The 1153433-nt window shown below is 39.2% G+C and overlaps 8 protein-coding genes and 1 long non-coding RNA gene across 25 annotated transcripts in view; 3 read left to right on the top strand and 6 right to left on the bottom strand.

Annotated features, from left to right (window-relative positions):
* The window catches only part of RAB3C (RAB3C, member RAS oncogene family), a gene marked incomplete at both ends in the record, with an annotated part of 132313 nt that extends 79819 nt beyond the window's left edge, over nt 1-52494 (top strand). For both annotated transcript variants that reach the window (XM_082335814.1, XM_082335815.1), the window contains 2 exons: nt 40258-40382; nt 52307-52494. In XM_082335814.1, the coding sequence (XP_082191940.1) occupies nt 40258-40382; nt 52307-52494 (313 nt within the window). The remainder of the gene's footprint in view (nt 1-40257; nt 40383-52306) is intronic.
* A 36782-nt stretch (nt 52495-89276) lies between these two features.
* On the bottom strand, nt 89277-638149 carry LOC309602828 (3',5'-cyclic-AMP phosphodiesterase 4D; the record flags this gene model as incomplete). Of its 6 annotated transcripts, XM_082336816.1 has the most annotated exons (16): nt 89277-93827; nt 94417-94599; nt 95102-95224; nt 95730-95884; nt 99690-99789; nt 101554-101718; nt 101808-101906; nt 102908-103080; nt 106687-106780; nt 142678-142790; nt 196450-196499; nt 197734-197807; nt 202785-202821; nt 218314-218505; nt 540549-540781; nt 638071-638149. In XM_082336816.1, 16 exons carry the CDS (start codon nt 638110-638112, stop codon nt 93417-93419), a joined length of 2244 nt encoding a protein of 747 aa, XP_082192942.1. In that variant the 3' UTR covers nt 89277-93416. The 6 variants fall into 6 exon arrangements, with proteins under 6 accessions (XP_082192942.1, XP_082192941.1, XP_082192943.1 ...); XM_082336815.1 differs by lacking the exons at nt 540549-540781; nt 638071-638149 and adding an exon at nt 507802-508184; XM_082336817.1 differs by lacking the exons at nt 540549-540781; nt 638071-638149 and adding an exon at nt 456180-456448.
* A 120446-nt stretch (nt 638150-758595) lies between these two features.
* On the bottom strand, nt 758596-780965 carry DEPDC1B (DEP domain containing 1B; the record flags this gene model as incomplete). Of its 2 annotated transcripts, XM_082336089.1 has the most annotated exons (11): nt 758596-758757; nt 759081-759266; nt 759944-760120; nt 761600-761766; nt 765665-765805; nt 766277-766324; nt 767400-767530; nt 771757-771884; nt 774718-774853; nt 779917-780182; nt 780918-780965. In XM_082336089.1, 11 exons carry the CDS (start codon nt 780963-780965, stop codon nt 758596-758598), a joined length of 1590 nt encoding a protein of 529 aa, XP_082192215.1. The 2 variants fall into 2 exon arrangements, with proteins under 2 accessions (XP_082192215.1, XP_082192216.1); XM_082336090.1 differs by lacking the exon at nt 759081-759266.
* A 3714-nt stretch (nt 780966-784679) lies between these two features.
* Nucleotides 784680-821999, bottom strand: ELOVL7 (ELOVL fatty acid elongase 7; the record flags this gene model as incomplete). Its single annotated transcript, XM_082337112.1, has 9 exons — nt 821985-821999; nt 821828-821912; nt 796410-796503; nt 793998-794188; nt 791528-791608; nt 791056-791112; nt 789186-789291; nt 786155-786291; nt 784680-784883 (listed from the first exon to the last, which is right to left on the bottom strand). Exons 3-9 carry the CDS (start codon nt 796471-796473, stop codon nt 784680-784682), a joined length of 840 nt encoding a protein of 279 aa, XP_082193238.1. The 5' UTR covers nt 796474-796503; nt 821828-821912; nt 821985-821999.
* Nucleotides 822000-839597: 17598 nt separating this feature from the next.
* On the bottom strand, nt 839598-873248 carry ERCC8 (ERCC excision repair 8, CSA ubiquitin ligase complex subunit). Of its 6 annotated transcripts, none has more exons than XM_082336336.1 (12): nt 873120-873248; nt 870782-870877; nt 870536-870637; nt 865863-865986; nt 864201-864282; nt 863487-863555; nt 861219-861285; nt 858571-858674; nt 855596-855720; nt 850684-850881; nt 842972-843058; nt 839599-841242 (listed from the first exon to the last, which is right to left on the bottom strand). In XM_082336336.1, the coding sequence occupies exons 1-12, from the start codon at nt 873194-873196 to the stop codon at nt 841174-841176; spliced, it is 1200 nt and encodes a 399-aa protein (XP_082192462.1). In that variant the 5' UTR covers nt 873197-873248; the 3' UTR covers nt 839599-841173. The 6 variants fall into 6 exon arrangements, with proteins under 6 accessions (XP_082192463.1, XP_082192464.1, XP_082192465.1 ...); XM_082336335.1 differs by having other exon boundaries at nt 863487-863579; XM_082336337.1 differs by lacking the exon at nt 863487-863555 and having other exon boundaries at nt 839598-841242.
* Nucleotides 873249-873420: 172 nt separating this feature from the next.
* On the top strand, nt 873421-941898 carry NDUFAF2 (NADH:ubiquinone oxidoreductase complex assembly factor 2). 2 transcript variants are annotated; one of them, XM_082336341.1, is made up of 4 exons: nt 873421-873614; nt 916237-916326; nt 926716-926756; nt 940807-941898. In XM_082336341.1, the coding sequence occupies exons 1-4, from the start codon at nt 873488-873490 to the stop codon at nt 941062-941064; spliced, it is 516 nt and encodes a 171-aa protein (XP_082192467.1). In that variant the 5' UTR covers nt 873421-873487; the 3' UTR covers nt 941065-941898. The 2 variants fall into 2 exon arrangements, with proteins under 2 accessions (XP_082192467.1, XP_082192468.1); XM_082336342.1 differs by lacking the exon at nt 940807-941898 and adding an exon at nt 929789-940797.
* A 49-nt stretch (nt 941899-941947) lies between these two features.
* On the bottom strand, nt 941948-945125 carry SMIM15 (small integral membrane protein 15). Of its 3 annotated transcripts, none has more exons than XM_082335826.1 (3): nt 945055-945125; nt 944367-944442; nt 941948-943716 (listed from the first exon to the last, which is right to left on the bottom strand). In XM_082335826.1, the coding sequence occupies exon 3, from the start codon at nt 943687-943689 to the stop codon at nt 943465-943467; it is 225 nt and encodes a 74-aa protein (XP_082191952.1). In that variant the 5' UTR covers nt 943690-943716; nt 944367-944442; nt 945055-945125; the 3' UTR covers nt 941948-943464. The 3 variants fall into 3 exon arrangements, with proteins under 3 accessions (XP_082191952.1, XP_082191950.1, XP_082191951.1); XM_082335824.1 differs by lacking the exon at nt 945055-945125 and adding an exon at nt 944636-944782; XM_082335825.1 differs by lacking the exon at nt 945055-945125 and having other exon boundaries at nt 944367-944625.
* A 71964-nt stretch (nt 945126-1017089) lies between these two features.
* On the bottom strand, nt 1017090-1027531 carry LOC309602251. Its single transcript, XR_014230638.1, has 3 exons — nt 1027443-1027531; nt 1025224-1025445; nt 1017090-1018390 (listed from the first exon to the last, which is right to left on the bottom strand). It is a non-coding gene; the product is annotated as an uncharacterized lncRNA (long non-coding RNA).
* A 419-nt stretch (nt 1027532-1027950) lies between these two features.
* On the top strand, nt 1027951-1143626 carry LOC309602954 (zinc finger SWIM domain-containing protein 6; the record flags this gene model as incomplete). 2 transcript variants are annotated; one of them, XM_082337135.1, is made up of 15 exons in its annotated part: nt 1027966-1028470; nt 1091130-1091486; nt 1100994-1101142; nt 1101671-1101821; nt 1116234-1116413; nt 1118004-1118180; nt 1118484-1118630; nt 1121667-1121813; nt 1123997-1124257; nt 1127574-1127709; nt 1132565-1132722; nt 1133266-1133429; nt 1137798-1137879; nt 1140234-1141075; nt 1143527-1143626. In XM_082337135.1, 15 exons carry the CDS (start codon nt 1027966-1027968, stop codon nt 1143590-1143592), a joined length of 3522 nt encoding a protein of 1173 aa, XP_082193261.1. In that variant the 3' UTR covers nt 1143593-1143626. The 2 variants fall into 2 exon arrangements, with proteins under 2 accessions (XP_082193262.1, XP_082193261.1); XM_082337136.1 differs by lacking the exon at nt 1143527-1143626 and having other exon boundaries at nt 1027951-1028470; nt 1140234-1141102.
* Nucleotides 1143627-1153433: the final 9807 nt, after the last annotated feature.

Below are 1153433 nucleotides of genomic sequence, written 5' to 3' on the forward strand. Positions count from 1 at the left end.
TAAATCTGTTATTCTTAACTTCAGAGGATTATCATTGCCCCTGCACCAGACTCAAACCTTGAGATTCTCTGAAGGAGGTGTTCCTTTGGGGGATTTCAGATTTGCAGTTATCTTCTGTGGATTGGGGTGTATGTCCGTAGCACCAAAGGCTGCAGTTTCATTCATGCAGCCTGGAGGTTATTTGTTAAAAAAGCCAACAAAACCGAGACCGTGCGAGCCAGCAGCAAAGCGGTGTACAGCCTTGTGGGCAGTCTGAAGAAGTTTAACTGAGTTCCCTCTCCCTCATTAGCTTCCTCACCTCTGCTCCCCTCAGGCTGCTTCCTTTCTCCTGCTAGCTCCTCTGTTTTTGATTCCTCCTTTCCTCTACATCTCATTTCAACACAGATTGTTTAGAGTGTTAAGCATTGGCAGTTTTAAAAGGATGATAGCTATGTGAGATACAGGCTGTACGTGGGTGAGCACAAGTTTTATTGGAACTCAGCCCTCTGATCAAGCAGGAAAAGTGCCGTCAGTGTTCTTATATTGAAACCCAACCTGCAAAGTGACATGGCAATGTAACCCAGTAATAGTGGTTATTTTCAAAGCATAATCTAATACTATTTAGGTCTGACCTGCAAATGAAGCAACCTTTAGAGTGTCTTTCACCAGAATATTGCAAGGCCTTGACCATTAAACTAAGGCATTCATAGTGAATACTTAATAATGAATGTTTTCAATTAAAAAAAAAAAAGTTTAGTTTTTTCAGTCCCATTTGTTGTTTGAGCCACTGCCAAATCCACACAGACAACATCAGAGCATGAACAATGTAACTTTTGGCAATTTCAGTTTCAAGGGAATAATGAACAGTGACTTAAAACAGATCTTAAAACTGCAATGGTGGTAGGTTCCAGCTGGCTACCAGAGCAGATTGCATGGTACTTGAAGAACTGTGTATTTCAGCTTCTTAGGAAGCTCAGGACACGGATATTTTCTGAACAAACTATGTCTGGTATAAATCCAACAGACCTGTAGAAGCATTACAACCTAGCACTCTCTGATTGTTACAAAAAATCCAAAGCTACAGCCTCAAGAAGGAGTTTACATCAGGAAATCTATTTTTACCATATGCAGGTGTGGCTGGCACCCCCTGCTCCCAGCCCCTGGTAATATGGGTAGCATAAATAACACCATTTTATAAGTCAAATGGCCATTCTCTGTGACCAAGCTGGTCACTTATTCATTCCCTTTCCCCTCATTATCGGTCCCTGAAGGTCTTGTGCACCAAGTAGACAAACCAAACAGATTTCTTCTTCCCCTCCCCATAGGCCTCAAGATTCCTGGGCGCCAGGCCGATTACTCCCTTCCTCACCAGCCCTGAAAGTCCCAGGCACCCAGCCAACCAGGTGGTGATGACCCTGTCACACAACAGGGAAGCGTAACAGCACCCAGAGCACTGTCTATAAAATTAAGCAGTTACAAGTCCTAAGTGAGGAACCTGGACTGGAGCTGCTGCTGGGCACTGAGACCCGGGACTCCCCGGTGCCCAGGGTCTGCGTCCTCCAAGGACTGAGTGACTCATCTTCTTTTATATGATTCTTGCGTCTAGATTATGATTGCTATATTGATACAGCAAATCATGTATTAAGATCTGACCCAGTCTGCACAGGGTCTAAGTGATTAGAAATCATAAGTTAAGTTAAGGTCTAAGTGATTAGAAATCATAAGTTAAGTTGTAATATAAATTCTGTATTATGCTACTTATAGATTGTAGTACATTGACTCTGCTCCTAGAAATCCTGTGCCACTCTAATCATAAATTCTGTGCTATACTAATCATAAAATTCTGTTACGAAAATAAAGCTTTAATTGTAACTACGATTTAATGCCATCATCATTCTGCCAAGGATCCCTAAAAGAACCTGTCTGTCCCCTTAGCATCAGGTGACAGCATGTTACAGACAAATAAACATTTCTGAATTTCTCTGAATATAGAGTTATTATAAAACAAAGAAAAAGAAGGAAAAATATCTTGTTAATAAAAATTAGAGATTCTACTTCTGCCCAGTGCTCACTCATGTTTCCCACAAAACAAGGGACAGTAGGGCCCTTCACTTTCTGGAGAATAAGTAGGACAGAAGAGCCTGTCTTCTATTTCGGCCAAGGTTTTGTGTGTTTATTAAATAGGCTTTAGCGGAAAACGTACTTCAACAGCACCTAATTTCTCCAGACATCATGTGATACCCTTGCAGAACTGGCAGTGAAAACAGTGAGCCTTGTAGGTCACAAGCTGCTTATAAAACTCCCCAGGGGGACCAGAGGAGGGACTGCCTTTCTGCTTTAATCCTCCTCTGTGCTGGCCACCAAAGAACTGAGGAGCATCTCAGTGGCTGAATATGTTGCTGTTGCTTTTGCTGTATAATGCAATGCTGCACAGAAAGGTGCAAGCTAGCTGAGATGCCCCAGCGAGATTCTGGGATAACACTGTTTCCAATGCTTGAGCTAATTTGCTCTACCCAAACCTGGATATCGCTGTGCAGTCCTTAGTTCATGCAGTATAGACTTTAAGTACAAATTATTCCTGCAAAGTCATTGCAGGTCTCCCTGTGACAAAACCCAGCATACATAGCCTCAGCAATTTAGGGATGTTCACTGTAAGGGGTCAGGCAGTGACAGCTCAGTGATCACATGTGACAGGTATTTCATCTATACATTAGTGCTTCAGCAGGAGATTGCGAACTATGGTTTCAGTGGAGTTGGGGAGAGGAAATTAGAAGGCACTGGGTCTGTGCACAACTCCTGGAAACACTGAGCACAATATGGACAAGCAGATGCTGCTACATATCAGTTCAGCTCTAATTCTACCAGAGACAATAGGGACCTCACTCCATCCTTTCTTCTTTCTTGCTACCATTGGGATTTTAAAAAGTGCAGCTAAAATTTGATTTACACATGAAATCATGAGAAGAAGAGTAGCTGTCCGGTATTCACAGCAGGGAAAGCTTTCACAAGCTCTTCGCCCCCCCCTACTTGTAGCAAACATGCTCTGCCATGAGTTCACATCATAAGAGGAACACACTCCAAGGGGAAGAATAAATCAATATATTTTATCTTGAATTGCCTCCTGTCACTTGCACTGTAAATCTCTATTTACAGTGCTTTGTTCACAGCAAGTGAAAAGAAAGTGTTATATCAATTAAAAAGCACTTGATAAGGAATGGCTCCCTAGAAAACCATAATAGTGACAAAACTGATTTCAGGCCCAGTTCGACAGAGACAAATCTGCATGATGTCCCCAGTTTTTCCATATCTACATTTTAAACTGTGCCTTTCAGATGTACACTAAACAACAAAACTAGCATCTGCCATGTGAGGTGGTTGTTTTTCCTGTTGTTCCTGGAGGGCAGAACTCTGTAGGAAATCCATATTAACTGAACACATGAAATTCACACTTAGCTATGTGTATACATTAGCAAAGGCAAAGTGTACTAAAGCAAGCAAAAATAAAGAAAAAAAACCAAATAAATTATGTTTCAAAACAAGTCTGAAGAAAGAACAGGACTCTAGCAGTTTCTCTTGATAGTCAGTGAGAGGAGCCTGGGTATTACAGCTCCCTTGCTACAAACAAGGAGATAATGGAGCTGAATGTTACAGCCTCTGGGAGAAAAGGAGAGAAGGGGATGCAAACCTTCCTTTGATGTAATATTTAATATCAGTCCTTTCAGTTTCAGTTGCTGGGGCAGAATCGGCAAACACATCATTAAGACCCAGTGACAAGTCACCCACAAGAAACCTGCGTCTGCAATTTAAAAAAAAAAAAGAGAGAGAGAGAGAGAGACATAGATTAAAATTGCATGCATGTAAGCTGTGGAAAAGTTGAGAGAAATAATAAATATCATTTTTGTATTATAGTTTTAGATGCACAAATTGAAATTAGCCATCTTAGCCTCTCTCCTTATTTAGTACAGCCTTTATAATCTATGATTTTTCTGAGCTTTTAAACCACAAATGCTCAACACTTTACATAGCAGTTAAAGTTATATTTCCAAGCAGATATAAAGACATTTCTTTCATAGATCAAGGAAAATCAATATTGGTAGTTCATCTTAAATACAAATGCGTATTCATTTTTTATAATCTTCATAGAGTTTTGTTGTCTATATGTATATTTACATGAGCAGATTACAGAAAATACAAAAGTAACCAAAAATGATCAGGAAATGTTGCCTCTAGCTGAAAATTCATACAATATCTGTTAAGAGAGATTTATATTCTGAAAGTCATGGGTGTTTAAAATGACTTTTCAGTCTCCATGGAGACTCTTCGCTGGGTTAGTTACTGCAGTCAAAGCTTACATATATAAACAAAAGTATGAGTACCATGGCTAGAGGGGAAGTCTGGGTTTATCTGAGGTTGTTAAAGGGCTTTTCAAACTGTCTACCATAGTAAAACAGTCTTCTGGATCTAATGTGTTACTAAGAAAATAAAATCTGATCTTTTCCTCACATTTAAGTTAAGGTTTTAAAATTTAAATAGTTATTTAGGTGTCTTCTTTTTTGCCCTCCCAAAGCAGAGAACTTCCAGGGCTCATATTTTCAAGAAATTTGGGTTATAGCTCTTTTATAAGACTATCTAAACTGCAAGCCTTGAGCTAAAGCTTAATTTTTTTTAATTCCAGTTCTATACTTAATTATTTCTCTCTTTCCCAATACAGTCACACAAGGAGAACCCAGTCAGAGCTTACAAGAGCTGTCCTGCCAGCTTAATGTGAAATGTCCCAGGAGGCAGAAGGGAACTGTGCAAGGGGGTGACAAAACTGCACCTCTCTTAAAGAGACCAAAAGTGCCGTCCCACACAGCAAACAGGGAGTGCAGACAGAGAGCAAGAATGATCTGAGGCCTTTGTCTCCTTTTTGAAGAGAATGACAAAATCCCAAATGGACAGGAAGGAAGTTTTTAAAGAAGGGATCTGAAAAAAGAAATAGGTCCTCCAAGTCAGCCAAGAAGAAGCAAAGGTGTTTGTCAAGAGTAGTAGTTATGTTGGAAAGTAGATATATCTCTAGTAGAGAAGGACTGGAAGGTGATCAGACATCCTTCAGAGATTTCCTCAAGTCAGCTTCTGCACTAGGTGAAGGACAGCAGCTCTTGCTGAGGGGCACAGTCCTTGCAGCGGGAGGAGGGTCACAGGGCTGCAGGAGATATCGCAGGGACCTGCAGGAACCAGAAAATGCCACTAATCAGAGGGAGCTGAGTGAGGGCTGGGAATGAGGCAGCACGGATCATCCCCCACAGCTTGAGCACCTGTCTTCACACTGTGTCTAGGATAGAGCAGGAGGGCTCACACAGCAAAATCACTGGGGAACTGCTGCTGGAAGCTTGTCTTTATTTGGTATTTCTCTTATTGATCTTTAATTCATACATACCCTTATGCTGATTTCTCTCCCTAGTCTCCACTGCAGCTCTTTAAAATAATTTCTCACTACTCTGTGGCTGTCTTCCATAACCTCTAACCTATTGACATCTTCATTTTCATTGGTGTTCTTAGTTTTTCTCCTGAGTCCAGGACACTAGCATCTTCTTGAGACTCCTCTTCCAAAAATGTGGTTTATCCCCTCTTCACTTAACTGGCAAAAGCTGTCATGGGAAGGGATAAAGGAGAAAGGGAAAAGGCTTTTTGTAAACTGTATTTAAACAAGTCTTGGAATGGTTCTGTTTTCACTTAGGGTCTGCCAGAGCCCACTTGTGGACACATACATATTGCTGGAAAATCTCTGAAGCAGCTCTCACATTTCAGTCTGATTTTATGTAATAAACTGCTGAAGTTGACTTTTCTGACAGCAAAGGTTATCTTGAGAACAGTGCAGCAAAAGACCAAACAAGGGTGTTTCAGTATTGATCTGGTATATTCATAGCACAAAGCTGAAACTGATAATGACAGTCCTTTCCACAAAATCACTTCCTGAGCACTAAGAGCTAGAATGCACTTCCAAAGCACGCTCAGCTTAAAACAGCAGAGAACTGTGCTATCCAGGAAGAAGTGCTGGGATGGCTTGGAAAAGCACAGTTATCCCCACTTGTATGGGCAGCACCCTGCTGTAAGAACACAGTCAGCTCTTCTCCCTCAACATGGCTGGTAACCCACACTGCTTTCTGCAGGAAGAATTACAAGTACTAGAGTTCATCCCATGAGTTACAGAAAGGTGATGAAAGTAAAGGCTTACATTAAATTACTGGGTAGGTTAAGGCGTTTCAAATTTCCATGTGGTGTGCAAAGTGAGGACAGCTGGACACCCTCTCCCATGCTCCTCTGTCCTATTATCATATACAGAGGAAGTGCTTAAGTTTGCTTTCTTGGCTTCTAGACTAAAGCTGCCTCATATGCAGCCCGCTTATTCCCCAGCCATGGACAGACCTTGCTAGCCTCTGTCTGTACCTAGCCAGTCAGGCAGAACTGGGGGAGCATTTTGAAGTGTAGATTTGCACTGTATGTGCATGTTAGATTAAAATGTTATTGTAGAATCCCACAGATAAGATGGGTCCCTGTCACAGCTTCATTACATGCAGGTGGTTTTTGCCTTTGTAAAGGCAATGGTCTTCTGATGTGCAGCAGTCTCACCAAAATACAGCGTATTGAAATCAGTTTCTAGATTTCATTTTCTTTAGTAAAGATTTTGGAGGAAATGAATAAAGATTGAGATTTACAAGCTGCAAAACCTGTGAAGGCAAATTATAACGTAGGCTCATTCTTATTTAGTAGAATACTTGAATCATTAGCTGTCTTATTCCGTGATGTATGTACATGTCCAATTTGTTTCTGTATTTCCTATCCTTATTCACCCTGTTAATAGTGCTTTCCTGTAGTGGAGTCAACACTGATCTCTCCTGGACTTGGACTAACTTGGACTAAAGATCCTGATTTTGAAAACAAGGATCTTCTAGTAGTAAAAGTCACAAGGAGCTGAATGGCATCATAAAGTAACTACTTTGATACTTGAATATACTTAAGTTATTTTTATTAGGGATTACTGATATGACTATTAATTAAAAACTCCAGGAAATGCAGCACTCCTTTCTTATGTGGTAAGATTTAAACAGAAAAACAAACTCAATACATTCTGCATGAGAATCCTAGGGAGGGAAATGCTCATAAACACAAGTGTTTGGATTCACTTTTAGGCATTATTAAGTCAATCAGTCAATACAGATTTCATTATCTTCATTTTTACTGTATTGCTTTTTGGAGTTTTTTGTTTATGCTGAAGGCAGTGTCGCACTTTCCTAGGTATACTTAATTGAAAACTATTGATTCATTACATTGGTTGCTCTCTTTTTGATTTTTTCCTTTTTTACAGCCATGGGCAATTTCATACACATAAGGACCTCCTGCAGAGAGCTGAAGTCCTCCACACTATTAAAAATCAGGTTTTAAATGTCTTTTACTTTCTCATTTTCACCTATAGCTAAGGCCATCAAGGATGAAATCAGCCAATCCTTCCTAATTAAATGCCTGAAAAATATGAATGCTTGAAGTATTGCTCATTTAATATTCAGCAGTTAATCAACATTTTTAGCATTTCTTTTGATTACCATTTCCTGGTGATTTTTTTTTTTTAATTGAATTCTGCATTCGTAAAAATACCTCAGGAAACTAACAGAGTGGAAAGAGGGAATTTCTGTAAAGAACGTATACATACCTTACCGTGGAGTACATGGTTTCCTTCTGAGCCTTAGCAATGAAGTCTGCTGGGAATGTCTTTCAGTTTTGCTCAGGATTTAGACAGGGGGGAAAGAAGCAAAAGGCATGAAGAAAATGAGGTGGAATCTTTTCTGTTAAACCAGGTGACTAACTAACTGTTTTGTTGTGTTTTTCTGCTTGCTCTTTGCAGACATAAAGTTGTAAATTAGGATATTTGGGGGATGTAGATTATTTCTTCGGGCTTTGGCTTTTGGGGAGATGACTATATAATAAAGAAAAAAAAAGCATGAGTGCAAAATAAAAGGCCCAAATTAAATGGCTATAAGAAAGGGGGGGTAAAGAGTGTGAATAGTGAGAACTGTGCTTAAGAAGGATAGCAAAATATGGTAAGAATTATTTCACTCTTTTGAAGAAAGAAAAATTGAGAAATAAAGTGGTTCTGATGGGCTGTCATCAGGTTAGCGGCATTGGCTGTACTCATTGTAGCCATTTTCCATTTTGGGAAACTCCCCATGTCTTCACTGATGGCTGACGAGCGGTGCATATTTTGTGCTAGCTCACCGTGACACGAAAAAGCAGTGCTGCTCGGCCTCCAGGCCTGGGGCAATTTAAAGCCAGAGCAAGGTGTTGTATTTAGAAGCCGCAGGAATCTGTCTGCTCAGCCAGGGCACGTGCCAGGGCTGGCCAAGGTTCCTGGAGCACTGAGGCCCTTGACATTGTCAGCAGAGCTTTAGACCTCCGTGGGATGGGGTTCAAGAATATAAGCCTGTCAAGTTTTAAACAAATTCCAGCCAAATTCTAAGACAAAATGTCATGTTCACAGTAAAAATATGTCAAAATGTATGCCTCCTGACACATATAAAACTGTGGAGATGAAAAATGAAAATAAAATATGCAGGAGCTGAGCTTGTTTCTTCCTCCAGACATTTATTACTTTGCTCAGTATATTAATTCATTGCAGCAGGTAATTCATAATATCCATTTATTTAAACACAATACTATGAAACAGTGTATCTGTAACTTAATGAGCAGGTGGCAAATATAATATAAACTAGAAACATAACAAATACCAGAGTGTCTGTTGAGCAAAGCACATCCAATGCTCAGTGTCTTACACACATTAAAGAAGACAGTGACACGGGGGTTTAAAGTATCTAAAAAAACCTTCAGCCAGCATGGTGCTTCTTATGGTGATTAAAAGGACATTGCCACTGTATTCCTTGAGCAAGTCAAGACTTAAAGTAAGTCGTTTATAGATCAGCATTAATATTGTTTTATTATTTTGGCTATACCTCACACAAATTATACATCCAGAGTGCTTTATTGTCACTTTCAAATATGTATGACTGTTAAAGGAGTACTTGGAAGATCTACCAGTAGAACACCATTTTTCAATATTCAGAATTGAAGAAATAGCTGGGTTTCAGCTCTTCAGCTTAAGCAACTGCGCTGTTCATGAGCAGCCTGTCCAATATCAACTTTCCTGCATACATTTAAATGTGAGTTTTGATGTTGCTGATCTGTACTGAGCTATGACCAAAAAAAAAGAAAAAAAAAAATCTAGGGAAGAATAGAGTCACAAACATGAAAGTATTAACTTACAAAAGATTTCTGGTTTGGTAAAATGCAATCTGTGATGATACAGCATTGATAGATGTCTTAGGAAGGAAGGTGTTAATCTTCAACTAGACAGAGTTAATTAGAATAATGGAAGAATATGAGAATGAGGTCTGTAAAAGATATTACTTATTCTTGTATGTCAATACGTAACAGGAAAAGCAGACAATTCGACATTGGGGGCATTATGAACTGCAAAGAGATTATAGCCTAATTGTTGACATTTTTTCTATATGAATGATTTTTATGACGGATTTTTAAACTCTATTGTAAGAGTGTCAATAATTATCTGACCTGAACATAGTATACACTGAAGAAGGACCTAGAAATAAATGCTCTGATAATAATTTTCACCTATGATCTGCCAGATACGTGCCCAGCATTTTAAAGACAAGTAGGTTCCTGTATACAGGTAGGGAGTATATCCTATCTATCTGACCTGCAGCTGGCTGCATCATTGGGCTGGGCAAGTCCTGTTTCTGTGGGCAAACTAAAACAAAATATTTCAGTCAGTCTGAGAATCTTCTTTTTTATCTCCAAAAGAATATTATTACCAAAGTAAGAACTGGGGGGAAAAATATCAGAGTGAAGAAAATATTTTATTCTCTCTTAAAACTGGTAAGACTTTGTGGTGAAAGGGACTGTGTGGCTTGCAAACGACTCCATTTTGTTTTGTTTCCACGGGTTGAGGTTCTGAGGTACCTTTACACCCTTTTTGGTGTTTTAAATGTTTTCAGACCTTTACCAAGGACCATGAGGGCCAATAATATCCCTTTTAAAAAACTACATGTAATATCACAGTCTCAAGAGCTGGTATTTCAAAGAAAATGGTGAGTTTTATGATAAATTTTAAGAAAAATAAAATCTTGGCATTTGGAATGCTGCAAACTTATAACCTTTAATATATTTCCTTGCAAGAAACATACCCTACCACAAACAAATCCATATGTGCTCCCTGGAAATTACTAAAAAATGGATGGCTTCAGAAAATATTATCACAATGACCTTAAGAATGGCTCTAAAAATCAGATTATCACTTAGATATGATGATGTGAACTAACTGTACATTAGGAATGTAGCCGAATCCTATTTTCACAGTATTTTGTGAAATACACAGTGTGTATTTCACACTTTATGTAGTTCCCAATTATTTTCTTCCTTCGTCAGGTTCAGCTGAATTTCAGCTGGTGAGTTTTTGGGTTTCCTTTCTTTCTGCTCATTCGCCAGCTTGGGCTTTCCATGATGCCACGGAGAAGAGAGTAAATTCACCCAAAATAGTCAGACCAGATGATAATTGGTATATGCACCAGGCAGGCAACCTGACTGCTTCTGGGATTTGATCTCATGTCTCTGTGTGATGCTGTGTTGCATTGTATCACTTATACATCCAGATTACCTAGGAGGATCCCTAAATTAGTAACACATGGTGCTGTACACATGCTCTCCCTCTGTATTTGTGTGTGTATATCGTCCCTACATTAATTATCCTTTCTGTTTTCACTTTCCTATACCCCGAATTTTAATAGGATATGATGAGAAAGGTAGAATGATTTAGTCACAGTTACCCTTCTATTGTTAATGCACTGCATTAAAGGTCTTATCAGAACTGAGAGCCAGTTGTAATAGGCTTCATGCAAAAATGCCATATAATATGTCAGTTCTTAGAAAAATAAAATAAACCTTTGAAGCTGAGGTTGTGGAAGACAAAATAATGCTAAATATCTGGTGGAACTTCATCTCAGGTTTGTAAGTTCTGTAATAGGATGGGGAGTGGCTTGTTTCTATAAACAATTGTTTACCTATATTCATTAAGTAGTTATTGTAAAGAAGATAATATGTTGGCCAAAAGGCTTTTAAGTGTTCACAAGTACTTCAGATACATTGGAAACAAATTCTTGACAAGGAGATTATCACATCCTTCTACACTTTTGCTTTTCTGTTGTCAACTATCTTTCTCACTTTAAAGGCTTAGAAGTGTAGAGGAAACAAAGTAATGCATTTAAGCACTACACAAATACTGAGTGTTGATAGGAAGACCTTTTTGTATGAACTTTGCAAAAAGTTCCGCCTTAAATCGGTACACAGCAGTTGGAAATAGGTCAACACTGAGCATCTTGTTGTTTGATGAAAGAATTCAAACCTGTTTCCAAGGTAACCAATCCCATCCTCTATAAATCTCTGCCGTGCTTCCACCTGTTTTGTGAAGCTGAATGCTTTTTTCATTTCCTGAGATATAGTTTGAACTTTAACACACGCGTGTACACACACACCACATGCTGCTTTCTTTCCACTGTGACAAAGGAGACAACAAAAGTAAATAGGAGGTGGTTAATATTTAAACTGTTAATGCAGGTGTCTCAGTAGCACATTTTTAGAGGTATTGTAGGTGATGCCAAGCAGCACTTGAACAAATAGCTGTTACAGGAAAGGCAGATTAATTTTGGATGAATTCCTGGCTACCTGGACGCCAGATCACGGTAGTCTCCTTTGTTCTCTGCTCTCTGTACAGGGTAGGAAGGATACTGTATTTTATAGAGAGTAATGATGATGTGTCAATAGAGGCAATGACATTCAGTAATACCATTTAATGCATAAATTGCCATCTTCTCCGTTGCATTAGGTAGTTGCTCCACACATCGGATAATAGCGTGTAAAGGCAGAACACTTACTTACTTTAGAGAGTTCTCTTTGCACATTCCACACATTTCTACACACATTAAAGTATTTTCTGTAAAAGATCTGAAAGATCATTCTTTCTTTTCTTAAGATTATTTTTTCTATTGAGACAGTAAGCCTTTGGGAGGGTTGGAACACAAAATGTATGGCAGGAGAACACAGAAGAGTACAGAGTGGAGAGAGGCAATGAAAAAAAGCCTCACAAAAATATCTTGTTTTATCTGGAAAAAAGCATGGACATGGTACCTGATTAAGGACATTCTGAATGTTGCCAGAATTTTATAGAAATCATGTCCAATTATAATTTATTTTGCTTTTGCTTTATTTAAATATTGACCATACAGGCAATTTAGAATTTCCTAAATGGGTCTCAGAGTAAAATAAAATAAAGCAATTGCTGCAAGACAGAAACTGCTCCTGCTCTGATGCAACAGGAGATGTATCAAACCTATAGCTCACTTTTAATAGATGACTTAATAATAATATAAAACGTGATCTTCTGTATCCAGTAGTAATGCTCTAGATCTACTAATCTATTAATCATATAATTCACTAGTATTAATCAAAGAATGTCTAACTGCCTTAAGTCATTCATAATATACTTCCCTGCGGTCTGATAAACACTGTCAGTTTAGCCTCTGAAACTTTGTTATCTGAAAAGTGACCAGTTGTATCACTTAGATAAATCAGCTAATAAAAGATACTACTTGTGACAGACAGTGTCTCAAATAAAAGAAACAGGACAGGTGATTCACCAAATAAAATTCTACCAAGGCCTCTTCAACTATATATGAGTGAATACAGTGTTGTTCAGATACCCCTGCCTTACATTTAATTTGTAACACCAAGGATCATCTTAAACTTCAGTTTGAGAGGGTGTTGTCTTCTATTGACAGAATTAGAAGAAGAAAACCACTGCCATGCGTAAACTTCAAGGCTTGCAATTGCTTTGGGTAACTCTAGTGAAGGTGACTTTCAGAAGCATTTCCATCAGTAATGGAAGGTCTGCAGAATCTCAGTGCAGGGTGCACAGTTCAAGAAGAAGCAGTGAAATGGATTCATGTTTCTTTTATGAAAGTCGTGAGAGTTTCTCTAACTGGCTCTTCTGGAAAATGTCTTGTAACAATCAGCATAAAACACGTCATAGATCATTTCTGCCTAGATCATCAGGAAAGCAAAATGCACCCTTTGTACATGGGCATATTTATTTTTAAAGTACTTATTTACAATATTGCTTAATTAAAGTCGTTGATATAGCAATATCCTGTTTAGGTCTTGTTCAATAGCCTTTAGCATTTTGGTCACACAAGAAGACCTATTAATTGTGTTATTTTAAAAACTGCTTATTATCTTGATCATACAGAATTTGCAGAACATGTACTTCATGTTCAGTAAATTCCTACTTTGGGGGAATTTTGGAGCTTGTCAGTAAACATTTGTCTTGGTAATTGCTCATGTCACTGCTGGATATTTTTTGCCTTTGATCTCTCTTTATATTTCTAGTCCAAAGTTAATTTTCTCTATCTCTTCATATCTAGCATCTTCAACCTCTTAAAAGTCTGTTTACTCTCTCTATATATTGCATATTAATCAATGTTCATTTGCCTTTGACCCTTCAGATCTGTGTAAATATAGATGATTAAGCAATATGCTTAGCTGGTTATAATAGAATCAGTCTCTCCTAACTTTAAATTAGGTGTTAGTCTAAGCCAGTCACCAAGGCTCTATTTATAATCAAAGAAGAGAAATAATAACCTGAGAGGGGAAATTCATCTACCAAACTTTCACAGTCATATACAGTGAAATAAATTGCTCTCTGCCAGGTCCTGTGCCTCTGCTTTGACTATGGAAGTCATCAGGCTTTCAGAGGCTGAAGTTAAAAGTGCTGAATCCTAGCCTTGCTGCGTTTTGTTTTGGACTTATGATTGTTCACTGTTCCATGAAGAAGTCATGTAAAAATATTGTGGACGTTCAGGATCAAAATGTCAAGACACAATGTTTAACTATCTAGCTAAACAAGTATTCGTTCAGTAATTTTTCATGGATAAAGACATTTTGGGTGGATTTGGGGGCACAGGACTTTTTCACCCACTTTAACACATCATTCCATTCTTGGAGCCTGGACCCTCGATTTGTGTCAAATATCTTGGTCTTATCTTTTGTTAGAATTTTATAATAAAAGGACTCTCACAGTTTGGGAGATTCAGAGACTCATCATGTTTTCAAATGTGGTGCCATAATGCATGTAAAGGAATTTTCTCTGGAATAGAGTGTACATAGCACATCTGCAAAGCACAAAGAGAAATGCTGATCTGTGCCTCGGTGACTCTAATAAGAAGTGCAGCAAACTGATTTGCCATAGAAAAGGATATTCAGAACCATAGTAAGCCAAGCTTGTCAACTACGTCACTAAGAAAGATGTGGCATGAAATCAAAATGCTCCCCGCCAACAGGGGCTGTGGAACAGAACAGCGTCTAGTTCATAGCCCTATGCTAGACATTCCCCATGGGCCACTGTCAGTGCTCGCAATTTTTCATGGGCTATCCAACTTGTCTCCAGCTGAGGTTAATAATTTTTATTTTTGTACCTGTTTTTTTTAAGTATTAGACTACTGTTATTATGTTGCTTCTTCTACCACCCGTTCTAAATTAAAATTATAATCCTTTAATATTTGTTCACAAGTTTCTAAACCTCTGATCTGTCTTGTTTCTGTCCTCTGTAATCCTCCTAATTTGTCTTAAAATGTAGCACACCAAACAGAGCAAAAGTCCTGCAAATGCTGAGTACAATGAATAATGCTTGTTCTTTATAACACCTCTTAACTCTGCCAAGAGTCAGATGTCTTATCACTGTGTTACCCGTACTCAGTTTTTGGTCACTGCAGCTTCAGACTCCTTTTCTTTAGAAACACCATCCAGTCAGTTATTTCAAAGTTCATATTTATGCATTTGCTCTCTTCTTCCAGAAGGTAGCACTTTGCACTTGTCTGTATTAAAGTTCATCTCATTGATTCCAGATTGCTCCATCAGTCTATCAAGACCATGTAGAATTCTGATCCTGTTCTCTGAAGTGCTTGCAAATACTTCCCTCCAGCTTGGTGTCTTCAGATTTCATCAGTGTCTTCCTTATTCTATCATCCAAGTCATTAATACAGCAGCAAATAGAAACGTATTGACAGCACATGTTCAGAGTGCCTTTCTAGCTTGACAGTGTATCATTCATAACTAATCTGAGGGCAGATGTTAATTTTGTTGGGTTTCGCTTCCGCATATTTCCTTTGCTGCTGTATAGAAAATTCCTGTTACATGTTAACCTTAACTCAAGAGGAATCTCATTCATTTTCTCCCCTGTACCTGCTAGGTTAGTTAGCCTATCAATGAAGGCAGCCAAATTGGTCGACATTCTTTGTTATTGACAGTGACACACCTATGGTGGCTATGTCTTATGGACTTGTTACACCTAAGGAGTCAGGAAACTGTTCTGATGTTAAGTATTTCCAGGCATTAAGTGGGCTTATTGGTCTATAATTCCTCAGCTTCTGCTTTTAACTTTTTTTTTTTTTTAATGTATTCTAAGCTTTCCTATGTTTAATTTCTTGGGACCTACTTCACAAGTACTCAAAGATAATCACTAATATTTTAGAGATTACTTCAACAGTTTCCTTAATGCCTTAGGAAGCATCAGGCTCTGCTGACTTAAATATGTCTAAATTGCCTGAACATTCATTAACGTCTTTGCTATTTTGGCATGCTTTTCTCTTCTGTTATTAAACTTGCATTATGCATGAAAACCAATCCTTATTTTAAAGACTGAATAAGGTATCAAGTACAGGATATCTAACACTTGGACTTCGTCAGGCCATCATAGCTCTTCCCCACTCAGTCATTTCCCCTTATTTCCAGCTTATTTCTAATGCGTATATAGAACTTTTAATTTTAATTTTCTTATTTTTATATCCCACTCAAAATTATGTGAGACTTCACTCTTGCTCCTTGTAAGAATCAGATTCCTACTGAACCAGAAGGATTCAGATAGGTACTCGTAGCTTTGTTCCATGGAAAACACCTTTCCGCTTATCACCAGTCACGAAGGCATTTCCACAAATGCAATTTCTGTGTGGATGTGTTCTCCTGCTTTTTGAGTGCTCTGGAAGACATGCTGCGGAGCTAAGCACTTTTATTAAGCTGCACCAGAATCCCCATTTTCAGATTCCTCTCCACCTTATAGGAGGAAACTTTCAAAATCACGCCTTAGTCAAGTCAGGTTACAATTGAATGCAAATAAAATCTGCTTTTATTGGGCCAAGTAATACAGCTGGAATAAAGAGACAAGATTTTAGGCTTTTTCCCTGAAGACTTAATGAAGGATATATGTGGCTGAAAGCTTTTCTGTTTTCCCAGCTCTGCCACTTGGCCTAATAAAAGATATTACCTCCTTGGGCGGTCTTCTTGTATGCAGCTGACATTCTGTAGATGCTTTCCTTGTACAGCCAGTTAGGAATGTTTTCACCTGGAGTATTCTCTGTCTTAGATTTTACTCCTCAGGAACAAAATAGTCTTCTGATGGAAAATGCTGTCTTTTATAACTAAGCTTCTTAGAGTCCTTCATGAGATTCAGACAGATTTAATCTTTCCTTCCAAAACATATTTATTTACTGCAAACTTATTCAAAGAATGGTCTTAATGCACTATCTGAATTAAGGACAAATTTATGTCTTCAGAGACACAAATGCCAATTGGGTGGATGTGGAACTCTGTACTGTATTTCATTGGTCAATTAACAACTGACTGAGTGAGAGTCACCTCCTCTGCTATTTTGTGAATCAATATGCATTTTTTACTGTAAAACAACGCTATCCACTGAATCTTATGTTTTATATTAGCAGATATTCTTCACAGAAAAATATGAATGGTATAAATGCATGTAATAAAACTGAATTTTGACTGAGACTAGACAAAATGGTCATACTTTGTACACAAATTCTTGGCACAATGGTAAACCTTTGAGATGACTGAATTCAAAGCCTCTTGACAAGGGATATCATAAAATACTAATGATGTGTGATGGGTGTGGGATGGACAGCAATGCCTTGTCTAGTGTGTGTTGCTCACACTTTTGAGCAATCCTCTGTAGGTCTGCATAACTTTCCATCCATTTCTGATTTAACAAAGATAATTCAGCCTAAATGCTGGAAGACTTTTACATACCTGTTATGACAGACTTGAAGTAGGTGCCATATCTTTCTTCATCCTACTTAACAGTTCTACCTCCCCCAGTTTCCCTGTGTAGGAATGCCATAACCTAAACAAAAATAATTTTGAAAAAAGACCACATAAGTTACATAAAAATACTAATCCCAAAATATCTCAGTCCTCCTACAGGAGATCTGTTTTATTCATGTATTTGTATGCTCCATAATTCTTTGCATGATTAGTAGAATCACTAGTAGTGTCAAAACTGAAAAACAGGGAGGTCTGAGCAAAATCTTCATTTTTATACACAAATCAAAACCCAACATTTCTGACATTCACAGGGGATGGTACAAGTGTTGTTGTAACTGTGATGGTCTAAAGACATAAGTAGCGAGTCATCAATATGCAAAGGTTTAATTTTATTAAGCCACTCGGTGTATTTGCAAATTGCAGAGAAGGCTTTGGATTGCCTCGAATCACTCTAAATTCAAGTCACAGTAAGGCAGGATACAAATAGTTATGTTTAAAATGCACGACATTGTTACAAATATTTATAAAGGGAAGGGCTGGCAAGCTGAAAAAAAAAAAAAAAAAGCATACGTTGTCTACTTACATAGACATTAAATCAGAAGGACCTTCTTCCACTATGTAATTAATTTGCTGTAAACTATCCTAAAAGTATGCTGGCACTGAACAAGTCCCTGCAGGATGGATTTTGTTGTGCTTCTCTGACCCCATAGCTACCTATGTGAGACAGCTGAAGAAGGCACTGACTAACTTCATGCCCTCTAGCTCTTTTATCATGGCAAGTTGTTCAAGCTCTCCTTCCTAACATCTTCAGAGAACAGCAAGTTTGTGCTGTGTATGGATTAAAAGATTTTTAAACAGACTGTTCTACTAATCTACAGTTATTTGCAAACTTGTCCCTTCAGTGCTTTGTTTTTTTGTAAGAACTACTTGGCTATGGGAGGGTTAAAAACAGCCCTGTTATCTATACTTATCAGAAGGCCTTGACTTCTCAGTGCTGTACCCAAGCAGACAACTCCAATTTGTGTATGGTAATCATTGTTGGATTTAATGGGAAAAATTAGATGTTGAGCATGAAGAATAAGATTAATTTAATGTAAAAGGCTGAGGTCTGGAAAAACTATTTTTAAACACTCTTTTTTGAGGCCTATGATTTTTTAAGTCTTACATACTCTTCTCAGATAAAATTATTGGGTTTTGGCTTCCATCTGCTACATATTAAATAAAGATTCTTTTTTTTGTTATTTCTGTCCATCAATTACAACAAAGTAGATGAAGACTTTCAGCTTCTTGTGTTCATATGCCCTAAACTGGCCATAACTCTTGCTTGCAGCTAAGACACCTGAAACCCCAGGACAGACTTTTATCCAAGTACCAGACAGCTATGGTCTACTCAATTATTCAGTCCACTACAAGACAACAGAATAATTTTTAGCACTTTTTTGAAAAATTCAAAAAATTCAAAAAATTCAAAAATTTCAAAAATTTCAAAACAGTTTTGCAAAATGAATATGACATGCTTCTGTCAGTGAAACTAATAAATTCACTTGTCTGAACCAAAAATAAATGTAAATGAAGCCATCATTTGTTTTAGGTACATAGGACACTGACAGTTCACAGGACACAAAAATTCCAATTTCCATATCATACAGTATGCTTTTTCTCAAGTCTTGTTTATATCTCAAGGCTACTTTTATTTATACATTTCTGTGCCAGCATGATTAGAACTGAGCACCTTGTTCCAAGCAAGCTTCTGCAAACAATTTATGTATTGGAGTTATTGGTTTTTTATGATGAAGGTCAGGTGAAACTATGTTGTTGATATGATGTCCATATGTCATTAAGAGTAAATGGAAGAACCAGTAGAAATTCCTGTTTTGGAAAAAACTAGTTAAAAAGTTGACATTTTCTACTTTCTCTATATATTACATAAAATATTTTGGAAAAAAAAAAAGAAATTATGATTGAGCTGGGATCATGAGATATTGACAATCTGTAAGGCTGGCATTCACCTGGCAAGATGTCATCATCTGCCCTGTGCTAGTTATTTTAGGCTTGCTTTACACTTGCAGAGAATTGGACACTTTTGTCTCATAATTTGTCTCATCCTAAGACAGATATCTGAAATAGGTTGTGTGATTTGTGCTTTGAAAGTGCCTTTCTCTCTGCAGTGATGGAGTCAGGAGTGACTGACTTGCAGTTATGAACACTTGCACTGTAAATGTCTCAAGTTAGGTAAGGTGGAGCCTATTCTATGTATTTAAAGGCAGAAGACAGAGAAACAGCCAAAAACAAAAAAGAAAAAAAATGTGAAATGTGCTCCTCTGAGAAAATGCATGAGTGCTTTGTGCAGGGATTTCTCTGGGGAATAGGCTGGTTTTACAAAGTTTGGGAACTGCGACAGAAATTACTATCTCTTATGTAATTTCTGTTGTGACCTCAGCTATGAGCACATTTTTTGTATATAAGAAAACTGCATCAAAGATATGTGTGATACTCTCCTACAAACATGAAAAAATAAATAAACCAACAAAAAACCCTAAAAGAACCCTAGCTACAAAACCCTAAACTTGGCTATTGACCTTGGGCAAGAAGGAGTTTTTTAGCATTCTCCTCAATCGTGTTATGCATGCAGCCAACATTTTGCCTGGTTATTTAACTGTTGCAGCATATTGAGCACCAGTTTTCATTAAGCAGCTTGCAATGGCACTTGAGGTTTTTCCTAAGTGATTGTAGTTAATTTAGACTTCATTAGAGAAGATGAATAGTACAGATTATCCCTTCTAATATGCATGTTTTAAATTTATCAGCACTAAATTTTAGCAGCCATGACTCTGTCCATTCATTTAGATTCCTTTAGTCCTGCAGAAATTTTTCAGTCATCTTCCATCCTGACTATCTAACATGGATTTGCCCATGTGTTCTCATTTTACTTTGTTTTTCAGAATGTTATTTTTACTGTTTCACAAAAATTGGAGGCATTGCTGCTCTTTTTTCGCCAAATTAAATGTTGGTTTTCTTTCCCTCTTTGTCTTTTGTCTCTTAGCCAGCTCCTATTCTATGACGATATTTTAGTGCTTGTACTATACTGAAGTACTTGTATTTACTACACAAACAGCTGTAATACCCTGAGATGCTACTTCCCTGCCTCACCTTTCTGTAACTGCTCTTCCTCCATATTATTGCTGCTATACACAACTCAGCAGAACAAAACATACACCTGCACCTCAACCAGCTCACAGCTCAGAGCCATAGCTCATCATCAGATAAGTTTATATGCTGCTATTGATGTAAATATCTGAGAGAAATCATGTTTAGTCTGTTACACTAAAACTCCAGCAGGAAGAGCGGGGAGATGACTGGGATTTCATGTGTCCAAATCCTCAAGCTTCTTAAATAAGTTTCTAACTTTTTAAGAGTCCAAATAAATTATGTCAACCAACTGGTTCACAACTAAGAGGAAAACAATTATTGAGCTTTATAGAAAACATTTCATCAGAGTACTTGAGCTGAGTACAATTTTTCCTTCGTAGGTTTTGTTGAAAAGAAATGTTATTCTCTTTGACCTTGTAGAATTACACATAAAATCCTTGAAAGTACAATAAACATCAAGAGTTTATATTATGTTTTTATTTTATTACTAAAGCCTCGGAATGCTATGAATTGTGGGGGGTATTTCATGATGCCTGTAAAGCACCCCACATCTTTCTGTCATCATAGCAATAATTAAGAGTAACTTTAAATATAGATGCATTGCTCTTTTAATATCATTCTTGTTTTCTTTTTAGTGCATGCAATTAGCTGATATTCAGCCTTTAGCACAGCTGTTTCTCTGTGATGGAGAAATTTGTTATTATTATGCAGGTGTAATATCTTTTTCATTTACAAATATGCATGCAGTGTCCTGTTTCCCTGAACAGAGTAGAAGGAAACAGGAGCCAAAGGTCTTCATGTGTATCAGTCCATAAAATTCTCATGTCTTCCTCCTGCATCTAGGTCTGGTTTTGGTTTCCTCACTTGGCTCTGTTTTGGCCCCAAGAGTGAGACAGCTACAAACCAATACTATATTGTAATCCCATGCGCTTAGCTCTAACTTGGTGTCTGGCTTAGTCCTTGGGCTTTTCCTTCAGTGTTTGCAGCTCTCTTTATTATTGTCAAGTCTGAGGGAGTATGTGACATACCATTGTGTTAATCACTGTACATTAATATAAAAAAAAAAAGAATCCCTGACCAAAAAAGTATGAGTAAAGCATGAGCAGAAGAATAAGGAATAAAGATATAAGGCAACATGAAGAAACACAGGATACCAGTGAACAGTGAGAATTAGTGTAATAAATTCATTCACAGCATCCCAGCTGGCTACTCATTAAACAGAGACATCACTACGCAAGTTATTTTTCAGCAGAGATTTAAAGGGGGATAACATCATGCTGCTTTTTAAAAAGAACAGCTTGGAAGAATGTGTGAAGGTTACTATTAGAATAATGCAACATGTTGGCCATCCAGGCTGGAGTTATCAGTAAGGCAGAGGTGAGGTTTGGTGGCATCATGAAATACGGGAAACGTGAGGGTTTTTTTACAGAAGTATTCCAACCAGAAGCAGTAATTTGGGATTTCAGAGAAAGAACAGCAGCTTTCTTCCATTTGTTTTCTTTGGTACTGAAAGAATGAGCCAGATCATGTCAAGATCACCTCAAGGTCAAATATGTGGATGTCTGATGTCCAAATATCACACACTATGCTGGAGACCCTTAGGAAGCACTGAAAATGAGAGGCTTGCAGTTCTTCTCATGGCTTGTGGGCAAACTCAGAAAGAGGAATGGTTTAGTGTTTGCATCCATTTAGGGTATCTGTGACAGGTCAAGCAGAGCATAGCTGTAACCATTCTGTGACTATTCTAATTGACAGCCCAAAAATAGACTCATAAATCCATATTGAGGCACTTGTACAACCAACCTAGTTTAGCAGAAGTCAACACACAAATAAAAAGCTCAGGACAGTGTGACTCCAAATTTTAGATGTCCTTTCTCTGAATATCGTTGTCATCAATGTTGAAGTGTTACAGCACAAAATGCATTGCTAAAAAACCAAACCAAACCAAAATCTGCTAGGATGCTACAGTTAGTATCTGACAGTGATTTATACAGCAACATTTCAGATTACAGGTAGAAATACTTCTCTTCCTTTTGTCCTCAGTCTGAGAATAAAAAGTTGTGGTGTGTTTGCTTTTCCTTTTACATTTCTAATCAAAGGTGTTAGACCTCCTGCTATTCACAGTGAGTCCTCAGGACCACCTTGTGCCACCTTACCTCCTGCTGTGGATTTGCGGTCAGCAGTAAGACTGTTACAATCAGGATTAGATCCCGGGTATCCTGCTGCTTGGAGACATACACTTAACACAGCAGGCAACACTAACTGTTTTACCATGAATTCCTTAGCTCTAAGATCTGCACACAAGGAATGAGCATGCAGCATGCCTGAGTATAATTCTGGGGAAACCTGTTTGTGCCGTCTTTCAGGTATCAGGATAAGGGCATTGTCCTCAGTTTCTTTCTACAGTGGTATAGTGGAGGGTCTCTCCCTTCCCCCAGCCTTTAGCATTTATACCTGCATTACAAAGCATTATGTATTCTTTTTAAAGCCCTGAACAAAGGTGAGGGACAGAGGCATATAAAGAGGTCAATTTTGTATTACCTACTGTTTCTCTGCGTGAGGGTTTTATAACATAAGTCATTTATTTGATTGCTAGGTATGCTTAAAGTCGTTGGCCAGAAAGCTTTGAACTTCATTGAAGTACAAAAAGCAAGCTGTTCATTTAATCAGCACATTTAATTCATCCTGCTTTGCATGCTGTGCCACACTGTCTTCTTTCCATATAAGGATTCTGTGGTATCTTCCTGCAGCACCCCTGCCTCTCTTCTGAAAGCAGCCAAAGATGGCTTTGTGCATATCGCTTATATATGCTATAGGCCCAACTCCTTTTCGGTGTGCAATGTAGCAGCTACATCCTTCTCAAATATCGCTTCTCTTCAGGTGAGTTTTTTATATTCATGTTTTTTTTTCAGACTGACTGAGAGCATGTTCTTAATTTATCTTGCTTTTTAAATATTTATTTTTGGTCTACGTGACTAAGTGAGAAGTGAATCAGCAAACCGAGTTTTGGTTATACTAAGGATTTATATCATTTATAGGTGTCTTCTGCGTTTAGACATTTCTTTTTGTTTAATACCAGTTATTCATCCGATTCCTCTTTAGGCAGCCATTGTTTAGAATCCAATGAGGGTTTTGTAATGCTATGCAAAAATTTTAGAAACATGTTCAAGGCAGAATTGAGGAGAGGGAGGAAAGATTTTCTAATTCAGCAATCATATAATATTAACAAAAATATAGCATATTTGTTCTGGACTTTAGGGAGATTACGGCTGTTTGTTTTTTTGCTCAGACTCACTAACTCACACATGATATATGAATATGTAACATCCAATTTATAACAAATTAATAGGGCCTTTTGTGTCATTTTCGGTGGTCTCTATTTTTTATCTGATTTACCTTCTTATTCTAAATTGTTTAAGTACAGTGTGGCACTTCAGCCTTCAGAGATTACCTGCCACAAATGTTAGTACAGGTACCTGATAATCCCTTAGCATCTGTTCATGCATACCCCACTTTACTTAACTGGACGGGTTTCAGATAACTCATAATTTCTTTCTCAGTCACATCCTCTCTTCCATTCTAAGTCCTTTCCCTGACAGATGTCCAGAGGATACAAGTTAAAATGTGTTTATGAAATGATTGATCTATTCAGCACCGCTGTGACAAATGGGAAAAGAAAATAAAGACTTAAACTTTGCTGTCCAAATTCTGTTCTCTACTTCTGTGTGGAAGACTGAAGCTATTGATGCTCACCTAGAGGTCATGGGATTGCCATGGGAAGCACTAGGTCCATGGAACAAGCCCTGTTTCTCCGGAAACTCTCTGCATGTTCCCCAGGGGCTCTGTGGCCCTCAAGAAAAGAGAGCAGTTTAGTTGCATTGCAGTTCATTCTGCTTCCCCTCCCAAACCACCCACATCTGTGCTTCAAGTTGGCCTTGGATTGCACACATTCCTTTTTATGGACTGTCTGAGAGGTAGTCATCATTTGTGTCTTTGAACATAAGCCCTGATGAAACTGAACCACCTGCTTGAAATTTCTTCTTTTTTCTGTTAATAGAGTACCATTGACTTTCTCTTCACCACTTGATCGGTCCCACTGGCAGTTCCCCAGTCTGCAAGTCCACAATCCACAGTACAAAAGCCTACTTACAGAGGACACCTCGTGTCTGTGAGCAGAGCTATCAATAAAGTCCTTATGTTAGTTAACAATCTGGAGACGACCTTTTAGCTGTCTTGGGCAAATCTTGAAAAGAAGGATCAACACTCAGACCACAGTAAAATTTGGTGGCGCTAGGAACTAACCACTTAAATTCCTTTTGTGACTCTGATGTGCAGCCCCCATGCCTATAGAATCATAGAATCATAGAATTGTTTAGGGTGGGAAAGATCTTTAAGATCATCAAGTCCAACCGTTAAGCTAGCACTGTCAAGTCCACCACTAAACCATGTCCCTAAGTACCACATCTACCTGTCTTTTAAATACCTCCAGGGATGGAGACTCAACCACTTCCCTGGGAAGCCTGGTCCAGTGCCTGACTACCCTTTCAGTGAAGAAGGTTTTCCTAATATCCAACCTAAACCTCCCCTGGTGCAACTTGAGGCCATTTCCTCTCGTCCTATCGCTTGTTACTTGGGAGAAGAGACTGACCCCCACCTCGCTACAACCTCCTTTCAGGTAGTTGTAGAGAGCAATAACGTCTTATATAGGGTTAAATGAGCTCAGAGCAGCACACATCATTGCTTAGAGGACAATGAGGGCTGGCTGAAGTTTCTGAGCTGTAAAGGTTTTATACCCAGTGATTTCTTGCTCTAGTCTCATCAGATGGTGACAAAGGCATGTATAAATGAAGCCAGGTTTGCTGTAACCTCCCATTCAGCTGTGAACAACAGAGACCTCATTTTCAAATGTTGCTATGCAGAATTTAGCTTCAGTGAAATCCAGGAACTTTCCTAGATGAAGACAGCCATGTCTCTTTGTTGTGGGACCTGATCGTTCATCAGCCTTTTCAGATACATCACTCTTCCCTTTTAGTCTTTCTTAGCTCTGCTGATCAGCGTAGGAAAACACATGGTTATCCCCCAAATACACTCAGAGTCCAAGGTGGCACCATTCACAGACAAATGGCCAGATGAGAAATTCTCCTCCCCATGAACTTCCTAATAGGTCTTTCTGAGTTACATCCAGCAGCAGTGAATGAGACTGTTGGTAGCACTTGGGCTTCTGGTTCCCTGCATATACAAGCAGTAGCATTGCTTTGGCCTTCTGTTGTTGGGAGTTTCAACAACCAAAATGATCGAAGTTTTACCTTTTCAAGAAAATAATGAATGCTGAGATTCTGCATAGCACGTTGAAGCTTCAGAAATAAGGAGCAGTCATTGCATCTTGAGTAGTGATCACAGACTTGATATAGCTGAACTAAACTCAAGGGAAGAAATGAGGTTTGTTAACCTCAGTATCTCCTGTTTCTTTTTCTTTTCTTTTTTTTTTTTTTTTTTTTTTTTTTTCCCCCAGATCTGTTTTGTGGCAGTTAGGTTAGTTCTTGGGTTTTCAAAAAAAAAAGACAGAGAGTTGACCTTCTCTTTGAATACACGTGATTGCATTTTAGTGTGTTTAGTGCTTATTTTACAGCTCTTTCTGGACATAAATAGTTAAATGGTTCATATGGCGATAATTGCTGCAGCATGTAGGATTCTCACAAGGAATTCTTACTGATTGTAAGTGATCCACAGAATTCCAGTTTTTATAATTAAGTTAGAGTCCCTACCAGCACCTGGTCTGTGGGAAATATAGGTCCCTGCACCCGCTGTCTCTCTATCTCCAGGCTGGGGCTTCTACACATCTCAAATGATGAGGAAAAGGTAAAGCTGAGCCTGCAACTTGGTCCAGGGTCAGGATGATACCCAGAGGATTTCCACATGACAGAGGAGCATCACATTGGCATTTTTCATCTGCTCAGCCTAGGAAATGTGCCCAGACCTACCTCAGAATTATTCATGTCCACCCATCAGGTTTTTTTTCCACTTGCCCTGGGGATCCTTGGTTTAGACAGAAAGCATATGAAGGAATATTAGGAGAATAATACTCTGTCCACAGCAGCGATGAAAGAGAGGCCCTCTGCTCCTTCTGAGAAAGAGATCAGATGGTGGAGACCGTAAACAAAAGGGGGAAAGGAAGCTGGATGGCAGGAGATGGTGCCATCTTGCCCCAGACTGTAACCCTTCTGCAGTTCTGCAATACACACTCAGGTGTACTCAGCTGTCCTCGTAGTCTGCCACAAGCCAAGTCCTGTGTTTTTCTTTCTTGAGTTACAGATAGTGAACACGCCTTAGCGGATCAGCCTTGGCTAGAAATGTTTCATAAGAACAAAGCTTATATAAGTTCACTAGCTAAACTGTCTCCTGAGTGTTGCAGCTCTGCAGAAATCTTTATCTGATACAAGTCTGCTTGGATGTTTGCTAGTTTATATTTGTAAAGTAGAGGTGTATGGGGAACCTTCACCTGATACTGTTGTTCTGTAGACAAATCTTGTAGTCTATCAGTGAGTTCTGTAACCCTGGAGACCTTGACAACATCCAAAGCTGTGGGTGAGTCTCCTCAGAATAAATTCAGCTGATACATTGCAGACATCCATATCCAAATTAAATGCATGAGAATCCCTTCTAGTCAATGGCAAGAAACAGACACCTTTCTCTCATTACTCATCTCATTCTAAAGTAGTTGTCTAGAATAGATCAGATGAATTCCACCCAGAAAGACCTCTGCCAGCCCATCTGTGTCAGAGCTGTGACTCTTAACCTGTCTAGCTCTGCCAAGAGAAATCTCTAACAGGGATGTGGTTATATGGGCGGAAGTTTTACTGCTTTATTTTGATTTGCTATAGGATCAGATTTGGCAGTGCATGATAATTCATTACATTCCAGGGCAAAATATAGTTTTGTTTGTATAGTTACGTTCACACTGGAAACACTTTCTGGTAAAGTGCAGTCATTTCCTCTACTCCATGCCTTATAAAGACCTGCTGTCCAACTCATTCATTCACAGTTACTTGTTTGCAATTGTAGGCTTTCATTTCTGGAACAGTGCATAGGAAATGTTTTATTCTCTTGATTTTCCAGTACATTACTTCACTCTGCCACTCTGGGGATAGAGAACAATTTCACTGATGAACTTTTGATTTCGTGATGCTTGCCCTTACAAGCTGTCCATCCAAAGATTACTGTCTACCCAAGCACCTATCTAATGCACACAGTTATGTCCTCTGAGAGGGGTCTCTCCCCGCTGAAGTCAGTGACAAAGTGTCAGTAAGACAATACTAAACACTTCTTTTTTATTACCAGAGAGAAGCTGTAACCTTAAAAATGTGTTAGCTAAAATGATTTAAACAGTATGCTTTAAAGTGCTCACAGGCAGAGTGAGATAAACTTTAATTTATGAAAGTTCAACATGAGCCCTAGGATGTATCATATTGAAATGCCACTGTATTCAGTTTTCAAAAGTGTTAGAAAATTTTAAATCAAATCTCCAAATTTTTTATTAAAAAGTTGTATTCATGCCTGCATATGTTGCTGACGGCTTCCACCATACTGAGGATTTCCTTTTAAATCTGGCTTCTGGGGTCAGGGACAAGCTTTTATTTTAAGAATATTTTTCTTTATTATTTTTTTACTTTTTATACTTTTTATTTTAAAATAAAATACTTTTATTTTAAAAATTGCAATGGAGAACAAAATTCAAATATATAATAGCTAGGGCTTGAGGGGCAAACATATATATATATACACATACATATATATAAACACAGTCTTTTGATTTGTGAATCAGGTAGCAGCACAACTGACATGCTGAACGAATACGCAACTCTCTCATTTTTTTTACAGCTTTTTTTCTTGCTTTATGTTTAATCCTAGAAATCAACTCTAAAGTCTAATGCTTCCTGTTATCCTCTGTGAGTCAGCAGAAATAAACCTGCAGTTTACTTGCTTGCAGGGTGAGTCAGCAAGACAATCCTGCCACCCTGTGTCAGGCAGGATGTAGACAGTGAAATGTTTTTTACTGTTGTCTTTGGCTCCTGGCAGCCCTCACAAAATGAATTTTGATCAGCAGTATCCTGAAAGCAAAGTGTGACCAGACTAATTCAACCTTCAGGGCCTCAAAAAACAAACAAACAAACAAACAAACAAACAACAAACAAAAAAACCCCAAACCACAGGTACAATTATGTAACTCATGCTCATCTGATTAACCAGTATCAGTTAACAGTGAGATTAAGGTAGTTGCCATTTTGCCAGTCAAGTTTCAGGTATCTGTGAAAAAAGGCAGAAGCTCAAGTGTTCAGATGAAAACTAGGCCACACGTATTCTGACTCAAAATTTCAGACCTCATATCTCTTGTGCTTGCAAGTGTACAGCCACATAGGCAAATTACTTCCAAAGAGGTATTGGTGCAAGGACACAACAGTGGAATCACATTTTTATGCCTAGGGTTCAAGTATAGCTCTGAATGTTTCCCTTGCTCTGCTTCCAGAAGATAACAAGATAAGTCACTTTAAACACAAAATGCTGATAGGATTTATAACAGTTCTGGTATAAAATGTACTTTTAGTAAAACAATGCTGTCTATCTTATCAACAAGAAGTAAAATGACTCACATGACAGCCCTGACACATGGTTTGCAATCTGGGTGAATCCTTAACAAGGATAATCCATGATAATTTATCACAGCTGGCTTCAATGACCTAGTAAGGTTTTTCAGTAATTAAAATTAGGTCTGATTGTTTTAACCCCTTCATTAAAACATGAACACAGGCATTTCAGAACACAATTTGTGTACATATAAGACTGAGTTGTTTAAGAAAGAGTTTGTGCAAAATACCCAATGAGAAAAACAACCCTAACAAGATCAGATGTAAGCGAAGCAATAGCAGAATTCATTTAAACTTGAAAAATGAAAGCTAAAACAATAGAGGAAATAAAACCCAGGCCAGTGAATTTGCGAAGTGAGAGAAACTTGGAAAGCACTCCTGGCAAAACAGGCAGAAAGAGATTACTAGCCACAAATAGGCAAAGAATTTCATAATGAGCTATGACAGTAAAAAGTCAAGGTTAATCCAGAATTCCAGGGAATGTTTTAATGAGAAGTTCCCTAAAATTGGATGTCTTGTTGCCAGACACTTGCCATATATATTGCAAATATGAATTTGGATTTGCTATTTAAAAGAAAAAAAGGAAAAATAAATAACTTTGTCTGACCCAGCTAAATTATAGCTACAGAACTATCAATGTTGTTACAAACCAAAAGAACTTGACTGTGCCTGGGAAAATTTTGCTACTTCCAAAATGCCATTGCTGTGCAGGTGCGACTTGAGGCTGAAGGCAAGAGGCTAATAGATAACCCCAGAAGTGCAAGAGAGGCTCTTCGGCAGAGTAGTGCAGTCCAGGGTTAAGGGACCGTTGCTGGCGGAGTGAAGAGGGAATTATTAGATATAAGCATGTAGGACCTAAAGGACTTGCTCAGCATCAGTATCGTTTGCTTCACTATTTTTTTTTTAATTATCAAAAGCACATCACTGTGAGAAAGAAAAACAGCAAATGTGAGCACACATACATATGTGTCTGTATCTGTTTCCTGATATATATGTATATGAATACAAAATGGCAAGCAAAAAATATATTTTTAAGTGACAGCAAATATAGCTAATTTACTTAAAAGTATAATATACTCACATAGATGCTGTAGTTGCTTTAGTAAATGACTTCAGTACTCCCTTATTTCACAGCTATGTTTTTCATATACCAGAGTTAGGATCAGCTGTATTGATTAGGGTCATTACTCAGAGTTCCAGCGACAGTCTGTGCAATCAACATAAATTGATGATTAACAGGATCATTTATTTGGAAGCATCTGGAACATGAAACCATGGGGACAGTCAAAAGATGTTCATTTGCAGACTGTATTTTGCCTTTTATTGTTTCCATGAACATTATTTTCCTGTAAATACTTTTTTCCACCCCTTTCAAACCCTAATTTTTGATGATTGTGTGCACTGTGCATGTGTAGTAGTAGCTTTGAAGGATGATAATTTAATGGTGGGTTTCTCAGTGGGGAGAAAATTAAAATATACAGCCTTTTGTCTGTGTGGTGAGTTGCTAAATCACTTCCCACAGTACGGCACAGCTTGTGGCATTTTACATGACATAAAAACTCTTCATTAACATGTGTCGTTACTGTATCCCACTGTGAAAAATGTGTTATATTAGTTGGTCTGCTTATAAGTAAACCTTGTTGTAGGGAAGGATTTTGTGCTCCTGTGAATAAAAATTAAATATTGAAATGTATTTCATATAGTTTTATCATGACACAAAATTCAAGGAAATAGGTTGGAAGATCTCTCTGCCCTTAATGTCTAACACAGTATTTGTTGTCTCTTCTCCACTGTCTGTGTAAACATCTGTTCAATTTTTCTAAACAAAAAGCCTGGAAAAGAAGTATATACTACACATTAGAAAAGGAAAGATATACAGTTGGCTTTGACAGGGAATTACTGTCTTTTATTAATTCTGCACACCTTCAACCAAAGTCCACCTTGCCTAGGAGTAGGTCAGGAGCTTCCATATGAGTACTCTGTCACCTGCCTCCATGATAAAAAAGCCTCCAGGGTGTGCAATGTCAGTGTGACATACTGTGTGTTGGGACCTTACTCTGCCTAACACTGTTCTTAGACTTACTGCCAGCTGTTTAAGTGCCAGCTGCAGTGTGCTGGTTGTGCAGGTACGGGAAAACACCTCACCTGACGGGCTTTTCTTCTAAAGAGGTGGCCATCAGAGCTCAGGCACTGGAGGTAGTGGGGAGGAGGGATACGGAGTATAGTACTAACTTAGAGCACAGTCTTTTTTTTTAACCTTTTTTTTTTTTTTAAACGTAGTAAGTGCATAATTGGGCTCCCGCTACATTAGAAAGTAGTTTCAAGGTGTATTTGACAGCTGGGAAGAAAGCAGGGTGCAGAGATTGTGCCAAAGATGCAAAAATTAAGGACATCTGCAACCTGATTAATACAAATTAAGTATGCCCTGCAGGCTTGTGGTCCTTCGTTGTAACTCCAAGTAAAGGGACATACATAAGAATTACAGTTTGAACACGAATGTCTTTTGCCCACAATATATTCATTTGATACCATATACCATTATCAAGTGGATTTGCATTTTAGTGTCAGAAAATAATCTTCTGACAACAGACACTTGGTACTCTTATTTGAAACAACACTGTACAGAAAAGGCACCAAAGCTAATTCATGGACTATTAAGAAAATTATTCGGATATTACATTAAAAATGGAATGTAATTCAATAAAGTAGCCAGCAGAGGCACTTCTGTGTGCAAGGTAAGAACAGATAGAAATGGTTGATTAGAAAGAGAGAAAATTCTGATTGATGAATCTCTGTGATGCCTACCTCGCATCTTAAGTACCACACAGAATTACATAGTTATCAATGCCATGTCAGTTCTTATTGCATTGTGTTAAATGCAGACCCAGACTGGACATTATTGAGCAAGCATATACTTCCTCATTACAATTATGGTAATGGATTATCACTAAGATACTTACATAAGAACAAATGTCTCAAAGACACAGAGAATATCAGGTCTTACATCTTTAGTGGTTCTCTCCTTTTTCTTTTTTTTCTTTTTTTTTTTGAGTAACTACACTTTTTGCAAAATAATATGTCATAGTTCCTTGCATAATGTCATAAAAATGTATATATTAAAGATTAGCTCAGTTTTACCCTCCAAAAAATTCATTTTGAGTATCTGTATAACCTGTCAAAACTGAAATGTGGCACATGGTTTTCTAAAATGAAGTTATGGCTTCAGAAACTTGTAGTGGAGTCTTCTGTTAAGGTAGCTTTTGTGTTTTGTTCACTGGCAAAGCTAAATTTATTTTCCGTAAAGTAGACGCAATTCCTACCAGAAGAATGAAAACCTCTGATGCTCTGGGTAACATGCATTTTGACTAGCCTTCTGGCTGAAAATGAACGAGAAATTTGGTAGTGCCACACCTGTCATGCAGCTTCTGCATCATCAATTTATCTTCCTCCAAGGGAAGGTTAAACATCTAGCCTTTCATTGCATGGTGTGCATTCTTTGGCTCTGCAGATGGAAGATAAAGCCTGTCAGAAGGAAGTCGTGAGTCATTGGTATTCTTCTGGTTTCTTCAATATCAGCTTATTTCACAATCTCAAGGCATTTTTCAATTCATTTGCCCTTCAATCCAGATAGAAAACATAATATTGTATAAACAATAACTGACATATCAAATACAGTCAGTCCTGCCCAATATTCATATCTCCCAATCTGTCGCAAGAGTAAAGGGGTTGGTATATCCCATTTTTGCTATTACATCCACTTCTTCCCAGACCCTTCTCCCATGCTGCTTTGTGATACTGAGGATAGAAGACATTTATTTTGTTCATTTTTTCCCCTTTTTTGCCCCTGTCCATCCGTGTTCAATACTCCTGTGTTGCTGGGACATCTTAGCCTATTCTTTATCACATGTTAATAAGCACTTGCAGTCAGCAGGTGCTAGTATCATCACTGAAAATAAACATTGCAAATTCAGTATACGTCATCCGTTCTGAATAGAAGTGGAGATGCTAGGACGTGCACTAGATTTAAATCCTCGATGAGATGGATCGAGGTGCAATTTCTCCATTCCTGTCACAGGTTCATCCACCTCAGCTTTGTATTTTGATATATTTCCTTTATTGATTGCTTTTCTTGGTTTTCACTAATTGCTTCAGTAATTATAAAGGGGTTCATGAACGCAAGAGGTAAAAGAATTTGTATTAGCCATAATCATTTAGCTTTTATGGCCCTCAGCTGGAGCATGCCACAATGATGAAATGAGTAGCAATAGTTTGAGTTTAAATGTTGCAAATATCCAGATCTTCCTTGTCAGTAAGGGAAGAAAGATCCTGAGCTATTTCTCAAAGCTAGTTATGTTTCTTGGGACTGTGTATGCCCCCAGCTGCTCATCAGTTCAACTAAAATCTGGCAAATGTTAGGATCTTCTTTTTATTATTACTGATGTTATTACAAATTATTTCTAGTATAATCCCACTATGCCAGTAACCATGGCCACAAAAAGGCTAGTATTCAAGTACTCCAGGACTCTTCTGTCTTGTTTTTGCTCAGTGCTTCAAATTTTTAACCTCAGCACTGTCTTCAAAATCCCAATCAGAAAGTTGAGTTGGGGTTTTTGGTTGGTAGGTTTATACATTTTGGATGGCTTGTCTCCCACTAACAGTAGATTATTTACTGGAGAACAGATGGAAAGCCTGAGGCCACCTCTGTCCCTGCCCTCCCTGTGTCAGCGTCTGAGTGCCAAGTGCAGAGCAGCTGGTACAGAGCCAACTTCCAAATGGCCATCAAGATTGAGCACTGCAATCATTTAGCGTGATATATAGAATAATCCTATATAGGCCCCATCTCCATCATGTCCCCAAGGTGAGTGGGATAGAGGAGATGCAAAAACTCCAAGATACAGGGGCATTCCTAAGGCACATAATCTATCAGGATTGCTGGGAATAATAAGGGTTTAGGAGACATAAAGGAGAGCATGGGAAAAAGAATGGAGCATATGGTACACAATGAAGTATAGAAGACACTTGGTAGTATGAGGGAGACCTCAGACTCACCCTGTGGGAAAGATGGCTTGAATGGGGAGAGTGCCAGAGCTCCTCACAGACAAGGAGGGTGGGAAAGGGCTCCTGACATGATCCTGTCCCCTGAAAACATGGGAATGGCAGAGCTTCCCCTTACCATCCCAGTCTGTGTCAGGGGTTGGAAAGGGCTGTGCCATACCTTCCAACATCATAGGATGGGGACTGGTGGAAGGGGAAAAGATATCCTCCATTGCCTCAATTACAGAAGGAAAATCACGTCTCCTGAAAATGCTAGAAAGCCAGCCTTCCTGCTCAGAGGTAGCCAGGCATTTGGCACGCTCACTTGCAAATAGAGGGAGGAAGTTCAACTGGGGGCACTGAATGCTTTTGGACACACCTCCACACCTCCAAACTCATAGCTGCTTCTCTGACATTCCCCCTCACCAAATACTTAAATAAACTGTGCAAGTTTTAGAATAGATAACCTGGACTCCACCCCAGATCCTGTCACTACACTGCAACCCCTCATAGTTCAGCTAATGGGCTTTGGAGGCACTGTGCTATAGACAGAGATGGGAGAATTTTAAGGATCAATCACTGAACTCAACATAAGCGTAACTTCAAAAAAATAAAAAGGTTTTGTCAGAGGTTTTGTTAATTTGGCTTTGGGTTGGATTTTTTTTTCTTTTTTTTTTTTTATTTGTTTTCATGGCAAGATGATGCACTCCAGTTAATTGCATACTCCTTTCTGAAACCAGAACACCAGAAGCACAACATGTTCTCTGAACTTGCTGGAATAAACATTATACATGGCCCCCTCTGGAGTATTTTCATTAGGGTGCTTCTCTGCTGTCAGTGCGTGTGACTTACTACACAATTAATCTAAAAAGCCCATAGAAACCAGCCCCTCTAGAGATGACAGGCATCTTTGGAGGGCTTAGGCCCAAACAGTGGTTCATAGATTGCGGCTGTCTCTAAAAGTTCATATTCCTGATATATTTAGTGTATGGGCATATCGTTACTGAATATATTTGTTTGCTATCCTTGCTGTCTGTGGGTGAGAATATACTGGAGACTATTCCAGTTTAAATTAATGTTTTTTCTGGACATATATGAGTTAGTAAAAAGTATCTCTGGAGATATATTCAGAGTGAACCCTAAGGTATGCCAATCAGTGGGTGCCACCTGAAATGGGTCAAGTATAAGCGGCACTTTTGGCTTCTGTAGCAGTTTCTCCAGGGTAGAATGCAGCATTACCCAGGCATAGCCAAATTAAGTCTGAACTCTTAGGGGAAAATATATCACGCTGGATCTGACAGGTCGAGAAAGGCAAGGCTGCTGCAGGTCCATGCCCCAGGTGCAACCAGTAGTGAGGCTGAAGATGTATTCCTAGCAGGCATGTATACACAACACACACATGTACAACACATATATATGCATATATACATGGCCAGCCACACAGATCACAGACAGACACACACAGCACTCCCACAAACAAAACAGCATCAACAGCCTCATCCTGCTCCCCTCCCTGGCAGAGCAGCGTGGAGGTCCACTAGTGAGAATACATATCTGTGTAGACATATATACAGCGTGGGTCCTTCCATCAGCTAGGCTCATATACTCAGTCTACCCAGTAGCTGCTCCTGGATCCTGGTCTCCTCAGTTGCTGGCACCTGGACATACAAGCCTCCAGTGTTGACCCATGGTGATGGGTTTCATGCCTGGACAGTGGGGCTGAGGCTCTTCTGGGACAGCCCTGGGAGAGGCCTGGATGTGGCGTCCCTTCTTCTGAGCCCTTAATTTGGATTGTCACCTGTGTTTGTGCCCCTGTGCTCCTCTGGGCTTGTGGATATGGGCCTTTGAAAGGCTGATGGCTTCTGCAATAGGCCTTGAAGCGGCCAGGACCAGGATATTATTTGGTCTCTCCCACCCACCACCGTCTCTCTGTGCTCCTTTGCGAATAGGCAGATGAGCTTTTATCACATAATTTAATGTGAACAAGCTAGTTTGCACAATGGTAACATCACAGCAGTGCTCCTATATTGCTCTGTGCTAGCTACCTTGGCTTCCAGCATGTTAGCTACCTCAGCCAGCTGGGGCTGTGTATTTCTGAAGCCCGCTCCATCTTACTGTGCAATATTCCTTGTAAGCTGCCCACATGAGCACACGCAGACACCCCACCATTGTTGCCTGGACAGTTATTTAAAGCTCTTGCATGTTCAGGAGTGCAGAGTTACACTGCTGCACAAAGGTTAGTCTCCTGCTTCTATGAAAGTTTTGTTCTTTCATGGTTGGTTTCAGTCTTCCTGCTAGAACCAAGTTCTTTATTAAACTGGTTCTTCTATAGACATCAAGCAGAGTCTTACCTGAGAATAGATGTAGCCCCTTAAGCTTGTACCTGATCTTTTCCCAAAAGATAATGTGGTGCAACATAGACCTTTTACCTACTGCTTCCTCTCTGTCATGAAGGTGTATTTCACTATGCTTGGTTATAACCAGAACTGACATTTAATATTTTGGCAGACTTGGAGGGGGGTAGTGCATGGTAATAGTGTCTTTGGTCTTTATAATGGTGTTTCCACCATTTTAAGCATTGTAATACTCATTTTGAAACCTGTGTTCTCATGAGAAATGAGGTAATAGTGGATAGCTTTGCCTAAGCAACACTGGTTTTATTCTCTCCTTCAGTAAATGACAGCGTTAGAAGTGGCAGCAATACAAAATCTCATTATACTCTATTGAACTAAACAGCAATATCTTCAGAAGAATATTTTGTGAACTAGCAAGTATTACAAGGGATTTCCTAGGAGCAGAACTACGTAGCACAGTAATACTGAAGCAGTGTGCATATGGACATATGCCAGCGTGAACCATTTAACTTTGCCTTTCCTTTAGGGTTCATTTCAAACAAAGTAGGATTTTTGTGTTCAAAACACAAAACTGTGTTTTAAACATTTTTTTCACATAATATTTCATTCCATCAAACCAAGGAAAAAAGCCTCCATATTATCTTTGACAGTCTTCTGTCATAATAGTCCAAAACTCTTTTGGAGATTTATTGATGTAACTTTATAGTACTTCAAACCAGTAGTGGAAAACACAGCACTGTTTTAAGATGAGGAAATAACATTGTTTTAGTTATCATTCAGCAAGTGCTCTTTTCTGACAAGGAATATGGCAGAATTACAGTACAGGGAGAACAAGTCTTGCGTTGATCATTGAAAGTAATGGATCATTGAACTCCTACATTAATCTGCCCCTCTGGTGTCCTATACATTATAAAAATTCAAGCATGTTGCAGATTGCCTGCCTACCATACAACTAGAATGTGAGAGATTTACAGGGTAAATTACTATTGACATACACCAGGTCACTGAGACTGAACAAGAATTGCTGTATTCAGTTTACTGCAAACATCAGCTTTGCCTTTCCATGTCTTCAGTCTTCCTGAGGCTAAAGTTCTTTACAAGGACAATGGTTTGTGTTTTGGATTAATCAGAAGCCTCAGTCACTTGAAAGGTCATGTATGCAAGGAACAGCAAAATCTCTTTTTTAAATGACCTGTGTGTTGGCTTTTGTGGAGAATTGTGGAAATCAAAATCTATAGAAGCCGTTAGTGGAAATGTATGTCTAAAAGAAAACATAACAGTGATAAGCCTATTATATTCTTTGAATCCAAGCTCCTACTGATGTAGGGTTGGGTGGGGATACATTTGACTGATTTTCACAGTCAGTCATTTCTATTTTTGCACTACAGAGTCTTTTGCAAAACGTAAGCCTTTGAATTGTTATGAAGGACAAGATCTCTTCTCTTGTTGCTTAAAAAATTCTGTATACCTAGAAGATGAGACATAAGCAAAGCAGATAAAAAAGTCTAAGAATAAAATAAGTCACTTTGGTAATGAGAAGCATTTGAATGCACAAGTTCATAGTTCATAGAATGAAAAATCACATCTGGCTGCAGTAGAATGAAGGGCGTTACATTCTTAAGCAAAGAAACTCATGTAAGGCTCTGGAGCAAAAGTGCAAAACAAGGCTGAATGAATTCTCTTTACACTGGTGTGATAATATTTCTTCAGGTTGTATTTCTTAATTCAATTTCTTATATTTCACCTTTGCAGAATATGTAAGTAATTCCTACTGTAAAGCTTAATATTTTTACTGTATTCTTTGTTTTTGAAACATCTTCAATTTCCTGCTGACATAAGGGGAACAAATTGACCCCCCAACTCATAACTGTTCAAAGCTAAGCTCTTTTAGAGTCCTTAATGGACTAGCATCCTCTGACGTTTGAGCTACTAGTATTTGCAAAGTTGCTATGGTGACAAATGCAGTTCTGGTTAAAAAAAAATAATAATTCTATTTTGCTTAACCGCAAACTCCAGAAGAACTCATCATGGTTCCGAAAGAACATTTCTGCCAAAATGAATGCACAGTGCCCTTTTTTCTGAGCAATTGTATCTTTAGTAAAATATAAGTGTACAGGGAAGTCTGACCTCTGCTTTGGTCACAGTACCTTATGACTGCCTACTCAAATTACTTTAAAACAGGTTTAAAATAGCACAGTGTCCATTTCTTGTAGGAAAGATCAGGGCACAAAAATGCCTGAGGCTTGCTTCAACTTGTTTTTGGTCATTCTGATGAAGTATAGCAACCCTAAAGGCAGTGTGATCCTTCCCCTTAGGTTCCTCTGCCCAGCACTGCAAACCAATCACACATGGCTTAAAGGTGCTTTGACTCAGGGGTCAGGGGGGTCTGGGGCTATGGGCAATGGGCAATGGGCAATGGCATTGGACCCAGGGTTACAAAGATAGCTGTTTTTGCTATCTATCTGCTGTAGCAGGTTTTGCCCATGTCCATCCCTCTGGTCTTGCAATAAGCAAAGCCAGCTGGGGAGATTTGATCCATCTTCTGTCTTTCACTAGAAATGGTTGTCAGACTACATCATGATCTTTTTTGTGCATGAAATATTTTGCAGACAGGGATCTGAATATGTAGAGATAATAGCTGTGTTATGAGAAGGGGGCACTAGTGAACTTAGCACCCAGACAGACCAGCTTCCAAAACACTTAGGAGACAGACTTGTGAAGTTATCTCATCTTTTCTTACAGAAGCCCAGGGCCCTGATACATAACCAGATTCCCTTCCAGGGTGCCCTCTCCTAAATGTGTAGCCAAGCAGGTTAGTTTCTATTCCAGTGCACCTAAGCATCTATTCCTAAGCACCCTATATTGTCCAAGGGCCAAGGGGAGGAGGCAGAGAGATGCTCTACATCTTTTGCTCTCTCCATTGATCATATGGGAACAGAAGGGAGATTAATATCCTACCAAGCACTTGACAGAGCCTAAAGCCAGACACAGTCACAAGTTCAAGGCAAAGGATAAGTGCTTAGAGTAAGCTTGCTGCACCCTGTGTTACCTTCACGGGCAGGTACTGCTCTCAGTTAGAAGGTGGTAGCCCGGACGTGGAGCTTTCCTTCCTACAGAGCATATCAGCATCAGCAGAACGGTGGCAGTCAGCAACTGAGAGGTGCTACAAGTGTGCTCCTAAGTTGCCCATTAGCTGCATCACATTCAAACTGCAGCAGAGAGCTTTGTAGGGTAAGCTGTTTCACCACCATCACTCAAGGTACCTTGGTCTTTCAAGGCCTCAGAAACTCCAGTTCAGCTGTAGCCATGGTTAGGGTTTGTATCATTTAAATGGAAGGTAAATCAAAGTCCAAACTCAGCCCCTGTCCATGGCTTAATGCACAATGTAAAGGTTCCCGGTAGGTCAAAGACCTCTAGTGCAATGTGCTGAAGAGAAACAACAGAAGGAAGACCAAATGGTTTTGAAGTTTTGCTGATAAATTTAGATCTAAAAAGTGAAAGATAAGAAATTAATAAGCTGTTGATTTTGTTTCAAAGGTCTGGTTTTAGATGATAAGGTTTGCATTAAAATGTGAAAATACGTTTTTAATTGTGTGAGAGAAAGTGTCACCACTTCTTTCTAAAAATATCAATGGCAGGAGAAAATATTGAAAGACTATCTTCTTTTTCCAAGCAAGAGTAAAACATGTGTTGATACTATTCCTCTAATAATAATTCCTGACAGATAATCCTTAGTTTATTTGAAATCCAGAATTAAACAGAATCATGTTACCCTAGATGTCAAAATCAGTATTATATTTTTTGTCTTGTTACAATTCTGTTTGAAATTGATTTAAGGGGAATTTGCTTTGTTTTGACTTCTCTCTCTCTCTCTGTGTCTCTCTTTTAAGGTCAACTCAAATCAAAACATACTCTTGGGATAATGCCCAGGTTATTTTGGTCGGTAACAAATGTGACATGGAGGATGAACGGGTAATCTTCACTGAGAGAGGCAAACATTTAGCAGAGCAACTTGGTAAGAAAAGAAATGACAAAAGCTTTACAATTGCTTGTGAGAATGCACAAAGTAATGTCATTAATTGCTACAGTAATTCTAATGAAATGTTTGTGATACGTTCACTGTAAATGAATAGCCATACACCGCCTCGCTTTTGTTTCTGCAGGCTGAGGTCTGAACTGTCCTTGTTGGTATCACTAGTACTGTAACATCATTAGAATGGACATGTGTCCAGGGATGACCTTATGCAAAGCTGTGACATGTCTGTCATCTAAAAGTGTCCACAAGACTAGTGCTGGCTCAGAGGCTGGCTTAGACTAAGGCCATATCTGATAAAATGTTCCTTATGCTGCTTTTTAGATAGGAAGTACATTATGGTCTTTCTGATAAACAGCAAGATTAGGCGTGTTTCTGTATATACACAATATGTTTAGATAGTTATATCTATAGGCAGATATGTCCTAGTCAGGGAAAAATAAAAAAAAAAAACACCAACAAACATATAAAAAAAAAAAGGAGAGGAGAGGAGAGGAGAGGAGAGGAGAGGAGAGGAGAGGAGAGGAGAGGAGAGGAGAGGAGAGGAGAGGAGAGGAGAGGAGAGGAGAGGAGAGGAGAGGAGAGGAGAGGAGAGGAGAGGAGAGGAGAGGAGAGGAGAGGAGAGGAGAGGAGAGGAGAGGAGAGGAGAGGAGAGGAGAGGAGAGGAGAGGAGAGAAGAGGAGAGGAGAGGAGAGGAGAGGAGAGGAGAGATTGAAGAAACAGCTTACTCAAAATATGAACTAGACCTTTTTGCAAATTGAGAATATTTGGGTATGATTTCCAGTACCAATAATCCAAAACAGAAGGATGACAATATCCAACTCCTACTGCTAACAGTTCCCCTATTGCACATTTACACAGGTGTAAATAACGTGAACCTCTCTTTCATAAATTCTCCCTCTAGGAGGCAAATGTCCACACAGAAAATTACAGAGCTGTGACCATCTCTGTTCTTTCTGTTTCTGCCCAGCAGTGATATCCTTTCATACCATTAAATGTTTTTGAGGTGACACTGGCCAAACTGTAACGGAAAATCTCCAGACCATCATCATAATACTACCACCCAGCCTGTTTTTTTCCTTCAAATTTGCTGATCTCTGGAGACCATGCTCAGCAGGTGTGCAAATCAAACCCTGGCATCACTGGAGGTCAATTTCTGTGCTGTACTGGGCATGGGTTTGTTATTATTTTTAAAACTGACTGTGGTGAAGGCTCAGTCTGGTGAACATGTGTGTAACTAACATTCTCCTTGTCCCTATTGCTATATAGGTGTTTAGAGGAAAGGGCATTATAAGAGTAACTGCATGGGAAACAGAGAGAGATGGTGGCATTTCACAGTATACCACCTGTGCTGAATCTAGTCCCATGCTGGTGGTTCTTAACATATGCATATTCATAGCTTGCTGACCTTATTTTTTAAAATATTTTTTCTAGTTGTACAATTGCTTATCCTGGTAAATAATTTCATCAGAATAAAATATTATCCTAATGCATCTGTCTAAATATTCAATGGAGAAAAAGATCTGAAAAATGCAACTGCATACTTTTACCACAAATTTAGACCAGGCACTAAAATATCTGGCAATAAACAAATTGACAATGTAGAGTTTGAAGGGTTTTTTTTAACATCACATAACTAATCTGAATTTCTGTTCCTCGAACTATTTTCCTTTAGAAAGATTAATGCAGTGAGTTGACAAGGAATCCCCAAGGTCATGAATTTAGCAAGACGAGAAGGAACTTTGCATGTTGTACAGTCAACAATCCTCAGCTGTAATAACCAATGCTTGCAAAAAAAAAAAAAAAAAAAGAGTAATGAGATAGATATTGAAACCCATGTTTCAGGCTTTAAAGCAAACTCTAACTCCTGGGACTTAGAATTCAATCTTTATGGAAGCAGATTATCCTCTATTCCCATCTTTATCTACTCTGGGGTTTTCGTTTCTCAGATATACATCCTGTGGCTATCTCAAGGGCAGATTATTGCATTGGATAAATTGTGGCTCTGGTCCAGTATGTCATTTACTGTACTCAGACTGCACACACAAATATTTATATGTTTCCTGTACAGCTGCAATCATTTCTTAAATCTGCTCAGAGATTGTGGGAGGTGGTGTCAGGAAAAGCAGAAGAATGAGTTTCCCTGAACTGTAGTAAGTGCAGTGGCCATGTTGGCCAGTTTGAAGGGCATGTGTTGTGTCAGACACTTGGGACTGTCTTTTCTTTCTCTGCCAGTGAGTTGACAACATCTCTTGCAGGCAAGTTTTAAGAATAAGGATGTAGATTTTTGTGTTCAGCAAGACATTTTAAGGCTGTGGGCCCTTTGAATGCTATGGTTTTCAGTGTTGATTGTAGCCACAATTACAAGCAAGCACAACACGAGTGCTGTACAAAGAACACGTTGTGAAACACTCTGTTCTCAAGCGTGGTTTTATTTTCAGCCCTGGTTTATTTGAAGTCACTGAGAAAATGAATACATGTACATTTTGGGCCAGGTTTTCAAAAGGTCAAAAAGAGCACTGGACATTTAACCCTCCAGGAACACGGTATTCTCTCGAGGAGAGTGTTATTGGAAAATTGTACCTCCTTTGTGGCTGCTGACCTCTTTGAAAAGTGTGGCCTTCAATTTTATTAACAAAGTGTAATCAATCATTTCTTTGAATCTCAGTGGTGGCTTATTTCTCAAGTGTAACCCAAACAAGTGGTTTAGATCAACTAGCAGTAGGCCTCATTACTTATGAAGGTCTGGCTAAACTAGTCAAGTATCTTATGGTAGCTCGAGGACCTCTCTCATAACACTAACAGGAGTTATAAAGGAGAAGAATGGTTAAGAAAACCAGATTTGACCTTGAAGGGAAATTAGCAGAATGTTTATGAAGACAGAATTTGTCTTGTTTTCATTTTAGATTTTTTTAAAGTTTGTTGTTAATGACATAGGGCATGGCACTGGGGATACCACCACAGATCATAGCTGCAAGCAGCGTACTACCTTACCTATGGTAATGGCCAGAAGTAGGTGCCTTGTGAAAGGTGTAAAAGTGCAAACATACCGTGATACTTTCCCAGACTGTAGCAAATTATATTCATGGGTCTCATGAACCAAAGGCAGTATCTTTATATTCAATAGCCCTTTCATGATTTTTTTTTCTGTGGACTTTTCCAATGATGTCTTCAAAACCATATAAAATCTTACCATCCACAGCATCCTTTAAATATGTGCAGTTTATCTGGGTTATCTGTTTCTGCTTTGAATGGCCACTTGCTAGTTTTATTTGATGTTTCTTCACTGTTATATTCTGAGAAACAGTGAACAATCGTTTGCTGTTACCTGGTCTGTAACACCATTGGTTTCGGAGACCTCTATCATACCCCTTCTTTTTCTCCAGGCTGAAATTCCCTGACTATTTCATTGTTCCAGACACAAAGACCATCTCACACTTTAGCCATTCCTTGTCACCCTATTCGGTACTTTTTGTAAGTGGTACAGCCTTTTTTCAGAAATCAGTTAGTTCATGGTTGTTTAACCTAATAGCATCATTAAAAGAGTAATGTTAGAATGAGGTGAAAACAGACAGGATTAAATAAATTCAGTTGAGTCACGTAACTTCACCTCACAGAGGTATTGTACTGAGAAAATACAGAAATGTGACAAACCAGCCATTAGAGAGAACTAATTAACATAATGTTAATATTGACACAAGAATCACAGCAAACACATTTAAACAAGTTTATTCACTAATCACTACCAAAAAAAGGGTGTGGAACATAATGCTTATGCTATTTTGCCTCTTCATGAAGGTTTGCTCTGAGCAATACATGCATTGGCTATTGAGTGAATGCCCAATATAGTCAGCACTTACGTGCTTTAAAGCGTTTTAGTTAAAAAGGCTTGGAACTTCTTGCAAGCAAAATGCATGCACACTTGCTAGCTGCATTACTCACACAGCTATTCTGACATATTCATCTCATGCATCTCAGCTGAGTTCAAAGCTTCATACATTCATAAAAGTTTGGTGTCACTTGTCAGAATAAAAATAAAAAGAATGATTCACAGATGGCATGAATTTCTTGGTTCCTTTTACTCGTGGTCTGTATGATATATTGTGATCTACATTCTGGCAAAGGATTAGCAGGCAGAGGTGTGCACAGAGCTTTGAATAGACTCTGAGTAACTGCACACGCAAATGGACAGTTGCATATGTAGTTTGACATACAGTTTCTCCATTTATTTATGACATTTTGCTGTGCATGCAAATTAGGTACATAATTTTATATGTGTTCTTTGGTTGTTCATGTGCTTCTGTACAACTCCTATTTGCTATGTTGTGCTACAAATTACTTCAACACTCATTAGTTTTTAATTGCAAGTACTCCCATTACAGAGTATATTATATCTTCAAGAACAGGGCCCCTAAGGCTGCTGCAGAAGTATAATCCTGCCATAGGTCCAAACCATGCCTATTGTGCTCATGCTGCACCAGGTACTAAGGGGTACTGCAAGATCTGCCCTAAATGTCTGGCCACCTTTTCTGTAGGGTCTTGTTTGCCCTGTCCCACCTTTTTGGCTCAGGGTGGTTAAGGTTCTGGGAAATGGAGCTATTATAGAAACGTTGGCTAGAAGGGACCTCTGGTGATCATCTAGGGTGATGCCCTGCTAAAAACTACCGCTGGCTCTATGTTCTCTCCAGCAGTTTTCAGGGCAGTGCCCTTCCCATCAGATTTTCTGTGCCTCCACTCTGCTACGCAGGGTCACCCATGGCTGGGGGCATCCAGCACGTCTGAGCATGCCTTCAGGTGCACTCACCTGCTTTCTAAATGTATCCTGGCACACCATCTCTCCCAGAGGCCACCAGCCAATGTCAGAAAATGAAACAAAATGGGCCCTTTCTGGGTGAGCTCTCACATTCCCTTCTGCAAGGGCTGGCAGAAGCCAGGCCTCATGATGCATTCAGGGCACCTGCAAAGGGCTCTGAATGCTACCTGCCCCAGCGTCAGCAGTGCCCAGGGCTTCAGTGCACCTCCACAGCTTGTCACTCAGAGAGGCAGTCATTTTACCCCTCAGATTATAACACATACCTTATTTTGCATATTTTGAGGTGGTTTTCCCCTCTCCATCCTTTCTCTTCTCATCTCTTTTGGGCCATTTCTTCCTTAAAGTCTTTATTTTCAGCTTTTTTTTTCTTTCCTTCTCTTGATTCCCAGTGCTTTGAAAAAAAATTCCACCAAAAATGAGAAGAAAATTTCTCACTTCAAACCAAAATCAGCCTGCCTTGCCTATTTGGTTTTCATTTTCTTCTTGGCTCAGGCTTGTATGTACATAATAGTTATGCTGGGGAGATGCCAGAGACCCAATTCAGGGGTGATTAGATTTCTCCAAATTAAACCCATTTAGCACCCCAGCAAGCCTGAAAGTGGAGTGTTTGTCAGTGGCATGTGCTTATACAGGGTGCAATTTGGCATACAGCACTTCTGTGTGATCTGACCAAGCCTGCAAGACCAGGCCTGCTGCTGCGATGGGGCAGGAACATGACTGGTTTCTGAATCTCACCAGGGCTGGGGCACAAGACAGCAGCTCCCCAGTGTCCAGGCTGGAGTGAAACTTCACTTGCCTCGGGGTATGAGCCCTGAGGGGTAATACGTACATTAGACATCTGTGGGTACACTGGGGCTATTAGGCATCTCTGAGTTTAGGCAGCAACTGAAGATGCATTTTTAGGGCTGTAATTTTGGCATCTAAATCGGGAATCAAGTGGGACTTGGCACCTCAGCACACAGCTTGCTAGAACAGCAAGTTCTGTTTTGCCTCTGTGGCTGGCTGGAGGCCGTGGTGCAGAAGGCAGGGTCGCAAACAGATTTGAGAGCATGGACATAAGGCTGTGTCTAACTCTGGATTAAAAATGAAAGTAACTGGGCTATGCGGGAACATGCCCGTTCATAGCTCCACCCTTCACCACTTTTTAGCTCTTTTTAAAGGGCAAATGCTAGTGCCAGAGGAAGGAAACCGACTGACAGCACTGACAAACAACAGAGTCTTCTGTTTAGTTACAACACACACAGGGTATTGGCAGAGCAATTAAAGGCTCCTGGCCGCAAGATGATTTTTTACAGGAGGGAAATGCCAGCGTGCCATTGCTTTCATGCACTTGGAGCTGCATTACAGGGAAGTTACTTAATGGCAATGGGAAGTGAGGGATTGTGTTTGCTCAACAAATGTCTCATGTAAACAAAAAAAAAAATTTCTTTGCCAGGAATCTAATTTATTGCCCAAATGCACTCATTTAAAAGGTATCTGGAAGCGACAATCAAAATCAGTACAACTGGAATTTATATGGAAACTTTCTGTTCTGAAAGACTGGAAAAGAAGGTGTTTGCTAGAGCATTACCAATAACTGCCCCTCAAGTCTGTCTGTTCTGTCACAGCTGAGAGACCCCCTTTAGCTTTTTTTTTTTAATAAATTTGGCCACCCCAAAGGTTGGATAAATATTTTAGCATTCCTGTTAACAGTCTTTACACTAGCTCTATCCAGAATGGTGCTAAAGCACTGCTCTTTGCTGAGGTAATATTAGCGAAGTCCTATTTTGGGGTTTAATGTTGTTTTAATACTTTTCTTAGCATCGTCCAGCCCTTGGGCTTGCTTGGACAACAGAGGTCCCATCCAACTGATCTACAAAGCAGAGCACAGTGTAACCAGATCTGCCACCGTAGTTGCAGGAGTAGGAGATACTTTGAAGAACAGCAATGGTCACCAGCTACTTTCAGCCCAGTTTCCTAGGAGAGATGACCTTTGCAATCATGCCACATGTGTCTGTCGCTCTTTGGGAGAGGGGCAGAGGTCTCAAAGATATTAACAGTTCTGAGGAAGTGAACATCTCAGCAGAGGAGAAAGGTCTTGCAGTTGCCTTGACTGACAGCCTGCAATGTGAATGCAAACCTTATTAGATACTATTCACAGCAGGCAAGAAGACAGGTGCCTGCCAGCACCCCCTCAGAACTGCCCACAGGATGCAAATCCAAGAAAATAAGGCATCATTAGCTCCTCTTCTTTATATACTATGACATTGTTAAATGATTCTTTCCCATGGCTTCCTAGATTTTGCCTTTTGTACGCTGCTGTGTTACAAAGGTAGCAGCTTTCTGCAGCCACTTCTTACTCTGATGTTGCAGTCTCCTACTACTCCTCAAAATACTGGATTGAACAGGGCACTGGCAAGAACAGCACTAAGGATCACAGTTCAAGCTTGTCTTCAAAGAAGGACAGTTATTGCAGAAACACATCCTTGAGGACATCTGTTAAATGTAACATCAAGGGTGGCAGATAAAATTGTCTTGGTTGTGGACAAACACTCTGAAACCAGAAGGTCTTCCTGATCAGCTGGTGAAACATTAACATAGCTTTGTTTGTATTGTCTGTGGAATTGTGCTTAAAATTTGCTAGCTAGCATGTCCTCTTGATATCAAATTTTCTCAGAAAGATGAGAGGGTGCAGAATGTTCTTCCCTTTGCATATTCTTTCTGGTTTTTTTCCTTCCTTGTTTTTCAAAAGTAGGCATAAACAAGTGTTAATGAGCATTGATGAAGGAGCCTCTGCAGAACCATGACAAGTGTGAGGCAGAGAGGGAATAAAGTCAGTAATTCAGGCTGTTTATGTGTTTCAGCATGGCGATCTAAACTGCTCTGTGTGCATTACAGCTCACCAGGTGAACTACAGCACCGTGCTGGTGTCCTGGCTGGCCCCTGCTGCTGTAGTGCTCTGCGGGGGCAGCTGAGAGCTTGCCAGCTTTCTTTGAGTCAATACTATTGGGAAGAAGGTAGATAAGGGAAAGAGACATAGTGTAAGGACAGCAAAAGGAAAACTGAATTAAACACAAAAGAGACATTTAAATTAGAACATCCTGATGCATGTTCCACAAACATTGTTCCCATGTTCAGGCAGCATTTTGATATTTTGGATTTTCTCAGTTTCACCTCTCTTCTGCCTTACCTACCCACTTGCCTCTTGGGCTTTGTCATATCTTTGCCGTAATCTGCTCTGCCCAGTCTCACCCACATCAGCAGTACAGATCATCACAGGTGGTGGGAACATGGTGTTCTTTGAGCTCTGCTGCCCTGAACATCACCAGAGAGTTGCCTCACTTCAGGCTTATCCTTACATGCAAAACCTTTTCTCTCCATTAGTAACGAGCAGTGGAAAAAAAAAATGAATAAAAGCATAGATCTAAGGCCCTCATACACAGACATTTTAGAAGCTTAGGGTGTCTAAGCACTATTAGTAAAATAATCACAAGATGAGTCAGGAAGAGGAGAGGTCATGGGAAAAAGGTCTGCAAAATATTCCATAACAAAATGCAAAACAACCAGAATTCAGGTATTTATTCCAGGCATAGTCTGCTAGAAAAAATGCTCCATATCTCTTTGAAACTGTTCCACAGACAGAGTTTCTGTTAAATAAAAAAAAGAAACACCACTCTAATTTATTGGGATTTTTTGCATAAGGTTAACACCCACGTGGGAAATTGAATCCACTGCACGGGACAGTCAGTTGCTGTCTGGATGGCAAGAGGAGCCTCTGTTGCAAGGGTCTTTGCAACGGTGTCTTCAGCTGCATCAAATGAGACTCTCTGAACTCTTGTTCTGCTGAAGTCTTGTAATCCAGCTGGTCCTGTGTGGCCACTACATACCACGATCCTTTGGCAGCGATTACTTTAAACTGTGTACAAAGCATCTCTTAACTGTCTTAACTGGCTTCAAAAGACTGTTCTGTGTGACCATTTCTGCATCTGCAAGAACAGTTTCCACAGACCATCTACAAGTGTCTTATCTATGTGCAGCTGAATCCATTCTACAGCAGGAACTGCCTGGGGGGAGCCCACCGGCATGCCCTGTTCTCTGCTTAGGATATTTATCAGCACATTTAAGCATATAAATAGTTCCTATCAGTTGGCCTATGCACAGCAGGGGCTGCTTGGGAGAATCTCCAGGACCGGACCATCCAAAATTCTCACCTGTACAGTTCCTGTAAAGACTAAAACAAATAATTTGTTGTGGACGCAGCTGGGAGTTCAGTCACTTTCTCACAGGCCAGTGCATTGTCTCATCTATGCAGGGTCTAGCTGGGAAGGTCCTGCCTCACCCAGGCAATTAATGACTAAGTTGATGTATACAGGTGTCTAAGTTGGTGTATACAGGCATAGCCTGATATCCAGCTACACCGCTACTGTGATTACAATTTCCGTCTTATATCAAAATCATAACTGAAATTCCATAGATTTCAGAACAGCTGTAGAGTCTATTTTTCTTTTATTTGAACAAATATGTTTGTGCTTGAATGCTCTGTAAGCCTCTATTTTACTCAGAGAGTGGGTGCCTGTAAGTTTTTCAGAGTGTTCTTATGCAGAACACCCTCACTCACTGTGGTAGTGGGCCTATTTTCTTGATCCTGTCCATGTTACAGTATTTCCTGACATGGGTCTCCTCTCTTCTTTGTGACCCTTTTCCTTTCACTTTCTGCTTTTCTCTGTCCAGATCTCTTACCTACCTGTCATACCTGCCATTTCATGATCATCTCATGTGCCAGTTATTCTGTCTTCTTATCTGTAAAACCTGCTCCTCTCATAAATGTCCTTAAGATTCATTCTTCTTCCTGTTGTCTGCTCCAATGCTTTGGTGTGCCATTTCTCAGGCATCCTCTCATTGTCCCTCAACCCTTCTGCCCTCTGGTCCTGCTTGTTCCTCCTTGGAACGGCTGCTTTCCTCCTGCTTCCCATGGAGCAGACACTAACAGTGGTGGAAGGATCAGTCTGTGTTGCTGTGCGAGAGTTGCAGCCAGGTTTCAACACAGAGCACTGCAAATGTGGAGGATCTTCCTTCCCCCAAGCAGTCCCCAAGCGATGTGAACAGTCTTCTCCTGCCTGTAGCTCTGCAGGAGGGCTGAAGTCACCAGCAAGTGAGGCTACGCTGGCTTTCCCCATTTTCCTTCTAGTGTAGAACAAAGAAGATGTGTAAGCCAAGCTGAACTAAAACAATGCCATGTAGATTCAAACCTCCTCCCAGTATGTGATTTCTGTAGAAAGTCTTTTATTATGCACAGTTTTCCTGCTTTTGAGAGAAATGTAGAAAGGAAAAGTTTTCACAGCAATGTGTACTTATACCTGTGAGGTTATCCTTACACTACTTGCTGATATTAATAGAAGTTGTATGACCAAATCCTTGTACGATATTTATACCTCTTTATTATCTAAGCTACCTATGAACACTAACTTTGGCCCGTGTTTTGCTCCTATGCATTTAAACAATTTGCAAAAAAAAAAAAATCACTTTGTGACATTTCAGCATAAGGCACCTTATGTAAACTAAAAATATATTAACATATATTAAAAATATGAAGAAAATTCAGAACTGAGAGTTACATTTTTTCATTGGTTATTAGTGCATGCTGGGATATCATGCCAAGCTAAATATAATAATGATCTGCTGTAATTCTAGGCTAGTACTCAAACACGCAGAAGCTACATGGTAAGCAGTTATAGGACTGAATGTGCACGTTACATCCTGTTTAGATGGCATATTGAATACATAGTACTAATGCAATCAAAGTAGTTGCATTTAAATTTCAAGTGGCCTTTTGAAATAGATTAGCCCATTCACTAGAAAACACACACAACATTAAAAAAAACCCAAACCAACAACAACAAAAAAACCTGGTTTGTGCCATTCTGCCAACAGTTTCAAGTGATTGACATTTTCTTACTGGGATTGTTCTCATAATTAAACATGGTGGTAGTTGCACTTTGTTAGTCAGATTTAACTGAAAGAATCAAAATAGTTGTACAAAGGCTAAGCCACTTCTGTAAAATTACCAGTGGATTAGACATTTTGTAAACTGTTTTAATATTGAACCCTTATGTAGTGAAAAGACAGAAGTAGGAGAAAGTTTTAAATTACCAGGGAACCCTCAGGTGAGCAATGTGGTAGCTGTGGGAAAAGGCGGAGCATGAGGGAAAAGGCTTAGAAAACAAATTTAAAGCGACAAATGCTTTGCAAAGGAAGCAAGAACATGGGAAGACCCAGTGCTGGCAGAAGCCTGCTGCATTGCAGGCTGACCAGCAAGTGGATGAAGGAGGCAGAGGTGGGAGATGAGACATGGGACAAATAGGGAGAAGAGAGCTTAGGAAAGCTGGCTCTGCTCTTTAAAGACTTCCAGTGTCCCTTCTGGGTTAAGAATAGCTCTGATTTTTGCCTTTGGGGTAGTTGTTGGGAACAGATAGATAAAAAGTCCTTCCATATAAAATACTTAAGGAAGTTTTCTTCCTTATGTGCATTTGTGTATTTTTTATTAGTTTGATTTGTGGGATTGGGAGTCCCTTTGGTCCCATGGATTCGCCTCTAACTTAGATATCAAACTGCAGAAATCTTTCCTTGCCTTGCTTAGTTTTTTACCTGGTTATTTCCAAACACAGTTGTCTGTTTTCGCACCAGGTTAATGACCCGATGGAAGTGGCTGTTTCCAGCTGAATAATGCTCAGAGGAACATAATAGTCAGAGATGGAGCAGTAAATTATTCCTTCACAATGACAGGATCTATAAGGCATTTCTAAAATAATAATACTCTCAAACTGGTGTTAATTTTTAGATTAAACTGTTTTTTTAAAGTAAAATTTGTCTAAGGGAATGTATTTGGGCCAGTCCTGATTTTATCTGGCTTGGTATAAAGCAAATAGCACTAGTGTACTTACTCTGATTATATTACAAATTTAACTGCTCTTCCAATATCACTCTTTTATATGTGTGCTCTCACATCTTTGCTTTCTGAGTGCCTTTCCACTCTTCCTTGCCCAAGAGAAGTTTGTACATTTATTGGAGATACTGGAATACGCATTGAACATAAAGGTGTTGTTTATTTTCTTAGGATTTGAATTTTTTGAAACAAGTGCCAAGGACAACATTAATGTCAAGCAGACGTTTGAGCGACTCGTGGATATCATCTGTGACAAAATGTCGGAAAGTCTGGAGACGGATCCCACCATTGCTGCCAGCAAGCAGAACACACGGCTAAAGGACACCCCTCCTCCACAGCAGCCCAACTGCGGCTGTTAATGCACCTATCAGCAAAGGCAGCTCCAGTGTGTTCTGTTGCCAACAGAGTATTTATGAATGGTCTATATGCCTTTATTTATACTGTCTTATTAATTTATTTGGGAGAAAAGTCTTTTATTTCACATCAGCAGCTGGTCGAGTATGTGTAAGGAGATGGAGAGGTTATTTGAAAGGACAATCCATTTTTAGCATCTGGCTTTTGCATGCAGGATGGCTATTAGTTTCTCTTTTCTTTTTACTGTTTTACATGACACTTACTTCAGCTGGTGCCATGTCCTCAGACCACATTTGCCTAGAATTCACTCCTGTTTCAAATTATATGGTTGAATCCTTAGGGTAGTGGCCAAGATGTTTTAGAATAAGCTTCCTGATGCCACTTATATTTTCTCCTGACAGAAAATCAATTTAGAAATATTCCTATAGTGAGCCAATCCCTCATTCTGTCCAGATCATTTGTATAAGGAACACTTCCTGGAGTGTATTGCCTTGGCAAATCTACGCTCATGATGTTACACATCATGGCTGATTGAAAATTGCAGAAGTTAGAAAGAAGTTAGTTCCTGGACCCAAAGCCATCAAACTTCCCTGTGAGTTTCCAGCTGGATGTGGGTATACAGTGCAGGCCCTCAGAGATATTAGGCACTTCATCCTGTTTGGATAGCTAGTATGTTTACATTTCCATGGGAGCTGCATGTCTAATATCTTTCTGAAACTGGACTTAATTTCGCATTCCATCATTATGGAGATCCCAGTAGTACTTACCCCAGTAGTGGAGGGCTGACTAGCTCTTTTCATTTCTACCTGAATGAGATATTAAACACACAGTTGTATATTACCCCTGACAGAGCCAACTCCATTACACTTGGTTGCTCATAGCCAAAAACTGTCTTGTCATGTTGCTGTCAAACCTGCATACTTAAGTTTTCAGGAATTTCATCTCCCATGTCACTGAGATAACCATCACCACACTGGCTACAAACACCTGTATTTTACTTCGATCTATTGCAGAAGTGCTCCTGGTGTCAGTGAACTGGAGTTTGGCTTCATTTCTACTTTGATGAGGATATCTATCTTGAGAAGACAATCAGAATTTCGCAAGATCTTTAAATACTTTGGGAGTAATAAAAAATTGTCAACATTTCTAGTGTTAGACTGAATACATTCATAAGATCAGCAAAGGCTATGAAGATAGCAGAATAAAATACACAAATTCTTTTTTAATAAAGTGTTAAAAATAGTTATATTTCACAGTTTTTAAAAGTACTCCTCCAGTAATTAGTGGCAGTTTCTTACATCTGTGCTCTGGAGTACTTTGTACAACTGCTTTACTTGCGTCACAGTGACATTTTTTAACTAAATGGCATAACGGAAGAAGCATTAACTGTTTTATTGTTCCAATTAGACAGAATTTAGGACAAGGCTGACATTTCTTAATCTGCAATAGGAAAAATCAGAAGACAAATTAAAAAAGGGAAGTAACACAAAGTACTGAAAACTGCTCACAACTGCAAAGAAATCCCTCTGATTTCTACATTACTTTTTTTGAAGGTAGTTTATACAACTCCTGAAACACACTAAAAGAAAATGGTCACTTTTATTTTACCAATTAGATAACCTACATACACTTTGACACAGTAAAAGTGACTTCCAAACAAGGCATATAGACACATATAAAATGGATATGCCATCAAGGCGCTACATTGGCTGCCTAACTTAAATGAATAAATGTTATTTCTTCAGTCTGGGGTTTTAAACCATGTCTGTCCTGTTAGCTAGTTTACTTAAGCACTTGTTTTCCTAGTAGAAATGGAGACTGGACTTCACTTGTTTACTTCCATGAAGAGATAGCACTGTCCTCTCTGGGGCCGATGAACAGCCAGGTGGAAGAGGTATGTGCTATCCCAACAATAATCCCGCCTCTTTCTAGGGACGCTGCTTTTCTCTCCCCCATCTAAGGCAGCATGTTGATAACTGTGCTGAGAGACTTTCATTAATACCTCTTCACCCACTAGGTATCAGATGCTTTGGAAAAAGAAGTGATAAGAAGCTGAGGAAGATTTTTGTGAGATGGTGGGCAGTTTTCCATCCTTTTCTTGTTATGTGCAGTTATTCCTGCTGGAGAAAAAGGAGCAGGCAAGCCTTGAGACAGCACTCAGCTTCATCCCTCAAGTCCTTTAGAAAAGGTTTAGGTTGTATTATTAGTCTGAGCCATCTAAGTCAAGGCAAGGAAAGAGGAGGACATAGTCACACTTACATGAGCTTGGGCATATCCTGGGGTCATGCAGAATGGTTACAAGTGCAAGTATTCTTCCAGCTTTGCTCTGGGGTGCTTGCTGCAAAATGGCCATCTCCTGTGCACGTTGTAACAAGGAAAAAAGACTCCAAGATGCCCCTTGCTACAGCCACACCTTGCTTGTACTCCATTGCAATGAATTCCAGACCCTTCCTGCCTCTTTATGACCATGTAGACTCTAATCAGTTGTGGCAATACGTTATTAGCATATATTTTTTTAAACAAATTGAGTGATAGATAAATAGTTCTTTGCTTAAATAGGATTAATTAATGGCTTTTCATTTTGCACCAAGACTCTGGGCAGAAGAGTGACAGCAAAATCAAAGAGGGAGAATCTCTCCTTCACATTTCTGAGACAACTAACCTCCCAGGCCTCCGTGTCTGACCATCTGCATGGGATGGGGAGGACGGGGGAAGCAGCTGCCAGAGTAACATTGTTCATCAGACTGCCAGCCATGTGTTACAAGGAAAAGACTCATCTGTAGTACAGCAGCAGAACCAGGCAGGATTTAAAAACTCCTAGGATCTTTGTATTGACACTCAGACATTGTCATAGAGTTCAGAACTAGTCAGATTAAATTTTAAAGTGTTCACATCAGATCCTTGGAGGTTTTCAAGATGAGAGAGGCTAAAGCCCTGGGCAGACTGCTCATACCTCTTAGTTGACACTGTTTTGAGCAGCAGGATGGATGACCTGCTGATGTCGCATCGAATCCAATTTATCCTATCATCCCTTCCTCTGAAATTGATAATGTATGGAAGTTCATGTAGACCTTTTCTTAACAATCAATCAGGGTTACCTACTGTTAGAAAAGTAGGCTTTGATTTTCCATCACAGGTTGGCTTTTGCAGCCACATGTTTCACAGCAATATTGAGTTTTCTGCTATAAAGTGTGGTCAGATTTAGATCAGGAGTATCATGATCTCAGTATCTCTCTCAGCTGGAACCTGACTATTGTAGAGAAACACAAAAGAAAGGCTTTTGGGAAATAACTTACTAACCCTTCCCCAAATATTCTAAAAATGTATCTTGAATTCTGGGGGAACTATCAGGATTGAGATTTTCATTCTATTTAAAATTATGCCATGTCCTCTTCATAGGGTAGGATATCCAAAAGCAGCCTGTGTCAATCTAGTTAGGCTTCTTCAATCTAGTTCAGCTCCTATTGACTTATGTGAAAGAACCGCAATTTTCTTAAATGCAAGTAGAGTTAGGCTAGCACTTTTGGAAATCCCATCGCAAGCTGATCAAGGGCCAAAAGTTAAACAATCAATGGCTTTTTCTTCACACATATCCAATAGTCACTGATTATAAGTTGTTGGAGGATACAAGCAGGATTTTTTTAGATCCCTGATCTATCCACTGGTGTAGCACAGTCCCATCAAGAGAAAGTACCAGGCTACAAAGAGTTCTATTTTAGTCATGAAGAGGGCTGGATCATTAAATTGAAACCTGGGATAAGAGATCCAAAACTATTTTCAGCCTCATCATAATTCTTGGTGAAAAAGTACTCACACACTTTGCACTAATTTGTTGTCACTCTCAGCACAGAAATAGGACTGAATGTCTTGGAGCGTTATTGGTCCAGCCACAGATATCCCCTTCAGCTGAGATTTAGGCCACTTGGTAAGATACAGCAGTTGACACACAGAGCATATTAAATTTCTGAGAGATTAGATGCCTTTGGGCAGAGGGTCCTGAGCTCCATAGTGCCAGCTGAACTAATAGTACACAACCCATTTTCCAAGTTATGATCTAGACTAAAGCTTTTTAGCAGCAGGCTAATCCTGTGCATGGGTAATGCACCAGCCTTATCATGTCCTGACAGTGTCTTGCTTGCTGCATGATCAAACTAGTGCTCAGAAAATGCCTTGGGAGCACACAAGAGCACAGGACGTGACTGGTTGCTGTGATGCCTCCTGGCACCGACCTGACGAACAGCTAGCGAGCCCTGCTGGGTTGAACTTTCAGATGCATGTTTTCGATTCTGATAAGAGTTCATGTTCACAAGTGTTCTGGTCCTTATTACACAACTAACTTAACACTTTATCTTTTTGTTATTGTTGTTGGTTTGCTTATTTAGACCTGTTTGTTTGGTGTTTGAAATACATATGAGCTAGCCTGATTTTCTGTCAAAAAATACTCTTTCTGAACAGCTGTGTACGTGACTGTTACCTGGAACTCTTTGTTCCTTTGTGCTTATACTTAATGTAACACCTAGAGAAACTACCTGAGCAACTACATTTATGTGGCCTTTCCAGAGCACCAGTCTGAAAGATTAAGTTTTCTTCCCAGTCTGCTCAGCTCTGTATATTCAGCTGTACCACAGGCACCTTCTTTATTTTAGGAATGAAGTGCTATTTCAGGGTGCACAAAGTCTGCTGGAGTTTGATCCTAACTTTGAGAATGCTTTGAGTTTAATTGTCATTTTTAGGAAAAAAATGGTGGTACATATTCTACATCTGATGATGATGCCTTTGTTTCTTCAATAGCAGATGAATTATGCTGCATTTGCATTGCAAAAGAAGCCCCCCTCCCAAATTCCGCCCCCCTCCCCAACTACTCTTTTCTATATTTGTTTGTGAGAGGCAAGTTTTATTACTTGCATTTTTAAGGGCATCAGCTAAATTACTGTTCTGCTGATGGACAGATTCTCCTTGGCCTGTTTCATATAGGCAGACACACAGTGTATGAGCCTAGTTCTTCTTTAGGATGACAGATTTAGCGATCTGAGGCCATGAGTATGTAAATCCTCATAGATAAACCCTTAGGGGGGTGTAAAGCAACGTCTTCACTTATGCTAACAGGGGAGTGAGCTGTGTGGATTGACACCATTTAATCCATACACATAGTCTCTTCAGTACATTCTGACTCCAGATTCTCTAAGGTTCATCATTTGTCAAGTCGCATATAAAGTGGCAACTTGTTTCAATTATTTGAATGATTTCTATCAGTTTTCTTTATTAAGGGGTAAATGTGGTTCACCTTTGCAATTTAAGCTTTTCTTTTCCTTTTTTTTTCTTCCTTTTTTTCACCTTGTTTATCCATGGATGTTCATTGAAGCAGAAATTGTAACTACACATGTATAATATACACATATAAACAGCAGTACATCTTTGACAGTCATTCAGTTCCCACTCTTACTTGTTCATGTTCAGTGCAGCCTTCCCTAAACACCACAGCAGAATTTATCCATAAATTCTCATTAGCACCTGAAAACAGCTGGGTTACATTTGCAGACCATACATTTATTATCCGTGGTTCCAGCAGATGTAGATGCCTTGTCATTTATAGAATAAGGTACCTGGTATTTGATTTCGGGGGGAAGCAAAAGTCCTAATCTTCCAATAAGTTCAGCATAACATGCAGAAAGGAAAGCTAGAGATTGCTTACTACTTCTGGTGATAAATTTCCTCAAGTAATTCTGACATGTACCTGCAACTAGTGTTAAATGAATTGTTTGTGCTGTAACTCCTGTTTAATATTTTGTCAGTAATGTCAGATGTGTCGTGGCTCAGTTGGACTGTCAGAATGTGTAACCTATATATTAGTGTTTGTGGAATTCAAATGTCTTAAATGTTGCATGAAAATATGTTATAAAAATAGATACTTTTTCTATTTTTGAATACCTCAAAACTGAGGAATCATGGGCCAATAAGTGCAATATTTAATTATTTACTCAATGTATATAAACTTGTGTGAAAGGGAGAAGTGTCATGTATGTGTGATAAGCTGTTGATGATGCCTGTGTGGCTTAAGATTTCCAGTAGATGTATGTGTCTTGTAGTAAAATTTATATAGTAAACACTTTACCAGTGTAGTGTAAGAATACTCTATTCTTAAGTCATTTAAACTATTTTTCATATATGAGACAATGGCAAAAGATATTTGTATGTTTACTGCAAGTGCATGTCAATTTTACTTTTAGAGTTGTGAGTGTCCTTTTTGAAAATTATGTTACACCAACACTAGTGGGACAGCGCTTTCAGTCAGAAGATGTTTGTAACCATTGCTAAACTATCTGCCTATATTTTTAAAGCATGTTCTCTAGAAGCATTAAAAGAACCTCAGCAATTATGGAGAGTTATTATTAGAGCTCAGCAATTATGGTGAGTTATTTGTTCTTAAAGAATCCGTTACATGCTCTGTCTGCCTGTATTGCATAATATCATGTGGGCATGTTTTCTTTAATCTGATACAGTTAACTCATAATACTTACCTGAAATATTAAATAGGAGTACCCAATACTACTTCAGATGACTCAGCAAACTTCAGCTGATGCCCTGAGTTAACATTTTTGGGAAGAGTTTGAAGGCCACAGTCAAAATGGTCCAGCACAGTGGATGGTAACCTTAATTAGTCACTTCTGCCAATTAAGTTTCTTAACTTTTCTAGAACCTAAAGATGGAAGATATTGACCCAGACTCTTCACTCAGCTGTTACATGGCCCTCAATGTTGAACTCCATTGTTAGCAGTAAAGCTGAGGTATAAATGTAAACAAAATGCAGACTAGAATCTAACCATGAAATTACAAGGAGACATCCAATCATTTATTTTTCCTTTCCTGTTATCCTTGCATATTTCTAATAGTTCTCTAAGCACACGAGCAAGGCCATCACTATTCAGCAAAACCATTGCGTACATTTTGGACCTTTAACCCTGAATCACTGCCCTGCCATGGGTTCCCAGCTGTGCCCACAGACTCTGAAGAGAAGCTCATTCTGTTAATTCTTGCTACATCTCTGGTTTCAAAGGAACGTGTCATCCAGCCTTGGGAATTTGCTAAATAGAGATGGACCAGTGAGTCTGGGCCAAGGGGAGTAACTAGTTTTGCTGAACAATTTTCATAACAAATTATTTTAATTAGTACCACATTAAAAGGTACATAAGTAGATTTTTAGTTTGATCTGATGCATTTTTGTAACAATGTACAACATTGATTTAGGTTTGGGTTTGTTTTTTTTTTTATTTAGCTTGATCAGGAAAAGAACTAAACCCTAAAGCCTACTGGAAACCAGTATCATGGGTTTCCTGTCATCAAATAGTTTCTCTGAGAAAGCAAAGTAGACAGATTGCATTAAGTACTACAGGACGATACTTGCAATGACCTGAGCAGCCCTTAAAATTCTCCCTGCTTTTATACCTTCCACCATGAAAACTTCTGCAAAATTATACAGACCAGAGTGAAATGAAAATGTATATGGAAAGAAATTTGGGATTGCTTAAGAAAAAGGAAATTCTCGATATCTTTGTAGCTGAGCAGCAGACAAAGTAAGAGTCGTAATACGAGGTACCACTTTAATACAGATATACAGACTGCTACAGGACTGAGGATGCTTTACCTAAACTTTTTATTGCTAAGTGACCTGACTGTTCAAGGGCTGGCAGATAATTTTACCTAGCATTTTTATTAGTCCTTATACATCTACCATGATAACTGCTTACCTGAAAATATGTAGCTGTTCTGCCTCCCTCAAGCTAACTTGCTTGCTGAATTGTTCTTGAAGAAAAGTTGAAGTACTTGCTTAGGATACATTTGTGAGGGGGTGTGACTCAATCTGTCCCACTTCCCCACAACTCTTACTGCAATATAGTTACTGTGGTTCTAAAAAATATGTTAGTTTAAAATGCTGCTGGGTGACAAATTTTGTGAATCTTCTGCATACATCCACAGGAGCTCTTGTCTGAACGTGAAGTACAAGTTTTATCCGTGTGCAGAGTTTTAATTCTATGTGAAAGTAGAGACCATGTGTATTCCATTGGATATTCTGTTTGTACGTGACTTCTGTATACCAAGTGGATTTTGTTTGTTTAATTTTTTGTTGGAAGTTTTTTTTCCTTTTGCGACTACAATAAATATTCAAGAGACTATATTCATGAATATCTCGGTTGTGGTGACATGATCTTACCCTCCTCCTCCTTTTATTTCATTTCACTTACTAAAACAGGGAGAGAATTACTTCATTTTTAACAAAACAATGGACAACTATACCACATGTGCAGTAATTCATTTCATTAATACCCTTTCAGTAGCACTGGTGAGTCGTAGTTCTGTCTGAATCCCACAGAATTCACTGGAGACTTTGCCCTAGGAGTCTGCAGGAGAAAGATTAGACATTTCCCTACCAAAAGCACACTGTTGTCTCAGCCTACACACTGACCCTTTAAAATGGGGCAAAGATTTTTCTTTTGACTTTTCCCTGTATAAACTGTTAAAAACTATCTGTGCCTTTTGGATGCTGTTATTAGTTGGTCATGTAGTCTTAGCCCAAAAGAGCCATCTCAGTTGTGGTGGGTGGTATTTCACACAAATTTTGATATATCACTGTTCACATATTGCTTTTTTCTAGACACACACCCCACCTTGTGCTAGTTTGAACCCTACTGTTACTCCTGAATTTATCTTCCCTCCACATAAGTCCTAATGTTCAATCGATCTGTTGAACAGGTCACACTGTCCCCTGTGTCCCCCCAGCTCCTGCTCCAGCTCCTGACCTGCAAACTCCTCTAGCCCATGTTCCTTCTTGTTCCACTGTGTTTCAATCAAGTCCCCCAGTTTTTCTAGTATCTTTACATATCATCTGCAGAGTAATCATTGCCTGATTAATGTCTACTTCTCACTCTGCACCAAGTGCTACCTAGCTTATTGCTTGGGATCCTATATCTCTAAGCAGGTTTCTGCGGAGGGGTCTATCTCTGCAGCTCACTGCCCTCACTCATAAAGCTTCTCTTTCTGGAACCAGCTCTTGTCATCGAATCACATCTGAGCATGAAACTCCCTCATTCCTCCTGGCTACCAGCAAACGTAGTCTCTTCTCCAACCACCTTCCTCATACATTGCTCTGTGAGACTGGCCCTAACGTACTGCCTACTAGGGTGAGTGGAAGAGAAGAGAATGAGGGGTAAGAGGGGGAGGATAACAGAGAAGGAACAGATGACTTCTGACGGATACCTTGGAACAAGGTTATCTTTGAATTGCTGTTATTTTGAATATATTGGGTCTTCCAACATACAGAACTAGACCAGAGAAAATCACAGATGGGTAGATGAGAACGGTGATCTATTAGGATAAAAACTGTCTCAACAACAGGTGGTTTTGCTCAGGAAAACCTACTTTTATCTTATTTCCTCTCAGAAGGCTGGAGACAGAGACAGAAAATTCCTAACAACCAAAGAAAAACGTGTCAGAAAAGATGCTGGAAAGGGGAGATATAAAGTGGCACAGGAAAGATTCCTGACATCGAGTAAGAAAGGGCAAACAGGCAGAACATATCAGTGAAGTGAGGGTGGATGACTTAGCAATGTGATCCACCAAAATCAAGGACAAACTGTGGGCTTACGCCTGACTGAAGGGACTCTGCAAGAGGCAGTTGAGTGCAAGGAGGGTTAGTTGTTTTTTGCACAGATCTGTGGAACTCTTGAGCTGTAAAGCGAAAAACAAAGGTCCTTTCAAAAATCTTATGAAGTGCCTGCTATATCTGTGTGTCTGTTTGCACCCAAGCAAGATCCTGAAGAATTAAACTGTAAGCCAGAAGACTTACAGCTTCACTGGCTGACATCAGGAAAAGATGTGTTTTGAGCCATGGTGAACTCAGGTCATCAGTGGCACAGGCGATGGGAAGCTGGTGTAAGGTCCTGTCCTCTGTGATGTCCTAGCCAGAGGGTCTGCCTAGGGTCTGGTCCCAGTGCTCCACTGGGGCTCGAGAAGCTGGAGGTGCTGGAGGAGTGACAGGATGAGGAGACACCCCAGCCCAATGAGTGACCAAGCCCAAGAGTGAGCTCAGGCAGCTCTGCAGCTCACCTCAGTGGGATGGAAAATGAGACCAGAGATCATTCCAGCCTTAGAAAAAAGGTGTGGAAGGGCCAAAGCCCACCCAAACCCCCTGCTGTTAGGAAGATAAAAACCATCTTCTTGGGGAGTTAGAAACTCTAGTATTACGCTCTTCACTTCCTAACAGCTGCCCCAGGGGAGGGTATCTGGCATCTCCCCTAAGCAACAACATGCCCTCCTGAGGAGACACTGCCTTTTCCTCATGTCCAAGCACTTACAAAGAGTGGCCTTGGGCAGGCAAATTATCACCCCTAATGACGCAGTGCAGCTAGCCCGATACAACTCGGCCAGGCACAGACATAAGCACACTCATAGCACAGCAGCCTCGCTCTGTGGCCCGTGCTGGGTTTTCTGAGGCCCCAGGAAGTGCGTACATACTTGTTTCAAACCAATGCCTGTGGTTAGAAAATAAGTCTATGAATAACTGTAGAACATCTGGGGATGCCACACAGGATGTCTGCCTCTCATCAGCCTCTTAAAGCTTAAATAAGGTTTTGGGAATATAACATCAGGGAGCCATTTTTTAAAACCCTTCCGTGCTTTTCTCTCAAGAAGATGTAACCTAAAAGCAAAGCTGGCCACAGCATGTCTTCATTTTTGCTGTTATCTTTAATACTCAACAAAGCAGAAAAAGCTTAGCCCCTGACCCTAATACTACCAGGTTCTTCGCAGGCCAGCAGCGCAATGCATGCAGCTTGCACTGCTCCACATGCCGCCCAGCCAGCCTTGCCCTGCAGCAGCGAGGAGGCCACCGGCTCAGGCAACATCTGGTGGGTGTCTCAGGTGGAACTTGCCTTTGGGCCATCTCTTTTGTTTCTGTTCAGGAACAACATCAGGAATTGCGTAGAAAATAAAGCCCATTTCAAATGGCAGTTTCTCTCTTCAGCAATTAACAATAGGAGGACGAGTTTTCTGATGTCTCCCTTCATGAGGGCACATAACCGTCCACATCCCACCTGGCAAAGCAGAAGAACACTGAGGTTGTACTGTATAACTAAAGTCAACATGCAACAAATGTTACTTTGCCTCTACCCAGGATAAAAACATCTGAACTAGCATTACTGACAAGCTGGTTAAACAGCCTCCTTTCATATTGCAGGGAATGGGGACCACCTACCAGCATGGAGGTGGCCATTTCAAGCCTACAGGAGGTGACTTAACCCAGGGCACACACAGGATTTCAGACACAGCCTTTCATTTCATGATTCTTACACTTCTGGTCAACAGGCTGGCTGCTATCCACTTTTATTATATGGGTGTTTTCCATACCATGGCATTAGAGGACATAAGCACCTGGCCCTGGGATGAGAATTTCAGTCTGGAGATTGCCTAATTCCAGTTCTGCATGTGACTTCCAGTTTTCTTCCACTAATTACTTTCCTGAAAAATAAAAACAGAGATTCCTGAAATATAAGTGTATAAGTGTAGGGATTTTTCCTGTTGCATTAGCAGATAATGACTTCCCTATTACCTTTCAGAGGGAGCCAGAAAGACAACTCATTGACATGCTAAGCCTTCTCTCTTGCATTATCAGTCTTGGCTAAAGATAATCCATGCCTGCACAGCCCCATAATGCAGAAATCACTAACTCAGCATGGCAGGTGCCTGGCAACTGCTACCAAAGCAAACTACATTTCGGAGATGTGCTGGCAACGCACTTTCCCCCTGCGTTGAGCTCATTGGTGGGTTAACCTCATGAGCTTGGGTCAGTGGCGTTGGCATCTCAGTGCTACGCAAACAGATGTTTTCTCCCCCATTCACCACTTACATACCAAAGAGAAACTGTGACCTTTTAGTGCTGGGATTCTGGGAAGTGAGTCTTATTTTTTGAAAATTATGTCACATAACCAGAAGAACCATTCACTGTACCAGGAAAGGTGCGGATAAATGCTGCGCTCAAATAATAAGCCACGGCTTATGCGCACGATGATGATGAGAGACAAGCCACAGCAGGAAAAGGCAGCTGGGCCTGGATGATTTTGACAACCACAGATACTATACAAAGCCACTTCCAAGTATGAGCAACGGAAACTATGATCTTGTGGGCAGCCTCTTTCCTGGTTGTCTGTTTGCCTTCAGCCACCCTTCACAATCCAGCCATGAGGTTTCTGAGCACTGCATTTGCTTGGAAGGTGCTGCTCCAGCCCAACAAGTGGGGAGTCACACAGCTCAGCTAATGGTTTCATCTCATAGTGCTAAAAGAAGGTGTGGGCAAAGGGGAAGAGGAGGGTTTACGAGAGCCACACAAAGTCTTGCTGTAAAAGCAATACTCTTCAGGAATAGGAGTAAAGTTAGTAAATCAGGAATGACCTAGTCCCTTCGTCCATTTTAGAGGTCCCAAGCCTTCTGGGAAGTCAGAGCCCTAATACGTGCAGTTGGTAAAGCTTGCCATGGGTCTTTCTTACACCCTGTGCTACACATGCCTGGGTAAAGAGATCACACAGGGTGGTCACTAGGACTTGCTGCTGCAGCCCCATGCTGCTGTGGTCAGCATGGCCAGTCCTCAAATTAGATGGGTTACTTCAGCATGACATTTAACTGCCCTGTGCTGATGGGCTTATCTAAAAATCTTGCTTTCTCCCTTCCACCACTGTACTTTTCTTTGCACTGAAATGAAAATCAAATGCCAAAAATGTCTTTTAACTGACCATCACTTCTGGTCTCAGAGCAAGAACCAGCCCTTGCGTTACCCAACACCCCATACAGGTGCTACTGGCTCAAATCTCACCCAGCTCCCTCCCAGTCCATTTTTCCCCAGGCCCCTCAGGAAGAAGCAGCGCATGCCTTTCTGCTGTGCAGTTTATAATTGCATTAGATAGCCCTCTAATGTGTGTGTGTGGCAAACGCACCTTGCTGCGCATCGCAGCCGCTCGGAGCTGCCTGGCAGCGCCCCATCCTTGTCCCTGTCACCTGCCAGCGAGCAAGGGGAGACGCAGGCACACAAGAGGGGAAAATTAATCTTTTTGTATTACATTGGTTAAAAGAAAACAGCTGAGAGGAATCTGGATCAGAAGTGACTTTCCGGACTGTTTCTGCAGGCTAAGGGGTCGCTACTGGCCTTTTCCTTCACACTGCTTGTCAAAGGGCTAGTTGTTATTTATTACTTTTGTATTTGTTATGGGTATTACTGTGATCACCAGAGCATGCACTCAGCTTCCCAGATTACTTGTCACCTACCTGACTGGAAACCATTTAGAATGCGGCTGGCTCAGAAACTGATCCCGTCCAGCAGTGACTTCAAACATCAAAGCTGGGGTTTTTAGGAACACCACAGGGATCCATGCTGGGAAAAATCAGGGGAGGGGGCAGAGGCTGAGGCACCACAGCTGACTGTGGGCACAGCCAAGAGGCAGGATGAAAAGGGGCAGCCTTGGAGTACACAGCTGGAGCTGGGCAGCAGCTGGGGACATGGCAGGGGAGGTGGCAGTGCTGGTGGCAGGGGCACATAGAGCTGTGGGGAGAGCTGGTAACCACAAGGACAGGAGAATGTGGACTTCAGGGAATACATGACAAAGGGGGAGAATTAAGTAATCTGGGGAATATGAAGAGGAAGAAAAAGATGGAAGAGCTGGCAGAGCACCCTCATGATGGGAAACAAGAGTGGGGTCTCACCACAGAGCTGCCGAGGACACCTGTGCAGCTGCCAGTGGCTCTGAAGCTGAATGTCACGTTGAGATGTTCATAGAGGCTAGAAAGGCTGCCTGATTTGTTTTAGCAAATGTGTCTAAAATACTTTAAGACATGACAATTTTTTGTTTGACTTAAAAATGAGGACAAAACAAGTCAAAATACAGTAATCTTTTACAAAGGCCAGCTCTGGGGAATAAACAATCTGAACTTCCTTTATTCAGTGAAGAAATCCCTTTCTTGAAACAGCAAAATTTTTTTCAGAGCATTTTGCCTTAGGAGCAGCTTTGTCATTTCAGCTTTCAAGGGAAGAAGTTTCTATTTTTAACCTGCTCACTCAACACCAGGCTGCTGCTCAGCTCGGTCGATAGATTGAGCTGCCCCATCATGTGCAATTCACTTTTCCCATCACTTTGATCTCTGTAGTTGAGTGTCAGGCGTGAGCCGCAAGCCAGGTTGCATTTTCCGGCTGCATCGTTGCCCCATCATTCACCGCGAGCCACAAGGCCAGCAGGCGTGCAGCGCAGTCCCTCGGTACAGGAGGGGGTGCTGCAGTGGGGGCTCAGTGAGCTTGCAATGCACTCTGCTGCCCCAGTGACCATGTAGAGTCGCTTTGACCCACCTTCCTCTGCCTTACCCCACCGCTGAGTGCCAAAGAGGGACTGCTGCAGAACGAGATGCACAGACGAGCGCTACTACATCCCAGGACCAGCCCGGCTCTAAGCTAGACAGGATGACATCTGATGAGGGGGCACTTTGGCCCAGCCCTTCCCCAGCGTTTTCTGCCCGGCGCGGCGCAGGACGGGGGTGCCCCACGCCGCCCGCCCCCCTGGGGCCGGCGGGGAGCGGAGGGGCCGCGGAGGCAGCGCCCGGGCCGCCGCCGCCCGGCGCCCCGCGGGGCAGAGCCCCCCGCCGCCCCCTCGGGGCGCATCCGGGCTGCTGTGCCCCTTTTATGCTTTGCTAATGTTTTCATGTGTAATTCCCTGCAGCTCGCCTTTACGTCTGTCTACAGCTCCTTCCCTTTTTTTCTTTTCAGAAGAGGGGGGAGAAGGGCTGTTTTCTCCGCGCCAGAAATGAGTGGCCTCTCTTGGCCACGATGTGGCGACAAGGCCTTTTTTTTTTAGCTCGGTGCCTTCTGCTGAATCCCTTGCAGCTATCCGTATCGGCTACCTTTTGCCTGTCCGGACCCAAGCACGGGAAGGATTTCTGCGCCGCTCCGGCCCTTTCCCTTTTCCCACGCGGACCCCATCCTGCTTCGCCCGCAGCACACATTTTGACAGAAGCTGCTGACGCTTTTCAACTCTGTCTTTAATTATAGATTTCAATATTGGCATTCTTCTAATTTCCCAAACCATGAGTCTGACTCCAGGAAAGCTGTGAGATAGGCGCCTAAAAGCTATATAATATATTAGCTTCATCCCTTCTATTGTCTGGTGCGTAGGGTTTTTTGTCCGTACTCCAAGTGCGTCTGAGATGTGTGTTTAGTGTGTTAAGAGTTGCTGCTTAGGTGAAGGGAAGAAAGAGCAAGAAGGAGAAATACATCATGCTGTCAGCTCTCCCGTATATATAAAGAAAAGCGATCAAAGATGTTCTTCCACCATCCCTCAGGGGCACCCTGGTCTCTGCCTCCCCATTCGAGCTCAGCACTGCAGCACTCCATCTGCCCCTGACACCTCCCATGTTGTCAGCCTTGCTCCAAGCACCGAGGGCTAGAAACTCCCTGGAGAATTAGGGCTGAGAGACTCTTTAATCATTTCCTACCAGCTTTAAGACAAGACACTATGGTTCCATAGCCAGAAACACCTCAGCATTGACAACCTTGGAGGTTTACCCAAACTTCTGCATTTTTTTCAGACAGCAAGGTTAGTTGTGCATTTGCCAACACTTCCAGGTGGGCTCACAGGGCCACCCAAACAGGCTTTCCTGTTCACGTCCTGCAACCCAGCCAGAAGCAGGAGGTGCTGCTGCACAGGACCCGCAGCCTGCTGTGGCCTTGGCAGGGAGCTGGCAGGCAGAGAGCTTCCCAACCGCAGCAGAGAGAGGGAAACACACAGCTTTAATGTGGGCCCATGATGCAGAGCGTGCTGTTTGTGTGAGCAGAGGTTTCATGTCTGTCCCTCCCCACCATTTCTTGTCCTCCCTGTGATCCCAGGGATAGGAGTGGGGCAGAGCTGGTTCCAGCCGGGAGACAGGAAACACCTTTCCCCCCTTCCCTGTAGCCTAATGCATGCCCACCCTCCAGTGGAGAAAGTATCTTGACATGCCATGGGAAGGGGTTTCACCAAGATGGCAAAGCAAGGAAACTTTACACAGTGTATAGGAAATGCTCTTTAGCACGCTATGAACAATCCTTTGCTAACCTTTGCTTTGCCATGTGGCAGGCATGTGGTGCATGTATCCCACTGCTAATTCACATGATATTATTGCAATTCACACACTTTCTAGGGATTTGCTTAAAACCCTAGCCCTAAGACTTGACTCATCAGAATGCTCAAAAATGTTTACATTTTTCAAAAGATTTATTATAAAAGTAAGCTTGCAAACTTGGATTTTAAAGGCTGCCAGACCCAGTAGTGAAATAGCAGGAGCACCAAGTATGTTTTTTATTAACTTGTCAGCCAGGAGAAGCGGGCCTGCTCCTGACCTGTGGTCCTCTGCATGGGCAGCACAGTGCACGGGGGTGTGGAGTGGTCAGGGACAGACTGGCTCCACTCTGCTCTGAGCAGAGGCTGTGGATATCTCAGTCCTCCCCATCCTTCCCATCTGCCTCAAAGATGGGAGCCACCAGGTTTGGAGGCTTTTGGCTGGCATTTACATTCACTGGAGGTTTAAAGCTTTGAGAGAGAGCAGAGCTGGCTGCAAACGCTCAGCTGACCTCCTGCTAAAATATCAGGGGAGCTTGTTCCATTCCTGTATGGGAGAAGAGGCTGCTTCTCTCCTTGCATCCCCCACATCTAAAATATCACAACCTACTGCTCTGCCCCTGTCCAGCCAGAAGGCAGGGTGAGAAGATGCTCAGCTCAGACAGACAATGTTCAATGCTCCTGCCCTCACCGCAGGTTCCCCAGCCCCCATGTCATGGCAGTGGTGGGGCGGGTGGCTGGGAGCACAAAGGCTCCCTTAATGTGGCGCCTGGTGTTGTCCCCTCTTAACCTCTGTTGCAGACAACACAGAAATATTTCTCAGCAGGGACACACACAGGGCGTGAATCCCAGTGCTGCCTTATGACTCCAGAAAGGATGCTGACCTAATTTCTGAAGGCTTTTGGGGGAGGAACACATGCTCTTGCCCTTTGTGTGCCAAAGTGGCCGGGAGGAACGGCCGAGGGAAAGGGCACTGCCAATGCTGCTACCCAAAAATGTTCTCACAGAACGGGAAGAGAAGGGAGGATTTATGTTCCATGTAAAATCTACTAAAGCTATGGATTTCTCCCTCCCAGTCTTCCCCATGACTTCTCCTTTAAAGGTGTGACTCCCTTTGTACTCCTTTTTTCCCCGAGGGAGACAGCCTGGCCCAGCCCATGACCACAGACAGCTCTGCCGATATCTGGCTCTGCTGGGGCTGTGCTCCCGGATCTCTGGCTCTGCTGGGGCTGTGCTCCCGGATCTCAGCATCCTGCCTTAATATGCCTGCAGCAAGCGATTAGGATAAATAGTCCAGCTCTAATTTATATAGCAATGGCAGTAATCATTGCCCACAAGACCATGAAGCATTGAAAACAGGAAAAGCAAAACCCAGAAATTGTGACAAGACAGAGCAACTCTCATGAGTCTGCTGTGCAGTGGCTTTTCCTGGGGAGGACTGCTGTGACCAGCCAACGGACTTGCCATGTCCACTTTCACCCTCTTATGACCCTGCTTTATCTTGGCCATCAGTTGATTGTAGTACCAGTCAAAGCTTTCCCCCTGAACAGTGTCTCTGGGAGAGCGAGCTGTATTGTAAATAACATACTTCCCCAGTGGGCCAAGAGAGGCCTGGGACAGCTCATCCCTGCTCCCAGCATCATCCTGGCTCTGCCTCTCCTGCAGTTTCCACCCACTCTCAGTTTCTCAGCTTAAACCAGGAGTGACTGGTGATGCCCGAGGAAGCAGAGCGGGGTCTCACCACAGAGCAGATCAGAGGAGGTCTCGGTTGTCAGACAGGGAGAGGCACTTGCAAGCATAAGGGGCAGCATGGCAGAGGTTGCAAATTTAGACCGTACTGAGAGATGTGGCAGTGAACGGAGCCATTTGTGAAGTGTCTGGGTGAAGGAAATGGCATGTGACAATTAAGAAGTATCAGGTACAGAGCAGGTTTTGAAAGCTTGAAGATACTAAGTGAAAAGTGCAAACAATAAGAAATGTTGAAACAGAGAACATGGGAGCTGCTTCAGACCATGAAAGCATCTTATTTTTTGTACCAGGCATCTCTGTAGTTGCTCCTTTTTGAATGAGGGAAGATGCTGCCATGCTGCCCTTCTGTGAAGGCACGCTTTTGCAGGCCAGGGAGGTCAGGGTGATAGGAGTTGCACATTGCGCGACCTGTGGTCATCCGCACTCTTGTCCTGCCCCTGCATTTGACGAGGGACCTTGGAAACCTGCTGGTTTGTGGCTGACTCAGAACAGCCCCCCAGGGACAACACCAATGCTCTCATGAGGTCAGTTGCTCCCCTGCTGCCTGCCCTAATGCTGGGTGAAGGCTACCTTAATCAGGGTCCAGGAATTCCGGGGGCCTAGGAGTGACTCTGCACGAAACTCTGCTGCAGGATCCAGCGATCCCAAGGAGTTGGAGAGCCATGAAAAACTGCTGGAGATGGTAACCGCATCTGCGATGGGAGCATAATCTGCTTCTGCTGGAATGTCTCTGCTGATGGCTGGAGGACACAGATAAAGTCATGTAAAGTCTTTAGCCAGCGGTCCCTGCCAGGGAAACCCTAAGTGCAGAAGAGCCTTACAAGATGAGAGAGACATTTCTTATAATTTTAGTGGAAAAAACCTTCCTTGGACTCATGGGTTCTTACTGTAACAGCTCTCCCAAATTCCTTTAAAGCTAGATCATACAGTGACATACAGAGGAAAAAAGAAATCTCTTCGACTTGCCATGAGATAATGCTGACTGCTGTGCTGGAGCCTTCCAGTTCTTGATGCCCAAACAGATTCTCCCGCAACACACCACTTCCAGCAGATAGCGGCTTCTCATTCAGTTTCAAGTGAGCATTGTCTCACGACAACTAGGCTATAAGTCTCCAAATAAAAATAATTTCAAATACCTGTTTGCAATTTTATAAGTATTCTACAGTCTCTTTAATTCTCCAGTACCTAGGCTGAAGCATCCTTTTTATTTTATATTTTAGGCTTTTGGAGATTAAGGTTTTACCTGTATTATAGCCACTTAGTGCTCATCAGTAAATGCCACCGTTTTCAGGTTTAAAACAGGAGGAGCTCTTCAGTGAAAATATCTGTGATTTTTCTGTTAGTTATCATGATGACTGTCTCCGGATCAAGTTCACAGTGTGAAACATTTTCACCTTTCAGCAAAGCAAAAGATCCTCCCAAGAGAGTCAGCCTCCTCTCTGCCATACTCCTCTGGCTCATCGAACACTTTTCATATGGTCATAGTGGAGACAGAAGTCTCCAGAAAAAGAAATTTTTAACATAATCCAATGAAACATTTGTTAAATGCCAAGCCCGTCCCAAATTTTTTACATTGCTACATGACTTTTTATTTCAGTTGTTTTTTTTTAAAAATAGTTTTGAGTCAGCAGAGTAACACAAATTAAAGTCTACTGTCATTATGTGCTAACAAAGGTTGCCTTGCCACTGCAAAAAAGTCAGAATCTACACAAAAAAGAAGAGAAAAGCATCATTGTGTATAAATAGAGGTGTTCAATGCAAGACAACGGTAATTATCTAACAGCACACGGATGAGTGCATATTAAATGTGTGAAGTCTGATTCACCTTTCATGCTCACGTTAAACAAGAATTTCTCAATAAAACTCAAAAATTACCTACTGCAAGGTTACCAGTTCATGGTGTTTTATTTCCAAAAAGGGCATTATAGTGCTGCTGCGTGTAGTAGAATGAAGGCCGGAGTGTGCTGGCCAGTAGGTGTGTTACTTGCTTTAGGATATGGTAGTGATAAAATGGTTAACCACAAAATCCTTATTCATTTAAATGCTGACGATTACTCTCACCTCTCTATTTATATGCATTGAGATCCGTGGGTGTGCCTCAGGTGCATCTTTGTTTAAGATTTAGGAAACCAGGTGTGCACAGGAGAGAGGAAAGAGGATCAAAAGCTGAGTTCTGAGGAAGAAGTGCTGCTAAAGCCTGTGCGAAAACAAAGAGGGACAGAGAGAGAGACCAATGCAGGTGGGTCTGATGTAATTAGATTCAGTTTTGCTTGGTTTGGAGGGGAATGAGGACTTGAGTGATACTCAGGAATCACTGCAAGAAGGAATCCATATACTTCTCATTCCTGTACCTCTTCAGAGCCTTCAGCTGGTCATGCCTTGCCAAAGACATTGGTATCAGGTCTGCAGCTGTCCATACAAGTGTCCATGCACCATAATTTCATAAAAGGCTGAAGCTATTGGTGGTCTGATATTGTCTCTCTGGTCAGCCATAAGCAACCACGTTGGTGTTACTTTTCAAAGGGCAGCTTGGTATATCAGCTCTCTTCTGTCATATAGCATAGTATCAGGTACCTGCACCATCCACTTCCTTCCCCAGGACCACTTGCACCAAAGCATTACCTGTATACACTTTGCTGTGTCCTTCCTGAGCTCCAACGAGGCTTTCTAGGAACCCACATTGTCACTGTGCTGTTACTTACTTTAGGGTCCTCAAAGATCCCTCTCTTTTCCCCACAGAAATACTCTGTCAGATGTAGGGAGGGTGCTGACCATGCTCATATATACTCTTTATACAAATAAACCCTGCTCTAATCACGTACCGCTAAATAGCACTGTGACAGCTGTACTGACAAATTCCTCACTCAGCATGGAAACCTGGACATTTACGCAATATAGAGACTTCAGGTGGGATTTCCTAGTCCTCAGTAGCATCCTTGTGCCCTTGCTCAGACACACAGGGACTTTTCTGTCTTGCCAGCTCAGACAGGACTTGTGCATATAAGCGAATTTCACTTTTGAAGGCAATGATTAGTAAGAGAATGATTCATAATGCAGCTGGGAAGCCTGTCAGTCCAGCTATGAGAAAAAAGTACCCTCTAGAGAAAGAAGTCTCTTCAGAAGAGGCAGTTTCTCCAAAAGAAAGATAAAGCACTTTGGCATAAGAGGGTAAAAGAAAAGTGTTCCAGCTACTTGAATGTCATAGTGGAAGATTTTTTTTTTTCGTCAAACACTGCTTTGAGTAACTACATGTGATTCCAAGAGCTGAAAAGGTCAGGTTACATGATCTAATGACTCTGCAATCCTCCAAGTCTGTGTGTGGATAAGTAAACGACGAGGGAGCTGGGGATTTTGGCTCTTCTCAGCTGAATGACTCCAAAGTCGAAACCTCAAAGAATTCCTGCCTCCACTTTCAGTATCTATAGTGTTTCCGTCACCAGGACTGATGGTTTCTTCCCCACAGATCATGTCACTGGCTTTCACTAGTGGATCCACACGTTACCTAGTTCGTATGTGACACGCTAACTAGAGCAAATCTTTAAAACAGGCATTTATGAGTCACCTGCCATTCAGCTGTGCTCTCCAAAAACCACACTTTGAAGACATAAGACAAGGGCATGAAGAAACACTCTTAAAACCCCTGAATCATTTCCCCTAATGCTGTCATTCTCAAGCATTCTTAAAATGCTGCACATTCCTGGAGCAGTGCAGCCTGGTTTAAACACAGCGAGCACACCTGACCGTGGCTCAGGGCTATTTTATTTTTCTTCAGGCTGACAACTTCGACCAGTACCTCTGGAAGCACGAGAGAGATCTCAGGGCAACATGCCCAGCTTCCCACTGCTGCCTGCCAGGCTGGAAAGCCTCACATGTTTTCCTACCACAGGAGCTGCTAAAAGCTGGAGATATTGGGGGTGGGGGGGAAAGAAGGAAAAAAACCTCACATGCCTGCAAATGTGCAATTTTGTTCCACCATTCTGTGAGATACTTTTGGCTTTCAGCTCATTTTCACATGGTGACATGTTTGACCATAAGTTTTCAGTACGTAGAGAAAAAATTTTCATGAATGCATTTACTGCCATCAGCTTCCTGAAAGCAAGCCTTAATCAGTTCTCTATGGCAGGCATTTAAAACTCTCCATGTTTCTCATGAGGCCTGCATAACTTCAGATGGAAGAAAAAACATCCTTTAGGTATATAACTCTTTCTACACACGCCCCCTGAGGTCTGCATAGCAAGATTTTTTTACTTTAAATTGATCAAATTAGGGTAGGATCAGGTGGCACTGCCATGCTGTAATGCAACATGATGCTGGTTGTGTTGGAGGTGATTCAGTAGAGGCAATGAGCTAACATTATAATACTCCTTCTCTAGTTCCTGTTGTTTTTATTAGGAGCCCTAATTTCCAAGGAACATTTATGATTCTAGTTACAAGACAGCTAGATGAAATTTGCACCTGCATGGGGGATTCAGGAAGACCAGTGCTCCACTTACGTCCCACTTTTAAGCAATATTTTGAACAGCTTAGTAGTCTGCATTGATTTTGGGGAAGAATAACACACATCTTCGGTATCAATCAGATGTGAAGCCACTGGGCACATGGCGGTTTACAGCGGTCCTGCCAGGTCAAAGCACAGATTCAGCCCTAACCATAGCCTCCTTGAGAATGTGGTAAAGACGTCAGCTTCAGCTCCCTGTTCTGTTTGTGACATCCTAAATGTGCTGGGTGGGAGTCAGGGTGCAGGCTAAGCCAGAAAGCTCAAGCTTTTGCAAGGTATTGAGGAATATGAATACATCAAGCCAAAACATCTACTTGCTTATGCTTGTTCACAGCATCGAGCCATGCAGACAGGAGGGATTTACAGCTATGTGTTATCCTCGTCCCTTTGCCTCTTCCCCCTACCCCAAAACTTTCAAGTGCTGTAAAAGTAAGTTGTAAACAAAACAGCCCCTGGCACAATTTTTTCTTTCATACCAGGATGTCCTCTCTGTGGTTGAATTAAAAGCCTGGGTCAAAACACAACACTGCTATGGGAAGTGAAGTCTGAGGCTGTCATGGGAATCATAGAATCATAAAGGCTGGAAAGGACCTCTGAGATCATCGAGGCCAACCTGTTAACCTAACTGCCTGATCCACCTCTAAACCATGTCCCTAAGCACCACATCCACACACTTTTTGAACAATTGCAGAGACTGTGATTGTGCCACTTCCTTGGGCAGTCTGTTCCAATGCCTAACCACTCTCTCCATGAAGAAAGATTTCCTAATATCTAATCTAAATCTCCCCTGGCACAAATTGAGCCCATTTCCTCTTGTCCTATCACTCGTTACTTGGGAGAAGAGACTGACCCCCACCTCACTACAACCTCCTTTCAGGTAGATGTACAGAGCAATAAGGTCTCCCCTCAGCCTCCTTTTCTCCAAACTAAACAATCCCAGCTCCCTCAGCCACTCCTCATAAGACTTGTGCTCCAGACCCTTCACCAGCTTCGTTGCCCTCCTCTGGACACGCTCCAGCACCTCCATGTCCTTCTTGTAGTGAGGGGCCCAAAACTGAACCCAGTACTCGAGGTGCGTCCTCACCAGTGCCGAGTACAGGGGCACTATCCCCTCCCTGGTCCTGCTGGCCACACTATTCCTGATGCAAGCCAGGATGCCATTGGCCCTCTTGGCCACCTGAGCACACTGCTGGCTCATGTTCAGGCGGCTGTCAACCAACACCCCCAGGTCCTTTTCCGCCAGGCAGCTCTCCAGCCACTCCTCCCCCAGCCTGTAGCATTGCATGGGGTTGTTGTGACCCAAGTGCAGGACTCAGCACTGAGCCTTGTTGAATCTCATGCAGTTGGCCCCGGCCCAATGATCCAGCCTGTCCAGGTCCCTCTGTAGAGCCTTCTTACCTTCAGGCAGATGAACACTTCCACCCAACTTGGTGTCATCTGCAAACTTACTGAGGGTGCACTCAATCCCCTCATCCAGATCATCGATAAAGATATTGAACAGGACCGGCCCCAGTACTGAGCCCTGGGGAACACCACTCATGACCGGCCGCCAGCTGGATTTGACTCCATTCACCACCACTCTCTGGGCTCGGCCGTCCAGCCAGTTTTTAACCCAGCACAGAGTGCACTTATCCAAGCCGTGTGCAGCCAGGTTCTCCAGGAGAATGCTGTGGGAGACAGTGTCAAAGGCCTTACTAAAGTCCAAGTAGACAACGTCCACAGCCTTCCCCTCATCCACCACGTGGGTCACCTTGTCATAGAAGGAGATCAGGTTGGTCAAGCAGGACCTGCCGCTCATGAACCCATGCTGGCTGAGCCTGATTATCCTGGTTATCCTGCACGTGCTCCGTGATGGCACTGAGGATGATCTGCTTTGCGAAGTTGGGCAACAAGCATTAGTCCAGAAGGCTAACACCTTGGGAATAAGCTTTTACCCAGAGCACAAGGGAGGTGGGTCTGGCCTCGACATGAGCAACCCAGGGTTAAGCTCTGCCATGGTCAGACTGATGACCCTATGCTGCAGAAAAATGAGGCAAGGGGTGTTGTAATTCTACCTTGGGCAGGCTGGCACAACTCTCACTGCTTTAATGGGCATTGCACACACTCACCTGATAGCCCAGCATGACCTCGTGCAGGCTAACAAAACTATCAATGCTGGCCTTGCCCTGCCACTGCTGCTTCTATTCACAGATATTAGTATCGTCAGATGTCACAGCGAGAAAGCAGAAAACCAAACACTACCTTATTTTCCCTCCCTATAAAAACCTATTGCTTCAGAAGCCTCCCTTCGTGCCCTCTTTTTCGTCAAGCTACATATACTTGCCCAGAAGATACAGGTGAGAAAATAGGGTAGGAGGCATCAGTCATTGCTTCACATGGTTTGGCATTAGCATGTCACCAGCATATCAGGGGACTCATTGGAGGCAAGAATAGCAGGTGACTCACAGGCAGTGTGTCTGTGCCTTTGTACATCCCTGGTTCAGGTAGCGTATTCGCTCATCGGATTTTATGTGTCACACAGTTGAGATGGGGGATTTGTCAAGGCTGAATCCACCTGGGGTTGGCTGTCAGCGTGGGATCCCCACCGCTTCGTTCACAATCTGCTTCCCTCGCTTGTTGAGATGAGCTTTCCGCAAGGCAGTTAGTACCTAGAGAGGTGTGCTTGCTGCCAGGGCTGGGTAGAGGCATGAGGCTCTTCATGGGGCAGTTCCCTGAAATGGTGGGGCCCTAAGACATGTGTCCTACTTGCAGGTCTGTATGGCTGCACCGATGACACAGAAGGGCAGATGTCACAGCGTGCATCGCACCGGGAGGAGCACGTGCGCTGGCGTAGCTGCGGCTCACTGCACACACAGGCCCTCAAAGAGCTTGTTCAATGGTCTGTGCTGCATGATTCGCATCCTAATACATGGACTCTGATCTGGGTCAGCAAACTTGCTTATTAGGGTGGTAGCTGGCACAGGCTGCAAGGAAAACTGCCTTGCAGTCATTGCTTTTCTACATCCCTAAAGGAAAATAAGCCTTATGAGTGTCTTTTCTTCCCACCCCCCCCCGCTTTTGCTTTTTCTCTCCAGTGCAGGAGAAGGAATCCTTTCAGGATTTCCCAAGGAATGTCTTTCTCTGTGTCAGGTGTTCTGCTGCAGAGTGAGTCATGAGTGTCCTGGAGACTTGGTGGTGTGATCTCTGCCGGCTCAACAGCTCCCTGCTCATTTCAGCAGCAGACAAGAGCATGCTATTTTCATTACTGTCTCTAATTAAATACTGGGAGGATATCCAGAACTAGCACTAAGGCACCCAGCCATAATTCGGCTACTAGCACATGTTTTTCCCTGCTCCAGGGGGAACCCAGGCTGCAGAGGAAATTCTTTTTGTTGGGAGATCCCTCCATGAGATAGGGCAAAGCCCTGGGCTGCCTCCAGGAGCCAGAAGAAGCCAGCTTGCACAGCAGTGCCCTTCTCTCTCTTTCACTTATCCAGTGCCTTGTAGGACCTCTCCCCTTGTAATGCAGACGGAGGCTCCCGTCAGAGCCTACTGCCCTGCTTGCAGGCCAGTGTCCTGAGCCTCCATTTTCTGCTTGAAACCCTCCTGTGAAGTGATCTCTGCAGTTAATCCGTTGGCCCCATCTACATTTTAACTTGGTGCTCACGTGAAATTACTTGCTCAAACTCAGTTCATGTACCATTTTGCCAGACCAGAGGGTGCACCTGGATCTGACTGCTTGTAGATACCACCTTCCCCCCAGCACTTCTAGGAAGACCAAGTGACCTGCCTTAGTGACCACATATCTGCTGCCAGTGGGGCTAGGCACAGTGCTCCCACCCAGGCAGCCACAGTAAGGCATGGTGTCAGCATGAACATTGCTTCCTTTCCCAATATATGCCACTCAAACCACTTCTGGTTGTGGATTTCTCTCCAAATATAGTGTGACGAGGTAGGATAAAGAAGGGCATCAGAGCATGGTCCAAGTCATTTAACCTTAGATTTAACAGGTATCTTTGCAGTTAGTGGTAAACCTCTGCCTGGCCCAGGCACTGCTCTGTCCTGTCCTTCTTCCAGGCACATGCAAATAACTTTAATGCAGGCAGAAGATGCTCTTGCCCCCATTGAACAGATGCAGCTCAGAATATGGGCTTGAGTGCAGGTTTCATCCTTTTCCAAGTGGATCACCAGCTTTTTTTCACTGAGCACTAGCCTTCACAAGTTTTCACACTGTTAGGCCTCCTTGAGCCATCCCACAGTTATACCTGGGCACTTGGGCTGTATTTTCCTTTTTTTTTTTTGGTTTTTTTTTTGTTTTTACCTTTCTCCTATGCTTACATCTGCCAAGAACAGCTCAGCATTTTACCTCCATTTTTTTTTGTTCTGGTTGCAGTACTCCAGGCAGCAGAGAAGGCTGCTGGGTGCTTCAATGCAAGGTGTCATCCTTGTGCTGACGGATGACAGCCCCACGCTCACTGAGCAGCAACAGAGAGCCTGTTTGCACGCACAGGGAACCATCCCTGTACAGAGATGTGGATAGCGTCAATGTGAACGCAGCTACACCCATCTGGGTCAGTAGGAGTATGCAATGACAGCACGCCATTTACACTGGGCTGGCTTCTATATTCTCTGATGAGCATTATCTCCGCTGTTTGAGAAGTTGCCTGCCCCTTTCCTCTGCAGAGACAGGGGAAGGGAACAGGCACCCAAACATTAGTCGTTTCAGTGCACATTTCCATGGCTTTGCACAAATCCACCTTCGGTGGCAGTGTCATCGGTGATGCTGGGCTTTGCGTTGCAATGGTTGAGTCATGGGCAATGTTCCCTGCAGGGGACTGTGCTGTGGGAGAGGTATCTCCCCCAGGCGTACAGCAGGCAGGTCAGGGATCCCACATGCTCAATATCTACTTCATCCAGGGTCATCAGAGGGAACCTTGCACCTCCTCGTACCTGGAGTGAGCCAGCTTATTCTCTGATGGGAGAATGGGACCAAAATCCTTTTGCATAAATGCTGCAAGGGTTTATTTCTAATGCAGCATCAAAGATACCCTTTATAGTTGAAAATACTTGCTGTTGAATTGTGTTTATCAATCAGGAAGGAACATCTGAGGAGGATGTTTCTGGGACACTCAGAGCCACAAGGAGCATTAGTTTGTTTGTTATGTATCTAATGACCTATATCACTTGCTATAGTTATCCATTCCAAACAACATAATATGGTAGAGGTGAGTTGCCCCATCCTAGCAACAGCAAAAAGAGCAGAACAACATCCTTTGCAGTGCTCAACCAAGGAAATGGAAGGTGCGAGAGTATCGAGGTGATGACATACGAAGTACAAAGAAAGAAACCTCATGGGACCAGGGAAAATGACAGTGATTGAATGACACGGCCTAAAAGGAAAGGACCCATGTGTGCAGCAAAATTGTGAGAGTGTGGGGTGTTACCCAGAGGAAAGGTGTGAGAAGTGATAATGAAATGTGATGAATATGATGAACTGCAGTTAAAATACAGTTCACAAGTGGGTTAGTTCTGCAGAGCTGTGAGAGAAATGGGTTTGGAGCGGGGGCAGACTGAGGCTGCAGCCTCTCTGGCTCTGCGACTTCCTCCAACCCCTTCCCTCCTCCCAGAGGCTGAGTGCTGCTTCGGGGAAGGAATTTTGTTACAGCCTAGCTACTGGAAGGGGAGGTGATATTTAATCCCTTTCTCAGTGCCTGACAGGAAAAGGAGTGAAGATTGGATGTAACATGTTTGGGGGTGAGGGTGCTGAAGTTAGGAAAATAAATAGGCTGCTAACACAGCCACAATGACAGAACTTTGCACTTTGCCCATAGGATAGGCTTGGTGGTACAAAAAAAAAGCACTCTGTTATTAAAAGTGCTCCAGCTAACGTGCATTATTTGAGCCGAAGGGGGCTGGAGTAAACAAGGCTTTAAGCAGCAATGCTGGCAGTGAGTCCCTGGAGAGAAGTGGTAGAGGTGTCAGTCCCTTTACCACAGCTGCTGCAGCAAGCTCCAGGCTTGCATGGGGTCCCCACTGACATTCAGGAAACTTATTGACCATTGCAGATGAACATAGAATTAACCAACTTTCATGTTTTGACTCATTCAGTAGTTTTTTACATGGCCCTGTCAAAACCTACTGCCAATGACTTTGTCATGAAAAAAACCCAAACATAAACAATGATAGAGTTCTGCAATTTTCTGTTTTAATCAGAGACCCTGCTCTGCTCTCTCTCTTCACTTAAATTGAAAAAAAAAAAAAGAAAGAAAAAGATGAGGCAGTGTCTTACCACTTACTCTAGTCTGCACAGCCAGCCTCTGAGACTCCCTTGCCAGCTTGCTCTCCTGCAGCTAGGGTGAACACAAGCAACAGGGCTGTGAGCTTGCTCCATTCATCTCAACTGAGTGTTAAATTCCAAGTCTATTTTAATCATTAAAATGCCATCACTTTTTTGATCCTTGAGACTTTCCTGACCACCCCAATATGGAGTATATGAAATACTTTTAAAGTTCAGGCAGAGTTGGTTCTGTTGCATGATTTTCCCATGGCTCTGTTATCGTGAGCCATTTTAAGGAATGTCTCAGTTGTATTCCTCATATGTAACATAGGAACATCTTACCTTGTACATGCATGTGTGTGTGTGTTTATAAGTACTTGTGTGTAGCTACTTAATTGTCTTAAATCTTGCTTCTAAGGTGTGTGCATTTTGCTGCTTGTGTCCAGAGCAAGGGGGATGGTAGCTCAAGACTGCGCTCATCCCCGAGCTCTCTGCACCTTCGCAGCAGAGCTGCAGCGGTGAGAGCAGCCACAGCAGTGCATTGAAGCTGTCAATAAACATTCATACGTTCCTTCTTGTTGACACTTTTGCAAGGAAGGTTCTTTCTCATATACAGCCCGACCAGATGTTCACTCCTGACAACTGCTTGAATTGCTCCAGGTAGACTCACTAGCCTGGGCACGAATGAGCTGTGTGGGACAGCTGTTTTCTGCTTAGTGCAACTACTCCACAAGACAAACACGTTCACCCACACATCCACACAGAGTTTCACTTCCTCAACAAGTAAAGGGACGTGTACACATACATACATATGTGTATATATACATATATATGCTTTTTCACACCAAGTTTAGATGATGTCATACGTCTTTCATTGATAGAGACATAATAAGCTTTCCTAAGGTACTAATTTCAAAAGCTCACTAAGCAATAGTGATTTCTGTACTGTAAAAGCTTTTTGGAAAGCCTTAACTCATAGACATGTGCAACGAACTCCATGCTGAACTATAGCTTGTTAGCTGATGTCAAACACCAACCCACCACCTTGACATAGACAATAGCTTAAAGTAAGCAGACATTAACTTCCCTCTGTATCAGAGGAAATTGCTACTTTATTCTTGATGAGGAGAGCTGATAAAATAAATTGTAGATGGACTAAAGTAGGATCCCAATCTGCCATGCACATGGTTAAGCTTTCACCACTGCTGTTCACCAGGGCCTGACTTTTACTCTACACCAGCTGTCCTGTAGATGTTTCTCCAAGGAATTTTTCCCTCCACATCCCAGGACTGTGGCAGCAGGAGGTCCCTCTCTTGCCTTGTGAGCAAGCTGTGGCCCCTCTCTCTCAACACTTGCTGGACACAGAGCTTTACTCCTACCCTAAAGGTGCTCCCAGCATCGCGCCATCCACCATCACTCTCCGTGCTCAGATGCTCACTGGGAAGTAATTCCTCAGCCAGGATTATGCCCTGATTTGTGCCTGATTTAAAAAAAGGGGAGGGAAGGGGGATTTAATTGTGGGTCACTGTAAATCCAGCGAATTACTCCAAAAGCATTAGTGAGAGCGAGTATGAATCACTCCTTTCTCTTTCTGCAGCACCATCCTGCCCCGACCATCAGCCCTCCCCAAGAGATGCATAAGTTGGAGGTGGGGGCCAGGCAAGCAGCAAAGCCAGGCACCTTTGCAGAGCGGATCTGGGAGGTCACGGGGCACCGGGGGCTGGGCAGTCCTTCATCTTGCTGTAACCTGCCTCATGAACAAACGCAGGCTGTTTTAGCTGTTAATTAAGGGATGCTCAGAGGCCCTGTGCTTCCCTCTCTTCTAACAAGCCTGGTTATGTTGCTGTGTGAGACTTGCTGCAGATGTCAAGGTTGTGTTTTCTATTGTGTGCTTATTTCCTCCTCCTGGGGAACCTTCACTTCACCTTGGACGGTACACTCGCCTTTTCTCACCTACCACTGTTAGCTACAGCAAGAGGCACAGATTTTGTTTACTTCTCTTACATACCCAGCTGTCCTTTCCAGAGCTTTGGCGTAAGAGCAGCTGTGCAGATCTGCAGACATGCTTCCCCTTTGGCTGTGACAGAAGACAATGTGGCCGAGCCCCGCTTCCCCGCCATATTAATTATTAATGAAGCTGAACACTGGAGCAGTTCAGCTGAAGCAGCACAAAGGAGAAAGAAGTGATTCATACCCGCTCTCACTAATGCTTTCAGAGTAATTCGCTGGATTTACAGTGACCCACAATTAAATCCCTCTTCCCTCCCCTTTTTTCAAATCAGGCACAAAACTCTACCTTGTTAGAGAAAATTTCAGTTTATCAGAGTCAGAGTGGTCTGTATATGATTCCATCTGGCCATGTACAAACCAGCCCCACAGTGATACCTGAAATGCAATATGGGGGTTTGGATATGAAGCCTGTTTCAAAGGGTTTTTTTCACCTATTGATCTATTTTTCACAATAATATGCTGTTCTGCACTGAAATGAATGTGTAGAGATTAGTGTGTGCCCAAAGCAGCATTTCCCATTCGCCATGAACAAACAAAATACCACCGCAGCAGGCGGTGACCAGCCCAGACGCTCCTCTGTGGCGCTGCGCCGGCAGCACGGCAGCAGGTTGTGCAGTGAGGGTCCCCGTGGGTGCATGACCTGACCCCAGAAAGCAGTGGGAACCCACCACGTAGCTGCTGGGAAGGGAAGGGGAGGCACTGGGATTTCATCTCCGTTCTCTCTGAAACCAGTACAACAGGGGAAAGCTTGGGTACCACCGTGAGGATACCTTTTGCTAAAAGGAGCCAAACCCTAACAGCTGGGTACGAGGAAAAAAGCTGCTGTTGGTGCTGCCAGGGAGGGCTGTGACTACAAGGAGAGCTGCAGGAGTCTGCAGAGAGGCAGCAAAAAATTGCCCAAACATACCTAAAAATAAAACCCCAGGCTTTTAAGGTTGGCTGTGGGTAAGCAAGAGTACAGGTAGCCCAAAACCTCATGCTGCTCACCACACCCTACTCATCCCCGCACAACATCGCCATTGCACTCAATTGTGATTTTCGCCGTTCATCAAGCACAAAGCCCTGAGGATTTTGCCAGCCCATCAACCTGCCAGAGAAACATCCTGTGTCGCCACCCACGCTTCCTCCCGCCTGGCAGCTTGTGCAAACAGCCCATCTGGAGCAGACGAGTTCCAGCACTGCCGCTGCAGCCGTCCCACAGGGAAACAGTGGCGGGGCCTCACCACCATCCCTGGCTGGTGGAGTGCCAGGACTGGCAAACCCAGCAGAGCAGAAGGCCTGAGGCTTGAAGCCACCTAAGTCAGACACAAGGGTTGAATGGGATCTGCAAAACATATTTTGAAAGGGCATCCCTGTTAGTCTCTCCGGACAACTGTGGGCCGGTGAGAAGCACTGGCAGGTATTAATATTTAGGCAGGTGGGGCTTGCCCAGGGAATTTTGGTGGGGAAAAAAGGGACAATGCTATCAATCAAATACTTCTAATAAAGCATGAGTTTGAGAGTTGCTTTGCCTACCTGTAGGGAAAAAAAACAAACCATGACCGGTTCAGTTACAAGTCATGCTGCTGAAGGCTTTTTCAGCTTGGACAGTCTAACGGATAAATTGTTTGAATACTAATGGTGTTCATTAATACTAATTACTGACTGTGGAGGAGGGCACTAGGAGGCAGCCTGGGTCTTATGGCTCCCACAGGGCAGCTCCTGTGGTCCTGCTGGGAACACTGCGGGGCACCACATCTGCCCTAGCCCTGCAGTGCTATTGAGCCTTGCAGATCAGAGGCTGCAGTTCGCTGCAAACAGCATAGCACCCCACTCCCATTTTGGGAAGCAGGATTTAAAGACCCTTTAAATTTACAGACTGCTCCGCCCAGTGCTGGCCAGCTCCAAGTGAGGGGCCAGTGGGGGCAGCGATGCTGCAGGGTGACCCACAGGAGCATAGCAGGTTTCCCTCCTGCCACTGCTGCTGCTGGCACCACCTGGGAGACTTTTGGGGATGCATTTCAGCCTCAGGGCACTGGCAGTTTTCTGGGGGACCCGTCCCTCCGATAACTTCACAGGAGCTGGCACTCCAACCTATGCACTGCATTTAGCAATGAGCAGCCAGTCTGGCTGAGCCTGAGCAAGTCTGCTGCAGTACTGTGTTAGCAAGAGAGCAAGTGTACAGACCAGAATACTGGTACATAAACAGCCTCAGTTCACCATGGGGTTTTTTGGTTGAGATTTGTAGCTCTTTAATCTGTTGCAGAGCAGCAGAGTGTCTGTGGCTGAGCCATTCCTTGAATGAGGCCTTGTTCCTTGGTTTCCTCCCATTTCTCCCTCTCTGTCCTTAGTTCCCCCAGCCCCTCCACAATGTTTCAGCATGAAGGCCCAGGTGCCTACAGCACAGGGGGACTGCCCAGATCAGAGGACACAGCAGGAGGTTGTATCTCTGCCAAGAAGTGTCAAAACCTTGGGCCAGATGGCAATCATCTCTTTTTCATACTTTTTTCCCTGTTTTTCTCTGAATTTCCTTGAAACATTTCCCTCTTCCCTTTCCTCACTTGTGTGTTTCCCTGAGGGTTTCATACTTGACTTCAAGGCAATCCCAGACAGACCAATTTTGATAGGTTTCAGTGAGATCTCATTAGCTGATTGCACCTGAGGGTAGTTTATATGAGTAATCTTCAGCAAAACTGGAGTTGTTACAGAGCTACTCTTCTGAAAAAACACACTAGCTGACACCTACTGTATCCTAAGCATGCTCCTTCTACATACAGACACTAACTTGTTTTAGTAAGTGGAAGTGTACCAGAGGGCAGCACTCACTGCCCTGCTCCTCTCCCCACATTGCACAGCACCTTTCCCCTTCCCACAGCCGCCTGGTGCTGAGGGGTGGGAGGCAGAGCCCCTCCAGGAGGGCATCTGCCTCTCCTCTCATATTTGGGATGCACTGGGAACAATCATGCTTCTTTAACAGACAGTACTTGCCAGGGAAATGGTGCCTCCAGCAAAGCAGCTCTTTCCTCTGGGGTCTAGGAGACGGCTGCTAATTGTAAGAAGTGGAGTCCCTGTCCCCCCACCACCAGGAAACACAGCCCACGCACCAACACCAGATGCCTACACGGCTGTCCTCTAACTTTTGAACCCGTAGCCAGATTTTACCACATTTAAGGGCCTAAATTTCTAATAGATTCATGAAAATAAACAGTCAGCTGGAAGAGAAAAACCCCACACGTGTATCGGCTCGTGCAGGGGTAGGCTCAGCCAGGAGTTTACGACTTCAGAAAAAAATTCCAGAGCAGAAGAAAACCAGCCTTGTAAGCTCTGCAACTCACAGAAGTGCGCGGTTGTCTTGTGGCAAGAGTGCATCTCCCACTGAGAAAGAGCCCCTGGGAGTGTGCGAGGTGGGATGCTGTCGCGCCACACATCATCACGCAGCCCAGCACAGTGCTCTGGCAAGTCTCTGGACAAACTGCAAAACTTTCCTCTCCCGCCGGCCAGGACAAGTTTCTTCCAGCACTGGCAGTGCAGTGCTCCCTCCTGCAGGGATTTTGGCACGGTGTCACCCAGAGAGCAAGAAACTGGAGGAAGGGGCCAGGCTGTCCTCTGGTTGTGGGGAGCGTCTAGGCGCATGAGGGAGGTTTCACAGCTCCTGAATAAGAGGTATAACTTCCTTCCTTAGGGATGGGGGAAGACTGGTATGTGAAGCACAAGCTCCAGGAGCTGGTGAGGCCATGCAAGTACAAACTTATTTGATGTATGTGGAAAACACACGCCTGAAAATGCACACACATATCTGTGCACACAGCTTAGTCATACCACAAGAGCAGAAAGCAGGAGCCTGCCTCCATGAACTGCACCCATCCTTCCTGCGACAGAGGCATCTTCTCCCCTGGCTGGACACAGCCATGTTGACCAACACAGTGAACCAACCCCATTAAACTCAGCTACCTGATGATGGGAGGAGAAAGCAACCCAAACCCAAACATGTGTTCGGGTAAGACAAAGAAGCAGACTAGCCCAGTCCTTTCGGATGCCCTCACCCCAATGGCAGACTGGCCGATGAGGGCTATGCTCACTAAAAAAATGCAGTTGCACCCTGCTGTCTCAGTTCAGCTGAGGAAAACAGGGCCAACACCGTGCTGCTAACGCAGGGTGACACACAACTGCTGCTGTGAAGGGCACAATGCAATGATCGGAGCACTGCAGCCCCATTCCCCTCCCTGCATGGCTCACAAGCCCAGGACCCCACACTGGCATTAGAAGGGACATGACTGCCAGCACCCCTAAATCCAGCACTGTCCTTTCCCTCCTACAAGCAAGTGGGGAAGGAGCCAAACAATGCAGAAGGTTAAGTGAGAATACCAGTTCAGAATGGAGGCTGTTACTAGAAACAGAGACGGAAAGCTTCTTGCCTAAAGAAAATAACTTTGCTATTTTGCAATAAATAGCCCTCCTGCTTTATGGTTTGAAAATACTATAATAGAAAAAGCCCTTTCAAAGAGCACTTCCCTCTCCTTCACCCCACACACCCTCCATCATTTCCACAAAGGACCAGCCCATTCTCAGGCAAAGCTAAACCAAAGTGAATTGCACATATCATTAAATACCTTTAAGGGTAAGACCTGTGGCACTAAGCAGTGTGTGTGTGGCTCCCAGCACACAGCTCACTTGTAATGGTGACATTTCCCCAAGTCCTGGTCCCCAGCAAGATACCTGCAAGCATAAAGAGTAAATGAAACCAGCTGATGCAGCTGCTCTGTCCTGCAGCCTGAACTTTTGTGTTGTAGTTGTTTTTTTTTTTTTTTTTCCCCTAAAAAAACCTAAGCAAAATTATTCACAGCTGGTAGAGAAATTGGGCTGGTCATCCCAGTAAACGCTATGTGTGCTTGTGTGCTAGGAGTGTGACTTTTGTTTTCAATGCAACAGAGAGATCAAACAAACGAAATTGCAGCTATTCAGACTATTTGTCTCATTAGGAAATACAGGAGTCCTTTGTTTAAAAATACATTCAACTCCTATAGCGGCAGCTGGCTGCAGTGAAATAGGGGATCCATTTTGGTTTTGCTCTGAAACTTGCCTATTCTCACGCATTATTGCCATGCACAGAGCCTGCCTGACAAAGTGCTGCCAAGGGATGTAGGAAGCAGCTGGCTAATCCTGTCAGCTTCAGGGCCACCACGTGCATAGCTGTGGTACCTGAGCTCCTTACTGAAAAGGTCTTAGTAGTGCCAACGAGAATTTGGGATTCCCGCTTCCCTCCACAGTAGTCATGATGTATTCAAACCATTTTCCCATTAGGGCCACTGGGAACATGCGAGGATGAGCCTGCCAAGAGCGATGGGCACCACCTGGTTTATCCACCCCGCTGTGCTCAGTGCAGCATCCTTCATCTTCCCAGCACAGCATTTTACCAGCCTCTTCTGTCACCAAGGTGTGATTAAAAAGGAGTCCTAAGGATTGGTACTCCTTGCAAACTAACCCTGAACTCAAAGAAGGATCAAAGAGACTAGAGGAAAAAATGGACATAGAATTTTTTTGTATTCGATCAGAAACTATTTTCAGTTAAGCAACCAACCCCCCCCAAACAGCAAAACCCTCACTCTCATCAAGGAGAGGTGCATGAAAGCTACTTCAAGAGCTGGACCTGCATTAAAGTCCACATTTCTTCTTCAAGACAACAGCTGCCATTTATGAATTTTACTTTAAAAAACAATTTCTTTTTCTCATCCATTTAGAGCCGACATTGTCTAGTCAATATTTAACTATGGTTAACTCTTTTTTTCTTTGTGGCATCCCAGCACATTGCTTCTCTAGGCAATCTGTAGTCTTCTAGTTTCTTTAAAGCTGAAGTTTTATTTTCTCAGGATAGGCTGCTTTTGCCACTGAAACCAATGGTAAAATTTCCTGAAAAATGAGATCGAATGCCTTTCTATATAACTGCATAGCACCTTTGTGGATTAGACTTTTTTATGAAATACCACATTTCGTTGACTTTTCTGATTTGCCCCCACATTTATTTTGTATTATCTATGCAAAACAGTATGATGACAAAAATATGGTAATCAAGTTATTCTGGAAATATGCTTTCTCTTAAGATGTCACAACTATCATATGTATATAAAAAAAAATATAACTTGCAAAAGAAAATCAAATACAGTAACTAGGCAGAATCAACCCATGCTTTTATTTCCATTGCATATAAAATTTCATATGAAGGTATTGATGTACAGTACTATCCCATAGGCTGTAAGAGAGGCTAAGAAACGAGTGAAAGAATAGTCATGTGCAATGTTCACACAAGTTGCCACTCTCAAGACATCCCCAAAGGAAAAATCAAATTAAAACAATAACAAAAAATTGTTCAGGATTTCTGTTGTTATAGTGTCCCTTTTATACCGTTTAAAACAAAAGCAATCAATTTACTTTGGGCCAGGGCTGCTAAAATCTACAGTTTGTGTCAAAAAGGAGGCTCTGGTTTTCCTTGAAAAAGAATCTCTCCTTTCACAAAGAAGTCGCATGCTACAAGGGCTGGGCATCGCTGGAATGGAGGAGAGGTATTTACCTCACTCTGGCAAATTCACTGATATCAGCTCTAAGTAATCTGGAGCAACGTGACAAGTCAAACAGCAAGAGATGAGCAGTCCAACCTGCAAACCTAATACTAGTGTTATTAAAAGATCTAAGGGTTTATCACTCTCCTGTAGATCTAGTGCATTATGCTATACGCACCTGTACAAAGCCTTAGATACCATCTATATAAAATAAAACTGTCTGCTTCTAACTCTAATATTGGTGTTGGAAAGCATTTCCAAGATTAAAGTTGTCTTTTGTCCTACTTCATGGACTCTGCTTATACAGTGGTAATTTGTGCTACTAAATAAAGAAGGGATATTACAGATAACTGTAGAAGTGTATGAGTTATACCCTTTTAATTCCAATTATTCCATTTCCTAATATGCATTAACATCAAATGCTTATCAGAGATGCTTTCCAAAGCTGTTTCAGTGCCATTCAGTACTGAAATACAGCATCTTTTTTTTTTTTTTTTTTTTTTAGGAGCAAAAAATGGCTGCAATAATCCCTGATGATAGCCTGTAAAAAGATAATCAGAGAGGCAATACAATTATATTGCCAGAAATCTGGAAAAGCTTGAACTTCCAGTAGGGTCATGAATAAAAGCTCACTGTAGTACCATGCGTATTAGCTCATGTGAGTAACCTCATCAGTTAGCAACTAAAAATATGGTAGAAATGCCCAGCCCTAGCCCCACAGCTACCTTACTTTCAAATGCAGCAAAACAGAAGAAAATATTGTTTAAAGTTAAGGCACAGCCCTGGGACCAAAGACCTGCAGCTTTTTTTATTGATATATCTTTATGTATTTCATACTTTTCTTGAATCCTCCATAAACAAGCTCTAAGGTGACATAGAATATATTACAGGAGAAAAAAACATGTACAAGGAATATGTATACACAATAATCATTCTCTCACCAAGAGTTTCCAAATATAGCAACACCACCCTGACAAGGATGATGTTATAATAAGAACTGATAATTTACAATTAACATTACAGTATGTACATTACAATAAATACATGGTTGTAAACAGAGACAAACAAGACTGTATTACAGGTAAGGTCATTTGGTGAGAAAAATGCATGGCACAAAATAAATAATGCATTTGAAAAGAACTGTCAAAGCTTTCTATAAAATCCATTTCATTCAAGTTTTTTAAACTTCTGAATGCTATTTGTTCTATCTATATTCTTTCATTATTGTTTTTCAATAACAACACAAAACAATTTAAGAATTCAAATACAGCATTACTGAGCACAGTAACTTGCAAGCTAAAGTGTACTGTTATAAGCAAGGTGAATCCCCTCCCCACCCCCCTCAATACCCACTCACTGCATTTTCTTATGGCAGAAATATTCAGAACACATAAAGCCACTTGTATTGTTTTAAAGCAGTGTGCAATGCTAAAACACACTTTGGCAAAAAAGGAAAAAAAAAAAGATTGTACAGTGCATTATATCCCCAGCTCTAAGAAATGATGTAATTTTCTATTGTTTGATTGTCCATATGTATGGATGTATATCTCACAATATGGTGTTATTCTTTTCATTTACTTTCCATTAGTGCAGATACAAAACCTTTTCAGGTCCCTATTGGTTATTTTGGAATTTATATTGCTTTTCCATTATTAAGGTTCCAGGCACTCTTGGGGACTGAAAGGATTTTTGGATGGATCAGGTTCAGGAAGAAATGATGAAGAACAAAAAACATAGTCAAAAACTGAAAAAAAAACATGAGTTCTCTTCATTCTCTTTCCTCCTTCAGCATCTGTGCTAAGGCCCTGTGAGGGCTAAAGGTAGACAAAACTATGACCTGGATACAGAAGAATGCAAAATGCATTTAAAAGCTGAATTATTAGCCAATCGTTTTTAAACAGGTTTTTATTCTAGATCTCAGACACTTAAAAAAACCCCTGTATTCATATCTGAAAATTTACCACAAAATGAATCCAAAGGGAAAACAACGGCTGTTGCTTTCTTCTTTCGTTAAGGAATCATCTTGGTATTGTCATTTTACCAGAATTTTACAGAGTGGGAGCCCACTAGCTTCCCTAGGCAACTATTTCCCAACTTCTACGCTCAAAACTACAATTTTAATGAAGAGTAAAGTAGAGGAAATAAAATTCCTTCTTCTTTCATGTGACCAAGCAACAGGACTGGAAAATGACAAATACGAACTCCTACCTCCCTTTAACTTCCAAAGTTACAGAAGCTTTCAGTACCAATCAGACTGAAAAGCAGGATTCCCTCAGCACAAGCTGGATAAAGGCTGAAAAGATTGAAATAATGTGGAGTAAACTACAACTCTCATGATGCATTGCTCATTTACTTAAAAACATAAAAAGATAAGACTGACCTGGCTCTTCTTGCAACAAAGACATGAAAAAATAATGCTAATCATTATTTTTATGTTGTACACATTTCAGATTAGCAAATGGTTTAACTAGATACCTGACACAGATAAAAAAAGCTATTAAGAGTCAAAATTGGAAATATTACACTAATGCTTTTTTCACCAGAACAAATATTCCATACATTGTATTGGCCTGTTCAGATTTAGCAATCTATAGCTCCCAGCCAAAAATGGTCTGGAAACCATGTTTCAGAGGGACAAATTTTATTAGTACAGCAGAAGAGCTGCTTTTGTATTCAGACAACAATTCATTACCTTTCTTATGGGCTCTAGTCCTGCAAATCCTAATCTTGTAGTAAGACAGAATTGGCAGGACCAGGCCACTATGAAGGTAAAAGCACAACTTAAGTTCCTCCAGTATGTTTGGGAAAATAGTGATGGTGATGAAAAACAAACAAAAAAGACATCATACTGAAAGAGTTTTATGTAACATAAAGGATATTCATGGAACTCACTAATATATAAAATAATAGACTTTTACAGCTCAATATTACCATGAGATTCGAAGGTGCAAAAAAAGAGAAGGAAAGAAAAAAAACTTAGAAGTATTATCCAGTGTAGCACAGATTTGGACTGAAAACTTGCAAGTTACTCTTTGGAAAAAAAATAACCAGTGGCAGATGACGTCTGAAAGTGTTTTTCTTTAAATATAATACCTTGGTACGTTTAATAATAAAAGTAAGCTCTACAAAAGATCTCTCTTTTACATATTATACAAAATGCAGAGGTTAGTGCAACCCACTGGGTCACACTTTTCAGTCACGTATCAGGAAGACTTGAAATTAGAAAATTATGCAATTTCCACAGCTCATCTTCCTATTGGTAACAGAATCATGTTGTGTCCCATCATTTATGTGCATTTGTTTTCCAGTAGGAACTTCAGTTTATTTTCTGTCTGTTTCCTCTCATGATGAACATTATCCAATGCTTTGCTTGTGAAATACAATGAATTCAAAAACTATCAAAGCATACCAGCATTCGGTTGGCAGGTGGTACTCCTCTGAAAACATTTGCTTTATTTAATCAAATCTGCCAAATGGAGAGCTTATTAAAATGTAGTTTATGGATGTTCTCCCCCCTGCTTTCTGGCGCCATGGAGGTGAAAATTCTGGTTACAATATTCCTGAGTGCCAAACTGAGTCATCAAGGTCAGTTTTGATCAACAAACGTCCTGGCAGATGACAGCGAGTTGTGACTATGGTTGTAGCATATGACATACACTTTGGAAACGATTACCTAATAAAAACAAAACAAACAAAAAACAGAGAGAAAAGAGGAAAAGAAAGGGAGAGGGCAAGAGAGAAAGAGACTGCGTCTTCATTGTTACGTGTCAGGAGAATGGTCTTCTACCACACAAGGTTCTGTCTGGTTCTCCTCCTCTTCTACTTCTTCCCCTACTTGCTCATCAAGAGGAATTTCAGTGGATTCTGAATCCTGGGTGCAAAGAGTCTTGGAGTCACTGCAGCTGGTGTCTTCTTCTACTTGACTTCCACTGTCCTTTTCGGTGTCTGACTCACCGTCTTCCTCCAGTGTTAGTTCGAACTGGAATTTTTCAGTTTGGCCCTGCCTACCCTCTTCCTGGTCATCAGGTGCAGGAGAGGGACTTTGAGGGATTGTGCTCTGGTACCATTCTCGATTGTCCTCCAGTGTATCTAAGATATCCTGGGCATCCGGGTGAACAAGATCTGCCCACGTCTCCCACAGAGGATGAACAATGTAGTCTATAAAACCCACCTGTTTCAAATAATATAAAATCAGGATGAGCTGTTATTCACAAAGAAATAAACAACTATGCCTATAAACCACACGAAGTATGAGAAATATAACGCTAGTAAGAGACACTAGATGCACTACCCTTAAAGGTGGCTGAAAGGAAACCATGCTGTTTTATGTAGTGAAGAGGGTCCTTTACATTTCAAGTCTGATTCAGGATATTGGATAAGGACTTGGAAAGGATTTGTTTTCAAATGGACTGTTCATTCCAAACAACTCCACTGCATCTAGTGAGCCAAACAGCTGCTTTATATTTAATTCTGCTTGTGAAGGAAACCCTAATGATCAGCTGTACAATACTCTCTTGACGTGTATGCTTCATTGCAGATCATGACAGTGATGGAATCCTTTCAGCAAACACACTACCATGCACTATGATTTCAGAGTAAAAATTTCAGCTCCCCTCACTTACTACTCAGGAGCTGAATTAATTAACTAGGAGGAAAAAGGAAATAGTGCATTCAGAAATTAATCAAAACATGGCTATGGACCATCCTTTTCTGTTAAAATGTCATACTGTGTTATTTAACTGCCCACTCAAATCAATTACCTGTGATTTTTCTACAGATGCATTGTGTTTATCACACATGGGACTTATCTCCATTCCCCTCTCTCTTTCCCGATCTCCTTGACGGAAAAATTCCTCCATTATTCTGTCTGTCCATTGGCGGTAGAGATGGAGTGGCTTGGTTGGATTGCTTAGATCTGCACAGTGCACCATATTCTGAAGAACCTGAAATAGATTGAACACATGCGGTGTTATTACACTGGAGAAAAACAGCTCCTTTTCCATTTACACTTTTGGTAGCTGTGAAACAGAATCTTGAAAATACATGTAGTGCAAGATTTATTCTAAACAGAAGAAAACTTATGCGCTTGGGTGTTTCTCACACTTGCAGTAATAGCTATGAATTACCTTGCCTCTGCTGCTTCTGTCTGTATAAGGGACAGAAAATCTTCAAGAGAAAGACTAACCAGGTGGTGATAATTTGAAGGGAAGGCCAAAGCCTCATTTAGTCTAGAAGTACTCTAGCACCTCATTACTCTCTCAGAGAGGCACTCACTACCTAACAAAGTATGTCACAGGTAGGAAACATAAGAGGGAGTAGAGGGAAGGTAGTGAGTCATGGTGTGAGAACGGACAGCTGATCTAATCCATGCTGGAAAATGGGCAGGCCAATGTTATTAAGGATGTAAGTTAATACAAGTGACCATTTGCAGATGAACTTTCTTACCTGAATCCTGTCTGAATAGTTATCAAGAAGTAGGACACCAGAACTGGTCACTTTTTTGGTTTCAACCATAGTTTTTAAATCGGCCAATAGATTCATATGCTTAGACATGTCTGTTGCAAGTACCTTGAAAGAAACAAATAAAAAAATGAATATTATGTAAATTATTCTACTGATTTTTAAAAAAATCTTTGAACACATAAACAAACAGTTCTGGGGGGAACCCATAACTCCTGTGTCTGAATACACTATAAAAGTCTGAGTCCTGTACGTCATTAGTGTCCAAAATAGTAAGTTTTAATTTTGGTTATTTTAAGAATATGACAAAATGATTGTTCAGAATTGTTCAGAATGATCTGATCAGCCTAAATTCATCATCAATTCAGTAGCAAATTTCTGTGTACATGTCAGAACAAAACCAGCTCGAAGCAGGACCATGTACCTTCTAAAAAGGTATAACATTGAAACTGAAAAGAACCCCCTGTTCATGTTGGGTAAGACATGATAAATCTTCAAACTTTTACTTCATTGGCTATGGGTCTAATCACATGTAATTTATCATAAAATGCTTCTGTGCTCTATTATTCAATTTGCTAGCAGTATGGAAGAGGGACTCTCAAGCAGAACTTACAATGTCAATGACCATTTTCCTCAATGATTGCCTCTGTTTTTTTGTCAAATTCTGGAAAATGTCACAATTTTCTTCCTGCAGCAGCTTGAAGCCCACAGCTAAGTGATGATTCTCCAGTACTGATGAGTCATTGTACATCAAGGCGAGTTCAGAATCTGCAATAACAATCGCAGGGCAGAACGTTACTAATGCCTGTGCTTCTACCAAATCCCTTAAGATTTTTTTCAGATTCATTACATTCATAACAAGATTTAGAGATGAACTTTTAGAAACAGAGTTCCTGTAGTTCACACAGTATCAAAAGTTACAGAATTAATGACTGAACATCTTAACAAATCAAGGCAGATTATATTGAGGAAAATAAAGAAAACACTTTGCAGTGAAGCATGTACGTGTGCCTGGAGTGGCAAGTTCGAAAAAATACAAAGAAGGTATTTTTCAGAATTTATTTTCATATCTGCATGAGGTCACATGGAAAATATTATATGCATAAACGCACCTAAACTAAAACATGCTCTGATGTTTTCTCTTTCCATGCCTCCCTCCCATCACAACTACTAAAATTCCATTGTTTAAGACAAGTTGCAGCTATCCAGCACTCAGACTGGGAATACACAGCTGAGGCTTTGCTGCAGGTCAGGCAGAGAGCACACATCTTGGTTTTCAAATCATGTCCTTCTGCAGTTAGCTAAGGCACTCAGATGCCTAGCCAATTAGGCCTATGGGTCATTAGAGCATGACAACTGGATATTTTGAGAGGAGGCTGATAGGATGGTAACAGTTACGCTTCTGGTCTTTTTCTTGGAAGGTCATGTGGCTTGAAAATGCAAGCAGTGGCCTTGCCTACTGCCTCGTACTTGAGCGTGGTCAATGCCTCATGTTGTAACGCTGCCTTCTTCAACAGAAGTATTCTTAGCTCAGTCACTCCATATGGCTGTGAGAATAACATACACCTGCCTAGCAACGCCTGTGCAAAGCCATGGACACAAGGTCTGAATTTGTCTGCTTAGACCTGCTGAGCAGCCAGCTCTGACAAACAAAAGCAGTTACAACAATTTTCTGCGCAGCTTTAGATTCTACCCGGGGATACTGCAGAGTCAGCTTGCGTATGTTTTAAGACGCAGCCTGCAAATGAATCTGTCATAGAAACCAAATGCTTTTTATGCAATCACACTTTTCATGTGTGATACTAACTTCTATTTATTATAGCTGTTCTACCCTAAATCTAACCATGCGTCAGTCTATTCTACTCTTTGTCCTCTTTATATTCTTTTACAGCAGCTTTGTTTTAAAATCCCTCTGGATCAGTGGAGCGCCTATAAAATCTCTGCTCTTCAGATTTCATTAGTCTCTTTATCCATTCTCCTGCCGTCTTCCTCTCCTGTCTTGAATATATCAATCTTTTGAATCAGGAAACCCTTCCTCTACCTTTCCTTATCCCGATGGCAGCAGAACCATAATAGCAAAAGGAAAAAGAGAGTGACTTTGTCAAATGATTTCTCTTTCATCTTTCACAGAACATTTACAAAGCTTGCCTATTTGTTATTTTTCTTACAAAGACCACAGGCACTAGTTTATTTTCCTTTCAAACAGCCTTCTGATGAGCCCCAACTGCAAAACACTCAACTTTGCCAAAACACTTTGGAACGGCTGGAGCTATGGACAGAGCTAAAATGTGCTCAACTTTATAACAAAGGTGGAAATGGAAGAAAATTCCCTCTTGGTAATCTTCGTAACACATTAGAATCTTCAAGAGCATTTATCTGGAAGGACAGAGTTACAATCATCAAATAAGCATCTCCTCTGATGCTAATACAATCCATATTTGTTCTTTAATAGCATTCAAGGGGGATTAGATTTTTAGACAACTGTGTAAATAGACTTTAAGTCCTTAAATAGGGAAATAATATTCAGAAATATCACATGAGCAATTATAAAGAACAAGCTGAAATATGGCAAATATGTACACACTTTAAGTAACTGTAAGTCTATTATGCTTTTTAAAAATGTAGTCTTATACTTCTTAGTGAAATGTTAATACATTGCAACGTTCACTGGAAAACAAAACTAGGTGGAAGGAAATGATCTTCTAGAGTTAGGAAAATCTAGGATTTGAGAGACCTAAATTAGACGGTCTTTTTCTCTGTCGCTACAGTTTATTCTTTGTACACAGAACAACTCAAAACGGATAAAAATCCCTTTGTCTCTTTCAGCTTGGCAACAGCAGTTCCAGTTAGTGATGTTACTTGATTGTCACTGAAGCCTTCTCTATCAAAAGCTGAACTGAGAAAAACAAGACATTTCTTCTAAGCCATTAAATAAGCAGTATCAGAATCACTCCTAATGCAGCTGAATTTCAACTGTCTGCCTAAAAGTGAAAGCTTTATGTATCACTACTGGTCCCTTCAACTAGCCAGTCATCTTGCTTAAACCTGAAGAACTCAGTGGTTTCCCTGTAGCACCTCAGAGTCACCAATATATCCTGATACTCAATTTCTGATTAAACAAACAAATAAAAACTTTACTTATATATGCCTACTCTTAAGAATTTAGGTATTACACACTGTTTTGTGCACAAAGCTTGATTCACTCTCTTCCTATACCACGCCGCTGAGCTGTACTGGTTACCAATAAAGCACCAGAAATCTAGAGTCAATCCCAATCCTCCTCCTTGCAAATGAGTCATCAAATTGAATTTCACTACAGGGCAGCCCTCAGGCAAATAAAATTAGATGCAGGCTAAACTGGAGTGGAGGTCTTATTTGAATATACAGCAGCAATGAGTCAGAAGAGGAGCTCCCTTCTTCAAACTATACTGCTGATTTGGAGTCATACTATTTTAGTACCAGTGCAACAGTCACCCAAGTGTAGGAATGACAATCTATGAATATGCAGCCAGATAGGTCAAATACACAACCCTAGATACATTTCCAATTCTGTAGCTTTTTCTTCTTCTGTGCTTGGATTATTAGTATTATTTCAACTTTTGTACTTCTGGGTCAGTTATCATAAAACGAGAGGTTGTCAGATGGCAAAAGCGATAACATCGTATGACAGAACTTGCACTGACCTACAATGTGCTACCCACTTCTAATAGTAACATACGCCACTGAAATCAAAGCAGGTTGCATTGGGGCAACAAGCCATTCAGTAAATGTGTTATGATCAGGTTCAACAAAGCTAACAGTGTTTTTCTTCTAGTAGAAGATTAAAGATGGGAGAGAGGTTCATGCAATGCTGCAGAGAACAGCCTTGAGAAATGCAGAACAAGTACATTGGGTTTCAGAATTGGAGATGACATTAAGGACTCATTTCATTAGGGCTTTTTCCTCCACACATGGAAGTGCCAGCAAGAGACTCACCACAAAAAAAACCCAAACCAAACCAAAACAAAAAACAACAGAACAACACAGTTTGCCATAGCCTGCAGGGACAGGCAGAGAAAATTCAGTCCAAGAGGAATGAGTATGCAGAGATCAGAAACCAAGTACAACAGCCAGGGAGAGACAGAGATGGGCCTGTCAGTCTGCTAAAAAGAAACCTGTTTTTTAAATTTCTTAAAAATGTATGGCTATCCTTGGTCATATTATATGCTTCCAACATAAACCCATAAACTGTTGTCTTTTTTTTTTTTTTTTTATTTAATCTTCTTTCATTTTTCTCCTACAACTTTATTTAATGTAAACCAACTAATTTCCAGTAGAGACCACATCCAATACCTTGAAACAGCGCCAGGATTATAGTTCATGTCTTAGTAATTCTTGATAGTGGGTACTATATATATTATTTTTAAAGTTACAAGAAATGCAAAATAGTATCCAGTTTAAAATACAAACACCTATCTATTTACTGAGTAAAAGTACACATAGAAGAAAACAAGGAATGAACTGTGTATTTTTCAGGTGGTATGTGCAGATCTTGCAGCAAATTTTTGAGAAAACCACTGAACATCAAACTTACTTGTGTTGATAAGAAACTGGTTTGAAACCCCAGGATGATCTACATCATGTATTGCACTGGCAAAAATTGCTGCAAGAATCTCCAAATCAGTGAACACTGCCTAGAAAATCATGAAACAGAAATGACAATCACTAATCAATGAAAAAATGTTTTCAATAAAAAGGACTCTACTTTGAATCTAGATCTGAACAAGGAAAACACATTTGAAATGTATCAGGGATCTCAAAAGATTTTACACATAGGCTATCACAATCTTTTGTAAAATTGTCAATTACGTAGGATTTCATAAATATTTCAAGTTTGGCCAAAGTAAAAGCATCCTTACTTCACACTGACAGCATCACTAAATTTCATCATAACTGAAGTTTTTTCAGCTTCAGTCTGTAAATAAATCCACTTTAATCAGATCATTAAGTACACATTAGATCATTAAGTACAGGTTTCTAACCTATAGCACAAATTGAGGTTAAAAATTTCAGCCTGACTCCTACGTACAGTCTTATACTTGAAAGATGCTTATCTCGTAAATGATGCTAAAGGAAATGGCGACAGACTACAAGGCATCTTACTTAACATTTACTCAGTTTTCTTCGTATGAGATTATTAGGAAGATAGGAAGAGAGGACTGCAATGGACCTAGCATGTCACTGAGGCCAGTCCCATGTTGTCACAAGCACCCACGTTATATAATTGCTTTCATAATTGATCAAGAACAGCTCAGAAGTGTGTAGGTCAGCAGTGGCACTGGGCAGACATTGCTACTGTACTGGCTAAAGCTCTGCTGAGAACAAGGCCATGAAAAACAGTTGATCTGGAAAAAAAACTGAAAATGCTACTGACGACCAGTTCAGCTGTTTGGTGAAGCCAGTGGTGATTTAAGAGCATAGTCTGATCTTCCTTCTTAAGATAAAGAAAATCTTTCCCCAGAGAATTCCTGAGTCTTTGAGGATCGAGACCTGCCAACAGTCTTAGGGTTCACTTATAAATCTCTTCTTAAAAAGAAGGTAAAGCAGAAGCATTCCATAACGTGAAAGACTGGTCATTATGAAAAAGAGTCAAAATGCAGCCTTCTTTGAAAATGAGGGCAAATGCTTTTCAATTACTAAAATTTCAACTGCTTGCTTTATCTACCTTTTTCCACCAATTTACTGGGATATATCAATGTTTGCTACGCTAAGACTTGAACTGAGCTTAAAAAGGGGAAAGTAATCTCCATCTTTCTTCCACTTCCTTCTGCTTCAGAGATTTAAGCACCTTCTACAAGACAATTCTTCAGAAAAGAACATACAAAATTTTTTTTTTTTCCAAACAATTTTGAAATATTTATGAAAAAAATGAGATAGTCCAGTGGAAATTTAGTACATGTTCCACTCTGCCAGAGAAACAAACAACAAAGTAGCCTTTCAGGACCAGAATGAATATGCACAAGGAAAAAAACAAAAACCAAATGGCCTTATTGAGGGAATCCCATTTTATTACTATCGTTCCTAAGCAATTCCACTAACTGTGGTTAGTGAGAATCCCACATGGGAAATAATGACAGAACAGGATGTAGTATTAATAATGAGATGGTGGAAACAAGTTATGCATTGTGTTACAATGAAAAAAGTTATGACAGCACAAATCTGCAAGTATAAAACCATGATTTAAAAGAAAAAGCTGTGACATTTTCTGCAAAATATTTACATGTAAACAAGCTTTGATCCTCACAAAATATCTTTAAAAGAGCACAATTCATGAAAGAAATGTTAAGATTTCTTTTAAAAATATTGCAGAAACTAAGATCTTTAATATTAAATTTAGAAGAGTCTTAGTATATCCCTTTCTCTTACGCCTGCCTCTTTTCCACCTCAGTGTAGCTTACCTCTAATGCTGGGGTTGATAGCAGGACATGGGTTGACTGAACAACATCTGCAGCATGTATGTTATTGTGATATGCCACATCTGCATGGTAATGGTCTTCTAGGGTCATCAAGTAAGTTATTAAAGTGTCTACTGGAATCTTAAACGTTTTTAACAAGTCCCGTTCCTACAAAAGGAAAAGATAAACAATTAAGATTACAAAGCCCAGAAGAATCTCTAAAATAAGCAAAAAGCAGCACGGCTGCTGCTACTTGCCTGAAAAATGGTGTGCATGATGACTGTCAAAGGTCTGTTTCCAGATAACTCTGCTACTCTGAAAACCTGAAGGCCCCATTTGTTCACATCTTCTAGTTCCTAGAGCAGAATCAAGCAAGACATGTTGAAACCTAACACACAATTTCCAGTGATTTTTGATTGAAACAGCTACAAACAGCAGACTCGTGAAGGTTCAAACTTTGCCCCTGTGAAAACTATACGCTAAACTTTGAAAGGGGGAAAGCTGCTGCTACTGATCTTGTAATATGTGAATTTGCAGCTACCGACTTTTTAGATTTTAATTCAATAAGCAGGAAAGAGGGCCTCTTAAGTGGATTGCTCCAGAGATAAAAATGTTACAGTATCTTGAATGAGCTGAACTGACACAATTTGCTATCGCGCTGCCCAGTAACAGCAGAGTTCAGCAAGGAGGAAACCTCCAGAGATGGTGAGGTTCTGCTACAGTCTCCCTGGTTCTCAGAAACACTCTTCAAATAAAGGGGGAGATTCCTGAAAACATAAGGAGAAGCATATTTCAAAATGAAAAACTCTAAAATTAAATGAATAATCATTTTATGCCAGTTTTAGATTATTGCCAACTAGTTAGCTGCTGGTGCAAGAATCATAGGAAACATCACTAAAAACAAAACCACAAATGATCTACGTAAACAAAACCACAAATGATACTGCTAAAGACAGGACCTGGAGGGATAGCTCTAATGCAATATACCAGTTGTGCTTTTTCAAAACACACAGGGCTGCTATGTATTTTCATTCCTGTGACAGTATATGGTATGTTTACTCTTCATTCCTCACATATTATTTATGAATAAGCAGCTTTATTAATGCAGACACAAATGCTAATTTACATTCCATCTCCAGATGAAATCCTGTTCACATGGAAATTAACCCTTATAGCCTGATTCTGATTTTACTTGTTATTCTTCCACTTCACCAAATTTATACTATTTCAAGTGAGACCAGCCTTTGGTGCTACAGATGGAAATCAATGGTTATAAGCAGGGGATGGAATAATACTGACAAATCCACACTTTATTTTAATTCAATGGTTTAAATTCAAGGATTTATATATTCTCTACCTTGGCAAGAATATCTTCTTGGTCTGTTTTAACTCCAAATCTGGGAATACTGGAATTAGTTAGGCTGGAGCTGTGCATCAGTTTTTTGACTCCACTGATCTGGGACATTGGCCTCTTCTTTTTCTCTTTCTCTTTCTGTGTCGGAGAAGGGATTTCAACTTCATGTTGTTTGTCTTCAAAAGAATGAAGAAAAAGTGAATAATTTTTAAAGGAATTACAAATATTTTCTTCCACTTCACTGTTGAGTTGCATCTTACGGTTATTGTAATTCTTAACAAAACTATTTTTATGTATGGAGATTTTGAAACAGATACTTCATATCAAAAGCAGTAAAAATATGAAAAGATAAACATAGACCAATACCTCAGTTTACGCAGATCTCTATTTCACAAATTGCCTTGTTATTTCTGAACTGGCTTTAAATGTGACTTGTGACTGACTGATTGCAACTTTTGCTGCATCCCTATTGCTGTAGAGAGGGTCAATCCTTTCATTACAAAAATGTTATTACAACTGAACAGAAATATAAATTTTCATTTTGCAAGAAAATTTAAAATTTCCTCTTTTCCAGGAAAAACACTCTGTGAAATTGCATTTCAAAACCCATGAAAATGGTATCTCATGTAAACCTTTACAAAACATTTTCAGGACTCGAAGGACCTAATACTTGGGGACTGGTCCTGTTTGCATTAAAACTCTGCAAAACTCAGAAAACCTTATGCCAGCTACATCTACAAGCGCTTTGGATGTAGAGGCAGTTCACGCCAGTAATGCAGTGCATTTCTGCACCTCCCAACCAGAGTAAGTAATACTGACAAAAGGACTGTTTTGCTAAAATGCAACACCTTGCTGTGGGCTTTTGCTTCCATAGCAGTATCAGTGGCATCGCTTCATACACCTCATCAACGTATGTACCAGCAAAACTTTAGATAAGGATTAAACTGAGAATAAAAGTATATTTAGGCCATTGCCAGCTGATCACTGCAGAAACAGTAAGAGGGTGTGGAGCATTGCAGACATCTGTGGTCCCCAAAGAAACTTAAGTTAGTGCAACAAAGGACTCTCCTGCCAAAACTGCTACGAATTTGCATTAGTTTTTGTTCTTTTTATTCATACTATATTTCAACACAGAGTTTTAATAACTCCTTCCAAATTATCTCTTCTTTGCTGAAATGTACCTGTGCCTTTTCTAGTCCTCAAGGAATATTCCAGCAAAACCAGGAAAATCCAGAACAGATGTTTCTAACATAGGAGCCTAGCAAAAACTACAATTTAAAAAACACCTTAGAACAAAAGAAATAAAAAAAAAAAAGAAGAAGAAAGAAAATTTGGGCTCTTTAAAACATACGTCTATTTTTACCCATTTGAAAATGGTCATTTTCAATAAAGACACTGAAAGCACACGAGGGTAGCAAGTCCATTTCTAATTCCCAGATTGATATTGTGTTCGCTTCTTCACTTTCTTTCTTTCTTTCTTTCTTCCATTTCTTTTTTTAATTACCCTTTAGCAGCCGCATTTACTGGACACCTCAATTTCCAAACAAATCGCAGCGAAGAAAAGAGACTGTGGAAATGTCACCAAGCTTTAGCCTGCAGCACTGAGTTCCCTGATTGCCCCTGCCATACTTCAGCACTCTCCTCATACGGACAATCAAGAAAAAGGGGAGGCAGAGCGCTGCAGCTCTTGACTGGTGCAAACCGACAACAGATGAGGAGCAGTGACTCGTGTTCGTGCTTTGATGTTTATGGTTTCGGTCATATGCACAAAGTTTAGACCCATCAAAGGGAGGTTCGTAAGCTGAGCTGTCAGACTAACTCAAGTGAAAGGAAGTGTCTGCCTGAATGACTTTAGATCTCCGGAGGAATTCCACGGGACTGCCTCTGCTTTTGTAACTATGCACACACAGGGCAAAGGATCCTGTGCCCATCTGAACATCCAGAAAAGACAGCTTGCCATTTTGACCCTGATTGTGCTATGCTCATTGGCAGGTTCTCTTACATTTTACATTCATAGGAAAACAGGATAATGACACTGAAAAATAAAAACCTTGCATGTTATTATACTCAATGGAGGAGCCTTAATTCTTACACAAGGAATATATTTTTTGTCATTATGAATAACTTCATGCATGTCATATAGCCCTATGTGGGAAAACAGTCTTTTTTTTTTTTTTTGAAAAATAAGGATAGAAAAAACTGTTTTCTCATGACATGTCCCTAACTCAAATGTGAGAAAGTCTGTAGATGTTCAGGAGATAGATTATTTATTAAAAAAATTAACTAATTAGATTCATTAAAATTTGCTCTGGAGAGAATATTTTCTCTCTTCACATTGTTGCTCAGAACCCATATATATTTAGAGTGCATATTTTTAAAATACTCTATTTAAGCAATAATTCTGTAGATGAGGTATTTTCCCCATTGTATTCCTCTTGTACCTACAATTTTAAGTATCCTAGGTTTTCATGCAGCCACAAAACAATATCCATGGCTCATTAACTTAGAAGTGATTGCCTTTCCAGCCCTCTTTCTGCTCAAGACTGAGGTCTCATGTGAAAGGCTGACAGATGCATTTCCTTACCCTGTCAAAATAAGCCTCAAGTTTTCAAGTAAAAGCAAGCAGAAACTGGTATCTCAGTCTTTTCAGCATAAGTGGCTCATCTTCTCAGGCAACTGTACACTGTGACTTTCGGGGCTCCTGAAGCTGTGCAATATTGCTTCTCCGTGACAGAGGCTCGCCCCTTTCTTATTGCCTGAAACCCTGCTGTGCCACAGTGCTCAGGCACACTGCTACACTCATAGGTAAACTGCACAGACATACGAAGCAAGCCATTTAGGGTATCGTGACAAGCAGGACAAAACGTACTTAAAAATACCTGCTTCTTTCAAAAAACAGAAAAAGCACCACCTATGGTATCTCACACAAATAAAACAAGATGTATCTTAACACATGTGACTGGCACTTTTTAAAGTGCTTGTTATCCTAATTTAGACGTATTCAGCTGTGCCTCCGCCTATATTCACAGTCTTTATGAACCAATGGTGTTTTGCTCAAAACATGTTTGAGATTGGTATATTATCTTCATCTTCACGTTCAAAATCAACAGTATGGAACCAAGTTTTATTCATTTTCAACGGTTTGGGCAAAAAAAATATACTCAGTTCTGCAAAGCCATAGAGGAGGAACCATACTCTTTGTAATACTGTGTTGGGCTGTTTTTAATGCTCATATCCCACCATGCAAGCTCTTGAGCCACACAAATTCTCCTGGCAGCAGTCTGTTCAGATGTTGACTTAGCCATACTCATCCACCCGGTCATGTGCAGGCAGGGAATACCAAAGCATCAGAACTGTGTGCTACAAGATTTTATGAGGCTAGTTGTGCTTGTGTGCTTCCAGCACACTGAAACCTCTTCACTGTAACTTTCATAAGGGAAACAGAGTGGAGGACTTCTTTTTAATATATAATTAACTCATTATATATTCATTTCTTAATACGGTAGTAATATAGTAGTTGTGATGTTACACAAAAATATGTCTATGAATATTTATCTGTAATTACGCATACAGGGAAACCACATACACAAACTAAATGAGCTGTGAGGAAATGGATGTAACATGATTTCTCTGCTCAAACACTGAACAATGAGATACTAAATGTACAGTTTCTGAAAACAGAAAGTAATATGGAAAGCTACTTGCTTTTAAGCTCTGTGATAGCCCAGACAGAGATAAAAGAAAACAAAAGACAAAAAAGTTAACTCCCATCATAGTCTTACCTAAGAATGTGTTTGATATATATTCTGAGACCTGATTGCCTGACCTGCTCATTTCAGATAGGTGGGTTAGCTCCCGGTTGAGCATTCTTTTAAACTGGAAAACAAAACAAAAAAAGCATAATATTAGCTATCAAGATGTATTTTAGTTAGGATGAGAAAATGCAGTCAATTTATAATTTGGGAAAGGACATGACATTAAGAATATATACTAAACTAAGATAACTATGAAAGCAAAAATCACATGTAACATTGCTGTACCCTACTAACTTATTCATGGGTTGACAACGTAATTCTTAACCTCCTAAAATACTCCATAGTGATTCAATTACTAAGGCACAGGGTCCTACTAGTAACTGAAAACTATAAGACATATGTATACACACAAATAATCAATATTACTCTCTTTTCATTTTTTCAGTGTTAATTTGGAGAGAAAATACAAATGTATTTACATAGGACCCCTTCTCTGCTAGGGTTTTCTCATCATATTTGTAAATTAATCTATTTGTGCATTTTTTGCAATTCATTTTGTAATACTTCATCTTACCTCTCATCATTAATGTACTCAAATATATTTGACAGCACTGCTCAAAACGACCAAAATATTGTACTGATTTCCTACACACCAATACAAGCAGAGTTAGGTTTTATTATCTTTGACTTAAAATTATGATACTGGATCAGCCCAATGACTTGACCATCCACAGTCTCAGAAAATTGTCAGTATCTGTATGAAACACTGGAGTAGAAAATAGCCATCTGTGGAAGCACCTTCCTTTTCCCTCAAAGTTAGCAATTCACTCTAGGCACTCTATAGGATAGAAGTGGATATTAACATTCCACGAAATGTGTAATTGATTAGGTACTCATCATTGAGCCTTTCTTGATTCCTTCTAGACTCCAGGGTTAAATGATATCTTGTGCCATTGTTTGACAGGTTAATTGCATAATACAGCTCTAGCTAGCTTACATGCATTTTCACTGACTATAGCTCTGCCCTGATATTATCAACAAATAGAACTCAGCAATATTTATTAGCAATTCAAACAACTCTTGCCAATGTAAATTAGCATCCACCTGTTGCTACTGAATTTTGCCTCCCATTGTGCCATCCTTTCATTTTGTTGTTAGATTTCTCTTTTCTCTTAACAAAGCCAAATGATTTGTGCCATTTTCAGAATCATCTTTCACCTTGTTCACCCAGTTATGACTATTTATTACATCAAGCAATAGCTATCCTTAGTAAATATTCCTGTAAACATTCCTGTATGTTGAAAACCAGTAATTTATTATTCTATAGGAGATAAAACACTAGACTAAACATTAACCACCTCCTTTCCATCCCACTGGAATCATCAAAGCCCTTTCTTCAAAGAGGCCTTGCATAGTGAAAGGTGTTATTTTCTTCACAATGTCTTTGTAAGTCACCCATTACCGTATTGTTCACAGTGTGCCAAATAAAAATTACCTTTAATATAACACTAACCATTAGCCACTGCATTTTCCCTCCATATTGACATGTCATGAGCTCAGGAAGTTCCTGCTACAAAGACTGAATCCTGCTTTAGTCACAAGCCAAAGGCTCAGCTTTGATCTTAGATATAGCCGTGTGCTAGCAAGTGTTCAACACATTTCTGAAAATCAGAAACATACTGCAAATACAGTTACACATACTATGAACTACAGGGCTATACATTCTGCACAAAACCAGTATCAATCACTATAGTAAGGTCTGATGTTTGTCACTAATAGCAAATGTTAAAAAAACAAGTCAAGCTTGCTAAGCAGTAAAGTGACTGGTCCAAAAATCCTACGAGTATTTTTAAAAGCCTTTCTTTAAACTTTTAACACACCTAAGTCACTCTTGCATGCTTTTTCTTCTGTACCCATGAAGGTGAGAAACTGCATTACTTAAGGCAAAAACTGAAGATTTCATAGAATGGCTTGTCTCCAGAAGGTATCCAGAAACTGCAGCTTTAAATTAAATATCTTGTATAGGAATCTTAATAAAATGTCAGAAGTTGACAAAATTGCATTAACTTCCAGGCCTGTCATCAGTATATCCATTACCACTCCAATAGTCTCTCTTCCTTAATTTAATCCAGCTAGTTCACCAGATTCCAATTGAATAGGTTCTTATCTGTCTGGTTGTTTCCTAGTAAACCCTTTTAGATGATGCCCAACTTTGCAATGCTGTTTTTACTGCAGAGCAACAGTACTGCGTCATGTTCTGCACTTCAGAAAAAGACCATCTAGCCACCGCTGGTACATACTCTTCAGGAACTCTCCTTAAAAATTTCCCAGCTTTGAAAGGAGAACGAATTGGTGTTTGTTTGCACTATGCTTTTTCTGCAGCTACGTGACACAACAAATAGGAAAGATTTTTTTTTTTTCTCTCCAAATCATAAATTTAATTGCGGGGAGTAGGTAGTGAGAAGGTTTGTTATTGCATACTGGGAATCATCTTGTGCAACTTATGGAGTATATGTTCTTTAAGAATTTCCAACTAAATATTTATTGTATGGAGGTCCAAAACAAAGGGAAGGTGCATGGCAGTCTTTTCTAATGCTATGTTCCCCACTAGTCTGATGCAAAGCCTTGTCTTCCCACCTCCCATCACTCCGTAAGTCACCAGAACATAAATGCTCAACCATCAGCATGAAACCTGCAGAACAGTGTGTGTTGCTGCTGAACATGGGTGTACAGTAAAACGAGTCCCCCAGCTTCTGCAAGGCCCTCCTGCTAACAGCGAATTCAGTAGAAGACTTTGGCTTTGAAGAACTGTAGCAGCATGATTTCCCCATACTCTTTCACATGTTGCTGACACCACAGCCACAAGACTTTATTTACAGAACTGTTTTGATTTTCTAATTATATGACAAAGCTTTAAGACCATCATCCATATTGAAACAGATGAAGTTGAAGACCATATGCAGACTGTAGTTTCTGATGCAGAACAATAATGCTCTTTGAGAACGTAAAAAAAAAACGCAAGACAGATGAACAGTGATCGAGATGTTCAGACATTTTTGTTGGTTATAGCCTGTTTCAGTGTATCTGTATGTTACTTAATCCTCTGATGTTTAATAACTTGTCGTTTGGCAAAAAAAAAAAAACAAAAAACAAAAAAAACCAAAACTTTTTTCTAAGGAAAAAAAAATCAAAACAAACATCCCAAAGCCCCTACTTTTTCCTGATTTTACCGATTTCTCCAAGATTTTACTTGAGCCCAAGTGCACCCATACGTAGTTGCTGCTTCAAAGAGCATCAGCTTTCCACATATTTATACATCCCTGCACTATTACTTTCTAATGAAACTCTGCCTAACTCTCACGTGGCTCCCACAAGATCCTACTGCAAATCAGAGAAGTTTGTTACATCTGTGAGTCAACACTGTTTCAGTCATCCAGCAGATACCTCTTAAGTGCTTGAAACTTGGCTAGACTGTCCATACTCTCATCATTTGTCCTCTCAGAAATAACATTTAGCACTTTATTCAAAACAAGTCAAACAAGACATGAAACCACCTTGTCACTACTAGTAAATGTTAAAGAGAATATTTTAAATAAGAATTTAAAAAATCTGAATGCCATATACTTTCCTAGTTGAAGAAAATCAATCATAATGCACCAAAACTCTTTTTACTAATAAACATTTACACCATACACTTTTATTATGATACTGTCAGCTCAGCACGGGGAGGAAGCAGAGGTTTTGGGCTGATCGATGCATATATTGTGTTCTTCCTCAGAAAGAAATATTTTCCCATGTTAAGACTAGGCATTGTTAGACTGGAAAAATGACACATATATATCCCTTTGGAATATCACAGCCCTTGATTACAGACTAGGAAATTCCCCTGGAAATGGACAGGCTATAAAATGTCCGTTAAGCCAATTATACAGTTCTCCACTGCTGAATACTGATGTCACAGCAATAGAGCAGTCAAGTATTGTCTGAAAAAAAATCCTAAGAATACTTCCTTAAGCAGAATTTTTTCATTTCATTTGTTCCTATTGATTTCAATGTTTTTGTTTTACTCTCAGCAGTACTTGTGTATTTTTAAGTCTCTTTTAAAAACTAGGAAGTCTGATAGAAGGAGAACTCTAATACACGAGAATAAACATGCATACATTGATGAGACAAGAAGTTTCCTAAATAGTGGTCACCTCCAAAGGACAAGTTACAAATGAGGGACTGAGCTTGGTAGTTTAGATCCTTCCAGGCTGAAGCCCAATGTGTGCGTATCTCTGCATATATATTACTGCTGTCAACCTAGGACAAAGATATATGGGTTTTTTGGGGAAAGAACAGGATACTTTTCTGATGTCAGCAAAGGTACACAGAAAAATTTAGACAAACTTCTGCAGTAACCATGTTGCCAGATGGCAACCAGAGCACTGATACAGTTTTGGGAAGACTTTCCATCTATACCAACTCCAAAGACATGGAGAAGATCCAACTAGGGTCAATTCATAGCATGAAAAAGTTTGGGCTGCATGCTTAACATATATGGGGTTTATTGGTTACACTTTAGAACATTTTACATTTTTTTGCGTAAAGTTCTTGACTCAATAACAAGAAGCTTAAGTGAATATGCAGCCTGCAGTTAGTTGTGTTGGGAGAGGAAGCATGAAGAATTACACTTGGTACAGATGCCCTGTACTGGTAGGGCCTCTTCCACCCAGGCTTTCTGTTCCTGAATGGGTGATCTGCTGCATCCCAAGGATTGTAATGAGGCTGCCTCCACTACAACCTTTGGCACCTGCACAGAAAGTGAAGCTAGGACTAGAAGGTAGTCCATGGATCAAAATGCTCCGTCCTGCCTGTCCTTCAGTTTGAGCGTTTATCAAGCTCCAAGCCCAGCGCAGGCTGGAACGAAAATGCGCAAGAGCACCCAGAGCCTTTCATTGCACTGGCTCCCAATCCCACATGGCAACAGATCCCAGTTTCGACCTTTCTGGCTGCTTCTTTTCTAGGTGACATTTCTAAAAGCTTACAGGAATAGAATACATCCATGGAACGTGCATTCAATACTTGGAACATTAAACTTACATGACTATATTTTGTTTCTGAAATATCTATCAATGTTATTTTAAAAAGATGTTTGTAACTCAAAAAAGAATGAACTGTATTATTTTACTGGATATCAGAAGTCTTGTATTCTACAAAAACAGGACAAGGAACTTAAAATAGGCCAGCCTTACAAATTAATGTAAGGATTCTGCTTATGTTGTTTAACAATGCAAAACTGTCTTTGATTTTAGCAGCATTCTTAATAACTGAAGATTTGGGTTGGAAGCCCATGTGCTTAATTAATATCAAGGTCACCCACTGGTTTTTATACATAAGCTATAGTGAGGTACATGTCTTTAAGCCTGGTGTTGTGATAGTGGTGCTCATTGTTTGAAGAAAAGATACCCAATGAAAGCCAAGGGTAAATACTCCACATGACAACCATTCTCTGAAGCATCATTAACAGCAGATAATAAAGTACAGCCCGAAGCATACTGAAATTACAGAAGTATATGCACAGTAAGGGATGTAAACGTATATAGTGATCTCTCAGACTAATGTTTCATTCTTCCTTAGAATTTCAAGAATAGCCTAAATCATTCCATTTTGAATGTCATAAAGAGCAGATCTTCTTTGCCTCTCTTCACTTTTGTCCTATAATGTGTATACTGTGAAGTCAAAAATCACTGTATTAAAAATGTGTTCCAGTACTATTTAGCTTCTTCACTGAAATCATTGTCTGTAGACAGTATAGGACACTGTCTATACAGAGGACTTTTTTTTCCATGTGTAATCAATTATAACTACCATGCTCTCTGCTGAACTTCAATTAGCAAAAACTCTATCAATTTTAAAGGCTGAACTAAAATAAAAGTAAAGAATTTTTTAAGACTGGTGATTGAATTTTTCTAATTTAGCAAGCAGGAACATGACAGCAGCTGCCTGGAAATGCAAGAAATACTTCCAAGTAAATTACAATAAATACCTCACTTTTAGCTGAATGGAAAGTAATGTCATCTTATTTTTTGGTAAACAAGAAAAGAATCCACCTAGCTAGCATAATGGGATCCAATTTCTTCACAGATGACTGATCAAAATCCTTGAGAATATACTGTAACGATTATGTATTAGCAGAGAATGGTCACAATGACCTAATCGGACACAATGACCTAATGAGGGTTTTACATTTCTATTTAAAAAAATAATCTATGATAAAAGTAGATATTAATACAAGCAATCATAAGACATTCAGTCATATGTGAATATAATGCTTGTATTATTTTTAGTCATTTAATTCAACACTTCCATTATTTAGTTCAGGAGAAATCAGAATTTTCTTTAAAACAGGATGATTTGGAACAGTTATTGTATGTCAAACATAGGATGATGTTTCTTTTTCCTTTTGCACACACTTGATAATAATTATAAAGGCAACATCATCTTTTTAAGTGCAAACACATAAGGAGGGCTAAACCAAAGCCCAGCCGTGGCTTTGTATTAAGTGAATTTCCATTCTGTATGTTGACAGGCATATTAATTTAATTCCTTGGTGCAAAACTTTTCCATAAAGATAAAAGCTTATTTAATTCCATTTTCTAGCAGTATTGCAGTTTCAAGCTAGCTCAAAGCTGCTCTACCTAATAATGTAGATCAATATTAGACAATGACAATTTCCAGTGTTTTAATCAGTAAGCTGTCACACACACATGCACAGAGGCTACCAAAAAATGCTGCTGGAACATACTGTTGATAATTTCACATTTCTTTAGGTATTAAAACTAGTATGAGTCATGTATTCACCCATTATCCCCAGCCTCTTTACTCATGCTCTCTCCTATTGTATGGTATCTCAGCTTTGAGGTTTTTTGGTTTTGGGGTTTTTTTTAATCTTTTAATGTCTAGAAATACAGTTTTGTAGCAATCTTTTTTTAAAAGAATACAAAACTCTTCTGAGTTTCTTTGCCTTTAGACTTAGACTGATTATCCACTGAAGCAACATTATTTTAAGTCCCAGCACAATTTCTAAGAAAGACTGTATACTGTGCAGTTCATTCTCTTTGCTGAACAAAGGCTTCCTTTTCTGATCTTTTACTTTATATTCATATTACTCATAGTCATATCACCCACAAATACTCATGCTATCCAGTGATCATGCAAATCATGCACCACAAATCAAGGTTCTTAAAAGGTAAAACAAAATCCTACCTTTATGTAGCCCCAAGAAACTGAGAGTAAATAGTTTGCCTCAGGCATTTTTGATTTTTTTTTCTACACTATCAATCTAAGCTAATCAGTTCTTTGCTATCTGATACTGCAAAAGACTTCCAAGAAGAAAGATTCCTTCTTTGCTCTCCTAATTCTTTTTGCTGATCTTCAGGTTCTCAGCAACTGTGTGCACAGGAGGCATACTGAAATGAAATCCAACCGCGTGGTCTTCCGATTGTATAAATGCCATTTGTAAAACTCCAAGCATTCAGAGGCAACATTGAAGAGACATATTGTATGAGCTGAAGAAATATCTGAAGAGCTAGGGATATGCATATTTCCTGAACACCAGGACTTAATGAATAATGTATGTCAAGATGCTCAGCTGCTGGAAAGACTTGCTCTATCAACAGCTACCAAATAAGGACCTGAAGGGGAAGCCACAAACAGCGCCAGTAATCCCTCCCATAGAGCCTAACTAGCAGCCAATAGTATGTCACCCTAAAAGATATAAATCTGAGGGGCTGGTGACATGATGTACAGTAATTTCCCATTGGCCAGCACCGGGGACTCTCCTGGGCATGGGGTATTTCGTTGGTTTTTTTTTGTTTTTGTTTTTTTTTTGTTGTTTTTTATGGCACATGCCATTTAATAATGGCATCCCCGCCTGAAGCATTCACGTGCCATTCAAAAATAATTGGGTTAAGGTCTCCTCATTTCAGCAGCATTTACCAGCTCTCTTCAATGGACGTGCCATCCAAGCAGTTAAAATTAGTATTGTATATATTCCTGTGGATTGCCTAGTGGTTTTAATTTTTCGTATGGAAGGGAATATATTTTGAGTTTTTTGTGAAGAAAAAACAACAGAAATAGAGCTATCAGGTTTCTTGAGCAGTCTGTGATGTACTGAAACAATGAAAATGTTTTTGGCTTTAATGCCATCTAGAGTAAAACCTGATCTACTCAGACCACTGGGCCAGTCTGCCAGTTTCTACTGCTTTTTTATTTAAAAAGATAAAAGCAGTTATTATTAAGATAAAGCAAGTCATGTGTCTTACAATTCCCAGTAAATGTTAAGTTTCCATGGAGAAGTCAGAAGTGAGATAATAAGAGTCCTCAAATTCTCACTGTATTTATTCAACCTTTCCTCTTTCTGCCTTGGCAGATTGATATAATCAATTACAGCTATACATCATACAGAAAAAAAGGGATTAATTGAAAGTGAAGTGTGCCAGTGAGCTGACTCAGAGCATTAAATAAAATACCCCACCATCTGCCATTCAGAGACCAAAACTTAAAAGGAAGAAAGCATTATCTTGCACCGTTCTGTGCAAGACATATGCACAACTGCGGCAAATTACTGAGTCCTTGTTTTATCAAAAGAAGGGAGAGTTTCCCAATATGACAATGGGCAAATGTCTAAGGACAAACTGAATGAGGTGCAGCGTTCAGCCTAAGCCCACACTGCTGATTCACTGGAAGACGCTGACTGACAATGGTCATAAGGGAGGTTTTGGCTGAAGTGGTTTCTACTTCTCTGCGTGATGCTACACAGCAATGTCAGCAACACTAAGTGCTTGAGAAAGAATTGAACCTGCAAAAAATCAATAGGGCAAAATATGATATTAACAAATTTCTTGCTTACAGAGAAATGTATAGCAATGTCACAAATGGGTACAGTCCACAGATCATCCATATTTACATATGGAAAGCATATTGTCTTCCTTAGAATAGATAATATATAAAAAACACGTGAATGAACACATTACTGATGCATTTTCTCTGTAATATGCACAGTTATACCTGTCCTGGATCTATACAGGTAGATGAATATAAAACAACTAAGTTTTGGAAACAGACCTGGGTTATTGGAGACTCAGCAAAATACAAAAATAGCCTAAAAAGTATTTCTAGAAAATATATCTCCTGATTCTTCCAGCTCAGCTTTGCAATGCTGAATACAAAGCTTTTCTGCATCTGCATTGCATTGTTTTCTGATCACCCGCAAGAGAGCACTGCTGCCACCTACCCAGCATCACCACTGAGAAATGAAAATACGCTGCCTCCCTTCAGAAGGCAATTTCAATCACGACTTAGAAAATGGTAAAAAAATAGCCATTATACTTCTGGCTACTTAAGAAATGAAGCATGTGGATATGAAAGCTCCATTGCAATAGCTAATAGAAACAGACATTGGAAAGCCAAGTTTTTCAATAACTTCTCTTACTTTGTTACTTTAAAGGCTGGTTCCTCCTTAGATCTTATTAACAACTGTCCCCAAATGCACAGAACGCGTTTCAGATAAGGAGTATTTAAAATGGCTGCTATGTAAATTACACCAGAAGTTTAGCATGTATTAAAAAAATCTTCTCTGAATTTTTTTATTCCCCACCAACATATGAGACAAAGACACATCTGTAAGATTTACTGAATTATAGTTTATTGAATTTATCGAAGGATGGCATTTATAGAGCTATTAGCTAGATAATTTTGATGTAAAACCATGAATCATAGAATCATAGAATCGTCAAGGTTGGAAAAGACCCTTAAGATCATCGAGTCCAACCATTAACCTAGCACTGCCAAGTCCATCTATACCATGTCTTCGAGCACCGTATCCATCCGTTCTTTAAATACCTCTAGGGATGGAGACTCAACCACTTCCCTGGGCAGCCTGGTCCAATGCCTGACTACCCTTTCGGTGAAGAAGTTTTTCCTAATATCCAAACTAAACTTCCCCTGGCGCAGTCTGAGCCCATTTCCTCTCGTCCTATCACTCGTTATTAGGGAGAAGAGACCGACCCCCACCTCGCTACAACCTCCTTTCAGGTAGATGTACAGAGCAATAAGGTCTCCCCTCAGCCTCCTCTTCTCCAGGCGAAACAACCCCAGCTCCCTCAGCCACTCCTCGTAAGACTTGTGCTCCAGACCCTTCACCAGCTTCGTTGCCCTCCTCTGGACACGCTCCAGCACCTCCATGTCCTTCTTGTAGTGAGGGGCCCAAAACTGAATACAGTACTCGAGATGCAGCCTCACCAGTGCCAAGTACAGGGGCACGATCCCCTCCCTGGTCCTGCTGGCCACACTATTCCTGATGCAAGCCAGGATGCCATTGGCCCTCTTGGCCACCTGAGCACACTGCTGGCTCATGTTCAGGTGGCTGTCAACCAACACCCCCAGGTCCTTTTCCGCCAGGCAGCTCTCCAGCCACTCCTCCCCCAGCCTGTAGCATTGCATGGGGTTGTTGTGACCCAAGTGCAGGACTCAGCACTGAGCCTTGTTCAACGTCATACAGTTGGCCCAGCCCATCGATCCAGCCTGTCCAGGTCCCTCTGCAGGGCCTTCCTACCCTCCAGCAGATCGACACTTCCACCCAACTTGGTGCCATCTGCAAACTTACTGAGGGTGCACTCGATCCCCTCTTCCAGATCGTTAATAAAGATACTGAACAGGACCGGCCCCAGTACTGAGCCCTGGGGAACACCACTCGTGACCGGCCGCCAGCTGGATTTGACTCCATTCACCACCACTCTCTGGGCTTGGCCGTCCAGCCAGTTTTTAACCCAGCGCAGAGTGCACCCATCCAAACCGTGTGCAGCCAGCTTCTCCAGGAGATGAAAAAACATTCTCCTCCAATGTACATATATGTTAAAACAATTTATTTTAGCTGCATATTAACTATACTGATAATAGGAAATTACACCTGATATTGACAGCTTATTACTAATTTGTATGTTTTTTCTAAACCCCACAGCCTCAACCTTATAAAACTACCAACTGCTGTGCTATAATTTACTAGTATGACTTCACTGACTCAGAAAACATGCCCTCTGACTTCGGCTACATGTCAAAGTATGACCTTAGAAATTTATAGTTTGGAAATTCACACCAGCATTGATTTACAGTAATCATTTTGGCTGATTTTCATCCTCAATTGCCAGGTTGGAATGAGCAAATAATTAGCTTTAGAGGAGATTATGGTGGATAGATGAGTGCACAGCAAATAGCTGCTACACACAACTAAATACCTAAAGTAATTCAAGATAAGAAAAACAGAAGTTAGACATAAGTGGAAATCCAGCAATGCGATATGGAAATTCTTGTTTATACACACACATACATCCATGAAGATAAAACATGGGGAAAGAAGGGAATAATGACATTTTTCTACAGTGGTTCTAATCAAGCAAAGAATATGGAAATGATAAAGGTATAATTTGAAATGACAGTAACTGAGTAATAAAATAACTCATAAAAAAGGAAGTTTTTAATGAGCTCTGTTGTGTTTCGAAAGAATCAAGACAATGACCTTGAAAGGGAGAAAGACGATGAAGTCCCTTAATACCCACAGGAAATGTTAGCCATTATTTAATCAACAAGCCTGGACAACTTTCTCCACAGGAGTCATAAAAAGAGGTGGCAGACATCCCAGGAGCTGTGATGTTCAGCTGTAGTAAATTTTGAAAGACTGCAAAAATGTTAATTTTGTGCCAATTAAAATTTGCAAGCAGGATGGCTGGGTAACTTCAGGCCACTTCACAAAACATCAGTCCTGGGTAAAATACTGGAGAAGCTGAAATACACATATTCTAGGCATTTACTTGATAAAGAACTAAGGCATAGGAATGTAATTAATGCCAGTCAATATCATTTTATGTCTCTGAACATGTAATATTCTTGGATTGTTGTAGGGCATTTGTTTTAGTGCTTCACAATATTCTGCAACAGCACTCCCAATGTTGAGAGAAGACACATTAAATGGGTTAAGAACCTGATGACTGACCCATTTCTAACAACCGTCAACAGGCTGTCTTCATCTAATGGGACAGTTTTAAGTCAGGCTCTGCAAGATCTGAGACTATTTTATGGTATTCAATTTTTTCACTGGTGATCTGGAATTAAGTCACAACTATGAAAACTTCCACAGTGTGAAAACTTCCAGAGAACAGAAAAATTGGGGGGGGTGGGGGAGAAACCCAAGATAAACTATGAGGATGTGGAAGTCACCAACAGCAGCCTGACTTGTTTAGTATGTTGACACCATTCATGTAAAGTACATTTCAAGGAATTTAACTACAATGATACCCAGCAATAAGGAACACAGTCCATGAATACAAAATGGTGGACTACACTGAAGAAAGCAGAAACCCTTAAGAGTTTATAGTCACAGCAGGACATCTTGTAGCCATACTGTGACCCCTCAAAATCTGCATCTTCTGTGATGCTAAATAAAAAGGGAGATACTCTGAACATACCATTCTGGCAACTCTAGTGATGGAATAGTGCATACAGCTCTAGTGTGTCTGTTTTCCTAAATGCTGTCATGTACAGTGTAGGCAAAAATTTACAAATATTATGCAGAGAATAGAGAAAATGTTTTATAACAAAAGAAAAACCTCAGGCTGTTTAACTTAAAAAGAAAATACAGCTACTGCGTAGAACCATGACAAAGAGGAAATACCATGTACCAGACCCAGTTCATTAGCACCAAGGAAGCAACAAGGAGCAATGGAAGGCAGTTGAAACTGCCTCAAACCACCTGACCTGAAACCAACTCAAACTATGAACAAGACACGTGGATGAACAATGAGAACTATTAAATTAGCATACACCAGCAGTGAAGTGGTACATTCTCCACTGCTTGGTATCTTCAAATCAAGAAAAGCCATCTTTTTGGAAGATATGTTTTAACCAAATGCAAGTCATGTATTAGCCAAGCACAAGCAGTGAGTTCAATACTTCTACAGTTATGTGCAAAGTAGCCATCTGAGAGACACGGGAGATCCAGCAATCCATTTCGCCCCAGGAGTCTACGACAACTCAACCTATCTATTGCAGGTGCTCATTCCAGAAATTCTACCTTCTAAATAACTTGTATCATGAAAGCTGTTTAAACATCTTCTGCGAACATGTTCTGCTTGAAAGCAACTTTAAGAATTTAAAAGCTGCACATTTGTGATGAAATCAGGATTGCAGTGAGTTACCTCAAATATTCTTCTTAAAACTGAAGCAGTAATCTCTGCCTCTGCGCAAATGTCGGGAGCTGCCAGCACTCATAAACTATTTCTTTGTTCTCTATAAAGCTCTGTACCATTGACAGTCAGAAAAAAAATTACTGTTAACCTAAATTTTATTGTCCTTCAACAGGAATGTGAAGAATTTCATTATTAGGTTGCTCTTTTTCTTAATCATTCCAAGTGCGTAAAAAGGCATGCAGATTTCACCAGTATTAGTGAGGTTTTCATCCTTTTCTCTATGTGTCATGTTGATAATCACAACTTGCCAAAAGGACCTGTAGCCTGTAAACCACTGTAGAGCACAGAGATCAGACCTATGCAATACAAGACATTCAAGAAAAGCTCATTTTCCCCCAAGATCCAGGACAGGGCTTCGGATACAGAAACACAATACTGACAAGGACAAGGAAGAGAATTACATCCTCAGCAGCCTGGGAGAAACCTTGATCCTCTGAAATAAAGTATCTGTGTTCCTTTCTGGCTCTTTTTAGTAAGCAAAGATTCCTGAAAGTTCGGTCAACAGGAAAGTAAGATGGCAATGTTTCAGGCTCGAGGAAAAGGACAGGAAGAAGGGCCAGTTTGTTGTTTCAGCTGCAGTACTTTTGAACTGTCCCACAGGTGACCTACAATCTTGGTCTTTCCTTCCCCAGGTCAGTAACGGGTAATACAGGAGCTCCAGCAGAAATGTGCTTAGCATTGAGGGCAGCAGAACAGTGCTTTTTAACTCTCAACTGCAACCCCCCAGATTGACTATGAAGCTGCACTAGGAACCTTCAAAGAGATGCCCAAGCATCAATCCTGAAGGCAAGTGTGCTGGATGTAGCACATATTGTCTAGTAAGCAGCAAAAAGTAAAACAAAGACAGCTAAAGGCATCACAGATTTTAGTTTTTAAGGTTATATGCATTACAAACAGGAACAGATAGTCTGAACATATCTCATGAGCCAAATGAGAAGCCTGTCTGAAAATATCAAAAAACATTTTTAGGCTGACCCTCACACACCAGAGAACAGCAATAATCACCCATGTCCAATCCAACTCCTACTGGTCACAAACACTAGACTGTTTTCACAGCATTAGCCAAATCCGGCTGGCATTTATGCTGGCATGCACCCTAGCAGAAAGCCTCCCCACAAAATGGAAAGTCTGCTCAGTGCTGGGAGACCACAGCAGCAAAGAATGGTTGTTTCATCCAGCAAGCAAGGGCATGTGGATGGACTCAACTGAACCAAAAAACTAGAAAACTAGAACTGGTCTGGAGGAAGAAGCAGGACAGCTGGGGACAAGGAAACTACACTCCATCAGCCAGCCTCACCAAACTTCTCTGGGTTCCACCTAAGACTCCCTGACTGGAAGGGGAGAAAATGTAGAACTTAATTAAAATAAATAAATAAATAAATAAATTTTTTTTACAAATATGAAGAGTTGCTCCAGCTGCAGCAACCAGCTGCCACACACCAAGTGAGCAGCAGGGGTGGAGACAAAATTGGGTTTTACACTGATATCAGGAAGGGATGAATTCCACTGGTGCTGTAATTGGAACAAATCCCTAACTCTTCTGAAGGAGTCTCAGCTTTAAGGATCGTAACCATAGCATAATTACGCTGCTTTAAAAAGGCTTTCTTGGCAGCTTACTGCTTGTCAGAATTACATTCATTAAACACGATGGAATAGCCTAAGCTATATCATTTTACAGATCTTTTTATTTGGGAATATATATTTCTCATGCATCAAATATGTTCTGAACAGACTGAGATGACAACATTCTTCTGAACTACTTTAGGGGAAATACATAGTAGAATCCAGGAGCTGAGTTGTTTAATAAAGAGTTAGGCTCCTTTATTAATTTAAAAAAAAAAAAACAAACAACAACAAAAACAAACAAACAAACAAAAAAAACTTTCTAGTAAAATACATAATTCAGTGTTTGTATTTACTGCCCTCTAGTGATAATATAAGCATTAGCTATGAACACATAGGAATACATTAAACTTTTTTCAGACCAGAAATCTCACAATGTAGTCCACTCATTTTCAACCATACCACAGCAGTGTCTTTACAGGTATTCTCTACAACTGCAGTATTTTCAGTAGACACTCCTGAGCAATTGCACAAGCAACAAAAATTACACCATATTTCAACCCATGTTTTGGGGACCACTGGCAATCTTTAAGACACAATATTCACCTGCAGTTTTCTTGCACGAATTCTTCTACATAATGATGAAGTACAGTATGCATATAATGGTTTGTAAAAAAAAACCCCTGCAGTAAATTGAGTTGAATTTCAACAAATATTTTGCTGTATATTTATTTTCCCCTCAATTCAATGTTGTCAAAATGATGTAAATTACAAAAAAGCTACTGTTAAAAGCTAATTTAGATCAGAGAAAAGTGGATCAGAGTGTGATGACAGCTGCAGTTATGACAGCAGATTTGAGGAGGCGGTCGCTCTAGCAGAAAGCAGTGACGAATAACTCAGGTGGTTATCTCTCTATCAGACTCGGCAAGTGACAGAATCAAATGCGTAACCACAATCCCGTGGTTTCATCCATGAAATTACTATTGTGAACAGTACCTGACGGGAACAGTAGGCTTTTCAAGTTTCACCCCAAAATCAATGTTAAAAAAAATACTTCACCTTTACGGGGTGTGGGGGGGGAAGGAATATCACATCATAAAAACACAATACTTACCATATTTTTATGCATGGGTCAATATGTATCTATAGCATATTGATACAAACACACAATATGTCTGCATCACAATGGGAGAAGTTGTGAAACAACAGACCAGAATGCTTTATACCTCTGGCCTGGAAATGCTTCAAACAAATATCCTGGGTTAAGGCAATATCTTTTAAAATCGTGTTTAAATTATCGCAATGTTAGTGGAAATACCCACTCAGTTAATTCATCATATCAGCATATTTCTCAACAGACACCAAACTGTTTTGCTCAAAATTTCTCTCTGAGTCTATAAAAGACGCTGGCACACAAACCAAATGGGTGCTCAGCTTGCACTGGACATGAGGTCAGAGAACTTAGAGCAAACTGTGAGATTTCATATTTCATATTTGTCATAGCTACTTGATATGTAAAAATCCACTGTATTTATGCAAGCCATTTTAATGGTGCACTTCTCTTGCTATTATTCTTCCAACCAACTTTGTAGGGAACAATCTAAAACAAATCTTTCAAAACAGCTCTGGTAGAAGCCACAAAATACTACCATGACAGGGCCCTAACCTAGACTCTTTAATAATGATTCATCCCCTTACAATACCCTGGCAACAATTTGTTTGCTTTACAATAATTCTTGAATTTTATAGAAACTATAATTTTGATGGAGAAATGGAACATAAAATAGAAATTATTTAATTATCACTTCACTTCTAGGAGTAACCTCAACACACCTCCTACATGAGTCGCTCAGGCTTTACAGTGACCAAATCTCAGAATCAAATAGTTCTCTGTGCGTCAGAAGACCCACTCTCTGGCCTTACAATCTCCTTTTACAAAGAGTCCTCTCTTGAAAGAGCAGAACCAAGACCTGCCACATATGGAAGGAAAGAAACATATATTCCCCTTCCATTAATGCTTGTATTATGTAAATTGTGTGTGTGTGTGCGTGCATATATGGTGACTTGTACAGGACAGTGAGAAAATAAGAAAATAAAATAAGAAAAAAAACCCAAACAAGTGAAAAATAAATCAGATGTGGGACAAAAGAAAAAAAATAACACTTCCTCCCAAAAATTCCATCCGTGGATGGCACAGCAACTCATTCTTAGTCAGAACTTTTTGTCCTTTTTTTTCTTAGAGACTGCTGTTGGGAAGGATCTGCTACTGCCATTTCTGGTCTTTCTCCTCAATTCTTTCCATTACATATATTCATTCCTGTCTTGGAAGCAATGACAACCAGCCAGCCAGAGCACTGCTATCACCTTCACTCCCTCCCCTTATCTGCACACAAAAACACATCCTGCCTCTCTACCTCCTCCAGGCAAAGCCCAATGAGAAAGGCGGGTGAAAATTTCAGTCTCAGCTACAGCTGCACAATTTAGCTTATACCATATTTTGTGTTTCATTGAGCTGCCACTTCTTTGTCATGCTCTGAATTTGGACATTTTCCAAACAACATATTGATACCCACTCCGTGATTCCCAAAGTGCAGCCCCAGCCAAGGATGCTTTGTCCCAGCAACTAATACATAAAACTGGCAAGTTTTGCTGTAAGTGGAGTCTCAGGGCTGCTCCTACGCTCCTCAGCAGTAAGCTCCTATACTTTATAGACACTTTAACATGCTTTACAAAAAGCAAAGAAGAAAAATTAATCTGACTCGAAAGACAAGCATGATCTAGTACATGCATCTCCTTTACATAGCTATGCCTACCTCAGCGCAGCTGTGCAGAGACTTTCAGTCCAAAGGCATTTAAGAAGAATAAACATGTCGGAGGTACTGCAAAGACATAACACTTCAATAATGACCTAAAGTTATGCAATACCAATGTTGAAGGAATGCCGCTGTTAAGAAAAAATACCGTGCCATGGAGATACACATGCTCTTAACTTCAGCTAACCACTCGTGCCCTGCGGCACAGGAATTCCTACAGCTTGTACGTGTTATCCCAGCTACGGCAACTGCAGATGCCTTTTCTACAGCTTATCTACATAAGTAAGATTTACAAGCTACATCAGTGTAACGCCTCATAAAGATACTCTTATTATGGGATAAAACCACAGTAAAGTTTAAGCCTTTCCCAGGACAACTTGTGCTGAATCCATAAAGATATTCACACTAGAGAAACGATAAAGGTGATTTCTTCTAATATCAAAATGCTCCTCTGCAAACAAGTACTTTGTCATTTAAGTATCATGAAAAGAGAAACAGGATTTTTTTTCTAAAATATATTTTTAGGAAATTCTAACAGTTCCCTTCTTACTGAATAGAAAAGATTTGGCTGTGCAGACAGCTGTGTCTAACGAATGTGCAAAGAGGAGCGACATTTCACTCAGTGAGCTGTGATGGCACACTCACCTGAAGACTGATACAGCTATACCAGCAAAAACTGAGCTTTATAGATATTGCCTATTTCATGCAGAAAATTGGCTTGCTATGTAAGGACAAAAACCAGCTTCACTGGTATTGCTGGATTAATCTTACTTCTCCTGTAACGTCACATTCTTATTTTAATGAGGTGTTCCTACTGTAGACCTGGCCAAGAACATGCTTTAACAGTTCATCAGAAATCTTGTTGAATGGTTGCCATTTCATACTAAAAGAAATGAATCTTTTAATCATCTTTTTTAAAGCTACAGTCATGCTTAACATACATACTGTTCTTGTGAAAAAGCAAAAATTAAATATTACTTTTTTTTCTAATTCTAATATATATGAAAACCAAATATAAACCAAACTATTTCCTATCCTTCTAAATACTATTGCTCAGTTTACAAAAAAAGACAGAAGGTAAAAGCCATCCTGTGAAACAAGCAACGATAGTACAAACAAAAGCAGAGAATTGTGGACTGCAAAGTAACTACTGACACTGCAATGAGCTCAGTACAGTTCTGATATAAACACGCCTTAGCAAGTGCCTGTAAACCATCCACAGTAGACACCAACATTTTGAAAGCAGACGGCAAGTTGTTTCATGCAATTTTGTTGGTTCAGGCTCCAGTTCTTATTAAACTGTGTCTGTTGTACTTCTAACTAAAGTGCATGTGATAGTGTCATTGTTCTTTCAAGGAAAAACTCAGCAAGCGTTATTCTGCAACTAATATTCATTCCAATGTGTCCTTCATACCTTTCATTTGATTATTTATTTAGATGCTCTAAACATGCTCTAAATCTATGCAGATTCACAAAAAATTAAGATCTATCCATCCAGAACAGGAGAAAAAAACCAGTGTCATCCATTAGACCCTTGTCTCATGCATACAGGGAAACACGCAAAAATGTAATGCTTCGTCTTTTGTCCAAGTGAGTGCTTCACCCAAATGCCTCTAGGTCAAATTAAGCGAACAAGCACAAAACCCAAGTGGTTTCCAGTCCCATAGTCAGGTGTACCGTGAGGTTGGGTTTACCGGTACATGACAGAGATGGAGACAAGATAACAAAACCAGGCCAAAGGCAGCTCTGTAGTTTCCTGAATTGCATGCTTATTAACTGTATGATTTAAACCCCTCTTACAAGAAGTCTCAGTATTTGCATGAGGAAGCTCGTGGTATATTCCTATTTCTGTACTCCATGTCTATTGATACCAGTAATTTGCCTCTTATCCTACACACAGGATCTAAGGGTCTTTTTGGGAGCTGACTTCTTGTATTGTGATGACAGCATGCAGTGGGGTGCTGCAGAGCCATCGCTCCGCTCCATCAGCTGGTGCTCAGCTCGCCAGCCGTGGCTGTCTGCATACCTGGCCAGGGTTTGGCAGGTTCAGATCAGGCCACGCTGGGGAGGCGTTGGCCAAGTGCTGGTAAGGACGAGTGACACACCCACGCCTGACGGAGAATACTCCTCGCCGTCCCATGCCAACATGGATGGGTTCCTTTGGGTTTGGTAACCCTGTTTAACCTTGCATTGGAGCAGAGCGGATGAGTGCTCAGACTGTCACAGCTGAGTCTCAGCAGGGCAGCAACCAGCAGCTGAGAGGCAGCTGAAGAAATGGACTTTCAGTACCCTTCCTCTCTAGCTACTGGAAGTTTCCACAAAGCTCATCGTTTGTAATATAGACAGGAAGGAACAAAGGATCAGACTTGCTCAGGAGAGCATGCTCTTGGACACTGAAAGCATCAGGAACAACGACTGAGGGCCAGGAGATGCAACTGGATGCCTAGTTCTTCCACAAGTGTAGTCCTGCAATGTCACTATCTTCTGAATATTTTGTTCCTTCCCACCCCACACCGTGGACTGTTGCAAGACAAGGGCATTAAGCCAGAACCACTCTCCTACTACGTGGCTCATGTACCCTCCAGGCTGGAGGTGGTTCTCCTCTTGCCAGCTCAGAGCCCACAGGCTACAGCCAGGAGCCCTCCCAAACACAGCCGGTTTTGCATTAGGTTTTATTTAAGGTAGCTACAGGGAGCTGCTGAAGGACAACTCCTACACCTATTAGTCTCCGATAGAGTCTCACCGCAACAGCCGAAAGGATTTTGTAGGAGCCCTCTCACCTGGGTGAACTTCACTTCTTGTTTCAAAATGGAACTAAGACCAAATAAAGCACCAAGATTATCTCAAGTCACACAATACATAGGAGTATAAATGTACGCATTTCTCATTAACTTTGTAGAACTGGATTTCAGGTGAGAAGCACCCTTTCAGTAACCCTCCACTTTTTTTTTTTTTACACTATTTTTGAATTATCCACAACTGATTGTTCAAACGTAGAAAACCTTTTTATGCTAACTTTTCTAGAAGAATAAATAGTATGGAATATACAAATAGATCTCAAGGTTTACTTGCCCCATCAAAGTACTCACCACTCAGTAATGTTACTGTGGGTTGCTCCTGAGCAATCCTGCTTTGACAGAGCACCAATAAATTCGTATTTACAAGGAAACAATTTTACTGCTAAATCAATATTTCCTTTGAAAATGATCAAATGCGGCTTGTATTTAGCAATTTCCAGTATGTACTGTAACAATGTACAGTAATCACCTTTTGTAAACACTGCTTTAATTCATGGTTTATAACCAGTGAATATTTTATATTTAAGAATGATTAAATGTACATTAGTAATGAATTAATTAATATGCTTTAGCTTTGATAATTTAGCTCACTTATGAACTTCTATAGCACAGCAAACCATTGAAGATACATTTCAAATGAAATTAAGATCTCTGTTTAATCAATGATAATGCATGATCACTTATTTTCTTTTCTGAACACTAAACTGTAAAGAATCATGCCATTCATGTGAAATTAGAAACCAAAGGTAGACTAAAAATAATGAAAAAAACATCACATACTGAAAACTGATTAGGTTCCACTAACAAAAGTACATCATTAGATTGGGGTATATTCTCTGATGAACTTGCAATATGGATACAAAATACACAGACATTTCAAGTAAAAGATTATCTATTAACTTTTCATTATTGCTAGGTATCTTATCAAGAAATAAGGTATTTTTCATATTTCAGTCCTCTTAAATAGATACTATAGTCTCTATGAAAATCATCCCTAGTTTGAGCAACATCTTAAAATCAAACAAAACCAACATGCTCTAAATACATATGGCATGATCTTCATCTTTGGCTTGCATTTTTATTAGTTAAAAATAAAAAAGCTTGGAAAATTTGGCTGCTTTTTGCCCATTTACACATTTACATACAACATTTGGAGCAGCTGGAAAAGCTCTGAGCAGCGCATGAAACACTGGAGAGACCTCGGTGGATGCAGAAAGACATCAGTCTGTTCATTTATGTGGGGGCTCACACATTTTTGCCATGAGACGGACAGAAAAGTTAAAAAGGCTCACTGTTTGCAACAAATTAAACTTCCTCCAGTCCTCCAAAGCCCCTGCTTAACACCCAATTCTACTAACCCTTTATCAAAGAGATACTGATGTTACATAAAACTGGCTACGGGCTCCCTCCACAGCCCGATGAAGTAAATTTAGACTCTCACTAGCTCCAGCAGGCATTAGATCAAGTTCTAGCTGAATCTGAACAAACTGTTCAAATGCAGCAGGCATGGGAGCAATGCTCTGGTACCACCTTCCAGCACCCCAATGCCATACTTCTGCTCAATCTCCAAACCAGAGAACAAAAGTGAAAGGGTGTAACAAGCATAGTTCATCTGTATTGGACTTCAGAGTTAACTAGGGAGTTTATGCCTTGTCTAAGGCAAATTCAATAAAAATTAGTTAGAATGTAACATTTGGTAACTTCAATGAACATTAAAGTTAATTTTCATACCCACTTCATGAGACTGATATGCCTATCCTATTATTACTGATTAATTTAATGCTACATGTGTAAAAAGCATATTCCTAGCTTTTAAAAAACTAAACATGCTGCTTTTAGACTGTTTTCTCAGCATGCATTAGGTGACACGAATTCCCAATATTGGCCAGTCCACTGTAAGCACAACACATAGTTTTCCTGAATAGAACAAACATTTGCCTTGTCTGTTGTTCAGTGTACTGCTGTATTAATTACCTCATATTAAAATAACAGTATAAATACATGAAGTCCCAGGTCTTGATTAGAAAATTTTCCAAGAGCAAAAGGGCTACGAAGCAAAGCTGAGCTATTCATCCGAGCCTGCAAACAGACTCCTTGAAGTCCCCTGGTAGTCAAAAGGTACAAGTCAAAATGGATCTTACGACTTCCAGTGCTGCCACCTACGAGCCCATGAGCAAGCCACCCGGCAGCTGCAGCGCAGGTCAGCATGACTCTCGCCGTTCAACAAAGCTACGTGCATCAGCAAAGGCAAGAGACCACCACCAGGCAGGATGTGGGGTGAAAAGGCAGATTGGGGAACAGATAGATTGGTGTAGAGCGTGCTACTTCACAACAGCCAAGACACTGTAGAAGGAACCAAAAAAAGAAAACAAAGACAAACCCCGGATGACTCCTCCCCCAAGGGCAATCAAGGGATGGTTTCACACTCAGGTACGCTATTCGAATGAGGGGGTGTAACAAGACGTAAGACCAACACCTGTCCTCTCATCCTCCACTTAGGTCAGTCAGGCAGCTTTAGTTTTCTACAACCAGGACATTTTTTCAAGGTCTGATAACACTTGCAAGAACAAACCTAAAACCCCTATGTACATCAGCATGCTTTTACTTACACCACATCTATAAAATCTAAAAGACACATGAGCACAGGAATAGTATCTACCTGGAAAGACAAAAAATTCACCACAACATACTTATCAAATGCTTTTTCTTCCTGCAGTTCTACTTTATCCCAACAGCACAGTTTTATTTTGTGTTGTTGTATCATTCCTACAACCAATCTATCTTTCACAGCTCTGTGAAACACAGATCAGATTACAGGTATATTCCTGACCACCAAAGAAAAATCGTTACTTAAGTTCTAGCCCCTGAATGCCAAGGTTTGTTTCTGCAGAAGTTTTCCAGAGCACTTTATCTTCTTGTATTTAAAATTTAGTCACTCCATTATAAAAATCAAGTTCTGTAAGCAGGGACATACTGAAAGCTGTACTGGAAATGCCAAGCTCTGACTACGCATCAACTAACTGCATCATCTTCACAGGGATGAGCTTTAAGAGCTCTCCTATAATAAAGCGTCTGAAACCTTGTCAGCAACAATCAAAAAGAGCTGCAGAAAATCCCTCCCAGCTAGAAAACGTACATATTTGTTTTTACTGATACTAAGAAAAGAGAAAAAAGCAACTAATTACCAAATTATGAAATGCAATCTTACCTGGGTCCAGTATTCAGACATACAGAACTTTGGCCATGCTTCATAGTACAAGAAAACCACAGTCATTTTACTGAGAAATCTGAGCTCTGGGCTTTAAAGTTTATGCATCCAAAGAGATAGTCTGTCATTTGTCAAATAATTCATGATATTAATATTTCTCAGGAGTAAACGTGCTTATAAATTTTCCAGCTAAAGTCTCCATTGCAAGTGAAAAATAATTTCATTTAAAGACACCCTTACATGCTTAATTTCAGATTTTGTTTTTTTGTAAGCTGTCTTCTTGCAAGTAGTGTGTTTCAGAAAACCTCTGACGTGCACATACAGAACAGCTTTGTAAATCCAGCAAAGATACTTTCTGGCTTCTTGTTGAGCCACACTAGCCTGCATTTACTCCAAAATGGCACCCTCATCTCTGCTTGTTGCTATGGCCACACCATACGTCAGGCTTGCACTTTTTTTCTGGACCTGTTCGTTTATGACAGGCCTAGGTGCTTCCTATTATGGTGCCTGCATCAGCACAGCGTGCATTCGCAGCAGCAGCAGCGGGAGCTGGCAGCCGCCACTGAGCTGATCAGCATGCAGCAGAGGACGGAGATGCTGTGGAATCCGAGCATGCTCCCTGCAACACCACACACAAGGGCTGCTTCGAGACATGTTACACGGCATGCAAGTAATGCATCTGGATTTTGCTGAAGAAGTCCTTTTAACTCTAGTTTTCTGTGGCAGAAGAAGCTGAACACAGGTGGGCTAAGGCGAAGAAAGGAGAATCCCAGGGAACCACATGTTTAGAAAGCAAAATAAATATTGCATTTTGCAAGGTCTGAAGTACCTGTCTGTCCCCCTGGTTCTGAGATGCTGCTATTGAGCATCAAAGAGGCAAGCATTTTAACTGACATAACAAGAGCACAGTAAAACACATCTTTACAAACCTGCTTATCATTAACTTTTAAACATAAGTCTAAAATTTTATAGCTTGTTTCATTCATTTCAGCTACTAAACTGAAAACATTTTGTTTGCTTCATGTGTACTTGTAGGGGAGGTCCCTTTGTGCATGGGGAAAACATGGCCAAAACCAAAGGTGTGATAACGCTTCACACCACCCACTTATCACTTCTAATGTATCAGGGCTTACCCACCATACAGTAGGAAACAAAGTCACCAACACCACATTTGTGGCAATGAAGCTTACCAACAATAGCCAAAGATTCACGATACTGCTGACACACTCAAGAACTCCAACCACCTGCAAACCTAGCAACAGCAAAGCTTAAAGCCCAGTCATTATCCTACAAAATCATTTGCAGAAGCACACAGCAAAGCAAACCTTTTTTCTCAAAAAAAAAAAAAAAAAAAAGTTATCAAATCTTTACAAAAATAAAAATTCAAATGTTCCTTGCATTTGCCATTACTTATCACAGTCCCAATAAAATCTGGCAAATTGCCAGCAGAGAAAATACGTTAACTGCTCAAAAGACTGTGTGCATAAAAAGTCTATTTTCTAGTCCATCTTGCCCATTTTGTCTTAAAACATGCTCAAAGATGCTCAAGTCCACAAGGTCTACTTGGCAGCGATCACTACTCAGGGACGGGCTTGGCATTGGTCGACCGGTGGTGAGCAGTTGTACAGTGTACCACTTGCTTTGTATATTATTATTGTATTATTATTTTATTATTATTACTGCTATTACTACTATTGTATTTTATTTTACTTCAATTATTAAACTGTTCTTATCTCGACCTACGAGTTTTCTCCCTTTTACCCTTCCGATTCTCTCCTCCATCCCACCGGTGGGGGAGTGAGCGAGCGGCTGTGTGGTGCCTAGTTGCTGGCTGGGGTTAAACCATGACACTTCGTTACAACTGTTCATCCTGAATTGTAAAAATCAAGTTTATGAAAATGTTGGTATCTCAGCTGGCAGTGTGAGGTTGTCTGTAATTCTGGGTAAAATTATTGCAGTCAACCTTGGCCACAAGATCAGATAGCCTGGTTTAAATATGTTAACGCCTGCTTGAACAGGTCCTTTCATTCATGTAAACTAATTCAATTAAAAACCACACATCATTATATCCATCAAACAATACTCCTGGCCTCATGTATCTGGGGAATACGACTGACGTAGCAGAATGGTTAGGAGGCTGCAGTTAACCATACACACTTCCTGCAAGATCCAGCTATTTACTGCAGAATAAAATGAATACTGACTTTGTTTTGATTGCTTTATATGACTTTGAAAAACCTGCTTGTAAATTTCTTTAAAAAGACAAAATTCAGGCAAAAAGAAAATGCCTCTGCTTAGTGTATGGTGCATATGAATATGGGCAAGCAAAAGCTACGATTAACACACATTAAATTAGTGATGGAGAATGACGGAGGAGCTTAAAAACCTGCCTGGACCAGTGCCCATTAAAGTAATTGCTGCCTCATTAACATTTTGCCAAAGTCTCGTGTTGATGAGAGGGAATTGCATTCTGATGTTCAGGAAACCTGCTAATGAGTGATGTTTCTAGCTGAAAGCTGAACTTACACGTGAATGTATGCAGTGGGGAGTGTAGGGAGTCCTGCCACTGAGCTGTGCCGTGCAGGCACCAACTGGACAGCGTGGCTGAACACGTGAAAGTGGCAGCAAGATGCTCTGACATATGTTTCCAGACTTGGACCACCACAAACACATCTTAACCGCACCACCTCAGTTCCCCAACCTGGGAAACAGAAATACTTCTGATCTGTAAATCGAGTGACATGAATGTCATGGTATATTACTGTAGCACAGCACAGGCAATTTTTTTAAAACATAACTTGCAGTACAAGGAGATGAAAAAAGGACCTTAAAGATCTGTGTTGTTTCACAGGTGAAAAGCTAACTCAGATATTGATGTTATGTGGTTTATATTCTGGGCTGTTTTAAATAGATCCATAAGGTACTTCCATACTTCTTGTACAAATTAGAAACTGTCCTTGACCAGGAAAGATAACTATTACTATGCAAAACTACATATGTATATTAATTGCAACTCTGATATTTCTTATCTATAATAAAAGATCAAAATCCATCAAATTTAACTGGAAGGTCTGCTTCCAGTTTAACTTCCCTTTGTCCTCTTGCTTCTTCCTCCCCAAATAGCAAAAATGCATATATCGGCAGCCTTTCCCACAGCAATTATGAGCAGAGGGTTTAGTTAAATGTTGTCTTGCTGAGGGATTTTATAGAAGTATTCAGTCAGCTCAATTTCATTACCTGATCATACATTAGTGGGTTACAACTTAATTAATAGAAGTAGCAAGCTGTTTAAATTTTATTTGTAGATAATCTCATAAACAGGCCCTGCACATCAGCTTGACTGAGTGTTGCTCCACTGCTTGTGATTTATAGCAGATGATACTGCCAGTGCAGCTCCATTTCCACACCCAGAGCAGGCAAGCAGAGCCAACGACAGGCAGAACTTGCCCTAGCACAGCAGCATCTCCCACAGCTGGAGATTCAGATGAAGCAGCAGTCCCCATCACAGCATGGCTCCAGCACCTGGCACGTAACAGGGCAGCCACACAGAAGCTGCAGCTGAACTGCTCAGAGGTGAACCCCAGCTCAACAGGCAGGTGCTGGCCACCACCCTGCTCACATGGTTGCAAGCCAGGGTGAGTAGCATCACTTTCCACGATGCTTGCCTACATCCAGTGTTGCAGCTACACAGGGGACTGGCTGCGAGTTAACTAGAGCTGGGATCAATTTCCATTGAGATATGCTCCATTTAAAAGAAAAAAGTCAAAACACGACATATCCATCCATAACACACTTAATTCTATGGTAAGTCTCCTAAACATGGAAAGTTTTGGCAGATGATACCAAAACCCCTACTAATAACTGAGACAGGAGAACGGTTTCTTAGTGCAGTTTCTTCTTCAGCAGAAGCTGAACTGATGTTTCAGCAAACACCATGTTCACTGTGCCAAAACTTTAGATAATAGCAGAAGCTGCCTCTTACTGGAAACACAAAATTTATTAAAAAGAGAAAAAAGAGGGAAAAAAAAAAAAGAATGGCCACTGCTCTTGGAAATGCTTCATATCTTACAGTCTAACCTTGACTACAGCACACTACTACAAATGCAATGCAGGAGTTCTTGGCTCTAAATACTGTCACAAGGAGCCCCAAGTATTTAGATACTTATCATGCCTTTCAGTAGCCATTAATTCCACCTTTATTATTAAGCAAGAAGTTATGAAGTACTCATGTCCATGAAGCCTTTTTGAAGTAAAACCTTTGAAATTAAAAAAAAACCAACAGTATTTTTTGTGAATGCCACTCAAAGGCACATCTATGTTGGCATTTTTAAAGAAATTCTTTTAAATAAATTTAAATAAAACTTTAAATACTTCAACTACTGGAAAAACTTCATAATTTTCAAATCTTCTATTATGGTCGTTGAAAGTAAAATTATTTTCCCACATCAGGTCCTAGTTATTTACTCCATAACATTTTGTCTATGTTATTCTATGCCATTACGCTTAAAGGAAAGAATCTTTCATACCGTGGCATTTCCTATAATTAAAGAGGCTACAAAAAGGGCTGTTTGTGTGCTGGTATGGACCATTTGCTTATATATATATGGAAAAATTATCAAGTTATTAGTGACTGGAAAGCTATGCAATCCTAGAAGCAGCTAAAAAGCTGAAAAGTGTTAAATCATAGCAACCCTCAGAAAGGCATCACTCCCCTTACGTAGCTCTCACATCCAGGACTTTTTAAGAAGCAGTGAATGAGAGATGCAGAAATCAAGTAGTTTTTTCTAAAATTGAAAGTACAGACTGAATCTGTGAGATTAAAGGGTCCTAACTTGTTTTGGGGTCTTGAAACGCCAGTGTTCTTTCTATCAGCCATTATGGGTCAACTCTAGGCTCCTTTCCACTGGTGCAGAATGGGATAGCCTGTGTGGTGTACTTCTGTTATTAGAGAAGAGCCCCGATGAACAGCGGAAGGGGCTCACCCCACCACCCAATTAAAATGTTTCCAAATCATAAATGCCTGCTTGTCATGGCCCAGGGAGACAAACATTTGCCATCATGTACCCAGACAAGGAGAAGGGGCTCCTCACAACTCAAGACACCTTGACCCTCACCCACAATGTTTGCTTCTTTCTCAGCAAGAGACCTACAGCTCTATCATACCACCAAAGCCCCCACTATCTCTGCAGAAGAATGGGGCGTTTCATGGTTTTTCTCATTTCACACGAACCCGACAGCTCCTATGGAAGCAGCATGTGTTTGCACAGAAGATATTCAGCCACTGCTGAACTGGCGCCACTACTCCATCCACTTGTTCCTGAGAAGATGGAAGTGTTCATAAATGATAAGGAGGGGCTGGCGCAAGCCATCTGCATGAGAGCAAGTTTCACCCATTATCTCACTGCAGCATGTCCATGCACAATACAGCCATCAAAGTGCTGTTTCCTTGTTATAAAAATATATATATATACACACACACAAACCCCCCGCACTCATCACTGCGGTTACCCGAGGGCAACTCTGCTGTTATCCAGAAGTGTGAGTAGTCTTACATGGGAGCTAGTAAGGTTGTCCACAGGGAACTGCACTCCAGCCCAGAGGTCTCAAAATCCTTTTGGGCTGACTTCAGTCCATGGAAAGGGAGGATTGCGCCTGTGAAGGTAGTCCTTCCTTATCTCCACAGTCCTCTCTCCCTTTTCTCTTGTCATGAAGTACAACAAAATTGGGGAACCTGCATAAATATGCATTAATTCAAATTCAGGCTCACCACTTTATCAGTATCCCTTTACTCTGTCACTGTACGAACTGAAATCCTTAATGAATAAAACATTTCCTGATGCTGCACTCAACAAGCTTTTTCTTGCTAACAGCTGCCCCTTAATTGTAATCTTCATCAGAAGCAGCACTCTAAAGAGCTAACCAAATCCTCCGATTTTCCTAGAAAGATCTGGCAACATCAGAACAAATTAAACTATCATGTCAGCCAGCCAAGTGCAGTGGCATTGCCAGACATTTTATAAGAGGACTGTCACACAACAAACCCCATCAAGTTTTTCATCTTTTGATATCCAAGCTCTTTAAATCTGAGAAGTAAAACAGAGACGCTGCCGGCTCTGCAACAATTTAGTCATGACAATAACAAATTTCTTTTCTACTGTTACGTTGCCAGCACATATTTTTCATGTGCAATAGCTGCAACTCAAGAGAATGACTGATGTTTAAATCCTCTTAAATGGATATGACAACATTATCCTGTCCCTTAATTGGAAACAGGTCATGCTAATCGGTGACTCTGACAGAAGAGGATACAATTTTACTCTGGCTGAGCTTCCACGTTTGGAAAAAGTATTGCAAAAAAATTATGCTCCTAGATATGAAATGTAATTTCTGCAGACAAGCTCCTAACTGTGCGACGAACCTGTCCCCAAAGTTGGCAGCAAGAATTCAAAAATGACAGTGCTAAAAACTACTCTGTTAATAAAAGACTGAGCCAGTGGCATAAGCACTGTTTACTAGTTCTAGACTCAGCCCATCTAGACTCCTACAAAATTAACGACCACCACAGCACTTCAGCTTTTCCACAGAATAAGACAGATAAAACAGATGAATGGACTAAATCAGGAGTCAGAGCCTGTCATCAGCTCCATAAATTCTGGGCACGGGGAAACCCAGAGAGCTGCTGTCAGCCTGCGGGAACACGATGCTGCTTCTCCATCCCGTGGCCGGTGCCTCTGAAGAGCTGCCAAGAGGCAGGAGACTCTTTCTGGCTCTGCTCTTTTCAGCCCCAGGAGGGTCACGCAGGAATGTGGGCAGCGGGGCTCTCCCCTGCCCCTGGGAAAACCCAGCAGAGGTAAAACAGGGCTTTTGTTCGAAGCACGTTAGGGAATTTATCCATGGTCCATTATCTGAACTAAGTAATTAGTTTAGCCTCACTCTTTCCCCGGATATTACGTTAGTCAGATCCCTGTTGTCTGTGTGAGCCTTTTAGTGCTGTAAAGGAGGAAAGGAAAAATACTTTTTAGGAGCAGGAAAATGTGATTATAAACCAGCTCAAATTGGCAGGGGACTTCAGGAGGGAATGTAAAAAAAGAAAAAAAAAAGTAACTGAACAGATTTCAAGTTGTCTTTGTTTCCTTCAAGTGTAATTTTAGTTTACATTCAATATTTACAGGTGGGTAATTTTTTAAAATAAAGTATCCTTAAGATTATTGTTTAAGCATAGTTAAACTTACCCATACTTAATGGGTGACAACTACAGGACCATAAACATAAGCCAAAATCCCACTAACATTTGCACCAAGTCTTACATTAGCATAGTCTTTGGAAGTTAGTTGGTTGATAACACTGATGCTTTGTGCATCTTCAAAGCACTCAAAAATCTCAGAAAGTTTTTTTTAGTAGTAACTAGCACTATTAACTGTAAGTAGATTTCTACTTTAATCTGTGAGCACTTGCATATACTGGTATACAAACTGGACAACTATAAGATAGTTTATACTTAAAAAGTGGTTTCATAGTTAACGCAGTCAAACTAAGAGAAACCTAAATCTTCTTAACTTTGATACCTAAAAAAGCTTCCTGGAGAAAAGGCATTCATAGAAGTTTATAGTGGGAAAGAAATACCCAATGAATGACCTTTTCCAAACTCTTGTTCATTACCAGTTATCAGCAAATCTTGCAAAAATGCTGCCATCTGCAGTAAACCTGAAACTGAAACAGAAGCACATGAATTGAAACTTTTTCCATGTCTAAATTCAGATTCTCAAATACACAAAAGCAACACACTAGAGATGTTTGCAAAATCATGATTACAGAAATGAAAATACACTTTTGCGTATCAGTTTCATTATAAGTATTCCTCCACATTTGACTAATCTACAATTAATGCTGTCTAGCAGAAAGTGGTTGCTACATCTTTATTATTGACATTCTTCATTTATTTATTGCCTGTCACAGAACAATGCTCAGATCCAGAATCAGAATGTAAGCTAGGTACTGCATACTGGAAGAAGATAGCTCTTCTCCCAGAGAACTTAAAATCTATTCATTTTTGCTTTAATCTTGTTTGGCAGAAAAAGAAGAGGGGGTTATTCATTAAAAAAGAGCAAATGATTAAACAAATAAAAAAACCCTATCACTCTGCAACCTGTAAATTTTAAAAATATTATTTGCTTGTACAAGTGTACCAAAGTGTACCTCTGCCTGAAGTTAGAAACCACAATCAGCAAGCTAGTACCCACCTAAAAACTAAGTTTTTCAACACAGATATTACTCACAATTCAGTTTAGCAGAAACTGATATGGGTTAGTGTCTCTGGAAGTCAGAACAGTTAAATATAAGCATCTAATTATCCCTCGGGGTCCTATCTTTAGTGACCCAAATTGGTAAAATATTTCCTAAAATTAATTTATTTCTGTTCAACTAAGCATCAAGCAGAAAAACAGAACAATAGAGCCACAGTCCACTGACGTCAGCCAATATTAACAGTACATGGTACAGAAAATCAGAAATAGGTCTCCAAAAATTTAAACATTTTATCTGATTTTCCAAATTTAAGGTGGTGCTTATTTGTTTTCTGGTTTCGGAGTCTTTCAAGACTTTACAGCGTTTCTACAGGAATATGAGGACGAGAAATTTCCTGTGCTTTTAAAAAGAAGCCGGGATTCTCTTGGTAGTACCCAATTCTAGAAGCCGGTAATTTAAGACGACACCAAGTACTGTAAGAACCATAACAACATAATGACAACTGACAATACTTTTAAATACTACGTCCTTTTGAAATCAGATTTATTTACGAACTACACCTATGGGTGTATCACAGATTTATCCATCAGTTACTTCATGTGCAATGCCTCCAGGCACTTGGAAATCTGCTTATCACAGGGATGGCTGGGAAATGGGACATCATCTGGCTATTACAGTCATCCTGGTGTAACTTCGGCAGCCAAGCATTATGGCTGGCTTCCTACAGAGCAGACCTAGAGCACGTTTTCAAAACTTTTGGGGTTACACTTACTGCCACAACATGCCAGGGCTCATCTGGAGATTGTGGAGAGCACCCCGTGCCTACTGCTTCAAGCAGTTTTACACAGGGAGAAGGATCTTCTTGTCTGTCTGCGTCATCCCACTTTCAGTCATCCACAGCTGTGAGCTGGCACATCACAGACTAATGCTAACTGAGCACGAGGGGCATATAAACAAAACAAATACCCTTGGACTGAGATATGCTAACGCAAGTCCTATGCGGGCATTACCGACAGTAAGGGGATTCCACACAGACGCAATCGACGGTTCAGACTGCCAACTCACTGCACAGAGAGGAACTGGAGATAAGACTTGCTCCCTGGCCTACTTCAGGACACACAATACTGTTTCCTCCCTGGACTTTTTTCCTCTACTATGGCAGCCTTTGCACGATGGGCAAAAGCTCTTACCTGGTGCAGAGCTCAGCTCTTAAGTCACCCCTTACGTCTTGCACGTGCTCACAAAAATAAGGAAAACTAACACTGATGAAAACGCTGTTACATACAAAAAAACGTGGGGGGGGAGAAATAAGAGAAGTAGATGAGCATCTGGGAAAAAACCCAATCCATCAATCTCGCGGGCTAGTTCTTAAAGAACCCAGAGAAAGGGAAAGAGGGAAACACGGTGAGGAACCATGTTCTGCACCAACAACATCCCTTTTCCTGATTTTCTCATCTGATTTTACAGGACCTACTCTTGGAATAGTGAACTGGGTACTCTTGCATATTCGCTGCTGTACTGAAGTTTATGTCCTTAGCCTTGAGCAAAGTTTCTCTATTTCAGTTTCTCTGTAAACTAAAATAGTATAATTTATCCGTATGCCTCACAGAGATGTTGCACTTTGCAGCTGTATTACAATAGGAGGTGTTGGATAAATGCCAGATACATTTTAATAATCAGGAATAAAATGATTCTTTAGAACAATCCGTTACACACCTGAAATAAAAATCCTCCTGCACTAAATTTTCTCACATTATTAGATGGGCTTGCTGGTTTATATTCAAGATTGTTCACATTATGATTAATGGCACTGATTTACCTTTTTAAAAAAAAAAAAAAAAAAAAAAAAAATCTTTAAAAAACCAAAACAAACACTGAAAGATGTCACAGATTTCTATACAAGGGCGGCAGATTTCCCAAAAAAAGGGGGAAAAAAGTTTACCTTAAGAATTGAGTATGACCTGCAAAGCCAAAAAGCAGCTATTACTTCTCAATATAATACCAGGCTCTTCCTAAATACTGCAATATGAACCAGTAAGTAGCAATGAAGTGCTTTAGACATGTACATTCATACTTGATAGATCAAGCAGACTGAGGCAATACATTACTGTAATATAAAAATTCCAATTTTGATGTAAAGCTTGGCATCACTGTTACTGACCTTCAGATTAAGTATTACAACAAAGCTTACTGCGTACCCCAAACTGATCCCTTGTCTGAATGATCTTATGTTGGAAACAAGATGAAAAACTTTATCTGAATCACATTTTCCTTTTCATTTGAATAAACATGTGTGAAGAATGTTTATCCTGTAATCTATGGCAAACAATTCTTTAACTAGTTCAAACAAATACAAACAAAACATGGTATCAGATGCAGCACCTTCGCGTTTACTTGAAGATGCAAAGCAGTTGTCATGTTTTATTTTAAAAACAAATCCTCTTTAGGTAAAAATCTGAATATACTTGGCAAAACTTAAGACACATTGATTCGCAATTAGTTTTATCTTATTCTAAAAATGGCTTGTCCTTACTGTTCATAAAATACACTACATATCCTATCTGTTTTAGAAAGGTAATAAATAAATACTTGAAGAATATCCAGAATCTTGTGAAACAGTGGCTATACGGATATCACAAATCAGGGAACTAATAGGTGTTCAAACTTGTTTGCAAGGAAAGATCAAGCCCTATGTGTTGGTCTGATCTTACTCCCTTTGAAAACAAAGTCACTGGATTCAAACAGTCCTAAAACAGACTCCAAAACTCTTGACTTTGTAACTTGCCGGCACATACACAATATGCCCTGAATAATGAGATCTTTCAACTGGCAATAAAAACTGAAAACACAGTTCTGAGAATAGGGAAATGCCAGGCAGATAACTTGTAAAACAGAGATTTAATTGCTGCTAAGAGTCTCTACAGACAAGAAAAGCACAAGGGATGTTATATTATGGGACTAAACCGCACAAGAGTGCAAACACCGCACATCTTACATGCAGGACGAGTTGAACATGGACTTAAAAACAGTCAGTAAGAAACAGTAAGTGTTTGGTAAGGGCAGTCAAAACAAGACAGCAGAATTTTAAAAAGGTCTAAGCTGAGTCAAAACCACTTATTATTTACTGACTTTTAAAAAAAAAAAAAAAAACTAAGTGCAACTAAAACAGTTAAAAGGTGCTAAAATACAGATCATCAGCTGCTTTTGCAGACCTAAGAGAGGCAAACCCAGCCTATTTATTTAATTAAAACTTTCTTCTTCTCTCTCATTGTACATGTAGCTCCCTAAATACTCAGAATATCAGTTGATGACAAATATAAAAATAAACTGTGAAGCAAGACAGCAGGCTTATTAATTCGGCATTAAAAATGAACTCCAGAGATGTAGCTACACAGCATTTGCAAACCAAAATCATGAAAGTGTACTTATGAATGAAGCATGTGGAAACTCCAATTGAAACTGCAGAACCCCCCCACACAGATCAGATACCAGCACATAGTCCCCGGCTAACAGCATCCTCAGCTTCCAGCAAGGCAAGGAAGGGCACGCTCTGCCTCCAAAACACGCCTCTGGATATAGGTGTCTATCGTGACTATCGTGATGGCACCTGGGTTCTAAGAGACAACTTTGGTAACAAATCGTGTTACGAGAGCTGTCAGCATGACTATGTACAAATAAAATTCAGCCTGCTCCCCTGGGATCCAGAGCTATCTATATCACCTTTTCACGCTACTTTCTACACCATTTTCTAGGAAAGATCCCTAGTTCGGAATGGGATGCTGTGAAAAGAAAGAGCAACTGAAGGGATCATTCCCAGCAGCCAAACCCAATCTCTTTTTGTTTTTAAGCTGAGACGCACAGGGAAACAGTGTAGCTTTCCAAGACCCGCATCACTTCCACAACTCGTCCTGAAACTTGAGAGAACCGTGTGTAAACCCGCACAAAACCCTCTCCCGCACCCCAGGGCCCGTGAGGAGCCGTCGCTTCCCGCGGCAAGCTCGGCCGCCCGGGGCTGTTTCACCCAGCGGGCCCCTCCGGCCGCTGCCGACACCGGGGTCGCCCCGCCGCCCCCGGGCTGCAGCTGCGGCCCGGCCGCCCCCGGCTCCTACCTTGTTCGAGGCCATTTCGCTGACGGAGTGCCTGGTCTGCAGGGTCTCCAGCTGGTCCAGGCACCAGTCCAGCTCCTCCAGGGTCTCGCCGGCCAGCTTCTGGTAGGCCTCCTCTGCGAAGAGACAGGGAAAGGCGTACTCAGTTCGCAAGCGTTTCGCGGGGCTAACGGCCAGCTCCAGCGGGTGCATCCTCCGCTGCCCGGTGCCCGCACATGAGTGCTGCTCCCTCATACTGCCAGCCCGGGCACTGGGCGGCGCGGCTCTTCCCCTCCGCGGGGCCGCGCTCCTCTTCGGAGCCACCGGGTCGGCGAGCGGCGGAACCGGCAAAAACTTTCCGCCTGCCGCTGCTCGCCGCCCGCCCCGCCCCGCCCCACCGGCCCGCCCCGCGGCCGCAGCACCGCCCCCTCGCAGGCAGGGCCGAGCTCCGCGGGCGCGCAGCGGCCCGGCGGCCGTGGCGGCAGGGCGGGCCCGCCGCCGGCGGGGCGGCGCAGGCCCGGTGAATCAGCGCGGCCGCCGGCTGCGGGCACCGCGCTTCCTGTTTTCGCAGCTCCGCCGGCGGCGGCGGGGCTGCTGCGGGGCCCCGCCGCCCCCCGGCGGTTTCACACCCAGCCACCGCCCGCCCGCCGGCAGCCGCCGCGGGGCCGGGAGCCCCGCAAAACCCGGCGCGGAGCCGCCCCCGCCGTGCTGAGCGGTCGTGCCCGTATTTTCTTACCTGCCCACAGGGGTACCGTGAGAACGTACTGGGTAATGTTTGTAAAGTGTGGGGAGGGTGTAAAAACACAGGTCTAAGTGCTCGGGATAACGATGACCGGCCGAAGCACCTGCTGCTGAAGGAGCGTTCAAATAACTGCAGCAGCGTTTGCTCTAGCCCCAAAGCCTCTCTCTGTGCCTCTGTGTGTGCACAAAGTATCGCATGTTGGCTGTGAGCAAAAAAAGGGCTGATGAAAGTTTTGGAACTGGACCCAGCAACACAATATGGGAAATGGACCCAATAACAGTATGGAAAGCCATGTTTTAACCAAAGCTGCTGTATGTCACATTGGAGCTACCTCTCTTAACACTTAGAATCATGGAACCATAGAATCGTTCAGGTTGGAAAAGACCCTTAAGATCATTGAGTCCAACCGTTAACCTAGCACTGCCAAGTCCACCACTAAACTGTGTCCCTAGAGCACCATGCCTACCCATCTTTTAAATACCTCCAGGGATGGAGACTCAACCACTTCCCTGGGCAGCCTGGTCCAATGCCTGACTACCCTTTCGGTGAAGAAGTTTTTCCTAATATCCAACCTAAACTTCCCCTGGCGCAGTCTGAGCCCATTTCCTCTCGTCCTATCACTTGTTACTAGGGAGAAGAGACTGACCCCCACCTCACTACAACCTCCTTTCAGGTAGTTGTAGAGAGCAAGAAGGTCTCCCCTCAGCCTCCTCTTCTCCAGGCTAAACAACCCCAGCTCCCTCAGCTGCTCCTCATAAGACTTGTGCTCCAGACCCTTCACCAACTTCGTTGCCCTCCTCTGGACACGCTCCAGCACCTCGATGTCCTTCTTGTAGTGAGGGGCCCAAAACTGAACACAGTACTCGAGGTGCAGCCTCACCAGTGCCGAGTACAGGGGCACGATCCCCTCCCTGGTCCTGCTGGCCACACTATTCCTGATGCAAGCCAGGATGCCATTGGCCCTCTTGGCCACCTGAGCACACTGCTGGCTCATGTTCAGGTGGCTGTCAACCAACACCCCCAGGTCCTTTTCCGCCAGGCAGCTCTCCAGCCACTCCTCCCCAAGCCTGTAGCATTGCATGGGGTTGTTGTGACCCAAGTGCAGGACTCAGCACTGAGCCTTGTTGAATCTCATACAGTTGGCCCCGGCCCAACGATCCAGCCTGTCCAGGTCGCTCTGCAGGGCCTTCCTACCCTCCAGCAGATCGACACTTCCACCCAACTTGGTGCCATCTGCAAACTTACTGAGGGTGCACTCGATCCCCTCATCCAGATCATCAATGAAGATGTTGAACAGGACCGGCCCCAGTACTGAGCCCTGGGGAACACCACTCGTGACCGGCTGCCAGCTGGATTTGATTCCATTCACCACCACGCTCTGGGCTCGGCCGTCCAGCCAGTTTTTAACCCAGCGCAGAGTGCACTTAACCAAGCCGTGAGCAGCCAGCTTCTCCAGGAGAATGCTGTGGGAGACAGTGTCAAAGGCCTTACTAAAGTCCAAGTAGACAACATCCACAGCCTTCCCCTCATCCACCAAGTGGGTCACTTTGTCATAGAAGGAGACCAGATTAGTGAAGCAGGATCTCCCTTTCGTAAGTCCATGCTGGCTGAGTCTGATCCCTCGGTTGTCCCTCACTTGCTGCATAATGGTACTCAAGATGATCTGCTCCATGACCTTTCCCAGCACTGAGGTTAGGCTGACAGGCCTGTAGTTCCACGGATCCTCCTTCCGACCCTTCTTGTAGAGGGGCGTCACGTTTGCTAACTTCCAGTCAACTGGGACCTCCCCGGTTGACCAGGACTGCTGATAAATAATGGAGAGTGGCTTGGCAAGCTCCTCTGCCAGCTCCCTCAGTATCCTCACTTGCAGAAGTTTCACTTAGAGAGAGGAAGACATTCCTTTCTTCAATAACTCTCCAGCAGCAGGAGATCTGTTGGTATGCAAATAATTTCCGAAAAATAATTCCATGTCTAGGGTGCAAGCCTCACCTACAAAGGCTGGCTATTGTTTTTTCTGATGTAGATCAGAAGGGGAGAATGCTTCTCCACACTGAACTCGGAGCTGAGTGAGTTTTAGCCCAGGCACGCTGTCTCGCAAGCTGTGTATCTGAAACATCAAGTTTTGAAACTCCTGGCATGCATGCCGCTGGATCGGCTACGTGCAAACATAACTCCAAGGTAGAGAAATGTTTGTTCAGTGGGCTTGTAGAACATCTCCCTTAACTTGTTTCACATCAAATTAACCTTATTCTCAAAATGTCAGACAAGCAAAAAATCAGGCAAACAAATTAACTAAAACTCCTTTTTAAATAAAACACCCCAGCATGGACTACTGCCAAATAGCTCAGTGCATTACTGTTCAACATCGAGGATACCAGATTTGTATCTTTTTACATTTCAGAGCACATGCTTAAAAACTTCAGGTTCCTTTGCAGCTGTTAAACTTTGCATACTTGTGACTATTGCAAAAACACAGTTTTGAATTATGTCCATTCACCTCTGGAAAAGGCAATGCAAGATGAAGATGTCTGGAGTGAGATTAATTGGCAGAACCATTTAAAGAAAACTTTGCAGTGCCTGCCTATATGATGATTAACCTACCCCTTCAGCCAACACAACACTAACCGATACTCAACAAAAAACATCCCCATTGAATTGTAAGCACTGTCTTTCACATGTGTCATAGTTACTATAAATGCTATCTGATCCAAAAGAATTCCCCTGGCAAATAAAGTCAGGATTTTCCAGCCTGTTTATCCATCAAAAGAGAATCTGTGACGTTCTGTAACACAGCAGACATCACAGCTCACTAGTTCTTGAACATGACTGGTTTACTGACCTCACGGTGTAGATTTCATCAAGATCAGTACTGCAAATAGAAAAGACTTTTTTATAATATGTTTGTAAGTGTACTGCGTTAAATGCTTTTGAAGAAGCGGGGATGTGGTTAATGTATGCATAGTTATCTGATGACCTTATACAATGATTTCATTGAGGATAAAATGCATAAAGAAGTGAGGTAAAACGAATCAGTATGATGTTATTTTGTTGCTAGCCTGCAGCCTGCCCTTCAGCATTTCATGAAGATCAGATACTAGGAAACTTGTGTTTTTCTTCACAAGTAAACATAATCCCTTCTAATACTTAAGGAAGTAAGAGGGTAAGGTTTTTCCGAGAAGCATGAAAACAACAAAATAAACTTGAGGGATACCATATTTAGGTAAAAGTAATAAAAAGCTCAGTTTGTTATTTATTTTAAAACTTATTTTTCTCGTTATCCATGTAGCAATAATATGTATTACCAACAGCACCTTACATTCAGGAGTATTTATCTGCTATCCACCTTCCTGGTATATCTCAAAGCACATTGGAAACCAGAATCCATCACTCACAAGAAAGTCCCATCACTCTTAGGATGTTTCTCACCATCTGTCACTTCTGACTCCCATGCTTCAAGAGCCTGTGGCTGCCGTGGGGACCCGCTGACCACTCAGACTAAGTAAACTTCTGATGGCCAATGCTAGACTAAAGAGTTGCTGGACTCAGCACCTCCAGCCAGTTCTCAGACCGCAGAGCCATCAGGCCAGCCCTGATAGCTTAAATAGATATAAAAGGGTTTCTAACTGGTGACAAAGTATGCATCAAACAAGCACATCCACTTTGTTCCCACAGTTCTGAAGGCCTAACCAACCATAGGAAAGCATTTTTCTAAACAGTACTGAAGCTTTAAATTTGGCCCACATTTTTGTTGTTATACCATGTGGTGGAAAATGTTGTCGAGGTTAACAGCTTTTCAAGTATAACACCCCGTCACCACTAAGCTAAGAATAAAAAAAATAATTATCATCCACGCAGCTTTGACAGCCTCACAACACTGTTTCTGACCTCTATCTTACCTCTAAGGTAGCACCCTGCAATTATTCCCAGCCAAGACTGATCTACTAATCAGTTTTTTTGGTATAGACACACGATCAATCTCCCCCTCTTGTCCCCCTAGATGATGAAGTCCTAAAACAATTTAACTTCTGTAAACGAAAGGGTTTTTGAAATTTCAAGAGTTCTTTTTCTGTCTCATTAGGCTTTAATAAGAGGGAGAGAAATACAGTTTAACACCAGTTGCTTTAACAATTTGCATGTTATTTCATATATGCTTTTAGAAAAAAAGGAAGTGATAGCAAATGTTCTCTTTACAGTTCACAGATTACTACAAACAATTCCACCACATGTAGCTTTCAGTATGGTACATAAAAAAAAAAAAAAACAAATGAAAGGCTAGCAGAAAGAAAAAGCCCACCTATAATAATTTTGCACTGTTTTTTAAAAAAGGGTGTTCTACTGCCTGTTTTTATAAAAGGTTTGATTCTTAGCACATCTCCTAACACAATACCAGAGATAACTGTACTTCACACCCTTATTTGGGAACAACTTCTGTTCAAGATTTTCAAAGGGGAAAATTACTATATTGCAATAACGAGGAATAGTGTCCACTTTACTTAACAATTCATCATAATTTTTATATACAGTGTCCTACTATTCCCAGAGAAGAAAAAGCAATACTAGACTTTTCTACTAGTGCTCAAGTGTATTTGTACTAACCTTTGTGTACTTTAAGGAATTCCAGCACAGCAGAAGGAAAAGGTAAGTACAGATTCATCACTGTTGTCTCATCGGTTGAGATTGTCTTGAGTAATGCAAAGAGGCTGGAAAAGAGTTGACTCAGCAAGCACACAGCCAAGGGCTTTGACCACTGCGTTGCCTTAAAATGGGAGTGTTTTGGAGGCAAGACAAGGTCACCGCCAAGCAGTGACGTGATCCAGATAAGCTCGGCATGTGTATTGTCTTCTGGGGGTGCAGGCAGCTGGAAGAAGCTCTGGAAACATCCAGGCAATTCTGAATAAAGATGAGCTGAATAACTGCTGTGAGACTCAGACCCTGGACATCTTCCCTGAATCTTCTGTCTTTTTGCTCTTCTACCTAGTGTAAGCTTGAAGTTTGGAGCAACAGAAAGAATTGCTGGGCCAAGAGTTTCAGTTTATCTTACTACTACAGCATTTAAAAAAAAAAATCCTCTGTGGTTCAAACTAAGAATTTTTCTGTAAATGAGGATGTTCCTACTTACAGCCTTAACTGATGGCCTATATATTGACATGACTGACATTTTAGTCAATGTTGGCACCTTCTGTTAAACATAGCCATATCAACACTGATTCAACATAGAAACAGCATCCATTTTCTTAGTCACCCATTTTACCATTGGAAAAAAAAAATCATTTTCTTTTTAGGTTTTACTGAGAAAATCGTAAATATTGTGACTTAAAAGGCTATCTTTGTGGAGTGTTCACATGTCTTACTGTTGATAAAATGTAATTATGAAAGACATTTTTGTTTAACATCTAGAAATTTTCAGACATCCCTCCACAATCAGAAGTAAAACAAAATACTCTTGACGAGCTTTTGGAATGAGCATCTGGGAAGACAACTCAGCTGCAGCAGATTTCTCACAAACTGTTTTGATGGTCCCACTCTGAACACTCACTTTCTTCCATGCCAGGAATCTCTCCAAGTTTCCACTCTAGTGAAGAAAAATGCTCTGTACTGGTTAGTAGTCTTATGCATAGACAGACTGTGTCCAAATGACCAGGACTAGTCTTCTCTCAGGATGTGATGATCTGCAGGACTCCCCCAACATACTGCTTTATACAATGCCAGCAGCACTGGTCTTAGGCTACAGAAACTGCCTTACCTCCTTGAACAGAGAATGTAGTAACCTCCAGGAAATAACAGGAGCAAAATGATAAAAGTCCAGTTAAGCACAACTTGTCAAAATACTTGACTACACTTACATTAAAAGGACCGTATAAAGAAATACATGGACAAAACACACATTAAATGAGGATCTAGGAAAAAAAGTGGTGTTTTTTTTCCCCCAACATTTTCTATTTGAGAGCATTGCGTCAGAGAAATCCACATATGCCATATAATAATCTCTCTATACCCTAAGACTGTATTTCAAGGGCAAAGGTATGAGCAACATGTGTTTATATTCTTAACAAAACCAGGTAACAGGAGGGCTGCAGATATCTATGAAGATGTTATTGGGCTCTTGGAACATGCCTGTTATAGTTAGTTCAGAGTAAATAAGGCACTTTTGACTCTTATAAATATAGAACTGTATCATTAGGCTCTCAATATGTAGTTCAGTTTCAGTGCGTGGGGATAGGGATGTTACTTGTGCTGGCTTCCTCTCTTTTTTTCTGTGAAACATCTGCTCTACTTCTGTGAAAAAGCTTTGGAACGAAGTTACTTATACGGATATAATTTGTTCTAAAGTCTAGAAGTATTTCTGTATTCAGTATTTGCAAATTCATCCTAAGAAATAGTCTCGCGATGCCAGGGTAGTACGGCAAACTATGAGAAAAGTATCTTTCATTGAAGCCAATCAGGAAAACACACATTCACTACATACAGCATATTTAAATAATTTACTGCTTTAATGACAGAGCACATCAAAATGTTTGCAGTGTGAATGTTTAAATCCACTCTTTGCTCTTATCAAATATCCAACAAGGCCAAATGGACATTCTTCTGTTACCACACATCCCTACCCAGTGCTCCCTTCCCCCCGACCACTTTGGTGAAGGACGAATGCATTCCTCACTCCACTGCCTGTAAGAATCTCCCAGAAGGACCACTGTCACTCACTTACTGGTGGAAAGAAGTAAGCCCTTCCATCAAGCAATCAACCTTGCTCCAAATAAAGAAAAAAGAGGAAAGCTCTTGATTTTCAAGTAGCAAAATGTCCTTTGCATGCATTTTTATTGCTTTCTTTTAATGAACAAACTGCATTTTGAGAAAAGGTCTGTTTCTTTTTTAAATCTCTTTTTTTCCCAACAGCTGTAATTGCATTGATTCTGCACTCTGAGGCTTGTAGGCAAGGAGTTCAATAATGGATTCATTGCCCAACCTGCTTTCTTATCCTATTTCTTGTATCATACAAAAAATATTTTTTCTAGGTGAGAGGATGTATCCTCAAGATTAGTTCCCCTTGTAGCTGTAAAACAGTTTGTTTCTGAGGAGGATACTGCTGTTGATTCAACATAATGAGAGAAGTGAGAGATTTTCAAAGTAGAACAAAATTAGAGGCAACGGGCACAAACTGAAACACAGGAGGTTCCCTCCGAATATCAGGAAACACTTTTTTACTGTGAGGGGGACCAAGCACTAGCACGGGTTGTTCTGACAGGCTGTGGAGTCTCCATGCTTGGAGATATTCAAAAGCCATCTGGGCACGGCCCTGGGCAACCGGCTCTAGGTGGCCCTGCTTGAGCAAGGGGATTGGCCCAGATGACCTCCAGAGGTCCCTTCCAGCCTCAAGCATTCTGTGATTCTGTGATTAAATTAGCAGCTGAAAAAATAAAAGCCATTTTGGCAAAAAGTAGGTGGTTCAAATAGCCACACTGTCATGTTTGCTATTCTGTAATAGCCTCTGACCCTAGTAGAAGGATCAAAGGATATCACATTGTCCCCATCAGGATTTTGCTGAAGAGCTCAACTCATATACATTATTCTGGGCATTATGATTAAAACAAGAAATACAAATCACTAAATTTATATGTGTAATATTTTACTGTTAAAAAGACCTACTAATAATTTTTCCTGCTTTCTTAGAACATATGATGAGAACATCAAGGAACAGCTCGAGTTTTTGTCAAAAAACAATACAAGCCCATTAGAAACCATCAACTTCACTTTTAAGCAGATTACTGCTGGTTTCAACTGAGATGTCAATAGCTCCAAGACACAGAAACTCTGTTCTGTCACAAAATCTTTATTACCAACTGGAACTTGTTTAGATCAAGCTGAAATGTGAAAATTGGGAGTCCCATCTGTGAAAGAATTTCAGGATCTCTGTCTGGTTTTGAGAGTTCCGCAAAAACCTTACAAATGCATATTCAGAAATCACTGCAGAATAAAATAAAAATAAAGATATCTGTAAGTACCAGAAGTAATAAAGTCTGTTTCCCTAAGCATTTGTGTCTCCTGGTTGATTTGATTTCTGAACTTCATGACATCCAACAGTGCAGCCTGAGCTCACGCTATATTAAAAAAATATAAATGCCAAAGTTTAGAAAAAGCTTCAGCTTGTCTTTGCCAAAGACACCTCAATAGAATTCCTGGTGTCTGATAAAACGGGAAAGCTGAATTAAAGCTTTCCAAGAGTTGAGGCATTCACATTGGCTCTTCTTCATCTAGATCCTCTGGTGTCTAACAAGAAACGTGCTCAAACTGCAGGTTTTTTTCTTAAAAGACAGTGTTAATAGGCTCCTTTATAAAGTTGCCCATTTTTACATAGTTTATATTTAATAAATTTCATAAATCACTACCTCACCATCAGATTTAGCTAGCAGTGGTCAATGATTTAGAAAGTTAATAGGTGGCTGTTACTAATACAGCCACCTATTTCCTAAGGAAAGCACTCTAAAAATGTCCTGAGTGTTTCTGGTGGTAATTCTAATTTAAACCAGATTTGAATGATATTGATAAGATAAACTAAATGAACTGATGGTAAGAGACCAGCGGGAGACAGGCTTTATCTCAGGGCCCTGGAGATTGCAGGAGAGAGGAAACCTCTCAGCCTTGCCCCAGTTGGGTAGCAGGAAGCCTGCTCTTTTTCCAACAAAGCAAAAGGAGAAATACAAGAACATGCAACTTCATTCATCTTCATTCCTGAAAGCAGCAGAAAGGGCAGCAGTAGGAATTAATTTTCCTCCTTCCCTTTTATGAAACTGTTCTTCCCTTCACACTGGGGTGTATTTACATGACACAAATGGGCTACACTTCTGCACTCTTCCCTGAGCTAAGAACACAGGCAACCAATAAATATCACTTTTAGCTTCAATATTTATTTAGCTTTTAATGCTTCCTTCTCAGGTGAGGTGATGTCTGAATCAGCCTCTGGGCTAGCAGCACACTCCATATCACTGGACTCTTGTGCCCTACTAAAGATAACAGAAAAATGTGAAGTTCCTGTCTGAATGGATGCTCTTGATGGATTATTCCCAGTGAATATGTGCTGAATCAGACCCTCACTCTATAAAAAAATCTGCAGATCATCTACTGCATCTCCTGTAAAATTCTAAACTTATCTCTGACACTGCTGAAAAAGAGAATAATCTTTTTGCCTACAAATTATAAGACTAAGGAGGTGGATAAACTTAGTTTGGTTTTAGTAAGATAATTCTAACAGAACCTTTACTGTTATCATAAATATTTTTATAATCTCTTTTAGTTTAGTGTCATTGCTTATTAATATATTAAAAATATTATTATATTAGCGCCCAAGAGCCCCATTCAGGATTAGATCTCATTAAATAATAGATGATGCAAATACATCAAAACTGTGGGTCTTTTCCCCTAGTTTTTTAAGCACAATCTCAATTCCTATTTATGCTGGTTTTAAGATAATACTGTTTCCACTGGTTTGATTTTTGGCTTTTGCAGAGGAATACAAACGCTCCTCTGGAAGTCAGATACACCTCACTATTATCAGATTTATGTCATAGATAAGAAAGCTACGGTTTAAACTGAATGAACTGTGTTAGTCATACAATTTCTTTACACTGGACAATGAGTCAATCATTATTTCTGCTACACTTCTGTGTCATGTTGCCTCAGGAAATTATCCTGGAGGCTACTAACCCTCGAGCTGACACTAAGTATCAGTCACTGTTTTTGTGGCTGTGAAAAGGCCAGGCTGGGAGATGGTTTGTTTTGGATGACAGGTAGGCAACGGACAAACGTCATCCAGCAAAACCACAGACAGCTCAACCTGCTCCTCCATGCGTCAAGTTGAAAACTCAACAAACACTGTGTCAGTCTTTCCCTTACAGCAAATTTCAGCTCTTTCACAATATTCATTAACAGTTCATTTCCCTGAAACCCACAGAAGGACCTTTTTCCCTCATATTTTCTTTTAGAAGCCCTGCGCCAATCGCTCGGCACTGATTTATGTGGTGCCATGCTCCTTCATATTAACTGATGACCTGCCCCTAATTTTTGTAGATGAAATAAAAGAGATCAAAAGTAGGGTAAGAACAAAAAGGTTCAGGTGAGCTACGTTATAGTAATGATTAATCCACCTCATTCTGGAGCTTTTTTTTTTTTGAGAAAGATTGCCCAACATGTTCTTTTCTCCTCCCATGGATATTGGTCCAAATTAGAACTGATGGGAAACTTTTTTCCATCCCAGAAAATTCTTGAGATTTAAAAAAAAACCTAAAACATACACATATACTACTCTACAGAAGGGTAACACCAAACTGGTTCAAAGTTGTGTTTTGTGTTTTTTTCCTGAAATACAATAAAATAAAATCTTAACCTAAAATAGCCTGATAATTATGCAGCTGTCCTGGAACAAAGAGGGTTCAAAATTTTGTGCTAGTTTCCCACATCCTGTGTGAGCATCCTGAATGCAGGGTTGTTGACTATTTTTGAGGTGGATCTGTCAATTTTTTTCTGCTAAAGTTCTTCTGGTATGGATAAATAATAAAAAGGAAGCTTTTCTCATCCCAGCCCTGCAAATGATCAGTATCTCTGTGGTTCAACTCTTTACTTATTTATACAAAGCGGAGCAGCTCCAAGAGAAGATGCTGAGATGCACACCACAACTGTATTATTTGAGATCCCTCCCCTTCCTCACTATCATGAAGATGGGGAGATGCGTCAGCCTGAGAATGCCCTTGTATTGCTATTCTCTTAAGACTCTCTAAGGGAGCTCAGAAATTTTTCCCAGAGTACACTTCAGGAAAGTTTTTGGGTTTTGAAAATGATTATTTTCTAGTGAAAAATAAAACTAAGATTTCTGAACCTCTGAAGATCATCACCTACATTTGGCAGTCAGTCTGGGATCTGAGCAGAGGCAACTGCTGTAGGTTTCATAGTGCTACCTGAGGCTCATGTGCAAATTTGCCCTGAGAATGAAGGAGCCTTAACAAGCTCTCTAACGATTCCTCATCAGTGCTGCAAAAGGAAACTTGGCAGAGTAAAGAATCAAAAACTTGTTTCTCAAGATGGTTGATTTACTAACAGCAAGAAAGAGCACTGTGGAATTAAGATCTGTACTTCATGATTCAATTCATCATTAAAAGCACATTGTCCTTAATCCTAGGACACTGATCTATGCAAAGAGACGATTTCAACATGTCAACAGGTTCTCTTCCCTTTTTTTTTTTTTTTTTTCCTCCTGAAAGATGAGGTTTGTTAATCATCTCTTAAGGTCATCTTTACCAGGTGAGCCAGAGCTGTCCCAATTTCAAAACACATTTCTGTAAGACTTTCTCATCTACATGGGTTTCAACGTAAATACTGGAACATACCTAAAGAAACACAAATAACTGTATTTTTCACTATATATAACTTCTTTCCTCTTTGTGCACATACCTGTAGCTGGACTCTATAGCTCTGTCTCAATATCCTACACAAGAACTGCACTGTCTGTTCTAGGATACAAAACCAAGCAGAAATCCACAGAGCTAAGTGCAAAACCATTAAAGTTCCGCAACTCAAGGTATGAATATGAAGGCAGCAGGAATATACAGACATTGCAGTAAGAGATTAATCAGTTGTCCAGGCCTGGGAGATCTGGTAAAAGTAATCTGTGTGTTTTCTGCCAGCAGGGAGGGTTTAATCAAAGGAAATCCTCTCTTAAATGTTGTCAGGAAAAAAACCAGCTTTTTCATAATTCATATGTAGTCCACATTTTATTCTGGTCCACCTTCTACTAATAACCAGTCTAAACAGATAAGTATTTTGCCAATAATAACAAATATTTTTCCCATTACCAATTTAGAGGACAATTTCTAATTTTTTGTATATTTACATAACAACATTTATCAACATTTACTAGCGCAAGCTTCACCTTAATAAAGACTATTCCTTGTTGAAAGTCAAAAAAGAATCATTCAGGGTGGCTACTTGTTGCCTCGGCCACAACAGTCTGGACTGCTGCAGCTGCCAGCAGGTCCTTGACAGCAGTGCTGTGCAGCTCTCTCAATTTTTAAAGCAAGTTGAAAGGGGCCATTATTACATTTTGAAAGGGGAGCAAATTGTATTATTTCTTTTAAAATAAATAATAATAATGTTGAATCTAATAAGAACTTCAATGCGGTACCTTCCTTTAACGGTGTAAGAGTGGATTAACAAGCCATATCTAAATTATACCCATTTACGTTACACTCATTTTACTCAACACTGACACGCAAGAGTAGCGGCACAGCATTTACAGATTGGTACAGTGCACTGCACAAATGATAACCAAAAGTTATATAGATTATAGGATATACTTGAAACTACAAGAGCAGTTTAGCCATGACCATTTTTCCAGGCAAGCCAGCCATGTCTACAAACACCAACTTCATATCTTGACAAATATATCATAATATTTTAAACTGCCAACCATGTGACTGCCTACTAACTACTGTAGTTTAGTGTTGATCTGGAGGAAAGGACACCAGCTCCTGATTTAGGAGCACCTTCTCCCACTGCACGTTCGTGAACACACTGTGTTGGTGTGACCCAATATGACTCTACATTTCCTTTGAGACCTGGCAAGTTCAAAACTTCTCGTAAAATGGTTTTATTCTGTTTGGCAAAGCTTGCTTAGTCATCAGTTACAACCAGTTTCAAAAGCACTGGTTGTTTCTTGATAGCATTTTAGCTAATTTTAAATTAACTAGATTTATGTGTGTAGTTTGATAAAGCAAATGATGCTGTGCCCAGGCAAATCAGCACTGGCTTTTTGTTGTTGTTTGTTTTTTTTTTTTCAGAATCTATTTAGCAACTTTCCATGTCGTGGGAAGTTCACTATGATATGGTGCTCAGATCACAGGAAGTTTTACTACAGCTCAGTTTCTTTAATTCTTGCTTAGGAACACGAGAAGTTTATACAACCACAGGAAAAAGCCTCAAAAAAGAGGCAGCACAGCAGACAGCTCTCATGGAATGAGACAGCTCTCAGGAATGAGTAAGCAATGTCAGTCATTGCTAAACAGGTTGTCACAAACCTATATTTATTGTACCTTCATCGGTGTTTTTGTATTTTGTTCATTAGGTTTAATTCACTAGCATTTTTGTATTTTATATATATATATATATTCATATATATAATTAGTTTTTTCCATGCTAGTCATATTTTCATAGACCGCTATCATGTGTGATAAACATTTTTATGCACCTGAGCACATTTGTCCTTCCAAAACCTGTATCAAATTACCTGCTGCTCAGATGTGGACCATGGAGAAATGTCCTCTTCCATTTCAGTCCAAATCTGCTCAGTAATAGCTCCTTGCTATAAATTACTAATGTCACCACATTGCTGGTAGAAGTTCAAGAGAGCTAATATGCTTGAAATAAGAAGAGCTAAGACAGCTCAAGCTGTTTAAATAGCAGATCTGAGCTAAATTAGCTGATTTTGTCTGGAATGTATTAGGAAGCACACAGAGAAATTACTTCATTGTGAAACAAATTTGGACAGTAACTTTTAGCAGCCTGTAGTAACCTCTGTGATGAGAACCTGAAAGAGGACATCTGCCTATGACTTTAAATAGTGATATTTCCCTAAAAGCTCAAAAAGAAAACAAAGTAAGACCCGTGGTGCTCCTCAGTTCTCAAGTTCTCAAGTCTCAAGACTTCAGCTTCAGAACAACTATGCTTGTTGCTCTATTTATTCAACAGAAAAGTAGTTACTTCTCACAAGCTGACATAATGAACATTGGTAGCTTTACTACAAAGTTGTTGCTGCAACCTCGTAAAATCTCTGATATATTTATTGTACAGCTATTTATTCAGGAACTATTAAAACCATTTCTTTCTCGCATAATTCATCTATATTGATAGAACAATTCTTGGTTACATCTGAGACTACATGAAAGGAGTAAACACCTTTTATTTTTTCACCAGAATTACCTTTAAAATTAAAAATATTTTTTTGTTTCACAAACCATCTCTATGACCCAGAAAAAAAAAGTATAAAAACCAGGAAATGAAACTTCTGAGAACTCATCTATACACCAGACCTTTGGCTGCATGCAAAGACACATACTGCGTTAGCATAAATGAGTGGAAGTAATTCACAAAATACTTTTGGTTTTGGATGTCTGCCTATGTTTAACTCTTTTGGTCAACCTCAACCAAACCTAGCAGAGTTGTAGAGATTTCAAACACACTAGATTCTGGCAAGTTTCTTGAAAATAAGTCACCAACTAAAGGGAAAATCTTTATTAATGCCTCTACTAAGTGAAGAGATGTAGAGTGTGCTCACTGTACCTGCAGAGCATACAGAAACTGCAAAGGCGAGAGGGCTATGCATTGGTAGGGAAAACTTCCACTGGAAGTTGTATCTGTTAGAAACAAAGGAATCTAATAATAAATCCATAGGAGACCAAGCATTGCTAAGCCTGCTGGTTGCAGAACTATCTGTTTTCTAAAAAAAAAAAATCTGATTAAAGGTTTTTTATCTAATCATCTCTTGTGGTCATTGCAGGTTTTTTTTAATGTCATCATAAGAATGCTGGATAGTTTTTTCATTTTCACAAAATGAAATCAATAATAGTCCTGAATAACCTTTCTTTTTCTTTCTTCCCCTTACAAAATCCAGTTTGAGTACCCTACATGGATGTGCCTGCTTCTGTGATAATATTGACCCATGGTGGTGACACACACATAGAAGGTGCCCAGCTTTACCTTGAGCTCTCACAGAGACTTCCCTCACAAGAGAAGGCAGGTAGGTAGGAGGGCAAGAGATCTTTTTATTTGCAAGCTGATAAAATATGGTAAAGGGAAATATGAGAAAATATGGGACACAGCAACAGCATTTTTATTTCCATGAGGAAAGTAATTCCTAAGCAGACGAGGTATTTTCTCCCTGTAGTAATGCATTTAGTGTCGGAGATGCGCAGTTATGATATAAGTCAATTCTTTCAAGTAACAGATACAAAAAAATGCAGGAGCTGGCTGTACTTTCTGTACAAAACTGACTGCCTAAGCCATTTTTGTAGTGTTGGTGCTGAGAAGCCAAGAACCGGTGGTAAAGAACAGATGGTATAGCCATTGTACAAAATATAGCCTTTATTTTAAAAAACTAACCCAAATACCTAACTCAAATCCTAATTTAAGGTATGAGTGAATTGAGCTTCTAAAGAATCTTCTCATCTGACAAAAGAGTGGAATAAATTGAAAAAAGGTACTTGTAAATTTTATGAGTGGTAAAAGACAGAGGAATCGCTGGCCCCTCTGTGCCTCTCCCAGCAGTTACTGAGGGGCTGTTGGTGGGATGTCACTCTCGTCCCTGGCAGCCCTTCCTTGAGTCCCAAAAGTATAAAATAAAATAATGCAGTTTGTGTATATCGTGTTTCTGAAAATGGATCAAAAATACTTTGCAGAGGATTATATAAAAGACAAAGAACCTCTAGTAAGTAAAAATCAAAGCAGAAATGGAGAAAACCCAGTATGATGTAAAAAATAAAATACAAAATTGAACCATGGGAAAAATCCAAAACCTTTTTTTTTTTCCAAGAAGGAAAAAAATGGGTGACAATTTTAGTCTCAGTAACAAAATTCTCGTGTGGACTTCAACATTTCCAGTGATTGCATTTTGAAATCAAAATAAAATGTCTTGAGTTCTGGCAGGCAACACCGTATTTCTCCTGCGACAATTAGAGCATCAGGAGCTGAATGGAGCAGAGCTCCTCCACACATTACTGATGAAATCAGCCCACATAAGGGAAACACGAGTCTTTCAAATTGTGTCAGGGAAGAACAGACATTTAAAAATATTTTCAGTTAAAATGCAGGTATTGGAAATTAAGATAAATGCAATTTTTAAACTGTATTATGTGTCTCTCATATTTTAGGGACTGCAGTTCATCTTTAAACTTGGGCAAAAATGTACTACTGCCAATTGTTTTTTGAGGGGAGAGAGATTGAACAATGTGGAAGAGGAAAGCGATAATTTAAAATCAGCTATTGCGTGAACTAACAGATACTTTTTAACAGGAGGTAGTGAAAGAACAGAATAAGAAGAAGCACAACAGGATGGGTGAGCAACACTCTTCCAGAAAGAGGCAAATACAAGTAACTTCCAGTGAGGGCAACCCAAGCTCATGGTATCCTTTTAATTGCAAAGGAAGCTCATGCAATACGCGAAGGAAAGAGAGACCAGCAGTCAGTGTATCTCCAAAAGTAAGAGGAAGTGGAAGCTCCAAGGAAAACATGTAGATCCCTTCTCTTCCTCCTGCTTAGTCTCTACTGGGTACCTGTGCAATAAAAAAATCATGCTAAAGGTCCTTGAAAGAAGTATCTGTTGGTTTTGATGGCAGCATACACACCGAGATTCCTGTATGTAACAGAGGCAAGCCTCCCAGGGGAGGGGTTAAAAAATACCAAATCTGGTTTATGATGAACATTTTGTTTGATTGATTTTGAAGTCATTGTTGTAGATAATGAAACTCAATGAAGTATATATGAGCTGATTGAAAAAGAATAAGATTAGCTATAAAACGAGAAGAGATACAGAACTTGGCCAGACTCCAGAATGAGGCAATGAATTTTCCAAAAGGGAAAAAGAAGAAAAAGGGGGAAAGTTATAAACTGAAAAATAGTCATTATGTCATAAAACTTTTAAACAGGAAAAGAACAGCAGTTAAAGCCCTAGCTCCAGTGAATTCTTGCACAAAAGTCCCACTGATTGCAACAGACCAGAATTTCACTGAAGAGCCACTCCATAGAGTTGTCAGGAGTGATAGCAGGCGTGATGAAAAGAGGTGGCAAAATGACAGTGCTGGTTGTGTTTTCTTTTTTTAGGATTTGAAAAACAAGCTGCTACTATATGACAATTTGTTTACACTTCAAACGACCTTTTTTTACTAAGGGTTTCCAACAATTGCCATCCAACATGCAACTAATGTTAGCTCCAGTTGGATGCAACTCTTTTTTTCCTAAAAGATATTGAAAAATTACTATTTTAAAGGCTACTTTTGGAAAACTTCCCATGAGAAATACAGTGTACGGTGCACATTAGTGTGCAGAGCTGCTTCTTGTACATCTGGAAAATTGCATATCATACCTTTGTGGGGAGTTTCAGACTTTTGACATTCAAAATTGATTATTTCAAAAGGAATGTTTACTTAGTAGAAACAAACTCATAGCAAGCTACTACAAGTAAAGTAGCCGAACCTTCTGCGATAAGAAATACTAAATCAGACTTTGACTATTAGGTAAACTGTCTTAACCTCTGCGACATAACTAATGTATCACTCTAAATTGCATCTTTATCTTAATGGATTTCATAACCTGTTTTAACCTTAAACACAGAACAGTGTTCTGCTTTAAATTTCATTTTGTCTAGTGTAAAGAAGGACATTGTTTTTTAAGGCAAGAAGAGTGTTTTATACTCATGATATAGTTTTAACACCTGATCCTCTAAAACACAGTAAGTCTCTGCAACGGAAAGTATAGAAAAATAAAGGGCTCCATCTTAGCCAATAGGTAGGTATCAGTGATTTTAATAGTGGCACACTGATTTACTGCAGCTGAGGATGTGACTCATAGCTTGTGCTTGTTTACACAAATGTAGTAAAATATACAAAGACAACTGAATTCAAACTCATGAGTAAGAAGGTAAATAAATACAAAAAATTCGTCAAGCAAACATGACAAGCCACGTGTTCCTGTGAGATTAGACGAGTGGTCCAGGTAATGAAATGTGCAAGGCAAAAATGAGTGTTTCACATAAACTGCAAAGTTATCTCATAATGGCACAAACCTTAAAATGGTTCACTGTCAACACAGAATGGGTTTCACAAAGAGAAAGAACAGAATATTGTTGTTTTTTAAGAGGAATCATAATCTCTTTTTTCAAATTGTATGATTATTTCCTTAGGAAATCATTTACTTTAACAAATTTTTGTTATAATTTTTTCTTAACATAAAACCAACGAAACAAATCAGAACAAGGGAATCACTTCCCCAAAGCAGATCACTCCATGGCTGAGTGCTGGCTGAACCAGCTTGTCCCAGCTTAAATGGGGCTGCAATTTTGAATTTTTTAAAAAAGAGAAATCTTGTGTACACCAAGCCCTAAAACATTAGGTATCGCAAAGATTTTACCCCCTTGCCTCGTGAAAAGCCATGCACTAGATCATGCAGTGATTCTCTCTGTGAGAAGAGTACATCCAGCACGCTGGGGCACACACAGCCCACATCCTTGCATCTTGTTTTTGGCATGTCAGGATGTGCAATTGGGAAGGACAGACGGCATTTCTGCTACCAACTTGGCAGAATCCCTGACCTTTGTTCAGCACGGCTAGCCCCGCTTGTCGGGTGCAGATGGGCAGTAAACTGCAGCTCAGGCTGCCCTGGTGACTCTGGCACGTGGAGTTACAGGATGGGAGAGACCATGGTGGTGGGCTGCGTGCTGGGGAGGTTATGATAGATAGAAGGTATGTCCAGTGTACGAAATCAGACAATCTGATTTCCTCCTCTGGTCAGGTTCAGTGAAGCCAGACCACATGCATCTGTCAGTCAGAGTTCTGCATCTTCCCTCTCCTGATAGAACTATTTCTCCTACAGAATTTCTGTCCTGTAAAACTCTGGGCACAACTCTTAACTTGTTTTGGGGTGAGGTGTTTCATAATAAACAAAATAAAACTGAAGTGTGAAGACTGCAGTGGAACAACCATCATTTGCCTTGTTGAGAGCTTGGTCTAATTCATAACATGGCAAAACAATAATTTTAAAAATCAGTCATTTTTGACTGAAGTTTTGTTTTGAATGGAAAAGCGAAGCATATCAGCTACCTTATGCTGGATCAACTTTGTTAGTGTATCATTGCCAATAAACAAAATTATACTTGAACATCAGGAAAATGAAAAGATTGAAGGGATGGTTCCACACTATTGGTTCCTGGTGGTGATCCTGGAACAGGCTGTTCTATCCTTGCTCTGATGACTGCAGTCATCGTTAGCCATCTGCATACTACACTTCTTTTGGGGACACATGGTGATACAGACCAGAGGACCAGACTTCTTAAAAATAACTCTGCAAAAACCAGTTATTTTTAACCTGGGTAAGTTCTCGCCAGTTTCTTCTGTGCCTTCATAAACAACAGCACTGGCACAGATGAGGAGATGTCCCCAGGGTATGAAAGAATGGCTTGGGACAGAGTATAGATCTCTTGATGCTGGCACTGTGCCCAAGGTATGTGGAAATGAAGTCTCAGTGGAATGATGATTCACCAGCAAAACACAGTTTCATTAGAATTTAAGAATACATATTTTGACTGGTAACATACTAGTGACAATAATTTTGTCTGCAGGCTTGCAAAAAAAAGGTTCATATCAAAGTACAACTGCGCTTTCAGTGAAATGTACAACATTGGGGGAACATTTGCTAAACCCTAGGCTCTTGGTTGCCATAGGAATAGTTTTCTAACAAACTGAAACCAGTAAATTCTTGTGTTAAAAAATTAGCCGTACTCAGATTAATTCTTTAAATGCTAACTCTTTAAGGCAGATGCCAATAAATCTTGATATTGGTATTTTAAAGGTGATACAGCGCAGACAATTGCCAGCTTTGACTGTGGATCGGTATAGACCTAAGTAGTTTAAAGTCCTTGAGCTCTTCCTTGAGGACTAGGAGAAATAAACTCTCTCTCTCCCATCCCTTCATGTTGAAGGAGAAAAATATTACCGTATAGTCTAAAAGAATGTGTATGGATCAAGAGTGGGAGAAGCACATAAAAAGTGTTTGAAGACAAGAAGACAAGACAGACTCACCTGACCAAAGAACTCTAATGTCTCTACATGTTACAGATCACAAATCTGAACTGGCACAAGCCTGCTTTTGAGGACATTGCTAAAGTTTAATAAATAACATGTATATCAGGATCTAACGATTCTTTTAGCAGTCCACACAGTGCACCACAACTACTTTTGCCAGCAACCTCTGTGTGCCAGCAAACAGGTTTTTAGATTTACCAGAAAGTCACAAGAATGATTGGCAGAATATGACAATCATTAGAAAAGCAAATGGAAAGAAAAATGACTCAGATTAATTTCCATCTGTTCCAAAGAAACCCAAGACTATAGCTGGAAATTACGATCCCTTTCTTGAGGGCTGCATGTAGCTTGTTTAATAAACATATAAGGAGTCAGCCAACAGGAAGCTCAGCTTGCCACTGCGGACTAATGAAATGCTTTGAACTACAGGCAATATGCACACCCAAATTACATACTGTGGTACACACAATATTTGAGCTGGTCCACAGTGCAGAAGCCAATTATTCTTGGCAAGCATCCTCATCATGTGTTCCAGCTCCCCATCATTCACATGTGGAGTAGTGCCACATCAAAAGAACCCAGCCATAAATTCTATAAATCCTTACAGATGAAGATCAAGTAGAAAAAATAGTCAACCTTTTGGAGCAAGTAAGATTTCGAATAGAGTAGCATTCATCTGCTCAGAGGTGTTATCAGTATAGCTCTTTGCAAGAAAGAATAGCTAAAAATTCAGTTTAGATAAACTTATGATGCTTATCAATCTAATAATGACTTTTTTTTATACTATAGAGCAATAAAGTGAGGCAATGGGAAATATGAATTACATTAAATAAAAAAAACCCAAATATCTAACTTTTTATGGACTTCTCCTGAACATTTCTATAGAAGACTGGTCACTAGTTGGTGTCAGCTTGATTTTACACATACTATAAAAAATCACAAGACATTCATGACTGAACTTTAAGTCTCTAGTGCTACTTACTGCAGAACATTGCATTAAGAGACAGTCCATGACCCAAAATATCCATATTCCAACAGACAGAGAAGCACAGAGGGGCAAAATGAGTTGCCCAAGTCTATACTACATACCTTGTTTGTCCCACAACTGTGACCAGAAGGCAGGTCTCTGAAACGCAATCCAGGGTTCCACCTAGGAATCACACTGCCCCAGAAGTGATTAAAAATGGTTCTCAAGGTACGCTGTGACTTTCAAAATCTTCTATTTTCCTTCATAAAACAAGAATCGTTTTGGGGCACAAGTTGACTTGCAGCTCCAGTTACACGAGAATCATTTTGGGGCAAAATTTTAGTTGCAGCTCAAGTTAATATGGTAGTGACGACAAGCTCTCAGAGAAAATAAAAGACATATCTAACTGAAGTGTTCCATAACACTGCACCACCAAGGGCTGTGATACTTGAATGACAGTCTTCAATGTACCCAGAAGAGCAAAATGTTATGCTTGGGAAGGGAGCAAGTGTTCCACTTATATCTGCTGCAATAAATAAGAATATAGGAGCTTTCCAGTTGAGGCAGCTAGGGAATCAAATTAAAGAATTAAGATCTGCTTGCTTATCATAAGAAAAACTTTACTGTTAGCAAAACAGTTAAGTGGAAGAAAGAATTTCTGAAGGAAGAGAATGTGAGAAGTGATGCAATCTCTATAGCATTCAGAAGGAATACGATATACTTGTTGGGCTGCCTGTGTGCTAACAAAGGCCACAACTTGGTGATACAAATACAATTAGTGGCTTTCAATAAAGTCATCAGCCAGCAGTCCTGCGTCAGGCCTGAAAAAAATCAAAGTTTGGGCAAAGAAAAGAAATACATTGGTGCCACACAGATCATTTTAAAGGGGACTGTGCAATTAGCTCTGCCAGAAAACAAAACTTATTACTAGGAAAGCAAGGACATCAAGATGATAAGCTTTTAATCAATACAATGAACACAACAAAAGCCTTAAGATGCTTGGGCTATGCAGCCAAATGTGACATAGAAGGTAGATGCGGAAAGAAAAGCATTCCTAAAGGAAGTTTGTTCTCTGTTGTTCCATGGAGAAATTCAAAGCACAATCAGACAGTCAATTTTCTCAGTTTTGTAGTATTTTTCTTAAGTTCTAAATTATCATTTCATGAGAAACAGATTAAACTTACATCAGCAAAATTCCTAACAGTTTGCTAACACCTGGTTTTATATTTAAATAGAAAACGAGACTTTTATAATACATAATTTAAGCAGACATTGGCTGTTGGATGGGGCAAGAGCACGTTGAACTCAACAGTGAAGCATGAGGCCAAAACTCAGGTGTTTCTTGGAACCAAGGACTTTTTATTCAGCTAATCCACCACAAATATGGCTCCTACCAACTGAAATTGGTCCTGAATTAAATAATTGGAGATAGAAAGTTTTATCCTGTTACAAACTCCCAAATGATTCAGTCCTAACACACACTAGGGCATAGCTAAAGCACATTCCATGGGATTAGTAATTCATATTTTAAATGTTTTTGGAAATTTACAGACAACTGATACCCAAAAGAAGGAGGCTGTCATGGGGCAGCACAGAACCACTGCATTTGACATCATAACTCCCACAGATGACCGCAGCAATGGGGTATGTCCTTAGATCCTCACACTTGGCAATGTCCTGAAACAAGACTAAGGTTTATCTTCCCAGACTCTTGAATTTACTCATAGTTTCTCTCCTACTTTAATACAAATGAGAGCAGTTTTGGTTTATTCATTATTTGAAATAATTCAGATTACTTCTATTTACTATTTTAGATGATCAAATAATTCAGCTAGTGCCTTTAACAGTACTTTCTTTTTAGCATTAAACTGAAATCACAGCTCTAATTGCTCCCAAACTTCAGCAACAAGTTTAGGATTCTCTGGCTATATGTTCTTCGTGCTTTTTACACAGACCATTGGTTTATACTCCCTACACAGAAACTACAAAGGATTTCACTGCACTACTCTCCTATACAAATCCCCATTGAGAAGCACTGCACAATCTGCCCAGGTTAGCATTTTTTATCACTATAAATACACCAGTGTAATGACACTCGGTTAAAGTCTCTAATATGCATAAACATTCAGAACCACTCACCCAAATTCACCCCATCTGCAGCAACAAAGTGTGTGAAGCCGGTTAGTGGTGGGATGTTGAGGAAGAATCAAGCCCTTGCCCCACGCTGTCATGTAAAGATCTGATACCAGAAAGGGGTTTATCACTGTGCACCTGCACGCGTGAACTCAGAGCCTGCCCTGTCATGTCTTACTAACTCACTATATAAGCCTCCTTTACACAAACACCTAATTACAAATTGCCATGAACATCCGTGAGTAGTGTATGTCTGAGTTTAATTTCTTCTTTGCCTCAATTATAAATATGCTTTTAAAAGGATTTTAATTTCCATTATTTAACCTTTCTTTTGATGAAAGACTGAAATACAAATTCTCACCAAAGGAGTACAAACTGTTCTTCAAGTTCCTGCACTCCAGCCACACGATGTGCAAATTAAGGCTTTCACGGAAGGCTATTTCTGCTTATTTATTTGTTAAGCAGACTATAGTTAGACAGAGAGAAACTATAGCACAAATATACTTTTCTGATTCCACATGGTGCCTCCATCACTCTGTGAAAGATTCCTAACAAACCAGTGCATGCTGCAATATAATTAAAATTAAAAATCCCACAACAACTATTACGACACTAATGAGCGAAAGTATATGTCAGCCAACATCCTCTGGTAAGAAAGCTGAAAGAGTAAAGGAGAGGATATATATAATATCAGTAGACTTCAAAGAGAGTGCCAAGTTCAAATGTAAACCAATGTAAAGCACTAGCAATAAAATTTAAGTTAGTGGTTTGCAGTGATGTCATCCAGCAGCCTGATGTCAGGCCTGAAGAAAACAAGATACAGGCAGTGGAGCAAAGCACATTTATCCAGAGTCCACAAGAAAGGGCAGTGTTTTCCCCATACAATTAAATTTTAAAAAAGCCAAACAAATAAAAGCAGCACCCAGGGCAGGATGCTTATTAATTTTTTTAAAGCTATTATTCTGTAAGTGGGAGTGTATCAAAATATTTCTTTTTTTTTCTGCTTTGGCTATTGGACCTTGCTGACACAAAGGGACATTTTTGTTACAGTTAGCATAGTCCCATGTACATAGTGTTAATGGAACAAATAAATATTATTGATTTCGTTTTCTTTCATTTGCATTTTTAATGTTCAGATAAAGTACCTACAAAAAAGGAGTGGTTTATTATTTTATTACCAAGTTAAACAGAAACATGACCTTTAAAAAACTCTCTATAACAACCTTGGTGGATGCCTAACAATTTTTCATTGATGAACATTTTCTGAGCTATTCAATTATCTTACTGAAAATACTTACAAAACCTGTATACTATGCTTTTATTTCATACCTTGTTTCGCTATTATTTCTTTTATTGGAAATTATGCAAAAAACAGAATGATTTTCTAGATATTCTAGTATTCTACCACTATCAGAAGTCACAAATAAAAATTAAACATGCACTTTTTATTCTTGCAGCTTTTATTCTTACAGTTTTCTTGAATTCAGGGTGAGCATCATTTAATGACAGCACAGCCCTATGCATTATTAATCTTTAAATGAAGTCACCAAAGAACCTTAAATTGTACAGCTGGTTAACGATGGGGCACAAGCTTTCTAATTTTCCTTGATCTATTGCCAAAAAGACCCTAGATATTATTGTTTATATCAATTAAGTGTAACTCACTTCAGGTTTTAAAACCTATTGCCTTTGCTCCTCATGTTGTTAGCATTGATTTGCAGAACCTAATAGTTCAGGCTTGCACAGGCAAATCTGGAAAATAAATAGCTCCTGTAATGAACATGTGTTAACCTGTTCAGAGAACATCTACAGCATATAACTTGCCTACTTTGCCTTCCGTCAGTAGGAGAGCTGTAGAAATCAATGCAATTGCAGTAAAAGTAACAAGAGCATCATTAAGGTACAAAGAAACATGCTTATTAGATGCTGCCTAGCAACAATTTTCAGAGCTTGAGAAAGAAGATACCCAGCAGGTGCTGCATGGCAGCAGGACCTGGCAAATGGAGGTACCAGCTGACATGACCCAAATGATGACTTCCATCAAAACAACATATCACAATAGATGTAAAACTCTGGGAAAATATGGATATAGATCTGAACTCTGCAACTCGTTCAGTCTCTGTATGTTCACATTATTCATGACACCCCTTTTCTGGCTCCTTTTTTTCCAGTGTGACAAAAATAAGCTATTTAGATTAGGTTTTAAGTACTTTACAAGCTATCTCCTCCTGATCTCATTCCTCATTCAGCCCTGGGACATTATTTTCCCTCACTCATCAGGTCACTATACCTTTAAACCGACACATCTGCAGTTCTCCTGTCTTGCTTTCACACATGCAGGATCTTGTCTATATGTTAGCAAAGCTGCCTCATCATTTTCATTGAAATTGTGCCCCTAAATTCTCCATTGCTGTGATGCATCCAAAACCTTGCCAAGAATGAGACTGCTGCTGTGTTGAGTCCATTGTTTCTCATGCCAAACAATACTGTCAATATTTTTTTTCCCCTCATAATCCATCACCTCATTCCTTTCTTTTGAATCTACCCATCTCTAACCTTCTGCCTGTACATTATAAATAAAAACCTCTTTGCGACATAGACCACCAGTTACAGCTTATCAGCATAAGCCCTAGCCTGGGCCTGGGGCTCCTTGGTGGCACAGCAGTACTGACAACGAAATGACAAAAAAAATGTTGACATTTTCCTTAAGTTTGGGAATGTTTGGATATATGCATTGCCTCTAACCCAGTAAATGAGGCTTTTCTTTCTTGTTGTTAAATCGGTGATGGCAACACTCAAGAAAATCACAGTGTAGACTCAATCATCTTTGGAAATACTGAAAAATCCCATTTTAAAAAGTGTATCATAAGCCGCAACTTGTAAATTCTTCTGATACTAAAATATTTACTGTACTTCAGACTCCAGCCAGTGAGTCCTGACCCTGCAAACTTTAATCAGATGAGAAAAATATGACAGCGTGACATCTTTAGTATTTTAACATGTTCACACAGAAGGTCGACCTGACCTCACTGCCTCTGTTACGGCCTTCATATTTCTTATTGTGTAACAGAGGACAAATATTCAACATCCAGATTTAAAAATAAATCTTCTAGGACAATTTATTAAATGTTAACCATGTTCTAGATTTAAGAATCTGCACAGGACGGAACTGGTGGAGGAAATAACGTACAGAAATTATATATGTGCTCATTATTTGCCAAAGTTGACTATATCAATAACCTTTTTTTACAGGATATTTTAAAAATAATATGCAGATCTTTCACTATAAATTCTAATCCTTTAAGAAAAAATAAGAGTGTTTTTCTAAGAGTCTGATTCTGAAAGGCCACAAAACAGCCTTGTGCTGTTGTGTTTCAAAACAGCACTGATACCAGAGATGTTGCATCACAAAAAAATCCAGGACATTTGCAAGAGTCACCAGTTGCAAGAAAGCTGCTCTGCAAACTTCCCTGAAGGTGACTGCTGCAGGCGCTGCACAGAATGGCAACCACTCCATCCAGCAGCTCAGGCTGGAGCCAGCCGACTGCCAAAGGCCACATGAAAGGACCAATCTTTTGTAACCTTAATCAATGTTGGCTGACTAGTCCCGGGAAACACAGTCAGGCCCTCTGCTTCTGTGACTCACGCCTTTATTACAGTATATATTTCCCGGTTAAATTGATTAGGCTGCACCATACATACTACCTTGTGTGTTAATAATGTACGCTTAATCTGCAACTTTATCACTGGGGTACATTTCATTACATGAAGTGATATAAATACAATGACTCCCATTCTACTCCTGGTAGCTACTCCTGGTAGCTCTTATACCTTTATGATATTCATAAAAATATAGGCCTGCATTGTGATGTTTTGAGCAAATATATCAGAAATATTAAAGATAAAAGTCAATAATGAATTAATGCTTTGCTATCTAATTCAATAATGCACCAACAGCCCATGGTAAATATTACAGACTAAGGCAGAGTCACTCTAGACTTATTTCAAGGACAGCTCAATTACAATAAAACTACTGTAACAATTAACGTACAATGCAATAGTTCTGATATGGTTTAAGGATTTTAGATGGTAAATGAAATCAGGTCATGCACCAAATAAAGGAATACGGGTAATACCGCTTGTCTTCTCCTTAGCTGAGTTATTTCATGGAAGAGAATATCTATGTGCAGGAAATTTGTCATTAAAGGGCTTTAGGCAAATCCCCTTGGAGAAATACAAAAAGTATCACTGTACATCATCTCTTTTTTTTTATACATCTGTCTTGTTTCCAAGAGATTTTATAGATTACTTAGCAAATAGGTATGATATTCATACAATATCAGATATATGATGTATAGTGTTAAGCTGAAGAAAGCTATAAACGTAACTAGGAAAATGAAATGGGAGCTAAGCAAGCTCAAAGTGCTTTACAGCAGGTCATGTGTCCTTAGTGAATAGGGGCATTCTGATTTCAGGGCAACCACTGCTCTGTGAGAAATTAGTTAAAAAGTGTTTCATTTAAGTGAATTCACCCCTACCTCCATAAGGCTATGAAAACTTAGTCATCTTAAACAGCATTCAGTTATAATCCAGTTATAGATTGCCACAGTTAGACAAGCATAGATTGTTTCCTTTAGCTGTCTTCTAGACTATCTCATCATGTGTCCACTTTTCATTCTGAAAATGGGAACTGTTTCACATCACTAACATGTGGATTTTCAGAGGTCACAGTGACACATCCGAAGTCAACAGAGGGAAAGGCATGAAGAGTTAAAAGATCCTCTAAGCAGATTGCTGACCCCTACCTAGGCTTAGGACGAAAGGTTTTTTGATCACGTGTTAATGTTCTAGGTAAAGGAAATTTGCCTCTTTCCTGACACTATTCCTGTATAACACCCTAATTAATGGCCCTCGAGTGGACTTGAAAGACGGAATTCTCACTCATTACACACACTCATTACCCAAAATCTTTAGAAATGTGGAATATGTCTTTATGTGCAGTACTGTAACATAATCCCGGCCTAAAACAGAGAAACGTGTCATCCTACTGACGCTATCTCACATGAAGCCTATTTTTAGGCGGGGGGGGTGGGGTGGGGGGGCATTACAATTATCCAACGTCGAAAAAAGAAATAAAGCCATAAATGAGATTAAATGGAACAGCTATAAATCTGATGGACTTAAGTCAGAGATGTTGAGATTTGCTTCTGCAGATAGAAAAACACATCTGATTTTGATGTGACACTTTATTTATGGGGATACTGATGAGTTAGGGAAGATTCAGATACAGTGAATACAAAATTATTTCTACCGTGTGTGAAAGCACATCGATCTCTGCCTTGGCAACCGCAGAATATTTTCACGGTGACTCCAGTTAACAGACTTTGTTTTCTTCCCCACCAGAAACACGGATTTACAGGAGCGTCTAGAACTGCTCCCTCCCTTAAGAGATCCGAGTAGCTACGAGAAACAGTCCCTCAACATGACCGCATAGATTTCCAGTGCTGTAGAACTAGGCTGCAAAACACCGCGGGCCGTGCAGGTGACACCATTTGCTCCCTATCTTGACTATTGCCAGGAAGCGCCGCTCTCCGGCCGGCTTGCCGAGCGGCAGGCGCGGGCGGGGGCGCGGCCCTGCCGCGCCTGCGGCCCTGCCGCGGCCGCGCGCCGCCGTGACGCTCTCCGCGCCGTCATCCCTCCCCGGGAGGCGCCCGGGGCTCGGCGCCCTGCAGAAACACGGGAGAATTTGCCTTGGAGATCAGCACCACCAGGTACCGGTTTCAGATTTTCCTCCTGAAGACCTGCTCGTCACACCTTTTCTTATATTACGCCTGGTTTAACTATCGACGTGTAATTATTTCGAGTGATTCCGCACACAAATGACAGAGTTCACTTATTTCTGCTTGGCGGCCCGGCGCGCCCGTGCAGCGCTCGGCCGGTAGGGTTCACTTCGCTGGAGGGGGACCTCATCCTCAGCGGCACTTTTCGGGTGTGCTGTCGTTTCCCCGCTGACGGCCCCGCCGCTGCCGCCGGGCTGACGTCAATGGCATGCTTATCGCGCCGCCTACGACAGCAGCGGCAGCCCTCGGAGGCCGCCGCCAAGCTGCGGAGTGGAGCCGGCGGCAGGCGGGGCGGCCGCCCGCCTCCCGGCGCCCTGGGGAGGCTTCTCCTGAGGCGGGGCTCGGCCGCCGGCGGCGGGCGCGGCGCCCCGGCCTCGCCCCGGCCGGCCGCGCCCCAGTCCCGCGGGACACCCTGCGTTTCCCTCTCAGGCACCCGCCCGCCGCCGGGCCCAGGCGGCCGCGGCCCCGCGGAGCGGCCCCTCGGCCGCTGGCCCTCGCACCCCGCGCTCGGCGGAGCCTGTGCCGCGGCGGCGAGGGGGCTGAGGCGGCGGCCGGACGGGGAACCTTCTGGGCGGCGGCGGCGGTTCCCGCCGCCCGGCACCGCGGGGAGCTCCGCCGGGAGCCAGGGAAACGTTGTTTTCCTAAAGACACAGAACGTCTTAAAAACGCGGCTTCCAGCTGACGCGTCTAATCTAAAGCATAAACCCCGAGGGGTCGAGTCTTTCCCTTCCCATGCCTGCTTCGCGTCACGCTCAGCCTCTTTGCTTTCCGCGGTGTCACAGCTAACGACAGCAGTAGGAGGGAGGAGGAGAACCGGCCCCTTACGGCTTCTTTCTGCGCCGTAGGCGGCGAGCGTCGCGCAGCGGCATTCCCGCCGCAGGGCGGCCTTGGCGCGAGGCCGAGGAAACCCCGCGGCCAGAGCGGGCATTTAAAGCGCGCGGGGCAGCGGCGGGGTCCGGGCCGCTGATGCGCGGACGGGATATGACGTCAAACTGCAGAGGCTGCGTTGCAGAAGACAAAAAGGACAAAGACCTTCTGAGATTTTATGACATTAAATCCATTCTATGATTCCAAGCGTGAGCTGGTGGGAAAACTGTGGCAGAGGCGGACAGCGATTAGTTTGTCAGGCTGGTTTGCTGATGTCAGCTCTAACTGGATTTACAGTGAAATCTGCAGCATCCATGTTATTTAAATGCTCACGAGGTGTAGCGAGTCAGTCTGGTTTGCACCTCACAACTGACTCAGCCGATTGATAGTTATCCTCATCAGCTGTTTTCTGCAAATGGCCCAAAATGTCTGTTCTCACAAGCCTTCCTTTCCTGTCTGCACCCTTACTATATATCCATGCCTTTATGTATTGTCTGTGCGTATATATGTACACGCACCTGATGTATTCTGTACATCCACATGCCATATGTACAAAGTCCAACAAATTGAATTGTACAAAATGATTGCCGTTTATGTCCTTGTCTCTAAAGCAAAATTCCCTTTTGAATGAAATTCATTAGCACCATTTAAGCGCCTGTTTTTCTACATACCCATATCAATCCCTGGATTGTTTCTTTTTTTACAGTCAGATACATGCTAACACAGTGTTTGCACACCTACTGTGCATGACACTCCCACTCACCCAAAACCAGTTAAAACCCCATTACTTTTCAACAGAATTACAGCTGTTGTCCCTGTGTATGAATTTGGCCCGCAAAGTGGGAAGCAGCACCCTGATGGGTTTGCAGAGGCAAGGCGTGACAGACTGGACAGCTGCAGACACAGCTGCTGCTCATGAGGTTTTTGCACTGTTTCATCATAATACCTATGCTTCACAAATGTTGTTACTTTTGTTTTGAAAAGCTTTTCTTCAAATGGCTGGCTATGCACAGATAACAAAATAGAAAAAATGATACAGAAGCTATACTTGTTCCTTTCCTGCTCAGTAAGCACATCACTCATTTCAGATGCCCTTTTTTCAATTACAGGAAGTGAGTAATTTCTACAGAAGCCAATAGGACTCAAACAGGTTGATCTATAGGAGAAATGAGTGGGAATCTAGCAACATTTTCTTAATCTGATAATCATGTGCTATTCCTGGTCATGGTGGCAGCTGTCGTTTGCAAGAATGGAAGAAAATGTAAGGGAGAACATAGAAAAACAGAGTCTGTCCTATATCTACGTTATTCAAAATAGGTGATTCTTCTTCAGAAGAATTGGATGTGTTACAAACACGTTCTGCCACACGAACAGGATTAAGCCACAGTTGGCCTTTGCTGAAAAATGACTGAAAAAAACTGTGCCAAAAACGGTTTGTGGCAACCAGGCTTAATCCATTCACAGACAGCTCCCTAAAGCCGGGACTAAATTCCTTATTTTTTATAATTGGCCTGTTGTCATCACTCTTCCAGATGCAGCAATGAAGGTGCAAAGCTGAGAAATCAAGTCAAATCTAGGCCAGGCCTGAAAAGGCTTAATCAAATTCTGCTTTCTGAGGTGGTTGTTTCAATCCCAGACTGGACAGTCAAACCAAGAACAGCAACTGAGATGTGAGTGAAATGGAACCCAGCTTTCCACTCATTAAAATACACTTAAAAAAAATGGTTAGGCTTCATGCATACTGGCTATTGACAGAATCTTAGGAATCAATTTTGCCTGAATTCTGTTCATATTGAACACAATAGTTTTAAGATCCAGTGGAACTGGCAGCTTTGAATGGGGAGTTTTATGCCAAAAGTTCATCGCTGTAGCCTGTGATGAACTCAGAGTCTCTGGCACCAGGAAAATAATATTTTGCTCTTTGTTTGTCTATAGATTTTGAATGAAATTCAAAAGTTATTGTGAGATCTCTGAGTGTAAGCTTATAAAAAACAATTCTGATTGTGTAACTCTTTTAAATGGGATAAGAATTCTGTTTGTCCAGGATGCAGAGTCCAGTTAAAATCACCAATATAACAGCAAAGCCTGCCAGAAAATAATCTCTAAACTACACAAAGTGCTTTGTCTCTGCACTTGCAAGAGTAAATAACATCCCAATGATTGTGACCTTTATAAAGGTATTCTGAGACCATCTGAAAAGATTATAAAATTGACTCTTCTTATTAGTGTATTTAAAAAAGTAGACTTGTAATGCTTTTCTGAGTCTAGTGTGAAGATACTAGAACATTATTGACCTGGCAGATACCTACATGTACAAATTTACTATATACGCTGTAGCAGGACGGGATATCAATATATTAAAAAGTAAAAGTCAAGCAGTTTTAAAGTTAGAAGCCAGACTATATTTTTTTCCAGGATTAGTAGCCAGAGGATATATATTTCCTCAAATGTAATTTTTTAGCTGGGTATCTTTGATACATCCAACAAGCAGACACATGCACAATTACAACTGCTGATCCATGCTCTTTGCCTGAGGAGTAGCCTAGAAATTCCACTCCCATTTACAGTTGTGATGGACTACAGTCTGTTGTGCTAACATTTCCACTTCACGGGAGAGCCTGACATTTATTATCAGCTAGACATTTCCAAAGTATTAGTAACACTGAAGCCATCTTTTTGCATTACAGGAGTTTCTGTAATGGCAAGAAGTGGAAATTGCAGTCTTAAAATATGGCCAGATACACGTAGTGGCCGTGTAAGTATCATGAATAACATTCTCTTCATGGAGAAAGCCTTTACAGAAAAATACAATAAGCAGAACCTTTTTCTCGCCCTTTAAAGCCATTTCCAGCTTCAGCTAACAGAACAGACTGTATGGAGAGAACGCATTTAAGAACAAAATCTCCTGAATCCTCTTCCTCTGCTAAACAACTTCACACATTAAACGACTGATGAGACACAGGGAGCTATCTTGTCTGTGAAACAGTTCATGCTTTAGTTTACTATGCCAGTTACATAGACGAAAGCCTTTTTTAATGAACTGACTGCCATCTGGTAACAGTCCACCCTCTAGCAACACAACACATAGCCGAGTTTGAGAACTGCTAGAAGCAATCTTGTATAACAGGAAAGTGGCTAGTGTGGACTTTACACATGCGGTATGTTTTGTTTAAAGCTGTGTTGCTGCTGCAGCTAGGGATTTGATCATAGCATGAGCAGATATAGCTAAACCAGCTTTAATCTGATAGCTATGAAACTTGAGAGCGTGGGCTTTAGCATGGGACTTTCCTAATACTGGGCTCTTACTCAGGTGGATGAAAGGCACACTTTCCTCCTTCGTTCCTGTTGGTACCTGCTAACTAAAGAGTGAGCTCAGGTATATCTAGATGTCTTGCAGTCCTCATCATTTGCAAGGCTGCCTTAGAATGTGCTGGGGAAGCTCTTTCCCTGTACTGAAATATTGATAGAATCACAGAATCATAGAATGTCCTGAGTTGGAAGGGACCCACAAGGATCATCCAGTCCAACTTCTGGAGGTGATTGCTCCACTCTGCACGGGTGTGGCCTCACCTTGAGTACTGGGTGCAGTTTTGGGCGCCACGGTACAAAAAGGGTGCAAAGCTACTGGAGAGTGCCCAGAGGAGAGCCATGAAGATGGTGAAGGGTTTAGAGGGGAAGCCGTACGAGGAGCGGCTGAAGTCACTTGGGTCTGTTCAGCCTGGAGAAGAGGAGACTGAGGGGAGACCTCATCGCTGTCTACAGCTTCCTCACAAGGGAAGAGGAGGGGCAGGCGCTGATCTCTTCTCCCTGGTGACCAATGGTAGGACGCAAGGGAACGGCAGGAGGATGTGTCAGGGGAGGGTTAGTAACCTTTCCTAAGCATTGGCAGATGATGAGATAATCAGTAACTCGGACAATAAAATGGTAATCTGCTGAAATACTGTAATACTGGGCTTTGTCATGGGGAATATTTGAGCTAGTGTTAACAAATTCGTTATTTTCCCTGGAATAAAGTTTATAAGGCATTTAATATTAATCATTTTGTATTTAGGAATGGTGAAACTATAGCATTCGCATAAACTGCACACAACGTAAAAAAAGAATGTTCTGAGTGAGTTTATTACCCAACAGATAGAAATACTCCTTGATAAGCAGCAGTTCTGAAAGAATTAAAAAGCCTGAAGTGATAAATGTTGATTTGAGAACTATTGTTATTTAATAGACTAAAAAGCATTGAAATACAACTGAATCCAGTATTATGAGTAAAGGTGTAAAGGTGCTTGGGTCCAGTCCTGCTTTTATAAATGCTTATACACAATCTATTTTGTCAAATTTTTCCATGTAGGTCTAGAATTATTTTAATCTCTCTAAGCCTCTGCATCTGAGATTTTTTTTTTTTTTTTTTTTTTTTTTGCGGCTGCTGCTGTTGTTTTGTAAAGAGGATGTGAAGGAAAATAAAGATGATAAAGATAATAGATTGTAAAATATGATCACACTGCAGGATTGCATTTAAAGACAAACATGAAGACATTTAACTAGGAGAAAACGGGACAGATTATAAGTCAAGCCGTAAGAGGGGTAGAAGAAAAAACTGAATGAAAGAAAAATAGGCATAAGGAGAAGAGAGTAAAGCAGGGATTTTTGGTGTTTTAAGGGAATAAATTGCAGGAAAAAATAATTTGAAATTAAGAAAGAGCAAACATTCAATTTCTAGCAAGATTCTCTGCTTTGACAGAAACCTTTTCCACCCTCTGCCACTTGCTGAATAAATGTAAAAAGTGACATTAAATCTGTAATATACCCAGCGGGCTGTTTCAAGACGTTTTCAGGCTTCTTGCCTTCCCCATGCTATTCCAGGCTAGTATGATCATACCATATAGAGTTACACCCTCTGTCTCTCTCTGCAATTGGATTTTTAAATGGCTGATCACCAAATTGTCAGAATTTCTCGCAGACATTAATGGATTTGTCCCCACAATGAGGTAGGCGGCGTGAGAGAGGAAGCCACATGCGCGTGTGTGATCATACAAGAAAGCTTAGAACTAATTCCAGATGTGAGTCTCAGTGCAATGCTCTGTCCGCACAGCCAGCTTCTGAAGGCGGCCTATGGTGCAGTCAAAGGCTTTAGTGCTGCTGGCCATAAAAAATCTTTGTCGTGCAATCGTGGCAGCACAGTTTCAGGACCATGGAGTCCTGCACAGGCTGCAGACCCAGCTGCACAATGAGCTCCGCGCTGAGCTTGCTGCTGTTTTGACTAAACTGTATAAGCTTTCCTCTGTGGTCAGACTTACGCACGTGGACTCAAACAACTTAGCCTAAAAGCTGCCACATATGAAAATGTCTTTCAAGTCCCGTGACAGTTTTGTCTTGTTGGAAACATCACTCTGCATCTTGCGTCTTTTTCCCAATGAGAAGACTGAAAATTGTCCAAAACAGTTTTAAAACACTATGTCTAAACTGAAAAATAACCTGCATGATAATGTCTAGTTACTGTTTTTGAATATATTAACAACTGATTGTATTTATTACATTTTGAAATCCAAGTAATAAACACTGGTAATCTTCACTAAGTTAATTTTTAACAAGCCATGGATACTTACGACATACAGTCATTTTCTTAACAGAAGGATGATGAAACTATTTACCTCAGCAAACTGCTCTCCAAAAGTTAAGCATTTTGGGTGACAACATCATTGTTCATTTTGGTTTTTAACACACTTTGCTTATACTTGCTGTACAGTGGAGTCTGTACAGTTAAATCTTACTTTAGACCTTTTCTGTCTAAGAATTACATGTCTTCTCAGCTACAATCTGCGTTAGAGTTGATGGGAGATTGTTTTGTTCTTTTCTCAGAGACGTGAACTTGCTGTGCTGTGCATCTGAGTTGCATGTCTAAATGTCACATGTGGATAGTGATCTCCTGCACTTTGATGTGCAAGACTTTTTCACATATATGTGAAAAGGTCAGCTAAATCTTTAAAATGAATCACTGTTGTTTCAGAAAGAAATTCACTTGGGACAAAGAGGACGAAAGTAAGTAAAAAGGCATTTTGGAGGCATGAAAGCTGAATGTGTGCTTTTGCATTTTAAATGTTACTCAGGTAGATGAGGGAAATGCACATCTGTGTGACATTTTGTGTAATTTTGATTTCTTTCTAGATATTTTTGAAAGACTCTAAAACCCAAGCTTGATTTATCTATTTAACTGAGATTCCAGTAAAACTATTTTTGTCGTATGAACCCTACTGCCATATTTCAATTTATACTTTCATTTTCAGCAATTCAGATTCCACTTTGTGAGGATTAATGATGACAGCATGATGAAAAGCAAGCTCATGGGTTCATATACTTCTACACAGTTCCTTAATTTATTTTACAAATGTGGCTATTGTCAAATCTCTTAATCTCTGTAATTTTTTTAATGGGATTAAATTACTTCAGCATCATATGGAAATGTTTGCCTGTGATCTGGGCCATCTTCCTGCCAGTCAAATAACAGGTTTGTTTTTGTGAAACTTTCCAGCTCTGGAATGCGGAGTGCCATATGCCTGCTAAAGGGTTTCAATGGCAGCTAATGATCTAAGGCAACACTTCACACATTTGTATCTTCAGAAACCTGTATAAACTCAGCACTGCTCTTTTCCGGTAGTATTGCTTAAGCTAATTTCAAGTTCCCAGGCTATCCAACCATTCGCTGCTTAAATCTATCCTTGCAGCCATCCATTCACTTGTTCTGAGACAAGTATGTGAATAGCTGTGTAGTGAATAAACTGGAAAACTTGTAAAAAAACCTTGTAAAAACACTGTAGAATGAAGTAGAATGAGTCTGTGTATCAGTGTGCAAGGCAGACCTGGAGAAACCATGCAGAACATGAGAAAGTCAAGTGGCCTTCTTTGATTAGGGTCCCAACTATGAAACAAAAATGTTTCCACTTGTTGCTGACACATCTACAGGAAGTGTAGACAAAAAGTCGGTAGATGTTCAGGAAAAAAAGGCTCCTGTGGAGTATAAAGATTAAGTACAGATACTACATACACTTCTTTCAGTTGATTACATTATCTAGTATGCATTACAGAGTTTAGATGGTAGGCCTGACTACTTTTAGATAAGGATTTAACTCATAGCTGTTTCATACCATTAATGACTCCAAAGGAAATTATATCAATCTAGTTTTAGGAACACTTTTTCCGACATAGTCACAAAAGTTTGCTTTAAAATGGGACTCATGTCCCTTTGCATGATCACTTTTCATCCCCCTTTTTAAAACTGAGCAATTTATTCCTAAACATTGCGGTAGCAGTCAACATCTTGAAATATTGCCTCTGGAAGGCAGCATCTAACATCTTGGGAGAAAGATGGATATTTTATGGTGTATTTTAATTTCTGGTTGGATGGAGTTACTTCTAGTCAAAGAACTATGGCTAATGTGAAAACTTTTATTATATTTTCATTTTATTCTATGAAATTTTATTCTTTAGAATACTGATGTCAACCTTTTCTATTTTGCAAAAGGGGAAATGTGGCTCTAGTAGATGTTTTATAATCCAGGTCTGCAGGACTGAGCTGTGCTTGGAAGGAGTGCCTATAGTACTGGCCTCTCACAGAACCATCAAAACATACAGTTTTCAAAAATCAATGTCTATCAGTAAACCTATGTATACTATGAAGGAGAAATACCTATTTATTTTAACAACCAATCATCAAAGACGATTCTTGGAAAAACTGTGCTATTTTTATAGCCTGTATTTTATAGACAAGATTAGCACCATCTTTGGAGAAGAGAGATTTAGAAGCAGAACCGGCAAGTATTTCAACACTCCAGGTCTTACCACAAAGACATATTATTTGTTGAAGCAACATTTACTCCTTTGAGCATCAACTCTGTGTTCCAGTGGGTATGTTTAGAAAATAGCATTTGTGGAACAGAACCGTGGCTTTCTTCTTTGGAATGGGTACTGAGGCTGCAAGGATTCTTTGTCTTCCTAGCATCTTCTCCCACTATGGCTTATCACTGCACTGTATCTTACGGCCACCTGTACCTTTTAAAGTACAAGTAAGGCAAACAGGGAAGGTGGTGAGACATGGAACTCCAGGCAGTATAAATCTACAAGGAGGGCAGAACTGCACTAGACCAGAGAATAGTGTTGCAATAGACTCATTGGTGCTGCAGCTTCAGGTTTTACTCGGCAAAACAAAGGCTTGCAGATTTCATCATGAGAATTAGCAGGAGCAAGGAAATCACATTTTGGGTTCACAGTATCGTACAGTGAAAATCTATGGCTGATCAGTAACATGCTTACATACGTTTCCAAGTAGCAGAAGCATGTGAGAATTAAGTGGTTTCATCACCTGACTATTGCTTTCCTGTGTGAAAGGCATATGCGTAGTATGTATGTCAGCTGCTTGCTCTTTCTCTGAAAATAGTGTCTTGAACTGCAAAGACATAGATTGCTTTAGGACTAATTCTTCTCTGCCTGCCTCCTTTGTCTGATAGATTTTCAGAGTTGAAGATTGAACGGGGAATGACAAGGTTCAAACAGCCTTTTTACGTGATATGCCGAAAAAGTTTTGAGGAAAAAAAAAAAAAAAGGACCACACTGGAGAAGAAAAGAATTTCAGCAGCTGCAATGCTGAAATAGATCATACAGATCCTTTTTTGTTCAGGAACCAGAAAGGACAGAATACAAAAAGCAGGTTGGGGGTCTCATTTGCCATTGCTGCTGCTTGTATTTGCTAAACTCCAATTAAAAAGAAACAAACCGTCCCAAAATGCTGATTTTGCTATTTCCCTTTAAGAAGTGGGATTCAAACCCATTAATATTAATAATAACAACAACAACCACATCAACTATAATAACAATAATAGTACTAAGACTATTCCCCAAACAAATGTTCGTTTCTTTCCCACTAGCTGCTTCCCGTCGTCTGTCAGACCTTTCTGCATCCCATTGATAACATTTAGTTAGCCAGACTGTGTCAAACTGTTTTCCAATTTTCTCCTTCATTTCTTTGGCACTGACTTCTTCCTGGGCTTTTTCTTCCAGTCATCTTTGCACTCCTTCAATTAAAGACTAATTAGACAATGGTTCCTACAGTATGTCAACTAAGTAAGCCACTAGCATATGGCTTACTTAATACAAGGGGAATTTTCAAATGCTTGCTAATCCAGTAGTCACTTCTATAATATATTCCTAAGTTATTTATTTCCTGTTTCTTTAGCTTAGCAATAAGTTATCTAGTGGCAAAATTCACTCCCTCAGATGTACTCCTACCTTGTTCATTATTATTAAGGAAAGACACCTTTTATTTTTATCATATTATCCTATGATTTAAGAGAGACTACCTTAATTTATTGTTGGTCATCTTCATTTTTTATCTGGCTTAGAATTAGTTCAACTTCATATCTAATTTACACTTTCAAAGATAAATATCAGTTGCAGAAATTAATTTAAAATACTGCATGGAGAAAGAATAATGAATTAGATTGGCAACTTGCTACTAGTATTATAATGTAAATATTTGAGAATAATTTTTAATATTTAGTATCAACTAAAACTTTATGCATGTGGCCACAGCTGCTTCATTAATTCAGAATATCATCATGACGGGGGTAAAATCAAGACCTTCCTGGTACGAAAAAGGCTGCTCCTACACAAGATGGAGCTGAATCTTCTTAACTGTGAGCTGATTAAGGACAATGATAAAAAAACCCCCCATATTTTCCAATCCTGTTAACAGAAAGCAAGAGTCATAGAGCTGTGCAAACCTGCCTGAGTACTATGGCTTGGATTTGATTAGGAAATTTTAAAGTCATACCCCAGTGCTTTTAACATTTCAAGTGAAAACTCTCTAGTGGCTCTACTGGCTCTTTCAGTGCCTCCTCTCATTTCCCCTGAAGTCCCAGAAGCAACTTTGGTAAATTCCTTGTTGCAACTCTTCCCTGACAGGTTTCTGCTAGAAGTACCTTACAATATTCGGGACTATGTTAGGCTGCCCATGCTGGTGTCTCTTGTATGAATAGTGACACCAAAGTAATGTCTACTGGATGACCCTCAAGATCTTGCCTAGGCACTTGCGGGGTTGGGCCCTCCACAGAGCACTGGGATTGCCTCAGACACCTGCCTGCCTCCCCTGACTATAAAGAAGGCCTGTAGCTATTCAGAGGGATTTGGTATACTGAGCCAGCCAACTGGAAGCATGAAAGACAGGGGCATGTCTGAATACGTGACTAAGGCGTGCCCACCAGTTATGTCCATGCTGACCAGTTACTTCCCTACTTCCCAGTTCCCACCACCAAAAGTCTTCTGAGGTGAGTCGCCTAATGCAGGAAATAAAGGTCTTTTTGTGTGAAAATGTTATAACTCCTGGCCTGAGAGCAGAAGCCTGAGTTTTAGCCATTTCTGATTCTTGAATTTTTTGATCCCAGTTCCTGAGAAAGTGCAGTAGGCACGAGTTGATTTTCCTACCGCCAGACCTGGAATAACTCCTTCCAGCTGAAGATGAGTCACTTTGCAGAATGTAATGCAAAATGCATGAGGTCAGAGAGAGAATGAGCAAAAGGGAGGCTGTCCCTGTTGTCTAGTGATGAGATCACTCCTGGAGAAGGTGTTGTGCAGGGGCAGGTCCTAAACTGTGAGCACGACTCCTAGGGTTATTTATTTGTTTTCTCTGAGCACGGACAAAAGACTGTGTGGAGAGACCTGCAGAACTTCCTAGTGCACCAAAGAAGAGCTGTTATTCTTGCTTCTCTCCAGGGTAGTCTGACCCTCGCTGCTGGCTGCTCTGATTCATTGCTTTGTTCAGGCTCTGTACTCGGGAGCTTGCATGTAATAAAAGCAGAACCTAGGCACTTTAATGGGTGATCTCAATGTAGCCCTTAATTTTTTAAATGGATACTCAGGAAAGTGAATAGACTTTAATGGACCAGTTTCTTGGTAACCTGTTAAAGGAAAAGAGATCGACTTTTAAATCTATCTTTTCAATTGGACAGAAGAGAATGTATCAGAGCTGTCAGAAGCTGGATGAAGTGTGAAATAAAGGTGCACTCATACTGCATCCAACGGTCATACCAGAAGCCACATCTGCACAGTTTTATTTTCTGTATTCATCAGCCAACGGGCTGCATTCGTAACAGGAATGAGAAAAATTACATAGGCAAGAGTCCTATTTTTCTTTCTGATTCTTCTCACCTCAGTCCTACAAACCAAACCACCTTTCACTCTTTCCAGTTGCTCTGCTGTTATTATTGATACGGTAAATGCAGCCTTGGGTCATGTACAGTTCTCAACTACCAGTGACTGTAAGTGACACAGCTGGGCTGAAAGGAGAAGAGGAAGCACACGAAGCTTGTCATCCTGTCTGTTTTTCCAGTAAAATGGATAGTTTGGGTGAAATGGTGATACAGGAACTTTTACTGATGCAGCAAAATATGAGACCAATATAAAGGTAAGAAGCGAAGATCTGTGTTGGGGTGCATATCAGATTATTGGTGTGGAGACTGGTAATGCCTCTCATATTTTATTTTTAATTGACCACTATTCTAACTCCAGAATGTGTAAGTCTGTTTCAAAATCAAGGCTGTACTACATTGCAGTCCTAAAGAGAAGTAACCTGAAGTGCTGGATGAAGCTTACAAGCAGAGGTCAGCCCTATGCTGCCTTTTAGTCTGTATGCACTTTGATAACCTAACCACACATTTCCACTGAAACAGACTGTTAAGAAATTAAAAATCATACATAAGGGCCAAGTATTGTAGTCTACACACTGCAAAACAAGCATCCGAATTGTTGATCTGGATGGTTAGTTTCAATTACATAGACATTCTTGCCAGGAATGTTTTAAACTATGATTGTATTGTACTTCTCTCTTTAAGTAACTTGCTGTTTTATGAAAGCTCACACATTTGTCTATCAGGTATCAGTGTTGAAGTGCAAAACGCAAGGTGCATATAATACTGAGAAAAATGTATCTTTTCATAATGCATGTTAATTAGCATTTTTAAATGACATTATGTAAACCACCATTTTGCAAGTAGTATAGTCAGGGCAAGTCATTGTTTAAACATCCTTGATGATCCTGAAAACTCTTAGGTTCCTCATACTTTCACTGTATAGAAACCATGATTGTTTCAGATTTTTCTGTGGTACTGTGCAGTAATCAAATGTGGAGAGTATTCTGTTTTGTACCCTGGTTTTATTCACTTCCTTGAATGTGAGATGATGCATGAACAGCTTATGCTGTCCAAACCCATGTCACCCCTCTTCCTGTTGTTCTGCCTCAAGAAAGTTAATCACTGTTCAATAAACCCACCGAACTTAAAGGAGCACTAGATAAAGATTTCATTTGGAATCTCTCATTCAGTTAGAAAAGTTTTGCTTTTTAAAGTTAATTAAAGGTCTACAAAACAAGATGGAGAAAGCATTCAGTAAGCCTTCAAAGATGTATCCTGTCAATAACAACTTCTTCCCTAAATCAAGGAAAGGGGTGGAACTGGAGGCACAAATACTATTCCCTTTAAAAGGGAAACACAATTTAATAGTTATCTTTTCCAATGACCCATTTTAAACAGGTATTTTCTCATTATAGCACATGACAGTGCTGCACAAACTGTGACACAGAGACCTAGTTCTTCATAGAATATAAGCAAATAGGCCTCCATTTATGAATATCAAATGCCCACAAACTCTCTATGTGCAAGGAAAGAAGCTGCTAGTTCACCCCTGAAGGTGACAAAGTGACTGTGAAAGACTGGGTGGGGAGCAGACTCCAGTCTCTCTGATTCCCTGCCTGTTTGCTGCATATGTTGTTTATTATGGACAGGAGATGTATGAATGAATTTCAGTCTGAATGTCATTTGTCCCCTGTATCTCACAAAGCAATATGATTTTATTGTGGATAAGAAGGCTGTAAATGAGATAACTCTCCTTTTAGCTATCATGACCTAGATAAGGCATTTAATTATTAACTGAAAAGAGAAGTTGATGTAAATATTGCTGTTTTCCAAATCTGTTTTATTTATGCAAAATATTATTGATCATTTAAAAGAACAATATACAAGCCTCTTTAAAGTACTTTGTACAGTAGTGATGGGATTTGGTTCAACTCCAGTGAAGCAGGTGATTGTCAATCCTTTGTTCAGAACGTTTGTTGGAAAATTGTGAGCTCGTTTTGCAACCAGAATAGCTGAAACTAGATAAAACAGAGGACATCTGCATTGCTAATTGGTTACTGAACTACATGGACCAGCTGGAGGGATTTCACTGGAAGCTAAATCTATGTTTGATCTTGATTGCACAATATAAATCTGTTTCTTCTTATCTGCTGTCTGAATTCACAGAGTCATAGAATCATAGAATGGTTTGGGTTGGAAGGGACCTTTAAAGTTCATCTAGTTCCAACCCCCCTGCCATGGGCAGGGATACCTTCCACTAGATTAGGTTGCTCAGAGCCTCATCCAGCCTGGCCTTGAACACTTCCAGGGAAGGGGCATCCACAACATATCTGGGCAACCTGTTCCAGTGTCTCACCACCCTCACAGTAAAGAATTTCTTCCTAATACCTCATCTAAATCTACCCTCTTTCAGTTTAAAACCCTGACCCTTCATCCTATCCCTGCACTCCCTGATAAAGAGTCCCTCCCCATCTTTTCTGTAGGCCCCGTTTAAGTACAGAAAGGCTGCTGTAAGGTCTCCTGGAGCCTTCTCTTCTCTAGGCTACACAAACCCAACTCTCTCAGCCTTTCCTCACAGGGGAGGTGCTCCAGCCCCTTGATCATCTTTGTGGGCCCCCTCTGGACCTGCTTCAGCAGGTCCGTGTCTTTCTTATGGTGGGGGTCCCAGAGCTGGATGCAGTACTCCAGGTGGGGTCTCACCAGAGCGGCATAGAGGAGGAGAATCACCTCCCTCGACCTGCTGGCCACGCTTCTTTTGATGTAGCCCAGGATATGGTTGGCTTTCTGGGCTGCATGCACACATTGCTGGGTCATGTTGAGCTTCTCATGTCAACCTGTGCATTGCTGTTCTTCAAAGATAGCTCTATGCAATCAATCCCATTTTTGACACAGAGGGCAACTCCTCCACCTCTCCTTCCTTGCCTGTCCCTTCTGAATCCTTTATAGACATCAATCACAGCTCTCCAATTGTGTGATTCAACCCATCAAATTTCTGTGATAGCAATCAGGTCGTAGTTTTCCATCTGGGCAGCGGCTGCCAGCTCCTCCATGTTTGTTTCCCATGCTGCGTGCATTGGTATAGAGGCACTCCAGCTGAGCTATCATCGGCCACATCCCCTTTTTAGAGGAGCTCGCCCTAATTCCCTTGAGGCAGTCTACAGGGGTTTCCCTGTTGCTTCCTAATGCCCCAGCAGCCCCTGGCTCTTCTTGAGTGCTTAGAACACCGTACCCTTCCCCTGCTAAATCTAGTTTAAAGCTCTCTTTATAAGTCCAGCCAGCTTATTGCCCAGGAAACTCTTGCCTCACTTGGTCAGTTGAGCCCTGTCAGCTGCCAACAGGCCTGGTTTCTCAAAGGTATGCCCAAGATTGTAGAAGCTGAGACCTTCAGCATGGCACCAGCTACGCAGCCAGCCGTTCACCTGTTCAGTTCGTTGCCTTTTTCTCGAACCCCCTTCTCCAACTGGGAGGATAGAGGAGAACACCGCCTGTGCTCCCAATCCCTTTAACATTGTTCCAAATGACATAAGGTCTCTTTTGATACTTCTGAGTCCCCTCGTTGCAGCATCATTTGATCCTACTTGGAACAGCAGGAACGGGTGATAGTCCGCAGGCTTTACCAGGCTCAGCAGCCTCTCCATGACATCACAGATGCGAGCTCCAGGCAGGCAGCAAACTTCTCTAGAGATATTGTCTAGGCAACAAATGGGCACTTTGGTGCCTCTCAGCAAGGAGTCTCCAATTACTAACACCCTATGTACTTTTGTGGCGGCACTGGTTCTAATGCGGGTGGGTGGTTGGACCAGATTTGCACAACTGGCCTTTCCTGGGTCTTGCCCGGTACTCACTCTCTGTTCATCCTTTGGCCCCAGGGCATTGTACCTGTTACGTAGGGGCACTTCAGGGGGAAGGGGAAGATTGTTCCTCCTGCCCTGAGCAGAGACAAGAGTCCAGTCTCCTTTGTCTCATGAGCTGGTTGAGTCTGTCACCTCAGGGTTCGAAGCAAGCTTACCTTCCCTTTGCAAAGTCTGAAGGCAGGGTTGTTGCTCAGCTTGTGACAGTGCACAGTACCATCCATCGATCTCTCGCTCAGATGCCTGGATACTGCACTGCCTGTTAAGCTCCTCTTGTAACATGGCCACTTGCTTGAAGAGTTCCTCCAGCTGGGCACACTTGCACCCATGACATCCACCTCTGCCTGGGACTTCCAGGTTCCATGCAACTTTGGGTCTGGGCAGCTTTTTCAGTTCTTGCGGGGTCAGTCTGGGTGTACATGTCCACAAAGGAAGGTTTTATCATGTCCACCTGGGTTTCAGTCACAGCTTTGCAGATGCAATGGGTGGAAACCGTTTTGTTTCAACAGGAGGCTACCTCCGTCTGGCTCCCAGAAGAAAATAGCCCATTCTCCAAAGCGTACCCTCCCTGTGCGCTCTTCCACACAAACTGTCACGCAAACTGAATTGCACAACAAGAAAAAAAAGCTAGTCCATAACACATCACCCCAAATCTTCAAACGTATAATTTCTTTTCTCAGACTGAAGCTTGACACATATATTCATAGTACAGTTTATCACATAAAGGTGAATTGGGCTCTGGTCTAAAAAGACAATAGAATGGAGTACTTTCTAGGTTCAGTTGAATCTTAGATTTTAGCTGCAATTGCAATATTGCCACCCATCAAAATAAACCTATTCAAGAAGGCACTGTACACCATGTAGACCAGTCATTTAGTTTTTAATCTTCCTTCCATCTCAACTGTCTCTTTCTGCTGTCCTTTCAGTATGTAAAGCCCTGATATCAGTACCTTATGTTAACTCTAAAACTGAATAAGGATGTAGACCACAAATAAAATTCAATATTATATAACAACAGCTTAATTAAAAACGCACAAAGCCTTTTGAAACTCCATCCCATACGAAGGACTACTGATCTTCTTCTAATTGCATTCTTATTTCATGTATTAATACCAAATTTAGATTGATTAATCCAGATAGTGGATTACAGACCAATGTTTATTGCTCTAAGTTATGATAAAATATATTTTTTCTGACAAAAAAATATGCTTCCCTTTTCCTTAGCATTTTTCTCTGTAGTTTCAAATTGCCTACTGAGTTTCAAAATTTGATGCCACTGTGGATGTTTAAAGGCTGTCAGAAGTACCAGCAGCAAGCAACAACTGAAGAGAATAGTTGTCCTTTCACATTGGTCTGTGCCATACAGAGGTCTACATAACACCAGCAATATTTTATTTTATTTTTTTAGAAAGGAAATTACTTCTCTATAGAGGATGGGTAGATTCTGAAAGAATGTTGTAGACATGAAAGAGCAATAGGGTTGCACAGATGATAATTAAATGACTAGCCGTGCAAGAAACCAGGATAACTAAGTCAACTTAGAATTCTACAAAGTTTTTTGCGTCAAGTAGTTCAGTTTAATATAAAATAGAATATTAGGCCTGGGATGTGAGTTTGTAAGAGGCCTTTTACTTTTAAAGGCAGGACTTGAGTTGGATAGAAATAACAAAATGTTAAATAATTATTTATCTGTTTGACAGTGACAAATAGCACTTACATGTATGTGTGCTATGGGTATCTTCCAAAAAAACACATTTTCAGGACTCCATTAATATGATCAGCTTAATATAGGTATATAACATTCCACATAGTTTTCTTTCAGTTTGTCAGTTCCTCTCTCTTGTTCTACTGCTCTTCATGTAGCATAAAATCCACACCAAACTACACAATGTACTATTTTTTTGGTCTATCTGAGAAAACAGTTGTAATGAATATGGCTGTCTTCACACAGTTCACATAAAGGGGAAATTTCAAAAGCATTCACAGAAGTTAAAAGGACACATTTAATTGACTCTTAGTAAGAATTCTGGTCCTAAGTGTGCGTATTGAACTTATTCCCCTAGGAAGTAAACTGAGGTGGACTGGCATGTGTGTGCCAGTAACTTTTGTGCATATAAAGTACTTGTAATGCTTGAATTCAACCACCGGTGATGTATACTGTTAACCTGCCTCGAGTCTGCAGATACACATCTGCTAATTTCTCAAATAATAGATGGCATTTACCACAGACTGAAAGATGTGAAAAGGCTACAAATCACATTCACACTTGAAAATGTAAGTGTCTGTGGTATTTACCCTGAAATAAAATAATTGTCTGAGGTGACACAACGGTTGGACTTGGTAACGGTTGGACTTGATCTTAAAGGTCTTTTCCAACCTAAATGTTTCTATGATTCTACAATTCTATGAGTTAAATTCATTAAAAATATCCATAGGTGTATGGGTATAAGCAAAAGTACAAAGAACAGAACATTTACATATCATTCAACATACTGCACAGAGAAAAAGGCCAAATGGATCAAAACCATCCCCCTTTAAAACCAGCGTGTCAGGTTTCTCCAGTGCTTCCGGAAAGCACCCTTCACTCAATAAACTTGAGTGAGGATTTCAGAACAGTTTACCTCCCCTCTGCCAAAAGTCTGGTGGTGCCGTTTACCATAGGAATAATTCTATGTAGTAAGATAAAAATACAGTCAGTGGGCAAATTAAGTAAGAGTGGGAAGTTTTCATTATAAGTGTAATCCTGATGACTAAATCTAAAGCATTGATATCTATACTGCAATTACGTCTTGAATAGGGCATGTTTTGTATGTCTGCCTAAATCTGGGTATGAAATCTAAGGTCTTTAGCATTCTAAAATGTGACACTGATACTGTATTATGAGTTTTCTTTTGTTAAAAAAATGAAATATTCTTTATTTTTAAGTCTCTGTTTTCATAGACATTAGGATCTCCTCAGTCCCATATACCCACTCCCAAGCTAGTGGCAATTACCCCAGTATTGCATGAATTAGCATCTCTAAGGCATGCATTTTTGCTTTTTTTTGTCCACTCCTGCTCTCATGTTTACTTTATCCCCTGCTGTGCTCTGGCAGAATCCCAGACACAGGAAAGAATAAAGGGCATTTGGACTATTGAGGACATCTCCATGCAGTGACACACTGTACAGTCCAGTCAGGCCCTGGAAGAGTCAGCAGAGTATGTAACACTTTGCCTTCTGGACTTTTGAACAGTTTAAAGCATATCAAGAATATTACTTCTTATTGAACAGGAATTTATTCTATTTTAATTCCATCCTGTTATTCAATAAAATTTTTCAGTTACAGAGGTGGTATGAGTGAGAGATACACTTACACAGAGATAGACACACTCAAAATAATCTATTATTCCCAATGCCATAAGACGTGACCTACTGATTTTCATCTGTAACCTTTGTTTTCTCTTGTTATGTCCAGCTGCTTGTATTTAGAAGGAGTTTAGTCTGTATGAATATAGAGGTTTACCTTACCGTAGTGATATTTGTTTAAGTGTATCATACTGAAAGACAGGAGGCTAATTTTTAATTAAGTAATTAATATTTAATTATTAAATAATGATTGATTATACTTTCCATGTAATAAAATGAAATTTCTAGCAAAAGACTGGTAGATCCCATTTCACAGCCATAAACTTAATTGGGAAACCTGAAGCTAATCAAAACAAATCGTGAAATGTGTTGGACAAAGTCCATGAAAAACATGCAAGAAATTCCATTTAATTAGCAGGATATTGATTTCTGTTGGATTTCAGATGCAAAGCCATGCATGTAAAGACTGTAACTCAAGTCCAATAAGAAGCAATGAAAGCATGGAGTAGCAAATTACTTCAGTTAGATTTATAACCTCATAATCTTTGCAAATAGTTTATTTCTCTGTCACCATGTTTCTCGTATAAATGACAAAATGACAAAATCTGAAGGGGTTTTCCTGACACTAAGGCACATGCTTTCTACATTTTAATAAATAAAATGTAAGTTGTTATTGAAGAATTCCATGTGTTTTCCTCTATCTGATGAAATAGGTTTGGGTTAGTCTTTGATGCAAAATTGTAAAGTGTAAATAACTTCTAAAAAGTGCAATTTTGCAATTATGATTATTTTATGATTAAATTAAATGACTTTTTTGTTACATATACAAGTCTTCACTTACAGGTCCTTTGGCACTGTATTTGTAACATAAAGGGCCACTTATGTAATCTACATTTAAATCCACTTTAAAGCTATTACTATGAATTATTATGTCTATCTAATATATATATATATATTTTTGAATCAGGCGCTGTGTCTGTGATTTCAGGTTAACTAAGACTTGCCGGTTAATCAGTGGTTGTGATAGTATTCAGAGGCTCAGAAACTCATTCTTTTGGACAAACTGACTTCCTTCTACACAGAACCTTTGCACATAAAAGCAGCTGCCAGACTGAGTTTGCAAACTGTCATTAATGGACGGAGAAATTGTGACATCTCCTGTCTGTTTTAAATGACACGTATCAAGAAAGAACTTATATGGTTCCTTCCTAATTCAAATTATTCTGATGTAGAAATGCAGGTATTAGAACTGTAATAATCAAAAGACATCTAATTCTTGCTCATTTTTTTATCAGTCAAAAATTAAAACTTGCAAGGTCAATCCTTGAGTCACAGCTAGTTTCATTTTTTTGAAAATGAAATGTTATATATAATCACTGGTTGTGTTAAGAGAATTACTATCAACTTGAAATGAAACTCATTGCCTGGAAAGTGTGACTCAGTGAGGGGAACCCCTCTTCTGGTTGAAGCACAGAACACCATGCACAGAAGCACTGTACAGTCAACAGGGAGTTATCCCAGGCTGGCCTCATTCACGGGAGAGAGGTGGCACTTTTAGGGAGCAATTCATCTCCCTTTAAAGATGACATATAACATGTCAGTTTGCGTGTCTGCTTATTCACACTGACTATAAGGGGACTCTAAAGGGCCTTGACAAAACAGATATCTACATCCTAGATGTCTAAACTTTGCTCTTGCTATTTTAGTCACTCGGCTTTACCAAATCCCTTTTTATCTTTCCCTTGTCGTTTTCCTTGTATCTTCTGCAGTAGTTCCCTTTTGCTACCCTTTTGCTTTCTGTGATCATCCCTTTCCTCAGAGTCTTCCCAAAGACACTTCTTCCAGGAAGCTTAGCAACATAAACTCTCCATCTTAAGTGTCTGTTTCTGGTTTAGCATTGACATAGTTTAGTAACACTGTGCCTTCTGGTCACCTAGTTTGTTACACTGGTGATCAGTTCTCACTGACATTGCTAGCTGAGCCATCTGGATGATGTGATGGGGCTCTACCTGTCTGGTGTATTGTTCTGGATACTCCGTGACATGAACTCTGAGTAACAGCACGATCAGGAGGATTTCTCAGCAGGAAGGATCTGCACAAGCTACATTTCAAACATTCCCCAGAAGAACTGAAAAGCTTAGTAGCATCTGAAAGACTTTTCAACCATTCTGTGAAGAGCAGGAAAGGTGTTTGTATTATATCTTCTTTCATGGCATAGTGCTGTAGTGCAACATGTTTTACAAGGATTTTATATGCCCCAAGAAAGCACGTAAGCATACTTCTGTGCTTATGCCATGAAATTTGTTGCTATGGAAATATCAAAAACAGTCTATGACTAAGAATGGGCAAACCCATTGAGGCAAAATAGTATCCAGCCTCAATCTCCATTCAACAATCAAAATTAATTGTAGCGATTTTCATGCTTTATAGTGGCTTAATATCTTTCCTGTGTCATTAAAGTCTTTCAGCCACTTCTATCCAATGCACACAGGCCCCAGCTCACCCACTTCAATTCATAATTTGGGCACAGCAATTCCAGTAGCATCTCTGAGAAATCAGATTAAACTAAATTAGATTAAATTATCCTTACTATTCTTTGCCTTCTCTTGCTTCCTTTAAATTTCTTGGCCCAGAAGCATTTTCTAGATTAATTGCAGCACTGATTGCACCACTTCCCTTCTAAACATTAAAACTTCAGCTGATTTATTGCTTCTGACATGTAGAGTACACTCTGAGGATTAACTGAATGGAAACCCTGAGATCGGAGGGGATTTTAAAAGAGCAACAGCATCTTCCGGCAGAGTGTGTCTTGGGTCCTGCTGTCTGAGCAGCTTCTCCTATTGGAGAAAAGCTGACCTCAGGCAAACAACTGTGGGAAGCAATGTAAGGTAGGCTCGCTGCGTGTTCACGTGCATGCATATCTGCTCTTCTGAATATCATATTTTCTTTTACTGTCAGGGACTTTACTGTGTTGTAGGCTTTCTAAAGTTAGTCCCTTGGAATGAAAGAAAGAGCCCTATTTTCCAGTATCTCTATTTCCAGTTAAGATAACAGACTTCTGGCTGACTGTGTTGTATGAGACAAATCCCACAATTAAAAATAGGTGTAACATCTATCAATAACTGAAATGTCTCATGGAGAGTAATTTGAAACCAACGCCCAAAATAATCTCTTAAAGGAATACATTAACAAAGGATTATGATTATAATTGATCTAAGCATTTATCTGTCTCCCCTTCCTATTTATTTAATTACCATGAATTTCAGTATGATTGCAGAACATTCTTAACTAAGGATGCTTTTCTGTTTATAGAATAGATTTAAATATTTAACTCTCTGTTCCCTGATGAGCCCTACACACAAATGCTCAGATTACATGATGAGTTCCTAGGAGAATAAAATTGTATGGAACTGCCAAGATTGGGTCTTTTAGAGGTAAATATGGATGTTGTGTGAGGCTAGATGAAAAAAACTAATAATGCATTCCAGAGCCCAAAGACAGAAACTATTGAACACGACAAAGCCACACTTCTCAAAACAACTGAAGTACCATTTCTTCCTTGAGTTACAAATCTATGATAGAATAAAAAAGACGAGCTATTTTGAAAATCCTGGAAACATTAAGTTTTTGGTTGAAATGATAAATTGTCTGTTTAGTAAGTGTCTGTATACTTTCATCAAGTGGCAAAGCAAGAGCTCTTTCATTCTGCCAACACACCATAGAGAATGTAACTACCTGGAAAATTACACAGTGTAAGAACACAAGGATTAACATGATGTAAAAAATATGAGGTCAAATAAAGTGTGTTCCCATAAAGATGTCCAAGACCAAGTTTCCATAATAATAACCAAAAGTGCTGCAGGGTAAAATTTTCAAAAGTGTTCACATAACTTATAATGCTAGTCCTGTTTTCAAGTTAATGTTTCTTTAGAAATATAGTGTCTTTTACAAAGGAATTATTTTTCTCTTACACATCTACAATGTTATAGAAATAGAATTTACCATCCTAAATCAGAAAAGTCAGTTTCGAAAATTACTCCTCATTGTCTAAGGGTTTGTAACGCAAAGACTTTGCCTCCGTATAGCTACAGAACTCCATATCCCAAGTGAAAGATTGATGCATTCCTCATACCAGTTCTTTCTACTACATTTCATTGCAGAAAGTTACTAATGAAGGTAATCACGACACGGTCACACACTGGTATATAAGGAAAAAAAATTGGGAAAGAACTTAAATTAAAACCAGGGTAAGAACACAGAAATCAGAAAGCTAACATGATACAACATGAAAAGTCACCAATTTGAGTCACGACGACTCAAATCCTCTTTAATAAAACAGATACAAGGATATGAAACAATATAAGATTATGTCGTGGTTTAACCCCAGCCAGCAACTAAGCACCACACAGCCGCTCGCTCACTCCCCCCTGGTGGGATGGGGGAGAGAATCGGAAGAGTAAAAGTGAGAAAACTGGTAGGTTGAGATGAAGACAATTTAAAGCAAAAGCCACGCGCACAAGCAAAGCAAAGCAAGGAATTCATTCGGTACTTCCCATTGGCAGGCAGGTGTTCAGCCATCCCCAGGAAAGCAGGGCTCCATCACGCGTAACGGCTACTTGGGAAGACAAACGCCATCATGCCCAATGTCCCCCCTTCCTTCTTCTTCCCCCAGCTTATATACTGAGCATGATGTCATATGGTATGGAATAGCCCTTTGGCCAGTCTGGGTCAGCTGTCCTGGCTGTGCCCCCTCCCAGCTTCTTGTGCACCTGGCAGAGCACAAGAAGCTGAAAAGGCCTTGACTGGTGTAAACTCTGCTCAGCAAGAACCAAAACATCAGTGCGTTATCAACATTATTCTCATCCTAAATCCAAAACACAGCGCTCTACCAGCTGCTAAGAAGAAAACTAACTCTATCCCAGCTGAAACCAGGACAGGTTATTATTATAAAATGCAGTTTTCAGTGAGACTTTTTAATAAATAAATATTAACTTTAGAAACCCATGATGGTTTCACAGAGGAATTTTAGTCATATTAGTTCTTCTTACCTGTTATAGTTGCTTTGTTAATAGATGGTTGGTTACACATTGGTGATCTTCTGTTTAAAAGAAAAGAAAAAAAAGGTATTAACCTGACAAACTCACGGATGACTGAATCCTTGAACAATATAATAGAAAATACATTTCCTTGGGAAATTGTTTGGGAATGCAATACCCTGGCATTGCCAAAGAAGAAGTTCGTTTAGAACAGATATTTCTTTCTAGTGTAGAAGGGAATTAATACCTGACCCTGAAACCTCTCTGCAGACTGAGAACTCTAAGAGAGAAATATTTTAGGAATTTACAAGTTCATTAAAAACCTGCCTAATCATACCAAGAGCTTATACCTAGCTTGAAGTTTGATTTATATACATAGTTATCATTATTCTAACATGGCTTGCACTTCCCACGTTTTCTGACCTGAAATACTTTTTTTAAAAATTATTTTTCACTCTATTATTTTGCATATACATTTCACACATTATTTTGTTTATACCTTTCACAATAATCTTTAGGGCAAACAGCTCAGCGGACTGCTTTGCCCACTGAAGAAAGCTAGAAGTTGCTGGACTGACACAGCTGCATAGGGATGTGTGGATGATTGCAAGCAGGGCCTCATAGGGTCTGCATATTCCAACGAAGGGCACAGGAAATATCTTTTAGTGGCACCGCATGTGCAATGGTAGGCAGCTGTCTTGGGAATGTTAATTACTTCTAAGTTCTAGAGACGCACATTTGGGGTGAGGGAAATGACTTCACTACAAAATTTTCCAGTATAACTAACGTTAATGTTAACTGTGACGCTGTAACACGATTGGAGAAAGATCATATTTATAATGTCTCATTTATAATCATGAACTACTGTGGGTAAGTGGGATGTCATTATCTTGGATGAGTTAGGCAGAGTTCTAGGTTCAGATCATGCAAGTAGCTCACAATGAGTGTAGCTGTCTGCTCACTTTGCTTCATTTGCAAGACTCAGACTCTGCCTGAATGATCATCTTTGAATGATCTTTGACATATGACTAATTTACTGAAAATCATATAAATTGCACAGAACCACTCTAAGTTTATGCAAGGACAGCAATGCGAAAACAGTTAGTAGGCAAGGGGGCTGTTGTCTCAGCTATGAAGTATAGCATCTTCAAGGGATTAATAAACTCATTACTCATCCACATGTTTTATGCAGGTTTGGTGGCAGAGACTGAAATCTGTAACATCTAATTGTTGTTCCTAGTTTATATTTAAAAAGTATCACTGCAAAAAGTTCAGTGGACAAAAATTGACACTCACTTGCTGGGTGCCCGATCTTGTAAATTGGTTAATGCAGCAAAGTTATTCCGTACAGTACGCAGGCTGGCCAGCACCTGGAACAGACAAAATGGTTTCAGTCTAAATTTCTGCACAGGTGAGACTGATTTATCTCTGCTCCATTGTGCTGAAAGAAAAAGGAAAGGACATTGCAAAACAACTGTAAAATGTTTCCAGGGTTGGTTTGTCTGAAGCGTTTGACCGTTATTTAATAATAACATGTCTGTAATACAAGGGCAACAGTTTATTTCTTTTTTTTCCCTCATAAACAACTCATTATTTGTTTAAAGGCAGACTTACTTGAAGAGGAGGAAAGTTTTTCACAGAATACTACTTAGTTCTTTAAAATGACCACAAAAGCATTTGTGTTTGGAAGATAATAGCCCATTCAAGCCTAATACTTCATGCATAAGAAATGATTACAGAATTTTCCATTTGCAGTTCAGCCCCCACAAACCTCAAAGGACAAAGGGAATGAGATAGTCTAGACTGCCAGGAAAAATAAAAGTGGCTCCTTTAAGGGGCGCAGTTGATTTGGGGACTTAGTGCAGAAGGCCAGAGTAAGAGGAAGGTGTCACCTAAGCAGGTGGGAAAAGTCTGCAGGCTCTTACAAGCTTTGCACATTGGGAAAGACGACATAAATGAACCACTTCCTTTCTGGACTTAATTTAATGGAAGACAGCAGCTAGTGGAGGCAGTAGAGGAGCCTCTTCTTGTTGTAAGTGGCATAGGCACTCTCTTCTGAAGGCAGTTAGATAAATGCAACAAACTTTGTGCCACGTAAGGGTAATAAGATGCACCTCTCAACTAGTGAGAGGCAGTTCAGCTGATGTCAGAGAGGAACCAGGGGTTGTTTGGAACCAGACTGTGAATGGGAGGAGACAGTGACACTAGTCACTGGTATGACTTTGCAGGAGTTGCCCATTGTTGTTTCTCAGCCCAGACTAGGCTGGTTCCCTGGTGAACCCATCCTAGGAATAACAAAGGAAGGAATGGGAATGTGGGTTCCAGAGGTCTGAGTCAAGGAGGATACAACCCTCTTTTTATAGCCCTTTAAATTCATACATGAGGTAGGAAGGGGGTAGGATGCTGAAAAGAAAAGAAGGATTTAGTGAAAGGTTGTAACAGACAGAAAATAATTAGGAGATAATAACAACTGGCAGTGTTCAAGCTATTGTAGGTAATTCCCAAATGAGTTAAGATAATAAAAATAAAAAGACATTTGTTGCCTGATTAGACAGTATTAAGTTCATTATGTGTTCCTTTCCAAAGCTCAAGAGGCAAACTCACATATTTTACATTCAGCACAGAATAAAAATAATTATATATGCCATCAAATTTGCATGGCCAGGGTACAGTGACACTAACAAATGTTGTAACACAGATGGAAATTAGGCATTAACGGAGCAGAAGGGGAAAGAAGATCTTGGAGTTCAAAAGTTAAAAAATGAATACATAAAATACAAAGAAAAACTGAAGCTGAAGTATGAAAATAAACTGTAAAAGGAAGGGATGAGATGAAGGTGGAAGGAGAACGAAAGCATAAACGGAAATAGTTAGGCCTATTAAGGTAAGACACACATTTTAGTGACTGCAGTCCATTTTCAGTTCTCTTCAGTCAATCTGCCTGGGTTCAGTTTATGTGTGCCAAGATGCTGAGATGGCTTTTATGTGCTAGTATTACCAGAGAAACATATCTATGTGGCTCCCAGAGCTGTCTCAGGCCATGAAAAAATGTAGTCGGTTTTCCTGGCTGCAAGTTCCTGCTCAATAAGCCCTCTTGGACTCAAATTGGCTGTATATTCAGCTGCACGGAGAATTGGGAGCACGTACCAAGGTAGCTAAGTGACTCAGTGAGTCATCTCAGGTACAGCCATGCTTACTAGCTCTGGCTCTGCTGGACTGCAGCGAATGACTGTACCTGCTGCGTAGGGCCAAGTTTCAGAAAGGTTAGTAGGCTAGGCACGATGCCACGTGAAAACATGAACCTAGCTGAGGTATGTGTTGGATCTGAAATAACAGGACATTTAGCACCTGGGGTGCTGGGGAAAGGAGTGTGAAGAGCTGCAGGTTTGCTCAGGGCCAGTTACAAATGGAGGCTAATGAGCCTTGCTGGACCCACGCTTGCATCCCTGAAGAGCTGCGAGGGAGTCTGTCTCCTGTGCCCACCACTATGCACATTGACCAGATTTTTCCACTGTCTGAGATGTTATGAATCTCTCCTTTTTCAGAAACCAGAGACCTGACTGACTGGTTTGTATCTCCTTCCATTTGTTCTTTTGGCAGGTGAGATAACTGTTTTGTAGGTCCAGGGGTGAAATATCCAGCATCTTCCCAGTATCCCAGCTGCTTTAGCATACATACACATATTTTGAGTTTCTGCAAGTGCAGGGTGTCCCCACATACATAGCAATGAATGTGAAAATGACAGCAGAAAGTTTGGCCATTGGCTACAGTGGAGCTAAATAACTTGATTTATTGCATAAAGGTATTAATATTTATAAGTCTATTACATTATAGTACAAGTACATAAAATAATATTTCAATTTTTCATTATAATTTAAGTGACAGTTTCTCTTCCCACAGAGGTTCCACTTGTGTTTAATGTTTCTAGAGTTAGATTTGTGAGCAAAAAGCAAGCAGTCACCTGCAAACCTCTTTAGGTTTAATCCCTAAGTAAATAATATTATTTTCAAAATCAAGTTATATACAAAGACTTGCATGTGAATTAAAAAAAATCAAACTTTTTTGATGGTAAAAAACTACAGAATTGGTTCTTAAATTTCAAATCACTCAAATGATTTTATTTTGAAAAGCAAAATTCTATCAATAATTAAATTACAGCAGTTGCTGTGTATTACAATATAGCAAAGTGCAACTAATAAAATCCTTGTGATAGTTTTTTTAATTTTAGCTTACAAAATTCCATTCTGGTAAAAATAGTAAATTATCTTGTCCTGGGGCCAGAGTCTATGTGGGGAGCACAGCATGCCGCTCCGCCTCCACTTAACAAATGCAGCCACACTACCATGGTGATGTGCTGAATAGTAACTGAAATGCTAAAATTGGAACTATTACCACCAGGTGGCTCATGAAGAGATGAAACAAGCCTCCTGATCAATTGAAGAAAATATGGATGGTTTGAAATAACTGGAACATGTGTTCTGCATGCCATGATCTACTGCCACCAGGAAGCCCTGAATGGATTAAAACAGTGCTTTGGCTGTTTGCAACACAAAAATGCATCTACATGATGAAATATTGCTCTAGGAAGACACTAAAAGGTGGTCTGTATGATGTGTAGACATTGTACTGCCACATGGGATCCAATTTCTGAAGTCCTGAGTGAGCTGCCAATGTAACTCAGAGCGGCGGGCCCTGTGCTTAGCTGCTGATGCAGTCTGTGAGCAGGCTCCACTGGGAGATGGGATTTTGCATATTAAAATAATTTTTAGATAAGGGCTACATTTTTCCTAAGAGTCTAATCAGATGTCACTTCCCCTCTATTAGGCATGCTCTCTCAATTGCATCTCAATTCCCCCTGTGTCAGGGAATGTGACACGTGGTAACTCACCCTGTGAGTGCTCTTTCTCCTGTTCAATGCAAATGAAAACAGGTTGATTTAAACCACTGCTAACAGCTAACAGGGTTTTCCACTGAAATACTAAAAGCTCTCAAATAATCAATTACAGAACCTTCGTGCAAGTAGCAGTAACATTCAACTGCTCCTGCTCTAATTGCTGAAGCACGTCCATCAACGCCAACCAGAATATGAAACCATCCTTAAAACAAATAGGATGTTTTGTCCCAGGAAAAAAATATCCATAAGTGGAGTGTAATATTTGCTGGTTTTCTAGGCATACTATAACCTGTCTTATAAATATGGCATAATTTGTAATAAAAATTCAGATGACAATTAACATGAACTCAAATGCAGTAAATATTATTGGATTGCGTGACCACCATACAATTTGTATTTTTTCTGTGCTCAAGAGTTGGGGTTTTTATGTTTCCTGAGGAACTAAAGCCAGAAGTGGTTTTACTTTTTTTTTTTTTCTCTTGTTTTTCCTGTAATTTCTCCTCTTCCATTATTGTTGAAGTACATTTACCGTTTGAGAGATCTTAAAGTATTCTTAGAAAAGGCCCTGGCTTAATCTTTTCTCTGCTACTAAAAGATGAAGGTATTTGTCATATTAAGGATTTGATCAGTCAGTGTCTTATAAATGCTGTATCTGTTTACAGTATAATTAAATATATAATAAACTATTAAATTAATATTAATTGTTTTAACAGCTGATCATTAGACCAAAGCAACCTGCATATTCAGACTGAAGTTGGACACCTTCTTGATTGAGACCTTTCTCTTTCCATTCACCTTCAATCACATATGAGTTCCAGATTTATTTTTCCCCCCTGTAGTTACACTGAATTAACTTTCATTCCTGTCTATTACAGGGTAAAACCTGTCATCATGAGTTCAAGGAATATCAGTGTTAACATTTCATACATGACAAGACAGCTCTATTGCTAAAAATTGTGGAGTTTCGATCTAAATTACATAGAATTTTGAGCTGATATTTTATAAAACAGAATCTAAATGGAAAAATCAAACAAATAGAGATGGTTTTGTAAAGGAACATAAGTATGCAGGGTAAAACTTATCTTGCATCGAAAAATTACCTTGTCTTGAATGCATAAAAGATGTTCAGAAGGAGAAATCTTAATTATAAAAAGCAGGAGAATAACAGAGAGCACAGATTTGTCTTCATCATGACTGTCTGCTATGGTATTTGAAAAGAGATCAGTCGAAGGTGTTTATCATGTTGTTGCACTTCAACTTTTCAGATAATCAAAAAGCATTAAAAAGAGAGGTATAGATAACAGTGGGAGGTTTATGACTTTCTGTTCAGACAGTTTTTTCCTGTTTCAAGCAAACATACCTTATATGATATTAACAATGGAAAACAATTGGTTTGGCTATTTGGTCTTTAAATTGCAAGATCATGTGAGAAATATGGCAAAATTGTGCCTACCTGAGCAAATGGTGTCACAATCAAGTCATCTCCATGTCTGAAAAAATGAGCAGAGTTGTAAGTTAGGTATTACTGAAAACTTATCTCACTGCTTTAACAGAAAGAAAACCAGGTTTTTCAATGCACTGTAGGTAACTCCAGTTTTATTCTTCAGCAGTTACTCACTACTGCTGCTTTACATATCCTTTGAAAAGTAAATATCAACTTAGTTATTGCCCAACTGCCTGGCATGTCTATGGGATGGCTGATGAACTAGCTGTTTCTGTGCTACGGGTTGGGTGGGTGACCGACCATTCAGGACCGATCTGCAGAGATTTCATCGCAAGGAAAATACCTAAAGCAACCCCGCTGAGGGTTACCAGCAAGTTTGTGGGCACTCGACGGGCGAGTAACCGCAGATGCCCAGGCAGTGCATTGCAGATGAATAAAAACCTAATAAAAATTTCAAACTGACTCACACCTCTGTAGCTATAGGGGGTGTGACCGAGTGTGTGCTGTTGCTGTGGCAACCTCACCGACACCACGGGGTGACATATGGGCAATGTGCTGGGATGACACACTGTAGGGGAGAGGGGAGGAAGGGAAAGAGGGATTCCTTCACTTCAGCACTGAAAGCTGCCACTTGAAATGGTTTCCAAAAAATATAGTCTTGTAAATACAAGTAGGCTGAAGGGCTGTTGATCTTAAGAGTAGCATCTGTAGCACTAAGGATATGGAGTCAGACCTCTCCAGGGGACAACGGGGACAGGGAAAACTTGGAGTTTTCAGTTATCATATCTAGTAGATGACAGTAATCAAGATGAAAATGAATTTTCCAATGACAAAAACCCAATATGACTCAGCTTTTAATTCTCCTGTATTTTCCTGCAGTGAATTTATAGTGATGAGTTACAGGTTGCAGCTTTCAGCAGAAATTACCATTACTTTGGTGCTATTTTAATGTTATTTAAGTTTCAGCATAAAATATGAGTATTTAACAATGGATTTCAAGTCCATGAAAATCTAATCAGAAAAAGGCTTTCTGATAAATGGAGAAATATGATTTGCGTTTGAGTTGCTACATTCTTACAGTTTATATACTGTCCACAAGACAGTAATGTTTTTGCAGGTATGGCAAGAACCTAATAAAAAAAAAGTTAAGTACAACCAGAGAGCCTGTAAGGACGAAACAAAACTCCCCAATATTCAAAATTATCATAATGCTTAGTATCTGTGTAGCTGTTTTTACTACCATCTCTTATTCCTGTTAGTTGAAATAGAGAAATTGATTTTTACAGACCCTGTGGAAGAAGTCTGCAACTTTTAACAAGGTCTTTGCAGGAGTGGTTGGAATAAGGTGTTGCTTCAGGTGAAACCACAGTCCCAGCCTGGCTGGAAAGCATGGAAGCCTGATCATCACACCAAACCAGAAGAAACATGGCACCGTGGGAGGAACTCGGAGGCTTTAATTGCCCAATGAAGCCAAATCCAATCGGTTATTATAGACATCATGAATCATCCCAGGGCATTAACAGGGGAGTTAATGACCAGCTGGGTTTAGTACCTCTTCACATTTTCATTGGGTCATGAAAACATCAGGAAATGCCCTAGACTATCATTTCCGATCAGAATTCTTTAATGAGTTACACAGCTACACAAAGGCTTCAGTAGAATATAGGCCACATCCATCTTTCCCTTTCCTCTCCTGTTCTCCACTTAAACACCCATAGAGTGAATACGTATGCTACCTCACTTCCAGAAAAATTATGCTCTTTGTCTTCGAATTCTGTGAAATGGTATTATCTGCTGTGTGGCAGCTGGCTTACCTGTTCCTCACTATCTGTTCACTTCTTCCCTTTTATAAAGAATATTTTTACTATTTGCATATAGCTACCCCATTTTCTCCTGTGTTTTGACACTTAAAAGTGGCACAGCTGTGTAGAGCAAGGAATCCTGCTTTAGTCATCTGAATGACTTCTGCAAAGATGGAAGAGCCTACAGCCTCAAGTAAATTATTTGCCAGTCTTCCTCACGCCTACCCACTTTATCTGTTACTCGGGTTGTTTAGGCAAAAAGCAAACAAAGGGTTGAGTGAATTCTTAGAAATGAGTGTGTTTTCTGAGCGATCAAATTCTGCAGAGAAACTATCTAAAATCAATATGCAATCCCATTTTTTACTGATCTAGTCTAATTCCCACATTTGGAAATGATGAAGGGCGGAACCCTGGAGATGAAAAATTTTACAAGTAGCAGCAGCACTGGACAAAGAACAGAAGTATTGAATTGTTTCTACCTGTAAATAAGCAAGATAGATAGAGTAGAGCTAGTTCTTTCTAGCATCACAAGCATCTGTCTGTGGCAAACAGTCTGAATGCCCAACATATGACACAAATGCACAAAATACTCATGCTTCAAATTCCCAGGCAACTTCTACAACATAGTTATTAACTGTCAAAGTGCAGATTGGCAAAACTATGAAAATAGGATGGTTATTTTTCTCACCATCTCTCATGGGCTTCCTTACTAGAGGTGGTACTTTCTTGCTCTTCTTCCAATTCAGCGCCCCTGTTTGCCACCCCTTGAATGCTGAGGCACTTCTAAGAGGCAACATGTACATGTTTCTGGGTTTTCTGCCCTGGAGTTTTTTTTTTCTTTTCTATAAAACAGCATGGCCCCACCCTCTAAGTTTCATCCTACTTGAGCTCTTGCTGGACTGCATTTCATTGGAGAACACTGATAAAATACTGTAGCTTGTTACTTGTTAGAGGAAGCATTATTAAATATTAATTTAATGCACTGAAACCAACCCAGGATTTAATTTGCACTTTTCAAATGCCCCTTGTGTCAAGAGCAACAATTCCAGAAATTATCATTAATTTGGTGAAAGCATGATACCAAAAGTACAAATATCCACAGCTTTTGCAAAGCAGTTCAGGACACACCTGACCCACTTGAATAGAAAAGCAATTGCATAGTGTGGTGAGTAATCTTTAATCCACATTGGGTCAGGAAATCTGGAAAAGGTGGGAGTGCTCAAAAAAGGAGCAGACACATCTAAAGCGGCTGTGTTATTTTTTGTACAGAAGAGCAAGAACGTATGATTCAATCAAAGTGCCATTGATCCACAGTGTAATGCAGTGTAGTAAACACTACAACATATAAGTGACCTGCTGTTTTCAGACGATACAGAAGCTAATAGATGATTCTGTCTGGATTCTGGACAGGATAGTGCCACACATCTATATACAGAAGCAGCAAAAGAGAGTGTAAACCCTCTGCAATATATCACAAGCTTCTAAATATAGACAGAGCTGTTAACCTTTAAGGTTCAAAGAAATTGCTCACATCAGTGTTAGGCTCTGTTCACTAGAATGCCTGACATACTTGTTCACATCTTCATTTTTCAAAGGAAAGACAGATTTGAAAGCAGAATAATTTTCACATAGCCCCAAAATTTAAAATTATCAAATCCACCACCGCAAAAAAAGACTGCTAAAGCACACAACAGTCTACATGAGATGAATTGCTGTTACATAAAACACAGGCCAAACTTCCATTAGCAGATCAAAGATTGTGCAACGCATTGCAAGTTATTTACCACGTTAAAGTGATGAAGCCTGGTCTTCTGCAAAGTTTCTGGGTTTTACTTCCTAACCTTTCCTATGGGACATAGTTGAACTCACCCCATATAAACTATGATGGTCCCCACCCTGGAGAAGAGATAAAAGTTCTGTGCTAAGTCAGAAGTTAGATGAACTTGTTCAGCTGACTGCTGCCAAATAAAAAGTACAAAAATTTTGCTTTCTTTCCTCAAGATTGGCATTAATTTGTCTCTTCTATCCCAATTACAGGGCAGTAATTAACTTTGCTCCCACTAAAAAGGAACTTAGAGATGCATGCATGGACAGACAGAGAAGCAGGCAGGAAGATTAACACAAGGATAGACAGGGTGAGTGCAGAACCTTTATTTCTTAATTAAGTTGAGCTAATATAATATATTCATCTAATAAGAGGAGTAGCTAGACAGACATTCTGCAGACCTGCTAGGATACAGTTAAAAAAGCGAGGGTGTTTTTTTAATATGGTCAGAAAAAAGTCAAGATATCCACTAAGGAGAAGTGAGTCTCCATTAACAGAATCATAAAATCATAGAATCGTTCAGGTTGGAAAAGACCCTTAAGATCATTGAGTCCAACCGTTAACCTAGCACTGCCAAGTCCACCACTAAACCATGTCCTCAAGCACCACATCTACCCATCTTTTAAATACCTCCAGGGATGGAGACTCAACCACTTCCCTGGGCAGCCTGGTCCAATGCCTGACTACCCTTTTAGTGAAGAAGGTTTTCTTAATATCCAACCTAAACTTCCCCTGGCGCAGCCTGAGACCATTTCCTCTCGTCCTATCGCTTGTTACTTGGGAGAAGAGACCAACCCCCACCTCACTACAACCTCCTTTCAGGTAGTTGTAGAGAGCAAGAAGGTTGCCCCTCAGCCTCCTCTTCTCCAGGCTAAACAACCCCAGCTCCTTCAGCCGCTCCTCATAAGACTTGCGCTCCAGACCCTTCACCAATTAAGGAGAAGAGAGACCACTAGAAATGTGAGTCTGCACTTGCCAGTGTGGAGCTTTGCAGGGAACGTCCTGAATAAGGTTTGTCTTTGTAAAGGCCATAGTAAACTCAGATTAAGACTTTCTAGACTCACATGAAGAATGCCAAGTGAGTGATATTGAGGACACATATTGCAGATGGGAGACATAAACAGGACAAATAAGAGCTCTGTCTAAATAGAGGGGGGAAAATGTACAAAACATATTTACACCAATTTGACTCATACCTTTTCATGGACAAGATATGGTCAAGATAAAATTCCTGGTTAATCCTGACACAATTTTTGTAGCATAAATTATAAGACTAGTGGAAAGAATCTTGATGCTTTGTATGAGTTTAAAGCATGATCATACTGGTTTGCCACACTCCTCCATTTGAATGAAAAAGTCACTTATCTCCCCAGGATAAGCACTGTCTGAGGATGCTGGCCAGGCTTTAAAGCCAACTGGCATAGTCTGCGTTGGATTCTCTGGCTGCAAACTTGGGACATAGCCTATTTGAAAGAATAAAGCTGCCAACAGACTTTGAAAAGCCCTAGGGGACAGTAGCTGTCTGGAATCCCTACACTGTGCTCCACAGCACGAGCTAAGGCTTTTGTCACATTGTCACAAGAATTGACCCCATCTTTATAGAGTTGTTTTGGGGCATTTTTTATTATTTTTTTTTTTTCTAATAGAGAAACATAGGAAAAATAAAAGCAAGGAAAAACCCATACTGTTTACACAGAATGTACAAAATAGGAAAGGAGATGAACAGGAAAGTAGTCTTCTATTTGAACCAGAAAATCTGTTGCAGCCTCCTTTTTCAGTGTAAACATCCAAATTTGGATTAAACATGACATCCACTCATTGCTGTATATAAGGCTGATTCAGACTTACTGTCCAATAACATGCTATAAATACAGCTTAGATGAGACATTCGTGTTTTCCTTGCACATACGCTGGAACACAAATATACCACGTGCAAAACCACAAATGGAGAACAGAGAGTAAGGTGAGAGTTTACCCTAATTGTTAGAATTTTTTTTTGCTGCCCTTATAACATTTTATAGGTGAAGCCAAGTAAGCACACAAGAAACATGAATTAGGTATGCCGAAATATGCACATTGCTCAGATTCAGATTTTAGCAGCAATGAACTCTTGATTCTAGATTGCACTCTGATACAGTAATGGAAACATCATGTAATGACACTAGCCAGCAGAAGCTGTGCTCTAAGGACAGCGAGCAGGACGGGTGGCTGGCTGCTCTATGCAGCTAACACTTTATCGTCATCTGCATATGGAGAATCCAAATGGCTTGGTTTGTAATACTGATTTTGCGGAGTCAGAAATCACAGCTCTCCAAGTTAGTTTATTCTGCAGGAACAGTGCTTAAGTCATGTCATCTGAATTTCTAAAGACTTCAAAAACAATTCTCTAGTCCTAATATGAGATAGCTGAGGCCCGGCTCCAAAAGCTAAGGCTGACTGGAGATAAGAGACACCTCTCAATGTTGTGCCTACATCATGGGGTGTGACAGAAACTGGCTTACAGCTTTTTCCAGTCAGTGGGTTGTCAGTGATTTGCAGCTCATTGAAAGGCTGAACACCATTTGGGGGCTGATCAGGCATCGAAGGCAGGGGCTAGAGACTACGACACTGTGGGCAGGTTGCGATTTAGGGCTGAAAGAGCAAGCAACTGAAGTTGTTGATGGAGTCACAAGCTGTAGAGGAGGGGGCTGTTTTTCCCAGAGCGTTTCTTTATTTCTGGGAACATGTATTTCTCTGTAACACCATGCAGTTATGTCCTCCTGATACTTCTTTCTAATACAGCAACAGAGCTTGCCCTAATTAGTCAAAAGTATTGCTAAAGCACAAATCAAGTTACTCTACTCTATGGCATGTTGATGAAGAAAACAACAGTTGGCTGCCTTATGATCACAGATCCAAAAGACAGCTCAAAACAAATGTGGATTATTACACATGGCTAATACACACCAAGATATGCCATGTACTAATGCACCAGGAACTTTCCAGGTATAATGGATATTTTGTACAAGAAAGTACTTTAATTTTTCATGCCACCTTTTTAGCATGTCAGTTCCTGAAGATATACTTTATTAGTTTTGAAAGAAGCCTTTGAATACTCGGAGTCTACTCTGTTGGAGTCATCAGTGTTAGGTTACCTAAATTACAATCTTACTTCCAATTGAACTGCATTAGCACCCAAGGTGAGGAACTCTGTCAAGACTTGGAAAGACAATGATGATATCCATTACAGACTAAGGGACTGGAAAGGAACAGTGAATATCAAGGTGCTTTTAAATCAGTATTTTGAGATTTAATTCAGGCAGTATCAGGAAGTATTACCTGGTTACCTGTGTACCTTACTGTGCATCACCAGCATCATATCACAGTGCCTGTGCTTTTGAGCAGACTAGAAACAAGAGCCTTTGCTGGGTGATAAGGGCAGCTAACTGTGTCTCAGTGATGGTGATCTGAACCAAGACCCATTGAATCCAGAAGCTTCATTCAGGATTGCTGGATGCACTGGAATCAGAATCAGCTGACTAACTCAAAGAAGTGGAAGTATTACTATTTTTCCCCATTCTGTATAATATGCTATAGGAACACTATCAGGCTTCTTCCATCTCCCATGAAAGTATCATAGCACCTTTGGAAGCGTTCAAGGAAGATCAAGACCTCTTGTGTCAGACCCAACTACTTCCTTGCTCAGGAAGCTTAAATGTTTTACAGAGAGACTGTACTCGCACATCCGACTTGGGTAATCTGCCTGGGGAAATCATGTTGGTACTCATGTAGTGGGCCATCACAGAAGGATGCCAGCATGATGTGCAAGATATGAAAACAGGACAACTCTGTATCATATAACAATGGTATCATATTGCCCCAAACAGCCACCAAGCTTCAACATTTTAATCCTATCATAATATGGCAGACCATTTAGATGACAGAACAGTGGACAACTCTGAGCAACTGGCCTGCATTAAGTCTGACAGAGTGTATTATTCAGTCCTAAAAAGAAACAGAGCATGGACTTGCCAGAGTGTTTCACTGGTGTAGGTGGTTTTCCATCTAAAATCAGAAGGCAGTCTGTCTGGGGGGTCAATGAGGAAATGACAATGAAAGAGAAGCTGCTGCAGTGTGCGGGTTTGGTTTGTGTGTTGAAGGAAGGGCTGAATTAAGCCAGAGGATGTAGGACTTTGAACCAGAAAAGAGCTGAACTCAATCAGAATAGTCCAAGTCAATTCAGCAGTGCCGTTCTAATATTACAGAAATTATGATTTAGCTCTAAGCAAGGCTGTAAAATAAACAAGCATCAGTGACTAAAGGATAGGTTGGTTTTCTCCTCAGGTTAGAGAAAATTAATGAGTGGTTGTGCACACATGACTAGAAGCAATCAAGTTAGTGCAGCTTAACAAGTTACTATTAATCAGTTTTGATTGCATTAGCTGACACACATAAACTCTTAGCTTTTTGCAAACAAAAATAAAATGTATTACCTTGAACTGCTTTTAAGCAGCAGACATTTGGTTCCTTGCTTTTCCCTGCCTCATATGCTTAAGCATTGAGAACAGATACAGTTGTGTTACTTCTGAAGAATAAAAATACACGACTTTCCATGTGAATCTCCTACTGATGCAGGCTGAAAGATTTCCTCTCTAAAAGAAATGAGAGCAGAGCTGCTAAGAACAGCACCTACTCAAGGTAATTTCCCAGCCTGAGCAAGCCTGCACTCAGCCAGCCACAGTAAGATTATTTCAGCTTCAAGGTTTAGAAAAAAGGGTCCCCTAAACCAAAGTCAAAGGCCCCTAAATATATGTATGTAAGAAGAAACAAGACTTCAAGAAAATCAAGGCAAAACCATCAGAATATCAGTTTGTCCATTTTCAGGGAATGAACTCTGCAGCTACACAGCGTTAGTGCCATCGCAAGCATACAGAGTGTTGTTTGTGCCCTGAGGGGTGAAACAAGAACTAATCTTCCTCGGTTGTGAAATAAATTCAGCCTGTGCATGACAGTGATCACTGAGCTGGAAAAACAGTCTAAGAAGCATCCCCAAAAACATTTGAGTCCCTCTTTACAAAGTTCCCTTTCTCCACACTGCTCCCATCCTTCAGTATTATGGGTGCACGTGCGCACACACAAAACACGCCCATCCTCCCTCCCCTCCACTGCAGATCTGTGTAGCAAGCCCAGAGATGACTGGTGCTGAGATGTAGCTGAAATCCCAGTTAAGAATCGGTTTTGGTACCATGTTTTTAATAGCATGCCACCTTTGACTGAAGAGGTTTAGGAATTCAGTCTGCTTTGTTTAGCACAGGAGTAGTAACTTGCCATTTTGTTTCAAACACCCATGATTTCCAGAAGAGGGGGAAAAAAGAAGCCTGAAATATTAAAAGTGTTTGAAGGGAAAGAGATGGGTTTAACAACTGAGAGTTATATTTGGAAAATTATTAGGTTCTGTGGTTATTTAGTCTGGAGAAGAGGAGGCTGAGGGGAGACCTTATTGCTCTCTACAACTACCTGAAAGGAGGTTGTAGCGAGGTGGGGGTCGGTCTCTTCTCCCTCGTAAGGAGTGATAGGATGAGAGGAAATGGCCTCAAGCTGCGCCAGGGGAAGTTTAGGTTGGATATTAGGAAAAACTTCTTCACCGAAAGGGTAGTCAGGCATTGGACCAGGCTGCCCAGGGAAGTGGTTGAGTCTCCATCCCTGGAGGTATTTAAAGGACGGGTAGATGTGGTGCTTGAGGACATGGTTTAGTGGTGGACTTGGCAGTGCTAGGTTAACGGTTGGACTCGATGATCTTAAGGGTCTTTTCCAACCTTAACTGTTCTATGATTAGGACATAAAATCAATAATGATTCTGTATTGTTTGAACGTAAGATAAAATCAGTTTGCATTTCATCAAAATAGATCCCGATTCAACAACCATATAAAAGCATATTAGAACACCTTCGAATCTCGTGAATTAAAAAGCAGATCAAAAGAAGACTTCTCAATGTGAAAATATTCTCTTTTTGGTTACAACATAACTGATTTCCTGATCAACAAATGAAGTTAGTGCAAACTTATTATTTACATTTAAGCAAACTGAATATTACTGAGTTCTTTGTTTTGGATTCCATTTGTAAAATGTCCCAAGCAACTGGAAAGGTCACAGTGGTCTTTTTTCAAAATGTTTTTATTTCTAACTCAAAAAAGGATTGTAAGTGACTTACTAATTACTTAGCTTAATTTAAGCTGCAACCTGGAGATTTCTTCAACTTAAAAGATCTTAAGAACAAACAAGGAAAACCCAGTGAAGCAAAACATTGGCCTATTTTTCCTAAAGCCATGTAAGCACATTTCTTTTCATGGACAAATAAATGTCTCAATCAATTTAATACATCTTTTCATTCAAAATTGTTTCTGAGCTGAAACACACATAGAAAATGCATTTTAAAAGATTTTTTAAAGCAGGCTGGACTTTGCAGTTTAACTGGCTCTTTTCTGCCAGTAATATCTGTGATATAGTAATATCACAGATTCTGAGAAAAGATTCCCATAAATCATAAGGAATTTCAATAGCAGTTTATCTGGAAAGAAAGACAATTATATCTAATTTGTTAAACTGAGGTGCAATTACTCTGCTCAGTAACTGCATGCCTTTTCTGCTCTTCTAGAGTCTTGGCCAGAACCTTTCAGGGAAAAGTTTTTTTTCTCTGTAACTTCAGACGCATACTCACAGCATTTTATTAATAAATCCAGGCCTTCCTGGCTCAGAAACAGAAGAATAAGCTGTATCACTAGTAATTTGGCTTCCTGTTCTGGATGAGAAAATATATCCTCATTTCATGATTTTATTGGCATATTAAAGGCTCAGATGAACCTTATTAACTGTCCAGGTTTGCAATCTTTGTCTGCCATTATTTTAAAGTACATTCCCTTTATGAATCTGAACCAGATTGAATACAATGCAATTTTTTTAAAAGCTGAGCCGACTGTTGAGAACTGGGAAAGGTGTGCAAGTTGACCTCAAAAATTCTCTTCTCTGGCAGTTGTTCCACGTGCCAGTTAAAGGGATATTTCAGCCCGTTTGCAGTTTCAGATCAGGACCAGACCTGCCAGTCACTGACAAATAAGGGAACTCCCTACCATGGAATTTCCCTTTATTTAAGGTAATTTTTGCAGCCAGAATAATTCTGTTATTCCTTATTCTTTGCAAAATTACAGATTATTTTGGCTTTGTTTCAGAAAAAAAAAACCCACACAAATTAAAAATCCCACAACTATTTCTCCACCTATTGAAGAAGGGGATAATTCATCCTGACAAATAACCCAAATCTCTGTATGTCAATATCTGTGTTTACTGGAATACAGAGACTCTTTTTGTTCCAAAGAAGTCCACATTTGGGGTTTGGTTTGGTTTTTTTTTTTGGTAAACATGGAGCCAAGGTTTACAGATACGTTCAAATGCAGTCTATAAAGCAGCACGTCCTCTAGGAGAAGGCAGGATAATACTGTAGTTATGAGGAAAAAATCCTGGAGTAAATTGCATCCTCTTGACATTTGTTTTACCAGGGAAAGCAGCAGAGGGATGCTACTGTCTACAGAAGGTATTCGCAGAATAGCAGTAGGCTGGCCAGTTTGGGGAATAGGTGTACTGGTGGCCATTTAGCAGATCACCAGGCCAATGACCCTGCAGTTCCCTACAGTCAGTATTCCCTGGCTGCGTTCTGGTGCTTAAGAGGTGGAAGCAAGGTTTAATAGAAATTAGCAAATTTTGTGTAACTATACTAATTGGAGCTTATATTGATATTTCACCTGATCAAGGAAATAGTGCTGAGCATCTCTAAAGAAGCCCATAGAACTCCCCACACCAGCTACTTTTTTACTGAGTAAGGTTCAGTTGGCCAAGTCCTGGAAAGACCAGGATGTTGCCACCAGGCTGTGTTCTGTGACCTTGTGGAAATGGGGAAAGGGTAGACTTAAGGAGTGCTTATTGTCACATATCTTTTCCCCTAGATACATTCAGAAGACATAGTGGAGTTCAGACAGACTTCTGTACTGAGAGTGTCTTGGTCCTCTAGTCTGGTCTGCTACGCTCTGGTCTGCTTCTTCAGGATCGCAGGGGGACTACACGTGCTTTTCTCCCTTTAGAGTGGCAGATAAAACATGGGCTCTGCCCTAGCTAGTGGACTGCTTATTGGCTTCTTTCTAGTGTTCATGAGAGTGCTAATGATTTCTCTGAAGAATCCATTTTTTAACCTGGTTAGAGACTTGATTTTTGCTAAAATGGAGACTCCCCACAAATTCGATCTCATATTTTGTTAATTAGAGCAGTGATCCCTTAACAAGAAAGATATAAAAAGTGTTACCACTGCCGCCTCTGTCTGCATTTGCAAGCTCTGAGCAGCAACAGCAGTTCAAAGAGGTGAGTATTAAGTACTCAGGCCACCTCTGCAAGACAACCACATTCAGAGCTCCTTGCTTCACTGATGCCTTGAAATGTAAACCTGACAATTCTTCCAGTACAACACTGATGACTTCTCTCATCTTTCAGCTGCCTTCTGTTCCCTTTTTTCCCAGTGTTGGAACTGATGTTGGGGACTTTTTTTCCCCAATTTTCCATTCTTTATTCTCCTTCTTTTTAAAATTGTTTTCCTGTCTGTCATCACAGATCCTGGCCTGTAATTCCTCATATTGGCTCACTGATCCTCACTGGCTTGCTCATTCACTTGTCTTTCTCTTCCATATCCTCATCTTTCTGCTGGAACTCCCATAGCCAGGCTTCACAGTGCATATGTGCTCTTCTGCCTTTGACATTGCATCTTCCTGTCTAAACCACCTGCCTCTCCAGTTCACAACCTTCAATGGCTTTTTCTTATCTCCTCATATCATCTCCATGTTCTGCTTTTTTTTCCCTCTCTAGGACCATGCTATTTCTTCCAAGAGATAATTGAAAAAATATGTTACTGACTCCCACTCTTTTTTATGTATTTTTCCTTTCTTACCATATGGCAAGCTGCTGGTTTTGCCTCTTTCAGTACCATAACTTCACCCACATTTGTCCCACTAACCTTCTCTCATTTGAGTAGCCTTGCACTCATCCTGTCTTTTATTCTTTTCCTTAGCTAATCTGGCTCCTCACTTTAAAACATACTTTAGTCTCTCTGATTTTAAAAAATTTTCCACTTCCCCCTTCTCTGCCCTTGTTTCTGTTACTTTCCATCTCAACTCACTGAATGAAACTCCCTTTGGTTGCTCTGTGAGTTTTACTACTTCAGACACAGGGACTCGTGTTGTACCTTCTCCTGGGGTTAGTATCTGACTGTATTAGTCTCTTGGTTATCATCTTATGCTTTGACTTTAAGTTGTTTGTGGCAGAGCCTATCCTTTCATCTTGGTTTTGCAAAGAACTGAGCCTGACTGTGTTCCCTTCCTGGCTGGAGCTCAGAGCTGCTGCAGCAGCGCAAATAATAAATAATGACAGAATGATGAATTCAGTACTTTAGCACTGCCATCCACTGGCTGTCTTTTATCACAACACTCCATATTTGACTAAAATTTGAAGTTTTGTTTTTGTTTCATCTGCTGCTACTGAAGTGGAATGTATTATTGTAAGCACACTATTTGAGACTAATGGAAATGCCAGAAATCTTTGTGTTATATTCCTTCCAAATAAAAGATGCATGCCTTTTGCTTTCTATTTTGCTTTATAACGTGAAATATTGATGTTGGTAACTCAAGTACTGAAGATTCAGGGGATTCTAGGTGAAACTGTTACGTACAATTAATTCATCTGCATTACCTGAATGATGTGTATGTTTTGTAATATATTTTGCTTATGCTTAAGAAACATGCAATACTTAAAATTAAGCATGTAGATAGATGCAAAAGGGCAATAGGATAATTTAGGAGTAATCTAATATTTGTATGGTACTTCCCCTGACAACTCGTCGAACCTCCACCTTGTTTAGCAATGTCCTGAACCAGAGTGGTTTCCTTCTCATGAGCACATCCAGTTACTCCTTGAACCCATATATAAAGAGCTTTGTGGTATTTTTTCTTTTTTTTTTTTTTCCCCTCACTATTTTATCTTTTTAAACTTTCCCCTCTTTCATTCCTTGGTTTTCTTTTACTTCATTTCTGTGAAATAACCAAGCTTATTATAATTAGGCTTACTGATATATGATTAATATTCCATGGTTAAAACAATTTGCCTTTTACATTTCCTAATGTGCTCCCATCCTAAACAGTGGCAGGAATATTTACCTTCTTAGTACAACAACTCCTCTGTGACAGGAGACTGTGAAAATCTATCCAGATGTGAGGTCCAATGAATTTTCTACACAGATTATTTTTAATTTTAAGAAAATTTAAGAAAATTTTGAAAGGAAGAATAGATACAGATGTCCAAAGGAAAAAGCATGCTCAGTGTTTCAGTATTTCAATTGTTTGTCCAATTTACTGCCATGTGCTGTTACCCAGAATTGTAGGAAATGCAGAAGCAGATTATGAGTTCAAGGATGGAGCAGTAGTTGAATTCTTAATTGAAATGACTCATCTAAGCAACACAGTAACCTGGATTGCCCCCCTGAACATAAAAGTCTTTCCAAATGGTATCCTGACACTGGTGCCATGCTAAAAGCTTGACTGTTGTCCATCTAAAAGAAAGGTTATCTGTCAGAGGAAGATTTGCTGGAAGGGGGTCACTATGTGCAAGTGAAATGCATTTTTCCTTGTGACAAGGCAAGATGGATTGGTCTTTTTCTCACTTATTTTGTTTCAACCAGAATTGGTCACACTGGGCACAAGACTTACTAAGTACTTAATCTACAGGGCTTAACTGAGGTATGGACCTTACACCAACCCTCTGTAAAGGCATGAATTTTTCTCTTCTTGACACTTACAGAGGAAGAGAGCTATAATTAGATGGACTAATCAACATTTCCAATAATGATATGTAGAGCTGAAAATAGAAGTGTTCAATTATAACGACTGCAAGTTAAATATCAGGTGAAATTTCACTCATTATTATGAAAATGTTTTTCCTTTGTTGTGCATACTGACTGTTATTTTTTAAAGAGGATATTGATTGGGTTTTGCCTCATTAAAGAACAGCATTTATATTAATGCTGGACTTTCAATGCTTTAGACTTCATTGTTCACTAGGGGACTCTCACAAGCCTGGTCCTTTATTTTAGTGATGTATAATTGAACCAGTGAAATCTGGAGCAGATAAGGCAAACAAACAAACAAAATTACTCTTAATTTCTGCTACTTACAAGTGACTAGAAGCTAGGACATTGAACATGTGTTTAGTGTCTTAGAAATAAACAGAGATTTGCATCTGACTTCCACTATCCATGCAACCTGGGGTTGAAAAGTATGATCCACTAGCAGAAAACACACACATCATGGAAGAATATAGAGAGAGAATAGAATAACTTTCCCAAGGTCTTTTGTTAAAATTTTGCCGTTTAGATAAAACGATACATGAAATAGTTTTTGCCTCTCTTGAATTTATTAATTTCTGCCAGCTGGTAAATCTTTTCTCTAAAAACCTAAAAATACCTGGTGCAAATAAATGGAATCTTTTTCTTAAGAATATGAAGAAGCAGAAATTGAGTTTGAATCACTTCTTGAAAAGAACTTAATAGCTAGGAAATCAGAGTTCTCCTTAGTGTTTTGATACACCAGTATTGACTGTCTTCATTATTCTGTCAAAGCTAATAAAGTGCATAAACACATCAAGTACACCCTCATGATATCCTTACTTTCAAAAAACTGCAAACACAAGTACAAGCTTCATTAAAGAAATAAACAAACAATTTTCCATTACTGCAGTAGCATAAGCAATTACTGTCTTTGATTTTTGAAAGAAATTTCTTGTGGCTGGAAAAATCTTAAGACAGAGGACAAAGCATTGGCTAAAAGTATTTTATAATGTACTTACATATCACTGGCAATGGAGGAGTTCCTGGACATGGACTTTGGAGAAAGGTCATAGTCGCTGTCTGACCGGTAAAGGAAAGACTCCCTACGTTGACTGTGAACAAAATTTGCCTGAAGAATTAGCCCCGATCCAGGGCTTGTCATGGGATCCAAGGGACTTCGTCCTGATGACGTACCATTGTCTACATCGAAACTGCAAAAAGAAAGGAGAAAAAGATTTATGCCATTGACATAAAAATTTTGAAAGTAATAAACACTCTTCTGACAAATTTATCACTAGGTAATTGCTTCTTGATAATAATGGGGAAATAAAGACCTGGTCAATTCCACTGCTAAGTCAAAAAACAAGCACACAAGAAATATACTTTAAAATTGCTGATAACCAAAAAGAACAAGTCTGAAGGAAAAGAAATCTGGAAGAGAAAGAAAACACTATTAGGAATACAAGAAGCCTTATGCTTCTCTGCATGTAGAGTATCCATGAGCTCTACACCTGAGGAAACATGATGTTTCATAGTTTTCTTCCTCAGGCCCCATCTCTTCTGAGCTGGACCCTCATTATCCTGTCTCCCACTGTCAAGGGCTCTTTTGTTATTGAGTACTCAACCCTAATATTTCATTACTACCTAAATATTTCAAGAACATATTTTGTCTTATCCCAGTAAACAAAGTGCTGGATTGGGATTAAGGTGCATGTGTGTGCTTGGGCATGTTTGCATGCATTAGCGTTCCTATTTTACAACCAGATCAGAGAAATGAGTTCTTTTCTCACTGCCAAGCAGCATGACTTTGTGGCCATTTGTGTCTTTGAACTACACAGTTCAGATCCAGCACTTCTAGCTATTGTATTTGGTATTAAGAGCGGCAAACAGGCTTATCATTCCTAGGGCACACCACTGTCATGAGAGGCAGAAGTGTCAGGAGAGAAAAAGAAAGAGAAGGAGAGAGAAGATGCTCTTCACATAGTCTGTGATGTTTCCACAAAGAGCTTTGAAAATCAGTGTGAAGACCTTGAATGGGAGTCTGCAATCAACTAGAAACTAGCGCAGGGTGGGCAGTGCTGGCCAGACGTGCTCACGGCAACCCATGTTGCTTATCAGCCTGACAGCTGAGTTTGGTACCATATGGAATCTTCTTGGAGCATGTGGCTCTGTGTTTAGACTTAATGTGCTGTGGTATGCATGCTCAGAGGTCACAAATGTGTGGATTAGCAAGATTACGTCTCCATCTGATGGGATGGAGCACATTTTATCCAGTCAGAAGTGGAAGATAGCTTTTGTTTTCCTAGTTGGTTGGACCTTGGCTTATAACTACTTGGGCTCATTTGCCGTACTAATGGGAACTTAAATAATACTGCTAAAGCATTTGGGAATGAGGGATGAATAGAGGATCGTTCGCATCATTTTTTAAACATGGATAAGTGTTAGCTTCATAATATTTATTTGTAATGAACGCATCTGAAGTACTCATTTTGAAAACAGTGTTCACATGAAGGACACCCACTGGTTTTCAATTATATCTAATGACAGCAGAAGAGAAAATATTCAGTACATGTCATCTGTTGATTAGACTTCCGTCTGGTGCAAGTGTCACAGCAGGTACATGCTACTCTCTGCACTAGCTTCTTTCTTGCTGTTATCTACCATCAACCTGAGGCTGCAGTGAGGCTGCCACTTTAATGTTTCACTGAAGTGACAGCATTCCCATGGCCTGTTTTTCTTTATGAAACAAACTAATCAAAGAAACATGTATTGTTAATTTTGACAGAGATGCACGTTACCTGCCAGAGAATGGACCTTGGTTTCCTGTTACTTTGCATACATTCCTGGAATGGCAAGCTTTCTACTGCTCTCAGATTATATTATTTATTTTTTATTCACCTTTCACAGTTTGAATGTAGAAAAGCAAATTTTTTTTTTTCAAAAAAACTTCGGAAACAGATATTAAACACACTTGAAGAGAGCTTAGCCATTTAATCCTCTTTTCACTGTTGTTTTCAGAACAATTCACTGTCAGTAAATCCTAACACATACGCATCTTGCCAAATTTGATTTCTTTTGATTATGCCTGTATACTTTTTCTGTGTCCTCAAATGTGTTACTACTGATATTATCAGTCTCAAGCTAACAAAGCTTAATCAGTAAGGTATCAAATAAGAGTTCTGCCAGCAGCCGATGGGTGATCTTGGACAACGCAAAGCTCCTCTTTGCGTTTCATTTTCACTGTTCACTGCATCTTTGTGATCATTGTGAGATCTGCTCACAAAAAAAAATTGAAAAAAATATTGGAAAGGACAAGATAGCATGAATACTACAGTAAAACATCCTTTGCAGCTTATAGTGCCCTGAGTTAATAACCATATTGCCATTACTACTAGCATGACTACTATTATTCACCAGCAATCAATATCTTTTGAGTCTGAATTACTGAGTATTCCAGAAGCACAAAATACTCACAATGCCAATGAAGGGTTTGGAACATCTGTCAGCTCATTATATCCAAATTTCCTAACACCTCTATTTCATTGCCTAAATAAAATAATTTTTTTCTTTAAACAGCTGCAAGAACACACAGACTCCTAAACAATACACAGTCTGTATGTTTTGTTTTTCTATTGAGGGTAGGAGGGCAGATCTTTCATGGAATTTTAGGTAAAATAGAAGAGGATTGTTTACTCCTGTGCTCAATAAGACTAACTTCTGCAATGGCAGTATCACTTCAAATATATACAAGCTTGCCTGAAAGCTCTAAAGCAAAAGTTAAAAGTGGGTTAGAAATAAATGAGGGTAAATGTAAATCTGTCTCACAGCAGAAAAATTTTGAATAAGGAGTGCCTATTAAATTGAATTCTTTAACAGTGGACTTAATTATTCAGCTGATTAAAAGGTATTTTATTGGATTAAAGGAACGTATGGTTTTGTTTGCAGATTTGTTTTATTTTCTTCACTTACCTTTTGTGGACATGATATGAATCTTTTATTACTAGTCTTATTTCTCCCAGTCAGAAACTAAGGCAGGCTTCTATGAATGATTTCACTGTCAGATTATAACATAGTGAGTTTTTCAAATTTAAAAGTCTATTAGATAAAGTTGCAGTTTCATCAGCTGGGAGAGGCCCTGTGGTTTACATCATCAGGTAAGTATGTGCAAGACTTGCACATGGCTGTTTTGACAGGAATTTTATCCTGTGATGCTGTGTAGTGTCCACTAGATGGGTGTCAAAAGTAATCAATGGGATTCAAATGCATCAGTTGTTAGGATTTGTCTCCTACTGCTCAATGAAAATGTCTCTTATGTATATATGCATCAAGAAAAAAAAATGTTCAGTTCTGCAGTCAAAGGAGGAGTGTGAATACAGCACTGGTTTGCCAGAAACATATGTTTATATTAAAAAGTTTCTAAAATGCTAGAGCAATTAAGTGTCTTGTTTAGCTCCTACTTACAGAGACATTTGCTAACACTTCAGATACAAAATCTTGTAGAAATCTAAATGAAAAATGTGTTATTACACTAAAAATCAAATTAGTTGTTTCTTTGGCTGAATCACAGGTCTTAATTGCCAGAAATGGCGCTGCTGATCACTCTGCATCAAATGAACAGAGAATCAGAATGGGGAACTGAAGACTTTCACACAAGTTGTTTATTCTTTCTTGCTGCATACACTGAAAAAAATTAAAAGTATAAGATGCAAAATAGGATGGACTCTTTTATTTTGCCTGGACACAAACTGCAGTCAGTCAGCTGTGGTTGCTTCATATTTATTTTTCCACTCCTGTTAAGTTTTAAACCACAGCAAGAATATTCTTAGAATTAGAAAGTGCATGTTCAGTGACAAACCAAAAGTTATTCTCTCCTTAGTGTGTTCCTCAGCCTCTTTGCACTTTTCATGGAGGGTAGTCTTTGGAAAGGAAGAAGGAGCATGGAAGTTGTTACTGAAAGCACAGGAACTGTTTTGCTGCTGTTTCACCGGCAGAAAATGGCCATTTAAAGACAGAATTTTCCGCCGTTGTTCTGCAGCCAGCTTTGGGCACTTTGCACAACACAAGCAAACTGAAGCTGCTTTTAGTGACAAGAGCATTTGGCACAGCACACATCACAGAACTTTCTGTGTTCAAATCGCTTTGGTGCAACTCCAGAGATGCCAAAGCTATGAAAAGCCAGTGCTAATTCAACAACTTTTGTGTTTGCATTTTGACAAAATGTTTTATGACATTAGTGGATACTGTTTATCCTTAGAGCCTGCCTTATTCAGTGTTCAGTGATGACAAACATGACATGAGATGAAAGTTCAGCCTTTTTTCCTTTTTTGGCTATTTATCGTGTTTGCTTGTCTTGCCCAGCGTGTAACATCCAGGCGCTGCACTCAGATGGGGAAAAAAGTGGTGAACTTTCTTGAGCAACTTGTAAACATTCATGTCTGCTCTTCCCTGTGCTCCTAATAGGACAAGAAGTAATAACATCACAAACAACCTTTAGTAAGATTACTAATGATTTGCTTCAGGCAATAGTAAGGCCCTGTGGCGAGGACAGGAGAGGTTCTGGATCCTGGATTTCAGCAGCATTGCTTCATTGTTAACAACTGCACAGCTGCTTTACCCAGTGAAAGAAACCCTCTGTGGACTTCCTTTTGAGTCCTTAAATAACTCCCTCCTACTGTCTGCAAGGCTGCTAAAAGAAAAAAGGGGAAGATCTGTGTACAAAATATAGCATTTAGGTACATAAGGAGTAATGGCGCCATAATGAATATGCGCAGGAGCTTGTAATTAAGGCTGCATAGAAAATCTTAATGTTGGTCTTCCTGATCACTGAGAGTTTAGCAATTTAATCCTGTAGCTTTTTGTTGCGGATTTTTGTTTTGTGAACTCAATAATAGTTGAAGAGGGAAACAAATAACTTCCATCGCAAAATGAAGAATTTACTAGACTTTCTGATATTCCTCTTTCCAGTCTCTCTCCACCTTCAGCCTGTCGTATCTTGGAAACTATGGGGAGGGAGAGAGGCAGGAGCCAAATTAATTGATCCTCTTGTAACACCTTATCTTTTAAGGCCATCTTTAAACATTACAGAGGGACAACCAAGTTCTAGAGGAGCAAATTTTGTCCCCCATCAAAGGAGTCCATTGTCCTAGTGTCATGCAATCTCTCCAGCCATCTGTCGGTGCTATGATCTACCTACACATGTCAACATCCTTACTTCCCAGAAGTCCCATCCTGTATTGTCGCCTGGAAGCACAATCCCATCATCACACTGAATGGGTGCATTTGGCAAGGCAGCTGTAGTTCAATGAAATTATCACAGAAAAGCTGCCCTATAGCAACTTCCTTTGGACAGGGTCTTATTTAGAGCAAAAGCAAGGTAATAAAACTTTATTTATGTCTCCAAGGAAAAGGTAAGCTATTTATCACTTGTGCCCCAGGGCAGGAGCCCACCCATGCAGGAGGCAGCCTGTAGCTTCTGGAGAAAGGGAAGGATTGGATGATACCTTCAAAAACAGAATCCAAATTTGTTACTTGGATTGCTCGGGATGAAAAAAGCAGTTGGCCACCTCAGCTGGTGGGACCCACTGTGGACATGGAGGGTTATAGAAAAAGGCCACCATGTGCCTGTCTTTAGGATCATTTGGTATAAAAGCCCAGGGTAGGGGAAGGCTCATTCCCTGTAAGATGGGATGCCATGGGCAGAGTGTAGTGTGCTCTTAGACCTTGTGTGCATTAATGACTGTGGATCCTGGGGATGTGTGTGTCTCAAATCAAAGCAGGACAGTTTAAAGTTTTGTTCTTAGATGTGATAGATTTATTCTGAATTAGTTACAGGTTATTTTAGTAGGACAGACCATTTCAGTTACTGTGGAAATCACGTCCATTGTAACCCAATTCTTCAAAAAATGTACAGAGACTCCTGAAATACCATGTCATTAGAAAGCATTTTGTGTGAGGTGGACACTGATTCCATTATATTAATTTTACAGCTCTCAGTCAGAGAAGGCAATGAAAGGAATAAAGGAAGACAGAGACAAAAACCTCTTCCTCTGGAACAGACATTACTTGCTAATAAGAACTGAATTTTCATTGAAGCATTTTAGGTAGTTAAATTGTGTTTTACTTTCTACACTAAATATATTGACTGAATTCACTGAATTCAGCTGTAAATCTGTCCCAAGATTTGCTAATACACCAAAAAATTATCATAATATCTTTGTGAAAGAAATTGTGATTTTAGACACACTTTACTTTCATTAGCTAGACTGGACAAGCACTTTAGTTATGTCTTTGTGACTTCTCTTGGGCCTTTTTATTGCTTATTAATAAACTAAGCAATACATTGAGCCAACAGCTGACTTAGGTGTCCCCTCTTTTGCCAGACATAGTTATCTCCAGAGCTTAATAAAGAAGAAACTTTAGAAGTTTCTTTATCAGAAGGAAACAAGTTGTCAGTAATCAACCCCCGCCATAGACTCCCACTGGACTTCAAATGTTAAATAGGTTAACCTCCAGCATCAGAAAAAAACCTATAAAAATAAATCAGTGGATTTATAAATTGAATAGAAAGCCTAACATTTATTTCTTATATTAATTGTCTGCTTGGGACCTTTCAAAATGTTTCCTTTCTTACAGTGTCTACCCAGTGATGCAGGAGAAACCACATCTGGTTTTCTCCTTCTACTTTCCTTGCTGTCTCTTCCCCCATGCCTAGTAAAAACTAAAGACGTCAGTAAAATGAGAGGAAAAAAAAGATGAATATTTGTACTGACATTTTAGAAGGAATATCATATCAACTATACATTTGAAGAAAAAAAATCATTTATACGTGACCTGATATTTTTATTTTCTCTGTAGCAAAGTTAACAGAAACTTTTGCCTTCCAATGCTTAACAATATGTTCAGCGAATTGTAAGAAAATTATATTAAAAGGAACATATGATCTAAATCTGGATTTTCTTGTACCACTGGAGAATTCAAGCCAACTATCTACTTGTGGGTTTGGGTTTCCAGTTAAGTGATTCAGCAAGCAAGGCCTATGATTAACTCCATTTTTAGAAGTGGTGTAGATAGATTTTCCAGTATCAAAACTGCAAGCAAAAGAAGAAAATGTGACATTTCATGAAATTTGCTTTTAGCAGCATAACTTGGCTTTTGCTCTTGGCATAACTGTTTTTGGAAACATTTAGAGTGTAACAAGTCTTAATACTAATATTAAAAGCCCAGATTACAGGTGAATAGAACACATGTAGAACAAAAAATACACTGAAGTAAAAAGGTTTGTAAGAATCAGTCTACTCAAACATATCAGCAAAGGAACTCCAACTATCTATTTGAGCTTCTGTCTCATGATTTTCTAGGAAGCATCTGAGGAAATGTAGCCGATCTCTCTAAACAAACCGTTTTGTGTTTTGTTATGAAGTTTCCAAGCATGGAGTTTTCTGTGATGACTATTCCATATCTTTGGGAGTTTTCCTTAGAACACTCTCCTTATACTCAATTCAAGGTGTACTTTTTGTAATGCCACCTCATTATTCTTAATTGTACCTCAGTGGTCTAGGTATTTGGCACACAAGCCTTTGTTGCACCTGTTAAATCAATTTGCTTGTTGTGCTCAGCCACATTGGGATTCTTTTTGTGATTCCTTTTATTCTTTCCTTAGAGAGAGGATTGTCCCTCACCCGGCAATTTTTATCCTCTGAACTCGGCTCCTGCAAGTGAACATCTTCCTACTAATTTGACGTTCAGATAAGGATGCCAGATTCCATTTCCTGTCACATGGATTCGATGTTTTGATGTTTCTTTGAAGCTGAAAGAGTTGTCTTATTGCAGTATAATGAAAATACAAACAAAAACCACAAAAGAAACAAAATGCAAAATAATTTCCAAGAAATGTGGTAATCTGTTCAGGCTTCTACTAGGTTTAAGTCACTTTGTATGGCTCTTCTGATCTAATAATCCTACTGGTATTAGTATCCTCATTTTTAGATAATAAAAAAAGGCCACTGAGACATTAACTGTTTTCCCCAAGGCTTCTGGTAAAATATGTGGCAGGTTGAGGTCTGAAGGAGGAAATCTGCAGAAAATGTTGAAGAACTGGAACTATTTTGGGTAACCTGAGGTAAGGAAGGCTGAAAAATAGAATGACTTAATCCAGACACGAGGAGTACGCAGCAAATCCGGAGGTGCTCCTGAGCAGCCCGCCAGCCAGCTGGCCCCAGCCACCTGCCAGCTCCTGCTGCTGCAGGCGCCTGTCAGCACCACTGCATTTCTAGGAGTGCAGTCTCACCAGGACTGATGTGACTCCACTTTATTATTGTCATTATTTAATGACAGTCTATCTGTCACCATTCACTTAAATCATTCCATAATGTTGTCTGCACTTATTTTCCATAAGGTACCTTTTCTCTGGGCTCTAAATAATAAAGTAACTTCAAACTCTTTTTAAAAAATCACTTTACCTAATTTCTTCAAGAAATTCTAGATCAACACTGTTTTTCTTTCCAAAGTGAGTTTTGATCCAACTATCCCCACTTCTTTTTCTGCAGCACTACTTTCTGAGCAGTATTTAGACACTGCGATACAAAACCAACTTGCACTGAGTGTGACTATATAGCATGTATTTACTGTAATTCACATTGCTATTAATTTTCTCTTATTTTAAATGTATTGGAATCAAATCTCAAAGCATTTAAAATGTTTATCTAGCAATTTATAAAAATATGCAAACCATCCATCAAGCATACTGACTAATAATAATTAAAATGCAGCTTCTCTAAGATATTAGCGAAACAACTTTCTTTCGGAAAAACTAAAATATAAAAATGCATGTAAGATCATGGTTGAGAAGCAGACTGCTGCCAGAGAAGGAAGCTCCAATTCACTTAAAAAGCTCCGCCTTCTCCTTCTGTGAATTCAGTTGGATGCCATTATCAGAAGTGGGCAAATTGCTTATATATTCTTTCTGAATTAGTGGTGTGATAAAGCAAGTATGTAGGACAAGAGGTAGTTCCTCAGACCTGTAATATTTAAATCAATACCCTACAGTACTGATGAAAGCACAAAGAATACAGAAAATAGGTATAAATGTTCCTCAGGACTAACACTGGTATGCATTGGGAAGCTTCCTGGCACACATCCTTCTGAAGAATCATCATATATAGCCACAATGATGATAAACACTTGGCACAGTCACAGAAGATATGGTTACATGTACCTTATGCTTAGTGGCAGAGATCTTTGGCAAAGAGTGCCCCAGCCAGAAGCTGACAGGAAAAAGCAGTCATGGTTACAACTGGCTGCTCTCCCGTCCCAGAGAATGCAGCACAGAAGGAGGTCCAAAGAGCCAGGAGGTGCGATTGTCATGACAAGAGGAGGTCACATACCTCAGCATCACCCAGCTCATAATTATTAAGTCTTTTGCACAACTGAGCTTGAGCCAATCTGTCTCCAAAAAGTGTGTCTTCCAGAAAATGGTTAAGGGCTGTGGACAGAAAAGTCCAAAGAGAAGAAGGTCTATAGCCCAAACTATAAGAATTCTGCACATAGAAGATAAGATGGTTTGATTCAGCAGTGCACACATAGATACCTGCAAGAAATCAAGGCCAGCTTCAGAGGAGAGACGACAGAAGGCAGCTGGATAAAGAATTGCAGTTGTCTCTTTAGGCAAAGGAAGTGTTTTCCAATGTTGATCTGGATTTCCTATGCCAATGAAAGCTCCATGAAAAGGAGACATAATTATATTTGACAACCGACATTTTTTTCTCACACTGTTGTAAAATTCCTCTAATTGCAATAAACAATTGCTGGCAATAAATCACATATGAATTCTACTTCCACAAGAATTTGTGTTGGGATATGTTAGTAGCATTTATCACTTAAATCATGGCATGTATTGTTTAAAGCTTAAAAGCTCAAGGTATTAAGAGCTTCAGAGCTCTCAAATTTTTGTACTTTGCTTTTTCAAAATTGTTTCATTGAAATCCTTTCCACTTCAGTTCTTTCCATTTCAGTTCTTTACATTCTGGGTGTTTGGATTTTTTTTATTATTCGTATTTTTTGTATTGTATTATCTTGTATTTTGTATTGTATTTTTGTATTTGGTTTACCAAATTTGATAAATTATTAATTGCTTCTGCTTCCCTAGACTTCTACTAAATGTATCAAGGTCCACTTCATGATTTGGGTTCTGGAAATCCTTTCTACAGCTTTGCCACATACAAGCAACAACCTTTAAAGGGAAACAAAAAGGTCAGGATCTTGCCTTGGAAGGGTGCCGAGACTGGAATATCTTGAGTGTATGCACTCATATTGTATTTTATTTTATACTGATTGTAGACCCTGAGCACAGTCACTGAGCACCTGGTATGTCAAGAAAGATAATTCTTGTCACTAGTCCAAAACAAATTATAATCTACAATAATGGATCATTTGGGGATTATTTTTCTTGATTTTTATTACATTATTTTAATGCTATATTATATTATTATAATGCCTATTAACATTACCTAAGAGGGCTGCCTGATGCTCTGCATTATAAGACTGTGTTTTCTTTTTACCATTACTGAATTCTGTTCCATGGTGCTGAAATTTTCCTTCCAATTTTTTTTTTTTTTTTTTTTTTTGAGGGAAAATGGGTCAGATGTTGCTGAGAAAGTGGCAGAGAAATGTATCTTTTTCATATTAAAAAAAAAAAAAATCTGGAAGCTGTTTTCTGAGATATTCTAGTGACTCATATTTTGCAGCAGAGAAGTGGAATTTAGCCAAGTCTCTGCAAAATGCTTTTTTTGCTGATCCTGTGAACATCTTCATAAATTTCAAGAAGTTATAAGCTTAGGCCAACATTAAGTCAGTCACCTCATGTATCTGCATTATTGAAAAAATATTAAGTGATACTATATTATTTTTTTTAAAATCTCCTGCCTTGCCCAGGGTCTAAGAGGGCTCTAAGGAACAAGCCCCTGTCAGTGGGTTATTTGTCTCATTCACTGCAGAAGATGGGTGAATCAGGCAAAGGACAACAGAAAGGTAAAAGTGCTTTTATCATCAGGAACTGGAAATAATATTTGCCCAAGCTGCCGAGCACCTGATACTGACCTAGTCACTTACACCAACTTTATCTTATGTCACTAATTACGTGTTTCTCATTCTTGAGGTATCCACTCTGAAAGGCTGTTGCTTGAGCCGTGTGGGCATCAGCACTTACAAATACAGATTAATTCAAAACATCTGAGCAGTACTGGATGGATCAAAGGTCCATTAGATCCACTATTCTGTCTCTAGTAGTGGCCAAAAGCAAATGCCAATGGGAGACGGTAAGAATAAAGCAAGTAGAAGTGATACCTCCCCAGTGTATCCCAGCCCTTCACCATTCTCTTACCCTTTCATGAAAACTATGCTCTGAATATATGAGTCATTCTATGACAAGTAGGTCAGAAACCCAAAGTCCTAGACATCTCATTTTGGATACTAAATTTAGGGAATACTTTCACTTTAATCTCTGTGTTTTAATTCTCCTTATGTTAAGGAAGGATGATAATACTTCTTCATATCACGTGGGTGAGATGAAAATTAATTTAATCACCTCTGAGAAGTAGTACGGTATCATAGTGATGAACACCATAGAAAAGCCAATGAAAACACTATGACTGCTTTTCCAATATGTCTGAACAGCAGGTTGTCAGTAAAGCACGTGGCCATATAAGGAGCAGCAAGAAAACAATAGAATACCAAATATCTCATGAATTGAGTTGCGTTCATTCTGTGCACTCAGTGAAGTAAAAGCAGTATGGAATCATTTAGGTAAAGTCTTTATCAAATTATTTATGCACAGGACTAAACCAAGGTTCCTAAGTCAATCGTAATGTTGGCATTTCCTTCTTTTGTTCTTGACTTTTCAATCATAATAATGTGGATATGAGGTTATTGTGTATACGTTTGTGCACATGTTGGAGAGACGGCCTAATCTCTCTGAAGTCTTGCATTTGCTGTTGTTTTTCTCCAGTTTTCTTTTTCAGCCTACTGTAACACTATCAACAGCCATTACTGGTAGACCATCAGAAATTTCAGACTTCAAATGCAGTGTTGCAGATTTGCTTTCTCATGGTTAGTATACAGATGAACAAGTTTCATTTTGGTTATAATGCACATTTGATTAACCTCATCTGCAGACTGCAGGATCATTATAACATCTCATTCATAGTCTCATTATGATTAACTACTATTGTAATATAAGCATGTTCTCACTAAAATCTCTTGTGCTCCTATACTGTCTATGAAGTTTCTGTTAGTCACTGTAAGATCCCTATTGTGCACGACTGTTGGACTCTGAAAGCAAAAGCTATAAAGCGAAAGCTACAAAGCTATAAATACAGTGCTTTAACTATTAACAAAATAAAGAACATATTATGAGGTGTAAAATTACATATTATGCAACTCCTATTTGGTAAAATACCTAAATGAGCAGAAGTTTATGAGTTCTCAAGAACTATTCACAAATTAATGAGAAACAAGAAAAAACAAAACACTAGCTGCTACAGTCTTCAAATGCCACACACAGAGCTAAGCTAAGCTAAGCCTGTGTCACCAAAGAAATGAGTCTTTCTCTGTGGAGGAATGTGGTAACAGAAATATCAGTTTACACTCTTTACTTGCAACAAGGCATTTTTTCCAGTATTAAACAAATTTAGAAGCAGATTTGATGTACTGGGTTGAAACAGGAACCGAAAAAAAAATACACTTTTTATAAATGTGAGTGATCTGACAAGCCAAAGCTGTTAAAAATCACTGTGTACTGCAAAACAATATCAAACATTTTCCTCACAAAGCAATACCAAAATGTTTTACTAAAATTTACAACTCAGCCTGCGCCATAGAGAAATATGTATCTATAAAACTATCAATAGATTTAAGGACAGCTCAAGCTTTTCTCAACAGAGTTATCTGTAAGCGCAAGCCAGTTCCAGAGAATGAACTTTGTACTCCAGTTGGCATTAAGAATTTGGGAGGGGAGCAGGCTGATTGCTTACTGCTTTGCTCATCCGTCAACCATTCTCCCGGCTGAAACTGCTCTTCTGCTGCCATTCTCCGTCATGCAAAACGTGCTGCCTTTCCTCATCCTTTCTGCAAGCCCTCCTAACACCAAGGGATTACATGTTTAAACTACCAAAAGCATTGCAAAGTTTTGTCAAATCGTAACAACTGAATTACAGAGTTTCTTAGGATAAAACGATTAAAATGCCATCTGTTTACAAATAGAAAAAACCAAAATAAATCAAACACATAAGAGCATCTTTTGCATTAAGTCATTTCCCGTTTTCAGGAAAAATTGTGTATGATTTATTTCACGTTGTGCATAAAAGCTGTTTGGCAACTTGATTCCAAAAGTCTATTTTCTTGATACCTATGTCATTACTAAAATTGGGACAGGACACACCATAATTGCTGGCGCCAGGGAGGTGATTATATCACTCTGGGAACATTACAAAACGTGCAATCCAGGAGACCAAGAAGGAGAAATGCCATCATCTAGCACCAGTCCCTACAGCTGAAAAAATGTCACTGTAACATTGTTGCTTTTGGAACAAGCTTTGTCTCTCACTATTTTCCCCTGACATCTGCTTATTTAATCCTGTGAAGTGTTCCCAGGAGAATCAACAACTTTGCCAAATAAAAAGTACTTTTCAAGCAGTTCTTTTCAGCAAAACTCAGCCTACATGTCCAAAGCGCTGCTAAGCTGCTCACACGCGTGGCCGTGTGGTTATGTGCCCTCCCCAGCCAGCACCAGCACCACTGTAGATGCACCATCCATCACCATGTCTAGCCTAAGATTCTGGAGCAGAACTCATGGTCAAAGTCTTTGGCTCTCAAGGAGAAACCTTAAGCAGACTTGGGGCCCCCCAGGCAGCTGAGGGAGGGACACTGCTGGTTTACTATATAAGCTATCAGGAAATCCTTTGTTTCATTCTTTTCTTTTGCAGGAATGAAGCGGGATAAGAGGATACAAAAACCTGTTCTTTCACTGGATGAGTCATTCTGAGTGAATCATTTTACCCCCTTCTGTGCTTCCATTTCCCTACCTGCAGAATGGGTACTTTGTAAAGTGCTAAGAGCTCTGGTCATTAAAAAAAAAAAAAAAAAAAAAAAAAAAAAAAAAAAAAAAAGATTTTGTAAGAGCTAAAATTAGTATTACTGGGAGTAGTAGTAAGAGCAGTAGAAAGATAAGAAACGGCGCTCTTTAAGAACCTATCAAAAGTGGATTTGGGTGGGAAAAAGAGAAATTTAGAAATTTTACTGTTTTTCCTCATAGAAAACATTGAAAGCAATAGGAAGAATGGAAGGAAAGAAAGACTTGTTTATTTACTTGTTTTGGTACATTTACTTTTCAAGATCTTCTCATCATTAAAAATGGAGTGGAAGAAGACGTTAGACCTGGTATGTCTGTAACATTTGGAAGCAAATGGAGGGAATAATTGCAAAAAAACCAAACAAACAAGGAAAAAAAAAAACACTTCACCAAGAATTTATTATAAGAAATTTTATGAAAAAAGTTTAGAAAAGAAAGAAGAAAATCTTTTTCACTTCAAGCAAGAAGTTGGTTAGATTTTTTTTTTTAAATGTGGCTTTTATTTTTTGTCCACTCTCTGCTGTACTGCTATAAGACACAGAAAATCATTATGAATTCTCCTTTCAGGCAGAATGAGACAATCTTTTTTTTTTTTTTTTCGGAACAAGAAAAAAGGACTATGGAATTAAAAAAAAGAAAAGGTTAAAAAAGTTAAACAAGAGTAATTATTGCAGCAGATGAAACATTACTGAGGTCTAAAGAAGAAAAACCTGACAGTGGCCAAATACGTGCTTGGCATACCCTACTATACAGCCATGCCAGGACAGCACATGGGTGAGGGACTCCTCCTGGGAATCTGGTAGTTCTGTCTTAAGGAAGCCTCGACAGTACATATTTTCCTGTACTATTCTTTTTTTACCCCCTCCAGCCATGGCTCTTTGCCAACAGATAAGAACCTGTCCAACCATGAGAAAGACATGCTATTAAAAATGATAGCCAATTAAGCAGGCATGTGTACTATTTACGACTTTGAAATTTTTCTTTGAGTGTTAAAAGTTAAAGCAATAAAGATAGAAGCTATCTGACCTCTCTAATGCATGAATGAAGTAGTGTGAGTGAAATACCAATACAGTTTTCGATAATAAACTTAAGTGTCAACATATGACTGCCACTTAGAAACAGTAAGCATAAATTTGCAGAATATTCATGGGTTTGTGCAATTTCAGAGATTTCTACAAGGATGCTTGAGACATGAAGCATTTGATTAAAACAAAATAAAATCCTCAAGGAATATTTAAAGTAGAGAAGAAAGTAGGGGAAATCTCTGCTTATACTTCAAATATTAAACTTCATACAACTTCCTGACACCTGAGAAAGTGAAATAACCAATAATGGGAATATCTACATATTTTTAATCTTAATGAACTATGATGTTACACAGTAATGTTTGTGATTGTCTCCATGTTCCATCCTTTATGGAAAGCTGGATTTAATTTATTTTCCAAGCAGCTGCAATAAAGAACATTGCACAAGAGCTGACTCTGCAAAGCTAAATTTCAGGAAATCGGGCCTTTTCTTTTTCTTCAATGGATACAATGTCTGAGGCTAATTTAAGATTAAAAGAAGTAGGAGGTAACTCTGAAACCAGGCGCTGGTCCTGAGCCACACACAGATAGTACAGCAACATCAAAGAGGTTCAGAAGTCTTCTCTCAAAATCATTGTTCACCAGGATTATTATGATAAAATCCATAACATTGTAGAGAATACTCACACCCTTAGAGAGGAAGAGCAGCAGGCAAAGGTGGAATGGACTGGACATGTGTGTGGAGAAGGGGGAAGAAATACAACACAGGATCCTTATCCTGCAAACTCATCCTTTTTAGCACATAAATATCTCTAGCAACAAAATTCTATTTACCAATACTTTTCATGAAAGATTAAAGAAAAGGGATGTGCTCATGAGCAAAAGCACATTCCAAGAGCTGCTAACCCTTAGATTTTCTTCTCCAGTTAAAACAACTGCATTGGATTTCTAATTAATATTATCATTTTACTATTATTGTATTTCAATAGTCTCTTCCAAGGAGTTTTGAAAGTAACTGGAAAGTTACTGGAAAGTAACTTTTTCTTTGTTTTGTCATTCTGGATTTCTAATTGCCAATTAATATTTAAATCAAAATAAAATCTTATTTTGAAGCAAAAGCCCAAATATTACCACAATCAGTATCTGAAACAGAAAAATTGGAGAAAACAGAGCGAGCAGCCAGTCTGTCTTCATGATGAAAGAGTTATAGTGCTTTGCTTTCAATTGCAAGGAATTATACTGGACTTCTATTTCTAGTACCAGCAACCAGTAAGAAAGTAACTACCGGTTAGGAAATCAATCAATTTTAGGTGATTAAGCAAAATGTTCTGAAGAGCTACTAGAAACTGAAAAATACATGCTTCCCACCCATCTAAAACCTTGTAATGATACTGATAGCATAAATACAAAGTTATATTTTACTGCTGAAATAAGTAATTGTGAGAAAGTTGCAAATGCACAATATCGGTAACAAAATCATAAGGTCATCTTACTGACACAGAAGGGAATACATTTCTGAGGTGCAAAAGCTGTTTGGACAAGATTAAAAGCTGTGATGGCTTTACAAAATGTCATTTCCTAGTTATTCATTTCCAGCCTTTTCCAAGAATGGAAATTCCAAGAAGAAAAATACATTGCTACGCAGCTGTGAACGCCCTGCTTGCCAAAAATGCAAATGTAATCACTATCTGTGAATCAAAGACAAATGATGGTATTGCTGATAAATATCAGGAAGGACTTCATGGAAACATAGACCTCTAAAGCTGAAAGTCAGATTCATTTGGAAGGGCTATCTGTGCATGTCCATAACAGCAAGCACATTAGCTATAAACTGGCTGGTACCAAGAGGAACATAGTTGTAAGAGATTAAATCCTTTTAATAGGCGATTGTGACATTTGAGTTGCCACAAATGCTAAGACTTTATGAAGGCTGCCGCCACCACTAGTACCAGGGGTTCAAAGAAAGCTTCCTAACATTTTTCCAGCTCAAATCTCTGGCCCTTAAAGAATGGAAAACATATGTCAGCAATTAAGTCACTCAACATAGTGTTTACCAAGCATAAAAACAGTGCCTGTGCCAATATCAACTGAGTCACGTTATATGTTTTCTCAGATGTCCTGGAATTGAACCTAACATGGCATTGAACCTAAATGGTCATTTCGGTCATACTGAAACCTAGGCAAGCATCGGTGTTTCCTTAAGAGTATGGAATTCAGAGCAGACAGCCCCGAGGTGACTATCGCAGGACAAGAGGGACATTAAAACAAAGAACAAACCAGACATTGGCTTGGCCAGTGTTTCCAAGAGGATAAATCAAAAAATAAACTTCTGCAGACTAGGCTGGAAAGGGCACAGCTTCAATATCACTGAGCCAGCCAGCATCATTTTCAGGCTCATTAAAAGAAGGTCATCCGAACAGTTTGCTTGAGAACTGACACAGAATACGTTGAACTTTTTAAAAGTAATTAATTATGCAATTGTAGGCCCTACCACTGGTCATCAGCAAGGTTTGAACCAGGGGTCCCATTGGCTTTGATCCGTGTGTTATCTTACCATGCCTTCCAAAAATATTCTAACTTTTAAAAGATCTCTTATGCTGTTTATATTTCCACTTGAATGTTGCAGGTTTTTTTTTTCCTCTGTGCCTATTATGCCTTGATTCTTCTCAGATTTCCTCAACATGTGGGTAAATAGATAAAGATAAATATCACAGTGATTTCCTGTGATAACAGGTAACAGCAGTAACAGCCAGGTAAACAGCTTTACTGTCCTCAAGTTCTGTATCACTGATTTCTTTCTCTTGTGAAGCTTATTGGCATGTTTTGAACTGCTAGTAACTTCAGGTAGACAAAAGTATCAAATCAGGACTTAAACATAACAAAGGCGGGGAGAAGGTAACAATCTAGTCAGGTCTTTGGACACTGACTGTCTTCCAGAGCTAGTAGAGTAGCTATCGAAATGGGCACTGAACGATGAACAGTAATACTGAAATTTTATTTTTCGGATACTTACAGTGCAAGTTTTGGTGTATCATGAGCTGCTCAGGAGGGAAATATTAAATTTCAGATTTTAAAAGTCTGTTTGCTAAAGCACAAGAAAAGAACTGAAAATTACAAAAGGTGATGTAAAAGTGGATCTACAGTACTGAATACTTTGTGGACAAAACAGCCAAAATGCTCACGGTGCAAGATGCAAACCAAAGAGCAGCCAGAGTGACTTAAGCAGAACATTTTTTCCCTTGTCACAGAAAAGGCACATGTCTACTATCTCATTATCTGATTCATACAGAGGTTTATACTGTAGAATAAAGACAGAAAAGAAGTCAGGGAAACATCATTGTTTTCCAGTCTGGAGAGAAACAAATCACAATAGTTCCTGACACACACACCCAATTCCTCTTTTCAGCCCTACTTTGTAGAAAGAACACAATCGGGTCTGGTTTGACTTTTTCAGAATCTCTGAAAAAATAAATTGTGAAACAGTGGGTATTAAAGGGTAAATAAATTCAAAGAAATTTAGAGAAGAAAGGAACAAGAGCCAGTATATGAGCCAGGAAGGAAAAGCTATCCAAACCCAATTGTCTGCTGCTGTAAATAAGCATTTGCTTAATTTATGGTATAGAGCTTCTTCCATTTAAATGAACAGAAGATTTGTTCCCAACAGCAGAGTCTATTTGAGACAGCAGCCTGTATTGCATGAATTGTTCAACATCCAGGTGGTTGAATGATTGGCAAGAGATAATAAGAATAGTAGGAAACTAAATTATTGTAGGATACTTCAGAATTCAGTACTGTTTTAAGACTAAAGTAATGTAAACTTGAAGGAGACAGGAAGAAAACCTGAAACTTATTTGGAAGCATTAGCAACATCTCCCTAAATGTCCCTTTCAGCCTAGCTGCCTAGCTACCTAGCTACAAACTGCTTTCAAGCTGTACTTTACAGAAGCATGCTCAAGTGGAGGAGTCCTCTGTACTTTTTTAATTGCTTTCACATCACTGAACATGCTTAGAAGAAAACTTGTGTTACAATGGAAGTGGGTGGAAAAGGGGACTTGGTTCTCCAGCATCCGCAAGGGATTCCTTCAGGGCCTTAGTTCCATTTCCAGTCCAAAAGAACATATGGTGGTGTTTTTCCTTTTCCATTACTGACCTTCTTAAGGTAACTCTGTGGGTGTTTCTTTTCAGTAGCCAAAAAAATATGCAAGAACAGCAACAAGGGACTAATATGGCTTCTACTACTGAAAAACATCTGATGATGAGTATAACCAGAACATTTACCAGCAGATGTACTGATGTTACCATTCTTCTTTTGTGATTTGACATTTTCATTTGTTGTAAATTTTCATTTGTCATAAGCAAACACATTCCATTAATTTTACCACTACTGAGTCTTTCAGAGCTAGCTTAAATAGTGGCCTTACACTCTTACTGCAAGTGCCGGCCCAGTAACTTTTAAATGTTCATCTTTACTTCATCATATTTTTGTCTACAAAATGGGGCTATACCGGCCAATAAATTTTTTATGCAGTTTCGGATTTAACAGACTAAAAGTGATGAAAAACTGTACACAGGAATTGGACAAGATCCATCTAGCATTTGTGAAATGGCATTTCAGTCTATCAGACATCCTTCCTCTGTATTTCCTTTTTCCTATGTACGTCCCAACCCCAGCAGATAAAGGTGTTATCATATCATCTTTATGCAAAGCATGAAAAGTAAATATACACAGGAATCAAGAATAAGAAGTAAATACACAAAACAAAAAGATGTTTTTTTGTTTTCTAAAAAGTTGCCAACATCACTTGGCAAAACTTGAAAAAACATTTGTTTATAGATCATGCAGGGAAGATTTACAGTACAGATTTGCACAGATGTCTGAACGTGGAGGCCAGGATCCCCAGCAGTCCCTGAGGAGAGAGCTCAGAGGAAAGCTGGGAGCACCTGCCTGTGTTAGGATGTCACTCCTGATTTTCTGAACAGCCCTTTAGACCTACGCCGTTTCCTCTATTGACTATACAAGTATGGGTGATGGGATTGCCTTTAAAATGGTGAGATTTTAAAAACAAATAACAGAGCTTTTTCTCACCTTTTGAATTTTGAAACTTTGAATTCAAATTTACAACCTTCTCTGTCATCATTAAATCTTTTATTTTTAAATGTGAGAGCTGAGAATTTCACATCACTATAAGACTTGGGTTTATATAAAAATTACTGGAACTAGGCCAAGTGGAAAATAATACAAGCAGATGTATTTTTATGAATGAAAAAACTTGACTGGAACAAAAGTTAGGATGGGGAAAAGAAAACAGTATTTACACATACAATTTAGTTTAGACACACCTTAGGATGTCATGAGATGATAGCAATAAGACTGTCTATTAAGACAAAGAGGGTCACTTACAGAAGTGTGATGCACTTCATTTGATCATATATACCATAAGGAGTACAGGCTTCACCACACTGTGGCTTCTAACATTAAATATGAAGAAACATAACTTGTGAGGGCTAAATCAAATTTTTAGCACACTGGACACACTTGGAAAATACAGAAATACCAAAGAGGAAACTGCAAGTTATAGTATATAACATATATGATATGTTACATGTAGATACATACATGTCCACAAAAGCACACTTATCCAAGTTTACAGGCATCAAGCATCTGAAGTGCAAATAAACTAAAAGGATTAAGCTGTTCACAACATAACTAGATTTGTGATATAGCAATAAGGGTGTCAAACAGTGTAGGAGAGGTTGAACAAGGAAGGATGCAAGCTGCAATAATACAATTATGCAATTGCTCAGTTTTAGGCTTACATATACCTATTTTATTTCTGGAAGTTTTGAAGGCAAAAACTGAAACCAAGTGGGGTTTTTTTGGTGGTGTTTGTTTTTTGTTTTTTTGTTTTTTTTCATAAAATAAAGTTAACATTATGAAAATAACTGTTTTGTTCCAGTCTCACAAAGGCAAATTTTTATGACATTCAAATGAGGAAAGCTATTTCAAACTCAGTTGGAAAGGAAGATTTAAATGCATATAAGGAGGACAGAAAAAATGCAAAAGAAAAAAGGGGGGAAGGAAAAGTAAACTTGTTATGGAGCTGGATCCCAGATAATAAGGCAAACGCATAGGGGTATGACAAGAGGAAAATAGATGTTGGCTAAGTCAAGGAAACAACACATCAAATAACAGCACTGCTCACAGGCTTCACATTGCTAAATATGGAAATTTCTGAGCCAATAAAGATGATTATGAATGTAAAGCTCTAAGAAGGAAGATGATCTTATGTAACTGATCTTGTGCAGGGGACACCTCAGGGCAGCAGCAACCAAGAAGCTTTTGTAGAGATCGGCTGTTTTTTCTCTATATATACCTCTTGGAAAAAATTTCCTAAAAGTGCTTGCTGGAATCCACCCTGATGTTTGTGTTGGTGGGTGGGCGGATGCTGGCAGCAGCTATGAGATATAGTATGAGAGCATGTGGAGTTAGTCATTGGTGTTCAGAAAGCAGCGTAACCATGTCACTGTGGTGGAGGGTTAACTGGCCTCGGTACAGCATCATCCCACCAGCTCCCAGGGCAGCACAGCTGGCACCAATGTGCAAGTCTTTGCCATGTGTTGTCTTGCATTCTATGTATGTAGAATCTATGTCCTTTCTTTGAAACATGTTATGGGTACATGTTATAGAGCTATTTGTAGAGTCTTGTATAATTACACATGGGAATTTCTTCAAAATGTTGATAACTAAACAATATAATTTCACAAAAAATGAAACTTCTAACAAAAAAATTTATTATTCTTATTCTTATTCTTATTCTTAATTATTGTTATTGTTATTATTGAAAGAAATTTAAGGATAAATTTCAGAATTATCAAAACTTTTTTTCATCAAAATAAACCCCTTTTTTCTAGTCTGACATGATTTTTTATTCAAAGAGTTGATTTGAATAATAATTTTAAATGATTAAATTGAAACAAAGCATAATGAAACTACTGAAATTAAATTTTTCAATTGATCTTCCTTTTTTCAATGATTAACACTTTCATAGAAGGGGAAAAGTCTTTCTTAAATATCTATAGAGAAAAGTATTTTTGACTCAGCACTTGAGGTTTTGAGTGTATTAGTGTTAAATATCACCGTCGGGTGCTGTTATAAAACGAGCAAATGAAATGGAGAAAAAACAAATTTAAGTCATGAGCTCCTCTCTGTGGTTCTTGAATCCTTGAAACAGAGGTCAGATGAGCAAAATGAGTTTCTGCCATTTAGCTTCTACAGCTGTGCATGGTTCTGTCTTTTTATACATAACAGGTTTGAAAATGTTTCATAATTTTTGATGAAAGAAAAAATATTTTAAAAATCATATCATACTATAGCCATGTTATGCACCTACCTAAGTCATAAATGCACACATCTTCACAGTATCACCAATGTCAACAAATAAAGAAGTGCAGAAATCTACTTACATGTTTTGTAACATGACTTAAGAAACACGCTGTAGTGTATATTAGTCTGAATGAAAACCCACTGTAGCTGAAATTTGATGGGAATCACAGTAATGAGGTTGAGTGATTTGTGCTGTCATTAGAATGATGACATCACTGCTTAGTGACTTCGTGTATGTAAATTGACCACATTTTGAGCACAAGGTTCTTTCAATATTACTTCCAGCCTAAGTAGTCGGTTTATTCTTGCTGCTGTGTTCCAAAATATTATATTCCATACTGGACTTCCCTTGTTTTATATGAATACTTTCCTTATATTATAAAATAATGCTACAACTACTAAATATTAAAATATGTATTCAGCATAAGCTAAGTTAGTTGCATTAGAAAGAATTAATGTGGTTAAATGTGCACACTGCAGGTGCCCATGTACAAGTTAGATTCCATTGATATATATTATTTATATTCAGTGTAGCTTTTGTTGATAAAATCAGTGACATCAAGAACACATCTCCTCCTGAGGCAGACACCTAAAACATGTGATATAAGTCATACCCTGAAAACAAGTATTTCTTTGTTACTAGTTCAGGTATGGCAGACATCTGTCTTAGGTGAGCTGAATCCTGTCTGTTATGACTTAGATGTAATTGTGCCTCTCGGGAAATTGTGTTGGAAGAAAGGTGCCCCTTATCTTGAAAAAAAAAGCAACCAACTAGTTCAGCTGTAGTGTAATGGAAAGGAATAAAAGGGAGAGGACTCCTATCAAGGAATAAAAGGGAGAGGACTTCTATCAAGGCATCTCAGCATTGATCCAGATTTGGGCTACCTCCTATCCTCAGTTGAACCAGCTGTAAATGGGCTTCTGGTGATTCAGGCTGAGCTGTCAAGTGAGCTCCTCATGAAGCTTTCTGCCCTCTCCCTTACAGTATGCTAGGGATAGACACTGAAGTGCCTTGTCTCCACTGGCCTCATGGTCTAGTTAGATTTGAATGGAGTTTTGTCCATGACCTGATAATCTACAGACGTGAACAGGGAGAAGGTGTGAGAACAAACCATGCTGTAAAAACAAGAGTATATCTTCAGGAAAATTGAGAGTGGATTGTTTGTACACTAGAGTGAGTGGCAGAAAACTACATTGTGTGCTTGCATGCAGTGGGGAAATAGTATTACGTATGTTTTTCTGCATGTAGCTTGAAAGAGAATGTCTCTGAGGAAGTGCCCTTTCTTTGCTGGAGTCAAACTTTGCCATTTGTTCTGTTTGGCATGGTTTGCAATATCTTTGTTTAAAAAAGCATTTATTATTTCAAGACAGCAGTTCTTATCACATTTATGTTAAAGTAATTGGATTTTATGTTGGCAAGTCTAATACTCATGCTATGAAAAAATGCAGAGATGAGACCATGCCAAAAGATTGTATTGGCAAGAAAAAAACAGTAAAAATTCTCTAAAATCACAGACTCAACTTGAAATGGCAGTCAAAAAAGCTAACAGCATACTGGACATCATGAACAAAGATACTGAGAAAAAAAGCAGGTGTAATTTTACCACTGCATAAAAACCTTGTTGTATTCATATCTTGAGTAATGCGTGCAGTCTGGTCTCTATATTTCAAGGACACAGTGGTGTTTGAGGAAATACAAAGAATGGCAGCTAAAATTATCAAGGGGTGGGGCAGCTGCCTTTTCAGGAAAATCTAAGAATGCTACAACTCTTCAATTTCTATAGGAAAAGGCTGAGAAGGTTATGACTGAGCTTTACAAAATCATGAAGTTGGTGGATAAAGTGAATACAGAATCTTTCACCAAATGCCACAATGACAGAACTAAGGGACACCCGTTGAAATCAGTAGGACACCACTTCAAAGCACAGTAAAGAAAGTGCTTTCCTACATAGTCAGAAAGGTTGCCAGAAGGCTGTGGAAGACAGTATCAGCAAATTAAAAAAAGGGATTAGACAAATCCATGGGCAACAGGTCCTTAGATGGACTCTAAAGGGAATATGCAAGGATGAACCCTATAACATCCCTAATACAACATTAGTAGATGCTGCGCAATACGGTGGAAATGGATTGCAGAAATTGGACAGGCTTTCATGTTCTCCTGTTGCTGCAGGTGAAGACAGAATACTAGGTTAGGTAGACCATTGGTCAGGCCCAGTAGGACATGTCTTACATTGTTAGAAAACAGAATACTTGATCACCTCAAACTCCACCCTTAATTTACTGGAGAAAATAGCATTTCTTGCCTTTTCATTTTGTAAAAATAACACTGTTTAACATATCACACTCTGGAAAATAGTGCGATGCTGACTATGCAGGCTTCCTCATTAGCACTGACACTGGCAGAATAAATAAAAGCACATATACCACCTTGAATATCTATGGTTGTCGTGATTTGAGGCCCGTAGTGCTTATGAAAGCCTATTTTGCTAAATGAAGTCACCTACAAATGCCATCAAAGTCAGACTTCATGCAGGAAAGGTCATCTCTAGCTTTCAGGCTTTGTTCAGCACTCAGAAATCCCCCAATTCTGTGTATGATATTTGGTACTTCAGCGTCCCCATGAGTTTGGACACTGTGCAGCTTGCCTTGAACTTTCTGAGTGGACTGTATTCAACATCTTCAACTAGTGAAAGTGTAATTGAAAATTATGTGAGGTCCCAACCCTCTTTTCAAGAGTAGTTTCATAAGCTATGGCAACAGGCAACAGGTAATATCGCCAACAATGACAACAGGCACCTGCCTCCAACAAACAATGATAATACCGGGGGAGAAAAAAGATTCATCCACTACAAGAACAAAAATCCTTAGCTCTTCAACAGCCAAGTGGTATGCATGCTGTTAATATTCACAGTTACATTTACATACTGTTCTCTGCCCTGCAGACAAAGACTCCTTCAAGGAATACCCTGTTTTTGCTCTTGATCTCCCCAGCACTGGGATTCCCAGTGTGAAAGTCAGCAGTTACTTGAAATGTAGGTCTGATGCCAATAACCTAGAGGTATACGACTCATTCAATAGCATTTATTATATATATTCATCATCTTTATAGTGCCAATAGGCTTGCTAGCACCAAGCGATTAACCAAGGAACTTAATTGTTTTGGGATGGCCAGCCTCTAGGCAGTGTGATGTACCCACAGCTTCCTCCTGTCAGATGTGGGTACCAAAACATTGGGTCATGCTCATGACAGAGATCTCCTTTGTGGTACCTTTAAGTCAGGAAGCCAATGCAGCTACCTTAGGTCAGCACAGCTGGATCTCATTCCATACTTCTATCCTAGCCCTTCTGCCCCAGAAACACCACTATCCACTGATGTCAGACCACAAGCATTTTCTTGTCTCCATTCAATGAAACTTTTATTTAGCATCCCTATTGTGATCTACATATTAAGGGTATGGTCATGAAAAGCCCATCCAATAGATCAGTTTTTTCCACGTATCTGTAAATATGTTATAGAGTGAGAAAGTCATACTTGACAACATCCTTCAGCAATATCCAATCTACCGAACTTCATGATATCGCAGACAAACAATGTCACCCACTTCTGCGGTTAAATAAGAACAGATGCATTGTTCTACAGAATACCACAGACTGAATCATCGAAGGCCTCTGCTCTCAGGGGCACTGGGAAAGCTGGGATGTGCCCTTTGCAGATCAGCGAACCCTAAGTTCCAAAAAACAGGAAAGCCCTAAGTGGCATATGTTACAAAAAATAAATAAAGACAGAGGAAGGCCAACCCACAAAGTAAACAGATAAGTATCAACTCTAGACACACCATGCAGAAAGGATTGTGGCAAAAAGCTGACAATACTTCTGAAACTTATTAGCTCTTTGGGCTAACTATCTGTATCATGAAAAAAATAAAGAAGTTCTAAAATCCGATAGCTGCACCTTTTCCAGCCAGTAAGCTGTTGTCCAACAATCCTCGCTGCTTGCTTGCCTTGCCATCAGTTCCTCTCTTAAACTTCCAAAATTTTAATTCAGTTCCTCCAAAATAGTATTTTTTTATAAATTCAAACCTTTCCTTCATTAGAAAATAAAAAAAACCAACAGAAATATGGCATTTTCTGTGAGCACTGCTGCTCTGCTCTTCAGTGGCAAATCGTCAAGAAAGTGGAGTCATATTCTCATTTAAATGCATATACTCCTGTCTCAGCCAAGGTTTTACCTTACAGTGAGTCTCCTTACTACCTCGTTATTTCTTCTCAGGAATAACAAGACAAATAATCATCTTCATGGAAAAGTATGTACCATCATTTATCACTTCTAGACTATTTCCCAGAAATGTTCCTATTCACAACCACACTTCACAATCACATCCTGAAGTTAGGAATGAGTAGAAATGAGTGGCAGAATTGAGGAGCATTACCGTAACCGGTAATAATCCTTAAATAAGTCACTGTCTTATTTTGCATAAATATCAACCATCTGCTTTTACTTCAGTCACTATAACGTCAGGAGAGATTTTCCAAAGCGCATCAGAAAGAGGTTTGCCTACAGACCGTACTGTCATGCTAAGCAGCAGCCAGCCCCGACTCAGCCAGCTTTGCAAGAGGAAGCATCAGCACAGCCTGGGCTCACCTGCCTATCCTCAAAGTCAGCTCGTGCACCTCTTCACACTACCAGCAGGTGATACCCTTTGGATGCTTTGTAATATCGATACTGAAAAGAATATCACGCTTTTACGACATACCCTGACGTTATTGCATCTTTTGGACAGAGGGTGAGTGTGATTTCAGGGAACCAAGAGCAGACGTTTCCCTGCCTTGTCTCTAAGTCTGTTCCATCCTCTCACTGGTCTCCGTGTCTTGGGAGCCTGATTTCTGTTCTTCACGGGAACTTTGTTCCCATGGGAAACTGCAGTGCAAGGGCATCCTGGGACCATGTCTCTCAAACCCTTGCAAGATGGATATCCATACTTCAGTACAACCCTGTCACTCAGTCCCTATGCTCCTCGGACCCACAGACCCCGCTGTGGCTTTTCTTCTCACGTCCTCCCATCTTCTCTTTTCCCCCAGTCACCCCTGCTCCTCCAACACACAGCAGGATTGCTATGTTAGCAGATAAAGAAAGGAGAATTGCATATATAGCTCTCCCTGCCTCCTGGCCTGAACATCCATCAGTGCTCCTGACTTCATCACGCTACTTGTCCCTAAAGCATTTCAGTGCTGTTTAATACTGTGGTGAGACTGTAGTGTCACTGTTCTGCCCCACAGAACTGCAGGGAGAGGTGCTGACCCACAAGGACAAACCCACAGACTCCCGAGTCTGGTGATTAAGAACACCAACCAAAGTCATGCAGGTGATTTGGAAACTGGTCCTGCTCAGGCCCACCATGAAGATTCCTGGGTTGGGCGGTGTGGGTAGGGTGGCGCACCTCTGCTGCCACCTCCCCGGATATGGCTGGGAGCTGAGCTCCGCGCGAAGTGGCCAGCAGCTCCCTCCTCTTCTCTCCTCCCTCTGCACTCCAGTTTCCCTCTGGTCTCTGACTGGGGCAGGGCTTGCCTGGCTTCGCTCCATGCTGTCAGAGAACAGTATGTACCTTGTTTAGTCAGCCTCCAAGGATTTCCCTGAGAGCCACCTCTGAGCTCAGGTAGTGCTTCCAAACAGCAGGGTACCAGAGGACCCCCAAGTTACAATTAGCAGAACAGGTATTCTCACGTACCAGATCAATGTTATAACTAAAGGCATTGGCAACAAAAGGGAGGCAGGCAGGTATTTTGGACAGAATACTTGGTGGTCAAATTAACCTGCACATATCGGCTACAAGAATTTTTTTCTTTGAAATGATTTCTTTCTTTCCTGCAGGAATCAATGGAAGAAGTCAAAAAAGAAATAACTGAAAGGCAGAATAATTAATGAGAAAGACACTGATTTATTTGCACAGTTCTACATAATAATTAATGTATGTATGTTTTAGCTCACTACCGTGGAGACACCCCACACAGTGTGACACTTTAGCAATATATAGTTCACCGACATTGTATTACTTTATTACATTTTTGAAAAGATACAGAGCCACAACTTACTGAGTTATTTCAGCAGAACTCTTCCTTAGCAGTTTCTGAGAACAACTGGGACTACTCTTTAGCTTGAGTAGTGTAGTTATTTCATTTTCTTTTAATACAAAGTGGTTTTAGTAAAGGATAACAGGAAAAAATTACTAACTGCTTCAATGGTAGTACTGACATGGCTTTAACTCAGAACCAAGACTATTTGGAACATAAAGTTTTTAATAGGCTAATGTTTAATTAACTTGATATATTTCCTCACAAAGAAATGTATTTGGTTACTAGTCTATCCCACAGTAACACATCAGCCATTTATTTCTAAACAAATGCTATATTTTAAAATACATCATTTTATACCACTTAATTACTGCCCTGAACAATTAGTCTATTATGTGTTTATTGAAATGATGGTGGTTTTATTAAAAACACAGAGAGAGGAAAAAAATGCAGGAGACATTAAAAGCAAAGAGGGAATTTATTTCATATACCCAATAGAAATCTGTCCTGTCGGTGCCTATTAAGCTACATAAAGCATAAACTTCTCACAGGAAAAAATAATTAATGAAAAGACAGAACTTTGCTCATTTCAACTGAAAAATCTGCAAGAAAATCATACACACAGATGACTATTACAGTCTGCTTCTACTCCTCTGAGCCTCTGAGAGGAGGGGAAATGCACAAAGTATAACACAGCACAGTCTCACATATGCCACTATAAAGTCTGTCTCCTCCCAAGACACTTATCTCTACCAGTCAGTCTATTTATGTAGCAAAACTACGTGTAAGTATCCCAAAATAGCTCACGCAAACTATAGCTTCATTTTACCCTCCAGCCTCCAGAAGTGCAAGCTTTATATTATAACTTTGTTCCTGAAATAAATGTACTGAAGATTTTTAGAAGGTACCTGTAAGTGCAAGGACTGAACATGACTAGTGAATGGGAAAAATGTGTGTAATGGGTTAAAAAAAAAATGCTACACACAATATTGTACAAGAAAAAGGTAAATAATTTTGTTTCTTACTATTAATTGTGAAACTCAATAGCTGAACATCTTCTAAAATCATGTAGCAAAATCTATCAAGTCAAAATTAAACCCTGTGACTTTCTTGGGGAGCTTGAAAGAAACAAACTGAACACGTTACCACATTGCGTCGGCAGTCCTTAAGGAGCTGGTAGATCGGGATCTTGGCTTCATAACAATGCTCATTTTGAAAAATTCCTTCAGTATTTCTAGAAGTCAAACATCAGTTGTCCTTGCAAAGCTCATTCTCAAAGTACTCCATCTCAAAGTTTTTTTTTTTAAATCCTCTGCTTTTTAAAATCCTTGAAATCTGTCTCCTGTAATAATCCAGGCTGTGGAGGAAGAATTCTAACACGCTGCAACTCCTTCCTTTTTCATGCTGAATTTACTCTAGCACTGTGCTGTTCGGAAATGACAGTGCTTTTCTCTTCTGTCTTGTATTGCCCTGGGAGGAACTAGTCTATTTTGAATCTATTCTCCCTGCAGGTCACATGGGAACAAAGGCAGCTGAAAAGAGTCTCTATCTCTTTCTTGCAGTTTGATAACAACAAGTTTAAAGGTCAATCACATTAAAAAAAAAAAAGGAACAATACTCATGGATAACAAATGAAAGGAAAATATGAATATAAGTTACAGTAACATTAGTGAGTTTGCAGGGAATTTCCACTTAGAGACGTGCTAGATAAATTAGTCTTTGTGGAGTAAAGAAAGGAACAAAGAGTTTTCATTCCACGTTAATTAAAAACCTTTCCTAGAAATTTAATTCTTGCCTTTCTTTTTCTCCTAACCCTTGCCTAGATACTGTGAATAAGTACTATAGTCTAAATTCACAAAAGAGAAAGTATTCCTTGTCTGAAAGACGTTCAAAACATTGTGGGGAAGTTAAGTAAAAATAAAATTCCTTGTTGACTGTTAAAGTCAAACACACATACAGACAGCTATTGTTATAAATCACTGAAGGACAAAATACCTCAGTTAAAGAACTCTAACATGATGTCCTCTCTACTGTACTGCAGAAAGAGATTTTTTCTGTTACAGTAAATACATTAATAGTTTGTGCATTACGAAGAAACTTGCATTTATAATTTCTAGCCAAAAACTTATCATAAAAGCTTTTAGAGTTAATTCCTTTTAGGAAATTTTAGTGTAAGCATATTTGGCAATGTCAGTGTTGGAAGAGAAAAAAAAATGCAGAGAACTGGATAGTGAATATACCACTTAAATTATACATTTTGAATTTGCTCTAAACTGTGTTAGAATTGCTTTTAAACTGAAAGAGCAAAGTTATTGCTCAACAAGTGGTTACATGCATAATAGCCATTCCTTCGTACAGTCTTTGCAAGTGTTGCAGTATATTACGTTTGATGGTAGTGCAGCTAGGTTAATAATGAAAGCAAGCTCTAAAAATTGTATTTATAAAATTTATATAGACCTGGCAAATAGAAGGAAAAGATGATAAACAGGCTATGCATTAAAATATCAAAATTTTCATCAAATAGGAATGTGAGTAAAGAACCTTTGCACTTGATTTTGTAACAGTACAATAAAACGCATTACCAACTACATTGTGTATCAACAGGAAAGATCCTAACTGCCCTGGAGGCTTGTGCCAGTCATCTGCATATAAAGTGCTCCACAATAGCAGAAGGAATGTTAATAAGGTTTCTTGCTAAGCAATCTGTTCTTCCTGTTTTCTGGTGCCTATCTTTCAAATATCACCTAGTGGTTAGCACAGGAGCTTTTGTAAGAGTCCTGTGGAATCATAAAAGTTAACCTCAAAGTGAAAAAAGCATCTGTGGAAAATTTAGCTCAAAGGGTCATACAGTCATGGGACCTTTAGTAACAGTTGGGTCTGTCACTGTGCAGGTCACACGTCTATAGAAGTGGAAATAAATCAGGCACCATGTTGTGAAACTTTTTCATTCCTTAAACAGATGGAATAGGTTACAAAGAAAAACAAAGATCATATGAAATAGAGGTGCTGGGTTATTACAGAGTAGCTGGCCATTTTAAAGCTTTTTTTTTTTTTAAAGTTTGCCTGATTATTTAGTATTGATAAATATCAACATTATTCCCATATCAATGAAGAAACACAAAATGAAAAAAAAATAAAGCTTTTGACTAAGAGTTTTCACAATACCATACTGGAATAGAATATTCAAGAACTACTTCTGCTGTGCCACACAGTATATAGCTTAGGATGGTTTGTTCTCAAAAGTATATCAGTCGAGATGCTGCCTCTTACTTGTAATTAATAGAAATATAACTAGAAATATACTGTAGTATACTTGTATAGTAAATATTACTATACAATATAAATACACTGTAGTTACAGGTACTTACATAATTACGGTAGTGTTTTCCAATGCAGATTCAGAAAAAATAGCCTGATTGAGAAGCAGATCATCAATGAAGGTAAATACTAACACTTATTGCTAACATGCTTTCTTTTTTGGTCTTCATCAGCTCCTTAGAAATAAACCTCTGCCCTCCAAGTGCCTGCCAACTTGGAAAATGTGCTATTATGAAATATATATTAATTAGCAACAAGAAGACTACAGTATTGCAACCATATTCCACGTAGTCAAATCAGAGCCTGTCCTCAGGTGGCAACCTTAGAAACATAGGCTTCCTGCAAAAAGGAATGTATCAGTAGCAGAGGGAGCTCATGGTCCTCCAGGAATGTTAGTTTTACGTGAAATTCAAAAATTGACTTTGGTGAAGCTAAAAAAAAAAGGAGAGTTTGAGAAAATGAGGCATAAAAAAGAGCAACAATAAGCAATTTAAAAAAACTTTAATTTTTCATCTGGACTGGTATCTCGCAAGACACATGCAAAGCAAAAACCAATTGTCTGTAATTTCTCAGCTCCATTAGTGGGAAAAGATTTTTGCAGAGAACCCAGGGATTTGATAGTCAGTATAAGAAAGACAAACCTTTCCTAGAGAAGTTTCTAGGGAAACTATTAGACCAAGTTTGGCAGTTAGCAATAGCGTCTAATTTGTACATACATCCTGTTGTGCTACCATTAATACCAATGGCAGTTTTACAGAAGATTTAAATAAAAGATAAGAGCATAACAGTCCACTGTGCTCATAGAAGATGACACAGCATTTAATTTAGGCCTCAGGTCTTGGTATGGGGTCAAATAATATAAACTCTCAATTTCTCATAATTTGAGGAATTAAGAGAGAAAGAAATTAGGAGAAATTAAGAGAATAAAGAGAGAAATGGCTATTCCACTCTGATAGAAATGGAAAATTGTGATATAAATTAATTGTTAAAATAGCCAGTAAGAAGCCATTAGCAAGAGAAGTAAATGAACCTTCTCAAAGACATAAGAAATCACAGTATCAGATTCAACTTCATTATAAGAGCTAAAACTTACATATGGAAAGACGGAAATGTATCTATGTTAACTGGAAGCATTCTTTTTTCCAGAACAATATTTTATGAGTAAGAGCTACTGCATTTTATGTTATTAAATCCAAAATGCCAAGATGCAAATGCACAGATATATATTTGAAGTACTATAAAGAAGATAAATATAAGCATATTCATTATTGTACACTACATGTGTGCATGGCTTTATAGATGCACGTATAATATACATAATACATAAACACAAGCATTTATTTGAGACAAAAGCAACAGACATTTGTAGCATATGATTTGTATGAGTAATTCTGTAACTTCAAAAAAATCTTATTTCTTTTGATTTTTGGAATCCTTTTTTAGGGCGGCAGAAACAAAGGCTCTCGAACTGAGCTCTTGTTAGTATGCCATTACAGTCAAGGCAAGTGTTGATTGCATAATGGAAATAAGGAAGAAAATACTTTAAATTAATGAAAACACTAAAAGATGGTGCCATTCAGTACTGCTAAATACACTAATAATAAAAGCAGCAAGAAAAGCACCAATATTTTTTATCTGCATGTATCCATTGACTGAGGTTTTGGCTGTATAGTTAAGCTGTCTAAGGTAGAAAAGATACAGAAGTAATTACAACGCCAATAATAAAATGTATGCAGGATTCAACCCACTTTGAGAATGCTTGTATCTTAGTTACTCATCTTCAAATTAGTATGTAATTGAATTAAACCAGTGTTACATTGCACAAAACTGAAAATGAAAATGAATTGGAAAGAGCATGGCTTAAGGAATGAGGTGCAGGACTGACTGTTCTGTTTCATGCTTGAGAACATCTTTGTCTTGAGAGTATGGAAAATTTGCTTAAATATTCTGAGTTTTGGCTTCCTCATTTGTAAAACTGGGAATAACGCACATCATGCTGCTTGAAAAGTACTTGGACATCAAAGGGCTGAAAAGATGCAATAGGTACCAGGTTATTATTGCTGTTGTTGTATACAAGCTGAAGAAATAGATTCACAATCTTCCTTTTTAAGACAAAGTGAAAAGACCCTGTAGTCTGATAAGACTCAAGTTTAACATTGTAAATTAAACCTGCAACAGCTGATACCACTTTTCTTGTTTACTGGGATGAAAAATTCAGGAATTTCTAGCAAATATGCATTGCTTTAGGACACGTAGGAACACTGGCAATGTATCAGCAGAAACAGAATCCTGGAAGCCTAGCATCAAGCCTTAACACGTAAAGAATGACTGGGCTCTTAAGTATGTTGTTTGGAATGCTCTTTAGCAAATGAAAGGTATACAACAAGCTGCTGCTTTTTGATGTGCAATTTTAGTTTCATTATAAATTTGTTTCAAACAGGATGATTAAAGTATCTCTAAAAACCTGGAGCTGGGCTCATTCACTCAGGACTATCCCCAGCATTGCTTAGCTACTGTTGCATCTGGTCTTGTGCACACTTTGTATCTTTCCTTTCTTTTCTTCATATACGCTTGCCAGTTTACATGTTTATAAGAAATATAGTTTTCAATATACAAATATGCACTGAGATCTGAACCCAACCTTTCTAATCTCTAGGAGCACATACTCCACAAGAGGAAACATTTTCTCACAAGCTAAGCACCATACCAGTTAGTTTTGCTAAACTGTGAGTTGCACAGTTCATCCTAGTTCATCCACAGCAGTAGTTTATCCTCTTAGGTCCTGTACTTCAGAACAAGACTGAAGGACAGAAAAGATTAACAAGATGTTTTTGTATTACCTGCATAGGTGGGTTTGAGAACTAGTAATGCAGATGTAGATTCAGAACAGACATCTTTCAAATAAAAGCATTAGAGCAAGAGAACTAGAGAAAGAAGTTTTTGACCCACAAGAAGACTTTGCCACTGCTCACCATAGCAAATGATTTAAAAAATATTCTTTTGTAGGGTGTTGACGGAATGCCAGAGAATTAAACTGTGCTGTTCATTTCTAGGTAACAGGATATTTCCTTTTCACTAGAGCGACTTTATCAAAGATGAAAAAGGTATAGGTAATTACATAAGTAAAATAACAGAAAAATGTAATAATTACAGCTTAGAATTCTTAAGAATGGAAAAAAGCAAACCAAAGGGCAGAGAAGAAATACAACATAGGTCATTAGTGTTTCCTTTCTATGTTCATTTACCTTTAGCTGCCTGGATAAAGCTACCTGACTTATGAATAAATATGGTTTATTTACTCAGTGATTACAGTGTAAATAAAATTACTATGTGCTCTACAAAGGCTTTACCCAGACTCAAGCGTGCAAGGCTCCTCATAAGTAGCATGGCAAAGAGGGCCTTATATGAGGATACCCTCTTACTGCCATGATGCCTTGTCTGAGGATACTCAGTCTTGGTACCCTTTGAAACTGCCAGGTGCTGCTGCCTGAGCTGTACCATAAGCAGCAAACGATGCATGTCTTGGAGAGAGGCCTTACAGTGCCTCACTCCTTCACATAGCAAAGCCAAGTTCTTGATATCTGCTGGGCTGAAAACATGTCCCTCTGCCTTTATTCTGGCCAATTTTCATTTGATTTGTTCTGTTATGTGATTAGAGATTAGCAAATTCAGTACTAACTGACCATTGATGGTCCATGTAGACTCGGTTGCAGAAATAAAGCTTTATCAGAATAGGTCTAGTACCTGTGTAAAGTTCCGTTGCTAGAGATTCAAAAAGAAAAAAAAAAGAGATAATTTTTAGGAGTAGAAGAATATTTTTTTTCTGACAAACGTTACAGACTAGGAAAACAGTGTGAGTTTGTGCTGTCAGCTATGGCTGTTGTCTATGGTTACATCTGGCATTAAGGCTGGAATAAAAGGTACCTGCTAATGTTGGACTAATACTGGATAACAGTGAATAGTCTAAAATTAAATACTAGCCCACTGAAAGACTTTGGACTTGAGCTGAGCTAAGACTGCTTGGTGTGTCAGGCTGTTTTTCTCTTTTTTTAAAATAAGACATAAAAAATCCCCCCAGATATTCAACCATGTCTCTCTCTCTCTCTCATATACTATAAAAATATGGTTTGTATTATGAAAACAGTCTTTTATCAGCTCTAAATGGACATACTGCAATAATTACAGAACTAATTACACTGTTAAAGGGAAAATCTATTGATGTTCCCATGAGGCCTTCTGTTTCTCAACTATTTGCTCCACACAAAATTAGACTACAATTTCTTAGCTAAATAGTTGCTTAAAAAATAAACATTGGTGGTTCATACTTAAGTCAGTACAGAGTTAAGCAGTAGCTATGTTTTCTAAGTGCAGTACGTCAGTCTTCTTGGCTAGAAGAAAGGTAGAGACTAATATCTTTTTCTCTTTTGTTAATGAAGCAGTGGCTGCTAGGAAAAGCAAGAGAGAACTGTATTCCTTTTACAAAGATTTCATAATTAGGGCTGGTCCTGGGCAAAGTTACTGTTAAGTGTCAGGCTTACAACTTTGAGAACAATGATATTTTGTAGGATATATCCTCTTTCATCATCATCCTGTTCAGAAGAATAGGATAGTTCTGCTGAATATCACTCAAATGCAAAAGTAGGAGATTAACTAGAGACATCTGGAAGGCACTTAGGAATACCATCGTTTCAAGAAGACTATGTATATATTTCAAGAATACAAAATATACCACCATTTCAAGAAGACAAAATTTGTATATACAATCTCAAATTTTACACATACATTTAAATTTTAAGTATGTTAGCTAATTTTATATATTAAAGCACTTTTTTTTCAACTTTATCTTGTGTAGAACAAAAATCTACCATTAACAGCAAAGCTGTATTCGACAGCCAAACATATTCTAAAATAAATACGTTTCAGTAACACTTTTGCCTTTTTGGAAGCAGAGAAGCAATCAACTTTTACTATCAGAAAGTCTTCCTGAAAACAAATCTCAGGTGGGGTATTTACATCACTGTAAAAGCACAGTTCTCTACAAAAATTGAGAGTGGATTTCCCCTTGTTCTTCACTGGAAACTTGGCATGCACAGGTATTGGACCATGACCCGAACAAGTCAGACACAGATAAGACTCTTGTTTGGTAGAATGACATCATCCATACTTTTAAGTGCTTCAGAAAAAATGTGAGGAAGTAAAATTAAATCTAAATTATTAATTATGCTACCAAACCTTTCTTGAAGAGGAACTACATCTCTAGGGCATTTGTGTTTCAAAAAATCCACTTGAATTTGTATAAAATTCTCTAATCTTGTTTATCTCCTATTTGTTTTCGAGGCATGGAAAACTCCAAAGACTTAATCTAGCTAGTACAGGGAGAAGAAAGAAAAAGCAAGAATTTTACGTGAACACTCAGAAGTATGAAATTTGCTTGATTTTTAACACAAAATTGTCAAACTCAAAACTGTAATTGAAAGAAAAAAGCTATGTGTTTAAAAATGTGGCAACTTATTAGAGAGCATTGTATGAGCACAAATGAAGGTTAAATTGAGAGTACATATTACTTGACATGAATTATTCACTAAGAACTAAACCAGGCACACTAAGAAAGAAATTTTCTCGCTAGCCTTGATCTGTCAGGTTTGGTTGCTGATTTAAACTGGTCAGCTAGGCTCCCGCTATAGACAACTCTGATAGGTACTTGCTGGGGTAGTCTATTTCCCTAAGTCAGACATCTATTTTAAGACAGAGAGAACTGCTCCTCATAGCTGTCTGTCTCTCTGTGGACTATGGTTGCCTGCCTATTTTACATTAGAAACCTAGATTTTGGGTGATTCAAGATATGCTTGATAAATTCTATGGTACCAGCCTAAAAACTGTAACCTTCTATAAAATGTTTTTTTTTTTCCCTCTTCATTCTCTTACTTGTCACAGTTGAACTGAATGTAGATAGGATCAAAAATTTTGCTTTTATAGAAATGTAAATTTCAAAATATTTTCATATTTGGCCTCACATCTTAACGTATTTGGATCGCATGAGATGAACAATGTCAAGACATCACCTCCCCAGTCCATAACGAATGTACTAACTACCATGGTTCAAAAAAGCTACACTGCTGACCTCCTGCCCCTTCCTCTCCACAGGGGGGAAAAAGTAAAGTGATCAAAAGAAATATATGTATAGTACATCAGCTATGCCTACCACTTAAAACTTACATAAGACTGACTTCTCCTGAATACCCAGACATCTGCAAGGGGAGATAGAGTGTGTTATCATGTTCACTGATTCTAAATTTATCCCCAATTTAGTGCTATTTTATTAGTTCTATCTGAACTTTTTATTTCATTTTTATCTATCTGTTTGAATTTTCCCTTATTAGAAAATGTACAGGCATAAGAAAAGGATGTTGCAGAATAAATCTCAAAGAAACTGACAGCTACACTGATGGTTAAATACCATCAGAGATGATGACAGCCAGAAACTTCACCTTGTTATGGATGTATAAATTGCATCAATTAGATGCAAGCATTTTGGTATTGCCAATGCAGTGCCACACTGGGCATGGACAATGTGCATCTTTCCTCTTTGCCCTTCTAGGAATAAAACAAATACTTCATGTGTAATCATATTCCTGAAAATATGTCATAGCTCAGCATATTATATAGGTTTCCATAGAGGCATATTTATATGTAGGACAGCAATTCTGAAACTAGCAAAGTTTTACTTAATACTTAGTTAGTGTTTTCCTTTCACATACTCTAATGATAGCCTTCTAATATAGCAAATCAGTCTTTCCTCTCTTCTTGATGCTCTTTCAGTAGTTGATTAGCAAAGCTATCTCTATTTTTAACCACTGAATCAAATCCAGCTAACTCCCTTCTAGAAGTTTGCTGCTGTGTTAAATGCAGAAAGAATCTTTAATTAAAAAAAAAGAGGAAAGGCACAAATCTTTCTCTTTCTTGATTTAGTTTTTTTTTTTTTAAATAAAGGGTGTTCATCAACCTTGTAACACCACATTTCCTAAAAAAAGAATCATCAATGCAATGGGAAGTCCTACCTGTTCGTTACCCTTCTGTGATCAACATGTCTGCAAGTCCATTACTGATGTACTACTTCAGATAATTTTCAATGATGACAAAGAGCAGTTCAAATTGATTAAGGGGACTGGACTTAACTCATTCCTTTTCTAACAAAAGAGTACCTCTAAAAGAATACAGATAACCAGGTGTCAGCTTGATAGCTTTTTAAAGTTCCAACACAATGAACCCTAAATATTAAATTGTCACTTCTTTGAGGAAACATGAAACTTTTCTCTCCTCTCTTTTATAAATCAAACTAACTGAAAGAAACTTTTCCTCTAATAAATTTTCCTTTAGAGGAATATGCTTTTTCAGATAACATAACCTTTGTCATGGTAGCTTTTTAGAAAGATTGGATTTACACATTCTTCATGAATGTGTAGAAGAGCTACATGGTCATGATTGTTACCTGCTATAAAATCAATTATGTCTCAGTTGTAAAGTACAAAAGTTTTAAAATGTTACATCAATTATGAGTTTTGTCCTCTAAATAGCTGTAATTGGATTGATCTAAAACTCACAGATTTTTAGTATTTAATATGCTTTTGTATCAATCAATGCTTCAAATGACCTCCTCCTGACCAAATGTTATTTTCATTCTCCTTGAGCTCTGAGAGATTTTGATGCCAGAAACTACTCCCTGACTCTCTTCTCACATTTCAACTCTGCTTCCCAATTAGAATCTTGTTTTCTTCTCTGTTTTACCCTCCATCTTCTCTGAAGCTAATTCCATAGCCCTCTGTTTTTGACATCTTCTTTCTTATCCACTACCTTATTGTTAACTGTTCTTAAACAGTTCCAAACACCAGGTTTGTACTGAGGAGCCATTATGTAGCCTTCTGTATTAAATTCTTACCTCATTTTACCTAGCCATGCTTCTCATACCATTTTCTGATATTTCCGTAAAGCAAAACATTAAAACTGAGCTTTAAATGAGCATTATCTCATAGGCTTTTCTGTCACATCAGTAGCACTCTCACTTATTCATGCTATCCTAAAATGTTTTCAGTTTTGATCTTTTGTTTTGGCCAAGGCAGCCTTGCTATAGCTCAGTATCATTGCTTCCACTTGGATAATATTTCTAAGAATTACTCTGTCCAGAGTCCCAAAACATGATCAGACCTTTACTCCCCACTGGACTCAGCTGGTATCACCACTTCCTGGGCAAAAAGACTCCCATGTCTTTCTGACTCATTACTTCAACAGTATAATTCAATTTGTATGTCCCTATGTATGGCCCCTTCTTGTATGAAATGTATATTTTCTACATAAATTCAATTGTCTTTCCTCTAAGACATTTTCATCTCCACTGTATCTATTAGTTTGTCAAACAGTTGACTTTAGTCTGACAATAAAGACTGCTTCGGTCACCAATTTTTTTCTTCTTTCACAAGCATTTTGGGCTTTTCATGCAGACCCTGTGTGCAGGGAAAAAGACCCCAGCAAATTTTATATCCCCTCAACTTTCTCTTTTAAATTACTCCTCAAAACATGCTCTTCCTAGAATGGCCAGAGAATGGCCATGTCTGACAATGGCTAGAGAACAACTTGGACTTCTGTTTTGTATAAGCTTGAGTAAAATCCTAGGCTTACTGTGGTCATGGAAATTTTGCTACTTCAGTAGATCCAGAGTCATGTCTGCATTTTATAGTGACTACTTCTTCTCCAAACACGTTGTTCGAGTTGCCTTTTTACTATTGCATCATATTTCTCACAAAAATCATGAGCTCCTTGGAAAAGTATGTCTATGCCACACCTTGAATCTGTTTTGCACATGCCTGAAACTTGAGAATATTCAAGAAATTAAGAAACAGTTATGCAAGGACTAAATTAATTTTAAATTATTTTAAGTCTGTGTTGAAGTTAGTCACAGATAGAGTGTAAAATTAGAGTACACGTATTAAATTGTGTTTATCGGTTTGCTTTATATAAATAATGTCCTTGTGCCAATTTATAGTATGCTGTATTGGAAAACTATTTAATGATTTTATAGAACTTTACAGTAAAAATAAATCTAAATTGCAGCAGTTATTATTTGAAACTACTTAATTTAAGCAGCATGTATAACAGAATGTGCTCACTATTGGTTGCTTTAGAGACCTAGAAGCTCTATTTCAGTGTGTTTGCATGAAACCTAGAAAAACTAGAGTCAAGTCAGCATTTTCATTCTACTGTCAGCATTTTACATGTAACTTTGAAAGGTGGTTTGGTTGGTTTCTGTTACACATCCAAGGGAAGGTTAAAAAATAAAACATACTGGGTTGCAAAAAACATTCTGAATTGTTATTCTCTTTTAATTCCAACCTTAAATTACCTATGAAAGTACTACAAAAAAGAAAATTCTCTAAGCATATGTGAAAGTTTGCCTGAAAATAATTGATTCACTTATAGAAAATTTCAGAAAGATTTAGATCTACAAATATTTCAATAGTAGTTTTTTCTTTGATATTCATACACAATTTTAACAATTCAGAAAACTATGTTATATTTGATATTATAAACATTGTTAAAGACTACTACTGACATGAAATGTTGGCTGTAATAATATCTTCTAACATGTTCCATGCTCACAGGCACATATTTCATAACTATTATCTAACTTGACCTACCATTCAAAATACAATGGCAGTTTTACAAATCACAGCAAGAGGCACATTTCTGTCTCTGGAATATGAAATTATAAAATGTTGAAATTTATTTTTTGCTGTTTAAGCAACTTCTATATGCATAAATAAACTCAGTCCTGCAAAGTCATATCCGGCTGATCAACACCCAGATAAGGTGACATTTAAGAAGAGAAAAACTGGCTGAGATTTTTTTGTGCTTTGGTTTCTCTCCATTGTGTTCTGTTATTTTGGACAAGAACACAAATAAATGATTCACTTTTGCCTTTTACAAGTGAAAACAAGGTCTTGGCATATAAAACATTTCTCTGTTAGGACAGCAGTCTTGCGAAGATAAGGATGAGCTACTAGGATATTGTACCTAAAAAGTTCTCAATCTAATATCTATTGTGCTGACTGCAGTTGAAAAACTATGACTTCTTCAATGTTTACTTTAAATTGCATTTAACAGTGTTAATTAATTTAATAATTTTATGAACATATGAAGCTTAGTTATCCCAATCTTTCTCGTCCAAAGAAAGTCCTCCATACAGTGCATTGGAAGTTCTCCTAACACGTTTTGCATCTGCACTGTTTTTCCTTCTAGTATAACAGTTTCCCCACTCAAGCTCTCTAATTACTTGCTTTACGACCCTTGGCCAGATGGTTCAAAAAGTCATCATTTTAGAGAAAGCTCTGGGCAGAATTCTTTCTTCTAAAAAGGCTTACACAGAAGGAGATTATAACAACCACTAATTCTGGCAATATTCTTTCTCAGAAAGACACCTAAGGAAAATAAAAGACTCAAATATCTTTCTAGTTTTTAATAAATTTTCAACTATCTAGAGAAAGAGAATAACCTAGAAACAGAAAAACATTATTTTAACTCAAGCAAATCAGAAACCCATTTAAAAGCCACAGGTACTAAAATTATGATTGCAGTCCTCAGAGGATTCATGTCCTCTTGTCTGAGGATATGCATGTTTTATTAATACAGGACCCCCTGCACACACAGTCACATAGAATGAAGCAGTAACATCTGTGGCTGCCTTGCTTGCCTGCACACCACTGGAGGCTCAGAGGTGTTAGGGAGGAGGCTGAGCTCTCAGGAATGCACAGAGTACCGTCAGGTCTACTCATTCACAACCTTGTTAGGGATGACCATCTATTTTCAACATAGGGGCCAGCAGCTATTTGTACCAAAAAAAATGTCTGCTCTTAACTTCTAAAAGAACAAGGATGTCAGAGAAGGGCTGCTTTGTTTTTTGATATAAACAAGGGCAAGATCTGAGACTATTCCTCTAGGATCTGAATCCAAGTTTTCAAAAATTTAGATATTGACAATGAAATTTGTAGTACCAAATAAAGAACTTAAATGTGTTAATTTTGTAAGTAAGTCCATAATCAATGCAAGCCATTTCTAGAGAAGTCAGATTTGAAGAAGATGTCTTTCAAAAAGTGAGTTGACAGTACTACGAAAAGGGAACAAAGCTTCTGTACACAATCCTTTCATCTACATCTAAGAAGCAGTAAAAAAAAGACTAAAATGAATTAGAACCAAATGTGTTCCTAGTTTAATCTAATTCTGTTCATTAATTAGACCTAGAGGGAAAAAAAAAAAAAAAAAAAAAAAGCAGTACCTGTGAAGAAGAAAGGGATGCTGCAAAGGGAACAAATAGCAGATCCGCAAAGAGAGAAACAACATCTATAGAATAGAAGGTGGCCAGTGGGAGGATGGAGAAAAGAAAAGATAAGATTGAAAAAAACAATGTCTCTGAAGATTCTGTTAATTTCAGTGTCCAGTAAAATGACAATTTTTAGTTCCCAGGCTTGCCTTTTGAAGCAATTGCTATGTGTCCTTTGTGTGTCACACTGAGGGATGAGATACAACACAGGTGCTGTTGTTTCTGACCTTCCTCCATTGCTTCAGAAAGATTATTCTAGATTGCAGAACTTCTGTATTTTGACTTACACAGTTTCTACAATGACATCCAGTGCATGGGATAAAGTATATTACACTGATGAGAAGCAGATGTAGCATCTATGGATTTTGATATTTCTGTTGTGAAAGATATTGATTGTCATGGCTTTGGAGATGTGTTGGCCTTCTTAATATATGAAAACATTAAAACTCTGCTTGTGGGCCTAAAAATTTTGCCTTTATAGCTCGGTTAAAGCTTTCTGGTTTTGTTTTGTTTTCTGAGAATGCCATTTAAAATAGGCGTCCTTCAGCTCAGTATACTGAGATGGAGAAGGGGTTAACAGAGCATTAGAGAAAATAGTAAGAAAAAAATGCATTAGAGCTTTAGAAAAATATGAGTTATTTCCCTGACACAAAGTTCTCTTCAACTCTTATCAGCAACAAAAATCTTAATGAAAAAAAGCCACTGAATATCAGAATAGTTAAATCACTTTTCTAATCAACCTTAAGGCCCCTCCTACAATACAGTCTTTCACCCTTTACATATCCTGGTTTTGGTCTAGTTTTAGTTTAAAAATGAAACTTATTTGATCTTTTATCTCTTACAATATGTAGTATTTAAAACAAAATTAATAACTCGAGTCTTTCTCTCCTGCAGTGATTTATCCACAGATACATGGAACTGATAGAACTTCAGTAATTCTCATCTGTGGTGTAGACATGAATCTGTGGTTTAAATCTGAATATGCATGAGAGCACCACATTCAAAGTTATCCCACTTCAGCTTTTTTAACATAAGCCCTATTGACAAGCTGGAGCAGCTACACTGGAGCAACAGAATATGTTGCTCTTCCCTTGGTAGGTGTAACACTCAAAAAAGTAACCTGTTTTCCCTAAAGTGGAAAACATGACACATATTATAAACAAATACTACTACTACTACTACTACAAAAAAAAAAAAAAAGACATTTTAAAATAAGACCTTACAGAACATGCTACAATAATACTTTACTTGCTTTTCTTCAATTTAGACTTCAGATCTCGGTTCTGCCTGTATTGTTTATTTTCTTATCCATATCTGAGAGCAGTCTGGAATCTCCTTCAGGCTCAGCTGATGGGCTATTATTCCTGAAGGACTAAGCCCTGCTACAGCCTATTAAGTATACAAAGTGATATTTAATCGCTCAGTACATTTAGTTCACATGACAGATTTTAGATACACACACTGATTTTTACTCTGTTGTAACTGATTTAGAAATTCAAGTTGATGATTACTAATAACACTTTCCTGATGATGGATGCCTCATTTTGCATTATAACTTCAGCAAACACCATCTCTATGTTATAGGTAAAAATAAAGCACAGAAAAAAAAACAGTAAACTGAGTGGTTATTTACATTGGTAAAAGAAAAAAGCACACCAATAATGTATTATGATACTTTTTTAAAAGCCAGTTTGCAGGAAGAGTAAGATAGAAACCTCACCTAACAAATATGACCCTATTTTATTTAAAAACATGATAACTATCGCCAACAAAAAATAAAATAAATAATGAAGAATGAGCCAAAGCATTTGCAGCTTAGTTAAGCAGGTTTGTATTTGGATGAACAACTGGAGATGCTCTTCATATCTCAGGGGCATTTCTTTGTTCAGGTGTGCTCTGCTGTCACTTTTCTCTCCCAACACACAAAAGTTAGACATACGAAGATATCCATACTCCCATGTTATCTGTTTGAATTTCATGTTAAATGATTCTTAAAACCTCTCACAGTCCAGGTATTTTCCTTGGTTTTAATCAATCTGAATTATTTATTATGGTATGTCACTTTCCTGACATCTCAGCAAGAGGGGTTCAGTTCAGTTCAGTTAACATGGTTTCACATGTATCTGGGAAAGCATTTTTTTCCTGTAAATTTCCTGGTATAATTAGCAAGAAGCTGAACTATCTCAGCTTTTTTTTCGCTGAGCACTATTTCATAATTTCTTACTACTTTCTCACAAACCTGCAAGTCTCAAAGTTGAACCAAATCAAATAGATGTCAAAGAGGCAATTTCTGAAAAAAATTTCCTTGTACTTCAGTCTGTCTAACATACTGGACACTAACAGCACTGTGCTACAGAAGACTGTTCATGAACTTCAGTGCATACCAAACTACAAGTAAAATGTATGGTTGTTTTTATAGTGTATTTGGCTTCTGTATAGTAGGATCAGGAATGTTCAACATTGAACAGTGTCCTACAGATGCACTGCATTGTCTAGTTTAACTAGGCCTCCAGAATTTTTCTTTTTTGGAGAGGAAAAATTAAGTACAAGTTTTGTATTTGAACTAAAAATGGAAAGCAGTAACAACAACAATTCTTGACTTCCTCACGAGCAAAAACTAACTTTGTGTAATCGTCTCAGAAGGACTGAAGATTAAATGCAAGGTTTCAAGGTGATATTTTACACCACCTAAATTTTGCAGTGTTGACTAGATCACTTTGCAGAGGTTCAAAGAGGAAAGACCTCAAGTAGTACTGGTTTAAAGTGCCTACTGCTTTAAAGTGTACAGACCTAAGGGCACATGTGGAGTAGGAATGCTGTTTTGGTCCTATGAGTTGATATGCCAGGAAATGTCAGCACTTGCAGGCCACTTTGGTGACCTGGACAGTAAGGCAGCTAAGTTTGTAAATTAAGTTTCCAGTAGCATTACTTAAATGGTATCTCTTTCATTAAAAAGGTCTTCTTTAGAAAGCCTTTAAGTTTTTTCCATATTTTTTATTAAAATTAATTGATGGAGGCATTAACATGTAGTTTATACATTCTGAAAATCTGTCAACAAGAACCACAAACAAAATCTTTTGTCTTGATACTAAATTCACCATGGTAGTGCTGCTTTTAAAAAGAAATTAAATAAATGCTTCTGCAATTACAGGGGCTGTGAGAGATATAGAGTTGATAAACAACAATGAAAAAATTTTATTGATACAGTCTGAGGCTTGGAAGAGGAACTTTCGGCATGGCAGCACCACTGGCCTGTCGTTTGTCTACAAAACAGCTAGAGATTTTCCATAAAATTTTGCCTTGAAAACTGTAATTAAGCTGTTAAATCATAGAATCATAGAATACCAGGTTGGAAGGGACCTCAGGGATCATCCGGTCCAACCTTTCTAGCACACGCTAGGCGAGATGGCCCAGCACCCTATCCAGCTGAGTCTTAAATGTCTTCAGCATAGCAGAGTCAACCTCTTCGCTGGGGAGATTATTCCAATGGTTGACTGTTCTCATTGTGAAAAATTTACCTCTCATGTCCAATCAGAATCTCCCTAAGAGTAACTTGTACCCATTACCCCTTGTCCTCACCATGTGACTCCTTGTAAAAAGGGAGTCTCCATCTTCTTTGTAGCTCCCCTTTAAGTACTGGTACGTGGTGATGAGATCACCTCTAAGCCTGCCTTTCTCAAGGCTGAACAAACCCAGCTCTCTCAGCCTATCCTCATACGGCAGGCTTCCCAGACCCTTGATCATCTTGGTGGCCCTTCTCTGGACCCCCTCCAGCCTGTCCACATCTTTTTTGTATAACGGGGACCAGAACTGTACACAGCATTCCAGGTGTGGCCTGACAAGCGCTGAGTAGAGTGGGATAATGACTTCTTTATCTCTGCTGGTGATGCCCTTTTTGATGTAACCCAGCATCCCGTTGGCCTTCTTGGCCGCAGCAGCACACTGCTCACTCATGTTGAGTTTCCTGTCCACCAGGACCCCCAGGTCCCTCTCCACGGAGTTGCTCTCCAGCCAGGTGGATCCCAGTCTGAGCTGCACTCCTGGATTATGTTTTCCCAGGTGCAAGACCTTACACTTGTCCTTGTTAAACTTCATAAGGTTCTTGTTAGCTCACTCTTCCAGCCCATCCAGATCTTCCTGCAGGGTGGCTCTCCCTTCCAGAGTGTCTACTTCCCCAGTCAGTTTGGTGTCATCTGCGAACTTCATCAGGCTACACTTGATCCTGTTATCCAGATCGCTTATGAAGATATTGAATAGCGTTGGGCCCAAATTGAATAGTGTTGGGCCCAAATTGAAATGACTCTAGTCAAGGTGCTGCTTGTTACTGGCCACTTGGGATGGCTCTGACCTATGCCCGGCCATTACAAAAATTATTGGTTATTTATTATATAAATAATTCTGATAGGTTAATTTATATTCAGGGAAGGGGAATGTATATCTTGATCTCTTGAACTCAGAAAGGTGTATCCATGAAGGTAACTCAGTGGGGTAGACTGTCACCTCCAGGAACTCCTGTTCCTAAGGAGCTGCAAATCTTGTTTTGCTAAAGACAGGTACTACAGATCAAAAGGCTCTAGGCAGCTGGGAAAGGATTTCAACCCTGCAAAAGGGAGAAATAAAAGAATTGAGCTGCAGCAGTCTGATGCAGCTTTTGCAAATGATTGCTTAGACAGTGGTCGTACATCACTGTAGTACACCACCTCTTTCATCTGCATGCTTTTCTCCCCCTAACAATTCTTTCTTCTCTCCTTTCCACTCTTTGCCCCGTGTTCTTCTGTCATGTAGCCAAATCAAAGGTGGGTATTAAAGATGCAAAAGTTAATTCTGTGACTCCTCTGAATTTTCTGCACTTACCCATTTCTTAATTTGCAAATCTCAGTCCACAGGTATGAAGATGCTACTGTGCAACCCAATATTTATAGACAAAAATTAGTATCAGACTATTTTGAATTTTAACTTAAAGAGATCTTGACAAAGCCTAAGCAAATCACTGGATTATTAGAAATACACAAAATAAAGACATTTTATCTTCCTGTCAAGTATCAAAATGAAAGATTTTTCCATAAATGTGCTATGAACAAAGTGTTATTCTATTAATGGTAAATCAAACTGTAGTGCTATTACATACACTTAGTGACACAACAAACAGAAAGAAGGTAACTAAAGCAGGCAATTTGTTAGCCAGAAATGATAAAAACATGGCAGAAATTCTGCAATGACATCAATTAAGGAATAGAAATAGATAGCAACTATAATGAAAAACAGTTACTTAGGTTATACACAAAAATATTGACTATAAAAATGTTCCTAAACTACAGATGTAAAATTTATTGAAGAAAAAAATCACTTTCCTTAAGTATGTAGAACCATAATGTCTTTCTAAGAGTATATTCATACTTCTCTTTCCTAACGTATCCAGTATAAATGCCAAAATGATGCTGCACCGAAGTTAGGATAAGAGCTGAAGGACTTCAAATGCAGATGCCTAAGAATGCTTTACATTGTTATCACACACTGCTTTACATTGCTTTACATTATTACCATAACTCCTAAAGCAGCTATTTTGAGGGATGTGACTTTGTCTGTAAACCCAAAGAGCTGGCATGAACAAGCTCATGTCTTACTGAAACAGTGTGTACTTGGAAACAGTTTTACTCTTATCCTTTTATAGTAACAGTGTATGACATTTAACGGTGAATTAACTGTTCCAGGATCAAAAAAACATATTATACCAAAAAGAAATGTTATCTAAACCATTTAGAAGTATCATATGAGACAATATTTACAATGAACTGCTAATAACATCCATTTGTTTCTCTTTATCAAAGTTAAGAAGCTGGCAAACTACAGCTCTGTCAAACAGTTCTGCACTGTAATAATAATATTCTCTGACTACTTTTTATCCTCCTTCATTTAAACTTATATTAGCTATTATAAACTATAATCAAAATGACAAATTAATTCAAAATGAATGGTTCAAATTATGAAATATCTTCTTTGTCAAAGATAAACTGTTCCTTTGAAAGGGTGAAGACAGTGCAAATTTAGCAAATCTCTCTCTCAGTGGAGAGTACAGCTGTTCCAGGATTGTCTGCTGCTTTCTTTACATCTTAAAACAGTCCCATTATACAGCTGGGAATTCTACCTCTTGAAAGAATATCAGGGAAGAAGAGGCTGGTGAGTTTTGCATGCTAATAGCTGCCTGGGTGAATCCCTTATACTAACACATAACAACTTTCCAGTTTGAATTCCAGAAGAAAGAGCAGGGCATTGTGAGGAGCAGTCTGGGTCACATTTCCACCCTCTGTACTGTGAAAAGTAGTTTTCAGGGTGTGACTGTCAAAGTTACATTGTCCTAGCCTGCCAACCTCTGAAATGTTATTTCCAGTCTCACAGACTAAGGTATCTTCCTTAAAGCTCCTAGAGTCCAGCTATTAGATGAAAATCTCAAACTGCATCTTAAGAAAGCTCCTAGCTTTTCTAGTTTTGGGAAACCCTTTTAGATTTAACCACTTGTGGATGAAACAAACAAACAAACAAACGAACACTTTTTAAACAAACTGTTGTGATTCTCCAAGGCATAACTAAAACCAGTTGGAGTTGACAGTACTGTAATATAATAAAGTAGCATATAATATAGTCCAGTAGAAAACTGTGACCAGTTTATTTTAATGGAGCAGAAAGGGAGTAAACCCTTCTTGGTTTGGAGGCTACCATGGAGCACCTGAGCCCTGGACCAAGGACCTCTCCAGATGAGGATTTTGTCACCTCACGTTTTCCTCCGGGGAGCAGGAGAGAGAAGCGTCATGGACACTAGCCTTGTCATGTCAGCTAGTCCCAGTTCACCAGCTGGAAGGATTCCTGGGCTGTTTTATTTACTGTGGAGATACAACCAAGGAAAAAGCAGGGCCCTCACATGGCACTCACTAAAACCAGTCCAGCTAGCACTTTCTGATAGCATCAAGCTACCTCAAAAAGAGCTTTCACATCAAAATTTTACAGAAACATACAGTGTGGATACGACAATCATATCATGGTACGATTATGTGTTTAACAGACACTACCTGGATTACTACATATTTCTATTTAAATTTTAGATGGATTTGCAGGCTAATATTTGGTGTATTTAGAAGTCCAGACTGAAAAGTATGCACACCATAATTAAAATTTTATGTCTTTTTATGATATCCTAGCAGGGATAGCCAAGCAGGAAGATCTGTGACAGCAAAACTTAAGCCCTTGGTGGATCACAGTGGTATCTGTTTCCCTGCATGTGAGGATGAAATTTTGTCTGCATCTTGAAACAGATTTTTAATGAGATCACACTACATTTTGCTGTTAGATCCAAGTATAAATTAGTACACCATCTGTATTATATAATTAATATTCTTATCTATAAACAATAAGTATTATTTTGGCATTAAAATGTGCTCATATTTGCACTGCAAAACCACTCTGGCTAGAATTCCTTCTGTTTTCTATGATCCCAAGCAGAGTTTATTGGAAAACAGAACTACGTGTATTTTTATGCCAAATTCAGATAAGCCTCAAAATATGCCATGTTCCAATATACGCTGTACTCTGTCATGTGGGAGGCAGCTTAAACAGAGACTGTGGCCAAGAGAAGACATGGAAAAAATACAGTTTGCAACTTACATGCTTATTAAGACTGCATGATTCCCTCATTAAAGGAACCATCTGGATGCTGGGATTAATGTTAAGAAACTACATGAATATATTTTTTTTCTTTCTATTTCAAAAAGAAAAATACCTGCAAAAATCAGTATTTTGTTTCAGATGGCTGACATGATTAACCACACATGCTAGTACAATGTAAACTTTTTCTGATTCTCAGTGACGCTTCTGTTCAGGAACCCATCACTTCTAGATATCTCACAGCAAATTCATGGGAATATTCTCCTTAGACAATGTTTAGAGGAAAATTAATTTTCTCCTCTGCCACCAGTAAAGCCTAACTCAGTGGATTTTACTTCTACTGTTTTATAGACATACCCCAGTTTTCAAATTATCAATTTTCTGACTGTTCAGTCCCTGGTTTGCAAATGATGTTGAAACATTTGGCTTGGCTTCCAAAGCATGATATAAAACAGATGAGCTTTGTCGCTTAAAACAGCTGACTTCTCTGCTTTTCCCATTTAATGTTTGCATGACCGTATTCTTTTCCATTTTCTTTTTATTTTACGAGGAAGATGAGCAAAAAGCAAGGAGAAATCATGTAATTGGATGGCTACCTGGAAGTTGAAACGTTTCACACACTTAGGAAAACCAAGTAAACATAAGAAAATATCCACACGTATTAGTGTCATATGAATTAAGGAAAAAAACTGTATCATTTGCATAGTTACATGATGCTTCTGCCTTACACCAGAGCTGTCCAAGCAGCAGATCTTACTTCATCTGCAATATTTTAATTGGCAATTATGAGTTCCAGGTATTGCCACATTTCAGTTTATAAGAAGGAAAAGAGAACTTTAAATTGAACAGAAGAGACTAGAGTGTTTCCAATTTGAAAAAAAAAAAACTAACCACAAAACAAAACAACCAACCCTGATGTACTGTCCCCTAGGTATGCATTCCCCATTGGAAGGGATGAAAACTTAAGCCAGCCAGCCATCCTCCTTGTGCTCTGTACACCTAAAATGGTCATATACAGAAGCAGAGAATTCAACATTTAAGAAAGTGGCAAACTTTCCCTTGGAACATGAACTCCCTGTGTCCTCTCTGCGGGTGAGAGGCTTCTCACAGCAGATCTGATGTAGGCCAAATATAATTCCTGACAAAGCAAGTGGAAAGAAAGTAATTGAAGAGTGTCAGCCTGCCCAGGTGCTTTTGTTTGGTGCTAGTACTTCTGTAGCAGCTTGTAACAAGGGCTGTAGGTGTGTAGTCATGTCTGGAAAGAGCTTGGGGAAGGAAAAGGTGCCTCCAGGTGAAGTGTCATGAGGACACTGAAATATCTGGTATGGCTTGCTTCACAGCAACTGCAGATTAAGTTGGATTCACAGGGTAACTCATAGGGTATATTAGAGTAATACACATGTAGCTCAAGCTGGAGTTATTTTGTATTTTTCTTTTTTATATTTGGCTTTTTGCTTCACCTATATCTGTTATAACCAAGAAAATATGAGGCCTCCCATTCTCCATCTGTAGGCAATTATATTCCATTTAAATAGTTTTGCTTTCTTCTATTTTAGGTTTCTTCACTAGCTAAACAACTTCAGCTAGTGTTAACAGCAGTTTATCTGATCCTGCTTGGGAGAGACGATAGATGTTCTTAGGCTTTGCTGTTGTTTGTTCTGCTGTGTCATTTTGCTTTTACAACTTCAACAGAAATTTGTACCAAAGCCTGTGAAAGCTAAGCCAGTAAAGAGCCGAGTATTGACTGGAAATGTTGCAAACGTAAAATAAATAAAGGAAAGGCAAGTTCATGTGGACAAACAATAAAGTAAGTACTGTGTATTCAGCTTCTTCCTGGCAAACTTCTGATAGTTTGCTCACTTTAATGTAGGACATACATACACACACATATGCATGTGTGTGTGCATACTGTATATATAATATACATGTATATAATGACCAGCTGTATGAGTATGTTGATGGGAAGCATCTGTCTCCTCCTACTGCTGAGACCCCTGATTTCTGCGGCTGCCTGGATTCTGGCAGCTTGCCTGAAGGACTTTGTAACCTCCCAACAAGACAGGAATCCTGAAAAAGAGAAGCTATAAAAAAATCTAAATCACATTTTATATTTCTTTATCTTAAAAAAAAGAAATGTTCTTCCTGTAGAAAATTGTGTGAAACTGGCTATTCATCATGAGTGACTGTTTTTTTTTTTTAGAAATGCAAAATTTCCAGTGAAATTGAAATTCTACCTCCTGCAATGATCCCTGTCACCTTCACTCAATACTGTGTCCTTGTAAACTTCTCTCAGAGGAAAGAGAATGGGCATACATGAAACAAGAGAAAAAGTACATAGTAATGGAAGCGAAACTATTCCAACAGGGTTAAAAACACAGAATATCTAGTCTGGCCAGTACAGACACTACCAGGTATTTAAGAGAATGGGAGTTTATTGCTCATGACTCAAAATTAGTCATTCAGCAAATCTGTTAAACTACATCAGAAATGAGACAGAAGGTAATAATGGAAATGTTATAATAGAAACATTAAAATTATATTTCCATGAGAATAGGAATATTATAATTTATCTAGACCATAAGTCTTCATCAGAAGCTCTGGGTTTACTTCTACTCACTCTGCATTAGAAGGAACATTGCAACAGGAGGAGGGGTTAAGAGATATGCAACATGAATGATATGGACACAAAATTTTTTCCATGTGAAAGTATAGATTACTTAGAAAGCTGATGAGCAAGAGTGGCATATAAATACATAAAACAACAACTAATCCTTTAGCAACATAAGGTTGCAATACTACTTAAAATGTTCCAAGGCAAAAGACAACAGAATGAAGAAACTTCTGGACATCACAGAGAGTTCACCTGTGGAAGAGAGTGTCAAAAGAGACAGCTGAAGCCAAAAATTCAGCAACTTTTTTATTAAAAAATGATCAAAATTTGGTGTGAATAAATAAAATACCCAGACTTGTTAGAGTAAGCAATACACACAGTAAGGAGAGTTCTGAAGTACTCATACATAGAGAACTAGTGAAGATGTTGAGAAGATTCTCCCTCAAGGAAGACTATACTGTAACCACCAAGTTTCTTACTGTTCTTTCTCAAATGTTTGCTGCTGGCTGCTGTTACAGACCAGGAGCTGGATTAGCTGGCATGGACCACCCCTGTGATGAAATATAACAATGCCTCTACAGCTAAGGACACCAGACTGGTGTATGTGTGCCAGACCCTTCCTTTTTTCTTTTTTGCCTCATGAAGAAAGGCATGTTAGAGCCTTAAATTACCTTTTAGCATATTGCATAAGTTTTCAATTAACACTCACATACGGCTTTCATAGAGACAACTGAAACATGAAATGACCTGTAGATCTTAGTGTTTTCTGGGGCTCAGAAATAAATTGGATTTAGTAGTTCCAATAAGAAATTCTAGTTTTCAAATTTCCTTTGTAATAAAAAAAAAAAATTATCTATTCAGATCCACAATGGACATAAACATATTCTACAGTGGCATAAAATAAACATTTTTAGGTTACCCCCGTACCACTTTTCTTCTTGTTTAATGCAGTATCTAGAAATTAATTACAACATTTTGGCATGGTACATGCTGAACTAGCGTCAGCTTGTTCCTTCTGTATTTGGTATCAGATGGTATGATAGTTCTATTTATAGTGCTCCTAGAATTTGTTATACATCAGGGATTTGCAAGTGAGATAGTCCTGACATTAACATAAATATCCATGGACATCTAAAATTTGTAAATCAAACTGAGTATTTCCTGGTGTTTACGGATGGTGTAATCTTTTTCTGCATCCCAAGGGATTCTAATGTCTGCTTCCAGCCTAATCTGGAAGGCCTGCTTTGTATGGGGATTGTTTCAGCCACAAACAGCAAAGCCCAGCCATTTATTTATTGTAAACTGTAGCAACACTAGTAACCATAATTCACTTCGCTGTGTATAAAAGAACATTTCCTGATGGTTATTCATACAGGTTCTGGCTCAGCATCAGTCTAGGCTGTTAGAACTTCCTTAAGCATAAATTGGAAAAAAATTGTTGATAAAATACCTATAGATACACTTCGGTTTTCAGTTTATTTCACACTAACCAAATCACTTCCAAGGCAGTAGGAAGAACAACAAAATCCCACAGAATAAGCACTCACGTATTGCTAGTCCAAAGCAGCAATAAGAAATATTGACAGACTCAACCTGTCCCACTGTGTTAAGACTCACTCAACCTATCTGTGTGAGGATCAACTACATCTGAGAAATTTAAGCAAAAGCTGAAACTTTTGAGCATGTTACTTGTTTTCTGCTTTTTTCCTGCTGTTGGGGACCTATGGACTGGGACTTGACTTTCTGAGGTTTTAGGAAATGGTGTAGAGACTCTTTATATTTAGTCATTATCAGGGACTCTCTAGGCAGTTTTGTCAAGGACGTAAGTATGCGGCAACCCCAAGAGTCAAGTGTGATTCACTTGCACCTGCTTTCCTACTGCTACTTAACCTGACTAGCAATATGCCTTGCTATTTTTCCACTTTTCCCAAGATTTCATGTTAACATAACCAAATGTCTGAATTGGGTATGATGATATTTTGCTATGCAGATTTGTCTAAAATAAGTCTGAGTGAGACTCAAAACATCATTTTAATGGTGACATGGCTGTATGACTCATCATGTTCACTAGAAAGGTCTACACTTACGCATTCGAATATTTTACTTCCCAGACAATGTTGAACAACTAGACAAAAAGAACCAAACTAGTTCCAGTGTGCAGGGACTCTAATCCTTAAAAAATAAAATAATAAACTTTAATCTGGTTTCTATTCCCATTTCATTACAAGGCTTACAGTAACAAAAAGAATATTACACTCTGCTCACTAAGAAAGCTTTAACATCATTAAGAAATCCCCTTAGAGAAGAGATTCCTGAAAATTGCTGTTTGAGAGAGAGATTCCACTTTCCAGCCCAGCTCCCGACAGTTTAGTGGCTTGGAGTACAATTATCTGGCAGGAGGGAATCTGCCTCCTTATGTACGAATGCCACAAGCAGCTGGCTGCAGAAGTGGTGTTGGCAGTAGCTTCAGCCACATGACCATTCCTCTAGTCCAGGGAAATAAGCCAGATGGCAGCCAAAGAAGAAAAACAGAAAGAAAGCAGAGGAAGGAACAAAAGAAGCTCACATAAAACAACAAAGAATCTTTCTTTCTTTTCTGTGTGAAGATATAAATTTAATGATTACCATCTCAGGAAGTGTATCACAGCTAACCAAACGAAGATATAGTTCTGACACAGCAATAATTTAATGAACTTATTAATTCTTTGATTATTCAATTTAATGCATACTATTGCCAGTGTCATTGCTCCATAATACCCAGTTTACTTTGGAGCTTACAATCTTTACAAAATTGTCTCCACAAACAGGCCTTACTCAGCAGATTTTCACTCTGAGTTATTCACAAATCCTTCATCGTGAAAAAAGACTTAATGACCAGCCAGACAACCAGGGCAGATCCTGCTGTCTCTGGAGAATCTTCTAAGTGGTCCTGAGGGCCTGTCATTAAGTCAGTGGGAGATATAAGTGTTTAGTATCTAGCAGGACTGAGTGTCGTATAACATGTTCTTATTCATACATCTCACTTCTCTGCAGGAAATGTTGATAGGTGTTTTAGTTCTTTGTCATCCATGCATGATAGGATTTAGAGGTCATGAAGAAGGCTTCTGTCTCTACCCATTCTTCAGAGGTCTTGAGAGGCTCTAAAGCCTAACCGTGCTACTAGTAGGACTCAGTTTTTAGTCACATCTAGTGGTATTTTCTTGAATAAAGCTAACTGCAGCAGGAAACATGATTCCTGTCTGCATTTCAGGAAATGAGGTGTGCTTCATTTTAGAGAGACTCAAGGCTTTAAAAAGAAAGGAAAAAAAAAGGAAAAAAAAGAAAAAAGGAAAAGAGGTAAGCTTGTCTGTGAGCACTGCAAACATAATAAAGATTTACAAATATTTTGTTTGTATTGGACTAGAAAAATGTTCATCTGCCAGAGAGCAGGATGGGCACACCTCCCTACAAAACTCAACAACCCTCCTCCTTCTCCAGCCTGCAAAAATATACAGAAATTGTGAAATGATTTGGTGGTCTCCCGAGTTTCCTTATCTGTGAAGTATCCACTTCTGGCCTTGGCTCTACATCTAATGCTGTGAATGCTTGCACTTCTGGTGTATAGTGAATCATAAGCGAATCTCTACCAGTTTTTTTGGTCTGCTTTCCTGTTTTTGTTCAGTACAATTGGCCAAGGCTTTAAGCTATAGTTTATTTGATGGGAAGGGCAGAGGAGGAGGAGCTCGAAGTGACTGCATTGCATTCCAGCTCTTCCTAGAAAAATTGCATTGTCTCAAGGCGTATTTTTTCCTACTTTGGGAAAACTTGCATTAGCCTGGCTCTTCCACCACCTTCTGAAAGACATGAACCCCAGTGCTTGCTGATCAGCAAAGAAACTCAAATCACTATTTGGCTATAAGGTGGCATCAACGTATCACAGAATCTCCCAAAAATGAAATATGAAAATCAAAACATAATGATTCATTTAATCAATAGATTCTGAGTATCCCGCAGAAGAAACACTACATTTTTGCCCAAAACGTAGCAAAAGACATTTTAAAATAATGGCCAACTTCACAATTTAAATTAAGATTATGAAGTAGAACAGCATGGTTTGCTAAACAATGTTCATCATGGAAAGCCTGGTCAGTACTATCAGGTATTCAGTTTTAGAAACCAAAGCCCCTTGACATCAGATAGTTGAGTGACGTGAGCAGAACTGTCAGTTGACATAAACAAGGTTATTAAATTACATAGGGACTGGGTACTGTAAAATTTTGTAGTAGATTTCTAAATATATCCTACAGTGTGAATGGAGCCATGGCAGTGACATGGCAATATGTATATTAAGGATTTTTAATCCTCTTCTCAGTCAAAACTTATAGTTAAATTAAATAGTAACAACAAAAATGGTTCAGATTCAATAATACAACTATGACCCAGATTTTATAAAATTATCTTCAACCTCATGCTAGTTCTTCAAAGCTCCTGAAAAACAAACATATAACACTTTCTCTATGGTAAGAAAAAATTCATTCACACCTCTGGACTTTAGATAAGAGTTCCTTGCTTTTTATTTTTATTAACAACTTTTAAGACTATTTTCCCTTTGTTAGATTAAAAAATTAGACAATGTGCTATATTCACATAAGTTAATCCTCAAACTAATCAGATCCTATATTAACATGCTACTTGAAATACTTTTCTTTTTGCTTCTGAAACATTGATTTAAGTCTGTAAAAGAAACATTAGTAGCTTTCTTTATGCAAAAAAATCCATTATAAGATTACCTTAAGAGAATCTCAATTGAATTATATGATCTAGTTTTGAACTTTTAGAAACTATTACAGATACCATCTTTTTATTCTGTATTCAAATCCCTTCATCTGTTATTATTATTTTTTGTCACAAAACCAGCTCCCTCTGTATGAACAGCCTAGCTTTTGCAAAAGAAAACAGAGAGAAGCTGGACTATATCTAGCCAGGTTTTTTTACAGTATTCATATAGACAGTGTTTGTTATCAATAATCCTACATAAAGCATTTAGCTTCTTGGGCATTTTATATTGTACTCATGTGCAAATAAATGTGACTATTGTATCAATTAATATTAAAAAGTTATCATTAAGATGATATGTAGTAAGTTCTTCAATGCATTATATACAAACAGGAGGATCTTAAGAATTTTATACTTGAAAATTTATATTCAATCTATTATAGATGAAGGCAAGGGAGCTGGAAAACAAGAATTGGTTCAATTGCAAAAAGCAGTATGATGAATAGTGCAAAGCATACTTTGCTATTGTTTTTTTTAAATAACAGTTAATGAAAAAATAGAATCTGTGGTTTTCTGATTGATTACACTCACGTTTAAAATGCTGAACACAAAAATATTTAACAAACATGGTTTTCTGGTTATGCAAAAGCCCCTCAACTATAAATATTAATTCAGATTTGGTATGCTGTATCAGTGTGTCATATTTATGACTAAATATGTTTACTTATAATAACTACTAATAATATTTAGAATTAATATTTTTATAAGAACACTGACATAAATGTTAGTCTACTTTTTCCCCAACTTGGAGTGCAAAAAAGATTCAAAATTATTATTTGCTTGAAAAGTGCAGTTTCATAAATTTCCATGGTCACTTATCCATAATATCTTCCAGTCACACAGAAACAATTACTATTTTCCTGATATACATGTTCAGGAAAGCCTTTACAAGCTCAAGAGAGTCACAATTAATACAAGACATTTCCAAATTTTTATATACTATAATCCTACAGAAGAATAAAAAAGAGCCATAGTTACAACTATTATCACTGTCAATTACAACATAAGCCACTAGAAGAGATACCTGTAGGACTTCAAAAAGCGAAATCTCATCTTATTTCTTGGAGACGGACGAGAGGCATAGGCTCCAAAAGGATCCCACAGAAAGGCCATTGACAAAATTAATTCTAAAATCGTCTAAAAAATATATCCCTGATGGGAAGCAGGGCAGTTGTGCTGGAGGTGCCCTGCACTAATCATGAAGCACTTATAACTGTGTAAGGGACGTCCTTTTCCTATGGTATGCTTTGGCAGAGATGTGGCTGGCTGAGAGCACGGGCTAGAAGGGATAACTGGGATTTCCTGCTACATGAGACTTGCCCTTTGCATGAACGTTTCCTATATTCAGGGCTCTTATCGCATTATTCAAGTGAGAACTCTTATGGTAAACCCTTGGATAGTTATAGTAACCACTAAAGAGCACAGAACCGTAGATCTAAGACAGACCAGAAATAGCCAATGCTCTGATTAGCAACTGCTGCCCAGAGAAAGGTCTTCAAACTCTTAACAGTCTGTTGAAAATATTTTTAATATGCATTATATTTGAACAATATGTTTTGGCTGGCATCAGACAGCAAGGAGTATGCAGAAAAAAACCCAAATCCCTGAAAAGAACCCCAAACCAAAATCCATTATGATGTTCCCCAATGTGTCCCTGCAAGACACAGTAAAGACCTAGTAACAAGGGAGTAAAACTGCTATTGAAAACATGCCCAAAAAAGCCTCCATTGCCTCTTTGTTTAATTCTTAACTCTCTTCAAGTGTGTCTTCCTCCTCACAGTTTCTAAAGAGAATCAGTTTATAACATTAAGTAGCTTTTCTGAAAGGGCTTAATCATCTACGAGAGATCAGCCACTCTAAGAAAGTACGTCTCAGACTGGTAGATAATTTTCAGGCCTCTTGGCAGCTTTTCTCAAAGACATCACTCCCCGTACTGAATTACCACCAGTGACTTTGAGAACTGAACTCAGTTCCCTGCTAGCTGGGGTCATTCCAGTTCGGTGTCTTTTTGTTGTTTGTTTTCCTGGTGTTTTTTTTTGTTGTTGTTGTTGTTTTGTTTTGTTTTGTTTTTTTAATTATTTTTATTTTTAATTCAAGCCCCAACTCTTGCATACAATTGTTTCAGCCTAGTGCTAGTAGTGTTGAAGGCAAACAACAGCCTACGATTCAATTCTGACACCAACTGAGGTCATGCCAGTGAGGCTACCATTATTTCCCCTACCAAGTCTGAATGTGGCTATGATCTGCCAGCATTGGTAAGCAGAGAATTCTCTAATTCGGGTGATCTTTGAAAGAAATCTAGCCAGATATTTTTATTCATAAGAACAGTGATGGATGAAAACTCAGCCAAAGGAAGGTTAAAAATGAAAATTTAGGATTACTCAGGGCTCTACTGGAAAAGGTCAGAGAGTTAGAAAAATAAATTCCCAGGGATAAATTGTGTCTATCAATGAATTATTGGATGAAATGTATGTACCTATTTTCATGGTAAAGGGTACTATGAGAAACTACAATCTTCAGAAAAATTATAAATATAATACAACTGGGCATGTGTTGCTCTTTGGAGGATCCATTTTTCTTCTGTTATGCTGACAAATGCACTACAGGTCCAACTGACAATAAATCTCTTCACACCATGAAAAAAGTTTTGAATATATGGGATTCACAGGTGAAATCACTGTTTCCAGGCCAAAAGTCACATTATTTTTGATCAGTTTAAAGAATACACTATATAATTAAATTATAATAATATAGCATCTAATTTCCACAGCAATAGAATTGTGATCACTCCAACAATGGTTAGTAAGGTGCTCTCTGGGTATCATAAGCTATAGCCTTCTTCACAATCATGAAATCATTAAAATTTGAGTGATTAGTAGATCACTTTAAACATACCTGAAAGATAATACTAGATGTGAGCATTGCCAAAATCAATATTTCTCATCTGGCAAATAAAACCTAGGTAGGCTGCATTTTTATGAGTACATCCTAAATAACTTAATATTGCCAGGTATGTTTCCTTTTCACATTCTGTTTCGAAAAAGAATTTTGTACAACACATTAATACAGCAGCAACATTTGTATTTTTCTTTTTTTGTAAAGAAAACTGAACCAAACATGTTTATTATGAGCTCTTTTTCCTCCTCCTTAGTGCCCTTCCTTCACTGTTGCACTAAGCCTGCTAATGCAGCCAACCACAATAAGGTCATAGAAATAAGCTTCTCACAAGATTACTGAAGACTAAATTTACACCTCGATATCAAAAACACTTATTGTCACTATGTAGTAGCATGCAGTAGATCATTATATCAAAACAAATCACAGTGTTTATGGAAATTCAAGGAAATGAAGGAGTAAATAACTCTGTAATACACCTTGACTTTTACAGAGAAGTTGCTAGGCTCTTCCTGCCTTTTTTCTTTTCTTTCAGACAAAAAAGAAAGCAATGTTTCTAGAAGCACACAAAAAACATAAAATGATTTGACATTAAGTTGTTATTTGTAGGCAGTGTTTTATGGAAAAAAACCGCTCAATAGCATGAGCAAACAAATATCTAGTTTTATATAAAAGAGGTAAAATCAATCATTGCACTCAGTGATAATCCAGACCTCTTATAGAAATGCATACTGTAATAAACATTTATGGTGCAATATCTTTGACATTCCATGCAGTTTTGTGATTGCAGCTTTTGGTCTACATTTTTGACAGATATTCGGATATCAGCTTCACACTGCTAGCTGGTCAGTGGCACCACTGTAGTATGTCATTATTGACGGCTTCAGGTTTACAGGATCTACAAAGAGTAATTATTAAGGAAACATGTCTTTTACTGTCCTCCGAGATATGTAAACTACTGCTATTTTTTTTAGAAAAGGTTCATATAAATAAATAGCAAAATAATATTTTTCATAATTAAAAATGTGAAAATTAAATTAATAATGAACACACAAATCCACATGAAATTAGACTCCTTTTTTGGTCAGCTGAAGTCATGTAAGTGTAAAAGCTCTTGGTAGTAAGCAGCTCTGGTGATAAGCATAAATATCTTTACAGACTCAGTTTACTTTCCCAGCCGCGTCCTGATGTGTTTTAGAACTCAAAGGGCCAAATTTTATCCCTAAATTCCTCTCAATGTATCCACAGCTCAAACAACTACAGCTTTAAGGGGACCGCAGCCAGGAGGCTCACCAGTGGTGGCAATGGTGTTTTCCCAGAGATCTTCACCTTACTCTAACTCAGCTCCATGCTTTGGGCCATATGATGTGAACCCACTACAGCACTGGGATGCATGACAGATTGTGCTGTTCAACAGAGCACGTGACAGAAGTATAGCCTGGACCTGGACACTACGACTCCAACGATGGTTTCTTTAAGTAGCCTCCCCCTCATGTCTTGATCTCTGGTCAGGTGCAACCTGTGACAAACTCATGTCAGCTTCATCAGCTGCATTTGACATGTGCCATCCTGAATGGGCAGTGGGAAGGACATTACGCTGGCAGCACAACGCATCGCACCAGGGAGCATAGGGACTGCAATTCAACCAATGTCTCTTGAGCAACACAGGAAAGTGGATGGGACCAGTGCTCCCCGTTTTGATAGATGAAGTAGTGGTAGATGTAGGAAACAGAAAAAACAATTGAGTTTATTACTTTGTAAGTTGTGGAAAGGAACGGGGCTTTCCTGCATGCTTCCTTCGTGGCTCCTGCATGCTGCAGTCATGCTCCTTCCCCAGGCAGCCTTCCCAAAGCCTCTGCCCTGCGTGTTTGGTCTATTGTATGCAGTGTTGTACTTTGACAAAAAGGATGTTACAGTTACTGTTGCGACAATAGCAATATATAAACTTTTTGTTTAAAAAAATCAACAATTGGAAACTCTTTCAGAGTTCAAACTGGGGTCATTACAATGGACAGAATGGTTTACATTAGAGTATACAGTATTTTACAGTTTCTTCTCCCAGAGTTATTCCTTCTGATTTCAAACACTGCCTGATGGTTTAGTTGGACATCTCCAAACAGAATGCCCCTGAATATTATGTAGCTAAAATCAAATATTTACTCACTGTTTCAAAGAGGTGGCTTGCACAATCTGAATTCTAAACAGTTTAATAATATTTACGCACATTCTGTTACAGACAGAATATTTTTCCAGCTTTTTTTCCCCTCTCTTGCCATTATCGAGACAGGAATGAAAGACAACTGACAAAACAAGAATTAGGAGTAAACCATTTGAACACAGGATAAACTTGCATTTTAATTTTCCCAGTAGCATGATAGTATCTAGAGTTTCAAATAGAGCTACCTCAATAAAAGTTTGTGCTGGAAGGCTAAGAATACATAAGACCTAGAATTAAATAAAATTATTTTCCACATTTCACTTAGTTGTTAGATAATTTGATGTTTATTTTTGTAAGGTTTCTTCTAACTTGCAATTTTTACATTATTCCTGTTCAGAATGTTATACTTCCACGTCACAGGTATTTTCTCCTGAAAGAAGCAGACTAACTTTGAAGTATTCCTTTTCCACCTGAAAAAAAGAATCACCCCAGCAGAAAACACCCTGCCTAATTCTGACTTTGAGTAATAAACTGAAAAGCAGAACTTTCAGCCCTCAAAAGGCAAGTACATTTTCTTCGTCTTTCATTTTTTCCATTACTCTGATATATTTTAACAGGTCAGAAAGTCTGAATACATTGTTTATGATACCAGATTGGCCCTACAAACATGTTCAATGAAAAAAAAAAGTCACAAATTACTTCATGCATTTCAGCATGTGCTGACTATATTTTGTTAAGCTTAAATAAGATTCTATGCAGGACTCTTACCTCTTTTCACTGCAAATTCTTTGTGATTATTATTACTTATCATCCCTTGGTGGCTTTAATGCTTAATTCTGCAGTCCTTGTTTCTGTAAAAAAGTCTGGCTGCCTTATAGGTGGCTAAATGGGAATATTTCTGTAAGACTTTTTCACTTGAACAACAGTTTCTCAAGTGGTTTGTAGTACTGATACTATTCCTGAGGTTGGAACATTCACAAGAATGTTCTCCTGTAAGAATTTTTTGGTGATTAATGAAGAGTCAGCATAGCCTGCAGCCCTTCTGTCAAAAAAGCAGCTCTAGGGCGTTTTACATATCTATTCTACTATAATTGTGAGCTTCCAACAGTTTAATCACCTCCCAGATTCTTATAAAATCATTAATTTTTGTGGAAATCGTACAGGGCTAAAAATTATCTAAAAAGGAAGACATACAAACATGGATGCACATGCATGTGCTCACTCACACATTGATTCTGTAAACAGGAAATATAAAAAACTCTGAAAATATCACAAAATACCTGAGTTTTGCTCTTTCAGTAACTTTATAGCAAAGTAATTTTTTGCTAGTGCTAGTTTTACAGATTATAACATAACCTGATTTGAGATGCACATATGAAGGGTTTTGTCTCATCAGGCATGAACTATTTGTGGCCTCTCATGTATCTATTGCATAGAAATTATTCTTAAATAGCGGTGACTGATTTAAAGTGAGAGAAAGTTTGGTGCCCTGGTCATTGTTACGAAAGCCATGCAATGAAGCAGCAAGCTCTCACTCAGAAAGTGAAATGAATGTGTCTGTGCTGGACGCAAATCACACGGAGAACGAAATGCATGTAAGATAAAAAAAGTGTGAAATTCTTTCCTAGAGATTAAAGTACTAATACCGGAGAGTAAAAAGAGAGATGTCAAAAATGTACTGGCCTAAACAGATAGCTCTGTCATTAAACATGCATACAGACACTACCTACTATAGGTGACAGCATCAAGAAGGGAATATCAGAATGAAAGCCAGAAGAGACCTGAGCTCAGAAATAAGTTGGTTTAGTCATGAAGGAAAGGAAGGTGCTAGACCACGCAGGAATCTTAAGGCTATTGAAAAGTGTCTAGTCAAGTTTGCTATGGAGTTTGCACAAAAACCTTTTAGTGAGCAAAGTTTTTCTCTGAATTCATTGGCAACTTCTGCAGCCTGTGCAGGGCAGATACTATCCTTGGTACAGAATTATACGTTCATCTATGGCCATTACACAAGCACTGCACACTGATCTGCAGCTTAAAGAATTATAAACTACAAAATGCTGTAAAAGCCACAATTGAAAGTATTGTTTTTAAAAAGGTAGCCAGATTAAATAATGTGGTGTAGAAATGCTCTTATTCCTGATAATTTTCCAATAAATTGTATTATTTGTATTTACAAAAAAAAGAAAAAAAAAAGACAAAACAAAGAGATACTATCCCAATACATGTTGTGGTCATTATTTTTTAAATAATTGCTTAAATCAAAGCTCTTCTATTTATCTATTCTTTCAAAGGATGCTGATATACTTCAAGGACAAATGGCATCTCAAGAATTACTGAGGAACCTAATTTTAGTACAAATGAAATTGAAGAGCTTGTGTAAACGATTACCAGGCACCTTTGACTCATGTTTGGAGCTGGCTCACTGGAAGGGGATCTCACAAATAAGCAGAATGTATATTCTGAAAATTAGCTAGGAAACCTTTCAGTTGTTCCTAAGGACATCAAACAATCCCCTGATTCCTCAAAGACCTCTCAGAGAATCATGAATTAGAGTCATTCCCTGCCCTGAACAGTTCTAATCCTATGTTTTTAGTGGGATTTCAAGAACTATTTGGCAGGAACCCATTCTACTTCTAGCTGACTGCAACAGAAGTGGCATCAGAGCCACTTAGATCAGAGCTAATTTGAGAAGTCCTGCCTTAGGACAAGGGCAAAAATGGGACAGCTTTGGACGGTACTATAATGTAAAAGAAACAAGCTAAATTTATAGCCTACATTTTAATTTACTGAATTTACTGTTAACAGATATAAGAAATCCAATTTGCATCATGTATAGTTTTAAGTCATCTTTTATAAAGTTGGAAATAAAAATCCTACTTTAATGTCTGAGCACATGAAAGTAGAATTATCATTGCCAGCAAGACTTGGGAAATCTGAGTCTTAAAATCTTTGCAACTCAGCCTTGCTTGTCTGTGTGACAGTTAAAAAGCATGTATCAATTCTCCCGATGCTCAGATAGGCAAGTTAATCTGTCTTTCAAAGATGATAAACAATATTCATAGGTAAGTCCTTAAATGGGGACATATGTGTTATGTATCAAAGTCTTATTCAAAAGAAAGGAACCATTAGAGGAAAGGCATTAGGGCTGCCCAGGACCTATTTGCTAGAGAATTAGCAAACTGTGGTTTTGTTTTAGCCTCCATGAAAAACATACCCTGTGAAAATGAGTAGAGTGGAATGGTAGCCAACATGGCAGACAAATACACTGGAAAAACCCAGAAGAGTTGCCTGCAAGAAAAGGGTGGAGATCAACTATCTTGTCTAAAATACGTAAACATTCATTTAAAATGCAAGCTTCCCAGAAAGTGCTAAGGTTTTCCTGAATGAATTGACTGAACCAACATTTTCAAAGAGAACCTCAGTTGTCAAACTACTTATTAAATATCACTTTAAATATCTATTTTGTTTTGTGTTTTTCACCAGCTTATTAAAAAGCAAATCATCCATCTGGAAGTAAAAAGTATTTTCTCATTTAACAAAAATGGAAGCTGATGTAGGGAACTTAGCTGATTTAACCTAAACCAAAAAGGAAATCAGTACCTGAACTAGGACTGGAATCTTGCTTAACACATGACTCTAATGTAATCAAAACCTGTAATAATATAAACTGCATCTTTAAACAAGGAATTATACTGCAGGTAGGAAAAAGTATTATATTATGTTTTTATTAATTTTTCAGTATATTTATCACCATTAATTTTCTCCTTGTCTTTGAAAATTAAAAAAATTATATTTATAATTAATTCCTTTAGCTTTAGTGACTTATTTACTTGCACAATCCTAACACAAGAATTGCAATATGAGATGATGAGAACAGTTTTATTTAGACCTTATATAGAAAGTACTATCATAAAGTTCCTAACATAAATAATGAGAATTAACTTATGGAAGAGGATGAACTAGACACAATGCTTGGCATTGCAAGTTACCCTAAAGGCTGAACAGATCCTAAAGTAATATTAGACCATTTGTTGCAGATGACTGAAGAAAATTCACTATAATTAATTTCCTGAAGATTTCTTGATTGAAATAAAAAAATGACACAATACTATAGCATAATAGTTTTTGGCCACTTCATGTTCAGAGCACATCAAAACCACGAATAAAACCGTAAAGTTATCAAGTGACATGGTCTTGAACCACCCGCTCCAGGTGACCCTGCTTGAGCAGGGGGTTTGGAGTAGTGGATTTCCAGAGGTGTCTTCCTGCCTGAGTGATTCTGTGGTGCGCTAAACCAATCCAGTTTCCCATAGGTTTTGAGATTTGAAGGCTATGGGATTTCAGAAGTTCTTTAACTTACTTGCAATGCATTTCTCTCCCCGTGGAAATATACTTTCATGCCCTCTAGTGTTCAAAATAATAAAAACTGTTTCTCTTTGATCAATTACATCTAAAATAATACCACATCCTTAACTAGGTCATTCCTCTGATCAAGAGAAATAGTTCAGATTGTGATCAAAAGAGGGGCAAAGGGAACTGTTTGTTAGGTTAGTTGATATTTTAGTAAGACAAAATAATGTAGTAAGTTCAAAGATAATAGTGGTTCAATGATTCTAGCATAAAGGCAGTGAGCAAAATGCAGGGCTATATTGAGACAGCTCTTTCTAAATGGATGAACTTCTGTGTATCTTGCAAGAGAAAAATTCACATGAAATATACCGTAAGTTCCTATCATTCAGGTGATGCACAAGGAATTGAAGCTATAGTTCAATGATGAACTATCACAAATACTTCATTTGCTAAATTTAAAGAAAACAATTATAAACATCTTCATGGATATCATCAGTATACTGTAACAGGACTCAACACTTTAAGAGTTGTTCTGTAACAAATATTTTCCTACAATACACACAGTAAAGAGGATGAACTCGCACATATAGGGACAAATGTTAAGCAGTAAACACCTGCACTGTTTTGCTGAGTATCAAACTCTAGATTTAGTATTTTATTTTGTACCACCTGTTAAGGAATGTCAGTGACGTAGTAAATGTTTTGAAATACTAATTCAGGCTTCCCATTTTAATAATAAAAAGTGTAATGGTAAGAAACAACATAAAGAAAAAATACCTATCATAGATATCTTCTGTCAAAAAACAGATCAGGAGAATATCCTTACTGCCACAGAAGGATTCTGGCATTCTGATCTATGGTTCTTTAGCCTATTTTATCTGTATTCCTCATTTTGCTCCTCTTTGAATACATAACTTAAATAATCGCTGGAGCAGGCACAATTAACCATAGACTCTTAATCTAGTACTTGCACTAACTACCAGTCTGAAGAGTTACTCTTCCACTGACTCACTTAGTTAATATTTTAATATCTTAACCAGATTAGACCAAATTAGACAGAAGACAATCCTAATCAGAAAATATAAATACATGAGGTGTATTAGTGTCTAAGAAATCTAAACACAGGCGTTCAATTTCTTTCAGCAGGAGGACATGAAGATGGGAATCCTGCAAACTAAGTTATCTGATTGCTAGGTGTACTGGGTCTGGCTGAGATGGAGTTAATTTTCCCCACAGCAGCTGTCACAGTGCTGTGCTTTGTATTGGTAGCTGGAAGGGTGCTTGTAACACACCGGTGTTTTGGCTGCTGCTGAGCCGTGCTCCCACAGCATCAAGGTTGTCTCTCCAACATTCCCCCCTCGCCATTGGGCTGGGGGTGGGCAAGATCTTGGGAGGGGACGCAGCCAGGGCAGCTGACCCAAACTAACCGAAGGGATATTCCATACCATATGACATCTGCTCAGCAATAAAAACTAAGAGAAAGGAGGAGAAGAAGGCAGGGCGTTCATTATTATGATGTTTGTCTTCCGCAGTAACCGCTATGTGTACTGAGGCCCTGCTTCCCGGGAAGTGGCTGGATATTGCCTTCTGGTGGGAAGTAGGGAGTAAATCTTTTGTTTTCCTTTCCTTCCACACATGGCCTTGGCTTTTGCTTTATTAAACTGCCTTTATCTTGACCCACGAGTTTTTTTCCATTTTATTTTCTTCCTCCCATCCTGCTGAGGAAGGGAGTGATAGAGCAGCTTGGTGGGCACCTGGCATCCAGCCAAGGTCAACCCACCACACTAGGGAATTACATAAGCAGTTCTAAAAAACACTAGCTTTGAAACATTGTCAAATATAGACAGAATTTCAAACAAAATATACTTATAATATCATCTGCCCTAGACGAGAGAAAGATTCATTCAGTGCAGTGTCTCATCTCCATCAGTGGCCAAAAGCAGATGACTTTCAAAAAAACTTTGAGTAGACCTGGCACATGATAATTCTTTCCTCCAATACACTTCTAAACTTCAACAAAACTCAGGGACTTCAGAGCTAAAGATAACCAGGCTTTGCTTTGGGGGTTTTATTTTTTTGTTGTTGGGGTTTTTTTTGTTTGTTTGTTTGTTTTCATTTAATTAGTGTTTGTTTCAAAATATTTGCCAAGCTCTAGTTATACAGCAATATCTGGTTAGAATGGTGTAGTCCAAATAAGTTTGCTAGCCTTATAAACAATTGTCATAAAGTATTTTCATTCAAATTCTACCTGCATTGACATACAAACTATATGAAACTGGCCAACATCTGAGTGCATGTATATGTAATTAGAAGGTTTTACAGATGGAAGTGTAGAAATGGACATTCCATCCAGGTATCTAAACCACCTTCAATTCATGGATGACTTTGAGGTAGCCTAGTTTATCTCAAATGACTTAGAATCATAGAATCATAGAATGTCCTGAGTTGGAAGGGACCCACAAGGATCATCGAGTCCAACTCCTGTCTCTACATAGGACAACCCCAAAATTCACACCATATGTCTGAGGGCGTTGTCCAAATGCTTCTTAAACATTGCCAGGTTTGGCACTGTGACTGCCTCCCAGGGGAGCCTGTTCCAGTGCTCCACCACCCTCTGGGTGAAGAACCTTTTCTGAATGTCCAACCTAACCCTCCCCTGGCACATCCCCCTGCCGTTCCCTCGGGTTCTATCATTGGTCACCAGGGAAAAGAGATCAGTGCCTGCCCCTCCTCTTCCCCTTGTGAGGAAGCTGTAGACCACGATGAGGTCTCCCCTCAGTCTCCTCTTCTCCAGGCTGAACAGACCAAGGGACTTCAGCCGCTCCTCGTACGGCTTCCCCTCTAAAGCCTTCACCATCTCGTGGCTCTCCTCTGGACACTCTCTAGTAGCTTTCTACCCTTTTTGTACCGTGGTGCCCAAAACTGCACCCAGTACTCAAGATGAGGCCGCACCAGTGCAGAGCAGAGCAGGACAATCACCTCCCTCCACCGGCTGGCAATACAGTGCTTGATGCACCCCAGGACACGGTTGACCCTCCTGGCTGCCAGGGCACACTGCTGGCTCATGTTCAACTTGCCATCAACCAGAACCCCCAGATCCCTCTCCATGGGGCTGCTCTCCAGCCTCTCGTTCCCCAGTCTGTATGTACATCCAGGGGTGCCCTGTGCCAGGTGCAAAATCTGGCACTTGCCCTTGTTAAACTTCGTATGGTTGGTGATTGCCCAGCTCTCTAATTTGTCCAGATCTCTCTGCAGGGCCTCTCTGCCCTCCAGAGTGTCAACAGCTCCTCCCAATTTTGTGTCATCGGGAAACTTAGATAACAAACCTTCGAGTCCTGCATCCAAGTCATTTATGAAGACATTAAAGAGCACTGGCCCAAAGACGGATCCCTGCGGAACGCCGCTACTGACTGGTCGCCAGCCCCATGTAACCCCATTTACTATAACCCTTTGAGCCCGACCCGTCAGCCAACTTATTCAAGTCCACGTTCAATATATTTCACAGAATTTTGTTTTATGTGTGTGAAATGCTTTGAAATTTTGCAACAATAGTGCTACATAGAAAGACTTAGAAGGAATGTAATCTGACAGACAGATCTCACTTACTTTCTCTGGTCTTACGGAATACTGAATATATTTTTTCATATTCTATACTTGCTTTTTTGTTCCTTTCATAGCAAATCAGTCATTCTTAAAAAAATCTAACCTAAACCATACTATATTTGAGAAGAGCATCAGAATGTATCCAAGCCCTGACTTTCATTAGAAACATTTTGACTATCAGGAACTACTTCTATAATTTTCAAGATAGAAAAACTTTTAAAAGAACTACGCAACTGTGTAAAAAGACCACTGAAGTTCTCAGATTTTGGAGGAAATAAGTTCTCATCTCTCAGAACAAGAACATTTACAGCACTTTTCATACCCAAAATGCCTTAGAAATACATAGTGATTAACACTATGGCAAGCTTCGTCTTCCTTTAAATCTGCAGGCAGGCACAACAGAAGGCTAAAAGGTTAAACTAACGGAAACTACATTTATTGTGCACTGAAAGCACACAGATTGACAATGCAGATTAGATGACAATAATAAATTCCTCTTTTCTTCTTTTGAAATGGTTTGTTCAGCTAGCCATCACCAGATGTCTGTCTGGTGAGCTCAATTGATCTTTAAGCTACTCTGACAGTATTGACTAGCTGCCTGTTGACTGCAGTAGCTCCAACACCTGTCATACATGCATGGATCACCTCTTTATATAGATGGTTGTCCTAACCTGGAGCAAGTCCCATCCCTGGATTCTTAAGGGCTTAAATCCCTCAGAAAATGGACCTGAGACAACATTTTTAAAGGGAGAAAAACGCCTAGATTGGTTTAAAAACATGAGCTGTGTACGACTCAAAGTGCTTAACATAATATTATTCAACCTCAAAAATATGTGATCGTAAGGTAGAAGTAGTAACAAATACATCAATTCAAACTAGAGGAGATTCCAGCAGCAAAGCTGACTTAGACCTGTCTTCCCAAAGAATCCTAGTAGCTGGGGTTAAAATACAACTTTTTTGTTTAAAACAGCAACCATCTGAACTTTACATATATGCACCTCTTCAATACTCCAAAACAGGAAGGAGGATATTGGGACCATCTCCAATACACAATTCCCATACCAACCGCTGACATACATCCTCAGCATGAGTCAGAATTTAGAAAGCAATTCAGTAGCTTGAGAATCAGTCCACTGGTAATGGCTTGTGTCCATTACAAAATAATCAGATCCTGGGTACATTAAAACCAAAAATGTACATTTCCAAGTTCCCTCATGGCACACAGTTTGGTGGTGTCTTACACAAGGGCAGCCCTTTGTCGCTGCCCACTAGACGTCCCCGTGCATACAGCAGCCCTGTCCCAGTGGCAAGGGGCACGCTGCCACCTCCCAGCTCCACCAAGGCAGCCCATTATTCCACCAGCCAGGACTTAGTCTTTATGTATACTTCAAATAAATGACTGAGATTTTCACTTACCATGAAAAAACAGAAAAATCCAAAAACCAAACTTGCTCACTACTAAAGTCTTAAAAAAAAAAAAAAAAAGATAGACTTCATGGAAAGCAACACCCTTTCAGCGAGTCTGTTATTAAAAAATTAGTGGAAACTGAAGATTATTTTTAAAGAAAAAAACAGTTTTAGAAAGAGGTCCTGAAATGGAGTCTGTGAAAACTTCTCTTCCTCTCATGCCCTCACAGAAATGAAAGAAAATGCCATCATGCTGCTTTTCATATACCCAACAAATTTTCAACTTAGTTCTTTTAATAATGAAAACAGGAATAAGAACGACCACCATTCACCATGTCATGAATGGTTGCAAGACAGAGAGTGCCTGTATAGAAGTCAGATACAACTGTGCATTCATGATGGATATTTACTTTCATACGAACATGTGAACAACAGATTCGTATGAACAACATTTCTACCCCAAAAGCTGGAGTAAAAGTATGAGAAGGATATTTTTTCTTCTTTTCAGAAAGAAAATACGAGAAAGCATGAATGAGAACATATGGGGAAACAGATGAGTAGCGCACCTTCCCTGAACGAAAAAATATAGTTGATATACTGGGTAACTTTGTAAAAAAGCTATTAACCTAGTGCCTTTTTCATGTTATATTTCAGATTATCAAAACAGGTAATTTTGTCTTGCATTATGCTGTCTTTTACTTATTGGTCCAGCAAAATGTGACTTTATAGTAAACATATTTGTTCCTTAGTTTCACAGGTGAAATTATATAGAATATAGCATGTTTATTGAAGCAGATAAATTAAGTCCCCTTGTTCAGAAGCAATGTAGCAATGCTCTTTCATGAGAAGTCAAGGCCTCAGAGAAAAGCAGTGTATCAGCCCTGGAGCCAGGTGCATCTAGGTGAACTTTTGAGCAAGCAGAAGTTTTAATTAAAGCCATGGGAAAAGATAAGAAAAGGGCTCCACAGAGAATACCATAGAACTCTCAGAAAATAAGGAAAGGAGGAAATCGACCAGAAGAACTGTAAAAACAGGTAGGAGTTAGGGGACAAGGAAGGAGTAAGAGATGTTAAAAGAAGCACAGAGATGAAAGAGAAAATATGACTGAAGAGAGCTCCAGTTTTAATCCAGGAAAAAAATTGTGGAGAAGGGAGAGGGGTAATTTTTAGTCTAAATTCTTTTTTTCTCTCCTGTTTTTCTTTTCAATTCATGGAAGAAACTGCTTCATTACCAAGTACGTATTTTGGTCAGGGAGAGATGATGTGTTCTGTACTTCCAACATTTTCAGCCAAAATTTACTTTTCCCTCATAAGAAAGACAGTCTTGAAAACCCATGCAAAAATCTGAGCTCTTCCCCCAGATTTACCTGGAATATTTTATGTGACTTTGGCTGTATTACCTTGAGAATTTGTGCTAGGTTTTTACAGCTGCATTAACTAGTACAGGAAATCCCAAGCTTAATACAGAAACTTTACTCATACTAAAAATATAATTTTGGAACAAAACTACAAGTACTTTTAAAAACACAAGTAAAAGGAAAATAGAGATCTGAAAGTTCCCAGCAGTGATCCTCAACTTGGTTTCATAACAGGATTTCTTTTTGCCCTATCTGCAAGGTGTAAGTCAGCAGTTTTGTTCCTCGATATTCTTAAATTACGTAGAAGTTAAGTTGTGATTATATATTATATTGCAAGGTTACATTTGAATATAATGTTGAGTACTATGCTGATTTGCAACATTAGTTACCAGTGCACTAAATCATTTTTATCAGCTTCACAATTCTGGAGAACAGACAATATTTAGTTGAATGACTAAAGATATTTTGGAAATTACTTCAATGATATTTCTGTAAATTGACAGTTGACTGTAACAGATGAAGCTGAGTCATCAGTCAATCATGGTTGGAATCAGGAAGTGCAGCTGTAGAGTGCATTGATTTCATGTCTGTTATGCTGTGAACAAAGTTTCAAGACATTTTAGCCTTTCTGATCAGATTTTGACTCATTACAGGTCATCTTATATCATTTAATAATTTAATGTACTTATAACAAAAGGCTTTGCAGAGTTCAGATAGCTGGACTCTTCTTGTCTTTTGTTAACTTTTCTCCTCATTAGAAGCCTAGATATTTTAAGTATTTTCAACCATAAACTTTTTTGATGGATTTGCTTTAAGAAGCAGTTGAAATGCATCTGCTGTAATGGACATAAGTGAAGTGAGATTTTCAAAAGAAGTCTTTTGCTGTCTGTAGAGCTGCCTTTCCAAAATTTAGATCGACTTGCTATGTCTACGTACACTGCTCATTCACTGCCTTATTCTGGGAAAAATCTGAGACCTAATAAATTTTCACTGCGGTTAGTGTTTTGGAGATGTCATGGATTATTCTGACTGTCTGACATCAGACGGACGATGTCACCGCAAGAATAGGTGAAGGCTGCCTGGCTCACCACAGTTTATCATGACCTAGTCACCTGGCAACTAAAGACACTGTTAAATGATATCAATCCCACAAGCTCTGATGAGTTTTCCTCCTCAGCCATAAGTGATGAACTTCCTCCAGATTATTTTTAAAAACAAAGGAGTCTATGCAGAGAAATATTTGAAAAAAAAGAAAATCTCACCTCAAGGCTGGTCTCAAAATTATTGCACAGCAATATTGGTATAGCCGTTGTTTAACAACAATAACACTTTTCAACTAACTTCAAAGCTAAAGAGGAAATTAAACACTGCCAATTGAGTAGTAATGCTACAAAATCTTACTAGTTTCTCTTACAGCATCCTGCAAAAAGCAACATATTCTGTACAGGGAGGTTCATCTTGATATGAGGGCTACAATGAGTTTTGAAGTAGATTATGCTTCTAATATTGTATACAGAAATAGATTATCTTATCTAAAGTTAATTTGTAATTTACTAAAAGTGTTTTCAAGAGCAGCCGTTAGGAGAGTAGTAACAGTGCCCTGGCATTTCAAATTCAAAGCATACCTGCACTTTTGTATGTCGTTCACCTGCTATAGTCTGGTAGCTATGATTGATATTAAGCCTTCTATTTTAATGATGACATTACAGTCCCTGTCTGCAAAAGCTTCTTATTTAGATCCAATAATACACATTATTTTTTAAGGTAATTGCCTCCACTGATGAAGAATTTACATTGAACAATTTAATTAAACGTTCATGAAGATCCACACTGCAAACATTTAATTAAAATTCATCAAACTAGGACAAGAAAAAAGAATTACTTTGTTTTCCAAGATTATACTTAGATAAATACTTAAGAGTCAAGATTAATACAGCATCTCAGAAGTGTTAACAGTATCAGGCAGTCAGCTTCTGTGCAGGAAACAGGACATTACAACCACTTGATGTTTAAAGTCTAATTTCTGCCCTTTTAATTCACCATGTTTTGCATGGCTTTATTTTAGGGCCTTGGCATTATGTAGGTTGCTTTGTAATAGACCACTTTTTGCTTAATAAGAACAACTACATAATAATCACATGAAGTATTTGGGCAGACCAAATAATTGTATTGGCCACTTAGTTTTATGTAGTTACTGTGTTCTTTGCAAAACTGCCTAGCACATGAGACACTGAAGAAAGTGGGAAGTGTGTACTGTTCTGGTGACTCTGTTGGAAAATCATTTTCCAAATTTGCAGAGATATCACTCTTATGTTCCTGCGTCCCCCAGAGGCTCAGAAAAGGACAGCTATAAAGTCCCTCTGACTCACAATGAAACCACACGGGTGTCCGTGCAGGAAGACATCCAAAAACTCATGGGATCCATGAAGTCTGGCCTTGTCCCACCATTTACAAAGAAAATACATAAAACAACATCAGAGAGAAAAAGCAAAAGTGAGTCAGTTCAGTAGCAGCTGCCACTGGCTAACACATTTCTCTTACTAGAGAAAAGAACTCAGAACATGAAAAAAATTTATTTGCAATTTCCTCAAGGAACTAGATTGCCAGATCCTGCTGTACCTTTTCCCTTTCTCTTCTGACTGAAAATGTCTCAGCAAATTACACTTCTTCTAAAAGCGATTTCTGCGGGTACTGAAGAGGCCCAGTTGTCTCCTTTCACTATTAAAGGTAACTAATACCCTCCTTCCAGCTTCTAAGTAGGCAAATAAAACTTAAAGTAAGACAGAATTTCAGGTGAGGAAAGTGCAAGTAATTAATATTCCAACTTTTCAATTGAAAGATCAGGAAAGAAAATATTTTCCAGAGCAGAACACCTTTTTTGGGTGAGATGGAGAATCCTTTATTCCATGTCTACAAGACCTCATAGGTCATGGCATTGTCTCAACAAGCCTGGGTTCAAAAATCTGCAAGAGAATTGGATTAGACAAATTCTTCTTTATCCTTGAAAGCCTCTTATCAGTTACTGGGGGAAATATAAAGACCTCTGGCTTTCCACTAGCCATTTTATGAATCCAGTCCGGACTATTTATCCAATTAGTATGCCAGTCAACATTTGTTAAATATTTTTAGCTAGCTTACAATTCTTAAAAGAGTATTCACCTGGCTTTATTTCAAGCAGCTAATATCCAAAGAGGACTGTATCCCTTCTTGTGGAAAAAGAATACACTGAGAATTGGAATGGATACATATAATCAGTATACAATTACCAATATTTTAAATTCATATAGTTCAGGAAACATCAGGCTAAAGGTTGCCTATACAAATTACTTTTCTTCTCCTTGTACATGTGCATTGTGCTACAATCTTTAATGAAAGGACCACATACAACTTTTAACCACTGGAGTCTATCTCATCCACTAAGATTGGGCTGCAGACAGGAGAGGAAGTATGGACAGACAAGAGGAGAAGACAGATATGTCTCATAGCCATGCTTTTGGCCCAAATCAAAAGGTATGTGGTAAATGAGATGGGAAATTACAGAAAAAGAAAGGATGATCTTATTATTAAGGAAACTGAGTGCAGAACTAAAGAAAGTCATAGATAGCCAGAATATGAGGAAAATATAATTGCTATCTGAGCTTGCTTTGCTAAGCTGCTGAGTTTGTAAACATAGATGAAGTTAAAGGAAGACTTTTCTGAACATGTGAAGAATTTTATCACAGATCCTTGAGGCATCCAACTAAGTACGTAAAATTAAGAGTGAAACTTTGACCTTATTTTTGCTATATTCAGTATGCATTTACAAGAAGAGAGCAATAGTAGTCCCTCATCAATCAGTTCTCATTGTGAAGAAAAATAACTTCTGCTGTAAAATACTCGAGTATTGCAGAAATGAACCATAGAATCACAGATTGCTTGGAAAGGGTCTCTGGAAGTCACCTCACCCAGCCTCCTGCTGGAAAATGAGCTATCACCAAGACAGAACAGTTCAGCCATGACTTTATCTAGTTGAGTATGATAAACCTTCAAGGGTGAAGATCTGACAGCATATCCAGGCAACATATTAAAGTACTGCACTACACTCCCAGTAGAAAAAAAGAAAAATTATGTCAAAACCAGACACCCACCTGCCCCAAAGCCACAATTTGTGACCATTGCCCCTTTTTAGATCATTGTCCACTATGAAGAAGAGCTTGCTATGTCACTGTTTGCAATTATCCTTCAGTAGCTATTATTAGACTGTTACTAGCTGCAGACTATTACATCTCTCCTTAGTTTTCTTTTTACTTGAATAAACAAGCCCAGCTCCCTCAGCCTCTCCTCACTCCATGCTGGTAGCCCTCCACTGGATCTCTGATGGCTTCTCCAAATCCCTCTTTAACGAGAACCCCAAAACTACATGATGTTTTTCAGTAACTCACAAGTTCTGAGGGAAATAACTACTTGCATTGGTCTGCTGGCCACAGTCCTCCTAATGTAGCTCAGTATGCAGCTTGCTTTGTTCACAACTGAAGTGCACTATTAGCTCACATTCAATCAGATTTCCATCAAAATCTCCAGGTGCTTTTCAGCAGAATTGCCACTCAGCCACTCACTCCCTGCCTGGGTTACTCTGACCTAGCACTCTGCATTTCTCTTTACTGAACTTCATGAGGTTAGCCCAATTCTCATGTCCCTCTGGCCTGAAGTTCTGACATTTGTCATATTAGTCACTTCCCTTTTGCCCCGCAAAGAAAAAGGCATTCTGGATGTGTTTTGCTTCTTTTGGAATGCATATAGTCTTAATTTTGTCTCAGTTTTTAATTCCCAAAGGGTATTTATCAAACAAGTTGAGTCTAAATTAAACTGTTGAATATTTAAAAGTTATGAATCAGTTAATTAGTTTTAAAAGTACTGTATTTTATGCTATTTTCAGATTATTTTGAATTTAAAAGACTGAATGAAAAAGGTCAAGTGAACTTCACACTAATAACCAACTAGTGAATCAATTTTCCTGCAATGATAAATTCAGATAAAAACCTGTTTAATTCTTCAAAAACTTACACATGCATTGGCAATGACTTATACTTCACATGTGCATTTAAAACAGCAACTTTTATTATAGATGTGCCATTTTGTGCCAATAATAATTAAAGTTTTTTCATTCTTAAAAATGAGACTTGTATCTTCAAGGATAATTCTGGGATCTCCAATCTTTCCTCTTTTACTAAACACCCTCACAGCACAGTTTCAATCTCAAAATAGACTCTTCTTGCAGCAGGCACTACACACGCCCAGAGGAAAGGCAGCCAACCTCCATTTCATAAAAAAACCTTGTTGCTTCTATGTATAAGGCTTTTTCAACACACCCTCTGGCATTGCTGTTGACAACATAATCAAGAACCTGGTCTTCCAAAAATATTACATGTTCCCTGTTCTATACTTGGACACAGACATCCCCTACTAGCCACCACTGAAGGCAAGATACTGCTTTTGATGGACTCCTAGTCTAATCTGCTATAACTGCTTTTATGTTCTTTTTTCTTAATAATTTGGAATTTTTTTTTTTTAACATAATACGAAAAATAATTTTTACTTCTCTTCCAATGGTCTACGTTGTTCTGGCAACTCGAGTAACTGTTCTAGATGATAGCTTTACTTGGAAGGAGGACGAAAGAAATCTATTGTTTTATTAGGAACAGAATTTACTTCACTTACTTTCAGTCATTTAAAAGTTAGGTGTTTAGTTCAATATATTTTTACAAGTCTCGGTATAGCAATGGACAAAGACAGGCACCTTGAAAAGGTGATTATTCCACCTGCCTTAAAGGTCAATTTTGGACAAATTCTGGAGATGCCTTTCTCTTTTCAATACTCACAAAAGAAATGGGGATGACTATTAACAAAGATGCTTGGCTTTTAAATGACTATGGAGTTGAATCTCAACCCAGCTGCTCAATTACTCCTATGTAGCTGTATTAATTTAATTTCTTTTGCTAGGTCAGTCTCTTTTCTTCAGGCTTCTGACCTTAAAAACACATTATTTTTTGTCAAAGAAAATTACTTAAGAGCCACACAAAAAGGATAAAAAATTAATTCAGAATTATGAATATCAATGTATTTTTTCATTTTTAAACAATTTTTTTTTTTCTTGGTTGTGGAATATTGGATTGCAGAATATGTATTCTACACATCTCCTGCTACATAGTGAGAAAACCCAACATATATTGTTATTTCTCTTCCCATAAGCACCTTTTATGCAACTTTCTATGCTATGTTTGGAGGATTACATTTCCCATTTTCCAAATAATAATCTTGCTGGCCAGTTTATCACCCATTTTCAAATCCTCAGTACATCTGGCTCTCAGTCATGCCTTCCAAATAAGGGATTGGGGATAGGGGGTTGGTTTTGGGTTTGTTTTTTTGTTGTTTTTTTTTTTTTTTTTTTTTTTTTTTTTTTTTTTTTTGCAAGGGGAGGAGAGGGGAATTGGCCTAGGAACTCTCTGGCTGTTCTAGCTCTGAAATGCCATAGCATGATGGGAGAGACTAGTAGGGCACTAGAGACTTATGCTGGACCCATCCCAGACTAATTATCATAAAGTTTGCTCTTTCTAATTGAGACAGCATATTCTAGCTGCTGTGATAAATCAGCAGAATAGGTCCCACTACAGCTGTCAGCTTGAGGATGGCATGTTTAGTGACAGTCCTGGTATTACCTTGTGTTTGATGACATTTCCTTTGGGAGATGCTATTTTGTGATATAGAAACCACAGTTCTAGTAATTTTATTTTGTGAAGCTGAATGCTATTTCCATACAACCTTCAAAAAGCACTTTACAGCAATTCACATCTAGCTTCCCTTTGATACGTAACATTTCTTCAATAGATGTTTGTTTCGGAGAGCTGTCATATTGCACATTTCAGCAGTCATCAGTACTAGGCATGTCTACCCTTACGCATTTACTTTCCCATCAGTAAGACAATAACTTATCTCAAAGTTCAACAACTGTATTTGTTATTATCGCTGCTTATTATCTGAGTCACCATAGTACCTGGGAGCCTTTAAAGTGAACTAGGGCTCCAGGTTGTTAGCTATGAAACAAGCACATTCAGATCACAGACAGGCTTTTATATTAATTCAAATATTTCCAGTGGGCAAATCAATCAATATTGATAGCAAAAACTTATTTAAATTTATTAAGGTTGATAATTATGTCTTCACTCTTCCTTTTTTCAGGAAAATATAGCTTTTTATGAAGTGCCTTTCTGTACATCTCAAAATTCAACACAAAATCTTTGGGTTTCTGATCTTTCTTGATTTACCTGAACATAGTTCAGAATTAGCTATTTCTGCAATAACACATAGGCATAATAAGATACAGTGATACAATTGCTATATCAGCCCATGAAGATATATTAATGTTCCACTCTAATATCAGCAACATTTTAGGAACCACTGTTAACAAGTATCAGAACAATATATCTGAGTGATGTTTAAGTTACAAGAAAAAGTTAAGTATTTCATTAAAAAACAAAGTTTGAAGAGAGGATTAAATCATCATCCTATATTCCATTTAGAGATCACTATAGGGCTTAATCACTACAGCACTGGAGCAGATGCAAATGAAAGATGCATCTGAGCAGTAGCTATAATACAGAGGACTACATTTGTTACGTGAGGTTCTAAATCCTGGACAAAATTTAAGTTGTTTAATGACCCAGCAAAGCACACAGAACACTTCTTCAAATTATTGTATCATCAAAAAACCAACTGCAGTAGTAAGATAAAAAAAAGGGGATAAAGGGGAGCAGCGTGAGTAGAAGGGATTGTAATTACAAGTAATCATATGACTTAGAAATTGAAAAGGATAGTATTGAAAATCCACTTGAAAATAACAACCTGCTTTTAAAAAAACCTCAACAGTTGTCTTTTTTTTTTTTTTGCAAGGTAACTTGGCAAAATCTTGGCTGTAAGGAGCTGCAAAGGAAGTTCATTTCAATTTTAGGGCTACTTTAGATGGTCAAAGCAATATAAACCAAATTGCAAAGAAGAACGCAAGCAAGAAAGAGACACAAATTTCAGAAGTGGAAAAAGATGTAAAAAATACATTGGACAAAGTAACTTTATGTCATTTTATGAATGGAGAAAGCCATGATAGAATGAGCAAGTAAGACTGAAAGTAATTGTATGGCATGAGAGGCACATCAATATCATTCCCTGAAAATATAGGAGTAAAATAGCAAATACCAAAGTTAGATTTGTGGCCCAGTACTACTAGTCCTTACTAGCCACTAGTTTGTAACACGAAACCTTCACACCTAGGCATCTCAGCAAAACTAATCTTTTTCCTAAAGCATGGAAGTGCAAGTAAATAACTGAAAGAGTCTTCATATCATCTCAATATTTCTACTTAAGACACCAAGCACATATGGCTCTGGAAACAGTTGCAAACTCAGAGAAGCATATGTGAAAAACAAATGGGTATATCGCCCAATCTTCCATTTTGCATGTATGCAACTCCTGCAATGGGTGATATTCACCCTTATCAAGTCATGAATATACCCCAAAATGTAAGCATCTGCTTCAAATTTCCTGGCCTTTGTTGATTTGTCTCAGTCATAAAGCTATTTAAATGTACATTTCCATTACTAAATAAAAAAAGTAATAACAATACAGTTGCTGTGCTTATCTATTCGCCAACATCTGTTGCGTTGTGGCTGGTTCTTATTATTTACTTTGTGGAAGACGTTTGTTAGTTGACATCCCATAAGCTTTTCTAATAGCTATTTGATTTTACTTTTATTGAAAAGTAATGAGAGATTAAGGAAAATATACAATTGTGCTACATGTTTACACAAACCATACATCTTATAATTTATCAGGACTCTCGTCAATTAAAGATCTCAGTGGAGCGCTTCCTAACAGTTTTACTTCTTACCAGTGATTTCATTAAAATTATAAATGTGTGATTTGAGAACAATGTTATGATGGATATTTGCCAGATGAGTTACAAAACAGAACAGGATTACTAAAAGCAGAAAGAAAAAAAGTAGGAGCATATCATACAAAGACCTTTTCCATGTGAAGGAAGCTGCAGCTATACAACTGAGTATTGTATCATATAGAAAATCTTAGCTGGGTTTGTGTATAATACAAGGGGAGATAAAGAGACAAACTCAAACCTACTACTCAACCAGTTTTTGAAAGCTTGCATCAGCTTTGGCCAAATCTCTAGTCTGAAAATTTAAATGTATTATATACTGGGCAAAATTCTGAATCACTGCAATCTCATTTAATTAGTAGAAAGACATACAAATGAACTTCCTTTGGAATTTCTTTGAAAATTTTGCAGCTAGATTTAAGTAACAATGCCTCTGCACTACTTCCTTAAAGGACTCGTAAGCCAACAGGAATGTTAGTAGCTGAAAAAAAATATTAGTTATCTTTTAGACAAGACTGAGGTGAAATTCAGTGATGTATGTTAGAAAGGAGGTTCAGATGACTTCATTCTAATTGTCTAAAATGTCCTTAAGTCCAGGAAGCTCTGAAAACTTTTAATCACATTAACCTTTGAACTATACCTTAACATTAATTCATTTAAAAATGTTTTTCTTTTGTACTAAGAAGAGACACATGTTAATAAGAATCTCGGAAAGTTTTTACTATACAATAATGTACAGCTATGTGACTTAAGTGGGCAGATTTGTAACCAACAAAAGTAGAAAACAAGTGTCAGCTGTAGAAAAAGATAGCCATTGGCTTTGCCACATGTACAAGGTAACACAATGCATTTTGTTTCTTCATATTTTGCTTTTTCAAAATAATATTTCTAGAGCACATCCAGAATCCACATGGCTTGCACAACAGCTCTCCCAGCAGACAGTAAACACAACATGCAGCTTCATATTGAGTGATAACTGCTGTCACTCAATATGTCAAGTGTTGCCCATCGATCCCATATTTCAACTTCCCTTTGCGCAGTCCTATAGCCCATTTGGATTATCACAATAAGCAGAGCTCAATCAGCAGCTCAGTCCTGTGATCGCTGTGATAGGTTGTTCATCCTCTTCTCCCTTGAACATGTTAGATACAGCCCAAGGGTCAGGGAGGTCATTATCAGCCATGTTCTGCCTCAGACTTTTAAAAAAAAAAAGAGGGGCAAGGGGGTGTGGGGTGTTAATGGCATGCTCTGAGTGCAAGCTAGCTATTTACCACATTGCTATTAGGAGATCTAGCTACAAGTATTTTAGCAAATAGATATACTTCCATTGCTGCTTCTTGCACTATTGTTTTGCATTATTTTTTGTACATTATAAATAAAAAGGTTAAACTTCCAGTGTGTTGCCGTTTATTAATCAAGTTTTAATATTCTAACATATATTTTCATACTAAAGAAATAGAACTGACTGAATAGAATTTGTCAGAGTAAGTATTAAATGAATTCTGACAATTGTGGTTTGCAAATAATTTGTACTAATACCCTTTTATTGCAAATATATATATATATATATATTCCAAATCACTTGAATAAATGTTTTAATGTCTCATTGCTCTGAAGGAGATGCTGAGAAGTCATTACCCAGCCATATTCTTCACAATCTTTCTCACACTTGTCAGTTGTCTTTTTTCCTAGGCTGAAATGCCCTGATCTTTGCTCCATTCCTCAGATTTTCATACTTTTGATCATGTTAGCTATCTTTCTCTTTGGCTTTTTTGACTACTCTGCTTTTGAAATCAAGGGAAATTAGAGCAGTTAACATGCAAAACATGGCTATAACATGGCTATAGATAATGGCATAAAGTTTCCCTTTCTTTTCCTTATTCCTTTCCTCATAAAGGAATTCCTTTCCTAAAACATAGAATCATAGAATTGTTAAGGTTGGAAAGGACCTCTGAGATCATCAAGGCCAACCTGTTAACCTAACTGCCTGGTTCACCTCTAAACCATGTCCCTAAGCACCACATCCACACATTTTTTGAATGCTTCTAGGGACTGTGATTGTACCACTTCCCTGAGCAGTCTGTTCCAATGCCTAACCACTCCCTTCATGAAGAAATTTTTCCTAATATCTAATCTAAATCTCCCCTGGCACAACTTGGGCCCATTTCCTTTTGTCCTATCGCTTGTTACTTGGAAGAAGAGACTGACACCCACCTCGCTACAACCTCCTTTCAGGTAGTTGTAGAGCACTATAAGGTCTCCCCTCAGCCTCCTTTTCTCGAGGCTAAACAACCCCAGCTCTCTCAACTGTTCCTCATAAGATTTGTGCTCCAGACCCTACACCAGCTTCGTTGGCCTTCTTTGGACATGCTCCAACAGGTCCTTCTTGTAGTAAGGGGCCCAAAACTGAACACAGTACTTGAGGTCCGGCCTCACCAGTGCCGAGTACAGGGGCACTTTTCTTCTTTGGCTGCTCCAGAGTGCCGAGATAATGTTTTCAGAGAACTATCTACTAAAACACCAAGATTTTGTTCCTGAATGGGACTTGGTTGTTCAGAGCCCTAAAGTTCAAATTCTTTTTACCATATGTCTTACCTCATATTTACCTCTGTTTATTTAAATCTGCTCTTTTATTAGGTATTTAGCACACTGAGATCCTTCCCCAGCCTGTTTCTGTTGGTACACTTGAGAAGGAACATCATCACTGCGTTGTTTGTCATTCACCACAACCTATACGTTCTCTGCTAATAGTTGCCTGCACAGCTGCTGACCTGTTTATATTTACACAGTCTGTTCCTCCTTTCTAATTACTTTGTGCTTGTCTGCACTGAATTTTATCTATATTTGATCCCAGCTATCCTGCTAAGCCTTTGCAGCCCTCCTCAGATTGTCATCCATGCATTTTGCAAGTACTTCCTATTTCAGCACTTAAATCAAGATCTTCACACAAGCTCACTTAATTAATCCTAGTTGACATTAAATGGTTGTTATTTTCTGAAAATACATTTAAACCAGCTGCATTTCCAGTTTGTAGTAATTTAACCTAAACCGCATTTAACTAGTTTGCTTGCAAGACTCTCATGGGACAGTACCATAAGCTTTCCTATAGTTACACAAAATCATCTGGATTTTCCCTAATACTAGTCCAGTTATACTGCTAAAGAACAGTATCACATTGATTGGACATAATTTGTCTTAATCCACACTGGCTGTCAGGGTTCTTTTCCACTTAATTGTCTGCTAGCTGCATATAAATTGATTGTGTGATAAATCATTAACTATCCTGCTGGGCATGAAAACTAAGGCTCAAATATGCAACTAAGCTTGAAGAGTTTCCATTCTTCTGCAAAGCCACAAGGACAGCATGCTTTTAGGCTATCACAAGCCCCAAGCAAAATATTTTAGCTCTGATTTCTGACAGACAAAAGACAATATACTAAATCAGCTAAAAGTTAGAAATAGCAGGAGGTATTTCTGCCCCAGTAAATTGGAAAGTAAATTAATACACAGGGCCAAAACCAGCCACAGCTGGTTCACGAATTGATTCACAAATAGATCAAACATCTGTTTCAATATTAGGAACAGAGGAGCTGGCTGAGAGCACTGAGAGCTTGAGTTACCTCGTTTTATTTGTGACAGCACATCTGTCCAAGCTCTCAAATTTCATTAGTGGAGACTGAAGCTAAGGCATTTTTTTCTTCACATTGCAAAAGACTAAAGGGTTGTTATCAAAGATCAGCTGAAATGTGGTAACTCAGCCCTGTGCCTCAGCCATCAAGATGACCGCTGTACAATTTCTTCAGCCAGCTTTTTCCCCAACTTTTTAAGGATGGTGCCTTGTTTGCCCTCACTAGTTCTCTTGATCTATCCCACTGTATGAGAATATAGAAGATACTCATTAATTATTTATCTAATTTCTTAGATATTTTCATTTAAAGACATTAAGAAGCATGTCTGTCAACAGTATAAAACTACATGTTGGTGATAAAAGCTGCTTTTCATTTATGACAGAATTGCCTCAAATGAAACAGCATTTTACATTCTCACTGGTAGAAATGATAAGACTTCAATATTCAGTACTTTTGCTGGCACATCCCCTCATGCATAAATCTACCATCATTCATTAGTGTGCTTCCCTGAAATTTAGTGTTGCCTAAGTCAGGTCATTTAGGATGTATCAGTACTCGGTTTCAGCACATTGCTCTCAGTGAAGAGAAAGTTTGAAATCAGTCTCTACTTGCACGCTAAACTAATACAAAATAAAATTACTTAGTTGGTCTCACTTTTTTTTCTCCCCCAGCCATTGCTATTGACTATATAATATTTAATAACTGATTAATGAACTACATTCTAACTGCAACAAGCCATGTACAATTCAATAATATCTCTCCTGTACTTATTTTTACAACAAACAACAAACTTTATTTCTAAACTACTTTCTTACTGTGTAAATCATTATAATTCCTGAAAATTTGCAGTGCCATCATTTCTTTGCCGGGCTAACTCTGCTTATGCTGTTCAGACTGCTTTTTAATTTTTGTTCAAAAGCATCTTCTGCTTTTTCTCTTTTAAAAAAAAAAAAAAAAAAAAATCAATAAACACATAGATTTTTAAGAACAGTATTTCTCCAGTAATCCTGACTGGTGGGAAAAGTCACCAAAACTGAAGTAACAAAACGTCACCAAAAATTCATCTTGCTTAACAACAAACTAAACCAAAAGAAGCTAACAAAAACTCTGATAGTATTTTCATCACTTGAGTCATCATTTTAGTGTTTATACTTGCCTAGTAGTGTTGACAGCTGTGACAGTTCCCTTTATTGTTCTACTTTGAGACCTTCATCTCTACATTATGTTTCAGACTCTTACTGAAGCTTCTCTCCAAAACAAAATTGAAGTAACTTTCAACTTTTAAGAAAGTTATCTTTACTCCATTGTACGTGAATATTTACTGCAGTTGTTTTAATCTTAAAAAAAATTTACAAAGATCCATGAAAAAAATCTATTTCTCTAACTTTCCATATAATATGCAAAATATGTTTTATTAAAAGTATATAGAGACACATGGATGTATATGAAAGATATCTATTTCATTTTTTAGGTCATGAAAGATATAAATACTTTGCCTGTGTTCTCCAGCTAAGGCTTCTTTCGAAAATTTACTCCCAATTACAAAGTGAATCCAATGAAAAAGAGAGAAACAAAACTTTAGATGTAATAATTAAAACTGAACTGAAATTCCTTCCATTTAAGTGAAAAAAAAATTATTAAAGGAGGTTTTTTTTGCTTTTTTGGTTTTATTTTGGACATACTTGCATAACATTTTCATGCAGTTTTTTCCAGACCAACAGGTTTAAAAACTTAAGAATAAGCCTAATATCCTCACCTCACAATTTGTCTCAGTGAATTAGAGTTGAAAGTCATGCACTAAAAAACATGCCAGCTAGTAAAAGAGACTATGCTGTAAATGCTTTTTTTGGTGCTAACAAACCAAACCTACTATTGGAAATTGGTTAAAAAACAAATGTCCTTAATAAATTATTATTCTAAATCTATGCCAGTACTGCTCACAAACAAGAAGCAAATAAAATACATAAACACAAAGCACTTTATTAGCCTCCACACAGTAACTTATATTGCAGGGATGTAAGGCGGCGGGGGTCAGGACAGTTGAGATCACCTGATATTCACAGTGGGAAAGAACGTGTGTTTCATAGAAACTATAAAGACGACCATGGGCAATAAGCAAATTATTTCAGGCACTTTGCCCACAAAAAGATCATATATTAGGGAGAGGACAAAAGGGACAGAAATTGCAAGGTAGTGCAAGCAAGGATTGTGCCAGTGCTGTAAGTATAACGTGATTAGGCATCTTTTCTATACTGAAAGGTCAGGGGATATAAAGCAAGCTTCCAAACCAGCTAAACACTGTCCATGACAATGGTAGATGAGGTAGGAAAGGGAATGGGAATTTTACCATAAGGAACAGTTTCGCAAATCAGTTGAGGATCTTTCTCAGTGTGCCATTACAGTATGATATAAGCTGATTTGAAAACACCATCACCTACTAAAGCAGCATTTATTTCAAGAATCCTAGAAGTGTTGAAAGTTATCATTTCCAAAATAATCTATCCGATGGAGATTTTCAACAGGGCAAACAAGGTATATGATACAGTTTTCTTATGATGAAACAACATACCTGAAAATGACACCAAAACAAAAAGCAGTTTTCAGAGACCATTTCAGACAGAATAGAGCATGAGTACTAAAATGTTACAATGCAGGACCTGCTTGTGAAATGAAGTTGCTCACATCAACCAGAGGACAGAACAGAAATAAATTAAATAGCTAGTCAGCTCCCTGTTATGGGACAACTTGTGTCACAGATAAAGAAACATTAATGATATGTTTTAGTAAGCAAGATTTTATATAAATTTTAGACTAGCCAAGTGCTCATTACGTTGTCACTTCCAGCTCTACCAGTTCACCTAAGCACTGCACAAGCAGTGCATACTATATACTGTATTTGAAAAAAAAAAAAAAAAAAAAAAAAAAGAAAATAGTTTGCCCCTCTATATGGGATATAATTTCACCCTGTGTTCTTTTTTCAATAGAAGAAAAAGCAGGGCTTCCTTTATATCTCAATTAGAACAAATAACTTTTTTTCCCACCAATTAGTTTCCAATCAAACCAATTCCTTCTTGGAACACAATGTGCTTTGCGGCATGGTTCACCATATATTGGGGCTCACTGATTGTTTCATTCTGCTTTTATGGACATGAAGATACAACTCATATGTGAACATTAGTCCAAGTCCTATTTCCCACCAGTCTATCATCAGGCTATATCCCATCTGTATCATCGCAATTGAAACATTTCCATGGATACCATTATAAAATCATGATTAGCTTGGCGATTTGACAAAAAACCCTAATTGTACTCAGACGCAGGCCTCTATGAGAAACAGTCTTCTTGCTTTGACCGGCAGTATTGCAATTCTGAAATTTCATCCTATTCCACAACAGAATCCTAATGCAGAACAGAAATTTCAAGCTACTCACAATTTTAAAAGGCTTGCATTTCAGGTTAGTTGAAATGTATTAGGTATTAAAAACCTGAAATGTTTCTTTTTTTAGTTTTTTCTATTAGCCTTTGGAAGCTTCATGATATAAAAATCTAAAGCCAAAAATCTCCTTTGAAACAAAAATTTGGCACATTTCTTCCTAAGGACAAAATGGAATTATCAGTTTGAAAACCTCCAAAGAATTTGATGTCATGCAATTCTGTGAAAAGTTTTCACTTTCAAGAAACACTTGGAAATATTCAGCTAGCACTATTAAAAATATAAAAATGCTTGTCTCAGTTTTGGTAACAGACATGAAAACAAGCATGAGAACATTTCAAAATGTGTATATAAATGTGTGCGTACGTAGAATGTTTACATGCGCACATAGAATCATAGAATGTCCTGAGTTGGAAGGGACCCACAAGGATCATCGAGTCCAACTCCTGTCTCTACATAGGACAACCCCAAAATTCACACCATATGTCTGAGGGCGTTGTCCAAATGCTTCTTAAACATTGCCAGGCTTGGCGCCATGACGACCTCCCAGGGGGGCCTGTTCCAGTGCTCCACCACCCTCTGGGTGAAGAACCTTTTCTGAATGTCCAACCTAAACCTCCCCTGGCACATCCCCCTGCCGTTCCCTCGGGTTCTATCATTGGTCACCAGGGAGAAGAGATCAGTGCCTGCCCCTCCTTTTCCCCTTGTGAGGAAGCTGTAGACCACGATGAGGTCTCCCCTCAGTCTCCTCTCCTCCAGGCTGAACAGACCAAGGGACTTCAGCTGCTCCTCGTACAGCTTCCTCTCTAAACCCTTCACCATCTTGGTGGCTCTCCTCTGGACACTCTTTAGTGGCTTCGAATCCTTTTTGTACTGTTGTACCCAAAACTGCATACAGTAATGTGAATGATTGTTTTTTTTCTCTAAAAAGAGACCTGCAGTTGTCAAAACAATTCATAGTCCTAACTCCACAACCTCGATATATCTACCTGGCACCTCCTGTGAGTATCGGCAATTACTTCCCCAAACCTTGATACCTTTTTGCATGGATGACAAAAATCAAGTCAGCTGAGAGATTTCTTGCACATTAAGTAACACAAATAGTGCGATCTTTGAGAGAAACTCTTGTATCTCATACACCTACCGAAAGCAAAAATAAACAAATTGCTACCCAATGGCAAACAATTCCCCTATAATTCCTTCCATCCACACTCCTCCCAGACAGTTAAATCTGCATTTTCTTCTATTAGTCACGAAAAGTCTTGTTGCAAATCCACACTCAGGAAGACTAACTTGGTGTATTAGGAGGTAGGAATTTTCTTAGTGACCCAGTCATATTAAATATTGTATAGTCTAAGGTTCTGGCTCTAAAGTTCCAATAATTTCTTTTATTTCCACTATATGAATACTCCCATTAACCGTAATCTTTTAAGATATTTTAATCATGAGTTCTACTCTCTCAAGAGCTCCTAAATAATACTTGGCACCACAAAACTAATAATTACATTCTGCTTTGAAATTGTTTACCTACTATTTTTTGCAAGTTCTGCCTTAAACTAGTGCACTGAAAAATATGACGCATTTTGTGTAAATTTGAAATTAACTTGTGCATAGCACCTCTTCTCCCTGAAAAAGACAGCAAGGAGTTCTAGTTGTATGGAGTACAATCTTGCACTGTTGCTTGCATAAGTTTTCTAAAGAAAATGAAATTACAGGCAAAGAGCTATGATATTGCTCGGCATGGGGAAGAGCTTCAGTTCCTAATACTATTTTTAATTATTGATTTTTAACTGATTTGGGTTTGAGCTTAGATAAAAAGAAAGGAGAATGTACAGTCACACAACGCATCAACCTCTTTTATGAAAACACTGAGACTAAAGTGTTACGTCAACTATAAAAGAGGTTAAAATCTTAACGAGAATAGTTATTAAACAAAAGAGAGTCTTCTTCCTTCCTGAAAGGCAGTAGTACAGTGGCCTCAGATTAGTGTGATGCCTTAGAAAGGCCTTGGAGATGGAGACCGACAGAAGTATCACACGGTATTCAGCAGATGCTAGCATCAGCCTCCATGTTCCTCAAAGGCAGCAGAAACTGGAATATGTTCCCCATTCCTAATACAGTATAAAGGAGGAAATTTCTTTGGCTTACACACACAAATGAATCACTGGTGGTAAAATCAAGTTATGAATTTGTACAACAGCATTTGAATTTCACTGGTTTTTTTTTTTCCTCCCCAATATACCCACCAGCTCTGATGAAGTTATATTGATATGTACTCACCAAAGATGGGAGTGTACATGGTGGCAAATCATTTACAGAACAGAGTAATATGCCCTTCTAATACCAAAAACCAAAATTCAGGCTTTAATATTAACAGCATATTCAAGAGGAAAGCAGCTTTTGAAAAAAATCTTGGAACTCTCTAAGCATCTTACATTAAATCAATGAAGCAATTCCCTAACGTTAAAAATAGGAAGTTTTCTTGAAATAGTACTCAAAATTTTCTTATTAGTTTGATTAATTTTTTAAGACTGTTATTTTTAAAGTACTTTATCAGAAATATTGTGGAAAGGCATCTTTTTTGGAAACTGGAGAAAGGTTTTCATTGAAGTTTTCACATTAGATTTTTCATTCTCTATGTTAAACTTCGTCTTTTTCTATTTAAAATCTACATACAACCTTGTCATTTCAATAAAAGTTATTATATACCATATAAGCACATGAAGGACTTCAGATTATAAATATTGATTTAACCTGAAACTACTTTTGGGAAGGCAGCTGGAATAAAAGATCATTTTTCTTAAGTTTTTTTTTGTTTGTTTGTTTGGTTTTTTTTTTAGAATCTCACTAGTTTACCTTTTACTCAAAAGAGCCTCTGCTAAAACACTAATCAGATATCAGCAGTTCTCTGATCCCACATGGAACTTTACATCTGATTTTTTCACTCGGACAAAATCAAGGGAGATTGATTTTTTTATACAAGAAGTTTCGGTAAGTCTTTCAATTCCATTCATGAAGGAAGTTTCTCTTCATGGCACAGTTTGAAAAAATTGAAGAGAAAGAAATTCTGCCACACTGAACAATATGCAAAGGCTGTTTCAGCTATTTTGCTAAAATATGAAACAAATATCTTCCAGATAAAAAGACAGAAAATGTTCCATGTAATGCATAATATCTGACAAATAGGTTTAAGAAATAATTTGTAACTAATCAAACTCCTAGTATATTTTTTGCTTGAAATTTAGAGACAATAGCCCTAGTGTACTCATATTAAAAAAAACTAAATAACATTTCTTCCCTGAAAAAGTGTCTAATTATTTGTAACTGCACATACATACAGTACTGTCCTGTCCAATCAGTAAATATACCGTACATATCTTTGTGTAAAACAAATACAACTTTGTTCTGCTATATTTATTGCTGTTACCTGGTATTGTATGTTTCGTTTTTTCACTACACTTCTCTTCCATGATTCAATATTGAATACAAACACAGTGAGATGTTTTTTTTTATAGTATACCCCTTCACCCCCCTTCTCTACACACAAGCACAGAAGTTTTAAAGGCAGCAAGCTGTAGACAATGCAAACACTTTGCTGAAGAATAATAAAGTCTCATACCATCTCCTTTGCTGTTTAATATCAATTGGCTTGTTAATAGCATAAGGCGATCCGTGAATGTAAGCACTCCGGAATCTAGCCACTTTCTCCAGAGTCAGGTGCTCACAGCTAGATGGTAAACTCATTTTATCCCAACAGAAGCAGCATAAGACTAACAGCCAAAAAGATGCATTCCTCAGAAAACTGGAAACAAAATGCTACATAATCAACTTCATTGAAGTATGCTGTTCCAACGAAGGCAAACACTCCTGTGCCTGGAAAGCAGACACTCCTCATGTCAACTGCGGCTGCCACTCTCGTGGATGCAGGAAGTTGGCTGCCGATTTCCACCCAGTCATACTCCAGCCAATTACTGATTAAGCAGATAAAGTAGAAAGTCTCTCAGGAACAGTTTCCCCCACCCCTAGGCACTAATCTTTTCTCTAAACTGTTTTTGGTGGAGATAGACCATAAGCACAGCTTAATCAGTTAAGACCAATCTCTAAAAAAGCCACAGAGTGAATTTACTTTGAAGCAGCAGGTGGGCCAGGAGAGATACTTTTGCATATATCAAAAGATCACTGTGGAAGGAGGAGGATCTACCTACTGGTACATTTGAAAAGGTCAAATAACTTTGCAGATTCACAGTATAACTCAGACTGATTAGATTTGTTCTACAAATTATTTCAGGATTTAATCTATGTAAAGACAAAAAGATGATCATATAATTTGTGAATTTTTATATTCTGTGATATGTTTCTTAGTGCATAGCAGCACATTTTCCACTAACACAAAGTAACAAAACGTGTATAAACTCATATAAGAACTTATTCTGTCTCTGATCAACAGGAATATATTAAATTGTTTTCCCTTATTATAAAAGAGACTGGGATTTTATACATTCAAGTACTCAAAATTATCCATGGGATTGCCTTTAAGAAAGTGCATCTACTTGGCCTCCACTATCTCAGCCTCTGTGCAATGCTCTTAGAGGTCCCAACCACAAAAACCAGAAAAGTAGTACTTCAGTGCTACTTTCACACACAACCAAATTATGAAGTGGATTTTACACTCTAGCATGAGAATTTGAGGGATACAGAGGAGATTTAAGTTCAGTACAGAAAAAGCTCTGTCATGGAGAACTGGAAAACTGGGGGGATTTTGTGCATACAATATATAAATATTATATGCACCTAAATCTATCTGGCTAATATTAATCCTCTTGAATTGCTGGAGTTAAATCAAAGGAGGCTGCAAAGGTGGAACCCCAACAGGAAACAAGACAAAAAGAAAGATAAGGATCCTTGCAAAAACAATGGACGGGGAGTGTTCCTGAAAGGGGAATACCCTCTGCCTGGCTCCAGCGAGGGTGGCAACATTTACCTTTCCCAGGCTGCAGAGCACTAGAGAAGGGAAAAAAAGTGAGTGGCAAGAACTTGCCCACGATGTCTCAGCAAAAGCAGACAAGTAGCAGGGATACTCAACAGAATGGGAAGCAGCCTGCCTCCCGTTGGCACTGCTAAAATGAACTGGAAGGAGGGGTTCTTGCCTGATGTGTGAAAAAAAGTTCAGATGCTCAACTCCAGGCACATATGTTTGTTTACTTTTTGCTCTATGTGCTTTACACTTTTGAAGAGACAAAAAAAAAAAAAGTAGTTCCTTCTTTGAAAAGGCTGATCTGGGAATTAATTTAACTAATTCTTTGCACTGGACTGGTGCTCTGGGCTGCAACTGCAATGTCGTCGCTCCATGTGCTGCCACCCCCAGTGCCTTGCTGGAAACAAAAGCAATTTGTCCTGTACCTTTGGCAGCTGTCAAAGTCCTTGTAGAACTTTGTCAGGTGACAAAAAAGCCAGGCAAAAGGTGGACAGTCATTATCCCTCTATCCTTTACCCTTTCCTTGCATCTAATACAAACTGCCAGTGTAACAGATAAGCCTTTTTTAGGTTGTTCTTTATTCTATTTGTGTCCTGAAACTTTTTTGTTTGTATAACTGAAACACAATTTTGTATGCACAGCTATTGTAAGATTGAGTTCAAGTTAGGTAAACTTCATACTGCATTAACAGCCACTCTAAGGAAAGAGGTGTGCATACTCTTGAAAAGATGAAAATGACTCAAGTGAGAACACCTGAAAATCTGCATTAGTCTTTTAAATGTGACAATAACAGTCAAGGCTACATCTGATTCTATTTAGGGTATAAGATATCAGCAATTAAAAATCCTTTAGAAATTAATTCAACTTTGTACAACAGAAAGCTAAAATGAATAAATTAGTCTAATCTAAGCCCCAAGTAGGAATTCTCCAAATTGTAAATACAGCTATTATGAAGAAAAAAAATGAAAAAGCAAACAACCCTCAACCCCCTACCTCTCAGCTTTTTTACTTTAGTTAAGAAAGAAAAAGGAAGAGGTAATAGAAGCAGGGAAATTTAACAATCATTTAAGAACAAGCAGATTAAATTCAAACTATGAGGTTTTTTCCTTGGTTGTGGTTTGTTGGGCCTTTTTTTGGTTTGTGTGGGTTTTTTTTTGTTTTTTTGGTTTTTTTTCTTAAAGTGCAACTACAGACAGCTGTAAAGCAGTGTTTCTATATATAGAACAGATTCTTCCCTGTTAACGAGGTGGAATAGGTTCTTTCCATTTCATAATGTGTACATACACAGAACTGGAAATATTTGTTCTAGATACAAAAATTCACTTAATTGATGCGCTGAAGATTCTTCTCCAAGGAAAGAGTTAAAGTGTGCACAGCAGCACTTCAGGAGCCAAGCTGCGTCAGTGAATTCTCTGTTCCCTATGCCCCAACCAGTGCATTCACTGGGCAACCCTTAGCAGCGTTGGGCTAGAAGACCTGGGAGGCTCCAGTCTCCCTCCCAGCAACCTTCCCCTCTTTAGAGGCGATGCTGATTTTCTGGGAAATTTACAGTAAACATTGTCTTCCCATCGCATGGTCTGTGGTCACACATCAGATGGGGTATCGCACCAACTACAAAGCACACCCTACAGGTCTGAAGAGCCCACTGGGCATGACTATTTCTATCTTTGCTGGGTAGATTTTAAGTATGGAGCTATTCTAATTTTGAAGTCTCATTGATATCAGTTATGTTCAGTGAAACTTGGCTTTTACCCGAGAGCTCTTTTTTCCTCAGTGAAGTATGAAATTTCGAAAACTATACCATAAACACGTCTTCAGCTTTAATATCTTTGTAAAGCATCCATCTAGAAAAAAAGTGAACTTTGACATAATGTTTCAGAAATAATGCGTGTGCAGGTAATTAAACCATATCCAAATCACTATCAACTAGAGAAATTTCTATGGAACAGTATAGCATCAGGATATATTGAAGGCATTTTGAGATTGGATTGAATTTCGGCAGAAAAAATAAAAATTCTTAATTTTGATATTTTAGGAGCAATCTGAATTTTTCACTGAGATGTGGCTTAAAGTATTTTACAATATAAAAAAATGAAGTCAAAATTTAAGTGAAAGAAATATCTTACATTTCTCAATATAAAATATTTAAGTTGGTATAAAATTAATCCATCAGAGATTTTCCTTTGTGGAGGGATTTTGTTATTTTGGGTAACAACACAGCTTAATTTAGGTATCTCAAAATTCTTGGCAAAAATGAAACTTTAATCATAGTTTGTGTCCATGATATAATTCAAGATTCAAGTGTTACCTAAACATCTTCCCATTTACTGATCTTATAAATAGTTTTTCAACACTTTTTTTTAAATGTTGAACTTTAAAAATAGCTACATTTTTATTATCCTTTTTTCATATACCCAAACCCCAGAGAAACAGAGAAGACTACCATTGTGTCTTTTAAGGAATTCCATTCATTGTGGCACATGGCATATAGGTATGAATATTGTCAGTATCAAATTTTGACAATGTCTGCAAAGCTTTTAAAAGTTAGTTTGATTTGTGTTTGTCACCAGGAAATAACCAGATATTAAAGAATAATTAGGAAAATCTTCTCTTGCTGTATGGCACATTTTATATAAGATTATAACTGTTATTACTACTATTAAATAGCACTGCTATTTAGACTAGATGGCCTCAGCCGATGTCATGGGTTTCCCTAGACTACAGAACCTACAGAACCAGAAAAGGCAGGTGTTCCTCACATTCACAGCCCAAACATATGAAAAGGTTTTTCTTGATCTATATACTGTCAGTTTGTCTACTAACTAGATCTCTTTTCTTGTGAAAAGAGTTTCTTCCTAGAAATATCCCGAATGACAGAAAATTAACAGATGATGTGAGAATTTTTTGGCTATATGTGACAAATTTTTCTGATAAAGATATGGTCTGTCCAGAAATAGTTAAGACTCTTCTTTTTTATATTCATAGATTGGATAAAGCTTTCCCCCTCCTCTACCCGTTTGGAATATACATATATATATATATATATATATATATATGGAATATAAAGGGAAAATCTTCATATATATAGTTAAACAAATATATATATATATTTGTTTAACTAACTCTTCTAAATCTTGGTTTTGAGCATTCCCTGACTGGTGAATACTGGCAACTACTTACGTTTCAGCAGATAAGCAAAAGAAATCCAGGAACACAAGTGTTATTTCAATTCTTGTGTCCTTGACTGATGAATATTTGATTGTGCTTCCTATCATTTAGAGGATGAATTTCTTCAAAAATGTACTGCTGATTTACTTATAAAGATTATTGCAGGAATTTTAAAAAAAATTCCTCATATATTTTTATTAAGTGCCAAATGTACTTGGACTGACAGTGATCTGAGAAAGTATGCTATGCGTCTCAAGGAGTGTCAGCCAAAACAAACACACAAATAAAAGTCCCTAACAGAAGGGTCACATAATAAAGTTGTGAATAAGAACAAGCTCTTACTTATACCACTGCACAGCTTGTGTAGACATAGTACGAGTCCATGTGTTACGTATGGGAATAACAACAATGGTTTTATATAGCATATCAAACATACATGCTGGAAAAGACCCCAGGTTCAAAGGAGTGTGACAAATATTCAGTAATGGCACATGCTTGGCTTGACTTTGTAACGTTTTGTCATATTCTGCCCTTAAATTTTCCTTACAAAGATGAATCTGTTTTTAACATACGCTCTTTTAACTCTGCCAATACACACTTTTGCTATTGAAACGTGGTACTTCATACTGCTGCCCTTGAAGATTCTTTTTTTATTTGACTCCTACAGATTTTTCTTCCCTTTATTTCATTAAATACCACAGAGAACCTTTCATGAAGACATTCTATTCTCTTCCTTACATATCATAAAGCCATTAGAATAGCCACACTGGGTCCATTCAGCTCAGCATCCCATTTGCAACACTGGCCAAGAAGCCTACCATTTATCTGGCATCATCCTAATGACAAAACCAGAAAGGTTTTATAGATTCAATTTCAATAATCATGTTGCAAAAAAATCATATTGTTCTGACAGAAAAATTATTTAAGGGCATAAAGTAGCTGATAAATGGAAGCAATTAAAAAAAAATCAAAAGTTTTTATTAAATCCTGTCTCCAACCACAGATAGTCAGTGTCACTGTATATGATGTTACTCATTAAAAAACATTAATGACATACTGCTGTAGTTACACAGCAGAACAATTCTGTTTATTCATCTCTCCAAATGAACATCTTCCTTGAACATCAGCTGCTACTGCTATATTTAGAATAGCAAGGTAGCAATGCCAATGTTGTTTATTGAATAGGCAAAATAAAGACATTTTAGAAATGTTAGGTGCTGTTAATATGCATTACTTCTGTAGCATACTGACTACCAATTTGGCCATTTAGGATTAAATTTGTGTATTCTGTACAGGGTAATAATAAACTAATTTATGAACCCATTTCTTAGGTATATACCTATGTTCTTTTTATGTGATATCACCTTCCATGGATTTATTTCTTACTTTGCCATAACCAAACATGTACCATGTATTTGCACACTATTCATCAGGGCTAAATTAAAATTTACAATCTACAGATAAAAGACTATGTATCCCATTACAGTTTTCCACTGACAAGTAATTTTCAAGAAAGATATTTTTCATTGTCAGTTTATGAAGGTTATAATTTCTGGTTAATTTTCAACTTTTATTGGTTGTTTTATTAATAACTTCACGAATAAGTCAAAGAACTATGCTGTCCTCTTCAACACTGCTATTATCAAGATTTTTCAGTTCCCACAGAAACACTGCAAAGAGTAGACATTTCTCCTCTGTATAAGTTGACGTCCACATTCTATGACATTTGAAAATGTATAGTATTGATCTAGCAGTATTCATTATCTCTTCCCAACATGATATAACCATGCTGTCTTAAAACCTTCCTATGTAAACAAAAAACCCAAAACAAACCTCCCAAAAATATTGTCCACATGGCTCTCAGGTTCCACACAAATCACCTGTGAAAGAAAAAGAAGGACATGTCTCCAGCTTAGTGTAACTGATGAAAAAAGCTAGAGTGATATCCTTTCCTGAAGGCAAAGGAGTCTTAACTTCTACATTGTCTAGGAAAAAGGAGGAACTTTTGCTCTAAAAAAGAGTGATGTAGCATAATTACGGTACATAGCTCAATGCTGGTCCTAACAAGCTGAGTTCTTCCTCTGAAGAATTTTCACAGTACTTTGCGTACAATGCTGTTTAGTATGATCTACCAGTCTAAAGACTTCAGGGTTTCTTTAGGAATCAAACCTTAAATATCTTTTCCTTATGTTTCAGTTAGAATCACTCTTAAGCTCCTGAGTGTCTCACAGTAGTCTTGAAGTTACAGCAACCTCTCAGAGTTGAATGTGGATAAAGGTGAGGGTATGTATGCATACATACAGCTGAGCTACATGCCAGCCTCCCTTTTGCTCTTGGTCATACACTCCTACTGCTTTTGTTCTGTTGGCTAGGGTGCTCATCTGAGGCCTTGGTGAAGTGATTCAACTTGTTAACCGAAAGATCAAGAACAAAAGTAAGTAGTGTTAAGCATTTGAACTTCTAGAATGAGACGAGTTATTCCTTAAGAATACCGATGTCTTTCCAGTAAGAGTGCTTAGTGCAACATCCCCAAACATAATGTCTACAATAGAAGTGTCTGCCTTTAGCCAAGTGGGTCCCATCCTTATTGCTCCATTTGTAGAAATGTTGAACATTTCCATTTTTAAGTGAGGTTGATGAGAGATTTGAGCAAAAAGGTGCTATAAAAAAAAAATAAAATTGAAAAATCAGGACCTCGGTATTTAAATTCAACACCCGAAATAATTAATGCATATTTCTGTCATTAGTCTTCCAGTGTCTGGCAACAGGAGCACTGCTACCATTTTATCTGTTAAGGTTACTGTAAAGATAAATGTACAGACATTTGTGAAGGACTTAGATATTATACAGCTGAACATTTCAGAAAAGCGAACAAAGGAACTAGCAATTTGTTCTCCTGGTCAGGACTCACAATATTGTATAGACTTTGGAACTGAGTTGTTTCTTTTTAAAAAAGACAGGAACTGTCCACAAAGAACAGTGAAGATAAAATAAAAAACAGTCAGTCCTGTCTATCTTATTGCATATATGAGGTTAAGGTCCTTTGTAAAAACTGGCAATTATACAACTGAAGACTATCAGTCCATGTATACAGGGGCAAAATTAAGTTTATGAAGAAGAATAATTTAATCCTTTCCAAAGTTGGAATGTCAAAGTTTGAAACACAGATTTTTCTTAATGCATTTTTTTTATGTATGTTGCAGCCGATAAAGTAAATTGAAAAATGGTGAAAATATTCACAGTTATGAAAATAGTGCAGAAAACATAGCTTGTATGCAAGAAACAAAATCCCTTCTTTCCACAGAGATCTTAAAAGTACTGCACTTTAACATTTCCACTGTGATAACTGTAACACTTTTCTTTGTGCTGCACCAGCCACATTGCATCAAACTAAAACAGACTATTGGATTCTTTTCCTTGCTATCATCATCCCAATTCCTGATCTCTGTTGGAAATGAACTTCAGTCATTGCAGAGAAAAATTGCGTGCTGATTTGCAACTGAAATCAGTAGAGAATCTGCTTTCACACACAGGGGCATGGCTTCTGCATTACTGCATGTGGCATTGTGACAGGTATGCTATTATGATTTTCTTTTGAAAGAAAAGAATGGGTTTATTTCTCTTGCAGGAAGTGTTGGGTAGGGTTTCCTTTCCTTTTTCAAACTGTTGAAAATAATTAGTAGTTACTTGTCCTCTCTTCCTATGTAATGGATATACCTGTTTCTGTTCTATGTCTATTACGGATAAGTTCTGATTTCTATCAAGATAATACACAACCCACCACTGTCTCATAGGAAATCATTCCCTACAAAATGGCTTCATTGTATGAAATGAGTCACTGCTTCCCAGGGTAAGCTGCAGAGCAAGAGTTAGGGAAAACAATACACTCGCTAAGTATTTGCAGAAATTACTTCACGCCCCTCTCAAATTTGATGAGCACGTGTTGAAGATAACTATAAAAGTGAGGAGAAAAATAAAAATCAAGCTATTATCTCACTTTTGTATTGTAAACAATCGTTCACACACATAATCATTTACAGTAATGTATAAGTAAACATCATCATAGAGCTTTTGAAGCTTTGTAGCAAAGGCTGGTTTTCCCTTCATCACCTTAAATTTGAAGTCCATTCAAACGTGTTAAACATATGGCTTCGCTAAAGACTACCAATAAAGGCTACCTACTCCTGTGTCACCAGAGCCTTAAACTAGCGAAGAAAATTAATTCTGCTGTGCAGTGTTGACACTACTCTGGATCTTAAAATTAAAAATGCTAGAAGTGACCCTTGCCAACATTTGAATGTTTTCTATGGCTTGAGGTTAAAACTGTGAACAGTCAATAGACGACACGATACCATCTTAGGTACAACTGAAGCAGGTAAAAAGCCAAAGGGAAATTTCAGGAAAATTGTGCTGCAAGCCCTGAGACAGAGGTAGACAAGTTATTTCCAGAGCTGAATTTGGGTGAATTATAACGGTCACCATCCCTTTTGTTTTCTGTAAGTGTCAGTGTAGATCCCATTGTGGACAACTGACAGATTTTACCTGCTCAGGGTGGGAGAAATGAGAAGTGTCAGCATGATCAGTCAGAACAGACTGTAATGGTACTCTTAGACTTGTCATATGATCCTGTTAACTTTATATGTTTGACACAGCTGAACACTATGATGCTTGTTTTGAAGATTTTGAGAACTGCTCTATCTCCAAGTTGGCAGAGTCTTGCTTGAATGTGGATGAAGAAGCCTTCATGTTCGATGGGAGAGATACTCAAAGATACACTCTGTTATCATAGCAGGACAGAACTCAAAAAGAACGGGTGGAACTTAAAGTCTTTTGATCTATTCAGACAGACTTTGTTGCCTTTGAAAAATTCAGCTCTTTTTCAGAAATCACAGAGAAGACTCTGCATCGTGTTGTTCTTTCGATATAATAAAGCAAAGTTCAAAGCAAAATTTTGAAGATTTTACTGGTGAATGAATAACTTGATTTAAGTGGAATTTTGAAGCCACTTTCATAACTGGTTTAAGATGATGTTGCTGTGAAGAGTCCTTTAGGGAGATTTGGCCATTATTGTGCTCAAAGCCTTTGTACTCTTCCAGTTGAGGAAGTAGCCATTAGAAAAAAAGATCTGCAGAAAGGAGTGGTGTAAGCAGAACAGTTTGAAGAAGACCAAAATGAAATGGTTCATGAGTCACAGGGAGGTGATTCTAAGTCCGAGGCAGGAATGCATTCTTTGGTACAAAGAGAAACATTCTCTGGTACAAAGTATGTAACAGAGTCAGTTGCAGTGACTTTGCATTTGGGTAAAGTATCTGACCATAACGTGAAATCAGACCTTGGATCTAGAAAGGCACAGATTAAATTTCTATCCTGGATGTAGTCACTGTACATCACAGTTCCTTTCCAGACCAAGTATATAGATTTACCTACAAAAACAGAGTACAGAAGATATGGCCTCATCTGAATACAGTTTCAGAATACGGGCAAATTTTCTGTTGAGAACGCTAGCAACTAAAAAGCATGAGAGCCACCATGGTTTATGTCTGGCAAGTCAGTTCCATTTCAGTGTCAAACTCTTGAAGTAAAAAAGGCTAAGATGGAGAAGCAGCAAGGGTTAAATTTTGTAGGATAGTATCATGATATAGTATAGTAGTGTACAACTACATAAGCAAGATCTCAAAATATGGTTTTTCACTTTTTAAAATACTAAAATACTTGGAGACACAGGACAAGTTTTGTTTTCTGGAAGCCTCCACTGAAAAAGCAAGTACTGTCTTGAACATCATAATTAAGCTTAAAAATAAACAAACTATTCTAGAATAAATCTCTATAGTAGGAATGAAAAAAAGATCCAATAGATATTGCTGTTGTCACTCTGCCACTTTGTGGCCTAATAACAAAACCTTCATAAAATTATCCATCCAAACATATTAACCACACTATGAGTCCAATAAAATGTCCAGCTACTCAACAATAATAAACAGATTTCCCAAACGAGCTTTGTTCATTTTTTTAACATTTTCTCTTCTTTTAAAAAAAATAAAGCTGTACTAAAAATTGTATTCTTACCCTTTGCTAGTCTTGTAGTTCACATGGTTGGGGAGGACAGACAGAGCATATGGCCAAAGGGTGGCTGGAACAGGGAATGGAGTCATACTGAGAAAACAGGGCAGGAAGAGATGAGAGACAGGACAGAGAGCAAGAGCAAGGAAGTCCATGGTTACCTAGCAACGCTGAAAGTTTCATGCATGTGGGAATAAATGAGATTGTGTTTTACTTTGACGAGATGCAGCTGTGCCCTTGAGGCTTGTTACAAACAGGTTCGCAGGAATGCAGCTGTGGCCTTGAGGCTTGTTACAAACAAGTTTGTGAAACTTAGAGGCAGAAAAATAAGGATGAGATTGGATACATCCCTGAAAGAGGAATTCGCGTGCACCAACTTGAAGAACCAATGGGTAATGCTGAGGGGACGCGTGGACGCAAGACAGTAGCCAATGAGATGGGTTTTGCTTGCTTGTGAACACTAGATCATATTATAAAAGGGATAGATTGTAAAAATAAAGTGTCTTCTTCACTTGTCTTTGCTTGTCTTCACCTAAACTCATACGCGGAGTCCGTGATTAATTGCCACACATGCAGACCTCTGGTGACAGGGTGCAGACTGGCATGCTGGGCTGCGTATGTTAGTTCCAGGTCCATACTGGAAGAGGGTAAAGCCATCCAACTTGGGGAAGAAGCAGGAAACACACTACTTTTCTGGACTCAACAGGGCAATATTAAAACATTTTTGTGAATGGCATCCAAAAGCCATGGACATTTGTTACAGAGAGCATAGAAAATATGAACTGCCACTATCATCTCATTTGTGTTGTAGGGAAAGAAAAGCCTGTCTTCTTATTACTTACTCAGTGGAGTGATTTAGAAAAATCTATGAAAGTTTACTACTTCCAGATCAGTCACAAAACCAAAATTAAATAGAAAACCCCAGCTCCCACCATTTCCATCTAGATCCCTTGTATTTTCTATCTGCAAGAGAGTCAGTCACTGTACCAAAATCAGCGAGCCCTATAGTCCAGACTTATTTGTATTAGGGGTTTTCAGCAGTCTCTGAAGAAACCACATGGTATTAGGCACTTTACATACATTCCAAATATGGAAAGTATACAGTATGTTACCTTATAATTATTTGATATTATCTTAAACATATGAGAATATTTGCCTCAAACTGAGATTTGAACAAAGATTTTGAGTTTATCTCAGTTGCAACAAGACAAACCAGGTACGTTTCCATTTCTGCTGTCATCAGCTGTAGCACACACTACCCATGACTGCTTGTCTTTTATTAGCACATTTGTTTTAATACTGTGATCTACTGCACTCCTGTCCCTATGAATACACAGCTTTAATTCTTCTAACAGCCTGTTAGAAGGTATGTTATTTGCTCTTTTGAGGAACACATTTTCAGTGCTTAATTCTGTGCCTGCACCATAATGCAGCAAGTATGGAAATGACAAGGAAAAGACATTCAAAACCAAGTAAAAGCCCACTGTAGGCTAGATATCAAAAGTTTCATAAAAAATTCTAATACTCAAGCTAGGTCAGTAAGACTCTGCTACTAAATACAGGATTTGCATCCAGTCTTCCTCTAACAGAAAGAACAGCTGCATATTAAATTGGTTTGACAAAACATGTCAGAAAAACATTAGTAGAAGTGGCTAGAACTATTCCAGGTAAAATGTCAATATTTAAAACCAAAAAAGATTAGGTTAAAAAAAACCAAACCAAACAACTCCGAAGCAAGGCTGCATTTTAGTTCAGCTTGGTCTGTGTTTATGAGTGCACAATAATGTTTGTGGCATTTCTCAGCACTGTCACTTGTGCATGCATGAGATACTGTAAGATATTGTGTGCATACACAAGATACTACCTAAATAATACGATTTGCACAGTTGAATGGTCCCTGCACAAATAAATATTAAAATTACTAATTAAATTACTAATTACTAATTAAAATTAAAATAAATAATAAAATTACCTGAAATATGCCTTTTTCTTTATTTTACATAGTACAAAAAAAAGTCATTCTACCTTCCAAGCCCCAATTCCTTTCCTCTTAGGGACCCCTTTCTGAATCGTTCTATTATTTGTGCTGAAGATGGTAATACAGGGATCGCAGTAGCCAGTTCTCAACAGGCTCCTTGTCAAAGGACTCAAAAAAGTCAGATTCAACCTCAGTTTCTCTCAGAAAGCATTCTGCATTACGAAATGTGCTTGTACAAAAAGTGCAAGGTTTGCCAGACCCGTGTCTCACAGCTGATTTTTCCCATATCATGCGACACACTTCTCTCCCCCAAAGGGTGTTTTAAATGAGAAGAAAAAAGTCTAAAGTTGTAGGGAATGGACACATAGTACCAGTGGGGTTTTCTACATATATATTAACACAAATTAATCCTCTCCCTTTACGTGCAATGCATTATTTTGAAAGAAATTATTGTGGGACAGTATATTTCTACGTGTATCAAAAGCTTTACAGGACTGTACTGGTTATTAATTTTTTTTTCTTTCTAGAATTACAGAGCAAAAAGATTTTTTTTTCAATCACTGAGCAAGACAGTTTCCATTCCATGACAACTCAGAACAAGATACATTATTTTAGTATTACGAGCAGCAAAATATAGTAACAGTAGGTATTTTGTGTGAACTTTTAAACTATTTATAATAAAGTCTTAATGAGCTTTCTCATTTCCCTATTACAGCCACATAAATTTTGCTATTCCAAAGCCACCATATTGCCCTCTACAGGTTGATTTAGTAATGTACTCTGTACCAAACTTCATTCTGTTTGTCTCAGCCGTTACCTCCTATACACCTGATCTGATATCTATTATGAAAAACTTTAAAATTATGTCTTTGTTATAATATTAACCAGTATTAGTCTCCCTAATATTCTCAGAACAAATACAGAAGTTTTAAAGATCTCAATATAAAGTAGCTACGTAGATTCATCAAGAAAGAAAACTGCATCAAGTGCCACAAAAAGAAGAACACATTGAATGTGAAAAGAAACAGCACATGTGCCTTTTGATTTGTTGTTATTGTTGTTCCTTCGAACTTACTTAGTTTTTTTAATTAGAGGAATACTGGATTCTGATGGCTGGATTGAATAATTTAAGTATGCATTATAGACAAAAGAAGCTTATGTTGAAAATAGACATGACAATCTCCTATATTCAGAAAACTGTAACCATTTAAGGGAATATTCCTCTATGTCTGAACATCTTTAGTTACTGAAAAGCTGAATAAGTCATTCTTTAAAATGAGGGAAGTACTGAAAATGTTGCCCCTGTTCTTTTTACTTTTAGGCAAGACAGAGAGGTCCTTATCCATCCTTCCTATAATTGCAGTAAATACTGTCTAGTCTTCTCCTTTTTAGCCTTTGAATCTTTCTTCAGGTGAAATCTTTTCTATGGAGCTATTTTCATTTCCATTTTCCAAACTCAGTCTAGCTCAAAAATACTTCATTCAAGATTTTGTCACTGTTTCAGATACGTGTGTGTGCGCGCCTGTGTCTCTGTATGTGTGTGAATACAAGCAGAGGGAAATCTAATGTGGGCAGACTATAATTAGGCAAACTAAAAGTCATGCAAGATTGAAGTTAATAATTACTTTTCACTCATGTGCCAGAAAAGCTTTAACATCTACCAAGCCCAAGATCTTGAGTTTTGCAATGAAACATGTATAGATTCCTAAGCCAATACCAGTCTTGGGTGATCCACAGTTTGATACTGGTAGTAGAAAGGACAGGTAGATGGATGAGATCCAGCTCTGCCAGTATGGCAGCCTTCAATGTCATGTCCAGGACCCCTGGAATCCCCTAAAGCACCACTAAGCTTTCAAAGCTCACATTTGGAGAGTCCAGAGAACCTCACCATGCAACATCACCACTTCCAACACCTTTGGTTAGGTCCTGAAAAGAACCAGTGTGAGATTCATGTTTCTGCTGCAAATACCATCACTTGTGTAATTTTCCTTGTAATTATCTGTTTTTCAGTCTCCTCCTCCTCTCTTCCTTGTTTTCCTCTCCTTGGCCTTCTAACTCAAAGCAATCAGTCCTAGCTGGCTAAGGGTGCATCCTACATTTCTGTGACTACAACGGAAGCTATCTGCAATGTTGTAAATAGCTTCAATTCAGCACAGGACAGCCAGATTTTAGAAAAGCTCAGAAGGCCATTTGTTTTACCTGATACTGCTTCACCAAATGGTTGTGAGACAAACTGCAAAGAACCAGTTAGCCGCACTCTTCCATCTTTTTGACTTTTTACTTCTGTTTTTTCTTGCCTTGTTCCCCTTCAAGGAAGCAAGATCAAATTGTACTTAATAATAAGAGCATCACCACCACTTCAGATACCTTATGTAACCCTTTTCACAAAAGAGCATTTTCTTCCATGTTTGATATGATCAAAATAACTGTCAAACATAGAGATTTCTGCCATCAAAACTCTCTGGCTATGCTCTATTTCAACCTTTTAGGAAATAAAAAGCCTTTACATTAATAACATCATCCTGGACCACAGAAAGGAGGGAGTGCTGCCTGAAGTTCACCTGGGCAGCCTGCAAGTGCAATCAGCATTTCATGAACAGTTGGTGTAATCAGCTTCTCTCCTCTCACCAATTCTGCACAAATGAATCCTCTGTAATGGTCGCATTCCTCCAAAAATAAAGTAGATGTGCACATAAACCAAAGTGAATTCTTACCAAATGGCTCTTCATTTTCGTTGTCTTGGTTTTTACCTCTTTCATTGCACTTTGAGAAGTCAGAGAGGAATGTTAGGTTTTCTGACAGTTTAATGAAGAAGAATACAGAGTACTTACCTAGAAAACAGAACATGAAGAAAGGAATTATTAGAACATGGAAGCTTACCATTTTTGCTTACATCATTGGCACATACATTTACAGAAGCACTAGGAAAATGGATTGTTTCTATTTAGGCATCAGTGCTAATTTTTTTATGTCACAGCACCATGAATGTAAACTTAGCACACAAATATACATATAAGGACACTTTATTTCATTGATATTCAAAATTATTTCAAAATTTTTTTATGAGTGTTCTTTCTTACAGGCACTGTTCATTAACAAGTCCATTAGAATGCTTAATATTTGATACAGCACTTACATTTGACAGCTTCTGTTCAATATATTTCTCTTTTTCTGTGGACATTCTCATATAAATTTTTATTTCAATTATCAACTACAAAATTAGCTGCCAACATATGTTTTTGTGCAGTTGAGTTTAAAATTAGTTTTTAGTTTAGTATTATTGAATATCACTGTATTTACTAATATCAAAACATTTAAGTAAAATGTGAATTCTCAGATCTTCATAGAAAATGAAGTTTTGCAGCCATTATACATATAGATAGATCAAATTTTATATAAATTAAAAATGAAGCATTGCAGGCATTTTATCATCTCTAAAGTTCCTTTGCTATTTAATTCCATAAAAAAATTCTGTGCTATGAGTTGGGGCAACAGAAAAAGATTATAAAAATAACTTCAATTATAGGAAGAACTATGTAAGAGGAAACAAGAATGCCCTGCATTTAAAATGTGGCTAGACCACCAGGAATTTCACCAGTCCTTTAGACAGTGTTTCTCTCTAGTAATTTATCCAAATCATGCTGACAATAAACGATAACGAATTAGTGTTTTTAAAAATATCATCTTCAGTAGTCTAAAAACATACATTCTGTCACTTTAGTTAAATACACAGGGAGGTTCCTGGCCAAAAAAACCCCACAACTTAAAAAAATAAAACCAAAGAAGAATAAAGCCCTATTTTTCAATGCTACTGAATTTCCAATCTATTATACTTTCAGCGGAAAACCATGAAAATATGATTAATGAATGGCTGAATGCTCAGTCCAGAAGCGACACTGAAGAGCCTCATGAGGAATACAAGGCTATACAAATGGATCTGACACGTTAGAAGTCATTGCTACTGTAAAACACTTCTCTCCATGCTTTTCTATTCATCATTTTTCTGGCCTGCTTTTGATGATCTCTTTCTCAGCAAAAACCAAAATCACCCCCTGGTGTTGTTGACTATCCTGACATCTGGACTTTCGGGGCTTCACTATCTGCTTCCTCTTTGTATAGTCAACTAGACACAGTTAATGAGACTCCAAGCACACACCAATCCAGATGTTAATTAATGACAGGTGCAAAACTGGAGAATACCAGAGTGGGAAAGTTACTTGCCTGCCTTCAAACTGATCAGACTGCCGTGAACATGATCTAAACTTTGTTTCCTAGATCCAGTTCTAGTCAAGGGAAAAATCATTCTAAACATGTAACAAACTGTTCAGAATCCTGGCCATCAGATGACTGTCAAAAACTGTGGCATTTACTACTCTAAACAAATAAATAAAACCCCCAAACATGAGATCTATTAAAAGGCAAGAGTACAAGAAAACAATTCATTATGTGCATCAACTGGTTTTTTTATCATAACCTCACTGTAGATGAATCTGTATTTTGTCTTACTGTTAAATCACCACATTTGTTTGCTAGAGGTCCTATAAATCTGCATGATAGCAATTGTGTGTGTATGATACATTCCTACAAATGCTGTAACTATCTGGTTTAAAAAATGCCATATTTCTATTCTTAATAGTTTTGCCTAATGATTTAGAAATAGAAGCTAATAACACAGCTCTAGCAGAAAAATATGATAAAGAGCCTTTTATTAGACTTAATTTAGAGCTGTTACAAAACTGACTTCTGTATTGGACATAACTCTTAGGGAAAAAACGAGTGGAAATATTTTCTGGAGGTAGGTACAGCGTTCAGCAGAAACAGACTGAAGAGGATCTTAATTGACTGAAGAAATGAATACTATTCATTAAAGACATCATTACATGAAGGCTAATAATATTTATAATCAGAAGCTCACTACTGACACTTTCATGTTTTACATCTGTAGGTTCAGCTACATTTTCACTCTTTTTCAAAATGGGTTTCTAAGACACCTCTTTTGCTTTCATGATAGCTATTCTGCAGCCCTTAGGGGAATAGCAGAAATAAGAAGATTATAAGAAAATACCTGTGACAAATGCCTTGAGGAATATTTTCATATTAAGGAAAAAGAAAATTTTTGCAGTTAGCAAAAAATGTCCATTTTAAAGTTTTTTCTCTTGTAACGCATTAAGGCAGCATAGAAAAGCATGTTTTACTGGTGTAGAGTATAGCTAACTCTGTCAAGAAGTGTAATTAGCTTTAGAGGCTTCTTCAGACCCAGAGGATCAAAACAAGACACACATCCCTGTACGCTATCCCAGAATAGCATTGGCTATCTCCTTCTCCCCTCATACTTGTTTCAGTGATAAAAGAGGTGCAAACCAGTTTTTAGAAAAGGGAGATCCCATACGTCATACAACCAGAAAGGGGTTTAAGGTAACTGGTTTAGCTTTAATTATTTATTATTAATAATAATTATTAATCCTTCCCTCTTTGGCTAAAGCTATAGCTATTATGTATAAAGCTAGAACATTTGTGATTTTCAAATAGCCAGGCCTTCAAAGGATACCAGCTTCTGACAAAGAGCTGTAGGTTTGCTTGTTGAACTACAGCTCATAGAACTCCACTTCTCCCACCACAGCAGCAATAATTCATACACTCCTGGGTGCTGCACAGTGTCTCAGCTTCTGCTAGCTGCCCTAGGACCCAGAAGAAGCCAGAAAGCTGGGCTGTGTAATTGTATTGGACAAAGTCAAGCCCAGGTTAATGTATGCTCTTTCTCGGTGGGGCTTATTAGCTTGTCTGCCAGGTTGCCTTATATCTCAGGCACTTCAGAGAATTAATGGAGAGGGTAAAGGACAGAGGGTATATTGACACTAGGAAACTGGTGAGAGTTGAATGGATGACTGTCTCACTGAGACACATGCTGAGGAATATTGCGCAAACTGCGTCTGGATAGCATGGATAAGGGAAGAGAGACATAATTATTGTATTCAACTACCTATAGAGAGTATATAGGGAGGTAGAGCCAGACTCTTGTCAGTGACTCATAGATAAAGAACAACAAACAATAGTTGCAGTTTGCAGAAAGTACTGTTTTGAAGAGACATATGGAAAAAAAAAAAAAGATGATGGTTAAGAACAGAAACCAGCTGCCCAAAACTATTGTGGAATCTCCACTCTCGGAGATGCTCAAAACTTCACTGGTGAAGGCCCTGGGAAACTTGGTCAAACTTTGATGTTAGCCCTCCTTTTGGCAGAGGATTGGATGAGATGGCTTCCAGAGAACCCTTCCAAGATAAATTATTTTATGATTCAGTGATTCTAACTCTGTAGTTACAACTAATAATAATATTATAGTTTTATAGAAAGAGAACAGAAACGAGAAGGCCAGAGCATTCTTCATAGCTTTCCCTTTCCTTCATGTGCCACCATGCATTCCTCAGCTGCAGGCATCACTCTGTTCCCTCCCCACAACAGGAATGAATTTTGTTTTCTGTGCTTAAAACTAACAGCTTCCTTATTGCCATCATTTTTTGTGCAGCCCAGATGCTCTGTGAACAACTGTCTCCAAAATAAGAAATTAATCTCCAAATGCATGCTCCAAAAACGTAAGTATTGTTAAACATTTCCTGTTTCATTATGTACCGTGTTATAAAAGTTTTGCAACTCAGGAAACGGAATAAACACTTCCTAAGGAGTGTTACCACTGTATTAGTTGTACTCCTTAGATGTGTAAATTGATAATGGTTTTTGATCTTTTCTAATCTAATCCATTTGAGATTTACTTTTTTAATTCCTATAACAATTTTGAAATGTCTGTAAACTTTTCTTATCATGGCTTGTACATGTGGATTCTGGGCTAGACTATGTTCTTTCCTAATAGGGTCTGGTGAAAGGAACGTTATGGGAATGACACATAGGAACAAAACCAGGGTATAATATTAAATATATTACTAACAATAACATTTCTTGCTATCTTGAATTAGTATAAGAGATTAAATATGTTATTTCATAATGTCTGTCTACCATTACATATTTTGTCAGCCAGCCATGCTTCCTAATGCCATATGAGAGGCACAGATATCCTGGAAGCATTAGGCAGGGCTGTATTTGTATGTTTTCCAGTCCACAGAGGGAGAATGGAAAGGATGAGCTTCTCTCATAGTTTGAATGTGCTTCTCTGATAGTTTACTTATTACAATGGACATCTTCATGACGTCCAAAATTATATACAACTTTAAAAACAAGCTCCATCTTTATAAACCTATTTTCTTTATATGCAAGACCAGTGTACATTTATAATGTTCAAATCTTGGCATTGATGTCTAGACTCTCAGTGGTGCTGTTACAGAACCCTAATTAAAGCCACAGCTGGGGGAAGAATTGTAAGGACAAGAAGAAATCTGGAGCAATTTTAGTTTCCTCCCCTCCAAAACACACTCAAATCCTCTCAGCCTTTTTGTAGAAAAGCTCAATACCAGATGAAGAAGTATAATTTGCTTCTCACTAGACTGCAGAATAAAAATACTTGCGTAATGAATATTTGAAAACTGATTGCTATATGGCACTGCCCCCACACACAGAGCATTAGCTCTCCTTCTGCTCTTTCTTTTGTTTGTTCTTAGGGAAAGAGATCAAAGATGCCCACTTTGAAAATAATGACTCCCAAATGCTGATAGTACACATCAGGCAGAGAAAGTCCTCTCTGCATACTTCTGCTCCCAGTTTGGGACAGTGTAACACTGACAGGTAGAGAAACTGACAACATGAGTGACATGTATGGTCTAATGTTTTCCTCACGTTTTCCTCATGAGGAAAAAATGTTAACTGCTGTCTACCACAATATTTCTACCACCCAAAATTGTTTTCTTCCCTCTTTCCTCTTCCCTCATACTTTCTCTCTTCCATATACTTTTCTTTCCTTACTTTTGCATAAATTCACTGCCTTCATACGTGTCCATTTGGGAATGCTACTTCAACATTTTTAGGACTTGGACATGTACATGCTTAGCAAATGTCTGTGACTTTTGCTTTTGTTCAGAAGCCCATTTCCTCTACCCTCCCAGCAAGGTATCCCTGTGCTCCTGGGAGAGGCTGCTGTTTCCAGGGAGAAGCTGGTGAAATGGAATACGCGAGTGCTGCTGAGTCATTTCAGCACAAAGACTCATTTCAATGGCTGTTGGAAGTGAGTTGCACTAAGCTACTGGATTTTGGACCGAAGTGGCCAAGGAGTGCTGTCAGGCTTCCTCTTCTGGCCAAGCTCCGGGGAATGCAAACACTGTGAGGGGATGATAATGAAAGCATGGGGAGAGAGAGATGCCTGTAACTATTTGCAAAATGATCATCCTGAAAAAGAAACCAGTGAAGATCCTGCAACTGCATCACCAAGAAAGGCAAGGACTCAGAAGAGATTTTCCATCAGCAGAAGCAAGAGCAGCAGGGCAGTCGCTAGCCCTCTTGTCAGAACAGCACCCTTGGTAACAACCCCCTGGAGAGCTAGGGCAGAAAGCTTCTTCCTTTCTGTGCAGCAGCAGGTTGCTTTGTTATTACTGCACCTGCAGCAGGTCCTGCAAGGATCTTGCGTTGCCATGTGGAGTGACTGAGAGTTTCAGTCCTGGCTGCATCTGCTTACACTGCTTGCTGCAGTAGCTCTGGTGCCAGGGAGATCAGGCCCTTTCTGAAAGCCTGTTTCCTATGACTAGCAGGTAAGACAAAGCAGCAACGAGTTTTCACCTCCTGAACACATCATGTCCATACCTATGTCTCTGAGCCTTAACTATGAGCATATCTTAATGTGCTCCCACTTGAAATTTATGCAGGCTTCTAAATAACATATTCTGGAACCATGATGTCTAGGGTAGAAAATATGTTTTAAACAGACTATTTAAAGGATCTCAGAGAAGCTGTAGTATTGAATTGCCTTCTACCTGCTGCTGCTCTGTCCTCTTCACCACTGCAATTCCTCTCCTCACAACCTCTCTAGTATTTAAAGAGAGAGTTTGCTAGTTATAATTCCAATAGTCTTCAAACATTTCAATGAAAAACATACCTCTGGAAAACAAATACAAGTAGCTGACAGCCTGATCTGATAGCTCTTCTTTTAAGATTATGTAATATTTTGTGCGTAACTATCTGACTATTTTAGCAATAAGACGTGACCAATATGACATTTCTGATATACTTTGCAGTTGAATAGGACTGGATTTCAAAGCAAAACAACGTGATACATTATATTTTAAGGATTTCAAAAGTTGCTATGACAATGAAAATGTTGTGTTATTCACAGAAGTTATGAAAAATGGTTAATGACATCAGTGAAAGATGATGAAGATAACACAAATTGCCTTACATTTGTTAAAGGCAAAAAACACACATAGAAAGGTATGGCTGATCAGGTAACTCTAGGTATCATCCTCTTCCACAGACATCATCTTTTCTTATTATTAATTATTTATTGATAATGTCTATATCCTTTTACTCAATAATATTTACACAGGTAGGATCAGGAGCTTTTCTATGAGAAACTGCTGCTATGATGCTCATAATGGGTGAGACAGCACTTCTCAGGAACATGCCCAAGAAGGGACGAGCAGCTCCATGCAACTCTGGAAACACTCAGCAAGAAATAACAGACACGCACAGAAGAACTGCTTCCTGTAATTTCTAGTTGAACCAACAAGTCTATGATCCATGGTACCTAGCACGACAGACCAACCCTAAAAACTGATAACCTAAAATTTCCTTACAACATGAGACAAACCAGCTCACTGTTTAAGAAGAGTTACACAGACAGATACTTCAAAAGTTTAGGTTGTGATACATGGCTAACTCATGAGTTCTGCAATCAATATCCCCATCTGAGGCCAGTCAATTCTTCTTTAAGCCTACTCTTGATTTCAAGCTGTTAGCAACTCCGGAAACATTTGCACTTTGAAGGGTACTGTATTATGGAGCCTCATTCATGTAACAACTGATAAGCATTCTTTAGGATAATTGTGAATATAAATGAAGCACAATAAACTATTTTTAATATCTTTACAGCACCACTTGCTATAATTATTTTGTGGGCAACTATGCAAAAACATAAGCAGAAAAGATCCTCAATTCTAGGGGCTTACTGCATACTTTTTTATTATTTGCTGTGAATTTTTACTTCTTAAATACAGCCTTTAAATTCTGTTATTTTTTCATGACTTAATAATGCATCAAATTTATTCTCAATAGCAAAATAACAAAATGTTCTGCTAAGATGCATTACCTTTTGCATAGAATCCAAAATTCATACATCTTTACATGATATTAAGTTACTCAGAGCAGAAGCCACTAATATAGCAACACTGATTGGCAAGAAAACACTTATAGTTGTGCCTCTGCCTAATTAATTCAACAGTGGTATTCATCGCTTTAGCTTTGGGTATCCCAGAGTAGTGTTAATTACTAGCAACATACAGTTATAAATATTTTAACAGCATATTTTCTACTAATATTAGATTTTTCCGTAATAAATGTCTTGTAAATACATTGCATAGATTTACAAGCTAATAGTTCTATTACAATTTCTGATCTGTAGGTTGAGATAATCGTTGGTGAATGTTGCATCTGCATACAGCACACATTAAATATAAACAGAAGCACATGTATGTCTAGATATACTGAATTCAATGAGCAACACGTATTGTTCTGCATTAACAAGATGATCAGTTAGTGCTACAAAAAAATCTGCCAACTGACTTCTGAGTAGCAAAACGTATCAAAATTAAACTCTAGAGATTATCTAGTCTACAGTAAACTAATTTTCATTCTGCTTTTTTCTCGGTTCTTCAATATGCAAACACTTTAAAGTAATACGAAATACAAAGTAATCTTCTTAGAATGGGATAAGATAAGCAAAAAATGTCCTTGGACAAGAAAATGTGTATTATCAACATGATTAGTGTAAAGTTACTAATAACTATTATTGTGCTTCTTTACAGGTATACTTAGATATTTTTTATGTCATGCAGATGATGTAATAACAGAATGTAATAATGTATCTTCTCTGGTGGTAACAGAATATTACATTGTATTACATGATCATGATGAATGAAGCTTGCCTTAGGCCACAATTGGACTCTACACTTTTTAAATAAAAATAAATAAAATTTCTTCACTATTTGATCATAGAGGAGATCATGTAAAACTCAGTGTTGATGTAGTTAAAGACTTCAAAATAACACCCACGCTCAGACAGGAAGAATTGAATTAGCAGCAACTTTATATCAACAAGGCAAAGTGCCAGGTGCTGCACTGGGGTCACAACAACCCCATGCAACGGTACAGGCTTGGGGAAGAGTGGCTGGAGAGCTGCTCAGCAGAAAACGACCTGGGTGTGCTGGTCGACAGCCGGCTGAATATGAGCCAGCAGTGTGCTCAGGTGGCCAAGAGGGCCAATGGCATCCTGGCTTCTATCAGAAATAGTGCAGCCAGCAGGACCAGGGAAGTGATCGTCCCCCTGTACTCAGCACTAGTGAGGTCGCACCTCGAGTACTGGGTTCAGTTTTGGGCCCCTCACTACAAAAAGGACATTGAGGTGCTGGAGCATGTCCAAAGAAGGGCAAAGAAGCTGGTGAAGGGTCTGGAGAACAAGTCTTACAAGGAGTGGCTGAGGGAGCTGGGGTTGTTTAGCCTGGAGAAGAGGAGGCTGAGGGGTGACCTTATTGCTCTGTACATCTACCTGAAAGGAGGCTGTAGCCAGGTGGGGGTTGGTCTCTTCTCCCAAGTAACAAGTGATGGGACAAGAGGAAATGGCCTCAAGCTGCGCCAGGGGAAGTAAACTTTTGGATTTTGGTTGGATATTAGGAAGAACTTCTTCACCGAAAGGGTAGTCAGGCACTGGAACAGGCTGTGCAGGGAAGTGGTTGAGTCCCCATCCCTGGAGGTATTTAAAAGACATGTAGATGCGGTGCTTGGTGACACGCTTTAGTGGTGGACTTGGCAAGTGACAGGTTAACAGTTGGACTTTTCCAACCTAAATCATTCCATGATTCTATGATTTTCTGATTCTTCAATACTTCGCTTGAAACTTTCTTTTGAAAGTAATTAGATACCTATTTTCTCCCCTAAAGTGTGACTTTACTATGATAGTCCATGACTGTAAACCAGGAAATCTGGGTTCAGTTCTTGTTTCTACCCAGAAAAATTGCATAACCTGGGGCAAATCACTTCACTTTCTTGCACTTCAAATTGTCCGTTGGAGCCTGAGAAAAGTATGTTTCCAATAGCTGGCACTTCATTAAACAAAAATGGGAATACTGCCCATTAAAATAAAATGCAGCACTGAAAATCATACACAGCTTTCTCTATCAAGTGTCAATAATCACGGTACCAAAAAGAATCCATCTGCCATTTCTCATGTGTCTTGATACTAAAGCATCTAGAAGACAACTGCATTTACATTCAAGATTTACAATCTGTAACGTGCTTCACTACATTTTGATAAATGCTTTAACCTGTCTGCAAATTCACTCTCAAAGAGCATATATATGAATTACAATCTATAATGTGTATAAAAAGTATAACAGAAGATCACCCCTTTTCTCTGTTCTAATTTTCTCAAGAAAAAACTCAGGAAGTAGGAATCATCTGTCTTTAACAGAAGTTTTATTTAATACTTTATGTACTGTGTTGCTTCTTTTAGTACATGTACACAGAACTCAGAATAGTTGGGTTGGAAGGGAGCTCTGGAGATCGCCTAGTCCAACCTACCTGCTCAAAGCAAGGTAGGTACTGTGATGCTTTTGATAAAGAAACATGGCAAGTTGTTGGAAGAAAAAGGCAGTCACATTTGTAGTATTTCCTCCCTCTTGTTGGAGTTCACATTAAATTTCTATGGATTGCTTATCACAAATAGCAAATGAATCTATTTCTCCCTCAATGCTTAAAAAGAAACCTCTAAAAGCCCAATGAAACACAGTGCTGCTGTGCTGCTGATGCTTTGTCTTTTGTACACCTATCAAGTTCCATTAGCTTTTGCCTGCATCCACCAGAGCAAGTGGAAAGAAGCAAAATCCCATAAAGTTTTACCTTGAAAACTGTAGTGTGTGCTTAGAAAAGCCATGATCCTGCAACTATATGTTTAGACTGGAACACAGGCATCTGGATACATATCTATATCGTAGCATCGTAGAATGGCTTGGGTTGGAAGAGACCTTTAAAGGTCATCTAGTCCATCCCCCCTGCAATAAGCAGGGACATCTCCAACTGGATCAGGCTGCTCAGAGCCCCATCCAACCTGACCTTGAATGTTTCCAAGGATGGGGCATCTACAACCTCTCCAGGCAACCTCTTCCAGTGTTTCACCACCCTCATTGTAAAAAATTTCTTCCTTATACCTAGTCTGAATCTACCCTCCTTCAGTTCAAAACCATTATCCCTTGTCCTATTGCAACAGGCCCTACTACAAAGTCTGTCCCCATCTTTCTTATAAGCCCCCTTTAAGTACGGAAAGGCTGCAATAAGGTCTCCCCAGAGCCTTCTCTTCTCCAGGCTGAACAACCCCAACTCTCTCAGCCTTTCCTCATAGCAGAGGCGTTCCAGCCCTCTGATCATTTTTGTGTCCCTCCTCTGGACCTGCTCCAACAGGTCCATGTCTTTCCTGTACTGAGGACCCCAGAGCTGGATGCAGTACTCCAGGTGGGGTCTCACCAGAGTGGAGTAGAGGGACAGAATCACCTCCCTGGTCCTGCTGGCCACCCTTCTTTTGATGCAGTCCAGGAGACGGTTGGCTTTCTGGGCTGTGAGCGCATATTCATAGAATCATAGAATCGTTAAGGTTGGAAAAGACCCTTAAGACCATCAAGTCCAACCGTTAACCTAGCACTGCCAAGTCCACCACTAAACCTGTCCTCGAGTATCACATCTATCCGTTCTTTAAATACCTCTAGGGATGGAGACTCAACCACTTCCCTGGGCAGCCTGGTCCAATGCTTGACCACCTTTTTGGTGAAGAAGTTTTCCCTAATATCTAACCTAAACCTCCCCTGGCGCACCTTGAGGCCGTTTCCTCTCGTCCTATCACTAGGGAGAAGAGACTGACCCCCACCTCACTACAACCTCCTTTCAGGTAGTTGTAGAGAGCAAGAAGGTCTCCCCTCAGCCTCCTCTTCTCCAGGCTAAACAACCCCAGCTGCCTCAGCCACTCCTCGTAAAACTTGTTCTCCAGACCGTTCACCAGCTTCGTTGCCCTCCTCTGGACACGATCCAGCACCTCGATGTCCTTCTTGTAGTGAGGAGCCCAAAACTGAACACAGTACTTGAGGTCCGGCCTCACCAGTGCCGAGTACAGGGGCACTATCCCCTCCCTGGTCCTGCTGGCCACACTATTCCTGATACAGGCCAGGATGCCATTGGCCCTCTTGGCCACCTGGGCAGACTGCTGGCTCATGTCCAGCTTTTCATCCATCAGCACCCCCAAGTCTTTCTCTGCAGGGCTGCTCTCAATCCCTTCATCCCCCAGCCTGTATTGATACCGGTGGTTGCCCCGATCCAGGTGCAGGACCTTGCACTTGGCCTTGCTGAACCTCCTGAGTTTCACATGGGCCCACTTCTCGGGCTTGTCCAGGTCCCTCTCGATGGCATCCCATCCCTCAGGCATGTCAACCACACCACTCAGCTTGGTGTCATCTGCAAACCTGCTGAGGATGCACTCGATCCCACCTTCTATGTCATTGATGAAGATATTAAACAGTACTCATCCCAATATGGAACCAAGGGACTCCACTCGTCACTGATCTCCTCCGTCCCAACATTAAGCCATTGACCATTACCCTCTGGATGCAGCCATCCAGCCAATTCCTCATGCACCAAACAGTCCATCCATCAAATCCACGTCTCTCCAATTTAGAGAGAAAGATGTTGTGGGGGACCATGTCAAAGGCCTAGATCACATCCGTAGCTCTTCCACTGTTCACTGATGTAGTCCACTGATGTATATACTGTCCAGTAGTCTTATATCACTGTGTCATTCATATACATTTATATATATTACATAGATTTATATCAATATTTCATTACATATTTCTCCATGTCATTCACTGACTATATGTACTAGTGTTTCTGTGATCAGTGTTTCTGACTGCCCCCAACTGCAACAGAGCAGAGTGCTGTCCTTTCTCTCCAAGTTCCCTCCACTGAACCAAATGTGATTTGCTGCATTCCTCTACTTTTCAAAACACTTCCTACATGCTGAGCCAATGCATTAACAAAAAAGGACTTCCAAACTGCAAAATCAAACAGTCTGTGTTTGAAAATACTCGGTAAGATAATAGAGTTTTCTATTAGTTATCTGTTTAATGACATTTCATTTTTCTCTCCCACAGTTTCTGTGTGATTGCCTCATTTAGCAATGTTTAACATGCCAAGAGGAGTTACACAGACTGAAAGCTCAGGCTAGCAGTGGAGGCAACAGTGAGTCCATGGTATAAAAAAAGAGTCCTATGACATGATTGTTCTGCTGTCACCAACCCTGCTGCTATCATTTCTTTTTCTGGAAAAATCCTTACTTGTACCTCAGATTTACAAAATCAGAAATGTTTGGAAAATTTCCTGCATTGCTAAAAAAATGATAAAAAACAACAGAAATGCTTTTTCATAGAAGCATATTAATTTTGAATATTGAAAGTTTGATCAAGAAAGATTCCAGAGGTCCACAACTGAATTTCCAGGCAAACTTCACACACAAAAGGAGTCAAGGTCTCACCAGGGCAGTGTCAACTCCAAGCATCCCAGTGGTCAGGAAACCTTTCCACTCCAAAAAAACCTGTTTGAAAGCCGTATCTCTCATTCCTTTAAATGTCTGCCCATGTAAAGGCCTAATTTCTCTTTTTTGTTAAAAATTGTAAAAGATTAAGCTTTTACAAACAAATGAAAAACAAACCTAGACCCTTGAAACAATTAGTGATTGGACCCCTTCTTTTCTAACCATCCTTTTTCATATTTGCCTGAGGTAGTACAAATCAAACAAGAAATCTCCTGATTTTGGTAGCTATTTTTTCAGTGTGACAAACACAAGATTTATTTTACCCTCATAAACAAACAAGAGACCAACATACATGAATAGAGTTACACGTTTAATAATCTGCAGGACTAGGCTTTGTAATCTTAGCAGAATAGATATAATGTAAACTGCTAAAGCTTAAGGGAACAGTTAAAGCTAATTTTCTTTGAGAAGCATAAGGGATTTAGACTCCACTGAAAGTCCCAGCATAAAATAGTTTTATGAAAACCAAATAAAACTAATTTTTATTTATTAAGTAATTTCTATTCTTTGCATTATAAATTATATACCTATAAGTTTATACTTATAAGTTTATAAGTATACAGTTATAGAAGTTTAAAGTATCTAAGTATACACATAAAAATATATAAGAATAGAGAAAAGTTTATAAATATACACTTAAATATACATTTACAGATATATACAATGATTTACATAAACAAAAGCTGCTTTTTGTTTTAGAACACAGCATTTGGGGCATATTTACAATTCAATGTTATAAAGCCATGTGAATTTCCAAACTGCATTTCCAAATTGCATCATGATGATGTAAGAAAGGGCACTATGATGGCATGACTGGCTGGGTAGGTGAGGGGAGAGCAGGGGATGTTGTCTACCTTGACTTCAGCATGGCTTTTGACACTATCTCCCATAACATCCTCATAGGTAAGCTCAGGAAGTGTGGGTTAGATGAGTGGACAGTGAGATGGACTGAGAACTGGCTGAATGGCAGAGCTCAGAGGGTTGTGATCAGTGGTGCAGAGTCTAGTTGGAGGTGTGTAGCTAGCGCTGTTCCCCAGGGGTCAGTACCGACTCCAGTCTTGTTCAACTTGTTCATCAGTGACCTGGACGAAGGGACAGCGTGTACCCTCAGCAAGTTTGCTGACGATATAAAACTGGGAGGAGTAGCTGATACACCAGAAGGCTGTGCTGCCATTCAGTGAGACCTGGACAGGCTAGAGAATTGAGTGGAGAGGAACCTTATGAAGTTCAGCAAAGGCAAGTGTAGGGTCCTGCACCTAGGGAGGAATAACCCCATGCACCAGTACAGGTTAGGGGTTGACCTGCTGGAAAGCAGCTCTGAGGAGATGGAGGACCTGGGAGTCTTGGTGGACAACCAGTTAACTATGAGCCAGCAATGGGCCCTTGCGGGCAAGAAGGCCAATGGCATCCTAGGGTGCATTAGGAAGTGTGTGGCCAGCAGGTCGAGGGAGGTTATCCTCCCCCTCTACTCTGCCCTGGTGAGGTCACCTCTGGAGTACTGTGTCCAGTTCTGGGCTCCCCAGTTCGAGAAAGACAAGGAACTACTGGACAGAGTCCAGCAGAGGGCTATGAAGATTATTAGGGGACCAGAGCATCTCCCTTATGAGGAAAGGCTGAGAGAGCTGGGTCTGTTTAGCCTAGAGAAGAGGAGACTGAGAGGGGATCTTATCAATGCTTACAAATATGTTAAAGGCCAGTGTCAGGAGGATGAGACCAGACTCTTTTCAGTGGTGCCCAGCAACAGGATAAGGGGCAATGGGCACAAACTGAAACACAGGAAGTTCCATCTGAATATGAGGAAAATCTTCTTTACTTTGAGGGTGACAGAGCACTGGAACAGGCTGCCCAGAGAAGTTCTAGAGTCTCTTTCACTGGAGATATTCATAATCCACCTGGACGCGATCCTGTGCAACCTGCTCTAGTTGAACCTGCTTTAGGACGGGGTTTGGACTAGATGATCTCCAGAGGTCCCTTCCAACCCCAACCATTCCGTGATTCTGTGATAATATTATTTTTATTAAATAGCTCCCCAACCTTCAAGAAATATTAAACTAATCTCACTGATCCTCTTCTACCCTTGGAGAGATGCCACTTTTTTCTGTGAACACTGCCATCAAATGCTGCTTATGGTTTGGAGCAATCTCATCTAAATGCTGACAATGATTTTCTTCGAGTGGAAAAAAAAGATGCCATTGGAAGTAACTGTAAGTTATTTCTTGCTTCACTAATTTTTAAACATAAAAGGCCAGTGTGATTCCAGAAGAATGAGGGGGATTCCTAGGTTCTCCTTTTCGACTGCCATGAACTTTGCGCAGACATTAACTCATCCTTCAAATAAATGGCAGCCAAGTTTAAATTGCTATGGCTTTAGTTTGTTGCTGTTTTATACTCACCTTGCTTGATATATTCTTAAAACATTAGAAGTGAGAAATGGACTTATCACTAGATTCTTAACAGTTAAGTGACATTCTTAATATATTACTTGTCTGCTTTGAAATAAATAACATTATAAATTTACTTCACTTAAATCATGCATGTAATTCCAGTAACACTTAGCATGTTTGTACTTGTCAAAAAGGGGTATAATCATTATCTAAGGAGGATGCAAATGAAACACCAGTAAGACACAACCAAAAAAGACAACAACTTGCATAAAAGTGAGGCAGACTTACTACAAACAGTATAGTACACTCATGTAGATATGAAGTCTACAAGGCCATTGTTTATTTTCTTTTCTTTGGCTATTTTTGCAGCGCACACACACTACTACCCCTTTGCCAAGTATTTTTCTGACATAACTGCTGCTATTCCAGACACAGCCAAGAACACATATGCACAATTCAAGTTTCATTGCAAAAGTATTGTATCCGGACAACTAATTAAAGACAATTTTGTCTAAAAGTATAGTCTCAGAGAAAAGGATGTTGTTCATCTTAATTTACACCAAGTTGAACATGAATTTCATTCCTGTGAATATATGTCTAATGGAAGAATAGCAAAGCCAGGACAGAGCCTTAACAGAGCTTTGTGAATCAACAATTGACAAAATTCAGAACAGAATATAGACTCAAAATTACATGAGTATATTATACATTCTTAATTTTACACTGAGTCTCAGGTTGCCTTTACATGCAGAAAATTAAAAGTGCAGACAACCTCCTTGCCAGAAGAATACCCACAGAAGCCAACTTCCAAATGGTTTTCAGCATTCCCAGTGCCAGCAATGGCAGGTTTCATCAAAAGCTGTAACCTGCATAGGCAGCTCCTGACCTCTGTGAGAGTCCCTTCTCTCCAAAATTATTCCCAACTTAACCATCATAACTTTGCTATACGGGCACCAGTGATTGCTAGAATTCACTCATTTCTAATATATTTTCTCTGACCTTTTTTTAAAGTAATCAATATAAATGTTTATTTCCTATTAATTTTTATTCAAATTCTCAACCAAAAAGTTTGAGATTTTTTTGGAGGTATTTGGAGTTAACTAGGGCTGGTTGAGGGAAGTCTTCTCTTGCCACAGAAATGCTAAGCTTTGTTTCACATTTTCCTGCGTGTTTTGTTTAACAGTCTTTAAGACAGATGCCACCTGTGCCCTGAGCAGCACAGTGCCTGTTGCCAAGGAAACAACATTCTTCTTTTGCATCCTCTTCTCTTCCTTTCCCCTCTCCTTATTCCAGCATCTCAGCATCCTTTGCGTCAAGGGCAAATAGAAAAAGGTTTCCATGATTGCTGCCATCTATGAAAAAATAATGCCTTCAAATACTTGCATAAAGTAGCATAATGTTCCAGTAATATCACAAATTTGGAAGACTTGTTAGCAAGACTGCAAATCATAAAATGTGACTTTTCATTAAAACTTTATTTCACCATGAATATGGCAAATCAAAAGAATAATAATAGATAATAAGGTATTTATAAGCATTACACTCCTACTAAGAGCTGTAATATGCAGGCTCAGCCATATGCACAGAGCCTTTTTGTTCGCTCTGAAGAAAAAAGGTCTTTGTATCATAATTGCCAGAAGCCCAGTGGAACAACTCATTAGATGTAACCACAGGTACAAAGATTTTCCTTAACAATACAGCCAAGATTTAGTAGCCATTTACTTGCAACAAAGTAAAACCCAATCTAAACATTAAAGGTGGATCACAGAAAACTGTGCATTCTTATCATGCTGTGTTTCCTACACGGCTCTTGTTTCCCAAGAGCCCACTTACAGTTGTCTGAACACCTAAACAAGAGGTGAAGCAACCTGATCTGGAGATGATGCCCCATTTCGCAGAACCAGAAGAGTACACCTGCACGCCATTATTTCACAGCCTCGTCTTGGGAAAAAAAACCAGTTCCCAAATACTGTAAAAAAGCAAAAACAGAAGAGGACCCCAGCCACAGAATAAAAACCAAACACAGAAATGGACTCAGAAATGGATAGCATTATTCAGCCCCTAGAGAAATCAGCGATTAACTATTCCCAACTGCAACAATAACCGCATCCATTTCTGCCTTCAGCAGACAGAGCAGGAATTACAACCAGGTGGTAAATGTTATGTTTTCAAACCTTTCAATGCCATTAAGAAATAGAAGGAGACAGAGGTGCTGCCAGGGCCCTGGGTGCACCAAGTGGCCATGCCTGCTCTGCTCAGACTCGCCCCCTCCCCAAGCATCCTCAGCCCCGGTTCCAGCCCCATCCCCACTGTCCCCCACGGTGCCTCCTGCACGTGAAACCTCACAACAGCTTGCCTTAATGGCTGAACATGCAACCCGGGACAGCAGTCTGTGGCTCCCCACCACTGATCAGAGAGAAGGAAGAGACAGAAGAAAATGGCTTTTTACTATGAGGAAAGCTGAAGCTTTCCCAAAACTCTTCTACAAAGGCTTTTAGTTTTCTTTCTTTAAAAACAAAACAAAACTGTGCACTTATTGTTAATAATTTTGTAGAAAACAGACATAACATTGCTGTGCCACATATTATGCTCAGGTATTTTGTACCTGCAGGTGAGGATACCTTCACCAACAAAATATAGCATCCCAAATAAGAAAATACTGTAGTCATGGAAGGTCCTAGACCACACTGTAAGAACGTGAATCCTCTAAAACAAACATTTAATGCAAATAACTTTCATTTTTGGGGGAGTTCTTAAATATATAATAATCAAACTGGGCTGCTAAGCAAAGGCACGTGTACTATATGAATGAGTAAAGACCAGGCAGGTTCAGGAAACCTGGGCTTTGCTGCTTTCTCTCATGCAAGATCAGTGATGCATTGTGAGTGATATTCTCTGTGCATTTAATTTCACCGAAAATTTAAAAAATATTACTTTTGCTGACAATTATGTTCACAGATATCAGTGGAACCTTCACAATAGCTAGCTAGGTAGATATTTCACATATTGAAGGGTCTCATTGCACATAATTCCACCTTGTATCTTGGATTGTGATCCTGCATCACTGAAGGAAGTCATATTTATATTCACAGACTTCTCCAAGCCCATTGCAAACTTTTAACTGTAAGTGAAGCACTTAATATCGTAAAATATATACAACCTTATATTTGAAAAATGACAGTTCTGCTGACTTTCCTAAAATTTTAATGGAAATGATCCTATCATCCTGTACCACATAACAGCCAAATTTGTCCCCGTATTTGCAGGAAACACACTAAAGCCAAGCTTGATGTTCTTCAAGAGAATGTATTTGAGTATACATTTATAGAATTAAATCTCCAGTATTTGACGATAGTCACGTGCCTTTCAGCAAAAAAAGTCACACTGGTCTCACCAACTCACAATTTAAATATAAGTGCTTCTGAAGAGACTCTCCTAAAAGGTGACTAATCTTTTAAGAATAATACATAAGAAGTCCCAAGAGATCACAAACGCTTTATTATAGTGTTAGCAGTGCACTAGAGCAAGAAACTAATTTTCTTCACATCTTTGGTCTTTTCAGCACCAGGCAGAGAAACATGCCTAATGAGGGAATCCCAGTTCAGATTGTGAGGTGTGGTAGAAAGGTGGTGGAGATATTTACTGCTAAAGTAGGACGGCAATGGGTGGAAGCTGGCTTTCTTTTTTCTTATATGACTGTCCTGGTTTCAGCTGGGATAGAGTTAATTTTCGTCTTGGTAGCCGGTATGGGGGCTGTGTTTTGGGTTTAGGATGAGAACAATGTCGATGATACACTGATGCTTTGGTTCTTGCTAAGTAGTGCTAAGCTGTCTCTGAATAGGTGCTAAGTGGCGCTCACACTGGTCAAGGACTCTTTCAGCTTCCCATGCTCTCCCGGGTGCACGAGAAGCTGGGAGGGGGCACAGCCAGGGGGGAGGGCTGACCCAGACTGGCCCAAGGGCTATTCCATACCATATGACGTCATGCTCAGTATATAAGCTGGGGGAAGAAGAAGGAAGGGGGGGACATTAGGCGCGATGGCGTTTGTCTTCCCAAGTAACCATTACGCGTGATGGAGCCCTGCTTTCCTGGGGATGGCTGAACACCCGCCTGCCGGTGGGAAGTAGTGAATGAATTCCTTGTTCTGTTTTGTTTGCGTGCACGGTTTTTTTGCTTTGCCTATTTAACTGTTCTAATTTATTTTACTTCAATTATTAAACTGTTCTTATCTCAACCCACGAGTTTTCTCCCTTTTGCCCTTCTGATTCTCCCCCCATCCCACTGGTGGGGAGTGAGCGAGCGGCTGCGTGGTGCTTAGTTGCTGGCTGGGGTTAAACCACGACAATGACCTCCAAGGTCATATAACCTCTGAGGTCATATAACTAAGTAGACAGCAATCTTAATTAATATACAGCAGTGTGTCCTGAACTATAAAAGGAGTATCCTGCATTTCATAGAGATTGAAATAAACTATTCAATCTCACCAAGTCAGAAGTCTTTATGATGAAGTCCAATTTTTGTCACATTTTTAAATCTGTTGCAAGACAGTCACCTTGCCTATACTTTATGCTCTTAACAAAAATATTATTTATTCAGACAATTGGAAGTTTGGAAGAATAATTCACGATTTTGTTCTAGAAATTTGGAATAAAATTAACTTCTCAAGCAGAATTTAATGGAGATGGCTTCTTAACCACATTTGCTCTACTGGATCTCCTGGCATGCTATGTGACCTTCTCCAGTGAAAGTGGTAATAACTCCATTGATGTGCAACAGTACCTTACAAAACGAGTCCCTTTTCACATGACTGGGTATATTTATTTTGAGAGAATAATAAACCTGATAATGAGTCACTTTGGACACACCCTGCATATGCTTTGAAATTTGATTTTACAAACTGAATATTCTGTATGTTGATTACATTTTGGGTTTATCATATTGTATTCTAAAATACCCTAGGTAACTTAAATACACTTACCTAAAGTTTTGTTTGTCCTTCCATCATTTAAAGCCCTACATACATATAAAAATAAAAAGGCTTTTCAATCTCTCTTGCTTTGTAACAAAATCATTACAGCCAGAAATAAACAAGCTATTATCCAGCTTAAATTAATTCTTAAACCCTTAACAAAAGGCCAAAGGAACTGATATTTCAATAAATAATATTTCCATATAAAAAATAAGCACACATTAATGTTTTAAAGAACACTATATTCATGAAGCATTGTTGTGCTCCTATTTTAGCTTGTTTAAAATAATATGTGAGATCAACATATCTGAGTAAAAGTAATAGTCATCTGAATTAGAAAAGAATAAGTACAATACCAGAGTATTCCTATTAAATATTTCTACTATTCTAACAAGTTTTAACAGTTATGACTAAAAGTAATATTTTCATACAGTTCCAAAATAATTAATTTACGCTTCTGTAAAAGGCATTTTGCTTTTTTTCTGGCTGTATTTTTCACAGTCATAGATGATGACAATAATGTGCTCATGAACAAATACCCATGCCCAAGCAGTAATTATATTTGCTTGCTACTTCTTCCCTCTAATTAAAGGAAGATTTATTTTTTCTCCTTAAAGTTAACGATGTTAACAGCCTTTCATCATAAACCATAGAATGTCACAGCAGGAAATAATACAATCATATCCAGGTAAGCAAGCTATCTTTTTTTTTTTTTTTTTTTTTAAACATATTCCAGTCTTGACAGGAGGTGGTGCTGAGAAGCTGAGAAGAATAAGAATAAATCTGAGTATAATGTACTGTGATACTGAGTGAAATTATCTGCTTCTAGGTGAACAAAACTCCCACTGAAAACACCTCAATAGATGATTCAGTCTTTTAGGACAACAGAATTTGTTCTTATAATTCAAAACAATTCTTCATTTCTTATGCTGTACCTCAAAAATTTTCAATGCTCCAACTCTTGCTGCGTTAAGGGAAGCCCTGTTGTTCTTCTGTAGTCTACATTCATATCATTTTTGTCCATTAACACTGAGACATATTTTATAACATATTTTACACCACTTGAGCTGATGGATTGCTGCAGCATGGAGGCATCTGCAAGATAGGGTCCTAACACTCAGTATGACTCAGAGGGCCTTGGGGATGATTCAAGGGCATTATAGCATTTTCTTCCTTTCTGTTTTTTTGGAATGTGGTGCACAAAGTAGCCATTTCCTTAGCACAAAAGCTGAATACATGTAGTTACTGAAGCAAGTATATCTTACCAGTGTAGTAGCAACTTTATGAATGGGTTCAGGTCATCAAATCTTTCAAAGACTTTTTTTCTTATGCATATCAACGGAAATGTGCTACTAGTACAGCTTTTTTGTTTCTGTTTTCCAAAGTAGGATCTTTGAAGTTTATTGTTGCATTGAGGACTATCAACACACAAAAAAGCAGCATTTAAATGATTTCATATATATTTAATATATGATATGGTGAGTTGTGTTTTCCTATATAGTCTATTGCCCTGACAATAGTTTTCATTCCTCATAATGAAGGCATAATCAGAACACTGTCTGAATAAAAGCTTTTTTAATTTTAAACAACTATTACATGAGATTTCACAGTCACCTTGGCAGCAGCCATATGTATCACAGCATAGGGAAAGATATTCTATCTGTACTTTAAGTAACAGAAATTGCATTAGAAATCATGAAGCTGGAAGGGACTACTGTGATCACCTAAACCAACTTCTTGTATAATGCAGATCATTACACTGCCCAAATGTTCTGAAACAGAACATATCTCTAAAATATACTGTTGAATAATCCATGGCAAACCTTGGTAAATCCACTTAGTAATTACCTATTCTATTTAAAATGTAAATATTGTTTCTACCGTTAATTTCCTAGCTTCAGCTTCCAGTCATTCAATGTTTTTTTTTAATATTTATCTCCTAGGTAAAGTGGTCTTCCCTTATTAAACTGTTGTTTATTTGTCAGTACATCTGTGCCGTCATTGGATTACCTTTCAATTCTTTGTTGGAGAAGTAAAATGGATTGAACTCCCTCATTTTATCAGTACAGATTACTTTTTGCAATTTTTAAACCTGTTACTTTTTCACAAATGGATTTCTGTTCTGCCTGCTTCTCCAACTAAAGAACAAAAATATTAAATTCTTCTACTTTCTTAAGATTGTAGGCTGACAGCTTTCATCTCATACTGCATAAAGTGGATTACTAAGATGGTTTGTCTAGCAATCTTGAAAAACGCTCTTAATTCTCTTGGTTTTAGATTCCTCCTTGCATCCTTGCACTTTATCAGCTTTCTACACTGATTAATTTCTAATTTATATACTTTGCTACTCTCAACCCCTGTTTTTGTCACAATTAATGTACAGTTGTTTCAAATAAATATTTGTCTTGTTTGATAAGACATTTTTGTTTCCCTTGACTGAATTTTATATTTCCAATGTACTGAAAGTAAAAAAAATATTGCAGACAGTTCGACATACTCAACATTGATGATGCACAAGCAAGCTCTGAATGTAAGATTTGTAACAGAAATTGCTGAGGGTTCTCAGGGCATCTGAAAGGTAAAATATTTTTGCATAGGCTGTCCCTGTGTTAATACATTTTAGAATCAGAGGCAGCCCGCACCTTCGCCTCATCTCAAGACATTCCTTCATTTCATTTCCTGACATTACATAGCCCTGAAAATATAGGAGAATATAGCGAATTCTCAGACAGGATTTGATAAAGGACAAATTATTATTTGGCAAATTAAAGTTGAGTGTGTTCTATTTCAAAGTTTAATCCTCTTCCCTCCATTGTCAGAGCAAATTCTTGCATAAATCTTTGCTCTGCTACATCAGTTAAACTGAAGAAACTCTGTGGGACTTAGGGTAGCAAAAATTCATTCTGAAACACAGTCAGGATCACAGTCTCGGCCTTTCAACTCTCTGTGCATTACCAAGGATATAAACTAAACAAATACAATACTTTTTTTATTTGCCCTTCCCTGCAGAGATAAACCTTTTCAGCTTAGCTTTTTAACTTGGTACAGTTCCAGATTTCTGAGTCTGGTGGTAAAGATGTTTTTAGAAGACAGCAAGTCTAGCAGTTCTGGCAACCCTGAAGGGAAGAGAGATCATCAGGGCATTTAGCAGTATCTATTATTATAACAATACTTGAAAATGTCCACCAACCTAACAAAGAATTGATTTTCCCATCAACATTCTTCCTGGAATATGTTCAAGGAACATTTTTAGCATGAGACTGCTGAAAGAGGAGCAGGAAATTACATTTCTTTGCTTCTTGATTGCCTCTTACAAATGCATTATGTAGGTGTGCATAACATCAACTCAAATACCAACATTTACAGAAAAAATATTATCATGGAAAGAGAAGGTGGCAAATATTTAGTATACAAATCAGCATGATTTTGAAGCAGAAAATAATTTGAATTGTCTTACATATAAATTTTCAGAACTAAAATATTTTTTCTTTCTCACAGAACATGTTTGTTACCAGATCCTTAGGTTAGGTACCAAGGGTAGTTGTGTCAAAATTTATTTCTCAAAGGGAAGCTTTCCTTCCACTCGTTTAAAGTACAGACCAGTCTAGGTATCACGACAAGATTAAATAGGGATCCGTGTTATTATGAAATGACTCAGGCCTGGAGTCAGCCAAGAAGAAACTGCATTGGTATCTTATCTTTTAACCACAGTTGGTTTCAAATTATAAGCACATAACATCAACATATTATTTAAAAAAATAAAGAAATAGAAATCCTAATGAATTCAACTTAGTAAAACAACTTCTTGAAATCTTCATTTTCACTTTAAATTTGCATTGACTATAAGTGCAAGAGTTCCATCTATATTCTTTAGACAATCATTCCTACCAGTTATTTGCTAGGTGGCTAGGACCAAATTCCTTGATCTGACTCAGCTTGCACATCTGCATAAGAAGTGTAAAATTTCAAAGAAAAAGCTTTATGACAAGGCTTTATTATTTGTTGTAAATGACCAAGCAGTACAAATCATAGGGGCATCCTACAGCAGAGGGAGCTGTAAGACAAGCTGTATGATCTAACACAGCACCAAAGTCAGAAATAAATTATAAAGTGTACTAGGAGAAAGGAATGCAAGGAGGAAAGGGATTTGATGAGAGACAACATGAAACGAAAGTCAGAAAACATTTTCTAAATGTATTGGAGAGACAGAACAGAAATCACTGATAGTAACTCAAAATATGGTGCTAAATACAGAACATTATTTTATGGATTAGAACTTACTAGCATATAGCATAAAAACTGTCAGAGAGTTCCTACTTAAAACTATGGCCTGAGGTGGGGAGGAGGTGAAAGGCAAGTCAATGACAAACATGACAAGGAGTTTGACAGACCTTTGGAAAGAAGAGTTTCAGACAGAGAAGCTCTAAATGTATCAGTGAATTCTCCTCTGTTTTTTGTCATGATTACTGTCTTACAGCCTTGGCGGGTCACATAGTAAAAAAAAAAAAATCTGTTTTACTGTCTACTTGTTTGAACAATTAGGTAGATAAATGTGATATGTGATCAAGTTCTTAGAATCTGTCTGGTGAAAGCAAATATTTTATGCAAACTGTAAGTGAGAGTGGAAAATTCATTTTCAGACGAAGATGGTCACAGCTTTCTAGATCACTGTAATATCCTCATCCCTGCTTGCAGAGCTAAAAGCAATATAGGGCTATTAAGAAATTGTATGTATCATGCTGTCCCAAAAAACCCTTGAAATACTAAATTCTGTATAGACATAAATACACAAAGCCAAGATAATTAAATACAAAAAAAAGTAATATGACCAGAATGTTATCAATGCACCTTTTGAAATTAGCAAGTACTCACTGTTGCAGTACTGACTGCATCAGTATTGGTTTCTTTTTTTAAAATAATGTATATTGCACATGATTCTACTACAGAGAGAAAAACATCCAAAATAGGGACATGAAGATAAAAGAAATTCTAAAAGCAGTAGTAACAAAAGGCTTTAGGACTTTTTGATTCATGAGCCAAAGCAAAATAAAGTCTGACACAATGAAATTAAATTCACAGTTGCTTCCCACTTTAACTAGGAGGAAAATAATTTACACACTTCTAGGAAATGAGTAAAACGTACAAAATTGGTGAACATCTTAAGACAGCTCTATGAAAAGCCACAACAATTATGAATAGGAGACATTGTGAACGTGTGTAAGAAGGCAATGCCATGCAGAAGCTATTTACTGATCTTTCTCATCCTCAAAGTGGCATTTTGTAGCCTCACTAGCTGTTAAAACAGGGGCATGGCCACTAATCTTCTTCCTTCAGGACAGGCTGGACAGTCCCAGATATTTCTGAAAAGACCACTCTGTGAACGGCTTTGTGTATGTGGGTGAGGGAAGTCCTCACATGGACCCTGCAGCAAATCAGCTGGCATTTGGAAGCTTATCTAGCTATGCCTCTCCTGGTATGCTCAGCAGTAAAATGTTATTGCTGGTTTCTAAAAATATCTGGCATCATTTGAAATCCACTACTGCATTTGACTCTATAATAATCTCCCGCAGCAGCGAATCACACAGACTAATTAAAAATATGAAACACTGTTTCCTGAATTTCTTTTATAATTTTTTTGCATTTGAATGTATACAGCAGCCCTTTTTGTTGTTTCTGTGGGACAAGGTAATTAAAAGGTAGATTCCGTTCTCTGTAGTTCTTTAATAACTCTGAAAATTACATTTAACTAGTAACTAGAGGCAGTGAGTGGCCCCATACCACTAGTGATGATAGTTTTTCCAACTTCAGAGGTTGTACAGGATTTCTGCGCATATCCTAGCTATAAAATTATGACTTTGCAGTTCAGGCTGTAAAGCTTTAGTTTCATCACTGGAGGTTTCTCCTGCCTAAACCTCCAGTGACTCAGCCAGGATGGCAAGTATCACACTAGGTCATATGTATACACATTTTATACACTTTGGGAAATTATAGCTGTATTGAAATGCAGAGAGCAGTTCTGCCACTGAGAGATAAGCTACCACTTTTAAAATAGAGTGTACAGAGCCAAAAAGAGACGTGACACGAACTATGGGCCTAATTTGCAAACCACATGTATTTCCTCCTGAAGAAAGCATACTAAAAAGCTGTTAATCAAATGAACAAAAGTAGATACTGCTTGTGCTTTAGCTGACCTGCAGAGCACTTTGTGAGTGGGAGTAAAGGACATAGTTCCCTGCTTAACTCGGGCACAAAGTGTGATTAGAGACTAGATTTCCTTAGTGTCCTCCCACCTTCCTTCCCACCACCCTATCCCAGCTTCAAGACAGTTAATTCATTATTAGGAATAGACAAGTAAATTTAGCTTTGAACAGTAAAAAAAAAAAAAAAAAAGACTAATAGATCTATTGCATATAGTAAAAAGACTGAAAAGGCCAACATGATGAATGAACTGAATTAATTTTCTAAATTAAGATTTGTATTCCAGTAACTCCTACAGACTCCAGTGAGTTACTGTACTCAATATGTGTACAAATATGGGAAACAGCTGCTGTATCAAAACCTCCAGAATTTAAAGGGGGAAAACACAGAAAATAACTGGCCAGCTACACAAGAGAATCAGTAATGGAAATTTGATTAGCTCAACTGTTTTTAAGATTTTTTTTAAGTTACTTAAATAATAAAATATAATTAAAGCTACTAAGATTATTTCTCATTTCAAGTTTTTCGCATTAGGATAAGAACAGGAACGAACAATCCCAAAAAACAATTAAAACTCAAATGCTTTATTTCTGTACTTTATTACAGGATATTCTGAAATTAAAAGCTGGTAAAGGAAGGTGTCAGTGCTTGTAGAGCCATGGAGTTAATGACATCAGATGACTGTGTGAATTCTATTCCTTCTATTCTATTCTATTCCTGGAAAAGCAGGATAAAAAACCACCATGAAAAAAAGCGTATGATACATAGGTGTGTGAGAGTGTATGCACATGCAAGAGAGAGAAATTACCACTTTAAAGATTGTACTTACGCTTTTTCAGAACATCAAAGGTAAATGTAAAAAGGAAAATAAACTAGTAACGCAACATACCTCCTCAGTTGCTCAAGAAACTTATGTCTGCTAAATAGGCTTAAGAGCGCACCTGAGATAACTTCTTCCTTTGGCTGGGGCTGCACGGCTAGAAGGCGCGTCCCCTGGGTGGTGGATAGGGGATCCCTCTCTGGAGGGTGCACCGGATAAAATTGAAGAAGGTGCCGCGAACCAACGCAGCCTAAGGGAAGGCCACCCTGACAGAAAAACCACTGGCCCTCCAAGTCATGGGGGTTGGGCAGGAGGCCAACTACCTCCTCCCGGGAAGAAAAAAAAAAAAAAAATAAAAAGTTGCCGAAACGACGAGCATCAGAAATGGCGGGGATGGAGAAAATCAGTAACGAAGTGAGGAGGAGGAGATGGAGCTGGATCGGTCGTGTCCTGAGGGGGAAACCGACGGAAGACTGTGCTGTGGCCCTTGACTCCAGAGCACGCAGCCGGGGACCGATCGAAGTGGAAGAACGATGTTCGCGCCTTGTGTACCTCCTGGCACTGAGAGAATTCAGATCAGATGAGATAACTTCTTGACCTAATTACCTTTGCTGTCAAGTTTTGGCCTATTTTTCATCAGAAATGTCCCATTTAGTTGAATTGTACCAGTGTCTTTGGGATCTTTAATATAAGTAAGTGGGAACTCAGATGAAAAGCATTTTAATTCATTAGGTAATCCATGAAAAGGCAATAAAATGGATTGGTAAATTGCTGGAAGTCTAAATTGAGGGTGGGAAATTAAATAATCGTATATTCTTTGTGCCCTTTCAGCTCTGTCATAATAAATAGTGCAGAGTGATTATAATTAGGCTTACACAAACCTATTCTTGCATTTTATGAAAATATGATTCTATGGACCTGATCAATATGAACTGGTTTCAGATTGCCCTAGATTTTCTTCTGACTGTTTGTCTCAGTCTTCTGTGATTTACTGTGATCAAGAGTAACAATAAATTTTTTTATGTTTGCCCATGCATATATTTATCTATTTTGAAAAGCCTTGTTCAGTTGCAATGAAGAAACCTAAAATATATTTTCATCTATTTACCCCAGAATCAAAGAGAGTACTTCTAATAAAAGTGATTAAATGTGACAGAAGGGTAACTGCACATATTCTGAAGCTAGTTGCTCTTTTCCAATCACCACTACCATATACTTGAGCCTGCCAGATGCTACTGTATGCTTAAGCCTGCTACTCCAGGCAGAGAGGATTCCCGGGCAGGGTAAGGATCCACATGCTGCAGGATACTGCAGGGGTGACAGGTTTCCAGTGGGAAACTGGCACTAAGCAGAATAGTCAAAGAATGCCTGACATACACTACTGCTATCTTCTTTCAGAGAAGCATGACTTTGAGATGAAGGCCAAAGCTGGTCCACGTTGTTTTATTATTTATCTATGTTATTTTAAACATACAAGGTTATTCATCTTTGATGCCGACCTGAAGCTACATCAGAGGAGAACTGTTCAGAGTAAAACATAAAATCTATTCGACCTGATGGCTGAATCTTTATAAGTTAGTGTTGAGAAATGGATTGGGTTGATCACAGTTCAGAGTAAAACTACATCATACAGTGTAAACCAAATTTGGTTAATATTTCTCTATACCTTGAGAAGATTTAATGTCTATGTTGAAGATCTGAATAATTCATAAATAGATCTGTCTTAGAGGTATGAGTATCATAAGAAGTTTTAGAGACTATTAGAAATATTTTAAAATTCCACTTCAGTAACAGTGAAAAGTATAAATTCCTATCCGAATAATTAAAAAGTCTTAATAGTTTTAAAAATCTAAACACATTTTCTAGCCAAATTAAGCAATACTTTTCTGGCTGCTCTTTCTCACAAAAGGAGTATGCAAAGACCTACCGAGTTAACACTGAAGAAAATAAACCACACACTGCTCACATGGTTATCTCCAAGCCAAAGCGCATATTCACACAAGCATATAAAACCAGTATTTATGAATCTAACTTCTTGTTTCCGTAGCGAACAGTATCAAGAACAGAAGTGCCTAGTTTTGGGAATATCATATCAGCCACGTTATGTAGTTTAAAATTTGCTCATAACACTTGCAGCACCCCAGGTACACATATTACATAAAATATCTCACAAAATCTCTCCATTACTGGCACTAGAGAGTTCTACAGATAGAAATTACTGAGTACTTTTGAGATATTATGATCCAAAGGACAAGCAGACAAAAACATTTGTTTACTCAACATAAAAAAATATAATTCAGAGTTACTGTAAAAGCTTGTTAGTAACTTTCCCAGTTGTAGTAACTACTTCAAAGCCTGTTTAAACACTCTAAAACACTGTTTGACATTTGTCAAAATAATGATCGGATATTCTATTTTCCCCCTTAATATAAATATAATACAAGCATTGTCATACTATTAGGTATCCAGCCATTAAAAAAATAGTGGCCAAATAATGATACTGGAAATATTTGGTAGAGAATCAGCAGGACTAAATGAAATTTACGGGGGTGTGTCTGTGAAACTAGCTGAAATAATATCTAAATCATAATTGATTTTTTTCATGAACTGCAGAATAGCAGTAAGAGCACAGGGCGCTGGCGAGGGCACACAATGTCAATATGGAAAAAGGAGAAGGAACCAGCTTAACTTTAATACTAAAAGCAAATCACTAATCAGTTTGTAAGAATCTAGAGGATAAGTTGATAATAACCAGCCAAAATAGCTTAAAATCTTGCCAGACCATTATAACCTTCTTTGACAAAGTAACTGGTGAGATATAGGTTGAAACTGGAAGCTATAGCTTTCATCTATCTTGAATCTAGCAAAACTTTAGATACTGTTTTATGTGATGTACACAGAAACAACATAGGGATACCTGGACTAGATTCTATTAATACTTGGCAGAAGCAGATATCGTGGACCAAAGTAAAAATAGAAAACATAGTAAATAGTAAAAATACTTCTCCCAAGTAACAAATGATAGGGCAAGACAAAATGACCTCAAGTTGCAGCAGGGGAGGTTTAGATTGGATATTCACCAAAAGGGTAGTCAAGCATTGGACCAGGCTGCCCATGGAAGGGTTGAGTCCCCAACCCTGGAGGTATTTAAAAGATGTGTAGATGTGGTGATTAGGGACATGGTTTAGTAGTGGACTTGGCAGTGCTAGGTTAACGGTTGGACTTGATGATCTTAAAGGTCTTTTCCAATCTAAACGATTCTATGATTTTATAGCATTGTTCAGCATGGTTGGGAGTAGAATAGCATATAGGAAGTCAAGTCATAGTTTAGACTTCCTGTATGTTGTGGCACAGAGAGTGGCATACAGACTTACTTAAGAACCCATGCAACGTTTATCCATAGAGCAGATTAGCCAATTTATTGAGCATACATAGGCTTCGTTTACATTCAGAAGTCATAAGATAGAGGGGAAAAAAAGACAAGCATATAGGTAAATTAACTTCCATTTGCCTGCTTCTGAAAACTAATACATTTTTTTGGACTCTTTTCAGACTGTTCTCATGGAAAATGAAAATACTGACTGCCACGCAAGGCACTGGAGATTTTGATTCTCCCCTGCGGTTTAGGTATATAACTTCCTGTATAAAAATCAATAGGCATTAGGCACTTAAACAGTTCTTCCCAGCACTCTGGCCAGAATAAATTATGCTGAGAAAAAAGTCACAGATCTTAAGCCCAAAACTTTTAACTTGTCCTTTTACCACTCTCATTTTCTGTTTTATTGCATATTTTTGTGATATGTAAATTGACTCTTCTGTTTTGGCACTGTTTAATAACTGACCAGGCAATACTTTTAGATTTTGGCCTAAATTTACCAAAGAGGATAGTCTGTCAATTCTCTCAACTGCTATTGATATTATGTGCATACCACTTCAAAATTCATGATTATATATTAAAGGTGCAAAATAAAAAGTAGTACACAGTGACAACGAATGTAAAAAATGTGGCAGATTCCACTATACATAGAAAACAAACATATGAGAAAAACATATTTTCACTTCCTCTTTTTATGTAGAAATAGAGAACTGAAGAATGATTTAAAATATTAATTTGACCTTTGCAACTCTGGTTCAAGAAAAGATCAAAGACATTCTGGTGAAGCTATAAGATGAACACATAGTCTAGAAAGTAATGAGGCTGGAAAGTATCATAAGAAACAGGTGAATCACTGTGCTTAATTTGGAACATGCTTACATGACTTCCTAAATCCCAATGCTAGAAGTAAATATTTTGTTTCTTTTTCTTTTCTTTTTTTTTCCCCAAATATATGGTTTCAAACCTAGATTAAATAGCATATAATTCTTTATGATTGCAGTAGACTCCTAGACTATGTATGGATAAATTAGATGCATATGCTATATTTATGTAAAATTCATTACTTTTCAAAAGATAGCAGAATCTGAAGAAAACAATAACAAGGTGTTTTAAACTCACAATTAAACTAGTAAAATACAAATACAGAGAAAGATAATAGGTCAATTCCAAACACTTTTCCAGCTATTTTAAGAAGAAATTTAAATTAATTTAAAAATAAAGAAGTCTGTGAGACATACCAAAACAATATGAGGAAACCTCCCTGACACCAACTTACTCATCCTAGAACTACAAAAGGTCTAGAGAACCCAAGCATACATCCTGCATGTGGTTTTCCTTGGCATTATTTACTGCAGGGAATGTTCCTGCCTGCTATATAAAGCCTGGCCAGGTTTTATGCAGAGCACTAAGCCTTACAGTCACTCTAGTTGGTACTTAGGACGCCGGATTGTGATGGAATTCTTAAAATTATAAAAAGCACAGAGAGCACAAGAAAGAGACATTTGCTCTGCAGCCTGCATATTGTTCTTCAGCCAGACAAAAGAGCAGGAATATCTAGTCCTGCCAAATTGTCTGTCACAAAATATGGCACTTTCTCTGTGGAATCATTGTAATGTCCATATTACACATATTTGGGCTGTGTAGAAAATCACTGCTCCAACCATTTCAGCATGTTACTAAAGGCTTAAAAGTACAGAATGTTTTTAACAAATGTTATATTCCTAAAGATTTTCTCTCAAACCCGTCTTAAAATCCTTGCCTTTAGGATGTCAATGAGAAATCTGCCATTGGCCTCAGCAGGATCATGCTTTACCTCAGATCTTTGAAGAACAATTTAAGGTATTATTTTTTATTGTAAAATCATAATTTGAAATTGCTAAGGCATTTTACTGTAAAATTTCACTAATTATGTACTATTCCACCATATTTATAATTGAAAACATAAGGATCTTCAGGCTTCTGAGTCAAAGCAGAAGGCAGACAACAGCAGAACTGAACTTCAGGGGTTTATAATTCACGACCTCTGTATATAAAACTGTCTTCCCGTTAATGTTATTTAATTTTTTTTTCCCAGGGCTGCCTTGAAATGTCAGCTGTTCCCAAGTAATGAAAAACGTTTCTACACAAACTCTATGAGAAACTAAATGGGGCCTTTTCAGGCAACAGCACTGTAGATGCTTTTTCCTAAATGGCTGGTTGCAGCTGTCATTTCAAAACCTCACATTCTTGGGCTATTAGGTAACTACCTCCACATCAGTTATTCTCTGTTCCAGTGTAAAGGTGACTTCCATGCAAAACAAGTCGTCTACTCAGATTATTTTAAAAACAGAGGTGATCGCTTTCAGGTATTTTCTTATTTATTGAATGAAAACACTCTTACTTTACTTATTTTAAACACCTTTTTTTAAAGTCAGCTTTATCATTAATTGTTTTTATAATCAGAAGTGACTTCTTTCTCTTCAGATACCTGAATTAGGATTTATTTCATGAACGTACTTTTCCTGTTACCAAAGTTACTTCACAAAGTGGGTATTTTTATTTCCATCTTTTTCTTGTCTCAGACACAGCCTTTCAAAATTAATGCAATCTAATTTACAAGATTTATGACCTTTAATGCTGTTTCTGAATTTTTTATGGAAAAAAATGTCATTTTCTCCAGAAAATTTGTATGGATATATTGAATTTCTGCAGGTAGAGTTAAGGTAATTACCTTAACAGAGATTTGTGTGTTCCCATTCAGTCTTTTTCTTTCTATTCACCAAGGTCTTGTCTCCTACCTGAAGTCACTCTGCAGCTGTTTCATTTACCTGTTGGATACCTAACCCTTTCCTTGTGCTGAATTTTGCACGTAATTTACTTTTAAAATTTACCCTTCCATTTTTAAAAATAACATTCATTTAAGAATGGTGGATAGACAATTACAAAGATTTCAACAGAAAGTATCTTGTCAACAATAGTTCCAGTTTTCTAACGAACAGATGCAGATGTGCAAATATGCATATTTATTGTTATCTTGAAGCTTCATGCAACACGAAGTGCAATATTAATCAGCCCATTTTTCTAAGAGGCTGCAGTATTTCTGCAAAGTTCTGTAGGAATTTCATTGTTCATTATACCACTACACAGTCTGACAAGACCTTGAATTTCTTTCTAAAACTTCAGCTAAGAAAATAATTGTGCAAGAATCTCAACTTTTACAGCCTATTTGCAGCTTCTCTAGGGAAAACTTGAAAATGCAATGCAGTGCAGAGCCAGTTTCATGTCTGCAGTTGCCTGTTGTAGCAGGCCACCACGGGTAACAGTGGGACCCCATGGCGGGGGGAGCCCCCAGGCTGGGGAGGAAGAGGACCAGCTGCCTGGGAGGCAGAGGCTGCTTGAACATCAGCTCTCCTGTTCTTTCTCACACAGCCACACACAGAGCCAGCGAGGCTGCATCCACTCATATGACAGTGGTATGTTAGAGGATGGATCTGCGTAGGCTGAGTGGTGACTATTGCTGTGGAGGTGACCTTTTTAAACAGCAACTTTGCTACTCCCAGCTCCTTGGTGGCAGTAGCCAGGGAAGCAAGTTCATCTTTCTAGGGCACTGAGCTCAGCTCACCAGCTGGAACATATTACAGTCTTTGTCCTGGAATGACAAATCTCATCTGTACTACTGAGAAGCCTCAAGCATCAATCAAACAGCAAATATAAAGTTTGTTGTTGTTTTTTTTTTTTTTAGTCTAACAGTTTTATGGACAAACTTCAGATTTTTTTTTTTTAATTTTTGATCCCTCAGGGTTGAAATACTGTTGATTAAAATGTGTGAGGTTATCCCTGTCCCGGTAGTCTTTTCACACAAAATGAAGGCATTGCTATAAACTACAGATGTCATTAGAGAGTTCCTCTGTCCTCACCTCCTTTACTGTTCAAGTTTTCACCACTTGGGGAAAAAAAAAAAAAAAAAAAGAGCTGAAAAGGGAACACAGAAAACAACATAGCTACACAGTCTGTATAAACAAAGCATATGGCCATTTTGCCCTCTCAGTGTATTTCAGACCTATCAATGGCTTACCACAAACTTACTCTTCCCAAATTCTCTAAGAAATGGGACACGCAATCTTGTGTAATGTTTGCAACAAAAAATTTTGCTCTCATAAACAGATTGATAAAAATTTTACTGTGGTTAAATAAATACATTAAAACCAGTATTTAGTTAGAATCGGCAAGCAACTTTTCAGTGTATGTTTTCTCTAAAAATGAGAATATCAGGGCATGGCAAATTGCAAAGTCTTCTGAAGGAGAACTTACAGACTGAGACTTCTTCCCCCCTCTTTAAGGTCAGAAAAAATACTGCTATGTGAACCAATTACTTGCCTGTGATGCTAACCCCCTTCACAAATACTTCTGCCAAGCCTTCAATTCCAGCCACAGTGCCCTCATTTTTCAAATTCCCAGGCTCAGTTATTTATTCAGGACAGCTCATTTCAGCAACTAAATGATTGGTAAAGTCAGACTACATTTAGCCGCTAGCATTCTTTGGATGTCTGACCTGTAGAAGTGTACGAAAATATATTACAAAATGTACAAGTCCAGAGTGAGACTGCAGAGCCTATCTGCTCTGACAAGCTCTCTGTCAATGCCAGTTCAGGGGTCCTGTCACAGCTGGAAAGACATTTAGCCGTTTTTTATGAGGGGAACAATAGTACAGCAACAACAGCTTGTAAAGCACCCAAAACATTTCAATAAAACTCTTACTAAAACCATTCAGTGAAATCTCAACCCAAAGAACTATTTTCCAGTTCTCTTCCCATTTCCTAGCTTGTAGGGCCATTTCCTTACTAGTAATCTCCCATTACAGTTATGAGGCTATTCTTCAAGTACCTATTGCTGTGGTTTTCCATAAAAGATTGTTATTTTTTTCAGAATACACTTTTCTTTTAATTTTTTTTTTTTTTTTAGTAAAGTAATGTCACCCTTTCATGTAAGTTTTTTCTTAACACATGCTTTTAAAGTAGATTTATCACAGTGAGGTTACATACTTCTGACTTAGTGTATATGAAACAATTAAGAAATCTCCCAGCAGTGTTGCTTGAAGTGCCAACATTTTCAGAGTAACAGCAAAGCCATACATGTAATGTAATTTTTTAATTCTTATACACACATACACACACAAAGAGAGGAGCATGGAGGCATGACAGCAGGAGGGGGAACCCCAATGGCCCAGTCAGAGAAAAGGAGCCCCAGCCTGGCCCCTCCCTGGGAAGCCTCAGCCCTGTGGGCTGAGGGTGACACCCACCATGGTGAGTTAATGGGAGAGGCTCCCCACAGCACCTTACAGACTGAGGGGGGACTGCCAGGGGCCATGGGACACATTATGGGAAGAGCACTTTGGGACTCCATGGGACTTATCATGGGATGTACAGCGGAGGAAGCAAAAGTGGGGAAAGGGACAGATCAAGGCAGTTTAGAAAGGAACAAGTATGGGAAAATAGAGAGATAAGGGGTTAAAAAGAGCTGGTCAGTTCCCTTGTTGGCCGTGCCCTGCACCGGATCCCCACAGTCTGCCCTGTCCCCTTATTAGACTGAACTTCTAACTCTCTTCCTGGGCGGGGGGCTCTGTGTCCTATGTGCAGGTGTGCCAGCAACTGGGGTCAGACCGCTTGTTACTGTGTCCATGGTACCAGAAACTGAAGGAAGTTCATGTGTGGTCACTAATGAGCATCAAGCTGGACTAGCTGGGGAGTAGGTTGAGTGGCCTGGGAGCCATGTGCTGGGAGTGAGGCACCTGGAGGAGGCAGCTACCAGAGGGACCGGGTGTCCAGGCTATGGGGGTTGGAGGTTGACCAAGAGGCCCATGTGCATGTGTGTGTGTCTGAGTAGGAGGCAGCAGGGCCAGCTATGGGGTGGGCCGAGTTTCTAAGCCTGGTCACGAAGAGATCTGAAGTGTGTGTGCACGCGCGCATGCGCACTCACACAAATGAGGAAACCAGGGACCAGCTACTGGATATGTAGCTACGGGGCATCTGAATCCAGCTCCCAGAGGGACTGATGACGTATATATGTTCCACTAACGGACATTCATCCTGATCAGCCAGAGCAGGGAACAGGATGCAGACAGTGGTGGTGTTTGTGTTTGCCTGAATGCTGAGTGCTTCTGACTGTGCTGATCTGTGTGGCCGTGACTGTGCACGTGTGTTTACCAGTACTGTACACGTGTGTGTGCCTATGAGGAAGGCATGCTCATGCTGCACACGTGGACCTGACAACAGCTGCAGCAGCCTCACCTCTATCAGGCATGTATGAAAATACAAAATCCAAGACTATGTGCAAAACTGTATGCATCATTACACTGTATGTAAACACTTAAGAAAAAAAAATGCTACTTCCCCCCATAAAGTTTGAAGAAAAACTCAAAAGAGAAACTACTATATTGTTTCAAGACTAAAAATCAATGGAGGAGAATAATAGAACCCATTAGTGCAATCAGCATTCATGTTGTTGGCAATTTTAGTATCCATGACTAACTTACAAAGTGTGAATTATTTACTCTTTTTTCTGGTTGGTACTATAGAAGAAAGAAGAAAAAAGAATCTGCTGAATCAGATCTTTGGCGGATGCTTTCGTCTGAGCTGTAGAGGAGTTTTCAGTAATTAATAGCCAGCTGCATATCCTGATATAATGCCAGATGGGTCCTGCGTCATTAAGTATTACTGAAACAAGTTACTATTTATCAGGTAATGGTCCAGGAAAATAAATCCTTGGAAAAGCAAAACGGTTTTCTTAAGAGACACAGGTGTATTTAAGGAGTAACTCGATGGTCATTATTTAATTCCATTTTTAAAAAGTGCATAAAATGCTGCTTTCTTGTGCAAATTATCCATATGTGGGAGGGACAGAATCTATTACTAATCTACATTTACATTTCAAAGGAAGTTCTTCTGACAAAACTATCAGCACTGTTTATAGTTAACATTCCTTCATATTTCTTTTAAGATGTTATTTTTCAGCTATTTATATCTTTGCCTAAAATTATCCATCCAGTCAGAAAATTTTCATGCTGGGTATATATCCCAATGTAGTTCATTATTGACATAGTAGTTTTGTAGAATGAAATTCTGAGCAGCCATGTGATAATGGGGTGACTAAACCCATTCACACCCTTCACAGATGATCTCCATAGGTACCTCCCTCAATTTCGGGGGTACTGAATTTTGAAGATAGACTAGTAGGAACGCAGAGTATTCCCAACTGCAAAAGAAGCTGATTTGAACAGTATTTGGGTTATATTTTGTACTATTAAAGTCCTAGAAATGCTGTATAATTAGTCTCTGGATACTTCCAGTTATTTACTCCACATTAGTAGACACTTCTTAATACCTTAAATCCCCATCTGTAGAATGGATCTAACGATACTTTGTCAGTGCTGTTACAGCACGTCCTTTAATTTCTGTAAAGCACCCAGATTCTACAACGGGAAGAGCTAAGGAAGTCTCATGAAGAAACAGGCCATTTTGAATCTGGTGCAGGGTTTAAATTATTTATTTTGAGAAAGAAGTGCAGGGCTGTCTACTGAACAAGCAATACCCGGCAACTGCCAAGGCAGTGAAGGAATAAGGTGTTCTGTGGAAGCTATAGTATGCCTTTGTGCATTTGGAACAAGTAACTCACACACATAGGAACGCCAACTTTAAAGTCACCGTACGGTGCAAGTCACCAGGACTGTAACATTCCCTAAGTTTTGGATCCTTCAAACCTTCTTGTTTTTAACATGATTATGTTTGTTTTCAACATGATTATGTTTGTTTTCACATAAGCTGATAAACAACAGTTTCACTTTTGCTACAAAAGTGAATTTTATAGGGTGCTAAATTTATTCAAACAGCTACGTGAAATTATGTCTTAGTACATTCTGTATTCTTTAATGGGGGGAAACAGGGATTCTATTAGAAAGCCTCTTTGCAACTACTCAATTTGCATGTGCGTAACAAGCTCATGAGAATGTAACTGGTTATTTCCACATCCCCCAACATTATACTTTTTGAATACCTGAGACTTAAAAGGCAAGAAGTTGGTCTGGTACAGCAAGGAAAGTATTTAAACACTTTTAAAGAGATATGTAAATATTTTAACTCTGAATCAGATTAATAACACTACATCCCACTCTATGGAGGTACACAAAGTAAGGATGGACAACTGCTTGTCCTGACATTGCCTTCAAAAGTGGGTGTAAAAGGGTTTTGGCTTTATATCTCTATTCCCACCCATAGCTGGGTCTGAAGGGAAATAAGCCAAACCATAAATGTTTTCCCTATAGTGTAAATGACGAGACAGAAAAAAATTAAGTGGGAGAATAAAATCTGAACACAGATAAATAAAAGACAAAGAATCGTATGACATCCGGAAATTGTTAAGACTTGTTTTTCTTAGACTTTCTCAATGATATTATCCCAAAGAGGGTAAATCAAGGTTACAGGCTGACAGACAACTACTATCAGCCTCAAAGATTATTTCTTTTTTACATATGACATAATCACTTTGTTAAAAAACAAGATCATAAGGTAGCTCTTGTTCAGTGAGAAATTGATAATATCTAACAACAGTACCCAGCATTCCCTCACTAAGTTTCACAAATCTAAATTTCAGTGAGTAACCAGTTGAGACAAAAATAAGACTTAACATAACATAACCTGGTAAGATCCACATTCCAAGTGAAAAGTGAGGGTGTTCTCCATAAAATCAGCTATTTTTACTTGGGGGATTCCCTGCCAAAGGATGTTGTAGATGAAAAATTTTACATACCTTCCAAAGGAGATTGGACAAAAACTTAGGAAATATTTGAGCCAAAAATAACTGGAGGCTGGGAAAGTATTTGTGCGAAGTATCGTATTGCAATTTTGTCGTGTGGACATCTGCTTACAACCACAATACCAGTCTAGAGGTACTGTTGGTTTCCACCATTACATCCACTCCGATAATATTCTTACACAATATAGCTTGAGCATATACAGTAAGCTTGAACTAAAACAATTTTATCTGGAAAAGATGACAACTAGCATGATCTAAAGAATTAGAACGAAGAAGTTAAGCTCCAGGCCCCATCACCATTTTGCCCTCGGTGTGCACTTCTCTCTGTCTTTGAATTTCCACCCCACCCCTGCCCCTGCATTAAACTTTTTGAGGCAGGGATTACTTCCTACTCTGAATTTTAACAATGCCTACCATGAAAACAAAAATCTTAATATTCATTATAATCTTTACACTCAACTGTAATAGTAAAGAACAAGTAAGCTGTTTCTTAAAAAAAAACACTACAGGAGAAAGTGCTTTTTGTGCTTCCATTTATCCCTCTATAAATGTGGTAAACAGAACGGAATGTTACTAATCACCTTAGCAAAATGCAGTTTGATATTCTCACAGGAAACAGAATATTAAATCAATCATTTACTATTAAAATCAAATATCCTGGAAAATACAGAAATAAAAGGAATAAATAAGGAAATAAGGAATAAATAAGGAAATAAAAAGAAATAAACCTTCAGCTTTTTCATGTAAGAAGTATTTTAAATAATAAGCCATTCACGTACATATAAAAATGTATTTAAAATAGGATAGTTCCTGATTTGTCTCTAGAATAGTGTCCATCATACAACTGGGTCGTTATTAATCAAAATAGCTGTAAGAACCTTAGAACTGCAGATCCAAATTCCAAATTTCTTAAGAGGAGAGAAAACCATTTTTCAGCTTCTGGGAAATAGATGTTGCATGTTACACAATGATTTTTTTGTCCCCTGAAAGCAACTTCTAATTCCTATGAATAGAGGAAGGTATACATTCTATCATTTTCAAGACTGGGGGAAAAAAGAAGTGAAATTCCTGTAGTTTAAATAAGAACTAAAATATACTGTTTGTATTTAGGTTAGAAGCTGCCTTGTACCTTCCCAGCTCCATTGCTGACAGACAGTCACAGAAAATCACTGTGTCCTCAGGGGAGATCTGGGGGATATACAAACTTCAGATTTATCTATAATCTTCCCACAAGAACTGTCACAGAAGACACTTCGGTGGCTGACAATCTTTTGTGGTCCTCCACAAATCTAGATCTAATGTAACTCGTGCAACAGAATCATAACCAAGGAGAACTGGAGTCAAACATATCAAGCAAGATGCCAAGAAGGCGGCAGAATTAAACAAAGCTATATCTTTCAGTACTTGAAAATTCTTTATTTATTCATTAACTCTGTCACATACTCCTTCCTGCAAGCCACCCTATAAGTCTCAGTGCTGCACATCTGCTAATGTCATACTACATACAGTGATAGCATTCTCTGCTATAAAAAAGCACCAAAATTAAGACACTAGGTTGACATTACAGATATTTCAGTATTTTCTCCAAAGGGTCTATATGAGAGAAGAAGCTTTTTTACAGTTTTACCTGCTACAACAACAAAAGGTGTTTTGTTTTTAAATATACTTGTAAATGTGTTGTTTCCATTTTTACATTATATTGTTTGAAAATGTTAGCAGATCTTTTTTTCAATAATGAAATAAAGACACAGTTAAATGTAAAATAAACTTAAAAACAGACACAGCTTTAGTGTTGTGATGACTGACAAACAAAGAGGATGCTTAATGGAGCATGGAAAAGTGAAAAGTTCTTTGTCAAGTATTGCGTTATTTTTTTAATCCTTCCAACAATCACACTTTGTATAGATCTTATGTTCCAAGTTAGTGGTACAATAAACAAGCAGTGAGAGAAAACCATGGTAGATGGAACTGTACCCTTTAGCACGCTGGGAATACATTGCTACCTTTGAGATTTATAGGCCATCTCATTCCCCCTCAAATTTTACATTAGTGCATTTTTATTGTTAATAACCTTAGTTTGTATCTCTTGAAGAAAACCATGATGCAGGAAAGTAATTCACAGTGGAAAACAGCTTGAAGAAACATGAGTCTCATCTCTTAACAGTAGTTAACAAAATTTGGTTGAGCAAAGACTCTGTTTCCATTACATACCTATATAAAGTGATAGGTATGAAGCGCTCACAATGACAGATGAGGAATAGCACTTTTTTTTCTCTAGCAGTTTTTCTGCTTTTCTGAAAATTGCAGGAAAGCCATGTCTGACCAAAGCTGACAAATAAAATTTAGGAAAAAGTTTAGAAATATTTCTTTTCCTAAAGAATGGCTTGCAAGAATAATAGATCATGCAGCAAATCACAATAAAAATCAAAACTGCATTACTCCTTCTTTCCTAGTGTTATCAATATCATACATTACCTTTTCTGGTTGAGCTGGATGCAGGAGTCTTCCTGCCATCTATTTCTTGAGAAAAAGACCTATACAATTTTCTCAGGGAAAAAAAAAAAAATCCAGCCAGATCTTCCTACCTACACTCTCAGAACAATTCCAGCTTCCTATGAGTTCTGTGGAAGACTGAAGTATTCCAATCCAGGTCTACCTGCATGCAATTTTTCTTTTAACTGTTTCTTATTTCTAAGAAAGAGTAATAGGTGGTCCATCAAAATTAAGCAAAAGGTCTTGGTCTCTCAAAAAAAATCTAGCTATATGCACAGTTAACCAATTACAATTATCAGCATCAAGCTTGATAACTTATAGACTTTACATGTGATTACTCCCCCAATCTGTATTCTGATCCATGAGTCACTTTTGTTTATTACCTGAAATGTGTCCTAAATGAAACGATAACCCTGAAGGATTCTGAGGACTCTTATCTAGTCTCCCATCTTAAAAAATCTGCATTTCAAAAGAAGTCTGGGTCAAATGCAAAATGACAACTTTTTAAGTAATCTTCTTAGATGAGATTTAGTGAAATTCAAATATTTGGATTGGCATAAAACTCTCAGATTTGTAAAATACATCTTCTCAAGGCATTTAAGCCACAGAGTGACACTGGCTATATAGCTTTGTCAAGAATAATTAGTGTATGAAAACAGAGGCCAGTGTCTAATTTATTTTTAAATATTTAATTTTATGACTCATGCACAGGACAGGCTCAACAAAAAGCACCTCTTATAATGGAATTATTAAGATTTAATCTATAAGATTAATAATTGGGTTTGAAAAGAATAAAAGAAAACAATGTACTGTAAGAACCGAAACACTAATTCACATGGGAACAATTAATCCAACTTTCAGAATGGTATCGGAGACTTTGTTACTGAGATCAGCCCTACACTTTTAATAGGTATTATTAAAAAAATGTAATTTCAGAACATTTAATATCTTGTAAAAACATACTTTCAAAATTATTCAGAATATTATTAAACAGACAAGGGTCTGATCTCCAACAATAACCATCCTTTTACAGAGGACATTATCACCAGTAATAAGCACACTGCAGCTCTGATGAGTGTAAGCCTCAGGTCTTCCACCACACACAGCTGAATTAGTTGAATGCTAGGCTGTGGGGTGTTTTGGGGTTTTTTCTTGTCACAACATAGCAGCTAAAGACTTTACAGAATCCCTGGGAACACAGCAGCTCAGTGTCAATATGCTATTCGTCCTATATAGGAGCGGGGTCACTTCCAGGCAGATATGCTAACAGTACTCAGTGTACTGTTTAAAACAATAAAATAAGCTGTTTAACACAGAATCTTTGTTTCTTATTCCTAAAAGGCAAAATGTTTATCCTCAGGAATTTGTTTTGACATTGAAAAGTCTGCAAACAATGAGCTTACTAATTTTGGGGGGTAGCTACAATATAATAATTCTGGAATATTATATTAAATAAAAAGCTATCCAGACACAATTTTCAAATTTGCAACCTGGAGTTGGGCACATACACATTAATAAATGGCTTGACTTTGACAGATACTTAGCAAGCTCAGCTCTCTTTGACTTCTGTCCGTATTTTCTAAAATTAGAAATTGATTATTTCACTGGTTCCAAAAATCAATTTCTTTTGCCAGCAAGTGATGATTTATTGTAGTTTATTAAAAAAAAAAAAAATCCCTGAATTTTTGGCTAAGCAGGGGTAGGGTATCATTTTGTGGGGTGGGGGAAGGTGGGGGATCTGGATTATTTTAAATTCCCACTTTCTAACCAAGATTTTTCATTCGAACATGTTGATTGCATTAGATCAGGTTTCGGATAAGAAAGAAATCGCAGTGAAAGGTAAAAGTGAGAGAACCTCACCGCACACATCTGGGGAAGAAGAGGCTAATAATTCCAAAACAACACAGTTTCTTAATTGGATATTAATGAACATAAAATATAGACTGTAGGCAAACACAGGAAAACCAAAGTCTTCTTTCTTATTTTCCCCAATCTGTCTTAGTATGTTCCTCTGTGTTCAGCAGTGCCAGTGTTTGGAAAGGCATGACCATCTGTATCCAAGGCTGACGATAAGGAATGACTGGCCCTTTCAGTGGCAACACATATTTATATCACCATAAAGATAAAGAATTAAATGCCAAAGACCTGGATGTTGACTTGAACCCTGTAATCAATTGATAGAGAAAGAGAAAGGGGAAGGCAAACTGAAACACTACCACTAGATGATGTTTAATCATTTTATAATTATAAAACAAAACTCATTCAAAAAATCAGTGTGAAGTCTTGATTCTGCAGAATCAAGACTTGAAAAAAATAACTGAACCAATTACCTCACAATTTTCAAAGACACTTAAGTAGGCCATTTGAGAAGTCTGACATAGGTTTTCATTGACGCCATTAGAAATGAAAGAGCTATTTAAATTGTCAAAAAATACCTTTGATAGAAGAAAAAAAAATCAAATATGCAGTGTGTTTTGCTCCTACAATTATAGCAATTTGTCATATACCTTTTGAGATAATTTCTCTCAAGAGAAGTCTATCAAAGACAGCAACTATTTTTGTGGTGCTTCTGCAAAGTGATTTTTTAACACTGGCACAATTTTCCAATTACCCATATTTGCTACTTGTTGTTAGAATCTAACAGGATTTTAGAGAACTTCTGGAGCACCATCCCATCTAATTCCTTTCATAACCAAATCAAGCCTTCTCCTAAAACTACCTTGAGTTTTTGGGTTTCCACTGTATCCACTATCTTTCAACCGCTTCAAGTTAGAATTCTATTTAATATTCAGTCAAAATAGATTCATGTCTACTAGAAAGCAAAAGACCATTTGCAATGGAAAATTTTAATTATCCTTATATTCCTTGTAGCAATGTACCCTTTTATCTTGTTTGCAGATCCATAAAATTATTCTATAGTTAATGTGACCAATGATGTTAAATTACTTTGGCTGGATTTTTTGGTTGTTTCTGCGTGACTGTGATGAGAACACAGGCCCATGTTTACCAAAAAGTTAGTTCTGAAAATCTGCACATGATTATCTTTTTAATAAGATGTGAATGTCAAGGTCAAGGGGCTAAATCATGACACAGTAGAAATGAAGTCTAATAACATAGAAACAGGTGTCTGATGTGTTGCAAAGTTAAAGATAACATTAGGACTAGCGAAAGAGGAGAAGAGCAGTCACATGGGTCCTTAAGAGTGATACCAGTAATGTTAGTGAGAATAATCGCTGCTGACGTCTCAAAGAAATTAGCTACAGCAGAGCTGGATTATGAGGCACTGAAATAGTACTAAGAGAACTCAGAACTGACCTATTAATCACGTAGAGAGCTAAAAAGCCCTACTGGGTACTAAAAGCCTGCTACTTCTCACCAATGAAAATGTAATTCAATAGAAATTTTCTGATATTTATAGTCACAGTCTAACGCAGAAGTAGGGTATGTGAGAGAAAAATCATGAAATAAGTATTCTGAAACTTCTGCTAAAGAAATTACAACTTGATTGAGGAAAAAAACAAGAAAAGAAGGTAATAGGTTTTCTAGCTTATCATTTCGGGAAAAGGTTTTCTCAAGAATCCACTACCCTTATAAAATTAAAGATAGAAAACTCTTTATTAGGTTCCAGCAACAGTCATCATGTTTTCAATCTTGTATGTATTAGTACTGATGTTCTATAATGCTTACAGCAAGCTGTGCAGCAAGAACAAAATAGAAAAAATGTAGAAGTACCAATTTTGTCTTATGAAGAAAAGATAGAAGTATTTCATACGAAATATAAATAACTGACAGTATCACCATAAAAGTATTGAAAATAACTGTGAAAAGTGAAATAAAATGCAAATGAGCAACAAATGTACCAAATATTACTAAAAAAAAATAAAAAAGGTGAAAGCATTGTTAAATATGACACAAATTATGTGCTTGGAAAGTTATCTGGAAGTTGCTGAACAAACCTCTTTTAAAACATCAATCTATCCTTTGTCTGTAGTGAGGAAAAGCAAAAACATTGCAAGGTATTGCCAAATACACAGGCTAAATCAAAATAGAAACTATTTATATAATTGAATGGGACAGAAAAAAACTAGTATGCCTGTCACTGTATTTCAGATATTACACTACTGCTCCTGACAGAATACACACAAAGGAACTAAAGTCATATAAAATTTCACCCAAATAAGCCATGAATAATGTAAGAGAAAATTAGGCTGTCAGTGAAAGATATTCAAGTTGGTAGTATCTGTTTAGCATGTTAGCAAAAAAGTCTACTATATTTCTTTCAGTTACTTAGTTTATTAGAAAACATTAGAAATCAGAAATTTCAGAGAAAGATGTATTTTGTCTGGACATACAGTACAATACAGCAAATCTTGAGCAGAAATAACAGAATTATTAGATCTGTGACACAGATATTAAGCACATTTAATACTTTATATTTAATAGATTATTATATTGACACTATTTTACAGATATATTTCATAACAGATCAGGTTGAAAGTACTTGAATTACATAGCATAGTGAAACTGAAAGCTATCATCAAAGTTATATTCAATTGTAGAAAGCAGTTGTGCTCGATTGTGTGCTAGTTTTTTGATACAAATGATGTATGAGTCCTGTGTATTAAAAGATTATAATACAATCTAACATGGAAAAGGGGAAATAACTTTGCAAATAACACTACTGAAGTAACTAGATTTTTGATTCAGCTACCTGATTAAAAAAAAATTAAAAATCAATTTGGATTATTCATAAATTATATTTAATCTGTTTTTCTCACTGAGATGAAAAACCTATTGAGATAAGAAGCTACTGCTACGGGCACCATAATTTATTAAACAGCTCAGCCATGAGACAATAGGATCTATATTTAATTGCTTCTGCTGTTTACAGATTGCCCTATTCACCTTGATATAGAACAAGTACTATGCGAGCATTCTATATAAAATGTAACAGCTCAGAGAAAAGGACAGAAATAAAGACACACAAGATTACTGTGTCCGCAAAGAGTTGCGGACAACGGCTCAATGCCTGGGTGGAGAACAGCGACGAGTGGCGTTCCTCAGGGGTTGGTACTGGGAACCAGCACTGTTTAACATCTTTGTCGGCGACATGGGCAGTGGGATTGAGCACACCCTTAGCAAGTTTTCTGACACCAAGCTGTGTGGTGCGGTCGACACACTGGAGGGAACAGATGCCATCCAGAGGGACCTTGACAGGTTTGGGAGGTGGGCCTATGTGAACCTCATGAAGTTCAACAAGGCCAAGTGCAAGGTCCTGCACATGGGTTGGGGCAATCCGAAGCACAAAGACAGGATGGACGGAGAATGGATAGAGAGCAGCCCTGCAGAGAAGGACTTGGGGGTACTAGTGGATGAAAAGCTGGACATGAGCCAGCAATGTGCACTCACAGCCCAGAAAGCCAACCATATCCTAGGCTGCATCAAAAGAAGCGTGGCCAGCAGGTTGAGGGAGGTGATTCTGCCCCTCTACTCCGCTCTGGTGAGACCCCACCTGGAGTACTGCATCCAGCTCTGGGGTCCTCAACATAAGACAACACAGACCTGTTGGATCAAGTCCAGAAGAGGGACACAAAGATATTCAGAGGGCTGGAGCACTGCTCCTGTGAAGACAGGCTGAGAGAGTTGGGGTTGTTCAGCCTGGAGAAGAGAAGGCTCCGCAGAGACCTTAAAGCAGCCTTGCAGTACCCGAAGGGTACAAGAAAGATGGAGAGGGGCTTCTTACAAGGGTATGTAGTGATAGGACAAGGGGTAATGGCTTTAAACGGAAAAAGGGTAGATTTAGATTAGGTATAAGGAAAAAATTCTTCATTATGAGGGTGGTGAGGCACTGGAACAGGTTGCCCAGAGAGGCTGTGGATGCCCCATCCATGGAATTGTTCAACGCCAGGTTGGATGGGGCTTTGAGCAACCTGGTCTAGTGGAAGGTGTCCCTGCCCATGACAGACAGCTTGGAACTACATGACCTTTAAGGTCCCTTCCAACCAAAACCATTCTATGAGTCTATGATCCAATTTAAGTCAAAATTGCTACTGATATTGACTGAAACCACATTTTCAAACAATACATTATTTACTAAAATGAGGTTAGATATCTTGGTACAAAAGGTTTCCACTGGCATCAATCCCATTTTCAAAGGTTTAAATGAATTTTTGAACCATCTTCCTGAATCTGTTATTAGATGAATAATCTATTTTGTTGATGGTTGCATCAATCTCTCTTCCTTTGTTTTAGTAACTTTAAGAAAAGTAGCTGATCACAAGCAATTTATTTTCAGACAGGTAAATAATGAATACATTATTTTAAAAGGATAATAGATAAAAAAGAAAGAGAGCTCAAATGAGTATTAAAGATAATTTAAAATATACTTAAACTTTACATTTACATATTTTACATATTACTTATATTACAGATACAATACAGGAACTATTTGAAATATACCAGTTGCATTGCTAAAGCATTCTGTCAGGTCCCTGTTACTCCCAAAGTTTAATCCTCAGAAATGAGAGGCGGTGCTACTTAGTCATTACAGACAAATATAGCAGACCCCACAGAATATAATTTGGAGTTATCTTTCAGAAATACATCCAAAGATGATTTAAACTCCTAGAGTGAAAAAAAAATATAGTTAAATTATATTCATTCACCAGAAATAAACTTAAAAGTACGTGGGACATTCTGGGTGACACAGTCTAGCTGCCCTGCTGTCACAGGCTCCACATCATACAACCGTTTTCACAGCTATTTTTAACATGCAACAGTCAATTACTTTCATGCTTTTCTCCAATATGCTATTGGAAGGCCGTTCCAGAGCCTCCCTTGTCTGACAGAGTTTAGGAGTACTCTAATTTCCAGCCTGAAGGTCTGAGTGGCCAATTAAACCCCATTGATTTGTTCTATTTTGCAACACAGCTCTAACAGAGAAGTATTAGAAAATCCAATAGAACTGTACCTAAATCTGCCTAGCAGATGTTGGTTTACCTTGCCCTTAAAACTCTACAACAATAAAGGATCCATAACCGTGACGTTTCTCTTACCATCTGAAGCACTCTTTGTCAAGAATAACTTTTCTAAAACTTGAGGTTTTTTAACTAGAATCCTCTTAAGCTCTGCAGCCAACCATCTCCCATCACTGCAGGTACATATCTAGAACACAAAAATTCTCTGATGTTTGCCATTTAATTTCACAGTGCATAAGGAATTCTGATGTTCAGTAATTGAAAACCTCTGTGCAGTAACAAAATATATTGCTGAACACATTGTATTCCCTACACAGTTTCTTTCATTTATTTCCCTCTCCTGACTTCTAATGTAAATAAAAAGAATTCAATGAAATCAGATATTTTTCTCCTGAAAAATGAAACTGCATCGATTCATAAAAGCCTCACAGAAAAATCCTTGATTCTAGCTTTCTAAAAGTCATGGCAGTCAGGTGAAGTCCCGGTGACTGAAAAAAGGGAAACATTGCACCCAGTTTTAAAAAGGGTAGAAAGGAGGACCCTGGGAACTCTCGACCTGTCAGCCTCTGTGCCTGGGAAGATCATGGAACAGATCCTCCTAGAAGCTATGCTAAGGCACATGGAGGACAGGGAGGTGATTCCAAACAGCTAGCATGACTTCACCAATGGCAAGTCCTACCTGACTAACCTAGTGGCCTTCTATGATGGAGTGACTACATCAGTAGACAAGCAAAGAGCCACGGATCTCGTCTATCTGGACTTGTGTAAGGCCTTTGGCATGGTCCCCCACAACTTCCTTCTCTCTAAATTGGAGAGGTATGGATTTGATGGATGGACTGTTCAGTAGATAAGGAATTGGCTGGATGGCTGCATCCAGAGGGTAGTGGTCAATGGCTCAATGTCGGGATGGAGGAGATCAGTGACGAGTGGAGTCCCTCAGGGGACCATATTGGGATGAGTACTGTAATATCTTCATCAATGACATAGAAGGTGGGATCGAGCGCATCCTCAGCAGGTTTGCAGATGACACCAAGCTGAGTGGTGTGGTTGACACGCCTGAGGGACGGGATGCCATCCAGAGGGACCTGGACAAGCCCAAGAAGTGGGCCCATGTGAACCTCAGGAGGTTCAGCAAGGCCAAGTGCAAGGTCCTGCACCTGGATCGGGGCAATCCCCGGTATCAATACAGGCTGGGGGATGAAGGGATTGAGAGAAGCCCTGAGGAGGACTTGGGGGTACTGGTGGATGAAAAGCTGGACATGAGCCAGCTATGTGCACTTGCAGTCCAGAAAGCCAACCGTCTCCTGGACTGCATCAAAAGAAGGGTGGCCAGCAGGACCAGGGAGGTGATTCTGCCCCTCTACTCTGCTCTGGTGAGACCCCACCTGGAGTACTGCATCCAGCTCTGGGGTCCTCAGTACAGGGAGGACATGGACCTGTTGGAGCAGGTCCAGAGGAGGGACACAAAAACAATTAGAGGGCTGGAACGCCTCTGCTATGAGGAAAGGCTGAGAGAGTTGGGGTTGTTCAGCCTGGAGAAGAGAAGGCTGCAGGGAGACATTATTGCATCCTTTCCGTACTTAAAGGGGGCTTATAAGAAAGATGGGGACAGACTTTTTAGTAGGGCCTGTTGCAATAGGACAAGGGATAATGGTTTTGAACTGAAGGAGGGTAGATTCAGACTAGGTATAAGGAAGAAATTTTTTACAATGAGGGTGGTGAAACACTGGAACAAGTTGCCCAGAGAGGTGGTAGATGCCCCATGCCTGGAAACATTCAAGGTTAGGTTGGACAGGACTCTGAGCAACCTGATCTAGTTGAAGATGTCCCCGCTCATTGCAAGGGGATTGGACTAGATGACCTTTAAAGGTCCCTTCCAACCCAAACCATTCTACGATTCTATGATTCTATGTGCTTTTCATGTTGGATCCCACATGAGACTGAGAACACTAGACAAAATGTCTTCCTTATTTTTCTAGACATGCAAGCACATTTGCTATTTCTTCACAGTATCCCCTAACAGACATTAATGATAGTGCAAAACTTACACGGACAAGAGTATAGAACACCAAAGTCTCTTTTGACATCAGAAATATGATAACTCTAAAAGCCTGTAGCAGTCACCATTACTATGACAAATCTCATTCCAACTGCATTGATGACCTCAACTTATGTTCCTGAAAGCTAAAATGGATGCATCTTCAATACTCAGCATTTTTAGAGCACTTCAAGCCCTGGTGAACATCTAGGAAAGAAAAGTAGGTTTCTCAGAACTTTAGATATGCTTCTAACTATCTCATTCTGTGTTTTCTGTAATTGACAGTTAAAATACTGAGTACATTTTCAATAAGAAAAATATTATGACATCATGGTTGTTCTGATGAGGTTTTAAAGGTTTTCTGGTGCTTTCCAAATCCTTGCTATTACCTACGCTATTGGTAATGGGAAAGAATAACACAACTGTACTAGCATGTGACTTTGTAAATGAATTCTTCTTCAAGAGTTAAGAGGCAGCTTAAGCACTTAAGATCTAAATGAGGGGCTTTTGAAAATATTCAGGATATGATGTTAACAGATTAAAATCTCTGTCTAACAGATATATCGGTTCATCATTAGTGCAAACTCCATTCTGTCTGCATTTCTGTCCTGAACATGTCTGCATGGAAGACGCTTTGACTCTACTGTTTCTACGCCCACAAGTATGTAACAGACTTCACTGGCTTCATTTTCACAGTACACCTGAATTGCAATAGTAAGTTGTTCCATGAACGTGAAACTTAGCCACCTCCCTCTCCAGTGACTCACCCACATATACTTATTTTGAGGGTACAGGAGACAACAAGTGCTGAGCTGACAGCAAGCTCTGCAAGGGCTTTGCCTGGCCAGCCACTACCAGGAGCTGCACTGCCAGGACGCAGAAGTCGTTCTCTCAGGGAGAGTACATACTGAAGGCAATTTCTAACCAACACAGTTTTTTAAAAGAACTTGTTTTAAAACTTCTATCCTCTAAAATTTGGTTGAAATCAGACAACAGGTTCCAAAGCTATAAAAGGGGGTAACAGATACATATGATCATGTAGGCCTCATTTCTTTAAGAAACCAGGAGAAAAAAAATCTCATATATAAATAGTTATATATTAAAATGAGAGCCATGAAGTACTTCTTCCTGCCCAGAATTCTGCATCTGCTCCCTTGATTAATACCCAGTAAAATACCTGTGAATATATGGAAAGCAACTAGCATTTCAGGAAAGCAGTAAACTCACAGTCACAAGTATGCTTACATATTTTATATTTTCCAAGTGTCAAAATCTTTATTAAAAGTACTGCATAAGGAGATGAGCAGTCCTTTTTTGGGGGGCGTGGGAGACAGCAGAAATGAAACATTTCAGCGAAGGATGAAAAGAGAAAAACTGAAAATCTTGCAGTTATTACCCTGTATGTTTGTTCTCATTAGTGATTTTTTTTTTTTTTTTAATACAGATACCACTACTTATCTGATCAGATCTTTTCTAAATATAGGTTCTAAAGGTAGATCCTGATACATTGTCATGTATTCTGTTTCAGGAATTAGATTCACTTTACTTCTCAGAATTTTTTTTTATATGGTGTAATGAATGAAACAATGGCCTGAGTATCTGATCTTATTGCAGGATTGTGTAAACCGATGGTTCAAAAATGTACATTATGCAAAAAGCTCTTAAAAAACTTTTATTCACACTCACTTTGCAGGGGATAAGCAATGCTCTAAATCATCATCTCTAAGATCCTTCTTCTACTTCACGGAACAAGTGAGTGAGCCGCTAGCTGGTACAATCCCTGCCTTACTCTGGCTTAATCTCCGATTCCTGCTTGGTTGCCATAAATAGCCATATATTAGCTCAGCTGCAGCTCAGCATGCATACCTTTTTGTGACTGTGGTATTCCCAGTGGCAGTTACTTCACCACAAGCCACATCTACTTGCAAAATGCAATCCTGCAGAAAGAAATATGATCAGGCTGTGAGGATTATACAGCATATAGAGATTCCACATATCTTACCAACATATGCTGCAATAATTTAAACATCACAGCATTTAAAACCTGAAAATGTTTATTATACAGATGACCAACATAGCACCTTAACTGTCCTTTTATCCACCTATAACTTCCTAACAAATAAAGATAGTCAAATATCCCAAACTAATCCTCCCATTAAAATCTGCCTAATTTTGAAAAACATAATATCAGTATTTGTGGGTTGGACATTCCAAATACTGTTAGATTAGAAAGGGAAAAAAAAATACCAGTCTTTAACTACTCTCCTTCTCTGGGCAATTCCTAGGATTATTCTACCTCCATGTGACAGGTCAGTCTGGTACAGATAATCCAGGAGGGAAAGATCATTTTCTATGGCAATTATTCAAAGGGCTTGGAAATTCTCTGGGGAAACGGCATAGTTACCACGGTACCTTTACCCTGAAGAGCATTCCAAGGACACTTAAGATCAAAAGCCCAAACAGCAACAGGGAAAGAAAAGGTATTTGTTGATTGGTAAACTTCACCAAATCTCCATTTCAAGATCTCTGTGTTAAAGTACAGTCAAGAAAACTACTCTCTCACAACATTAGAGACAACCCGCAAGAAATGTGGAAGGGCTGAAAGTACATAAAAAAATAAATGAATGTAGAGCTGGGTGTCTCTTGGCCTGTATATGAAAATGTGCTTTCCTGTATGACACTATCCATTCAAGGAATTTATCTCCTACTTTTCTCCCAGGTGTAAATCTCTCTGTACCTCAATACTCTTAAGTACAAGATGGGAAAAAGGATTATTTTTATTTCACCATATCAATTTAGTTTATGTCCTGTTTGGAAACTAGCTATTCTATCATTATTTCTGTTGCCTATTACCACCGCTTCTTTGTTTTATTTGCAGGCTGGTAGAAGACACTACAAAGATGACATGACAGGATGCCAGATGAAAAAAAGTGTCATATAGTAGGACATGTAAAGGAGCCAAATATAGTGCAAAAAGATGAAATAGTGTGGCAAATTTGGAATGTCTCTAAAGGTTCAGACCCAGTATTTACAAATTAATATATTAAGGAAAGGCAAAACACGAGAGCTCAATAGCAGTTATAGGCCATGTTTGTTAGGGCAGTTATGTCATGAGATCTGTTGCATGAAAGGATACTTTATAATGGGCAGGAAACATTGAAGTAATGGATTTCAAGAAGGTTGCTGGGAACTTTCCCATCCGCCATGAGTTGAAAAACATTGGATAAAATACCTCTATCTGAGTTTAAGAATTAAATAAAGTATCTTAAGTTGGAAGTCTAAATTATTATGTCAATGCCTAAATATAAATAAGCTGATGAATGGATGCAATCAAATGCAATGCTAAATGTATTAAGTCCTCACACCAGTATTTTTTTAGTAAATAATTCTGCTGTGGGAGGATGGCATGATATGTACATCGGTATTTTACAATATACTAAATCCAACCTATTAAAATTGCATGTTTTTATCCTTAATATGTACATTTTAGTTTAGTTGAGCACTGATTTCCATACATTTCTGAATGTATCTAGATACTGAATGTGACAACATACTTGTTCCTCTGTCTGATGTTCTGAAAGTAGGTATGGATGACATGCCTCATTCCTTTTCCAATTATTACACTTATTCAATTAAAGATGAATTATCCAAAAAAGTAATACTGGAAGATGACGTTCTTAAATCCACAGCCCATGAAAAAAAAATTCACAAATGGTCTAAGATGCATAAAAATCTTAGACTTGGACATGCTAAGATGATTCTTAATTCGTCAATATTTGGTCAATACCATAATTAACAACTAAAGTCCAGATTCACCAAAAATTCCCCTTAAAATAGCAGTCAAAAACACAGTTAAACCACTATTTTTAATATGTCTCAAGTATTAAGTTGTACACTAAATGAAAATAACACTGTAGTTAATAATTTGGTAACTAAAATCTACTCACTTCCCTGAAGGCATTATTTGCCTATGGAGAATATAGCCAGACACAAAGGCAAACGAAACCAACTTTTGAAATATTTCTTCCCTAGTATCCAGACACATGTATCACTGGGGTATATGAGCCTCTGTGCTTGATGCTTCTACTGTAACCACAAAGGCTATTTTACCTTGAAGGTCTTGTCCAGTTCTGAATCTGCCATGTATATTACAAATGAGCTGTATTCTTTTCCAGTTTAAAGGAAGTTAAACTTTGAAAACTTTAAACTGCTTGTGAATAACAGAGGGTATATTGGCATCACCAGAAAACAAATCACTCTTAAAAACTGATGGTTTAACTCGTTCCTTAAAATTTGTTCCAATAAATTTGTAAAGAAAAATAAATCCAGTAATAACACATAAATAAGACACATAATAACACATAATGGCCAAATTGCCATCCTCAAGTGAACCCATCTGTGAACGAAAGACCATACCCACTTAACTCAGACCAGTATGTTTAGAAACAATGTAAGTACCCACAAATCTACTCATGAAATACTTTAAAAATTAAACAGCATAAATAATAACAAATATTTATCAATGTGTTTATTGTAATAATAATTAATTTTTTTTCTTCATTATTAAACTATTGTTTAAGAGGTAGATTTGTAGGGTACTTTTTACAGAGTCAAAGTACAGGTACGGATTAACTCTTCCCAAAGAAGAGAAGGTGGCCCTCTGTAAGCAGGTAAGAGTGAAAAGACTGTAGAAGAGCTGCATGAACACTCAACAGGTGTTTTAGGAGTAAAAGAAGCTTCAATTTAGTTTCTATTATTGTGACTTGAGTTTCCAAGAAGATATAAATCAGGATTATATCCAGAGACAGCAAGACTTTCTTCAAGTTTATAGAATCCTTCAATAAATAACTTGACTTTAGCTTAGCCTGAATACGACTGGTTAAAACATGTACTCTACTCGTAATGAGACTCAGTGTTTCAAAGTGTTTTCCATCCAAATTGACAAAACAGTGCATCCAAAGGACAGAGGTACAAAATAACAACTTCATTTAGGGATCATACACTGAAGACAGGAGAGCAAAAGGCAGGCCTTGGCAAGAGTCTACATTTCAAAGATACAAAAGCTGAGTTTGAATCAGTTGCAGCAATATAAAGACAAGTATATTAGTGAGCTGAAAATGGAGGTTAAATGATCTCATTCTTCTGGAACAACAGATCAAAGTCCCAACAGGATACTTATCTGTCTAGGACACCCAAAGCAAGCAACGCCAGTTTACATTAGCTCGTATGGTTAAATTATCTTACCTGAGCAGAAATTTTGCATGCAAAAATGCCATAACTATTGTGTGGAAGACTACAGAGCACTTCAGTGGTGAGAGATGTAATTTACATACACTGATATGTATCTAACCTAGCCATCAGGGGTGTTGTCAGGCTTAGCCGGCTAGTGTATCTGGAGAACTTTCAGCTTTTCACATGGAAACATCACAGAAAGTTAAAGCACTGCTAATATAAATTATAAACAAATAAACTGTTGCCGTATTTGCAAATAGTATGTTTTCATCTCTTCACTGATATTCAACATGCTGAATGCTGGTTAGGTGCCATGGGGCAGATAAGGTGTTAGAAATATGACGGAGAAGGCAATAGATAGATACCTTAAAATGAAACTCTTTGTTTCATTCATCATCTGACTACATCATACTACACTCATCCTAACTTGAGCAATAAACGTCAACAATGCGTGAAGGAAAGTAACACCTGTCACTGAGCATAAGAAAACAGGGAATAAGGTGACCTTTCATACTTAGCAGTACTGTGAAAATCTACTGGACACAGAGGATTAAACAAAATTCTTTGGTCTTAAAAAGATTTCTTCTTAGTTTAAGAAATCATTATTTTTTTCCCAAAATTCAGGTTCAAATCCAGATTTCTAAAGGAAGAACAGAGGTATTCCTCTACAGTTTTTGTTAATGTCTTAAGTATAAAATATCTAAAAACTAGTTAAATACTGTGCTGAAAAGCAGTTCAGAAAGAAGCCTTTTTTCTTCCCCACTATAAAATACACAAAATTTTCTAGAACAAGCAAATGAGTAAATATCTGTATGAAACATTTCATCCAGGTTTGGGTTAGAAGAGTTATGCCATGAGAAGAGCATAGCAATGGACAGACTCAGTTCCTCATGATACCTTAGTGAGCTGAGGTGACTCATCATGTCCTAAGAATATAATGAAAGTTTATTTTGTGCATTAGCATTGAGATCTTAATTTTCCATCAGTTTTCTTCAGCGTTACATATTGTTCTGTTGTCACAAAATGGAAGAACCTGCATAACAGTGGAAAGCCAAACCATTTTTGGCTGGCTGAAAACCATGTGGGTTCTATAAAATGTACAAATAAACAATTTAGCACCATTATTTTAGAATACTGGCAAAAACAGCAGACAGAAGCTTATTAACAATTGCATTCATTCAGGGATTTACTAAGGTGTTTTTCAAAAAGCAAGTTAGTAATCAAATTAATCTGAAGCAAGGGATAACATGTGTAACCATGCATCTGCATCATTTTGCATTAGATGAAGTATATAGAAAAATAATGATCAAATCAAGTAAATATAGTGGGATTGAAAAGGAACCAAGAAAGGAATTTTTCTTCTTTATTCACTGCCTTGGTAAGCAAATTAAATTTCATTCAATCTCAATAGGCCAAAAGTTGGCAGAAAAGGATGCACAGTCATAGGTTACATTTTCATTCTGAAAAGTTAGTGTATTCACCTGTGGATTAATTTCAAATCTTTACCAGTTTAAAGGCAGATATGCTTGAATGCAGGTTTTTCACTTCTATTTTTCTTATGGTAAAACTAAAAGGCACATGCAATATTTGTTTAGGCAATTAGGCAAGCCAAAATTGAATACCATGTTTATCTTTACTTGGTTTGGCATCAAAAAGGCATATAAAACGTAATGGAAAGGAAAGCTAGGTTACACAATTCAGCAGTAAATGTTTCTAAAATTGTTTTCAGTGTGAATGGCAGTAAACTGCATATTGTTAATACATAATATAGGTTGTATAGGGTGTAATGTGGAAAGTAGTTATAAAATCCTACTCCTACTATCATCACAAATGTTTCTCACTATTGCTAGGACTAACTTTATCCTCACCTGGGACATCACTTGCTCGAACCACTGCACCACTTTAATCGTATGTGTTTTGTATTTGCTTCACTGCAATCCAAACTGTTGGAAACAGCTTCAGACAAAATACCTTTTTTGTGTACTCCAGTCTCAGTTTCCTATGCCGTTTAGACTCCATTCAGATTATAGCTACCCTTTTCTGTCTGATATAGTTGTGCTCCCATTCGTACTGCCTGGGAACATATATATTTTATAGCTGCTTTTTACCAGTAGTTGGTTCATACCTATTACTAACATTACCAGGAGGGTTCAGATGCTGGAATTCTCACTGCACTTCCAAAAGCTTACGGGCTCACATTCAAACCCTACTCTCAGGGCCATCACTTTTTGGCTATTCTTTCCCTAAACCCACATAGAGGACCAAACACAAAAAACACATCCACCCCCTTGAGTGGTTACGCAACATTAAAATTCTGGACATTTGAAACAGCAAATTATATTTCAGAAGGGTTCATTTTTTATCCCCCCCAACTCCTTCTCCCCATATTCCACGTGAAATGAGCAGGAACTAGCACATGAAGGCATAGTGCATGTCCCTAAGGTACAGAAAACACCTTAAAAAAGCAACATTTCTAAGGTACAGAAAATTATTAGTCTTACTTCTGAAATAATTGGTTCTGTATGTATATAAAGGTTACAAATATTATGAGGCATATGATGCTGGCCACAAAATACCTTTGATGTGTTGTATCAGCATTGGAGAAACATTATTAAGGATAATCAACTAATATTCGTATTAAACAAACACAAAACTAACTGGGTCCCATGAAAGATATCCTTTCCTTTATCTTCATTATCATCCTTTAATGGACTTCTGAAAGTAGCAGGAGGGGAGGTTATATACATATATAAGACTTTTCTTTGTGCCAATTCCTATTAACAATAGAAAATGTTGGCATACTTCATAGGCAATGAATGGATTTGTGAAGGTTTAGATTAAAAGAAAAGCTATGACTGGCAACTTAAAACCATAAATGCTCCTTACAGACCTACTGTAGCATGAATAAGCAAATTTGCCAATTCTCTGAGAGCTGAGATGAACAATAGCGTGCTAAAAACATTGCCATTCTAAATTAAGGTCTACGATTAGGTAAGCACAAACATAGGCATGGTATAGTTTGCATTCAGTTAAAACAGTAAATGTAGAACATATCATTATCTTCATATATCTTTCCAGCAAACACTTCTGCCAATCTTTCCTAGACAATGGGTTCACGTACTGTGGCAGACAGCAAGGGGCTGGCAAGGAGTACACAGGGAAACCAGGAACTACCTCTTAGAGAAGATAAATAAAAAAACAGTTGGTTTGTTCCAAACCCCTTTCAGCAAACTTCAGGACTCATGTTTGACAACCACTTAGTCAGAAGATGAACCCTGGGGGTTAGAACATGCTTAAAATAATTTCTCGAAGTTATTAAAACCAGAAGCAGGCCAAATTCTTAGAAGACAAAGGAAACCATCTTTCTGTTAGGTGTGGACTGCAGTACCCTTTCCAATACACTTTGCTAAATAAACTGCCAGAACAAAAAGATGAAATACATTCAAGATCACGTTATTCATTTGTTAGGTGATGTGGTTTGAAGTTGGCTCTAAAAGGATTTTACGTAGACTATAATGGTCTTATGGAAAGGAGGAATGAAATGTAATTAAAAAACCCCTATAAGTGCGTTCAAAGGAGAACGTGCCGACTAATTGTTTGTTAAAATTTAGGTGCTCACAGCAGAGGAGGCGTCAGCGCCGCCGCCCCCGCCCCCCCGCGCTGACGGCTGCTCTCGGCTCCTGCCATTGGCTCGGCGCGGAGCAGCCGGCGCCTCCGACAGATGACACCGGGCTGACGCCAGCGCTGGTGCTGCCAGGCTCCGGGGTCTCGGCTTTGTACCAGCCGTCTGAAATACAACTTTGAAATGCCATAAAAATAACGTGGGTTTAAGAACTTTGCTAACACGTTTCCCAGGGAAAATCCTTTCTTAGGTTTTCCGGCAAGCCGGTTACATGCAGAGGCTGACATACACTAAGGGCAGATCTGTCAAACAAGCATGCACCCTGAAGCCAGTCCCTCCACTTGAATGCAATTTTTTTTTTTTTCCAATGAGCTTCCATAATATGTTTGCTTCTAATATTTTGAAAGACTCAATATTTACCCAAAGAGCAGAAGTTTTCTGGGGAATTATTTTTGCTTTAGCCAATAATATTCATTAAACATTAACCAAGACATTAATTCAAACACCAGGAGCAAGACATGACGCAACAACCACTGGTAGAATTTATAAGCAGGTTAACTGCACTATATGGCAAAGAAAGTTACAGAGAGATTTTTCAGTGAGCAAGAACTATAGGTGCCTGTGGTTCAAAGAGGAAACAGATGTTTTAATGATGATAAAGGGATTTTAATGCTATATGATTGTCTTCCAAACAGCCACATTTGAGAACCTACCATACACATGCATTTATTAAAGATTACTGAATTATCATATGAATGAGCATTTTTTCCTGTTTTCAGGAAATATACTTGAATGTATATAAATAAATAAGTTCCAGGACAAACAACACAATATCACAGGGGGAAAATATGTCTTCATGATTTCCTTCAAGTCACACTAAGAAAGAAATGGGAAGAAGTGATCCTTTGATACAGGAAGAAAATACGTCTCCCTGCTTAAAAGGCTTTTATCATGTAAGAAAACATGACCATAACAATACAATTTTTATGACTTGCCTATTTTGTAAAGGCAAAGAACTGCCAAACTCATATTACTTCATCACTACTATCCTTGTAAGATTTCCATTTTTCTCATAGCCTAGTTAGTCCTCATTTGACATTAACGCAGGGAAAAACATAGCATCTGGTAGTTGCCACAGTATTTTGCAAACAAGCATTTTGAGTTTAACAATCTGTAATGTGTATTGATTACTCACCATATCCATGAATGCCTCCTAAAGGGGAAATTATTCACATGCATCATGTTCACAGATCTTGCAACATCAGTGTTTTCCTTGTCAGACAGATTTATGTGTTATGGCATTCATAGATGCATTCCAGAACAACTGCATGAGCAGTTAACAGCAGGGATTATTGCAAGAATTACTGTAATCCACAAAAATAAAAATTCCCAGGATCCGAAGAAAGACTTCTCACAGGGTTTTCTAGGTACACGTCCATCCATTTATGCATCACTTGCTACTTAAAAAACATGAAACTAATCAGTATACAGAAACTGTTATGACAATGCCAACAGTTTGCCTTGATAAAAATCCAAGTGCTTTGACTGTGAATTAAAGCATCTTCATATGCAGCATTTTGGACAGTTGGAAAAGGTTAGTCAAAAGGTAGTTTCTTGTCATCCATGCCAAATCAGTGGTTAGGGGGAGATGTGTAACTTCAGATTGCTTTGCCATGTTCAGAAAGGAATATTGCTTTTTCTTCTTTCTTAGACACATATTCATCAGTGATTGCATTAATGCAGTTTTCCTTTCTTACAAGCCCAGGCAACAGGATGATGTTTAATAGCCATGTACAACAAACCCAAACTTCATTCTGAATTTGATACTGTGGGTTTATTTCTTCAACTAAGAAAGAAGGAAGGAAGGAAGCTTTTTCCGCTCCATAGGACAGGACTACAGTTAGATACCGTCAAGAGGTACGATCATATCCTGCTCAAATTCATTTTTGCAGTCTAACCCCATAATAAGGCTGCCTGCTCCCTTTAAGTAAAATGACTAAGCTATCGACTCTTGCTCTGCAGAACCTAGTTCTGTTTCGATGTTATACTGTATACAAAAGCCCATACATCAATTTGTATGTTGCAAAATGAAAGACAAGCTTTAAGTCCCGTGTTACCTAAGCATTCTTTCTCTGCTGTCCTTTTTTCCCCAATTCAGCTCCCAGATAGTAGTTATCACTCCTGACGCTCTGGTAAATATCCTCGGGAAGATTCTTAAGCCCAAGCTCAAGAGACGCCGTACGTTTTGAAGCAACGCGGGCAACAGGCTCCGGCTTCCTTCTCCCCTGGCAAGAATTTCCAGGCTACCCCTCGGGCTCCTCGTCTCCTCGCCCAGCAGCAGCTCCGGACAGCGGCGGACCCGGTGGCACCTACCCTGCAGCAGCCGGGGCTCGGCTGCGGCGCGGCGGTGCCCGGCGGGGCTGCGCTGGCGTCACGGGGGCCCTCTAGGTGGGTTCTCCCGCCACAGCACCTCGCCGGCGGCCGGAGGGGAGGAGGGGGGCACCGGGCGACAGCAAAGCCGGAGAGCCTTCCTTCAGACAACCTATTCCTCCCGGGTGACTGGAAGGAAAGCAAATTCTGCATGGAAGCGCAGAAAATCCGCAGGAAAAGGGACGTGCAGGGAACAGAGTTCCCTGCGCCGATCTCTGCCGAGATGTAAAAGATTTCTAGGCAAGCTTATGTACTTCAGCGTGCCCGGGCCGTATAGCAGTGGTTTGTCATTATTTTTAAATGGTTCACGCTGCACTAAGACTTTTTAAACTTCAAACGACCCCTTGCCCTTTTGGACAGGAAATCCTGCAGTGTGGAAGCCAGCTGCAACTTCAATGGCATTAAAATATGTGGTAAGACTGTATATGTGATTAGGGTGTGGGTGGACTGGGGAGTAATGTGATAAGATACTGCACTGCACATTTTTATAGATACTATTTCCTTAAGCTCAGTTCTGTTGCTGTCACAGCTCTATTCTACAGTACCCCAAATTAGCCCTAGTACAGTTGATGCCATTCTGGAGGAAGAATAAAATATTAAACTACTTGAATGTCACAATGTGTTGACAGTGAAATAGCATTTATTTCAATTCAGTAATAAAAAGGGAGCCTGTACTGCTGCACGCGTTTGTATATTACTGTACTTTGAAGACTTGGAGCACCAAAATACAACATATTCAAAAATTTAGAGGGGCTCTAGCATCATTTATGTCCTACTACTCTATGCAGAAGGTCGGGTTTTCTTTTTTCATTTAAATGCAACCATGATAGAAAGCAGACACAGTTACAAAGAGTAAGAATGAAAATTAGCCTTTTCTCACTAAGAAGTTAAAAAACAAAGTATATGGTCATGTTCCATAAAGATAAATATTCAGTATAACTTTTAAAAGGACCAGGTAAGTCATTACAACTGTTACAATATGTTCATACCTTATGTAAAAAGCACTGCCCCCCCTCAACTACTTTGGGAATTTATATTGGAGACATTTGAAAAGAGTACAAACAAAACTGTGAAAATTGCAAGGTTGTATGATTAATCTGAATACGAAAAAACATTACATCTGACTAATCCGGTTGTCTGTTGCTTTCTTTAGGCTAGATCCACTTACTATGAAATATTAACTACACCACATGCTACACAAATCTGCACTATCATTATTACTTCATATTGCACTTACCTAACTGCATACTTGCCCGATCATCCATGGGCACCGACATTTTCAACACTAGACTTACTTAATGCCTTGTACTATCTTGAGAAAGAGCTTCTCAACACTGACCTGGCACCTAAGGCATTTGAAATCTGCAAACGAGTCTATTCTGCATCTATATGTCAATTTATGTGGTTTTCTCTAGTATTAAGTTCAGCACAAAGCATAGCACCCATTGACTCAACTAATTTCATTCAGAAGCAGAGTCGCAGAAGGAGAGTGGGCGTGTATGAAGTTACTACATAGCATTACAAACCAGTCAAAGAACTCAACAACGGAGTGGAATACACAATAGATAGGCTTTCCAGTGAAGGGATAAATTAAAGCCAGAGACTTTAACTAGTAAAGAATTTTTTACATTTCCAGTATAGGCTGACTTGTGAAATCCTTCCAGTTCAAGCCCATAACAGTTTGCTAAACAGTTCACCTTGAAAAAAAATGCAACAGCTGAAAACATTTAGTGACATTAACTTTAGTGGCATCATTTTTTTTGAGTGGATAAGCATTTTGGTATGTCAGTTCCAGTTCACGTTCACCAAGATCTTTGAAAAAGTAGTTCAAGCACAATTTCAATTCAAGAAAAAAAAAGATGAAAAAAGCAATTCAAAGCAGATTTTGCTTTGATTCCTTGGTTCTGCTACCAGAACTGTACTCTGACCATTAGAATTTAGGCTATAGGAAGGTCTAGTGCTATCTTCCCCATTCGTGCAGAATCTAGGCTAAGCATAAAGAAGCTGGAGGAAGAAAGACAGAGACACAAACAGGAGTCTGCAAGTGATAACAGCTCTTCCCTGAGATGGAGGAATCCCAGATTCCAGTCCCTTCTATAAGGTCTCCTTGAGAATTTTCCACTAAAATTAATTAGGTAATGGACTAAGTATGTTTGTAGGAGGAACCAGATTATCTGGAAGCACTTCTTGCTTCCAAATAAATAGTCACATTGGACTATAGAGTGAGGATCTATAATCTTTCTCTCTCTTACTGGTCCTGGGAATCTTGTGTTTCTGACTGCCCAATAAAACATCTAAACAAGGAGGAGTGAAGAATATGTCTTATAAACCTTGATTTAATCAGCCTATTAACAGTGCAAAATTGTGAACACATTTCCATTTTGTTCTTTGGGGGCAGGAGAAACAAGGAGAGGATTATCTGCATCTCCATTTCTTAATTTTCATATTGTCTTCCTCCCCCAGCACTCAGCTTTTCAATTACTAGTAGTATCAGAAAATTCACTTAAGAATTAACTAAGGTCTGTGTCTGTTAAACTGAATCATAGAATCATAGAATGTCCTGAATTGGAAGGGACCCACTGTCAAGTCCTGCATCCAAGTCATTTACAAAGATATTAAAGAGCACTGGCCCTAAGATGTATCCCTGCGGAGCCCTGCTAGTGACTGGTCGCCAGCCCGATGTAACCCCATTTACTATAACCATTTGAGCCCAACCCGTCAGCCAATTGCTCACCCATCGCATTATGTGTTTATCCAGCTGTATGCTGGATATTTTGTCCAGGAGGATACTGTGAGAGACAGTATCGAAGCCTTTACTGAAATCCAAAAAGTTTACATCGACTGACTTCCTTTGGTCAACTAGGTGGGTAACCTTGTCATAGAAAGAAATGAAGTTTGTCAAGCAGGCCTTTCCCCTCGTGAACCCGTGCTGGCTGGGGCCAATGACTGCGTTGTCGTTCAGGTGTTTTCCAATAACTCCCAGAATAATAGGACTGAAGTCCTATAGAGTATTTTCTTTGCCTCTTCTCATAGTGGCAAATGCACTAGCAGACACCAGAGGAAGAGTTTCCCTTGTGAAACTTCTGCTCATAATCACAGAGTCATAGAATCATGGAATAGTTTGGGCTGGAAGGGATCTTTAAAGGTCACCTAGTCCAATCTCTCCTGCAATAAGCAGGGACATCTGCAACTAGATCAGGTTGCTCAGAACCCCATCCAACCTGACCTTGAATGTTTCCAGGCATGGGCATCTACCACCTCTCTGGGCAACTTCTTCCAATGTTTCACCACACTGATCATAAAGAATTTCTTCCTTATATCTAGTCTAAATTTATCCTCTTTTATTTTAAAGTCATTACCCCTTGTCCTATTGCTATAGGCCCTACTAAATTATGATAGTGCTAAGAGAGGTAAGAAATGCTGTTCTACCAGCATCAGATTTTTAACATAAAAATCAACAAAAACAATGAAAATATATAATACAAACCATACAGGTAATGAAAACCAAACTGCACCAGGGGCATATAGAACTACCATTCATATGCTAAGAATGAGTACAAATTTTCTGAAGAGATTAGTTTAACTTACTAAATCTTTTGATTTTTACAAAAAGGGGCCAAAAATGTCATTGAATCAAAAATTTTGGTGACAGTACAATAACATAGAGGGCAAAACATATATCTAGGAAGGCAAAGCTAATCCTTAAAGAAATGCTGAAAAGCCAGCTCTTAACAAGAGTACACCGAATTTCATCAGTGTCAATGCTCAATAGTGATAATGACCAATGGTAGCTTTTCTGAGACAGTATGCAGGATGAGCTTGTGACTTCAACCAGTAGATTGCAGGCAAGTATCACCAAAAATCCTTATCAAACTTGGTAATTGTATAAAAAGTCTCAAAATGCCTTCCAAGAAATGAATAGTTGTGGAGCCTGAAATACGCTATCAGTGACAAGGAGCATTCATTGAGATCAAGTCTGAGGTATGTGATATAGGCTAATGCAAGAAATATGTTGCTAACATAAATATTGGCTTCTTTCTGTATTGCCAAGCATCATATGTATTCTGAACACAACTATGTTTTGTAAAAGGAATAACTACCTGAATTGAACAACGCAGTAATGGTTTACAGAAGGAAATTGAGAAAAAGGACTCTTCATTGACATTCTTATGGAATCTTACTTAGACCTGCTTTTTTTTGACACTTTCCTGTCTAGGTGGCATCTTTTCTTGGATGGGGAAGGGGAAGCAGTAGAATGGGACACATTAAAAATAAGGGACAATGCTTTCAGACATTTTTCCCTGAAATGTCATTTCTCTTACAATATCTTATTTTTCTATCAAGTACACTTTTCTGATGTCCTCAGATGCACAGTTCAACCAACTAAATTTCAATTTATGATTTATAATATGGTTTAGAACATTTGAATTATCTTTTTAATCATCTCATAAAAACTTCATAAAGCTTGGAGTTGTAGATCAGCGTATCAGAATTATTAATGAGCAGATTCCTGTTTTGTCTGGAGCTGCTTATTCATTGAAAACATTTCTTGTTACTTTTGAGATGGGAATAGACATACTGCAATTCTTTTGCTTTTAAGAAACTGAAATAAGAGGAAATTTAGACTATTTTCTATGTGGGGATTCCTGAAACTTCTCCAGACACCTTAATGAATTTTGCAATACCATTTTTTCATATTAAACAGTCTAGATCCTCCAGCTTTCTGTCAGATTAGAACCTTTGATATAGCTTTTCTGAGAAAAAAACCTGAACCACATTAGTATAATTTCTTTCTGAAATCAGAATATGAAGTCAGATACTTGAGAGGTAATGTACACTAATGAATGAAAACCTTTCTTATTGGTCCTGATTTGCCTTGTTTTTGTTGGTTTTAATTTTATTTCTGAGTAAAGAATTTCTGTCTGTTTGTAACTTAGTCATCGATAAATGTATTATGTCAAAACCTTCAGGGCCTGCAATATCAAATAATTTCAATATTGAGATTATGTCATAAAAAGGGTTAGCAATTACGAAAGTAATATAAGTAGTGTTGAGTCACTGAACTTGTCTTTCCCCTGTGGTCAGCTTACCCTCACTGGCATCAACAGAATTTCTATTTTCTTTCATAGTTTCAAAAAGTTTCAGGACTTAAAACTTCTAAGCATTACATTCCCTCCTAATGAAGTACTCCAAGATCCTGTTATCTGATTCTTCTCTGTAGTGATAGTTTCCTAACACTGAGTCATATGGAAGTGTCACTAGTGCACTCCTACAGCCTACTGTTTTTAAGAAAACCATGAATAAAAATACTAAGTGAAATCCTAGAACTCAAGTATCATTTTACTTGGGAAGTAATACTTACCTTCTGACAGTCCTTTGTTGTCTTCTCTGACTAGCTACTCATCTGCCTTAAAATTCTTTCACTGATACCTATGTTTTACATTTTAATTTCCCAAGTGACATTATAATAAAGATCATCTACATGAGTCCACCTACTACTTTGCCTGGAAAATAATATTAAGATTGCTGAGAGCAACTTAATTTAAACACATATGATTTTATCTCATTTTCTATTTGTCTTGATGTCTAGTAAATCTGGTCTTCAAAATTTCTTTTTTTTTTTTTTTTTTTTTTTTAAGAAAAAGACAGTGGTACCTGTCTCAATCTCTTCCAGTCTCTTTAAATACAAGTAACACATTTACTATTATATTATTCCTGATTTAATAATCTTATTAACAATCCCTACTACAAGACTGAGATTTCCTGCACCAGTTCTTTAGAAGTTCTTGAACAAATATTGTCCAGTCCCCATAGCTTAAGAGCATTAATGCCTGAGGTTTGCTTCCATATCAAGTGTAGCAATTAAGATTTACGTACCTTTGTTTCTATTATCTATCACGCCTGTCCTGATGCTTAAAATAATTTTCCTAATTAAAACTAAGACAAAGGAAGATATTCCTCCATTTCCTGTAATTCCAAAACCAACCCTATAGCACAAGTCTATGCTGCTCCTTCTCCTTGTTTACAATGCTTTTAGAGTTTATGCACCTTTTGTTTTCTGTTGGTTTATTGAGTATTTGATAAAGAAATCAATCAGATTTATCTTGTTAGACTATGCAATCCTTACCATAGTTTACAGATTTTTTTGCAACAAAAACATTGGAAGTTTAAGTTTCTCATAATTTAATAAAGTGGGGATGTTTCTATCCAAATCCAAGCACTCTTTCAGAAGAGCCCCTTCTGCTAGGTAACATTGACCCAAAACAATTCTTTTGCATCTATCCAACACCTTCCTTTTCATTTTTGATATTATTTTCTTCAATTTATAGAACTGTAATTCCCCTTCCCTTACCAGTGGATGTGCAGATCCCATAGAGCTAATTTCTGCAAACTGACATTGAAGTTATTTTCTCATTTCTTTTCACAGATGCCTTTAGAACCAGTCCACCAACCCCCAGGAGTCTGCAGAGCACATGTATGATGCACATGCACAAACTGCACAATGCTGTCCTCCTACCTATACACACATGTGCTTATGAATAATATTTTATTATTTGGTAGGACAGGAATTATCATGGTAATTACCTTTTGTACATAAATACTTTTTTTTTGTCAGATGTGAACAAAATGTGAATGTGTAGCTGTATATTCCTGTCTGACAATTTCTAGCATTAAGTGACAACTTGTATTCTAACAAAAATACATATATTTGTAACTTGGATTAGAGTACAAGAACTAAAACTCTACATTAAAAAGACATGCAGCCATTGTCTGCTTCTTAAGTAAAAAGTGGTTAAGAATCAACCCCTAAGCTCCTGTTCTCTCAGAATTTAAGAAAACCACATAATTTAAATTGCAGAGTGCCCAAATGAAAGCTAATTCAGATAGCAGTTCTGTCTCCCAGCTGCAGACGGTAGGAAAAAAACTAGACCTTTTACAGTATTAAGAGATTCCCACTGTCCCAGGAATAGTATACAGATGTTGCTCTAATATATACTGCTGGATGAAAATTTTGTTGTTAGTGCATATGTAGCTGGAAAGTGTATAGTCAAGTACTCAGCAATAAGTACACAGTATTTTATAGCAACATAGAACCACAGACACTTAGGGTAACTAAGAAACATAAAAGAGACAAGATCTTCATCTCAAAAGGTTTACAGTCCTAAATTAAGTAGAAAACAGTGGGAAATTATTATTCATTACATAGAGAAGTGGACTAAAATGTTCTTAGCAGAAGCAGAGTAATAAGCTGATTATAAAGTACTTAATGAGATTTATTAAATGAATATGGGCCAATATTCCCTGTATACAAAGCTATTCTTGGTTTCTTTTTAATTTTTTATTTAGAGGAGTACAGTAAAAAGCAAACCTGTGACAACGTAAGTAGCAAACCTCTCTGGTTTGCAGATCGAAGTACAAATTTGCATGAGTTTATAGCAACTTTTTCTAAAGACTGAAGTCCAAGTCCTACTGCATTTACATCACTGAAAATGCTGAGTAACCCAATGCCATCCATGGTGTTAACCACTACCAGTGTGACTGTGAACAAACTGAGAAGTCCTGAGAAACTTCCCCACAACATATCTCAGACTGTGAAAAGTATAATGCTTAGAAACTGGAGAATCAGCTTTTATGAAGCAAATGAAACATAAACCCACACCTTTTTTCCTATATGCTCCCAATGTATTTGAAGAAAAGACTCCTAAACTGGGTATCTCTGAGACAGGCAACAACTTTAGCTGCTTTAGACAGCTCTACCACAGAATGGTCTCCTGTCAGGCTACTGAATTCCCTCCATTTGGCAAATTATTTAAGCAAGATGAAATGGTGAGACACAATGGGACTCATACACTTTAAGTTAGACATATATTTGATGTCTTTGCAGGATTAGTTGCATCTAGTTTGTCATTATCCCTAGAGACTGATAGCAAGGTGTTGCACTATATTGTATACTTACATGCTAAATATTAGATCTAGTCAGGGAAAGTGAGAACTTATTTACTTTCCAGCTCTATTAAAATATTCCTGCAAACATAAGTCACCTCTGTGACTACAAAAACAAACAAATTAGATCTTTTTCTGTATTTAATAATTGAAAACGGGACCACATAACTGGTACAAAGGCAGTCATCTATAGGTCCAGTTAGAAGATTAGGTCTCTAAAGCCCTGTGATCCCTAGCTACCAACACTTGGGAAATTTGGAAAGCTGTTATGACATAATTTGGTCTTACTTTGTTTTGCCAACATAACCCATGAGAAACATGGAAACTTTTTAGCACTACAGAAAGCCAAGGCACCACCGTTTGAAGTAGAAAACACTTATCTCGTATGCTATGCCTGGGCCATAGTGACTGCACTGCTCTTGCTATTTATCCAAAACTAAGTATATTAAAAAAAACTATTTGCAATGCCTCAGTAGTAACTATCAAGTGCAATGTAGACAAAATCTAAGAGAGCTTATTAGAAAGATTAATCAAGAAAATGGATACATTTGAACACTATTTTTCCCTAAATGTTCATTTTTCAGCTTTCTTCATATAACTAAAGTTACTAGAATACAGTTATTTCCTAATAGTCTGATAAGTAGCCATAATTCCTCTAAAAACAAGTATTAAAAGCTCTTACTTGTGGCTGTCTTGATAGGAAATTCTCCAACTTTAGATTTTTTTTTGGTTATTGTTCGATCACTTGAAAAGGTATGATGCAATACTCTCTTTTTAAAAAAAAACTAACGTAAGCTCTGATTTTCCAAAGGAAAAATTCAAGGGCAAACCAATATTTTTCAAAACTAGGAGAATAATAGAATTGCCTAAATTAAGATTTGAATATCCAAATTTGTCCTCTAGAGGGCTGGACATACAGCAGCTCCGCTGAACGAATAGGAATTTGGAAAGCTCAACACATGAAAAATCAGGCAGTTTCTGACCTTTCTTTCCTATCACATACAGTTTCTTTCTGTACTCTGCTTTCTCCATCACACCTAGCTTCAATATTGCCATTGCCTTTTGCTCATGAGAGATCATTAATGAATTAAAGAAGAAAAACCAAACCATAGTATGAACAAAACCAACACTGTTGTTTTCCATGTTTTGTATATCTACTCATAGTTTTAACTAATACACACTATGCTTATAACACTAAAACCCAGATTTTTTTTAAATTGGGACAATGCCAGATTAAATTAGTGCAGAAATCATACCCAACATAAAATTGCCAGTTGCTACTTAAAGAAGGATGTGGCTGTTGTAGATTACAAGTGTGAGTAATGGCCCACCTGGGCAGAAACCATGACATCTGCATGGAAGGGAATGCTGCCTAAATCCAAGATCACCTGCTCTTCCTCTCACTCTAGTGCTTAGAAAACAATATTCAGAAATGGATATGAAACTCCCAGCTCCATTATTTGAGCAGTAAATACCTCTTTTCATTCATCCTTTAGAAAGCTGATAACTGAACCTAGTTTTATTTTATTTCTCATATGGAATGAAGTTTGAAAAAGAAACGCTGAAAACATCTGTAGATACACAAGCAATAAAGATCACAGGAAATTTTCAAACATATTTTGCAATAACTATTGTAGCAATAACTATTTACAATAACTATTCATGCATTTATAGCATAAAAACGTAACATAAAATTCACATTTTTCACAGCTGGCAAGAAATAAAGTTACATTCATTAGTTGAAGAAGAAAAGTTGTAAACTGAGAGGACGTGTACTATAATAGACATACATAAAATTATTACATGCAAAAGTATTTTTCCTTCAATGTCAGTAGACCCAAATGGAATTTTTGATGTTAAATCAAGTAATGCAAAATCTTGGCATGTAGGTTTTCTATAATTAATTCAGGATGTTTAAAATTTTAACTTGCAGCCACTAGTGCAGCTCATCTTGACACAATCAAAGCATGTTTCAGATAATTTTACATAAATTTATTAAAAGGTAACAGGCAGAAATTGAAGTGCATTGAAGGATCATGTCATAATGCTTCCACTGGTTCAACTATTCTTACACATTCTATTCTGGGATGTTTCTTAGGCTTATGAATATCTTCTGAATCTCTTAGTTACAGTGTTTCTCATTCAGTCTTTATATATTTCTCCATGTTAATATTTCAACAGTACACATATGTCTTCTACACATAAGGAAATATTATACTCCATAACGAACCTTTAATAAAGGCTTTCACAAAAAAATTATGCATAAGCTCTACCAAAAAGGATGACCAGAAAGTTTTCAATATAAAGATTTTTACTTTAGTATTGTACAGTACCTGATCTATGCCACACAAAAAAAATCAATCCAGGAGAAAATATTTTCAATCTTAGTTAGATCTATCTTACATGATTTTGCAAAGATTAATTACTCTTTATAAAGTGCTTTAAAGATGTAAAGCTAACCATGAATGCCAAATATAATTAATATAGTTAAAGCAATAAAGCAATGGTGTGTGTAGTACTGTTCAATAATAAATTCCTTTGTGATACTTAGATATGAGTTTGAGGGCCAATTGCAATTAACTGTTAGAGTGTACTATTTTTAAACCATGACATGTCTCCTGGAAGATCATTTCATGACCCTTCATGAATTTTCTAATGAAGATATATGTAATATGAAAAACTGAACAAAGATCTTTGAATATGGTAGGAAATAATGCTTAAAGAGAGTCTCACTAATAACTAAAGCCTGAATATGCAATCTTCAAGATTTCACATGAAAAAATACATGGAAATAATTATAGAAAATATTTGTAAATTATCATTTTTAATATATTTCTTAACAGACCTGAGGACTGAACAGAATGGCAATTCTTTATTTTCAAAAAGTAGTCATGGATCTCACATGAATATACAAGGAAGATCCTACAACAGGTGATGTTTCATATTATCCATGCAGCTAATACTACACACCTCAAATTTATTTCAGGTTCAAGACTCATTTGATAAAATTTCTCTAAGTAAGTTTGGACAGGGAAGTTTTATGGGACCAATCTTCTTCATATGCTCTAAATTTATTGTGATGTTTTAAAGGTTATTTATAGAATACTATTACAGTGACCCAGATGAAGCATTTAAACAGGCCCTCCTTTTTTATAACAATGAAAAAACAGCTGTCTGTCCTGAAAGAGAAATAATGGAGGTTGCACTGCAAACCCATACATTAGGTTTCAAACCTTTTTCTGCAACTGCATTCAAGATTTGTTTTTTAAGGACTAAAATATACACATTCCTTAAACAATGTGTTTCTAGGCACCTTCTTGTTTTGGATCAATTTATTTGTTAAGATTTGAAGCTTTACAGGTTGCCAAGGTTGTAACTGAAGAGTAGTACAATGGTGGAAAGCTTTGACAAATTATAAGGAACAATGCACCTAAAATGTCTGTCTGTAGACAATAATCAGAGAGTCACATGACTGGTGGAATTAATCATAATTCCCATTAACAGCCTCATCAATAGCACAGGCACAATATGACAAGGGTTTGGTGCCTTCACATCAGAATGTGCAGCCGGAGGTTCATTCTAACATTGACATTTTGTGCATCCTGAAGGCAAAAAAAATTAGTCATCACAAATAGTGCTAAGTCAAACACTGCATTTGGGCATAGTCACCTAAAATTTTCAAGCTGCCACAAGACACAGCGTGCCTTAAACCCTGATGTTTTAGCTATGAAGTTGGTGGGAGTATTGAAACCAGATGGTATCCAGCCACATCTAAAAAACAATCATCATCGTGCAAATATTCATTATAAAATATATCAAAACATAACATTTTTTTAAAAGTCTAAAAATGTAAAAAAATTTCATAAAATTTGAGGCACGTTCTTAAGCAAGTCTTAAGGATATGCCTTTACTTGTTCATGTGTAGTTTAGGTGAATGTACAGTTCAATCAGGTGATGAAGAGTCTAGATTTACATTAATTTTACTAGGAAAGATACTTTTTCCATAGGATTCTGTAATTTTTTCATTGTTCATAAAAACCTATTTTTTCATACAATTCAATTTATTTCAAGTATGAATGAGAAAAATACAATTACAGATTTTGGTGACAAAATTATTTGCTTCTCATAGAAGAACACCCCCTCCTCCAGCACCAAATCTCTATATTTTTACTGATCAACTCTCAAAAGGTGCCATTCCAGAAAATAGACTCTCTCTTTTTGAGTTTTAGGTGTGTTCATATGATAACTATTTTGTAAATTAATAACAATGCTATACAAATTTCAAGGCAAGACCTGGAGGACACAGATTAAGCATTTTCTACTTATTTCAAAATATATAGCTAAACTGTACACATTCGTTAAAAAATGTGTAATTTTCAGGGTCTCTAGGCAATTTGCATGTACACACATATGCAGAAATAGCTGAAGTTACTACAGCACTATCGTGTTCAATAGAATGCCTGGAATATCTGGTAATCAGCTCACAAGCATATTGAAAAGACAGCTGTTAAATAATGAAAGCGTTATTCCAGAAAAGTAATGATCTGAAACAGCCAATGTTTATAAGAAACTATAAACACCTGGACTACCAAAAGTAGAAGACCTTATCCATAATATGGAAAAGGTTCCAGGACAATTGAGCAAAGCATGCAAGAATGCCCTGTAAGGGTATGCTGCAGCTTGTGGAATATTTGGAAAAATGGAAAATACAAATTGGCTGTCTTTCTTTTGCAAGAAAAAGAAATGAATTCTTGGGAAGATCAGCCAGTTCTGGTTTATTGGGGTTTTTTGCTTGGTTTTAGGGTAGGGTTTTTTTGAGTGTGTGTTTTGTTTGTTTGTTTTTCAATGTACAGAAACAAGCAATACTTCACTGATCAACATTTGTACTGAGCTGAAGGTCAGACTGCCAGCATTTCTGCAAGCCCATACATCTGAATTAATAATTGCCTTTCAGGTACTGGCGAACTACAAAATCATTGCAATGCCATTTAGAAACATGGAAGCGTAGAACAGCCCAGGTTGGAAGGGACCTCGAAAGATCATATGGTCCAACCTTTCATGGGAAAGGGAGCCTACATTTGGTAAAAAAAAAAAAAAAAAGGAATTTTTAAAAAACGAATCGAGGCGTTGGAAATGCAAAGCAATTTTTTATAATTGTCGTTATTTTTAAGTTTTCCCAGATTGTCCCCTAGAATTCTCTGTGGGATATATAAAATAGTATGGTTCATAGATTTTAGAACTGGGAGAGATCACTATAGGCAGCAGTTTTTAAAAAAAGCAAATGTCAACAAAGTCGAACTCAGGAATTCCTTCACCTAACTGAATAAAATGTGGTTTAAAGATTTGGGTTGCTTGTTTGTTTTTTGTTTTGGTTTTGGGGGGCTGTTTTGGTTTGGTTTTTCAACAGAGCTAGTTTAAAGACTTCAAATGTTGGACAGCTCATTTCACATTGAAGTGATTTGTTTTAAAATAGCTTTATATATCTTTCTAACTTTATACAATGATGGAATATTGTCACAGTTTTCCCTGCCAGGTTAGAAAGCGTATACACATTAAGTATTTTAGCTCTGTGTAGTCTCTTGTAGTCTTTCCACAGTTAATATCCAATAATTATTTTAATCATGATCCAGTAATATCTTTCATGGGCAGGGTGTGATTTTGCTCAACACTGTCTGCCCAAGGCTTTGGTGCAGGCCATTTGTAGTATATGCCATTCTGTTTGGGTAATAAATTCAAGCCTGAGGAACAAAAATAACCTTCTGAAGAACAAGATGCATCTCATGTTACAAAAGTTTACCAATAAAAATATTCAAGTCGAAATACCTTACTAGTTTAAAATATAAATCCCTTCCTATTTATTCCTTTCGTAAATCAGTGACCTGTCCTATAGATGCCATGAAAATATTCTCCAGACTTTCAAGTCATTCTTCTTTGAAACGTCTGTGGTATTGCACTTCTTTCAAGTAATGGTATTGAGAACTGGACAACCTTCCGGTTGTGGCTGCACGAGCACCTTGAACAAAAATATATCCCTACTTATAATCCCCTTTTTGCATTGCTAATGACTAACATTAGCTCTCCTCATTGCATCGTTGCTCTGGAAAATGTACGTTTGTATTTCTGCTCTGATCCACCATTTCCTTCCGTTCTACTTTCCAGAATGGATTCTCACATCAGATGACACATGTGCTAGCTTTAGTCTTACATTTGACTGTACTAAATACTGATATAGTTCTCACATCCTAAGCAAATGAGACCAATAGCAGTGACTCATCTTTAATACTACTTCTTCATCACCCATTTTCTGATTGTTACAGTATACAGAAAGAATTTCCTGTTACACATTTTTTCGCAATCCACTCATAATTACTTTTAGCACATTCTACCTTTTATAATGCACTAACTGTGCATTCATGCATATTGATATTCAAATAAGTAAAAAATCAGATTTAAGTTTTATTTTAAAAAAGAAATATAGCAAGGCATGAGTATGTATATGTAAAGTAATACTAATTTCAATTTAGCAATGAAATAATCTTTCTAATTCAGGATAGTTCTCACCTGAAGATATACAATAAGGTGTTATTTTAGAATTTTTTTTTTTTTCAAACTTCAGGAAACTTTAAGACTAGAACATGAGGTTGCCAACTTCATGTTCCTCATGTAAATTTTAAATATTTTTTCAATTTGCTATTGAATGTAATAATTTTTATTATTGCTAGCATCTAAGGTAACTACATACATTCCCTTTACCAATCATATACAGGCTTTATCCTTCAAACAAATTCCTAGCTTTCCTTGCATCACAATCAACCTGAAAAGAAATCTGACATTGTGCAGTAAATGATGTAGCCCACTAAGACAGGTAAGTCGAACCGGCTACATATCTGAATAAAAATGGAATATCAACAGCATTTGTTTTAAACTGAAGTTGCAATAAAACAGCATATTTGTAAGGATCGTCTAACAAAAGCCATTGCCAGAAAAGCTTGTTACATGGTCAATTAACAGAAGTGGGAAAAACAAGTATAAAATACACGTATATAAGAGATTCATCATGTAATTAACTACCTGTAGTAATTATTCTCCAAATACTTCTCATTTAGCCCTGAATAAGTAGATAACATCAAAGTATTTGCAATAGTTCTCCATATTTAATGAAACGAAATTTTGCTACAAAACACTGCTAAATCTGAGGTGGGGCTTAATCAGTTGCAGCGATTCTGTTTTTAAGCACATATCAACACCAACATGCATACGTGACTTTTTAGTCTGATAAGACAAAGCAGATTGCTTTATTATCACAGAATCATAGAATCGTAGAATGGTTTGGGTTGGAAGGGACCTTTAAAGGTCATCTAGTCCAACCCCCCTGCAATAAGCAGGGACATCTGCAACTAGACCAGGTTGCTCAGAGCCCCATCCAACCTGACCTGGAATGTTTCCAGGCATGGGGCATCTACCCCCTCTGTGGGCAACCTCTTCCAGTGTTTCACCACCCTCATTGTAAAAAAATTCTTTCTTATATCTAGTCTAAATCTACCCTCTTTTAGTTTAAAGCCATTACCCTTTGTCCTATTGCAACAGGCCCTACTAAAAAGTTTGTCCCCATCTGTCTTATAATCCCCCTTTAAGTACTGAAAGGCCGCAATAAGGTCTCCCTGCAGCCTTCTCTTCTCCAGGCTGAATAACCCCATTATATACCTTTCAATACTTACTAATGGATGAAATCTAAACTATATTAAGTTTTCATTTGTCATCATACCTATGTCAAAACACTCATGACTTCACTGAGACCAAACATCCAAGATTTTCAAAAGTATTTCTTCAATTTTATTTCAGAAAAGAATGCCAGTAAGGTAGCATTTATAGTTACCACTATTTTAACAATGTATTGGAAATTCAAAACAAAAGAAAAATAGTTTGGGAACAAGAATGGTTACTAGTTTCTTGCTTTCAAGAGTCTGAAAATACCTTCAAATCAAAAGCCCTGAAGTTATTATTTTAAAGCATATTACAGAACTATACCTTTTGTATTAAAAAATAACAAAATGATTTAAGAAAAGTAAATAATAGCTGCTTTAAGCTTTAAAATATGCAAAGTCTGGATTGGGATGACCAAAATATGTGTCCAAGTGTTTTTAATATGGGACATTTAACTAATGTATAGGGAGGAGGCTGAATGGTTTTCAGTTGTCCTCGGTTATGTAAAGAACATTACTCCTTTTCAGCAACAGTAACCAATACTAAATCAGTTTCTGAAAATGCCTCTAAATTCCAAGAAAGAACCAAATAAGTTCAGATTAAAAGATTCAGATCATGAGGTTGTCTAGCTCCCCACACTCAAAGTTGCTTTTGATCAAAACACATATAGGATGAAGACTAACTTCCTTAACTACCAACAGCGTTACTACCTGTGAAACTGCCAGCCTCAGCATGGGCTGTGTCCTCATTGCAAAACAAAAGGCGGCCCAGGAACTGCCCAGTTCTGGAGCTATGACCTCTCTTTGGCTCTTCTTTAGAGCACTCCAACTAGCTCTCTCCAAGATAAAACCAGGATAGGGTCCTGAAGATGACTCTCAGCAGGTGATGTGGACCAGACTGCATTAAGTTTGGTTTCCTTTGACCTACACAATGCTCCAGCACTACCCTAGAGTTTTTGATCCCCAAACATCACTAAATGCCCTCATATGACATCTCAAGACACGCAGTGTAAAAACAACAGTGCAGTGGGTCTGTATTACAGCCCGTGTTATTATTTATTATTTCAAAAACTTTCAACTGAACAAACATATAAAAAATAATAATTAGCTTGCTGTCACAGCAGCATCATACAGGGCCCAGAGGGAATTCAGAACCAAGTGCTGGGCAAAGACAATACATGCTGGTCTAGAGTCCTGAGCATCTTGGGCCACTCTACATCATTTAATTTACGGGTTAAGCATCACACCCAGGAACGGATGTGTTTTGCAGGACAGATGGATGACTTCTTCGGTCTTCATAAAATTCATGCCATGAGAACACTCTGAGCAGAAAGCTCTGAAATGGACTAAGGTCTGGATCCAAAACACACTCAGGAAATTAGGCAGGTCTTGAGAACTTAGGATAAAGGTTCTTCAAACACAAACCCAGAAGCCTAGCTCCTGTAATTTTGTTGGACAGATTTAAATACATTATTGAAATCTTCAAAATTAATTACGATTTAAATTAGCAAGTAGAAATAATGATTTAAATAATTGATTTAAATCTTGGTTTGCAATTGCATTTTTCAGGTTTTTACCTAAAGAAATGTTCATCTCCTTTAAAGCTCACAGTTATTTTTACTAATCAAGATACACTATACCTACACATATTTTAAGTAGTTACATAGTTCAGTAGACATTTAGTAAGTTTCTTAGCTTTTCGTACTATTTTATGATGTTAAAATATTAAATGTCACCTTTTTAAAATTTGATGATGACATCTTTTATTCAAAGTTTCTGGAAAGCTGCATTTCACTGGAAACTAATATTCAATTGCAATATAGAAATCAGCACTTTAGAGTGTTTGTTGTTATGAGAGTTGCTATTTATAGAAAGAAGTACTATGCTATAGATATTTAAAGAAAAACAGTGGTGGGCATGGATTTCAACTGGCATGCAAATAATTGAAACTACAGCAAGAGACTGCTTTGTATCCTTCCAGACTTCAGAACTGAGATTCAGCCTTGGGGGGGTTGAGGGATTTGGGGGATTTGTTTTTCCTTTTTCCTTTTATTAAAATGATTAGGAGAAGGAAAGCAGTAGCTGGCATAGCAGGAAAAGTAATCAGCTTTTCTATTTCATTATTGACGAAAGCAATCTGAAAAAAAAAAACTTTTTTGGTTTATTTGGTTTTGTTTGGTTGGGTTTGTTTTTTTTTTTTGGCTTGGACTGTGAAGAATAAGCTACTGTTTCTTACAGCCAGTTTAACTATTCAGCATACTGGTTTTAAGTGCTTGATCAGGAATTAGGACAACAGCAGAACTTTTTGCAAAGCTTTGACAGTAAATATACTCAATAGTCTATTTGCAAAAAACAAACAAACAAACAAACAAAACCACAAACAAACTACCTTGCATTATTTTAGTAATTACTCATTCTCTACTCATGAAATTATACTCATGAAATAGAATGGGAGAAACACATTCCTCTATTGTACTCTTCACAAACAGAAGTCTAATTCACAGAAATAACTGCTAGACACAAATACAAAAGGCATAAAATCTAATCTAGCAGTCTAGATTAGACTACATGAGATTAGATCACATCACGTCAGATCCTGGAAGCAAAGTAAAAAATATCTGGTGTTATCTTCAACTACAAATAGATACACCACTACTTGTTAAACTGTAAAACATTCATTCAATACTTTAATGGGTCTGAAAGGTGTCCTTTTTATAAATTTTTAATTTGGAAGGATGTGACTTACTTTTAGCATGAACTCTCTTTATACTTATCCAGAATCAAGATGATGTTTTATTTTTGAAGTTATAAACTGCAGCATAATTATATGATCAATGTATATGTAACTTAAGGAATATCACTGTTCGGCCACAACTGGGCATATTATTATCCTGGGAAGAAACAAACAAGCATAATTCCCAATATTTAGCAGTGATTTCACAGTGGATCTAATAAGCAGAATATGAGAGCATTCTACTTAAATAAACTAACAAACAGTTTAAATATTGATTTACTTAAATATACTACTTAAATAAACTAGAAGATTCAATGAAGCTGAACAATGAGGTGCAAAACCATTAATACATTTAATACTTATAATTACATAATAATTTATAATTATATATTATGTGTAATTATTTGGAATGCATGTGTCTCTATTCCAGAACTGTGGTGACTACATTTCAGAGGTCTTACATACAATATGATTTCTAGTCATTTGTTAACTTCTTCCTTAACATAATACTTTTCCAGGGTAGTAATAAATGCTAATCAGCAGCAATATATTTTTCTACTTTGATAAAATATTTCTTTACCAAAGCGGATCAATTCAATAAGATAATACGTATTACATGATAGTTTATGGACCCAACAACATCTTTCTCAGCCAAATGCGTGTGGGAATTCTTCCTTTAAGCAGTTATGATACAACTGATTTTAACACTATTTTTTCAAAATAATAGTTCAAGAGATTTCATTTTCAATTTACCAACATTTTTAGAAGTGACATAAAAAACTCCTTTCAGGAAAATTTAATGCTCACGACAAGACTCAATAACTCACTTTACAAATTCATATTCTTTGGATAAACATTTTACCCAGTCCTGGTTTCAGGAAAACTTTCCTCTTCATAGTCAAGATACAGATTTTAATTAATTATTGGCCCTTTTGTAATTATTAGTTTCACACCTCTACTGTATTCAGGCAAAGTTAAAGTGACCGGTTCCCACTGAATTGAAACTTACTGCACAGTCATTAGATCATAATTTTCCGCAGCACTATCTCAAGCTTTTCAAGTAGTGATTCAGAAAAGTCCTCTATCAAAAATCTGCCAAGCAATCTTGCTTAGTTAAAACTTTACAAAACATTTTACTAAAAGTCCTTAAATGCGTCCTTAAACATATTGACAACAATAATACTTACAATACTAACACATACAATGCTAAATTGCTCATTTGTTCCCAAGATTTAGCATGTCAGGCTATGCATTCTGTAAACTTAAAAAAAAAAAAATTCAAATATCGATAATATAATTTAGCAATGGATATATAACTTCATATCTGATTCCAAAAAACTGTGACCAGACTCTTTCTGAACAAATGTAATCGTTTTAAATATTTATGTTTTGGCCTCCTAAGCTTTTCATCTTTTGTTGCAACAGCTTCAAAAGGAAAAAAAGACTGAAGAGGCAAATAAGAACAAAAGCAGAAAGAAAATGTTTCTAATAAGGTTGTTTCTTCAACTTTTTCCAATTCAGCAGGGGATGGAATAGTAATGAAACTACCCTTTTTATAGGTTGTGAGGTTTTTTATTATTTTTATTTCTATTTCCAGTGACATGGAAAGAATATTATAATCTGCAATAAAGTGTTCCTTGCAGTTTCAGGTTTTTTTGGAATTGTATCAGTCTACCAGGATGTCAATATCACGTTGCTAAAGCTTGAACAAAACTATTAGTGTTTCATCAGATGTTTCATCAGATTTATAAAGTGGGATTCTTTTAAAAATGATTTCTTTGTACGTTGTTTCCTAAAAAAGCCTGGTTTTGGTCTAAACTTGGGCATGAGACAAACGTACATGAAATATCTGGCTACAGTAGTAATACTGTTTTCTGAAGCAAATGGCCCCAAGATACCATTTTTTAATCCGAAACTATGCCTAGGAGATGCGTTGTAGAAATTCTGTGAATAAATCTGTGTCTCTGACATTTTTCACAATCTAACAAAGCGGGGGGAAACAGGAATTTGTTTCATGAGCTAGCATTTCATTGCATGAAATAGTTGATTTCTTGGACTATTTAAGAGAGTCTCCTTTTATTTCCTAAGGTATGCAGCTTCCAACTGTACTAACTTAGATTTAGAAGGCCAGGTAGTGCTAAATATATTTAATAGACATTTCAGTTGCTGGGGGCTGAAAATGTGTTTCCAGTTACAGTTATAGATTTCACCACATTTTACTCATTTTGATGACACTGCTTCATATTTTCCATCAACTGATACCCCAGACTTAAAATTTCATATGTTGGCAAAGTATTTTTTTGATGATCAGGAGAGAGGGGAAATACTGATATTAAATGATATTATTTAAAATATTGTATTTTAATCTGTTTGGTTCAGGGATTCTATGTTTCCTGTGTCTGTGGGCAATTGTTAATTTTTTTATTTGCTATCAAGTAGAAGTAACAGTCACAATATACATTAATTTCTGTAATGTCATCATTGGTGCTGTTAATAAATAAATTTAATACTGAATTTACAAAGAAAGGGGTACATTTTCTTTCCTGTTTGCAAAGCACTAAGTACATTTCTTGCTGTTCTTCAACATAAAGAAATATTACACATTCTTAAACATTTTGGGTAAGTAGAGATTAAAATAGAGTAAAATTAATGAGAAAAAATGGGAGATTAATTTGTATTGTTATGACAATAATAGGGAAGCTATGCAAAATTGAAAAAAAATATTAAGAAAATTGAATATAAAACAAAAGGATTTTGAACATAGTCTTTTAAAGTACTAGCTTACAATGATAACTTGCAAAAATAAACCTAAAAGAAACTTGCCCTGAGTACGTTACATAGAATATCAGTTCATGGTTTGTAGATTAAATGGTCCCCCTCATATTAGTATCTCTAATGTTTTTCTGTCTTTATCCTTCTGCTGCTTCTTTTTGGTATAAAATTGTTTTAGCTGGTGCCATTCTTCAATGAACCTTGACTATGCTATCCTGCATGCCAGCAAAATAGGTTCCAAAGAAAAACTAAATAAGATGAAATAGTTAAATACTGCATCACAACACATGTATACAGGGAGCAAGAATGAAAGCCACCTGCCCAGGCATAAAGCTGACATTTTTCAATTGTCCAATGTTCCCACTTTGCTAATTAATACTTTTATGTTATGTTTAGTGTCATAGTCTTTCATGGAGTAGTGAAATAGTAGAAATGTTTTTAAATGTGTGCAGTACACCCAGATGTGATCACAGTGCACTTTCATCAAGATGGTGTATTGGGAGCCTTGCAAGAAGACATTGTATTCAAGGAGTCAAGGATCTTTAACAGGCCATGCCTGCTCTATTGGTCCTCATACTTAGGGCATGAGAAGCCCATATGTCATTCATATCACCTGTAACTTATATCTTTGGGAAATGTAAACTGTATGCGGATCAAGGGGTGGAATGTATTGATGCTGACCAGGAGACCGCTGCATGTTTAGTAGGTAGCGATCCCACAGAACAGTTAACCCGAACAGGCACCAGCGCTGTGCTGCACAAATCCTGATAACTTCAGCCAGCATGACTGCAACAGGGAAGCCTGTGGGCAGCTCCCACTGGGCACCATGATTACACCACCTCCATGGTGTTGCCTTAATCTAACAGCACAACAAGAAGTTCTCATGAGAACATTCTTTGGGAATAGACTTGTTTTCTTGTAAGGAAAGTATGTAATAGCTCAAAGGACCAAAAGGGAGAGCTTCTCTCCATGGGCAGGATCTGTTCTGTTCTATGCAGTGTGCTGTGGGCAAATCCATTCAGGCTCCGTCTGATGCTGCATGAACATAGGGTGCCCAGCATCTGAAGGGATGCAAGATTTACTTGCTATCTGTATTGCTCTTCTTTTTTTGTCTTATTCAAGCAGTTATCATATTAAGTCATTTGTTGTCAGGCCTTTTCTTATGGAGATTCAGGAAGAACCCTGCACCTTCTCTCCCTCTCTTTACCTCCCCACCCCAGCACAGAACAGAGGGAGACACTATATTGTACAAATTTCCACCACTGGAGGTAAAACACTTGCAACATAAGTTGGAAACAGAAAATTAAGGCTCCACAAACCTTGTGGAGTGGTGTGGCAGACTGGAATTCTCTTTCCGAAGATAAGCAGGGTAGCTACTAAACAGGAGCTGGGTGGTCCTACCTTTTTTACAGAGCCTGTGAAACTGATCAGCAATTTCTTTAGCGTGAAGTAGGAGCACTGCAACGCCCTGGAGTCTGGGTCTCCAGCAGAGCTGGCAAGGGAGGGCAGCTGCCTCCAATGGCTCCTTGCTCACATCCCACACCAGACATGTGGGGTGCCACTGGGAGCATGCCCATATGATGTATGTGGACCCTGTGCCGTACAGAGGTGATGGCCTTCTGTGGGAAATGTCTGTTATCTCTACTGTGGCCATGCTCTGTAGCTGGGGGCTAGGTGTAAGCACTGCTGAGGAAGTGTTAAATCATAATACCCCTAGTGAAAACTGTGGGCTAAAACTTGGTCAGATTGTGGGTTGCCAGGGCTATACATGTTGTGACAACTGCCCCATCAGCTTCCAGATGTGCCCACTAAAGTCTGCTGCTGTTGCCTTGTTGATGGGGCAAGCTCTGGGTTTTAGAAAGTTTGTGTGTTTAGTTGCTTTGGTAGGCTGCCAAACCTTTCTGAGAAATACAATCATCAGAAGGAAAATGGTATTTTAAGCAGTATAATTAAGCTAAAATTGAGCAGAATTTATCAGAAAGAGAAATTTCCCTATGCAGAGAGATTTCATACTGCTGAATTTTAAGAAATCTCAGGGGTTTGCTGCAAATATTGGAGGTATTAGAAACTTCTAAGCATATGTTTTGTTTGTAACTCTTTGTATAACACCAGGGCTAATTCAGAAGCAAAAGAAAGTGAAATAACAAAAAAGAAAACTATTGCACAGTAGGTTTTATACACATTCTGCTATTAATTAGAAAATTCACAGCACTTTCAACTGGAGAGTGGGAAGAAAAAGCAGGACACCAGTTAAAGATTTTTCCTCATTTTAATACCTATGGTGTTCTGCTTTTGTAAATTCTATATCCTTGAAATCTTAATCCAGCCTAGGGTGGTGAAAGCAGAGGGAAGGGGGCAAGGAAAAAACATGTCAAGCATTAAAGAGGATAAAAGAAAAAAAGATCATTTTGCTTTGTCCTATGAAATGAGAATTGGACCTGGTGCCCTGCAGATGGTGATGGGCTAAACAGACTAAGGAAGCGCTAAGTCAGTCTGCAGGCTTAGGTTGCCATTCCAGGGAACCCAATGCTTAGTTGTCCGCTGTTAGAGGAGTCAGCTGTGTTTTGAGAAATCCACATTAAAGCCTCAATGCTGGCACATGCAGAGAAAGAACTTGTACCTGGGCTTTCTAGAGCACAATTAAGTAGCCTTTTAACCACTAGCATATTGGAAAGCATGAGGGACTAGCTGATCACTGTCACCTGACTTTATGTTAGTAAATTTACAAAGTTTGGGTTTGTTCCAGAACACAAAGGAAAGACTAAAATCTGTTCTCCCTCCAAAAGACAATTACCATTTTCTAGCCAGATCTGGATATCCAGGACCGTACTTTTGCCCAGTATTGTGGTTTAACCCCACCTGGCAACTAAGCACCACACAGCGACTGACTCACTCCCCGCACTGATGGGATGGAGGAGAGAATCGGAAGAGTAAAAGTGAAAACTCATGGGTTGAGATAAAGACAGTTTAATAGGGAAAGCAAAAGCTGCACACGTAAACAAAGCAAAACAAGGAATTCATTCGTTACTTCCCATTGGCAGGCAGGTGTTCAGCCATCCTCAGGAAAGCAGGGCTCCATCACACGTAATGGTTACTTGGGAAGATAAAACACCATCACTCCAAAAGTCTCCCCCTTCCTTTTTCTTCCCTCAGCTTTATATGCTGAACATGATGTCATATGGTATGGAACAGCCCTTTGGCCAGTCTGGGTCAGCTGCCCTGGCTGTGCCCCCTCCCGGCTTCTTGTGCACCTGGCGGGGCATGGGAAGCTGAAACGTCCTTGACCAGTGTCAGCACTGCTTCGCAATAACTAAAACATCACTGTGTTATCAACATTATTCTCATACTAAATCCAAAACACAGCACTATACCAGCTACTAAGTAAGAAAATTAACTCTATCCCAGCTGAAACCAGGACACCCAGTGAAAGCACAAATTATTTTCTTTTGCCTCTCTCTTAGACTCCAACAGAGATGCATATATTTCTCATTTCCTTTTTCCCCGTTTCCAGACAAACTTGTTATTCTCTCCTCATTGCTGAGGATATCAGACATCATCACTAGGCATGCAAAGTATTTATAATATTGCAGTATACTGTATGCAAAACAGTCCAATACAAAATATCCCCATCAACAGTTCTCTGTGTACAACACTACATTTCATACAAAGTCTTTTGAAAATGTTAACTGATGTAATGACAGTTTCTTTAGGAAGAAATCTATCGAGAGGGAACACTGTCATCCTCTGTTGGTCAATCTATGACTAAAACTGTACAGAGAAATTGGAAAAATACATTTCAGTATCTACATTCACTTAAAATAACAAGAAGAATTAAAGTTTCCTTTAGGGAATCACATTTTGTTAAACTTCTGATAACCATCTTCTTTGATGTCATATATACAGTATTATATGGAAAGAAACTAACAGCAATGCTTATGAAATAATAGAGGCTATTACTGTAGCACTTTGACAGAAGAAGGGTTTGCATTTATAAAGTTCCAGCTAGAGAAAAAAATAAACTAATAATTTACTACAAAAAAACAAGTCCGTGAGACTCTTACATGACCTTTCAGTTGTATACTATTCATGAATGCACTGTCATTATTTCTTCCTTGGTAAAATTGTAATAGCTTCCTGATAATCATAACCTAGAGTAGCAAGCTCCAATATTAACACCGTATTAAACACTCATTTCTAAAAGAAGTGACTATACAGCACCCCAGTGTAGGAATCTACAGTATTGGTTACAATTTACTGAATGGCCATGCACTTTCTTGTCTCATTTTATTTTGCTTAAATTTCCCTCATTCTTAGCCTTTCCAGTAAGCTCCTAAGAAATTAAATAACAAAAAGGAGGTATCTTGAGAGAATGAGTGATTTACCTTGTCCCCCAGGAAGAACCTTCAGCTTAGCTTCAGGCTTTGTTTCCAAAGTGCTTTTATATCATATAACACTAAAATGGAAACATAAACCCAGGTAAATTTATCACAAAACCTAGCGGCAAATTTGATGGCATATTTTGATAGTCACATGCCAACATCATCTGTGTGCTGGGTCTCTCAAAGAGGCAGTATGGCAAGTTATTCAATGTTCAGCATCACTAGGACTAGAAGGCATTCAGAAGAAACTAATAAGGTGCTTTGAAAGCATAGGATTGACAGAATTCCCATCTCAGTCCTAGTTCAGTGAATTGCCACTCTGTTAACATCTTAAATTCACAGTTTCCTGCTAGTATTTCTTTTCTTTCTGAGATCAAAATGCAAACATCTGCTTGAGCTTTCTCAGAAGTTAGGAAACTTTAGATCTGTCTTTGATGTCTCACTCCATGGTCCCCATCTGACATGAGGATTTGATTTTTTTTTTTGTTTGAGTAGCAATAGATGCATACCATCTGTTGGTAGCACGTGGCAGCAACATAAACGTTGTAATAATAATGTAAAGTGTCTTCTTGCTTTTTTACATTATTTTGAATTGCCTCTCTCACCTCCTCCTATTCCTCACTTCCCAGCTCCTGAAGATTAAGAGGCAACTACACCTGTCTTCTCCCCGCTGACACCACCCCTTGGTACCATCACATCTGAACCAGCATTACTGTTCTGCCTCCATAAATTTTTCACCTTCTTGCTTTGTAAACATTTCAGTGATCTTGAAAGAGGTGGGCTGGGTTCAGTGTACCTCCTGTAGAAGCTCCTTTGCTGCATCTCATCTCCCTGATAATGTCTGCTGCTACCTTATTTCTGTAGGGCTAGCTTTCAGTATCACACCTGCTTCAGCGTGGTCCCAAAACTAATCAATCCAAGAGATCTTTGATACTAGTACATCTCACCAGTGAAGTGTACACCATTGCTTGGTAACTTGCTTGAGTGAGCTGACTGATTGAATCCAGTATTGGATTACTGAGATTGATACACACAGAGACATGCAAAAGTCAGGATCATCTCTCTGTACCCCATTCATTTCCAAAACACAGAAGTTTCCTTTCACTGTCTTCAAACACTTGCATGTTTGGTTGTTATTACGCAAACTGGGCATTCAAGATCATAGCACTGTTGTGGGAAGGATTTGCTAGCAGAAAGATACGAGGGTTTGGAATTGTCATTTAAGGTACATGCAGGCTTGGGGAAAGACCAGCACTAGATATGTTCACAATTTTTTTCTATGAAAGGTAACTAAATGCCTGTCTTGCAAAAATATAGACACACAGCTTAATTTTAAGTTTAATGAGTATAGTTATTAAGAACAAACATGGCTGTTTCAACTCCAACTATTCAAATCCAATTGTTTTGAAAGATACGTTGTTTCTAACTGCTAACAAGAAAGAACAATGATGAGTTAAAAAGGTTCCTAGCGACAATGCATTTTCATGCTTATAATCCCTAAGAATCTAAATCCCTTTTTGTTCCTTCAGTGCCATGGGCTTTCATGGCCTAAAGCACTATAGCTTAGAATTAGCTAAGCTATGTCAGATACATGACAAACCTTCAAGGCCAGCCTGAACATAATAAGAACTATGCTGGTATGTCCCTCATTAATACAACAACAAAGTGGTAGTTTTGACTTCATTTGTCAGTCTGCAGAGCTCCAGATTTCCTATTTATAGCAAGCACTATAGGGAGATACGATGCAGGCTGGAATGAAATTCAGTTCAAGACATCAGTAAGTGAAGGTTTTACCAAGGACACTAAAAAAACAGTCTCAAAAACCAAGGCAGCAATTTAAGAAAAGAAAACAAAAGACATGGCTATATCCCAAGCCTACTTTGTTATTATTGATAGGTTTGGAATATGCTGATGGCAACCACCAGAGCATAATAGTGATGGTGGCCTGTATCCCACAACTATAAAAAGCTTTGCTAATTCCAAGGAGTGTTTCAAGCACTCTTGGGCTCAGTAAAAAGGGCAATTAACAGAAGGAAATAACAGAGGTAAGAAACTGTGAGTCTCTTACCAGTCTCTCTGGTCCAGTGAATAATATAGAGATGGAAACAGTTCTCTTGGGAACTACTGAGAGACCCCCAGACCAGAATTAACTGCAGGCTGTTGGTCAGGTCAAAGCCATGACTTGGTCCACATAGTCCAGCATTAAGAATTCACATTCCCCACCCCAATATTTTTTCTGTTCAACCTGATATGTAAAATAATCACACTAATGAATTTACCTAGAGCTTAAGGATAAGTTATGAATCTGAATCTTTAATTTGCAACAATATGAATGTTTCACTACAAAAATTCACTTCAGTTTCAGAAAGAAAATTTTACCTCTATTTGTTTTTGCCAAGATAGAGCTGATATTCCTTTTATCTTCAAGTTATAAAACGCTTAAAATTCATAGCCTACATTGCAACCAATAACAAGTACAGAAACATAAAATAAACATGTATTTCTATATTATATAACATAACTGTGCACATATTTAGAGAGGAGAACATATATATACATTCAAGACTGAAAACATTTTAGAAGTGCAAGATTATTTTTCTATTTTATATATATATATAACACAATAATACACACAAAATATAGATTTTTAAACATGCAGTACATCCTTCATAGATGGATTTCTCCAAAGAATTTGAAAACATGGCTGCAAAATGCTAGAAATGCTGCTATCCAACTAATTTAATGTAAACAGCACAACATCCTGTTGCACACATTTTGTCCTGAAGTCCATTCAGAAAGGATGCCTTATAGAAACTTGAAAGTAACAAATTTTGTGTTGGAACCACTTATGATATTTGTATTTAATGTTCATATTGAAATAGCTTTCTGAGATTCCATTTGCATCTGCCTACTACAAAATAATTTGGAAAGTCACAGCATTTTCCCACAGAGTTTAGAAGATGAAACTAATGTTATAGCATATAAAATCTCTATGTTAGCTATTTTAAATAAGAGATCTTAAGTTGTCAATTAGCCCATGTGTGCCATTAACTTCTGGACATATGCATTACCTATCTGATTTTCAGAAAAGCTCCATGAGAGGTTTAACTAGTGAAGGAATAGGAATGAATATACTGGATCTCACTTAAGAAAAAGGAAAATAGATTTTTAAATGTTCTAAGAATTTGTTTTTCTAAGGTATGATTGAATTGTCCTTATTCAGGAAACAATAGAATATAAATATCTACTGAATTGTTTACATGACCTATAGCTTTGAAAATTGAAATAGTTTCCTTTTTTTTATAGTAATTTTGAGCAAATAATATTTGTCCTTCAGAACCAGCTTCTTTCCTAATGAATATAGCATACAGCAAGCAAGAAGACAACATGCAACATTAGCCTGCAACTATTTATAACTTTTGTCTACACACTGTAAGACAAAAAGACTAAGACAGTCAATTAGAAAACAGAAAAGCTTAGCTCTAACAATGAGTGCCTTGGGAATATTTGAAGTAGGTGCCCTTTGCACATCCTTAAGAGGATGGAGTCAAATAGCCTGGTGGTGAGACCAACTCGAGCACGGTTTTGAAAGAGCTCTGCCTGCACTTTATCTTTGAGATAGGCACATCAGATACACAAAAATTACTTTTAATCAATAAAGGTGACTTTTCATCAATATTGCTGACCCACCCAACGGTGGGTTCTTCCCTTAGAGTTCACCTTCAGTCCAACAGCAAACCTCCTGAGCTTCTGCCAACGATACATCCCCAGCCACGTCCCTAGGAAAAGCCCCTCTTTCTCCCATTGCTCTGGTCTGGCCATGCGTCCCACTCTTCACTCAGAATATGCATCTCACTCTCCTGGTGCTGTGGGCTCCCAGCATTTTGTCTCCCAGCATCTCCCCTGTCCCACTCATCCTTAGCTGCTCTCTGCAATGGTAGAAACTCCCCTTTTTCCACAGAGCTTCGCCTATTCAATGTGAAGTGGCTAGAGCAAGGTGAATGGGCAGCCTTCATTCCTGCTGTCTGGGCACAGAACATGAGACAAACAGGCAGTAAATCACAACCAATAAAACAAATCATCCAAGACATCTCATTTTCTTGAAAGAAGAGACGTCTCTATTCTTTGCAACTGTTGTTACCTAATTATGTTTCAAATACTCAGTGAAATATGACAGCTTTTCAAATGCCTACCAGATATATTCTTGAGAAAAATAATGACATCTAGTGACAAGACAGAAGATTACAGCTCTGTCTTCCCTATGCAGGACTGAATACACATTCACCTCTACACTTGTGGCAGCTTTCCACTGCAGCTTCAAGATTAACTGTTTCTTGTGTTAAAAATCAGGAGAAATGATAAACCAAACAAGACTTAAATTGTCTGGCTTGCTTGGATCTGTATCCAGCTGCATTTTAAATGCACAGCATTTTAATTTCACAAATTAAATGTCCCTCGTACTTTACCTTAAGATCTTATACACTGACATGTTCAGAAAGCAGTAAACTATGACATACACTTGACAGAGTTTTTTGTAAAAACTAGTAAAAATGAGTATACTATTTATATACTCCCCTCCTCCCCCCCCCCCCCCCCACCCCGCTCCCAATATGGATGCTACATGAAAGTTCAGAGTTTTGTATTATTCTGCTGGTAACATAAAAGCTTGGTGGTAACACTGTAGTTCTAGATTACAATACATGAGTTCAGGCAATACTAGTCTCTGTAATCTTTTCCAAACAGTTGTTGGTTTTTTTTTCCCCAGAGGCCATTATTTCCCTCTCAGTGTCCTAGACAGCGAATGAATTTCTGGGGTATAAAATTTGTACTCATGTTTCTGCATGATAGTTCTTTTTAATATTGATCTCAGCCTACAGATGCCTTTCTATAGTACGTATCTTTTCCAGCTTTTACTCTACCAACTTGACAACATAACATTGTGTAAAGCAACATTTGTACAATTTAGCATTTCATTTTATGTTCTATTAATTACGTGACACAAAACACGGCACTGAACTACATCACATTATTGTAATTTAATTTGCTCTATTGTACCATTCTGGACTCATTTCCAGCTGTCCTCGATTGGAAATTTGTTATAGAAAACCATAATTCTTATTTTCACAGTAGCTACATTATCAAATGTGTCCTATATATCATCTTACAGCTCTTTCCTTTCTTCCTGATAGACTTTAGAATTCATCTAGAAGGCTGTTTCAGTAATGATACAGTAATATAATCCTCTATTTCCTTGTTAAAGAAAGATTGCACATGATATACTGGCACATTTTAGTTCAGGAAAATACTGGAGCATATTCCTGCAACATATCCTTTTATCCCAATGGCTAAAGTATGTATCAGAATTCCATTGGATAATTACGAAATTTAGACATATTTGCAAGTGCTGTTCTGAATAGTAACATAAATAAAAATGTACTCAAATTTCGGGCTGACCTTAGATCATCTCTGTCCTGTTACATATGCAAAGAATAATGTTGAAAATTCCTAAAAACAGGCATTTTGAAAGAAGAGATTTATTTATATGTATAATTATTCCCATTAATAGAAGTGGGCAAAGATGTTTTGCCTTTCAAGTCTGCACCAAGTTTTAAACAGAGCAACTCTGCAGCAACTGAATGAATTGGTAAACACATCTCCTTTCATTTTAATCCCATGCTGACTCCAAGAGCTGTACCGCAGAACTTCAGAAAAAGCAACCAAAACAACTGCATTAAGAATTAGTAAATTCTTATTATAGATGATGCTTGTCAAAATATAGCTTCTAGTTTAAAGACTTCTCCAGCTGTTCTTTTTTTTCCTACCTAAACAACCAACATTTAATTATTAATAACATTATTAATAGATTATTAATAAAATAGATTGCATAATTTAGATACAAAATGTATTGTTTCTAATGGTAACAGAAAATCTGAACTGCCAACTTAGTTGTGATGACAATAAAATAACATAGTAGTAAAAACAACTCGAGTTTGCCTAATAAGAAAAAAAAATAGTAAAGTAGGAGGATTTATAAGCAATTATGCAATAAACCCCACCTGGTTTTCCACATAAGAAACAAAATATGAGTTATGAAGAAATTTGTAATTAGAACTGCAAAAGATGAAATGGCTTATTTAGTTAACTGGTCCATATGGTTGTTCAGGGTGACAACAGCTATCTTAAAAATAAATACAACCCATTTTTACATATAGCTGACCAAATTTTACATTTCTGAAATAAGCACAATTTTTCATTCATTTCAGAGTACTTCAAGATAAGACCCATGTTATGGCACTGGTCTGTATAGAATATAAATATATTCTCTTTCTGTAAAACAGGTTAGAAAAATCAGCAACCACAAAAGCTGTTTATATGCCCACAGTTCAAGGATGTATCTATATTTGTATTTTAGTTTGGCTCAGGAGTACATTTTGAAGCTAGTCCACCTTTACCAGTTTGGTTTGAATAGTGGAGAAGTCCTGGTGCACAAACAAAACACAAATGAAGTGAAACCAGAAGGTATGTACCAGGCCTATGTACACAGTGCACTGTGGTCATTAGGACCTAACTAGAGTTAATCTGAAGTAAAACCACTGAACCACAGGCAATGTAGACGCTGCGTTTTCAGTACTGACTGCTTCATGCTGCAGTAATTCCCCCCCCCCCCCATTATGATACCTTATTTGCCAGTTAAGATACAGCCTAAGAGGTCTTTAAAGATAACAATCCGTCTGAGCAAAGTCCTGACAAACATTGAGGATGTCTACAGTTGCACTGTAGAAATCACTGGTTAATGTCTATTTTATCATATACCATCACTGAGATTGACAACTTCTTAGTAGAGAAGTCCCTAATACCTATGCTGGATGAAGTGAATTTTCTAGTCTTCCTCTACACTGAACCTGGAACACCCAAAGGTATTGGAATATAGTCTCCTTCTCCCACTTTCCAGGGAGAGCAGGTCATACTTTGAAGACACAGGCACAGAAACGAGTTTCAGAAGGATAACTTGTGTATGAATTTCTAATGTGGAACCTGCTCTGCAGTAAAAGTCCAGGAATCTTGCCCAGAATGAATGTGGGGAGGGTAATAAAAAAAAAAAAGTGAGCTTGCCCTACAGAAGAGTAGTGCCTACCTCAGTGATTCAAATCTTCAACATATACAAACAGATCTGTACAGTCAATGCATCTCTGTGGGTCTCTGAATGTGTTGCTGCTTCCTAAGGCAGGAGGTGCATAGTCAGACATGCATCAGTTGTGAACAGAGAAGAAAATTGTCATTTTCAGTCTTGTACCCACCAAATTTTCTTAATTTTCTGTTTCCTAGTATGAAGTGGAAATATAACATCTGACAATACACTACTGTTTTGCATGAATGTTTAAGCAGCTCATGTACCTACATATAGTCCAGAGAATGATTCATCAGAATTATTGAAACGTAAAGGCTCCTGCTTTGTGGTATGCTGAGTGTTTCAGCTTTCACTCAGGTCTGCAGGTACTGCAGTTAGTAAAGACCACAGAAATTTTGTCATTATACAAGATTTCTGTGTATCATTTGGGTCGCAATGTATTTAAAGATATCATTGTATCTATGCTTTAGATCACAAATACTCATATAAATGATAAAATGACATATATTTAGTGATTTCCAACCATCCGAGAATATTAAAGTGGTTTATAGCATCTGTTAATTCAAATGTATAATTTAACCTTGCAAACTAGACATTAGTAGCCTTGAATGTTACCCAGTCATACCCTATTTTCTTTAAACAAAGCCCTTGGTATAGTTTGCTAGAACACATCGCTAGAGGTCAGAATATTGATTTCTGCAAATTCCAGCCAAGGCTGAATGCCATATTTTTCCACTGAACACCACACAACCACTGGGTAAATAGCTCATATTCTGTCATAGGTATGTTTCTTAAAAATCTTTGCATACAAGCTTCAAGAACTTTGGAGGAAAGACCACAGAAACTCATTGTATGTTTGTTGATTTGTTGCTATAAATCTTGATGCAGGTCTGCAATTTATTTTTTAAAATGGCAGTATTCAAGGTAATTCATATGACTTTAGATTTGCAGTAAAGTGAGAGTAATGTGCCAATATCATCGCTAGTTGAAAACACTGCAATTAAATCATCTATAGGTTTTCTTACTCAAGTTCTAAAGACCCAAAAGTTCCACAGAATTGACATGAATATCGCCTAGGTTTGCACTGATTTAAACCAGCATGTGTCAGAGGAGAGGATAAGAGTACACATTTCAATGTATTCCTACAGATGTCAACCAAAACCCAGAGAACACAGCAGAAAGATTTCATTACACATAATGCAATTCCTGATGAGTTAAAAATGCCAAGACATTAAAAGATTTTGTGGGTACTCACTGGACATATGAATTCACAGAAGGACACAGTGCAAACACTCACCAAACCATGTACTTCTTCATAAATTGTACTTACCTACAAAGCAAACATACAGAAAAAAAACTTAAATATCTATACAGACACACATGTAGATTTTAGCATCCTGAAAGATGTCAGAGGATCATAATATTCTACTCATTTCTACAAAAGGTTCCAGTCAAAACGTCTTCCTAGATTTACAACTTACACACCATTGGCCACGTATATTCACAGACACTTTAAAAGGATTCTTCTATCAATCAGCTTTATTTTGCATTTTTCCTTCTTACTTTTGGAAAATCACCACTTTTAAGGTCTAAAAAGACTTGCCAAGTTTTGCTACTTACCCTGCATTCAAATTTTAAGAATCAGTTATAGTGCAAAAATATGTTAAAAAAGTACAAGGTTTTAGCTACAAAATTAAATAATACAAAAATAACAACTGTAAGAAGAAGAACTAGCATATTCCTAAGCAAGTTATCAAAAAGATTAAAAGTTTATCTTTTTTATACAACTTTATGCTTTAGTTTCAGATAATGCTACTCTGCAGTTCCAACTATTTCTAATATTACAGCTCCAAAATTGCTCCAATATTATAAATATTTAGCACTAAATAACATTGTTTATTCATAGGTCTGATTCTTCAGTCACATGTGTTGCCTATCTTTTCTAGAGTAAAAAACTCAACATGGCACATACCTGACTTGGCCAACTTCACAAAAATCAGTCAATAATCAAATTGAAATAATACTTTAGCCCTCAAATACCCAGTCATGTGACATATAATGGCGAGTGGATAGACATGATTAATCTTGTCCTGTAGAGTCATTTCATACCATTAAATTATGAGGCATTCTCTTGTTTTCAGTTCTTTCAGAGGGGAGGAAAAAAAAAAGGCCACAAAAAAAAAAAAAACGGGAGAAATTTCTTAACTGGTAGGAATTTCTAAGCTGTGAATTTCTTGCCTGTGCTTAGACAAAGGTCACCAGAATGGGATTGTATTCTACAGTTGTGTAAAATAGGCTCTAAAACCCTGTATGCATGTGTATACAATGAAAAAACAAAACAAAACAAAACCCAAAATCAAGCTTTATGACCAAGCACTGGCGTTACTGCATAGGGTTGGTCCATACTCTGGTACAGCTGTTCTATATCATTTTGTGTTGCTGCATGCAAATGTTTCCATACCTATGTGTCTGCAAGCCATAACAAAATCAGTTATTTCCAGTACTCCACAGCAACAAAGACAGCATTTGTTAGCTACGGAAAGGTTTCAGTTTCTGTTCAAACTAGAGATAAGAATGAGATTTGATACAAAAGGTCTGTTATGACACTGGCAAATGTAAGACTGTTTAATTTGTTTCACATCATGTTTTATTGGTTGTGACCTACTTCTGCACAGCAAAACACAGTGTCAGGGCCTACACCAAACTGAGCTATATTACACATTTATGAATTAGCAATGAAGCTGCTGCACTGGGTATTGTAATGCTGTGCCCAGTAACCTGGTTACAGTAGTAATTTACTTTGATTTTTCCTTTTTCTTATCTAGGCTCAGTAACACAAATGCTCCACTTTTGCCAAGCTAAGAATTTTGTGGTTCAAGCAAGCATGGCGTCTGTGCATGATGTGCATGACAAAGCTGGGAAGATGCATGTATATTTTTAGAAAAATCTCTTTGCCTTACTGACTCTCCTCATCACAGTCGTGACATACAGCCAGAACAACAGCCAGAAAACCATCAGACAAAAGTGACTTTTGATAAAATAAAGATGTCATCCCAAACGCAAACTCAGAACAGGAGATATATATATATTAGACCATCCAAAGCGGTAGATGGTCCTGCTCCATACAGTCTCTTTTTATTGTAATCATTGTGATAGCATACACCTGAATTGGAAAGGTACTGGAGATATTTCCTCAGGGCTGACAGGCATTTGAGTTTAGGAAGGCTTGGAAAAGGCATTGTAATTCAGAATTTTCCATTTCAGCCATTGAAAAATTGTTAGCCATTGAAAAACTCTTCCAAACAATATCTTAAAGACACCAAATGGAATTTGCAAGAGTTGAAGTTGCCTTCAAAATGTTCTTGCTCCAGGTATTAAACACTGGGGGAGGGGAATCATACTATAAATTGTCACAAATGCCTTTATATTTGTAAATATATGCACAATTTATATCATTCCTCATCAAAGAAATATCAGGTTGAAATTCCTAGTCTATATCTATTCTGTTTACATAAATTTTTGATATCTTGGTATTAGTTTTTGAAAATTATTTACATCAAGCTAAAGAATAATGAAAAGGAGGTTACATAGAGCATGACATGCTCTAATAGAAAAAAAACCGTAGCATTCAAGGATTCCTGGAAAGACTGATCTTATCAACTTCTTTAACATTTTCCAACATATCGAGCCCCATATGTAAGTCTCAGCAGACTGATAGGTGTGCATGCTGCATATAGCTGCGTAAACTTCCACCTATGTCATGGAAAGCTCATCTGCAGAGACCTGAAGAAATCTAATTGCTCAGGAAGATCAACTGTATTAACTCAGTACTTTTTACTGTCCTGCCTGAAGTCTAAAATCTAGCTCACAGTCAAATTGCCTGAAGTGCTCAGTACTGATTACTGAATATATCCACAGATAAAAAAAATAATTTTATTACTTTTTTTAATACCAAAGGGGAAAAAAAAGGAAAAACAAACAAACAAACAAACAAAAAAAACCAAAGAAAATAATTTCTTCTCCTCCATCCCAGTTCTTAAAATACTGAAAATAAAATTGGAGACTCCAATCAGGTGCATGTCAGTCTTGAAATATCCTAATCCAATCGACCATGCACAGAAGTCTATATGAGTATGAAATTACATATCTACCTGAGAGTACCTATATGCTTTGTACCACTGAAACCTTATCATTGCTAATTTAAGTATAAAACAATGGCAATTTTTAATACTATATAGCTCCAGTATTTTTTGTTGGTTTTAGCTGATTTCTCAGTTCAATTTATTGCAACTGAAATAGCTTAAGAGTGTGTCTCAGCAAGCAATGGCCATTCTACCTACACAACTGTGCCAAGAAAATTTACTTCCAAGCTCCAGGTCCTCTGTCATTCTACTTTTGTATCATTCTAGCGAACAGAGCAACAAGTAAGCTTGAGCGTGCTGTGGGTTTATAAAGCTATATTAATATTTTCAAAGATTTTTAAATATAAATTTAGAGGCAAAAGTACTTTTTCCATGGTATGTTACATAGTATTGAGCTAACTAAGCATTTGAAATGATTAATAATTCAAAGCTGCAAGTAAACTTTCCTTGTGGCTGATAGGATGGGAAAGATTAGAATATAATCCTCCTTTCGTACCAGCCCAAGTGTTGTGTTCTTGGTTGTTACCCAATCAAGCATGGTTTTCTTTGTGGCTGCTCTGTTTTTTTCCCTTAAACATGAATCTTAACTTTTCTAATTTCTCAAAAACTCAAGAACACTCACATTTTTCCTGTTGGGAAACAATAATCCAAAAATTAATTTGGAACATTAGAACTCTGCAAGGATTATCAGAAATGAAACTAGTTTAGACAACTGATTCACATTCATTTCACGGCATTAAAAGGACTTTAAAATTCTTGGCAAACTGCAGTTACCAATGAATTTAGTTGTATTAGGATGACAGAAATCATAAAGAAATTAACCAGAAAGCACAAGTACACATTTTCTGTATCGACTTATGCAATGTTGTGGGTTTTATTTTTTTTTTTAATTTGTTTTTTTAATTTATTTTAGCTTTGAAAACATTATAATTAATGCTTAAACATAAGAAAAACAGATCTTTACAAAGCACACTGAGGTTTACCACATCAGGAGACATAAATGTGAAAGTCTGCCAAAAAAATGACAACCTAACTGTGCAATGTATCAGACATTATGCAACAAAAAAAGAATTACAAATTTAGTCTATATAAAGGATTAATTCTCCTTCATTAAACTTAGGCTGTTTGCTTTCTTATGAATTATTAAAACTGGAAAATATGCTATAAAAATAATGCAAATACTCAGCTGGAAAATTACACGTTCAAGGAGTTATTTCCTCACAGATTACTTTATCAAGGGCTTTATAGATATCATTTATTTATTTTTCCCCTTATTTCTAAAATAAGGACTTCCAACTAGCCTGAGGCTGACTGCCTACCTACTGGATTTGCAGTAAAATAAATAGGAACTGAGAAACTATTACCAGTCCACAGACACGACCTTGCTGTCACACCTGCATTACATATATACCCTCTTTTAAACATTAGAATCTCATATGCAGGATGTTGTCTCTCACTGTCTTTTTAGTTCTCAGTGTATGCAACTACCCAAAGCAAATTAGGAGGGACTAGTTGCTGAATATTGTTGATACAAAAACATGGGGTTTTTTTCTATGTAAGCATAAATCTTTCATGTTCAGTCTGATGACATACATTCAAAGTTGTTAGCATTCTAACACAAACCTTTCTGTTGCTATTTTCTTCTATTGGAATTACAGGCAACAGTATCCATCATTTCGTATTCTTAAAAGCAACAGAAATTAACTACGTTGTATACTATCACGAAAGATATATAGATCAGAACAGGAGACCAGAACAGATAGGCATTTCTGAAAGTCCACAAGAAGTCCTCTGCCACTGATAGTGGTGATCTTTTCATGCCTAAAACAAATTTTGTGTCTTAAAGAGGGAAAAAAAGAATACACCAACTGACCTAAACCTTTTTTTCTTACTATTTATGTATGACATTCACCACGAAATGAAAAATAATCATCATCCCCCCAACAATTACTTTGCACTGTGCAAAGTCACCTGACCAGGGGAGGATTCTTCTCTAAGAAGTCTAATAATAAGACAATACAGAATTTAATTTCCTTAATCTCAATGCTGTTCCATAACTGCAGATATATTCCTTATGTCTGTTATCTATTAGATGGTCAAAAACATTTTCTCAAAAGCAGCCACAGAAATTCAACCTTTCAAAACATGTAAACCAATCTTATTACTTTCTACCAATGAAATGATTGGCTTGGTAGATGAGTAGAGAGCAGTGGATATTGTCTACCTCCACTTCAGGAAGGCTGTTGACACTGTCTCCCATAAGATCCTCAAAACACCAAAACTCCAAAACACTACTTCTTTTTCCCCAGGAAGCTCTTTCTTTCCTTCTGCTTTACTGCCCTTCTCCTCTGCCAACATGCTCTCAATGAGAGATGGAACATAACTCAGGAAGACTTCAGGTCTGCTGTGTGAAGTGCAACAAGAGTCACTGCAACTCTCTTGTCTTCCTTCAGCCCTCACTAGAATTTCCCATTCTTGCTTCTTTCTTACTTAGGACTTTTCAAACTTACAAAAAGGCAGCAAATCTGCTCCATTCATATTCATTTCTTGGCAGACTAAGAAGGAGAGAGTGAGGCTAACCCCTATCACATTCTTCTCCCTACAACTGGAGTAGAGGGTCCATGCAAGCAGCTACTCTCAGAGGGGGCCAGGGAAGCAGTGGCAGAGTAGGACCAAGCAACACTGAACACAGACCAACTTCCAAAGACCTGCACAAAACAGCACAACACTGGTATCACAGATGCTGGTTTTGTGGCTAAATGCTGCTGTATAGCTTTATATTGTGTAAATACAATTAAAAAGGACATTACAATACTGGAACATGCGGCATCAATGACGAACATATGGAAAGCAGGGGACATGCTGCAAATCACACAGTAATTTACTTCCCTATAACATGAGCCGAAGTCATAACAGCTCATCAAATGTTAATTTTTAATCAATTGTTAATTCAGACATTCTGGTCTGCTAATAAATTTTTCATGTGTAGCCCTTTTTTCAGGATGTCTCAATCCAGAATATCCTACTTGACGTAATCAATATGGATTGAAGAGGATATGGAGCAGCTATTGACATTTCATCTTGCCATTCATTAAAACTGACTTGCAGTGAACGTATGCTTTTTATACATGTATAAAGCTACAGTTCTATGAATACACAACTCAGCTGGATACATTTCAACCTCTGGTTTCATTTCTTCTACTTGACATGTTTAGCCCATACTCTAATCCAGCTGTAGATGGTCAGGTGAAGATTCTTAATTTGCCAGACAAAACGCCAAATATGCATAAAATATTGACAGAGAAGGTGCAACATAATTGATAAAAAGGATATAATTCAATAAAAGGTACATATGTATGTACACAGAAAAACACCTAAAATCTTTCCAAATGAAAGCAGATAGAAAGTCAGTGAATTAATTTTCATTTTCCATCCTTAAAAAACTATGCAGAACATGAAAGAGTTGTAAAGTAATAATTTAATTTCATTTTTATGCTTTCTGCAGTAGACTAAACCTTGTGTTATAACACTACCCCAAAATGTCCTTTAAAGAGAGAAAATGTGACGAATACTTTTTCAATAAACGAAATATTAACACAAATAAACAAGTGATCAGAGAAAATCTCTACTGGTCTCAAATCAGCTTAAATGCTCTCTGAAATTCCTGGGAATGGTATTTTTACCTGACAGCATGCCACTGCCTCCCTGCTTGCTGGTCTTTAGAATAAAAAAGCCTCTTCTTTGCCTTACCCATTTCTGATGCATGTCACACACATGCTGAGCTAAAGCACCGTGGAAAACAACAGCGGATTTTACATTATTCTACAAGAAAACCATTTTTAAGAAGAAAAAAAGACAGCAGTGGTCAACATGCTACGTAATTCTTTCTTGAACATTCTTAATCTGACTCTATTGAATAACAAACAACAGACATTTAACAATGGCAATATAGTACTCCCATATCCTAAAAATCATAGTGATGGAATTATAAATACTCTTGAAAAATTTCTACTCTTTAATTATTTAATGACAAAAAAAAATCAACCTAGGCAAGAGGGACAACATGGTATTTTCATTTATTTTCTGCAATATCAAAAAAGGTTAGTTTTAGCAATAAAACAAGAATAAGATATTCCCAAGCCTCTACAAGTAGCCTTAGCAGTGTTGTATAGTTCCCCCCCACATCCCCACCCTAAACCTGTATTAAGTTCTTGGGCTTAAACACAAAGAAACTTACACAGACACATTTGGGATTTAAGTCACTCCAAGTTAAAGTGATAAATCGTATCAATCAAGTTACCAAAGAGCAAAATATTTAAACCAAACCTTACCAAGTTGTTTGAGTTTCTTGGTAGAGGTTTGTTAGATATCATCTAAGTTACTATGTTTACCTTTTCCTTTTCCTCATCTCAGTTTAGTCAGTGTTGTTTTAAGTAATAAAGATCATTAGACATGATGCTGTTTGCATTGAAAGCAAGTGCAAAATCCTTCAAAAGAAGAATTAGCCAGTGTTCTCTTGGGACAAGCAATGATGTTAATTCAACATAATTTGAGGCTAATGCAATACTGTCTAGCAGGCAGATAAACAAAATTCAGAATATATGCAAATGACTTAGCCGATTCAGGTAAGCAAATTAAATCTTCACAGGGACTGTTATTAATTACTGAAAAGCATTAAAAGGAAGGGAAGGATTTCTTGCCTCTGATACAGTCAATTTCCACACTTAAGTATTGGTGAATAATTTCAGCCAAAGCTGACAGCATTGAATTCATATTAACAGCTCTCAAAATCTTTCTTTTCTGGTTGGGAATGCTTCAGGTTGCACTGGTTGAATACAGACACAAAAACAACTTCCCAATCACACGCACACATGGATACAACCTCGCTGGGTTGGAACATGTGTTCACCTAGCTAGACTTTTCACTCTCTGACAGAGGCCACTAACAGATGCTCATGGAAAAAGTGAAAATAATACTTTAAGAATAGAATGACATTTCTCTCGATATTTCCTGTCAAAATATGGCAAGCTGAATTCATGGTTGAATTCACATCATCGTGTTGAATAGCTCTTATTAGACTTTTATCCTAGGATTTTGCCTAATCATATTTTGAACTCACGTATACTTTGGCATCCACATAAACAACTTTACTGTGCATTCTGTGAAAAAATACTTTGTTTGAAACCCGCTGCCTGATCATTTCACTGAGTGACCTTGTTCTTACATCAGAAATAGCAAGTGACTTTTCCTTATTCACATTTCCTCTGCTGTTCACAATTGTGTACATTTTCTCATAAACCCAAGCTCTTTTCCAATCTGCAGCATCCTAGTCTATCTGATCACTCGTTGCCGTTCTATTTCTTTTCTAATAGTTCTTAAAAATCTGACCATCTTTTTGACTCCTCCTTAGCACCAAGTTGATATTTTCAAAGGACTACCCACAATGATTGCTAGAACCATGTCCTCTGTGTTGTTATTTAAGATCCCCTGTTAGTTACGCGTAGCTAAAGTTGTTTTTTCCCATATGTATTAATTTTTATTTATTGTCAATGGACTTTCTTCAACATGTTGCTGCTCATCAAATTAGTATTGCATGAGAGCTTTGTCTCTTTAGGAGCTCTTAACAAAGTACATTATAAAAAGCTATTCTGAAATCCATATATACAAAAACAACGAGATCATCTTTACTGATGTTTGCTGACTCCTTAAAAGAAATAAAAAAAAAAAACACGCACATATACAAAACCAAACAAAAAAAACCCCAAAGAAACAAAACCATAAAACCCAAAAAACCACAACAAAAAAACCCCAACTCCAACCAGTTCTGAAGCATGCTTTTCTTCTATAAAAGCCCATTTCACACTTCTCTATTTTATCATATGCACTAAAAAGTTTAATTTCATTCTAAAAGTTTCTGGAGCTCATTCAGTAGAGAAATCAGACATGCTTGCTTACAATTCCCTGGATTCTTCTCCTTCTGTCTCCACAAACAGTTCTTTTAAAAATCCAGCACCATGTTTGCCACCATCTGATTTTTTGGTAATAACACTAATCTCACTGACAGATGTTAAGTAATAGCTTTACAATTTTGTATTTGAGGTATTTTAGATATCTTGAGTGAATAAGATCTGGATCTGGGAACTTACTACTTTTACCTTAATTTTTTAGTTTTTAATTTTTTTTAGAGTAGACATTGGACTCTGCTTGAAGCAAGCATTGAACTCAACACTTGTAAACAAAAGCTCTAGTGCAAGACATAGCCTAAGTTATTTCTTAGTGAACCATGATAGAAAAAAGTTGTTTTGTGTTTCTGCTGTTGCTTTGACTTCTTTGAATACTCCTCTTATCTCTCAATCATTTATCTGCTTGTGTACCAAATGTTACACATGCTAACATGGAGTTCTTTCCAAAATAAATTATAAAGTCGGCTAGAAAAAGCCCATTATCTACCTGTGTGAACCACAAAACCTGAAGCAAGCTCTGACAAAACAGAGGTAGTTACCAGCTTTTAGGTGTTACACAATACACTTTATTCCAAGAGGTAATGTACGATAGAATTTAAACAACTACAGAAATGCTAATACTGGACTTTAACACTGGGACTTAGGATTGATCAAGTACAAAGTGTGATACAGTTAAATTTGGCTACGTAGAGAGGCATGCAGGAATCTAGAATGCCTTACACCAGCAGTGTATTCTTTTCCACTAAAAAAATAAAACTTAGAAATCATGCATTATCAAACATTAGCCTCTATTCTACAGCTGTTTAAACAGAAAGAGCTAGTCTGTGACAAATAACCCGATCAATAACACAACCTTTGGTTTTATCCTTTGTATTACCAATGTATTAATTTTTTTCTTTCTTTTTTTAGGATACTTGACACAAAAACCAGCAAATTTCCATTAAATTGTATAGGATTCACTTGTCTTAATTCATTAAGACTATTAATTCTAATATTTTTAATAAATATTTTAAATTATAAATATTGCAAATATTTAACAGTGCAAGACACACAATACTTCCTGCTTTAGCAAATGGCATAATGTACCAAAGTTTGCCAAGCATGAAACAATCAGTTATTCAGACAGGATATTAAAAATTGCCATTTTGATTGTTGGAGTTAGCTCTGTTTTTCATTGAAAAGATGCTGCTGATTAACAGAACTGAAATAGCCCTATATTACTGAAAATTTCTCTCTTATTTTTTCTGCAGTATTATATCATACTGAAATGTAGCAGCACTAATCACACTTTAGAAAAAAAAACATAGTTAATGGATTTACCAATGTTTGTCTCCTAAGTTGTGTTCTGCTCAGTGCATATTCTGTTCTGACGTATCAAACACTACAGCACGGGAGAGCTGGGGCAAGCTGCAAATGAATGAGGTCATTTCACTTCAGTTTCCAGGCAACACAGAAAAGTGTAATGACTGCGCAGCATGCTGGTCATTGTTCCAAAATGTGCTACAACTCATAATTATCGTGGGGTTTAATGTTAAGAATTTCTGTTTCTTCCATCTCATGTATTCCAATCCATCTCTTTTTTCTTTTTCCGCTTTTTTTTTTCATTTGTTTCCTCCTTCCTTTCTAGTCATCATGTGTGGAGGACATCTTTGTTCTAAAATATTGTCTGTCTGTATAATCAGTGTAGCCACTCCTTAGAGAAAGGTCCTCGGTAATTGTCTATTACCAAAATGATATAAAAGCCAAATGATAACCACGTAACTTTGCCAGCTCTGGAACTTGCTCCTCATTTGATCGAGATGGATTGGAGAATGGAGAGGAGGTAGGATTCTGACAAAGGATATCTAGCAGCTTGAGCACCGACTGTTTCACAGAAGATTTAATTTAAAGGGGCTTACTTAAATTATATTGAACAGTAATAAGGATACTCATTCTGAGTTAAAGTAGTCTTACTTTATTTGGTGAAACTTACCTCCAAAATAAATAAATAATTTAAAATCATTAAAACTGTTTAACTTATAAAATGAGAATTTAAACAAAATTTTAAAATCAGTCTTATTAATTTTGATTTATTTTCTGGAGTGTTCCTGTTCACTTTTGCAGGCATCATGCAATCTCTGTCACTGGCAACCGGAATTTTAAAAATCTTTAACAAATCTTTACTGTTGCAGATCTCCTGCAAATTTAACTATGTTGCTATCAAAAATAGTAGAGTATTTACTTCTACCCAATTGCAATAGCTTTTCAGTCACTACATATGTGAAACGTATTTATGTAGTAACATACATTGACGTCACTTTTGCACAACACTACATAAATACATGAACGTGTAAAATGTTGTTAAAAGAGAGCAAACAAAGCTCCTACTTCCTCTCCCTAATTAAATATACAGTTATATGATCACAGTGATTACATAGAGACAATTTATTCCTCAAGCACATGTAATTCTGGGCTGAGACTGTGGGAGGAGGCCTGCTCAGAGCCACAGATGTGGTATCACACCCTCCGGGCAGCAGCACTTCACTGCAAAGTGATCTCTAACCTGAGCAAACTCAACAACCAACAGACTTTTTCTGACAACATACCACCCACACCCTTATCCTACATGTTCAGACCTGGTCTTTCTCTGGCATCCTTGGTCTCTAACAACCGAAAGCAGTATAGTTCAAAGAACAATAAAGTCTCACTACTCCAGTATTTATGCTCTGTTCAATGGCTGAGAGGAGTCAGTCTGCAAGAAAATTTTTTATTTTGCCATGTTGCTGTTAATTGTATACATTTGTCCTCCCCCCAAATGAAACAGAACTTCTATATCAGTCGTCTAAGTTGGTCAGAAACAAGGATAGGTAGATTGCGTTTTCTGAACTTAGTTATTTTTATAACTAGTTGCTGAGTTTCTAAATGAATAGATGATTATGATAAACAAAAAAATAAATTCAAAGCAGTACAACAATATACTCATGTAATTTTAATATATTCAAAAAAGCCTCATCTTAAGGTTCACTTCAACAACAGCAACAAGCCACTTTCCTTTAATTACACTTCAAGATGTAAATGTTTTACTTGTGCTTTCTCTCTCTTCTTTTATTTATTTATTTGTTAAATTTTGCCCTTGTCTTTCATTCCTGATTTCACTTTTTTATTATTTTAGTCAACATGTGTTCATTTCACCATTGCATGCATATCCTCCTGCATTGGTAGCAATAACTGTTCATGCATTTGGGATTTTTTTGTTTAAGACATAAAGAAATGTAATCTGCATTTAAGAAAACAATATTTACATTTTTGTTGAACTCAGGATATGGAAAAAGCTTGTTTACAAAATAATACTCTTGGCAAAATTAATCCACTATAATTTCTTTTAGCAAAGCTTTCATAACATTTTAGCCACCCCTCCCTCCACATATTTCACATTAAGGAAATGGCCAGCATCACATTAATTTTATATTTTCTTTTAATGTCTTCTCCAGAATGCAAGAACAAAGAGAATTTGAACTACATTCAAGTTCCATTATCTAATTTGAGTTTGTTATGTTTAAATTATTTTGCTTTTAAAATAGATTTTTACTTTTTTTCTTTTTCCTCACAGTGAAACAATTTTAAAATATTTCACCTCCTGAAGAATCTCAGTTATTCACAGTACAGTAATATTTGCATTGCCCCAGCTTGAATTTTTCATTAAGAAATATTTCTTTGCCACCATACAAATACTCCTGCTTTTCACTGGAAGAAAAATGTTTTGTGCTTCTAATGTCAGTATTAAAACTATTACAATAAGAACCTTTTGTTTTACTTTCTTACCCACTTGCTGTTATTTTCAGAGCTGTAGAAACAGAATCATTTCTTTATACAATTTCAGTGAGTGCTCTGCGCAAAATTCAGGCCTACATGTGCAGAAGTAGTGCACGTGAAAGTCTCAGAAAAATTATAACCCTTACAATATCCAAGAGGTATCAGACTGCAAACAAACTGTTTACTTTGCCACATTGGTCTTAACCTCTTATCTACAGAATGACTCACCACTCATATAATAGACTTTTCATTGAAAGCAATGCCATCAATGACAAGAAATTTTTACGATGCAGATGGTGAAACGCTGGAACAGGTTGCCCAGAGAGGTGGTAGATGTCCCATCCCTGGCAACTTTCAAGGCCAGGCTGGATGAGGCTTTGAGCAACCTGATCTAGTGGAAGGTATCCCTACCCATGGCAGGGAGGTTGGACTAGATGACCTTTAAAGGTCCCTTCCAAACCAAACTATTTTATGATTCCATGATTCTATAAGCGTGGACTAATTGTCATAGTTGTGAGTATGGAAAAATAGAAACAAGAAGCAGAATGTAAAATTAAAATTAATTAAAAACCCAAGAGAATATATATTTAGACTTCAAACTTCCAAATTTAAATTCTTTAATATTTAATTTGTATGTCTATTTCATGATGGTGATTTTTGGTTTCAGATTTTCAGTTCAGCAGAAAAAATAGAACACTGTCCCTTACAAGTACAAAACGTCAAAAAAACAGTTTTAGATTCCAACTAGTCACCATAGCCCTTCCAGCTGAGTCACCGGTAGGTAATCATTATAGGAATATGCCAAGGTCAGCCAAGATTTCTTTGCTGGAAAAGATACACCTTTTTTTTTATTCCAGAGAGCTTAGATTACTTTTAAGTAAGACAAATTATATTTAAAATAGAATATTTAAATTGACTTGCTCAATAACAAGCTGAACACCTGGAAAATACAATCCTGCAAATGCAAATGAATGTGTAATTTCTGCAATGTTGCCTGTTAGATGGCTACCAATATTTTAGAATCATAGAATCATAGAATTGTTCAGGTTGGAAAAGACCCTTAAGATCATTGAGTCCAACCGTTAACCTAGCACTGCCAAGTCCACCACTAAACCGTGTCCCTAAGCACCATGCCTACCCATCTTTTAAATACCTCCAGGGATGGAGACTCAACCACTTCCCTGGGCAGCCTGGTCCAATGCCTGACTGCTCTTTCAGTGAAGAATTTTTTCCTAATATCCAACCTAAACTTCTCCTGGTGCAACTTGAGCCCATTTCCTCTCGTCCTATCACTTGTTACTTGGGAGAAGAGACCGACCCCCACCTCACTACAACCTCCTTTCAGGTAGATGTACAGAGCAATAAGGTCACCCCTCAGCCTTCTCTTCTCCAGGCGAAACAACCCCAGCTCCCTCAGCCACTCCTCGTAAGACTTGTGCTCCAGACCCTTCACCAGCTTCGTTGCCCTTCTTTGGACACGCTCCAGCACCTCAATGTCCTTCTTGGAGTGAGGGGCCCAAAACTGAACACAGTACTCGAGGTGCAGCCTCACCAGTGCCGAGTACAGGGGCACTATCACCTCCCTGGTCCTGCTGGCCACACTATTCCGGATACAGGCCAGGATGCCCTTGGCCCTCTTGGCCACCTGAGCACACTGCTGGCTCATGTTCAGGCGGCTGTCAACCAACACCCCCAGGTCCTTTTCTGCCAGGCAGCTCTCCAGCCACTCCTCCCCCAGCCTGTAGTGTTGCACGGGATTGTTGTGACCCAGCAACATTTCTAGATGGGCTAATGTACTTAGTCAGGTGTCGTGCTGCTCCAGCATCCCAACATTAGAAAGTTAATTCATCTCCCTGTCAGTCCCTCTTAATACATGCATGGAAGGTCGATACAGCACAGCTAAGCCTGCAGAAGAGTAATGAAGGAGACATCATAAAATGACATGTGAAATTTTTTTGCATTAAAAAAACAACCAAAACAAACAAATAAAATCTGCAACCTACACTCAGAAATTGCTTACAGAAAAGGATATTAAGAATGTGAGACGGCTTCTCAAATGTTAAGAAATGCCAGAAATGTTTGTCCCAGCAGCCATAATTTGCCCTCTGTGTACAGCACACATTATGATCGATAGAGGTGCTCTTTAACAATGACCACAACCATCTTTTCCATGAGACTAGTACTTCTTTGGTTGAGCAGAACAGACACATTTTAGAGACAGAAAAAGAGGCAAAGATCTGTTGCCCCTCAGTTTTTGCAGACATTGGAAGCTGTAACGAGCAAAGTAGGGAACGTATGCTTTGTATTTAAGAAAGAAACACTACTCTGTAAAACTGTGTTTTGGTGTTTTGGTCTTTTCTCCATTACAGAGGATGTCTACACCTTTCTGAAAGCAGGGATGCTTTTGCATTGCCTGCTCTTTCTGTGAATCAGACACAACTGAGCTTTGAACTGCATAGTCAAGGTTAGTGTAGCATATCCCTGAATTGGTAAGTCAGATGACAAGCAAGATAAACAAGTTCAGATGTACTTGTCATACTCAAACTACACAAATGTTGCAGATTTTTCCTACAGATCAGCATGTGGTCTTACAATTACAAGGAAAGTGCCCCTAAAACTTGTATTGGTTTGGTTTCTGCTACAGTTAAAATGTTCAAAACAAGGACAATGTTTTCTTAGATTCCTGCAATACCGAAAATGTTAACACTACAAGAAACTATAAATGGATATTTAATATTTAGCAGACGAAAAGTGAACATTCTCTTGATCTGTAAGCAATGATAGCACTTCATACTTGGAAAGCATTGGAAAAATATTAACAAAACATTCCTGAGATAAGTAATATAATATTTCATTTCAAGTATTTAGAAATTAGGACAATAGAGTATAAACAAGTCTGATGGATCCAAAGAATGGGAACTAGTGGCAGAACTAGGTTTATAATCCCAGGATGTTTCAACCCAGTCTCATACTATATCCACAAGGCCATTTGTCCCTCTGCTTGAATTAGCTTACAAGACTCAGTAACCATAGTACTTATTTGCCTGTTATTTTTTTAAGTGGGAGTTGGATTTTTATATTTTCTTAATGCACATATCTTCTCTTTGAGCTGAGAAGCTCGTTTTCTAGAGCTACATGACTGTTGCACACAACATCACACAGCAATCATGGTTTTATTTCAATAGAGCAAAATAGATGCATAACTGCAGTTTACCTTTGTTTTCCGTTGTGACCTCACAGTGACATCACTATGATGTCATATACATTGATTTAAAAGGAACACCATCATTTTTTCTACTGATTAAAGTGCTCCTCAACAGAATATTTATTTAATCAAGAAAATCCTTCTCAAATGTTAAAACTGTACTTTACAATTTACCCTGAAAAATTTAGAGGTATCCAAAGTTCATATTCTACTATGTTCATCAAGTCACTTGAATTTGTTTCCTCCTCTAAAGCATTTAAGCAGTCGATAATTAATGATTAGATGTTATAATTTAGTACTCTATTTACATAAATGAATGGAGCAGAAAGAGGTTTTATAAAAATGCTTCCTGATCCTCACCCAAAGATTTTTGCTCAGAGGAGTGAGTCACAAGCTACCCGTTTAAGCAATGTTGTATTAGTCTTTTTATAGAAAAGCTGGACTTCTCTTTTTGCAGTTACGAATAAGGAAATTAATTATCCAGAAAATTTTATTTTTGTGGTAATAATTTTATTTTTCACACTATTAAAAGTATTTTTGAACCACATCACATTTTATTCTAAACATGATACTGATTATTTTTATTATTCATTGCATGAAAGTGCAATAAGATTCAAGTACCATTATTTTAGGGTCAACAAAGCTCCTGAAAAGGTAAAACAACTTCAGATTAGTACCAAGATCCCTCATGTAACTAGGTAATCATGTAACTACGTCAGGATGAGTATGAAAGCAATTAAGAAGTTTGCTAGAGAACTACTGAGAAATTAATTTGCCACTGTTGGCAAATAGCACACAGAAGAGGGCTTTGCTAGAGAAACAGTCATTATTTCTCACTCTTTAGACTAGGTGCTCCTGTTAAAGTAGTCTGAAATTAGATGGTCATTTATAATACTGCATGTGGCCTGCATTATAACCCATTGGTCAACATACTGAGGCATCATCAGTCTTCAAGAAGACAAAAAGTGAGTCAGACAGCTGCAGTGGCTTTAGGTCAAACGACTTTCATATAAGCCCCAGCATTACAATACCTGCTTTTCTCCAGCCTTTCTAAGCCTCAAATCTAGATGTTACTGACAAGACATTACTACTAACTGGTCGAGTTTTGTCCCTTACTCTCATTCATGTAACTTCATCTGCATTCAAATGCTCCAAAACTAGCTAGCCTGCTACTTCTCAAATTCCTTATCTAAGACTACTGTTGTTCATGAGTCCTTTACCTTATTGTCTGCAAAATGTCACATACTTAAACAGACTACTTCTTTGCAAAAGCACTCTAACTTTCACAGTAAAATTGGGTGCTTCTACTATAAAATTGTATGGATGGAATTAATTATGCAAAAGTCATTCAATATTAGTTACCTTTGCAGAATCTATATAATGAGCTAAGTCTAGTCCAAGGTCTAAACATCCTTAAAAGAATTAAAGTACATTTTATATAACTACTTAATTTTATGAATGAAGCCTGTATCAAAGAAAACATAAATTATCCATTGGTCACTACGTCATCCTTCTACTGAAGTATTTTTCTTTCACCTTATATACAATAAAGTCTGGAAGAGGCCTAGTCTTTTCTGACGTAGGCTTCATGAACTTTCGAATCAAGTTTTCTAAGTGTAAGTTCTTACATAAGCTACCATATGCCACCCTATTTGTTAGTAAAGAGGGGATCCCTTTTATAATATTAGGGGATTTCCATTTCAAAGTCATTCTTTTTTGTCTTCTGTATAACTCCCTCTATGACAACTAAAGCATAACCTTCTATTACCAAAGGGTGTGGATGGAAACAGCAACTATCGAACAGTTCCAGCTCATAGCACAACCTTATATCCCAAAAATATTACCAAACAACTTTTACAGACCAAGGTCACTTCATGTTTCTACCTGCCCTTACTTTCTCTATGTATTTTAACAATGATGTTTCATTGTGTGCATTCAAATAATTGATGACATTTTTATAAGCCTTTTAAACATTTAATAGATTCATTTATTTTTGATTGGTGATGATCTTTGCACTTTGGACATGCAAGTAGCACCTTGTAGCAAAGCCACAAGACACAAAGCATTTTTTATTGGGTAAGGTATGTCCAGAGTGACTTTGTAATTAAATGCAGCATATAGTCTGGAGAAGTAGATAGCTCTGAGAACATATGGAGAATGAAAGACAGAGGCTTTCCTCCTTGGACTCAGGTGAGATTTTATTTTTATTTCCCCTGACATGTGAAATAAGCTTCACATCCCAAAAGGAGCTACTTCTGCTCAGCATGCCAATGCATTTGCAGCAGATGCTCCAGGGACTGAAGGGGTTGTGACAACCCTTTTCAATGCTGTCTATACAGAGTCTAGTTTAATTTACAAATTAAAAATTCTTAGTAATGAATCCCATTTCGTAACAATTCATTGGATATTAAGCTTAAACTACTTTTTTTTTGACAGTTTGCAAAAGAATTGATAAAAATATTTTCGCTATTAGTGATATATTCCCAAAGGTTCATTAAGGCATGTCCTTTAAATTCATCAGCACTGAGATCAAGTTCTACGTTCTAATATACCCTCTGAAGGGGGCAGATATTAAATCATCCTCTGAGAAGCCTTATAATTAAAAAAAACCACAACTGTTACATGAGGAGCAGGCCAATGAGATGGCAGATCATTTGTACTAAGGAGAAAAAGGGTGCTGGAACAACTCGCCCAAAAACAATCTTGACAAAGATTCTGAAGAAAAGATTTATAATTGTGAAGACAGGTTTTCCATTTTTTGTGGTATATATTTACTTGATAGAAACACTGACAAATCGTATTCTCGGGAAGCACATTCTTTTAGCAGCTGTCAGTTTACCAGTCAGATTAAGAGATTCCTGCACAGGTCATAGAAAAGTTTAGTCCATTGTCCCAACAAAATCTGGTGAACATACAAGATTATTACCAGCAAAATATTTATGTTGTTTCTTACATAAGAACCTTCATGTAATACAATATAGGATATGGAGGTTCTGGAAGAATGGTTGAATAGCCACTGACCTTCCTAGGTGGAATAATGGGTATCAGACCACCATTATGAAGAGACAGCAGTGTACGATAGTGTTTCAAGAAGCATTTCATTAAGGTCTGTAAAGATCACACTGAGATCTTTAAAAAGGTAAGGCTTCCAGATTGGAGAATAAAAACACTAAACAGATCAGAAAGAAATTTTGGTAATGTAAAAGGAGAAAACAGAGAATAATTTTCACATACAGCCACTGAGTATACAGTGAATTTACTAAAAGAAGTGTGCTGGTTTTGGCTGGGGTAGAGTTAATTTTCTTCACAGAAGCTAGCATGGGGCTATGTTTTGGATTTGTGCTGAAAACAGTGTTGGTAACACAGGGAGGTTTCAGTTACTGCTGAGCAGTGCTTACACAGAGTCAAGGCTTCTCACCCCACCCCACCAGTGAGTCGGCTGGGGGTGCACAAGAAGCTGGGAGGGGACACAGCTGGGACAGCTGACCCCAACTGACCAAAGGGATATTCCATACCATGTTACATCATGCTTAGCATATAAAGCTGTGGGAAGAAGAAGGAAGGGGGGCACATTTGGAGTTATGGCCTTTATCTTCCCAAGTAACCGTTGCATGTGATGGAGCCCTGCTTTCCTGGAGATGGCTGAACACCTGCCTGCCGATGGGAAGAAGTGAATGAATTCCTTGTTTTGCTTTGCTTGCGTGCGCACATTTTGCTTTACCTATTAAACTGTCTTTATCTCAACCCACGAGTTTTATCACTTTTACTCTTCCAATTATCTCCCCCTCCCACCAGGGGAGGAGTAAGCAACTGGCTGTGTGGTGCTTAGTTGCTGGCCAGGGTTAAACTACAACAGTCCCTTTTTCACACCCAACATGGGCCTCAAAGGGTTCAAGATAACAACAGGTTTGATTGGACTGTGCTAGATCAAATTTACAGGTGTTATTGCTGTTTAGCTATTAATTGGCAGGCTCCTGTGCTTGCCACGGGGCTTGCTTGCCTTACCTTATATTAGAGTCTAGTGCTCGTTAGTGGTTGCTTTTAGGTTTCGCCGGTTTCATGTACTGCTTATCATCTTACTCTGCTGTGCTTGGGAACATTTTGATAACAGCAATGGCCATGCGCCTGGGCTGGCAGATGGCCAGGGCATCGCTGCTCTTTCTGTGCTGCTGTACTGGACAGGCTGGAACTCCAGTGTGAACTCGAGTTGAAGGGACTGTGACCCGTGGATGAGTCCACACAGGTGCAGGATACCCTGAAGCATCTGTGGACATGGATAAGTGCATGCCAGAGCAGATATATCTCAAAGTGTTTGTGGCCGTGGTTATGTCTGTGCCACAGCAGGTATACCTCTGAAGGGACTGTGGCCGAAGGATACATCCACGCTGGAGAAGGTACACCTCGAGCATCTGTGGCTGTGGATAAGTCCATGCTGCAGCAAGTACACCTTGAAGCATCAGTGGCTTGCATGAGGTCATGCTGGAGCACCTCAAAGCATGTAGCCCTGGATAAGCCCACAACAGAGCAGGTACACACCCAGAGGGACTGTAGCCATGGGTAAGGCCACGTTGGAGCAGGTTTACTTCTGAAGGGACTGTGGCTGTGGGTGAGGCCACACTGGAGCAGGTATATCTCTGAAGGCATTGTGGCCCATGGATAAGGCCACACTGGAACAGGTGCACCTCAAAGCGACTGTGGCTGTGGATAAGTCTATGCCGCAGCAGGTATACCCCTGGAGAGACTGTGGCTCGTAGATAAGGCTCCACTTGGAGCAGGTGGACCCCTAAGGGACTGCAGTCTATGGATTAGTCCAAGCCAGAGCAGGGGCAAGGAGAGGAGGTCATTGCAATGTTAAATTTAGTGGTCCGGTCCAAACGGACCAGAGGTTGAGACTGTAATGAAAATACCTTTAAATTGTTGTAACCCAGATGTTATGGGAATTACTGTAGCAGGAATGGCTTGCTGCTAGCTAGGCTAGGAGCGAGGGGAGGAGTTCATTGCAATATTAAACCCTATAACCTGGCCCAAAGGGACCAGGGGTGGAGATTGTAATGGATATACCTTCAAATTGTTGTAACCCATGATTTGAGTTACATGTTATAGAAATTACTATAGCAGGAACCACCTGAACAGATGGAGGACAAGACTTACAAGAAGAAATGCAAGAGCAGCAGTGATCCAACCTGAGCTGGCTTTGGTGCCCAATGACTCCAAGCAACACACCACCTCTCCTGTCCTGAGTGACCACCGTAACAGATGAAACCCAAAGTCATGGACTAAATGAACTCAATGGATATTTCATGGATATTTGCGGAGATTTATGTACATTTTACAGACATTTCACAGGGGTGGCCCATAGACTAAGGGAATGATATCTGTGTATTTTATCAAAGGATGGGAAGGATGGTGGTGGGTAATGAGAATGTATTGGATAGCGTGAGATCTGAGCATGATGTAAATGGTATGGAATAACGGGTGGAGAATGTGCTGTTTTTTGTTGGGATAGAGTTAATTTTCTTCACAGAAGCTAGCATGGGGCTATGTTTTGGATTTGTGCTGAAAACAGTGTTGGTAACACAGGGAGGTTTCAGTTACTGCTGAGCAGTGCTTACACAGAGTCAAGGCTTCTCACCCCACCCCACCAGTGAGTCGGCTGGGGGTGCACAAGAAGCTGGGAGGGGACACAGCTGGGACAGCTGACCCCAACTGACCAAAGGGATATTCCATACCATGTTACATCATGCTTAGCATATAAAGCTGTGGGAAGAAGAAGGAAGGGGGGCACATTTGGAGTTATGGCCTTTATCTTCCCAAGTAACCGTTGCATGTGATGGAGCCCTGCTTTCCTGGAGATGGCTGAACACCTGCCTGCTGATGCGAAGTAGTGAATGAATTCCTTGTTTTGCTTTGCTTGTGTGCGCACCTTTTGCTTTACCTATTAAATTGTCTTTATCTCAACCCACGAGTTTTCTCATTGTTACCCTTCCGATTCTCTCCCCCATCCCACTGCAGAGGGAGTGAGCAAGCGGCTGTGCGGTGCTCAGTTGCTGGCTAGGGTTAAACCATGACAAGAAAAGGGGTGGCTTAAAGGAAATCATAGATCATAAAATCATAGAATACCACGTTGGAAGGGACCTCGAGGATCATCTGGTCCAACCTTTCTAGGCAAGAGCACAGTCTAGAAGAGATGGCCCAGCACCAAAGGTTCTTACAGCTGCACAGTGAGACTGGAAATACAATAGCTAGCTTTTCTGATTCATCATTCAGTGAATTTTCTCATCCCCAAAAGAAAACAGCATATTATTTGTGATTGCATATGTCTTCTATAATGCAAAATTATATTTATGGTAATATTATTTATAAATAATTATTTAATATGGAAATATATATTGTTCAGATAAAGCTGGAAATAATCACACAATTTATAAAATCTGTTCTGGATAAAACTTATTTGCCGTCATATTCTATTTTTGCGGGGGAAATGAATATACAGACAGATATTCTTAAAACACCTTGTGGAGATTCCTTCTCTAGCACACTCCTACTACTTGTTCTGGAGATTATTTGTCAGGCTCAGCAGATGCAGATTTATCACAGAAGCCCGATAAAACATACACCACAAAAACCCACAGATGTACACAAACCTCACAGTTTACATGTTCAATTAATTCATCCACAATGATTTTTTTAAATTATCAGGGTAATGCTATCAAGAGATAATCCCAAAGACAAATTCATGCATTAAAGAACACTATGGAAGTTCCTGAATATTCCAGCTAAAGTTAGTCTGACACATAAAGCTAATGTACTTAATTGTACATCATTCTTTCTCACATATTATTACACCTTGAAGCTTACTTGAACAGCCTATTGTCCATAACATTCTGTGACTGCTAATCTACAATAATCAGCCTCACCGTCAGGAGCATACCTGTGGAGCACTTGTCACAATGAGATTCTAACTGATTAGTTCTATCTGTTATAATAAGAATATTTAATGAGTACTGATAAATTTGGTAAACTGAAGAACACAGAAGAGATCTGATCACTGTCTAAAAAGTGCAATCTAAGAGGAATACAGTTTACAATTAAAGCATTGTGACATTACCACAGATGTTTCTTTATAAAATAATAAATGAAACAGACAATGCCATTCTTGTCTTACATTTCACCCCGTGCATACACAAAATTTTACTTTGTTGCTCCATTAATGCTGTGCGTGCTCTTTTTTAAAGAACTGAATGCAGAGGCTTAGCAAGAGTAAACTGTTGAAAATAATGGATAGAAGATCCTGAATGTTTACTAAGAGAGGAATATACAACTACCAGAAAAGAGGTTCTGTGCTAACATGAAGTGTTAGCCATGTAGTGTTACGTCATGTCTGATGAAGGAGAAAGACGATAAGAGTGCTTGCTGAATTTTGAGGGTTTAGAAAATGGAAAGTCAACCCACTACAAATTTATTAAGTGTACTAATCTACATAGTATAAAGTGGTAGAGGTTTTACAAGATTATTCTCTAAAACTTTGCAGTGAGGGGAAATGCCAATATTACCAATGCTATCTAGTGACCAAGATTAAACATTAGTTGGGCATGAGTGAAAGGACAGGTCTGGCAGTGCATGCTACCACAACAGAGTGACCACACTCTACTGCAGACACAGTCTAAGCACCAGTAATTTGCCCCAGCTAGAGTTCTAAGACTGGCCATTATCCCTAGATCAGGACAGGAATAAGCCTTCTGCTAGCAAAGGTTTCACTGCACTTCTGTATAAAACAGAAGTCTGCCAGTACTCTGCCCTTTGACAGAGTAAGATTTGCTGGTTCCAATCAACAGTTGCTCCTTATGGGACTGGTAGCTTGACAGACAGAGATGCTGAGACCCCTCTCCCACTCTTCTTTCTCACATAAATGTTAACTTATCTATTGTTGGAATGAACTCTTGCAAGTTTTAAGCTCAGTGTTCTCCTGGACCACCAGTGGAAAAATCGTGCTAGGTACTAGATGAAACAGAAGTATAAAACCCCAAAAAGTTCATGAGATACAGAAGAAATGTCACAATACAAAAAAAAAAAATATGGAGTAATGCCTACAAATCTCAAAGAAGATGAAGCTCTTGAAGAATGTATGAAAGGAAAAGTCAGCTAGTTGCTAGACTGTGCTAAAGAAATTCTATGACTATCTGTTTCCATAAGAAATATATCTATTAAGAGATATGAATTACTATGAGAAATAAAAAAGGAAAAGAAACTTCCGAAGCTTTTATAACACCTTTGAAACTTTGAGGTTATGTATATGCAACTATACGATACCTATGAAAACCTTAATTTAAGGCCAAGGTAGAGTGGAGTTTTGAAATTCAAAATGGAGAAGGCGGCTACCATGGGATACCAATGTCAGCTTGCATAAAACACTGAAAATGTGTCAAACTGCAGGAGAAACAGAGAGGACTGCACGGGCTGGGGAAAGAACAAACAACCTGTTTTAGCAAACCACAAATATAATAGTAATATAGACATGCAAAATGAAAGTGAAGATAGCAAGTTTGCATAATGCAATCAGAGTGATCCAACAAGAAGCAATATGGAAGACTACTTAAGTCTAACAGGCTTCCCAAGATGTTACACAGTAAGCTAATAAAAACATTCTACAAAAACTATTGGAACTTTCTGCAAATTCTTAAAAAAAAAAAAAGGTAACAAAATCAGAGAATTTATCATGCTGGAAGGGTACAATAGTTAAAATCTTTGCAGTCACACGTAATAACTTCTGATACAATTACAGTCACATATAATAAAAATTTGTGGATGCAAAAGCACCCTTGCAAAGCAGTTCTTTGCTTTTGAGGTAACTACTAAACAAAAGTAGAACTAAATTCAGTTCCACTTCTGTTAAACTATTTGGAATTTCTCCTAAATTCTGTCCAACACAGAACACACCATTAAAGACAATAGATCAGACAATAGCATGGCCTAGGCAAAGCACTTCAGCTATTAAAACTTAGGAAGAAATAACAGATCTACAAGGCAAGGAGGTCATCCACAAGAGAGAAAGGCTCAGTGAAAACGGTTGAGATACATTTTCTTTTGGAAGAAAAGGAGAGATGCAACAGGTACTGCTATACAAGACAACTCTTGTATTAGCAAGTCTAGCCAGCCAAATTTATTGTTTTTTCTCCTTCACATCATTCTTCCTTACTCAGTTATTTGTCATTGTACAATAAAGACTTAGAATTTAGTCTTTAATTAGTTCCTTGATTTAGTAATTTGGTTAGTCTTAGTTCATTCATCTTTCTGAATTGGTTTTGGGTTTCCTTTCTGATACCAGGAGCTCTGCTCTAGCATGACTCTCATTTGGGAAAATGCATCTTTGCCTCTTCCTTTTTTATTGGGAGGTGAATTTTGTCCTCATGTCTCTCCTCAGGTTTGAGCTGTGGAGAGACAGTATTATTTCTCTCTGGTAAATTAACTTGTCAGTAGTTAACACCATTGTGCAGCATCTTCAGCTCATTGCAAGCCACTCCATAGATATTAGACAGCATCATGTTCCCCTAGCTCATTCCTTGCCTCTGCTCCACTAACCCATGCATATGTGCGCACAGATCCTATCAAATACACATACTGTCTTTGCAAGCCTGTTACCTATTTGTATACAAGCATCCACACAAGCATGCCCTTCTTTACATGACAAAATTTCAAGGAAAGAGTGAATATGTGGATTGGGTTCTCTTACATATTTGTAGAATGTCTCTGTCACAATATTGTGAATTAAATTATTTCTTGGGAATGATTTATGCATCTATTATGAATATCTTTACATTATATGTGGAGAAGATGACATACTATTCCAGAAAAGGAGTAAGGTTACCCATTCTAAAAAGTCTGAAAACTAATGGAAGAGAGCCCTCTGTAATATTCCAGGTGTTATCTTGACGAAAACCTTATGTAATATTTGGTCACTGATTTAGAAATTGTGAATAAAACTTAGGTGAGAAAAAGCAGAGAATTAGGAGAAGAAACTCAAATATTTTCTTAATTTAACAGAAACAGTAAGGTCACCTATGCGAATGTGCAACTTATCTTCATCTTGCTCAAATAACCTTCTCTTCTTAAACTTTACGTTTTACTTTAATAGTTCCAAAAGGATGTTATTGTTAATTAAATGTTATTGCATCTGTAGCCTGATTAAACACTGCCTTTAATCTCATGAGTACATGGATCTAATTAAATTGGGAAAATAGGCTCCAATCTGGCTTCTTTTTGAAATATTCTTCCATAACACTCAAACATTTTTTCCACAGAAGTTTGAACTACTTTGAACTACTGCACAACTCTCTAGAACATTTCAACTGTTAGTATAGCGTATACATACATAGAATATAGAGACTATGAATCCTATCCTTCTCTAGTGTTCTTAGCATAGTTATCATCCTACTCTGCTTTGATGGATCTTCCTTTTGAAATGCTTTTCATACACCAAATCGTAATTACTTTAGTTCCCTGAAAAGGACTGGGTTGTGAAGGAGAGGAAAACATAGACAGGCATTAAAAATCTTTGAAGAAAATATATCTTTAAAATGGGAAGAAAATTGTAGTGAGAAAAAGTCTATAGCTTCAGTTTGGTATAGCTTCAGTTAGGTTAGTAGTTTCAGAATAAATACACTGAACCAGGCAACGCAGAACCTCATAAAATTAAATATGTTGCTCTTCTGTAATCTACCTGTAACTAACACTTGAGGTTTTGCTGTTTTTTGCAATCAGTGCTAAAGGTGCAAGAAAAGATATTGTGCAATAAAAATAAACAAAGTCCTGAGTTTATCAGTACCCTCATGTCAGTTACATTCCTGAAACTTAAAATGGCACACCTTACCCGTATCTATCTCAACTATTTCTAAGGCATCTATCGTTTTCATATCTGAATGCCAAAGTCAATCTAAAATTATTTACTATGGGTGGGGACAAAGGCTGGCTGAATTCAGAAGAAAGTACTCTATACAACTGAGCACATACTTGTATTCTTACAGTCAGTAATCAAATTGTTAGGTTTGCAGGTGCATGTTTTAAAAAAGAAGTCTAAAGAGCAAAAACATAAAAGCCCTGAACATCAGAAAGTACTGAATGAACGCCAGAAGAGCTGGAGAGGAGACAGATATCAAAGAGGAAGACTGACAATGGACCCATGGATAACAAACCCACTTTATATAATGAAAAAAAAAGTCATATATCACTACTTGCTGTATCTGAACACATACAAATTAATCACAAAGACAGCAAATATTCTGTCCAAAGTTATATACAACAGAGAAAAAACAACTGTTTGAACATTTTGTGTTCACTGAGAAGTATTAAAGCAGCAAATAATAAAGGCCAAAGAAACCAAGCACATGAATGCCATGACTTCATACTTCCAATTAAATAGATACAATTTAGCTGCTATGTTGCACTGACCTTACTATCCTGCTCCAAATATTTATGCTTCTTGCTTCTCCTCCCTTTCTTACAGACAGGAATTTTTCATGGAAAATAAAGGAAAGCTGACTTCCCACATGAGTTACTAAAGCTGTATTATTTAAAGTATCTAAACATCCTTCCACAGACCTTTGGACATGTCTCACACACACTGGCTGTTCACACAGCTGGGGAACCAACAGTCTCCTTCCCTGTAACTGAAGGCCCTCTCTTCTCACAAATCCAAGCACATATGAACCCACCCTAATGATCACTCCTGCCAAACTGCACTGGGCAGCTTAGAAAATGCATATGAAGAGCCAGCCAAGACAATCCAGAAACTGAATTTGTCAAGCACATACCAGAGGACTTAATTTATCTTGTCTGTGTCCAGTTGTAATACGTGCTGCTGTGTCATTATATTGACAAGATATTAAAGCATTATGATTACTTTTACAGTAAGACAATATAATGCATATTTTTCAGGAACTTGAATTGGTTTTGGCTAGACTATATTTGAATTCCTGGCCAAGAAGCTTTGAAACACTTGTTTCTTTTCAGTTGCTACGGTTGTTTCCTATAGACTGTAGACTGACATTGTCTATAGACTGAGAGTGATCCAGCCTAGAAGTTCAATATGACTTAAGTAGTTTTAATTTCACAGTTATAGGCAAGACTAGCTGTAACACTCTCTGAAGCTATGTTATTCAGAAATTTCTCCAACAAAAATGAAGACTGCATGCATCTCTACTACTTAAAACCTTCTATTTCCACTCACTCTTAATGCTATATTTTTTCCTCTCTAAAAACCTAAAATTAGTAGTTTGTCTTTCAAGTGTTAGAATGAATTCAGAGTTACAGCTGGGGAAGGATAAAGAAGAAAAGGAAGGAGAGAAGGACTCATAAAATGTCTGAGGTTAATGGCTAGTGATGAACTCTGAGTTGAAAGAAATATTGGCAAATTTTCCATTATACTCTTGTAAGGAAAATCAAATTATATAACCGCATTTCTGAACATAGTGCATGGAAACCTCCTATGAAAAACAAATAAAGAAAATAAGCTATTAAGTAGTGCCTTCCTGAACACAACTGATACAGAGAGAAAAGATTTAAATAAATGGTTCTATCAGTTTCTTAAGCACTCCCTAGCAAATGGCCCAGTTTGTGTACAATTTTCATTACAATCTTTATGCAAGATGTGGCTTTCAGAAGACACAATGGTCCAACTTTTCTAGAAAGAAAAACTATAAAGCTTCTTAAAGAGGCCTTAAAGCCTTCCATACTACATACCCTTTTTTAATCATAAGTAGTTAACATGCTTTTACAGAATATACCATCACCCCACTGTGTAAATGGATGTGTATGTGAACATCGCATCCTATAATTGTATACCTCATCATATATCAAAAAAATGAAGGCATTTTGACAGTTCACAACCAGGCCATTTATGCAGTGCTTACAAGACCAAATATTCCTACCATATGACAAAAAATGATAACTTGATTATTCATGTGAAAGGATAAGAGTCACACAATAAAGAAAATGCATTTTGGTGTCAACAGTTCTAGACCCTGAGCCCTTACAGGGGGAGAGCTATGGGCCTTATAAAAGAAAGGGGGAAGAACCGGGTTGCCAGAACAATTCATCAATCTGCCACCCACTCCTTGACTGTATCTGAATGCCATTTCAGAGCCTGGCAATCAGGGAGTTAAGTACAATCTAACTTGAGTTGTTCTGGTGCACTGAATCTGTGGTGGCTGTATTTGGCATCACTGCAACACACAGCAACACCTTTAGTGTTATACATGTAGTTCTTATGCTACCCATCACAAGTGGGGTCCTCCAGGGATCGATATTGCGCCCAACACTATTCAATATCTTCATAAGCGATCTGGATAACAGGATCAAGTGTAGCCTGATGAAGTTCGCAGATGACACCAAACTGACTGGGGAAGTAGACACTCTGGAAGGGAGAGCCGCCCTGCAGGAAGATCTGGATAGGCTGGAAGAGTGGGCTAACAAGAACCTTATGAAGTTTAACAAGGACAAGTGTAAGGTCTTGCACCTGGGAAAACATAATCCAGGAGTGCAGCTCAGACTGGGATCCACCTGGCTGGAGAGCAGCTCCATGGAGAGGGACCTGGGGGTCCTGGTGGACAGGAAACTCAACATGAGTGAGCAGTGTGCTGCTGCGGCCAAGAAGGCCAGCGGGATGCTGGGTTACATCAAAAAGGGCATCACCAGCAGAGATAAAGAAGTCATTATCCCACTCTACTCAGCAGTTGTCAGGCCACACCTGGAATGCTGTGTACAGTCTGGTCCCCGTTATACAAAAAAGATGTGGACAGGCTGGAGGGGGTCCAGAGAAGGGCCACCAAGATGATCAAGGGTCTGGGAAGCCTGCCGTATGAGGATAGGCTGAGAGAGCTGGGTTTGTTCAGCCTTGAGAAAAGGAGGCTTAGAGGTGATCTCATCACCACGTACCAGTACTTAAAGGGGAGCTACAAAGAAGATGGAGACTCCCTTTTTACAAGGAGTCACATGGTGAGGACAAGGGGTAACGGGTACAAGTTACTCTTAGGGAGATTCTGATTGGACACAAGAGGAAAATTTTTCACAATGAGAACAGTCAACCATTGGAACAATCTCCCCAGCGAAGTGGTTGACTTCGCTACAGTGGGCACTTTTAAGACTCAGCTGGACAGGGTGCTGGGCCATCTCATCTAGACTGTGCTCTTGCCTAGAAAGGTTGGACCAGATGATCCTCGAGGTCCCTTCCAACCTGGTATTCTATGATTCTATGATACCTATATACATAAACTTCTAATCATAAGAAAAACATAAGAAAATACTAAATTTATAAAACTAGTGATATTTTGCAAAGTCAGAATGGCTTTCCAACTTATTGGTAGCTTTAATAAGATCACGTTAATAAAATTTTTAATGCTTGTGTGAACAATGGACTAAAGAAAGATGTATACGCGAATTCAATTACTATTCTTAAAGTACAAAACTGATTAAATTAGAAATACAAGATAATTAGAGGACTTACAAAGAAGGTCATAACTATGGTGGAACAAACTATATGCACTAAAACCAGAATGGATCCTCCACAGTACAACATTTTGGAGTAAGCCTACAACAGCTCCATTTTCAAAAGCACTTTTTTACTATGAGCTGCCTTAAATGGACTATATGGATATGGAATTAAAACCACTATACTGCTTACATAGCCAAAGGATCTAGAAACTACGTGTCCATCACACAGCATCTCAGTTTTCTAAATAGATAACCAAGTGAAGACATATCAGTAGCTACAGACTTGATGGGATTTGGCAACAATTAAGTTTTGTAAGCACACAGTAGTGCTCTGCTTCCCTTCATATGCCTGTAAGTGTGATTACATCCATTATTATTTAAGATTAGTGTTTTTTTCTCCTCCATCTTCACTTCTGAAATACTATTCTTTGCAGATTCTCAGGTAATTTATTGTAACTTTCTGTTTGGCTCTCTATTTCTCTACTTGCTGAAAAAAAAGTGCTGCTAAGATGAGCCAGTCTTACAAATAATTTAGAAATAACTATGAATTGTTCAACAACAGTATTTTGCAGGCCTATTATTTCACATATTTGGGAAAAACCCAAGCATTTCCTACACTCTACATCATGCTGGAAAAGGCACTCTACCCAAACTCAAAACTTTCTGAAGCTCACTAAAGGAAGTGCATTTAAACAAAATTCCACTTTTTAATACTATGCCAGCCTTTGCCCTTTCATGTTGCCCAAACCTGTTTGTTCACTTCATATCCGTCCCTTTTAATACCCTTCCTTTCTCTGTCTTGTTAAATTGTCTACAATAACTGTCATAACACCTACATAACCACACACGATAATTTCACTCTGTAAACATTCACAAATTCTTACTTATTTTCATCTTACAATGTAAAACACCTTTGCCTGAATTATTTTTTTTTATCCTGCATGTTCTTATGTATAGACTGTTTTATAAATTATTTAATGCAGACCAGCAGTTATAGATCCTTAATATTGTTGGGATTTATGCATAACTGTTAAAGGAACATGAAATATCCTAATTTAATTCAGTTTTCTCTGTTACACATGCAATTTCTGAACAGGCACACTGGTTTCAAAACAAATATTCTTTAAGTATAAAGGCATACTTGTTCTTCCTCATCCTTTTCAAGGGTAAAAGTATTATTTTATCAAAGGAGTATTTTAGCTACACGAATGTATGCATAGTAAAGATTTAGGCACAGATGTATACAATGTGCAATGCACATACCAGTCACATAGCCATAGTGTAAATCTAATTTCAGACAAAAGAAGATAAACTTGAATAATATATCCATTTCCTGGTTAGAATGCATGACTTACTTTCTTTGAACATACTTCATTGTCCTCCTTTCTTTATATTACATTTTTATTTGAAAAATAATGGGGGAAAAATCTCACAAGAAAAAACAGAACACATAAAGATCTCTGGACCATCAAAGCAAACAGGAATGTATTATTGAGTTACAATAATCTCATATGTAACATTTTAAAAAATGATACATTAAATAATGAAATTATGATGCTGTTTTACAGAAGATGGATGCAACAAAATGAATGTCTTTTATAGATTTGATCACAAACACGTCTAAGAAATGATCAAGTTACAAAAAAAGTAGTAATAGTGAATCATTTAACAAGGGGTTCCCTTTCTATCTTTCTTCTGTTTATTCTAGCAACTGCTTTAATAAAAATCCCTGTTTCATATACAATATTTATTCCCACCATTCTTCTCTATCATGTTCTTCTTAATTTGAGCACTATTACACAAATTTATGCTACTCTGCTTAGGCACAGAGGGGTCATTATATGTCAATAAATAACTAAATAAATAAATTTAAAAGGTACATTAAATTGCCTACTCACTCTGGCCTGAACAGCACAGAATGAGGTAAGTACTTTTCCTTCTTAAGACTCCAGTTTTTGTTTCTGGGGGAGACCAAGAAAGAAATTATTACCTAAGAAATCAGAGGAAATAAAGCAGCTTTTGTGCTAGCAAATATGTTTTCTTACTTTATATAAATTACTATTTTAAACTTCAGCTCTGAAATTAAGCTGAGTCTCAGATTAGAACTGTCTCTTTCAACCACAGAGATTCATGCAGAGATCAAACCAACAAATATAAGCACAGACATCAAGGAGATAAATGCTCTCCAAAAAGAAGTTCATCTGATATTTCATGACAACCCGCTCAGTGCTTACCAGGTATGTGCCACAGTGAAACGCCGCTGTTTTGGTATGTTGCTATTTAAAAGCATCCTGCGCAAAAGCCTTGGAGAGTTTCGAGGAGAAATAACTGGAGACAGCCGGGGAGAAGCAGATGAAGATTTCCTAGATGTCCTGGACTTTTCTTGTTGCAACAGGTTTTCCCTCAGGGTCTTCACAAGATCTTCATTTAACCATGGATTTTGACAATGTGTATTATCCACTTCAGGAACAGCCAAAGTGTCCGAACTTGTCTGCTGAGCCATGTTTCCCAAGTTTGTTACTAAGGTCTAATACAACTGAATATTGGCTTAACTGCTTAAAATATTTCCTTTCTAAATCAGTTCCCAAGAACTGTGCAGAGCTCCAACTCCAGTTCAGCCTATTCTGTTTTCAACATGGTGTCGCCTGCCCTCAGTGTCTCTCTATAGATAATGATCTACAAAGAAAAAAGCAAGCTAACTCCTCCACAGAGACCTATTAAACATTACCACTCCTCTCACAGCCCTGCTTGCCAAAGATCACTTATTAGCTATCAGCAAGTGAGCACAGGAGGAAGAAACTGCTTTAGCACAGCCTTTGTCGGAGCTGTAAAGCTGCCTGCTAAACTATTGGAACTAATGTGCTGCAGCTGCTTGAGTGACTTCTGGTTATGTACATAAAAAGTGCTGGAGGAGGGCTTAAACATCAATTGCGTGCTTTTTTTGTTTGGTTTTTCTTTCCGTTTGCTTATTCCTGAACCTTCAGGGAGGCTGAAAAGAAGGGGGACTGCTGAATCACCTCTTCTGTATTTTTCCAGGATCTGCAGTATTTATCTTTGTAGTCCCCATTTACAAATCAAGATTACAAACTTTTACTTCTTAAGCTAACTATCAAATGCTACAATTAAAAAATGTAAAAGGGTTTAGGTTCTGCCTTCTCCCCCCAACCCCCAGAACCTCCAAGTCCGTTTATCACAACTAGTTTTCAAATGCGTTTAGGAAAGGCTAATACTTGTTACCTTACATTTTCCAGAAAAACAAACCAAACATTTCAGGCCTGCACACAAACTGAAATCAGACTCTGACTGCTATTGGTATCTGTTTAATAAGATGTTCTTAACTCAGTATATCACAATATCATGATCACTAGTTGAACTAAGGAAGTGCCTTTTTTCTATTCACAGCTAGCAGGGAAATAAACTATCAAAAGAAATTAACAGAGAACTTCCAAAATATAAAAATGCAAAAGTACTTGCATTTATTTCGTCAATACATACTGCTATTAAATTTCATTTTCAGAATGTATTTTTTTCATGGCATTATGCAAACAAGATATTGGGGCAAACAAAACCTTTGTCAATCAATCCTGAGATTTATTTTTTCATTTTTAATTAAAATAACTCACGTCAGCTATTCTGAAAGACAAAATTTTTATAAACGTTCAATTTTTTTCATAACTCACTGATAGCAGACAAAGACCTGTAATAACCAGCGGTAGGCTAATATTTGCTTAAGCTTGGTACATTCATTTTTAGACCAACAACCACAACAATCTTTTCAATTATAACCATACTTCCTGTTCATCCTACAGGAACAAACCATCATCATTTTGTGAGAGATTTCTTTTTAATGTCAGAACATTGGTTATATACACTTTAGTTGGTGCAATATATTTTTCCTCTTTTACTTTGTCTTGCAATCCAGCTTTCCTTTGTGAATAAGAATTTCCTTTTGAAGCTCACACAGTGTCCAGGCTTTCAGTGGGGTGAAGGGTGTTTGAGCACAATTACATGAGCAGGTGTGAAAGGCAAATACTGCTTTCTGTCTTATGGCAAAAGCAGAAATGCTGCAAAAGCAGCCTTCTGTCACAATGGAGAGGAATCACCTTTGTATTTAGCACCAAAGCCACAATTCCTGGTGAGGATTATAAAGAGAACATCATGATGCTGACAGAAGCAGAGCAGAACAACAACTGAAAGGTCAACTTACATTAAGAATGACATTGCTATCAGGTGTCAGCCCCATTATGTAGACAAGTTTAACTGTACTGCGTCACATGTGAAATTTGATAACAATGTATTTACAAATTTAACTCAATATTGAACAGCACCACAGAATGCAGAAATCACTGTGCATTATGATTTTGTGTATTTTTCTAAAATTTTATAGATTTAATCACTATGCAAAAACTAACACTGACCAAATATAGAATAAAGCCCAGATATTATTAAAACTACAAAAACAAAATTTTAAACTACGTTTTATTAAGAAAAAAAATTAAACTGGAAATGAAGTGTTAATCCACAGACAGAATCAGATTAAATCGTAACTAACATGCAACTAACACAATAACTGCTTCCACTCCTTTTCCACGGGAAGAGTAATACACACAGCACTGGTCTCAACAAGCAGTCAAAATAAAATCATACTATACGAATGTGTTTATTTTATATTTATAGAGAACAAACATACTGGTTCGTATTGAGAGCAGTACTGTTTAATATCTTCATCAATGACATAGAAGGTGGAATCGAATGCACCCTCAGCAAGTCTGCAAATGACACCAAGCTGAGTGGTGTGGGATGCCATCCAGGAGGACCTGGACAAGCTTGAGAATTGCACCCATGAGAACCTCAGGAAGTTCAAAAAGACCAAGTGCAAGGTCCTGCACCCACGTCAGGACAATCCCCAGTAGCAATACAGGCTGGGGAATGAAGGGATTGAGAGCAGCCCTGAGGAGAAGGACTTGGGAGTACTGGTGGATGAAAAGCTGGACATGAGCCAGCTATGTGCACTCACAGCCCAGAAAGCCAACCGTCTCCTGGGCTGCACCAAAAGAAGGGTGGCCAGCAGGCCGAGGGAGGGGATTCTGCCCCTCTGCTCTGCTCTGGTGAGACCCCACCTGGAGTGCTGCGTCCAGCTCTGGGGTCCTCAGCACAGGAAAGACATGGACCTGTTGGAGCGGGTCCACAGGAGGGTCACAAAAATGATCAGGGGGCTGGAACACCTGCTATGAGGAAAGGCTGAAAGAGTTGGGGTTGTTCAGCCTGGAGAAGAGAAGGAAAGAAAGATGGGGACAGACTTTTTAGTAGGGCCTGTAGCAACGGAACAAGGGATAATGGTTTTCAACTGAAGGAGGGCAGATTCAGACTAAGTGTAAGGAAGACATTTTTTATGATGCGGGTGGTGAAACACTGGAAGAGGTTGCCGAGAGAGGTAGTAGATGCCCCATGCCTGGAAACATTCAAGGTCTGAGCAACCTGATCTAGTTGAAGATGTCCCTGCTTATTGCAAGGACTAGATGACCTTTTAAGGTCCCTTTAAATTCAAATTATTCTATGATTCTACATCACCTCTCCATCAGTCATAGAGTCATAGAATCATAGAATTGTTCAGGTTGGAAAAGACCCTTAAGATCAAGTCCAGCCATTAACCTAGCACTGCCAAGTCCACCACTAAACCATGTCCTCAAGCACCACATCTATACATCTTCTAAGTACCTCCAGGGATGGAGACTCAACCACTTCCCTGGGCAGCCTGGTCCAAAACTCAATAACCCCTTCCGTGAAGAAATTTTTCCTAATATCCATTCTAAACTTCCCCTGGCACAACTTGAGCCCATTTCCTCTAGTCCTATCGCTTGTTACTTGGGGGAAGAGACCGACCCCCACCTCACTACAACCTCCTTTCAGGTAGATGTACAGAGCAATAAGGTCTCCCCTCAGCCTCCTCTTCTCCAGACTAAACAACCCCAGCTCCCTCACCCGCTCCTCATAAGACTTGTGCTCCAGACCCTTCACCAGCTTTGCTGCCCTCCTCTGGACACACTCCAGCACCTCAATGTCCTTCTTGGAGTGAGGGGCCCAAAACTGAACCCAGTACTCGAGGTGCGGCCTCACCAGTGCCGAGTACAGGGGCACTATCACCTCCCTGGTCCTGCTGGCCACACTATTCCTGATATAAGCCAGGATGCCACTGGCCTTCTTGGCCACCTGAGCACACCGCTGGCTCATGTTCAGCCGGCTGTTGACCAACACCCCCAGGTCCTTTTCAGCCAGGCAGCTCTCCAGCCACTCCTCCCCCAGCCTGTAGCATTGCATGGAGTTGTTGTGACCCAAGTGCAGGACCCGACACTTAGCCTTGTTGAACCTCATACAGTTGGCCTCAGCCCATCGATCCAGCCTGTCCAGGTCCCTCTGTAGGGCCTTCCTACCCTCCAGCAGATCGACACTTCCACCCAACTTGGTGCCATCTGCAAATTTACTGAGGGTGCACTCGATCCCCTCATCCAGATGATCGATAAAGATATTACAGAACTGGCCCCAATACTGAGCCTTGGGGAACACCACCTGTGACTGGCTGCCAACTGGTTTTAACTCCATTCACCACAACTCTTTGGGCCCAGCCATCCAGACAGTTTTTTACCCAGCACCTGTCCAAGCCATGAGCAGCCAGTTTCTCCAGGAGAATGCTGTGGGAAATGGTGTCAAAGGCTTTACTAAAGTCCAGGTAGACAACATCCACAGCCTTCCCCTCATCCACTAAGCAGGTCATCTTGTCATAGAAGGAGGTCAGGTTAGTCAAGCAGGACATGCCTTTCCTAAACCCATGCTGCCTAGCCCTGATCACCGGCTTGTCCTGTACATGTGATGTGTGGTGGCACTCAAGATGATCTGCTCCATAACCTTTCCCAGCACCGAGGTCAAATTGACAATAGTTCCCCAGATCCTCCTTCTGGCCCTTCTTGTGGATGAGCATCACATTTGCTAACTTCCAGTCAACTGGGACCTTCCCAGTTAGCCAGGACTGCTGATAGATGATGGAAAGTGGGTTGGTGAGCACTTCTGTCCGGTCCCTCAGTACCCTTGGGTGGATCCCATCTGGCCCCATAGACTTGTGTGTGTCTATGTGGTGTAGCAGGTCGCTAACCATTTCCCCTTGGATTATGGGGGCTTCATTCGGCTCCCCATCCCTGTCTTCCAGCTCAGGGAGCTGGGTATCCTGAGAACAACTGGTCTGACTATTAAAGACTGAGGCAAAGAAGGCATTAAGTACCTCAGCCTTTTCCTCATTGCTTCACTGTGTTTCACCCCACATCCAATAAAGGATGGAGACTCTCCTTAGCCCTTCTTATGTTGCTAATGTATTTATAGAAACATTTTTTATTGTCTTTTACGGCAGTAGCCAGATTAAATGCCAGTTGGGCTTTGGCCTTTCTAATTTTCTTCCTGCATAACCTCATGATATCCTTGTAGTCCTTGTGAGTGGCCCGCCCTTTCTTCCAAAGGTGGTAAGCTCTCCTTTTTTTCCTGAGTTCCAGCCAAAGCTCTCTGTTCAGTCAGGCCAGTCTTCTTCCCCACCAGCTCATCTTTCCACACGTGGGGACGGCCTGCTGCTGTGCCTTTAAGATTTCCTTCTGGAAGAATGTCCAGCCTTCCTGGATTCCTTTGCCCTTCAGGACTGCCTCCCAAGTCTGTTATTCTTTCTCATTTATTAAAAAACACTAGCAATTCCATATAAGTCCAATCATTTTTTTTTTTTTCCAGACAATGCAGTCTATATAATGAGAGGTATTTTCTTTTATGCTATGAAATACTGCCATCTGACGTCTATTCCAAAGTATGGTTTTCAGATAGCTGCAGTGGCTTTATAAAACTAGACAAATCAATCCATTGGAGATCAATGAATCAATGACATCAACAAGATCATTAACATTTATTACAGTGGGCCCAGGATCATGCTTTAAGTTGCACTACATTACAAAGATAATTATAGAAGAGTGAAGTAGTAGTCCACATATCATCAATTCTATTACACATGTTCATAAAAATATTAGAATATATTAGAAAATATTCGAAGTAAGTCAACATGGACCATTAGCTTGATACCCTGCATTACAGGTATTGAGTGGGTTTGCCACATATTCAAAGAGGTAATATGTGATGTGTATAGAACAGCAGGATAAGGCCTTTTAACAGGAAAAGTGAACTCAGTCATTGTAAAGTAGCACCATTGCATGAATAGCTAACTAAAATTATTTTCCTTACTTGATTAATGGGTTAAATTTCTGAATGTAGATGTTCCATTCCCCCAGATACCTTATTTTAACATATGCCTGCCTCTTCCTCCTCAAAAAAAAAAGTCTGGGAGTACTAAATGAGATCTTCACACACCCAGAACCACAGATCAATAATTTTAATTACTATAAACAGTCTCAATATAAACATTTTAAGAATCTATTGAGCTAATCTATGTAGTGCCTAGCACATATATGTACTATGAAAACTCTCAAGCATGCTCATGAAGTTAAATGAAAGAAAGCCTATGAACTGATTTTATTATAGACTAGAAACATGAACAGCCTTCAATGTAACAAAAAGCAGAAGTCTAACTTCCAGCAATATTGAATAACCACTATGTGAGTTAGACAAAATGCTTATATTACAGTCAGGACTGTAGAAGGCAGAAAAAGGGCAGTAGCATAAGATAGCCTGCCCAGGTGCTACAATAAAGCCTTGAAAAAAAACTATTCCATAAGGAAAAATTATCATTTCCAGTTCCCCTAGCTAGACATTAAAAAAAGACAGTAAAGTACAATTATTTTTTTTCTATAAAGATTCTGATTAACTAGGGAACAGCCCTACTTGACATATAAAGACATATCTAATTTTCCTACAAAGATCACCACAATTATTATTAAAACTGGAAAACATTGTCAGCTATTCCTTTGAAAAACTTCTTGAGGTAAAAACCACAGTATATGTTTTTCACACATATTAAGAAAAGAAAGCAGAGGGTACAATTCCAAAAATTGCTGAAGGGTTTTTAATCAAGATTACAAAAAAGTACTTTTAAATGTTTTTTTACAAATGAGTTAATTTTCTGGGCTTTTCCTCCATCCTGCTAGTGAAATGAGATCACCGAAAGTGGTCTGTGAAATTCCACCAAAAAAGATATTTACTGCTTCTTTCAAAATTAGAACATTTGAGAGCTGATACATATCACATTTCCAAAGACTAATACTTAAAGTGCTTTAAGCATGTTCATGTTGTATGTCCTAAGTGCATTTGATTCACTTTCTGATTAATGTTCTAATTTAGTACACTCACAGTTAAATCTAATTTTGCAAGTTTTGCTTAGTCACAGCTGTATAAGTAAAAGTTATATCAAGATCCGACTTCATTCTGCCTGCTATACCTTAACTAAGGCTCAGGACAAAAGCAGAGAACTAGCATCTCCTTCTAAGTGAAATTCAGTATTACAAAAATCTAGAAGTGCCAGTAGTTTCTGTTCTCTTCCAGTGAGGACTTAAAGATAATAAAAATGAAATACAAGCATTTAATACTTGTACTTTTCATAAACTTTCTTATGAAATATGTTCTTTATGATAAATGCACTTAAATATTACAGGCTTAAAGTGCCCACATTTCTGTTAATCATGAAGACTAGAAAGCTACAGCATACAGAAGAGAATAAGCTAACAGGTTCTGCAGGTAATACTGTGCAAGATTAAACATGTATTTAATCTCACATAAAAGAGACTAAACAAGGATTAAACAGTAATTTCTGTGTTACAACTACTTTAAACACAGAGTATGAGAAAATGATTTAATATTATGACTACTAATCAACATATAAAAAACATTAGGTGATTGTGGCTATTTTAAGTTACCTTTAACAGAATTTTTCTCATTAGAGCATAAATGCAGTCACTCACAAGGAGAAAAGAACTCTTTCACATAAAATATGAAAAGTTATTAAAATATCTTACTTGGGACCAAGTAGAGAATTCCAGACACTTAGGAATGCAAGCGAAAGAACAACCCTCCGACGTGTTGCTTCTTTGAAAGCAAGCAGATCAGTATCACAGGATCATAGAAGAATTCAGGCTGGTAAAGACCTCAGGTGATCAAGTCCACTCTCCTGCTCAAAGCAGGACCAGCTGTAAGGTCAGACCATGCTGAGGTACTAGAGCACCTGAGAATGGTGCAGAAGAAGTGGAGAGAAAAGAAGACAAAGTCAGAGGTGGTTGTGAAGAATGGGTGCTATACCATGGTTTAATTTCCTGAAGTAAGTAACAGAATACTGAGGGTATGGTGTGACTGAGGAGAATTCTAATTATAGGTAAGGTAGAAAATATGAATCTTGCATGATGCTATGATTCTTATTTGGAAAGAGAAGTTAATGCATGAATTGAGGAAGAAAATAAGGATAAAAGAAGAAATTAATAGGTGATAGGAAGTCTTAATAAAATGTTATGTACCAGCAAAGCTCATAGTATCATTTTCATACCTGCTAATTGCCACATTCTCAAAGAGCTGATACAATATTATGGATTTACCAAGTGCAGGGTACTGCTTATCAGACCGTTTTCTTAACAGTTACATGCACAGTCTGCTGGGGAGACATAGGTACGTTGGAGCTGCAGTAGGTGACAAAAAAGACGATTGGTTGCACTTAGCATAGAAATGGCAGGCATCCTCCGACAGATAAAACTCTCTAATAGACAAAGGTATGGAAAACACATGCAATCCCAAATATTCCAAGGCAATTGCAGGTTGCTGTGTTTACTCTGCATATATGATCTAAGTAAATTTTCAATAATATCCTAATAGAACAATGGTACCTAAAATGGCATTAAAAGACCAAATCAGGCCAAGTTTCCAAATAATAGTCAGATAGACATACATTTAGAATTATATTTTCAGAAGGAGAACAGAATAAAGTAAGAACAGCTTGCGGTACACCCAAAGTCGGGTATGGTATGTTTACCACCATCAACAAAACACTTGCTATCACTTAACATTTTGGAGCACTGCTATTCTTGAAAAATTCCTAATAAAAACTGTTTTCATAATATCAGCTCAGATTCACCTTGCAATTCAACAAAGTGTGTTGTATTTAGTCAGTCATTTCTTTTATTATATTTTTTGAGTGTTTGGAGATATTGTCATGATTCTATGAAAATAAAATACTGTTCAGTTGCTGATTCCCCCAAATGAGCTGCTGGATTTTTGTTCTCTTTTCTGTGCATGGCAGAAACAACAGAAATAAGAGAACACTGGGTATTTGATAACAAAGAAAAGTAGTAGCTACAACAGCTACATATTACAATATGGCCAGGTTCCATTCTAAGAAAAAAGAGGAAGATTTTGCAATCTATACACAAAGACTTTAGCAGTATTTTACGCAAATGTCAGAGAAAACACTTAGTCTTATACTTTCAAAATAATTTGCTAAATGGAATATGGACCCATAACAGAACATCTAAAAAAGCTCCAGACTTTAAACAGAACAGTACAAGGTGTTTCTGAATAATGAATGGAAAAGAGAGAATCTCTGAAATCTTTGCAAGATTCTACAGTTCTTTATATAATTCGTACTGCTACAGAGAATGAATTAAGGATATTTTCAGAATACAGTTTTTTTCTGGAATAAAACTCTATAAACTGAGGGCTGTTGGGGGCCATTGACTGTTGTCCTGTAAATAATACAGTTTAAAAACACACATTGACATACATGCACACAAGAAAACAAAGCAAAAGAAGTGGGGGAAGCGCTCTACTTAGCATTTGGTTATAAATGAAATCATTATGTCAACACTGCATAGGATAAGCTGGAGATTTCCTTCTAACAAGATTAGTTGTTCCTTAAAGAAAAGGATCAAGAAAAACTGCTTCTGTAATCAAGAGCTTCCATTAGACAAGACTGCCAACACAATCCTGTTTGACTACACAAAGAAAGCTATCAACATTTGAAAATAAAATGCCTTTACTATACCAAACCTTGGAAAACAGGCCTCAGCCAGTGTGACACATGTTAGAATACCTAACAGATACTTCATATATATAAAAGCAGCATTTCTTTAAAAAGATGGTATTTGGTGTGGCAAGAAGCTTGGCTTGCCAGGAAGAGATAGGCAGATGTATCATCTGCCACAGATACGTGTTAACAAAGAAGTGAATGACCTCATATGACAAATAAGAATAAACAGAGTAGCAATAACTGTAATTTCTAAACAATTGTGTAAGAAAACATTTCCTGGGGTAAGATTAAGGGAAATTAATGTACTCCTACACAATTACCTCAAAGAACAGACAGAAGCATTAGGCAGCATTCCTGGCACTGCAACACATAAAGATATCTTTAACTATTAGTTAATTGCATTGAAGGACATGAGCCACATGAGCAGAAACCAATTGTAAGCATAAATTGCTTTGCAGAGCAGTTCTGAGGAGAGGGGAAAGGAGAGGGCAGTAGAGAGGACAGGGCATAGAACAAGCCAAGCTGAGCTCCACCTCCCCAGTCTGTACTTAATATGGATATGGGCTTGATTAAAAAGTATACCAGCTAGGCAAGTTGTGGCCTAAGAAATCCTAGGTTTCTTAGGGCTAGACCTATGACAGATACTGTTAGAACTTTTGGAAAATCAATTAGCTTAATGATGAGAGCATAATTTTGCCTGTTGATGTCAGTGAATGCATGATGGCTTTGTAAAAATCTAAGGATTATAAAGTATCACAAGTACTTGGCAAAAAGCATATCAACATTCCAGATTCCCAAACTTCAGAGTTTATTTCTGAAGCTAGCAGGAGCAATAGCTCTTACCAAACTAGACTTAACCCAGGCCTTCCAAGCATGGTGGTTAAGCCAGAGTATAATGTACAGATAAACAAGTAGATTTATGAAAGGTCAGACACATGCACAGAAAGTTTACTTAATAAGGAATCTAGACCATCTGTTATATTTCAAGTAATCTGTTATTTTGACCATGCATTAAAAGCTGGGAGGAATTCAAAGAAATATTTATGAAATCAAGAGAGGTTACAAAATAAAAAAATTAAGTCTAAAAGTCTACAGTAAGGTTACATAACTAATTCATTGTCTGCAGATGAGCTACTACTTGATGGCAAAAAATAAGTGCACTAAAAGAGTAATCATAGCTACTGAGAAAGCATTAATACTACAGGATGCTTCAGTTTGGAGATTTCTGCTTAGACTGTTGAACTTATGAATGGTTCAATTCAAGCTTATTATTGTAAATTGGGTTTTAGAATTTTCAACTTACTAAAATTTTGAGTAGATATCGAAAATATACCTTTGAAGAAACCCATTCATACAATTCACTTATAGTCACTTCCATATCTTTTCTATAGATATTTAAGTAGTCACTTCACATATTTGTAAGAACTAGAATTTAAACAACACAAAAGATTTGCTTCCACAATGTTATTAAGAATTGACAGAGGGTATTCCCAGTCAGGTGATAAGGCTCTCTGAACAAGTTTTGGGGAAAAAAGTTCCTTCCCTGCATGGAAAAACTTGGGATTGAGATACTATGAATGTATCACACCTTTATAGAGTTCCCCAGAAAGTATGATTTCCATAAATCTTTCTGGAATCAACAATAGGTATTTGTGTATTTGCCAGTTCTATAGTGTGTCTATCTCCACCTTAAGAAGTAGGACTTAAATGGTTTCAGGCAACCTTTTGTGGATATAAATGGAAATTTAATTCTACCCTGCAGAATTCTACCCTGCAGTCTTAAATACCGTTATTTTCTTCTGAATGTATAGAAAAAAGAACTTCAAAATTCCTTGCTACTTTTGGTTACATATGGCTTATAAACTTTTTGTATAATAAGAGATCTGTTTTTGTATAAGCAATTTTATTCATCCTAATATTTGCCCAAAGCTTTGCAGAAATTTTCCTTTAACTTTTACAAGGAAGAAACTAGGAACCAGAAACTATAATATATAATTAATGCTGTAAAAGAAAATGGTAACAAAGTTAATTTTTTTTTAGTGCATCTTACTAGAGACATCTCAAATAATTTATTGAAGTATGGAAGAATTTATTGAAGAGGAATAAAAATATGATTAATTATGAAAGTGAAGTATGGCTGCTCTCAGATACTCCAAAGTACTGCAACAGCATTTAAATAAGAGGGTCATATATAGTCTATCAGGAAAAGAAAATTAATATATTTATGATAGAAAGCAAACGTAATTGGCAGACCTTTAAGATCACCTTATAGACCACCAAAACCTAATACTATAGGGAGGTTTTGTGTCTGAGCCTATGTCCACTGACTTCAAATGGGGATAGGAATAATCTCTAGAAGTAGGACAATGAAACAGTAGCAGAAATCATCAGTCCTCTGTCACTCACTACAGGAAAAATCCTAACCCAGAAGCAGTTGTTACCTAATACAGAATTATGCACACCTATGCCACCAGTTCATCACTGGTTTAAGGGGCATTTCTATTTTCAGAGAAGTTAATGCTTCCAATGTTCTTGTTGGATATAACTGTAAAGAAAATGTCCCTTTCTTCATTTATAAAGCAGAGGGCAAGAAAAATTGTCGGATCTTTATAGAATATGTAAAGCATTTGTATTACATTAACACCCCTGGATTACTGACTGAAACCAAACCAAACTAACATAACAAAAAATTATGTGAAACATTTGAGTTGCAGTTGCAGAATCCAAAATTCTGAGCTGAATTTTAAACTATCCTTTCTGTGCTTAGATAGGATATTCTGGTTTTAATGTTAACAAAGAACGCATATAAGAGCTCACTAAAAATAACGCTTACCAGCAAGTGGAAAAGGAACTAAGGACTCAGAGGGATTTTTATGCAATTGAATGTAAAACATGAAATCCATTAACTGAATGGGATAACCCCAAGGCCAGACCATGAAGCAGCTTAGAATTTTTTAAGTTCTATAATTCTGCTGTTCATTGCTTGTTTTCACAATGTTTGTTTTTATTATTAGATTTGAGATCACTAGATAATGTCCTAAGATTAAAATAAAGAATAAATATTGAGTTTATTTATACCTTGACTCTAAAACCAAAGCCAAAAAAAACGCTAAAAAAGAGAGAAATTCTTCCTGAGGTTACATTATTTTCATTGACTAACGTAGCACAGCATAATGAGAGATAATTTAATTTTCTGTAGCAGGAAGATTTACCTTCCCAAGTTTTATTATCCCTGTTGCTTAGAAAGAAAACATTTTACAAGTGGTAGGCACTTACAGCTCACAGGGCCCTGAGCACACTAACGGGCCCTGGGTCCACTCTGTGTTGGAGCCCCACGTAAGTGCACAGAGATCCACTGTGGCCGTGTTATGGCCAGCTGCTGTCTCAGTTGGCTCCACTTCTGTTGCCTCCAGCCCTGTCTCCTGCTCCTCCTGTCTGTACTCCCTGGACCTGACTCATTCCCTGGCCTCACCTGGGGCTGCTGGCTGCTGTCCCCATCACCAGCCCTGCTCCAGTGCTGCAGGACTGTGCCCTGCCTGCACCGGTGGGATCCTCTGCTCCCAGCACATGTGAGCTCTCACTGCTCCCTGACACAGTCATACTACTAACTGTACCTAACTCAGTGAAATGTATTATTATAATGTATAGTCAAAAGGGAATATTCAAATGGTCTGTCTTGACAGAAGAGTCAGTCAAAAAGCAGTGCATGAAAATACATATTCATGTCTTCTGTGACTTTCGAGGTCACAAAATTGAAATTGTGCTGTTCACAGACTGCAGAGATGTAGAAAAGTAAAAAAAAAAAAAAAAGCTATCCATGCTTAATTTACTTTAAGATAGTTATGCAGTGTACCTTTCCGCTATAAAAATTATTCCAGGAAGAATCAGACAATGCTGTAGGACTATCAAAAGAAAATTTCCACTAGCCAAAACCTCTTTCCAAAAACTTTTTCTTGATATTGAGGGCACCAGGCCTGACATATTCAGGTTAGAAGGGTGCCTACAGACAGTTGCATTTGGGGATTCTTGCTGCCTGTCCTGATACAGAATCAAAGCAGTGGAATACTACAGTCTGGAAGAAGGTGCCTGAGGACAGCCCATTTTCTTTTTAGGAAGGTTGGACTACCTTTAAAGATTTTAATGTGCCTCTGGAATCACTTGTAGAATGCATAATCTTGTCCACATATAAGCTTAAATGTCCTTTGCTATCAAAGGAGATTGGGACCAGGTACCTCTTTAGGGAAGGAAGAGATCAAGACTGCCTCTTGACACAAGTGCGTAACCACAGAGCTGCAGTTAGGATATTGGTTGCATAATGAATTATTATCATAGAAATGAGCTCCCTCTCTGGCAATCAAGACTCCTGTAGATGCTTGGTGGAATGAAAAAAGGATTAACAGAGTCAGCAGATTTTTGTTATACCTGATTAAAATGCTGTCATAGAAATTAAGAGTGTCAGAAAAAATATAACTGTTCAGCTAAAGCATCAAGGCACTTACATTCCTTTGTGAACACTGGGGCTCTGGCCTGTCTGTTCCTTTAATGGCAGCAGTTTGCATTAGTGAAGAAGAAACTCGTATCTCCTATGTAGATCTTTTAATTATTTTTTTAATATGGTCATATGAGAAGTCATTTTTTGCCAAATGAGATTGGCAGCATCCAAGATGGCAGACCTGATAAATAGTGTCACCTCAACCAGTGATAGAAGGTGTCCAGAAATGAGTGTGATGAACCTGAGGAGAGTGCTAGATACCAAGAAAATAAGAACCACACTGGGTCAGACCAAAGGTCCATCTGCCTGGGTATACTTTCTCTGACAGCTGCTAAAAGTAAATAATTGAGGACTAGAAGACAAGAAGCATGCAATGACACTTCCCATAATAGCCAGTTTCCAATAATTTGCAGTGTTTGGGACATCTCAAGCTGGATGTTGTCTTTTTACTTAATAGAAAAAAATGAATGGATTTTTCTTCCACGTGTTTGTCTAGTCATTTCTTGAACCATCTAAACTTTTAGCATCCACAATTCCTGATACAAGGACTTCCACAACTTGATTAAAAGTTTTGTAGAGAGCAATGCATTTTGGTTCATTTTAAACCTGGGAGATATGATAGGAGAAGGAATGCATAATCATATTGGATTCAAGTCTGTGGGACCTGCTGGCCTCAGTGGAAGGCTTTTTTATAAGGGCAATTCTAAATTTCTTGAAGGAAGGAAAGATAAAGTGAAATACTTTCTCTGCCCCAACCCTAGAGTTAGAGAGTGGTGATATGGTTGTGCTGGGATGGTGATTATACCAAAATGGCAGCATTCTATTGCAAAATAATACCCAGCTAAGTGGTCCCAAAAGTAGCCTACTAGAGAGCTCTGAATATGTACCATGGTGGGTAAGATGTTGCAGAAGAAATGTTTCTGGTTCCCTGAGGAGCTTTCTCTTGGAAGCTCCATTTTGATCACATCTTGATGGGTACAGAGAAAGATTAGAAGGGATTACAGAGAAGATATAGGCTAAGAAAAGTGAGGGGCTGAAGTGCTGTCTCTTTCTAGTCCCCAGGAACCTCTGCACAGGTGAATAGTGCAACTCTTAAACTGACTCAGTTGTCAATGTTCTTCATGAATCCCATTTTGCAGAAACTATAAGAGACTTATGAAAAATGGTCCAGAAACACCTCTAAATCTCCCATCTCTAGAAAAGGACCTGAGGGTGGTGTGTGGTGCTCTGAGAAGTCATATGGCACCAAGGGAAGATGAAGCCATTCAAGAAATGGACCAGAAAGTACACTCTATGTGTGCCTTCTTACTGTGTAATGCTTGAAGTGTTTAGTTTTCTTTTACCCCTGCTCAACTGCAAGAATGCATATATCATATTCAAAACAAGCTATCCTGACAACCTAAAGGTCAGACAGTCTTGTAGCCTACAAAGAAAGAGGAGAAAGAGAAAAACAACCTCTGTGTCCTGCAAATGTGTCTGAGATCCTTCCATTATCACATAAACTGCTCTTACAGGAAGATGAACACCTAAAAAAAATGCTAGGATGAAAAATTATTTAACAGCACAATAAATATGCTCCATAGTGTAAATGGGCTTTCTCAAAGGAAAAAATGAAAGTACAAAAGAGAAAGGGTACATAGGAAAGGACACATGAAGAATGGTACACAGAGGAACTAGAAGGAAAACCTGGAGGACTAAGAAATAGCAGTGATGGTGCAAGACAAAGAACAGTACTGTTAGTTCTGTCAATTTTGGTAAATGAACAGGCAGTTCTCTGGAAACTTTTTATCTCAGAGGAGACCAAAACTGTGATGGGATGTTTGTGTTATTGTCTATAGATTGTGAATGTCATTATGCTGATAGAAAGCTTTACAACTTCAACATTGTAAATTGAGAACCTGGGGAACCAGGTTCCGCCCAGGACAGAAAACAGTGTGAGTTTGTGCCTAGCAAGCAACTTTCAGAGTCGTATGATGATGTAGCGATCCCCTCCGTCCACACAGACAGAGCTCTCATCCAGAAAATCATTATCGTCTATCCTTTCTCCTGGCCTTGACAAATACCGTCTTGTCAGCAATTCAGAACACTGCTGACAAGAATAGTTTCCCCAGCCAATCATTCTGATACAACTATATCTACTCGATTTTATCTGTCTGTTTTCCTTTTTTGCTGACATAGATGGCCTGCCTTTGCTTCTAAAAGTCTTCTCAGACTATTCCACCCTACCTCTTTTCTTTCATCTTGTTGAAATGTCAACTTCCACTTAAGATACCCATTTCCCTCAACGCCCTGTCATTACTAAATGCCTTCAAGCTGTCTTGAAGGATAGTATTTCACTTAGGAGAAGCCACCTATAAACATCTGGAAACTTTATCTCATTATCTATCTTCAAATCCTTTGTTTCAGAGACTTTAGAAAAGTGGCAAACGACTATTGAAAACAATATTTACTGTAGTCACATACCCACTTTTAAATCTCTTTATCAATCTGCTGCCATATGTTGCTTTAAACTGCAAGATCTCTTTGGCAAGGAATGTTGGGTTTGGAATATTCTTGTGAGTTTTTTAATTATGTATTGCTTAGAACTTGGGACAACATAAACAATAAACAAAAAATTACAGTAACAAAGAGTGCTTGAAAACCCAAGTCCATGGTTTTCTTAATATCCAACAACAGACAATGATCTATAAGTGCTAAAGAGATATATGACTATCAATTATCACCTGCTGTAAGTCAAGTCGATGCTAGCTACAAAGCTTGCAGTAAGAAAATGCTCAAAATTTACCAAATGGGACGTCTGTAAACATTTGGGGAAATACAAGTAGAAATTCTCCCTCTAGCAGACTTGAAGGAGAGGTACAGAGTTACAGTAAACCCAAGCAAATAGAGTAATAACAAGCTTTTTTTTACAATCCATTACTAATGAATGTTTTGGGTTTTTTTTAAATTATTTAACATCTACCCTACTGCAGTAACTCCGAGCCATAGCAAGAACTACAGCCACTGGGGCAGATTCTGTACAATTACAGAATAAAAATGTTCAATAAACAGCTTAAAATTTAACAGAAATCATACTGAAAAGAGGACTAAGACAAAGGGAAAGGAAAAGTATAAGGAAACAGGATTTTTCACATATAAAGTAGTGATTTGTATGTAGTAGTAAATTCTCAAGATTTTGAACACAAGTTCAAAGAGGATTTCAAGAACAATTAAATGTATGTATAGATGTTTTAAAGATAGCTTCTGCCAAGCATGAGGGGTAGAGACAGAAGAATATATAAATACTTATTAGAAATCTAAGAGGAAGGCATTATAGGCTCATCTATGGACCAATGAAAGCCAGGTGCTCATTTCTTGCAATGATGGACATCATTGGTGAGCTGGACAGATGTAATGATGAAATTTGGAGGGGAAGACAAGCGGGTGGTTTTTGATGTAATAGAGTACTGAGAGTTAGAGGACTGGTGCAAAAAACGAGTGGACATAAAGGAAACCACTCTATTGTTTTCATACTTTGCCTGAATGGATGTAAACAAAATGGTTTTACAGTTTCCAAGTCCAGAATTACAAAGGCTAACACAGCATGATAAGATTTAGTTTAAAATTTCATCACCATTATAGGAAAACTTATGTCTTTGAGTTTTTGTTCAGCTTGAAGCATTTTATATTTAATTTTCTGGAAAGTGAACAGTTAAAGTAGTGTTTGGACTTTGGTTACTAAGAGCTCCATATGGTTGTACTCTCTGGTCAGTCCCAGTCTCTTTCTCTCCTCCCTCGTCCACTCACACACATGATTACAAAGACCATTCCCTCTCTCTTCAACCTTCTGTTCATAATTTTGGCTTAATTTCAGCCCCTTCCCTAGTCCAATTTTCCCTGCTGCAGCTGCCGTTTCCTCTGTTAATTTTTGCCTTCTGAGCATAGTTAGAAATTATAACCTGCAGTCCAGATGAAGGGAGGCACAGCTGCAAGTCCTACAGCCTGGAACAAGAGAGAGGTTGGACTTGATTAAAAATGTGATCCAGGGTTTGAAGTGGAGGAAGCAACGCAGAAATTATAAGTGGCAGTTTAGCTCAATATATCTCAAAGTGTGGCAGACAAGAAAACCCTGTGTTTACTGAATAAAATGAAATCCTAGAAGAGAGTAAAATTACACACAGAGTTGCAAGGTAATCCCAAATTAAAGGAAAGTGCAGAACCTTAATCAAATGTAGTTAAATCAAGTACATCTCTAATATGACCAGTGATGCTTCGTCCCAGCTGAACCATATCTGCTTGTAATCACTGCTCAGTAAAAAAAAATGTTTGGTCAGTACTTTCCATCTGAAGGGGCAAAATTTGTGCATTTCAAACTGAGTTAAACATGTTGTGTCCTGTCATACTGGCTATACTGGGAAACATGGAATGTGTTCGGCCCTCAGTTCTTTTCCTCACAGGAGGCTAGTCAGTTCATACAGCTTCATTTTTTTCAATTGATGAAACTGAAAGCACCGAGGGTATAATTCCTTGTACACAAGGTGACAAAGTGACTGGAGGATGGGAGGAATGACATATCAGCTATGGGACGGGTACAGTGGCAGGCACCAGGCTGAAACTGAGAAATGTGCTTCTAGCTGAGCTCCTCTCAGTGCGCTGTAAACACTATATGGCAAACGCGGTAGCTGCAGAGACAAGCCCGTCAGGTACGCATGGCACATTGGATCCCAGAGTGGCAGAAAAACTATGGTACCTGAAAACTCCCTAACACTCCTTAGCAACATCTTTTTGGCCTTTGCAAAACATCTTGCTTTGCACTGACCTTAGCAAGCAGGTACTCTCTTATACTTCGTCATGTTTCAAATACAGTTTGAACATTCTTTATTAGTGACATAGTAGTTTTTTCCCAATAATAAAAAGTTTCTTTCTTTATTCAGACACATTTAGTCTCGAGCACTCACAAATCTGACTTTCTATTTTTCCCCTGCACCTCCAGGCTGCTGCTGAATCTGTGTTTTCTGCATCTGCAATAGGTGACAAAACCAGACTGGGGGCGGTTGCTGCACTGGAGGGTAAGGCTGCTATTCAAGACATAAACAGGCTGGAAAAATGGGTGGACACGAATGTCAGAGAGTTCAACGAGGGTAAATGCGAAGTGTTGTAGTTGGGATGGAATAATTCCATGCAATGGAACAGGTATTTTTTTGTCTAGCCAGAAAACAGCTTCCCAGAAAAAGACCAGGGGTTCTTGGTGGACAACAAGCTAATACGTTTCAGCAGTGCACCCTTGCAGCAATGAAGGCCAACCACATGCTGGGCTGTATTAACAAAAATGTTCTCAGCAAACTGAGGGAAGTGATTTTCCCTGTCTTAAGACCACATGGAGAATACCATGTTCAGTTTTGGGCTTCCTAGTGCAAGAAAGACACTGACATACTGGAGTGAGTCCAGAGAACAGCCACAAAGATGAGGCTAAGAAAAGTGGGTTTGTTTATCCTTAAGAGAATGCTAAGCAGAGATCCTACTGCTGTCTGCAGCTACCTAACAGGAAGGTATAGAGAAGATGGAGTGGGACTCATCCCCACTCTTGCATGGGGATAGGACAAGTGGCAGCAGATACAAATTAGAACATGTTAAATTCTGACTGGATGTACACAAAAAAAAATTCCCACGAGGATGGTCGAACATTGGAACAGGTTGCGCAGAGAGGCTGTAGAAACTCCATCCTTGGAGACATTCAAAACCCGATTGGACATTCCCTGAGCAACCTGCTCTAGCAGCAGGCTGGACTAGAGATCTCAGAAAGTCCCTTCCAACCTATGCGACTCTCCGAGTCTTCACGCTGTCCTATCACTCACTGTTATGGAACAGGGAATGCTTTTTAAAATTAATTCAAGTTTTCATAATTAGGTTAAGCCCATGATACTATACTGCAAATTTATAAGAAAACCAGAATGTAAGCAAATAAATGCAGGAGAGACAGGCAAACCCATCTACAAGATCATGTATAGGGAAAAGGGATAGGCTAAATACATTGTTCTGTTTTCTGAGTTGAGAACTGGGCATAATATGAAGCTACTAGGGATGAAGTTCACAGATAAAAAAAACTTAGTTCTTCATGTAATAAATAGTTACTGTGAAACTGTGAAACTCCTTGTGAAGAGCTCCTGTAGATAACAGAAGTTTCAATGAGCTGAAGGGCACACTAGGCAAGTTCATGGAGGAGAAATCCATTTCACGTTGTTAACTCAATAGGACCCACATCCTGCTCGGAAAGGGCTGCAGCTGAAAATGGCTGGAAGATTAAAAAGTCTTAAGTAGGCTTATCATAGATGCTTGTACTGTTCCTATACATTTTCTTAAAGACTTACTTATGGAGAAAAACAGAGTCAGAAACAAAATATCGTGCTTGATGAACCCTTGGCTTCTCCCCAAACAACTGTTTGGAGGGAGGGAGAGAGAGAAAACAGTACTCAGCTAATTAACAGTTAAAAGACATGATAACATGCAAGAGGGGAACGCTAGCGGAAAAGAATTTCTGAAATGGAAACTGTGCGTAGATTGAAGATAAGCAATTTGAGTTTCAACTTCATGTGAAGTAGAAAAAAAAGAGCAAGCAATTGCATTCAACAATATGTTTAGGAACAAAAGGAAAACCCTCAGTTGAAGAATAGGAATGGACTTGTTTAACAAGTGTTCTGCATATTACAGTAAAGGGAAAAATGGGCAGACCAAAAGAAAACATCACAATAGATAACTGAAGACATCAGAATAAACATAAATTTTGCTTGTGGGGTCAGAAGGAGAGAGTAAGGAATTCAGAAACATGCTATAAAGAAAGTGGAGAATTTTAAGAGTGCAGTTTTGACAAAAAAATTGACCACAGTGTTGCACGCCTGAAAGACTAGATACGCTGAAGTACCGGGGAGAAAGAATAAAAGGAAGATAAGTATATACAGATGTTTGGAAAACCACAATGAATTTATGAAAATTTATAGTGATGACCCCCCAACACCGGTTATTGCAAATCCCATTTCTTACAAAGGTGCTGGTTTTTTGTCATCTTCAATTCTGAATGGACTGAGAGTAGATTTAAAAGTTAATCTGGACTCGAGTATATATGAAATGAAGTTATTTCAAGGGAGAAAACACTACTGTCTCTGCTTGCATAAAACATGCTTATTTGGATTAAAAAACCAATAATGTAATCATTCTTGAGGAAACACAGAAGCTTTTAGAGACTTCTAATGACGATGTTATATCGTTTTCAAAACACCACTTGAAGTTAAAGCTTTTTAAAAATCCGTTTTCCCCTCCCATAATTGCCATCCTAGAGAGCACTGCGCAGCAGGAAAGAATTCTGACCTTTGAAAACATCTATAAAGGGCTGCATTAAAAATACAGAAATATAATTTAGAAGTCTTTTGAATGCACTTCCTACAGCATTGCCTCAAATTCTTATGTACTTCCTATCTTTAACTGTAGTAAGTGTATGGTAACTCAAATCCCATTATCCTGTCATAAAGGGACAGGATATTCAGCTAGTTTTGGCTCAGGCTAAAATTAAGAAAATCCCATTTCCTGATTCTGTTAATTGGGCACATAATACAGTAAAAATTCTTTCCTACCTTTTATCAAGAAGTTCCAAGGTTTTCATACTTAAAAGAGACAACAGATCAGTAAGATAAATCTTTCTCTTTGCATACCACAAAGACTGCCTTTCACAAATACCTTTTTATTTTTTTAAATAAAATCTGTATCATTCAAAGGACTTCTAAATACGTCTGGCAAGGTTCTCTTTATTGGATCTTAAAATTTGTGCAAAGATAAGGAAATTGCCTTCACAGTGTTAGAACATGTCTTAAGAAATCCTTTTATTAGTACCAACGAAAGAACATTTAAGTTCTCACTAATTTAAAAAAAAAAAAAAAAAAATTGCTATCATTAAAACATCTACGAAACTGATCCAGAAAAGCCCCTCTCCATATCTTCAACAGTGTAATTTCTGTAGATTCTTCATCAGTAATTAGGTAAGTAACCTGTACCTGATGCATCTCTTTTCTTTACCAGCACCAGGAAATAAAATTAGACTTTTTTTTTCCCCAGACACCAGCGTAAAAACATGGCTTTCTGACACTTTGTGCTACAATTAAATTTATTTTAAAAAGTTTCATTTTTATCATAAAAAGAATCTATTATTCAAATACATATTTCCACACCAATAAATAAAATCCTGAAGCCTGTGTGATGTTCCACAGAAGGAAGTACAGATGAAGAACAACAGTGGTCTGAAGTTCTTCAGCCAAAACATGCAAGCTATAGAACTGACAAACAGTGCTGAACACGAAAACAAATTTGAGATCATTTCTTTAGTTAGGTCACAGAGTCCTGTAAGCTGTCTTTCATTTTTCCTGAAACTCTGCAGATTGCGACCCCATGTATAAAATTAAAATAGCATGCCTCATATTCACATATAATCCCATGCTGTATTAATGAAGAATGAAAAAATTCAGAGATTTTGGCTGCTGCATTTTCCTCAACCCTCCTGTGTCATCCTCCTCGTATTTGCTCTAGCTTAAGAAAAAAACATGCAACAGCATTTACTCCTGTTTAACAGTAGAGGGGGCCCACTTCCTTAAAAAAGATCAGTTTCATGCATTGACGAAGTTTAATATAATGGCTTTCATATTACTAATCAAATAGAAAAAGCAAAAAAACAATTGCAATTGTATTATGGAAGAAAGTTTCTGTGCATCAAAAATAGACAGAGTTATTTTAAGTCCTAACTTGAAAAATGAGGGAGTTTTGCTTTGGTGTGAAAACCCATCCAAATTTTACCGAAATTGCTTACATTTTATAAAAACAGTTGCAGAAAGACAGTCAGAACACTAAAAAGGAGGAAAGGCTATTACAGCACACAGCTACCACTATCTACCCAGGATAAGAGATAAGCGTGAGTTTCCCACCCAGTGAAGAGCACAGAAATTGAAACTGTATGGAGGTTATCGGTGCAGCCTGATAAAGCTATGTGTGGGAACCTGCACTCTGAGGAGATAGGAGCTTCATCAGGACAGATATTTTGTATTGGATGGCAATACAAAGAGCAATACATGATTCAGAAGACAATGGAATATGCTAGCACGGGGGGAAATACTTTTAAAAAATTGTTTTCATGGATGATTTTCATTTCTACTTTCTAAAGCTAACTTTAAAACAACAACAACGAAGGCACAGCACCAACTGCAGCTTTGGGATATATTTTGGAATGTATTCTGCAACAGACTCAAATTCCTTCTCACCACTATTTTTTCTGAAGAATGACAAGGAATTACCATATTTATTTGTTTCTTAAGTAAACAAATGCAGCTTAAAGAATATGAAGTACTGCCTTGAAGTTATGATGATTGTATCACAGACCACAGCCAAAGCTTAGCAAAATCATAGGAAGTCTTTTAATTGATTTGTTCAGCTTTGGGTCATGCTTTTAATGAGTTGGTTCATGAATATTAAAAATAAATAAAACCATAACCCCATATTCTTTAAATGAGCTCAGTGGCCCTGTAATGATCAAATTAGCTGACCATCTGATTCCACCAAGGATTCACAGAGACCTTTCTTTCCAATTGTTCCCACTGAAAATGTAATTACCATTCCACAAAAAAAACTTTGTAATTTCTCATTTTTCTTTTTTTTCCCCTTTACTTACACATACTGAGTTGACAGTCTTTTTATTTCTCTATCATAATAAGTAGTTTGTAGCTTTCTGTTAGCTGTCCTGTTTCATTCACCATGTATTTAGGTTAATCATATACAAAGAAGCACAAGAAAATAAGCCTACAGATGCCTGCAAACTACTACCATTAAAAAAAAAATACATTGGCCAAGGTATGATTTAAATACTAAAATGGGAAAACAATAGTTTCTCTGTTTGGGGTTTAAGATTTCCAAACCTGAACTTTATTATTAAAAAAAAAAAAAAAAATAAAGAAATGTGTATCTTCTTTTGAATTGCATATAGTCACCCTAATAATAATGTTTGCCTATTTTTGCTAAGTTAGTCAAGTTCCTTTGTCAACAAAATTTTAAAAAATAATTACCATGGCATGTATTATATAATAATGGAATGTCTTTGGAGCTTTTTTTTTTGGGGGGGGGGGAGGGAGGATTCTTACAAAGAATGTGCAAGTTATTTCAGAAAAGTGCCTCAAAAGCTCCAATGAAGCATCAAAAACAGGTTACAACAAACAGTGGTGAGGTATATTAAAAATACACCCAAAAAGGGCTTCAGTATAATATTAAGCAACTTTTAATCTTAGGAAATCAATAAGGATGACACACTTATGAGTACTATCACTTGTGAAAGATCACAATTAAAATGTAAAAGACAGATTTTGTGCATATAAGAAACTACTTTGCCTCACAATGCATTCAAAAACATTATTGAATATCTGTTTGTTCTTCTTGATTTTATAATACACAACAACCTCTTTCTGGAACACTGTTCAAATTTATAACTGTTCAATCTACAAAGTTTACATATGATTTTCTCTTCAGTCCTCACACTAGAATACAGTGTCCCCCACAACAGCAGTTAGAATGCCACATTTCCAAACCAGCCATAGCAGTTAATTTGCAAAATTGAAACCACATAAATTACACAGATATTTGTGATTTAGGCACATCACTAGAGATTAATGAATCAGTTATCCACACAGTTAAAATTTTGTGGATAACTTAATTTTACAAACAAAGCTCCATACATATACATGCGTGCACGAAGTGGTTAGGGAGTTAAAAGGAGGTTTGGAAGAGATTTGTTCACACCACCTCAAGCTCTCAGAATATGAAACAACAACAAGATATTATGAAAGCAATTAATTTTTTATATGGGCATCTATTACACATTTCTTACAGAACATAATAAACATTTTTACAGAAATGAAAAAAAAAAAACAAACAAACCAACATTAAAAACCCAAGCACCCTAATTGCTTTGGAAGTGTAAAATATATTTGCTTGCTGTAACCTTGTCACAAGGGCTAAAACAAATGAATTGAAGAATAAAGAAGTAGGGAGAGATATTCAACAGCCAAATGCCAGAATGATTGCATTAAAATAATACTTAAAAAAACCCAAAAAAACCAAAAAAACAGGGAACTGAACTTTTTTATAAGCTATAGAAGTCAACGTTAAGCAGAATATTATCTGTTATAGATACTCAGAACAGAATATTTCAAAGTCTCTGCATTGCAGGAACCTGCATTCTTCTGTGGTGTAATTAGCTCCAGAAAAAATTCTTCCCTAGTACCAAGTACTGGTAAAACAGAAAAAAATTGCACAAAACAGATGCTCAGAATTTTACTCTACTACAGATTAAGCTGATCATACTCTGAAACTGGGTCTCCTCACTCATCAAGCCGTGTATTTTTACCTTTTCCTTTGAATCAGCCCTATCACTTGTATGGTAAAGAAAGCAGAGTCAGCTGAAATTATTCCCACCAAAACCTCCACAGAATCCCAGTTAGTTTACAGGTACATTAAATATCAAGTTAGTTCTACAGCATCTGCAGTAAAGGAGGCAGCTGGAAGGCAGATATGTTAAAGCTGCTCTGAAACGACAAGAAAAGTTCAAGAGGGTCTATGGCTGTAGTTAAGCAGGGTTCCCTCTCTGCAAACTTAAGTTTAAAAAAAAAGTTTCCTAACATGAATATAGTCTTAAACTTCTACAACTACATATTTTTAAATAGCTCTATACCTTCTTCTGACAATTATGAAAACTTGCATTTTTAGGTTTTGTTCTTGGAGTATTTTCTAGACATTAAACTTTGCATTTTGGGATGAAGAATGGTTTCATTAATGAAAGTTTAAACAAATCGTTTAAAGAAAACTTTTTCAATCAACATTATCAGAAATAGACCTTTGGCTAGAAAAAAAGGGGTTTAGGTTGAAAGATTAAATATTACTCTACCAACATTTCCTGGTTATGTTGAGTCTCTTTTCCTAAGAAAATTAAGCTTTATAACACTGTTATTTTCATAACAACCTTGGAAGAAATTGACCAGTTAAAAGGAAGAAACCATAAAGATAAAGAAAGTCAAAGCAGCACTATTTATAAATTCTGCAAGACACCTATGTAAGAGAGAAGAATGATGTTTGCAGCTCCACTAAGCAGGCTTAGTGTGAACCTTATATCCAAAGAATACACATAGAATAGCATATTTATAAATGTCTCAACTTCATTTAAAAGATTCATTTTGAGAACATATTGCTTCAGACACCAAAGTCAATCAACCACAAGACACCAATCTGTAGCTAAGTAGGCTCTCTTAGTTCTGCTGTTCATTAAACTTATTTTTCAAGGCTAGAAAAGGGTAGTCCACGGTGTTAATAAGGTATGCAGTCAGGACTATGGATATTCTACTTGTACCATTGGCCCACATTAAAATTATATTAGTATTTACCTCTATTTCTTAGAAAGAAATTGAAGTTCTAATAAAGATACACTGCTTGCTAAATTTGCATATACTCTAACATGAGTATCTGTAGTAGATGTTGCAGACAGCTCAGACATGAGATCACAGATCTGATTTTTGGAAGTCAGGTTTAGATCAGTTCGAATGGTTATCTTGAACTGACATACTTATCCTAACAGAAATATTCCCACAGTGTAAAAACTGTACAGTACAGCAGTTGTATTTATTACAAAATGTTGATTAAGAAGCTAAATCTTAAAATCTCAGGTGCTTTTTGAAGAAATACTTAAATTTTATCAGATCTACATATAGGGGAGTATAAAATTATTTATGCTGCCAATATTCTAGGCAAGTGATGGACTGCATTCTTTTTTGGCTTTACCAGGTGTTTTCTCTAGTTGTAAATTCAGGGATGGATCAGAAGATATATTAAATGCAATAGTTTATTGGTTAAATATTCCTTCTAAAGAGTTACACTGGGGGCAATTATCTACTTTCTAAAGCAATAGTATTCTGCTGTCATTGCTGTTATACTTCCTGATCCAATTTAAAAGTATGTTCTCTGTACTCTACTATTGCTTTTTCAGGAGAATTGCTAAACTTAACGCTCTTTGCTGGCCTCAAAGGGAATAACACAAAGCACTTAATAGGCTGATGTTTCTTCCTTGAGTGTCCTGTACGAATGAGAAAACTACTCCATGTACCTTGAACTTAAAACATCTTTAAACACAGAAACTACAGACAGAATATGGTAAAAATATTTTATTGGTAGGAAAAGATACAGGTGCTGTCTTGTTGCTCAATTTGCTACAGTTTGATACTGAGCTTGGACTCGCTTCTATTTATTTGACTGCAAATTATATTTGTGTCACTGAACAGTATTTGACCAATTTTAGACAGGGCATAGGGATATTTAACTTTTTTCATGATGAAACACCTGTCAATTTATTTTTAACTCTGGAGTTTTAAAAATTCCTGCTATTCTTTCATTCATTTTCTTTGTTTTTTACATGACATTAAATAACAGTTTCCTTGAGGAAACTGGTGTTTACACACATGATTACACAAATATGGCTTTTTATGACATATAATAAGTATAAGAAATATTTTCAGAGTATTCAGTATAACAGGTATTCAACATAACCGGTATTCAGCCTACATACTCAAAATAATTCTATGCCCAGTGTTCCTATTGTTCTCAAAAGAGTCCTTCAACGCTGAATAGATGTGAAAACAGATAATTCAGTTGGGTGCCTAAAGCAGACAAGGTTTCTCTTGGAAAATCTGCCATCTGCCTCACACTACTGTGGCCATAATCTTCACCAGCTCTCTGCTGGCGAACTTTAAAATCATATTTTGGAGTTTAGGATATTTTAGAGAATATTTAGATATTTTAGAGAATCTCTAAATACTGAACACTTTTGAAAAGGTGACCTCTTCAGAGAAGTGCCTTAAAGCAAATAATTAAATTCAGATCTGTTTAAAAACCCCAAGCCAAAACCATAATTAACAGCCTTTAGGCACAAGTTTAAGAAGAAAGAGAAAAATAAAGGAGATTATCTAACGCTGTGCCCACATTAGGAACTGGTGAGGCCCAACAGCAGCATACCTGAAGAGTGAAATAGCTGGTACAGGAGACCCGACATCCATGATATTTGTTTCAGGGGCTTTAGTTCAGTCTGCTTCTGTTCTTATCCCATAGACAAAATGCTTGTTAGTGGTTGCAGTGTCAGAGAGTGTGCTCTAACATCTTCTGGTTTAGGTTCAGAATATCAGAGGATTTAAACTAATGTGTTCCAAGACACCTACTCAGTGCAAACCAAAATAAGATAAGGGGTTTATCAAAAGTTTTTTAAAAGCATAGTACTGATCCAATCTAAAATGCATAAAGTAGACACATTGTCTCTCTTGGAGCAGACACAGTGATAATACATAATAGCTCCAGTAACTGAGTCAACCACAATTTTTCTGTATTACATATGCTTACCTTCAGATTCTGTTTCTGAACTACATGCATTCTGTCACCCAAAGAAAACATGATGCTAGGCAAGAAGACTGTCATATTCTAATCAGGCGGAGGCACTGGTCCGAATACCATGATTTTGATTGGCAACACCATTAATGATTGACAAGAAAAGTTTGTACATCAGCATATCATGTTCATATTTTCTTCATAGGCAGTCATACACAACTACAAAAAAAATTTCTATTATAAAGTGAGCTTTACTTCAAGGATGAGATACTTTGCTCATATAAATATGGATCAGCAATCTTTAAACTACTAAAATGTTAATACTGAGGGCAAGCATTCCCATTGCCCATATATGACTGTGTCCATAGATTGTAAACCTGTGGCAAAATGATCACTAAAATGTCATAAAGGTAATAAACAACAGAAACTGGAATAAACAAAACTAAAATAATAGAATATTCTTCTGTCCCTCTTCCCATGACTTAACTGGGCAGCTAAAGCTCATATACTTTTTAATAATGAGAAAAGATATTTAAAACTTGGCAGTATCTGCAAGCAATCATTTCCATGTAAAGTGTTCCAAACTCGCTTTTAAGCAAGCTGGAAGAATAATTACTGTTAATGAAAAATGAAATGTTGTAGTGCACAACATGATCTCATAAGATAAAAATATTTTAAATGTCAATAAACAGTCTGGAGGAATGTGACAGTGGTTTTGTTACAATACATCTGTGAGGGTCCTATTTACGTATAGCAATGATAAATTATCATTTCAGTTTGTTCTGTCAGGTTCCTGACAAACAAATGGCAGGCTGAACACCAGGGGTTAGAATCAAAACTTTAGGGAAACTGATCCTACACAGAAAAATAATAATGACTCCCAACTTTTTTCAGGACAACTGTATTGTCCCTAAACCACCAAGGTTTCAGCATAAATGTAGCAAAAATTACCAAATTGCACTGTTTTATCCAGTTCAATATCTTTACTTCAATTCCACCAAAAAGAACCCAAGTACACACTTTAAAGTAAAAAGAGTTTGTCCTTGGTAATGTTTCTTGATAATGTTTCTCTAATGATGAGCAATTACAGCATAGAGTTAAATGGATTACCATTATTATAGTGTTAAAATATTACAGTTGTAAGAGAAGAAAATATTAAAATGTTCTATAGCCAGTATGGAAAAATTTGGAGGCTCACAACAAATATTATTCACTACAATTCTGCCTTTTTTACCTTGCTCAAAGATTTTCACACCCCTCTATGTGATATGTAGTTTCAATTTCTGGATATCTGACCTTGGATTTTACTATTTTAAAACGTGGTTTTAATTTTACTGTGTTCTAGATCACTTTATGGGAATCTGCTGGTATTTCATCTTTATTTATGACTTCACTGTTTTCTTAATCTCATTTACAAACTATCTGGCCAAGCTTTATTTTTTATCTCCAAACCCTGTGTACACTAAGTCAATAATAAAGGGACGTGACATCCTTCTAGAACCACCTGCACTGAAGATTCTCTACCAGAAATTACTCTTTGACATTACCAGTTAGGTCTTACTCAGTGCTACACTGATTTTTGCATAGTCTAAATTTACAAAATCAGAGTGTCATACAGTTCTAAGTCAAACAGCTCAAGGAATTTGAAGAATAAAATCACACACTTTGGTAACCACATTTTTAGTCTCATTTTAAAATAATATTAAATTTATAAATATAGAAACAAAAATAAAAATGGTGAATATGTATCATCAAGTACCAATCAAGATATACTGAACATCCCACAGAAGAGATTTAATAAACCAATAACTCACATATGAGAATTTCCTCAAAGACATTAAATCATATACAAAAGTTTTCAAGATAGCCATCTGCAAATGAAGACAATTACCTGCAACTGAAATTATATTTCATTTATATAGTGTAACATCACTTTAGCTATCTATTCTGAAGAATCTCAGTCTCTAAGTACTAAGATTTCTAAATTGTACTACAATAAAAGCATTATTTTAAATTAACCTGAAGTACAAATTACAATTCTGTGTTCTCATTCCCACCAGATAGAATTCTGCATTCAGAATATCCCTCTGTTCTCTAGGGAAACATATGGTCTTGAGTGCTTAAGGAAATGTGAGTCATACAATAGGTTGCCTTCTACAGAGCTGCACATATGAGTTTATAGTAAAAAATATTAGCATCCAGTATTCTGTAGACTACTGTAATTACAAATATATTGTATCATCACTCTTCCATAGACACTTAGTATTAAATTTTACAAATGTCTTATTACCTGATGTTCCAGACAAAGTAGCATTTTGATGAAAACTATAAAAAGGCCTGCGGAAAAAAGCTGCATCTCATTTCACATTTTAGTATTTTACGGTTTTATTTTATACTCTGCTATGGGATGTCTAGATCAAGATGTAAGATACAGAGATTTCATTAGCTTTTAAAATTACCTAAGGTGGTAGAGCAGTACTTAAACTAACCACCCAGTTACAAAAGTAACCTCTGCCATAGCTGTCTTCCTTTGTAGCTGGAAACCTAGAAATCTTCTCACGGGAGATTTGCAGAATTTGTTCCATTTGAATAATGTGGTAGGTAATTTAATTTTACAAAAAGCAAAGCAATGTAAGGTATTCTTCTAAGTAAGGTAATTTCTCTCTAGTCTTCAGATAGCACAGCATACCCTCTCCCTGTACTATTTAGAATACCTCACAGTATGCATTACTGTATCATTTGCCAAAACTATAGTAAAACAGAGTAAGTAGTGGATTTCAGTCGAAGCACATAACTAGTTCTGCATAATTTTATAGAAAACATGTCCTGTGACAAAAAAATACAAAATGGAATACACATTTGGATATCATAATATACTTCAGATTTTGGAAAGGGGCAACATCACTTTCTCTTAAAACTGTTCATCTCAGAAACTTTATCCTCTAATCAAGGTGACTTCAGATTACCCAGCTACAGTTAAATTTTTGGTCAGTTCCACATTAAGCAGCAAGGAAGTGAACAGTGATAAAGTTCAGGGCTTACTATCAAAAAACCAAGGTACAACTCAAAAAACAAAACACATTCATAGATTGTGAAACTGGCCATTCACCTGCATTTTTAAAGGAGTTTTGTGCTTCTAGTGACACTGGTGGAAAAACACCGAAAAATAAGTTTTCAACACCGTATTCAAATAGGACTGGGACTTAAAGATTGATTTCATATATGCATAGAGCCACATATAAATTGACTAATAGCTAGCTTGACAGGAGCTGATAACCATTCTCTGAGTAGATATCTTTTATATTCTATACTGAGAAACTGAAAACACAGAACTAATGCATGTTCCAGTTGTCTCACTACCTGTACGAATTCATGCTGTAAGTTTAAAAAGTAAGATTTTCCTCTTTCTTGTTCATCCCTTTGCATGCCAAATGATCAAAGCAGGGAATACAGAAAATCCCAATATTTCCCAAATTTACAATAAATTCATTTTACAACTCCATTTATCAAACTGGTTATTTATAAGGTAACTGCAAGAATAAATTATATATATGGTTTTAAAATTGAGCCCTACAGCAGAAACTTGGTTTCACTAAACTTCCCATCTAGTGAAAATGTAGAACTTTTATGTCTGTTAAACATAGCACTCTATAAAGTGTCTAGTGATTTACTTTATTTCAGTTATCTTACTACTGTATTTTCTCATGTGCATACTTAATCCCCATTTTAATCAAGGTGTCACAGTCATAATTAATGTACATTGCTAAGTCCAAGATACTTCATACTTAATCTATTGAGTACTATTGAGTCTACACTTTTCATTAAGTTCTATACATAGAGACAGTAGAATATCCTTGCTTCACACACACACAGACAATGAAAGATGTCCAGTGAGCCTTAGTATTAACACAGAATAACTGTTTGTACGTATATTTAACTTATTTTTACAACCTCTCTGTTGCTGATCTTTTATCTATTTTCAATAAATCACCAGAATCACACATGCACACGAATGTTCAGATAATATGTATACATATATAAATATTATATATTCACAGAAACATCAAATAATAGTAACAGATGGATGAGATATATTCCAAAATTTCCTGCCAAGCCTATCTACCCAATTATTATATATTTCAAGATTCACTGTATTGAAAATTATCTCAAAAGATCGATAACTGCCAAACAGTCCAAATTTCTGACCTAATTTTTTTTTCATTTGAATGAATGCAGTGCTTCTGAAGGTGAAGTGGTATTTATGTGCTGAACAAAGTCTGTATGAATAGTACCATACAGAGCTACCGCTAGGTATCCAAAGTCTAAATATCTGTTATTTAGCCATTGCATAAAACTGTATTAACTAATTTCTAGGAATTAAACTAACACATAGGGTTTATATTGCATTAAGACAAAGTAGCTCCTTGTTTTCAACCCTAACCTCATAGAAAATGTGGAGTAGCTTATTCCTCAGTCGCAGTTATTCTTCAATTAGAGTTCAAAATTATAATCTCCTCAGTGAGAATTTATTCTGTCTTAATTCTACAAGAAACTTTAAATTTCCGCACAAGACTAAAATCTTATTTTGTGTGACCTTCCATTTTAGCTGGCCATCCTTGCACAAGTAAATTTTTATATCTTCAAAACGGGAGTTTTGTGAGGGCTTTATGAATAATTGAAGTACTTCACATGCTATAGCCTCTACAGTGTGTGCTAGAAAATTCTAGGTTTGTAATCCCACTTCAGGCTACAACACTAAATGAGTTACTCACAGTTGCTTCCCCAGCCAAGTCTGGGGAAGTACATGTTCTACTATACTGATATTGTGAAAATCCACTTTCATTTCCCTAATGCTTTTGTATTTCCTCCCAGAAGTTTTCTTATTTTCAGTCATGATCCTTGTAAAAGATGGGTCTATTACCACTTTTTAGAAAGCTGAAAGGGTCTACTATGCACTAGAACACACTCCAACCTTTCACTTCACATTACAACTTAACATATATGTTCAGACTTTTTGGAGTGCATCCCTCTGCATAAATTCCAGCCTATTTCCTCATTGTCCTGGCTCTAAAGCAAGTAGTTGAGATATGTTTTATGTCTTTCTAAAGTCTGAGTTTTCATGTATTTCTATCAAAATTGGTTAAATAACTAATGAGACCTTATATATATATATATATATATATAATATATTCAGCTTGATTTAAGTACCTCCCTGAAATCCAGAGGTGCCAAGTAATTCAGAATTAAGTTCAAGTTTTCACCTCTTTTTCCTTTATGCATAAACATTATTGATTTTATGGTGATCTATTTTGTGAAACTAAAAAATAAAGGGTGGCAACATTAGACTGGATCAAAACCCCCACTGCTTACATCTATAAATACTTGAGCATACTGAATGCAGGGATGACTCCTCAATGCTATGTATGACACATGCCAACAATGCCACAAGGTCAACAAAGACACCAAAACTCTAAACTGAAACCTGTAGGTCTAAGGCTGGACCCATCAGGCATAGAGAGCTTTCTGCACTGAGGGTAGCTTAAAAACCTTCATTATCCATATATATGGGGAAAAAAAATACACTGCTTCAGTCAGTTGACATGTAAAACTTATTTTAGTTCTGCTGTTAAATTAGTGCAGTTTCTGTCTAGCCACAATGTTTGTTTGAACAGTGATGTAAATGCCCTGTTTTGAGAGTTAGGATGCAGTCTGATATCCCCTTAAACTCACAGGGCTATACTCAATTCCTAGCTGACACTTACAAACATTCCTACATTTATAGAACAGAGCTATGAAGGTTTTCCTAAGCAAAAAACTCCCAGTTCTGCAATTCGCTTCTTCATTTATACTGAAACATTAAGAATTCAGGCAATTATTACATGACAATATCTACAGGCAAGACCTATAAATTTGGCTTTGGGACAACGTCTGTCAAGTAGGATAGGGAGTTCACTGTTTGTTTGTTTGTCTGACACCTGTGCTGGGCAGAAATGGCTGTCGCTCATTGTGAACTGTTTTATGAATGCCTTCTTAACTTGGCCTCTATAGGAAAGTGGCATATGGGTATGCAAACACATTAAAAAGCTATGAGATGTAAGCTAGAGTGCTTACGGCATGTCCTCTATTCCGCACAGCTATCCAAGTGTACCAAGCTAAACATGAAGTAGCTTCATCCTCAATAAAATTTCCTGTGATGGCACAGCGTACAAGTATGCAATTATCACAAAATAGCTGAAATTCAGCCTGCTTACACCCATTACTTCCACGTAACCTGCTTCAGGGTTTATACTCTTCACTAAATAGGGCAAGCAACTGCAGCAGCTATGAGTTCAGTAGCAGATGGGGTCAGTACCTCTGAAAATACTATATAGTCTTATATTTACATGGCAATAGTAATTTTGCAAGCAACATGTACTTTGGTAGGGCACAACCCTTAAGAAGAAACAGAGTTTCATTCTTAACTGTTTATCTTGATTTTTGTTGTTCTTTAACTAAACTCTCCGTGCTACAATAATATAAATTTCCATGTAAACTATTCGGCCTGTGATTTCCAATACTGGCTGTCGCTTAGTTTCCATAGGCTTCCTGGAAAATCACAGCCCCAATAGTAAGTAAACACACACATGCAGACATACAAATAAAACATTTCTGTTTACACACCCATGACTAGCTGATATCTTTTTAATCAACTTCCTACCCTATAATTTTATCATATTGCTATCTTCTTCTTACAATAGACCTGTAGCAAGTGGTATGAAACTTTACTAGCCTATATGTAAAGCATATCTACCTGTCAGTTATAATTTTCCTCCTTTGATTTAAATGTATATATATTCATCTCTGACTGTCTGAAGTGAATTTTGAATTATAGGTGCCTACAGTTTCAGGCAGAACCTACTCTCTCTTAACAGATACATCATGTTTCTTAATATCTTATTAAAAGATTATAGCAGACGTGAGCCTAGAAAATTAGTGGGATTGAATAACTTTGAAAAAAGCATGCAAATACACTTTTTTTCGCAAAAAAAAAAATTGACCAAAAAACATGTGTAGAGAGCTAAATTCATCACTGGAATCCGGTCAGAAAATATTTGAAACCTGGTACATTGCAACTTGCCTTCAATTTGTTACATTATCATAATTCAAAATACATTAGGTATACTGTGGGATCAAGTTACATCCATGTGAACAGTTACTGAATTCTCTTATTTCAAGTATTGTGATCCATGCTTTTCAGTCATTTTTATAACTATATTCTGTTAAGAAAGAATGGGAAAATATCACTGAGAGCAGAGAGTAGTGCAAAGTAAAAATTTTAAAAGGAAGCCCAGAAAGAAAAACTTTTATTACAGTTCCACAAATACCTCTCAAGGTATCGTTTGGATAAATCCAGTTCATTAACTTTGTCTGATTCTTAGGACATTAATATTAGCAAAGAAGCAGCCATGGCCTAAAAGAGATTGTTTTGATGAAGTAATAAGAGGATTTGCCATAATGTAATAAAATATATTAATGTAGGAGTCTCATTCTCAAACAGTTGAGTGAGATAGTTGAGCACAATCACCCACATGTTGCTGAAAGAGCAGACCTTCCTGGCAATATGGACAAAAAATCTGGAGCTACCTTTTTCTGTTACTAATAGGCACAATCTAGACATGCTGGGAGACATCTCTCAGGGCTTTTTTTCCTATTTCACTTACAAATGGATAGCAGGTTAAGTACCATTTCATATTTATCTAAAATCGTGTTGTATCATTCCTACTGAAATACCTTAGAAAATATGAATATTTAGAAAAATACATAGAAAATGACAGACATCAAGTACTAGTGTAACATAGATATGATCTTGTACCTATAGAATCCCCAAAATAAAATCAGACAACGCACACCTCCTCTATACATGTTGAGCTTAGATGGTGCAAGGAACTAAACAATGGTGAATGTAGCTGCCTACACGTATGACTACATTTTGTAACTGATACTTGTTCAGGGGTGTTCTATGCAAGGTAGTAAGTGCACACTGAAAAGCAAAACCCATTTTCCAGGTTTTAGATGCAACTTTTCCTACCCACCTGCAAAGATAGCACTAACATCCACAGTCTCTTTATTTTATATCTCCTTTATTCACCTAGAATGCTGCTGCAAAGAAAATTACCTAATCAATTTCTTCAACATCTCTGTCTCCCTTGGTGCATTCCCCTGCTGTCTTTTTCCCCTTTCTATAGCATCAAACACAAGCTGCTCCTTTCACCTTCAAGGTTGTTCATTAGTTATCCCCACCTTATTTATATCTTATTTCCTGTATGACAACTTCCACTTCCAAATCAGCTCACAATGCCAACCCTCAATTAACACGTGTCAATTTTTCAAACAAGCTGAAAATGTTCTTTCCTTATTGCTAGGGAGAAATCCACCAGAAAGTAATTTGCAAAACCAACGCATTACTCTTTTAAATTCCATTGGAGTGGCTGCTTTCCCATGATATTTGCAAAAATACTGATAACATTCTACATGAACATGACTTAAAGTTATTAAGCCTGACCAGTCAAACAGTTCAGCATGGGATCAAGTAGATTTAATTGCAAACCATACATCCTGCCATACATTAAGCCTATTCAAATGACAGGTAATATCCAGTGTTAGCATCTCACATAAAATTATCCTTCAATATCAAAGTAACGGCTGACATCTCCTGATGAAAAAACAGAAACATAAAAATATTAAAGTCTTTTAAAACAACAAAAAAACCCACTTAAAATTAGCATCTGCACCACTTGTAGCACACAAGAATTTCACTGGTGTTAAATTTTAATATTTTCCCAAAGGTCCATTAAGTTCCTTCTAAGTAATGGAAAAAAAAGGCGATTTTATCTGACTCTGCTACCTTCCTCCCACTTAGATGCCCTTCTGTTTGTCCCAAGAGAGAGAAGTTCTGACAGATCATAGAGAAATAAATAAAACTCAGAAGCATTTACAAAATCTGTGGAAGCAGAAATGGAAGTTCATACAATTTAAAAGCTTCACAGTGCAGGTACAGTGCCTATGGGATGACTTGGAAATATGCTTCCCTTCTGAGAATGAACATAATCAGACGGTGCTGCTTTTTCAGTATCAACACTTGCTCATATTTTGCAACTACACTGCCTTATGTAAACGCTAAAACACTGGTTTCTTGTGCTGATCCAATGTTCCAAGACACTCCAGCTGAGATGCTTCTCTCCACAGTTTTAAGTGAGCAAGAACCTTCATATATGGAAGGAAATCTTTATAGGGTACTTTGGAATTCTGATCTAGGTTAAGCTGCCAATAATTACTGTCTCTTTTCTTTGCATTTCTGCATCTGCAATCTCCTATCATATAGCTAAATTTTAGGATCTTTTGAATTACTACTGGATGGTTTCAACTTTGGAATGAGTCATCGTTCTGTTTGAGGCTTCAACACAACCAAATGATAACATGATAACAATAATAGATATAAAGAATGGATATAAATAACTAGTTGGTATCTGAGTCAGTTAGAAAGTAATGCATATTTTCTGGCTTTTACAACTTAATATTGTACCTCAGTAAAAGAATGCTTTATATCACTTTGAATAACCAGCTACATCTTATTCATGTAAATGAAATCTATTTTATATCCACAAGGTGCCATGCATATCGGAAACCAAGAATTTTTCCTAGGAAAAAGGAAAAGAGTTTGTACTAGTTTCAAAACTTACCATCTAATAATATGAAAGATACAAATAATGTTGTTACACATTTTTAATTTCCATCTATGTAGCATTTTTATTAATCAAAACCAACATTAAATGGTTTTCATCAGCCATGTATTTATTATACTAGTTGTTCTATATAGTAAATAAGTTATATAATTAGAATACATAAATATAAATAAATCTTGATTTATGTAGGATAAAAACACAACATTACAAATTCTCTGGATTTCATCCAGTTCCTTCCAAATCCACCAAAGTAACTTATTATTGCACTGGATTTTATTAATGTGGATTTCAGCAATTTCTCAAAAAGCAGTTATTTTACCTATAGTTTTCAGATTTTTTTTTTTTAAGTTTAGAACAGCATTATATATACAGAATTAACTTCTTTAAAATAAATAACATAAAATAGTATTTAGGAAGCTTAATGTTGAAGAATCAAATTTAATAATATATAAATGACAAAAAGAGACACTAAGTATGTTGAAGATTATACAATCACAAGTGAAATTAAAGCTCAAAGATCCAGCTGGGAAATTAAGTATTGTGAAAGTAACATATTCTTTTCTCTCTGCTAACATCCTTAATGTTAATATGATCCATGTCATAAACTAAAATAGCTATGTAAGTCCCAGAACAAAGTAATTTCTTAGAAGCATGTAAACTGGTGTACGTTTAACACATAATTGGTTAATCATCTTTATTACCTAGAACAACAGATAGGAAAGCAGAATTGAACACTTCCAAACTATTCAAGATCCATCAGCTGTGTTTTGCTTGTTTTACAAAGTCTGCTCAAATGGTGTATTTTTACATGTATATCGTGGTAAGAACTTTGAAAACAGAACAGTAACACTACCTTTGTCTTTAAACATTTTTTTTGACACTGAGGAATACATATTCACATATATATTTGATATTCTTACTGGGTTTTCACATATGAGGTAAGACTTGATACAGCTGGACATATCCTCTCTAATAGCCAAGCGACTATAAAAGTAGGGACCAGACACCGAGGAACTTAGCTCCATTCTACTGCACCCTTTGCACTTCAGAAATCAACACAAAGCACAGGATGCCTTGGCATCTTTATTTTTTTCTGCTGAAAACCGGACTGCAGAAGGGTGGTCTACACTTGAAGACACTGTGCGCTTTAAGCTTATTTTGGCAAATGAGAGAATTGGATCCAGGTTTTTTAAAATAAGTACTTGCTAAGTTCATAATACTTCCAGCTTTTGGGAACATGAGGAAGTTCACCTTGAGATATTCATTACTGATTTTCACTAATGATTTCAATTATAATAATAACCTTTTTTATTTATTTTTATATTTTTTATTTTATATTTTATTTATTTTTATTTATATTTCTTATTATTTTAATAATAATAGTAACTTCAATTTTGTTTAAGCTGTGCATTAGGGTAAAACTGGAGCATGAAAAATCTGGAAGACTTAAAATTTCAGACTTCGGTACATTTGAGATATAGCAAAAATGGGGGTAAATTGGTATTAGAACTTGATATCCTATATATCAAACGTGTGTTCAGTTCATTATATCACATTGCTAATGACTGTAATCATTGCTGTCACAAAGCAGCATCTTGAAAAACCATTCAGCTTATCTGAATAAAACGGTACAGTTGAAAAATGTTAGGACTGTTTGAATGTATATTGCATACCACTCCTTTGTTTTCTCTTTCTTTTGGTGACAAGGGCAAACAAGTCATGAAGTTGAATTTGAGCAATGTTAAGGCTCGTCTTAAGCCAAAGATCTTTTACTACTAACAGAAGAGTTTTTCTCCTAATAAATAAGCTTGTAAAGACAGCAATGCTCTGGGATCTCTCAGGCTTATCACCTCCCTGTTGCAAAGTCTAAGGAGGCAAAGTTCAATGAAATTCAGAGTTCAATTAGATTATTACACGTAGCTCAAAGGGGAGGCAGAGGCGGAAGCAGAAGCGTTTCTCTTTCACCATTTGGTGATGGTAATAATGCATAATCTTAAACTAAAGGTGATGTACCTAAAACAAGAATCAAAGTGATTAAGTTCTGTGAATTTAAACTAATTGACATTTACTTATGTAAATTTCTCAGCTAATTTCCTACTTACTTACGCACCAGTGAAAAATATTATATGGTTGGAAGGGCAAAAAATTTACATGTCGGTTTCAGTCTGCTCATTTCTCTAGGTCTCTATACCAGTTTAAATTCTTTGTTCTTTCAGTTTTGTTACTGCCAACTCAAACCAAATTTTTTTTCTCTGACCTGTGTTTCAAATTACACTTTAAGATTCCTTACCCTTGCTAAGTGCAGATATACTTTGATAAAAGAGGGGTTCGTTCATTAAACAGAGGTAGAATCAAATACTAGAATTCGCATTTTGGGCATCAGTGTTTTCTAAAACAATACAAAAAATATTTGCCAGATCTGATAATTTTCTTCTTCTACTCTTCCTGGGTCCAGTCATTAATTTTTCAACTACATTTATAGTCATTAAAAGTTAAATAGGTCAGAAAAGATTTAATGTGCATTCTGGACAAGCATATAGAAAAAGTTTACAATAGAAACTTTGCTGATACAGTTTTGCTTTTGAGTGTGATTCAGGTAAGGATTAGTCAGTTGTTTCCATTCATGTGGATTATGCTATACTGATGCATTATTTAACAGACATAAGTATTTCACAATGAATAATTTAATTATTTTCTGCATACTTCCTTACCTATTTTCTTTGAGTATGCATCTGTCACTAAAAAAAAATCCACACTACATTTTATTTTTATACTACACTACACTTTGTATTAGACTAACACTTCTATTAACACACCATCAATGTTTGCTTGTTATTTCAATGGGACAATCAAGTCACAAGCTTTTCTTCTAGCTGTTTATAGAACACTAAATGTTGCATGAAAAGTCTTAGCAATCTAATAGGGCTTCCTACTGACCCTATGCTACAAGTTACATTATAAAAGTAAAGACATTTTGATTATAGTCATTTGTCATGCTTCATAAACTCAGGGAAGTACTTGATCTCTATTTATTATTACAGGATTAGCAGGAACATACAACTGTGGGAAATGGCACAACTGCAAGATAACAATTAGATATCAGTTCTGTTGAAAAGCATTTGGGGTTACTGTGCATTAGAAGCTGATTATGATACAACATTGCCGTGCTGTTGGAAAAAAGTCAGTCATCAAACTAGGATAAATAAACAGCAGCATAACTTGCAGAACACTTAAGCTATGTTTCTGCACTATCCACTCTTAGCATTTCCTTAGCTGAAGGCTTTGATCAGTTTTGAACATGTCATGTAATGAAAGGTATGGATCAAAACTGGAAAGAGTGTAGAAGAAAGGAGCAACTAGATTAGAACTGTAAAAATATGGAATAAAAAGAAAAAATTAAAGAAAAGAAGAAACCATCTGACACAGGTATAGCTGATTCTGCTATGAGATCTCTTCCAGCTTTATGACTCTAAGACAATAGAAAACAAGATATTTTTGCCACACAGTTTTAAAATGTGTATGTAAAAGGTCTGCTATGCATTTCATAGAAAGTAATTTGTAGTTTTTGAAATATTGCAAAACGTTTCAAGAAGAAAAATAGGCTGTAAATGTGAAATACTCCTTAAGCCAAGGAAATCTGCTAGTCTTCAAAAGATCAATAAGGAAAACTAGCTTATTTGTATTTTCACGATGACACATAGAGTTTCTGGCAGTATGAGCTAGGAGGAAAACTACTTTGCTCAGAAAAATCTGCCATACACCTAAACTACTCTGTTGGCAACCCTATTAAAATCTACATTTCCCAGGTGACCATCTTTCTTGTTACTGGTTTCTAGTCAGTAAGCATCAGTGTAAATTTGTTTAGTTCCTAAGGAAAGTCAACAAATCACTGTAGAGATAGATTGATGGAAGCTAGTCAGAAAAGTGGTTAAATGATGGTGAGACTTGCCAGACAATTTTAGTCAAGTTTTAGTGGTGGGCTTTGTTTGCTCAAACCAATTTCTATCTCTCTCATCCAATATCTTTGTTTCTTAGTGTCCTCAGAGTGTTGTTGTTTGTTAAAATTACCAGTTTCTTTTGTATTTTTTAAGCCACACTAATGGAAAACAGAAACTCAGGTAACCACCTCAGTAATTTTTTTTTATGGTATTCAGTATTTACTCCTTGTTAACTGATGAAAATAAGATGGATCTTTAGTGAAATTTCTGTAATGTTAAATGTCACGGAGGCATTCTTTCCCTTTATGGGAAAGCCTATAAATGATGTCAATATATCAAAACACCTATCTTAAGTGTAAACTGCTTTTATTCTCAAAGCCAAGCACAGATTATGCCTAAAAATTCCTAGAACATTGGTGCATAGAGAAATGTGAGTTGCTGATAATCTAAGGTTTATAAGTGGACAGAGGAAAATGAAATGAACATCAGTTCCTGAAGCATGTGTATACATGGAGCAGTCCTTTATAACATTATCCTCTCATTAGAGGGGATGTTACTACTGTTTTATTTAATGATATCTCAAGTGCCTGAGAGAGAGAGAGAGAGAGAGCACACACAAGTGCATCTGCAAAAAGGCATTTCAGTCCTAAATCTGTGATATTTTTTATGTGAAATTATAAAAACAAGTAGAAAAGTTCAGTAGAGTATTTATCCTCCTTTAATTTACTACCATACTTTCTTACTAATAGCACCTCTATTCACTTCTATAAAAAGTCCCTTCACTGTTTCTTGAGAACCCAACTGTTGCCTTGAAATGCTTGGCGCTATTTCATTTTCTAAGCAGCAAGAAAAATAAATAAATAAATAAATAAATAAATAAATAAAAGAAGTTGATGAGTTTAGCCTAAAATTATGAGTTTAGAGCTAATAATTGAAAACCATGATGAATGTGTCCAAAACTTGAAAGGTAATTTTCATAGCAGCTGCTCTCACTCATCATTTTTTATGGCCAGCTGCTGTAAACACGTGAACATGACCACATCCCAAAACATAGGTGTGATAACCTGTGGTGATAACTGAGTGCTGTCCATCCAGTGATTTCTCAGTTTCAAAATCTGACAGGAAATTTTCATCCCTCTGTTATAACATATCCTAGGGGGGTGGAAAATGCACTTTGCCGCGTGAACTTGCAGGTCCCTCGAGCACAGCTTTGCAGAACTCTATATTCTGCTGAAACTCTGCTCTCTATATTTAATATAAACTTATATTATTAATTGACTCCCCTAATTCTAAATTCAGCAGCTGGACTTACTTCCCTATGACTGAATGTGTTTTCATTGTCTTTGCATGTGTGTGTTTAAATACACATCCAAATATCTGTTTACACACAGATTTTTAATGTGGTGGTTTTGATTAGTCCCCCTCATGTATGACCAAGTGCTCATTTTACACATTTACTTCCCTGTGGGAATGAAGCTCTAAGACTTTGGTTCAGGAGGAATAACAAAACTAAGCTAAGCTATTATTCCAAATATATTGAAGTTTCTAGTGACTTTTAAGACCTCAGAGATGGTGGATTTTTGCTTTTATTTCCTCTATAGCCTTCTGCTGTTGTTTGAGAGGAGCTTTGCAGCAGTTTTTCTACACTGTACAGTCCAGAAGAAGTTTTCCAGGGAGGCCAAATTTGGGAACATCTTTTGGAAGAAGTTCTAATGAGAGCAGGAAAAGGAAAGAAAAGAATTGGGTTTGAAGGCTCATTTTGCAATCTCCGATCTTCATGGTATTGCATCGTGTAATGCTCTCCATCTGAAACCTTAGAATAGTAGAAGTAAGAGAAAGTTAAGCTCAACAGTCAGAGGCATAGGTTCAAGTCTTGGATCTAGGGACTTATGTTTGAGCTTTATTCTGAAGTGTTTTAATTTCTCAAATCGGTGGGAGGGCTGACTGTCCCTGGAGCAAACCATTCCCATCATGTCTATTTTTCCTGTCTGGAGCTGAATGGCCTTAGATCAGCATGGGCCAAGGTAGGAGAAGCAAGAGTGGGAATGTTCACAGCATCTCTTAGAGATACTAAATTGCCCAACGAACTATTTGATAGAAAGGCACAGTTCTTTTTTTTCCCTCTTTGCCTTCCCTGACCATTCTTGCAGCTGAAGTCTCTCCCTGAAATCGGAGAGAAAAGAGGCTACAGGTCCCTCACTAGGAGAAACAGAGTGAAGGGATAGTCTATGCAAACAAATCTATCTAACCATCCAGTCATTCCTAGAATCGTGTATCTAATAAATAGCAGTGAAAAACAACACTTTCAGCACTAGACTTTCCATTAGATCTGTGGAATTGCTCTTCAGCACTTGTGAGACCACAGCGAGAGAGCTATGCTTGGTTCTGTGCTACCTCCCTGATCAGAGATGGGATACAAAGAAGATGGAGCCAGACTCTTGGAGGTGCCCAGTGATATGATGTGAAACAAAGGATCCAAGTCAGAACATAGGAAATATGTTCCAATATCTGATCGGAAAAATGTTGGAAAAATGTTTTATCATGAAGTGGTCAAATACTGGAACAGTTTGTCCAGAGAGGTTGTGGAACCTCCATCCTTGGGAGTGTTCAAGACTGAACTGGACACAGCCCTGAGCAACACGTTCTAAACAGACCTGCTTTGAGCAGTTGTTGGACCAGGTGACCTCCAGAGGCCCCCTCCAACCTAAATCATTTTATGATTCCATGATTCTATAATGCTATATGCCATTATTTTCTCTTTGGCCCCTTAACATTTATATGCACATACTAAGCTAACTGAGCATGTGAACTTGTCTTACTTATTATCAGTCTGTAGTTATTTTTCTCTAATGTACTAGAAGATACTCAGAAACTATCGTGCAAATACTGTAGTGTAATACTGTAATACAGACCTATTTAAGATAACTGGAACTAGGCAGACACTTATGTGTGATAGCAGCCACATTATTAAGCTAAATGATCAGTTTGAAATCTTCACAGCAGGACACGCTAAGTCATTGGGAAGACACGGGAGAGGGGACAGATACAACTGAAAAGAATTTGGGGAATGAACAATAGTGGGGCATCTCCAAGCTATTAATAACTGATAGATGCTGCTCCCCTCCTGTAACCCTTGCTATACATAACTTAAGACCTTAATACATCAAGGCAGAGATGTAGATAACAGGATTGTTGCATCCAAAATCATCAACAGAATTTAATATCTTACCTATACATTTTCATTCCTATTAACAAATGTTATTATCACCTTTAAATATGCAGTATAAACAAGCATCACTAAATGTAGTTTCTCTAGATTACCAGAAGAGCTTTGGATTTGAACCAGACATGGTGGTGATCCACTGTATTACCAAAAATAACCCTTGTTCTCAGAAATAAGCTACATTCTTGTTTACAAGAATAAACTTTTCTAGCAGCGCTCTTCTTTTCTAGTGCTGCAATATACCTCATATTGATTAAATTGGGAAAGGAAAGTTGACATTCCTCACGTTGGCACATACCAACCTTCTTTCAAATTATTCTATCAAGTGACATGGAGTGGGGTGCTTCTAACACCCTTTCTTCATGAAACTCTTTCCTTCCACTTGCAAAAAATTCAGTCTTGGAACTTGTCCATCAAGACGATCTATTTAGCAGTCAAATGGTTCTGCCTTGCTTTTGGACCTATACATTCCCAGCTTCCTCTCACATTTACAGTTTTAACACATCAACATAATCTCACAGGTTTTCCAATCATCTGCTAGCTCCAAAGTCTTCTCTAACAGAGGAGCACCATGTAGTTAAAATTATTTAACTCCATTTAAGACAACTTTTATAAGAAATCACTGAGGTTCTTTCAGTGTTTTATGCAAAATGCCCATCTAAATTACCCCTCAGCTGTGTACCTGGTGTCCCGAAGAGAGACATTTAGAACGTCAGCTGAGTGCCACAGAGCTGACAGCATGGCTCTGTGTGCTCCTTTACATAAACACTTCTTGGACAGACATCTCTACTAATACTTCAATAATGTTGCTATATTAAAACCTGTTTTAAAAATACTAAAAGAAAACTGCCTTACATAGTTCCCATTGAGAAATACATTAAACAGTTATGTTAGTAATTTTAAGAACTTTACATGACTATGTCTTTAACGAAAAGTGTTTAAGTCCTGATTAATCTCTATTTGATTATGATGGGCTTGTCCTGCTAAATTAGCAGGTTTCTATACTCACTAAATTAGGAAATTGGCACCATTCATTTGCAGCAACATTCACATTAAAATAAACGTATTGGAATATGTGAAGTTTAAAAGCTAGTAGTTTTACAAATTCCAACAGCATGCAAATTAATGCTATTTGTATTGTTCAGTTCACACAGCTCTAACAATCCAAAGATGCAAGCCTTTTGAAACAAACATGAAGATAAGGCCCTTATAGTCACTTAATTAAAACATTTGACAATATGAGTTTCTTATTTAATTAACTTTATGGACAATTCATAAAGAACATTAATCCAACAATGTTTACTAAGTTGTAACAATTATTTGTATCTTTGAGGGAGGGCTAGCATATGCCAATTATTGTAACATCTTGCATGCCAGTACCACTTAGTAGTAAACAAAGCAATAAAACACTGCCAGACTTGTAAACAACAAAATTCTTAATTAGACACTGCTACTAAATTCTGAGAGCATTTTCTATTGGCTTGTAAGTTGGAAAACACTCATCTTCCTTTTCCTTAGGTTGTGTGGAAGTAGTTAGGACATAATAGATCAAGAGCAGCTTTTCAAACCAAGCAGGAGAACAGAATGGGTTTTAGGATGGAAAGAAGGGTGCATTTTATTGGAGCACACAACAGACTTTTGCCAAGATTTGCAAAGGCACCATTATTTTTTCGGGTGCTTTATTTGTAGCTACAGAAACCAAGGGCTTATCTAGCTAAGTGATTACAGTGTCATACACTATCCCAGACTTCAGAAAGTGGAGAAACTAACACCTAAACCTCCTTTCTTCTCCTGATGGAGAATAAAGCCTCTGGGCCACTGAACTATTACACTGCATTCAACCTTGTATGTTATTTTAGTTTCTTAACTCTTTGTTGAGTGGTATAAGGATAAGACTGACCCTTCAAGAAAAAAATGATACTTCGGCGCAATCACCACATGTAAGCAATGCAGTGGTGGATGCTACCTGGTTAGACCTAGTCACATACAAGGAATGGAAAGGGAAAGGAAATCGATTTTTTTAGCAGCAACAAATTTTAATGGGCCCTTACCAAAGTACAGTTTTAAAATAGACAGCATTAGGGAACAAGCACCAGGATTACTGGATACCAAAAGGCTAATGTTGCCTCACCTTTGTGCAGTTGCTTATGTATAAATACAGATGCAAAGTTGGTTTTGTGAAGAAGCTTAGACCTGTAAATCACTTGAGATAAAATTTACAGGAGACTTACTGTAAAAAAAAGATGGTCTGGGAAACCTGATAAAAAGAAGTCTAAGGTCTAAGAGATTAGGATGTATCTTAAGGATACAACATCTTGGGAAATTCCATGACTAGTGGAATTAGGACCAATAGTATTTCTTCTCTATTTTTTCCAGTCTGAAATTTCAGCAGTGAAAAACAGAATATAGAAAGATGATATGGCAAGATGATTTAATTGACATATGACTAATGGCCTTTAAAAATGCTAAGCTTTTTTTAAAACAACTAAACTCAGAATACAGACGATGCAATAATGATAGTTATGTGAGAAGCAAACAGAGGTACCTGAAATTTTTAAAGATAAACAGAACATCAGTTCCATTTATTACACTGAATGTTTCTGCACTATTGACTGGAAAATTATTTGTATTGAAGTATTTACTTCGCAATTCCACTAGTACTATTTATTATTACATAGTACCTTTTATTCTATGATCTAAAAAATCACTTTAACATAAACCTGTAATGACTCCATTTCTGTTTTTATTTTACACATGAGAAAACAGTGCCAGCGAGCCATTAGTTGACTTGCCCAAGACCACACAGTAAACAAATAGCAAAAAAAAAAAAAAAAGATCATAGATATTCCCAGCTATCTTCTTGACTTTTCTGGCTTTTGTATAGCTCTTGTATATATGAATTCAAAGCACTTAGCTTCTCATTTGAAAATATAGGAATAATCTTGACTTTTAAGAAAAAGACACCAGTCAATGATTCTGATACATTGTTCTGTGTAATTAAATGCTATTGTATTCCTTGAAGGAAATATAGCTCTGTACTAAATAAGTTGTGTACAAAGTTGCTGATGATTATATGGAACCAGAGTAAGCATTAAAACGGTTACAAAAAATATTTCATTTTCCAAAGTACAAGTGCATTGTGTTTTTCAACTAAATCAGTTTAGAATTTTTGCTGGTTTATTTTGCCTTTTAAATGTTTACACTCCTCCATCTGGATAATAAAGATGTACTGGTCTGTTCTAACTCTGATTTTAACATAGGTAATTCTTTCTCCTCACTCCTTTTGGAAAACATAACTGTTGCATATTTTTAAGTTTTCTACAAAACTTTTAAGTTTTCTACAAAACTTAAAATAGAAGAAACTTCAAAGTTGTATATTTGGCTTCTTAACTGTTCCTTTATGGTTTTCATTGAGGTTTTAAGAATTAGGATATTTTCAGATCAAAACAAAATAAATTCTGGAAACACAATTCTATACATATAATTTTTGCACATTTGAACCATTGATGTTTAATACCATTGCTAATACATGATGTGTTTTCTGTTCAGGTCTATGCACAATTTTTCCCACCCTTTCATATTCAGCATAATTTGGGGTTTTCTGGAAGACAAGTTTATCACCCTAGACCATAAAAAAATCCACGGGAATCCATTATGAAATGTTCTTCTGAGAAACAGGTTAAATAAAGGAGAAATATTAAAAAGTCTTAAAATGAAAAGGGAACTGAAATTCTTCAAAAAGGACTGGTGTCTTTTTCAAAAGTATTGGGGTTTTTTGCAAGTTACTGGTTTTACAAGAATACTAAGAAGATATTTTGCTTTGCTTTCCATTAAAAATAAGCAGTTGACCCAGAATTTGAAATTAAAGTCCTGGAAAGACCAGCCTTTTCTGATACTTCTTGAACATAATTGTAAAGCATTTTGTTACAGTTCACTTTGTGTTTCTGTATTATAGCTGTTTGCTTCATTCAGAATGTTTAACTGTGAGAATTTATTTTTGCTGAGAAAGTCATGGAATGGGCAATTTTATTGAGCTTCTTTACTCTGCTTTGTTTTAGTACTTCTAACAAGGAAGCACATCTGAAGCATTTTTACCAGTCCCATAACATGAAAATAAAATCCACTGACCCCCATTAATTTTAAAGCAGCATGTCTTGTCGAAACAACATTGTTGCACTTACAAAAAGAACAAAAGTTTAAAAAAACAAAATACTGTTCATAGAGAATTTTAAATTCCTATTTAAATAGGCATCATAAGAATTGTAATTTAAAATTTTAAAATGGCTCTAAAACCCTAACAAAAAAATAATATGTGTACTTTCCCTTCGCACCTCGGCTTGTCATCCCCTCAATAACTAATCACTTATGGAATAATGCTGAATGCACTCAAACCAACCGTTATGATTTACAAAAATTAAACTTCTTCACATTCAGAAAACAGAAATGCATTCAGTCCTAAAGATCGAAAACCCTAGATGCCTAGTGGTTTTCCTATAAAAGAAACAGGAATGTATTGAAAAGAGCATTAAATTGAACATCTGTTCATTTTTGAGGCATATGATTTGTTCTTTCAAATCTTACATAGTGAAAATTTAACACCATTAACTTCGGACAAGCATGAGTTCACCCAGGTGATACAAAGGTGTAGCAACAGAATAGCTGTGTAAAAACCAAAGATATTAAAAGACAGATTTTAAAGATTACTGATGTGAAAGTGTAGCTTTATTTAGAATTGCTGAATGTCTTTTTATCTCTCAATTATATACGAAGTGGAAATGAAGCCAACGTTAGGTAGAAATAGAGCAAACACTGCCAGAGAATATTCAAGTATGTCTTGCTCAGATTTATGGCCAAAGCTCCATAATAAAGAATACAGTGTGTACCACAGAAACACACAAAGCAATCTTCCTTCAGAAAGGATTCTATTATTCATTCATCGAACATATCATGCTATAAATATCTGATTATCCAGGAAATCAAAAATCTACAGAGTAACTGAGTATTAAGTATTGTCCCTCTGCCCACCATTCGCTCCATAAATCCTTTATTCTCAATGTCCGCTTAATATTCAAACACAAGCGTGTGGCTTTCTGCTAAAAGGAAGTGGTTCCAGCTACTAAATATGAAGACTGAATAATAAATTGATCGATCAAATACAATATCCTACCGATTTTGACAGAGAATTTGATTTTAAAACAGATGCCTGTGATAGCAATCGAGGGCAAAATAGGCATTGGCGAGCTACACACTGAAAAATAAATCTACAGCTCATTTAACAGGGAACAATAGACTAGTAGATGACGGACTCCTCCCTCTGGCTAAGAAACCATTAGCCTATTTTCTCATCTAAGCCCATTCAGACTGGCAGGACCCTAACCCTGGATTTGCCAGGCTGCCTCCCACCTCCCAGAGCTCTCATTGTTTTAACTTTGTGCGAACAGCACACGAATTTCGTCCTTCACCCTCGGCACCGGCGCCGTAGGTTCCCGGGAGCGCGGGCAGCAGGGGCAGCTCCGGCGCGGAGGGGCAGCCGGGGAGGCAGCGGAGCCCAGCGGGGCGGCGGCGGGAAGCGGGGCCGGGGCGGAGCGCAGGGCCCCCGGCTGCCGGCCGCCCCGCACAGCCGCCCCGCTCGCCGCGCCGTGCTGCCACAGACGCCGTCCCGCTCCCACCCACGTGTTCCGCGACTGCCTTTCCACCCGCGGACAGGCGCGCGTGGGACGACGTGCCGCCGCCCGTGCCCCGCTGACGCCCGCCCCGGGCGAGCCCGGCCCGGGGGCCACGGCGAGGCGAGCTGCCCCGCTCGCCGCAGCCTCCCACCCCGGGCTCCCCAGCGCGGCAGCCCGGCCCGGCCCCACCTCCCTTCGGAGCCTCCGCAGCGGCAGGGCGTCCCTTTCTTCTCCCCCCGCCGCGGGGAGCGGGGCCGCTCGGACGGGGGTCCCGCTGCGCCCGCACCTCAGCGGCCCCCGCCGCCTCCCCGCCCCGCGGCCGGGAGCATCCATGGCGGGCGGGAGAGCGGCACCCCGCCGCCGCGCCCTCGCACAGACACGGCCGGAGCGGTGGGCCGAGCCCTCTCCTACCGTCTGAGCCCCTGGAAGGAGGAGGGCCAGGACATCCGCGATTTCTTCAGGCCGGGCCGGTGGCCGGTCTCCACGGCGTAGGAGGCGCGGTCCATGGCTCGGCAGTAGAGGTACCGCTCCGTGTCGGAGTAGCCGCGGTGCCTGACGCGAGCCCCGGCCAGGCAGCGGCCCCGGGAGGCGGGCGGCGGCGGCGGGCCGGGGGGCTGCTGGTGCTGGAGGAACTGGTGCTGCCGCAGCTGCGGCGGGTAGTGCTGTTCGTGCCGCCACAGATGCTTGGGGGCTTTGAGGCTCCCGCTGCCCGCGGCGCCCTCGCTGCCGCCGGCGCCGTCGCTGCTGCCGGGCAGCGCAGACAAGCCGCTGCCGCCGCCGCGCTCTGCCTCCATGCTGCCGGCGGGCGGGCGGGCCGGGCCGGGCCGGGCCGGGGCGGCGGCGGCCGCCTTCCTCCGGGCAGCGGCGGGGAAACTGTGCTGAAAAGTTGGACAGCTCCTGCCGCGCCGCCCCTCGCCCGGCTGTGGGAGCGGCTGGGGCCGCCGCGCCGCCGAGTCCTCCTGGCCGCTCGGGAGGGGAGGCGGGGAGAGCGGGAGGAGGAGGAGGAGGAGAGGGGCTGGCTTCCCGCTCGGAAATGCTTAAAGCCGGGCTGGAGCCAGCGCGGGGGAGAGCGGAGCCGGCAGCGGGCGGCGAGCGGGGCGGCGGGCGCGCTGGGGTGTGCGGGAGGCAGTGGAGGGCACGGCGGGGAGCCGGCACGGCGGGGAGCCCGCCCGGCCCGGCCCAGGGGAGGACCGGGACCGGGACTAGGAGGGAGCGCGGAGGGGCTCCCCCTGCCGCCGCCCGCCTCCGCCCCGGGCGCGCCGCTCCCTTCCGGAGGCCGCGGGAGCCCGCGGCACCGCCGCTGTCAGCGCAGCCGCCGCTGGCCGGAGGTGACTCCTTCCCGGAGGGGCTCCAGCTGCAAAGCGACGGCAGGTGGCAAAGTTGCTCACGCTCCACTTCAGCGAGAACTTTGCGGTGGGTTAAAAACGCGTTCTTACTCCCTAAACTCCTCCTCCCGCCACCCCTTATTCCCTGGATCGTGCGTTCAATCTTTGCCGCATCAGCTTCGGAAATGGTCTGTTTCCCAGCTTGAAACCTTCCCTGGTCTGCCATCTTCACTGATGAGTAAGCTCTCTCCCCCCTGCGAGTAAGACTGGCTGTAAATCAATGCGAGGAAGGTTTAATTATAGCGATCCTGAGCCTACTGCTACAGAGAAGCTTTTATATTATAAACCGCTAGTTTCAGGAGTTCCTAACTGCCACAGAAAAATATCATTTAAAGTTAAAATTTACAGAAAAGGAACTTCATCCTAAAAAGCATTTTTAAATTAGTTTTACATTTCAAATTCATTGGTGCTCATGTAAAATCAATAATCCAGAACTGAAGGAAGTTGCATTTTTTTTAAGTTGCCTTTTTTTTTCCTTGCATTTTTTTTAAGTAGCATTCATATTTGTCCTCTATGGTAATACTCTAAAATCTAACATTTCTTCTTATTCACAACAAAATTATAATCGCTACACTCCTGGCAAAATATGAAATAGACACAGGCAGGTGTTCATTTGAAAACTATTAATATGTATTTGTCTGGTCCTTCTATTCTGTTTGCCAGAATATCAGTACTAAGCAAGGATGCATTGCAAAAATCTCTTTCCTACAGTATCTTTACAAAAACATATTTTCTTCCAATCAGTGTTCATCTACTCATTAGACTGTTCTGATTAGCTTCATGTACAACTTCTACTTCCTCAATCACAAAATTGCTCTTGCCATCCTTTTTCCCTTTCCATCACAAATTTGCAATAATTTTAAACCTCATAAATTTCTTTCTAAACTTCTTAATTTCTTATTAATGGAAATGTACTCCTATGTCAACTCTGTAACCTGTTGATGCATTTTTTTCCATTCTCCATCTTAAAAGTCAGCCTGCCTTCCTCCCCAGACACACAGCTCTCCTAAAATCAAGAATTACTCTCTAACCATGTACATCGAAGCTTCTGTTGAGCAAAACTCCCAGTTTGTGTTTTTCCAAGCCAACAGTACTTGCCTGGATAATTCTGATAATCATCCATCATCACTTCATTTCTTCTTTCCTGCCCTAATAACTTTAGGTTTCACCAAGCAATTTCAGACAGGATAATAAGTTGTGATAAATATTGTAAATACTGGAAAAAAGTAGTACTTCCATTGAAGGAAACTTGAGCTTGAGCTCATTCATTTATCAAGTTCTGATTCTCCTGCTATTTATCCAGACATATAAAGCTATTTCCAAACCAGACGTCTTAGATACTACCACTTGCCCAGCTGTAGCAGGCTGTGACAGTTTTCACAGCATGTACAGGACACAGAAATTGGAAGAAGACGGAAGGAGAAAGACTGAAGTGAGACAAGAGAGAATGATGTCCAAAATGAAATAAACAACAGGGATAACTGCAACGTGGGATACAGGATATAGGATGCAAATCCATGAAAAACTCAGAGAAGATAAATTTCTCCTCTCCTTACCTCCATTCCCATATTGAAATGGGACCATATTTCACCATTGCTAGTTCCCTCTACTCTCTTAAAATTAGACACAGCTTCTGTGACCAATCTCACTACAATTTCACAGAATGATAGAACTGGTGTTTGGAAGGGTCCTCATGAGGCTGTCCAGTCCAGCCTCACTCCAAATGGGACTGTCATCAACACTAGGTCACATCAGCCATGGCTTTGTCTGAATCTCAAAAAACTCCAACAACAGAAATTCCCCAGCCTCCGTGGGTAACCTGCTCCGGTGCTGCACCACATTCCTAATGGAGAAGATGTTCCCGATGTTCAATCTGAACCTCCCAATCAGGGGACCTTGCCCCTCCTTAAACCGCCACTGAGGAGAGCTTAAACTTGTTGTCCTTTGCAACTACCCTTCCAGCAGCTGCCATTAGATCGCCTTTCACCCCCTCCGCAGCAGACTAAGTAAGCTCAGCCCCCTCCAGCGCTCCTCAGTGATCGTGTGCCCTAGGCCCCAGCCCTCCTGGGGCGCCCAGCATTCCCCTTCACCCACTAGCTACAGTCACTTTGGCATGTGGTTTGTTTTAGTTATGATGAAGAGCGCAGTGTTTGGCTGCTACGCACCCCGCAGTCCACTGAAACCCCCAGGTCCTTTCCAGCAGGGCTGTGACCCGGTCAGTCACTTGCCGGCCTGTGCCGGTGCTTCAGGTTATCCTGTCTGGGTGCTGAACTCTGCACTTCAACATGGGCTCTAGTATCAACCCCTCAGGGTGATGTGCCCATTAACAGCTGCCAGCCAGATGCTGAGACACAATTCTCTACACTTTGATCCCGCCTAGTAGTCCTTGTTCATCCAGTCCAGACTTCCTCAATTTCCAAATGAGAATGTTTTGGGGGATTGTTTCAAAAGCCTTGCTAAACTGAAGGTATGTTACGCCCACTGTTCTCTCTTCCACAGAGTCTTTTCATCGTGAAAGGCAGTCAGGTCAACGAAACATTATTTGCCCTTGGTAAATCTGTATGTTGGGTAGTCCTGACTATGTTTATGTCCTTTACAGGTCTGAAAATAGATTCAGAGATGTGCTTGGACCTTTGCAGCAACTGAGGTGAGGCCGATCAGTCTATAGTACTTTCATCCTCCTCCTTGCCTTTCTTAAGAATGGTGTAACATTAACCTTTTCCCAGCTGACAGGGACTTCCCTTAACCATCATGACTTTCCACAAATGAAAAACAGCAGCCTCACAGTCACACTGGCATTGCCCTTTGGATCAGTCTGCTCTGATCTTACGTATTTGAATTTATAAGGGCACTTCTGATATTCCCCATTCAATCCAATAGTTTCAGAGTACACCCAATGTTTTAGAGACCAAGTACAATTTGACAGATAATCAAAGCATGTTAGCATTTAAAATAAAAAATATTAGATCCGAGAAACACAGAAAAGGCAGTAAAAGTATAAGCTTATCTATATTACGCTGCTAATACTTTTGCAAGTAGAATGGAAAGTACTGCATCAGAATTCATCTAGACAACCACAAGAATTCTTTTCAGACAATTGGTTTTTTGGGGGGAGGGGGAATTGTGTGTGTGGGGGGGGGGGTTCTTGTACAGAAACCTTACTGTAGCTTCATGCCAATGAGACTTGCACAAAAGTAGATAAACTTTCCGTAGGCTATCTTGTTTGAATTCAGGTCAGTAGTGTAAACTGCATTAGGTTATATACTGATGTAAGCTAAGATAGATATGCTGACAGCCATTTTTGGTAAGAGTCCATCCCTACTAGTCTTTTGGCTTTTCTTCTGAAGTTGGAAAGAAGGGAACCAAATAGACACATGGATAGTGATGGCATATTATAAATGGGTAACTTTTAATTCAGAATTAGTGTAGTTTTCCAGTCCTTCATATAGGCCATATGGGACAACTTTCAGTTGTTATGAACAAAGACTGATTAAATATAACTACACTAGTAACTTTCTAGTTCATAATCAGTTTCCTGACTTTTTTCATTTCAATCTACCCCATATTTCTTTTACCTTTTCACCTGCCCTCAGTTTAAGAAACAGGTATGCTGTCAATCCTAAAGGATATTTTGATATGAAAAAGAAAATAATTTTGCAATGTCATAACTATATCACTGTTTCAAACTGTAATCTTAATCCATAATCACAGATAATATTTATAAAATGCTATTTAAACTGAAATTATAACTAGGCTTAATAGACCAGCAATTTAAAATGAACAGAAAGTCCAGCTCTAATCTGTCAAATCTTATGATGACAGTGACTAATTTAGTGGATTTTTTTAAGAATGAATAAGCTTTTTGTGTACTTTGAAACACATTTTACAGTTTCTTCTGTGGTAACGCTACAGAAAGACATCTGAGTGAAATAATGACAATTCTCATATACTTGAAATAAAGATAAGATAGAAAAGCAAGGTTGTCAGAGAGAGATGACTGGCATCAGAGGCCAAGACAGTTGGAGATCCTTTCTCTGCCACCTGTAATTCTTATCATGCAGCAATTCCTTACCTCCTCAGGTGTAGCAGAACAACAGCATGCAGAAGCTTGCTGTAGACCAGATCACTAATTGGGTTGTTCCACAGGTTGCTGAACTGATCTAGCCCAAGTCAGTGATCTGGTTTACAGGGCACCATGGCGTTATGGTGTTCAAACACCCAGAAAACTTTGATTGACCACTGAAACAAGTGTCACAGACTAAAGCCTTAGTTTTACATTGTCATGTAGCATTTGTGATCAGCTTCAGTTTCTGACTAAATTAATACTTATTTGTAGTGATTATAATTGCCAATACAGAAAAGAATCACCAAGTTTCTGTAAGTGAAATAAATGCACTAGTTCATCACTACTTGTGTAAAATAGCAGAGGGGTAAAAGCAGACCACCTTAACTTTTACAGTATTATTAACTTCTATTAATTTTGTAGAATTCATTTAACCTAGCAATTCTATGACTTTCAAAATTGTCCAGATGTAAAGAAGCCAACAGCTCCCAGTTTGCTAACAAGCTATGATGGAAGACTTGATTTTTTAAGATATATTTTGTTTGTATCCTCTTTAGGATAGGAATTTTTATTGACTGACATAACAGACCTTTGAAGTTATGGCACCATACAAACAACAAGAATAAAACTGCACACATGCATCCTATGGCTCCAAACCCTTTCTTTTACATGAACTCTTAACAGTCCCACCAAAACCTAGGATATAAACAGAAGTTATTTTAAATTTGTATTGGAGTGAGACAACTCATGACTACACATAGAAGGCAACTATGTTGGGGAGGGGGTCCATTTTTTAAAAGTTAAAAAAAAATTCAATATTTTGAGCAAGGAGTATTGATTACTGCATTGGTTTTTGGAGGATGGAGAATAATTTCTAGCAGACTTAAGACAAGACACAGACAGACACAGGTGTGGTTTTCGAGCCTGAGCCCTATGCTGGAAATTAGCTCACAGTTTGACACCTGCTTTCCCTGGAGAATGTGGGCCTAAATTGTTTTTTAAAATTTTACTGGAATTTCAGGGTTCAAGAATGAAACTAACAATATATGAATATGTTCTTTCCTGCATTGTAAGCTCTATAGAGCAAAATCTTTAGTTTTTTGGGTTTTTTTTAAAAGCTAGCATACAGCAAGCATTAATACAAGTAAATTTTAAAAAAAAAGGAATATGTTAATCCTCTCTTGCTAAAATTTCCATTTTTGAAGATCAGGATAAAATTGAAATTTTCCCAGTTACAGAGAGAAACAGTGAAAAAACAGTGGCTGAAATAAGCTGTCCTTTTGCAAAACCTCTCAAATAAAAGCCTGTACTAAAAAGATGCTTACAAGCAAATGTTTTACTTTCTAGTCAGTTGTTAAAGAATCCAGTTTCTGCATAACTACAGTTGGGAGATTCATGTTTGCTCTCAGAGTCTGAAAGGAGCACAGTATGGAGAAAGAAGGTTAGATCTGTTTAAAATGTGCCTAGCTAAGCTTAGCTCAGAATGTCTGGAGGAATGATTTTCTCTCTTTAGAAGTATTACCTGCTTCTCTGCTTAGAAGCTTCAAAAATTTCTCTGAGCCTCCACCTACAAAAACCGTGTTCCTATACAGTAACCATATTAATTATTCTGGATGCAGTACATCCACATTAACTGGCCCAGACCATCTTTCTCTCCCACAAACTGCAGATCATCTCTTTCTTGGTTCTGGTGGTTAAACGGTTCTACTGAACACCCTCTCACTCAGTTTTGTGAAATGATACACCCTAAAAAAATTCACATCAAGTTAGAGACCACCCAAGCCAATAGTTTAACAGACCATAGACATGGTAACCTCCAATGGAAAGGAGGTGCTAAGACTTGGGTCTCACAAAGCCAGGTCAGTCTCTGTGACCATGGCCCTTTTCAATACAGGCTGTGGTGGGGTGACCCTGGCTGGACGCCAAGTGCCCACCAAAGCTGCTCTATCACTCCCCCTCCTCAGCTGGACAGGGAAGAGAAAATATAATGAAAGGCTCATGGGGACACATAAGGACAGGGAGATCACTCACCAATTACGGTCACAGGCAAAACAGACTCAATGTGGGGAAATTAATTTAATATATTACCAATCAAATCAGAGTAGAGTAATGAGAAATAAAACCTAAATCTTAAAAACACCTTCCCCCCACCCCTCCCTTCTTCCCAGGCTCAACTTCACTCCTGATTTCTCTACCTCCTCCCCCCGAGCAGCACAGGGGGATGGGGAATGGGGGTTGCAGTCAGTTCATCACACGTTGTCTCCACCACTCCTTCCTCCTCAGGGGGAGGACTCCTCACACCCTCCCCCTGCTCCAGTGTGGAGTCCCTCCCATGGGAAACAGTCCTCCACATAATTCTCCTTCCCACAGGTTGCAGTTCTTCACAAACTGCTCCAGACTGGGTCCCTTCCACAGGGTACAGTCTTTCAGGAATGACTGCTCCAGCATGGGTCCCCCACGGGGTCACAACTCCTGCCAGCAAACCTGCTCCAGCCTGGGCTCCTCTCTCCACGGGTCCACAGGTTCTGCCAGGAGCCTGCTCCAGCATGGGCTTCCCATGGGGTCACAGCCTCCTTTGGACATCCACCTGCTCTGGTGTGGGGTCTTCCACAGGCTGCAGGTGGGTATCTGCCCCACCGTAGACCTCCATGGGCTGCAAGGCAATCTCTGCTCTGGCCCCTGGAGCACCTCCTCCCCCTCCTTCTCCACTGACCTTGGTGTCTGCAGAGCTGTTCCTCTCACATATTCTCACTCTTCTCTCCTGGCTGCTGTTGCGCAGGGTTTTTTTTCCCCCTTCTTAAATATGTTATCCCAGAAGCGCTACCATCATCACTGATAGGCTCAGCCTTGGCCAGTGGTGGGTCCATCTTAGAGCTGGCTGGCATTGTCTGTATTGGACATGGGCGAAGCTTCTAGCAGCTTCTCACAGAAGCCGCCCTTGTAGCTCCCCTGCTACCTAAACCTTGCCACGCAAACTCAATACACAGGTTTCACAGAATCATAGAATACCAGGTTGGAAGGGACCTCAGGGATCATCTGGTCCAACCTTTCTAGCACAATCTAGATGAGATGGCCCAGCACCCTGTCCAGCTGAGTCTTAAAAGTGCCCAGTGTAGCGGAGTCAACCACTTCGCTGGGGAGATTGTTCCAGTGATTGACTGTTCTCATTGTGAAAAATTTACCTCTCATGTCCAATCAGAATCTCCCTAAGAGTAACTTGTACCCGTTACCCCTTGTCCTCACCATGTGACTCCTTGTAAAAAGGGAGTCTCCATCTTCTTTGTAGCTCCCCTTTAAGTACTGGTACGTGGTAATGAGATCACCTCTAAGCCTGCCTTTCTCAAGACTGAACAAACCCAGCTCTCTCAGCCTATCCTCATACGGCAGGCTTCCCAGACCCTTGATCATCTTGGTGGCCCTTCTCTGGACCCCCTCCAGCCTGTCCACATCTTTTTTATATAACGGGGACCAGAACTGTACACAGCATTCCAGGTGTGGCCTGACAAGCGCTGAGTAGAGTGGGATAATGACTTCTTTATCTCTGCTGGTGATGCCCTTTTTGATGTAACCCAGCATCCCGTTGGCCTTCTTGGCCGCAGCAGCACACTGCTCACTCATGTTGAGTTTCCTGTCCACCAGGACCCCCAGGTCCCTCTCCACAGAGCTGCTCTCCAGCCAGGTGGATCCCAGTCTGAGCTGCATTCCTGGATTATGTTTTCCCAGGTGCAAGACCTTACACTTGTCTTTGTTAAACTTCATAAGGTTCTTGTTAGCCCACTCTTCCAGCCTATCCAGATCTTCCTGCAGGGTGGCTCTCCCTTCCAGAGTGTCTACTTCCCCAGTCAGTTTGGTGTCATCTGCGAACTTCATCAGGCTACACTTGATCCTGTTATCCAGATTGCTTATGAAGATATTGAATAGCGTTGGGCCCAATATCAATCCCTGGGGGACCCCACTTGTGACGAGTTGCCAGTTTGAAGAAGAGCCATTTACCACCACCCTTTGGGTGCGGCCTGTCAGCCAATTCCTCACCCACTGCACAGACCACTTGTCCAGGCCATAACGCAACAGTTTCTCCAGGAGGAGGCCGTGGGGAACTGTATCGAAGGCCTTGGAGAAGTCCAAGTAGACAACGTTGACTGCTCGCCCCATGTCAACCGAGCAGGTCACTTTATCATAGAAGGCCACCAGATCTGTCAGGCATGATCTGCCTGTAGTGAAGTCGTTGTTGGCTTTTCCCAATCACGTGCTTCATTTGACTTGTGATGGCCCCCAGGAGGATCCGTTCCATGACTTTCCCAGGGACTGAAGTAAGACTGATGGGCCTATAATTACCTGGATCCTCCCTTGAGCCCTTCTTGTAGATAGGGGTAACATTTGCCTTCCTTCAGTCCGCTGGGACATCACCCAATCTCCACGACTTCTTGAAGATTATAGAGAGTGGCCCCGCAATGACATCAGCCAGCTCTCTCAACAACCTGGGGTGGATGGCGTCAGGGCCCATTGATCTGTAGGGCTCAAGCTCCTGTAATAATTCACATACTAACTCCTTCTTCACTGATGGTGGGTCTATGTTTGGATCCTCCTGGATTTTTGTTCCCAGCACCTGGGATCCAACAGTGTTGGTAAAGACAGTGGTGAAGAAGCTGTTGAGAATCTCTGCCTTTTCAGCATTGTTGGTGACTGATTCACCTCTACTGTTTAACAGTGGGCCTATGTTTTCCTTCTGTTTCTGCTTGCAACTTACATACCGGAAGAACCTTTTCTTGTTTCTTTTGACGTCTCTGGCCAGTTCCAATTCAAGTTGAGCTTTTGCCTTTCTAACTGCATCTCTGCACACTCTGGCAATGCCCGTGTAGTTCTCAGTGGTCAATCTTCCACTTCTCCATCTCTGGTATGCATCTCTTGGTTTTAAGCAGACTCAGGAGCTCGTGGTTGAGCCAAGGGGGCCTCTTGCTCCGCTTACTTCCTTTTCTTTTATAGGGGGTAAACTGGTTTTGTGCTTCCAAGAGAGCGTTCTTAAAGAACTCCCAGCACTCACTGGCTCCTTTATCCTGCATGGAAGCTTCCCACAGAATCCCTCCCAACGGAGCTCTGAGTGAGCTGAAGTTTGCTCTTCTAAAATCTAGAACCCTTGTCTTGGTGCTAACCTTCAGCATGCTCAGCTGGATCCCGAACTCCACAATATTGTGATTACTGCAGCCAAGGTTGTTACTGACCGAGATATTACAAATCAGGTTTTCTTAGTTTGTGAATAGCAGGTCCAGTATTGCCTCCTTCCTGGTTGGCTCATCTAACATTTGTAAGAGGAAGCAGTCCTCCAGGCATTCCAGGAACTTGATGGATGACATGCGAGCTGCTGTATTGTTCTTCCAGCAAATGTCTGGGTAGTTGAAGTCACCCATGAGAACCAGGTTCTGTTGACTAGAAGCTTGCCTTAGTGTCCCAAATTCTGTTTCATTGGCTTTGTCATCGTGGTTTGGGGGTCGGTAGCAGATGCCCGCTGTAAGGTCCTGCTTGGAGATGACCCCTGTGATTTTAACCCAAAGGCATTCAATAGAGCACTCACAATCATCGTAGTTGACTTCTATACATTCGAGGTTTTCCTTAATACAGAGTGCGACTCCTCCACCTCTTTTTCCTTGCCTGTCTTTGTGAAACAGCCTGTAACCGTCCATCGTGATTCCCCAGTCATGTGAGTTGTCCCACCATGTCTCAGTTACAATGATATCTATGATATCATAACCTTCTGACTGGGTACAGAGCTCCAGTTCCTCCTGTTTGTGTCCCAAACTGTGTGCATTAGTATACATACACTTGAGGTTGTTGCTCCTCTGGTACACATTTTGAGAGACAGCTAAGGAACACCCGTCACCGCTCTGGTTGGCCTGACTTACTCCCCAGCTGGATGTGGTGGCACGAGCATTTCTGTTTTGGACCCCACTCCCCGAGTCCTTCAGTTTAAAGCCTGCCTCACCAAGTTAGCCAGCCTGTTTCTGAAGATTCCCTTGCCCCTTCTAGACAGGTGGATTCCATCCCTCCCTAGCATGTTATAGTCTTCGAAGAATGCCTTATTGTCGTAAAAGCCAAAACCCTCACGACGGCACCAGCCATGTAGCCAGGAGTTGATATGCATTATGCGCCTATTTATGGATACCCCCTTCCCTCGAACTGGCAAAATGGAGGAAAAGATAACCTGGGCACCAACGTTTTTCACTTGCACCCCCAGGGCTTGAAAGTCTTCCTTGATTTTACCCAGGTTTTGGCTTTCAGTGTCGTTCATGCCTACATGAAATAGTAACAATGGATAATAATCCGTTTTCTTGATGAGTTGTGGCACCCTCTCGGCCACATCTCGAACCTTAGCTCCTGGAAGGCAGCATACCTCTTGTGACTCCCTGTCAGGTCGGCAGATGGGTGCCTCAGTACCCTTCAACAGACTTACCCTGATTTGATTTTAAAAATGCTTTATAATAAGGAAGAGCAATGCATGTATATTGTAATAGCCATATGTTAATTATAGCATTGGTATATTCCATTTGTATACCTATTTTATAATTAGATACAGTATTATGTTATTAAGAATAATGGGGGTTTGCATTTACATAGTGTTTTTCATCCACTTCATCTAAAAAATACAAATAGGATGTTGCTATCTGTATTTTACACAAGTGGAAACTGAACCACAGGGCACAAGACATGGCACAATATTAAGGGAGACGTTCAATTACAGTTAAATATCTGACTTTCATTCCAGTCGCCTCCTAATCTTTATATTTAAATTTAAAAAAACAACATGTGTATGACCAGTTGTTTATTATATTGGTGTGTTAAGACACTGCCAGAACATTTTATTCCTAAAGCACAGAATATTTACACTTCCCTGCAAAATATGCTATAAATAGGACCTAGCAGCTTTATCAAAAAAAAAAAAAAAAAAAAAAGAGGTATATGATACCTTTTTGTCAATATTTCATATATGAAGTCAAGACAAATTTTTTTTGTTACTCACCTAGCTTATTTCACCACAGAATCCTCAAAAGTACTAAGTCTGCTGAAGACTCAATAGCAATGGAACATTCTACGTTTGAGAGTTGTAACTGAAAATGATTTAGAAAAATACATTTCTTTTCATTTTCCTGGAACTTGCCTGAGCCTTCTCACAGGAGACTGGAGCCTCCCTAGCGAGTTGAGGCTTGAATATGAGAAGTACTGCTCCAGCTGTACCCACCCATTAGCCTTGTATTAGCATCTCAGAGCTCTCTGTGTAAAGCACACCAAAATGTGCAGAGATCCATAAAATAAAATGTAACATTTTACCTCATAAGAAAATGCCATTTTAAGTTAGCTAGGATTCTTAACCTTTCACATCTCTTTTTAAAAACATGTCCTTGCTTTTAAAAAATACTTAGAAAAATAGAAAGAATAGTGTTTCAAAAAATAGAAATTTTGTTTGCTTTTATATCTTTGTTTACAAAGGTTTTGACGTTATTTCAAGGCTCTGTTCAGCTGATGGTGATAGCCTTAACAGTGTACTAGATAAACTGTTGCATCTCTTACTCTTTCAGAATGGGACTGCGGTTCTTAACACATATCTATGATGATACTGCAGTGAAGATAAGTAATTCTGACATACAGAAAATAATTGGGAGCACCTTACTTTGTCCCTTCATTTCCTGGACTAATAATGACATGCAGTCCTTACAAACCACTGTATTTTTATTTTTGGCCTGAATATAAGGGAAGTATGTTGTCTAAATGCAATAGAAATAATTCAAAATTGAGATAAAAATATAACATTGAAGGTCAGTACATTAAGGAGATAACAAGTACAGCTAGATCAGAAAAGAAAATATACAGCGATTTAATTAGGAAGTTAATAATGTCCACCCACTTTATGTCAGCGAAGATATTTCTGTAATAGTTTACATACCTTGTAAACAGTGGTAAAGTGAGAGAAAATCACTTGCATTTTCTGTGCAAGAAATGAACCAATGCTAAAACACACACGTTAGATGATGATAAATTTTGTTCAGTAGTATTCACCACTGACTACAGCACTGATAGTAATCCTGTTATAATTCAGCACAATGGCACTTAAGAAACTGTACTATATTTTACATATAACCATAAAGTTTCACTGAGTTTTTTTAAGTCCAATAAGGTTGAATTTCAGATACAGTGGGCAGTCACTAGCTGTTCATATACATTTTTTTATCACGTCTGATTCATGAAGCAGAAACACATTCCTGCCGCTAGCAATGGAAAAGGAATTCAGCAGATCATCATTCTAGAAATCAATTGAAAACATGAATTATTAAAGAGGAAAAAAATGAGTGCTTTAAAAAGTAGAGGTCTGATTAAATGTAGAAGATGTTGTTAGATGTAGAACTACAAATCATAGAAAAAGAAAATATTACAAGAACGTACCCATATAAGTCTCACATAATCTACTTGTAGAATGTATTCACATGAATCATGAACTTCTTTACCATTGTAAACAAAGGGACAGTCACGGTAAGAGCACTGTATCTGTTTCAATGTATATTCTGAAATCCTAATTCAGAGAGAAATTAACAATCAATGGTTTTTTTGTTGAATGCCTTTTGTAAATTATGGAATGACTCCATAATTTAATTCTACTAAATTTACTATTAACATGATAAAAGGGGGATTAATCTAGAACTGTATAATTATGCAGGTTTGACACTTATCGCCTATTAGGAAGGTTGCTTTTCCAGTTTGCAGAAAGATATTCCTGCAGGTAGCTCCATGGGGACTTATTTTTGATACAGTTTTTTAGTGAGAAATAACCCTTTCCAGTTTTGAAAAAAATCCGACACTGTAATCTTATTAGCTATCTAATCTAGTGCCTTCCATACATAAGCATAATTAAAATGCTTAATGTATTACCCTACAGATGATATTTTTGAGCATTCTTTAACTTTACCTGTGTTCAATCACAATTGATTCAAAGATCTACTTTTCTTAGAATATGTGTGGTATAAATACCAAATTAATTTACAGTATAAAGTAAAATAGAAATCATATCCATTTAAATATTTACTACAATACAGACTACTACATGGCTTTCAAAATACAAACCTAAAGCTAACAGTTCCTTGCGAGCACACAGTTTCTGTTTCTTACAGAGAGTATGTATGCTAGAAGGATGTTTCTCTGAACTTATCAAAATTTCAGTTGCAAGAGCACAGTCTTTCTGTATAGATTGTATTCTTGTTCTGTATATTAAAGCACTGAGTTCAGTCCTGTGGAATACATTCATCACAACCCAGCCACACAGAAGAGAAATATCCTGTCACACAAAGCCAGCCCTCTCCTCTTACCCAGGTAATTTAAAATCTGTCAAGTATGTAAGGACCATGTGTTTGATACTGCAGGTACATGGACAGACAGAGCTAAAGCTTGGGCTTTGACACCCCCAGGCTGATGCAGAGCTCTACTGATGAAAAGCTGAGCTGACTGAGATGAAAGGCATTTTGCACCCACTAAGATCACAATTTCTTGTAACCTCCCACTTGGAGCAACGAGCAAAGGCTCACTCTATTTCAGAAGCACACTAAAAATCACAAGCTAGATTCTTGCTAGTGCTATATAATTACTGAACGTAAAAGGGGGCAGATCTTAAAAACATTCCCTTGACTGCCTTGATTTGCAGCTGGAGGAGGAAACAACAGCAACAGTTATTACTTTCCCAGTTGGATAGCACAGGAGCAAGAGAGGAGGGATTTAGCACAGTTGGTGCTCTTCCCGCCACCTCCTCTTCTCCACTGTACCACAGCAGCAGATTAAATGAAGCATAAGCCCTGAGAGAGGCTCTGCGGAGTTTCCTCCTTTTGTAGCAATAGGGGATGGTGCTACCTTGATTCAGACTTTGTTTCCAAAGTAGTTCCTGAATAATACAACTACACATCATCCTTTGATCTGGAAAAATCACAAAGAGAGAATCTAGCCCATTTTGAACAAGGTCTGAAGGATAAAGGTACTTCTCCAGTTTATTTTCCACTCTATTGGTTGAATTATTGATTTTCTCACTTCAACCAGAGGAATGTGGGTGGCATCCAAGATATTTTATTAAGGGTACACTTGTATGAAACATGACTTCAGTTTGCAGGGGTTTAGGAGCGTTTCATTCCTATAAGACTTGCACAGCATTAAACCCTCTTAATTTTACTCTGACTTCTACAAACAAGAAAGCCTACAAGTTAAAAGCAAACCTCATTCAAACCTAGTTTCACTCAGCTCTCAGTGTAAAAACATAAAACCATACCGGACTTTCCAAAAAAAAAAAAAAAAAAAAAGAACTGGAGTGCTTAATCAAACTCTAAGGCAGGTGAGTTTTGCATGATTCCAAGTTTTAACCGATCTCATGAAAAAGGTGCTAGAAAATTCAAGACCATTCAAATTCTAATTGGTAAAGATTGTGCTTTTGGATAAAGATGGATAAGATGCGTATTCAGAACTAGGCAGTATAATTCTTTGGCTCCTTTATACTTCTCAAACCATATCTGAAGCTTGCTACTCATTGTCTTAATTAGTTTGATAATTTCTAATAAGGGTTTGGATTACTGAACCCCCCTCCAATCTGAAATATTTCTGCTATTTAAGTTCTCTTAAAGAGGCAAAAAAGGCAACTAGGTATTCCACTAATTCAACTGAATTAATATTTTTGCTAGGGCTAACCTTGAAATAACTTTTTTAAAGTAGGTATTTTTCTTTCTACATCCCCTTAATTCCTTCAAGCTCTCACATAAGCTTTAACAGTTTTCTCCAACTTTATCAAGCAAGATAGAGAGTAAAAGTAAAAATGCTTTTAAAATAAATTCTAAAATTTTCACTTTGCAGGAAGAGCAATACAGGTATTTCAGTTGACTGTTCCCAGGTAGTAAGAAGGCAAATGAATGGAAAGGCTCATGCCAATAGATTTCAGTTAATTACTCTCAAAGCCTCCTAAAATATTTCTGGATTTTAATTTTTTTTTTAAGTAAGGCAGTAGATCTACCCACCATTGTTAGGATGAGTAATAGAGTTCATTTCCTTCTTGGAAACAGCATTCAAAAGACGTTACATTCTCCTGTATAATATATTTCAATTACTGGACAGCTTAATTAACATGTACCTAATCTTAATTTTGTCAGACACAGACCAAAATGTAAAAATATAATGCACTGAAACTAATTAACGTGTTGAAATCTCTAACATAGCAGAAACTGCATATTTTTTAATTAGAAAGTTAGGAATCGGTATCAGTCATTTTTTCAATAAATGATTTTTAAACAAATAAATCATATAGATGTAAATTATCTTAACAAATTATATTTCCAGTAAAAAGTTTCTTAATTACTTGGTTTTGGTGAATCAAAAATATTAACAGTTTGAATAGTAAAATGTAATTTTGCATGTCAGTGGATTACTTACTATTTAAATGAAGGATAGAGGGGAAAGTAGCATTCATTAATGCGGGTAAGTGAGTGTGAATATTGCCAATTTAATTTCCCATCTGTAACTCTCCAAAGTAAAGGCCTTTATTGAAGGATATTAACTTGAGATATAAAAAAATTTTAAAGTGTTATTTATCAAAATTGTCATTTGTTACTTGCGCATCTCATTTTCACTGAAAATATCCTGGTGATATTAAACAGCTTTATTTACTAAGCTTAGCTCATTTTGGCTTGGTAGTCCTCCAGCTAGAACTACTAAGAGGTTTTTCTGCTGCCTTCATGGAAACTTGGATTGTTCAGCTCATATTTGAGCTACAAGTGAACGTTATTTGAATTGCAATATTTGCCTGTAGCCTGTATAGTATATCAGTTTTAGTTATGCTCTGAAAATATGAAAATCACTGGCTGAAAATTCCTTCACATTTGTCAAATGAATCATTCGCATAAGAAGAGTACTGCCCTCCAGAGACAAATGTGAAAGATCTCATAGACAACTGTTTGCACAGTAAAATGCCATGTTTTTCAAGTTACTTACTTTACAAAAATGGTGGAATGCTTTGATCCTATTTTATCACTTCAGCCAGCACCCACATCATTCTCTTCAACCCTCTCTTTTCTCTCACCAGTATTTTCAAGTAGAGAGAGATAGAGAAAGATTAAATGATTAAAAACTACTTTTCACTCCTTTTTTTTAAAAAAAAAAACAAAACAAATAAACAAAAAAAGGAGAAGGAAAAAAAAAACCAACAAAAAACAACAGAGGCTGAGCTGCTTCTACTTGATATTTGCTGGGTTTATAAACCCTACAGGGATGCTAGCCAGATTGTGACTATTCAAGGCAGCAATCACAAAGAGGAGAAACTCTGAAACCATTCCCAGCTGTGTATCTCTTGGGCCAGCATTCACCGAAGCACTGTTGCCCTGCTTCCCCTCTATCTCATCAATGGAGCCTTACAGAGGCAAGAATAGTAGACTTAGAAATTATTACCTCTTTTAGAGCAGCGTGACTACATGTTGCTTGTACTAACGTGGTCCAGTGCAATCAGGACATGTTAAATTTGTACATGAAAAGGGATTAAGATGGGGTCAGAGACACTGGAAACTATCAGTGCCTAGCCATTATTGTTAGAATGTGATTAACTTCTTAGGATTAATGGGGAATACTTGTAAGATTTTATCATTGCATTTTTGTTACTGGTCATTTGGAGGTTGTGTGTCTCGATGTTTTTTTTAAAAGTGAACCCTTCAAAGAAAGAAATGTTCATATATTCTGTATCATTAGGCTGCTCATGAACAATACAGCAGCTTTCCATACACATAAGAAGTTGGTTGTGAATACTTTCTGAAAAACTTGTGTAATCTACATCCTTGTAGGAAGCAATGAATATTGCAATATCTACCTACAGAATAAATTAAGTACAGGTTTGTTTTCTTACAATCTGCTAGGTATCATAAAATATGGAGCACTAAGTTCTGTCCTCAGGTTCTGCAAATGAGCGAACAGCTCATACTTCAGGAATCAGGACTTTGAGTGTTGCTGATCACTCAGGCAATTAAATCATCTGGTTTGGATCTTATTCATGATGGATAGCTAAAATTCATCTAATGCTGCAGGAAAAACCACACCTGTAGCTCAATACTTATGATTTCTCTGACTGAGATATAGTACTGGGTAAGAAATCATAATCCACTTACTGCTTTAATTACTGAAATAATTGCTGACAGTAAATGCTGTCATAAATAGAAAGTGTTGGGCAGTTTCAGTTGAAATCATTGAGAGAATGATTCATCCTCTTCATCCTCTAAGTAAAGTTCATATTCTTAGTTCATACTCTTACACCACTCTACTGGTAGAGACAATATTCCTGCTTTGTTTTCTTTTATCCGTGCTATCATGTCCACAGCTTTTTGCATTCTTCAATAGGTTGTGACATACTGTCTTAATTCTTAGTTAAGCACATCATATAATAGATATGTTTATGTTTAAGTAACTATGCAGCTATCCAGCATCATACAGGTCTTGATTATTCCTATGAAAAATGCTATACAAGAGAGGCGTGATTGTAATTTAAACAATTTCAACAGCATCATTTACTTAGTCTTGTCACAGTTCCTTGGCACTCTGTGTTACTTCAGTAATACTCTATGCACACTTTATTAGCCTTGACACAAGGTGGAAAACTGGTAGCATAGCTTTTCTATGAGATTTCTTTGCTTGTCTTCACTGTGCTTCTTGGCAAAACCCTTGCCACAATTAATCTTGGCTTACAAATTTAACTTTCTGTGTTTTGCAGAGTGAGAAAATTTCTCCAAATATCTTCAAAAATTTTTATGGAGTGTAGGGTTTTTTTCTAGTAACCTTTCTAAGCTATCTGTATTTTTTAAAGTTATTTTAATTTATAATTAAAGAAACCAGATAACACTTACTGAGTTTCCTGTGTCAAAGCTGCCAGTCCTACCTCCTGGAATCACACTGATGAGCAGCAAAAAAAATGTTATTATTGGATTTCTAAATAGGATTCAAAGCCAAAAGAGAGCACCCAAAACAATTCTCATTGTAATGCTAATAGCATCTCATGAATTGGTGCAAAAGACAGTAGCAATTACTACTGCTATATTACAGGACTACCATGAATATAACTTCTCTTATCCTGCCCTATCATCAGGGCTTGTTAGAAAGCATTCTAGAGAGGCTTTGCAAATTATTTTTACTGACTATGCTGGCAATCTGAGACTGAAAAAAATGTTGCATCGTCAATTGCACTGCAGCTTTTCAAAGGTCTAAATTCGAATTTAAAAGTTTTAGGTTTGGATCTCTCAAACTTCAATCATTCTTAGCTACCTAGCTGCCAGCAGAACATATTCAAGCAAACAACCAGAATCCTCAAATGTTCTTAGAAAACTGCAACATCTACAACTGTATTTCAATTATCTTTGAAATACGTGTTCTCTGACTGATAGTGAATCCTGATTATCTTGGGCTATTCCCACTCAATCCTCTTAAAATATCTTGAAAAGGTTAGTGTTTACTTTTCTGGATTTTCTTGTCACAGGTCAAGAAGGTCTGTTTTTCACCTTTACTTGGTCTTTCATAGATTGCTCTCACTACTATTTTTAACAGTTGTTTGGGGTTTTTTCCAAATTCAAGGTGTATCAAAGACAGGCAAAATAACCCAATATCAAAGTGACTGTCCTCAAATCTAGGGAAAACTCTTACATCTAGCAACTCCTAGCAATTCCTCACCTTTTTCAGAAATTGCAGATTTCACATCTGTCAGCAAGTATTGTGTAAGGGCAAGCACGTATTTCCAAGAGCATCAAAGGAATAATGGATCTTCAACACAGCTGGTAATTGAAATGCCACTCACATTTGAACTGGATTCAGGATGCTCGGGTTCTATTCATGGCTGTAATGGAGATTCCAAAAAGTGCAACTGTCGTGATTCCATTACTCAGTAGGGCATTTGGCAAGAAGAAAAATCCTGAGAGGTGAGGTTATCAGAACCACAGAAAAGCTTCTAATACAAATTCAGTACTAACCAGTGCTGAAGGAAATCTAACTCTAGAGTATATTCATCTACAATGATGCAGTTGCTTTTCAGGTTAGCAACTTCTACTTTATTTTGTGTAACTTTTCTCTAAAAAATTATGACAGTACATCTAGCTGCTGGTTTATCCAGCAAATCAATGACAATCATCTCAAATACAAGCATGTTAATGAAGAGCTTAAAAATTTTTAAACTACCAGAGAAATCAACACTGCCTTTTTTATGTTATTATCTTAATGCTGGGATTTTAAAGGCTTTTTCTATACCTCCCTCGTTTTTGGTGATTTCCTCCTCTACTACAATAAAAATATTGTAATTCTGTAAGTAAGTTTTTAAATAATTGTTATTTACTTTAAGCTAGCATGTCATTTATACTTAACAGAGAAAGTCTTAAGATCTTTTTTTTTCTGTTGTCAGTTAAGGCTAAATTTACAGAACAGTCTCCGGAGGAAACCCCAGACTACTGATGACTTTACATTAATCTCCCACACAGCTTTTAGTACCTCTGTGTAGGCCGCATCCTGTCCCCATTTAATTAAACAGGATTTTGCCCCCATCTCTATGTGCAGAAAAATCAGGCTTTGCAAGTATATTCTACATCAAGATATTTTAGCATCAAACATAAAGATGACAGAAGCATAGCTATTGTCCAGATTTATACCAATTAATGTGTGAATCAAAAAGCACAATTATATATTCACAATTGATGAAGAGGAGCAATTGCTACTGATTCATGCTTACATAATAAATGAGGCATCTCAAAAGAAACATTTAGGGCTAAGGATTATTTCATACATTTTACTTTTGCAATTATAAAATCAGATTAGAGCTTTGACTGAGGAAAATTATTAGGATGATATCAAGTTTCACTACTGATTATTGAATATCTTGCTCTAGTTCTCTCTGTATATTAAAAAAAAAAAAGTTGTGCTATTCACACCTGTATTTACGTTACCCAAGAAAAAGCTGAAAATTCTTTTTCCAGAATTGCATAAAAGTTTCTATAACTTAATTGTCATAAAATGTCTTGGAAACCATGGTGCTGAGTATCATGTAAGTTACTTGATACATTGTATAAGTTACTTGATACAGTCTACTCAATGTTCTTCTTCAATCATGCTTGTGTCCAGTGGTGATAATTTCAAAACACGTTGAATTCAGGTCTTCTGTCAAAGATGAGGAATAGTTACAAAAATGATAGAGAACATGAAAGACAACTATCTTACATTGTGGCAGACCAAGAAAAGCAGAATATGTATGATTAATAGATGTTTTAGACAGTGACAGAGATTATAATAAAGATCTGTAAGCATCAGAAAGATGTAAACATCTGGAGGAGAAAGGAGAGATGAGCCAAAACAGAGTAACAGAAGGAAACTAAGGAAGGAAATGTTGCAGCAAGGTTGCAGTCAGAGAAAGACACAACTCCCTCAAACTTTTCAGACAAAGTTGTCATAAAAATCCAATTGCTCGAGTATAAAACTAGGTAAAAGCAGTTAAAAATCTGCACTGCTGATTTGCCTCCATTGAAAAGTCTCAATTTCTGCATGTTCAATGAATTTCAGATCATACATAGCTATCAAGAATTATCTTATCACCATACATTTATTTCCTGTTAGGGACATGCAAACATGTCTAACATGTTAGACCTGATAAGGCCACAGACTGTTGTAATGAAACCTTTTATTGTAGAGTCTGTGAGATTCTGCAGCCACCTATTCACACATTTCTCATCGTCAAACTGTTGCATTTAATCACCTTGTCACCTATACCAGAAAAAAGACCCAAATTACTTTTGAATTAAGGAAAATTATAGTTGAGATGGGATGTGGCAAGAGAGAACAGAATGAGACCATTACATAGCCATTACTTGAGATTGCACGGAAACTTATTTTGTTGAAAGTAATAGCAGTCAACCAGATCTTACTCTATCACATGGAGTAGATCCTCTGATAAGGCCCACATTTTTACTCTGTATTCAGAAGTTCAAGCAACAGACCTACAAAAAACATCTCATAAAATTGATTCAGTGCTGGGAAAGAGGTAAAACCAGAGTTACAGCCTTGCATGGCTTGGCTCTTCTATTGTCTTTGATGTTACAAGAATTAAAAATTATCTGCCCATATATTTTTGCAAGATAATTTTAAAGTCCTTTCTTTTAATCTCCATTTTATGGAGATTATCTCTGTTAAAGAAAACCATTTTAAGGAAAGCAAAAATTATGGTATATTCAAGTCCCAAGAGGATCTGATCCATTTACTTTTCAGAGAACTAATGTCGAACTTCATCTGAAGTGAAAGGGAAAACTGTAACTAGGATATTTAAAAGAATCGGAAGAAAGTTTGCAGGTTTAGACTAGAAACAGAAAAAGAAAGACAGTAGATAAGTGAATGTACTTAACAGGCTGTTCTCAGAGAGTACACCTAATATAAAATATGTATGTGGAAATCGCTTTCTATGCTTGATCATTTAAAGTATCGCTTTGATTACAATTGTGAAGAAATAAACTTCCTCGTGTTTCCAGAAAATCCCATTTATTCCCCTGTGTTCCAATCTGGAACATTATTCATTGTCTGCTCTATGGATTTTCCTTTTACGTTTTTTAGTGGGAATCAAAGCATCATCTCAATAAATTCAAATCTTACTTCCTGCATTTGAGCTTTCTATTTAATAGGAGACTATTTTTTTCAAATCAAAAAAATTGCTCCAGAGTGAAGAGAAAAAGTAAATTCCATCTGTAAGAATACAAAATAATTTTTTGCTCTAAATAAAATTTCAACACAAAATCATGTCATTTAATGAAATAGCATTTTGATAAAAGTGTTGCATTATAAAATGTTCATTCCATTCCAATAGTGTGTAATCCTGCAAACAAAATGCCTTATCACCACTATCTAAAATATTCTTTATATATTTGGATGTGATATTGTACACTGTTTAAACAGCTACCCTTAAAGGTGTTAAATGTTCAAATTCCAAAGTGAGATTTCTAATCTGCATTAACTGCATCATTTGCTTGTCATGAGAAATGTTACTGGAAATATGTTCAAAAGATATAAAGTAAACTTGTAATTCTAAATCTGTATTCACCCAATCATAAAACAAATGAAGGCCTTACTATGCATATGCTTATGTACAAATATTAATTTATTAGTAAAGTTATGGTTACTAATGGTCTGAACACAGCTGAAAATTCTGCAGAATCAAGTTGAAGGAATGCATATTATGAACAGATGACAATGGTCTAGAAAAAAGAAACTATTACAATCCATTTTATGTGAGAATGGCCATACTTAGCCAGACCAAGAGTCTTTCTAGCCAACATCCTGTAACCTGTACTGCCCATAAACAGGTACCTGACAAAAGAAACGACAGAACAGGCATAGTGGATATGCTTACCAAGCAGACCTTCCCAAGTAACCTCCCAAAGTCCATCAGCTTTCTTGTCAGAGGATTTCCTTAGCCAGGTATGTTTTAAGTTATAAATAGAATAAGGCTATAAAGTAGCATCCAATTTTATTATGAATTGTGTGTACTAATTGTTAGGTTATGCGATAAAATGCTTGTCTCCACATGGAATTGTACTGAAGCAAGAGAGGTAAGGAACGCTGACAACAGCTTGATTCGCTGCCTAGCCCAAATTCTTTGCCTGTTCACCACCTTCTCACTTCTGCTGATTTAGAGAAAGGAACACATGAGAAAAAAATATACCTGTAATCACTCTTAATAGAGATGATACAACAGTGACTGTGCATACAGACCTATAGAAAGACTGGGTCACGTAAATGCTCAGAATTAATATGCTTCTAGTTTGATTCTCTCTCCCAGGTATGCACAAACTGCAGAGATGCTAGGCACTATTCTGCACACAACCACACAAGGTGCCTTTGAGCTGCTCTGTGCTCTCTTTCAATTGTTCACCACGTCCTTCCAGGTCAAGACAGCTTGGATGGAATTGTCCTAAAGGCTGGATTCACCCACAGCTGGATCACCCTCTTGAAGTGATTCCTGTCTTTCTCTCAGCTTTATGTGCCTGTGACAGTCCAGTAGGTTTCTTGTTTGTATTTATAAGTTGCTGCTTATAGGGATGATTGAAATGCAAATCAGAAAGAGACGAAGACATCTTTAAGAGTGAAGCTAATCCAAAGTGACAATTCCCAACATGAAAAAAATCCTCATAAGGAAGACACTATGTATTTCTCTAATTGTATAAGCTTTCTGATTTCTTTTGTCATCTCTAAATTGACATTAATATGACATAGTGAAAAAGTATATATTAAAAGATTATTTTGTTATGCATTTCTTTTCACACTGCATTTTCAATAGTGAATCAAAAATTGTGTGTGAGCTTGGGTAAGGCTGATTGCCCGAAGAAATATTTTAACAAAATAACTATTTTACTGGTTAAATGCTCAAAAAAAGGCAATACCTGAAAAGTATAAATCTTTTAAAAACTGTTAACATAATACCTCTCCACTTATGGTACAGAAAGTAAAGCTGATCTTAATGAATTCCCAGCCTTCCCCTACCTCACTGCAACTTTAACCAATTATAATTAGAAGCAGTCTTTTACTTTTTGAGCTTTCCCCTGTAAGGTGAGCCATTGCAGCTGTAGACCTTGGCACCAATAATCATCTAAGCACACAAGTGAGAACAGACTAGGAAGAATCATCAGGAGAAATCATTTAAAGAGATCACTTAGCAAATGACCAGTCTCTTTATACCTACAATCAAATCAGCTATGAAACAAGAAAACAGTCTCTCCTACTCTGTTTAACACAAATTATGTGAATGCAAAAACAGAGGACAGCATGTAGTCACATTAAGAAATCCCTCCTTTTTATGGAATGCATATAGAATGTAATAATAATAGAAAAATTAAAACAATATTTTATCATAAAAATCCTACATAATCAGCCAGTGACTCACTTTCCTGTAGTATCCTGGATAAACTGTGATTAAGGGCTTAGAAACAATAGCAGGACACTGAATTAGCTGAACAGGGAAGTTCGGATGGAAATGAAATGCAAAAAGCAAAAGTCCAGGAGGTGGACGAAGAAACACATTTCCAAGGAGGAATATGGAAGTATCACCTAGCTTTTCAAGAATGGCATCAGTCAAGTCAAAGCTCAGCTGGAGATGAAACTGACAATGGAGACGAAGGGCAACAAAAAGGTACATCAAAGGCAAGAAGAAGAAAAAGGAGAATGTGGGCCTGTTGCTGAATGGAGTAGGCAACCAAGTGATGAAGGACACGGAAAGGCATGAAGTAATCAAACCCTTCTTTGCCTTATTTTACTGGCAAGGTCTGCTCTCAGGCCTCCCAGGTCACCTTGTCCAGAAGGAAAGTTTGGAGGAGTAGAAGGGACCACCTTCTCTAGGGAAAGATCAAGTTAGGTTCTGCTTAAGTAAATCTGTCACGTTCAGGTTCCTGGGACTACATGGGATGCATCCAACGGTGCTGACAAAGCTGGTCAATGTCATTGTGAAGCCATGTTCTATTTATCATCTTTGAAAAGTTGTGGTGACTGGCAGAAGTCCCCAGTGGCCTGAAAAGGTCTGACAGTTTGACCTTCTTTAAAAGGGAGAAGAAGAGGACTCAGGGAACTACAGGCTGCTCCAGCCTCATCTTAGATCCTGGGAAGGTTATTAAGCAAGTTCTCTTGGAAGTCATTTCTAAGCATAAGAAGGACAAGAAGAGATTGGGAACACTCAGCACAAATTTACTGAGGTCAAATCATATGTGACGAACCTGATTCCCTTTCATGAAGAAATTCCTGGCTCTGTGAAAGACAAGAGCAGCAGCAGCAAGGTTTTTGACAGACTTTCACTGAAACCTTGTAGCCAAGCTATAAGACACAGGCTAGATGAGTGGACTACAAGGCAGACAATAAATGGGCTGGACCATAAGGCTGAAAAGGTAGTGGGCAAGTGGTTCCAAATCTAAGCAGCAGCGAGGTAAGAACAGATTACCCCAGGAGTTAATACTGGAGCCAAGACTGATTAACACCTTCAACAACTATCTGGACAGTAAGATGTAATGCACCCTCAGCAAGTTTGCAGATGACACCAGAATGGCGGGAGCACCTGATACACTGGAAGGCTGCCATGCACAGGGCCTTGGCAAGCTGGAGAAATGGCATGACAGAAATCATATAAAGTTCAGCAAGGGCAAAAAATAACCTTAGCTCAGACTATTATGTGCTGTTACCCGACGTTTTAAAAGTTTATCTCAAATTTTATCTGTTAATTATATAACACTGCAGTCAAAGAGGGCTATACCATGTTTTAGATTTTTTTCAGATATATCTATTGATTAAAAGTAACTGTTTCAAAATGCCTATTTAAATAATAATTATAAATTTCAAACTAGAAAATACATGTACACACACGCTATTCATCCACAATTTACAGTAATGTTTGTTTCCAGTCTACACTATATAAATAATGATTTCAAAGGGGAAAGAGGTCATTTTTATTATTGAAAAATTGGAAATTTTACCACTGCTGAATAAAATGGTAGCATTTGATCAAAATCCTTTTTTAAAAAACGTATTTTAGAATGGCTAATGCAGGACTGGACACAGTATCTGCTGTCTTCCATAGCCTACCTGTGCATCAGATCTAAATCATCCACTTAATGCTAGGCATAATTTAAACCAACCCTTTTCTCTGGGAGATGAGGGACTGGAGATAAGTGTGAGATCTGAAGTCTTCCACAGGCATCAAGCATTACGATTATGCAAGTATTCGGGTATGGGACCCGCTACCTTCACAGCTTCCTTAATTCTGTTCAGCACCTAGTCAATGCAAGTCTTGACCAACAGAATTATTTTTAAGTTGTTCTCCAAAATGATTCCAGAAGACATATAACAACATAGAAATTGTTGATGCTGGTCACCAGAACAGAAGACTCTCTTAAAACCAACGCTTGGATGCCACAGAGCATTAAGGCTTCTAATGTCCACTTAACCTTACAAATTCCCGCAGATTTTTCCCACTCATAGATCTCAGCTTAAATGCTGACTCAATTTTGGTTTCCACACTAATTAAATATACTTTTCTTTGTAAGAGATACTGCAGTCAGAGTTAAATGAGACTGAGTCAGTATGATAGAAACATAGGTTCAGTGTGAGTTCGGATACATAACAACGGTTATGTGTTTAACTCCCACTAATAACAATTAAAAACCTCCTCAGACCTGGTCAGTAAAATTATCCTTGACATACCAACTTTATTTTTAAAGGTTAAGATAAATGTGAAGCTTTTCTTTTTTTTTTCCCAAGCTCCATCCTCAGCTTTCTGACAGGTAATATAGGCTAGACACAAAACCAGGAGCCAAAAACTCTTGAATTCTGTTCATAGTTTGATTACTGGTTTGTTCTGTAGCCTTGGCCAGTTGCACTACCCCTTTGCATACAAGTTTTCTTATGCATAAAATGAAAATAACACTACTTGCTCACTAACTGATCTCCCAAAGGTAATATGAGGATTTGCTCATGTTTGTAATACTTCTAAAATAAAGAAATGTGCAATAAAAGTGCTAAGAATTGTTGTGCTGTTCTACATTATTCTTAACTGGCAGGTGAGTCAGGGAACACAGCTGCTGTTGAAAACAGCCTAGACCCATGAGAATCTTCTTGAGAGGAGTTACAGCTTGGCAGGCCCAAGATCATAATTCTAAGTTAAAAAATAAATGAAATAGCAAATTTCCTTTTTTTTTTTTTTTTCAACACTATATAAACCATAGTTCCCACTTATTTTCACTGCATACACTACCCTACTGAGTTGCAAATAAATAAATCTGAAGAGAAGCTTTGCCCCAGCTTTTATTTTTAGTACATGTTACTCTGCTAAGGTCCAATCTCCTTTGTTTCACTGTCTCTCTCTAACACTCAGTTCCTTAAAGCAATAACCAAAATTTGGAATTCTAGCTGTTGTTTTAAAAATACTTTGCTGGTATAGTAAGTGAATAATTGCAAAATTATGGCTCAGGATTCACACATTTCAGTCGTTTAATGTTTGAAAAAGCTTTTCTTGCCCTGACTACAGAAGACAAAATCTAGTCTTTGAGGTATTACTCTGACAGAAGGAAGACAATGAGTGAGCAAATGGTAGACATTAAGACACATTTAGTTTGAAATTAGGACTCTCAGTCTGTATTGCCGTAGTATCAGACTTCCATTGATGATGCTGATAACAACTTTCTAATATTTCCTTTCAAAAACAGATATTAACAAGTTTAAGTGCATCTTTAAAGGGCAGAAAGAAAAATTGGGGATAATTTTAAATCAAGTTTTTATCTGATTTCCAATATAGAGAGTTTTGATTGCTTCTTTAATGGATAATAAAACACAGTTGTTTTTAAGCAGTACCGTGCCTATCTAATCCACAGAACTTAACTTAAGGAAAAACTGATAAATTAGGACAGAAGGAACATTGCAAAAATGATACTTCAGAAATTAACTATCATGTAAGTCATTCTTGTAGGTCTCTAGAGTTTCATAAACACACTAATATACACACTTTCAGTTGTACATAAGCAATACAAAAGCAATTTAAAATAGATCCTATGTTGTACAATCTCTCCCAAATGATGTTTGAGCAAAGAATAGGGTAAACAGTAAGAAGAGACACTATATATATTGAATTACAGATAACTAAATGAAACACAAAAAATTATTTTATATTTTTCTGTAGTGAAAGCCTTTCTAACCACATCTCAACTCCAAAATAACATTTTGCTTTCAAATAACCCTTTTAATGGAGTCTTCAAGCACATGATATACTCTTACGCTTCTGGAATTTACATCCAATGAACATGACATTTCCCATCATGTCAGTCATATGTATTAAGAGGACAGAAGAATCACAGCAACAACTGGGGTAGTTTGCGCCTTAGTCACTGAAAAAGCTGTCCTTTAAAGGGAAAATGAAAGACTACATCAGCCTCTGTCACCTTGGATCTGTACCACTGAGGGTGGGGTACGTATATGTGCCATTGAACTTCATAGTGTCCAACAAATGCTGGTCCAGCCAGCTCAAGAATATCTATATCCTATCCTATCTTCTCCTATCCAATCTCTTCTTCTGAGTTAGACAATACAAAGAGGTAGTTTCCATAACAAAGGTGACTGAAGAGACTTTCATCATATTTCATGAAGATTTGGACAAATCAATACCATCATTTCATATAGATTTGACCAACTGCCCTAAATCACATCCAAGTGTTTGAAGGAAGAAATCAAATTTATGATATCACACTTACTATCATAATATAAATATTTGCTTGAGTATTGAATCAGGGTGGGAGCTGTGGTTGTTGAGCAAAACAAATATAGAGGTAAGTAAACATTCTTTGAAATAGTTATTAGAAAGGAGGTACGATCAAATACCTTAAATCTCCTCAAACAAATAAGTTCACATGTATAACAGTCCCCCACCCTTTTAATACCAGCTGCTTTGGTGACAGCAAAACTATTCTGCTGTTGTTCCCTTCCTATCTGTACATACCATCTTGTATGGCATCATAGCTGTTATCTACATCAAAACTGTTGGTAAACTTAGTTACAGTTATCTGAGGGAAAACTGTCAAAATTTAAAGCATGTGGTCACATGCATGCTCCAAATATCCTAGCTATCCTAGCTTACAGTAAATATAACATTTAATATTCTATATATACGGGCTAATATTTAATATTCTATATATACAGGCTTATTAAAAAAAAAAAAACAAAAACCACACACACAAAAAACCCTGACCAACCAAAACAAAACAAAACAAAAAAACCCAGAAAAACAGGAAGAACTGAAATATCAAAAGCAATTGCCTGCCTATTTCTAATCCTCCCCGTAGAAGGCCTGGCAATTGCTACTTTTCATAAATGTAACGGTCGCTACCAGCTGCAGGCTCAGTCTATCAATTTGCAAGCACTTGTTTTTATACCTCATGTTAGCCATATTGCATGTGAAACTTCAGTATAAGACATAAATCCTTCATCTGAATGATGATCTTTATTATTGTCTCACTTTAACCTAGGTAAAAAAAAATCAGATTCTGGCTCCCTGTATACATGAAAAGAAATTAGAAGGGTGAAAGGAATGACAAGACACTGTGATGTCTCCTTAGAGTCAGAAGAGTAAGAGTTTACAAAATGTGAAAGATAAAACTATATTTTTCATCTACTCTGCTGTTGTTTTTTTTTTTTTTTTTTTTAAAGGAGAGGCTTTATTTGAACTAGTGTAGCTCATTCCTCTACAAAACTAACATAAACCCAGAAACAATCCTCAGACATCATAAAGATAAAAAGAGAGAGAAAAAGAGAGTGGAAAAGCGTGGATGGGTGTGTGTGCATGAGTATGTGTGTGTTTAGGAATAGAATGCATATTTTATTTTAAAAACTACATCCACTGTCACTGTTTTTAGTTTTGCGCATTCCAGGTATTTAAATCACAGCATAAGATGCTTTATAATGCTATCTTTGGGATCTTTTAACATATTGCTTCAAAAACATACATTTGTAATTTAAGATTTTTTTCAGTGATGAAATTCTTGTGCCTCAGAATGAGTTTCTATGACCCAAAAGCTCTTCTACTCCTCACCTACCCATCAAAGACAGAGGATCTGTCTTTTCCTTTTCTCAACTGCACATTTCCATAAATTCAAAAGCAATGGAGGTAAGCTGTATTTCTACAAACATAATAGTTCCCCTAAGTTTGTGTACTTTCATGAAATCGTGAAGCCGGATAAAAAGGTAGGTTTCTCCAGCTGTTCAGCTGGCATTACAAGCACATAAGCGGGAAATGCATAGCTGCTTGAGAGAGCTAGCAACTGAAAAATGGCACCAAACATCTAGAGAAATTTAATTTCCTGAGCAATATTCTTCCTGTAGCAGCGTATTTGCTCTTCAGCTAAGAAAGAATCATAAAGGCTAAGGATTTTATATTACAAAGAAACATCAAAATTATAATTGCTTCTGCTGTTGTGCTCAGTTTTGGTTTGTTTGTGTGTTTAAACAGCCTGGCAACTTTATTCAACAATCTGTGGATCTGCTGTTTCCCTGTCACTCTCAGAAATAAACTTACTGGTAGATAAATCTTGTTTTGTCCAGTTTCAAAACACATTCTGCCAAACACAGGAATGAATGGCATAGGCAGGATACAAAGTTCTTTCTTAACACCCAGGATAGATTCTTAGCCACAAAGAAGCCTCTCACAGAAGCAATCATTCTCTGAGTACAGTAGATAGCTATCCGTAATAACCAGTATGTTTTATGTTTGTTATTTATTTGAATACCCTTCAAACTGTCTTGGTCTTGCATATTTGAATCCAGCCTAGGAAATAATTCAGTCTCCAGAAATCTGTAATCACTTAGACTTTTTCATAGGACATAAGTGGTTTTCGTTCTGCTTTCTGACCTTCTACTACATCAAGAGCATACTTTTTTTTTTTTTCAGTCAGTGTTGCTAAAGCTAACAAAACATAGAGCACCTCCTGTGTATTACACAGCTTACAGAGGACATCCCAAATACTACTGAAATTTCAAAGCCAAATACTCTGAAGTTTAGAAAGGCCAGGAATGTGAACTCTTGTTATTCCACCTATACTTATTTTCCTTCCATATCTCAGACCAATCTTCTCTCCAGCCTCCATGGATAGAAAACAAAAAAAATCAAGACACCAATCTGTCTTCAAAACTTTACTAAATGACATTATATTTATCTCTCCAAATAATATTTAAATTTGTAAACAATCTAAATGTGTACATGCTTTTATGGATGTAGTCAGTGTTTCTATGAGCATGTTTCGAGAACTGGTCTCACCTATTCCAAAAATAAAGATATCCACATGGAAATAAGATTTGGGAGGTGATATTAAATTTAAAGTTAGTATTAGATTATTTTTGCCATAGCACCCTAATGAATACTTATGTTTTTTCTCATGTACTACAAATCCTTCATTTTTTTTCACAGCTACATTATTCAGAATACAATATTCTCTCTGAAGATATGTCTAAAAGTTCTCAAGTAAATCCTATATTTCAGCTCTCAGTGTGTCATCTTTCCTTTTCCTTATATATGCTCAGGTTACCAAACAGCTGCATTGCCTTCACCATTGTAAGGAACAATTTCATTCGAAACAATACACATTTTGGAAAATAAAAACAGAAAATAGGATGGTATCAAAAACATTTAAGACCAGCAAAGGTTACTCTAGAAAATATGCATGATATAAGAGGTCACAGATGTATGAAGAAATTATAATACAAATCATTATCACTAAATAGGTTCAACTATTTACATTACAAATAACATAGATATACAGGAGCAGGCATAATCGTCTCATGATTCCTTGAAACTGTATCATGTAAAAAATTTTCTATGCACAAAAAGGCTCCTATCTTTATTACAATAAGAAAAAAATGGTTATTTGAGCCTCCAGAAGTCTTCTTTCTAAATATAAAGTATTAGCTATGTTCAGAGAAAAGGTTTTCTAGTGTTTGTATTTGGACATGACCAAAAGATTTACAAACAGTATTATCATGTGTCAGCCACAAATTTACATACTAATATTTTATTCTTCTTTTTCACTTATTTAGGGGATTTAGAAAAGAAACAAACTTCTGTCCTAGAAGCAGCATCTGCTGTCCTTAACCTGCCACTGAAAATGTCAAATCAAGAAGAAATTGCTGGACCTTACCTGCTGGACTCGGCAGCTGTAATGGCAATCAGAGGAGGAATCCTCAGTGGAAGAGTCGTGGGCCTTGTGATCTCGGTATCATTCTTTTTATCCCAGTCTGCCTGTTCTAACTGCCTGAAAGCCAGGGGGGGAAGCTGGATGTTACGGGATGATAATCTCCGCACAAGATAGGGCTCCATTCCCTGGGAAGACTCTTCGTCCTCAGTGCTGTGATGCAGAGCTTCTTCTGAAACCTATGATCAAGGCAAAAAAATACCCATCATGTAGGAAAATATCTATAAGGGTAATCTGATAACTCTTTTAATTCCTTTCCATAAGCTAGTTTCTTATAAATATTACTTATACTTTACTATCATTATTGAGAAAATCATAGAATCATAGAATAGTAGAATCGTTAAGGTTGGAAAAGACCCTTAAGATAATCGAGTCCAACCATTAACCTAGCACTGCCAAGTCCACCACTAAACCATGTCCTCGAGCACCACATCTACCCTTCTTTTAAATGAAAAAGAATGAAAAAATGCAGTAAAAAGTTTGTAGGGTTTAGATAATTTGGGGGTTTAAAAACAAACAGAAAGCTCTTTTATGATGAGATTAACACACTGTTATCTAAGATATGTACTCATACCTGTATAGGGGACAAACATGCTCTGCATTAGGCAAATTTCTCTCCCATAATATGCTTGCTTCCCTACAAGTTATCTACCTTTTGGAAGAAGTGAGAGTCCAAATACCAATAATAAAATAAAATAAAATAAAAGTAGTAGTCAGAAATTTGCAACTATATACTTCCTGACTGAAAACAGGAGAAAATTCACCTTAAATTCTCTCAGCTGTCCCAACTCCCATCTTCCTCTCTTGCTTACAGCAATTTCATGGTAATAGTAAGTGATGAGTACTTAAAACAACCACTGTAGTGCTTAGTAACAGTGACTAATTAGAATTGCTGAAGGTCAGGCCCTAATGAAATCTTAAGTCTAAGCATTAGTAAACATTATTTTTAATTTAATCAATCATCTAAACTACTGGTAATACTCTCTGGGTCATGGAAGAATGGCAGACAAATCAGGAAAGAAATGTCCAACTGATATTGATTTAAAAGGGAGAAAGTTTCTTCAGAAAGCTTTCAGAACTTTTAACAAACAGCTCACCATTGTGAGAGAAAATTCTCAAAGAATTACTTTTCTGAGAGCACTGATATTCTGAGAAGCCTGATGTAATAATGAGAAGAAATTGGCCTTTTTTCTCCATGTCTTACACAAAGCCTTTTACCATTGCCTGATAAATTCCCCAGCACAGATACCACTGTCTGCAACTATTGCCTTGATTACTTGTCTGTGAAGAAACCCAAGCTCTGAGCAAGTCTAAAGATTTTCTACATCTAAACTAAGAATTAGGAATACAGCATATATAGCTATATATTATTCCACCTAGGTCAGGTATCAATAACTTCATAGTCCCAATACAATACTTGTTACCGGTACGAGTATTTGCTTCTGCCAATCTAGAGTTCACGTGTATATTATGGTATACATGGTATACAAAATAAAGCAAGCTAGACTATGTCCAGAAATTACAATCACACCTCCAGTTACAGTGCAGACATGGTCTTCAGTTTGACCTGTCTCATGAGGACTGATGCACACCTGCAAGAAAACCTTGCACAGCAATGTATTTATTCTGTCCGCACAGGAAGAGCCATTAATGAAACACCTTTCATGATGAGTAGTATTAATAAGCTCCATTTATACTCGGAGCTTGAGCAGTTGCTGTGAGCAAACTATTTCTAATTAAATTTTTAATCATAAAATCTAAATTCATAATTTAGCTATTTTTCTTCACCTAGCTGTAATGTAGTTTAAGGAAACAAAGATTATAAAATGGTATGCATTAATGCGTGTACTCTGAAGCAAATCAATAGCAAAATCAATCACTGTGAAAATGCTACAAGAATTAATATGTTATAGTCATCCAGGGAGAAGTTTAACTTCAGGCTTGTAATTTCAGTGTGTGCATAGTAGATATTCAAGACAGCTGAGTAAATTAAAAAATACTAATGAAATTAATTATAGCTCTGAAAGAAATGAAAAATGAAAAATATCAGAGCTAAAAATAATCTATCACATGAGGTTATTTGATATACTTCATCAGTTGATTTTTGGGCAGCTCTGAAAATCATAAAAATCCTTGAATTGCAGCCACAGACAATCAGAATGAGGTAGCTGAACTGAGAAAGTGAACTCACTGGGCAACTTCTTCTTAAATTCATATGCAAAACTGAGAGAGGTAGAAGATTATGGCATAAAGAAAACCATATGGGAAGGGAAGAATTCCAACCCATATATTAAAGCCAAGCTCTGCAGAAATCAAAAAGGCACCTAACGTATATTTTGCCGACAATGGAAAATTAAATCAATTTCTGGAAAAATAGGCCACCGATTCAGGCATATTTTTATTTCAGGCAATATTTATTCAGGCATCTAAACCAGGAAACGTTGATCATATTGATTTTACTCATCTTGGCTAAAAGAAGAAAAACATGCATTGCTTGTTTTGCCTTTGTGAACATAGTTGTAAGGAGTTTTATATTTGTTCACAGAATGATAGAACTGGTGTTTGGAAGGGTCCTCATGAGGCTGTCCAGTCCAGCCTCACTCCAAATGGGACTGTCATCAACACTAGGTCACATCAGCCATGGCTTTGTCTGAATCTCAAAAAACTCCAACAACAGAAATTCCCCAGCCTCCGTGGGTAACCTGCTCCGGTGCTGCACCACATTCCTAATGGAGAAGATGTTCCCGATGTTCAATCTGAACCTCCCAATCAGGGGACCTTGCCCCTCCTTAAACCGCCACTGAGGAGAGCTTAAACTTGTTGTCCTTTGCAACTACCCTTCCAGCAGCTGCCATTAGATCGCCTTTCACCCCCTCCGCAGCAGACTAAGTAAGCTCAGCCCCCTCCAGCGCTCCTCAGTGATCGTGTGCCCTAGGCCCCAGCCCTCCTGGGGCGCCCAGCATTCCCCTTCACCCACTAGCTACAGTCACTTTGGCATGTGGTTTGTTTTAGTTATGATGAAGAGCGCAGTGTTTGGCTGCTACGCACCCCGCAGTCCACTGAAGCCCCCAGGTCCTTTCCAGCAGGGCTGTGACCCGGTCAGTCACTTGCCGGCCTGTGCCGGTGCTTCAGGTTATCCTGTCTGGGTGCTGAACTCTGCACTTCAACATGGGCTCTAGTATCAACCCCTCAGGGTGATGTGCCCATTAACAGCTGCCAGCCAGATGCTGAGACACAATTCTTTGATCCCAGCAGTGGAACTAGTTTTCTGCCCATCTAGCAGTCTTTTCATCCAGCCCAGGTGTCCTGACTGGAATTTAAACCAGTGTTTTTTAAGAGTGTGGTCTGTTAAGAGAGATTTGAAACAATAAAGGGGGTGTGAGGGGGAGAGGGATCAAACAAATTGCAATCTCAGTGGTTGAGAAATCCAGAAAATAAATAAATCAATAAATAAATAATATAAATAATAAATTTAATAATAATTTAATAAATAATAACTAAATAAATAATAAATAATTATTTATTAATAAATAATAAATTTAATAATAATTTAATAACTAATAAATAAATAATAAAAAATAAATAAATAAATCAATAAATTACTTGTGAAGCTCTGAGAGCTTCAAAAGATATTAGGGGTATTAGGGGAATGAGTGACACAGGGTAAGAGACATTTGGTGATGCAAAGGGCTTCAAAGAGAGATCCAAGAGAGACTACATAAACATATGTATATGCAAGGATGAGGAACAGCATGCCCAGGACAAAGGACATTTTTCTTTGGACCCAGACTGTCTTACTATGAGGATAATTAGGAAGTCAAATAGAGGCCAAGAAGCTCATATTTGTGTCGCTCTGTGGAGAAGATGGAATAGGTCATGTACCTGAATGCAGATATACTTAAAATGGTATCACTATATGAAAGACAAGAAAACTACTAATCAGTTTGATAAGAACAAAAATAGAAAACTTAAATTGTGCGGCATGAAGTTGCATGAGGGTAGAGATAATACTTTTATGAGCTCCTAATTACCAGATGGGTAAAGGTAAACAGCAAACAATGGAACATCAAAAACAGTTGTAAAAGATCTGAATTTTCAGAAATGCAAGAAATATATGGAAGAAAAAGATTTGGTGTTAGCCATCTTCCTGCTGCCTCTAAAGCATTTACTGAAGTATAGAAACCAAGCCACGCAGCATCAACACATAAAAGACCTTTCAGCACTAACATTCACAGCATTAACACATGAATGTGAGACAGACAGCTTGTACACACATACAAAATATATACTAAGGTACTGTATCATAATATGTCATAATACCACCTTTGTGATAAAAAGAAAAAGTTTGGAATGCCTGATAAAATTATTGGGACAGTATATACTCTAAACTGTTTCATTTAAATCAGTTTAATTTTAAAACTATAAAGAACTAAATAAGGGCACAAGTCAGCCCTTCTGAACATTCTTTTAGACTAAAAGAACTCAAAGGAAAAAATTAATTGCTCTCATATGGCATGCTTATACAACATAAACCAAAACCTACAAAAACAACACTAAGAAGGTTGCAGAGTCATACACCTAAATATTAGAAAATGGCAGATTAACAGCCATGTGTGCTACTTCAATTCAGTATTCTTACATTTACACATTACAAAACAGTGATTAATCACATGATCAATATGGCCATATTTCAAGAAGATCCTTGTCTTATTTATTGCACAAATGACACTTCTCAAGTAACACGTAGCTATTTAATATTTTATTTATCCTCATTGTGGACTGTGACTACACGCTTTATTTACTACAAATCACACAAGTCCTGGCTTGCACACACAGTTAGTATAATTAAAAAGAAATAATGGAAGTGGAAGTCAACTCATTTAGTAAGGGTTCAAGAAGCTTCTCCTAAGAGAAAGCAGGAGAAAGAATCAGAAGAGGCAGACTGTTCTGCAGCAGAGCAGTCACAGGAATAGAAGGAGGAAGGGACGGAAATTATAAATGAGACAGAAACCACTCGATCTCTAGCCCTAAATGAGCTGCGAGATATACGAAAAGGTTTCAGCCATCAACCAGGCAAGCAAATTCTCAGCTGGTCACTCTGATGCTGAGCTACGGGGGGGCAATAATCAGGAATTAGAGGGTAAGGAAGCCTGGCAGCTGGGATCCCTTGCTAGGGATAAGGCCATTGACAAAGGGATTGGAAAAGGGGCAGGAGTCCTCAGTCTTTCGAGGTGACTTGGGTTGTGTGTGAAGGACACAGGATCTTCCTTTAAGGAAGATCTTCCAAAGTCCCAAAGAAAATGGACTACAATTGAGGGAGGTATCCAGTATCTGAGGGAATTAGTTGCAGTGGAGGTGATCTATAGCAACCTGGATGACAACCAGATATCCAAAGGCCCGGATGAAATCTGATGCACATGGTCCATGTGGCGAAAATTTGTACAAAGTGCACAGACATCATATGCCAACATCCTGGAGATAATTAGCTGGACAGGATTGGCCAGCCAACTCCGAGAATTCAAGGAGAATCTCACTTCCTCCCTGTGGGTCTCAGCTGTGGAGAAACTGACCCAACATTGTCCCAGCAATCCAAGAAGGATAGGTCTTCCTTACCCATGCTTACCAATGTCTCAGCTATTAAGAGCCAGCCTTTTTCTGTTCAAGGGAAAGGGTACCAGTGGCACACACCACATGCAACCCTGTGGTTCTTCCTGCGTGACCAGTGGGAGGACATGAGGAAGTGGGATGGTGAACCTACTTGGAGACTAGAAGCTTGGGTACAGGAACTGCGAGGAAAAACAACAGCCAAAAGGCATCCATCCATGAAAATTACTGCTCCAGTGTCTGTTGGGCAGAGCAGAAGGGCTGATGGCACTTTCGACCCTGATGAAGAGACTTCTGTTTTGCAGTTACAACAATCAAGTAATGAAGACTCTGAACAGGAATAGAGGGGCCCTGCCTTCGACCAGGCAGGGGAAAGGGACAACCAGGTTTACTGGAGTGTGTGGATTCGATGGCCTGGCACATCAGCCCCATAGGAGTATAAAGCTCTAGTGGACACAATCAGATCACAAAGGGGCAGAATCCATCCGTATTTCTGGAGTGACAGGAGGATCCCAAGAACTGTCTGTGTTGGAAGCTAAGGTAAGCCTAACTGGGAATGTATCCCATTGTGACTGGTCCGGAGGCTCCATGTATCCTTGGTGTGGACTACCTCAGAAGGGGTACTTCAAGGACCCAAAAGGCTACCAGTGAGCTTTTGGTATAGCTGTGTTGAGTATGGAGAAGATTAAACAGCTGTCTAGCTTGCCTGGTCTCTCAGAGGACCCATCTGTGGTGGGGTTGCTGCGGGTTAAAGAACAGCAGGTGCCAATTGCTATCATGACTGCACCAGTGACAATATTGTACCAGTCAAGACTCCCTGGTTCAAATCCATAAGCTGACCCGGCAACTGAAGAGTCAAGGATTGATCAGTAAGACTCATTCACCCTTTAATAGTCCCATATGGCCAGTGCAAAAATCTAACAAAGAGTGGAGGCTAACAGTGGACTATCGAGGCCCGAAAAAAGTCATGCTGCCGCTGAGTGCTGCCATGCCAGACATGCTAGAACTCCAATATGAACTGAAGTCAAAGGCCACCAAATGGTATGCAACAATGGATATCGCCAATGCATTTTTCTCGATCCCTTTGGCAGGAGAGTGCAGGCCACAGCTTGCTTTCACGTGGAGGGGTATCCAGTACACCTGGAATTGACTGCCCCAGGGGTGGAAACACAGCCCTACCATTTGCCATGGATTGATACGGACTGCACTGGAACAAGGTGAAGCTCCCAAACACCTGCAGTATATTGATGACATCATTGATGACATCACCATCATCACACAGTGGAGGAAGTGTTTGAGAAGGGGAGAACGACAATCCAGATTCTTTTGAAAGCTGGTTTTGCTATAAAACAAAGTCAAAGGACCTGCACAGGAGATCCAGTTTTTAGGAATAAAATGGCAAGATGGGCATCATATCCCAATGGATGTGATCAATAAAATAACAGCTATGTCTCCACCAACTAACAAAAAAGAAACACAAGTTTTCTTAGGTGTCATGGGTTTTTGGAGAATGCATATTCCAGGTTATAGTCTGATTGTAAGCCCTCTCTATCGAGTGACCCAGAAGAATGACTTTGAATGGGGTGCTGAGCAGCAGCAAGCCTTTGAATAAATTAAATGGGAGATAGTTCATGCAGTAGCCCTTGGGTCAGTCCAGACAGCACAAGAAGTGAAAAATGTGCGTTACACCTCAGTCAGGGACCATGACCCCACCTAGAGCCTCTGGCAGAAAGCGCCTGGAGAGATTTGAGGTCAGCCTCTAGGGTTTTGGAGCTGGGGATATAGGGGATCTGAAGCCAGTTACACTCCAACTGAAAAAGAAATATTAGCATCATATGAAAGAGTTGGAGCTGCTTCAGAAATAGTTGGTACTGAAGCACAGCTCCTTTTGCCACCTCGGTTGCCTGTGCTGGGTTGGATGTTCAAAGGGAGGGTCCCCTCTATGCATCATGCAACTGATACTACGTGGTGTAAGTGGGTCAAACTGATAATGCAACAGGCTCAAATGGGAAACCCTAACCGCCCAGGAATCCTAGAAGTGATCATGGACTGGCCAGAGGGCCAAAACATCAGAGTGTCACCAGAGGAGGTGACCCGTCCTGAAGCGGCCCCACTGTATAATAAATTAGCAGAAAATGAAAAGCAATATGCCCTGTTTACAGATCAATCCTGTTGTATCGTGGGAAGACATTGAAGGTGGAAAGCAGCTGTGTGGAGTCCTACATGACAAGTCGCAGAGACTGCTGAAGGAGAAGGTGAACCAAGTCAGTTTGCAGAGGTGAAAGCCATCCAGCTGGCTCTAGATATCGCTGAACAAGAAAAATGGCCAGTACTTTATCTCTATACTGACTCATGGATTCTGGCAAATGCTCTGTGGGGGTGGCTACAGCAATGGAAGCAGACCAAATGGCAGTCCATAGGTACACTGATCTGGGCTGCAGAATTGTGGCAAGATATTGCTGCTCAGGTAGACAATCTGTTTGTAAAAGCACATCAGGTAGATGCTCACATACCCAGCAGTCATGTCACTGAAGAACATTGAAACAACAAGCAGTTGGACCAGGCTGCTGGAATTAAAGTGGCTTGGGTGGATCTGGACTGGCAATGTAAGGGGGAGCTATTCATAGCTCGATGGGCCCATGACACATCAGGACATCTGGGAAGGGATGCAACATACAAATGGGCTTGTGATTGAGGGGTGGACTTGACCATTGATGGCATTGTACAGCTTATCCATGAATATAAAAAGAGTGCCATAATGAAGCAAGCCAAGCGGTTGAAGCCTTTTTGGTATAGAGGACGATGGCTGAAACATCACTATGGGGAAGCCTGGCAGAATAATTATATCACACTATCATGAACCACCATGGCAAGCCACATGTGTTTACAATGGCGGAAGCAACTACTCGATGGTTGGAAATATACCCTGTGACCCATGCCACTGCCTGGAATACTATCTTGGGCCTTGAAAAGCAAGTTTTATGGCAACACAGCACCCCTGAAAGAACTGAATCAGACAATGGGACTCAGGAGGACTTGGAAGTCATTGTGTAGTTGGAAAACTATGAAGTAATTGCAATCATAGAAACATGGTTGGGTGACTTGCACAACTGGAGTGCTGCAATGGATGGCTACAAACTCTTCAGAAGGGATAGGCAAGGAAGAAGAGGCAGTGGGGTAGTCCTGTATGTTAGGGAGTGTTTTCACTGTCTAGAGCTTAATGATGGTGATGATACAGTTGAGTGTTTATGGCTAAGAATCAGGGGGAAGGCCAACGAGGCAGATATTATGCTGGGAGCCTGTTATAGACCACCCAACCAGGATGAAGAGGCAGACAAAATATTCTATAAGCAGCTGGGAGAAGTCTCACGGTCACTAGCCTTTGTTCTCGTGGGGGACTTCAACTTACCAGAATTCTGTTGGAAACACAATATAGTAGAGAGGAAACAGTCTAGGAGGTTCTTGGAAGGTGTGGAAGACAGATAACTTCCTGACACAGCTGGTAAGTAAGCCAAGTAAGGAAGGTGACCCACCAGATGCATTGTTTGCAAACACAGAAGTACTTGTGGGGGATGTGATGGTTGGAGGCCATCCTGAGCATAGTGATCATGAAATGATAGTGTTTTCAACTCTTGGAGAAGTAAGGAGGTGGGTCAGCAGAACGGCTACCTTGGAATTCCAGAGGGCAGACTTCGGTCTGTTTAGGGGCCTGGTTGACAGAGTCCCTTGGGAGGCAGTCCTGAAGGGCAAAGGAGTCCAGGAAGGCTGGACATTCTTCAGGAAGGAAGTCTTAAAGGCACAGCAGCAGGCCGTCCCCACGTGTGGAAAGACGAGCTGGTGGGGAAGAAGACTGGCCTGACTGAACAGAGAGCTTTGGCTGGAACTCAGGAAAAAAAGAGCGTTTATGACCTTTGGAAGAAAGGGCGGGCCACTCACAAGGACATCATGAGGTTATGCAGGAAGAAAATTAGAAAGGCCAAAGCCCAACTGGCATTTAATCTGGCTACTGCCGTAAAAGACAATAAAAAATGTTTCTATAAATACATTAGCAACATAAGAAGGGCTAAGGAGAGTCTCCATCCTTTATTGGATGTGGGGTGAAACACAGTGAAGCAATGAGGAAAAGGCTGAGGTACTTAATGCCTTCTTTGCCTCAGTCTTTAATAGTCAGACCAGTTGTTCTCAGGATACCCAGCTCCCTGAGCTGGAAGACAGGGATGGGGAGCCGAATGAAGCCCCCATAATCCAAGGGGAAATGGTTAGCGACCTGCTACACCACATAGACACACACAAGTCTATGGGGCCAGATGGGATCCACCCAAGGGTACTGAGGGACCGGACAGAAGTGCTCACCAACCCACTTTCCATCATCTATCAGCAGTCCTGGCTAACTGGGAAGGTCCCAGTTGACTGGAAGTTAGCAAATGTGATGCTCATCCACAAGAAGGGCCAGAAGGAGGATCTGGGGAACTATTGTCAATTTGACCTCGGTGCTGGGAAAGGTTATGGAGCAGATCATCTTGAGTGCCACCACACATCACATGTACAGGACAAGCCGGTGATCAGGGCTAGGCAGCATGGGTTTAGGAAAGGCATGTCCTGCTTGACTAACCTGACCTCCTTCTATGACAAGATGACCTGCTTAGTGGATGAGGGGAAGGCTGTGGATGTTGTCTACCTGGACTTTAGTAAAGCCTTTGACACCGTTTCCCACAGCATTCTCCTGGAGAAACTGGCTGCTCATGGCTTGGACAGGTGTAATCTTTGCTGGGTAAAAAACTGTCTGGATGGCTGGGCCCAAAGAGTTGTGGTGAATGGAGTTAAAACCAGTTGGCAGCCAGTCACAAGTTGTGTTCCCCAAGGCTCAGTATTGGGGCCAGTTCTGTAATATCTTTATCGATCATCTGGATGAGGGGATCGAGTGCACCCTCAGTAAATTTGCAGATGACACCAAGTTGGGTGGGAGTGTTGATCTGCTGGAGGGTAGGAAGGCCCTACAGAGGGATCTGGACAGGCTTCTTGCTTTCTTGCATCAGAAATAGTGTGGCCAACAGGACCAGGGAAGTGATCGTCCCCCTGTACTCGGCACTGGTGAGGCCACACTTCAAATACTGTGTTCAGTTTTGGGCCCCTCACTACAAGAAGGACATCGAGGTGCTGGAGCATGTCCAGAGAAGGGCAACGAAGCTGGTGAAGGGTCTGGAGCACAAGTCTTATGAGGAGCGGGTGAGGGAGCTGGGGTTGTTTAGTCTGGAGAAAAGGAGGCTGAGGGGAGACCTTATCACTCCCTACAACTACCTGAAAGGAGGTTGTAGCGAGGTGGGGGTCGGTCTCTTCTGCCAAGTAACAAGCGATAGGACTAGAGGAAACAGCCTCAAGCTGCGCCAGGGGACGTTTAGACTGGATATTAGGAAAAATTTCTTCACTGGAAGGGTTATCAAGCACTGGACCAGGCTTCCCAGGTAAGTAGTTGAGTCCCCATCCCTGGAGGTATTTAGAAGACATGTAGATGTGGCACTTAGGGACATGGTTTAGTGGTGGACTTGGTAGTGTTACGTTAACGGCTGGACTCAATGATCTTAAGGGTCTTTTCCAACCTAAATGATTGCATAATTCTATGATTTCTGAAACAACTTCATAAACACCTGAGCCAAGAAGCATGGCATCGACTGGGTGTATCACATCCCCTATCATGCACCAGCCTCTGGGAAAACTGAACAATACAAAGGACTACATTGAGAGCAATGGGTGCTGGGACATTCAAGCATTGGGATACAAATTTAGCAGAAGCTACTTCCCTAGTTAACACTAGAGGATCTGCCAGTTGACCTGGCCCTTCCCAGTCAAAACTGCTGCACACTGTAGAAGGATATAAGGTCCCTGTAGTACATATAAGGAAATGGCTGGGAAAAACAGTCTGGTTTATTCCTCCCTCAGGAAAGGGTAAACCTATTTGTGTGACTGTATTTGCTGAAGGACCTGGGTGCACTTGGTGGCTAATGTGGAAGGATGGGGAAGTCCAATGTCTATTTCAAGGTGATTTAATCCTGGGTGAAAATAATCCATGATTTAGGTTGTATGATGACAGTGTTACATGATGCTGTATGTCACCACTGCTGTGGCTGCCATATATCAAAGGTATTATAGTAGGAACCTCTTGCTGCCAGCCAGGCTAGAGGCAAGAGGAGAAATTCATTGCAATGTTAAACCTGATAGCCTAGTTCAGAGGGGCCAAGGGTAGAGACTGTAATGGATATACCTTTAAATTGTTGTAACCCATAATTTGAGTTGTGGGTTATAGGAAGGACTACAGCAGAAACCACCTGAATCAATGAAGGACAAACTTCACAAGAAGCAGTGCAAGTGCAGCAGTGACCCGATGTGAGGTCATTTTGGTGCCCAGTAACTCCACAAAACACACCACCTCCCCTGTGCTCCATAACAGATGGAGCTCAAAGTCGTAGATCAAATTAACTTAGTGGACATTTTATGGATATTTATGGACATTTTACAGACATTTTAGGGGGGAAGGGGTAGTTAATGAGTGCACATTGTAATAGTGTGGGACCTGAACATGATGTAAATGGTATGGAGTAAGGGGTGAAGAATGTACTGGGTTTGGCTGGGATAGAGTTAAATTTCTTTATAGTAGCTTGTATAGGGCTATATTTTGGATTTGTGCTGAAAATAGTGTTGATAATACAGGGATGTTTTAATTATTGCTGAGCAGTGCTTACACAGAGTCAAGGCCTTTCCTGCTCCTCAACCCACCCCACCAGCAAGGAGGCTGGGGGTGCACAAGAAGCTGGGAGGGGACACAGCTGGGACAGCTGACCCCAACTGACCAGAGAGATATTCCATACCATATGACATCATGCTCAGCAATAAAACTAGGGGGAAGGCTGGCAGCCAGGGGCCACTGCTCAGGAACTGGCTGGGCATTGTTTGGTTGGTGGTGAGCAATTGTTTTCATTTGCGTTCCTTGTCTTTCTTGGGTTTTATTTTCCTCTCTCTTTCTTTCGTTTTCTGTTTGTTTGTTAGTTTCTTTGTTTTATTTTCCTTACAACTTTTTTTTTAAACTTCTTTATAATTATTAAACTGGTTTTATCTCAACCCATGAGTTTCTTTCTCATTTTTACCCTTCTGATTCTCCCCCCATCCGGGGGTGCAGTGGGGGAGGGGAGTGGGTGAGAGTGACTGTGTGGTGCTTAGTTGTCGCCCAACATTCCTCATAGCACCTTTTTCTTAGGTGCTTATCGTCTCAATAGCTCAACACTCCTCATAGCACCTTTTTCTTAAGTGCTATCGTCTCAATAGCTCAAGAGCTTCACAGTTATTAACTTAACTCCATAAAACCTACTGAAGATACAAGGATGGCATTATCCCATTTTCATAGCCAAGAGTCAGAGAGACAATGACATAAACTGAAAAACAGCTTCTAATTTCACTTTACCAATTTAGGAAATACAAGTTTCAGAATACTTCACCTTAGCTTCCCTTAACATCATCAAGTGTACTGTTCCTCTGACTTTAATTTGCAAGAGTTTAGCTCAACTTATTTGCAAGTAACACTACTGGTTCACAGTGGACATTCAGAAAATAAGGAAAACAGTAACTGGACAAAAAGTTTTCTTTAAGCAATTTATTTAGTGTTATATAGCAGAGTTATATTCTATCATCAAGTTTTATAGAAGAAAGTTTTCTTTATGGTAAGAATCTATTATCTTAACTTTCAGACCATTGTTTCACTCCAAATCTTCCAAAGCATTTGCTAAACATCTTTCAAGTTCTGCAAGTAATGGGAAGAAGACTGTAGTAACCATTGCTACACAGTCCTTACTGATCCTACAAGCAGCTTTAGCCTACAAGGTCATGTCTAAGAAAATATGTGGTCACGCCATTAAAGTTTACCCTACTATATATTATGTATCATAATATAAGCATAAGGACATCAAAAAAGGTAATTCTGGCACTGCCTGATTTTTGAGTGCTTGACTTTCTACCTTAGTGATTTTTAAAACAAATTTGGCATGCAACATTTAATTTTCTTTCAGAAAATAGGTGGCACATTTCTATCATGGGGAGTGACATTGATACACACTTAATTCCTCAGCTAAGCTGAAACTTTAGATAGACTACAAAAAGCAATGACATGCAAACAAATATTAAATAGAAGCAGTAAGTTGTTGTGAGCTAGTCATCTATTTAGACCTGCAGTCAATGCAAAATAAGCACTCTTCCAGTGAATTCTCCAGATATTTAGTATGTAGGAAAACATGAGATTCAGGAATTATTGGTTTTGTTTTCTGTCGGAGTCCTGGATTCTGCTTCAAGCTAAATATTTTATGGAACACAGGTTATTCTTCCTCCTGGACTCCAAGACTGTCCCTTCTCCCCCAGACTCTGCAACATGTTACTGCACATGGTCAATGTTATGTTTTGCAAGGGACTATCATAGCTTTACATAGCAGAAATGCCCATTCTGAAGGTTGCAAGGAATACATGAAATGTAGTTTGTTCTTGGTGAGAAAATATACATGCCATGTCCTGTTTCCCCCACTCCCCACAGAGAAGCAGCCAGAGAGGCTCAGAAGCATCTTGCTGGAGTAGCGTTGCTGATGACATCTGCAGTAATAAAGAAGGTAGATGCTCCTGGATGCTTCAGTACCGTGTGTTTTCCATACAAACATGTTACTTTTCAAACCTAAACTCAGTTTTTCCTCCGCTTCCTCAAAATCTATCAAAATTATCTTCCCTATTCATTTTTCTTCTCTTGCCCTGCCTTTTGCTCCTGTCCATTTCTTGAATTGGATAATTATTTTCTTTTTATTTTCTTAACGTCAGCAGAAGGCCTCCAAGAGTCCAGGGAGGGCAGGAGAAGGTGGCAGAAAACTGCACAACTGATTTCTGTAATTTGCTTTGGCATCTGTACTGGGTCTGGCTGGGATGGAGTTAATTTCCTTTATAGCAGCCCATAGGGTGCTGTGTTTTGGATTTGTGACCAAAACAGTGTTGGTAACACACTGATGTTTTAGTTATTGCTGAACAGTGCTTACACAGCATCCAGGCCTTCTCTGTTTCTCATGCTGCATCCCCAGGTAGTAGGCTGGGAATGCATAAGACGTTGTGAGGCAACACAACCAGAACAGTTGACCCCAACTGACCAAAGGGATATTCATTGCCATATGACGTTGTGCTCAGCAATAAAAGCTCAGGGAAAGGAGAAGGAAGATTGAGGGCATTCAGGGTTACAGCACTTGTCTTCCCAAGTAACCATGGCACATGCTAAGGCCCTGCTTTCCAGGACAAAACAGGATTGAAGAATATATCTTTTTTTTTCCCCAGAGGTTTATATTCTGACTGTCCCTGTGCAAATTTTCACAAGGATCGCAACAGATGGATCTGCAGTCTAAACTGTGACAGTGCTGAGTTATTTGAAAGAAAGTTTACCATCATATTTTAACCAGTGAAAAAGCCTCATTCTTGTTAACAGTTGAAGTCTCTTGAGTTAGAATTGTGAAAATAATTATCCTAAGAAAGACAAGCGATATAGATAATGTTATCCAAGGCTGCAATTAAGGCTTTCTGAATTGTAAGCAATTTATACCAATATTCCATTAAGAAATTGTTGGGCAAGCATAACAACAGCCAGTGCTGTCATTACCACAAAACCACCAAGAATGACAACAAAGCTTTGGAAAGGCAGGTATCTGACTTGCTACATAAAGTGATCCAAGATCATAATTGCTAATAAAAACAAAGCAACTCCAAGAAATATTTTCTGCTCCTGACATTCCTGATCTCTGAAAATGTGCACAACAGAGAGGAAGTTCCCGTAAGGTGTCTGTTAGTGAAATCAGTGAAATAGAACATTTTAGGCTTTCTTTTTTATGTTAGAGGTCTGGAAGACTCTGTTAATCCCTGCCCTGTAACCAATTAATTGAATTCTGGAACATGACATCCTTTTAGATACCAATTAACCTACTTCAGCTCTTTTTGTATAGAGCAGACTCCAGGCTGGGTCATTTATATTCCATTTCTTCCTTAAGTCCCTCTGCTAATTTGATGAATCATTTGCTGGTTAACTTAATGCTCATGAGATCATTTGCTAGCCTTCTAATTAGCAGGTATGTTGCTTAGTTCTTATCAGTAATTGCTCATTAGTAGGCATAGATTTTTGTGCAACAATAAAAGATTGTAATCTAAGGAACAAAAGTCAGCCACATATCACAAGCTTGCTAGAAAATAAAAACAGCCTGAGAGAAGTCAAAAAGCAGAGTCCTGACATGGAAATATGGATTGGCTTTTGTTGCCATTTCTCTGCAGGCCTCTTGACAGACTTAAGATTATCTATTTCTCACCTTCCTTAGCTTTTCTTTGAAAAACATTTTTTATAAGTATCACAGTATGCATCTCTAACAAAGTAGTTGTGTGGTGCCAGTTCTTGAATCATCCATAACCAACCCACCCTGACACACCCTCCCATCCTTCCCATCTGCTGCTCAATCCTGTGACGTGGATCAAATGACTACTGACATCCTAAAGTTTATCCATTCTCTTCCAAGAACAAATAAGGAGATTTGCAAGAGCTTAAAAAAACTCAACACTGCAGTCATTCTTCTAACAACTTTGACATGTCGGCATAGTGCTCTTTAAAAGAATACTAATTGGGGAAAAAAAAAGTACAGCTTCTTAACCTCTGTGTGTGTTCTTGCATTACCATGTCACAATATATATCATGCCCATACAACAGTAGAATTAAACTAGAAGGTAGCTGAAAAATAGGTAAAAATAATCACCTTGGTTTATTTGCAGCCCAGAGGCATACTGACTACCAAACAGCAAGAGGCCACAATGAAAATTCATTTTGGAGGTTTGACACATGAGGCAAACAATTTCTCCTAATGAATGATGGGATTGTTTCTAGCCCACCTACAGAACAACTTCTTGACTCAGCTCTATGGTTCGCTTGAGTCAGAAAATAATAATCTCGAATAATGCTACCTACTTCTGTACAAAATAATTTGTACCAAAATATTTTGAGTAAACTGCCCAAATATTTGTTTTATACTTTTACTTAGAATAAATAATTATTATTTTATGATTACTAGAAGCTGACACAGTAGTATTTATGGTAACTTAAAGTGGTCAAACAAAACCACACAGACAGTGGGTGGGTACTGACTGTTTTAAATGCCACTGCTACATTACAGGACACAAAGAACAGGTGCTGGCTTCAGAGTACTAATATCTGGACTTTCTTCTTGGCTTTACTATGGATGTTTGTTGTTACACTGGCAATTCTTTCACCATCACCATGCCTTAGCTTCTACACCTGAAGAACTGATATAATTATTCCTGTATAGATGTGGTGTGTTTGAGATCCACTAGCACTGTTTATTAGCATAGCTATTTTAGATCTAGACTAAACAGACTATTCTTCTTTCAGGCATTTCTCTACTTTCCATTCCTACATATTCTTCTCTTCTTCCTCACCAATAAACATTTTAATACTTCGAAAATACAACCCAAGGAAACTATCAAACGAGTAAAATGTTCTTGTTCTTGAACTCTTTTATTTTTATTAAAAAGTAAATGTGCCTATATTATTCACAGCCCATTGCAGTGCTGCATTTCACTGTGACTAGATTCATTGCTGCTCATTATTTGCACTATGGAAAAAAAGAGAAAATGATGATTCATACTCTTAATCTCATAGTTAAATAAAATGAAATTCTATACAGTCAGCAATTCTTTCCCTCTTTTCTCTATGATACAAACATTTTTAGTGGAAAAACACCTCTAAAACATGTTCAGAATGAATTTTTTTTTTGCTATATCTTTTTTCAAGTGATGTAAAATAATTACACCATTTTAAATGTGATTATATATCTCGGCACAAGTTAAGAAGTATTAATGTACATAAGAAAATGAAGAATTCTTAGTGATAGTACAGTTAATTAGATGGAGATGGTGGAATTGTTAATGGTGCAAGAAATACTCATGTTGATTTCTGTTCTGTATTTAGAAGGACACAAATTATTTATTCAAACCAAATGCAGAGGAAGTATTTTCCAGGCCATTATTAAGGGGAGTTTTCTAAGAAAAAAAGTTTTAGGTCAGCAGATCAAATGATTTCCACAGAAAAATCCTAAAAAAGTTGCCAGAGAGTCCTTTAGCTCTTCTAACAATAACAAATCCTGGAAAGCAAGGGAAGTCCTAAAGGACTGGAATAACACTTGTTCTAAAATAACAAATTAGATGACCCAAATGCCAATAGAAGAGCAAGCCTACCAACCTCACAAAGAGAAATAAATCATATTATTATAAAGATGTAAGGATAATCCAGTGCATCTGACTTTATAGGAAACAGATCTTCTCAAACAAACCATTGGCATTTTAGTTGTACAGACAACAGAGTTTTGTAAGGAACAATTTCAAGTCAAACAAAAATAATGCTATACGAATATGACTGTCTCTGAGACAGATACCCTGGGAACTTGCTACAGGACGTTCAGGTTCCCAGCTCCATTTCCATGAGGTTTTAGGCTTCTTAATTTAGAGAACTGAGCTCTAGCTCAGTAAGCACTCCCTGGTCCTGAGCTTTATTCTTAGAATCATAAAATCATTTAGAATGGAAAAGACCTTTAAGATCATTGAGTCCAACCGTAAACCTAACACTGCCAAGTCCAGCACTAAACCATGTCCCTAAGTGCCACATCTACATGTCTTTTAAATACCTCCAGGGATGGGGACTCCACCACTTCCCTGGGCAGCCTGGTCCAATATTTGACAGCCCTTTCGGTGATGAAATTTTTCCTAATATCGAATTGAAACCCCCTCTGCTGCAACTTGAAGCTGTTTTCTCTCATCCTATCACTTGTTACCTGGGAAAAGGTAGGGTAGGTCTATCCCAGAGGTAGGGCAGGTCTACCCCAGAGGTAGAAAACCCAGCCTCAGGACTGTGTGTGCATTTCCAATATCCTCAGCCCAGGTATTGATTTATTAGACAGCTTTCCTGGTCCTGCACTTCCTCAATCAGAAATTTTCCTACAAACTGCTCTTTTTTATCTCTAGAGACTATTTGTCTGACAGTATAAGTTTTTTTGAAAGGATGTCTGCAGTTAGGCAGATGCTCGGCAAAGAAAAAAAAAGCAAGAAAAAAAAATAACCAAAGCAAGTTATTCAAAGTCATGGTGATGATATAAACAGTTCTGCATTTCAGATCAGTTAAAATAGATTATGCCAAGATTACTGCATTCTCTGCTGCACATATAATGAAAAACTGTAAGTTTACAGACTTAGGTTTTGTGGGCTTCAGTTAGGCAGAACTACGCTGATTTCAGCTTCATGATGCACTGTCAGTTGTGTAGGAGGACCTCATTCAGTAATAATCTCAAATCCTATGGAATTCAGTAACTAAGCTAAGAACATGTGTCAGGCAGCTGCTGTCATACTTGTCCAAATGTTTCAAAAATGGTAGTACAAGATTTAGCCTCTTAATGGCAGTTCAAAAATCAAGAAACAAAGGCCCACTACCTTGATTTTTCCTGCTAATTGTACTCAAGTAGACTGCCCTCTGCATGGGAAGGAAGTTGAGATGGACACATGCAAAAAGTATAGTTCCTAAAATGGGCAAATCCTTCTTCCATTCCTTTTCATAAGGAAAAGAGTTATGTGGCATCACAGATGTCAAATTTTTCAGGATAAATGAAAGCTTTGAAATAGATACTTTACTCAGTGCTGTAAATGCACCTTTCTGACAGGGGCATACAAGAGGAAGCTGACAAAAAAATCATGTCAACATTTTCCTTTCAGCTCCTGAACCCCTGTTTGGGCATTTCAACAAGTAGCTTAATTACCAGAAGTCCTGGAAAGAAGTCCTTTTATTGATCTGATTCAACTTCTGGAAATAAGGCTATTCTTTAGTGAGTTTTTTCTAATAAATATTATGAAATAAGGCCGTGACATTCCAAACACATTACAAAACGTTGGGAAACCCTGATAGTGGAGCTTGATTGTATGACACGGCCATAGCAAAGGAGTGGACAGAGGTCATTCTATGTCATTTGTTTCCCAAAAGGGAAGTTCAACTTTTTGAATGCTAGTCGAGATACAACTCTGAGTATAGAGCTTTTCCCAGAAGTCTTTACCACCTGCTTTTCAACTCCAAAAATTATAGTTATTTAGCAGCTCATATGATCACTTAGGCACACTAAAATACAGATTTGGCCTCACTATGTTTCAGTGTATGTTTTGACATTTTTCAGGCTTAGATATTGCCAAGTTTGCAAAATCAAATCCATTTCAGTTCAACACAGAGCAGGTATCAGATATTAGTCATTGAGCAAGATTAATATCAGAGAAAATCTGATAACTCTCTAGTAAACTTCAGGCTCCAGGACTCAAGACAGTCTTCCACTCCAGATTCTTTAACTTCACAGATATGTAACTGTAAAAAGGTATTTACAGTGTGCTTACATACTGTTATCCCAGCATTTAAAGACATCTTTATTGCACTTCCAAGGAGTCAGTTTACCAAGCCTGGTAACGTATAGGACTGAGTCTTCCTTTCCACCTTGGAGGAGATAAAGGTTTTTGCCTTTCTTATGCAACCTCTCTTAGAAAAAAGTTTTGGACACGTAAGTAATTTTTAATATCAATATATCTGGATTATAGTCTTCCAACCATCCAGCTATTACATTGCTACCATATAGAAAAAGTATGCCAAGTTGCTTTGTTTCAAATACCTGGTATGGTTCCTTTTCCTTTAACTTTACATATCTTTGGTTTTGAACAAAAAAAGAAAACAAATTAAGATTTCTTATAAAATTGAAGAACTGGTAGATCCACTGACCAACAATATGGTTTACAGACCTAATACCTAAACAAAAATACGGAAGAGGATATTTCCAGTTCAAGGCTAATAAAAACAAAAAAGTCAAAGTCATTACTAAAGGTTAACACTAGGCCCTATAAATTTCTCCATGCATATGTCACATGTATCTCATATTTTATCTCCAATGCTCCTGTACATAACAGACAGAAATACTGAACTTTTGCATAAACCAGAAGTAAACTTATAGAATACTAAATAATCTTCTGCAGAAACATAATTAGCAATGCAAATGAGTGAGAATGTTCAACCAATTCATTCCTTATCTGTGCATTCTGCAGGTCATCACAGACTCTTCTGAAGAAGTATTTTACATCAAGCTGGTGAAAATTTTCTACTCTTTTACCTTTCTGTAGATAATGAAGATATAGTCACAAAGGGGACATAGGGGAAAAAATTACCAATATACTCTCTCCATTATGGTCTTTATATCAATTATTACATTTTTGCTTTTTTGTTTTTACAATAAGCACATAAACATAAACAAGGCAGATAAGGTGGCAGTTAGGAAAGAAGGGAAGGTAGGCACACTGTAACATTGTTACCATGATTGAACAAATTACTGTTCATCAAACAGAGCAAATGATTACATATGTACTCTTAGGTTCTCACAAATGCAAAGTAAAACACGGTATCCTCAATGTCAGTGAAGTAAGTTTTGTCTTTTTTTGATTACAGACACTACCTTTGTTCATTTCTTCCACCCTTGCTACCATGCAAAAATTTCATGACTGAGTTTTTCAGGACATTCACACATCTGAAAGAATGTCTCCTCAAAATTTCCTCAAAGATGCTCTTTCTGTTGACCCAACTTTTCTGTTGCCACAACTAATAATCTTTGCAAAGATTTCCATCATCAGGACAAGAAACCAGCATGCTCTGTGGAAGTCTGGCTGAAGAAAAAAATGTATAAAAAAATCTTCCCTCCAGCAAGAAAGGATAAATGAAGCTAGTTCCATGGTTATCTATTACAAGCAACATAAGCTTAGAAACTTAGCTCCCTGGACAAAAAGAACATTTCATGTAGAAAAACTGTAAATTCTTTTCTGGAAGTGAGTTTTACTGGAATATGTTTTGTGACTTACCTGAACAACTAATTCTGTTACTTTTCTTTGTACACAGATGACATATAACCCACTACTTGTCAAAAGTCTGTAGAAAGCAGTATCACACTTTCAAAATGCTCTTTTTTGGTGTTGTGAGACTACAGGTTGTTCATAGGCTGGTTTCTGCCTTCACCTTTTTTTTTATCCTCCCACTGTGAATGGAGCTGAATAACATAATAAGCCTCCTAACTTGTAGCAAAAATAAATTTTAGAGGGCTGGGAGTGAACTGAAATAAAATATCCTATCATTTAGAGAAAAGTTATGGAAAAGAGTAGTACTGAAAAATTGTATAACAGGATGAATTACCCCTTTGAATAGACACCTCCAGTTGCACCAACAGTAAGAAACAATAGATTCTGATCTAGACGTAATCCAGCTCGGCTATATCTACTCGTCCTATTATGCTGCTCTAGGAATTTGCAAATTAAAATTTACTTCTATAAAATTTTAGAATTTTATAAATTTTAGCAGATTGTAAAAAAACAAGTAACAAAAAAGTTTAGGTAAGCAGATGATATTTAGAGTTAGCTTCCTTGAAATTTTTAATTTTCTTAGAGAAAAACCTATCAGAGGTAGTTGAACTAAATAAAATAACACAAAACAAAATAACAGAAAATAGTCTTCTATAATAATGCAACCAGATACTATTCCATGCTGTACTTTAACAAGTGTTCTTGAAAGATGCTAAACTATAAGTAAAGAAACTTGAGCGAGAAGCTTCTATATATCAAAATCGAATATTTCAAGTGCTGTTTTCCAAGGTATTATTTTATTACAATCTTTTTATGATCAGGGATCAGAACTGCTTTGAAGCAATTTCTCTATAGGGAAAAACACTTCTTCCTACTTACTGGGACATACTTCTTGCATTTCAAGTTGTTTGTAAGCAACTTCATACGCAGGACAATACTAAACTTAACTATTCACAATTTTGGAGACATGACTGTACCTTTAAGTGTATGTTATTATGCAGTTCATTTTATCCAGAAAAATTACACGAGAAACCTGTTTCTGCATTTCACACAAAAAGTACATTAAGGAAGCTTCTGAATTCTGCATAATGTCCTTTGAAATTGCATCCCAAGGTACAGAAGCCATATCCTTTTAGTTCACTAAGACTGAACTACTGCATGAACAAGGCTTTGCAAGATTACTTGTTTACTAGTGATGTCTTCAGTTTTATTAGGGTGTTCTGTTTACCCACCAATAGTAAGCAATCCACACCAGAAAGTCACTCTTCAGAATAAATATGAGAGTGCTGTTATATATCCAGTTTAAGTTCTACAGTAAAACAAATAAATTTGATATCACAACAGTTTCTTTATCTTGTTTGACCCAGGGACAGATGGTCATACAGGGTTATATTAATACTAGCTAGCCCAGTACCCTCTCTGATGACAGTTTGAAGGAGATGCTTAGGGAAACTGTATTAGAAAAAGGTCAACAGTAAAAGCAATCCACCTCCCACTTTGATAGCTTCTACTTTCTTTCAGCCAACAACTTCAAGATTTCCTTAGGTAAGGGTGTCGTTTACACTGCTGCATTTAATAGGCATCAATAGAAATTAATAGCTACTTCCATTAATTTATGCTTTTTTTTTAAACTATCTATATAATTTCCTTTTACATTTTGTAATTTTTAGTTCCACAATTTAATTATATTTTCTGTCAAAAAATACTCTCTTTTGCTTTTAAACAGATGCCTGGTAATTACATTGTTCTCTATGCCTTTCTGGATAATCCCTAATATTCTATTTGACTTTCTGACCACTGATGATTATTGAGTTGATTTTTGCAGAGAAATAACCACGATAATGTCCAAGATCTCTATTCTTAGTTAAAACACATCTCTAAAAAGCTCTTACTATCAATATATAATTATTTTATATTTCCCATGTGCATTTGTTGGTACTTGTCAATACTGCTAGGTAAAGCATAGAATCTTTTGAAATATGTTAAGATCAATTCAGTGGAATTATTAGCTTTAAGCAGTTTAAATCGTTTTTTTTCAGCAAATGAAGAAGTAGCTTTTATTTTTAGTACACTATCTTGCAAACAGGTACCTATAAAGTTACCAGTTAAAGATATTTGAGAACAGTCCCTGACAAAGAATCTTTGTTTGCACCTATAGGTTCAGACTAATTTCTTAAAGGAGAGAAAGTGCAAAGCCAGGATGTTCTTCTATTTCTTATCCTCAGGTCAAAAGGGAAACAGAATGTCTACAATTGTATTTAGGGAAGACTTTGAATAATGCTGGTGTAGGAAGACAGACTGGGAAAGAATTTGCAACTTATTTTCTACAGAATTATCAGCAATCTGACAGGAAGCAACAGGCTGGGAATATGCTGAAGCACTAGCTAGTAAAACCATTCAGCTCAAGTTAGATACTTATATTCTATTAAGTGGTAAAGAGGAAAAACATTTTATTGCATGTAATTGTAAAAACATAGCTTGACAAATGTAAGTAAAACAAACAGTGCATAAAACACAATGAAATCAGAATTTCAGGATGGTCATCCTGTAAGTGTTAGTAAGCCATGGTTCAATAACAAAATAAAAAAAAAAAAAAAAAAAAAGGAAAATGCAGGGATTATTAACCAAATCCTACAAGCTGATCAAAAAGGCTTAGAGAACCTACTGTTTCAGCAGATGTATGTGGAGAGTTCTGCTAAAGACATATTTGATAATTAACAAGGTACTGTCATATCTGAATACTCAAAACAGAGAAGATAGAAAAATGAAAAATGAAAGAAAGACAAAGAGTAAAAGTCTAAAGACAGACTCCACAGTGTGGAGTAGAAATCCAAACATCCACACAAATATATGGCTGTATGAATAACCCCAGGAGTATAAATTTATTTCTATAACCATCTTCCCTCCACAAATGCTTGTCTTCATTGCAATCAAGGTACAGTTTAAATACAATTTAATTCTAGCACTCCCATCTACACATAAAAACATCCAACCTGAGTTGAATAACAATTTAAACTCAGGTCAGTTGAACTGCCAGGGTATGGACAGAAATTCACGTGGTAATAACATTCAAGATTGTAGTCTTACAGAGGAGACAGACAGGGCTGCTACATATCTGTGTTCTTGCTTCACTGTGTGATCATTATTGCTTGAGTTAATTCAATTATAACTCAAGCTAAAAACTCAGTAAAAACCAGCTCCATAACAAGGACATCATATTGACATTTCAAGTAACATTGCACAAGTACACTTTCTTCCAAGAAAAACATATGTCATCAGAGTTGAGTAGGAAATTGTTTTTCTACCCTGCCAAACTGTTCAACTTCAGAAATGCTCCTATTCCATGTCATATGGAAACAAAGTTCTTTCAACATTTTTGTAAAAAGCAGTTTGAAATACATGTTTTCTCCCACCTTTCTCCTCACAGTCAAGCAGTCCAGGATGCAGCACAACCTCCTGGAAAGCAAATGAACCAGGCTCTCTTAGGTTCACATCAGAATATCACCTAATCACTTAGCTTGGAAGGGGTCTCTGGAGATCATCTATTTCAGACCCTTTGTTCAAGCAAGCTCAGATAGTAGGTTGCCCAGGAGTGTCCAGTCAGGTTCTGGATATATCAACAGAAGGAGACTGCACAGCCTCTCTAAGCAACTTGGTCCAGTGTCTGACCACCCTCTCAGTAAAAAAAAAGTTTTGTTGTGTTCAGATGAAATTTCATGTGCTTTAATATGTGCCCATTGATTCTCGTCATGTCACTGGGCATTACTAAGAAGAATCTGGTTCCGTCATTAGTACCCCCCCAAGAAGCATTTATACACATTGATAACATCACCCCTAGGCCTTCTCTTCTCCAGGCTAAACAGTCCCAACTCTCAGCCTTCCCCTCTATGTCCCATACTCCATTTCTGTAATCATCATCATGACTCTTCACTGCATTCGTTCAAGAATGGCCATGTTTTTCTTGTAGTGGGGAGCCCAAAACATGACACAGCACTCCAGATGTGCTTTCACTAGGGCTGAGTAGAGGGAAAGGATCACACTCCTTGACAAATCGGCACTGCTTTTCCTAATGCTGTCCAGAATGCTCTTGGCCTTTTTTTGCTGCAAGAACACACTGCTGACTCATGTTGAGCTTGTTGTCCACCAGGAAGCCAAAGTACTTTTCTGCCCAGCTGCTTTCCAGATGGTAGCCCCCAATGTGTACTTCAAGTAGTTTGGTGTTTTCCCTGTCCTTTGCCATCAGGTCTCCTGACCCATTCAGCAGCAGACCCACATTTTCCCTAGTCTTCCTTTCACTGCTGATGTGCTCGTTGAAGCTTCTCCTGTTGCCCTACGCATCCCTCACCAGATTCAACTGTAAACGGGCTTTGCTTTCCTAACACCATCCCTGCATGCTCAGGAAGTATCTCTATATTTTACCTGGGTCACTTGCCCCTGCCGTCACCTCTTGTATGCTTCCTTTTGATATTTGAGCTTTACCAGGAGCCCTTTCTTCATCCATGCAGGCCTCTTGCCACATCTACTTGACTTCCCCTTTGTTGGCATGCACTGTTCTTGAGCTTGGAGAAGGTGATCCTTGGAAATCAACTAGCTCTCCCAGACCCCTCTTCTCACCAGGGCTGTGTCCCATCCCTGGCAGATCCCTTAACAGGACAAAGCCTGCTCTCTGGAAGTCCAGGGCCATGATCCTGCTATTTGTCTTTTCCCTCCTCTCATGATCCTGAACTCCACCCACCTCCTAGTCTTTGCAGCCGAGGCTGTCGCCAACATTCAATTCCTCTACAGGTCTTCCTTGCTTGTTAAGTGTCAGGTCCAGCTGAGAGCCTCTCCTTGTTGGTGCACTGATCACCTGTGTCAGGAAGTTGTCATCAAAGCACACCAGAAACCTCCTAGGTTGCACGCGCCTTGCTGTGGTGTCCTTCCAGCAGATATCAGGGTGGTTAAAGTCCCCCATGAGGACTAGGACCTGTGAATGAGAGGCTTCTTCCAGTTTATCTACTCGTCTCCTACCTCTTCCTGATCAAGATGTCTGTAGCAGTCCCCTACCACGACATCGCTGATGTTGGTCTGCCCACTAACCCCAACCCATAAGCTCTCAGCGGGCTCATCACCTCTCCCTATGCAAAGCTCCTTGCTTTCCAAAGCTGCTCTCTTAAATGAAAGGCAACTGCCCTCCTCACCTTCCTGGCCTGTTCTTCTTAAAGAGCCAGTATCCATCCACGACAGTGCTCCGGTCATGAAACATCAGCCTTAACTCACCTGCTGTTCTCTCAGATGGACTTCACTAAAGTATTGGCTTTATGCTGCAGCATATGCTGCGGTAGGTCTTTCTTAATTTCTCCTGCTGAAAGAGATCATTACCTTCAACCAATTACTTGCAAGGTGGGTGGGAAGTGACTCGCTCTTCATCTAAGTAGACAAGTTACTGGCTAGTACTTTTTCAAATTAAACATAAAACAGAACAGCACAATGCATGTGGAGAAGAGAGAAGAGCAAGGAATTGAATTCTTTTAACCAGAAATCCAGCTCTGTATCCAGGGTAATTCTCAGTGAATGACTCACCAGATCTCTCTTATATTTGTATGAAAAGTTTCAGTCTTCACAAATTGTTTTCTTTTCTAATGATAAAATGATAAATTAATTAATGATAAATTAAAAATCTCACTGCATACATGTTATGGGACCTTGAACACACAAACTGATACAGTCAGTGTCTACAGTAACGAAAAGGAAGTGTTATAATGCAGGACATGATCTGCTGCAGCATAAGTTAACCAGTTTTGAACTTGTATGCAAAAGACGCAGGATGGTAGGTTTAGTGTCTCGTTGTCTACAAAATGTTGTATACAGCAACAACAACTACAGTAGGACTCACTAGAGATGATTCAGCAACTACTCCCTGCAGTAGTAATTTCTACCAGAAAAAAAAAAATACTTTTTTTTTAAGTAGAATTCCATAAGGAAGAATGAGATATACTGCTCATTAAAATCAATTTTCTAAGAGAGACAGGCAACTCTGATTATTTTCTTAATTTGTCATACAGTGCTCCAAACAGCATACTTCTTTGTAGTTCTGACATACTGAGTTTGTCATTAAAAAACACAAAGATTTGTTCATATTAGAATGCACTGTAGGAGCTGATAGTCCAGAACGTTTTTAAGTGGGAATGAAACAATGATACAGTCAGTGCTTCACTGCATCTCAGTACGGTGGGCAAATCCAAGCACTTACTTGTACTATGGCAGCAGAAAGAACATTGCACAGTCACAGCAGAACTGCAACTTTTATCACTGTCCAGACAAGACCGGATTGAACGAGTTGGACCAAGCATACACGTTGCAGGCACCAATAAGCCCCATCTCTACCTTGCTATGCTGCAGTTGTTACAGGCCAAATCAGGGAAGGGAAAGAAAGAAGTAGTAGTAAATATGATATATCAGTGCTTGAGTTTTGCGCAGCACAGGGATGGCAGCATTTTGTCAGGGCAGTCTGATTAGTGGTGGGGAATCCCTTCCTGCCAGTGTCTCTTCAGTGTCTTTGAACCTTGCCTAGTTACTCAGACCTGGCAAAAGCATGGGACAGAAGAGAAGAAAAGGGATTTCTCCATGTATAATAGAGAGGTACCCTGTGAGGAAACTGTTATGCTACTGATATGTAAGCAAGTAGTTAAGAAAAGAGAGTATCAGAGCAGAGCCCCATGAATCCTCTAGTGGAAAACAGGTTCAGCTTTATATATTACACTAAGTGACTCAGCTCAATATGACTCCAAACAATACTGCTGTTCTGACATATCAAAGTAATAAAATTTATCATCATTTTAAGTTATAATACTTTAATATTTTACATTAGACTGCAAAAATGCTTTTATATCTCTTAGCATCCACTGGCAAAAGTACTGTGCTTTTTAAAGATCATTTATAGTTATTTTCTGAATAATCTCATTCAGTTCTTTGGGGTTGCATAAAAATTCTAATAACCCATCTTCTTAGGCACCCATGCGTATGTCACACTTCTTGTTTCTAATTTGTATTTTGCTTCTGATGTCCTCCCAGCCTAAAATGAATCAGCCCACCCCTGCTGGAAATCTGTACAATTTCTCTCTACTGCAAATGTCTTTCGTCATATCATTCACCGTGCTGATATTCTGAACTCCAAAGCAACATAACAGATGACTCACCTTCAGCTATCAGTCATACTCACCTATTCACTTTTTGAATTTTGAGGTTCTTTATTAGAAATTTATACTTGACCTCCAATTTCATCTTAATTCATATTTTACTTTATTTCTAATCTATTTTTTCCATTTTCACTATTAAACTACCAATACTTTATTAGCATTTTTAGCTAGCCTGTGACACTCAAGTTATTACTTAAAATGACTAATGTCAAGAGTTATTATTGTTGATTTATGAAAAACAAATCATTCACCTGCATTCATATTTTGAATGTATTTAGGATGCAAGAGTACTCACAAGATACCCTTACCACTAGCCGATCCTGCTGTTTCTTCCGTATATACATTCATCTTTCGACTTTTTCACGGAAAACACTCCATTCTGTTCTAAAACTGCTACAACATGCATGCACCTTTCACTCTCATTTTGTCTACTTGTTGAACACTGCTCTTTATATGCAAAAAAAATACATAAACTTGCATTTCCTGAGCCTGATTTAAATAACATATAAGATAATATACACATATATTCCATTTTTTGTGTCCTGTGGCCTGTCTCCTGTAAAAATCAATAACATTCCTTCTCCATCTGCATAGTTTTAGAGACATGCTGGTTTATTCTCCCCAATTCCCATAGTAAATATTCTTGTCAGAGTAAGTAAGTCTCGTACACCCAAAATTATTTTGTCACATATCAGTGAATCCTCAAAATTAGCAAAATTAGAGCTTACTGACAGTGTTCGAAATTTCTGACAATCCAGACAATATTTTCTTTTCACTCTTATCATTTGTGAAAAGTTTCTCTCTTCGCCATTTCACTCTTTCAGGATTACACCATTTATGACTTTATTTATGATTTTACCCAAAATTTTCGTGCTTGCTCTTTGCTTGGTTTCAAACTGACTACTGCAACACTGTTTCTAGTAAGAGCATGAGACATCATAATCTTTCTTTTCTTTACTGCACAACATTGTTAATTCACTATAGTCTGAATCTTTCCTCCACCTTTCCTCCACGTTCCTACATATGGAAAATATTGGTAAATTATAATTTACTTTGTTTAGGGTGGTCTTCTAGTTCTTTAACTATTTCAATGTATTTTTCAGGCCTTCATTTGTTCTACAATCTCTTATTCTCATACTGCTTCCATCTACATTATAACAATATTATGCATTTTCTTCTTAATTGATAGCTATGCTCTTTGATGAGTTCTGCTTGTCAGGCAAGGAGATTTTAACTTACTTTCTATCACTGCAATAGCTCTATTATTTTCTCCTGGGCTAGCTGTGGTGCCCAATTTTGGTACAAACTTATTACTTGGTTCCTTAAATCACTAAAAAAATTCAAGATTATAAGAAGGAAATTGAAAGTGTTTGTGTAACTCACAGTTACCTTATGGTCACAGACACTCCATCCAGCCTTTCCCAATACTTATGCTACTAGAAACAATGAAAAACTACTGGCAGTAATCTCCTTACCATGGTAGTAAAAGCATATATGCAGTAGGACCCACGGCCACAGGTCTTAAGGCTTCCCTTCTTCATAGGACTCTATCCACAGCGTTGTACAAGGAGAAGAAAAACCTTATGTACCTCAGACATTTATCAATATTTTCAGACTGCATGTGGATTTATTTCAGTCCAAGAATTGTGTTTGCAAGTGGGAAACCTCTACCTACCACTGATATCATGTCTGGATGCCTTTTCTGAGAACAACAGAAGCCATTATAGATCTTTTCGATCTGGTAGATGAGGATTTTCCCCCTCAAACATAGTTTCTCTGAAGTCAGAAATGAGCGAAGCTAAGGAAGAAGAAAGTCCTTTAACAGAAATAAATTAATGCTCAACCCATTTTCCCCACCTTGGACAGCAATGAACATGGTAAATCCTGCCACTCATCACTTGAAAGGATGCTGACACTAGAAAGAGGGTAAATTCTTGCTTTCTTAGTACATCAAGACTGCTGTCATGTTGTGGCCCTTCTTCTCATTAAAAAAAACACCTAAGAATTAACTCCAAATTCATATAAATAAACCCAGTACAATTTTACTTTTGTTCTATGATGCATTTAATCATTAATACAAGACATCAAATCCATCTGTGATAAAATGTACCATTCTACTAATATTTGCCTTACTATAAGATATGCTTAAGAATATCCCAAATTATGGAAAATAATAGGCTATTCTGCAAAACTAGAAATTATAAAATCACGTATTGTATAAAAAATATTCTTCCTTTATGTTATTATCTGAATGAAATGCCCTTTCAAATCTAGTTTTTTTACAGATGCACAATCAAATAAATTTGCCTGTTCTAGATGTGGATACTGATCTGTTCCTTATTAAATCAAGATGATCAGGATCATGCTAACTTGAACACTAACTGCAGCAACATAGAAGAAACTCATCTGGTCCTAGCCTAGCAGAATACAAACTGGAAATGGTTTTGGAAGGCTTTGCCTTAGTATATCTTGAAGCACTAGCAATGTCTTGCAGTGCTCCATAAATCTATACCAACAACTAAACAGTTCTTCATCTTTTACTGAGATACCCCTATACTTTAAAGACACAATGCTCATACAAAGGTAATACACTACATTCCAAATGTTTAACTAAATCAGACTGTCAATATTCTTCAGTTGTTTTAAAAACGTAGAAAGGTAGAATATGTTTTAAGGTGAAGCTGTTTTGTAGTAAGATAAATGTTACTTTAACCAGCATTTATTTAATCAATTTCTCCCACATATCTCTACATATTTAATACCTAAACACCACTGTACTACATCATACTGTGTGACTGTTCTCAAGGAAAATATAAGCTATGCAGAAAAAATAATTCTAGTAGCTGTTTTCAAAGCATGTTCTCATAATTTAGGGAGTCAACAAAGGATTTACGAGAATACACTGACATCTGGTCAGTTTATAACAATGTACAAAATCTTTCCCTGAAGCTTTAGACATATTATATTGTGATTACAAACCACTATATCCATATATACACATACATATATATGCACATGCATATAAATATATATTGCTGACAAGTTGCCTTCTTGCTCTGGGATGCGCACAGCATGCTTAGATCTTAGTTCAGTCTTTAAAAAGAACCTAAGTGATACAAAATAAACTACACTGCATAACTGATGGCTGATAAATAGAACTTTAAAACCAGCTTGAAATACTAGTCAAGTATTCAATATTCAATCCATTTAGTATTCAGTACTAGATGTTCTCTGGATTTTCTTCAATGCAGACTTGTCCAGTCTAGGCAACTCCACAAAAACAATTAGACCTGTTGCCATTTACTAGGCAGCATTGCTGTACATGCTGTCTACAGAAGAAGAGGTTAAATTATGATGAATTTTCATTTTTAGACTTTCTTGAGAAGAAAAAGCAGTAATGGTTACTGATATTTAAGTTAAAACAATTATTTCCTATAAATATAAGATTCAAACAAAAACTGATTGTCCCATTCTGAGTAAGAACCTACATCTAAGTTTTTTATGCGCAACTTTCTTCCATTTATTCTTGAAAGTATAAATTTGGTACATCACTGCACAATCTCAATTCTTTAACTTCACATCCCTTTAATCTCTTTCAAACCCTGCCATTTCTTAGCATTTGTCTAACTGTATGTAGTTTCATCACTTATGATGTACTCTATAACCCTAGCAGCAGTTACTTATTATAGGAAATATTTTTAGAACCAAATCAGAATTATTCCTGTAACTGTTGTTCCTGGCTTTTCTGCAATGCCTGTGACTTGCAGGATAAAAAACTTCGAAGTTTTAAATGTACTAGGAAAAGGGTATCTACTTTCTTTGAACATAATTTGAAGCATAACTCCTGTACCTCTGTTATAGCTTAGGTCTTCACGGTAGCAGCAGAGCAGCAAGTGTCGTTTCAGTTAGAACAGAACTAAACCAAGAGGAAGTATGTGTTCAAATAATAGCAAGGTATTTTTCCTAGGCTCATCTGAGGCTCAAAGGTGAGAGGATTATTTAAATTAAAGATTAATTGAAAAACATTGGGACACCATCATATAATCTTCCCATTGCATAGTGTTAAGAGTTTGACTGCAGCTGCTCATGTATTTGTAGACTCCCACTCACTGGTGATTCTGAATTGTCTGCAATTCATACATTTACATAAACACACAGAGGAAAAATGGAAAACAAAACCAAAGAAAACATATGTGGCAAATGTCATCTTCTTTAAAAAAGTCTACACTACATTTATCAAAGAAATGACTTGGTGTAATTTCCATACTAGATCAGATTTATAGTTAACTATTGCAGTCTCAAGGCAGCAAAAAATGTGTCAGAAGCAGGTAGAGAAAAACCCTGGCAATAATCAGATTGGAGGAAATCTGATCCCTGTCAAGTTTCACCTAATCCTAATCAAAAAATATCTTAAACCCAAAACCATGAAGTTTTGTATCTTTCTCAATTTTTCTTCCATCCTGTTTCTTCAGCATGAACTGTTGTAATTCCAGATATTATTCCAGATCTATATAAACAAGTAATCCACTGATAAAAGTCCATAAAGTTCTTTGTATCAACAGTATACTGTGACAATTAATTACACATTTTAATATTTAATACCAAACTCCTGATTATTTTATTTTTCCTGACCCACGCTGTGTTCATTATCCTTTTGTAATCCAGCCCCAGCTCTTCAATATCTTTTAGGAGATGAGGTAACCAATATTTCATATGATAGCTCATGGTCAAAATCCCATCAAATCTCTCCATTTTGAATCACTGAGTTACATAATCTTAATCTCAATATTTTTAAGTAGGTCTGTGCAGCAACAAGAATTCCCAGCCCATGATAAATCCTGTGTTTCTAATTAATTTTAAATGTAGACTGATTTTTTAAAAGCTAAGAATTTCCACAGAACATAAGTTTTTAAGTATGCTATCTTCACAGGAATCATAAACAGTGTTGAAATTGCAGACTGGCTCACTGGATTAGACTGCCATGGAACCCAAGAAGAAAACAGTCCCAGAGAGTCTGTTGGCCTGCCAAATTTCCAGCAGAAATTCTGACAAAGTTATTATGTCTTTTGCATGATTTTACTGCACTCTTGCTACCTTTTGCCAAACTAATTCACTAAAAAATTTTTACGTCACTCAACTCTGAGCATTCATTTCCTGGTGTTGGCCACAATAAGAAGAGGGAAAAATGTTAATTGAATTATTCTCAGCAATCCCTTTTTCTAGATGATCATGTTATTATTTAGAACTCTCTAAGCTCTCTAAGTACTTCAGTAAACGTAAACTAATGAAATACTGGAGGAAAATATACTTTAATAGTAAGCATCACTTCGGATGAATTAAAGTGCCTTAGGAAAATATTAGATACTTCTATCTAAGGAGTCTCCTGTTGTGAAGATTGGTCCACAGGAGTTTATAACTGTATATGAAATCCCTTAACGATAACTACATCACTTAATAAGTATTCCAACATTAGTGAACTGGAACAAAATGGCATTTTATAGAATAACTGTGTCACCTACTGATTTATCACAAGTTTCCTATGAATTCCCATGAAGCTCACAAAGAAATAATACAAATTCACACAGAAAATAATAGCCCTGCTAAAATCATAATAAGAAACCAGATCAAACATGAAAGCCCCAGTGTGCTGAACATTTACTTCGTATCTGAGCATTAACGTTTATTTGGCATGTTAAATCATTCTCTGTTTTGAGGCCTCTCATAGAGAACTGTGTCAATAGCAAAGCTAACACTGCAAGAAATAAGTTAAAGTCCACATTTTCATTTTCACTCTCAAGACCTTGGAGTTTAAGATTTAGGATGGGTACACAATATTTGACTATAAATATTTGCTTCTCAATTTCTATGTATTCTCGTTTTCCTCCACTCATGTACAGGATAATGAGATTCCCATACATTCTCAGTGTTAAGCTATTTCTAAATTAATAATCAGTAAATGTATTACTCGTTACATTTGTGACTGAAAAAGAACAAGCTTTACAGTGATAATTTACAATTTACAGTGATAGAAGCTACGCTCTGCAAATAAAAGGGCTTTGCTTGGTGCAAAAACATCATGATGCATAGAGAATATATTCCTTAACTCCATCAGACAACAATGTCTGCATTACAGATAACATACCATTTTGGTCAAATTAATGTGTATACATATGCTACAGAGCTTCATTTCTGTCCTATGCATGTTTTCCCTTCTTAATTTTCAGTTCCCTTGTGCAAAGGTCTTTACAGCACAGAGAAGGAAACAGAATTCCCCTCAATTTTTGCCGGCATAGTGCCTATACCACTTTTCATGTATCATAAGAGGTATTGGATTTATGTGTTGCAGTGTAGGCATAAGTCACAATAGACTGATACATTTTACACAGCAACCTCTTTTTCCTCCATTCATGCATAGGATAATGAGGTTCTCATATACTCTCAGTCACCCAATCACCCCCCAAGATGCTCAAACCAGCACTGGGTTATCCCAACCTGTATCATAACGCCTTGTACTCAATAATGTTCAATGACTGTGACCCAAGAAAAAATGTATTGAAAAGTTCTTAGGGCCAGACAAAACATCTAAGGTGATTTATTAACATTTGTACTGTTAAAGAGAAATTGATGTCGCAAGAATCTCTTCAATTCTAGTGAATTGAAGCGGGTGAAAGGGCTGGAAGACATGTCCTATGAGGAGCAACTGAGGACTCTGGCTTTGTCTAGTTTGGAGAGAAGGAGGCTGAGGGGCGACTGCATTGCTCCCTACAGCTTCCTGTGGAGGGGAAGTGGAGAAGGAAGTGCTGGTCTCTTCTCCTTAGTATCCGGTGATAGGACGTGTGGGAATGGTTCAAAGCTGCACCAGGGGAGGTTCAAATTTGACATCAGGAAGCATTTCTTTACCGAGAGAGTGGTCAAATACTGGAATAGGTTTTCTAGAGAGGTGGCTGATGCCCCAAGCCTGTCAGTGTTTAAGAGGCATTTCGACAATGCCCTTAACAACATGCTTTAGCTTTTGGTCAGCCCTGAATTGGTCAGACAGTTGGACTAGATGATCGTTGTAGGTCCCTTCCAACTGAAAACTATTCTATTCTATTCTATTCTATTCTATTCTATTCTATTCTATTCTATTCTATTCTATTCTATTCTAAATTCAGTGAGCAGATCCAGGACTCTGCCTTTTATATTGAAGACATTCCATGTACCACAAGGACTTAGTCCAAAGGGAATCTTATGTCTCCAGAGAAAAATTTGAAAGTTTATTCCAATTTTTGCCTTGGAATCCTTTGGAGTTTTCTTTGGAAGTGGTGAATAGCAAAACCATTTATTAATGAACAAGACATGTAGTTCTTAACTACCTACCTACTTCAAAGAAAAAAAGTTTCTATGAAAAGCCTAAGGTTGAGGGGACACAAGTCCAAAGCTGGGAGTAGGGTTGTTTAACTTCAGCATGTAACACTAAGCTCTTCTCGATTGGGATGAGCACAAAACCTGGGGAAAAAATCAGTGATTTCTACTGGCATAGCTTTTCTTTACATTTATTTCCTCAAAATGTCTTGTTAAACAAACAGCCACTGCTGATAAAAGAAAGTGGTCTCTATCTCTACTTTCTGGGAGTTATTACAAGTTCACAGCAAAGACAGAAACAATGAAAAAGTTGATGAAAAATCTCAAAGAATCTAAAATGGACGTGTGAAAGAGCTATGCTTAGCTTTTGTGCAAAGCTAAAACCTGTTTGTACAAATACAAAACAGTAATGACACTAATTATTAGTTACTACAATTTTATTGGTATTCTTGGCAAAACTAGACCCTTGATTGTTAAGTGCTGCAACTCCTTTGGTATAGCATACAAAACTAGAAACAATCCACATGCTACTTCACACCAAGAAACTACATTATCATTTTGAAGGACACCGTTTCATCATTAAATAAAATACTTATTTTAAGTGTATGCTTGCAGGGGTGAGGGAACTGTCATTTGGTCATTAAATGCAGCATATGCGGATGTATAGTAATAAGTACTCCAAACAAAATGCAAACATTCCATCCTCCCTCTGTTTTTCTATGTTGTTTTCCAACAAAGCTACAGAATCTGTGCATCATATGCTTTTATAAATAATGGACCCTCATTTAAATAATGCAGTTTTCTTACATCACCTGCCTTAGAACTGGACTCTACTAAGTTTATAACATTGGTGTCTTTCTGACATACGCACTTCTATCCTCTTTCCAAGATGCATGTGAGTCTACTCCAAAATCAAAGTATAGTGTTCTCTTTTTTCTTTCTCTCCTCTCCTCTCCTCTCCTCTCCTCTCCTCTCCTCTCCTCTCCTCTCCTCTCCTCTCCTCTCCTCTCCTCTCCTCTCCTCTCCTCTCCTCTCCTCTCCTCTCCTCTCCTCTCCTCTCCTCTCCTCTCCTCTCCTCTCCTCTCCTCTCCTCTCCTCTCCTCTCCTCTCCTCTCCTCTCCTCTCCTCTCCTCTCCTCTCCTCTCTTCTCTTCAAAAGCAGTTTCTAGTCTAGCCCAGTTATTTCCAGCAATATTTTTCAATCATTGCACTGACCACAAAAAGAGCCACAAAGGAGAATAAGACAAAGTTGATCTACAGGTTTGGTAAAGGCCACAGCTGCTTGGAAAGGAATGTGAAAAGTGGTTTCTTGAAGCTGACATCATCTGGTAGAACAGAGGGACCGTGTTGCCCTGTTGCTCCCAGAGGAATACAGAAACCACAGCCACATGCCTGGTCAAATGCAAAAGTAGTTTTTTGGCCTGGCTATCACCTTTTCCATAGGAGCAGTACATATCGCCTTCCACTCCAGACATTAGAAAGCCACAGGTAAAAAGAAAAAAATTGAACCAAACCAAACAAAAAAATTTAAAAACCTCAAAACATCAAACCCAAAACCAAGGAATACTGTTACCCAATGCCAGGCCTGCCTTCTCTCACACAAAGTTTACATACAGACGTCTTGAGTCCATTTCTAAACCCAAGTTAATTTTTTCTCACAGGTAAGAACTCCCTCCTCATCGAAATATAATTTAACTAGGTGTTCCACTTTTAATTCCTACAACATTGACATCTGCTGCACATGAGGCTATGCAGATCAGACTGACCACAAACCAGTTTATTAATGATTTCTGGTATACATGAGGCCATCACATATCCTCCTTTGCACATACTGACAAAAAGTCTGCATTCCAGTACCTTTTCTGGAATTGTCCTTGTTCTTTAAATGCTGCTAGAAGGATAGTGTCAGCACACAATTTGATATCATACTTTATGGCAAATTGGCATCATGGGGATGTAGAAAAGGTTCTACAAGAGAGAGTTTTGAAGTGCCTGAAAGCCCACCTCACAGCCATGCTTTTCTTATCAGTGACAACATCTACTGTATCCTATAGAAAGACTGGATTTTGACCAGTATAATATTGCTCAGAACTCAAAATCTGAGACACACTATGAAAAATAAGCTCATTAGACAAATAAAGGTTGTCTATGTCTGGTTCTTTATTCAAATGGCATTTTAGTGTTTGGAATTTTTTTTTCACATGCTGCTTATTCAACTCCTATGTCTGCCCTATCATTGACTTGAGTTGACCTCTTGCCTTAAAGAGATTTTTTTCTACACCTTCCTAAGACAGAAGCATCAGAAAGCATACAATAATTGGGCAAACGTTACACAGATAAAAGCTTCAGAATCTGGACCTGGCTGAGCTATCTAGCATTAACCGCCATCATCAAGGTGGAAAGTTTTCTCTGTAATCTCTTCCCCATGGGACAGCACAGTACATTAATCAATGACAGTCACTTGGGCCCCTCTTCTCTACAGGAGCTACACCTTGTATGAATTCTCTGCTCTGTATTAACACATTGTTACGGAGTTTCGTGACAAGATTATTAAGTGTCTGATACATCCTACTGGGTAATAACTTAATTTAGCAACAACAAATGAATCATTAGTAGCTCATTAAAACCATAGTCTTCCACTTGGCCTCATATTCCTTGAAGGAGCAGTTCAGTCCACACCTAACCTCAGTTAAGTCTTGCTGACATGGGAAGTAAGTGAAGTGGCTGGTCATTTTCTTTTCCATCTAGCATTTAAGTGTTGGGCTTTTTTAACCTCTCCCTCTATACTTCATATCTACTCAAGTTATAACAGGACATAGTCACTGTAGCTAAGTCTATTGGCCAGCCTTAGGTTTGTACAGCTATAGGGCATTGTTAAGATGCAAGTGTGAAGAATTCTTGAAAATAAGATTTCAGACAGGCTTGACATGGATGCTATAGGCTAAGGATATGATTTCAGCATTTTGCAATATATAGCCCAGCACAAAGACTATGCATGTCTTAAGACTGGCGCAGTCAAAATACATTAAATAACCACTGGCACTCAGTAATTCTTGTCAACCAGTCCTTAAAGCTCCTTGTATGCATCTTTTAAAGTTTTCCCTCTTTCATCTCCCTTTTTCTCCTTCCCGAGTTTTTACTAATTATCACTTTATAATTTTCGCTTTTTATGCTGAAGTCTTAACATTTGCAGCAATATGTACATGCAAGTCACATGCCAAAACTAAACCTCCTATTTACACTTTCCTACCCCAAATGTTTATTTATCTTCTTGCAAGACAGCCATTAAAACTGAAAATAGACCTCAAGTGTGGAATTTTTGGTGCCACTTTTGTAATGCATGTTTCTTCAAAATATTATTTTCAAGGTCATTCATAAAATGGTACTGAACTTCAGCTTCTTAATAAAATCTGTTTGAGCAGGTGCAGTAACAGATTGATTCAATTTTTGTTTAGTAGGTCCAGCACAATTGCTGTTAAACACAGCAAAAATGCACTACAATTACAATTTTAATTAATTTATTCATTCTGTAAAGAATTAAAAATGTGATCAGATTTTCAATTAAAAATATGACTATGCTGACTAAAACATTACAAATAGCTACTTCATGCAGAATTAGAAAGGTAAAGGACACGATTATTTTTCTAACACAAGCAATGGCGTAAATTAAAATATCACACAGAGGGATTTATATCTGTTTAAACAATTTAATAACCTAGGACATGCAGCAGTAAAAAAAATAATCTCAAATCTGTTTTTATGAAATGGTAAATAGAGACCTGTTTAAAGCTTTCAGTAAATAGTAGTAAAGTACATGCTCAGTGTCCCTCCTCCTCGAAAAAGAGAACTTGTAGAACTAGTCTGTCAAGTAACCTACTAAGCAGCAATTTACCTGCAAGGCATGAATGAAGTGCTTTGGTCAAGAACTGCTCTGCTTTCTTCTAACAAGACTTTCACCTTCCAGTTCAAAAGCAGAAGGCCCACTGATGTGCCTGAAGGCCAGGGGAAGTCAGGCTTGAATACACGTAAATAAGTGCAAAGGCACCCATGCCCGCCCCCACTCACAAGTTTAAGCAAAGCTGCTGCCCGAATTTCGATCATGTTCTGAGTCATGTATCAAAAAGAAACAGCAGACAGTTGCCACAAAGGACTGAATAGATACTAAAGTAAAGAGATTACCTATTTGCATTTCCACTGAGTACCGGTTTTCTTTGCCAAATGCTAGTAGAAGACAAAGCAAGGTGCAGGTCCTTGGCTTCTATACAGCATGAACTGAAAAGAACTGTTTGTATGTCTTCACAGTAAATGTGAATGGTATCTTTGCAATTGCACAACTTCAAGAATGGAAAATGCCTGCAGCAAAGCCCGTTATCCTTTATGCAGGCAACCCAGAGCACGAGGGAGATGATAGAACAATGTGAATGCAATGCTTGTCGCGGTGTCCTTAGACTTCACTGTCGGGAACAGATGCTTTTCCTCTCTGCACAAAAATCGTGTACTCTGCCCCTCCCACAAAATGATACCACCCGCAAAACAACACATCTGAGCATAAACACATAGGTCCTGCATACTCAAGGCTGAATTCACACCGTTCTGAAGATTTCTTTATTTTATTTACTCCTCCTGTTATGACTTGATGTTACAAAGGTGGATTTTACAGCCCTTATCTTCCTATGCTTCCTGAGCATCAGAGGAGACAACATTGACATTTTCTTCTCTTAAATTATTGAAGCTACAAAGACAACAGTTCTAAAATAAGCAATTAACTTTAAAAAACCTTTTTTTAAAAGTCAGTGCCCTTCAATAGGAAAAGTGCATAGTTGTACAAGCAGAAAATATACTTGTCTATCTCAAAAAATTCAGAAGCAACATTTGCAGAATCTTAGCCTCTGTTCTAGACTAGCTTTTAGACCAGCATATTTAGGATTGTGGATATAACCAAGGGTAGCCCAGAGTACTAAATACAGTACTGTGAAGAAATGTGTCCAAAGCAGTTATAAAATGGAGTTCTGCTACATGGCACCAAATCGTGAAAGAACTGAGTGCAGATCAAGGCAGCTGGACTGTCAGTGGAACAGAGCCAAGTGAATATTGGAAACAAAATTACTATAATGGATAAATCACGTCCAAGGTAGCACTGAAATTTTATGTAGGCCCAATAAAGCATTAATTCAGATGGAGCACAAATTTCAGAGAAGGATAAAGTAATGAAATCAGGGGCCAAATTAATCCCTAGAGATATTCCCCTGAAGTTAAGTGAGCTAGGCAAAATCTTAGTTTACTTTGTTATTTCAAAGAGAATCAATACCTGCTGAAGCTGCACAACACACCTGATAAAATCAATATATTCACACGCCCCTTTCCCAAGCACATCCATGGAGGAAGACCTCTCTCCAAAGCTGTACATCAGAGAACACCCATTCACAATTCCTATTTGATGAGAAAAGCAAAAAGATTTCACATTCCCCAGTATTCCCATTGATTCTGCAGACTTGGGGCTCCTTTTTTTTTTTTTTCTTCCCCTGTTAAAACAGCTCCAAAGAAGCCATACTTTCTGCTTCTTCAGAGAACATGTTCTATACCAGCAGGAGGGTCCACAATATATATTGGCCACATTCCCATGGCTATGACAGCAATTGAATTTAGCTTCTGTTACTCTCTTCAAATGAGTGAGTGTCAGCTACTGATGCAATTTAGACTCCAATCCGTGTAGAATAGTTTGGTTATATGAATTTGCTTTAATTTTACTACTACAGAAATTGGGGGGAGGAGGGGGTGTCATGTGATTTTTAGAATTACTCATTTATGTCTCAGACAAGTGTTTTGCTATGAGTTCACCATTTGTTGGCCCTCAATTGATATGCACTGAGGCAACATCATGCAGTAAAGTAACAAGTTGTGGAAGTTACTATTCCTAATTCTGAAGATGCACAGGGAAAACTGGACCACCAGTTTGCAGACTCAGAAAAAGGGAGCTAGCCGAAGTTCACACTCCTCCCCTTACTTCCACTCTTCCTGCTGAAGGTCTTCTGTGATATTATCTTGGCTGCATTCCAAGGATTTGAAATGCACTCTCTTGGAATCATAGCTAGTAAATTTTCTTCAGCAACATCCAAATTAAGTAATGCAAACAAGTTGATGTTGCATTTGTACATATATATGCAGGTATGTAATAATTCTAGTGGGAATAGCATCTGGACATAGAGGTAATTGAATGCAGAATTCAGCTCTTAATGATTACTATTATTGAATCAGCTTCTGCACGGGAAACTCCTAACAGAAAAATCTTCCTTTATATGATGAGCTGTACTCCATGTCTCTGGTGGTCAGTCATAACTAGCCTATTCAGCTGATAATTCATAAACATATAATTTTATAAAATGTTCCATTTCACAAAATTTTATTACTGAAAGATCATAGATCAACATACATGAACAGCATGTGAGTACTTCATATGCTTCAAATGCGTATTATAGTAAATGAGACAATTTGATTTGTAACACTTATTATATATTAGCTTTTCATTCATGCCCCAACCAATGTATGTCCCACTTGAAGTCATCTTTAATTTCTGCATTCTCTTTCTCTTTTCCTACCTGTACAACCTAAGTAAACTACTTATATACTTTCCTGTTACTGTTGTTTCACAATTTCATACTTGAATATAATTATGTTCAAAATTCTATTGTGTTGTATGGATCTTTGATTATCCCCATGTTAGAAATGACGAACAGAGGGAAAAAAATTGCAACTATACCCTTAAAAGAGCATATGTGTGGCAAAGACTTCAGAGATTTGTAGAGAGATTTAGTGGAGTAGAAGCATATACTTATACTTATGAATAATTTCAATATGCATACTCTTCCTCCTAAGTTGTAAAGAAAATATTTAGAAATGTGAAAGCTAAGACCATACAATAATAACTGAAATAATGTATTCATATATACATTTATACCTTGAAAAATTTTTATTTTCAATAAGAAACACTTCCAAAGTTAAATGAATCTTGCCTAATGGCTCAATTTCTGACAACAGCAGTAGCAAAACTGAGTGAAAAGTCAAACCCAACCAAGTCTCCTACCTTCATGGAACATTAGACTGAGAAAAATGAACAGTATCTCACAATTAACAAGTTCCTATCAAGTATTTAGTCGTGACTGAAAATCCATTAGTAAATTTATGAAAGATCTGAAGGCTATTTCTGTTAGAATTACAGAAGATACATTAATGTAGTTTAAATTTATTTGAATTCATTACTCTGTACATCTATCTGTATTTCAGCATAGCAGAACCACTGTATACAAACTGCCAGCAAAAGCAATAAACTAACTTTCTACAGACAGACATATAACAAAGGCCATTAAAGATCCCAGGCCAAATCGCTGAGAATCTCAAAAAGGTTACATTTTGATTCTTACCTTTCAAAATTAAACACTGAAGTATTTTATTACCTGATTTCTAGAAAGAAATTGGGTGGAAATAGACTGTTTCATGTTTATCAAGTGAATCTGATCATTACATGCTTTTTTAATGCTATGGCAAATAAACATAATATTGTCATACCAATTAGTGTATCATTTGAGCAGATGCATTGAGTACAGGATTTACCCTACAATTACAGATAGAGAAAAGAGTCAGCATTCTGCTAATCACTAATCTAATGTGATTATCAACACATTGATACACACAAAGTAGACTTTTTTTTTTTTGCACATTTATCTGACAGAAAAAGCTGAACATAACAGATACTATAACCTCCCCAAACACCTAAGTTCTATGATGCAACCCAAACAATCTAGGGAGGCAAATATACTTAATCAGTAAGTAAAAAAAAATATAAGTAAGTGATGCCATGCATTTAACATATACTTGATGCACTAAAAATACCACTCATGGCAAAAATCCATTTTTGCAATATGAATTACACGTGAAAATTATACCTCGTCAATGGTTTTGTGCTGTTTTAAAGATAGATAATATATTTTTATTATACATTAACAACTAATTACTCTGAAAGATCTTTTCACGTTTTGGCAAAAACAGACAAAATTTGTTCTCTTACTATCTGAGAACATGACATATTGAAGAACATTACCAAAAAATACTTAATAATAGGTTTTGAAGGCAAACACAATGCACAATGCACACGTGCGTTCCATTGATATATTTAATGAGCCCCATCATCATTTCCCCCATTAATTAATGAAAATATATCCATTAAAACCCATCCCCAGATGAACAATCTTTCAGAAAAAGTTAACACCACGAAAGTTTTAGCATCATTGGTTAGGACCAATGGGATTCCCTGAGATGCTCCTCTTTTCAAATAGCAGAGTTTACATCTATCTGAAGTAGAAAGGGGAAAAAAGGTGTCCCAGAATCTGAAATACTTAAATGAACTTCTTCCTAGAGAAATGCTGTGAATACTTGCTATAAAACAAGGTTTACATTTGTTCAGCCACCCTTTGATTGCAGAATATCCTGAGTTTATGGTAGTTGCTCTAAAAACCTTGAGACTCAGGCTAAGGCAGGCAGTGCAGTGACAAATTGGAAGACAGAGTTGGCTACGTAACTTTTACAAGTTAAAAAAACATTTGGCAGGTATCCAAAGAAGAAATATCTGCCAGCAGTTAAAAGTATTACTTCCCTTTACATCCTGTTTGCTGAAGTTGCTACTCACAACACTGACATGTCAGCAGAAAGGAATTTGTGTTGGTGCACAAGCTGCTTCAATGCAAAATTTAGGGGTTTAATGGTTCCTTATAAAATGATATTCCTCAGAATCAATACCTTACATTTTTTAGAACTAATCATTTAATTTTCATTAAAAATCTTTCATTAACTAGATCTTTATAACAGTAATATGGAAATTCTTTTTGACTTATTTTCCCTCTCAAATGTGGCTGAAAAGCAACTAGAATAGCACAGAGCTTTGCATAGGGAGAGGTGATGAGCCCGCTGAGAGCTTACGGGTTGGGGTTAGTGGGCAGACCAACATCAGCGATGTCATGGTAGGGGACTGCTACAGACATCTTGATCAGGAAGAGGTAGGAGACGAGTAGATAAACTGGAAGAAGCCTCTCATTCACAGGTCCTAGTCCTCATGGGGGACTTTAACCACCCTGATATCTGCTGGAAGGACACCACAGCAAGGCACGTGCAACCTAGGAGGTTTCTGGTGTGCTTTGATGACAACTTCCTGACACAGGTGATCAGTGCACCAACAAGGAGAGGCTCTCAGCTGGACCTGACACTTAACAAGCAAGGAAGACCTGTAGAGGAATTGAATGTTGGCGACAGCCTCGGCTGCAAAGACTAGGAGGTGGGTGGAGTTCAGGATCATGAGAGGAGGGAAAAGACAAATAGCAGGATCATGGCCCTGGACTTCCAGAGAGCAGGCTTTGTCCTGTTAAGGGATCTGCCAGGGATGGGACACAGCCCTGGTGAGAAGAGGGGTCTGGGAGAGCTAGTTGATTTCCAAGGATCACCTTCTCCAAGCTCAAGAACAGTGCATGCCAACAAAGGGGAAGTCAAGTAGATGTGGCAAGAGGCCTGCATGGATGAAGAAAGGGCTCCTGGTAAAGCTCAAATATCAAAAGGAAGCATACAAGAGGTGATGGCAGGGGCAAGTGACCCAGGTAAAATATAGAGATACTTTCTGAGCATGCAGGGATGGTGTTAGGAAAGCAAAGCCCGTTTACAGTTGAATCTGGTGAGGGATGCGTAGGGCAACAGGAGAAGCTTCAATGAGCACATCAGCAGTGAAAGGAAGACTAGGGAAAATGTGGGTCTGCTGCTGATTGGGTCAGGAGACCTGATGGCAAAGGACAGGGAAAACACCAAACTACTCAGTGTTTCTTTGCCTTGTTTTTTACTGGTAAGACTGGCCTGGAAAACCAGGACCCTCAGACCAGAGGGGAAATCTGGAACAAAGAAGACTTACCCTCAGTGAAGAAGGATCAAGCCAAGGGCGCACTGGGCAACATTAAGAAGCGCGCTGGCAGTGTGTCAAGGGAAGTGATCTTTTCCCTCTACTCAGCCCTAGTGAAAGCACATCTGGAGTGCTGTGTCATGTTTTGGGCTCCCCACTACAAGAAAAACATGGCCATTCTCAAATAAGTGCAGTAAAACCCTACCACTGGGGGTATGTTGGCAACTGGCCTAACACAAATAATTTGGGGAAAAAGAAGGGGAAAAAATGCAGTAACAAGAATTTATTGAAATTCCTTCACCATCTTACAAATTTCCTTAAAATAGATTGCATATTTCAATTTACGCAGTATACAAAATTACATACTGAGTCATTTTTGTGAAGAAAGATTGTATCGGTGTTCAATTGAGAGCAGTTCATAGTCAGCATTTGTATTCATAACTTGAACTGTGGGTATTGTGACTACAAAGCATGTTACAATTCCTTACAGAAAATGTTAAATCTTCAATATCTTTTAAGTTGTTACTTTCCATTTTTTGTAATTAAATGTTCTAAGTATATGTTGTTTCTTACTAACACAGACATGGAGATCCTTTCATTTTTGCAGAGGCATGTTCTTAAAGAACACAGAAGGATACTTTTGAAATACAGGGTAAGCTTCAGTGTCTACTGAAACAAGGCTTCTGAAATGGAGGCAAGCCTTCTTTCATATTATTTTAATTTTCTCCAGGAAGGGATTGAAAATGAAAAATTAATTTGTGTAGCATGATAAGGCAATTCAAATGTAAGAATTCCAGTCAGGCCTTGCAGACCAGATGGCTTTTAATTTTCTGGCAATGATGTTAATTGGAAGTCAGGATGTAAACTTCTTTTTTAATCAACTTGAGGCAACTGAGGGTTTTTTCTAATCATATAAACAGCTGCACACTAGAAGCATCTCAGCATCAGTATTACATTGTACAGTACACATTAGCCAGGACAAGTAAAACAATAAACAACAATAATCTTAAGTAAAGTTGTAGACCACTGATAACTACTTTAAAGACTCTAAAAATGAAAGTTTGGGTTTCTTATGAATGTCTTACATCTTCCCTCTCAATTTCTGCAATAAAATTTCTAAAAATCACAAAAAAAAATTGACATTTATTTAGTCATTAAGAAGTTACACTCCTAGTTCAGCATAAAAAATTAAAAGCCTCAGTTCCCTGTTATAAAACAAGTAGGTAAGAATTTTATAACTTTCTCATTTTGGTACACTCTTAACAGAGTACATACATAGACTCTTAATTGTATTAGCACGTTAGTGATTTCAGCACTCTTCAAACTCAAGAAAAGCTAGACGATCTATCTTGAAGTAAAAATGATGTTATAATATCAAATTAGGAATTAATTATAGGAGAAAGCAAAACTAGAAATGTATTTCAAAAGCTAGAAATAGGTTTTCACGTTTGCCATAGTAGTCAGCACTCCAGAGGTTATTAATCGAAAGAAAGACAATGAATAACTAGTATCTAGCTTTGTTTTGCCTCCCTTTTATTTCCTGGAAAGCCCAGAAAAACAGAAAAATATTCTATATTGCCTATTTGGATTACCTTCTTTGACAAACTTTGCATGTTACTACAGTAATTAACATAATATGGGACAAACATTTGTCATGCTTGCAAAAATGATCAGTATCATTTGAATACATGCTCAGTTTTTCCTCAGGTTATTTTGACACAGGCCTAAGATTTTTTTGTCTTTTGGTTTATTATTTTAAATATTTGCTACAATAGCACAAAGAACTCCACATTCCTGACCAGCCCTAAAATAAACACCAAATATACACAATACAAAGAAGCCAATGTTTTTGTAAGCATGAGCAAATACTTGCTGTATTTCCTCCAACTAGAGCATTCTTAATGCATATTATCTTGTGAAAAACATGAAAAATATGCCAGAAGGAGCATTCAAAATGAAAAATCAAAAATGCATATTTTGCTTGTTGAAAATAGAAACATAAAAGTACCATTAAACACTACATTAGCATCTTTTATTTTTCCCCTGCAGCATCCCAGTATCTCCAGTTTACTTTCACAGTGGGGTTACCTACAACTTTGCCAATAAATCATAGTGTTTAAAAAGAAAAAAAAAGCTCAAAATAAGTCTCATGCTGCCTGTATATATGCGTGTGTCTCTGGTTCTGTGTACATCCTTTCTCTCACACCTTCTCTACCAGATGATTTTAAAAATTTTTGACTAGTATCAACAAAATATGACTAGAGTACACGTACTGGCATTATATATTTTTGACATTTTTGTGAAAACCTCTGAGTAGAGATGAAACATTTGGCAAGTGTCCTAATTGCAAAAAAACTGCATAAAGAAACCATATTTTATGAGACATACGGAGACCCATCAAACCTAAATAAAAATTAAAAAATCAGGCCCGTAGGTCCTTTAAAGGCAAATCAATCATAGAAGCAAAAGTAGAAATCCAGATTTCACAAGTGTTGTTTCAACAGAATCCTCATGAAGTTCAATAGGTATGGATGCATCTTGGAATTAACTTCAAACCCATACCAGGCTGCAAAAGCACAGCCAGCAGTCAGGGGAAGTGACTATTTTGCTGTTCTCAGCACTCATGAGGCTGGATCTGAAATATACTGGATCCAGCTTTGAGCCTACCCAGTACAAGAGGGAGGAGGACAAACTGGAGAGAGTCCAGCAGAGGAAGAGCCACCAGTGTGGTCAGGGGCTGAGGCAAATGACATGCAAAGGGGAGGTGGAGGTAGGTGGGCTGGTTTGGCCTGGAGAAGAGAAGGCTCAGGCATGGGGGGAACTAATTTCAGTCTTCCACCAGCGAGAGGGTGGTTGCAGAAAAGAGAGAGACAGATTCTTCTCAGAGGTGCACAGTGAAAGGCCAAGAGATATCAACCATAAATTGCACCAAGGGATAACTTGTTGGGCAAAGGGGAGAAATTCTTCCTGTGAGGGTGGGAAGGGCTGTGCCTGGAGGCTCAGGGGATCTCCAAAGTTCTGAACTTCAGAATTAATTGGGAAATTCAGTCAGGCTGGAAATGCATATTATTTCTGATTTCAGCTTATCCTGAAAATCTTAAACAAGCTCTTGCATAGATGCTCATATTTGAATTTCTAATCCCATATGAAGCTGTAAAATGAAAGGATATTTTCAGTTGGTATAGGCAAGCTTTCCATTACATCCTTATTTTATTTCAAATCATTCATTATTATTTGTCAATGCATTTTAACAGCTCATCCTCCAAGTCATGCTTTGGAAGATAAGCCCAGTCTGAAGCTTAGACTTTAAAAGTTTGCTACATCCTGAGGAATCTGAGGTCTGAGTCTTAAAACTGTACTTGTTTTTTCTCACTGTAGATTGAAAAACCTGAAGTCAACTACCTTAATTATCAGAAAAGTTTATATCTGCTTCTGGATCTGAACCCTGTGGGTCAGCTCCATCATTACTTACATGCTACTCTTGAGAGGTCCTGTTTTGGAGCTGCTTTAGAATAAAAAGTTTCAGTGAAGTTTTTGTTCAATAAGTCATTAGCACTAGAAGAGAATTACACATTATTAGTCTAGAAAAGAACTTTTATGATTATATAATAAATTGGTAGTTACCATTTCTTTCATCTCACTGAATATTCAAAGAGTTGGGGTCATTAAATTGAACAATAGTAGAGCGTTTAGCTAGGTTTCTCGTAAAGTCACTATCACAGCTGTCAGCCACTTCTATCTGATTCTTGGCCAGAGTGGTGAAAAATAATGTTAATAGCACACTGTAGCAGCTATCAGTGGTCTGTGTCTGTCTCTGTATCTCTTCTAACCAGCAGTTATTCAGAAGGGCTGCACTGAAATCTGTTTGATAATCATCCATGACAGTTTCAGCGTAACAGACAAGAGGTACGATCATGTCCACATACTTCACATTAAAATATCACTACTTTAATAGGTCTCTGTTCCATGACATCTTAACAATCTTAATTGCCATTTTTCCTTTACCCATTTACTATATTTCTGACGTTATCTTAGGTTCCTTATTCTTGGGAAATCAGAGGCATGACAACAGGATATCGAAGTTTTGTCCATAGTAATGTCTAGAGTCAATTTAATTTTATTTATGAGTAGATGTAATTATAATTACATAATTAATATATTATATTAAATAATATATAATATAATAATTATATAGTAATAAATTATTATATAATTAATGTAACTAATTATTTGCAATTGACTTCATATTGTCCTTCTGCACAATCAGATTAAAAAAAATAACTTGAATACAGATATTTGTTAGCAGTGCTGCTGTCAGTGTTCATAAGGCAACTAACTACCAATTAGATTACATCAAATTTCTTTCTTTTTGTCAGCAAATATCAGGTCTTCCATGGTGTGATCCTGCATAACCCTATATTATGATTAGAATATTATTCTAGCCAAGGGACAACATCAAAGACATTGACTGACCTTTGAAAACTCTGATCTGTGGCAATAACAGAATTATATTTTATAACGCCTTCTATTTGTGTGAACAGGACTCTCTCATAGCAATGCTTAACAGAAATAGTTAAAAATTGTAGTATGCTTTGATGACTTCTTTCCTATGTCAAGTTTTTATTTACCATCACCAATTTTCTGCTTCAAGCTGTACTTGCTACAGCATTCATGACCTAGATCAAATGTTTTTTCTTTAATTGTGACATTTTAAAGTTATTTGGAATGCAGATTTATTAATGTATATTATATGAAATCAGTATTTTTCTTAGTGGTACTATAAGCAGAGGTACTTTTATTTTGTAGGATTTCCTTGAAGTAGATGGCTGAAGAAAAATGTATTAACCAATCATTCTTTCAGAATACTGACATAGTGTGTACACTGGGAAGAATATCAAACTAATTGAAGTCGTCTTGTATAGAAAAGTTTTCTAGCACTTAAAGTAATGAACGTAGGAAAGAATAATTATCAAAGAACCTTTTCAAAGGTCAGTCATAACAATGGAGTCTTGTACAGGCCTGCCCAGAAACAAAAAATTACCAAGCAAAATATTTTAAATACGTTTGCAAAGCACTAGTTCATCCTTCAGTTGTTGCCTAACTGGACAACATAACACAAATCGTTTAAAAATTATATATTTCATATGTTTTTAAAATGTCTGGGTTTGTAATAGAATATTAAAATGGCAAGGGAAAAGAATTCAAAACTTTTTAGGATTTTTCACAGATTTTTTTTCATGCTTTTTCCTCTTGAATTCTCATGTAAATGGAGCAACAGAAGGATTAGCAGTCCACTGAAGCACTAAGTTATTTGATTCTCAGTGTCAGTGAAGTAAGCAGTAATATATTCACTCTCTATGGATGCTGCATAAGCAGGCAAAAGGACCAATAAAAGACCAAAATTTCTGAACACTTCAAGTAATTTTTTTTTTCTCTGCTGGACTAAAGAAATCTCCATTTAGCCTGCATGATGTTCTCTTGTCTTAGGAATGTTCCACTGGGTTTCTGGTTACCATTCTTCATTGTCTGGGTTTCCCAGCTACATGTGTCTATTAAAGGGTTTCCTTCTATTGGCTGAAAGGCTTTCCTATAGAGATGGAACTGCCAACAATATCCTTTGGTGATCCGAGTCCTCCACAGCTCTCAGTCTCTTAGTTCTGATCTTCCTTTTATTCATTCAGCTTAGCCTTTCAAAAATTTTCTTATTAAATCGTCCACTCATCTTCCATTCTATCTATCCCACTAAATAGTAGTATTATAGGACCGCTAATGATCCAGGCCAGAGTTAACTTTGCAGGCACAACGCACACATCTTGCTTCCCCCACTCTTAAGAACAGAGTTCTCTTAGGTAAACTGTGGTGTTCAGACTGTGATACCAACTTTGATTTCATTTGATTCTCCTCTAGAGAAAGCTCCATGTTGGACTGTGTCAGGACACAAGTCCTTAGCAGGACATTACTAACCATAAGTCTGCCCACAAAAGACTCCCCTCAAAAATGATCATATGGGGAGTGTGTTAAAACACAAGTGCCAGTAAACAAAAAGACCTCACAGTCTCATTTCAGGATAAGCCAGAAGAAATTATGAAAATAAAGTTAGCTATGTTAATCTACTGTTTTAATGATATCGTACATATGCAAGAAAGACAGATTTAGCAGTCATGTACAGAAATGTAATCTCCCCATCCACGGCTATTAGAACCACTTGAAGAAAACAAATACTTGTGTTCTGATAAGGTAGTCATCATTCTTAAAAGTAGACAGCAACCACTAGTGACTCATCAGCCTCTGATAGCAGCAGGATTCCTCTGTAAGTACTGTACAGGTTATTTCAGCTTCACCTACGTAATGTTAGAGCAGCATGCTACTTCTACTCCTTTAGTACTAACAAATGTAGTAATTTTTCATTAATACACTTCTGTGATAACTCATTTAGGGAAAGACACAATAGACATACTTGCAATATTCAGCATTCATTTTCTGATGTCTACTGTGTTGTATACTGTGTGCATTCTTCTAACTTGGGGATCTAAATAATATTAAAAAGGCTACATGAATACACACATCTATGACAAACATAAATGCAATAACCACAAAAATTACTTTTAAAAATCTATTAACAACTAGAAGCAAAAGTCCATTATTGCAGAGTAGGTATTGTGCTTCATTTATGTTTTGCCTTTTTAAGGACACCTGTGCTGCTGTTCAAGAACACTATGATTCCATTCAGCATTTGGTAACTCTGCACTTCCTAGTTTTATTTTTTTCATTATACTTCCCCCAAATCTAGATGCTTTCAATTTCCAAGGAAACAAAGAAAATACAAAACAAAAATCAAAACAGCCAAGTTAAGTTTCCCATTACCGCTCATGATCTAAGGAAAGAAGTAGCATATCTTCATTGCTGGAGGACCTTGTATTAAACCTGCTACTATTTACACAGATTCAGGGTCATTATGTGCAAGGAAGGCAAATTGATCAAGATAGCACAATACATTTCAAATAGGACATGGATTCTGCTTCCAAGATGGCAAACAAATGTCCAAGCAATTAATTATCATAGAATCATAGAACCATAGAATCGTCAAGGTTGGAAAAGACCCTTAAGATCATCGAGTCCAACCGTTAACCTAGCACTGCCAAGTCCACCACTAAACCATGTCCTCAAGCACCACGCCTACCCGTCCTTTAAATACCTCCAGGGATGGAGACTCAACCAATTCCCTGCACAGCCTGTTCCAGTGCCTGACTACCCTTTCGGTGAAGAAGTTCTTCCTAATATCCAACCTAAACTTCCCCTGGTGCAGCTTGAGGCCATTTCCTCTCGTCCTATCACTTGTTACTTGGGAGAAGAGACCGACCCCCACCTCACTACAACCTCCTTTCAGGTAGTTGTAGAGAGCAATAAGGTCTCCCCTCAGCCTCCTTTTCTCCAAACTAAACAATCCCAGCTCCCTCAGCCACTCCTCATAAGACTTGTGCTCCAGACCCTTCACCAGCTTCGTTGCCCTCTTCTGGACACGCTCCAGCACCTCGATGTCCTTCTTGGAGTGAGGGGCCCAAAACTGAACAGAGTACTCGAGGTGCGGCCTCACCACTGCCGAGTACAGGGGCACTATCACCTCCCTGGTCCTGCTGGCCACACTATTCCTGATACAAGCCAGGATGCCACTGGCCCTCTTGGCCACCTGGGCACACTGCCGGCTCGTGTTCAGCCAGATGTTGACCAACACCCCCAGGTCCGTTTCCGCCAGGCAGCTCTCCAGCCACTCCTCCCCCAGCCTGTAGCATTGCATGGGGTTGTTGTGACCCAAGTGCAGGACCCAACACTGAGCCTTGTTGAACCTCATACAGTTGGCCCTGGCCCATTGATCCAGCCTGTCCAGATCCCTCTGTAGGGCCTTCCTACCCTCCAGCAGATCAACACTTCCACCCAACTTGGTGTCATCTGCAAACTTACTGAGGGTGCACTCGATGCTCTCATCCAGATCGTCAATAAAGATATTAAACAGGACCAGCCCCAGTACTGAGCCCTGGGGAACACCACTCGTGACTGGCTGCCAACTGGATTTGACTCCATTCACCACGACTTCAGTTTGTTTCTTTGTAAAGTAGAAGCCACATTGTATTTCCAGCATAGTTTTGAGTTGTGTTATACAGAAATTGTGCACTAGACACTAATCCACAACAATCAGTTCAGCTTAGTTTAGAAGTTTATGCTCGTTTAGAAGGGAACAACTTTCACACTGCAATTCTGCCGTGACTGGATACATGCTAGTGAATTGGAGCTGAAAGTCTCTTTATCCAATAGTCCTCCAAGAATATCAGATGTTATTAGACCTATCTTAACAATCTCCAGTCACGTAGAATGTGCTAGTAAAAGAAAGAAATTGCTGAACTGATCAGTGAAAACATTAGAGAGTACCTTTTTTGGTGGTGATAAGGAAGAAAGTTTATTCCCTCATCTCCTCACACTGTCCCAGGTATTAAGAGCTATATTGAACTGCCTTCCAGCACTAGACAGAAAAGCTTAAGTCCTTCAGGCTTCACCAAGCATGAAAATGGCTTTCCAGCATGAACCTTGCCTTTTTGGGCTACCACTGAATAACTTAAAATAATCCTAAAATGTCTTCAAAATGCTGCTTAGAAATAGTTTGGAAACTAACAACTGTTGAAATGCAACTTTATTTAAAGAAAGTTTCTTCCATAATTTGTTTAATTTTATAAGATTGCAAATTAATTGTATTCTTTCTAGTGGCATATATTGACAATCATTCCTTATCTTGTCCTTGAGAGTTCAGTGTACATGAATAAGACCAGAAAAACTCTTACTCTCCACAGACCTCACAGTCCATTATATGCTGTAATTTTTTTCTGCATTTCTGTCATTTCTATTAAAAGCTCCTAGGACAACAACTGTCATTTTTTAAGGTAGATCTGCCCTATATATCAGCAATGCAACAGTTGAGGAACAGGGCTATGCCACAGGTGGGACCTCCAGGAAGAATTTGGCTGCATCAGAAGAACCCATCCTGGGATATTTCTGGGCCTGCAGACTGGTTGTTTGCCTTTCCCTTCTTACTCTCTGCTGTGCCGGGGGCAATGGATCCACCTGTATCTTACCCTTAACACACTGCTAACAGATTGAAGGGTTTTTGAAATAGATGTTGGATGAGCCACTCCCTTCTAACAAGGGGTTAGTTTTCTTTTGCTTTGTTTTAGAAAGCATAGTGGTAACTTTCCTAAAACTATATTGTGCTTTCATTATAAACATTCCTATTCAAACTTCATCAGCCCTGTTTTCTGGGTGCTATCCCATGTACGAAGACCTAGCTGCAATGTCCCCCTGCTCAGCGCTGAGGCAGTGTGATGTGAACCAGTGGCTGAGATGCCATGGGAAGATACCATGCTGTACTCACCCTTCACTTCTTGTTCACTCTTCTTTGTCTCCAGTGGCACTTCACCTGTTCATTGCTCTCCCAAGTGGTAGCTAGCAATACCCAGCTACCACTTATGCAGGTGGGGGAAAATGATCACATGCCTTAAGAAACAAGAAAGATGCTCAAGTACAGACTCCAAAATGAAATACTGCATGGTGACTTCAGATCAGCTAAAGAGGACTAAGGGGTAAGACAGACACACATACCCTAGTCTCCCACCCACAGTCCCAGAAGCACTGTTTTACTAAACTGAATAGTAATGTAACACTTGTGATAACACCCAAAGAAGTATCAATTCCATGAAAAACTTTGAAAATTGTGCCTACCGTACTATAAGTAATCATGCATTAAAATAATTAACAACTAAAAACAATTAAAATATAAAGAGTTTGGTACTAATACCAAGAACTCAGCACTTGGCAAGAACACTTTCAAGTGATGCTCCTCATTGTAGCCAGATACCCTTAAGCAGGTCACAGCAGTCCAGGAAAATGAGCAAATGAAAACACAGATCCCTAGAAAAAAAGAAAAATTAAATTTGGAAAGCACCTCTGCAAGCTATCTATTATGACATCTTTTTCCTAGCAGGGCTGGCTTCAAAGTTGGGTCTCGTTGTTCAGGTGGACTTGTGGCACATTTTGTTTTTGGAGATCCCGTGAGCCTCCAGGCACAGCCCTTCCCACCCTCACAGGAAGAACTTCTCCCCTTTGCCCAACAAGTTATCCCTTGGTGCAATTTATGGTTGATATCTCTTGGCCTTTCACTGTGCACCTCTGAGAAGAATCTGTCTCTCTCTTTTCTGCAACCACCCTCTCGCTGATGGAAGACTGAAATTAGTTCCCCCCATGCCTGAGCCTTCTCTTCTCTGTCTAGAGCTGACTGTCTAGAGCTTAACAACACTAATGATAAGGTTGAGTGCTTATGGGTAAAGATCAGGGGGAAGGCTAACAAGGCAGATATTGTGGTGGGAGTCTTACAGACCACCCAACCAGGACGAGGAAACAGATGAAGTATTCTACAAGCGGTTGGCTGAAGTCTCACAATGTCTAGCCTCAAATCCAGTTGGCGGCCGGTCACGAGTGGTGTTCCCCAGGGCTCAGTACTGGGGCTGGTCCTGTTTAATATCTTTATTGACGATCTGGATGAGAGCATCGAGTGCACCCTCAGTAGGTTTGCAGATGACACCAAGTTGGGTGGAAGTGTTGATCTGCTGGAGGGTAGGAAGGCCCTACAGAGGGATCTGGACAGGCTGGATCATTGGGCCAGGGCCAGCTGTATGAGGTTCAACAAGGCTCAGTGTTGGGTCCTGCACTTGGGTCACAACAACCCCATGCAATGCTACAGGCTGGGGGAGGAGTGGCTGGAGAGCTGCCTGGCGGAAACGGACCTGGGGGTGTTGGTCAACATCTGGCTGAATACGAGCCGGCAGTGTGCCCAGGTGGCCAAGAGGGCCAGTGGCATCCTGGCTTGTATCAGGAATAGTGTGGCCAGCAGGACCAAGGAGGTGATAGTGCCCCTGTACTCGGCAGTGGTGAGGCCGCACCTCGAGTACTCTGTTCAGTTTTGGGCCCCTCACTCCAAGAAGGACATCGAGGTGCTGGAGCGTGTCCAGAAGAGGGCAACGAAGCTGGTGAAGGGTCTGGAGCACAAGTCTTATGAGGAGTGGCTGAGGGAGCTGGGATTGTTTAGTTTGGAGAAAAGGAGGCTGAGGGGAGACCTTATTGCTCTCTACAACTACCTGAAAGGAGGTTGTAGTGAGGTGGGGGTCGGTCTCTTCTCCCAAGTAACAAGTGATAGGACGAGAGGAAATGGCCTCAAGCTGCACCAGGGGAAGTTTAGGTTGGATATTAGGAAGAACTTCTTCACCGAAAGGGTAGTCAGGCACTGGAACAGGCTGTGCAGGGAATTGGTTGAGTCTCCATCCCTGGAGGTATTTAAAGGACGGGTAGGCGTGGTGCTTGAGGACATGGTTTAGTGGTGGACTTGGCAGTGCTAGGTTAACGGTTGGACTCGATGATCTTAAGGGTCTTTTCCAACCTTGACGATTCTATGGTTCTATGATTCTTCAGGCCAAACCAGCCCACCTACCTCCACCTCCCCTTTGCATGTCATTTGCCTCAGCGCCTGACCACACTGGTAGCTCTTCCTCTGCTGGACTCTCTCCAGTTTGTCCTCCTCCCTCTTGTACTGGGTAGGCTCAAAACTGCATCCAGCATATTTCAGAAATTCAAATAGAAGTTGAACATAATTCCCTATTCTTATCATACATTTATTCTAATGTCATAACAAGACACATTGCCACAATGTTAAAATAGCTTTTCTAGATTAAGTGTAACAGCAGATTAGCAAAATATGTACCAGCAGCTCCAAACACTGAAGCACTCTGTTCTCAGTTATAGATACAGGAAACCAAAACATAGTGACCCTGACCTATTAGATTGCCTTAAACCTAAACTCAAGGTATTACATTATCTTGGGCAGTAACTTTGAAACGCAATGGACTGACAATGGTGGTGTGAAGTTAGCACTATGTATTTCTTTGCACCTGTGCTTAAAGAAGCGTCTACTGCCCTATCTAGATGAATAGTCATAGATGTGACAGAAATATGAAAAGGAAAGTTAGCTAATGACTAGATATCAGATAAGAAGTCTGAAGCAAAAGCCAGCCTGCAAATAAACAATTAATGATGCTTCTTTGAAAAAAATTTTCAAGAGCTCTATACCAGCTCACTTTCAAAAATTATGTTCAGGTCCAATTAAAACTAACATTTTTAGAAATAAAAACTCATGCATTCATCAGAAGTTAATTTTGGACTGCAGTCTATAGACTGCAGAACTTTCAAAGTGATATCTGTTTGTAAATGTTTCTTAGTGTTTTTGTTTAGCTTTACATTTCCTGATGTATCACACCAGCAATATCAGGGTAAAAATGTTACTTGTGGAAAAGGGACCCTCAAACTTTGGAACCTAATCATAAAAACTACAGTTCCTGTACATGTTTATGTGTGTATCCTTTCCTCTTCTTATTTCTTACTCTCATTCATTGTGTTAAAATTACTTTATAAACTCTGTAAGACAGTGTTGGTCTGTTCACAGTCATTCGGCTACATAACTAGTACATATTTCAGATTAAGTACAAAAGAAGTAAATGGTAGTTAATTTTATTATAAACCTTTTGCATGGTGAACCTGGGTATTTTTTTTTGTTTTTAAAGAACTCTCGTCTAACAATCCTATCAAGAACTGATAAAGGCATTGAGGAAAATCGCTAGTGGTTGGAATTACACAAGCTGGCTGATCCACCAACTTCATCTATGTGTGTGTGATATCACTAAATAAGTGTCATTATGCAAACCCTTGATTATTGGCACAGCTGAAATTAGTAGCTACGAAGGATAAGGGCCAGATTCTGACCTCAGAACAAAGAAAACTGTAGAGTTTTAGGAAATGAAATTGGCATAAAACTGGGGAGTACAGAATCTGTTTCACTGAGTTAGAAAAGGATTTGATAAAGGAGCAGAATAAACTACTTAACATTCATTATCAGATATGTTCTTACATACCAAGGATGTTTCACAGCAGCATATATGTTATGCTATTCTACTCTTATGTTTAAGGTGAAAAATTGGTGATTGATACCTCAAATCGTTCTCAGAGAACATTAGAATGTGCAACAAATAGGAGAACAGGACTCAGAGTTGCATTTTCTGTTGAATTTGAATACAGTGCCTGAAGAATCAGATTGTAAACTATGTATAGCACTGCTACGCTTTGATTTACCCCACATTTTTCCTATATTCAGCCTTTTCCCTAAAATTAAATACAGCCCTGAAATAGCTGCTGCAGCCAGAACAACAGTATTGCAATGCAACATGGTGCAGTGACCCAATGAATATCAGATGCTCCTGGCAAGCAAGAAACTTGCAGTCAGAGCAGCAACAGCCATACTGCCCTTTTTGTTATTTCTAGCAAAACAAGGAGGAATCATGATCTGCCATAACATATCTTGGCATAGCAGTATTTAATGACAGCTTGAGGGGAAAAAAAAAAAAAGAAAAAAACAAAACAAAACAAAACAAAAACACAAACAAACAACCCCCTCCAAAACCCCCAAAACAGGGTGCGCCTCACATTTGAGATAAAGAAACTAAAAAAAGGAAGTCAAATAATTAGAAGACAATTGGTATCAATGCTTGCATTTTTATGTCTGTTTAGAGAGAAAGATCTTTAGAATCATAGAATGGTTCGGGTTGGAAGGGACCTTGAAGATCACCTCATTCCAACACCGCTGCCATGGGCAGGGACACCTTCCACTAGACCAGGTTGTCAAAGTCCCATCCAGCCTCGCCCTGAACACTTCCAGGGAGGAGCCATCCAGAACTCTGCGCAACCTGTTCCAGTGTCTCACCACCCTCACAATAAAAAATTTCTTCCCTTTATCTACCCTTTTTCAGTTTAAAACCTTTACTCCTTGTCCTATCACTACACTCCCTGATAAAGAGTCCCTCTCCATCTTTCCTGTACACCCCCTTTAAGTACTGGAAGGCTGCTGTAAGGTCTCCTGGAGCCTTCTCTTCTCTAGGCTAAAAAAGCTCAGCTCTCTCAGCCTTTTCTCACGGGGAGGTGCTCCAGCCCCTTGATCGTCTTTGTGGCCCTCCTCTGGACTCGCTTGAGCAGGTCCATGTCTTTCTTATGGTGGGGGCCCCAGAGCTGGACGCAGTACTCCAGGTGGGGTCTCATCAGAGCAGAGTAGAGGGGCAGAATCACCTCCCTTGACCTGCTGGCCACGCTTCTTTTGATGTAGCCCAGGATACGGTTGCCTTTTTGGGCTGCAAGCGCACATTCCCGGCTCATGTCCAGCTTTTCATTCATCAGTACCCCCAAGTCCTTCTCTGCAGGGCTGCTCTCAATCCACTCCTTGCCAAGCCTGTATCCATGTTTGGAATTGCCCCAACCCAGGTGCAGGACCTTACACTTGGCTTTGTTGAACTTCAAGAATTTCACATGGGCACACCTCTCTAGCCTGTCCAGGTCCCTCTGGATGGCATGCCTTCCCTCTAGAGTATCAACCACACCACTGAGCTTGGTGTCATCTGCAAACTTGCTGAGGGTGCAATCAATCCCACTGTTCATGTCCCTGACAAGGATGTTAAACAATACTGGTCCCGATACGGACCCCTGAGGGACACCAGTCATCACTGATCTCCACCCGGACATTGAGCCATTGTCTGCAACTCTTTGAGCACGACCATCCAGCCAATTCCTTATCCACCAAGTCATCCACTGGTCAAATACATGCCTCTCTATTTTAGAGACAAGGATGTTGTGTGGGACAGTATCAAATGCTTTGCACAAGTCCAGGTAGATGACATCAGTTGCTCTTCCCCTACCCACCAATGCTGTAACACTGTCGTAGAAGGCCACCAAATTTGTCAGGCATGATTTGCCCTTAGTGAAGCCATATTGGCTGTCATCAATCACCCTCTGTTCTCCATGTGCCTTATCGCAGTTTCCAGGAAGATCTGCTCCATGATCTTGCTGGGCACAGAGGTGAGATCGACTGGCCTGTAGTTCCCTGGGTCTTCCTTTTTTTCCTTTTTAAAAATGTGGGTTATGTTTCCCCTTTTCCAGGGAACTTCACTGGACTGCCACAACTTTTCAAGCATGATGGAGAGTGGCTTAGCAACTTCATCTGCCAGTTCCCTCAGAACCCTCAGATGCATCTCCTCAGGTCCCATGGACTTGTGCACCTTCAGGTGCACCTTAGACCATCTTGAATCTGATCTTCTCCTAGGGTGGGCAGTACTTCATTCTCCCAGTCCCTGCCTTTGAATTGGGTGGTTTGGCTAGAGCGCTTGCTGGTGAAGACCAAGCCAAAAAAGTTGTTGAGTACCTCAGTCTTTTCCATGTCAGTTGTAGCAAGGTCTCCTATTTTGCTCATCATGGGGGATGCAGTTTCTTTCATCTTCGTTTGTTGTTCGAAGTACCTGAAGAAACCCTTATTATTTTTCATATCCCTAGCCAAGTTCAGCTCCAGCTGTGCCTTGGCCTTCCTGATCCCCTCTCTGCACGCTTGGGCCATATGCCTATAATCTCCGAGGGTGGTGAGGCACTGGAACAGGTTTCCCAGAGAAGTTGTGGATGCCTCTTCCCTGGAAGTGTTCAAGGCCAGGCTGGGTGGGGCTTTGAGAAACCTGGTCTAGTGGAAGGTGTCCCTGCCCATGGCAGTGGGGGTGGAACCAGATGATCTTTAAGGTCCCTTCCAACTGGAACCATTTTATGATTTTATGATTTTTATGAATCTCCCTTGCCTCCACTGCTTTGCATTTTGGGTTTGGTTTTGTGTTTTAGTTTGGCTAAGAGGTCTTGACTTAGTCCACCTGGCCTCCTGCCTCCCCTGCCTGACTTCTTGCATGTCGGGATTGAGAGCTCTTGTACCCTAAGAGAAACGTCTTTAAATACCTCTCAGTTCTCATTCGATCCTTTGCCTCTGAGGGTAGTTTCCCAAGTCACCCCATGCACTAGTGCCCTAAACAGCAGACAGTTTGCATTTCTGAGATTTAGGGTCCTGACTCTACTTTTTACGCATCCTGTACCTCTCAATTGGATTGTGAATTCCACCAGGGCATGATCACTGCAGCCCAGGCTACTTCCAATCTTGACCTCTTGGATAAATTCTTCCACATTAGAGAGGAACAGGTCAAGCAGTGCTTCTCCTCTGGTCAGGCTCTCTATCACCTGTACTAGGAAGTTGTCCTCAATGCACTCCAGTAGTTTCCTGGACTGCTTGCAGTTCACTGTGCTGTTTTTCCAATGGATGTCCAGGTGGCTGAAGTCCTGTATCAGGATCAGGGCCTGTGAGTGTGATGCTTCCTGCAGTTGAAGAAAGAACTCTTCATCAACTTCTCCTTCTTGATTGGGTAGCCTGTAGTAGACACCAACCACAAAGTTTCCTTTGTTGGCTTGGTCTCTAATTTTCAGCCATAAGCTGTCAACCTGTGCATTGCTGTTCTTCATAGAATCATAGAACCATAGAATCATTAAGGTTGGAAAAGACCCTTAAGATCATCGAGTCCAACCGTTAATGTAACACTGCCAAGTCCATCACTATACCATGTCCTCGAGCACCACATCGATCCGTTCTTTAAATACCTCCAGGGATGGAGACTCAACCACTTCCCTGGGCACACTGGTCCAATGCCTGACTACCCTTTCAGTAAAGACGTTTTTCCTAATATCCAACCTAAACTTCCCCTGGTGCAGCTTGAGGCTGTTTCCTCTCATCCTATCACTTGTTACTAGCGAGAAGAGACCGACCCCCACCTCGCTACAGCCTCCTTTCAGGTAGTTGTAGAGAGCAATAAGGTCTCCCCTCAGCTTCCTCTTCTCTAGACTAAACAACCCCAGTTCCCTCAGCCGCTCCTCATAAGACTTGTGCTCCAGACCCTTCACCAGCTTTGTTGCCCTTCTCTGGACACACTCCAGCACCTCGATGTCCTTCTTGGAGTGAGGGGCCCAAAACTGAACACAGTACTCAAGATGCAGCCTCACCAGTGCCGACCGAGTACAGGGGCACTATCACCTCCCTGGTCCTGCTGGCCACACTATTCCTGATACAAGCCAGGATGCCACTGGCCCTCTTGGCCACCTGGGCACACTGCTGGCTCGTATTCAGCCAGATGTTGACCAACACCCCCAGGTCCGTTTCCGCCAGGCAGCTCTCCAGCCACTCCTCCCCCAGCCTGTAGCATTGCATGAGGTTGTTGTGACCCAAGTGCAGGACCCGACACTTAGCCTTGTTGAACCTCATACAGCTGGCCCTGGCCCAATGATCCAGCCTGTCCAGATCCCTCTGTAGGGCCTTCCTACCCTCCAGCAGATCAACACTTCCACCCAACTTGGTGTCATCTGCAGACTTACTGAGGGTGCACTCGATGCTCTCATCCAGATCGTCAATAAAGATATTAAACAGGACCAGCCCCAGTACTGAGCCCTGGGGAACAGCACTCATGACCAGCCACCAACTGGATTTGACTCCATTCACCACCACTCTCTGGGCTCGGCCGTCCAGCCAGTTTTTAATCCAGCACAGAGTGCACTTAACCAAGCCATGAGCAGCCAGGTTCTCCATGAGAATGCTGTGGGAGACAGTGTCAAAGGCCTTACTAAAGTCCAAGTAGACAACATCCACAGCCTTCCCCTCATCCACTAAGCAGGTCACCTTGTCATACAAGGAGACCAGGTTAGTGAAGCAGGACATCCCTTTCATAAGCCCATGCTGGCTGAGCCTGATCCCTCGGTTGTCCCGCACTTGCTGCATAATGGCACTCAAGATGATCTGCTCCATGACCTTTCCCAGCACCAAGGTCAAGCTGACAGGCCTGTAGTTCCCCAGATCCTCCTTCCGACCCTTCTTGTAGAGGGACGTCACATTTGCTAACTTCCAGTCACCCGGGACCTCCCCGGTTGACCAGGACTGCTGATAAAGGATGGAGAGTGGCTTGGCAAGCTCCTCTGCCAGCTCTCTCAGTATCCTCGGGTGGATCCTGTCTGGCCCCATGGACTTGTGAGCATCCAGGTGGAGGAGCAGGTTGGTGACTGCCACCTCTTCGACAACTGGGGCTTCATTCTGCATCCTATCTCCACCTCCCAGCTCAGGGGCCTGAAAACTCTGAGGAAGACCAGTCTGACTATTAAAGACTGAGGCAAAGAAGGCATTAAGTACCTCAGCCTTCTCTCATCCTTTGTGGAGATGTTTCCCTTCACATCCAACAAAGGAGGGAGATTCTCCCTGGCCCTTCTTTTGTCGCTGATATATTTGTAAAAAACATTTTTTGTTACCTTTAACGGCGGTGGCCAGTTGAAGTTCTAGCTGGGCCTTCACCTTTCTAATCTTCTCCCTGCATAACCTCACAACATCCTTGTAGTCCTCCTGAGTCACCTCCCCCTTCTTCCAAAGGTGATAAGCTCTCCTTTTTTTTCCTGAGTTCCAGCCAAAGCTCTCTGTTCAGCCAGGCTGGTCTTCTCCCCTGCCTGCTCGACTTAAGGCACATGGGGACGGCCTGCTCCTGCGCCTTTGAGATTTCCTTCTTGAATAACATCCAGCCTTCCTGGACTCCTTTGCCCTTCAGGACGGCCTCCCAAGGGACTCGGTCAACCACACTCCTAAACAATCCAAAGTCTGCCCTTCTAAAGTTCAGGGTAGCGTTTTTGCTGACCCCCCTCCTTACTTCTCCAAGAATTGAAAACTCTATAATTTCATGGTCGCTGTTCCCAAGACAGCCTCCAACCACCACACCGCCCACCAGGCCCTCTCTGTTCATAAGCAGCAGTTCCAGTGGGGCACCTCCCCTGGTTGGCTCACTTACCAGCTGCATCAGGAAGTTCTCTTCCACACACTCCAGGAACCTCCAAGACTTCTTTCTCTCTGCTGTGTTGTATTTCCAGCAGATATCTGGTAAGTTGAAGTCTCCCATGAGAACAAGGGCTAGACATCGTGAGACTTCAGCCAACCGCTTGTAGAATACTTCGTCTGCCTCTTCATCCTGCTTGGGTGGTGTATAACAGACTCCCACCAAGATATCTGCCTTATTAGCCTTCCCTCTGATCTTTACCCATAAGAACTCAACCTTATCATTACCGTCATTGAGCTCTAGACAATTAAAACACCCTCTAACGTACAAGGCTACCCCACCACCTCTCCTCCTTCCTTGCCTGTCCCTTCTAAAGAGCTTGTAGCCATCCATTGCAGCACTCCAGTTGTGTGAGTCATCCCACCCTGTTTCCGTGATGGAGACCACATCATAGTTTTCCTGCCACGCGATGGCTTCCAGCTCCTCCTGCTTATTGCCCATGTTGTGTGCATTGGTGTAAATGCACTTCAGTTGGGCTATTGATCTTTTCTCCAACACAGGCATGCCACCCCCAGGCTCATCCCTAGCAAGCCTGGTTTTATCCCCTTCCCCCTTTGAATCTAGTTTAAAGCTCTCTCAATGAGACCTGCTAACTCCTGAGCCAGAATCCTTTTCCCACTTTGCGACAGATGAACCCCATCTGTCGCCAGCAAGCCTGGTGCCATGTAAACTGCCCCATGATTGAAAAACCCAAAATTCCACCTCTGGCACCAGCCTCTGAGCCATGTGCTAATGAGGTGGGTCTTCCTGTTCCTTTCCGTATGCCTCCCGCCTACTGATGGGATGGAGGAAAACAATACCTGTGCTCCTGATCCTTCAAGTAATCGCCCCAGTTCTCTAAAGCCCCTTTTGATCGTCTATGTACCTCTATCGGATACTTCATCACTGCCAACCTGAACAACCAATAGTGGATAATAACTGGATGATTTTACCAGCCTAGGGAGCTTCCTAGTAAAGTCTCTTATCCTTGCCCCATGGGATGCGTCCAGACAGCATATCGGGCCCTCTGTTCCTCTCAGAAGGGAGTCACCTATGACAACTACCCTTCTTTTTTTCTTACCAGTGGCTGTTGTAATGTGTGGAGCTGACTGGTTCCCCCTAGTCAACCCCTTGGATGGATCACTGTCTGTATCTTCATCTTCCTCGCCTTCGAGTTCCAGAGCCTCATACCTATTAAAGATAGCTTTGTGCAATCAATCCCATTTTTGACACAGAGGGCAACTCCCCTGTCCCTCCTTCCTTGCCTGTCCCTTCTGAATCCTTTATAGCCATCGATCACAACACTCCAATCATGCGATTCATTCCACCAAGTTTCTGTGATAGCAATCAGGTTGTAGTTTTCCATCTGGGCAGCGGCTGCCAGCTCCTCCTGTTTGCTTCCCAGGCTGCGTGCATTGGTATAGAGGCACTTCAGCTGAGCTATCATTGGCCACATCCCCTTTCTAGAGGAGCTCGCCCTAATTCCCTTCTCCTTGAGTGCTTAGAACACCATCCCCTTCCCCTGCTAAATCTAGTTTAAAGCTCACTTTATAAGTCCAGCCAGCTTATTGCCCAGGAAACTCTTGCCTCACTTGGTCAGTTGAGCCCTGTCAGCTGCCAACAGGCCTGGTTTCTCAAAGGTATGCCCAAGATTGTAGAAGTCAAGACCTTCGGCATGGCACCAGCTACGCAGCCAGCTGTTCACCTGTTCAGTTCGTTGCCTTTTTCTCGAACCCCCTTCTCCAACTGGGAGGATAGAGGAGAACACCGCCTGTGCTCCCAATCCCTTTAACATTGTTCCAAATGACATAAGGTCTCTTTTGATACTTCTGAGTCCCCTCATTGCAGCGTCATTTGATCCTACTTGGAACAGCAGGAATGGGTGATAGTCCGCAGGCTTTACCAGGCTCAGCAGCCTCTCCATGACATCACAGATTCGAGCTCCTGGCAGGCAGCAAACTTCTCTAGAGATATTGTCTAGGCAACAAATGGGCACTTTGGTGCCTCTCAGCAAGGAGTCTCCAACTACTAACACCTTATGTCCTTTTCTGGTGGTGTTGGTTCTAATGCGGGTGGGTGGTTGGACCAAATTTGCACAACTGGCCTTTCCTGGGTCCTGCCCGGTACTTACTCTCTGTTCATTCTCCAGCCCCAGGGCATCGTACCTGTTACATAGGGGAACTCCAGGGGGGAAGGGGAAGATTCCTCCTCCTTTAGTAAGAAAAAGGCTTAATGCTGACATTAATGCATTTTTAGCCAAATTCTGGTGGTATTTACCACATGGGATAAGTCATACCTCCAAAACTGAACTGTTTTTACAGTGAATAACTGAAGAATAAGCCCAGTAAGCTAATTAATTATTTCCCAAATCTCTGCACTGGGTAACGAATCTCAGGTCCAGAACTCCAACATGTACTATGTAACAGTACAGAATAATACACATCATTTAATGTCCTCCCATTGAAGCCAATGGCAAAAGTTCCATTTCCTTTCAACACAGTCAGAATTTTAGCCAAACACTAATCCTAAATTAATTGTTTCTGTAAAACAGAAATTAATTGAGATCACTTGATGTTTTGAAGGCAGAAGGCCAAAGATAAGAGAAACAAATTCCTAGCAGTTAGAAATTTCTCAGTGCCTGTATCTATTTGCCAGAAAGAACAGTATACATGAGAGATGAGACTGGCAAGTCCTTTTAAAACCTTGCTGCAATTATTTATCTACATGAGGGAAATGCCAGCATACAGAGTCAGTGTTCATGAACACTTCAGGAAGTGTTTTAACAAAAAGACTGGTTTATAGTCATGCACTGCAGTATAAATGTCATAGGTATAAGACTTATTTTGACTCATTTAGAGGACTTCCTGCCAATATTAGGAAGGGGCCACATGTGACATATCACATTCAAAAGAGGATTTCCCAGACAAAAAGGTATGACAAACAATCTATGCATACTTATAATTTCATATCGTGAATTAATTCTGCTTGTTCATGGGTACACTGATTTACTGGAATAATTAAAAAAATTGGGGGATTTTCACTGTAATATTCCATGTTATGGGTATTTACAGTATAACAGGTTCCAGGCACAGGCTTCTGCCTACTGCAAACATTTCAGCTAGGAGTTTAGTTTGTTTTCTCATTTCACAATGCTCAAGACAGACAGTTCTGCTTCATGAGGAAGGAAAGCATTTTCAGTGAGCCCACATCTTTTAAATATTCTATAACTTGATTTTGTTACTTACTATTCTTACCACTGGAGAAACACTCTAATCAAAAGAAAAAGTTCTATGTCTTTAGCACACTGTAGACAATGTGTGTTGTGTTAACAAGCCTAGATTTAATTTAGCACAACAATTCTCTACGGATGCATTCCATTCTCATATTCTGTATAATAGCATTATTTTAGGAATTAGCATTTAATGGTAAACAAAGGTGTTTATTCCTACCAGCAGGAGCCTGCCAGGTGACTGGAATCTAGTTTTACATTATGCTCTGTATAGTCAAAGTCTAGAGCTACACGTACAATAAGAAAATAAAAATCAGAAATTTATTTTAAAAGGACAATTAAATACACTTCTGCTAATCCAGATTATGCTGTTATTACTCTCATGAACTGCTATTTTTCCATGACTGTATTCAAATTCTGTGCTTCAGAAAATCGTTCTTGGTGAAAAGTTCCTAATTCGGTCACAATCAACTGTAAGAATAATAAAAACAAAGCATCTATAAATCAGCAGCCAGGACTTGTATTAAGGAAAGGGTTACAGCTGAGATCAGAGTGAGGCTGAACACAGGGACCTTGAAGACACGTGTTGAAGTATTTTCTCTTCAGAATACACAGGGCTATCTATTGAAATTGCCAAGAAAAGTATCTGAAAAAGTTTTAAATCTGAATTGAAGCTTTGATTTTAAAAATAAACAGGAATGAAATGAAAGGGATGTTCCTCCAAGGCACGATTATCATACTAACATGTGTACAGGTTTCATTGTTAACATATGTCTTGGTTTCAGCTGGGATAGAGTTAATTTTCTTCTTGGTAGCCGGTATGGGGCTGTGTTTTGGGTTTAGGATGAGAACAATGTCGAGGATACACTGATGTTTTGGTTCTTGCTAAGTAGTTGCTAAGTGGTGCTCACACTGGTCAAGGACTTTGCAGCTTCCCATGCTTTGCGGAGTGCACAAGAAGCTGGGAGGGGGCACAGCCAGGACAGCTGGCCCAGACTGGCCCAAGGGCTGCTCCATACCACATGACGTCATGCTCAGTGTGTGAGCGGGAGGGAGTTGGCCGGGGGAGGGGCAACTCTCACTGCTTGGGGGATGGGCTGGGCATCGTTCGTTGGGTGGTGAGCAATCGTACAGTGTATCGCTTGCTTTGTATTACTATTGTACTATTATTACTTGGTTTTATTATTGTTGTTATTATTACTATTACCACTGTTCCATTTTTATTTTACTTTAGTTATTAAACTGTTCTTATCTCGACCCACGAGTTTTCCCCTTTTGCCCTTCCAGTTCTCTCCCCCATCCCACCAGTGGGGGAGTGAGCGAGCGGCTGCGTGGTGCTTAGTTGCCGGCTGGGGTTAAACCACGATAACATATTATTAATGCTGAACAAAGAATTCATTTATTTAACTTCTTACAGTACAGTCCCACAGAGTTTCATACATCTATCTGCTCTGAGCACAGAAAGACCTTCTGCATCACGAACTCTTTGTAGACTGGGGACTTCATTTTGAAATATTCATCTCCTTTTAGTCTTCGCTTGTTTGTCAGATTGCAAGAAATACAAGTAGATGCAAATCAATGGAAAATGCAACATACATCAGTCAAAAGTGAAAAATCGTGTTAAATAAGTCTACAGATACCATATAAAGTGAAATTAAAATAAAAAATGGATATCTTGAGAAATCTGTTCTTGAAAACAGCTACTTAAGCTTTTCTAAAGGGAAATCATGCCACAAAATTCTAATTAAATTCTCTGAAGGGGGTCACACGTTTCTGATTTAGCTAATAACCTGCTTGGACTTGGAGAAGGCTTTCTGCCAAGGCTTTTGAGAAAACTAAGAAGATACTGAAATAAGAAAAGGTCTTTGCATAAATAAGTAATTAGTTAAAAGAAAAGGAACAGAAGATAGGAGTAAATGGTCAGGCTCTGCCTTGGAAGAAGATTATCATTGGTGTTCCATGGCAATCTGCACTGAGGTCCTTGCTATTCAATTAAGTCCTAAATAACCTAAAACAAATAAAAAGAAAACTGAGCAATGAGATGACAAAGTTTGATGATGATGATAGGTCACAGCAGTAAAAGTAATGGCTAACTGTGAAGAAGAGCAGACCACAAGCACAGGATTGAGTGACCATACAATAAAACAGCAGCTGAAATTTAATATAGAAAAATGTAAAGTAATGCACATGAAAAAAAAAAAATAAAAAAATCTGGCTTTACATATAAATCAAGAGCTCTGAACATACCATTACCACTCAGGAGACTGTGGAGTTAAGATTTCCGGGAAACATAACCTCACTGCTCAGTAATGGTTAAAAAAAAAAAAAGCAGATGTTTGATATTATTAGGAAAGGAATAGGAAACGAAACAGAGCACATTATACCGCTGTATAAGGGTTCAGGCACATCTTGAAACACTGCATGTAGTTTTGGTCTATCCCCATCTCAAAGAGAACTTTATAGACTTCAGAGAGGTTCAGGGTCAGTAACAAGGGTATTAAATATATGCAAAATATTCTTTGCAAAGACTTTCTAAATAAAATAACAATAATAACCACATTCAGAAGCAGCATGAAGAGATAGGTTGGACTGATCCAAGAACCATTCAAGCTTGGGAGGAACCTCTGGTTTTGTTTATTCCAGCCTCCTGTTCAAAGAGGGGTCAACACTGAATTCAGACTAACATGCTCAAAGCTTTGGCCAGTTAGGTCTTGTTGGGTCATCCTCCAAAGATGGAGACGGAACAGTCTCTCTGTGCAACTTGCCCATGCTAAGCAGGTCTTCAGTGAAAAACGTTTTCTTCATATCCAGTCAAAACCTCCACTCTTTCCATTGAAAACCACTGAACTGGCTCATCTTTATCAGTATCTTTAGTCTCCAAAATAAATATAAAAATTACAGGGAGGAGTCATCAAATGAAGATGACAGGAGTAAAGTTCAAAACAGACAAAGGAACAAGAGCATCCACACAGCTGGCTGAATTGTGGAACTCTTGCTGAGACTCTTACAGACTATGAAATTTTATGTGGGTTCAAGGAGAAACTTGGCATATCCATTCACAGAAGAATAATCCACTCAAGTTTCCTAATGAATGCTTAGGAGAAATTATATTTGGCTGAATGAACACTTGTTCTCACTTGACACAGCTATTCTTACATTAATGCTCTTTTAACAAACAGTTTCTGGTAACACATACCCGCCATTGATGGGAAACATAGATTCCAATTTTTCAGATCAGTTTTGTTCCTTATTAATTCTATGTAATGATAGCCCATCTCTCTACACAGAGCTTGTTTACACAATGTGTATTAAACAAAGTTCTTCACAGTTTTAAACATCTTAATTCTACAATCTGCCTCTGATAAACCCACCTATGCTGGCTAGAGCATCAGCTCTGCAGGCAAGTGAGGATTTGTCAAAAATACCGTCAAGGCTCTTGAGGCATTACAAATAATAGTTCTGATGGGCAAGAAACCTCTTCCATGAGTGCTAGCCCTCATGCTGTTATGAAAGCTGAATTTAGTGCTCTTGAACATTAGGGATTAATGTTACTTGCTACATTCAGACAAAGTGCTCCTAAAATCTCCCCCAAGCACCTCCACCAGTGCACTTCATGACTATCTGCAGCAATACCTCACTTATTTGGTACTAAACTTCTCCTGAGTATATTTTGCTAATCATTAAAAATTGTTCCAAATGTGCTGTCTCATACTTCACATCAGCTGACTCCAGAGTCTAAATTCATGTAATTTAAGCCATTTCACTTAGGAAGGGGGAAGACAAGAAAGATAAATCCCCCAAACAAATGAAAACAGAACAAAACCCAAAATTGAAGACCACAATTCTCCATCTCAGAGAAACTTTGCTGCTTGTATGGCTTACTGACAAGCAACAGACCTTGAAGTTAAAAGCTGGAAGTTAAAATATTTTAATATCAAAAATGACTAGCCCAAATATTAATGTACCATAACTGTTTTATAACCAACACATCTGCTTTTGTGATGGACGCCATTAATACTGTTATTTTATTTTAGATAATAAATCCTGAAGACCTAATCAAATGTGAAAAATGAAGCTAGAAAATAGTACAGACACAAGGAAAGACAAAGCTGGAGTAGCATTTGTAGCTAGGGAGAAACCACTATATTTTGTAGAGTCCATGAATGATATGTAATTCCCACAGCGGTTATATTTGCTGAGCTGGCTATTGACATTTTGAATTTTAGAAGCATAAAAAGCTACCTGAATTAATTTCAAATTAGAATACGATTATCCTTCCCATAATATGTTTTATTTTATCAACTGAAAGCAATTCTAAATGTTGCTGGTCCAAGATTTAGTTCAAAGATGGGAATATATTGAAATTGTGTGGAAAAGGTGTTCAAAGATGAAGAGGAGATGAAGAGGAAAGAAAGGAACAAAATTACTCAGGCCAGAGCCAAAAGCTATAAAGTATCTGTATAACCTGGGGGTTTTTTTTGGGTGGGGCTTTAGTTTTTATTTTTATCCTGAGTGGTGAAAAAATTTTAATAACTCAGTAGACAGAAACATGAGAAATCTGCCAGAGGTAAAAACAGACTAGAAAATAAGTCTCCCTAAAGAGAAAGATGTTTTTTACATTGCTCTGTTTTCACTTGATTGAAAGGTATGTGAAAAATGTCTCTTTTGAAATAGGGAAGAGCCGTATCTTCTAATTTTACCAAAGATGTTGTCCAAACTACCTCTGAATATTACAGACAATGCAATCTAAGAGCTCCATGAAATCTTCCAATGCATCAGCCATTGCATCATTTCAGGCCAAACACTACTGAAAGGAGTTGCCAGATAAAACAAAACACAAATCCCAGCAGAGGAAGTAAATCATATCTTTGGAGTCAAGTCCAGATTTCCAAAGGTAAATCACCAAATTTCATTACAGGCAGAACTGAATATCCTAAAACACAAAGCATGTATGCATATGTGTTTACTCCCCTCATAAGCTATATTCTTAGTTTACATTTATGAGATTAAGAAGATTTTTTTCCAGAATGAAGACACAATTCCACTTTGTTTTTCTAGTTTCAAGATATCCTCTCCCCAAATGGTTGATAGTATTAGAAGAGCTGCACAGAATGATATAAAAGCAAATATATTTGGCCAATACAGTTTTCTCCACAGCATTTAAAATCTGAATGTGCAGACTTTGCTGGAAAATTAAGTGTTCAAGTAAGCAAAAATAATCCAATATTACCTTAACATCATTTATTTTCCTCTTCTTCCCCTTCCCAGTAGCTTCACAACCACTTGAAAACAAAGCCCAAAGTGGAAAGAATCTATGTAACCACTTGAAAACAAAGCCCAAAGTGGAAAGAATCTATGTCAAGAACTAGACAGGAAAGAGGAATAGAATTTTCTAACACAGAAATGAGGAGCAAGTCATGGATATTCATTGTCTGAATGTACGAATGTGACTTAAATCAGGAACCTATATTCCTTACCTGTTCAGCAGGCAAAAGGGCACACTCACTCCCACGTTAGATACTCTAAATTGCCCTGGAGATTCCCCAGTCAGCTGGGAAACACAAGCCCTTAACCTCGGCAGCTGAACAGAGTACCTGTGGTATGACTGCCAATGACTCCCTTCGCATCCCAAAAGCAACTGTATCCCAAGCAACTCTGCTTTGATACCTGGAAGTTCTGCCCTCATTACTTCTTTATCTGTTCATGGGAGCCATAATCAAAATTCCATCATTTAGATAAATTACTTCAACAGAAATAGCAGCTATCTTGTCAGTTTGTCAAATGAAACTATATTAAGAAGCCTATGAACTACATATCCTATACCTCTGGAAGGACTAACTGTGAATCCAGTAACAGAACTACAAACTAGAAAAGGCTCCTCAATTTTATCTTACTGTTAAGGATTCTGTTAATCTTGCTTCATGATCAGATTAAACCTTCTACTGCCACTACAGCCATATAATTCCTCTCACAAAATAATCAAAATCAACTGTTCCAACTCACCTAGTTCGAAGTCTGTTCTGAAATCTCACTTTCCTCACAGTCATCTTATATTCAGCCTAAATTTATTCCTGGCCACTCCATTCTTTTTATTTTTGTACTGATACTTCCTTCAGTTTAAGCAAGATCTTAATCCTTTCTGGTTCCCAGATTTTATTTCTCCATTGCTATCATTTTTAATCTCCTCTTTAAGAGGATTCAGCAGCATGGCATCATATTACTGGTCCGCATCATACTTCTCCTAGTATGGATAAACCTTTCTCAAACTTGAGTAATGAGAAATGTATACTAGATTCCAGCTGGATGGTTTTCCATTATACAAGACAACAGTATTTGTTTCACTAGTGGAAAGTTTGTCTTATGCATTCTAGAATCCCATTTTTCTTTTCCACAGCAATCTCACATTGTTAACTATAAGCGACCTACGAAGAGATTGAGGTCTGTCTTGTCTTCTGTACTTTGAAGTTGATAAGCATCCAACTTATAGCAGAAATATTTGTTATTAAGTCCCCTACGTGCGTGACTTTTTATTTCAAGTTATTAAATTTCTTCCTATTTCAACTAGTCCACTAGGCCACTAATATCTTCTCAGGAGATAATCATAGTCTGCCATTTATTGATGATGCCTCACAACTTAAAATAAATCAGGTCAACCAAACCACAAAGGAAATCTTTGTGTAACCTCCCACCAACCTTATAGATATCACCCCAGTAGAACCTGCTGCCTGTCCTTTAGATAGTTCTTTGTCCAACTTGCAATTCTTAAACTTATCACTGCCTTCTCCACACTAACTAATCAACACATCTGGGATGTCACATCAAATGTTTCAGTAAAGTCTGACTAGATTAAATCTATTGCATTTTCTTCTCTATAAAATGAGTTAGGGAAGAAAGAGAGAAGCTTAGTCAGAGTACTCTATTGCAAAGTGGTGATGCATTTTACTATTATTTTCTTTTTAACTCCATATTTATTTTTTTCTCCTTTAAAACATGTTCAGTGAACTGTCAGAGACCATGTTGCCTCCACCCTAAATGACAGGAAGCCAGTAATAACCTTTTTAAAAACAGCAATAATTCATAAGGGACAAACTTTCAGGCACAACAAACAAAGCTTTTTTTTTTATTTAAGAACAAAAAGTACACATTGGACAGATCCATTTGGCAGACATGACAAGGAAGCAGAATATGACAGGAAAGTAGGGGTATGACTGACTTTTTATACATTTTAAAATTTCTTAATTTATTCTGTAGAAATTTTATCCTAAAAGAATGTTTTCATTCACTATTTAAAATCTAGTTTTATGGGTTTTTTTCCTACTCAACAGTATTCTTCATAATATAAAATTTTCTCATTCAGCTGAAACCTTAAACTTTTCTTGCAATAAAACCATTAATAAAAGCACATCCTTCTGATTCAGATATTTTATGACCTATACACAAAGCTTAGATTCAACTTACTTAAAAAATGTTTATGTATGTCTTTTCACTGTTTTTCATATGGATGCGAGTACATCATAGGGCTCTGCATGCTACTACTATGTACCCTCTCTGTTTCAGTATGCTTGAATACAAGGTTAACTTGAAAATTCCTAGGCTTATCTCAAACCCAAGAATTTCTAATTACAGTTCCTTAGAAATTCAATTACTCTCAAATTAGTAATATATGCATTCCACATGAACTCAATTTAGATATTGCTTTGTATGAAGTTTTATGTTATCTGTTTATTTTCACAATTGTGTATCTCTACAACAGCCAATTTCTACTCTGACATGAATAGATTGTGTTTGAAATATAATTTGCTTTCAAGTTGCAGTATATATTTACCAACAACAATATGTATAGTAAATATATTACACATATGTATTTATTTTCCATTTTTGTCACTCACTGCTGTTCCAAATCCCTTATAAGTTCTTGATCTGGAGAAGGCAGTCCAAGAGAACAGATCATATTACCCCACAAATTTCAAGTACTGAGGTTTTAAACCAAGTCTTTCCCAGATTTCAGTTGGACAAAAAGGCCTCAGCTATCTGACAGCTGTAAGTGAAACATTTAACTGAATACCACTGGCCAGTCTAAGCCTTTTACTGAGTTAAAGACTAATACACAGTTTTAATTGGTGTATGGCCACTTTTCCAAAATGGTCTTTTGATTGAAAGGTATGTCAGTGGACTTTTACATCCAAAATGCAATTCACAATAATAGGTTTCCTAGGGAAGCCTTCTTTAGACCTATACAGATTCATATTTATGAGGCAGAAGAGTAAGACTCAAGAGTTAACTAAAGCATATTTATATTAAATTAAGCTGGCTCATAATAGTATTTGTATAATAAAAGTATTATAGCAAAAGCGTATAATCAACTGCAGTGCATGCAGTGCACGCAGCAGGCTTAAATCCACGATGTTTGATGAGTGATTTAGCTTCAGTGAATAAATTGTCAGAATCAAACTACAAATTAAACTTGTCTCTTTAGTAAGCTTTTGCAAACCACATGAGGTTCGAGTTACAGGCTGTCCATTTCTGACACAAGCAATAACATCCTTATGCTTTTCATTCCAGCAGTGAAAGGGGCGAGACTGGTAGTCCCATCTATTCAGCCCAGAGTAGGGTTTATAAAAATCTAACCATTGCTGCAGTTTGTCATAGACAACTGTAATTGTACCACTCAATTGATGAATATTTTTTCTACCATTTTTAAGACTACTATAAACACAGATACATACCACTTTTCAATTTAATGTCTTCTTATCTAAAAGTAGCTTGCCATTTTCAGATTATTGTCCAGTTATTTTATACATCTGAGTCTTAATGAAAAGGAAAAAAGCTGAAATGTGTTTTTCACCATATGTCACAGTGAAAATGGGAATTTTTTCCTCCACTTCCAAAGTTCACATTAATTAAATAATCAAACAAAGAAAAAGAAAACACAGCTAAATGTCAACAGCTTTCATTTGCATGACAGTTGAAGTGCTCTCCTGTGTCAACATAAGGCCTCGATTATTTTCAGACTTCATTACCTGTCACGATTAATAAAAGCTGGTCAAGCAGGGAGAGTTGCAGCATGTGCTGAATTTGGCAATAGCATATCAGAAATTTATCCTAAGACCTGCAAAAGTGCAGGACACAAGGAAGGTCTGCTCCAAAAACAAATTTCCAAATAACTTCCACAATAGATTCCTTTCTGCAAATATTCAAAAAAATAAAAATGGGAAACTTGCTCCAAAGAGGACAGAATTGGGGTCATACCCTAACATCCTAGATTCTTCTTCTGTTTAAAAAAAAGAAAATAAAATGAGACCTGAATTTTGGGATCATAACTGCCCGTTTTGTACATGTTTAAATTCATTATCCCTTTGTTTCAAAGCAGCAAACAGAATTTACTCTAAACACCTTCAACAAAACTTCCATAAGGCTTTTCCTTTCAAAAAAATCAAATTGATTGATTTAATTAGTTCTCCCCTAAAATAACGTGTATAAAAATGGTGTTATGATGCCAAAAGATAAGCCTCTTCATCTAAATTGTGTAATCACTCCAAATCCTAGACATGGCCCTCACTGCTGTCCATACTTGCCACAAATCTCATTGGTCATACACAGATCTTTGAACACAGAAGTATTATATTTAATAAATATAAGGTTCTACATCTGGTATCGTGAAACTGCAACAGCATGAAAAAATGATTGTGACTGTAGGCATATGTACAGAGGTGCCTGCTGTTGAACTTCAATAGAATCCACACTCCTTGTGTCCACTTATAAAATTTTCTGCAGCTCTTAAAACACAAATTTAGCGCTTGAGCTCTGAGTCTCCAGGAGCACTCAATGAGCACAGAGGAGCAGATTTCTGGCACTACATAGAGTGCTGTATAACATAACAAGTAGCTACAACTCAACACATGGACAGGAACATCTAATCATGCTGTGTTCACCTGAGAATCAGGCAATTAACCAGTAACATGACATTTCTCACAGCCAATAAATAAAAGTTCTTACAAATATAAGCCATCTTACATCCGTTGAACCCATTTCACACAATAACATTATAAATTTATTTTTTTTAAAGAGATCTGTTATTTTAAAACACATTTTTAAAAAAACAATGTACTGTGGAGAGAGGAGGGGGAGGAGGTAGATTGTTAGACATTTGGATAGGTTTGAGAGATAAAAATGTGGACACAAATTTGTAGTGCCTTATTGAAGAGCTCAAGATAAATTGCTTGTCTCTGTCCACACAAACATTCCCTATATTGACAAAATTTTCACCTACTGTGAAACTGACACTGTAGAAACTCAGTCCCATAACTAAAAATATTGTCCTTTTCCAAAATTTAAGACTTCTTTAGCAATAGTATGCAAGCTTCCAGAAGTTACTCTTAGAATATCTCATGTATCCATTTATGCATAGTTAAAAATGTTGAGACAAGGCTCCCTAAAAACATTACACAGCAAGAACAAAAATTCCACGTTTTTACTCCAGTAGAGGAGTGTCAATGAACGGCCTCAACTCCAGATGTCCTGAGCTTATAAAGGATTTTTTTTTTTTTTTTAGATTGTTGTTTTCATATAATCAACTTATTTGGTAGTTTGTTTTATATTTATGTTCCAATAAGAAGTCCCAACTTTAAAAACATTTTCCCGCCACTCTTCTGCTTATCAAATGCTATATTAAGCCCTGTATCTTACCTTTACTGTCTTTGCTGAAGACACGGCTTCCTAGATTCTGTTCTGGTACTTTGAAAAACTATCACTTCTTAGTACTTCGTGAATGAGAGAAATGGTTAGAAATACAGTTTATTGTTTGAGTCTTTGTCCTTCCCTGCTCCTGTTCACTAACCTGCCAACAAATTAAAATCTTTCCTAAACAATCATCCTGTGTGGCAGGCTTGTAACCTCTGACCACCAACTAAACAACACACATCTTCAAACACGTCTGCCACTGCTACCATCCAGTCCATAATTTCAGAGTTTCTCACACTCCTAATGAAAGGATGCTTACAATGTTATTTCTGTGTTGCCTTGGTGATGTCATGAATGTACTTTTGTTTCTATAGCACGCAGGAAGGAATTCTTACATCAGAAGTAGATTTGTTTTTTTAATAACACTGGACAGCTGTGATAGACTGCTGTATAGGGAAGAACACAAATACATTGTTTTGCTGAGATTTATGTAAGCAAGTTTTTATTATCTATTTCTCTGAGTTGTAACACCCAGACTTTTCCCTCCACCCCAACTAAGGCAAACTGCACACTTCTTCCCCTTGATCATTTCCTCTCTGAAAACGCTTTTGTAACATGACTGTTTATTTTAAAGCCCCAGAAGGATTGGGGCAAGGGGGAGGGGAGGAGGTGGGTCATGGGCAGAAAAAGGCAGAAAAGAGTGCTAATGCTTGAAGTAGTTGCCAGTATCCTTGGCACACAGCCTTGGGTACACACCAGTGTATTGGAATTAAGTGTGTTAGCAAATCGTTGTTCACTCTAGGATGCTTCAAGAGTTGTTACACCAGCATTCTTTCCTTTCCCCTCCCCGGCTCCTGTTCTCGGAAGTAAGGAGAGGATATTGAACACACTGAAATGACCCCAGCAACATTGGTAACTTTCATGTCTCCTTCAGGCTTTTCAAACTGAACAAGATTCAAAGATTATGATGCTTATTCTCCTTGCAATGCAACTGTTTTCTTTTTGGTCCATCAACTGTCTTCAAAATATTGACAGCATATCATTAACAAGTCTACAGTCCCTGGCTGAAGAGACAGTTTTACTTATGTATCTGCTCTCAAAAAGCCCAAAAGACATCACACAACAATTCTGAAATTTAATTTGCACCAAGATTCTCCCATTCTTATTGACTTATACATAAGGTTGATAGGGGAAAAGATAAGACTGCGTAGACAGCATTACCATTGGTTTAGACATGGTCATCTGTTCTACATTTTTCCTTTAGTAGCTGCATCTTGTCCCATCATTTAGACTTCTCTGGCTGAGACTGCACTTGACTGAAAACCAGCACGCAGGAACTCATTTTAGGTAGAACATAGCAATTATAAAAGCTAAACAATCAAAGGTAAGTGTGGAAGGGAGACCATCCTTTTGTATCCGCCCTGTAAAAGTAGGCTGGACATTCAATTGCACATCTTCTGTTTACCACAACCAGACAGCAACAAGTAGGAAAACGGCATTTGCCCTTCGAGAATGAAGATTCTGGGTTTATAAAACTTCATCATTCCCAGCAAAGACACCTGTGCAAAGCTGCATAGCGGTTTTCAAGGCCACATAAAGTGTATCTTCTTCTGTCCCAAACTGCTCCTTTTCTTTTCTGTAAAATGCCAACTAAGGTACCTTACCAGACCCTTGACAAAAGAAATAAATCAATTTTAAACATATTTTAACTTGCAGTCTACTAAAACCTGAGGGCTTTCTTTTGCCAGAGCTTCAAGGCATATTGTAAAGCCAATAGATAGTTTTCCTAAGGGAGTGGTTTTTTTTCCAGGTGAAAGAATATCATTGAGCTCTGTGAAAGTAGAATTTTGGTATTCTTGACCATATGATATTTAGTTTTCTGCACTATTAATTTTTTTGTTTTTCGTTAGTGATACTGTGGATGAATTGTATCATATTTATTCTTTCAGTCTATGCATCACAGCTAGTTTTCAATGCTCGTGGAGCCAAAATAATGTTCTCTCTCCCGGACTCACTACTTTTACTGTGGCTTCTCTATTACATCTTTATTCATTGATTCAACCTTAGAATAATACTGTGGCCTTTTTTTTTTTTTTTTTTAATTGCTTTGCATTTACCATTTAGAGGGATTGCTCATGGACAAACACAAGCAGAGGGGAGGTTAAAGTTAAAATAGAACCACAAACAGAAACTGGAACAGTACAAGGAATTGTTATGCAGTGAGAAACAGAATAAGAACATATGGCTAACTAAAGGAAAAATGAACAGAGACCTCATACTTCTGAATACTGGGGAGAAGGAAGGGGAAAGCATGATTAGGGAAGAAATATCAAATAAATTTATTCCCTAATTTGCATCCCATTTTATCCTGACTATTCTGCTGTCTGATAAAGTCCACTAGGCAGCAACTCAGCAAATGACATTATGGTCAGCATAAGCTAAATAATTACTGTATATTTAGTTCTAATTAGATTTTCCGGGGAGAGGAGGGGAATCTCAGTTTCTCTTTTCCTTGTCCATAGGCACACACTTTTCTACAAATATAAAATCCTATAATTGAAGAAAACAGGTGAAGACTTAAGACATACTCAGCCAGAGTTAACATGTTGAGTCTTGTAATTGGAACAATCAAAACATGGCAGTTTGCTTTCCCAGGGAATTATGCAAGTCACACTTCATTCACTGTGCAGCACACTTGAGATTGATGAGCTTGCCATGACAATATATAAGCTTTAGAGGTTCCAGTTTCTACCTCTGCTGCTGACAACTCATCCAAGAGCACAGCATTGTGGATTATTTAATGTAACAAAACAGGAATTAAACAAACAGCAGAGAACATTGCCAGTAGGAAATAAGAAAAGGGTAGGAATTTCACATCTCCAAAATATCTTTTGCAAAGACTGTAGGTAACTGTTGAAAATTCCCATGTTATTAGCTATTCAAAAGGCGCAAGACAGCAGTGATTAACTAAACTTGGTACACAAAGTAATTGAAATAAATTACAGAAACTTAGTTGTTTTCATTTCTGTTCAACCACAGAGGAATCTCAAAGTGCTGACTTGTAGTTGTGTAGATCACATCTGTTGTCTGTTATTTTAACTACTTTAATTAAATCTTTGTACCAACGTGCAGATGAAAAGTAAGAAGCAATCATGAAAATAGCAGATGCTTGAAAAATAGCAACAGTTCTGATCAGGCTTCTGATCCAGTGCCTGATTAAGGGTATATAAATGGTTAGCTGCGACTGCATCACTACACAAAGTACTGCACAACCAATGAAAACAGAGGACAGTCTGGAAAATACGAAGAAACACTTTCAATAGAAGTATTTATGACAGCTGTTACAACCATGTTCAAAAGTTGTCAAAGTGTTCCAATTATTTTCTATATGCTCCTATTACCTAGCAATCTAGATAGTATATTTTTTTAAATGTTGCAACCTAGATAGTATCATAGTAACTTTTGATTCTATCAAGAGAAAACACAAAAAGCAAATTCAAGACAGTTATTTTTATATAATTTTATGACCTGAGATTTTTCAGTCTGAAGTGATCCCAAAACACACAGGATGGAAAAGAACCATAAGAGTAATTAAATGGATGAGTACCAGGTATCATTGTTGTCACTTCTTTAAACCAGTTTAGTCTTGCTTAAAGGTACGTAAGACGCAGTACCATTTGATGATGTAAGAGAGAAAAAAAAACCAGGATTAATAAAAGTTTACATCAGATAGCTGTTTTATGATGGTTGCAGCTCAATAGTTTATGGCAAACAGTAGTACCTCTCCTTAGTGAGGACTCTGCTAACCCTCATCACAGTGTGGGTACTCATTTGATATAAAAGTAATTTTCAGCCTTGAAACACAGAATTTAATATATTAAAAGTATCATCTTTTGCCCCAAGGAGAATGTAGTTTGAAGAAAAACAGGCAAACATTCAGAGTGTGGAAGGAAAGTGGTGCAGCATAAAGAAAACTGTAGCTGTCTCCAAACTCCAGTTTGGGTTGGTATTTGGTGTTTTAAACTGATTCTGTATGCAAATGGAGTGAATTGCTAGATAACATGTAGAGTGAGATGCCAGAACAGCCTGCAAAGAAACTTGGAGAAAGGTCCAAGTACAGCCATAACATCTTGCTGGTTTTGTGATGGTGACCTCCATGCCTCCTCACTCAGGTCTTATTAGAAAACTACACATTCTCTACAAAACATTATTCACTGCTTTATCTCATCTCATTTTCCAATGTAGTTTCTCTTTTTTTTTCCTAAACCAACCTCTTCAAGGGACAGAGGAGCTGCCATTTCAAGAGATGAACACAGAAAGCCTAATTTCTCTATCAAGACAGGATCATTAAGTAAGAGTATTTAGACTGAAATGATTGCTTTATTTTGAAAACTGCATAGCAAAAGCCTTGAGACTTTACTGTCTAGATTGTGCCATTGAGCTGGTTTCTTATGAAGAGACTAACAGCTGAAAATTGTTTCTAGAAGGAAGTTTTTAAAGATACCAAGGAAACTTTCAGCATTTTACTTCCTGAAGCAAAGCTACCAAAGAAGAGGCCAGAAGCAGATGCTTGTCAATACATAACAGTTTGATCAAATTTTTTCCTCACTACGCATGTATAAAGTCTTCCCCTCCCACACTAGTTCATTTGCTCTTGTGTTGCCACTCAGAGACTAAGTTACTAAGCAATATCTAGGTCTCAGCATGTCATGTAATATAGATACAGATATAGATGATAGATATAGATACAGATATAGATATAGATATAGATATAGATATAGATATAGATATAGATATAGATAGATAGATATAGATCCCTGCTGGGAAATCAGTGATATAGAATGTTCTGCCCCAGAAAGAGATGGAAGTTGTCTATTGAGTGACATTATTTATAAAGCACATGCAGTGAAAAGAATGTAGACAAGAGTGTGATAACTTTGTCTGTTTCAAACTTCATTAAAAAAAAACTCAAATAAAACCTCAATAATTTATTTACCTAACGGAGAAATTGGGTAGTATCGCCTCTATGTATTTTCAACAGTTCACTTATGTTTTGGAGTCAGTTTTCTCAAGACTTGGTAATTCAAAATTTATCAGTAGAAATGCAGCATATACGCTGAAAAAATATGCCCCATCTCATACAAAATTTGATGTTTCTCTAAATCTCTTAGCCAAAAATATTGACTATGTTAGTTCACTTTTACAAATCATGTTGCAATCAGTTGTAGTTTGTATTTATTTGAGTATGATGTAAATTACCTAATTGTCACTTTTATATTGCTGCCTCGGCTTTTTCAGGTGAGCCCTAACTTTTTTCTTTAATTTTGTTTTTATTATTATTACTACATTTTACAGCAGATTGTCCTGATAAGGATGATGTTATATGACCTGGTAAGATAGTAACCAGAAATTGGCTCAGTTTACATGTTTTAACAGATTAATTATTTTGGACATTGCATAATTGCTTTCATTATCTTTCTGGATCTTACATAGGAAAGGAAGTTGGCTGGTCTAACATCCTATGAGAGATCCAAATAACGTTCTAAACCAGCAGGTAGGACCATGAAAGAACTATAAGCAAGTCTGAAAAGCATAGGTGCAAGCCAACAGTGAGGAACCTGGAGCAACTGCAAAGCTTGAAAGTTATATCAAAGAAAGCCTGGTATTCAGGAGGGCCACATATCATAGTGAAATTCTGACAAGTTTAAAGACTTCCATTATTTTCTATTCCAAAAAAGGAAAGGTGAAGTCATTAGTAATTGATCCTATTGGTAGAGAATCCTGAATATAAAAATTAAAAAAAAGGGGGAAATGAGAACAGAAGCAGAGTACAGTGCAATAAGAAAAGCAGATATATCTGAAAAACAAATAGTTGTCTAGAATGCAGGATCTGAAATAGGAGTGTTAACCTAGAACAAGTTTGAGCCTCCTTTATTCTTCCACCTCAGGACTGACAAGGCAGAGGCTGGTAACCCAAAAACTGTCTTTTGGAGGCATCAAACTAATAAGCTGGTTTTGCTACGACTTACTGAAAGTGTGATGGGCTGGGACAATTTTAATTGGTTCTATAAAGAGACAAAAGGGAGGAACTGGAAAATTTCTAGCTATCCTGCATATTTAAATGTGAAAAAGACAAATAACAGAAATGGAGTAGAGAAGGACAAACTGCATGATTTTGTTCCCTCTCAGCTCTCTCTCTGTACAGGGACATGGAACAAACACCTCATAGGATCTCATTTGGGCTTTTGGGAATCTTATTCCAGATCTATCCCCAAAGCACCAGCTGCAACCAACCCAAAAGTTTCATCAAAAATCTTGGAAACAGCTTTGTCTCCTAGATCCACTCTGAAAATCAAAATATTTACCTGAACCCAGCCCCAGCTCTGAAGGAAGAGACCAGCACTTTATAGGGTCTTTTTCTGCACAGGCTTGGCTAAAGATAATGCTGCTTGTTTCCTTCTGTTAACTGTGTTCTCAAACTGGATTGAAGATCTGTCAAAAGACATGTTCTTTGAAACCTGACGAAGACCCTTTTTCACTGAGACCAAAAATGTGAGAATGATTTTGTCGAGTGCTTTAAAATCCACAGGTAGATTGATTTAACTCTCTAGAATTGTCACTGAGTAAATTAGTATTAATTCAATACAGATAAGACAAAAAGATTCCAGAAACAAGTTTGCTAAATATAATCATTAAAGGAATTTAATGAAAAGCAGAACTTCCCCAGAACTTGTACCTTTTCTTCCTTTTTTGAATCTGGATTTTGGTCCAAATCATATCAAATTTAAAAAGGAGAAAGAGAGAGAAAAGGAATGGACAAACCAGATTTTCCCAGATCCTACAGTGCTGAAGGAAATAGGCAAGAACCTGAAGATTTAACCAGCACTTTCATGGATATTACTAGGTTTCCCAACCTCAAGCCATCAGAAGCACCTGCCCAGAGGCTACAGATCATGCACCTTCCCTGTTCATAGGCTGGCAGGACAGTTTGCAGTGTTCCATCTGAGATGCTATGTAAAGTAACCAAACTCAAGTTACTCTGAATGCAGTGCATTAGGTGAGAGAAGCCTAATATTTTGTAGAAAAGCAATTTTGCTATTAGCTGTTTTCAGGCCTATATTTGAATTTTTTCTGAATGCAACTATGTATTCATTTAGGGAAAGATAATCGTTTTTTTTTTTTTCATTAAGGGCTTCCTGATGTACATTCATAGCATATGCTTTCTGCATTTCTAGACGGTGCATTTATGTGTGCAGACATGTATGTATACACAAGTAGAAGAGGAGATACATTGCATGTGTCACAAGGGAAAAAATAGGATAGGAAAAAAAAGCTCACTTTGCACATAGAATCACAGGTGTTTCTGAAGCCACTGCTAAAGGAACACAATATAAATTATAAAACTGCAATAACAAGAGAGGAATCTAAGAGTTCAGAGGCACTCTTAATTCTGAAATTTACTGTTCTCGTCAGCCTGCTCAAACTTTAATAGTTCTCAACTGTTACTCGCATTCTGTTTCAAATTCTTCATGCTTGCTGTTGCTGCCAGTGGCCAAAGAACAGTAATCCTCGCCAGGGAATTATCTATGTTTTTCCATAACAACTTGCATGAAACCATTTCCATTTTCCACAAAAATATCTATCAAATTATTCTGCCACTGACTACACTATTTGTTCCCCTACCAACATCGTCCATGTAACTGCTTCTTACCACTCTTTAGTACTCTTAGCATTTACATCTATCATACTTCCAAATGCTTGACATTTGTATATTTCTATTAAAACTATTTAGTATTTGTATGCAAGTATGCCAAGAAGCTCTGCATGCTGGAGAACCAGTTGTTCTACCCATTGCAGGTATTCTGACAGACACAGGAATATTGACCGTAACAACCTGCAATTTAAAATGACAAGTGAAAGATAAGTAGGAAAGGAATGTACTTTAGGAAAGGAATTACATAATACTGCATTTCCTTCCACATGTAGTGTGCATCAGTCGCATGCTCATTCCCCTTATGTGCCCCTCATTCTATCAGCATTAGTCAGCCTTCTCCAAGGCATTGTTACAAAATTTGGTCTGAAAGAGGGAGTCAAAAGATGCAGTGATTGCAAACTGATGAGCCTGAACGACCACCTTCAGATTTAAAGAGAGAACATTTTGGAGAAACTCAGTCATGGATTAGAAATATACAGTAATAAATAAGTGGGAAAGAAAAGTAGGGAGAGACCATGTTGTTTGAATCTCTGATACCACTATGCTTTAATTACATTATCCACCACCTTCGTGTTTTCCTCTACTTCTCCCTTGAACACCAGCCTTCTTCAGTGTTAAGTGCAATGTGTAAAGTCCTGATCTTTATAGTCTTTCTTCCTAATTCATCTGCTCCAGGCCCTTAGTCATTTCAGTTATCTGTCTATTGTTTCCTTTCCTAACCCTTTCATCGGTATTTCATTTAAGTTTACACTTTTTAAGGTAAGCATATTCTCTTACAGTTATAGAGTAGGATCACAGAATTGTAGAATGTCCTGAGTTCGAAGGGACCCACAAGGATCATTGAGTCCAACTCCTGTCCCTGCATAGGACAACCCCAAAATTCACACCATATGTCTGAGGGCATTGTCCAAATGCTTCTTCAATATTGTCAGGCTTGGTGCCATGACGACCTCCCAGGGGAGCCTGTTCCAGTGCTCCACCACCCTCTGGGTCAAGAACCTTTTCCTAATGTCCAACCTAACCTTCCCCTGGCACATCCCCCTGCCGTTCCCTTTGGTTCTATCATTGGTGACCAGGGAGAAGAGATCAGCACCTGCCCCTCCTCTTCCCCTTGTGAGGAAGCTGTAGGTCACGATGAGGTCTCCCCTCAGTCTCCTCTTCCCCAGGCTGAACAGACCAAGTGACTTCAGCCGCTCCTCATACGGCTTCCCCTCTAAACCCTTCACCATCTCCGTGGCTCTCCTCTGCACACTCTCTAGTAGCTTTGTACCCTTTTTGTACCGTGGTGCCCAAAACTGCACCCAGTACTCAAGATGAGGCCGCACCAGTGCAGAGCAGAGCGGGACAATCACCTCCCTCCACCGGCTGGCAATACAGTGCTTGATGCACCCCAGGACACGGTTGGCCCTCCTGGCTGCCAGGGCACACTGCTGGCTCATGTTCAACTTGCTGTCGACCAGAACCCCCAGATCCCTCTCCATGGGGCTGCTCTCCAGCCTCTCGTTCCCCAGTCTGTATGTACATCCAGGGGTGCCCTGTGCCAGGTGCAAAATCTGGCACTTGCCCTTGTTAAACTTCGTATGGTTGGTGATTGCCCAGCTCTCTAATTTGTCTAAATCTCTCTGCAGGGCCTCCCTGCCCTCGAGAGTGTCAACAGCTCCTCCCAATTTTGTGTCGTCAGCAAACTTAGATAGTAAACTTTCAAGTCCTGCATCCAAGTCATTTATGAAGACATTAAAGAGCACTGGCCCTAAGGTGGATCCCTGCGGAACCCCGCTAGTGACTGGTCGCCAGCCCGATGTAACCCCATTTACTATAACCCTTTGAGCCCGATCCGTCAGCCAATTGCTCACCCATTGCATTATGTGTTTATCCAGCTGTGTGCTGGACATTTTGTAATACTGGATACTGTGAGAGACAGTATCGAAGGCTTTACTGAAATCCAAAAAGATTACATCAACTGGCTTCCCTTGGTCAGCTAGGTGGGTAACCTTGTCATAGAAAGAAATTAAGTTTGTCAAGCAGGCCTTTCCCCTCGTGAACCCATGCTGGCTGGGGCCAATGACTGCGTTGTCGTTCAGGTGTTTTTCAATAACTCCCAGAATAATCTTCACGATTTTACCAGGCACAGAGGTAAGGCTGACAGGCCTGTAGTTACTGGGGTCATCCCTGTTGCCCTTCTTGAAGAAGATTGGGACGATGTTTGCCAGCTTCCACTCAACTGGGACCTCTCCAGATTCCTAAGAGCAATGAAAAATCATTGAGAGAGCTCTCGCTATGACATCAGCCAGCTCTTTAAGTATCCTTGCATGAATCCCATCAGGCCCCATTGACTTATAGGGATACAGCTGAAGCAGCAAATCCTGCACAAGTTCGGGGTTGGTTGGGATTTTATTGTTCTCATAGTCATGGTTCTCTAGCCCAGGGCTCTGGCGGTTCAACACCCCCATCCGTGTTGAAGACCGAGGCAAAGAAAGCATTAAACATCTCTGCTTTGTTTATGTCCCTGTTTGTGAGCTGACCGTGCTCATCAAGTAATGGACCAATGATGTTTTTTCTGGCCTGCTTTTTGCTATTTACATGTTTTAAAAAGCCTTTTTTATTGCCCTTCACAGTACTGGCCAGCTTCAGCTCTAATTGAGCTTTGGCCACACGCACTTCCTCCCTACAGTGGCGAACAGCCTCTCTGTAGTCCTCCCATGTCACCTGACCTTGCTTCCACTGGTCATACATTTTCTTTTTTTGTCTTAGTTCTAGCATAAGATCCCTACTTAGCCAAGCCAGCCTTCTGCTTCGCCTGCTTGACTTCTGACATTTTGGAATTGCCTGTTCCTGTGCTCTTAGGAGGTGGTACTTAAAAAGTGACCAGCACTGATTGACCCCAGCACCTTCAAAAGCTTTTTCCCAGGGGACCTTGCAAAGTAGTTCCCTGAGCAGCCTGAAATCAGCTCTCCTCATATCCAGAGCTGAGGTCCTGCTGGCAGTTTTCGTCCTGTTACCATAGCTTTTAAATTTGACTGCTTCATGGTCGCTGTGGCCAGGGCAGCCACCAATCACCACTTCACCCACAAGACCCTCTCTGTTAATAAGCAACAGATCGAGGAAGGCACCTTTCCTGGTCAGTTGCCTTAGTACCTGTACCAAGAAGTTATCATCCAGATGGTTTAGGAATCTTCTGGTCCTGTTTCTGCCAGCTCTGTGGTATTCCCAGTTGACATCTGGCAAGTTGAAGTCCCTCATAAGGACAAGGGCAGATGACTTAGAAGCATCCCTTAGTTCCTTAAAGAATAACTCATCCGTGTTGTCATCCTGCCTGGGTGGCCTATAGTAGACTCCCACAATGACATTCGCTTTATTTGTCTGTCCCTTAATGCTTACCCAGAGGCTCTCAACTGTGCCATTGCCAACTGCTACCTCTGTGCATTCCAGCCCCTCCACTACATACAATGCCACCCTGCCCGCCTCGCCTGCCCTGCTTATCCCTCCTGAAGAGCCTGTACCCATCCATCATGGCACACCAGTCACAGGACTCATCCCACCAGGTTTCACTTATGCCAATGATGTCATATCTCAGGGACTGGGCCAAGGCACCTGGCTCCTCTTGCTTGTTCCTCATGCTGCGCACATTTGTGTAAAAACACTTCAAATGCGGTTCATTGTGCCCATTACCTCGTGGAGTAGTCTGAAGAATCTCACTAGCACGCAGCTCCTCGAACTTTGGCGTGCCATCCCGTTGCTCACTGCTGACCAGCCTAGTATTCTCCCTTTCCCCCTTCCAATCTAGTTTAAAGCTCTATCACTCAGCCCTGCTAGCTCCTGAGCAAAAACCCTTTTCCCTTTCTGAGAAAGGCACATCCCATTGGATGTCAGTAGACCTGGTGATGAATAGACCATCCCATGATCAACAAACCCGAAGTTCTGACGATGACACCAGCCTCAGAGTCACATGTTGATCAGCTGGGTCTGCCTGTTCCATACAATATTCTTCCCTGTTACTGAAAGGATTGAAGAAAACACCACCTGAACCTGATCCTTCAACTAACCACCCCAAGGCTCTGAAATACCCTTTTAATTGACTTAGGACTTTTCTTTGTTATCTCTTCACTGCCCACATGAAGAACTAATAGCAGGTAATAGTCTGAGGACCTTACCAGACTAGGGAGTTTTCTAGTGACATTTCTTATCCTGGCCTCAGGGAGGCAGCAGACTTCCCTGTGGGTTGGGTCCGGTCAGCATATGGGACCCTCGGTTCCCCTCAGAGGGGAGTCACCTATGACAACTACCCGTCTTCAGGATCTTCAGGTTCATTTAATTTTATTTTCACTGCTGTAGTAAATGATTACAAAGGTGAGAGCAGTTTCCCTCGAACAGCAAAAACAAGAGGCTGGAGCTTGTTTCAGAGAACAAGAACTGGTTTTGGGCAATTAGTAAGCAGGAAAACACAGAAGTACGTGTAACTCTATGGCTGAGACCTCCCAGCCCTTCCCATGAAACCGGGCCTGAACACAGGTGGCCTCAATTCCAAAACTGGGTAGAAAGATTCAGAAGTATAAAAGTAATCTCTATTGCTAGGAAGACAGAGCCTCACATGTAGACAGTTATCCTTGGAAACAGGAAGAACTGGGACAGAGGATGCCAGTGACACAAATGTGCAAGAACTCCAAAACGTAAAGACTCAGCTACACTTCAAGGGTTTGATAGTGTAGTTGAGCTGTAAAATTCTCTGTCAGACCCACTCAAACCATCAAGAGAATTTTTCTGTTGATGTAATTTAAACTAAATAAATGTTATTGGCCTACAGATTATTTTTTAAATCTGCATAATTGTGGATGATATTTGAGTTACAGGTTAGGCTTGGTATGTCTGTTATCATGTAGGTGGGGGTATTTTCATGTTCCAAAATAGTGCAGGTATAAGTCGCAAACTTCTAAGTACTGCCCAAACCTGAGGTAAGGAGGTAAGATTTGCTTCAAAAAGGCTGGAACTTAGTTAAGAAGGTAAGCAGGAGCTGAACCAGGAGATGAGTCATGAAAAAAAGAGAGAATGATGACAAAAGCATGTGCATTAATGTCAGAAATAGCAGAGGCAGAAGGAAGAAAAGCATGGAGAACAGATTTTGAGATCTGATCAGAATAGGGTGGCTGGAAACATTAGTCAGAACATCTCTGAAAGACTGAAGAGGGTGGAAGACAGAAAGGAAGCAATCCAGAATGAGTGGGAGGAAAGAAACACATTTTCAATTGCTTTGTCAGGAATACACTAGTATCTTCCTGCTGTAGAACCTTTTCTCTCTCTCCAAAAGATAATCCCCCAATTAAAAAGGGATTGTCAAATGTACACATGTGAATACAAGAAATTAATCCAAACCAATTTAATCAATAGTAATTGACTATTAAAAGGATTAATTTATTAGGAGTCAAATCCAGCCACTCTTTCTCAGACTGGATTCTCACCATGGACATAAGTTACTAACCCCTGCAGAAGGAATGTTAGAAAACATGCAGAAAGGGTTAAAGTTGATCCAGGCATTACTTACTCTCTCTTCAGGCATTTTCTGTGCATCAGCTGCTGCTTTGCTTAAGGGAACTTGCTGCTTAAAATGTCTATTCTGCCAGGCAACCACAATAACTGACATTAAGGGAAAAGCAGCACCACTGAATGGGCTTCAATTTGCCCTTCAGCAACGTCCCACCTTTGCCTTTTCTATCCCTTGTTTCCTTTGCAAAGGCTGTATTACAGATGGAGGGGTGGAAGAAGGCAAAGAATACATAATATAATTGCCTCCCATTAATAAAGAGTGGTTAGTCCAAGCAATCTCCCCCTAAGTATCCTCCTATCAGCTAACAAATGGACCTAACGATTGGCAATGAGAGAAAAATCAATTTATTTGGAAGTAATGCAAATTTATTATGAAAAATGCTTCTGGAACACTGCAAGCTTTTCCCATTTCTGTTGACGAATTGGTTACTTAGAACTATTGACCTAAAGCAAGGATTGTTGTCTGACAGAACTGTACTGTGACAGAAAAGGGTCTGGAACTGAACTTATTTGCAATTCCTTCACAACCTCTGTGGAGAACTATGTCACTCTACTCTTTGGTGCAGAGTGTCTTATCCTATTGCTGAAATAGCTATTATAGCTGGTGAGCAAAGGAGCGTGCTGGATTTGGCTGGGACAGACAGGATGACATTCCCTCTCCCGGAGCATTTGCTTACAGGAGGAGTGGCGGACAAAAAGCCTGGTTCTTGTCATCTCTGTGAGTCATAATCTAAGCAGAAATGAGCATAGGAATAAAGGAAGTCTATAACTTCCTTTTCACTCCCCCACATCATAAGCAAAGGTTGTAACAATCTAGCCTTAAGTACTTTGGATGAAAACATCTCAGTGAGTCAGCTGTTTGCAAATAGCTCTCCGCCTTCCTTTGCGCTTCATCTCTACGGGTGCTCCGTGTCTGCTTTGCATTCGCATGAGTTCCACCCCACTTCCCCCCCCCCGCAACTTCTGCATGCAGCTAAACTCTTAGGAGCTTTGCTGCAATCTCTCTGAGCATTCCCTTTGGATGTCCAGCATCTTTTCGTCCCATCAGTAGTCACTACTTTGCTTTTAAAGTTTTGATCACAGAATGAGACAGCCATTTTGTCTCCTACTGGTGATCTGTAGTTTATCCAGAAGTGACAGTTGTTGAAAATACACCTTCTATATGTAATACGTTTATGAATTCAAAACAGTCTCACACTTCTAGGCTTTTACAGATATTTTTAAGTTAAAAGGCTGACCAAATACTGTTGAAGCATGCAGCAGCCTTTGTTCTTTACAACGGCATAAATGCTCTAATTTTGTTTTCTGCCCCCTGCTCCTTTTTTTTGTTGTTGTTGTTGTTGAAGCTGTTGAAATTCTAGAGTTTAAGCAGGCCCAGTTGCTAAACATATCCTCTTCGTTGGTTCATTTTATTGCAATATAGCTACTTTCTGATTTCACAAGACTTGACTCACTTCTGACACAGTGTTCCAAGATGAACACCCACACAGTGTAACGTTCAGACTTCATTCTTTTCTCCACATACACCAGAGCTCTCATCACCTGAAAGCAGAATCTCACTTCCTTTAGCTGACCAAATATGCGTCCAGTATACTCCCATAGAAATATAGTTATTAAAATACTCTGTTGAAAAGTTATTTACTATTGATGATGTATTAATTGCCAGTAAAGCTGTGCTAATTTAACTGAAGACAGACTGAAAGTTTGATTTTAAAAATACCAATTAATAATGTATTTCATCATGCTTTTTGGTAAAGAACAAACTATGTTGGAATTTGTAAAGCTGTCTGTAGAAACATATTGGCTTGTTCATCCAGTTATAAAAATAATATGAAGCCTTTCTAAAACAAAAAATAATGAAGTTCAGTGTTTTATTATAAAAATATTTTAAAAAGTCTCTTTCCATAGCTGATCAGTACTAACTAAAACCCCTATCCTATACTAGAATTAACTTTGTAAGGGGTGGGGAGAGAACCAAATTAGAGGGAGGGAGGGAGGGATGAAGGGAAAGAACAACATTTAGCTGTATTTTCAGAAGTACCAGATGGTAAGTCATGGAAGCTAAAGCAATAAAACACCTAGAATATTCTAAGCACTTCAAGACATCAGAAAAATAGGCATTTCAGGAAAGGAGAAATTTATTTATGAGGAAACCGGTTAAAGAAACAAAAAGCTACCTAAGGAAACTGGCTAAGAGGGACTAGACAAATAGTACGCACAGATTGAAAGGACATAAATGCAGACATCCTCACTGAATGCTGTGAGGAAGAGTGAAAGAAAGACCTGACTACTATATAAACCCTTATTACAAAACACAGTTAAATGCAACTTCATAGCCTATTAACAGAAGAATGAATAGCAATACTGTGCAAACCAGCCAGGGAGAGGGCAGAGGACTAGCAGGATTATACATATTGTGCTGTCTGAAGACATGAAATACAAGCAATGGAATAAAAATCTATTAAAGGAACTTTAAAAATAAACATTAACAACATCTTTTCAGTGACAAGATGTCCTGGTTTTGGCTGGGATAGAGTTAATTTTCTTCCTAGTAGCTTATATAGAACTGTGTTTTGAATTTAGTATGAGAATAATGTTGATAACACACTGATGTTTTGGTTGTTGCTAAGTAGCATTTATACTAGTCAAGGACTTTTCAGCTTCGCATACTCTGCCAGGTGCACAAGAAGCTGGGAGGGGGCACAGCCAGGACAGCTGGCCCAGACTGGCCAAAGGGCTATGCCATCCCATGTGACATCATGCTCAGCATATAAACTGGGGGAAGAAGAAGGAAGGGGGGGATGTTTGGAGTGATGTTGTTTGTCTTCCCAAGTAACCATTATGTGTGATGGAGCCCTGCTTTCCTGGAGGTGGCTGAACACCTGCCTGCCGATGCGAAGGAGTGAATGAATTCCTTGCTTTGCTTTGCTTGTGCGTATAGCTTTTGCTTTACCTATTAAACTGTCTTTAACTCAACTCACAAGTTTTCCCACTTTTACTCTTCCAAGTCTCTCCCCCATCCCACCGGGGGGGAGTGAGCAATTGGCTATGTGGTGCTCAGTTGCCGGCTGGGGTTAAACTGCAACACGAGACCACTTGCAAATGATTTTTTTAAAACACTATTAGACGCATTGCAAGAAAAAAATGGAAATGCTATATCTGCAGTTTGTATTATTCCACATTGTTAAACTAAGCTTCAGCTGGTTCATGATGCACAGCTAGTTCTACATTTGGTGAAAAAATGAAAATGTTTGCACATATCTGCAGGTTCTTCTTCCATATCAGATAAATTATGTTCCATGTCATCTGAAACCACTGAACCAACACTTTGATTGCCATGCTTCCTAGAAACACAAAAACGGCTTTGAAAGCTATGTGACAACATCCCATGAAATAAAAATAAAAGCTATATTCCATTTTTCTTTTTAAGATTATTCAGTTCATTGATGATATTTTACTTATTCATTAGGTGGTCTTTTGATGAAATTGCTGGTCTGGCAGACCATGGATAACTTTGACAATGCAAATTCAAATTGACAGACCTGTAGTAAGATGGAACATTTGATGTCACCGTCATGTGATCTGAAATCTTTGGCTGTACTCAAAAAGTGTAATGAGAAGCTTTTCCGAAGTCACTTTTGTTCAAATAGTGCCACTATCCCCCTACAAGCAGTAGTCGAGGAATTATTTAAACAGCATGCTACCACATGGATAAAATGATTTCTTAGGGATTACATATTTTACAATTTGAAAACAACAAACAAACAGTAGGTAATATTTTATATGCCCAGTTTAAAGAAAAATAGTTGCAGGTGGTTATAATTAAGTTCACACAGCAAGATGTGCTAGGATTTAACACTAAAAATAATGAAGTTTATTTTGTAGGTTAAAAAATTCTCTTTCAGGGCCTGAAATGTTCAATATGTTTATTGAACTTTTAGAACTTAATTTCACAAAATATATACTAGGATGTTTGTACAGAAATATGAAGATCTTTGAATTAATAAAGATTAATTTATTTGATAAAAATTCATTCCATTAACTTAAACTGAAACAATGCTGGTCTTTCCTCCAAATTTGACGAAATCTCATTAGATCAGCTAACATTAAAATTCTATGCTTTGCAGTCTTTTAAAAATTTTATGGACAGCTTCACGTAATTCCTCAACATGTCAGACAATAGCAACAGTGAAGCATTATTAAGCACTCTGAACACCTGTCTTCAGTTTATTGAGACATATCAGGCTGATTATTTGATCCACATATCAAACCATGGCACCATGATGAATTTAGCATACTTCTGTCACTTTCCCCCTATGGGTGTACATACATATGCTGATAGCGTGTACAGTATAATTACAGGAAAGAAAAAAAAAATCTCTCATAGAGTTGTTGTTTTTTTTTTTTTAAAGGAATTCTTAAGAATAAGCCAAAAAGAGCACCTGCTTCCAATAGCCAGGAGCTCAAGCAGATACAGCCTGCCAGATTCAGAAAGCTCCAACCAGGCCTGGTCAGAGATGTCTGCACTGCCTTCCCACAGCTAAGAGAACAGAAAGGAGCTTGAGCAATTCTGGATAAAGTCAACTAAGCTCATCCTCTTGCTCCAACAACCAATCCCACTCAATTAGGAAACTGAGGCAGCAAAGGGGAGAAGGGAGCAGACATACCAAGGCATTAGTGGCGACAAAGCAGGGACAACAGTCACAATGTCATTACAGGGCACGGTGGAAGATAACATGGGAAAACAAAAAATCTGGATCCAGAGTGGTTTGGAATATTTCTCAAGTGAACTCTGTTTACATGCAAGCTGGGAGCCCCTTAGGAAACAAGGAAATATAACTGTATCCTCTGTCCTTGTGGATGCAGTGTTCTTGCAGATGCACACTAGAACTTTTCTTTTCTATTGTCACTTACCAATGCACTTAAATAAAGTGTCCTTGTCTATTAGGAGAAGGGGCATATTCAACAGCTTAAACATAGCAGTGGCATATTAGAAAGGAACATTCAGTTCTTGTCTGTGCCTGTAAGGCAGAGTCATTGGTATATAATACCATACATTAATGTTGTTCCATGAGCATCTGGAAGACAGAAAAGGCTACAGCAACATCCAGACCTCTCTATTTCATTAGTACTCTTGGGTACTGGGAGACATAAATACATAGGACAAAAAAACCACCATAAGGACCAGAACACAAACAAAATTAAACCTCATCCGAATCTATGTACATATTATTAGCATACTGTCTCATTGGTCTCCTGGAACATGACACAGTCAACATTTCAGCAATGCATTTTCAAATCAAGTGCAGTCCCTGATACCAACATCAGTGCAGGGGCATACATTTATGACTGAGTACATTGTAGATAATATGTAAGCTTACATTTCAATGAATGCTCAAGAAAAAACTAATTTTAATAAGCAAGGAAAAGAAAACCTTCTACTCACACTTTTGCTCCTCCCATGTACAGTATAGGTATTCTTGTTCATGGTGACTGTACGTCAGTGTTCTGCAAGTTTCAAAGGAGAGGTTTTATCCCTTGACCATCCAAATACCAGCTGTTATACTGAAAGGAAATTAATTTTCTCATTAGCATCAAGGTCTTTGTAAGTTGTACAACATCCAGGCATAAGCCACTGCTTCAGTGTATAAATGTTGCAAACATTCTAAGATCCAGTCGAGCAGATGTTTCATGTATCAATAAATCATACAACACATACAGTTGTGCTGAACCACACAAGCATATCTATGAACAGTGCATGCTTTCCAGTCAATCAAAAATGCACGCCAACCCAAGCAATTACAGAAGGTTGCAGACTTCTGAGGCAGCGCTTTTTGCCACAGTTATTTAACCAGATATCAGCAGTATTGCTTGTAATAATGAAATAAGCCTTATTGGGTATTTTTAGCCAGTTTCTCAATCTAAGGGGATCTGTTAACTTATATACTATTCAGACCAGCAGACATATGCTAAATTTAGGGGAAGCAGGTCAGCTGGAGTAATTTTCAAATCCAGGTGCCTAAGGATGCTTAAACCAGCAGTTGAGTACATTCATATAGTTGTCAGAGTTGGACAAATTGGTCTTTGTATTATAATAATAACTAAGCAAAAGCGCTAGCAACTGATGATGTCATGGCATGGCATGGCATGGCATGACATGGCAGCTTTGAAACACAGCATTCATCAGCCTCTGGGTAATGGCATAGCAGTAATAATGGAAGAGTTAAAGGGAAATTCATATCCTCCAGGATCAGGCAGTTGAAAGATTTATATTCTCATTTTGGCCAGGTACATCTCTGCACACATATTTTTCCTTAGCTCTGTCAGCCAAAGATGAGGTAAAGTGCAATTTCTGACAACAAAGCTGTTCTAGTAAAATCTCCTAATAGAGTCAATCATACCAGCAAAATTACATGTATGTCTTATTTCCCTTATGGGCAGGCACATCATTGATGCAACTTGTATGGGTACAAGAAAATTTTTCCTAGGTTAGGCATCATCCACACTAGCATAGTTTTGCTAGCGTAATGTATTGTTTTAAAATGACTAAGTTTTCCAGAATCTCCAAAGCCCACCTCTGCCAAAACAGAAAATCAGCTCTTAAATGTCAGCATGATACTAAGAGCCAAATATATTTACACAGTTATACACACATACAGGGTAGTTTCCTGCCCCCACAGGAGAACATCATGACCTGTGAGAGATCTAAAATTCTAGTTTTCCTTCCTAAGAAACCCACTCATCTCAATGCACGAACAAGTCTCCAGCACACTACTTGATCTTTTGATTTGTTTTCTAAAACTCTGCCACTTTCTTCAGATAAATAATAAATATGTGTTGATTATTTATGTATTTAATTATTTATTGGCAGCATCCAGTAACAGAGAAACAAAGCCAACTGTTGAGGAAACAGCTCATTTTTTTCATATTTAGATATCATATATACAAATATTGTTGTTGGCAGTTTTACAATAACGAAATAGAGGATCTAATTTGCAATCAGAACTGCAGAGTCTACACCTCCTCATGGTCCTGCTGGACGCCCTTCAGGGTAACCAAGTTAGCCTCTGCCCCAGTGTGATGGAGTTCTAGTTGCTTCCTCCCTATCAATTGGCTTCACCAACCACTCGATAGTTATTTACAAAGGTGAAACAAATTCTGGCATTGATTTTGTATCATTGCCCAGAGCCTGTGCCCACAGGTACATAGTTGGGCCTAGCCTGGCAGTTCTTTAGGGTAGTGCCGTCTGGCTTATTTATATCCTTACATTGTAATTGACAATATGGGTCAGACATTGAGGATACACCACGTATCAGTGGCCACACAAACAAGTCCATTGGACTTGCGAGACAAAGTGGTCGTCAGAAACATCAGAGATCGTGAGAGACTGGTGGAAGAGGAAATTTATTTGAGTGGACTGGAGTTTATTAACTCAGAGATTGATGGTTTGGAATGGTGACATTCTTCCACCCAGAATGACAGTCTGGCCAGGCTGCCAGAGGTGTACGAAGTGCCTATCTCTCCAAGTCTCAGGGGCATTACCATCAGCCCATGCTCAATGGAGGCAGAGAGTGAGGAGGAGGAGAAATCCTCGCCCCCAGGAGCCATGGCTCAATTTTCTCCGTTGCCATCAACACCTATCCTGGCTACCAGTGGAGATTTGCCAGCCAAGGCTACACCAGTTGTGAAAGTCCTGGACAGAAATCCATCATGTCCACGCCGTGGGAACCTGATAGGAAAAATGTTGGGACTGTCTGAACACCTAAACAGAGCACATGGGAAGAGAAAGATCTTATTCCAGCATTCTCTGGAGTCCACTGAAAGAAGCTAAAGCAATACATGTATTGTTTCTGCACACAAGTGATAGAGTCTTTATGTGAGAAACTTAAGAATCACATCAGTAGATTTGGGAGCACATAGGAGGTGAGTAGTGGAGACTGCATTGATAAAAATCCACAAGATCTTAATTAATTTGTGAGGTATTGTTATAGGCTTTCCTTAAGCTAATTGGCATCCTAGAACACTATCTTATTATAAATTATTCATATACTACTCATATACTATATCTAACATATATGTTAGATATATACCTATGAATATATAGGTATACATAAAAGGCGTATCTACCTAAGTTTTGTGGAAAGAAAAAAGAATTTTCAGTGACAAGTCTTTTACTTGTCATCTCTACATAGAAATCAGTATCCACAAAAGAGTATCTTCACATTACTTTTTCTATTTAAAGTAGCTACAGGATGAAATGGACACAAAAGTAAATAAATCATTGCTTAAACCATTCCAGCAATGCTCAAAATACACACAAGAGAAAAATATACTTAGCTAATTAAACTCGTTAATGCATTTAAACAAAATTAACAGTAGTCACATAAAATATCTGGGACTACATATGAAACCAAGGTACAAGTTTATGGCTTTAACTTAGGAAAGCAGTAGTAGCACATTAAATGATGGTCAATTATTTGTTTCACATATTGACTTTCTGTCTTGAACACTTTCCGTCATGTTTATACGAACATTCGTAATGCACAAATCCATACCACAGCCAGAAAGCACGATAGTGGAGCTCTTCTAGAATACAAGTGAGAAAACAAAGGCTATTCATTGCTAGGATGAAGTTTGAAGAGATTACTTCTTTCCCAATGTACATTTGATCAAAGAGACTGAAGAACATTCCCTGATCACTATTTTTCTGTGGATGTAATACCTAGAATTGGCACACAACATCACAAGAAGAGACCTCATTGAACTAGCCCAGAGGTGCTTCCAGCAGCCAGACTGGTGCAGTTTGTTTATAACAGGGACATGAGTCATACAGACAGATGCCCTACTTTCAGACCTTTAAATCTTCCCAAGTTTTCATTCAAAGCACTATGAACCTTATTCCTGTTGAACATGACAGATATGACCAAAATATTAGCCAAAGAAATAGTGCAAACAGAAGGTATTCATAGTGGACTTCAAGCAGAACCATATATATACACTTTTATTTCATCACCTTTGTCATTAAGCCTTAATAATTACTATTCATGTAGAAACTGTCAAACACAACCGAGACAGACAAAAAAGCTAGTAACTTCAAACTGAAGATTTTTCCGATATTGCTTATCTTATAAACAATAAAGGACAATTAAAATGCAAATGCTTCTACTGAGTTGGTAGATCAATTACAAAACACTTTTATTTTTCTGAACAGGAGATTAAGAGATGACAAAATAAATACAAGCAACTTCCTATTTGTGTTCTGTTTCGAGGTGTATGTTTTCGTTACTCTTTCAAGATATTTGCATGGAGTGGAGGTCCATTGAGTAAAACAGCATATTCACACAAAGCAAAACACTATCATTCACTTCAGGAAATTCTAAGATGTTTAGAAAAAAAAGTGCCAGAGAAATATTTGAAAGAGGAGAAATGAAAAACAACAAAAAATTTGGCCAGACTGCTTGAGCAGATTCCAGGGTGAATCAGAAGATACTAAAAGTAAGTAAGAGACATTCTTGGAATATCTAGGATATTACTGTTGTTTGGGTTTTTGTTTGTTTGTATGTATGTCTGCCTCTTCACAAAAGCATATTTTATTTAAAAAGAGCTATAGAACACTGTGAAGTAATCCTTGCTGCACAATTTGATGGGCTTGCATTCTTTCTGCTTGCCAGATAGCTTTACATTTAATTTTATTTATTTTTCAAAAATATTCACTAAAATTTGCACAGGTATACATTGAACTAGCCAGGAAGCTCTTACATTATTTTAATATTTATGATTTGACCATAAGCAACCTGGAGTGTTTAATGCTTGTGTACAACAGCTGCCCATCCACCCTCTATGAGGCATTTAACAAACAGAAAGGTGAAGACATTGTCTTCCCTGAGGAGTTAACACTCTGCATGCCTATGTATTGTGCTTTCTCACTCTTACATAGGTAGTTTAAGTTTGTTTACCTTAGGTACTTATCTAAAACCTGAGCAACGGGATTTCAATATATGAATTGAGAACAAAGTGATTTTGGGGAGCAGACTGCTGGCAGCTAGCAAGATTCTGGTACTATTCATTATCTTACTAGAACTGACTCTAAAGGCACCTCTGTCTGCATCAGAGCTGTGTTTAATACAATACAGCTCTAGGCTTAAGTTTTTTTCTCCTTTCTGATTGACAACAATACAAATGTTACATTTTATCATTTGGAAACATTCATGATCTAGAAAGATTTTTAACACTGATTTAGGTTGCCAGTCACTGCCTAAAATCTTTCCATAAAAAGTGTAACAAGGGCTTAAGATATGACTTACTCCCTGTTGCCACCCAACATCCATATGCAGGAGTGAGATGAACTCACACAGTTTATCTGTGACACATCTCTATTTCTGAGCGGTTCTGGGCTGATAAGGTAGCCAAAATTCTTTTAATTAAAAAGATAGGAAAAAAAGCACATCATCATAGAGGATTAGAGATCTCTTGAATGATCTGCCTGTCTCTCTGATCTGCTGTAAGGGACCTGGCACTGGTCTGAAAAAGTATGTTATTTACAGATTCTAATCTCAGAGACAAACAAAGCAGAGTCCCTTTACAACAACTGAGGATAAAAATCCAAAAGGCCTGAGCTTCTCTCTGCAGTGTATGACTCATGCAGTGGCCAAGACTGATTCTGGAACACTTTAATGTTCGCTTGTTTAATTTCACTTGGAGTTGCTGTTTAGGGACATTATTCTTCCCCAGCACAAGAGCATACAAAAGCAAAAAGCTGAAACAAAGGAGCAAAGACACTCCAGTGAATGTGTTAAGCCACATGGACGAAATTTTCAAAGCAACAGGCTGTGAAAGACCTAAACAACTGGAACAGATGTGAAAAGAAGGCAAAAGCATGAGGAGGAAAGAGGTCCCAAAATAAGAATTCATTTAGATCTATCTTCTTCCAGACTATATGCTCAATTTTTATTCATCCCTCCTATGCTAAGCAAGACACTGTATTTCTCTAGTTATTATTATTGAGTAAACTCTTGTCACACGTGCAGAAAACTGTATTTTTAGCCAATTTTTTTTTATTTTTTTCAAAAGGAAATAGTATTTACCATTATTCACTTTAACAATAATGCCTCTGCAAGTATTAATCATAAATCCAGCAATCAGCTAACAAATATTTTTACTGTCAACCCTCAATTGTTAAGTACTGTATTCTTTTTTTTTTTTTTTTTTTTGGAGACTCAAATTCCCAAGATGCCATTAAATAAGATTAAGCAATACTGGAGAATTACTTTCCTATATACTTTCTTCAACAATTGAAATGCAGGTTATGAGAACAACTTTTCAGGAAATTTTTGCAGTCCGTGAAAGAAGGAGAAGCCTTCTATTTTCAGAAGTTCTTTGAGAAGGCATATTACTGTATTGATACAATGCAAGCACTGATGTCAGAGAGTTCTGAGGACTTGCTTCTGGAAATGTCATTAGTCACAGCCATGTGTTGGATAATGAAGATTAGCCAGCAGGATGCTGGGCTTTTAAACAAAAAAAATTGAGTAAAATTACTGTAGCAGGTTATAAAGCATAAAGGAATGCAAAGATGCTCCTATTGCTAGATTATCTATTTGTTTCTTTGGATAAAGTTATAAAGCTTGGTTTTGTGGAGACAGGGAATGTGATTTTAGCAGAATACAGCACGACCTCTAGGGGGATACTAAAGTCCACTTAGTGCCTTTTTCTTTTTTTTTTTTTTTTTAAATAACTTCCATCTATCCAGAAGTAAGTGCCTAGCACTTACCCCAGAAAAATGCTTTAGAAGAGAAAGACAGAGACATGGAAGCTGGGGAACTCAGTCAGGCATTGAGGCTGGGAAGGGGCCATGAAGAAGCAATTTTGGGTAAGAATATTTCCACTAAATATATTTTCCTTTTGACTGTGTATTTGATAACTGCATTTATAAACTTACAGACCAATTGCTAGTATTTCATTCATGAGTTTTATGTGTCAGCACTGAGGACTCACAGCCAGGGACTTGGGCTTACTCAGTCCTAGGGACTGTATCTAGACTGAACAAAACAAGAAAGGCCGCCTACAAAGTATATGCAGCCCTATTACGTGTACAAGGCTAACTATGAAGTGTGACCACAAAAGAAGTGTGTGCTTGCCTTTAACACACTGAGGAAAATCTCATCTTACAATCAAGTAATATCTTTCTTTTTTTTTTTTTTAAACAGTAAAAACATTCTTCTTTTTCTCATGCGAAAAACAGATCAAAGGAAGATAGAAAATATTGGAGACAGTAAATCACAAAGTATTTGTTCCCTGGTCCTCTGCCTCTTCTGGCAGAGAGGAAATAAGAGTAACATTAGATATCAACACTTCTGGTAATGTAATGATAACTTCTACTTAAATAGAGTTTTAACTAAAAGAACATCATCTTTCATTGTCAGGGAAGTCCTTTTCATACTGAAGTGAAATAACATATTTGATACTGGGCTGCATCAGTCTATGTCTGGCCTGACAAATTAGACATACCTTGGGAGCATTGTCTGGCACCAAGGCCTGCCAGCCTGCATCCGAAACATTAAATTTAGCCTCAAAACCAGTATGGCAGCACATGTACTGTGTATGGGGGGGAGAACAGCCTGTCTGCCCTGGGTCCCAAACTACCACAGCTGCCTGGGAGCACACCAGCAGGCCGGAGCCAAACCAGGGTGGGAACTACCCTGTGAACAGAACAGCAGAGGCCATTGTAGCTCCCCGTCCCCGTCCCCCTCCCCATCACCACTCACCTACCTTTTTTTATGTAGGCTATTGGGTGTAAACGGCAGGGTTTAAGGAGCCGGAGCAGCAGCAGTGCCTTGTGTGGAAGGCAGCCATACACTGCCCTGAGGCATTTGGAGCCAGCTCTGACTGGTTCGTAAGTGCCGCCAGCAGCCCTGCAGGCCCCAGGGCTCAGCTGGTCAGAGGCGGCCATGGCCGGGGGCGGCTGGAGGTGCTGCGGGAGATGTGGCTGGAGAAAGGAGGCACTTCGCCCCAAAGGGTGCCCCTCTGAGGGGACTGCGGCCCACGGGCAACCTGCACCGGGGCAGGGACACCTTCCTTAGGGGACTGCACCCACGACATACTGGGAACACCCCTCGGGGACAGCCATCATTCTCCCTCAGACATCTCTTTCATAGCCTAAACTGCCCTGGTCAGTCTAACGATTTCTCATCCTGAATCATCCCTGTCCCTCTTCTGAATGTGTTCCGTCTCACTGTACCTGGAGAGGCTTCCTTCTTTCACAAACTTTTGGAATATCACATGTGCAAGAGAATACTGTGCGTGTCCTGTAGGCACCTGGGGCACCAGTCAGGCACTGCTAGCCCCAGGTTTCTGCCTGTTGGATAATGACTGTTCTAAGGATGCTTTCTTTTCAATGGAGGAACTGACTTAAAATAGCTGTGATACACTGCAAGTTCTCAAACACGTGCATATCCTCCCAGCACTGAATGGATACTGCATTTATTTAACAAAAATGGGTACACTTCAAGATGTCTGACCAGAACCTTCCACAGTGCTCAACATGCAGGTGGTCCTGGCATGTACACACCAGCATAATGACAGTCTCTCCTTCATTTTCTATAGTTTTCCACACATTTCCTAACATTTCAGCTTCCTCCTTGACCTCTGAGCATTCATACAGCTGTTTACTTTTGCCTGAAGACCTCATTTCTACACAGCAATATTCAGTCAGAGCCCATCATGCAAGTTTAAGCTTGCCCCCCTCCTACCATGTGCATCACTTTGCATTTCATTTTAGATTTCATCTGCTATTTTATCACATTCTGCAGTTTTGCAATTTTACATAGTTGTCTTCAATGCTGCGAATAGCTTAGTATCACCAAACTTGTTTTTTTTTTCAAATCATTTTTAGTATATAGAACAGCACAAAGCTCTGCTTCCTGGCAAGCTGACATTTCAGACTTAGCAATTCATCTATTTAATTCCTGGGCTCCTTTAGAACTGTTCTGTTGATTGTCCTTGTCCACTTTACCTGTTTATTTAACAAGCTCTTCTACTGTTACCTAAATCTGGGGCAGATCATTTGATGTCTCTTACAAGAAAAAAACCTGTCATAAGAGGCTTCTCAAGATTTCCTGTACTAAGCCTTTGCCAAATGTTCCTTTAATCCTAGTTATGTGCCTCCAGTCTCTCTAGCTGACTTCATGATCTGGAAGAGGTTTCTTAGCAGATTTTTGTGTCTTCCTACCTTTGTTTCTACCGCCCTTTTTTGGTCTTCCTCATTGCATTTTTATATGTAACTTCTCAGATTTTATAATGCTTTCTATTTTCCTCATTTGGGCAAAACTTCAACTTTTTGAAGGATGTCTTTTCTTTTCAGGGACTGTCTTTATCCTGCTGTTTCACTGTGTCAGCTTTCTTTCACTTTCTAAAAAACTGCAAACTATATATTCATATTCTCCCAATTGTTTTCCTTGGGCTTCTAGTAGTTGTACAAAAAAAAAATTATTTTTATAGAAGCATGTCCTTTTTCTTCTTTACTGTGTCTGATAATAATAGCATTGTTTGTTCTGTCCTTTCAAGTTTCCTATTATTTGATAAAAATTTTCTAACTCTACTTTTCTTCAGAGATATAAAAATTACCTAGGGGAATGCATCATTTTGAAAGGTGCTTTTTCAGAACTATCTGTGTTCCCTGACTCTTGAATTTAAAACCTCAGCCTCAAAGGGTTTAAAACCTTACTACAATGTCTTGATTTGATACATATTACCTGCTTCCTTTGAGGTTCAAATAAAGTCTATCCCTCTAAAAAGAATTCTTCTGTTCTAGAAGCATAGATCCCTCACATTCTTGTATATTTTCTCATCCATATGATGAAACTTTGGCCCTCTGCTTCGAGTTCTGCATGCAATACAGGAAGCACTTGAGAGAATACCACAGCAGAGATGGAGTATTACTTATACAACTTTTGAAATCTTTTTCTGGAAGTGTTCACGCTTTCCCCATCTCATCATACACTCATTTGAATAAAAGATAGCAATAACACCATTTCAGAATAACACAGCCACCTTTTCTTTTCTTTCTATTATAACTACATCTGTTAGAATTTACTGATACGGTTCTAGCACACAAAATTCATATTTGATACCTTAATTTAAAAATAACATATTCTCTGTATAAAAGTCAGCATAGGCTGTCCCCTTTAAAAATGTTTTACTATAAGAAATTAGTAATTGTTTGCTTTCCGTCTTTCACCCATGCCATGTATTCACATAATGACTTTTTCCTACCTGTTTATATCTAGCTGGACAGCAGCTTTCACAGATACAGCTAGCACGGGCTTCATGATATCTTAACTTTTGTCATCTCCAGTGCTGCAGATAAGATTTATCTTAACTCGAGACAAACTCCAGGACAAGCATTTGATTTTGGATACAGAAAAGATACATCTAAAGCTTTATCTCTGCAGTCCCAGGAAAGGCTGAAACACCTTTTATTTGATTGGATTTTTCTCCCTCTTCTTTTCTGGCAGAAGAAAGAGAGCAATTGAGAAACATACAGAGGACTCAGTTGTGCTCTGTTTCTTAGTTAAATATCCTGACTGCCTCTTCTGGAGTTTTGATTTTGGCAAGAAAGTGAAAATGATTCCATGTATGGGGTATACCAAAACAATCACAGAAGCTATGAGAAATCAAAGCCATCACAGAAATTAAAGGAAAAAGAGGCCCACAAGTTGCCTACTTGTTATCAAAGAAGAAAGGAATATCAAGAAAATGCATGCTGTGTTAATTTGAAAGAGGACTTCAAGGTCCTTAATTTCAGAGTTAATTTGAAAGACAATGCATCTCCCAGCCAGAAAAAACTTTCCTGAACTTCAGATTAACGTGGAGGATGATACTTCCTCTCCAATGGAAGCCCCTGTAGTCTTTTCTAATTATCTTCCTTATTTAAAAAATCTAAGTGCTCCCAAAGCTCTGGGAGATGCTCTGGGCTGAGCTTCACCCCCTGCGCACTTTGGAAGAGAGCCTTGAATATGAATCTTGCAGTTCACAAGGAAGTGCTCTGTGTAACATGTGATGCATGTTTTGTTGATTCTGAGGTGGCTCTCTCTTCTGGAGCTGCACAGATTACTATAATCAAGTGTCTAAAGGAGAAGAAAATTTGTTCTCTGTCCTTAAAGTCCCCCCTTACTTCCTGCTTATGTTTTAGATCAGACCAAATTCAGTAACAGTATCAAAAGGGGACATCAAAGAATAGCAGTTAGTTAAGCTAATATTTCACATAGCAGGATATTATGTATTCAAGATAAATTCTGTGTCTGGAGTAACTTAGCCTTATCCTGTTGAACCTTCAATGAGAAAAAGGAATTCCCTTAATTCTTCTGCAAGGTAAGAATATGCATTGTAATCTGTAGAAAGAAACTGACATTCAGCATAAGTACACACACTGGTTTACTGCACAAGAACTTGTTCAGCAGCTCATAATCATAGAATGTTTATTAGATTAATCACCACAGGCAAGATACCAGAGAAACACTCCACCTGAAAATCTAGACATGCAGAGCATTAACTGCCAAACTCTTCAGTGGTGCCTGTTTATGGTACAATGGACCAGTAGCAGTTTTACAGACAGTGACACTTGTGAAATTTAGCTACCAGCAGGGAACAGATTTGAGGATCTGCATTTTAGGTCTAGGCATTTATATACAGACCCTGTTTCAAGAGTAGTGAGACCTGGCATTTACATATTGAGGGCTTAAACTTCTTCCCCAGATGTGACAGTAGAGATACTGCTAAATTGTTTCTGTGCAAATTTCAAAAAATTGTTAGGAAAAGTGAAACAAGGCAGGGAAACATGAGATAAATGCCAATAGCAGAATGCAGTCACAACAAACTTAGTACAATTACTATTAAGTGTATTATATATATATATATACACTTGTGCTGATATTTCTATGAGTTTCTACTTTTGAACTGATTATGATCCCATCTGAGCTGTGGCTACAGCAATAACCAGGATGAGCACACACAGACTGCATGGCCTGGCCCACTGAGCCAGGACTTTACCAGCTGGTTAAACCGGCTCCACTGTGTGACTGGCAAACAAAGAACTTGATATTCAGTGTGTCCTTGACATTTCAGAAGTGTGCGTTTTTTTCCAGCTGAGCGAAATGGCATGAGTTTAACTTAGTAGGTTCTTTAGTATTATGCTGAATCTGAAATACCACAAAACTGTACATAAGAAATGTGAGCATATTTGTGGCTAAAGTTTTCAAACTATGTCATTTGATGTCTGGATAATGAAATAATAGGAAACTATGACAGCAAATCTACATCAGGCACAGACCCACATTTATTTCTTAGTTCTAGTAACCTAAGTACATACAGTGCCAATAAGTGGATCTTTAGAAAGTAAACAAGCTTAATTGCACATCTTTAACATTATTCATTAGATATCTGTTGCTCAGTACTGGTTGAAATCATCCTGATACAATTACAAAACTGACTTTAAATCCGTAAGTCTAGATTTTCATATTAGTTTCTAGATTACTCTTTTATATTCAAGGAATAATCTTTTTTGGTTTGGTTCTTCCACCATTCACAATAATAAGATTTTTTCTTTCTTTAAATTTCTCCTTAAACAGCAAGCTCTGTCTCAAAGACTGTGTTATAAACCATTGTTACAGTAATCATTACACGAGCAGTGCACTGAAAATTCTGCTTTTCTGAACAGTCCTCATGTCAGGCAATGAAACATCATCATCTGACAAAACCAATTCTGCCTGCCTATTTTTTCCACTATCTAGCATTAATTTGTTAGCCCAGGCAGTGTAACAAAGATCTACATGTTTGGGTTTTTGTTTGTTTGTCTTTTTTTTTTTTTTAATTGGATTGCCCAGTTAACCACTAGAATCTGCAGTTTTCACCAAAAACTAGTTTTGAATCCTATTGCTTTCTTCTTTGAGAGCTCAGCCTGGAAACAGATGTGTGAGGCATGTCATATTTTTACATGTTTTCATATACAGACATACACACATACATTTGCCTGTGCAAAAATACACACATTTTGCTATATTTATGATGAGTGGGAGACAGAATTCTGAAATGCAAACACAGATCTCATACTATTTAATTAGAATGTGACTAAGATAATTTGTGTGACTATGACTTCATGAAGCACTTAAAAAGAGGCCATAAAAATCAGCATTACTTATATCCAGAAGGGATTTAATTCACAGCTCAAGCAAAACACATGAAGGTGAGAAAGCATCTGATACCATATAATCCAGAACAAAATCTTTTCCCAACTGAGTAGGAGAATCTGCATTGATCAGAACTTCTGAATGAATAATTATATATATTTAGATTTAAAAGCTGGGGAACGAAGGACTGCCTAAAATCCTTCCACTATGCTACTTCTGTCACAAAACACACAGTTTATGTGGCATATTCACATTAATAATCTAGACAAAAATATTCATAATATGTCTATTTCTACCTAGGCCATTGTATTGGGTCTGGCTGGGGTGGAGTTAATTTTCCCCACAGCAGCCCTAGCAGTGCTGTGCTTTGTATTGGTAGCTGGAAGGGTGTTGGTAACACACCAGTGTTTTGGTTACTGCTGAGCAGTGCTCCCACAGCATCAAGGCTGTCTCTCCAACATTCCCCCCCCGCCATCGGGCTGGGGGAGGGGGTGCAGCCAGGACAGCTGACCCAAACTGGCCAAAGGGATATTCCATACCATATGATGTCTGCTCAGCAGTAAAAGCTAAGAGGAAGGAAGAGGAAAGGGGGGCATTCATTATTACAACATTTGTCTTCTGGAGCAACCACTATGCGTACTGCACCCCTACTTCCCGGAAGTGGCTGGTCATCACCTGCTGATGGGAAGTAGTGAATAAATCTTTTGTTTTCCTTTGCTTTCATGTACAGCCTTTGCTTTTGCTTTATTAAACTGCCTTTATCTTGACCCATGAGTGTTTTTTCCATCTTATTTTCTCCCTGCCCTGTCCAGCTGAGGTGGGGAGTGATAGAGCAGCTTGGTGGGCACCTGGCATCCAGCCAAGGTCAACCCACCACATCCATGAAGTCACCATGTTAATAAGTTAAAAGCAAAAGGAATAAAAATTATCAAAATGACACTTCTGCAGCATAAGAAATGCTACGCATCAACTCCTACAAACCGGCTAGGAAAAGGTTTTTCTTTGTTTCTTTCTCTCTTTCTCCTTAAAACATACATACCCATGCTCCAACCAGATATTATACACAAGTTATATGTTATAGTATAGGAAGATATTATTGGAAACCAGAAATCTAATACTGTCTTGACAACTTAAAATAAAGTTAGAAATCTGGGGCTTTTTTGTCCAATTTCTTCACAAGTCCTCATCATGTCAAGAAATTACTTAAGTGGTAAACTTTAATTCAAGACTATTATGTAAAATAAAAGAAAAAAAATCAAAGGTATACAAATGAGAGATTATAACCAAAAGGAAACATTGTTCTCTAACTGCTGTAATTTACAGACATATTTCAAATTACATGCATACTTCAATCCAAGAAAAGCATTCCTTAAAACATTATAAATATTTCTGACCTTTAAATTTAAGGTATATGAATATGCATTTCTTGGTACAGAAACAACCAAATTACATAGAAAAGCTCACAGTAAAGTGGCTTCAACATTGTCAAATACATTTAAAGCACAAAGGATAATTTTTCCCAAATGCAAATACCATGTGTCCATCCCTACCTAATGCTCTGCCTTCCTTTCCTGTGCAACATCAGGTTACACTGCAACATCCCTATGTGACGTTTGACATTTTGGGGACAACATAAATAGCTTCATTTATTTTCATGTTGCCATTCACTAAACCTACCATTAGCTTGTGTCATTGCTGCTGTTCCCATTTGTTTGTTAAACTACAATAGCTTAATTTTTCCTAAACTTTCCTTTCAAGAAATTTAATCTACCCACTTGTTCACTGCAATGAAGTGAACTGGCTTCTTGAAGTTCATTGATTTGGTTTTGTTGTTCTCTAACTTTCCCTTCTTTTCATCAGTTTCAGGAAGTTGCCCTCCATTTTCACATATTCAAAGAAATCCCACTACTTAGCCAATATCCATCTGAGCTGTATTTTAGCTTTCTGTACCAAGAAGCTGTAACAAAGTCATCAGAAATCTGATAGACAGGTAATATCTTGTTGTATTCCTTCCCCAAAAGATGTCCAGGAAATCCTTCCTACTGCAGTATCCAATGGTTTGATTTAGTCTGTAGTTGCTCACAGAAAGCATTGTCTACCTGTCCTTCCAAGTTTGGTGGCATGCCGTGCAGCATCAACACAATAGTGTCTCTGATTTTTTCTCCTCTAAATATGGTCTATGGATTTTCAGCAGATCCCATTCCTTCTGCATTCTGAATTCCAGACCAAGCATACACGTCTTTGATTTATAGAGCAACATACATCTTCCCTCTTATCTGTCCCTCCTTTTATAGTAATATTCTACTCAGACAAGTTATTCCACAAGTCTCTGTTACGTCAATTAGGTTGTAAGGTCAATTGTGCATTAAGACTTTCGGCTCCTCTTGCTTGTTTCTCATTCTTCCTGTATTAACATCCAGGCTGACTAAAAGGAAAAAAGTAACAGGCAAAGACAGACATATAACAAAGAATATAACAAGCAGACAATGGCCTTAATGATAAGGATTTCACAAATTTTCCTTTAAGCACTGAAGATTTCTTTAAGCAGATTCCAAAAATTATTTTTATCCTCCAACTTATTCAGTTTCCCTTTGCTCCATAGTAAACTTCTGTCTGGGACCTATCAAAGCATTCTTTCCACATCTGGCTTACAGCTGTGTAACAGGATAAGCTCCTAGAACTGCTAAATTTTAATGACAGCTAGTAGCTGTCATTCAAGATGAAGTTTCTTCAAAGGGGCTGTTCTTGTGTCTGCACAGTTGAATGACACTAGAAACAGCTATCCTTGCATCTATGTTCAACCTGTGCTATGAAGAACAGTATAGATGAATTAATGATTTTTGAGAAATTAGAAGCAAATAGAGAAAAGTTCTTTGCACTTTCTCTTGGATCCACAGGTTGGAATCAGTTAACCACGTCAATCCTCTGCTGAGATTAAACAAGCCAAAAGTATAGGAGCAAGTCAAAGACATAGCTCCACTATGTACAGTGCATGATTAACAAAGCAAACAAAACAAAAACATTTTTATTTCTTTGCTAATGTCCTCTCGTAGTGGATCTTCAGGGATTCTGTAGCGTAGGAGTTAGAAATATGATCAGATACAAAGTACAGCAAGTGCTACTGCAGGTAGAACACAAGGTGGCTGAAAAATTAGAAAAATAGCTTATGATTTAACACATGAGGGGAAAGTGGAAAAAATTGCTTTCCTCCTTCTCTTACAAAAACTATTAACACTTCTTGAATACATACTGAAATACTTATCTAAAATGCCACTTCTCAGAAATGGTAAGTGTTAATAAGTGCTTTGATGACACATTTAATGACAAAAATGTTGAAAACCATTTTACAAATATGCAGTTTTCTATTTGCAAACTAAGATCACTGCATTTGCACAGAGGAGGTAGCCAAAAACTCACAGACTGTATCATTGAAGAAAAAGAAAACCTTTATAATAGCATAAGTTTTTTTTTCCTCTGATGCAGTCCCAACTATTCTTGAGTGAGGGAGAGGTGAGAGATCCCCTTCTTTTAGCTCATCAGAAATAAAGTAAAACTCAGTACCTTTCCTTAGAGATCTAACTCCCCAGTATAAAAAGGGCCTGGAAACTTTTTTCCTACCCTTATTTAGCACTCTGTGCTTACTCCAGGACCACATTACAAGTGTTACTTTGGTATGTTCATATCTCTTTCTAGCCCTGTGCTCAGCTGTTTTCTCCTGCCTTTCCTCAAAAGCACAGGCCCCTTTACTACTTTGACAGTCAAAGTAATTTCTCAGCTTCCTCAACCCATCTTTTACTTAGTCCATTCTGCAGGCAGATCTGTAAGGCAGTGGCCTCCACTGAGTAAGCACCGGTAGGACAAAGAGGTGGTTCTCTGTCCCCTCACTGAGTGCAAAGGTAGCTGCTATACCCAGGACACTAACCAGTTACTGCTCAGGACAGAAATCCTGCTGGAGATGACTAAGACCCATTCATTCCCCTTGTGTTTTCAGGCATCTTTAAAAAGATTTTTTTCATGCTTTTGTTTCTCCCCTCCCACAGAATGTGCTCAGATGAGCTTCCCCGCCCAAGATAGGCATGTTATAGATGAGGATATATTTCCTTTTTTCAAGTCCCTGTCCTAAACTTTACAGATCTGAGCATGATAGCACATCTGAAAAGATTAAAAAGATACATTAACTTACATAATTTGGGAGTAAAAGTAAACCCACTCCAGATTTACAAGTCTGAAAATCCCTAAAAAAAATAAAAATAAAATAAAATAAAATTAAAAAAAAATCACGACCCAAAACAAACCAAGACAACCCATCCCACAGCCTGTAAATGCTCTTTTAAAAGTAAAATACAATTCAAATCCAATTCTATTTAGACTTCCTGCATGACTCCACCTTTTTTTCAGCCCCTCTGTTATGCTTCTTTTGCTTTACATCACAAAAGATACTTGAGTTTGAAATCAAGATCTTTGTCACCATACAGTTTGTCTACCCAGGCCAGCTTCCCCACTGCATACCAAAAACTTCTTTTGGGCATCACTAACTGGTCTGGAAACAGTAACAGCATCATAGTCAGAGGATTATGGCCAGAGTTCAAGCAAGGAGCAAGACCAGAAATTATTCACAGATGGGTGCTTACAAAGGCAAATCTCATTCAAAAAAAAAAAACCCAAACCATGAAAATGCAGATGTGTATCTTCCTAGAGTACTTTATAGCTCATTTTATAGCACAGCCTGACCATTACTATTGTGTCTTTATCCTAATTGAGAGAAACGTGTGTTGTGTCCAATCCACAGCCAGCTTTGGTCCTCACATTGACTGTTTGAAGAAGTTTTAAGTAGTTAATTTAAATAAGTGTATTTTAATTCAGGTAATTTGTCTATTTTCACATGATTAATAATAACTAGTAGTTTAAATGGAGATTTACTAAGGTCAGCTAGAAATGGAGTTTAGCTAAGCTAAGGAATCAAGAGCATCTATACAGAAGTTGCTCAAATTGTCTGACCTGCTTTAATTAAATTAATTCACCTCCATCTGTGCACAAGGCCTTTCTCTAGCAATGTTATCTATCACCAGCCAAAGGAAATGCCAGCCAAAATTACTTTCTCAGGGACACACGCAGACACAGGTTATATTGATTGTTACCATCACGAAGCTGGACAGCCAGCCATTCCACTGTGCATGTGAGATGGTGTTAAACAGTCTGACAATGAGAAGAGAAAGCCAAGCTACTGGGAAGGGTGTTTATGGCAGAGATAGACACATACTCACGGAGGGAATGGAAAATGTTTTGCAGCCTAGAGCTCATAATTGCAGCAGATGGGTGGAATTCACAAAACCCTAAAACAGGTAAGTAGTGGCCATCTACACTTTCCTAATCTGGGGCAAAGTAAAACAAATGGCCATGAATCAGCAGTGAAAGCTATGCCGGTTGTTTTACTTTGCCCTGAAAGGAGTAGGAGCTGTTACTGTGTTACTACTTACCCCAGCTAGTGGTGTAGCAACCCTAAGAAAGGGTTACTTTTTATATAACATCTTATGCTACCTCACTAAAATCCAGTCTGACATTTAAATGTACCCTGCATCTTAGGGTACTGCATAGAAGAGATGATGAATGCCCATTATAAATAGGGTTAGCATGAAAACTTTTGTATCAGGTTATTTATCCACTTTTTTTTTTTTTTGGGGGGGGGGGTGTTTGTTTTTGGTTTTTGTTTTTTGTGGGTTTTTTTTGGTGAAATATGCTTATTACTAAACAAACTGATATTGTGGTCAAAATTTAAAAGTACAAGGATCATGACATCATCAGATTAGAAGTCCATGTAACCCAATCTTTTTGTTTTTCACAGTGGCAAACACCAGATGCCCATGGGAGAGCAGAACACAGCAAGAGTATAGATAATGTTTTATTTGCATAATCTCCCAGAGTCCAGCAACTTGCAGTTCAGGGACACCATGAGCCAAAGTAATGTCCTTGTATTCAATAGCCTTTGACACATTTGTTTTTTTATGACATAAGTCACCGGACACCTGTATAAACTGCATGAGCTAGAAAACTACTTTCAGATATACTCATGCTTTTCACATAAATACATTTTAACTTCAAAGAAACAATAAGCACAGGTACTAGAATAGGTCCCTTTTTACATTCCAAGTTATGTGTTTATTTTGCTACAATGTATATCACTTTACAGTGCACAGATGAATAAAACATAAATGTCATCCATTTCAATTTATAGATTATAAAAATAACTGCTAATTTTCAATTGCAAAGACTTTGCTTCTGCTGAAGAAAGAAAACAAAATTACCCTGGCTTTATTTTAATATACCAGTGTACTGGCTGTACTTAGAATATATTTCCCATTTATATCCCAGAAAAAATGGGAGGACAAACATGTAAGCCTATATCATCATCATAAAAAAGTTATTTCATGGAGCAGAACTGAAGTAATTTATTTTTATTTCTTCTTAGGGATGGGCTAACATGAGATAGAACAAGAAGAGTAAGTGAATATTTTGGTAAAAAGGAAAAAATATGTGATAAAGTCAATGTTGCATGAACATTTTTCTACAGTCAGCCAAAGATTCAAATAATGACTATTCTCTTCTATACAATTTAGAATGATAAATAAATGTCATACTATATTGTAGGCTATTGGAATCTAAAGAGACTATACTGTAAAAATGCTCACTCTAAGCCTATTGGTAAGACAGAATCTGAGTAATATATTAAAGGCAGTAAGAGAGGTAGAAAATACTGGTAATGGCAAGTCATTATATTTGTTCAGCTGAAAGGCTTTTGGAATACATCATCTTTTTCTACCTAGAAAAAGAGGTCTACTTGCTTGATGAAGCATGAAGAGAAGAATGCATTGAGGATTTAATATTTACCTTTGAAGAAACTTTTAATGTTTTTCATGAGACTGCATCTATCTTTGATCTTCTCTCTTTATAAGAATTTTCTCATGATTGAAATGAAGAGATAATATCAGTAATGTGCCACCTTGAGAATGGCAAAAGAGACATATGCTCAAGAAGAAAAGGGTTAATCTGATGGAGCTTACCAAAAGCAAATTGGAAAGCCTATCTGTTTCTCTCAGCTTGATAAATTTCAAGTGGCTATGACAAAAATAAGTCAACAATTCAGAAATTAATACTGAGGCTGTTAAACATTGCCTTGTAGCTGTAAGAGCAGACAGATCAAACCCAGAAAATAAAAGAGAACAACACCAAATTAACGAGTGGAAATGGAACTATTATGCCGACAGAAACAAGTGAAACATACCTGTAAGATGACACACATGAAAAAAAAACCACAACTTTTATGGTTCTATGCATTCTTAGAAGACCAACATAGTAGTGCAGGCCTAGAAAATGTTGGACACCTTGTGAACCAATTAAGACAACAAACAAATGAAAAAACCCAAACCACACAATGCATTGTGGTTGAAGAATTACAAAAGATAAAGTTGATCTTTCCAACAGGAAGCATGTCAAACTGAGTCTTCATTCAGCTCTGCTTGTTTTGCTGATAAAGTTGAGTATAAAGCAGCATGAGAAATTCTGACTTCGGATAAAGGCCAAAATCACACTTTTATTTTAAAAAATACTTGCTGAGTGTTAATATACAACCACATTACCACTCGTGTCCCACAGTATAGAGCAGCTAATACAAGTGACATGTATGGCTCAATATGTTTTTAGATTAACTTCTCACAGCCTTATTAAATGTCAGCAAGCAAGCAAGAACTTCTGAAGCAAACTGCTTTTCATTTACCTCCAAAGATCAGAAATTACTGCACAATCTTAAACCTGTGCGCAACAAAAGCCCTTACAAACATTAGATGTTCTTTTATTAAAAGAATATTTAGTACAATGTAACAAAAATTTCAAAATGGTTTCAGCATCAACCATATGCATTTAATTGGAAAGTCTATCCAAGACTATAAAAAATTTTTATACACATGAAATCTTCTAACAGCACTCCAATGTATTCCCCCTTTCTCTACTTCTAATTTAAAATGGCTTACATGAATTACAAAATTGGAAATAATCACTGTGATCAGGCTTGATTGCCTGCATAATCCAGACTAAATGATTGCCCAGGTTTAATTGTCATTTGAGAAGATGTATTCTTGAAATATCCAAGGTTAATTAAAAATGTTGCCACAATGAAGTCTCCATGGCAATCTTAACAACTAGTGCTGTGATTGACTACACTCAAATTTAAAAAAAAAAAAAAAAAGTGCCTCAGTCATCTGAATTTGTCTTGCTTCAATGTTCAGCCATTTAATCCTGTCCGACTTTCAGTCCTCTGATCAGTTTGATTGAACTCCTTGAGTCCTTTCATGACAAGTCATATTGCCTGAACATTTTCTAATTTTTCATCATTCCTGAACTTCAGTCTCCATAACTCAACACAGCACTCAAGCAACAGTTTGCACAACTCGCAAATCGAAAGATAAATTGAGTAGGAAGGTTATTCTAGCATTGGCCTTCTTACAAATCAATCTTAGAGGCTATTGTGAAAAAATAAGTTCACATGGCTGCTGATTTTCTATCAGACCTCACAACTGTTTTAAAAGTGCAATAATTTTTTTATGCCATTGGCATCCATCTAAATAATGGTATAAAAAAGTTATACCTCTCCCTTGTGAAAATACATTTATATTCAAATAATCAATAGAATAATACAAATGCTCATTATCTATTTGAACTTTATTCCATAGGGCCAAGTTCAAAGTTGATATTCCCTTATGTTTTTTCTCCATTTTATTTTTGGGACATCACCTGCAAGCTTAAATCATTGGCCCTGCTTTTTAGAGCTGTATAAGATAGTCAGTTATAGCAAGAGTCCAAATGCTGCAAATAAATAATTAAAGGATCAGACTTGAGTTGGTTTAGTATGAAAATCTTATAAAGCTGAGAAATTACTTTATAGGCAGAATTGTCATATATGGGGCTTCTTGAAGAAAAGACATCTCACAGTACATGAATGTAATATGTCTTGTATCTAGAGCGTTCTCCAAGTAGTTCACAAAGCAGCCATGAATTCCATCAGCCAAGGCCTGAAAAGCAAGTATTTTTCATTTTAAGAGTAGAGATAGATGCAAAACACCTAACCAGAGAGCTTACATCTCCTTGCTTCTGAGATCCAGACCATACAAGATTAAATCATTCATACCTTTTAAGCAAAAAATCCTCATATCTTTCACAAGAGACAAACCTTAAATAATGGAGTATTTGTTACGAATACTTAGGTCATATATTGGTCTGAACACAGAGTTTAATATCCTTGTTTTATTTCAGTAGTCCTATAGCATTTTGAATGATCAAAAATGAACAAGACCTCAGTTTTGCATTTCTGACATCTGAAAATAATACTTTTATTGGTGCAGTGAAAGCTCTGAATTATTCTGTAACTCCATATTAGGACAATACCAAAGGCGCTACTTGAAAGGCAGTCAGATTTCCTACACAAGTCAGTAACTTCTTAAAAAAGAATAATGTTCAGAAATAGGTATCATGGACCTTGGGCTATGCACAATAACCTTAGTCTTCTGTTTTCATCTCCTGTTTTGCCCCATTACCTAGCTGCAGAGCAAGTTTCCAGTATCTGACTGATATTGTAATTAGTGAAATCTGCTTGTGCAGCATGTTAAGTATACAGAAAGTCTCCCACCAGCAAAAAAGTTAGCAGTGATGGTGAGATCTCTCATCTGCACATGCATCTGGAAAGATATAGAAGCTCAAAAAGCAGAAGGGAACAGCACAGGTTGGAGAAACATTCTGAGAAACGGGTCAAGTCAAGGAGAATGTGACAGAGACTTCCTCACATCAGTACTCCAGAACAGGCGGCCTTTGGCTGCAGTTTCTATCACAGACAGAGCAGAGTGAAGCCTTGGAGTCTGTGACCCAAACATGGGAGCAGTCACTCTCCTTGCTGCTAGTGCTGCTTCTTCTCCTTTCATTAGTAGAATTTCCAATGAAAACACACACAAGCCACGTTTACAAATGATCTACAGGAGGACTGTAGGAAAAATGTATTTCAGCAACTCTGTGATTAAATTTAGCTTTGACAGGCTCAAACGGAAAGACTCAAATCATACAACAAGATGACCTCCCAAGAAAAAACAAAAATTGACTGACTCATCACTAGCATGATACGTTTCATTTATTAGAAAGTTTTAAGCAGCAAACTTTTATAACGGGCATAAATTGTTCTATTTTTTAAAGGGCAGCACTCAGTATAAGGATTACATCATTTTTGGAAGGTACCCTGCTCAACTGAACTCTGTCACATTTTTCTAATCTTTCTTCAATATGCTGTCACAGTGCACAGGAAAAAAACAAGCAGCTGATTAATTAAAGGAAAAAGATTTTCATTCTATTTGTGTGAAACTGAAGAACCCTGACTTGACATGTAATCACAGAGCAGTTTAAAACATGTTTACTAAAAACCAAAAGGACTATTTAAGAAGTAGCAATGAAGCACAGTATATTTATCATTGCAAGCCTAACAGGTTTATGTTCACCTCCTTCCTCCCCAAAAATGCAACATATTTGGCAGAAGATGAAGAGAAAGGGAAGGGTCACAGGAGCTACTGTCCTTCCCCCTTCTTTGTTCCTGTGCTCTGTGCAGTCCCACAATGAGGGATTCACTGCACTGCTCCCCACAGCCCTTCCTGACACTTTTAGGGCCACTTTCAGCAACAAAAAAACAGGGCACACAACTGTGCATATAGAAACAAATCACAAATTGTCACTTTGTAAACCAGCAAGACATATGTCAGGGTATCTCATGAACAGCCTCAGTGGGGATCTGAGAGTTCAACAATGTGGTCACGAAGTGATTAGTCACAGGTTATTTTTGAAGCTCCAGTCCGCTGCACGGACTGCCATTGTGACCATTAAAGCATGAAATGTTTGCAGTCATTTTCATTTCTGCGCTTCATGAAACATTTAATGCCAACTATAAAATCATTTAAAAGACAATTGAGTTTTCAACTGAGTAAAAAGCTGACACCCAAACAGTATCAGTGTATACTAAGGCTAAGTGTTGGGTCCTGCACTTGGGTCAAAACAACCCCATGCAGTGCTACAGGCTTGGGGAAGAGTGGCTGGAGAGCTGCCTGGAGGAAAACGACCTGGGGGTGTTGGTTGACAGCCGCCTGAACATGAGCCAGCAGTGTGCTCAGGTAGCCAAGAGGGCCAAGGGCATCCAGGCTTGCATTAGAAATAGTGTGGCCAGCAGGACTGGGGAAGTGATTGTCCCCTTGTACTTGGCACTGGTGAGGCCGCACCTCCAATATTGTGTTCAGTTTTGGGACCCCCACTACAAGAAAGACGTTGAGGTGCTGTAGAGTGTCCAAAGAGGACCAATGAAGCTGGTGAAGGGTCTGGAGCACAAGTCTTATGAGGAGTGGCTGAGGGAGCTGGGGTTGTTTAGTCTGGAGAAGAGGAGGCTGAGGGGAGACCTTATCACTCCCTACAACTACCTGAAAGGAGGTTGTAGCGAGGTGGGGGTCGGTCTCTTCTCCCAAGTAACAGGTGATAGGATCAGAGGAAACAGCCTCAAGTTGCGCCAGGGGAGGTTTTGATTGGATATTAGGAAAAATTTCTTCACCAAGAGGGTTGTCAAGCATTGGATCAGGCTTCCCAGGGAAATGGTTGAGTCCCCATCCCTGGAGTTATGTAGAAGACATGTAGGTGTGGTGCTTAGGGCCATGGTTTAGTGGTGGACTTGGCAGTGCTAGGTTAACGGTTGGACCTGATCTTAAAGGTCTTTTCCAACCTAATCAATTCTATGATTGACAAAGCACCAAGTAAAGAACAGCTTAAAATCAAAAAGAATGTGAATTTGTAAGGCATTGACAGATTTTTAAAGGTATTTTTGGAAATAAACATGTAATAGCCAGCTGGTAGGTATTCATTCGCTGCCTTCCATTTAAGTCTCACTCCTGAAAGGATGATACTATAAAGGCCTGCAACATTTTCCAGTTTAAGACTGCTCCTAAAATGATAGGATTACCACTTGCCACACAACACTAAAACCTTTTGTACGCAGCCAACCAGATATAGCCAAATTGCTTAGATACTACCTAGAATGGTTACCAAACTAGTTAAGATAGCAGAGTTGTCCTTTATACTAGCTCCATCTCAGTTATGAAACATTGTGCCTCTTATTCATCCTTTCTTAGAAGACATTAAATACATAACTAAATTGAGAATATTCACTGCACAGGTAAAATAAACTCTCACATCATCTAGATAAATTGGAAATTCTGCCGGAAATCACAGAGGTCCCCATAAAAACAGAAATCAGCAGGCTAATTATTAATAAAACTCCACTGTGCTTTACCATGGATTCTTCAGGCTAGAAGGACACCGCTTTTGTTTCCATTAAAATCCAAGAAAGAAATATTATTTGAGAAATTCTGTGTTAAAAAAAACCAAAACACTGGCCTCAATCAGTAACCTTAGTATACTCATAGATAAGCACATACAAAATGTGGTTAGCGTTGCCTGGCCTTCATTCTACATTGGCCACCACCACCTGTAGACAGGAAGCATACAGAGCTACAGTTTTATTAGTGTTTAAAAATATAATCTGAGGGAACCCCTTGGCCTCCCCTAAGACCTAATTTCATCCATTTTCAATCTCTAGTCTGCTTCCAGGTCTTTACCCATTGTCATAAGTGTGAGCATTGATAGTATACTTAAATCTGCAATGTAATTCCTTAATAAAGAAGCCAATTGGGTTGTTCGCTATTGCAAAATAAATTGTAGTTTCAGCTCAGAGTAATGACTACTCAAAAGTACAACAGGAATCCACATATCATATTGGATTTCAAGTATATGGAATGATCAAATGTCCCAGATACTAACACATTGAACGCATGCCTTTTCAGGGAAACACTGGAAAAAAAAGAAGAGCTGGAGATTGTGGGAAATGAGAGAGCATCTACAACCAAGAAAAACTGACAGGTTTCTGCTATATCGTTTGTCCATGCTGTCTTCCCTTGATTTACAGAAATGTCTCATTTTAAGCCAAGAGCCATAAATGGCCTGGCATCCCAAAAGGGAGGATTAGTCAAATAGCCTATAAAGATATAAAAAGACATTCATTTTTTGCAGAACGAATAGCGTTACTCCTAATGCCTTTGCTATTTGAGTAAAACTCAAATAAGTACTTGAAAGAATTGAAAAGAGTACCTGAAACAGCAACAGGCAAAAGAGGAAGGTGGAGGACAGACAACCTTCCTGTTAATAATTTAACTAAGAGGGTAACGTTTGGAATTAGCACTGTTCCCAGGCCAGCCTTCTAAAAGGAAAAATTATTGTGCCCTGAGGTAAAGTAACAAGCCTTTCCCTTTGAAATTTCTTCATCCATGATTACCCATGCTTTGCAGGCAGCTCAATTTCAAAAGAAAAATGCTGTGTGAACTATTTGACTTTTATTTATGAATTTGGAATATCTGAACACCTCCCTGTTTTTCTGTTGAAGCACATTTGCATCGGGCTGGACCAGTTACCACAGAAGTACCACCAGCTCTAATAGCTAGGCAAGGTGGCAAAAACAAAACAAAACAAAACAAACACACATGTGAAAGAAGAAAAGAAATGATTGCTGAGGCTTCCTGCTGCCTTTTTTTCTGAAGTTCAGTCTCCACTTTCTGAATTGGTATAAGTGTTATTTATCGAAGTTTTTAAAACTTTTCCTCATTTATTAGTGCATATTTAGGAACCACTTTCATAGAGTCATAGAACGGTTTGGGTTGGAAGGGACCTTTAAAGGTCATCTAGTCCAGCCCCCCTGCAATGAGCAGGGACATCTCCAACTAGATCAGGTTGCTCAGAGCCCCATCCAACCTGACCCTGCATGTTTCCAGGGATGGGGCTTCTACAACCTCTCTGGGCAACCTGTTCCAGTGTTTCACCACCCTCATCATGAAAAATCTCTTCCTTTCTGACTAAAGAAAACATTTGTACAGTTGCTGGACCTTGTACTTTGGGGTGAGAACCACAGAACAATAGTAAATCCCTTCTTTATTTCTGGTGTGTTACACAAGCTGGCAGATGGCACCATGCTTAAATGTGAGTTAGTAAACTGTATTCCAATCACTAATAGTTAAGATTCTTCAGAGTAGGTAATGCAAAAGTCACGTGACGTTTGGAAAGGCAAATGAGATCACTTAACCCAATCATTAAATAACGTTTGTGCATATCACAAAACCACCACACAGTTTAGCACAATTTGCCCTTTATGTTCAAGGGAGCCCCAGACTGAACCAGCAAGAATACTATGGATTGTAACCGAAGAGTTTCAGTACTGTCTTGTATGAGAGTTTGCACAGACCTGCCTATTCAGTGATTTCCAGGAGTACTAGCTGGAGGCACTCGCTATCTTGAGTATCAACTTCAGCCCCAGAAAGCGTGCAAAGGAGGTTCATTTGCTTCAGCTATCCATAGACTGTATAATTTAACTGTACACTCAATATTCCAAACCAAATTTGCATTCCCCTGCTATATATGCGTTGGGACACCTAAGTGGTACTCAAAGCAATCTTCTCAGATTAGGGAGAACTGGGAAGAAGTGACTCGCTGAATCTGAATACACACTCATCAGCATGTCAGCACCCTTTTTAAGGCAGAAAAAAGTGTTTAAGCAGACCGCTTTATCACAAAGCACTGCTGTGATGCAGTGTGCCTGAGCTGACTACCAGTTGGTTCCTTTGTTCCTTACTTATATTTTAACCCTACTGCCATCTATTCATCACAGTTGCTTAACTTAAGGGTGTTGTCACTGAATCGATGTTTTGAGATATGTTAAGGAACCTAACCAGTTGAAGGATCCAACTGACATTAGATAAATTCAAACTACAAGAAGCTTAAGTAACCGTTGGAATATTTATTAAAGGACACATTTGATTTTACGTTAGTTGAAACTTTTATTCCAGGCTGGATGATTTTCTGTATGTTCTGGGTCCAGTGCAAGACTTATCGTGGACTACTAGAGTTTGTGTTACGAGGGTCAGATTATATCACCCTAATAGTCCCTTCTAGCCTTTAAAATATGCTGTTTATATACAATGCATATTGCAAATATATAATGTGCATGTCACTAGCTTTTAGTACTGGTGCTATTTAGTTACGGCTACAAGCTTCTAGTCATTGTAGAGCTGCAACTTTTAATCAATAAATGCAAATAATCTATCAACTCCAGAGCAACCTTCACAAGAACCCTTATATCCTGTAGACTCAGTAGCCCAGTAAATGTGCTTAAAAAGGCAGCAAGATTTGTTGGTTATTAATGGCTGCCCTGAAATCCGCTCTCAGGAAACCTTGGATCTCTAAAAACTTAAGTTTGTACTAGGAGACCAACAGAAACGAACTAAAATGTTCCTCTGGAAAGCAACATACACTGCCAAGGACAATAACTTAACTTCACATTTTCTTATGAGCAGAACAGTAGCATTAGAGGAACCAGCTACCACCTAACAGCTGAGGAGTTTGTCTTGGCCCAGGCAGAAGGATATGGCTTGCATCAGGTAAAATTCAAAGAAAACAGAAGGCAGCGACTGGGAGAAAAGATGAAGCTTTAAAAACATATTAGCGAGATACCTCAAACAGAACATCTCTTTTTCAGGAATAGTACAACCAAGCAGCTCACTAGGATATCAGCACTTTTACTTATGACCCCAGGTTCACTTCCTTCACTAAAGCGTATACTTCTCCTTTCAGCACATCATTGTCTAGATATTGAACGAGATCTGATTTAGATCATGCAAGCAAATAACATCTACACAAGAGAGTTAGCTGAGCAAGGAAGGAACACAGTGAAAGGAAATATTTGTCTCAATTTTACCTTTCTAATGCAGTTACGCTGCTTTAGAAGATTAATGAGTGAGGAAATTACAAAATGCTGATCACATTGCTGCTGATTTTTCTTATATGTTCTATTACAAGTAGCATCTCATTAAAACAACAGAACTGAATCAGACTCTGCCCATGAGTTTAGGATGGCTTAGCAACTACTCTAACTGTAAAATTAGAAAGAAGCTTGCTGTAGTCAAAGCTGGATTTTAGGGAACTGAATTACATCACTGGCATTTCCCTCTCTTAGAGGGAGTGCAACGGAAAGTCAGATTTTTCTCTGTACTTCAATTTATAAATGTGTAACACAAGAATAAATTTGCTATCATCTTGGTAAGTTTGTAAACTGCCTCATGTAAAACACTGAAGCTATATTGATGCAAGCTGCTTTAGTTTTCCATTTCAGAACTACTGGGCCTTCACCAAAATATAAAAATACAGCATATTTTACAATTATTTATATATAGTTCTCTGCTTAAATGGCATTCATAGGACTATTATCATGAGGTCAGCTTATTTTCCAATATGACATTAAAACTTAAGGCTTCTCATTTGTTTGGAAAGACTAAACTAGACAGTTTAAGAAATGGCAGTGAAAAAGTTCCAATAGGATGATATACGTAATTATACAGGAGATACACTGCAGGGGTGTGCACTTACAAGGAATAAAATAAATAAATAAATCTTATATTTCCTACCTCCCCTCTCCACTCCCTAACATATCACTAGCAAATTATGGGTAAAGTTTTATCTATTGAATAGACAGGTGAAAATATAACTGATTTCAGAAGGTCCTTGAATTATTCCTGACTTCACTGTCTATGCTGAAATAATTTTCTCTTCGAATTTATCAAATCCACATCATACACAGCCTGATGATTCAAAAGGGTTAGATCACCTTAAAAAGTTCAAATACAATGCTTAAAAGAGGGTGCCATTAAACTAATTCAATGAAATTATGGGAATAGTAGCTTTAAAGCAAAAGAGAAAGTAGGCCCTATAATACTACAGAATTCTATTTTAAGTATTACATTTTCCTTTAGGCTTTTCATTCATTCGGAATTTTTAAACTTTCTAAATTGCATCAAGCACTTCTCTAACCTTAACAGTGCAAAATCACATTAGTCTGGTTCATATCTGACTAAAGTGACAGATAATTGAAATGAGAACATCACCAGAATAAGAACAGAAGTTCTTCACCTACAAAAGCATTCAGAATTCACATTCTGAGTCACGAATTCTAGGAAAACAAAATACATTTTCTCTTCTAAATAATTTTTCTTGATATTAATTCCTTTTTACTTGAATACAAAACAATTAGTCAGTTACTAAAAGGGAACAAATACAAACTGGCTCTCAGCGGAAACAGAATCATCAAAGACTTCTTGATGTTCTTCCCATACTCTCCCCATAAAAGAAAACCCTGGAGAACTATGAACTGAACATCAAGACATCTGTTTTCAGTTACCTACTGGAGTGCCATGAAAGAAGGAGAGATTTTTCTTTTAGGTAGTTTAAAGGTTGCTATTTTATATCTATAGCAGTTATGACATTAAAATTTCAGAAAGAATAACATAAGTGAAATTTTAATTTTAAAAGGAAATTTAAATACTCAATCTACCTTTGCATTTGCAATTCAGCTGACTTTGAAATAAGTATGTCCTGTAGCTTATAGCTGGTACTAGTGCTTGGATTTCTAATGCTGGCAGTTATGGGAAATATCACTTTTACCATCTGGCTCCCATGATTCTTCTAGTATAGTCTGTTTCATGTCAAAATACTATCAAAGTTTAACTTCTGTTCTATTGGCAACATATTTTTCCTTATGGCTGAGTCTCCCATATTAAAACAAATTATATAAAGTGTTTTTATCTCCATTACTGAAATGGTAGCATAATCTCTTGGTACATCATCATCTGTTAAAACTCAATTAAAACATAAATTAAGTCTAGACAATGCAGCAACAATTGCTACACATGAACAAAAGGCAAAGCCAGGTTCAGCCAGAAATGAAAATGTTTGAGTTGTAATTTGCAATCATTTTTATTGGAATGCCTTCACAAATAGCATAGTAAACCAGCAGTGAATAAAGCCAAATGCAAATGTACTTGTTATCAGAGCCAGTTCAATGTTTACGTGAAAAATGGTGGGATCGGACAAAACCAGCAATATCTTCACAATTCTTTTTATTCCCTATTACATGCCTAAAGTGACTAAACAGGAATTGCTTAATAAACAATTATGGAGGAAGACAGAAATCTAAATCTGTTTGCGCTAGCAAGAGAAGAAAGATTTCTATCACCATATATTACAATGACAGTTGAAAAGAACAACAGGGCTTCTCTATTATTAAAGGTTTATCTCCAGCTTTCTTTCTTTTTTACAGAATCTCAGCAATTTAATACTTTGTTCAAAGTTTGTGAGAAGACTGGTCTTTAACAATACCACAACCTTTTTGTTTCCTTCTTAGAAAAATGGGGATAATTTAAATATGAAGACAGATATTATATTAGTTTTTCATGAAAATCAGTGCTATGATCCAGAAGCCTTCTGTTTAATTCTTTATTCATTCTTCTCTGCAAGTATAGGAATAGGTCCAGCATAATCATGTCTAAGATATGTCTTACTCCCTGGGTGAATTGAAAAACATGAGCAGAGTTAGGCTGAGGTAAGCATTGGGGCAACTGATGAAAGAGCAGGTCTTTCCTTGACAAAATTACTCCCTTTTATTAATAATATCTTTCCCAACTTATTTTCTGTTGAAAGTATGTGTAACGCTTCATTTTAGGTTTTCAAAGTATCTAGCTTTTTCAAAACGTTTCATTTTACCATATAACAATTATACCAAAATAGGCATGAAAGAAAAAATCTTGTATTGTCTAAACTGGGGAAAAGCAAAACTACATATCACCATTACTTCTATCTAATGAATTATTTCCATTTTAAGGTGTTCTATAATAGTCCTCACAAAGGCTAGGAATTAATGGGCAATAAGTTTTGCATTACAAATTCCCCATTTCCTATGTTATAGTATATAGCTTATTCTTGTAATTAAAAAACAGTAGCACAGAGAGTATTCACACCATTTTATTTCACGCATCTAACTGAGAGATATAACTGGCTTTTCCAGTGAGCAATATAGAGTATCTGAGGGTGGAGGTACCAGACACTTTGGCTCTTATAGCAAAGGAGCTTTAAAGCTCTCCTATCCCTACCTCTCCAGCTGTTTGTCACTGTGCTTTGCCTCCACGAAGGTATAGTAACACAACAGAGCCATCACAACAACATTTCAAACCAGATCACTGAAATGATTAAAGGTGCCTCTCCCCCACTACATGTTTTTGTAGAGGGCTGCTTTAACACAGATCATTGCAGCGCTTTGGTTTGCAGCCTGGTCTCTTGATGCAGCTGACAGAACAGCAAATCGCTGCACAGGAAAAAGCTGGCTAAGGTGGGATGGGGCAGATAAGCCCTCAACTGGCTTTACTACTGCCAGCATCAAGCGATTATGTGTGAGGTTAGCATCTTACCTTTCTCCAGCTGTGTAGGAAGATAGGATGTCTAACCTGGGCTTCAGTGTCAGACATAGTTAAAATGAGGTGTGGTGGGTTTTACTACCCAATTGGTTATACTTACACACAGGAAGCTTGCATTATATTTAAACACAGGGAAACTAACCTCCCCCCAGTAACACTGGTCCCTTATAACTTTGAGTATTGCTAGCCAGAGCTTTTGATGGGTTTCCATTAAAACAGAATGCATTAAAATTTTGCTCTATTTTCATATGCATTTGTTCGATCTGTTAAAAACAAAATTTCTGCAAAAATAAACCCCACCATGTTCCCTGCCCCATGAAATGAGGATCAAACACTATTCCCTTCTGGTCAGTGTGCAGTTGGTTTTCTACTCACAATAAATATGATAGGTTATTTCTTCTGAGAACTTAAAAAGCCAAGCACATTCCAGGTACTCATTGGTCCAGGAATAAGAACTATGTCTTATCACCTACCTGCATTTATATAAACAAAGTCTTTTTTCACACACCATTATTCAAGATGCTATGAATCATGACACTACACTTGGAAGTGACTGCAGTGACCTTAAAGAACAGTGACATTTTAGGAAGTGCTTTTAAACAGCTGTGTAATAAACATTTGCAAAAAGCAAAGGCATGGTTATTTCTCTAATGGCTTTGCTAAATGTCCACCTATACCACAATCGTAATACTATCTAATTTTATTACGTCTCTTAAATAAGTTCCCCTTTAAAAAAAAAAAAAAAAATTGTTACCTTGAATTTCTTATTTATCCGTCCATTATTACATCAAGACTTCATCTGTTCTTGGTTCTTGTTCACACACATCAAGGTAAAAAGACCGAAACTTTAACATCAAAGATATTCAAAGTCTTGCTAGTTGCAAAAATTACCTAGTGAGAGCTTTGAAAACTTCAAGGCATCTGTCTTCCATTGATTTCAGTAGGTTTTGCAGGAATAAGCACTTTTTGAAGTTTCAGGAATTGCCTGGCTCATTCTGTAGGTGTCCGTGGAAATCTATTGATAAAGAACCTTGTCTCCTGGGATACTAGATACTTCCAAAAAATAGGCATAGGGTATTTTCAGAACTTTGAACCAGATGTCCAGCTGAGATTCAGACTTTTTTAGTATAATTCAATATTCCTTCCCGGATAGCTTTTCTATGCATCAAACGCAAGAACAGGCCTGGCAATGACATCAGTGCTCAAAAAATGCTGCACCACTTCTTCCATTTGACAAATGGACCAAGAAGACAGCTGAGGGGAACATTTTCTTTTAAACCTAGATTTGTACCTAACTGAAAAACAGAACATACAGGAGGGTTTACTTGAACTACATTGTAAAAAAAGCCAGTGTTTTCAAAGTAGCACTTGTATAACAATTTTGTAGACCACACTTGGGGAAATGGAACTAGTTATGCTTTTTCAAGTTACTTTTCTTTCCCCTATCAGGTGTACTTCAAGAAAGATCCAATTGCTTGCATGCAATAACCACAGAGAAGCAGAACACATGTAATATAGGGTGGACAGGAATCTAGAAAATACGTTTTGGTTTTACATTTACTTTTTTTCTTATTTACTTGAATTAAATAAATAATTTTCTTTTAAATGTTAATACGATATGCTACAGACATGATAGCATTAACTTCATGATCTGACATTATATTTGCTGATGGACTAAGAGTGAAAGATTTAAATATTCTTGTTTACATGGTCTAGTAAAAGCAACATTTGCTGTTAATGAGTCACCTTGCTATCTAAAATATAATGAAATGCAGAGCTACCAGAGCAATGATGTCCCTGCTGCAGCTTTCATCTACAAAGTATTAGTATGAACAGCAGCAGATACATATACCTTTAAGACAGGATATCATTAAGAGTTGAAACAAAAGTGAATAATCACACATGAAAAATAATGCTTCCATGTGTGGAAGCAAGCAATGCTGAAAATGCCATCAACTTATTCACATTATTAAATTTGCACATAAATTTTGTGCTGTGTACCTGCCTCAAAGGCAAAAGTACATACCCCCTTATGCCTAAAATACCATGGGGGTGAGAAGGAAGGAAGATATCATACAAGTGTAATGTAATACCTTAAAGGACATGAACCTACTTTCATCGAAAATGCACGCTTAACAAGTTTAAAAAAGATGGAAAAGAACAAAATGCAAAAATTACGTAGGAACCTATCAGTGAAAACCTGAGACAAATTTTTCCACTATTGTGGCATGCTCATTCTTTTTTCAACAGTTTATCTTACAAACTTGCAGATCAAAAACCTCAAAAGTTTTGATTCATAATCCAATCAGATTAATTACTAAATAAGTCAATGACCTCAACAGGTTTTGGTAGTAATTCACATCCTAGATCTCTGGCACTGTCAAGGTGCAAATCCATTTAGCTCAACTGGAAAAAAAAAAAAAAAAAGAGAGAGAGAGATTTGAGGACTTTGCACAGGTCTTGACAATTCTTGAAGACAACCGCAGATAAAATAATATTTTGTCTGCATAACTGTGGCTCCTAAATGAACTCAGAATACGTCAATTCAACTTAATTTTCAGTTGAATTAGTGAACTGATTCACAAATATGCTATTAGAAAGAGAATGGAAAAAAGGAAATTGGTTTCCACAACAACCAGTTCCACTGACATTACCATGATCATCTAAATAGCAGAACAATATCTGGGACACTTGTCTCTACTCAACACCTCTATGCAGCAGGAATAACAAGAATGCCTTTTGTACCCATATATTTCATCTTGGACCCTAAATTCCAGTTACAAAAGGCCAAACTCCCAAGCACTGATTTATCTATAAAAAAAATTATCCATCAAAATTTGATAGACATAAGCAAAAAAGCCTTTTGTAGTTTTGCATAGTTCAAACTTGCAAAGGAAATCACCAATCACAACAGTGAATGATTCACAAGTAACTTCAAGACTCTTCCCTCAATATTTAACACAAATAATATTTTAAATAAATGGAATTTAAATAGTTTAATGTGTTCTTTGCAAGACTATGACCAATTTTGGAGCACTGAATTGAAACCACTTGTTTCTGTAAGAAAGATAAAGATCTGATATTAGGGTGACTTTAACAGCACAGAAGGCAATGTAGTGCGATATGCTGCCTGGAAACACCGTGGCCTCCTAGAAAAAAAACTCTCTCTTGAGTAGAAATATAGGTATATTTAACTGTGCCATGGGACAGCAGCACAAGCCAACAAATTCTCTTCCAGCCCAGTGACTCCACCATAATGCTGTGAGCAAGTTAAATCCTGGGAAGATAACTGCTCAGTACAACCTCCAGCACATAGAAGTTCCCCACGTGTTAAGTACAGCCCAACAGATTCAGACAGAGAAATGAGCTATGTTCAACCTTAGCACAAGGTTTTTATTTCGAGTCAGCTCTCAATCACATGCAATTGCAGAGTCTCTCAAGCAGTGGAAACGCTCAGTTTATAGGAAGTGAAGGTCTGCCTTCCAGCCTACCTGAAGAATCAAGGACAATACATTGAAATTTATGATGTCTTGCCCTGGTTCACAACATAACTATGCAAAGCTCAGCTTGCAAGCTGAATTGACTGTTCTTAGCACCTACAAGCTAACAAGATATCCTTTAATCTGTCTCTAAAGGAGGGGTACGGGGGACACATGACCTCAACCAAATGCCAGCCACACTGTGTCACTTTCAGGTGACCCATCCCTACTGCTCAGCTGAGACCAGGCATCCTTGCTGCACTCTGTCCTCAGAAGTGTTTCCTTGCTCCTGAGACTGCTAGGGGCTGTTTTGACACTTCAGGCTGGTCCTCTGCCCCTACACTGTTTTAGCAACAGTCCTTAAACCTTGCATTATAATCATACATATATGTGCTCTTTGAGCCTCTGCAAGTGTAGATAGAAGCTAAAGTCCATATCTTTCCTTTGTACAAGCTTCAAATGATCCACTTTTCAGTGAAGAGACAGCTAAGAATGTTAGCTGAGTGAAGATGCAATTGAGTTGTGCTGAGATAATGGTCTGGTACCATTCCATAACTCCTAAGCATTGCATGTTCCAGTGCTTCTGTTTACTCACTTCCCACTCTACTGCCTACACCTGAAAACACTTTCTAGTTCATATACAGTCAGCGTTTAACCCTTCGTTCCATGCAGCATCCCTTCAGTTTTCAAATAGCTCACTGCAATTCACTCAGCAAAAGCCTGCCAAGCAGGCTGCCAGCTGAGCAGAGCCGCACAGGAACAGGCTGGGTTTGCACGCTTAGTTAGAGCCTCCTTGTTACAGTCCAAGCATTAGCCATAACTCACAGACTGTTCAAACAGCCTTGGCTCTCAATCCAGCCCTCTGATGAGCAGGGCATCAGAAGTGAGTCAGCTGTCCTTGGGGAGCCCGAACTCCCTGTATGTGCTGTTCTTTGGATGATGATTCACATCATTTGACATTTAATCACTGAGACCAATCTCTGTCCATGTGAGTGCTTCTCTACCATTTCAGCACAAAATCCAGGAAGGAGACTAACCTGTCTGACCATGCAGTGGAAGAGCGCAGAGGAGCGTAAGCACAAGAGGGAGCAGTTAAAACCAAAATACCTTAAATACCTTCTAGTATGAAACTGTCTCAGAAAAAAGAGTGAAAGTGGAGACAAAGCAGAGTACCTAACAGTGTAAATAACATTTACCACAAATTTAAAGGTGGCAGGCAAAACTCCCTGTTTACCTGCCACTGTACTAAAAGGTTTGACCTTTTATTTCACCATTACTTTCTCAGCAGGAACTTTATGTTTTTATGCTTTGAAACACTTAGGACTGAAACAGCAACAGAAAAAATAAAAAAATTACATCTAGATCACAGTGTACAAAGTACCCCAGACTTTAGTGTCCTGGATGGATAGGCTAACAGGAATCTTGCATTCACAGTTCAAAAAGCTATTCAAGGCTAAACCTCGAGAGTGACTTATACAGCAGGCAAATGCTGATGCTCCAGTGTTGCCAGAGATACAGTTAAGTAGGAGCTACCATATTCAATCTCTACTACAAGAAAACTTGCAAGAGGTATGGGAGGAGTTTCCTGGTTTTAACTGACAAAAATTACTATTCTGGAGGGTGCTGCATGCAGTGAAATGGCTTTATCTTTCATTCTGAGGATAACAAAAAAAAAATTGCAATGAAGTACCTAAGCCAGCACAGTCTGCCATTCTCCACACAGTCTTTGCGACTCTGCTGCACCAATTAGTTGCAGTTTCTGCCACTGAAGCTTTGCTCCTGGCAACCTGCATTATGTAGTCCTAATGCTGTATCTTTTGAAAAAGAGGAATTTTTTTTGTGATGTAAGTGCTTGGCTGCTCTGATTTATCTGTGGTGTGACATTTGGGGAACAGCCGCAGTTCAGCTGTTCACAGCTTTCTGCAACATTCCCCACACTGTCCCCATTGATGATACATGCTGCTAAATTTGACTGCAGATAAACCTGAGACACTTAAAGAGACTTTTTTGTGATGGAATGGCTCCATAGCTTCAAGCAGAGGGTGGATGGAGCTGCTAGCAGCTCCATTAGTATTTATTTCATCTGAAAGAAAGCAGGCCTCCTTTATTCAGCCAGCTAAACGCCAGATCTCTTTGGCAAAAATGGTATCTTGTGCTCTTCCAGGGTATCCTGTGTTGTTATTCATTTATCTGTCTTTGTGGCTGTTTGAGGTCTATCCAGAAGCTTTTGTGCCAAAACCCACATTACAAGTTTAGCTTTCTTGTTCTCTGAATGCCCGCTATACCTAAGAGGTGTTCATGCTGTCCAGGGTCCTATTCAGAGTCCATATAAAACATGCCATTAAAGGTTCAGATTCACTGTAGTGTTGCCATATATCCAAAACCAGTGAAAAGAAAACCTGTATTTTTGTACACACAGGACTGCAGGTCGACACTTCCATATTCACTCCTTCATCTTCCATTAAATAGTTAATAAAGATAACAGTTGCAAGACTGCTGCTTTCAGCACAGAGACCTGCAAAGCAGGTGGCCTGCAAGTAGTTTTAAGATGGCAATGATTTTCTGTAGCTATTGAATCAGGTTGTATTAAAGTAACTGATATGTTTTTATACAACAGTATATTGCATCATCTTTTCCTGACCCATTCCTGCCCTGATTAGAGATTCCTCTGAAACTTCTGTAATCACTGTTTTTATTTCCTATGCAACAGGAAAATATGTAGAAAATAAGATATACAGTTGTGGTGAATTGAAAAGACATGTCTTTAAAGGGAGCAAAAAGGAACATAGATACTTCAGTTATGAAACACAACCAGTACATTTCTGAAGCTTTGTCCTGGACTTTGAGCACTCGCATACGTGCTTCTATTCTCTGGTCCAAATCTTTATAAGAATAGAATTTTAATCACACATCCTCAATATGATGCAGATTACGCCAACTTCATTACATCTCTGGTATGAGAATTGGCTGATTATCTGATAGCAAGTCTTCTTTCACACTTAAAAAAACACAATATGTTAATATAAGCCACATTTGCTTTCTGAACATTTTAGCTGTCTGGTGTGAGGGAAAGCCCTGGAAGAAGAGAGTCTGCATATCTCAAGAGACTCTACTTAGACAGGTTTTTTTGGTAGAAGTCTATTTTAGTAAAGTACATTGCTCATTACAGTGTTTCCAGATGTTCCCTTCTTCCTTGCCCTCGCACAAAGTATTCTATATTCTCTTTGGATTAGGACACTTCAGGGTGTGTGTTCAGGGGCAGAGGGCACTTCTGACATAACGAGGGCCACGCAGCTGATTGGCACACTTGCTGCTCTACACCCACGCTCTGCCAGTATCTGTCTGCTACATAACAGCATGGAGTGCCTTGGAGTAGCAGGGAGCTGCCGGAGAGAAACCACCAGAGAGGACTTGTAGGTGGTCAAAAGAAAAAGGTAACTTGAAATAGACAACCGAGAAACATAGAGCAATTCCACCTCAGACTAAATTCCAATTTCCACCTAGTAAAAATGGAGGGTTATATGTAAAGGGACAGACACACTGTGGAGATATTTTCTGAAGTGCATTAAAACTTCCCACTAGACGTAAACACTGAAATCTGCAATCTTTTGTTCTATCACTACACACTCAGTACATTTTAAAAGTGCAGATGGAGAAGACAACAAACTACACACTAGCTGCTGCTCTGGATGAAAAACTAAATATGAGCTGGCAATGGGCACTAGCAGCCCAGAAAGCCAATGGCGTCCGGGGCCACATCAAAAGCAGCGTGGCCAGCAGGTCAAGGGAGGTGATTCTGCCCCTCTACTCTTCTCTGGTGAGACCCCACCTGGAGTGCTGCGTCCAGCTCTGGGGCCCCCACCATAAGAAAGACAGAGGCCTGCTTGAGTGGGTCCAGAGGAGGGCCACAAAAATGATCAAGGGGCTGGAGCACCTCTCCTATGAGAACCAGCTGAGAGAGTTGGGGTTGTTCAGCCTGGAGAAGAGAAGGCTCTGGGGAGACCTTATAGCAGTCTTCCAGTACTTATTTCCTACAGGAAAGATGGGGAGGTACACTTTATTAGGGAGTGTAGTGGTAGGATGAGGGGTAACTGTTTTAAACTGAAAGAGGGTAGATTTAGATTAGATATAAGGAAGAAATTCTTTGCTGTGAGGGTGGCGAGACACTGGAACAGGTTGCCCAGAGAAGTTGCGGATGCCCCCTCCCTGGAATTGTTCAAGGCCAGGTTGGAAGGGGCTTTGAGAAACCTGGTCTAGTGGAAGGTGTCCCTGCCTGTGGCAAGCAGCTTGGAACTAGATGACCCTTAAGGTCCCTTCCAACCCAAACCATTCTATGATTCTATGATTCTAAATGCAGTTAAAATAAACATGCTGAAAATCATCCATGGACTTGTAAACATATTTGCAGTTCACACAGTATGAGCCATCTTTTCTGTCAAATGTGCATATTATTGATCTGACTCACCACCACAGTAAAGGGTTTATACCCTATTCTGCCAAGTTAAAAGGTTGAAAGGCTCAAGTAAGAACTTTTTGTTGCTGACTGCTCCTGCAGCCACAGTAACAAGTGAGCAAAAATATGCTGAACATTGGAGACTTCAGTGAAAAATCTAAAACTCATTCAGGAAATGGATTTTTCATTAATATTTTTATAGCAAAACTTCTGTTGATTTTGAATCAAATAAGCAAAGAGTTACTAACCAAAAAAAGGTGCACCAAGTGCAATAGTTCTACTATGGAACAACTGTATTAAAAATTATTCGACAAGGGAAGGTACACAGACACAACCTGAAAGCTTTTATAATACCATCTCCTTTCTATTCATCCAGCTAATACAACCCTCTCTACTACACACTGACAAATACACACACGCTCTGCGTAGAGAACTGTTGAGGATGTGAGAGTCTGCCCTTAAAACGTCTCTATTTATAGCTCTTTCTTGAATCTGCCAGTTGAGGAGTAGTGAAGAGACACCTACACCATAACAAAACCCAAGACCAATGCATGTCATGGTTTTTCAGCTATAAATGGAAAGTAGAAACTCATGCCATATTTTCGGAGATCTATGAATACTTGGAAGAATTGGTTGAACTGTAAAGGAAATGTGAGTGCAAAGCAGAAACCATTTGCAGCTGGTGTCCAAGGCTTCTTCCAAATTTGAATGTTTTCAAATCTGAGTAACAGAGTGACACTCAAAGGGAACAAATCCAGACATTAAGATTTGTGACCTTCAACACTGTGGCTACGAGAAATCTTTCAGTGAATAGCAAGTTTCAGTGAACAGCACAACCTTCGGTAGGATCAATATTATTTGTGAATTCATATCAAATTCAGTCATCAGTTTCAGGTTAAAGAAATGGGAGATATCCTTTGATACTAGCAGAAACATGGATTATAGTGGTAAGATTCACTTACATGAAGGTCCCATAGCATTTAAATAACACAGGTTACACCCACCTGTTACAATTAAAAATTTTAATCATTACCATTGCTTCTGTTCCTCAGTTAATGAGTTTTTCAGGGACTAGATAGGAATCATTATTTGTAATGGATTTCTGTGAAGTAGAAGGCTTAGGAACCTGCTAAAACAGAGGGACCCTGGTGCTAGCCAGGTGCTAGCTCTCCTCTCTGTGCCCAGAAAACCACGTAGTGGAAGAAGCAGGTCTTGTTGCCAGCTGCCTGTTTCCTCAGATATTAAACACTGCCTACTTGCTGCTGCTTCTTCAGTTACCTCCACCTGGGAATACACTCAATAAAACATGATTTCTGACAGTCTGAGAAAATTAAACTGCATCATGATCTACTGCCACTGAGACAGCACACAAGTAAATCCAAACTTTGGCCTGGGACACTAAAATCACTTTATATAGCAGTTTTTTCATTATTATTTCTGCTATAGTCCAACTACCCTGTTAATTGTCATAAAAATAATAGTATTTACAATCTCAAATTTAAGTGGTTTGCATAAAAATATATTGAGCAATGTCAGCCTTGGTTACAACACCAAATGAGATGCTGCAGAGAGACTGTTTCAGCTTGACCCAGGAAAAGCGAAGGTTGCCACCTTAACTAGAAGCATAATCTCTTCTTCCCAGCTTCTTGGAGATACACAGAAGCAGCACTAGCTTTCCTATCTGAACAAAACCCACCAAGTTCATAACAGGAATTTTATCTCCTTGTATTGTGTTTGCATGGCAAGGTTTTTGTACGGGGGGGGGGGGGGGGGGGGGGGGGGGCTATAGGGGTGGCTTCTGTGAGAAGCTGCTAGAGGCTTCCCCTATGTCCGATAGAGCCAATGCTAGCCAGCTTGAAGATGGACCCACTGCTGGCCAAGGCCGAGCCCATCAGTAATGGTGGTAGCGTCTCTGGGATAACATATTTAAGAAGGGGAAAAAAAAAAAAAAACCTGCACAACTGCAGCCAGGAGACAGGAGTGAGAATACATGAGAGGAACAGCTCTGCAGACACCAAGGTCAGTGGAGAAGGAGTGGGAGGAGGTGCTCCAGGTGCCAGAGCAGAGATTCCCCTGCAGCCCATGGGGAAGACCATGGTGAGGCAGGCTGTCCCCCTGCAGCCCATGGAGGACCCCACACCAGAGCAGGTAGATGTCTGAAGGAGGCTGTGACCCTGTGGGAAGCCCATTCTGGAGCAGGTTTGCTGGCAGGACTTGTGACCCCATAGGGGACCCACACTGGAGCAGTCTGTTCCTGAAGTACCGCAACCTGTGGAAGGGACCCACGCTGGAGCAGTTCATGAAGAACTGCAGCCCCAGGGAAGGACCCGTGCTGGAGAAGTTCATGGAGGACTGTCTCCCATGGGAGGGACTCCACGCTGGAGCAGGGGAAAAGAGTGAGGAGGAAGGAGCGGCAGAAACAACGTGTGACGAACTGACCCCAAGCCCCATTTGCCATCCCCCTGTGCTGCTGAGGGGGAGGAGGTAGAAAAATTGGGAGTGAAGTTGAGCCTGGGTGGGGGGAAAGTGTTTTACAATTCGGTTCTTATTTTTCATTATCCTACTCTGATTTGATTGGTAATAAATTAAATTAATTTCCCAAGTCAAGTCTGTTTTACCAGTGATGTTAAATGGTGAATGATCTCCCCCTGTCCTTACCTCGAGCCATGAGCCTTTCATTATATTTTCTCCCTTCTGTCCAGCTGAGGAGGGGAGCGATAGAGTGGCTTTGGTGGGCACCTGGCATCCAGCCAGGGTCACCCCACCACACCCCCCACGACAGGAGATAACAGGTGCAGCATTATTACAATGCTTTGTGACTTCAGCCACCAATTTCAGATCACAAGGCCATTCCTCTCTACCCTGTGGAAGAGCTGTGTCTACTTCCACCCCTACTCTGCACTAAAAGCACAGAGAGTGACAGCCAGAGCTTTCTAAATTCCTTTTTCTTAAAGGAGAGGAAGGTGAAGGAGAAAAGTGGTTCCCCTGCCTCCCTGCCATAAAATAAGCTCTGAACTGGCTTGCCTTTTTTTTTTTTTTTTTTGGGGGGGGGGGGGGGGTGTTGGTTGGTTGGTTGGTTGGGTTTTTTTCCCCGAAGTTCTAGTGGTGCTGCTTAAAACAATTCAGAGAGAAAATATTTTTTGAAAATACCACTGCTACTGTACCAAGCAAATGGCTGTTAGACACGATAGAGTATTTCCAAGTGCATCAGGCAAGTTGGCACCTGCGTTGAGACCTGCGGGACAGGAGTTCTGGTTACTGCTGCATTTACCTACAGACACATGGGGTTGCATAAAGGCAGCTCCATCTGGCGTTAAGAGACTGACTCTGCTGGAAGTGATTGTCAGAAATGGGTCCCCTCAAGCAGTATCTTTTTTCCTCGTCACTTCAGAAAGAAGGAAATGTGGTTTAACTAGAAGTTGAAGCAGCGTTAAGTACTTGTTGTTTGCAAACAGATATTGAAAACCTTGTAAAAATTGTTGCAGTTGCTACTATTATCAGGCTGTCCCAGAAAATGCTTGTTAATAAGGTAGAGAATTCACAAACAAAACATATACCCCATTCCAGTGAGAGACACTACAGTGAGGAGTACATTTTAGGTATTAATAGCCTTTTTAAACAGCCTTCCCCTGCCCCTTCCTTCCTTCCCCAAGTTTCCATCACATTTCTAAGGGGAAGATGAAACAGTTACGGGCCACTCTATACAAGCTGCTTGACTGAGTTTGAAAGACAATATACCGAACTGCAACAGCCATCAGGTCTCCTAAACAAGGCTGATGTGCCAAAAACCTAATACAGTAAGAGATGCATGAAATTGGCCTGCTCATGTTTCAGAGGCATGAACATGGCTGGGTTCAAAGACAGCTTGAAAGTGTGAATATCCTAGTTACACAGCTGAAGAGTCAGCACAGGATCATACAGTAGCAGAAAAAAACAAACAAACAAACAAACAAACAAACCCAAACAGAATCAGATTGAGAATGGATAAGCAAGAATACACAATGCAATTTGTGCAAGGCGATGTGGTATAAGTTAAGGACTGATTGCTATTATTGCCTATTGTCTCAACTTGGGTTTTTTTAATCATTTTTGTGCAATTTAAAAGGGACCTTGAAGCAGACCCCAAAAATGGCACTTCGAAGCATAGATTACAAACTACACCCTCCAGATGTGAATACAGCACAGGCCAAAAATGCTATAAACCTAAAGAAATGTTAAGTGTTTCCTAGTGAATAAACATCCAGCTTAGCAAATATCAGTGCTAACTGAAGGTGTTACTTGTCCCTCAGCTGTTTTTTTACTGTTCATCTAACACAACCTCCCAATGGCTTTGCCAGTGGAAGGGATGGGTTATGAGGTACTTACACAATCCAGACCAATTAAGATAACTCAAACCACCTTCATCAGGTGTTTAATCTTGCCCAGCTGACTTTACCTGAAGGAATATAAGAAGCAGTCTTACAACCCCTTCTTTCAGCAGTGGACTTGTAGGTCAGTACTGGAGACAAGACAATGAGCAACACAGAAGGGCTCTCTTCAGCTGGCGTAGCTGGATCCAAGGGAGGGCATTTGTAGCCTTCTACAGACCTCTCAGCCTAAAGACAAGGAAGCTCACTAGAAGCTTATCTTTGACAGTACATGGGGTTGCACAGGGAGCTCTAGTTTTCTTAGTGGTTTCTGGCACACTACACCGCAGAAAATCATCAATAACAGAGCCATGGTCTGTTCTGCCTCTGCATGTCATTTCACCCAGAGCACACCCTCTTCCTCACCTTAGGTTGGGTGCCAGGGATAGCTGCGTTGAAGCAGCTGAGCATTTCTGCAAGTTCTTACAGTTTTTCTTCAAGAAATGTATTGAGAATTGGTATTAAATCCCATATAAGAGAATAATACTAAATACATATCTATTTTGGGCCTAAGGAGGAATGGATCTCTGCTCTTGATAAACAAATTTTAAAAAAAAACAGTCCTCATGACAGGCAGACACAACACTCCCTTCCCTTTATTTTGGTTATTTACTCCCATTCCTTGGAGTACATTTCTTTTTCCCTTAATAACAGAGCAGTTTACATGCAAAAAGGGTTTTATTAGACTTTGAAGTGGACTTATATGGAGTGATGTATGGTCTGTAAGCAAATATGCTTGCAGAAATGAATACGACTATGAACAATGCATGTTACTTCACCTTCATATAACAAGAGAAAAAGAAATTAGAGGCTTTAAAAGGAAACAAACAAAAAAAGAGATAAAATGCCTTTCAACGAATAAAAATCCAGGCCCAAACAATGACATTAGCAGGGAGTCACCTTAACCACTGGTCAAACATTGTGTTTTATATAGAAAATATAGGGTCTCGTGTATTTCTATTCTTGACTTGCTAAGTCTCTTTCTGTCTAGAGAATAATAACCAAACAAGCCAGGCAGAAACAGAGAATTATTCCTATGCCACAATTAAGTAATCAGACATTCACCAAAACTGCCAGCTAATTATCAGAAAGACCAAGTGAGAAAGTGAGTCTATTTCAATCACATGCACTTCCTAGATGCATACAGCATTAGGTAAACTTAGAATTTTTTCCCCAGAATTTGAGGTCCCCCATAACTCCCCACACAAAAATTTCATCACAGTAGGCACATACTAACAAAATGGAGAAGAACAAAGAGTCCAGGAGTTCTCAAAGGAGCAAGTCTGGAATGAAAGCAAGAAAGCACACAGCTCCTACCAACTCTTCACCACCAGGGCTCTGTGGCTGCTCAGCCTGGGTTGCCGCATAAGACCAGTTACAGGTCTTTTCAGACTTTTCAAGGTTGGAAATGATCCAGGAGATTGGATTCTCTGCTCCTGTTTTTCCTCCTCTCCCTTTCTCCACTTATGGGTTGTTTTGGGTTTTTTTTTTTTATTTGGTTGGTTGGTTGGTTGTTTTTTTTTTTATCTTGGTATGGAAAAACACAAGGGATAAATAAGCAGGAGGAAAAAGAATGAGTAGAAAACAGAAATTTAAGGTTAAAGTTTGCATTTCTCCGTATCCAGCCAAAAACAGCATAAAAAGAAGATACTGAAATGTCTTCTAAGAACAAGCTATTTTAAAGTTTTAAGTGAAAAACTTCCAGCTTTATCTGGGCAACTCTTACTATTCAGAAATACCAGGAAGGCTATTTCCATATTTATCAGGTGGACAGTTAATAAATCTGTCACATTTTTAAAGATTTTCCTTCAATTTCCAGCACTCCTTATTTGAAAGTAGATGCTTGCTCATGAAACAGCTTATTTCTCCTTATTTTATATCCATCCAAAGCTCTTTTGTAAACCTTTACAACAAGTCAAGTTATAAAAAGCTTAGCATACTGCAATCATTAAGAGACATATTTCAGCCCAAACCTGCCAGAGAAGAAAGCCAAGAAGAAACAAGTCTTCTTCCTAAGCAGGAAAAAAGAGGAATTGCAAATAACTTGCTGTCTGGTTTAGTAGGGCAGAGGAACATGAGTGTACTTTATTCCAATTAAGACTCTCCTTGAAGGAATTGTTTAAGAAAAGGTAACATTTATTCACCAAAGAGGAGGAATTCAGATGCTGGGCACCTGACTGCAGAAGATTCATACTAATTATTTTCTGCACAAGAGGGTAAGTTGTCACCATTAAAAATGATCAAAGGTTACAAGTATCCAGTTTTTCAGCAGTTGCTTGTGGCTGCCATGTGATAGTTTGTCATCTTCAATCTTTTAGAAATCCATTACTCATCTCCATGCCTGAATGGCTTTAAAATCATAAGGACAAGTTGCTCATAAATATGTGACAAGAATTAAAGCCAGAATTAAAGCACCATGGCAAAATGCACTTGTGTGGTTCCTTCTCATTCTCAGCTTATTTTGCATTATTTAATACTGTTTGTCTCAAAATACTGTTTTGTCTCGATTACTGTGACCAGGAGAATCCATAAAAATATTCTCCTTGCCATCTTGGTCAGGAGATAGACATGGCAAACAAATCTCATTTTACTGTCAATTCCAAACCTTATCATTCTTTTGCAAGCTGTTTTCTAACACATGTGCTTCATCTGCAGCCAGACGCTGGCAGCAAGAGCTCACTCTGCAACTGGCCAGTCACCGTGAAAATAACTTGGAAATGGTGTAGGACAACAGGTAACAAGAAGGAATGCTCTTCAATTGTTAACTATACAACTGTAGCTGCATTTTCTGTATCAATAGCATTTCTTTTCAAAGTTGCAGCCTTTTCTGATTTCAGACAGCTTAGTGCTTTCTCCATTTTCTCAGCAAAGATTGGCTGAAAGATAACCTCCTTGCATTGAGGAGAAATGAGTCTGAATTGGTACTATTCTCTTCTTCACTGGCTTTTCCAAAGAGTGAAATACTTCACATTGACTTACTTAAACCATCGCACAAGAAAGCTAAAATGTTACCAATAACTTTCTAAAGTCTATATGCTAGAATACACTTCTACTCTCCCAAAACTAATGTTTATTCTGCACAGTTTGTCACTTGTTTAAATGTTAGCTGTCTGGAAACTATCATACATTTTTCCCTCTCTGAGTTCTCCTGCTTTCCCTACACCATTACCTTTAAAACTAGCCACATTTTTTCTGGTAAAAGTAAATACTGCAATTTCCAAAGAGTGCAACAATATCCAGCCATGACTTTTGACAGTTCCAAAAATGAGCCAAAAATCCTTTGGGGTTCTTTAAAATAAGTAACTGCTTTGTGAAAAAGACTAAAGAGTGTCAAGATTTTGGAGACACCTTCCAATAAAAATGTAGGAAGTTCACCACAGAGACTGAATAAAGATGTAATGATATAGTAACATATTTTGATGGGGCAAGTTGTTTTCAGACATATACTAGAGTTAACAAAAAGTAACTTTCACTCTTCCTATTGACCTGCCATGTAATTTTTTTAAAAGCAATACACCTTTGCAAGTTTTATATCCTTACTTATTAACATTTCAAAATAATTGTAGCCAAAATGAGGCTGCATTGCAGTTAAGTTATCAGAAAGTCTCATCTCACTTTTTAATTTTGTAAATTCCCCAACAATACAATTTTCCACATACTTTGGAAATAAACAGCCCTGGTAATGATATCAGCACAGAACACTTTCTTCAAATGTAGCAAAACATACATGTTAATCAGAGGCAAAAAGCTGAAGAAAATGGCAAGTGACTGGTATATCTATCACAGTGAATATTCAGGAACAGTAGTGCAGATTTTGTAAAAGTCAAGAGGGCACTTGACACTGCATACTTCCAATCAGTATTCATAGGCAATATTTAACACTCTTGATCTAATGGATACAGAAACACTACAGTGCCTCAGGCATCAAACACTGAGCAAGCAAATGAGGCCTGTAATCAACAGACTAGCAAGCCCACATTTGAAAAAACTAATGAAAAGACAGGGAAAAAGGATGCAAGAAGAGTAAGGAGCATAGGTTTTAAACAAGTGTTGAAAGTCATTTCAATGACTTTAAACATACTAAAGCACTGTGCCAGACAAGTCCTGGATATGCTGAATCAGCTTAGTTTAACTGAGTTATTTTATATTACAGTAGAAAAGTCACAGATTACATAAAATCATTGGTAACACATATAAACTCTAAAACAGAGATACAGAGGAAATTTTCATGTAAGCTATAAAATCTTTTAGGAATATAAAGGGCATTCACCTGCCTCTGTTATCTCATGTTACCAAGGCTAACTTTGCTACCACAGAGATCTCTTAATGAAATAGGAAATGCCCACACTTTCTTCCCACCTTACTACAGTGACTGTAACTGCAGACAGTTGAATAATTCTTATTTCATCAAATATAAAGCAATGCTACCTCCTGCCAACACTCTTCTACCTTACCTACACTTGTTTTTACCTTGGGACCCTTATACTCCATTTTTTAGAAGTACAACAGCTGGCATTTCAAGACTCTCTAATGTCTAATTGCTTGCATCTGTTACGGCTTGTTTGTTAAAGGAACATGTAACAGGTTGTGGTAGGCTGACACCAGGCTGATGGCCCTACTGCATGAATTTTGATTATGTTATTCAGGTGGTATGCTTCATTGTTCTCAGTAGAAGTATAGACTACCAGGATTTCCTCTTCAGCATTTTATTAGAACACTCAGTCAAATACATTCAACATTGAAAGTAGATGAGGAGATGCCCAAAGAGTCGCGTGTTCTCCCCTACTGCTAAGCACACTTTTGCCTTCTCTACAGGAAAAAAAAAAAGATGAATCTTCAGGTAGCAGAAACCATTTGGAGGACTTCTTAATCCTCCACTATCAACAGCTATAGAAAAATAAAACTATGGTCTTGACAGCGCTTCCTTGGGCAAATATTAACAGCACAAAACCATGCCCAATCCCAGCTTGTCCACAAAATCACACAAATGTGGACTCTACTGTGAGCGATAAGAAAGTAGCTCCACTTAAGTAGCCTCTGAACAGCAAGGCAAAGATACAGTGACAAAATAGAGTGGGAAAACAACAGCAGTTATTGCCACCACAAGCTCTTCTGTGGAGGAGAAAGGGATTTGATGCCACTCACTGAGTATTGCTTTTGAAGTACAGAAATACTTGTTCTGGAGGACTTACTTTAGATTAGAAATAGATGCTTAAAGTTTATCTTTCTCTGTTTGAATGGTGCTCACAAATAGGCCTGCCAGTCATTTGGGAGGTTTCCTGTTGATTTCAGCAATTACTGAGCCACACCTGCTGGCACAGAGAAATCCTCATGCCAGCCAGCAGCAAACTGGGACAGTTTGTGCCAGAAAACCATCATCACAAACCACAGCCACATGCAAGTTTTTTATTCCACAATCTCTCCTCCAGGAAAACTATACCCTACAGCTTACTTTTTTGTGTGACAAATGTCAGGTTGGATAAAGAAGAGGAACATGAATAGACTTAAACCTCTGATGCTGAGGCATTCATTAAAATTCAGGGCTGCTCTCCCTCATGTATGCCATGACATTAGCTACCAGCTGCCTGAGGAAGGTTACCATATTCACATGCAGCAGAAATTAAATGCGGAGTCTCGGAAAACAAGCCATGATTTTCATTTAGCTTAACCCTCCTTCAAAAGTACAAGAGTAAATATTTCCTGTAAATAATAATATAGTAAAAGCATGTAAATGTCATAAATACTAAAACAGCTTGGACATATAAAGCGACAAGACAGCTAAAAGCAAATCAATATTAAATGTTAGTATGTGTAAATATTCTAGTTCCACTCCTACCTCTTTCTTCCTTATGCAATTATATTGCCATTTTCTTTTGGGGAGGAGCATGGAGTTATTCGGTTTTAGTGCAGAACTAGATGGATAAATGATTAGTCACATAATAAGACAATTTTGTTGTATATCACTTGGCTTTAGGGTCTAATTCTGCATAGTTTTTCACATCCTTTACACTATCAAATAAAAGCCGTTTGGTAGCCTCTAAGAAATGTGTAGAATACCTTAATCCAGTTCCTCATCCTCTGTTTTATTGTTGACACAAATTAGCTAGATGACGCAAAGACCAACTGGTTTTCATTCAAGAGCAGTGAAGACAAAGGACTGAACTTCAATCAAGCTTACAAACCCCTTTAAAATCTGCTTCTTTGTCAAATACGTGGGGGGGGAGGGGGGGGGGAGTGCGGAGACAGACAGACAGACTGACTTAAAAGCAACTTAATAAAAGGAAATTAGGCACTGAAGCTTACACTTCCTCATGAGGTTAGCCGTCTGAATTCTTTGTTAAAGTTGATCATCAAAATCCCCGATTTAAATATCAGGTTTACACAAAGGGCAGGCATGCTTATCACAAAACTTAGATACTCCACACTACTTGTCCAGACAAACAAAGCAGTTAGTTACAAAGATATAGAAAGGTATATGAATAACAAGAACATGCGCAGTTATGCTACATACATGGATTTTAATACCAATTTTTAAGCCAACTACTAACAAATTTGTAAGGATAAAAACAGACCTGTGGGTATTCATTTTAAGGACTCCTGCCCTTAGCAGGAATTTTGTTTACTTTCAAGTAAATGTGCCCACAAAGATGACATTATAAGATTTATTTCAGGACACAGGTAAACTGATTACACTGTGTTCCATTGAGAAGATGCCACAGGCACACTGCTATGGCAGCGTGTCAGCAGTTGCTGTTATTGTACCTGTTTGGAACACAGATGATTTCATCATTATTTCAGACTCCATCTTAGTCGTTTTCTTGCAAGTCTTGTGAAGAAATATGTATAATAAATCTCAAAACTGTATATGTTTAATTGTATTCTAAATACAAGCGCTGAAAAAGTAGCATGAGCTCAGATACTAAATAATGAGCAGCGGGAAATTCCATATTTTCATAGCTATAGTATAAAAAAATAACTTTATTTTCATCCAGAGATCTTGTTGTTCATATTGCATTCCAAACTCTAATCACATGAAGCACCTGGGAAGTTATTCTGCAACCCAGGAAGCATTAACTAGCTCACATTTGACTATAAGAAAAAAAATTGATATTTTTTGTTAATTTTTATTGGAAAACCCTGCGTTCTCCTGAGGATAATACCTTACTGAAACAAACTATTAAGTGAAAAGATATTCACAACATTTAAAAGACTTCCTCATAGTGCCTGCAAAGCAACAATCCTTTGTTTATCAAGAGGTGGAGACTGTTTTCATATTTAGAATTGGAGAAATCTACTCATTTGTTATTTTCCTTGTTTAGGCATTTCTGGAATTAACCCAAAACAAAGCAGATATTTGGAATTCAAACCACTAGTTTAATTTGCAATGCATATTACCATCCCAGAAGCTGGGATGCTATGTCAGAGAAAGCATTGTTCTATACATGCCCTCTTATACTCTTCTATAAGCATTTGCTTCAGGCTGTCGTCAAATGGAGAATGCAACACTTGCTGTAGCTTTAGGGTGACCAAGACTTTTATGTTTAACAGGTAGCACTACTGACCCAGGAGAGAAGAGGGAAAGCACAAATGGGTAAAAAGTAATATAAAAAGGAAACAGCAGAAAAAAGTAATATTCGTTATTTTTGTCCCTGGAGTCCTTAATAGATTCCACAAAAGCACCCTTCAGAATCAGTGGAAGTAATCTCATTTTTTGCAGCAAGCTCAAAACTGGATATGTATAAAGAGCAGTGACCCATACAGTTGCACCAGGAAAACTGGAGAAAGGTTTTTCCTCCCTCAGAAGCTGATAATATCATTAACTAGGTGAAACCTCATAAAATGTTTCAAGTTTAAAGCTGAAGTTTTTCCACTTCTGTCATAAATAAGTTCTACACAAACTGAAAAGATAAATAGGGACTGTTTCAAAATATAACTTCACTATCCCTAATTAGATTAGCTTCCACTTCATTACATTCACCCAGCAACAAAGTACCTTAAATGGAACCATGTTTGCTTTTTTGCTCACTCCTTCGTAAACCATGAAATTAAGCTATTAAATTTAATAGCACAAGTAACAATTCTTCATCGAGCAGCAGAATGATGAAAGAGAAGCCCAAACAATGCATGCTCAAGGAGAAGTAATACACATTGCAGATACATCTAGGAATAAATTCAGTTTACCTGTACTATGCCTGCCATGTTTGTATCCATATGTGTATATCTCAGGGCTCTTTTATTTAAACTCTTGATCCCTCACAACCATTCACACTAGAACAGAAGTATTTAATGTAATCTTTAGTGACCAAGAAGCACCTAATAGAGAATTTTGGTACATCCTAGTTAGTCATGTTCCCCTGACCGTTGATCCTCAGGACTATGCCAGGAGGAATGTGAACCACAGGTGCATTGAGCCAAGACGTACAAGTAGAAGAAAAGCAACCAACTGGCAAGTAGTCCAGGAGTCATTTGGTACTCCACCATGCTTAGGCCAAGTCCAAAGTCAGAAAGACACAAGAAGGTAGTCACCCTGGCTGAGAGAGTCCTTGTCCTACATGCCTTGTATTCAACACAAGTTTTTTCTGCAACCTGAACATGTTAATTGCATGTTGATTAACAACTTTTTAGTTTGTTTTATCTCTTCTTCTTAAACAGAGTTGCCTGGACTTCATTTGTTCCTGCTGTTTTGCCCTCTTACCATTCTAATGTTCCAAAGCAAAACAGTATTTCTTTCAGAGGAATAAGTAGCAGTAACAAGCTGTTTCATGAAAACAAGAACAAGATGTACACAAAAGAGAGCCGTCAAAAAATTACCTCCAAACTGAATTTCTTCAAGGTTTATATATTCAGCTGTTGAATTGTAAAATTATACAAATGGCATAAATTCAGCATCAGAAAAAAACCTAAATGCTGATCTAGTAATCTTGAGAGTAATAGTTCCTTGTTATATATCAATTTCACAAAGAATTCAGCATGATGGACAGATCAGGGTGCTGTGCCGACAGGTGCTGTTTAGTAACTTCGGTGTAACCCAGAGGTGGCAGCTGGGAGCCCAACACCAAGAGGAAAAAGCTGTTCTATTAGAAAAGTTTACCTATTCATTAAACTCGTTACTCTGATGACTCTGAACCTGTATCTGATTCTGTCAAGTTGAGCAGCTGAAGATAACCTGTCTGGGACAAGGACTTTCCCCAGACTATCTTCCATGTTATTCTTTCAAAATCCAGTATACACTAGCATCTTAGCCACTCAAATATTTAATGAAATCTGAGCTGAGACTTTGGGGAATTAAATAAGTTAATTTCCTCTGGCAGTTTATAAGCTTGTATTTTCTCTTAAAGGAAATGCACGTGCCTTCCCTACACACATGATCTGGTTAATGCATCCCTTGTGCACCTACTTTTCAGTGTGAACTGATAATGAAATCCATTGCTATGAAGTGTGTAATGAAAGTAGTACAATTTAAAAGCATCCATCCAGTTAAGACATTTTTAATGAAATATCTAGAGATTAATAAATCTATCTTCCCAACTAAACTGTTCAGCAGTATTTGTATTTAAGTGACTGATCAATTTTAGACAAGTATCAGAATAACTTTACCTTGTAGATAAAAAAAAAAATAAATCCCAGAAATAGGCAATGGGAAGAAGTACTTGGAATTGGAGTTTCTCAGTTGATTCAAAATTTATGGTAATTCTCCCTCAAACTGGCTGACTTACAGAACAAGTGCACAGACAGCACTCATTTTCAAAAATAAGTATTTTGTACAAATGTGCTGAATTCAGAAATGAAAATCACAAACAAAAACACAGCATAAGAAAGTATAAATCCTTGAAATAAGTTAGGATAATAAATGGGTAATTTGGGGCTTTCCCAAAAATCATGAGAAATGAGAGGAAAAAATGAGCAATTGCGGGAAAACAAAAAGCTGTTTCACAACTTAATGTACTATGAAAGCTATGATACAGGGAGAAGCTGCTATTCTACACGGTAAAAACAGTTTGCATTTTGAAATCAAAACAGCGTTATCAATGCTAAGGACTTTATATTAGTGATAACACACACATGAATGCCTATGAGTTATCCCTTTATCAACTCTTAGGACATAAAACTTCTCAATGAAAAACAGCAACTAAAGATGGCTCATGAAACACAGTAAAAAAATCCATTAATATAAGTATTGGAATATTTCATGTTGCATTTCAGACAAGTCCTGTGATTGGATTTATAGAGCATACATATCGGTCTACTGGACAAAAACAAAAACCAGAGATGAGGTAAAAAATACAGTCCTTACTAAGTTAAACTCAAAAGCAAACAGGATCCTGTACATTTTCTGAAGCATATATATCAGAGTCATTGCACGTCAACAGTGGAACTGAGTACAGCTTTACTTCTGTGCTATTTTCACTATTCTAGGATTTCTTTTTTCCTTTCAAACCAGATTAATCTGGTGAGTGATCACTGACCCTTACAATTTAACAGCATTTTAAAAAAAAAAAAAAAGTTTTCAATTTATAAATTAAATTATTCAAGTTTCAGATCTCTAATGATGTTGCACTCTGAAGTGTCCTGGCCTCACATCACAAAGAGTTGTACTACAAGAGAACACTACCTTGAAAAGAAATATCACAAACTTTTACCCTTTTCACATTTTCTCTGAGCTGAAGAATAATTTCTGCAAAAGCTTGTATCAAACTGTTGGTATTTAATATCCAAGCAATCAGCACAAGGTTTGATACACGTCCCAGATGGTACTTCAGTGGGCAAAGATCTTAACCTTAATTCGGTTGCATCTTCAGTTTAAGCAGCTATGTGTAGCACATAGGACTGATGCATAATCCAGCAAAAATACATGTGCAGCTATGTAAGGGTTAAATTTGTATACCTCATGTTTTTCCTGAGTTTTACAAATATTCTCTCCTCCTTGCCTTCAAAGTCATTACAATGCTATGTCCGGAAAGGAGGAAGGAAGAAGCCAGATACAGGTTTTAATTTATCTTTTGTCTCTTAGAATTTAAAAAACAACAACTCCTTTATTCCTTTATTATTGTTTTTTATCCACTTTCTCTTCCATCAATGATGATTCTTACAATAGTTCCTTCTTTAATGAAGTTTAATAAAAACAAAACAGATCTCTACCTTTTCACGTTAGTAATGTGAAGACGATAGACATAGACGATACTGCAGGCAAAAAAAAATCCCAGCTGAAAGTCAAGCAGTATAGCAATGGAGCTTACACAAGGCAACATTTCATGTATTAAGTAGTGGCAATGCTTAATATTCACTGCTCAATGCAAATGAATGAATTTGAATAACGTTCCCTGGAAAAGATGCAAACAAGTGAGGGCTGAGTTATATTACAGTACGTGTTACAGTAAAGCTATAGGTTGTTAGCCTTGTATATCCACTGCCCCTGTAGTCCTATACTTGGCTTCCAGAGAGCCTCAGCTCACTAAGCCAGTCAAAAACATCAGAAAACTCCTTGTGCACACACTGAAAATTGCAAGCTTATGCTAGAAAGTACCACAAGCAGCAAGGTAAAGGATTTAAGAAAGAAATGTCCCAGCCCAAGCTGTTATGGTAATTGAGCAAGCAAAGAATTAAGCTATACCTAGAATCGGTTGAGAAACGGGAACTTTCGCAAAGTTTCTCATGTAACAAAGTAATTTTTATTCAAATGAAGTATAAGCCTTTTTTTCACCTTCCATGGAAAATAAAAGGGGAAAATGATAAGAAAGATACAGCAAGGGAACAAGGGCACACTGTCATAGATGCACACAATATTGGGGGCGGAATGGTGGTGTATTTTATTTAATATTACTGAATTATACTCCCAACAGCAAGTCCAACTTTGTCCTCTTCAGCAGGCAAGTCTCAACACCAACCTTTGCTGCTGCTGCCAGCTTTGTAAAGGATGAGGGGTAGGATGGATTGCTGCGCTATCCACAGGCAGGGTACAGAGAGGTTAGATCAAAATCAGTTCTAAGACAACCTGTCAGACACAAAAAGGAGCACAGTTATCCAAGAAAATGGGTGAGGGACAATAGTCATAAACAGGTTTTTAACAGTTTAAAAAAAAAAATTAAAAATTGCAACTCAGATTTGAGACTGTTTTTCAATGGCATCCACACTACATAGACACGGATTTCGGTCCAGGAATTCTCACTGAGAACAATTCTAGCCCTGCATTATGGAAGATGCCATACTAATTTACTGTCAGCATGACCCCACACAGGAAAGCTTTCAATACATGGAAGTGGAAGTCAGGATAAGCATTTAAGAAAAAATGGGAAGAATCATATGGTCTAAACATGAACATGAAAGGCAGGGTCATCTTCTTTTGATTTCTATACCACCTCCAGAATGATTGTGCAATTTATCTCACAAAAGCTTATTAAATCTGATTGATTTAAGGAAGTTATTGCAATGCTGAATGCCAATAGCATGATATACACAATTTTGCTACCTAGTACCAGAGACTGTAAATTTCTACAAGATGGAGACAAGGGAGACTCAGTCCTAAGGGCTACCATTGGAATGGCCACAACATAGAAAAACAGAAAACCTGGAATCTATGAAATCAGGTTTGTTCTGATTGTTTGCCTTGTCTATAAGGACAGGAAGGGGCAGAGGGAGAAGTAGAATTTTCCTGGAAGGGCTGAAGTCTATATATTTAGGAACTGGGAAAGGGACCCAGAAAAATGGAGGATAAAAAGAGGAAATTTCAGAGACTGAGGAGGTCAAACAAGAATTATGTGACTTAGAGATGCTCAGCACACCAAAGGAGACATGAAAATTTGAAAGCATCCTGACTCAAAGTCCAAAGGGCACACAGGAGTAGGAACTAACTAGCTATGAGGAATGGCAGACATATATGTTACTTCTTTATCATCAAGTCTAAAATGAATTAAAATGTGTAAAATGAATCACTGTTCTTCAGTGCAAAGTCTCAATTTGATTTAACAATCTTCTGTTCTCGGAAACGACACACCAGAACAACCTCAGTGGGACCACCTATCCTCATAGAGGTGTCTTTCAGGAACAGCACAGCGCTCACTGCCACTGAGTCAGCAGACCCCACTTCAGGAAGGGATGTGACAGACTCTACTCGCAGAAGACAAGGGGTCAGTGGCCACTGTAGATTTGATAGCTATTGGGCTGATCCAAAAACCAGAGAAAGTTTAAAAACACAGGCATACATCACGCAGTCCAAACAGCAGCCTGTCAAAGTACTATTGGGAGATTCTGAGCAGAGCAGCAAGAGAGCACAAATATTAGTTTGATTTGGATGTGGTCTAACTAATAGCACATGGGCCAAACCACCTTGCTTACAAAACACCATTCAGCTCATTCTTTCTCCTCATCAGTAAGGAAGAGCTGATGTTCAGGAACATGTGTTACCACCAGCTAAATAGCCACTCCCAAACCTACACATGGCTACCTGCTCAGACCCCAAACAGCCTGATACAGAGTAGAGGAAGGAGAAAGTTAAAGATTCTCCATATCGCTGTGGCAGACAATATGTGGAAACTGGAAAATACAAAATCTATGATTCCATTGCTGCAACTTGTCCACCCTGCACAAGTCACTGGAAGGTTCAGTTAATTCTTACAAAAGACTTTGGAAATGGGAAGGGGTTTTTTTTGCTTTGCTTTATTTTTTAAATGACTTAAGAAAAAGTGCCAACAATGCCAACACTTACTCCTCCTTTTTGAAAAAAAATTATCAGATGGAAAATGAGAACTGATGAAATGCAAGGGAATCATGCAAATTCTGCATTGATAAATTAGACATTTGATGGCAAGGGCTAAGAAAACCACCATCAAGCTGAAATCAGGCTTGCACTGGAACTTGCAATATTTCTCATACAAAAAGAAAACTTGGATAGGAACTGTTTTAATGTTTCCTGAGCTCAAAACAAACTTCTCTACTGATGAAAGCCCCTTGTAATGCCTAGGATATAGTCTCTATTTGTCATATAATCTGAGAACAAGTACATGGTAGTGAAAGAACTGTGCTAACATTCCCTTTCTGCCCAAAACGTAAAAGAAGATGACCTTGAGTCATAAAAAATAGCTATGAAGATCACGAATGTAAACCAATCTGGTTGAATTACCTTGACATCTGCTAATGCTGTTGTGTGTTACCAAGGGCTTATCATGTGCAAAACACGTGCTTTGTATTAGATTTAGACCTTTCCACAAGAAAGCCTCCATATAGCACAGAAAGTCTCAAAATAGACATCTGAAAGCTTCCAAACTGTGTTGCTATTGTTATCCACCCACTAAGTTAAATTACTAACAAAAGAAAAAAAGATATAATACTCAGCAATCCTAGACAGTTTCCATAATTTTACATATCATGGGATGAATCTGGCTTTGTGAATAACTGTTGTCATGGCAGCAGTGTCATGGTCCCAAAGGGAAATAAATCCTTGTAACAACTTGTGACAAACCAGCCTAGCAAAGAACAAAATTACTTCAATCTCGCTAAAGGATTATTGATTTATTATTTGAAGCTCAGCATTGGTTATTGAAAAATCACTACCACCTCTTTTTTGGATGTGTTTCCAAGAGCAGGATGGGAGATAGCTAAAGATTTTCTTTAGGGAAGATTTTCTTTCAGAATATGCAATTTCTGCAAAACTAGACTTTCTGTTTCCACCCAGCATAAAATTCAAGCTTATTAAACAAAAAACAAAAAAAAAAAAAAAAAAAGAAAAAAAAAGAAAAAAAAAGAAAAAATGAAAACGGGTGTTTAGCTCTGGTTGATTTGAACTAACACAGCATATTTTGAACAACTGAAAAGAGGCAAAACTTTTCTCTTTAAAACAGTGTAATATTAACCTGAATTTCTCATTCATTGCCTGCAGAAGATGTGCTTGCAGTGAAGGAGGTGGATAAGACAAAGCTTATACCAAGTGTATTTTCACATAATTAACTGACCTGTATGACTCCTACCCACATGGATACCACACCCAGTTCAAGAAATCCCATACCTGTTTCAGCATAGGGACATCCTGGAGTGCATTGGAAGTTAGGAGAACATTATGAGGAGGCATTATCTATGCTTGCCCTGTTTCTACATCCTTCTCAGCCATTCTCCCACCAAAATTGAGACGGGATACGGGGAAAGATGGGCCTTTGACCTTTGCCACTACAGGCATTTCAGTAAGATTCAGGCATCTGAATTGCCTTCTGAAGTTATGTTTCATTTTGCTAGATTAGACTATCTGGGATGAATCAGGCTTCTCTGCTGGATGGTGTCTTCCATGGTGCAACATAACCTTCTCTGACACTGACATGCTATATCAAGGAATGGCCATCTCAAGGTAGAGGTCATGTAAAGATGCAATCTAATAACTGGAAACCCAAACAATAACTTGAGTAGTCAGGAAAATTCCTCTTAATATGGAATTGATCCAATATTAAAGACTTGGATTGTTCTGAAGCTGAAACAGAGTATTCCCAAATAATAAACATGTTGAATACTGGAATTCTCTGTAAGGTGGAAAGATTTCATTTTCCCAGTTGCACCTCTAATTTAAGTTAAGTTAAGTTACTCTGATGATCTCTCATTGCCCTCAAAAGCCATGCTGACTACCCAAAATTTTAAATTTCTTCTGACAATTGAGAAAAGTTAGTTTCATTATGACTGGGTCTGTTTACAATTTTTTAAAAGTTAAATACCTATTAGTCCAAATTGAAAAAGGAATTAGCTAGCAGTGACTAAATATCAATATTATGCTTGCAAAGAAATCCAAATAATTATTTTTTCTAATTCATTGATTCACAGCAATACAGGAGCCTTTTATTCACTGTACCCTTGGATAATGTCTGATAATATTAAAAATAATGTTTGTAGCATCATGCCACTAGTCTGGCTGTTCTTCTGGTTAAGACTGTTTCCTCCCTTCAGATACAGATCTCCCGTGATGATCTTTTCCTATGCTGTTCAAGCCTAGCTCTGCCACAGTGCTCTTCCTTGGGTGACTCACTCGCCCTTGGGCTCTGAGTGCTGCTGGCCCAAAGCTGAAACCTAGCCCCAGCAACCATTCTGTGAGATATACCTGCCCCATTTAACAAAATAGGTGATCTGCAAGGCTAAATCAGAGATAAAAACTTAACTGATGTTTTAGGCTTCTATTCATTACTGCCAGAAAGGGAGATTTCTCAGTTTAGCTAGAAGACTCTCAGCAAACTATGTACCCAGCTGACGCTGAGTAGGACTTGGCCACTCTCCCAGTTTAAGGCTCAGTTTCACTCAATTCCCTGTTCTGACGATACAGGGTTGAAAACGGACAACGGGACTTCCTTATTCCTTGCCCAGCCCAAGGAGAGTAACTGAACAATCTCCCTCTGAGTCCCTCTGGGCTACAACAGAGAGCACATCCCAACGCCTTTGCCTTCTGACTTTGTCAGCCAGTCACTGGACTGCCCAAGCCTCCACGGGCCCTTCAAAACCTTTCCAAGACTCATCACACCGTCCAGATGAGATAGGTATGATGAAGCAAGCAGCATTTAAGAAGCAATCATTTTGAGGCACTTCTCAGCTTTGCTCCCATCCATCCATGGCAGTATTTTTTTTATTGATACCTGAGTCAGAGAACCAAATGTGCAATGGAGAAAGCAAACAGCTGTTGAGCACATTTGGCAGAGGGAAGGAGCAAGGAAGGGAAAGGATGGCAGAGACAGGAACCATCTTAGTTGCAGAATGAGCCAAAAAAGGGTGGAAGCTACCAAAAGGAGGACATTTCCCACAGCAGAGAGAGCATTGCAGGAAAAAGAGATGGACGCCTCATGAGCAAGTGATAGTAATGGACTGGGAGACAAGATTAAGCAAAAAGGAAAGGATCTGTTGTGGGCAAGAAAAGTTGCAGATGATAATTCTCATCTAATGTTTTATCGAAAGTTTTACATTTCTCATGTAGGGATGAACACACTTTTCCTCCACACAGGAACAAGGGAATTCACTCTCACAGAATTTTGTATGAGCGTCATCCCTCAGCAGAGCTGAAGCTGGCTTGTGAACTCCTACTCCCGTTGTTTTCCAAGTGCTTTATGAGCTGTCATACATTGAAATGCAACATTTTATCCCAAGGCAGACATTTTCAGTCCCATGCAACAGACCCCAAGTCTCACAGGAAGGATCTGAGGAGGCTGGCAGCAGTGATGTGGCACAAGTTACCAGAAATTCAGGAAGTTTGGGCAGAGACTAGAGAAGGGCCTGAAAGATTTCCTCCCAGGAGAGAGAAGGAGGGGACCGAAAACAACGTAGTTAAAAAAATTTAGACCGTGATAGAAGAATAAAGGCATAAAGGAACTCAAGTAATGGGAAAGAATCAGCAGCAAGGGAAAGAATATTAAACTAACCAATCTGCACAAGTACAGATGAAGTGTCAGTACTTTTCATTTGATTTCCAATCCCTTTGTGACAAAGTTTAACTCTCAGCATCTTAAAATATGATCATCTTGCCAGCCTAGACAATACATCAGCCTGACACCAAGCATCCCTATGTTTGTTTTTATCTATATCATGTTTTGGTAACTCAGTCTCTGGGGTACTATTCCTGATTGCCACCAAACTGTTGTCATCTGAAAAGGTTATTGAACTGTACCCTGCACGTAACAGCAGCAGCTATACTTCACTGCGTATTGTGAAGCTTAATGAGTGTTCTTAATGAGCTTTCAAAGATCATCAAAACAAAGTAACTACCTCATCAGCACATAGGAATCAGTATGCGTGGGGGTGATTGTTCATATGCATTAATTTCATCTGCCATTTCTTTGCGTGTTCCTTTCAGTTCCATAATGAAGCCATTTCAAACCAGACATTTAAGGTTACATCTGCAGCTACATTTTAAAACTACCAATTTAAAGTTCTAAAGAGCCATGTCCATAATTTCCAAATTCAATTTAATATGAGAAATATTTATAGATACAGTTATTACTTCTACCATTATACTATGGCAAATTGAATCATCTACTAGAAATCCTCCAGCTGATCAAAAGAATTAGAATCAATCACTTGGAAATAAGGGAGTGAGAGACCTGCAGGCCTGGCATTCCAGCCTATCAATATTATGGTAAGATTACTATGTTTCTTCCAGAGTTTCTTGACCTCTTAATGTCATGACTATTAGAAAACATGCTGTCTAAAGGTCTTTTTATCTTTTCCAGAACTTCGTATATCTACTCTCAGTCCCATTTTACTGTTCTTTTTTCCCTGCATTTCCTGCTGTGTACTTCCACCAAGAGACTTTGATATCAAGAATCACAGTACTTTTCCAAAATGGATGATGTCATGCCTCAGTTGCCTTGCTTCTGCAGAGCGCACCTCAAATCCTCAGCTCAGGTGGTGAATTTCACTACAAACCCTTCTTATGGGCAACCCATTTACAAATTAACCTCACCCTTTTCTCTTGTGTGTGGGGCTAAACATTTTTCCTGCTTTGGCAACAGGCTTAACAGTCATTCTTTGCTTTTCTTCTACACTTCATCAAAATGCCAACCTTGTTTCTCAACTTCTGGCTGTGTTTGCTGCTGTACAGAAAATTTCTTGGTTCTCCACACAGCCTGTGGTTGTGTTTGTCTGACACAGATGCTTGGCTGCTTTATGCAGAGGACACCCCGCTGGGGTCCTTGTAGGTCTCAGCCCAGACTGGCTGAAACTGATGGCAACACATCATACAACTGCATCAAAATCTGAATGTGAAGAAAAAAAGTTTTATTCTCATCACTGAAAGAACCAGGAGTGCAAACCTGAGGAGAATGTGGGGATAGCTGAAAAAGGCTTTCATCCAGACACCTGAGAAGTATGAGCTACTACCGGAGCATTTCTCCAGGTACCAGCTAAACACAGTTAAAAATTTTCCAATGAGATATTTCATCAAGGAAAAATGGCTATGTGGAAATTTATTCATTTCAAAGTAAGTTTGCTTCAAAAAGGCACTTACAGAGATAAAAAACATTTTGATATAGCTGAAGAATTGCTTTGACCTTTTTAAAAAAGGAACATTTCTTCTGCTATTTCAACAGAACTCTTCATGTTTTAGTTTTAGAGAACACAGAATTACTGTCAAAATGGAAACAAAACATTTCATGTCAACTGAAATGAGTTTCCAGAGTTTGTTTCACTGAGAACATTGAAATGTATTGGTTTCATTAGATTTTGGGACAGATGTCATTTTTTTTCTAGCCATGGATTTGCAGATATAAACCCAGATCCCACCCAGTTCAAGTCCTTGTTGTCCCAAAATACACTGCTGAGGGAAGCTGCAAATGCCCATGCCAGTACACCAAGCATTAAGGGTCTCCTCTTGCTCTCCAGAGAATGGAAAAGAAACAGACATCTAATGCTGCTTTAACAAGCAATGGCAGAAATTAGAAAGAAAGCTCCTAAACACTTCTATTCACTCACATTCATTCCCAAAGCCACGCAGGGTGGCTTCAGACTGAGGACAGCAAGGTAATCCTTACTTAGAACACCTCTGGCTCATGTGAGTTGTTGAAGCAAAAAGTCACATATACTTATGCATATACAGGAAAATTGTTTTACTTTCTCTTAGATTTCTTTACAGTGGCTCACTTTTGTGATATTTAATGTTTCTGGAGAATGCTGGTTTACTTGAATTTAACTCCTTGAACAGACAAAGATGCAAAAAGCATGGGAGTATGTGAACTGAGTCTATGAAAAAGTGACAACTTCATGTAACAATTCCCAGTAATTTCTACCTACTTGTTCTTAAGACTGCATTTTCCCAGAAACATTCCTGGAATTTAGGAGACAAGGATGCTAGCCTATGCATACCTACTCCAAATAAGGCAATTGTTAAAGATTCTTAGCGCACAAACAGTCTTGGCTTAAAGTAACATATAAGTCTAATCTTGGTGAAACCCGTTCTGCCCTATTTTGTTGGTAGGAAGAAAAGAGGCAGGGTCAGAGGAATGGAAAATTCCTAAACGAAAAACAAAGAATCCAGCTAACAAAAGTGGCTTTTAAAGGCTAAAATACTAACAAAATCAGGAAGGTATAGAGGCATATGATTCTTAGTAAGCAGGAGCTTTCACTCCCAGCGAAGCTGAAAGGAAGGTAGCACACAGGAAGGAGCCAAAGGAGCAGCCAGGAAAAACCTTGGTAGAGAGAACTTGCAAAAAAACATGGAGCCAAATCCCCAGGAACACTCGAGCACACAGAGGAAACTGAGACCAGAAATGGCGAAGAAATGATTCACTGTGTCGCCCAGATCCTGTAGTCAAACTGAGCTTGTGTATACGGTGTTACAAAGCAATACTCCAAACAGGCTTAATAGTAAATGTGTTGATTACAGCAGCACAAAACAAAACCATGCTGGACTTCTATATCTATAGATACCACTACCTATTGCTATACGTTCCCTGTACTTTCTGAAGCAAACAGCACTTGCTCTCTAAATACATGAGGATAAACTATACACTACTTGTTTCCTACAATTTGTCCTTGAAAGAATAAAAAAGTATACCAGAGCAGGGTGGGGGAAATGGGAAACGAGGAATATGTGCTCAAATCACTAGATGGTTTGGGAGATGTTCAATATTTACAGCCAAGTTGATCACAGTATCCTACTACATATTCCTAATGGACTCCTGTAAACATCTCTGTGTTGGTTATACAGCCCCTGTTCCTGAATGCTTTTTCACAACCAGCGCAGCTAGATAATTACTTTTTTCCTAAGTAAGGCTCTGGAGGAATGATGGGCATCTGTATACCACGAGGAGGTACAAACTGCTCTGTTAACTTGTCCTGTGCTCCCCATGACAGGATGACAGGGGCTGTGCCAGCAGCTTTGACAACAGGTAGCTGCACATGCTCACAGGTCAGTGCCTAAGCTAGTAAAATCCGCCTGATGTGGGGCATGCTAATGTGCTATAGTGTCTCAGAGGCTCTCAAACTAGGGTCAGCTTGTTTCCTGCTGGCCTGGAATACATTAACCACATGATGATGCTTTGGAGAACTACAGCTTGCTTTCCACGTCCATCATGTGCCTCCTCTCATCATGGGAAAGGGAGGCAGCTGCCCTTCTTGCCTGTTCTGAAGCAGGGCATCAGCTGATGTTTTTCCCCAGAAAAGAAATAAACAGTAAAACCCAACCCTTAGAAGAGAGGACTGCAGGTCAGGATGATACTGAAAACTGAAGTGTGGGAATATAGCAATGGGAATGCTGCACTCACGGAGCTGCACAGTGAGGGGGAAGGAGGAAGCTGAACAGCTGCTTTGCTTTAAGATATATATTTATATTATTTGTCAAACTTTGCAGCTCCTTACTACCCAGTAGACACTGTGGGGGTGGATGGAAGAATGTCATGACCACCTTCATGAATCTCATAACCTTCCAGAGTGATGGATAATGATGTTCTGAGAAAGGGGCTGCAGTTCTGCCTGAACTCTGCCTAACGGGGCAAGAACTAATCAGCTCATGCAGAGGGGTCAAACAATACAGACACAGGCAAAATTTACCCAGGAACTGTTTTGCCACAGTGGAACAAAAGCCTCAGAAACTGATGGTAACAAAACCAATTCTGCATTGAGAAGGACAGCAAAAAACCTTTTCCTCAGCCGCTTTGGAAAGCCAAATTCGGCGCCTGCAGCTTCTACTGCAGGACTCTGCATTATGGCCATTCCAGGCTGAAAGGATGCTGGGCTTGAAAGCCAGAAAGCCAGAAGCACCCCCCCCAACCACAACCACATCGAAGCAGGAATTTTCATTATTGCATTCCCGCAGATATACCTGGGCCATGCCACTTCACAAAATTCAGTTTAAATTAAAACGGAAACCTGTTTTTACCCACTGACATTGGATGGGGTTATATCAATATCAAAGGTGTTCACAATTATATTTGTAAGCATGACTAGTAAACAATAGCCTCTGAAAAGATGCTGTTTAAAGCAAAAATTGAGTTTATACAAGTTCTTAAATGGGCAATGTGAGAGATCATAATTAAAAATGATGCTTCTATGTCTGTATGTACACATGTATATTGTCAGGGTTTCTGCTTTTTTTAAATGAGCTAACATGTTTCCCTTTACAAATCTCGTTCCAACTAAGCAACTTTCTTAGGGCATTTCCTTTTATGTACAGCTTCTAAATAAAGCAGTCCTCTATTCTGCATCTCCCTTGATTTTTATCAGATGCCTGCAAATGCCATGTACAGTCTGCACTGGATTTCCCAGACAGAAAAGTACAAAAACCCTAACCATGACGTATTTTAAGTCATAGGGATCAAAACTACTCTTAGGAGAGGTAATAAAAGCAAATAAACATATTTATAACATCAGACTGACAAACCATCTGAAATCTTTTCCTGGCCCATTTTACAGTGAATAAAGGACACAGCTGACACAAGCAATGATGACATGAGAGAGAAAACTTGCTAGTATCTAAGATTAGAAATGCAGATTTCTACTTTTCTACATTTGTACGTTGCACCAGAAGATTACATTTAACCTTATTTCTTTGTCATTTAAAACTGTTGTGCTCCTATGAGCATCAAGTTTGTATCACAGATTTATCTCTACCACTGTATTTCAGTATAACCAATCTCTGTTACTGCACCCTAACCTTTGGGTGTTTTCACATTACCATGTGTCTCCCCTAGAGCAGAAGGGAACATTTTGGCTGCACTACTGGTTGCATGCCCAACTATACCTGGGAGCAAAGGGAAGACCCGCACTCTTGGTGTGGAGGAGGGGAGAGAAACCAGTCTGAACTCTAATGCTGTATGGTGTGCTTGCTTATCTCCCCAAGTACTGGCCTCAGATGCCAATACAAAGGGACTCAAATACTCTTTTGCTAGACAACCTCAAGAAGCCTAAAATATGCAATCAATCATTATTATATAAATCAGAGCTACTTTGTTGACTTAGGCAAATAATTTAACCATGATGTACCTCAAGCTGGCTTGTTAACTTAGCAGTAATAAAATACATATATGGACAGGACACTTAAAGAAGATTAGTTGCTCGCAAGTCACAAGGCAACCTTAAATGAAGCAAACCTTGTAAGTGAACAGTCTTATTTTTGTTGATTATGTCATAAATATAGATCTCTTCCATTCAGAAAGATCTCCTTTTTATTTAATTAAATATTTTTTCATGTTATTTTTCCTCTTAATAGTGGCTTCATTTTTAATTTTCTACTAAGATTACGCTTTGTTGGCTGGAAGATACATTCTATAAATTTGTGAGATTGGTCATACTTGGTTATAAACAGGCTGACCACAATCCCTGGAAAAGAGCAATTTTAAGTTACTGTGAGGCAAGGCATAAAAGTAAGTGTAATTTTGCCAGCCACATGTTAGAAATTATTTTGTTATTGATATTTGCAACCCATTTTAATATATGGCTAATGAATGTGAAGGATACCACATGAAAGTAAATGAACATTTTTCAAATTTTCTGTGCAGATTGCCAAGTTTACTTGGACTGTTCTTAATTCATGTCTGTTATACTAAAAAGTCAGTGAGCAATGACAGCTAAGACAGACACACTTGAAGATGCATTATTTAATAAATTTCAGGGATTTTCCTGTGAAAGATGCATAACAAAAACCTTGAACTGTCAGGAAGTTAAATATCTTCAATTCAAGTGAGCCTTTCCTATCTAGCTTCTTGCATGTCTTTTCCCAACATACACAGCCATTATGCCTGTCATAAAAAACACATTTAAAATATAGCTAGGCACCTAACTATGTAAATAGGCAACTAACAGGTTTTTCAAAGGAAACAGGAGCATAAATTCTCTACATAGTTTTAATCTTCAGATACTTTAACATGTCCAAAATATAGCCTAAAATTTTCTTGTGTGGGTGCCCATGTTTAGGCCCTTGAAGTCACTCTTCGGTACTTAGCTAAAGCCAAGTTTAGAAAACTTCCTCAGCTGAGAAATCAATATGAAACATTAGTGAACACAAACGCTTTTCCCTGAACAGCTTTATATACCAGGCTCTCTTGTTTAACCCTACATGGCACCATCTTGGCAGGCATCCCCACTCATAATAAAATTTCCTGGACGAAGTGTAGCTAAACTAAGAAATGCAGAGTCAGAGAACACAGACTGTAAATAGTAACTCGAAAGTTCCCACTTCTCAAAGCTCCTCATCCTCATTTTTGGTCAATAAAATCCACAGTTATGCTTTAGTGCAAATGTCATCCCTTCTTTAAAAGTGTTGAAACTGGCAACTGAATTGCCTCCATTAGCTTATGAGTCATCTTTGATTTCTAGCTTGCAATGAGTTTGAGACTATTTTTGTTTTCACTCTCTGCTTCCTCTAATTTTCTCATACTGAATTGGTCAAAAAAAAAGGGGAAAAAAAAAACCAAACAAGTAAACAAACAAATAAAGGTTTTTTTTACATCAGGGGTCTATTTCAAGGAGTTATTTCCTCTCAGCTTCATCATACCATACCTCTAGGCACACTGCTTAAAGTTTGAATTGCATTTGCAGGGTCCTTTCTGCATTCCGGAAAGCCATACTCAGTTTCTTGCCTACCGACTGTTTGTTTTCTGAAAGTTTTCCCCGTATCATTAAACTTCTGCTTACAGGCTAAGCATCCCTAGATTTCTTTATGCTATGTTTTTCATGTTCACAAATACTTTCATCCAGTTTGAATGTATTGTATTGGATATTCTCTACTACCAGATTTACACTGTTGCTTGCAAGATTTATTTAGGCCATGACTGACACATCCTTGTGGATCTCTCTGCAGCACTACCTTGAAGTTCTCACCATTGGCTATTTACCACAATTATTTGTACACAATCTTTAGAGACAGCATCAGAAGAAGCCCCCATGCACATACCTATAGCATGTTTACAACATACGTACAGCACACAGTGCTGCTGTGTGTACTCACAGTAATCCCGTTCTCTTCTCAGAATTAGACTATTACTCCCCTTTCTGGACCTATTGCCATTTTAGCTGCATTTTACAGAAGCCTGAAAACCACATTCAGTTCTCAGTCCATAGAAGAATCACCTCTTTATAATCACATTTCCATCATGCACTTTCAATTACTCTTTATTCCTGCAATACAGGATTTTCAAACACTGCCTAGCACATGGCCATCACAAAAAGGCTGTTCTTCATTTTAAGGAGCTGACCTCAACACAGAATACATTTATTTCATTTTCCATCTTGCAGCATTACCTCTTCACCCACAGGTAACATACCATACACTTTATCAAGTGTTCACCCCACTCTTCAGCCTGTGGTATGAGAGCTGCCTTGAAGGCCAGGTTCCAGCATGAAATTAGGAAATTTACCAAGGATGAATTTCAGACATGTTATATCAAAGAATGAGTTAGGGGTACAATAACATCAAAACACAAGTCTAAATACCTAGGCAGTCCTTGCAAAGAAGGAGAAATTAGTGATGATTCTATGAAGCAAGTCCTTCAAGTGCTTTTTCTCCTCAGTGCATTTTAAGTAGATGGCAGTAGTGGAAAAAAATAATTAGTCCTGGGGGCACTTGAGTGACTTCGGAAGCTTCTCGATACTGAGTGAAGAAATTATGTATAGATGAAGAAATGTGTAGAATTCCCAGAGTACCATAGTCCTTGGCAAACCCTTTTGCTTTAGCAGATGACCCCACTCAACCCCATTCAATGCATTTATCAGGACCTGCAAGACCTTGAGCTCTCTACCTGCCAGGAAGCAAAACCTACATTTGACAATTTTGAGGACAAACTCTCAAGAGGGGTACCCAGAATCCCCACTGAGACTTGAGTTTAACTCATTTAAATGCTATGGAGTTTTCTTACAAATAGTCTCACCTTTGTTGCAATGATTAGCACCAAGTAATCTCACAAACCAGAACATCCTTCTCAAACAAGTTTCCTCCAAGTCAAGGGCTCATGTATTTTTCAGAAATATCCCACTAATACACAAAGGCAAATATGTTCCTTCCTCTCTCTGACGAATCTCTTTTATCCAAAGCATCAACCTCAGTTAGTGAGGGGGAGTCTCAGCTGGACCCTGGAGAAAAGGGGAAAATTCTGTCTGAGTTTCTTTCTTGAAGCAGACAAAAGTAAAATTGCAAAAAAAACCCAATAAACCACAACCAGGATCAACATTGTTACCTGTAGCCAAAAATCTTTAAGATACATTTATACATATTTACAAAATGTGATACTGAGAATTAATTCACAAGGACACCCTGTATATAAACTTAAAATTATTTTCTGTCCTGATGGAATCTGCCACCCGAAGAAAAATGCTGCTATAATCCTCAATTCTGCTAGACACTGGTTTCATTGCTACAGGTGCTTTTTCTGCTAAATAAATACCAGCTGAGATAGTTTAACACTTCAAGAGGACTCACAGGAAGCAGTAAGAGTAGCACTGGAGCACAACACTACATAGGTCTTTATTGCATCCTGTAGGTTGTGACCCTTTGAAGAATTTAATAAAAATAGTTTGAAGCCTACCTCTGGCACAGGTCAAAGAGGGATACTTTCCTGAATATTTAATGGTGAGGACTGGAAGCGATGAGGAAAGAAGAGGAAGAACTAATGATTCCAATTATAATCACAGTGTGAAACATTAGTACTTGTTTAATAGTGTTATCCGAGTCACACTATTCAGAAATTTTATTTCATTATTCCACTTCATTCCTATCAAAAAATCTTATTAGATGATGAGGTCAAATTTTTATTTCCCTTATTGTTCCAATTATTTTTGAGATTTGACAAAAACCTCAAATATCTTAAAACGAGGGTTTAAAAACCTCTGTCAAACACCTTGACAAAAAGTACACGGAAATACTGGAGAGAGTCCAGCAGATGGCCAGTAAGATGATGAACAGGCTGGAGCACCCCACATAGGAGGAAAAGCTGAGAGAGGTGGGACTGTTCAGCCTGGAGAAAAGGCTCTTCCCAGTGTTACCCAGTGACAAGAGAAGAGGCAATGGGCACAAACTGAAATACAAGTGGTTCCCTCTGAACAGTAGGAAACACTTTTTTACTGTGAGGGTGACTGAGCACTGGAAGAGGTTGCCCAAGGAGGTGGTGGAGTCTCCTTCCTTGGACATACTCAGAAACCCTCTGCACGTGGTCCTGGGCAACCTGCTCTAGGAGGCCCTGCCTGAGCAGGGAGGTTGCACAAGATGACTTCCAGAGGTCCTTGCCAACCTCAACCATTCTGTGATCTCTGAGGCTTTCCCAATGGAGACCACAGGTGAGTCCTTCTCCCCTGACAGCCCTCAGAGGAGCTGTGTCAGGACGCTCCACTGGCACCAAGGAGGTCACCAGGTTCCCTGCCTGCATTGCTGCACTGCCCCATTGCCGGGCCCTTGCACTCGTGTGCACCAACCTCTCACCACGAGACCTGGCCTGAGGTTAAATCATCCCCACAAGGCCACAAGAGGATGGCCAACATCCTCTGAAGCAGGGGTATTCCCCCTTTGGGGCATCTGCCATCCTCACTTGGATGGTGGCTGGTGGGAAGCCCCAGAGAACCCTGTAACATCTCTGGGAGCATCTCTGATGGTGCCAACCTTACTGCTCTTGAGCAACCGCAGGCTCTGCCCTGCTGCATTTGGTCCAGAGCTCCGGTGGGCACACACACACCGTGTGCAAGCTGCGGCAGGACTGTGGGCCTACACTGGGAGTGCTGCATTTGGGCAGAGCCTTGGCTGGCCGGGGCTGCGGGTCCTGCACAGGGGCTGTCCTGGAGCCGTGGGCACAAGGAGGGTGCCGGCGCCCTTGGCACCACTGACATGCCACAGACATGCCACTTCCACCTTCCCTGACCGCCTCCTGCAGGTAGGAGTGGTAGGGCGCTTTCCAGCCTGCAAGGAGACCCTCGGGGAGGCCCTTACCTCCCCTCTCCCACCGCCCTCTCCGGCTTTCTTTGCTTTTGTGCTCCTTGCACCAGAACATCTCAGGCACTTTGCACCTCTCTCTTGGCAGGACACAGCGTCAGGCACCAAGAAGACTTGGAAGCAGAGCAGCTCTGCCGCCACAGCCAGCACCAGCCAGGGGCAGCAGGCAGAATGGTGGGAGGTAGCAGCAGGCAGCCAATGCTCCATCTGCCTGGGCGAGGTGAACAACACAGCCTATGTCGACACCTGCTGCCACCGCTTCTGCTTTGTCTGCATCTGGCGGTGGGCTGCCATGAGACCTGCCTGTCTGCTCTGCAGACAGCCTTTCCACCATGTCCTGCACATGGTTGAGGGCAGACGACAACTACCAAGAGTACGTGGTTGTCTCATCTACCTGCCAGCAAAGGACTGCAACCAGGAAGCGGGTGTGCAGCAGATCTCCACAGCGGTGCTACCACCTGCACCAAGGGCCCACCATCACTGGCGCCACTGCTGCGAGAAGGGGTGCTGCAGGGGGGGACCGAGCGGCACAGGGCGATGCAGCGGCGGGGCCTTCCAACACCTCTGCCTGGGAGGCTGCAGGGGTGCACCTGGCCATGCCACCCATCCTCCACATCAGCATGGCAGTGCTGTGGCTTCTGTGCATCAGGATCTCTGAAAGGAGGCTCCAGTAAACATCTGGATGCCTCCAAGCACCACCACAGGCCAGTCCAAGCCCCCTGACCAGCAGCTGGGCTGCAGGTTCTGGGGATTTGCTAGTCCAGGTGCATGACAACACTGTCCTTGCTGGGTTCTCCTGAACAACCTGCTCTGCCTCACCCAGCTTGAGCAAGAGAGGGGGACAAGACGACCTCCAGAGAACCCTTCCAACATACTCCATTCTTCGATTATTGTTTTAAAACAAAACTGAGTTTCTAACTTGACACATCAGGTGCCAACAGTGGTCAGAAATACTTTATTTCAAAAAAGGGGCATTTGATCAAGCTGTCCCCAAGAGGTAATATGTTTCCAAACAAGCCAGCACTTCTGTATACCTTGGGCTTCAGCTAAACAGGAGCACTGGTCCCTACAGCAATTGTACCAAGATGAAGAGAAGCAATCCTATCTATTCTCGCCATGGCACCACACTGAGCCCTCTGAGACAGGATGACAGGCAGAGAAGTGGTATTACCAAACCCACTGCTTCCTCCCCCAGCCAGTGGGACCCATTCCATTCCCCCATAATGGGGTCTTCCCTGAGACAGCCCATAAGGAGACTCACACATGTCCACAAGCCCCTGAACTGCATCCCCTTGCAATGTTGGGGCACCTCCAAATGCTCTTGCCCCTCACCTTGCAAGGACTCCCCCAGCCCTGCAGGCAGTGACCCCCTGCAGCCTTGCAAGGCCCCTGGGCAGCGTTTGTGCAGCTGAGCCCTCTCAGCTCTGCAGAAAAGGCCCTGGGCGTCCTGGAGGACACTCATGCACTTGAACATGAGCCAGCAACGTGCCGTCTCTGTAAAATGGGCTCATGGACTGGAGCACCCGCCATAGGAGGAGGGCAGGCTGAGGGATCTGGGACTGTTCGGCCTGGAGAGAAGAAGGCTCAGGGGGGATCTCATCAAGGTGAACAGATGCATGATGGGAGGCTGCATAAGAGGACAGAGCCAGGCTCTTTCCAGTGGCAGGACAAGAGGCAATGGGCACAAACTGAAACACAGGTGGTTCCTCCTAACCATCAGGAAACACTTCATTACTGTGAGGGTGACTGTGCACAAGCACAGATGGCCCAGAGAGGTTTTGAAGGTTATTCTACTGAGGGGAACATCAGCCATCTAAGCACGAATGCAATCCTATCTATTATCACGACAGCACTACAGCGAGCCCTCTGAGACACTTTGGCAGTGGGAGAAGTGGCCTCACATAAAAGAAAAAATTCCTGCAAAACATTTTGGCAAAACACAGTTGAGGCACAGACGGTGCCAAGTATTTATGGTTTAACTAATAGGCTTTGGAGGATACTACCTGATGATATGAGGCATTCCTGCAGAACTTTGATTTGCTCCCAAAAATTGAGTTCTTTTCATGGCAAAGACATCTGGAAAGATCATGGTTCTCAGTAAAGTCCTTCATTTGATTTTCTATTTTACTCTACAGCAGATTCTAAATATCCGTAACTTTTAATGTAATCTCATAAGGAACATTTTAATATATTTATATTACCTGCTACTGTACAAGAGATTTATTCCACTCATTCCTACCTTTAGATCCCCATTCTTTTGCGTAGTCAAATATCTAGACAAAGCATGCATTGAGATTAATCTGAAAGTTAGAAATGCCAACATCTGTGCAATACACAAACATTCAATAAAGGAAGAAGAATGCAAGTAAAGAACAAACTAGGGCAGGCAGTACTCACACTCCACCATAGGTAAATATCCAAGTACTTACCGCTGCATTCTTCTCAATATGGCAATGTGTGTTTTTACTATAGAAATACATATGAAGATCTGCAGGGCTTTTATCTTTTTGTCAGCAAATAGCAAGTCTGCTCCTTCTACAGGTACATGCCTCAGTGAAAATAAGCTTTAATCCACAAACTGTTTGGGGATAAACTTGGATACATGTTCTTTTTCTTTCCTGTTTGCCGAGTTTTTGCTGGCCCAAGTCAAGACCCCCTGTTATTTGTTGTAAATCACCCTGTTTGTTTTGTAGACATAATGCTGTTCTCAGGACAGTGTGTTTGTGATAACTAGGTGAGCCCTGAGGCACTTCTGTTTTTTCAAATTTACTTTTAAAGGAAGTTTCAAACTTTCCTGTTTCCATAGCCTGAGAGTTTGTGTGTTCCTTATGTGAAAGAGGGACATGTTTTTTAAGGGAAAATCATCTTGAAAAATATTTTTCCACCAAAGGAAGTCTATCCTGGGCAAACAGAGTATGATAGACACTTTCATATGTTGCCTGACTTAAATAGCAAAAATTTCTTGATAATAGAAAAATCGCAAAAGAAACTAAATTACAGGAGCTACCTGACTGGGCATAGTCCTGAGCAACCTGCTCGAGGTGACCCTGCTTTGAGCAAGGGGGGGGAGCTAAATGATCTCCAGAGGTGTTGTCCAGCCTGAACTACTCTATTCTCTCTATTGTAATTAAAAGGAAATAGAAGATTGCTAGGTACAGAATAAGATAAAAAAAAAAAAAATCTGATTTTAAGTTGCACATACAACTTCATAGTGTCATAAGCATTGGTCAGCTGTTCAACAAAACAGATATTCTCTTAAGTGGCTGAAAGAACTCCATGCACTTTAAAATATATCTTTCAGCAGCTCTGATATACATTTCAACAGGAAGATTCATTCCTGAGTTTTCTTTGAAAAGGAGAGGCTGGATCTAGGGATCTATCTTTGTAAATCTGTCTTCATTTAACCAAACTATCTATACAGTTTCCTTCCAGTATCCACTCGATATTGAAGAAGGAAATAGAGAGCATTATCTTGGATTTTTCTTAGCATTTTTTTAACAAAACTAATTCAAGTATCAAACTAATGGCACTTAACATAACATTTACATAATTTATATAACAATCACTTAAATAATATTTGCAAAACTGCCTTAAAAAATTTGCTGTGAGAAATTAAAGCCATAAACCTCAATTTAAAACTTCCATTTCCTCTGAAAAGCTTGTGAAAAGCTTTTAAAAATGCTTTCAATTCACATCTGAGTTGGGAGAAACAAGTTTTTATTTGAGCTTGTATACCAAATCTTAAAAACAACATTTAGATTAAAAATAACAATAGTTTGTTGTCTAAAAGAGCTTTGTATTAAAGGCGAAAAATTTCCCACTGTACAGAATCTGCCCTGTACATATCAGCAACATATTTCCTAAGAAACAGAATTAAAACAAGAGCAGAGGGGAATGCTAAGCCTGATTTGGAAAAAATCCTTTAGAAATTCAGGGTCCAGATGGTCAGCTGCATCTCAAGTCGGGCTAATGCTGGTACGCAGACATGCTTCGTCAGATGACAACAAACACATGCGTGTTCTGGTTTAGGGGCAATGGTGTAAACCAGCTCCCAGCTACAGGAGGAAGGAAGGCAGCAAATACTGCCACATCTGCCATGGTTCATTGCCGTGAAGCTGGCTGCCATCTAGCCTAGCTCCATCGTGTCTTTGAGCAGCACCAGGATCTCCCCTTCCTCACTTCTCTCTGAAGAGACTAATGCCTGTCCTATCATCCTTATGGATACAACCCCACGAGGCTCATGGGGTAAGGACTGCTAACCACCCTCCAGCTACACCTCTTAGATAAAATTCCTTTACTCTTCTTCTCATATGAACCTATTTTCAGTTGCTGATAAATTTTGCCAAACTTGATTTTTTTGGAATGAAATTTCCCTTAACAGATGCTTACTTCAAACTGAATTTTTGGGACACAGGTCAGCCACAGAGTTCAGTGAATCTGGAGAAGACAATGAAAGGAAAATTTGGATAAATAAAGTGCATCACGGATGTGCTTTCAGCTATCCCTGTAAATATGTCTAAATAATAAAACCTCTGAGAGGAAGAGGAAAAAGAAATCATCTAATACACGACATGCACTACAGGGACCAAGTTTTCAGAAGACTTGGATCAACTGATCCTATTCTGTCCCATCTCAACTCCTGCAGGCATCACATCTACGTTATGCTGGAGTACACACAGACTGAAAAGGATAAACCGTTGACATGTCTACAGCGGGAGAGTCAGAGTGGACTGACATCCCAAATACAGAGCAAGTACAGGTTTCCTTAACCACCACGACTCTCCTCACTATTACAAGACTGATTTTGATTGTACATGAGGCTAGTACTAAGGCATAAGCAACCACAGCAATACATCAGGGCATGAAAATATCTGGATAGAAAAGGGAAAGACTGAGACAGAGAGATTAACAGGTTTGGAAAACCAGAGGAAAGTAAGTAGGAACAGGAATCAACATGGCTGGTTAGCTAGGAGGGGGGGAAAGCTGCCATAGAATGGCACAGAAAAATAGAGGAGAGGCTGCCAAAGGTGAGGACTGGATTGGTGTACAGGAAGAAAAGATATATGGAGATACAGAGGCAGCTATAACCACCAGATTATAATCATAGAATCTCAGAATGATTTGGGTTGGAAGGGACCTGTAAAGGCCATCTAGTCTACCCCCTGCAATGAGCAGGGACATTTCCAACTAGATCAGGTTGCTCAGAGCCCCGTCCAACCTGACCTTGAATGTTTCCAGGGATGGGGCATCTACCATCTCTCTGTGCAATCTCTTCCTGTGTTTCACCACCCTCACAGTAAAGAATTTCTTCCTTATATCCAGTCTAAATCTACCCTCTTTCAGTTTAAAACCATTTCCCTTTGTCCTGTCATGACAGGTCCTTGTAAGAAGTCTCTCTCTATCTTTCTTTTAAGCCACCTTTATAGATTGAAAAGCCACAATAAGGTCTCCCCAGACCCTTCTCTTCTCCAGGCTGAAAAATAATCCCCCAGGAAACCTGAAAATGCCTTCGGCTGGGGCTGCACGGCTAGAAGGCGCGTCCCCTGGGTGGTGGATAGGGGATCCCTCTCTGGAGGGTACACCGGATAAAATTGAAGAAGGTGCCGCGAACCAACGCAGCCTAAGGGAAGGCCACCCTGACAGAAAAACCACCGGCCCTCCAAGTCATGGGGGTAGGGCAACTACCTCCTCCCGGGGAAAAAAAAAAAATAAAAAGTTGCAGAAATGACGAGCATCAACTCGGAGATGGAGAAAATCAGTAATGAAGTGAGGAGGAGGAGATGGAACTGGATTGGTCATGCCTTGAGGAAAAAAACAACAGAAGACTGCGCTGTGGCCCTTGGGACTCCAGAGCACGCAGCCGCAGACCGATGGAAGTGGAAGAACGATGTTCGCGCCTTGTGTGCCTCCTGGCACTGAGAGAATTCAGATCAGATCAGAAACCTGAAAATGAACCCAGAATTCCCGTGTCCCTAAAGGGGACTGCCCCAAGGCAGCAAAACACAGCTGAAACCGCTGCCCACATCTGTTCCCTTTCTCTTAACGAATCATCTGCGCAGGAGTAACTGGTGGCAGTAGTCGTAAAACTTTGCTACAGTTACATGTTTTCTGTGACCTGCATTTTGATTTCAAAGATCCAAATGAAAACTGGTGGGGACCAGCTGTGCAACACATGTCACAATCCAATGCTGGTTTATATTTCTGCTTTCTTCAAATCTAGTCCTGTGTAAACTCTTGCCATGGAATTGGCTTTGTTTAAATCTAGGGCTTTTACAATTACCAAGGTAAAATGTAATTTCGTGAATGGATTAATATTATAAGTGCTTTTAGCACTACACTGCTTTTAAAATAGGCTATTTGCAATTTGATTATTTATATGGTCTTATATAAGCTATTTCACTGAATTTTGTCAATAAAAGTGTAACTGAATTCCAAAATTACTGTTTGACAGCTGATCACTTACAAATCTGAATGATGAGAAAATGAGTTTAAGTAGCAACTAGGGAAAAAAGAGGAATAATAATAAAACCAGTAAATTACTATAAATCGTCATTCTATAGTAATTACATGATTTGCCTCTCAATTCACCTGTCCTTTAATTCAGTCATTAGTGAATATCTGATCATTACAGAGTATAGCACACTTTAAAATATTTAGTGTGTGTGTCAGCAAGACTTTACACACAAAGTGGCACCTGTAAATTTCAATTGTTCAACAGTAGTCAGATTTATTTCACCCAGTGATATATCATATGTATGTGTGTATGTATATTTTCACAGCCTGCCTGTTCATGGATTAACTCTCCCAAGCAACATCATTGTGTTATTTCAGATTACCTAAAGAATCATGGATCCGGGTTTTGGAATTTTAATTTTATGCACATAGCAACCAATTCCCTGAAGCAGCATGACAATTTTTTTTGCCCCCACAGGAGACAGCAACTTACATGTGTACATGTGTAGTATTGGATAGTCAACCATGATGGTGTAAAGCAAATCAATAAAAAACTAAGTAAATACAAAGTGCTTAAAAAAATCCCTGCACACTAAGCTGCCCATGGATTATGCCTATCATGAACAGCAAAAGCTACAGGCTTTAATATAAAAATAGTGCAAGCTACAAAAGTAGGGAAAAATTGCATTTTTCAAACTTTTCACTGTAGGTCTCTGAAATGCATTACTAACCAAAGACAGGAAGGGACTACCTTAGTGCTTAATTTCAAGCAGGTAATTCCACTGAAATCCATTAGCTTAACTACTTGTATACTTTAAAATGTTTTGTGCTCTTTCTTCGTGCTGTCTTGGCATATTGTGAATGCAAACAGCTCAATGAGCCCAGATACAGCTTCCCATGGCAAAGCCTCAATTCAGTGTTTTTTACTCAAAGATTTCTTAAGTCTTTCTGCACAAAACTCCCAGAGCACTTGCGAGCAACCAAAGCAGGAAAGGGGGTTGGTCTAGAGCCACGCCCCTGGGATTACTCAGGTTAGTTGCAGACCATGCCCAAAGCCCACAGGTACAAATCCCTGTACAAAGGACACAGTGGGTGCCCAAGGCAGCATACATCCTGCGGGAGGCAATGCACATGCAGTCCCTGCTCTGCGGAGAGGAATTCCTCTTACCTGTAGGGTTTTCTTCACGGAGCTGCCCTTCATGAGGCAACTAGAGGGCCGTTGGTTGGGGAGGACCTGCCTGCCCGAGCAAGGAAAGCTGACCGGGAAGCTGGTCAGCAGGCTGAGAAGTTACCCAGACAAAAGACAACGCAGTAGCACAAGTAAACACAGCGGATAGATCTGTACTCCTGAAAGCCAAACAAAACGTGGCTGGGGTGCAAGCTTGAACCCTGGACCACTGTTTCCCCACGGGAACTGCAAACATGTTTCTTGGCACGGTACTAACTGTGCCAGCTAGCACGGGGGACAACGCCTGCTAACCAGCATAGTCTTGAAGGGTAGCATGTTGCAGGGGCTGTTCCCAGTAGGAAGAACAGACAAGGTTTCACTACCTTTGTGTCCCTCCACGCTTCACTGTCCCAAGCTGGCTTTTTACCCTTAAATACCTCCACCACGCCAGACTCCAGAGCATGCTGGACGTACCACATTACATACTGTGAAAATTTCACCTGCAGGAAATTTTCTGCCAGAAAGCATAATTTAAAGATAATTTTAGATACTTTCCACCAGGGAGGTGGCTGTGGGGAGTGGAGAGATAAATAAATAAACAAAGCCTGAACTGGTTTAGCACCATGAGACCCAGAGCTGCATAATATGGCTGGGTGCATAGCCTCCAGTTCACAGTGAACTTCATCCTTGCTTTATTAAGGATTCCACCACTGCAGTCTTGCAAACAGCTACCAGTTTAAAAAAAAAAAAAAAAAAATCACAACCACCACACAGACTTTGCTTACCATCAGGAAAGCACAGTTATAACTTTTAGTGATCAACTTGTAGCAAATTGTGATCAGGAAAGAGCAGATTCCAGGGAGAATAAGTACAGAAGAAAATAAATGTATTTTTTCCAGAACAGGCTATCTTAACAGTAATACAACACACATGGTAAATTGCTTAATATCTCTGAAAGTGGAAACTGCAATGAGCCATGAAAACCTTCTGAGGATGGAAAGCATCCTCAGTGAAAAGAGGAATTTTTAAAGTAATGCTCCATATAGTTTAGATAGATCAAGAGTATCTAAAACCAGGGATTATATTAAAAACCTTAGAATCTTAGCCAGGACTGGAAAGTATTTATAATGATTTTATCACACATTAGTAACAGACTTTGAAGGTGATATTTTGCTCATAAGCTGCAGTAAGACTTACTAAGAGATAGAATTAAGAGTCAGTAGCTGAATCTAGAGGAAGTAATATCCAAAAGTAAGCAATTTTGCTTTCGTTAAAACAGCACATAAGTGTAGCATTTCAGAAACAAGCTAGTGTAAGACCTCCAGAAAAATCAAGTCTTCAAGCCATAAAGCATCACCTTCAAATCTCTCAGTCCAACACATTGCAGAAGTAGACATTTCCTGGCTTTTCAACTAGTGGCTTCTGAAAGGGTTATTTCATACCTTTTTCCATATTCTTTTCCCACCCTACCCAGTAAGCCAACAAATGTTGCTAAATGTCCTACAGAAAACTGCCCTTTTTTCCCTTCTGCTATTGCTGTGTTTTCCTATTGCACTCCAAACCTGGATGTAAAAGGCCATATAGCCCCATTACACTGATGTAGCTCTTTTCTAGTGCTATTTTTTTGTGGATTTAAAATGCTGTTTTTCATTATTTCTCTTGCATGAAAAAATTACTAGAAGACTGCCATTTGATCAGTCCGTATTGCACTTTTTGGGGAACACGAGCATTATGACTATCTCTTCCCATGGGTTATTCTATACATCAGTATTCCCACAGCTAGGCACATGACAAGACGATTCAATCTGAATGTTTGAATAAAGGGCCTTACTGTTATTTCTGTGAGAAGGCTTCAGGAAATGGCTGTAATGACTGGGGTTTATGTTCTCAAACTTTGTTTTGTCATCAGGAGTAGCTGGCTTCATCCAAAATAAACTTGAACAGATTATTCAGAGCAACAGATGGTTTTTAAAGAGAGAGATTTATGTTTAAATAAAAAATGCCACAATGTCATTTAGCAGGGCATTAGGTAGATGTTCCTATACCTTTTAATTTTAATTAGATGCACAGACAACTGGTCTTCTCAGGTTTCAGCTAATTGTTTAGTTTACTGCATCCACACATGCTGTGCTATGTTCACTATACAGGAATCTATTATAAAAAAGGTTAGTGATTAACAGCTTCCCCTCTCTTCATAATTAAATATCTTGATAGGAAGCATCCACCTGGAGATAACAGAGGCATATAACAGATTTTATATCCCTGAAGGCCAAGGGCAGCACACTGCTAGAAATTTCATATACCAAAAGACTGAAGCAAGGCCAGTCTTTTTAATGGTTGAAGATAGGTGGATGTACAAACACATTTGTGCCAGACACCACATTGCACCGCAAATGTCTGGGACATCACAGATCTCACCATCTGTTTAAATGGATGAGCCACAGATGTTCAAACCTCCGTATGAGCTAAGTCCAGAAGCTGCATACAGTATTCAGTTTCTGAAAAGTGCAAATATTAAAAATCCAGCCCTTGATTTAATTTTTAAGTGTGGTTTCCAGCATAATTTGCATTTTGTAGCTTTTCTCTATGTAAATGATGATAGCTTGTACACATAAATATCTACTCACCACAGTCATTTTGTGTCAGTATACGTATTACTGAGAGTAAAGGAAATAGAAAACACATTCTCGTACAAATATATCTTCTCTTCTATATCACTTTATTCATGAGGCAGAAAGATAGAAATCAATGTGGACTCCTTGCCTGTAAATGAACGAAACTACAACCCTACACCAATGCCCAGATCTCAAAGAGATTAGGGAGGACAAGATCCCTGGATAATAAGATAAAGAATAGACAGACTACATTTCAACTTCTTAAATGCTAAATGTTGATTTTAAAAAAAAGAATCAAAATGTTTTGATACAGATTAAATGAAATCTTATATTTAAGATTTAAAAACAGCAAGCAAAATCAGCATCACTAAAATTCAACTTTTAATTGTGCATGTAAATTTTTATACATGTACAACCACACACCAACTCTGGTTTTGGGGTATATCATCATAAATATCACATGTAAACCACTATTTTTTTTAATGCTGTAAAAATAACTACATTAAGGAACTTAATGTTAAGTATGGCCCTACATTTTCAAAATTCTAAGATAAAATGAGCAAAATCTTTTTTCATTTTTAATTTCATTTGCAAAATGTCTGGACCCTAGGGGAAATACAGCTATCACTGAAAACCAGTTGAGTCACATATTGAAATTCAGCATAGCAAGATCAGCTGTGTTCCTCTCCCCTACTGTGTCAGATATTTATGTACTGCGGCCAACTGCATTTTTTTTTTAACGGTAACCAGAAAGCTTAAGATACAGGAGAGCTGTTTTGGATAACTACAACCACAGACAAACCTAGATGTGACTAATCATGTTTCATGGCATGCACATCCCTTATGTTCTCAAAATTCTGGTTTTCCAACGAAACAGACTATAAGACAGCTTTCAAGCTTTGCCAGCTCAGTTTACACAGCAGAGTCCCTTTAGTCCATCTAGATCTTTTTCTGTCACAGGCCATAAAGCCACCTTCCGCCTTCTTCCACTTCAGCTCCTAACATGCCCTCAGACCACTTCCAAACACACACCAAGCACAAAAAAAAAAAAATTTGTCATCCATACCTTAAAAATAAAACAACTAAAAAAAACCCACAACGAATTCCATACAGATAGCACACAAAAAGCTGTTTCTCTTCCTTTATCATCTTTTCAAATCTATTACTGAACTGGAATAATTTCAATTTTTAGTTTGGCAACTTACAAATTATATTTTTGCAGTCCTTACTTGAGAGCCTCTTATCATGAAAATTCAAAAAAGTTTTGGTCTGTGTTGGTTTGGCAGAACTGGAGATCATACTTAAGATGTGATGTATCAAGACAGTTAACAGACTATCCACGGGCTGTAATTCAGATTCCAGGCTACAACAAGGCTGAGCTTTGCTAGCTCTCAAACGCACTGTGACAGGTAAAACTTGCCGGCAAATTATTTAATGCAAAGGACATCATCATTTCTCATACGGAGAACAGCAAGTTCCAGTGAGCCCCTGAAGGAACAGCATGTTCACTGCACACGAGCCAGGAGCTATGCTACTTGGGGAGAATATTTGTGTTACTGCCTGAAAATTTAAATACATCCATATTCTGCTTTGGGTAACGATACTTTCATTCAAGGAAAGCAAGCTGGAACACAGGAACAGAGTATCACTTTTTCAGATGCACAAAACTCAAATCCTGACACAACAAAACCAAAGCAATCCTGTCCTTGATCCTGAGAATGCAAATACATGCAGACAACCAGTACCGGTTTTGCTTAAGGCCTTTCCACATATATGCAAATGTAAATGCTCACCTGCTATGAACATCCACACATGCATCTTCGGAGTATATTTTAGTGTCAGGACAGTCACTGCACAACTGTTTACAGAAAATGACTGCAAAGACAAAATTACACAAGCAAGCCAAAAGCTGCTTCATTAATAATATGACTTGGAGTTTTTTCTTTTCCCCTCTGGGCCAAATTGCATCATACACTTTGTTTAAAAGAATAAACCAACATTTTCAAGATACTTTGAAGATATGAATTTGAACTACTAATTTGAGCTTCAACTTTCCCACTTATTCCCTTTGGTTTCCTCTTATCTTTAAATATGATTTGAACTCACTTGTTTTTTCTTCTAGATTTCTTTCTTTCCTCTCTCTCTCTGCCCTACACACTCCACACCTTTCAATCTGTTGAGTGATCTACCAGAACACACAGATATCACAGATATATGTTTTTGCTCTTCTAAGAAGATATATTACATTATTGTACTGATGTGATTACACTTTTTTTGCTTTTTCCCAAGACTGTTTTAACTTTTAATGATCAACCAGGAAGAAAGCAAACCTCCTCCCATTTAAAAAGAAAAGAAAAAAAAAATAATTTTTTTGTTGATCTTAATTTAGTTATTTATTTTCAAGTTCTGGAATAATCTTTATATAGTGCATAGTCAATTCAGAAATTTAAATTGACCACTGTAAATGAGAGAAGAAAAAGTTTTATACCTTAGGCTAAGCACAATTATTTTTTCTTTTTCTTGTGAACTCTAAATTTCTGGTTATAAGTTCTATATTTTTTGTAGGAAAGATTATAACATAAAACCATAACAGTGCAGTCACATCCATGCATTATTCTGTGAAGCCAAAGTATTTTGGATCTGGGAAAACTGAGGAACATAGAAATATTTATTTCCAAGATAAGCAGCGCCACACTCAAAGTCACTTAATGTTATCGTTCAAATAATATTACATAACAGCAGCAACAGAAGGCCCTGTCAGATCCTCTACTAATTTTGACCTGCACTTAATTCCCAAGGCTGCCATGAATTATTAGCAGAAGCAAGGGCATGGGCTAACTGCCCTGCTAAGTGATGCTCTTGCTTTTCTGGGGTTTTGTAGGACCGCTCCTGTCTGTTGTCTGCATGAAGAACCCACCACTTGTACTTAAGATGTTTAAGATGCATCCAGTGGCTAAGGTGGGCAAGTTTGTTGGTTTTTTTTTTTCATGGTGTCCCCCCCATTTTTTTTTGTTTATGTTTTGGGATGAGGGTTTCTTCACACAACTGGCATCTGGCACACAGAGATACAAATCAAAGAAAGGCTTCTACCGGCTGCAAACAGCCTACCATTAACTGTCCATCAGGAGACTGTAACACAGGTAAAAAGCAGTACAAACTGCAGCCAGTACTCTGGTGCCGTACTGAGCAGACATAGTTTCAATATTTGTAAGCAAAACCTTTACAAAAACATTTTCCAAAACATGTTGGAGTTTTTATATAAATTATGTTGCTGACGTGGATGCTTGGACTCACACTGAAAATTCACTAGCAAAGCATCAGACCTTCAAGTTTAAAGGGAAGTTTAGTTCTTTTTATAAGCTCTTCCAAATTCTGTAAACCATTTCTTCATATCAATCTTACAGTCCAGCAGACAAACACGCATTAATTTTGTCTGCTTTGATCAAACACCAATACATAAAACTCAGCCAGCAGGACTCAAGGTGAGTGCTATATAAAAGCTATAACTTGGACAGTCTTTTCTGCAAAGTTAAGCTCCCTTGCCTTTATAAAGAAAAGCTTCTGGAATGTTTTAAACAAGGATGCAAATCTGAGACTCTCTACTAAACAATTGGGAAAACCTTCTCAGAGTTCTGAAAAAACAGCTATCTAGACTTCCTAAAGTGGATGTAAAATATTGGAATAGTTATTTAACATAATAGAAGACAAAAAGTTTCTCTCAAGTAGCATCAGTATAGTCAAGGAGGCTCTGAACTATGAACTAGGGGAGCATCTATACAAGAAGCAGTAAAATGTTCAGTGCAAGCTAATTCTGCCCTAATTAGCCTTGGCACAATGTACCTATACTACTTCTGGGATCAAACAGGTGTCCTAATGTGGACCTTCACTACCCCAGCTCTTTGCTACAGATATCTCTATTACGTCATATTGCAGATATCTTCCAGGATTTCATTCCTTCTTTGGCTGCTGACCTGCTCTGACTTGCCCAAGGTTATGTTTAAATTATGCGTATTTCCATCCTGCACCTATGATCCTGTTTAGTTTATAATCTCCTAAGGGCAGGGACTGGCTTTTACTACTTGTTTGAACAGCATCCAGCACAATAGGACTTTGACCCAGCCTGTAGGCACTGCTTGCGGTATGTTAGATTCCAAATATCACCTATAGAATTCTGTATCAATACAGTTTCAGATCCTGGAAACATGGTATTAACAGTATTGAAACAGTGCATGTACTCAGCTGCAGCACAGGACCAATTTTTCACATTACGCCCCTTAAGGTCACAGCAAACACAGTGCCATAATAAACTCACTTAAACTTGTAAGTTTTTTTCCGTAGTCTCTCTTTTTTGTTGAGCACAGGAAAAGTAAAGTAGCAATGTTCAGAGCTAAATTACCTGACTAGATTTAAAAAATTATCACAGCAGAGATAACTTTCATTCAAATGAGACATGACAAGTCACATGGCTGTTCAAACCACAATACCACATTCTCCAAGTTTAATATCTCACAAAGTTATTTCCTTGTCCTTCGCATACATCACAGGAACTATGCTGAAACCAACCTTTCATGTCTGAGAGAACTACTTTGGGTTTCTTATTTCAGAAATATCACAGAAACTAATAGTTTATACTGTAATTCGCTGCCTCACTTAATGCACACCATCTCAGTCAAATTAATTTTACTGTGGTTTAGGTTTTATGTTACATGTATAACAGTGTATTTTTTTACTATACCTAACCACTAAGGCAAAGCTGGCAAAAGTTACCTCATATATTACCTGTGAGCAAAACACTTTTTTATTTAACTTCATAAAGCCATTTAGAGGAATTAAACAGTTTACTTTGCTGACCCACATCTAACAAAAATACTTTAGGCAGTATCACCATAGTATTGACTTTCAGTTTGCGATGGTCACTTTAACCTCGCATGATTCTATGCATTACAACGTAAGGCATGCAAGCAGCAATATTGTGTTCACCATAGGATGCAGTATGCATAGCTCACCATTTGAAGTAATACACATGCACACTCCTTGCAAAAAGAAATTCAATAAGCTTAAGACCACTAATACAAAAGAAACTGTTTTACTGCAATATTAACCATAAATTCAATATCTATTTTTTTTAATTTTAGAAGTTGTAGCTGACCACTGCATAAAATAAGAATTTCACAATAAAGGATAAACATACTGCTAAAATTACTTTCCTATTTTCTATTACAGGTTCAGAAAAGTATTTCTTTGCTAGCAAAAAAAGATTTTTACAGAAGTTTTACAAAGGCATTTTATATCCCCAGAAGCTATAATATTCATTAGAAAGAGCAAGTCAGCTGTCTGAAGAACATTTACTATTTTAAAATTATTTACTCACACAAATCCATCTGAAAAGCTATGGCTTCAAGAAGGAAAGCTAATAAGAAACAGCATAGGCTTATATTCTGCTAGCAGCAAGTATGTACTTTTTGGTATAACTCAAGTAATTTTCCCACAAATGTTAGCTTTCTTACACCACACAATGAAATGATGTTTCCAGTGGAAAAACAAACAACATGGTAAGTTCTTTGCATGAAGTAATGCCTTTATAGCAATGAATATGACCTTGTAGCATTTACTAGAGAGGTGTAGAGTACTAGCTTAGTAGCTTTCTAATTTCTGATTTCAATCACCTGCTGCTCTATTGTTTTAAACCTCAGTTGCGCAGAGGTAACACCCGACAACCTCAGGAAACCAACAAGGGAATCACTGTGTTAACTCCATCTGATTAAATCACAGATCCTGAACAGCATTTCACACTGGTTTCTAATTCACGATGAGTAGAATTTGTTTTTAAACGTGTGAACTCTAACATGCTGGCATTTCACTTGCTACAAAAACAACATCTACAAATTAACAAAAGCATCATAGCGCCATAAAAAAAGGGGGGTGGGGGGGAGAGGGTGTTAGTTAAGCTTTGCAGTTGTTTAAAATACTAGATGTTAACACTGTCCTGCTTTTTACTGGTATGTCTGTTCTTATTTAGAGAAGATGAAGGGGGAGATTGTGAAAGGAGTGGGGGTTCTTTATCACACTGCAAGCTGATAATTGTTTGTATTTCTTCAATAGTTCTACTGCAATTGCTAGTATACAATATACAAATTGTATGAAAATGTAAGACACCACGTCTTGATTAGGCACAAATGAGGTGTAATGCAGCATCATTATATTTTATTATAGAAGAACAAAAAATATAGGGATCAAACACAGCTTATTTCAGAAATGAATGAACCCCAAACACACTGACCACACGCAACATCATGAATCTATTTTAACCCTAGCAAGAGAAGAGCTACAAAGTTAACTGTACCTGATCTCACACAGCACAGAATCTCAAGTGTTAGCTCCTAGTGAACTACTTCCTAAACACAAGCATTCTTGTTTACTGTACGTAATTAGCAGAGTTGAAAAAGTCAGAATTACTCACAGAGTCCTGAAGATGCAATAGCAAACTATCTAAGACAGGAAATTCCAGTGCAATATTATAAAACAAATAAGACGAAACATGCATAAAATCAGGAACTGACAGGCCTCTGGGTTACTGCAACTGTAGGAATCATGCTCGTGCATGCTGGGCTATAATTTATGAAACGGAGCCCAGGAAACAACCAATCGCCTAGCTCCTCCTAACAAGTCCAACTGGCTATGAAAAGCTGGAAGTGCTGCACAGAACAACGAAGAGGAGCTATCCCACATATTAATCTGCTTATCTAGGATTGCTTTCTGTGTAGAGAGAGGGAAGCATTTAACAAGCAGAGAAAAAAAAAAAAAGGAAAGAAAAATAGCAGCTTTGCTGTTGAAACAACACAATAAATTGCAATCAAGAGGCAAATCTTCCATTGTAGTCAGATGACTAGTACTATAGTCAAACATTTGTAGCATCAGCTAAAACATTTCAGAAGAGCGCCATCCTCCTTAGAAGTTATTTTTTTCACACTATTGACAGAAAGCTACGCAAGCTGGATTTATATTTCCTATGCAATTGTTTCAGTGTTCTCCTGATCTTAATTTAAATATAATGTTACTGCTTAATGTGAAACATCCTTCCATAAAATCTGATTAGAGTAGGACTTACTTTTTTTTTTTTCAGATCATAGGTGGCTGTTCATGGCATTAATGAGCAGCCCTTCCTGGAAAGCAATCTGCATGGTCCTAGGCTTTAAGTTTTAAAAGACCATAATTTACCAGAGAGATAAGAAGAAGAAAAAGAAAGCATGTCTTTAATTAATAACAAAAAAAGAAACACTTTAAACAATTTGGAACAGACCAGGATTTACACACTCCAGCACATGGAGCCAAAGTTGCCCTTCCTGGGAAATTCCATGGTTTTGAAATGTGGGTTTGACCAATTTGGAGCTAACACCACTTTGATGTTTTCTGCTAAATAACTTTTCTGAAGTGCTTCAGACTAACAGAAAACATTTTATTTTCAATTCTCGTTCATTTTATAAAAAACTATAAAATAAGATTTATAGTTTCATCTAGTGAAATACATAGAAATCTGGCAAGATAACAAATTTTGACTTTACATAACTATCTGCCTATGCACATGCCCACTGAATTCTCCATGTTGTTAAATTTCTATTTACTCAAAAAAGAAACAAGAAACAAACTTTACTACATAAAAAAGCTACGGTTTTTGAAAAGAGCTTTTAGCGTGTTTATACAGAAATCCTAGTAATATTTCATGAAAACATAGATACCTTGAGGTGAGTTAGCATGAATTTTACTAGGATGTAAATCACATAGGTTTGGTTGCTTTATCTTTAAATCCTTTTTACATATGGTTATTCTTCATCTTCCTTCCCTTTTCTCCTTCATCTTATAATCCATGCCTTAATCATTTCTGAAATCTGCTTGGCAAAATGTATTTTATAAAACCTGCTCCAGTATTTGCTGTCATGACACCCACATTCAACAGCTTCTACAGATATTCTGCAGCTTTAGATACTTTCCCAGAAGACAGTAGCTGCAGATGACCATCTGGACCACCTTGTCCTGCTGGGCATCATTACTTGAATTAGAGAAACAGAAGCCTTTAATCTCATGAATCAGACCTTTTTGCATACCTAAGCAGTCTCCTCCCCAGGTCTCTAGTCCAGCACTACATGTAGTAATCATGAGCTATTTCAGCATTGCATCTTTTTAAATGGCTCTTGATGAAAAATTACTATGCAAAAAGAAAAAAACCAATGTGCTGAAAATCAACAGTTTATAACAGATACTCAAAGTGATATTCAGTTACCTTGCTTCCATTAATTAGAAGAAATTCTCAACATCTAACAGAATTCTGAGCAACACATCATAAAAGGAATAACTTTATTCAAAGATTCTACAATTCCACAATGACTGAAGAGCAGCCACCTCCAAAGAAGAGCATTTGCTAACCAAAGGGGCAAATGGAAGTGATAGCATATATAAAAATAAAATACAAAAATATATTTTAAAGGGGTAATATTACACAATTTAACCTAGAAATCTGAAAATATTCTAGTCATACCTGTGGGATGCATACAAAATCTTCAGTTATCTATATCCATCCGTTGGCAACCTTGTCACCAGCCCATATTCTATTTAACAAATACTAGAAAGAAACACAATAGCTTCACAGATTTGGAAACTGAGTTCATTACCTTTATAAGCTATGTCTCCAAACTGAAGAAGAAAACCCTGTAAATTTTAACTTCAGCTTCCCGATGCCATAGCATAAAGAAAATAAAGCAATTACCAGCTGATTTCTTTCCACAATGACTGAGGAACAGCGTCCTCCAAAGAAGAGCATTTGCTAATGAAAGAAGTAAATGAATATATGTACACACATGCTAAGGTGTTTTTTGCAGACTAATTCAAGTAGCGTGCTGCCTTTCCTCCCAAAAAGGCTTCATAGTCCTCTCTTCTGCCCTACCATCCATTGAGACTATGACAGGCTGTGCAGGTAGGAGGGAAAATGCTTCCCCCACCTCCCTGCCAAAAACATCCTTCTTACACATTTTGCTTCTCTTTATGACTTTCACAATTAAAACATGAAGGTGCTAGCTCTAGTTGTCTCAACAAAGAAAACTACCACAACTCTCAGCTACACCCTCAAAGAGTGGCAGTCTCTGGTTTCCTTCTCAAAATCACAAAGAGCATTAGCTCCTACCATTTCCACCAGTGCAGGAGATATGCATAGCCTGACACCCACATTCAGTGTTTTGAAAACAAAATCCACTGCGGTACCATAATAAATTGGTATCATTCCCTTATTTGCTGTGTAACTCTGGACAGTATCACATTGCCAGTTTACTGTTGTTAAATTTAAAACCAAATAATTTACTGAAACAAAATCTGCAGTTAAGAAAAGCCCTCACTGAATAACTGGAATGTCTGAGGTAAAGCAATACAGTTAATCCTTCAGTACTTAAGATATCATTCCTTGGTATTTCATTTTTTTCTATCTTGTGAAACTATCCATCTCCATAATAGGAGTTTTCTGGATGTAATTCATTCTTTCTGTATTAGGTTCACTCTCAGAACTCCCTGATTTATTGTGTTTCTGGGCCTGCCACGCTGGTATCAACTTCACATCTACTAATAAAGTCAGCAACCTTAAAAGTAATGCATTCCTCTGCCAGTTACATTTTTTTTAAAGGGTTCACCCAAAAATGATTTCTCTTTGTCAATATTTGAAATACTTTTATTAGCCGAAAAACTGTAAACACATCAAGCTGGAACTTCAACACTTACCTGCTTGGAGGTTAGTCTTTCTGGCAGACTGAAGGGGAATCCCATTTTCATACATAAAAGTGTCTGGGCATAGTAGACTCTGAACATTTAATTGATTGGAAGAGGCAGGCACAGCCTAGGTATGAGTGAGGCAACTTGGTAGTCACAGCTGGCTCTATGGGAAAGTGCTAATAGGTGCCACTTCCTTCCTCATCTCTCCTTAGCTAAGTTAGGACCTATGAAAAAAGGGCTACTCCTGACAGTGGCAATTATGTTGTTCAAAAGAAGAATGCAAGATTAAGTTACATTCCAATATATTTCAATTTTCTCAACACACTTGATTATGAATCTACACTTGTAGATTATGCTGTTCATCCCTTAGGTTTCACATTCCTTTGTTCCTGCAGTTCCAAGAGTGTCTTGTAGATGACCAGATATATATGAGCAGAAACATCTGCAGATTTACTTGATCCTGCAGAACATATTTGTGCTTAGCTTTCCTAGGATTACTTGCAATCCATGAAGTTCATACAGAGGTGATTATTACCAGTTTCTCTGTATGGACTAACCATACAAGCAGTATCTACAAAATCACCCCTTGCAATGCACACACAGAAAATCTAGGGAAATAAAGGCATATTCCTATTACACCCAGCTCTAAAAACAGCAGAGAAATTCTACAGACTAGGACAGCATTAAAAATAGCAGATATGAACAATGGAAGTAGAGAACTGCAGGCAGGCTACAAGAGAAATTCTGACTGTTTACTCACCTGATTAATTAGCAGGTATAATCCGCTAGTGAACCTTACATTAAGGTTTCTCTGATAATATTAGGAAACAAGCACTGTGTGTTGAATGACTTGAGGTATAAACAAACATACAGTAGTTTAATAAACAAGTTGTTCATGTCTTTAGATGCTGATTTTATTTTATACAGTAGCAATGCCAACAAATACCAGATCATAAAAGATAATTGTACTCTGTATGATAGCTTTGTGAAGGACAACTTTTGAACAGTGCACAAAGAAACATGGCAAATATGCAAGAAATGGAACATATGATCCATGAATACACATCCTACGTCAGAAGCAGAAGGACTTCATCCAGCATGTAACTATATAATGATTTAGCAAAACAATATGTAAAAGAATGTGAAACTCCTGCTTACAGTAAACAAGAACAACCTCTTGTTAAGGTTACATTATGTGGCTACAAAAAACAAGCTGAAGAAACAGAGTATACACAGAGCAGATATTTCGGGGAAAAAAAAAAAGAAAAATCCTATATACATAACTTCATTTAGGAACCCGAGGATTCATCTGTACTACTGGTTCAGATGCATGTGAACAAGCTCTGTGCTAAACTCACTACTACATGCACAGTTAACTGACAACTTCAATACAAAATCAATATAAGCAATTTTCATAGCTAACCAGTTCTGCATGGAGGGACAATAGTGTTGTACAGTCTGGCTGTATTACTTGCATACCTTAAGCCCGCATAAAATTTTGCTCTATTATATGCATGCGCTTGTATTATGCTCAGGATGAAGGTGCCTCAAGACCCCAAAGGACTTCTAAGCCAACCTGATATTTGGTAAATATTGTTATTTCAGTAGCTAGAATAACAACCTATTATTTATTTTGTTAATAGAACTGTTGCACTAAGTCAGACTGAAAATTAATTCAACTCAGTATCCCAAATTTGAAAGTGAGCTATATGGAATGCTTAGTGGAAGACATGCCCACCACCACAAAAATTAAAAAAAAAAAAAAAAAGATAGGCTTTATTATTAGTATCCTTTGCCTTTTAATAAAGCCTGGAGGGTGTGACTGAGATCTATAACCCATTTCACATACAAAGAAAGGAAAAATCCACACTCTGTACAGCACTTATTAAAAATATGGGAGTGTAGAATTCCTCTCAGTTTAACACACACCAAGGGCGACACAACATTAAGCAACTTTTCCCATGAACACTGACTCTGGAATGGAATCCGGTCTTCCAAGTCTTACTCCAGGATTCAACCCACAAGATACCCATCTCCATCAGTATTTACTGCAGCGAGTTACAGCTTATAAACTACCTACGAGGCAGTGACGTTATATAAACTGCTACTGTATGACCGAGCATCCTGCATACATAGAATCAACTTCATGCCATCAAAGTTGTATTACCTACATCTCAGACTAGCAATGATGGAAGACTGTTAAATCTCACTGGTCCTCTGGAAAGCAGAGTTGCACATAGACTAAGGAGAGGTTGAAGCAAAGGGAAATCAGTCCACCCACACTGCCTGGTCCGTGAAGGGAGAAGGTAATAGAAGTATTCCAGGAACAGCAGAAGATATGGGGACATCATTAGGAGTCTCACTAACTAGAGAGATATAGACGAATTTATAGACTGTCACAGATACACAGAAAGCTTGATCCAAGGGAGAGAATCACAGGAGACAAACATATAAAAAAATGCTTTCACTTGCACATATTCTGTCTCCCACAGAGGTAAGAAATTCAGATGAAGAGATGGAAGAGAAACTCCATGATCTAGAGAAAAATTTTCATAAGAAGGGACTCCTTTTCTCCATAGTAACTACTAACATCTGGTCAGGAATGATGAAATTGTCTCCAAAAGCCTAAGACAGCATGTCTTTAAAAGAATGATAAACCTTATGCTCAGACACATGCCAGAAAAGCTAAGAAAGCAGCCAACTGAAGTTCAGCACCCAGCAGACCCCATGTGTTTGCAGCCCTGTCGGTAAACCTAGTAAATACCCAGCTGGGGAAGCCCTACAAAGCTTCCACCTTCTTGCCCCCAGAAAAATCTGATGGTATTAGATGAACTTGTTTGCACTGAGAACCTAAGCACTAGAAAGTTTAGAAATGACAGCTCTACAGTTGTACACAAAATTGATGCATTCAGTCCCAGCAGTAAGAAAATTTGGAGTCCTTTGAGAATAGATAGTAACTGTTAGAAACTAGCTATAAAACTATAAAACCCGGCATTTCCAACTTCTGAGTACTAGATTTCAGAAACAGTGTAATATTTTGCACAGGAATTGCAGGGGAGGCTTTTCTTGGGGAGGGGGTAAAGGTGAAATGTATGTAGCTTCCGAAGTTTATACTGAGAAAAACAGTATGCATTATATCTGCCACTCTAAACCTTCAGTGATGTTTGGGAGGAGCTGATAGTTGTCAGCCCACGCAGCAGACTAAGCACTGAAGCATACAGTTACCATTTAAAGACATTACTGACAAGCACAGGAACTTGGTAGCCTGCTGGTATGGATGGATCACTGGGACCAAGCACTGGCTCTCAAGGAGTGAGAATGAGTACTGAAGAATGAACCCTCCCACTATCTCTCTCCCTGTCCTGACCTGGGAGCATCAGGCTTCTCTGTCATTGTTCGCAGTTGGGAAAAGTAGAAATATTCAAACTATTTATTGCATCTTGGTCTGCTATAAATAGAGCCAGGTACAAAACAGAGTGGGGAAGATTAAACCAGCATGTTGCCTGCCTAGTGCAATTTCCAGAGGTGCTGTGAGTCAGGAGATCCATGCGTAGTGATATTAACACCAGAAAAACGCAAAGCACTTTATGAGACCCCCACCAAATCACTGGGAGAGGGAAGGGAGAAGCACAAGGCTGTCAGGAAGAAATCAAAGTTACAATGTCAAAGGAGAAGAGGAAAAAAAACCCATCCCACACTTTACCTTTTTTGGGAGCCCCTCAAGTTCAATGGTAGTGATGGATCTGTGCAGGGCTGGGCTTTTGCCCCAATCTTCCCTCTCACCCCCTCTGGCAGTCTCAGATGTTCTTAGTGAAGCAACAGCTGTCACTCTGGCAGCAGCAGTGTGAGCCCAGCTGAGTTCATATGTGCAGTTATTTTAGCACATTGCTTTTTTCTTTCTTCTCAGAAAAAACTCTGGCAATTTAATACTTTGGATAGCTCAGCTAGACCTGGGTAGGATTTGACTAGGTAGAGAAAAAAAAAACCTAAACAAAACAGTTCTTTCAGTCCTGGTATTCTTTTTCTCAAACAACTGTTGTGAACAAGAGCACAAGAGATTTAAGAGGAAGAGTTTTCTTTCTGGTGGGAAGTATTAAGCAATCAAGTTATAAGCAGAGCAGGTCACATTTTTGGTTGCAAAATGCCAACTGAAATTTTCTTAAGAACATGAAATAGTTTTTTAAGAACTGTCAGTGTCACCTCTAGACCACAGTCAAACTGCATAAGCCTGTGACAAGGAAAACCATGCTGGCTCTTGCCACCCTCTCTTCTCTGTTGCTCTGCTCATAGCAAGCAATAGCCTGGAAGATGAGCCACGGTTTAAGTCACTTTTCTGCCCAAGTCTTCCTTCTCTAAAGTCACAGTCTATCCACTGTCTAGACATAGATCATCCACAGCCTTCGCTGATCAGAGGTTTTCCACTCTATACAAAATATGAAAAGTTTGGAGAGGACACTTGAACATCCTATATCCTCTTACCCTTATTCCAAAGAGAGGCCTATAAAAAACACATCCTTTAGTTGCAAATATGATACCTCTGCCTAGGTTCATTTGATGATTCCGAGTTTTTGTATTTGAAAATGCAACAAATCATTGTTCCCTATTCTTCTCTCTCTTTCATTATATTGTAGACATCAATTTTACCCCTCCACCATCTATTCTCCAGGTTGAAGATTGCTGGTCTGCTTATTCATTTCTTGTGTGGAAGCCCCTCCAATATTCTCTATATGGCTACACCACTAACTTCTACACTGGCATAACGATATTCTTTTGATAGTAAATTGCTATATATCCTATACTGGCAGCAATTGTCCTACCTGTCAAACAACTGTCATCTCTCATACTTGGACTCACTCTGTGCAGAACTGTAAGAAGTTCCTAGCATTGTCCATTCTCATTCTCTTCACCCTTATCTCAGAGGAGGACATCTTCCACCTTCTCTTATGGTAATGAAATAAGAGAAAAACCTCGTACTGCACTGTACATCTGAGAATTTTCAATGTATACTAGAAGACCAGAAATATGAATCATGGAAACAAGGACTTTTCTTTCCAGCTGAAGGTCACTTTCACTAATTCCATTTATCTCCCTTTTTAGGCTTGGATTAAGTCTTTTAAAAGCTACATTGTTATTATTAATATTGTTGCTGAATCTGATCTTTTAGTAGTTATTAATTTTCAGTACTTTTATTATTTTTTCCTGTTAGCATAAGTTGCTTTGGCAGGCAAGGCAACAGGCTTAGTAGTTGTCTTCCTTGTGCTATCAGTTTTTCAACCATCCATGTGAACAGCTTTGTTTTTAAAGGTTATTAAATTCATCAAAGGTTATTAAGTTCCTGGATCCTGTGTTGTTCATTTTTAGAGATTGTGCACTTGCTAAACTGCTGGAAAAGAGTTATATTCTCTGAGATTTACTTACGTCATTGCTGGAACTGAAATCTGTTCCTCCCATTTGAGAGACAGAATAATGACTAGTTTTGTTTTATTGTCACATACAATGAGAACCTGACCTTTGCATTTGAGCACAGGTTGAATGGGAGAAATTATTCTTCAAGGCATCTGTGCAATCAGGCCCTAAATGGGATCTGAAGCTTTAGTAGTAAGGGAGACCATTGTCTAAGTCTGATGCTAAACCTTTAACCCCTTTTCACATCCAAATGCATGATAAGCTGTTTGGCAGCAGACACCAAAAGAGCAGACACCAGTTTGACCTTTATAGGGTGGCACGAGTGAAAGAATTACTTTTGTTATTGGAAGTTAAAGAATAAACAAGTTGAGACACATGATGAAAACCCTTTCAATTTCACATAATTAACGCAAGGCATTCAACTCAATTTAAGACCACAAATTCACATACATTCATTAAAAAAAGCTAAGCTGTTTCTTCAGAATCAACTGCTACTTAAAATAATTCTTTGATCTTTAAGAGCGTATATCCGGCTGACCTGTTTAAGATGGCATCTCTCCATTGCAAGGTCTCTCTTCTAGGTAAATATATGTAAATAGTTTTTCTTCCTCAAAAAAATTATGACACATTTGGAATTGTTACCATTTCCTTATGCACATCTCTTAACTTCATGTGGTAAAAGTGCTTGAGACAAATTCCTGTGAAATTGTTGTTCATTATGCTATGCCAGATCTCTGAAGCAAAGATCAAACATTTTAGAAGACAAAGTATACATTCTAATTTAATGATGTCGTGTTTCCTTGAAGTATTGTTACAGCTGGAGAAGAGGAAGAAATCTTTATTTTCATAAGTTATCACAATACCAATAAAATTTTGGATTTTTTTTTTAATCATTCCATACCGAGACATTCCTCTCAACCCACTACATACCTAAAGAACTGAGAACGATGGAGCCAATGATTTTTCTGTTGGCAAAGTAAAATGACCTGACCTCCAGGCTGAAAATACATTTCAGAGTCAAATCAAGTGCCCAAGATTTAAAGGCAGGTCAACAGAGTCCTGCAGCTGTCATTCACATACAGCTATTTAGTCAGTGAATGAGGAGGAGCAATAGACTAAAAATCAGACCCTGTGTAAAGCTGCAAACAAGCCAAAGCCTTAAAGCGGTCTTTTAGGTGACCTAAAGTTTCTGCATGTATTGGGTTTGCGTGGCACGGTTTTGGTAGCAGGGTGGGGCTATAGGGGTGGCTTCTGTAAGAAGCTCTAGAAGCTTCCACCATGTCCAACACTGCCAATGCCAGCTGGCTCCAAGATGGACCCACTACTGGCCAAGGCTGAACCCATCAGTGACAGTGGCAGCACGTCTGTGATAACATATTTAAGAAGGGGAAAAAACTGCTGCACAACAGCAGCCAGGAGAGAAGAGTGAGAATATGTGAGAAGAACAACTCTGCAGACACCAAGGTCAGTGGAGAAGGAGGGGGAGGAGGTGCTCCAGGTGCCAGAGCAGAGACTCCCCTGCAGCCCATGGAGGTCCACAGTGGAGCAGATACCCACCTGCAGCCCCCGGAGGATCCCACACCAGAGCAGGTGGGTGCCCGAAGGAGGCTGTGACCCCATGGGAATCCCACACTGGAGCAGGCTCCTGGCAGGACCTGTGGACCTGTGGAGAGAGGAGCCCAGGCTGGAGCAGGTTTGCTGGCAGGGCTTGTGACCCCGCGGGGCACCCACGCTGGAGCAGTCTGTTCCTGAAGGACTGCACCCAATGGAAGGGACCCACGCTGGAGCAGTCTGTGAAGAACCGCAGCCCGCAGGAAGGACCCACGCTGGAGAAGTTCATGGAGGACTGTCTCCCATGGGAGGGACCCCACGCTGGAGCAGGGGAAGAGAGTGAGGAGGGAGGAGCAGCAGAGACAACGTGTGATGAACTGACCCCAAGCCCCATTTCCCGTCCCCCTGTGCCACTGAAGGGGAGGAGGTAGAGAAATCAGGAGTGAAGTTAAGCCTGGGAAGAAGGGAGGGGTTGGGGGAAAGTGTTTTAAGATTTGGTTTTTATTTTTCTCATTACCTTACTCTGATTTGATTGGTAATAAATTAAATTAATTTCCCAAGTCAAGTCTGTTTTGCCCATGACGGTAACTGGTGAATGATCTCTCCCTGTCCTTACCTCAACCCATGAGCCTCTCATTTTATTTTCTCTCTCCTGTCCAGTTGAGAAGAAGAGTGGTAGAGCAGCTTTAGTGGGCACCTGGCATCCAGCCAGGGTCAACCCACCACACTGGAGAACTATGTAAAGCAACAGAGAGTAACATAGCATGAAGATTATGCACACAAGCTGAGCAGCAGCCATATGTTCTTGTTACCAAAAGACTGGTTTCTTATCTTTCCTCCTAACAGAGGAAATATTTTGCTACATACACACAGACACAAAAATAATATAGGACATTGTAATTTCTACAGTCTTATTATGAGAAGAAATGTTCATATTATTCTATAAATACTACCAAATATTCATACTACCTTATACTAGCAAAACATCAATTTCAGTAATCACTGAAAGGCTCAGCCATCTTTCTGTAGCCTGTTTTGTATAGTAGGAAGAGAAAACAGAAGAATATTGCTATAGTCTCCTTAAAAGTAAACGGATACAGTACACAGAATGCCACTCAACTACCCTTAGGCAGTGCCTCAAGCACCTCAGCTACAATACCCACAGTATCTGTGAGACTAGATAAAAAGAGTCCTTATGAACCTGACAACTCAAACTGAACATTTAAATTAAATGCAGGTTTTATAATACTTTTTCATCCACTATCTGCCACAATGAAAACTATTGAAATTTGGAACACATGTTCAAAAGCCTAGACAATATATCCTTCCTGTCTTCAAGCATTCATGTTTTTTGTTCTAAAAAAATAAAACTGTTTCCAATGACTCCTGAGAAAAGCCTTAGAGTTCTGTCATCTGTTAATTATTTCTTCAGTTTTCTTTCCATTAAGCTGCAAACATTAGTACCGAAACAGAACAGTAAATGTAAACAGCCAGACAATTATTTAGGTTGACTAGACACATCAACTTGCATACAACAGTAGTCTGTAGCTTTTCAGTCATTTTAGTTATGTCACTAACAAACAGTTTCTAGATCCTGGGGATGAGGGGGCAGTGGAGAGGGATGGAGTAGAAGAGTACAAAAGAAGGGTCAGGTTATAAAAACACATAGAAAAGAAATCCAGAGAAATCACACAGAAAAACTGTATAATCTGGATTTTTAAACAGATTCACATGTCATGTATATTTGTTTGACTAGCCAAGAAGTGACAAATGGGTAGTCTTAGGCAACCAGTGTCCACCCTCTGAACTAACAGGAACAAAGCCATATATTTAAAAAACCCATATAGTATGACCACTTTTGAAATATACAGTTTCCAAAAAAAAGGAATTTAGTTCACTGTTCTATGTTTCTAAGAAAGCTACACTTGCCGAGAAACCTCTGATAAATACTGCTGAAACACTGCAAGCCAGATTAAGTTTTGCAATAGTTTGTGAAAAGTATCCAAGTTATCTAATTAATTTTGTATTAGAGTTCAAAGTGGTTGATGGTTCACTGGGGATGACATTGCCATGGAGTATATTACAAGCCACAGGTAAGGGCTTGCAAAGCATCCACAAGGACCTCCCAGCATATTCTTCATGCAAGTAAAGTAAGCAAATTATCTCATCCCAATGGAGAGCAGTATGTTGCTGTGCCAACTGCATTCTATAGGCTCAGCCAGTCATGAACCAAAAACAGCTCGTGGTCACATCTGTGTATCCTAAAAAGCTAACATTGTGACAGCTTAATGAAATAATTGGCACAAAATGTGTAAGCTTCCAAGTGTCAGAAAGAATGTTAAATTGCTTTTAGAAAAGAACAGAGTAAGAACTGAAAATGTTACAGGACCACTTTATTTTCTTATCTCTTCAATTATGGTCACTCAGTATCCAAGCAGATACAGCATATATGGGAAATGGGAAAGGACTATCAAAGTGTTTAGAGGTCCTGAGAACCCTACATATAAAAAGCAATTAAGAGATATCATGACATAAGCTCTCTTTGGAAAAAGGAAACATATTTGTCTGAAAAAAAAACAGAACCACTGGACATGTACAGAAATTAAAAGGCAACAAACTGACAAAAAGTTGTTTTGTTATTTGCTATTACATATTCAAAGTAAGTACTTAAAGATGTATAAATATCCTATGTCCAAAGTAAAAGTTTGTATGACTTTTCATTTTTCATATTCAAGAAAATGGCCCTTCAAGCTATATCCAGGTAAGGAAGAGATTGCCTTTACGGACGTACCACAATGTAACAAACAAGTCTGGGAGTCCCTTTGGAAATATCTTTCATTTCTGGTATGGAGTACTGGCTTTTTTCACTGGCATTACCTGTTCTCTTAATAAAAAAAAAAAAATAAAAAATAATAAAAAAAAAGGCATGCAAAATCAGCAGTGTTTAATATGCTTCTGGGTATTTACATGAGATGAATACTGTAACCTTTTTAGGTGTCGCAATGGAACAGCACTAATTCTTTTCCTCTTTTAAAAAAACATTGTTCAAGTCGCTTGACAACAAAAACGTTAGACAGTCTGTATTCTAGCTAACTGACCTTTAAAATGTATTTGTTTGACTATCAAGCACTTTTTAATAAGTATGGATTTGGCACTAGACACATTCTTGCATAATTCCTGTTTCCATAATACATATCATGGAGTTCAGGAGCTATTAAAGAAAAAAAACCCTTACAAAGTAGCCTTTGTCAATAGCTGAACCGTAGCTTTCCAGTTACTGAGTTTCCTGTGTCCTACCTTAATGCCAGCAAACATCAGCACAAAGAACAGCACAAAGAAGTGCTTCATTCTCCCAGGCTAACAATGAACTGGAGAAAGTATCACTTTTTTGAACCTACTGTCTTTTCCCTCAGAAGGATTTAACAGCTCAAACTTGTCTTGCCCTTCTAAGCCAGTGTGAGCATGCACTGGAGACAGATGTAACTGATCTCTCAAACTCTAAGTGATTAATATTGTAGGTGGTATAAATAACAAGATACTTATTTATACTTATAAATAAAAAAATATTCTATGAAAATCCTCTATAAACTTTATAGACAAATATTTACATGCTTTTATCAAGTATATTTGTCATTATAATGACTGCTGCAGAATCTATAAAGATCCAATGTGAGAGACATTTGATGCTGAATCTTACTAACAAGCCGTGCAATAGGAGGGAGGAAAAATTTATGTTTCATTAGAGTATGGAACCTTGCTAGTCCAGTACAGAAGGCAATACCTAACCTAAGTAAAACAATTCTTGTTGTAATTAGGGAGAATGACTGACTGTTTCCTGAAAAGGAAAAAGTAAGATGAGTTTCAGGAAGGGAGACTAAAACTTTATAGAGTTTTCAAGTACTACACCATACTGATTTTAAGATTCCGAATGAAAACCCGCTACAACCCCTTTGCAAGCATTTTTAATAGTTAATTTTTTCTACTAGTATAATAGATGAGTGACTCCTAATCTTCAATCCTGATTTGTCTGAATTCAGTTTCTAGTAGCTTTAGTCTGTTATGTTTCATCTCATAGACAATGAGGCTCTTATTACTAAAATTTCTCTCTTCATAATGAAGAAGTCATCTCTTAAAATACTCTGAATGTTATGCATATCTTTTGTTAGAAACATCATTACAAAGTATAGCAGTAAATTAAAAGGACATGTCCTGTAGGGAGCCATGACATTTAGGCATAGTAGATGAGAATTCTCAACTCTTATGTAATACAGGCGATAAGCTTTTTTTGAAGCTTCAGATCAAAGAACACACACTTAAACCTTTTGGACAAGCTATCCAGGTTGAAGTAAAAGAATCTGTAACTGTCTAAACATGACAACCCTTACCTATGACAGTTTGTTGGGATTCCTAAGTCTGCTTGCCAAGAAAGGAGTTAAACAAGGCAGCAATTAGGAGTTATAAAGAAATACAGTCACTAAAGACAAAAATGTTCACAGGAAAACAGGAAGGGTGAAATAATTCAAGAGACTGCAGTCAGAGAAGCAAAGATGGTTTTGGCTTTTAAGATGGGGGAGGCAAAGAATCCATGGGGTGTCAGGGGAACAGTAGACTTGTTGCAAGGAGAGAGGTGTGGCACACTAAGGTTGATGCTGAATAGCTGTAGCTGATATAAGTTTTGATGCCTTGGATATTAGCCTGGAAGAAGTATGGATCTCACTGGTGTAAAGCTCTGGGGAAAAGCTTACCTATTAACTGAAAGAAATGCAGTTGGAAACAGACCCTGGAAATACGGTCTTGTGCTTTTCAAGAGGCGTGGCACAAGCTTGGCACATCCTGGAGGGCAGGCAGCCCTGCAAAAGCAGTTGCAGCATGCTGCATGGTGCCAGTTCAGTGAGATTCACAGGCAACTGGTCCAAGCAAAGGAAAACCAGTGTCTCAGTGAAAACCCAAAGGATGATTAATGTGAGGCATTTTGAGCATTACTAGCAGTCTGTAAGATAAAAACCCATTATGCTGCTTTACCATCTAGGGCAATGCCTCTGAAGAAGTTCCTGCACTGTCAAGACAGCCTGCAGTGCAGCAAAATTATTGTTTTCCCAGCGCTATATCCAAGTGCCAGGCCCCAAAGGTACAGTGGCCCTCTAGACGGAGAACAGTATATTCAAAGCTGCCCTAAAAGAAGAAGGTACAACAAAACAGAATTCCAAACATAATGTATTTCAGCAACATCAAACAGACTAGAACTGCACTAAATATCAGAAGCTTTCTAGGATCATCCCAAAGCACAGGCAATGAAATAGGCTTACTGAGAGAAGCATCATCAAGGTCTGAGGGGGAAAGAGAAGGTGCAATAGGGTGTGTAAAAAAAAAAAAAGAAAAAAAACATCCACAATACTAACAAATTGCACCAGCTTTAGTACAACATAGCATCCTTTAAAGAATGACTAAAGTACTAAAGCATACGGACAAATCCTGTGCCGTTTATTATTCATATACAGATTATTCTAGTGATATTTTTTTCATAAAAAAATGAAAAAAAAAAAATGCAGTTGTGTTGTACAGTTTGAAGTCCTGCCTATAATAAAACATCATCCTCACACGTTCCCTGCAAAAAAATGGCAATTAGAAGCTGGATTGATTTTTGTTTATTTACAAGCATTTGTAATCACCAGTTACAATCATAGGTCTCAAAACCTTTAGATCTTTTTAAACAAAGAATATAGTGCCCTGGTTGAGATTCCAGGAACATGTCTTGGATTATCTACATGATAGCATATCTATTCTCCAAACTTGTTTTTGAGGCAGCTGTGGAATAACAGCAAAACATGCCCACGTGCTCCCCACACACACCAATAGACAACTATGAAAAATAAATGGTGACGAAGTTCCTAATCTAACCTACCAGTTTATACATCCCAAGAATATAATAAAAAAAATGACTTTACAAAACCAAGATTACAATTAGCACCTGTTAAGCTTTTAAGGCAATCTGAGGAAATATCAGTCCTACTACTCCGAAGAGTCCTAAAAATGGGGTCCAAAAAAGGAAGAGTATCTCTGCTCATGGAGGCATTGCAGATGCAGAAGCTTACCCATCAGTCTCTTTCTTGAAACCCACAGTAGTTAACCACAATTTAAACTACAGCACAGTGTTGTGACACAAGCATCCTTACAGAAAATGTTGTCTGCAATATAAAGAGAGGGAAATACTAACAAGACTGTAAGCATTTTTGACGACATCTTATTTCAATTTCCCTTGTGTTCTTTAGATATGGAAATGCATGTGATACTGGTGAGGCCATAGCAAGGTTGCAACAGTGGAGAGATGCCTCTCATACTAAAAGGTAATACAGAATGATTAATAGTTTCAGCTTTGTTCCTGAAGATACTTAGTGGTTTTTCTATTTCTCTTTTCAAGTAAACTTGCAAGGGGTTTTCTGAATACAGAACACTACATGGTTCTTTTATTGCTTATTGCAAAGTAGCAATCCTTTAAAATGTTGTCTGAAAGATCCTTTCCTGCCTCCTGAGCACATGTTAGCTTTCAGCATTTCTTCACAGGGAACTCTTGGACACCTTTTCCCTCCCACAATATTATATTTCATTTTGGCAAAGATAGAAACATGTCGTCAGTAGAAAACAACTCAGCCAGCTGCAAGACTTCAAAGCAATCTATGGAAAGAAGTAGAAGACAACGAGCTTTCCTTCCCCCTGGTGAATCCCTAGCTACCCACAGGTAGCCGTCTCTACTTTCCAAGTCTTCTCTTGGTTTAATTTTCATTAAGTAAAGAGAAAATCAGACTCAGCTAGTCTCATTATGGAATCTTTCTTATTACCCTTTTGTGCTTTATTTTAATTTCTGTTGTTCATATGTTTATGTATACAGCTGAATGAAACCATATTAAGTACTAACTGTGCCAGACAATTCCCACATGGCTATAACAGGCATCTTGACAGTCAGAAAAGTTTTCACCTCTTTCCAATAACATTACTCCATTGATTTTGTCCAAACAATGTCTAATCTCATGGCTCACTTTTCTCCAGCCACCTTTTTTTTCCCCATTCTCTTTTTCTATTACGCTCAACAATTTAACTTATTCTGCCAAACTTGCATAATGGTCTTGTGCAATGTTTCAATATAACACTAAGAAGGTCTTGCTACTCTTGGAGGGAATCAAGTGCAATCATGACCAATCAAGTTTGGAGCTAGACTTATAGAGGTCATATACAGAACCTCGTCCTTACCGTGGTAATAGAGAATGCTAAAGTGTTCAATATATCAGCAGCAGAAAAAATAGTGAGAGAAGATTAGTCTCTGCATATACTACGTTTAGGCAATTTCCAACAAAGTAATAACCATGTTAAGGCAAGGACAAAAGATATGGGAAGCTGAAGACTATAACATTATCTTACTTAATGCTTTCAGTAGCATAGAAATTTTTTTGGCAGAAGTTTGTATTCATAGTGGCTGTTCTTCCCTGAGCAAAGGTAGTTACATACATTGAAAAACCTTTCCCACCAAAAGCAAACACCTTGCAGGATAGGTTTTTAAAAAAAAAACGAAAAATATTTTCATAAAGTGGGATGATTCATAGTTTGTTTCTTTCTCCTCAGTCTGGAGCATGTGGATAGCATTCAGCCTCATTTGTTCAACACTTGTCTCAAGACAGCCTTTGCTCTGTGCTAAGTCTTTAGAATGGTATCAGTAGTGTTGCTTAAGCATACTTTTATCCAGTCATTGGGACAACCCACCTGTACCAATAGTGGTGGCCACTCTTCCCTGCTATGTCCATGACATGCTGCAGCATCATTATCACACAAACATTAGGGCAATTCCTTTGTCCAGGCTGGATGGCACCAGACAATATTCTTATTTACTTTCTAAATAAAAATAAAAATGAAGTATGACAGAAATTCCTCAAGTAACGCAGCAGAGATAATGCAAAAAAAGAGACGTCCACATGTTCTCTGTGTTTAGCAATCAGTGACATCAGACACCTGTCCCTCCTATGTGAACACTATGTAGAGTGCCCTCAAGCAGCATTACACTGCTCTTTGCTACTCTGAGATGTCAATAAAGCACCCCATGAGCCAAAGCTTCAAGGCAAAATTTTAATTGTGTGCTGTGAACCATAATTTGTACAGTTTTCATTTTCTTATTGATTTTTTGTCCATGCAGGGCAAGAAAATTAAAGTTATTACCATGTCACTGTCCTTCTCATGGTAGTTTACCCCTGTCTCTGCTTTGACCTTCAGTTTGTAGGAATAATAAGCTAAAAAAAGAAAAAAATTTTTTTTCCTCTGCTTGTTAGATTTATCATTCAAAAACTTTTGAGGACAATGTCTCTCCTGCCTCCTTGACTGCTTAATGTCTCCTATCCAAATTTTTTTGTTCTACTTTCCTTTGGTTATTTCGTGGCTGGTACCCCTCTTATTGTGATTCCTGTGTCAGGTTGTTTTTCCCCTATCTTGAAGAAAATCTCTTTATGCATGTATGTCACAGTGCTTCTTTCATAGATAAATACTGAAAATAAGAGAAAATTTCAGAATACAAAATTTCTTTTCAAGCCTTTAATTTTCCATAGGTATATTTCTAAGGTTATCACTCATCATAACACTCTTTAAGATATGGCAGAATATTTCTTCATTTATCTCATAAGTCATGTAGGATTATAATTTCCTTTCTTTAAATAGAAGTTTACAGTTCAGTTTTACTAATATTTTTGCAATTTAAATATACCAGCAAGCTCATCAAAATAGTATACAAAACAATACTCTGTCAACCTATATTTGGATTAATGTGTTCTTCAAAAATTTCTGGTCAGAGAGCCTTTAAAATCTTCTTTCTCCCAAATACATATTTCATGTACCGACAAAGAAGACACAACCATAGCTTTGACTTAAGCTAGCACTAGTAACAGTCCTAGCAAAGATCATGAAAGCAAGGGCTTCTGAGTAGGCCAGAGTACATCTCCATGGCTTCTCGCAGGCTTGCAAGCTGCACTGAAAGCTATGTCTCTTCACCATTATCACCTATGTTACCACATCAAATTAAATTTAGCATATTATAGAGTGCTGCAGTCTTACCCAGATTTGGTTTCATAAACATGAGAAAAAAATACCAAGCTGATTTTTTTTGGATGATAAAGTTTATCTACACTTTTCTTACATCAACAGAGCAATACAGGCACTTTCTGAAAACAATTCATTTCATCTCAAATGGCGGGAGACAAGTAGTCCCTGAAAATGGCAATAAAAAGGGATTCAGTTGTGATTTAGCTTTTACATGGCTGAAGTTGCATATAATGATTCCCACCTTAAATGAGAATAATGAGCCTGCCAAGCTTTCTCAATCACTCCACGTCTGAATTTAAATTTCCTTTTCATGGTTTCAGGCAATAGTTTTCTTCATTAATAGGAATCTGAAAAATTGACAAAATCGGGTGAAAACTACAAAGGTTTGGTACTGAACTTGCCCTGGTAGTGCAAGCTTGACTTCCAACTGAATATAAAGGTGGTGGTGGTGGGGAAAACCATATTTTATGCCAACATTACAAAACTGATATTGCATCTAAGAATATTTTATTCCAACCTGGATTCAAGTGTCCAAACAAAGGTGTTTTCTTAATGGAAGCCAGGTAACAATTGTATTTCAATGTTCCAGTGTTTTTCAAAATAAAATTGGAATAAATTTGAATTTGATTAAATAAAACCTAGACGGGTAAAGGAGATTTCTTCAGATGTTACAAACCAAGTCTGTTCTTGTCTTTACTTACATATTTGGCATTGAATAGCATACAACTATTTTTTTTTCTTTGATTCTATTTCCTGACACAATAACAACCAAAACCTACCAAAAAAAATTATTTATGCTTTTAAATACCTGTGAAATGAGCAAACAGGTTATCTAGAATAAATAATTAGTTATTTATATTGGTTAATATTTTGCAGATATTTTTAGTATATTCAGGCACAATACCAACGAAATATGCAGAATAGCTTGGGAAATCAGGCAGTAATGCAGGATGCCCAGCACAACTTCTTCTTTCCTAACAGTAAGAAAATGAGCACTATCATGGTAAGTAGAAACATTACTGTTCCACAGTCAGATAATCTGCACAGCCTCACAGAGTAACAGATGAACATGGCTACAGAAAAACAATACCCATTATTATTGAAAAGAAAGTTACAAGAGGAAGTCAACAAAGGAAAATTTGAGCCTATTTGGCTCTAAGCAAGACAAAACCCTCTTAGTAGTCTGTCCTGTAACAAGATCTTAAGGGTCTTTTCCAACCTTAATGATTCTATGATTCTAAGACTAGCTTGAGTCAAAGAAACTCAGACAGGTGTTTCCCAGATGGGCCTAAACAAAGACTTCACAGGCGAGCCTGTAACTTCAGGAAGTCAAACCTGATTTATACAGTCCACTCCATATTCCTAGTTTGTTAATAAAAATTAGGCCCTTTATAAAAATTAAAGTATGAATTAGTTCCACATCATAGAATGTCTTGCTCACCAAATCAGAGGTGTCTGAATATATAGTGTTCCATGCGTAGGTGAACATGGTATAAGTTTTCTGTGCAGATTTGCACAATTAACTCTCACATTTTCTCAAGTTATGTAAGCCTCTTGTATTGGGTTTGCATGGCAAGGTTGTGGTAGTGGGGGGAGGCTATAGGGGTGGCTTCTGTAAGAAGCTCTAGAAGCTTCCACCATGTCCAACAGTGCCAATGCCAGCTGGCTCCAAGATGGACCCACTACTGGCCAAGGCTGAACCCATCAGTGACAGTGGCAGCACGTCTGTGATAACATATTTAAGAAGGGGAAAAAACTGCTGCACAACAGCAGCCAGGAGAGAAGAGTGAGAATATGTGAGAAGAACAACTCTGCAGACACCAAGGTCAGTGGAGAAGGAGGGGGAGGAGGTGCTCCAGGTGCCAGAGCAGAGACTCCCCTGCAGCCCATGGAGGTCCACAGTGGAGCAGATACCCACCTGCAGCCCCCGGAGGACCCCACACCAGAGCAGGTGGGTGCCCGAAGGAGGCTGTGACCCCATGGGAATCCCACACTGGAGCAGGCTCCTGGCAGGACCTGCGGACCTGTGGAGAGAGGAGCCCAGGCTGGAGCAGGTTTGCTGGCAGGGCTTGTGACCCCGCGGGGCACCCACGCTGGAGCAGTCTGTTCCTGAAGGACTGCACCCAATGGAAGGGACCCACGCTGGAGCAGTCTGTGAAGAACCGCAGCCCGCAGGAAGGACCCACGCTGGAGAAGTTCATGGAGGACTGTCTCCCATGGGAGGGACCCCACGCTGGAGCAGGGGAAGAGAGTGAGGAGGGAGGAGCAGCAGAGACAACGTGTGATGAACTGACCCCAAGCCCCATTTCCCGTCCCCCTGTGCCACTGAAGGGGAGGAGGTAGAGAAATCAGGAGTGAAGTTAAGCCTGGGAAGAAGGGAGGGGTTGGGGGAAAGTGTTTTAAGATTTGGTTTTTATTTTTCTCATTACCTTACCTATTACCCTACCTCATTACCTATTTGATTGGTAATAAATTAAATTAATTTCCCAAGTCAAGTCTGTTTTGCCCATGACGGTAACTGGTGAATGATCTCTCCCTGTCCTTACCTCAACCCATGAGCCTCTCATTTTATTTTCTCCCTTCTGTCCAGCTGAGGAGGAGAGCGATAGAGTGGCTTTGGTGGGCACCTGGCATCCAGCCAGGGTCAACCCATCACACCTCTCATCACCCGAGACTGGGGAAAAAGAAAGTAAATTTTACCAGAATTTGTTTTCTAATAGCTATGTTGTTTATCTGCCTCATAATCTACCATGCTCAGTTTGAAAGGACAGAAATGGGCTGGTGTTGTTTGTGTTTAATCCAGATGCGTAGAAATTCAGGAGTAACACATACTGGGCAAAAGTATTTAGATCTTTTGAAGGTTTAGGACAAGCTTTGTAGACAGCATCCCAGAAGAACCTAAGCAGTGCTGTGTATTTCCATTCACCTCAATTACTTATTTGAGGGAAGTTTATGGATGAGGTAAGTTTATGCACCCTTTACACATGCAGATGTCTAAAGTCTGAAGAGGTTGCTAACTGAGGCTTACACACCCAGTGTGACACCTTGAGAAGCAGGCTGCTCTGTCAAAACCAGACCAGGCATTTCTGCACTGTATTCTCAAAAGACGGCGTGGTGGGGAGCACAGTGCAAATGTCCCAGTGATTTTCTGCTTAGGTAGTCTAAGTTCAGTTGGGTTTATTAGTTGCAGTAGACCTGGACCAAAGCTGATTCAATTCAGAGCACCTGTCTCTGCACCTGCTTTTGTTTCTCTTTGTTAAAGGAAGGCTTATTAAATTGAAGAGTTGCTCACAAATCTGGCGTTTCTATATAACAGCTAAAGAGCTGGGCAAAAGCTATTGTGCTAAGCACAAAACATGCTTTTGAATGAGAGTCTATTAAGACAGCAGAGTCAAGTACTCAAGATATAGGAAGCACCATAAAATGATAGTTACTCATGCAACATTAATTCACAATATCTTTTCTTTTGCATACCTTTAGGTTAGGGCCTAATTACATAAGCACATACTATTAAGTTCACAGGATGCCCAAAGCATTCAACACTATTTTCATTTCAATAGAGTGAGTGGACAGGAAGAAGGACAATATACACTGTTGCTGATTAACATTAAATAGGGTTCTTTGTCTTAGTAGTTTGGCTTTCCTATTATTCAGCAAATAATAAACATTAAGCATCCTCAATAACATATTCAAAAAGAACCGGTTACAGCATTCTGGTCACAGCATACTAACAAGGGCTTCCATCTCAGGAAAGGCTTCCATTTTAACAAAGTTCTTATTTTCTCTCCTAATTGGAGAACATTTTTGTAAAATAATGCTCTGTCTGGCAGGTGTTTGGGTGGTTTATACCCACCTTTTGCAAAAGATAAACATAGTAGCTGCTGTTGCTCCAAGCTGATCTTGCCTCCTTGAAGGCAAATAAAAAAAAAAAAAAAAAAAAAAGAGAAAAAGAGAAGAGGGTTTTAAAAGAAAAGCAAGCATTAAAAAGCACAGCCTCTATTCCTGAGGCTGATTTTTACTTGCAGCCTTACTGCTGAGAGACACAGAATGTGTTTTTATTAGCTACTCCAAAACCTCAGAATATTGTTCTCATCACAGTATGTTTTTAATGTCTGAAAAACAACTTCAGAGTACATAAAAAATGCAGTAACAATAAAGGAGTAAAACATCTTTGCGAAGTTCAGAAAACAAGCTGGCTGAACAAAAAAGGCAACATGTTTTCCTAGTTCCCAATGTCATGCTCAAGTTATTTAAGCATGTTCTATTGCAGAAGACTCAGCTGCAGCCTTGACGATGCTGTTATTGCATATTCAGTTCTGCTAACTGGATAAAACTACTTTGGAGCTAGCTCAAGGTACACAGAAGACTGTGTTTAAGCAAAGCAGAGCAATTACATCAGCTGCTGTTGAGTTTGCCAGTTGAAACTGAACTTATAACCCAGGTAGTCAGCCAATTTAAGACAGGACTGCCACTATTTTTGATGAGGATTATAATCTGAATCATCAACTTTATATACAATTAGACATTTGTTAGCATCAAAGAAACCACCACTGATCATTCTAGCATTGTGATGCAGCATAGGAATAGCATTTTACATTGTGAACAAGTAATTTGTGCTTCTGAGCTGGTGTAGGGGACAAATACTGATTTCCCTCCACTACCCAACTTTCCATTTTTTTAAGAATCGCAAAGGAAAAAAATTCTCTTTTATGGAAAGGTAAGAACACCTTTTATTCTCATAGACTCTTAGAAAGAAGTGACAAAATACTTGCCTATTCTTCCCACCTCCCTCCTCACTTTTTCTTGCCCTGCCCCAGTCATTAATGTTATACAGATACACTACTTCAAGACATATTGTGAACCTGAAGCATATAGTATTCAAACGACAGTTCCACATGTTCCCTCTTGATGTTGTTTCACTGAACTACACAAACAACTCTGGAAATATAAAACTGTAATCAAATCAGTAAGTGGGTATTTTAGTATACCAATGAGGCTAACATTTGAGACAATTTATTATCATTTTAGAAAACAATAAATATTCCTATTACATAAAGAGAAGTTACACTGAGATATTTAAGCCACACATCTAGCTACAACACAGTAATATCACACCAACTCTAATTTAAAGGAATGTATTTTATAAAACAAAATTCCAAGGGCTTTTATAATAAGAACTTTGTCTCTACTCCTTTTCTTTGAGCATGTTTTGAAAAATGTCACAAGGCTGACCTCTGCTGGGTCATAAATTACCAAGCATCTAGAGCAATACACAAAACATTAAATAATTACCAAGGAGGAGAAAAGGAAGGAATTTTTCATAGGATCCCATAATGTTTTGTATAGATTTCAACATCAAAAGGACATATTATTCTTCACACAGTCTCTTGCAACAAGAAAGTGAATATACTGCAAGTCATTATAACAAACAAGAAACTAATGATTCCACTACTCATTCTCTCACCAGTATTTGAATAAAAAATTAGCTGCAGGGCTAAGAACTACTGCTTTTTTAGAGATTAAATTTAAGAGTTAGCACTGCATATAGGCTTTGAAATCACATAGGAAATCTTAGTCATGCACAAGGCCAGATCCTCACACGAATAAGCATTCAGGTTAAACAAGGAAACAAAAGAAAGATTTGCAAACATGTAAATATATTACATTGTGCCTTTTATTCACCTTTGGAGTCTGTCTAGAAGTGCCAAGGTCAGTCCACCCTCTCTTCAGCAGGCAAGCTCAGGAATCATTGCCAGAAGCTTCTCTCTCAGTCACCGCTAAAGTTTCAGAGAACCTTGCAGTGATTTCAAACCACAATTATAGAGAAAGTGTAAAAAATTCACAGGAAGAAGTAGCTACAGACAGCCTTAAGCTAGTGCCAAGACAAGAGATACTACAGGCTGTTTTGGATGTTCAAGATTTCTTTCCTAGATATGAATATGATCAGTTCAGCACCACATAATCCCAGGCTAAAAAAAAAAAGACTAAGACATGCATTTTGAAATAGGTACTACTTAGATCATAAAGCAGCGATGACTATTTTACTATAATTCACACCAGCCACCAGACCACATTTCTATGTATCTTATTCTCTCTTTCAATCTCAGGCAAAGCAACTGCAGCACACCAGAGACATACCTCACCCTCCCTGACCAGAGTGCCAGGCAGAGCAGAGCTGATTTTCTTTATCTCCAGAAGCAGCTGTGCCCTGGCAACTCAAAAGGTGACCCCTCTTTGCCTGTTTTCACTGGGGTTTGGCTGAAGAACAAAAGTAACAAATGCTGTTTTCTCTAGTTGCCTCAAAAATCAAGAGAGGAATGAAAAATCAACTGTTTCACCTCACCTTCAGAATATCAAGTCACTGAGTGAAGCTAGTGAATTTGAAAAGATGTGTGACTCGTGAAAATCCATAGCATGCAAAGACTGAGGAGCCCTGAGATTTTTGTCCAGTCGTCCACACATCACGAGTCATTGTAATTCCCCTCTGCTCACCCTGCCCTGAGCTCAATGATTTGGGCTTCAGTAAATATCCACCGGAGAAATCTTCCTCTAAAGACACCAGGAAAAGTTTAAATTCATCACATTCCCATCATTCAGTACCCTCAACATAAAATACCTATATCCAGCTCCATCTTCCATCCACCAAGTATTACTCCCTTCTCAACTCCAGTCTTTGCTGCTTACCAATGTAAGTACTTCTTTATGTGAATGTACTCCATAAGATAATCAAGTGACCTCCTGTTCTTGTTTCTCATAAATGGGAAAGACTGAAGTAATGCAAACTCTCAGTTTAAGGAAATAATTCCAAATACTTACCTTGCATCATCTACAGTTTTACAAAAGCTGCAAAAACTGCAATGTGTCAGTGTCAGTCAGTCAGTACTGAGTGTAGAGGTCACATGAGATGAGTCAGCTGATTTTATGTAACAATCTCCAATTTAGACCTTCAAGAACCACATTAGCCCTTTGCCTCAGCATAATCTCAGGAAGCCTTGTTCACTGTGGGAGAAACCTTTTACAGAGCTGTAGTTTTTCAGAACACAGTCTTTCCTCCTCTTTTTTTCTTTTTTACATGACCTACATATCGTGTTCTCATAGAACTTTGAAGTGACCACGTTTGAATTCATTTTCAACCTGCACTGTTCCATATTAATGCCTCTACTATTACTGAACAGTCTGAAAACATTAATGAGATTAGCTATGATATTGTGATGACAGTGATTTTTATATTTATTTCCACATCCTCAAGGAAAACACTGGCTGACAGGAAAATCTAGTGCCAATTTCCTGCAAAAATCCACAATGAGTATGTCCATCATGATTCCCTTGTGCCTACATTTAGGTAGTTCTTAAACACTTACTGACATTATCCAGGAATAATTTTATCTGATGCTACTAAATAAAATGCCATAAGCAGCCTATTGTACCCACAATTTTCAGCCATATCCATGGCTCCATCAGTACTTACAAGGAATCCATAAAAAACAAATGAGAGCTAAGTCTATTGTCAGTTTACTGCTATATAAACATACCACCTTCACTGAAAAATTTTCTGCAGTCAAAAACTGACACACATTATAAAATAAACTTGTAATCTCCATCACTAACAAAAGCAAGTTTCCCATGCAAGACAGTATACTCTCTATAAAGAATTAAAACAATATATTGCCTAAGCTTTAGCTCGGTTACTGTGCTTTAGGTTTTCCCACTAAAATTCTGTATCAGTTTTCCCACTGTTTTGCCCCGGTTTGCCATCAGGCTCATTTGCTATTGGCTATTAGGATTATTCTCAATTATCCTCCTGAATAACAGTGTATTTGGCACTGTTCTGATATTTTTCTGCTTTTGCCAGGACAAGCAAGATATTTTTTCAGGCAGCTTTAGATACTCAGAGTTCCAAAAAAGCAATAAAATTGAAAATTACTGTCCCTAACCAATATTGTTTAAATATCCTGCCTCTTTCAATTATTTTTAGAAAGGACTTCACAAACATGTATCAGCTTCCTTCTTTTTAAACACAGAGTTGAGCACCTCCTCTATGTTACTTAATTGTCTTGACAAAATTAAATGGGAGTTAGGCACCCAAATAGAAACTCATTACAAGGGACCTACTTCACCAAATTTTATATGTTTATACTTAGTAAATTTGTCAACTCCTTTTACAGACAGTAGAATGCAACACTCACTTCTTAAACATGATTCACATAGAAAGAGGGGATAAATAGTGTCCTGGATACATAACTATTCTATAATCTGGGTTTCTGGAAAAAAAAAAAAAAAACAACAAACCAACAACAACAGAACTGACATCTAACACAGGAAGACATGTTGATAAACAAATACCATACAGCAGATACTTGAAAACAGAACTAAAAAATTGTATAAATTCTAATCCCATTTTAGAGGCTTTGTTTTCCTGAAAAGCTTGTCACCTCACACTTCAGCTTCAAGCCTAATGAATTGATGAAAATAGTAATGTTAATGCATTACAGCTGGTATAAAATACACCAGCTGTTCCAAGTTAATAAAATTAATTCAAGTGCACTTATATACCTACAGAATAGTATCTATGAGTTTGTGGATTTAAAATCTAAGAAGTATGAGCTTACCTAGAGCTACAATAACTAGAATCATAAGCCCTGAGACAGTAGGAGACTTAAATTGTGATCAAGAGACAAAGCAAGTCATTTGAGTTAGCACAGTCTCTGTGAAAGAAAGAGACGCTCTTACAATGTAAAACATCTTTTTAGAAAAGAGGGAAGAAAAAGCTCTGGCATATCACAGCAATAGCTTAAAAAGTGTAGTATGTTAACATACTACCTTCTTCACTTTAGTTCTTGTTTCCACTTACTAGAATGAGAAGATGAGATCACCCAGATTTTGCCTAAGCTTCCTCCAATATGAGGTGAAGTAACATCTGAAAACAGTTTCAGAAAATAACATCAATCATTCTCTGTAGTCATAAGTGTAAACAGCTGACATCACAATCTTGGTAAATTAGGTGAGTTAAACAGACTTCATACAAAATATGAGCAATTAAATAATCTGTATATATTAGCAACTAACAATGGAAGCTATTACTCAAAGAACATCAGAGGACTAGAGCAGAAACAGAAACATGTGAACCGAAAGGTTTTCCAGATGACTGTTAATTTAGGAGCTGGAGCAAGCTGTGTTTGTGTAAGAAAATAAAGCAATGCAACAATCAGCAAGAGAGATCAATGTTAAGCAAAGGCTCCGCTCCCTTACTAAAAAAGGTAGATAAATACTCTTCTTCCCTCTTCCAGGAAATGCTGGAGCAAAGCTGTCACAGATGTGTCACTAGGAACCAATAGGTCAGGAGACAGGTTATGCTCAAGTGGGGTGGGGAGTGAGGGAAAAGAAATTGCTTTTCTGCAGGCAAAGAACTTAGCAAAGAAAACAACAACAACAAAACCCCAAAACACCACAAAACCAAACAAAACCACCCTCACAACAGAATTTTCTACTCAAAGATCTTAACCAAAAAGCCTAACACTACCATGACAGCTAATGGCATTACACTACAAGTTTCAGTACTAAAGAGTTACATAGCATTGTCCAAATTTAGCAAGAAATAGCTCCTACTTACACATGAGCTTACAGGTGGATATTTCAGATGCTCCTTCGATAACAAACATTGGTCTAAGCAGACTGAAAAAGCAGCTGAAACATCTTCTACCTGTATTGAGTCTCCTACCTAGTGTACTTTAAAAGAATGTCAGCTAGTACTCCATTTAGGGACCCTCTTCAGAAAATAGCCACTAGGTTAAGCAAAAGAATGTTTGGCTTATGGTCCTCACAGTTCAAGGGAAATAAATCTGATAGAGTCCACGTTGGTCAGTCTTGGCAACATCAATACACTGCATGGCTTTAACACAGAAGTAAAGGTTAAATTCCTGAGAAAGTTAATATCAAAACTGAAGTTTCTATTGACTATAGCTTAGGGATACAGAACCTGTGTTTTTTTTCTAAGACACTTCATCAAGCCCACAGCCTTCTCTGAACTAGCTTTCAAGCTTTCTTTTTCTAACCTACACCCTGAAAGGAATAGGCAAACTTACTTTTGTGTTCATACCATATTTGTCTTGGTTCAGTTTGTCAGCTGGTTCGGTTACGAGACAAGGAAGAGCTGTAAGCAGTGACCAGTCACATACCTTCTGTTACTAAGATAAGTTTTCTTAAGTGTCTCCTAAGATAGGACAACAGTTAAAATTCAGTCTGTGAGATTATCTCAGATGAAGTTCCCTCCCCACAGTCCCTTCAAGATTTGAGAGGACATTTTGTGGTGGTATTTTTTGCAGGCTTGGGAGCTGTGAACAGATGGACTTGTTTGGTTTGTTTTTACTGCAGTCAAGGAAATAATTCTCTGAAACAAAAGTGCAATGGATCCATAGAAACATATGACACATCTTCAACTTCTCCTCATGGAAACTAATGAGTAAACTCTAATTACTGATTAAAATACAGATTTTTTTAAAAGTAACAATAGGTAAAAAATTCAACATGACAGTAGAAAGCTTATTGGCAAGCAGTGAGATTAATTCCAAGTAGAATGGCAAGTAGATTGGCTTCTATATCTGTTTTGCAAATTAGGAACTCATGTCAGAGATCACTTAGGGTGGGTTTCTACTTTTATGCAAGACTTGCTTTCCAACTAGCCTCACTCAGTATTATACTTCATGGATTAGTGCTGTAACCAAATTGTTATGCGTGAGTACATAGTCAAAGTTTGACTGCACATAAGCATACACAGAATACTATGACACATCTAAAAAGGTTATGCCACGCTTGAAGGCCTAGTACAAAAGGTGAGAAGCGGCCTCAGACTACTTTTAATATTAATTTTAATATTTCCTTATTATTTGTAAAGTGTACCCTTTTGTATCATTTTTGCTTAAGAAAAAGATCACTGATGTGATGTCCAAGTATAACTGATGTGTGAAAACAGACCATGGAAACATGTACTGTTCAAAAATCACATTGCCCAAGAAATATTCCAATCTATTAAACCAACAACCTTGCACTGTACATCTTAAAGCTTATTGACTGGTAAGTTAGCAAAGTGAAAATACTGTCAATGTTGCATTACAGGATGGTCACCATGTTGCTTACTAAAATGTCAGACAGAAATTTGTCGAGATGTGAGCTGTCTCTGTATTCAATAACATACGAAATACTGCTCTTTAAATCTCTAATGGATAACGTGAAATCACCACTCTAAGTAAATATCAGAAAATGGTAATGCTTTAATAGCTCAAAAGTGCTGTCAGAATCAATTATGTTATATGCACAGTCAAGTTATAGGTACAGTAGATTTCATAATGCAAAACAAATGAAATCATTAAAGGCATGTATGCTTCAATGTCACTTCAGTATTTGAATTCCATTTCCAGAGGAAATGCAAGGCTTCGGGTTTTTCTGATAAAATATGTTCTATTGACAAGCATCCAATTTTGCATGGAAACATTTAGTAAGAGCATACGGGAAAAGAGTTAAAAGACTGGGTTGCTTAAAAGAATGGGTCAGCACTACAGAAGTTAATGGAATTTCAACAGGAGTTGACTCAAGCTGTAATGCATCATATGAATCAGAAAATTAAGAATGAGTTTTTACAGTTTTCCAAAACAGATCTTACATATCAAGAACACTAAGGTGTACAACAGTAAAACAAAATCCAGTGTTTTATAGTTATTCAAGCATGTACAGCAAATTAATTTCTCAAGCTATATGTTAACAAACACAGCCTAGTTTACACAACAGACTCATTTTCAGTGAAAAAAAAGCTGTTGACTAGTTACCAACAATACATTACACACAAATACATTTAGACCTTGAAATGATGGTCAAATCAAACCACAGCCAGTGTACTTTATCACCCATGTAGATTAATCACCTTGAGTTTGTTGGGTTTTGGTTTTTATTGTTTTTTTTTTTTTAAACAACAGACACTTTAAAAAAATTATTTACAGAAATACTGATAATGGCTCACATTTCTAACATCTCAATACTTTCCTCTTCTTTTGACCTTTTCTACCATCTCGGCAGTATCTCCAGTGTTTTTTGAATAACTACATGCTGCTTAAGACTCCTTTTGCGTAAGATCCATTGATAATATGCTCTGACTCAGTGCATTGATGTATTTCAAACCATTTACATCCGAAAGCTTCTGGTTCTGTGAAATGGTTGAAAAGGCTTTTTTAAGGCCCACATCAGTATTGGTGGTTTCTGTTTAGTTTTTTCTGGAAATAGCACCGCTTCACTTTCAGGGGTAGGAAATCGTACTCTATACACTTCAGGGTAAGATTTCTGAAACTAGAAAAATACATCAATTTAAATGAAGAATTCACTCAAACTTGTAATATAAAAAAACTATTAAAGTGCAACCTCCACCTCTGGAGCAGGAAAATTATTATTTTTCTAATGGACTTTCTATACCTCTATATAGAAAATTAGGTGATATTTTCTAATATAGCTTGATTCATCACAGTACTCCTATGCTAAATGATTAAAAAGTTTGAAATCCCCAAGAGTACCTACTATTTTAAATCTCAGTATTTCTCTAGAGGACTACATGTCTAAGACTTGACAAAGCTTTTTAAGTTAAAATTAAAGACACTGGAGGAATTTTTATTTACTTGCTTGAGCTTCTTCTTCTTATCTTTCAAAGATATTTCTTTATTCATTGCAATTTCTTCCAATAAGGCTGCTAGAGGTTCTTGAAAGCCAGTTGCCCTTTGGTATTCAAATTCATCTGTACTGATTTGGTGACAAAATGATGGAGGAGGAAAAGGTGCATCAGTATCAGCTCCAGCATATTTTATCTGAAGAAAGAGTAAAAAAACAACAAAAAAACCCAGCAGCTGTGTTTTCTACAATAAATTTGCAAAGCCTAGCTTAATCAAATTGACCACCTAAAGTCATTAAGTCAAGAAGATATGGAATAAAGACATTAAATTGTACCTCCTATCTCCTGCACCAATTGAGTGAGTTCTAGTAAGTCAAAAAACATGACACAAAGGAAGTCTGTTTAACTCTTGGAATAAGGTAAAAGTTACTTTTTCAGTAGAAATTAAAGAAGGAAGAACTAAAAAGCATCTTTGAACAAAACAAAATATGGTATCAGGAAACAGAGTTATAAAAAAAGCTGAGCAAGTAAGGGTGACTCTATAAGAAATTCAGAACCTCAGTGAAAACACCTTTTAACCATTCACAGTTTTCCTCACTACCACAAACATAGTTTGCCCATTCCGTGGAAAAGATAGCGCTAACCAATAGGAAAACATATTTTAGAGTTCTTGTCTCTAAAACATTCAAGATCTGCTCGGTTTCATTTAAATACAAAGTTAGGGTTGAATATCAGGAGTCAAAATTAATTAGTTTTTCATAAGCTAGCAGAGACAGAAAAAAGTCTCTAAGAACTGTCGAACTTTGGAGCAGAAAGGATAAATCTGATCTAGAAGCACAGAGACATAAGAGGCTTTTTTCACTAGATACCTACTTGGACTCTCTGGAGATGTACAACATGTTCCTCTATAGAACATTTTAAGGCAGAAGGAACACTTAAGATCTCTTGATAATTGTCCATGAGAAAAGATACTAGTTTAGCAGCAAGCAGTTCATCCAAGTCCATTTCATCCTTTGAGCAGAGAATACAACGGGAAAATGCCTGAACCATCTGGGAAAGAAAAAACCCCACATCATTACTGTCTATTTTTCTATTTGGGGGTGAGGGGTGGAGAATCAGACTGTATTTTAAAAAGTGACCTTTTAGAAAAAAAGATTTTAACAGCACAATACTTACCATACTTCCAACACATTAATATAAAAAAAACATATTATGTACAGTGACATTGTCTGAGTGGACTGAAGATGGCTCTTGCCTCATATACATAATCTAACCCTGACTTTAGACTTGGAATGGCTGAATTCCACTTTGTTCTCAAGATTTTGTCAAATAGCCACTTCACATGGCCTTTCCAGTTAAACAGGGCACAAATATTTCAGAGATTTGAAAAATAACACAGGAATTTTATACAGGTTAGGCACCAGAGGGAAGACCTAATACCATTATTTTGAAATCATCAAACCAAATTTCAGGTCCCACTCACTTCATGTAGCCTCATGCTCAAGCACTGAATTACAAGAGTTTTCCGTCTTTGCACCAGTCACTTCTAACATTAGAAGCACAGAAAGCAATCAAGGTTTTCTGTCATGGACCATAGGCTAACTGCTGAATTAAAACTTAGTACAAAATACTTGGACTGTAAAGGATTCACTTCTAAAAATAACATTTAGATTATAACAATTATTTTAATCAAAGACCATTTACAGTTAATGAAATTATAACCTTAGCAGTCAAAAATGTAATTATTTTAATCAAATACTATTCATAGTTAATTAAAAACTTAATTGCTATGGAACAAATTTGGATTTATGCATGCCACTATAGGATTTTTATGGAGCGGCTCTACAGCTGAGTTTTCTGTTGCCCTTCTTGCAAAAGATGTGAAAATTAACCAAAAGAAATACATGTTCTTAGCCAGTAGGAATTGCTAAGTTATGCCTAATAACTTTGGAATAACATGCTGTTGCAAATATCAGTGATAACTCTACAAGTAGTCCTACAGAAAGAGCATTAGCAAAAACTAGGGCTTTGTCAAAATCTGATTAAAATTACTTTCAGAGATTCCTATAGTTAAATGATGAAAAAAATGGTGAAATAAATGATGAAATAAACTGTTAGGAATTTTTTTTTAAATGGCTGAAAACAGGTAAATCAAAACATTGAGCTACATATTTCTAACTATCACTGAAACAGGCAATCTGTTTCTCTCACACTGTCTGCAGTGATAAAGAACACCAGAGACCTCATCTACTGTATTTCTTTTTTTTTTTCTACTCAATAGTGAAATCAGTGGTGACTTAACTTTGACAGATAAGGAAATCTCCAAATTCCAAGCAAATTCTTCATTTGCTCACAACTTACCAAGAAATCCCAATTTATTAAAATTCAGACTAGCTTTCCACATAGCTAGAATAGGCAAACTGTTCTTCAGACAAGCAAACTGTATTTTGTATATGCTCTCCAGTAAGAATCTTTTATCTGTGCTACTCCAAAAGCTTTGTCTAGACCTTTGCCTTACACCATACGTACCAAGGTTCTGGTCCTCACTGATTCAGAAAGAGGTGGCAAATCCTTGTTAAAGCTAATTCTTGCCATCATCCTCACTAACAGCTGTAGTCTTTTCCGATTTTCTGGTGGCAGCAGGAGACAAGATATCTGAAGAGCTTCTACAGCCTTGTTGTGTTTTTGCAGCAGACCTGGTTTATACAAGATCAGGAGATGGAGCAACATTTCTCAATTATATATTTCTGTAACATTTAACATAACATTTCTAAATCTGCCTCCCCAAATTCCTTTCCTACTCATTCAAGACTTCCTTAGAGCTCCACTTCTCAAAGAGTCTAGGAACTCTAGACTACTAGGAACTAGACTAGGAGTCTAGTCTAGGAACTAGACTACTACTTCAGCCTGGAGAAGAGGAGACTGAGGGCAGACCTCATCACGGTCTACAGCTTCCTCACAAGAGAAGAGGAGGGGCAGGCACTGATCTCTTCTCCCTGGTGACCAATGATAGAACCAAAGGGAACGGCACGGGGATGTGCCAGGGGAGGGTTAGGTTGGACATTAGGAAAAGGTTCTTGACCCAGAGGGTGGTGGAGCACTGGAACAGGCTCCCCTGGGAGGTCGTCACGGCACCAAGCCTGACAATATTGAAGAAGCATTTGGACAACGCCCTCAGACATATGGTGTGAATTTTGGGGTTGTCCTATGCAGGGACAGGGGTTGGACTCAATGATCCTTGTGGGTCCCTTCCAACTCAGGACATTCTATGACTCTGTGATTCTACTACAACTGGGCACCTTGTTTATTTACAAGATTTCCTTCTGATGCATTGGGAGATGTTAATAACCATAACCAACAACTCTACATATTAGTAGACATGAAAAACTACAATGTTTTTGTTCATGCTTTGCTCTTTTATAACCGTCAGCTCTAAATACAACTGAGATGTATGCACAGATGTAGCAGCCCCATAAAGTTAAATCTAAGAAAACAATCAGAATTTTAAAAAAAACATGCTTATGCATCAATGACAGCTATGACAATACTGACATGTCCCTCACACCTACAGAAGTTAAATCTATGACTAATTCTACTTATAAACTCTTGAGAAAATACAGAATGTGAGCATGATGGAAATATTTGAAGACTGGACAGGCAGAGTAGAATCTGACAGTAGTTTGGGTACCTCTAAATAGGTCTCACCACCAAATTGTGATCCTCTTTTGGGTTTCTAAGGCTCAGTAAAGGAAGTACCTACTATACATTTGCCTGAATAGCACTATTATCAGAACAAAACACAAGTCAGGAGCAAAATACCTGCATGACTGAAGTATAACAGTAATTTCTCTTAAAAAAGGAACAAGGAAGACCAACAAAGAGATACATTTCTCTTTTTTCCATAGGATTATAGAGGTTGGAAGGGATCTCTGGAGATTAGCTAGACCTCTCTCCCTGCTCAAAGCAGGGTCATCTACAGCAAGATGCCCAGGACTATGTCCAGTCAGGTTTTGAATATCTCCAAAGACGGAGATTCCACAGCCTCTCTGGACATCCTCTTCCAGTGTTTGACCACCTTCCAATTAAAAAAAGCTATTTCCCTGTGTATAAATGAAGTTTCCTGTATTTCTGTTCGTACCCGTTGCATCATGTTCCTGTTATTGGATATAACTGATAGAAGTCCGGCTCCCTCTTCTTTACCCCTCCCACATCACTCTTTTATACCCATTAATAAGATCCTCCCTGAGCCTTCTCCTCTCTGGGCTAAACAGGCCCTGCTCTCAGCCTCTCCCCATATGACAGATGCTCCAAGTCCTTAATAATTTTTGTGGCCCTCTACTGGACTCACTGACAAGTGCTGAGGAAAGATCTCCCTCAACCTGCTGGCAATGGTCTTAATGCAGCTAAGGATGCTGCTGGTCGTCTTTGCCACAGGGTCACATTGCTGGCTCATAGTCACATTAGTGCCCACCAGTACTGCCAAGTCCTTCTCAGTAAAGCTGCTTTCAAATCAGTCACCCCCAGCAAGCACTGGTGCATGAGGTTATTCCTCCCCAGGAGAAGACTTGGCTTTGCTTTTCCCTTTGTTGAACATTACGAGATTCCCGTTTGACTATTTCTCTAGCCTGTCAAGGTCCCTCTGCACGGCAGTACAACCCTCTGCTGCATTAACTGCTCTTCCTTTATTTTGTATTATCTGCACACTTGTTTAGGGCACTCTGTCCTTCAGAGTGTCCTATCATCCAGGTCATTAATGAAGTGTTAACGGCTACTGGCCCATTATCAGCCCTGGGGTACTCCCTACTGATTGACCCCCAGCTTGACTTTGTGCCACTGATCACAACCCTCTGAGCCCAGCAATTCAGCCAATTTCTGGTCTACCTCACTATCCACTTCTAGCTTGTACTTCATCAGTTTGCCTACAAGGATGTGATGGGAGACACTGTTGAAAGTTTTACTACAGTCAGCATAAACAGCATCCGCTGCTGTCCCCTCATCCACCATGCCAGTCAATTCCACACTGTGTAAAAAGTAGTTGTTTATTATTAAAAAAAAAGAAGTGTGCAGTAGTAGGTAGGGCTGCCTTATATTTACTTGTTTATTTTCTTACTGCTGGTTCTAAGTAGTCTTGAGCACAAAAAGGGAAGTTAAGCTTCACCACAGGTATGCTGAATTGTTTTCTTGAACTCTCTCTACAGGCTAGATAGGGAGCATAGTCTTGAATTATAAAAAAGTAAAAGAGACACCTGGGGGTCATCTGGCCCAACCCCATCTCCTAGTGAGGGTGCCTAACTCAGGTATCCCAAATCATCCCATTAAGGCCAAATGCAGCTTTTTAATCATTCAAATAGGTGTCTGGAGAAGGCTGTTTAGGCAAGACTTCTAGAGAAACATGACATTTTCAAACATATACTGCCAGTACTTCAAAGTAAACTGTGTAGGTATGAAAATGGAAAACAAACTAAGTATTTCTTGAAAGCCTGTATTCCCATGATTTTTTTGTGTGTAAATCTATTTTTGTTAGTAACGAAGGTTTCTATATTAACAACTCATTTTTTGTGAAAGAGACCACAAAATGATTTTTTGACTTCTTGAAACAGTGCAGTTTCCTTTCATTTCCACATAAACATTGGCATGAATTTTCTTCTCATTTTTGCATCTGTGAAATAAAACTCTTAAAACCTGAAAAATGTGAAATGCAATTGAAAAGCAAACAGAAAGAGTATGAAAGAAGAGGGAGCATTTTTAAAGATATTATCAAGAATATCCAAGATCTAAGAAAAAGAAGTCAGAAAAAGAACTATATTTAGTTTGAAGCAAGATTGTCAACTAACAAAATATAAAAATACTAAATTCCAGAAATAAGTGTTATTCTGAATTCCTTTTTCATCTCAATAATTTATTAAAAGTAATGTTGTTCCCACTTAAAGAAGCTCAGTAAAGCATGCTTACTTTTCAACTCAGTTCTTTTCAGAAATAGAAGCATTAAATGCAATCAAATATTTTCACATTTACTGTCTTTCAGTGGGCCATCTATAGCTACAGGATAGGTGAATTTGATACAGTGTGAACCCTTAAAAAGTTATAGTTAATAACTAAACTAGTGTTCCTTTAAAACACTAGATTAGCTAATGCCTATTCTAAGTTTAAGCGATGAAGGATTTCAATTTTCTTCAGATATCGTATTGCCAGGGTTAAAAACAGTCCTTACAGCCCTAATCCTTTTTAATCTAGACTTCATTCAAGCAATTTCTAAAAGCTTATGTGAGTTTTTAAGATGCTTAGGCATTTGTAAAAAAAGAAAAATCTGTTAAAATCCATCTGTTAGGTGTGGCAGTGCTAAGCAATGAACAGAGGCCTTTAAAAATCATAAAGACAAGCAATGGAAGACTTTTGAACTAATGTGATCAAAAAGACACAAGAATAAAATGGCGTTGTGATATGAAATAAATTTAAACATTAAACTGTTCTCTATGTAGAATGGACAGGACAGGTCCTAAAGAAATGAGCTGTGATACTATTTGAATATGGTAAGTTAATCCCAGGAAGTTAATTCAAAAGAATTATTTTTTCATTACATCCCAAACTACTTACCTAACACACTAACAAAAACATCAAAAAAATTAAATGTGAGAAGAGGTTCTTTTATCTGGCCAAAGTAGTCCACTATAGTTTTGAAGACATCTCTTTCAAATCCTGAGTATGTAGGCTGCTTCAAATCTGAGCAGCTGGGCCCTACAAAGAGAAGGGGGGGTAGGCAGGGGAAAAGAGAGAAAATTAATTTGCAGCCGCCAACGAGATTACTAGTTTTTATTCTAGCCAATAAAAAAAGCAATGTCAAGTATAAAAATAAAACAAAACTTAGACTCATTCTTCAAAATATAAGTGAAATTGTATTGATCTGTTGAATTGATCTATTTCCAATAGGTCTAGTGAAAACACATAGTAGAGGACAAATATGAATAGATAAAACCTTTATATATTTCATTGAAATAAGCTGCACTGGCAGGAGCATATATGCTTGCTTGATCTTTTCAACTTTGTTTAAGGCAATGATCAGAAAAAATATTGACTGTCAATATGAACAGGATTTGATAAAGCGGTAAAGACATAGTCAGTTCAATTGATTTTTATGGGGATGGGTTGTTTTTGGTTGTTTGTTTTTTTTTTTTTTTTTTTTTTTTTTCCCCTCCTGAATTTACTTACAATTTGCTAGACATTTCATTGCTGATAATATCCAGTGAGGTAGTTCCTCTGCATAGTGGAGAAACAGACAGAAATTAAAAAGAGAAAAAAAACTGAGAAAGATGTTAAACTGTAAGATAAAAGTGAAGCTGAAAATTCTTTAAGAAATTCCTCCTATACAGTAGGATCAACTGATTGCAAAGGCAGGCTATACCTTAATGTAGGATCTAGCTTGAATTACATCTATATTTTAGTACCTCCAGTACTCAGTATCAACCAGTTACGCCTACTGCTCTTACAACTCAATCAGTAAAATGGATCATATCGCAAATCCTTAACCTGCCCTGCAAAAATCAGCCAAACTAGTTCAAGCTACAACTTCACTAGTGCCTTACAGTGAAGCATTTTCTTTGCACTGAAGATGATGAAAAGCACTCATACATTCAGTTCTGTCATTTCTGCAAGGAGGAAGTTAGTATCTTGAGGTGCTCCAATTGCCTTTAAAATTAACATGTATATGCTCTGGAGGAGGTTTCATTCACAAACCAAACCAGGTTCCAATCTCATATTTTACTTCTCTACAAATCTTGTTGAAAACATGGTGGTAATAATATTATATATCGCAGCAGCAAAGATGCTTTACTCTCTCCCTGATGTGCAAAGCAGCTTGAAACTCAGTACTGGTTTCAAAACACAGACTGAAAACTCAAAACTGAGAAATTTTAGGCATCTCTCAGTGTACATTTTGATTCTTTCCCAATTTTTAATACACATTTCCCTCATGTAAACACTCCAGTTCAGGCAGTTAAGGGCTAAGCTGACAAAGCCAACTTGAAGTGAATAATATCCTTATAAATGAATAATGAATAGTATCTTTATAAATGAAAAGTTGCTGCTCTTTCACCTTCATCTTTCAACCCTGCTAAAGCAGGAATATGTTTAAGAGAGTAAATATGGAATAAACACTGATTCTTACTATTGGGATGTCAGAGGACAACAATGGCATACTTTTTAAAAACTCTAGTATAGATGTGGTCATACAAGTATAAAGATGCTACATGTTAGTACAGATTAGAACTAATATTTTTTTATAGCAGTAAACTACAATATAAAAAAGTTAAATGAAAACTTCTAAAATACTTACTTGATTTGTCTTCTAAAGTGACAATACCTTGCTTATTGACATTGTATACATTTTGGACTATATGCTTTGAATTTACAAGTTTTGTGTCTAAGACTTCATCCAGAGAATCCAAACCCAAGACCTTTTGTAATCTGTAAAAATACATAAACACATAGTTCATACATGATCTAATCTGAAAAAGGCAAATGTAGTAGTAGGATAGATATGATTCTGAAAGACACCTCTCCATTTCATAGAATCATAGAATATCTTGAGTTGGAAGGGACCTATAAGGATCATCAAGTCCAACTCCCTGCTCCTTGCAGGACTACCTAAAACTAAACCATACAACTAAGAGTGTCATCCAGACGCTCCTTGAACTCTGACAGTCTTGGTGGCGTGACCACTTCCCTGGGGACCCTGTTCCAGTGACTGACCACCCTCTCAGTGAAGAACCTTTTCCTAATGCCCAACCTGAACTTCCTGATGCAGCTTCATCCCATCTCCTTGTGTCCTGTCGCTGGTCACCAGAGAGAAGAGATCAGCACCTCCCCCTCCGCTGCCCCCCATGAGGAATTTGTAGACTGCAACGAGGTCACCCCCTCAGCCTTCTCTTCTCCAACCTGAGCAAACCAAATGACCTCAGCCACTCCTCCTAAGTCTTGCCCTTAAGACCTTTCACCATCTTGGTCGCCCTCCTCTGGACACACTCTAATAATTTGATGTCCTTCTTATATTGCAGCGCCCAAAACTGCACACTGTACTCCAGGTGGGGCTGCACCCATGCAGTGTAAAGCAGGACAATCACTTCCCTCGACCAGCTGGCTGTGCTGTGCTTGATGCACTCCAGCACATGGTTGGCCCTTTTGGCTGCCAGGGCACACTGTTGACTCATATTCAACTTGACATCAACCCAAACCCCCAGTTCTCTTTCTGCAGGGCTGCTCTCCAGTCTCTCATTCCCCAATTTGTATGTATAACCAGGATTACCCAGTCCTAAACAGAGAATCCAGCACTTGCTCTTATTAAATTTCATACAGTTGGTGATTGTCCAGATCTCACTGTAAGCCCTCTCTACCCTCAAGGGAGTCCACAGCTCCTCTAATTTAGTATCATCAGCAAACTTACTTAATGTACATTTGACTCCTGCATCCAGATCATTTATAAAAACATTAAAGAGCACTGGCCCTAAAATTGAGCCCTGGGGAACCCCAGTGGTGACTGGCTGCCAGCCTGATGTAACCCCATTTACTATAACCCTTTGAGCCCGACCCATCAGCCAATTGCTCACCCAACACATTATGGACTTCTCTAGCTGTGTAGCTATGCACATCCAGCTGGAGCAGCAAGTCTTGAACAAGTTCAGGGTCAGCTGGGAATTTATCATCCCCCCCAGTAATGGTTTTCCAATACAGGGCTCATCACCGATGTTGAAGAGAGAGGCAAAGAAGGCATTACACGTCTCTGCTTTGTCTACATCCCTACTTGCGAGGTGACTGACTTCGTCAAGCAATGGACCGATGTTATCCCTGATTCTCCTTTTGCTATTAACATTTTTAAAAGCCCTTTTTGTTGTCCTTCACAGTACTGGCCAGCTTGAGCTCTAATCGAGCTTTGGCTGCACAAATTTTCTCCCTACCGTGGTAAACAACAGCATCTCTGTAATCCTCCTGTGTCGCCTGTATTTGCTTCCAAAGTCCATACACTTTGCTTTTCTTCCTAAGTTCTAGAAGAAGATCTATACTCAGCCAAGCCAGCCTTCTGCCCCACTTGCTTGACTTCCAACACTTTGGAATTGCCTGCTCCTGTATTCTTAAGAGATGGCTCTTAAAAAGTGACCAGCATTCATGGACCCCAACACCTTCAAAAGCAGATTCCCAGGGGACCTGCCTAAGCAACTCCTTCAGCAGCCCTAAGTCTGCTCTTCCCATATCCAGGGTTGATGTTTTGCTGGCAGTTTTTCTCCTGTCACCAACAATTTGAAACTCAACTATTTCACGGTCACTGTGACCAAGACACCCACCAATCACCACTTCGCCCATGAGTCCCTCTCTGTTTACAAACAACAAAAAAAAAGAACTAGGAGGGCACCTTTCCTAGTCAGCTCCGTTAGTACCTGCACCAAGAAGTAATCAACATGCTTCAGGAATTTCCTGGACTTGTTTGTGTCTGCTGTGATATTCCCAGTTGATGTCTGGGAAGTTAAAATCACCCATTAAGGGCAAGGGTGGTTGATCTAGAGACATCCCTTAATTCCTTGTAGAATAATTCGTCAGTATCATCATCCTGGCTGGGTGGTCAATAATATACTCTCACAACAATATCCACTTTATTTGCTTTCCCCTTCAACGTTACCCAGAGGCTCTCAACCATGTTGTTGCCAACTGTAAGCACCATACAGTCCAACCCCTCCCTTACATACAATGCCACTCCCCCACCCTCGCCTGCCCTGCTTATGCCTCCTGAAGAGCCTATAACCATCCATCATGGCACCCCAGTCACACAACTCATCCCACCAGGTTTCACTTATGCCAACAATGTCATAGCTCTGGGACTGGGCCAAAGCTTCTAGCTCCTTTTTCTTATTCCTCATGCCGCACACATTAGTATAAATATGTTTCAAATGTTCTCCAGTGTACTCAGCACACTGTGGAGCAGACCGAAGGACCTCGCTGTACACCATCCCTCAAACATTGGTGTGCAGCCCCCAGACTTATCTTTAGCAAGCCTGGTTTTATCCCTTCCCCCCTCAAATCTCGTTTAAAGCTCTTTCAATGAGCCCTGCTAACTCCTGTGCAAAGATCCTTTTCCCCCTTTGAGGCAGGTGTACCCCATCTGTCACCAGCAGGCCTGGTGTCTTGTAGACCGACCCACGATCAAAAAACCCAAAATTCTGCCGGTGACACCAGGCTTGGAGCCAGGTATTGGCTGTTTATATCCTGTCTCTTCCCTCATCATTGCCTGCAACTGGAAAGATACAGGAGAACACTACTTGTGCTCCTGATCCGTTGACCAGTCGTCCTAAGACCCTGAAGTCTCTCTTGATTGCCCTTGGACTTCCTATTGCAACTTCATCACTGCCAACATGAAAAAAGTCAATAATGGATCTGAGGGCTGTACCAGGGTAGGAAGTTTTCTCTTCACATCTTTAATCCGGGCCCCAGGGAGGCAGCAGACTTCCCTGAGAAGAGGGTCTGGTCTGCATGTTGGGCCTTCTGTTCCCCTCAGAAGGGAGTCTCCTATGATAATGACCTGCGTTTTTCTTTTACAAGCGGTTTTGATGCAGGGTGTAGGCTGACTTAATCTTGGTAACACCTATGACCTAGACAAACCATTGTCCTCGTCATTGTTCTGTTCCACTTGCAGAGCCTTGTACCTATTACGCAAGGGCACCTGGGAAGGTGGTGTAGCCACAGAGGAGACATGCTTGCTGCGCCAGGCAGGAACTTGTTGCCATTGTCCCCTATCCCTTGAGTCACTGCGTACAGCTAGGTGGAGAGAGGACAGGGAATCCACTGTATCAAGTGTCCTATCTGCCTGACAGGCCTGTCCCAGGGAAGGTAGGGTGCGGTTCCAGGAATCTCTCTCTCTGGCCACACCCAGGTCTCATCAGCCAGTGTCTCATGAGCTGCAGGCTCCTGGTGGCTCTCTTGGCCACCCACTCCCCCACCCCCCTCCCAGGCTCCCCTGGTTCAGGAAACCCCACTGTGCATCTCACTGGAGCACTCCGCTGCTGATCATGCCAGCACCAGAGCTGCTCACCTTAACATCAAGTTTATTACACAGAGATAATGCGCTAGGTTTAGATTAAAGTAATCATTAGCAAGGCTTCAACTGTGCTGTAAAAATAGCTAATGTATGTCATTTTTTTCTCCTGCATAAATAGTCTAAAGCAATGCCTTTAACTTTGCATAGGATATTCCTTTTGGAAATAGTAAAGGATATCTGAACCTTAAAGCCTTCTGCAGTCAATTAGCTACTCCATTTCTTATCTCATAAAAAGTATTGTACTTGCCATTGAAAGGTTTCATGGTACTGCACTTCTACAGAAGTGCTTCTATTTCATAACAACAAGAAAAAAAGAGAAAGACTGAGGAAAAAAGTGATTAAACAAGCCAAAGCCCACACAACAAAAAGATTTGTATAACACAACAGAAAAATTCAAAAGGTATTAAGCACAATAAAGTTTCTTTGCAAACTTCATTTACTGAATTCGTTAGCCAAATAACAAGCAGTATAGTTAGTCTAGCCAGTATGGCTTTGATAGCAGCAATGAAAGGTGAGTGGGGGAAATTACAAGCATTACCAGAAGACAGACAAGACTATTATCTACCACACAGTTTTACTCTAACAGCAAATGACTCACAAGTATGCTCACCGTGACAAAGTCATGGATTTCCATATTTCTTCTATATTTGTTTGTGTTAGCTCTCTGCGGAACACAAGTTTGCATGCCGGTACTTCCCCTATAGCTATACTGTGTCGCTTGTACCACATCTCAGAGTTCTGAAATCAGAGGAAACACACCCCATTAACTGCTGACTTTTCAAGTATTAAACAGTATAATACATTTACAGTACAGCATGCTCCCTATTACAAGTATTTTAAATATTCCTAAATTCCAGTAAAGTCTCCAGAATGCAAATGAGTGTTTAGATTTCGCAGATGTGCAGCATCTTTTCTCAGTTACGTAACTTGTCCAAAGCTGAAAAATTATGTGTGTCAGAATAGCCATTAAACTTCAGGAGTCAATGGCCTCTAGTCCTGTGTTCAGGTCTTCTCTGTAATTAAAATCAGTTCAACTCACTTGTTTTCAACTGCCACTCTAAGATTAAAGAATTGCTTAAGGAAAAATTATTGGAGAATTATTATACGAGATATCAAAGACTTATATTCATCCTTGTTCATCATGTACTGATCAAAACTAAACATTAAGTTCATTACAAGTTTCTATACATTAATAAAGTAAAAGCAAACAGCTACAGCTGAAGACACCCATCAGATCTAGTCCACCATTGTAACAGAATAAAGTAAAGCAGAGAACGCAAGAGACTACTATCCTTTATTCAACATTCACGTCCAAGCTCAATACTTGAAGTGGTGCAATCACAGTCCCTGGAAGTATTAAAAAAACGTGTGGATGTGGTGCTTAGGGACACGGTTTAGAGGTGGACTAGGCAGTTAGGTTAATGGTTGGACTTGATGATCTCAGAGGTCCTTTCCAACCTTAACGATTCTACGACTCTAAGATTGTCATCAATGTGTCGATGGACAGACATACAATAGAGTTTGTGTCAGCAGCGTACTTTTCAAGGCAAAACTCCTAATCATTCTCAGTTCTTTGATTTACATCACAGAGCAGTCCTAAAACACATTAGCAGTATTCCTTGTGATCTCAAATAAACCATAAGATGCACTCCAGGAATGCACTTAATTACTCCAAGCACTAATCATCTGTCATTCCATGATACCAGACTATAGCTAGTTTGAAACAAATAGCACCTTCTGAAATTAGTATCTGGTGTTCCACATCAGTACTTCACTACACAGACCCGTGCCCATCAATCCACAGACAGCCAAAAAGTGCTCTGATTGATGCTGGAGCAATTTAAGGTGCCACCACTTTCTACTTCACCATTCCAGTGGAAGCTACAACTTTCTATAAAAGAGACAGCAGAAAGAAGCTTATTCCTTTGCTTCAGTTACTTCAACTTATGGTCCACTGTATTAACCAAAACTGCCAATGAAAAATTTGGAGCTATGCCAGACTCTATGCTGTTGCATCTGAGTCAGATAGGCAGTCTTTTGCTAACTTTTATCAGGCCAGGATGCTTGGATGGAAATTTAGTGCAGACAATTGGAGGCTGCAACATGTTAAAGCTGCAGCAGATGCTTGCTCAGTAACTAAAATACTCTATTCTCTTTGCTTGTGTTTGGCACTATTTTTTCTTTCCTTTTAATCTTCTACCTGATATTGAAGTTCTAAGGACCATGCTTTTCCTCTTCAGAAGCCTACTGTAAATGAAAGGTGCACTCAAACTGCATATAAGTAATTGGATTACAAATATGGAATAACCATTCATTCAGGACCTCTAGATGTCCAGCAAAATGGTAGGAGCTACTTTTCCAAACAGACCATTGATCACCAAGAAATCCAAGGCTAGTGTCCTGCACTGATAAGCATTAATAAAAAGGCCAGAATTATCAGAGAAGCCCCAAGAGTTCATAAAATATGAGAACACTCGTGTACAAGATACACTAGAGGAAGGGTTTAGAATATACATAAGGGTCTGGAGCACAAGTCCTATAAGGAGCAGCCAAGGGAGCTGGGGTTGTTTAGCCTCAAGAAAAGGAGGCTGAGGGGAGACCTTATCACTCTCTACAACTACCTGAAAGGAGGTTGTAGCCCGGTGGGGGTCGGTCTCTTCTCCCAAGTAACAAGCGATAAGACAAGACAAAATGGCCTCAAGTTGCACCAGGGGAGATTTAGATTGACTATTAGGAAAAGCGTCTTCTCCAAAAGGGTTGTCAAGCACTGGACCAGGCTGCCCAGAGAAGTGGTTGAGGCCCCATCCCTGAAGGTGTTTAAAAGACAGGTTGATGTGGTGCTGAGGGACATGGTTTATTGGTAGACTTGGAAGTGCTAGGTTAATGGTTGGACTCGATGATCTTAAGGGTCTTTTCCAATGTAAACGAGTCTATGATTCTGTAACTCCAGAAGCCTAGGCTTTTAAGACATTCAGGTGGCAAGAGTTGATACAATTTTGGTTTACTAATAAAAGCAACATTTTTTTCAATGACTTTACAAAGGCTGGATCAATCCAGGTAAGTATGGGGCAGGATGATTCTCCAAGCTCACAAAGGGCAACAATGAAACCAGGACCACTTCTCCTTAGCTACAACATATTCCTTATGAAAATGGAAACTGAATCATTAACAACCTCATAACAACTAGGAAGGGAGTAATACTGTATATATTCTGCTACATGAAGTGTCTGAATAAGAGTTACAGTGTAAGTGACAGTAAAGTAACTATTTTGTCTTGTAGTATAATAAATGCCCTATTGGAATCTGAGCAAACTGGAATGCAAGCATACTGGCAAATACAGCCATGCTGAACTTAGGATGCTCACGACATCAGAGTCTGTAGCAGAAAGAACACTCAAAGCCAGCCTCCCCAGCAAATAGTTAAGAACAACCTTACTTCACATAAGTTTAAAATAAAAGTACTTCCCATTTAATTTTCTAATTAAATATTTTGTGCACAACAAAGATCATTAATTCAGTTTTGCTTTCCAAATATGCTTATGTCTGGGGAAATGAAAACTGGATATCTTACCATTGTGACCGATTTCACTGGGATGTGTTCTTGGGAAGTGCCAGCCTTCGGTTCATTCCAATCTGGAAATTTAATTACTTCTTTTCCACATGAAGGTTTCTTTGGATATGGCTTCAGCGGTGAGGAAGGAGGAAATCTACAATTAGAGAATGTTTTTAATGCCTTTGAACTCTACCCTATTCCATTTCTACCAATGCAAAACTGTAGTAGGCCTTCACATGCAAAAATACAACAAATGCCTTGGACAGTCACAGTGCGACTTAGTTGCCTGAAGACTGGTGTTAAGTGACACAAACATCCTAAGGTGTCTTGTTTGGCCTCCATCTGCTGCTCCAGAACAGGTCAGGTCCTTAGTATCTCCCATGACACAGCTGAGCCTTGGGTGAATGTCTGAGAACCCAGTGCATCTCAAATAGCACCAGCTGCCTATGCACAGACAACTGAATCAGGTCTTCATCAGATGTTGATTCTGCAGAAAAAGCTGCAGGTAGACTTTCCCCGTGTCAAGTGCACTGCTCACATGCATCTCCTAAAGCAAAGCTACATAACTAAGTCATGTGACTAACACTTGGATTTAATTAGTGTGCATGCAAGTGTCCACACAAGGTTTTGTCCACATTACCATGTTCTTCTGCGTTTACATGTTTTCTAGGCGAAGATCATATCCTACAGTTGTTTTCTGGAGTCTTTTTCCAGCTGGTTGTGCAGGAAAATCATTCACTTTTTAAGGCATTTCAAGAAGTGCCTTGAAGAAATTAGCAGAAATAAACCCTAAGCTAGCCCTTGCAGAAAACAAGGAAAACAAACTATCCCAGACCACATTCAGCTCAGTCATATCTCCTGCTTGACCAGTATTAAATTACTGCTAAACCTATGTCAAAGCATGTACAAAGAAGTTAATGGTAGCACATCAGAAAGACAAATCAGTTTGATGGCAATATATCATCAGACTGGCCCAGGTCAGATCTTGTTTACCTGCACTTCCTGATGCTTCAAGAAATTGCTTCAGCCTCACTCACTCTTTTAATCAGAATGTAAAAGACAGTTACATCTGCGACCATATAACAAGAGCTTTCACACAGCTGGATAGCATGCATTTATGTCCTACCAGAAATATTCTCATGCTCAAGAAATCCTCAAGTTTTCTTTAAAATTTCACCCTATCCTCTCAAGGCAGTGCCAGCATTTAATTAGTTTTTAAATTAGTTTTGTATTGCAGTTTTGTTAGTCCAGTAGTGCTATACTGCATCAGTTAAACACTTTATGGTTTTGACCACACACAGTGAGTCCATTTGCCGTAATCCACAGCGCTCTTCAAGTGAGTATCTGCAGCTCAGGGAGGTGTCACTTCCTTCAGACAAACCCTGAGGAGAAATAATAAGCACCTTGCACTAATCCTGCAAGACTTACTCTGCCTTTTAAAAGTAACCCAGATTACATTGCAGATGTTCAGCTGTTGAGTACTCTCAACTATTTTTCAGCTATTCATTATTTCTTAGAGTTTAACATTAAAACCTCTGCAGCCTTTTTTCTTTTACCTGACAGTATTCTCCACAGCTCCCTGTTTCCCCTCCAGTTCTTCACAATTTTTAGCTTCATGTCACTTGATGCCATGATTCTCAACCAACCAGTAAATAAATGAATTCATACAAGCAGAAAAAGGAGGTGCATTCCCTTTTTTCAGGTAGCATTACAGCAAGATCTGAATAGAGCCAAGTTTTTGGATAAACAATGAAAAGCCTCTGATTTTATGATGAACAGAATAATGTTACCAAAAGCTAGCAACTGAGGAGCATTCCGAGGTTGACAAGTCAAGATTAGCATGGTTTACAACCAGCAACACTAGTTTTAGGAGTTTATATAAGGAGGAAACAGAGATACCTGTTTGTGTCCACGGCAATGGATAGAGAACAGGGTCAACTAACGTTGGTATCAACGGTATAACTAGTACCACAGCTAAATTCCCAGAAGTTTACTAGCAATGCTTTTGCTTTTAATACAACTGCTTAATTCCAAAAAATGTAAAGCCTGACAGCTTCCAAAGCTGTAACTTCTCATTTATTATTGCAGACTACACTGAGACAGTAAGTCAGAGCACACAGTCTTTGCCATTTTTAGAAGCCACATTAGTTCTCACCTTCACGTTTAATACTTGCCCAATACTCTCAGGCAAATCAGCAGTTAGCAACATCTCTTTTGCATAGTCTGTGGAGTGGACAAGAGCAGGAAACTACACTTACATGCGACGTTAATGAGTGACACAACTGTGCACCGCAGTATACAGCTAAAGTAAATTAATACAGGAATGTATAGAAAAGGTATGAAGCATATCAAGGTTTCCAGAGTAAGCACTGTCAGTGGAATTAAAAGCGACTCGTACTGGTATCTGTATCAACGCGGTGAGAAACATATTTACAACGTAACATTAGGAAGTCCACCAGAGGGAGCTGCCAGGACACTACATACATGAGTAAAAGCCGGCTGAAAAACCGTTGTTTCCCTGGATGAATAGGAGAAAAGCATGTTTTAATACTTAAAGCTGAACACCAAAACCACGAGTAGCATACACAGTTTATTTATGCACCAAGCCCAGTGGGAAAACCTGGCTCCAATTAAACATATATGAAAAGTATGCGGTTTTAGTAAAAAACCCGTTCAATTAGTAACTTAGTTATCTTTTGAATGGGAGGTGAAGAACACCATTAAGATAACTATAACAAACGAGCTCGCTTGTCCAACAGCAGATCATTAGGCAGAGCGCATAGAAAATGAAAAGCACAGAAATATTTCACCCAACCAAATTCCACAGCCTGCAGCTTGCCACAGCCTGCAGCTCAGGAAAGTCATGCCTGAAAATATAAAGGAGAAAAGAACAAAATAATTCAAATGTGTCACAACACCAATGCAAAACAAACAAACAAAAAACCACAGCCACACAAACACAACAAACCCAAACCAAAGAGATATAGTGTAATACCAGTGGTTACCAGAACACATATTTTATCTCTTGACAAAGAGTCAATGCCCATAAAGAAAGGAGACAAATTACTTAACACCTATGGCACCAGTGAAAAAAACTGCGCAGGCAGTGCTGTCCTAAGAAGAATAGACAGAGCAGGACTGGGCTAGGAACATACCAAACCAATAACACACCTACCACCATGTGCCGTACCACCACCTAACTGCTTTTCTAATTCCACTTAAACAAGTAAAAAGCCCGCTCCACATTACTCCTTTACATTTAACCTTCTCCAGGCCAAAGTTGAGACCTAAGATCCTCTGCAGCTCTTCTTGTCTTCCATGTCTGTTTTCCAACCTGAACTAGTCAATGACTAGGTAAACTATTCCAATGTCTTGCCCTTCTATAGCAGTCACAAGCCGATGGCCAGGGAAGAATTTAAGAACAGGACAAGCATATACGATACCTCCTCAGCACACATCCCCAGCCTTTGGTCTTTTTCAGCTCACAGACTGCAGAGCCATATATCATTTTTTTATACTTAGCAACAGACTTTCTTGGGTGAGCTTCCCAAAATATCTTCAGATACAAGTCCTTTGATACACTGAATCCTTTGAATTTGAGTCCCAAATTCTAAAATTTAACATTTTCCTTGATTGTTACACGGAATTTCCCTTCATGGAAGTCAGTTTGGAGAGAACATTCATTTTTTTATTCCTCCCAAATTATTTAAAATTTCTTCCATTAAAGTTGATTGAAATTGGTTTGAATATTTAACTTATCTGGCAGTGAAGCTGTAGCATTCAGTGTTGTGCCTTCAGAAGGCAGGCTAAAAACCAGCTACCACTTTTACCGAAAGATGTCATGCAGTATCATAAAGAACAAGTTGAATTGGTGCTAAGTTGTTAGTACAATTAAATACAAATCTGATCAAATCTGACTGGCAATGAACTGAACCACACTGGCAATGAACTGAACCACACTGCAACAAGTTTAAAGTAAACCGTGGCTCTTTTACAAGAGAGTATCTTGACCCAAGTTTGTTTATGACAAAATAAAAGAATTAAATCATACATACCTCTCACTTTTAAAGTATTCCAAGTTAATAAATAAAATTAGTAGAGTAATGAACAACCGCACTTATAGGATAGATATACAAACTAGAGAGCAAAAAAGCTTAGGCACACTCTACAAACAAACTAGTTAAGATCACAGAGTAAAATGAAAAATTTACTTCATCCACATCAAGTGGAAAATCAGTATTACATATGTTTTTCCAAAGACAAGATTAAGAAACCATTACAAAAAATTAATACATAAAATTTCTTTAATTGTATAATAATATATATATAAGTAGAAACATAGCATTATTGCTGACCTATTTTCCCTATTGCTCTGCATGAAGATAGCTCCCATTTCCTTAAAAGATTCATCACAATGTAAGTTACAGATCCATACTTAAGGTAATGGTCATTTTTACACTACCTTTTCACTGAACAGGGCACTACGATATGGTACAAATTCAGAACCCACAAATTCTGGACACCCAAACCTTAACTGAGGTCACAAGAGGTCAAAGAACCCACTCCAGTAATGCTAAGCTTTCATTATGAAGAAAATTCTTTTCCTCTGTTAACAAGCAACCAGTTGAGAGGCTACATAGAGAAGAGTAAGCAAGCATCCTTGAGAATGAGCAAATGAAACTTTGTCTCTTTTAAGAAAATTTCAGTCTACAATCCAAGGAGGATAGAAAAAGGCTCTATATCATGAATGACTTTTAAATTCAGAAGGCCTTTCTCTTCCCTTAGGAGTGGAAACAGCATCCAAAATAGTCAGGGGGTTGGGGGAGAGAGAGGACAATGGGAGCCGGATGCTTAATGGCATCCTCACTTCCATCAATGTCTTCTTGATACATACGCCAACACTGACAAACCTGATGTCTACCAACAGCAAACAGAACTAACTACCTTGTAAAAGCTGTAAAAGCTTTTGTTAGTGTTCATAGAACATAATCAAGTAAAAGTGCCCTTCAGAAATATTTAAAATATTTAGCCAAAGACTAAATCATGACAGTTGCCTATCACTGGAGAAAATAAGGTCTTTAAAGGGAAGGAGGAGGGAAAACACATTAGTATCTTTTCAAAGACATTCTACAAAAACATTTGTAAGACCAGTACACAAGAGTGATTACTCCCTGTTTCCAAAAACTAAAATTTTTCAGTCATCATATATAGGTTTACCTGTATAAATGGCCATCATCTTGAAAGTCCTCTTTGCCCCATCTTCCTTTAATATCTTCAATAACATGATTTTTCAGGAATTTTTTAAGCAGCTTAACCGTTTGATTGCGAGTCACTTCTGGGCCAAAGTTTTGATTAGAGCCAAGCAGTTCATGTAAACAGTCCACTGCTTCCGAGGCTTTGAAGCAACGCTCATAGCTTTTGAAACGACACCGATGCTTCCGTAATGGCATCCCAGCACGAAAAAGTTCTATTATCTCATTCCACTAGCGAAAAAGAACAAAGCAAACCGTTATGGGAGCTCTTCTTCTAGAAGCATTTTAGTTGTACAAAGAGAGATTAGAATACAGGCAGATCTGCAGGCAGAACTATGTCCTTTTTTGACCATCTGCATTTGTAAGCACATGAAAACCTAAAACTATGCTTTAAATAATTGAGATCTAAGAACAAACACCAGATTTAGGAAACTGAAAGATCTAGAGCCCCACACTACCTACGGCTCCACAGGTTCAGCTTTAACCTCCTCTTGGCTTTTAACTTGGCAAAAGGCTGGACTAAAGCCCCGCTCTGCCGGGCTCTGCCGCCACCCCGCCCCGCGGGGCGCACGGGTCCAGCCGCCCCGCACAGACTCAGCGTGGGGAGCTCCGACGCCCGGGCGGCGGTTGGGGACGGCCCCGCCGGATCCCGGCCGGGGACCAGCTACCTGGGACAAGCCCAGGGCCCGCCCGGGCTACCGGCGCTCGACCCTCAGGCTGCAGAAGCTCGGCCAGCGGGGCAGGCCCAGGCGGCCAGACTACCTCAAGGCCACCAGCCGGTACCCGGGAGACTCTAGAGAGCCGCCGTCGCGGCGTCGCGTCGCGTCGCGTCGCGTCGCGTCGCCGTCGCGGCGCCCCCCCCCCCCCCGCCCCCCCCACCCCCCCCGCCGGACGAGGCGAGGCGAGGCGAGGCTACACAAGGGACCAAGGCGGGGCGGGGGCAGCCCAGCCCAGGGGGGCACTCACCAGCCGGGTGGCGCGGTAGGGCCCGGGACCGACGAGCCTGGGCTCCATGGACGCGGCCGGGCCTCGCCGTCTCCACGGAAACCGGCAGCCGCACGCGCCGCGCCCGCCGACCGTTTGAATCCGGGCCCGAGAGGCGCCGCCTTCGCCTATTGGGTGGCGGCGGCAGCACGTGACGGGCCCGCGCCGGCCTTGATTGGCGGGAGGGACTCGCTGGTCCGCCCCGTCCCGCCCCCGCGGGAGCCCCTGCGGGGGGCCGGACCCTCCCGCCGCGCCGCGCCCCGGCCGCACCCCCGGGCTCCCGGTGCCTCTGCCCCCGCGGCGGGGGCCGGGGCCGGCAGGGCCGGGGCGGGGCGGGAAACACGGCGGCCAGGAGGGACGGGGCGCAGGAGGAGCACGGGGGGACAAACGCGGCTCCGCCCGGGCGGGCAGGTGCCCTCGGGGGCAGTCGGCCGCAGTGGGACCTTGGGGCTTCCCAGAAGATAACATTACTTGATTTTTTAAAGCGAACGTTAACTACGTGTCGTTGTTCGCGCTCCCTCGGTCAGTAAGCCGTTCAGGACAGCGGCCCAGGCTTACGTTTGGGAAACAGTCGAACCATGTCAATGAAATACTGTCTGGTAAATTGCCGCCTTGATAATACAGCCTTTTCCTTAATTAAAAAAAAAAAAAAAAATCAGGACTCAATTTCTTAGGAGAGGACTAGCTAATACTACTAGTGTTTCTCCTCCACCAAATCTAAGGAATACAAAATTTCAGCCCCATTCCCCTCATTATCAGTAAATACCCACTGTAACATTAATGTCTTTATAGCATAACTCCAACCTCTAATACCTTCTAACATGTAAGAGGCACAATTTTTAGGTAGGACAAAAATGTAACTGTCCAGATCAAGACTGTGTGATTCTCACAAGCTGCAACACTGGGCGTAGGAGGACAGGGTGTAATTACATTTTGTACTGATGTCATGCGCATAGTTACGCTATATGCAGCCTTTTAGGGTACATCCATACAACTTGCTGAAACAATGCATTCTGTTTCTCCAAATGCTTCATAACTTACAGAAAACTAAACCAGTCTGCAAGAAATTAGGCAGTAGGAATCTGAAATGGCACTTGCTGACAGCCCACTGAATGATTAGCATCTCCAGTTTCTGCTCCTGTTTATTAATTCTTAATCTCAAACAACTGACTCTGGAGGCCATTGGCTACTGTACAACTGCTGGACTTTGAAGTTTTTCCTGGCTCCGTGCTGTTCAGCACCTGTCCATCTGCAGAGCTCCTTAGTTTTGACCGTGTGTACTCTCAGCTCCTAATTAAGCCCAAGTGAGTCTGAAGAATCAGTTGCAGATCTAGATCCCAAATCAGCAAGCATCTGGCCCCTCACACCCAGCTGCAGGATGCATTCCTCCATGCATATTTGGGGGAGGGGGGATAATTGCAAAACTGAAGACCAGAACTAGGACTTCCCATATCAGCACAGGAGTCACCTGCAAGACTAGACAGTAATACCTAATTCCCTCCAAGAAGCAGCAGAAGGCAGCATCATCCAGCTTACGCTACAGAGTAGCTATTACAGCCTTTCCCTGAAGGGCCTGCACTTCCCAAACACGTTTGAACCCTCAGGCTCAAGAAGACCTACCTAAACGAACCAAATTGTCCCACTTTCTTCATCAGTACTTAGTTAATAAATTGTTATATAAAAAATAGGCACCATTCAAGCTTTAAAAATAAATTTCCAGTTGTTTGAAAAAATGGCAATAGGTCTCTGTCCTTAAGAGATGACCCCCTACTTTGGAAGCCAAGGGCATGCACACAGGCTGGACCCTGGCAGGATTTGGGAGCCAGTGATTGCATTTCCGACTGAAAACATGTATGGCCCCTGATCAGCACCCCAGCTGTCTTGGATTCTGTGCTAAAGCACCTCTCTGCAGGCACTGCCAGGGAGCTGAAACTCATCACGGAGGATGCCAGGATCAAGCGTCTAAAATGTAGGGGTTGCAATATACATCTCAAGCCATCCAAATCCCTTCTGGGATCTAATTTCAATTTGCCATGACAGATGATAGCTACAGGGATTAAATAGTGGAAAGATAAAACTCTTTTTTTTTTTTTATTTGTTGTTATAAAGACTTGTATGTAATCTCATAAGAAATCATTTGCAACTTGTGTCCAAGATAAAGTTTAAATTCTTTTAGCATTAACAGTGCACCATGTCAGTATCCCCATAAAAGTATCCCCATAAAAGTATCCCCATAAAAGTATTCAGGTAACAAAACTTGCTTTCTTGGAATTGTACAACAGGGAGGCAATTAAAACCCACCCCAAAGTTTTGGGTATTTGAAAAATCCCACAGATAGATCAAGCACAAAGCAAATACCACAAGCTTCTTTTCTTAGTAGTGAACATAATAAAAAACAGTACTTTTAAAGTTAACATTAATTTAAACACCTTTAACTCCTCGTTTACAGGTCTGTTGCATGCACCAATTCCTTAATAAACTCATACAGTATGAATGCAACTTGCATACAAATAGCTAGGTCCTTTGATTTCTATACGTGTTTGACACTAACAATTTGCTTAATCATAGAAAACAACATATTGGTTAATTCTACATGGACTGGAGTCATGCCCTGTCACCACTGCCTGCTCTACTCTCAGCAGCTCAGAGAATGGCACATATCTTTTTGCCTAGTTCCAGACAAGGTAACTGGTGCTATTAATGGAGAAACTTCAACCTTGAGTTGTTAAAAACAATAATAAACATGAAAAAAACCCAACAGAAAAATCTTTCTAGGCATGTATTTCAATAGATAATGGAAACGGAATAAAATAGAGCACGGTACAATCATGCTAGGTGACATTTAGGCTTCAATCAAAAAATATTTTTTTAAAACTTATTTGAGGACTAAGATTTTGGCTATTGAATTACAAGATTCCCCCCCCCCCCCCCGTAAACAGCCTAGTCTACTAATATCAAAATATATCCATAGATACATTGAACAGTAAGTATATTAGGCTACTTTGGTGAACAAATCAGTAAGATGTTTTGATCATTACACTACAAGACAGTTCGGATAATCCTCAAATTAGTACATTTCTGACATTTAAAACAATGTTCAAGTGAGTAGAACATGAAATGAATTAAGTTATCTTAGTAAAAGACAGTATATCCAAAAATCTATGATCTTCAAATGAAACGCCACACCTTGGCAGATTAACATACATTCCTTTCTTTAAAGTAATATAGTTTGTAAACACATGTAACAATGTTTATGTATTAACTATATCAATAATAAGCTTTAGATTCTATAAACAGTACTTACTTAAGATTCATTCTTTTAATAAAATGCAGCTGACAGTCTCAATAACTTACAACATTTAAGGGGAAGTAATTTTTTCCCCTCAAAGTACTCAGTACTGGTCATATAAATTTTAATTTTCCCAATGAATATCTTTATTTTTATGCATCTTCTAGACAGAGATCATCTATCCATTCATTTCTTATAGGATAAACATGAACAAGTTGTTGAAAAAACACCGTTTCTTCTTTTTTTTTTTTTAATCAGAGATCCACACTGCTTCCTTCACCCCCCAAATTCTGAATCCCAAATAACTTATGGTAAAAATACAAATTCTGTTTGGGAAGAAAACATAGAAAATATACACTGTGTAGTGTATGTACCTAAATATCTTGATTGTCAAGTAGTGCAAGTTTCCACTTTGACATGTACACTTTTTTTGTTTTGAGAGACAAGAGTTTGTTTCACTGATCTTTGCTGATCCCATTTCTGGCCATCTTTGGTAGTCTTTGTCCCTTCGTGTAAGCGTGGTACCAGAAGTGGAGAAACAAGACTAAAAACATAGAACCATATAGCCAAATAATAAACATGAAAATTGGATACTGGTACGGACAATCATCCATGATGTAGATTTGTCCTATATGGCCTGTAATCATAATAAACTGGACCTGGAGGAAAAAGGTGAAGAAAAGAAACACTTTTTAAATAAATGACAAACTTACTACAGAAGTTTAAAAAGATTCAGAAGAACTTGCATACAGAAAAACAGAGAGTGTGTTTGGGGGGAGGCTTTTTAAAATGACAGAGATGCACCTTTACAGCCTCTCTCCTAAAACATTACTCCGCTGAAAAACATTTTCACAGAGTAAAGAAAGAGAAGTCCTCGTGCAAACTGAATTACAAGCAGCACTGAGAAACCCATACTAGGAGAATGGGAGTCTGCCCCAGCCAGTTCAGAGAAGAACAAACAGTGTTTGACCTGTGACAAACGGGAAACTCCTTTAGAAAAATTAGCCAGAAAAGACAAAAAGGTGACCATTATAGGATTGGCGAACCTGAATTCCCACCTTCCTCGCACACTAGCATGTGACACAAAGGTCCGCAGGGCCCAAAAAACAATTTAATGGAGGACTTAAAAAAAAAAATTTCCACGTGAACTCCAATTAATAATCCACTGGTAGTGCCGCCAAGACAAAAAGACTAAGTAAGTTGTTAATATTGAAGATAAATTGTTCAGAGTTACACATGGTTACAGGAACTATTCTACTAACACCAGACCTGGTGCAAGCAGGCAGCCAGGGCTGCTTCTCCCTGCTCCTTTCCCTCCTCCATCAGCATCCTTGCTCAAGCCAAACTAACTGTTTAGCCAGAAGCTGAATTTGGAAAATTCGTCTATTAAAAAAGCGAGGCATGAAAAAGCACTCAACGCAGAAAGCTTTTCAAAGTGATCTAATGATGATAAAACACTTCATGTAATTACTGCAAGAGTGTTTTTTAATGCTCTAAGTTAGAGAGAGGTAAATTCTCTAAACGCAAACATTTTCTATGAAAGAATGGACAAGTAATACTTCTTTTTCCTTTCCTCACTACTAGTCATATGTGTATTCTGGACACTAATTATGTTTTCTTGGTGTAAAATTACATTCTAATAATTTTTATACAGGCAATGAGTTTTGTAAATATAATTACCAAGTACTGAATAATTGAAAAGCTCAAGTGTCTAAATCTGTGATTATAGCGAACGCTGAAGTCAGCAGATTTAAGTATATAACAGAGGGGAGCTCACAACTTTTGTTTTACTCAATTAAAACACGAGTAAACCTTGTATCAACTGTGAGCTACATTCATGAACATAACTAAAAATACAAATGTATTGCATTGTCTGTGTTAGCCACAATCAGCTTTCTGAGATGTGTTTACGCCAAACAAAGTTACTCACAAGTTGTATAGTTGTCATGTATTTTTTCCACCACAAATATTTATGATAGGCTGGTCCCAAAGAACAGATTCCATAATAAGTGTACATGACAACATGGACAATACAGTTCAGCAAAGCATGAAATGTTCCTAAACCACCTGTAGAAAAACAAAACGTAGTATTATTGCATCAGGTATTTAAAAAGCCACCTTAGGTCCTAGCAGTTTGGTTTAAGCTGGGCTAGAAAAAACACATACCATGAAAGCTACAGACTTTGATTAACCCTCAAGGTATTTAACCCCAATTGGGTTGACACCAATTCTGAGAGATCACATCAGTTTCCTTTCTCAGAAAAGGCTTAGCTAAGCATTTACAAAACAGCAATAAAACCTAGCTGATCTAACTATCTGTAGAAGGTTTTAGTGGAATTTTTTGTTCTTTAGGTTCATTTCTTTATTATTTTTTAAAAACATATATACGATAGAGACACAGAGAATTTAGTCAGAACAGTGTTCCTCCTGTTTTACACCTCTGTTCTAGACATCATGATGAACTCTGCAAAGCTCTGGAGGATGAATAATAATTCCCTCCCCAACATAGATTTCCAGATTCCCAGGGAAATAATCACAATTTCAGACAGTATGTTTCTGGAATCATGACCCAAGTGAGGGTCTCAAAATCCACGGTCCACTTCAAAAAAAAATATACTTACAGTGAAAAGGAAATTTAAGGCCAAGTAGACCCATTTGGGGCAAACTCATGACTGAAACTGGTAAGATACGAACATTTCACAAAGCAAGTAAGGAAATAATTCCTTTTCCACTGGATTAACTACGGAGCTAGATGATCCTGCTCAAAGTAATTTTATTTTAATGAACACAAGAAATTACAGGTGAAAACGATCCAAGAAGTGGCAGACAGCAAAGTATTTAACAGAAATATGAACATGGAAATACTGAGCATCAGGAAGAAAACAAGATGACATAAAAACAGACATTTAGTGAGAAAAAAGCCAGTTTTCCATTAAGAATCATTCAAGTTAAAAATAAAACTTATTTTGTGATTTTAGTAGCTCACACTAATATTCCAGCTTGACAGATCATAACTCCTCCAGCTGTGACTGCACACTTTCTTTGAAATTTAGCTCTATGTATTTTTTAAAATAATTTGAGTGTTCTTACGGTTCAAATGTACATACTTTTTTTGGCTTGCACAGTGAATATTCAAAAGAAAAAATAAATAGTTAAAGCAGAGAAAAAAAAAGAAAAAACAACATAATCAGCAGTACAAAAATATGCTCCAAAAAGCAACACCGTACATAAGCACCATTTTACAACTTCCTGTTAATATCAGATCAGAGAAAAAACAGCATCTCCATTCAAACCCGTTGTTTTTTTTTCACAAACAGGTTGAAAACTTGATCAATGCCACTATTTAGAAGGACAAACCATGATGAAACTGAATACAAGATAATCATCAGCAGGACTGAAATTCTTGGAAAAAAGTTTAAATTATCAAACAGAACAATATTTGGAAAGATTAGTATAAAGATAAGCAATAGAGTTGTAGGAATAAACACAGCTCTGCCTGAATATGAGGGACTATTATTAGCAGAGGACAAAACAGTTCTTGCACCCTTTGCTGAAAGTATTTGTCAAATTATCACATGGGAAATTTGAATCTGATGCAAAATCAGAAGCCTGTAGCTGGTATACTGATCTGATGTCCAGATAAAAGGCAGAAAGTTAATCACCTATAAATGGAAACTTTTCAAGGTTGAAGGGGAGGGACTGTTAGTTGCTGGTTTGGTGGTTTTTTTTTTTTTTTTTGCAAATCTTTGAACACACTGAACTGTATGCTGAGAAAACTATTCACAATTTCATCATTAACTTAAAATACCAGTTACTCAGCAACATTTGATAAAGACATGATCGAGACACCAACTTCCTAATAACAGAAACTCAAGACACCAACTTCCTAATAACAGAAACTCAACAAATACAGCAGAAGTATATCCTTTTATATACTAGGAAAATCTCCACACTGGACATGTTCAAACGATCCCATCTACCAATCTTCTGTACTGGTTCCAGGTCTAACTTTTGTATTCATAAAACAGACACTAACAGATCTGATTTAATAAAGCAATGGTTCTCTTCATCAATTTGTCACCAATTTTCTGGGAGAAAAAAACATGCCAGACAGAGAACATGAGTGAAGAAACATGTACAAAACAAACCTATTTCTTGGTAGAAACTCCTAAGAAACCCCCACACCCTCCTAGAGATGGACTACTAAATGACTGTGCGTTTCTCCACTCTGTGCTTATCAGGCTATTCTCATGGCAAGCTATATTTATTAGCGGTGCACACTAATAATATGACATAGGAAAATGCATGCACAGACACACAGAGCAGGAAAGGAGAAAGTGAAGGTAAGCTAGAAGTGGACAAAGACTTTCAATTCAGTATAATTCAAGTAAGTTCCTATAATAAGTAAGGTCCAGAAAATATTTCTGTAGTTTTGTGAAAGCCAAAGTATTAGATGCAAATAAACCCCAATTATGCTACCTGAAGCCAGTAAAAATAACTGCAACAAAGCCTGAATAATTTCTTAAACGTGCAAAAAAAATGAGAACACAGTCCTCCCCTCCAACTCAGTTTTTACATTTCAGAGGGACAAATGGCTTTGAAGTAGTTTCAACAGAGTTATCTGCTTCATATGTCTCCCCTAGCACTTCTGATTTTGCAGTCACATCTCTTTTTCAGGTAATAATGCTCTTTGCTTATATACAGCTCTCTCCTCCGCATCTTTTTTCCTCCTACAAGAAACCAACACTACACAAAATGCTGTCAAATAGGAAAAATGAGCACTCCCCACCCATTTAAATAATTATGGTGATCTCAGATGTTCACTGAAATACTGCAGATATCTAAATTTAAAAACATTGATGTTTGCAAGATTTTTAATTCTGTTCTTTAAATATTTTTGTCTAGCATATTTAAATTTTGCTACCAGAATACATGTACAACTTAAACTCTCTCTCCACTACCTGCAGCAAATTTGACTCCAAACCACCAGGTCCATGGCATGATGGAATGATGAAAGACATGCAGAAATGTAACTTGGTTGTTTTTCTTACGCAGCACAAAAAATATCTGAAACAGATTTTTAATGAACAGAATGTTACAGGAGATAATCAAGCCCAACATGCTTACAGAAAACTGTATGCATCAGTGCTGGCTGCTTACTACTATACATTTAAAAGTTCTTCACAGTTGCAGTCTTGGGAGAAGAAGGGAAACTGAGGCTCTGGATATGTGGACTAGTTTTTAAAAAAAAAAAAAATTAAACAAGTATGTAAAATCCACCTGTGGAGTCTCAAAAGCCAGGGCAAGCTCTGAAAGCAAATGTCCAAGGTTGAGCCACCACCTACGCGTGCAACAAACAGCGTAAGATGGACTTGCTTGGACTGAGAAGTATCTAGAAGCATCAGATTTTACGTCCCCTGAAGTACTAAGTCAAGGTCACTTGAGAAAATTAACGAAAGGACTAGCAACACATAGAGACAGCAGAAAACATTGTTAGAGAAATAACACTTTATTATGAATACTGCTTTATCATGAATACAAGCTACCCTTGGAAAAAGGCAAAATTGGACAGAATACATGTAGGTACTCTTAATCGATATTGGCAGGCCACATTTTAAAGGACAGACATCAAGGGAAGTGTTAAGGGAAGACAGAGCAAGGAAACTGTGTAAGCAAAAGTGAGGTCATGCAAAGGGTAGTATCAGATGACAAGCAAAGGAATACAGAAGAAAAGCAGCCCGGTGTGCCAGGGAAAACATTTGGAAATAGCTGACTTAAATACAGCTAGGAAATTACTTCTGCAATAAAACCAAAAAGCTGCTGAGAAACAGGTATCTGACTGGCTGGGTTCAAACAAAACAAGTTTTTAAAAAAAGAAGTTTTCAGGCCCAGGACTAATTAAAAAGGAGCAGTCTAACCAGTGGGTAGTAAAGGTAAATAGAGGACTAAACTTGTCAGGCTTTTCCAGTTTTAGCATTCCTGGCCCTTCCATTACCATTTCATTTGGCTCAGCCAGTAAGATCTTCCAGTGTTGAATCATGAGTATTTCCAGATGAAAGTTAGATGATAGCTAACTTTGCTCTCAGGGTGTTGAACATCCTAACTGCTCATGAGTCAACTCCTAAATCACCACTATCGTGCCCCACACAATAGGGCAAATGAAATAGCCGTGATTCCAACACTCAGAAGCTGGTTTGAGAAGAGCTAAACCAACCCCACTAAGTGTTGGTCTCCAGAAGAGGGGAAGGCAGATGGCTGCTGGTGGTGAGAGAGATCTGCATTCTGCTTCAATGCACCACTGCTCAGACTTTCTTTGAAACAGGTTAGAGGGCCAGCCTAATATCAAACACATCTATAGTCATGACCCCCAAGGCATACACAGGAATTTAGAGTAGGTAGGTATGGCAATTTATGCTGTATTCAGAGCTGCTGATGCAAATATTCTGAATGTGGAAGATAAAATCTGAAGATGACGTGAAACAAAAATTCAGCATGATCAACACTGGTATTATCTGCAGTGTTGAGATAAGCATTGCCAAAGCACAACAGGTTAGGGTATTCAGCTGTTAAACAGACAAGTTATCAGGGCTTCCTAAATTTTTAAAGGTGTGTACCCTCATTAATATTTCTCCTGATAATCAAGCAATGATAGTGTAATGGGACAATAAGATGAGAAGAGATAATAAGAGTAAACACCTTGATGGTATTCCAATAATTGAAGATCGGAGGGCTAAATAAAAAGCAATTTATGCGCCCAGCCCCCAACAGCACCAGTTCTTCTACTGTGAAAAGGAACATCACTACTTCTTTAATTAGGCCACAAATACTTACAGTGTCTAATAATTCAATGAACTTGGAAAAGTAGTAAAGCCAACAAGTTCGTACCATCTGCAAGAGTAAAAACCAGAAATTGTCAAATCATAATAGTCATAAATAAAACTAAGCAGCTGCAGGAAAAATAAGTAACTATATAAAGGAAAGTACTGGGGCAAGTAAGTGGTGTCGCAAGGTTGACAGAAATAATTAGATATATGGTTTGTTTGGTTTTTCTTCAAAAACACAAAACATTTTTTAGTCCTGAAGGAATTTTAAAACCAAGAAGAACAAGCCAACAAATATGTTGCCTCTTTCTTTCTCCCAAACAATCAACCCCTCCAGTTAACTCACATGCTCTACATTATGCAAGAGAGCATTTCCATTTAGCCCATTCCACTCTCCAGCGGTGCATTTGGTTGTTCAAAGAGCATTTCTAAAAATAAAGTCACTGTAGCATAATAATTCAGCTTTGTGTTTGTCAACTTACCCTTAGAGCTGTAGGTGACCTCGAGTAGTCAACGATATCGCACCGGAATGAGTACCCTGTGGCCCAACCCGACATAAGAAACTGGAGCAAAGAAAAGGGAAAGGGCAAGGATTTACTTTGTGTCTTTTGAAAAAATTCATTAATTTTGGATTACTTTTGCAATCACTAAGCAAGAGGGGAAAACAATATTAAAAACTTGTTGAATCAGCAGCCTTGTCAATCATCTACCTCTGTGTGGGCTCGCTACCATAAAATCCTTTGCTGTTGCAGATTAATTAATTTCTAATTCCAGGACCACACCTACGGACAAGAACTTTCTTCCTACACCCATTACCTCAGCATTAGTAACCGAAGAGGAGAAACAGCTGCGTCTCAAAAACCAATGGTAAAAAAGCAATTTATTGTGTAAATCAGACAACAAAAATAAATCAAACAAACACTTGGAAATTTTCTGAAAATTGCTATCACAGCCAACCATCTTAATACTGAAAAGAAACCAGCACAGCATCTTAATACTGAAAGAAAACCAGCACAACAGAAAATATGGCTTAATATCATTAAAGACAAGGAACGACTCAGTACATACTATACTTTTAGTATCAGTTTCTAAAATTTTGCTTAGATAAACTGCATGATTCAATTAATCTTTTACTGATACAAGCAATGAGAAACTAGGGTTTTACAATCGAGAGCACACGCATGACCAAAGAACTGTATGTAACAAATATAATTTAATCTTTTCTCTTGGAATATATTAAAACTCAGACAAGAGCAACATTGTTAATATTACACTTCACTCATTCCACTGCCAGCCACTAGGATTACTGTATCTTACATCTGTTTATAAAGTGCTTCTCATCCATTGATCATTATCATCCACTCATGCACGATATCCTATGGTTCAGCTCTCTTAACAGATGGAGGGTTTTAGTCCATTTAACTTCCTAAAAGAATCAGTTGCTTAAATAAAACAAGATTTGAAACACCACCAAGACAGCACAATACTAAAGCACCCACTAAATGGCTTGGATCCAAAGATGGCAAGAATCAGCTTTTTGCTGAGCACCAGAGAATAGCAGAAATTCCATCTGTTATGCTCTATCCATGCATTCTTTCATGAAATTGTAACATGGAAGTCTCGACAGCAGGTTAATTGAACACTGTGCTAGTGTCAGACACTAACATGAGTTTAATTTTTTTTTCTCTGAGGGTTAAAACCAAAACCAAACTTGTCACCAAATCACAAAAAGAAGTCTGGCAATTTTTCAAAAGAGAGACTCAATAGCAAATGCGTGTGTCTCACCCACTGCTTTCCACACAACAGTCATGACACAAAGTAGCTGCTGCTGCACTGCCTTTAGAGTGCTGTTAGAAGAAATGTTGAGCAGTTCACTGTAACTCATGATGAAATTTATGCTAACAGAAAGGTATCCTGCCAATTTGGCACAACAATTTGACAACTTTTCATTACCCATTTGCCAACCCTGAAATAGCCAGATTTAACACAAAGAAGGTCAGTACTAGCATAGTGATGCTTCACCAAGCAAATGTGTAAGGCTATTATTCACATAATACTATTGTTAAATAGCTACACTTTAAAAAACAACAAAAAAACCCCAACCAACCAAATAAAACCAACCCCAACTAACAAAAAAACCCCAAAAACTGCCAACCAACCAACCAAAAAAAAAAACCCCAGACATTAGCTATCTTAAGGTTTAAGGTTCTAAATTAAAGCTTCTACATAGTCTATACCGCTCATGGTTATGGATTTTTAGGTCATTCAACCTATAACGCTATACAACACATCAGGCTTTCCAGTCTTAAAGTCTAACATTTGCTTGAGTTATGAACTACAGCAAAATCTCAACATTTCTTTTGAGAGAAAGAGCATTTGCTATTTCAGGGGTGGGGGAGGAAAATCAATGATAAAGACTTTCATGGTTTGGGTTTTGGGGGGTTTGGGGGTTTTGTTTGGTTGGTTGGTTTTTAAAGTATGAAGATCCCCAACTTAGATTTTGTTAACTTCTGTTGTTTAAAAGGCAGATCTAACTGAAGAGTATTCCACAGTAAACATACTCTGTACAGTGTTTGAGACATCAGTGTCGACTACCACGTAGCAGGACAGAAACAATTACAACAGACTAAGAAAAACATGTAGTCTGCTTTACCTGCTACAGCCCAGGGAAATTAAATAAGTTATGAGAATGTTTAATTTTGTACATTATATATAATGATACATAAAATATTTTACAATCTTTCTTTCTAGGTATGACTTATTCCCTTTTTTCAAGTATCAGTTCGATTAGTTTAGCATACTGCTTGGAGGAATAAAATTACAACAATCAGAATAATAGGTTTTTGATAATTGCAGAGTGGGAATTATATTAATAAATTTATTAAAAGTTAGTATGAGGATCGTTAGAGACATGAAATATATAAATACTTTACAAATAAAAGTAGTACTTACTTCATAAGTCATATACAAAGAGAGGGCTACCACACTAAAATTATAAAATGCCATTATCTGCCTCAGTTCAAAAGGTTTTTTATTTTCCATGAGTTTGGGTCCCAAGGAAGTGACAAAATAAATGTAGGTTCCAATGATAAAGGTTGTTGGAAAAGGTGAAGACATGAGTGGCCAGCCTTCCAGTCTTGGATCTAGAGGAGGGGAGGGGAAAAAAAAAAGAAAAAAAGAAATCAGATCTTTCCAGTACTTACTGAATCCTGAAGCAGCTACAGAAAGCTACTTAACTCTTAATGGTTTAGGTTTTGCTGTCACTGATCATGTTTCAGCACCCATTCACCTCAAATCCATACCAACTAGATAACAAGATTCAGCACCTGTAGGATTCAACATTTTTCTGCATCGATTTTTCACATGTAATGAAGAGGAGACACAGAATCATGAGTGATGGGATTTTCAGTCTAGAGCTCTCCTCCATGAAAAGTCTGCATTTTCACCCATGAACAGGGCTCAGAGGGCATCACAGGAAGGCACTACACAAGCAGATCACGGAGGCTGCATGTCCCCACGAGACTTCATTCTTCTGGAAGAGCATGAACCTTATTTCACAAGTCCAAGTCGCAGACAGGGAGCAGCCCCACTTTTCAAGACTCTCGAGCTTTATAAGCAGTACAACATCAGACATAGTAAGTGCGGGGATTTTAAAGTCAGAAGACCTTCTGTCCCATCAGTTGGTATTCATAGCTTAGAACTTGAAGCTTGTGCCTATTCAGTCCAGACACATCACCACTTTCACAGCACCACAAAACACACAGTTTTATATTACAAGGCTCCAAACGGCAAAAGTGTTGCAAGTTTCTCTCCAGTTATCCCAGACAGAAGTATTGCAGAGAGTCCTTCTCCTACGCATGCCCCGCACCCTCTCCCTGCAGCTGCGGCTGGCAGGGGCTCCCTCTGACCTTCACCATGATTCCACTGCACCCTTTTGTGGTTCATCACCGAGTCCCAGCTCACCAAACACTTCCACATTTCTCCATAAGCAGGAGAACTGATATGAACTTCATGTATTTTTTTAACATATATTTTTAAAATTTTTATAAACTAACTTTTGGAATATTTGTTTCTGAATGACCCCAAACTTAACTATTGACCCAGTAAACAGCTGCTTTCATGGTTTGCTGCTGTATTTTGGGGGTGAAATTATACCACTGCAATTTTTGTTAAATGTTTAATTCATGGCCAAATGCCTTCAGTCAGTGATTTTCAACCCACAATATTCAAGCAACCTATCACCCATGAGACCCTCTGATGCTGTTTACAGCCACTGGAAGTTTTAAAACAGACTGAGGAGGAAAGCCTGTAATGTGCCCAGTGTTGCTGCCCACAGACTAACAAGGATTGTGAACCACAGCACTTGGCATCTGTACGTGCTGCACTGCAAGAGAATCGCTAGCTCTTCACAACTGACTGCCTTTTCCTGCATTCACCCCTTGGCACGGGTACTACCAAAACTTTCCCATTGGTCTTCCCAGCTCGATCCTGAGGAAACCATATCCCACCACTAACAGTATGCTACGAGATGCCAAATACAAGCACTGGTAGGCAGGGAGACAAGGAACTCAAATTCTGAAGTCATGGACACTGCAGCAGAAATGTTCTATCACTCAGCTCCATCCCAATCCACTTCACCCCACGAGTCATAGTGATAAAAACTCCCTTCTCACTTGCATGCTGTGGTTCTATAGAACAACAGAAATGGTTCTCAGCGATACTGGAAAAGATAAATTAGTAATTTTATTGATCAAACCGTAACTGCTTCTCAAGTTTTCCCCAGGAATCAGCTAATCCCTGTCACTATGTGCCTACCACAGTGAGGAACATTGAGGGATGCCACTGCAATAGATGGGTCTTAACCCCAAAATTGAAATTATGTCTGTCACATGTGACAGAGTTAATTACTCTGAGGATAATTTCAAGATACTGTAACTCATCAGGGTTTTTATTTATTTTACTTTGCAAAAGCAAAATATGGTAACACCATGCACCTAGCTCAATTAACTGATAAAATACCGTTGTTTGGTAATGAAAAAGAGTTAAAGCTTTACATTCTGCAGCACAGGAAAAATATAAACTATATATTCAGGCAAGTCAGAAACTCTTACAGAAGAATCACTGCCAGAACTTTAGTCTGAGGTTATACCCATAAACTGGCTGAGTTTTGCTTTTTTCCTTTTTTTTAAAATGCAGAAACTAGTCTGTTCTTTATAGTTAAAAATGTCAATAGGTAACCTAGTAAGAGTTAGAAACATATACAGGAAGACAAAGCTACTTTAAGTTGATAAACAGTACACCTAGAATACCTACACATTGCTATTCAAAATTATTGTAAGTAAGTTTTAGATTTAAATGACTCACCGGCATCTTTAATCCATTCATCATACAGTAGTACAGCCTTTGATGTCAGATTGCTAAAGGCCATTTTCACTTGATTATGATTTTATGATGCTGCCTGCAGGAAAACAAACGAAAACAGAAATACGCATTTTTGTAATTAATAAAATAAAGGTCAATAAAATGTTTTGGAAAAGATTTTCAGGAAACAGAATGGAAAAAATAAAGAGAGGGCTAACAGAGCACCACATGTGAAACACAGACCAGGGAGCATTAGCTGACCACATTGCACTATGCTTGGGGCTAATTTATAGCTGAGCTGTTATGCACAACAATATGATTTTGTAATCTCTACATACCAAACAAGGTGCTTCCATGCCATAAAGTGTTATCTCAAGAAACCATGCTGTGGTTAACCGTTACAGTTAAGGGGAAAATATAAATAAAGAGCAGCTGCTTAAGTTCATTATTATTACCATCGCCACTGAAAGTCCAAGTCACTGATGTGTGAAGAAGTTCAGCTTTGGAACAACTAGTACAGAAAATTTTCATTTTCTAACTAAGAAGTATTTCTAAGGGAGGTGGGAATGAGGAAAGGTGTCAATATGTCTGCATACTTCTTTTAAACACGATAATTAGCTATGTTATAATTAGTATGCAAATCACACTGATGAAATCAACTGTTTCCACACCAGGATCATGAAGTGTCATAGTACCACTGGTAATACCATTAACTCACAAAAATTATCCAGCACATCAAGTTTGCATGCAGCACCACCTACACACATATGTAAAACTTTTCAAAGTTGTTTTTTGTTTTTTTTTTTAATATTCGTATGTGAATACTGATTTGTCCTCCAAAATCAAGTACTCATCCACCCTTCCCTTGCCTTATTCCCCCTAGAAGGTACGTTTTAAAATTGCAACACATCTGAATGATGTCTCTCCTATTCCCATTCAGTGCCTCACTTTGCCATAAGATTTCTCTCCATACCCCTGTGCAATCTTCACACTGTATTCACCTTTGTTAGTCCAGGCTGCAGCACATCTTGAGAACCAGCTCCTTTCTTCTGGCCGCCTTTCTGCATCTCCTCCAGGCTAAGCTAGCTGCAGGTTTGGAGAGCCAGTTCTGCCCTCATGATGGGAATGCATCTCTCTCCTCAGATCTCCCCACTATCATCTTCTCGTTTGTCCTCACCTTAACACTCCCAAAAAATAATTTCACCCTTATCTCCACTTTTACAAGTGCCTCCTGTTCACTGCCATTTCACAAGAGTTTTTAGGCACCTCAAAGTACACTACACCCACCCTTCATCACAAGATGCAGCACAGACAAGTCTGCCTTCATTAGAGTTCATCTGATCTACCTCTTCCCAATTCGCATTTTGCTACCCACTTGTTTTCCTGCTTGCACTTCTGTACTGTGTGTCTGAACATCTGAAACCACAACCAATTTTGTGTTCAGAAAACATTCCCTCTGTGAGGCTCTTTAAAGTTCACTTTTTCCAGAAATACCATCCTCCAGCATCAGCAATTCCCAGTTCAATGTCACTGCCTTTATGCTGACCATTTTCACATTCCCTGTGTTCATATTACAACGTTTGCTGCAAAGCTCTATATTTATAAAGGTGCTGGCAAAATCAGAAGCAACAGAGGACATGCTCTTCCTTTTCTAATGGAAACTTGAACGGCCCTCTTCCTTTTGGCACTAGCAATCACACGAGAGAAAAGATTTTATGGTTAGAGACACATTATAAATATCCCTGCCACCTTGTTCCATAAGGCAAACTATGGACGATATCAAACATATGTAAGCCAAACCCTGTCTTGAACACCAGGTACTTTAGACTGCCCAACTATGACAGCCAGGCAACCCAGCTGTAAGTAACTGGTGCTAGGGGGAAGTGTTAAAAATCTGTATTTTATTAATGATTATTTTATTAAAATAGATTGATTACAGTAAGGTATCCTTAAAATCCAGTATTCTTCCCATTTCAGTCTCATGAGAACAGTCTATCAAGAGACAAGACACAGCAAACAGAAGGTACCTTGTTCAGCAGTTATAATGATATTCTACCAAAGCCTACAGACACCTTGTGCACAGTACGGCTCAATATTTCAGTAAATATATTCACTGAATACAAATAATGACATTATATTTAATCATTTCTTCAATAAGAAAAACAGTTTACTGATTTCACTGCCAGTCAGTTTTCCTGCTCTCATCCTGATGAAGATGTTACTGGAACTCAGGCTGGCTAGCTCAACGCGCTGACCAAAACCTAAGTTAAACAAGTAACCTACGGCTTCAAAACATGCTCTCAAAAGTCCAGAAAATTCTGTGTGGATGCTGGCTCGAAGCGAATTGCCATTTATTATGGGCTTGGGCGTCTTGATTGACTTTTCCTCCCTCTTACAGTGCAAACCTCTCATCCTGACAACTGCAGTCTCACAAATAGACAATTCTTTACATTTATCCACTTGACTTGTTGACACAACTTTAATTTTGCTTTAGCAGTCAGACAAATGTGCTGTCAGTGTTTAAATAGCAACTCTTATGCCTGCTAGGCATCAGGACCAAAAGCAAGCTTTTTATCTGGAACCAGACTACTTCCAATAGATTGCTTCTGCTCACAGTAGAAAGGGAGCAGGCAAAAATAGCAAATCCTTGTGTTTCCCAGCCTCTGCCATACTGATGGAGAGGCATTTGTCCCACCTCTCCTGACCCCAGCACTTGCAGCTCTTCTCCCTTTAACATTCCACAAGAGCTAAGACAGCAGAGACTCTTAGCCTTCAAGATACAACTCCAGAGCAGTTGCTAAACTTATTTTGAAAGTTTTTGCAGTGTAGTTACTATCTTTGAGGGAAAAATGTACCAGCCAGGAAGCCGCCACAGCCTCACCACACAGACATACTGACTGATCTGTTACTCTGATTCTGGAAGTATAACAGGTTAAAACTAATTATTTTAAGAGCAGGAGTAATGTCTGCAAGAAAGACAGTGTGGTTCAGAACTTTTCTACAGTTAAAAGATTTATTTAAAATCAACTTTCATATATAACACTACTACTTTACCTTCAATGTGTTTTACAATTCTACTTATTTTCTTAACTAGCTACCTAGTTTTCCTTTGTAAGTCCATTTCTATGAACAATTGTTTGCATTAGTGTTAGGTTTGCAGGACTTTTTGTTTGTTAACTACCTATAGGTAGAGTTAATGGCAGCATGGAAGGTATTTTGTCTTATCCTGTTACACTTACGTCACACAAAAATTCATACGTACTGGAAAATAATATGATCAAGGCTTGCTTTTTTTTTATTTTTTAAAAAAAAGAAGAGTAAAAAAGCCCCACATACCCACACACAAGGTAAACAACCAGCTTGTGCTTCAGCAAAAAAACAAACCATTTTTCAAAGACTGCTTTTTTACTGTACAACTTTGTTAAGAAGTAACCTGATAACGCTTTGACCATAATACAATCTTCGATAACATTTGGCAGCTTTGAAGTCCACAGAACTTATCCTCTAAATGTGAGACTGGAAATATTTGGCCTGAAGGGATAGAGACTTGAGGGCAGAGAAGGCCATTTGTTAAATACACAGCTTTAGTTCTTCATCCTGTAAACTCACCTGCACATGAATCATTTGTATAGCCACAGTTCAGTCAGGAAAAATATACATTTAGTTTACATACCTGCTAATGTACTTACAGAATGAGCACATCAGCACTTTTATTTCTAATGTTCCACTTTCTGCTTGTAACAAAATCAAAAAATGCAACTAAAATGCACTAACAATAGGAAAATTTCTTTTTTAAATAGAGTGTCTAGATTGTAGTAAACTCTCTCAAAATTAGGCAAGTCACACTAGCAGACTCATTTTCAAAATCACGTTATTTTGAATGACATACTGGAAGCAACTTACATAAACTTAAAATAACACAGTCATATAAGTTGTCTGCCCAGCTTGAGAAGTTCTAAAGAACAGAGAGCCAGTCCACTCAAGCACATGCATTTGGAGAACAAGCACTGAAATCACCTCAAAAACATAAGCAAGGTACTCAGCTCTTAGAAAGAAGTAAGTGCTATTTTTTCTTTTTTTCCTTTTTATTTAAAAATGTCAATGGAAGTAATATTGTGCACCTAGGTTCAACCCAGCTGTACTAATATAATTTCTGAAGACATCTTTAAACAGATGTGTCTTCACCATTATAAACATAGGGGGTGTAAGTGAGGCAGAGGAAGGTAAGGGCTGTGGTAAAAGAGCAAAGTCATTTGCTGACCTCTGGTCCTCTGCAGCTCAGCAGACAGCTGAAAGAGCCCACTAACTGCAGCTGAGTTAAGGCATACAACTTGGCAGAATCAATTTCAAGTTGGACCATTACCTTTACTGGAGAGGCAAGGGTAGATAAGATCATTTACACCAGCCAAAAATGCCACAAATACCACAGCAAACCATAGGAGAATGCCTCACGATGACAAGTAGTAAGTAATAAGTTGTTGGAAGTGCTCAAGTTCAGTCAGCACACAAAACTATTAGTGATTCTTGTAATGGGAATTACTGGTATGCCTCAAACATTCCTTATTTTTAAATGAGAACAAGAAGTTTCTCACATTCCTTTGCTTAACCCACATGAAAGATATTTGCCATTCCTGATGCTTATTTATTCCCCCTACATAGTTTTTAAATATTAAAACAGATATCAAGATTTGCTTTTAAATAGTAATTTTACAACAAGTGTTTTATGTTGATGGCTACTGAACAAAACAAGCAAACAAAAGAACTTGACAGAAAACCAAGCAAACTGAAACAATCTAATGTAAGGTCTGTCACTCCAGAAAACAAATTCTAAAACTCAGTGGGAACTTAAAACACTTAAAGTTAAGAATTTGCATTAGAGAGCAAAGTTAATTATTAGAAAGATGGACAAACTTCTTTTACAGGGACCTCTTAGCAAAAGACTGGAGAATATGACAATACAGTACAAACTTCAATGGGATATTTTTCACCCAAGGCAGATCCCAAGAGCAAAGGTTCTGGAGCATCAACCCCCTGGCCTAGCAAGCAGGTAATGATGGCAGGACCCTCCACCTTGCAGAGCCTGCTGGAAGATGGGGAGAGCCTGCAGAAAGCATTGACCCACTCAGGTCTGATTTCAAAATGACAGCTTAAGAAATGACAGTAATACTGGCTTACATATTCAAACATAATTATGAAACTTTCATGTTTCAGAATCACTTGGTATCCTGTTGTTAATTCTGCTCTTGAAGTTCAGAAGGCAATTAAATCAAGATGTTTCACAGATGGTATCTTAAGCTTTACCTGGGAAATACCAGCTCTGCCCTTCCTATTTCCCAAGGCTGTGTGCTTACATAATTGCAGTTATTTTAACTACATTACTCCCTTATGCTACATGGCAAACAACTACAAACTGCCTATTACATTAGATGGATTACTCACCCATATTCTGCAACAAAGTTTTAAACTTTAGCCGGGTGTCGCCTGTTGTTACAGATTTCCCTGAGAGAAGTTTCCATCACCTTCCCCATCCTTTACGCCTTCTCTCAACCACCCAACCCATTTTTGGAAAGATTCATCTCACAGGCAAGTTGGCTACATCCTACTTAGCATTAGGTGGCCTTTTCTTTTTTTGATAATATTGCCTGTAAACACTGGTCCTGCTAGATGACAGTTCTGCCCAAGTGAGTGACAGAAGGCAGGCAAGGCAACTCTATGCAACAGAGGTACTCTGAGAAATTTCCAAGTTTTGAGAGATGTATTAGTTAGTCATTACCTTGACTAAATGTCAAACTTTGTCCTTGAAGCCAGTCCATTTAAAAACACAAATCCTAACTCCTTAGAGTGCATCAACAATCTCTGCATGTACATTCTAGAGTAGACACTGGGAAGAGAATAGCAAATTTCAATATATATATAAATTCCTTTTAAAAAAAGTGGTCATCCTAAAAACGGATGAAAGATGTTTAGAAACTGTATTAGAACATCTACTTGTAAAATTCCCCATTGGCAGTATTCAATATGAGATCTTATACGTAGCCTGTGTAGTCACCCTTACTGAATTATTTACATCGTACCTCTTTATTTAATGCTTTGCTTTTTAAACTAGCATCAAATCTGTCATTCACCTATGTGAATAAAGTAGTCAAAACATGTTTCATTTCAATCATACTTCAGACTGGTTTTCTGCCAGGATAATGGATTTCCCATTCTGATGCTGTGTAAAATAGACTTTCCTTCTACACCTGCCTATAAATTGTTAAAAGAACTGATACTGCAGACTTCACAGCAAGGCTGAACACTGGCCACAGGCACAGAAAAGCCCCTTCCTATGGCAACTACGTCAGGGGTACAGCCCCGTTTTGTGCCCAGCTCCCAGACAGAATCATATGGGCATTCTCCTGGTCCACGAATACTGATCCAATCACCAGTGACGGCTGAATGGGGAAGCCCCAGTGTGCAGTTCCACAGCATCACTGTTGACAGGTCTGGTCCTCAGGCAGCTGCAGGATAAGACACAGCAGCTCACTGACCCAACTGAAAGCTTAGTCTTTTGAGAAAAACGTTATTTTTCAATCACTTGGACCGGAAAGACTGAACAGGCTCCTGCAAAGGAAACATTGAGACACACAAATTGGGATGTTGCAGACAGGGAGAAAGGTGGGAGTAGCAGCCCTATAGATCTGTTTAAGCTGATAGTAAAATCATGTAGGGAGGACACAGGATCATCATAGAATCATTCAGCTTGGAAAAGATCCTTAAGATCATCGAGTCCAACTGTTAACCCAGCACTGCCAAGTCCACCACTAAACCATGGCCCTAAGCACCACATCGATCCGTTCTTTAAATACCTCTAGGGATGGAGACTCAACCACTTCCCTGGGCAGCCTGGTCCAATGCCTGACAACTCTTTCGGTGAAGAAGTTTTTCCTAATATCCAACCTAAACTTCCCCTGGCGCAGCCTGAGGCCGTTTCATCTTGTCCTATTGCTTGTTACTTGGGAGAAGAGACCGACCCCCACCTGGCTACAACCTCCTTTCAGGTAGCTGTAGAGAGCAATAAGGTCTCCCCTCAGCCTCCTCTTCTCTGGACTGAACCACTCCAGTTACCTCAGCAGCTCCTCATAAGCCTCGTGCTCCAGACCCTTCACCTGCTTCACTGCCCTTCTCTGGACACGCTCCAGCACCTCAATGCCCTTCTTGTAGTGAGGGGCCCAAAACTGAACACAGTACTCGAGGTGCGGCCTCACCAGTCCAGTCCTGCATACTCAGAGACAATCATGTACTAGATCTGTAGTTAAGAAGTTCACACACTGCACCTCAACAAGTCATCACCCTGTCCATCACAAGCAACAAGGGACACTCTATAACACGGGAACTGAAGCCACAAAAATGACATTGTGCCTCAGAAAGGCAGGAAAAGATCTGGCATTGCCAAAATCTTAAATATCTTTAATGTATCACCTGGGGTTGCAGTGATGCACGTGAAAGTGATCCTAGGGACTAACATCCCACATCACACAGAAAGATGCACCAAGTCCAAATAGTCCCTGCAATCATAGCCTGGAAGGAAGTTTCTTCACAAGTCTGAACCCACTTACCAGTTTAACTCAAGTATGAGAAAGACTCTGGGCAGGCCCCTGAAAAGACTGCAGTTTCAGTTGGGAAGTGAACACCATGGACATCAGTGTATCTTCCCCAGTTTTCTCTCCCCATATTCCCAATGTTTCAGAGAAAGGCAAAAACATAAGCAGGGGGAAAAACTCGTAGAATTCTAACTTGTTTTCAGTGCTCCCCTGCCTTTACCAAAAACTCTTTACTTGAGCATTTGCATGTCAGACATCCTGCAGCCAATTAGTCTCACCTGCCTACTCTTCTGCTGCAGTGAGTGGCTCCTGCACTCAACTTAGGACAGAAGCTCTTCTCGTTGGTCCCCCAGTGCATGACTTGCACTTGGCTCCTTTAAGTTTCATTCCACCTCAGTGATGCCAGCTCACAAAGTCCCCTAGCCCTGCCTACATGGTGAGCCCTGTGGCACATATCATATGACAACTTTCACCTAGAAGTCAAAATAAGGTTAACCTATGATGTAATTATTTTTATTAATGCAACCTCACTTCCATTAGATAATGATATATTATTACCCTTATCAAAGACCTTTGGCAAAGTATTGATTCAGTAATTGGGCCATATCCGACTCAGGTATTAACCTCCTCCTCACCCAAAGGACTTAACAAATTCTCCTTTTTCCTCCTTGCTTATTATGTAACTAGAAAACTTTCTGCAGTACTTCAATTTTTCTTTCAAGACCAGATGAACTAAGTTTTGGGTCACTTTAAATAGACTTTCACAAAATGAGAACCAGGGGCTAGACAGCAGTAACACAATCTAGTATTTTCAACCACACTACACAATCATGCTAACTCATACATCCAGTGCTCCCTGCTCATTCCTCTATAAGTCAACATCTTCATAATATGCTGAGCTTTTACCCATTCTGGTTTTTTTCCTTTACAGTAGGGACAGTTCTGATAAATAAGATGTAAGAATTATTTACAGCTGTGGTGTTTCTAAAGTACATATACATTGTTAGTAAGCAAGCAAACCAGAATATAAAACTCTATACTGAACTAGAGGGGTAAGGAGTGGTACCTACCTGCACTGCAAAGATAGCACATTCTGGGTTTTTTAACCTGCATAGGAAGTACATTATTTTTAAGACACAATTTATAGGTAAGCTCTAAAAAGGTAGAGGGAGTGCAAGTGCTAATCAAATACTTTGAATGAAAGGGATCAAAGATGTCTGATGACATCAAGAGTTTGCATTTTATAAGACTAAAAAGGAAAGGGCTTTCTGGACACATCCACAAAATAGGACTAATGACATTTAATTTCTTCTCATTGTGGTGATGAAGATTGCTTGTTTTGAGTACACACCGTAGTTATTTGAATGCTTTGGTAAGACTCTTCAACTTTCTACCGGACACCCCTTTTAAGGTGAAACATATGGAATGCAGATAAGAGCATCCTCGTATCAGTTATCAATACCTTCCCAATATACCTGACAAAGGGCAGGCCACAAGTGAAACAGACTCAGCTAACGCTGCCAACGTTTGTGATCAGTCTGAAGCTCTCCATCCTTCTCCTCTATGATACCACTACCTGAAGTCTCTATCATTCTTGAACCTCCAGGTAGGATGGCTTAGAATTGACTCTGGTTATGAGTATTATTGCTTGTATCTACCTGCCTGATTAAAATTACTCATGTCAAAATATGAGAAGGGACATGAGTGGGACCGTCCCCTTCCTTCAGCGGCAAGTTGAGTCCCTGAGCTGGCTCCATCGTATCATCTATCCTTGTTAAACAGTTAATGCATATGAGTTAACTGCATATGAGAATCTCATACATCCAATTAATTACAATAGAAGCAGTTTGCTACCAAGGATGTAAATAACTTAGTTTGTGTTTATCCATCACTTACTAGAACAATGACGTAAATTGTCATTAAATAGTCACAGCAGGGGGTACCCCATGGAAGCTAAACAAGAAACAAAATGCAGAGCTAGACTTCAGCTTCCAGAGAAGATTCCGTAAAACAAATGTGAACAAGACTTGTTAGACAGGTAACGTCTTGCTAATCTAGCCAATGCCAATGGAAAAAAAGGAGACAAGCCTTCTTATTTCCAAAGACATCTTGTAACCAAGTAATCAATGGCAATATACCTGGACCTATTCAGCACTAGAGAAAAATAAATACTGAAAAATTAGACCATAAATTTCCACCTGTGGTAGACAAAGACAGGGAAACAGTGCTGTCTTTTGTAACATAAAAATACAGCAGAAAGGAGTTTCATAGGAAGGGGAGATTAAAAATATATATATAATTACCTTAAGAACACAATATTCACCTTAAGAAAGAAGAGGTGAGCAAGTAAAGTGAAAAATATTCATCATTACCAAAGGAAGAAGTATTTTTCTACAGTCACATCTTGCCTATAGCATACTCAACTCAGCTACTGTCACTGTAGTTGCCATGACAAAATGACATTGCAAAGTCAATGTCATTTTATGGAACTTTTATTGCACCAGCTGTAATCTTGCTGGGTTCAAATATTAGTAAGAAGTAACACTGATAACACCCATGCGGAACTGCAACATATTATTTTGTTCACTCTTCAATGCAGCAATTTACAAAAGCTGAACTGCTCCCACACCACTCTCTCATGCTGATGTGGGCTAATTTCCTTTACCATTGTTTCCCACCGCCTTGCACTTGCTCAACCTACCCACCCTCTGGGTCCTAGGCTGATATCCTAGGCAGCAAAATAATGCATTCCTTCTGCTCCGATTTTGCTTGCCTTGCGTTAGGCAGGCATAAATTTTAAAGGCAGCTGACCTAGCACTGACACTCTCCCTTCCCTCCCCCCCTTTTTTCTAAGCTACCATGCGGCATAGCGATCTGCTGCTGAACACTGTAAACATCAGCAACTGCACCCTCCCTAGGAGGCTCTTTCAAACCAAAGCTGGAACCAGCTGTGCCGGCACCTTCTGCAACAACCCTCACAGCACAACCATGAACTTTGGGAAGTGTGACACAGGCAGCGGCTGCACAGCGAGAAGCGATGGCAGAGCTTGAGGGTAACAAAACTCATTTTAAAGGCAACCTGCACTAAGTGTTTTTAAACTAATGTCTCAGAACACTCCCCCTACCCAAGGAAGGGTGCTGACAAGTATCATAAAAAAAGCTGCTGCCCCCATGTTCAGTCTCAGCACATCAACCACTGTTGTGAATGTGCTTTTCGGAGTGCTCCAGAAAGCTACTACACTGCCACATCCTAAATTTCTCCAGTCCAGAGCTGCAGTTGGAGGTTCCAAATCACTGAGGGATATGCAATGAGATATAAATGCCTTAGGTTTTGGGGGTTTTTGTTGTTGTTTAAATCAACATTCTTCAGTGTGATGAAAGGTCTAGTTTATCACTACAAAACATGCGTATTAGTGTCAGGCAACCCAGGAAGGTACATTATAGCATTGTTTGGAGACTCAGGCCTCCCAGCTAGAACAACTCCACAGAGCAGTAAGGACATGGATACAATTCTTCATTCTCCTGACACTCCTGTTTTTTCTCCTGCATCCCAAAGAAGATCTCCACTTAAAAAAAGAGAAATAATTATTTTATACTTGACCAGAGTTACTGCAGAAGTGAAATACCATTTCAGAAATGAAGCTCAGGTGGAAAAAACAGATGTTTTTCAGTAAGTGCCTGTTGTACTCTGTACTCAAGGAAGGAATAACAGAGGGATGGAGGACAGACAGCAAAGAGACATCTGAACGTTAGGGACAGCTGGAGGAAATTAACCTGCAGACTCATCCTGTACTCAAAGCCACTTATTAAGGTTGCATTGTGCTTATACTTTGAGTCCAGGGATGAATGCATGAAAATTAGTATATTATAAACCCCTGTTTGATTCTGTTTAAAATTTGAGTAAGCTTATGAGTACCATTGAATCTGTCTTGGATGCTGTTTACACTGCTTCATAACCTTCCACAGCACCTTTCCCTTTTGAGGTGATTGCACCCCTTGGAGGGTGATCCAGTTTGACAAAGGTTGGGCATGCGGTGTGAACACAAGAACAGGACCACCTTTGCTTTGACTAATGGCAGTTCCAGAAAAACTCTCGGTGTGCAGCTGCCCTTCTAAGGACTATAGAAGTGTTGGACTTCCAAAGGGTTCCCGTGAAAGCCCTGGAGGTCAGGACTCAACAAACAGTATAGAACAGGAACATTCTTAGCTGCCTACAAGCTTTAGAGAGAGGGAACATCCAGTCAAGGTGACTCAGAGCAGTCAAAGGCCTACGAAGACAAAAGAAAAAGGTTGCTCCAAGGGCAAAGCAATGCTGTGTGGGACACTATTCAGATGACAACCTAACCTCAAAAGCTTACATGAAAACAAAACTCTTCATCGCCTAAAAACATTAACTGGCTTGATTAGTGAAAGTGTCTTACAACATTTTTTAACCCAGATCTTGTTATAAAAATCGAACTTTAAAAATGTATCAGTTCTTTGTTCAATTTCCAAGCAATCAACATGCAGGACTTTGCATAACACAAAATGCAAAGTAGAGGCTGATATTATGGGCAAATATGTATTAATGACATTACACAGCTGTGAAGGTTTACTTCTGCTCAAGATCTAGTTAGCTAGACCTTAGTTCCTTTGCTAAGAGGGATTTTTAGAAGTCTTCATTATTTTGCACTTTCAGGAAGCTCAAGAACAGTGTATAAAGCAACATTATGCAGGCTGTGAGTTTGTAACAGTAGAGCTTTTTAAAATCAGCTTAAAACACTGAATACTAACTTCACAGAACAACAGAATGAAACACCACGTTAGTGCACAGGTTTAATCACAGGTATGTTGTAAGGATTTTTCATCTTCTATCAGTATTTTGTACTACTACAGCAGAATGTAGTTTTTACCATTTTTCCAAGCATTCAGAGACCACCCAGGACCACAAGACATCTCTCTGCATTTAAAATAGATCAGCTCAGCTGGACAGCATGTAGGGATGAACCAGCTACATCTGGCCAAGTCAACTGCACTTATTTTTTTTCCTCTTTCCAATCCTGAAAGATTGCCAAATACAAATAGCTCAAAAAAATGTATCCTATCAACAAAGTGCATTAGGCAATGGATATGCCACATCAGAATAACACAGCAGACAATAATACTTTCAGCGCAGAAGCTTGGCAAGCAGCAGAGTACTCAGCCTAATACTGATGTTCCTGTAAAACACCCGTATACAAGAAACAGACAAGTGTCTAATAGTCTACTCAGCATGCAGCAGCAGTAAAAGAGAAGAAAACTGGACTGCTTCCAGTACAAAGAAAGATTAGGCTTATATATAACTATGCATTTAAGTTACCAAAAAAAGTCTTAGATAGCATTTTTCATGTACGGGTTTCAGGGCTTTGCAGAAGAGGTCAGTGCGTTTGGTTCACTCTTCGTATGGAGCACTCAGTCACCAGAGAAAAAGGGGCAGCTTTTCCATCAGTTACCACAGCAAAGCTGTGAACAAAAACAAAGTGTTGAGTGCCGGTTCAATATTCCAGTCACTATGCAAAACTACCAGGCCACACACCACTGTCTGAACCTAAAGCAACACCACAGCCCTCATCACCTGAGCAGTTTTCTAAGTGCAGTGGCTTCTCTCCACTCTTTCTCTACTACCTCACCTCAAGATTTTATTGTTCACACTCAAACCAAAGAATTAGCTTTCACCCACGTTCACTGCCTTCCATACACATTATATAGCTGCAGGTTCATCCAGCTGACTGTGTCGAAAAAGTGTGATGCTTTCCCACTGACTAGACCTCTCCTCACTGCTGTGTGCTCAACAGATGAGTAAAGGTCATATAATTTGATGATCAGTAAAAGCAGCTCCCTTGCTTATCACAAAAGTCTGTCTAGATTCAATTAAGTTTTGTCTGATGTTCCAGCACCTTGGATGAAAGCAACCAACGGCATGCAATCACACTTCACAAGGATATGTGTAAAGTCTCTACAGGATAAAAGCAAGAACAACAAATTGCGCAATTTCCACAGCTCCAGAGGCAATTTTCCATCCAATACTTTTAAATGTAGTTCAAATGGGGTATCTAAGATGTTCAGTTTTAAAATACAGTAGCAGCCTGATTTCAACAGATTGGGAAAAACTTTGGATCAAACCAGAACTAAGCATAGCCCAGGCCATGTTCAGGAACCTTTTTTCTGCACCTTTCAGATAAGCTTCCCTAATTGATCAAGTGGACCACTTCAATTTATGAGAAGCAGTTTCAGGACAATCTGAAATTCAGCTGGGGGCTTTTTCACCCCATAACATTTCAAACGCTCATTAAAGGACTTGCTGAAAGGAGGCACAGAGTGCTCTAACAGCTCCTGTGTTTTGCACTCCCTCCTCTCAACCGCCTCCTTCCCCAAAATATAAGAGTCGTGTTCATGGTTAGAAGTTAAAATGACTGGACTTCCTGAACACCAGAGCTATGCAAAAAGCTATTTACAGCCTTGCCTTACAGTTTTATCACTTCTTCATATAAAAACAAACTCAAGCAGACTCCTCTTACAATCTAACTTGGTGGAGAACAAAAGATGCTGCAGAAACAATGTTGTCAGCACAACAGTAATAATGCAAGTGACTGAAGGAATCAGTATCTGTAACAAAGTTTCTGAGGAATACAGGTCACAATTACTTCTGTGAAAGGTTTAATTTCAAAGTTGAGTGAACAGTGAGTTTATTTTATTAGTCTCTTGGCTTTTGTACACAGTGTCTTCTACACATCTGTCACAAGAGACAAGGGTGGACAGGGCACTTCCAAAGCGCATTACAATAATTTCATTAAGCTTATCAGATCCATTCTGTCCAGTTAAAGTCTCAAAAGTGAATCTTTTATTTCAGTACTGAAAAGACAAGTCACAGAACTCCAATTACAAAAGTGATTAAAGAACGTATTTAATCCCGATATTTCCAACTGTACATCTAAACAAACAAAAAAGGGATTGTAGTGGATATTATAAATGCATATACTGTAAAATACACTGAAGTATTTACTTGCAATTTACCTGAATCTAAGTCATTTTCACCTGTACAGGAGAAGGCAACATTACCAGCTACTATTTCTCTGAACAGACTATAGACATTTCGATGCTGCTCATCCCCATCTATTTGTAATACCACATGGTAAACAAATACCACAGTATTTACTTAACAGAATAAATGAGCACATCTGACCAATAACCCTGATACTCTTGATGCTTCAGCCAATACCTTTTCATTAAAAACAAAACAGAAAACATTTTACCAGAAGAAAACAATTGAAAATATTGGCTGTAAAGTCTTTACAAAAAAAAAAAAAAAAAAAAAAGATACATTTGACAAATACTATATTTGAAAATGTAACTAAACAGAAATACTTGTCCGCCTCCCCCACCCCAAAAAAAAAAAAAAAAAAAAGATCTTTTCTCCTCCACTGGTGACAACAGTTCTAAACCAAGAAATTTCTCCTTCCCAGTTGCCTTGCACTCTCCTCAGGTACACATCAAAAAACATCAGCTTCAACTACTGGTAACAATTGCCAGGCACTTTACTTTTTAAGAGATCAGGCAAAACCCAGTTAAAAAAAGAAATCTACTTGTCACCTCAGCTAACTTTCCTGAAAGAAAGGGCACGGTACCAACATGAACCATATTCATAGTCCAAAAGCATAAAGAGAAACACTGGATCAGGTTTTTGTGACTTTGCTTTAAGCTATTTCAGGACTGATGATACACTGCAAATTATTTCCAAACCAACAAACTGATCTTTGTGTTTCAGACTCCAGCAAGAGTTGTCCCCTTCTTTTGTTAGGAAACAAAGAATAGTTATTCTTAGTAAGCTATGTTTTTATCTCAGACATACACTTAAACCGAGAACGCCATCACTGGGATAGTAGCATTCTCTTCAGTTCCAGTCCAGGAGATGCCTGTACAAACTTAACAACTTTTTGCACTGTACATACATAGAGTACATTTTTGTATTGTACATCCTTTGTACAGGTTTTTGCAGTGCACCAAAGTTACACTCATATTCACGCACATTTGGCAAGGTACTGCTTTTATAAAAAAAAAAAAAAAAAAAAAAAAAAAAAGCCTTTGAACAGAGGCTCCGGGCACAGGGCCCAGTGTGCAAGGCACCATATCAATATAAAAGATAATCCAAACTACAAAGAATTCGCCATACAATTACACGCACGCAGGCAGCATTTAGGAATTCATAAAGCTGCTACAAGCAGCTTCTCTTGAGCGCAGCCTGCTCAACCAGAGCAAGTCTGACTGTTTACAGGGTAAGTAAGTTTGCAATTATAAGAGTGCTTTTAATGGTAGCAATGTCATTTTAGTCAACCTCTCCCCCCATTAGTCATACCTGCTTCCATGTCACCCTTGACTTGTGCTAGAACAACCTTTTTTCTGGGTGAATAATAAAATAGATTGGGAAACAGGTCCAGGGCAGGGGAGACAGCCTTGCAGAAAAAGACAAGGGTATTTTTAACCCAGACCAGTTCCTCAGTGCTTTTCAGCACCAGCTTTAACCAACGGTTATACCAACACAACAGAAAGGTGACACAAGGGCAAAAGCACTCAGGATAAAAGAAATGCTGGTGAAACTACAACATCAGCCTAAGTTGGTGTCATGAGCAGAATGGAGTTGGTGTTCATTGCTTTTACCATGATGAGTAATACAGCCCTGACACAGTTAAGAGGGGCAATCTGAATACCATTGCTCCTGGCAAATAAGACGATTCATAGAGTTTATTGACACCTGTATTTGTCGTCCCTGTAACATTTGTGCCACTCTGCATGGGGAACCCAGAGCTTGCTTTGAGCTGGACAGGCTTTATAAGTAGTTTTTAAGAGATTAGTTTTGTGTGCTAGCTCAAGATTTCAAAGTTAAAAACGCTACTGAAATTCAGTTCCTCAGATTCTCATCCAGAACCAAGATAACAACCAAGACACTTTTACACCTGTGGTGCTCTAAACTGTGTATTCTTCTCACATTACTCAATTTATGAACTACTTACAGGTCTTTTCTAGTCAACATCTTCAGTGATAAAATGTTTTGTGTAACCATCATGAGCAGACAGAACATAAATAGCAAAATACATGCAGGGAAAAAAAAAAATCAAGACATATATCAAGAGACACATGGAAAGCATTTTACAACATGAATGTAGTAAAAAGAGACAAAAAGTAAAAAAAAAAAAAAAAACCAAACTATTCAACATTTCCAGTTCAATGGTCAGCATTAAACACCGAAACCAAAGACAGGTAAAGAAAAGAGACACCTGAGTTGCTACAGTGTCTCCCATCAGCGTAAACTTGCATATTTAATTTCAGCTAAAATAATTTTTTACTTTTTAGATTTCAACTAACTACCAGAAGGATAGAAAAAATTCTTAACTGCTACATCACTTGCAACTTTTCAAAACTTCTTGTAAATTGAACACAGGACAACAGGGTACAGAAAATAAAACCATTGCGTGAGCCTCTGGCTTTCATTTTCTTGCCTTTTAAAGGAACTATGTTAAAAAAAGTACAATCAGGCTTACAAAATGAATTCTTTATTTTGTTAATGCTATGTTTTTGTTCTAATAATCTGGTATTTCCAAGGAGCAAAAGGTTTACTTTTCACCATTTAGGCTGCATTTGCCATCTAGATGCAGCACTGAGCCTGAGTACTGGAGGGAGGCCCCTGGACAAGCACATGGGACCTGCTCCCTAGCACTGTCCAACGATGCAGAGTAACTACCTGACTTTTAAATGACATGCAAAGTAATTTTAAGTGAGCAGAAAGATCCTAAAAATAAACCTAGAACAACTGTGAAACTTGTGACATGCTTTAAATCTATTTTATGGCAACAATTATTCTGAATGTTGGAATAGCCTCTGTTTGAGTTTCCCAGTGCTTAGCTCCCACCCCTTTCTGCCTCCAGGGCAGCTTCCAAGCACAGACCAGCTTCCTCCTAAATACTCATAAAGGCCTACCAGAACTGCTGTCTGAAGCATCCGTAAATTGCAGTAGAGAAAAACATAATAAAATCTGTCAGTTCTCAAACCTAATGTGTACTTCGGCAATGGGGAAACTGATAAAAACACTACACCTCTGTGCGTCACCTGCTGTGACTTTGGGAAAGAAAACCAGAACAGTGAACAGCTGCTGTGAGGGACAGAGGAATAGTGAGAGGAATGGAGTACTTCTTCCTTTCCAGCTACCCAGGCTTTGGGAAGTAGCTTAAAGCTTCAGACATCCACTATCCTGAAGTCAGTATGAGTTTTAGGCTGTAAAATTATTTTTATAAAGTCATGCTGTACCACTGAATATGACACCACCCCATCTAGTCATCCTTGCCTATGTGCCATAGCTCTACTACCCATATTTTACAAATGGTCCTTAATCCACTTCAGACAAAGCAAGTCAGATTAGTTTAACCCATAGTTGGGAGCTAACTATCTCACTTCAGCTGGGGCAGACCAGGGAGCTCACACCAGCCTTCACCGGGAGAATTAGAGGGCGGCAGCCTCTGACAGCCATGCCAAGGCAGAGGGGCATCAGGGAGGGAGAGATGTCACCTGAAGTCTGCAAAGTTATATCCAGAATATGACAACCTAGATTTCACAAGCAGCTAAGGAAGATCCAGGAAGGGATCCTGGCTCCCTTCCACCTCCTGCACCTGAACACGGCACAGAGGCGACGTCCTCCCACTTCCCTGACTGCCCACATGCCTCCTGTGCCCATCCCACGCACTGCTCACCCCTCTGCCTTGCTCCCCCATCTGCCCATGCTTCCAAAAATCTGTGTGTTAAGCAACTGGACAGGGGCAGGCCAGAGCAAGATAAGCATTAAACCAGAAGCACTGGGCAGGAGTAGATTCAAGAAGAAGAGCAGGAGGCGGGGGGGGGGCGGGGGGGAAGGGGAAGGGGAAGCTTCCTGGTTTATTGCAGCGGAGTAAAACAAAGCCAGGAAGGGCACAGCATGGCAAGGGGAGCACACTCAGCAAAGGCCGTCAAGTCATGTCAGGATACAGAAATGTACCCGATTAGTTCTTTTACTGGTATGTAATTAGTTGATAGCCATTTTATGGTATTCGGTGAGCTTCGTAACTACTTAAATCCTATTTGGCATGTATTACTTGACTAATACTGTGGCATCTTTCCTAACGCATTCCATGAATATTGCTTCCTGTACCATAACCTGCCTCACTCTACCAGTAAATAAATACTATTTAACAGAAAGTTGATCAACACGTAATGAAATACCACCAAGTTACGTTATTCCCTGCACTTGCAACAGAGGTGCTGCCTAGGAAGACGTCAAGCCTACATTTGGATAGCTTTTCATATGCTAGGTCTTTGTACTTGTTCTTCAAGCAAACGTGTAAGTACAAGTGCTCCCATTCCTCAGTGAAGCATTTTCAGAGTACATCCACACTACTTAATGCTGTGTCAATAAACAACGACGCTATCTCTACCCGAGGCAGCTCCAAGGCAGCCTGCATGCTTCCCGGGCAGCACCCCAGAAGCCGAGCAGCAGAATAAGTCAGGCAGCATGCTGTTCCCAGGCTGCTCCCAACAACCTGAAAAACTAGTTCAAACTTCTCCCACATGGCAATGTTCAGTACAGAGCTACACACAGGTTTGGGAAGGACCGAGTTGCAATGGAGTAAGGAAGAGGGTGTCCATACACAGCTGTACGGTTTCTGGTTTGTCTGAACAGCTTTAGTTAACTTATCTTGATTTCCTATACAAGCAAGCAAGGAAATCGGTAGGAGCTGGTCTGCAGCCTCACTACGTGTTTTCAAGTATCACCCAATTCCATCCTAGCAGCAGGGATGCTCAAAACCCACCCAAAGCATCAACACAGTTAAAACATATTTACAAATCAAGTATCAGCATACTTAGAATGCTCGAACAACATACATGACATCCACAGTTGCAAAGGGCAAGCCCAACAGACTGGCCCAATGCAGCCTCGCCAGCCGCACACGCTGGCACCCTCCTGCTCCCTCCCTCAGCTCATGGCCTCGCTGCTGCTCCCAGTCCTTAGGGACAGACCCGGCATGCACAGCAGCAGAGGAGACCAGTCTCCGAGGAGGCGGAAGGCAGCAAGCCAGACAGCCGCCCCACTTTCAACTTGCTAGACAGCCCCTGACTAGACATCACCCCTCCAGCCCTACATTTTAATATCATTATCTTAAGCACATGGGCCACACCTCCGGCCCAGCTGCCTCCAACCTTTGCCCCTGCAGAGAGAGAAGCCTCCATTTCTTGATGTCTGGGACCATTCTTCTCTCTGGGGTGTGCATAGGGGAAGGGGCATTTTTCAAGAATAAAATCCCTGCTGCAGCCTCCTGTGCAAGGTGGAGGCCATCCTCATGCCTCACCCTTGGTGCGACTTGTTCTTCAAGACAGGAGGATGAGCTCAGCGTGCGTGGGACATAGCCAGAGGGCTCGGAGGGACAGGCACCGTGGGGCGCAGCGCACAGCCAGAGCTTTTGGGGGAACGGGTACCCTGGGGTGTGGAGCACAGCCAAAAAGCTTGGGGGCCAGGCAGCGCAGGGTGTGAGGTGCAGCCGGGGGGCTGGCGGAACAGGTACCGTGGGTTTGGGGGTAAGGCACGGCGGGCTGCGGACGGGGACAGCGACCGGGGATGTGGGTGCTGCCTGCAGCTCTGGGGTGCAGCCAGAGGACGGAGCGGGGAGGGAAGGGCTCAGCGGGGGTCTGCAGGGGAGGCGCCGGGGATGCGAGCGCAGCCAGGGAGTTTCGCGGGGGGTCGGCGGGAGGCCCCCCGGGCCATCGCGCCCAGCCCTGCGCGCACAAGCGCGGGAGGGACCCCGCGGGCGCCCACCCCGGCGCCCCCCGGACGCGTCGGGCCCCCCCCGCCCCGCGCTCCCGCCTTTCCCGCTCCCGCCGGCGCGGCCTCACCTGTCCCCGCGGCCGCCGGGCACCGACTGCGCGGCGGGGCGGCGCGGCGCGGGCGGCGGGAGGGCGCGCGGGAGGGGGCGGGCCCCCGCCCCGCCCCGGCCCCGCCCCGGCCCCGCCCGGCCCCCGCCGCCGCGGTGCCGCCCCCCGCCGCGCCCGGGCAGCGGGCCGCGAGTCACGGGCCCCGGCCCCGGCCCCGGCCCCGCCGCGCCCGCCCCGTCCCCAGGGGCGGAGCGGGGCGTCGGGCGCCCCTTTGGCAGCGGCGCCCAGGGGCGGGCCAGCAGCCGGGCTCCGCGGGGTGGCGGCGCTGAGGCCGGGAGGAGGCCGCTGGTGTTCTACCTGTTGCGATACCCGCTGCTGCCGCGCTCGGGGGTTGCTGCGGCCCCCCGAGGCCTCTCCCTCGCTAGCGCTTTCTGCCAGCGCGGGGAAGCGCGGATTGCGGCGCGGCTCCTTGAGGCTGCTCCGGGATCGGTGGGAACCAAGGGTCACGCCGCGGAACGCGAGGAAGACGGAGTAATTCCTTGTTTTAAAAAACAAAGCACAACTGGGCAGCTTTAGCTGAATGCTTTAGAGCACACTCTTGTTGTCCCAAAAAGCAAACGTCCTTTGCCTTAACATCCTTTGCCTTATTTAGACTAAACACAAGGAAAAAAATTTTCACGGTGAGGGTGGTGAAACACTGGAACGGGTTGCCCAGAGAGGTGGCAGATGCCCCATCCTGGGAAACATTCAAGGCCAGGCTGGACGGGGCTCTGAGCAACCTGATCTAGGCGAAGATGTCCCTGCCCATTGCAGGGGGCTGGACTAGGTGACCTTTAAAGGTCCCTTCCATCCCAAAGCAGTCTATGATTCTATGATTGATTCTCGCATATCTCCAACACTCTCGCCCCAAAAAGACTGCAGTACTCCTCTCTTACAAGCTATTTAGGATGAAGATAACACTCCCCAGTGACTCCCATCTAGAGAAGTACGGGGCACAAAGAAAGGTGATGACGAATTCCTGGTGTGTAAATAGCTGCTCCGTTTTAGTTTGTCTGTCACTTTAGTGACAGAAAGCTACAAATTACAGCTTTTTGAGATGGTTAGCATGGAGATGATAGCTGGACTCAAAAGAAGAGGCAAAAACAATGAGCAGGGAGAGGGTATGAAGGCAAATAGAAGAAAAGAAGCAAACTCCTTTATGATGTGGAGAAAAGCACAAGAGGAAGGGAGTGTGAGCTGATGCTGTGAAATGAATACATAGTCAGTGTGTAAGTACAGAAGGGGCCTCTGGGTTGGAGGACAGCAAGAAGCTCAAACCAGAAGTCTGAGACCACAAGAGGCATAGAAAGCTTGTTATGAGTGTGGAAATACTATGAGAGGCTGAGAAACAGGTGGTGGGATGGGGATGGAGAAACACAGCTTGTAGCAGAGATCCTGCAGAAAGTCCACATCACTGAGCAACTGATTAGGCTGGAGATTAGAAGGAGGACCTTAAGCTTTTGGATTTGCTTTATGCTCCTCTTGGAATTGTTAGGATTATGACAGGTGAAGAAATCCTGGGGCTTTTGAAAGGGCATCTTAATAAGATCACTGGGTTTGGCCAAAAAGGATATGTAGAAATATGATAATCCATTGAGCAATACTGTATGTCTCACCTAGAGGGGAAAATCACAAAAAAACAATTGAAACACCCCATTCCCCCACCCCCTTAAGTTTCAGAAGTTGGAACCTTTTCTTTGATTTCTTGGCTCAAACCCATTTTTTCTGAGGCATCAGCCGAGAAAAACTACAAACAGACCTTAGGAACCAGCACATCCCTGCTCAGACAGAGCCCTTGGGAGCCTTAAGACTAATAAGTATTGACTTGTCCAGAGGGATGCAGCTATGTGGCTCAGCAAGCAACTAATATTCTTCATGTGTTGTTACGTCTATTTTGCCATGTCTGATAGGACTGCCTTGGCTGAGACAAAATGGGACGCTGTGGTGCATAACAATAAAAAGTAAGTAGGTCACCTGTGGTCTTCAAAATGCAAGGCTGTTGTCATTAATGGAAAAAAATAACAATTACCAGATGCAAGCTAACACATTTCATGCCAACAGTGTTTGCAACAACAGCTGCCACTTCTCTCTTTGGAGCCCCATGTAGAGAGTAAGCGGCTTCACCTTCCATGCACTTCAGGAGCAAGGGTAATTTGAATCATCAAGCAAGTCTGTGAGGGTTGGGAGAGGACAGAAATAATGGCTGACCTGCTCGTGACAGGTAAATGATTAACATGCAGCAGAGGAAAGGCAGCAGGAAGGAGACAGCTGTGCCCTGCACAGACAAAGAAAGCAGAGACATGGAGGAAGTCAGAGGCAAGTAAATTGTAAAAGAGGCAGCTAGCAGCAACCAGGTTTTCTCAGTGCTTAGCCTGTGAAAGCTGCACATGGGATTTACTGAAAACTTAAGTAATCTTTTAAGTTCCCTACATTCACCATCCAAGAACAGGGCAAGAGGGAAATGAATGTAGACACTGGAGACAGGTCTCTGGATTTTACAACATCCTGAAGACTTAACTCCTGGTCTACACTGAATGAAGAACTGTGCTTGCCATGAATGCTGCTAACCAATACTTTTCCTTATTTTGTTGCCTCACTACAATCCAGATAGCTCAGATGCTACTTTTCTACTGGCAAAAGGATGTTTAGACTGTCATTCTGTGGATGAGATTGTGTTTTAAGAGTCTTTTAGAGATGAGTACTCCCTAGGACTGTATTTGAAGCCTGAAGGGCTGATCAGCAGGAGAATCGCAGGAGTTGCTCCCTAGTGCATCAACAATGTTGGGAGCTTTTGCTGAAATACTAACAGTTGTAACCAAGCAAGGCAGTCATCCAAAGAACACCAACAGATATCTGCATATCCATCTTGAAGAGATGCAAACGTTACCCAAATCTTGTTTGCAGGCTTTGCTTTCCTAGAGAACATTTGGTTTGCCTGTGCACCTGTACTGGTGTTCTTGAGTCACAACTGCCAAACCTGTCCCAGGCAGGCTCTGTTGCAAGTGGCCTGTATCCCGCAGCTGTAACAGGACAGCATGTTGCTGTGTTTGGCAGCTGGACTGGAGACAGAAGGGCCCTTCGTGGCCCTTCTCATGTTCCAGTTGGAGTTACGTTCAGACTTTCCTTACTGCTTATTGCAGGAAAAAAAATGCTTTTTCTACCTAATCCTCTGAGCCAGAACAGTGTCCTTTGTGTAGCTGAGGCATTTCTGAACATTTCTCTGCCCAGGTCTGTTCCAGAGAGCCATGCATGGTTCCTTTTGTAATGCTGGCAGTAAACTTCCAGGAGCAGTTTCCAAACGGCAGAGAAATTCCTCCTCAGGCATGTGTCATCACTTCTGCTGTGGCACAAGGTGAGAAGATGACAGAGTCCTGCTCATCCGTGTACGGCTGAGCTGAGTTGTGCAAGGAGGTTCCCCCCTCTCTCTGTGGACATACACTGCAGGTAACAGTACAGAAGTGAGTAGCTGTTGCTGGTTTTGCATGGCTTCTTGACACCACAAGCCACTGCAGTATTGTCAAGTCAGCTCATGTTTACCTACATGTTGAGCTCCAGTTTTGCCATTTGAACAATAGTGAATTTGATACATTCTTGCAGATGTGACAAAGCTATTCAGATAGGGAACTTTCCATATAAACCCACCTATCTCAAGTAATAGTATTAAAACCATTAGGTCCTTACCATGAAAAATTGTTTTACTCTTATGCAGCTGAGACTGGTGCTAGGCAGGAGTGAAAGAAGGGGCTCCAAAAGTAGGGTGAAAAATGGCTGTTGCAAAAGTAGAAGCAATAATCTTAATTGTATGAAAAATGTCTTTAAAGGGGATGTTTGACAGAGGTAGTGTCATGGTGTCATATATATATGAGATATATATGTGATATATATACATTATATTACATATGTATATATTTTAGAGTTTATATATAATGTGTCTATAGTACATACATTATAGACACATATATTTACACATATAGTATACTGTATATATAAATATACATATAATGCATATACATACACATTATATAATACAGTTTATTATATACACACCGTGCTTCTCAAATGAAAACTGGTAGTGACACAGCTCTTCACAGTGTATTCCTTAAATGCAGGCTGATTGCAACTCAATCTGTACCAGGAAGGAGAAGTAAATCACCTGCAAAGTGTATTGCAGTCAGCCAAAGAAGCCTTTCTGAACGCAATGAGAAAAGCAAAGCCAACACACCTGGCCAGCCTGTTTCCAAAAATCATAATCTTGCATCACAAGATTTTTCATTTTAACCTGTCCCATCTCTGAAAACAAAATGTGAAAAAAAGAGCCAACCTCGCTAACATTGTGAATGTAATCTCCAATTTAAAAAATGTATAAATGTGAAGATTTAAATGCTTGTTGTGCAGCGTGGGTAACCATTGAATGAATACTCCAAGCACGTTCCATGATCCTGCAGACAGTGGCTGTTCTGGAGCCCACAACATCTTACAGCTTTTCACAGCTGAGAACTCTAATTCAGATGCTATCTACCAACTGTTCTGTTATACAAAATTTATAGCTAAATCTTTCATAAGTCAAATTGTAGCTGTATGTGTTATTGACGACAGCAAATGTTTTATTCTGTAGGAGCTCACATAGATGAAGCCAAAGGAAGTAGTAATCTTTTCAGGAAGCTGGAGGGTTGTGGGGTCTGTTTGTTGTACCTGGGTGAAAACACTATGCCATAATCACAGCCTTATCCATGAGCTGGGTGCATAGACATGTCTGGAAAAATAAGTTCCTTTTAGAGAGCAGTGCTCCATGATTGCAAAAGCATTCTAACATGTGTCATAAAAAAAAAAAAAAAAAGGCAAAACAAACAAAAAAATGTCAACAAAGAAGTGAATGCTAACTCTGCAGCATACCTGTGCTGTGCTCGATAGGCTTTAGCTGGCGAAACTGGCAGGTGCAGGAATGTCATGGTGCAACACACCAGAAGGGTGCAGAGATCTAGGAATAACAATAAGTTGTTAGTACAAACTACACCACCTTTAAAACAGAGTAATCAGTGAGGATTTTTACCTGATTTTAAGTTTGTTTTGTGCTGGTAGAAGCAAGTGAGTTAATTAGGAAAGCTGAAGATAAACCAGTACAGCCTAGGGAAACTCTTTGGTGCTAGTGAAGACTTAGCTGTGCATGTCACCACAGCATGCCACATCTTGCACAACATCTGGAAAGATAAAAGTAAGATCTTTCACAGGTGTGGGCTTGAATAGCTGCTGATCTGCATTTTGTCTGAACACAAAAGGGACAGCTTCTTTATCCAAGCAACATGTGATAACACAGAGATGTGTAAACAGCTGTATCTCTCACATCATTTTCCTATCCCCTCACTAGTGAAAAGACCACGCTCTGGGAGTTCGTGGGCTGCCGTGTTCCCTGAACAGGAGAGACAGGGATACCTGTCAAAGAGTGCTCTCTTTGCTATGTTCAGTGTCCATGCAAAAGCTCCAGCTAATTTTGCCACTTCCCAGACATTTTACTGTGAGAAAGCATTACAAAGATGGTACACCTGGGTTAAGGAGTGAGAAGAGACCTTCAAACCAGAGCCTCTGAGTTGTTTCATTTGTTTCATACTCAGACAGCCAAGGCTCAGAAGACAACTTATCAGGTAACTGAATATCACAGTGAGAAATGGACATCTACAAAGCTTTTGAGGAAGCCGTTGAAAGCCCACCTCCCCCTCTTCAAAAACAACCTTCTATTTTTTCTCCTGTCTCTTCTCATATTTCTCATGCCAATGTCCACAAGAATTCCCATGAATGCTACTAAATTGCAGAGCCTTCCTAACAGCAAAGCAGCTTCTTTTTCCTTTCTCTACCAATCTCTGAGGTATGAACAAAACAAAGGACCAGAAAAGGGAGCTTTACCATCAATTACAACAAATCCACAGTCCATTCTGCCTTGACAGATATGCCAGTACTCACAGGATGCAAAACTACACTAAAATCATACCAAGAAATTACTTTCCAAATTTGATTCTTGGTCACACTAAATCTATTTAACAATGCATTGTGGAAACCTAAGAAGTCTTTCATGGATTTTTTTTTTTTTTTTTAATTTTTATAAAATTTTCTGCAGACAGGATTGGGAAGAAGAGCAGGCAAATAAAAGGAGAGAAATGGATAAGTGAAAGGGAAAGAGGTATTCAACACCATTTCTGTGAATACATTACAGATTTCCCTGGTTGGGATTCCCATCTGATTTCAGGCAAATCACGCTATCTTTGTCCCTGTTCTCCCCATGACAGTAATGTCACCTGTGCTTGGTACACAGGCCACAGATTAATAAGTTACTTTGAAACTCAAGATACCCACTCATGCTCAAGGAAAGGTAAACCATGGAAAAATAGCCTTGCAGCAGACATGCTTTTCAAGACACTCAGAAAAGGAGTAGGCAAGATACGTTTCAAATGGGTTAAAATAAGTACTGCCACTTTCCTAATAAGGGCTCCAATAAGTTCAGAAGAAACCAACTGATTAAGGGTAAGAACTTGCTAATTTAGATTAATTTTTAGATAAGATGCTAAGAAGAATAGGCTGGGAATTTCAACAAATTTTGAGTCTTGCAGCATGATAGAGGAGTCTTTGTAGTTCGTACTGTGTTGTCATAGCTAGGTTACGCACATGAACAGGTTGGTTTTGAAACTGAGCCTCTTCACTGACAACATAAGACCTGTGAGACAATGATTCCTGAAAAACAAATCCCATAAGCTAATTACCGATCAATCAAACAGAAATCTATATTACATTTCATAGCTAATTACGCTTCTTCTGTGGTCTCTCATACCTATAGTACTACCATAGATCAGGTATTTTAAATTAGGCTTTTGAAATTAAGAAAAAAGAACAATGACAAAGCAAAACAAAACAAAACAAAACAAAAACCAAAGAAAAAAACCCAAGAAAAAACCTACCTAAACAAACAACAAAAAAATTCTTCACTTATGTATTTGTTTTTCTAGAAAAGCAAAAGGCCTTAAGGACATCTTCCATTATCATGCTTCTATATATAGAAATGTGGAGACCCAATGGCTTTCCTTTATGAAAGGATGCACTGTGCAGGTCTGCAGTTACATCCATAGCCTGTTAGTGTCACAAAAGCCCACCTCACTCACAGTCTCGCAGTGCATGTTCAGATGGTGCAGGTGTGCTGCAAAGTAATGGTAGCAGTCATGAAGAAAACGCTGGAGAGTCACAGATTTGTTTTAATCTGAAGAGTGAGAGAGCACTGTCTGTCACTGTCAGCAGAAAGGCTGTTTATGCTTCTCTTTGGAGTGAGGCAGACACCGGCCAAAGCAGTTAAATTAACAAGCTGCATGGTAAGATTTTACAAGAACTATCCTGCAGCATCTTAAATGTATTTTTTCCTACGCCACGTTACAATCTTCCAGTCTCTACAAATAATGAGCTGCAACTGTGCAGGAGATATAGCAAATAAGGGAATGTGCACAAACAAAACTTTTGGAGTAAGCTCAGAAACAACTTCTCATAGAAACACTATCTTTACAGAAATCAGACTTTGATTTCTGAAGAAGGAGGCTGTCAGCTTGTTATTTTTCCCCTGTTATTTTGGGGAAACATTGTTTTTAAGGAAGCAGGGTTCTACCAGAGAATATGCCCAGTTGTTTCAAGAGTTTCTTTCTAAAGAAAACCAAAACCATCAAGACTCTAAATGCTGGCTATATGCTGCACCCCGAAGAAGAAGAATGCTCAGGGAGTAAAGCAGCTGATCAAGCCTTAGTTTTCTGCTTATTGACAGCATTCCCTGCATGGTGGATCCCCATCTTAGTTATGTCAGTGAGAATTTGGAGCAAGTTCATTGGTTCATAAAAATTTCATAAACTGTAATAATTATCAGCAAAAAATTGCCAAAAGTTGGAGTTATTGTACATTTTGATCCAGAGGAATGGCTGAAAATAATATTAAGTGATACACCTTCATCCTGCATAAGCATAAGAGAGAGCAGTAAGAGTTGAATGAGTAACTAGTTCTGGTATTTCTTACTTCAAACACCTAACCCTGAAGCTGCAGCAAATCAGTTCCCCAGTAAGAAGTGCAGCAGTCAATGCACTGAGCCTCTCCGTTCAGTTATCCGTCTGCCCAGTGCAAAAGCCTGGGAAGATCATAGCTCTTCAGCATTCTGCCTGGAGTGGGGATGATGTAGATTCCGCCTCGCAGTGTTGTTACCCAAACAGCTTTACCCCCAAACCCTCTCCTGCTCAGTTCTGCCCATGGTCTTTCCCTTCCTCTCAGCTGACAAGTTCATGCCATGGAAACAGGCATCAATAATACAATACTTTCTTGCATCTTCTCTCTTTGGTACCTTTTACATTCTCTCCAAGCGGTAGCAGAGAGCCCACGGTCTGAGTTTTAAGATGTCAACAAACAAAGTGAAAATAAAACCACATGCGCAAATAGCTAAGCTATGCTCAACAGGTCTCATTCACTTACGTGAGTCTGTCCCTAGCTGTCTCCAAACAAAAAATTCGGATCCTTTCTACACGCTCCTGACCAGCTAGCACAGACATGCATATGCATTGCAATCTTTTCCTCCGTGAGGAAGAAAGCAGACAGTGTTAGATTATAATAGAAACTTTTATTCAAAGCATTACTTGTTGTATCCCTCTTTTCTTTAACCTTTACAATCAAATCTGGCATTTTCACAGGAAGCACCTGAGTCACCACCATGCACCAGCAAGACAACACATGCCTTCCCATTGTGATTAAAGTTCTCCTTCTAAAGAAGGGCACACACTTACATTACTATCACAACAGTTCACATAAACATACCTGAACTCATTTTATTCTTCCCAGCTCAAGTGTCTGTAGTGGCATAACCACAGCAACAGCAAACTCAGAGCAAGTAACTAAAGCTTTCTTGAGGGCTGAGTAAACACTCTTCAGACTGCCAAGCCTGACAACGCTGAGCTGTTCTTAACTGGCACCATAGCAGGAGTGGAGGAGGGAGGAGAAAAGCTGACCCCATGAGGTTATCAAAGAGTTGCTTGGGCTGTTATTGGGCTGGGCATCGCCTCCTTTTGGGAATTTTACAGGCCTGGCTTTATCAGCGCCTCATGGCAAAAACCCTGCGCACCCCTTTGCAGGCCAACACAGATGCATTTTTATTGCCATACTGTCCTTGATTTTCCAGGCCCCCATGAGTGTCTTTCAAGCAGACACTACTAACAAGCAGCATTACTGCTGATACAGATGTGACATGCTTACAGAAATGGGCTAAGTAGTCTGATTTTTTTACAAAGTTCTTGAAATTCCTTTATTACTACTCACCATAAATGTCACTTGCAACAGTTCAGAACAATGAGTTTTTGCAGATAAAGATGTCTTCTTTATGTGTTTAAAGGAGGGAAACAGAGCTATCAAACTGTGAGGCTCAAGGCAAGGCCTAAAGATATGAATAGTAACAGGAGTGGAAAACCACATTCTGTCTTGGAGAATATGCTGTGAAACCTAAAATGTTCTGGGAAGGACTCTAATGCCAGTATGGAAGGAAGGTGAGGAAAAATCCATCAAACAAACCAGTGAAACTTTTAGTCTGAACTCACTGAATTAAATGGTTTCTTCCAAAAGAGATCTTCTTATTCTAGCTGAGAAATGAGACTTGTCAGTGAGAGACTTTAAATGCAACAGGGTATGTTGTTGATACAGGGTATATCCCGGGCCTATATTCCCACTGAGAACACTCTCCCAGGCAAACTCCTGTCATCTTCAACTATTCTCTCTTACCACTTTTAAGGCAGCTTGTTTCTTTTTCATGTAATGAAGATGAGGAAAAAGAAGTTATCCCCAAGCATCTTTGTTTTTTCCGGTGGCGGTATTTTCATATATGAAGCCATACAGGAGTTAGTGCTCTTTGTCAGGACATACCCCCTAATTTTTCTGGTCTAAGATTCTGCAAATCACAGAGAATACTGAAGTAAATCATCCTACATACTACCAGTTAATGTAATAACAACAACAACAAAAACCCAATTAAAAATAAATATTTGAGAAAAGCCAACACCATTCCCTTTCTCCCACTCTCTTTTTGGTTGTCGGTTGGATTAGTTCTTGACCTAGGTTGTTTGGTCTTTGATTCCACTAGAGGATCTAGATGCTTCCAAATCACAAATGAATTTATAATAAAACTAATTACTTCTATTTATAAGGCAGAAATTGAAAAGCCATTTGAAATTTCACTGAAATTCCTAAAACCAAAGAAATTTCACAGTCTAGTCTGCCTTATGCTCTTTCTTTAAAAAGAGTTTAGCTAATTCAGTCTAAATGGTGAAATGGCTTCTACCGTGATTTTATGGTGAGGTAGAAACAAATATTTCAGTATCACTAAAAAGGGACTAAGCAAAATGCTGTGTAGGAACCTCTCACTGACATTGGAAATGGCTTGTGATCACCTTGTATAAAGAAAAGGTCCAAATATCTGTTAATCTTACAGGGAAATGCAGGTAAAGTTGGAAAGTTTTGAGCATTTACACCATGTTTGGCCCCAAAATTCAACATGAGTGTAGATAACTTTTGGAAAACTTGTACCAGTGCCATAGCATTGAGTTTTCTTATCTGAAGCATACTGTGTGTTCTGAAATAGTAATCCAAGAGTTTTACTTTTACAGCTGCATGTGCACATCATCCTCTCTAAAAAGCCCTTTTTTTGTTTGATGACCCCCACCTGGGCCTGATTTGCTGCATTCAGCCTTTCTCCTCTGTGCACAGGCACGTGTGCAACCCTCCTCTTCCACTCTGAAAGCACCCAAGCCACTCTCAGAAAACTCACTAGCAAGCTTCATCAAAATCAAAATCTTCAACAAATTGTGCCACTGAAAGATAAGTTCTTACACTTGGTTGCTCACAGTTAGAAGCGTTTGTGGCTCCCCACCCAGGCATACAATATTAGCCTGCGTTTGTGTTGTGTTCCACGCAGGATCTGAGCTTGTCTTCCTATCAACCTGTTAGGTGTGAGCAAGCTATTGAAGCATTACTAATAGCTGAGTTTCAAAATGCGGCAGGCTGGTGTCAAGTGTCAGGGAAATGTGTGCTTTTCCACAAATGCTTTAATGGTTAATCTTTAACAGTTAAAAGGCTTTTAGATTAGAGTTCCTAAGAAAACACCTTATTTTTCCAAACAGACTACAAATAGAGGTGAGGAGGATGAGAATGGTCTAAGTAATGTAAAATGGAGGTGGATGAGACAGAAAAACAGGAGAGAAATAACCTGACCAGACAAAGCAGTAGTGTTTGCCTACAAGCTCCTTCCATTATGCTGGATTTGTTTTTAAGACTCTGCCAAGACATAGCAGGATTTTCACGCATGGAAAATAAAAAAGCAATCCAGTTCTGCACCAGAGGTTTCCTTCTTGTGACCTGAGGAGAGGTGAGGCAAAGTTAATTTTAGCCATTTTGAACTCTCTCACCCACTTGCCAAGGACATCCCTGTGCCTCTTTGGCCTGTCTTTAACTTAACAGCCCTGAGGGTCTCAAACACTGCAGACTCTGGTGGCTGCTGTGGTGCAGCCCAGGCAGGCAGAGATGGTGGAGGCACAAACAGGGCTTTTTCTGCTGACTCTCCCTGACTTTGTCATCTCTGGTAACGCCTTTTTCTTCTTGAATAGGAGATAGGTCTGAGCGTGATAGCATTGGGTGGATTTGGAATAATGCAGAGTATCTACTTATTTGCAGAGTCCAATCAAGGAAATCTCTGCTTTGTGCAGCACAAGCTCAGATTTTATAAGATTTGGGAGAATGGTTATTTTCCTCAAAGCAGTTTTGATAACAGCTTTTAATAAAGTTAAGCATCTCTGTCAAGGCACTGTAATGCAATGTAGCTTAGATATCCCCTGTATTTCTTGGTTAATTATCCTGTAATAATTTAGAATACACCCGTGGATGTAATAAAACACAATTTTGTTTTTCTGCTAATGTTAGATGAAGGTTTACCTCCTGTATTAAACCATTCATACATTTAATTCACCTGTCTTGTAGTATCAAGTGATGTGAGTCCTGATACAACGAAGGGGTTAAAACTTTAGGACAGTAGAAAGGAAGAGGTGTGGATGATGTGATCCTGCAAAAGAAGCAAGGTCTAATGTTTGTCAGCTGTGGTCAGTTGTCCATTTTCTGGGTTAACGATGGCCTGGGACACCCATGGCAAGGAGACAGCATAGGATGCAACTGAAAGCACAATGCAGAAATATCTCATGAATATTTAAGAGGTAGCCATAAATAAATGCCTGACTCATTTTCTAAAGACATAGTGACAGAAGTGAGTCTTAAAATCTGGTAAGAGTGAAAAGTTACAACCTCGGTAGACCAGCTTGGAGTAAGGTAATAAAAAGTAAAAAGGGTGGAGATAGTTGCTGGAAGAGTAAATGAACGAAGCTTGTGCAGGCAGGCTAGGTAAGAATTATGAAATGTATTGAAGAGAAAGAACAGTGATTTAAAGAGGAGGTGATACGTTGGGAGAATAAAAGCAAAGGTAAAAAGAAGGTGAAAAAGCAAAGGTAAAAAGAAAATAGCTAGATCTTAGCACAGGAGCTATCTTAAAATTCGTGGCACCTTTCATTTAATAGGTGGCAGGTTGGAAATGTGGAAGCAAGTAAAGAGGAAGCCATCAAGATGGGAGGTGAGGGAATGAAAGTCAGTGGACTCTGGGCACAAAAAACAGGTTAGGCCAAATTTTATGAATAGTTATACAGGAAAAAGTGGTAAAATCTCAGCACTGGATCTGTATTATGGATGCTGCTGGTCTTAGATATGGTGACAGGAGACAAGGCAGTGAGAGAAACTAAGTAATTCAGTTTGGACTAGTGAAATGGCATTTAAGAAATGATGGGGAGAAAGGCAGAAACGTGACTCTGGGTAAAGAAAGATCATGGAGAAGTAGCATCTACAAATGAGGATTGGCCCCAGCCAGCAACTAAGCACCACACAGCTGCTCACTCACTCTCCAGGGATGGGGGAGAGAATCGAAAGGGCAAAAATAAGAAAATTTGTCAGCTAAGAACAGTTTAATAATTGAAATAAAATAAAGATATAACAACAATAACTACTATCACAACAACAATCATAATAATAAAAATGTAGTGAAAAGGAAAACAACAACAACAAAGACAGGAACAAAACCCAGGAAAAACAAGTGATGCAACCGCTCACTGACCAACGCCCAGCCTGTCCACAAGCAGCGATCGCTGCCCTCCAGCCAACTTCCCCCCAGCTTTGTATGCTGAGCATGATGCCATACGGTATGGAGCAGCCCTTTGGCCAGTCTGGGTCAGCTGTCCTGGCTGTGCCCCCTCCCAGCTTCTTGGGCACCTGGCAGAGCACGGGAAGCTGAAAAGTCCCTGACTGGTGTAAGCACTGCTCAGCAACAACCAAAACATCAGTATGTTATCAACATTATTCTCATCCTAAATCCAAAACACAGCACTACACCAGCTACTAGGAAGAAAATTAACTCTATCACAGCTGAAACCAGGACAAGGATAAACAACAAAGCTGGCAACTGTTTTATATTGCACAAAGTTATAAAACTGAGAAATACTTTAATATGGCAGGTAGTAGTGCTGCTGATTTTCAAAGATTTCTGCAATACTTCAGCTATACTTTTCTTTAACTAAGTCTCTTTTTAGACAAATCAGACCTTGAACATTTATATGATCACTTATGTTAGTGACTGTAGAATTTTAAGAAGCTGCAGATGACTGGGGAAAATTATGAACATAGGTCAATTATAAAATGAAAATAATATTTAAATGCCGGGTTTTCAAGACAACTCTTTTCTACTGCCTTTAATGAACAAATGCTGCCAGTGTGGGAACTAATGAGCTACTTCTTAATAGAAAAATATTGCACTGGGTCCAAGCGAGTTAGCAAGCAGCTAATGTTATTCCAGAAACTGCGTGTACATGTTAACAAAGGGTTACGAAAAAGCTAATGAAACCTCCCTCCCATTTTCTTTATTCTGTGGGTATGGTTCTGCTCTAACACAGCCATATGGCTTTCAGATCAAAGCTCTCATGTTCTTCTGCTCACAACACTGTCTGAACTGGCAAACCACTGTATGCACCTAAGCACGTAGCCATGCCAGCCAAATGGAGATGGAGAAGAAAGGGGAGGACAGGTCAAAGGACTGCCCAGAGAGGTTGGGTGATAATTCAAAAGCAAACAGAACTACCAGTTTTAAGCAGAAGAGCTTTATGAGTAATATCAGATGGGTAAAAGGTCTGGGGACCTCAGTGTAGAGGCAGGCCACAATTAAGTCCTGGCTTGGAGAGCTGTGTGTGGGCATGGCTGTGTGCAGCAGAGAAAGGAGATGCAAATTAACAGCAATGATTACGAACAGCCTGCTGGGAAGAGAGGGAGAGGAGGCCCGAGTTGGGGACCATGAACATGTTGTATTTAATTGACCCTAAGTAAGGCCATGGAGACTGAGGGAAGATGGAGCAGTGTGAAAGCCATTGCTTTCACAGCTCCTGTGCACTGGCTCACATGGAGCAGGATCTTCACCTCAGAGCTCGCGAGATCAGGGAGCCACAGATGCGAGCACTGGCCTTGGTGATGCACCACTGCAGCATGGAGGACTGTCAAACATGCACACACTCTGCATCTTGGCGCACAAGCAGGGCTCTACCTTCCCTTCTATAAACTAGAATGATTCCTTTGTTTCCTTTATCTTCATTTTTCTTGTGCTTGTCAAGCTTAATGCTTGAGCAGTCTTGTGAACTACTGGACGACTTTCCACCCTGTGACTTGCATAATTTTTCCTCTCTCTGGCAGGAAAAAACTTTGCTGGCACAGTTTTCAAGGCCACTGGAATATATAATAAGCCTTCCTACTGATAGGAGATGTGCCAGTGAGACCTTGTACATGTTCAGGGCACGCAGAGCAAGCCTCCTGAAGTACTGAAACCTATAATCCAATACAGGGGAATTCTGCTAAGAGCAATATAATTCTTATACACCACAGTTCTGCATGTCTCACAGGTATCTACATTTAATATAGTAGCCCATCACTGAGTGTTATTTAAATTACGTTGATATACTTCATTAGTCAACCTAAACTTTAATAGTTATCCATAGTGGCAGAACAAGATGAATCAGCTGTTTCAAACATTCACTTAGGCCCTCAGGTATATTAGCTGTCTGCAAAACAATTAAATGTTCTGGAAACTTTCTTTATAAACAGTGATAAATAGCATTCAGATGGCAAAGTTCCATGCAACTGTAGAGAAGATTTTTTTTTTCCTTGGGAAACAATTTATGCACTACCCTAAGAACATGCAATACACTCCAACTAAGTGCCAAAGATGGTCATTTTCCACAGAAGATGTGCAGAACTGCTCAGTATAAGGGTCCTGTTGCACTAGTGGCAGTGCAAAACCACAGAACAGCATCAGACCATTTGGATACTTAAGATGCTTAGCCTCAACTTACATAGGCCATAATGCATGATTCAGGTACAAAAATACATTCTCTGGGCCACATGCTCTGCCTGGAAGAACCAGTGATGGGCAAAAGAAGAGAGCTTCATTCAAATTTATTATCTTATGAAGTCCCAAAGCATTTTTTTCAAGTTAGCATAAAACATTTTCAGTATGCTAGCATGAGAATCATAATCAGCTGATTTCCTGAGGTGTTACAGAACAGTGTAGGAGGCGATAGCAACAGTAATTAACTGTTGAGCAACACAAGACACTCCCTACAGACTGGCACAAAACATGAGAACTTGATATTCTTTCTTACCATACACCCACTGTTTGGTATATCTTTAACCACAGCAAACATGGGATCCCCAAACTGCATGTGCCCTGCTGACACAGCATATCTACAGAAAACAGGAAAGAAGCATATTAAGACAGTAACAAAGTAGTCTAGCCATGACAGTATTAAGCTCCACATAGGTGAATTGATGCAGCATCCCAGCAAGGTACATTAGCCTGTGGTGGGGTTGCTCACGTAAACTAGAGTTAACATCTCTGTATTATGCTGCTGCCTGCAGAACAGACGTACCCTAAGTTTGAGGAAAGGATTCTCTTATTTCTCTTTCTTTTTCCCAGGATACCACCCTTTCTTAAAATGGCACTAAAAGATTAAAGATCCACCATACAGACCAAGATATATTTGTGTGGATGAAAGTAAAACATTGCAGGCAGGCATTAATAGCTATAGTTCCTTCAGAGGCCATCCTGAACTACTAACAGAGAGGATTAAGAGTCAACTTTAAATTTTAAATACAAATGGAACTGGCTGGCTACCAAATGTAAGTTTATTCTTGCCAATGATCTCCAGTAAGAGCATAATATATTTCTACATTTATTATGAATATGTTTTGTGAGCTAACTTTACTAAAAATATGATTCCAAATTTTCTTAGAATGTTTTAATAATTCTGTTGGAGGTCAAGACCTGTAACTGGTATAAAGCAAGCATCCTGTTAAATAAATGCTTTGCAGTCAATAGAAAAGGAAAATGGCCAGTATCTTTCAAATGTGGCTGCTGAGAACAGCAAAAAAAAGTTTTAATACCCCCCCTTTCTCTGCCCGCCACGTTAATCTATTTTGTATTAAACAAAGGCATATTATTGTCGCTGCTGAATAAATTACCCCATTCTTGCTTAAACATGTTACTCTAGATTACAAACATATTGCTGTAAAAATAACTGGTTGGACTGATTTAAACTGCTGATTTTAATCTCCGATTTGGCATGAGGAAATTTACTACAAAACCTGTTTAGGATCACAGATGCATCTCTGTCCCATAGCTGCAAGGAAAGGGTGGATTTGCAATCTTCCAAGGGTACAGAACTCTGACTGACTGAAAGCCTCCTTCTTAGCACAAAGCTAAAACACATAACTAACAATATCCTGGTTTCTTTCTGCCTTAATTTGAAATCAAATGGTGATAAAATGCAAATTAAGAACAAAGCTGTATGCCTGTGCAATTTTTTTTTTTTTTTCATATTTAAATAGAAAGCTGCCTTAATAAGCCCAAATATTTTTCTCCACTCTCCTGGGCTTGGTGGAATTTGGCAGGACTGGGGGTGGTTAAGGGTTGCCAGTGTGGTGGATGACATTGGTTAGCTGTCATCTGGGCAGCACGTGTGGGCTGGTGGGTAAGGCTGACTGCACAGCACACCGATAAGATTAAAAGGGATGAAGCTGTGGGGAGTAGTTAATGCACCTGCCTGAATTCCTGGCCACTCAGTCATCCCTTTTTATCCTCCATTCCCACTGTTTTTATAAAATAGACTAAAAGAAATTAAAAACAAGGGGAGGAAGGAAGAAGGCATGTCCATTTCATAACTCAGCTTTAATGACACAAATGGTCTTAGAATCAAAGAATACTTTGGGTTGGAAGGGACCTTTAAGGGCCATCTAGTCCAGCCCCCTGCAATGAGCAGGGACATCTTCAACTAAATCAGGTTGCTCACAGCCCCATCCAGCCTGGCCTTGAATTTTGTTTCCAGGGATGAGGCATCTACCACCTCTCTGGGCAACCTCTTCCAGTGTTTCACCACCCTCATTGTAAAAAATTTCTTCCTTATCCCTAGTCTAAATCCACCCTCTTTTAGTTTAAAACCATTACCCCTTGTCCTGTTGCTACAGGCCCTGCTAAAAAGTCTGTCCCCAGCTTGCCGAAGTCCCTCTGGATGGCATCCCGTCCCTCAGGCATGTCAACTGTACCACTCAGCTTGGTGTCATCTGCAAACTTGCTAAGGATGCACTCAATCCCACTGTCTGTGTCATTGATGAAGATATCTAACAGCACTGGCCCCAGTACAGACCCCTGAGGGACACCACTCATCACTGATCTCCATCTGGACACTGAGGTCTTGACCACTGCCCTCTGGATTGGACCATCTGGCCAATTCCTCATCCACCAAACAGTCCACCCATCAAATACCTGTCTCTCCAATTTAGAGAGAAGGATGTTGTGGGGGACCATGTCTAAGGCCTTGCAGAAGTCCAGGTAAATGACATCTGTAGCTCTTCCCTGGTCCACTGATGTAGTCACTCCATCATAGAAGGCCACTAGGTTAGTCAGGCAGGACTTGCCCTTGGTGAAGCCATGCTGGCTGTCTTGAATCACCTCCGTGTCCTCCATGTGCCTTAGCAGAGCTTCTAGGAGGGTCTGTTCCATGATCTTCCCAGGCACAAAGGTGAAGCTGACAGGTCAGTAGTTCCCAGAGTCCTCCTTTCTACCCTTTTCTAAAAATGGGTGCAATATTTCCCTTTTTCCAGTTACCAGGGACTTCACCTGGCTGCTAGGACTTTTCAAATATCATGGAGAGTGGCTGGGCAACTACATCAGCCAGTTCCCTCAGGACTCTGGGATGCATCTCATCAGGTCCCATAGACTTAGGTATGTTCAGGTTCCTCAGGTGGTCACGCACCTGATCTTCATAGAATCATAGAATGCTTTGCAATGGAAGGGGCCTTTAAAGGTCATCTAGTTCACCCCCATGCAATTGGCAGGGACATCTTCAACTAAATCAGGTTGCTCACAGCCCCATCCAGCCTGGCCTTGAATGTTTCCAAGGATGGGGCATCTACCACCTCTCTGGGCAACCCGTCCCAGTGTTTCACGACCCTCATTGTAAAAAATTTCTTCCTTATATCTAGTCTGAATCTACCCTCTTTTAGTTTAAAACTATTACCCCTTGTGCTATTGCAACAGTCCCTGCTAAAAAGTCTGTCCCCATCTCTCTTATAAACCCCCTTTAAGTACGGGAAGGCTGCAATAAGGTCTCCCCAGAGCCTTCTCTTCTCCAGGCTGAACAGCTGTAATCTTCTCTTACAGTGGGAAGATCAGATTTTATTGATATGCTTTCCATGCTTTTGTTTAGGTGGGTATTATAAGCATTAACTGCTGTCCACTGAAACCAATATACTGCCTTCAAGAACATCTCTCAGGTGTCAAAACCTCAGCACACAGCTTAGTGGCTAAGCACATGGCCAATACTCAAGGTGTCTTTCTTTATGGACTACTTCAACCATATTAGTTCCTATGTTTTACATGCCAAAAGCATGTACCTGGACAGTTCCCGTGGTTTAACTGATATGCCCGTAACGACCATGTATCTCAAACTTTACTTGTACTAGGCTAACAGGAGGCTTACCTCTTCATTGTGGCAGATCCTAGGCCAATGTGCACTGAAGAGCTTACCATTCTCAACTGTATGCACTAGACCTTTACTTGCATTAAAAATGAGGTAGGAAGAAAACCAAGAACTATCCTCCAATGCTGCCAAAGCAGTGGCATTTTAAATATATTTGTATCTTGTGTGTGTATACATATATCTCTCTATATCTCCATTCAAGGTAGGATAAGGACTATAACACAAGAGTAAACATCATGGAAAAAAAATGTAGCAGTCAATTCTATGATGTTCCCAAATCTAAGAATTTTTCAGCTTTACAATGACAGTGGTCTTAAATTCTGGGCCCTAAGCTGACTGAGCATACGAAGAACTCATTGTTGATTAAAAAAAAACAGATGTCTTGTGCAGTGAGAAGCCTGGCCTGACTACAAATCCAAACAACACAAAAAAATGTGGCAAACAAATCCCTACATTTTTAGTCTTGTCAGCCTGTGTGTAAGAGTGAGTAGACTGGGAATAGAGAAAAGGGCAAAGGGAGGTAAGCACATGGTGTTAACTTATTCTTCGCAATACTTGGGAGTTAACCATATTTAAGTTCTCATGTGCTAATGCTTTCTTCCAGGTCTGTGTACAGGAGGAAAAAAAGAACCAGGTTTTTGCTTGTATGTCTCAATACCAGATTCGTTCTGAGCATCATAACCTAGACATAAATAATCAGAGTCCTGTCTTACTCAACTTTCAGTTAAGCTGAAGGAGGCTTGTCTTAGGCCCTCTGGATTTCTTCAGCTGGGCTGGCTCAGAATGACTCCCACCTCCATTGTTTCCTTAGGCTAGAAGGGAAAGGAAATTCTTGATCTCTTACAAGAACAAATAAATTATTTTCCCTCTTTTGGTACCTGCTGTATCAAGCTCAAATAAAAATCTCTGCCTTGGAAGGCAAAGCAAGTCTTCTAAGCAAGAATCAATTCCTCAAACAGCCTGAAAAGATGAAAGCACTTCTCTACATATTCTGATACAGAGTATGACTACTAAATCCCAGTACTGCTACTGCAATAAGAGTGCAGTCCATTTCAGCTTAAACTCTTTCTTTAAACTCTTAACTTTCTTACTGGTTTTAACAGGAACTCAGAATCCAGCTATCAGCTAGCTGCCTCTCAAGTGAATAACCTTATTTCACCGTCAATACAGCAACCCTTTTGACACCTAACTGGATTTTCAAATGTGGTTGTTTTCTGACTGATATAAGGATGGGAAGTGCAATTAAGTCTATACTACCCCACTTGCTGCATTTCTGGTTCTAAAAGACCTCTGATACTATAAAAATACATGCTATAAGCATAGAAGAAGAATAGGCATAAATGAAGGGGAAGACTCAGATTTCATTATCACATGTAACTTACAAGCAAGAGACACACAGTTTCAACTGACATCATTGGCTTAGTACTTGGTTCTTTGCAGTAAAAAACAATATACAGCAGGTCTTCACTGTCCTTTAAAATTTTTCATTGGAAGATACCAACACTTTACTTAGGAATTAAGTACAGCCACCATTCCAATGCAGGAGAAATAAAATAAAATGAAAATAGTCTTTTTTTTTTTCCCAGAAAAAAATAAAATAATAAATTTACCGCATCTACAGAAAACTAGAAGTACTGAAGGAAATCATAACATATATGCTGTTATTCAAAGTAGAATTTTCACAGAAATTCATGGTTGAGATGCTGGCTAATACCAAGAGGTTTCAAACCTTGCAAAGTAAACATTACCTATGAGCTACTGCCATTATATGGAAGGTTTGCAGGTGCTGAATTGTAGAATGTGCCTGGATTCTTGCCCAGATGAGAGACAGATGTTTTTAATTTCCCTCACCAGAAACACCTCTCCTTCCAGCAGAGGACAACAGTCAAGAGAAAGAATGACATCATCAATTGATACCAGAAGAGAATTTTGAAAGATTCCTATGTAGAAGATACTAGCTGTTAGTAGGAGCAATAACCTCCCCAGGCAACTAATTTCTATTTTCACCTGTTTGGGACAGCTTCAGACACTAAACCAACAGGTGCCTAGGTGGGTAGATACTTGGGCAAATAATCCCCAGCCCACCTCTTCTTGCCCTGAATCCCACATTGCATTCATGGTGCAATTTATGCAAAATTTATGCAAAAAGTTGTTCAGCAATAGTATGAAAATGAGCCTGGAAGAATTCCATGGGATATGGCCCTGATGAGAACGAGGGTCCAGGAGAGCTGGTTGATTTTCAAGGATGGTCCATCTTCACATGCAGGAAATAAAGCAAAGGTGGAAGGATGTCTGCAGGCATGAAAATGGAACTCCTGACAAAACTCAAGATGCAAAAAGGAAGCATACAAGAGGTGGAAGCAGGGAAGAATATAGAGAAACTGTCTTAGCATGCACAGATAGGGCTAGGAAATCCAAAACCCATCTGGAGTTAAATTTGGTGAGGAATATGCAAAGCAAAACTAAAATGTACAAGTATAACAGCAGCAAAAGGAAGACTAGGGAAAATGTGGGCCCACTGCTAAATGGGGCAGGGCAACTGGAGACAAAGGACATGGAAAAGCCTGAGGTACTCCATGCTTTTTCATCACAGTCTTTAGTGACAAGACTGGGCTTTAGCAACCCTAGGTCCATGAGACCACTAGAAAGTCTGGAGCAACGAAGGTGTACCCTTGGTGGAGGAGGATCAGTTAGGGAACACTTAAACAAACTGGACATATACAAGTCCATGGTGCTTTACTGGATGCACCCACAACTGGCTGATGCCATTGCAAGACCACTCTCAATTATCTTGGAAAGGTCACAGTGAGCAGGAGAGGTTTCTGAGGACTGGGAGAAAGCCAAGGTCACCTATGTCTTCAAGAAGCAAGATCCAGACACATCAGTCAACCTCACCTCCATCCCTGGGAAGGTGATGGGTGCAAACTGACATACAGAAAACTCCATTTAAACCTAAGAAGAAACTTATACTCTAAGAATGCTCAAACACTGGAACAGGTTTGTAGGTTGTAGAGATACTCAAAGCCCAACTCGACACAAGCCTAAGCAACCTGCTTTAGGTGACTGCGTTTTAAGCAGGGAGGTTGGACTGGATTATCTCCAGTGGTCCCTTCCAATCTCAATAATTGTGTACCCAAAACACAGGAAAAAGAACTCATCTGGGAAATCCCATTCAAAAAACCAGAATTAATGCAACATTCTTATTTATGGGTTTAGTTTTTATGATTTCTCACCTTTTTTAAATAAATATAATTTTTCTACCTCTCCCATTTTATATACCATTCCAAGTCCACCATAGAGCTAGTGGTTTTTTTGGTAGGATTTTTGTTTGTTTGTTTGAAAATCAACACCATTTATAGTCACATTACATATAACTGAAAACTGATTGAAAAAAAAAAATGCATTTATTCTTTGATAACTAGCTCTATGATTTACTGAGCACATTTTTAGAAATTCAAATACAAAATACATGCACTGCAGTTGGCATATACAAATGATATGCACAATTATAACATGCAAAAAAGTCATCCTCTTCAAGATAAAAATCAAAATGTGTTATCTTTCTTCACATTTGTTCCCCAGTTTTTCCAATTTTAGAGGGAACATCCACCATTGGTAATGAAAACTATAATTTGAAAAAAAATAGAAAATTCTCTTCTCTATTCCTGTAAAGTGACAGTGTCAGGCTGGTCCTTAACTTCAGCCGAAACTTCTGGGAGTCTTCCACTCTACATCTATCCATTTAATAGTGCAACTTAAATTTTGGGTGTCTTCCAGCAAATATGCACTACATATGAAGCTTGTTTAATTACAACATTCCCTTGATATGCCCACTCCTCACTTGGTATCATTTTACAATGCTAGACTCTAAATTGATATAGAAACTGAGAGCCTATATCTTGTATAGATATTAAAATACAGAAGCACAGTGAATTAATTCTAAAATGCATACCAATCATAGAAATAATACACACAATACAAAGATTAAATTATTATCTTTCATTTATTTGTACAATATTTTCTCCTTTCATCTGAATTTGTGGTCCTAACATCTGCTCTTTTTTGGAAGGAATTTTTCCTCTATAGAGCTGCATCTGCATCTGATGGGAAACTCTAACTCAGCTCTCAGATTGATGACTACACTATGCCTGAATCACAAACTAGTGATTGAGATGAGCCAATAACCCCACAAAGTGCCTCCCTTTCAAAACAGAGCAGGCATTAGGACCACAAAGTCAGATGAAAACAGTTCTTAAGGACTACATTTGATATTTCTAACTTGAAATGTGATCCACTTTCTGCCTTGTACTGTACCTCAAGCCTGCTTTTCTGTCCAGGAATTCTTGACACTGGCTAGGGAAGAGTGAGAGATTCATACACAGAAAACTGATCTTAAAACCTGCTAACAGGAGCAACAAAAACTCTAATTAAACTAGTTTCTGTTCTTAACTTTCTGGGACAGATTCAGGTACTACTTGGTGGGGTCACCATATAAATACTTGAATAAATGATCCCAGCTATATCTCTTTCTGAACTGAATACTGTATTTATGGAGAAACTTATGCAAAACTGAAAATGCAAAAGAACAGGCACAAAATCCTGTTGGCTCCCACAGCACATAAGCACTTGAAAATGGACGCAGTCTGCTCCACCTAGACATTGATAAAAATAAGCTGAAAGTATCCCTGAGCTAGTCCTCCTTCAGGCAAAATCATTCGTATCATGTCTCTTGGAAACATACAGATTATCTCCTTAAGTATTAGTGATACCAGAAACAATGCAATATTAACTGGTCCCAAGGGCTTTTATTTTTCTTTTATCAGCTCTTCAGCACTGAGTAAAGTATACCAATGCATAAGGGTAAGTATAAAAGTCAGTAAGTATGAAAAAGTAATCGTTTAGATTTAACTGTAACGGTGAAGAAAGAACACAGAGAACAGTGGAAACTTATTTCTGAAAGACCTTGCTTTAACAGAACTGTACCAAAAATCCAGTCATAATAAATCTGGCAATATCCAATTCTGTTGATAAAGTCCGTGAACGTGGTGCCTGAATGTCAATTTTATATCAGCACGTAATTGAAATTCAGCCTTCATCATCACTGCTGCTCCATGCGTCTTCATATGCTGGATTTAAGTGTTGTTGAGGCAGAGACTAAAGAAAATAAAAATTCTCTCAGTAGTTTGCTTAACTAAGAATACTAAAATCAAATAAGGGCAATACTAAAGGCATTTCTTAAATTACTATATGTAGACAAACTATTGTGTCTCTCATGGGTACCGGCATTTTTTTAACCACTTCTCTGGCCATTCTGCTGATCAGAGACAGGATACATTAAGGAAAGAAGTAGTACTCTATTTAATTCCAATTTCAACAAAAAAAATATCTGGAGCACTGACCGGAAGTTTTACAAATGTCTGGTGTAAAATATAACAGATAGGTATTACTGTGTTTGTTTTGAGTCACTGGTTTTAAGTCATAATTGCCCTGGTCCAGCATAATTGAGCACTACTGTCTCAATAAGTAGTCCTGGCCTCTATCCACATCCAACAACTATTTCTCTCCTCAACCCCCCTAGAGTCAAGCTAAAGGGTTTGTGCAGCTATGCAATGCACTGAATCACAGGTTTTACTTGGGATAATTTTTTTCCTTGTTTACTTCTGTCCTGGGTTCAGATTCTGGTCATACAGGCACTCAAATGGCTGTTCTAGCACATGAGAGGGAGCAGGAACTAGTGGCCTGTGGACAGCAGAACTGCTTCTTTCAGCGCTCATCTACAGTGCTTATCTACAACATGTGCAAACAGCAGCCGTAGCTTAACAGATTTCAAAACAACAGCACATATTACATACCTTCACCATGTCAAATTTAAAGGGGCAGTTCTAATCACAGCTGGGTAAATACTCTTGTTGCTGTGGGTTTGTTTTTGTTTTTCAGACCAAGAAAAAACAATTCACACACATCAAAATTCTCAGTTACAACAAAAACGTTCATTTCAGGTCAACTGAACACATTTTGGGTTTAGGGTATCTAACCTTTGAAACTACTTTTTTCTTCTGTGCTTAAGTGTAGGATAGTTTTGAAATAAGTTGTCTTACAAAGCAAAGCAAATGTTACAAGAATTTTATGCTTATCATTTTCCCATCCAAAATGGAACATTTCAGAAATTTTAAAAAGTGGAATTTTGTATGCTATGAGCCAAAACATCAATATACCCTGATTTTTTAACATTAGTAGAGTTTGCCAGACTCTGATTCTGTGAATGGTTTCAGTTCCTTAAAATCTAGAATTTTTCCCCCTCAAACTGTTCACTGACAGTTTTATTGCCCAGCTCTAATACTAAAAGAGAGAAAGTACTCTCATGGAAAACAGTGTTACATATGATGTTCCCTGTAATAGCCTGAACGGTTTGCCTCAGATGCTAGAATAAGTTCATTTAGAATCATCTTTACTATATTTCTGCATCAAAAATATTTGGCTATGAAGTGTGCCATCCCTAATCTTACTGTTTAATACACAGTATATTCTTAAACAATTTAAAATACAATCTTTGGCACCTTTCCAATTCCAAAATAGCATAAGAAACAGAAAACTGTATGGAAATTAAGCTAAAGTAGAAGTTGAAAGACTGATAGCCAAATGACAAGTACTACTTTTAATTAAGTGAGAAGCTAAAAGTCTGGAAAAGATTTTACTAGACTATGAAAGAAAATGTACTCTCAAAACCCCACAACAAGCAAAAGACTGCACAGAAACAATAGGTGATTCTCCTCTTAATTAGGAATTATGACAAATTTTGATGGTGAAACACATACTTAATTTCCACACACCCCCCACAAGTATAACAGCCATAAAAAGTATAGTTCAAACTCAAATTCATTACCTTTTCAGAAATGTCATCAGGAAGTGGCTCTCGAAGAGCTGGTATCCACGCAAGGATATTGCAATCTTTGCTACCACTATAAAGTTCCTTTAAGAAAGCAAGCAAAAATTACTTTTACACAAATTTACTGAACAGTAACATAGATAAAACGGTGGGAAAAAAATGTACGAAATACTTACTTAAAAATAAAGAAAAATATACGATTTCTAATTTGTACTATAATCTTGATAAACAGTATTTTAAGTTATATGCCAAAACAAAATGAATAAGTTTTTATATTTTCCCCCAGACTGTTCACCCAAACAGCTCTACCCACATTTAAATGAACTTTACTGCTTAAATGCACTTTTCTTCTTCCATTTCTCATGTCTCCTGAAAAGACACCTGTTTTAACAGTTAGGAAGCTTAAAGAGATGATTTATGTTCAATGGAGAAGTAAGGAAAAAAAAAAATTAATTATAATTAAAATTTTTTTCTTCATACTCAAAAATTTTAATTATAATTAAAAAAAAATTAACCAACTCAAAAGCATCTATTGCAACACATGTTAGAAGAGTGCATACGTATGGAACAAAGAAGTATTAAGTAAATGTAGTTTCAGTATGCCTATGGAAGGAAAAGAACAAAGAACAATTTGAAGCCTGTATCCTGTTGGGAAGACAGAGATAAGAAAGACCAATTTATTATTTTTAATATAAATACCTCTATTTATTATGGTACTGACTAAGGACTGAGATCCCATTGTGCAAGGCACCCTGCAAACACATGGAAGCAAACAGTCTCTACACCAAACAGCTAACAGTAAAATACAGCTTAGTTTTCTTAGTTCTTTATTAAAGGAAATACAGACTTCTCTGTCACTTTAAACTGAGGAAATTTTGCTAATGAGAAATACTGCATCATCTTTGCAGTAAATTTTGCACTAATAATGCTTCTATTTTCCAAAGTGCTACTTAAATGAACACGCATGAAGATACTCTTATGTGCCTTCAATCTTGAATCATACTCCTGCATATTATATGCAATGTCTGACAACACTTGAGCATTGCCATGCATTTAAACTGCCTGAGTGAAACATATAAAGTATTTTTTCTGTATGAAAGCCTTGCTTTAAGCATGTTTGGTTTTGCACTTAAACTAGCAACTCTGTGCATGTGTGCACATTATTAATGCATTGATTGAACAAAATTCAACAAGTTCAATAAATTATTACACTTCTGTCTTCACAGAAAGTCTCCTACATTATGTAGATTTAATTCTAGAACTGCATGAATTATGCTGACAGTTGGTGCAGGAACTTAATGCCTAATTCCTATAAATACCAATTTATGTGGGTAATCTTATTCAAGAGAGCTGACACATTCACTCTTGTAAAACTGGTCCTATGTATGAAGTTATTAATGCGTAAAACACATACAAGATTAGAGTTTATAATTTTATGAGAGAGAAACATCCTACTTATCTGTTTTAAAAGAAGACAGGTGAAATTACACCAAGGTATAGGCCAAATCCCACTTTATCCTGTCAGTACTCTACTATCTATCCTGTCATGCTCTACTCTGGCCTCCTGCCTTTGACAGGATACAGAATACCACTAGAACTTTAAAATCTCTTCCCACCCCAAAATCTCTCCTTGTGAGCAATGTCATAATGAGATCAGTGTACTTTCATTTAATCTTTATTACCACTTGTCTCACTTTCTGATCCTGGCATTGCAAGATCTTCAGTTAATATCCACTGCATTGAGTAATACTTACAATTAATTATTACAACCTGAAATGGTGACTCATACCTTAAGTCAGTCGAAAAAAGAAGCAGTGAGCTCCATGCACGTTTATGGTACAATATACGGAAATATTATGCTTTAAGACTCTGAGGAAAGACTGCAAATAAAACCTAATTTAACTTTCACTTATCTTTACTTATGAGCCTACCACTGGATTTGCCAAATACATTTGCAGATGTCACTGGCATTTCTTGAACAACAGAATTTAATTTAAAGCAAATTTCTTTCCTGATGTATACATAATATTTTGTGACATGTTATTCGTGCATGGTGCTTTACTCCATTTCTTTTTCTGAAACAGAAATGTAGGTCTTGTTTGTTTACTTAAGTTATTTTAAGCAGCTAATATGGCACAATGGTATCGAGCATGTTAGATCCAATAGTAAACATCATCTAAGAGATTGCACAATGATTTCCTCTTCCACACCCCTTTGAAATTACCGACCTCCTATTAAATTAATGGCTCTTATTAAAGGGCCAAATTCTGCAGTTCTTATTACTCAACCAGACTAACATCTTATTAACTTTACAGAGATATTTATGTAAGAACAATTTAGGCCAACAATAATATAGTGGATTTTATGGCTCTATTCCCAGGATCTCAAAAGGCATATATACACACATTAACTAAATCTCATACCACTCTGTGGAGACAGCTCCACACAATATCTCAAACACAAAAAGTATTCCACACAAACCTGCTAATTAATTTGGACATCGTAAGAACAGACAAAGACTAATATCATTGGATTGCAAACAGCTAGTTGCTTGGGTATCAGTGATCATATTTGATTATAATGGTTCTGAGCAAACAGAAGACACTTCTCACCTCAAATACATAATTGGTGCAAAGTTAAAGTTCCTTTTAGAGCCTATTCCAGTTATGAGGTGAAACAAAGGTAGTGATTAAAATACAGTTAATGAACAGAAAGAACGTGAGGGACTGGCAGCAATGCATATCCATCAGAAGTTCTGAACATAGAAAAAAATAGTATGAAAATCTAAGGACCAGATTTGGGGGTGGGTAGGACATAATCACTCAGCAGGGTTAAAGACAGCAGAAAAAGTTTAGAAGACTATTCATATGAAGAAAACTCTTAACAATGAGAGAGACTTGCTACTAGATGGAAATGGTAGAAACTATGCAGAAAAGATGTAGACCTTGGTTCATATGAAGATAGTGTACTAAATTCAAATGTGCTAGTAAGAAAAATGTTAGAAAGCCATCTGCTACACATTTCACCAGTAGATGCATAACTTATATCAGAAAGAGTTAGAAAGAGTTGTTGGCTTGCTTAAGTTAATCATGTTTAATATGTCTTGAAATACTACAAAGCTCAAAGTGAGCTAATATGCCATTCAGGGGGAAAAAAAAAAAAAAAAAAAAAAGAAAAAAAGTGGAATGATACAGATACAAATGAACTAACTGACATTTCTTTAATCCTAACCAAAGACAATGGAAAAGGTGATTAAACAATTCTGTTACTGTAGAGTTAAGATATAGGAATATAAACAACATCAGTCAACACAGTTTGCAACAAAGCAGGTTTTGTCAAGCAAAACTGATTTTATTTACAACTAGTAACTGAAAATAGAAATAAACAGCTGTGAATAACTTTGTCACATTGATTTAATATTGCGTACAAGAGTAAAACAAAACAGGTAACTATAAATTTTACAAGTGACTGCATTCTCAGAAAATGAGTTAATTGGGAAATAATTTCTATGAATTATATGAAGACTGATGAATGTACTTAGTTGTCTCAAGACAGAATGAGCTATTTGGAAGTCTAGGTGTGAACACAAACAGTCAAAATAACACTACTGCTACCTTTGGTGTTGACACACTGACTATAGTAATGTTATTTCATCATAATAAAAATTTAATACAACTAGAAGCAGAGCATTTAAAGAAAAAGAAAATCCAGTCACACTTCTAGAATATAGAACTGAACTCTGGAAAAGGGCAATTCTGAAAGAGAATCAGGAATCACAACAGATAAACACATGAATTTTTTGCCAACATAAACCCATAGCTATAGTAACTGACGCAGTTCTTGTATGCATGCTCACACATGAGTGATCCTTTTCTAAGGGTCTTAAAAGCGAAGATAGAGACACGATAAAGAGACATGCATTTCCAGGGCTGGAAAACATGATTTACATGGAGATTTAAATGAGCTTCACCTCTTCAACCTATCAAAAAGAACACGAAAGATGACTTAATATAAACACACTAGCACTTTTGTTGGGAAACTGTTCTTAAAAACACAAAGGGCTTTTTAAGCTAGTCAAGAACAGTCCAGAAAAGATGTGCCTTAGCTATAATGTGAATATTCCACCTTTCAGTGGATTTAGCATCTCACTGCCTATTCATGCCAGAACTGCTTTCCAGATCTAGCACAGCTTATTAGCTTGGGCTCTATTGCCTCATCTGTAATGTGTCCAAAGCTTTCAGTGAAGTCCATATCAGTGATAGGGAAACATTGTTTCAGTCAAAGTTACTGAATCATAGAATCATAGAATCGTTAAGGTTGGAAAAGATCCTAAAGATCATCGAGTCCCACCATTAACCTATCACTGCCAAGTCCACCACTAAACCATGTCCCTAAGCACCACATCTACCCTTCTTTTAAATACCTCCAGGGATGGAGACTCAACCACTTCCCTGGGCAGCCTGTTCCAATGCCTGACTACCCTTTTGGTGAAGAAGGTTTTCCTAATATCCAACCTAAACTTCCCCTGGCACAGCTTGAGGCCGTTTCCTCTTGTCCTATCACTTGTTACTAGGGAGAAGAGACCGACCCCCACCTCGCTACAACCTCCTTCCAGGTAGCTGTGGAGAGCCAGAACGTCTCCCCTCGGCCTCCTCCAAACTGAACAACCCCAGCTCCCTCAGCCGCTCCTCATAAGACGTGTTCTCTAGACCCTTCACCAACTTTGCTGCCCTTCTTCGGACATGCTACAGCACCTCAATGTCCTTCTTGTAGTGAGGGGCCCAAAACTGAACACAGTACTCAAGGTGCAGCCTCACCAGTGCTGAGTACAGGGGCACTATCACCTCCCTGGTCCTGCTGGCCACACTATTCCTGATGCAAGCCAGGATGCCATTGGCCTTCTTGGCCACCTGAGCACACTGCTGGCTAATGTTCAGGTGGCTGTCAACCAACACCCCCAGGTCCTTTTCTGCCAGGCAGCTCTCCAGCCACTCTTCCCCAAGCCTGTAGCATTGCATGGGGTTGTTGTGACCCAAGTGCAGGACCCGACACTTAGCCTTGTTGAACCTCATACAGTTGGCCCTGGCCCATTGATCCAGCCTGTCCAGGTCCCTCTGCAGGGCCTTCCTACCCTCCAGCAGATCAACACTTCCACCCAGCTTGGTGTCATCTGCAAACTTACTGAGGGTGCACTCAATCCCCTCATCCAGATCATCGATAAAGATATTGAACAGGACCGGCCCCAGTACTGAGCCCTGGGGAACACCACTCGTGACCGGCCGCCAGCTGGATTTGACTCCATTCACCACCACTCTCTGGGCTCGGCTGTCCAGCCAGTTTTTAACCCAGCGCAGAGTGCACCCATCCAAGCCGTGTGCAGCCAGCTTTTCCAGGAGAATGCTGTGGCAGACAGTGTCAAAGGCCTTACTAAAGTCCAAGTAGACAACATCCACAGCCTTGCCCTCATCCACTAAGCCAGTCACCTTGTCATACAAGGAGACCAGGTCAGTGAAGCAGGACATCCCTTTCATAAGCCCATGCTGGCTGAGCCTGATCCCCTGGTTGTCCCGCACATGCCGCGTAATGGCACTCAAGATGATCTGCTCCATGACCTTTCCCAGCACCAAGGCTGACAGGCCTGTAGTTCTCCAGATCCTCCTTCCGACCCTTCTTGTAGAGGGGCGTCACATTTGCTAACTTCCAGTCACCTGGGACCTCCCCGGTTGACCAGGACTGCTGATAAAAGGATGGAGAGTGCCTTGGCAAGCTCCTCTGCCAGCTCCCTCAGTATCCTCGGGTGGATCCTGTCTGGCCCCATGGACTTGTGAGCATCCAGGTGGAGGAGCAGGTCGGTGACTGCCACCTCTTCTACAACTGGGGCTTCACTCTGCATCCTATCTCCATCTCCCAGCTCAGGGGCCTGAAAACCCCAAGACTGACCAGTCTGACTATTAAAGACTGAGGCAAAGAAGGCATTAAGTACCCCAGCCTTCTCCTCATCCTTCGTGGCAATGTTTCCCTCTGCATCCAACAAAGGAGGGAGATTCTCCCTGGCCCTCCTTTTGTCGCTGATATATTTGTAAAAACATTTTTTGTTATCTTTAACGGCGGTGGCCAGTTGAAGTTCTAGCTGGGCCTTCACCTTTCTAATCTTCTCCCTGCATAACCTCACAACATCCTTGTAGTCCTCCTGAGTCACCTGCCCCTTCTTCCAAAAGGTAGTAAGCTCTCCTTTTTTTCCTGAGTTCCAGCCAAAGCTCTCTGTTCAGCCAGGCTGGTCTTCTCCCCTGCCTGCTCAACTTAAGGCACATGGGGACGGCCTGCTCCTGTGCCTCTGAGATTTCCTTCTTGAATAACGTGCAGCCTTTCTGGACTCCTTTGCCCTTCAGGACGGCCTCCCAAGGGACTCTCTCAACCAGACTCCTAAACATGCCAAAGTCTGCCCTTCTAAAGTTCATGGTAGCAGTTTTGCTGACCCCCTTCCTTACTTCTCCAAGAACTGAAAACTCTATCATGTCATGGTCGCTGTGCCCAAGACAGCCTCCAACCACCACATCGCCCACCAGGCCTTCTCTGTTTGTAAGCGGCAGGTCCAGCGGGGCACCTCCCCTGGTTGGCTCGCTTACCAGCTGCGTCAGGAAGTTCTCTTCCACACACTCCAGGAACCTCCTGGACTGCTTTCTCTCTGCAGTGTTGTATTTCCAGCAGAGATCTGGTAAGTTGAAGTCTCCCATGAGAACAAGGGCTAGAGACTGTGGACTCAAAGCAAGAGCTACCAGATTACCTTCTATGATGTACTCTATTGAGAGGTCATGAAAAGACATCACATGCCCTTTCTGCCTCAAATATTTCTGTCTGATATTTCAGAAACAAAAGATGAGAAAGGAGGAGCTGGAACATGAAGTACAATGCTCAGCACCTGAAGGCAACTATGTAACAGCCTTAAAATCCATACTAACATCCACTCTGCTCTTGCCACACCACAAGCCATAAGAACAATCTGTGATAAAGCATCTCATAACAAATCAAGCTTTGTTATCCTTAAGTCTTTTATTTCAAGAGAAAAATATACCATAGGGGGAGAGGAAAAGAAAAAAAAGGCAGAGGAAAAGAAAAAAAGGCTGTCAGCACCATGAGCCCCTGTAATGCTATAGCATTTCTTAGGTGAAGTGTTCTCAGATTAATTTAAGCTCATCATGTTCCCAACACTTCATCGAAACCATTCATAGATCCAGTGACTGGTATAACTACAGGCATTTGAGTAAGATCACTTTAGCAAAGTACTTGAGAGGTTTCCCAGTACTGATAGCAACACCAATGCACTTCACCTAAATGCACTTCACATTCTTTCTTACTGTTATCAGTCTTAGGTATCTCAGACAAATGTCTCCCCTTCAGTCTTCCAGAAAACAGGCAAAAGCCTTAACGCATACAATTTATTAATGACAATATAAGCCAAAAAATTACTATAGGTATACTGAAAAGTTACGTGTGTGAGACAAAATGAGTACTGGAAGACACCCAATACAGAAAGGGCCATCCCAAGAACTTTACCTAACTTTTCTTGCTTGACACATAGGCCACAGAACTCCATCTTATGTCAAGATCTTTGGTTAAAGCACATCCCTGAAAAGTTAGTTTGTGCAAATGGTTTGGCAATCTGCATAAATATTCCAGTCTGTCTGGAGTATTGTTTGTACTTTACTTACCTGAAAATTAGGTTGAAATACACAGCAGTTGACAGTACTATAATGCCCTCTAAGCATAGTTATCAGTTCTCCTGTGAAAATTGTATAAACAGCAATGGTACTATCATACGGTACAAAGGCAAACTCTGGATTACAGCCACAAGAGATGGTGAATTTGAGTCCTTTTCTACTTTCATTACAGACTTTCCCATAATTCACCTGTAAAATGAAGAATTATGTAGTTAGCTATTATCTAAAACTATAAGAAATAACTTCACATGAAAAGGTCAATTTCACTTCTTCTTTAACACCCAATAAAATTAATTTTAAGCTTCCCAATGTTAATACAACTTTTGAGATTTCCAATTACAGATGTCTATAAAGAGAATAATTTTTCTGTTCATTAAAGTTCACTCTCCTTAATAGCAACTTTAAGAAAGGGATAGAAAGATACGCCTAAAAATCAGCAGGTCCACACTTAGAAACAGAATTTGCATGGGCTGTTGCATGCCAGGTCTACACTGAACACCTAAACTATCACTGAAATTAGAAATGGTTCAGGAATTACCACCTTAAACATTTCCCTAGATGATCCAATATAAAAATTTTCTCTCAGATACTGAAACTATGAAAAGAACTCCTTATGCACAACAGTATACAGTTACAAATCATAGAATCATGGAATAGTTTGGGTTGGAAAGGACCTTTAAAGGTCACCTAGTCCATCCCCCCTGCAATGAGCAGGGACATCTACAACTAGATCAGGTTGCTCAGAGCCCCATCCACCCTGACCTTGAATGTTTCCAGGGATGGGGCATCTACCACCTCTCTGGGCAACCTCTTCCAGTGTTTCACTACCCTCATTGTAAAATATTTCTTCCTTATCCCTAGTCTAAATCCACCCTCTTTTAGTTTAAAACCATTACCCCTTGTCATACTGCAATAGGCCCTACTATAAAGTCAGTCCCCATCTTCCTTATAAGCCCCCTTTAAGTACGGAAAGGCTGCTATAAGGTGTCCCCACAGCCTTCTCTTCTTCAGGCTGAACAACCCCAACTCACTCAGCCTGTCTTCATAGAATAGGTATTCCAGCCCCCTGATCATTTTTGTGACCCTCCTCTGGACCTGTTCCAACAGGTCCATGTCCTTCCTGTGCTGAGGACCCCAGGGCTGGACGCAGCACTCCAGGTGGGGCCTCACCAGAGCAGAGTAGAGGGGCAGAAATCACCTCCCTCGACCTGCTGGCCACCCTTCTTTTGATGCAGCCCAGGAGACGGTTGGCTTTCTGGGCTGTGAGCGCACATTGCTGGCTCATGTCCAGCTTTTCATCCACCAGTACCCCTAAGTCCTTCTCGGCAGGGCTGCTCTCAATCCCTTCATCCCCCAGCCTGTATTGATACTGGCGATTGCCCTGACCCAGGTGCAGGACGTTGCATTTGGCCTCGTTGAACCTCCTGAGGTTCACACAGGCCCACCTTTCCAGCCTGTCTGGATCCCTCTGGATGGCATCCCATCCCTCAGGTATGTCAACTGTACCACTCAGCTTGGTGTCATCTGCAAACTTGCTAAGGATGCACTCAATCCCACTGTTGATGTCATTGATGATATTAAACATTACTGGTCCCAATACTGCAAGAATTTAGTCCATGGATTGAAGAAAAATTGATCTACACTACTTTCTATGCTGTAAGTGCCCTTTGTTTATTGGAGTTGACTGATGTTGCAGAAAACTACATTTCTGCAGTATATATGGCAGTGGGACGGCAAAGAACAGAAGGATAAGTCTCGACAACTCAAGAACTAGCCCTAAGGATTTCTCAGCAAGTCATCTCTTGCTCAGGGACAAAGGAACAGAGGAAGAACATCTGCAGTGTAGGGAAGATTCTGCATCTCTCTCTCATGAGTTGCCAAGAAACAGCAGAAGAATAGGTAGTATGAAAACAACTGAATGGCAAGCAGAAGGATGGCCTAAGTAAAGGGCAAAGAAAACGGATGAGAAGCAGGAGACTCATGAAGGAGAAGCAAATAAAGAATAACTTGCTAAATTGTTATGGACTAGTTAAGAGTGATAAAAAAAAGCTTCTAACCAAAGCTAAATCACCACTGAGAAATTCAATACTGTTCCCTATAAGGGCGGCTAGGATAGGAGCAAACGCTAGATTTCTAAGACCTGGCTTGAGAGGTGTGTGGGAAGCCTTGCAAATTCAAGTAGTATACAAAGCATAGCTTATTAGTGTCTGTACGTTTCAAGCTCTTGACAAGTCCTATACAGATAAAAATCTCACCAAAGGTGGAAAGTGGAAACTTTCCAAACATGCTAGGAAGTATTCCAGTTGGACGTATCAGTCTAATTAGGTCCTATCAGACATCAAAAGGGTATTAATGAGAAAATACAGAAATATATTCATGAGAACAGTATAGCTTAACTGTAAACAACCTTAATTAAAGCATTAGAATTTTGTCAAATAAAATATACTTTGTTTTTCACGAAGAGGGAGAAGTCCACTATGAGCACCTGGAATTCACACATTATTTTATGGCTTAAAAGAAGCATTTCTTCTAATAAAAGTAACAGTATTTTAAATTTTAATTAATTAATACTACATAGCATTATATAAAAAATATTTTGTTTTCAAATAGTATTGTGCTAAAATCTATGCTTTTAATTTCTGCTGAAAAACAGAGATTCCCTTACATGTACAATGTTAGTAAAGCTCTCTGGGTTAATTTTAAAGCTCCTTACCTAAGCCTCATTGCCTCTAGTTAAAAAAAAAAAACAAACTTAGATGTGTGAAATCTTTTGACTATAAGCTAACAGATTTGTAAAGTCTAGCAGGTAAATATTCTAACAGAAATATCTTGCTTTGTCAGGTTCTTGATCCATACTATATCAATTGCCTGAGTCCAAAGTTTGAGGCAAATAGAAGCATCAATCAGCATGAGCCAGGCAAGAATACTTGTTGCTCTATTTTTAAAGTATGCTCTTTCATAGCAAAGAGCACTTATGTAAGAAAAGTCTAATAAAAAGGAGTTCTGATAAAATCTCTCAATCATCATAAAAATGTCTACAAAGAGATTTCGATTAGCATACAAGTAGGTTGATGTTTTTTCATATTGAGAGGATATTTTCATGAGATGTGAAGCTTATGTCACTTCCTTTGTGGATAATACTGCTCATTCTGTAGACTGTGTTTGTAAATACTGTGTTAAATCTTGTTAATGCTAGTCATTTTAAGAGGCATATTACTCTGCTGATAAAGAGCAATTAAACTCCTTTACACTGCATGTGAGCAGTAACAGCAACAATTCCCAAGCCACAGCACTGCTCATAACAAAGGCATGTACAATGAAAGGGAGGAATAGAGGCTGGGAAAAGTAAATGATATGGATATACTCAGTGTAAATGTTCCTGCTTGATAGAGGAGCAAAGGAAAGGATGCTGCCAAAACAAAAACTGAAGAAAGATCTTAAAAACTGCCTTTGTTCTTTGAGCACACAGACAAACAGAAAACCTGCTTCCTTCTGTTTGATTCTTCCCATACTCAGTGAATCAGGACTTCCTATTCGTTTTTGTGATAAAGGAAGTACGCAAGATGCGTACGAATCCAACATTCATTTCTCTTACTAACTGAAACAATCCACTAAGCCCCAAATTTGGTTCATTGCTCAAAAAAATTCATATGCATGGCTTAATTTCTATACCTTCTGAAAGGTATAGAAAAAAAATTATGGAGATCAAAAGGACTGGGTAGTAGGGGAAATAAAGCGACTATGGTGTGAACCTGTATTACCTGTACATGCATTTATTCATCTGCTGGTGCCTTGAAATTATTTTAAGCAATACCTCTAGGCAGTGTGTGAAAATACAGTACTCTGGACAATATCATTCTGCACTTGAAAAAGCAAGGCAGGATCAAGATATTCCATACCAAATCAGAAAATTGTAAACTAGCCTATGAAACAAGTCAATGAACTAACAGGCACAGAAAAACAAAAAAACAGTGATCCAGCTGGTGACAGGAGAGTGAACAAACTGTATTATCTGCTTCGGTGATGGTGATTTGAAGACAGAAAGATGCCTGTATATGAAGTGCTGAGAACAAGCTGGTAAATACTGGTAGTGTGGAGACAGAAAAGGCCTTTCATTTAAGTGTCTATAAGGAATTCTTTTTGCTGTGTTCTGAAACTAAGCATCAAAAGTAAAAGATTTCTAAGGTAGAGTAAATTTTTTTCCTTTCCTGATAGCAATGTCAGACCATAATCATGACTGGGTAAAATCACATGGAAACTGACTTACCTAGTATGTCCTTCTTTCAAAATAAACACAGGAAACAATTTTCTTTACTGAACAGAAAATTAAAACAGCAACCTTCAGCAAAAAAATAAGCCATAGAAAGGACTGGAGGAGCACTAGATATTTAATTGCACCCTTGCCACCATTTGGCTGCAATGCAATTGTAGAAGGATAAATATTTTTAACGCTGCTATACAACTCCACAAAAACACAAAGAAAGTTGCAATAAAGCCAGGCAGTTAATCAGTGAAACTCTCCGGTATGGATAACTGCCCTGTGGATGGCACACTGACAACTAATAGTTAAAAAATAAAGTTTCTACGAACAGTCACTGCATATTAAGGTTTACATTGCTGTCTGAAGTGTTTTCAGCTACGCTCACAAATCAAGGAACTTAAAGTTACAATATTCAATCTTTAAGTAGATTCAGGCTTCTTAATACTCTGTTATAGTAAGTAGAAATAAGAAAGGAAATCTGGAAAAAAAATGCTCACAAAATCTTCTAATGATGAGATTAAGCAGCTATATCCTTTATGAAGACAAATAAATATCCAAAGTTGTAATGACAATTCCACAAATTATAAATCTTCTAAAATTAAGTGCAACCAAAAACATAACCAAAGATTCCTGAAAACTTACTAACGTGTTTTCTCCAGTGGAGCTGTTCCAGAGTCGCATCCGATCATCTGTACCAATGGTCAACAGATGAAGTCCATCATTTGTATAGCATAAACCATTAACTCTCCCATTGTGAGCTGTGTTTGCTGTCAGGAAAAAGAGCTGGTTCAGATTTCTACAGAAGAATTACTATTTTGTATACACATTTTTATTTCAATGTATAGCACCGAAAGTACCGTTTAAATGGTAATGTACCAGCAAATTAATAATTTAACTCTTGGTTTATAAAGGCATCTGGCTGGCGACTGGTCACCAGCAGTGTTCCTCAGGGCTCAATTCTAGCGCCAGTGCTGTTCAATGTATTTATCAGTGATCCGGATGCAGGACTTAAACGCACCTTTAGCAAGTTTGCTGATGATACCAAACTGGGAGGTGCTGTTGACTGTCTCAAGAGACAAGAGGCCGTGCACAGGGATCTGGATAGAGTGGAGCACTGGGCAATGATCAATGGCATGACATTTAACAAGAACACAATGTTGTAGTCTGCACCTAGGATGGAGTAACGCTGGGCACAAGTATGAACTGGGAGAGCAGTGGGTGGAGAGCAGCCCTGCAGAAAGGGATGTGGGGGTGCTGGTCGACAGCAGGCTCAACAGGAGCCAGCTGCTTGCCCTGGCAGCCAAGAGGGCAAACCGCATCCTGGGGTGCGTCAAACACAGCATAACCAGCCCGTCAAAAGAGGGGATTATCCTGCTGTATTCAGTGTTGGTGTGGCCTCAGCTTGAGTACTGTGTGCAGTTCTGGACCCCACGATTTAAGAGGGATGTGAAGGTCCTTGAATGCATCCAGAGGAGGGCAACAAAGCGGGTGAAAGGGCTGGGAGACATGTCCTGTGAGGAGCGGCTGAGGACTCTGGGCTTGTCTAGTTTGGAGAGAAGGAGCCTGAGGGGCGACCTCGTTGCTCCCTCCAGCTTCCTGAGGAGGCGAAGTGGAGAGGGAGGTGCTGAGCTCTTCTCCCTGGTATCCAGCGATGGGACATATGGGAATGGTTCAAAGCTGTGCCAGGGGAGGTTTAGACTGGACATCAGGAAGCATTTCTTTACCGAGAGAGTGGTCAAGCACTGAACAGGCTTCCTAGAGAGGTAGGTGGTTGATGCCCCAAGCCTGTCAGTGTTTGAGAGGCATTTGGACAATGCCCTTAACAGCATGCTTTATCTTGGTCAGTCCTGCATTGGTCAGGCAGTTGGACTAAATGATCGTTGTAGGTCCCTTCCAACTGAATATTCTGTTCTATTCTATATTGTTTATAGACTACTATAAATGAATTCCATTGAGTTTACCCTACAATACTGCACAGTCTTAAGTATGTTAAAGTAGCTAAAGTCCAATTCAGTGCTACTGCAGCAAACTTAATTATGGTGCCCATAAATTAACTCACTGAAAAATGGATAAGGTATCTCTGCATTATACTGCAGTACACAATTTAGACATACCTTTTAAGTGTTACCTGTTTTTCAAAGATTTTATAAAAAAAATTGTTAGCTGCATTTAGTTCAGTTCAGCTGTATTTCAATATATTTAATATCCTAGTCTGATTGCCATTATATTATCAAAAAATCATCCTGAACCTATCAGACAGAGAAATAAAGTTGAAAAGAAAGTTGTTGTATTTGGACAAGACAACATGTCATTCAAAGGAATGTGTGAAATGGCACTAATTATCTTGGGAGTTACATAGAATTTTGTTTTTCATAAAAGAAAATTTGTCCACATTTTTCTTTTTTTGTAAGTCTTAGAATTCTTCAGAGCATTTTCATGTCAGTAATTTCTTGAATTTCCATGAAATTTAAAATTGTCAAAACCAAACATCTATATTAGCATACTACAATTTACATAGGAGAGAGCATGGTTATTAAAAGAGATACTTACTGCTACTTCATATACTCCTACTGTATATTTTGGAAAATTAGTTTGACTTTACAGAGATTTGCATGTATTTTTCTAAACGCAATTTAAGTTTCACATAACAAGTCAGACTGACTTGTAGCTTTAATCACGACCATTTATACTATGCAAATCTCTTTGTTCAGAACCATGATACACAGTTGCTACTTTGTGATTCAGTTCCAAATACTATGTGGTTCTACCTCAGAGCATCAACTGTTCAAGTATTTTTTTGGACTGCCATACTAAATATATTTTGTCCAGAATTCACCAAAATTAATGAACTATAAAGTTCAGAAGCTTTTCTTTAATTTAGTTTGTTTGGTGTTTTTTGGTTTGGTTTTTTTTTTGTTTTTTAGGGTTGGTTTTTTTTTCAGGTATGGAAATGTGACCTGAATATATATAAAAATGTTAATGTTGTAGCTAATAACAATTGAAGGCACCATTGACTGTATTTGACAGCATTTGACTGTACTAAGAGTGTAATTTAGCTTCCTGTAAAATTAAATATAATCATAAATTTATACTCTACTGTAAACTTTATGCAGTATAAAAGGAATATAATTGATTTTACAGCACCACATATGAGAAAATATTCTAGAGGCTTACATTGGAAGCAAGACTAATTCAAGCAGGAAAAGGAATGCGCTTTTGTGGGTTTTGTTTGTGTTGTCTTTGTTTTTAAAGGAGGGTAATTAACTACTGGAACAGCTTACAAAGTATGAAGTGATTGCTGTTTATATGAAACTTAACCTACAATAGCAATGAATTCTTCTGCCCATAAAACGGATGGCAAAATTTCCCATTTTTAGGGGAAAAACACTGAGAACAGATACAATATTGTTGCTAAGGAGATCTCTCTAAACAAGAACCCCAGCCACAAACACTGTCTCTATAACAGAAGCAATGGAAAAAAAAAATTCAATGGCCTGTGTTACACAGTAGGTAACAACTGGATTATCACTACTGTCCTTGCCAGTCTTACTACTCAACACATTTATGAAATATAAGAATGCTTCTATTTACATATGGATTACCACCAGGCATATTACCTGCCTCAGAAGATGCTTTGGACTTTTCTCCATTGTGCTGATCAAGTGTAGTCAGACATCCAGATGCTCTCCTCACATCCCATAATTTTACTCTACTGTCAGCACTAAGAAAAACAGATTTGCATACATTAGGGAAATTGTGAGCACCCTGGTTCAATAACTGTCTTTAGCCAACCCAGCATTGTCTATAATAGTTGTCTGGGAACTCAGGCTCTTGCTATCAGAGATATACAGTATGGCTGGTACACAAGCTGGCTACATACACATAGGCTGGATAGGTCTATATGCTCTGTTGCCAACGGTGCTATGGCGAGAAACACCAAGAGCTTGCTTCTGTCGGAACTCACTGGCTTTGTCTACGTTACCAGAGTGGCGCAAGGAGGGAAAGGCCAAGGTTCAGGCTGCAGTGATTCATTCTGGTTGCCAGGCAGCTCATGCTTTGCTCACACTCTGTCTTTGCCAGCAACAAAAGCTATGATAACTGTTGGTACTAGGTACATGCTTAGACAGCAACACTGCAGGCAGTGCACTTTGTATGGCACCTTGATGTGCAGCTTGAATTAAGCATTCTAGTAGTACATTTCTGTGTGCACCACAAGACTCTCAGGTAATAAACAGGAGGTAAATTCATAGAAAAGACTGCTTCCCATGCATTAAGTCACCAGTGTAGATGTGTTTACTGAAACTATTTGGACAGTTCCCAGGAACTTAACTGTCCTTTTGGAGAAAAAAAAAGAGAAAAAAACCCCATAAATCCCTTTTCACCCCAGCTAAAAACAGAACCAACTGCATCTCTTTGATCTACAGCTGGAAAATATACCAAATCAAACTACTTCTTAGATAAGCAGTCTTCTAACTGAAGTAGTACATGCTTTTTCCTGTGTGTTCCCAAGTTAGCTCAGTGCATTAATATCAGGAACAGATAGTGTATATATACATATACCAACTGACCAAAGCAAATCCAACTGTTATTCCTTATCTGTTCTGCATCTGACAAAGCTAATTTGTTCTTTTTTGCTCCTCTCCACTACAGATTGATTCTGTTAACTTCCAAGTGGTATTCCAACTGAATATGCTGACAACACATTACTTTGCTGAAAACAAATATTCTGAGACCATAAATAAAGATATCACTGAGGTTTGAGCTGACTGTAAAGTGAGCAACAAACCATGGGTAGCTCATTGAAGTATTCTTAACAAAGGCACAGAAAGATCTTCCTTATTATAAAAGTCTACAGTTGTCCATTTTTGATGATGCAGTTTCTATTGGCTAATCTTTTTTAGCCAGTTCTAATGACCAAGAAAGAGCTTATAATTGTCTCTAGTGCCTGAAACCAAAATGTGTGAAAAGACACCCAGAAAACATCTCTTCTCTAACTGTTCCAATCTCCTGCCAAAACTATGGAAGAGCCAAGCATCATATACAGAAATTTGAAAAAACGTAAACACATGTGAGCCACAGAAAACCCAAAAATATATTTTCGCTCCCCTGAAGCGATCACAAGCAAACATACAATTGTCTTGGAAAACAGTCACATCTCCTGTTACGCAAGATTAGTCCAGAGTCTCTTTTTAGCAGTACCAGTCAGTTTCTCCTCACTCCCTCTTCATTATCTCAGTGTTGCCAGTCTTGCCCATATTTGTCTTAGCAGATGGCAAAACTGAGTTATGTTATTAGGAACTAGTCATCCAACTATAGCACTGAATTAAGTAATGGACCCATAAGAAGCATGTTTCACATGCAATTATCATAAGGCAACATGACAACATAGATGCAGTTTATAGTTACATGATTTTGAAAGACAATGTTTCAGGAGACATCAGTAAGTCAATATTTAATAAACAAAATTTGCTACTATTTCTGTGATGGAGAACAAGTAAACAATTTTTCATTTGCTAAAACAAAGAAACAAATCACATTGTTCGAAAATTTCCCAATTACATTGAGCTTTTCAGAACCTTGGCATCAGAAGCCTTGGGTATGCAATTCTGATATCGACTTATTCAAATTTCACTCTCAACTTACAAAACAGACATTCCTCTCTGCAATTCAAAAGAAAAAACACTCCAACCATGAAACTGAGAAGAGAAATGTCACATTATAATCAAAAGCTAACATATGCCTAAGTTATAAGAAAGCCAATAGGATCTTTTAGACTGAAAGTGGCTGGGGGGGGGGGCGGGGGAAAGGCCTGGGAATATCAACATACAATCTCCACTCACTGAATTACTGCAGCTTGGAAAATTATTACCCATCAGCCAAGCTACCTGCATTACGCTCTTTGACATAATTGAGCATGATTAACCAGGATGGTACTTTGAGCTAAACATGTTTTACTCGGTTATAAAACAGATTAGCAATGTGCACACCAATGAACAGTAAGAAGTAAGTATCTCTGCAATGCCCTATCATTTTCCTATAGTTCTAAAAGCAATTACTATTTCAAAATTCTGTACAATCTTCCTATAAAATAAGCATCACTTGGAGAGCTTTTCAGGCTTAGTTTTTCTAGGCAAGTTCTACAAAACTGCAGAGAGGTTAAAGTAAACGATGAAAAGTGTATTTGAATTGTAGAAAACATGCATAATGAATATATTAAATTTATCAGACATTTTTAGTGCATATAACAGTCCAGCAACATCTCTACCTTGCTGTTGCCAAAACAAATTCGTGACGTGGGGACCAAGACACTGCTAGTACTTCTTGCCTGTGACCTAAAATTATATGAAAAAGTTTATATGATTTTCTAGGACAATATTTACACACACTATTTTATGTAAATGAGTAAAAGCAAATACTTAGTTCCATAGGATCCACCAATCCAGAACAATAATCTAAATTGTAATATGAATTTGAATTTTGTGAAAATATATTATTTTGGGCTAGAGGTTATTTCTCTTTCTTTCTCTTGCTTGAGTGGGATTGCAGTGAACTGAAAGTGATATATGGAGTATTACATGTGTATGACTTCTGACAACAAAGATGGTTTTACCTATGCAAAACACATTATAGCACAGTCACAGAGACTGAGTTTACTTCAAGTACTGTTATTACATTTTGTGTTAGCACTGGTGTTTTCACACACAGAAGGAACTTTCCGTTTGTTTTTCTTCAAATCCTTTCAAAATGTTTAATAAAAAGTGTATTTACCTTACGTACTTAAGATTAAAACTTTACTCAGCTTATCCTCAAATACTCTTGTCCTGAATTTGGGGTATTTTTTCCCCCAGTTAGGTCTGAAATATTAAGATATTAAGATAAATGTCTTCTTAGCCATGTCATACCCAGTGTAGCTTAGTGGTGAGTAATACATATATATACTTGCATACACTTTAAAGTTTGGAAAGTTTTTAAAATGTTTGACAAATACAGACAATAGGAAGTGTAAGGTGTCCTAAATGGAAAGATTACAATGACACTTCATGTAATAACAGAAACACATTCCTGAAAAATAAACTAAATTATAGAAATATATTTTTGCTAATGCAGTTTAGAGCTATGTGAACCACCTTGTTTCTGGTACATCTTCTAGTAGTTGGTTTTCCATTACCTGAAGTAATCAAAGGGCTGTGATGCCCATGATGACAGAAAAAATCTCCATAATACAGGTACTATGGGATATACTTGGAAGGCTCAGGGCACATGCCTTTATTTGGATCCATTAAGTAAGCTATAGCCAAGCATTTAGCTTCATTTCAGCTGCTAGCGTTAGCCTATGTAAAAAATATTCATACCTATTTTCAAGACACTATTGAGTGCTTCAAGCTCTGTAAAGAGTGATTAGATTATGTTTAGATTATGTTTAGTGGACGACATAATCTGCTTCCACTTGTGCCTCTGATATTGCACTTGAGCTAACTGTACCAGGATGTGTACAAGGACACAACCAGCTTGTGCCTGAAAAGCACTAACTCTTGTGCCAAAACTAAGAAGCCTTGCTGAAACCACACTGTGTCTCGAGAACTATTTTTGTGTCTGCACTCTCTGGTACTCTCAGTTCTAGAAACAGAACTTTGAGACGCCTATTGTGGCTGATTCAGTTCAGAAGGACTTACTGGGTTAAGCTCTGCATCACATGGAAGCACCTAGGCTGCTTTTAGACTTGAGCTGGCCAGTGAAGAAATAGAGCTGCATTTGCACATTGCTGTGTCTGAACTAACACTTGTTTACAGTTTCTAGATTAGATCTGGCTCTTGCCCTGCTGATTTGAAGCATGAAGATTTACCATGTAATTGCCTTCACTTGAGCGTGTATATATATACTCATACTCCAAAAAGTAAACATTAGAAAAGAGACATTAAGGGCAAATTCTCATTAAGTGCAAAAAGTAATACATTACACAACAATAAACATCTACATTTACTGAATAAGGTAAATGCAAAGGATCAGATTACCACCTTGCTACAGCAAATAGCATCTTGCCTGTTTTACAGAAACTTCTAAACAAATCCACCCTCACAGGATATTTTGTTAAAAATAGGGGTTTTTTGTTTTGGTGTTGGTTTGTGGTTTTTTTTTGTTGTTGTTTTTTGTGTGGGGTTTCTTGTGGTTTGGTTTTTTTTTTTTTTGTTTTGTTTTTTCAAAAAGAAAGCAGCACCCCATATTGAATTTCCATGAATACAAAACGATGCCTACACTTCAACATCTAATAAATAGTTATCACTATTGATTAGGTGATGAAAATGCCCAAACATGTGTAATAACTGTTCATTAATTAGTATTTGTATTCTCCAATTCATTAGCACTAGACTAACACCCAGAAGAACCTTTTGCCACTGTGTAACTTTCACAACTGGCAATAAATAATTTAGTCATGTTACTTACAAAGAATACATTGTATACAGTGTTTCTTTACAAGACTTGTTTTACTCAAAGTAGTTATTGTTTAACATTTATGTTTCAGACTAAAAAGTACCCTGCAGAATGTGAGAACAGGATCCAGACTTCAAGTCACAGAGCTGTACTTTGGGGCTTTTGGTACCAACTGTAACAAAAGAAACAAAGACAGCTAAAAAAACCCCTCAGCATTTGAGAGAACAACAACAAAAAAATCTTAGCAATGACAAAGAAATAGAAGAGAAATGTTAGCTGCATAACAGTTCCTCTAGTCAGAGTAATGCATTCTATTAACAGATTTACATTTTTAGTCCAAGTAAATTTACCATATAACAAACAAAATTTAGAAACTGGGGGTAAACATGACAGTACTTACGAAACTTAAAAATTAAGAATATCTCCTCTTTAAATACTTTGTTTTGCTAAACATAGTTAAATTGTGTACATGTAAGCAATACACACACACCCCTATTTAAATAAGTCACTATGTTTGGTTATTCACTAATAACCTTCAAATGCTAACTTATGTAATAAAAGGCAACCTAATTATAGCTAGAAATTTTATTCTAGAAGAAGAATTGATTGATGCATTATTTCAGAAAAACAAATGTGATATTCTTATCCGCATCATCCAACTAACTGATAATATTTTATTTTACCAATGACTTTACGTCTTTCAAACACTCAAATTATGTAAAAATAAGACAGGAGGGAAAAAACCCCTATTGAATATTACTTGTTTTTTACTGTAACCCCAAAATACATAGGGCATGTCTTAAAAATACATACATACCTGCTATTAAGCAATGCTTTGTAGCAACTGGAGACATGTGATGGCTATAGACTGTTCCCTCAAAGTGAAATACATCTGCAGGCTGATAAAAAGATTAAATTAATTACAGCGCCAAGTATGTTATCAGAATGTAAATCCTCATTATTAAGTATTTTTCAAGTAACAGCTACAAATGAGACTGATACAAATATTACTACTTACATACTAAAAATTTCTCTCCTGGTTAGAAACCAGATCACGCAAACATCGCAAAATAATTAAGTCTGTTTCCAACACTAGAACAACTACACAGAGCTCAGACATGACCCAAAAGAAAGACCAAGAAAACTGGCTAATCAGAAGTATGAATGGAAATTATTTAAAAAACATAAAAAATTTAAAAAAAGCTAGCAAGAAAAAAATAGCAAACAAGAAGGTTGTAATACGGAGATATAATTCTGTCAACCAGAAAGTGGCACTTAGGCTAAATTTAGAAGCTCCTTGTCATTCACAAACATCACATACTATCTTAAATTCCTAAAAAAAAAAAAACCCAAAATCACAAACCCAACACCAAAAAAACCCATACAAAATTATTAGCTTCCTTGTGAGTGTTAAAAATTAATGAAATATAACATTGGCTTTAACAATCAGCACAATTACTTTCAGGCACAATTGATTTTGTTGTCTCATTCTAAAATATTGTATATATAAAAAAACCCTTAAAACTAAGTTGTCTATTTCAAATACACGTTTTGGTGGCAGAACAGGTCAATTAATAACCTTCCAATGAACACTGTGTCTTTTAAATAATGCTCACAGAACTACCTGGAAAGTGAATTGAACTTTGCATTTATGAGAAGATTTAGTAACTGCAAACACAGCTTCACATCTCACCAAAAAAAAAAAAAAAAAGGTCAAAAATTATTCTCTATTGTGTCCCTAGGATGACAGACCTCTTATTTTTTTAAAATTCTTTCACTATGCATGAAACACCATTCAAATGGCATCAGTGCAAATCCATTAATACATGCATACAGGAAACAGGATAAACTGCACTCCAGAATTCATAGTTCAACAATCAGATATGAGGATTAGTGAGTCAAAGCAACCTAAAATCCTACAGAATCTGTCTACTTTAATAAAGCCACTTACATTGGTCAGCATTTTCTTAACGGTTTCTCTCACTCTCCACCAATTTTTAGAAATGGTGTCTATAGTGCTTGCAACAGCAGAATTTTGGACCTAATGACCCTGAATGCCAAGACCACCAGTCCTTCAAAAGCAGTATTTAGGCCTTGGTTAGTAAAAATAATTACCCCTGCTGTACGCTACCGTTACACCCAACAACCCCCAAGAACGAACTTCAGGCCAGTCCTTAGTGGGCAAGTTTACACAGCATAAATTCAACTAGCTGTATTCTTGTTCACAGCAAAGGCAGAAAGGAATTGTCCCAAGGGCTCCAAGCTCTCGTACAGTTTAGACATTCAGGTCTTCAGAAACAGACAGGTACACACAAAGGTATGCGTGAATGCCAGAACCACGCCACCCGCTGCTGCACCCACAGTTCTAACAATCAGCTGGTTTTCATCCTTCTGGATGCTTGGTCCTGTTGAGCTCTGGGTGAACTGCAGATGCAGAATGAATAATGTATACAAGCAAGCTGTAGAAATTCTCTCTTACTTGTAAAGTATTTGTATCCCATATTTTCAAGCTTTTATCAAATGAGCTGGATGTAAACATGCCAGTGTCATGAGGATACCACTGGACTGTCTCCACACTGAATCTATGTACATCAGGATGGCTCCTAAAATCAAGGAAAAGATTCCAGTTGATTAGAGTCTTGATAGTCATCTTATAATTATCTTGACATTTGATGACAAGTTGAAAACATAGTTTAAACTTTTTTTTTTCTTTATTTGCACTGAAGTTTTCAAGAAGAACTAGTTGTTTTGGTGCCTCAATTATTCATCAACCAATGTTAATTACTCTGAAGAGCCCTCATTTCAAGAAACTACAGATGATTTACCTTTTCAAAATATGGTATCTGTAGCATATCTCAAGTTAAGACACTCAGCCTGAGGTATAAAAGGCACTGATGTCTTTTGAAATTTTTAAATTCTAATGTTTAAAGATCTAATGCTTAAAGCGAGGGCCTAACACTACAAACCATTTATGCTTATGGAATCCCACTGTCTTAGATCCACTGAAAAATACAGTCACATATACAGTTCAAAAAATTAATGATTATTAGCTAATAATTACAGCTACACAGTTATTGGAAATTCATGTATAGTGAAGTCACCAGATAGCAGTGGACTAAGTTACTGAGAGTTAATTATTTTTGCATTCAGAAATGAAAGAGAAAAAACAATATGAAACTTTCAACTCAAATATGCACAGTAACAGAATATAATATAATTAATAATACAGTAATAGTGGTGGGAAGAAGGGACACTAGAGCCAATTTTGACAGCTCCAGGATATGATTCAACTGACCAGGCCCTGAACAATACAGGTCATTTCACATACCTGCTAGGCCACTTATATCTGAGCTGGATCCACGTGGATCCAGCTTCAGGGCCCAAAACCATGCTCCCAGACTCAGAAGTACCATGATGTTGTGCGTTAACCCTAGGCAGCTAAGAATCACCACAGCTGCTTGCTCACTCCCCCCCCCCCGCCCCCCCCCCCCCCCCCGAGCGGGGGGAGAGAATCCAAATGGCAAAGGTGAGAAAACTTGTGGGCTGAGATAAAGACATTTTAATAAGTAAAAAGAAAGAAAACAAAACCCACAGGAGAAAAAAAAAAAAAAAAAAAAAAAAAAAAAGAAAAACAAGTGATACAAAAGCAACCCCTCATGACAGGCTGACCAATGCCAAGCCAGACCCCGAGGAACAACAATCCCTGGAAACCCCCCCAGTTTTATTGCTGCACATGACATTGCATGGTAGGGAATATCAATATCCCTTTGGTCCACTCGGGTCAGATGTCCCAGCTGTGTTCCCTCTCAGCCTCTGGTTCAGCCCCAGCTTACTTGCTGAGGGGGCAGAGTGAGGAATGGAGAATGCCTTGGCACTATGCAAGCACTGTTCAGCCATAGCTAAAACATCAGTGCGTTATCAAGACTGGTCACAAATCCAAAACATAGCATCATACAAGCTACTATGAAGAATATTAACTGCATCCCAGCCAGACACAGTACACATGTGAAAATAGTCCAACTGGCACCATCTGCAGCTAGTGAAGGGCTCACAAGATTTCTTCACGTCAGCTCTTATCTTTGCATTGTTCTCTCAAGTGTCCTGGCCTCCAAAGCGATAACTATTGCAGGGGTATCATTGTGTAAACACAGATCTTCTGTATAGATCTGGCACTAAACGTAAGCTAATAAACCTTCCTGCTTACTCGGGCTGCTAGAAAGCACAGAAGCCAGCCCTGACAATAGTAAGCAAGAGCTACTGAACAAATGTTAAGCTTAGCTTAATAACTCCTGCATTGCTTATCTCTGAAGCATACCCTAGAATGGCCTATTATTTTGCCACAGTGCTAAAAATCAACAGAATTTGTGCACTTATTCTACAGCGGGAGTCAAGCTAAAATTCTTCAGTACCTGTACTGCCAGGAAATCAAGCCTGACTCAGCATGAACTTACTCCTGCAGAGGCACTTGTATGCATTGTGCAGAAAAATCTAAACTCGTGGAACTCATTATCCTGGTACAATAAATATTAAGTGCACAACAGTGGACTGTGTTCAGCACTGCATGAGAACAATCAATTCTCCCATAACCCAGAGGGCTGAGGAATGAACGAAAAAACTGAGTAGCTCTGCAGGAATCACCTTTGATCTGGCTAGGCTTAGTAGTGGCCACATGCCATTCAGCCTGGCTTCATGTCTCAGGACTGTATGTTATTCTCAGTTCATTCTATATGCAGAATTTCCCCCTGTTACTCAGAATATCCCAATCTTTTTTCTTTGGTAAAAATACAGAATTAATTCTGTGGATAGTAAGGTCACTGCTATTCATTGTTCCTAGACAGGTTTTGAGTAGAGGAGACTACCTTACACAGAAGCATCAGGTATATATTATCTAGACGCTGGTACTGTTTGATTACTCTCAAATGCCAGTTTTTGCCACAGGACAGCATGGATCATATGAAACCATGTAAAGCTCTGTGTGCTGACTCCCAGTGGAACTAGGAAAGTTCTTGGTTTTTGCAACAGTGGCCCTGCACTCTACATGAGACACACTGGGTAAATTACAGCCTACCATCAGGAATTATCTCCTCTGATGTTCTAAACTACTGGACCCTCAGCAGGCCCAGTTCAGAATCTATTCAGAAATAGCTTCAAAGGGCCTCTACCAAGAGCTTATTCTTTACACAACTTTGAGACCAGAGTTGCATTGTGCTCTGCAAACCTGGAACACAGGCAAACTTTTGCAACACTTCATTATCATATGCTTCAATGATAGGAGCCAGGCAGTCAGATGGAAAGTGTTTCTTACTGGTAATTAAAAATTCATTTCTGATGTCAGGAAATCTGCATGAATAATATTCCAATATCTGAAGCTATATCTGCAGCTAATTAGCTACAAGAAGTATTTAAAACACACTAGGAAGCTACCTGAATACCAGGAATAAATAATTCAGGCAAAAAATCTACTATGGTTATTTTAAGCAATAATAATAATAAGCCTATCATTTAGAACATTGTGTCACACAAAATCAGATTCTACTAGTATGATTTATGCCTCTGCTCAACTGATAAGAAATAAAAGATGCATCTACACAAATTAACATCTACTCAAGAAACAAACCACCAACTAATTATGCTCATAAACAAAATTTTCAAGTATGGAATATTTCTGCTGACCTAAGTGCAGTTAATGATGGCATTTGACAGTTTTTATGGTGTGTCTTCTCAGCATGTATTTCTTCAGTTTGCTGTATCTGTTTCAGAATTCATTTATGTTTTAAGATTTGAGATGTATAGTCATTACTTGTTCTTAATTACAATTTTAATTAATTTTGTTCAAGAAGTCCCAGCCATCAACACTTACCAAATGCAGCTTACTTGCAGTAGATTCAGTTCCTACCCATTTGTTTTGATGCATGTTCTATTGCCCTTTTTATTTCTTATGGTCCAAGATACCACTTAGGCTTTTCATTGTTACAAATCTGTTCTGTTCTTGTCCATCTTACCCATGAAGCTCCGAGACCTCAAATAATTTGAGGACTGAGAAAAAATAAAGGGAAAATGTAGCTACTAATCTTTTACACAGTAGGATATATCTTACTGTGAGCCTCAGATAAATTCCTAACCTACTAGATAACCTTACAATGTAAACACAAGGAAAAAACAGCTTTTGCTAGAAGACTTAATGCCCATAATGGACAAATCTATATTGCCTGCAGGGAAAGCCTGAAAAATCAATAAAGGCTTTGAGTCTTTATATAGATAACACACAGTATGGTAGTACCCTGTTCTTCAGAAAAATATATCCCATTTTTGTCAGTAACACATCTGTCTTCATTCAAAAGATGTTCTTACGAGGTTCTGTATTAATAGTTCTGTACCTGGTGAACACCTGGAGAACTTAAAATAGCTACTAGTAAAGCCGAGAGCAGGGAGAGGGGAAATAAAACCCACTGCAAATCTGTATTAGATTTTTTTCCAAATAGATGAACAGGGTTATGCAAAGATTATTTTCCTTTTGCTTAAACACATAATTATTCAGAGAGACATATATTATATGTATTTGGGGGGATACAAGGAATATTTCTACAACAGTCCCAAATTTACTTTCTCATAGTTACTGGCATAAAGTCAGCAAATTTCAACATGAAATAATAAGAAAACTCACAGGTGAGAAACTGTAACTTGGAAGAGGGCTGGAGTTTTTTTTGTCTTTTTTCTAGTGTTAAAACATGAGGCTGGAGTACTAACTCTTACTTTTTTGTGGGGTCTGCAGCAACACAAGCCTCTCTACTTTAGTTTCCATATGAGTATAATCAACATCCTTCATTTTAACTTTTGCACTGCCAAAGATCTACTCAAACACTATCAGAGTGTCATTGTATATATATCGTAACTGTCAGAGCAGACAAATCAAGAAAAAACAATTAGCTCCTGCTACTTAGTAAATCACATAAATCCTCACAAAGTTTCTTGCTTTTTTTTTTTTTCCATGCCAAAAAACATAATGCATCATGCTAGCCTTCAAAGATTTCTGGCACTATTTTCTACGGTCTTTTTATCCTAGAAATAAGAACACACATTAATTTGTGAGTTTAATGCTAGTCACACAAGAGATATCAATATGAACTTTTAATAGTATTTTTGAGTACCTACCTTCCCACAGAACAAAGTGCTTTACATGTGTAACTTGGTTTTCTGCTCAAGTTTTCAAGGTCATAAAGTACAATAACACCATCTGACCCACCGGATAACATGCTGAAAGTGTTAATAAAGCACACAAGTTACAACACTCATGATCTCAATATGCTCAATATAATTGAGTGTTCACCAATAAATCCATAGTACCAAAACACAGAGAAGTTCTTATACACATTTTTACCAACTGAAGTATATACTTACTATCTTCCCTCAACAGGCTCAATATCAAGGGTGTTGATACCACTGCCATGTATTCTTTCCACATCTCTATCTTTATTTAATTCCAAACTTAGAACCCTTAAAACAACAACAAAACAACAACAAAAAAGAAAAACAGATATGAACAACAAGAACAACAGAATTGCAGAATGTTACTATGTAGCTCTGAACAGCTCAAACCATAGTTTTGTGCTTCCTCAATGCATTTAACCCATCCCCATTATTTTTTGCAAAACTAGACTTGCAGTGATGATACAGGGCTGGAAATAAGTCCTGTGAAGTTGGCAGAAAAAATATTTTATTCTTTATGCTGTTTGGAAGGTAAAAGAGAAATATGCAAAATAGGCTCAAAGAAAGAGCAAAACTGCATTTGCGGTCAACATATGAAACAAAAAACGGAATGTAATTTGAGAACACTGAGAAAAAGAAACATTAAGAAGTTGTAGTTGCAACAAATATTAGTTACTTGAAGCTTCATCGTGTACCACCACCCTTCCAAGCTTCATCCTACTTGGAACTACGGACACCTAGTGGACAGATTCATTTACTTTAACTAATTACAGTATTTCCTTTAAGGAAACAATGTTTGTGTGTTATGTTTTCTATAACATTAAATAAAGACTATACTATCCACATGAGCAAGCTTCCAAGGCAAACTCTTCTGAGCTGCAATTAGTTATCTTGTACTACTTAGTAGTAGCCTGTATCTTTAAATATGCTAATATTACATAGTCAAAAAAACAGACAGCTTCTGCTTCCTTAAACCATACTACCTGATAAAAAAATTCACCTTACAAGATGATCAGTGCTTCCTGTGGCATTGTTTTGTAAAAACCACTATCAACAAAAATGTAACTAAGTAGATAACTGAAAAGCTGTAAGGCAGAGTGTCCCTACTCAGCTTCAGCCTGAGTGGCAAAAATCTTGATGTCAGAAGCTTAGGCTATTACAGGCAGACCCTCAACAGCATGTCTGTAGGCATGCTTCAAAAGCAGCAAGTCATTTAAGATCTTTTAAAAGATGTGAAATACACTTATGCAAGAATTCACCTACAGTAAGAATTTTGACATAAACAAGATACCTAGTTAAAAACTTTTGAGCTCAAGATTTCATTTTAGTGAAGGAATAAATCCCTCTAAGGAAATGTTTTAAAACATATGACTTTAAAATGTAGTTATAAATACAACCTACTGAAGACTAGAGATTACTTCTTTTTAAAGTCAAAATTAAAGTGTTTAGGAAGGGAAATGCGAGGTAGGCAGTTGTCCAAGCAATGTAAATTCTGCCCACTGTGCTTCCATTCTTCACACTGAATGCTACACAAGTGCTGAGGGCATAGAAGGGATGTAATCACGTTGTCAAAATGCACACAGAAAGGAGTTTCCTGAAACACCAAAGTTCATTTCAATTTTAAACAGACTCTTTTTACAATGATACCGCCACAAAAGCTGCATCATTGTATGGGTAAATCACCAACATAAATTCTTCTTGCTGATGGAGTTGTGTGAGCAACTAAGCTGAGGTTGGCCTTATTGGCTTTCTCTTGAAATACATCTGCAAAACTGATTCTCTGATAACGAACAAGTATTATCACATTATAACCTTTAGCAGGAATATTAATAAGCCTCTCTATGCAGTCACGACTTTGCACAAAAGCTGTTAGGAACCTAATAAAACCCCTGCGTCTGATTCTTTTGCAACCTGCCAACAGGCCAAATTTTGGGAAGAGGGAGGACGAACTGATGCGGGCACACAAGCATCACATAAATCTTGTTTCTTCGGAAAGCAAGGCACAGCCGCATGCAAATTGAAACAGCTGGTGAAACCGCCGAGAGGAAGGGCAGCGAGACTGAGGTACAGCTTACTGCCCTCCGCCTACTCAGCCTACCAAACCACCGTTGCTCAGCCCACCCCAGGGCTGCTAATTCACACACGTAAAAAAAACCAAAAAAACAAAAAAACAAAACCACGGGAAGCCCGGAGGCGCGGCGCGGCACAGCAGACAGGCGGGAGCCTCTGCCGGGGCGCCCAGGCCGGCCCCGGCGGCTCCCGGCTCCTCCGCTCCGGCTGCCCGCGCCCGGAGCGTACAGCGGGGCGGCGGCAGGGCAGAGCTCGGCTCTCTCGGCCGGAGCGGCGGCGCGGGCGGCCCCAGGCCCCACCCCAGGCCGGCCCAGCTCGGGCCGGGCGAGGGCTCCCCCGGCAGGGCGGAGCCAGGGGCTGCCGGTGCGGCCTTGCGGGCCCGAGGCGGCCGCCGCAGGGCCTCCCCGCGCAGCGCAGCGCAGCCCCGCCCCGGTCCCGGCTCCCCACCGCTCCCCGCTACCTCCGGGTGGACTCGGCCCGGCGCAGCCGCACTGGATCGTCGAGCCCGGCCTGACGAGCCGAGATGAACCCCAGCATGGCGGTACGACGAAACCACTCGGCGCCGCTCCGCCATCTTGGGCCAGGGGTGACCGGGATTGGCTCGGAACAGGCCGGCCTCCACCAATGGCGAGCGGCGTTGCTGGCACGCCCGAGTCGGGCAGGCACGGCGGCGCCGTTGAGCGCGGTCAGCTGGGCAGGGCAGGGCAGGGCGCGGGACGGCGCGCGCGCACGTGACGCAGCCCGGCGGGGGCGGGGCTGGGGGCGCCGCGGGGGAGTCGGTTGGCGGCGGCGACCTTGGCGGCCGGAGGCGCCCGCCCCCCCGCCGGGATGAGCCGGCCCTGGCAGGTGCTGCGCGCCCTGCGCCTGCGGCTCCTCGGGCCCGCCAAGGAGCTGGTGGGCACCGACCAGTTCGGCAACAAGTACTACCGGGTGCCCAAGCACGAGACCCGCGCAGGTAGGCACGGCGGGGCGAAGGGCGGCCTGCGGCGGGGGGCCGCGGCCGGGGGCCTGGCGGGTCGGTGGCGGGCGGCGGCTGGCGGCGGCTGAAGTCGAAGATGCGCTGGGAGCCGTGCGCCTGCCAGCGCCCGGGCGTGCTGCCTCTGAGCCCCGGGCGCTGCTGCGGAGGCCCCCGAGCCGCCGGCGGAGAGCGCCGAGCCCCAGCGGGGCGCGGTCCTGCGCGGCCCGGGGCCATGTGGCCGCTGGCTGGAGACAGCGGGGCAGTTTGGCGGCTGCTGCCGCTGCCCGGTGGCAAAGAAGAGCGGCTTCTGACTGAAGGCAAGGGTGCAGCTGCTGCGGGGACCGAGGGTGGGCCCCTTCTGGGCGGCTCGCTTCGAAACCACGTTCAGTTTCTCATTAGGCAGATGCTGTAGTGCAAGAAAAAACCTAAAGCCAGCCATCAAAAGATTTTAAGAGTGTAGGCATCACCCTGTAGTAGGTAGGTAGGCAGCAGTAAACAAATTGACTCTTCTTGATAATTCAGAGTACTTCTGCATATGTTCTAAAATGAATTTCTGTATGTATGCTCGCTGCACTCCTGAGGAAAAATAGTTTTCTAGGTTTCTGCCTGTGTTCCAGGAGCCTGGGTGCTCTTATAGCATGTACTCACATCATTGTCTAGAGATGCTATGCTTATGCTCTACAGCTATGTATAATTTATTGAAGACAGCTTCCCTGAAGGTGTTTAAATGAATGTGTTATAATATTTTACAGTCCTCTTTCCTCTCCCTGCACAGGCTTGTTTATCTGCTTGCTGTACTCCGTATGTTTTGTATGACCACATCAACTAGAGCACCTCCAGGCCATAGAGACTTTCTACTTTATATTCTTCAGAGTGCAAGTAGAAGCAGAAGCTCTGATGCTGTGCGGTCACTTAAGTCAGCACCCTTCCTAAAAGGAAGGGAGGGAAGGGGTGCACACCTTCCCTTCAGAAACATGTAATGCCTTCAGAACAGTTTGCTTGACCTGTTTTGCTGTGCAACTTCATGAACGACTGGCAGTGACTTAAAGCAGGTCTGCTCAAACAAGTGTTTCGGAAGGTGATGCGCGCACCCTTTTGTCAGCAGTGTGTTTTTCCTCTCCATTACTATTATAGTGTAACACTTCCAGGCTTTCTGCATCTTACTTTCAGCTTTTGGTCTTCTTGCCGTTGGGGTTCATGGTGACTTTGAGGGATGTACGAAAGGCTGTGTCTTCTAGCATACAGGAAGCAGTAAAAACTGCAGTCGGATTTCTTGTGTGTGATTATTGCAGTGCCAGTCCTTATTTGCCAGTAAAAATGATGTTTTATCAAAATACTCACAGTCTTTTTCTCAACATTTGAATTTATGCTGGCATGCCTTTCACAGTGAAAGCCCTCTGCTGAAACTTTAAGACTGATCTTTGTATTTAGAACTTAATTATATGGTGGTTGAGTGCTACTAAAAGGGCAGGAGAGGTGGGATATAGCTATTGAACTCAGCAGGAGCACGGTATAAGAGGCTTTTAAAGTTAATCATGAGTTGAAATAGTTGTATGTAGGAACACATTGTGGTAGCCTTTATGTTTCCCACTTTTTCTTCAGGTGAACTGTAGGAATACTGAGCATAACACTTCAGAGGTGAAGTTGCTCTGATTTTGCTTTGAGCAGGGAGGGCTGGCTCTTAAATGCTCTGCAGTTGCAACTCTGGCTTACGTGAGTGAGAACAGCACTTCTATAAATCTTAAGGCTCCTGCACATTAAGTGTATTTTGGTGATACAGATGACACAATGCAGGTCTACTGAATTATCAGTACTCCTCTGTTATTAAATTTTCCTTTCTGATTCTTCCACTTGTCTTACTTTCTTTGTCTTGATCTGTTGAAGATTCTGCACCACCAGCTTGCACTGGTTTCACTGCCACCAAAACGGAGAGATCTCTTCCCGCTGTGTTTTTTCTTACTGCTGCTAACTTTTCACTGTTGTTCATTTGGCCTCTCCATGGAAAACTTTAATAGAAAAATGCATTAAAATTACTTGATGAAGAATAAACTGTAAGGTAGAACTGGCACAGAAGTGGAAATGAAGAGGATGAGCTGTTAGATGGGATAAGGTTATACAAAGATGTCTTGAAACAAAATCAAGAGCTAGAACTTTTACAGAGTCTCTAACACTTCCTAACCATATTCACCTCAGTTTTTCTCTGCCTTCTAGCGGTTTGCTATTAAGCTTTTTAATTCCTCTGATCCAACCAGTCAAATGCATATTATCTTGGAAAAATAGTGTATTTTAAAAAAATATTAAAAAGCAGAATAAGGAAAAAGTATCTGGCAAAGGGCTAATGTTTTATTCACTCTTCCCATGCTTCTCTTCTTTCTTCAGAATGAAAGTAAGGGAAGAGTTATTATAATCTTGCTTTACAAACTGAAATTTGAGGTACTCAAAAGTAATACCGCATCTTCCATAAATGTGTTCATTCACAGTCAGTTAATTCTCCGTTACTGTCCTTTTTTATGTAACTAGAGAATAGGAGAGTGCATGTGAAAAATATTACTACTACAATTCTGTGTGAAAATACTACTTTTGAAAATTCTTTTTTCTGTTTCATTTACTGATATATATTTGACACTGTGCACTAGCTGTTGCCTTAGGTGATCTGAAAAGACCTAACCCCTCAGCATCAGCAGAATGAAAGAACTCTGAATGAAGTAAGCAAGATGTCCCCACAGGAAGAAGAAATTGATGGTGAAACTTTTTAATGAAAGTGTTCAAACTCTGCTTTTTATTCTGTTGATTTGTTCTGTGTTATATTAATTAATGGAACTCACTGTTACAATCAGACACGCTTGACCGTGAGATGTGGGATGTAACAGTCATTAAGGAGGGAGGGAAATAAGTAGAATGAAGACCGCTTACTTCAGGAAAATGGGCTTCAATAAATTCAGAAAACAGATAAAAGGGAGCCTGTGAATGTCTAAACAGAGTAAGTGAAAAGGTGTGTAGGACAATTCATACCTCTACCTCCTCCAACTGTTAAAGGCATAAGTACAAATTACCCTAATGTGGATGAAGGCTAAGAAGTATAGCAATAAATTAACCTGGCTAAATCATGAGTTTTTAGTGACCTCAAAAGAAAAAACCCTTCATGAACCAGGTTATGGTTATGGCATGGGTGCTGGAAAAATAGAGGAACGAGTAATGACTCGTAAGTATATTCACAAGATAGTGAAAACCAAAGTGAAATTGTTGGTTTGAGAAGGTAGCTTCTTATCAAAATTGTTTTCTCAGCAGGCAGTACTTTGATGTTTTATGCCTTTTTGTGTGCAAAATTTAAGACTGTGGATTATGAACTTGCTATGTGGGTGCATAGCAGGTTTGAAACTGTTCTTGAAATAGTCAGAAATGTTACCTGTCAGCTGGAGGGGAGTACCCAGAGGGATCCACTAGCTGTCTGTTGAAGTCCAGAACTGCTCAAAGTTTTTATTAGTGATTTGGATGAAGAACAAGAAAGTATTTTTATGAAATTTGCAATTCAAACTGTGCAGGAGGAAACTTGGAGTAGCTGTGAGCATCTTAGAGCAGGTCAACTGTCACATGATTCAACTGGGGGATCAGCTGAGGTCAAGCCTTGCTTATTTCTAAACAAAGAGCATACAATTTAGTGGTTAAAGGGTTCTGAGAATATGGATCTACACAACTGACAAACTTTCTGTAGTACAGCATGTATTGTATTAGTAGTTATAAATTTAATTTCTGTGTTCTCTTAATTTGGATACCCATTTTCTCCCTCCATTTTCACCTTACAGACCATTATCCACTTTTCTTGCAAAACAGACTTCCTCATGAGTCTTTGTTATTATTGTTTTATGACATAGTCTTCCCTGAACCTAGCCAGCCTCTTGTGGGAGTCCCTTGTGACTTTGGGTTACCTGGATGTAGGAGATTCTATTCCGTTCGATTTCCCTACCCACTGGTGACTCATTTCTGCTGTGATTTGTACTTTTACTTCTGTGGATGGTGATCCTTGTGGTGTCAGCAGAGCAAAGAATACTAGGTTTGGTCTATTCCAGAGTAGGAAAGCATGCCAGTTCTCCCTCAGGTTTGTATTTTCTTGTGGCTGAGGATAAGTCAGTTCATTCTATCACTTCCAATCCACTGACTGGGGAGGTGATCACAGGTGGTTGCACCCACTGCCTTGGGTGGTGGTAACTAACTTGCTCTCACAACACTTTTGAAGAGCATCCTGTGCTGGTCACACTTGTGTACAACAGGGTCACACCAGGACTTGGGGGCTTTTAAAACTTGTGAAGAAGCTTAAAGATAGGGGATGGGGAAGGAAATTTATTTTAGTCTGTAGAAAATAAAACGTGCACATGCAGAAGATTTCTGAAGCTCAGTTTTTAAATAAGCTAGGAATTTGAAAGTGTGGAGGATAACCATTTTGAAGCAATGCTCTCTTTTTTAAGTGTTGGAGAGCATTAGTTGTTGTACATTAGGAAAATCTGCAGCATATGTAGTTCATGCCTTACCCTGTGTCCTGGCTATATAGAGATCAGTGCAGGATGGGAACAGCACTGGAAACAAAATAAATTGTAAAGGAAATATTGTAGAGACACTCAACTGTTGTGTAAAGGTTCTGCTGCAAGGTCAGTGCAGCGTGTCTATGCCATGCTTTGCTGTCCTCTGGATTTGGAGAGGACTGATTCGCTCTAGCACAGTGCCGGGCTTGATGTGCTTTATCGCTTTGTACTGTACTTGAGCAAATAAGCTGTTGGAGAAAGACAGTGCAGAACAGACAGGCGCTGCTTTCCCTTTCAGGTCCTAGATGTGGCTGGTCTACCAGGACCCAGACCTGGGGCTGGGCTTTGTTTCAGACCAGTAGGGAGATCGCACCTTCAGCTGGAGGTGAGAGTGGATGGTATAGGTAGTACCTACACCTTCTTGTGCTTCAAGCAAAAGCTGGCTGACAGCTTTCTTTTGACCACGCTTGCTTTGAGTCACATCACTACTGTCAACATAGTCTCACAAATAACCTAAAATCTGGGATGTCCAGGTCAAACTCAAGATGTAGCACCTGTACCCTGAGACCACCCGTACCTGTTTGTAGTCACAGGAAAGTTGTCCTGCATTCCTGATTTTGACTCTCTGAATAATTAGGTTATTAGAAGAAGAGCTAGCAACTTGAATGTATTTCATTGTGATGCAGGGAATCATTGCAGAGATTTAAACAGTGGTAATCAGCTGTCGGTGACGTGCAAAGGTGCTGATTTTAACAGGTGTTAAAGGTCTAATGAGTAATGGCAAAAAGATGTGAGCTTGCAAGGATATCATAGTTCTGCTGGATGAATATAGAAAGGATTGGCGGTTTGGAGAGGAAGGGAAGGAAAATGTAAAACTGAGCTGTTTTGAGTCTGGTTGCGTTAATTCTCTTCAAAGAGAGAAAGTGAATATTGGAAGTCCCTAGACTGTAAGAATAAAAAGTTAGTAGATTCAGTAAAGAAAGTAATTGCTAGAAATGGAGAAGGAGTTAAGAATTTAAGTGTTAAGACAGTGAGGAAAGACCCTGAAAAAGGAACCATTTTGCCCACAGGAACACAAAAGAATTCAGAATTAGAATAGTTACTTTTCTGAAAACATGAACCTTCAGACGCGGTGAGACTGAAGTTACATTGTGTAATGTTTATCAGGGACTTCTGTTTTCAAGCGGGAAGAAACTATCATCTCCAAAGTCAAGTCAAACCTTCAACAACTGTGGTGAAGCAGGCTCATTTGGAAGAAAAGATGACTCTATTTAATGACATTCTGCAAGTGGTGTTTTTTACAAGATTATGTTAAAGTGATGACAGTGATTAAATAGTACATAGCAGCATAACTATTAACTCATTAAATAGTACCTAGCAGCATAACTCATTAACTTTGAGATGACTCTTCAGTTGCCAGTCCTGAAACTGGACATGATAGCAGATGGGAATAGACAGTTGGGTAGTGGTGATCGATGACTCATTTCAGTATCTCAGACAAGTATTTCACTAAACAGACTAGATTTATCAATATAATGCATTTATTTTTCTTATTATGTAACGTGCTGTCAGGGCATTGCCATAGCTTTGCTTGCTACATCATGAATTGTTCTTGCTGCAGAACATGGAATGATACTTAAAATTTTCATATTTTTTTAATTACAAAACAAATTCCTCATACAGTTTATGCATTTATTACAACAAAATATATCTTACAGCAAATAGCTGATTCTATTTTCCATTGAAAATATAAAGACTCTTAATAGCCAATTTATTAAAAAAATGCAGGAGATAAGAGGCACTAAATATTTAAGATCTGTTATGTGTTTTTCATCTTTTCTAAAGGCTGATCAATGGGCAGCTTATATTTAAACTTTTTCGGTATCTTCATTTGTACTGTCATCTATTGTAATGATTTAAAGTTAAAATGAGCGCTCTGTGAAATACCAGCATATGCAACCTTTTATAAGAACAGTAGATCAACAACGAGAGGGTAGTTTCTTTAAAAGATTATGTATCAGTGCTAAAAGCATGGCTCAAGTTTTATGGTTCGCTTTGGGGAAACAGCGGACTCAGGTTTGACTTGGTTTGGAGCTGTGGCCTACCAGGAGCAGCTGGAAAAAGCCTGGAGCATTTGGGATCCGTAAGTTTTTATATGTTGCATAGACTCCGTGTTAGGCAGCATATGTGGCCTGTGCTTGTGATGACATGAGCTTTAAGAAGGAAACTGGCAAGCTAAACATGCTTCTTAGTATTCTTGTAAATACCATCTGAAACGAAAGTGGCATTACTAAGTTTCAGTTGTAAATTTTGTGGTAATAATTGAGTGTAAGCACTGACTTCTGTGGGAAACCTTTTGTTCATGTGAAATGCCCACTCAGGTTTGCATAAAAGGCCTGTATCTTGTGAACTCTTTTTGTCCGCAAACCAGAAATGTGCAAATAAGAAAGAACCCGTATAAGGAAAAGATGCTAATTGCTCAATTGCATGAAACATGTAGGGTGTCCTAAATCTTACTGAATCCAGACTTCCATAGAAATAGATATGTTTTTTATGAAAGTCGGAAAAATTTACAATTCTGTTGAGATAAAGGAATCCTCTGTGATTGTTTTTGTAGCTGATTGTTTTCTGTTTTAGATAGTGGCATGTTGCCTTCCTGTGCATCAGAAGTGTGGAGTAAAATTTCTATGGTTTTTTTTTTTTTTTTTTCAAAATTTGCTATAAAATAAAATTTTATGTTGAAGACTAGGCTGAAACATTCCTGTAATGCTTTATAGTGAAGAGGATAGAGCGGAAGGAACAACATCTTATTCCCATAGCGTATCTTCTGAGGTTAGAGCTATGGTTTTCTTTTGACTCTGAATGTTACCTTTCTCACTAACAGCAGTGAAGGCTAAGGAGGAGGCAGAAGCTGTTTCTGATTATATGAAGCATTTATAAACTGGTGATCAAGTGTTGCAGATAATTCTACAGAATATTGGTGAACATAAAAAAAAAAGTTTTGCCAGCTAGTTTTTCAAGTGTTGGTGGAGAGCTAATAAACTCATTTTAGTTTTACATGTATAATTTTAAGATACTAAGGAAACACAGAATTTGAATTTTGATTAACGAATATGAAACCAAATTTTAAAAGACTTAATTATTTCTGATATGGAAATAAGTGTATTGAGAAAGTGTTTTTTCACATGGGGAGTTTTTATCCAGATACATACTCTCACATCCAGTAATAGCTGGCAGTTACAGGTTTGTCCAGATGGTGGCAACGTTGTTTCAGAAACAGTGCATACTGACAGCTCGCTGAATATTCCTTTGGGTGAGACTACATAACAGAGAAACCTAGCTCTAAAATAATTGTGTGTATGTGTGTTTGTACAGAAATAAAACTTGTATTGCAGACTGCCAGCTTCTAGGACAGTAATTCTGGAATGACAAAATAGCTTTTCAGTCTGGGTGATACATTATGCCGTAAAGCAATTACACTGTGAAGAGCTCACTGCAGACTATAAAAGCATTAGTATTTGAAAAATAGTATTTGGGTGCAGTGATATGTTTTTCCTTCAGCTGCCAGAAGTGAATTGACAGCAGGAATGGTATGTTAATCTCGCTGACTTGAAAACCAGGAATAGCAATAAGTAGTCATATGGACAGGCAGTAACTTGCATGTTATCTGTTGCTATGGCCAGGTTTGATCTTCAATGTGTATATTGATATTAAACCGAGATGCTGATCTTGCTGGATTTTGCCTGCCAGTATTAAGTTTTATATGATGTACATTTGTTACTTTTAATTATTGTGGTTTTGGTTTGTGAACCTGTTTTGATTCTTTCAGTAGAAGTGTGTGGCGGGGGGTGGTGATTTGGGGTTTTTTTGAGGTCTGTTTGATGGCCAAAAATCAGGTAGTTAAAAATTTTTTTTTATTTCCTTGTGTTAATAGCCTACTTTTTACTATATATAGAGAAAGAAACAGTAAAGTGCTGGACAGATATGTGTGTTTAATAGCTGGAAAAATCTTACTTGATTTTGTTAATCCTGCTGACTTAAACAGCTGCCACCTGCAGGGTTCAGAATGGCAGCCCTTTTGGTAGTTGTTACAAACATATTTCATTAGGCATGTCTTTTCTAAGAGTTAAAGTAACTATAGAGTACCTCTGCTGTCTTCATGAAATTGCTTGTGCTTTGTTCTCCTACCTGTATATTAAAAATTGGTGTGACTCACCACTATGCCATTCCATTGTAAGTTAGCACAGGTGAGCCTGCTGTGGGTTCACGGTGACAGGAGAAGGACAGCTGTCTCAGAAATAGAGCTTATGAAACTGTCAGCAGTCTTGCCTGTATTTCATCCTTGGAACATGATCACTAGAGCTATGAGTGTTGCAGACATTTCATTGTATCAATCAGGATTGTCGGCATATCATCATAGCCTGCTTTATGGCTAAATTCTATTGCTTTGAGTTTCATTATCCTAATATACAGGGAGAATTCAACTTATTTTTCTGGTTCAAAAGAAGGGAAAAAATCAGTCATTAATACATATAAGTACAAATCACCTACTCTGTATAAAGCTTTAGGATTTGAAATTGTACTGGCAAATTAAAGAACAGATTTAATATATAGAGGAGGCTTGAAGTGTGTCTGTAGCTGGTACAGCAAACATTTTCTAATATGTCTGTATAATTAATTTCAGCTCATTATTTATATGAATTTGGATTAGCAAGATTTATAAATACTGTCCAAATATTTTGTTAATTGCAATTGTCATATGAAAATTTTCAATGTCCACTTTTACTGGTACCTTATTTGGTATATCTTTTTAGAAATGGTTTATTACTGTAAAATAAGACAAGATAGAAAATTAAAACATTTAAATAAAAGCTGAGGGGCTACATTATTGTTTTAAAAAAGAAGATAGAATAAAGAGCTGAACAAAAGAGTGCAGTTGAGAAACTGTAGTAAAAGAGAGGTTAAATAAAAGGAGCTGAGGAAGGTTAGCATGCTACCCTGTGGGCCACTGTAACCTTTTCAGTTTCTCCTGAAGAACAGAGAAGGTGGTAAGGAATTAGGTTTGACTTCTGCTTTGTACAATAAGTTTTTTGTGTTCATTATAGATCTTTAAAATACCAAATAAAGTTTCTGTCATAAGAGGCTTGGTAGTTTTAAGGTCAGATTTACAGAGATAAGAACTGCTTTGCTTTGAGGAGAGGGAAGAATCAGTGTCATGCTCTGCCTCTGGGTACAGAGTTGCACAGAAAGGAGGAACACTTAAAAATGAGCATGACAGGTTGAGGAAATGGAAATGATGAAATAAGGAGGTAAGATCTTAGTTTCTAGGTATCCATTATTTATGGCCATGTGCATATGAAACACAAGGTGTTATCATTTCACCCTTCTTGAAGTGAAGGACCAATTTGACTAGCCGCCTCTGTCTAGATGATCTGGAGGCACCATCAAGGGAAACTGCAGTCAGTATGAAATTTGCTTCTGACCAGGAGAGGCCAAAGAAGGGATGCATTCTGGCAGACTTCTGCAGACAGTAGTCAGTGCTGTAGGATTTGAAAATGTCACAAGCTTCGGAACTCATGAAGCATGTGGACTGATTGATGTTTTGTACCTGTAAGAGGCATAATGAACTCAGGGATGAGGAAAAGTTGGTCCACAGAACTACAACCAGACGGGTAGAATGGAAAGATATATAGCACTATGCAGCAGGATCACCACTGCAATGCCTGAGGAGCACCCTGAAGATACTAGCCACAGCAGACTTTAATCTAGCAGAACTAATGTGCTTGAAGGGGGGTCACATCCAGTCACTGATAACCAGTGAGAAAGTGAAAATGGATGTCAGTGAGAGTGGCATCATCTCAGCCAAAAATGTTACTGAATGTTATAGTTAATAGAGGGAATGGGGCAGCATAATTATGTAAGGGTCCATTGCTTGCATGTCATCAGTATTTGGCCAGAGGTGTTGTTTGAAAGCATATTGGAAGAAAATGCCTGTTTGGCAAATAGGTGCTTCTGCATCTAGTAGCCTGTCTACATTGGCTTGAGTTTTATGTCAGTGTTGCAGCCAAACTTCCTATAATGCAGAATTTCCAAACACTATTGTTTTAAAGCAACTTAGACTTCCCCCACCCTCAACAGTAGCTATATATTCCCATCAGTCATTTATTTGCTTCTCTGTAAGAACAAGGCAAAAAGGTCCAGGACATAAACTGGGGCTTTTCTTCCAGTGCTATGGAGTAATTGGGTTTTTTTCTACTGAGGAATCTTAAATTAAGATGATCTAACAAGGCAGCTCAGAATAGCAGAACACTGCCAGTGTTTCCCAGCCTCGCAGTCCTGCACACTCCTTTTTCAGCCTTATCCATAAACAGTATTCATATTTTTTCTCCTTTTTGCTTAGTGTATAGCAGTTGACTCATTAGTATGGTCAAGAATGCTCAAATTTAACAGTTTTAACAGGAAGATACTATATAGTGAGGAAATTAAGATAAATCAGTTGAGCTCTGTTGCTCCTTCATATTTCATTGTGTAGCAAATTAAATGTATCTCCCACCCCCATTTGGTCAGAAATATTATTTATTATGTTTTGCTGTCTGGATCAGGATGCACCACCCCAAAGGCTGATAGCAGCTAAGGTGACGTTCTGCCTGAAGCAGGGGAGGAATTCATTCAGGAGCATAGTTCATGTTTGATTAGTATGAAGGTTAATCACATAGGTTGATAATGAAATTTACTGCTGTACTGTTAAACTTAAGTGAGCTGAATTGTTGGTATTGTTTCTCTGAATGTATGGAGCATAAGAGAGGAATTGAACATCTTTTTAATTCAGCATCATCAGTACAATAAATTGGTGTTCAGAGAAAACTTCCTTTTGTAGCCTGCCAGCTACTTCTGCAGACTGGGTAATTAGGGATTGAGCAGGGGGCAAATAAATTTCCCAGTCATGCAGAGTGGCAAAATCTGTGGTTTCCAGTAGGATTGCAGGCAGTTATCTCAAGCAGATGCATCCAGCAACAGGGTGCTAAAGGAACAATTGTTTTGCTCCCATGACCAAGCTGATCACAAAATATTTAATTTTTTTTTTTTTTAAAGAAATAGCAAGGAATTCAGAAGGCACAGGTTACAGTAGCAGTGTGTGTGGAAAAAACATGGGCAATTTAAAAAGACTTTGCAATTTCAAAGAACTTCAAGGACAGGTGTTTAAGATAAGCCACATCTTTGGTAGTTCTTGTGAGGGTGTCATTACATGGTTCTGTTTGCTTGGTCCCTGGATCACTACTTCACTTTAGATCATCTTGCATCAGATATTATCTCATTGGTCGTCCTGTGCCCTTACCCAAGGTGGTCCTTGCTACTACATTTTCAGACCACCATTGGGCCAGGACACAGTGAGTTCAGTGTTAGCTTAATTTGTTTGTATCTAGCAGCTTTTCTTGTTTCCCTATCAACAAGCATTCATTCTGTGTTGAAAGAAATGAAAAAAAAAGATAAGTTTAGTGACAAAGAGCTTCATGGTATACAAGAGCTGTGAAAGGTTCAGGTTGAGCGAGAGAAAAGCCTCAGACCTGGTTATTACCAAGACACTCTACAAAGACTTTCAAAATTATGGCTGAAAGAAGTGTTACCGTTGTCTGTTTAGCCATCAGATCTTGCCTACTTGTACTGGAGAAATGGTGACTCTTTCTAATATATGAGCTAGAAATTGAAATATCGAATGCTGGTTGGTATAGTCATCACAATATTGAAACAACTAAATATTATTTTAAACTTCAGATGAACTGATCTTCTAGAAGCTTTAAAAAAGTTTGTCCTGATATAAACAACGTCTAATTGTGGGACTATGAATGTTTCAGTTAGTGATATGACTTTCGTAAGTGGATGTAATATATCTTTTTCTATTTTTAGTCAGTCAAAAAACGTTAGTTAATAAATGATGACTTGATTATGGCCAGACCCATCTGTTATGCTTTCTCTTTTGCTACATCAGATTTGAAAAAAACAGACTTTCAGTGTTTTTTTCCTTATGAAATGAGAAGAAACTGATTCTGTTGAAGTCAATGACAGGACGTCTGTTGTCTGCCAGAATTTCACCTCTCTTTTTGCCATTCTTGCAAAATACCTACTGAGAGAGTTCTGTATGTAAATAAGTATTTAATTTAATGCATGTGGCATGTGTTGGTGTTTAAACTGGTTTATAAACACAAACTGTAAATACTCGATCTTCGCAATACACTAGAAACACTGGACTCTAAAATTGCAAATACATGAACTGTTCATGGTTCCATTTTGTGTGAAACTACTTGGCTATAGTAAAATGAACACCCAGGTTTATTTCCATGATAAAGTAAATATCTGATCTGAGAGTTAGTAGAAGCTAGTATTTCTGTCAAAAAAGGCATAGCAGTCCTTTTCCTTCATCTGGCTTCTCATGTCTACCTTCTAATGTTGCCCTCTCCCTCTTCCTCATTAAAAGTGTTTGTGCAGCCTCGTGCTAGGTCTATCGTCTCTGTAACCTAGTGCTATTCCTTTTTTCAGCAAGAGTGGTTACCTGGTCTGGTTCATGGCACAAGCTGTGCAAGTGTGACAGTGTTAGAAAACAAAAAGCACCTAGGGATGAGAACAAGGCAGGTCTGTTACTTTCAGTAGCTCTTCTAGCTTGAAATGCTAGTTGAACTGTTAATCCAGGTTCACTGTGGAGTAATCTTGTCATCCTAAAGAATCAGGGGCTGCACTGTTCGTTTTTACCTGTCTGTAAATAACCAGCGGAGATTTGCAAAGTGCTGGTACTGTTTTTCTGAGCTCATATTTGTGATAGGATTGACAACTTTGCCACTATTATCTTCTCATACAAAGCAAAATTCTGGATTAAACCTAGCATAATGATTATGAAATTATCAAAAGAATATTTTTAGAAATAAGTTGTGGTTGTTATCTTATCTGGCTGGAATATAATTTTTTTCTTTGAGTAATAGTTTTGTATCTTTGTAAGAATTTCTTCAGATGAAATAGAGACATTTGTCCGTATTATTAAAACATACTTGATATTGGTATATGGATATCTTCTCATTTAAAAAAAAAAAGTTTCCTTAGTCTGTTCCTGGCTTGAGAACCAAGAATACAGTATCCGTAAGGAAATCATGGCATTGCTTCAGTGTGATCCACCAAAATTTCCTAGGTTGTTCTTGAAATAATTAAGTGGGAAAATAAGAGGTAGTTTATGAAATCAGCTGGTTTTGTGAAATTTCTGTCATCTTGGATCAAAAAGACATATTGTATAAGCAGTTTCTGAGCCAGAGCTGGAAAATGGACAGATATGTAATACTATGGGATAAAGCCCAGAAAACTGGAGTCAGGATCTCTTGTGAACATGAAGGTGAAGTGAGGTTGGCTCGGTTGATTCACATAAGTTTGCTGTTGCTGAAAGGGAAAGATCTTGTTCTTTCTTTACCTTCTCTCTCAAGCTGGCAGTGGCACTCATGAGACGCAGATCCCATATGATGGTAAGGTAACGCTTCTGAGGAGCTCCTTGTCAGTATCAGGCCAGGGCTTTCCTCTGAGAGGGGGAAGGAGGTACAAAGGCCCAGTTTCTTTGGAGGTCATATTAATTTTTAGACTTTTGCAACAGCCACAGTATTCCCAAGTGTGATTAACTCTGCCACTGTGTCCTCTGAAACAGGAATATAGGCAGACTCTCAAAGAGGAATAATTGATTAGCTAGTTCCTGCTGTTCCAATGTGCAACAAGGCAGTTAGCACAGTCCATAACTATGACCTAGTCTCTTCCATTTCCTTTGGGTGTTCACATCTTCACTTCAGTAAAAGAAAGGTGGCTATTCGAAATCAGAGTTAGAGGCTTGGATGCCTAACCACAACAGCCTACCAGAATAGCCTCAATGTACCAGAAAACCAGCAAGAAATGTGCTAATTTTGTAAGTCACATAGTTGCATGGCCAGTTGTTGTATATTTGGTATTTTGCTGTAATAACATTGAGGTAGGTGATGAGCAGACAGTTCAAACAAAGAAGAAACATGAGTCACCCAAGCACCTTGGAGCCAATTAGTCATGCCTATGAAAGAAAGAGAGCTTCAACCAGTAACACATCCTGACTTCCCTCCTGAATGACAGCTTTGCACTGGCTGGCTATCTGCTTTTTACGAATTGTGGCCCTGTTTGCATGTCTCTAAGCTTATAGTAAGCTTATTTGTAAGTAACCTTTTGTATGAAGAATAGTCATCAAAGTATCTTGTAGTAATGCATTTGTAAATTATTAAAGTACATAAGAAATCAGGACATTTAATATGAATTACTATCTCATGAGCCAGAAAAGACTCTGCATTGAGTTTTATCACATGGTTGTATAGCTATAAATATTGTTAGTTTACCATGGGAGTCACCTTGTCACAACCAGTGTAATTCTGCGGGAAGGATGGAGAAGGGGCAAACACCCATGTTGTACTATCCAAGGGAAGATGGAGATATCTAAGATACTGTTGTGTTGGATGTCTACATCTAAAGAATGATCTAAGTTTTCACCCTGGAGGCCTGCTGCTATGAATATCTTGTTGCAATGGATCGTAGGCTTTACCATGAAGAACAGTAGGAAGACTCAGCTGCACTTTCCTGAATTTCCTACCTTGCCACCCTCTCAGATAGGGAGAGGAATGAATCAGATGGTGGGTGAAGATGGAAACTGATCTTCAAGGATTTGTGTTAGTTTTAGAATGCTAGAGTTTACGAATCTGTTCTGATGGAAAAACTGTTATGTTGAATGATTATTTTTGCCTCAAAACATTTCTAAAATCTTCTGCAGCTTGAAAAAGTTGATTTGAATTGTCCTTGCTTAAATGTTTGGAATAGCAAGAAGTTTATGTATTACTTGATTGTTTGAGACCGCTTACCAACATCCACATACTTTTACTTACCATGCAATTTGGATACATTCGGTAATCTGGCTTGGGGCGAATTTTTACAGCCTGGTCACTACTCCTTAAGAGGGGATGTAATAGAAATGCTGAAACAATCAAGACAAGCTCCTTTGTCTTGATTACCAGAGGTAGTGATTAAAATACATCAGCTTGCAGACTCTAGTCTCTTTTGAGCTGAAATGGATTGTGTTCTCTTCCTCAAGTGTTCTTGGATCCCTGCAGATGTATTACCCTGGGTGCTGAGTTCACAAAGGAAATCTTGCTGTGGTAGGAAGATATGGCATAACGTGAAGTAGGAGTACAACTAACTAAATGTAAATGGAGAATTAAGAGGAAATAAATTGTGTGAGCTAGGAGATAAGAAACTGATAATCTGTGATAGTTGCACAGTGGAAGCCAAAGGCAAATTCAGTGTGATGCTTTGTTCTGTTCAAATGTGTAAAGTGCAAATGCAGGCCCTGTTTATAGATGTGTGAGGGAAGGAAATAAATTTTACCTACTTTTCTTTAAAAATGTTTGTGTTTCTTCTGTTGGCAGGCATGTCCTGAGACCAGATATGGCTTCAGTGGCTGGCTTCCTGGCTGGCTAGGCAGAAGAGATGTATTAAACAGTGTAGACAAAATATTGTTAGGTATTACTTAATGCTAAAAATACAGCTACCAGGTCGTATGTTCTGCGTATTGATCAGGTGTGGATTTAGATAGGCTTCTAAGTGGATTATAGGCATGTTTACTCTTATGCTGACATTGCTCAGTGTAATGCAATAGGAGTGATGATTCCTGGTCATTGTTTCTGACAGCACCCTTTACTGTATCTTTCTCCCTTCAAGTGTTTTTAAAAAAAAGTTAGGATATCTCAAGTATTTAATTTTCTCCTTACTGCAGTTTCATTATCTGTAGAGACCTGTTTTCTTTCTCCTATGTTCTACCAAACAGATCTTAAAAAGAAGCACCTCTTTCTGAAACTGGAATAATATAAATAGAATTACATTAGGAGAAAAATGAAGTTCAGCTGATGTATGGTGAAATGTGTTTGTTTATATACAGTTATTCCAAATTATTGACCTTATAGGAGGAAAACATCCTGCTGTAAAACTACTTCAAAATTTGCTGTAGTTACAGGCAAAGAGCAAGAGCCATCTCTGTAGTTTTATATTATCTTCCTGGCTATTGCAGCACTGTTTCTCCCATCCATGTAGTTCAAATTTATTTTCAGTCATTGATCTCTTTATTTGTAACTGTGTTACTCCTGTGAGCCACAAACTGTAGTCTTGCATCTCTGAGTACCTGCTTCATCATTTAGACAAAGGGATAGTCTTTATCCAAAGTGTTTAAAGTTGATGCATAAGAAAAGGTACTCTAGGTAAATATGGATAGTTATGGTCATCCTCAGTAGCAAAAATGTAACCACCTGCAGCCTGACTAACTGAAGTTTTTGTTTTCTACTTCATGGCAGAATAGAAGGTAAAGGAAAATTTTTATATTAGTTTGTGGATATTCATGGAGATCTCCTGTCTAGCCACGGAGGCAGAAAATGAATTTATGTTGATTGATACAGATTTGTATGTGATAGGAGTCAACCAGTCTCAGGCTATAGAAAGACGGAGGAGAATGGGACAGTTTGCAGGGGAGTTTGAAAACGAAGTAGCTTGTAGCCAAAGTGAAAAATAGAGATCCCGCGGAGGGTCTAAAGACAGAATTGAAGTGCTCACAGTTTCTGACTAGAAAAGCAATCTTTGCAGCACTATTATAAATTCATGAGTAGGGTAGGATGCATATGCCAAGTCAAGAGAAAATGATGTCGTAGTAATTGAGCCTGGATGACAGATTTAGCAGTGTGGAAAATCAGGAAAGTTTTATTGAAAAAATCTTATGCAGAAAGAACCTATGCGTTTGAGAGAGGTCCCAAGTATAGGGATAAGAGAGCTCCAATTCTAAAACAATACCAGAAAGAAAGAAGAGTGATGGCATTATTCATCATGATTGTGGGGAAAGGAAGGAGAATAAGATCTGTTTTAGACATGCTGATTTTAAAAAAAGATCGGGCATCTATTTGGAGGTGTCAGAAAGAGAGACATCTTAAGGCAGAAGGAGGCAAGTCTTGAAATTCTTAGAAGAATTTGTTTTTGTGTATGAGATGGGTGAACCCTGATAGTAAACTCAAAACAGCTATGGGGGGTGCTTAGCAGTAATTTGTATCAGAAACAAGCAGGGACAGATTGGCATTTTGCTATGGCATTATGTACTATGAAACATTTGTCTGAAGGCTGTTTGTGTTGCAAAGATTGCAGTGTCTCCAGAGATGAAATATAGAAAGAGAAAAGGGGATCAAGGACAGCCAGTGCCATGAGGCAGTGGCCTTATAAGATAATTGTTAGTTATGTATTTCTGAGAGCAGCTGTTAGAACAGTTGCTGCAAATCCTGTAGTGTACTGGAGCTTTCTAGCTTATCTTGCTGTTCAAAATGCTGACGCACCAGAAAAAGCTGGAAGCCAATGAAGTAGTGTAAGGGAGAAAATGTAACTAGAGCAAGAAAGGTTATGGTGGGGTTTTTTTTTTGAAAGCAGTGTTGTTGACAGATCATGGAGAGGAAGTGTCATGGAAGACCAAACAAGTACACATTGGAGATAAGGTCAGAGAGGACAAAGAGTTGCATCAAATCAGAGATTTTACTTTGTAATGAATATAGTTAGAAAGAAATGGATTTAGAGAGACTGAAAAGGTAAAAAAGCACTTTTCAGTGGGAGCTTAAATGTTGGATGGTGATTAGTATTTAGTATTTAGAGTTTAGTCCATTTATAACTGCTGTTTGAAGCAATGAAACAATTCAGAGGAGGGGAAAAGAACAGCAATATATATGCATTTGAGATTTAACAGAGTCTTAGCCTGTAGAGTTTTTTTATTTTTTTCTCCACCAAATGTGGAAAATGTATTTTTTTCTCACATTAATGCACTGTGCATTAATGCCTATTGTTTCTTCAACATTTAGTTTGAAGTATTGCATAAATGTGTAATGTGATATAATAATGGTCAGTTTAATCTCTGCAGCATTCAATTCATTGTTTTTGGGATGGTGCACCTGCCTCTTAGAAGGGAGTAGCTTTTAGCTTAATTTGAATTATATTTTAAGTATTGGTCCAGTTAACAAAAAATGAGAAATTCCATCTGTTCCATTGTCATGTAGAAGAATGTTTTATCTCTGAAGCACATTATCGTATCTAAAATTGACAGCATCATCTGTTGATTTTTTTTTTTTATTTTGTCCCACTTCCCCAGGTGTCTCTTGGTACCGTTTTGATTAAAAAGAAGTAATTTTGTACTTAAAACCAACCTGTCTCAAATGATGAGGTTTTTTTCTGTGATTTCTGTGGTGCTGCAGTGGCCAGGCAAGTTATGATATGTATGCAGTATTCACTAGATTTTCCACTTACTTCCCCCTCACACGTTCAAGCTGTGAAGAGTATAGCAACCACTGCTTAATTTTAGTAACAATTCACAAGCAGCAATAACATTTTACCCCTTTATGAATACCCTGCTCATTCGTAGCTGGCATACCACTGAATTAGCTGCATGCGCTCCTTTTTCTCAGGGTAGCTTCCCAAGGCACGTTCCGTGGCTTGCCTTATGTCGCGCTGGAGGATCTCACAGATGACGAAGCCAATATTTCTGTGTATTTAGAAGAATCTGCATTCTCAGATCAAAGTTTGTAATTTACTGAATACTGCTTTATTGTGAGCCTTTTCAAAAGAGGTTCAAATTTGTTTCCGAAGAGTTACTGGCAGACTGAAACTTTTACCTTACGTCACTGTAGCTAAAGTTCACGCAAGTAGGTTAAATCATAATATCACTATTTAATATTTTTAAAGTGTTAGCATTTTAAAATGATTGTGTTACCTTGAAATGTTATGTAATAGAAGACCTCATAACTGCTAGCTGAAATTGAAACTCTGTATAGGAGGAAATTTCTAGGCGAGAGTTGATAGTCTGCATGAATAAGACGGCAAGCATTTGGACTGACACTGGCATAATGGGGTTCTGCATTTTGTAAGCGAGGGAGTGGGGATACAGAGATTCTAAAGAGTTCCTGTAATGTATTGAGCCATTTCAGCTGTTTTCTCTGAAATTCTGTGAGATGAGGTTCAAGAATCCATTGACTCTGTTTTTGAGCCTGTGATGAGATACGTAGCTAGATGAACTAAACTGAGGGGAAAAGAGGGTACTAAGGTGAAGAACGAGCTGAGTAAAAAGTGATGACATTGCTAAGTAGGAAAAGGTACAGTGTAAGAAAGTTGACCAAAATATAAAGAGGAACCTGGAGTTGGCTTAAAAGAAAAGATGCTATTGGGTGCATCTGAAGATTGGCCTAAGTGTGGATGAGTAATAAATTGCTGAAGATGAATGATAACTAAAGCACAGAATTCTCTGTAGAGGAAAAGAAGCTGCAGCTTGTTAGAATTGGGACAGAGAATGCAAAGTATATTTAAAATACGCAATAGAAACTGCACATTAGAATATTGGAATTAGGTTTTTTTAAGTATGAGAAACATTAAAGACCTAACAAATAGTATGTCTGCATCTGATAAGCAACAAAATAATGGACTAAGAGGAAAGTAATCAGTAGTTTCCTCTGTATCAATACTGATAAGTATTTAGGTAGCATACGCAAAAGATGTTTAAGAGATGCTAAAGAAAATAGAATGGAGAAAAAAATATTAGAAGGCACCTTGTCCGATGAATGTGTGGGTTCATGTTGGATGTTGGATTAGTCTGACATTTCAGTTACGACTATCATACATGGGACATCCTGATGTGAAATGTTTGTGTAACTACCCTTTCCACGGTCAGCTTCCAAAAAAGAGGGTGGATCTCCCATCATTCCCTCTTTGCTATTTCCAATGTGAGGAAAGCCTTCGATTGAAGAATCCATACAAGGAAGTCCCACATTCCTGTTTTCCTTTTCAGTGCTCTCCTTTCTATAGTTTTTCATCAGGGCAGTACTCTGAGCCTGCTATTTGTGATGCAGATTACAAGAGCAATTAAATTTAGAGAGCCTTTAACATCTCTGTGTGCGTTGTTGATTGCCAGATTCTGTGAGACTATGCACTCCAGGGAGGGAAGTTTGTGTAGAGGAGATGCACTGTCATTTGAAGCAACTGTAAAATAGTTTTCTGTTGGTGGTCGTGGTTTATTGTGTTTTTTTTTCTCCATTAAGAGAAAATACAAGAATAACAGAAAGGTGTTTGGGCTAATCTTTGAAGTAGCAAGTGAAAGAAAGACAGGTTTATGAAACAACCATTGAAACTTGTGCTACTTTTAGGACAGACTAAGAATGCTGTTGTAAATATTCATGAGCACAGAAGGCTAGGATTTGATGGCAGATACCTAAAAATTAAGTTTAGTGCTTGTCTTCTTCCTGTTATATCAAAGCTGTGCAGAACTCTCATGTTGTGCACACAGCCTATTTAGGAATTGTTTTTTTTATGATTGTAAATCTTATTGTTGATCGTCTCATTGATGGAAATATTTGAATATTTGAAAATCAGCTTCACAAGGTGGTAGCGCTACCAACCTTTCTAAGCAAAATCTTGTTAGATGTCTTGCCATTTACAAACTTTTCCAGTTGCCTTAGGACGAAGGTGAGAAAAAGGAAATCTTCATGAACTTCTGCACATGTGTGTGTGGGAGGTATTACTAAATTAAAAGCAAAGCTAAATCAACTGTTTAATATTATTGGCTATTGAGTAGAAAAGCCAAGGAAAATACTGTGGTGACGTTTTAGCCATGATAGTTAAAAGAGGTGAGCAAGGCAAGGTTTGTAGATAGAAGGCAATATTTTTATTAAAACAACCAATTATATTTTCAGAAAAAATGCACAGACCAACTTTTGGGTCCAGAAACATATCGTCAGTTCCGAGTCAGAAGTCAAGTATTTCAATCATATATATGTGAGTTTGGAGGCATCTGGAAGGAGGCCAGTACAATCTGCAGGTGGTGTACCTCAGTGCCATAAAAATTACAATTTTTGTTTGTTTGTAATACTTACGACACCTTGCCAAAATGTATGTTTAATGTCATCCTAGGCATCCTGTGACGTTACTACTTGCTGCATTTTTTTATATCCACAGATTACTGAATTCCCCTATTAATACAACTTTTTACATAACAAAATTCTAAAACTATTTTGTTCAGTATTAGCCCTCTTTTAAAGTGCGTAAGTTTACTGTTCTTGTTAAACATACATATGTAATTGATATGCTAATGACTTTCAAGGTTATACTGGAAGGAAAAAAGAAATGACACTTGTTTAGTAGCTGTAACTATGGTGCCAGAAGATGGCACTGAAGAAAGATGTACCACATCTTAGATTTTGTGGAATCACATTTATTGGATTTGTACGACATTGAGTTTACTCTTGTGCAGCTCTGTGCTGCTTATTAACACTGTTTTCAGTTTTTTCTTGCCTAAGTTTTAAAGTACTTTGCTGTTTTCGGTTTTAGTAGGAAGCCTGGAGGTTGGCATGTCAGAGTCCACACAGAAATTGGAAAATTCTGCACTTTCATGTGTTAGATAGCAGTTTAATCAGCTCCCTTTGGAAGTGCTTCAACACTGCACTTTATTAAAGCATCATGGCCTAGAACTTGAAAGATATGGATAAAATGGAAGTAATTGCTTTAGAGAAATAGAGGTGATGTTTTGAAATAGTGTGAGACAAAACTAAACTCTAAAACTGAACAGGAACAAGCGCCCAATGATGGTGTATTAATACTGTTAGGATGGATACTTGGTGACTGTCCTTCACATATATTACAGTGAGCTCTATCAGTAGTACTCTGGATATTTTGAGAAATAGAACCAAATGTTCTTGTTATGCCTCCCTTCTTTTCTGGCAGGCTCCACAGATAAATGTAACCAAATAATGCAATATTCAAGAAGCTGTTATAATGAAAGCTTTTATAATACATTCAGTTATTATAATACAATCTCGCCATCTACCCTAGCAGAATCTGTAGCTATACTCAGGTGCTAAAACTTGTGACTGGAAACTCTGTGTGTGTTACAGAACATCTGTTTTACTATATAAAATTACTGGCATTAGAGAAGAGATTGGTGTGTGCTTTTCTTTTGCTGTTAAAGCTAATAAGTATATGACCATGTGAAACTTAAGTAAAGTCCCAGCATTATTTGATTTGAGATGTTGTGACTCAATGAAGCAAAACCAGAGATCTGTTGAAATAACGTTTTGAGCAAAGTTGTTTGGTTTTGGTGGGTTTTTTTTGTTTAGTTGTTTGTTTTTTGTGTTTTGTTTTGTTTGTTTGTTTGTTTTTCTTGTGCTGAGCAGGGAACTTGCATTCTAATAATAGCAAGTTCATAAGGGTCAATTTAATAAGCATGGTTGAAAAGGTAGCCCAGCAGTTTTCTCTGAGCGACCTGCCCCTCTGACCTGCTTATTTGCCAGAGTGTAAGATTTCACCTAGCTAGTGTAAGTCCCCTCTGCAGCTGCACGCCTTTTTTCCTTGAGTCTTTTTTTTGACACAAACCTGATTTTCTGTATAGACTTCTTCTCTCATATGTTGGTGTGGTTGGTTTGGGTTGTTTTTTTTTTTTTGTCAGTCAGTCATACTTCGAGGTTAAGAAACCAGTCAGGGCAATTGTATAGATCAGTTAGTTTTGAGAGTCTGGAAATATGATCAACTCTCAGGTCATTCCAGTTCACACAAAAGAGAACACAGTGCAGGTAACCCAGTGTGGGCAGGGGAGCTTGACCAAAGAAATGCTGTAGTGACATATTAAGGGTGATAAAACCTCAGTACATTGAAAGTCTTCTGTAAGGGAATTATTCTGTAGCTGCTTATTTTTAGGTTTCTTTGCTCATTCTGAGAATTAACTGAAGCTTTGGTGTATAAAAAAAGAAGACGCCCCATTCAATTCTTCTGTAAACTGAAAGACCCTCTTGTGTTTTGGAATATGGTATTTGTATTGAAACATCCGAAACAGAATCATTCTTTTCAGTGTTAGTAAAGTACATTCGGTACACCACCACACCCCCCCCCCCCCCCCTTTATTCTTAGAGAGGAGAAAAGAAATAGAAAAACAGCCAGTTCTTAACTACATGAACAGATAAATTGTCTCTATCAGTGAATTTCTCTTTTTTAATGGCATTTTTATGTATGGAAAGGAGATGAGAAGAATATGTAACAAACAGACCATTTAGTTTGCTAAAGTGGTATTGTTTTGCATATTATGTTAGTGTCTAAAGAGAAAAACAAATATTCTTCTAAAGCAAAATACCTGAGCTGCTATAATATACCTGATAGGCTGCGTGTGCTTTCTAAGCTATTGTAAGAAGCAGTAATTGAATCAGAAATGGTATTTTGCTTTACATATTCAGAGAACAGCAAACTGTTCAAAACTGTACTGTTTCAATTTTAATAACTTGTGTATATATTTTCTTTTTTCCATCAACATTTAATGTAAGTTAAGATTTAGAAGAAACAAACTGTCTCTGTGAACTGAACTTGCTGTCCTTGAATTTTAAAACTATACAAAATTCTATAAGTTTCATTGCAGATAATTTCTGGGGTTTTATCACTGCGAAATACTGTAAAATGAATAGGGGGTTCAAATAACTGGTTTGAGAGCATTTAGACTATATTGAAGGCCTTTGTGTTCTACTACTAAAAATAATAGAAAATGTAATTTAATTTTTTACGTCAAAGAAAAAAACAGGTCATTTTTCATGGGTTATTTAACCCTTTCAATGTTAGAGAGAGATAATGAGGGGAAAAATGACTTGTCTCGGGCTGGTAGGCACTATATCTGGGCTAGCTCTATTTTAGTGCAGCTCGAATTCTAACAGGAGGAAATTGCAGAAATTTACAATTCAAAGTGTGTTTCATCAGGGAGAAATCCACAGATTGTTTTGACACTCAGTTAGAAATTCAGCATGAAGATGGACGTCTCATGAAATTTGCAGCTGCTGATTGAATTTATATTTCCATAAAGGCCATCAACAGTAGCAGTCTGCAGGGGAAGTGGGGGAAAAAATGACAAAAATTGTGAGGCTAGCATTTTTTCCTCAGCATTATAGTAGCAAATTACTTGTAATAAGGTCCTACACTGGCCAGGATTAAAGAAAAATGTAGGCAGCCAGAAGGGAATGATTTCTCATTTTAATTGATTTGAACTAAAAATGTCTGAATTTGATATTTAAATATATGTTTAGTCATCTGTACAGTATGTAAAATGCAACTGCAAATCAAAAGTGTCCTTAAACTGAAAAATAAGACTCTTACTGGTAATTACAGAAGGTTTATCATACAGGTAATTTGATTTTATAATACATTCCCAGGATAGAAAATGAATGATATAGAAATGTGCAAAAGTAGGTCGTCTTTATTAGGGATGAACATTTCATCTCATCTCATCTCTGGCGATGCTCCCTCTCATTCATTCAGACAGACAGGAGAGGATGTGTAAGATCTGCGTTTATTTTTCTGAGTAACAACTCTCATTACGTTGATCATTTAAAAAGCAAACATGCATTCACAAAAACAAGTCCATGTTGTCAAAACAATTAGTAAGAAATGTCATTGAGATGAATGGTATAATAAAATTGAACAGGTTTATGTTTTGTGTAGAAGGTTTTGTATATTGCTGTCTGTTTATGTTTTCGTGGAGGGAAGAGGGTGGAGGAAGGCAAGGTTAAATATTTTTCAAGTATCTTCTTTTTTGATAGTAGCAGAATCATTATTATCATCACTGAGAGATTCTAACTCCCTTAACACCTTTGTTTCAAATTACCTGTGCATCTGAAGACTATGAGAAGGTTTAACGTGAAGGTGTTTTCTTTCATCCTGGCGTTGGAGATTTATGCATACAACTCCCAATGCATAGCAAGGCAGCTATACCCACTGAGTTGTATTCAGAAGCCTTTTCCTCATAGTTAGTAGTCTGCATCTGTGCCATCCTATGCTGCAGTTCCATCATGTCTTGCAAGCTAAGGAAGGTCAACAAAAACAAATTTTGAGGTCACTAGGCACCTAACAGTTTCTGGAACATTTAAGGGAGTTCTCCGTAGCTGGACAGCACAGAGTTGTGGTTTAGTATGGAGAGAGACAAGTCATGTGTAGTCTCGATATCAGTAAGATTTCTTAGTATATGAAGACAATTAAGAATGAAAGAGCTTGTGTGATATCTTAATATAAAAATACAGGGATCACATATCTTAGCTGCTCAAACCAGAAAGAAATAAGTTAGAATTCTAATGAGATTAATTGAATAACTTTGCAATAATGAGAGTCTCTATGAATGTCATTATTTCTGAGACAAATATTTTAGAGATTAAATTGGTAAAGTGTAGTAAAGTAACTATCTTTAATTTTACTTCTAAAAATTAAAATACAGTTTAGGAACTTACAAGTCTTTGATGTACCTGGAAATGAAATGACTTGATTGTAGAACTTACAAGTATCACAGCTTGTTCTTTCAGTGGTCATAAACTCCATATATCAAACACTTGTATTATGGTTATTAAAAGCTATGCAAGTCTAAAGATTGCAGTCCAAAGGCAGTCTTTCTTCTTTTCTTTCACTGGCATCAGCATAAATGCTTTCACATAGAAACCTTTATATATACTTATTGGCTACAATAGTTGCACTTGGTGCTTTAGCTTCTAGTAATAGCAAAATACTCTAAAATCAATGGGTGCACAACTGAGTATTTAAATACTTGATGATTAGGTACTTACACACTGTGAAAGCACATAGACCTCAATGTTTGCTGTTTAGTCTAAAATTTGCTCAGTTAAGCTGGAACTGTGGAAGTAGAAAGCAGGAAAAACTTAAGTGGGGACTGCACGTTGCTGTTTGCATGTGCATTTGTTTTTCTAACTTGTGAAGTGACAACAGAGACTCTTGAGATTTGAGCAGAAAAATAAATTAATGAGTTGACTCAGGTCTAAAAAGCTTTGACTTCCAGGTAGTCCTTGGTCCCTGCTGTTCCAATTTGTCCTTTTCCTGCTCAAGGTAGCTTCGAAAGCAGATCAGACATTGCTGCAGTACCTTGGCTATGTGAAGGTTTTTTTCTTCTTCACCACCTACACCACTCTGAGCTCACCGAAACCAGCTAAAATGTGGTTTGTTCCCCCCCCCCAGAATCAGTGTTATTGGAAAATACTTTAACTAATGGGTACGCATTGATCATCTTAAAGAAACAAACTTTTGAAGCAGAGGTTTAAAAGGAATGTAACAGTGTACAGTAAGAGTTAAATCAGGCAAAAATTTTCAGCTGTTCAAAGAGAAATGATTCCACATTGCTAATATTAATCCACTAAATTGTACTTTCCGGATTTTTTTTTTTTTTGTTTTATATGTAATGAAATATGACATTTTGCAAACTTTTAATATTTAAAAGCTATAGAAGTACATACTAACCTGAACAACAACAACAATTAAGCTCCTATAAGCTTAGTATAGCGTTCTTCTAATTCTTTTGGGAAGTATATTACTAATTATGCTTGCAATCTATTTCCTATTTTTTACTTCAATACCTTTTTAATAAATATTGAGTAATATATGTAACATATGTGTATAATAGATATGTGAAAAGGCATACCAGAAATTTATTGCAAATATAAGCAAACTTGAACATAAATCAAAATACATTTATGAACATAAAAAAAAAATCTTATTGCACTCATATGTCAAGTGTCAAACTAGTGAGTCAGAAATATGTTTAGAAAGTTGTTTCTAAACTAGTGTACACCCTTTTTTAGATATCTCATTTTAAGCATCCCCCTTTCAGCCATCATACATTTTAAACAAATTAGGATACAACAGTAAAATTGTGGGGAGTTTTTTGGCCTGTTAACTGTCTACCCAGCTGCTTCTTAAAGATCCTGAGGGTCAAATGCTATTATAATAATTACTATAAATCACAAAGAATGGGGCATTTCCTCTGTTTTTTAGAACTGAGATGGCAGTTTTGGATTCAAGAGGTATACCCCTATCATAATATTATAGATATGGAGTTGTCTTTAAGCTCTCTCCAATAATACTTTTTCTGTCTTGTAGTGAAAGTAAGACATGATTTGCTATGGGGTAAGGTATTCAACTTCAGTTAGTTTATCTGAGTAAAAAATTAAACTTTCAAGTTGAAAATAAGTGATGATAACATACTTTTATTTGAACTCACTGCTGCAATATCTATGTGCTACATAATACTGGTATTTTTAAGCACTGGAAATTTTTTTCCTGGCATTTTGAGCTCTCAGTTCAATGTACGCTCTTCTTTCCCAGGTCAGGTAATGTTCATGTTCTGTGTTTTGTTCCAATACCAATTTTTGTTTCAGCTCAAATGTGAATTTTTAGAATTGTTTAAATCTCAATCCAAGTGAAAGGTCTGCATTTTCAAACAGAAACCTCAGTATTGTTTTATATAAAACATGAATAAAATATCTGGATGCAAAAGACGGTTGCAAGATCCTGCTCTTCAGCCCTTCAGGCCCATGGTTGTGTTCTCAGCAGTGACAGCAGCAGTGGCCCTGTGTGCACACTCGGATGCCGCGGAATAACATCATTTGTCATGTTGGTGTCTACGCCTTCACAGCTCTTTAGGTTGCTTTGTCCGAGAGCTGAGGGGAAGGAGTCCCTGTTGCCACTTTACCTGGTTGTGTCAATCCTGACAGCCTCATCTCACAAGACATATCTTTGCCATGAGGTTATTTATAAAATTACAAAACTTCCTGCTGCGTCATGAAATAGAAACTGCTTTCTCTTTTGGCAGCCCTGGCAGACTCTACCATTCTCTACATTTATTTCAGTCTTTGTTAGGTATTTTATTTCCTTGAAAGCTGTACGGTGTTTCTCATTAGTAGGCTACATTTACCAGACGTCCCTGCAAGCCATTTTTGTGTTCAGGGTCAAGCTGTAGTCACTTGTCCTGTCGTATTAAAGTTGCTTCCTCTTCTCCCAAGGAAGAGCTCTCGCTCTTTCCTGGGATCCCTGTCAGGCCTTGTCTTTCCTAGTGGGCTGTCCCTCTGAATCCACACTAACCTGTCCCCTTTATCAGCCTGCCTTTGAACGGTGTTTTGGTGGTCATCAGCCCGGCTAAACATGTCAGTGAAATGCAAGACAGACTGCCGGGGCCCCACAGATGGTATTCTGTGAGGACCACATCATGTTTAGTCCCTGTTCGCTGATATTCCCCATGCCCCCCTCCCTCCTTTTTCCTTGAACTTTGAGCTTTCACAACAGTATTTCTTGTTTTCTTCCCAAAGCTGTATTTTAACCCATTAAGAGTAGCATTTCACCTGCTGGATGAACTGAGAGGCTTTTTTGAACAGAATATACACATTCAGCATGTCTCCTGAGTTGACTGTGACATATGTAGAGGGGGTCAGGAGCTCAGTCTTGTTCTACTCAGATTTCCCACCACACCACCAACTTCAGAGCCACATTGGCACATTTAGAGGGGGGCGACCTCCACCTTCAGTGTCTGAAATATTAGGACCTCTGTTCACATCTTGCTCAGATGTGAACTTTGCAAGATTTTTTGTGTAATTGCTTTATAGGTGAGAACAAGCAACTTAACTACAGTAGGATCTTATTTGTTGTGTTACATTGATGTATCTGCATCCCACTTTTTCATCTGAGTCTGTGAGACTTCTGGTGGCGAAAGGACTACATGGGGTTTATATATATATATCTCTTCTCTTATGTTCTTAAAATGCTCTGTCTTGGAGTATAGGAATAGCGCAAGTGCAGCTTCAAAGGACAATTTTGTAATTTGTATGATAAAAAGAGTAGCATATAAATTGTAGAATAAAGAATAATTTTTAATGATGTTTAAAAGAAATGTTTGTAGGATATGCATATATGTGAAATGGATATTATAGCTCAAAGGACAAGCTACTTTACCTAACGTTCCTTTTTTTCAGAAGTTGTGCTCTTATGTTGACTGTGGCTGAAATACATGAGCATTCTCCCCTATACTCTGCAATGAATAGCAAACACAATAAATTAGCAGTACTAGTATTCTTTAATCCTTCAAGTGCTATGCACAGTATTAGCTATAATTGTGTTCAGAGCTTGTATAAGACTGAATTTTCTTTCCAAATCTCAAACCTGTAATCCTTTTGTACAATTTATTAAAACTTACTAAAAAACAGAAGTAGCATTAGCTCCTTGAGAGTGTGTGTGCAGCTAGCTGTAATTCCATTCATTCTGAAAAAAATGGAGATGGTAAATGAGCGTTTGCAAATGATTTATAATTGAAATATAATTAATCATCCAAAACAGACTGTAACACTGCTGTGTTGGGTCATATTGCTTAATTGATGTTCTCCACAGCTGTAACTTTCTTTTCATTTCATTTACAATTCATACCCTTGCTGTCATTTGCCCATTTCTCTTCCCTGCATGACTGCCTTTTTGTTTATCTCCCTGCATTATGTTTTTATTTATAGAGGACAAGTTATTGTACACTTTCTATCTGCTTGCTAAATTCGCTTTATACATGCTAAATCCCCATTTTAAGCTGTTTTTCATACATTTACAGAAAATATTCAGTACTTCATTCCTGGATTTATTCACATTTTGACAGTAATTGGTAGAAAACTGTTTCTTGAATCTGATAGACCAAAACAAACCAAAAGAACAGTTGGGAGAAAGCTTCCGCATGCCAGAGCACCGAGCATCCATCAGCTGTCCAAGGAAGTGGCATTTGTACTAGTATCATTTACACTTTTGTTGCAAAAAGAATATAATGTTGCATATTTCTAGTAAGCTTATTGCAGATTCATTTACAAAACAGTGGTTCTTTGTAAAAGTGTAGTATCTGTTGGGCTTTGTGCTGCTTTGATGAGGTAGAAGGCACAAGGCTTTCCAGTGAGTAGGGGACAGGAACTGGTGGTGTTGGTGCATCCTGCTGCCAGATGATTAGAGCTCAGAGACTAGAATGACAATGGGCATTTAGCAGAGAGTTCTTAAATCTCTGGCCACTGAAGGAACTTGCTTCCTGGACAAAAATAAAAGGTGTTTTTACTTGAGTTAACTGCTACAGTCTCAGATACAGCAGGCTTTCAAAACATAAGGTTTGTGTGAACGTATATAAAAGCCATGGACTCTGACCCCTCAGGAGCTACATGTTCAGTGTTTTCAGATTATTGAATTTTTCGCTCCTAAAAAGAAAACACAGAACAACATAATGCCTTTTTTCATATATTTGTGATACAGATGTAGGTGAATACACATTGAGTGCTCAGCAGCTCATAATTCATAGAATCACAGAATCATAGAATGGTTTGGGGTAGAAGGGACCTTGAAGATCATCTAGTTCCACCTCCCCTGCCATCAGCAGGGATACTTTCCACTAGACCAGGTTGCTCAAAGCCCCATCCAACCTGGCCTTGAACAATTCCAGGAATGGGACATCCACAACTTCTCTGGGCAACCTGTTCCAGTGCCTCACCACCCTCATAGTGAAGAATTTCTTCCTTATATCTAATCTAAATCTACCCTCTTTCAGTTTAAAACCATTACCCCTTGTACTATCACTACATGCCCTTGTAAAAAGGTCCCTCTCCAGCTTTCTTGTAGGCCCCCTTCAGGTACTGGAAGGCTGCTATAAGGTCTCCCCAGAGCCTTCTCTTCTCCAGGCTGAACAACCCCAACTCCCTCAGCCTGTCTTCATAGGAGAGGTGTTCCATCCCTCTGGTCACCTTTGTGGCCTTCCTCTGGACCCTCTCCAACAGGTCCATGTCCTTCTTATGTTGGGGGCCCCAGAGCTGGATGCAGTACTCCAGGTGGGGTCTCACCAGAGCGGAGTAGAGGGGCAGAATCACCTCCCTCGACCTGCTGGCCACCCTTCTTTTGATGCAGCCCAGGAGACGGTTGGCTTTCTGGGCTGCAAGTGCACATAGCTGGCTCATGTCCAGCTTTTCATCAACCAACACCCCCAAGTCCTTCTTGGCAGGGCTGCTCTCAATCCCTTCATCCCCCAGCCTGTATTGATGCTGGGGATTGCCCTGACGAGGACCTTGCATTTGGCCTCGTTGAACTTCATGAGGTTCACACAGGCCCACCTTTCCAGCCTGTCTGGATCCCTCTGGATGGCATCCCATCCCTCAGGCGTGTCGACTGCACCACTCAGCTTGGTGTCACCTGCAAACTTGCTGAGGGTGCACTCGATCCCACTGTCTGTATCATTGATGAAGATATTAAACATTACTGGCCACAGTACGGACCCCTGAGGGACACCACTAGTCGCTGTTCTCCATCTGGACACCGAGCCATTGACCATTACCCTCTGGATGCGACCATCCAGCCAATTCCTTATCCACCAACCAGTCCACCCACCAAATCCATATCCTTCCAATTTAGAGAGGAGGATATTGTGAGGGACCATGTCAAAGGCCTTACAGAGGCCCAGACGGATGACATCTGTAGCTCTTCCCTGGTCCACTGATGTAGTCACTCCATCATAGAAGACCACTAGGTTGGTCAGGCATCATATAATGGGTACGATCTGAAATGAGTGTCAAAGCAGACTTCTTCCCTAGAGGGTTGTCAGGCTGAGGTAGGGTACTTTTAGTAAGTTCAATATTACCTCCCATTGCTTTTACTGTAAACAATACTGCTAAAAAGACAATATGTGTTTAATTGTTAGAGCAGTATGAAGTATAAAACCTTAATAAGGTGCAGTTTTGATCTGTAATCACCTAAACTAAGGATTTGCAGTTGAAGCCTCTGCCATTTATCTTGCTCTGCCTGCACACTAGTTTATCAGATAGCAAGTTATGAAGTGATCATTTCTCACTGAGAATTGAGTCATGTTTCCAGGATACCTCTTAAATTTTTTAGGAAATGCATAAAATATTATGTCATACAACTATTTTGGTACTTTATGAAAGATCAAATAAAATACTAGTTCATTTTTGAGATAGAAAAAAAAAAAAAAAAGACCTAATCTGTCACTGATTAATGGTTGTATCTTTTTTTCTCTCTTTCCCTTCTCTGTGGCCTCATTAACAGAAGTTGCATGTATGGGGTTTTCAAGGCTGGTTCATAGCTTTTCAACAGTAGAGTCAGAGTTCCAGTAACAGCTACCAGTTTGTCAGAGAGCATTTGCATGTGTAGAAGCTCTGAAACCATCCTCTTAATCATTAGCTGCCTGATAATTAGGTGTGAATGAAAACAACTTTGAGACTTGTCCAGAGACTTTTACTAGGAGAGATATAGGTACTATGTATAGCTCTTGACCATTTCTTTAAGAATGACATACTGAAAATGGATTAATTGTAATAATGGCTTTTTTTTTGGTCTTTGTGACACTAAAATATTTCTCAATATATATGAGCCCTACTGAATCAGTGTATACACACTGATTGCTAATCTTCCTGTGAAATAATCATAGAATCGTTTAGGTGGAAACAACGTTTAAGATCATCAAGTCCAACCGTTAACCTAGCACTGCCAAGTCCACTGCTAAACCATGTCCCTAAGCGCCACATCTACCTGTCTTTTAAATACCTCCAGGGATGGGGACCCAACCACTTCCCTGGGCAGCCTGGTCCAGTGCTTGATAACCCTTTAATGTGGAATAGCTGTACCAAGTATTTAATACAGTTATTCAGACTTCAGATCCTGCCTTCCTGTTATCTTCCTGCTGGGTTTAAAATACATATTTTTAATTTTTGCTTCCTACTCCCAGTGTGGCATGGAGTGTTACATTCTGTTTGCATATTGTAGATATACTTCAGTTTGTATGCATTTGTCTGCTTACCCAGTTATAACTTTTACAATGCAGTGAATTTGAGCCTTGTTTTACTCTCTGTCTTTAGCTAGAGCTGAGGGTTTCGGGATTTTTATGTGGAGTGGTGAGGGGGGGTTATTATTTGTTTGCTTGTTTGGCTGTAGAGAAGATACTGTAGAACATTTGGATCCAGAGAACTCCATGGTCTCCTTGTCTTCTGTTATATTTAAGGCTAGATTTAATCTTGCTGCTTGGAAGGAATTTGTTGTGTCTCAAAATGAATATCCTCATTTGTTTTATAATCTCTTTAGGCCTAAACTCACTGATAAAATACTCTGTTTATCAGAGAGAGAGGTTGTATCTTTCTTGCTGCTAATTAACTACCCTTCTTTGAGAATAGTGTGGGGTTTTTTGTGGGGGGGTTGTTTGTTTGTTTTTTCCAGCAGCACAGGGTATCAGAGATGACGAACAGTATGTTTTGATCCTTGTCCATGACCTAGATTTCTAAGGTATTGGCATAGTATCTGTAATGATACCCCTATCTTCAGGAACAGTGATGGCATCGGCATCCTCAAGAACAATGACAGAAGAGATTATTTCTAAAATAAAAGCATTTGTCAGAATTTGGTAGACATGGAACATGTAAACAATGAACAAACTCAACCCAGCAGTCAATGTCAGCAATAGCAGCATTTTAATCAAATGATTCGTGCCACACCAGATCCAGTGAACTAACACCTCATACGTTAGTTTAGATGCATCTAAAGGAACTGGTGCCGCATGTTTGGATTGGTACCTAGATGTTAACCCAGACCCCACAAGATGGTTTTTATAGATTTATACTGAAAAAGCATCTTCTGGCCTACTAAAAACTTAGAGCCCTCTCACCCCAAAGACTATATTTTGGGGCCATCTTGGGTTGGGTTCACTATTGCCGTGCAGAAGGATTTCAAAGCAATATTCAACAACAATGGAAAGAGTGTATCAGAATTACTCTGTGAAATCTAACTGCTGCACTGGTGGCAAGAAAAACTTTTCTCCTTCCACATGCAAATGTTTTAATCAGATGTTTTACTAAGCTTGTCTTCATATCTGGCTGTATACCACAAACATTATTTTCTGCTAGCCTCTAAATGGTTGTGTTATGTTCTTGATGCATTTATACATATGTGTGTATGCATGTATATGTATTTTCAGACTTTTCATCTCTGAGGTGATTCTATTCAGAGATGGGTAAAGTGATGCTGGCACACACAGCGCATGGTTTGCACTGAATATTTTGCAAGCTTGCAAAAGTTTCTCTCCAAGTGATCTGAACAGTGCCTTTTTTTTTTGTTTTTGTTTTTGCTTTTGCTTTTAAAAAAAACCAAATATTTTATACTTTGTATTTCTGGCTGTGGCTTGATACCATTAAACTCAATAGAAAACTCATTGACTTCTGTGTGTCTGTGTTTTGGCTTTATTTATCATAAAAATATCAGATTGTTCTTTGCAGATTCCCTCCTGACAAGACCAAAGTAAAAAGTGGCATCTTCCATTAATGATTTGCTAGAACATTCTCCAGACTTTTTGATAATGTTTGTAAAAAAGAAGTATATTATTTAAATAAAACATTTATTGTAAAGTTTTTTGAAAACTTGAGCTTTCCATAGCAAAAGTTGTTTTAATTTAGAAAAAATACTTGTTTATACTTAAGCAAACAATTAAGAGACATCTAAATACAGTTGACCATAATCCAGCTAGAAATTGTTAAACTTTTGGCAGTTGGAGCAGTCAGACAGAAATATGGTTTGTAATTTAAAGACACTAGTTTGAAAAAGGAAGTAGGACACCTGTATGTTAGTGTTTTGAATTTCTTGATTTTCCAGTCATTAATTTAAACTTACTTCTGGGAGACTATTCTTGCTAACTTTTGCTTAAAGTTTGAATTGAGAAACATTCTGAAGATCACCTTAAAGGACTTGGTTCTAAAATGTACTAAGCTTTTTCTGTAAAAGTAACCTTAATAACAATGATATGGTACTATATGTTTGATCTTAATAAACTGAATGGAGGGAGCAGTGTATGGAGAAAATACCTGATTTCAGTGAGGTCTACTGTTGTAGATCACCTTATGAAAATGGATAATGAAATAGTTACTAGCATTGCACATTGTATAATTGGTTTACCTCTCCTGGTGTTTTCTTCTGTTACTGGTTGCATCGTTATTAGCATATTTGTTCCATCACCAGTTTCAGAAATTACAGCTTGGTGTATCAATAAGCCTTATAACCCAGGTATGTGTGTATTTTTTTTCTGTTCAGAGAGACAGCTTTCAGACAAATTTTCATATTAATTGTGTGTCATTCTTGACAGATATGTACAGGGTAGAGTCCTAGACTAGGGAGGTAGCAGTCTTCAAAAAAATAGCATACAACTAGGAGAGAGGAAGTATATGTGGACATTTAAAAAACAGTAAAACCCAAAGCCTGTGTTGTTTTCTTTGTAACTCCTTATTCACATTTCAACTACGTAAAAGCATTTTTAAACTCAGAGGTTTTTGGTTGTTTTTTTTTTTGGTTTTTTTTTTGTTTGTTTGTTTGTTTTTTTTTTTCCCCCACTCCCATCCCACCCCAGTCCTTCTGGGCAGATTGTATAGGTATTTTTCCAAAGTCTCATTGATATATATCATGTCTTTAGAATCATCAGTTTGGTCGAGGGACTTTCATTTGAACAGTGCTGTTATCTATATTACACATGTTATGTTACTGTAATTTTTTTTTCTTCTGAAAGCACAATTAGGCAATGGGTCATAGAAAATACGTATATATCTATATGTATGTATATACATTCAACATATCAGTGACTGGATACATGCAGTGGGGAGTGGTTAAGCAAAAATGTGATTAGTGTGGACTAATAACCCACACAAGCATAGGCTTTTTGATTTAAAAGGGGGAAAAATATACCAGTTGTGCCAAACTGGAAAATTTCAATATGCTTAACTGTTTTTAACTGCAAAACGGAATCAAGTTGCAGCCTGTACACTCTAGATATCTGACAGCTGTTGTAAAAGTGGATTGTCTTTTCAGAGGGCTAAGGGATAAGCTTATATCCATCCAAAGAAACAAAGAAGCTAACAGTGTCAAAGTCATTCTGGTTAGCAGACAAAAGATATAAATTGGTGTTTGAAATCAGAATGAATCCATACAGGCCTGGTAACCCTGCAATGTTACATGTGTTGGGCGGGGTTAAATAGGGCAGGATTGAGTTATTGCCTGTTTGGAAGGCACTGTTCTAAGTCCTTCTTGTTTACTCTGTGGAAAATAGGTAAAATTTCTTTATTTAACAGGGTAAGGCATTTAATTTCCTTGCAGTCATACATGACTACAGCAAGAACAATACTGAGCAGTTTTTCCTCTGACGTATGCATGTAAATTATTTTCCTGCATTAAAATAAAAATATTGTCAGAAATAAAGAATGTGGCTCTTGTTTCAAGGAATAATGTACGGTCTTCCTTCTGGACATAGGTTTACTTGGGTTTTGTTTGCTTGCCCAGTACATATACATTGTGATAGATCAATTGCTAGTTAGTAAATAGTTGGATAGTAAGCCTTGTTTGCAAAAACTTCATTTTTTAGCATATGCTTATAAGAAGGGCAGAATCTAGATGGCATTGAGAGTCAGATTTGTTAAGCTGACATCCTGGATTAAAATTTGGGACAAAATCAGGCTAACCATACCATAAGCGCATGTTGATCACATTTACAAGAGTGAGAAGTTCTCCAGAGGACCAACAGTCCATCCTAGAGAAGCTTTTGAAGATGGTTGATATACAGATCCCTTCCCCTGAGAAACTGACAGTGGATCCTATCAAGATGGGAAAAGTCCTTGTCAAAGGAAATTTCAGAGGAGAAGCAGAGGCTTTTGGGACAGCATCAGGTGTGCTGCTGTTACGTTAATACCAATTTCTGACAAAAGATACGATGTTGGGACATGTGTCTGGCAAAGCGAGAAGTCTCTCCTCATCTAAATTCCATGTTAAAATTTGACATCTTCTCTGGTGACTTCATGACAATTGAAACCAAAAAGCCTACTCTCCTGCAAGAGACCCAGACCCATAAGTCTGATCTTATCTGTGTTTAAACTACTTAGACTATAGGGGTTTTTTTTAAGGTACATTGACTAGATGCTGCAGTAAATTTGGGCTAGTGTTACCTGCTGGGGCTGAAGTCTGGAAGACTGTCAAACTCGGAGATAAGGTGGGAGAAATAATGAAAGCCCTGAATTTGCTGTGACTAGACTTTCTGGGGTGTAAGTAAACTCGTTCAAAACTATCTTGGCTATCTTCAGGTTCTGTTGCAACATGAGCCTACCCTTAATCTTTTTGTACCGTGTCAAATCCATTGTTAGTGGGATACAAATAATATTTAATGAATTGTATTGGCAAAATCTGTTAACCAAGTGAATTAAACATGGCAAACTGTTTCTACCTTATTGAACATTAGCTGTAAATGCTGTAGAAAATCAGAGCAAGGTGGGAACAATTCTTTTGGTACACAATGTGGGATAGTAGGAACAGCAATTAATACAAAATAACAAATAATACTAAGGCGGTATGGCTATGGCACTGGCATTGTCAAAGCATGATTTTTGACCCTGAGTGCCTGGTACTTAAAGGTTTTTTTGGACTTGCTGATTCAGCACTTACCAAGTTTAATATCACTTGATCCTGCATCACTGTAAAACTGGAAATCACCGATCGTGGTTCTTTTGAGGTTAATGGAAATCAGAACCATAGAACAAAGCAGCCTATGGCCTTACGTGCTGCTCTTAAAAGTTGAAATGAGTTTCTAATATGATTTTATAAAGCATAAAGAGTTTTAGATGACTTCCAGTGTATGAGTTATTGGAGAAAATATAACTACATGCGTGATAGATGTTAGGTGCAAATACTAAACTTTTTGTATTTTTTTTTAGACTACTGTATTTATTGTATGAATAAATATAATGACCTATTGAAACTTATTAATTTGTCACTCAGCAAAAATTAATTAACTTCATGGAAATCTAAATTTTAAAAAAAAAATAGTCAGAATTATTTGGGAGAAAAGCATTATCTTAAAATGCTGATGTCTTTCCTAAGGTGAAGTTTATTATTGCAGAAACACTAGAATCCTGACCATGAGGTAACATGAAGTCGGTCACCAATGAACAGGGTCCCTCAGCTAAAAATCCATGCAAAGGAGAGATCTAGGCTTGCACAAATTAATATTCACCTTTAAAAGCATTGTTTTTCCCTTTCTTCACAACAAACTTTTTTTTCCATCTCCTCCAATAGAGATGAGAACTGTGTATCTTGCTCTGAAGGTGATGGGCCCCTCCTGTAGCCTATAGAGAAATAATCTACTTTTTGTTGCCTCTAGAGAAGTAGTTCTTTCCCTGCTTTGTGCGAAGAACTGCAGATAGTTCAGTTGCTTTGCTAACTTAAGTACCGCTTCATGTTTAGCAAAAACTACAGTTTGTTGAGGTGTTGCCAGACAAGAGGAAAGAAATGGGGGATCCATTTTGTTGAGCTTTGTGAGGTACGGCTGGAAAAATTTTTAGAAACTTTTGTTTCTAGTAGATAAAGTTTATGTTGTGTTACTGATCATGAAATAGCATACTGTTAGGAAATGAAGTCCAATATAATCTCTTCAAAGTACATACCACTTCAGTAAACAGGTATGCTTTAAAAATGCTTTTTTCATCATAAACAGTACAGCAATGTTGTGCAACTGAAATGTAGTCCGTTTGTCTTAAATTAACAAAGGCTGCGTATTCAGTCTGTGCATTTTTTAAAAATTTCTTTTCTCTAAGTAATTAATAAAGTTTTTCTTGCATGGACTCTTCCCATGCAGACAGGGCAAATCAGCAAGCCAAAAGAGTCCTGGTCCTGAGTTCTCATGAACATCTGAGATTCATTCAATTTGAATGAGATTTGCGAATTGTTGCTTCAACGTGGTAGCTCCATGCATGCATGTGTGTGAGAGGGTGATCCCGTTTCCATCTGCTGACTGCAAAACATACTGATATTTTATAGCTGGAAAGGGCTTTTGCTCAGTTCAGGTACCAAAAACATCAAGTTCCTTATTGAAGGTCCCATTTCTCTCACTGATCATGTGTGTTTGTTCTAGCTGCACATATTAGACAAACTTGTTTGGAGGTTAACAGAGAAATCTTTTTCAAATAACAATTTTGTAAACAGTGAAAATCAAGCTAGGACTGCTGGAGATCTTTAAAATAGTATATATGCATATATAGTTTTAAGGAATTAATATGGGAAGAATAATAATTTGGTTATAGAACAACACACGTTTGGGATTATTCATTATTTAACTTTATTTTGATCTGGAAGGTTCTTCAGTGAGTTTTTCTTAATGCAAATGTGGATATATCAGATTTAGTGACTGCAGTGGAAATAGCCAGGATGTTTTGTCAGTAGAAGAGGGGCTCTTCCTTAGAAGAAATGGAAAAATTAAAATATTCATTTTATAACATCTGCACATATCTACAGTTAACCATGTTTTTGTTGTGGAAATATAACTTAGTTTCTAGGCTTCATAGTCTATAGATAGGGCTGTAGAAATTTAGCAAATAGTTCATGAAGTCATTTACTACCCCTTCACATTCCACTTACTATTTTCCTTGCTGGCTTTGGCTACCCCTTTCTCATGCCAGCAGGCTGCCTAACTTCTGTTAAACACTTTTGTTTTCAGGCTTTTATACAAATTGACTTCAGTCATCACACATTGACTTTCAGATAGACTGGGACAGAAAGGCTTAGAGAAAATATGTTGTGTAAGAAAGTATATAAATCTAAAATGTGTAAATACTGTATCACTTGCTGAAAGAGCTATCCATTACTTAGACTTCTTAGCCATTTTGCCTGCTTGTAACTCCTGCAAAGTTGCAAATCTTGGCTACTTCAGTGTTTTGTGTAAATGATGTTATATCTGAGTATTCTGTGTGAGTATTCTGTACATCTGTTAAATTCTTTCTGAAGTAATCTGCTTTATGTTTTATGAGGTATTGGCTGTTACTCTTTGGTTATGTTGTGTTTTATATAATCCCAACTTGAAGTATTAATGGTTCTTCTATGTTTCTAAGATCTTATATTCACATGAAAATGAGATTAATTTTAAAGTTAATACTGTAAATAGCAGTTCTTACATGGCTATTTGTAGTTCCTTCAGATGTATACACTTATAAGTGAAGTTTTTTAAGTTGCAGTAGCAAAGACCACAGTACTTATTTGAAAACATGGGAATGAATTAATCATTATAAAGCAAAATAGTCAATATCTTTAGAATGAAAAAACACTTCTCTAAACTGTAAAAGGTTTTAATTACATCTAAAGAGGCCTCAGTGTGATCTTCAATAGCAAAGTCTATGTAAATTATTTGTCAGTGGTGGTCTGCCAGAAGAAACCTAGGGGACAAGGCAAATCAGACAGTTGCAGTTAATTAGTGTTGTGTGTGCATCACAAATGCAGAGAGGCTTGAAAGCCACCAGCACTATGGTGTGATGATTCTTCAAAATAACATCTTTGGGAAATAATTTTCTGAGTTTGGCTGTACAATGTGATTTGACTGTGGGATCTGGAGAATGAATTTTTTACATGTGTCTTATGAAAGCTTGCAACAGAATAAAAAGTGTATTTTGTTAAAAGTAGATTAGTTTAAAACTTTTTGGGGGGGAATGCATAAAGGTATAACATCAATCACAAGTCATGGTAGCAGGTAGAAAAATACACTTCTTCGTTACTTTTGCTTATATCAGTTTACTCAGACTATTCTACCTGTGTAGGACTCAAATTCTGGACATTTTTTTAAAAGGTGCTGTGCTAACAGTAAAATCTAATGACTTTCCAACAATGGAGAAGAGTGTTAGTTCTGAGACTTGTATAGGATCAGACCTAATTAGATCAGCCTTTAGCTTTTCTGGAAATCTTCTGTATGGTAAGAAAGTAATTCTGTATTTTTGTTTTGCTTTGGAGATAAAAAGTTTGAGAAATGGAATTATCCATGGTATTGTCGAAAGGAAATTATTTTAAAGAAAGTGTATGAAGTATAATATCTCAGCATATGGGAACTGTATACTTACAAAACAAATAAATATAAATCATATATCTTTCAACACTGATTAAAAATATCTAATCTTGGAGATGAAAGTATGCTACACTATTTTCTTTGCCTGATGGCATATCTGAGACAGTAAAAATGTTGCATTGCTTAAAAATAAAAAGAAATATTAAAAAGCTAAAGAAGGTACTTAGAAAAGGAATTACAGTTTCTATACGAGTTCTTATTTTACTGTATTAAATACTTAATAATGAACAATAGTATGCAGTTTAGCTATTAATCAGAGATGGGTGAATTGTAACTCCTGACTGCTATCACTTTTAAAATAACTTCATCTGAAATACTTGTTGAAGACATACTGAAGGAACGAACTGCATTAATCACATCATTATGAAAGAAAATATTTTATGCAGATATTTCTTTGTGTTTCCTCAAAATGTCAAATTTCTCCATCTCAGCCTTCCAGGAAGGGAGAAAGCTGGGAGAAAAAGCCTGGGGAATGTTGTTAGTTTTTTTTCCCTGTGAGGGATGGGGAACTTGCACTTCTTTCCAGTATCTGCTAATTTAAAAAGCAAATTAAAATACTCTTTTTCTGTACAGTGGCATGATATCTGACAGTCAGTCTGCTGTGTGCTACATCACCAGCTGAACCTTAATTCTTCCTCTTTGGCAGTAGTAGAACCCGTGGGTGGGATGTAGATCCAGATTCTCCACCCTGGCTCCCCTTTCAATCCACTGGATGTTCCGTATCAGAGAGCTACCTACTGGTGTTTGGTTTCTAACATAGAAAATATTTAGTTTGCAAGCATATGTGAAAAGGCTCACATGCACAGAGCAGTTGCTAGTGGTTGGAAACCATGTGGCCTGATGGCTTTGCAAAGCTAACCAATGAACTTCCAGTGCTGGTTTTTAACTCGAGAATAGCATCAAGTTTCTGATCCCTCACTAGCAATGGTGGGGAAGATATCCAGGTGAAAGAAAAAACAGTTGACAGAAAACTGATTGACAGTTCTTCAGAGAAGCATTCTCGGGGGGGGCGGGGAATACACTGAGGTGGATAACTTGGTTTGAAATATACCTGTTATTAATAATCCACGTCAACTGTAGAACATGCAAGCTTTTGTTGAAGTTACTGAAACACATAGCATTTCAAATTCACATCTAGGTGGTATTCATTTTCTCAGTATTTTAATCCTTCATTTTTACCCTGTAGACATCATTGCACTTGTGTGAATAAATACAGTTCTTTCAAAACAATAACATAATCAGCAATTTAAATATTGTATAGATATATAATTAACTGCCTTTCTTTTTTCTGCTATAGGGCAGATTATACAAGAAAGAAGATTTGTAGAAGCAATAAATCGTCAAGCATATCAGTATGAAATGGGTGACTTTCCAACAGAATGGGAAGGTAAATCCTGAATATTTTGGTTCTATTTCAAGATAATTTTTCCATTGAATGTAGATTCAATATTTTTAACAGAAAGCCTGACTATGTGAATAGGCTGTCTGTTGTCTTCCATTTTGAGTAATGCAGGCTTTTGTTTAACTGCATAGTTATTATGAATTCTTAAAGTAACCCCTTTACAAATAGGATAAATTATGTTTAGGAAATACGGTACTTAATAAAAATGTAAATAAAGCCTTTATGATCATGACTTTCTCCTACTAAATGTGAAAATGTTTGTGCCTGAGGGGGATCTGATAGAATAACTAAAACTGAATGTGTTAAACTTCCCAATTATGCCTTCACTGCAGTGTTAATTTGTAGGTCAGTTGAATTATTGGTGGCACAGTGATGGGGTGAGGTTTTTTTAGTGGTATTTAGTTTCCTGTGCTTTTCCTTGCACAATCTTGTAGGGAGTTAGGAGGACCTGTTAATAATTACCCATTTTTTTCCCACTGCTACTGATGAAAATTTTGTCTGAAAATTTGGGACGTAGAAAGAAATTCAGGGAGGTTAGAGATGTTCCTTAGGGTTAGCTGTGCAGCCCTTGGAGAAAAAGAGAAAGCAGAGGAGTGTATGTTGGTCCTTGAGGCTGTAGCAGCTTGAGCCAAGTGTGGGGTTAAATGTGGCTTAAAATCCAGGTATAGCATAAGCAAGGAATCCCAGAAATAGTAGAGTCTGCCCATCGTTCAGCATGCTTTTTGGGGAGAACAATAATATCTAGGCATCTCCCAGAAGTTGGTAGGTTTAAAGCAAACAGACTTAAATTTTAAGCAGTATGTAGTTAAACTGTGGAATTCCTTGTCATTGAATATTCTGCTTGCTGGAAGTTTGCATGAGTTCAAAAGTGATTAAAAGAATTCGTGGGAGAAAAATCCTTCTCGTACACAGAGGTTACTGTGGTTTAATTTGTCAGCAAGCTGCAAATTAATGGAGGCTACAGTGTGTTTTGAGGAAATATTGCAATATACTTGCTTTACCTCATTCTCTTTCCTTTGTGCTCACTGTTGGCCCCTGAAAGAGATGATACTGAGCTAAGAGAAGACTTTGATCCTGTTATATCCCTTCATGGAGTCAGGAGAGAAATATCGAATGTTCCCATCTTGCATTTTATCATTGTCATTACACTGATTCCTGTGATTTTTTTTTTGTGATCAACTAAGGCTAGTACTAATAGCTGAAAGCTTCTCAAAGGTTTTTCAACCCTATTAGCAGCATTTGCCAACTATGGCGAAACCACAGTATCAACAGCTTCTGTCTTCTACTGCCCCAGTACTCACAGTTGGCTGGCAAGTCGTAATCTAGTTGCTCCTAGTTCTTTATCAGTCTGAGATAGCCATCTTCTAAATGAGAGCAGCAGCCTGGTAGGCTTGTCCTGACTAAATCATCTGGTGCTTGAATGGCTATCTACCTAATCCAACTTTCTGAAGGTCTACTTCCTCATGCAAAAGTTCTCCAGCCGCTGCTGGTCATCTTAGGTCTGTGTGACTGTCATGCAATCACTCTGCACAACACTGAGAAGCATGTATAAAGCCTCAGGTAGCTCTGCTCTGCTGTGAATGAATTCTCATCTGAGACCTGCTGCTGCATTTTAAGGGTTGAAAAAATGCAATCCAATAGTCGCTACTTGCACTTGGCTGGAATTAACATGAAACAACATGGACAGTCAGACTGTCTCAGATGGGTGTGGGCTAATCACCCTTTCACAAAGGGTTTTAGACTGGTTCCACCAACTTGCTATGTGAACTGTTCCTTAGGACTGCTGGAGTCAGTGTAGCGCTCATAAACCTGCACTATCTCTCTCTTCAGAAACCTTAGCACAAATCCATGTGACTTGACAGTGTGGTGCATGGGAGGATACACCCGTTTGAAAGGATGCTTTTGGCAAGCACCAGTACAAGACCCTTGGAGTCAAGGGTCAGGTACCCTGCATATGGACTTGCCTAAAAAGATGCAGCTACCAGACCTGAGATGCACTTTTGCAACTCAAGGCATTTTAGTCAGCTTTGTTTTAAAGAAGAAAAGAGAATTGGCAAGTCCCATTTTTATGAGCTGCGTTTACGCTTTTAACACTTAACTTCCTCATCTTTGTAACTACATTTTGTTTCCTTTGTGATTTTGTCAGCACCAAATAGAAAGAATTCAGAGAGAAAAGGAAAATTGTCAGTATGCGGATAAGTAACAGTCTTTTCTTCTTAAGTACTGAATTCCTGTAGAAACACAAAGAAAAGATACAGGCATCTTTTTTTCCCCTGTGCATTCCTGAAGCAGAATGGGTATGTAGTGCATGTTTCTGACAGATAAAGTATGGGAATTCCACAAAAAAGGCTAACCTGTGGGTTTTTTGTCCAATGCCAATTTAAACATTACAAACAGTTTTGTGGAAGTATAAGAATTTTAAAAAGCCAAAACTGGCGCTTCTGCTGTGGGTATAGAGGCTGTTCAGAGAACTGTTGTGCCTCTGCTATATATTGGGGCGTGAATTAGGGATGTGGGGTGCTCTGAAGTTCAGTTCATCATTACTTCTTTTCTGCCGCTGTAAAATGAAAAATTCTCAATGAGTAAGAAATGGGAAAGAATGGAAAGAGCAGAGAGGTCAAATAATACCACAGAAGCCAGCTATCTGAGTGTGAACAGTTTAATACAAGGTTTTTAGAGACGCTTTGCTGAAAGGCTCATTGCAATTCTGTCCCTATTTTTTCCTCTTTAAGATTGGTCTAGAAGCTTACCAGGCCCACAAGACCTGTGCTGAACTTTCACTCTGTATCTTCTGTCCAGACTCTTGAAAATTTCCCAATGCATTCTTTTTGTGGGTGTTCACTTTATAATTCTTGCTGCTGTGGATGCTGATCATTCCAGCAAATAATCTGAGACTTTGCAGAAGGATTTCTAAAATACTTGCTATTTTCTCTGAACAGTAAAAGATTAATATAAGGTTAGAAGGCTGTATAATATTTCCTACTTCTGTTTTCTCTTTACTCTTGGAAATTTTTTGGATTTTTAGTGTTCTAAATCCTCTCTGCTAGGCACATGCTTGCATCTCCAGGGGCCTTCTCTCCAAATCCTGTGTGTGTGATTTGACATCTGTGACCTCTCCGCTTCAGTTTTGGCTGGTTCAGCAATAGCAATCTTCTTACCTAGCTTTCTCAGGGTTTTTGCTTGAAGGGCTGTGCTAAAGTTTCTGTACCTTACTACTTCTCCTTTTTCTTTGGATCTGCAGAGAGCTGCTTTCACCTGTGCTGTCTTTGTTCTGCCAGGACTCATTTTTTTCACTTGTGGATAACCCTTAATGGCCACATGATTTAAAAGTATTCATCCCAGCACTCTTTCCCTCTCCTTGTTTCCCTATATCACACTGTGTGACTAGAAAAGAAACCTCTTGTGACCGAAAGGAATAAAAGTACTGTCCCTGGAAATACTTAAGGGCATTAGTTGTCTGAGGACAACTTGCACAAAATCAGGGACAAGGGATTGTTGAAGGAGTGGGAGCAGGCTGTAGTGAAAGATTCTATGATTCTATGATTCTATGATTCTATGAAATTTGAAGAGGGTATGAGTTAAATCTCATTGTGTATCTAAGATATTCAGCCTGGATAGCTGGTAAACTAAGGGGCTGATTCTGATGCTGTGTTTATCAAGTTATAAACATGTAATAAGGTAACCGAGAACAAGTAGAAAGGTATAAAGTGATACAAAAATTCACGGATGCTTCTCCTCACAGTCTGAATCCCCCCAAGGGAGAAACAGAGTATTCAGAGAGTTCCTGAAATGAAACTCAATAGCAACGAAGCTACTATTAAGCAGGTATTCTTTATTGCAGCGCTGGGCAGCACTGGGGATTCTCCACCATAAGTGCTCCACCGATTTGGTGGACTTTCAGAGATTATATACTATAAAATCCTACATACTCACAGGATTTCCGAGAAATCATTTACATAAACATGAGATTTCCTGGAACTTATTAACATATGCAAATGTCCGATCCGCATGCGCAGTCGTCTCCCGTGGTGGTCTTCAGGTGGTCTTTGGGGGTCTTCAGATGAAGGCTCGTAGTCTTCTTCACTGTGTTCGCTGATTGACCTTTGCTTCTGCGCAAACTCAGTCCTAGGATCACGTAAACGGTGACCTTCAAGGCTGTTGTCATTCTGTTGTGACCTCCTATCTTCCATGTATTTGTTCTCCCAAGGCCCAGTTGTCTGAGATGGGATTATCCCGGAGCCCCCTTATCTGACAACCATTCTAACTACTCCCTAGATCACAAAGGCCTTTCTTTTGTTTAGTTAAGTGACTAAGATATTTAAATATACTCCTTGCCCCATGGCTTTTCAGGAGGCATTTTGATGCAGTGGCTTTGTCTATCTTGGCTTTAACCCTTTCAAAAGCAAGTAGATAAACCAGTCATCCAGATTACGGACTCAATCTGTGCAAGCTGTTTCTCAGACTCTGCAGAGGATGTTTGTGTATTAGTCCTGAGAGTTTACTTAATACAGGGCTGAGGGCTTACTCCTGAAGGGTTTGCCTGGAATTTTTCTCCTGACGATGATAATTTTAAGTGCTTGTCTTGGTTTCAGCTGGGATAGAGTTAATTTTCTTCTTAGTAGCCGGTATGGGGCTGTGTTTTGGGTTTAGGATGAGAACAATGTCGAGGATACACTGATGCTTTGTTCTCACTAAGTAGTTGCTAAGTGGCACTCACACTGGTCAAGGACTTTGCAGCTTCCCATGCTCTGCCAGGTACACAAGAAGCTGGGAGGGGGCACAGCCAGGACAGCTGGCCCAGACTGGCCAAAGGGCTGCTCCATACCACATGACGTCATGCTCAGCATATAAACTGGGGGAGTTGGCCGGGGGAGGGGTAACGATCGCTGATTGGGGGACGGGCTGGGCATCGTTCGTTGGGTGGTGAGCAATTGTACAGTGTATCACTTGCTCTGTATTACTATTGTACTATTATTACTTGGTTTTTATTATTGTTGTTATTATTACTATTACTACTGTTCTATTTTTATTTTACTTTAGTTATTAAACTGTTCTTATCTCAACCCACGAGTTTTCCCCTTTTGCCCTTCCGATTCTCTCCCCCACCCCACCGGTGTGAGCGAGCGGCTGCGTGGTGCTTAGTTGCTGGCTGGGGTTAAACCACGACAGTGCTTCACAGGATTAAATTTCCTAAGTTCTTAGACCTGTAATTTTACAAAAGTTCTGAATGACTGAAACATGCTCAATATTAAAAGAAAAGAATCATAATCCCCTTGTGTTCTCCTTAGTTTTAGTGTTAGCTATTTGTACACAGAAAATTAAGTCGATTTTCTTTTTAAAAATCCCAAAGTGTATTTCCTTTTGTACTGTAATTTTGAATTTAGAACGTAATACATACACACGATACAAATATTACCCGGTTTTGTTTAGGTGAAGCCTCTTATATTTTACTACAAAGTGGGAGTGCATACTTTTCTCTAGGCAATATGGATGCACACAACAGATAACCTTTCTGTAATGTTAGTTCTGCATGTTCACCTACTGTAGAATGTGTAATTTACCTCCTCGGGACATGTCAATAGTGCTCCTGAGAGGACATCAGTTATTTTACATACCTATAGAGATGCATGAGATTGTATGCTTCATGCAGCATTTTATTGCCCATCTAGTCCTAGGCTTTTTTTTTTTTTTTTTTTTTCCTGGTAACATTTAGTGATTAATGGGAGTCTTAATTTGCATGCTCACTTTTACGCTTATTACAGTGCATTATGTGCCAGTAGGAGTCTTAAAGTTCAATGAAAATCTCATGCATACTAATGAGAATGCAAATAACTGCTGATGAAGGAATGCAAGGGTCTCAAGGTAGCAAATGTCCAGCTATCTTGCAAAATTCCTTTTAGACAAAAGTAGCATTACAATGAGTACAGAATGCAGGAATTGTCGTCCAGATAAAATTAGAAGTAGCAGCATAATTAGTTTGAAATGGAGGCAATGATTAATTTTGCCAAAGCTTTGGAAGGCAGGGAAGCATGTTTTGGTTGCACTTGGTACATACGTGTTACCTTCTCTACTTCACCACGTTTAAAACATCTTGGCTGACAACGGCGAGGGCATTTTGTTTTGTTAGTGTAGAGAATGGGAGTGTTCATGTGGAAATCTTTTCCAGCTGTAATTGTGACTGGACACCTTTTAATTAAGTGTGTACATGTGTGCATATGGTGTTCAAATAATATGTAATAAAGCACCTACCTGCCTTGTTTCCATTAACAAATATTTAACAGTGGTATAAATCTATTCAGTAATTTAAACCTGCATTGAGTAAAAGTGTAATGGAGAGCGCAAAGAAAGGTGGGAGAGCTTTTCCATTGATAAATTGTGTACACTGACTGTATTTTTCAAAGAGAATGCAAAATGTCTTAATTTCAAGATAGCATTTACTTGGATTTTGTTAAAATCAGTGCTAACTCGGTAGTGGTTATACTGGTTATATTTTTGTATATATTCATTCTTCCTTTAATTGTTACCATGAATTTCTCTTATGCCTGAATTATGAGGTGTGGGTGGTTTTTTGAACCTTGTGTTGGATGCTCAAAATATTGTTGATACCTTAGAAAAAATTGAAAGGCTTTTCAAATTTTCTGTCTGAAAGAGAACCAGCTGAAAACTGGTGGGGATTAAATATAGTAGAGTCTTCCAATTCTTCTCCCCAAAGACTGAGGAGTGGTTAGGTGAATTATTGGAAAAATGTATTGCTTTTGAAAGACTGATGAAACTATTAGATGATAAAGTACAATATACTAAAATATACTCAATTCAGATAATGTTTGCTTTTAATCTTGTAACGTATCTTGAGTTGTGCTTTACATAGAATATTTCAGAAATGGATTTGCACAGAGGGAATATTATATATTAAATCTAACTAACTTCATCTTATGCCTATAAAGAGATTTTAGTAAATTTTGTTGCTGTATTCCCCCCTCAGCTACATAGCAGTGAAGGAATCTTTCATTAGATAATTTTCTAATGTGGCTCATCAGAGATGTTAAAATGATTTACCTGCAGTTATTTGGAAAATGGTATCCAGTCTTTGTGTCAGCAAGCTTTATTTAGGGTTAAACTGAAAAAGATTTGTAGTCCTGACACTTATTAGAAAGAGGGAAGGTTGACAGCTCCTATAGAACCGTGCATTCAAATGCTTGTTATAGGTGGAAAGAAAAATAGCACAATGGTATAATCGTCTGCATTATTTGTGTGTTTAAATAGATACAGTCTGATAATGGAATATTTGATACGAGAAATCTTCCTAAATTAAGGATTGTTTTGTTGCTTTTAAGTGTTGGTACTAATTGAGATCTATTAATGAATGAAAATGTGTTGGGTAACGCTCCTTGCCTTCACAGCTTCTGTTCACAGGACATGTGTCATTATGTTACCCTTCACTGTTCTGTCAGTGGCTTGTTAAACCGAGGCAGATAATTAAATGATAAAATCTTTTAATCGAAGTATTCCATTCATCTCAAAATCATTAATCAAATAACTGCCTAAAAGTCCCATCCACTATTGAAAGGATATCTATCATAATGGTTATATTTCAGCAGTAGTTTCTAACTGCAGCTAAATTTTTGTAGGATTTCAAATTTTAAGAATTTTTCTTTAAGAATCACTAATTGTAATCAATTGAAATTAAAATGCAGCTGGTGTTTTAAGAAAATACTGGCAATTTAAAAAAACGTGAAGCAGTTTTTAGGTGTTGAGAGCTGTGGAATTGAAACCAGTGGTACAGTACTTCCATGTGACAGAAGCAAGACATGGCAAGGCAGAAGATGATACTTTGTTGAAAGTAATCCCTTAAATTTTGAAAGTTTGAAACTTAATTTTTTATGAAACATTTTAAACTACTAGTTTTCCTTTTTTCTCCAGCTGTCTCTTTTATTGGTTAGCGTCTAGTATACATACTTCACTATACCTGATATCTCTACCACTTTCTTGCTTTTCTGGGTGATGATGGATCTTTGTTCCATCTTTGGAACAAAGATGACTTCTGCAGGAGGAAAGGCTTGTGTGCTATGATTTTCTCTAATAACATCGTTGGTCCTTTTACAAGGAGTGTCTGCAAGGCTGCCAGCTGAGAAGTGCCAGTCTCAGTCATGCCTGTTTAGTCTCTGATCTTGCCAGATTTTGCATTTGGAAATCCTCATAAAATTTAAATGTTTGAAAGTGCTACAGATACATGCAAAATGTTTTCTACTTCTATAGATTTAATAGAAAGTCCTTTGGTTGTATTTTGGATTATCTTAATGGCCTGTTTTTCTTTCCACTAACATAAAACTTTTACAGAAGGGGTGATGTTGACTGTTCAGTGCTTTTGCTTCTCCACAACGGCAAATTCGGGTCTAATCTTTGTTAGGACCAAAGACCTCTGAGAAGAGCTGGCAGGGACTACTTTTAAGGAAAGATGTTTGAGAATGGTATTTAAAAGAACACATCTTAATAAACTGTCATCTGATAGACAAGAACCAAAAGTAATACCTTGCTTCATATCATTACAGGTATTTTACCATTAACCTTGAGTTAAGGCTGTCGGCCTTGCTGTCATGGCTAAATTCCAAGCTATGTAATGCCATTTTGCTTCCCTTAATTCCATTCTTATGTTAATGGAAAGCTGTTCCTCCTAAAAACAGTTTCATAATGTTGCTGAAGCAGAGTCGTGTTAGTGTTTCACCCTATGTGTAGTTGCGTTTTCAGCAGTGAGGTGACATTATGACTCTGTGCAGCTTTTAGTTGTTTTGGACTTGCTGTCTGACTCATTCCATAGTTCCCCTCAAAATACAGCACAAACAGTGTCAGAAAATTAAAATTTGGATTAGTTGCTTCTTAAAGCATTTCTGAAATTTTATAGGCAGCTGCAGGTCAGACCAGGAATTTGACTGGGGGGTAATGAAAATGTCTTTTTTGCTCTGATTTTCAAGCACAGTAACAAAAGTCTTAATTATCCAAACAAGCATACAAAAGAACATTTTGCCATGTCTCCACACTTGGAACTGGCTTTCCTTATGTTTGTCCTTCTGTTCATTACTGGCCACTTGCATTCTGCTACTTACTCATTCGAGAAATATGAGCAGAAAAGACAAATGTCTACAAAGTGTACAAACCAGTACCTACCAATTGTGTGGATTGAAAAGGCATGAAAAAATGCTATGGTAGTAATACTTCTAAAGAGTGATGGATACTGCCTTGTCCACAGTCAGGTAATTTGTTTGTCTAAATAATGCCTATAATAGTTGGAGTTATGTATAATAATTCATCAACTGAATGAAGCAAGACCCGACAGAGTGCCACTTCTCTGTGTGCAGTGGAGTCCCTTTGGATTGCTACCTCCAGTCAGTCCCGTGCTAACCATCAGTGTTTGCAGTGGGAGTGTGCGTAAGTCTACTGATTTTGGTTCATCATGGAAAACCTGAGCCGCAGGACAATTGTTGTTGCCACTGCTTTCATTCTTCTGCTGTCTTTTCCCGCATAAATTGACTGAGATGGAGGGAGCCTTCCCTCGCTTACAGTACCTCCCCCTTGATGCAATGGGTAGTCCCACACATAGGACATGGTGCAGTCACGGCTCTGCAGCCCCTCAGTCAGGTTTGGGGCTATATCTTGCATCCCTGTAAAGGAATTCTAGTTGGCACTAGCATAAATAGGCTTTTGGCTTTAACAATGCCTGAGGCATATACAGGAATCCTTTTTCTACAGAGTGGTCTAAGGCTTTTCATACTTTTCAGCAGCCATCTTGTCATTTTCTCAGGGTGAAGCTCAGCTCTGTATAGCAAGGTCAAATACAGTCCTGGGCTGTGACCTCTGATTTTTAAGCCCTGTTTTGGCAGCCAGGGTGATATATAAACTGTGTCCAAGCTCTCCTCATGGAGGTGATTTCCCTCCCCCCACCCCACCCCCACCTTCCTTCTGTGAAGACTGAGAGTGTTGACATGGGAAATAACATCTTGGGTCTTTGTATTTTGAGAAATTATATGGCTTGCCAGATTGTGACAAATTCTATTGTAACATACATAAACATTTGCTTTCTGGTTTAGGTTGGATATTAGAAAAAACTTCTTCACTGAAAGGGTAGTCAGGCACTGGACCAGGCTGCCCAGGGAAGTGGTTGAGTCCCCATCCTTGGAGGTATTTAAAAGATGGGTAGACCTGGTGCTTAGGGACATGGTTTAGTGGTGGATTTGGCCATGCTAGGTTAACGGTCGGACTTGATCATCTTAAAGGTCTTTTCCAACCTGAACGATTGTATGATTCTGTGATTCTATAATTGTGAGCTTTAATAGTCTGTGATCTTTGAAATAATTCATGTGATTTTTATTTCTTTTGCAGCGTGGATAAGAAAAAAAAGGCAGGACCCACCCACCATTGAGGTGAGAGAGATGAAATGTCTTCAAATTTTCAATTGTTGTAATTAAACTACAGTAATTAATTTGTAGTCGACTCAACTGTCCAGTAATTTGTCACTTTTGGGGGAAAATTTAGTATGTTGCTTGCCTAATTGATGAAATCATACACAGACTAGATATCTAACACTTAGGAAAAAGAAAAAACAAATGGAAATATAAACTCCAATGTTTTTCAGTTGTTACTTTTATCTACATGAATTCTTTAAGATGATCTATGTAGATTCTTTAAGATGATCATGGTCATTCAAGAGTTTCTTTAATTAAACGAATTCTGAAATTACTGCTATGATTTTTTAAAATAGATCCTCTATGTATTAATGCAAGGTTTTTTCCATGGTAGTTGACATTAAAATGCCGGTTTCAAACCCAGTTGCCAGTGGATTCATCGGTACAGGAAAACAAATTGCACTAACATTTTACAATGCTAATGAGATGGGGGAGTTGCAGCCATGATTTTTTCCGTAAGTGGTTTATAATGGAATGAAGCAGGGAAATATCCCACAGTCTTTCATGCTGATGAGTTTGTAAAGAGTGGAACGAGTCTGACTGTTGATCTGTGTATACAGACACACGCACATACACTGCCTGCCCTGGATTTGTATTACAAGTTGCTAAGCACCAGCTAGGAATGAGTGAGTAGATGAGGCATGGTTTACTACAGAAGATTCAAACTGACACCCACAGAGGCAGATACTTGACTTGTATCAGTAGGAATAGCTGTGTCAAATCCAGTGAAGCTATGTTGGCATGCTCTAGCCAAAGATTTGGTCGCTGAGATCTTCTGGAATACACTGGTTTGCAAAAAGTTGTCCTGCCTGCCTGTGTGTTCAGATGACCTGGGGAAGCTAGTCGGTTGATGTTTACAGCCATAACTCATTGAAATGAGCTCCCACACAACTCAGGGCTTTTCAACTAAATCTCACTGCCTCTGTTTTGCACTTGCCACTGAGGTTGTAGAGATAATAAGGGCTATAATATATCCATGAATGGAAGAAGTTTAAGTAAATTTATCCTCAAAGGTTTTTAGGGCTTAAAACACATTAACACACTTTTCTTTGCATTAATATTTGGGTAAATATTAAGTGATTTTTTAATCCACTCCCCCCAGTTACTTCTGCAGAAGTAATACTACAGCAGTTGTTCTGACTAAGCTTGGACTCGTCTCCTTTTAAGTAGCTCCGGCTCGTACTAACTGTTTATGTACAACTTTTATTGTTGAAATTACCACCTCATGTGATAGTTGAAGATGCGGGGTGTTGCATGTCTTTTGTCCTATCATTTCCATGAGCCAGACTGCCATGATAATTACGCTAAGATAAACTTGCTCCTGAGCATGCAGGCAGCTTTGGGTTTGGAATTGGTGCAATAAAGCTCCTCCTGGCACTGGAGGTGTTGGTTCTGTTTCAAAATAGGGAGCAAGGAGTTTCCACAGGTGAGAGAACTGTGGATCAATAGTGCTCTAAATATTTTACCTTCCAGAAAAAGCAATTTATGGAGAATGAAAGATTATTGGGAGTAATGGTGCATTCAGAGTTACAGGACTGTTTATACCTTCAGTTTCATGAGGTAATAGATCTGAAAAATAATTTAGTAGCTAGGTACTTTACCTGTAGGGCTGTGCATTGACCTTATCAGAGCAGAAGTGATACACCAGGAATTTGAAAAGTAGTTATCTTTACTTTCAAGTGATCTCTAAATTGTTTTCTCCTGAGTAAGAAAGGTAGTTCAAATATATGTATGTTAAAAATTCTTGCTAATATTTTGAAAATAATGCTGCAGTCACATTTTAAATGTGTGATAGTGCAGCCTAATTTTTATTTCTCTATTAGTGTAGGGTGATATGTTTGATCAACTTTTCTCCTGATTTGAAAGTATTATACTGCAAACCCTTATACCACAGTATCATTATAAATACAATTATACTACTGAAGTACATATAGAATACTGTTTGGTTCCTATTTGTAGGACTGATTGGCTTTAGTGTTTTAGCTACATAAACTTTACTGGCTGCTACTCTATATTATACTCCCTTTTTGACAGTAATGCTGATATGGTAAACTGCTGTTTGACAGCTATGGAACGAGGGAATATATGTGGCCATATTTCATGTTGAAACCCTGTACAACAAATCTCTTTGTTCTTTCACATATTTCTCATAAGACTAGACTATTTCTAGGATAATCTTTCTGAAAAAGGATGCAAAGCTCATAAATTTTTCATTTTTGCTTTAATGACATTTTACTGTCAATATCGTATTTTAACACCACAAAACAGCATTACAGTTCCTAAAGCATAAGTTTCTGGAGCTGTGCCTATGTTCCTATCCTACCTTTGTGGTCTGTAATACCACTTTTTTTTTTTGATGGTTTTCCTTTTTTTCCTGTCCTTTGTCTATCATCTTTTTTTTTTTTCTGTCTAGTATCATATGACATTATGTTAAACTTTATTAAAATTTCTGTTCCCCTTCTCTGCTCTGTTTGCCTACCATCCCTCTTTAGTATTTTATGTTTGAATTTTTAAAATTTGTCAAACTTGTCTTTTATTCAGCTCTCAGCTATGGATGATAGAGGTTGCCAAACTGCTCAGGCTATCAGGTCTCATGATGAGCTCTGTCATCAAACTTTAATTGAAAATATTGCAGAGATATGGCTTCACAAATCAGCTGGATCTTACTGACCTTACTGATAGCACTAATGACCACATTTTGGGAACCAATGCTTTGGTGAATACTGTAGGCCACCAAAATGTCATTCATAATCATTATGACGTGTCAGTCACTTAAGTGAGAATGAATGTGTGTTGTCCTTCCTTATGCAGCTCAAGGTAGCTGGGTCATGACACCAGATAAATCTGTGGACGATGTTCTTAAGATTTGATATTGTTTTGGGTTCAGGCCATTCTTTCTTCCACACACACCTAACTTATCTTTTTTTGTTTCCATTAGAAGGCTTTCATTTTCTTACAGAAGAAATCACTTTACATCTCTTTTTCTTTAGGTCCTATTCTTTTTATGGAAGAATACTTCAGTGACTTCACAAGACAACTTGTTCAGTGTTAAGTGTTTCACATACTTAACAGTTTCTTTCCTCCCTGTGCCCCCACCGCTTTTTCCCCATTTTTGGAGGAAGTCACTTAGACTTCTGTGTACTGGACTAGTCATAACCCAAGAATGCTGCTCATCGCCTTGGTTATTCCTAATCTGACCAGTAACGTAAAGCATGTTAGTGGTTGGAAGCCTTGGATTTTAAAAGCCAGCTTCTGGGATACTGGAAACAGTTGGTTGCCTTTTAATTTTATTACAGCTTGAAATATGCCAAGTCTCATTCTCAGCTCAGTTATGATGAGGGTGATAACTTTGCAAATGAATGCAGATCAAGTTGTTTCTTATCTTGTGCTTAAACATATTCTGTTCCTATGGTAATCAGGGAGTCCATCTTGATAGAGAATTTTGGATCACATCTGCATCCAATGTAAGCATTCATTTGTACGTACACATACGTATACACATACTGCTTTATAACGGGTGAGAATCTGAGCTTGTATATGTGTATTTTTGCATTACTATAGCATTCTGTTATCTGTCCCTTTATATATATTGTGTATGATCCTATATGGTTGGCTGAGGAAAATTTGTCATTACCTTTATTCCTGTGCAGCTGTAAATTATATTTTAACCAATTTAACAAGTGATGAATAATTGACTACTACAGTTCTTTATTATGTATATAGGAAACTAAATGTATGTAGCATGTTTCTTAAGCAAATAGGAAATGTGTCCTTGTCTAGAGAGCTTACAGTTTTAAATTAATGGAAATGTTTTAAAGGCTACAAATATTAAAATATTTTTAATCAAATGCTATTTTGTGGAAGCATATTTAATAATTTATCCCTTTACATACAAATTAGTTTACCTGCTAAGCATTAATGTTGTCGGAATTAGTAACAAAAGTTGTCTTGGGATATAGCAGTTGGTTCTTAGGAGTGCTGTTCCATCCATGCAAATCATTTCTTTAAGAGACTATTTTCTTCCATTCTTCGAGCCATAGTCCACTTTCAGTATGGCTCATTAACTAGATTGTAAGGTGAATATGAATGTGCTGCCTCGCATACACTCCTACCTCCCAGTTTTCCTTCTGACTACAGATTTCACTCCTGATTTAAAACACGACATCTTTATTTTTTGGATTTTTCACGTCTCAGTTGCAAAGGAAAGGAAAAATGCTCTTGGGAGGCAAGGGGAAAATCCTTCTCTTTAGGACTCCTTTTTTTTTGGTGTATGTTGCTATTCCATCACCAAAGTGGAACTCCCCAAATTCAAAGGATGTTAAACAACATAACACCTATAGGACCACTGTGGGTATGTCTCACTTTTTTTATGCACCTTCATGAATTTCAAGCGAAGTTTTGCTGATGAGAACTTCTAGAGACTTCTCAGCACTTTGTTGATAGGCAACTTTGCATGGCATTCACAAGCTTTGCTGCATTCCACATCTCCTGTTTTCATTCTGGGTCACATCCCCTTTAAAAAAAAATGCTTTATTTAAAATTTGAGATAGCGTTATGTAAAAATATTAAAAATACTAGTGAAAGAAATTGTTATTTTCTGTTGGTGCAGCTCCTGATTGAGATAGTGGCTGGATGCGTAAGACATGTGGAAGCTTTAGTTATGGTGCCTGTTTCAATAGAGTATCTGCCTGTCATATTTATATGATCACTGCATATGTAACACACAGCCAGGTTTTCCCCCACATAGATAGCGGGAGTCATATCAAAATTGATTTAGGTATCTTGTATCTAAGACACATTGAGTCTTCAGCTTCTAAACCTGGAAGGGGCTAAGTGGCATATTTTTAAGGATGTAGCAAACCTTAAAAATATCAGGCATATAGTGAGTTTTTAAGCCTTTCTGTGCCTAACTTCTGTTTGATTTCTTTAGTATTTCTGATTTCAGAGGGCATCAGATTTGTAGGGGCTTTTAAAGAATCCCACTGCCTGTAACATGAGGTTCCTGAATGTATTTAGAAATCTAACCTTTATTTTTTCCCATAACAGACCTTGTAGTTACGCGCTACTTCTGACAGTGTCGTGAGGTTCAAGAGTATCTGAGTAACTTGGCATTGTTTATGGCCTTGTCTGTAGAACGGAGATGGAAATATAGTTACAGACTACCTTGGGGTGCCAGAAAATGCATGAGGAAAAACCAGAGAAGGTTCTCATGGCAATGCCGAGAGAAACGGGTATGGAGAGAAATGTGGTTTATCTCTGAATGCGCCAGTGTGATAACCTGCAATTGCCAGATGTGTACCTATAGCAATGCTGCTCTGTGAATACAGATCTTTGTACTAGAAGTCACTTCACTGTTAAGCTAGATGCCACTTCCTCTGTAGTGTGCACAGGGCTGCATAGCTGCAAGTAATTTCAGTTTAAATTGAAACCTCACTGTTGCTTTGTAGGCGTGTGTATGTATGTTAATATTTTATGGGAAGCAAAGTAGAACTGCACGTTCCTTTAATTAGTGTCAAGAGCCTGAAAAAAGTTTGAAATAGAAAACCACAGTAAATGACTGATTTTCTCATGCATTATGTACTTGTTACACAGTAATAAAACTCAGTGACTTCTGAATTGCACAGTTGGATAGAAGGTGAAATGTTAAAAAAAGAAACTTTTTGTGACAGCTCCTGTCTTCTTTCAAACTATTTCTAGCATTTCCATAATTATCTGTTTTGACAACCTCCTTGTCAAAGGAGGAAAAATGTACTTCAGTGAGTTGTAATAAGCATAAGGTTTCAATGATTGTCTTTCCCTCTCCCCTACCGCAAATAATTACATTGAAATTACATTGTTTGGTTGCCACAATGCATACCCACTTTCCCCATTTACTTGATCATAAGTATTATTTATTTGAGAGATGGTATAATCAGAACTAGCTTCAGTCATGGAGATCACATTCCTTTAACCAGAATGGGATGCAGCTTAGAAAAATTCTTTGTTTGACACTGTTGGGATTGCACATTATGGTTTTGCTTCAATCATCTTTCAGATGCTTCAGTTGAGAATTTTTAAAAGCAGAACTCTGACATGGAGATTGTACATTCTTGCATGGAGAATAGGGCTTAGCAAATGAGTATTTTACTCCTGAAGCCACAAAAAGCTGCAGAATATGATTTACAGTTCTGGGAAATGCTGTTAAAAAAGCAGAGGGATAAACAGCTCTCTGAGCAAAATATTTTCCATCATTGTTGTCCAGGATCACAACCAGGATTGAAAATTTGGGACATATTCAAATTACTTGATTTGCACTAAATAGCATTTTACACAGTAAATTGTTCATGATTCCAGAGAGCATTATTACTCAGTGTGACAGGGCAGTAAAATTTGACAAGAGCTTAGCTACAAAGGTCTAAAGAGAAGAAAGTTGTCAGAGAAGTCACTCAAAAAAAAAAAAAAAAAGATAGCTTGAAGAAGCCATCATCTTCTAGAGTTTTTCCCTCTTATTCACTTCAACTTTCTCCTCAGGTTTGAAACAGGTACTTGTCAGCCTCCACAGAAGAGTATCGAGGCACCAATTTGTCCCATTACTTCCAGTCTGTCTATGCTGCAGATCCCAAGCCTGTAGGGGAGAGAGCTGCTGCTGCTCTGCTACTCCTCTTCGGGTGGGAGGGAGTGCATGGAGCATTGGCTCTGTCTCCTAATTCACTGTCAGCACAGCTGAACGGGGGTGGAGAGAGAAGTAACGTGTACCAGGAAAAGGGCTGGTACAGATTACATCATATGTAGAGTAAGGGGAAAGCAGGGACCAAACTGGGACTGAGTCACAGCTACAGTTCCTTGTTTGCTCTGTGGGCATCAAGGCTATGCATTGCCCTTTATTCAGGGCAGAGTGCAGTGGTGCCAGGCTAGTTTGTGATTTTTGCTGCTTCTACACAGTTTTGTATGTGATTGTGAACGTATATGTAGTTCTGTACAAAAATCTTTTCAGTGTTATATAAATAATTCAGGCACAAACCCCTACTGATTCCATGTGCTGCCGACATGCTTTACATTCCAGTGTCTGTGCCTTTTCTGTTCCTTTTTCCTCTCATTACATGTACTTGCGAAGTACATGTGTGCTACACTGTGGTGCCCTAGAGACTATGCCAGCTCATGCCAGAGAGTCTATAGCTCAGAAGTAGCAGTATAGTAATTTAGTAATAGTTAGCATTGCTTCTCTGTAGATTTGATTTAAACAGAAATCGCTGTGAGTCAGAATTAGTTTAACTGATTTAGCTTGGTAGTAAATGTGGTATTAGCACTGCATTTAAAACTAAACATTGGGCTGTCATCAAAGCGTGTATTTCTACGTATATTTGTAATCAATATATTGGTTTAACACACATTAATTGTGGAGTGCTTTAAATCGTAATTGCAATTTTTGTGCTGTTACTGATTGATTCCAAAGAATTAGTGCACCTCTCATTTACAGGATTAGGAACCCAAAATGCACAAAACAGCCTTCAGCTAGAGTGAACTGTAACATGATCCTAAGGAGTTACCTTTCCCTTACAATAGAACAGGAGTCAGAGTTTCCCGTTTCAAAAACCAGTGGGCCATTAGAGGTCCATTTCTGATTCTGCTTATGTTTAAGGGGTTGTTGCAGGTTGCAAGCAAATGTACCTGTACTAAAACAGCAGCTATGTTAGTTTAGTAATTTGTTTGGATAATTTATCTGATTTATGTTCAAAGGTCAAAAAAGCTCTTCTACAAAGCTTAGACGATGAGAGATGCTATAAATTATGATGTATCCAACAAAGATCATTCAGATCAGTTTACTTTTGAATTATGCAGGGTACCTCCTTCTAAAAAGTCACATTGAGTGCACAGAACATAGCCCGTCTTTTAAAATTGCAACTGATCAGAGATTTGCTCAAAAACTAAACCTGAATAAAGCAAATCTTACATTGATTTGACTAATGTTGATTGTCAATTGACCAAAGATATTTAGCACGTATGTTCTTTACAACATTAGCAGTCAGTTGGCTTAGTGTTTGATTTAAATAAGTATTTTAGGAAGGTCAGATACGCCTTTCCAATTCAAACTGCACCTCTGTTTTTGCCATGCACTGACACAGCCCTTCATTTACCACATTATTTCTTATTCCCAACCTGGCACTGCTGAGCTTATGCTCGGTTACTGAGTTAACAAGACCTGCCCTGAATCAGAACATTCAGTGCTTCTCAGTGATGAGGTCCGCTCTCTGCCTCCTACTCTTGAAATATGATGTAATACCTGATTATTTCATCTTGCCTATTTAACTTGTTGAACTGGAAAATGGAGTTTAGTTAACCAGGTTGGTGATATTATACAAACAGGTGAATTGGCTTAACTTCTAGTACTTTTCTGGACTTTTAGTTAATTTGTCAGTGAAGAAAAATTCTGACATGTCAAATTGTCTTATAACAATCAACTTTTTTAATATTGTTCCAAACCAGATTTTTTTTCCTTTCCATTTGTCATTTTTTTTTTAATTTTTGCTAACTTGTATATATGAATTTTTAACAGGCAGAGTTCAAAGTTCAGGTTCATTCATAATCAAACATAAAATATTCAAACTAGACACCAAAATGCAAGTATTCTATGAATATGTAGTGTCTGTACAGTTCAAACAAAGCACATTAATCTGTCCAGATGTTTCTCAGTTCTGGCATCAAATAATAGTTAGCTAACCCTATTCAAATCAAGAGAAATCGTGCATATTTCAAGATATGTAATTAAGATAACTTAGGAAGTTGGAATAGTTTCTAGGACAACATAAAGAAGCTATTTATTTTTAAATTAATTAAGATACAAACCCATCTGAAATGAAATGTGACATCTTGGTCAAAATTAATAATACATAAAATCCATGTATTTACAGGTTTGGGTACAGTGTCTTTAGAAAATCATCCAGAAAGAACAAAACCAAAACAAGTACCAGTTTGTTAAAGTAACCTTTAAACAATCCGTCTTGGACATTGTTACATTGGTACCGTATGTCTAGCCACCTGCATCGCTAGAGCTACTTGTTCACAAGTTTGGGTTGCCCTTTGCTTCAGGAGGTTGAAAATACTCCATGAGAGGCAAGTGGTGTTATAACCGATGGCTGGCTTGAGGACTGAGAGGGAAACGGTAAGGAAGTAAAAGGAAGGGGAGGAGGAGTTCCTCAGATTGTGGGGTTCAGGAGGTGCTGCAGGATAGAAAGAACTGGTTAAGTACAGGTGTTTGCCTGTGGAGAAGACTGGCAAGAAGTGTTCAGCAAAGGCTATTCACTACAGAGCAAGACCCCAGCTGGAGGAATAAGCAAGTCTAGAGAAACCTCTTGTATTTATGACATTCTCCTACCAGGAGGAACTAATTTTATTTATTCTGTAAGGCTACTAGTTTATTCAGAAAAGGGAAAGCAGCGACAATATGAGATCTTTTAAGAGTGAAAGAATGTTCCATTCCAAATCTTCAGCCTACAAAGCAGGTCTGCCAGTACAGCCTGGTAGGCGCTGAAGGTCCTTTGACTAGAGACAAATTTGTAGATTTTCCTCCTTCTGTGTAGTAGAGGTGAATACAGTTTTCAAGCAGCAGAGGATGCTTGGTGATACATCTCAGCTGCCAGAGTTGAGTGAGACCTTTAAACAAAAATACAGTTTGCAAGAAAAGTAGAAATTTCATGCCAGTGGCATGAAATACAGCCTGATCCCTTTTGCAGCAATGCACTTGGAAGACAGCAACATGCCTGGGGCTGCATTGCCCCCATGAGCAGGCTGTCTTTCATTCTTTGTTCATGCAGCTGTTATCACTACTAAGATGTCAGAATATGCAGAAGTCATCAGTTTCTGGATGAAAAGCAGCTGCCTCAAACTCCACATAGGGCCACTTTGGCATTTCCTTAATAATAACATTAGGTTCTTCAAGAAAAACTTAAGAGATCACTTTCTTAAACCCTGCCTTTCTATGAAGGGAAGGCATGCAGCTCCAATCATTAGAAGGATTAAAAACCTCATAGAGCTTACAGTCATCACCAGAGCTGGACAAGTAGTTACCTGCAGTGAGTAAAATTTCTTCTTTTACATTCCACCTAAAAGTAAACTGTAGAACATGTAGTTGGACCTAGTTCTCACCACATCGTATGTATCTTGTTCCAAATGCCAGGAGCTGATGCATTCCAAGGTGAACATCCACATGTAGGGATTTCAACTGGTATAAAACATGGCTGGATGTCTTCAGGCATTTTTCATTTTTTAGTTTTGCAGCACAATCCAAATCCTTAGATTTCTCTTTTAATAAAAACGATGGAGGGCATTTCTGATACTCTTTAGATGCCATATGCCTCCTGAGAACTGCAGGTTCAAAGGGCTTATATAATTTGTTTGTATAAAGAGAGTGTTGGAAAAACAAGCTAACCCTTGGAAAAATGCAGTTTCCTGGTAGATACTGTGTTCTCTGTGTTGGATAGAATGATTTTATATTTCCCCTAAAGATCAGAGCACATTACATATTCATGTTCTTACATTTCAGCAGAAAACTTAAATGGTATGTTTTGGGGGGCAGTTTATAGTGAAGCTAGCTATTTTATAAAATATTTCCGTTCATCTTGGAGGAGGAGAGAAGATAAGTGTTCTGAGCCTGCCAATGTAATTTACAAAGAAAAAAGAAAAAAAAAAAGACTTTTAGCTCTCAGTCACTGTTCACAGTATATCAAACAGTAAAGGGCTGGGTAGCAATGGAGCCTCAAAGTGAAAACATAGCCATGTGCAGGTGAGTTAGAAGAGCCTGTGGTGCGATGCAGATTTACAGACTATTTGTCATGGGTAGAAGAGCCCAGCACATGTCAGCTTCTCTGCTGCTGTTCAGTGGGTGATAGGAAGCCCTGCAGAACCAGGAGGGTGTCAGGAGGAACCTTTCTAGCACTCACTGTACTTAATTGCAGTGAGCCATGCAGATAAACTGAAGCCAAATTTGGAAAATAGTTATAAAGATCCCATACATTTCTAATGTGTTTTAAGGATAATTCCTTCTATAAATATGCATGCTATAGTTTCATTAAAATTTGCATTTTGAACCAAGTTGATTATGCTATTCAAATTTGGAACTATTTGGATCTTTTATTTAAATGCCTGTAATGGCAAGAAAACTTCAGTCTCATAACTGCTTCAAACTGCAGTGGCTATGGTAATTGAACCAATACTATTTAGAAATACAATCACAATGTTAAAAAAAAAAAGTATATGTTCTAGTGAGAATTGAGAATGAAGTATTTGCTGGTGATAATATTAGAAACAGGAAGGACTTGTTGAAAGAATTCCACAGAACAAACTTGCCAGTATTAAAGCACAAGATGTTTATGCTAAGAAAACTTGTCTATTTGACCCAATTTTTCTAATGTGACAATTGACACAAGATTCCCGATTCACATTTTCTTTAGTTTGAGCACAGGAACCCTGATTTCAGCGTAAATGTTAGTGGCATGATTTTAATGCATAAAATGGATGCATGCAGATACTTTCAACTTGAAAAATTTTGTCCTGGTGTGGATTGTATAGCAGATTCTTAACAAGTCACATCAGTATTTTTTTTTTCTATGTTTGCTAATAAGGATCGTTCCTCATGCTTTTTTCAAGATCAACATGGTTATTTTACTAGATCACAACTATACTTTGGCCAGTGAAAGCTGACTAAGAGTGCCTTACTTGAGTCTGACAACCAGATGACAATTATACATCAACATTTAAAATGGACTTGGACCATTTGGCATTTAGTTACAGCTGCTTTTACCTGACTAAGATAACTTTGTTAAACCAATTACTGGAAAAGATTTTAAGTTAGTAAGTAGCTGTTCACAGTAAGTGAATTACGTTCCTATTTTAATAAATCATTTCATGCTGTTATAGCAGAGACTATGATGCAGTCTTCAGATATCACAAAGGTATATGACCTTGTTTCTTAGTAGTGAGGTAATACAAGCACCATAGGAGTAATCCCCTTGAAATCAGTAAGGTCATGGTAGATTTATACAGGCATGTGGTAAACAAGGATGGAATTGAGAGATGTTATAATGAGGTTTTGCTATACTGACTGTTGAAAATTTGACCTTGTTACGCTTGGCAATATTTCTATTTGAGTATGGGATAATTCCCCCCCCCCCTTCAGTTTGCAAAGTCGTTTATGTGCTGCTTGTGTGTTTTCATGCTATATAGGTACGTGAAGTGTTTTGCCTGTGCTCTGTGCATCTGTGAATTTAACTATAGAGGCAAATAAGGACTCATAAAAAGGTGTTAATTTTCATGATATCTCTGAGATAAGGTTTACTTTTAAGTACTGCCTTTTTAAATGTTCTTAAATATTCACATACTTGCTATGTCAACTCTTGGCAATATCACAGGGATTTTAATGCCATTCCTAAAATAATGTGATGGTCTTCTACTGAGAGAGAAGTGTACTGATCTAGTTTCTCCTTAGCTCTTCCATATACTTGTAATCCAGAGAATTCAGCCTTTTTCCTCCTGTATCCCAGTTTAAGTGCAGATATTAGCAGCTTTCTTGTTACATGGTGTTGATTTCAGTTAAGTTGTATTTGTGTTCAAAGTGTTATAAAATTTCATATCACGCTCCTGCTTTTGTTTCTAATACTCTTCACTATCTGCCCTAACAAAAGCACAGAGAAGTCTCGTTAGCAGAGTTTGCAGATCATCCTTCTAACAGGAAACATATGCTAGTAGATAAAAAACAAACTTCAGTATTTTTCAGGGCTTTTATCTTTGTGTTTACTTTGGGAGTTGTTTGTGTTTTCCTCTGAACAATATGGCAAGGTCTACTAACAGCTGTTTTTCTACACACCTGTGGACAAGCCAGTAATGGCACTTGTTTCAGCTATTAGCCTCAGCATTTCTCAGTGGAAGCAGCCAAATCCCAGTTCAAGTCATCTTCATTAGTGAATTTCCAGCTTTAACCTGTACCCAACCATGTTTCAGTACAGAGCTTCATGAAGTTGTATCAGCAAGTTGCATGAGCCTTCTCTGAATACACGTCCTGGGTGGGTTTTTTGGCCTTGCAGTAGGATCATGCATCAGATAGTTGCTTCAGTTTATCAGGGGTGGAGGTAAACCTCTAAAACTAGATCACTTTTATTTGCTTTTTTTACCTGTGCAGAGGCAGTAGGTATGATTTTACACCCTTTATGAATGCAGTACATTTATTTTAGCTAACACACTTGGTAGATACCTAGAGCTAACATACAGCTCGCCTAAGCGGTGCTGTGTTTAGTGTCCTCGTCACAACACCCAGTTCACCTTTGCTGGCCAGGCAGTCACCAGCTGAGGGTGCGCTGGCTTCCCTTGCTTCTTGGACCATGCAGGTCCCTGAGCTTACTGAGCTGTCTTCTGAGTCTCTGGGGCAGGGTTTCCCTGATTTTTATGGGGTGTTTTCTCCCCCTTCCTCCCCCTCGCGTTTTTTCTCCTGAGTTACTAGTACCATCTCAGTAGCTTTTTTGTGGTTATTATTTTATTTATTTATTTTTCTTGCATGGCTTCGGCTTATGTACTAGCAGTCAAGGTTGCACATCTTTTTCTCCCAGAACTGCACCCTGGGGCTCAGATACCTAAAGTCAGAGGCATAGCAAGTTACAGGAAGAAATGCAAGTGATAAATAGATATATAGTAGCAAGTCCTACATAGAAGGCAATGTAAAAGGTATTTTCCACGCATTTTCACAGTTGTTGATGCCTGTTATTTAATTTCTTTTCCTTTTTGATTCAATACAACAGTGAAACTGGGACACCACAATGCAGTTTTGCTTCAACAACATGATCAAAACATTAAGAACATTTTAAACCAGGGCTGAAATCGCAGTTGTAGAAGAACAATTTTGCCACATTTTATTTTACCTACGTAACTGAAAATCTGGATTACAAAATTAAGAAAAACAATGGCTGCTTAAAATGTTTTATTCCAACATTGGGTATTGCATTTACCTCTGATTTATCTATTCATCTTTCTACTGTGTTCTTAGGAGATTCTTAAGAATGAAAATTATAGAGAAGAAATGAAACAGAAAATCAAAGAGGTATCCGAAAAGGATAAGCTGCTTCAGGCCAAGGAATACAAGGAGGGACTTGTTGCTGAACCAGTTCATACTCACGTTAAAGGCCATGCATCAGCCCCGTACTATGGAAAGAAAGAGCCTTCGCCAGATCCAGCCAGCACCGCGAGTACCTTTCAGCCAGGCTCCTGGATGCCACCAGGCAGTGGTAGTAGTCATAATAAATAAAGAGTTGTAATGTACAGATATTGCTAATGGATAGATATTTTAACAGACAACATAAAGAGCTGTTATATATAAGCAAGTGTGCAATAAAGTAATATTAAAGCAGTTCAATTTGTTTTTGCGGAACTGTTCAAATAGGCTTAATCATGACAAACTACTGTAAAATGTTTAGGTTTAGTGAAAAACAGGATGTTTTCAATAGTTGCTGTTCATCAGTTACTGGTGAAATCATAGGTAGACGATGTTCTAGTTAACTCAGTTTTCTTAAATAATTCTAAATTGTGTTTCCTTTTAAAATTGTTTTTGATGTAATAAATTTTAGTTAATCAGTACACTTGAATTTTCCCAAACCCAGGTGTCAGCGTGAGATAGTTCTTCAGAATGCATGTTAATTCCCTTGGCAGTGCCAGTGTTCTTTCCTCTGGCAAGTGGATGGAGAAGTTGATTTCATTAACAGGAATCACTATGACACTACACTGACTATGCACTGTATTAACATTAGAGACATTCTTGTAATTAAATTTAAGAAAACAATCAACATATTTGAATAATGTTTTATTTGCAGCCAGCAGTAAGCACAGGATAAAATGAGGCTGAGTTAAACTACGTATAACTACTATAATAGAGGTTAGAAGCACTTGGTAAATTTGCTGGAAAATAACATGGGTTTTGGGACAAGGGACTGTCATTAATACAAAAAAAAAAAAATAGTTTTTATTTCTCATGTATGTGGGGACTTCCCTAAACGATTAAATCTGTTTGGCCATAGTTTAGATACATAAAACGTGCAGATTATTTGCTTAAGAGATAATGTTTGAGAACTTCAAGTCAAAATAAAGACCACACAATTTTTTGAAAAAAAAGTATCAAATTTATTTATGCAGTGCATCCTTCATCAGTTCTCCTCCATGTGTTTTAAGCTATGTAGGTATCAAAGGTGGAACACATACACATTTGACAACACTTGACACAAAACAGTGGAGACTTAATCCCATGTATTTGTAAGAAAGATGCCGAAATGTCATATTCTAATAATGCTTGCTTTGACCAACAAAATTGAAAGAGGATCAAGAATACTTCACGTTTACTTTAAGTCATTTCAGTTAGACTCCCCACTTCAAATCCCCCTTTGTGTCCCCCTATAGGTCTCCTCGTTTGAACAACGGTATTATTTTAAGGTTTTATTTTTAAACATAATGAAGGATTAGTTGCTAGAAAGCACAACTCTGTGCTGCTGTTTAGAAATATGCTAAGTCTAAAAACCTAATGACTCCCACAAGCTCTTTAGAACTAGACTATTAATAAAAATTAGGCTTTGAAAAATTAATCACTTCTGTTAGAAAAACATGAATTGGAATTAAGGTTAAATAATTTTGGCATATTTACAACACAAACCGCACTTGGACTTTTTCCAGCATGCCAGCATTTTGCAACCTGGAAGGCAGCAGTTTCAAGGGCCATGAGAACAAAAATCCCAAAGATGATAAGGTCCTAAATCAAAGGTAGCCAGAAGGTTAGCACGTAGGAAGAATTACTGTCGCCAGCGTGCGCAGCCTGCTCCTGTACTCCCGCAGCCACCTGCTGTAGGTCACCAGGACAGGGCACACTAGGCCACCCGGGCTCTTGGTCTCACCCCATTTATGGCTATTCTTTGAGGCATAAAAAGTTTCCAAAGGCAGAAAGAAATTAGTTACAGGTGGAGTGTTCAGGTAATCATTAGGGAAAAACAAACACCACAGCCATGTATGTCACAGAATATGACTGGCTTAAGACAAATCAAGGTCATAAGAACAAGCAATCCGTTTCCTAGCGATTGGGCTGAATTTAAAGACTGTTGATGGCTGGCAGTTCGGGAAACAGGGTCTTTTTGCAGACAAGCCCCACTATCAAGGGCACACAGCTGAATGAGCGGCAGGGCCACATGCACTGTCCTTAAAGGAAACCCGTAAGATATGCTACCCAGCTCTGAAACTAGCTTATCTCTACAGCTCGGCTGAAGGTATACCAAAACTTGCCTTTCTGTAACACAGTTTACCATTCACATTTTCCCCATAATTTGGCAATTTTAAGACACTTGTTAAGTCATAGCTTAGCTAAGGAAAAATAATAATCTACCTCCAGAGCCACCCAAGAGATTAATTTTTTTAATTTAACATGCAAGTTTAGAAAAGCAACATGCACTAGAACACAAGTAGTAGATTAAATGATTCCAACAAGTTTCACTTGGGCAAACTTTAACACAAATCATCTCAGCAGAAAAAATACACTGAAGGGGTTAAATTTCATACTTCAAGAAATAACAGGATCAAGTATCAAAGGACAGTTACAACACAAAATGTACAAGTGTTTCATTAAAAAAGTGGATTCTTTGCACAAGGAAGGTTTTGGGGTTTTTTTGCCCACTTAATCCTTCTTTGTTCGTTTGGCTTTCGCAATATTCTCTTGGCGTTTCTGTTTCTTCTTTTGCTCTCGCTCCCTGGCCTCAATCATTTTTGCAAGCTTCCATGAAAGCGCTGCACTAATTATGAACAATGGTGTGAGGGCCAAGATCACTGTAGTAAGAAAGCCGTATGGGTCCTTTGCAGCCCACTCCACGATGTATTCAGCCCAAGCCTTAATATCGAACATTTTTTCTTTTTTTCTATTGGGAAAACACTACGGAATAATAAAAAAGTAACTTCTGAATATTCAGAAAAGTAAAAGCACACATACACAACAATTACCGTTTTAATACAAGTCACCATTCCTCATTATTGAAGAGCAAGCTCACTTTTGCTAGTTAAAGTTAAAAAGCGCACAGGATGCGAAAGTAAGCGTAATACAAACTGTTAGCCCTACCTTAAAGCACAGTGTTTACAAAATAATTAGGCATTTCATCCAACACAGCTTCAGATACTACCGCGAAAAAATTGCTACGCGGAAAAAAGCGAGGTCCGTGCTTCTCTGGAAGAGGAGGAAGGGACCTGGTCTGTCTTTCTGTAGGTTTTTACTAGGGAGGCGGGGGAGCCGCGGCAGCGCATTACACAGTAAACCGGCGACCCTCGGCAAGTCGCACACAACCTACGGGCGGTGCCGGCAGCGAGCACGGCGGCGCAGAGGCGCCCGGGCGGGCGCGGGAGGGCCGCAGCCCCCGGCGCCGGGCGGCCGCCACCGCACACCGACTGCCCCCTCCCTCCCTGCCGCCGTCCCCGCCGACCGACGCGGCCGCCGCCGCCCCGCCCGCCCCCCGCGCCGCAACGGCCGGCCGCGCGCCCCGCCCCCTCCCAACGGCCGCGCTGCGGGGGCGGCGGCGGCGCTGCCCTCACCTGCGACGGGGGGGCCCAGCGCCGCCTCGGGCTCCCCCCGGGCGCCTGGAGCGACGGAAGGGTGGCGCCGAGGTCCCTGCGGAGAGAAGACACAGGCCGTGAGGGAAAGGCGCCCGGCGCGGCCCGGCCCCGGCAGCGCTCGCCTCCCCCCCAGCGCAGGTAGCGCCGCTCGGGCGGGGGCGGAGGATGGCGGCGGCGGGGCGGGGGCCGCGCAATGCCGCGCCGCGCCGCCGCGCCGCCTCCCCTCGCCTCCCCCCGCCCCACGGTACCGCTGCCCTGGCGGGCGCCGGCCTGCCGAGCGGAAACAGGAAGGAGGCGCCCGCTCCGCCCATGCCGGCCGGGCGCGGGGGAAAGCGAGTCCGCCCGCCGCGGCTGGCTAGAGCGGCCCCGCCGGCCGCACAACCCCCTCCCTCGGGCGCCGCTCCGGGGGCGGGGCAGCGCCGCCCACGTTCACGCGGACCTGGGCGTGGGCGGGGCGGCCCCGCCCTGCCGCGCCCCCGGAGGGCCCCGCCCCGCCCCGCCCGCGCGGTGCTTGCCGGGGGCAGCCCGGCGCCGCGCCGGCGCCCGCGGAGGGGTACGGCCTGCGCGGAGCGGGGTCCCCCGCGCCTCCGCGGCACAGAGGCCCGTGCTTCAGGCAGGCTGTAGGTGGGAGAAGGGAGTTCCCCACGCGTGCGGGCGGACTTTCCACCTCGTCAAATAACCCTGCGGGGGCTGGCGGCCGCACGCGGCTGGCGCCCCGTGACGCTGGGGTGCCCTGCGTGCGCGGTGGCGTCACGGCTCCGTCGTCTCTCCCTTTTCTGTCCCGTTAGCGCGCTGCGCAAGCGCGTGGTACGGCCTGGAGGCAGGCCGCGCGTGACGCCCGCCCGCGGCTTGGCGAGGCGCGGCGGGTACCGGCTGCGGCCTGTGGGAGGTGGCGGCCCCCGCTGCCGGGCTCTCGGTGCCTGGCGGCGGTGCGCCCTGCGCTTCCCGCAGGTCAAGTGCTGCGCAACGGCTGCTGGCTGCCGTCAGAGCTGTGGTGGTTGCGCTGCTCACTACTGAACTGACCTCAGCAAAAATACTCGCCTGATCTCAGTGTAATCTGAGCGACTGTTAAAGTCTTCAATATTCTCATACAGAAAATTCGGGGTGTGAGGTTTTGCTTTAGGTGTTGCACCAAGCCTTTCCTTCTCCCCTTGTGCAAACCTGTGCACGCACACACCGATGTGAATAAAAACTTCATTGCGCTTCCAAAGCAAAGTTAAGCAAAGGTTAGGGTATTGGCTTAGTACATGAAAAGATCTTGCAATCACTTAAATTGTATTGATCAATTCAAGAGTTCCTTTCTCTGTAGAACAGCAGCAAATGCCCTAAGAGCATTCCACTTTTGTATGTCTTTTCTTTCTGTGAATATTTACATTATTTAAAGGGCAGCAAACAGGTAAATGAGAAATATACTTTGGCAATGAGAGTCACTGACAAGAGATCTGACTAATCTAAAATGCTTTAGATTGAGTATGTTGAATGCAATTTTGTGCTATGTGCAAATTTTCATTATTTGTGCATTCTTATTCAAAACCTGTCTGTAATGTTCAGGCTATTGTAATATCTTTTGAAAACAGAATAGAACAGAATAGACTATTTCAGTTGGAAGGGACCTACAACGATCATTTAGTCCAGCTGCCTGACCAATGCAGGACTGACCAAGATAAAGCATGCTGTTAAGGGCATTGTCCAAATGCCTCTCAAACACTGACAGGCTTGGGGCATCAGCCACCTGCCTCTCTAGGAAGCCTGTTCCAGTGCTTGACCACTCTCTCGGTAAAGAAATGCTTCCTCATGTCCAGTCTAAACCTCCCCTGGCACAGCTTTGAACCATTCCCATATGTCCCATCGCTGGATACCAGGGAGAAGAGCTCAGCACCTCCCTCTCCACTTCGCCTCCTCAGGAAGCTGGAGGGAGCAACGAGGTCGCCCCTCAGGCTCCTTCTCTCCAAACTAGACAAGCCCAGAGTCCTCAGCCGCTCCTCACAGGACATGTCTCCCAGCCCTTTCACCCGCTTTGTTGCCCTCCTCTGGATGCATTCAAGGACCTTCACATCCCTCTTAAATCGTGGGGTCCGGAACTGCACACAGTACTCAAGCTGAGGCCACACCAACACTGAATACAGCAGGATAATCCCCTCTTTTGACGGGCTGGTTGTGCTGTGTTTGACGCACCCCAGGATGCGGTTTGCCCTCTTGGCTGCCAGGGCAAGCAGCTGGCTCCTGTTGAGCCTGCTGTCGACCAGCACCCCCACATCCCTTTCTGCAGGGCTGCTCTCCACCCACTGCTCTCCCAGTTCATACTTGTGCCCAGCGTTACTCCATCCTAGGTGCAGACTACAACATTGTGTTCTTGTTAAATGTCATGCCATTGATCATTGCCCAGTGCTCCACTCTATCCAGATCCCTGTGCACGGCCTCTTGTCTCTTGAGACAGTCAACAGCACCTCCCAGTTTGGTATCGTCAGCAAACTTGCTAAAGGTGTGTTCAAGTCCTGCATCCGGATCACTGATAAATACATTGAACAGCACTGGCGCTAGAATTGAGCCCTGAGGAACACTGCTGGTGACCAGTCGCCAGCCAGATGTAGCCCCCTTCATTACAGCCCTTTGAGCCCTGCCCTTCGAGCCCTGCCCTTCAGCCAGTTCTTCACCCAGCGCATCGTGAACCCACTCATCTCACAGGCGGACAACTTGTCCAGAAGGATGCTGTGAGGCACAGTATCAAAAGCCTTACTAAAATCCAGAAAAAACCACATCCACCGCCTTCCCTTCATCTACTAGGCGAGTGACCTTATCATAGAAGGATATCAGAATAGTTAAACAGGACTTTGCTTTGGCCCAGAGGAGGGCTGCAAAAACGATGAGAGGGCTGGAACACCTCTCCTATGAGGAAGGGCTGAAAGAGCTGGGGTTGTTCAGCCTGGAGAAGAGAAGGCTGCGGGAAGACCTTATTGCAGCCTTTCAATAATTGGGGAGACCTTATTGCAGCTTTTCAATAATTTAAGGGGGCCTACAAGAAAGATGAGGATAGTCTTTTTAGCAAGGCCTACTGCAACTTGACAAGGGGTGATGGTTTTAAACTAAAGGAGGGTAGATTTAGGCTATACACAAGAAAAAAATTTTCATGATGAGGGTGGTGAAACACTGTCACGGGTTGCCCAGAGAGGTGGTAGATCCCCCGTCCTTGGAAACTTTCAAGTCTTGGTTGGACAGGGCTCTGAGCAACCTGATCTAGTTGAAGATGTCCCTGCCCATTGCAGGGGCCATGGGCTAGATGACCTTTAAAGGTGCCTTCCAACCCAAAGCATTCTATGATTCTATGATTTGTGAACCTACATTGACTGTGCCTGATGATTGCATTATTCTTTAAATGCCTTTCAGTAGCACCCAGTATAATCTTCTCCATAATTGTTCCAGGAAGTGAGGTTACACTAACAGGTCTGTAGTTTCCTGGGTCTTCCCTCACGCTTTTCTTGTAAATTGGAATAACATTGGCCAGCTTCCAGTCAGCGAGGGCCTCCCCAGACTCCCAAGGCCTTTGGTAGATACCTGTACATGTATCTTTGTACGTGTGTTACTTAGGCATTTAGATGACCGTTAAAACTCTTAGAGAGGTTATGGGTCCCTGTTTGGTCTGTAATTTGTAAATGTTAGCAAAATACAGCAATTTAGTTTTATTGGGGCTTAGATCTTAGTTCTGGGGTGTTGTATTTATTGGTATCATTATAAGATGTTTTTGCATGCTGTGTAGCTAAGTTAAAAGTAGATTGGCTATTACATAAGAATAGCCTATTTCTGGTAAAATTTCTTATCAAGCTAGAGGGGGCTTCAGTTATACTTCTGATTCTTGGGTGTCACATTCAGGTACGTATGCCAAAATAAGCACTGACTTAGTCAACAACCTTATAGAAGCTGCTTAATATCACCACCTTTAGGCCTGTTGCAAGATTAATGTCCAGTTCCAGCCTTTCACATAATAGTCATAGTCTCATCTGCTTGTCTTTCTATGTCTTCTCTTCCTTATTGTTTTAAAAAGTGCCTGATTCATTGTGGCAGAGAAGAAATAAAAAGTGAGGATTTTTAATTCACTTTTCTACAAAAACAGATCTTAAGTAATTACCTTTTCTGGTGTCCTTCTCCCCCTAATGGCTTCTGAAGTTGTTGGCCAGTTATATTGCAAAGTAGTAGAGGTCTCATACATAATGATTCCGCTCCTTTAAGATTTGTGAAAGTAGGCAGCTAGTAGAGAAGAGAAGCCCAGGCTACAACCTTGACTGAAAGCTGCAGTGTGTCTGTATTAGGAATGAGGAGATGTTATGGGATTACTACCCAATGGGAAGGCTTCATTTGGGGCTTGCACTCTACAAAATTTCAAATAATTCAACCACAAGGCCACAGGAGATCAGGGTACTAGTTTTGCTTTTCTGAGTTACTCAGTTGTTGTACTTTGGGTAGTCAAAGAGAGAACAGAAATGCCAGAATTCACTACAACTTGAACAAAGCAGCACAACCCTTCGCATACCATCAGAATACTTCAAAAGACCACATAAAGCATATGTTTATGTTAACTATAATTTTGGCAGTTAACTGCTACTTTGTAAATCTGCACTTTCTTTTACCTCTCATCTAGAATTCCTTTAAATGACCCTGTTCTGTTATTTATAGCTATGTATGTGGCTGTGGGTATTTTAAGACAGACACTCTTTAATTTTGTATCTGTCAGTTACAAGCAAATGAGCGAGAGAATTGGAGGGCTTAGGAAGGAGCGGGAAAGGATCCACCGATGAAAGATCACATCGTTTAAAGTCTGAAAGTCACAATTCATACTAAACGTTATAACGGTTTACCTAGATGTCATTCCAGATATCTAGGCTAGGAAGGAACTTTACTCAGGATGGACTTAAACTTTTCAGCAACTACATAACCTCAATGGCAGCAGCAACAGAAGTAGCATTAAAATATAATACAGTATGGATTCATGACGGCTAGAAGGCGCGTCCCCTGGGTGGTGGATAGGGGATCCCTCTCTGGAGGGTGCACCGGATAAAATTGAAGAAGGTGCCGCGAACCAACGCAGCCTAAGGGAAGGCCACCCTGACAGAAAAACCACTGGCCCTCCAAGGCATGGGGGTTGGGCAGGAGGCCAACTACCTCCTCCCGGAAAAAAAAAAAAAAAAGTTGCAGAAACGACGAGCATCAACTCGGAGATGGAGAAAATCAGTAATGAAGTGAGGAGGAGGAGATGGAACTGGATCGGTCGTGTCTTGAGGCAAAAACCAACAGAAGACTGCGCTGTGGCCCTTGGGACTCCAGAGCACGCAGCCGCAGACCGATGGAAGTGGAAGAAAGATGTTCGCGCCTTGTGTGCCTCCTGGCACTGAGAGAATTCAGATTCAGATGGATTCATGAACTACCAAGTTTGGTAAAATTAAATCACTGGTTAATTTTTTATATCTATCTATCTGTAAACATATATATGAACAGAATTAAAAGTTCTGTTTCAATGGAATTTCATGAGAGCATGCTGGAGAGGACAAGCATTACAATGTGTCCATTGTCACACTTTCAAAGAGTGAGTGGGCAGAGGAATGGAAATGGCACTCCAAAAATCCAGCAATAATAAAGTAAGATACAATGCAGAGAAATCTGCTGAGAATATAATACAGGCGTGGAAAATGGGAGAGTTACTTGCCTGAAAGCAAAGCCTTCCTCATGCCAACAGTGACTGAAGAGACTATGAGTATTTGAGTGTGTGTGGTGAAGACAAGCTTTGAGTAAACGTATTCCTTTCACTCAGATGTGTTGACATGTACCAGTGGTCCAGAACCATTCTATATAAGGAAGCTGCTAAGTACTTCACACAGTGTAATCTCTAACTACCCTTTATCTTTTGTAAATTCTGAGGATAAACTAGTTCTTGAAGCTACTTTTTTTCTACGTGCAGCATGAATTCTCCAGTAATCTTTATGTATACTTATTAATGTCTCGGGCGTGTTGTACTCCACTTGCTGAATATCCCTGTTTCTAGAAGAGCTAGGTGGAATTCTTGTGCCGTTGCACCATGGTGGGTTTTTTAAAAAGTTTTGAAAAGTAATTCGACTACTGTTTTTTTCTCCAGCCTGTAAAATCTCCAAGCTGTGAAAGCTTTATTGGCACTTTTTGGACCATGTATGATATACCGACAGTAAATCCACAGCCAATAAACATTCTAGTTTTTATAGCTTTACTTGAGCCAACAAAATTCCTTTGTACCACTGGGCATTAAGGATTCTTTTTCTACTACAAATCTTTGTTTAAAAACATTGGTATTTTATGTTTAAGTGGATCTGCAGTATATCTTTATTCTGTAAATTGCATGAACAACCTTACATATTTTAGTTTGGCTACCATTCGACACAGCTAGGTTTGAGTATCCAAGATGAAAGTAGTCAAAATCATGAGCAATACTGCTGCTGTACTTAGTTCACTTCAAACCATCCTTATAAGTTGTTCTGCTGCTATGTACTTTTAAGGATAGAGCATGTGTTGGGACAGTGCATGACCCATAGGCCAAGTAAGGTACTGCACACTTTCTTATCTTAAGAAAGTGATAGAACATAGAAGTATGTATATCTAATATTCAATTAAAGAATGATCTTCTGTGCTCTAGGTGGACTCATTCATGTAATAGCATTGTTTTTACTACCCCTATAATGAATCATATAATTGAAGAACTGAAGTTACTCCATCCTTCCTTTGTTCCTATTTTAGGTCTTTGTGTTCAAAAGGGGAAAAGAATTATCAAAGAAGATACAAATGGAAGTTATTCAAATAATAGAGATCTTTTCTTCTCCTAGATCATTACTGCATTCTGATATCATCATAACTAATACGGTTATTAACTGGTTTCTGGATTTTCCTGGGTTATATTAAAGGGAAAGAGAGAAAAAATCATCATCGATACAGCTTTATAAATCCTCAGAGCTTTTCTCAGAGCTAGCTTAGTGTAGCAATTCAGGTAAGAAACAGAGAATCACGGGATCATCTACCAACTGTGACACTACGCCTGGGCTGATTCTGAAAATTTTAGGCCTCTCCACAGAAGTCTGATCCCCTGGGAACAATGGAGAAAGGCAAGGGAGAATGATTGGTGTGTCTGAGCAGTGATTCAGGCCCGCCAGGATGCGAGTCACTCTCTGAAGCTGCCTGTTTCCGCTCACCGACCACAGAGGGCACTAAGGATTGAGGACAGTGTTCCCAGCTTAAACACCTGGGTTAAATGCCAAGTCAAAGTGCAAGGAACCCAAGCGAAACAGCATATCCTTCGGTGAATCAACTCCATTTCTTTATGTATGTGTAGGTGGTAATATTTATCCACATTCTTAAAATATTTTGAGGTTGTTAAGTAAAAGAAGCTGTGCAAGTATGACTATTAGTTTGGGTTTTAGGATTCAGATTTTCCTTGATTTTGTAGAAGCTTGATTTTAACAGGCAATTTATGTCTAGTATAAAGCCATGTGCAAGTAATGGATCTAAACACAACTTTTTCAAATTCAGGGAGTATGGGTGCAGTTCTAATAATTCTTCTATTTGTGGTCTTGCCCTATTTTCTACTACAAAACCTTACTAGAAGTTGGTATTTCTAGTGGGTAACTAGACATCTCCCCAAAACTGTGTACAAGCAGGTTAATTTTGTAGCTTCTTCAACAGAGAAGCCAAAGTTGAGGAGCCTGATTGACAGTTAAGTCTTAAATGACGTTCTTTTTAGAACTTAACTGATGTACACTCTAAGGTAAGAAACTTAGCCCTCTGTATGTACTATGTATGTTCTGAGAAGAACTAGAGAACCAGAACCATACTTCTGTCTAATCCATCACACTTCATAGAAGAGCTGAGCATAGTTATTATTTTTATAGTTTCTTTCCAAGAGCAGTAGGAAGTAATGATACTGCTTCTCTAAGTGTCACAGCTGCTTCACCAGGTCATACTGTCCCTAGCTGGAATTGAACAAATGTCCCAGGATAGTGCCTGCAAGAACCTTTTTACTTGAATCATTGTGCTCTGCATATGGTATAAAAATGAGATCCTGATACTTGCAGTAATAATAATTGTACTGTATAGCATTTCAGTGCTCTGAAATGTTCCCTAGCTGTGTAGCTAGGGAATCTCTCTCTCAGCTTTTCTAGTGTCCTTGCTAAATTATAGTTCAAGTAACACATTTTCCTCAACAAAAATTCCTTTTCACAGCTCCAATGATTTTGATTTCCTTTTTACAGGGTACCACAGGAATTCCTGGTGATCCAGGGTAAAAGTGAAATTTAAGACTCATTATGGGATATACTTTAATGAGTCAGGACTGCTGTCATAGCAAAGGAACCTAATTCTAATTCCTTATTCCTTTTTGGACAACTAGACCTGTATGCTATGGTACATTATTCCTGTGTGATATATGGCTGCCATTTTCTATCTGAACATGACAGTATCTTTTTTTCTTATGTGTGTTTAGAAACACTTTATAAAGTATTGTGACCTCTCTGCTGATGAAAGACACTGTATAAATCTTCAGTACCTATAATGAGTGCCCATTTCAGTATTAAATTAACTTACAAGAGTAGTATATGTATGAGTCACTGAAATCTGAAAGACAGCCAGTATTGTTGGCTGCTTCCTGCTCTGTCTTATATGGAAAGAAACTGTTGTCAGTGGAAGTGGGAGTCTGTACCTTATTTGATTTCGTAGTCCTATGGAATGGAATGCTAAAGCAGTCTGTACCATTATGAGTACCTCCCTCCTGCCTTCTGCTTGGCAGCAAAAAGAAAATTCTAGTATGTTCTCTTAACTCTAGTTTTCATGCTAAAGTTAAAACACCTAAAGATAAATGCTTTTCAGTTAATTCTTAGCAAAGCAGAATGATGAAACATAAAGGAACATTGCCAAGGCTAGAATACCTAAACATCAGCCAATGTTGATGCTGATTTTGTGGTCTGAAACACGTCAGCTTCAGGATCACGTGTTTAAATGATACTGCATGTTCAAAAGACAATCAGAAAAGATACGTGATTCACTGCTATGGAACTTGTAATTATTTCCTTATTCGTCAAATTATGAGAACTAATGCTCTTAGAAATGCCTTCACAATGGTGATATCTCACTCACATAAATCTACCCTTATCATAACAGCAGTGGTCAGTTTTGCAAAACGTGTAATTGTATGTTCTTGAAATTGAATTGTTAATGACATGCATATCAATCTGGGTAACTGTCAGTTTGCCTATGCTTGCCAATGCCAGGTCCACTCCTAAGTTTCAAACATATGGAGTATAACCTTAGAACAGGCATCACTTAGCAAAACCAACCAACTCAAATTGTGTAACTTAGATTGTTACTGAAGACAGTAGTACACATCTGATTTGTTTAGAAGCAGCTTGGTAGCCTAGCTTGCAAAGCTCAGATGCTTGAGCTCTAGCAACTTAAAATTGCCATCGGGATGTTTCATCCCTGCAAGAAAATCAAGTGCTTTTTTCCTTAACTGTGTCTCCATTCTGAGGCATACAACAGCAGCAGATTCGAATGCTCATCTGACTTCCCTTTCAGTAGTGGAAAGCCTTTATAGAAGAGATCAGATATGTTTTTAGAGGTGGAAATATTCCTTCCTGTATGCATGCTTTTTAAAACTCTACCCACAGAATAAGCATAGGAATTTTTTCTGTACCCTCCAAAGGTTCATGGCCATACTTGGCAGGAAGCAGCAAGGGCAGGCCTTGTGAGGTTCAGCCAAAACTTCAGATCACCAGGCAAGCCTGTACTGATGAGACAGGTCCAAGATCAAGCCAGAAAGTCAAGTGAGCAGGTCAGGATCAGAGTCAAGAGTCAGGAAGGTAGAAGACCAAGCACAGGCATTCCTGCAACAAAATTCTGGCAGAGACTGACAGCAAGAGCCTGAGCTTAAAAGCAGTGTCTGGAATGAAGGACCCTACTTCCCACAGCTTTGTCTCACACAACTCTTTCTAGACAGCCCTCTAACTGAAGGTCACAGAGCTGCATGAAGCCAGTGCTGAGCTTGAGCCATAGGCAGCTAAATCATAAAATCACAGAATCACAGAATATCTCAAGTTTGAAGGGACCCATAACAATCATCAAGTCCAACTCCCTGCTCCTCGTGGGACTACCTAAAACTAAACCATATGACCTCCCCCTCCACTGCCCCTCTTGAGGAAGTTGTAGACTGAAACAAGGTCACCCCCTCAGCCTTCTCTTCTCCAGGCTGAGCAAACCAAGTGACCTCAGCTGCTCCTCCTAAGTCTTGCCCTCGAGACCTTTCACCATTGGTCATCCTCCTCTGGACACACTCCAGCAGTTTGATGTCCTTCTTCTTATATTGAGGTGCCCAAAACTGCACACAGTACTCAAGGTGGGGCTGCAATCAATCCCTGGAGAAGAGGTACACGTGGGGCCCTAGCAAAGCTTGATACGCCAACTGCATGTTTATTTAGTCTGAGTTGACTTGCTTTAATGTCTAGAAAAAAATTAAGATCCACACCTGTAATTTTGGGCACCTTAAGGTGAAGTGTTCTGCTTATAGCTGGTACAAGTTGAGAAGCTGACCCCGAGTGTTACTTGCCAAAGCTTTTACGTGAGGGGCCACCGTCTAACCGGACCTGTGTTTGTAATAGCTCTCTAACAGTTCTGTCAAAATTATCTGGTTTAAAAATGTCTACTAAAAACATGTTTAAGATAAGCTCTATTTAAGGTCTGTTTAAGATAAACTGAGTCATTTAGCTAAACTGGGTTAGGGAGCAATTATTACGCACTAATGGTGGTAGGCCATTAAGGAAAGCGACCTCTTAATCCAAATTGACTGTGGCTAGATCAGGATGTCTAAAATGTCCTTACATACTTCATGCTCTAAAAACCCTAGTTTGGGGAATTAAGACTGGAAGGCATCTTCTGAGTGGATTACTCTTATTACAAGCTACTGTGGGAAACTCTGTCTTCTAATCCCTTTCATAGACTGATCAAATTCAACCTCTCAACTATTTTTTCCTGTTAGAGAGTTTGTGCAGTATTTATTTTTTCTGAATGTTTGCGGCATTTAAATTTCTGATCTAAATGTATTTATGGCCGGCTTATGAATATAAATTTTTTTTATGCCAGCATCATCCTCTAATTTCATAGAATCACAGAATGGCTGAGGTTGAGAGGGACCTCAGGGTCATCTAGTCCAGCTTGAGCAGGGTCACTTAAAGCAAGATGCTCAAGACCATGTCCAGTAGCGTTTTGGGTATCTCCAAGGGAGACTCCACAACGTCTTTGGGCAACCTGTTCCAGTGTTTGGTTACCCTCATAGTAAAAATGTGTTTTCTTACATGGAAATGGAATTTCCTGGTTCATGCTCATTGCCTCTGGTCCTTTCTTGGGGCACCAACTGGAAGTGTCTGGCTCCATCTTATTTGTGCCCCCTCTTCTCCCCATCAATCAAGCATTTGTACAGATTGATAACATTCCTCTGAGCCTTCTCCTCTCCAGGCTAAACAGTGCCGGCTCTTTCACCCTTTCTTCATATGACAGATGCTTCAAGACCTTAACCATCTTCATTGACATCTGCTGGACTTGCTCTGGTTTCTTTGTCTGTCTTGTACAGGGGAGCATGGAACTGGAAACAACGCTCCAGATACCCAACTTTGTCATCAACACGTACCTTTTTATGCCAGGCTTATTAATAAAAAATAAACAAAACAGGTTCTTAAGATTAATCAATTCTACTAGGAACCTTTTCACTTTATTTTTCAGCAAAAGTTGTTGTCATCTAGCAGTTCTTTGCATGCAATAAACCCTATTTTGTAAGCAATTTCTTTTGCTTACAGCATTTCTTTTGTTTAAAGTAAGTCTTTTTTATCAAAAACTGTGTTGAGTAGTATGTACCTTTCCTAAATTTGTGCTTCATGGCTTCCTCATTCATTAAAAAATGTTGTAAATAATTAAAAGCTAAATAACTTATTAAAAAGAACAGAAAAACTGTGAATGATTATTGGAAACTTTTAAAGAAGATTTAACTAGATGTCCCAGAATCAAAAAGAATAGAACAGAATAGAATAGAATATTTTCAGTTGAAAGGGACCTCCAATGATCATCTAGTCCAACTGCCTGATGAATTCAGGACAGACCAAGTTAAAACATGTCCAAACGGCACTTAAACACTGACAGGCTTGAGGCATCGATCACCTCTCTACGAAGCCTGTTCCAGTGTTTGACCACCCTCTCGGTAAAGAAATGGTTCCTCATGTCCAGTCTAAACCTCCCCTTGCGCAGCTTTGAACCATTCCCAGATGTGGCCCCCTCCACTACAGCCTTTTGAGCCCTGCCCTTCAGCCAGTTCTTCACCCAGTGAACTGTGAACCTGATCATCCCACAGATGGAAAACTTGTCCAGAAGGATGCTGTGAGGGACAGTATCAAAAGCCTTACTAAAATCCAGAAAAACTACATCCACCACCTTGCCTTCGTCCACTAGGCAGGTGACCTTATCATAGAAGAATATCAAATTAGTTAAACAGGACTTTCCTTTGTGAGCCCATGTTGAATGTGCCTGATGATTGCATTATTCTTTAAATGCCTTTCAATAGCACCCAGTATAGTCTTCTCCATAATTGTTCCAGGAACTGAGGTTACACTAACAGGTCTGTAGTTTCTTGGGTCTTCCCTCACACCCTTCTTGTGAATTGGAATGACATTGGCCAGCTTCCAGTCAGCGGGGGCCTCCCCAGACTCCCAAGACCTTTGGCAGATGATCGAGAGGGGTCCACTAGCTCCTTCAGTATTCTGGGATGAATCCCATCAGGCCCCCTGGACTTGTGAACATTCAGCTGATACAGCTGGTCCCTCACAATTTCAGTGTCCACAAATGGAAAGTCCCTGTTCCCGCACTTGTGGTCCTCTGCCTCAGAGGACCATGCAGCCCAAGGTCTATCAGTATTATTAAAGACTGAGGCAAAGAAAACCCAATGAATGCCTCCGCTTTTTCTTCCCATCATCCCTATTAGTCAGATGACCATCTTCAACAAGTATTGGTCCAAAGTTTTCTTTAGACCTCCCCTTGCTATTAACATATTTAAAAAAGCCCTTCTTGTTATCTGAAACAGCACTGGTCAGCCTCAGCTGTAACTGAGCTTTGGCCTTTCATGTCTTCTCCTTGCATGTACGAACCACAGCTCTGTAATCTTCCTGCGAAGCCTGACCTTGCTTCCAGAGATCATACAATTTCTTTCTCCTCTTGGCCTTCATGAGGAGTTCCCTGTTCAGCCAAGTTGCTCTTCTGCCCCACTTGCTTGACTTACTAGAATTGGCTGCTCCTGTGCTTCTGAAAGGTGGTTGTTAGGGACCAGCCAGCACTCGTGGACTCCTAAGCCCTCAAAAGCAGATTCGCGGGGTACTCTGCTAAATAGCTCCCTGAATAGCTTCAGGTTTGCTCCCCTGACGTCCAGGGTAGCAACTCTGCTGTCCTTCTTTCTCAGTACACTGAAAATCTTAAACTCAACCATTTCATGATCACTGTGGCCAAGGCAGCCACCTACTGTCCCATCTCCCATGAGTCCCTCTCTATTCACAAACAGCAAACCTAGAAGGGCATCTGTCCTAGTTGGCTCACTGAGTACTTGTGACAAGAAGTTATCTCCTACAAACTTCAAGAATTTCCAAGACCTGCTCATGGTATTCCCAGCTGATGTCTGGAAAGTTGAAATCTCCCATAAGGCCAGGGGCTACCAATCCAGAAATTTCTCCTAATTGCTTATAGAATGACTCATTGGTCCTTACATCCTGGCTGGGCGATTGGTAGTAGACACCCACTACAACATCTCCTTTGTTTTCCATCCCCCTAATCCTCACCCAGAGGCTCTCAACCACATCAGCACTAACTGTAAGGGCTGTACAGTCAAACCTCTCCCTTACATATAGTGCAACACCTCCACCTCACCTGCCCTGCTTATCTCTCCTGTACAGCTTGTAGCCCTCCATCCCAGCACTCCAATCATGGGACTTAGTCCCCCAGGGCTCATTAATACCGATAATATTGTAGCTCTGGGAACTAATCAATGCTTCCAGTTCATCCTTTTTGTTTTCATACTGTGTGTGTTGGTGTACAAGTATTTCAGATATGCTCCTGAGCCCTCCATGCTCCCAGGAGCAGTGTAAATGTTCCCACTAGCATTGCCACGCTCATGCAATGCCATACCAACCCTTGGCTTACCTGCTGCAATCCTGTTAGTATCCCCTTCCCCCATCCATTCTAGTTTAAAGCTGTCTCGATCGGCCCTGTCAGCTTACACCCAAAGACACATTTTCTCCATCGGGACAGGTGGATCCCATCAGGCCCCAGCATACCTTGTCTCTCAAAGGCACTTCTGTGGTTTAAAAGCCCAAAGTTTTGGTGGAGGCACCAATCCTGCAGACAGGTATTGTTATCCTGGGCTTGCCTGTTTCTTCTGAAGTCTTCCCCCATTACTGGAAGGATTGAGGAAAATACTACCTGTGCTCCTGAATTTTTTAGCATTCTTCCTAGTGCTCTGAAGTTTCTTTTGATTGACCTCAGGCTTTTTGTTGTGACATCATTTGTACCCACATGAAAGAGCATAAATGGATAGTAGTCTGGAGGTTCAACTAGGCTTTTCAGTCTTGTGATGATGTCCCTAATTCAGGCCCCAGGGAGGCAGCAAACTTCCCTGAAATGAGGGTCTGGTCTACAGACGGGTGCTTCCATTCCTCACAGGAGGGAATGACCAATGACCATAACTCACTGTTGTTTCTTCTCGGCACTGGTCTTAATGCAGGTTTTGTTGTGAGGGGTTGGTCTCTGATCTTCGCAAGACTGCTTGCACAGGTTCCTCCTCTTTCTCATTATGCACTTCATCTACCGTATCCAGTATCTTAGAGGGTAACTTAGACTGTAAGGAGGAGTATCTCTTACTGCTCCATGCTGTAACCTTCTTCCACCCCTCCTTATCCCTTGTGACACTGTCTTCCTCCTGGCGCAAAGGATATCCAGGACCTGCCTCTGTAGTGGTCACGCTGAGTTGCTTCCATGCATCATAGATGGCAGAGTACGGCTCCACTGATCAATCCTCCCTCCCAGACTCTCGAATACTCCTCAGTTTGCTCACCTCCTCCTGCAGCTCAGCCACCAAGAAGAGCAGTTCATCCATCTGATCACGCCTCCCGCAGTCTTGTTTACAATCACTTTCCATCTCTAGGAATATCCCTTCACACATCCCACAGCCAGAGACCTGGGTGGTCGCATGCTTGAACAGGAGCTCTGTCTGTGTGGCTGCATTGGTTCTACCAGGTGCTAGAAGCTCAGGAGAAGCAGGGGACACTGCTTTTTGCTGGGTAGCCACCATGCTGCCACATGCATACCCTCTGCCGCGCGCCTGCCCACTGGGAATATATATGCTTCAGAGTCCATTGCAAAAGCAGGTGACAATCTAAAAATCCCATTTAGAGATAACATTAAAGCAGCTATTTCAGAAATAATAGATATCAAGAAAGGGAAAGCTAAACATTAATTTGTATTCTAAAGCAGAAGGTAAGAATTGCAGAAAGGTGGTAAGAGAAGGAAGTACAGGAAGACAAGTTTATAGCCAGCAGAGTTAAGGATAACTAGAAGTTTTGATTATATTCTCTTCTAATAAAAGAATTGAGCCAGGAACAGTTGAAATGTTCAGTAAATATTTATGATCTACATCTGGAGAAGAGTCTTGTTTATGGCCTAATATGTGCGTGCACTTAGTTATAAAAGGATAGGTCAGGTTTACATATCTCAAAAGGACCCTTTTCCAGGGAAAGAATGATTCTATAAAGAAGCTGGTTCAGAGAAATCTCATAGCCAGAATCAAACAGGAGGTAGAATAGGTGGTCACAGGGGATTTCATATATTACATACTTAGTGAATATTCTATCAAACTGAAACCAGTGCTTCTAGTGACAACGATGCCAGTTAATGGTGGCACCAGAAGAAAATTTTTGCCTCCTATAGTTAGTTTTTATTTCCAATTAGAAAATGTAATTTTATCACTATTCCTTTTGAAACAGTCTTAGTCTACAGTATTTTACGTTGCATAATTATCCTCCAAATTAAGGGACAGGATGTTTTTGCTTTCTGTTTATTTTTCTTTCCCAGCAGTACTATCTTTCATCTAGCTTGGAGGATGAGGTAGGTGTCCATATTCTCTGTCACAACTCCCCAGGGTGTTTGGTCTGCTATTTTACACGTTATATACTGTTTGCTGGAGAAAGCCAATGGCTTTGGTGTCCTTTTTGAATGGAAGTGTTTCATAATGTGGTTGAAGACTATGATTCAGCTTAACCCTTATATCACGTGGATACTGAATTACCTGCTCTCACTTACATTTCAAGACTCCTTCAGCCTAATATGATACAATGTTCTTGATTCTGAGACTTGCCAGTAAACTCTCATTAACAAAGAAACACCTGCATAACTAGGACTATTTCTTCCATTCAAAGTTTTGCTTCATTTCTCTCCTTGAATTTTGTGCTTTTTCCTCCAATTTGCTCCTGAAAAGGGAAGCGTTTTCCTCCCTGCTCCCATCAGACATACATTACAGGAGGCAATGTCTTTTCTCCAAGGAAAGCTTTCACTTCATCCAAAACACCAAGGAAGTATTAAATAAAACAGAAGGCACACTTTTTCTTGCTCTGATTCAAAAACATTTTTCACATTAGTCACAGTCCTTTTCAAGGCAGGGAGAGGCGGGGCCCCTCGTTTTCATTCTTAAAACATTTTGAACCAAACAAGTATGTTTATACTCAGCCCTGAAGTTTAACTACTCCGTGCTTGTTGTGTTTATTTAATTGCTCAAATGTTTCCGCTGGAAATTTTTCTCTCTCCATTTTGGAATGGAGAACAGAAAGACATGTGAGTTCTGGTGGTTCCCACAAACTGCCCCAATAATTGCATTGCCCACTCTAGCGGTGGAAATATCAGCCCTCAGACTGCTTTCTTAGATGACTCCTGGACCAGTTCTGCCTTGCTGATGTTGGTATTGAATTCCCCATTGACTTGAATGAAAGGAGAATCAAACTCACAGGAATGACAATGAGAAGCACAATGCAAATTTTGTACCCACAAAACCATTGCTGACACCAGTCTAGGAGAGGCAGGTACTGAATTGTTTGGCTTTTTGGAAGCTGCTGCTTGATTCTACACCACTGGAGAATCTACAGAAACAAAAAATTGAATGCAGAGGAGAGGGCTGTTTGAATTGTTTAGAGATGATTGCCTATGCTGAATTTGCATGTTGGGCAAGTGCTTTACAAAATGCCTCTGCCTCAGGGAGCTAATAAATTAAAACAGATTCATATAACCAAGACAGGTAAAACAAGTAGGAGGACTTCTTCCTTGCCCTGCACTTTCCTCATAAAGCACAGAATAGTTGTATCCCAGTCCCCTGTATCAGGGATTCAAATTAGATCCCTTAATGCTAGCAGTGGCTGACTGGGGAGGAGATATTCTCAGATATTCTTTGCCCTCTTTAACATCCTAGTAGTGCCAGAGAAGTATAAACCAGCTCTAGTGTAACTGAGGATTGGGCTGGCACAATGTTAAGTCTGTTGCTTCTTTCATAGGAAATGCCTGTATTAATTTACAAACACTCCCATAAATCACAATTGGAAAAAAATGTGTAAGTTAAATATCTTCCCTTTGCTGCCAAGGGGTAGAAATTGGGGTCTTACTGGTTAATTGCCCTTTGGAGACAAATCAGTAATGTGATGTGTGGATATCCTCCAAGTACAACTTCTGCATTTACATTGTATACATCCTTCGTGAGAGGTGCTGATAAACCACACCCAAACAATTATGTTTTCTCAGGAATCTTCAGTCCTGATTCCAGTCAGTTCCCTGGAAGCAACTTTTAACAAGACTATGACCTTCTACTAATTCTAGGCTGTGCAAAAGTTCCCCACAAAGAATCTGCATTATAAATAAACCATATGTGACCCATTGTGCTACATGTTTGTCTCTTATGTTGTGTTTAGCATCTTTCACCCTTAGTTGAGAATGCATTAAAAATGTATTGAACACAATATACTAAATGAAAATGTAATAATGTAGTGATTTCATGAAATGGTATCAGTTTGATGCTCACTTTAAAATAATTTTTTATTGTGTCCTTCCACTCTTTGCAATGTTGGCCACTTCACTAATGTGGTCAGTAAATATGGAAAAGAACACGAGATTCTGACATTTACCTTCTGAAATGTTTTTTGTAGGCAGGTTGCACTTTGATCTCGGTTGCACTTCTCATATATTTGGAGTTCAATACCAAAACTTCTTTGACTGTAACTTAGCCAGGAGTTCTCCCATGGCCCCACTTCTCTGCTAACTGGGGAAGTCTATAGTGGGAATGCTATATAATAGTGTGTGCTGATGTATTGTTAAAGCTCTAATTTTAATAATGCACAAGGTAGGAAATTTCAAACTTATGTTCAGACATGTTTCTTCAGTCATTTTTCACTTTTACACCCTGATAGGGCATTAAATTGCATAACTGCAAAGCATCAGGTACCAGTGTGATGCAGTGAAAACTGAACTGCACTGTTGGCTGCAATGAACCATGCAGATATGTATATACCTATAAATATATGTATATGTACATGTGTAATTGTGCACATACATATATATATATAAAAACACACACAGAATAGTGTTCTATCGTACTGCATTTGGGGATATATATTGTACAATCATTCAATGTAAAGGAACACGTAACAGTAATGTCTATCACTGCTATCTTTAAAGGTACTTGGGATTATGCTATGTGAACACCAGAGGGATTTGATTTAATGTCTGTGCAGAAAGTGGTAAATTAAGAGGGAAAGTAATTCTATAAACGCAATTCTGAGTTACACAAAAGCTTCTTTAAGATGGTCCTAATTGTATCCACATTTATGCCTGCTTTAATGTCCTTGTATTTTGTCTAAGTGATATAAAGGGGCCATAATGTGGATATGTCTGTCTTTGTAGTTAGTATTATTGCACTTATGTTAAAGGTTTTCGTTGTTTTGATTTTGGTTTGGATGGAGATTTGTATAATTACTTATTACTTGTCTGGTTAACAATTGTAGCATAAATACAATGCATTACATACATAACCTCACAGGCTGCTGAAAGTAGATATAGCTCAGACCACCTTACTTTTCAGACCACTTCAGTATTATTTTAGCATTATTGTATGAATCTTTCTCAGTTATGATTTGTGGTGTTTAAGAATGTTATTCTTGTTGACCAAAATTCCTTCACCCATTGCATTTTACTTCTCATAAAAAAATAAAGGACAACATAGTGGAATGCTTTCTTTTTACAGTCTACATTTCTTTTTATTTATTGATTTGATTTCTGCAGCACCAATTTGATTTCTTAGTGTATAAGGATACGTTAGTGTCTCTTTAAATCACTTGTGAACCTTTTAATAGCACCCTCTGTGTTTATAGAAGCTGCCAGAAACCAGTCAAAGCAGCAGCATGCCCCTAGCTATATCTTGCATGTTTGTGTATTATTTAGTAAGTGCGGTTATTTGGGACTCAATTATACCTCATGGTTTCTTCATACTGTTTTTGTTGTGGAACAAGCAAAAGACATGTATAATGACCCACAGCTCTAAGTACCTTTCAGCATTTAGCATGCTGAAAGCCTGCAAGGTTTCAATATATGCTTCAGTTCATCAGAATTTCCAACTGTGAATGCTCCTATTTACATATTGTCCCTCAAAAAATAAAGACACTCTAGGGACCAATGTTATGAAACCCCACCTACATCATTCTTTGTATTTCCAGCCCTTCCATCTCTCAGGCCTCATCCTCTTCGAATGCCTGCAAGATAAGAGGGACTATGTAGCATGCCTGGAATGTTTCTAAATCCAGGAACTAGTAGAGCAAAGAAGGAATCAGATTCCAGAGCCTAGGGCCTTGTATGGGGAGTACTCTGTTATCCCTGGGCTCCCAAATAGTTTGGAAAGCGTCAGATTCGGGGCCCTGCTTTTGGGCCATAGCTATCTAACACGTATGTAGTTATAACATACAAGAAATGTAAAGCAGAAGATAAGGAATACATAGTTCCTTTGTCTAAGTATTGGTTAGCAGCTGTAATTCTGAGGGGTAGAAGAGCGGTGGGGTGAAAGAATTGTCAGTGTTGGTAGCAGCTGGCTGTTGAATTTTTTTGGCTGTAATGTCAAACTACATAATCAGTAATCCAGTCATGGAATTCATCTGCCATACAACAGAATCACATCAGGTCGTCTGTATCCAGATTTTCAAATGGTGGCTCATGGGCCATCTCTAGACTTTAGGGCACATCAAGAAGATCTGACTCCAACAGTTGCCAATCCTTAGGATAGACCTAGGTTGTAGTGTCAGCCACCAAGCCTTTCATGTAACCCAGAGTGAAAAGCTTCCAGAAGCTGCCATTTGAATTGGCGCTGCTAACCATCATGATATTGAGATTCCTCAGACTGCTTCACAAGGTAATGGGCACAATGAACCGCATTTGAAGTGTTTTTACACAAATGTGCGCAGCATGAGGAACAAGCAAGAGGAGCCAGGTGCCTTGGCCCAGTCCCTGAGATATGACATCATCGGCATAAGTGAAACCTGGTGGGATGAGTCCTGTGACTGGTGTGCCACGATGGATGGGTACAGGCTCTTCAGGAGGGATAAGCAGGGCAGGCGAGGCGGGCAGGGTGGCATTGTATGTAGTGGAGGGGCTGGAATGCACAGAGGTAGCAGTTGGCAATGGCACAGTTGAGAGCCTCTGGGTAAGCATTAAGGGACAGACAAATAAAGCGAATGTCATTGTGGGAGTCTACTATAGGCCACCCAGGCAGGATGACAACACGGATGAGTTATTCTTTAAGGAACTAAGGGATGCTTCTAAGTCATCTGCCCTTGTCCTTATGAGGGACTTCAACTTGCCAGATGTCAACTGGGAATACCACAGAGCTGGTAGAAACAGGACCAGAAGATTCCTAAACCATCTGGATGATAACTTCTTGGTACAGGTACTAAGGCAACTGACCAGGAAAGGTGCCTTCCTCGATCTGTTGCTTATTAACAGAGAGGGTCTTGTGGGTGAAGTGGTGATTGGTGGCTGCCCTGGCCACAGCGACCATGAAGCAGTCAAATTTAAAAGCTATGGTAACAGGACGAAAACTGCCAGCAGGACCTCAGCTCTGGATATGAGGAGAGCTGATTTCAGGCTGCTCAGGGAACTACTTTGCAAGGTCCCCTGGGAAAAAGCTTTTGAAGGTGCTGGGGTCCATCAGTGCTGGTCACTCACTTTTTAAGTGCCACCTCCTAAGAGCACAGGAACAGGCAATTCCAAAATGTCGGAAGTCAAAAAAATGTATGACCAGTGGAAGCAAGGTCAGGTGACATGGGAGGACTACAGAGAGGCTGTTCGCCACTGTAGGGAGGAAGTGCGTGCGGCCAAAGCTCAATTAGAGCTGAAGCTGGCCAGTACTGTGAAGGGCAATAAAAAAGGCTTTTTAAAACACGTAAATAGCAAAAAGCAGGCCAGAAAAAACATCATTGGTCCATTACTTGATGAGCATGGTCAGCTCACAAACAGGGACATAGACAAAGCAGAGATGTTTAATGCTTTCTTCGCCTCAATCTTCAACACCGATGATGGGCTAGAGAACTATGACTGTGAGAATGATAAACTCCCAACCAACCCTGAACTTGTGGGGGATTTGCTGCTCCAGCTGGATCCCTATAAGTCAATGGGGCCCAATGGGATTCATCCGAGGGTACTTAAAGAGCTGGCTGATGTCATAGCGAGACCTCTCTCAATGATTTTTCAATGGTCTTGGGAATCTGGAGAGGTCCCAGTTGACTGGAAGCTGGCAAACGTTGTCCCAATCTTCTTCAAGAAGGGCAACAGGGATGACCCCGGTAACTACAGGCCTGTCAGTCTCACCTCTGTGCCTGGTAAAATCGTGAAGATTATTCTGGGAGTTATTGAAAAACACCTGAACGACAACGCAGTCATTGGCCCCAGCCAGCACGGGTTCACGAGGGGAAAGGCCTGCTTAACAAGCTTAATTTCTTTCTATGACAAGGTTACCCACCTAGCTGACCAGGGGAAGCCAGTTGATGTAATCTTTTTGGATTTCAGTAAAGCCTTCGATACTGTCTCTCACAGTATCCAGTATCACAAAATGTCCAGCACACAGCTGGATAAACACCTAATGCAATGGGTGAGCAATTGGCTGACGGATCGGGCTCAAAGGGTTATAGTAAATGGGGTTACATCGGGCTGGCGACCAGTCACTAGCGGGGTTCCGCAGGGATCTGTCTTAGGGCTAGTGCTCTTTAATGTCTTCATAAATGACTTGGATGCAGGACTTGAAGGTTTGTTGTCTAAGTTTGCTGATGACACAAAATTGGGAGGAGCTGTTGACACTCTGGAGGGCAGAGAGGCCCTGCAGAGAGATTTAGACAAATTAGAGAGCTGGGCAATCACCAACCATACGAAATTTAACAAGGGCAAGTGCCAGATCTTGCACCTGGCACAGGGCACCCCTGGATGTACATACAGACTGGGGAACGAGAGGCTGGAGAGCAGCCCCATGGAGAGGGGTCTGGGGGTTCTGGTTGATGGCAAGTTGAACATGAGCCAACAGTGTGCCCTGGCAGCCAGGAGGGCCAACTGTGTCCTGGGGTGCATCAAGCACTGTATTGCCAGCCGGTGGAGGGAGGTGATTGTCCCGCTCTGCTCTGCATTGGTGCGGCCTCATCTTGAGCACTGGGTGCAGTTTTGGGCACCACGGTACAAAAAGGGTACAAAGCTACTAGAGAGTGTCCAGAGGAGAGCCACGGAGATGGTGAAGGGTTTAGAGAGGAAGCCGTACGAGGAGCGGCTGAAGTCACTTGGTCTGTTCAGCCTGGAGAAGAGGAGGCTGAGGGGAGACCTCATCGTGACCTACAGCTTCCTCACAAGGGGAAGAGGAGGGGCAGGCACTGATCTCTTCTCCCTGGTGACCAATGATAGAACCAAAGGGAACGGCACGGGAATGTGCCAGGGGAGGGTTAGGTTGGACATTAGGAAAAGGTTCTTGACCCAGAGGGTGGTGGAGCACTGGAACAGGCTCCCCTGGGAGGTCGTCATGGCGCCAAGCCTGACAATATTGAAGAAGCATTTGGACAATGCCCTCAGACATATGGTGTGAATTTTGGGGTTGTCCTATGCAGGGACAGGGGTTGGACTCAATGATCCTTGTGGGTCCCTTCCAACTCAGGACATTCTATGATTCTATGATATGTACTGCCTGCATTTTCAGCTCTTCCAAGCAAATGGGTAGTGCTATCAGCAATATTGTGGCAGTCAGAGAAGAAATCTGCTCAAGCAGGAGTCCACAACATCTTTTTCTTCTTCGGTGCGGCATATAGGCTGAGGAAGAATCACTTGCATTTTGGTGCTATGCCAGGAAACAGCTGTGCCCAGAGAGATCAACTCCATTCACTTATTTACACTGTGCATGGTGTTAAGCGTTTTGTCTGCATGGACTTCTCTCTCAAGCTGCTGGCACTGCATCCTTCCAGCTAAGGATGGGCCCCCTTCCAGAAACAGAGAACTGTTCTGTCCCTAATGCTCTCCCATTCCATCCCTATCCTGAATCAGATCCCATTTCTCGGTGTTTTTACACATGCCTCTTCCTCTGCTTCATGCACTGGTTTTTTTTCATTTCTGCTTCTGATTCAGCTGTGTCTCTAATGAGTATTGGTGGAAGGATTCAGCTTACCTACCTGCTACAACTGAGCCCTAATATCTCATTACAGCTGCTAAAAAGAAGTGCCAATTTAAGGGTGAAATTTATCTGACCCAACTCAAACATTCAGTTTGGGATAAGATGAACTGTAACCCTGGAAATGCCTAGTTGTTTCTGCAGTAATGTTAAACGGACTTCATATGAGTAGACCATCCATAAACACCTACTTACAGTTCACTTAATCCCAAATGTACATGCCGCTCCTCTCTTCCTTCTTCTTGTGCTGTACCATAACAGCCCTCCCACCCAGAAATTACGTGACTCCTCATCATTACTCCAGAAGCATATGTGGGTGCTTCAGGCACACATACTCTTGGAAATCTAGTATAGCAGCCTCACAGCAAAGAGAATGGCATTCAGAAGACATTTTTCCTCCAATATAAAATGAATTTGCACTGTATAGTTTTCATGACTAGACTAGGCTTGCTTTCACACTACATAAATGTTTAGTAAAAAAGATTCTCTCCTTGCCTTCAGAAATAAACACGATTTTATGTTTCTGTGTTTTGTGTTTCAGTATAGATTTTGATATTTTCTTTGCCTGCCACTTTCCAGAATGACACTGTGCTTATTGGATTGTATCATGAACTACTTGGTATTGCCTAAACAGCTTTGAAAGCAATTTATAAACCAGAAAGTAACATCCAGGAGAGCCTTTATAAATGCACAAGAGAATCTTGTCATTACATCTGGAAATTGAAGTGTTTGTATTGAGATCATATGGCAGAAACTAGGCAAGCAATTTTTAACATGCATACTTGGTTAACATGTTTGTCTATGGAAAAAAATACCAATAAGGAAAGAAAAATTTATGATATAAAAATAAACATCTTAGTTATCTTCTAATAAAAACAGTTTAATCAACAGCAACATTGTGTGTATAAATGTCTATATGAATTTGAGTTATTGCACATCACATAAAGGAGAATCGTCTGGTCTCTCAAGTCAGCGCTGTCCCACATAACAATAAAATTAGGTAGAGAATGCTTCAGCATCCTGGCAACAGAGTCTCCTTGGAGTCATATGATAAGGAGGGGGGATTTTGTGCTCTCATGCATATCTATGAAGCAAAGCACATGGAAAGACCTTTACCAGTTAAAGGAACATCAGGGTGCCTTCAAATTGCTTTTCTTATTCTTCTTCCTCTAGCAGTATAACTCCTTCCTGAGTCCCACTCCCATTATTCAGGCTTCTCACAGGCCTCCCTGCACCGTGCGGGGGGTGTGTGCTGTTGTGACCTACGGAAGAGAATTGTGAAAGTGCTGGATGACCCATAGCTGCAAACTGGGAGGCAGAGGGCTATGTTGCTTGGCTTGCTCTCACTCTTCCCGTATTTATTTCACAGAAAGTGTGTATGCGTCATTTGTGAAATTCTTTGTGTTAGCTGTAAGCACTGTCGAAGTCAAAAGACACAAATTAATAGATAAGCTGGCAATGTTTTTGAGAATCTCTCTGAGAGTCTCATATCTTCTACCTTCTCACTCAGTCTGTTGTCCAAAACCAAGGAAGCCCATAGGGCTAGAGCCTGTGCATAAGGAGCTGCTATGCCTCACATGAAGGAAGTATTTCTGTACACAATGTAATGCTTTTTACGTATTTCTGCAGGTGCTTAAGTCATCTTCTTTTTGGAAGTTAGCAGCTTGTCTCATAATATCCTTGAGGTAGCCCAGGGAGAGGTTACTATAAGTAATTCTTGTTCCTCGTGTGTATAATTCTTATATAACAAAATCACATATTTTCTTTAGGCTTTGAAAACAATTGTTTTAATTTTCACTTTGTTTTGTACTTGCATAGATAAATGTCTAAAATGATGTGGACGTCTCCTGGGGATGGATACACTTGGATTGCATGGGATAGCTCCCAACTTTGGTAGTAAACCATGACCAATTTTTGTTCTGTTGTGCCATGTATTCACCTATTCATAAGAAAAAAAAAGAAATGGACTTTTTTTCTATTGGCCTACACCAGACTAAACTTAGCTCTTTGTTGTATCCATTAAACTTGATTGCAGTTCTCTTATCTAACATGGAAGTAAAAAGTTAAGAGGTAAGCATGTAAGAACCTGACAAAACTCTTATCTTTCTTTACACATGCAAAAACTTTTATATTTTAGCTATTTTTGGCCATGCAAAATGTTTACTTTAAAAAACCTAATCCCTATTTTCTCTTGAGCACAAGTAAAGATTTGTAAAGGGAACTCCACTTTAGTGATTAAAATATGAGCATATGTATTTATAAGAAGAAAATACCCATCTATATGTAGTTTTAAAATCATGCAATGGTGACTAACCACATGATTCAGTGCACTTAGAAGTCAATGGAAGGTCTTCTATTAATTTCAGTGTGTACTGGATGAATTGGTGCTCTGGACCTCCATTTTGGGACATGGTCTGGTTTAAGCTTGTGTATATTAATGGATATAGATGTCTTCCTGTGTTCACAAGTGTAATACTTAAGCATTTTAAAGAAAATAAAACAATGCAAATGGGTGTTCTCTCCTGCATTAAATGAAGTTCTGTTAATATTTACTTTGAATGGCTGTTTGCTTAGTGGACCTAATGTGGAGCAGAGTCTACTTTGTCCACAGAATGACATTTCCAAGTGCTGAGTAAATGGCTAAGGAATTATAAAATTAGTTGTTCAAAATTTAGCCAAATGGGTGATACCAGTTTCTACAGAACTGTATGTATATTCCAGGTATTAAGTAGTTTCTATCGCTGAAGTGTAACAAACCAGTTGTAAAAAGAAGTGTCGAAAGATTTTTTTCCCCCTATTTTTAAGAGAGGTATTGCATTATGCCTTTTTTCTATAGCTTTTTTTTTAAAGTCGTATTGAACAGGAAGCACTAAAAAAATACCTTGCTGACATTGTTTATACTATTTATACAGTACTTTCCATGCACAAAAATATAATTGTGAATCCAGCAGTAAGCACACAAAGAAAACAACCTGTTAGTTATTTTTTTTCTTTTTTTCTTCATGTTTATTTTATAACATACTGTACTTCTATTTATAGGATAATGTTTCACAGCAGAAGCTATCCTGGCTTTGTGCAACTTCCTTGCCTATAGAAAGCTGTTTCTCCTGTGCCCACAGTCCTACTACTATATTCATTTCATTTATCAGCTTTCTTTTGGATGAGGAATAATTCTGGATATGTGTGACTAATGCAGGCCACTTTCAGGTGATGAAGGTCATTCTTACTGAATGCACTGTACTCACTATATAAATAATTGCTGTGATTTCAGCTAGATGGTCCTAATGATGCCCTAATGTGATTGCACATCATTATCAATCTTCAGAATAATATTTAGATATTAATCTTTAATAATAATCATGTATCATCAGTTATATATAAAGCATGAGTTTGGGGATACTGGTATATGTTTGGGACTAGAGCCTGTATTTTGTCCATATTATCAGGTTATAGGAAGGTTATGGGAGTATAACCACATAGCACTGGCTTTTTATTATTGGTCGTAGTTTGTGTTTCAGTCAATAAATCTGCTTATAAAATACTTTGTATTAAGAAGCAAAATGAATATAACTGAATTGGTTATTGCTATTGCTGTTATCACTGAGTTGCATAATGCACTACCTGCTCATGTGGAAGGTAAAAGGTAAGTTCATGTGGATTTGTTATAATTAGTTGCTGACAAATGTAGCTTGATGCTTCTTGTGCTCTTCTCCAGGTAGCCTTTCAGTCTGAAATGTATGGCAAAAAAATATTCACCATACCTTTCAGCACCTGTGAGGTCTAAATATGGTTTCATGGTTAACATCTACTCTCCTTTTCTCACAGCCATGCTAACTGGCATATCCATCTCTGTGGGGGCTGTCATGGTGAAATAATGAGTGGTCTATAACTACAACAACTCTTGAGTTAACTCAGGAGCAGGGGATAACCTTTTACAGGTGAGCCTGGAAATCCTGAGCCTCAGTGTGCTGCAGTTGCATACAGAAAATGGGTGAAATCCTGGCTTCATTACAAGCAAGTGGCAAAGATCCCACTGCCTTCTTCACTATAGCCAGGATTTCACTAATTGAGTATTTGGAGCAGTAATCCCTCTCAAAGGCTGTTGTGGAGTGGCATTGGCAGACCAGTGGCTATCCTACTGCAAGCCTTTTCCTCCCAGCTGATGAATTGGAAGCAGCACCTCCTGTCAGGCTCTGTAAGAGGCACTGATTGAGGAGTGCTGTTTCAGGGTACAAGAAGCAGCAGCACAGCTGGAGTGAAACTAAAAGTGATAGGCCTCATTTCAACATACAAGCCTGATTAAAAGCCCTATACAGTGGGCATATTTCAATCAAATTTGAATTGAAACAAATACATGTGTTCAACAGCATTAATGAGGAGAAAGGTGAGAATGACAAGAAAGGAATACAGTGGGCAGGGTCATGGAAGAAACATGAGGATAAGAACATTTCAGTTAAGATTCGTATTTATATGGAGTTGCTCTTAGTCTTTGTACTTCCTCATTCTTATTCCCATTAGTGTAGTCTTACAATAGCCTGTCCCCACCTCTGTTTTACAAACAGTGAGACTGAAACAGATGAATGGTGAGGATAAGACATATGGGTTCAAAATTAGCCTGGAAATGTTGCTGCCTCAGAGGGAATCGTTGCTCCTTCTTACTGCCTCCATGCTCCCCTGCATCTCTTTGGTGCTTGTGGGGCCACAAAGGAGGATGACTCAAGGAGCTAATCCAGAAGGTATGTAAGCCCCCACAAGTGAGTATTTCTGCCAGTTTAGCTCCTGGCTCTGTGAGGTCAGACCTATCCAAGAAAAGCAAAAGCAGCTTGTGTGAGAATCAGGTGGGAGCAGGGCAGCTCTTTTACCAGCAGTTAGCCAGCCGATCAGTTTTGCCATAACATGAAACCTCACTCTTAGTTATTCAGAACTTGGCTTCAGATATTTATGACTTCATCCAGAGAATATCCCATCTGACTGCAAAGAGAGCTGCAGGTGTCCAGCACTTTTGAAAAGACAGACTCGGTGTCTAAGGCAAAGCATCTGGAATTAGAAGCTGCGTTTGAATATTTGAATCTTTGTGATTCACTCAGTTAAGAAAGAAGCCAGTGGCACAGTCTGAAATAGATCTGCTGCCTCCTGCCTCTCAGGCACGCTCCCTGTGCAGTAATGCTCATGCTAGACCCTGCCATCTCCCACATACTTTGTGACTCATTCTGTCCCTAAAGTTATTTGCACCTGGTGTTTTATTAACAGTGTAATGGTTAAAAGTATGGTCTTCAGAAGTGTTTAATTAAACCACAATAATTTTCTTATCATAAATCCCCAAGCTTTTATCCTTTGTATGTTCCCAAGTACCTGTATTCTTCCATGACATTTTGCCCTTGACTCTCCTTAGCAGCAGTTAGGCTCAGATGCACACATACGGGGAGGATGTAACATCCATCTCCCTTACCTCCCGTTCCTGCTTGGTATGCCCAGCGTACTCTTCTTTATTGCCATTAAATCCATCTTTAAAATTCCTTCCTTCCATGAAGCTCTCTTGTGCTCCTCAGCAAAGACAGATCACAGTTGTTTTTTTTTTTTTTTTCAATTCTGTACTGTTCTGTGTTGCTAAGTCAGAGCATAATATCTTTAGAGCTGGCACACTGTCTGTGTGCTTTACTAGAACAACAAAGGCACCTGCAGCCCTCATTAATATCCCTACTGCCATTGCTCCCCAGGAATCCTTAAACTCTTATTCCCTTTTACAGCATAATCAATTCCTTGTGTATGGATTTTGTATATCTTCTGGCATGAAATTAGGCAGAGCTGAGTTTGTGCATGTGAGGTGCATATCCCAGAAAGATGGAAGTAAGCTGAGTAGCTAGCCAGATAGAAATTTCTCTGATAGAGTAGCCATTTAGGATCGCTTTGGTGATAAAGGCATAATATTTACAAAGAAGTGTGCCTGCATAGTGAAAATATTGTGACTATTGTGGGCCTTAAATGGAAAATGTTTGGAGATTGTTGTTGGAGGAGAAGCACAAGGTCAGTTCTGACTTTTCCCCCAGGAGAAGGCCTGAGAGCTACTAAGCACTGCAGAATCATGCCCTTTGCTCGCTAGTCTGCTGTCCAGTAAACCTTGCTTCTTTGCTTAGATTTGCTTCATAGCCTGTATCCTGGGCATTTAGATTGTCTTTTGTGAAGGGAGATTTGTGGACTTGAACTCACTGTGGCCAAAGAAGGATCTGAACTTGCATTTCCCACTTCAGATAACCACTCTAGGCATTAGGTTGGATAGATAAGTTACCTGTGCCACCAGGAACAGGGTCTGAAAAGGATAACAAATGCAACTGCATTTTGTGAAGCATCTCATTCTGTCAGCTTCAGTTAGGTGTGCTTGGAGAACATTTACTGAGCAGGGCTTACATGTCACTTTCCAAGTTTCTAGGTCCTGTGGTGATTGTGTAGTGCTTGCCTGGTCTGGTGGGAGCAGTCACAAATCAGATAGTGCTTATGGGACTTTAAAGCCCAAAGGCTGTGAGCCTAATTCATAAAATGCCCACTGTGTGGATGAAGATTGGCATCACAGATAGGGACTTAAAACACCTCAAACATGCCTAAATCTGATTTTGATTGCTCAAATCCATTGCTGGATCTGACTAAGGCTGCAAGAGGTAGCAGGTAGAAGAGATGTGTGCAGAATCCAGGGTATTCTCTGGACCAAACTCTTCTGCTCAAAGCCCTGCTTCAGCAAAACTCATGTATGTAGGTCTGAATGCTCAAGATCTCTCAGTGACTTCAACAGCCTGTTTGGCTAATATAGGGCTTTGCTGCATTATATTAGTCTCAAATTAGAGTCTTTGTTCTAAGATATTTACCATTTCTGCTTTTGGTTCCCAAGGTTATTACAGAAAAGTAAAAACATCAGTAGGTCCAGGCTGTCCACTGAGCTGATACAGTGAGGGGTAAACTCCGGGTGCAACCCAAATGGGACACAATTTATTCCCAGCATTTCAACCTTTAGCGCTTCAAAGAGAAGAGCAGAAATAAATTTTTGGAAGCAAGTATTTGCCTTTCCTGCAAATTCTCAGTTATAAAGTATGACATTATATGATTTCATTAAAAATAACTGATTCGTTATCAGCTGGGGTACATGAATAACCAGCCTCAGGTGGAAAGTTTCTGGAGTGACATTTCATATACTGGAGTGCCATACTTTTACTAATATGCTAATAAGCCTTTGTTAGGGAATCTAAAAATAGCTTTGGGGATAAGGATTGAGTTTTAAATGAGGTTTCAGAGACAAAGTATGTACATCTGTGATTAAATTGTACACTATAGAACAACATATTTTTTAAAGCAAAATCCAATTTGGTGCTCTTGTATCTTCTGTAGCTGAGGCCAGTGAATTCAGATCCTTTCTGTTGATCGTAAGTGATGGGAGTTTCATTCTGTTTACAATTTTGTGGACCAGAACTAGTGTATTCACAGCTCTGGTAGGCCTTGACTCCTACCACCAAGAAATAGTTGCTTTCTGTGGAAGTGCCTAATCTAAACCCTGCAGAAGCAGCTGCAAATGGAGATGAAATCAGCCTTGCTGATGATAGCTGAGCTAGCAGCCCATCTTTATTCTAAGAGTTGTAGTTATCCCTCCCAGTTTTACTGTGTTTCTGTGTTTTGTTTTATATTTAATGTTGTGGAAAATACACAATACACTTTAATGATGAGCAAAAGATGGCAAATGTTATTCTGGATTCCTAGACAATTACAGCAGTCCTGGTAATGGCAAACATCAGAACTACCAAGGAATGCTGAAACAGGAGAGCCATCAAATGTCCTTTCCCTTTTATTTCTTGGGCTAATAGGTGTGTGTCCATTTCACTAGGACAAAGGCGTTCTTTATTTTATAGGTTTAAAATGAATGATTATGTATTGTGTGATTTTACTGGTCTTGGGGCAATGGTTAACATTAACAGTGATAAGCTCCTCTGAGAGCAAAAACATTAAGTTGTTAAGAAGTTGTACAGTGTGCACATGTAGAGTTTACAGTAAGATATTGGATATCTGCCATAAAGTGTTTAAGAGTGGCTGAGCAAAATCCTGCCGATTAAAGTCAGTATGGCTTTACCACTAACTGCAGTAGATCAGGATTTCATGCACTGGGGAGGGCTACTGGAAAGAAGTTTGAGCAAAATTCAATATTAGCAACCTTTTTTTCTCTCATTCAGGAATTTAACCTAAAACGTAGCTTAGTAACGTCTTCCTGATAAGTGTTTACAAATCTTGTGACAAGAACTAGGGGCCATTGAAACTTCATGAAAAATCTTGATTAAAAAAGTAGCAAGGTAAGAAAAGTTTATTGCTCATCATCTCCTCTCTGCGTGACAAGACCAGCCACCACCCTGCATTCCAGTCAAGTTACTTGTTTTGGAGAACGTAATTCCTCTGACATTTCCCCCTGCATGGAAAGTATCTAACAAAAAAAACCCCAAACCCTAACCCCAAACTTCAATAGAAAGCTTCTAAGATACTACATGATGTTTTCAGTAGCCAACCAGATGTGTCCAACCAGTATGCCGTGGAACGCATGAGACACAATTGCCAAGCAGCAGAACTGACAATTTGGTTTTGATTTCCTTAAATTTAGCCTTCAGAATTATTCTTTATTCTCATTTTAGTCTTATTGATTTTATGTTTTAAATGTCTTTGGGCATTTAAATCCATTTGGGTCAAAATTTTCTCTATAATATCAGTTTTCTGTATCAATAGAAGAAGAAATATCTACAGCAGGAGCTGACAAATGCTCTCCTTTACACAGCAGCCACTGCCTATGAAATTAAAGAGCACTTGACTAGTCCAGTTCCTAATACACTTTTATCTCTGTATCAGAAGCCACTGTCACTTGTTTACCAGCTATGCAGAATGGCTCCTGAGAATGACTGGATGCTCAGACAGGCCAATGTTCTCACCTTTACATACAGCCCCTTCAGTAGCTCATGGTAGACCCCTGCGCTCTGAAAATGCTTTCGAAATTGAGAAACAAAAAGTGCATTCAGAAAGCTGCAGCAGTAGGCTTTGCATTCAGGTTAGCCAGGCCCAGAAAAAAATGCCCAAATGATCCTGTCATATGGATGCGTTCTGGTGAAAGCATGGAAATACTATTTGTGGACGCACATCTGTTCTCATGGCATGCACGATTCAAAGCTAAATTGTCAAGACTCCCCTCTGAATCAGAAAAACTAGGAAAGTGCTGGTAGAACAGTACAGCTCTAAAGAAAGCAGTATTTCTGTCATTTCAATGAATTGTAAGAGAGAAATTCACTTTGCTGATCAGAAGTTTTGCAAGTGGCAATTAGAGATCACGCAGTACTTCTCTATACGGGCAGATCCTTGATGTTTTACACAGCTTTCTCCATCCCAGTGAACAGAGGGGATTGGGTGAATCTAAATACCTGATGGGGGGGAATGAAGAAGAGGGAGCCAGACTCTTCTCAGTGGTGGCCAATGACACAACCAGAGGCAACAGGCACAAATTGAAACACATGAAATTCCATCCGAACACAAGAAAACACTTTTTACCGTCAAACACTGGAACAGGTCACCCAGAAAGATTGTGGACTTTCCATCTGTGAAGATACTCAAAACCCAGCTGGACATGGAGCTGGGCAACCTGCTGTAGCAGACCCCACTTGAGCAGGAGGCATGGATTAGTTGATCTCAAGAGGTCCCTTCCTGCCTTTAATAATTCTAACAGTGGCAGAGACTCAGGGTAGACTCTTCAAGTGCATAATTTCAAAAAAAGCCAAAAGGAAGAGCAGCACATATTTTATTGCACCAACACTGACAAATACTGACCACTGTAAAATTCAGGATGTTTTCTTTATCCACAATTGAGTTCCGTGTTAGTGTGAATTCTGTACCTTGCTGCCAGTGTTACCCTGGATTCATGGGAACATGGCTTCAGGGGTTTTTTGTTTGGTTGGGTTTTAGTAAGCAAGATCTTAATTTATTTCTCATGTTAACAAAACTAGGAAAATACATTACTTTTTATGCTTTAAGTTGCATGAATGACCATTACTATGCCACGGAAACAATGCCACTAAAAACAGTTTATAAGAAATACGACAAATTTCTAGAAGGGAATCCCATCCTGAAATTAAAATGAAGGAATATTCTCCCTTGAAGAGGGAAATGCCATACGAGTGCAAAATCATATTGAAAAAGCTACGCTCTGAAGACACATTGTCAAGGAAAGTAACATGACTGTTTGGTGTTTACTGAGAGTGCAGCAGGAAAGAGGGATCTGTTTTCACACTGCAAGTGGCTGTTAGTGAAGAAAAAATTGACTAGTGTTTAATACTTGAGAGACAGGTACATAATACTGAAGTTTTCATGTAAGCAGAAGTATGAAACATCCAGTATAAGCCGACACCATGTAATTTAGCGAGAGACTTAAGGACAAAATAATAGTCTCACCCCTTAAGCTTGTATTTTTTTCTTCATTTTTCCTGTACCCTTGGTGTTTTTAGATATCCATGGAGGCTAGATAGAAATGTTACTATTCTTTAAAGTGTCATGCTAACATTTCCTCTATGTATCATTTATCTAATAAACAAAAATGATTTTAAGGGACATTCCAGTGTACTATTTCAATGAAAAATCCCACATCTGAATAGCCAATCTGACAGTTTAGAAAATGACTACTTTGATAAATGCACTGCAGTGTTTACAAGAACGTGTTTTATTTCTCTCTCAGACACATTTAATCGGTATATTAGATTGTAATGATGCAAAGTCTAATAAGACTTTAATGGCAAGAATTTGGAGCAAGCATGCTTTGGCATACATTTCTTATGCAGATAATCTAAAATTTTCAGTAGTTAAACCTTCATGGTACCTGTGAGCGTTACTGTTTTGCTTATAGAACTTATTTTATATTTAGTTTTTTTCTCCTCCTCCCTCTCTTGTGCTTTTCTCTTGGAGGTACACTATTTTCCAGAAAAAACAATGTTGTTATTGCCCTAGAGATTCATCTATGCCTTCCTAATCAGTTTTAATGACATTTAAAATGTTCACGGTGGTTTTTGATAAATCAAAATTTCTGATAATTCTTTTGATGACATGGTCAAAGTATGCTTATTGTTACCAATAACAGACTAATTCCTCCCCATTGTATTAATATACATTTCTGGTATCTATATTGCATACCTACCAAGTTTAAATGAATTAGAAAATATAGTTGTGTCTGTGCAGCTTTGTACAGAGATGTTAGTAAATAGTTTGGGGAATGTTTCTGAGACTGTTTTGCTGCATGAGATGACCTTTTATTTCTAGTTTACTCTTTAATCCATTGGTGGTTTGTAAAAAAAAAAAGTTCCATCCTAATGTGGCTCTATTCAGTATGCTTGCTCTGCTGTTACAAAGCCAGCTAATCAGTACAGGGAGCACAGGCTAATAAATAATTATTAATCCCCAAATTATGTTGGAATCATACATGTCTAAGATACCAAAACGAGTAAAGCAGGTTCTCTTTATATTATTCCCCTTAAAAAGGGTTGTTGCAATATTGGCCAAAACAAAGCTGGCAAACAAATGCAAGTTAATTTCCATTTTTCTAGTGTTACAGTCAACAAGGAATTAAAAATAAAAACTCTAATAACAAGATTCATGCAGTAATAATAACAAAAAGAAGAAAGGACCTAGGGCTAACAAATGCCAAATGCAACTTTAGCATTCATGTCAAAGATGATCCCCTTGACATCTTTGCTTTTTTAAATCCAAGTTTATTTAGTTAATTGGACAACATATGGCCCAGATTTTGCTTCCATCACAGCCTTGTCCATTTACAACACCAGTGGCCCCTATAACAGCAATTCAGAAATATTGCCAGGACAGAACTACTGTAAGCTGAGTCTTAAACATTTTCTACTTCAGGGAGCAGTAAAAGCTGAAGTAGAGAAGGCAGAGCAGTCTCAGGAGCCTGGGCCATGAACAGCCCATGGGCAGCTGTGCAAGGTGATCATGCAGAGGCTGGTCCCTGGTGTAAGCTACAAAGCTGTGGGGAGCACCTTAGCAGGGTAATCCATATGTCTGTCACAACTCATGCGGTGTAACAATGTGCATATCAGTCTCTCCTAAGGATGAACTGAACTTCTGTTGTACCTCCTCAGTGTAATACCTAATTTGTGAGGTATTCCAGTTCTCTCCTTGGATGCAATGGAAAGATTCTCACTGACTTTGGTGGGCTTTGGGACAGTCTATGATTAGCTGATGATCATCTTCAAAAGATCACCATGAACATATGTATCTAATTTTCTATTTTAGAACTGTAATCTTCCAGCTGTGCTGCAATTACAAAGACCTATCAATTAAAAAAATAAAACCATATCTTTATACAATAAACAGCAGCTGACGCAAACTATCAAATAGAGTTTTTTAATCACCATATAAATAGAAGTTCTTAGAACACTTAACACATGCCAAACTTCATCAATGTCGTTGGGAGTTTGGGACAGAAGGAATGCTGTCTTTTGACACACTCTGTCTGACGTGCTTCAGATGCAAACCCCCCCACTGGACACTGTTGCAATAACATGCCTGTAGGGAAAAGCAAAAGGGCACTCACTTGCCTTTTGGGATTACTTTTGTAAACTGGCCCTGAAAGATGTTTCAGAAATTATAGCTGGAAGACTCAACTGCATGACTAAAGCCTACGTAGTCTGGGGACGTAAGGGCATCATATAAGACTAGTCACAGTTATACTGTTAACACATGCTCCAACCACATGCACACATGCTGCATTTTTTAAATGTTAAGGCCATGACAACTTTTGATCTTTGCTGTATTTGTAAGTATGTTCAAGGCAATGGCACAGAACAATCTGAGCTAGTAAAAATTCTGCTGCACACTTCCTTCTACTGGTCTGACTAACCATGAAATGGTACAGAAATCACACACAGGCTCACAGCTCAGTACTATAAGACAGAAAAAAAGAATGTTTTGACTACTTGGATCCTATGAGTTTTATTCATTAAGTTTTAGGGGTTTTTTAAGCATCTAAGTATTAGGCCTGATCCTGCTGCTTAAACCTCTTTGGAGTTAAATCCGTTCATCCTGTATTTGTGGGTTTCCACACATTCCACCAATGTCAGTAGCATTGAATTTCCCTAAATCTGCAGTAAGAAGACGAGAGAGGAGAGGAGAGGAGGGGAGGGGAAGGGAGGGGAGGGAACGGAATATTTTCAGTTGGAAGGGACCTACAACGATCATTTAGTCCAACTGCCTGACCAATGCAGGACTGACCAAGATAAAGCATGCTGTTAAGGGCATTGTCCAAATGCCTCTCAAACACTGACAGGCTTGGGGCATCAACCACCTACCTCTCTAGGAATCCTGTTCCAGTGCTTGACCACCCTCTCGGTAAAGAAATGCTTCCTCATGTCCAGTCTAAACCTCCCCTGGCACAGCTTTGAACCATTCCCATATGTCCCATCGCTGGATACCAGGGAGAAGAGCTCAGCACCTCCCTCTCCACTTCGCCTCCTCAGGAAGCTGGAGGGAGCAACGAGGTCGCCCCTCAGGCTCCTTCTCTCCAAACTAGACAAGCCCAGAGTCCTCAGCCGCTCCTCACAGGACATGTCTCCCAGCCCTTTCACCCGCTTTGTTGCCCTCCTCTGGATGCATTCAAGGACCTTCACATCCCTCTTAAATCGTGGGGTCCGGAACTGCACACAGTACTCAAGCTGAGGCCACACCAACACTGAATACAGCAGGATAATCCCCTCTTTTGACGGGCTGGTTGTGCTGTGTTTGACGCACCCCAGGATGCGGTTTGCCCTCTTGGCTGCCAGGGCAAGCAGCTGGCTCCTGTTGAGCCTGCTGTCGACCAGCACCCCCACATCCCTTTCTGCAGGGCTGCTCTCCACCCACTGCTCTCCCAGTTCATACTTGTGCCCAGCGTTACTCCATCCTAGGTGCAGACTACAACATTGTGTTCTTGTTAAATGTCATGCCATTGATCATTGCCCAGTGCTCCACTCTATCCAGATCCCTGTGCACGGCCTCTTGTCTCTTGAGACAGTCAACAGCACCTCCCAGTTTGGTATCGTCAGCAAACTTGCTAAAGGTGTGTTCAAGTCCTGCATCCGGATCACTGATAAATACATTGAACAGCACTGGCGCTAGAATTGAGCCCTGAGGAACACTGCTGGTGACCAGTCGCCAGCCAGATGTAGCCCCCTTCATTACAGCCCTTTGAGCCCTGCCCTTTGAGCCCTGCCCTTCAGCCAGTTCTTCACCCAGCGCATCGTGAACCCACTCATCTCACAGGTGGACAACTTGTCCAGAAGGATGCTGTGAGGCACAGTATCAAAAGCCTTACTAAAATCCAGAAAAACTACATCTACTAGGTGGGTGACTTTATCATAGAAGAATATCAAATTAGTTAAACAGGACTTTCCTTTGTGAGCCCATGTTGAATGTGCCTGATGATTGCATTATTCTTTAAATGCCTTTCAATAGCACCCAGTATAGTCTTCTCCATAATTGTTCCAGGAACTGAGGTTACACTAACAGGTCTGTAGTTTCTTGGGTCTTCCCTCACACCCTTCTTGTGAATTGGAATGACATTGGCCAGCTTCCAGTCAGCGGGGGCCTCCCCAGACTCCCAAGACCTTTGGCAGATGATCGAGAGGGGTCCACTAGCTCCTTCAGTACTCTGGGATGAATCCCATCAGGCCCCCTGGACTTGTGAACATTCAGCTGATACAGCTGGTCCCTCACAATTTCAGTGTCCACAAATGGAAAGTCCCTGTTCCCGCACTTGTGGTCCTCTGCCTCAGAGGACCATGCAGCCCAAGGTCTATCAGTATTATTAAAGACCGAGGCAAAGAAAACCCAATGAATGCCTCCGCTTTTTCTTCCCATCATCCCTATTAGTCAGATGACCATCTTCAACAAGTATTGGTCCAAAGTTTTCTTTAGACCTCCCCTTGCTATTAACATATTTAAAAAAGCCCTTCTTGTTATCTGAAACAGCACTGGTCAGCCTCAGCTGTAACTGAGCTTTGGCCTTTCATGTCTTCTCCTTGCATGTACGAACCACAGCTCTGTAATCTTCCTGCGAAGCCTGACCTTGCTTCCAGAGATCATACAATTTCTTTCTCCTCTTGGCCTTCATGAGGAGTTCCCTGTTCAGCCAAGTTGCTCTTCTGCCCCACTTGCTTGACTTACTAGAATTGGCTGCTCCTGTGCTTCTGAAAGGTGGTTGTTAGGGACCAGCCAGCACTCGTGGACTCCTAAGCCCTCAAAAGCAGATTCGCGGGGTACTCTGCTAAATAGCTCCCTGAATAGCTTCAGGTTTGCTCCCCTGACGTCCAGGGTAGCAACTCTGCTGTCCTTCTTTCTCAGTACACTGAAAATCTTAAACTCAACCATTTCATGATCACTGTGGCCAAGACAGCCACCTACTGTCACATCTCCCATGAGTCCCTCTCTATTCAGAAATACCAGAATATAATACCAGAATAATTGAAATAGCTCCATGTTGAAATATGTGGGAACAAAAGGTTGTGCTGGTAGATCAACAAAAGGTCCTGAGTTACTTTTACAATAGTTTTAATAGTTGTTCTGATCTCTAAGTGATCACAAAATCTCCTACTATTGGACTGTAGAGACAGCTATGGCTGAAAATAATGGCAGCAAATAGAGATTGGAAGGTGCATGTGCTGAAGAGAACAGCAAGAAAAATCCCCTTCTAAAAATATCTTCTTTCATTTTATAGAAGAGCCACACATAGCTACAAAATGCAGACAAAGTTTAGAAAAATCATAACCAGCAGAGAGGATGGAGGTGAGCACAGAAGAACATGATGGAATTAGGAACACGGGCTGTGAAACAGCTGTTGCTTTGCCACACCTCCTGTTTGATTTGGAGGCTTCTTATCGGCTGGATCTTCTTCAAAAGGTCACAGCTCGCCTCCTGTACTCTCTGCTTTCTGCAGTAAGGCTCAGATTTAGTGGTTTCCCTGAAAGGCAGTTCATGTATTCTCACCGGTGGAACTTTTTCACCTGAATAGGCATAAACAAGAGCCCTAACGTGGGCTCTGTTTAGTGACTGGACCCTCTCAGGCACCTAGGAAGTCATAGCATCTAAGTTTGCCCCACAAAACTATGATTCTGCTTCTGGCTCTGTCATTGGGCTCTTGGGTAAGTTGGGACTAGTTATTTCATCTCTTTGTGCCTTCCTTCCCCAGTCTGTTCAAGCAGGGTGAGGGGGAAACACAGAAGTGAGCTGCAATGATAAAAAAATACCAGGTTAAGTGCGAAGCCCTGAAATTGTTGCTATTTGAGGTTTTATTATTAATGTTACTCTTATTCAGTGAAATCATTGAATTCTGTCACTACTGATCATGGATTCATTGTAGTCAGACACATTTTATACAGATATTTGTTCATAAACATCTAAAAATTGTTTTTGCCATCATCTTTTTACTTGTAAATTTGAGACTTTTTTTTCATTGATGCTTCTTATGAACACTCATAGAAAGCACTTTCAAAATATCTGAAAGTGTCTACAGTGAGTTTGTTTATAAAAATGGAGTATATGTGTACATTTTCAGTGTACACACCTAAGTGTGGTTGTTACTTCTAATCACTATAATTTGAAAAGTTTATTTCCTGGTTCAGTGAAATGTGCTGTTTTCTTTTTTTTTTTTTTTTTTCTTTTAAATGAAATTTTTATCAACATTGCAATTTCCTATTAGTAAATAGCAGACAAAAACTAACTGCAGGTAGGCTTCAGATATGTGACATCAGAAACTACACCTATTCAGCCAGCCTTTTTCTTTTTTAGTTAAAGAAAACAAGGCAATGCTTTTCTTTGTTTTTCATCTCTATAGCAAAGTTGTCATTGGATATTTTTTCCTGTGTGCCTCTGTGGGGTGTGTATATATATATGTATCTATATTGATATATATGGCAGGTTAAAACTGACTCCCAAGCATGTCACCTGTTTAGAAATTATTTTTTCCTTAATGGATAGTGAGGAATTCCCCTGGAGCATTCCAAAAGGAAATCTGATTTTTCAGCTTGAGAGAAATGGCTGCTAATTCTAAACTACCATTTTCATTTTTCTACAGCAGAAATGCACATTTTCCCCAACCATAAAATTTTCTCATAATAGAAATGAGCCAGTCCCCAAGGGTGTGGTTATCAGAAGATAATCTCACCCCTATCTGATTAGAGGCATAAGGCTCATGCCTCAAAATGCTCCAGGGTGTGATTATCTTATGATAACCATACCCTGTATCATGTCTTATTGATTAACTAATAAAGCTTCAGCATTATTATTCAGGGGAGGAACTAAGATATCAGCAAGAGATCTGATTCTGGGATGGGAAAGATTCTTTGAAGCTCTCCAAATAACCTTGCTTGTTCTGATTATAACATTTCTGAAATTATGGGGTCACCAGATGCCAGTTTTTGTTTCTTATTGGTGATTATATCAATGGTATATTAAAACTGAACCATACCCAGATAAATACTTACGTAAAGACACATTTACACTAAACTGTTCCCTTTGCATTTATATTGCAGATTTAGGTTACACAGGAGAATAGAATTACATTCTCTGGAGAGGATTTTTCAGTCCAGACACTAACTGTGCACTTCATTCAGGGCAGCTCTAAGTTTTGTGTATGATTACTGTCTGGAGGGATCTCTGTTCCACCAAGGGATCGCCCTCTTTGTGCCCGCACACTGCATACAAAAAGGGACGATAAAGCCAGCCCTTGGGCTCCTGAGTCTCCCAGTCCGAGTCTTCCAGAGCTACAGGCTTAGTACAGCTGTTTATCCCTTAAATCTCCTAAAGAATAGCATGAAGTAGCCTTAAACCAGGGCTGGAGCTTTAACTGCAAAGCCACCTCCCCCCTCTGCAGTGTAGTTTGTTCTGTGTAAAAAAAACCTACTTAATGATGTGGGACTTGCTTGAACAGGCAATCTGAAGGCTAATATCACAGCCAGCAGATTCTGATCTCCTCTGCATCAGTGAAAAGCTGGAATTATTTCACTAACTTCAGTGGAGCAAACCCAGGTTAATAGATATATCTAAGAAGAAAATATGGCTGGTGTATGCAAAAAGAACCTCACTAGGAATTCCCTTGTAGTGAAACTTCTATGTACTGATGGCAAAGGAGACAATATGCCCCCTCTGTCAAGAGTTAGATGCTTTTTTTGGAAACAAAAGGCAATATTTACATCTGCATTGCAATCTCATAATTACATGAAAATTTAAAACAATGAGACATTCGATCAAATCTCTCATGTAGGGATGTGCAGCTTACACCTAACAAAGGGATTGTTATACAGCAGTGCAATCCACACCACAGTAATCCACTCTAATGAATTCTTTGGCAAATTTACTGTGTCTGTTGTGTTGCCATCTACTCTGTTAATGGAGAATGTTAATTTCTGTAGTGAGCTGGAGAGTTGTCATCCTGCCCTTTCATGCTGTGTGGCAAAAATAGCTTGCTGTTTCTACTGCCAGCCCAGCTCCCTTTTGGCTAGTCCCAGAGGGAGTGTGGGTATAGACTGGGCTCTGGAAACCACTGGCATTTTCATTATCATGTTACCTACAACATCCCAAAGCACGTTCACATGACTAGTAGCCACAAATGTTGTTTTCCTTCAACATTCTCACAGATGCTTCCACCGCTGTGGCAGTGCTGCCATTTTTAATTGGGAATTGCTAAAATCTCTGGAAGAGACAAGGTGTTAAGACTGTAACCTGTCTCTATTCAAAATTTCTTTCAGGAGGTGAGTGATGTTATCCTAGGGCATGCACCCATAAGAGGAAGGATAAATCACTCTTTGGAGTCTCTCACCATTGAGAAGAGTGAGAGTCAAGATGACTGGTTTGAATGGGATGCCTAGTTTTTATACAGCTAGGTGAGGTAAGGGGATGTCTGCCTTAATAATTATCCAGTCTTAACTGGAACTTGGGTTATTAGTATACAATCTTCACTGTTGCACCTCCTTTTCTGATCCGTGTAGCAAATGCTGCTTTGCCAGGCTGCATGCTGTGGAGCTCTGTATGTCTTCTGCACTTAGGATTTAGTGCCAGAGCTGCCTATCTTCTGCACTATCTTCTGCACTTAGGATTTAGTGCCAGATGCCAGGCTTGTTCTCAAGTCTCATCTTTCTCGGTACAATGGTTCTCCTGAAGAGAAATGTACAGTTCCTACTAAAGACACATCCTAGCAAGGAAATCTCCCTCTTCAATGGTCCCCTTCTGTTCCATTGTTAATTACTATGAGTAGAGTTCATCCTGAATCATAATACATATTCTTCTTGTCTTGAATAGATTACAGTCCAGCTGTCAGAAAGGGAAGAAGCAGGGCAGATTTAGAAGCCCAGAAAGCAAAATGCACCCATAAAGTGGTCTTTTTTTAAATGTCAAGGCATTTTATCACTCTCTTTCAACTCCCTATGACAATTATTACTTGGTTTTTCTATGGTGTCCATAAAGTGTATTTGCAAAAGTGTTTCTGTTTTTATCCATATTTTTGTAGTGCAAAATGTTATGTTCTCTAAGAATAAGGCTATGTACCGTGAACTTAATCTTGTTCCAAGAATTCTTTTTTTTAATTATTTTTTTCAGAGAGGAGAAACCCAAATGGTCATCCTGACCATGAAAAATAAAGTCAGTATCTTTGAATTCCCTGAAACATCCTAGAATGAAAAGCACACCTTCAGGATAGGGCAAATAGGAGACTACTAGACCAAAGGACTCCCATGCTCCCCATTGTACATCACACTTTCTACTGATATTAACCAAAAGCCCACTGGCTGAAATACATGTAGTAGGCAGTTCTACTCCCTTCAATAGGGTGGACAAGGAACCTGACTTGCACTTGAAGAGCTTTGTAATAGTCCCAAAGCCCTTTTGAAATTTAAGAACTGATCATCTGTTTCCAAGAGAATTACTTTACATGCAGAAAATTTTTAGTTGAATATAAAATCTCTACTCCTTCAAAATCTGAGTCATGTTGGTATGAATGAAAAAAGTCTTGGGGTGCTCTTTGTCAAATTCAGGCTTACATTCAATGGCTGGGCTGTTTTTTTCCAAGCTGGTCACAGATATACAAGACAACAGCAGATACTGTGAGAATGTCCTTGTGCCTTTCTTTCTCTGCATACAACCTCTCTCCCACTGCTCTTGTTGCTTAATTGCCCTGGCCCTCACTGTGGGCTCCTGTGCGGTGTCTGCCACAGCAAGGCCCTCCAGGTGTGAGCAGCAAGGAGTTCAGAACCCTGCGCAGCCTGTGGAGTGTTTCTAGTAGCTACATAAGATGATTACTGATCTTCCAGCCCCCTTTGTTGCCAGCACAAATCCTCAGCAACCAAAAACATCACTTCAATGAGGCAAGGATAACACATCTGAACCACGGTGATGCTGTAGAACAAGATATTCTATGTTATCGTGAGCCTAAATCTGTGTGTGTACAATCTTCAGAAACTGGTAATACCTCATTTAAAACTTCAACTTTCCCTGACTTCTTGACCCATTTTCCCCAAATCTTAACAATATTTTAAACATCTTGGAAGAGCAGAGCATATAAACAGACTTTAATTTTCTGCACAATAATTTTAAAAAAATAAATATTTAATTAAATCTTTATATTAAATAGAGACATAGAAGATGTTACATCTGGAAAATACTAATTCAAGAAGTCATATATAGTTTGTTGCCCATTTAAATGTAAGAGCATGCAGTTATTCATGAGAGAGGATTTATTGTTTGTTTGCTAATTTGTTTAGGTCTTTTGTTGATATTATCCTAGACAATGTGTTGGGTTTGGTACAGTTACAGAGTCACTGCTGTAATGAAAGGTTAAATGTCAGTATCCTCACTATTCCCAAATGATCCTTTATTGCACAGATAGTTTCACTGATTCAATAGGAAAACTTGCACAGTGAAATATTCTTCAATACCAGAAAAGGAATGAGAGTCTGGTCCGGTGCCATTTGGGACACAGTTGTGTCCACTGGAAGTTGCAGAGTGGTTTTAAAAAATATATGTGTTATTTTCATCCCTGTAACAGGAAATGCAACTACCTAAATCAATACATAAAAAGGCAACCCATGGAGTTAAGTGTGATGCCTGAAAGTAGTAATGCAAGAGAAATGATACTTTACATGCTGTACAGTGCTATTTTAAGCAGAGGTTTTTGGCAGATATTAATTTTTTGTAATGACCACAAAAGTGTTGTTATTGTTGGATAAAAATAACAGCTGCAAGGGAGGCTGAAATTCTTTCTGCGATAACAAAGAACAAAGGAAAGACTTTGCATCAGGATTTGTGTCAGCTTTAACATCTAAATTGTGCTCTCAGCTCAGTAGGCAGGATTGCCACTGAAGGCATTGTGTGACCACATTAGGCCATGCCAAAGGGGAGAATTTGGCCCAAATGGGTGACCAAATGCAGGGCTGAGGGCCAGCAGCCAGTGAATGAATTGTCCTTTCATTGAAGCCCTCCAGAAAGTGAAGAGGCTCATCTCTAAGTCTGTGTGCTCTGGCAGAAAAGGGAGCACGAGGGATTTAAGCCATGTCAGTGCTCTACCCTGGCTGTCAGTGCAGTCCAGCAAACTCTGGTGCTAGCACAAATGAGGAGGGAGTACATTGCAGCACAAGGCTGAGTACCTACACTTCTGAAGAAATCGATTACACCTGAATGCCATTTTTAGAGTGCAGATTGTTTTTGCTGCTGCTCAGAAAATGAGTAATGTCCCTAATTGAAGTCTTTTGTTTTCAGGTCTAGGACCAAACAAAACACAATACAGTCCCTAGGTCCCTAAGCCAGAAATGGGCCTTTGTGTATGATGTGTATCAATCTGGAATGTTTATTCTGTGCAAACCAAAGAACAACAGCATAAAGCACAGTGTGCTCATTCCTGAATAAGTTAGTACATGTGCCCTGAAGACGTTCTCATCTTGCAGACTTTGGTCTACTGGTTCTTTGGTCTATGGCTTTGGAAAATTATATGCTTTTCTAAGATTTTGACACCCCTTTTTAACAGATAGGACTGGCTCTGCACGTTTTGGCAGTGCAATGTGGAATGAAAAATGCACATGTGAATGCTCTGAGAATGTATTTTTTTAATTACTGGAATATGTGTTTCACTTCACTGCAAAGACAAGAGGCAGAAGGGACTAGCAATGTGGAAGTCTCTCAGACACTGAGGTTAAGATACAAGATACATCATATTCTGCCCTTCAACACTGGGCCTGGGTCACACTGCCACCCTTTACCGGGTGATGCACTGAGACAGAAAGATGCAACTCCCATCAGTGCCAGCAGCCACTCACAGGTCACCCAAGTCCTCCGTATCAAACTTATTAGGGACCCAGACTAATCCATGAGCCTGTGCATTATGGTTCTCTTGAAAACATGTTTTCTCATTTTGGAAGATGATAATATAATTTGCTTCCAGTTACTGTGGATGTACAATGGGTTTGCTTGATTTAAAAGCTTTTCTCCATTTGGGAATGAAGGACAGAACAGAATAACTTCATGCCGAATCCTTTCCCACTCTGTGGATGACTTACAATTTATATTTTAAGCACAACCTCATGTTTTCCTGGCTTTTGCCTTGAACTGGGCAATACGGACCCCTGTAAGATATAAATCCAAGTATGTAAATAAATAAATACATAAATAAATCACAGATAGATGTTACTGCTGAGCAATACACATCTAAAGACAGGGTAAAGGGAGTGAGGAGATGTACAAATGTTTGTTTCAATATGAAAGACATGTTTGTGGCCTTTTTGTTTGCTGCTTGCAAATATTTCCATGCTGTCTGATTACTGCAAAGATTGAATATTAAGCTAGACCTGAAGCAAATAAACCCTTGCACAAGGTCTGTAAAAAGCATAGGAGCTTCTCATGAACCACCAGCACCTCGTCCCACTCCTCCAGTCTGAGCCACCAACGCCACTAGGCCATGGAGGACAGGAGGCAGCAGGTACGGCTAATGAGGTAGGGTGATGAGCTACAGTTTCTCCCCACCATGCTGCAAGTATAGGGTAATGGAAAGCAGCCAGGCTAGTCCTAACAGCTTTCCTCTCCAAACCTAAACCACCCTGTTTCAGTGATGATCTGCTGTAAGGGAGTCCCTCAGGGTCCATTGCACTCAGCAGTATGGCTTGTTTGAATTCTGTATACCTTTGGCCCTTGTTCTTAATGTGGCACCTGCCTTATGGGTCTTGTTGGAAAACTGGAGTCTTCTTTCTTTTCTTTGGAAAGGAGGGTACTGAGCATCCAGTGTGCTGCAGATTGGAAACTGGCAGGGCACAATCTGAGGCAGCCTAGAAAGAGATGTCCTATTGCTAGCTAAAACATATGTGAACAGCCTCTCTATTTCTCTTTCTATGAGGCCCTTCAGTGTCTTTGGTCTATAGCCAAAAAGAGAGTTGGACATGATAATGCCGAAGGTCATAGTTCCTGAGTTGTAGGCACCCAATGGCATTTCTAACATCCAAATCTGATCTATGGGTATGCTGGAAATTTGGCACCTTGGAGTGGGATTTGTGGAAGGCAGCTGAGTGGGGAGCTGCCAAAGCTGGGCAATAGTGCTGCCAAGGAGAGAAGGATATGTTTTAAAATCTGTCCTTTGCTGAGAATTGATAGTCTTACTCTCGGCAACAAAAGATGCCATTTTTGAATCACTCTGCTGAACCTTCTCCTTTCTCTGAAGGGGTAGAGAACTTCATGTTTGGCTTTGAGAAAGCCCATGTTGCCCTGGTGCTCTGGAGCCCTCTGCAAGCCTCTGCCAAATGCCAGCTTGTCTCCATCAAGCTCTTTTCTTCCATGACGTTTGCAGAGGCCTGAATAAACCAGGCTGCAGATGTGCAATGTGTACTGCCTGACAAGCTGTCTGTTACTGCCATTTTTCTTGTACTCCCCTCTGTGCCAGCTTATTGTCTCTTTTTTATATTAAGACCGTAAGGCGTTTAGGGAAGGATATGTCATTTTGCTCTTTGTTTTGCTTTTTGGTCTTTGCATGACATTAGTTCATTGTGGTCCTAGACCAGGAAAGAAATGCAGATCTTACTCTGTGTGTGTTCTTGCATCTATTCAGGGAATAGATGCAGTGTCACCTGATGTGTAACCAAGAAAGCAGAAATCAGGACTACTGGTGGCGAGCTTTTTACAAACAGTTTGTTGGTAAGGAATTACTTGCTGACTGCCATCGCAGATAAGTAATTTGGAAATCTGGAGTGGTGGGTAAGTTCAAACAGTCTATATACTATACACTCTGTATTTATATATGGCCAGACACCTTTACATCTGAGCAATTCTTTGTTGTCTGCTTAAATAGGAGGGAGTGTAAGAGAGAAACCTTTGAGAGTCTTCCCCTGGGATGTCATGGGATATATGATATCTGGGATAGACTTTGATTAAAAGGCTACCATGGCACAGGATGGGAATGGTGCATTATTTGTCTTATGTGGTAACAAAAGTGCTGCTAATCAACAGGCAGATCTATAATAGCTGGTTTGACCTGTTTCACTACTAAATAAATATTTGGCTTCAGATAATAGTTAACATTAAAAAAGAAAAAAATCAACAACATTAACTTTGTAGGAGAACAGCTAGGGGATGGTATCCAAAGGAAACTCTCATGCCCATGTTTATTTTTATCTATATTGCATTGAACTCATCTCACCTAATTTTTGCCATCTGAAGGTTAGACACCCAGTTGTCTAGACTCCCTCTCTAGCCTTTGTAGAAAGTGCTAGATGGGATGAATCACCTGCCAGCGGTGCTGTCTTTTAGATATCTGTCTCAGATGGCATGAATGTGTCTCTGGAAGTGCCTGTTTCTCTCCTTTATCTATAGGTGGAGGTTTATGACCACCCCAGCTAAAAGCCTAACTTTTAAATACACACAGCTGAGTAAGACCAACCCCGCCCTTCCATGTGTGCACACCTCACCTTTCCATCTGCTCTCTTTCACTGGAAATAGAGAAGCTTTTTAAGTCAGGAATTGTCTTCTGTGCTAAAGTGATGGGGTAGCACTATGCTACCCCTCACTTGCCAGCTCATTGTAATCACCAGGTCTGGGCAGGGAAGGGAAGTCCTGGGCTGGTGAGACAACTCATCTCCCATGAGAAGCAGTGGGAAGTGCCAGGGCTTCTAGCTGTGCTGGGTGAACCAGCACCTCCTGGCCTCACAGGACTCGGGGTGGGATCTTCAAGGGTTCTGCAGGTTACTTGTGGCTATTGTACCAAGTATATATGCATGTGCCACAAGAGTTGAACGAGCTAGAGGAACACATGTCAGATTTGCGTAGGGCATAGGAAATACATTTCCACATATAAATAGTGAGACAGATATGCAATAGACATGTTTTTTTCATAGGAAGGAGGGACTGACAGAACTGCAGCTACATCCCCTCCTGGAGAGCTTCTCCATTACCCTGAGTAATTCCATCTGCAGCGGACTCCTAACTTGGGTCCCTTGTAGGAGGTGTGGAAAGAAATCAGACTGTGTCTGCCTCTTGCTTCTGCCAATAAAGCAAGAGTCATTCAAGTCATTCATTCTTGTGCTCCATGCAATAACAATCAGTTGTGGGCAAGCTGAGATGATTCCCAAATTTCAATTTTCTTAGCAAAAAATTTAATAAACAGCATTGTGAAGCTCACGTAGAGCTAGCCAGCTTAACCAGCTACCAAACCCTGCTCAGGAGAGAAAGCAGATAAAAACCAAATACATTATCACTCCACCTTAGCTAGCCCTTACCACAACTTCTTTCTCTCTACTTGTCTGCCACTCAGACATTTAGACAGGCTGTCATTATCAGCCACCCGCTGCCCCAGCTTTGCCCCAATTTTTTTAAGCCCTACAGCACTGTCATTTGATGTGTCTGGTGAGAGAATTAAAGTAGATGAAGACCGAGGATACCACTCCCTTAGGTAATGATATATTCTGATTCCCTCCAGCTATCTTCCTGACAACCCCGTCCTCCTCATCCTGGCCCTACTCCCCTCTTCCACAGACCGAAGAATAATTAAAACTCCTCTACATAAGTCATGGCTTCATTCAACATTCAGCTTCGACTCTGTTAAAAAATGCTTGTGACAGACAGATGGGGTATATTCTGTGCCATAGCAATAAGTTAGTTGGCATGCCATAGCCAGCAGGAAAAGCAGACAAAAATACCTGGCATGCAAAGGCCAGGAAGGAAAGGAGACAAAACCACTGAAGTGTTATGTACTTTTGAAACATAACCTTAAATAAGGCCTCATCAATTTAAACAACAAACGCTAGACCTTGAAATTATTATGCAGGTACTATCCTGAATGCATTCAGCAGATATAAAACCACTGAAATATATCTTTTGATCCATCAGGTATGCAAGAGACCTTAGGATGAGGTGGGACATACAGTTATTTTGGAAATCCATCAGTACTGTAAGTCAGGAGAGCTGCACCTTGGAGGTCAGCATGAGTGAGTCAAATTCACTTGCTCCAGACTATATTGGAAAGCAAATGGGAGATCTTTTTAATCAAGTGAAACATGGTTGCTTCAAGTCGCCTAATAAGGGAGCATTGGGAAGAAAGTTTCTAGAATAAGCATTTTAAATACCATCAGGCTGCTAAAATGCGCATGCTGGGGTGATTCTGGAAATGTTCATTCTCAGAAGTTGTTCTTCCTATCAGCAGTAGCACTGCTTGTCTCTGGTGTAATTAGTCACATGTTTAGATGCAGCATTTGTCACTAGGAAGCTTCCTTCCTATCTTAAAAAGGCAGGCAAAGGAATCAAAAGCTGTGTCCAGAAAACCCTACAAAACTAATTTTTAACCCACACCCAGTCATTCTGACAAAATGATACTCTCTCAAAAAAGCAAAGCTCTCATGACTTGTGATGGTATCACAGCCTTGGAATGTGTGCACAACCTTACTTGCAGAGTTACTGGGTTTTTTCTTAATTTTATTAAATAGTTGATGGATTACATGCTATTGTAACAAGAAAAACAGGTTTGATAAAACAAAACAAATATGCCAGTGAATAGAACGTGTAGTCATAATTATTTTTTAAGAGATAAAATAGGCAAACATGAGATGTAGGGCCAGAATAAGACTGAATGTGCCATGGTTTCATTAATTATGTGGACACAGTTTCACGTTTCTCAAAGGTGGTACAAAGAATACACACTGGCTGCCAGATGATTGTTCTCCAAGCATTTTTTTCTTTGCTGCATATTGGGCAAGGCAACACACATGGCTCTAACCCAGGCTGCAAAGGGAGCCCTGGCTGCAATGAGCCAGGGAGCCCTGCAGTGTGCATTTATTCCATTCTACAAACTCCCCATCACTTTCAGTGCAACCTGAATTGTCCATTTTATGTCAGAAAAGGGAGACTGTCTGAGAAACTGAGATATTCCTTTAAGAGTAATAACCAATAGAGCTGTGTTGCCTGGGTAATAAAGGGTACCAGCTAACTACAGACTACTAACAACTCTTGGTGAGAAAGTTTAAAAGAGGAAGGAGAATGGCAATACTCAGTAAAGGAGAGGAAGTTCTCGCCATGACCAGACTGGAAGAACGAGTACAAATATGGGGGAGGAGAAAGACTTGTACAGCCCATATGTACTTAGGATCCCAAAAAAGAGATCTATTATTTTTTTGCCAAGCTCTTAACTCTCTTGGTGTTTTTACCTATAAGTGAAAAGGGTGACTGCATGGTAAAAAGTTTGTTTGTGAAGGCTGTAAATGCTCTACCTATCATGTAGTCCTCAGAGAGTTAAACTGGGAACTGGAACAGCTATGTCGTTGACTGCATAATCCCCAGAGAGGGCATCTGTGCCTGCGGAAGGTCCATGAAGGCACATGAAAGCTTAGACACTCTGTTGGTGCAACTCCAGCTGGGCTGGCTTGAAAGCAAATAAAATCTAAAAAGTGGATGCAATACATCAGTCCTGTGACTACTTACAGAGAGGAACTCAACCAGGGCTATAACAAGAGTTCCTGCGGGTAAGCGACTGTGGCTGAAGGTGTCAAATTGCCCCAAAGGTAAGCCAGTACAAGTTTTGTGGGTTTTCTTTTTGGTTTCATGACCTTCATAGATTAAGTTTTCAGGAGGTCATAAATCAGCAATTATACACTTGATTAAAGTTTAATTGCATGTAAAATCCTATTGCTGTTTCACGACATAATTTAATGAACTGTCAGATACTGTTTTTTTGCTGTATGGTTGGTGCTGGTAGCTGTAGTTTTGGACTTACATGGTGAAGGGACTGGAGGGGTCCAGCAGGATGGTGCCTAGGTAGAAGTGTTGTTATCACTGTGTGCGAGGTGTCCACTTTGCACACAGTTATATCTGTAACTAGCCAGTTACAGAAGAAAAAAGAGAATAGACTGTTCTTGGTCAAAAGGTCTTGCTTTAGTGGCTAATTCGAGAGTCTTTCTGCCAAACTCAGGAAGAGGAGAATGTATTTACCCTCTTACCTGGGTAAATGGAAAGTGGCTTCCAAGAATGGGATCTGCTCCGGACTGGCTAAGGAAGAAGGTCTGAGCCTCCTAAAGACAGTTGTGCTGAGCTGGCTGGACAGGGAAAATGGGTTTCTTTCATGTGTGTACTTTGCTTTGATATTTCCTGGTCAATAGCTGACCTTGTTGCCTGAGACTCAGAGGAGGTTTTATGGGAACAGCTCTGCTGAAGGTATAGGCTTTAACATGGAAGAGTCTGGGTTTTCTTGCTTGCATCTGTAACTAATAAAGGAAGAGGAGTCACTTTGCAACCTATGCATTTTACACTCTGTTGCCTGTTATTCATGGAGAGACCTGGGATAACAAATGATGCACTTTGCAGAGCCAGCCTAACCATTTGGAAGAACATTCACAGCAGGAAAAGCAGGGATAGTGTGGGAGAGCATGGGTTGAGAGAGCAGCCTTGCTCCTCAAAACTGCTTTTGTAAAAAACCCCGTTAGACATGGGTGGCTCTGATCCTTTTGTTTTTTCATAAGGGAAATATGATACAGCAGAGCATACTGCCTACCAGTGATTGCTGACTATGCCAAGTGGTGGGGTAAAAGAAACACATTTAAGAGGATATTTCTATAAAAGAAAAATTTAAAAAGACATCACGTTTGATATTTTCATGTGAGCGCATCGATCTGAGGTTTGTCCTGTATAACAGGAATACCGTATCTAATTAAGTCTGAATGCATTTTTAACACATTTCTAGTTTTCTAAGCAAGTCAAAGATTTATCATGGCACTCTGATGACAACCTGAGAATATGACTTTTCAGTAAGTTGTAGTAGTTTTGCTTAACTTTCCTTACATGTGTTTGAATATATAGTGCATGAAGTAAAAGTAATGTGGGGATTGAGAGACCAAATACCAAAAATCAGAAAATTCCCCAACTTGAAGTTGCAATATTAATTTGTTAGTGTGCATCTTGTATGTTTTACAGGAGTGAGCTAATAACGAACTGCCCTAGGCTTTCATTAGGTCTGCGTGTACCATATGGCGAGAATACCTTGGGCGTTCCTAGGCATATAGTCAGCCATCTGAACCATTCTGCTTATCTTAGCGAGGGTGTCAGAGCACATTTGAGACCAAATGGCATCTAGATCTGCCTGCTTGATGTTACTTCTCTTTCTCCCCTTCATTGCTCCCCACCCATCTCCCTGGCTATGGTTCTGGAGTTTTTCTCATTGCTCCTGCCCCGGCCGCTCCACCAGCTCCCAGAGCTCTTCGGCCTCCCTCCCTTGCCCATGTACCCGCTCTAGTCACTTCCCCAGTTTCTGTGACAACCTCACAGCTCCTGTGGGCTCCCCCATTCCCACCTTCAAGTTTCATTGATGAATCTAACAAAAAAAATGTGAGAATTGAGAAATGAAATAGAACGCGAAACTCGGGGCAGAGTTGTGAATGCTTTGATGCTGATCACGCAAAGGATCTCAGCGTGAGCCCAACTGCGTAAGCTGCCTTCTGCAGTGCGACTGGGATTGTGTGCATCTGCTAATCCTGACTCTGCCTGCATCCAAGGCTGTGTTTATTTTCACTACGGAGCTCTTATTCCACCCTTTAGCCTCTTTTTTATCTATCCCTACACAGTGAAGTAGCAGGAGCACTTTAAGCCTCATAACAGAACAGTATCAAGAGAGTAACAGATTAATGTTGGCTGCAGTGAGAGTGAACAAGTGACAAAACAGAACATTAAAAGTTCACTATTTGTGATATATATTATGGTTTTTTCAATATCTAAGAGGCATTTGGAGAGGTAGAATATTAGGTCTTTATTGATGCAGCTCTAGAGGGATGTAAAACAGTGCACTCAAACAGGTAAAATGCTGCTGAAAATAATTTTGAAAACATTGTAAGGGGAAATATTGAATCATCATTCAAAGCCTCTTTTCTGTGATATGGACATTCCTGCCATTATCAGTGACACTAAGTTAGTATTGGCTAACATACTTACAGTGGTATAAAGCTTGGGGTTAAAATTAGCTGGAAGTTTTTTTAGGGATGCCACTCCAACTGCAGTTATTTTCTGGGAGTGTTACCCACCTTCAGCTGTAGCCCCAAACCTGTTGTTATCACCACAAAACTCAGCAAGGACCAAGTGACAGCAGAAGAACTGAAGTATTCTGCGTAGCTCCAATCTCTGTTCCCCAAACCTCTCTTCTCAACTCTTCTCCTTGCCCAATAACAGAAGTGATCTGAAGAACATCTTGTTTTTAGGTAGGACATCTTCCCATCTCTGCTTAAGAAATTAGTAGTCCCGGTGGTTTCTTTACTTCTGTTGTCACAATTATAAGTGCTGGAAGGTGAAAACTGAATTCAACCTGTGCAGATTGAGATGAATGCATAGGGTGACAATGGAGAGAGCTGATGCTTTCAGTCATGGATGTAGTCAGCTGCTTCTTGACTTCCAGTGCTCCCGCATAGCCAGTGATGTGGGGACCTCAGCAAACTGGTAGTGCCAAATAATTCAGAGTCATGCTCTTGAGCCAGCAAGATCCATTCTAAGGCATGCACAGGGATAAACATATGTCACACAGGTAATGGAAAATTTTAATCCAGGTGAAGAGTCCTCCCTCCATTCCTCTTCTTACTCATGCACTGTAATTTGCTTAGACAATTACCGTGCAAATTTAAACCAGTGCTGCAGCATGCATGGCACCTGATATTTGTATTTATGCAAAGAAACATGACACTAGGAAAAAAATGTAACTGCTTATTCTAATAGCATGTTATGCAGCTTGCAAGAGTCTAAAAAGTGCAACAATAGGGTTTAAATTCCCTGTAAGAAACAAGACAAGGATGCCCAGTCTTGTTCTCCCCTGACTAATTACAGTGTGTGCTGGGATGCAGCCAGACACTGTGCACCCTGCAAGCCCTGGCAGACCACCAGAGCTGGTGAACTCAGATCCTTGGTCTGCCACTGCAGATAGGTGCTTTCTGTTTCTCCAGAATGAACCATTTGTGTACTTGGTCTTTATGTGCAGTCCATGGTCCCTGGACACCTCGCTCAGCATCCCACTGTGTTTTTGGCAAAGCAGGACTCCAGAAGGGTAACACAAGTGATGGAGTGAGAAATGTAGTATCAAAATATTTCTGTTTGGGGCAGTAGAGTACGCACTTGTTTCTCATATACACCAAACAGATCAATCTCACTTGTTCATTTACTGCTGTGATTGCACAGCTGGGTGGATGTCGGTGATCTTCTAAACTTGAAGGAAAGAGCATATAACTGTTTCATAAATGTATATATATATAGGCAAGAAAGACAAAAGACAGTGAGACACTCTAGCACTTTAAGGTAGGGAGCAACCTACATAGTTTGATATCCATATTGTTTCAACATCCAAAGGTGAATCAGGCCAGGAATCTAGAGCAAACCAACCACCACCTGTTTGTTAAATAGGAAACATTTTTAATGACAATGGGTCGTAGGAAAGATGCTGAAAGTTCTTCCAACATTAGCTTGTGCACCAGTTCAACAGTAGGTTTATGCACAATCAGCTTTTGCATATTTTTTATTTATTTTACTTTATTTTATTTATAAAATTTGTTTCCTTACCAACAAATATGGTGTTGAGCTGGAAAAAAAGGGAAATTATTCAGGCCTCCCTTCTTTGCTCCTGTCAGGAGAACAAAGAAAAGTCAAAAACCAAACTTTAGAAGAATAATTATATCTGTTGTCCTTTGGATCTTCTTTCCCCATGACCCATCCCAAGTCAAGAACTTTTCTTTCTCTCTCAAAAAACTTTAAGAAGCTTTTCTGTGCACTAGGTATCATGAAACTTATTGACGGATCACAAATGGAAATTATCTGGTGATTTAGACCAGAACTTGCTGCTGAAATGTTGGTAAGCTGAAACACTAAAACTGAACCTCTGTATGTTAATATGATTCAGACCAGAACACCTGTATTTAAACAATGTATGTATTAAAAGAGTATTTAGGCTGGGTCTCATATTTCAGTGATGCAGAGATAAGCAAACAATTTTTTTTTCCTCTTAAAACAGAGTATATTAGCTTTTCTAATTAATTTGCAATGTTGTTAGAAGATGGTGCTTATGACACATAAGAGAAGTATACCTGATCCTAAATGGCTGCTACTGCTTAGTAACATCAGTGCCTGCAGTGCAGGCAAAGCAGGGAGTACTGAAATTGGGAAGAATTTAAATTCTGGGATGATTTAACTTGGTTTTGTTGTTTTTAACTACTAAAGAAACACTTTTCTTATCTCTACAGCACTAGTTTTATACTAGATATATTTTATTTTTTCTGTGAGGAGTGTTCTTCTAAAAATCTCCAACCAAAAGGAGAAGGAAGATACTTTCATTGCATAAGGATGATTATCTTGCACCAGTTTGCAGATCTTTTCATACCTAGAGACCAAAGCAAAGGTGAGAAGGCCAGGCTGGGGCACTGGCTACATCCTGAAGCCCTTACTCAAGCCAAACTCCAACGTACCATGTCATTAAAGTGTTTCGTATTATAACAGAACCTGTAGGTCAAAATTCAATTTGAACGTCAGAGACTGCACAAATAAATACCAAAATGCCATCTCCTATCCTATCTTACAGATGTTCTGCATTTATGACATGGTGTAACAGCTTTTAGTGAAAGGAGAGTGAGGGGGGAGACTAAAGGGAAAACAATATAAGCAGCGTTTGTACAGCAGACAGGAGCCTTCTCACCTGCTTAGTTGCTGTCAGCTGGCACAGTTATGTAGTATCAGTTGCAACTTCAATCACTGTAGTTATAGGTTCAGTTACAATTTGTTTGCATTACTTACAATGTTCCAAACCCTCAGCTGGCCCTGCCAGAAGATGAATATTTTCGGCAAAATTTTCAGTATATATGTGCAACTTCTTTTGAGCTTTTAACAAAGTTTGAATGAAGTAAGGCTGAAATTAAACTGTTCCGCATGCTCCGTTTAGAAAATCCTTAGGATGGCTATGATATGCATCAGACTTGCTTGTTCATTTTATTAATGCCTTGATACCAGCGTAGCTCCAGGACTCACTCTGTGAGTGCTTCAGGCGCATGGACAATCATTTGGTTGGTTGCACAGCACCTGGCGTGCCAGGCAAGCGTGGGTGATGCGGGGTGTGTATAACAGATGACTGGAAAGGAGCAGTGTCGGTTCCATCTCAATCAGCTGGGGTGTGAGATCCAGACCAGACAGTCTGTACCTTCAATGGATGGCTTGTGCAAAGTCACACTACCCTGAGCATCTTGGCTCATGGTCTTCTTCCCCGACATGCCTGTTTCTCCTCGGTGCCCACCCTACTGCAGGACCCGGGGCGGGTTACATTGCAGTCAGCACTTTTTCCTCTGCACTGTGTTTAGCCTTTTTATACTTGTTGGGCAAAGCCCTTGACTAGTGCTTGGGCTCTCCCCACTGCTTTCAGCTAAAACTGAATGGATTCTTTAAATACATTAGCTGGGCTTTGGGTTTTCCAAGTTCTAAAAGGGACACTAAAATGACGTTAAACTTGCCTTGCCGCTGTTCCTAGACGTGTTCTGCTCTGTCCCATCTCTGTTTGTCTGGCTTGAATAGCGAGAGCAGGCTGGTTTCACTTGCAGGTTCTCACTGAGAGGCATGCCATTATTCTTCTTTCCAGAACAGCAGTATTTTTGTTAGATTCACCTCATCGTCCTTCTTTCACCCTTTCTAACATTAAAAATAACAATAACCCTGAAATGTGTCAACGAAGCACAGTCTGTTCCTCTGTTGTCTCATCAGAGAATTGGGACACTGTTTAGTCCATGATATCAAAAGTAAGGAAATGCAGTAATTGATTTGATGCTTTTAGTGATCTCCTGGTTTTATTAAATGTTATTCTCCATTTTTCATGTCTAAGTCAGGAGTATTTTAGCATCATTTTCCACACTTTTACATATTTACTGGGTTTAAGACTATCGTTTTATTAATATGACAGATACTGATGAAATAGAAATGTGGAACTTTTGCATGGTATAGAACAGAAGTGGTACAGAAAACTGGCATAGAGATATTGTATATTTATTTAATGAATTTTTGTTTTGATTCTGATAACATCTTGTAAAAATCAGGGTTAGTGCAGTTCTCATGAAATTTTCTGCAAATTATCTTGAGGCAAGTATGGAGTAATTGGGTGTTGAAAAAATGTACTGTAGAAACAGCTCTAGACAAGTACAGCCTGTATTACTCAGGAAGTTGTAACATGTAAATACTTAAAGTGCATCTTTGAAATATAATGATACATAAATTCCTAGTCTAAGCATCATCAGCACAAGGACATTTATTGGCATGGGTGGAAACATTTTGGAGATAGGGAGCTTGTTTCTTTTTCTCTTTGTTTTGTTAAAGTGAAATACAGGACTAAAAATGCAATAGTGAGCCAGTCTTGGCTTGGAGAATCCCAGAAAGTCCTCAGCCTTGTCAATGGCCTGTCAATGTTTTTGTCCTGTTGAGTCTGGCTGGAAAACAGTAACTATGAAAAAATTCAAAATGTCTTTCATTTCTGTATTGGCACCAGATAACACCTTTCACATTTTAAAGAGAAAGCATACAATTGCACTTTCCAGTAAAAGGAGAAAAGGGAAACGAGATGATCCCACAACGACCGGTTCTGCAGAAGTGCCGGTATTTCCCAGCACGGGGGCAAGAGCGGGTCGGTCTCGCTGCGCCGCGGGGGCTTCAGCCCCGGCAGCTGCCTGCAAGGCCAGGGCGAGCAGCTGGAGCCTCCCTCCTGCAGCCCAGCATGGATAGCTCTTGATTATTTCTGTGAAGTTGAATATCTCTAGCAGAAAAGCAAGAAGGACAGAGCGTCGCTCCATGGTCGGGACGCTGGCCGGGGAGGTGGGAAAACCCTTTTTTCCTGATGCATCTGACTGGCACGGGGGCATCCCCTTCCTCCTCATCCCACAAAATCCGCCCTGGCCCGGCGACACTGTTCACATTTCTGTGTTGTTGTTGCTGTTGTCAAAACTGTGACATTCCTGGGAAACATTCAGTTTAACCAACTGTTATTTTTAGATGGAGAAAAGCTTTCCTCAAAAATGTTTCCACCTGCTGTCCTGAACACATACCCGCTCCTGTGCACAACCCTGTCATTTTGGAAGGATTGTTCACAGCAGTTGTTATTTGTGAGACCCTCACTGTGGCCCGGTAACCCGTTAATTTAATTGGGGAAAATAGTAACACAAAACTGAGGGGGCTGTTATGAATTATTTAAGCCCCTCAAGCTGCGACTCACTTAAAAATCAGACCCTACAAACTCAAAGCTACTACAGACATCCAGGTTGCCAGCTAATCAAAAAAGCAGTTGTTAAAAACATTGGCATTTTGTCTTCAAACTTCTCAGAATTAGTAATGCTGATGACATGTCTGCCAGCTTTACAGGAAGAGGAAACTTCCAACACTTGCCTATGGACATTATTACACAGATAAAAAAAAGTTTATTTGGTTTCTTTCTTTAAAATGAAACAGAGGCATACAACAAATGACTATCATAATTTAAAATATTGCTGTCTTTGTAACAATGCAGAGCAAAGCCTGCTGATGCCTTGACTGATCTGACAGAACCATATCCAGCTAGGAGAGGACTTCAAATGAAAAACAGAGGATAGGATAGATGTCCGTTTCCATTAGACACCAGCTTGTCAGGAATCCTTTCCCCCACTGGAGCAGCACTAGGGCTGAGTAGAGCACTGCTGCTTGCAAGCCAGCCTGAAACTCGGGGCTTTGCACATGCAGGCTGACCTCCCACCTCCTCTGCCAAGCACAGCACTGCTCCAGAAAGGTGCCCCTGGGGGGCAAGGAGGGCTGGCAGGGTAAGAGAGACAATTCAGCCTGCTTTAAGAGCCTTTTTACAAAATTGCTTGGTAATTACAGAAAATACATTCTGATTCAGTATTTACATTGTAATTGGATTTATCCAGGAAAATCATTTTGGATTTGGTTTGACAAGGTTTGAATTGCAAAACAAGCTTTGCAACGATATTAATCAAGTCAGCTTGCTATGAGAATGACAGCCTGTTTTGCCACAGTGGGACTTTTTTGTTCGTAGACTCAAGTGCCAAAATAAGCAGAAATGATGCGCTGCTTCTCTAGGGGCAAGTATAGGCCAGTGTGTTTTCAATTCACCCTTTGAAGGCCTACCCACAAAATGGTATAGGTGTAAGCCCTGTCAGAAGTTCGTTGCAGCTGAGAGGACAGCATGGGAACTATCTGCGCATGGGTGCGTGGAGCAGACAGCCGTTCTGTCCAGCTGCAGCTCACCTGCATGGGAAAGCTCAGTTTAGACACAGTACCTGCAGGGTGCAGTGATGTGGCTCCTTCATTTACTGCCTTTCCAGAGGCTGGCCAACCAAACTGCACCTCCGCAACCCCGTAGTTTGCGATCCATGACCAAAACTGAAATATGTGTAGAGTGGGGATGCTTGCTTAGGGCTCACTGGTGCTACCCAGCCCCACAGAAGAACCCTGAGAGCTGCACGCTGCTCCCCTCCCCAGCACCCCACGCCGGGGGCCAGGGAATCGCTCTGGCAGCTGTTGCACCCCTGTCTGAAGGGCTCTGTGCATCTTCCTCCATTATGTGCTTGGGAATGCACCCACCTGTGCCCATGATGTGACAGGGCTGTTCCTGTGGTAGGAGGGTGCGGAATACTCTCTCTTCTGACCGCATTATAATGGAAAGCTGGGGAGCTGGAGCCTGTGAGTGCCTCAACAGGAGGTAACGGGGCCCACCTCCACTAAAAAAAATCAGATAATGCTGCTCTAACATAATAATAAGCCCTTATGTAAGCACTTTTGATGTGAATGTTCGCAGACAAGAAAAGGTCTTTGCCAAGGTCCCGTCCTGAACCCCTTAATTAAAGGAGTAGTCCTGTTAATTTCATAAGATTACTTGCCTAAAGATGTACCACTCCTGTGAAGAAAGTGGTGCACTATTTAGCCCTAAACAAATTAGGCTATGCTAAGCACATTGACAGGTGAGGAGACCATTAAAAGATGAAAAGGGATCACAGAGTCTGTTTTGTTTTGAATATTTGTTTGATTATTCTTTACAAGGGCACAGAGTGGAAGACATTCGCATTTTGTTTTTATTAGAAGTAATCCAACCCTCTCCTAACCTTCATTTTAGGAGGCTAAATAAGCCAACTTATGGAAATGTGTTTGATTTGCCACTTCCTCCCTGAGAGCAGTTGTTGTATGTCCTGGGACACTCTGCGTCTGGACGGCTTGTGTCCCCCAGCACCCCAGCCTGCTTTGCTTTCCCGAGTTCCTCCTGCGGTGCAGATACATCTGAGATCATCTGGAAAGCTGCTCCTACTGAACCCCATCGCTGTCTGGGAGACATCTGCGCCGCTTCAGGCTAAGCTGGATAAGCAGCAGCTGGAAAACAAAACCTGCTTCAGAAGCGTTAGGTGCATTGGTGGCAACGTAAAATAAAAATCGGAGAGGGAGCATGATCATTTCTGTTTGAATCATGGTTGCAGTTCCTCATAACTTTCTGCCTGAAGGCATGTTTGAAAAAAGTTCAGGCATCTTTTTTTTTTTTTTCTGAAGAATCAGCTGTAGGGCCTCAACGCTGGGGTAGAAATAGAGAAGTTAGCACTCAGCCCAACAGCAGAGTGCCTCCACATGTCCCTATGATTTTTGGGTTTACTTCAGCTGAATGCTAAGTCTTTGGAAATTGGATTTACGTATGGTCATTGATGACTGTTCATATAAGCATTTGCCAACAACTGCTAAAAGATCTGCACTCTGCTTTTTACCTTGTTTATCTGCACTCAGGTGTTTAGCAGAGCTCTCAAGCCAGACAGGTCCTACATCCATATATCTTTGCTAAAAATCATGTCTTAGAGAAAAAATAGTGTTATTTTTTTTCCCCTTCCTGAAATTTTGTCTTTCAGTTCAGTAAAGAGCAGGGTCGTTACCAGCTGGTGGTAGTACATTACCTTTCCTTTGCCATCACTGATGGCTCACAGGCTGTCTCCTTCTGCCAGAGTCCCCCGGTATCATATTTTGAAAGTGGTTTTTGATGAAAGGGGCTTTAGAAATATATTTCATAGTTTATTCTAATTCAGTGAGAACCAGTATATCAGATCACTTGTTTCACTAAGGTATGAGCCTAAGAACCAGCTTAGTCAATGATACAGAATAAGAGTATAAGCTTTGGTTTCTAAAGAAACTGACAAACCAAGTCTAAATTAATGGGAACAAAAGAGAGATTTATCTGATTTTCTTTCTGCACAATTATTTTCTGTAATTGCTGGGGCTTTGTTTCATGCACTTTCTCTGGTAGTGAATACTGTCAAGGAGGCGATGACAGAGAGTGAGAAACTCTTCCACAGGATGTAGTAGTGGTGCTTTTTTACCTATACCAGACATATCATTTACTGAATGTAGGGTTTTAGATTAAAATATACATTTGGGTATTTAAGGTAATATAAGTATAAAGCCCTTCAAGGTAACTAAAATACTCCTTTTTAATTGTATCTTTATTATCACAGGTTTATTAAAATAATTCTCAGCAAAATTAATTTCCTTTCAAGGAACAGAACACCAAATTAAAAGAAAAGTAATTCTGAATTATGTGCTAAGATACCCAGTAGTGGTTAAATTTAATCAATAAGCATTGCATCTAATGAGCCCAGTTGCAGAGCCACCCAATTAATGTATCCTTGTTACGGTGGAGTTTTAGTCTGAATTAAATACATACTACCAAGAAGGAACTAGCTATTTAATCAGCTCTGTTAAGACACTAAGTTTTTTAACCTGTTACTACTTAAAGCCGCTACATAATGATGAAAAGATATCTGTTGGTAAAGACAGGAACTTGATATCAAAGACTGAGACATCTGTTTTACTACAAGTATCCAAACAGCAAGTAATTTCTCCTAAACAATTACAAGGTAAATTTTCTTTGGTATTGGTTTATCCTAACAGATTTTTTTAAAAACAAAACAAACAAAAAGGATGGAACAAATGCTTGAATGAGTGACTCTGACAAACTAACACTGAGGAAACCTTATTAATTTAACATTGTTGAATGGGTTGAGTGGCAAAGCAGCTTGGAAACCAGAGTGGAAGAAACAGAAAACTTAAAAATGCTGTAAGCTTTGAATAAAACATAAAAAAAAATTGTGTATATGTGTGTGTGGGGAGGACCATTACACATAAGTCCGTGTCTGATATGTGGCATATAATTACAGGAAGTTTGTAGAAGGTGCCATGATACCTGTCAATTATCAGCAGGCAGAAAATGCAGATAACATACATAATTCATCAGCATACTGCCCTTTGTTGTTAAGCCGACTGATTTAACTCCATAACATAACTGCTTATTCAAAACAAGACATTTAAATTCAAATGAAATACTGTTACCTCTTCAAAATGTGTTATTATACTGATTCAGATGTATATATATGCATTGCTAAATGTTAGCAAGGAAGACTACAACTACACAAATTTATATGTGCACACAAATCTGCTGTATTACGAGGAAGAAAAGAGGTGTTACCAATATCAGTCAGTCCTTATATTCTTGCATGAGAGAATCTGTTAGCCAATTCTGACTTTTAATAGAAAACATTTAACAATTAAAATTATTTTAGTGTTCTTAATATATTTGTTATTTATTCTGCTAGTCTCATGCAAATTATTTTAATAGTTGCAAATATACTTTAAATTGATTTAAAAAATAGTGTAGAGGTCAATTCAGCTTGATTTCTCTTGCTATAGCCTTTAATTGTGCTGCTTGAAGTCAGATGGATCTTGATAAAAAAGCCATCTATCTAGATAAGGGCTAGCAGTACGTACTGATCAGATATTGTGTGGAGGATTTTCAAGCTTTTTTCTGAGTAGAAGTGCCCTCACTTAAAATAAAAAAGTAAAAAACCAACATCTAGCAAGATTTTTAAAAGCCTAATAGAAATACAGAGGTTCTGGAAATTATTAGTATCCATTGCTTGGGTATGAAGAGACAGAAAACAGCTCAATGTTTGGAGGGAAACTGATCTGAGATACAATAGAAATTCATGTACAGTACAAAAAAAATAAAGAGGAAAAAAATGAACTGCTTTTATTTACTATTTCAGAATATGAGGAGAAGACACATTGTGAAATCAATGGGATATCAAATAGAAAACTCATCAAGGGAAATGCCTTCTACATAAAAGAAAGGCTTTCGCAGTTGGAGTTCATTCCCACAAGGTGAGTGGGAGCAAAAAGCTCTTTTGCGTAAGTAGGATTTCTACAAAGTTTGAACTTTTATGAGTGATGCGTGCATTCACTCCCACATATAAAGGAAGCTGTGTATGTTCTCATTGTGTACCAACGTCCATGCTGCTGTACCAAAGCTGCCACTATCGGATGGATGCATTTCCCTTATGAGGAGGTTGTCTGCATTTGCCTGTGCTGGGTCTCGTTCTGGATAGATAGGTGAACTGTGCACCCAGAGTCAACTACATCTTGTGTTATTACTAAACAAGCATAAAAACCTTCCAAGAGGCAAATCCTTTTTATTCAGAAAACTATTTTCCTAGGAAGAATAACAAAACTAGTAAATCAGATGACATGTAGAGACACGTGACATGGAAGCGATCTGAAAAGGAGAAGAAAGGTAGAAAAATGGGCAAGGGATCTGTCCTCTCCTCCTGGGCTGCAGTTAACCAAAGACCCTCACTGGCAGCTTCGCCTTGGCCTGTAACCCTTTCCAAGCTTCTGTGTTTCCATTAGTGGCCTGAATGAGGCCTTGAACAAGAACAAAACCTCCCACAGCTGAAGAGGAAATCCTACCAGTTCAGCTTAGTAAAAAGTTTTGGGTTAAGTTTTAAAAAAAAACCTGTTTATGGGAATAGCAAAACAATAAGGAACTGATCACATCTCAGTTTATACAGTTTAAAAAAAGGCAGGACAGGCTGCACAACTGGCTTTGTGGGAGGAGCTCAGGCTGACTACCTTCCCCGCCTCTGAAGATGCCCCCAAGTACTTTCCTCCCCAGCTGCCAAGGTGTTTATCCTCGCTGTGTGGGTTCTGGAGCCAACTGACAACTCAGGGGCTGGGGCATCCTTTGGTGAGACCTGAGGAGAAGTGGCAGGTACTGCATCTCGTTTTATATTTTGTCATCCAAACTCATCTCTGACATAAAATGCTGTCTATTTGTTCTAGCAAATGCAAAATTGAATATCCATAGTTAAGATCAGGTTTTGGATATGGCCATTTGGTTAGCTGCAAATAAATACAAATCAATTTGTCAGCATGTAAAACAATACAAAAGTGTTGCCATATTTGTGTCCAACACATAACATAGACTATTTGTCTATCCATAGTAGCATTGCAAAAAGTAAGCAGCCTATTTTGAAGCACATGCAGAACAAAGTCATTTCGCGTAAGTAGGTAAAGCTGTACTCAAACGTATGTATGTGCTGCATAAACAAACTATTTATTGTACTCACAAATTATCTGTATACCCTAAATGTAAAAATGGCTGTACTACTGATTATTTCCCCTGAGGACACATAAAACAGCGCCAAAGGGCAGAACATTACCAGACTAGTTCAACCACACCTCAGGCTTCCTGCAGGCTCACTGAGATGATGATCTCCATACATTTATTTGTCTTTGTTGCCCTTTCTCTCACCCTTGGTGATTACTTCACACACGTGGCCACTACGTGGGAACAATATGGCAGGAAGATGAGGAATGTAAGAGCTAGAAAGCAGTTTGGGATGGGCAGAGAACGTTGTCCCTCTGTAATAAGATGGAGTCACCCAAATATGTGGACAGTGGTCAAACAGCAGGGAGGGTAAAGATACTGGGAGGCTGAGAAAAGGAAGGAAAAGAGAAGCTTGGGGAGGTCCTTGCTTAAGTTTTGCCACTAACCGATAGACAAGGACACTCTGGCCGCGCTTGATGGAGTTTAATTTACCTAGGGTCAGCTGGGTAATTTTTGTCATGCTTCTGCTTGCACCTCCAAAAGCCTCTTGAATGATGAATGTGTTCCTTTTGCAGGTGCTAGGCTCTGCTGGGTGATGCAGCTACAGCAATTCTCCAAATCAACTAACCCCAGATCCCCTTAACAAGTCCCATGACTTGTAGAATCTGATGCATATTGCCAAAATATCTCTCCCAGTGTGGGACTGTAAACACCTAGTTTCTTTAGATTGGTGGTTCGTAACTCATTCTTGTTTACATATTTCTAAGAAAATTTGACAATGGAGGAAAAAGCAAAAATACTTCCCCTGGCCTCCCCTCAACGCCACCACCATAATTGAAAGGTTTAGGGCTTAGTACTAGCTAAAGATAAAGTAGAGTATTAAACAAAGGGGATGATGCAGAGGAAACATGAAACAACCAGCCCTAGAGATGTAAAAGATGACTTTCAGGCAGCAGGAAAAAAAGTTCATCTCCTAAAATCCAGCATTCTGTCATTTATCAATGCTTCTACTCACGCATACCAGGAAAAGTTACTTTCAGGTCTAGATGAAGTCTCTGCAAGATGTAAAGACAGTCAGACCAGTGATTTCTGAGGAACAAGCTGGAATAAAAGTTTATTCTTTTTCTTGCTGACCTATTAAGGATGGTTTTAGAGCATGGACAAAAACTTCTGTCATTCACTAGAAGTGTCCCCACTGGGTAGCAGTCATGGAGTATGCCTGAGCCAGCACTCTACGTGATTTATAGAAAAGGTGGTATCTATAGCTACACCTTGTTGTTACTAAAATAAAGAGCACAATTGTATATAAATTTTAAATAGGGGAAATTTGATGCTTTATGTCACAAGTAGTTCTTTACAGGCAAAATTGCATAACATAGTCTAGTCATATAAGAATGATGACTTTTGTGGAGAGCTAAATCAAGAACTGTAAATAAAGAAGACACATTTTCTTCAAACATATAGTGATAGGCACTTTATTTACAGTATCACATTCTGGACTAGATCAGAGACCATGTTTTCTGTGAAACACTTTACAAATTCGTACCATATTCTTGATATAAATAGTTGATATCCGTGCAATCTCATATTCTTTACAAGTTCAAATTGATACCAAACATCAAGTAATGTTCACATGGCTTGAAGACGAATATAGAAATCAAAACTAAAACACATTAAAGAAGTGATGAACCTAAGTAACTGCTCTAAAATATTGCATATGTATAATATATGTAATGTTCATGGTCAGTATAAAGATATGACTAGCTTCTAGCAGAGCCAAACTTGCAGGCTTTGCCGAGGGAGTGTGGGCTTTCGGGTCTCCCAGCAAAGTTGCTGTCAAGGACTATGGTAGTCTCTGTTCAACTTTCATTTTTGATAAAACAGAGGACACAATCCCAGTTACTCCGATGCAGGACAAAGAGCTTTAATTCTCCAGTATGCAGTGGTCTGCTGGCAGCTGAGTAACAGGTATTGAGACAGCTAGACTGAGACACATACTAGGCACTTATCATTTTTCAGATTAGTTAAAGTAGCAGCTGCTTTTTATTACAGTGTTTTCAGATGCAGACCCTCAGATGGCATAAATTATCAAATCCATTGAAGTTGACTGGAACTATGATAATTTACACCAGATGAGAACCTAAGCTATCATTGGAGATACAGCCTCACGACAGGAATCTTAAATGAGAAACGCTGCCTAGTGGATATAGCAAAAAGTCTGGAAAATCATTTGATCTGATTGTGTCAGTCAACCCATATGTTAAAAGCAAGGTGTGACAGTCTGGGGAATGCCTGCCAGTTTGTGGATATGATTTCATTGTAATTTAAAGTGCAGATTAGGCTCACCATTTTGTAGCAGAAACAAGATTATATCTATGGAGCTGAAACAACCTTCAAGAGTACCTCAGCCAGGAATACTTTCAGCCTGGAAGAGGAATTAAATTGCTGTTACAAACAACTGACTGCTATCACAGCACTTTGACATAAACGTGGTGTGTATCGCAGGAAAACCTCATCAGAAGCCTAAAAGACTTGGGCTCTTTCAGAAGAGAAACCTCCTTCAATGCAAAGACAGAGAGCAAAACTGGGGAAAGGAGGATGGAGAAGGTTTTGCCTTCTTTCCCCCCACAGCCACAGATTGAAATTTGTTTCTTCAGATGCCCATGAGAAAGGTGGAAATGATGGTCAAGTGTAGTTGTGCGTAGACCAGCTAATGCTGTGCTGCTTTGCAAGGTCTCTCCTTGTGACTTTGTTGCAACACAAACAATAGCATCTGAGACACAAGACTCCAGTAGGAGAAGGCAAAAATCAACTGTAGAGGCCTGAGGTACTGAGCCATCGTCTTAATGATGATCAACATGACAGTCAACGTGACAGTTGTACTTTGGAGCCTCCTGTCTCAGTGAGATCTGCCAGGCAGAGTCTTTACTATGGAGGGGACACACAAAGATCCAAAGTTAAAGATGATTCTTAAAAGCAGTCAGTCCAAAACTGGGAATCTCAAGGCACAGAAACATCGGACCATCCACCTGAGAGGTTCAGGCGTATGACATAAGGCCTACTTAGAGACTTGATGCTTTGCTTACCTGTAGATTTCCAGAGTAGCTTAAGTATAATCGAACAGCTATCTGGAGCAAAGATGGATGAGGAAGGAGTGACACATCACATGTGCTCCTCAATGAGTGGTGACAAACGAAACTACAAAGAACATGCAAGGCAGTCTGATGAGAATGTAGAAGAGAAAAGCTACCCCTAGAAGAGAATAAAGAAGCTCCTCAGTAGTAAAATAACTGTTTGGGAGCTTAGTGAGAAACTGGCTTCATCCAAATAGAGGCTAAGCCCTGGAGCTACTGATGTCAAGGGCAGCAATTAGCGCAGCTCCCTCCTGGTCAGTGCTGCAATAGCGAGGTGACCAGTGCTACCTACTACTTCCATGACACCACTGTGGCTCCTCCTTCTCTTGATTTCTTAAGATCATGCAATTTATCAGCTTCTTCAATACATAACAGGAAAACACAGGGTCCTTTGTGATGCCTTTTTTTTGTTTTTTTTTTTAAAACACATCCCTTCCTTATCAGCATCAAAGTAATTAAAGAAGTTGGGAGACTTGTATAGGATACCTAGGCCAACTTTGCACCAAAAGGCTGTTAAGAAGGATTACTATCAGGTGTAAGGTCTCAGCTAAGAGGAAGCTTAACAGAAAAATTCCGATTATCAGTCATAAAGAAAAATGAGTGGCAACAGAGATACAAATATCCAATTCTTGTTAGGGACTACTTGGAATGCTAATCTCATTCAAACATGCTCCCCAACTTATTTTAAATTTCTTATGTAATTATATTCTGTTTTCAAGTTCTTGTCACTGCACAGAGGTCCCTTTTGTATAAGTTCATATTCAGGTCGAGTTCAGAGAGGCTTCACAGCCATCAGAAACCAGACATTGTCCTTCTGCCAATGTGGTTTTGCCCCAAGCTGCAAGAAGGCTGAAGTAGCCATTGTAAGGGATATTTGCTTTTTTTATTACTTGCAGAAAGGAAGTTTTCAGCCAAGCAAGGATATAATTTTAGTTTTCTATGCACAAAGAGGGAATTGGTTTGCTGTAAATAATGATAAACTAATGTTACTAATTACTTCTGTACTTTTTATTTGAAGGACTAAATATCACTTTACAAACAAGAGCCCAAACACAAGTTGCAAGTTTTGGACAAGCTAGAAAATCAATTGTCAATATGGACACACCCTTAGTGCATTTAAAATCATAGAGGTATACAAGAGTTAATACATGAGCAAAGACTGTTAATCCAAAACAGTATTGGAGGCATAAATGACCACAAGCTTACATAGTAGCATGGAATCACCAGATATACTGTTAATTCACAAGACTGTTGCTCAGAAACTGGAATAAACAAGAAAAAGGAGTCCTAAAATGCCACATGTGGCTGCCTATCCTCTACATACATCTTTAAAACAGGCTTGTATGCAGTCTGGATCCCTTGCCACACTATACCATTTACAGATGATTATGCCCTTTTGTAAACTGCTGCAGCTGCACTGAAGCTCCAGTACAAATGTTAGCATCCCTAGGCAAAAAACTGGATCATGAAGTAAACCTATAGTAGAGCTGAAGGAAGAACCAAACCACCTTGGTACCCATGAGAGATAAGCCTGGAACATCCACTGTGACCATCTGGGCTGATCTGTTTTGTCACAAGAAGTCCCTGAGATTTCCTGAACTACTGTGGAGTTCAGCTAGAATATGTCTTTTAAGACAGACATGTCTTGAGGTTAAAACTACTAGAGATGGAAAACCCATTATAATTTTCATTGAACTGTTCCAATGGTTAACTGCTCGTTATTTAGGGAAAACTGTACCACTTGGTTCTAGTCTGATTTTTTTCAGCGTCAACATCCAGCAATTGGATCCTGTTATGTCTTTGTCAGCTAGATGGAAAATCCAGGTATTAAGTTTCTGTTTCATTGCAGATACTCTTGGACTGCAGTCAATACACTTTTCTGTTTGATAAACTAAACAGAAAAACTTTTTTTGTATCATACCGCATGAATCAATGATTTTTCTGGCTCTTCTCTCCACCTTTTCTGTCTACCAACAGTCTTCTTGAATCCTAAACTGGACAAAGCAAATTCCACCAAGAAATGTTTCAGTGCCAAACATAGAACTAGTACGTCTTTGTAGTCCCTAGAAATTTCTCTTTGTATAGCCGAGAATTACATGAGGCGTTTTGACCAAAACACCATATTTAAGAGTTCATTCACTGTTACCTTCCTTGACAAATCTCTCTGCGCCTCTTCATTCCTCCTCCAAATCCCCAAATAAAAACTCGTTAACAGAAGAAAAATTCCAACCAGCATTTTCAGTTCTTTTTATAGCCAGCAAAACACAAATGTCTGAAGATGAAAAAGGCAACAGCAACATCAACTTTGCCATAACATGACTGATGATTAGACTATGGGAATTATCTGCAGACATGGTTTTATTCCCTTTTTTGTTACAGCTGTATCAATAGACTTGTTCAGAAATGATCTGGAACAATTTCGTAGAGCTCTAACTCTTGATACTAGTGAAGCTGGGAGAGACAAAGAAGAATGAGTGCATAGAAAGAAAAAGACATACTTTTTTGTTGAGCCCTACTAGTTTTAAGGCTGCCTTGCATGCATAAGCTGGGCCAGTTAGAGAGCTAAGAGATCATCTGTCATGGGGATTGTCTTCATAGGGGAAAAACATCGTCTGCAAACTTGCTAATGATTAGATGATAGTGTAGTGTTGAATGATAGCAAATACACATACATGTGAAAAGGCAATGCAAGGCAGAGAAAGGGTAACAGAAGTAGTGACGCATCTATGGTATAAGACATATTTAAAAAGAGTGGCTGAAGGTTCAGAAGTAGAGTAAATCTATACCATAAGGATGTTCTAGCATTACTCTGAGATGCCAAAATAAAGTTATGTAAGCATGTAACATAACTGAATGCTTTAGAGACGATCAGAGCCATGATACACAAGGAAACCCAGGAAAACAAATTGGAGGCTTAGACTCCCCTAAAACAAAAGGCTGTGTTTGCTAGCGAATTTTAGAGAACACCTTGCTCAACTGACCTTCAGTGGCTCCAAATTTGGGTGTCTTCTCCATTCTTGAGCTCTGGTATTTGGTGGGCAGACCAAATGTACAGCTAAAAAGGACAATCTGCCTTCACTATTCACAGATGCACTACTTAACAGCCACAAAACTCTTGTCTGTGTGCACCCAGCTTATTAAATAAAGTCATCTGGACTGCATCAATGACTTATCTTTGTTGCTCATTACATCCCCAATCTTTTGGGTCATCTATGAGTATCATTAATAATTTTGCACAATCTTTGATGTTATTTACAACAAACATTAAATAACACAAGTGTGCTGGTTTTGCTGGGGTAGAGTTAATTTTCTTCATAGTAGCTAGTATGCGGCTGTGTTTTGGATTTGTGCTGAGAACAGTGTTGATAACACAGGGAGGTTTCCGTTACTGCTGAGCAGTGCTTACACAGAGTCAAGGCCTTTTCTGCTTCTCACCCCATCCCACCAGCGAGGAGGCTGGGGGTGCACAAGAAGCTGGGAGGGGACACAGCTGGGACAGCTGACCCCAACTGACCGAAGGACTGTTCCATACCATATGATGTCATGCTCAGCATATAAAGCTGGGGGACGAAGAAGGAAGGTGGAGGCGTTTGGGGTGATGGAATTTGTCTTCCCAAGTAACCGTTAGGCGTGATGGAGCCCTGCTTTCCTGGAGATGGCTGAACACCTGCCTGCCGATGGGAAGGAGTGAATGAATTCCTTGTTTTGCTTTCCTTGTGTGTGCGGCTTTTGCTTCACCTGTTAAACTGTCTGTATCTCAACCCACGAGTTTTCTCACTTTTACTCTTCCAGTTCTCTCCCACATTCGACCGAGGGGGAGTGAGCAAGTGGCTGTGTGGGGCTTAGTTGCAGGATGGGGTTAAACCATGACAACATGGCCAAAAGCGATTCCTAAAATAACCCTAATATGAATATACTTGCTCAGTTAGAATCCTCCATTTACTGTTTTGTTTTCAGCTGTCAGTTAACCAATATTCTATTAATTAACAGGTCATATTGATTAAATTAGCCTGACATATAAAAACTGTCATGCAGTGGTAAGCAGAAATATTTGGAAAAAGTCAAAGTATTACATAAACACCACTGTTATGTAAACACTGTATTTTTTATCAAGTGTGCTGTTTAATAAAACTGTGGTCAGGTCTGTTTTTCATATACCCATATTGACCAACATTAGTTCTACTGATTTTCTTTAATAGCTTACCTATCAGTTATACATTTTTTGCCTACATGGATGCTAGCCAATAATCATCTGGGTTGTCCTCTTTACCCTTTTTACTGCCAGTACTTTAAACTTTGTCAAATCCTCTGGATTGTCTTTCTCGGTTTCAAATTTACTGAAAACAAACAGCAGCAATACAGACAGCTGTTTGGTCAGTTTGAATATAAACACTGAATTAAGGTTATCTGAATGTGTTACTTTAAACCTAGCTTTGACGGCTAACTTGCTCCTGGGTTACTCCTGGAATAGGATGTGTTTTCTCACCTAGTGAAGTTATAGAAGTTCGGGGTTTACCCGTCTGCTTCAAACATGAAAAATATTTAATTATTCAGTCTTTTGTCTTTTACTAGCAATATTTCCATCATTTCTATAGATCCATATGATTCTTATGACTAACACAACCTTCCCTAAATGTACCACTTCTAGCCATGAGGGCAGCAAGGTACATGAATGATGCTGTGTTCTCTGCAGACGTAATTGCCATTTACAGCACTGACTCACGGGAAGTAGTAACTCTACATAAAATATTCCATCAGACTGGCTGATGTGTTATCCCAAGATGGTGTGTTGAGGCAATAAAGAGCAGTCACTGTTCTGAGCATCTGTTGAAAGGGCAGAGTCAGCTTAAAATCTAGCCAACTTTCAAAAGTTAGTTAAAAGCAGTTCTATATTTTCCTACACATCTCCTAAATGACTTGTGAAGCTTACTTACAGAAACATGTCTTTCCTGCTATGTGACAGATGCACACAAAAGAATAAACTGACTTAAACAAAAACAGTGAAGCTAACCACAGATAAAAGTGCAGGCAGAGTAACCAGGGAATTATTTTTGTTCAGCATTACTTGCAACAGCTGGTATGACTCAATGAGAAACGTGTAGTTGGGTTGACTCTGCTCCTTTCGGAAAGAAGTGACCTGTGGAGAGACATGAAGCAGCAAGCTATTATTCAATCCACCTTCATTCTGTCAGACCATAACTTCCCATATAAATGACTTCTGCAAGAACATCACAACGTGCAACAACAAAAAATATTTAGTAGACTAAGTTTATCAACAGTTTATACCTGAGACAGCAGAGGACTAACTCAGATCTAGAACTTCCTTTTATATTCCCCTCCTTACTCCCATTCACCCCACACCTCTTTTCTTTATATGCAGCCAGTAGAACCTTCACCTTGTCTAGGAATTGTCATTCTTTATTTTTTTTCCAAGTAAACCTGGAAAAAAGATTTTAGCTATCTTTGCATTGCAGTTGAGCATGAAAGGCTAGTAGTATTTGTATTGTTTAGGTATACTTCACACAAAATTATGGTTGTTATGGGGCTAGTGAGAATCACCACTGGCTATTAGTATTTACACCATTATGCTTTCACTCATCAAGGCAAGATCTATACAAATGATACCACAAATACTCTTGCTGATATCAGCATAAGCCAAAGTAGTAAATATTGCATAATGTTCACTCTGCAGATGCTGAAGAGTATTCTCATCTGCACTGTAGTCTGAAACGTGATTTTTCGGTTCTCAAGCTACTTTCAAACAGTTGTCTTCTGCATACTAATTTCAGTCTCGTGTTGGCAGATCCATACAGAGCGTGTCATGAATGTTGCCATGGTTATACTCCCCATTTAGTAAACAGTATGAAATAAACCCACATTCAATGTCAATAGTGCAACTTAGACCAGTCCCCAGGTACTCCTAAAGTGGTTCCTCTTCATTTACACCCCTTAAAATCTGAGTAAGCAGAGATTGCAGTTTCATTTCCAAGTTGCCAGTACAGAGGACACCATGCCTTTTAAAAGTGCTCAAACTTAGCAAGTGATTTTTCACTCCTAGGACCGTCACTGCAGACAAGGCAAGAGATTTTGAGCAAAGGGAAAAAGTTGCCTTCTTCCCCTTAGCAGATGTGGTGACTGCGACTCACGAGTACCAGATGGAGGTTGTCACCACAGCATCAATTATTGGGAGAGGAAACTGCAACTTTTGCAAGGCCCAGAACTATTTTAGGAGGATTTTCCTGACGCTAGAATCAGTCTAGGGTGGATCCAATTTCCCTGGCAGTAAATGCCATTTAAAGGGTGGAGTTGGCAAAGGACTGGGTTTATACATTCATCCTTCAAATCTTACTCGTATTAGTTTTGCCCTTCTCTTCCTCAGTTCTTCCACTCTTAACTCATATCCTAGTGATTTCTTATTTTCTTTTTTTAAAAAAAAGGATCTCTAGCTTTCCTAGTGAACTTCAAAAGCAGCCATTCAACTGCAGCCAGTAAACTTTTGTTTTAAAAAACAAAAATCAAAGCCTTTATGCTTGCAGAGATAAATTGAAAGATCAGAGTGGAATGCAAACCGACTCAGTACTGGTTGTCCAAGCGTGCATATGGAGAGCTTTGGTGCCTGCACTGCTGGCCTGAGCAGAGTGAAAACCATGCTCAGGCTCTGCTGCTCCCACTCAGAACCATTGAAAGTGATTTTTGTGCTGTCTGTAACAAAGCTCTGAGAAGCATATATTAAAAGTACTAACTGGGAAGCAGTTCTGAGGTAGGGTACTGGAGAGGTTCTTCCATCTGCTCAGACTGGGGGACCTTCACCAGTCCATCGGACCTTCACCACAACTGGATGAATTCAGAGGCTCCATAGAGACCTGTCCCTGCCCAGAGGCTCCATTTCTTGGAACCACTAAAAAAAGTATTTAACATGAAACCACCAGAATAGATTTCTACCCCTCCTGCTCATGAATCACAACATCCGCAGGATGACTGATGGTGACATCTGCCTAAGCTTGCAGTCACAGTATCTGAGACAGCATCTCCTGGAGCATTCGAACCACACCACACACAGTGCCTGTACCTGTTCCTTCTGAAGGACCCCAGTACAGACCAGCAGAGGACAGTGTCTAGCAGTAAGACAGCTGTCCCATGAGTCCTGCCTAATGTATTGAAGCAAAGAAGCATGGATACGTACTAAGTATCAAGGGGTCCCTTCCTTTCCAATAGTAAAACTGCCAAATTCTTGCAACTCCTAATACCTCCCTGGAAGAGGCTCAAAGCATTAACTTTCCAGAAATATGAGAATACATTGTGCCACTATTATTCCAAGTGGAGAAGTGCAGCAGAGGCATATCTCTCAGCTCATCTTAATCCCTGGAGCACAGAAGAGGAAAAAGAAGAATGCTCTCCCTTTCTATTCAGAGCAACTTCAAAAGTCAGATGTTGTTATTCAGAGCAACTTCAAAAGTTAGATCTTGTTTAGTGACGGACCAGTAGGAAAAAAAAAAATTAAATCCCTGCTCCAACAAAGAGATTCCAATGAAACCTTTGAAGCTACTGAAGTGGAAAGAAGTACTGGTTTCTCTGACAAAATTTTACTGCAGAGCTCTAACCGTAGCTTATCTCTATCCTCTGAATTTGATTACAAGGCTTAGCTTGGGATATTAGCTCTAGTACAATTTCCAAGACTGCAGGACAGGAAGAATAGGAAGAAGGAAGGTAAGCGGATGGAAAGTTTACAGGGCATTAGTCAGGACAGAGCAGTACAGTGTACAATGAAGGGGCAGCACCGAAGTAGGGTCAAAAGAAGATGGGAAAGAGAATGAAGGGATAGAAACAGGCAAATACACAATGAAAATACTTACAGTTGGGGTATAAAATAAAAGTGAAAGCACATCAACATCATCCAAGATATACATTGGTAAGCTGTGTTTAACTTTGAAAGTTGACTGCTCCAAACAGATGCAGTATTCCACAGCTCAGTCACTAGGCGTTGCAGGGATAACTTGGTAAAACAAGTACACATCAGTCTAATTAGCACTTGGGCTACAAAATTTCAAATGCTTTCTAAAGCCCTGGGACAAATGCCCAAGTTTTAGTTAAACCCAACCTGCAAAAGTACTTCAATAGCACTTTGCTTAAGGATGGAGTTGACACGAAATACTCCTATACAGATACAAATAGAAGACTAAGTCGGAGCAGGGGGGGGAGAGAAGGAGTGAAAACAATTCCACAAAATGTTATACTCTCGCATTGAGTCTTATATTAATTATTCTTCAGTGCATAGTCCTCTTAGACCAAATGAAGCTTAACCAGATGACACAGCATAATTTTTCTGCCATACAGAAAAATCTCAGTCCTAAATTCATAAGGTGTCTGAATTATACAGAAGCCCTCATATTTAGAGCACTACCTTGTTACGTTTGTCTCTGATACAACCCTAGAAAAGAGTCAGCTGTAAATCCTGACTGGGTGTTTCAGTCCCAGCAGAGCTAGAGGCAGGTTTGCAATATTGTTCAAATACTTGTAAAGGAAGAATTTAAGTACCTGTAGGAATCAATTTTTAAATAGACTGTTATGAAAAAAATCTTAAAACCCAGCTCAGTTTCCCCAGCTTGCTAAATGCAATCACTGGTGACCAAGTTAGGGGAAGCAGACATTGTACCCAAGCTTTTTGAAAGAATGCCAATTTTTTAAAGAGGAACCATTTAAGTGTTGCTTAGCTATCTCTGCCTTTTCTCTGCCTCCATACTTTCTGTGGGTCCTCAGCTATAATTTATAAAGGCAGAGAAGTCACAGAAGGCTGGCAAGTATCCGAAGCCATTGCTGGCCAGTTAGCCATACTTTCCTCTTCCTTGCACTGCTGTCTTGGCTGTGCTGGTGGAGACAAGGAGGCACCAGCACAGAAAGGGTCCTACTGATACACACCTCATCTCTATAGCGCATAGGCAGGCGCTTCAGTTTTTGGCATATTTAAGCTGTTCCCTTCTAAGTACAGCTCTCTTGCCATCATGAATGAATCTGGACTCAGACTTCTTGAAATGGGAGAAAGAGGGTTTTGGAGGAGTTTTTTGTTGGTTTTTGATTTGTTTGTTTGTTTGTTTGTTTGTTTGTTTGTTTTGGGGGGTGGGTGTTGCCTTTTTTTTTTTTTTTTTTTCTTTAAATCCATTCTACCAGCACTTAGCATCCTGGAAAAAGCACTTCTCAGGATTTTAGGATATGTTGTTTCTCTCTCTTTGCCACAGGTGAAAATCTGGGTAAGCAATGCCTTTTGTTCCTGACATTAGTGGTTAGAGGCTTGCGTGCCCTTCTTCATGCAGAGTTTCTGCCCAGGAATTATGATGTTGCCTGCCACAGCAAGGTAGTTATTTGGTCTAACGCAAGGAAGTCTAAAGTAAAGTGCAGTTTAAAGGGAGGAAGCTCGAGAAGATAAAAAGGAGGTTTGTTAGTGTAGGATGTTTATCCACAAGAAGGCAGTCCGATAATGTTTCCTTTTAGACCACCAGTCCACTTCACTTTCTGTACATTACATGTTCTGAGGTGTTCTTACACCTGCTGGTAGACCGATTGGTGGCATTTTGCACCTGATTAACTTCTGAACTGGCCTATCACATTTTTGGTGGAGGATTTATGACCAGAAGAGGATAAAGCTTTGAGGAATCTTTTTTTTTTTTTAAACCACTTTACTACAATTAAGTGTACGTATTTGCAGTAAAGAGAGAGAATACCTATAAGAAAGTTATTTTAAAACCTGAAGTTTTCATCAAATTTGCTTTTATTTCGGTATTAGAAAAATATAACCCTTTAAAAATAAAGTTTACAAAAGCCTGTGAGAGGAATAACACTGGTTTTACTTTGAGTGTTCATGAATTCTGCAACTTGGGTCTACAGAAGGTCACAACAAACCCAGAGGGATGTTAAATCTAGATTCCTCTCAGAGACAGGATTTTCTGCTTTTGACTTTTTGCAACTAGTAAGTGAGTAAATTAAAACTCTGAAGAAAGGTGAGACACCTTTTCCTCTATTCCAAGACTTTGAAATTCTGAACCCTCTAAATCAGTCCAACATGTTTAATTTTAAGAACCCACTTGCACATTATCATTTTACTTGTAACAGTGATGCTTTTATCCCTAGTAACTTAGTAGCGAGCTAAACTGCCCCAACAGCTATCCCAACACAAGGCTCCTTATAAGGAAGAAATAATTCATTCCCAGGGTCTATTCTCAATAAATGCAAACTGAATGTGCTCATTCCTTGAGGAAATACAGAGCAGCATTAATTCACACAGCTCTGGGACTATGGCAGACACAATGCCTTCCCCTTCAGTCCATCTCAGAATGACTTCATACGTCAAGTATCAAGCCACAAAAAGGCAGAGGAGACAGAAATGAATGTCAAGAGGATTTAGCTCAAATTAAGATGTTTGTCTCTCTTCATTATTCTAGAATACTGGTAAAGCATGCTTAGTATTTTAACTACATTTTCCTAAATGCTTTTAGATTCTAACTTCTGACTCCAGTTTTGGAATCATCATGGAATTTAATTAGAATAAAAAGCTGCACTTTGAAAGGGCTCATTCAGTGCTCCTCGTTTATTTTCACTTTAACAGAGAGACTCTGAAGAGCTGGCAATATTTATCCTACAGTGTTTAATTTAAAAGGCTAGTAAAAGGCAAACGTTCTTTTTTTAACTCCTTAAATTAAAAATAGTTTCTGAACATAATGAAGGAAACCATTTTAAGAAAACACTGTAAAACCAAAGTTATTGACCAACTACACTGTTTTCTTCATGGACCAATCTTAAGATGATAACTTCATCGACGCTCACCATGACTGCCCATTTTTCCTGTATTTGAATTTCCAGAGTGACTACACTGCAAAGCACAGTCATATTCACTATGTTTACCTACAGCAGTGTTTTTCAAGCTTTCAAATGATAAATGTTTGAATACATTTGGTATCCGTAAAACCTATAGCTTTCTTATAAGAACTGAAGTGCCTAGTTATCTAAAAAGGCTTAAAGAAACAGGATAAAAAAAGACTTGGCTTAGCATTGTAAATTCAGCTGTTTCAGTAGGCCCATCAGTCATTCTTGTATTTGATTATTTTACTGCTGTCACCTCAAGTAATTTTTCTCGTGCTTTTTTTTTTTTTTTCCTAAAGCTCTAGCTCTGAGAACCCTCTGGCCTCCCTTCCCCCGTTTCCTCCTCTTCATCTCTGACCCCCTACCTCCCCATATTTAGAAATATTTTATGCAGCACATGAATCCAGATTCTTGTTCAGCTTCAGTGCAGGAATGCTGAGTCTCATCTTTCCAGATAAGATTTAACCACCAGGGTGACTCGTGTTGGCCAGCGTTAGGTTGTCTGCCATCCATTTGTCTACATTTAGACCATTATTTGCTTCGTACAAAGACAACTGTTCAGCTGTATGCGATCTTTCTTTTAAATCAGCACAACTGGTAGAATGCTCAAGCCCCATGTGTTTTACTGGAATGAGCAAAAATGACTGCAAGTGGCCTAACGCTTTGAAAGATTATTAAGAAGGAATTTCACTGAGTGGTGGCCAAGGGTATTTTTCCAAGCAGCTCATAGAATAGCCTTTGATTATGTGCAGGAAGTTAACCAAGTTAAGGTTGCTGTTCTGCAGCCATTCCTTCTTCTCTGCGTAGCTCTGGAACACAGACCTCCCAAAACCGTGAGGCAGAAAAAGAAGAAATGAACGCTCAGTTCAGCAAGGTCTTTGCACGAGAAGAACATCCACTGAAAGAAAAACTAACTAGAAATTAAAATACGGTTCAGGTATGGCTTTAACACATTTTAATTCCTTCCCTGGAGTTAACACATCTTCCCACTTGCTTTCAGAAAAGTAAAGGAGCTCAAGGGGCAAAACTGGCAGGACAAAGGAACTTCAGTCTCAGATGATAATTTGCAAGCCGTTGTGGTGCTACACCAGTGCAGAGGGAGCCCAAGGAGAAGCATACCTGGTGCTTATGGTGGAATGTCAAGAGCAAAGATGCCGTTACCTCTTCATGGTCTCCATAGCCCAGAAATAAAAAAGCTTCACCAGCATCCCGTGTAGCTATTGATGTTCATAGACTTAATGGGAAATAGCTATTCCTGTTGAGTGGCAGATGGATGAAAGAGGTGGATCTATGGGCTTTTCTCGGGGATTTCTTAAGCAAATTTAATAATTTCTGCCAGATCTGAAAAGACAGAAGAATGACCAAGTTGAGATAAACGACACATGGGCTACTTATGCTTATTATGGATGTTTTGTTGTTCATGAGCATTCCTCTCACTCTTCTTACTTCTCAATTTTTCCTGTAAAGTTTCTTTACTATGACGGGAAGAATTCTTCCAGTGGCATTAGTGTGTTATTTTTACTGCAGCAGGTGGCTAAGACCTGGTAAAGAACAGCCATTACCCAATTTAGAAGAGCATTTTTACTGACTTGCTAGACACTTGTTTAAAACAGAAATAGCGCTAGGACAACATAGAAGAAAAATTGCTTCGAGATGTGAACAATTATTAACAAAGAGTAAGTGGCGGGGTGAAAATTAAATATAATTTTCCTCTGCTCTCATACACATGCAATCATGAAGTTCTTTTTTACCTTCTACACATTCCACTGTTCTCAGAAATACCGAAACCAATACCATATTAATAGTAAAAGAAAGTACTACATCCTCATCTCTGCCCTTTAGCATGCAGGCTCCTTAACACCTCCAAAATATAGCTGGAGATAAGTTTATAAATCCAGTAGATCACTTGTAAAATATATGCCTAAAATGAGGAAGAGGCCAGTTAATATCCCAGCAAGGTATCTGTGGTCTTATGAAACTCGCACCTCAAGAGTAACTGTTTTGTGCGGTCTATACTCAGAAGCACAAGCATCAGTTCATACACATTTCTTACCCAGAAGGTAGCTCTCATGATCCCAAAGAACAAAAAAAACTTGTAGTACATACAAAAAATAAACTATACAGAACATAGCTTAGGCCCTGTCTGTAGTCCGCAGTTTAAACCCCTTGGTTAAAAAAATCAGTTGTTTTCTTACCATAAGCAACTGACTGCAGAAAAAGAAAAAAGGAATTCTAGATGTAAAAAAATTCTCTACCTGTCAAATTCCAAATCAGCACTACTGTCTAAGAGCTAACAAGCATATAAAGAAAGCCAGTGCTTGCACATTCTAAACCACCTTCAGGTTTCTGCTGATCTTTCTTCAAAGTCAGCAAGTCTGATAGGGTTCATTCAATTTGCCATCCACTTTTAATGGAAAATGCAGTTTCTGCAAACCTCTTCAATCCCCTGTTTAGAAAATAAGCTATTGTTCTGGTCTGGGGTTTTGGTGGAAACAAAAAGTAGATGTTAAGTTTCAAGTCAGCTTGATGTCATTTGTACTTCTTCGATCCCGGCACACTTGACACTCTCTCGCTGCCTTCCCTGACGAGGCCACCTCCCGACCACACACCTCCCAGCTGGAGACGTGCGTTGCATTATGGAAAATGTAGTCTAGCTGGGTAAACCAGCCTACGTGAATGAAGCCAGCAGGCGCTCCAATTACAGCCTCTGCATTGCACGCTAGCAAGTGCTGGTTCATTGTTAAATCCGAGCCAGATGCATAAGTATTGCTGTCGACCGCCAGTCGCCAAAAATGCAACATCCATGCTGAAGTTCCAAAATAATTAATAAAAAAATGTTGATTGTTCTAAAACGATACGTCGAAATAGGAGAGACGGTATCGGCTTTATTTGCGAGCCCTGATCCGTGCTGTACAGTATTTTCCTAATACGTTACGCTAGCAGCGTGGCTGTGACGAGGGCCAGAAGCCCCTGCTGCAAGCAGGGGCAGCCTCTGGTATTCACCCAGCGCTACCCAGCAGCCGGGTACCCTCAGCCTGCCGCCGTCGTTCATTTTCTCATTATTTTTTTTTTAATTTTTTCAGGAAGGCCGTTTAATCGGAGGAGTCGGTGCGATCCCGAACGGTACGTTGGTTTTGGGTTTTTGGTTTTTTTTTGTTTGGTTGGTTGTTTTTTTTTTTTTTTTTCGCGAACGCGGAAAAATAAACCGAATCCTCGCCACTTCGCGCTCTGCCGCCACCTCGCCCCTCGCTACGCATCAGCCGGGGCAGGCGGCCAGCGCCGCCCCCGGCGCGGCCCCTTCCCGACACCCGGGCCTTAATTGCCTTCCATTGACTCACCGCGGGTCTGTGGCCACCGGCCCTTCACCTTGGGCTACCGGAGCTCTTCCAAGCCGGACCATCCGCGAAGCCAAGCTGGCAACGGGGCGGAGGGTTGGGCGGGGGGGGGGGAAACCCGCGCGCGCGCACCGCTACCGTAGTGCCTCTAATAGAGGGGCAAGTATATGGGGCGCGCCTCGCTGAGGTGCCTCACGGGCCGGTTGCGGGCACGCGTGGGGGCACCCACCCGGGCTCCTGCCCCAGAGGCGGGCCGAAACGGGCTTTGCCCGTTTCGGCCCGCCTCTGGGGCAGGAGCCCGGGCCTTTTCCCCCTTCGCGCCCCTCCTACCTGCCCTCCGAGACTCCACCACCCTTCTCCGGGCCGTTCTATTTACGTTTGTGACGGCGATTTGCATACGGCACCGCCCCTGCCGCCATATAAGGGCAGGAGGGGGGCGTGTCCCGGCTGGCGGCCGTTCGCTGCCTTCCTGGAGCCGTTTATAGGGTACAGCCACTTCCGCTGTCTGCTTAGAAGCGGCGCGATCATGGCGGAGCGCGGTCAGCTCCCTCCCCCCGCCAAGCGCCTCTGCTGCAGACCCGGCTATGGCTCGGGGTGCAGGCCGGGCCAGCGGGCGGGCGGCGCCGGACCCGGCAGCGGGGCGCTCTGCGCCGGACCCTCCTCCGCAGCCGCCGCCGCCGCCCTGGGGCTGCTGCCGCTCGGCAAGACGCAGAGCCCCGAGTCCCTGCTGGACATCGCGGCTCGCAAGGTGGCGGAGAAGTGGCCGTTCCAGCGGGTGGAGGAGCGGTTCGAGCGGATCCCGGAGCCGGTGCAGCGCAGGATCGTCTACTGGTCCTTCCCCCGCAGCGAGAGGGAGATCTGCATGTACTCCTCCTTCAACACCGGCGCCGAGGACCCCGCCGCCGCCCCCGGGGGGGCCGTCACGGCGCCCGGCGGGGCCGCGGACGCCGCCGCCGACGAGAACCGCCTGCCCTTCCGCAGGGGCATCGCTCTGCTCGACGGCGGCTGCGTCGATAACGTCCTGCAAGTCGGTGAGTCACCGGCCGGGGCCGCGCTCCGGAGCCGGGCCGCCGCCAGCCGGGCAGGGCGCCGCCGGCCTCCCCCGCCGCGGGTCTCCCCCCCTGCGTGTCACCCGCCTGCCGCCCGGGCAGCCGCCTCCCGCCCGCCCTCCCTCCGCGGCCCCGGCGGCCGGAGCCTCCCCTGGCAGCCCCTGGAGCGGGGCGGGGGGTGTCCGGCAGCGCGGGCGGGGAGCTGCCCCCCGCCGCCCGGCCCGGACGAGCCCTTCGCTCCGAGGCTGTAATGCGGGCCGGGCAACTTCCTCCGCCGGTCTCCTCCCCCTCGCACCCGGGACACGGAGTAAGTCCCTGGCTCCGTGACACGGCCGCGGCCCCCGCCGCCGGGCGGGCCGCCCCCCGCCTGTCCCTTTAACTCCCCCCCCGCCCCCCGACGGCGCCGTGCCCGCTCCCGGTAATCTAGCCCGTGTAATCCCGCTTGGCTCTGCCCCCTCCCAGCGCCCACCCCCGGTAATCCGGGTCATCGCCTTACCCCGAGCCACAATAGCGAGGAGATGCCGCCCCCCCATCCCGGGGGGACCGCCGGTGGAAATGAATCAGCAGAAGGGCGGCTGGCGGGGGAAGGAGCGGGGCGGGGGGCGAGGGGGGGGGGGCGCGGGATGCGCCGGCGTCCAAAATAAAGACATAAAAGCGGTGCGAGACCCTGGCAGCGGGTGTGCGGGGGGGGATCGGCGAACAAAGGCATTTCTAGGGCAGCGGCGGCGGCGGCGAGCCGGAGGGAGGGGGTGCGATCCGCCCCGCCTGGGGGGGGGGGTACGGGGAGGGGGGTTGCTTTGGGATGAGCCGCTTCGTGACAAGGTTGGGGGTGGTGGTGGAGCGCTGCTCTTCCTCCTCCTGGAACAATACCCCCCATCCTCTTCCTCTCCCCCCCCCCCCCCCCCCAGCCCCGCCGCCTGCCGCTGCTCTTCACCCGCTGCGGGCGCCCCTGGTTAACTCCTCCCTGCCTGTGTTTAAAGGGCTGCAGAGGTGGGTACCCCCTTACTTTTGGGGGGGCTGTCTGCCGGGGGCGGCTCCCCCCCCCGAACGCGGGGGGAGCCGCCCCCGGCAGACAGCCCCCCCCCCCCCCCCCCCCCCGCCTTTGGGTGATGCTCTTTGTGCGACCCGGCTACTTTGTTCTCATTTTCATGTTTATTTGTGTCTCCCCCCCCCCCCCCGGTTTTCTGTCGCTTCCCTTCCTCCTCCCCCGAAAAGGGGAAGGCAGACAAAAGAGGCTGCTGTTCGCCTTTTGTTAGTGGCCGCGGCTCGGGGGGGACGGACGGACGGACGGGACGCCGGGATCCCCACCCCCACCCCAAAATCCTGCGGGTTTGACTTGGCGGGCAGCTTGCAAACGTGCCATCAATTTTTTTTTCCCCGAAGGGAAGCCGTGTCCCTGCTCCTAGGCTCAGTGCCCTTCCCTTCTGCCTAGGGGGAGTTCAATCTTTTTTTTTTTTTTTTTTTAATCTAATTAACTTTCTTATAAGTTTCATCTTTTGGCTTTCTCTTTCCAAAGGTCTGAGGTGCATCTGTGGTTCCTCAAGAGTGGCAAAACCAGAAGTAGGGCTTTTTTAGTTTGTTTGGCAGTGCTGAGATTATTTTGTTTTTTCTCTTTTGCTTGCACTTGATTCTGTTTGCAAGCGATGAGGAATGACAGGAGTGCACATAGGGAGGGTTTCTTGGCTGATTACATTTAAGCCAGGAATTCACTGTGAAAATAAAGCCAAGGGGCGATAAATAAAAGATGCAATCTTCTCTAGGAGACAGACACCCAGCGTGGGCTTTGCTTCGCTTGCTTTCAGCAGTGGAATAGGCCTCAGTGAGTAGTTGTGAAAGAAAAAAAGTAACTTTTTGTATGGCTTCAAAAGGGGGGGGGGGCATTGAGTAATGTTGGCAAGGGTCAATGTGAAGAAAGAAAATATGCATAAATACAACTGAAGTGTTGACTGCTGCTTCTGAAGCCCTTAATTGCATACCAGACAAATGCTATACCTGCTGCTGAAAATACATTTGCTTTGTGTTTTGTATTTTTTTTTTCCCCCAACCTTATGTGAGCCTCCTTTGGAAGGCTGCGCAAAAATAGTAGTGCAAACTGGTGATATGAAACATGTCAGTTGTTGTGAGAGAGGCCTTTGGCTTGCCTGGCGAGGGAGTTGTGGAGCACTTGGGTAGGCTGGGTGCTGCTGTAGGAAAGTCCTTGTGTAATTTGGGTAGGTAGCTGTGTCATGAGGGCCAGCCTTTGCCAGCAAGATACTCCTTGTGAAGCAGAAAGGTGCAACTGTTAAAGCCAATTCAACTGGAGTGAGTTACATTGGGCGGAGAATGGAATTGGTTCCATATAATACAGCTGAATATGTAGCATTGAGGAAAACTTAATGTTGAGTTTATGTAAGTGCATGTTTAGTGACCATTTAAATGTGAACTTATGTTCTTTGCAGTATGAGTAATGGAAACTCTGTAAATGTTTACTGTTGTACTATGGAAAAGTGCAGTTATTGGACAAAGTACATTTTATTACATATCAATTCTAACAGCTTACTTGTAACTCTTAAGTATTACTATAAACAGGGAATGCAGGATTTGATTTCTGGGGGAGACGCATAAATTTCAGTTCAGTGGTAGTTAAATGGAACCATTTGCTTCTGAATTTTACTTCTTTTTTTTTTTTCTTCTCCAGTCTAGCCCTGAATAAACATTCAGACAATTTTATCATGGCAACTCATTTCAAGCACGAGAATTTCAAAAACCTTGTGCCTGTGCTCTGCTAAAACTCTTCATGTCACCCTGCTTTGTGCCCCCCCAACTTCATCTCTTGTGTGATGAAAAGAAAATCCTAAGTAAAAGGAAGATGACATTAGCGATATGCACAAATAACGTTCTTAATAATCAAGCAGTAAAGTTGTCTGGTAGCCTATTTTGAAGTTGAACAATATTGTCCTAGCATAATAATTAGCCTCACTTAATTTTGAAAGATTTTTCTCCAAAGAAGTTGGTTTCAAAATTAAATTTGCACCTAATTTATTGATGTTTTTGTAGCTTTTTGATATCTTTCAATTAGACATGAAGGATTTTCTTTTTTAGTTTATTTAAAAAAAAAATACAGAATGCAGGCTCCTAAAGCAAACCTTTTCAACTGCATGAAACAGAGCTTTTCTACCATACATGTTTTTTATTTATTTCAAACCAAGTATTTTTAGTAAAAATTACAGTCTAAACATGAAAGCACTTTGTGAGTAAGTACAACAATCTGGAAGGAAAATTAGAAATTGACTGTGTTTCATTTGGCCAAATTTGAAGATGGCAGGAGCGAGCAGACAGTTTTAGATGGTGAAGTGTATATTTGGTTCCTGAGGTTAGTCCTGAATTAGTATACAGTACTGTATTGTCGTCACAGCTGTGGCTGTCAAGGTTAGGAAGAGGTGTGATCCCTCAATAGCACAGTTGACCTGGTGAGAGTCCTTAATGCAGCTATTCTAGGAGAAGGGAAAAAAAAAAAAAAGAAAAAGAAAAAAAAAAACAACCAACCAATGCTGTGGCTCTGCTGGTATGACTCTTCTTGCTTGGGGAAAGACAGAGACTGCCTTCGCTCCAGTGCTGTGAAGCTGGGCTTTACTGCTGTAGCTGCATCCACATTAGAAGTACTTGAAGTGGTTTTTTGATATGGCATATAAGTACTCCTAGAGTATCCTTGTCTGTCTGTAATTTGAGGTCGGTTTGTCTTTGTTGCGTAGATGCTGCTTGCTCATACAGGTCTTCCTTTAAGGCTTTACTGTCCTTTCCACGGCAGCATGAGGCTTTGTAATGACGGTAGTCATGCCTCTTAGGTATGAATGGCAAGGGAGTGAGTTGGAGGGAAGAGACTCCTAGGGAAGGAAAATAATGTAAAGAATTAATTGACTGGCACTTACCACAGCTCTAGAACTTAATGTTAATATTGTGAGATAGAAAACTGCCTTGTCTGTGGAAGAGAGTTCAGCCAAACAGCATCATCAGCATGGAGCTGCAGATTTGTTTTTCTGAAGCCCCTTGGTGATACGTGATCAGGAGGTTATAACCAAAATACTTTTTAGAGAAAAACTAAGTAAAATGTTTCAAGTGTAAAATAATGGTTGGAGCTCCCTGGATCTTTCTTTCGTTGATTCTTACAAGAAGTTAAAGACTTGCAATTTTTTTTTTTTCCAATGTTCTTTTAATGAGAAGTATTAATCTTCTGACTCAGAGATGCTTTTATCATCTGTTGTTACAGCTGATTATTCTCCCTCTTTTCCTTTTTTCTTTTTTCTTTAAATATGAACTAAAAGTTGGTGATAGCTTTCAGAACTGGGAGAAGCCTTTTTTTTTTAACCAGGAAGAAGAGAAAGCTTTAACAACACAATATTCGTAACTGCTACATGTAATTCTGGTGAAATGTGTATTGTAGTTGGCAAATTTCAGATTCTTTTAACAGATGATGATTCTAGTTAATAATTTTTTGTTCTTTCTAGCCGTCTTTACTCAAAATAATGTGAAGTTGTGGAGCAAGTAAAACAAATGTAATTTCTCTTCTTTCAAGGTTTAATTGTTTGAGCGCCAACAATATAATGTGAAACACCTTTCTGTTGATAAAACCACACCAAGTATTTTATTAGCAAAGCTGGCACAAACGTTTTTGTGTTGTGGTTTGAAATGCGCTTTTTAGCAGACATGATCATCTTCTGTGATGCATGCAATATAGATCTAATTGTTGATGAAACCTGTAGGACACATAGATTTAGTAAAAAAAAAAAAAAGTATTTAATGCAAGTTAACACTCAGTTGCCTGACAAAAGGAAGGCAGTCATTTGTGGAAATGCAAGCACTGTGTTTTGCATTAACTTGTTGGTGTCCTGTGATAGCAAATTGTCCTGGTATGCGTAGTGACCTTTTTCCAAGGGGAAAAGGTTGTCTTAACCTCTGCCTCTTGAGGAGAAGTTTATCTGCTGGCATGCTGAAGGAACAAGCATGGTTTCTTCTGCAGTCAGCCTGATGTTGGGGTTTGGTTAGGAATGTATGACTAAAACAAGTAATCCAGAATTTGTTAATACAATATTGTGGTAGGGGAGTAAACAAATGCTGTCTGACTTTTTTGATGGACTTTTTTTGACTTAGTTCCAAGACTACTAGAGTCTTGCGAAAATATCTTCATTGATTCCAGTTTCAGTTTGCTTTAAGAAATAACTACCAATATTTCCAAGTTCTGGAACAGAAACAAGTAAACTAATTTTTAAATATTTCTTCCTGAAAGGGAGACATCTGAATGCATTCCAGTTTCCTTGTTAGATTTGGAATGCAATGCATTAATTAGGGAATGCGCAAGCTATTTTCAGTGTGTGTGCTCTGATGTACTATCCTTGACCTTGAATAATTTCTTTGGAAACCCTAAAAAAAAAAAAGAAGGGAAAAGAAGGAAAAAAGCTTTCTTTCAAGACCAGATCACTAGATGTGGAAAACTTTGTAAATCGGCTTCTGCCAGTCTTTCTAAAAATATCTAATCTGGATTTCAAGAGAAAGTAAGCATTTGAGAGTCATTTCAAGATACGAAAATAAAACTTTATCCTTCTATGTAATTATGAATAGTAGGATAAATGTAATAGGACAGTGTCAATACTGCTCTAGAATTTATTTAGCTTTTAAGGAGAAAATGAATTGTAAATCACTACCTATCAGTTTTTAAAAGGAGGAATCTTCTTTTATGGAAAAGTTTTATATTGGGTTGACCTAACAAAACTTTTTGTTGTTTGTTTAAGGTCAGTTTTCATGTTTCTCATGTTTCATTTTTCTCCTAACTTCAAGGCTTTCCTCACTTCCAAGAAAACAATTTTCATTTTCAAAGCTTGCTTTCTGTTTTAGAAAGTGATTCCATCTCTGTATATGATCAGATGTTTTGGTATGTAGCAATTCTTGAATTTGAGCCAGTTGTCATGCCAGCGACTGATGCCTGCGTGTGCTTTCTCTCTCCCTGTACTCTAGCTTTCAGAGATGAACAATTAATTAAAAGCAAAATCTGTGTGTGAGGGTAGGCTGCAGCTATTTAAAAGTCAGCATTGGACGAACTGGTCTCCATCAGTATCAAGTTGCCGCGTTTTGCTGTATCATTCGCTTTTTTTTCATGCACCTGTTAAAATTGAACCCTTACATAAGACTCTGGTAAAGTTCTAATTTAAAAAAAAAAAAACAAACCTACTCCGAGTGAAAAGTATATTATCCTGCATAGCAGTTTTTACTGGTGAAGTGTAAAATACATTAGATGGCATGCTATAAGATACGTCTGCATCGGTTCAATTTTAATGTCACCTGCAGTCTAGGTAATCTAGTTATGTCAAGACAAATCGTGAGATTTTGTGGTAGTGTAACAAAATATGAGTGCAAAGTTATGGTAGTATAGGAATGCAGCTGACATCCCTTAATTTGCTTTCTCTTTAGCTGGTTTTCTTTGGCGATTAGGTGGGAGAATTTACTGCATCTTTAAAAAAAAAAAAAAACCAAAACAAAAAAACCCAAAAAACAAACAAACAAAAAAATAAAAAAAAGACCACACTATTTTAACTGACAAAAGCTATCCTAATTTATGAATATGCTGTCTGTGACAGGAACTAATTTGAAATTTTAAAAAGCTTTCATGTGCAACAGGGGTACAGATTTAATGTGAATTCTGATTGCCTGGAATGCAGTCAGCCTGACAGCGTGTGAATACTTGAGTACTGTCCAACAACTACACTTGTTGTTCTGGGAGATCTGTCTCCTTGAACTTCCAGTTTTTCCTCTCAGTTTACCATCTAAGATGACCCATGTAAAATGCTTCTCTCAGCTGGATATGTGTGCAGCCCTTGACATGGCTTCATAACCTTCTGTGACCTCGATCACTAGAGATGTCGGCTGGTACTGTACACTGGCTTGCATTCTCCTTCTAGCTACATGCCAATTACCATGATTTATGTGATGCCCTTGCGGTGCATTACCCTGCCATCCTCTGACGAAGTAGCAATATGCATCCAGTCTTTGTTGCCTTAGCCCCCGCTATTGAAGGCCGGGATGTCTAGAAAACTTGTGATGTAAGTCACTATCTTAAAATAGTTTTTTCTGACTTAATTCTGCAAATTTGCAAACAGACCAGAGCAGTGTAGCCTTCTAATAGTAACTACAGTGTAGAGAATTCCTCTGTGGTTAAGTCAGAACTGATAAAAGGCCTGCTGTAGGAGCTGAGCCGTCGTACAAAAGACTTTTTCTGGTTTGACACAATTCAGTGTAGACTGAAGTGTCTCCTAATGTGGGCTTTTTACCAACACTTTATTAAACCTTTCTGAAAAATGAAAAACAAATTGTGAAAGAGGGGCATCTTTAACAGTGTTTAAAGTCTATTTTAAGGTAATTGTGATGTGCACCATCACACACCATAAAAAGGAGGGCTTAATTTTTTTTTTTAAATTTATTTTTTACTCTAACCCTCTACTCCTTGTTGCAAGCGAGTACATTCGTCAGTCGTGAAATATCTGGAAATTTTTGCTTTGGAAATGCATGGGCAGTGGCTGAGAAGGTCTGATGCTAATTGGAAGGATGCAGTAAAACCTGTCAGTAAGTTTAAATTCACACTAGTAGAGCTGGCTGATCAGATAAATCAGAAGCTCATTTACTGAATTAATGTGCTAAAAATTCAGGTGACTTACCTTTTGTAGTGCTTTATTTAACAATCTGCCTGTTTACATAAGTCATCTTTCATTGTTAATTGGTGTCAGACCTTTAATACATTATGGGATTGTTGGAAAAAATAAGTGGGGGAAAATAGCATAATAGGAAGAAATTTCACAGAAGTAGGCATTAATATATATCTTTATCGTGTCTTTTTTTTTTTTTGGACAAAAGTTAATTGCATTCAAATGATCCTTTTAAAGGCTGGGAAAATCAAATGTTGCATAGCTGTATGACTTCTAAGAAATTAGACACTTTGTTGTACACATGCCAAGTTTAACTGCTAACTGGTTACTGACAGCCGGTAGTAATGCAAATACAGTGCAGGAACTGTGCAGGAATTGTGTAGCTGACTACAATATTTAATTTATACTGACTAATGAAATAAAGAACATTTGACCATTGAGGCACTTAAAATTGGATAAACTGTTTTACAAAGTGTGAGACAAATTTACAATCTGTAGTAGAGTAGAGGATCAAGTTTGCATGTATTCTAATTATTTTTGTGTTTTTAAAACTTGTGTTAAAAGCAAGGCTTTGGGTTAAAGGCTTTTACCAGCACTGGCTCTCTCAGATTTGTTTCCTTATGCTTAAAGTTCGACTCTTATTTGATACTAGCGGCCTGCCTTCTCTCTGCATAGCAGTGTTCAGCTATGTGTACAGGGCATAGTGGCAGCACAAGCTCTCTTCAGCAAATCAGCTTCTAGCTTACCCTTGTCAAGAGCAGCTGGTGGGGTTTATTATTAGTATTTAATTTCTACATTCAGCTTTGATATTTTGACTGGCCTAAAGTTCATAGTGCACCAATCCATACTTAGTGATTAATGATGGGATTGATAGTACGTTTATGGAAAGTGTAAATAAATGCAGGTAGTGTCGTGTTCAGGGTTTCATATGCTTGGTGGTTGGTCGTTTATGCCACTTACCTGCAGCTTTGGTTGTGAAAGGATGGTAGATAAAACGTCTGTGTTAAGAATTCATTAAGAAGTACATCTATAGGTAGTCTTCCTAGAATCTTCTGGAGAATGTGAGTGAATCAGCGAAGTTGAGTGGAGAATCTTACAGTAAGCTATTGATTACTGGCACAGCAGTTGCCTCAATGAAGCACTTATTTTGCTTCTCCTGTTTGTGGAATACAATGCACTGCTTTGGGAGGGTAAAGAATAGTCTTAGCAAAACACTCGTTTGCGTATTTACAAAGCTGGCCTCAGTGACCACATTAAGCATGGCTTGTGCTTCTTCAAAACAATTCTGCTGAGTCTGCTGATTTTGAAAGTTCAAGAACAGAGGAAAAGATCAATAGTCTAAATGAATTGTTTAATATATTCGCTAAAGGAAGGAAACCTGTAACACTTATTCCGAAATACTGTGTTATGACCAGTGACAACTGGGACAACTGGCTGTGCTGCTGCTGTTGTACATGCAAAATGAGTCTCAGTTCCTCCATTGATTTAGGTTGTAAACTGAAACCTTGCAAACTGACTACAATTAGTGTCTTGGAGATAAAATATCAGGTCCATTATATTCTGTATCTGTGTCTGGATTTAGTGTAGTTATATTACACAGAAGCATGAAACTTCAATTTTGCTTCTTCTAGAGCAGAGGAATAAGGGTGATGTAAAATGTGAGGCTGTTTTTTAGCTTTTTGTTATTGCAAGTCATGATACATGAGAAAGCCATCATGCAGCTTTCCTGGTCAAATCTAAATGCATGAATTAACAGAGGTGACTTCAGCTAAATGTGCTACTAATGCATGAATGGTAGGCAGTGACTAGGAATGGGACGTAATGTAACAAACGCTTTGGTGGTCTGATGGGATAAGGAAGCTGAGAATGACTTCATTAGTGCTACTTAAAAATTTTAGAAGCAGCATACCACTTAGTTTTACTGACAGTTTTCAGTGATCAAACTTTACATTGTCATGTATCCTAGCAGTAACTTACAGGCTTGATTTCTAGGTAGTTACGTAGATGATAAATGTAAGCGGCTGTTTGGTGGCAAGAGTGAAGAAGTGTTTAGGAGGAAACAAGAGTTTGGCTCATTGAATAAGATGTACTTGAAGAGAAGAGAGGTAGTAAAATGCTGAGTTGACCTTTACAGATGAGAGGCTAGGAAGAGAAGTGGGAAGTGGTGATGCCTAAGATAAGGTAGAGGTCAAAGACCTCAGTAGATCCCTGAAGAGGTGTATTTAAGGAGGATATAGTCTGAATGACTGCTCCCTCTATATGGCCTACTTCCAATTTTACTTCCCAATTTCAATTTTATAGATGAGAGAGCATTTCCTTTGTGCATCAGATATATGTGTTTCAGAAAGCGCTGAATTTCTGTTTATTTGAAGGGTGTTTGTTGGATTGTACTTTATCAGAAGTAGAAGCTATTTCTGTTGAGTCATGGTGGAGCTTCCACCATTACAGTGGTAAAACAAAACCATTGACTTCATTTTGTAGAACTATTTGAAACAGATTTATTCATAAAATTAAATGTGCATTGATAAGATCATAGAATATAACTGAATTTCTTTAACTATAAGCCACAGTCAAATTGTGGTTTAATTCTCCTCAACAGGCAATGAATGGCTTAATTTTAAAGCATTGTATATTGCAAAAAGAGGAGACAAATACTCACTACTGTGGGGGAAAAAAGATAAGAATTTGTGGTACCCAAACTTGTGAACAACAGAGATATATTTTTCCCAGGGCTATACATTGTGCTGACCTGGGAATAAGGATGGGGGGCGGGCAGTGAGGAAAGACAGGAGTCTGGTGAAGAGTGATACAGAGCTTTATTAGGCACTTCTTTAGGCAAAGGTAGGAAGTAGGACAGGGAAAGAGGAAGAGAACTGAGTTGCTACACTGGTGATCAGAAGGACTGGAGAAGTTTTTCCTGTGGATAAGAGGCCATGTGGAAGACAAACCTGACGTTGGTAGGGGTAGAAATGGTAAAGATTGGAAATGTAGAACAAATGCAAGCATTGTAATCTCGGGAGCTAAGATATCCAAAGCTTTGTTGGGTTTAAAAGGAAGGACTTGTATATGCACGGGGCGACAAGGAAGGATGCTGATGTGGTCAGAAAACTGAATACTCCCAGCATGTAGACTAAGTTTGAAGGGAGGAAGATGGCAGTAAGATCAAAGCTGCTACTTCCTGATTACTCAAAGTGTGAAATGATAGCTAGTGAAATGTTAGACTGGATAAATGGAAAGAGATGTGAATCATGGGCATGCACTTCAGTGAATCCTGCCTGTTATGAGGTCCATCTTCCCCTCCCTCCTTGAATAACAAAAGGAAGTTAAGAAGTAGAGATAAAGTGTTGAGAAACGTCTACTGAAAGGAGGAAGCAGAGAAGGATGACTGTGCAATGAGACACTGAGCTGTGATTTTAGGAAGTAAAAGGAGAACCACAAAAGCCAGTAAAGGTCAAAAGTTCTGGGAGAGGAATCATCGCTTTTTATAAGCACTGAAAGGTAAAGGAATCCAAATCCTGAAACACACCCAGAAAAGATCTCCACTGGGAACCTTGGTGAGAGCCATCCCAGTGTGATGCCCTGCACTGGAACCAGCAGAGGCCCAATGGCAGAACCACATTTCCAGGCAAGGGCTTTGGTGTACTCAGTGACTTGGCCGTGGGAGTGAGAAGATGGTGATGTTGGACAGATGGTGGTGTGATACAACACAAATGTCTCAGGCAAAAGTTAATCGATGAATGAGGTGGGGGACTCAGCAGCACAAGAGTGCAAAAAGTCGTCTGTGTATTAGCCTAGCACACATGTAGTTTGATTGCTTAGGCGCGGGGGGTAATCTGTTGCTGTATTTTGGGCCAGGCAGCCAGGGAGGGATAGCATCGCATTAAATCTTGTTGAGGAAATGAATGTCCTGAGCCTGGGGATGGGGGAGTGTGGTGTGAGTGAGTAAGACAGAGTCAGAGCAGATCCACCTGTATTGCAGCTGATCCTGGTTTGAAATACCAGGAGTGGGAAGGGTATGTTTGCAGGGTGGGCTGGAGGTGGGACTGCTGCAGAGGTAGCCTGCAATTTAATCTTCCATCAGTAGCTGAGTACAAATAGTATAAGTTGCTAGCAGCATGTTCAGCACAGGCTGGAGGGAGGGACCTTTGACAGGCTCATTACCTGCAGAGCTCCATGCCCTCACCCCCTGCTCTGGGCACCAAGCAGCTCCTCTTCCACAGGCAAAAGCACTGCTGGGCCTTTGGTCACTTTGCTTTCCTGCAGGGAATATATCTGTGAGCAGGGGGCTGTTGTGAGTCTTATTAGCAACATGTGCTGTAGGTGTCTAATAGCAGTGTCCAGTGTGATGGTTACAGCTCGTTAGCCCTGACATGGGCATGCTAGTGCAGCGATACAGGGCCTCCATTAGCTTGAGCTGTGCCTGTCAGCTGTTCAGAAGTGCTTGTATTGCCCTACAAAACCTGGGCTGTGTCATAAAGGTGCTGATCAAAGGCAGAGACCAGTAGTCTACGGTCTTTGTAAATACAGGTTTAAAGCCAAAATACAAGCCTGATATCTGTCTTCTTCCTAAGGCTGCTAACCTTAGGTTGCCTGACAAAGATTATAAATGACAAAGGCCATAAACCTGTACTCTGAGAGAAGTTAAATCTGTATTTCCAGTTAGGATTCAGCAGCGTTATCACTCTTGTCCCTCCCTGTTTGTAGGGAGGGGGCACATTCCTGGTTGACCAAGCCTGCTGCCCTACGGAAAGCTGCTGATACAGCAGCACAGCATGGCTGTGAGCGCAGGAGTCCTTCTCCAAGGGCCCATTTCAGCAGACTTGCTCCCTCTTGTCACTCAGTGAGCTCTTCCAAGGACGGCCTATGAAACAAGCCTATCGAAATAAATGTTTTCCATTGTGAAATACTCTAGCCATGAATATGGTAAATGAAATAACTGACTCATTTGCTGTGCCGTGACTCGTTTACTGCTCTGTGCCTCATTGTGTAACTCTAAGAACAGAAAATGTACATTGCTATGCTTATAAACTTGTATTTTGGAAAGGTTTTTTGTGATTGTCATTTGCAGACTTCGCTCACTGTGAAGACCCCTGTGTGTTACTCACCCTGAAGTTATGTGGTTGCTTTAGGCTGGCTTAAATGTGGGCTGCTATCAAAGGGACGCTGCAGTTCTCCTCAAGCTTGCAGCTTGTGCCAGGGCTTGTGGAGCTGCGTAGTGAGCCAGAAAGCTGGCCTGCTTATGAATTCGAATCTCGCTGGGTGAGTTTTACTCGGTTTATTGGCCAAGAAAATGCTACTGTTGATTCAAAGGAGAGGAGGTTGCAAGAGGGGGGCACTGAGAAGGGCAGGGCTCCTTTCTCTGTCTGTCAAACTTAGACTGGCTTAAAGTGATCGTGAAGCCCTGACTGCTGTCTGGGGAAAAGAGATGGCTGCTGTGCTTGGGAATTCACCTGTGGCAAAAGGCAGCCTGTTTGTTCCAGAGACAGCAGCACGGTCCTTTCCTGAGCCCGGGTTGTGTGTTGGGCCTGTATGAGTGAGTCGTCATCCATTTCTCTTCATCTACAGTGTTTTTCTGTGTTACAAAACCTTGGCCAAGTGATGAGTACCCTTCCCATACTCCACCAGTAGTTAAAAGAAAGCCAGACAAATCTTTAATTCTACAGGAAAGGGGAAGGAAATGCCTATTTACTCCAACTGTACAGGTTCACTTCTCTCTATGTCTGCATAGCTGTTGCAAAAGGTGCTTTTTGCCTTCAAAGTTTGTATCTTTCCTCTTCTTTCGAGACGGTGCTGGGCTTCAGCATACTTACGTATAACACAGACTTCCACGGCAATTTTTCTGCTTATTATGCAGTTGTTTTGTGACCAAATAACGTGGTCTATGTTTATGTTCATTCATAGCTGTTGACTTCCGTCACTAAAGTAAGTGTTCACAGCTTTTTGTCTGGTTAGGCCTGCTGAGCCACCATAGCTAAGAATGAGCTGGAGTCTCCTCTTTGCTTCTTGGACTTTGATCTGTTGCCACTCAGCAGCCTCACTGGAGGCTGCAGGGTCATGGTAGTATAGCAGAGACTTCAGTTGTCTTGCATGGTCTTTATTACTGGTAGTAATGCCTGAGAAGGAAATGATGGAGCATGACTTGGAGATCTCAAGCTGAGTTTGTCGGGCTGACACGTAGGGGGAAGAAACCCTTATTGCTTCTAGACTGAGTACTTTTGATATGGACCTCACTGAGAGTCTAAAATAGCTTTGTGGGGTTCCAGTATCATTACTGCTTCCCCAAGTAGAACAGCAATTGAGCAGAATGTTTGTGCTTTTGTATAACTTGCTTAGTGTGGAAGCTAAATGACAGACAGCTGCTCCGTTAAGTGAGGCGTATTTGCTGAAATGATCTGTTCTCAGGACTCAAAGCCGATGGGTGACCTATTCCAGATGGACCTAACTAATGCAGAACTAAGTTTGCCCATAGCTGGTGGAGGAAGAAGTGCGTTGGAAGCCCTGTTGCACACTTCACAGTGTCAATGAGTCCATTTTTAGGGCAGAAATGGCTTTGCTTTACCATAAAGAGAGATTTCATGGGGCTTTATGTGGGCCTGTCTGGGAGAGGATGCTTTGGCTTTCTCAACTGCTTCACTTGGGGGAGTTTAAAGCTTATTACTGGCTTGCCTTCAACAGTAGCCTGCTTCAATGTGGAAGGATTGATCTGGGTTGCTCACTTCCTAGAGCCCTCCTACAGGTCTGCCTACACAGTTGTGGCTGTCAGACTCTTTAGGGAATGCATGAGTGAGAGACTGGGTCCTTAAGTTGTACAGAGCTTAAGCAGGGTACTTTACGTCTCTTGGTTGTCTCCTACTGGAGGGGAGCCTGCATAATGTCCAACCCTAATTGAAGTGTCTAGTTCCTTCCTAACCTCTGCAGGTGGTGGTTATTGTAGATGTTTATCCAGGTGCCTAAGTCAAGTATTTCTCATTTGAGGAAGGTGAAGTTACTTAGTCTGGTATCTTTCCTGTTCCACTGCTGCATCGCAAACAGTCTTACAAAATTAGATGGCTCCTTTCTGTCAAAACATGTTTTAGGCTTATCACAGGTGCTTAATGTGGTACTTTTGTAAGCTGACCATGATTTCTGCGGGCTAGCTTTGTTAAAGAAATACCAGCTTAAACTCTTGTCCACTTAAGAGAATGAAGAGCAGTCAGGTATATCAATCCTTCAGTTTTTATACCAATTAGTGTGGTTTCACGGCTGTCTTCCTTTTAACCTCCCCACCTCTACCCCTACTTCCTCTGCTATTTTGAAGACAAATACAATCAGGGGAAGCTGGCTGCTCAGAACAGGGTATTGAGCTATACACAGTGCTGTTGCTCACATGAAGCGAACAAATAGGAAAAAGAACAATCCCCATGAGTAATGCAAGAAGTTCTTTAAACACAGTCAAATAAAACAAAAGTGTTCAATTTTGAAGCTTTTCAGCGTAAGAAATACTATCCCAGGAAGGATGAAGGGTTATGGGACCTGAGTGGGAGGAGGGGAGCAGTGCTTGTAGGCTTCCTTTATCTTTATGAAATTCTAAGTTACATGAATTCTTAAGTTAAGTGAATTTAAGAATTTTAAGTTAATTGAATTTTCTTTGTGAAATTCTAAGAAAAGTTATTTCATCTGCTATGGGTGGATGTGTGTACTTTAATTACTATATTTGCACAAATCCAAGATTGTGACACAGGTTCAGGTTAGTTTAGAAAAAGTATTTTAAGTCACATCTTATTTATAACTGGGTATGTTTTGTCTTTAATCTGAGGAAAACTTTTTTCCTCAGTGGAAAAAGCATTATTTTATCGGAAAGGCACTTAAAAGAGGGTTAAAAACCTGGGATTTTTTTGCACTATAGTTGAGTGAGCCTCCTCAAATCTGCCAAACTTAAAACTTATTGTGATTGATGTTTTTTTAATGGAACAGACAGCTCAGAGTGGATGTTCTCATCACAACTCTGTGGTTGAGTGAAAAACAGTCTACCACCAAAAACTAAAAGAGCGTACCTAGCTCTTTGCGTACAGATTTGCTCACAAGTTCAGAATTTTGCAGAACTGGTTCAGGAATCCTGACTTGCACTTGCCATCCTTGCCAAAGCCCTCCAGAAGCATTACGTAAATACCTTCACACCAGCTGGAGGTGAGACTGCTGCCTGTGGGTGCATAGAATCATAGAATCGTTAAGGAAAAGACCCTTAAGATCATCGAGTCCAACTGTTAACCTAGAGCTGCCAAGTCCACCACTAAACCATGTCCTCAGGCACCACATCTACCCTTTTAAATACCTCCAGGGATGGGGACTCAACCACTTCCCTGCACAGCCTGGTCCAATGCCTGACTACCCTTTAGGTGAAGAAGTTTTCCTAATATCCAGTCTAAACTTCACCTGGCGCAGCTTGAGGCCGTTTCCTCTTGTCCTATCGCTTGTTACTAGGGAGAAGACACCAATCCCCACCTCAGTACAACCTCCTTTCAGGTAGTTGTAGAGAGCAATAAGGTCTCCCCTCAGCCTCCTTTTCTCCAAACTAAACAACCCCAGATCCCTCAGCCGCTCCTCATGAGACTTGTGCTCCAGACCCTTCACCAGCTTCGTTGCCCTCCTCTGGACACACTCCAGCACCTCCATGTCTTCCTTGTAGTGAGGGGCCCAAAACTGAACAGAGTACTCGAGGTGCGGCCTCACCAGTGCCGAGTACAGGGGCACTATCACCTCCCTGGTCCTCCTGGCCACACTATTCCTGATACAAGCATGGCCAGAAGCTGCTGTGTGTCAGCTGGTCACTGTAATTTCCTCTCCTCAGACCTTTGTCTTGCATATTCCTCAAAGACAGCTGACTGCTTTCCACCAGGGGGTAAAGTCCTGTGGATTACTTTCCAGTCACTGTTGGAAGACTGTCCGTAGGGCAGTTTCCATGGAGCAACGAATGTGCCACCAGCTGTGTCTTTGCATAGTTTTTTGTTGCTGCAGTAGGTGTGAAGTTACAGAAGGTTGTTTGACCCAGAACAGAAGTCTAAGACAACTCTTGGATTTTAAATTTTGAAGATATGAGGGAGAGGTCATACTGGATTCAGATAACTATTACTAGTAAAATTGTTTGTGTAATTTTATCTGCTTTGGTGCTTGTTGAATTCAGGCTAGAGTTCCTGTCAGTTACACTGTGCAGGTGGCAGGTTTAGTTCATCTAGTAGTCTCTTTAAATGTATGCATCTTTAAAGACAAAATTGTGTGCAAACTAGGAGCTGGGACTCATGAAATTACTTTTACCACACAATTTCTGCTAAATGCATCCCAGAAGAACCTGGAGTGTGTACAGTGATTTGATAGGCTTCCATCAAGTTGAATCTGTTACAGATTCAGGATGGAAGTACTGGATCGCTTTTAGCTCAGAATACTTGGGCAGAAACAACAGGACAAAACTCGCTAGTCTGAGTCTTTAAGAGGTGCCCTTTAATAGTACCTTCCCACAACTAGCGTTGCACCAGGTAATAAAGCAAATAGAAGATGTTTTATGCATAATGATTGAAACAGCTATTGTGAGGCCTCAGAACACTGTTCACTTGAATCATGTATGAAACTGGCTTTTAGATAGGAGTGGCTATTCTTGACTCAGACCATTGTGAACACCTAGTAGATCGAGAAATTAAAAGCAGTGTGTCAGTTTTGGAAATACTGACATCCTTAAAAGAAGGAAAAATGTATACTAAATGATGAATTACGGTGAATATGCAGGTCCACACTGTGCTTATCATTAAGCTTCATGATGGTTTCAGTGCATTTCTTTTTCTTCCTCCCGCCACCACGTAGCAGTGATGAGAAGAAAAGACAAAGGCAAACCTGAACCCTGTGCTGCTTATTATGAAGAGACAGTTGAGATTTAAACCACCTGTTTGTAAGCAGAATGTGACACTGACTTCGTTAGATGCAATGGTTGTGAACCTTTTGAAATCCTTCAACAGTTAATTGCTAAAAACTTGAAGTACATTCCTGATGATTGCAAACTTTTTAATATCTTTTTGCATTCTGGTTATTCTGAATACAGTTAGGCACATCTTGATTAAGCTTGCTTTAATTTGATGGATACAGAGAGAGTGAACAGAACACAAAGAGGAAATCCCAGCTGAAAGCTGGAATAGTTTCACTCAGCCTCGTCACTTAGGAAAAAATGTATTGCCTCAGAAGATGGGATAAAGTATGTGTGTGCTGTATCTTGGTCATCATCTGAAGTTTATACCTGAAATAAAATATCAAACTGGGAACTGTACCATAATTGGATGGTTATTTTAGAGAGGAAAACATAGCAGGTGAAGGGAATCTGTGGCTTTTAACCAGTTCACTGAAAGTTATGAAATTCTTGAGCATGCCTGGAAAGGTAGAATAACTTTTTACTTCTGTTGACAGTGTTCAGAGTTGATATACATCTACCTGGTAGATTCATATCAGCCCACTTAGCGTTCCACTTAAAGCAGGAAGAGGACTTGTAGGAAAACCTTCATTAACCTTCTGTGCCGATGACAACTCTGCTGTTCCTCTTGCTAATGCTCTCGCATTTCACATTAGCACTTAGCAGGGGGATAGCCTATTTTTGGCACTCTGAGGTTAATTATGTTTAGCATGATGTTTACACAGACTAATTTTGAAGGCTCACACAATATAGGTATGAGAGGGAGGGGGGGAAAATCTCTCGGAATATATTGAAATGCTTATGTGTTTTGGAGACTTTCTTCCATTGTAAACACAGAAACTACTTGCCAGCCTTCATTTTCTGCCAGTGGTAATAGGTTTTCCATACATCCACAGCTGTTTATTGTGTGAACAGCTGACAAAAGCTCAGGCTTTCAGGGGTAAGGTGAGCTGGCCTCTGGGTAGAACAAAGACCTTTAGTAGGGGGGAAAGGCTTTTTTCTCCAGAAGCACAAGTGTAAAGGCAGCTGGCAGCATGAGCGCAAATAGGAAACATATCTGGAAACTTAATTCCCCCAATTGTGGTGTTAACTGAAGCACAAGGATTTATTTTTATTGTACTGTCTTTAAGGATGTTAATACTTAGAAAATAAAACTGTATGCTTTTGTATGCTGCTTTTTGGATTGTAAAAAAAAAAACAAAACGCTGTAATGCACGTAGAATAATTCTGTTAAAATAGAGGGAAGGAAGTGCTTGCACAAGTGGTGTGATTTGTCTTGTGGTGAGGAATGGGGGGGTCGCTGGGGTTAAACTAGATTAAATAAATAAACCCTGTAGGTCTTGGAGCTCTTGGGTTTTCCTGAATTCAGCATTATGTGGGAGTGTTATGGAAATAGTCATTCAAAATAAGCAACCCCTGATGTTTGTAAACCAGTATCTTGATGTGCTCCCTTTTGTAATGCTCGTTCCACAGCCATAGTACCTCTTATTTGCGTAAGTGTTATTACTTAGATAACCTTAAAGGGATGCTGCTCATCTCCCCCTTATTCTTCCTTTATATCTAAACCATTACCACAAACCCTTGATCTCAATTCTTGAGTTGTTTGTTTATTCTGCCGTTTAACCCTATAACTCGGCAGCAGTGCTTGGAGAGAACTTTCTTAAGGAGAAATGCGTGTTCTGCTTTGAAGGGTAGCCGCTGCTAGCGTGTGCACTGGGCTGTGGGAGGGCGGTGCTGGCAGAAATCAAATCAAGTTCTCCAGGCACAAAGAAGAGGAACTTGAGCGCAACAGCATGATAACAAGAAAGCAGCCCAATTGCACTGTACAGGCCAAATGACGTATAGAAAGTAAGCTCTTGCACAAATGGAGCAAGGCAGTGTTGCACAATTCAGCTTGTTCATTTGCTGAGAGTACATTGCTTTGCCTTCAAGAGTAAAACAAAAAAAGGTTTTATTACAACCTTCATAACTGGCAAACAGATGTTTTTGTACTTTGGTTTGTAAACTGTTATGAATCTACCAGTCTAAAACCAACAACAGAGACTACTTTCTTCAAATTAAAGAGCATTTCTAATATAATGTGCTACCTCTTAAAACGTGCGCTATTGAACACTTTGGGAGGCTTCCTGGAGAAAAGAGGTTTAAACCTAGCTGAGTTATGTGATATCAAACAAAAGAACATTTCCATGTTTAACATTTCATTGGGAGCTTTAACTGATACTGAATATTAAAAACAAAAATATTTAAATTCACTAATTAGAATAAGCTGTTTTACTGTGTTAGTTGAAGTACATTTTTTATCTTGTTCAGTTCTGTGCCAGTCAAAATCTTAAAAATATGGTGGTTCTAAGTTCCATGTCTTCCACGTAGTAGGCATTGAATTTAGTTACAGCAGACTTGAGCACTCAGGCTGCTTTTGCAGAGGATAAGATGCAATGTGTTCATTGAACAATAGAAAATAACTTTACATTGGTTACAGCCACCTCTTTTCTAAGATCTTTACACTGTTTTTAAATCACTCTGCAATTATTCAACTATATTGTCTGTAAAGCAAGAGATTGTCAGATTTTAGGATTCTTTTCTTAAAGGGCATAGTGCATATTTGAAAACTGTTGAGTTGAAACAGTTCATTGACTTTTGTATAGGGTTATCAAAACACAGTATGCTCAACACTAAACGATACAGTGAATTATACCATTCAGAATGTTTTTCTGTATTAGTGATAAAGCTGAACTCACTCTGACATAGAAAGATCATGGATGGCAATCACTCTGTTTGCCCCACCAAGCCAAAATGACCTATCTCTGTTGTAGGCTTGACACTTTTTTTTTTTTTTAATCTCGCCTGTGGCAAGCTCTTTGTCAGCTATTGAAGGCACCTTTTAGGTTATGGAGAGCAGCATTACTGAAGCTCCAGAAGTCATTTTGGGGTCCCTTTGGCTAGATATTGGTATCAACATGTTCCCTTTCCTGCTCTTCTGGCCCCCTCTCCAAATTTTTGTTTTGTACTGTGTTCATCTGTTGCAAATGAATAGTGGGATGAGTCTCTTGTCCATGACCCTCACTGCTGTAGTTTTTTCTTATCTCATGTCATTTGAAAGCTTGGTTGGGTTCTTTTGTAGTTTGATACTTAGATCAGTTTTTTTCTTACTGTATTTATTATCGGTTGTGTTTTTGAAACTTTGTATAAAAAGTCACCTTTTTCAAGGGGCATCTGCAGTTCTTGAAACATGGTTCATCCTGTAAAGAGCTGTATGCAGTCAGGCTAATTAAAAGTTCTAGTATACTTTTTCTTTGATGTTTTAGAACTTGATTGCCTGTGTAGAAAGATAGGGCTGGGTTATACTGTGACGTGTCTGCACAGTGTGTCATTGGACATTCCTGGTGCTAACACAGCTTTGGCTACATCTGCAGTTGAAGAACATCCACTCTTGCAGTGTTGATGGGTCTTAAATTGAGTTCACATGAATTACATGTGCTGTGAGGCATGTACTGCTAATGTGGAACCTACTGATAGCTGATTAAGTGATTGCAGAACTTAAACCTAATTTTCACTGAAAACATAAATGGTTGGAGTCATATTTGTAGAGTACTTTATACCTAAGTCTGTGGACAAGCATATAGCTCAACAGTAATTATGCAGCTAATCACTTGGTGCATGTTTGTATTTGGCACTAAAATGTCTTTTAAAAAAAAAAAACAAAACCAAAAACAAACAAACAAAAAAACCAAAACACCTCCCCCCCCCCCCCCCCCAACCCCACAACAAAACCCACACACTAAACCCCAAACCAGGTCCTTGCTAGTTTCTTTCAAGAAATAACCGCTCCATGAAGAATGAGCTTTAACAAAAGATTCTTAAACAAAAACAACACAGCCCCTTTTCCTTTGAGCTTTTCAAATCTTTCGGCAGGCATTAACCACTTTTGATGGTGTGTTGGCTGGCAGCTGAATTTAAGCTTCAGAATTTTTGGACAGTTATCAATATAGTTTAGGTCTATTGTCTCCTTGGGTTGTGGCATTGTGGGTTTTTGTTTGTTTGTTTTTTAAATGACTAGCCCAGAATTGAAAGTCTTTAGTCTGGATTTTTGGCAGAGTTAATCCAGGGAGAAAACTAGTTCTGTTTCTGAGATTTTGACCTCTCTGTCAACACTGAAGAATATTGATGGGCATGCTTACCAAACTGATAGGGCGATACATGCAAGCTCTTTAGGAATCAACTGTTTTATCCGACTCCCTCCCAAGATTTCTGTCTAGTTTAAAGCTATGGCCTAGAAGACGGGTGAGGAAGTCACTCTAACGATAAAAAAGTGTTTCCTTATGATCAGGAGCAACCTCCTGTGTTTCACTTTATCCTGTTACAGGGCACCACTTGCAAGAGCCTGGCTCAGTGTTCTTTACACTCTCCCTTCACATATTTGTACAATTGATGAGATCCTCCTGAACCTTCTCTTCTCTTGCCTGAACAATCCCAGCTCTCTCAGTCTTTTCTCCTACGTGACGTACTTCAGTCCCTGAATCATCTTTATGGCCCTTTGCTGGATTCTCTCCAGTATGTCCATGTCTGCCTGGTACTGTGGAGCCTAGTGCTGGACACAGGACTCCAGGTGTGGCCTCAGCAATGCTGAGCAGAGGAGGAGGATCACCTCCCTCAACCTGCTGGCAGCACTCCTGCTGCAGCCCAGGATGTCACTACCTGCCTTTGCTGCAAGGGCTCCTGTTGGACGTGGTGTCCACAAAAACCCCCAGGTTCTTTTCTGCAAAGCTGTTTTCCAGTTGGTTGGCCCACAGCACAATACATAGCACAATACAAATACCTGGCCACATAAACAAGATTTCTTTTATATACTGTTGATAGAGTTACATTTTCTGTGCAGCAGTACAGATACAGCTTGTGTTACTGCAGAGCTGAATGTCAATGACCAGAGGCTTGCATAGCAGGTAATGCATCAGAACTTGATTTATTCTTGGGCAGGGGAGGCTTCATGCAAAGAAGTTCTGACCAAGACAGTGGACTGTGGATCTGAGCCTGTGGGAGTGGCCTTTCTGCAGCCCATGGGATGCACTGGCATATTAAGGTTTGGGTTTTGTTCAGTAAGCTCAGTGCTATTGTGCAGGTGCAGTTTAGCTTATTGCCAATGACTGCTGGGGCTGAGAAATCTTGCGCTCAGTCCATATGTACCTTTAAGAAACATTTTGGGTCTTGACTTCAAGCACATTATGCATCACTTTGGGTGGGTGGGGAACAACAAACATTTTTACTCCTCAAATTTACTCAACTTTTGCTTGGGAAGGGGGATGACTGTTGGAGCAAGAAGAAAAGCTATGTAAAATGGCTAGCCATGTTCTTAATCCAGGGTGCAGATACCATGGTGATAGCTGTAAACAGTTGTCATGTGTTGAAGGTTTGAAAAAATTTTTGCTCTATTTGGAAGTGCAAGTTGCACTCACTTTCTTCAAATTAGTTCTTGGTGGAGCAGGACTCAGTGGAAATAATTTGCTTTTTTCAGTCTGGAAGTTCAGAGTAGTTAATGGTGATTCTGGCTGAAAGTGGAATACAAATTACTTGCTTCTAAGTATCCTTCCAAGCTTGTTAATGAACAAGCGCTTGCACTTGTTTGTGAAGTTGGCATTTTCTTTGTTGTATTGATATTTTTTTCCTAATGTAAGTCAAAAGTTTAAGCATTTTGAAGCTTCTAATTATTTTTCAGCTAACAATCAAGAGAGCAATTTAACTTTTTTTGGATTCAGACTACCCTTAACCTCAAACAGCAGTGAAATAAAAACACTTGCTTAAAAAGCAATCACAACTCCTTATTTGCCCTGTCTGTGTAACTGGAACAATTTCATTCTGAAGTCTAAGAGGGAATAGTTTTCAAGCTTGAATTTGTAACACTGGCTTTAATACCAGTCTGTTAGTGGGTGGGGATTGGAATTGGTGCTGCTTTTATTTGGGAGGAGCTACAGAATTACTTCATGAATTGTGTATTTTCTTCTCTGTTAGCATATTGTTTACTAACCAGTGTTAGTTTATTATAGTCATTTCTATGATTTGCTTGGATTTCTGCTTAACTTGGTTGCAGATGACCAGCTGCTGCTTTGGTTCTCACAGACAGGTCTCTGGGGCATGAACGTGCTAATGTAAGGTTTACCTGGGTTGCCCCTCTCCCCCCCTTTTCCCATTCCCCCAGATTACCTGGAATAGAGCAAAGCATGGGTAAAGATGAGTTGAGGATATCTCTTGGAGAAATTTTCGTTCCTGTATTTTCCGTTCTGCATACAATAGAAAACTGCTGCAATTTTTAATAAGTGCTTTTAATAGGAGGTCATCAGAGAGCTCTACAGTAGTTTAACCTTTTGGCTTTATTACTAGCCTCAGCTGAAATGGAAACAATGGTGTAGGTGGAGAAGGCTGTCTGTCAGGACCTGTTCCTTGCCCTTTCTTCCTTCTCCCGATCTCTGTTCCACCAGCAAATGTCAAGATAGCTCCTTCTGACTCTTCCAGAATGTAAATAAATCTTATGATGAATCTCCTACAACTAGATGATACTTCACAACAAAAATTATAGTTGCAAAATACATCTGAGTGGCTACTTTCTGGTCAAATGGCAATGAATGTTTTAATGTAGAGCGGAGAATGCTGTGAGAGTGAAGTAGTTTTCATGGCAATGATTATTTGTCCTTAATAACCATCATATTTTTATACTTTATTCAGTTTATCACAGTTAGGGAAAGTGACGGGCAAGAAAAACAGCTGCCAAATTACATTTGAAAAGTGAAATTAGTTAATGTTCTTTTAGCAGCAAATCCTTCCCTGAAAGTGGTCTAAGAGGCTCTCAGTTTCCACAGTCTATGTGACTTCCGTGTACAGTAAGACTTACAAAATAAGCGTTTTCATGCAGGTGAAGAGGTAACTAAATAGCAAGATGACTTTTTTCCCTTCCCTAAAGAAAAGTTGTTTTCTGTTTGCAGTTCCACTCAGAAGCTAACTTTCAAATGGAGTGGTGGACAACTGATCCATGTTCCACTCTGCTCTTCCTTCCATGCTGTTTGAGAAGTCACTTTTATTTGCAGAAGATAAGTAGTGCAGGGGGGACTTTGAAAGGAAGAAAGGATTACCACATTTTTAAACAGGTTTATTTCTTAAAGCTTACATATAGGGTCCACGATTGGTTTTGTTGTCATTATACTAAACAACTTCAAACTTCAAAACTGTTTTTTGATTACAGTTGAGAAATACAGGTAGGCTGTGGTTTAGATAGAAGGCTGGTGTATGGATGGAAGACTGGAAAGTAGGTGATAAAACAGATGTAGATACAGATACCACCTTGGAGTCAAAGTTTTAGCCCTCACTCTTTGAAGTGCAGTAATAATACAGCTTTATAGATGTTTGCAGATAATTCCTCCCAAATAAAACAAAAAGAAGGAAGCAAGAAAATGTTCTGGAAACAAGTAATGTGTCTTTGACTCTTAACCCCAGTTTATGTGCTTGACCCCATTGCAGTAGAATTCTAATATATTGTTCCCTTTGCAAATTTTCATTTTCTAAAATGGTCTTCCTTTGGGGGAATTTAGGCAAAATTTCCTACTTCCCCTCCCCAACAGTGAAGATCTGCCTATGTCTTTGAACACTTGGTGGAAAACCTCAAGCATTTTCAGCCATTACCTCTCGATGTTTAAGGATGAAGTCATAGCCACAACCTAATAGTCAAATACTCGCTTCTTGTTGGGTGTGTTCATTTAGGTGGACCTAAGCTGACTTGGAATCTGTAAAGCTCTAGCCTTTGTACATACTCTTGAGGACATCTTGCAGTAGGTGGATATAAACATGCAGGAAAAGGTCATGGTAGAGATTATATGGATGACTCAAAGTGTTTTGTTTAGAACACATTGCAGAAATACTACTGTTGCTTTAAGAGGATGTTAAAAAACCTCTTAAGTTATGGAAAAAGACATGGAGTTGACCTTGAATGTAATACAGAAGATTTCATGGTAATTAAAGATAAGTTGATATATTGTGTAATGGATCACTGAAGATGTGTGACTAGGTAGAAATTTAAAATGTTTAGGATCATGCCAGACACAAGAAAGTATCTCAAGTACAGCCAGAGGACTCGTAATTACTATGTTAGTGACAAGTGAGCTTTGCTCATTCACGTTCCCTCCGTGCCATGAACATGTTTAGCAAAGTATTCGTTTCACCAGTCCCATCCCCACTAAAATTTTGCCTTGCATCTTGTTTAAAATTATTTTAATCCAGTCATCCAAATTGGTAAGAAAATGTCTGTCTGAGTACAAGGGAGCTAGAGTAAATTAGATTCTTCCAATTAAGACTTAATTACGGAGAACTCTGAGTTTTACAAGTCCACAGTGAAGTGGCATAGTAATGGAATTTAGGAACTGAAGAGCATGTTAATGGGTTTGAATTTAAATACCTAACCAAACAAGGCAAACGGATGCTTTCAGTCCAAAAGGCAAAGTTATTTGGGTCTAAGCAACTTGGTTTGGCAGGGCTGTTGGGGCAAATATGTGTGTAGGGTTTTTGTTTTGTTTTGGGTTTTGTTGTTTTTTTTCCTGACAGAGAAATTGCCAGCTAATAAAACTCATCTTGGCTCCTTCTCTTCGGGTCCTACTGCCTCTACAGTTCACTGTCACTGGAGAGCAATATGACTGAGATGACATTGGCATCTTTGGGATCTTCTTTAGAAGTTCTGCACACTTTATTCAGTTTTCTGATCTGCTTTGTCAAGATGACAGTGACGGAAGAGTTCTCATCAGCAGAGGATGTAAGCAGGCAAATCACAATCTGTTGGCTCTGGCTGTTTGTGCTTCAGATCCTTTTCTCGGTAATTAAGAGTGGCAGGTTGGGCTAACCTCTGTCTTTCCTGAAATTTTTGGAACACAAAATAGAGCTCTGTGAGGTTCAGGCTTTGGTGAGCAGATGTGCTTGTGTTTTGCCAGAGCAGAGGCCCTGTCTTTTCTTCAGTGTCTTTAGGTTAAGAAGCAACTGCTTTGTCCAGAGATTAGACCATGTCTCATGAGGTAACTAGGATGAAACCGTATTTCCTTCCCAGTTCCCTCATTCTGTGCAGGGCCAGTGAAGCAACATGGGAAACTGGCTTGCAAGTGCATCAGTAGATCCTACCCAGCCCGTTACATTTGACAGAAAGGGAAGTGACACTCTTGGTCTGGCCAGCACCATCGTGGAGGGAGAAGATAATGTAACTTAGAGAAGTATTTGCTAGCTCAGAAGTAGATGTTGCTGCAACCAGATCTGTGACAGCAGGTAGTTAAATACTTTGATTTCACCTGTAAACCATTCATGTCTTCACCTTCTACAGTAATTACTAAGGTTGTCCCTTCCATCAAAAGCAAGCTTCCTTGGAACACTAGACATGGAGTGAATTCTCAGTAAGAGTTTTGGCATAGCTTTGGCTTACATGTTACAATTTATGCCCTTGCATGGTGACTAAGTATGGTATCAGGTTTTCAGATAAAATCTGAGGTAACCACCACCACCTAATTAAAAGACTTGAAAGGCTGCTCTTTCTAAAGATAATTTTTTAAAAAGTTGCATTCCCTGAAGTAACAGCAATGAAATAAAAGGGTTTGAAGTAGAGAATTTTGATTGTGACTTAGTCCTTGAGAAATACAGTAGTTTCGCAGCAATGAAAAGGAAATTGTGTGTAAATGTTGTTTGTATTTCATTGTTGCCAAGTTCTTTGTGTTAAAACTTAGCAGACTTTTCTCCAACAAAGTTGGCCATTCTGAGGAAACAGGTACTCCCTGGGGACCGTTTTCTTCCCTAAAGATCTCTGGGGAAGATGACTTATGCAGGGTTTTGTCGGTTTCTACATCTCAATTTTGCAAAGCAGTTTCTGTCATTTAGTCTGTTGGGAAGTTTCCAGGAGGCTACTAAGAGGTTAGGTGGCCACTAGTCTGCTTTGACCTTCACCTCATCTCAGAGAGACTGCCCCTTTACAAAGGCAGTCTGGATCAAACTCCTTGGGACCTCAGTACTGTTGTTGTTAGCTGACAGACCTTCCTGTTTTCCACATACTATCCTTAACTTGGGGACAAAATCTTGTAATGCATCAGGATACAAATGAACACACCTCCTGCCCTGCACAACATTCTGTAAATAGAATTGGAGCCCGGAGGCTTTGTTACTAACTGTGAACATTACTGCTGTAGGCAGTGTTGCTATGATGTTTAAACATCCTGCAAGTTTGGCATTTTACTAGTGTCTCAATTTTTTTTTTTCTGCAATGATAGCTTTTCTTGGATAGTAAATATGATATTACCCACTTTTCTGGCATTTGTTGGGGTAGCTTTGAGTCACTAATGCCTCTTAATTTTGCCCTACAGCAGTTGCACTGCAATGTTTCAATGTACTTGGCAATCCTATTTGTTCATTTTATTTTATGTTTTGTCTCAGCAATACCACAGTTTTAACAGCTGGCTTTTCTGTGTTGGTGCAAGGCAGGAATGTTTCCATTTTTTTCTGATCCATTAAAATGTCAGTAAGAAGGGGTGATTCCTCAGAGTCGGTTTTGGACAGGTTAATTGGCTAGCAGCTTATGAGCTATGTTTAAGTATCTTAAGTTCCTTCTTTGCATGATGATTTCTGTTGTCCGGTACACAATTGTAAGGACTGTACTGCTGGAGCATCCTAATATACTGCCATTGTATTTTTATGTTCTGTTTGAACCCTGTGATGACACTCCTTCAGTTGCTAGAGTTGCAGTTCTGATTAACTGATGACGCTTCCTTGCAGATTACTGCATTTTATTATGAATGCTATCTTGTAGGCAGAAAGTACAAGGCAGTTTGTAGTTTGAACTACAACAGCTCTGTGTAAGGGCTGGAAGATACCATAGTAAACTCCAGCGTGTTGCATAAGCAGGGTTTGTGCTAGTTCTTGTGGGGGCTTGACATTTCAAGAAAACTGGTTTAACCCTTTCTAAACATTTGCAAAACTGTTCTGAAAGAGAGTAACTGGCAATATATTCTCTGAACCATGTCATACTGAAACACAGAGGTTGGAACTTAGTGTCTTTTACTTGAAATTGCATGGGGTACAGTTTTGTGTATTCAGGGTGTTTGTGAAAGTTTCAGACTGCTTCATGAGGGTTTATGCTGTGGTGGCTTGTTAGCTAAAGTAGTGGTGAGAATAAAAACAGTTCAGGGACTGATGTTTTTGTGTCAGGTCAGCAACTTAACTGACATGTAGTTTCTGGTTTTTTTTTTACAATTTCAAAGTGCAATGGGGAGAGAAAAAACGTTACCGGTGTGTGTTTGCCTACTGTCTTTGTGTGGAAGCTGTTGCGTTTTTCATTTAGCCAGTTTTACTTTGAAATTTACATTTTAAACTAGTAAAAACCTATCAAAATAATTCCTAAGGTAGGTTAAATATTTGCAAGTACATTTTATCATGTGCTGTGGCCAGTGAGGGAGCTCAATGCATACTTAAGTATAATTTAGGCTGTGGTTTCACATACATTTCTTGCCATGTTAATATGAGCTGCAGTTGCTCTCAGCTGCTTCTTTCTGTCTTTGCCCTACTCCTTTACTTGTGCCAGCAGAAGTGGGGTTTTTGTTGTGTGTGGCCTGGTGTGGTGATGTGGGTCAGGGAGCTTACCCAGTGATTTTTTTTTTTTTTCTTTTCTCCTTTTTTTTTTTTTTTTTCTTGATTCAGTTCAGGACATAAGACCACAGAGAGGAGTTTTGGTGAAACTTGAGAGGACAGAGTAGGGGGCAAAATGAGTGTCAGTGGCTGGTGCAGTCTGCAGCAGCTTCTGCCGCTTCCCTAATGCTGAAAGTAACACAGGTGAGGTCATGCCTGTAGGTATGTTAGCCTGAGGTGCTATGGATTTCCCAATGCTAATCATAAACCATTAATGGAATACTTTATTACCTTCTTTCTTCTAATCTGTGCTTATGCTAAGGCAGAAAATCTTTGTCCAAGGAGGAGCACGGAGTCCCCTTTGTATCTGGCTTATCTAGTTTCTCCTAGCCAGCTCTTTAAATTACATGGAAGGAAGAAACAATAACCATCCCCTGCCACCCAAAACTATGCGGAGGAAGAAAAATACCTGACAGCAAAGTGCCCCTTTCCCCCAGATGCCTTCAAGGAGTTGGTTTATCTGATGTAGTTCTGCATGTAAAAAAGACCATGTAACAGCCTCTGTGGGCAAGCTTTTTTATACTTCTGTCTTTGCTGTTTGAAAAACAGGAATGTATGCTGCCCTGCTTCCTGAAATACATCCAGGTTGGCTGAGAAAATTGAAGGGAGAGTTGCTCCCTGTGCAGCATCTGTCATTCCTTAGCTCTTTGCTGTAGAGTTCATGAAACAGCCTGATGCTCAAAGCTTCATTCATATGCCACAATTCAAAGTCGTAATAGCTGCTTGAAATTGCTTGGTATCTGTGCACTTAACTATCTATTGCAGTACAAAGTGTAAAGGTAAGTAAGGGACAAGTTAAGGTCACTTGAATCTTCCTTTATTTTTAGGCCTCTTATGAACGAAATATGGGTTTATAGAGATGACCAAGAACGAGATCTTTTGAAAGTGCAGAGCTCACAGGAGAAAACCATGTCTTAGTCTGCATAAATGAAACACAAGAGTTCAGTTTGTTCTTAAATAGAACTTGTGAAGAGTTGCCAACTTTAAAAAGGGTGCATTTTAGCATTGAAGTTTGTCTTTAAAAATAGTTGCAAGGCTAGTAATTTATATTTAACTGTAATAAAAATAAAAATGCTTATTGGTTATAAGAGCCACCTTAGCTTTTCTCTTCAGATGGAAATTTTAACTGTATGATCTTTATGCTGAATTGTCCTTTTGCTTCCCTTCACTTCCTTGTTCATGTGTTAGAGCAGTTTTTCCTCTCTGAATTTTTTCTTTTGTACTATTAATGTTTAGAAGCTTTTTACAATCATACTTACCCACCTTGCAAGGAGTGATTGATTTGTTTAGTGTTTGTAAAGTCATCGTCTTTCATTGATTTGGTAGAGGAGATGTCCATAGATGACTGAAGGATTTCTTCAGAGCTTGTGTACGCTGCCACTCCAGTACTGCCCCATCTATTCTGCCCTTATCTGCCTGTACTCTACTGCATGGTATTTATAATTTTGTCCTGTTTGTGCTAGATCCTGTGTAAACTCATGTTCCCAGTCAGTCCTAGCTCTGAAAAGTTTATTCTTAAATTATGATGCAAAAGAGTGTAGCAAAAAAAAAGGGAAGGGGAAGAGTGAATGAGAACAAAGATGTGAACATGTGGTTTCACAGGCTAAATAGGTACATAATTAGTGTTGTGTAATTGTCAACTGAAGTGTTCAAAAATCATGATTAACTTCTGAAATCAAAAGGCTTAAAAAGTAATAATAAAAATCTCTAGGAGATAGTTTTGAAATTCCATAGTTATTTGCCTCTTGTAATGCTTTAGGAGTTCGCAGTTTTCAAACTGTCCTCTGCAGCTAAAAAGAGAAGCTTAAAAACAACCCAAAGGCCAAAAAGCAGACAGAAATAAAACTTCACTGTTTTAAATGAGAGAAGGCCGATGGCAAGTAGAAAACACTGAGAAATTTAAGAATGGGATTATTCTAGGAAGACTTCTGAAGATAGCAGTAGCTGCCCATGCCAGTACCGAGATGTTCAGCTTTTTCAGATGGTTAAGCTAGTAGTGAAACACAAACCTGGTGATACTAAATGCTAATCATAATGGTCCGTAGACCATCAGTCATTTTCCTGTTTTCAGACCCAAGAGGAGCCAGAAACAGCATGTGATGTGGTTGGCTTCTGTGCTAATGACCTTTTTTCTTTGGAGGACTATGGAGATAATTGCAATGGTGATATGGTAAAAACCACCGAAAGGACATTGTTCTCAATGAGAGAGCTACGTGGAATCACCCTGAGCAAGTGTTACAAACATGGCAGAAAGTTAAATCTAAATTTAAAATATTTGTCCACTTGTGCATCTGAAAGTAACTGTTAATTTCAATTCTGTAATATTCTGTAGTGTCTAAAGAGGAGATATACTAAATGTTTCTCAACTTGTGTTCTATCAGCAAAGGTGATTTAGGGCATTACTGGAACAGTAGAAACAGGGGAGGCTCATGGGGAGCTATTTTTAATAGTTCATGCAAGTACCACAAATGAAAACCTAAAACTAGGAAGGTGGAAGCTCAATAACTGAAATCCCTTTAATGCTGCTGTCAGTTACCCACTGGAACATTTTAGTCAGTTTGTGGAATTGGCATTGTTAGGAGTATTTCAGGAAGATTAATGTCTTTATACATCTGTGAATCATACACTGCAATGATAGAATAGATCAGATACAGCAACAGATCCTTTCCAACTCAGTTATCTATTAAATGTAAAAGAAATACAGAGCTCTTGTTTAAAGCAGAGACCAAATTTGTAAACGTCAAGAAAACTAAAAGTTATGGCCCCCACAGCAAGTATTAAGTCATCCTCTAGTGTGCTTGAGTTTTGTGTTGCTGTATATGCTGATAAAATCTTGCCTTAAAATATGTATGTTGTGGCAGTTATAGTAGCTATGGGGAACTTCTATTCAAATAAGCGCCCTGGTGCTTTGAAGGTGTTGAACTGATTTCATTCCATGCATTTAGATACTGGTGTCAGTTATGCCGTCAGATAAAATGCTTCTACTTGTTGTAGTTAACTCTTCAATTTGTCCAGCTTGCCACCGCAATGCAATGTGTGCAAGATTCATAAAACTTAACATAAAAGGTGTTGTAGGAAATGTTAGGTATTTGTTAATATTTGAAATCATTCATGCTGTCACTTAAAATTGCATGTGCCATGTGTGTTGCAGTCTTGTGACATTGTAAAGCTTCAGGTCTGGAGAGTCTTGACAGCTGGAGCTTCTATTCTTCTAAAGGTGGTGGCTACAGAAGACTGGAAAAGGGACTTTTCTTGAAATCATGCTTTAGACTGCATAGGTGAAATGAAGGGCGTGTGGGGGAAGAGACATCTCTTCTTTTCTCCCACCCTACCTGCTCATTCAGTTTAGGAGTACAGGTTGATACTATGATCTCTCTTTCAAATTAAAAAGTAACATGAAGAAATTATGGTTCAGAAGTCAAAGCTTTTGTTTTGCTTTAACTAACACCGAGCAATGTCCTGTTGTGAAGAATGCTAGATGAGATATCTTTCTGTTTTGTCTTGTTTTGTTTTTCTTTTTGAAGTTGGAAACTTTAAAAATCAGAACTTGTTTTTATGATTAAAAACATGAACATCCATTTTAGGGACTCGAATTTGTCATTTTAAAAAAAAGGTTAGGGTAAACTTAGGAGTCCTTGCCAACACTGTACTTGCCCCTCTTCAGGAAGTACGTAGATGTTTTTTTTTTCTTTGGACTTGGGTCATCTGACGTGGTTACAGGAATATGATTACTTGTGCTGTAAATGGTGGTGGCAATCTGGAAACAGCTGATCAAAACCAAACATCTGTGAAGTGCTTTCCTGCTTTTTGTAAAGAATTTTCTGTGACAGAGTTGCGCATTGCCAGCAATCTATGTGCTAGCTGAATTAAAAATAATTTCTAATTTTACTATTACATTTCTGAGATTATTTGATTCAGGTTTGCAGTATCCGTAATGCTGTGGTACTGAGGTGATGCTGACAGTCAATATTGAAGAGTTTTATACAAATATTTCTTAGGGTGATTGCTGTTTTAAAATTAGTGGCCCTTGCTGGGTGAGGCAGCATGTACTGAGTAGATGTTCACCTAAAAGGGCAAAACCTTGCTATGTTCTAGAGAAGTATTTTTGTATGGCACGTATTCAGAAAAGCAGAGCTAAATTTGATGATGTAGAATAGGGATCTGTGATGAGAAAATGTCACAAAATGACAGAGAGAGTATGCTTTATCTGGGAATTTGTTGAATGCTGTTGGTGACACTTGCACTTGACGGTGTTAAATTAGTTTGAGCTCTTGTGTTTAACTTCACTCTTAAAAAACTTCTTTTGAAAAAGAGGTTCAAGGGTAGCGAAGCTTTCTTTGATGCTTGTCGTTATTCTTGGTATTAGTTGCAAAACAACTGGTGCATGTTTGGAGGGGGAGAGTTTGAGCAGCGACAGTTCCATAGCTGTAACGGGGCTACAGTCCGGGTGCAGAAGTCTAAAACCGGGTCGTCTTTTTCAGAGTCACAAAACAGTGCGGGTGGGGTGGTGGGAAGGAATTTACTACACCACAGTGTCTTCACAGCTTAGAACAGGAGCCATGCGGTCTCAAAAGTAGCAAGGCTATGTGAATGAAATGTGGAAACTAAGGTTACGTGACCTTCAGAAGGCTTTCTTCATTTTCTTCAGACTTGTAGAGATTATTGGAAATCATTTGCATAGCAGATGTAGCAGGCTGTTACCACAGCTATTCTTAGCCACCTCCCCACCTCTGGTTTTAGATCTGCTTGCGTTGAGTTCTCTCGTAGCTCGGATGGCCAGCACAGCGTGACAAGGGCCGCGTCGTGTTGTGTTTGCCCTGGGCCCCGAACCCACCCCGCTGCGGTACCAGTGCCTGTCTGCCGGTTTCTCCGCATGTGTGGGTCGGTCTGTGTGACCAGTGGCACTTTCAGGATTCACGTATAAGTATCATGTATAAAAATCAGATTAAAATCAGAGCTGCCGTCAATACGGCCTCTGCCTGGCTGTCAGTGCCCAGACTCGGGTAGAGCCAGGGGCAGCGAAGGCGATCCTCTGGACGTGGATGTGACTGCCCGGTTTGCACCCGCTTTGCCGCGCTTGGGGCGAGTTCCTCTTCCTCCGGCGCGCAGTTTTGAGGACCAAACGTGACGGTAACTCCCCGGTCGCTGCAGCCCCGCCGTTTGTTCTCTGGTGCTGCTGGCGGAGCGTTGCCGGCGGGCGAGCAAGCGCCGCGGCCGTAAACGCGATTTCAGGGTGGGGGGGCGCGGGTGAACAAGGGGTTAAAGGTGGAAGGGGCCGAGGCATTATGCAAGCTGTTAAGTAAAAAGGAAGTGCATTACAAAATGCTGAGCTCAGTAGTCTGGCTCCCGGCCAAGCCTTTGCTTTCTTCACTACAGCTGAGGGCTTTCTAAGCTTCCCACCAGTGGGTTTGTCTGAACTGTTGAGGAATGCTGCCGCCGCCGCCAGCTGACGTCAGGGCGGGCGGTTCAGCTGAGGGCCAGGCGGGCGGGCGGCGGCAGCGGGGGGGAGCGGGCCTCACCGCCCGCCCCGGGCCGCCCGCCCCGGGCCGCCCGCCCCGGGCCGCCCGCCCCGGGCCGCCCGCCCCGGGCCGCCCGCCCCGGGCCGCCCGCCTCACCGCCCGCCTCTCCCGCGCCCCTGCCCCGCCGGCGCCCGGCGGCCGCCCCGCCGCTTCCCTCGCCTTCTTCCCCGCGCTCCGTCCGGCCAGGGCCTGCGGCATGAAGGCGAAGTTGCTGTTTGGAAAAAAAAAAAAAAAAGTGTCTCCCCCGCAACGGCACAGGTTCTGCTTTTGCATTTCGTTTTCAGTGCTGCAGATGGGCCTGTGGAGAGGGCGCAAAAAAATCGCCTTTAGCTTTCAAGGTGTCAGGGTTGGCGGATTTTGGGAGGCGGCGAGTGTCTTCCACCGTCAGAGCTCCTTCTGCCAGTCCCATCGGGTGGCGGGAGCAGCGTAGCGGTCGGGACACCACGGTGCCGTCGCAGCCCCTTTTTTCTTAAACGAGGGGAAAACTTGTGTAGAAAAGTATTTTGAGGGTGGCAAGGTGTGAAGCTTTCAGTTAAAAATGAATAAAGTTAGCATGGTATTGGATTTGATTGCCTTCTGGGTGATGTTCTCTTCAGCTCTGTAATCAGATTCAGTGCAGATCTATGGTTCTGGATTATGAAACATACAAAAAATGATCGTTATCTGGAAAATATGCAGGCTGCGACAGTGACAGAAAGCATGTTTCACTATCAGCGTTACTGGCAATATAGGTAAATGGAGCATTACTTAAATGTTTCCTTTTTTTAAAGGATTTTGGGAGAACTGTCGATTGCAGAGACTTCTGGGCTGCCTGGGTACTTGCTAAGCAGGTCTAGGCAGCTTCTTTGAAGCTACTCCCTTGACTTTTTTAATTCATTTTTTTGGGGGCTACCTTTCCTCCTATAACCAGTCTTGTTGCTTCTAGTCTTCGCTAGTAAATCTGCAAAACTTTTGGGGCAGTTTTTCTCATCACAGGTCTCTGGTGCGCTTGTCACCAAGTTTTGTATAAAACAGTCTAATTCTGTTGTAAATCAGAGCTATAGGTTGCAGGACTCCATTTGGAGTTCAAATATAAATACATGATGGAACCAATTGACTAATAGTTCTACGAAGGAGAGGGGAGATGGAGGGGAAAAAAAAAAAAACCTCAAGCGAAGCCCATTTCTCTTTGCTCTTCCACTTCCTATCCTGTGAATGATATTGCAGATGTAGGTGGCATCAGTATAGTTACCTGTTCCTAATAATAAAGAAAACAAATTTTGAAACTGTTAAAAAGAAACTTGTTTGTGCAAGGCAGGACTAGTTCATGAAATTCATTGTCAGATGGTATTGGGGCCAAGTCTTAAGCGGAGCCAAAAAAGACCAGATGTACTGGTATGGAAAACACCTTTTAAAATTTGAGACATAACCTAGTCAGTGGTTGGGGCTTTAGGAGTCAGAAGTAGTGAATTTCTTTTGTACTACTGAGGTGCAGCTTGACTCTGGGTGAGTCACTCTGCTTGTGTGTGTTGCTTTCTCCACTGTCCTTTTCCTGTCTTGTCTGTTGGGAGATTATTATTAAATTTCGTGACTGCTGCTGGACAGTGCATACCACAGCAGTGCCTCAAGTTCTGTCTGGGGCATCCAGGCAGTAGTAATACAGTAGTGTGACTACGAGGAAGTCTCTGGGTTGCCTCTGTGAATCAGACTAGTTTTACATCTCTCATTCTGGTGAGCACAATCTGGGATTTCCTCTTGAGCTATAAAATGACTAAGTCTAGTTAAATGCAGCATAGATAATATAAAACAGGAGTTTGGAGCTTTCAAGCTTCCTAAATACTTCTCTGTATTGAATAGAAATTGCAGATACTGGGTTTGAGCCATGAGAGACTCATTGAAGTTCTGCATTTCTGCAAAGAAGAGGCACCACATAAAGATTAACATATTGCTTGCTTCTGAAGTTCACTGTCAGAGGTTTAATTTGATGTGTGGGGATGGCTTGAACTTGAAGGTTGTGGATTTTACTAAAATGTCTACGTAACCATGCTTTTTTAAATTTTTCTTTTTTGATTAAATCTATGAATTAACATGGCAGAAGCAATCTTGGTTGTGTAGTTGGCTTTCATTGGTGTTATTGTAGATAGTGTTCCTCGTATTTGCTGTTTCACTTCTCTTTTTCAGAGCCTGGTTCTTCAAGGTGCAGTGCTCCTTGCTCTTGTACCTCGAAGTCCCTCATCATCGTGACTCATAATGAAAGAGACCTAGAAGCAGTTCGGAGAGAGATGCCCTTCCCCTGTAAACTGAAGGGAAACATACCCAATAATGTATCCACTAAGAAATCCTGTGCAGCATGGCGTTTACTGTAATTTTGAAAACAACAGAAGTATAAAGCAGTGCTGCAGTACCGGTACCCAAATGGCATGTTGTTTTCTCTTTGTGCTGTACTGGCTGATGGTCCTGTCTTGTACAGGTCTTGTCCATCTGTACTGATGCAATATTAGTAATTCAGTACAATGTCAGCGTAAGTGTGCAGGAACAAAACACCACAATGCTTCTAAAAAAGCTAAAACAACATTGTAGCAACTCCTTTGCAATTACAGGTGTTGTGTCCCTCTGTTAGGGGGCAGAGAGTAATAGTCAAAGAGATCAGACTCCTAATAGACACCATGTGTCTACTAGCTGCTTTCCCTGGGTGATCCTCCTTTTCCCTGACAAAGTATTAAGTGCCCTGTTGTTGTTTTCGTGTACCAGCTATTTGGTCAAAGGGTTACTTGAGCTAAATCTGCATCTTTGCCTTGAGTTTTAATAACTAAAGAAATTTGAGACACAACATGTCCTTGCCTCACTTCTTTGCTAGAGGCATTAACTAAAAGGCAATTTCACACACAGCTTCTGCAGAACCTACTTTAGTGAGGGCTGTGATTAAGACACCACTTTTTCTTCCCCTCCTTTCCCCCAGTAGGTCTGTCTTTGGGGACTGCCCATCTGGTGAACTCGTGCAGCCAGAAGGCTGAGAGCAGAGAACTCTCACAGCTGGAGGATAAATTGGAAATAATAAATTAGGCAGCTATTTGATTAGGTAAGAAAATAACACTCAACAGAACTAGTTTCCGGGGTATTATGAGTAGCCGAAATAATTTGTTTTTAAGTGCAGCAAAAGGCATTTCTAGTGATGCTGAGTAGAACTCTTTGCTGAAGGTGAATGTGAAAGTTTACCAAGTGTCTCCCCCTGCCCTTTTTAATGTGCCATGGCACAAAAATGGCTTTGTTTTGCAGCTGTTTCTTAATTTTCATGTGGTGGGGATGGAAATGTCCCTCTAGCTTTAAAAAGGCAGGGTTGTTTTGTTGTTGGTTTGTTGTGTTTTGCTCTCTCTTGCGTCTGGTTTGGTGAATCAGGAGAAGGAAAATCTCTCTTGCTTGACGATTGCCGTGATGGGATTTGGACACGGTAGGGGTGACAAATAAACAACCTTTCTGTCCCATCCCATTTGCTGCATATCACTTCCTTTTCCATCTCTCCTTCCCCAGACACTTGGCAGCTTTCGCTTCAAGTCTGTCTGCCCAGCATCCCATATTGTCCCTATGCCAGGATGTGAGCCATAGTGACAGTGTAATTGGTGCCCTTTGCCAGGAGATCCTGGGGGGCTGCAGGAGTCTCAGCTGAGCAGCAGTGAGGAGGAACTGAATGTTAATGCCTCCGGGAACCCCACACCAAATGCAGTGTGTGGCTCAGAGAGCTCTTCTGCACAGTGTAGACCTAGACCTGTCCGCGGGTGGCTGGCTTGACTGTTAGAACAGTTATTTAAATTTTTGTCCTAATGCTTCTAATAACAGTAAAATAACTGTATCCACAGGGGACTGTAGCTAAATGAGCAAACGGAGCCTTTTCTTAAACTTTCATTAAAATGCCTTTTCAGTCCCTGTAGAAAGTTTTTTGTTACCTTTGACCTCTTGTATCTTTTTGATTTGAACCTTGATTTGAATCGTGTATGTTTTGGGTCTGAACCTTGATTTGAATCTTGTATCTCTTTTGTTTGAATTTTGATTTGACCATATTCCACTCTTTTACCTTATTCTGCAAAATGTAAACTGTGTTTTATTAACTTTAGGGTGTAAATGGCACAACTCATTGTGCTGAGTGTATCTTTTGTTTGCATACTGAGAGCAAGGCACCAGTTGGTGTGGTTTGGATGTGGCTGGCCTGTGCTAGTAGGAGGCCCAGAGTTAAGAAAAGCTGTATCCTGCTCAGTTGGAATTTGGTTAAAGAGATTTTGCATCCTCTGTGTTGTTAATTGCTTCTGATGGTTCAAGTGTGGATGATTATTTTCCATGAAACATGGTATAACCTTGTTCTAGCCTTGAAAAGTATTAGAGCTCTTTTGTACTAGCTGACAAATTCTTGTAACACAGTGTGGTACTTGTGTCACAGAGATACTGTAATAGTACATTGAGATACTGCATTGTCTGCATTTCTCCAGTGCTCTGAGATTTGTTGTTATCTGTGGGAACAGACTGGAAGAGTACAAGCTTGGTTTTGGCTGACTTCATGAGATTTTGGGAACTTTTTCTCTTGAGGCTATTTCAGAGTGTGCTCTTTGAAGTAACAGTTGCTACACAGATCCTCGTAATTGACATGTTGTAAAGCTAACTGAAATTAAAAAGAATAAGGAAAAGGATTCACAAGTTTTGACGTAATTGCTCCTGCCTGTCTGGAATTACATGGTGGTTTTAATCGCAGTTTATTAAAAACTTACTAGCTGCAAGATTGATAATGTGAAAGTATGGTATCTGGCTTTTCATGCTGATACGGCACACTCTAAAAGACTGATTCATCTGTGTTCGGAAGTAACTTCTATGGGTAACTCTGTACTAATACTTTCTTTTCCGTGCATTGATGTTTCAACAAATAACACAAATAACAATTACAGGAAAGTGACAAAGCAGCATTTTTATAAGCAGATTTATGCAGGTTGGGTTTTTTTCTTTGCTCACTGCTCTTTTCCCTGTTTTGGCATAAAGCAATGAGGTACTTTTCACATCGACAGGTGGAAACACAAAGAAAACTTTGACTTCACTTGCCTGTGTAAGAATCTGTTGTCTGAAATCTTTTCCTGTCTTCAAAACAGCTGTTTTTGTACTAGCAATTTACAATTGTATTTACTATGAACTAGTGCTTAGCAACATCTAGGCAGTGCTTTTGCTGCTACAGACTACTCCATCACAGAGTCTATATGGTCTAGTTGATTTTGAGGTGAGCAGTGTCTGTTTAAGACACCATGAAGTGTCTGAGTTTCTGTGAGTCTTGCCCTGGCTGGAAGTAAAAACATTTGGTAATAGATACTTGAGCTTTTGGGGATGTTGAGTCTGAAACAGTTCTGACTGTGAAAGAGCAGAGAGGAGATTCTTCTTTTTGGCTGAGAAGTTTGGACAATTCTTAAAAGTTTTTATGGTGAATGTGGCTTGTTCTCCATAAACACAAATTCACGATTGAAGGGAGCATTAAAAACTAATCCCTGGTGAATTCTGGGTGATGCTTCTTGGCAAGTGGGGATGTTTCTCGGGGAGGTTGCCAATATAAACATCTTGTGTGTATGTGTGCTACCTTGGGCTCCTCCTGCTGCCCCACCTCTTTGAAACACTGACTTTGTCTGCCACTGTTGTGCAGGCTGCTGGAGTTGAGCTGGTGGTGCTATTGTTTGGGAATTAACTGCCTAAAATTAGAGTCACTTTAGCCAGCAAGACCTCCATGTGGCAGGGAACATTATCTGCAGTTCGTCTTCCTGCTTCCGTCTACTGGGAGGGGGAAACAAATGCAACACAGCGGAACAGATTTCAGAGAGCTGGAGAAAGCAAATCACCAGGTATGAGTTTTTGCTCAAACTGTACCTGTTCGGAATAATTTGAGTTCAGCTTGATTGTTTTTGAAGAATATTTGTGGGTTTTCACAGAAATGCAATTCTTAGTTTAGCCAATGCTAGTTGTGAAGGGTTGATGAAAACCACAAGTGCTTTCAGAGACCATAGAAAGGCCTAACGATAGAGAACCTGGTCCCAAATACTGTACCGTTATCTGATTTAAAAGCACATAGGCTCTGTTTATTTCTTTTAAAACCCCTGAGACTTATAAATAATTGTATTTATGTTATGAGTAGAGACGTAGTTTGACTAGCAAGATGAGCAGTATTGTGTTAACGATTGCAAGTTAGTGCAAAGCATGCTTGGAGGCTGTTGCTGTTAGTGGGGATTTCACATTGTGAGTACTGGAGCTTGTCTATGTGGAGGGGAGGAGAAAGTTGGGTATGATATGCCAAAAAGTATTTCTTGAGTAATTAAACAATATTTTTATTGGACACCGTTTCAACTACCTGCTTAATTTGTGAGGCTTAATTAAGATCTAGACAGCTTGTGCTGACATGGACATAAAATCAATGCCTAGTTTGCCTGAGTAAAAGGCTCTTTTTCCTTTTGGGGTCTGGCTATGTCTTTTCCTTTTTTCTTTCTTTTTTTTTTTTTTTTTATTTAAGAAAAAATCATTAGCAATTCAGAGAGCAGAAGCAAATAGCCATTTTTAAAATTCATGTCCTCAAATGTTAATTTGATGCTTTGAGGCATAAATGACCTTTCTAACCAGCCCAAACTTGTCAAACAAAGGAACGATAGAAACAAGCTGCTTTGTTCTAATACAACAGGCTGCTTTTCAGGGAGAATTTCAAAACAGTTTTGCCTCCCTCTTCTCAACAACATTAAATTAAACTTTGGCCTGTGCTACACTTGAATTTAGATGTGTATGCATCATTGGAGAGATGGTGATGGAATCTAGATAACCTGTGCAAATTGAACCATAGACTTCATCCTAGGAAGCCCAGAGCAAGCGAATAATGCTTTCATCCATAGCTACCCCAGCTGGTATTACTTAGCACTGGAAAAGCAGTTAGGTGTGGGTCAGAAGCTGAGGGGAAGATAAAAAGGGGATTTCTTCTTGTCACAAAACAGAATAGTGGGGGGGGGAAGAGGGGACGAGAGAAGGAAAACCCCCGCCTTTCATTTAAGTGTTTAGATTGCTGTATACACCTTGGAGGTCAGATTTAAAAACTATAAATCTTTTTCTAGCTCCTAGGGATTTCATTGACACTGGAACTGTATGTAAGTATATGCTGTGCAAACAGAAAAAATACTTAGTACATCAGTGCCAACTCTCTGTCATTATCAGGTTTACCAGATGAAAGAAACACATAAAAGGTCAGGGTGGAAGATATAAGGCAATATCAAAAATGAATATGTCTTTATACAAGGTAATGCATTCTTTTTTTGTGCCTCTTTCCAAAAAGAAGCTAAACTAAATTTGGTGCTTGAATACCATTCTTCCCTGCCACCTGTGCTTGTAGCATCTGAAATTAATCTTTTGAAAGAGTAATGTGTTTCTGAAGCAAGCATCACGGTAGTAAACTTTTTCTCTAGGTGATGAGTAGAATTAGAGTAGTAATCTGGTGTTGCAGTTCTTGTATCTTGTCTGTTTCTGTCTTACCTATATTTTTCGTCTTTGCTCACTCCAAAAAAGGAATATATAATTCTTGAATTTGTTCAAACTTCAGAAATTGAAAGACATCTTTTAATTGTTCACTATTTTTTCCATTACTTACCTGTTCAGAGATTTGCCTGACATGTTCTGCTGTATAACCTGTATTGGCTTTGGTTATCTGAAGCACAGTCCTGCCGTAAGTTTCCCAGCTAGATGAGAGGAGACAGCACTGGTCATTTTCAAATACTTAGTAGCTGAGCAGTATTGTAAAATCTCAGGATCGTGTTATTATTGTTCATTAATATTTGGTTACTTGCATCTTTTATGTTAGGGTTTATTTTTTCTTGCAGTATTTTACTTTGATAGACTCCCTGGTTCCACATGTATTGCGTGATTTTCCTACATAATTGTGTGGTGTTGGGGTTTTTGATTGCTTATGGATCAAATGTATATACATTTTGTTTTTTTTAAATTTTCTTTTTGTTTTGATCCCTAGCAAGAAGAAGGTGCTCTTATGGCCTGACATCTTGTATAAAGCACTCAAGGCAGCTCAGGCTAAAACTTGGCCAGATGCTGTACCTGTGTCAGTCATGGTGGACCGGAACATGTCACTTTTACAGGGTCTGCGGTTATCTGGCTCAAAAGAGAGGAGAAACAAAAGTAAAAGCTGCATTATTGCTTCCAAAAATACTGAATTCTTTCTAAAACATCAACATGTGAACAAACTGTGGGACACAAAATTCTGCTCTCTGGATGAGAACAAAGAGAGCCTTCTTTTCTACTGTAGTGTCTGCAAAATCAGCCTGCAGAGCTGTTCTGGACTGTAAAGCGCTTTATCAGTCTGCAGTCTTCATTCAGATCTAGGAACGAGCTGTGACTGCCACAAGGAATGCATATGCATGTACCAAACTCCTACAGAGTTACTGGTGGAAAACTTGGGCCAACAGCACATAGCTCAACATATTGACATAAGTACGAACAACGCTTGTTAATTATCCCATAGCTTATTAAGTTTGCAGTTGATTCTGGTAGTTGATCCAAATTGCTGTCAGACTGTATTTTCTTGCACACAAACACATGTGCTTTTTCTTTAAATTGGTACAGCTATTTCAATTCTAGTTATACATGTTTTAAGCAACTGCTAGATTCTTTTATATTTGGTTATTTGAGTACTGAAGTGAGTATCTGGATGGAGCTTTAGGCAAGGTTTTAAACACAGTAGAACTTTAAAAAAAAAAAAAAAAAATTGCTGTAATTAGACTATCACTGGCTTTTATCCAGCCAAGGTTTATCTGCTCTCTGAGGCCGCAGCCTTTTTTTAAAGATTGGAATTCCTCTATATGCCATACACCTATAAGATATCCACACAGTAAGCTGCTGAAAATGCTTCTTCATCTGTTTGGCCTTGAGCGTGTTTTGTGCTGCCATGACAACTTGGTCACAAAGAGTCTTGGGTTTGTGGTTTCCAGGCCTGATTAATACAATGTACTGTAATTAGAAATAGGAAAAACCCCCACAGGCTCTTTTCCAATTTAAATATTCTCACTGCTCCCAAGACTTCCCCAGCTTTCATTGCGCATTGTTTCAGATTAGTCATAATTGAAATATTTATTTTGTTTAGTGTGGCCCAGACACCAGGAAGAGTCCCTGGAATTTATCAGAGCTTTCAGCCTCTGAACAGCCTGGTTCTGGTGTCTCTTTGAGAGGGTTGTATGATTTCATATGCATGCTAAGAATGACCTGAGGTACTAGTATAACAGCATTTCTGTGTTGTACTTTTATAGCACCAGTGCTTACCCAGAAGAGAATTACAGATAATACAAGCAAGACTACTTATTTTGCTCTTGACACATTCTTCAGTCGCTGTTACTTCTTTCCTGTGCCAGTGTAGATGGGAAATGAGTTGAAGAACATGAAAGCACTGAAATGGGAAAGCAAGCAAAGCACAAAGCTACATATATTTAATTTTGCTAGGTACAATGCTAATTGGTCTGACAAAGTAGTTTTAGAGTTTTCCCTTTTTTTTTTTTTTTTTAATGTGAATTGTAACTTAACCAAATGGCATTACTTAAATTTTTTGACTGCAGCTGCTGTAGAAATGTGTGCACAGCTACTGTTTTGGTAAACAAAGCCTAGTAGCCAGATGGCAGTAATATTTAAAAAGTTGAGCGATATGGTTTGGGAAGCATCCAACTGGAGTATGCTGTGCTTTGCCTAGGTACCTTAGATTTAGTACACAGTGGAAGACTTTAAATGTGTTATCACTGCAGTGGCTTGAAAGAACAAATAGACTATTATGTAGAATACAAATAATGCTTATTAAACTTGCAGTTGATTTTTTTCTGATAGATGATCCAAATTGCTGTCAGACTGTATTTACTTGCACATAAACAGATGTACTCCTGCTCTAAATCAGGATAACTATTCCAAACCTAGTTATGCATGTTTTAAACAACTGTTAAATACTATGTTTCAAATAATTTCTGGTTTCATGAAGGCTTAATTTTTCTAATGGGTCCTTTCCTTACCCTTACTCTGTTCCATCCTCCTACTTGAAAGGTTCAAACTTGATATATTTGTCTGGCTGCTGTATGACTGGAGAACTGCTGTTGAGGAAAGAAGGAAAATAGTTTTCTTGCAGGGTATGGATGCCCCGAGTACTCTGCTCTTTTTATATTTTTAATCTGTTGGGTAATTGTTTACTGTGGTGCATTAAAATAGTCAGCTTAGTGGTTTTGCCTAGTTTCTAAGAGTAGGCTATAGACTAGGCTGGAAGATTCTTAGCGTCAACTTAGCCACTGTCAAATTTATTGGGAGATAATGAATCGGATCCAGGTTGTGGTGACACAGCTATGGGAAAATACAATCCTCGAGCTATTAAGCGGCAAAATAACCTTTTCTAAGACATGAAGTAAGTATCATCAATAAATGGTGGCAGACTTCTTTCTTTCTTTATTAAAAAATGGGGTAGGTCTTCCTGCCAGCAAGGCTGCCTGCCTCTCCCCCCGCCCCAGCTTTTGATGTGGGAAAAGTGCATTGTGAAACAGTTGAAGCAAAGAAGCCGGACACCCCCCCCACACACACGCCCCCCCCGCCCCCCATCCTGTCTAGACTGCCTGTTTCTCATGCACTGCTCCTGCTCTTCCTTGGAGCAGACATTACTCACAGGTTGTGCTGCTCGCTCCTCTGTGAGCAGCAGTGTGGGCTCTTTTCCTCTCTTCATCTGGAGTTCACCTTCTGCTGGTGTTAAACATCCTTCTCATCTGAGGGGGTCAGTTTACCCTGCAAGCTTTTTATGTACTTCTGCTTTTCAGAGTGCTGCGCATAGGAATCAGTTTTTGGCAACTGCAGCCTGACTCTCCTCTGGGGCTGGGAGAGGCCGGGTGTTGCACAGGCATTCCTCCAGGATAGCAGTCAGCCTTGCCGTGGCTTAGCCCACTGTGCCATTGCGCTGTCCCTTCGCTGTCTTTCCTCAACATGGCCCTGTGCAATCCATAATAAAGGGAGAAGTAGCTGCTTCCCCCCACCCCCCACCCCCCCCCACCCCCCGTGCAGTTGATTTTTGTGGATTATGAGTATAAATAATACTCTAGTGCTGCAAACCTTAGCAAATGGCCTCTGGTGTGTTGGAAGCTTTTTCCCTGCCCTTTGAAGTGGCAGTGGAGTTGTGTCAGTGGTGTGCAGCATCCAAGTGTGGGAGTGAGCGGCTTCCTTACAGCAGGGCCTTTGGAGTCCTGGGGAAAACAAAGAAAAACAAACTTCATTAGGTCTTTGGAGGCACAGGTACTTAATGAGATTACAGTCATTTTCTGTCTCTTCGTTACCCATGAAGAACAGTAAGAATGAAAGCTTTCTCTGCTTTCAAGAAAGGGGTGGTCTTACTGGAGAACTTCAGGCCAGAAGCTCTGAATCCAAACAAATGTCGTTCTTTTTTTATTAAGGCTTTTTTTCTTGTTTAATAGGTAATTAAGCAAGGAAAAAAATGGTTAAGTAGTTGGTTTTCAGTAAGTTTTACTCCTGATTTCAATATTAACTCTAAAAGAATAACTACAAGTAGTATTTGTTTTGGGCTGGTCGGATTGTAGAACATCTCTAAAGCAATTACTCCTTCTCTTACTAAACCACCATTTCATTATAGCAATAAGTCCTACAAATGTCCTCAGAAACACTTTTGACTATAAAAATAGTTAATCTAAAAATTCGTTGTCCAAATGTGGTAAACAATAAGGTTGCAGGGACAGCTAGATTAAAAACAAAATCCCTGAAACTCACCTGAAATAGAAATAAGGCTTGTGGCTTTTCCAGTGTTCATTTATTTGGAAGACAGACTGAAGAGAAAATACAAAGGTTAGTTCACTTAATATCCTGGACAACTGGACAATTTATTTTTTGTTTAGCTTTTTCCAGAAATGAAGTATTAACCTGCTTTAAAAGGTGGTTTCTTTAGCTGTCTTTTGTTTTTCATGGTCTAGAAGGTTTGGAATTTGCATTGCCCTCTCATGCAAAAAGCAAACATCACCTTTCAAAACAAAATGTGTGGACTGTGACATACTTATTCTTAAAGAAAATAAGTTCTTTTTTCCTGACCAGTTTTATCTCTGGCAGGAATATTTTAAAAGCATATTAAATTTGCAGAACCAGAATATATTAGCCTTTTTTAGAAGAGTCTTGGTTCTGCTTCATGATTTTGGTATTCGGATTGTTTCTCTTCATGTGGACTACAAGGGGGTTGTCTTTGTTAAATATGCCTGTGGTGGAAGAACTAGATTTTTTTGTTTGTTTGCTTGTTCTGAATCTAGCATAATTCATTTGAGAAATGACTCTGCTCAACCTCATATGCTTCATAGATTTCAATAGTTGTGATGGTCCTTCCTCAGTGATAGGGTCACTATTGCTTCATCTTGAGAGGTATTGATGTGTTGTTTGAATAGCTTACTGCTTTAAAAGGAGAAGCTTTGTATGTTCCCATAACAGCACAAAAAAAAGATTAAAATATTCTTTTTGCTTTATAGAATGTCTTAAGGAGATCCAAAACGGAGGTTAACTGATGGTTTTTCTGTTGTTCTGATTGCAGACAAACTGTGTGTGTGTGCATATGTGTGTAAGGGGCGGGAGTGGGGGGGCAATGTTGGTCTTCCCTTCTGCAGTTCCTCCCTGGTACGGTCTTCTCACATCTGCACTCTATACTCTGATCAGCGATGCGTAGCGGGCAGCAACCTACTTCAGCCTGCTGATTTCTCTAAGCTGTCAGGCAATGCAGTGATGCTCTGCTTTACAAAATTCTCAGGGTGGTATTTGGGTTGCACATCAGACCAGCCTACATGTGTGTGTCGGGTGAGCAGAAAGGCCCAGTCCACTGGAGTCCTTTGGTCCTCAGGAATGAGGCTTGTCTACTTTGTAAATAAAGAAGGGATAGGAAAGCCTTGGGCATCCTTTCATATCAAAACAATGGGTTGTTTGACTATCACATGCTCACAGAAGATAAGAGAAGACTAGATTGAGGCTCTGTCTGGCTGACAAAGGCTGTCTCTGCCACTTCTTTCTCATCTGTAGATCTGTTTGTAGCTTGGAACAAAGAGAACAGACCAGTTTGGATTTTGTTTCTGACATCCTACAGCAGCCTGTGGGGGTACTTCAGTGTTGCTGTAGCCCTCAAATCTTCCTAACATCAAAACGATCTGAAAACTAATTCTACAGCAAATGTCTGCCTGCATAATCCTGAGCGTCCAGTTGAGATAAAGCTTGTTTTAGCTAAGTATATTGGAATCTCCTTCGCCTTGCATTACATTCGCCCTCCAACAGAGAGCAGATTATCGCTTGTTCCGAAGCAGGTTTAAAGTAGTGTTTCCCAGAGGGCATTGCTTCAGCAATGCAGAGTAGATTCATTACCTTTACTTGGGCTGCTTTGGAAATATGTAATTCAAGTCAAAATCTGAGCCGGGAACTATACATGTGAGTACTCACGGCTTTCTAGATGGGATGGCCAACCATTTTGTCACCTGAATAACCATGTTCAGAATCAATTTTTCCTGAGTTAGGTGGAGGGAGGATTGGTGACACTGTCCTAAGAAGATATTTGGCATAGGAGCCTATTGAAGTCTTTCCTGAAGGACGTGAAACAACTTATATGTGCTGGTCCAATACTTGACTCCAAACCCCTTGTTTCTCTAGTTTAAAAGTTTGATTTCTTTCCTCTGAGTTAGTTTGCTATTGTGAACAAAATGATTAACAACTGTATGAAATTAATATTACTGCTTTTGAGTATCCTTTAGTAGAAAGAATAAAATCTGTTGTGAAGGCCACTGCTCTAATTCACATTTCTAGTGGCAAGAGTAGCCTGGAGTAGGTTTCCTCCCAGTTTTTGAGATAAGATTCCCTTTCCACTTCCCTTTGTATCAAAACAATGTAAAACTATAGACTGGGGAGTGAAACCCAGGAAATAAAGTAAATTATATTAATAGTTGCAGGCCAGAAGCTTGTCACATTTGGTTATCTCGCCCTGAGTCCTGGGATTTTTTGGTCTAGAAAAGTCTACAAGCTGCTCATTTGGGGCTCTGTTACAAAGAACACCAGGGAGAAGGCCTAATAAAAACTACAGTGTTTTTCAAAGGGAATAATGCTACTTAAGAGTACGTAATATCTGAACAAACAGGCAATGAACAGCATATTATTCTGCACATTATGCAGCAGCATTAAATATACATATTAGTAAGGTAGCAGATGCCGTAGTTGTGAAATTGCCATGTAAAGTAGCAGTCTTTAGCAGCAGGGTGCTGCTCTATGTGAGACTCCTTCACATGTAATGAATAGCTAATTTCAGCTCTATAGTCCATGAGAGACCGGAGGGTATCGGGGAGGGGGAGACCGTTCCAGCAACCAAAACCAGCAGGATGTGCTGAGATGTGCTTTTAATGGAGCAACATTTCTGAGCTCTTGGGGGTAAATTCATAAAGAAGGATGCTCATATGTTACTTTGTATTCAAACTGAGGAATTATTGCTGCAGACGAACAAGCAGGCATGTGAAGTGTATGTTGCATGAATGAGATGGTGATAGGTTTTCACGCCTCTTCTGAGGTGGTGGATGTCTTGTTTTTTACTTTTTTTTTTTGTGCAACCAACAGATGAAATAAAAGCAAGCAAAAGCATACAGGAGAACTGGCACTGAAAAGGTGAGCAATGTGCTCCCTCTTTCAGAGCATGTGAGGACGCTTGTTGATCCAATTAATGTATGTCACAGATTGGAAGATTCAGCTAGCAACTGAATCTGGCACTCGTGCATCTCATGGGCATTGTCTTGCGAGAGGTGAGAACTAGCAGTTTTCTGGCTGAGAAACAGGGTTTTCTTGCTGAGTAAGCAGGGCCCAACAAGCTTTGGATATTCCAGGTTCATTACTGATAATTCTGTGTTTTTAAAGTATTTTGAAAATAGTTGGTCTGATGTTCAAATATTTATGTAGGGAAGCAACCCTGTTTAACCTTAAAACATCGTCATTGCATGTTAGGACCAAGCTAGGGCTGTGAATCTGAACTTCTCAGACATGCTTGGAGAATTTAAGAAGGGCAGGAGGTATCGTATGGACATCTGTCATGCTCTCATCCAGAGACCCAGACTGCACAGAGGAAAGGCAGATTTCTAAGGAAATGGCTGATAATGTTTGCAGCTCCTGATATCTGTCTCACTCCTTATCAGTGGAGGAAGCCTTCTGTTTGACTAAGTAAACAGGAAAAACTAGATGTGGGGGTAGTAATCCTTGCTACATAGTCTGATCTACCATGGTATAGTGAATGATCTATTTAAACCATTTCAGAATAGATAAAAATAACCTGAATCATAGTCGACCTTCTGGAAGCATGATGCTAGTTAAACAGTTCTTTTCCTTCCTATTTGACTGAAGGGGGTGTGGATGGATATTTTTGGGGAGTCATTTTAAAGTGGACAACGCTGGCATAGTGCCCAGCTGCTTCCTTCAAAATACTCTGCTGAGAGAGAGCAGGGGAGATTTGTGGAAAGGGATGATGTTGCACGGGAAAAGACTGAGAGCATTCGTTCTAGATACATTTTTTTTTTTTTTTTTTCTTTTGAACCATTTAAAGTATGAAGAAAATAAATCAATAGTCTTCTATGTAAGGGGCATGACTTGGAAATATTTAAGTTTATTTTGATGACACCTGGGATATTGACAGTGTTAAAAGTTAAAGGCCCAGTTTCCAGTTTATGGTTCATCATCGTAACAGAGGCTAGATCCACAATTTCTGTTTCTGCCTTTCTTCTTGTGATAGAGAACTACTTTAAATACTAGCAAGTCTCTTGATCTAAGTATCTTGGGCAACACTGAAAACTAATTTGTATGTAATCTTGTCTCTGTCTTGCTATTTAAGTGCACTGTGACAACACAGCCTTAGGCAGGTGACAGCGGTGTGATGTAATAGTCCAGTATGTCGCTAAATTTAATCTTAATTTAATCTAAACCAGAAAATAGTCTTTAACCATTAGTAATAATATCAACAACTGGTGTTAGAGGCATGATTACTGTTCAGTTTTTTTGCCAGAAAAGGGCACCCTCTGTCTTGACATGCGTCCGATTCAGAATTTGTATAAATGTCTGTTTTTTCTTCAAGAACTTGGAATGGTCTTCCTTTTTTTCCCTCCCAATTATGTTTATGTAGGTTATGATAAAAGTGAAGAGCATAGACAGAGAACCCCTTCTAATCACAAAACGTAGACCTATAGGCATGAGACCTGCATCAATAAGGAGTTTTAGTACTACTACAAGACCAATGTCTAGTTTAAGTAACATCAACAAACAACCTTGAGTCACAAAATTAGTCAGCAGTGTACTTTAGTCTTGTGGGTTGGGTTTCAAGTTCATCAGCAAGCCTAACCCTTGACTGTTTTACTGGGCAACCAAAGCTATCAAGACAAGGCATTAACCACACTTCCACAAGTACACCACCTACCAGTTTATCACAAATGCTAATAGTTGTAGTATAGATAAGTTATCAGAAGCTAAGCCCAAAAATAAATCCGAAGAGACTGCAGGGATCTGGAAGGGAGAGAGTTACTTCTTCATTGCATGACAGCAGTTTGTTGCTTGGCTCACTGGTAGATAGACTTGCTATCCTTGAGCTTTTTGTCTTCTGTCTCCTTGGTTTTGTTTTTCCCCGCAGTGCACTGTAAAAGCGAAATACATGATGGTGGTTTTGTATTTGTTTCCTTTTCCTCAGTCAAAAGGTAGTTGTAAGGTGCTCCTTGGCTTGTCAGAGAAAGTTAGAAATGTTACATTTTACCAGATGTGCTTTTTGTTGGGGTCGTCAGTCTGATAGCTTATGTGCTGTAAAACCTGGTTTGGAGGCCAAGCCACAGCATGCTGAATTCCAGTAAATTGCTTAATAAATCTAAATAACAAATTAGATTGTGTTTAGCTGTATAATTTGTCCTCCTTCCTTAGATTATTTGTTTTCTTTAATTTGATTGTGCAGTTCTGTTTTTTCCTTCGTCCCCCTGCCTTTCCGAACTTTTCACTTATCTCTGTCTATGCTGTTGTCTGGAGAGTTTGGATTTTGTGGATATGAGGCATGAATTTAAAAAGAAAAAGCTCATGTTGCATTTTATTGTTCAACCCTATGCATGTTAATAGAGGCTTGGATAACATGTTATGTACTAACATATTGTCTAGAATCTGATTAACAGTCAGAATAACTGTAGCTTGTTAAACTTCTGGGTGCTGCAGGTTAGAGGTAAATATTCCTAAGAATTTCTTGGCTCTGGCAAGGAAGAATGGTATGCCTTGCTCATTCAAGGAGAACTAGTGTGTGGCTTTAGAGGATGGGGTGGGCTACTAAATTACCTCTTTAAGAAAATTGCGTATTAATCTTACCTGCATTGTATGAGGAGCAGCCGTGTGCTCTGAATGTGCTAACGTTGGCTTAGTCAGTAGAAGAATGTAGATTAGGCTCCCCCACACACACCTACCCTTACTTTTTCCAAGTGCTTGCTGTGCATGCAGCTCCCAGAAATCAAGAGATGCCAAGAAATTAGGGCCTGGGAACATAAATAATTTTTTTTGTTTGAACTAACAGGTATTTGTATTTTATAAACATGAAAGTTATGTGAGCAGCTTACACTCAAAATTGTCTGTGCCTTCGGAAATCCATTTTTCTTACAGGAAGCCTATTCATTTGGCATTCCATGTCTGGAAAGAGGTGGTACACCTCTATATGGAGGAGTACTACTATGGCAAGTCTTATCAGCCAGTTTTGATGGGGTGCACTAACCACAACTAGTGTATATTGATTTGATTTCATTGAGTAATAATTGGAACAGTAAGAAGTGAATTAGGATCTAGCCTAGCAAAAGTATGGAAAAACTGTGAACCGCAAGAACCTTATTTCATACAATATGTCCACTTGCATGGGTTTAGGCTGTGTGCTGGTGTTATCAAGGATATTCTGATGTATAAGTGACCTTTGTATGACCCTTTTTTTAAACACTTTTATTGTTATTACAGTAGTTCTTGGGATTCCAGTCTGCATTTGGGGCTCCATTGCAGTTGGCCCTGGACAGCTAGAAAAAAAGGTGCTTCCCCTGACGTTGGCTTCAGCCATGCAAGGATGACTCACTTGTGATGTTGGTGGTTTTCTAGACTTTCATCCTGGAACTCTTTCAACACCATGGTTTTAGTGGCTTTTTCTCTGCTGCTCTGTCAGGAAATACTACGTCATACTTCATTATTTTTGCTGGAATCCCTTGTAATGCTCTGGTGACCAGAGGAAGTTGCTGAAAACATTTATCTTGTAAAATTTACTGTCCAAAATGAACTGAGCCCTGCCCAAAGTCCTATGCAGTGACTGTTGTTTCTACACTTAAAAACCCTTTTTTCTCTTTTTACTTCCACTTTGAGTATGAATAAAACGAGTTCAGTGAACATCCTGAATCTTGCAGTAGTACAAGCATTTGTTAAAAAATGAAAAGCAATAAAAACATTTTGTAAATGTTAAGAATGAAGTCTTTGTGAATATTTAGTATATGAGTGGAAAAATAGAATCATGGCCATAAATAAAGGGTCTCCCTCACTTTCTGGGAGTTTTAATGCCATTTTTCATTTGGCACAAGTGCAGCATTGATCTCTCCCCCTCCCCCCACCTTAAACAAAAGAAAATGATTTATTCCACAACTAGTAATGGAAACGGGAGTGGTAGTTTCCTCTTTAGGCCAACTATTAACATTTCCTGATGGAAGGTCAGTTTAGTTTCAAAATCATATTGGCTTGTGCTTTTGCATAGCTTAAACTAGAACTGTTTGAGTACAATCTTAAATTACTAAATCAGTTAAATGTTTTGTGTTGTTGGAATGACCTAAATACCTTTTACTGCAGGATGCCTGTGTTTCAGACATCCTGTGCTGGGTTTTCCCAAACTGTAAATATGGCTATGGAAATCCAGACGCACTCTTTTCAGGAAGTAGTAATTTTCTAATCTTTTAAAAATCTCTTCCCAAGTTTATATCAGTGATTGCTATTGTCTTCCTTTTTAGGGTTTTATCCACTTACCATTAAAAAATACAGTGGGAGTTTGATCAAGTCCTTATCAAGAGGATGAGAACGCAGTTTTTCCTCATGATAAAGCATTGTTATGAGTCAAGCAGGATGTAATTTTTAAAGTTTTTTTCCTTCTTGCTTTCATCCGTCTTCCGACGAAGCTCCATGCTGTTCTGCGGCTTATGTTAGTTGAATTCGGTTTGTCTTTGAAAAGCCATGTAGACAACTGCTGCTAATCATACTTTATTTGTAAAAGCCGAGCAATGTTGGAGCCTTACAGGGGCACTGGATTTAATTAAATTAAGTCGAAGATGTTCCTTAACTTAAGACAATAAAGTGAAGCTGATGCAGCCTGTATGACATAAGCAAAGGATATGTGGTAGCAGCAATAAAGAGTGTGAAAAGAGCAGAGATGTGGTTGGACTAGCAGAGGGAAATGTTGAAACAAACAAAAAAAAATTTGGTTAGGCTGGGTTCTTCCTCTCTTTCCTTCCCTTAAAAATCTGCAGGCCTTGCTGGAGGTGTTCTTCAGGCTCAGATGATTTAATTTCTGTTACTTCCGTTTGGCGGAGACAGATGATTCTTAGTTGAAGGTAAGCCTTTAACTGTAGACATGCAATACAGAAAATTTCTCCTCTTAGCAATGAGAATGTAAATAGTAACTTTAAAAAATGACCACATTATACCTGTTTGACAGGCATCTTCTAGGTTGCTTAAAAGAATTGATTGTCTCTAAATATTTACTTTCATGAATGTAAGAGTAGCCTATTTCTTGTTGTCTTGCTTTAAGGATATTTTAATGAAAGCAGGAGGTTTAATCTGAGTTTGTTTGGTTTTGCTCTTCCTCATTTGCAGTCACTTTCCCATTTGTGATATTTATACTTGTGCTGTGGCAAGTAAGCATAATTTCTCCCTGCAAACGTGATGCGAAAACTAAGTAGCAGTATAATGTGAAATGGCATCGCCTTGGGAGATAGATAGCCTGGGCTATGGGATGAACCTCTGCTGCCTGCTTCCTGCAGGAGGGATGTCAGCTTCTGCTCACTGTAGTAGAGCAAATTCCTCCTCAAAAGCTGGCAACAAATGTCCTTGCACTGATCCTCTGAAGGCTGTTTGTGGTCAGTCCTTGGTCTTGGGCACCCTCAATGTGTCCCTGGGATGCAGATCCTTGCAGACTGTTTGCACATCCTGCTGTCTCAGTCTGTTCCCTTTGCAAGAAAACAAGGGCCTGTGAAGTTCATCAGCAGAATGAAGGTTTGTTTATCAAAATTTAAATGTAGATTAGTAATTTGTCTTAACCTCTTTTTTTTCTAGCCTTTGTTATGGCTGAATGTAAACTTGAGCCTGATACTGGCCTACATCTATATTCTATTACAATTCACCTATAAACATTTTAGTGTACATTAGCTGGACGGTCTGGGCAGCACAGTTAGTTAAAAGCTCAATTATTTTGGAGTAGCTCCACTTCTAGCAACTTCCTTGAGTACTAATTGTCCTTTTTTTCCTTATCCTTCGTTTTGAATTTACTTCCAGTTTCGGTTCAGCACCAGTGTAGTTTTGATGACTCCCATTTCACATTTTTACTGCAGCGAGCTGCTGTATGATGGATCCAGCCAGTTTCCCTCAGCTCATATAGCCTATTAAGTCTCCCTCAAAAGTTTGAGGCTTACTATATTCCATGTGTCATAAATAATGAAATGTTAATTTGCCCAGATTTTTCAAAGCTTATGATTTCTTTGGCATTCTTGATTTTTTTTAATAGCTGTCACGTGATCTCTGTTGGGGTATATTACTAGAAAAATTGTCATATATATAAATAAACCTCCTGTCTGCTGGTGTCTCACAGTAAACTGTACCTTCCTACCCATCAGCTTCAGGGTTTCCAGGCTCACATTGATATTTCTTTTTTATTTTGTTTATGGTGCTCTTACGATATGTTTTACTGAGAAAGGAGCTGTTTAACTCTTAGCATAGAGAAGCAAAGTTTGTTTTAAGCTGATGCCCTTTTTAAAAAACAAAAACCAAAACCCCAAAAGGCTTGGGTTGTATACCTGATAGAGGGTGACCTGCAGCCGTGGATTGCTAGCCTTCTTGACCTGACAGGAGTCAGTCAGCATTCACACTTCTAGCAAATGCTCGGCACTATGTTAAGCCTTTAATTGAAGAGACTTGTCTGCTTCTGCTCTGCTTCTGCTTTGTTTGCCATAGCATCCCAGATCACAATCTGAGCATCACTGTGGTAGAGGTAGAGTTCTGTATTAGTGCCCTGACAGGCATTTTTTTAACATCTCTCTTATTTACAGGAAGATTTTGCTTTGCCCACAAGGCTAATGCTACAAACACCTAAAATGGGGTTGATTATATCCATATTAAATGAGTTGGAGTGCAGATGACTTTCAGGTTTTGCAGAGGTGTAATCTGAGGCTGTGAGCAGTCCTGGTGAGAACGTCATTCTGTAGTTTGTATGGGGTTCCTGTGGGGTGTGTTGCAAGTTATTTAACCACCGGGATAGCAGTGAAACCTTGAGGGACCCTTGGGGCCATGCTCATGGGGTGTATGTTTTGTTCAATGCCTCCACCTCCAGACAGCATGAGCTGCTGCAGTCTGCATCTGTCTTAAAACAGTCCCCTGTTGGGCAGGGGAAGGCATTTGCTGTGGTATTTGCTGTTTTGAAGAGCCTTTCCTTCTCTTCAGGGAAGAGTAGTCTGGATGGATCTTTCCCATCCGTAGTCATCCATGACCCCAGTGTGGACCACAGTGATAAGCGGTTGCTTTTGAGCAGCAGAGATGTGATCAAGCTTGGCTTGAGGGGTTAGTGGAGGCCTTTGTCTAATGAATGTAATCAGTTGAACAGTTCTCAGACTTGAAGGTTTGGGCTGCTGAAGGAGGTCCTGGAAGATTTTTTTTTTTAAATGCAACTGTTGAATTCATAGTATTGAGATCAATAAATCTTGCCGTTTGAGTCACAAGTGCTGTCACTGTTACAGCATGCATGTTCTTGGACGCACAACAGCAGTAGTGAACTTTCAAGTTGTCAGTGGAGCGTGCGCATGGAGTTATTTAATGCTACTTCCACTCTATCTCTTGCTTGCAAAATTCTCGAAATACCAAATCCTGACTATTGTCTTTATGAAAGGGAGTTGTGAAATCTGGGCGGTTGTTTGTGATGGGTCCTCTGTTAATGTTTGGGTGCAGTGGTAATGCCAATTTTGTTCTAGGTGGCCATGCTCTCAAAACATAAGCTCTTCTATATGCTATGCACTCATGACATACAGTAAACATCTTATGTGGTGTTCTTGTTAATTAATCCAATCCCCCGCCCAGTTACCTTTGTACCGGCATGTTTAAGGTACTGTGGGTAAGTATTTTCCATTTTAAATCAATGTTTTCTCTGGTTTATAAATAGGCTGTAAACATTAGCTTCAGGCTGAGTGGTGGCATGCAAAGTTTTGACTTCGTAGTAATTTCAAAGTGTGTTGTTATCTGTTTTTAGAGTGTTCCAAAGTTCAGACAGAATTGAATGTAGGATACTAGTTTGCCATCTTAAAGGAAAACCACTTCTTAAAAGACAAAATTTAAATGAGGTAAACATGGTTTAGACTTTTGCTTGTCTTGGGAAAAAAATGCAACCACTGTTCTAAGTTGTGAAAAAATAGCTAATGGGCATAGTTGGAAACTACTTTCCATAAGCATTTCTTGTTGTTTGGTAGGCAAGATGAAGCAGAGGTGTTTTTCACTTTACACAGTGATTATGTGTTTGCCAAGTACTATAGTAGTCTGAATAAATCTTAGCTGGTAGGCCTGCAAGTTAATTTAAGTGACTGTTAAAGATAGAGGGTATGATTCTGATTACCAACAAAAAGTTGTGTAGTGGGAGGCTACCCGCATGGGTCTTGCATGCTGAAGATTATCCAGCTCCCAGAACAAGCTCTTCCTTCCCCCCCCCCCCCCCCCCAAGTAACCTTATCTGCTGGTCTCTTCTTCTGTGAATGTAAAACAGCTCATGCGTTTTCCTGACAAGGAAAATATATATGGTTCTTGTAAACTACTTGGAAAAAGAGTCAGTGGATCAATATTAAGGAACACATTCATTTTCCAAATACAGTTGGTAGTCTATTTTCTAATTTTAGGATAATGTCCATAGTAGATGAGGCATGCATGGGGTTCTCAAAAGATACATGGCAGAAAGATATTCAAAAGCACTGGTTTTTAAGCTTTAGGGTATTTCTGTAATCCAATTCTGACATTTTTATATTTTCTGTAAAGGATAAACAATACCCAGTGGCGACGTATGGTTGCATTTCAATCAAAGCTTTCAATTGCAAGTATGAGTTTAAAGTGTTTTTTTTCTTTTTTTTTAACCACTGGAATTCTTGACAGCACAGATGTATTTTTGATATATGCAATGCAGGTTTGCATTTCTTAATACATTTTTTTAAAGTACTATTATTGTATGTTCATAAGAATAGCCTTCTGTTTTTTTAAGCTGGTAATGTATGTGTTTTGATGTCATGTTATTGGTATTTTTGAATAGGCAGCTAAACAGTTTGAGAAAGAATTATGTTTTGAGATAAACTTCACTTTGTAATAGCTTGCTGTATTGTTGACTGAATCACAACTGAAAGCGGCTCCCCTTGAATGAGAAGGGTTTTTTTCTTTAATTTCTTTTTCCTCTGTCTACAGGGACATCTTAAAATTTTGAATTCTAAACTACTGAGAGAAAAGAAACCAACTGTCTAAAATTTTAGATTGAATTACTATTATGATCTTAAAGGTCTTTTCCAACATTAACGGTTCTATGATTCTGTGATTTATAGTTAATTTAAAAGTTGTATTGTACTCATTTTATTTCCTTGAACCACACCACCATATAATCTCAGCATAATTCCTCCCCTGCCCCTCAGCATTTTACATGGCTTGTTGGTCTGATAGTTTTTGTTCATTTTGGTATGTATCTTTTTAAAATGCACCTTTGGACTTGGGTATATTGAGGAAGATGCTTTGTAACATCAGGTGACAGCAGAAATGAATTAGGCTTGTGAGATGTCATTGATGATGCTTATTTAGTGCAGTAACTTTGCTGCTTATCCCATTGGATTAGTGGAACTCACTATTTCAAAATTTGTTTTTGACTTGAGTAACTAAAAGCAGACCTGCTGCTGCTTCTCCACATGACACCACTGTCATTTCTCCTCTTTAGTGCCTTACAGTTTGAAGTTTCTTTTGTTTTATTCTGAAGTATTTTTTTTATGACAAGCATACATACTTGTGCTGGTAAATGCTACATTGTAGTAATGTGAATTTTCATTTAGCAGACAGCTTTACAGTCCCAGAATGTTTTTAGTTAATGGATTGGACGCTGTCAAACAGATTTTGGCAAAAATTGCTTTGTAAAATTCACTGACTTCTTAATGCTTTCCTCCTGATGGCACTTTGGCACAGTCCCCTTCCAAAAGTATGGAAACTGAAAATGCTGGTTTTTTGGCTGTTAAATAATTTTTGCGGTGTGTTTGAGGTGTGTATTCAACAGAAGCAAAATCACTTTGTAAAAGAGCTTCGTTTGATACATTGTCTTAATGCTCCAGCTGCTTTTCTAAATGCGTTTTTGCGGAATCCGAATCCTCTGCGCATTGAAAATGTCAGCAGAGCTTGAATTACTGGTCACGTGCTGGTTTGAAAACAGTAGAACATTTCAAACTGCAGCAGCTGAAGGGAAAAGGTGAAACATGCCTGCTCTATAAATAGCTTCTGTAGTGAACACAGGGTTTTCTGCCTGCAACTCTTTTGTTGTCTTTAGATAATAATGAATGAGCTTCTTAGTTTAAAAGTGAAACGTTAGTGTCGGGGTTTTTTGGAATGGAGAAATATTTTCAGGAAAGGTTTGTAACTTTGAGTAAAAGAGGAATTTTCCCTTTGAAGGGAAATACCTGTTTGGAGTGAGGTCTTGCAGCTTTTAGATGAAGTGACTTTCTGCTCCTTTGGATCTGTTAGTGAAATGTCATTATCTTTGCATCCCCACGCAGGTGATTCCTTTTGCCTTCTTCCAGGAGCATGTAACATCTCTCTTCTCAGCAGGCTATAAATTACTGCCAGTGAAAGCTTCCTAGCAAAGCACAGTGTGTCAATTTTTTATCTGCTACTAACTTTTCATACTTTATTTGAAGAATATTAGATGGTTAGGTAAAGATTAAGGCTATGTCTGCAGGAGGGGAACAGCCCTCCCTGTTGAGTACTCTGCAATGTTGGAGGCAGTGGAGAAGGTGGCATTTAATGTCTGATAGGTTAAATTATAACAGCCCTGCCAGGGCTTCTGAGCTGAAATTTCCTGAATTGTTTTCTCTGGTGTGTTGAAACCCTTTTAAAGGTCGTATTTACGAATAACAATTTCTTTAAAAACACAAAGAGAAAAAGAGGTGGAAAATAGTGTTTCATAATTACCACGCATAGTACATCACTGTGGCATATTTAATACAGAACTCCTACATTTTAGCCTGCAAGGGCAGCTGATGTTTTTGTTTAAACCTTCTGTAATTTCAGAAGGGTAGGCTAGGTAACTTGACTGTATTAGTGCTGTCATTGTTTAGATCAGGATCCGTGTTTATAAATGTTTCTGCTTGTAACATGAATTCTCAAAAAATCTCAGTGGAGAGGGAGGGTGAGCTGTGTTTGTGTCTGAATGGTGTAAAGACTTAAAGGCAGGCCTGCTGTTTACTCTAAATATTTCTGGAGATGTTCTTTCCAGGAAGATTTTAACTTTTTTGAATGCAAGCATTCAGTATATATTGACAAATTAAAAGTGGTAATATTGTTGGAGTAGCTGGTTGGGCTTTTTCATTTTTTAAAATCAGTTTAGTAGAAAAAAATCTTCCATTGGGCGTTTTTCTATTGGAATTAATAGGAGTTCAGGTACTTACTGGGAGTAGGAAGGAGTGGGATCAGGCTCTTTGTGTTCAAGTGTTAGGCTTTTCCTCAGCTCATAGATGAGCGAGAGTTTTATGTATGCTTCATAGGAAAGAGATATTAAAAAGAAAAATCTCCCATGCAGTTTCTTTGGGACCACCAATCCAACTTTCACTTACTGGGAATTAACCTGAAGTAGATAGAGCTGGCTAAATTTTAACAAAGCCACTCTTTTTGAGAGAAGGCACTTATAAGAGCATGCTGTGACTACTTAAAAACCAAAGGCAAAGGCAGAGGGAGGAGCTCACGATGTGAGGGGCAATTCTGCTCCGCTTCTCTGTGCAAGTGTTGAGTGGAGAGGAGCAAGAATACCATGTACGACTGGGCTTGTTCATCCACTCCCCTTCCTCTGTGCACTTTACAGCTTTCTGCCTCTTCACCCTCGACTCTTAACTACTGTTACTGGTAAACGTCCTCTTGTAAAGTTGAGGGTAGTATGCGCATAGGACCTTCCACAGCGTGGAGTATTGGATTACTGCAGTTCAATGTAATCCAAACAGTGATGCTGACTGCACAACCTGCTCTGAAATGTACAGTGTAAACAGGGAAAAAATGAGATATTTTTCCTTTTTGTTTCCTGTAATTTGAAGAGCTTTTTTAAAAACAATTGGAGATACATTTTGGACTAGACCTATGTATATATTTTTTTTTTCCACCTAATTTTCATGTGATACTCCTTCCTACAATACACTTTTCTGGTATTTCAAGAATACTAAATCAGTTTTGGACTTTGAGGGAGTGTGGTTTTATATTATTTCCATTATAAATAGTTAATGTGTAACACCTTACTTGTAGTCTCCATCCCAGATTTTATGTGCACTGTCCAAGTTTAATACTAGTACGGCATATGAAATTTAGCTTAATGCCTGAGTCAAAACCAATGTCATGCTTACATAAAATCCAAAAGAAACCCCCAAAATCTGCTATTCAGTGATAAAGTATTGAGAGCCAAACCTGGGCTTTCATGTTGGGCAGACAGAGGTGGGTTTGGGTCTGATTTTCGGAGTTTGAGACCTTGGTTCAACAGGGTGCTGTGTTGAGTAGTGGCATCTTTGCTGAAGCAAACATCTTTCTTAAGGTATACTATACCTTCTTAACAATACAAGAAAACCTAACTCTTTTGCCTTGTGCTTTATGATGCTGAATGGAAAACAGGACCATAATGCAGACTTCTGAAACAGTGCGTGCATGTCTCATTCAGTATTATAAATCTGATATCTTGTGTATTGGTAACTGCAGCAGTTTTCATCTCCAAAGAGCTACACAAACACAGCTGTCCTACTGGATCGTTAGGGTGAAGGTGAGCTTTAACGTGAGCTCAGAGGTGGGAGAGGTGAAAGCAAAGAGGTTAAGCAACTTCTGTCAGTGAGTCAGTGGCAGAGTTGAGACAAGGACCTGGGTTTGTGCCGCTAGAGTGCACTACTTCCCTCTTACTTATTGAGAGAATGGTTAAATTTGCTGGTAGGTGCTGCAGGCTCCCTGGTGGGGGGTTGGGAAAATTGCTGCCAACTTGCTGAGATCCTGGGAGTTTCACATTGGTTTAATCAGCTGCAGCTATCATTTACCAAATAAATGGTTTTCTTACTATCGAACTTTTATGAATGTTCTGTTTGAATGGCAAAGAGGGCTTATAAGCTAGCTTTTTACCCCCCCTTTTGATTTTATTGGAGATTAAAAGGGTACATACGAAAGATAGGGTTAATCAATTTTGTAATGAAAGCAAGCTCTTTAAGATATATCGTGTCACAGAAATAGATGACTTTTATCAGTGAAAAGTTCTTGATAATGAGATATAGTATTTTACTTATATTAAGTTCTCTTTTTTTTTTTTTTTTGCTGCACAGGTTTCCACTTGAGTGGCACAGTGACAGAGCCTGCAATGCAATCGGAGCCAGAAACTGTTTGCAGTGTAGCTATCAGCTTTGATCGTTGCAAGATTACCTCAGTGACCTGTAGCTGTGGAAACAAGGACATATTTTACTGTGCCCATGTTGTGGCACTTTCCTTATACCGGATCCGCAAGCCAGATCAGGTCAAACTGCATCTTCCCATTTCAGAGACACTCTTTCAAATGAACAGAGACCAACTACAAAAATTTGTACAGTATTTGATCACAGTGCACCACACAGAAGTTTTGCCAACTGCTCAAAAATTAGCAGATGAAATTCTTTCTCAGAATTCAGAAATCAATCAAGTCCATGGTGAGTTTGATACTTGTTCTTCCTTTTGCTTCGTTCCCTCTGTAGTTTTCAGCTTTTTTATGGCATTCAGGAGTGTGACCTGCTGATGTCCCTTCCAACCTGAATTGTTCTGTGATTCTATGGTGTTCACTAAAGAGGATTCTGTTACTGAACCTTCACTTTTAAGATGTTTAGAAAGCAGTACTTTTTGGAAAAGAGAAAAAAATTCATAAGCAATGAGCTTGATGTCTCCAGTGCTGTTAATACGTGGCGTGATCTGCTTCACACTTGTATTTTCCAGCTATGAAAAACTGAGTAGTGGTGTTCTTTGTATAGCCGCATTGCTTAAAGGAACTATCTTGCCAACTTATCAATGGCATCTTTTTGTTTTCTTCTTCTTTTTGAACTAATCTTCTGACATTTTGATTGTGTAATTTTGTTTTAATGGCAAAGCATAAAAGCAAGCAGGTGTTACTGTTTTTTTTTTTTTTTTTATGTATTGAATATACTTTCATTATCCTTTGGGTTTTGATTTCTATATGAAGTCAGGAAAAATATAAAACCTGTATTTGTATGCCTTTTTCTTGTTAGTGCTGCATCAGCCTACAGCATCAGGAAAGGTCTTGATTTTTCCTGCTCTTTCTGCTGCACATGGTTTTAATGGCTGTCAGGTTTTTGTACTGAGCATCTTATGTTTGTTAAAGGGTGCTAGGTGTGACTTGAGGCTTCTGAGGTGGCTTTTTTATGGACTCTGCTGAACTGAAAGTGGGTAATTGTGGGTTTAAGGTGGCCCAGGTGGTTTATGGGAGTCCTGTGTTCCTGTAAGGTCACCTGTTAGAAATGCCCTCTAAGGTGACCAGAGCTGTAAGCTTAGAGGGGAAGAATAAGTTATCTAAATATCTAAAGATATCTTTTTTGTTTGTTCATTGGCAGGAACGGTTCTTCTGTGTTAGATATTCAAGAGGGATGACCATTATTCCAAAGAATTTGCAATGCAAACACAACCAAGCTGCTTAATATTAGAGGAAGAAAAACACGTGTGTGGTTAGATACAGTGTAGGCAGAACAAAAGAAGGGAGTCTTTTCAATAACAGGGACTGATCTAGAGCCTAGGCCCAGTCCTTAGGGTCTGGTGACCCTGGCAGGCCCAGGCAGGCGGTGCTGCAAGAAGGTGAATTTCAGGAGCAGTGTTCTTTTTTGGCTTTGGGGGCTATGCGGACGTGGCCAGAGGCAAGGCAATTGCTCTAGTTGTTATGGAACCTAATGAAAAGGTGATTGGCAGGGCAGCCTGGTGATGATGGAAAGAAAGGGAAGGTAAAGCAGATGCAGGACATTAAGCGATAGAGGAGGATGCTCAGATGTTGCAAGCTGAAGGCATGCATCGCATGAGAGTTGGTAATAGCTTGAACATAAAGAATTAAGGGGAAAGAAGAATTCTGGTGAGTATGCAAGTGGCAGAGAAGATTCGAACAGTCAAGGGAGATTCAGGAACAGTCAAGGGGAAGGTAGGAGTGGGAAAGGAAGGACAGATGATAGCTACTACAGCCATATATAGCCATACTATGGCTAATGTAAGAGAAATGATAAGCTGTTGCAGAGAGTGCTTAAACTTGATCAACGTTAAGTCTGTAATTATACTAATCATAGGCATGTTAGTCTTTGTCAACTATTTTCTTATCGTCAAAATATCTCATTACTCATTAGTATTTAAAGTATTTTTAGAGAGGTATTTGATGTTTATATCACAGCCCAAATAGCAAAAAGAATAGGAAACAAAAAAACTAAGTTGATCAATTATGAAATTTCACAATGAATTTGACTAGGGTAGTTCAGAATTATCCACAAAACTAAAATGTTTCTTACACATGTTGCTGTTTTCCTAGTAAATGAGATTGCAGTATGTCTTTACTGACTGTTGGTATTTCTTAATAAAATACCAAAAACTGAAGTAGAAAATCCAGGCAGTATAAGAAAATATACTATTATTACCAAAGAAAGCTGGTTTACAAAAGAGGATCTATAGTCTCTTGCTTTTCCTTTCAGAGTCCCATAAAACCATGGTCTGATTTTTCCTTTAATAGATTTACAATGTTAAAAAATTACAGGATTCTTTTAAGGAAAAAGTAAGTTCCTCTGATTATGTAGCAAGTAAGTGTTCTTCTGGGATTCATACTGTAATTCTGTTATTTTTAATTTAAGAAATTTGATTAAAGATCAAAATAATAAAGTTAACTAAAAGAATCTGTGAAAAATAACCAAAAGAAATCTCTCTCTGGTTCTAATAGCATGGGCTGGTGAACATAAGATCACTGTTCACTCTGTCATATCTCCTGTGCTGCAGATGTTCAGTTTGTAATACAAAACTGTCTTGTAGACCTGCCTTGCTTTAAACAGTTTAACCCCACTAAACTAGTGTTTGAAGAGGAATTATATTGAACACCGCTTGAAGGCACAGGTAAGTAAGAGGAAAAACTTATAAAAACTGGCTTATAAAAGTAAGAGGAGACCTGGCACAGAAACACCAGAAACAGCTTTGATCAAAGGGATGTCCTGAATCTGGAGTTGGAAGAGAACATTCTTTTCAATGTTACCTAAAAGTGTTTTAATTTCAGGGTTGTTTTATAGAAAACTTCAGTTCCCCTCCCCCCCGGTGGCTGTGCTAGTTCTAGTTTTCATATGTTTCCTGCAACAGACAAAAGAAATCAGCTCTTGAATACTATTTATTCATACATAAGAATGATCTGGGACTTTGAAGAGCTCTGACCACAGCAGTCTTGTTGACTTGCTTATGAGCTGGCTAGGGAAATGGAACAACTCTGCAGTACTTTCCTTTCACAAAAGGTGAATTGGATAATTGTTCATTTGCCCAAAATTCTGTTGTATGCAGCATTCGATGACTGGCTTTGGCCACCTTCCTTATGAAGGACATTACTGGGGGAACTACTGAAGTGACTTAAACTGATGACACGGGTTTTGAAATGACAAATCCCTTTTAGTTCCTCAGTGGTTACAAATGATGCAATATCCTCTCTTGCTTCATACTGAGCTTCACTGCAGGAAGAAATAAGGGGATGCTGTTAGAACCGCAGGAATGTGTTGTCTATTCACTAACTTCTTTAGGAGAGCTGAGCGATTTATCGGGAATCCTTTTCTGTATTTGCCATGCTAATTTTCACTTGGTGCTGATTACATTACAAGAGGGTTTTGCATATTTTTAGAGCAGAAAAGCACCTCTTATATTTGAGAAGATTTGTTGTGTTCTGATTTTCTCATATGACACTGCTACAGCTGTACGTGTTCCTGATGGTTTCCCAACTGGACATCTGTGGGGTCTAGTCTTCTGTACTGTAGGTATTCATACTGATACCCTAACGTCTGCACTGCATAACTGTTGGCTTCACACTGGGTTTCAATTTGGGGATGCCGACTCAGGAAGCTGGATGTAGATTTGGATCCTGCTTAGCTGAGGCATTTTTCCTCCCTGTTAATTTTTGTACCACTGTAGCGGAGGAAGCTGGCAGGCATGTAAGGCTAGGAAGAGAACAGTCAGGGTGATGGATTTTCAGCCGGGTTTGTCATCCTGGATCTGTCTTTTCTCAGGTATGAAACTTTCACTTACATTGGTTGGAAGTTCAAACTACATTCCTGAGAATTTGAATGGAAATAGGAAAGCAACTGCAAGGCGAGGGGGGTGGGGAGGAGGGAAGGTCTGTTTGCATATTGATCTCATATTAGCATTGATTTGTTATTATATGCATAGTGAAAGAGTCTGGCTTTTATTCATGTAAGGACAGCCTAGCAAACCAATTTCGCTTTTACTTTTTAAGCTGTACTGTTTCTTTCCTGAGTGTTTAGTGCTGCTGTTGCAATCTCTGCTCTTAGAAGAATTACATGGATTTCTCCAGACTTTCTCCCATTCTCTGATTCTTCAACTCACAATACGAGTCACTTGCCAGTACAAAAGCACAGGCAGATGAACTCAGATTTAAGAGGGGGGAGCCTGAGAGAAAACAGTTTAAGTACATTTGTCTTCTCAGAAGCAGAGGTACCTGAGTAGTTGTTTCTGTATTTGTCCAGGCAGATGCAGGTCCATCTTCTGCAAACACTAGTCTGTAACATATATTAGGAGTGCTGGTGGAGGCATTCAAGAAGGAAACATCTATCCAAAAAATTGCTTTAAAAGAAAATTTCAGAGTATGTAGTGCTGTTCCTATATATTGTAAGTTCCGAAGGGCAATCTGGAGGTACAAGTGAATGTGTTAATATGAACTTACTATATTTAACTGAAATAATGGGGATTTTAGTAGAAAATTGTAGGGTAGGACAGGGCTGAACAACAGAATAAAATGTATTGCTGATCTACTAGAAAAGGGGATGTTTAATGTTAAAGAAGCTACATTATTAAAAAAAAAGAATCTTTCATATGGCCCTGCTTAAACCGGCAGAATTGATTGAGAGACTAGTTGCAAAAGAAGAATGTAGGAAATGGCAGGTGAGTTTCCTTTCAGGAAGGATGAAAGTGAAGTGCTCCAGTGCTTGGTGTGCAAATTGTTTAGTGAACCAGATTTGGGAAGGAAGTAACAACAAGAATAGCCAAAACTAGAGAAATTTCAACACCCAAGTAGAGTTAAATAGGTGGTACAATGTACAAATGTAAAAAAAAAAAAAATAATTTCTGGAATTCATATTTTTAGGGAAGGTTTTTTTTAGATACATTAAACATTAAAATAAAACTTGTTATATAGAAAAAAGTGAGATTTTGTTTTGAGACATGGAAGGTAAAAATAAATGAAAATAATGCATGCTGTTCTGTACTGATAAGAAAGTTCTTTTATCTGCCACACACAAGTAGACTTTGAAACTTATTGCTATATAATGTTTGTGAGACCTGGATTTTAGCAGAAGAGGTTAGATATTGTCAGTAGTTAAGTTTATACATTTTGCTGTACATGCAGATGGAAGGGAAAGAATTTTTTGGAAGTTAAAAACCTGTTGAGGGTTTATTAACTTTCCTCAGCAACTTAGCATGGCCTGTCCTGTCTTCGTATTTTCTGTTGTTAGCACTGGCTGTTTCACAGCAGTTGCTGTTTTTCTTTGACGCTGTGCGCTGCTGAACAGTGTTATATTCCACCCGAGAGTTCTGAAATTAAGTACAAGATGAAGTGACTTATGTCTAAACTTTGAATCATTTGGGGAATCAAAGGCATAATGATATTTTTGAATCATTAATTTTATGATCTTTGTTTTATGTAATTATTGTTTAGAATAATTCTGAGCACACTCAGTTTATAAAATCAATTACTATTCTGTTGTGAATCAGCATACAGAAGTATTGGTTTCTAGCTGGGACCATTCAGTCTTTGCATAGTACTCAGTAAGTCATGCTTCTTATTTGTAACCATTTTTCCATGTCTTCTCCTTAATGCTGTTGTGGGATGACATTTAATAGAATTTAGCTGATCTATAGTTCATTTGTATACTTAATAAGATTTTTATAAAAATGAAGCTCAAAAAAGTTTCATTATGGCTATGAGTGAGTAACTTGGCCTGGTTTCATTTGAAGACAACTCTTGTGATACTTCAGAAAGGATCAGGGAAGTAGTTTGCCTTAAAGACTACTTTCTGTTGCTTTAACTAAATTTAACTGTTGATCTGCACCTGAGTAGTTTGCAATATAGGCAATTCTTAGCTTATTTTAGTCAATGCTCCTTGCTTTGCTTTTACTTATTTTTTGATGTTAAGTACTCCGTATACAACACCAGTTCTTAAACGTGGTTGCTCATATTGAAAGCAGTTGCTCTTAAAATTTCTGGTAAATGATCAAAGTGTTTATTTTTTTTAAATGCTTCTGCTTCTTAAACTTTGGTGTTGATTATATTTAACATGTAACCTGCTAAGACCATAAATATAAAAGGCTGCTACCCTGTTCTCAAATTTTATTTTGGCGTTCAGTGTTACGAACAATTGTGCACAAGTATTCCTGCTTTGATTGCTTAGATTGCAATTTAGTAATTTTAGTAAAAGAGCATGAGTAAGTATGTATGGCTGTATCTGTATACTGAGTATAAATACTTTATTTATTTTCTTTAACTGTAAGTACATTAAGTAAAACCTATTTCAAAGACCAGTCATGACAGAAGTTAAAAAAGCCAGAGGTTGGAGGGAGATTAATATGTTACTGTCTATAAACTGACACAGTTTAATTACAGGTTTTAATATTTAGTATAATTATACAGTGCTTTTCACTTTCATAGTTCAAATGTGAACTAATTTATCCTCATGACACCCCTCTAAAGCACGTAAGTAATACTTATCCCAAGTTTACAAGTGGGGAACGGGATTTGGTCTTGGTACCAAATTGTGCTGCAGAGATTAAATTTAGGGCTGCCGACGTTCCTCTCTGTAGCCAAATTGTCCATGTGCTGAAGCCTCATGGTGCCTGTTCAGGGTCCGCACTGCACCCTGAGCCAAGCCACCACCTTTGGGCTGAACCTTCAGCTCTGCCTGCTGTTGAGCCTGAGCCTTCCTGCTGGCTATTGCTGGGGCTTCATCTCGCAGCTCCTAAGGCAGCTCCCTCCTGTTGCTCGTTCAGATAGTTTCTTGTCTACTCACCTGGTCCCATGTCTTCAGAAGAAGAGTGGCAGTGTAGAAATCCTGTCCGTTGCCGAAGAGTGATCTGTGTTTGAGTGGGAGAGGTAACAGGCTAGATCAATTGGTGTTCACCTGACTAAGTGAATGTAGTGATCTTGAAAAGTGCCTGGCTGAGAGACATGGAGACGGTTGTGTCTCGACCCCAAAACAAGAGTGATGTGGGCAGTGGAAGCTGAGGTTTCCCTAGCAGCACCGCTACGATGTCTGGCTGCTGCCGTGGGGGGAAGGTGGTTTGGACTTATGCCCGATCAGACACGCTGTCTCCGTACCTTGTTAGTCCATGCTATTGCTGAGGACTTCCAACGGTGTTGAAAGATCAATGAATTACAACTGTAGCTGGTGCCAGTTACATGTATACTGAAATTTCTTTATACACCCCGATTAAAAATTTTGGTAATACTGAGTGTAGCCTACGTAAGATCTTGTAAGGAAACATTGCTCTGAGTCAAACGTATCTGTAGTACCGTGCTGAACAGCATCATAGAGCTCAGACCCTTGGCTTGTTGTCTTCAGCTTTTACAGTCTTCTAGCATGCTGGCATGAAAATAATCCTGGTGTAAGTATAGTGATGCTGAGCCCCTGGGGAAGGTATATTTGGGATCTTGCTGGGAGACAAAGCCTTGGTATGGGCAGTGCTCCTGGCCTGGGGCAGCAGACGCCCTTGTTCTGGTAAAGGAACCCTGTTAAAGAATCTGCAGTAGCTGTGTTGAAATTTAACCTTCTAGCACAAACTGACTGATGAGCTTTTGATAAAATGTAAACAGTTACGGAAGGAATTCTGTTTTTTTCCCTAAATAGGGAAGCTTAGCTGAGGAATCTTAGGCTATTTTTAGTTCAATTTAAAACTAGCCATACCAAGATTATTTAAAGATAAATCTCCATTGAAGTGAGGGATAACTATAAGTGTATTTTGTATATTGGTGCTTTTATATAGTTCCTTTTCACAGGTCTTTTCTCTGTGTTTGAGCAATGAAATATTTAAATTATTTGCAAGGTGATACTGCAAACCTGGTTCTGTGCGACAGCTGCACTGCTTGTTCTCGTGGGGCTTCATTTCCCTTTTTATCTCTTTCTTTGCAACTGAAGACTTATCAGTATGTGTTTCATGTAGCTGACTGAATTGAAAGCCCCTTAAAACTAACATACTAAAGATGGAAGCACTCACAGAAGAGGAGGTTTTTCATTCCTTGGTTTTTGTACTGTCTTGGGCTTGATTCCTGTCTTCTGAGACACTGTTATGGTTCCTGCAGAAGGCAGGACAGTTCATTCACATCTTCAAAGACACAATTTCTTACTAGTCTAAATATGTATGTGTGTGTGTGTGTGTGTATATGTATATATACACACCACTGTATCGTTCCCAGATGTAGGCTCTGAAGTTGGAGGCAGTTTAGGAAGTTGCTGAGCTGGAAGATTTTTTTTTTTTTTACTCTCTCAGCAACTAGTAGACAAGACATCCCTCTGATGCTTTAAATCTTCCGGTTGTATTTCCATTGAATAAAGATTCCAGCATTCCCTGCAACTGCTTAAAAGCTTTACCTGCATGGCAGAGCTGCAATTGTGAAATGAAAGCTTGAATCAATGGAATCAATGTTTAATTCCTATACATCTGAAGAGTTGTAGCTATCTTTGCTTTTCAAGTTCACAGGACTTCTTTGAAAAAGCAAGTTTTTACAAACCTGACTATAATTTTCCTTCCCCACGAGTATCCTTGTGTTTTGTTGGTGTTTTTTTGTTTGTTTTTTGGTTTTGTTTTTTTTTTTTTTTTTTGGCTAAAGAGGTAACATGGACTCGGATTTAAGTGATAGATTGTGTAATGTGATTCAATTTCTAACATCTCAATCTGAGATAGAGATTACACAGTTGTGACAAGCCCAAAATCGAAGTGTCAAGGTAACTTGAGCCTTGGGCTTGCTTAAAATACCTTATATCTGGTATGGTGATGCACTGCCTTGAGTTGTTTCCTGGACAGCCTAGAGAAATGCTTTTCAGCCTTCTCAGTTTGAATACCTTTTAAAAAATATCCAGTTGAGCTGCAGGCTTCTTCAGAAAAATACAGATTGCTAGATGATGCAAGAACTTGTTTTAGTTAATTTTGTTAGCCTTTAGAAGAGGCCACCAGTGGAAAATCACTGATCTCAACTGCAGAATTCGAGTTAGAGCAGCCTGTGGCCAAAGCACTGTCTGATGTAAATCTAGTCATGTCTGTTCACACTAGGCTAATTCAGGTAGAGTTGCTCTGAATTAACTCTGTGCTGATTACATTGTCTTTGTAAAAATGCTCCTTTGGAAGCACCACAATCTTAAACAGCTGTAACTTTTATTTACGATGGAAATGCCTTTAGTGCTTTGAGACTTTGGATTTGTTTGGGGATTTTTTTTACTCTTTGTTTAGCTTTGCAGAGCCATCACAGCTCAGAGGCACCGAGGTGGTGATATTCCTCATGTTCATCGATAGCAGTGCTCACTAGCAGTCACTTAAACCTGAGCAAGATTGCTGAAGGTACAGGAATTACACAGGTGTTTTGGGGAGAGTGGTTTTAACATCATAGTTATAGAAATACTATGCAATGTCTAATTTTCCTTGTAAAAGCATTTTAGTGTAGCTGCTGAGATGGGAGGAAAAAACCTTACCTTAATGTTTTGTTATAAAATATTATTTATTTAAATTACTTTTCATAGGGTGTAATTTCTAAGTGCTTAAGACTACTGAGGAGAAATTTAAGTCTGTTTAAAAGAATGTTTAGATTAAAGCCAAGACATTCAAAACAGCACAAAACACAAATCCAAAATCCTCTGCAGTAGTCCTTTCCCCTGGACCCATGAACCTTTCTTCTTTATATAGAACATAACGATTTCTTTTCTTACTGTTTGCAGGTGCTCCTGACCCAACAGCGGGTGCTAGCATAGATGATGAAAACTGCTGGCATTTGGATGAGGAACAGGTCCAAGAACAGGTTAAACTCTTCCTGTCCCAGGGTGGATACCATGGATCAGGGAAGCAGCTCAATTTGCTTTTTGCAAAGGTGTGTTGAGTACTCTGAACCTTCCCTTTTTTCACTCCCCTAGTCCCCAAGCCAGTCTGTACTTGTTTGTGTCTTACTCAATGTCTCATTCTAAAACAAGACAAAGCCTTGGGAACACAGTGGCAACTTAATAATGAGTTATGCAGCAATGGACCACAGTCCGATGTGTCTTGAGATCTGTTTAAGGATATGAAGTAACATTTCAATCATTTGCAGCTGTGCTGTTCTCTTCTTTCCCACCCCCAAAATGTTGGAGAAACCTGTAGAAATAAGTCTTGCAGCAATTTGCATAATACACCTGTGGATTACTTGTGGAAGAAGTGTCTTTGAAGAATTGCAATGGGATACTGAAACCAAAAATTGTTAAAACTGGGAAGGCAGACTACTTTTTCTGCTTAAAAATTTCACATCACATATATAAATTACATTTCTTACTTAACAGAGGTGGAATATTTAACACTGCAGCATACTGTCTGTACTGTGATTTCTTTGTTTTTTCAAGTTTGTATTAAAAGACTCATTTCCTAGGTGCGAGAGATGCTAAAGATGAGAGATTCAAATGGAGCTCGCATGTTGACGTTGATAACAGAACAGTTCATGGCTGACCCTCGTCTGTCACTTTGGAGACAACAAGGAACTGCAATGACTGACAAGTATAGGCAGCTCTGGGATGAACTGGGTAAATGCACAGACTTAAAATCATTTAGGTGTTCATATGTATAATGAAGAAACAATTATGTATTTGGGGTGGAGAGAAACTTTATTGTGGTACTAGGTAAAGCAGGTTAGAGTTTTCTGCAGTTTTGCCTGTTCAGTTAAGGTTGGGTGAAATTCAATTTCTGATGACAGTGTGAGACAATTGCAGTTGGAGGAGAGGAAGCATGGTATGAAACAAGTACAATTGCAACAGGTTGTAAGTACCTGAGGATCTAAAAAGAATAAAGCAGAAAGTGGAAACGTAGCTACACAACTGAGCGTAAGTATATAATCCACTAGTGCTAAACTGGAAAGGTTAAGGAAGAAATCGATTCACAACTAGAGAGAAGTAGAAGGCAAAAAGAGAAGATTCATTAAGAGTATGAGAAGATAGCAACAAAGGAAAGTAGAAGTCCATTACTGAGCAGGAAAGGAGATCAAATAACAGAGGGCTAAAACAATTAACACTGCTTTACAGGAAAGGTCAGTTGTGACCAGATACATGACTTAGTTGTACAATGGAGAGAGGAACACAGGCTGAAATGGGAAAGGAATATTTAAGCTGGTAAGGTCTGAGGACACTTGCTCTAAAGTGTTCCAGAAACTCACTAATACAGTTTTGAATTACTGCCTCAGAAGTTCTCAAAATCTATAGGATTTTGTGGTAGGGAGGAGAAATTCAGAACAACTTGAACGTAAATGTCACCAATATAGGTGAGTGGAAGGAATATTAAGTAACCACAAACATAGTTTTCCTAGGTATAAGGTACTGGAACAAACTACAAATCAGTTAGTGTGTAAGTGTGCAGAAGATAAAAGCGATAAAAGACAACCTGAATTACTTAAAATACAGTGGTAAATCTAATGTGTTTCTCTAAAAGATAATTCACTGAGTGTAAGAGTGAAGGGATTCATGTGTATATCTTAGCTGTAGTAAGGTTTTGAATGCTGTCTTGGAGGCTTTCTCAAAGCAAGCTGAAGACACACAGTGTAAATGGAATCGCTTTGTGGTTCATGGAACTTGAAGTAGTTACCTGTGCTCTCACTCAATCTGGAAAGACGCTTAAGTCTAGACTTAAAGGAGTCTGGATATGTGTTCTGGTCAATATTGCTATGCCTGGCTTATATGGCATGGAACATAGAAATAAATAAATATTAAATAAAAAGGAATCAACAAAAAAAAAACTTGCAGATGATGCCCCATGGGACATTATGTAAACACTGCAGAGAAGAGAGCCAAAGACGATAATGCTCTTGATACATATTCTAAAGGTCCAAAATCAAGCTAAGTGAAATTAAATCCAGGCAAGAATAACATGCTTCATTTAGAAAGGAAGCATCAAAAGCAAAACTTAAGCTTTCCACTGTTAAAGGTTAAAGATGACAATGATTGGTTGCATGTTGACTGGTGGGGCTAAGACTGGATATAAACTCTTTAGCATAACTTATGTTCACTCTAAATGAAGCATTAGGCTAATAAAGCACTAGCTATCTAGTTGATATTATAGACTTCTGTGGTGGAAAGCCTTAATATCACAGCAGGCAAAGCTCTGTCAGAGAGAGTGTAGATATAACTACTTGTCTTCAAGAGTAACAACCCTTTTAGTATGTCATTTTTATGATGCCTTGGCTTGTTGGGGAATAACAGTTTTTGCCAAGCAGGCCACGTGCTTAGCTGGACATGTACGCAGCAAAATTGTATTCCACCGTACTGAAAACTGGAGGGTCTCATGCTTCATTGCTTATGTGGGTTGAGCTGGTAGGTGGTGGGAGAGGCAGAAATGTGTTCTCCATCTGTTACCTGTAGCAGTCTTACCACATACTGCCAATAAACATAAAAGATTTTGTTAAATTTTCTTAGTGGTTCCTGTTCTTGTTTCATCAGTTTCATATTAATGTCATTTTCTTGACAGCACCTGTCTGAAGGTAGAGGAGGTGGAATCTCTTTGCCTGCAGCATTGAATAGGCAATATTTTAGATTAATTGAATTGATTAGTTTACCTCTGTTTAATCAGAATTATAGGTGCCACTCCCAAAAAGCTGCAGTCCAGCCTCTAGCCTCATCACTACTGCAGCTGCTCTGTTTGCAATCTGAGGCAGACCCTGTTTGAGCCCTGAACTGCTCTGCCGCATCTAGCAGTATCAAAATACGTTGATCGTGTACCATAGTTTCAATTGCAAATACATTTCAATCACTTCATGTGTGTGGTAGGCTAAGGTAGAACTTCATTTGGTTCTTTCACCTTCAGCTTGTGTTTATGTTGCTAAACTGTCCATTTCTTCCCCACACCAGTAGGATTCCTCCCACTGGTGCTTAGCAAATTCATTCAAAATTGCTGTTAATTGGATGAATCTCTCCAGCTTAACTCCTCCCTTGTGTGAAAGATAGAAGCTGCTGCCATGTTTTTGCTAGGATTTCACCTTGAGTTTCATTCAAATTAAACACATCCCTTTTTCCAGGTGAAATGTGCATCTCTAAAAAAAAAAAAAAAAAAAAAAATTAAAAAAAAAAAGAATGTGCAAAAGTTGAAGGAGGTTTTAAGGGAGACCAGAGTTACAATAGCAAGCTGCAGAAGGAAGAGCAGGATGGCCCTGGCAACATATGATTGTGCCAGTAGTGGCAGAGAACTCAGACATTGGGTTTAAGGGGGTGATGTTGTTGTTATGTTCTAAAATAATGTTGGCTTCCTATCCTGTCATCTTCTAGGATGTCAGAGAACTAAAATATCAATGAAGGGAGTGAGACAGGCCTTTGCATAATTTACTTTTTGTATTATCTATTCAGAGTAATCTGGGAGTGGCATATATGTATGTCTTTAAAAAAATGTTTTATCTAATCTCATTTATTTCACAGGTAGGTAGCAATTTAACATTGTAGGTATGGAGAATTTTAGGACATAAAAAGTATGTAAATATAGCTTCTGCTTAGTAAAGGCTTGCTTGCTCGGCCTGGTATGCTGTCTGCCAACTGCTACACATATGGCCACTTTGTCAGTTCCATCTTGGCATAGGTTTTTAGGAGTACTTAAATAACTTCAGCTTTGCTCCTTGACTGGGTCACTTGAGCCTTTCATTAGAACTTAACTGATGCTTCCTGCCTGGCATTGGCAAGGGTACTGGAAGGACAAACTGGGCTCTGATCAGAGTTCCTGCTGAAGTTTATGGCAAATTGTTGACTTCAGTAGAAGTCAGATTGGGTTTGAATGTTTGAAAGTGCTGATTAAAGGAAAAAAGAAAAAAAAAAACACACCACACACACAAAAAAACCCCCACCCAAAACCCACTAATACTTCACATGTAAGTATGAACCTGGCAATTTTCTAATACAACGTCCTGATTCCATAAGCAATTTATGATTCAAAAGCCTCAAGTTAACAAAAAACATAACTAGCTAGTTGTTTTTTAAAACCTTTAGATCAGGAGGAAGAATATAATAATTATGCTCAGCAAATTCCCTGGTTGTACATCAAAGAATAGGTTGAGCTAAATGCTACTTACAGAACTCCAAAGGTGTAGTATTGGAAAGATCAAGATTACAGGTCAAAGCTATAAGGCTTGCTCATATACTTCTCATACTAGAATAATTTAGATGCAACTTCAGTGATGCACTGGTGAACGCTTCCAACTTGCCACAGTAATACATGAATGCGCTTTCCAGAGTTTAGAGTGGAGTTAGAATTCTTTGTGTCGTTGCTGTTTGAATGGTGTCTCAGTAGGTAAATTTCACATGCTGATCTTTAGGCTTGGTGATCATGGTTGAAGACTTCAGTATATCAGAATGATTAATTATCTGAAGCCCCTTGGTTTGCCTTTTTGATTAAATTGCATTGGTAAAATGAGTGGATATGGAAATGCACAGTAAATACCTGCTGTTGCCTGTTGAGCCGAGATCTCTGATTTGAAGAAAAGGTCAGTTAACCTTCTTTGCAGTCTAGACAGAAAAAATGGACCATCTTACTACAGCAGTAATTCGTTAATATTCATCCATGAAAAATTAAGTAAAAGTTGCTTATTCTCTACAAAAGTGAAAAGATCCCCTTAAAAAAGGGGGAAAATTTGACTTTGTGCCCCAGCCTAGGGATGACGATGGCTGTGAGGCTCTGCTTTGGAATTAAATGTTGAGCACTGCCAGATGCCAGACATCGGGAAGAGGCTGAGTTTTGTCGGCAAATGGGATCTGCAAGTTAATTGGTGTTTTCTGCAGGCTTCTGGCTGTGAAATGAAATTGGAAGCCCTTTAGCCACATGGATAATACAGGACCTGAATACAAATGTCACATGTCACCATCAGGGCCCACTGTGAAACAATAGTGTTCCCACTCGAATGCTGCGCCATTACAGATCATTTAAATATGGGGATTACATTTAAACTAAAAGCCCCATTTGCCTTTTACTGCAATTTAAATGTCCTCTTAGCAAAAGCTAAGTGACAAATTAAATGAAAAAAGTGCCCACATTTTTAAAGCTGTAATGCAAAACAACCTTTTATTGCTTCTCATGTGCCACGAATGAATCATTATACTTGTCAACCCTAAACCAAGCCATAATTGGAGCAGCTACTGTTATCAAAGCGGGGCTGCTCTTCTGACAGCTTAATAAAGCTGAAACTGTTAAATTAAATCCCAGATGCTTAATCTGATGAAAGCAGTCAAGTAGAAGAATCTAAGACAAGTATCTACTGCGTGGTGGAGTGATGGAGCCCAACAGCTTGTCAACACGTAGATTACAGGATCAGATATTTTTTTTTTGTGTGAACTACCATTTTCAGTATCTTTATATCCTCTTGCTTGCCTTCCTGGTGAAGAAACTTCACATAATTTGCATGTTTCAAAACAAACATTTCTAGTAGATTTCCTCCATTTTGATATTTAAGAACTGTTTAAGGGGGAGGAGAGCTGTTTTGGTTTTTTAAAGTCAAGGATCAGTTTCTTGTGGAACAAAAATACGATGGCTGTGTTATGGGGAAGAGAATGTGTCCAAAGAGCTCTTGCAAGGCAGGGCAGTGGATGAAATTGGTGAATGTGTTCTGGGTTTGCATCATGCTGATCCTGGTCTTTGTTGGTCCTCTTATTTTATGACGTTGAGTAGAACTTAAAAGGTATTCTGTACTTCCAGCTGGGTAGTCTCCACATTTTAATACATAAGCTTCTCCTGTCTACCTCAACCACTTGTTGGTATCTAAAGTTTTTAAGTGTAGGAACCTCTCACGATACTGCTATGAGCCTTATTCATGGGATAAAACTTTCCTGAGGGACATCTTTAGAATCCATTCTGTTATGCATAGTAAATGGGTTGTTGTCATAAAAGCATTTCCTGAGTGGAAGAACATGTCTTCGCCTTAGTAGTTCTAGTAGTCGTAGTAGTTTTTCACTAGCACTTTACCCTGTTGTGGGCCGCTTCTTAAATGTTGGAACAGCCTGATGGTCTACTTTGAGTTCACATTTGCTGATCTTTTCATCACTTCCTGGATTAGAGTGATACATTCTTGTGTTAAAATTTAAAACTAAAATAACGCTTTACAAGGTCATCCCACATAAAGAAATAGTACAATATATTTCCTGAAGGATCATGCCTAAATTTTTTAGTAACGCTTTGCTCCTCATCTAAAACTTAATTCTAAATGTTGAGTTTAGGCAAGGAATCATTATAGATTAATTACAAGAGATTTAATTACCATTTTGCCATGAGCAAACTACTGATTGAGTGTTAAATAATGCTTTTTTTTTTAATTTGGAAACCACTCTGAATTTTTCTGATAAAAGTTTATATTTGTCTCCAGAAAATACCAAGTGAGATTCTTCTAACCTTAACTAAATGAAGCTATTCTTCATCTGTATTTCTATCTCAGGCATTCCTTCCCTTTGCAATTAGAGAGTCAAACCTGTATGAATGGGACATGCTGGCTGTTCTAAACAGATTATCTCTGCTTAGTACTTAAGTGGAGGGGGAAAAAAAGGACAAAAGCAGCTTGGGTTGTTGCCAGTATGCCCCTAGAGAAATTCCTTCCTGATGCCAGACTTGGTGACTACTTCAGGGTTGCCATGAAAAAAAATCACTAAAGTTAAGCATTCATTACAGTTTTTGTGCACCAATACCATTTTTCTGGAGCTGCATTACTTTGTGCAGTCCATTCTTAGGATCAGCTATGCAGTAGAAACATTCACTTTTCCCCATATTTTATGGTATTTCAAAAATGGTGCAGTAAGGCTTTAAGTTTCAAATCTGAGTGCCAAGCTTATATCCATATTTTTGTGATTTCTTTGAGTATCCCAAGTTTTAATTGCATCATGGTCTGCCTTAAAGCTAAGGACAGTACCAGTGCCCTCCACCTGTAGAAAACAGTTAACTTCAAATTTCTAAGTTTAGATTAATCAGCTGCAGATAGTAAATTTCTGGCATTGAAGTGAAAGCTGTAGGAAGACCTGTATTTCAAAGGAGGTGGGATGCACCATGCTTTGCACCATTTCCCTTGGTCTTTCATCGTGGGACTTCTAGATAGAGTGATACCTTACACAATTTGTGTCTTCAACTGTATCATATCCAGTAGGCTGCCTTTGCTTAATTGATAATCCCTCTCTTACTTTCATTTTATTTACTCTTAGCTGCCATGATGTGGTTGCTATACAGTTATAAAACACGTGTGCCTTCAGTTGCTCTTTCACAGAATAAGCTGTTAATATACATCAAGAGTATTTGAATGATTTGTGCTGTTGGAGGCACTAGATTAATAGTACTTCTGAGTTAGCATCACAAGACAGTTTTGCTGCTCTGAGGCCTCAGTTATGGATGACAAAGAAATTGCTGTCATGGCCCTGGAGTGTCTCAGTTGTTGCTGTCACCTTCATTTCCCTGGTGAACGAAGCCAGGCTGCAGTTCCACGAAGATGGGTTCTGTCCATCTTCTCTGAAGATGATTTCCTTCCTCCTTCATTATCAGAGTGTGCCATAATGATATTTGAAAAGAAGGTATATGAGGCCAGAGTATGACAGTAGGTGGGAGGTATTTTCAAAGAGGGTATTCTTTCCTGTGGCATTTATCAGATTTCAGGAATAATGGTGAAAGTAATTAACTTTAGTCTATAAGCATAGCTTGAGGGGCTTATTTTTAATGCCATACAGAAAGTTTGAGTTTCCATTTAGTTCAGTTGCATGGGAAGTACTTTTACAGCAGGGGCCAAATTTCTTGAAGTACCCACATTAAAACAGTTTTTGAAGTTTTTATTCCTAAGCTGTTGAACTGATTTACTTATAAATGGCCTAAAAAACTGTTCTGTATTAGAGCTGGTACAAAACTCATTGCAGCCTTAACTGTGGAATTGTGACTGCCAAGATTAAGGGCAGAGTTTTACTGTGAGCCCAAGCTGGTACTTAGCATTATTTTTTTTCCTTGCTCTCACTCTTTGTTTTTAATACTTCAGTAACATTAAGCTGCCATTTAGTTTTCCAATACCACTTCTAGTAAATACCAGAGCTAGAGAGAAGTAATAGATTTATGGAGAGGAATTACTGAATCTTCACTGATTTTTCTGAGCTTTACTGTGGTCCAGCAATCTAGCCTTGTGATGTTTTCCAGTTTTCTGTCTTGAATGGATACTGGAAAAATAACTGAAAAATTGGAAAAGTAATTTAAAGTGAGAGGTGCAGGAATCTCGGTCTGCTCGAGTCTGTCAAAGCAAGACAAAGGAAATCCTTCATAATTTAAGATACCTACATAGCCTAAAAAATTGATAGGGAAGACACTCCTGCCAAGCAAACAAAACGTAGCTGAAAATTGTGATTGGAGCTGGACAAATTTTACTAGAAAACTAGAAATAAGCTTAGAATTTTGAGTTGTGATAGCCAGGCAGTAGATCAGCTAGCCAGGCAGTAGATCAGCTAGCTAGATTCATGTATTAGAAATCTTAATTGAAGTATGTTGTTATTGTAAAAACTCAACAATCACTTTTGGAATGGAAGGCAAAAGTAACTCAGGAAATCTTAGAGTAGGAAGGAATTCAGGCTAGACAATCAGAATGTGTTCTTCTGGCCAGTTACAGTGGGCTGCTTACATTCTGTGTGCATAGTTGTGGCAATCATACTTTTTCTGAACTTCATGCAAGGGAGTGTTTGCACTTGCTTCACATTTTTTAAAAAATGAGATGTATTTTCATACCTTTCTTTTATGAATATTTTGTTTTGTTTGATGAACTTATCAAACTTCCCAGTTTTGTAGCTTCCTAAAAAAATTAACTGTGCGAATTCATTCATCTCAATGATAAATTTAAATAGAGGTAATAGGTTGGTGTATTTATAGTTAGTAATTGCATTAACTTTTCTTCTGAAAATTGTCAAGGTCTCTGACAATACACTGTGACTGCTGAGAGTGTATTACCAGGTAAAATATTTGATAAAATATCTGATGTCTATTTTGGGCAGGAGCACACTTTGTTCACCACTTAGCTGTAAATACTGGCAACTACTTAAAATTGTGAAGAATCATATTAAGATACTCATAAAGAAGTGTTTTTGTACTGTTTGTACTAGTATTAGCAATGCATTTGCCTTCAATTGATTGTGAACAAATGAATGAATAGTTTTGCGAATATTAGGGCAGTTAATCAGTGAGATTAATTTGCTGGTGCTTTATGCTTCTGTCTAGCTTTGTAGGCTAATAGCCCATGCGTTGCTACAGTGGTTAGGTTATAGGGTATTACAGGTGCATGGGGAGGATCTATTGGACATGTGACAGATCCTAAGTGCTCTCCTAGGGAGATAGTAGTCTGAGGCTATGACACTGTAAACTGCACCATTCAAGCAAATTTCTGTTCTTATATGAAACCCTTTGGTCAAATGGCAGAGTGTCTGCAAAGACGCAGCAGTTTTTAAAACAAACTCAGAAAGGCTTAGCCCAGAACAATGGGCTCATGCAAAATGGCAGAAGTGCTTGGTTAGTTCCTTTTTCCATTGTGCCAGAAGTTGAAAACATAGGAAGACGAGAGCAGGATTTTTTGTTGCTTGACACGCAGAGATCAGAGCGTGTAGTTGATGATAGCTTGGAATAGAATCTCAATATGTAAATACCCGTTTCCTTTCAGCTGAATACATGCGTGCCTTTAGCCCTTGGGAGCAGCAGCATGCAGCAAGAGAGAAAGGGAAACTTAAGGAAGCAGGCGTTTTTTTTGTCCTGGGGTTACACCTCCCTCTAATGTGCATTCAGAGTTTAGTGTGCAGAAGGGCAATGATTCCCTCTTGCCATCAGTGCTGCAGGTAATCTATTGCATTAATCAGCCAGCTAGTGTGAAATGCATGGGGAGTGATTATACTATCATACGCAATACAATCAGCATGAAGCACTTGTCAAGACCAATACATCAAAGTTTAATTCAGTAATAGAATGAATTAGAGCAAAATGAAACATTCTGTTCTCCAAGAAACACAGCACCCATAGAAAGCCCTTTTTTCTGAAGGCTGCACAGAGAAACGAGAATGCATTAAGGAATTGTTTTTATGAATAAAATTGCAACTTGGATCCAACTGAATGCTAAGAGTACTTTTCCTTGGGGTTCTTATCGAGGAGAGAACAGCACTGAAGTGCTTTGCCTATCTTCACTATTCCATAAAAGCAACTGTTCAATTGGACCATTCTCCAGTGGGACTTCTGATTATGCTTTGTTCTGATGGAGATCTCTCTGTGCCTGGAGGAGGGAGGTGGCTTTGCCGGTCATTCTGAATGCACTTGTCCTCCTTGTTGAGAAGCAATAAATACCACACACTACCTTTTTTGAGGTTTCCAAGTGGCTATCCTGATGTAAGTGCATATGTGTTTAAAAACCAGATGTAAACCACTTTAAAATCCTTTGCTGACACTTCTACTTTAAAGGGGTCATAGGTTCTGTCTCCTAGTATTGTTTCTATTCTGGCACTTCCAATGCTGGAAAATGATGCTTTTCTAATAGAATTGATTAGGCTCAAATGGGGCACAGTAGCAAGTGTGCAGCAAGTGCTGAAGCTGATTTGTATGTTGCACAAAGGGAATGATCTTGATTACCGGGCTCCATTTTCTTTGAAATGATCAAATGCTACTAAGCTTGTAGCTGATGGTGTTTTATTTTTTGAGAGAGATGTCCATTAATGGGAGGGGCAAAGAAATGTCACAGTAGATGTGCATCTGTTTCTTGCATGTTTTAATTTTGCAGATGAATGGATTGATCTTAAGTATGTTAAATCTAAAATTCCACAGCAAAGGCCAAGTCTCAACCATTGATTACACAGGTATTGTAAATGAGGAAATGCTGACCCAAGCTTAGCTACACAGCAGCCCTGAGAAGGTAGCATATATTTCTAGGGAAAGCAGATTTCTTGGGAAGACTGTAATCAAACAGTCAAACAGAATTGTACACTGGATCTTCAGTCATGGTCAGTGTCCTAGCCCCCCACTAAAACTGTTTCCATCACCACCTTCCCATTTACTAGGGCAAGAGTAAAATGTAATGGGATTTATAAAAACTGAGCAAAGCTTAATCTCTTGGGAGAGTCTGTATACATTCCTTGCACTTCCTTTGGCTTCATGAATACATGCATACACAGGATGTGTAATTATTACAACATCTACTTTTACAGTGACTGAATACTTCTTAATGTTTTTCAATTTGCATATTTAAATCCTAGTTTTTAATTTAAATGCCTGTAAAGGCATGCTGTCCCTTTCTCCCCCATGAATTCAAAGGTATGGATGTCTACTGAGAAACACAAAAGTACTGATGTTCCCTTGTATGTACAAGGAAGGCATGCATTTTGTAAAGCAGTAATATAACATTTTTTCTTTTTTGTGGTGTGAGGCACACTAAAAATGAATGACAGCCGTGCATTTTCAAAAGGAGGGCTGTCTGAACCAAAGGTCTGTTTTGGCAAAGCTGGTATTTTCCAGGTCAAAAGCGTTGAACCAAAATAGGCAATTCCTCGCTGCAATATGACAGTTTAATATTCATTCCCTTGTGAAATTAATATCAAATTGCAGTCGCAGAGTGTCTTATTTTCCAATTATCTTCTGGGGGAAAAAATTTTGTATATTGGGTTGTGATCATTTTGCCACTGTGCTGTGAGTTTTGTATTGGAAAGACATAGGTCACAGTCAAGGGATCCAAATCAGAACTTCCCTTTTGGTTTCGTAGCATGTAGTTTTGGGGGGGAAGATGTGTCAGCCTGCTGAGAACCCGTATGAAGAGATACCCAGTGCCTGGGAGAAGGGAGACAGGAGGAATAGAGCAAGCTGTGTTAGAAAACCTGTGTGTAAACAGAAAGACATCCTCTGTTGGGTTTTTTTAGTTTTGGGTTTGGGGTTTTGGTTTTTGTTTTTGTTTTTTTCTCATTTAATGAGACATTTGTTCATAGTGCAGGTGGCATTGGGTGACATCATTAAATCTAGTCAAACAGGTAAACTTGAGAATGCCAGGAATGTATTTTGGGAAACTTCTTTTGAGTATAGACTGTTGCCAACAGCAGTTTCCAGGCTGAAGTCACTGGAAATGGATTTAGATACCTTCCCCACAAATTACAAGTGGCTGCCCTTCATTTTTCCATAAGCCTTACCTGTAGTAAGGAGTAAGCATGATCAGCAGTTTCCCCGTATGGGAGCCATTAGGCAGAAAATACAGGATCTCTTGTTTGAGGCCAGTATAAGCCTTCAGGTTGGTGGTGACATTTAAGAGCCAGCTCAGGGGGGCTTCCACTGAGCAGCATCAGAGTGAAATAGGGAGAATATCCTCCAGGCTCCTTCCAGTTGGCATGTGGTAAAAATCTGGGCACAAGTGAACATTTTCCTCAGACTTTTCAGCACTAGGAGCAGGACAGGAACCAACGAATTGAAAGAGTGAGAATAGAGCAGATGTCAGGGGAGGGGGAAGGTGCTTAGGGAGCAGGAGGAGGAAGAAATACGAATACAGGCAGGCGCACACATGCTAGGGAAAAAGAAAGAAACAAAAAAAATCACACACACACACACAAACAAAAAACAAAAACAAAAAACAAAAACAAAACAAAAAAAAACCAAAAAAAAAAAAACCAACGAAAAAACCTAGATACCCAAATAGGCTGAAGAGTGTGGGGTCATTGGCATTATGCATCCTTCTCCCAGATGGTAGCCTTTGTAGCACTACAGGAGTGGAGCCTGAGGCTCTTTCTGTTCCCTTCTCTTCTTGTGGGGGAGTTTTGTCTCACACTCCTCTTCCTGCAGGGAATCAGGCAGCCGTGAAAGCTGGGAGAGATCTCAGATGTGCGTGCAGCTCGCCCTGAAGTCACTGGGAGCAGAGTGCAGTTGGGTTCTATTGAAATTTTAAGTGGTTTGTGTGGGGTTTGTTAGAAATACACTTGTCCTTGTGCTTCATTTGCATGAAAATAGCCTGGGTTTCTGAGACAATCTCTTCTAACAATGTAGTTATGCTTGACATAGTTTCCCTTTTTAAACCAAAGAAGTTTTTAAAGGATTTTGGTACTTTGGGGTATCTCTTCCCTCTCCTGCCTCTTAGATGTACTGCATGCATAGGGGAGCTTCTGAAGAAGGCGAGTGAATTCCTTTGCCTCTAGTGGTGTTTCTGAGACTGGAAAAAGAAAAGGCTACTCATTTCGTAGGGGTGTTCCGCCTTGCTGGATGATTGAAATACTTACTAAATGCAGTTAAGGTATTCCACTTTGCTTTTGCTTCAGTCTGAAAACACTGGGAATCTGGTTAGAAAGTATTAAATTGGCTTTTTTTTGTTAGATGTTGAGAAGTACAGTGTGTCCTTAGTGCCCTCAAGTGATATTTGATTTTGAAAATAAATAAGCAGGCTGAAGTTAACTGTTCTCCAAGGCTTTCCAATATGCCCCATCTTCTGTTTTGTTTTGCAGATTGCAAGAAATAAAGTCATTCTGTGTTGGGCAGTGATGAATGCATTGATGTTTAATAATAAGAACCAGTGGTAATTTGACTCTGTTTGGAGAGTGAAGCGTGTTGACCAGTGTGTCTAAAGAAAGTCATATGATTTGATTTTAAAAGAATTTTTTAAAAATAGTATTTGCCTTATTCACTGCCATGGCAAGTTTCAGACACTTGGAAAAAACCCCCAACAATTTGCTGTACTGTATTGAACTACTGTGCAGTAATCTGCAGTAGTGTAGTGTCTCTCTTGTGTTTGACACTGTACCATATCATATTTTGTTCTGGTTTTCAGATTTCTTTGATATTACTTCCCCATTCCATGTTGGTCTGAATAGCAGGGAACTTGCAGCCTTAAGGATCAAGCTGTGTTTCCACTGGCTCCTGTGCTGTGACATACCAACATGCCGGGTTACTTTAGGAATGAATGTAATGTGATGGCCTGTGCTCTGGGTATCCATTTTGCATTCTTAGTTAGCAAAAGAATACTTGAATGTGAGAATTTTATTATCCTAGAAGAACCAGCTGGATTTTTATTCTCTTTTTTTTCAGCCTGTCATGAAGATTGCATAGTTTAAGCATATTCTCTAAATCTCTTGTAGTATATAAGGCATGTTCTCAATGAGCAAATGAACTGTTGCTAAACAGTACTTTGAGATGTCTTGATGCTTCTGTCAAAGTTCACACTGATGAGACAGCTGATTTAGAGAAAAACCTTCCCATTTGAAAATTGTTGCTAGAGACCCTGATGTGTTTGTCTGCCCTGCTATATAGTCTCAGCGAGCAGGTTCCAAAGTGATGGTATGTGTGAAATGTCAGCGCAAATTAGCTTTCCCTTTGAGCTCCGTAAACAGAAAATGTAAAACAAATTTTGTAGTGTAACCAAATTACTGAAGTAATTACAGTAAAAATATCTTATTCCTATTAGACTGCACAAAACCAGTGTTTTCTGGATCTCTGAGACCCAGACATGTTTGGGAATGAGTTATATGATCAGCAGTACTTCTGCTGGGTTCAGAGTGTGGAAGTATATATTTATAAAGTACATGTCTTACTAATGCACTTCTTTGGTTCCTGTAATGTGAAGCTGGAAGATGCATAGTTCTTGTTCATAGAAAACAACATTTACTTCTAGTACAAAAATTAGAAGAACAACTTGGGTAATTTCCTGCTGTAACTTGGATGTGAATTCTTGTTTGCTTTTGACTGATGTTCCTGTCTGAGCCATACATTGTGAACTGTGGATTTTCTAATACAAAAGACCTCTTAATGCCTTTTAATGGAGAAGGTTGGTTTGGTACCGTCTTTCAACTGCTTCAGATGGGCCACGCCAGCTCCAAGATCCTGCACTGAGAATTCAGTCTGCCTGGTGTTAGGCATAGCTGGGAAGCAAGCAGTGTAGCCTTTGAGGGGAGAAAAAGTGTTACAGTATAGAAGTTTGCAATTAGTCATTGGCTGCTGCATTTTTAATAGAAAACATAATTTAGCAATTTTTTTAAAATCAGGTGCTCTGTGGATGTGTATAGTCTTAAATCCCCACTGCAAGTTGGAGCAGAAGGCCAGTTGGCTAAAACAGCTGAAAAAATGGAACAGTGTGGATGTTTGTCCCTGGGAAGATGGAAACCATGGAAACGAGCTGCCCAATTTAACCAATGCTTTGCCTCAGGGTGCAAATGCTAACCAAGGTGAGCCTAAACATATGCACTGACTGCAACATATAATATAACCTCTATCTTATATACCCTAGCCTTGCAGAATTCAGCACTCTTTCCTGGGACAAGTAACTTTCTTTTTGAGGATTGACCAGCCAAAGTTATTTTCACTAATACTATCCTTGCAGAAAGGATAAATAGGTGTTTTATTTGTGCTGGGGCTACAAAGTTTTCAAAGCAAGTATTGTGTTTAGTTAGGTCTTCTAACTTTTCACTTGGTGCTTCTAAATACGTGTTGCATGAAAACTGGATGTCCTTGAAGTATGTCATGTAAAAGCCTGTTGTTTCGTTGCTTGACTATAATCTTGTATTCCTTCTGGTGTTGGGGGTTTTTATTTTGTTTGCAGTTACAAAGCCTTTGATACCTATTTAAAGAGAGATCTGTTGCAACTGCATTAAACTTGAGTGTGTGAGAAACTAAAGCAGCTGTTTGTGGGATATGCTCTCTATGTGCAGTCTGCATTGCCAGGTGTGTGGGGGGTGCAGAGGCAACACTGCCGTCTTGGAGGAGATGTCTCTTCTTACTCAATATCATGCTTTCTAATCTAAAACGTGATTATAAAATCTGACAGAAGCCTTGTCCAGTCATCTTCAAGCAAAGATGGCTACTTCGCTAGTAACTGGGGAAGATGCAGGATATTTACTTGGGGAAAAAACCTCATAATCCTCAAAACCCTCAGTATTTTGATACGTATTTCATATAATTATGATAAAGTTAAAATTAAATGCTTGGGAGCTGGTGGATTTGGAGTTAGATGGGTTTTTCCTTGTTTCCTTTTCTTGGAAGATTACCTCTGAAGGAGATAGACTTGGTTCATTTTTAAATCTCGCAGCTAGCCGGGGACAGAAGTTCATTCAGCATGTAACTCCTTACAGAGGTGTTTTGCTTTCTGTATCTCGTGATGTTCAGCCCAACCTGCGCAGGCTGGTGGTAACTTTGACATGGCATCCCAGTGTTCATAGACATGGTGCCATATTGACAGGGTGATTTTGCCATAGGAAGATGTCCAGTAGGATTATGTCAGTCCCACGGCCTCAGTACCTCACTTTCTTTACAGTATTTCTATATGTTTATGACAAAAAAAAAATTATACAAGTGCTCAAAGTTAATGTTGCTTCTCAAAGAGAACAACTAAAGACCTTTCATGCGATGTTTATCCATGCCTCATCCTGGCAGCTTTGGGTCTGAGGAGAGAAGCTGGGGATGCTGGAGTAGCTGTGTGCCATGTACATTCTAGTTTGGTTTTAAGGGAGTTCTGTATGTGCTGTTTAATATCCTTCATTTCTAGCTGTTCCCTCTGCAAAATCCTGTTTAGCAGCAGCCATGCTGGTTTGTAGATCGCTCTCTCTGAATGCAAAGTGAATGGCACACACTTCGTCTGAGCTGTTGGGTAATAATACGATGTGAAATGTCATCTGCGGGCTGCTCGGTGCAGAGGGGGGCAAGGCAGGCTGCCCTTGGTTGGGGGTTGAATAGGCAGAAGACAAGAATCCTGTGAATGACTGATTCACATATGAATGAGTAAAAGCTGATGCAGCTTTCTGAACTTGTGAAAATGACAGATTCATCGAACAGGCCACATCGGACGGTGTTCACTCGAGCCATTGAGGCGTGCGATCTGCACTGGCAGGACAGCCACTTACAGCACATTATCAGCAGTGACCTATACACCAACTACTGTTACCATGACGACACTGAAAACTCGCTCTTTGACTCTCACGGGTGGCCCCTCTGGCATGGTAAGTGGCTAAACCGGAAAGACGTTTCCATGACTTGTTGCTTTGTTCATTTTCTATGGTATTATTGGGGGTGGGGGGGTGGGAGGGGGGTGGAATGGTGGGGAGATGAATGAAAAGCCTTGCAAAAAGAACAGAGGCTCCCTTGAAATGCTGGCTCAGAAGTAGTCCTTTAAGTTTCTCTTGCATAGTTTTAAAAACAAAACAAAACAAACCAAACAAAAAAGCCCTTTTGAGTAACCTAGGCAAACAGGCCATTGCAGACATGGAAGCATTGCTATTCTTCAATTATTTTCTCCATTTTAGAACATGTTCCTACAGCCTGTGCAAGGGTGGATGCATTACGATCTCATGGATACCCACGAGAAGCACTGAGACTAGCAATAGCTATTGTTAATACACTAAGAAGGCAGCAGCAGAAACAGCTGGAAATGTTCCGGGCTCAGAAGAAAGGTAAATGCGGGAAAGGGAAGGGCAAAGGATGTGCCGAGGTGACAATAACAACGGACTGGAACTTTGCTTGAGAAAACCGGTTTTGAAACTAAAGCAAAAGGGGTGACTCTAATTCTTTGGTCCAAATGATCGTAGTGATAATGTCACATTCTGGATGTCAGAGGTTTTCTGTAAGCTGGGTTGTGAGCTGTGCAGGGCAAGAGCTCTGTTCTGGCCTCTGCCATAGGTCTGGCATGATGGGGCCTTTATCCCAATCAGGGTTTTTGGTTACACAGCGAAAATATTCACCCTTTGTAATTTACAGGCTTTTAAATAGAGCTTTGCATTTGGCATGTCAGGTATTTAAAGTATTTTTTTTTCTCTGATATATAATTTAGCTGAACTATATATTTCTGAGGTGTAAGCCTAAAGTGACATCGAGGGTAACAATGAGGCAAAGTCTGCACTACAGAAATTGGTCACATTTGGCAGTTTGTTCCAAAAGAGTCTCTTATGCTTAAAATTTTGGTGTTTCTGAATAGAGGTGGATTGCTTTTTTGTCTGTTTTTGAAATACTGATTTCTATAAAATGTTCTATGGTGTTCCTCTGAGCACTACCCCTGTATTTTTTTGAAGGAACATTCTCCTTCAGATAGAGTTTCTATGCCGTGTGGTCCTTGCTACCCAAAATAATCCCACACTGCACTTTGTTGTTAGTTTGAAGAGGCAGCGGAAGAAGGGGATGGCTTTCTGATTAAAGAATGCCTGGGGAAAAACTGGAATTACTTTCTCAGCTGCTACAAGAATCCCTTAATTTTAGATCTTTGTTACTACTGTTATCTATGTGTATCCTCATGCATTGTAGGCAAAAATACCAGTGTGAAGTCATATGTGTAAATTTTTCAAGTGCGTGTGCAAATGTTTTCCCAGAAATGAGCATTTAGAAGACAAGGTAGACACCTGACTGAAAAAAAAAAATGAACTGGCAGTTCCTATGTGCCTCCTCTTTTTTTTTTTTTTTTTTTTTTTTCCCACAGTACCCAAGGAGAAAGGTTTTTTTGAGCATTATTGTGGACCATAGATTTGAACAAAACTTAAAAGCACTTTGTATTCTTACTTAGGAGAATTTGCCAAGTCTTCTTGTCATGTAATGTATCTTTCCTTAACAAGTGTTCCCTTAAAAGCTTTGCAGCTTTTCTAGCTTCTCAGACTGGGGGTTAAGAAGGGAGGGGCCTATGTCAGTGTGTGTATGTCTGTATGTACCCCTGGCAGGTGTGAAGGGCCTACTGCAAGTGTGCTGGTCGTGGTACTGCTCCTTTTCATTCCCGGTTGCTAGTGCAGTATCTAGACATTTAGTAGTTTTGCTTAAGTTCCTTTCGCTGTGTGCAGTTTCTATACCTGTCAACTAGTATCATGCTATTATAAATAAAAAAATGGAGTGTATGAAATGCAATCCATCCTACCCTAAAACAAAGAAGTTTGTCATTTCTATATTGTCACTCACTGTTTTTTTTTTTTTTTCCTGTTACATGTGGAATTTTTAAAAAACCACTCTTTTAATACTGCAAAATGTGCTAGTCTTCTCTATAAGCAGATGAATTCTGCAGTTGCAGCCCAGCTTTAAGTTTTAGTTTAGCAAACACCACATGCTTTTACTTAGCTTTTATTCATGTGACTGATCCGATGTCTGTGGAACCACTTGTGTGATTTAAAGTTAAATGTCTATATGAGTGGAGGACTGAAGCCTTTGTTTGGCATGACATGAGTGAAGCTCATAAGTAGGCACAATAGAATAAATAGAACATAGGTGGGTCAGTAAGAAGTCACTGTGATTAGTCGGTTTTGGTAATATTACTTGCTTCTGCCTGTCATCTTTAGTACATGCTATTTGTTAGTAAGACAATGATTTACTTGTTTGTTTTTCATATCACATATCAGTGGATTCTTTAAAAAAAAAAACCAAAAAACAAAAAACAAAAAACCCCACCCTTCCAGCAGTGTGGCTGTGTTTCATTTCGTGGCCCCACACATTTAAATAGGTAAGAAGCAGGATTTAAAAGCTCTGTGATAATACGTATGGTTGCTCAGAAAGATGGCACTTCATGAACAAGAGAGAACGGAGGCAGGTACAAGTTAGTGTGTAACAGGCAGAGAAACAGAGCATCCATAATGGCTGGTATACAGTTTTTGAATGTCCACCCATAATGGGTCTGATCTCGCATACTTCAGTCATGTGTGTGTGTGTCTAGGAGGAAGAAAGTTGGGAGTTGGAGTCAAAGGGGAGCTGTTGCCATAAGACTCTTAGGAAAAAAAGGGATTTGGGGAATCTCCAACATCTGTTACCACAACCACGCTTCCTTCAATTCACTGTGCTAAACAATTTTTTCATATTCTAACTGAATGAAGGGTGAGGGCTACAAAACAAAGTATCCGTGAAGGTATTTGTTGACTGAAATTTTAGAACGACAAAAAATGAAGTTAAAGGACAATTTTTTTCTTATATGCCTCATTTAAACATTTTATTCTTTTTTAAAGGATCTGTCATCCTGACTTTATTACTTCAATAAATATTTAGATGCAGGATAAGCTCATATTTTATTTATGAAATTGGAACATATTTTAGAATATTTTCATTCATTTCAGTGCCATCAGACTAACTTAAAATATAAAATTGCTACTGCATCTTTTTGAATGAGGAAACTGTTGTGAATATTTTACCAAAAAAAGTCTTTGCTGTAATTTTTCAGCAGATGTTTTCAGAAGAGTTACTGGTATCAAGGAAGAGACTTCAAAAGGCACTGCAGTTGAAATTTTTGACTCATTTGCTAGTGCTCAAAATACTTGGCCTTCGTTCTTTTTCTTTTTTGCCTCTCAACATACTCACAAAGGGCAATGAATTCACTCTGAAAGATACTATTTCCTCCTAAGCAGAAGCTACTGGAAGTGCTTTGAATTTTGTACTGAGAGCATTTTAGTCTGTTTTACTTTTATAATTGTTTTGAGGGGCTAACATGTGCTCTCTTTTCCTCCCTTCTTCCTCCATCTTTTCTGTCACAGAACTTCTTCACAGAGGAGTAACCTCAATAACAAACCTTGAAGGTTGGGTGGGACACCCTTTGGACCCCATTGGCACACTCTTCAGTAGCCTGATGGAAGCCTGCAGGGTGGATGATGAGAGCTTCCATGGATTCTCAGACTTCACGGGTAAGGCCAAGCAAAGGGAGCAGTCTTCTATATGTCTTCATTTACCAGAGGCATTTTTCTATCTTGCCTTTCTGAATCAGCTTCAAAGCTAGTGTTTTCATAGTATAAAAACTCACATTTGCATTCCATAAGAAAACTCAAGGTAGAGAAAATGTTTAAAGTAAGATATGAAAGCACTTAAAATTACTAGTTACTCATTCTTGAAGACAATTCTGTATTTCACACTTGAAATAAAACGAAATAAGACTTTATAGCAGCAGCCCTCTTCCACATACGTTTCTCTGTCCTCTTTCTGAGAAGTTGCAGGAAATCACAGGATCACAAAATTGCTGAGGTTGGAAGGTACCTCTGGAGGTCATCTAGCCCTTCTGCTTTCCTCAGAGCAGGGTCACCTAGAGCAGGTTGCCCAAGGCTGTGTCCAGTTGGGTTTTGAATAACTCCATGAACACTGTACAACCTTTCTGGGCAATCTCTTGCAGTGTTCAACCATCCTCACAGTAAAAAAGTGTTTTCTTATGCTCAGATGGAATTTCCTGTATTTCAGTTTGTGCCCATTGCCTCTTGTCCTGTCACAGGATACCACTGAGAAGAGTCTGGCACTGTCTTCTTTACATTCTCCCATCAGATATTTATACATTTTGGTAAGATCCTCCTGAGCCTTCTCTTTTCCAGGCTAAATAATCCCACCTGTCTCACTCTCATTATATGAGAGATGCTACGGTCCTTTAATCATCTTTGTGGCCCCGCACTGGATCTGCTTCCGTATGTCCACGTACAGGGGAGCCCACAACTGGACACGGCACTCCAGGTGTGGGCTCACCGGTGCTGAGCAGAGGGAAAGGGTCATCTCCCTTGACCTGCTGGCAACAATCCTCCTAATGCAGCCCAGGATGTTATTGGACTTCTTAGCTACAAGTGTACATAATACTTCAAATTAATGACAAAACACTTAAAATTGGTAACATACATGGTCTGTAAATTATATGAATTGGAAAGCAGTGTCGCAGTTACCAATACATGATTTAAGATAGCATGTGTACAGCCGTTGTAATTTCAGTATTTGCTTCCCAGGAGCTTAACTGACTAAGTCCTTAGTCTCTTTCCACCTCTGCAGTAGCTTCTTATCACGACCTGTGTGGACAGAAACTGGATTCATCCCTGTACCTGCAGCTCTTTTATGCGTACATCCACAGTCTTCTTGGGCCTTTCCCTCAAAACTCCTTTTATTCAATTAGATTTTCTTCAATAAATTTCCAATCCCATATCCACCAATTTTGGAAGAACTTTTAATTAAAAGAAATTGGAAATCAGATTCTTTGTGATTATAAGAAAACCAAAACAACTCCATGAAATAAAAACAGTCTGTGTCAAAAAGTAACATCCTCTTACGCATGTGCAATCTACCAAATGCATTCAGCCTTCCCATTTGCTGCAGTTGTCCTTCTCCTTACATATGTCCGTTGTTACTTTTTGTTCCCAAATTAGACTGTAAACTGCTACAGGTTGGAACAGTGTTTTGTCATATGGTGTGTCTGTGAAGTGCCAAATGAATCGGTAGTACTCTTCAAAGCAATTTATGGCTTGGCCTGTGTGAAATTTACATGTAATCTTTACTAAAAGTAGGACTTCTAGTGTTAATAAAATACATTTTTATCATAAATACAACCATAACAAATAAAAAAGCCTGAAAAGAGTGCTAGCAAACAGAGGATGCTTTAAAGTTATGGAGATCCCAGGCCTATTGTATTTGCACAATCCTAATAGCTTCAACCAAAGTCTATGTAGGTGTATAAGCACCTTTCCCTTCCTCTTACGCATCAAGGCTTTAAGGAGATACAGAAATAGGTGGGGGAAGAAAATTGAAATGGATCTTCCAATTTTGGCCTCATTAACACAAAGCTGGAGAAACTGTTTTTCTCTAAATCATGCAGTTTAAAAATGAAAACTTCTGTTTTTACTTGAGTGGGTTATTTAAAACCTAATTTTTTTTGTGTGTGTTTCTGCCATGTGGAATTGGATGGGATATTTTAGATTCGATCATTGGATTTTGAGATTGTGCTAGAAATTTACATCATTAAAAAACTTAATACTAACAGGGGAAGCATTTGTATATGTGGCACTATAGGCAGATTATGCATTAGAATGATTTACTGATGTGTTTTTCTTTGTGTCACCTCTTACAGAGAACATGGGGCAATGCAAATCTCTGGAGTACCAGCACCTGCCTGCACACAAGTTCTTAGAAGAAGGGGAATCTTATTTAACGCTGGCTGTGGAAGTAGCATTGATAGGGCTGGGACAGCAACGAATAATGCCAGATGGCTTGTATGCACAAGAGAAGGTTTGTCGAAATGAGGAGCAGCTCATTTCTAAGCTACAGGAAATTGAATTGGATGATACTCTGGTGAAGATTTTTCGAAAACAAGCAGTCTTCCTATTAGAAGGTAGCTCAATATAGATGCTAACTGCTTCTTTAAACTGTCCTCACTTGCATAAGCACACAGAACTAGTATTCCTGTGGAAACCGCCTTACATACTTCAGATGGTTTTTTGATGTAGAACTCCAGCAAAATTGTGTTTCCAATATCTTATGAAAATTGAACATACTTCAGCTATCACATGACTGTAGAGATAAGGCATTTATTGATGTATAAGACTTTTGTTTTAATTTTGATTACATTTTGTTCTTTAGATTTGTCACATGTCATAATCTCAGTGTCCTGATTATACAACCCAGGCTCACAATTAAATAATATAGACATCAGTTATCATCAACAGTTCTCAGGTAGCAAAATTCTAAGTGTTCCTTGTATCCTGAAAAAGGGACTGGCAGCTTTGTAAATGTATGAAGATTTTTACCTCTGTTCCCAAGTGAAGAGCTCAGAAAATTCGCTTAGAACTGCTGGAACAGAAATGTAACGTTTTATTTGTAGCAATTAGGAAAATGACTTGCCTCTGAAGTTTGTATCATGTGTGAAAATTGAAATACATGGTCAAATATTGAGGCTTAAGGCCTGGTCATGTGACTAAATTTTGAACAGGACGAACAATTTGTGTCTGGGAATTAGCCAGTGTGTTGCAATAAAATCTGTACAAAAAAGTGCATACTTTTGCCTTAGCTTTTAAAAAGGCTTAACGTGTAGCACTTAAGACTCTTGTTCAGCGAGTAGTCTCATGGGTTCTGAGGTTGTCTTTCTGGTTTTTGTTTTTTTTAAATGGAAGAAAAAACTTTAGAGGAACCAATTAGCCAAAGGCATGGTCCAAGTTTTGAGTGCTTGCTCAAGGGATGGTGGGGAGTGTGGTACTGCTCTAGGTAAGTTGTGAAGACTGTTACACAGCAGTCAGGTTTTGCTTTCTTTCTGTAAGACAATTGTTCTTTAAAACTTCCTCTTTAATGGAAGAGGTGCAGTATGTTGTTTAGGGTTCTCAGCTCTTAGTCACTATTTTTGCCCAAGTCCTTAAAGACTTTGGTACCTACTGATGATACTAGTAGGTACCAAAAGTAGGTACTTTTGATACCTACTGATTTGAAACTGCAGAGAAGCCACACCACGGAGAGAGTTTCCATTATGGTGCGATTGTACTGCTGCTTTATGGCCTTTGGACAAGAACAGCTGCTTGCTAGATCCAACTATTAACCACCATACAGGAATCCTATGGATTATAAAATCAATTTGCTGCATCTATTTACTGGTAAGGATGCTTTATGAGGAAAAGGCAGGATTTCTCTGAAGTGTTCTCTGATAATTCTAGTTTACTGCTTCGATCACTGAAATTCTTTTAATGTTTTCTTAGAGTAGTAAACAAGTGATCATAGCAGGAAATCTGCTAAGACAACTACCTACAGAATTGCTGTGGTGAGCAGTGTGCAGCGATGGTCTTGCATTACTGTGTGCTAAGAAATCTGGCTTTCCTGAAATAGCTACAGTTTACTCCAGGTTAGGCAGAAACTGCCAGCTCACATGGAGGAAAAACTGTGCAGTGATTTAAGATGCTAATCATATCAATTGTGTTTTTATAGTTAAAGTCCTGTAGATACAATAAAGAAAGCTTAATCCAATATTAAGCTGATTTCTATGCTGTTAATGCAGATTAATGCATGCTGTATGTAGCTACCATTTGAGTGCGTGGGAAAGCAGAACGTAAGACACTTTTGCAAGAACTGTTCTAATTTTTTGCTTGACTGCTAAGTTAATGGCAGAATATATTTTCATATAAATGCTTTGTCATGTATTCTTCGTGTCCTAACTGAGTTTCTGACTGGACCACCAACTGGCAAACATACATGAAATGCTTCTTTCATTGAAGCAATGCCAGCTAGTTTTGAATGGCTTTCAACTTCATTTTAAATGATTGAGACACACTGTCACCTACTAAATCTTCACTGATGTTTCCTTTGTAATCAGCCCCAGTCTTCAGAAATGCCCACCTATGGAGCTCAGAATTTTTTCACGCCTAGTGATTTTATCTTTGCGTGTTGTGCTAAGGCACCAGTCAGAAAAACATTGCTGAAACAGCTTGGCTCTTTCTCCTGGTCTGCTCTCCTCGTCTGCTTCAGTGTAGAGTCAGCCATGTTAGTTTGAACCGCTGCTGGAAGCAGTTTAAATGATAGATGTGACTCTGCAGTGAAGGAGTGCACTCTCATGGTCATTTATCCATCCATCCAAGTGTGGTGGGTTGGAATCTCTAGTAGAAGTAGTAGTGACTTCTAGGACTGCTGGCTGCTATCTGTGCAATAATAGTCCAGTAATGCTTAATGTAGGATTCTGTGTCTTGCAACATTTAATGCCTGAACCTCTAGTCACTGAAGTCAAAAACTGTTTGACACGGTTTTCCTATTAACAGGAATAACAGTCTTAAGGTTGCAGGAAAAATGTAAAAATGGGATTCTTATGCACCATCAACATTCAGAACTCAGCAAGGAAATAGTTGCATTTTACTTTTGTTGTTGTCAGTCCTGACGCTGCTGTTATGAAGTTGAAATACTACACTGGCTGCACTGAGTGTGAGCAAAATCCATTGCCCTGACAATGGGGATAGTTTTCCCACAACAAATACAACTTTTAAGATCATGTGGCTATAATGGTCTAACAAAACCAGCTTTGGTGCAAGATCTGACCTAGTCTTCTCTGGAGACCAAGTCCAGACCAAAGGGTTATTTAAATGCCTAACATCAGGTGAGACATTAGTAGGGATCAGATGCTGCTGTGGTGGTTGGTCATGTAACTTCAATTGAAGATAAACATTTTTCCACTGTAACCACTCTTGGTTTTGTTTTTTGGTTGGGTTTTTTTTGTTTGTTTTTGTTTTTTTTTTTTTTCTGGTAGATTTGTGATAAAGCAGTCATGCAACCGCAGGGTGCGTAGGCATTCATGTGCACAATGTAACTACATGGAGGCAAAGCTAGGATTATCACTTTCTACTTTTGCATACCATAGGCTTGCTGAATGAGCCCCATGGAGCACTGGAACCATTCTGTCATTTGTATGTGCACTGGTAGAGTGCTTGGTACTATACTATTTGCAATGTCTTGTTGTCTCAAAGAATATATGGTATTTAATATACTTGTAATACACTGTATATATGTGATATATGTGTAACATATTTCACAGAAAATAGCAATGTAACTTTATCTTTTGTACAGCAAACTCTGTCACTGAATACCAATTCTAACTGAAGGTATAGTGAATGTTTTTAAAGGTCCAGAAGTTGCATTTTAGCAGTATGTAAAGACTGACATTCTCTTTCTCTTTCCGGCAGCTGGACCATATAGTGGCTTAGGCGAAGTTATCCATCGAGAGAGCGTTCCAATGCACACATTTGCCAAGTATCTCTTCACCTCTCTCCTACCTCATGATGCTGAATTGGCATACAAAACTGCACTGAGAGCCATGCGGTATGTATTCATGAGTCATCTAGAAGGAGCACAAGTAGCGGCTGGGAAAAGGGGAAGAAGCTTGGTAATCAAGACAGAGTCTTTTTGGTTTTTTTTCTAAAAGAAGCATTCTGCCCTTAAGGAGAAATTATTTTAGTTTTGTCATCTGTAAAAGCAATGGGTGTCTGCAGTAACTACAGTATAATAATTTGTAAATGTACAATTAGTGTTTATCTACAACTGTAAAACAGCATTCTCTGTTATAAATCCTTCTAGAATGCCACTCACGGGGCACGTGGTTTTGTGTTAAACAATGACAGCTTTAGCATGTGTGTTCTCTCACCCATGTGATTGTGTGTGTGATGGTATTGGTGATGAAGAAAGAGGTATCTCACCAGCAGGCTCAGGATCATCTGCTGCTTAGCCTGTTTGGTATAACTATTTGTTCCACTGTCCTTCTTTATAAATTAACTCTCAATGATAGATTTGAAACCATATGGTGTGGTCTGAGCCAGTACATTTTTCTTGTGCTTCATAATGAAGCTGTCTTGCCCATTTCTGCATGAATGTTGGGATTTAAATGGAGTATGTCATGTGACAACAAAATGTCTGACTTGCATCCTATTTGTCTTCAGTAATCAGGAAAAAGATGTTTCTCAGGGAGTGCTCAGTGTGTGCTGGCTTTATCTCAGTACAGCCCAGATTGGTAATGGTGGCTAAGAAAAGCCTTCTGAAGGAATCTTCAAGGGCCTAAATGACCAGTGATAAATTTGTTGTCCACATACAATGCAGGGAAGAAACTGGTCCCATCTGGATTGTCTGGTTGCTGTCGAGAACCTTGTAGTTGATGGTTGACAAAGAATAGCCACAACTGAATACTAAGAGCAATCAAGTCACAGATTTCTTTTATTAAAAAAAAAAAAAGTGTTGGGTTTTCCTGTCATTATTATCAAGAATGATTGCACAGTGATTGAAGGACACACTATCCACATAAGTAGTATTTAGCTTCATCAGACAGGTTGTGTCCTAGTGGTTTGGAGGTGTGTATTCTGGAGCTAGTTTCTCCAAAAAACTAAATGGGGAGAAAATAATTCTGTGTTCAAAGGACTAAACGGGAGGGCATGCGTAAGAACAAAACATCGCTACTATCAGGCCAGTCGAAAGGACTGCTTAGCCTGTTTTTTTTTGCCTCCAAGAATGTCTAGTAATGCATGTTAAGGAAAGAGTCTAAGAAATACGAAGAGTGACCTTGCATACTTGCTGCTTATGATTAGCATTTTAGGAAATAGATTGAGAAGACAAAAGTGCATTACTGATGAACTATTGAGAACATTCAGACATATGATCAGAAGGCTGTCTGGGCCATCGAAGTACACCACTCTTCTTTTATCACAAGTTAAGCGCATCAATAACCCTGGTCATATCAAATCAGCAAGGTAGTATGAGATGTGGGTGGGGTTTTTGTTGGTTTGGTTTTGGTTTTTTTTTTTTGTTGTTGTTAGAAAAAAAGGTCAATTTTATAAACTAGACTTGTGTCCTTGTATTTATTTTCAGTTACTACCTTAAAGTGTTTCTCAGAGATTGTTTGTGTGGAGTTTTCCTCCTTAAACTAAACTACTGAAACCATGCTGAAAGGCTGGAATAGACATCCATGAGCAGCTTTGCACAGTGCACTGAATGCTTCAGTGAACGTGATGGCAGCATGCAATTCCTTTTGAACAAGGATTTGGGCTTTCCCCAGAAGCCAGTCATACCTGAACTTCTTTTCTGGAAGTTTCCTTTCTCAACTGGAAAAACAAGCAAGACACTGAAAGATCCAAATGATGAAATCTCCAGTTAGTCATGGGTAGCTCCAGCCATCTTTTGGTATGAAGCTGTCATCTCAGCCAAAGAAGTTACTTTTCAAACAGACCAGTATAAGAAAGAGTTGTCTGTTTGCTTCCATCTGGTAAAATCACAGGAGACATTCAGCGTAATCGGGGCTGTTCTCTATAGCCATTTTGTCATCACTTGATAAGGCAGATTAGAGTTCACCCCTAGACAATAATCAGTCTTTCTGTATTTTCATATTTGTCACCCTTCAGAAGCGTGAACTGCTATCTTGAACTGTGGTGATGGCAGATTTAGACACTTTCTATTCCATGTCTGTCTGCATTCCTCAGCACTTCTCAAATTCTCCTGAAGAAGGTTGGTTACTCTTTGCATTTGCACCAAAGCGATAGTTCAGTGTATAAAGGACTCCCAATACAAACCAAATGAAAAATGCTGCCTTGAGGGGGGGGAAGAAAAAAAGCAAACATGAAGACTGAATGTCTGTCTCATGGTTTTGAGGTTGAATGGATCAGAAGAGGAAAACCTGAGCATCTTTTCTTCCATGGCAGGGAGGAAATGGCTGTGGTAAGGACGAAAATCTCGTGTGGAAATAAGTAAAGGTGCTGCATAGAAGTCTGTGCGGTTGCTCATGCTTTTAGAAGTGGAGCATATTTCTTTCTTCACTTCAACATTTATTAAAGCAGTTAACTTCCCAAGACTGCAGCTAGTTGCTCTCCAGACATAGTGTTTAGTGTCAGTCTACACACAAGTCTACACAGGTCAATGACCCATGATGGCAGCTCTGGAGCATTTTACCTCCCTGTATTCAAAATCATCTGTTGCCGTTTCATTTGTTTGAATCCTATTTTAGTGTGTGGAACACTCAGTATGAAATCAATGGAAGCTGAGACCATAAAGGCTTTCTTGCATACACCTCAGGTCTGCAAGGACAGAGTTGTGCTATCCTTGATGGTTGCTTCTGTCTACAGTTCTCTGCTTGCAGCACAGAAACATATGGAACAGAGCCTTGGAGAATGTGGATCTGCAGTGACCTAGTTGACTGCTCACTTGGAATCTGAACTTGAATGTTTGGCTTAGTTTGGCTGATCCCTTGTTCAGCCTGAATTTCACCCAGGCTTTGGGTGCCAGACTTTAATGGTGATGTTTAATCACAAGGTAGCTTTGCTAAAACCTGGCTAAATAATTCATGTTTGAAAGGGGGCGGGGGAGGAAGTGAAGAATGCTAAATCTGCTTGTGCTTGTTCTGATGTTCCCTAATCTTGCCAAAATGGCATGAAAGCCACCAATTCACAACAGCATTTCTTTTCACAGCAAAAGAACATAGAAGCTGGCAATGAAATCAAAAGAGACAAAAGATTTCCCCAAAACAGCCTCTTTCTTTCATGCTCTTTGTCTATTTACTCATAACCTAATAATCCCTTTTTGCATTAGGTAGTTGGGATTTTTACTGTTTATTGAAACCGTCTCATAGTGCATCTCTCCCCCCACCCTCTGTCTATGCTTGGAAAAAATCAGCTGAAGAGTTTATATGTATTTTATTTTTATCTATATAAAGCTATATAATGGGGTGTCTCAGTGGTACTAGGGAAGGGATTTGACTCTTGATACAAGTCAAAAGGGAAGTCTTTTTTTTTTTCCATATTAGCATGCACATACATGTGTCTGAAAATGTTAGTATAACCTGCTGATAGTTATTTACATGGTATGTTCTATTTATATGTGCCTGCTAGATACTCTCCTGTATATTCAGAATTACCTTTCTCAGGGAATTCTTAAGAATACTTTCTTATGCTTCAGGAACATACAGAAAACTGATGGAACTTAAAACTGTCTTACTGTGAAAAAAAGACATGCACTCCAGTTACTTAAAGAACTTAGGTATTTATTTAAGTGCAAGAAATTGTAACATGTTTAAATGAGCTCATTCCATAAGAAATATTCTATCACAGAAAATCACAATGCATTGGATTTTCAGTATTCAGGAGTTGTAATTTTATTGACAAATGATTACTTCCTGCTAGAAAATCACTTGCATATGAAAGCTGGTAGAAACAGAACTCGGATGTTAACCCTGATGCACTTGAAGGGCTTTTCTTCTGAACATTGTCTTATTACTGTCACTCGATGTCTCGTTAACTGTTCATGTTCTGGAACTATGCTTATTTGTATTGAATAAAAATGCGTATTTTTGTTCACTGCTACTTTTGGCACTGCCATTTATGTAGTATCTAGTGTACTGGTTGTATCTATTGTATTATAAGGGCCATCAGTTGAGTCTTCGTTGTGGGCTGTCACTTGTATTGTAGTAGTCAACAATAAACACATTAATTTCAGTTTTCTAAGTATGAATTCTCCTTGGTGGATTGACACATGCTCAAAGAAGTTTTTGCTTCAGGATTAGAAAATCGAGTCTGAAAAGTAACTTTAAAGGGAAGTTCCTCTGTCACTGCTGTTTGGGACCCTAACATCAGATTATGGTACATTTTATGAAGTAGGCAGACTAAAGTTTAAGGACTTTAAAAAGTAGTCATAGTTGAACAGTAAAATGTCCTTTTTGGACGTAAATTCATATCTGAATTTATTGCAAGGTCAAAATCTGAATGACTTGTTGAATATCCCTCTCCCTTACTTTGAGCATTTTTAAGTGAAGAAAGTATGTTCCAAATACTGAAAGAAATTTACATGTCCTCAGTACAGTGGAGAACTACTCCACTTTCCTTCCAGAGGGCTGTGGTTCAAAGACTGAAACAAGGCAGGGAGAAAAGCTTCAGCTCTATGCATGATGCAGAAAGTCTCTGCTGTCTTGACTAATGGGTGGCTTAAGTGTCCTGTGAATTCCTGCAGATGCCTACTGATGTAGGCAGGTTTGGCAAATGGACTTTTAAGATTCCCCAAGAAGAGAAGTGGTTTTCCCATCTTTTTTTTTATAACCAAAAAGGCACATTTCGTAAAGAAGGTCAAGTGTTCTTGCAGCTTTAGTTTTGCTCATGAGTAACCTAATGTAATAATGATTTAATGAAGGAGGACTTCTTGCTTATTTCAGGTTGCTTGTATTGGAATCTACAGCTCCTTCGGGAGACATGTCCCGCCCACACCACATTGCATCAGTTGTTCCAAACCGGTATCCCCGCTGGTTCACCCTAAGTCACATCGAATCCCAGCAGTGTGAGCTGGCATCGACCATGCTAACAGCAGCCAAAGGTACGTTGCTGTCAGTTACGTACTGAACTAAATGTATGCTTTTAATATTGCATGGAGTAAACAGATTATAAAACTTGTGTTCAGGAATCCAAATTGCAGTCTGACAGGACCTTGAAATGAGTACAACAAACTGAACTGGCTTAAACCTGTCACTTAGTTTTCTAGCAAAGTAGTTAAGCTAGCTAGGTAGACAGATGAACTTGATTTGAGGCTTATGAGACAGCTTTTTGTTCTTCTGACACACGGCATAGATTGTGCAACCCAGGAGTGGACAAATCACTTCTAAAATTCACAAATCAGGATGACTTTTGGTGATGCATTGCACTAACACCATCGGGCACTAGAGGAGTTTGTGCTGTCTTGTGTCTTTCATTCGTATGTGATTTAATTATGGAAGGTTTCTAAAAACATACTATTGCATAGTATGTTTCTATTGCATAGAAACAACATACTATTGCATAGCAATGGCAGGCTCATTTATAATACATCTCTGGATGTTTTAGGAGTTTGTTCCATTTTGGTGATTCTCTTTACACCTTGCAGGTGATGTTCGGAGGCTGGAAACAGTGTTAGAATCCATCCAGAAAAATATCCACTCCTCGTCACACATCTTCAAACTTGCCCAGGATGCATTTAAAATAGCAACACTCATGGACAGCTTGCCAGACATCACTCTTCTGAAAGTTTCTCTGGAGTTGGGCCTTCAGGTATCTCCCTCGTTCATTATTACTACAGCAGAAGAAAGGAATTTGACCCAGTGTCGATGGGTATAGCTTTTAAGCACTGAGGACCATGCCCTCTTCAGGCTCTGTCTGAAGTTTTTAAATTCTGTTTTCTGATATAAAGCTCAATGAACCAGTAAACACAGACTAAGGGTCTGTTCAGCCCCTTTAGGCCATTTGGGTGGAAGAGAGAGCTGGGAGCGGCTGGCTGCAGGGCACTCCTCTGTGCAGGGGTGAGAGAGGACAAGTGCAGTGGGTTCAGGAGTATGTGTGGGACTGGCTAGAAAGGAAAATTATTCTGCTTGACAGAAATGCACTGTATTTTCTGCACGGCCTTGAGGGGTTTCTTATGATTTCTTCCCTTCTTTCCCTTAAATGAGATTTGGTAGGTGCTTGTTGAATCACTAGAAAAAGCCAAGGTCAACCATAATGACCTCTTTCTAAGGCAAAATTCTGTACTTTACCAGCTGTGGGATGGCCAGATGCATCAAACCTAGCTTGAGGTGTAGAAGACCCTCAGAACAGTTTTCAGGCTCTTAGGAGAGATTTTGCAAGCTAAAAGGAGACAGCTAAGTTTTTGGTATCTGTAGTAATACTGCCTGACACTGATGAATCTTGGAGTTTACACAGTTCCTTTCAACAAAAATAAATCTCTTCATCCCTCTTCAGAGATTTCTTCAAAAAATCCATTTTTACTTTGCTTCAGTAGACAAAGCTCCAAAGACTTCTGGGGAAAGGATATTATCCCAGTTACTTCTCATGACAAAGAAGGGTACTATTTGCTTATTCTAGATGTTTAGAAGCTAAAGTCTTTAATCAGAAAGCTGAGATTCTGTATGCTTTGTTAGCCTTTCATATTCCCAAGGTTACTGTGGAAATCTGCTTCTTTTTTCACATCTTTCTGCCTCAAATGTTTGTTTACTTGAGAAAGATCCTTATGATAGACCTGTGTGTCACCTCAAGCATTCATCAAGTATCATTCAGTGGTAGTAGCACGCTTTGGATATCACTGTATTCATGGATACCCCTTTGTGGTTGGTGGTGTCATCAGAACCTCTTCAGTGAGATCTAGTGAAAGAAATATCATGAACCCATACTTTCTCCTCAGTTGCAGGGTTCAGAACAAACTGGTGTAGAACTTGTCCACTGTTCTGTCCCAAGCTTACAAAGGTGTTTTAAGAATCTTAAAGGTAGTTTGCTTTCCAGAAGGAGGATGCATAGCAGTTTTCTGGTAGTAACTCACAGCTGTGTAGATTTCTACACTAACGCTTTTCCTGCAAAAACCTTAGTGTCAGCGCTGTGTCTAGTGGTCTACAGATGCTTCCTCCTTCCCTGCCCCCCTGACTTAATGGCAATTAGATTGTCTGTATTCACTATCTGGTGTCTGACTATTTGTGACATTTATGTGCCTTAGAAAATGCCTTCTCCCCTCACATGGTAAACTAAACAGCAGTGTCCTCACAGGTGTACTGTTCTGCCTCAGCTACAGCAATGACATGTTGGGCTGAGGAGATGACACCAACAATTTCACAACTCTCTCACTGGGATCTCTGTGGCAGAAAAGCCTCTTATTGTTCTAGATTTGGGAGTAGTGTATAGACTCCTGGGTTCTTTCTCCCTGTTTCCAATGGCAGCATGTATTATGTGACTCAGCAGAGGGAGGGCTTTTAAAGTGGCTGTGGAAAGAGGTCATCAGCATGGCCAAATGGGCATGGAGCATCTCAGGTGTATTCTGTCCTTCAGAACCGTCACAAATGCTGTAAGATCTGCAGGTACAGGAGGGGCTTCTATTCCTCTGTTTGCCTGTTGTATGCTACATTAATGCAAGTAGGTATTACTGCACACATGCAAACAGGTACTGCTGGCAGAACTGCTGAGCAAGTTAGTGCAGGTGATGACTCAACGTGTGTTTGGCAAATGGTGTCCTTTCCCCCCAAACCTATGAATGAATAAATAAATAAACCTCCTTCCAGCGTGCATGATGAAGAGGTTTTGCATTTGTCTGGGAGCTAATAGTTGGTTGGCCATTTCTTGTATCTCTTACGGGTGGTGAGATCTTCTGTTCCTCTATAAGAAATTCTTATAAAGATCTATCAAGACAAAGTCAGGGTTATTCTGTGTGGAAGAGAGCTTGGCTTTCAGATAAGCTCTGTAATTCCCAGGGGTCTCTCATCATTTTCACACTTCCTGAATTGTTGAGAAGCTCTCTGCAATTGATAACACAGATCTTGGGTAGATCTTGGACAGATGTGGAACTTCCTTTTAGGAAGAGGTAGCTCAAGAATGTATTGAGCAGAATTGAAATAGTACTTTGTCTACATGTGCTACAGTATGAATTAATTTCATCTCCTCCTTCGTCAGGACACCAATACATGCTTTATTTGAAATCCTTGGGGTTTTTATCGTCAATAAAGGGTGCCTCTCTTGCTGTTCTCATCTTGTCAGTTTAATCAAATGAAAGGAACCTAATTCCAGAATAGTTTGTCAAGAAACTTTTCTATGTCAAGAAACTAGATATGGTATTGTTTTTTGCTCTCAAGTTAGGACTGTCTACACTGGAAGTACTATTATGCCTACTACATGTGCTGGAGGCTCTTCTGCCTGCTGATCCTTTTACAGACCACCACAGTGAGGGAAGTCATCAGAGAAGTCATCATTCACACTGTTTTGGTTTTCTTTTTTTTTTTTTTTAACCTTATTTCCTCCCTCACCAGTATCAGAATTTGGTCCATAACCCTGTATTTTCTCTTGGATTCACTCTATTTGGGGGAAGCTGAAAATTCATTGTGGATATTGGAAGAGTGTTAGCCTCCAATTTGTGTGTGCATCAATACAGGAAGTCACTTAGACTCCTTCCCTTTGATGGACAGAATGGGACAGACAATTGCCCTCCAGTGCATTTTGACTTGGGGCTGCCTGTTTTTCTTCCAGCAAGACTTCAGGCAAAGGCTAGTTCCATGATTTACCTTAGCCATATTTTGAAATGCATTGGGCTGCTCCTTACGGATCGGTTTGCTTTCTTTCAAAATTCTATTCTCCAATCTAGCACTTAGATTACTGTTTAGTTAAAATGATACCACAATGTCTGAGGCCAACAAAGCTGACATTATCGTGTAACTTCGGGTGATGTACAGTCACCAGGGTCTCAAGGTGGGAATGTTTGGAGGCCAGCTTGGAACCACTCATGGTTTCTTATAACTAGACTTCTTAAAGACGATCTGTGCATTTGTGCTCCTCAGCAGTCTTTCCACCTTCTTAATTATGCTATGTACAGCGTAGGACTAAAGGAGGTGGCAGGAGTAGCAAACATGACAGAGGGCTACATGCCACTTTGAAGTCACCTTAGGATTGGGAGGGGGTATGGGTTGAGAACCCTCTTAGAAATGCTGCTGACTCCAAGCTGTTTTGTGAGTGCATTTGTTGAGTTTAATATGTAAAGATCATCGCTGAGAGCTCCGATTGACCTATTATGCTCTTTATTTAATTGCTACAAATAGAAATACCATAGTATGATTACTGATATTGTAAGCGGAAAACCACTTGCTTTCTTCATCTATATATCTGTGGGGTGTATCCAGGTAGCTGAAGCAAACTTTACATGCAATTTCCCTGCACTGTTTATTTTGCTGAATAAACATGTTTGCCCATGTTTTGAGAAACAGAATAGGCAATAACCGCAAGTGAACTAAAATATGGGCACTATAATCAAAGCTTAAAGTCCTTTTTCTAGGATTCTGATCATTTTACGATGGAACTTCTTTGCAGGGACTCCTTGTTCAGAGAGAGAAATAATTGCTGTGGACTTTTTAATAATACCTGTGTATATCTGGAATTGTATATGTATCTTTGCAGAATAAGCAGCCAGTCAAATCTCAGTACACTAACTCATGTCTATTGTTGAAGTCAATGAAAAGAAATGCAGATGAGGGAAAGATTAAAGGGGTTAGTTTGCCCAGCAAGAGTTGACACATTTCCACTTTAAAAACTACTGTGCATAGAGGGAGGAGGCATGATATAATTTAATTTGAATAATTGGTAATTGATTGGGCTTTTTTGTTGCTGGGGGAGTTGTGGGGTGGTTTTTTTTCTTCCCCACAGATAAGATGGTCTCTTCTCTAGCCTTGAAGGATCTGCAGTTGAAATTACTCTCTGTATGCTTTTCTAAGGTAGCTGAGCAATATTTTTCAAACCCTTTGACGTATCAGCCAAAAAAGAGGTAACAGAGTGGAGAGGGCAAGAGGCTGCCATTTTGAACCCGAGTGTATTTGAGTAACTTAAAATCCCTAATCATTGGTATATTGCCTTGGTTTGCAATAGGATTAATTGTGTATTTTGTTTGTGTTGTTTTAACAGGTGATGCGGATGACGCTATCAACACTGAATTGGCGACGGCGGGAAATGGTGAGGTGGTTGGTAACATGTGCAACAGAAGTAGGTATGTTCTGAGATGCTTCTCTTGTCAGCTAATCTTAGAGGGCTTGATCTTGCTTGTCAACACCCATGTTCTGCAAATGTCTCCCACTTTTCTGTTCATCTATAAAACTCCTTTGGTGAGAATACATTATGGCAATGATGAGTGGTTTTTTTAGGCACAGGCCAAGTGAGACAATAGTTGAGTAATGCAGTGTGACTTCATTCCCCTGTAAGGTGGGCGTGTGCATAACCTTTGGGAAATACCCTTGTCGCCTCCATGATGGGTTTGGGTTTGAGGCTGCAGTAGAGAAAAGGCTCGTTGTTATAGGCTGTTGCACTGTGCTACAACTTTGCTTGCTCTGAAAGGCCAAGTGGGGCTCTGAAAGGCAAGTGAGAGAGCTATCTGGTCAGCTGTGGGAAGAGGAACCAGAAAACAGGTGAATGAAATGCTGAGGATGCCTCCTGCTGTGTGGCAGACAGGATCTCCTGAAGGGGTTCTCATTGTTAGGTGGTGGTTTTTTTTTTTTTAAGCCCCTGTGTAAATCCAAGCTTAGAGTGTAATGCTTCTTTGTTATGTGGCTGTGACCTTGTCAGGCCTCTCTGCACTGTAAAGCAAACCAAATACCAGTGCACCGGTCGTTAACCATGTAAGGTGAAAATAAGGTGGGAACAGAACCAGTCTTATGCTAAGAGGACAGCAGCGGGAGAATAGTGCACTCAGCAGGATGTTCTGTTCATTTCTGGTCTTTGCCGTAGATTTCCTCTGTGTCTTGATGAGGTGTCCCTTAGCTTCTGTATTCCAGTTTACCATCTGCAAGATGAGGATACAGAATCTGAAAGTGGAGTGCATTAATGTGTAGCTGGAAAAAAAAAAAAATATCAGCAGCTGTGGTAGTGGGGACAATATAAGTACTTACAATAAGGGAGCAGTTTTAATTGTCAGTAAAGGTATTTCTGGAAAGCATGTTTCCCTACTGTATTTATTCCCTTTTCATACATCTGAGTTGGATTGTATTGCATAGGTGCTTCTTGAGTTTCAGAATTTCAGAGGATTGCTGCTGCTTCTTCTCTGGATTAGTTTGTTCTTTGCTTTATGCTTAACTGGGAAATTAATGTTGTCAGTAGCATGCAAAAATACAGCTTGCCTTTGTATGCCCTCAGCTAGAAAGTGGTTTGTGTCTGCAAATTTTCATTCAATGCTCTTGTTTTATTGCTTTTATATCTTTGCTAAGATAATTATTGCTGACACTATCTTACAGATATTAGGGCCTGGGTGTTATTTTGTGCGGTTGCATATCGGCAAATAAAATGCTGGGTTTAATACTGCTTTAAATTAGTTTACATATTCTAATAGAAGTATCACGTAAAGAACCTATAATGTCATGCAAAGTACTCTTGAGACTTAATCAAGATGGTAAAGCAAGGAATCTGTTTATTTAAATGAAGATCTGGTATTCTCTGGCTATGCTGAATTGTTGTAGATGAGTGAAGGGATGCACGGGAAGCATCAGAGTTCTACAGAGAAAATGAGGACCTCTGGGTGTGGTTTAGGTGGGCTCACAGATGTGTGTAAACTACCTCTAGCAATAATAAGGCACTCTAGTTGGCTATAAGGTTCAATTTATGGACCCCATTAGTCACTGTTTCCCCCTTCCTCCCCCTGCCCAACACACACACACAAACACACACATGCAGGAATAAAGTGACACTAAGGAAAATATCTATTTCAGATAATACCGAGTAGTTCATATTGCTCAGAGTATTTCCCTAATAAGGATCTTGATGTTCAGGCGCATATGAATTTGATACAAGATATATCTGAAAAGCCTGTTGGGAGGAGGTGGGGGTTAGGATTTTTTTTTTTTTTTTTAAGGTGTGTGTAGTGTGTTCTGTTAAGTTGTGCCATGGTGTTCTATTAAGAAAGCCATTTAGCATACTGTCATATTCTTCTGTGCATGCACCACTGTGCCTTGATATGCACAGGGAGAAAAGAAGTTAAAATTGCCTTTTTTAAGTGTTCAGTGTGAGGGCTGCTTTTGAGTGATGTGATGAGACCAAATGAGCCAGAACTTGTTATCCAAATTGTCTTAAATAACAAGTAAAACAGCTCAGTTGTCACACCAGGAGATTAAAGCTTATCTTGTGGGCTTTTTTTTGTTATTCTCTGCATTTCGGTGATTGCTAAAGAGTTTGCACAGTGGCCTTCATTTTAATGTCCTTTTCCAGCCATCCTATCTGGTTTAGTCCTTCTTGCTGAAGTGCATCCCCTTGAATGTACTGACAACCTTTTAGACTTTGGCAAATGTAATCTCTTGCTGAACATCTGTATCTGCTAGGTTTTATCAGTTGTGGCTAATCCTTTCTTTCTTTCTACAGGTGTTTATGCACTGGATAGTATCATGCAAAACTGGTTTACACTTTTCACTCCAACAGAAGCCACTAGTATTGTTGCTACAACAGTGATGTCCAACAGCACCATCGTCCGTCTGCATCTGGACTGCCATCAGCAGGAGAAGTTGGCCGGCAGTGCTAGGACGCTTGCTCTACAGTGTGCCATGAAGGATCCTCAAAACTGTGCCCTCTCTGCACTGACCTTATGTGAAAAGGATCACATAGCTTTTGAGACCGCTTACCAAATCGTTCTAGATGCTGCTACAACCGGCATGAGCTACTCACAGCTTTTTACTATAGCACGATACATGGAGCACCGTGGTTACCCCATGCGGGCATACAAGCTGGCCACTTTGGCCATGACACATCTCAACCTGAGTTACAATCAGGACACACACCCTGCCATTAATGACGTTCTGTGGGCATGTGCGCTCAGCCACTCCCTTGGGAAAAATGAGCTAGCAGCTATAATACCTCTGGTGGTCAAAAGTGTCAAATGTGCAACAGTACTGTCAGACATTTTGCGTAGGTGTACTTTGACCACTCCTGGCATGGTGGGACTTCATGGAAGGAGGAACTCTGGTAAGCTCATGTCACTGGACAAAGCCCCTTTGCGGCAACTCTTGGATGCCACGATCGGAGCCTACATTAATACAACTCATTCACGTCTCACTCACATCAGCCCGCGACACTATAGCGAGTTTATAGAGTTCCTCAGCAAGGCCCGAGAGACCTTCTTAATGGCTCATGATGGTCACATCCAGTTTACACAGTTCATTGACAACCTAAAACAAATCTACAAAGGCAAAAAGAAACTGATGATGCTGGTTCGTGAGCGGTTTGGTTGATGAAAATGTGTGAATGGGGGGATTAGGGGGGTGGGGAGGGGTGGTTTGTTTTTACTTGAGCCTGCCTTTGTATCCTTTTTAACTTAAAGAAACAGAGCCACACCGGTATTATATGTGTATAGTTATATTGAGTTTGCAAACTGAACTGTCATGTTGTGAAAGTTTGTGTGTTTATTTTTTTTTCCTTTTTTCTGTTTTGTATGAGAGAGAGGTTAAAAAAGGTTTGGTTTACACTGAGTATATGTTGTCAAGTGGCAAAAGCCCACATCGCTCTCCTGTTCTTTCTGTATACGTTCACAGCCTCAAAAAACAAACATATATTGCAATGGCTTTAAAAACCAAACAAAACACCTCCATCCTGTGATAAGTACCTCGAATGGATTCAGCTTTACTCCTTTGTAACTCATCCTTACATTTCAGCGTATTTAAACAAACCAACAAATGAAATACTAATAGTTAAAAGGCTGACCACGTGGCTTTGCAGTGCTGTTCATCCAGAAGCATGGCACACAATGCTTGTGCATGTGGAAACTTAGCGACTGTCAACATACATTCTCAGGGATTTATCAAAAAAATTAAAAAAAGAATGAGAGCATTTATTGTACTGTATATATATTATAGTATATGTCTGAATATTGAAAAATATAACATTAACTAATTTATAAAAAAATCTATGTAATGCAAAATACTTGAAGCTGCAGTAGCTTGGTTTTAAACAAAAAAGAAAACCTATCAGAAGGACTAAAGTGCGCCTTGCTTCAGGGTTGGCTCAGGTGGTGAACTATATGCTGGGCATCTATGCAGAGCCACCTTTTGGAATGCATGGTTGGACTGATAACCTATTGGGGAAAATTTTATATATATATATTTATACAACCCGTGTATACATATATATGTATACACACATACACACATGCTTGTAACAGGCACTATAGTAAAGAAGGACAACAAAAAATACACAGCCAGAGCAGCAAGCCTTAGCATTAAGAATACAGTATGCCAGAATTGGGGTTTGTGCCTCCTAGCCTAGAAGACTTAAAGAAATATCCTTTTTGACACAAAACGCAAAATGTTTTCCAAAATGATTGACATGATACATTACGCCTTTGCAGTGAGCTAATAATAAGCTAACCTTTGTGCACAAATAACATATATATATATATTATATATATATATTCTGCATAGGTATTTTGACTTTGTGCAGGACAGAAAGTTGTGTAGGTATGACTGTTCTACTTTTCAGTTTGTTTTTTTAATATATTTTATTTTCTCTAGAATTACTCAAACAAAAGCAGCCTTCTATCTTGCCTTGTCTTAATGCTTTAAAATAACCAAACTGGAGATCTAACTACCAAACTGTTCATTATATTATTAAATACCAACTTTGGTTACAGTATAGTGTCTTTACTTTAGCTGATGGTTCTGTATCCTTGTGCTTTTTAAAGCAGTTTTTATGTTTTGGTGCAAAAGTTGTCCAGTGTCTCTTGTTCCCTTCATTAGAGAACATGCTAGAGGTATGTTTGTAGGTATTTTTGTTTAGAAAAACTATTTCATGCTCTCCATTTTATTTATTATAATAGGTAAAAAGGTTGTACTTCATCACCCATGTAAACATGCTCATGAAGTTGAAAGTAATTAAGATTTGATACACTGATATCAATTTATTTATGTAACTAAATCACTGTTTTATAAACTTGTTAATGATCAACAATTTTTTTGTTTTGATTAAAATTAGTTTTTTGAAAGTTGATTCTGCCTCCTTTATGGTGTCTGTTACTGGAGTTGAATTGTGTACAGATAGTTCATAGATCTTAAATGCAACTTTGCCTGCAACTTTGGTGCGTTATGGTGGTAAGCAATATGACCACCAAGCCCAGGAAATAAATGTTTTGTTCCTCAAAAATCTGCTGAGGAGTGCTAGTGTTCACAGTTGCTGGTGGAAGAAGAGCTGGTGCATCAGAGAAAGGACCAAATACTGCCTATGAGCATAGATATGTGGTCCATACAATGAACAGTAAGCCTTGACATACTGCCCTAGTAGGATGGTAGAGTGTGCGGGGGTATGTATGTTCCCACTCTGGATTATTTGGGTGACCATGAGAGTTGAAATGCGTTGCAAATGTATAAAAGGGCAGTTCTTGCTGTTCTTGATTTGACTTTTCTAAAGTATTTTGTGTATTTTGAGCCATGCAGCTCACTCCACCCAGCATGAAGTTCTTGCTTTCCAGCTGACAGCCAACATTTCTGCTTTCTTGGAGCCCTTGCCCTTGCAGGAGTTGTGTGAGTTTTCCAGCCCTCAGTGAAGAATGGGATACGGTATGGTTGAAAACTGAAGAGGAACTTCCTGCTTTACTAACATCTTTATCATGTTACATGATGTCATATTTGACTACATAATCTGAACACCTTCACTTTTTTTTTTGTTTTTAGTATCTTCAGCTGAAAAGAGAATTAGCATGCAGTAAGCAACTATCAGAGATGCCAACGTACCCATGAATTCTGACAGTGAGGCTTGCGTCACTGGAAGATTAAGGAGGAAAAGGTCTGAATCTTTGTACAACTTGTCGTGTAAAATACGAGTCTTTACCAAGCCTTGCTAACAGCTGAGTTGTCCTGACCTAATAGTACTAACCTTCTGTAGCTTCTGTGATTTCTATCCCTTCCAAGTATTGAATCCTCATTACATGTTTGCTTAGTTACTTTGTCCTAGATGAATTTTCTGATACAGACAGTAAGGAACAAGAAGGATACTCCATTCTGTAATAGGGTTTGTGTGGTGGTTTGGTTTTTTGTTTTTTGGGGTTTTTTGGGTTGTGTGGTTTTTTTGTTTGTTTTGTTGTTTTTTTTTTTTTGCTTCTTACAAATAATTCAGTATTAAGGATATTGTGGATTATGTAGATTGCAAAACTGAAGCCTATTTGAAGATCAGGCTTTAGAATTACATGCAGTCCTGATGGTTGCCACCTGTTTTTGATGAGCACAATGGCTTATTCTTCTTTCAGAACTGATGGAAGTTTATTTGACTTGTTTTCATGACAGTGAAAGCTCTTCTGTGTCCGCAGTGGTGCTGTGCATTGCAGTTCAAACTGTGTTAAAAGCCCTCAAGTACCAGCAGAGGCTTGGCCAATCTCTCTAGCAAACATATCTGTGTCATGTGAATGTTGTCTATCTGGACTTTAGTAAGACCTTTGACAAGGTTTCCCACAGCATTCTCCTGGAGAAACTGCTTATGGCTTGGACAAGTATACTCTTTGCTGGGTAAAAAACTGGCTGGATGGCCAAGCCCAAAGAGTTGTGGTAGATGGAGTTAAATCTAGTTGGCGGCCGGTCACAAGTGTTGTTCCCCAGGGCTCGGTACTGGGGCCAGTTCTGTTTAGTATCTTTGTCAATGATCTGGACAAGGGGATTGAGTGCACCCTCAGTAAGTTTGCAGATGACACCAAGTTGGGTGGAAGTGTTGATCTGCTGGAGGGTAGGAAGGCCCTACAGAGGGATCTGGACAGGCTGGATCGATGGGCCGGGGCCAACTGTATGAGATTCAACAAGGCCAAGTGCTGGCTCCTGCACTTGGGTCACAACAACCCCATGCAATGCTACAGGCTGGGGGAGGAGTGGCTGGAGAGCTGCCTGGCAGAAAAGGACCTGCAGGTGTTGATCGACAGCTGGCTGAACATGAGCCAGCAGTGTGCTCAGGTGGCCAAGAGGGCCAATGGCATCCTGGCTTGTATCAGGAATAGTGTGGCCAGCAGGACCAGGGAGGTGATAGTGCCCCTGTACTCGGCACTGGTGAGGCCGCACCTCGAGTACTGTGTTCAGTTTTGGGCCCCTCACTACAAGAAGCACATTGAGGTGCTGGAGCGAGTCCAAGGAAGGGCAGTGAAGCTGGTGAAGGGTCTGGAGCACAAGTCTTATGAGGAGCGGCTGAGGGACCTGGGGTTGTTTAGTTTGGAGAAAAGGAGGCTGAGGGGAGACCTTCCTGCTCTCTACAGCTACCTGAAAGGAGGTTGTAGCGAGGTGGGGGTCGGTCTCTTCTGCCAAGTAACAATCGATAGGACGAGAGGAAATGGCCTCAAGTTGCATCAGGGCAGTCTTGGGTTGGATATTAGGAAAAACTTCTTCACCAAAAGGGTAGTCAGGCATTGGACCAGGCTGCCCAGGGAAGTGGTTGAGTCTCCATCCCTCGAAGTATTTAGAAGATGTATAGATGTGGTGCTTAGGGACATGGTTTAGTGGTGGGCTTGTCAGTGCTAGGTTAACGATTGGACTTGATCATCTTAAAGGTGTTTTCCAGCCAAAACGGTTCTATGATTCTATGTCTAGATATGTACTGCTCTTGTTTTGTAGACATAGGAAGAACCCAGGAATGGGATTCCACAAAAGAAAAGCTTGAGGGCTCTTTTGGTGAAAACCAATCAAATATTTCTATGATTTCTAAAACTACATATTGCAATTAATTCTGAAGCATAAGGAAGCCGAGTCAAAATACAAAGTCTCAAATTCCTTATCTTCTCTTCAGAGCCATATATTTGAGATACACAACTGAACACCACTGCTATCATTATGTCCAAGTGTTTGAGTGCTTTTCAACACTCCTTTAAATTAGAACTTTTTTTAAATCCAGGATTGCTATTCAGTAGTGAAGTGAACTGAGTATGATTCTTCAGTATCTTAGGCTACTATTGAATCTTCTGTTCTCTTGGGGGGTTGAGTGAAATCCTGAAAGATGTGATATTATTTCTGTGTTACGAGACTGTCTTGCATCCCAAGAAACTGACTTTCGCTCGTAAGTTTGTTTTCAGATTTCCTTTATTGATTCTGCCAGAACAGAAGCCAGAGAGATTTTCCTTACCCAAATTACATTACCCTCATTTAGCTTTTTAGTGTTTCAACACTTACTTCACTTCCACATCCAGTTTTCCCATTAAAGAAAACTGTACAACTTTTCAGCATGAAAAAGGCACATATGGGAGACTCGGACGTCAAGGTGCAACTGAAATCCAAGATCCCTTCCCTTGGAATTCTTCACGTCTTGTTCTCAAAATCTTTTGGTTTTAATGCTATGGCAGTGGAGTTAAATCTGGATTGCATGTACTTGATAAGGGATTTATTAGATTAATTGAGAGAAATTGCAGGTAACGTTCTGAGGCTAGAGCTGCAACAAGAAGACTGGGACTGTATTTCACTGTGGTTGTCTACTAGAACAGATGGAGCACTTTCAAGACAGTGTGTCTGCTAATAGGTGCAATCAGTGCTTTGGATGACCAATTGACAGTTGTTGCAGTACAGATGAAAGTCTGGAGGACTTTTTTTTTTTTTTTTTTTAAACTATCGAAAAGTAAAATTGGCTTCCTAATATTTTTAAGGATACAAGATACTCTGAGTGCTTTGCATCAGTAAATTTCTTTTCTATAGAAAACCCGTATTCCATCACTTTCTTTGTGTATCTACACAAAGTTTCCTGCGGCAAGCTTTCAAAAGTCTCTGTGAAAGTCACTTTTTAATAATGCTTTAGTGTTCTGAGCTACAATTTTTTTTCAGGTTTGACTAGTACCAGTTAAGTTTTTCATATAAGTAGGTATAAGTGATATAAGCGCACCAAAACTGGGGTGCTGCTTACACAGAGGGGAAATCTTGCTTTCTGGGTTGTGCCAATTTAGATTTGTAGTTCCACAGAGCAGATTTGCGCTAGAAGTAAATTTATTTCACTGAAATGCCTTCAATTTAATTAAAATACAAATTTTTACTGAAAAATCATCCAGCCTTCCATTTCTGCTTTAAAAACAAAAGTCCTGGTAATTCATCTACTTTTAATGCAGGATATAATTTGGAAAAATAGCAATATTGCTGATACCTTTACAGAATTGGAAAGGATGATACTCTCAGGTACTCTCTTGCTCTGCAGTTCTGGCTAGAGAGAAAGTGTTCATAGACAAACATTTTCCATCCTTTTAAGTGCTTGTCCCCTTGAAACTATAATGTTTGGAAGGATAGGTGGGGAAGCAAGGAGCACAAACCACGAAGTGTTATGTCTAACCCTTGCCTCATGACAATGCAATGGGTAGTAGAGATTTAGGGGTGTTACAGCATGTTACAAACTACACTGAATGTGAGATTAAAAGCTTTGTAAGATTCTTAATTGGAGAGAGAACAAAGTGTCAGGGATAGCTTTACTTGAGAGGTTGCTAAGGTTTGCCTCCCTTGTAGAAGTGTACATTCCATACAGCCCATGGGAAGACAGGAGTCTTACCTCCACTAAGACCCTGGGTTGTCAGCATCAAGTAGCACCTAGCTGTCAGCTGAAATGTTTGAGATCCATCCTTACAGGTACTATCAGTATCCCTAAAGTTAGTAAAAGTAGAGCATTGCATGCTCTGAGAAAAAGAACCTGCCTTAAAAAGAAAATTATATCTGCTGCTATATTTGCAGACATCTGCAAAGTCATAGGATCAAAGATTTCTATTAACATGTATTGACTACAAAGCACAAGCTACAGCCAGCCTTGACAGATTTCTATAGCTCTTGCTGTAGACAGCGATTATGAGTAGAATATACCACAATTATGAACTGCCCCAGGAGCCAGCCAGTGAGTAGCCTTTTACTGAGTTTTGTGCCAACTGCAGTTTATTGTTATAACTTTTTTTTTTCCCTTTGTCTTTTTGTATATGTAATTTCAAGAGCTTTGTATTTGGAATATTGCTTACCTGGAAGATGATGTTCTTGTGGTCTGATGATGTAAAATGAGCAATGGAGCTATTGGTAACCGTGATCCATGGTGTTGGAAGTACCTGTGGAGCAGTGAATGAGACGGGTGAGCTGTTCAGTAACACTTGCTGTAGGGGCTGGTGAGCTGAGAGCTAAGGCAGCAGCCACAGCTGGCGTGCAGAATAGACACTATCTGCCTTCCGACCGCTCTGACCTTGGAATTGCTTGTCCAACCACAGAGAAGTCTTGGTTTGGCATCCCAGGAATCAAAGGCAAATCACCGTTCATAGAAGGATTCTGAAAAGTCGAAAAATGGACAAGGGTGATTAAGGACAGAGCTAAATATTCCTCTCGTGAAGTTACTGGAATTACATCAAGGCTAATCTTGGCAGATACTTTTGGGAAGCCTGTTAGTTATAAGAACAACAGTGGTGAGAGATGTAGTGCCAAATTCTGCCTGGTCAGTGGGCAGGAAAAATCATTTGGGGTTTGTGGCCTCCAATTCCAGATGACCTGAATCTCATTAAACAGCACAATGACTATTTGTAATGCTTTGTTTATTGCCTAGCTTTTCCAACGCACAGGGAAACAAGTCAGGCAGACTGCAACTCACCTCTTATCAGATGCATTACAAATGATATCACTGAAGCCCTCTGTCCCCTCCAAAAACAGGGGGTCTGGGACAAAGGTTGGCCTTGCTTGGGCCATCTTGTCTATGTGTTAAGGAACCCTTAGCAGCACAACCAAACCAATTCAGGAGGCTAAAGTTGCAACGGGGAAAACTGCATGAGAAGCTTTCCCAGCAAGATCCTATTTGTGTAATGCTTGACAGCAGTTGTTTGCTTAAATGAGTGGAAATCATGGTTTCTGAAGAAAACATGATTTCTTTTGTGCCTCTAATTGACATTTTAAGCATGTTTAGTAGATCAGTATGGTAAGGAAAAATGTCCCAAAATAACCACCAAAATGGAAGACATGATTGTCCTGCTAACTTGTTGCTGAAAGGCACAAATGTACTTGAATAGTAGTTTCTTCACGGTCACGCTCTGCCTGCCCCACTGTGAAGACAGAGCTGTGAAAGGCAGCTCTTACTGACCGCGCTGTGACAACCATCACCCCTCTCTGGCTGGTTTTGGTAGGGGAGAGGGTAAGGAGGTCCTGAGTTTAAAAGCCTTTTTTCTCTAGCCACCTGATGGCTGATTTCCAGGTATGGTGTGGATGCAGCAGTAACCATGGGAAGGCTCTGCCCGGTTACTCAGGATGTCTTTGCTCCACCATTCTGCTGCGTCAACACAAATGTCTGACCCAATGCATACTTTCTTCTCCAGCGCACTGCAATTTTTACATCCTTGAGGAGGCTGTCTCCACTCCTGTCTGCTGCAAGGCCTGGGGACTTCTGATTTTGAAAGCTGAGCTTCTCCAACCATTCTCAAGAATCCAGGGTCTAAATTAAAAACACTAAGCACTACAAGACTTTTGATAGTCTGTTGTAAGCAGTATTGCTCGGTTGCTATGTAGTCATTTAGGAGGTCTTTCATATACTATGTCTAAATCATATAATGGGCAAGTGAGAAGCCTCATAGGCATGTTGGGAAATTTTGGTGTGAGATGATACCTAAATACTGAAAAAGAAAATTCAGCATTGCCTTACGGAGAGGTGATTGCAGAGGGAAACTGTAGTCACAGAGTTTTCAAGCTGTTCTGAACGTCTCGGTCATCTAAGGGAAGGTTATTCCATATGAGAAAGATTAACTATTGAACTTGGCTTTGGGTTCACAGCCTGCATTTTTCCCAACTGTCGCTGTATCCAAATGTTGCATCTGGAATGATCCAGGACTTTTTCCATACCTCAGCAATTCTCTTTTTCCATTTTACCACTCACAAGGTATATACAGCATTATACTATGTTCCTCATGCTGGGCTGCATTACCGTAATGTAGCAAATAGAGTCTGGCCAGGTTTTGTTTGGTTTTGTCTGGAAGCCTGCAGCCTTACACGGGTCAGTTCCTGCCTCTCAGAGATAGCTAGGGACTATATATACTGTTTTCAGCTGAGTGGCCATGGCTCATGAGGAAGTGATACGATGCTATTCAGAGTTTGATGTAATTCATTTTGTGAGTGTATTGACTTCCTTACAAAGGAAATACAGGCCATAAAAGCCAGAAGCTAACAAGAAGCAATTTCTTTGTGAAAGGCAAAGATTTTCCAACATTTGGTCTTTCATCAGAAGGAATCAAATCAGGAAAACAGTAATTACTGACAGGAGTTTGGAGCACATCACTAAGCATACGCACTGCCAAGGCATAAGTTCTCCACTCCTAGAAAAGTCCAGACAAACCTGACAGGATGATTTGGTCTTTTAGTTGCCTGTTGTTTAGTACCCAGATGGTCTGTTTAGTTTGGGGGTGTGTGGGGGAGATCTAATTGGATGCACTAAAATGGCACTGGCTCTATTTAGCCCAGTGTGAAAATGCTAGTTTATGCACCTGTTTTGTCCTGTGAACTGGAGAATAACATGTATTTCTGGCACACTTGCCACATTGGCAATCTCCCTGTGCTATCTTATTGCTCACTCTGCTTTACTTACAATACATCTAGGTTATCTGTTACCAGCAGCAATGCTGAGTCTGTTTTCTACTGATGGGAAATAAAATGAAAGACATTTCTAGCACTTGGACTGGTGCTTGAGAAGTGCAGCTGCACTGATAGCTCTGAGCAGAAGCCTGAGCTTTAGCAACTGCTGAGTTCAGGGCCGGAACTTGCCAGTAATTTCACAGGGGTATCGTCCTTGCTGCTATTCAAGTGTCTGCTTACAGGTGAGCGTGTTCAGCGGGAGCAAACATAGACTGGCCTCATGGTGTGAGGACAAGGGGGTTGTCCAAGCCCAAACATGGCTATTAACCACAGGTCCACCAACATTTGCAGACCGATGCATGGAACAGGCTGGCTTGCTAGCTGGTATCCATAGCTTCAGTCTTTGCAAGGAGCATGTATATCCTGCAAGGATGTGCTATGGCCGGGCCAGAGGACAGCAAGTGGAGCAAAACAACCAGGCAACATGTTTGTTTCTCTGTTGTTTGTCTACAGGGCTTGATATACCATGAGCATAGGTAGCCCTGGAGAAACCGCTTGTTTTGTCTTTCCCTAGTACTAAATGCTTCTCTACTGGACAAATAATGGTAAGGACTAAGGCAGCAGGGTGAGCCCTGTGCGGGGCAAGCAACGGAGAGAGATCACAGGTCTTCCTTAGAGCCTCCCTGTGTTGAGTCATCCCACCGCATCCCATTCATGAGCCTGAGTGACTGCTGCCTCTGTGCCTTTGTTTGAAGTGAATGCTCTTTTGTGCAGCTCTTGGCTTTCTGCAGATGTTTCAACTTGCCAGCAATTCTGGTTATTTTCTGTATGTAAGACTTGCGAGGAATTAAACTGCTTATTGAACTGCCACACTGTGCATTTGTGATTAAATTCAGAAATGATAGAGTTTCGGAATTCTGCTATAAAGAATATTCCTTGGCTTTTTCAGTGGGTCCTTGATGCCTGGCTTTTCCAGACAGTGGTGGTTTTCAGCTTGCTGCGTTCATTTCATGATGGGCCGCACAACTGCAGAGCCCTCTCGATGCTACAGAAAACACATACAAGGCACAGGTCTCTGGACGCTGTAATTCCAAAAGACTAAATACATCTGGCTTCAGTTTTATTCAACAAATTCTTGTGCTATATACTGGATGAGTAGCAGTTCCCACAGCAGACCTCAGGGATCCCTAACATGAAGACCAGATGTAAGTCTGGAACAGCCTTATTGATTTAGGGCTCTGGATTAGCAAGATGCAGGAGCAGACAGCTGAATTTCTGTGTGTGAATAGTCTCTGTGAGGTCAACGGTACTTCTCACTTTCCTTGAAGTCCTCCTTAAAAAGAGGACTTAGAAGCACAGTGGAGAGCACAGCCTGCTCTTTTAGCAGCTGGTGGGAGCTGCGCTGTCTGCACAAAGTACGTCATCCCTGGGGGCATCTGCCCAGAGCTGCTGGGGGTGACTCCCCACTTGCACCCCTCCCTGCAAAGCTCCACCGATGGGTCCCAGGAGAAGCCTGTCCTGCTCTGCTTGGAGAGACCTTTGGGAGACAGAGTGCTCCTCGGAGATTCAGAAATGGACATGAGTGAGTACACTAGGGAGGCTGGGGAGGGAACAGCCAGGCTTTCTTAAATGAAGAAGCTTTTCCTTTAATTTCCTTTGTTTTCTTTTTAACAGCTTAAAATAAAAAGCTGGACAGGAGTGAAAATTAAAACTTAAACAAATTGCTTCTTGGCTGCTCTGGTTCACTTGCTGATGTTTTGTAAATGCATCAAAGCTCTCCACAGCCCAGTGTTTAAAAAAAAAAATTCTCCTATTTAAAGGTAGCCTTTATAAGTGCCTGCTAAAGGTGGTTTTCAGACTGCTGCTTGTTTACCAAATAGCTCGTTATAGGCCTGCTGCAGAAATGTGCAAAGGGAGGATGAGGGAGGTTCCCTCCCTAGGTGAAACTCCCATGGCAGTAACATCATAACCCTCAGGAGAAGTGGGTATGGTATAAGAGCAGTGGCTTTTAAGGTTTGAAAAACAAATTATAACTGGCTACAACAGGAGAGCAGTGAAAAAGCTGTGTCAGAGGCTGAAGACAAATTATTCTTTTGATTTAGATCATTTTGGGCTACAGAACTGCATTAAAGACTAAGATCCCGCAATTGCTTGTATATGTGTGTGTGTGTGTGCGCATGCACACTTTTTAAAGTCCTGGTATAGAAACAGATGAATTGTGTCTGTCTCTGCCAAGTGCCATATGTTTACAGCTGAGTTATAAAACATTTTAAAATAGGGGTTTATAATGGAAACACTGACACATCCTTAAATATGTTGATGCTAATAGGCACCACTATAATAAATCCCATAGAGGTTTTAAAAGATATATCTGTTGTTCTGGAAGAGAATATACTGGCTTCTGCCTGAAGTGAAGCTTGTCATTTCTGCTTTTCAAACCATTTGAGTCTTCAATGGCATCTAAGAAGCCCCGGATTATATCTAACGCTTCAGATGGTGCCAGCTTGTAGCAAAATAATGTGTTTGATATCTAAAAGCTTTTCCAATTGCAATATGGGAACCACAGCCCTTTTCAGAACATGTAATTTTACCTATGTGTGTGTGATACAGCGCATAAAGGCATTGCAGCTTCTTCCCTACATTTTGTTTCCTGAAATAAATCCCAATATGGAGCAACTGTTATAGTTTTTTATGTTCTGGCTGCAATCACCAAACTCCCGCTTTGTTAAAATTCCTCCCAGGAGAAACCTACCTTCTTGTGGTTAACTTTATTCTTAATTATTTTGTTACAGATTTTAATTGGCTTCTGACTTTCCTATAGGCAACAGTAGATAGAAGCATGCTGCATCATTTAGCATTAGCTGTAGCTAAAACCTTTCACCCAAGCTCTTGCGAGCGCTTTCAGAGGGGATCCTTCCTTGCTGCTAGTGAGAGACAGCCACCTTGGGGCCAGAGCAAGGCGGCTGTGCTGCACAGCTGTGCAGCATCGTGCGGTAGCTCAGGGGCATGGAGCTTGCCTGCCGTGCTTGATACGGCAAAGTGGATTGGTAAGCCTGAATGT

This window comes from Platalea leucorodia (genome assembly GCF_965183815.1).
Source record: "Platalea leucorodia genome assembly, chromosome: Z".
Classification (NCBI taxonomy): Eukaryota; Metazoa; Chordata; class Aves; order Pelecaniformes; family Threskiornithidae; genus Platalea; species Platalea leucorodia.

Bases quoted from the DNA above. Each gene is read 5' to 3' on its own strand.
- ERCC8 (XM_082336335.1), bottom strand. From the start codon at position 873,196: ATGCTGGGGTTCATCTCGGCTCGTCAGGCCGGGCTCGACGATCCAGTG. The intron at 865,987-870,535 runs GTAGGTACTCAA...CCTTGATTTTAG, and splicing joins GCACTTTGTTCTGTGGGAAG to GAGCCATCCTGATGTACATA. The intron at 850,882-855,595 runs GTAAGTTTTCAG...TTCATTTTACAG, and splicing joins CCACTGGAGAAAACACGTTA to GTGAATTATGGGAAAGTCTG.
- NDUFAF2 (XM_082336341.1), top strand. From the start codon at position 873,488: ATGAGCCGGCCCTGGCAGGTGCTGCGCGCCCTGCGCCTGCGGCTCCTC. The intron at 873,615-916,236 runs GTAGGCACGGCG...TTTCTGCTATAG, and splicing joins CAAGCACGAGACCCGCGCAG to GGCAGATTATACAAGAAAGA. The intron at 926,757-940,806 runs GTGAGAGAGATG...CTGTGTTCTTAG, and splicing joins AGGACCCACCCACCATTGAG to GAGATTCTTAAGAATGAAAA.
- SMIM15 (XM_082335826.1), bottom strand. From the start codon at position 943,689: ATGTTCGATATTAAGGCTTGGGCTGAATACATCGTGGAGTGGGCTGCA.